We start from the raw sequence: 1,153,433 nt of genomic DNA, 5'->3' as shown, positions 1-1,153,433 counted from the left end.
AGGATTTGAATATTTACTGCAGTTTTATTTCACCTGATGTTATGACGCAGGAAGAAAACAGATATGTTCTTCCTCCACCCTTCCTTTTACACAAAATGATGATTTCATTCAGGGTGTCCAAACTTACTAGATTTTATGTATAAAAGCAACAAACCATCATGCTGGCAGTCAAACACGGTGGTGGCAGTATGATGGCTTTTGTTTCATCAGGCGCTGGTCAACTTGTCAAATTGACAGAATCATGAATTTTACTCTCCATCAGAAAACCAAATCTAAGTCAATGATAGAATGTGTTAACTTTTCTAGAAGTTAGCTGTGCTACAGTGCTAGTGCTAGTTTGTGAATAAGATTTAGATACTATTTTCTGTTTATCTTTGTCCTTTCTGGGTCACTGCTTCCGGTCTAGATGGAGATTCTGTACATCTTGTAAATAAAGTTATTCATACTTAATGTTGACATATTCTTGCTTTTCTAACTTCAATTTGCAGCTAGTTATGCTGTGTGGTAAAACTCTGCCTCTATAAAAAAAAAAAACATTTTCCCCTTGCAGATTTCTTTAGTTTTTGCTATTTTGTTACTGTTAATTGTTTCAGATCAGTTTCGTTTTGGTTCAAATTCAGTTGCTACACCCAGGCCTGATTATGGGTTCACCTATAGAAACGCATCACTTAAACAGAACCTGTCTGACAGCATGAAGCAGGCTAGAAGAAATTAAACCCATTCCCTGATCTGAAGAAACTTATGAACAAAGTCATTACTAACTACAGACATGGTACTTATCTGTAGTGGGTAAATCCTTTATCACACAGTAGTCGGTGTGGACCTTTTTCTCCTTTACTAAATTAAATTATTTGACAACAGATTTTTGTGTTCAGTAAGGTTATGTTCTTCTCAGATTTAAAAACATATAATTTTTTCTTAAGTTTCTGTTTTTATTTGTAGATGTTTTGCATTTAGTTTTGTCCTCTCTGCTGCTAACAGGATGCGTCCTCCTCCTGTAACGGTTAACCAGCTAGCTAGAATAGCTACTACATCAACGAAAAGAACAAGTTACGATTTGATATTTTGCTCTTTTTATTTAAAAATAAATCAGTTTTGTCGATAAAATATACTTAGAGGGATATGATTAAACCACCTTCTATCATTAGGAATGTTACAGCTGTGCTAGCATTTTGTTAGCATGTTGGTAACGGTTTTTAACGGTGACCACGAGAGGGAGCGCTAAACCCGTCGTCTCGAAAACTCTTCACTAGCAAAAAAATTAAAAGCTAAAACGTCAACTTCAACCATCCCATTACAGTTGGGTGGTTCATTTATTTAGTCACAATTATTATTATTTTTTTCATAAATTTGTTTACGGAAGCTGTCTGACCAGCTCCTTGTCCAGCTCTGTTTCTGGGTCTGGTGGTTCCACCACCTCCTTCTTCGGTTTAACGGCCGCGGATAGGCGCTCCTTCTGGATCCTCTGCTGCCTCTGTCTCCCCAGCAGCGCCATGACCTCCTTCTTCTGGTCGGCCATCATCTGGTACCGCCGCCGCTCGTCCTCTCTCTGCCGTTCACTGCACACGGTGAGTGGGACCGGATCGGGAACCTTGGAGGTCCCGCGGCGCTTCGGACGCGACACCGGTAGCCGTTGGCGGATGTCTGCCGATGCTAAGCGGGATTCCACCGGCGGCTGAAGGGCCATGGATTTCCAGAGCTGCCTGGCGTGGGACCCATCCTCCACGGAAGAGCCTTCAAATACCATGAAAAGGTCGTCAGCTTGACCCTCTTGCGCACCTTGTTGTGGCATTTTACTTCACCGAGATTTGTTTCCAAAACACGTCCAAAACTCCTCAATTGTTTACATTAGTCACCATGGAAACGAGCCGTAACAAGCAGAGAGTAGTGGTTGTCAAAATAAAAGTCGATGAAGAATAATGCAGAAATTTTGATATGTAATATGGAAGCCTATTAGAACCATCTGAAAAAAATCAAAGTTTAAAATAATGAAACTTCAAACATCCTCATAATTATGAGAGATTGAAAGTTATTTCACGTTAATATTGTGAATTATGATTTTGTATCAAAATATCTTGGTTGGTACCTTATAACTAAGGTTTTAAAATGTACAGTTTGTTCAGTGAGTCGGATATTTATGATTTCCTGTCTACAAAGCCGATGAAGAATAGTGCAATAAATTTGATATGATTGAATCATTTGTATTAATATTACAAATATCTTTACATTATTGTAGATTAGGGACACTAAACAATTTATTTTAATCTTAGAATTCTTTTTTTTTTCCCCCTCAGAATTCCAACTTTAATCTTGAAACTTTCATCAGCATAAAATTCACAATTATATATTTTTTAAAAAATAAATTCTTAGTTTGTATCTTATAGTTAAGAGTTGAAAGTTAAAATATGGATGGTAAATTCCATATTTATCACTTTCTACCCTTAAGAAATTAGGTTGTGGTTGAAAAAAATTAAAAAAATAAAAATTGCAGCAGCAGGTGTACTATCTTGTAAAAACCACCTCACCTGTGAAACAAAATCCAAATAATTTCAATTTCAAACATGAGATTATCATCTTAGAGCCTTTATGTCAGATTACTTTGAAGCATAAGTAATAAAAATGTAAGTGTTGTTCCAGAAATGTTCATTTTACAGATTTGAAACTTATTTTACCTGAATTCATTTTACCTATTTTTATTAGTTATAGTAGTAGTTTTATTTTTAATTTCTCAGTGGAGAATTCAAAATGGTCAAAATGTCATGATTATGTTTACATCGTGTGGTTGATGAAAACTCAACAGAAGATACAATTTTCCAAAAATGTATTCAGTTATTGTTGAATAAGACGCTGGCGTCTTCTCCCAACGTTTCCTGTCACCATTTTCCAGACTAGTGGAAGTGGATCATTAGCAGACAGATGAAAAAAGTCAATTTCACATCAATTTGAAAGACTTTAAAAAGAATTCATAACAAAGAATATTATACCCATGGTTTCATTATGTTTAAGCTAGCTTTATATGTGCACAATATAGTCCCAGTTTGTTACAGTTTTTTATTTATCACCGTTTACAGTAACACTTTATATGACGGGTTGTCATTAATATTTTTATTACAGATTTATGTCAGATTATGATTTCTTGGTTAATGTCAAGTTGTCATAACAAAGACATTTTGAATAATGTCATTTTGAATAATGTCAACATTTTGAAAAGTGTCATGATTTACTGAATGACACTTTATGACAACTGTCATAAAGTGTCATTCAGTAAATCCTTCAGTAAACAGTCATAAATATTCCTGAAGACTTCCTCATGTTTATGACGGTGTCATGACCGTCTTATTCACAACCCGTCAAGTAAAATGTTACCCAGTTATCTAAAATGTTCTCTGTCTTTGCTATTTTGTTAGTTTTAGTTAACAATAATTTCCTGCCCTCTGTCAGTATTTGGTGCAGAAAGTGATATTCAATATTTTAGAGAGAATTATGAAAGTTACAGAGGCAACAAGAATCAAGACTGGAAACTATTTTACTCTCAGAAGTTTGGGAATGAAACTCTAAAAATGTGATAAAAGTGTTTATTTGGCTTAAGATAGTTTTTAAGTTGCTCCATGTTGCTGCTGTTGATGTGTTGGTGATAATTCCTCGTTGGTCCAGAGTGAGGAGCAGGAAAAGCTGAATGTGGGCAGATAGAAACAGATTTTGCTCGATGGCGATCCACCAGCTGTGGGAAGAAGGCGGTGGCGGCGCGCCGCTCCACCCAGGTGTCGCTGAGAGGAGGAGGAAGAGCGACATCATCATCATCACTTCTTTCACCTGACAGGATCTTCTCATTTCCCTGGAGTTCAGGCAGCAGCATCCTGCACTGAGGACTGAAGCACCGAGCGGTAAGTAAAAACAGCATGAAACTAACTCTGCTTCACTTATTTCTATAGTAAAGTTATGATTGTGCAAGCTAAAGAAATGCAGTAAAGGCAGCGGAAAGTTTATCTTCTATTAGATTTTTTAACTTTTGTTTAAAATGAATTAAAAAGCATTCAGTTTTTCTTGGTTAGAATCTTTATGGGAGTTAAAATCCACGTTAAAGATGCTGCATTAATTCTTGCTCGCTGTGCGGCTGCTGCCACACATGAGTACAACCTGACAGGTCACCATTTTGGTGTAAACGCCAAGCTTGGCTGGACTCAGGAGCCGCTGCACCTTATAAGGTGAAATGCCAGATAAATTTCTTCTCTGCATCCCAGTTGGGGCTACTAGGCTACCAGGAGCAGCAGGTTAGCCAAACATGGGCATCCCAGCATGGCAGCTCTGCTGTTTGACTATCTGTGTGCTGCTTTTCATGTTTTATTACCTGCTGTTCAATGGGAGGTCAGAGAAGCACTGTGACCTGCAGCTCAGGATAAGTGAGTAAGTAGCTGGATGCAAAGCAGGGGAAAAGTTCCCAGGTTGTTATCAGCAGCAGCAATAAGTGGGGCAGCTCGCTGAAACCAGGTGGATCTGTTGGCGTGCAGCAGGTCGGAGTCAGAAATGATGAGCTGAGGTTTTATTTAAGAGTTTTTCTGTGTTTAATCAGGTTTTATAAAGGCCTGTAGCTACAAGAAAAGCTTCAGAACTTTTGATGTTTACATCTTATTTTTATAAAATGTTTGTATCCCTGTATGAAAAATATCTAACTTCCCGTTGAATTATCTAATTTGAGTTTTTGGTGTCACTTTAATAACCTCTGTTATTTTCTTTGTTAAGCACTGGGCCTGTCGCAATAAGTCAATTAATCGCATGATAAATTAAAGTGAGCTCAATAATTTAAATTTCCATGATTTATTGTTTTTCCATTTCTACCATAAACTGGATGATAAAAGTCTCCAGTCTGCTTGTTTTTGAAGGACAATTTTGTTTACAGAGACTTTATAATTCATTTTATTTGTTGTTTCTGTTGTTTTGTTTTTTATTTTGGATATTTAAAATGTCTTCCAGTTCCAGTTAAATGTTTATTAGAATTTTAAGTTTATTGATTTTGAGAAAGAGCTCCTGCATTATTATGTCACTACCATTATATTATGTGGAAATTGTCTCAAAACAGCAATATTATTGTTTATCGCAATAAACAATAATATTCGTGACTGGCCTAAAAAGATTTATTATGGTACAAAAGTCTATAAAGCTGGTGGATAAAAAGATTCATTTTACTCAAAAGAACAGTCTTGAATTTTCTGTTTCCAGATTAATCCTTACAGTATTTTCTTATTCAGTAAATTAGAATATTATTGGAAGGTGAATTAACTTTAGCAGCTCATTAAACAGATTATATGGATTAATTCTGATTTTTCAAGCTTTACACTACAAAAACACAAAACAAGTATTTTTTTGTCTATTTTAATACATTTGAAATAAGACAAATTAACTTACAAATAATTTTTAGTAAGATATAGAAGCTTGTTTTAAGTTAATAATTCCTTAATATTGATGAGAAAGTGTTAGTTACATTAGCAGATTATTTCACTTATAACAAAACATTTTTCTCATGTTATAAATGAAGTAATCTACCAGAGGAACTGGTAGATTTTAATAAAAATTAAAGAATTATTTAGTTAAAACAATCTCTGATATCTTGCCTCTTTTAAGTTGATTTAGTCTTTTTTCAAAGAAAATATTTGCACTAGAAACTAGAAAAAATACTTGGTACAACATTGTGTTTTTGCAGTGTATAATGACTTTCTGCTCACAGAAATGAAAACACAACATTTTAGAGTGTAGAATTGTATCAGATCAATAAAAAAGTATATTTTAATACAGAAATGTGGACTTAAATCTGCATTATGTAACTTTAAAAAAAAAAAAGTGTTTTGTTTTTTTACATATTTGTTGAAACTGTCACCGTACCATGACTATTTGGTATGAAACTGAAAAATGTAGTTCTTCTGCCTTCTCCCAGTGCTAACTAGAAACAACCAATCAGAGCCAGGAGGCGGGTCTTAGAGCTGTCAATCACCTGCCCCCTCCTTTCTCTGTGTTACGCTGCAGTTGTGAATGCTAAAGCTAGTTAGCATAGCCACCGATGCTATCATCGAGGTGGGTCCTCGTTACACATTTAGTAGCGAGGTCATGAGATTGATTGACAGCACTAAGACGCTCCTCCAGGCTCTGATTGGTTGGAGCGATGCATTTCCTCTGACGGCAGCAGCAGCTCAGGGAGGAGGTGAAGGTGATCGATCTTTTTACAGATTATCTGTCTCATAACATAACTGTCATGACATAGTGACAGTTTTAACAAATATTGGAAAAAAAACACCATATTTTTTTTATAAAAGACACAAACTGGAGCTTTAATCAAAAGTAGAGCTGGGTTCCCAAAGTTGGATAAAAACCCAGCTGCACCATAAACCAACAAGAGAAGGGTCTTAATCAAACTATCATTTCCTTTCTTTAAGTTCTCAAATTTACTAAATGTGTTGATGTTTTACTCCTGTGACATCAGCAAGTCAAAGGTCAAGCAGTTAGAGGAAACATCAACCCCAACCACTGCTCTAGAAACCGACGCCAACCCCAACATCAGCTCCTCCACCTCTGAATCTCCAGAAAAGGCCGCCGCCCCTACCGACCCTGCCAACATGGCCGACCTCTCTACGGACGACAGCAAGTTCCTCTTCCTGGAAAACGACTTTCGTAACAGCGGCGTGGCCCAGGCCGACTGGGCGGCCAAGAAGATGGTGTGGGTCCCATCAGAGAGGGAGGGATTCGAACCTGCAAGCATCAAGGAGGAGAAGGGAGAACAGGTGCAGATTATTTACAGGATTATTTACCTCCTTGGCATTCCTCAGGGATCACTCCCTGTCTTTTTAGTTTGTCTATATGCTTACTCTTGACCAGGTTTTGAAGAACCTGATGATTATGCAGAAGATTTCAACTAGTAAAGCTGCCTTGCTGTTCTAATAGTCTGACCAGAATTGATCATTTCTAAATTTAAAGGTTTTGGGAGATATTCTGCGTGGAAAAACCTCTTTTGGTTTATAATTAATGTGGTTTCATTAAATAAAACCAACCATGTTTTTAGATGAACATTTGCACAACATTCAGTTCTTTAAATCTAGAGTAAAATTATAAAATCAGTCCTCCTTTTCTAAGCCCATCTGAATTATTGATAGATTATCTTCTGTTTTTGGTTCTTGTTTAGATTAATGTATAAAATTTACCAGATAAATTGTGAGGCACATGCAGCACTGTAAAAACACGTTTCAGTTAAAGTGTCTTAGATTACTTTAAATAAGACAAAACTAGCTTGCAAGTAGCTTTTCATCACAATATAGGAGATTATTTAATAAAATCAATTCCTTAATATTGATTAGAAAGAACTAGTTCCATTGGCAGATTATTTTACTTATAACAAAAACATTTTTTCCATGTTATAAGTGCAACAACATGCCAGCACTTTTCCCTCAATATAAAGAAATTATTTACTTAAACTGAGCACAAATATGTTGCTGAAAAGTTACTAGTAAGTTAGCTTTGTCTTATTTTAAGAGTACTAGGATATCGGCACTGAAACCAGACCAACAGTATTTTGTAATATTTTGTTTTTACTGTTTGATTAAACTTGCCACCTACTGATGAAACCAGGACAAAGTTTCACTGTGTGTGTTTTGTCCTGTCTCTCTCAGAACAGAGACGTCAGCAGAGTCTCTGTCTCTGAGTTTGAACTTTCTTCTCCGTGTCCTTCAGGTTCTGGTGGAGCTCTCCAACGGACAGAAGGTGACAGTGAACAAAGATGACATCCAGAAGATGAACCCACCCAAGTTCAGCAAGGTGGAGGACATGGCTGCGCTCACGTTCCTCAACGAAGCGTCCGTCCTGCACAACCTGAGAGAGAGATACTTCTCCAGCCTGATCTACGTGAGAAACGCCGCCATCTTATGTTTCAGTGTTTCATATTCAACCTATAGTTCCTACACACTGTATCAGGTGATACTGTAAAAGATTGATCTACACATTTTCCTTTTCAAATCTGTACTAATAGCATGCTAACGCTAATTTGGCTTAACAGTTTTCCTACGGCTAGTTTTCATGTTAGCATGCTAATGTTAGCCTACGTACCATTTTCCTCAGAAAACTGGATCTCAGATGTTGAAATTAACTTAAACGCAATTTAACCATCATTTTGTTTATACTTTAGAAATCAGTTAAATTGCTGAATGTTGTAACCAGGCTAGCTACTACTAGCATTACCAGCCGATTGCAAAGTACTTCTCTACATTGTTCGGATTCAAACACCACAGCTATTTTTTGAAGAATTTATTTATTTATTCTTGATCAACGTTTTGGATGACAACTTTCCACTTCTATTTTAGTGACAATATATTGAATTTGTAATACTCTTAAGTACAAATTTTGACGAGTCTACCCGTTTTTGTGTTTCTGCTCAAACCTCAGTCGGTCATGGAACATGGCCGCTTGTACTGCGCCGGGTTCAGATTCTGGTTCTGCTGGAGGTCTCTTCCTGTTAAAGGGGAGTTTTTCCTCTCTACTGTCCCCACATGCATGCTTGGTATAAGGGATTGCTGTAAAGTCAAGTGGTTGTTTCCTGTTGCTATGTCCAGCAGCGAAAGCTTCCAGTCAACGACTCGATCCAGTCTGCTGGGTTTCATTAGACTGAAAAGTTTTAACCTAATTTTAATAATAATAAACTGAGCTGATTGTGCTGTTAGTGCCTCAAGTCGACATTTGTTGTGAATAGACGCTGCATAAATAACAGAGTTAAATTAATGGCAGCCATATTGGATTTTTAGGTTTGGGTTGGTGCAGAATCTCAATTTTCTCTTAAATGCAACATCAACTGAGTTTTTTTGTTAATATTTCCATCTTGAAAATGATGTCATTACAGCTTTGTTAGCATGCTAAAGGTGATGTTAGCAATTGTTTACTTAAAAGCCCTTCTAGGCATCGCAAATTAGTCACCGCTATAAAAATATGTTTAGTGTTTATTGTTTATACTTATCAAATGAATAAATGAAAAGGTTAGCAATGGTAAAGTAACATCAGTGCTCACTTTAACATTCACAGTTTTTGGGTTAATCTTTTACTTCCAGAGCTGAACAGACCAAAACTTTATTAAAACTATAAATGTTAAAGTCACTAGAAACATTATAGCCATAAAAAGCAGTGAAGTTCAGTTTTAATCCAGGTTTAGGTCTCAAGGATTAGCTGCTATGTTTTCTTTCTGGACTGAGGATTTTCTGGCAGATTCAACAGCTAATGCTTTGATTTTCCTTTTCAGTTTTATAAAAATCCTGTAAAAATACAGTCAGACATCTGTAGGTCCTTGTTGGAGAACAAACAAGGTGAACAGAAACAGGAGTGATAATCCTGTTTTTATCCATCCTGTGTCAGTGATTAAAATGCTTTCCAGGTCATATTTAGACAAACAGGAGAATATTTTAACATAATGCAGGTAAAAAAGTGACTTTATTCTTGTTGTAAAGTAACTGTGGCCTCTTTCCTCCGCAGACGTACTCGGGTCTGTTCTGTGTGGTGGTGAATCCCTACAAAATGCTGCCAATATACTCAGAAAAGATTATCGAGATGTACAAGGGCAAGAAACGCCACGAGGTGCCGCCGCACATCTACTCCATCACAGACAACGCCTACAGGAACATGCTGCAGGGTGAGCCTTGACTCCAGAAACGTTTCTGTTTGAAATAATCTCCCTTTGTCCCAGTTATTGGAAAGTTTCTGTTCTATAATATTTTTCTGAATGTATTTATATTTATATACAATATTCTTACCAACGTTTGCTGGAATTTTGACCCATTCTTTTGACCAAGCACTTCAATTTTAGTTTCACCAGAACTCAAAACATGATGTTTATGTCTCTGTTGGAGTGATGGCTTCTTCATTGCTGCGTGGCATTTCAGGACATGTTGCTGCAGGACTCATTCTCACAGTTTGTTTTGCTCAAGCTAACATTGTAATAAAAAATAAAAAAAATTGTAAAAGCCACCGGAAAAGACCAAGTTTTGACGTGAAGTTGGTAAACTGGCATTGATATAAAAAGGTTACATTTCAGAGTTTAACAAGAAAAGTCAAATTGCAATATAGTTGAAGCTAAAACACAAACTGTTACAAAGTATTTCTTGACCAGTTTCTAGTGCAAATGTCTTAGTGCAGTTGATAATAGACAAAAGTAACTAAAAGTCACTTTTCAGCAAGATATAGGACCTTGTTTTAAGGCAATAATTCCTTATTATTGATTAAAAACTACTGGCTCCATTGTCAGATTATTTTACTTATAACAAGACATTTAGTTTTTTTTATGTTATAAATGGATTTAGTACTTTTTCATCAATATTAAGGAATTATTGATTCTAACCAACCTCCTATGTTTTTCTGAAAAGTTACCTATAAGTCAGATTTCTTATTTCAAATGTTTCAAGATATTTGCACTAGAAACTGCACAGAAACACTTGGTAAGATTTTTGATAATTTTGTCTGTAGGGGCTTCCGTACACCTGTGAATATGTAAAATCCAGATCTTCAGTGTTTTTATGTTTGTCTATGAACACTGGAGTTATTCCTGACAGAACATCTTCTAGCAGACGAGCTGAGCGTCCAGATGAGCGAGGGGACTGAAGCCTCGGAGCGTGCCGACCTCAAACTACCTCCCAACTTTCCATTCAGCCCCAGAACGGCCATACATGGACCAGTCGGCCCAGATCACAGCGACAGAACCACCTGCTAAATTTAGATCAGAACTAAAAGAGGTCCGCCTCAGATTTTAGCTAAACTTCACTGATTCCCTCTCTGTCTCTCCACAGATCGTGAGGATCAGTCGATTCTCTGCACGTGAGTCAAAACACGCCACAAACCGTCACTTTCAGGAGGAAAGGAAGAGCTTACCCTTTAATTTAAATGTTTTTTAATCCTGTGAGTCATGAAACTATATTTAGGGCTGTCCTAATAAGCAATAAATCAATTAGTCACATGATTTATCGTTTCTCTCGTTCTACCAAACACTGGATGGTAAAAGTCTTCAGTCTGGTGTTTTGTTTCAACTGGACCTTTTTTGAAGGACAATTTTGTTCCCAGAGACATAAATCATTTTATTTGTTGTTTCTGTTGTTTTGTTTATTTATTTTGGATATTTAAAATGTCGTCCAGTTCCAGTGTTGAATGTTTATTAGAATTTAAAGTTTATTGATCTTAGAGAATGTTTTATGTTGTTATCATTAAATTACTTTATAATGGTTTCAAAACAACATCATCATTTATCGCACAAACTTCCTCCAGAATTTATCATCCAACAAAATGTGTTCAGACAAAGCAAACATGTGCAAACTTGGAAAAGAAAGTTTTTGTTGTTTTTTTGTAAAAGAAATAAGGATGAACAAATAATCAGAGTTGTGCTGCTTCTTAAAAAGTTAAACGTTTTTCCAATTAGTGGCGAATCCGGAGCTGGCAAGACTGAAAACACCAAGAAAGTGATTCAGTACCTGGCTGTCGTCGCCTCGTCACACAAAGGCAAGAAAGACGTCAACCCTGTGAGTAGAAATAACCGAGGAAATGCTCAAAGAGAAAATTCATTTTAAAAATTTATTTTTTAAAAATTCATTCTGAAAGAATCTGCAATTCCTGTAGATTCTTTGAGTTTTATTTTGTTTTGTTTGTTTATAAAATTGTTTTTTGGTTTTAGATTTCATGTTCATTTATTTTCAGTTTTTTTTTCAGTTTTATAATATTTTTTCAGTTAAAATGTTTTTTTTCAATTTTTAATTTTTCAGTTCTTATTTTTTCAATTTTAAAATTATTTCTCAATTTCATATTTTTTGTTTTAAAATGGTTTGAATAAAATGGGAGGCTTTTTCCCAGTTCTCAAACTGTTTTTTAGTTTTAAGTTTTTATTTGATCAAACTTTATGGCCTTAATTTAGCTCCATAGATCCTGGCGTGGAGCTGGCCTGTTTTTCCCAGTATGTGTAGCAAAAACCAGGCGTGTTAGTTTAACTGTCATCTATAAATCACGATGCGTTTCATGTCCCAACATTTTCTGACTGAAATCCACCTTCAGGTTTTCTCCTTTGTTCTGTGAAAGCATGAATCCGTAATAAAGCATATATTTTACTGTATGACAGGAATCAGTTGCTGCCGCTGTTGCCAAGGTGAGAACAGACTGATGCTGTTTCCTTCCTCCTGCTGGGGCTTTTGGTTTCCTTCTGCATCCTTCTGAATGAGAAATAATGACAAAAACAAACGAGTTACAGCTCATAAATCCTCCATAATGATTACTGGAAGTTACACTCGGGTTTCCTGATTGAAAACTGATTGCTGCTGATCCCCGGCCTTTTCTGCTCGGCTGCTTCATAAGCTTAAAAAATAGTCCTTCAGTTTTAATGACTTGTTTTTATGATTCTTCCAGCAGCAGCAGTCAGGATCTCTGGCCTATGTGAGTAAAAATCCAGTTTCATTCATTTCTGTGGTTCGTTTAAGGAACAACAGTATTCATTAAATAATGTCCTACCTGTTTCTGGCCTGCAGGGGGAGCTAGAAAAGCAGCTGCTGCAGGCTAATCCCATCCTGGAGGCTTTTGGAAACGCCAAGACCATCAAGAACGACAACTCCTCCAGATTTGTGCGTTTTGCTCAACATTCAATCTTAGTTCTTATTATTTTGTTCATTTTTACCCATTTAACAAACACTCACAGTCAGACCACCCAGCTTTAAAAAAAATACAGGAAAATCAGAAAAGTAATTGTTCTTTACTGTTGTGTGCATTAATAACATTTTAGATCTATTTGTAACTTAGGAACGTAATAAAAGAAAAACAGACTTGAGTTGCTTTGACAGAAACAAAAATCCTCTCCTGCACCATTTGATGTAAAACTATCTGAACATTTCTATAGGCTGTAGTTATTTATATTTATTCACTGATTGATTAATTTTGAATTAAATAAAAATAACAGCTGATCTGTGCAGAGCATTATAAGCAAGCTAAGTCTTAAAAACAAAAAACAGCTCTCACTACTGTGTGTGGTAAACAGCGCCACTAGGCGCCCCCTGGTGGTCCACCAGTTTTAGAAAGAGCTTTAAAATGAAAGCTACACAAAGCACCACAAACCTGACACTCAGGCGAAAAACGAAAACTAAATTCCACTTGTTGTCCTGATAAATAAACCCTAGCAGTCCCAGAGATGGACTCTGAGTTTGCTTCACCTTAAGAGAAATTAAAGAACCAGAGTGAAGAGTCACATGGCTGCTGTCCTTCCACAGGGGAAATTCATCAAACTAAACTTTGACGTGACCGGCTTCCTTGTTGGGGCGAACATTGACACCTGTATCCTTATCCAGCAAAGGTTTTCCGCCTTCCTTTTCCTAAATCAGCTGCTGTAAAGATTTCCTGCTTAACTCAAACAATCTGAACAGACCTGCTGGAGAAGTCGCGCTGCATTCGTCAGGCCAACACGGAGAGAGCCTTCCACATCTTCTACTACATGGTGGCTGGAGCGAAAGACAAGATGAGGGGTGAGAGTTTAGAGAAAATAGCAACTTTTAGGACTTGAAGGAAACTTTCTACTGCTCTTCAGATCAGTACTACAGTGTTTGTCTGGATGATAACTGTGTGAGTTTGTGTTGTTGCAGAGGAGCTGCTGCTGGAGGGCTTCAACGGCTACCGTTTCCTGGTAGCGGGACACGTGGAGGTTCCCGGTCAGCAGGATGACGAGCTCTTTGACGAGACTCTGGAAGCGATGGAGATCATGGGCTTCACAGAGGAGGAGAGATTAGGTACTAAAAAGGATGGTTGGATGGATGGATGGATGGATGGATGGATGGATGGATGGATGGATGGATGGATGGATGGATGGATGGATGGATGGTTGGATGATGGATGATGGATGGATGGATGGATGGATGGATGATGGATGGATGGATGGATGGATGATGGATGGATGGATGATTGGTTGGTTGTATGGATGGATGGATGATGGATGGATGGATGGATGGTTGGATGGATGGATGGATGATGGATGGATGGATGGATGGTTGGATGGTTGGATGGATGATGGATGATGGATGGATGGATGGATGGATGGATGGATGGATGGATGGATGGTTGGATGGATGGTTGGATGGATGATGGATGATGGATGGATGGATGGATGGTTGGATGGATGGTTGGATGGATGGATGATGGATGGATGGATGGATGGTTGGATGGATGGTTGGATGGATGATGGATGATGGATGGATGGATGGATGGTTGGATGGATGGATGGATGATGGATGGATGGATGGATGGTTGGATGGATGGATGGTTGGATGGATGGATGGATGGATGGATGATGGATGGATGAGGGATGGATGAGGGATGGATGGATGGATGGATGGCTTTGATGTTTGCCTGTTTCAGTTTTATGGGAAACGCTGAGAAGGAGAGGAACAGTCAGGCCACATGCCCTGTGGGGTCCTTGTTGGAGGAACAAACAAGGTGAGGACAGAAACAGGAGCTGATAATCCTGTTTTTTTCCATCCTGTGTCAGTGATTAAAATGACTTTCCAGGTCATCCTGACGCCCAGAACAGGAGAATATTTTAACCATAAGGCAGGTACCAAAAGTGACTTTTATTCTTGTTGTAAAGTAACTGTGGCCTCTTTCCTCAGAGACGACTCCGGGTCTGTTCTGTGTGGTGGTGAATCTGCTACAAAATGCTGCCAAATACTCAGAAAGATTATCGAGATGTACAAGGGCAAGAACGCCACGAGGTGCCGCAGCAAGACATCTACTCCATCACAGACCAACGGTGAGTGAAAGTGTTGAATTGAGGTAAGAGGTGTGGCCAGCAGGATCTTATTCAAATTTAAAGTGACAAGACGCTGTAAAACAACTCGAAATAGGCAGAACTGACTAGATTAAAATCTCATTTTCTAAGATTTATTTTCTGAAGAAAATGTGATCAACATGTTTTATTTAGAAAATGGACCTACCCTAACCCTATTCAAGGTAGAACAATAGGCCTGTTCTTCTAAACTTTCTTAAAATTATGCACCATCTGTAGGCTGATTTTGCAGTGGAGGCTCTGGCCAAGGCCATGTATGATCGCTTGTTCCGCTGGATCCTCGCCAGAGTCAACAAGACGCTGGACAAGAGCAAGAGACAGTCGTCCTCCTTCCTGGGAATCCTGGACATCGCTGGCTTTGAGATCTTCGAGGTGAATCCCCCCTGAAGAACTTCCTTTGGTCAGTTGGTTTCACTGAGTTTCCGTCTGTTTTCTGACCTGCAAAGTCTTTCCTCCTGTAGGACAACTCTTTCGAGCAACTCTGCATCAACTACACCAACGAGCGTCTGCAGCAGCTCTTCAACCACACCATGTTCATCCTGGAGCAGGAGGAGTACAAGAGGGAGGGCATCGAGTGGAACTTCATCGACTTCGGCCTGGACCTGCAGCCCTGCATCGAGCTCATCGAGAGGCCGGTGAGCCCTCCTGCAAGCATGGGGGTCAAAATGACCCCTGCGGTTAAAATTACCCCTGCGGCTAAAATGACCCCTGCAGTCAAAACGACCCCTGCGGTTAAAATGACCTCTGGGGCCAAAAGACCCTGCAGTATTCTGCAGGTTTTCACCTTCCTTGTGGTTTTCCAGAACAATCCCCCTGGTATCCTGGCGCTGCTGGATGAGGAGTGCTGGTTCCCGAAAGCCACGGATCAGTCGTTCGTGGACAAACTACTGAACACCCACACAGGTCACGTGAAGTTCTCCAAACCCAAACAACACAAGGATAAGCTGATGTTCTCGGTGCTTCACTACGCTGGAAAGGTAACTGAAACAGCCTCAGATGGAAATTTTCTTTAGATTTAGTTAATTTGTAATCTAAGGTGTCAAAATGACGGATGACCTTCAGATTCTTCTGTCACCGTTTAAAAAATCCGGTCAAAGATGGAAAGTATTTTGTTTATGCAACCTCTGAGTGGGATTAGGAAATACTGCCACCTGCAGGTGGAAGTTAGCATCACATAAACTCAATGTTTCTGACCATTCTAGCAACAAAAAAAAATTGTGGGAATCTGCTGATTTTTCATGATTTCATCAATTTTTTTATTCTTGTAGTTACGACTTAATTCTAGTAATATTATTTATTTTCAAAATGAAAACATTTCTTTTCCTAGCCTGGCACTAACACTCTGTCATACTGACATTGGTGAGAAAGCAGCAGAAGTTTAAGGAAAACTCTCAGAACGTTTGGCCAACTATTCATAAAGACAACTTTAAAAGATCACAAGGAATTATACCAAATTATTTAGAAACAAGAGCTCAGAACCACTTTTGAGAAGGACTCTCAGGGAGGTTTTCTGTTTTCTTTCTCCCTCCAGGTGGATTACAACGCAGCCAACTGGCTGACTAAGAACATGGATCCTCTGAATGACAACGTGACGGCTCTGCTCAACAACTCCTCCAGCGCCTTCATCCAGGACCTCTGGAAAGACGGTCAGTCCTCCGATCGCACACATTCAGACACCTCTAGACGCTCTCCGTTACCACGGTAACACCGCTCTGCATCGTCGCCCTGCAGTGGACCGAGTGGTGGGCCTGGACACCATCACCAAGATGTCAGAGAGTTCTGTTCCCAGTTCTACCAAGTCCAAGAAGGGGATGTTTCGTACGGTGGGTCAGCTGTACAAGGAGTCTCTGGGGAAGCTGATGACCACGCTGCACAACACGCAGCCCAACTTCGTCCGCTGCATCATCCCCAACCACGAGAAGAGGGTGAGCGCCGCTTTTCTCTGCCGCTGGCTGCAAACGGCCGGTGCAGCCTTTCTGTGGTCTCACTGGCTGCTGCTCTGCAGGCCGGCAAGATGGACGCCCACCTGGTTCTGGAGCAGCTCAGGTGTAACGGCGTGCTGGAGGGCATTCGGATCTGCAGGCAGGGATTTCCAAACCGCATCGTTTTCCAGGAGTTCAGACAGAGGTGACGGAGTATTTCCAGAAATTTGAGCCGATATATTGTTCCAGTAATTATTGCGATAAATGATAATATTGTTATTTTAAGAACATTTTCAACTAATATAATAATGGCTTATTAATGCAAGTATATCCACTCAAAGATTTTAAAAAACTAATACTTGAACTGGAAAACATTTTAAAAATGCAAAATAAACAAAACGATTAAAATGTTTTCTCTGCTTGATGCTGATGAGTTGATCTTTATTAAACAACCAAAATCTTCTCCACGACTACAGGATTTGTCTTTCCTCATTTAAGAAATGAGAAGCTCCTTGCGGCGCCAGCTGAGGTTTAAAACCCTCAGTTAAGTTCAGGTGGTGACTGTTGTTTTTGGCCAGGCAGTTTGTGGTCGTAAATGTCCTCACCTGTGTGCAGGTATGAGATTCTGGCTGCCAACGCCATCCCCAAGGGCTTCATGGATGGAAAGCAGGCCTGCTGTCTGATGGTGAGCTTTTATTTTGAAATCTGTCATTGAAACGAGTGTAAAGAACAAGATCTTAGCTATCCTCTAGATATGAGCATAAATCAATTTAATCAATTAGTCAGGTTTTTGATTTTTGAAGATTGAAGTTAAATTAAAATCTGATCTTTTATTTTGAATCCACATCGCCCTCCGTTCCTCAGGTGAAGCACCTGGATCTGGACCCGAACCTGTACCGCATCGGTCAGAGTAAAATGTTCTTCAGGACGGGAGTTCTGGCTCAGCTGGAGGAAGAGCGAGACCTCAAGCTGACCGTCGTCATCATCGCCTTCCAGGCGCAAGCACGAGGCTTTCTGGGGCGAAAGTGAGAGGAGCCATTTCAGGGAATCTGGGCTGAAGTGGTTTATGAACTGATGGGTGATGATTTGTTGTTTTCAGAGCGTTTAGTAAACGTCAGCAGCAGCTAACGGCCATGAAGGTCATCCAGAGGAACTGCGCTTGCTACCTCAAACTGAAGAACTGGCAGTGGTGGAGGCTGTTCACCAAGGTCCGAACTGGATGTTAGGCTTGATCGAAAACCTACATGCATCCTGACCTTTAACCTTAACCAGATCAATGTGTGAACCAGGTGAAGCCGTTGCTGCAGGTGACCAGACAGGAAGAGGAAATGGGCCAAAAGGAGGAGGAGCTGAAGGCGGTGCGCGAGGTGGCGGCTAAGACTGAAGCTGAGCTGAAGGAAATCTCCCAGAAACACACCCAGGTGAGTCATTTACCCATTTTATCAGGAGAAGCAATTAGGAATGAAACAGTTAATTGTGATTAACTGATTATTAGCATAATCATCGCATAAAGTAGTAATTAAGTAATCATTAATTAGAGTATACAGACTCTAGAAATGATCATTTCCTGAATAAGCAACACACTCAGAGCAGTAATTAAACCAAAACTGAACAAAAATATAAACATTTTGCATTTAAGATGAAACAGTTTTGTTGTCTGTAAATTTGTCTAACCTGAACTCTGGTGCTAATTTTAGCTTCACCTGGTTCAAATTCTACAAAAAACTCTCCTATTAAAAACACTTTTTGCATCCAGTTATTAATATAAAAAACTATTAATAGATCAGCAGATGATACGTTTTTAGCTTCAGATGTATATTTGCTACAAATGATCAAATGTTCATTAAAGGAATGCTGTTGTTGCATTTTAGGCAATAAAATGTTTATTTTCGTTTTTTTAAAAGAAATTTAATTATTTGCACCGTTTAATGGATTTCTAATATTGTATAAAAAGGCTCAAGTGGTGAATAAAAAGTTTTCAGAAAGTGCCAATTTTTTTGTTTGATTAGATGTCAGAATAACCGATTAATCGTCAGAATAACCGATTAATCGTCAGAATAATCTATTTCTAAAATACAGCTGCCTTAGTCTTTTTTTAATCCATATCCAAGAATCATTGACTTTAAAAAGTTCTGCATCTAAGTTACTTGTAAGTTAGTTTTGATTAAATGAAAACTCTGGAGAACATGGTCATTTTTCTCTGATTAATCAATTAATTGTCAAAATAACCGATTACTAAAACAATCGTTAGTTGCAGCCCTGGAAGCAGTGACGTAGTTAAAGATGGAGGCTTGTGGTTGCAGCTGGCTGAGGAGCGAGCGCAGCTGGAGCTGAAGCTGCAGGCCGAGGCGGAGCTGTACGCCGAGGCGGAGGAGATGCGCGGACGTCTGGAGGCCAAGAAGCAGGAGCTGGAGGAGGTGCTGCACGAGATGGAGGCGCGGCTGGAGGAGGAGGAGGAACGCAGCGTCACCCTGCAGCAGGAGAAGAAGGACATGGAGCAGCAGCTGCAGGTTCTCCTGACTGTATTCAGCTCAGTAAAACAATGAAAAAAGGTTTCAAACTGGTTGCTACGGCAACTCCTGACAGTTATTGAACAATATTAACAATGGAAACAAATGTTTTAATGCAAGAATCATGCGAAATAGATTCAACTCAATTCAGTTGTAGTCAGTTCAGTTTGGCTTTTTTTTTATTTCCTTTCAATGTAGTTCAGTTCAATTCAGTTCAGTTCAGTTCAGTTCAGTTCAGTTCAGTTCACCACCAGTCCTTGATCCAGTTCATTCTGTTCGACTTGATTCTGTTCAAGTTTTTTCAGCTCAGATAAATTCAGTTCACTCAAATCAGTTCAGTTCAGTTCAGTTCTTTCTATTCAGTTGATCTCAGTTTAACTTAGTTTGGTTTAAATCGGTTCAGTTTCATTAAACTGAATCCTTCTATAACCTTTGTCTCAGTTCAGATTAAGTCAAATCAATTTATCTCAGTTCAGTTTCATTTAATTCTGTTTAATACAGTGCAGTTAAATGTCCAGTTAATTTATTCACATATTGATATTTATGTGTATTTTACGCTTAAGCTGTTTGAAAATTACAAAAATAAAGTACATATATGTCCTTTTTGACTACTTTAAAAAGAGACACTGATGAGGTTAAAACTGGGATTTAGGATCGATCTGGTGTTATTAGACTAACTGGTGTAATTTTGTGACTTTCAGCTGATGGAGGCGCACATCGCAGAGCAGGAAGACGCTCAGCAGAAGCTCCAGCTGGAGAAAACGGCGGTGGAGGGGAAAGTGAAGAAGATGGAGGAGGACATCATGCTAATGGAGGATCAGAACAACAAGCTGCAGAAGGTAACAGAACAGAAGATTTTTTAAAAACCTGCAGTTTCAGGATGTTTTCTTTCTGACTTCCTGTCGTTGTTTTCAGGAGCGAAAGCTTCTGGAGGAGCGCTTGGCTGATATGAGCTCCAACCTGGCAGAGGAGGAGGAGAAGTCAAAGAATCTGACCAAACTCAAGGCCAAACACGAGTCCATGATGTCCGACCTGGAAGGTGAGGCAGCACTGATTATTGATCATTGATTATTATTCCTTGTCATTATTTTTGTCATGCTTTTCAGCTTGCAGCTCCTCCCAGAGGGTTGGAAGAATCCTGAAAAGCTCACATCAAAATGTGCAGCTTGATTTTCAGTAGTTTTCTAAAACGTTTGGTGGTGAAATGTAAAAAAATCAGTAAAACAAATTTGATAGAGTTAATGGAGTCCCATATTCTCAAGGAAGAACAAAATAATCCTGAATAATTTCCACCTGCTGATGGCTTTAAGTCCCAATCCAAAAAGTAAGTTCCCTAAAAAAGGTAGAAGAACGGTGGGATCACAAAAACCAGTCAAAGCGATGAACTGTTTGTTTTTACCTGTTATGTTGCCCCATACCAACCACTTTATGTTTCTGAAACCATCACACCTCAGAAACGCAACAGATCCACCTAAAATCAGTCTCACACAGTGGAAACTGTGGTAACCAGTAAATCAGCAAACCTGAAACTTTCCCATGTAGCAGTTTGATCTTTATTTACATAATTTAGCCTGAAGAAACACAAATGCCCAGTGGTGATTCTTTCTGCTTTTTGTCTCCAGTTCGTATGAAAAAGGAGGAGAAGGCTCGTCAGGATGTGGAGAAGGCAAAGAAGAAGGTGGATGCAGAGCTGGCCGACCTGCAGGAGCAATACGCCGACCTGCAGGCGCAGCTGGCCGAGCTACGAGCTCAGTTAGCGGCTAAAGAGGAGGAGCTCCAGGCTACACAGACCCGGTGAGCCCAAAACCAGTATCAGTATCAATACTGATAATCAGTACTGCACCGTACGTCCACACTGATGAATCATTTCTCTGTTCACAGTTTGGAGGAGGAGAGCACCCAGCGCGCAACGCTGGTTAAGAAAGTTCGTGAGTTGGAAGCGTTGCTGTCGGAGCTGCAGGAGGATCTGGAGGCGGAGAGGGCGGCGCGGGGGAAGGCGGAGGCCGCAAGACGGGACCTCGGAGAGGAGCTGAATGCACTGCGCTCCGAGCTGGAGGACAGCTTGGATACCACCGCTGCTCAACAGGAGCTACGGTCTGTGAAAACCCACACATCCCATAATAACCCAGGCTACACTCACCAACAGAGTCCTGATTTACTGAGTTTGTTTGTATCCAATAAAAATGTAACAACTCTTTTTCTGAGATAACTTAAGTAAACCGTAGTATCATCTGCATAGAGGGTAATTTGCGTGCCAGTTTTTCCCATTCTTGTTCCCGTTTCTTCCTCATGGTGTCATTTTATGTTTCATGTTGTTAGAGCAAAACGAGAGCAGGAAGTTGCAACGCTGAAGAAAGCTATGGAAGACGAGGGGCGGAGCCACGAGGCCCAGGTCCAGGAACTCCGTCAGAAACACAGTCAGGCTGTGGAGGAGCTGACCGAGCAGCTGGAACAAGCCAAAAGGGTCGGATCACGTCACAAAATTAACTTCAACTTTTTATCCCATGAAGTTTCACTCATTGGCTCTGTCTCCTTCCTTCCAGGTGAGGGCCAGTCTGGAGAAAGCCAAACAAGCCCTGGAGAAAGAGTCGGCAGACTTGAGCTCCGAGTTGAGATCCCTCGCCAGCTCAAAGCAAGACGTGGAGCACAAGAAGAAGAAGGTGGAGGCTCAGCTGAACGATTTAAACTCCCGGTTCAACGAAAGTGAGCGGCAGAGGAATGAGATCGGGGAGCGAGTATCAAAGCTGAATGTGAGTCAAAAATCTACGTTTTACAAAATGCTCCTGTCTGTATGACGGAACTATGGAAATATCTCCAGGTTACGCTTGGTATCGAAGCACATTTCAGCAACAGGTCGTTAATGAACTGTGGTGCTAAACTACTCAGCGATTTATACATTAACAGTATTTTAAAGTCTACTCTCTCAGTGGAAAGACTGTAGAACTGGGTACTGTTCTCCATCTTCCTGGTTTTAGTCAGAACACCAGCAGCAGCGTTCTGGATCTGATTGATTTTTTTAGGGAGACTTGTTGCAGTAATCAATGCGACCAAAGACAAATGCAAGGATGGATTTCTCTTGCTCTTTTGGGACATTAGTCATTAAGCCCTGGAAATGTTCTTCAGGTGATAGAAGCTTGACTTTGTAACTGTCTTTATGTGACTCTGAATGTTCAGGTCAGAGTTCAGCTGTGTGTTGACTCTAGATTGGTTCTGTTTAGGTCCAAAGATAAAAACTTCAGTTTCTGTTCAGCTGGAGGACATAATGGCACATCCACATGTAGAGCTGTGTATCATCTGCGTAGCTGTGGAAGCTAATCTTACTACGTCTTATAACCTGTGCCAGTGGGAACATGTACATATTAATTATGAGGGGTCCTAGGAACGAACCGTGCTCATTTACAAATAAATAAAATACATTTACACGCTCATGATGCTCTTGTTTATACAGCTGGGCGTACTTTAAGGTTTATTATTATTTTTACTTTGAGGTTTTTGTACTATAAAAAAGAGTTCTGCTCTGTTAGATGGAGCTGGAAAGCGTGACCAGCCTGCTGAACGAAGCTGAGGGGAAGAACATCAAGCTGAGTAAAGACGTCTCCAGTCTGTCCTCTCAGCTCCAGGACGCCCAGGTGAAACACTCACCTGACCATGTAAACACAGCTGGTCCTAAACCACTGACTCCTCACTTTGAGATGTATCTCCCCACCTCCCCTCCCTCCAGGAGCTCCTGTCTGAAGAAACCCGTCAGAAGCTGAATCTGTCTGGACGGCTGCGTCAGATGGAGGAGGACAGGAACGGCCTGATGGAGCAGCTGGAGGAGGAGACGGAGGCCAAACGAGCCGTAGAAAGACAGGCGTCCAGCCTCAACATGCAGGTCAGCAACACAAACTAACATTCCTGTCCAGAAAAAGGAGAGCAGCAGAAATATCCGACACTAACAATCAGGTTTGGTTTGTTATGAATCTGGATATGTGGGAAAACAGAAACATTTTTAGTATTTTGGGCTTTTATCCCCACAAAACTCTGTTTAATATCAATAAAAGAGACTTTTAATAAAAACTCAGACCAAAGTGGAGATTTCAGAAAACTGTAATCATGTTTGTGTTCATATTCGGTAAAACAGACTTACTGTCTGCGACAGATAATTCACCAATATATCATAAAAACATGCTTCACATGATTCCCAATTTATGTCTGTTGCTTTAATAACTTTTTATTCTAATATGCTCAAATTATATATCAACCTGGCGCCAAGTTGAAAAGGTACCAATTATTTAACTTATAAGATGGAAAAACGTTTTGTTATGTGTGACGTAATCCGCTGGTGGAAATCAATATTAAATAATTATTTTCTTAAAATAAGCTCTATTTACTTACAGAGTTAACAGAGTTACTTTAAGTGAATTGTGTCTTATTTCAAGTTTACTAAGATATTTTCTCAGGAATCCAGACAAAAATACTTGGTGAGATTTTGTGTTTTTGCAGTGAAAGACGATTAACAAACTATTGGTCTAATGGGAGATAAACATTTATGCATCCAGGTTTTTTTCATCTTTTTATGTATATTTTTAGTTTTTCAGTTGAGTTTCGTATCTATGTGTCACATTAAAGGTAGAAAAATGTTTTAGAAAATGTCATTACTGAATTTTTATGTTTTTTCCAACAGTGGACGTCTGAGATCCACTGGATTCCAGAAACTACATTAAACAAAGTTCACATTGTTATGCTTTCAATCTGATGTTTTCTGGCTAAATATTTATGCCACAGTCAGAAATTCAGGGCTCCTTTATGACAAAAGCAGATTTTTGTTCCCAACCTGCTTTTCTTAACTCTCCTGACTGTTTTCCAGCTGTCTGACCACAGGAAGAAGCTGGAGGAGATGTCGGCGACGGTGGAGCTGCTGGAGGAGGGGAAGAAGCGGCTGCAGCGCGACCTGGAGGCCGCGCACGGCGAGTACGAGGAGAAGGCGGCGGCCTTCGACAAGCTGGAGAAGAGCCGCGGCCGGCTGCAGCAGGAGCTGGAGGACGTCCTGATGGACCTGGACGCCCAGCGGCAGCTCGTCTCCAACCTGGAGAAGAAGCAGAAGAAGTTTGATCAGGTCAGAGGTCAAATTCTACAATCCTACCAGACCTTCAGTCCAGCTACATGAGACTGGGCCAGAAATATTACATGATGTTTTAAAGAAACAAGACGAAAAGAAAACTTAGCACATACAAGAAAAAAGTTACATTACTATGGGAATAAAGTAATAAATGTATATTTTTATATTGCCATAATAAAGTATTAAAAGTAATAAAATAATAAAGTAAAAATAAAACTTTATTCTATGTGTTTGTTCTCATAAAACTACAACTGTATCCTCATATTATTTTGACTCATATGAGAATAATGTACAAGAATAAAGTCAAAATAATATAGAATAAAGAAATAGAATTACAAGACTAATGTTGTATTATTAATTTATTCTTGTTTTATTTCAACTCGTACAAAAATAAAATTATAATATATATAGTATTTTATTCTAATATTATTTAAACTTGTAAAGTTATAATATTACGTCATATTATGACTTTCTCCTCTTCGTTTTATTTTAAAGTATTTCTCTTAGTCTGGTCCTAACTCTCCATCAGGTTACCAGTTTATTATTTCCATCAGTGCATTCTGCCGCCGCCGGCCCTTTAAGGATCTTCCTGACCTTGAATTGACCTGAAATGAAGTGATTTTGATTTTCTCTGAGAACGTCCCGACGTCCTGCAGTGAAACCAGAAAGCTGTTGTTGTCGTGGGTCTGTGCTGTCCTGCAGATGCTGGCCGAGGAGCGGTCGGTGTCGGCCCGCTTTGCGGAGGAGCGCGACCGGGCGGAGGCGGAGGCGAGGGAGAAGGAGACCCGGGTTCTGGCCCTGACCCGGGCGCTGGAGGAGAAGCAGGCCGTCCTGGAGGAGGCTGAGAAGGCCGCCAAGGCCCTGCGGGCCGACATGGAGGACCTCATCAGCTCCAAGGACGACGCGGGGAAGAGCGTAAGACGGAAACCAGCAAGAAACCTCGACCCGGGTGAAGCGGGTGGAGCTGACCTCTGACCCTCCGCCAGGTTCACGAGCTGGAGAAGGCCAAGCGCGGGCTGGAGGCCTTCCTGGAGGAGATGAGGACGCAGATGGAGGAGCTGGAAGACGAGCTGCAGGTGGCGGAGGACGCCAAGCTGCGTCTGGAGGTCAACAGCCAGGCGCTGCGGGCGCAGCATGAGCGCGAGCTGCAGGCCCGAGACGAGATGGGCGAGGAGAAGAGGAAGCAGCTCCTCCGTCAGGTCGGAGCATCCAGCATGACATTTTATTCATCTGCATTTTAACTTACAGCTAACATGATTAATCAAATTAGTCATCATTAATCTAAACTAGTTATCAATTAAACTGGAATATACAGATTTTAAAAATGACCAGTTGCTGAAAAAAGGGCAGTAGTTAAGACAAAACTTCACAAAAATATGCACTTTTTGAATTTAATATAAAAAAAACTTATTTGTCTTTAATTTTGTTCCACCAAGGATTTTAACTTTCACCTTTTAAAAAAATCTCAGTTTAAGCACCTTTTGCTATACATTTATTAATCAAAAGCATAACTACAGATTAGTAGACAATATTTTTCTTTTGCTAGAAAATATTAGTTACAATAAATAAATTACATTTTAAGTTATAACTAATATTTTCTTGATGATTAATCATATTAATTATGATTAATCGATTGTTGAAATAATCACCATACGTCATTTTTTAAAATTATTTTATTTGAATGTGATTAATTATTATTTTATTATATTACTTTTAATTTATATATAGGTACATGTAACATTTTAAATGCTATATTTAACACTATGTTTCCCCAATAAAAATTATTTTTTATTTAATTTAATTTTTTTACTGAACATTTGTAGTTTTCTCTTCTGATCTTTTTCTCTGTGGAAAATATTTCTTCCTCATCTTCAGTTCAAACTGGCTGATGAATATAATGTTGGGTTAAAGAAGAACATGAATTTTGTTGTGATTTCACCTGTTCAGGTGCGGGAGCTGGAGGCGGAGCTTGAGGAGGAGAGGAAGCAGCGAGGTCAGGCGTCCGGCGCCAGGAAGAAGCTTGAAGGTGAGCTGAAGGACATGGAGGAACATCTGGACGCCACCAGCAGGGGGCGTGACGAGGCGCAGAAGCAGCTCCGCAAAGTCCAGGTCTGCAGCCGCCGCTCGCTTCTGCACAAGAACACGGATTCACTCGTTCATTCAGTGATGATGATGATGATGGCCGCTCTGCTCTCAGGGGCAGATGAAGGACCTCCAGAGGGAGCTGGACGACTCCAGAGCCGCCCACAAGGAGGCGCTGTCCTCGGCCAGGGAGTCGGAGCGCAGAGCCAAGATGGCGGAGGCAGAAATCCTGCAGCTGCATGAGGTCCAGAAATTCACCAGAAGCAGCTTTCTGTTTAAACCAGTTTCCGTTAAACCGGTTTCAGTTTAAACCTGTTTCCGTTAAACTGGTTTCCGTTAAACCGGTTTCAGTTTAAACCGGTTTCCGTTAAACTGGTTTCTGTTAAACCGGTTTCTGTTAAACTGGTTTCTGTTTCAACCGGTTTCTATTAAACTGGTTTCTGTGGACGAGTTTCTGACGTTTTCTCCTGGTCCGTCCAGCTGCTGGCCGCGGCAGAGAGAGGCAGGAAGCAGGCGGAGGCGGAGAGGGACGAGCTGTCTGAGGGGCTGGCCAGCAGCTCATCTGGGAGGTCAGTTTGTGCCTCTATGGAGCTCAATTGGTGCCAAAATATTTGCTAGAAAAGTAACATTCTAATCTATTGCGTTTCTAAATTCTAATAAATTTAGATTACCATGATGGTTCATGATAAACTAAATGATGTCATGGTGGAGCCTGTTGGCCCAGGGCCCCTACTAGGCCAGGACCGCCCTTGGTCATTCTCACCTGTACGTGTCACTTCCTGTCCCTCTCAGGTCGATGCAGTCAGACGAAAAGCGCCGCCTGGAGACGAAGCTGTGTCAGCTGGAGGAGGAGCTGGAGGAGGAGCAGGCCAACATGGAGAACCTGGCGGAGCGTCTGAGGAAGAGCCAGCAGCTGGTAGCACCGCCGCCGCTCCCTCCACTGTCAGGTGACGCAGGCGCCGCTTGACCTGCCGGTTTGGGTTTTCCAGGTGGAGCAGCTGGGGACGGAGCTGGCGGCGGAGAGGACGTCGTCTCAGAGCAGAGAGGGAAGCCGGCAGCAGCTGGAGAGGCAGAACCGGGAGCTGAAGGCCAAACTGCAGGAGGCGGAGAGCCAGAGCCGCTCCAGGCTGAAGGCCGCTAGCGCCGCCCTGGAGGCTAAGCTGAGAGAGGCCGAGGAGCAGCTGGAGGCCGAGAGCAGGTAGCGCCGGGGTCAAAAGGTCACATACACGAAGGAACAAGATGGAGGCAAAGTTAGCTGCAGGCTGGATGTTTGTGGTTGATCTGCTCTCACTCAATAAACATCTAAACCAAACAGTGTCGAAAAACAAATACAAACTTAGATTTTTGTTTTCATTTTTAAAACTGTTGTTCTCATTAATTTTTATTTTTTGGTTTCTAATTATTTAAAATAAAAAACGTGTTTTTCAGTTAATTTTATTTTTCAGTTTTAACATTTTTACATTTGATATTTTTCTCCTTCAATCGTTTTTCAATTTTAAAATTATTTGTCAATTTTAAATTTTTTGTAAAAAAAAAATATTTATCAGTTAAAATTATTTTTTAGATTAAAAATATTTTTTAGTTTTAAAATATAGTTTTCAAATATTTTTTTCTGCATTTTATTTTAGTTTTAAAATTATTTTACATTTTTTTTATTTCATATGAAAGACAAACTGTCAACTGTATACCCCCCAATTCTAAATAAGATACAAAAAAGATATGGCCCCAATTGAGCTCCATACAGGAGCAGCAGAGTCGAAGTTAAACTGTAAAATATGAACAAGGTGATGCGAACATCCAACCTGAAACTAACTTCGCAGCGCTGTGAAAACTTCCAGGGAGCGTCAGACCGCCGCCAAGAACCTGCGGCAGAAGGAGAAGAAGCTGAAGGACCTGAGCGTCCAGATCGAGGACGAGAGGAAACAGGCGCAGCAATACAAAGACCAGGTAACCATGGCGATCCTCAGAGCCCCGCCTGTCCCCGGTCCGATCCCGGTTTCACCTCGGTTTGACCCCGGTCCGTCCCGCTTCAGATGGAGAAGAGCGGCGTCCGGGTGAAGCAGCTGAAGCTCCAGCTGGAGGAGGCGGAGGAGGAGGCGCAGCGCGTGGCGGCCGCCCGCAGGAAGCTGCAGCGTGAGCTGGACGAGGCAGGCGAGGCCAACGACGCCCTCAGCAGGGAGGTGGCGGCGCTCAGGAGCAAACTGAGGTACAAGGTCACCCACAAGGTCACAGCCAACTAACAGTCTGACGTGTTGCCTGATAACCAGAGGCGACCCCAAGTGGGGGCCAGAGAGGGCCATGACCCCCAGAAAATCACTTCCAATTATTTCATGACAGGAGCCATGAAAATTAATAAATACAGTGAAATAACTACAAGTATCTATAAAAATACATTTTATTGTTTTGATTCTTTAAAAAGGAAGATTTAATTATTTACATGTCATAATTTCATGATGTATTTATTGATGTATTTAATTATTGAATGTATTTATCTTGTGAATAATGTATTTTAATGTTTTTAATTAATTAATACATAAATATATTTTATGGTATATTTATTTAATTTTGTCATCACTAACCGTCCATGATAATATTAATTCTATATTTTTGGCTGGTCTGCCCACTGACAATTTTCTAGGGCCGCCCCTGCTAATAACTCTTCATGTTATTAGCAGGGGCTAATAACATGAGCCCTGTTTAAATAACTGGTATTTAAACAGTTATTTCTGTTTAAATACCAGAATATTGAGAATTTAGTTTTTAAATTCAAAGTTTTAACACATTTCCTAAAAATTAAACAAACAAACAAGAGAAAAGAAACTAAACACAAATTTAGTCGAGTCAAATGAAATATCTTCAGCACATTTTCAGATGAATATTTGTACAGATTAATGTTTTTGTTTTGTCTCTTAAAGGGTTTGAATTTTGATCATTTCAGATAATTTGTGAATAAAATTTTCATTTTCCGCCTCTCACGTCTTGCTGCTCCTGTTTCTCTGCTTCCTTCAGACATTACTGATCTCTCCTTAAACCTGGAAACAAAAAGAGCATTAACTTCCTCCCCTTCTCTCTGCTTCAGTTTCTACGGGGCGCTTTAACCTTTCTCTTCCTGTGCTTCATCTTCTTCTCTCTTCCTGCTGATGTGCGGGGCGCCCCTCAGGCGTGGTGGAGGGGATCCGACGTTCAGCGCTTCTCGGATCAGCGGCGGCGGTGGGATCAGGAGCGCCGTGGGTCTGAGCGGTGGCGCGACCCGGCGGGTCAAAGAAAACTCTCTGGATCTGCAGGAAGAGGAACCTCCCTCTCCGTCTCCTCCCACATGCTCCCCGGATGAACGCAATGAGGCGTACCCCTGCTGCCCTGACGAGTGAAACGACCCCACGCCTCATTTATTATTAAAACATATTTATACACTTTTCATTTCAAGATAATGTGGATAATGTGTCAGCGCTGGAGTTTAGAAAATAGAAATTATTCTAACCGGAGTTAAAAATTTGTGACGCAAAAAGATTATTTGAAATATGCCATAATCTATTTATAGCTTGATAAAGAAAGCAAATTAAGATATTTTCTGATTATGAATTATCTAAATTTATTGGAAATAAACACATTTTAAAGTGTTATAGTGGAGCTGAGTGTGTTTTTGTTTTGCAGTAATGGGGATGTAATTGTTCTGCCAGCAGAGGGCGCAATTGGTAGAACTTAACCAGAATTTAATAAACCTCAACTTATAATTTTGATAAGTGGTTTCTATTAAGTTTTTGGGCCATACAATAATAAAAGAGTACATGAGATGCTGATTTTTATAAAAAGTTATGGGGGAGGAAAAAAATTTATCTCATATTTTATTCTAAATTACCTCAATTTAATTTAAATGGCAACTTTCTCTACTAAATCTACTTTGAAAGATCTTAAAGAGAATGGAGACTAAAATAAAAAAGATGAGATGTTTCTGTCAGGCATGAGTTTTATTGCTTTTCTCAGAAACGTCATAAGCAGCAGTGAGGGTAAAAAACAAAACATCACATTCATCCTGTGTTAGTAAACATACAGCAGAATAAAACAATTTCTTCAGTGAAGTTTAAATCCTGGAGCTGCAGATTTCTTCTTCTTCTCTCCCGTTAAACTCATTTAAAGTTTTAAAAGTAGTATCCGACTCCTGGACGGATCAAAGGTTCTGGTTCAGACTCAACGGGAAAACCTGCAATATTAAACTTTAGTTCATCCTCTGAATTAATCAACAACCTATTTATTCCAACTACATGCTGCACTTCAAAACATTTTGCCACATTAATTACAAACTTCAGTGGGTTTTGTTTGGACTTTATGCAACAGAACACAAAGTCTGAAAAGTGTGGTGTGCATTTATACATTTAGATAAAATCCGGTATAACCAGAAGTGGCCATCATATGTAAATAATTAATATTTGTTCTATGAGGATTTCCCCACTTCATGAAAACAATCTGGAGAAATGTAAAGCAAAACTAAATATTGACTCAGAGTCTGAATATAAAGGCGCAAAAATGTGCAAATCACAAATTACACTGCAAAAATGCAAAATCTTGGCAAGTATTTTGGCCTCGTTTCTAGGGAAAATATCTTATTGCACTGGAAAAAAACCAAAACTAACTTATCATAATAGGAGCTTGTTTTAGGTCAATTCATTATTATTGATGGAGTTTTGGTTTCATTGGCAGATTATTTCACTTATGTGGGGAAAAATGTTTTTTATAAGTGAAATAACATGTAGTAGTACATATTTATGGAAAAACTAGCACTTTTTTCATCAATGTTAATGAATTATTGACGTATAACAAGCCTACACATCTCACAGAAACTCAGTTCACTAAGATATTTGCATGAGAAACTAGACAAAAACTACTTGGTGAGATTTTGTGTTTTTTAGTGTATTTTCCTAATTTATAAAGATGTCCTACTTTGTGCTGATCTGATCTTTTTAAAATTCATGTAGATATGAATCAAACTGCAGTAATACCTGATGGTAGATTATTTTTCCTGTTGACTCGTCTTATTCAGCTCAACAAAAACTCACAGATCCAAAACTCACTGGCAGTATCTTCCTCTGGAAAACGACGCCTGCTTATTTTAAACATCTATGATTATTTTTGTAATTTCTCATAAAATGGGCGCTTTGTTGCTCCATCAGCAGAATCGGGTTTTGTTTAATTTCTAATAAAACTGCCTCTTTTTCAGTTACTTCTAAAACTCCCAATGACTCTGCATATGACTGAATCAAATCCGTTTTAAGTAAATAATACCTTAATACTGATAAAAAAAAAAAAACTTCTTGTAAGTTAGTTTGTCTTATTTTAAGTGCACTAAGATATCTGCACTAGAAACTAAATAAAAAACTACTGTGTGTGTTTTTACAGTTTTTGCTCTGTAACTGAAATGCGACCCTGAAAAGGGAAAATGTTTGCGTTGTTCTGTGGACAGTGGCCGGCGTGGAGCTGAAGGTTTACGGCGCTTTACGGACGGGAGCGCTGAGACGATGTGAAACTTTTCGGACGGTGTGAAACTGGAAGCTCTGCTGTCATATTTCAGAGTTTAAAGGGTGAATTCATTTGTTTAGAACGCAAAAAGCTCAAACATGAAGGCTTTAATCGTTTAGTCCAGGTTTTAACAATAATCTAAACTATTCTTATGCTCCCATTTCCCCTTCAAAAGTACAATGTGCATCAGAAAATAAGAATTTTATTTTCTTTTGTCCAGTGTCTGTCTTACCAGTTTCCACAAACGCGGCACTTCTAGATGGTTGTACATCCTGTTGTGGCCAAATTAGCTAAATTTCCTCCGAGTCTTTGTGCTTGTTAATACACTAAACATCAACATCCGTTACAAATCTTTACAGTAAATAATTCACACATTCACAGTTGAGGAAAAAAAGTCTATACTACCTGTAGTTTTTACACAGAAAATATTTATGGCCTTTTTTTAAAGTGTGTTTCTTGCTACTGAAAAGTGCTTGACCAGAGAAAAGGCGGGAATCACCATGGCAACCAGAGAAAAGGCGGGAATCACCATGGTAACCAGAGAAAAGGCGGGAATCACCATGGCAACCAGAGAAAAGGCGGGAATCACCATGGCGACCAGAGAAAAGGTGGGAATCACCATGGCGACCAGAGAAAAGGCGGGAATCACCATGGCGACCAGAGAAAAGGCGGGAATCACCATGGTAATCAGAGAAAAGGCGGGAATCACCATGGCGACCAGAGAAAAGGCGGGAATCATGGTAATGAGTAGAAAGAGGCAGGAGGAATTTAACATGGCAGATACAAAATAATAAAATAAAGATGGTTGAAATCAGCCAATCACAGTCTGGGATACTATTTGAAATGTGCCTTAAAAAAGTGCCTGGTAAATGTTGCTATGGCAACCAGACAAAGAAAAGGAAAAGGTGGTCATTAAAATCACCACAGCAGCCATTAAAATGAGGGAAACACCATTCTATTTAAAACACCTTTAAAAGTGTATAATTTCCCCCAAAAAGGAAAAATCTGAACATTACCATGGCAACTAGGACAAAAAAATAAAAGGAAAATGTCACAAGAGCGACCATAAAAAACAACAAACGGTCGAAAGTCTGATGACTGAAACAAAATCTCCAAGAACTTCAATACAAAGGCAGTCAGCATTTTGCACAAAAAAAAAAAAAAATATATATATATATATATATATATATATATATATATATATATATATATATATATATATATATATATATATATATATAAATAAATAACGGTTGAAAACAGCCAATCACAAGCAGAGATACGTTTTTTTATGTTTGTGTAAAAAAATAATAATAATGTTGCGATGGCAACTAGGCAAGAAATAATGACAGAGAACCAACAAAAAAAATCCATAAATTACTGTGGCAACGATGTTAAAGATAATAAAAAAATTGATCAGGAAGTAAACATATCAAACCAAAGAAGGCGGGAATCGCTATAGCAACCACTATGTATCTCGGCTAAAATGATGTGACTGATGAACGATTCTTTTCAAACCCGTTTTTTTCCAGTAAGTTTCCTGAAGGCACTAGTTGATGCAACACGACGCTGTGCTCCAAGTGTGCATTCCCATCTATAATTATACATCTAGATCAAAAAGCATAAACGCCCCCTCAGGATGAATAATGAGAAAACTACAGACCATCAGGTGTTAGCTAGCAAACCGGAAAGCATGTGACTTGCTTCCACTTACTTTGAATGGACCAAAGTAAGGTGAACAGAAAAACGTCTCCTCCTAAAATTCAAACATCAGAAGCAAACTTTCACTGTTTTAATCAACTAATGAGCTTAGCTTCTCATCAGTCTGAACACATAAAAATATGTCTTCAAATCCAGACTCAGGGAGTCGGAACAAAAGTTCCAGAACGGACATTCAAGACAAGTGCAAGTGCTGAAGAGGAAGTCCTGATAAAAGACCAACTCAACCTCCAGCGTCTCCATCCGTTTAGCCTCAGCTGCTCGGTGTCGGTGCGGTCCGTCAGGTACCGACCGAGGCCAGGTGAGGTTTGGACCATCCAGACCCGCTCAGAGGAGACGGAGAGGTCCGGTCGGGTTCACAGCAGCAGCTTAGATCCTGCACCAAACTCCAGCCTCTTCACCAGACTGGAGGGACAGGAGTGTTAGCGGTTAGCTGTGGATGTAAATAATCCCACCCAGAGCTGCTCACCCCTTGTTGTAGAGGCCGTTGGTGGGATGGGTCTCTGATGGGTTGCTCTGGGCCGGCGCTGATCCAGATCCTCCGCTGTGGCGTCTGCGATTCGCCGTCTGCTCGTTGACGTAATTCCGACAGGACGCTAGCTTCGACTCCAGACTCTGGGAAGGAAACGGTGAGGTTTCTCAGTAACCAGGAAGTGTTAGCTCAGGTGAGTTCTGCTGCAGGACAACGACCCAAAGAACAGCAGGAAGTCCAGCTGGAGATCAAGCGGCGCTGTCAAAATCTGCCCCATGTTGGACCTTACCCCGACTTTCTTCAGCAGCTCACTGACGATGTTCAGAGCAGAGATTCTTGCAGACGTGGTGAGAGGAATCGCAGAGATGCTTTCAGCTGAGAAACAAACCAACTGGTGAAAATATGGACAGAAAATAAATCCAGCTCTAATAAAAGATAAACTCTCAGTCTGACCTCTGCTGACGGAGGGCGGCGGCGTGCTGATGTCCTCAGAGGAGGCTACAGGTCTGGGCGGAGCCGAGGTTTTATCCTCCATCCTACTGTCTGGGGGGGTCAAGGGCGGGGTCGGCAACCCCGTCGACGACGAAGAGGACGAAGGCTCTTTGACGGAGCTGCTGATGGAAGGCTTCCTGTCCTGTACCTGCTGTTTCTGCTGCACGGCAAGCTCCTGCCGAAGGTCTGTCACACACACACACACACACACACACACACACACACACAACATTTAAAACTATTTCTGTTCTTTGCAAAACAGCAGTGAGAATCCTAATCTGCTGAATGATGCAAAGAGAACTAAATAAAGTTAAAGAGAGTCGAGGACAGAGACAGACAGACAGAGACGGGGTTGAAGAGAGCTGAGGAGAAAGACTGAGATGAAGAAAGAGGAAAAACCTGAAGGGAGCTGAAGACAAAGACGGGGCTGAACATTTTGATATCCTCATTACTGAAGTCAAATGAAGAATGCCTTCTCACTAAAATAAAAACAGACTTCCTCAGAACTTTACCTCTCGCTTCATCCTTCAGCCTCTGAACCGACTCCAAGAGATTCTCCTTCTCGTCCAGCTCGCTCTCCAGGAAGGCGTTCCTCTCTATGACGTGGTTCATCCGCTGCTCAAAGTCCTCCAGAGACATGATGGTCGCTCTAGAAAACAGAAGAACGACTCCTTTATTTAACAAGCATTTAATACAGACAGAAAGACAGACAGGGCAGCAGACAGCTGACTGGAGACAAAGGGATGCAGAGAAATGAGAGACGGAGCTGAAGACAGATGAAGAGCGAGTTTGAAACGTCTCAGTGCTTCAGCTAGGTGTCGACCTGCTGACCTCTTGGCCCTCTCCAGGTCGTCGTTGGCCTGTTCCAGCTCCCTGATGTACTTGTGGAGCTGATCTCTGACGGCCGCGGTTTCGGCCAGGTCTCCCTCCAGGTTGGAGATCTGTCGGCACGCCTCAGAGTGATGCGTCTCGTACTTGTCCTGAATTTGGAAAAAAGCAGAAATGGAGGAAAGGTGAAGCAGAAAGAAGGACCAGTCAGATGACGACTTAACAGATTTACACGCCGGTTCCACAGAAAGTCACGCATCAGATGAATGAGCCGCTTCACGATTGAGTAAAGCGGCGTGAAGCTTCAACATGTCAGATTCCTGGAGATAAGAACAGCTACTGCTCCGATAACATCATGTTTGGATCCAAAAGCCTCAACCAACAGCAAAAAGTTAGACATTTTAAAAACCCACTGTGGTCTAGTGAACAGTAAAAATATTTTAACTGTGAAAAAAACAAACATGATTATAAAACCAGCAGCTCCTTTTACATAATGTCACTTTATAAGAATAGGATCTTCTAAAAGGGCAAAAAAACAGCCAGGAGGCGTTTCTGATCCTGAGTGTGGGCACTGATTCTACGGAGCTAAATTGGGGCCGTAAAGTTTGTGCGAAAGAACAAAAAATGAAAACTAAGAAAAGAAGATTTGAAAGAAAAAAATCTGTAACTGAAAAACACCTTCAATCTGAATCAGTTTCACATCTTTGCTTTCAGTGTCAAATCTTTTTTAAGTTTCAAACATATCTGTCCAGTTTCAATTTTTGTTTTTCAGTTTCAAATCTGTTTTTTTGTTTTTGTTTCAAAATAATTAAAATTTTCAAATGCCTCAGATTCATTTCTCATTTTAAGTGCAGTGTCCCATACTGCCCAGCTTTTTCTACTTTGTGGCATTTTCTGACCATTTTGGGCAGGAAACCTGAAATTCTGCAGGCAACTGTTTGGGCAGCTCAGTGGCAGCACAGGGGGGCCTTGGACTCAACTTCCTGATCCAGATTTATAAAAATGTCATTCTGATGAGCCATGAGTCTCTGTATCCTGGATTGTAACTGCAGTGTGTGACACTTCAAATGACAAATCCGCTGACGTCATCCGAACATCTAGAAAGACGTTTTGACTCATCAAATTGAAGATGCATCCAATGATCAGCCAGGATAGTCAAAACTCATTTTCATTTTCATTATATAGTCAGAGGAAAATAATGACATGTTAAGTCAGCCTGCCATACACACAGGTTTTGAATTTTGGTGTTTAATAGTGATGACATCATGAAATCTGCTTTTATAGAGACAAACCCCTGAACTTCCTGTTTGCTGTAACTGTGTGGTCAGTTTGTGTTTGGCTTTCTGCAACAATATGAACAATAAAGTCACCCATTAACCCGTTCACTTTTTAAACCTTTGATCAAAACCCAGAGCTCCGTTTACAGCAAACACGAGTTCAACCTGAACGCATTTCCTAATAAAGCCGCAGCATCCGCTCCGGGCCGATTCTAAACCAATAAAATCAGAAGAGTCGTCGCTGCTCTGCACTGCCATCGCCTCCAGACACAGAGAGGAGGAGGAGGAGGAGGAGGAGGAGCCGTCAGCTGCCTTTTCATCCCTGAATCGATGCTCTGTGAAGGCTGCTCTGTGCTCGGATAACGCAACCAGAGAAACAAATTTACTGCAGGGAAACCTATTATCAGCTGACAGATATGAAAATCCCCAGTTTGAACCGATTCACTTGGCGGTCAGTTAGCTTTATGCAAATTAAGTCAACTCCTGCAGCCGTATGAATGTCTGCACGGCCGCCTGCTGCTTAACCCTCCATGTCTGACTACCTTGTAGTTCTCCAGCTCCATGCGCAGACGGTTGTTGGCTGAGAGAAGCTCCCGGTTCCTGGCGTCCAGCTGCTTCAGCTCCAGCTCCAGCTCCACCTCGTAGTCCCGACTCATCTGCTGGAACTCCTGCAGCTCCTCCTGTGCTTCCACCGCACTGAGAACACAAAGACAAAAACATCCAAGGTGTTCAGGTTGGGTTTTATTAAACAACAGGACAGACGTGGCTTTAAACTCCTCAAACATATTAGTGCAGAAAGCATAAAGGTGTTTTCAGTCAAAGTGTTATAAACTCATTACAAACACATAAAAAACCTGACAGATGGGATATTTTTGCACGCATAAGTTAATATTTTGTGCCAATATATAGAAACATCACAAAGTTCTCAAGGTGAGGATACAACCTCGTCACAATCAGAGAGAAAGAAGAGCAAACAGTCGGCGTTCTCATGTTGTGAATGGCAATCGCCATGGAAACCGATAAAAGCAATAAAGGAAACTACTTTTACAAAATAAAGTGTTCAAGATTATGTTCAATAACTTTTTCTTAATTGCTTCTTTGAGAAAAGAAGAAGATAATTATTGTTAAAAATAACAAAACTAATTTTAATAACAGTAAAGAAAATGTGTTAATGTTAATAGAAATCTATTTTTATTACTTTTTTAGAAGTAGTAGTAATGTTATTTCTATTATATATCAATAGTATTTTATTATTTTATGATAATAATCAGGGCTGAAACAATCAGATTAATCATTATGAATCAATTATTGAAATAACTGTCAACTAATTTAGTAATCAATAAGTTATTAACTGGAGTATGCCGACTCAAAACAGGCCATTTGGTGGAAGAACATATTCAGAGCAGCAATCAAGTCAAAACTGTACAAAAATATAAACATTTTGGATTTAAGATATACATGGTATATATATAAAATCTTTTAAAAAGTAAATCTGTTCAACCCAAAACTTCTCAAATGGTTTTACTTTCATCTGGTTCTAATTCTGCAAACAAAATCCTTTAATTCAAATGATGAAGCGTTCACTAAAGAAAGTTGTTTTACATTTTAGGTAATAAAATGTTTATTTTTATGATTCAAAAGGAACGTATGTATTTGGTTATTTGCTTTCAATTTAAATTAATTTAATTTAATGTAATTAATTAATAATCGTATCAAAAACATCTTTTGGCTGTAACTAAATTCAGACTTGGGCATGACAATTTAATAAACTTAGAAAAATAAAACTAAATTGAACAAAATCCTGTTCTGGTTGCTGAAAAGACACAAAATCAGATCTAGAAAAAGAAGATCGATGTGAAAATGTGAGACAGTTTGTTGTTTTCTTTTAAATATGGAAACCAAGATCCTTTTTTCTTTCAACTCTACAATAATTATCTACAGAAATCCGATTATTCTGCTTATTTTATCAACATATAATAATAGTTTGTTATTTAATTAGCAGGTAAAAAAATAAAAAAGCAAAATAGTTTTTGTGATTACAATTATGAAGAAAAATAGAAAAACTTTAGTGTCCCCTGTTGTAGGTCCAACTTGACATTTATGGCCCATGTTAGAAAAAGTTTGGACATTCTGGATTCAAAGAAAAGATAAAGTCATATGTTCACTGTTTTGTAGATCACGATGCTTCCAGATTAGATAAGGAAGCGTTTGGAGTAAAAGATAAAGAGGGAACCAACATCTGCTGGTGCCGCGCCGCCTCCTCCTTCCAGTGCTCCAGTTCTTCCTCCACGGATCCAAACTGAGGCGCGTCCTGGTCCCCCATCTCCAGCGTGGTCACGGTTCACAGCGGCTTCTTTGGTTCTGCACCGACACAGAAACAGAAACAGAAACAGAAACACACCCCGTACTGTTGGTCAACCATTTATGGTTTCTGTATACTGGAACAGACAAACAAATAACATTTAATGCAACCAACTGCCTTCAGAAGTTACCTAATTAGTGCATAATTGAATTTCTTTAAATGTTTTATTGTTGCAAATGTTGAAATCTTTGATTAGCGCGATTCATATGTAGAAAATGTTAAGGGAAGCAAATGTTCTTACAGGGCCAAAATTATTAAATTGTGATTAATCAATTATTTAAATAATAATTGTTAATCATATACTAATTTAGTAATTGATTAATCGTTAACTCAGGAAAAAAAAGGTAATTTGCAGAGAGAACACATAGAGCACTAATTAGGCCAAACCTGTGAAGAAAAATAGACATATGCATTTAAAATATATTTTGTTGTAAATATATTTTACCCAGAGCTGCTCAAGTGGCAGTTTTAGTTTTACATAGTTTAAACTCTGAAAAAATAGATAAAAAAAGAAACAGAGAGCTGAGTTTTCAGCATGTTGATGCTAGACGTGCTGCATTTTAGACAATAAAATCTTTACATTCTTAAAAAGGAATTTAATTCATTTCTAATTAGCATCTTTTAAACAAAAAATCTGCAGAATGAACTCTTTTTTTAAATCCGACTCATCATCTTCCAAACATTTATTTAATTAAATGTGGTCCTGTTTGAGAAACATAACTGAAAATACATACATTTTAAGTAAGTATCAAAGTGTAGAGTGATGGTTTTATACAGAACCAGAACGTAAAAATATGTTTTATTTTTACAAAGATAATTAAGAAATTATCTTTGTTAATTTGCCAAAAAGAAATTAATAAAAATAAAATAAACATTGTTTTGAAATCAATATTAATTCGTGTAATGGAGTAGAAACACTACAATGTCTACTTACAAATACTAAATTATGAATTAATTAGATGTGATGTAAATGTTAAAATGTGACCATTTACATGTTGGGAAAAATAAATCAAATTGTTATTTTCCATAAAATTTCATCTTATTTGAAAATTTTAAGTATTAAAAGGCATTTAACTTTATTTTTTTAATAATATTTATTTTTATTTTACCGCAGTATTTTCCCATTTTATATGCTAAATGTAAATGAAATTTATAACTGATAATGTAATATTCTTGTATTACCGGGAGTAGCAAAGGCTTGTGTCTCTAACCGAAAACAGATCATTTTTAATCAATATGTCTCATTCATCAGCAAAATGAATAGTTCATCAACGATTGATCTTTCATCAATCGTTGATGAAAAATCATTTCATCAACTATTGATACGTGGCTATTCACTTACGGGTTAAGAAAACACCCAAAACAAACCTGGAATGTTTTGACAACAAAACTTTCTGTCATTGTGGAACATCTATCATTTATTTACATTTGAGTCAAACAAATAGAGTTCAATACAAAGACTGACCCGAGGGTATAAAAAACGGAACTAACAGAAGACCGAGCTAAACATACCTTCACACCCAGCCTGCTGTTTATGGTAACTAACCCCAACACTTAGAGATGTGCTTAAAGCCCGAGTATTATCTATAAAACTATGGAAAGTATAACAGAAAGGTTGAAGGAGTAAAACTTAAGTTACCGCTAGCTGATTCGGCTAACGGAGTTTAACCGTTTAAATCCCAGCTCAAACCAACATTTGACCCGTATGCCTCTTAAACTCTTCCTTATCAAACTAAAACTTCACCCCAAACATTCTAGAAACGTCATTTTCACTATAAACGAAGAGTTAGAAAAAACCTTCGCACAAATTGACGGAATTAGACCAATTTAAAAGGACTTGCCTTGAGTTGGAAGTCAGAAAGTTACTCGCCGCTTCGGGAAGGCGTCGAACAATAAAATTTGCCATTCATTTTGTCAACGTCAACTGGCCAATAACAAATTAGATGACGTTCTTGTTCTTTGTCGCTATTGGACGCTTTTCTGCCAATCACAGAAATTGGGCGGGCTGCAAGAGTGACAGTCCAATCAGAGTGGTGGAAATCGTCAAAGGGGTGTTCGCATTAATTTACAGAAATTTCGATGGATTGCCACACGGTGGTGCTGCTTTCACGTGTAGTAGGAAAACGTATAAACAGTACTTGGAAAAATGTTTGCTGTTTCTAGAAATCCAAAAATATATATATTCAAAATTAAATAAAAATAAAAGCAAAGAAGCTTAATTCCAAATAGCTAAAATTAAATTACGTCAGACTTAAATAGTGCTTCAATAGTAAACTCAGACATGCTTTTACATGAAATCAATAATTTATTTTAAAACATTTTAAAACAGTGTCTTCTTGGTGATCACCTAAGATAATTAATTGAGTTAGTTATGGTACTAGGTTTTGATATTCCAAGGAGTTGAGTGAAAACTATTGATACTAGTGGAAAATTGCCCTTGCTCTTTATGGGTTGAAAGTGCTTTTTGCACTGGAATAATACTTTGTTTATTATTCTTCCAGCATTTCTTATTATATTGTCTCAGTTTGAGCTTCAAACAAAATTTAGTTATTTGAATATTTCACCACTTTCTTATTAAATTTGTAATGTTAATTTCAAATAATTGATCTGGGCACAAACTTAAAGTTTGTCGACAAAGTGCTCATGTTTTCAGTCGGTTTGCATTCATTGCTGGTGGATTTTACAAATTGGATGGTATAATAAAGAACAACTTCCTCAAAATTGTTCAATTTTCCGTTAAATCAACTCCTGGATGATTGAAACAGCAGTGCAGTTGAGTATTGAGTGGATGATGATCCTAAAACATATTCAGACTTGTTTTGGAATACATAAGTGACACGTATCTTAAGCAGTATCAAAACTATTAATCAGCAGAGAGTTTATAATAGCAGAGGTTGTACCAAGAAATCAAGAAATTGAAAAAATATGTTCTACATGTAGTTCTGGAAGCTTTGACAAATAATAGTAAGTGTACATTGTATAATAGTCGCAATAAATTTAGACCAATGTATCCAGGTCTGGCTTTAAAAAACAGTATCCTTGATTCTGATTGGAGATGTTCACTTCCTGTTCGTGGGGTCAGAGGTGAATTTGGGTCAGCTGTGTCTTTTCCTGTGGGATTAGATGGGGGTATCTGATCCCAGATAATCCACATGAGCCATCACTACTCACAAACGCCAGTCCACCAGTAACGTCTGTCCCTGCCTCATTTCTGGGCTGCATGTTTTTAGCATTTAGTCAGCTCTTACAGTGGATTACAGGCATGACTGCCTGACCTTCACTGATACCAAAGGGAAATCTTTTAAAGGTTAATAAAACACTACATTTATATGTTGCAAGTGACCTCAATGCTAACATTTGGTTAGCTTGGCTTAGCTAGCAGTGTAACAAATTAATTAGTGACTGCAACTTTTAACATGATTTATTATATAAAAATACTTTATTGATCCCAAGGGTAAATTAAATGTTATTGTAACTCATATTAATTAAAATTCTTTAAAGAGTTATTGTAGATATTAATGGCCATTGGCAGGAAAGACTTCTTGTAGCAGTCTGTGTTGCAGTGAATTTGAAGAAGATTCCGACTGAAGACACTTTGTTTTCCCAGGACTGCCTCATGAAGAGGATGGTAATGGTTTTCCATGTCTGTTAAATTTCCTCCTTCTATCTCTCCTCTATGCTTTCTTGCAAAATGACAATACAGGAATTCTGATTCTGATTTTGGATTTCCTCTCCCCCTTTCTAAGAAAACATCTAGTAACTATCTATTAATATAGTACACTTACTGTGTACTATATTAATATATTTAAGTTGTACTTTTTTAAAACAGCCCAGATATTTCTGTGTGTTTCTACTATATATATATTTGTATATATTTATTTTATTTAATTTTTTTTTTTATTTATTTGCACTGGAATGAGAAAGATTACAATGTTTTGTTTTGCTTTTTTCAGTTTTGAGAGTTGCTATTTTTTAAACTTTGTGGTGCTCTCCAGCGCAATAACAGTAAAATATTCAGAAAAAATAAACAGTAACCATGGTAAGTGTAACCATGACAACTGTAGAAATTCCATGTTGACACACAAGAAAGCTCCTCCCCCTTTCTGAAGAAACTAGTAACCATGGTGATTGCATAACTGGGAGGCTCACTCTGTACCTTAAATCCCCAGATTGAAATGCAACAAGAACAGCTGACGAAGAAGACGGCCTGTCCTGGAAAACTAGCTGCTTGTTGACATTGACAGTTTTAACTTGTTACAGGATCAATTCTGCCATCTTGACAGCATGAGAATCTACTTTCAGGTGGCTTAGCTCTGACACAATTTCATCAAATCTCATTGTGGCTCGAGTCGTGACATAACGCCTGGAGCAGGAAGCTGTTTGACTGGTTTATTGGTTACAGGTTACAGTTTCCCTTCATCATGAAAAGGAGACAATGAGACAAAAAGCAAAAACAAAAAAATACCCGTCCGATTTTTGTATGTTTTCCTTTCTGCTAGAATTCAGCAACCAAAAAGTTTCTGAGTCTGACTCAGGTAAGAAGACAATAAGGTATCTGGGTTGATGGCAACCAATCAGACGGTTCAAGTAATAAGGTAGAGTAGCTTCAGATTTCTACAGAAATAACAAGGGAATCCAGTGTTTGTAACGGATAAATTTGTAACTTACATTATAAATAACTGTAAATTACTTTTTTGCTATATTTTTTAATTCAAATTGGAGAGTTAGTTCACAAAGTGTTCAGTTTTGACCAGAAATATGGATAAAAAGCCACAGTTTTGTGGTTAATTAAGTAATTACTTAGAGTTAAAGGGAGTTTAATGGGTTAAAAGTCAAAATAAAGAGGAAAAGGATGTAAATAAATAAAGACATTGGGTCTCATTTGGTATTAAGATTACCTTTTTACTTTCTGGCATTATAAACTGATTGCTTTGTTTTATAACACTGAACAGGTTATAACAGATTGATTTAATCTAAATGACTTCATACAATGACCAAAGTCATTATACTGGATTTAATTGACTATATATTTCTGTTTTGGAAGCAAAGCACTTTTAAATAATATTTGTTGTGAACCAGAAATGTATGAGTAACAAACAGAACAAACATTCGCACCTCAGGGCAATTAAGAAAGACCAATTAACCTGTAAGTGATGCAAGCAGGTTTTGATGATGGATGAACTGAAATGATCTGAAAATGATCAGAAAAAAATAATAATTAAAAAAATAACATCTTAGGTTAAATAATTAGGAAAGAATGATAGAAACATGAGATAAATATGGAGCTAAATTGGGGCCATAAAGATTCTTTAAACAAAGATTAAAAAAAATATTTTTAAATAAAAATGTTATAAAACTGAAAATGCAAATTTTTGGAAAAAAGAAAGATTTGAAACTGGAAAAGGAATTTATTTGAAAAGTAGTTTTGAATTTTTTTTCACTTTCAAATCTTTTTTTTCTTTATTTGAAACTTTTTTCAGTTTCAAATCTTTTTTGTTTGCTTGTTTCAAATATTTTGTCTTTTGACTAAACTTTACGGCACCAATTTAGCTCCATACTCAGGGAGTGCTGCATGAATATATGATCAGGGTGCTGATTTACTCATAAACCTAAATTAATCAGTATATATTTATCTTTATTTGAACTGAATTTTGGTCTGGCTGTTTTATGTTTTAGATTTATCAGCAAATCACAGAAAATAAAATATTTTTACGCACCTAAAAATTGGTTTAGATCTTTAACATTTTTCAAATCCACATTCATCCTTCATGACCTGCAAACTGCTTTATTTATTGATTATTAACAGATAATCTCTCAATCTCACCTTGAATTCACAAGTATTTTCTGATTTCTGTTTGCATTTTCTAATCTTCTTCATATTTCCCAGATAACAAATGGATTTTCAAGCATTAAGTTTGTGACACAAGCTAGAATTTAATCACATGTTTGATGGATTACTGCAGATTATGGCAGTCAGATCACCGGGTGAAGGCACAGCTGGAAAAAAACCCAGAAGTTATTAAGCCTCAGAGTTTTTAATTGCACCCAATTTGTCCTTTTGGTTCTAGCAGTAAACTCCAATTATTAGACTAAAACATAATTTCTGGATCAAAGTGTTTGGACATTTTCTCTCATTTGGTCTAAATTGAATCTACTTATGGATTTTTCATAAAACTGCCATTTGCCTTTGTTTTTTTAGCTGCCTGACACCAATTTTACTCAATAAACAGTTTTATTTCTCGACATTCCAGTGGCTGTCAGTCCACAAATGGGTACTTCAATCACTTCTTGGCGTTTAATAAAGTTGAAGTCTTTTCTCAGACATTTCTTGCCTGATTAGTTGCTGCATGTGTGCGTTTGAGACAAAAACATTTAGTTTTCCCTCTGAATTTTATGCCTCTTCCGGGCCAGCCGAGCCTCACGCATCTCCTCCAGAGTTTTCCGGGGGTCCATGATGAAGGCCAGGGCCACGGTGGCGGTGCCGTCGCCGTCCTGCCGGGAGAAACACAGGAAGGAGGCCCAGAGGAAGGCGCAGCAGCCCATGAAGGCGGTCCGCATGTGCAGCGGCATCAGGACAAAGTTCAGAAACTGGAGACGCCATTTAAAGAAGAAAAGAGTTAATAAAGGTCTAAAATTATTTACTTTTTAGGTTTAATACTTTGAGCTAATAAAAGATTTTACTGATTCAACTGCTTTATGAATTAATAAAACAAAATAAAATGAAGCATCTTAATAGTTACCTGCATAAAGGGCCAGTACATGAGTCCAGTCTGGAAAAAAATTTAAAAATTCTTATAAATGAAAATCTTGCAACATTCTCAGTTGATACAATCTCTGATCAAATATTTTTTACTTAATAAAAACACACGAGGAACTGAGTAAAGGCTCAGCCATTTTATAAAATTGTTGATTTATTTTTTATTTCTCTGTAAATTTATTTTAAGAAAAGAAAAAGAGAAAATTAGATAATTAATTCCAGCTTTTGGGAATTTGCTGCAACCGAAATAGATGAGTATGTCCTCTCATCTATTTGTCTTATTATCATTTGGTATTTATCTTATTTTTAATCATTTTATTTCTTGTTTAATCGTTTATCTCCCTGCAATGTTGTGAAGTTTGTGGTCAGTTGAGGTTTGGTAAATGTGCTAAAAAAAAAAAAGCTTTAATTTACCTCACTAAAGGTCAGAAGTTTACATACACCCCAGATAAAAAACAAAAAGCCAATCAGAGAGGAAGAAGCCAAAACCCAAAATATTTGACCCGATTCATGCAGTTTAAAAGCAATGCTAGCAAATCCTGAGGACATTTGTAAACTACTGGGTTTCTGATCAGATTACTTTTTGTTTTTATACATTTTTACATGATCAGCAGCTAAATGAAATGCTGCTGTCCTGGATTATGTAGCCACATGCTAACAGGTCGCTAATTTGCGCCAGGATTTCTCCTCCTACTGACAATATTATCCACTGCCTGGTTTGCCCCACACACTGCGCATCATTAGCGGCACACAGGCCGATGTAGGTTAATCTGGCTGCCGGCAACTAACGATGTGACCATGTGAGGAAGAGGAAGGTGACTTTCTCATATTTTACCCTCCAGGTGTTAAAGAATTTCTCCCGCCAGTCTTCCAGGATGTCTTCCTTTCCTTCCAGGAAACTCACACCTGAAGGACAGAAGAAAGATTCAGATTACAGCCGATATTTAAAATAAAATTTACAATTTTTTTCATGCCAGACTCCAGTTCTGTGGAGCTTAAAGGGATAAAAAAAATTAAAGAATACATTTTCTCCTGCACACCAGATAGCATGGTAGTGTGTTAGGGTCATTATAGGTCAGTGGTTCCCAAAGTGGGTCCCTGAGGGCCGCCATGTTTCAGTTCCCTCCCTAGTGGTAGCAACAACCTCCTCAGCAGGTCAACGTTCTTCTAACAAGCCATGATTTGATGGAGAGAACTAAAACATGCAGGATGTGGCCCTCAGGGACCCACTTTGGGCTCCACTGTTGTAGGTAGAAAAACAGAGGAGCACATTTCTGCCAAAAACTCAGAAATTGTTAGACTGATCTCAGGAATTAAAAAATCTGAGCTACAAAAGGGGAAATTTGCAAAAAGAAAAAAAAAAATCAGAAATGAGAAAAAAACACTTTGAGATTTGAGCTTCAAATGTTGACAATTTTCTAAAATAAAATTTTAATTTTCAATTTTTGAAAATTTGACAACAACTTTTAACAAAAGAGTTCCTAGTAGTTTTGTGTTTGTTTTTGTTTCTTTGCAGAAAATTTATGAAATTAATCAAAACATTTCTCATGTTGGTTTTAAATTTATGACTTTTGGAACTCAGAAATGTTCTTGTTTTTTCAAGAAAATCCATATTTCAAAAATGAAATCTTCAAAAACCAAAAATTAAGTAAATCAATAGGAAGTTTAGTGGAAGGAAAAAAACTGTGGTAGATAAAGATGAATAAGCAACATAGCTCCAGCTTTGAGAGAGGATTGTGAGACAAAATCTAATCAAGATGTTAAGGGAGCATTAGAAGGTGTTGACTGCACACGCAGACGGGTCCAGGATCGTCTGGGCCGAGGAGAACCAGAACGGGACCGATGCTGTTATGTGTCTCTTTATGTATTATTAATATATTTTACACAGAAGTTACATTTTTTAAAATTAAATTACAGAAATAAACTGTACTTAAAAGCATAATTCTACCTACAGTCCAATCTGTCCCCGATTTCTTTCTTCCACTTAACTTTCCATTATGTAATTTGATTCAGCACTTCTGTGGATTAACCTCCTTGTGTTACCTTGTGTAACATATGTGTTATAAATGTTAGTTAAAACGTAAATGTTAGGGTTATGTAATAAATTATGTCATAAAACTTTTCTGAAAAAGTGGATTTGGGATTTTTTTTTCCATAATCATCAAAAGTTTACACACAAAAAACCAAAAAACAAAACACTGTTGAAATGTGTCTCCATAGTGTTATTAATATATCTAACATGAGTTTCAGTTTGTAAGTTTGAATTACAGAAATAAACTGTATTCTTGAAACATATATCCAATGTGTTCCTGATTTCTTCCTTCCACTTAACTTTCCAACTAATAGAACTCCTTGCATTACCTAACATTTATGTTTTAAAAACCTTTTTATTATTAGTAATGGTCTTATGTAATACAGCTTTTCTGGAAAAGAGGATTTGTGATTTCCTGTCAGTTACTTTCCATAATCAATAAGAAAAGTTAAATTTTTTAATCTCTCCCTGATGTTTTCCTTCCACTTGACTTTCCAACTAACCCAAATTCTTCTATGGGTTATTTTTATATTATTGGTCTTAAATAATTTCATATTTTTTTGAATAAATAAGTCCAAAATATCCCCGTTTGGGCGCAATTTGCTGTATGTAAAACATACTTTTCTATTTCTTTTAATTAAATTGCCATAATACATAATATTTTCCATCATGCTCTGATTGATTCAGATGCTGTTCCTCACCTGTGTAGAAGACGCTGGTGGCCAAAGGTGACGCAAAGCTTTGGTCCAGCAGCAGTTTGCGGAAAACCATCCCTGCGGATTTTCCGGGGAAGCGTTTCTCCAGAGCGCGCAGCCAGAAGTAGTTGAAATTTCCCTGGAAAGTGATGGCCACGATGGCCACGTTGCGGGTGTGTTTCCAGTCGATGCGCTCTCTGTGCGCAATCAGCTGATGCGCCAAATCCCCGCCGGCGAACAGGCAGCCGTACAAGGTGACGTTGGCCAGCCAGGGGAAGCACTTTACTGCTTCTTTCAGAACAGCTTTCCTCATTTTTGCGCTCTCTTGCCAGATTCAGTTCAGTAAAAAAGGCGCAAACATAGCGGCAGAATTCATCCAGTTTACATTCCGTGGCGTCCCCGACTGACGGTCAGGACGCAATCCGTCTGTGCGCGGAAATCTGCGAGGATTACAGCCGAGGTTTCCACCGGAAGCGGGAATATCATTCATTATAAACAGGGGGTAAACTCAGATTTTCTTAACAGCGCATCCTCTGCATAATTCAATCGGAATATCTGCGTAAAACCCGCTATAAAAGCCTCACATGGGGATATTACAGCCTTACCTGCATGAATTAAACCCCTAAAAGTGACTAAAATGTTCTTTTCTAACTATATCCAGGAAGATAACATAAATCTACATCAGCGTTGGTTCATCTCTGACTGTTTCCGGTCGAGTCAGGTGCACAAATCCTGTGGGTCAAGCTGTAATCTGAGGGATTGTCCCGGTCCATTCAGGGAAGCGCCTAACTGCGTCACCGGGATCAGTTTCCGCAGCTTTGAGCGCCTATAGGTGGTCAAATCAGAGGCACAGCGGCCTTCAAATTATGTGTTTTAAAAGATATATTAAGAAATGAAGGCAGCCGCAAACAATTATTTTAATAATCAAGTATTCTGACGATTAATCGGATAAAAAATTGGCACATTCATCATATTTTTCATTTAAAAACTTAAGCTTATTTTGTAGAATACTAGGAATACATTAACATGTAACAAATAATTTAACAACATTTTTAAAAAGTTCTTCGTACATATTTACAGACAAAAAGTTTTTTTTTGCCATTTTAAATGCAAAATACCTTTCTACAGTCTTTCCTTGTTGTTCTTTTATCAAATGGCATGTTTGTACACAGTCTGTATGAAAGATTAAATAATTACTAAATTAGTTGATCATTATTTCAGTCATAAATTAATCACAATTAATCGATTCTTGTTGGAATGGGTGGGGCTGAAGGAATAAAAATGCACAACTGACACCCAGATTTTTATTTGAAGAAATGTTTGAAAGATACTTTTTTGATTTGTTTTGAATGATAGGAATTTAAAGATGATAAACATTCACAATGAACCGCTAGAGGGCGCTGACTACCACTGCATCCCAGCTGTGCTTTCAGGAAGTTTATAGTTTACTGCCCAAGTTTAATCTATTTCCTCCTCGTTGCTGCAAAGCAAACATAAATTTTACAAACATAATTAATTGGTTCATTGGTAAATCATGCAAATTTTAAAAACAATACATTACTATATCGTTTACTTTTACATTTTTTTGTATTTTCATTGCAATTTTACAAGATATTTTATAAAGTTTAACTAAACTAATGAAGTTTTTACGTGTGGTACAGATTCACTCGTGTTATGACATAATAATGGCCGTTAAAAAGTCAAAACCTAAGATAATTGCAACCAGTTTATTCCGCCTACATATGAGATTAAAACACTTTTCAAACTACCTTTTGCGTATATGTAACTAAACAACCTAAAACAATATTAATATTAATTTAAAAACCTTATCGAAAATAAATTTGGCCTTTTATCAACTTATTTCATCAGCTCCAGTTAACTCACAGGGACCGTTTCTTTAAGGCGGGCAGAACTCATCATCTCGTAATCTAATTGGCTGGAATTTCGGTCACTTGGAAGGATCTAGTTTTTGATTGGTTGACTCTCTGAAAGCCTCGGAAGTGTCATTTTTGGACTTGGGCTAAACTTCGGCATATGTGGAGCGGCTCATCGGCGGCTCCGAGTTGATCATTGACAGTTAGGATTAAATGGCGGCCAGAAAACACTGAAACAGGTTGGTTTTGATTTTCTTTTTGTTTCAGAATGGGGTGTATGAGAGCAGCTGTTGTTTTCCTCCGGACTTAATGGAGATGTTGTGCCTGCTCTCAGCCATGAGCCGAGTTTCATTGTCTTTTTGACCAAAACAAACTAACCTAATCTGACCTAGTTACTGACAATATATTATATCAGAGAGGCTTTATTTTTATTCTGCAGCACAGATTTATATTAAAAGGCTTTCTTTTAACCTCATTTGGAGGTGAAACATCTCAACTTTTTAGAGAGTACGGAAGTTCGTTTGTGATTCGGTGCTTCCGTTTCACTAAAGGACCATTTCACCGTTTAAAGAAAGTGAATCAGCTGTAGTTCAAACGTCAAATATGAACTTTATTATCGCAAGATGAATTTATATTCTATAAACCGAAATAAAACTATTATTATGTTGTGGACGTCCAAAATTAGCAATTTCTCTGCTTTTATAGCTGTTTAGACCAGAATTAGCAGGGTGATGCTTGGAAATTAGTATTGAGACTGGTCATACATTGACTGAGTTATTCTAGACTGCATAAATAACCTTTAAGTGAATTTGTTGACTTGTAAATTGTCTCAAAATAACAGTTCTCAGTGTGTATATTTTAAGGTTTCTTATGTATCTAGTTTGACTCATAAGCAAGTTAGTTTTCTAGATGGATAGCAATAATACTGTACATATTGCAGTATAATAATGGCTTGATAATAATAAACAAGTGTTGAATAATTCAGTTATTCAAATTGACTATTTGAAGTATTTCAGATTTTGAAGGGTTTATTAGGATTGTCCTTTAAATCAGGATCCGATACAGAATTTCACTCAAGTGCCGAATCAGATGCCAACTTCAGATCCTCGCATCGTGTTTTTCTCATAGCTTAAAAAGTAGTGCATTTATTTAAGACTAATTTTGTTTCTAAGTGAACAGATTGTATGCCGAATTTTTATAAACATATTATTTATTTAAAATAAATATTAGTTATGTTAGTATAGAGTGCCACTATTTGCAGAGAGTGGTGCAAAATTAAAAATGCTCAATTTTCTAATGGAATTCTGTTCTCTCTGTTTAAGAAAATGCTCCTTTTGAGGTTTACATGAGATAAATGAGGTGCTGTTGAGTTTCAATGTCCTGATCTGAGCGTGGTGGATGGAGGGTTAACTTCACAAATAACTACAGAAATAAGGAAGTCATTCTGATCTAGTTTAGACATGTTCTCGTGTTATAGTTTCGTCATTGCTGTGCTCTAATAATAATTGTGAGAGTTTGCAGCAGAGTGCTTCTCATAACTCTCCTGTTAGTCAGAGCTTATGCATTTTGTTAAAGTCATGCAGGAGCTGCAGAGAAGACACAAAAACAACAGATAAATGATGGAAGACATGAAACAGGGTGCACTCTGACCTAAATACTTTGCTGAAAATCTACTCCATTTACTCCAACAGCATGAAACAGAAACCTTTATCCACTTGTTTCATGTCATTTTTGCATCACGAACACACATAAAAGATGTTCTGTTAAATGAAAACAAGTCTGAGTTTCCCCTGGAAGGAGGATTTGTTAGCAGACAAAGAGAAGAGCAGCACATTGTGCAGAGGGTGTATAATTTCAGCTCTCGTTCCTCTGAACGTACTCTGTCAGGAGAAAGAAGGGACAGAACAGTAGTGGGTGTTGTTTATGTCAAAGCCACTGAGCGGGTGCATGCCTGCATATTTCTTTAACCCCATATTTGCATTCATATGAATGTAAACGCAGATAGTGTGCGAGCTTATTCAAATGCATCTGAGACGGTCCATTTATCTTTATTTAGGGACACATTTTTAAAATATTGCAAATGCAAACACCTTTCCAAAAGAAACAACCGCAGAATACAACTTAAACTGAGTAGTTAGCGCTCAGTATTTATTGTAAAACAACCAAAAGGTTTCTATAAAGTCTGCGTGAGTCCACTCCTAATCTGTTAGGCCGCGTGTTACCCGACTCAAAGTAATGTCAAGCAGAAAGGGAGGTTTGCAAATTTCTCTTTTGTCTTTGGTAAAAGATCACAAGCCATTTCTCCTGCTAGCGCTAGGCTAGTATGTTAGTTTTGGTTGTAATTACCCAGAATGCCCTGTGCTTATAGTCCACTTCCTTCTTTTGGAGCAGTCTCCGATCTGCTTGGCGTTCATATAGGCATTCGAACCGAACCAGAGTTCACTTCAACCAAACTCAGACCGAGGATGCTTACACATTCACACCTCACCAAACGAACCTAGCTAGACGAGCGAACCACAGTTTGATTACATCTTTTGGTCACAACCCAAAGCCCAGGCACTGAGATGAAGGAGTGCAGATTAGTCGGTAAATCAGGGGCTACGCTTTTGGGTTCAGATCTCTCTTCACCACCATAAACGGTTACAAACGCCACACTGATCCATCTATCAACTGCCTGCTCCAGTTTCCTGAGATCCTGAGATACTTAAACTCCTCCAGTTTGGGCGGCAGGCCTTCGTTTTCAACCCGAAAGCAAAGGCACTTTATTGTTTTCTAGCTTAGGACTACAGTCTTGGATTTTGAGGTACTGATTCTCTGCTACTAACCGCTCCAGTGAAATCTGGAGATCACAACCTGATGAAGCCAACAGAACCGTGTTATTTCCAAAAAGACCCGATGGTGAATCCAGACACCCTTCTTCTTGGACCAGAATCTCCTCCAAGCCAGATTCTAACAGAGAAAGAATTTTTTGCATCCAAGAGTTGATTCAGTCATGATTGATTGGATGTGTTGGTCAACTGCGACGTTTTGACCAGAGAAACTCCATCCATAATCTCCTGACGGACATTCAGACTTATTCTGTGTTTGTTGCTGATTGTTGGACCATTTCTCAGCTGGTTTTGAAAATGCATGAATGACATGTTCTACAGGAGACTTTGCAGACTTTAAAAGGTGAAGTTTGATGCCGCCTTGTGACTTCCTCTTCAGACGCTGTAAAGGAAGCGCGGCCGACCGCAGCGCAGCGCCGGGCAGAGTCGCTGCTTTCACTTCTGATGATGTAAAAACAGCAGGAGAGACGAGGAAACGTTTAGAAACTGTAACCGGCGGCTTTCCATCAATGTTCAATACTGTCGATTCATTAAGAAAGTTTTGCCTGTTGATGCCTGTTAAAATCAAGTTTAATTTAGTTTCTGAGGTTTTTGCCGGAGTATCTTTTGTCAGGCTGCCTTCCTGTTCACAATGCTGAGTTTTTCTCCCTGATTTTTAAAGCGCTAACAGTTATTGACGTTACTTTGTTCCACGTTTTATCATTTTCTACACAGCCTGTAACTTTGGCATTAACACGCAGCCAAAATAACCAAACAGATTATTTCTGTGACCTTTGATAATGATGTAAAGTTCACAGGAAGTGCTTCATTAACCGACTTTCAGTCTGCATACTGTAGTTCAGACAGGAAAAGTTTGTTGTGTAAATTTTTCATGGTGATTTTAGCAGTTGTTGTATAAATACCTGCTGAAGTGGTTTTTGAGCGACTGGTGGGTTTATAGTAGCCAGGTGAAGCAGGAAGTGGTTTTGTTGTTGGTACAAACCAGTCAAAATGTTCTGCAGGTTGTTTTTCTCTGGTGGATGATGCAGGTCGTTAGGATTCAGATTAAAGACTCAGGATAAGATTTAAAAGATAGTTTTTATCTCCATAGCAGCAAAAGCAGCATCTCCACAAGAAGTGAAGAGTTTTACAGCAGAAGAAAATCCCTGAGTTCATCGAATGAATTGTTACCTCCATGGATGGTTGGATGAATGGATGGATGATGGATGGATGGATGGATGATGGATGGGTGGATGGATGTTTTGTTGGATGTTTTGTTGGATGTTTTGTTGGATGTTTGGTTGGATGTTTGGTTGGATGTTTGGTTGGATGTTTTGTTGGATGTTTGGTTGGATGTTTTGTTGGATGTTTTGTTGTAATCTTCCAGCTGTTTTAATATTGTGATGGAAATAGTTTCAGTTTTCTGCTCCTCCATTGTCTCTCTGTTGCTGCAGCCAGAGATGCAGCGAAACTGGTTATTCTGGACATCATGTTTGCTGTCTGACAGTTTGCTGCTCTCCTTTCACCGCGTCGTTCTGCTGCATTCGGTCTCCTGGCTCCACTGATTTTCTGTTTTTAATAAAATCTGTTGTTCTGCGTCAGGAGGCGGGAGGATGTCTGTGGAGGTGGACCTGCTGCTGCAGGAGGCGAAGGAGAGCATCGAGGCGGCGCAGAACTACCGCAGCGAGCTGCAGCAGCGGCTGCAGGGCCTCAACCAGGCGCGCAAACAGGTACCGCCCTCCCCGTGTTTACACCCTGGGCGAGAGCCGCCGCCAGAGGACCAACCTTGTCACAGCGAACTGAAACTAACGAAAACTAAAATTCAGAAAACATTTTCCTTAACTGAAATGAATAAAAAACAGTAATTAATGAAGAAATATTAACTAACTGTAACTACATGGTGCAATTAAACTAAAACATTTTGAAATTATAGACATAAAATAGTTTGGTTTTGTGTTTATGAATCTATTTATTAGCTTTTCAAACCAATACGAAAGAGAAAAACTAAGCAACACTTTAATAATAGAAACTAAACTACAACTATTTAATTAATAATAATTAAACTAAAATTAAAAAGTAGTTTACTAAGAAAAATAAACAAAAGCTAAACAATATTTAAATCATAACTAATCTAAAACTAAACAATATTTAACAAATAAAAACTAAACTAAATCTAAGCAATATTTAACTAACAATCACTAAACTAAAACTAATGATAACCTATAAAAGCTAGCAAACAACCTCTAAAAACTAATTAAAACTAACTGAATTAGTTAAAGTACAGTGAACCTAAACTAAAGGAAAGTCTGGACCCGTTCCGACCCTGCAGGCGGACCCAGAGGATTCTCAGGAGTCGGGTTTCTGCCGGATCTCTTCCTTCCCCTGCTGTGGAGTTTTAGCCGTCCAGCTGCTCACCAGTAAACAATGCAGCCATTTCCTGTTTCTGCAGAGCAGCTGAGAGGAGAGATGACAGGAAGAAAACCCAGAAACAAGAAGCATGTCTGCTCCAAACTCAGAGGTTGAAGAAAAAACCTTCCTGAAGATGCAGAAAACAAACATTACAGATATTTTGCTAATTTTCTTGGTATCATTTAGAAAAAATGGAACAATATTTAGTGATTTCTGACACCAATTAAATCAGGATTTTGGTCTTTATTTCTAATAAATTAATTATAAGCAGATCTTGGTGCAGCAAAGTCAGTTTTTGAGTTAAAAATCACCTGATAGCATGAAAATGCTAAAAGCCTGAATATTTAAAGACAAATGATTGTTGTTGATTTTGCCAATATTTTATATTTTAATGTCTGTGATAATTTTACCCCAATTAAAAATATAAAATATCCGCCTTTAATATTATTTAAAAAATTCAAGTTAAATACACATTTAAAAAAATAAATAAATAAAAAAATCTCCATATGTTTTTATACAGAAATGTACTAAATTAAATAAATATTTAAAATTTATATGAAATAATTTGAACAGTTTCAGTTTTTTTGTTTTTTTATTTAAAAAAGCCTCCATATCAAACAGCTGCTGGGGAGCAGATTAGCATGTAGCATGTAGCACAGCACCACCGGTGGTGGCAGCAGTCGGATCTGCTCTGCTCTGATTGGTTAATCAATTTGCTGGTTGAATTGTTGCTGATTTGGAGAATTATTCCTCCATTTTAACTTTTAGACAGTTGTTATGATGCGTAACCGTGGCAACACGTTATCTACAACGGGGAGCATCTCAATAGCTTGAATGGTACCTGAACTTTGACCCCAAATCCCAGAGGAGGTGAAATGGAGGGTTCACAGAAAGCAGAGCAGAGAGACAGAAAGAGAGAGAGAGAGAGAGAAAGAGAGAGAGAGACAGAGAGAAAAGTCCAAACTGTCTCTCATCCTTTACTCCATACTAATCATACGGACAAACAGAGATTTAAAGACAAGCAGGAAAAGAAAAGGAGGTGGATTAGCAGAGCTGCTAGCAACTGATTCAGCTTTTTGCAAAAATCTTCAGTCAGAGGCCTTTTCAGATTTGTTGCAGCACTGACTGCTACTGGAGATCAATACTTTCAAGATTTAATTTTCCTGTTGGATCAATAAAGTTTTTTTTTATTGGCTTGTTTTTCTGCTGCTGTTGTTGTTGGAGGAAAAAACTGGAAAATAAGGGTTTCAGCGGCATGTGAGGACATGTAGGGAGAAGATTACCTCAAAGCCTGCAGACGAAGGATTCATGTGATCCCAGTTTGTGTCCCAGCGTTCCCAGCGTTCCCATGACACAGACAACAGGAAACACAAACCCGCAGTGAGAGTGGGGTTAGCAGGAGATAGCAGGATGTTTGGGATCCAGGACAATCTTATCAGCGCTGCATCGCAGGAGGAGGAGTCCAAACATTTTTGGAAAACAATTCCTGCATTGTCTGAAGTCGGTTATTATTTCAGACGAAGAGTTTTCTGGAAAACGTTGGTGTGTGTTTCCACTCTCTGCCTCGGCCTCCATGTTTTATCTGCCGCTGTCAGTCAGACTTCCGCTTCCCATCTCTCTGCACACACGTTGTGAAATCCCTCCGACCTCGCTGTGTGTGTGTGTGTGTGTGTGTGTGTGTGTGTGTGTGTGTGTGCGTGTGTGTGTGTGTGTGTGAACAAGAGGAACTGAAACAGGGCTTACTCTTTAACTTCCTGACCAGCTACTGGTGTAACACAGGTTAGCTACATGTTCAATTCTGCAATGATTATAGATAAATAAAATTAGAATAACACAATTAATTAAAAAAAAAAACAATTGAAGAATTAATAATATAGAATTTAAAAAAAATTTTAAATAAAAAATGATTTGACCTTCCAGCAGAGGGTGAATATTTTTTATTAACTACTGAAAAACACAATTTTTCTACTGAAAAATCAATGGAGTTAATTAAATTTGTAAATATTATTCAATTCATCATATTAAAAAACTGCCACCTTCTGCAGATTTTTCCTTTATTTTACACATATTGAAATTCAAAACTGAGTCACATTAAATGAAATTCTTGAAAGTGTTATTGTAGATAGTGATGACTGTGTTTTGCAATAAAAGTATTCATTAAGTGAATGTTAATGAATTACGTCACATAAATGATTTTGTGACTTTTTTCTCATTTGACTTTTATTCTGATAAAACTGCAATTTATTCTAGTATTATGTAGTATTAAAAATGGGCCTTTTTGAGACTGAATTAACAATTAATGGATTGATAAATGAGTTGACAATTAATCACAATTAATTGATTCATTGCTGGTTTAGATGCATCTTAGCACAGAGCCAAAGTAAGGAAAAATATCAGCATTTACTAGAGAAGCAACTTTAGCTTCCAATCAATGGATTAAATGTTCCAATGTCCTAGTCAAAGTCCCTCCAGGCCTGATTGAAATCCCACGGTGGAGTCAGGGTTAGGGTTAGGGTGCTGATGTGACTAATGTGGCTCCTCTTCCTCAGATCCGGGGCAGCTCCGGCCAGGCCCGCGAGGCCCTCAAGAGGCACTTCACGGAACTGCAGGCGGCGGCCGGCCGCTTGCTGTCGGAGCGGCTGGCCGGCCTGCTGGCCGAGGTCGACGCCATCGAGGCCGACAGCATCAAGCCTCTGGACGACTGCCAGAGCCTCATCGAGCACGGCGTGGGGCAGGCCGACGAGCTGCTGAGAGAGGGTGGGCCAGAGCTGGGTTTATTCAAACACAATCAGTCAATTTATCACATGATAATATTAAACGAGCCCCTTCATTTCCATTTACATGATTTATCGTTTTTCTCCTTCTACCAAAAGCTAGATGATAAAACGCTCCAGTCTGGTGCTTTGGTCTTAACTAGCTCTTTTTTTGAAGGGCAGTTTTGTTTGTTTGGTTTTATTTGTTATTTCTGTTTATTTGTTCTGGACATTTAAAATGTTTTTCAGAGTTAAATGTTCATGAGTATAACGACTGTCTGCAGGAGAAGCTGCTCTGCGCTGCGGTCTGGGAGAGAAGGAGGACAAACTGGGCAGCTTCACAAAGAAAGCCATGCACATCCAGCTGGACAGGTAGGAGAAAACGCCACTGCGGCGTCAATCCGGCGTCGCTAGCGGCTGATTTCTGTGTGTTCTCCAGCCTTCCTGAGGTCCCGGCTCTAGTGGACGTCCCGTGTGTTTCGGCCCAACTGGACGACTCCGTCCTCAGCCTGCTGAGGGACAAAGTGTCCCGCCACGGCGCCGTCTCCTCTCATCCGCCCGTCCAGATAGAGGAGCTACAGGAGCGGCCGGGCGGCATCCTGGTCCGCTGGTGCAAGGTCGGCATGGCAACACCCTGGAAAAATTTAAAACTTTTCAGGATGACACTGATTTTCATTTTACTTCATTTTTTAACATTTGTGCGTCCTGATTTGCAGGTGGATGAGGACTTTGCTGCTGCAGATTACCGGCTGCAGTACCGGCGGTCGGGCAGCGGGGGGAGCCAGTACGAGGACGCCTACATCGGCCGGGACTGCGAGTTCCTGGTTCTACATCTGGACCCGCACACGGACCACCTGTTCCGGGTCAGCGCCCGGGGCGAGGGCCGCACCGAGTGGAGCCCCTGGAGCGTCCCGCAGACGGGCTACACCACCCTGGCTCCACACGGTACGGGGCTCCGGTTCTGATCCGGTGTTCTGACCCGGTTCTCCTCTGGCAGGAAGGGAAGGACGGACGCTCTTAGTGAAACTGCTGTGATGATTCAGTTGATTTCTCAACTGAATCAACCATCCATCTGATCCCAAATTTAAATTTGTTTAAAATTTCGTTTCTTCTGCTTCTCCGTGAAATCAGTTCCGTTTTAAACCAGCAGGGGGCAGCAGTGACTCCTCTGTATCCTGTACTGTAACGACGCTTTACAAACAAAACGTTCCTGATCGACTCTCACAGTTGGATACGTGACGTTTTCTTCTGCAAACTGAAAATCAAGAGAATCTCAGAAAAATGCTTTAAAGTCTTTTCAGTTTTACTTACTGGAGGAAGTCTAGTCAACGTGTTGGGTAAAGAACCCCAACTGTTCTGCTGCGTACCCGGGTTGGATCTGTTTTTGTTTTTTCTGCAGAGTGGCGTTCAGGGACGGAGGGCTACATCCTCAGCAGCAGGAAGAACATCGCCCTGCGTAACGACTCCGCCCAGAGCCGCTGCGCCGTCCTCTACTCCAACGGCCCCACCTACTTCTGCGGCCAGACGCTCACCTTCAAGTACGTTACACACAAACACATCGTAGCTCCAGAATGTTGCTCGATATAGCCACATTGCAATGTGACGTCACACGTGCAAAAAACAGCTTGCTAACGATGACTACCATTGGTTTCAGCTGCCAACTTGTCAACATAACATGCTAAATCGTTATGCTAATTGTCAACACTACCACAACGCGATAACAAGGCCAGGAAAAGAAATGTCATCAAATAAAGTAGTGACTAAGAGGGCATTAGGTCAGTTATATGCTAGCTTGACTTTGACAATCTTAACATGTAGATGTGCTGCAGAATCTTGTGTTTCGGTTCTGTTAGAAAAAAAGGCGACCAGAACACCAACTCTGACAGATCCTCTGTAGAGCAGATGTTTCAATTAGATAATCTTCCACCTCTGTGTTAGATCTTAGTGTGTTTATTGGTGTTGAGTCCTGATACGCTAAGGGGGCTGTTGTCAGTCAGTTACTATGGCAACAACTTTGCGTGTAGCTTAGCCGACACAGAGAGAGAGAACAAAACCAATATGAATCACTTTGAGTTGTTTAATATTTTTTCTACATTGAAGATCAAGGATTCATTTAGTTAATGAAAATGTTTTCACCCCAGCAGCGCAGCTGTCAATGGCATGTAAAAAGAATATTGTTTAGCTTTTAGAACCAGCCTGTTTGTGCTTACAGGATCTCTGCAGCTGGCCAGATTGATCAGCTGGACAGCCTGGGGGTTTGCATGGACACTCAGAGCGGAGACGAGTCGCTGCAGAGAGACCAAGCTGTCTGCATCTCCACCAACGGTTCGCTCACTTCACTTCCACCCTACAAGAAAACACTGCCAGGGCTACAGCTCTGGGTTTTTCACTATGGTTTTACAGTGGGTTTGCTAGCTGTTATTAGTTAAACATTGTTTAGTGGAGGTTATGATGAGAGACATTTCAAAACTCAGCATTTTGTTATGTTGTGGTTAATTTTGTCATTTATGTTCCTCCCCTCCAGGCGCTGTTTTCGTCAATGGTAAAGAGATGACCAATCAGCTTCCGGCCATCACCGTGGGCTCAGCTGTGACCTTTGACATGGAGGTGGTCAATCTGCTACCCGTCAGCAACAACAACCTGAGCGAGGGCGGCCATTTTAAGCTGCGAGTGACGATCGGCTCCGGGAACCGGGAGGTGGTGTTCGACTGGCTGGTGGACCAGGCGGTGGACTGCCTCTTCTTCGGCTGCTCCTTCGTCCACTCCGGCTGGAAAGTTCTCGTGTTTTAGGAAAATTAATTCTCCGACTGCCACCGCTACCTGCAACGCAACTTTTCGTCATCCAACAAAGTTTTCAGGGGAAAAAAACAAAGGAATATTTGTCTTTTGATTATAATCAACATGACAACGCGGCTGACTATCAAACATGTTTGCTTAGGCCTGGACCTGCAGGTTTCCTTCAAATGAAATTAAATAAAACTTTTCACTGTAGCAGCAGTTTAAGCACATTTCTAAACAAATACTTAAAAACGAAAGCAATGAAACCGTGTGATGGCTTTTAGTAATCTTAAATTTTATTTGCTTTTTCTCTTAGCTGGTTAAAATTAGATTTAAAGAAAGAATGCATCTGGGAGCCTGTAAAGAGTTTGTATTATGTTTGCTGAGAGATAATCTGACTCGTGAAAGGGGGAATTGTAGTGGGCCTAATAATCAGCCCTGAGGGATCCCATGATGAATTAGAGGAAAAAGGGTTTTTATTTTCCCTCAGTTCCATTTTACAGTTTATCCAGACGAGTCTGAACTCCTCCTGAGGTTTAAGTCCAAATTTATGGGCTGCGTCCTTCAAAGGCCACATTTGAAGGTCAAAGCAACGTAATCAGTTTTATTCTTTTGTTATAAATTTTTAATTTATGATTTTTTGGGGCGTAAAAAGTGGGGGAATTACATTTTCTTTAAAGTATCCATTTTGTAATTAATTTTTACATTTTTTATGTTGACGTACTCAGCAGAAGAGTTCGGTTTACTTTCACAATGTTTTTTGGTTCACAAAGTAGGAGAAAAGTTACGTTATTTTACTACCTTTTATTTTTTGTATTTATTAGTATATTAAAAGTGTACAAAAATTTAAATCACAAACCGGTTGTGCAGTTAGGCTTTTGTAATTTGCATAGACATTTTTTATTATAACTGAATTCATTCATAAGGATTAAATAAAAAAAAAAACTTCACCAGGTTGTAATTAACCACTCACGGTTGCTAGGCGACAGGACATGCGCAGTGAAGGGCGGTTCTGGGTGAACGAAGGACCCAATCCCAGGATTTGAACAAGTGGGATGCGCTGCGCTTTCTCCTTTCGTTTTAATCACAGAACCGCCTTAAAAAGTTGATCAATAGAGAAAAACATCTGATTTATGTGGAGCAGAAATCTAGAATTTTATTGTTTGTACATGAAAAAATGCTGATTTATCTGAGGAATCAGGTCTGTCCTGATGACTTTGCATTTGCAGCGATAATTTTTCTTTTATTTTACTCCAGATCCTTCTCACTGAGTGGGTTGTTGTTTTTACAGGTTTTGTTGTGACTTTTTAAAAGTATATTAATCTATGCAGTTAGTTTTGCCACAGAAGCAGCTTCACAGCTGGAGGGATGATTTTTTAAAATTATTTTGCTCACTGTGAATGTCGCACTCTTTGCCACCTAAAAGCAGCAGTTACATGTTTTACTAAATTCATTTTTGCTTCTAAAGCATCTTGAGAGCCAGAATAATGTGCTTTGAGAAAATATGTTTTCTATTTAAGAGTGAAACTTTCATGTGTTCATTTCAGACTGTGGATCTCGTTCACCTGAAGCTGATTTTTGAGCCAAAATCTTTAACATTAAACTGTCATTTGACTTTTTATCCCTCTATTGAGTTGGAGAAAAATGCCAAAGCATAAAATAAACCATGAATTATGACTTTTGTGACAATCCCGACAGTATTCACACCACCGGGTTCATATCGCTACATTAGTTTATTCACTTCCATCTGAACTTTTTCTGTGAATTTCTTTAACCTCTTTCTCAATCTGTAGGTCAAAGAAAAGAAGTGTGTTGTATTATTGTGTACTTATACTCACATGTAGCAGTTTAAATGAGGATCCTGAACCACCGGAAGGCTTCAATGCTGGACAACAAACAAACTTTTTCCAGTTGCCTAAAATCCTAATTTATCTGTGGATGTTTTCTTTATCCTCGCTGAGGATAACTGGAGCCGGAAACGGGTTCAGTTGATGGTACAGATGTCCTGAAATCAACCAACAGAACCTCAGAAATGAAAAATGAAACTTCCCTGTGTACTGGAGGAAGGTGAAATGGCGACACCTTGTGGTCAAAACTGTGCGTTGCATCCGTGTTCACACTTTGGATCAATAAAGTATCCTCTCGAAGAAAAAAAAAAACTTTCTGCTGTTCATTTTGTGCAACTTGAAAATAAATTTCTGCTTTTATGCTAATATGAAATTTACAGCTTAATCGAATAAAATCAAAAACTACATTTTAACTTCAATTAAGTTTGCTAGTTTACTGCAAACTTAATTGAAGTTTGCAGTAAACTGAAGTTTCCATTCATTAATTTATGAATGGAAAACTTTAGGTTCGATAGTGTAAACAGAGAAAGATAACATACACAGAATATTCATAGAAAGTTCAGTGGAAGGAGAAAGTTTGTTTGGCAGAACACATCTTGTGGATTGAACAGTTGAGTGAATTAAAAACTTTTAAATGCTTTATTTAATTTGTGCCAATATTTTCTTGACCGCTTCACTAATAAATTGATAAGTTTTCTTACAAAAACGATATATAATCAAAAGAAGAAAATATTGAAGTCCTGCTGTCAATTCTTACCTCCTCCTAATAAAGTAGAAGAACTTCAACTCAAAGAGAAAAGCAGGGATTTAAACAGAAAAGGATTAAAACAGGCGGTGCTCTTCACATTATTACTTTATTAGAAAACCATTTTGACTCAGTTTATATCGTCAAGCTGGTTCTTTACAGCATCATTTAAGACCAGTCTTATTTTTCTTTTCTTAATTAATATTAATATTATTATTATTAGACATGGCTCCTCCCATCTTGTGCAAAATGCTGCTGGTGTGAAGAAATAAAAAGATCCAGTCAAAAACCAAACAAACGGACTCATCAGCTGTGGGTCGTCTGCACCGGGGAGCCGGTTCTGATCGGATGGAGCAGGTAAAGTAAGGCAGCGTTAGAGTCCGGACTGCGCTCAACCAGGAGGCTCTGGATGCAAGGAAAGAATTCAAAACAAAACGAAACAAAAAAAAAGCAGCAAAACTGGAAATGAGAAGTGACTGAATCCCCTTTGGACCGGAAACTAAATTCTGCTCCATGTTTCCAAACTAACTTAAAGAAAAGCAAAAGCTAATTGGTTCAACCTGCAGCGGTATGTACAAACATCCAGAGAAAGAAAGAGCACCTTGTTTTAGCCACAGACTGTAGGAAACTGCAGGTTAACGGCTTCAAACTACAAACCAGAGGCTGCTTCAGTCGCTAAAATGGTCCTAAGAAAACTGGAAATCTGAGTGCTGGCAGTAGGTGGCGCTGTGAGACAGTCGAGAGGTCGATTCTGAGGAATAAAATCCATTTAGCACCAGTGATGAAACCAGGAATCTGCCGTTTCAGCGAATCCAGGATCAGTTTCTTTATCTGCAGTCAGAACCTCTGGTAGATTTTTAAACTGGATGAAAACCGAGACCCAGAGAAAACAGGAAGAGTTTAAAACAAGTCTGGAAAAAAAATAAAAGATGACTGTATGATCTCTTAACTGACACTGAAAACAAAAATATCAAAGCATGTGAAGTCTGTCAATAAGCCGCTGGAAGAAGCACAGATTCAGGCTGAAGTTGTTGTATTTTCCTCCATGGAAAATCGTAGCACCTTTGAATCTCAGAGGTAAAAAACCCTAAAAACATCAAAACCAAAATCCTGAACATCTGGAGCTTCTGGTCTCATTGACACTTTGGGTCTTCCTTCCTGTTTTTACGGATTCGGACCTTTGATTGTCCATTTCAGGGTTCTGCTGCTTCACATTTGGTTTTCCTCCTCGTCCTCTCTGCTGCCCGTTTCAGCTCTCCTCGCTGCAGGGCTTAAACTCGGGATCAGGATCCGGCTGGGAATCCATGGCCGTCTCCCAGTCCTCCTCCTCCTCCTCCTCCTGGCCTTTGTCCCTCTGTGTCTTCTGGCTCTGGAGGAGGCGGAGCCTGGCCATGGCCCGGTCGATGGTCAGCGTGCTGATCAGGTTGAAGTCGTGCATGCTGATCAGGTGCAGCAGGAAGTTGCGGCACAGGCTGTGCTGTACGATGGCGGCGGCGTTGTGCTCGGCGAACACCAGGCAGGCCTCGTTCATCTGGTTGTCGGCGATAAAACTGGAAGGAAAACAAACGGAAAGGAATGATAGAAGTCCAATTAATCACCATCAAACTGAATGACCCGTTAATCTGACAGTCATGTTTCAGTGGAATTATAGAAAATAGTAAAAATAGAAAAGATTTTCAGATAACAGTCAGTATCTTATTAAACATTATTAAACAGAATTTCTCAAGACAACAATGAATCAAATTCTTATTATAAATGTTTTTTAATAAACGCCCACCTCTAATTTACAACAGAGGATCGTTTGTTCAGGTCGTCTTACAAGAAAACCGTCATTTTATAACCGAGTGGATTTAGGTATAAACGACCGGCGCTGACGTTTCACCTTTAATAGAGTGAACAGAACCAGAACCGAACCAGAACCGAACCAGAACCGAACGGCCTACACACCCGTGCTTCATGACGTGAAGGTTCCACAGCTTCATGATCTCCTTCTCGCCCTCGTTGACGTCGGTGAACTCCTCGATTTGCTGCAGGGAAGAGCAAACCAGTCAGACGACCTGTGGGTTCTGATCCGATACGGGGAACTTTTTCCTTTAATTCCTAGAAAAACGGTCGAAATTTGTTCTGACCAATTAAATTTGATTAGAGTTGAAATGAAAAACAGAATGAACTTTGGATTGGTCAGACACGTCTCTGGGACGAACCAATTCAAGAAAATAAACGTTTATCTCCAGTTTCTGGGGATAAAATACGTAAACCACCCACTTTGGGTCACATAGGAACCGGCTGTAACCCCAGGACTCCACCGGAAGCAGGACTTAAAAACGAACACCCTGATTTCACATTCCTACATTCTTTCAACCACTTCCCCTCCGATTCTTCACAGCGTTGTTTAAAGAGAGAAGCGGTCTGTCTACAGTCGCCCTGAGCTTCCCGGCAGGCGGCGCCAGTAACCGGTGGAATCCGGGGGTTTAACGGGACGTTAACAGACCAGCAGCAGAAACGTCCACGCTTTCTTCACTCGTTCTGGCGTGATTCCTGTCACGCCAATCTGGAAACGTTAGAACACAGAAACCAAACTGATCACAGCAGAAAGTCACTGTTTTGTTTTCTGATTTTCTTGCTAACAGAAGAATTAGAAACGTTTAAAAGAATCCGATGAAACAGAAACACCTGGTGGGTTTATTTTGAACCATAAGTCATGAAACGATCAACTTATTTGATCTGCATCAATAAATTTGCTGATGTTCCTCAAAGTGTAATGTTTGTTTCTAGTTTTCTTAATTTTAACTTTCTGGTGTTTATAACTTTGTGTTTTTAGGATGTAAAGCACTTTGAACTGCCTTGTTGTTGAACTATGCGATACAAATTAACTTTATTGATCCATTGACAATAATTTGAAACAAGGTTATAATCTCATGATGGTTTTTCTTTGGTTTTATAAAATCAGTTTTTATTTATTAAGATGATTTGGGTGAAGCAAAGTTGACTTTTCAGTAAAAGTCTCTAGATAAACTTTTATCTACCCGTTATGTTTTGTGTTGTGCTTAATTTTAACAAGATTATTTCTGTAATAATTTCTCTCTGATTTGTTATTTTTAAAGTCTCCCTCTACGTCTGCTGGACGGGCCGACTCGGCGTCACTCTGGAACAGCCTTTGCTGTGGCGTCCGCTGGTTTCACCCGTTCAGCAGTCGCAGAGCGGTACCAGCTGCAGGCCGCGACCCACCTTGGCGGTTTTCTCGCGCAGCCAGTCGGGGTCCCGCTCGTCCTCGCTGTCCACCTCCATCTCCTGCGCCCTCATCGGCAGGCAGCTGTCGCTGTGGAAGTACAGACGGTTGTGTCCGCTGACGTACGTCTGCTGGTGCTGCTCCCGGTCGCCGTCCTCCGGTTCCAGGAACTCGGACAGACTAGGCTTCGTCCGTTTGGGTCTGTGGGACGGAGACGGCGGTGAACGCTGAACCCGGCAGGAAGTAGGTGAACAGGAAGTGAGGGGCGGGGTTTACCTGCAGACCAGGACGTGTGTGACCACGGTCCTCTTGACGGGGCCGTTCCTGCTGAAGGCGAAGCCGGGCTGGTGGTGGACGTCCTGAGGGTTTCCTGCGTACGAGCCGTCGTAGCAGTCGTTGATGGAAACCTCGATCTTCGCTCCTTTGGGATGAGGCTGGAAGAACCGCAGGAACAGCGGATTCAGAAAACGCCGGCCGAGGCGGTTTGCTGCGATCCAGATCAGGTTTTATCTCTGGGACGTTCGGTCTCACCATGTAGTTGAAGATGAAGCGCGAGTGCGACAGCTTGAGGTGCTTCAGCAGACTGTACAGCTTTCTGCAGTTCAGCGTACACCAGGGGCAGTGCAGGTCGTCTCTGGCCTCCGTCTGCTGCCGCGTGTTGTTGTTGTACTGGAACTACAGAAGAAGAAGAACATCGGGTTCTTGTTCTTCAACAAGGCGAACGAAAGAACGTAAGATGGGAAGGAAATAGACCAGGGGACAGATGATCGTAAGACGGGCGTGGAAATACAAACATCACACTCAGAAACTCATCTACAGCCATGAACCGCCACCAGGCTCTGCCAGCCGTTTGTTCAGATCAGGATGAAATTAAATTTACTGTGCTGTTCGTCCTTAAAGCTACATTTACACTGTAAACATCAGCTGCTCGGCCGCCCGCCGTGTTCAGTCTATCAGCTCACCTGTACAAATACCTGCAGCTCTGAACCAGCAGCCCTGGAGGAGAGAGGCTGCCGTTCTCCAGGCATGGAGCCAGTCAGTTTCTAAAGATGTTTATTGGTCCCCAAAAACCATAAAAACCCGGAAATTATCACCAATCAATAAAATCCTCCTGGGCCGAACTTGAAGATTGGACATTATGCTGCTAACACTTAGCCTTGGTCAATAACTCAGAGGCGGAAGTCAGAGCGCTGCGCAACACAAATAATGTCCCGGCCAGAACAAGGTGCTAAATAATAAAACATAAATTAACGAAGCTTCAATGCAGGTAAATTTTCCTTGAGGAATTTTAATAATCGAGGTACTGGAACCATTCGAGGAACCGTTTCAGTTCTAGTATTTAGCAATATTTTAAAGAGAAAATCATTGTCGGCCAAAATCGAAATCAGCAAGTCAGGCTCAAGATTGGTAACCGGAAAACTGCTATCCGTCCTTAAAAATATCAGATGTCCAGATTAAATAATCTGTGAGTGTTTGATGTTAAATGGTCTTATTAGCCTGGAAAACTTTGGGAAACCGCTCTCACCTGATACAAGATGCGCAGCTTCTGTCGAGGCTCTGCTGAGATCTGCTCCCTCCTGGTCTGCATGTCGGCCTGCGTGGATTCTTTAACAGCTGGAGGTCAGAGGTCAGAGGACAGACAGCGTCACCCTGCAGCCGGGTCACCGTCAGACGGACGGATCAGAGCTGAAACTCAGCGTCTGGTTCCTCACCCTGGGCGTGCGTGGCTCTCTGCGTGCTCGGCCGGGTGTCCTGGTTGGTATCGGAGTTGCGGGTGGCCAGAGGTTTGGCAACGGGCGCCGTGGAGCAATCGGACGGGTCGGTGGTCCAACGTAGGGTGAACTGCAGCATCGGACCCTGAGAGAAACTCTCAAACGGAGGCAAACGCTGGGGAGAAATAGAGTGTTGACAATACTTACTACTTGCTGTTTCTGTGCAATTAAAAAGGCCAAATATCACATTTTAGAGCCAGAAACCAGAAAAAATATGAAACATGAATGGTTTATTTTTCTGGTGGAAATCAAACCCTCAGTTGAAAAAGTATTGGACGTGTTGGAGTTTTAGGATTTTCACTATAGCTTAGTTTTTGTTTGTCTAATTCAGTTAGTTTTAGTTCATTTTTAGAGTGTATTTGCCAGTTTTTATTAGTTAAATTTTGTTTTGTTTTGGTTTTTATTACTTTTAGGAGTAGTTTTAATTTTAGATGTTGTTTGTTAGCATAAAGCTGCTGTCTGGTTCCAAGTCAGTGTTATATCTTCCCTTCCATGCAGCATTAGCTTTAAGAGACTTTTCAGATCCAGGTGGCCTGTTGAAAACTAACTGAAGAGTGTCCTAATAAAAGTTTTGACAGCTACATTAATGCAGCGAAAACCTTACAAGTAAAAACCTGCACTGATTATGTGTAAAAACAAAAAATAGAGAGACTCGCACAACAGTTGGTGAAAATTGGAGTCCTTTGGCAGAAGGAATAAACATTGTCCAGTTGCTGCCAGAAATGTGATCGTCTTGATTTCCAGGTTCAATAAATTGACACAAAGGACTCAATCAAAACAGCTTCTAATCCCTCTGTAGAGTGCCGGTTCTCTAAGTCTCCACGCCACAACTGAGTCTCTTTTAAATGCTATGAAAAATACAATTTTAATATGACATTGCATCGTATTGGAGCTAATCTCTGGGACTTGTGCACATGTCCTACCTTCCCATCCAAGATGGTCTCCCAGGTCGCTCTCTTCTTCCCGATGGGACTCTCCTCCATCTCCTGCATGGAGACCTCGTACTCCCCGTCCAGCAGCTGCAGACGCCTGCACACAAGCATCAACTCTCACCTCTGGTTTCTGCGTCACCAAACCGCAACGAGGCTTTTTCTGCTTCAGAAGGTGAGACTTTGTGCGAGTTTTCACCTGTTTTTATCAAACACCGTCATCTGAGCCACAAACGTGGTTTCTCCCTCCTCCCTGAGAGACGAGCTCCTCCGCTTCCTGTTGACGGATTCGTCTGAAAAATCTCAACCACAAACAAGGCGAACGTCTTCATCACTTCAAAAGGTGGTGAGATTAAAACATTTTTAAAATAATAAAACATCTCAGAGGTTTTACACGCTCTCTCAATCATTTCTGAATTCAAAATAAAAAGCCAAATCAACCTAGAACAGAAGTCTGCAACTTCCACAGCTTCGGGACATTTTTACTCTCAGGTCAGCCAAATAAAACTCATTTAAATATCACACTTATACTTTTTGATAAATATCTACCAAAGGACAATTGTCATTTTTAAAGATTCACCACTTTATTTCTATTTTAGGATTTCAAATAAAGATAGAATTGAGCAAGAAGAGGATGGATGTTTTTTTTCTGTGGGATGGATTGGTATAAGTTTTAGAGAAAATAGTTAATATTAGAATTTCATCTTTTAATACAGTAAAATCAAATTACTACCAGTAGCAGGAGTTTGAAATAATTGTGCAAATAACTGGGTCAAAGATTCACACAAATTAGTAACATCTTTGTCATTTTTAGCCAAACTGAAAACCACTAAGAGCCACAGAAGGATCTCGCTGTAACTGCCGAAAACATGCAATAAACTGGATTATTAAACAAAAAACAACAATACTGTATAAAAACACCCAATTGACTCGTTTTCCTCTGCCTACCTCCTCTGTGGTGGTTCTCTCCGTTGCTCAACCCGTGGATCTGGCCTCTGGAGCAGCTGGGCCTCGACACTCTGAAGAGCAGAGAGTAGGACTTGACCATGTGCGAGTTACTGGGTTCAAACTCGCTGCTGGGAACCAGTAAGGTGGGGAAGGAGCCCAGTTTGGCCTGGACTCCAGCACTGGTCTCTGGGTTCAGAGGGACCTGCTTCTTCCCTGCTGGGACCTGCTTCACCGGACAGCTGACATCCTGGAAAGCAGAGAGGAAACCTCAGCTCAGGTCCACTGCTGGAGGTCATGTGACTTCACTACGCACCGAGTCGGGAAAATTACAAACTCTCACAGAACCTGAAAGAGACGCAATGTTTTACTGTTGTCAACACCATTACAGCTGGATAACATCCAAAGGCATCAAATTTAAATAAAGCTGGACGTAGCAGAGCTAAGCTAGCTTGACTTTGACAAGCTTAACATGTAGACAGAATTTGGTGTTTCTCAGTTCAGTCAACATTAAAATATCACCGGTTCTGACGGGTCATCAGTAGACGAGGTGCTGAAATGAGCAAATCAACCACCGCCAATCTTCACGCCACTTATTGATAATCGCAAAATAAACGTCAAGCCTAAAAACTTTAAACGGTGTTGATGTTCCTGATACACTTGGACGTAATCGCTGCTCCGTCGGCTAGAGGAGAAGTTGTCAGTCGGTTGTCACGGCAACAGGTCTGCGCAGAATAACGCAGACACAGAAGGCGACAAGAAATCAGGATACGATTGGTTTTAAATTGTTCGTCTGTTTAATTACCAATATAAAACAGAAATTTGCTTAGTCCTTTCTTGCACCTTGAGAGAACCAAAAACAGTTTATGGATTAATTTCCACACATATTTTAATCTTTTCTCATCTATAACATAAGCCATGTTTTACAGAAATCGGATAAGAAATAAAGGCGATGCGGCCGTTTTATTCCTGCTGGAACAGTCTGGTTTTGTCAAAATGACTCGATGCACAGTAATGGCGCCTGCAGGAGAACGTTGCTACCTATACGGGCCAATAGCAGCTGACTATGATCATTGATCATGATATATAATCAATGATCATCCTGCTCCTCAACACACACCTTCCTCTTCTTGTGGCAGACTTTGACCAGCAGGACCTCCACAGACACCGAGCTCTGTTCATTCTCGCTGTCCTGAGACGATTTACCTGGACAAAAACAAGACAAGCAAACAAAACACTGAAGTAAACAGGAAGTCAGAGCAGGAAATCAGCCAATGAAAGACAGCAGAAAAAAAAAAACTCACCAGCTGCATGGAAGAAACCAGTAAAGGTGAGCTGCAGGTTGGAGGCCAAGCTGCAGGAAGAGAAAAGTGGAATAAGACAAGTTCTTATGGAGCTAGATTAGTCTCAAAAATATTCACAAAGTGTACAAGATTTGTAAGTGAACATAATTCACAAATATGTTACACAATACAGCATAAATTTACAGTTTCAAACAGCACAAGTAGAAATAAATAACGCATTAAAAATGGCAGCTGTGGAGTTGGGAGATTTTTCTCCTTTTTTTCTTTGGTGAATGCTGTTAATGTTTTCCTTTTCTAAATGCACATTAACTTGCTGTGTTTGCACACCGTCCTCTGATGGAGGATAAACTGCTGCCACAAGGTGGCGCTGCTGCTCTCGTTAGTTTATAGGGATTTTTTTTTCCAGAAAAAGAAGAACCTTCCCATGAAACCTTGTATATTTCAGCAGTGCAGCTTAGAATCCAGTGACTTTAATGGTGCATGTCTTTAGAAGAATGTCTTGTCTGTATTTCCAATAAATCTGGTTAATACTCCAATATCAGAACTTTTTTTAGGACTTGAACGCAGCATTATAATTCTAAATCTCAGGAATCCCAGCTTTTAACTAGCCTTGAATGCATCATCTTGTTGGTGAATCCCTTGCTGTAAGAAAGTCTTAAAAAGTCAGGAGAACATTCAAGCTGATTCTGTTTACACACGTGAATGTAGATGTACGTTTTTATTCATTCTGTTTCACACATTTCTAAATTATGTTGCAGAATTACAAATCTTGTTCTATGCTTTGTGAATCCTTTTGAGACTAATTTAGCTCCGTAGTTCTCTCTGTTGTCTGGAGGTTTCTGTGAAATTAGCAGCTTTTACCTGAGGGTCTCCTGCTCTCCTCTCATCTTTTCCACTTTGAACAACAGATTGTCTACCTTGGAGGTTTTCCTGTAAAAACAGAAGAATGTCTTCTCTTAAATTTAGTTCACCGATAAACTTCACATCCTGAATAGATTTTCTTTTCTGAAAGAGCAAAACGACATCATAACAAACATTTACTTGATCCACTGGGATCAAGACCTTTTTCATGCGTCACAGTGGGGAAGACGGATAAACAACAACAAAAAAACATTAAAAATATACAAAGTTTGAGCAATTTGACAAGTGATTGTTATATTAATTTAAGTCTTTTCCCTCTGACTTTTTTTTTCCAGATGTTTACTAATTAACTGGTGCAGCTGGTTCCCATTATGATGCATTTACAGTTAGTTACATATTTTCTGCAAATCATTTTGTCTCAGTTCTGGGTTCAAAGCTGAAGCTTAATAAAAGAGGAAGCATGATTTTTACATTTTTAATAATTTACCACAATTGAAGATTATTGAGAAACAATGCCTCTGTTAATAAATATATTTGATTTATTCAAAGCTAATCTGTTGCATTTCTGTATTTTTAATAAAATAAAACCAGCTTTCTGTTTTCAAAGGAAGATTTTCACCTTTAAAACTTCAAAAATTTCTGACGTAACATTTTAAAAAAGGTCAAGGTCAATAAAACACTGAGCTGTGCTTCCTGTTTGTTTAGTTCATTCAATATTGACTCAACTTTTTCAAAGCCTTTTCTGTGTAAATACTGATGTTCTGATGCTGAACATGTAAAGTTAAGACTCATTTTTTTAGTTCTGATGTCTGATCCTAAAATGTTTCCTTCATTTGGTCGGTTTCAATCTGCTAATGTAAAATCAGCGGAGCGTCTGGATCAAATAATCTCCATGTTTGATTTATTATCGGTTTACAGCCGTTGGTAGAGACTCCAGTGGTCTCACATAAAACTTTAATCTGAGCAGAAACTCCAGTGAGAAGCCAGAATAACTGGAAACAGCTGCAACAGAAACGGCTTTCTGAAAACTGGACAGAAAGCCAGTGCGTCTCTAATTGAAAATGTTTTCAATTAGAGACGCACAATATATCAGCATCAGCCGAACTAAGTAATGTTTTAAAAGGGGAGGTATCGAGTAATACTGACTTATGAGCTTTACGCTGCATTTCATTTTACCAGAAAAATCCGATTGAGATTAAAAATCTCTAACAAGCGAATTCTGGGAGAGACTGGCAGAGGCACACAGAGATAACTGAACGTTCACTGAAAACGTAAAACCTTTTAAACCTGTTGTAAATCTTACAGTTTCAAACAAACAAACACATTTAAGAGAAACATGCATGTATAAAAGGCCACCACTACAGACATCAACGCTTGCTAGTCTCAAGAGATAAACAAGATCTGATCCTGAAATAAAATCCCAAATTTAATCGAAGCTTCTTCACCAGCTGTTGAAAACAGGAAGTGAAAAACAAAGAATCAATTAAAAATCCTAAATGTTTAAACTGTTACACTTTTCAGATCTTCAGCTGTAGTAATGACAGGAAGATCCCGACTTTCAAATCTCCAACTGGAAAACATAATAACCTCCAATTTATATGCATTTGAAAAAGCTTAAGATGATAAAGATCTGTCTGTAAAACGTTAAAAGCTGACTGTAATAGATGATTAAAAGCACTGTTAGGTGAGAGACCAGGACAATAAAAAAGTAGGATCAGAATAAAATGTAATCTGTCTCAGTGTTGGAAAATTTTAGGCAAAGTTTTTCTTTTTAAATGAATGAACTCTAGAAGATTCCAGTGAGTAAAAGAAGAATATTTGTGCTGTGAAGCAATATGTAGCTGAATATGTTAACATCTTCTGCTCACCGCAGCAAACCGAGGAGTTTCAGATCACCAACTCTTCACCCTCCAACGTCACCAAAAGAAAAAATCTTCACTAAGCCACATGTTTTACACCAACCAAGCTCACTTTTCACCCAGAAGCTCTGCACCCCGACAGCCCAGCGCCGCACCACCTGTAACCTCACAGCCTTTCACTGCAGCAAACCACAAACTACAAACTACCAACTACACGTGTATCGACACGATCTTCATGCAAAGCAGCACCAACTGAAAAACACTCCTTCTCCTAACTGATCTCACCGGCCCTCATCCACCTCCAGCAGCCGCCACGTCGGCCGACTTTCACCCGAGATAACAGTTGACCTGCTTTAAAAAAAAACATCTGCAAGCAGCTTACCTTCTGGTGTTACTCCTGGAGTTTCTGTGGGACATATAAGTGAGCGTCCTGTGCAGGAATATCGGCTGAAAGGCAACAAGCAGAGAAAAACATGTGTTGTTAATAATCCTCTTCCCCAGCTCTCCAGGTAAAGAGGCTTGTAGGAAAGGCAGAACTCACAGCTATCAAGTTTCTTGTGCGGAGGAACCTGTAGATTTGAGTCGGCTCTGCAAACAAACATGTTAGCGACACATCAGAAGTCATTTAGGTTGAAAAAGTCTGCAGAAAACTTAATGTGATCATTAAAAGTTTCAAAACAACTTTTAATGAGCAGACTTTATGCAGCTTTCACCAATTGAAGTACAAGACATTTTAAGACCTTTATGAATAACATTCAAGACCCGTATCAAAACAGAAATGCACAAAAGCAAATCGTATATTTTATACAATAGTGACAAACTTTTTTATCCATAACGCAGAGCGAAGATGAACTCCATCCAACCAACTGGAAATAATTTAAACTTATTAACGACACATGCAAAAAGACTAGCTAGCAAAAGTTTATTAGCAGCTAGTTAGCCTCAATCGCCTCGAATCACAGAACGTCGTGTGCGACTCAAACTTTAGCCTGACAGCAAGTCTCAAGAGAATATTAAACTATATAAAATATACAAGCTTGAATAGACAAAATTTAAGACCAGTGTTTATATTTAAGGCCGACTGCCATGTTTTTGATAAATTTAAGACATTTTAATGTCTTCATTCTAGATGCATGAATTTAGGAGACACTCTGGATCAGCACTGCGAAGATGAAGACATTTGAATTTTGATCCACATTTTGAACACCAGGAAAAGATTCACAGAGATCAAACATCTTCTCCATGAATGTCGTGTTCATCACAAGCAGAAGAAATGAAGACATAAAACCTGAAAGATGATGAATCAATTCTGAATCGATCCAATTAAAACGCTCCTGAATTATTAAACAGAGAGGTAAACATGTCTAAGGTTCATTACAAGTAGACCCGAAGAATGCACCTCAAAAACAAAGATGAGTTTCCTGGGTGTTTCTGGGTAATGTAGATGTAAAGCAACCAGATCAGGAACTGCCTTGTATTTGAAGACGGCCGTCCAAATGGAGATTAGAATAAAAGGATGAAGAGTGAGACTTCAAAGAGGTAGAGGAATGCAAATAAAGCAGATCAGTATCGTCGAACGGATGACGCAAATAAACTGGAAGCTGCACCATTTACGAAACATTCAGACACATTTCAGCAGAAACCAAACAACCTGTCGAGCAGATCAATGCTTTCTAGGAATCTGGATTACACTGGATGAGCTCAAGCTCCAAATCTGAAGCACTCAACCTGTTAGTACCAAGAAAGGATTATTCTGCTTTTTTTTTAAATAATTACAACTCCAGTTTCCTGCCATTTTAAATCACCTTAGATCAAGTAAAACTTGACAACAGAAACTGGTCAAACTGGATTATTCCATGTCGCAGAAAAGTTTTGAATGTTGTGCAGATTTGAACAACACTGACTTTAGACTGAAATCCACAGTTTTAAAAAGTGAAAACTTTGTTAAACAATCTTTTAAAATCATCTATAATTTCTGTTTCACTAAGTCTCAGGGGGAAGTGAAGTTGATTTAACTAATCCAGCTTTTAAAGGGTAACCAGAGAAGTAAAAGCTATTAAATCAAAGACTGGAATGTGGAACAAGTTCAATGTAATAAAAATGCAACAAAAGCTTCTGCAATAAAGTTAAATGAGACATTCAGTTTTACTCAGCAAGTTAGTTCTTGTGGTGCTGCATCAAATTACATAACATTCAGAAAACCATTACATTTTAGGATTATTAACAGTAACTTTAGATCATAGATTTGTTGCAACAACAGACAAAAAGTAGTTTTCAACTAAACATTTAGTTGTGGTGTCTAAAACCCACTGAATTATTTTATGCAGCACATTCCAAGTCTAAGGTGGTTCAAGTGTAAAACAAGACAGTAAAAGTGACCTTTATAAAATTTTCACAAACAGTATAAAGTATAATTATCTGGGCATAAGACTTAAAAATAGTCTCAACTTGTTAAAATATCATTTTTCTGTGTTTTTATACACAAAGTTAAGATTCACATATCAAAAAGTGCCTAAAACAGTAATTTCATCCAGGTTTGACCGGTCTGGGTGCGACTGTTTTTCAGTTTGGATCCCATCTAGATTGGCATCGGTACCCACAAACTCATTCAGATACCAAAGGTTTTATTTTAACAAATATAACAACATTTTCACAGATCTTGATGATTAAATGGTTATCCAGTTGCCCAAGCAGAAAAAAACTCTCTCTCTCAGTTTTAATGCAAATAAAACTTTTCACAAAGCAAAACATTTTATGATTTTAAAATATTCTTTGTTTATTTTTGACAGTGTAGGGGATTTGATTTAGCCTGAAACATTTTTGTGTCTTCTCAGTTTAGTTTTAATGAACTAAACTGTGAAATACCCTTTGATTTGGAACAGATGCTTACTTACGTCATTTATTAACGATTAATAAGATTTTGCGGTAGAGGGTTGACATTAGCTGCTCCCCTCATCGTTACAACTGCATGGCCAGAGTGAAACTTCCTGTATTGCTAAAATAGGCCCTCAGATGTGCATCTTTACACATGCAGCTCGGTGACAGTTGGGACTCACTCTCGAAGGCCTGCAGGAACAACTCGTGGTCGGCCTGAATCAGTTGCATGTTGGGCTTCTTGGCTGCGGCGGAGGGCGGCTGGTACAACCCGTTGGTTTTTCCTCCAGAACCGAAACCCACATGGTGGTGGCCTCCACCTGAGGAGCTCTGCTTGTGGGGAGCCATGGAAGTCAGAGGCTGGGGGAGAAATGGAGCTGGCTCCCCCACCTGAAGTGAGGTGTAGTGGCAAAGAAATAAATAAAAAAGAAGAAATTCAGCTGCTCTTCCTTCCTTTGTCAAAACAAAAGAGGCATCGATGGTGGTTAAAAAAACAACCGCTGACGATAAACTCAACTCAAATCCTCATTTTAAAGACGTGTAGCTAAATTTCTAGAATGTTAAATTTGAGACTGCCCGAGTTCCGTTTAACTGTTATTAACCTGTTTTAGCGGTTAGGTGGTCGAAGAATGCGCGGAACAACAGAACAGCCTCCGGCGAGCTGAGGCGGAAACCCCGGGCTAACCGGTTAGCATCGCCCCAGTTTCCACGGAGAATGTCGGTAAAATAACCCCGCGGCGACACGAAGAAACGGGAAAAACGTTACAACGGTAGCACCATAATCCATTTAAGGCAAATGTTTAACTGCAAATGAACATTGTTGTCGCCGAGTGTCTGTTAGCAAGTTGGATGTAAAATAGTAGGAAGCTCACCGATGTATCCCCAATCATGTCCGGTCAGTATTTTCACAATAAAAGCACGATTAAAATTAAATTCGCTTTACGACGGTTGATTTTAAACAAGACAAATTCATCTTAACAAATTGTTCTAAGCTTTATTTCACCAGATAAATTCCCTGAAATTAAGAATCTGGTATAAGTACACAGAGTTTACATAACATTCATAACAAAATTTAAAAACCTAACACCATCATGACTAAAACAAATAACTCTAAACATTTACAAACAACTTCTTCTTCTTTTTTTTTTGTAATTCAAATTTTTATTGATTTTCTGAATATTATCTCACATAAAACAAATACAAAACAAAAAAGGCTGGTGCACCACCACCCGCCCCCCAACAACGTCTTCTTTAAATCATTAAGAGCAGCCTTAAAATTATGAAACAAAACTGAAAATTAGTTTCTAATATAATTTGAATTTCACACCACAGCAATTAAGCATATAGAAAAGTGTGGTAGAAATAGGTGCACCAACAATAGAAACTGAGATTTAAAAAATAGATAGTAATACCATTAACATTGACCTACTGCAAAGTATCTCCACATACTGAACACTATGCGCTCAATATTCGATTAGGGCTCTTTTTACATTTACATAAAATTGCTAAATCAACAGCTATGGACGATCTGCTTTTATTCTGAAGTGTTAAATAGTCCCATTTCTCCCTCTTTCCTCTAACTTCAGTGACTTGAAAGAGGTACGCTGCAGCAGAAGGATGACTGGTGTTTAGAGATCCCGCCTTCTAATTTCCTTACCCAATCACCCCGCTTGCTGGTGACATGCTGATCTCTCATTGGTTGCTGCAGATATTAGAAGCAGCCGACGCAGAGCTGAGGCACGTTTGCCGCCTCCTGTGTACAGAGGAGCCAAAAAGCGTTTTAAAATCACCGTTCACTGTAACCTAAAACTATTTCAGTCAGATTCATATGTTTTCTGAACACAAGAATAATTGGAAATCATTTGAAATGCAGCGCAGACTTCTAGGTAATAAAATTAACAGACTTTATTGCAAAAATGGAGAATGAAAGACTGTAAAAGTGTTGCAAAAACATGTTTTTTTGTTTGATTTAGTTTTATAACCAGACATCTTTATGGTACTCTGAAAAACAATTAGAATCCTGTATAAGTTAATAAGCCTTTATTATTAAATAGCTGCAGACTATTTCCATAATCCTTCTTGATAACCTCTATATTTCTCTAAAAATATTTATATTTTTATAATATGTTTATAATATATATTTACATCAAGTTAATCTGTGTGCATCTGCATCTTTGCTCACGTTCCATAACAGTCTAAAATAAAATGTGAACTAAAGCTGCACTGTTTCAAAACTAACACTGGAAAAGGTTCTAATAAAACAAAAAATGTAAATAAATCAGCTTCAGACTGCAGTTTGGGGAAAAACCCAACCCTGATAGAGCCTTCATTGGTCATAGCTGGAGATTTATTCAATGTGCAAACAGACCATCAGTGGCTACATTCAGCTAGTGAAGTCAAAAGCTATTTCTGTCCTCGGTGTGTTTTTGGGTCAGTGGTTTAGCCTCATGTTGGCAGCAGTCCTTTCTATCTATTTCAGGAAGAATTTACTTCCCTTTTGTTCATATAGATGTTGATGATGAGGTGCTCTTTTTCCTTTTCACTTTAATTTTATATTTTTCAGTGCTGAGTTCAGAGTAGAAAGGTTTAAAAATGTGAGAGAAGCAAACAAGTTTCAGGTCAGTTTGCCTTGTCGATGGAAAACATCAAGAAGCGTCCAAACTTCATGATGCAATCACTGAAAACATAAACAAATGTAATACATTTATTAAATCTGTATATAGACAGTGCTTTACCAAAGAAAAACAAAGTTGAATCAGTCCAAAAATATCTGATTTCTATAGTGCCAACAGGAAGGTAAAACAAAACAGTTTGTGTCCAGCATGTGTGGAGTCTGCAGAGATGCTAGGTGCCTCTTAATATATCTTCCTTAAATAACTAATAATAATAGGGTGTTTTAAATATTGATATAATAACAAATGCTTGTTTTAGATGGATCTTTTCATATAATAACTTGATTTTACAGGAATAACACTAAAAATGCTAGTGATATTTAGATCCATAGAAAATGCATCTATTATCTTTTCTGTAAAAGTTTAGTTTTTTAATTATTATTTTAAACCCTAAAAAGGCAAAAACAATAAAATTTTGGGTTTGTGGTATAAAAAGTTGACTAATTTTGAGAAAATTATATAAAAATAGGCTCATACATAGATCCCTATGTAATACAAAAAGTGCAATGAGCACAGAAACAACAAATATTTTATCAAATAATTACACTAAAAATAAATAGTAACCAAAAAAGTCAGAGGCTGAATTAAAATGACATTTATTAGTCACATTTCCTTTGATATCATCACTACAGTTGTTGTCACGCAAACATGTTGGAGTGAACAGTGATAGTAAACATGGGGACTGACCTGTTACAGCAGATAAAACCTAATTTAATTAAATAAGACATGTTTTAAACACATGGCACAAACAGGGCAAGCAATGGGAAACTGCAGAACATGTGTATAAAACCTTAGAAACCTCTAAACACACAAAAAATAAGCATTTTAGTTCGGAGTTTATAGGTAATGATTAAGAATAATAAACATGATATCAGTTCTGGGTTAACTGCATCCAGTGCCCGAGATGGAGGAACCGAAATAAAAGCCATTTCTGAGAGTGACGTGCGGTGAGGATCAGAACTGGTGAGACACCGATTCATTTTGTACAAATCCAAAATAGAAGCTTATTTTTCAGATTTGACCTTTAATGAAGTTTTTAATTGTCTTTCCATCAATTCCATACTATTCAACAATATAATAGCAAGAAAACAAACTATTTAATATAAGGTCACATTTATTTATTTTTTAATTTTGAATGTTTTCTTTTGCTAATTTCTTCCTTTTCTGATTAAAATTGGAATTTTTGTATGATCTTACCTTTTTTATTTTTCTGACAGCCTTAAAGGTTCTGTTCTGATTGTATTTTTAGTTTTCTGACCGTTTTCAATCTTTTCAACGAGCAGAAGAGAACCTGTTGCCTGTAGTGCTAATGGGGCTAAACACTGCCTCCTATCGGTGAGAAACATTACTTCCTGTTTCACCCTGCGCACTTTTACTGCGCAATTACAGCTGATTAGAAAGACTGAATATGCCACTCACATTTATTAAACATATTATACCTACAGACTGAGGAACGTAAACATATATAGAACATGTGTTATTTAATAAATATATTAGCGAAGCTAAGATAACAGTAATGGGCATGCGCGAACTGCTGTGTGCAACACAGCGCCCCTAGAGGTAAGGCACGGCACTACACTGCCTCACTTCTTCCATGTATTTCAACAGGCAATGTGTAAATTCAACGATTTTTATCATTTAAAAAAATCGCTGATCTTGATATTACAAATAAAAAACAAATTTATAGAAAAACATTTCTATGTTCTCTCATCATTATTAGCATCTATTTTACTTTTCATGATTACAGGAGAGTTCCCCCTGACCGCACGCCACTGATCCAGTGGTGGCTATGGTTCTTTTGTTTGAAATAAATAAGTTAGCTGAGTTTTAAAACATGAATGAATGAATAAATTAACATTTCAAAGATCTTCAAGCTTGTCAAACGGATAAAGTGCCACGCTTCCTTCAAGAACCCATCATGGTTTTGTGTTAGAGCAGCAGACAGACCGAGATTAAAAATTAAAACACCAAGACTCAGTGGACTGGACCATCAGTCAAACTTCCAGCAGGAGCAGACTGACTGTTATGCAGGAGGTGTTTAGTGTTTTCTCAGTAGTATATAGGCCATGAGCAGGACAAGGCCCGCCGACAGGCCTGCAATCACAAACTGGTGGATGGAGAGGACGTGCTCCAGCGTGTGAATTCGCTCCTCCATGGCGCTGGTGTGGAAGTAGTCGTAGATGCCGGCGGTGATGCTCCACAGCGCCCACACGGCGTCCACCACCAGCGGCATGGTGGGCGAGGCTCAGCCGCAGGCCGCAGTGGCTCCGTCAGAGCCTGGAAGGAACGCAACGATTCAGCTGGATCCCTGATCCCTGATTTTCTGGGCCTACTTTAGAAATATTTACAGAAAATCTTGCAATATTTGAATCAAGTAAGACGTCATATTAGGCAATTGCAGACAGAAACAAAAAGAGGAGTACATTTCCACCATGCAACTCAGAAATTTTTAGATCAAAGTAAAAAATATTCAAGATAAACAACATTAAAATTTCTGAGTTTATAAAGTTGACAATTTTTTAGAAAACCAATACATTTTTAGATTAATCTCAAAATATTCTAGAAAACAACTTTGTAATTTCTGAGCCCCCAAAGTCAACCATTTTCTTAAAAAAAACTGGAAATTTTGTAGAAACTTAGAAGATATCCAAAAATAAAAGTTTAGACATCTTTTTTTCTGGAACTGTTTTAGATTAATCTCAAAATTTCAGATTTTTCTTAAACTTTTGGAGCTTATACGATTTTCTTGTTTTTTATTTCAGGAAACGTCTGAGATTAATCTCACAAATGTCCTTGTTTTTTTCAAGAAAAAAAAAGAAGAAAAAATCCTATAGATTAAGCTCAAAAATTTCAGATGTTTTTTTTTTTCAAGCTAATTTCTGATTTTTCAAACACAGAAAATGCATGACAATAAATGTGGCCCTTTATTACTCGCCACGTCGACCGCAGACTATATTAAATCAGGCTGAGGAACGAGTAGAAGTAAGAAATATTGCCATCTGTACATAGGAGTTAGAGCTGTATTGTACCCGTGCTAGTTAGCCACATGCTTGCTAGCAAACGCCTCTGTTACCTAAAACAAACGTTTAAGCTTTATTACTTACAGCACGGGTAGGTCATAAATATCATGAAGACCATAAATATCCATCCACCGTCCCAAAAGTGCTTCCCCGAGATTTACATTCTCAGATTACAGCAGCAGAAATGTTGAAATCCAATCTGTTGTGAACTATCATCTTCCGGGTGTGCTCCACTGTCAAGGTTCCCCTTCCCTACAAGATACCTATTGCCAAAGTTAACATTTTAAGGATTTCACCTTATAGTCCAAAATAAAATCCATAAATTGATATCTGAAATATCTCAAAGTTAGTACTGGCATTTGTGGAAAAATTCGGCACTGCCTATGGAATTTAGAAGAGGATGGTTTTGATTTTATTACTTTAAAGAGAGTTAAACCGGCCAAAGCGCATCATGAGTCGGTCTGCAGTTTTAATTGTGGAGTAACTACATGTGCAGCTGTCTAGATGTAAATTTTCAATTAATAATTCCAAAGAAGCAATTGCTATGGCAATTTATGCCATGAAATAAGATCGTGACGTCCGAGAATTCTGGGTAGGCGCGGTGGCCAAGTGGTAAGGCGTCGGTCTCGTAAACCGAAGATCGCGGGTTCGAACCCCGTCCGTGCCTAGCTAATCCGGCTGTTGACCAGGATGGGTTTTTTTACCTGCAGATTTACCGTCTTTTGAACCTATTTTTCCTTAGACGTGAACAAAGTGGCAATAAAGAGAGAAAAAAATTCCTTTTAACGGGAACTTATTGAGGATTTGAGAATACAGAGGAGATACTTAAAAACAAAAGAACTGAGATATGTGTTCCTTATGCAAATGAAAAACAAAAAGTTAATAATAACAAAAGAGAAAATAATGTAGTAGAAAGATATAACTGAAATGATCATTATATCATGAGTTGAAAATAAATACTTCAAGACTTGGTGGCACTCAAATGTTAGTTTTTTCTATATTTTTTTCTCCAAGACATGCAGCACTGCTAACACAAGAGAAAATTCCACTTGAATTTACTCATATCTGTATAAATGCTTTGGGTATTCTGATTTATGGAGCAATAAATAATAACTACAACTTTTCAAGCCAATGGACCACTAACAAGGCTGGACTAAAACAATTTTAACTAAATCGATTAACAGTTTCATCATCTATAATCTCACACATATTCAATGATTTTTTTTTAAATAAATGCTATATTTAAACACATAATTATTTAAAGATATTATACAGACAAAATCCAGAAGAAAATACAGTTTAAAAACCAGGAAAAGTTTTTTGTGTGATTTGACGCCCTCCTGTGGAGTATTAGAGAATCTAACTATTTTATTATGGAACAGGGCGGGCTTTAGGACCCGGAAGAGGAGCAGGAAGCAGTAGCGGCGGAGAGACTGTCATGGCGGATTAAAAAATCAAGTGCCAGAAAGCGCAGAGAACTTCTTTAATGAAATCATTAAGGTTTGATTCAGTTTAATTACAATAATCACAAGGTAATAAGCAGGTTTAAAATATTACTGTCTTTTGGTGGGTGTTTGTCTCTGATTTTTTTTCTAACTTTTCTCGTCAACATGGTCTAAAGTGAATCACATTTCTTTGCAGTGAATCATAATCAAATAACTCAGTGCAGAGTTATTGTTTTAAATAATAGGTGATGAACAAATGCCAAAGAACTCATACATCCAGTTAGGTGTGCAAAGGTTTTATCCGTGTTGCTAAATAATAATGCACCTTTTTTATATTTTATATTTTACTTTATTTTTGTATAAATTTGGTTGTGTTGATTAATATTGTTAAGCTTTGCAGTACCCTTTGTTTATATCAGTTAAACATAAAATATTTTATAATATTTTCTCTAGGTGTACATACTTAGTTCTCGACAATAAAACGATTATTTCAACGTCTTAAAGGGAGAAAATGTTAATAATGAGGCTATGAAATTCAATAAGATGACAAATTAGTTTTGCAAAACTAGGTTAAAAAGTGTAATTTTAATCCCATAAAGTGTTGAATTTTACAGCGTTTAATTAGAGAATTTCTGAGAATGTCAGATGTTTGTTTAATTATTTTAATTTTGTTTTCAGTTTGTTTGAAACACATGTGATCTTAGGGACTAGATAGTTAGTTTGAATAATAATAAATGTCAAATTGCTCAATATTGTGATGATTTCTATCATCCAATTCTGCTGTATATTTACCACCTTTCCACATTTTTATTGAAGTACTCGATGAAAGTGAGACTTTAATGGATAAAAACACAATGTAATGGGTTAAAAAACATTTCTTTGTATCCTGAAAACTAAAGTTGTTGGCTGCTTTTATTTTAAATCATTAAAAAACGTTTTAGAGAAGATCTGTTGTTTCCTGCATCTTAAATGTTCAAATAAGTTATGTGCAGTAATACTGATTAATTATTGTTTTGGAAGGATTAAATCAAATTAAAGTCTGGGAGTGATACATCTTCACTTTATTTTTTTATAATTTTTACAATTAATTTTAAAAAAGATTTTCTCTTGCATACGTTCAATCTTGTGGTTAGAATTTAATCTCTTAATGCAAACATCCACCAATGTGTTTAATGTCAATGTGTTTTTATTAAAATTTAAATAATTATCAGGTAGTTATTGTGTTATAGAAATCTCTTGATTTTCTGGCGCTCTGTAGGTTGCACTTTGTAGCTTTTGGTGAATTTTGTCTGAAACAGGAAGTTGCTGTCGCTGAGTTTAGTTGTTCTGTTTGTAAATAACTTGCAGTCCATGTGAGCTGTTTGCCGCTCGCTCCAGGAGCCATAAGATCCCGGCCCGAGGGCAGAAGGATTTCTATCCGGACGACTCGGAGGAGCAGAAGCAGCGGCTGCAGCAGAGCCTGGATGAACACTGGAGTCTCATTTCAGAGGAGCGGGTCGAGAGGCTGTCAGTGAAATACCAGACTCCTCACTTTAAATCAGTGGCTTTTTATCAGATTTGAAACTGAACAATTATTTGGAACCTGAAATAAAAGTTTGAAATGGAAAAAAATAACTTAAATCTCAAAAGTAGTTTTTCCACATCTTTTTTTGGTTTTGAAATAGCTTTTTTCAGTTTCAAAGTATTTTTCAGGTGTGTGTGCATGGTTGTTTGTCTTGTACGTCTGTGTGTTGCCCTGCGACAGACTGGTGACCTGTCCAGGGTGAACCCCGCCTCTCGCCCGGGACGCAGCTGGAGATAGGCACCAGCAACCCTCCCGACCCCATTTAGGGAAGAAGGGTGTAAAGAAAATGGATGGATGGATGGATAAATATATATACAAATTAATTAAATTTTTTTTACATACTTTATTGCACCAATTTAGCTCCATAACTTTATAACTTTTTCGGCAAAAGCCGTCAAAAAATTAGTTAGAGGTGATTGTTAACTCCCAGAATTTCTTACTTGTACTCCCTCAGTCTTATGCAACAGGGCCAAGATCAAATTGTGGCCATAAGGTGCCAGGTGGTGCTGTGACCTATGCAAGTCGGTGCACAGGTCACAGCAGCCCGTCATCGGAAGTGCCACAATATCTGCCACTGCCACAATCTGAGCCTGATACTGAATACAGAGACAGCTATTTATTAATATTATAACAGTTTGTTAAAGGGTTTTACCAATAGCCGTTCATGGTTTTGTCATACAGCATGAAGGTACAGTCAAAGGGGTCAAAAGTTTCGAAATACAAATATTTTCTCTGGACCTGGACTTTGAACATTCTGTGATAAAGTAGGGGTGAAATGAAAATATAAAGCATTTCGTTTTCAAGAGAATTTTAGCAGTCTGTCTCTTCTTCATTCAACTCCAGGTAAGGTTTTAGTCTGCATGTAGGACATATTTACTCCATCAGGTCGTTGAGAATTATTTCTTTCACAGGTTTACTCTCTGAAAATGAGGCTGTCATTCGTTCTCATTTTGTTTTCCATCTCTGCTACATTCTGTGGTGAGTTTAACATTTCCATCAATATTTTTTCCCCTCGAAAATAAAAAAAAACCTGGTTGGATGGATTTTTGTTTGAACGTTTCTCTCTTTCTCAGGGAGGGATGGCATTCGAAGCCTGGTCTTCCCCAGTGAAACCAATACCGCCTACATGGAGATGATCGCTATGAAGCCGCTCAAGCTGACAGCGTTCACGCTGTGCATGCGTGTGGCTACCGAGCTCAGCGGAGAGAGAGAAATCATCCTGTTTGCGTATCGGACCAGTGACATTGATGAGCTGAATGTGTGGCGGGAGCTGGATGGAAGGTGAAACCCTCAATAATAAATAAATAAATGCGAGATTTCATTTTTCAAAGTGATATTTTCACATTATTTTTACACACATTTATAAACATCAAAGTTCCAAACTAAGTATTTAATACATGAGTTTGCAAGCTAAATATTTAGCTTTCAAATTAAATATATAGTCAGAAAGATAAATATTTAGTTTGGGAAATAAATCATTACTTTGGAACTAACTATTTAGTTAGCAAAATAAATATTTGAATTGGAAACAACTAGTTAGCTTGAAAATTAAATATTTTGCCCAGACTTAAACATTTAGTTTGGTACTTTAGTTTTAGTTTGTATACAAAATACTAGTTTGTAAGCTAACTAAATATTTAGCTTCTTAACTAAATATTTTTATTTGAAAGCTAAAAATTAAATTTTCAAATTAAATCTTTGGTTACAATTTAAATGTACCGTAGTTAGGAAGCTGAATATTTATTTTGCTAACCAAATATTTAGTTTCACACCTATCTAATTTCCAAACTAAAAATTTCGCGTCCTAACTAAATACTTAACTTGAAAGCTAAATATGTAATTTATGAACCTCGGCTGTGTCACTCAACCTGTATTTGCTGTAAAGGTGCTAATGGTGGATAAACAGGAAAACCGTCATCGGAGGCTAAGCTAACTAGTTTCAACTACACTGGCTAGCAGCTCCACATGAGATTGTGATCGACATTTTTAAATCCCGCCTCCGGGATCTGATTGGTTGTTTGATCTATGTAAGTTTCAGCAAATGTATACAACAAACAAACAAACAAAAAAACATGTTTCATAAAAGTTACATGCTTTAGCTTTATCTGAGCTAAAATTAAAAACCACACAACTTTCTGTTTAGATTGTCCTTCTACCTGAGTGGGGATGGAGTTATTTTCCAAGTCCCTGACCTCGGCTACCTGCAGACTCACCTGTGCTTCACTTGGGACTCCAGCTCAGGCGCTGCTGCTGTCTTCATGAACGGCAGAAAGAGTCAGACCAAAATCTACCGGAAGGGTCACACCATCCGCCCCGGAGGCAGAGTCATCCTCGGCCAGGATCCTGACAGTTTTCTGGGCGAATTTGATGCAAAGCAGAGTTTTGTGGGAGAGATTTCTGATGTGACGATGTGGGACTCCGTCCTGTCAGACTTTGCCATCCACAGTCTGTTTAATGGGAGGAGGGTGGAAAGAGGAAATGTGTTTGACTGGGAAACTGTGGAGCTTAGACCGTTTGGAGAGGTGGAGGTCATCAATGTTGATCTGATCTGATTTTATTATTTCAGGATGCAGAAAATGTTCAGAGTTTTCTTTCTTTGGACAAATAAAATGTATCCTGCAATCTTTTTGCTGTGGTCATCATTTGTGCACAAATTGATAGAATACAATATGACTTGAATGCTCATAAAGATATAACTGAAATGATCATTACATCATGAGTTGATATAACTATTAATTTCACTGAGTTGAAAATACATGCTGCAAGACTTAGTGATACTCAAATGTTTGTTTTTCTAGTAAGATATGAATTAAAACATACATAAACTCCAAGACATGCAGCACTGCTACCCAAGAGAAAAATCCACTTGTATTTGCTCGTATCAGTATAAATAAAACCTAAATGCGTTGGGTATTCTGATTTGTGAAGTAATAAGTAAAAACTACAACTTTTCAATGGACCACTAACAAGGCTGGACTAAAACAATTTTAACTAAATCGATTAACAGTTTTATCATCTATAATCTCACACATATTCAATGATTTTTTTCAGTAAATGGTATATTTAAACACATAATTATTTAAAGATATAATACAAACAAAATCCAGAAGAAAATATAGTTTAAAAACCAGGAAAAGTTTTTTGTGTGATTTGACGCCCTCCTGTGGCCGTATTTCTAACTATTTTTATTATGGAACTGGGCGGGCTTTAGGACCCGGAAGAGGAGCAGGAAGTGGTAGCGGCCGGCGGAGAGACTGTCATGGCGGACCAAAATAAGCCAGAAAGCGCAGAGAACTTCTTTAATGAAATATTAAGGTTTGATTCAGTTTAATTACAACAATCACAAGGTAATAAGCAGGTTTAAAATATTAGTTTTGTCTTTTGGTGGGTGTTTGTCTCTGATTTTTGGATTTCTAACTGCCTTCTCGTCAACATGGTCTAAAGTGAATCACGTTTCTTTGCAGTGAATCATAATCAAATGACTCAGTGCAGAGTTATTGTTTTAAATAATAGGTGATGAACAAATGCCAAAGAACTCATACATCCAGTTAGGTGTGCAAAGGTTTTATCCGTGTTTCTAAATTGTCTTAATGAACCTTGAAGTTGTATTTCTTTTACTTTATTTTTGTATAAATTTGGTTGTGTTGATTAATATTGTTAAGCTTTGCAGTACCCTTTGTTTATATCAGTTGAACATAAAATATTTTATAATATTTTCTCTAGGTGTACATACTTAGTTCTCGACAATAAAACGATTATTTCAACGTCTTAAAGGGAGAAAATGTTAATAATGAGGCTATGAAATTCAATAAGATGGCAAATTAGTTTTGCAAAGCTAGGTTAAAAAGTGTAATTTTAATCCCATAAAGTGTTGAATTTTACAGCGTTTAATTAGAAAATTTCTGAGAATAAGTCAGATGTTTGTTTAATTATTTTAATTTTGTTTTCAGTTTGTTTGAAACACATGTGATCTTAGGGACTAGATGGTTAGTTTGAATAATAATAAATGTCAAATTGCTCAATATTGTGATGATTTCTTTCATCCAATTCTGCTGTATATTTACCACCTTTCCACATTTTTATTGAAGTACTCGATGAAAGTGAGACTTTAATGGATAAAAACACAATGTAATGGGTTAAAAACATTTCTTTGTATCCTGAAAACTAAAGTTGTTGGCTGCTTTTATTTTAAATAATTAAAAAACGTTTTAGAGAAGATCTGTTGTTTCCTGCATCTTAAATGTTCAAATAAGTTATGTGCAGTAATACTGATTAATTATTGTTTTGGAAGGATTAAATCAAATTAAAGTTTGAGAGTGATACATCTTCACTTTATTTTTTTATAATTTTTACAATTAATTTAAAAAAAGATTCTCTCTTGCATACATTCAATCTTGTGGTTAGAATTTAATCTCTTAATGCAAACATCCACCAACGCGTTTAATGTCAATGTGTTTTTATTAAAATGTAAATAGTTATCAGGTAGTTATTGTGTTATAGAAATCTCTGAGCCGGTCAACTTTCTGGTGCTCTGTAGGTTGCACTTTGTAGCTTTTGGTGAATTTTGTCTGAAACAGGAAGTTGCTGTCGCTGAGTTTAGTTGTTCTGTTTGTAAATAACTTGCAGTCCATGTGAGCTGTTTGCCGCTCGCTCCAGGAGCCATAAGATCCCGGCCCGAGGGCAGAAGGATTTCTATCCGGACGACTCGGAGGAGCAGAAGCAGCGGCTGCAGCAGAGCCTGGATGAACACTGGAGTCTCATTTCAGAGGAGCGGGTCGAGAGGCTGTCAGTGAAATACCAGACTCCTCACTTTAAATCAGTGGCTTTTTATCATTTTTAGGTGGTGAAGAAGGTTTCAGCTCAGTTTTGTCTGTTTTTCTGTCTCTGCAGAGGAAACCTGGTGAAAGCCGTCTGGAGTCCCGGTGAGCGGATTGTGGAGCTTCAGGCTCCTGCTGTGAGTTTTTTTTAATTGATTCATTCAATAAAACAGCCTATTGCTGTTTTATTTGCTGTTTATTTGCTGTTTATTTGTCTGAAAAGTGGTGCATGCTGGGAAAGAGATAGACTTCTGGAGCTCTGTACTAATTAGCTAAAAATATAACTTAAGAATGTTTGATTTGCAGTTTGTTGTTCACTAAAACTATTAACTAGCCAGAAATGTTTGCATTTGTCACATTTCTTTCTTAGAATATTATGCAATCAGTCTAGACTTGTTTTAAAATAACAATAATAATAATAATTATTATTATTACTACAATTATTATTCCTTATTTCTGTATTTTCTTTTGTTCTTAGATTTACTTTATTTTAAACATTCTTCATTTTGTATTATTTTATCTTTAATTATTACTCAAATTTTATTTTTGTTTTATTTACGTTTCTATTAATTTCTGGCATCTTTTGTAGCTTTTTAAAATATTGTCAAATATATTTTTATTGTGTTTTTTGGTTGTCTGTATTGATGGAAACATTTTTTTTAATAAAAATGTAAATTTTGGGATTATTGTTTTTTTTCTGATGTTTTTTTCTGATGTTATTTAAAGTTGAACAGTGGATGGGGGGCATAAAATGTAAAAATCATTTCAGATTTTTACATTCTAAATTGTTACTTTGTTATTTCTAGAAGCTGATAATACTTATTTTGTATTTTTATCTCCTTTTTCAGGGTAAATTTTGGCAGACGATGGGTTTTTCTGCAGAAGGGAAGCAGTTCCTCCTCCCTGAAGAGGCGCTCTACCTGATGGAGTGTGTGAGTGTGTGAGATGTTGCTCAGGTTTGGCTCCACTGGCGCCTCTGGCTGACCGTGTGTGTGTTTCAGGGCAACCTGCAGGTGTTCCATCAGGACCTGCCGCTGTCCATCCAGGACGGCTACGAGGCGTTCCTGTCCTCAGACTCTGTGAGTCTGCAGCAGTATCAGGTGCAGTCTTGAGTCTGAACGCTGGAACGTTCTTGTCTGCGCTGATCTGATCGTTCTTCCTCTACAACGAAGGTGTTCGGTCATCTGAAGCGCCTCGGATATGTGGTGCACAGGTTTGATCCCAGGTAACAGAATCTGAAGGTGGAAAATTTTCTGTTTGTTTTAAAGTGTAAAAAAAGTTAAATCAGCACTTAAAAAATCTAATTAGGATAAAACTGTATTGTTGACTTTAATGCATTTCTAATGGTTTTAGATCTTTAAAATACAAATCAATTATTTTCATAATTCATTAATCTGACAATCAGTGAGTCATATTCTATATATTTGTAATGTAACCACTTAATAGAAATATGTTAAAAGATGCAAATAAACAAATAATTCAGACAATAAACTGAATTATTTTATTGAATTAGAACCAGGTGAAGCTAAATTTTCCACTTTAAGAGTTTTGGGTAAAACATGTTTTAAAAAAATGTTTTTCTTTTTTCTTAAATGCAAAATGTAAATATATTTTTGAGCAATTTTGGCGTAATTAATATTCTGAACATGTTTATTCAGCAAATGACAGCAATTAAATTAGTTGATAATTATTTCAAAACTTGATTAATCAGATTAATCAGATTACTCTGATTAATGGTTTCAGCTCTAAAGAAAATTTATTTAAAGCAGAAAGGTTTTTATCTTTCAGTCTTAAGAAAGTTAGTGATTAAAAAAAAAACATTTTCAGCCATTTTAATAAATTTAATGAGGCCCAATAAGGACTTTAATTGTTGTAACCTTAAAAGTTAAATATTTTTAGGCAGAATTCAGTTTTAGTCTCAATGTAGTGGCTGTAATTTGCTGTAGATGATTAAAAATAATCAGATTTATGGTAATTCAGAGGGATATTAATGTGTGCTGATAGTGGAATTGTAGTTTCTAAGTTTCTGTTTTCAGTCTGATTGTTGTGTGAGTTTGTCTTCACGGGTTCTGCAGGCTGATTGTTTGGTTTTCTTCCTTTCAGCTGCGAGCCGTCGCCCTACGCCCGGCAGCTGAACCTGCCTCGGCCGCGGGAGCGCGGGGGGAGGCAGCTGAAGAGGAAACGCAGCCCCAGCCCGGCGTCCACCTCCAGGTCAGACAGTTAGTCTCCTAATCGATTATTTACTTTATTCAGTCAAACCAAAACTAATCTCAACAAAATAAATTCATTGTGGTCAAAACTTTTGGAATTATAACGACAATTTTTTTGTAATGAAATATTTTATTTTGGAAAAAAAACAACAATTTTTATTCAAATAAATTTTTTCTCATGAAGAGAAAATGTTATTTGCAAAACATAAATTTTTATTTGCTCATGTCAGAAAAGTCTGTATCTTCTAGATAACGATTAATCAATAAGTAAAATAATCATAAAAAGAAACAAATCAAAGATAATAATTTATACATTAATAAATAACTAATATAATCGTGAAAAAAAATCAAAATAATATTTGATAGATTAATCAACAACAAATCAATAACTGTTAAAAATAATAAAAAAATAACAGAAAGGTAAATAGATTAGGCCAGTGGTTCCCAATTCCGGTCCTCTGGGCCCCTGCCTGCATGTTTTAGATGTGCCTCTACACCAGAACAGCTGATTCAAATGATTGCATGACATCTTCTGCAGCCACCAAGTGCTGCAGGAGCCTGTTAATCACCCAAAGATTCAATCCAGGTGTGTGGCAGAAGGGAAACACCTAAAACATGCAGTCAGGGGGTCTGAGGACTGGAATTGGGAACCACTGGATTAGGCAATAACTAAAATAATTTTAAAAATAAAAGAACAAATTGATTAATTGATACCTAAAATAATCATTAGTTGTAACTTGAAGAAGTTTAAATTGCGACATTTGAAATGTTTTTAAATGTTTATTCTTTCTGTCGTTTCAGTAAAACAGCAGCAGAGTCTCAGGCTGAGGAAATGGAGGAGGATGATAAACTACCTGAGTCCCACCTGGTGGCCTCAGCGCCGCCTCAGACTTCCTCCCCCGCCGCGCCAGGTGAAGTTCAGGCCCGGGCCTGGTGGCCGGCGGATGCTCCCGAGCGGCAGGCGGGTCAAAGGTCAGCCCCCGGTCCTCGGCGCTGGGACTTCAGCTCCATCTGTTTCCCTGACCTGGGCTCCGCCGGCCGCCTCGCCCCTCCAGACGCCTCGCTGCTTCCCAGCGGCGTGACGCCTGGTGTGTGCAACGTCGCCCCCTGGATGCGGAGGATAAACCTGCGGAAAGTGAAAATGTCTCCAAAGGAGGTGGCGAGGGAGAGACGGCAGCGGCGGCGGAATGTGAACAAAGACAAAGAGGTGAAATCCTCCAGACGAAGGAATAAAATGTGAATGTTTCCAGTTTCTGAGGGAGTAATTCTCAGGTCTTCAGGTCCAGAGGTGCAGAAACTGGGCGGAGTACCACAAGCTGCTGGAGCGGCGGCAGGCGAAGCGGCAAGGCCGACCCGCTCACTTATGGAGCGGGGAAGTTCAGCCTCTACACGACCCGACTCGGCCCATCTCCACCGGTGAGTTCAGGCCGGAGCCGAGGATTTTCTCCTCCCGGTCAGAAGCTGAGATTATCTCTGTTTCATTTCAGCGGAGCTGCTGGAGAAAATCAGCGTAATCAAATCGACTGACCTGCTGGAGGGAGCAGCCAGGTACCAAGAAAATGACTTTAAACGACGTGATTAGATGTTTTTATATCGTTTCAAACAGTTTGACAGGTTTATGAAGAGAGGAGCCAAGTTGGAAGAGCAGGAGTTTCTAAAGAGACAGAGGCCCAATTTCAAAGCGATAAATTAGGAAGTAAAATTTATTTTAAGTCATATTTGATTCATATAGAATTTTTATAACAACTGAAAGAAACTGTTACTTGATTATGCTATAAATTTCCTCTTTAGGACGTGCACTGCAAAAACACAAAATCTTTGGTTTCGTTCCAAGTGCAAATATCTTAATGTACTTGAAATAAGGAGATAAAATAGGAGCTTGTTTAAAGTCAGTAACTCCCCAATTCTGATTAAAAATTTCTTTCATCACTATTGAAACTAATATTATTAATTCTATAAGTTTTACTTGTTTATCCATTATTGGTTAATTTCTTAAAAACAAATTACATTAAAAATTTAAAATCTTTTAGTCTGTTTTCTGTAAAGGTCTTTAGCTCATTCTCCTTTTCTTTAATTTACATTCATGTGCTTTTTTAATTAGTGGACTTTAAAAAAAATCATTTTTACTAGAAATAATCAAATGAATGTAGGAAAATTTATGCCCAATTTTTTTTATTTTTATTGATTGCTGTATTTGTGCCAAAATAACATCAGATATTTTTATAAATAGAAATTTTATCCCATTTATCCCAGATATAAAGACTTAGTTTTATTTAAATTTAACATCTGATCATGAAACTGTATTTAAATTTATTTTATTTAATTGCTAAAGCTAAGCTCCAAACAATATATGTGTAACTATAATTTAGCGATATAGAAATATCAATTGAAAATAATTCCTGTTAGGGGTTAGCTGTTGAGGGTTAGCTGTCTTGAGGGTTAGCTGTTAAATCAGCAGCAGCGCTGTGTGTTTCGCCCACATTATTATGCTTTATAATAACAAACATGACCTTCCTGTTAAACACAATTAGCCGCCATCAGCTCTGAGTCACCTCTGAAAGGAGACAATAAATCAGATGCGAGCCCGTCCCGCCGCTCTCACAGTTTACGATCTTTAATTTCCAGAGCCATAAAGCTCCGGCTGCAGCGTTTTGTCACCGTGTGCTCCGGTGAACGCCTGTGGTGATGAATTGTTGCATCGCTCAGGAGAAATGGATGTCCCTTTGTCTGCTCAGGTTAAAAGGTTCGGAGGAATGGAGGATTTGTTTCAATGTTTACCAGCCGGATTCGGTGGCTGACTTCAAAAAGAGCAACCCGGGCAAGCCGTACGCCCGCATGTGTGTCTGCAGGTAAGCAGCGACAGCTTGAGTCATCGTTTACTCAGGATCTACTTCCAATGAAACAATCAACAACATTTTTATCACATCTGTTGTTGTGGTTCTGGTGAAAACAGTCAATTAAATCAGGTGTCCAAAGTGTGACATTATTAAATGGAGCTGATGCAGACAGAGACGTTTTGTATTTTTCTTTGTGTGAGATTTTCAAATTTATATCATAAATAGAAAATTTTAGGTACAAAAGTTTTCTTTTAATAGACAGGTTTATTAAGTTTTTTGCTTTCATTTTAATGGCCGAGTAATCTCTAGTAACGTTTTACTTAAAACAGATTTTGTTACATTTTCAGCTGCTGCTGTTCAAACGATCCAAACTAATTGAATAATCTGTTCCTCTCCTCGTCTGTGGGGGCGCTGCGCCAAAAACTACTATAGGAAACGACATGAAACCTCTGAAGAAGAACTCGACTTCCTTTTTCACAAAATGTAAACACAATGGAGTGGTGTTAGATTTTAGCGGTTGGAGGTTTTCTCTTTTGTCTTTCGCTAAAGAGACCACGAACCGTTTCTCCTGCTAGCGCTAGGCTAGCATGTTTTCAATGTATTTACCCAGAATGCCCTGCGCTGTAGTCCACTTTCTGCTTTTTGGATCTTTCATTAAAGCAGCACGATAATTTGTTGCTGAGCATGTGAAAAGAAACTAATTCCCAATAAAATAATTTTGCATTAGAAAAATCAATAGTTGTGCTTTTAGCTTGGTAATTTTGACCCACGGTGTAAAATGTTTCGACTCCACTGAATTAAATATTTTTGTTCAAAAAATGTTTAAGAAAATGTTCAGTATTGTTTGTTTTTGTCTGTCCGGTTGCTGATTAACTTCCTAAATGTTGCAGATTGTGTTTCTTGCTCTGTTTCAGTTTTGACGGTCCTGTTCCTGATCTGCGAGTCATCAAGCAGCTTTCGTTTCAGAGTGGCGACGTTCCCGTCGTTTTCGCCGCCGTGGATCACGGAGACATCTCCTTCTACACCTTCAAGGACTTCCAGCTGCCCAGGGACGTCTACCCCTGAGGTTCATCCATCCGGGAGTTTTTAAACCTTTATGAGCTACATATGGAAAAATACACTTTTTCAAGTTTTCAAATGAAACAATTAAATGTTTTCTCACTTGTACCAAAGAAACCTGTAAGGAATGCAAATGTTTACCTTGTTCTTCTTTTGTTTTTTGCCAACAATATCTTGAGAATTACCTGTTTTATGTTATTAATCTTTGTTTACATGTAGTACTCAAGTAAATTGCAGTCTGTAATTAATTAATTTCAAAATAAGCAACGCTCTCAATTTAACATTTTTGCTGCAAGATTGTTGAATAAACAGACATGTGAGCTCGACAACAGAGACGTGTAATGTTTTTAATGTGTTATTTTGGTTAATCGACCATCAGTAAGCCCTGATCATTCATGGAGCTTCTTTAAAAATGTGGACTGGTCGACATCAGCGTTAGCTAATGCTACATGTTTAACATTGAGATGCTAGTTTAGTCTCTTGAATAGCTTCGCTGATCAGATAAATCTTTCTAGTGCAACATGAATGCAGAAATAGTCTTTTCAGCGTCAAATCAGATTGGTAGCAGCAAAAATGAACCCCCAGTGGCCGAGAGAAGCGGTTTGAAGCGCTGCTGAACCGATTAGCGGACGTAGGCTACCAGATGCGCAACAAAAGGTTCCGGTCTTCCATCGATACAGGTGACCAATAAAACAACAGTTAGGGTGAATTTTTGTCGCGGTAGTTTGCCAAAACACTGTTTTTCCGAAGCCACGGTGTGAGAGGAAGAAGAATTGTCTTAATTTATGAAACTGTTCAAGCATTTTTAATAACTAAGAGTTTTGGGGAAGAGACAGCGTTAGATCTGAATGTGTTTAACAGAAGTCAACAATCCTCTGACATTAAATTATCTGATACCAGAGGTATTATCTGTGCTGGTCAAATTCAAATTACACATTTATGATGTCCATCCTGTATGAACGCTTTTTTAAAAAGCACTTTGTTTTGTCTTGTTGCTGAAAATGTGCTATATAAATAAAATCCTCTATCTTTACCTTTTAACCCAAGTAAACAGATTTTCCCAAATTCTATTTTCATTTCAACTTGTTGAGTTTCTAACCAAGCAACCAAATTTTCTGGTAATCCTAGGATTACCAGAAAGCAAGGTACTTCTTATAAAGTAACTTACAAGTACTGTAACAGAACCCTTGGGTTTTGATAGAGAAATATCAGTAATATACTCTATCAGACTATCAGAATCCAAAAGTTGTATTCTGAGAGTAACATTTGATTAGAAAATAAAGTAACTTTGTTAATTTCAAAAGCCTGACCTGTGAGTTCTGAGAAAGTAATCCATACTGTATAATAAAATCTGAAAGGTAACCTGTAAATTTATCAAAATTGGTCTGTTGAAGTTTCTGGATGGTACAAACTGCAACCAAAAATTTAAGTTAAGATACCAAATATGCTCACAGAATATTTTGCAAATAATAGTTTTTATTTGCTTTACATCGATTTAAAGCGTTATGTGAACAGTAATGTAATATATATCCATTTAATTAAAGTGCTCGACAGTTACAGGCAACTTAAGCTTCGTTATCTGAATGAAAACCTTCCACATGGTGTCAAACTCAAATGTTGACTTTTCCTGCAGCTGGTGGAGAACAATTGAAATGCTTGAAGGGTTTATTATTTTGTTTTCCTGTAGATGAGATGAACAAACAGAAGATGCATTTAAATGGCTCCTTCAAAGCCTCATTTGCACGTTTTTGTTGTTGCGTTTATGTAAGCAGCTTCCCGGTTTATAAAGGTTCACTCAGATTGAAATGAACTAAAGGGAGGCATGGCAGCTCTACGGATTTTTGCTTTTGTGATATTTGCTGGTACGTCTGTTACTTAAAAAATGTTTATATTGCAAGTAGGAATCAAGACACAGAATATGTCTTGAGTTTGTGTTCAGATCTGGATTTTGTTGTGTTGTTTGCAGCAGGTCTTTGCAGCAGTTTGTCTTCAGATTGCACATATTATGGTTTACTGGAACACCTAAACCTGACTGCATCAGATACGGGTCTGGAAATGATCCGACCAGTGAAAAACTGGACCACCATCACCAAAGTGGACCTGGAGATGGTGCTGTACGGCATTTTAGGGGTTGTAAGTTTCCTCTTTATTTGTTTCATTCAAATGTTTCATTTAGCCAAATTTTCCAAAGAGTTTTTTATTTTTTATTTTAATGTATTTATTTGATTTGGATATTACACATTAATCAACATCACCACACTTAACGGCAGTGTAAATATGCAGGAATTAGCACAATAGCTAAATTATATCACAGGTTTCTTTGCTGTCTTGATGTCTGCAGAATGAGAAGTCCCAAACTGTCACAAGTCACATTTTTGTCACGAAGGTAAGATTTCTCACTAAACATTTCATTCAATCTGATAAAATGACGTATATTCATCATTACTAAATTGTAAATGCTAGAAACACTCTGTATAGCTCATCTTCAGTTTTTTTCTTACAAGTATTGGACGAATGAATTTCTAAGTTGGAATCAATCCGACTTCTGTGGGATACATGAGGTTTCTGTTCCCAAAGCAAAACTCTGGATCCCGGAAATAATCATTCAACAAGAGTGAGTATGTGTGTGTGTGTGTGTGTGTGTGTGTGTGTGTGTGCACTTGTATATAATACCCATTGAGGACCATTTTCATTGACAGAGAGAGGTCATTTGTGGAAAGTTTTAATTTTCTTGGTTGACAACTTTTGATCAAACTAAAGGAGAAACCTGTTCCCCTCCCCACCTGTGGGGGCGCTGTACCAAGAACCACTGAAGGAAACAACACAAAAACCTCTGAAGACACTGAGAGCAACTTCAGATTTCAGCAATTGCAGGATTTGTCTGTTTTTCTCCCGCTATCGCTAGACTAGCACTATTGTTTTGGTTGTATTTACCCAGAATACCCTGCGTTGTAGCCTACTTCCTGCTTCTGGAGCGGTCTCTGGACCACTTGACATTCCACTTGATATTCACATATGGATTCCAGAGTTCACTTAAACAGAACCCAGATCCAGGTTTGTAGGCACAGCAGACTTTGTTACAGATTCACACCTCACCAAAACAAACCAGACCTTCTACGCAAATGGACTGGAGTTTGATTAAAGTGTCTGGTGTGAATTTAGTTCTGGTTAGGAATGCACTAGTAATAGTTTGTGTTTGGAAAAATATCTGGGTTAGTCACTGGGTTGTTAATAAATTGGATGGAAGTTAATATAAAGTCCTCTGTTGGATGGAAGTATAAAGATGCACTTTGGGAATGGAATACTATTTGGAAGCTATTTGGCTCGCTTCAATCAAACTCCAGACCATTTGAATAGAAAGTCCAGTTCGTTTGGGGAGGAGTAAATAAACTCTATGGGAACTCTGACCAAAGAAGCAAACTTTGGTCCTACAAACCTCGGTGTCGGTTCGGTTGAAGTGAATTCTGGTATGGTTTGAATTTATATGTGAACGCCAAGCAGACTGGAGATCGTTCCAAAAGCAGGAAGTGGACTACAGTCCAGGGAGTTCTGGGTAAATACAACCAAAAGAAATGTGCTAGCTTAGAGCTAGCAAGAGAAATGGCTCGTTGTCATTTACCAAGGACAAAAGAAAAATTCTCCAACCTCAAATCCTCCAATTTTTCTTTACATTTGTGAAGATGAAGTTGCGCTCAGTGTCTTCAGAGATTTTTGTGTCATTTCCTTCAGTAAGAGTGGCCCTCCTGGCCTGTGGTTCTTGGTGCAGCGCCCCCACAGGCCAGGAGGGGAACAGGTTGCTCAAAGGGTTTGGTTGGTTTGACTCAGAGCAGAGAGAAAGAGAAGCTGAAAATGGAACAAATGTTGAAACTTTGGTCACTAATCAAACTGAGTCTGTCAGGTGTGAAAAACACCCTTAGTTACCTAACTGACTGATTTTAAAAGTAACTAAGTTAGATTACAAGTTACTTTTTTAGGTACATTCAACAGCTGCCGCCTCAACATAAAACTGACACCCAGGGCAGCATTTCCTCTACATCCTGTATCACTAACATCAACTCTCGTCCTCTTACTGGTTTTGGACCAAAGTCCAGCTGTTGTTGTTTATGTGTGCATTTTAGTTGCAGCTGTAAAATTTTATGCAACATTAAAACTATGTGCAATGCATCTGGTTGGTTTGGATGGCTTTTTTAAAACTATTTCTTGTGTTTCCTTTTGTGATAATATTATTTAACTGACAATCTAAAACGTGTAAGTGTGACAAAGGCAAAAATAGAAGAACTGTGAAAGGGGAAATGCCTTTTCTCAGCATTGTAAGCTACATTAGATGTTATCTGAGTGTAAAGTTGCTTCCTCTTCTGTTGCCTTTAGTGCCTCTGATGGCGACAGCGTCTATGAAGGTCCTTGGGTCATCGTGCATCCCAACGGTTCTATGTTCACCGTCTTCCGCCAGACGCTGACCTTCACCTGCCGCTTCAACCTCTACAAGTTTCCCTTTGATTCGCAACGTTGCAACATCACATTTATATCCATGGACAGTGACGGTAAAACACAGACTGTCAGATTAGCATCCAGGATAGAGTCAGGAGGATGAATTACAGGTTTTTCTGTCCTCTGCACAGTGAACAGCTTGGTCCTCGGATCAGCCAAAAACGACTCGGTTCTGATGGTCACATCCACGCAGTTCATGATCACTCAGGGAGAATGGGGTCTGAAAGACATCGAATTAGTCAATGGAAACATAACCAACGGGTGGAGATATCACAGCACTCTTTCTTACATCGTAAGGAATATCTACGGAAAGTTTGTTCTTTTTCTGTAAGTCCATCTGACCCCAATGTGGCGTTTCTTTCAGGTGACATTGGAGAGAAAACCGTTTCTTTATGTCATAAACTTCATCATCCCTCTGGTGTATTTACTGTTCCTGGATTTGGCTTCTTTTTCCATCTCTGTGGATTCGGGTGAAAAGTTTGGCTTTAAAGTGACTGTGCTCCTGTCCATCTCCGTCTTGCTGCTGATTCTGAAGGACATTTTACCCTCGACAGAAGTAGACATGCCGGTGATTGGTGAGTAGAAGCCGCACTGCAAAAACACAAAATTTTACAAAGTATTTTTGCTCGAGTTTCTAGTGAAAATATATTAGTATATTTGAAATTACACGTAAGCTATAAGAGCTTGTAATTTCTTAAATTTGACAATAAATCATGCAGATGGAAACTGTTGAGCTTGTTTTAATTTAATGTGTGATTAACTGGTTTATTGCCTACACTGCTGTATTAAATGCCTGTTTTTCCAGCCAACCTCTGCGTCGCAGTGTTCACCTTGGTGTGGCTCAGTGTGCTTGAGTCCATGCTGGTGAGCTTCCTGCTTAACCTGGATCCTTGTTGTGATAAAGAAAGTAAGAAAATCTACAGGAAAAAGGACATCAAAGGTCAGAAAGGTATGTTCTTAGTGAACATGTCTTAAAAATAGATTAAATTAAATTGTTTACAGATAATTTACTCACAGAAATAAGACCATTGTGGATGTTTTGAGACAGGTGGGGCGTCTTCACAGCTGATAGTCCGCTAAACTCGGTTTGATTTGGACCAGAACTCCAGTCTGGTTCCCGTTCTTAAATGCATTTAAACCGACCCAGAGTTCACTTAACCAAACTGACATTGAGGTTTGTACTGGGACCAGAGTTTGACTACAACACACGGCATTCTGGGTAAATTCAACCAAAACAAACGCACTAGTTTACCGCTAGCCTGTCGCTAGAATCTGACCCCACTTTATTTTTGTTTCCATTTGGTGAAGAAGGAAGTTGCTCTCAGTGTCTTCAGAGGGTTTTCAGTCGTTTTCTTCAGTGGTTCTTGGTGCAGCGCCCCCACAGGCCAGGGGGGGAACAGGTTGGCTCATTCGACACAATACAGTGTGAAAATGAAACACAGCGACTGTAAATTTAGTTCCCCAATCGAACAGAGTCTACCGGACTATCAGGTGTGAAGAGTTTATATCAGAAATCTGCATGTCTATTTCAAATCTCTAATGACTGAAATAAACATTAAAAACAGTCGTGGTTGTAGGTTAAGAATACAAATCTGAAATCTGTGCTATTTGTATTTGGAGTTAAATTATTACATGATTAATTAATTGATTAATTATATTTTAATGGTTTAAAGAGGCCGATGAAGAGAATGGACAAGTGAAACCAGAGCAGAGTTTTTTCGCTCTGGGTAAACTGGGTGATGTGGAGCTGCTGAAGCTGATCCTGGAGGAAGTGAAAGCCGCTCGACAGGAAGCTGGCAGTCAGAAGAAGCCCAGATGCTACCGAAGGATGGCCACAATCATCGATAATCTGTTTTTTGTTGGATATCTTTTGACTTTTGCTGCCTTTGTGATGTATATATGTGTTGGATGGATTAATCTTTGAATTTTTATCTGGATTTTCTACATACAGTGATATTTGTCAGTGGATACTGCTAAGTCTGTTTTTTTTCTTAATATATGCATGAATTTAAACAGACAACATTTTTCCTCATACTTTTACAGGTTTTCTCTTTGTTCACAATAAAATGTTACACATATGAAATGTAAACTTTGTAATTTACTTCAAAGCCAATGCAGACATAATGTATGTTCATATGATGGAAAAATAATTAACATGCTAACTTTAAAACCAAAGTAATAAAACATATTGAATTAATTTAGTCATAAAGATGCAAAATATGCAGAGAAAAGATATTCTGAACATCAAAAATGTTTGTTTTACTCTACAGACAAATTGTTCTGAATTGGATTCAACTCTCAGTTGGTAAAATGGGAGCAGAGAAATTTGTATATTTCCTAAAATAAGTCGGAGTCTGGCGTTCCTCAAGGCTCCGTTCTTGGGCCCCATCTGTTCAAAAGCTGCATGTTTCACCTTGCAGAGGTTTCAGAGTATCTCCATATGCTGATGACGATTTTATTTACTTTCCAATTTGATGTATTTGTGACTTTTATAAATGAGTGAATGTCTCAGAAATTTCTCAAATTTGATCCCAAAAAGACAGAAATTGTTGCATCAGGATTTAACTTTACTCATCTTTTTAAAATTTATTTTATTGATTGTTATGTTATCAAGAGAGGTCACTGAAAAATAAATATTTTGTGAAAGGAAGGATCTTAAAACATTTCTGATGGTCTATAAAGCAATGAAAGGTCTGGGGATTTTATTTATGAATTTAATTGTTGTTTTCTGTATTCCTAAACTTCATTATCATCGGTAATAAATATTATGTGTGAATGGTGCAATAAAGTAAGACTTGCATTGCATTGAAGTGTATTTATTGACCATAAAGTGGAATCCCGCAAGGTGATTCAGGTTTATTAGAAAAACAACATACATGCGAAAGGCAGAAATGTTTTATTGTCTCAACTGATAGAAATTTACTGTCAAACACAAATTTTATGTTGGCGAAACGAAACGCAGAAGAACCACAGAAGCATCTACGGTGCAGCGTTCACTGACCTTCCTGGGACGTTTGACCGAAACTGCACTTTCTGAAAGCACTGGGAAGTTTCAGAAATTGGTTCTAAATGTCAGATTTCCAAAGACTAAATAAAAAAACCTGTGAAAACACAACAACGGTAAAGTAGAGGATGAAGAATACAGAGTCAAAGATTTTAACCCATCTAAGCCTGTTGGATGGGTTTTTCTGTGTTTCTGGGGCTTTTTGACCGGGTTTCGTTCTGTCCATGATGAATTTCAGCTTCTGTCGATCACCAGGTAAATCCAGCGGAGAGTTGGTCTCCTCTGGTTTATCTGTTCCTGAAACTCCTGCAGACTCTGTGAGAAAACATGTACAGAAACGGACCAGTTAGAAGTGAAATAATGGCAACATTTGACTGTTTTAAGAGCAGAAGCAGCTGAATGAAGATGCACCTCATTCACATCTAACAACATTGGTGTAATGTGGGGCTGTGGGGGGGCTGGTTGACATGAAGCCTGGGCGCAAATTCAAACTGGTAGACTCTTTAGCCCCACCTGGCTCGTCCTATCGGAGCATCCCGCCCATCACCGCTGTCCTATCAACGCTGGACCAAGCCACGTCACGTCCAATCGCCTTCCAAGGCCCAGCTGAAAAGGACCTCCATCCATGGCGTCTTCCGCATCCCAACCGCGCTCAACCCTCCTCCACCCCTTCTCCACCTTCCCTCGCCCAGATCCTCAAGCTCGCATCCTTCTCCGACCTCCACCACCAGGGTCGGGTCCCGGGGGGATGACATTCCTATCCTACATCGGGAATGCTCATCCGAGCTTATTGCAATTCACAGCTTGATGACCACAGCCGGGGCCCGAGCGCCAAAGAACTTTAAATTCATGTCTGTCAATAAACCTTTTTAATCGCTGTTCATTTTCTCTGTCCGAGTCTCTCCAGATTGAACTTTCATGACCTCTGGAAACATTTATTAATATCTTTAAGATGATAGCAGCACAAACAAAAAGTTTTTCTGCACAATTGTTTGACTCCAGCTGTGTTAGATTTGAAGAGGGTTTCAGAATCGTACCGTTTCGATTATCAGCTTTCTGTTCTTTCACTTTGACCACCTCAGCATTTTGGCGTTCCTCACCAACACAGCAGGCGACATCCTTTAACGAGCCGATCAGCATCGTCTCCAACAGGTTGATCCACACCAGGGTGAAAATTGAAACACAGTAGACGGCTGGAAGAAAAATAGGGAGAAATGTTGGTTTGTGTTTGGTGATGGATGCAGAAATTACAGCAAATCTGTGGCTTCCTACCCATCAGCGGCAGAGAGTCTTCAGTGGACGGTAAAATGTCTTTAAGAATCTTCAGAAGGACAAAGACGGACAGCAATATTGTCATCTGGAAGCCAAGCTTCTCACTGATGAAGAACGAGGCCAAATCCAGAACCAGCAGAAACAACAAGGGCAAAATCAAGTTGACGACGTAAAGAAACGGTTTCCTCTTCAGGGAGATCTGAAGAAAACAAAGAGCTTTATTTAAAAAAAAACAGCACAATTCCTGTTGGGATTTGATCAGAAATAATCACTTTACCTGGTAAACGAGTGTACTTCTCTGAGTGAGAGACGTGTAACTGATGCTCTTTATGCTCACCAGCTTCCACTCCCCCTCAGTCAGCATGTTGAGACCCGACAGCTTCGTCAGCGTGGAGTCGTTGGTGGATTTTACCAGCTTCAACAGATTCGCTGTCAAATCACAAAAGAAACAGGAAAAGATTCATTAATTAATTGGTCCATAAAACATCTCTGTCTTTCTAAATTTCCTTCTTTCTACATTTCTCTCTTTATGGGAGATTCAAATATTTTTCAAACATATTTGAAAGATTCAAAGCAAAACTCCAGGTATGTTTTTGATGAGGGATAAACATATTTTTATCTTTAGAAATAAAACTCTAAAAGCCTTAATAAATTTTTTCAACAGAAGAATATTCTCTTCATCAATGTCTTTATGGATGGTTTTTGTAAATCTGCACCATGTTTATAAACCAATGTTGTATGTATTAAAATAAATACATAAATCTGTATTTAATCTGTATTAACCGTCGTAATTCAGGGATGAAAATGTGATGTTGCAGGTTTGGGTGTCAAACGGGAATTTGAAGAGGTCGAACTTGCAGATGTAGGTCAGCTGAAGCCGGTTGACTACACCGACTTTCCCGTTCGAAAACACGCTGACTAGAGGATCGTCTTGGGAATTTGTGCTATCAGAGGCACTAAAAGAGAAGAAAATAAAATCAACCAGATCATTGAGCAGCGGATGTTTTATTGATTTATTTTTTGGTAACTTACTCCTCCTGTATGGCTATATCTGGAACCCAGATCAGAGAAACTGGAATGGTTAGCAAGTTTAGCCCACAAAACTCAGAGGGATCCCAGATCAGATGTTCATTAGTCCAATACTGGAAAATAACAGGATAAAAATAAAGGAAAAACTGGAACTGTTTAATCAAAATATGACAACACAACTCAATAAAATAATGTATTTTCTTACCGTTTTGACATAAATGTGAATTGTCACAGTTTGAAGCTTCTCATTCTGAAGACAATATGAAGAATATTCAACACAAAAATGGATTTTAAGAGCGTTTTTCACTTTTGAGGTTAGATAAAAATCCGGGTTGTCCAAACATTTTGTCACATGGGTCATAATTGTTGAGTCAAAAGTAATCCAAAAGAAAAAATAAAATAAAATAAAATAAAACAACAAAGGAATCTGGTTTTTAATTTGTTTTATAGAAAAAGGATGTTACACTGCAAAAACACAAAATCTTAAGATTTTTGGTCTAATTTCTGATACAAATATCTTAGGAAACTTGAAATAAGACAAACCTGAAAGAAATAGAGGCTTGTTGAAGTAAATAATCACTTAATGTTGATGAAAAATATATTGGTTCCATTGGCAGATAGTTTAACTTATAACAACACATTTTCTCTTGTTTTAAGTTAATTTATTGTTGTGGCTCGAGTCCTTCAGCTTAACAACGTTGACTATCATGGCAGAAACACCTGCAACAGCTGCAATACAGCTACTGTACTGCTTGGCAGAATTATATTTAACATCAGTTTTCAAATTAAATTAACCTCAGTAAACAGAACTTTACAAAAGTAAATGTGTTTTATTCCCATCCTAATAAACCACCAAGCTAAAAGTAAGCAAAACGTTTCAAAATAAGAGCATAAGACAGACAGATGATGAAGTCTCACCAGGTCTAAAATGCTACTCAGAATAATTTCCAGCTGAACCTCTGTGGTTGTGTTCCAGTTCTTCACAGGACGTTCAATCTGGAGGCCGCTGTTTGTCGCATCCAGCTTGAGGTGATTCAACAGAGCAGAATAGGAGCAATCTGAAGCCTGGCTGCAGGAAACACCTGAAACCAGAAACATTTCCCCAGTTAACAAGCTTTAAAACATGATTAAAAATAAAAGTTCACGCTGCAGAAGCTCACCGACTAAAGCAAGAAGAGTCAGAGTCAGAGCTGCCATGACTGTGTGCTTTCGCCTCAGTCTGAGGGATTCTTTACAAACTGTCCAGCTATTTATGAACACACCTTAATTAAAAGTGCAAATATAAAATCAAAAGTGCAAATATAAAATCAATGCATGGATTTAATGGTGGAACATAATTTCCTTTGGTTGTGTGTTCTGGATGTTTGATCAGCCAAATGTTTTCTTTGTTCAGCTGCAGCTGGTTAGCAGGAACAAAACACCTGCTGCTTTTTCATTTAAACAATCCTTAGATTCAATAATGTATTGTTAGTTCAAGCTTTAAAAATCAGGTGCTGCTAATCAAATTAGAAAGAAAGATTATTCACAAATAAAAAATATTAGGACAGCTTTCAATCTTCCCAGCAGCAATTCCCTCCAAAAAAAGAAGACATGGCAAAAAATGCAGCTGCCATGTAGCATGTTGAGGTTTAGGACACAACTATCAGATGAAGACTGAAGAAGGATGGTGACGGCTTCCTTTGTCTGAAAATAGAAGCTGAACTTTACAATGCAGAGTTGCATATCAATGAATTTCTATATTTGCAGAAAACAAAACGCATCATTTCAGCTCAGAGCCCAGCTGCAAGCCAAATAAGTATCATTATTAAAAGTCAGTTGGGGAAAATCACTACAACGACCACAAATGGCCCACGCTCTTCACTTTGGGCACCCCTGACTTAAATGAGTCCAGAAACTGGAGAAAGTCAGATTATTCTTATTGAGTGTTAATTTGTGAAATCCCAGTATGATAAAGGTTTGCAGCCATGAAAAGTTGTTAAAAAATAAAAACAACAAATGTTTTTAAATTAACATCTAATAATATATGCAGTTTTAGCTGTTTGTTCAGTTTTTACATGGAATAGTTGAATATGAATCTGTAGCAGAATGATAATAAAAACACCTCTAATGTTTTTTGGATCTATTTTTGGATCTATATTTTCTTTATTTTAAAAATATAAACCATAAATTAATGGCGGTTCTTTAACATTTCTGTAAAGTAGAAACTTGTCAGAATGTATAAATTGTCCTTTAAAAAAAAAAAAAGTAGTGAATTAAAACAGGGTGTCAAACTCCAGTCCTCAGAGCCGGTGTCCTGAAACTTTTAGATGTGCCTCTGCTGCACCACAGCTGAATAGAATAATTAGGTCATTGGTAGGACTCTGGAGCAGTGGTCCCCAACCCTGGTCCTCAGGGCCACCGCCCTGCTGCTGCACACCTGGGTTAAATGAACAGGTGATTAAGAGACTTCTACTGCAATTGCAGGATACAAAGGAGGTAATGTAATCATATGAATCAGCTGTGCTGGAGTCCGGACTCATCAAAAACATGCAGGACAGCGGTCCCTGAGGACCAGGATTGGGGACTACTGCTATCCATACAGGAAAGAGGTAATGAAGCCGTTTCATTCCAGTGTTTTATTTTTTTTATTTTTTATCTGTGGCACATCTAAAAACAGCAGGACACCGGGCCTTGAGGACTGGAGTTTCAAACCTGTGATTTAAAACATTTATGTAAAAACCGTATTTTACAAGCTGGTGACTAGTGAGTACATTGAGTAGCTTTTACTTTGGAAATTCTCGCCGGAAGTTGTGGTGATGCGGAAGTTGGTCAGCTGATTGCTGCGACAGGTGCCCAGCTGGTCTCAATCTCACAGCCTTATCAGTCCGTCAGGATGTGTCTTTATCTGTGTTTCTTTTCGGCGTTTCCCCCGTCAGTTTGAGAGCGGAGCGGCTCATGTTGGGCCCGTTTATTGGGTTAGCAGGCAAGAAGTCACCGCTCGGAGCATCCTGCTAGCCTAGCAGCTAAATCAGCTAGAAGATTGGAGGTGAGTGTGTTTACTTTCTGTCTGTGTTGATGCCAGTGAAGGCACCTGCAGAATGACCTGAAACAAATCATGTTTTATTTGAAAGCAAAGAAAAAAATGTAATTATAAGAGCTGTGAGTGTTATACCATTTCGCTTTTCTGCTAACTGCACCAAAATCTGACAGTTAAACATGTTTTTTCCAGAGGAAAGTTAATAGAAATTACTGCAAACACGTGAAAAATAAAAATAATTTATATTTCTATCAACTGTATATAGCAGTGTGATTCATCAAACGAAAGTAAAACATTCAAATTAAGATTATGAGTTTCACGCTGGGCTACAGGGACAGCTGTTCTTTTTATTTTATTTTACTTTATTATTATTTTTTTATTAATGCGTGTTTTGCAAATATTGTACCATCTATGAAACTCATAGGGCCATATCAGGTGAGTTGAATCGCTACTTTGGGATCGTTTGTGAATGTAAACAATCGGATATTGTTGTTTTTTTTGGGAACAAAATGGAGATATTTCCCCGGACATGTATAAAACCTACTATGAATACTAAATGAAATATAGAACTACCTATTAATGAAATAATTTGGATTAATAAAATACATTTTCATTTGTGGATAGGACACCAAAACTGACCACATCCTTGGGAATCCGGCCATGTTGACTACATAAACAAAGTAAAGGGGGAAAAAACCGTCAAAATTTAATTTTATTTGCCATTGCAATGAAATAAACTTATAGCAGCTGAACAGTTTTAGCTGATCCATTTCTGGATATCGTATATAATTTTGTTCACAAATCACATCTTTTTCTACTAATTACAACTATCTTGAAACTCTGGTCCTGCAGCAGGTCAACGATGGCATCCAAACTGGTTTGAAAACAGAATATTTTAATCTTAAACTTGTTGGAAAATTTCATCACCATGTTTAAAGAGTCGGTGCAGAAAACCACCGAATTTAAATTAACACTGCATACTTTACCAAAAAGGCCAGAGAGTTTTACCATAATCTGACTAAAGGAAGGGTTTGTGTAATTGAAGGAAATCAACTTTTTTTTTTTACAGATTATTAGAAATGAAATGAGCAAACGGCTCAGTTCCTTTTTTAAATAAAACAGTTTATTGCCTAAAATGCAAAATCGTTGCAATTCTTTTGTCTATGCTTGATTATTTGTAGCCATTGATGAATATTCAGCTTGGAAAAAAGACTTTGTTTTTCATAATTGGATAGCAAAATGTGCTTTTTAGTTTTTTTTTTTTTTTGTTTTTTTTTTTTTTTACTTGATTTGAACCAGGTGAAGGTAAAACTTTCACTTGATTTGAGTAAAACACATTTACAGACAAAAAGGATTTTCATCTTAAATTGAAAATATGTTTTTTTTTTGGCACAATTTTGACTTAATATCTGCTCTGACTGTTTTGTTCTTTTACAAAATGATATTATTCTGAGTCTGTATGCTCCAGTTAACAATTAATTGTCATTTCAATAATTGATTTTTTCCATGGATGTTTTAATGCAACATTTCCATCTCTTCAGGTGAGGATTGCAGTAAGCAAACATGGCAGGTGGAATCACAGAAACCGGCGAGCCGTACTCTCCATTTGTGAGTATCACTCAGGACATTTATGCAAAGAAATATCTGATTGTCTAAACGTAAAGATTAGTCATGTCAGCAGATTTCCTGATTTGAAAGTCCACCTCAGAGGATTTTATCAGAATTTATCATGTAAATGCTCTGTTGAATCGCATGCTAATTTTTTTTCTGGAGATGCCTCCTCATTAAAAAGCTGTTAATAAGTTACCAAAATGCACATGATGAACACATCCTCTTTATTTTATCAGCGTGCTCCAGGGTTCTCGGTGTGGTTTGCACTCATGTTTGACAACTCACTCCGCTGGTCTCTGGTTTTGCTTGCATCAGCATGACTTCAGAGGCTCACTCAGATGGTTTCTCTAGGAAGCGAAACTGTTGAATTATTAAGCAAACTGTTATCGGCTCATCCAGTTTTCTTAAGAAGCTCTAAGAGGAGATGTCTTCAGTCATAATGAAGCAAAATACTCAGTAATTTCATTCATCTCTCGCTGAAAGATTCACCCTTTAATTTCAGAGTTTCGATTATTCTTTGTAACAGAACCACTATCACAAATGGAAGTAGAAATATATTCATTAAATTTTTTTTAATACCAGATGTGGTTTCTGATTTTATTTTTTTCCTTTAACAAAATGCAAATTTCAGAAAATATCTTTAGAAATTGGCCTTTATTTCAATAATTCCTTCTGTGAGTTGACATAATGTCAAATCTGAAATAAATGTGAGAACCTTGTTAGGCTGCTGGCATCGTTGACTCTGAACAGGTTCAGCAGAGACTGAAAACCTGCAAAAACACTAAACTTTACCAAATATTTGGTCTAGTTTCTAGTCTTTGTACACATGAAATGACACAAAACTAACTTATTAACTTTTCAGAAAGAACTGAGATTTTTTTTTAAAGTCAGTAATTGATTGATATTGATTGGATAATTGCTCCACTGGCAGATTATTTCACATTTAAAAAGATTTTTTTTCCCACATTTTGAATAAAATAATCTGAGGAACTTTTTAATAAACATTAAGGATTTATTGGCTTAAACAAGCTCTTATTTCTTTCTGAAAAGTTACCTGTAAGTGACTTTTCTCTTATTTCAAATGTACTAAAATATCTGCATTAGGATTTGGACAAAAATACCTGGTAAGATTTTGTTTTTGTAATATAATGTTTAAATATCTGACCTTGTAACATGAGGGATTTAACTATGAGGTGCTAATAATAATTTAAACAAATATTTTCACCCCAGAATAAATGTCTTCAAATTAAATATTGGATTTAATTTTAAAGAGTTTTGTTGTTGAATTAAAGCTGCAGTTCAGTCTCTGTGGATTAATGGCTGTCTTGCCTTGTTTGGCCTGTAGGTGGGGCTGGTGTACATGTTCAACCTGATAGTGGGAACAGGAGCCCTGACCATGCCGAAAGCCTTCGCTGCAGCCGGTTGGGTGGTCAGCTTGTCGCTCATCGTCTTTTTAGCATTCATGAGGTGAGTCTGCTGGGAGTTAAACTCTCATTTCCATCTCTACTGTGTTTCTGTCTTTTCTCCAAACATTATTGCTTTTCTGTTTCTAAAGCCAGATTATTCTGGCTTTAATGATGCAGCAGATGCAGAGTCATTCATGCTTCTTTTCTCTAGTGAACCAAGAAGGCCTCTTCTGAATAAACAGGCTTGAAAATAAAAGTGATTCAGTCATAAAACCATTGATTTAGCTTAAAGAAACAGCAGTTCTGATTATGTGATCTGTGAAACAATTGGTCATTTTAATATTGTTCTTAATTTAAAGTTATTTAGATCATTTTGGGGAAGTCTTTGTAGCATATCATTTAAATCTCTGAAATTCTGTGCAAAAGTCTTGAGTCAGTCCCTGGAGTCTGTTTGAAATGCTGTTTTTAATCTGTGGCATCTTTCCTTTGATTCTTCAGCTATATGACAACCACTTTTGTGATCGAGGCGATGGCGGCGGCCAATGCTCAGCTGCGTTGGAAGAGAAGAGAGCAGGAAGAGGTATGATGTTAAACTCAGCGATGTGATGAATCAGAAGAAGCATCTTCAAAACAGTTAGTGATGCTAAAAGTCTGGATTTTGATCTGAATCTGGACCAAATTGCAACTCTGGAGCTTTTCTCAGGGCAATGTTTGGAGATTTGATTGGGGATCAAAAATGGATCATTAGTTAAATTTCCAGCTGTTGTGGTTCAATGAGTCAAATAAACCAAACTGTTTGAAAAGCTGTTCCCCTCCTGGCCTGTGGGGGCGCTGCACCAACAACCAGTGAAGGAAACGACATGGAAACCTCTGAAGAACTGAGCGCAACTTTCTTCTTACAAAATGCAAACACAAGTTTTGTGGTTGGAGGATTTCTTCTGCTAGCATTAGCCTAGCATGTCTTGCTCATATTTACCCAGAATGCCCTGGGTTGTAGTTTACTTCCTGCTTTTGGAGAAGTCTCCAGTAAGATGAACTTAATCATTTTTGTATTTTTTGAAGGGAGATTTTGTTTATGAAGACTTTAAAATCAATTTTATTTATGTTTTGAATATTTTTTCTTTTTTTGGATGTTTTTGATTTATTTTAGGCTTTAAAAATGTGTCTGATCTTTGAGGTACATAACTAATGCCATTATCAATTAATTAGATGAAAATAGTCTCAAAATAATTTTAGTTTATTGCAGTTATATCTGGACCAGTAATTGGTGTTCACATGTACATTTGAGCTCTCTTCAATCGAACCTATGCTGAGGTTTTTAGCGGACCAGAGGTCGATTATCCATCTCTCCTCTGAACTGGGCTTTCTGGACAAACCAAATGGTTTAATTAAACCAAATTCACCAGTAGACATGATTTAAGCTGTTCAGGAAAACAAACATCTTGTCTTTGCAACTTTTACAACAGTTTTGTCTCCTTTAAGACATTTCTAACTGTCCATTTATACCACAACTCCTTATGCTCTCTAATGTTCCAGCCTAATAAAAGGCAAAAGCAATTCCTCGACTGTAAAAGAATAAAGTGCCGATGGGCTTCAGAGAAATAAAGGGCGTTGAGCAGCAAACATTCCCAATTTTACTCCCCTGTTTTCCATTATGTGGGAGGAAAATGCTGAGGAGCGGCTGTGAATCAAAGGCCGAGCTTTCGAGGCTTTACGTCTGCAGGGTCGTAACTCCTGAGCTGAAACCTGAAGGGAGTCGGGCAAGATGACCTCAGGGAAACGAAGAGCAGCACTTTGGGGTGGACAGAGGGAAAATGACAACTTGGTCTTTTCCCTTAAAGAGTGCAGCATTATAGTGAAAAATAAATATCTTTATTGTTGAGCTCATATGTTCATTTATTCAATAATTTAGCAGCAAAATGATTTTTGAATTGAAAATTTTGCTCTTTCCAATTAAACTCTGCGATTTACTTGATCAAAATATGTAATCGAGTCCCATCATATCGTAATAAAAGTTTAATATTTTACCTCAGACCATGTGATTGTCTGTGGATGCTTAGTTTGTAAAAACGATTAGTTTAAAAAAACAGTGATTCGTGTGACATAATCATCCGTTGGTACCAAAAGTAAAACGATACAAACATTTAATTTTTCAGATTTCTTGGAACAAATGGGGAAAATAAATGTTTTTGTTCAAAAACCTGAAAGAGATAAAATTTTAACTGAAAATCTAGTTTGTTCTGTTTGGTTTTCCATTAATTACAGACGTGATTAACTTAAAAGATTTTAATCAGGTTCCACCATTAATTTTGTTATCAGATCTTTTGATTCTCTTTTGCAAATCTGGAACAAACTTCCAGAAAACTGAAAAACAGCTGAAGAGTTCCTTTAAATCTAGACTTAAAACCCCTCCTGCTTGGATTTGCTTTAGAACCATAATAAATGAAACATTGACCAATAAATTAGTGTATTGATGATTTTAATGATCTGTGGTTTCTCAGTCTGTGACTGATTTTGGACTTTTCCCTCCTGAAAACTGGAGTTTGATTTGGATTGGAGGCGCGTTCCTCTTCCTGCCGTTTCCTGTTTTCCGCCGTCCGTCTTCATCTGCTCTGCTTTAATTCGGCTCATGATGCTCACAAATTTTCATCGTTATTGACGGTTAATTGGCATTAATCTGCAGAGACTCTAGTTTTGAGAGCACTTCCCAGCTGCTGCCTGTAATTTCCAGATGTTTGCTCCTGTGTGTGTAATAAACGGCGAGTTAATGACTTGTAATCTGACTGTTGTTGGTGTTGTGAAAACAGGAAAGCGGACTACAACTGGTTTTATTCTCCACAGACTGACGACGCCGACTCCATGACCGACGATTCGGATGACGATTCGGGTCAAGGTCGGTCGGAACCGGAAACGAAGCCCATCCTGTCTGTCCGTGAGTAACTCTTTAATGCAGGGATGTCCAAAGTGTGGCCCGGGGGCCACGTACGGCCCTCTGGGTGATTCAGGAAAGGAGCGAATTCACGATTAATTTGAACTTTTTGGTGTAATTGCAAAACGTTTGTACACCACTGTTTTAATGGGAGATCAATTATTTAACAGATTGATTTAAAAAAAACCTCAATTATTGATAAACTTCCAGTTGTGTTGAAGTTTAATTGTATATAATAATTAAGATACAATCTATAATTTTTCACACCAGGAGTTTAGATCTACATTTTTCTTTTTTTTTCTTCTTCTTCTCACTGTATGAATTTAAATCAGACGAAACGTTTCAGGTCCGTTAGAATCACCAAAATTATTCCTGTTTGCTAGAAGCCACAATGACCGGAAGAGGATGTGAGAAATGATTACTGACGTCTTTAACTGTCGCATTGTGGATGCATTTCAGAGCGGATCACATTTTTGGTTTTCTAAAAACAGCAGTGCTTAAAAAAACAACTCAGGCAATTTTGGCAAGAAGTTAAAAGTTTTTCTGTTTGGTAAATGAGCCGTTTCAACTGTCCAACTGTTAAGTCCCCTTCCAGGTGTGCTAGGTCGTTGCCTAGCAACCTGTTACCTAGCAACCAGGCTGAGCTCCAACATGTTGGAAATTATGAAAATAAAGTTGAAATTAAGCAGCAATAAAGTCATAATACCATGAGATTAAGGCACTGAAATGCCAGGATTATATTTTATTCTGAATTTATACTTTAATTAAAGAATAAAGTCTTTATTACTTTATTTTACAAAATAAAGTTGTACTTTGTTCTTGTAATAACTTTATTTTCTAAATATTATGATTTTATTATTGTGCAATTTCCTTGTATTTTTATGAGTTTATTCTAGAAATTTTATGACTATGTAATTTTATTTTTTTGTTTTCTTGGTGACCATTTTTGTGAGATCATGTTATGGCAAAAATAAAGGTTAAAATCCTAACTTTTTGGAAAAGGTGCTGAAAAATGTGTAATTATTTACAGAAAAATCTTGCAACATCCTGAAGAGTGAAATTCCACAGAAAGTTTCTGATCTGTGTTTCTAACGTTTGTTTCCACAGAGAGGTCGGGTCATGATCACTTCGACATCGTGGAGCGGGTCGAGATGGGTCAGATGGCCTCCATGTTCTTCAACAAAGGTAATCTTCTTCTTCTTCTTCTCTCCTTGATATTCAATCAGCCGCAGACGCCATCATCATTAGCCACGTCTATTATTTATGGACGAGTCGGAAGACTGCGTGGGATCGTTCATCAAAGATTTTTTTTTTTTTCTTGCACCTTTTATAAGCGGCGCTCATTTATAAAGGAAGGCTGCTGGCGGTTTAATTGGCTGTAATTACATTTGGATAAATTGCCTTTAGTTCTAATTACCTTTATGAGCCCATCAGCGCTGAGCGTGTCTGTGGGCGGCATGGCTGTTTGTTTTTTACCTCAGAGTGGCCAACTTTCTATCATTCCTATCTCGATTTGATGCAGTAGGGCAGGGGTATCCAAAGTGTGGCCCTCATAAGCATTTGTGTTTTTATAACAAACATTTAACAAAAGGTAAAACAAAGTTTATCCAAAGACTTTTACTGAAAAGACAACTTTCCTGCACCCAAATCAGCTTTTATTCTTTCTAAAACTTGCCAAAATATTCTTGATACAAAGTGACCTAAATTCCTGTTCTTATTCCTGAAAATAAATTTATTCAATCAAGTCCAACATAAACTGAAAACTAGATGTCTTTCTTTTAGTACAGAAAATATGCAAAATCTGCTGTGGCGCATTGGAGCTGTTTGTAAGAAAAAATACATTCTGAAAATGTTTGGTAGCAATCTCTGACATTTTCTAGAAAAAACATTTTCTATAAAAAAAAAATCACATTTAGATTCATATCAAAGTTTCTACCTGAAACTTAGAATATTATAAATTTCAAATGTTGAAAATCTTTTGAATTTCAATCTACAAAAGTTCTTCCTCCATTGAGAGATTATTTTTACTTGTAACAAAAATATTTCTCCCAATGTTATATGTGAAATAATCTTCTGAAGGAATTGGAACTTTTTCATTAAAATTAAGAAATTATCTTAAAACAAGCATGTCTTATAAGTTGGTTGTCTTATTTTGAAAATACTAATATTTGCACTAGAAACTAGACTGAAAATACTTGGTAAGATTTTGTGGTTTCGCAGTCTGGAGGTACTGACTGGGTTTTATCTGGACTCTCTGGTAAATAGCTGCATTATTGTGAAGCTTCTTCTATCTGGTGATGTAAGCTGGAGTCAGAATCACCTTGAAGCATCCAGATGGAGATCCCTGCAGCTCTGCGTTGGTATCGGTGCGTTGCTCCGGCTCTGTTGGCATGCACAGCGCCCTCCTGCTCACCTTAAGCGGCTTTACACGTGCGACTCGGAGTCTGTAGGTCCCTGTTGCAGGAATAAAAGAACAGCAAAAGGTCAAAGCTCTGACAACATCATCTGTGCTGGGATGTTGTCCTGCAGCTGTTCACCAGCAGGGGGAGCACTTGCCACACACGCAGTCACACACATGATTGCACTCTTGCATGCCATCAAGCAGGTTGTGCTGTTGAAGCTGCAGCTGCTCGCTTGTCGCTCGGCTTTGAGGAGCTGCAGAAAATGATAGATAGAAGCTCCTTTCTGGTTTTTCACTCAGACGTGAGAGTAACACGTGGAGATATCGATTGGTGATGAAGAAATGACTTTTCTCCCAGCGTCTCTCCTTCGACATGATGGGAAAGCTGGCTGTAATCAGAAATGAATTATACAGGCGCATGCCGACCGGAGAAAATGAAGAAACTACTTCATGTTTGACGGTCTGCCTTGAATTCACGATCCAAACACAAGCTGCGGACTTTTTTGTGGTTTTACTGACAGATTTGGTTGATATTGTGGCGGCACTGGTTGCCATTTTCTGTGGAAAGAAAGGGCTGAAACTAAAATTTATTTTAATGTTTAATTGGATTAATGGTAAGTCTTTTTCATAGCATTGTTTTTCTGCAGATGAGTTCATTTTGTGGTGTTGTTTACTCCTTTGTTAGAATGTTGACAGGATTGGTGGTCGGTTCCTGTTGACTCTATTTACATTACAAGTGTCCTCAGTCACTCGCTGTTTTAGCTAAGTTTAAAGTTAACTGCAAGTTAGTTGTTTTACTTGGATATTTGCACTAGAGACCAAAAATGTGCGATAAGGTTTTGGGTTTTCTGCATGGGGGAAACCCACCACCCTGTGGTGCTTAAATGTTTAATTCAAAGGGATTTAAATCCTTTCGTTTTTCTGATGCTCTCTTTGAGCTTCAACATGCATCACGTTTCTGCAAGGTGATTGGCTGATTCCCTTAATTGTTAATGAGTAATCAAGCAGATGTACCTGTTCACAAAGTGTTGTAGACTGAAACTGTTCTCACAGGAAGATTTAGATTCTTCACTGAGGTAATTAAGCAGAATGAATGCAAGCAAGTTCATTACGTCAGGTTGCATTTCCACAACATTAAACAAGTGCAACACCACCTCTCCTCTCCGTTCTGCCCATCAGTCCTGCACCTTTACAGCCAATTAAAAAGCTTTTCCCCTGCTGCTGCTGCAGAGCGACGCTTGGAGGACATTTGACGTAGAAATTGACGTAGCAGCAGCGGCGGTTCTGTTGGAATAAGTCCATGGATTTCGTATCAGCTCAACCTGCAGCCACTGACAGGAATGTTGATGGGGGGCCGGCTTATCTGCAGCACTGTAGCAGCAGCCGCTTTAACCTTCACATCGATGAGTTGAAAGTTGATTAGAAGACGACTTTGGGAAAGTCACAGAGAGGGGCTGTCCTTGCGTCAGCATCTTGTCTCTGCTGTTCTTTACCTGTGTGATATGACGCGTTGGCTGTGCAAACATCACCATTGTTGCTCCAACGTAAGCCGCCCATCCCCTCCCAGACATATGCAGGGCCATGGCTACGAATACTAATTCAATCTGCAGTGAAACGGGTTTCTGTCTGTAATTAGAGTCAAACACGAACGCATCTATTCTTGTACTTAAGTGGTTTTGGATTAAATGTCATTGTTGTGAGGAGATGAATATCCAAGCCTCTTGGAAGATAAATAGTCATGTTTACATCAGTTTTTTTCTACAATTGTTCCCAGTGTCATAATTTAATTTCAGTGCCATGTACAGACTTGTTGCGGTCAAACTGATCAATATTCAGCGTGCATTTCCAGGAAAGACGTCCGCTTGATGACGGTTTAAATTGTGACTTAAAGAGACGCAAAACAAATATGGCTTCAGCTTGTTAATGATGGGAATATTTTTAAAAAACATCCCCTACTGTCCCTCAACTTGTAAATAAAAATAAGATTAGAAGACTGAACAGTAAAAACTGATTTACAGCATCGGAAAAAAATATTCTAGTTCAGAAAATTGTGCAAATGAATGTCCCACAATAAGAACATTTCTGTTAAACAGGCAAAATAAGAGTAAAAATACTGTATAGTTGGGTCTAAATTACAACATAATTACATGTAATTATAAAGAAAACTGTCCAAAACAAACTGAGTGCAACTGAGTTTAATTTAGAAACAAACAAAATGAGTGCATCTATTTGAGCATTAAAAACTCTACAAGAGTGTAAACGTGCAGCAGAAAGAACTGACTAAAATGTAAATTTGTGTATAAAAACAGACTACAAACACTCGGATAACAGCAGGGCTGTAAACGTTTGAGTTTTGTTTAAAGTCTTACCAGCTGCTGGGAGGAAGGATCTGCAGTAAACGCTCCTTTGTGCACTTTGGATGCAGCAGCTTTTCCTCAAGGGTTTGACTTGACACACATTTTTCCTTACGTTTTTAATTTCTTTTTTTTAATTTTTATTTTTTTTTTAAATTAGATTATTGCATTAAGCTGGTTTGACTCGGTGTAGTGTGAAGCAAACCACAGTAGCTGAAAATACAACAAATATCATAACTCTGATGCCCAATCAAACCAGATCAATCAGCTGATCAGGAGTGAAATCAATAAGTCTGTTATCTGTAAATGACCTTCATTAGTTTTGCAGTTGGATGTTTTCTCTGCTGTGTTTGACCAAAGGTTGTAGCCTCGGCGTTTTTCTCCCTGAACCGACAGGCCGTCATGTCCGCCGTCAGTCCGGTCTGAGGTAATGTGCTGATGGATGCTAATGCTTCCCACAGCTGCATGAAGCGCCGCGCCGCGACACCGAGACTCATTTCGCTGCGTTTTTGCCTGTGGCTCTTGGTAATTGGGTGATATTAGTTACAGTCTTGTGAAAGTCTGCGTCCCCCGCGGTCACGCCGTCGCTTACTGACGGGCGGCGCAGAGAACAGCACTTCCTGCTCTGTCTGCAGGTAATGTGTTCATGTTGATGCGGCGCTAAGGAAAAGAAGGCTGGCGATGGCTTAAATCTTCCAGGAGTAAAGTTCATATTTCTGCCTAATTTTTTAAATAAAATTATAAATGGCATCTCCAACTACATTTTTACGATTAACTTTGTGTGGAAAACACGTGTGCAAAGTGTCGGCATGACTGAAATAATATGGATAAATAAAATACAAATAGGTTTTTATTTACAGATAAATAAAACTTTATAGTCTGACTATAAACACAAACAGGCCTGAGTTCAGTCATGAGTGAAACAGTTTTTGTTAAACTGTAACCTTTGGAAATGACCTGTATTTATTATGTTTGAGTTTGGCTGATTTAACTGTTATGCATCCAATTAAATGTCATTTAAAAGAATTAAATCTGGTTTGTGTGGCTGCAGATTAACGTGTTGAAGGTTGTTAACCAAACAAGCATCTGAGAACTTCAACTTGATAAATATTTATCGTGAACATTTCAAAATGAATGTGAAACAAAATGATTTCAAACAATCCTGGATATAAAACCTGGAAATGTTTGAGATGATAAAACTGATTTCTTGAAAGTGCATTTTTACATTTCAAGCTAACAAAACTAAGTATAGACTGTGACCAATGTAATTTAAATAATTTATTTTAATCAATTGACAGCACTAAAATATACTTCAATTACTTTCTGTAACCATAAAGACAAAAACAAATACTGGTCTAGGAAAAAGTTCCCCAACATTTTCAATATTAAACTCACTCAGATCAACTCGAAATTATCCCACATTAACACAACATCTTAATATATAACACCTGAAATTAAAATATTATTTTCTTGACTCACTTATTGTTTTTCTTTGTTCATCTACGTTATTTGGTAAATATGACTGACCACGACAAACGAATCTGTTCAGGGTGTTTTGAGTTATTTACAGATTCTGGCAGTGTGGAATCTAAGCTTTCTGTGTCAAACACATGGAAATAATATATATATATATAAAAGAAGTTGCTCTTTATTGTTCGGTGCATTAATGACACTTTTGAGCCATTTGTAATTTAAAAGCATAATAAAAGAAAAACAGACTTGAGTTTCTTTCGCAGAAACAAAAATGTTCCTCTGCATTATTAAATATAAAAATCATTCACCCATTTCTATCACTTATATTTATTTGCTGACTAAATAATTTTTAAATTAGAAATAGCAATAGCTCATTACGTGCACTTATTGGAAAGCAAAGTTGTAAAAAAAAATTACAGTTCTCACCAACTGAGACTCGTTCACGGCCAAGACTTGTTCAAAGAATCGAGTCGCTAGCAAGACGTCGGTATTCTCTGCAGGTCTGATCACATAATTCTGGCCTTTTCTTTCATGCGATATCTTTTTTCTTTCGAGTGATCCAGTTTCAAGCCTCTTATCCATTATTTTTTAAACGCAATAATTTGGAAAGCTAGCTGTAGCGTCACATTTGGCCTCACGTCACAGCAAATAAACCGTCATTTACATGCAGTACCTCTTGTACCACTAGGGGGCGCCTGCAGACACAGTTTCAGAAAAGTCTCTCCAGCCTCCTCTCCTCTGAAATAAGCTTTAAGAACTAAATTGTTCATTTAGTTGCGTTTTAAATCTCTGTTTGAACTTGATTTAATCATTAGCTGTACTCTTTATTTTTTAAGAATCTGTGTGGTCGGAGAAGCTGTAAATCTGTCCGGCTAAATTTTGTTTTGTTTTTTTATTAGACCGTACTCTCTAATGTCTTGGGCAGAAATGACTTATCTGACCCCTCGTTTATGGTGCAGAGGATGATTGATGTGCAGCACGTTTTGGACGTTTCTGCTGGTGAAATTTGTTGCTCATTGTGGGAGAGAACAGAGAAATTAAAGCTGATGGACGTTTCGCCCTTATTGAGTGATTAGGGTAATAATTAATCCATTAATGTTCCTCATTATACACAAAAGATGTGCCTGGTGCCTAGAGGCTGCCTCAGATGGAGGGACGCCGCTCTAGAATTGATGCAGACGTTTGACAGTCAGCCATCAATCATGGCGGCGTGTTTGGACTGCCGCCGCGAATGAAGAATGTGTTTGTTTGTCGCCTCTTGATCTCGTGTTTGTTAATGAATCTCGTCTTCATCCTCTCTCTGTTTCAGTCGGAGTCAACATGTTTTACATCTGCATCATCGTCTACCTGTACGGCGACCTGGCCATCTACGCCGCCGCCGTGCCCATTTCGCTCATGGAGGTCGCCTGGTGAGACTCCTGCTCGTTTGTTTCCTCTTGGCGTGACCTCCTGACCTCTGAGGATAAAACAATAGCTTCATTTCAGACACTGCAGACTTGCTCTCCTCTGAAGCCTCCAGAAAGGCTTTTATTGCAAAACTGAAAATAAGATATTTTAAGGGACAAATATCCAAAATCCAATACAGAAGCTCATATCTCAGTTTTAACCTTAGCAGATTAGAGCTTTTAATTGTGCCTTAACCAATAACGTTCAATTCAACAGTATGAAAGCAAGAAAAATTTAAAATATTTAATAAAGTCATATTTGATTTCTTAAGATGTCAATGATGACCTCATTTCTTGCAACTAATCTTTTTTTGACATTTATACTTTAACATAGTCGGAGTTAAAGCAGCACAAACGTTGGTTGACTCAAATTTTATCCGTTTTGAAGAAGGTGGGGCCTGTTGACCTTTCATGACCTCTGGAAACATTCGTATCTTTAAATGTTAGCGGCACAAACGCAGCACAACTTTTGACATCAAATTTGTTAAATTTGAAGAAGGTGGGGTGGCAACTTCACTCCGGTCCAACACATTACTTCATTCAATGTAACACAGCGCCCCCCTGAGGTGAGGCGTGGTACTGCACTTCCTCACCCTGCATAAATTTGCAAAACATAAATTCAACAATCTTTGACCACATAAATGTTATTACCAATAAAGAGACTGTTTAAAGAAAAGTCAAACTGATGTTGCTTTTCTTTAACTGCCTCGGTTAATCTAGTCACCGGTTGGGACGAGATTAAAATGTTTAACTGCAAAGTCTGAAATTGTTTGCATTTTAATGCCATTTTCAATTCGAACCCCATTTTGTTTCCAGATAGAAATGATGAAAAGGTTTTTGTTGTTTCGCAGTGGGAATCACTCCTGCAGCGCCGGCAGTGTGAAGTACAACGACACCGACGCCTGCTGGGGCTCCGTCACCAGGAAGGACGCCTACATGGTGTTCCTGGTGAGTGCTGACGTCTTTTCTGCAAACCGGTTAAAACTGAAGCTCAACACAGAGCAGCCGGGGCTAAACAAATGGCACTCGGGCCTCTTTGCGGTCCTTGTAATATTTTTTGTGGCCCTGATCACTACTAAAGAAATTTAGGCCTCCACTAAATGGATCTGATTAAAAAAAAAAATTCTGAAATGAAAATGTTTTTTACAACTGAAGTACTTTAAGTACTTATGTTTTGTTTTCATTTTAATTTCATACTAGGTATAATTAAAAACATCAAGCTGATCTGGCCACAACCAGGATTCCTTTAGACTTTGAATAGGCCCACAGCACCACAGAGCCTCCACTGTACCTTACAGAAAACATGAGCAGCTCAATTCAGAGTGCAGCACATTCTTAGTTTCTCCTTCCTCCTTTCATCTCAGTGAGAAGCTGTTTCACTCGTAAAGCTGTTTTTCCTCTGATTCTTCAGCATCTTTACCTCCTCTTCCTCCTCCTCTTCCTCTGTAAAGTCCTTGAAGTCGTGGCTCCAGTTTTTACTTTGACAGTGACGGATGTTCTGATCTTTCTGCGTAATTTCGCTCTCCTTCTTGTCCTTACATTTTAATGGAATTACCAAAAAAAGCCATTAAGTGAAATTTTGTCCCTTTCTCTCCTGTGGGATTTTATTTAAATAATGCTGATTTATAATCTCCGCTCGCTGTGTTTACACTTGCAGTTTCTAAAACTAATTTTATCCTTTATGCTCAGTCAGGTATTTCATGCAAACATTTTGTACCAGGAATAAACAGGCTGATCGTAGTGAAACTCCCTTTTCACTTTCATATCGAACTCAAATTGTGATTTATTTTTGTAGCGATTTGACGTTTTAATCCTCTGATCATTTCAATTTTATATTAGAAAACCTTTTCCTTATTAATTTTCTTTTTTGTATGGTTTTAATCTTAAGGTGTTTTTTCACTGCAGAAATATCAGAAATTAACATTAAAATGCAGAAAACTGGAAAAATACAATTTCTGTTCAATAAAAACATATTTAGTGAGGAATCAAGTGATAAAATATATTTTTTTACTTTAAGTAAAAATTGGATGTTTACATGCATCAATGTTTGTGGTTTGTACAACTAAAATCAAGTTCTTGTTGTTTTAAATGTTTCAATCATAAAAAGAAGACGACAATATTCCAAATTCTTTTATTCCGTCCTTAACCCAGATTATAATCAGATTTAATCTTTCAGGTCAAACTGAGCTTCAGATGATGAAACTTTAACAGAAACATTATTTTCTGTTCATCCCAATCTAATGTTCAGTTAGAAACATGTAAATATTAATGCTCCAGCCGTCCAGAACCGCCGGTCCGGTTGGACGGTCCCAACCAGCAGAATATTGGCTCTGAATTATTGATCAGCTCCTCTCGGTTCGCCGTCGGGCCGAGCGTCCGCCGCGTCTCCGCTGTTCGCCGGGTGAAACGGCCAAGCCGAGCCGCCCAGGGAGCCGGGCTCAAAATTGGTTGCTGAAAGCTAAAACGTTTCTGATATATTAATCTGACCTTTATCTCTCTGAAGGAAGACGTGCAGAAACTCGTTTATATTTCCTCCTCACGTCACTGAAAATGATTTTTTACTGACCAACTGAGTTTTTACGTTTTATTGCATTCCTGCCATAGAAAACTCAACAGATGTAATTAACAATAATGTATTAATTTGTCTTTATTACATACCATCAGTTACTCTAAAGTCTTAAAGGCACAGCGTCGTATAAGATCAACTTTATTTTACGTTATTGTTTGAGAAATAATTTCCAGCTGGTCGAAATGCCTGGTTGGACCTAGCCCCGCCTTCAAGGACAAAGCTCCTCCCCACTGAGCTCCTTCAGACTAGCCAGCAGCATCAGCTGAGCTTCTTCTCAGAGCAACGCTGGTAAAAACGTTGTGAAAGGGTTAATGGAGGAGCCATGTTGTGACGACTTTCAGAAAGAGACAGAGACCCAATTTCAAGAGTAAAATTTATTTTAAGTCCTATTTGATATTTTTTATTTTTATATTTGTGCGTTTTTGAGTTTTCTGCACGTTTCCACCTGTTGTCCACTGAACAGAGTAGCTGTATTACATGAGGGATTCCTCAGGGCTGTGGTCTTGGTCCTGTCTCGTTCAAGGCCTTTATTATCGGCTCGGAAGCTTTTTGTAAGATGTTTTAACCCTGTTGATATAAATACTTTTAAATCTTTAATTAGTTTCTAAATGGCATTTAACCACTAAATCCTCCTTTATCTTAATTGTTTTGGGTCTCTGCTGTTAAAAACATTGAATATTTTTTAAAAAACAATTTAAGTAGAACGTAAAACCTAATTATTAATTTCAGGAAGTTTTTAACTGGATGCTATTCCTTATTTTTGGGGGTATAAATTAGTTTTTTCTTTACTGTTGAAACTCCTGCCTTAATTTTTACCAGAAAAAATTAAACACAAACTCTAATGGTTACTGAACTGATTTTATGTTATTTGTGAAGCTTGGAAATTTTTATGATAAAAGAAAAACACCACCTGTAGTTTGCATGCAACTCAAATACAGTAAATTTAATATTAATTCAATATTTTTATTTTTTTAAGATGAGTAGCACTTATGATGCACATCTTCTTATTTAGTAAAGTGGTTTTATAATGAAGTCGACATTGACGTCTGTTTTATCTCATGAATATAAAGTAATCATAATGATGTTTATATTTACTGAAAATATTTCCACAGCCTGGATACATTTTAATGTACCAGTAGATAACTTGGCGACCTTAAGGACAAATCCCAAAGTGTTTTTATTTAAATGTAAATATTGAAATGATTAAAACGGCGTCTGATTTGTTCTGAACGAGCCTCTCTGGTTTAAATTGATTTCTTTGAGCACTTTTGGCAGGTTTCCCCCACAGGGAGCTTCCTGTAGGACTTGTTTTTCCACCGTTGACGACAGATTGTGGGATATTTTTAGGTGGAACAACAGCTGTCCCTGTACATATCTACAACTTCAGAGGGAGCAATAAAAATGAGACCAGCATTATATTTAGTGTTTTATTACGCTGCTCTATATTTAACCTGTTGTTTCTTCAAATATTTTCCAACCTTGTTCTTTTTCCTTCTCTTTGTTTCTTTTTCTTAATCTTTTTTCCATTTCATTCTTTTTTCATTCTTATTTTCTTGTTCGTTTTTTCATTTTTCTTTTATTTTTTGTATATATTTTTTTTTTCTTTACCAGAAGCGCATAAAAAAAAAAAAATCTTGATTCTTGCGTTTAAAATCACAAAAGTCCCAGCTGTAAAGATGAATTTTCTAAACTCATCTCTATAAACTTTCCCGTTTGGGGCGTTTATTTAATCTGTCTCCTCCCAGGCTCTGATTCCCTGTTTTCTATATTTAATTTTTATTTTTTGGATCTCTGGGCTGCTTCCTCATCACATGTCAGACACATGAAGTGATTGTCAGTCCTGACGGCGACGCTCGGCCTGTGGGGGAATCTGATTTTAAATGCTGTGGCAGGGAGGTTAAATTAGCTGCTATCTATTTATGATCTCCTCCTGGATTTGCAGGTTCTGTTTAATTTTCCTCCGTTGGGACGTTACTGGAAATGAAACTATCACTCTTACAGGAGTCCAGTTAATATTTAATCAGTTCTACCATCAACATGAAAATGTTTGTCCTGGTTTAAACTTCTGGGATTTTCTCAGCTGCGTATTGATTTCAATGTTCTGTGCAGCTGACTGCATCTTTATCCCGTGTTTTTTCCTGAATCATATTAGGAAGCGTTGCATAACAGGCTGCTGGGTGTTGAGCAGCTTTCATTGAAAAGATTAAACTTCCAAACTTCTTTGGGCCAAAACTGTCGACTCAAAATTTGAGAAGGATTTTTAGGACGGTATATTAGGATCATTATGGAGAGAAAGGAGTAAATATCTGGCAAAAACTCAAATGTTCAACATTTGAAATTCAAAAATTTCCACATTTTGGTAGAAAGTTTCTATTAATCTGAAAATGTGATTTATTTTTTGGTAGCGCATTTCCTTGTTCTCTCTTGAACATTTCTTAGATTACTGTCAAAATTTCTGCATCTTTTGGCAGAAATGTACTTTTATTTCTACAATGGCCCAGATTTTGCATGTTTGCTGCACTAAAAGAAAAAAAATATCCAGTTTTCAGATTCTTCTGGGCTTGATTGAATAAATTTATTTCCAGTAAAAAGAACAAGATTTAGGTCACTTTCTTTCCAAATGCTTGCTATATTTTACCAAGTTTTAGAAAGAATAAAGTTAACTTTTCAGTAAAAGTTTCTGGATTATCTTATTAAATCTTTTATTAAAAACACAAAATACTTTATATTTACTTTGTAAGAAAATTATGTTAACAATTTTTACCCTGATTACAAATTAAGTCTCCACCTGCATCTTCAGGCCAAATTTAAATAATTCTGAACTGCAGGGTCACAAAATCAATCTGAGGGCCACAAATGGCCCCTGGGCCGCATTTTGGAAACAGTTTGTTCTCCTGATTGACCAGGTTTAAACTTCTCTGCCCTCACTCGCCTCCTGCTCAGGTTTTTCACCACTGGATCCAGTTCAATCTGCTTTAAATGCATTTTTCTCCCAGTTTGTGGGACTTGATGGGAAATCAATGCAGCTTTTGGGATCCGGAGCAGTTTATGCTTGCGCTGCATTGTTCGCAGCTGATTTTCATGCATTTACTCCGTCTCCATTAAGCCTGTTGAACTGAAGTTAATTTAAAGTGCAGCAAAGTGGCCTTAAAACTTCAGAAGTGACCCACCCTGCCACTCGGCTCAAAAACGCCTCTGATTGATTAATTAACTGACTAACAAAGATTTATTCATTCCAGGAGTTTTACTGACCTTCAGGCCCGTTTTCTATGATCGCCTTTCACTGCAGTCTTTGTTCTGTTCTAGCAGCCGCTGCGTTTATATAAGCTATTTAGGTAAGAAAATAGAATTGAAACTGATTTATGGAATGAAAAAAGAGCCAAAAGTACTTTTCTGTGAAATAAGAAAAGGAGAGGACTGAAAGTTAATGGCAGAAATTGTTCTGTTTGGAAAGGAACAGCTAAACATTGAGAAAATGATCAAGAAATACTTTCTATGCAAAATAAATACAACATATATATATATGGACTGCACAACTTTAATGCATTAATAGATGAGTTAGTGACTCTTGGGAAAGAAACGCAGAGAGGAAATGGACCAGGAATAGTTTGTATGGTAATAAAAAGAAGTTTAATGGCCTCTGCAGTTTTGTCAGCATCTCTTTCCTGAAAAACAGAGTTGAACACGTAAGCAATCGATCAAGAAAACTCTAAAGAGTTCGGATGAACGCTTTTTCATCTTTTAGGGCAACATTTCTATATAACATTTAAAAGAAATATTGGGTATAAAAAATAGATTCCCATTTATTAAAGTTTTTTTTTCTTCCTTCTGAAATAAAAAAACAACCCAAAGAAATTCAGAACAATAATTTACTGACCCATTTCCTACAAAAATCCAGCTTAGTTTATGATAAAATGTAATTTTTATGTGCAGACAAAATTTAGAAAAGTTGCAAAAACGTTGTTTTAAAAAATGTAACAACTTTGGCCCTCAAGGCAAAATGTTTGAACACCTCTGCTGTAAATTAATAAAACTAACACTTTGTTAAAATCAAAACTTTGGAGAAAATGCGCTTTGAACGCGTAACCACTGGGCTAACTGACTGAGAAAAATACCACTAGTTGGTGTTGAGCATCTTCATGATCCGCTGCACCTTTTCAGTTTCTTAGGAGGGAATAAACACAGCAGGAATAAATCACTGCAGTCTCAGGAAGCTGTCAGTTTGTGGTCAGAAGGAGATGCAGAGGTTATAAAGGACACATTTCCATTATTCTGGCCTTTTTGTCCTGTGATAAACGGGATGATTCAGTGTTTTCAAGATAGCATGTTGTTCCGTACAGCCATGCATCATGTTTTCATTAAACCCTGTGCTACTCAAGGTCATCAGCAGAAACATAGTTTATTTATTAGGTTGGGGTTTTTTTAACCTTTGAGTAAAGAAAATTTCTCCCTAAAGCTACAAACATTTATTATTTTAACGTTTTCCTTTTTAAACCTCATGTTTGCACTGTTCATTCATTTCAATGACTGAAAGGAGAAAAGCTTCTAAAAACATCTTGATGAGCTGTGTATCACTTTCTTGTGACGTTATTCAGAAAAAGTTAAATATTTTGTTACAGGCTCACATTGCAGCCAGTTTGCTAAACCAGGAACTGAAAGGTGATTTTTATTTCCACCTGTTGCAGCAAAACATTAAAGTTAAGAGCTGGAAACGCAGAATAAATCACCCGCTGGATTAAGTATTTAGGCCTTAGCAACAAAATTTAATGCAAAGAGAAACTTTTTATCCTCGATTTTAGTAAATAAACAATCAGTATAATATAAAATGTTTTAGATCAATAAGATTAAACTTTTTTTTAACAAGCAAATCCTCCAAATTTCCATAATCAGTTTCAAGCTAATCTTTTATTTTATTGTAGATGTCCATGTAGTGACATGAGCTGCTTGCACAGAAACCTTTTTTAGCTTGTAATGAAACTCTGGGAACTTTTTCTCTTTCCTTTCAACAACTAAAAGCAAAACTAAATGATTTTCCTCAGGAAGGACCTGAAGATGCATAAAAATATTGATGGCAACGAGCGAACGCTGTTTACTGCAGGAGTTTTACTGTCATTTGTCTGATAGCTGGTTGGTTTGTGTGTGCATGAGTTTGGTAAATTAAATGTTTTTCTTTTCTCTTTTAGACGAGGAAAAGCAGGATATGAAACAAAACTTTGCGCTGAGCGTCAATCATCTAAAACTGGTTATTTATTGTAGCATTATTCTCATTTGCCAAAGTTCATGACTTCAGTTAAAATGCAGAGAAGCAGTGTTTTAATTTTTTATTTTATTGAAATTCAAGCTGCTGGTTTGTCTTCTGAACAGATTGGTTCGGTTCTGGTGCCCTGCAGGAACTGCTGGAAACTGGCTTTTTTTCTTTAGTTATCAGTATAGGTCTATTAGCTTCTTTTGGGAGGAAAATGTCTTTTCTCACCTCCTTTGATTCATTTTTACAAAAGCTTAGAGGGAATTGATGCTATTAGACGGCAGCAGATCGTTTCTCCCTCAGACATCTCATTAATATTCCTGTTATTTTACAATCATTGATATGCAATGGTTTCTTTTTTAGGAACATGACTTTTTATTTCACTGGTTTCATTAGGAAAATGACACAAAAACAGAAAAGTTGTTTGTCTTCAGTTAACTTGCCATCAGTCAGTATGTTTAAATTAGACCCAGAAGCTGTAAAATATATAGTTTTGCTTTGTGGGAATCTGGTTGGTCGTCATTTGTGGCTTTATATCATGATGAATTTAGAAATCCTTGAAAGTCTGACACAATCCTGATTTTCTTCCAGATCTTGTAAGTTGGCGATTATTTGAATAATCTATTCACCTTAAAACATTTGAACTTACAGTAGGGTACCGTGATTCCTGGATGATGATTCAGTTCTTGAACTGTCTTATGTCAGGTTTATATATTTAGCAGAGATGCAGCTGGGAATCTAGAATTTATTTAAAAAATCAAATTTAGTCTGCTTAGTTTTTTGAATAATTGATTTATTTATTATTTTTATTTACATATATAATAAAAAACCAGTAAGCTCAGCTAACATTGGAAATTTAAGTTACAGAATTTTATGCACAAACTTAATTTTGCTTAAATATAAACTGATGGAACTCTATAAAATTATTTTAAATAATAAAAAATTGTTTACACCGTGTTTTCCTCTAGTCGGTCACATTATTCAGTTAGAGTATAAAAATTGTTAGACCTAAAAAGTCAAAGATAAACATGCGGATCATTTTCTTTACATCTTACTAGAACATTGATCCTTTAATCCTGAAAATGTGCTTCAGGTGATGGAAGACTGACTTTGTAACCTTCTTTATGCGTCTCTGAATGCTAAGAACAATAATGTCGCATGCAGTGTTCAGAAAAAGCTTTTATGTTGCCAATATGTATTTTATTAAGTGAAGTTTAGCCTCTGTAAGTTAGTAGATGTGACTATTCAATAGTCTGGGAATTACAGCAAGTTATTTTTTTATCATTAGTACATTTTCACTCGTTTGTTAGTTTCCAAATCCCAATAAAATTTATTTAGGCTTTTAGTCTGAAGAGTATAAGCAAAGAGCATCAGTGGAGTCCCTCATGATTAATTGATTTTCTTAAACTTAAATTTTTTGCTCCATAGTTTGAACAAAAGATTCAAGGTGATTGTGACCTCATTACAAAGTTCAGAACTCTGCAGAAATACCTTTTTGTTGTTATTAAAACCACAGAAGTAGAACATCCTAATCACCCTCTAAATCACGCTGCAGATGAACCAACGTGTGATTAACTTTTACATGAGTTTTCTGCATGCCGTTCCATTAACAGGCTCTGCTTATTGCAACAGCGTTTGCTTTGGCAGGGAGGAAATGGATGCAGTTTATTGCTGCAGCAGTCAAATAAAGGCGTCTCGGCTGAATGTTGCTCCGGTTTGGATTAATTTAATGTCATATTGTTAATCTCAGAGGGATTTTATCCAATGGAGATTTTTTTATTTTACATCTTATATTTAAAGGTCAAACCCAGGTTGACTGGTAAATACTGTCAGCTCAATCATTTACATTTGCATGATTTATTGTTCTGTTACTGGATATTCGTAAATATAATATCAATATCTTTGCTTGCTGTTTTAGACATCTTTTCCATTTTAGCTCATTTTGCTCAAGAAATTATAAAACCCTGAAACTTAAAGACGCTGCATGTCATTTCTTTTCTTTCATCCATCTTCTCCTGTTCAGATCGTCTTCCTCCTCCTGCTTTCACTCTGTATCTGTGATCATAAAGAGCTGACAGTCTAAAACAGTCGCGATGTTGGCCGTGTTTGAGTTAAGTCGGCCTTCAGGGCTCGCCTCCAGTTGTTGTAAATCTGCTTTTGCTGATATTCTGGGAGCTAATTTTGGAGCGGCTGCTTAAAACCACTCGGGTCAGAAAAGAGTTGGATTTAAAAAACACTGTTGGTGCTCTCGCTCAGTAACATGAATGTACATCTACGCTGTTGGCAAAAACAAAGTATTTCCAAGAAGATAAACGGTTATCTTCTATTTAGTTCCAGGATTTGCAGAAACTTCACCCTAGCTTTGCAGCGACTGCATCTTTCAGTTGTTTTCTGTTTACAGGCTGCAGGGTTTGTCCTTTTGTTGAGCAACTTTCAGTTTATAAAGTTGATTAATCTCTTGGGGGGGGTGGAACCCTCCTCAGCATTCAGACCCCATCATGCTGAATCATGTCCCAACATTTCACCTGCACTCGAGTTTGAACTGATTACAAGAAAAGCTTTACTTTAGCAAAACCAGTCTGCTGGCCGGGGATCGGAAACGGCCAAATTGGTAAAGTATTTAAAAATCAGAAACAACCTTGCTACTGTAGCTGAAGGTAAACAACCTGGAGGAAGAAATTGTTTCTGTAGCGCCAACATGAGTGTAAAAGTCAAAATGGTTGGTGTCCAGCATGTGGGTGGTCTGCAGAGATGTTGGCTGCCCTTTTCCTGACCCGTCCTTGTTTAGGGTCAAAAAGAGGAGTGGGGAGAGAACGCATCCCTGGGGGACGCCACTGCTGAGTAAAGCTAAAGACTATTTGTCAATGCATAAATGTTGTTTATTTTCTGTTAAATTCAAAACCTAAGCATCACAAGATTAGTGAAGTATTTTTTTTTTCTTCAGTGTCGGTGCTAGCCAACTGGAAAGAAATGCTAACTAATGAATGACATATTAGCCAGTTAATATGCCGCAGGAGAGCTGCTTGTTTTGCATCTACAACGGGAAATTGCAAATTTATTGTCAGTTGGATGGATGAAGTTTGTACACTTCTGTGGCTACAAAGACCTTAAATTCTAGTCTCAGTGGTCTTTAAAAGTCTTAAATTTGCGTTTATGAAACCTGCAGAAACCCTGTTAAGTCCCACAAGTCCACAGTTTGGATGTCAAAGAAATCCTGCGGTGGGTTTTGTCCAGAAAAAGCCGAATCGGTGCGTCTATACTGGGATGTTTTCAGTGTCTGTTTCCGTTATGCTGGTCAGGTTTTGTGTTAATTTGTTTCTGGTGATTAATATTGCCAACAGCAGTCACTCCTCCATTGTGAGAAACGTTTAACTCCAGAAGGTATCAAGTGTGTCGTGTTGCCCATTAGGCGTCATTTCTACTCCCCTCTGCAGTATCAGCCCACCTCCAACCTCTCCAATCACGTTCGGAGCATCTTTGTATTTCTTCCCTGTCCTCCCTGCCGCCGTGTGCTCAGTGAATCACTTCACTTGTTATGGCCATCATCAGGTTTGTAAATATCTCCTGGGCTTTTTATGGCCTATTTTATGTAATTTCTTTTCCGTACCACCTCAGTCGGGTTGCTCTCCACTCCTTCATCATACATGTCAGAGTGCAGGCAGTGAATTGTCCCATAATGTCTATTATTTGTCCATGCAGTCGCAGGTTGCTGTATTTCCTTTGAAATCGAGTTTCTACATTTGTTTTTAGTTTTCTGTTTTTAAAACAGAAGTTTAGAGTGAGTGGAGTTGTTTCTGATATTTCTTCTGTCTGTTCTTCGCAGCTTCAAGGTCTCCACTCAGGCTCTTAATTAAAGTTAAACGATGCATGTAGCTGTAGAGGAGTTGAATTATTGCCGTTTTGCAGCTGTTCTGTTTGTAAAGAGCTGGAGTGATTTATTTCAATTTATAAGGAGAGTTTGCAACATGAAAACACCCAGCAGGTGAGAACAGCAACCTTAAGGAGGAAAAGACTCGTCTGGATTTTTGAGGTTTTACTGGTAGTTTGCAGAAGATCTGGATTTTTTTTTAACATTTATTTTCTCACCAATGATGGCCGTCTTGTTTTCCTTTAATTTTCTTCCATAGGTCCTTCATTTAGTTCTTTTTTTCCTTGCTTGTGTCCTTTCTTCTTCATTCCTTTCCTTCTTTCTTTCCTTTTCTCTCTGGTGTCCTCATTGCTTTCTCCTCTCCACTCGATTTAATCTGGTTGTTTTGTCTCTTTCTGTTTCTTTCTTTCTTCTTTGTCCATCATTTTCTTACAGAAAAGAGAAAATATATTAAAACAGTTGCTTTTCAACTGTTTAGCAGACGTTTTAAAACTTTCAATCAAATAATAAAATCAGCTAAATGGAAGGAAAAATATTAAATTTGTAAATTTTCTGCAGTAAATTCTGGTTTTATTATTCTCAGGGGTAATTTAAAGAATTTTTAATCTCATGGCTGTTTTATTTTGTTTTGAACTTTAAGGTTCCCATGTTTAATGATGAATCATTAATCACTCGGTCAGCATTTTTAGTTTGAAATCTGTTTGCGATTAGATTTGGGATTAAAGTCTGGATTGGGAGTCATAATCCCTGCTGTTCCCTTCTTTCATTGTTTTAATTCTTTTTATTTTTTTAGAGCCCAATCCGGGTAATTACAGAATTTAATCGCTTTTCTCTCTTGTTAACATGATCGCTGCTCGTCTGTTGGGTATTTCACCAATAAATCTCCTCAAATCTGATGCAACTTCAGCCAAAATCGTTTATCTCACAAACTCTGCAAAGTTTGGCAGCCGTGGCAACGGTCGCGGCGTTCCCCAGGGCGGCGTCTCGGAGCCCTGGGGCATCTGGAAATATTAGTTTAATTACTTAAATGGAGCGACTGGTTGGAGGGTTTACTGCAGCCAAATGCGTTGGACGTATCTTGAGAGCATTGAATTCATACGTGATGCAATCAGACAGTGAAGAGATTCTTCTCCATCCAATCTGCATAAATCCTAAACATGAAAGGACCGGCAGCTGTAGTTTGGTTGGCCAGTTGGCGGCGGGTTGAGCTCATTCATGATGAGCTAACCCTGTTACCCTCTTTCTTCTGCTGCTCCCTTAACAGCAGTTTATTTGGCAGGAGGCCCTAAAACAGATCAAAATGAGATCTCAGTTTCTAAGAATGATTTTGTGCAAACAGAAAAGTTGATAGAAACTTTTTAATTATTTAACTCTGTAACAAAAAGTTCTATGTAAGCAAATTTCTAAGAAAAGCCAATAGCTATTAAAATAGTCAGATTGTTTTATTAATGAACAAACCAAATCTTGGACGCTTTAAATTCATTCATGTATAAAAAAAACTTAGCCCTCCTCTTGTTTTCAAAATTGCCGTTAATTCTTTGAATTATTACTTTTATAAATGGATGAAAAAAATAAATTGCAGTTTATCATTAATTTAAAACAAACCTCCAAAAAAGTCCTGAAAATGTATGTTCATTAAAAAAAACTAACTTTAGTATGTAGTGTCCTTAATATACAGCCAGTAATAAATGATAGAGATGCAGTTTATTGCACCTGTGAGTCTCATCTGTTTCTGCAGAGCCATTACTGGCTGCTTTATCACATGCTGTACACATGAGCACTTTGTGTTTGCTAAAACCTGATTAGTCGTAAAGAATCGATCTGGGCTTCGTTAAAGTTTCTCTGTTGCTGCTTTTCATGTAACTGTGTGATTACACCCAGACGCTCTGGGTTTTCCTCAGCCGAGGAGGAGAAATGTCTGCTGTCGTTATTTTTAAAGATTGTTTCTGATGTCAAAGTCGAAATGCTGGTAGCTGATGAGTGACCTGCTGCAGAGGAGAAAAGCCCGCCGTGTTTACCAGAGAGCAGAATTGATTCGGGCCACTTTTCTCCTGACAGAATGTGTCTTTGTTTATTGCAAAATTTATTAAGCTGAGCGTGAAGCGTAAGCAGCTTCTGTGCTTAGGAGGCAGAAAGCACAGAGAAAATCTGTACGTCTGCAAACAAACAGACTGAGATTAGATCAGTAAAGCGGCCTAAACAAAGTATTAAATGAATAAATGCATTATATTCAGGCATGCTTTGATTGGTCTGTTATGAAATTCTTGATATGCATCTTGATTCTGGGAGATGTTTTTTTTTTTTGTTTTGTTTTGTCGACAGCTGTTTCCAGCTAAGGCAGATATTTGATTTTTTTTTTTTTTTTTTTTTTTTTTTTTTTTTTTGTGGCAGATAGTTGGAGAAATGATTTAAGAGACTTTAGTTGATGCACAGCAGCTTTTATGAGCTTTTCTCTCCGTTTGTGTCCCATTCTTCTGTTCACCCAGAGATGAACGTAGGTCGACTGGTAAATCTGGAGCTTCGCCTTTTGGTTCAGGACTGATTGGTGCGTCATCACGTAACGCCGCTCCATCACTCATGACCAACAAGACCCCACCATACTTTGGGACCATTACCACCAGTCCTGTTTGGTCCGCTTTAATCCAACTCCAGTCCGTCTGTTTAGAAAGTCCGGTCCGGTTGGTGTCAAACTCTGGTCTGCAGACAAACCTCTGTCTCCGATAGGTTGAAGTGAACTCTGATGCAGTTTGAATGCATATGTGAACACCAAGCATAGACCGATGTTGCTCCTTTTTTGTCTTCAGAGGGTTTTGTGCAATTCCCTTCAGTAGTTCTAGGTGCAGCGCCCCTACAGGTGAGGAGGGGAACCGGTTGCTCAGAGGGTTTGGTTGTTTGGACTGAGTGCTGTGGGAAAGAACCAAAACAGCTGAAAATTGGAACAAATGTTGCAAATCTTGGTTCCCAATTGAACCAAAACTACTGAACCATCAGTTTTGGTAGATTTGTTTGACTTGAATCAGTAGATTAAAACAAATCTACTGAACCCGATAGTTCTAGGATTAGTGTCGGCCTGAATTAGTCCTACAGATTAGTGCCGGATTAATCTGTTTATTGTAATGCTGATTAATAATTGGAGTTCAAAAAGTGCTTAATAGGAGATTTTATTTACAGAATTTGAAGTTTAGGTGAAGGTAAAACTTGAAGAGTTTTAGGTTGAACATATTTATGTTTTTTAAATGCAAACATTTTTTGGTTTAATTACAGAGTGGATTGATTAATTGTTCTTCCAGCGATTAATTAACTACTAAATTGGCTGTCAATTATTTGAATAATTGATTTATCACGATTAATAGTTTCAGTTCTACTTCAGAGTATTTTGTCCACTGAATCCTGGGTTGAGTTCAGCACCACATTGCTGTTTTTTTCTTAAATGTGTGTAAAACTGACACCATATTACAGACAGTAAAGCTGCTCCGCTGCAGTCGACCAGAGAGACGTATTTGACTAAAATACTGCTGTCAGTTTCTCTTCCATCTTCAGACGCATCTCTCTTTATAATGGTTCATTCATTACCTTCAATGGCTCCTGCAGATTTATGTTTTGTCTCAGATTGAGCTTTGACTGCACTCTGCCAGGCAGACAGCTGGTTATATTTCAATATTTAGACTTGCTCTCCTCATCTTCACGTTTTTATGTGATGTAGCCACATAGTTTGGTGCTTTTTGCCTTATAACTGCAGAGGTGCATGTTTTTAACGGTCAATTTTGGTTTAAAGTGTGCGGTTTTCATTCTGCCTTTCAAATATATTCTCAGAGGAAGTGACCCTGGACGCCTGATGGATTCAGTGTTGAATCGCCGTCTTTATGTCTGCGCTCTGCTGTCTCTTACATGTCAGCCACTGAGCTGAAGTCTCACTCCGTCCTCAGAGAGACCTGTGTGCACGTCCCCGAACCCCTGCAGGCTGCTCTTCACATGAAATGGCACACAGAGTGCCTGTGAGATCACATGCCGCTCACGCTGTGCAGGCGGACCCGGTGTCAGGAGACGGGAGGGATGGATGGAGGGAAAGAATCGGCCTCTTTGCACTCAATCAGGACTGCATTACAACACACAACCAGCTGGAATATCAATGGTCTCTGCTGGATTTTGGTGCAAAGAAAGTTCAGCAGATGCTAATCCTGCTTGGCGCTAGACTCCATGTCTGACGCATCAGCCGTCAGTCTGAATAAGTTAAAGCAAAAAGCATTAAAAATATCTCTACTTTTAAATTGTATTCTCTACCTGATCTAGAAAACTAAATTCTGTTTTAGTAGTTCAAAGACCAAACATACCTGCGTTAATGTATGCAGTGAAAAACGTTATCAGTACAGCAGAAGCGTCTTCCTTATTTCTGCTCTGAGGTTCAGCCAATCAGATGCAAGGAAAACAAATGGCACTCCTGGATTGGCTGCTTTGCCAGCCAATAGCCTATCGGTAGCATTGTGTCCAAATATTTCAGCTTCCTAAGCTGCTTTTTCTTTCAGATATTTTAGACAAGTGAAAAAAGCTGAGAATAATTTATTTACTTTCCACAAAAAGTCCTAAATCTTCAGTCTTCGATTCTTTGTTTTCTTTTCCCTTCTTGTTTTTCCAGCTTGTCGTCTTTCCTTTTTACGGTGCAGTAAAAGATTAACCTCTAACATTTTGCTAGTTTTTGTACTTTTATAAAAACATGTTTATGATTTGGTCAGAATATTGAAAAGTTTTGGTGGTTTCTCTGCGTATTGGATCTTCATGTTTCTTTGTGAATTTGTTTTTGTCTGATTTTGGTGATTTTTATCCACCTGCTCTTTGGAGAAACGCTACATTTGTATATACGTGCACATATGTTTTAGTGTGCACGTTGAAATTGTCCAATTTTTCTTCCAGGTTCTGAAAACTTATTTAACATTTTGGATAAATATTCTAAACTGTTTGCCTCACTTGGCTTTCACTTCTATGTTTAACTGAGTTGGTGTTTTCACTCAAGTGAAACGGTTTTACTCTGAAGGGTCGAATCTCTTGGTTGGGTTTTGGAAACCAGCTGAACCTCACAAATCACTCTTAACTTTTAATGAACACACATTCTGCTGTCTCAGAAACAATTAAACTAAGATTAGAAGTGTCTCTGCTGCAGCTTTTTGCATAACACTTTGTATTCATGCCTTGTAAATCAAGCTCTAATACTGACTAACTCTGACATTTATGGCATTATTCACGGTGGCTGACATTTTATGGTGCTTCTCCCAGGTCTCATCAGTTCTCACTGACGCAGGTTTCAAACTTCAGCGCTGCTTTAATGTGGCTCTGAGTTGAATTTCTGCAAACTAGAAACTTTTTTTGGTTTTATTTTGTTCTGAGTTTGTAGCAGACGAGTAAAATGGTTTTTATTTTTCTGTTCCTGCAGAGCCTGTTTACCCTTCTGTTGGGGCCTTTCACCTTCTTCAACGCCCAGAAGACCAAATATCTTCAGATTCTCACCTCACTCATGCGTTGGATCGGTAAGAGGAAACCAAATGTTTGAGGTTAAAGATTTTTCAATTAAAATAACATCAACTAGTACATGTGAAAAAATTTAAATATTACATAAAAGCTGCCGTCGGGAAACCTTTCACTACAAAAAAACGACTCTGATCAAATATTTCTGATTTAGTTTCTAGTGTAAATATCTTGTTTTAAGTAAAGAAAATTCCCAATAACTTTTAAAAAGTACTGCTTTCATTTGCAGACTTTATCTCTTCTGATCAACTTTTGCAGAAATAAGTTGGAAAACTTAAATAAAAGATTTCTTAGGAGGACTTCATGCGTCCTAAAGCTGGTGTTTGGTCTAATATTGGCCGTCAACAGGTGAATAAAATCAAACGCAGCAGCAAATGTGGAGTGAAATGATAAAGGAGTGTAGGCTGTAATGGCCTGGTCAGCTTCAGGCTGATTGAAACGCTGCAGTCGGTCCTTCAGAGCCGAGTGGCAGCAAACCTCATCGAACTGAAGCGGCGATGGAAACGAGTCGGGCAGCTTCTCCTCAGGCAGAGGGAGTCGGACAGAAAACGATTAGAGTCATTGTTCCTTCGGCTAACTCTCGTTTGAAGCCTTTTCTGGGATCACAGGATTTTAACTTTTCAAGTAAAGCTGATTTTCAGATTTTTTTTATTTTTTGGCTCGTCGCAGCTGTTTTCCATTTTATCATCCGTTTCTGTTTTTGCCTTTGTGGCGCTGCGGTCAGGTCCGTCCATCACGGTTCGGTTCTGCCCCGTGTCTTTGATTCCCATCTCCTCCCATTCCTCAGCCTGACAGGCTTGACAGGCCGTCCCAAGCCTGATTGGACCGTCACTCACCGGAGCGACGGGCAAAAATAAACCGTCCATCCAGGAGCTGAAGCTAAAATCACAAGCTGCTCATAAACGCGGCAGCATCCATGCGCCGTCCTCTGTTCCCCTCACTCTGAACGCTCGGCGTAATTGATTGTGGTGCCACTTTACGTCATGCTCTTTGCTGCTCAGGCTAATGATTTAAAATGTCTCGGCTGCAGGATTTGCTTTCTTTGTTTCACAGGAAGGAAACCTGAGACATAAGATATTAGCTGGAGTGGCTAAGATCTGGGGGGGCAACACAGACGTAGAATTTTATCAAAATATTGTGATAATTATATAAATTATCCTAGAAAATTTTATTCAAGTTGTCTGTATGATTCATTAGATCTTAAAAGTACCGGTGATAAATTTAAAAAATATGGACAGAGTACTTTGTGAACTTTACAACAACCAGATAATAAGTTTTTAATTTAAATAGATGCTAATATTTTATGCTAGTTTGACTATGACAATCTGAACATGTAGATGTGCTGCAGAATTCTGTGGCTCAGTTTTCTTTCTTCATTCTTCCTCTCTCCTTTCCTGTTTTTCCTTCTTTTTCTTCAAATTCCTTTTGCCTCCCTCTTCACTACCCTCCCTCCTCTTTATATGCCTCCTTGTTTCCTCCTCTGTTCTTCCTTTCTTTCTCTCCTATGGAAGTGGAGACATTGTCTTTGTAAAATCGGACTCCTCTGTTCTGGTGTTGGGATGTTTTTGGCGGCGCTCTGAGAAGCCAAGCGAACTGTCGACCTACTTTGTAAATTAAATCATTAATCCTGACCGATGACCTCGCTCCTCTTCTGTCTTTGGCGGTGTGAGTTTGTTTTTAGTCCAGAGGAGGAGAGCAGACACGGCGCGTTATAAACTGCTGGCACGTGTCTGCAGCTCCTCGGGGTGAGAAAACGTAATTTAGTCTCATTTCCTGTTAGCTCCACTTGCTGCGCTGCTCACAGGAACAGACGGAAACATGTTTGTGTTTGTAGTTATTTAAGATATGGAGATATTTCAAAGTGACACCCCAGTAAGGAATTAGTTATTTTTCTTTTAATTCATCAGCCTTTTCTTCTGTAATCATTCGTTTTGGGGAAACTCCAGCAGACTATCGTCCAGCTGCATTTACATAAATCCTTTATCAGTGTTTAGATTTTGGATACAAAATATTTGCAGACAAACGTTTCAAACTTAAATGCAAATTTTTGTTTTAATTCAGGTTTTGGTTAACATCTGCCCTGAAAATGTAATTTCAATAATTATTTGTGTCCAAGTAACGATTAATCATTTACGAAATTAGTTGACTATCTGTATTAATCATGATTAATCGTTGCAGCGATTAATCCTTAACGTATTTTGGACCTTCTCATCTGGACTCTTCAGATTATTTACGGGTTTTTTTGCTGTAACTCAAAGCTTTGGCTTCGTTTGCAGATTTTCTGTCAGGTTGAGGTCTGACTGACTCAGCAACTCCGTGGTTTTTCTTCAACCAATTCTTTGTTGCTGCGTCTTGATGCACTGCGTCGTACTGAATCAGTTTGATAAAATCTGACCTGATTATATTTTGGTTTAACCAATTAATAAATAGATGTTTGGATATATTTACAACCAAATAGTTTTTTTAATCTTATTTGCAAAATTTTATATTTTTGTAAATGTTTTGCTTAATTACCTCTCTGTATATGTTGGCCTTTTTCTGAGTCTACATTTAATGATCAATTAGTAAGTTAGTGGAAAATTATTTCAATAATCAGTTAATCAATTTATTCATGATTAATCCAATCAGTTGTTTAACTCTAGTTAAAATTGGACCTATTCTTTTCTGTAAATTATAAACTATCTCTACAAGTGAGAAACCATTCACACCTCATCTGATTAGTTTACCAAAACGCCATGAAGAGACTGGAAACCGCCGCAGGCGTGTTGACGTCTGCATGGTGGCATTTGAGGCGCGTGGGGGAGGGGCGCGCTGGTTCTGAAGGTCATCTGGGACTCTGCTGGCTTGTTGAATTGGGAGTTCAGCAAGCTGCTCACAGGGCGACAGTGAAATATGAGCCAGTCTTAATGAACTGTGCAGCAGAATCACCGTTCAGAGCTGCTGAGAAACTGTTTAAAATCAGAAGCAGGACTGTAGTGGTTGAGATGCTGGCTCTGCCTCTAAAGCTGGATTTTCATGCAAAACATGAAAGAAAAAAATTTAAACAGTTTTTTTTCTCATTTTAGTTGATGACTTCATAGTTCATGTTGGAGTGAAATGATACGATAAACCGATAGTGGAGGAATGGATTGTTTATGTAAGCCATCCATCATGTGTGCAACACAATCAGCGCCGACCTCACTGATGGATGAACACAGGTGAAGGTTTAACATTGGCTTTCTAAAGCACTCCACACCAAACCAATGCATGAACGACTTGGTGGTAGTGTGTATATATTTAACTGCTCTGACTGGAGTTATTAAGCATTCAACTTTTTTTTTTTTGGAGTTTGTATACTCCAGTTGACGATTAATCGAATATTTTAGTCCGATTAATCATTTCAGCCCTATTAATATACAAATATCAACAGAAGAGGGAAAAACATCCACACCATCCATCTAATGTTCAGTTTAATACACCATGAAGAGACTGGATGAATGCTGCTGAGTATTGGGACCATTTTGACTCGTTTGGATCTTTTCATGTAGTTTTACTTCAGTTTTTTCAGATTGCTGAGCAGCGCTCAGATTCCCCGGCTCGTCCTTGTGAGCCTGGCAGGATGAATGGTCATACATCCGCTGCGTTGCTCTGTTTGCTGACGGCTCTATCGCTGAACATGTTGCGAGGCAGCGAAGCCACTTATCACCCAGACATCGACCACCAGAAGCAGCATCAGGGCTGATCGGTTTCGTACGATAAAGTTCTGCTTCGGAGAGAAACGGCGAAGTCCTGGCTGGAACGGGGCGAAGAGCTGCAGCCTCTAAACATAAACGAGATTAACCCAGGAAGTGCTGAAGGAGAGTCTGTGATGAGATGATGTCGTACTCTAAAACCACTGGAGGGAAGAGAGTACAGACGTGAAAACGGATCACATCAGAACCCAAACACCTTAAAATGTTGGGGTTTTTTGTGAAAATGCAAATTTTCCTCCCTGATTTCTGGCTTGACTTGCAGCTTCTCCAGTTTGTTGCTCCTGAGATGGATTTCCTCTCCAGCTTGAATTTACTGCAGGATTCCCATCTTTTCTTTTTCTTTTGAGGCAGTTGGTGACTCTGTGGGTTTTGTGTTGAGACAATCGAGCTGTAGGAGTTTCCTCTGGGCGTCGTTAAGTCGAAGCATTCGTCACAGCGCCGCTGACGGTCCGGTCCAGGTGATATCAATCAGGTTCTGTTAAATGGACAGGGTGAAGTTACCTACATGTGATATGTGGCTGTTGAAAGAAAGTACTGGAACTACATCATCACCAAACACTGAAGAACAGTGGTGTGAAAAAGTTTTTTTCTTTTTTGCATGTTTGTCACATTTTAGTGTTCCAGAACATCAAACCAATTAAAATTTTAATCAGAAACAGCAGTAAAGACCAAATGCAAATTTTAAATGGTATTTTATTATTGAGAGAAAATAATGAAACTTTCATTCCCCTGTGTGAAAAACTTTCATCTGTGATTTATCCAGAGTTTCAGCAACTCAAATTTAAGGCTTTTTAAGACCACTATGAATGGAATTTAAGACCTTTATAAATGTACAAATGACTCAGAATTCACATGACATTGGACAGGTTTTTTGGCAATGAGTTTGTGTGTTTTGGTGTCTGAAAAGTGAGTCATTTCAAAAACCTTCCGACTTTTAAATACGCAGCAACCTTGTTACCGTCTGATTTTATCGCTGAATGCACTGTACAATGGCTGCTGGAAAAGAGAAGTGTTTTGTTGTTGACTTGCCATCCAGACATCATTTGCTGCATTCTTGTTGGTTGGGCAGGAGGCTCCACTTCTGCTTTTCAAAGATGTAGTTATATAATTGTGTTGTCAGCAGCCATTTCATGTTGAGTTGAGGGGGCGTGGCCAGCAGGAGCTAATTTGCATAAAAGTGACAGAAGCCATAAAACATAAGTATTGGCAAAACTGAGCAGAATTATTTTTACAAAAAATGTAATGAACATGTTTTGTAAGAGCCTAACACAGGAGATCTATTATGTTTCAGGAAGCATAATAATTTTAACCAACAAAACATTCACTGAAATATATTCATCATCCTCCATCTTGGATCAAAAGGCCTGAACTGTCTGTGATTCAGGTTCTTTCACACCTTTCTCACAGCCTCCACTTCCGACTCTTAATCTTGTCCAAACTGGAGAAACTGCTTTAAGTAATGCGATAACCGCCAGCTGCCCTGAGGCACTCCTAATTAAAAGCTCCATGTGATTACGCTTCCTGTGAAAGCCTCCGAGGGTTAAAGATGAAGGAGAGCAGCTTCCTTCCTCCTGTCCCACACCTTTATCTAACGCACAGCCTCTTGTAGATTAAAAACTGGAGTAGAGGAGCAGATGAGTGACTGCAGAGTGGCAAAAAAAGATTAAAAGTAGCTGAAATAAAAGACTGAATATGTATTTTTCCCTTCATGGCCGCAGATGAAACTGAGACTTTTCGTCCTTGAAAGCTGGTCTGTTGCCCACGTCCCGACCTCTCTGTAATAAGAGGGTTAACGTTTAAATTGGGAGTAGCAGAGCTTTCCCCACACCCTGAGATTACATTGGACGGAGGCCAGAGATGCATTACATATTGAACAATCGTGCAACAGGTTCCCCACACCGAATCTGCTGAGTTCAAGGAAAAGTAGGAAGCAAAGGGTGAAGATTGAAGCTGATCCTCTTTCAGGATTATCTTCTCTTCAGCTGAAAAATGAGACGCGTCTTCTACAGCTTTCAAATCATTTTTCATTCATTTCTAAAGAAATCTTTAAAAGTGAAACCTCTTCAGCCTCAGATTGGGTAAAAAACCTCAAGTTTTTGTTTGGTTTTGTACTTTTAAAGACTGAAAACCTGATTTTTCAACATCAATGCATTGTTTCTCACATTGTCAAACTCGAGGTCCGGGGGCCAAATCTGGCCCCCCACAGCCTTTTATGTGGCCCTCTAGACTCCAGAGAGTCGCAGAAATAAAACCTTGTGATCAAATATTATTTTATCAATTAATTCAATCAGTTTTTTCTGTTTGCTGCCCAATTACATCAGTTAATCCCTCCAGTTTTTTGTGAATTTATGCAAAGTCAAAGCTTAATTACTAACAGTTTATTGCTAATTTTATACACAGGATGGGCAGAAATGCTGTTACCAACACTCACCTGCAGGTGGCAGTATTTCTTCCTTCTACTCCACTGCTGCCTTGGCCATAGTTGATGTCAAATAATCATATTTACAGTCATACATGAGCGCAAATGTTGCAAAAGTTTTTGCAAATGTTTCAGTGTGAATATTTATTATTCCTAACAGCGCAATTATTTTTAAATGTTTAACTTTGAAATTTTATTTTAGTTAAATAAAACCAGAAGGTGTTTACGGTGTGAGACACTTAAAAACATAAACTTTGTCCCTGCTGCAGAATAATACAACAATATTAATAACAAACTGCTATGTGTTGCAGGAAACACTGAAAAATGAAAATGTAGCTCCAACTTTAAAATATTCAGTTAATTTGTTCCATGTAATCAAATTAAGTTTGTCAAACGATTTAGTGCAGCCTAGTTTAGTTGCTTAAAGACAATCTACAATTGGTTTTGTATTTTTTAGAGTACGAGACTAAAAGTACTTGGTAAGATTTTGTGTTTTTACAGTGTGGAGATGGAAAAGTTTAAAAAGCTTGAATTTAACAGTAGAAAAGTGATCAAACCCTGAAACCATCTTCAGGCTCCAGCGTTCAGTCACAGCCAAGGTGTGTGGTTTAGATAAACACTCTGCAGATGCGTAGCAACGCGCCGCTCTCCTAAATGTCACCGTGCGTTTAGAGGACGCCCGGTGATGAGCGGCGAGGATCCGGCAGGCCGCTGGCCGACCCAGGCTCTGACTAACTCCTGCAGTCCCGCCCTGATTGGGAGGAAAGACGACTGTCGGCCCCCAACAGGACGCCATGCTGCCGCCGCCGCGCTTTCTGCAGAGAAACCTCCACAAATCGATTGGAGGCAAAGAGCAGCAGCTGCCGACACTCTGAGGCTCGTCTGGCGAAAACGGCAAAAACCCAGAGAAAAATCAGGCCAGACCTCGACCTCCAACACGGGTCTCCAAACCAGCAGGGGGCCAAACAGCCCTAAAACGAGCACATTAAGTTATCCGAATATTTATGGCCGACCCAAAACCTGAAGGGGTTTTTGCAGCAGTTGCATTATTATTGTAGATGGAAAAGAATTGGCACATTTCCACCAAACAATTTTGTGATGAATCTCAGAAATTTTCTAGAAAACCTGGAAATCTTTTAGAAAATGTTTGACATTTTAAATTTAGACTTTTTTTTGTTTTTTTATATATTTAAAATGTATTACAGCTTCAGTGTTAAATGTTCATTAGAACATTTAACATGTCACATTCAACAAATTATAGAAATTTGAGGTAAATTAAATGTTTTTCGAAGAGTTGTTGTAGATGAGAGAAATCCTGCAGCCGTTACTCCATTTGGTTTATATTTAGTGACTAATGAAGTTGCGCTGAGTGGTTTTTGTGTCGTTTCCTCCTGTGGTTCTCAATGCAGCGCCCCCACAGGCGAGGAGGGGAACAGGTTTCTCAAATGGTTTGGCAGTTTGGAGGAGAATCACAGCAGCTGAAAATGTAACAAATGTTGGAGTTTTGGTTCCTAATCAAAGCGAGTCAACCGGACTTTTAGCTGTGTGATTCTTTAGTTTCTCTGTTTTTTTCTCTCAGCTTTCACCATGATGATCATCTTGGCTCTGATCCGGATCGGTAAAGGAACGGGCGAGGGCCGTCCTCCGGTCGCCAGCCTCTCCGGAGTGCCCAACCTGTTCGGCGTGTGCGTCTACTCCTTCATGTGCCAGCACTCCCTGCCCTCCCTGGTGACGCCCATCTCGGATAAGAAGCGGGTCGGCAGCCTGGTTCTGGCCGACTACGTCCTCATCCTGGGCTTCTACGTCCTGCTGTCGTTCACAGCCATCTTCTGCTTCGACAGCTCGCTGCTGCACGACATGTACACCCTGAACTTCACCGACAACTGCGACGTGTTGGACATCCCGGTGCTGCGCTACTTCCTGGGCTTGTTTCCCGTCTTCACCATCAGCACCAACTTCCCCATCATCGCTGTGACGCTGCGCAACAACTGGAAGACGCTGTTCCACCGGGACGGCGGCACCTACCCGTGGGTGGTGGACCGGGTCGTGTTTCCCCTCATCACCCTGGTGCCGCCCATCGTGGTGGCGTTCTGCACGCACAATCTGGAGACCCTGGTGGGAATCACGGGGTCGTACGCGGGGACGGGGATCCAGTACGTCATCCCGGCGTTCCTGGTGTTCTACGCCAGGCGCCACCTGGAGCCCGTGATGGGCCGAGACGCCGTCAACAAGCACCGCTCTCCGTTCCGCCACGCCTTCTGGGTGTGGTTCGTGTTGGCGTGGGCGGCGTCCTGCCTCATGTTCGTCACCGCCAACATCATCCTGACTGAGACGAAGAAATGAGAACCGCTTTTAACGGAAAAATCTGAGACCGTTTGGCCAGTTTTCTTGGTTCCTGAGGCCTTAGCTGCTGCTGGGTGAACTGTGCCTTTTTTAACCAAACTGCACTGCAAAAATACAAAACCTTACCAAGTATTTCTGTCTGGTTTCACTGCAAATATCCTAGTACAGTCGAAATAAAGATAAACATGCACAAAATATGCTCAGTAAAAACAATTATTCTTAATACTTTTAAGAATAATTTAGTTTTGTCATTTTAAATGTAATAAGATGTTTGCACTAGACAAAAAATACTTGGTAAGATTTTTTTGCAGTGTTTAGTTAGTAATTTTAATGCAATCAATGTTTTATCATTTTAACAAAAAGGACCAAATTTTTTTTGTATGATTGACGGTGATCAAAGGGATTTTATTAAACAGATTTTTCCTCATCAAGCAGCCGACAGATTGAGATTTTTACGTTGCGTTTTAAGGGAGTTGGCGTCCAGAAACTTTTAGAGGATTCGTCTCTCAATCTGATTATTTTTTACCAGATTAATGCAGATTAGAAAAACTGAGGAATCTGTTTACACTGCAAAACTCAACATTTTAACAAGTATTCTTTAGTTTCTCATCTAAATATCTTATCACACTTTAAATAAATCAAAACTAATTCACACGTAACTTTTCAGCTTGTTTTAAGTCAATAATACTTCAATACTGATTAAAAACTACAAGCTCCAAAAATATTTTGCTACAAATGAAATAATCTGCCAGTGCAGACATTTATCATATCGTTTATCATGAAAATATCTCATCGCGATAAGAATTTTTATTTGTCATAATTTGAGCTGATGTAAAAAAAACTCCAGATTTTCCCCACAGAAACGTGAAAAAAGCAAATTTAAAACTGATTAAATAAAGTATTTATACTCAGCTTAGTGAGAAAAATCCCATTTCTTTAAATATGAAGATTATTTCACATAGGAATGTTTTTCAAAGAGCAGCATTTAAAACATTTAATTTTACCAAGTATTTTAGTTTCTAGTGTAAATATCTCAGTTCACTTGAAATGAGAAAAAAATCTAACTTACAGGTAACTTTTTAGCAAAAACACAGGAGCTTGTTTAAAGTAATCAATCCTTATTATTGATGGAAAATTACTGGTTCTACATATAAAAAGGGAAAATGTTTTGTTTCAAGTGAAATAAATATCAATATTAAATAATTTACTTAAAACAAGCTCCTATATCTCTTTCTGAAAAGTTACTTAAGTTTGTTTTAATTTTAACTTTACTAGAAATTAGACAAATACCTGGTAACATTTTGTTTTCAGTGTGAAGTTTCCCTAAATAGAAGTAATAGTTTTGTATAGTCGCAATAGTAATGCAAAATATTGTGATAAAGTTCTATATCCACGCCTCCAAAGATTACTTTTTTAATCCGCATTAAGGAATTATTGACTTAAATTAAGCTCCTATTTATTGCTGAAAAGTTATTCAAGTTTCAGATGTACAGATATTTAAACTAGATGAAAATACTTGGTAAGATTTTGAGTTTTTTTCAACGTAATCAAGTTTCAACCTGCTACCTCTCACTTGAGTTTTGTTGGAAACAAATTTCCTGTTTCTGTCAAACAAACCCGTCGCTGTTTTCACTGTGGAACGAAAAGCTGCAGGAAGATTTTTCTTTCTTTTAACGACGGTCATTAAAACCTCCGACTGGAAAAAAGAATCGGTGAAGGATCCGCCGGAGGTTTCCTGCCGAGCTTCTCAATAAAACTTCATCAGAGGAGCAGAGAGGAACCGCTTGGCGGCAACGAGGCTGGAAGAAAAACAATCGCTCCCCCACCGCCGCCGCCGCCCAGCAGGGGGTCTGAGGCGACGTCTCCGTTCTCCATGGGAGAAACTGACGGATACGCTCCAGTTTCTCTGGGTTTATGTTCCTGTTTCTTTAAGTTTACACTCCGGACCGGTTCATGGTCCGGTCCACACCTCCTCAGTCTGAAACGTCCAACTTTAACAGATCAAAAGCTTCAGTCTGAGTTTTATAATCAATTAAAACAATAAAGATAGCAGACGATCAGTCTTAATAAAACTCTGCAGATATTTCATTTGATGCTCAAAGTCTGTATTTCTGCTGACATTCCTGAACTGAATCCCAAAATATGGAGCAAGAAAAACAAAACTGTTTATGTAATTTCAAAGAAAAATGTCAAATTTCTATTCAGATTTTCAGTTTTAGCACCTTAAAGTTTATATGAAACAATATTTTAGAACATATTTACTTAATTATTCCTGCAAAATACTAAAGCATCAAACTCTAGTCTGCTGCTTGCTCAGACTCGACTTTAATTTGCTGAAATTTTAAATCTGGATTCCTGCAAAGTCTGGAATTATTTGGATTAATGTGGAAAAAGTAAATGGGAGCATTCATAAATATTAGTTTTATGGGCTGTAAAAGCTGCACAGTTGAGTCTGAAACAGACATCAAAATGAGCTGGTGTCCTGTTTACTTCTAACTTTTGTATAAAAATGGATGAATAACTAAATAAACTTCAGTTTTCTTTAAAAACACAGAATTTGGTAGATTTGGGAGAAAACGAGTCCAGAATACAAAGTGGCTTGAAGACCAACTATGATCAGAAACGGAGCAACAGAGGAAAGATTTCTGGTTTTATTCTCCTTTTTCTTAAAAAATGTTAATAAATTATACAGCAACAATATAACATAAATTATTGTTTCAGGAGGCATGATGTTTATTAATGAAAGGAAATAAAGATGCCAGCTCCAGTCAGAACAACCAGCACAGTTTACACACCTTTAACTACTTTTAGTTGATGAATTTGGACACAATGTTCACAGCAACACGACTGCTGCTGATCTTTACGGATCTCTCTGTTCCTGATAAACACTAATGTAAGAATTTGATGTTTTTTATCCTGGTTTTTCCTGAAACTGCCTCTGCCTGCCGGTGTTTCCTCTGCAGGTAATTAAAACTCTCCCTCCGTTTTGCAGAAGCTCAGTGAGTTTTTTCATGAACGGCTGTTGAGTGCAGCTTTAATTGAAAGGTTAATGTGCTGTGACTGGAGCTGGTTTCTGCTCACCTGTTGATGCGTCGCTGACCCCTAGGGGGCGCTGCTGGGGGCCTGCAGGTGAACTTCACCTGCAGCTCCACCTGCAGCAAAGTGTCTGAGTGAGGAAAACAAACACTTGAGTTGCTGGATATGATTTTTATTTCTCTGGATGAATCTGTGAGTGACTCTATTTTGAATTATTTTAATTTTCCATCGTTTTCGGTGCGTCTTTTTCTCGCCTGTTTGTAATGTTGACAATCCACATGGTGCCAAAAATATTTGTGATCCTTTTTTTTCAATTTAAATCTTTTTTTTTGTGTTCATTGTTTTTTTTCTTTTTGTTTTTTTTATTTGTGTTTCTGTATGGATGTTTACTTCTTTTTTTATGTCCAGTTTGTCTTTTTTAGGATGATTATTATTCACAAATGAAAATAAAATACATCTTAAAACTGGAGCTTGTATGTTTGAGGGAACAGCCGTCATTTGTTGAGGCACCATGAGCATCAAAATTATTCCCTTTGGGAGGCTGGAAGGATATTTGTTCCTATTTTAGTTTTGGACAGTTATGGTGCGTAACCATGGCAACAAGATAATGTTTTTACCACTGAGGGGAGCTGATCAGCATCTCAGTAGCTCCAATAATATCAGATCTGTGCCCATGACTCCAGAGGAGTTAAAACAGAGTTGGCTGTAAGGATCTGATCCCCTACTCCAGCATCTTTCCAACCACGTGGTGATTTAAAGAGGAGCAGCAAAAGCAAATGAGTTGGATTAGCAAAGCTGCTAATCAACCAGGAAACTGAGCTGCTGGCATGTCTTAACAGTCATGAAACTACCTGCGTTTCGATTACAAACGTTTGCAAAACTCTGCTAATGTAAAAAATAAAAAAATTCAATTGTGATGTTTTCATTAAAGAAGAAACAATTAAAATCATAGGTGAATAAATTCTTAAAAAAAACAAAGATGGCGGCCCATCACCCTCCTACCACTTCCTGTTGTCTTCTTCTATTTTCCACCAGTAGCAACATCCGGTTGTGGATCAAACAGAAGCTGAGGCTGAAATGAAAATAGTAATAATAATAATAATAATAATAATAATAATAATAATAATAAAACTCCTTTTCGGAAACACAAGAGATGATAACTGGTTCCGAACAGGCATGTTACCGGATGGTGCATGAATCCAAATTCATGAATCCGAGTCCATGAATCAAACCCTGAACTTTCGGGTTTTCAGCAACGTTTCGACCCCATTTCCTCTGATGCCTGACAGGTAATTGGCTAAATCTCTTGTTCGCCTCAATCTTCCTAGAAGCACAGTGTTGGTGGGTTTTTCTTTTTTTTATTTATTAATACCTGAGATTGCTGTTTTTATTATCCTCTCTGAATTTCCATCCCAGCAGAGACGCTCCGGTGTAATTTAATTTACCTTCTGGCCGTTTTATGCATGTAGGGAGTGTCTGAATGTTTGGGGGCAGAACTTTAATTGGAAAAGCAAACTTAGCAGCGCTTAATTAATTCATGTTTACGTGCCGGATTGTATAAAGGATTTAGAAGAGCTGCTTCCCGACTGCAAATATTTAATCACCTGGAGGGAAATTTTGCTTCGTTTTTAAATCAGGTGGTTTCATCAGAAGTAATCAGAGCTTAAAACAGCGATTCTGGTTTCAGAGAAAAAAACCCAGAGTTACTGCAGCTATTAGTACAGATTGTTCTGAAAACTTGGTTTGGTTCAGATTCAGATTGTTTTAGCTACATTTTTATTGCACAATTTGACAAATTTCATAAATTCCTGGATTGGAAATTTTGAAAAACTCCTCCGTATCAAAATTGATTTATCAAAACTGAAGGAAAACATAAAATAATCTAAACAAATTACATAAAGTGATAAACAGTTTTTTGTAATGCTGTAAACGGGTTCATGTGGTTGATTGACAGCACTAAGACCCGCCTCCTGGCTCTGATTGGTTGTTTTTTTACATTTTTCAGGCAGTGGCTCAGGGAGGAAGTGAAGGAGACAGATTATCTGTCATACACTGTAAAAACACAAAATCTAACCAAATGTTTTTGGTCTAGTTTCTACTGTTAGGACACTTGAAAATAAGACAAAATTAACTAATAAGTAACTTTTCATTGTCACAGCAAAACACTTTTTAAAAAAATACTTCACATCTTTTACATTACATACTTCAGGTTTAATATATTCTCATATCCAGTTTAACTGATTTATAAATGAAACAAAATGAAATCTCTGTAAGTGCAGCGTCTTCTGCTCCACATAAAAGCTTCGTCCTTGTGAGGACGCCGGTAACGGTACCATCTGCAGTCGGATCCATTCTGGATTTATTTACTGTGGCTGCTAGCTGGAGACCTGCGCTGCCCACAGGTGATCCCCGGCGCTGGAGGTGATGATGACTCCATAAAGCGGCTTTATTAAGTGTCAGCAGCAGAGAAGCAGAGTCCTGTTTCAGGGCTCTTGGCGCTCATTAACGGGTCACATGTTCCTCCGCCGTGCTGTGGCTGAAAGGTTTGCTTCACCTTGCTTGCTAATGGCAGCCGGTGAGCAGACGACAAGATAAGACAGGAATGCATTAAAGCAGAGCCAGCGGTTGTTTACCGCCTGTTTGGAGAGAAAAGAGCCGTTGAAAGTAGAAATGTGCCAGCGCTGCCTGTCTGCTCATCATTCACACCTGCTGGAGGTTTTCTGGGCATTTGGAAGACATCAGCATCCAGGTGTCGCCTCATCTTCTCCTGACAGATGGTTTTCTCTTAATTCCAGACAGATGCGGCTCGTTTTTAATAACCAAAGCGTCTTTAGCACCAACAGGGCTTAGCAGACGTCTTGGGGAGAGATCAGGGTCACCGGAGTGTGGAGGCCAAAACCGAAACCAAACCCAGTTATTAGTGCAGCTCAAAGAGCATAAAAACATTAAACAGGCAGGATCCGGTTCTGATGATCCGTTTTACTGGATGATAAACCGACCCACAGGTTATGGTGATAAACGATAATATTGTTGTTTGGAGACCATTTTATAGTAACACAATGGAAGAACATTTTCTCCAACTTTAAATTCAAATAAACATTTAACTCTGGAACCCGAAGACATTTTAATATTCTAAAGAAGTTTGGAAATCTGGAAGTTTGTTCCAGATTTGTGGTGCTTAGAAGCTGAATGCTGCTTCTCTATGTTTGGTTCTGGGGAATATTTAATTTGCCCTAAAACGAATATTTAATTTAGCCTAATACGAATATTTAATTATTCCTTTAATGGACAACGCAGAAAAAAAAGGATTCCATCAAGAAACCGAGGCTGAGATCCGGACCTGCTGTGTGAACGTAGACAGGTTTTCTGTTGCTTTCATATCCATGTCAGATTTTAATTTCTATAAAAACAAATATTTGATTTTATGAAGGCTGTAAAACCACTCTGGTACTCTAAAAGATCTACTTTAATGAATTTATCCTGCAGTTCCTGCTTCTCTTCTTCTCTTCACCGTTTATTCAGCATGTAGTTTAAATTCTTTGTTGGTTTTGCATGAAACAGATTTTTTTTTTTTTGCTCCAATCTCCTGAAACATGGTTTGAATATTCTCGCTGCGTCTGTCTGGGTGTCAGTTCATGATTTATAACCGTCACCACCAGCATGCAGATGAACGCAGGCGTCATGTTTACAATCAGTAGCAACGCGGCTCCGTGTTTGACCCGACCGGCTCTGCGCTCATTCTGCAATCCAACACGCCAACACATGAACTTATTTCGGATTTCATTTCCTTTTCCTTAAAGGGAAAATGAGACATTTGTTTGGGTGTCACGTGATTGTCTGAAAAGCTGCTTTACAGGCTTTTTCCTCCCAGTGGGAAACACTAATCCCTGCTTCGTTCACTTGTTTGAAATGACAGCCTCCGGGCGGAGCATTTGGTAAGAACTCTAGTTTCAGTATCGGCCTCCGAAATCCCATGCTGGTCTAATCCTAATCCACTCAGCGCTGCATCCACCGACCCTCAGGAGTCATGTCAGTTCACGTTCTTAATGGAGGAAGGAAATGACCAATATTGGATTGTAAACATGGATGAATGATTCATTTTCTCAGGCACAGATCCAGAAAGCATTTTTGACGCCATTTTCTGCAGCTGGAGGTTTTCTGTGGTTGGGTCAACAGTCCGACAGCTCCGGTTCATCGTCTCAGTTTGACCAATAAAACCAATAAAACCAGTAAAACCAGTAAAACCAGTAAATCAAATGATCACATGGTTCATCTTTTCCATTTAGATGATTGTCTCGTGTCTCTTTTGCTTCCAAAGACTGAAGGTTTTAATCTGCTCTGTTGGTCTCAACCAGCAACTTATAGAAGGGCAACTGTGTTTACAGAGACGTCAATGTTCAATAAATTTGATGTTTTCTTGATTATTTAGGATATTTCCAGTTCCAAAGTTGAATATTTGTTAGAAACTAAAGTTTATTGACCTTTGAGACGCCGTACCTCAAATGGTCTCTGAACATCGGTGCTGTTGTTTCTCGCAGTAACTTCTGGGACAGTTTATCCACGTTGACAGGTTTCTGGATGGCTGGTTTCTAATCTGGTCGACATGAAAGATGAGTGATTGTTGGAACTGATTTGATTTCAGCAAGTTAAATTTAAGACTTTTAAAAACCCTTTAATGGCGTCTTGAATGAAATTTAAGACCAAAAACCTTATAAACATGAAGAATGGCTCGGGATCTTCCTGCACTACAATGAAGCTTAGCAAAAACAATTTTCCCCTCATGCTAACTGGGGCTAACTGCTTTAGCACAACTTTAACACAACAGTCCAGCATCCAATCAGATCGGTGTGTGAAGCAGAAATTAACCCCTTGTGCTCCGAGAGAAGCTGCTTCATCGCTGTTGTTACAGCATGTAGCATGAGCGTCAGATTTACTGGCTACCAGAAACGCAATTCAAAGGTTCCAGCTCAGGACTTTTGTATGGAAGCCCATTTCTGCCATAAAATAATTTTTTTTTAATAATTTAGTCATAATTCTGAGATGCAAATTCATGATATTTAAAGTCATGTTTATGAGCCTCCTTGGAGAAATAAAGTGACTTTTTATCTCACAGTTATGATTTTGACTGTTGAAATTATGACTTTTAAACTCGAAAATATTGCTTCCTCTTGGTTTTTCTACTTTTGCTTGGCAGTAATGGACTTCCATACTTTTGTATGTGTAAAAAAAAATAAATAATCAAAGTGGAAATCAATAACTAAATTCATCATGGATTTCTGACACTATTATTATTATTATTATTATTATTATTATTATTATTATTATTATTATTATTATTATTATTATTATTATTATTATTATTATTATTGTGGATTATTTGTTAATTAACGTAAATACCAAATATTATCTTTGTTTTTTCCTTCATCTGTAGTTTCCAGATGACTTGTGTCAGAGTTAAACATAAATAAGATGTTAATAAGATGTTAAACATGAACTGGAACAAACTGGATTTGTGTGTTTGTTTGTATAAAACAGTTATTGGAAAATAAATAAAAAGTTTAACAAAAGCAAAAACCAAGCAGATCCGTTTTTAACAGCATGTGGAGGGAAGCCGGCTGCAGGAATCCGTAGGTTTTCCTCAGGATTCGTCCCGTTTCCTTGCTGGTCGTGGTCGGAGGCTGAGGCCGGCGGAGTTGAGGGATGACGGGTTTACCTGGTTCACCTGAGCCCAGGTGGTTCCACCGACCGCCGTGACGGGTCGGTTTATCATCCGCGCCTCCTGGGGGGCTGAAGGTCGGCCAGCAGCTCTTCCCATCCTTGGAGTTTGAGTTTCCTCCAAACTTTTTGAAGCTTTCTACACTTTTACCACCAGACAGACCAGAGGAGTCCAGACGTTTAGTCACACGGCCAAAATGGCCGAACGTGACGGACTTGAGGGCCAAAGACTTTATTTTTATCTACTCAGCAGTAAACTGAGCAAATAAACAAATGAAGTGGTCAGATTTGCTGCTAGAAATGTTTATGCAAATTAGTTTAAAAGTAACCAAATGGGGGAAAAAACAATTCAATCAATTCTGATCAATAAAGTCAGGATTTAAGCTGCTCTTACTGTGAAAATACTTGTTTGTTTTAGGCCGAGTTTATTAAATTAATTAAAAACAGATTTCAGTGCTGCAAAGTTTTGCTTTTGAGTAAAAGTCACTTTTTGCAAGAAAATGCCCAAAATTGAGATATTTAAAGTAAATAATAAAATACTTTGTGTTGTAACAAAGCTGGATGAAATTTGCAGTAAAACTTCAGGTTTCTTCTCAGCTGAAGACTGAATCTGTTAAATGATACAGTCTGAATGTTTAACATTTCTTTCATTTCACCCTAACCCAGGAAGCAGAATACTCGTTAAGTTTGAGTCGGTTTCTTTGGGGTGAATTCAGCTGTTAACAAGCTGCAGGCCTGTTAGGTTCAATATTTAATATTTAACTGCCCTCCACGGGGCAACAGAGGAATCATCATTCCTAATAAGAGAATCTAAAGTTAACTGTTCAGTTTGGTGGCAGAAAAAAACAATAAATTTATATTTAACCATTAAATTATTCTCACCTGACTTGAAATTGGTCATTTTTAAGTTATTTACATTTAATTTTATAATTGTTCCAATTTTAAGATGCTATTTTTAACTTTTATTTATTTTCTATGATGCTTGAAAATCGAATATTTACTTCTCTTCGTGTGTTGTAACTTACAGGAGCATTTACAGCTAACGAAAGCTGAAATGTCAGACAATAAAAATGTTTTAATTAGCAGTTCTTACAGCCGTTAGGGAGATTTTCAGTTGACATTAAGGTCCTGCACAGGGAGGGTCAGAAACAGAAGGTCACAGAGTGTTACATTCATGAGGAAGTTGAGTGGAAGGAAAAACTGTGACAGAAACAACAAAAGAGGAGCCAGAGCTTGAAGAACCATCACACACAGATGTATGAAAAATGGTTTGCAACTATTACAGACAGTTTCTATTTCATTGTTTGGACTTTTTTTCTTTGAAAACTTAAATTTTGAGTTAAACATTTTGAGACTGAAGAGTTACGGAGATAAAAACTAAAAGCAATAAAAAAACAACAACTTAGAGTTCAGGAAGACAGAAAAGAAGAAAGGAAAGGAAAGGAAACAAAAGGAAAGGAAAGGAAAGGAAAGGAAAGGAAATGAGCCTCTTTTTGCTCTGCTTTTCTAACCGTCTTATTGATGTTTTGTTAAACTGTCATTATAAAACCAGGGATTAAAGATGGCGTTCCTCAAGGCTCCATTCTCAGGTCCCATCAATTCATCCAAATCTTTCACCAAATTCTGCCAACATTTTCTCAAAGAGCGACCAGAACAAAGCGTTGCTGGATGTTTTCGTCTCATTTTCTGCAGGTTATCGTAGCGAACCGCGGTCCAGGTGTAATTCACAGTCGGGTTTCTGCTCCTGAACTGCAGCTCACCTCTGAGTCTAAGGAAGATATGATGTGCATACTGTCATAAATCCTCTTAATATTGCAGGACGGCTCTGTTAAAACGACCCTGCAGTCAATGTCAGCGAGGGACGTTGAGGTTTCTCATCGACCGCGGCGGCCTCGTGTCAAACCCGCCCGCCGTCCCTCTGCGGCTGTTTCTGCCTCATCGCTCTGTGGCGGCTAAGCTGCTGTCACTTCCACCATTTTGCATTCAGGTGGTGAATCCTAATGAGGGACGTGGAGGTGACTCTGCAGCCGCCTCTGCTCTGCTGTCTGACCGCATCAATCCTCGCTTTGTCACCGGATCCTCGGCGGGCCGGCCCCTTCTGGAAGACCCACAGAAACATCCAATTTAATGTGGCGAAAAGATTTAAACCACTTTCCACAATAATATCAATAAAAAAGTTTTAGAATGTTTCCAGCATTTCCAGCTGATCTAAAGCTCAACAGAAGCACATTTTTTCTGCCTTGTGGCTTTTGACTGCAATAATTCTCAATATTAGTCTTAAATGAATTTGTGTTGAAATTATTAAAGTATTTAATACAGATATAAAGGCCTGACACAATATCAGATTTTACTGGACGATAAATTGTCCCAGAAGTTATTGTGATAAATAATAACATTGTTGTTTTTAAATTATTTTCAAGTAATAAATTGATAATAGTATAAAAACACATTCTCAAAGATATATAAGTATATAAATATAATGTGCAGCAGAGAAAGTTCCAGTTTTGTTTGTTTTCCAGTTCGTTAAAAATCTCTGGATTGTGAAAATCTCCTGAGTTCAGAAGGAACTGAGAGCGAAATGTCGCATTTACTGGACCTGATTTAGTCGGGCTGCGTTCCTGTGGCAGAAACATGAATGTGTTAATGATGGAAACATGAATGTGTTAATGATGGAAACATGAATGTGTTAATGATGGAAACATGAATGTGTTAATGATGGAAACATGAATGTGTTAATGATGGAAACATGAATGTTAATGATGGAAACATGAATGTGTTAATGATGGAAACATGAATGTGTTAATGATGGAAACATGAATGTGTTAATGATAGAAACATGAATGTGTTAATGATGGAAACATGAATGTGTTAATGATGGAAACATGAATGTGTTAATGATGGAAACATGAATGTGTTAATGATGGAAACATGAATGTGTTAATGATGGAAACATGAATGTGTTAATGATAGAAACATGAATGTGTTAATGATGGAAACATGAATGTGTTAATGATGGAAACATGAATGTGTTAATGATGGAAACATGAATGTGTTAATGATGGAAACATGAATGTGTTAATGATGGAAACATGAATGTGTTAATGATGGAAACATGAATGTGTTAATGATGGAAACATGAATGTGTTAATGATGGAAACATGAATGTGTTAATGATGGAAACATGAATGTGTTAATGATGGAAACATGAATGTGTTAATGATGGAAACATGAATGTGTTAATGATGGAAACATGAATGTGTTAATGATAGAAACATGAATGTGTTAATGATGGAAACATGAATGTGTTAATGATGGAAACATGAATGTGTTAATGATGGAAACATGAATGTGTTAATGATGGAAACATGAATGTGTTAATGATGGAAACATGAATGTGTTAATGATAGAAACATGAATGTGTTAATGATGGAAACATGAATGTGTGATGGAAACATGAATGTGTTAATGATGGAAACATGAATGTTAATGATGGAAACATGAATGTGTTAATGATGGAAACATGAATGTGTTAATGATGGAAACATGAATGTGTTAATGATGGAAACATGAATGTGTTAATGATGGAAACTTGAATCAGTTAATGATGGAAACATGAATGTGTTAATGATAGAAACATGAATGTGTTAATGATGGAAACATGAATGTGTTAATGATGGAAACATGAATGTGTTAATGATGGAAACATGAATGTGTTAATGATGGAAACATGAATGTGTTAATGATAGAAACATGAATGTGTTAATGATGGAAACATTAATGTGTTAATGATGGAAACATGAATGTGTTAATGATGGAAACATGAATGTGTTAATGATGGAAACATGAATGTGTTAATGATGGAAACATGAATGTGTTAATGATGGAAACATGAATGTGTTAATGATGGAAACATGAATGTGGATGGAAACATGAATGTGTTAATGATGGAAACATGAATGTGTTAATGATGGAAACATGAATGTGTTAATGATGGAAACATGAATGTGTTAATGATGGAAACATGAATGTGTTAATGATGGAAACATGAATGTGTTAATGATGGAAACATGAATGTGTTAATGATGGAAACATGAATGTGTTAATGATGGAAACATGAATGTGTTAATGATGGAAACATGAATGTGTTAATGATGGAAACATGAATGTGTTAATGATGGAAACATGAATGTGTTAATGATGGAAACATGAATGTGTTAATGATGGAAACATGAATGTGTGATGGAAACATGAATGTGTTAATGATGGAAACATGAATGTGTTAATGATGGAAACATGAATGTGTTAATGATGGAAACATGAATGTGTTAATGATGGAAACATGAATGTGTTAATGATGGAAACATGAATGTGTTAATGATGGAAACATGAATGTGTTAATGATGGAAACATGAATGTGTTAATGATGGAAACATGAATGTGTTAATGGTGGAATCAGGAATGTGTTAATGATGGAAAAAAGAATGTGTTAATGATGGAAACATGAATGTGTTAATGATGGAAACATGAATGTGTTAATGATGGAAACATGAATGTGTTAATGATGGAAACATGAATGTGTTAATGATGGAAACATGAATGTGTTAATGGCAGAAACATGAATGTGTTAATGATGGAAACATGAATGTGTTAATGATGGAAACATGAATGTGTTAATGATGAAAACATGAATGTGTTAATGATGGAAACATGAATGTGTTAATGATGGAAACATGAATGTGTTAATGATGGAAACATGAATGTGTTAATGATAGAAACATGAATGTGTTAATGATGGAAACATGAATGTGTTAATGATGGAAACATGAATGTGTTAATGATGGAAACATGAATGTGTTAATGATAGAAACATGAATGTGTTAATGATGGAAACATGAATGTGTTAATGATGGAAACATGAATGTGTTAATGATGGAAACATGAATGTGTTAATGATGGAAACATGAATGTGTTAATGATAGAAACATGAATGTGTTAATGATGGAAACATGAATGTGTGTGGAAACATGAATGTGTTAATGATGGAAACATGAATGTGTTAATGATGGAAACATGAATGTGTTAATGATGGAAACATGAATGTGTTAATGATGGAAACATGAATGTGTTAATGATAGAAACATGAATGTGTTAATGATGGAAACATGAATGTGTTAATGATGGAAACATGAATGTGTTAATGATGGAAACATGAATGTGTTAATGATAGAAACATGAATGTGTTAATGATGGAAACATGATTGTGTTAATGATGGAAACATGAATGTGTTAATGATGGAAACATGAATGTGTTAATGATGGAAACATGAATGTGTTAATGATAGAAACATGAATGTGTTAATGGCAGAAACATGAATGTGTTAATGATGGAAACATGAATGTGTTAATGATGGAAACATGAATGTGTTAATGATGGAAACATGAATGTGTTAATGATGGAAACATGAATGTGTTAATGATGGAAACATGAATGTGTTAATGATAGAAACATGAATGTGTTAATGATGGAAACATGAATGTGTTAATGATGGAAACATGAATGTGTTAATGATGGAAACATGAATGTGTTAATGATGGAAACATGAATGTGTTAATGATAGAAACATGAATGTGTTAATGATGGAAACATGAATGTGTTAATGATGGAAACATGAAAGTGTTAATGATAGAAACATGAATGTGTTAATGATGGAAACATGAATGTGTTAATGATGGAAACATGAATGTGTTAATGATGGAAACATGAATGTGTTAATGATGGAAACATGAATGTGTTAATGATAGAAACATGAATGTGTTAATGATGGAAACATGAATGTGTTAATGATGGAAACATGAATGTGTTAATGATGGAAACATGAATGTGTTAATGATGGAAACATGAATGTGTTAATGGCAGAAACATGAATGTGTTAATGATGGAAACATGAATGTGTTAATGATGGAAACATGAATGTGTTAATGATGGAAACATGAATGTGTTAATGATGGAAACATGAATGTGTTAATGATGGAAACATGAATGTGTTAATGATGGAAACATGAATGTGTTAATGATAGAAACATGAATGTGTTAATGATGGAAACATGAATGTGTTAATGATGGAAACATGAATGTGTTAATGATGGAAACATGAATGTGTTAATGATAGAAACATGAATGTGTTAATGATGGAAACATGAATGTGTTAATGATGGAAACATGAATGTGTTAATGATGGAAACATGAATGTGTTAATGATGGAAACATGAATGTGTTAATGATGGAAACATGAATGTGTGATGGAAACATGAATGTGTTAATGATGGAAACATGAATGTGTTAATGATGGAAACATGAATGTGTTAATGATGGAAACATGAATGTGTTAATGATGGAAACATGAATGTGTTAATGATAGAAACATGAATGTGTTAATGATGGAAACATGAATGTGTTAATGATGGAAACATGAATGTGTTAATGATGGAAACATGAATGTGTTAATGATAGAAACATGAATGTGTTAATGATGGAAACATGAATGTGTTAATGATGGAAACATGAATGTGTTAATGATGGAAACATGAATGTGTTAATGATGGAAACATGAATGTGTTAATGATGGAAACATGAATGTGTTAATGATGGAAACATGAATGTGTTAATGATGGAAACATGAATGTGTTAATGATGGAAACATGAATGTGTTAATGATGGAAACATGAATGTGTTAATGATAGAAACATGAATGTGTTAATGATGGAAACATGAATGTGTTAATGATGGAAACATGAATGTGTTAATGATGGAAACATGAATGTGTTAATGATAGAAACATGAATGTGTTAATGATGGAAACATGAATGTGTTAATGATGGAAACATGAATGTGTTAATGATGGAAACATGAATGTGTTAATGATGGAAACATGAATGTGTTAATGATGGAAACATGAATGTGTTAATGATGGAAACATGAATGTGTTAATGATGGAAACATGAATGTGTTAATGATGGAAACATGAATGTGTTAATGATGGAAACATGAATGTGTTAATGATGGAAACATGAATGTGTTAATGATGGAAACATGAATGTGTTAATGATGGAAACATGAATGTGTTAATGATGGAAACATGAATGTGTTAATGATGGAAACATGAATGTGTTAATGATGGAAACATGAATGTGTTAATGATGGAAACATGAATGTGTTAATGGCAGAAACATGAATGTGTTAATGATGGAAACATGAATGTGTTAATGATGGAAACATGAATGTGTTAATGATGGAAACATGAATGTGTTAATGATGGAAACATGAATGTGTTAATGATGGAAACATGAATGTGTTAATGATGGAAACATGAATGTGTTAATGATGGAAACATGAATGTGTTAATGATGGAAACATGAATGTGTTAATGATGGAAACATGAATGTGTTAATGATGGAAACATGAATGTGTTAATGATGGAAACATGAATGTGTTAATGATGGAAACATGAATGTGTTAATGATGGAAACATGAATGTGTTAATGATGGAAACATGAATGTGTTAATGATGGAAACATGAATGTGTTAATGATGGAAACATGAATGTGTTAATGATGAAAACATGAATGTGTTAATGGCAGAAACATGAATGTGTTAATGATGGAAACATGAATGTGTTAATGATGGAAACATGAATGTGTTAATGATGAAAACATGAATGTGTTAATGGCAGAAACATGAATGTGTTAATGATGGAAACATGAATGTGTTAATGATGGAAACATGAATGAGTTAATGATGAAAACATGAATGTGTTAATGGCAGAAACATGAATGTGTTAATGATAGAAACATGAATGTGTTAATGATGGAAACATGAATGTGTTAATGGCAGAAACATGAATGTGTTAATGATGGAAACATGAATGTGTTAATGATGGAAACATGAATGTGTTAATGATGAAAACATGAATGTGTTAATGGCAGAAACATGAATGTGTTAATGATGGAAACATGAATGTGTTAATGATGGGAACATGAATGTGTTAATGATGAAAACATGAATGTGTTAATGGCAGAAACATGAATGTGTTAATGATAGAAACATGAATGTGTTAATGATGAAAACATGAATGTGTTAATGGCAGAAACATGAATGTGTTAATGATGGAAACATGAATGTGTTAATGATGGAAACATGAATGTGTTAATGATGAAAACATGAATGTGTTAATGGCAGAAACATGAATGTGTTAATGATAGAAACATGAATGTGTTAATGATGGAAACATGAATGTGTTAATGGCAGAAACATGAATGTGTTAATGATGGAAACATGAATGTGTTAATGATGGAAACATGAATGTGTTAATGATGAAAACATGAATGTGTTAATGGCAGAAACATGAATGTGTTAATGATGGAAACATGAATGTGTTAATGATGGAAACATGAATGTGTTAATGATGAAAACATGAATGTGTTAATGGCAGAAACATGAATGTGTTAATGATAGAAACATGAATGTGTTAATGATGAAAACATGAATGTGTTAATGATGGAAACATGAATGTGTTAATGATGGAAACATGAATGTGTTAATGATGGAAACATGAATGTGTTAATGATGGAAACATGAATGTGTTAATGATGGAAACATGAATGTGTTAATGATGGAAACATGAATGTGTTAATGATAGAAACATGAATGTGTTAATGATGGAAACATGAATGTGTTAATGATAGAAACATGAATGTGTTAATGATGGAAACATGAATGTGTTAATGATGGAAACATGAATGTGTTAATGATGGAAACATGAATGTGATGGAAACATGAATGTGTTAATGATGGAAACATGAATGTGTTAATGATGGAAACATGAATGTGTTAATGATGGAAACATGAATGTGTTAATGATGGAAACATGAATGTGTTAATGATGGAAACATGAATGTGTTAATGATGGAAACATGAATGTGTTAATGGTGGAAACATGAATGTGTTAATGATGGAAACATGAATGTGTTAATGATGGAAACATGAATGTGTTAATGATGGAAACATGAATGTGTTAATGATGGAAACATGAATGTGTTAATGATGGAAACATGAATGTGTTAATGGCAGCAGCTCCTCACTGTTCTGCCTGCAGAACCTCTCAACAGCGTTTCCTCTCCGTTTTCCTGTCCGCTGGATTTGTTACAGTTTGATCTCTGTTCAACCTGTAAGTTCGTGTTGAAGAGAAAAAACTTCCTCAGTAGCGGTGAAGTGATGTTCTTGTTTCTGCGACGGTCGGCAGAATCACGTCCACTGATTCCAAATCCAACTGTTCCTGGACGAAATGGGAATCAGCTGCTCCGTCGTTCCTCCATCGTCTGCTGGGATTCTGAGGCAGTCAGTCATTTTACATTTTTATTTTTACAGTAATTTTGAAGTGTGGATCAGTAATTTTTTACAAGTTTGTTGTCAAGAGCTGCTGATAGTAACTAAAAGAGTAACCTGTAATCTAACTTAGTTACTCTCCAGGTCATATAACCAATAATCTAACCAGGTTACTTTTTTAAGGAGTAATCACTAATCCGATTAAAGTTACTTTTTCAAGATAACATTTCCTCATCCTGTTGTTCATGTTGTTCATGAGGAAATGTTTGATGATGTAGCTGTTGATCATAAACAGAAATGTTGGCTTCATTGATATTCTGCTGGTTGTTCATGCAGCAGCAGCTTCCATCTGTTTCTCTCTGCATCCATTCAGATCTGGATTCATCCACATGCTTGACTGACCTGAGATCCTGCAGCTTATCCCAGTCTGCTTCATCTTCCGTCCAACATATCTGGACTTTCCAGACGTTCCCTAAGCAGTTAAATACAGAAGAATGTGGTTTTGGAAACGTATAGAAAGATTTTACAGAAAACGGGTTTGGAGTGGCGCTGGATGCTGCTGTGGATTTGGATGTTTTCCCCCAATTAAAACCAGATTCCACAAACTTTTTCTTTCTATTATTTATTTTCTCACAAGTTCAAATTCAGTCTGTTGCTGCAGCTTTGAAATTTTTCAGGAGCGTCATTTTGGGATTCAGGTCCTTCCTGCTACATCTTCTGCAACCATCTGATTCAGTCCTCCGCTGTGGACGGACGGACGGACGGACGGATTGTTCCTCAGCAGAAATATATTTATAGTGACTGTTTTTGAGTTTCCACTCTGTGATTTCCAGCAGCTTCACTTCTTTCTCTGATTGCAAATAAATAAAACTTCAAGTTAACTGAACTGAGAATAATTAAATACCCAACATGGAGAAATTAGACGTTAACATCGTTTTAACATCTAATTAAATCATGGTTTTAATTAAAATGGTTTTAATTAAAACATGGTTTTAATTAGACGTGTTGGGAATCTGGAGCTAAACTGAAAATGGACAAATCTGCAAAGCAACTTGCATCATGCATTTACTCACAATTATGCATGAGTAAAATGCACAAAGGCACCTGTTGCCATGGTGATTCCCAAAATCGAGACGTTTTTCCATCATTGACTTTATTCCTAACGTTGCAGTGTTTTTTCCAACATTGTGACATTTTATAATATCGACTTTATTTCTAATGTCATTTTCCTTATTACTCAACATTTTGACAAAAACAGAAGTCATGTGGAGATGAAGCTGAGCTCATGAAAGGTTTAAATCTAAATATTTCAGAATAATTTAAAGGGTCAGAATATAAATATCTCAGCTCCACAGACTGGTTTTAAAACGTTGACACTGTTTTCCATGAATGTCAATTCTCAAATAAATTTTCCTTTCTTCTCCTTCTTCTTTAATTTTGGATGAAACTGAAGCTGGAATCTTGCAAAGCCTTTCAGTTTTTCCATCTGATGAATTGATTTCTCCCTCCAGCAGCTGAAGTCGGCCCTGTTGAACATCTGTTCCTCTGGTTTCCTCAGTTAAGTCCTCGTTTCACAGATCCGTCATTAATTTCTTCCATCTTCGCCGCCTTGTCCTTGGTCCAGGTCAGTCCTGCCGGAGTCCAAATTGATAACAGGCTTTAGATGTCGTTTTTAATTAGTCTCCAGGTGCCTTGTTTTTTATCCCGGCCCGGTGTCGTCTCTCCATGGCTGCGCTCCATTACTGCCAGCCTTGGCCTTCGGTTCTGCTGCTGCCCGGCCGGCCAGCCGGACCGGCCGTGATGGACAAACCCGGTGAGGTTTCGACTAACTTTTTTATTTTTAAATGTTGATGCTTTCACTCCCTTCACCTGTTTGGAGGAAACATGTCACCATAAATCCCAATATTTTGGTTTCAGGAAGTCAAACCAAGCTTTGTTTTAATCAATAATGGGCCTGTTGCAACAAACAATAAATCAATTAATTATATGAGAAATTAAAACGAGCTCAATAATTTCCATTTGTATTATTTTTCTTCTATTCTCTCTTTTTCTACCAAAAACTGGATGATAAAGTTTTCAGTCTCAACTGGGCAGTTTTGTTTCCAGAGACTTCATAATTCATTTAATTTTGGATATTTAAAATGTCTTTCAGTTCCAGTATTAAAGATTGATTAGAATTTAAAGTGTATTGATCTTTGAAGAATGTGTTCATGCAACTTAAAAATGACCTCAAAGCAACATTATGGTTTAACGTCTGGGACCGTTTGTTGTCCAGTAAAATGTGTTATTGTGATGAGAAGATGACACAAAGTTCATCACCAGCAGGGAAAGACAAAATAAAACCCCAGGAAAAGTGAAATATCACTTTAATATCTGGTCCATTCAGCTGTCCGGGTCGACCCGGGCCTCTCCTTTGTCCCTTTGATTAACAGTGATCCCAGTAATCGTCTGCAAGCTTCCCAAGGACCAGTAGATGTGTTTACTGCTGCTATTTACAGAGACATGACGCGACATGTTTGTCCTGCCTCTGGACCCGTCCTGAGATTTACTCTCCTGTCGTTTCTATCGTGGGCGAGCAGCGCTGCTGTCATCCCCGTGAGAGTTTGGTGCTTAAATCTCTGCTGATGTTTTTTTTCTCTGTTTGTGGGCAGTTAGCACTGGATGCTGGACGTCCTCTGGATCCGCTGCGTTCGGTTACGATGGATCCTGGATGGAGCCATGACAGTGAGAAGCGACGCTGAAAGGTTGAATTGTTGGGAGAAACACTGAATCCACACGCAGCCGTCAGACATCGGGGAAAACAAATGCATTTTTATGCATTTTGGCCTTTCATCCAACAAAAATGATTTATAAAAACTGCAACCCCAGTGGAAATTTGACAGAACTCTGTATTTGTGCTTGAGAAAACAGATTTTTTTGGATTCTGTGCATCACAACAAATATTGTGACAATATATTCTTGCTTTGACAGGATTCCCATCAATATCGTCTTACATTTTGATAACTTTGTTACCCATTCATACAAAGGAACCTCCTGGACTCCTAACAGGAACTTAGTTTTCTTTGAATCCATATAACTGATTAATAAAAAAAATAAAATAATTCATGTGAAGGCAGCGTATTGTCCGGTCTCTGCTCGGTGTAATTCCACTTCCTCTGATATTAAAGCCTGTTTGTCTCCCTCCCACTGTGAGCAGAATATTAATCCAGATCATCAGGCTCCCAATCCGAAGGCCACACTGTAAATCCACCGCCTGGTTCTGCCGGAGGACAGAGGTCGTTACTGCGGCTCATCGCGCCGCTAAGTGACCAGAGTCGTTTGGAAATAACCCAAACGACTTTCCCCTTTACCTTTTAGCTTCAGGGCAGCGAGGGAAACCCAGAGATGAGAAGAAACTTTAAGGAACCAGAACTGGTGAAACCAACAAACCACCCAACAAAGAGCTCAGCCTGAAATGAGCCTGTGATGCTAAGTGGGATTCATTACATCCAAGTTATTATCAGCAGCATCAACCCCAATGACAAGAAGGTCCGTTTGGACCGAGTCAGGGCAGTAATTATGGGATATCTGCGCCGGTTGAAGAGATTACAGCTGGAGACTGAAATATTTATAAACCTGAGAAAACTTTACCTGGACGATAAAATGTCCCAGAAATTATTACGATAAGCAATAATATTGGTATTTTGAGACAATTTTCAGCTAATTTAATAATGATAATGGCTTATTGTATCCCCAATTAAAGTTAAAATAAAACCCTTATATTTCTAAAAACATTTAGCACTGGATGAACTGGAAAACATTGTAATAATAATTAAAATGGATTAAGAAGACTTGATAACCAAAATAGCATTTATCATTCAGCATTGACAGGGAAAACAGGCAGGAAGTGAAAACTGGCAAAAGTTTACGTTTCAGAAAATGAATTATTTTCAGTCGAAGTGGAGCATCTCTGTAACGATTGTTGTCCAAATTATTTTAATTTACTTAACTGATTGCTTGTGTTAAAATGCAATACTGAACACAGAGATATCTGAAATCTGTAGCTGTTGAATCTGATGTGATGAAGTTTTTATAGAAACTAAACAATAAAAAGACAGGGTCTGAGGAATGAAGCCACACTGGAAGAGAGAACTGCTGTTTGCACAGAAAATGTGTTTTTGATTTGATGAAACTTCCTGCAGATCAAACAGCAACTGATGCAAGAGTCGGTCTAAATAACAATCCAACTTGTTTCCCCTCTTCTTCATGTGTTTTGGGATTTGTTTCTGGCCAGAGCGGCTCTGCAGCTCCTTTGGTTTCCTGTCAGTCGGAGTGAAACGGCGCCTGGTGCTTTGGGAGGAAAGACGGAGCGAGCCGGACGGAGCGGAGAGCAGACAGACGGCAGCTCCGTCCTGCCTGCTCTCTACTGGGAGGCCTGCTGCTAATTGTGTAGGAGGAAAAAGATTGTTTGAGCCATAAGGAGGAGCGGTTTGTTAACCTGGAGGCCAGACTGCACAATGGGAATTTGTCTTGCATAAAAAGTCCTTCAATTAAATTTGATTGCAGTCGTTCTTAGTTTTCACGTCTGTTTAATCAAACTTCTGAACATTCGACCTGCAGGACGATGTTTCAACCTGGGAGAGAAGCCATGAAAGGTCACTGCTGAAGAAGCTGGCTGCATTCCGGCATATTAATGCTGGAAAACCTAGTGGAAGGAAAAAGTGTGGTAGAAAAAGGAGCGGAAGTAACATGGAAATTCTCAAGGAGTGGATTTAAAGCATCAGATTCCAGCACATTGGACCAGACCTGTCGCAGAGAGCAACAAATCAATTAATCCCATAAAAATGAAAACAGAGTGAATATTTCTATTTGCATGATTTATAGATTTTATCGAAAACTGGATGATAAGAAGTTTCTTCTGGTGTTTTGGTCTCAAATGTCTTTTTTTTGGACAATTTTGTTTACATTTTGTTTATAATTTTATTTATTGTTTCTGTTGTTTTGTTTATTTATTTTGGATATTTAAAATGTTCATTAGATGTTCTTGCTTTATTATATTACTACCCTCATAGATAAAAACATTATCATCGTTTATCGCAATAATTTTTTTGTACAATTTATCGTCCAGCAAAATTTGTCATAAGAAATAACAACCTTTGTTGTTGAAGTAATATGTTTTATGTTCATATTACTTCAAAATGGTCTCAAAAACAATATTATCACTTATCTGTATATTATTATACAATTTATGGTCCAATTTATTTGGCATATTAACCCTGAATCCCTCTGATCTGATTTTACCGTCTAATTATGTCAGATTACTTACCAGGAAACTCAGATTTGAAATTTTGCAGACATTAGGGCTTGTGCATGAATCCTTCTCTGACGTCTCGTCTTGGAGGAGCCATCGATCCTCCATCGATGCTTCTGGGAAAGTTTACAGTGTGAAGACATAAAAGTGAAATGAGTCTCTGGCGCAGAGGGAGAGCGACTCGTTTTCAGCTGATAAAAAGGCCATTTCTCCTCTCCCCTTTTGCTTCTTTTATTTACCGCAAAGCATAAAGCGATAGAAAAATGTGTTTTTCATGAGAGCTCTGAGTCACTTTTATTGCCTGATAGTTTAGCCATTAGTTTTTTCACTCTTACGCTCACTTTCTCCCCTCGTGACTGCACCGGTTTATCGCCAGATATTTTTCACTCCTGACGTTAAACTGGATCGATTTTGTTGTTTATCCAACCCTGTTTGTCAGGAGTAAAACTTTCTGCCGGTCCGTTCTCTCTGTCTCATCTTACAGAGTATAACAATTTATATCAACACGGCTTCGTCGTCGCCACAAAATAAAAAGTCATTTTCATCCAGCTGAGAAATTGCTAAAGTTAAATAACTTTGTTTTTTCTTTTATACTTAATTTGCTCCAAGTTTGATCAAGAGAAGCTGAAGACTGAAGCTCTCGAGTCGATGATGCTGAAATGTCACTAAGACAAAAGTCGATCCTCGTTTCCGCCGGATCCAGCTGAGGTAATTGGATGTAGAAGAATTTAGTTAAGACTCCTTTTCTAATGAGATTTTCCTTCCTGCTTGTTGAGAAAAACTTTGATTTAAGGGGAAACTGTTTATCAAGCCGTTTGAAATAAAACATTTTTCTAAATTTGCACAACATCTGGAACAAATTTACGATGATTTTTCTGAATATAGATCAACATTTTCCTCTCAGTTTTTGTCGTTCTCATCTCAGCCAGTGAATGTGGGGCGAGCATTGAGCCCAAACACATCATCCACATGCAGGATGTGAATCCAGCTCATGAAATATAACTTGCACCAAATACTGTATCCAAACTCCCTGCAAAAACACACCGACTATTTTGTTTAGTTTCTAGTGCAAATATTTTACTAAACTTGAAGTAAGACAAAACTAACTTAATAGCAAGCTTGTTTTAAATCAATAATTCCTTAATAATGGTGAAAAAGTTTTATTTCCACTGGCAGATTATTCAAATATTATAGTAAAGTTTTTGGGGACTCTGCCCACTTCTGGTTCAGAGTCACCTGGTGACATGTTAATGTTAATCTGTGTATCATCTGCGTAGTTTTGGTAGCTAATCTCTTTCCTGATATAATCTGGGACCATATGGATGTTGAATTAGAGGGGTCCCAGGATTGAGCCTTGGGGTACACCTTGAGATTTTAAATGTAAACATTATCTTTAAAATCAGGAGCTGTAATTTAAATTTGGCTCAGAAATGGAAACATTGTGGTCATTTCCTCCACTGCTGTTCAGGTCGACTTTTGTGAGGGATGAAAAAAACCCAGTAAACTTCATACAGTAAACATTCAGCTTTTAATCAAAGCAGCAGCTGTGGTTTGCATGTGGACGGGGGATCAGGGTCTGGCCTCCCCTTTGGGTAATAAATTTGCAGAGGCAGATGCTCAGCAGGACACAAACGTCTGTGGCTCACAGCAGCTGCTCAGAAATATGCATCCAGGTAAATCCTCACACATCAGACACACATTTGACGACACTTGTGGCTCAGATCAAGATAACATTTATGAAACCAGCGGATGGCTGCTTGGTTTATTCGAGTCCTTGTTGTAATCTGAAGCTCTGACTCTGCATTGTTCTTATTTCCAACATGCAGACACTTCCCTGGTTCTTGGACAGGTGCAGACAGATGGTGCAATGCTGGGAGCCATTCAAAAAAAAAAAGTTTCCTCAATGCTGGACGATGATGAATAGCAAATAAAGCATCTGCAGCAGCACAGAAAGAAAACACCGTCTCTTCAAAGAGTCGCAGAGGAACAAGAAGTCAAGTCGTTTGAGTAAATGAGTGGATTTAATGAGCTGGAGCGTTTATCAGCTCACAGAGGAGAACCTGTGTGCACAAGAGCGCCGGTCCGGCATTTCAGGAATATCCCCAGGTTCACATTCATGAAGCTAAAGAAACATTTTGGTGCTTTATTACTCCCGGGTTAGAAACCGATTCTGGATGAATCTACACAGAAGTTTTTAGCATCCCACAGATTACTAACGCAGGAACCAACCTTTATCTTGACCTCCCTGTAGCGTATGGCTTTAGTTTAATATCTGAACATAATTTGCTGTTTTTCAAGTGCAAAAGATGGATTTTTTCCACAACAGAAAGACTAATTAACCTAATTAATTACAAATCCCTAAATTTTTTTAAGTCCCTCCAATATTTTAAACATTATCACCATAAACCAACCCAGTTCTTTCTCTGTTATCATTAACAAAACGTGTCTGAAAGCTGATATTTCTTTACATGATTGCTGATTCCTGAGCTTATTTGTAAAAAGCAAGCGTGAAATCGTTCAGATATTAAAACACCAAAAGAACCGCTGCAACATCACAAACCCGTTTCTTCAGGAGGATTTGTGTTTGTTGGCTGACTGTTGTTCAGTCTGACCTCTCCTTGAAGACTGTTTTCTTTTTCCAAAGTATTCCCAGGGGCAGTGTTGTAATTTAAAGAAACTTTTGACCTTGCTTCCCAGCGACTTTGTGATGTTTCCACTTTTTCTGCAAGAAATAAAATATAAATGAAGGAAAAGAGTCAGGAGGCCAAGCAGTGAGGGAATAGATTTGTGTGTGGAGCAGGACCTGTGGGACCGAAGGTGCAGCCAAGGGCCAAAGAGTTGGAGCACTCAGCTGTTGTTGCTGGAAAGCAGAAACACAAACGTTGGATCTATTAAATGTCAGCATCACAAGTCTGAAGTCTGCTGCTTTTAAAAACAGGAGCTCATCTTTCTACCGGATCATTTCAGTCGGATCATTTAAGTTGCATTTTGGTGGCCTACTTGCATAAAGTTTGGATTTTTCCATCTAAAACCCTAAAATGCTTTGCAACTTTAGGCGACAGGAGTCCCAGTGGACTTCCTGTTTCTTCTTAAGGAATTCATCTTAAAATGATTGTTACCTAAAGATGCTTTAGGAGGAAACAGAGGAGCTCCATTTCTTCACGGATTATTTGTGTCATAACAATCTGTCAGGACATGAAGGCAGTTTCCACCAATATGTAAAAATATATTTTTAATAAAAGTTACATAGTGTAGCTTTAATGTTCATGAAAGCAGCTGAGTTTTGTCACATAGTGCATCAGTAGCCATTAGAAGAATGGTGCAGTGTGGACATAAGCGGTGCAAACACAGCAAACAGCGCTGCAAATGCATGAATGACGCAAACTCCAAAATACAAATGCAACAGAAAAAAGCTGCAAACCAAAATGATCACCATCAAACAAAATAGAAACAAAAACCTACAATAAAAAAAATGCTAAAACCACAGGAAATAGAAGCAAAAGGGGAAAAGCTACAAAGAGCAAAATCAGAAAATCTGAAAAGCTGCAACTTGCTCAACAGAAGTCCTCCAGACCACTAGGTGGAGTCTGGAGCACATCAGAATATTTATCCTGACGTTCAGTAATAATGTAAAAGACGTGACAAACCTTTTCTTTTCCCCTCCAACCTTCTTCTAGACATCCTACCTATACTGAGTTGGTCTTCTCCCCCTAGTGGTTTGGAGGATTTCAGTTTTGTTGAGTGAGTGCAGCGTTTCATACTTCCTGTTTTTTTCACTAATTAGCGAGTTTTCTTCCTTTCTCCTATTTCCTGTGTGTGCAACTTTTTGTTTGTAATTGCAGCATGATTGTTCATTTTATGTTTTCATTGCAACATTGTTTGCAGCATTTTTCTGTTGTTTTGTTTGTTTGTTTTGCATTTGTGTGTTTTGGAGTTTGCATCATTTATGTTTACTTCCAAACCTGACAACAGACTCACCACAAATTCATATTTCCCCTCTCTCGATAACATTGCTCTTCCTAAATGACATTGATTTGTTGCATTTCGTCCGCTTTCTGCTTTTAAATTTGCCCTTTGAACTTTGGATTAATTTCGTTTGGATATTGTTTCTGTCTGCGATGTTTCTGAAGGACGTCATATTGTGGCAAGGCGTGTGCACCTAATTTCCAGGCGCTCCAGTTTTTATATCCCTCACAAAAAGTGTGGAAATTGAAAGTCTCTCCAGGTGGAGGAGTGATGAAGGTCACAGTGGCTCGGATGGCTGAGATGTGGGGGTTTGTACTGGATAATTTCTTTCCAATAGGGAGGACTGAGCACATAAATGGTTTCTACTCTCTCACTGATTTCCTCTGGGGAAATTTCCACTTCAGAAAAGAGCGTCCGTAAAGGAGAACACCTCCCCCAGCTCTCGTTCTGTATATCTTCATGTCTGCTTTGGTCTGTGGGTGTCTTTCATTATATTTCTCTTTGTGTTTCATGACTGTTGCTTTTTGTCAAACGTACAACATACAACCTTTGATATTTAAGGGCTTTATTTCTTAAATATGTCCTTTTATCTGTGCAGACTCATCAGTTTGCAGGGGAGGAGTTGAATGTTTGTCCTTGTGAGTTCAGCCTTTTTCTTGCATAGTGAAATAAAAACATCAGAAATGTTTATTGCTTTAAAATGGTGCAGTAAATAAAATGAACAACCTTAAGACTCAACATGCCTTTATGCTGCCTGACATGATTTACACTATAAATCTGATCTTGGAGGGCAAAAACTACGGTGGCCCTGAAGTGCAAACCACATCAAGAACCTCTTCCGTTTTGTTATGTGTTCAAATATATTGTAGTTGTTTTTACTTAAAAGCTACAATGAGAAATCAGTTGCATGATAAATCCATTTTTTTCTACCAAAAACTGGATGATAAAAATCTTGAGTGTTTTGGTCTCAACTAGCCTTTTATTTTTTGTACAATATTGTTTAGAGAGACTTCATAATTAATTTTATTTGTTGTTGCTATTGTTTTGTTTTTTTGATATTTAAAATGTGTGCAAGTGTTAAATGTTCATTAGAACTTATAGTTTATTGATCTTTGAGTGTTTTTGCATTAATTTGCCACCATTACCTGGAAATGGTTTCAAAACAACATTATTGTTTACTGCAATAACTTCTGGGACAATTGATCCTCCAGCATAATTTATTATTGTAACAGGCCTTTTAGTTAATTTGTTGTGTTTTTTTATTTATTTGTAGTTGTGTTCAGTGATTTGTTGATGTGATTTGCACTTCAAGGTCACTGTAAAAAAACTGACTTAATTATAAAGATGTTCATATCAGATTGTTTTGTTGTTGGGTCTCAATCTTTACTGTTTGTAGTAATGATTGAGGATACTATAAAGCTGCATGGACAAAGAATTTGAGCTGCTTTCTAAGTAGATAATTTGGAAAAGAATGAAACTTTTCCTTACAGATATGAAACTGTAAAAGATAAAACACCCAAACTGTCCCAGGAGGTTGTAGTTAATGAATGTGGTCCTTAATTACACATCAAAATGCAAAAGAACATTGTCTGCATGGCCCATTAAGCTCACTTGATTTATAGACTTGATTCACAATTTTCTTGTAAAATAATTAACATTTTCAGCAACCTGAGGAGGTAAAATGCAAACATTCAGGAGGAAGCTTCCCAAACATGATGGTAAATTCACAGAAATCTGCTAAAAGCAGAAACTGAGGGATTAAAAAAGGGATTCCAGGTTTGCTTGTTCAGATGACGTTCACATAACTTCCCGGTTGCACCGCAGCAGATTTATGTGACAATTCTCCCATGTCTTGCGCCGCGCTGCATTTGGCCTTGTGGAGAAAAATCAATGGCAAAAAATGATCAGCAGTCAACCATCTGTAATGTTTGTGGTGGTGAAATCTATAGCGGGGCTTCAGGATGAGTCGATTACTTGTTTCCAGACTGGAGGCTCATTAACTACGAAGAAGAAAACGCGTCACGGATCAACCAACCCTGATGAGTGTCTCCGTCTTCAGGGAGCAGGGAATATGCTTTATGACACTAATACTGTGACTGCATCTCCTGGCCTTGATGTGGTTTATTTTGTTGATGCAGGACGTCTGACTGATTTGCACTCAAATGGCTGCTGTTGGTTTTCTCCAAGCTTTTATTCATTCCGGAGACGTTTGTATATTTATCCCAGTTAAACTACAATCACCGACTGAAGGATGGAGGTTTGCATGTGTTTCTGCACTCACCTCTTATGTCCAACATTTTGGGGGTTTTTTCTCCCCTCCAGCATTACCAGAATGACATAACATTGTTATTATTATAACATATAACAATATAATAGTATAAATATCTGTCAGTGGTGCTGTAACCTGCCATGTTGTCTTAATGGCTTATGAAAACATACCTTGCTGGTCTTCCTGTGGACCAGGAGCTTTTACACCTGATAGTTTGGTAGATCTGGTTTGATTTGGGACCAAAACTTCAACATTTCTTCCACTTCCAGCTGCTGGGTGTTTCTTTCTCTCTGCTCTGAGTCAAACCAACCAAACTCTTTGAAAAAGAGTGTAGCGCCTGTGGGGGCGCTGCACCAAAAACCACTGAATGAAACAACATAGAAAAATCTGAAGAAAACACAGAGCGCAACTTCTTAGTGCATAGAATGTAGACAAACATGGAGTGGCATCGGATTTTAGTGGTTGTAGGATTTCTCTTTAGTCGAGCCATTTCTGCCACTAGCGCCAGAGTAACGGGTTATTTTTTTGTTGTGTTTACCCAGAATGCTCTGCGTCATAGTCCACTTCCTGCTTTTTGAGTCGTTTCTGGTCCACTTGGCATTCACATATGCATTCAAACTTCACCAGAGTTCACGTCAAGTGAACCGAGACAGAGATTTGTAGAAAACAAAACCACAAAATGAAGAAAAAGCCAAATTATCAACAAATATTTTGACTGAACTCTTTCTGAAGAAGAGCCTTTTTTTCCCAGCAGCCATTTAAAATCGGTACTCCATCCATCCATCATCCTCTCAACCTGCTGAACCTTTGCAGACCTGCCAGAGAGCTGCTGCTCATCTTCAGCAGGCTAAGGCCGAGAGGCGGGGAAACCTTCGACACGTCGCCACTCCATCACAGCGCGGCACATTTATTCAACATCTTACCAACAGTCCTGCCATAAATTTAAACATCCAGCATCCCAACTAGATTTCTCTCAGCATTTATGCAAAGCAATAGTTGATCTTCTGAAATCGATAAATACAGATGTATTTTTTGTCCTGTTTGCAGCCAAGCAACAAACTGCCAAAACTTCAGCTCATAATGCGACTTTGTTCTGAGAAAGAATGGCTGCTCAGCATCATTCTTTTACACAGAGACTCACTGATTGATGGGTTGCATAAAGCTTTTCTTTTATTTGAATGATGTGTGCTGAAAGGAGAATGGCTACAATGGACAAACATGTTGACTTTGGAGTTTCTTCGAGCTTGCATTGATTTTCCTGTGATTGCTTACAGACTCCTCACCTTGCATACAAATCCAGCTTCCACTGTTCTGCAGAAACTGGCTGAAGAAAAGGAAAATGAATGACTGGTTAAATGAATCTTGTCCCTTTTTTCCCAGCCTGACCTTGACTGTGTGTTTTTACAATGGAGGAAAATGATTTCCGTAATGATCCGGCTTGTTCCTCTTTCAGCCGGTTCTCCCGTAGGCATGGGGGAATAAAACTTATTAAAGCACCCTCATTGTCCTTGCATCAGCCGCCGACAAAGACTAGAATAAGGATTGAAGATGAGAGGAGCCATTTGGACTATATGAAGGTGAAATCAGAGGAAACCGATATGATAAATGAAAATGTTGTCATTTACAGACAATTTTTAACTAATATAATACTTTCCACAATATATATCCTCTCTAAAACAAAAATAATAATTTCTTTAAAAAAAACAAAAAACATTTAACACTGGAATCAAAAAAAATATTTATATCCAAAATAAATAAACAAACAACAATAAATAAAATGGATAGTGAAGTCTCAATAACAAGAAAACTTCTGAGTTTGAAAAATCAAAATTCTTTGACTTGAAAAGAAATTTCTAAAAATGTAATCTCAAAATTTCTGAGTTTTTTTATAAAGTTTTTCACTTTTAAAACTCAGAAATTTTCTTACGTTTTCTTGAAAGTTGTTGAGACTAATCTCAAAATTTCTGAAATCTTTCTGACCTTTTGTACATTTTTTATATAAAATTTCTGACCTTTCAGTTTTCTAGCAAATTTTTGACTTTTCAAACTTAAAAATGTAAATTATTTTTGAAAATTTCCAAGATTAATTAAAAAATTTCAGAATTTTTCTAGAAATTTTTTGAGTCTTCAAATTGAAATTTTTTTGTTTTTCTAGAAAATCTGATTAGTCTAAAAACAAAAAAAAATTCTAGCTAATTTTTGACTTTTCAATCTCAGAACCTTTCATGTTTTTTCTGATTGTCTAAAACTTCAGTTTGTTTAGTGGAAATTTCCTTTGTGGTATATTTAGGCAGCTTATTCAGCGTAAGGGATTCGGTTCTCGAGCAGCTCTGGGGACGAGTGAGCGGCTCAGAAAGACATCGACCCAGTGCGTGTGTCTAGTCAAAGGCCTGCTCTCTTCTTTTATAGATAGAGGTTGGATCTCTGTACCAGTCCAATAAAAACGGAAAGCATGGGGATTATGTGCTGCTGAAACATGTTGGTATGAATGCAAGTGGGTGATCTGCACTGCAGGCGAGCAGCTAGCATGAGTAACTCCAGCAGGAGGAGAACAAGTAGAGGTCATAAAATCTATCAACTGTCTTCATTCTCTTGCTTTTTGTGCTAAAGGATCAAACTTTAGCTTAATTAAAGACACACCACTGTACCTCTTTTTGTCACTTTCCATGAAAAATCCACACTGATCCAGCAGAGTGGATTCAATCTATCAAATCTTTTTAAGGAAGGAGCTTCATCAGTCCCTAGATTTTTGCTCTTTTTAACATGAAAAAGTAAGACGTACAGATGGTTTCTTAATTTGATTCATTGAGCGGATAGCAAACATCATCACCATCATCACAGTGAGCAGAGGTGTTTGTGAACAGCAGGTCTCCTGTCTGAGTGGCTGATCCAGATGGCTAAATGTGATTGGAGATGGTCGGTGATTAAAGGCTGGTGCCAGAAGTAAAGCCATATGGGCCTGGACTTTTCTAACACAGAACCATGAAGCAGATTGAAAATACATTTTTATCCCAACATCTCCCAACACGCTGCAGAGCTGCTGAATTTTCTTCACTCTATCAAATCCTGAAGCTCACGATGGAAAAAGTTTCGAGCGTTCATCCTGTCCCTCTCATGCTGGAGGAAATCCAGACTGATGGCGACACGTTCCCGTCTTTATGGAGCAGAAGTTGAAAGATTGAACCCAAAGTAGAGTTTCCTGCACAAAAGATCCAGACATTTTGGAACTGAAAAATATTTTAAAACTGAATTAAAAGTTTGAAATTGAAAATAATAAATAAATAAAAATTTTAAACTGAAAAAAAGTCTGAACAGTTGCATTTTTTCCATTTCAAACTTTTTTGACAATTTAAAATCTTTTTCAGTTTCAAAAGTTTCCAATTTCAGATTTTTTTTTGTCAGTTTCAAATCTTTCTATTCAGTTTCTTTTTTTTTCAATTTCAAACTTTTTTTCAGTTCCAGATGTTTTAAGTTTCAATTTCTTTTCAGTTTACATTTTCTGACTTTAGAACAAACTCATTTAGCTCCACAGATTTAGAAAATAATTTTCTTACATTATCAAAACTTCTCCTGCTCAGAATTGAGATACAAACCAAATTTAGTTCAGAAATGAATTTATGTTAACTCTTCCTGTTGTCTTATTTGTGGTTTTTGGCAGTAGTAACATCCTGCTATTGATCACCTGACCTGTATGACTAAAAAAGTGTTTCGATATGGCTGTAAAACCACTTCATCTTTGTGCAAAAATGTTTTATCAAAAAACCTGCTTCTAATCAAATGTATTTTTGTAATTTAAACTTGGGCAGTTCTATGTTTGATGGAAATGCAGCCACTACAGGTCCGACCATCGCTGCTGATCTGGTTGCATCATGGTTCTGGCCCCTCACATGTTCTCCCACCGGCGTGCCGTGACAGTGAAGCTCCTGTCTGCTCCGCCCTGTGGGACCCTGATGATAATAAATGTCTAAAGTCCAGATGGATCATATTCCCCAATCTGCTCGGCTCAGACCTCGTGGCCCTGCAGCCTGTTGTTTGCCCTGCAGCGACTTTCACCTTTCAACTCCGCTTTTGGAGCATCTGCTATTTCGTCTTTGGACTTTGGTTTCTTTTTCAGCCATTTTCTGTCCTGAGATGCTTCAAAAGAATATATACATAGATTTTTTTTGTTTAAGAAAACATACATACGTTGGATGGGTCCTTTTTTTTACATTAACTGCCTTTTTGCAAGATTTCAGGACTCTTTGTTCTGTTATTATCTTCTGTTACTTGGACTTTTCATCTCCTCCTCTTGTGGCAGTTTAGCTTCACCTGGTTCAAATTCTGTAAAAATAAATCTTCTTTTAAGCACATTTAATATCTAACCAAAAAATAATCATTGTTTTGCATGTTAAGACATTTAAAAGGCCTGAGCTTTTCACAGATTCACTCTTTGCTCCAAACAATAAAGTGGAATGTAAGATTATTGCCTTTTTAGCAATAAATTGTTTATGTTGTTATTTAAAAGAGGAATTAAATTCATTGTTTATTTGCATTTTGTTATACATTTTTTAATTTTGTGTAAAATAAGCTTAAGTGGTTAAATAAAAAAATCTCCAGAATGTACCCATTTTTATATGATTCATCAGAAGAATCGTTTGTTTTAGTCCTTAGAGCTGCAATATGAAATGCAATGCAAGAAAATCTGACTGCATGGAAGGAAAATATAAAGAATCCGGTTAAATTTATCCTTTCTTACTGTGAATCATTCAGGTTTTATTCAACAGCAAGTTAATCCCTTGCAGTGACATTCATGAATTCATTAGTTTACCTCTGAGTAAAGTGGCATTAAATGGAAGATGACCCATTTTATTGATTCAGTGCAGCTTTGTAATTAAGGCTGTTTAAACGGAACCAGTTAATGTTGAATGTTTGGATCGAACACATGAAAGAACCTTCAATGCTGCTGTTTTTTTATCTGGATAATCTAAAAATGCATTGCGTTTTTATGAATGTGATATTTTTGTTTGAGTAGTTTGAATTAATTTGAGTTGCAGCCAGAAATGAAAGCAGTAAGATGAATGTGAGCCATCTCCTGAGAGGCAGCTGGTTTATTTACACAGAGACACTCGCTCTGTCCTGGACAGTTTTAATCAGAATATTGATCTGTGTTCACTTTTAAAGTCGGCAGCATCAAAGTGTTGCAGCATTATTTTCTACATCCATTAACCTAATCTGCTGCCATGTCTGACCTCCACAAACAGCTTACGCTCCGTTTTCCCAGAGCTTCATACTATTAAGATCTGCACTGTTCTTCTAATGAAATGGGTCCAATTCTTCTCTCCAGCACTCAAAAAGCACAAAACCCTACAAAATAATTTTGTCTAGTTTCTAGTGCAAATCTCTTAGTAGACTTGAAATGACAAAACTAACTTACAATTACATTTTCATCAGGACATTGGAGTTTTAAAAATAAAATGTTTAGTTATGAGTGATATAATCTGCCAATTGAACTAGAACTTTTTCATCAATATTAAAAAATTGTTTATTTGAAACATGTTTTTTTTTTATCTTGCTGAAAAGTTACCTGTCAGTTAATTTAGTCTTATTTCAAGTTTACTAAGATATTTGCACTAGAAATTAGTTTCTAAGTTTCAAAAATTGTTGACATTTGGAACTAAGAAATTTAAATTTTTTTTGGAGAGACTTTATGAGATTAATTTTTTGGAGTAATTTTACAACTTTTTTCAGAAGGGCTAAATGTTATTTTGAAAAAAGAAAAGAGAGATGCTTTTCAAAGAAAATCATCTAATTTTCAGTTTATTTTGGGATCAATTGAAGAAATTTATTTTCAGTAACAAGAACAGGATTCGGGCCACTTTCTTTCAAACTGTTCTCAACATTTAGTCAAGTTTTACAAATTATATGAAAACTGATTTGGATGATTTAATTTTAGTATGCTTGAGTAAATGTGTTTTTTCCTTTTGTTAAACCTTGGTTGTAAAAAGACAAATGCATTGTGTTGCACTTTACATTTTCAGTTGTGAGAAAATTCCAAATTTGTATCATTTTTTTAATTGCAGTTGGGGACCGCAAAATATCCATGGAAGGGCAACTAATGGCCCCCAGGCCACACTTTGGACACCGCTATCCTAGAGAATATAAAAACAATCATTAGAAATACTTTAAAGGTGACTTATGGTTGTTCTTTACTCTGATCTGATGTGGTGAGATTTTAAAAAAGTGCAGTTTTGCTCCTGTGTGTCCGTGGTTTTTCTCACTTGCAGCTGTCATTCCTGCAGTGAAAGGAGAGTTCAAGGATTCGTCAAACCTCCAGGCGGGCTCAGCTTCGCTTTGGGTTTTCCCATCGCCACCGAGCCAACATGAGGGGCTTTAACGGGTCAGCTTGTGGCTCGCTGCCAACGCCTCCAGGTTGTTTCATTAAGCTCATCACTATCATGCTAAACGACAAGGTCTTGGACAAAAACGGAAGAGTACAACCAAAACTGAACTGCTGAAGTTATTTATCGTGATTAATCAATTATTGAAATAATTGTCAACTAATGTAGCAATTGATTAATCATTAACTGGATAATAGACACTCAACAAAAGCTGAAAAACAATATATTCAAAGCAGTAATTAAGACAAAACTGTACAAAATATATATACTTCTCCATTTAAGATAAAAGCAACCATAGTTTTAGTTTCACTTGGTTCAAACTTATTAAAATAATGCATTGTTTTGGCATTTTAGGCAATAAAATGTTTAGTTTTTATTTTAAAAAGAAATGAAATTATTTGCATATGTGCATCTTTTAGTGTATTTCTAATATTTTCCTATAAAAAAACAGCTGAAATGGTTAAATGACAAATCTGTAGAATGTGCCAAATAATTTAATCGCCAGAATAATCAATAGAATAATCGATTTTTCCTCTCCACTGTCGCTACATGCATGCTCACTAAAATACTCAATGCAGTGAGACTGGTTTACTTAGGTGGAAACTTTTTAAACTAATTTGAATCATTAACTGAGCTTAATGTACTATTTGATAACTTTTTTTTACAAGGTGTCTCGAAACATTGAATCAGAAAAAATAATTATTCTATGAATATATTTTAATTATTTGATGTTTTTTTGGGATCGAAGCCAATATTGTTTTCCCCTCTGTACCTAATCTTGAGTAATGGAAAGACAGGAGTCTCATATAGCTCTAATTAGAGTTTTTCGACGCCCATCAGCAGCTTATACACCTGCTACCATCTGATTTTAATGTTTTCAATGTTCAGAGCAAATGAAGAGTGAAATTATATTCATAAACTAGCACATTTCCTGACAGTAAATATAATCCTGTCCATTATTTATGTGGTGAAATTGGAAAATGAATCATCTTGTCTCTGGATGCACATCTTCTGTGAATTCATCCATTTCAGAAAGGACTAAGGAAAAATGAATGTGACACGTTACAGAGTGCACACATCAGAGAATAAGTCGTTAATTACCCAGTGAATTTAATGGAGATTGGTCTGGTCAGTGAGCACAGCAAAGAGAAAAACGTTCACTTTACCCACAGAGATTTACTGCATGATTCCAGAAATGAGTTAATTCAGCTGAGAGTCAGTTCTCACACTTATTAGATGCTTGTGGCGGTAATCTTGCTCTGTCCAATTAGAAGCCATGTTTCTGGACGACACCGCGCTACAGCGAATGCCGCTCATCAGTCACTGATTTAAGTGGGAATACAGAGTCTATCACGCTGAGATGGAGCTGCGCAGAGGATTTAACCTAGAAAAGGCCCTGTAAGATTTACAAAGAACAGCAATTTTTCACATAAAATACTGAAGTTATGCTGGAAATGAATGGAGGAGAGATATGGTGAAAGAAAGTTCCCGTATATTAAAGTACAGCAGGAACAAGATGACAAAATAACATTTGCGTTGTTTCCATACAAACTAAACTATCTAGCATGTCAGGCTACAACTACAAATTTAAAAGGTGATTTATTATTATTCCTTGAACAGGTTAGAATAGATCTATGTGATACAAAACGTATTCATTATGGTTTTTTTGCACAAAATCATTCTGAAATAATGAGATTTTAGAGTCAACAGTGGAAATGGCTGCCTACAAATACAACAGTACATCTTTGAAAAGCCGAAGTGGAACTTCCTGCACAACCAACCAGATTGTAGCAAGTGGTTTCTGGATGCTAAGCCAACAATAACACCCCTGTCTTTCCCAGCAGTCATTGTACAGTTCACACTTCGGGAAAACCAGCTGACAGGCACAGGCGCATTTCTTCAGGTATGAGACAGATTATCTGTCTCATATTGTAAAGTCACAAGATGGTTTTTTTATTTAAAAAAAATACATACTACACCTTTAAGGCAGTATGTTTCAGTTATAATCATGTAGCACACTCTGTAAAAAAAAAAAAAAAGTCTCTAATTTGTGGCAAAATACTGGCAGCTGGGTTTGCTAGAATTTAAATTCTGGGAACCCTGCTGCCAGAATTTTTTCTTTTTTACAGGGAAGCAACAAACATGGCAGAGACATTTTGAGATACAAAAAATTCTAATAAAGTTTTCTACATTTTGAGAAACATAAGCTCACATTCCTGACTAATCAAATGTCTCATTCTTAATGTGAAAATTAGATAGAGCCTTTAAAGAAAACATACCAATCATTACTGATGTTTTCCAGTGTGTTTCTGTATTTGCAGAGAACCAAATAGAGCTTTTCTTTATAACTGTGTTAAATTTCCCAGCAGTGTTTGGGACAGCAACAGGACAGCAGCTAAGTGTCTGTTGATATGTTGGATGTTGGACAGCAAATTGTCGCTCATATTTTATCTGCATGTGCAGACTCATTTATCATCCCTGCTGCAATCAGCCAGACCTCCCATCAGTTCAGCAGTGAAGAACACACGTGTCTCATTTCTGCACTGCTGTGTCGCCTGTTGGTGTCTGAGACAAACTGAATATTCACACCACCAACAGAGATATCATAGCAAAGTAATGCACGACCTACATTACAGCTGCTAAAGCTTTAACATCTTCTGAATAATTATATCTTTGGAAATGTGCTTACATGGCAGCTGAATCAAGAGATGTATGAAATAATAAACAGTTGTTTTTTTCTTGTCATAATTTTTAATTTTCTTTATTCTGTGAGATTTCAATAAAAGATTTCTGTTGATCAAGTGGTGGAAACACATTTCTTTATTATTCATAGTACATTTATTCTGTAAAATTGGTCGTTTTGCATTTTCTTCCTTTTCTATTTTCCTCTTATTTTGTGTACTGTTCTATTTTTATGTATAAACTTTTAGATTAATAGTTAAAGGTACAGTGGTGATGAAACATTTGGGCAACATATGAGTAACAAGGTTTAACACGGAGCAAAAAACACATTTTTCTTAACAATATTGGAAACACTGTAACCTTGATGATTAAGGTAAGACTTCACCATTAAACTTACTTTCTAAAGTAAGGTAAGGCAATGTTATTTATATAGCACATTTTCAGCAACAAGACAATACAAAGTGCTTCTAATATCCTGTAAGATAAAAACTGCTACTACTACTAATTTAAATAAGTAAATGAAATAGAGGGTGACATAGACAGCTATATTTATTAAGAAGTTAATGGTGACTAAAATTTACATTTAATTCAAACTTTAAGCTTTAAAAATAATTTTTTTTCTGGACCATTTTATGCTGGTTATGGTCCTCCACAATTACGGTATATGTCTTGGAAAATAAACAATTCATAGCTGTATTTTTCCGGCCCCTGCAAACCTGAGTAGTGAACCCCGTATTCCTTCATCTGTATCAGTTGACGTACGGTTTGAAGTTCGTCACTGATGACAGAATAAAAATATGGAAGCTATCGTTTTTTGTGGTCAAAGGTAAGTTTTAAAGGAGTTAATTAATATATTTAATTTAGAGATTTATTTTTAAAGTAAGAAATAGACACACATCAAAATCCATATAGGGTGTATACTGCGATGTTTCGGCAGATGTTCGTCAGTTAGCTAGCTAACCTTTGCAGCGAACTTTTCCTTCTCGAACATTCTGACTTCGCGACCGCTGGTTTGACCGAGACATGTTTCGTAGCTCTTTAATAATAGACTTGTTTGTCTGCTTATATTTTCATCAAACGAGTTTATTTTCTTCTTTTGATAATATTATAGTAATTTTGTCAACTGCCGTGAAACACTGACGGTTTCCAGCTGGTTATGTTGGTGAATGTCTAGTTATTTTGTGGTTTAAATGGCAACAACTGATCAAAAATTCAAATAAGCATTCCCTGGCTCTTATGAATATCTGTTAGTTAATAGTTAACTATTAACTAAAAATTAACTAACCCTAACCCATGTTGTTAATCCAGTTTGGTTCGATTAAATTACACACTTTAGGTGTGTACACACTGTTCCTGTTGCTCTCATTCCTTTTATAGGTTTACTGAACATATAGATTTTTCTGATGGTAAAAATAACTTGATTCGACAAGAATAATCTGCTTAAGTAGAAATGTCTTGGTTTAAAAAAAATATCAGGAATTAAAACTTTTTACATGTCATTAAGGCTGTTGCTCATCTGTTACATAAGGTAATCTGGATGTAAGCAATCACACTTCACCAAAGTCCCAGTGTTGTCTCCACTGGAGGTAAGTTGATAATTTTTAAACCATTCAATCCCATTACGTTTTTGTTGTGAGACAACAGTGATACCAACTGAGTACCCAGTGGGCTTTCTCTGGGTACTCTCTCCAAAAACTTGACTGTGTACTGGTCTCTCTAAGTTGTCCCTATTTGAAAATACCTAGCATTTTTAAGACTTCTTCAGGAGACAAATCCACTCATAATAGCTAGATGTTCTCAACCAGAATTATTGATTCTGGTTGAGAACATCAATTATTGACGTGCCCAGCCTCCCAGGAAACTTTGCATGGAAACATAGTTGTTTTACCCTTGTGACGGAAACATCAGTGTCTTGACAGTGTCCTTTACATGGTCATATGTAACACTCAAGCTTGACAATGAGTATATTCTGTTTTTTTTGTTTGTTTTTTAGTATTGTGATGACCTTTTCCAAATCTGACCACCTGATTATCAATAAACTCCACAAGGTAAGTGTATTGCTTTTTTTATTCTGTGATTATAAATTAACATGTTTGCTATGAGCTTGCAGTTGTAGATCTAAACTGGTGTAATAAGGTTTCAGAAACTCCTGTAAATGTTGAATTGCAGATTAGAAATAAATCTACAGTAAGTACATGGGGTGAGAACTAACTGTTATTAGTCATTTGATAAATTAGAGATGCATTCATATAAAACGAGTATTGTTATTGTCTGTATTAATTATTTCTATTCTTTCCTAAATGGTTGCTGAGGTTGTTTTTTGTCTGTGTTGATTTGTGCTTTTTATCTTTAAAAATGTATGTGTAATATGTGGCTTTTTTAGATGACATTGGTGTGATTTCATACATCAGGTTTTTGTACTGTTCTGAAACGCTGATGTATATTCTTGCTGTTATATGCAATACCGAGTGTTTGGGAAAACATAAAATCTTTAAATATTGGTAAAACATAGTTTGTGTTTTTCTTCAGTAAATAGGTGTGAAATTTGTTTTTGTAGGTAAAGACCTTTGTCTGCATTTCTTGTTCTCCTGGTTTAATTATTCTGAAACAGGCGTAATCCTTGTAAATTAGAGCAAACAGTTTAAAAAGGTAAAGAAGATTCCAGATGACTCTTTACTTGCCTTGTTTATTAAAGGGTATAATAACAATGGAAATACACATGATACTTACTATGCTTTTCCCTTGCTTTAAAAGTGCAGCAACATTACATTGATGATCTGAAAGTCTTGGTGCACCCAGTGTTGTAGACTTACAAAATTTACGGAAGACATATCAGTTCTTGAATAACAAAATTATCTTTATACTTTGCCTTTAAACATGGGTTCTGAAATGATGTCAGAAAGAAAAATACAGAAATATCTCAAGTTGTAATCCGACTGAGAATTTGAGAGACTATAGTATATTGTCTCCCAAAAGATTTCAGCTAGTAACATAAATTAAATCCTTTTAAACAACCATCCACAGGTTAAATTCTTATGCATTAAATACTTTTCAATATTTCCATTTCTTCTAATAATTCAATATGTCTGGCTTACAAAGTCCCAGCTTTTTAGGCTATATTTTTACTTTTTGCTGCCCAGGATATTATTGCACTGATAAATGAGAGGAACCTCTCTCAAGTACACTGTTGGTGTAGGGTTTCATTTTTGCTTTGACTGAAAGCTCAAGGAAGAACCTCCAGACATATTACTCCTCAGAGGGACGCAAGTCAGTGGGCCTAACAAGGAGAGTGGTTCAGACCTCAGACTCCAGACTGGAGACCCTGCCCCAGGGCTTTGGCACATAGGGACTGTTGACTCTTCTCGCCACAAGGACTTGCCTCCGATCTCGGCTCCCTGAACCCAAGTCCTCTCGCTTTGGGGCATCATAAGGCCCAAACATGTTGTTGTGGTAAACCACTGGTCTGTTCGCCATTCTAGAGAGCATTGCTGTGTTTTCTGGGCAGTGACTGGTACACGGAAACAAGTGGCACATGTCCTTTGAGCTGTTGTAGAACTGGGACGGTCCTTGTGGGAGAGGCCCCACATATACTGGTAAATCTGTGTACGAGTTCAGGTATGTGGAATAATGTCTGTGCACCACCGTAGAGGAGGAGCGGCGCAGTGCAGCTGCGTTTTGCAGGATAGCTTCCCTGTACGAGGGCAGCCGGGTAGAGTCAGCGTACTTTATCTTTTGCTTGTAGGGGTAAGAACCCATATGGGCTGGATCTAAGTAGGCTGGCTCAGCAGCCAGGGGGTAACAGGAGAGGTTGTGCCCTAAACTACCGTACAGCCTGTGAGGCTTTGGATTTGGCCCCACCACCTGTGGAAACAAATCAGGCATGTCTGTTCGGGTGGAGGGAGCTGTGGATGTGGAAGGCTTTGTTTCATCTACCTGACGGATTCTATCATTTCCCCACGTGGCCTTGAGAAATGAGGCTCGTCGATTTAACTTGTCCTTTCCTAAGAGGGGGATGTCGTCCATTTGTGGCTCCAGGTAAGACTTCATGCAGGAGTTGCAGCTGGTGCTGCTGCCGGGGTAGTGTCCTGGAGTGCAGGCCATGGCCATACCATCAGGGGGCTGGTTGTTGAGGAGGTGATTGGCTCTCAACTCAGCAAAGCAAGACCGTGGTTCATCGTAGTCGACTCTCACTCTTTGCTCTGGATTGTTAAGCAGATAGCTAAAAGACCTCCGTCTCCGGCTTACACAGTCTGGGGGGTAGCTGAACTTCCTGCGCAGGGGTCCCTTGTGCTCCACATAAATGTCAGGTACCTGAAACTCCCTGTAGGAAACAAAAGGGGATGCTGGGTGCCGGCCCTGGTTTTCCACATACAGCCTGCTGCTGTGGTGGGGATTGGACGTTCCAGAGGGAGTTGGATCTCTCATGGCGATGTGTGGGCTGCTGAGACTGGAAATGGGCAAAGTTCTCTCCAACAGATGCTGACTGCTGCGTGTAGGCAGCGTGTACCGAAGAGGAGTGGGTCGGGTTACCACCCTGGGCTTCTCTAGAAGCGGCTGGGTGGATGTGTCCCCGTAATGAACTGGGAACGTTGGTGTAATGGCCCTCTGAGGGTAGGGGGAATGATTGTCTGTTATACTGGAGATATAGGGTAGCCGGCTGTGGGTCACATCTGTGGTTGTAACTCTGGGAGGCAGGCCAGCTCGCACATTGTCGGCTCCACGTCTGCTCCAGTTTTCTATTGTTTTGGTGGCGCTATCGAGAGAGTTCTCAACTCTGGCAGAGGACACCATGTCCTTGGCTGTCCTCAGCATCTTAAGCATGTTGGCTTGAGTGTAGTTGGTGGTGACGTCTGGACTCTGCAGACTCCCATTGCGGTCACTTTGCTCTACTCCGTTAAAGCAGCTGTAGATGCCCTGTAAATGGATGGAAAGGTAGAATTAAATAAACCTGCAGACTATTGAAGTCTTGATTACGTTTTATTACAGTCACAGATTATTTCCCCATTAATAAAATCTCCTATGAACATCAGACGTTAATTAGGTGAAGGGCTTGCTGCAGAAGAATATTTATTTTTGTTTATGTGACTGTCTCTGAGATTGAAAGGACATTTTTATGGTGCAGGATATTGGACATCAGTCCTATAAATGTTATTTGCTGATCATGCACTTAGCATATTAGTTTCTCCATTTCACCCCCACTAGCTTTATTTTACTTTCAAATTGTGTATTGCTCTGGAATGCAGAATCTCACCTTTGACCACAGTTGATACAGAGATGAAGGTTCTTAATGGGGTAATTTAAATTCAGTTTCTCAGGCATCATGACCATTTCTTTCAGCAAACAACCATAAAATCCTTTTCCAGTATGAGGGTGTTTTATTCTCCTTTTGTTGTCATCTTTTGAATATTGTAATTAAGGAATAACTTGCTTTATTAATGCCTGTTTGATTTGTTTGAAGTTGTACTTTTCGGTAAAGTTTCCTACCTGTTAGCGTTACTTCTCTTACTATTTAAACACTGCATGAAGGCAAGAAATTATAATAGAAATTCACCAAATCAGTGGGTGATTAGCATGTCAAGTACTGAGTGATTTAATACATCAACACTAAAAAGTCAGTTTCTTTTTTAAGAAACCTGAAAATCATATTTTCTTTTTAATGTGCCATTAGAAGAAAAAATTGGAATAATAAAAAAAATCTAAATACAGCCAGAAATGATGTTAAAACAACTTGGTCCATTTTATTATGTGACAATTACTTACTCTACTGATAGCCAGGAGAAAGTCCAGACGGTCTGATTTGTGAACTGAATGGCGAAGTTTCCAGTAGAGCAGATGTTCCCAGGCAAATACCAGTAGGCTTAGGCCCATGGCGACAAGCAGCATGTAAAAAACTCCGGCCATGTTGTCGATGTCCAGCTTACTGCTCATGACTTCTTTCTTTTCGTTTCGACAGATACCTGTGAGCCAGACGGTTTGCAACTTTTGGGTGTCACCTGTGTGAAAAAACAAGAGAGAAAACATTTAGGTTAGATGAAATGTATTTTTATATAGAGTAAGAACATTTCCTCAGTTAGTTAATTTGTGAAGCTGAGTATTTTTACTGTGAAACAAGAGATTTTACTGTAAAGCTGCATGCCAAGGAGGGTTTCTTCAGAAGACAGATTGATGTGTGAAGTAAAATATTAGCCATACCAGTAACCTCTCTGGTTGGCATTTATGTATTATGCATTACGTGTTATCATTTCTCTTTCAGTTTTATAAATTCAACTAAAGGTGAATAGCAGAATAAATCAACTTCTGATTTAGTTTCACTTACATGTTCTTTATATAGTTGCTTTTAGCTGTTATCTTTATATGAACATGTTGTATGTAATTGCATCATAATATTGATGTTTTTGAGTAGTAGTTCTAATTTATGAAAGCACAACAAATACCATCAGCCAGGAACTGCAGCAGGGCCAGGTCGATGGGGCGTTTCCAGCGTGAATCCTTCTGCAGAGCAATTCCATAACCAGTAGTAGCAAACACTTTCCCGCTGCCAATGGTTACCAGTTTGCATCCTTCGTCTTTGCCAGCCATGTAATTCAGCACAGCAGCATCATAGATAAAGGCATCCAGTTTCCTAACGTTGTAAAACGGATTACACAAGTAATTTAGTTGTTTTGCTCATTTTCCATTTCGACATTGTGTGTTCATGTCTCTCTTGGCAGAAACCTACCCTGTTTTAAGGCTGTTGAGAGCATCCTCTACTCCTTTTTGGTTGTATTTGACCATGTGGGAGTGCATCTCGGGGTAGTTACTCCTTATGTTGCGCTCCGTGCTGCCATTTGGGACGGTACCAAAGCGGAACGGAGGATACTGCTCCTGTGGCTTTTGAAACTGTTGATGGATGTGGAATAACATTTTATATTAACAAACATAATTCTTGTGCTTATGTAGCTAAGCAAAAGATATCTTATGTCGTTTGCTTATTGTTCCATACACATAGTTTGACATACTGTATACAGGTAATAAAATAGTTTGACCCATCATCTTTGATTTTTTTACATTTAGTACTCTGTTTGATCATTAAGACGTACTACAAAAAGGGCTTAAACAGAAAGCACACACAGAGTTATGGAAGACTGATCCTGCCAAAGCTGGAAATTAATTAACAAAACAGAAAATAAAGGAGTAAATAAAACTGTAAATAAATAACTAAATGAGGAATTAATAATGTATTAAGTGTATTCGATAGGGACAGGCACACAATAACAGATGAACAGAAAAAACAGCAGCCACATTCCTGCATATTGGTGCTTTTAGCTTCAGCTAATCTGTCTCACTTTATCTTAGCTGGGCTTTTCTTAACAATATAAACAATTATAATTAAATAAATAACTATGGCATAAATCAAATATATATTTTAATCATGTATTTCCACATTTAGTGGTAGAAACACCCACCTCATTACCATAGACTTGAGGGACAAAAGGAAAATTTAAAATAAATCCAATAACAAATGTGGAAATGAATCATCATATATATTTTCCAAAAATATTTATTCCAAAATATATTTTTATAGTTATATAGAGAAATATATTTTTTTACATATTTTATTTCCTCATGTATTAATTTATTTTAACTTTTATTTGTTCATTTTATCTGCTTAGTTTCTTCCCTCTTTTATTTATACATTTACTTCCTCATTAATTTGTCAGTTTTGGTAGGATCAGTCCTTCATAGACTGGATATAGTGGGATCTGTTATCTTTCCCCCACTGCTCTACTGTTTATATTGTTGTCCTGGAGGCTTTGTGTTGTATTAATTGACACAGCTAACATCGGTATTATAGAAAGGAACGTAAAGTCCAGGATGCTGTCCAGGGGGATCTAGACTTCTTTCATCCTCCTGTTGTCTTCTCTAAAGAAGAACTTATTTCATCCTTTTCCCTTTGGCAGTACTTTATGGTTTTAATTATCAAAGATTGAAAGTAGGACAAGGGGGAATACAAGATTTGACTTTTTCATTAACCTTATGCAAATGCTTTCAGAGTCCATATGTTAAATAATTAGCACTTATATAATGGGAAAAAAACTAAATAAAAGCTACAAATCAGCCATTTCAGGACTCTTGAAAGTCCAATTTCTGCCGATCTCTCTGTGAAGCTTTCAGTGCAATAAAAATGTAAAGATTTATCCTTTCAGGTACATCTAAATACAAGAGTTAAGACAAATTGCAGGTAGCTTTTGGAGATTAATTTCCTTGGATGGAGGTATTTTTGTCGTGTCGCTTGACAACTGTGGTTGTCAGTCACTCACTTACCATGGAGAAGTTATTCCCACACTTTGTTATTGACTAGGCATTCCTTTAAAACAAGGTCACTTTATCTGTCTTTGTGTTGTACCTTATTTCCATACTCCTGCCCTAAGGAGCTTAGCGCAGCTGGTCAAGCAGCAGCAGTTCAGTTCTACATTCCTATGGCGTTGCCACATACAGAGAGAAGTAGAATAATCTATGAAGTCCCTGTCAAAAGAGCTTTGTTTCTTGCACTGCATTGCAGAATTGGTGAATAATGAAAAGAGAATTGCTAGTGACTTTCCTAGAATCGTAATGAGCGGTGGACAGCTTGGTCTTTTTCCTCAAATGCCTCTTTAATCTCCTCAGTTGTCTGAAAGCACAGAGACTAAAAATCACTTTTTGTGCTGATGGTTTAACACAGATTTCCTCATCAATACCTCTATGTAATGCATCCCCCGGGCAACACAAGTATGGATAATAATGCCAGGAAATTATAATCACAGTCTATCCGGAAAATTCACTCGGATATATCTTCTCGTTTTCAGTAACATCCTTCTCTAAAAGATAATGTAATTTATTTTTTTCCTGTTTGCATTACCACTTTTAGATTGTCCATAATTTATAGCTGCAGCAGATGTAGTTTACAGTACGGTGGCCAACAGCTGCAAACACACAACAAACAGCAAAACACGCTGCATTTTGCCCATGATTGTAGCAACTTTATGTGGTTGTTTGTTTTGGAGTTTGCAGCATTTATGTGTTTACAGCCACTGTATTACTCAGCCAAAATAGACATCCTTGTCTTTTAGGTTGCACATCAACCACAAAACAGCGTCTAAGACAAAGGTTTGTACCTTTTTGTCACTCAGTCCGGAAACGGTGTCGATGTATTGCTCCTGGATCATAAAGGCAGCTAGATTGGCTGTGTACGAAGCCAGGAAGATGACAGCAAAGAAAGCCCAGACCAGAACCATGATCTTACTGGTGGTGCCCTTTGGATTCTCAATAGGAACCGAATTGTTGAAGACGATTCCCCACAGCAGCCAAACTGATTTTCCAATAGTGAATGTGGGACCTCCGGGATCTAAAAACCAAAGAAAACAAAGTTAAGAGTCAGTTTTAGTGGGTTGTTTTCCAAACCGAATTCTGAAATTAGAAAAGGTTTTATTTTGTTTTGGTTAATTTGTTCATTTTTGGCATAGATCATTCCTGGTTCATATTTCCAAATGGTAGCTGTGGGAACCTTTGTCTCTCTCAAGCTGTTAAGGATAAAAATCTGAAACTAACAGTACATTTAATACTGGGGTTAACAAACTCTATGTTCAACATTATTATAACTAAGATAAAGTAGATGTGACTGAAGCAGTGATTAACTCAAAATTTTCTCTTATTGGGGCCTGCCCATAGCAATGCATAAGGAGAGCAGTGACTGACTTGCGAAGCAAGTCAGTCACTGCCTCCATGCATTGCATGGCAGGCACCTATTGTTCTACACCCAATAGAATGTTTCTTTATTATTATTGGGGCCTGCCCATAGCAATGCATAAGGAGAGCAGTGACTGACTTGCGAAGCAAGTCAGTCACTGCCTCCATGCATTGCATGGCAGGCACCTATTGTTCTACACCCAATAGAATGTCTCTTTAAGTATTATTATTTATTATTCTTCCGTCACCCGGAATGCGGCTCGCACGCTCGAGCCCACCCACAAATGTGGTATCAAAACGTGCGGCTCGATCCCGGGGGTGTGCTATTACTTCTGGTGGGATTTGGAGTTACCATGGCGACGTAAAAAGCAAAAAACGACCCCAAAATCACTAACGAGCTCACCAGGTGAAATCTCGTCGTCAAGGGGACGAAGCAACCTCTAAATCTTAAAAATACCCTATTTTTGAGGATTTTCTGTGTCGTCATAACTTCATGTAGAAACGCCATTCAAACTTCATTTTGTAGATACGTCCGTGATCTCTTTTAAAGTGAAGACAGCACGTCAATATGTATTATGGTTTGTCCACAACTTCTTTCTAAGCGACCCAAAGTTTTTGATTTTTGGAAAAATCAGAGTGTGAAGGCTCCGCTAGAGTGAGAGTCAGAGCGACATTTTGACCCCAAATCATTTTTAACTCGCCCTCACGCTCACAAATATTGCATGATTGGTATGAAACTTGGTCATGACATTGATACGCGTGCCTGCTCCGGTCAAATGTTTTCAAAAATTATCTAGCGCTTACAGTTTTCTCTCCAGGTGCTTCAGAGCAAAGTCATGCGCCAGGGTAGCAGACAGATCTCACTGATTCACTTCCATGTATTTCTGAAAAATTACAGACCTTGGCACACACTTTTTTTATCTCATCGCTGTTAATACTGTGAGTGAGGTAGAGATATGAATGGCGGGACTATGTGAGACGACAAATAGCCCTCTCATATGCTTCAAACGGTTTTCGAATATGTATTACGGTTCCCGAACGGGAAACAGTTTTTTGCAATGCTTTTTTTAGTCAAACTGGCTGGCTCAAACAGAGAATTGTCTCCCCCTGGATGTCTCACTCACAGCTGGCAGAGAGGATTATTTACCATGGCAACGGAACACATGAGGCCAGAGCAGCTGATTTATGGGAGGACACTCTGGAATGAGCTGGCCTTTAGAACTACTTGTGTTTTGGGCATTTTATAACTGATTTTTACAAACCATTGTTACACACAGGATTAATGTGTCAATTTTAAATAAAGCTTAATGGAAATTTCCCAATAAAAGCCCCAATATCTCTGTCAGGTCAGTGCCTAGGTCTCTGCCTATATAATCTTTTCCTCTCAGGTTATGGCACTGGCTTGCGCAGCAAGCCAGTGCAATGGCATTAACCTTTGACCTAATGATAATAAATAGGACTATCAGAACACCATATCTGTAGTTCTAACTAACACTCAGTTAAAACAGAGCTTCCATTTAGAACTACTGGCTGTTTAGGCCAGTAAATAAGGAATTTAACCCAAACACTGTTAGGCATTGGATTAGTGTGAGCATTTAATATGAAGCTTATGTTTATATTTCAAAAGAAAAGCCTTCATATTGCCCTCAGGTTAATGCATCGCCGTAAGGCGATGCAATAAAATTAGAATGCTTTATATTCTTCTCTCAGGTTAGGGAACTGCCTTGCGCAGCAAGGCAGATCATTAAGACAAGACTTTTACCTTAAATAAACTATTAGCTATTTTACTTACTTATTAGTCATTTTAAATATACTGAATTGAGTAAATCAATTACAGAAAACATTCTAATGATACCCCACATGCTATTGGCAACACTTAGGTAAAGATATGTTTGGCCTGCTTTGATCAGAAAAACTAACTGCTTCAAACTATTAGTATTCCATCTCTCCCTGTGTTTCATTGTCATGACAGTTGAGCTGCTCTTTAGAACTACAAAGACTGAAGGTTAGAACTACAACATGGTGGAACTGTCAGTTACTACAGAGGAGGACTGAGCTGGCCTTTAGAACTACTTGTGTTTTGAGCATTATAGAAACGATTTAACACATTCACTGTTACACATGGGATGAGTTTGACCATTTCTTATGATGCTTACTGAAAATTTCAAAATAAAAGCCTTGGCAATTTTACATCAAATATTTAGTAATTTTTGCTTGACGTGATTGGTTTATCCAAAGCACTCTTAGACACTGGATTAGTGTGGGCATTTAATATGAAGCTTACTGCGAATTTCAAAATAAAAGCCTCAATATGCCCCTCTGAATAGTGCACCGTCGTAGGCGGTGCAATGATATCATTCTGCATTATCTGGTTCTCTCAGGTTAGGGAGCTGCCTTGCGCAGCAAGGCAGTTCATTAGCATTAGCCTTTTAGCTTAAATAAGCTATTACCTATTTTTCTTACTTATCTGCCATGTTTAGTATTCTGAAGGAATTAAGTAAATTACAGAGAACATTCTAATAATATCCCACATGCTACTGAGAGCATTCACGCTAACATTAGCATTTTTGCTCAATTTAGCTAATACACTTACTTTATCATACTGAATGGTGCATGTCCAGTTTACTGAACATTCTACTGATTCTATTGATTACATTGCAGCTTTCTTTAGCATTGATGCAAATTCTTAGCATCAGAACGCTGGGTCCAAACCGACGGGCACACTTTGGCAGGCCCCAGTTAAATTTCTTCAGGAATTTTCTAGTTGGGGCCTGCCCATAGCAATGCATAAGGAGAGCAGTGACTGACTTGCGAAGCAAGTCAGTCACTGCCTCCATGCATTGCATGGCAGGCACCTATTGTTCTACACCCAATAGAATGTCTCTTTAAGTATTATAATTATTTATTTTTCTTCCGTGACCGTTAATGCGGCTCGTACCGCTGCGAGCCCATCCACAAAAGTGGTATCAAAACGTGCGGCTCGAACCCGGCATTGGAGCTATTACTTTTGGTGGGATTTGGAGTTACCATGGCGACGTAAAAAGCAAAAAACGACCCCAAAATCACTAACGAGCTCACCAGGTGCAAGTCTCTAAATGCGTCAAGGGGCGAGGCAACCAGTAAATCCTGAAAATACCCTATTTTTGAGGATTTTCTGTGTAAATCATAACTTTATGTAGAAACGCCATTCAAACTTCATTTTGTAGATCGTCCGTGATCTCTTTTAAAGTGAAGACAACCGTCAATATGTATTATGGTTTGTCCACAACTTCTTTCTAAGCGACCCAAAGTTTTTGATTTTGGAAAAATCAGAGTGTGAAGGCCTCCGCTAGAGTGAGAGTCAGAGCGACATTTTGACCCCAAATCATTTTTAACTCGCCCTCACGCTCACAAATATTGCATGATTGGTATCAAACTTGGTCATGACATTGATCTGGCGTGCCTGCTCCGGTCAAATGTTTTCAAAAATTATCTAAGCTTACAGTTTTCTCTCCAGGTGCTTCAGAGCAAAGTCATGCGCCAGGGTAGCAGACAGATCTCACTGATTCACTTCCATGTATTTCTGAAAAATTTCAGACCTTGGCACACACTTTTTTTTATCTCATCGCTGTTAATACTGTGAGTGAGGTAGAGATATGAATAAGCGGGACTATGTGAGACGACAAATAGCCGTCTCATATGCTTCAAACGGTTTTCCAATATGTATTACGGTTCCCGAACGGGAAACAGTTTTTTGCAATGCTTTTTTTAGTCAAACTGGCTGGCTCAAACAGAGAATTGTCTCCCCCTGGATGTCTCACTCACAGCTGGCAGAGAGGATTATTTACCATGGCAACGGAACCCAGAGCAGGGAGAGCTGCTAAGGACTACAAATACGCATCACTGTAGTTCGAACTACTAGTTCAGTTAAAACAGAGGAGGACTGAGCTGGCCTTTAGAACAACTTGCTGCTATGGGCTGTATATAACTCATTTAACCCTGTCACTGTTACACATGGGATGAGTTTGGCCCTTTGAAATGAAGCTTACTGAAAATTTCAAAATAAAAGCCCTTGAAAATTTTTACATCAGGTCATTGCTTTTTTGAGCGTTATATGACTGATTTAATCCAATGACTGTTACACATGGGATGACTTTGACCCTTTCAAATGAAGCTTAAAAATTTCAAAATAAAAGCCTTGGGAATTTTTACATCATGTAATTGCTCATTTTTGCTTGACGTGATTGGTTTATCCAAAGCACTCTTACACATTGGATTAGTGTGGGCATTTAATATGAAGCTTACTGCAAATTTCAAAATAAAAGCCTCAATATGCCCCTCTGGACAGTGCACCGCCGGAGGCGGTGCAATGATATCATTCTGCATTATCTGTTTATCCGAGGTTAGGGAACTGCCTTGCGCAGCAAGGCAGTTCATTAGCATTAGCCTTTTAGCTTAAATAAGCTATTTTCTATTTTTCAGACTTATTAGCCATGTTTAGTATACTTAATGGAGTAAGTAAATGACAGTAAACATTCTAATGATACCCCACATGCTACTGAAAGTATTCATGCTTACATTAGCATATTTGCTCATTTTAGCTAATACACTTGCTTTATCATACTGAATGTTGCATGTCCAGCTTACTTAACATTCTTGTGATTCTCCACATGCTATTGATTACATTGCAGCTTTCTTTAGCATTGATGCAAATTCTTAGCATCAGAACGCTGGGTCCAAACCGACGGGCACACTTTGGCAGGCCCCAGTTAAATTTCTTCAGGAATTTTCTAGTTCTTAACTTATTCTTCCGTCACCGTGAATGCGGCTCGTACCGCTGCGAGCCCACCCACAAAAGTGGTATCAAAACGTGCGGCTCGATCCCGGGAGGTGTGCTATTACTTTTGGTGGGATTTGGAGTTACCATGGCGACGTAAAAAGCAAAAAACGACCCCAAAATCACTAACGAGCTCACCAGGTGCATCTCGTCGTCAAGGATGAGGCAACCAGTAAATCCTGAAAATACCCTATTTTTGAGGATTTTCTGTGTCGTCATAACTTTATGTAGAAACGCCATTCAAACTTCATTTTGTAGATACGTCCGTGATCTCTTTTAAAGTGAAGACAACACGTCAATATGTATTATGGTTTGTCCACAACTTCTTTCTAAGCAACCCAAAGTTTTTGATTTTTGGAAAAATCAGAGTGTGAAGGTCAGCTCCGCTAGAGTGAGAGTCAGAGCGACATTTTGACCCCAAATCATTTTTAACTCGCCCTCACGCTCACAAATATTGCATGATTGGTATCAAACTTGGTCATGACATTGATACGCGTGCCTGCTCCGGTCAAATGTTTTCAAAAATTATCTAGCGCTTACAGTTTTCTCTCCAGGTGCTTCAGAGCAAAGTCATGCGCCAGGGTAGCAGACAGATCTCACTGATTCACTTCCATGTATTTCTGAAAAATTTCAGACCTTGGCACACACTTTTTTTATCTCATCGCTGTTAATACTGTGAGTGAGGTAGAGATATGAATGGCGGGACTATGTGAGACGACAAATAGCCGTCTCATATGCTTCAAACGGTTTTCGAATATGTATTACGGTTCCCGACGGAAACTGTTTTTGCAATGCTTTTTTAGTCAAACTGGCTGGCTCAAACAGAGAATTGTCTCCCCTGGATGTCTCACTCACAGCTGGCAGAGGATTATTTACCATGGCGGAACCCAGAGCAGGGAGAGCTGCTGAGGACTACAAATACGCATCACTGTAGTTCTAACTAGTAGTTCAGTTAAAACAGAGGAGGACTGAGCTGGCCTTTAGAACACTTGCTGCTATGGGCTGTATATAACTCATTTAACCCTGTCACTGTTACACATGGGATGAGTCTAGCCCTTTGAAATGAAGCTTACTGAAAATTTCAAAATAAAAGCCCTTGAAATTTTTTACATCAGGTCATTGCTTTTTTGAGCGTTATATGACTGATTTAATCCAATGACTGTTACACATGGGATGACTTTGACCCTTTCAAATGAAGCTTAACAAAAATTTCAAAATAAAAGCCTTGGGAATTTTTACATCATGTAATTGCTCTTTTTGGCTTTATGTGACTGGTTTATCCAAAGCACTCTTACACATTGGATTAGTGTGGGCATTTAATATGAAGCTTACTGCAAATTTCAAAATAAAAGCCTCAAAATGCCCCTCTGGACAGTGCACCGCCAGAGGCGGTGCAGTGATATCATTCTGCATTATCTGTTTATCGAAGGTAAACAGATAATGCAGCATTAGCCTTTTAGCTTAAATAAGCTATTTTCTATTTTTCAGACTTATTAGCCATGTTTAGTATACTTTATGGAGTAAGTAAATGACAGTAAACATTCTAATGATACCCCACATGCTACTGAAAGTATTTATGCTTACATTAGCATATTTGCTCATTTTAGCTAATGCACTTGCTTTATCATACTGAATGTTGCATGTCCAGCTTACTTAACATTCTTGTGATTCTCCACATGCTATTGATTACATTGCAGCTTTCTTTAGCATTGATGCAAATTCTTAGCATCAGAACGCTGGGTCCAAACCGACGGGCACACTTTGGCAGGCCCCAGTTAAATTTCTTCAGGAATTTTCTAGTTTGCTCTTATTACTCTTATTCCCTTACTGGAGACAATCGTTCATTTTCTCCAACATAAAATGCAATTCTTTTAAGTTGTACAACAGAAGTTAGTTTTATTATTAACCTATTTTCTGTTATAAGTTTTTTTTTGAAAGTAGGTCCTTCCTCATTAATTTACTCAATAATAGTGCATGATAGAGATAGTGCACTTGAAATATAAAATCTACACAGCAGATATCATCTGCACTAACATCTCTTAAGGCCAAAGCTGATCTGTAACATAAAATATTGGATGAAAGTAAAGACTTGTCCTATAGAGATTAGTTGACAACCCATGACTTCTTGCTCTTTCATCCATTACTGGGTATTAGTGGACCACATGGCGATAAAATGAAACTGCAGTATCTTGATTCAACAAGAATTGATCTATTGTGTGAACACTGTAAATAGGCTTTCATGCTACATTTTCTCTTCAACCTTTGATACCTTTTCAGAATCCAGTGTAAGGAGTACAGAATTACAACTTTCTGTAGTTTCAGCTCTGACAGTATGATGCTTTTAGTAGCTTTGCATTACAGGAAAAGTTGTAGAACCGTTGTTAGGCAACCTATGTCTACATGCATGGTTTTGACTACTTCTGTTTCTTTGGTCAACATTACAAAAGGAAAACATTGATAGAGGTTTATTGTGGTGAGATGAGGCTTTTTGATTAGGTCAGAAAAATACCACACTACTTGTAGATTTGTCTGTAGTTATTTGCAGTCTTTTTCGTTTCACTCTGCCTGTCTTTAGCTTCTATTCTCCTAACAAACCACATTTGTGACTGTCTTTTTGTGCATAGAACTACCTGAAGGAATGTAGATGTGTTGGGTAACATGAGATTTACCTTTGGCACTGACCAAGCTACGGTTATACCCAACTGGACTGCAGTATTCAAAGACGAATACTGTGATGGCCACAACGGTCAGACACATGACGAACATCATGACCCAGACTGCTGGACTGTATGGTTCTGCAGAGACACACAGCTTAATTAGGCAGGGAAAGAACTCATAATGGCCTTTTTAATAAACAATAGTAAAAGAGGTAGGCTATTAAGATGGCTCTAAAAAGTTATACTGAATCATTTCTGATGCAGTCTTAGTTGGTAGCATGTTCTCACAGTTGTTTTTTTTTTTTACCTAAAAAAGCTGATGGAGAGACTGTCCCGTTACTTCTAGCCACCATCACACTTATTCCCGTCTCAACAAATGGCACCGAAAAATCAATGATTTCTGAACGCTCTTCGTTTATGGTCAGTGAGCCGATAGCCATGTCCGCTCGTTTGTAGAACACCTGTTGACAAAAATAAAGCATTGTCATTAGATTTTTTTTTTTTGTGTGAAGTAAGCAGTCATTCACCGCTGACTTTTGTTATAAACTGCCACATTGTTTTAAACTGCTGTCAGTTATTTTTCAGCAATTACCTCTAGGGTTGTCAAAAATAACAAATACCTTGTAATAATCAGTACTACAACAATTAATTATTAAAAAATACTAATTTACTTCAAATTTGCAGAAAAAAAGCCTCTTTAGCTCAGCTCTTTAGCCCAGCAGCGCTAAAATTATAAGCTATTTAATTTATTTTAAATGTCCAATTGAGTGTAGTTGCCAAATCATACAACAATAACACAGTTAAAATTTAACAAACAAAAAAAAAGTCATCTGAGTAACTTAACTTTTTCAGACATCAGTATCTTCATCAACACCTAAGGTCAGTTTACGTCTCTAGATATCTTCAAAAAGTGGCTGATTTCTTTAGAATTGATGTAAACTTTGTAAAGAGAGTTTCACAACACAGTTGCAGTGTTTCTTTCTTTCTAGTTACAGTTGATTTCAATAGATCCACATTTTCCTCACCACTTTCCTTTTCTTTCATCACCACAGTGTCTGCACCACTTTACAAAAATTTTAGTATTGGGTCACTAACGTCTTTATTGTTACAAAAAATTTATATTTTCTTGACGATTGTTAACCAATATATTGTGCAGTTTGGTAGGATTTGCAACAAAAATACTTTTCATCAACAAATCTACATGTATTAAGATAAACATTTTATAGTTAAAGCGGACATTAGGGTTTTAGTTGCCCCACCCAAATGTAATTTGTAACTCTTTTTGATAAATGTGGTGTTTTGTAACTTAGCAGTTATAAAAACACATTTAATAAGGAACCCAACTCATTTAAATAGAATATATTATATGGTCTTTGCCATCCCTACCTCTCCAATCATCCCGTTCCAGATGCCTCTGACCAGCTTGCCGTGCTTGCCGTTGGTGACCAGGTAAAGGTCGTAGGAGAACTTGATGGTGCGTGAGAGTTTCTTCAGAATGTCTATGCAGAAACCTTTACAGCACAACTTGGTGTATGGCTCAGTGTGACCCACAATACTGAAAAGCAAAAGACAGTGTTGTTTTAAGGCAAGATTCTTTGTTCTCTCGTACAATATGTAATAATTTATGGTTTCAAATCTGCGACTTCTGGCCTGAGTTTTATACATTTTGTATAAAAGACTTTTAAGCCCCTACTGCTGATGCAGCATTTTCTTTGTAATATAAATATACTGGTTGGGTGATGTCACAGCAAAAACACTAAATCTTACCATTTTGGTCCAGTTTCTGGTGCAAAAATGTTCGTACACTTAAAATAAGACAAAACTAACTTATAAGTAACTTTGCAGCAAGATATGGGAGATATTATTAACTAAATATTCTTTAATATTGATGAAAGGGTACTAGTTTCTCTAGCACATTATTTCACTTAGAACATAGAAAAATGTATTGATATAAGTAAAATAATCTGCCAGCTTAACTTTACTGCTGTAAAGTTACTTAAAAGTTAGTTTTGTCTTATTTCAAGTATACCAAGATATTTGCACTAGAAATTGTACTTGGTAAGATTTTGTGTTTTTGCAGTGATGCCCATAAAGGCGTTGTTCACCTCATGTTTTCTCGTAGTTTCTATCACATTTAAAGCAAACTGTTTCATATTTTCTTATCCAAGAAAAGAAATCCTGTTTCTTCCAAGAAAAGAAACAGGATTTGAACATCTTTGGCTTTCAGAGAGGTTCAGAAGTAAGAGACTGGTTTCTCAGAACTGAAAACATTTTAGTTTGAGCTAAAGTGGAGTTCATGGGAGACAACTCAGTAGGAGAGCCTCCTGCTTATGATGCACGGTGTGGTGTGTTAGGTACCTAGTAAGCCATGTATTGAAGGCAGAGAGCTCTAATGATACATCACCCCTAACCTCCTGCAGACCCCCAGTCTAATGGCCCCTGGACTCACACATGATAGGCCAGGAGGCGAGACAGCAAAGAATAACCAGAAACAAATGAATCCTTGCCAGGAAATCAGCCTGGCAATGCAGACCATATGTAAACACAGAGCTTCCAACACACTGTCTCACCAGCTGCCAGGGTTCACGACTCGCCTCTAACTTGGTCATTAGCAGTAAATTAACTGTTCGAGCCCAACTTCACAAGCCTGAGCCTAAATATGTGTGTCAGTGGTGTCTTAGGAAACCAAAGTTCTTGTTTGTAACTGTGATACACTTTTTATAATTTGATCTCAGCCTTTAAGTGTGAAGTGTTACTCGTGTAACTATTGTTATTTTTGTGTAAATTATTTTATGCTTCTCGTTTTGAACTTTTGTGTGCTGTCATTTTCCGAGCTTTCCGTAGGAAGCGTCATCTTTAGGCCGTTTCTGTCGAGCAAAGAGGGAATTCAGTGGACCTGACAAACAGCAGCACGTGTACACTTAAAGGCAAATTCAAAGTAATCAGTTAATCTAACGTGTGTTTTTATAGTTATGGGAAATGAAGAAGAAAAAGCCTGATTAAATCTCCTGACAGATAGAGTTACAGCAATTATCAAACATTACTTTAAAAAGCTTTCAATATTCAAAGCTGCTTAGAGAAGATTTCTGGTGCTGATCTTATTGCTCATCAACCGTTGCACTCAGTTACGTCTTTTATTAAATCAATTATGATTTCATTCCTATTGAACACTGTTAATTTTTAATTATCTCTTCAGCTCAATGTCATCCTTCAGCAGGACATTACCTCTGAATGAATCATCCCCAGAGTGCTGTGAGGGAAAAGCGTTATTTATTATGGTCCTTCTGAAGAACTTTTTTCTTTTACTTTGCGAACTGAATTTGCTGAAGTCTGCTGTAGCCTAGTCAAAGCCCACAGTGTTTCTTGCAAAACTATGGGATAATTTAAACATCTAATTTGTCTGTGCTTTCTTTAAATTTAAATATTATAATTTATTGCTATAACTTTTGGGACAATTTATTGTCCAGTTAAATTTTTTTTTGTGACCGGCCTATTCATGCTCAAAGCTACCAACAGTGATGTATGAACAGATTAATAGTTCTGTGAAACATTCGATTTTCTTTTAGAAACCAATATAACCGCTGAAGAATAATTTTTGACATCATATCTTTTTCAAATGTAACTAAATACTACAATACCATTTGTAAAAGAAATTCTCTTAACATTTCCAATAAAAACCAGCTTCTCTGTTGTTTGAACATGATCTTAATCTGCCACAGATATGATACATTTGGGTCTCTGTAAATCTTTAGGACCTTTGTAAATGACATGCTATTTTCTCTTCAAGAGCTTTCAATCATTATTTCCAAAAGCACTTTTGCTCAGAGTCGATTGTTGGCAGTCTTCGGCAAAATCTTTTATCATGAAAGAAAATCTCTGGTCTTAATCTTAAATAAGCCCATGGGTTGAGGTCGTTCAGCGCCACACGTGCGATTTAGTGTTTTCCCAACCAGAAATGACCGACAACAAATTTCAAGCTGTGTCTGATTTCCAGGAACTGCTCTTTCTGTATATGCTGTTGTGACAGAAATATGATTGTTATTCTTTGTAATTTCTGTTACCTCTGGCTCTTTCTTTCTCCAATTTCTCTTTCTCTTTTCAGCATCTAACCCATAATAAGCACAGCAACACTCATAGTCATATCTCAGATTCTGCTGGTATTTTCATCATACAGTTTGACAGGATTTCATATCAAGATTTTATATTATCTATATTTCACAGTTTCGCATTTTCAAGTGTTCGAGTGTACCTGATTTTAATCTATAAATTAGGTCCTCAGGTGAATAAAACCTCTATGTTGATAAAGTCCAGATTCTTCACCAGCAACCTGTTTGTTTTGGCTGCTGCTTGTCTGTCTCATTATAAATGCATTAGATGTTTCTGCCTTACACTGAATAATGTCATGTTTAAACATAGGAAATTTTCCTTCCAGTTTTACAAGTCATAGGTATTTTTACTTGTGCAAGAATATTTTAAAAATATAGAAGAGCAGCTGTGTTGTATTAATAGCTTTTGCGTTTGTTTTATTCAGAACATTGATGCTTGAGGAATGAGTAGGATCACTGCCATGAAGCATTGATCAGCATCCAGATTTACAGATTTGAAGTGAAGAAAAGCTGTTTAAATCACTTGCTTTGATTTATGATTCAACTCTGGATGAAAAACTGTTGTGAACTTCAACTGCTTTAACAAAAGAAGTAATCTTCAAACCAAGAATCAGATAAAGTGATAAGCATCAAATTATATAAACAGTGATGTGTTTTCTAGTGATTCAGGACATGGACCTTACCAGAGGGGCCGCTTTTCATTGGCTGATGCACATTCTACGTGGTCACGTGGGTGGCCGTCTCACAAACACACGCTTCTCGTTAGCTAAGTACAGCATAATAGCAGTTCTGATACAACTTCTACACCTTGAAGCCTGTCTGCTACACAGTCTTACGTTAGCTAAACAGATCAATATGCAATGTGTACTGTATCTGACACACACTAAAGATTTTATTTTAGCAGAAAAGGCTTTGGACTAAACTGTTACTCGTGTTAGCCACTCTAGCACCAAGTACAGCTGGTCAATCAACCATCGCTGTGTTCAGGGAAGCGCTGATTAATAATCCAAAAATAAATATCAAGCCTGGAAACTTGATATCGTAACGGACTGAATGTTATGTTTTTAACGTAATCTTTGCTCGTCTTGCGGGGCGCAGGCGGTTGCCACGGTAACAGGTGTGCTTAAACCACAAAGAGAGAGAGAGAGAGTAAAAAGGTACGAGTGGTTTTGAGTTTATCACCTGTTCGGGTTATTTTACTTTTGTTTACCTTTGCTATGGCGCATTACAGCCGCTGTAGTTTCTAAACGTTGGACTAATTACGTCGTTCGTTTGTGACTATACGTCATTCACAACAAACATCAAATAGAACAAATAGATTTCATAAACTTTTAACAAACAAATGGCTTCTTTACCTTAACAGAGCTCTTTGGTTCCTCCTATCAGTCTGTAGCTTCTCATATTGAGGTCATCAAACCAAATTTCAGATCTACCATAACTGACTGACTGACGCCTGCTGGCCTCAGGTTTGCAACCAGCTTGTGACTGAGAAACCAGTAACCTCCTCCCAGATGATGACATGAACTTGATATTTCCTCTGTCCATTATAGTAGCTGATATGTTGTGAAAATCCGGTAGAAATGATGCACTAATGGAGTCATGTTTACATAGAAACAATGCGCTACGAGGCTTTGCTTGTGAGACTTGCGGTCACGTGAGTCGGTTGTGGGCGGAGCTTGGTAAGGTCCATCCTCTGTTGGTTCATGGTTTATGACCTGGATCCCATCAGCTGATTAACTCTTAACATGCAGTCCAGTAAAGCTGTTTTGACAGGTATGGTGGTTGTTAAGCTGCTTTTTTCGTTTCTTTTTTTTTTTTACTAATTACTGTGAAATCATATTGTTGCTGCTGTGCACGCATAAATGTGTAGAAGCCATTCTTGATTGGTTGAAAGCTGACTGGATCATTGACCTTTTATTGACTGCTTCTTTAAAAAGAAAAAAATGCAACTCAGTGAAAAGGTTCCTTTGTCTGACAGGGATTTTTCCTGTAGAGGCTGGAAGATTCAGTCAGCATGAGTGATAAAGCACCACAGTTCTTCATAACACAGAAGGGGTGCGATATTCATCTTCTGTTCCCTTCACCTCGTTAACACCATTGTCAGTAATGGATAATGGCCAGTGCTTCTCTCCCCTGTTAATGAACACCAATATCAGTCTTTAGGTGCTCAGGATTGATGACATGGCCTAATCATCCCATCTAGTTGATACCCCACCATTCACCACATATATTTCCCTGATTGGGTCACAGGGTGATCCCTGGGATATTGCACTCTGGCCAAGCAGCCTAATGAGTATCTCACCTCATTGAGCGATAAGAAGCCATGCATGTGCTAATGGCAGGGGAAGAGCCTCTTAATCTCATGGCTAATGGCACTCTCAAGTTAGATGCAAAATCAATTAAGATGACTCTGCTAGCACATAAGGGTGTTTGAGGGACTCTACAGTGATCAGATGTTGGTTTGTTTTACTCAGGATGATTGAATGATTGACTCAGTCTGCCAACAGAGAAATACCAGTGCAACAGAGTTCTTACAGAAGCTCTTTAAGTTTTATCAGTAGGTGCAATGACAAATTCTGCAAGACAACAAATTGTCCCTGAAATTATTGCAATAATGAGTAATACCACTTTCAGGTAATGCATTGATAATACAATAATAATGCAATTTTGTACATAACATTTCATACTGGAACTGCAAGATATTTTAAATATCTAAAGTAAAACACAACCAAAACCATAAATAAAATTAATTATGAAGTCTCTACAAACAAAATTGCCATCAGAATGGAAATTATCAAGCTCACTTTAGTTTTAATGTGATTGATTAATTGCGGCAATCTCTGAAAATAAGCCACTGTCCCCGTTTGCTCTTCTGTCACAGATAGCTAAAAACAGTCGTCCCAAACGTAGTTACAAAAATTGATCTGCCAAAATCGGAATCAGCTGGTCAGGCTTTTTAACGACTGGTGATTGGCCAGAAAAGTGCAACCTGTCAGCTTCCTCTTTGTAATTTGTTTGGTTTCTAATTGTTCCATTCAATTGTATGCTGAAATTCATTCATTCATTTGTAGTCATGTGGCCTGAAAATAATATCATTTAAGAGTCAAACATTTAAGATTCATTTAAGATTCACAAAGTATTTCATTATATTGACAATCAGATTTTACCTCAATTTTAAACACTATAAAGCAATAGTGAGTAATATTTGGGGAAAACCCATGCTTGTCTTAAATAATAAAAACGTAACATAAAATTTGTAAAGTTATTTTTATCAGTTAACTCACGCCTCTGTCTTGTTGGACTGTCGTCGACAGGGTACAGTGTTGCTAACACAAGTACCAGTCACAGGGTCCACTGCCTCCACAATAACAAAGGGCCGCTCCTCCAGTGTAGCCACAGTCAGGTGTCTGTAATCTGACACCGGCTCTAGGTAGGAGCCAAACCGCGGCCACACCGGGTATCTCATCTGCAAGATTCCCATCTCGTACGTCCCCACCTGAAGGAGTGAAGACAAGAAGGGTGAATCAGCAGGAGGCAGTGAAACACTGCACCAAACAGATGGCACTCATAACACTCAGCTGTTCCAGAAAAAGGCCAAAGACACCAATAGCTTGTGGAAGAATGCCTCAGATTAACAGCTTATGTATTGAAGAGAAACATGAGAAATAAGCCAGGTATTAAACTAATGAAACTACTTAAATCATCTACAGTGTTCATCCTTAGCTGTGAGCTGAGGTTTTAAAGGGTTTTGATTTTAGGTCACAGAGTTTGTAAACTGTATAATTAAAGATCCAAATGAAACTACAGCAGTTCCAGCCTCTTCTAAATTAACAGTGAGAGGACTTTAATTGGACGGTGATGTTTAATCAACCAGATTAACTCAGAAGCTTTTACTTTTTAGTAGCTGTAGTAGCTTAGGAAATGTATGTCATTCTGATTTCCACACATTATTTTAAACTAAGCAATCGGATATAAAGTTAGTTATAAAACAGTCAAGTGTAAAAATAGTCACACTTAGTTGAGGAAATTGACCTATTTCATATGTAGATTGTCACATGTGGCGTTAATTTCATTATAATCTGCATGTTCCCAGTTATTCTTGTTGTAGAAAGAACTGTGGGGATAATCAGCCATAAAACAAAGAGCAGCTGTTTAGGATGCTTTTAGAGAGCAGTAACTGTTTTTCACTGTTTGTTTATATCAGAGCAATATGACATCATTGTATCTTCTTCTTTTCTACAAAGCATTTTAAACACTAGACTTAAATTTCACCTTTACATTTGTGATAATCAATGTAAATGTGAACTGGTTCTACTATTTCACATTAAAAGACTGCTTCTCTAAATGTCAGTAACTTCCTGCAGATAAACAAAATTGTTTGTCTTCCAGCATAATCTCTATTGTTTGTGCAGGAAAAAAGCAATCCTGTTTCTACACTGCAGCGAGTTTGCTTGTCACAATGAAATGGAAAAGGGTGGAAAAATGAAACATGGGGGAGAAGTGCAAATATTTCATTTCTCCTTGGACTTTAGTTATTTTTCTCTGCTGCCAGTCATATTGACCATTCTTACGGTTTGACTGTTGCTCCTCTTCTGGGTATTTTGTTGAAGAAATCAAAATTTTAAATTACCAAAATACTATGGGGTGAAAAAACGGCTCCCATTTGATTCTCAGACTTCATTGTTTAGTAAAATATCCTCAACTTCATACAGTGAACAGCTAAAGTTAGTGTTGGTTATTTCTAAAAAAACAAAGCCTGTATTGTATATGATGCGACCCGAGTGGTGAACAAAATTGTAAACAAAGCCTATAGTAGCTATATAAATTTAAATAGATAAGGTACATGAAAAGTTTATCGTTTTTTCCCACTTTTCAAAAATCCATTTTCAGCAAAGAGACAATAATTTCCATTTCTGTGTTCATTACAGATAAACATGGAATGGCAGCAGCTTCTTATTGCCTTGTTGGATATCCAGTTGCTAGATAACGGGTCGGTTAGGACTAATTCTCCTTTCTCTTTGCTGCCTTTTTACTCCATTTTGTTTTCTTTCTTTTCAATTCCCCCATCAGTCTTCACAAGTCACTTTGACCTTTTGATCACCTGAATGGTTTATTGTGGAAACCTGCCGGGCAACAGAAACCGCTAGTGATAAGAACATTGCATTAACACAGATTTATTAGATGAAAGGTGAGCCGTATGGTATCTCGTTTTTGTATTTGTTGTGCAGCAAAACCTGGACTGAAGCAAGATATGAATGAACTAGAGATGTAAACAAATAATTGAGGAGTATTTATCGCATGATGATTTATTAAATTAAAATTTGTTTAATTTGATTGATTTAATGTCCATTTAAATAGACCTTCTTTTAGTATTATAGTATGGCCACCATCCTATAGAGTGAGTCGCTGCTCATCCTTCATGAGTTGATAGTTATTAAACAAAGGTCCCTAAAGTCGGTCCTCAAGGGCCGGCATCCTGCATGTTTTAGTTCTCTCCCTGGTGGTAGTAATAACCTTCTCAGCATGTCAATATTATTCTTAGGCCTTCTCATGAGACATCATTTGATCCAGGGGCGTTAAACCAGGGAAAGAACTACAACATGCAGAATGCTGACCCTCAAGGACCGACTTTAGACACCATTGTTGTAAAAGAAATAATAATGGTGGAAGCATCCCAGAACAGGAAAGTGAAATGGTCCAAACACGTGTGGGATGCAAAATGCACATGTTGTGTGGTTCTGTTTGGAAATGTAAACAGAACAAATTGTTGATGCGCTAAAAAAAGTGGAGTGCATAATGCAAAATAACCCCCCCCCCCCAAAAAAAAAAAAAAACAACAAAAAACTGTAACATGATGAAAAAAGACATCATGGTTGATTTTGAAGGTTTTCATGAGTTAATTTACTTCATGGAGCAGAGTTTTAACATTCCTCTGAGAGCAACCACAACCAGGTGCTACAACAAGAAGGAAGCTGAATTTGAGGCAAGACGAACATTAGTTATCATCCCATGAAATTAATCACCACTGATTAGAGTTCACTGATGGCAAAGAGCTAGATCACAGTTTCTGTTCACTTCTTTAGCACAGATTGGACAGTAAAGTCTTTGGTCCTGAACATGTCTCTTCATGTGGGATTAAATGTTTCACATATTCTTTTTATTTTAAATTTTTCTGTTTAGTAACCTAACATTTTGTTATATTTTGTAAATAAGTCTAAGATTGGTAATGTGAAAAAACTACTTAATCACGCAGTATTTAATACACCTGACACAAAATTAAAATAATATGTTATGGAAACATGGTCGGCCCATTTTATACAAGAGAATACTCATTTTTTAAGAAAATGGCAGTTGTCAATGAATTGCTTTCGATTAATACACTAATTAATAACTTGCATCCCTAGTATGAAAATTATATTACGATTTGGTTGCATGGCAGTGTGTTGAGGAAACTGGATAAAAAAGGCAATCCAAAGGTGGAATTGATTTTCAGCTTGCAGTGAAAATAAGCCCAAGGCAACAGAAAGTTAAACACAGAAAATAGATTGCCTTCCACAGCTTGGCTGGAATTTAGTGAAATGAGCAAAATATTGTTCTGTGCAAGAAAAAGATTTTCTTTTTCTGGCTTGAAAGGTTTACGTAAAGGTCAGCATGGTGGAAATAACGAGAGGAGAATCAATGAAGCTGCAACTTGGGTTTAAATCTTACATTCATATGAAAGAGATTCACGTCCTTCCCACAACTTTACAGTTCAGTCACTTTATATCTTTTGAATGCTACACAAATACAAACTGTTTTATTTGTAGCTCTCTCTGCGGTGGGGAAGTGTGATCAACTAAAATATTTAATTTGAAAGCTTCTTCACTCCATTCTGCTTCTTATATGTTTTTAAGGGAATAATTACAATTTGGTGTAATTTTTCATGATCAATTAGTAGTGATTTTTTTGTCAGGTGTACAAATATTGGAAAGAAGTCGTCTTCCTTTTGGAAAGAATATTGGAAAGTGTTAGAAAAAATAATCTAGGTTCATTTACTTATGAGTTTAAGGTAATGTTTTCATATTATTATTTTGTGTGTTTGTTTGACGTCTTTCTTTTGTAGTACATCATAAACTGTTTTAGGATGTTTGCCTGGAGGCTAGAAACATTTACACATTCTTGCGTCTTCAGCTGCTGTGGTCATTAGCTGATTGTTTTATTAGCTTCCTGTGAAACTGATTGGTAATGGTCAGCCTCGTGTCCTTGTAAGGGCACGTCAACAGAAGGTTCCAGATCATCCTGTAGTAAAGGTCTTTGATCCATTGTGTGAAAAAGCCAACCTCTTTCTTTGTAATCATAATAAAAGGCAGTTGGGGACTGAGAGCCAACGGAGTTGACCACAGACAGTGTTTGACGACGGTTCTCCGTGTCTGGCTCAGCTTCCCTTTTCTGCAGAAAAGCAATTTGTGTCTCTGGTTGATTCCTTGCAGGTTAGGAACTAAAATAGACCCAACAGAAAGAAACTCAAACAATCATGTTTTTTCCCCAACAAACTGTAGAACAATTGAAACACACACATTGCTCCAGTATTTTACTATTTTACAACATTTTACTCAGGATTAATGACTTGGTTTTAACAATAAGCCAACCTGTCACAGAAATGGTTGAATTGAATTGTAGTCATTATCCTAAAATGGTAGATTATTAATCTGTTTTTTGTGGCATTTCATGGTCCATTTATCAGTTTTGTAGCTTGTAGCATATTTTAGTTTATAAAACTATATGATATGTTTATAATGCTACTGTACCTATAATCCCATAACAAGAAAATTAATTGCTTCTCTTTGGAGCATCGATTCTCACAGTATTTCTTTTGTTGTGAAAAATTTTCTAATTATGTGCAAGTGGTTTTGGTTGCCATTAGCGCCTAATAACTTGTTGATGTTTAAGAAGTATTGCACCTTAAATTATACATATAACATAATATGTTTTAAATTACCAGTGAATGTTATGAGTATGTTTCAAGCACCTTGTTCACCACTTTGGCTGCATTTTGCACTCGTCTTTAAACAAACTGATGAAGTGCAGTCACTTGATTCTGTTTTCCTTTTAGAAAGGTTGGAGTCTGAGTGTCTAAGTGTATGTGAATGAAGCATGTGTGAGAGGGAGACGATGCTCCATTAGTTTTTTTCATTGGTATGAGGAAAGCCTATCTTCTGCTTCAGAACCAATGGGCTACTGCTGCAGAGTAACTCCTCTGCTTTCCTGTTTTATGAGTTGAAACTCATTACAGAAGTTATTTTGAAGAGAAGATTCTGGGAAATGAGCACAAAGCTTACCTTGTCCCACTGTCTCTCTCTATCCAGAGTGATGACTATCATGGCTGGGTTCACCAGGTAGCCATTACTGTTGAAGGAGAAATCATTGTGCTCCCATGTTACATTCAACATGTGTCTGAAGGAACAAAGCAAACAAAAGAAGATGATCAGTGACTTTAAAAAGCTGATAGATAAACAGAGCTAAGAGTGCATTCTTACATTTCATTCTTGTAAATATAGGCAAGATATTAACCTTCAGCTGTAGTAGAGTTGTGAAGCATTTAATCAAAATGCTGCACATCGAATAAGGACACAATCCCACTAGCCCTGTTCGGCCTGCTTTAATCAAACTCTGGTCAGTTGTCTAGTAGGTCCAGTTTATTTGGGGAGGAGTGTATCAAACTCTGAAGCGCACTAACTCTATCCTACCTACAAACCTTGGTCTTGGTTCTGTTTAAGTGAACTCTGGTGTGGTTCGAATGCATATGTGAACTCCAAGTGGACTGGAGACCGCTCTAGAAGCAGGAAGCGGACTACAGCTCAGGGCATTCTGGGTAAATACAATTGAAACAAATGTGAGACTTGCTTTAGCGGAAAAAATGGCTTGTGGTCTTTAAAGGTGAAAGAGAATTCCTCCAACTGCTAAAATTTGACACCACTCAATATTTGTTTATGTTTTGTGAAGATGGAAATTGTGCCAAGTGTCTTTTTAAGAGATTTTTGTTATTTCCTTCAGTGGTTCTTGGTGTATTGCCCCCACAGATGAGGAGGGGATCAGGTTGCTCAAAGAGTTTGGTTGGTTTTACACAGTGCAATGTGAAAGAAAACCACAGCAGCTGGAGATGGAACAAATGTTGCAGTTTTGGTCGCCAACAAACCGAGTCAACCGAACTCAGGTGGGAAAACTCCCTAAAATTAATCCCTATATTCTCACTCTAAAACATAATTCTTCCCCCCACATCTCATTCACTACAAAGTCTATCAAACCAGACAAACCCATTGTGGACATGCAGAATTTGTCTGCATGTGTCTTGCGACGCAATATCCTACCAGTTGTTACGTCCAAGCTGTCATTTGCATATGGTAATAAGGCACACATTGATATTGAAGTGACAATTAGGAATTGATGTATTTTGCAACTTTGGTGTCTGTAGTTTCACTCAGACTGCAGGTAAAAAAGGAAAATAGTGAAAAAAACTGGAAAAAACAATCGCTTCAGCATTAAGCTATAACTGTTTTATCAGGCAAATAGGGAAATTTTTAAATCCTTAAGTACCAACCACTCAACGCACTTTACACTTTCACTCAGCACAGATCACTAGAAAACTTTGGATTAAGTGTCTTTGCCCAGGGGATCACCAACAAGCAACAGGAATCAAACCCACAACTTTCAGGTTGTAGAAGTCGCCATCGGATGCTGTCTGCGGCTGTTTAGATTTAATTAAAATTTTTATTATAATTTTTGCTCTGTAGATGAGTGCAGACTCAGATGTTTGTTATTGTTCAGGGTAAGACATTGTCTGAATTTGAATGGTTCTGATTTCAATTCTTTGTTTTGATTCTGGTTCCTAATGAGAATTTATTCAGGTGCACTATTGAGAAATTGGTCTCAATAGTGCACTCCAGTTTTGGGTCTACTAAGGTTTATGTAAATTAAACACTTTTGACTTAAAACACCTGAATCTACTGTTCAATAACTTAAAGAAAATCATGTTTAATTGCAAAAATCAACAAATAGAAAGTTGTTCATCAGTATATAAGATCCAAATAACATTTACACTTAATGATGAAATATTAGTTTTCATTTATTTTTAGTTTTAGAATTTTGTCTAGTAGACTTTACATCCTGTGGCAAGATTATGGTTTATTAGTTCTGGCTTTACTGTGAACCAGGCTGGTGTCAGACTAGTAAAATTGATCAACTGCTTCTCTACCTACAAGTTTGCTGTTCAGTTTTGGAGTTCATTTGGGACTCTTTACCCATTTCTGAAAAAAACTCATCTCAGTTCCCTGATTGATTTAGCAGCTGCTTCTGATCCTCTTGTTACATCACTCACATCTTCTGTTGCGATAGACGTGTGGCACAGGGCTCTCACCTCACACACCACTCCAGCAGAGGTGATGAAAGCCCAGTGGGAGGAGAACAGCCCACAGCCCGGTGTGTGTGTGAACAACGTGTTTAATCTGGCAGTGTGCGATAATCTTACTAACAGGTGAGCTGACTCATTATCAAAAGATTCTCTTATCTAGAGAGCAGAAATCCAACAACAGAGGATGCTGCTCACGTTTGATCTGACTGCAATGAGATGAGATCTGACGATAAAGCTAATTGAAAGCGCTTTGTTCTGTTTCGCTGACCCATCGTACTCATGTTTCTGAACACGTGCCTGCTGGGTCTAAATGTGTGAACGATATGGTTTGTACTGTATCAAAGGTAGTGATTATGTTCAGTTTTTCATGAAAGGTTCAAGTTTTATCTCCACAGACTCTGTTGACCGAAGTGAAAATTGCTTTTGATTTCACAGGGAGAGAGTGATCCTCCGTAATGAAACACGAGCCTCTGATTATGGTCGATAAATGGCCCTTGATGATCATCTATAATAGATCATATAAACATGAGCAGACAGCACTGTCCATTCTCCCTGACTATCCTGAGCTTATATGAGTCAAAAGCTGCTGCTGGGACTGTTTTTTCCAACTATTCTCTTTGCTGATTAAAACATTTTTTCCAGCAAAATAGGATTTTCTCTGTGCTCCACGGCACAGATGGCGTCATATTGCTCTTTTGGGCATGGCTTTACTGATGGAAAGCCACACCCCTATCCACTTTCACTACCCCTCCCTCTGACTAAATTACCTCACAGTCTTCAACAGACATGCAGTGATTAGTGCTGAAGAGATGGATGACAGCAGTGCAGAGGACACCATGAAATATGCTTCACCACAACAAATGGATGGGAAATCCTAAATCAATATAGGACTGTTGACCACTTTTTACCTGTTTGTTTCTTGTAATGGCAGTGAAATCACTTCAGCTCCATGGAGACGACTCCTGATGCTTTATGATTCAGCTATGCTTTGCCCTGTGCTTGCCTACCAAGATGGCGCAGACCACTATGTATATTACAATGACAATATTATCTTTGTTTTCACACTTGCTGTGATATTTGGCGTCTTTAGCACTTTAACTCATCAGAAGTGTGATCATCTGCTGCAGGGAGGCTCCATCCAGCAGCCCTGCAAAGTCTGAACCCCTGACACCTGGAGCATCTATGCTGATAATTGTTTCATTCCACTCACTCACTTTTCAACCTCTATTTTGGATGCACAGATATAATCTAGTGTAGCGTGAGTGTGATCATGTTAGGACTTTGTAAAATAAAATAAAATAAAATAAAAATTTGCTGAATACTCAGTTATTAGTTGTTAGTCAAAGGCAGAGTGTTTTTGAAACATGTAGGACAAGGTACCAGCTTGCTACAAATTTGTTTAATAAGTAGTTGGTTTTGTAGTGACCTCAAATATTTAAATATTTCTACTCTGCACTTTATACATCGGCAGTAATAATTTTACTGTTAGAACAACAAAATAAAAAAGGGATTTCATGCTGCTTTTATTACCAATACCTTATGCTACATTATAGTTGAAATTGTAGGAAGTTGCCCTAAAGCACTACTCAAAAAAGACAGTGAAGTCAGAAGTACAGAAACCTTCAGGTTCATTACTGTCAGATGCATCACTATCCTCTTCAGAAGCGTTACATCTGCAGCTCCAGGCCAATGTAGATCAGAGAAAACAACGTGGCCATGGAGGACTAAATTCCTTACCAAAAACAAAACCATTTGGCCTGAGAGCAAAATGCTTCTATGGGTTATATAAGTTGCAGACTCCTACTTTATGCTGTGAGAAGACACTGAAGTCTGGAAAGCTTTAGTCAGTGTCAGAATGATGTTAGATGTCATTTAGTGATTAATTAATGAAACTTGTGGAAACCTCTGCTAGACAACAACCCAAAGTAAAAAAAAACTCAAAGTCCTGGTTTTGAGTCCAGCCAGAGTGAAACTCTGTACTTCAAATGTAATCAGAAGTCTACTATACGGTTTTACATGGAGTCTGAGTGGACCGTGTTCCGTGCCTCCATTGTCGAGGCGGCTCATCTGAGCTATGGCCGCAAGGTTGTCGGTGCCTGTCGCGGCGGCAACCCTCGAACCCGTTGGTGGACACCTTCGGTGAGGGAAGCCGTCAGGCTGAAGAAGGAGTCCTATCGGGCCTTTTTGGCCTGTGGGACTCCGGAAGCAGCTGATGGGTACCGGCGGGCGAAGCGGCATGCGGCTCGGGTGGTTGCTGAGGCAAAAACTCGGGTGTGGGAGGAGTTTGGAGAGGCCATGGAGAAAGACTTCCGTACGGCTTCGAGGCGATTCTGGTCCACCATCCGGCGTCTCAGGAGGGGGAAGCAGTGCAGCACCAACACTGTCTACAGTGGGGATGGTGTGCTGATGACCTCAACTCGGGATGTTGTGGGCCGGTGGGCAGAATACTTCGAAGACCTCCTCAATTCCACCGACATGCCTTCTATTTTGGAAGCTGAGCCTGGGGACTCTGGGTTGGGCTGTCCAATCTCTGGGGTCAAGGTCGCCGAGGTGGTCAAAAAGCTCCTCGGTGGCAGGGCCCCGGGGGTGGATGAGATCCACCCGGAGATCCTCAAGGCTCTGGATGTTGTAGGGTTGTGTTGGCTAACGCGACTCTTCAATATCACATGGACATCGGGGGCAGTTCCCCTGGATTGGCAGACCGGGGTGGTGGTCCCCCTGTTCAAAAAGGGGGACCGGAGGGTGTGTTCCAATTATAGGGGGGTCACACTCTTAAGCCTCCCTGGCAAGGTCCATTCGGGGGGTTCTGGAGAGGAGGGTCCGTCGGATTGTCGAACCTCGGATTCAGGAAGAGCAGTGTGGTTTTTGTCCTTGTCGTGGAACACTGGACCAGCTCTACACCCTCAGCAGGGTCCTGGAGGGTTCTGGGAGTTCGCCCAACCAGTCTACATGTGTTTTGTGGACTTGGAGAGGGCGTTTGACTGTGTCCCTCGGGGAGCCCTGTGGGGGGTTCTTCGGGAGTATGGGGTACCGGGCTCTTTGATACGGGCTGTCAGGTCCCTGTATGACCGGTGTCAGAGTCTGGTCCGCATTGCCGGCAGTAAGTCTGGCTCGTTTCCGGTGAGAGTTGGACTCCGCCAGGGCTGCCCTTTGTCACCGATTCTGTTCATTACTTTTATGGACAGAATTTCTAGGCGCAGCCAGGGTGTTGAGGGGATCCGGCTTCATCAGGTCATGATCTGCAGCTCTCGCTGGAGCGGTTCACAGCCGAGTGTGAAGCAGCTGGGATGGCGATCAGTGCCAAAAAGCCAAAAAGCGAAGCTCTCGATTTACCGGTCGATCTACGTTCCCACCCTCATCTACGGTTATGAGCTTTGGGTCATGACTGAAAGAACGAGATCAGGGATACAAGCGGCCGAAATGGGTTTTCTCCGTAGGGTGGCTGGGCTCTCCCTTAGAGATAGGGTGAGAAGCTCAGTCATCCGGGAGGGACTCAGAGTAGAGTCCCTCCCGGACTCTCCTTCATGTCGAGAGGGGCCAGTTGAGGTGGCTCGGGCATCTGGTCAGGATGCCTCCTGGACGCCTCCCTGGTGAGGTGTTCCGGGCACGTCCCACCGGGAGGAGGCCCCGGGGAAGACCCAGGACACGCTGGAGGGACTATGTCTCTCGGCTGGCCTGGGAACGCCTTGGGATTCCTCCGGAGGAGCTGGTGGAAGTGGCTGGGGAGAGGGAAGTCTGGGCCTCCCTTCTGAAGATGCTACCTGCTACCCCCGCGACCCGACCCCGGATAAGCGGAAGAAGATGGATGGCTGGATGGATGGATGGTTTTACATGTATTTAAAATAAGTTAATCACATTCATCAAACATAGCTGTGAGAGAAATGCAAAGATACTTTATTTGATCATATATTTTTAATTATATGTTTTTATGCTTTCATCAAACAAAATTAGGGAACAAAATAACAAAAATAATATTTTTTATTAACGGAAATTTAATGTGGCAATAATAAACCCAAACCTTTTATCCTGAAAAGACATTTTCACAATAAATGATAGATGTGATAAATTACCCCCCCTCCATTTTTGTATTGTATGTAAATCTTATTAACATAAAAAATCTGGGGTTCAGATTAGTCTTTAAGACAGTGTCTTACCTGAACAGCGTGTCGTTGATGGCAGATTGTTTGACAGGGTTGTGACAGTCGCTGTGACCCTCAGGAATGAAGCCTCTCTGCTTCCTGAAGCTCTGGACCCCTTTAACCACAATAGCTACCCCGTCCCGCACCCTCTTCCTCAGACTCATCCTCCAGCGGTCTGTGATGATGCTGATCAACCCCACTGGGAAGCTGTCAGGTGGCGGGATGTCTGGGTTTCCCACGGCCATGCTGGGGATAATCCAGATGTAGCCCGGTCCTATTAGTCCAACTTCGGTTGCTAATGAAAAAAGGTACTGTGCCTCTTCGTGGGAGCAGTAGACCAACAGGACCTGGGCATCAATCTGCTGCAGCAGCCTCCGAGCTCGTATGTCGTTTGTGCTGTCAGCCGACATGTCGAAGGACAACACGTCCTGCAGGTCCCACATGAAGTAGCTGGTGTCTGTGAAGGACTTGATATAATCCACGTAGGCTTCATAACCCGGGTACAGGCTGGTTATGACCACAAAGCTGTCCCAGTTGTACTCCTCCATCACCTTGAACATGCCGTTAATCTGCTGCTCGATGGAGGAACCCAGTTGGAGGAAGTTGGAACCTTCACCCTGTAGTAAAGGAGAGAAACAGGACACCATTTTCTTCACTTAACCTGTTGGTCCTGTACAAATAAATACAGTGGTTTTTTTATACACAGACTCTAGAATAAAATCTGGAGGACCTTTTTGAAGACAACATTCTTTAAACCTCTTGCGGTTACATGCAGTATATTGGTAGGGAAGCCGACATATGCAACCGTGTAAATGAGCAACAGGGAAAGGGGTTGTCCCATCGGACCGTCAATTCCCGAAACACACAAAAAAAAATTTAAAAGGGCATCGGGGATTTGTGCACAATGTAAAAAATCTTGTGGGGTCCAAATGATCAAATCTCTTAAGAAGGTTAAACCCAGACAGATCACACATTTTGAAGTGTGCAACCAATCCATTTGTTTTGGTAGCAGGTAAGCTTTCTCTCACTATTTAATCACTGAATGGCTTATCAATAGGCCTGTTTAAGTACAAATAAACTTGACATAAACCTTCATGACATTTTTCAAGCTGCAAAGACGGATGATCAGCGCATGTTTTATCTGTCTGTTCTGAAAATGTTTTCATCTTGGAAGATGAATTGCCTTTACTCTGTTCAGAAGTAGAGATCAGACCAAAAATGTGATTTCCCTTCTCTTCGCTATATTTTCAGTAAATCTCCTCCTACAGTGTGAACAGTCACAAATCTACTAGATCTGTTACTGTGTAATCAGTGAACTAAAAATTCAGACCAAACATTTTTTTGCCTTAGAAAGTGGAGTTTTTGTCCTGGTGTTAAATCTCTAGAGTAGCCCGTCCTGACCCGTTTTCCTCCCCAGGGAGAACCCGAGCTACGCCGCGCGCTGAGCCCTCGCTGCTCCGGTGGTGGAGGGGTCAGGTGTTCCGAGACTCCTGGCAGCCTGTGATCGTATTCTTTCCGACTCCCTGTTGTCCTTGACGGGTTTAGCTGTCTTGTGATGAATTAGTGTCTCACAGTTTCAGACGACACTGCTAAATCCAGCCTCTGACTGCACCATTGTTTTTCTGTCACTGTTTCCTCAAACAGCAAGGGAAATTATGGAATAAATACACCTTTCATGCACAGTGCATTTTCTTTCATCCAGAAGAATTCAACTTTCTCCCCTATAAAAGCAAACTGGGAATTAAAATAATCAAATTTCTTTGGCATCCATTCTTCATTTTTTATTTCATTAAATCAGCCCAGAGCTCATATATTTTCCTTAAAATGGTTGCTCTTTCTGTATTCGCCTATAGGACACTCAGTTATCAGCGCATTTAGAGGGAGCTGGTTCTGCCTGGTGAATCCGCTGTGGACAGAGATGGATGAGGCGAACATTTACGTTTGGTGCAGAGATTTCATGCAGGTTTGTACAACCTGAGAAATCCACTCCTCCTGCTGCAGATCTGTCAGTGCTCCAGCCTCAATCAGGCTGTTCCCTCACTGACAGGCGCTGGGCTGTCTGGTAGTGTCTACGAGGATGTCTGGTTTTGTTTTTCTTACTGATTCCTTCATGCTCCCTTGCACATGGAGCCACAAAGTACCTTTAACTCCTCAGACCCGGACAGCTCAATTAGCAGAGGGCAGACAGATGGCTTGGTCCAAATGAGCCTGGGGCATTACTGCAGGCACCGCTGCAGCTCAAAGCCACAAGTCACGACTGTCTTGTCAGAGTGCAGAGCGCAGTCCGAGGAATCAAAGGATGCGGGGAATCATTTACAGAAATTGGACATTTAATTGTCCGCCAGGGATGCTAGCTCGATGGGAATGCAAATGTTAAGAGTTGGATAGACTTGAAATGAACAAATTGTGTGACATTTCTGTTTGGTAAAAAAAAAGTCTAAATATCCCCCGTTGAAAATGATATTCAACGGGGGATATTTATAATCCCCATTTAGTAGATCCCACGAATGCTAATATTAGGCATTTGAAGGGATATATTTATCAGGAAAATATGCATGTGGAAACTAGCTTTCCCCTTTTAGAATAAAATAACTTTGCAGGGGTGCTGCTCATATAAACATGGCACTTTTTGATTATTTTGTAACATAACAACCACATGCTGGGAACATACAGCAGACTGCTTCGTGGATATTCATATCCAGGACATAATACATGTTTTATTTTGGAAACAATTTAATCATCTCTATTTCAAATTTTACTGTACCTTAAGCTCTATTTCTCCAACCAATGCTACTGCGCTGCATGAGGTTGAAACCAATTTAATAGTAAGTAGTTACACTGTTTTTACCTTTCCCAGTATGTCTCTATACTGTAGATGTGATCTTTATCTGACTTGCATACATTTTTTTTCCTTGCATCTAAATTATTACTCTGATTAACAACGTAAGTTCTATTGAGCAGAAATTTCCTGCTATTTCTCCTTAGTTGGGTAAAATAATAAATTTGCCAGCTTTCAACTGGACGTTTTTCCACTTAGAAGACATTCGGCCCTGCTTTCTGAAAGTGCCTACTATCACACATAATGCAATAAATAATGAAAAACCTTCAAGCAGGAATTAAGAAAGTGAAATATTAAACATTCATAGTTCCAAAGATGAATTTAGCAATATAGAGTTATGTTTGTTCACAAACATTTAAACCTGATGTTTGCTTTCATGTTTGAACATAAAACAATGTTTCAAAGCCAATCCCACAGTCACACCCACACACACATGGCCCTTCGTGGAGAGAGTGACTTCTGGCGACGTCTCTTGGTTGTGACATATGTGTGCCTCCGCCACGCAGCAGGAAGTGCCCTGGCAACAGCTTCCTGTGCTGCTGACGTCACACAGACCCTGCATAATGACAGATTATCCTAGGCATTTCTCACTAAATGTTAGATTTTCTCTCAGTTTGTCAATAATTAAATTAAAATTGATGAACTATAAAGTTACAGACAGAAACTTGCTAAGCTCCAGAAACTCTGCACCGACCTTCACAATAACACTTTGATTTTTAGTATTTGTGACATTAAAGGTGGCTAACTCTTTTTCAATGCCCTCTAAAATGAAGCACTCAAACTTATCTCAACTAAAGGCAACAGTGTTAAAACACTTCCATCCTCTGTTCACATCCCAGTCTTTCACATTTCAGTGCCTGCAGAATGAAGCTGGACTTCATGCATGTCCACTGACCGCCAACACTGCTCCACGCTCCCTGTTGGCTGCTGCTTATCAGTGTTTGAACACTGTTGCCTTTAGTTGAGATAAGTCGGGCTGCAACAGTGCAGTCAGTTTTAAAATGCAGGATGTGGCAGCGGAGAGAAGTGAGTTCAAAAAGTAGAAAAGAGAGATAAAAAAAGAACTGCTCTAGTTTAGAGAACCGCCTCAGGCTCTTGTTCTTGCAAGACTTACATTTTGTTCTCTTAAAACTCTCTGGTTCGCAGGATGGGATGTGTCAGTCTGCAGAAAGGATCCATTAAAGAATGCTTTGAAGTTCAACTTACAATATCAAGCTAATTTTTAATGATTGGAGGAAAATAGTTCATATATATATACCTGCAATTTTGACTGCTAAATTACATTTGAAGGACACCAAACGTCTGTGTTTCCCAATCACATTAGCCCTGCCATTTTATGACAACCCTACTGGCAAAATCAAAGCTTCCTCTTTCACCTTAAATTGACGTGTAGCTGTCTGGTTGTTTTAACCTCTAAGACCAACAGCCTGTAATCTAATGTTACAGAACAAAGTAAAATGGCTTAAGAAAAGGAATCTGATCAGCCTGTAATATCCACCCGTCACTTTCCAAGATCAGAATTTACTTCTAGTGATGCATTTAAAAGTGAGTGAGCTCCATTGGTTTAACTGCTTCTGACAGCGTCACATAAATCAACTGTGATATGAAGATAAAAGCTGTCAGATAAATATGGTAAGATGAAGAGGGCAATTTTAGTTTTCTCTGAAATGTGCAGTGGAGTTAATATCAAGCTAAGCAGACCTTAAAACATTATTACTTTCATACTGATGTTTATTTTTTTACATTCACATATTGATGCTTTGTACTTAAAACAGCCCCTGCACCTGCAGGATATTTACATTACTATTGAACATCTGTGCTTTATGTTGGAGCTAAAATCTGTTTAGCACTCTGAACAGCTGTTGAACCTACAGTTCACCCAGAAAATTTTCAAGCACCTCACTTTTTCCGCATTTTATGTTACAACGTTATTTCAAAATATAGCAAATGACACTCCCTTGTCAAATGTCGTTACAGAAAGCCCTTGTTATGACAATTTCTCATTTACGTCAGTATTCACAACCTTTTCTTGACACTTCGTTGATCCACCTTTGGCAGCAGCTCCAGCCTCGGGTCTCGTTGAATCTGATGCCATTAGCTCAGCTCACTAATCTTTAGGCAGTTTGGCCAACAGTTCTTCTCAAACTCCATCAGATTGGATGAAGACATCCGTCAGTTATTTTCAGATCTCTCCAGAGTTGTTCAAACAGATTCAAGTCTCTTGTTTGGCCCATCTGGATTTTTCTCCAGATTTGTACCTTGAGACAATCTTGTCTTTGAAATCTACAGACAATTCCTTTGATTTCATTCTTGGTGTTTGACCTCTGACCTACCTTGTCAACTGTGGGAGTCCAATCAATTCAGTTGATTGGACTTAATTCAGTCCAATCAACTGAATTCACCAGAACTGGACTAAATCTACACTTGGCTATCATGCACACCAGGATTTCTTTCAGTGTCAATCTGTAGGATGTTCTTGATTTGTGGAATTTAAACTGTTAACTTGCCTTCTTGCAATACATGTTTTATTTACACATTTTATTTAGTATTTCATTCATTTTATTGTTGAACTCACAGTTCTTGATTTGGTAACTTGTTACTAATTGTAACACAGTAAAACTGTCATCTCTCTGTGTTGTTAAAGGTCAGTGATAATAACCTGATCCTTGCTGCCTGTTGTGTAGATGTAGTGAATATAGAGTGAATGATTACCCAGGACCTCACAAAATTAGGAACTGATCTGGTGAGGCATGTCAGTCTGGAAGCTGGTGCCACAGCGGGGTGAGGAGATTACGTTCACTTTCCAACAGGGACACTCCATATTAATAACACGTTCAATACTTTTCTGACAGGCAGCTTTAATGCCTTCACTAGACGGCATACATATTAACAGCTTGAAATTCTTTTACTGTCTAATTACCAGTAAAGAGCAGTGATTTATTTCAACATCTACCATCTTATTTCTTATTACACGTGTTTATTCTGCAAGTGATTATGATTGATTTGCTCTGTCTGCATTTGAGTTAGAATTGCTTCAGTGTAAATGAGTGTAAACTCCATCAGATTGGATGGAGTCAGTTAATGTCTCCACATTAACTGATGAGTAAAACCTCTTTCATTACCTTGGAGGAGCATGTTGATGGCTACATCACACAGCAGCTCTGCTAAAATGGCTGCAGCTGATGAGGGAGATGTTTGAAAACACGTGAATTATGGAAATCATAAAGATCTTACTGGTGTTTACTTGTTTCTAATTAAACAAATGAAGGGCAAACACTAACACTACAGGAAGCGAGGGTTTGAAATTATTTGATGATGATAAACTGAAGCATAAATTTTTTGACTAAAAATGAAATAAACTTACGTTTTTCACTGAGAAATGTTCACTGAGAGGAGAGTGCTTCCACCTTAACCTTTCATCCAGACTGCTGAAGGTTCATTTGTGACTTGAGGAAACTCACCTTCTGTTGGAAAACCCCATTAATGCAGATTAACTGCAAAATCATCTCAGTGCTGTATGCAGGACAATATATCTCTCCCACTTAGAAGCAACTTCTCTCTCTCTCTTTGTGGCATATGCTGTGAAGGGCAGATTATGGGGAGAAAAACAGAAACTAAAAAAAGGATTTGGTTCAAATGGGTGTGGATTACAACTCTCACTGAGTTTCTGGAGGGAAAAATCCCCCTCAGGGCTGAGCTGTCTGGATACAGGCTGTTTAAATGCATTCAGTTTGGAAATAAACATAAACTATTTAGTCCATTTTATCTAAAATCAGGTGATTAAAATAATGAGATACTAAAAAAAAGCCCAAAATACTTTCTCTGAATTTTATATCTACTAATTTCACATTTAGTTAATTGGACTAAATTTCAGTTTTTATTGTTTTTAACATTAAAAACATTACTTTTCAATGTTAAGACTTATCAGGCGAGTTTATTCATACAGCTGATTTCAGCAACAGCGTTCATATTGCTTTAAATTGCTAAAACATAAAAACGTAAAAATCCATGTCAAGCAGCAAAACAATTAATTGAAAGAAGTAAAGAAATTAAACATTCACTATTTTTAGTACATTTTAGGGTTAGGTCGACATCTTTTTAAATTTATTACCACAAAACCATGGGTGCTAAAAATGTAAATTTTTGGAGAATTTAATTCTTTAATAAAGTTAAACAAAGTTTTCCCACTTTGTTAAATAAACATTAAATAAAACATTAGCCTGTCAAAAACCAGCCACTTGTTTTACGCTTTGCTTCATACGGAGGGTCTGGACCCTCAGATATAGAGAGACTATTGATTACTCAAGGGTTGGATCTGTGTTTAGCTAGTTGCTTGTGTTTGTCTTTGACAAATATAAAACGCGAAACTTAAACATTTCCCGTTTCACCTCTAAGTGCTCAGTATTTGGAATTGTGAGTGGCGTCCTTTATTTTCTCTGTTGCCAAACTACAACCATCGATAGGTTGCAATTCAAAAGCCACCCTGAAATTCAAAGTCATTGTTCGCAACGTGTGATCACTGATTGGCCAGTATGAGATGCATCCTGAGAAATTGAGCTCACTGGGTCAAATCCCAGATGGAGCACTGGAAAAAAAACAGCAGGATGAAAACAAACCTCCACGTAATCTAAAAGTAGAAATTATTTTTACCACCCAGTTTGGCTCCTTTGTTATAAACATTAGATTGGTCTGACAGATATTCAGAAAAACAACCAATACCTGAAACTTTGAGATCAATAATCTGCCCATACAAAGTGGGTTTGATGACTGATTACCAGAGCACAAATGATCAACCACTAAATGACAAAAAGCAGCTAAACAGAAGTGAAGCCCTTTAACCTGACTTGGCATTTTATTAGGACCACTTACAGACAGATGTTGTCGGTTAAGAGTAGATGCAGCTCGGAAATTAGATAAACAATCAACATTTAAAGCAAAATAAGCCGTAAGGTCAGACACAGCCTAGCAGACGGCTGCACAAAGACCAGAATAAAAGCTGCTTTACAGAGAAGCTGGATTCCTTTTTATGGAGGATAAACAAGTTCATCGTTTGACTCGGTTGCCTTTTAAAAGTTCTTTGTAAAACTGAAGACCAACTCTGCTCCTTGTTTATCAGCTTAGCTTCTCTGCTTAAAGCCAAGTTTCAATCGTGCTGCCTCCAGCCGTCTCCTGAGTCTCCTGACTTCTTTGGTCAAGATTATCAGACAAACTGCAGATGAAAACGGATCAAAACAAGCTAAAATCTCTCTCCTCCAGTGTAACTCTTGTAAACTCCCTTATTCAGAAGGTTTTAAGCATCCTGGAAAGTTTAGGGGTCACCAAACTTGCAGCCAGTTATACAAAGTAGTCTAAAGATTTTTTTGGAAGTTTAGATTGAGCATAGTAATGTATGCATATCTTATGGTGCATCAATGTTGATTATTTTCACTCTCAAAATTGATATTTCCTCCAACCTATTCTATAATATGACATCCACTGTTTCCTAAATCTTTTAAGATCATCAGTTTGACCAAGCATTTCCCGTGGTATTACATTCCTCTGCCAGCCTGTCCTTCTGTACACATCTGTAGTAGACAACCAGGAGAAAGCTATTTTGAAAGGATTAGTGTCTGTCCCTGTGGCTGATCCCTTTGTGGAGAGTGTTTGTGCCTCCTTGATGGATCACGGCTGCTACACCTCCCAGCTTCAAACCAAACAAAGTTTAAACACTCAGATGTCTCACAAGCATCTCTTGAGTCCTCTACCATGACTCCCTTCTCACAACATTCGGAGCTGAGCTGATTTCAAACTCCACATTGATCACAGGGTCAAAGGTTAGATTGAATATGAGAGGTATCTGTTTCCGGTTCCATTTCCTGATTTCTATTAATGCATTTATCTGCAGACGGAGATTGTTTATGATTCATTATGAAAATGATAGAATCTAATGTCAGCTATTTCAGCACATTTGCTGTCCATATGGAAATAATAATGTTTGATGACATACATCATTAGTTTTCAGGGAAACTGTTTCCTTTCTGCTTTTGGGAGTGTAATTATAGTGTAGTAGGCGTTAGACTGTTTGGAGTGATTGACTAAAATACTACAAAAGACAGAACCTGAACATCAGGTTCTAACTGAAATGTTCCCATAAGTAAAAAGGTTCTATTGAACTGAAACACAAAGTAATTTACAGGTTATAGATTCATTAATTATATAGAACATAGTCATTATATAAGAATATAGTGATATTAGCAGAAAGATGTAATTTTAGCATTAAAATATACCTTAAAATTATGAGAAAAGTCATTTTGATGAGAAACATAGACAGTCATGAAGTCTGTTTCTGATAATAATTTGATGCTGATGTCTTAAAGAATAGGTATTTTTTAAGTATTAGGGATTATATAAAAGATACTATTAAAATGTTTTGCTGTTTTTCACATAGGCCTTCTTCTAATATTACAGCTTTATGTTGGTAATAATAGAACATTATTCTCATAATTAAAGAAAAAGACTTAGTTTGCCCCTAATACTCTATTGTTGAGTTGAGCTGAATTCAAAGTCCAAATAAATAGAAGCTGTAAAACAAAATGGTAGGCCTTGGGCATGCTCATGTCAGTCAACCCATTGGTAAAAAAAAGTTCAGATTTTTTAAGAATTCCTCTTCAAAAATCAAAAAGTTAATTAACAGATTGAATCAACTTATCGGCCAACCCTAAGAACTAACACTAACATCCACGCTGCTGAAGTATTTATGCTAATTGCTGTTTTTAACTATTGAGGGAGATATGCCAAGAAAAAGTGCCTAGAAAACAACAGAAACCTCAAAAGTGAGGAGACATTTTAAAACAGCAACTCAGCACATTGCATGCAACCCCAAATGGGTCTTTATTGGTCCCGTTCCTTCCTTAAATTTGACCCTGACTGACCTTGTAAGGCAGGACCACTGCAGAGCCGCCGCTGATACCCACAATGGGCACTGCTGTCTGTGTGGAGATGAAGTCCAGAATCTGTGCCACAGCCTCAGAGCCAACATTGTCCTCAAACACCACGCCGTGGACCCGGTTAGTTGACAGGGTGTCGCAGATCCGGGTGAGCAGAGCGCGTGGGTTAGTGTTGTTGACCAGCACAGTGATGGGGTTCACCTCCAGCGGCAGGTCCATGAAGTTTTCCCGGCTCAAACGGCCCTTTATCTCCGTCTGGTAGGCCGGGCCGCTGAACACCACCGCTACGTTCACAGAGGGCACGGGGAACCCGAAGGGCCGACCCAAAGAGGAGGGGGTTGTGCAGAACAGCAGCAGCAGCAGCAACAGCGGCAGCGGTGGCGGCCACCACAGGGAGTCACTCCAACTGCCCAGACGAAGGCCCATCTCCGTCACCTACTGCCTGTAGAACAGGTTGGAGTACAGAGAGGGGATCAAAAGAGGGTTGATAGATTAGATCATTTAAAAAAATATATAAATTACAATATTTCTTCACTTTGATCAAAGAGGCTGGCTTTTATTTCTTCAAACAACATTTTGGCTTTGTTTTGGTCCATGTTCTAGTCTGAAATGTCCATTAACGAGGCCCTGAGTGATACTTTCAGACTACATCCACATACAAGAGGGAGCTCTGGCTGGGTTGTGGCGTCTCAGGCCGGCAGCTGCCACCCTGCTGTTGCTGCATTCAGCCTGCCAACCCAACAGATGGCGTCCAGTGTTTAATGCAACAAATGGAGAACAAGGGGATTTAGAATATTTCTCTCGTGACAGTACTTTTGATGCTGTTACTTAGTTTCATCAGCAGTTCCAGGCTTAATCACATAAAGGTTCTAATGCATGCTGTTCACTATCCTGATTTTTGAGATGTCTTGTGTTGTGACAGATTTTTGGAGTCACTTTTCTGCTTTTCTGATGAGTTTTAAAATTAGGATTCCTACTTTTTGAGCAACTTGTATTTACATTAAAAGCTTGCAGCGAGTGGTTTATATTGTAGCCAGACAGCAGTTTGTGTTGAGCTCTCAGACAGCACTGAGCTCTTTGTCAAATCTGTCACAGAAACGTTTGTGGCTCTTAGGGAGAGCTCTTCAATGGTCCCCTGTCACAGGACTCTGATCCACCATGTGATGGAATCCCATTGGGGTGAATATATTGTAATCCCTTGGTAATCCCTGCCAGGCGTCATGGCTTGCAGCTTGATTGTAGAGTAGAAACTTATCGAGATCCGCCTGCTGCACAAGGTAAACTGTTGTTTAGCTCTGCTGCTATACCTTTTCCTATGTTGCCTTTTAGCTATCTCACATCCGGAATACAAATAAAACAGCCTTAAAGGCATGTGATGCTTCTATGCAGACGCTTCTTTATAAATGTCTTAACTTTTATTATGCACACACAGAGAGGACACTGCAGATTTATAAAACCTGGCACAAGAACAAATGGGTTGAATATTTTCCAGCAGATATAACAAGCACAAAAGCTCACAGAAACCAATCAAATCCCAGGAGCAACAGTTTGAATGTATTCTGAGCCATGCAGATCTTTGAGGCGTATGTGAATGATTTTATATGCAAGGAACTGGCAGATCTAGAGGACATAAGTGGTGGCAGTAAGAATGAGCTAACATGATTTAGGGCTGAGGGATAAAATCTAATTCTGAATGCATCGAGGTGAAGAAATGGACGGTTCTGAATCGATTTACAAATGACAAACTTGATTATCTTGACGCTAATTGATAACCTAATTGTGAAGAATATACAGAGAGGAACTCTGAATCACACAAGTGTAGCACCTGGACAGTTTATTAGGACATGAGCGACTGCATCCTCTGCACTAAAGGACACGTTCCTTGGACAAGAGTTGTACATGAAATAAGCAAGAAATATGTTCAAACATGACAAACTTGAGAAAGCATAATAATTCTCCCCCATGAACTTGTTTTGTCTTGCTGTGGTTCATGTGGTTCAGTATTTCTGTGGAGGATCTCAGAAGTGGGATGGCGGCTCCATATCCCAAAAACTCCGACTCTTAATGACCACATGGCTGCAGAACCTCTGTGGTATCAGCTGGAATGAGCTCAGTAATCAGTAACCACCAGATTGAACTGTAAAATATTAGTAATAACCTTTACCTAACCAGATAAAAACCTGGAGATATAAACTCTCTTTTTCAAGACTCTTTCTATTCCAAGAATAGCAGCACCATTTACAAACATCAACAATAGGACTGTAGCTAATGATTATTTTAGTAATTGAGTATTCTGTTGATTATCAAATAATCTTGTAATTGGACAATAAAGGTTCTGCAGAAACTACTTGAGCTTATTTATGAGTAATGCAAATACACAAAAAATAACATCAAATCATCCTAATGCAATACTAAAGCATTTCCAGCGGCCATTACCAATATGCGTGATGAACTTTACTCTATTCATAGAAACTAAAAACAAACATTAGCTATAAATAACTTAAATTTCCTCCTAACTGCCCTCAGCTACATAGAGTTGTTTCTATTTCACAGAAAATCTAAAAATAAAGTGTGACAGATTACTGCTCAGGGGTATTTGTACAAATAAATTCCAAATAAAAAGGGATTACAGTTTATAAGTCGTTTTTTCTTTCTGCTTCAGTGCCAGTTAAAGTACAGCAGTGTCAAGCAAAACAAGCTTATTTGGCTGACAAGTGTTTTTTCCTCCATTTGACTCCATGCCAAGTGAAGGATGGACAAGTTGAGCACTGAATGGGAGTGCATATCCTGTTAGTTAGCAGCAGAAACAGGAGACAGGTTGTTGCTGTCGTCACAACGCTGGTCCAACCTGGATTCACTGTGAGTCATTGTGTTCCTGCTGACGCAAGCTGTGGAGCACTCTACCTCCCAAACACTCATTTACACACACTTTCTTTATTATAAGCTTTGACTCAGCTTGTGTTATTATTAGTTACTATTATAAGTATTGGCTTATGATGTGAATACAGTAACATTTACTAATAATTAAAAAATTGATCTAATGCCATGGTAGTTTAGTTCTGGCAAATAATTACATTAGTTTTCTTTGTAAATTCTGATTTAATGAGCTAAAGCCACAGAAACATTTTGTAGTTGGTTGCATTTATTTCTTTCTCTGAAATGTTTTCATTTCTTTTCTCAGTGACAAAGAAGACATAAATTTTCACTTGCCTCATATCACAAATTTTAATTCTAATTTGAATGAATTCATGTTAATTTTTCATTTCCTAGTTTTGCTATGTATATTTTCCATCAAAAGTGATGAAAAAGGAACAGCGATGAGCCAGAAATGTACAAATTTCATGTCGGGTTCTAACTAAAATGTGTCTAAATTCCATACCAATACAAAGAGAAATCCCTAATTTTCTATACTGCTGATTTTTCAGGGCAAAAGATAAAATAAATCTAACCATTTTATATGTTACTGCAGGTAATTCAGTCCCCATTGAGTAAAAACATTAACTGAAGTGTTGCTTTCCTCTGTAGCATTATAGCAGTTGTGATTGACATGATCAATATCAATTGAAAATACGATAGGAAGTTAAATAATTTCACTGAGCTCTTATCTAGAACCGCATGGCATTCTGGGTAATGTAAGCAGAGAGACATGAGTCAGGGATGGTTGCTGGATGGATCACTAAGATTGCCCTCTAAATATTGTCCGTTCCTCCAGGTCATAATGTTATGCCTAATTGAGAGCTACATTTTGTTGGGTTTCATGTTTTATACAACGAGGACAGTTATTTTTGTTTTTAGTAAAGTAACGGTCAAAGGTGGTAGTTGTTTTGTTACCTGTCAGCCAGTGAAAATAACCAGGAAGATCAGCAGCTGCTTCTTACTAACAGTCTGCTCTCTGTCTCAGACTCTGACTAATGAACATTGAAGATGTGCTTAACCCCCTCTAGTGGGAGACACACAGAGGAAGCAGCCTCTTCACAGAAGGAGCTCCCAGAGTTTTATCATGAATTATTTACCAATATTTTCCCCACTGACATCTGGACACCTTGATAACTCCAGCAGGTGAATAATAACTTTCAGCTCAGATAAATTGAAATCTTTTGATCTACAGAATTTGGTACACATTTTGGCATTGAACATTGCATGTTTTATAACCCGTCATCAAAAGAAACCATCTTTTTCTTCCTCATGTGTATTTTTATTTCAAACATGAACCCATACTCCCATATCTTGGTCTTCCAGTATTCTTTATGTTTTCTGTAAATCGCTAAATGAAGCTGCATTTCTTCTAACAGTGTGACTTTTACTAGATGAGGTATGACCTGTCATTTATTAGTCACTGCTGTCATTCTCTTCTTGTGATGCCGGCGGCTAATTATCGAGTCCCTGCAGCGGTAAAAACATCTGGCTCAGAGGTGTGGTCTCATCTGCGCAGTGTTTAATGCCTGGCTTTGTATTCTGGGCATGAAGCCTGTGGCCGCACCTGTCCCATCCCGCTGTCACGTGAGCAGATTCAGCCACGCGTCTGCAGCCTGTTAGGGCTGCGGTTCACATGCTGACAGAGTCATCCTCAGTGTCGTTATCAGTAAAGCTGCAGATCGGTCAGAGAGTCCACAGAGGCTGAGGTCATTCCACAATCAGTCTACTGCTGCCACGTCGTGACCTTTAGAAATCTGATTGAGAAATATGAGTTTTCTATAACTTAATCAGCCTCTTACTCGATTTTTATTGCTTGAGTTAAGTTAGCCAAGTTATGAGAACAGTGAGTTCATCATTTCTCTTTAAATGCTAAAATCACTTGGATTTCCTTACAATATGTCTCTAATAATTAGTCATTTTTAAACCAAGTACAAGTACTTCTATTTAAGTACTTGCCAACAGATCTGTCATAATAACAAAGTTTACCGGACAATAAATTGTCCCAGAAGTTACTGTAATAAACAATAATATTGTTATTTTGAGATTTCTTTAAACAATATTGTCCTTCAAAAAAGAAGAAAAGCACCAGTCTGAAGAGTTATCATCCAGTTTTTGGTAGGAAGAGAAAAATTATAAATTATACCAATGGAAATGATTGAGCTTATTTAAATTTATTATGTACATAATTAATTTGATTATTGTGACAAGCCTTCCTGCCAATGCCAATTGCCAATAAGAGTTTTTATCTGTAATTTATAGATCCTGTTTCATTTCAAAGTAGTCATAAGATGGTGGACATATAAAAGACATAACTTCAATATAAAAGTTATATCTTTTATATTAAAGCTTTCACACATTTCACACCTGATTTTTAAATATTCCATTAATAATCCAGTTCAGGTTTGAAGTGTTAAACATTTAACTTTTTAAACTAGAGCAGATTAAAGATGCTTAAGGGAGTGAAAAATTCGGTGGAATCAGCCGTTAGCCATTTCCCAACTTCAGCTCCATGAAAATTTGTCTCTAATGTGGTTACAGACAAACTGACCATGGTGGCGGCTAGAAATCTCATACTTCGACTCTAACACACCAAAAAAACATCGAAATCCCACATTATCGACATCGGATGATAGCTGGTCATCAAGAGCAAAGTATTGGGTAAGAAAGTCTGTGATTTTGGGTATCTTTTCCCATTTCATGGTCTCCTAACAGCCCTCCTCTGACCTGCTTCGTGCTTGAATCATACATAGATTCAGTTCTTTCCTGCACATGTTAACTTTCAAAAATTCTGTTGGTATCACAACTTGATTTTTGACAACAACAAAAACTGATGTTTAGGTTGCCGTCACAACCATCACGTTAGCTGGTTCTGAAGCCTTTTTGATTTTTTAAAATATTTTTAAGCGTCAATCTCTATCCAGCCATCCATTTTGTGTTAAAGCCATGAAATGATGTGTCAGAAACACACTGCAAAGAGCGGTGTGTGTGTGTGTGTGTGTGTGTGTGTGTGTGTTTCTAGCCTTAAATCCCCACTTCAGCTTGCTGCACAGACTCTCTGTAATTGCTACATCACATACTTGAGCCACAGCAGTGGTTTACCCCTGCAGAAGTCAGCTGATGGGCTGCAACTTCATTATTTGATGGTCAGAGGCATAAAATTGAATTCATTCCTTTCACCCCCTTTCACAGAATACATGGAAACATCAAAAAGGCCTGCCCTTAGTTGTTGTATGTTGGTAGCGATTGACCTAAAGAGGGAAAACCAAAAACCAGGTTATTGTTAAAGAAGCTTGTTGTTCATATTGTTTTATCTAATCATGTTAATGGAAAGTAAACCTTTGGTAGTAAATGGTTAACTAAATCCTTGTGAATCAAAGTTCTTTTAAAGGACTCTGGGAGATTTGCAGGATATGAATCCAGTCAGTTCTTGACTTTTGGTCAGTAGCCTAAAGTCTTCTTCAGAGAAAAGTGAATTATAGCTTTATTTTGGAAATCCAAAGTCCTGGAGTCTGGAGGAATATGGGAGAGGCACAGAATCCAACGAGCAACTTTTACAGAACGTCATGCTTCCCTCTGCTGATGAATTTTATGGAAATATTGATTTCATTTTTCAGTAGGACCTGGCACCAGCCCTTCCAGCGAATAGGACCAGTACCTGCTTTAATGACCACTTTATTTACCAATGTGCTTGATTGGCCAGCTGACTGGCCCGACTTGAACCTCATGGAAAATCTATGCATGATTGACGAGACAAAGATGAGAAACCCGAGCTGGTCATTGATACAAATTAAAGGCTTTTAAAGACCAATGGGAATCTTTGGGGACTTTACAATTTGATTTGAATACAGTTCAGAAAATTATAACTAGGTCTGTTACAATTCATTAAATGATTTGAGTACCTCAATTTTTTTAATTCCTTGAGGCAAATTATCTGACTTGAGGCTTCGTTAAATTATGTTTTCCTATTTAACACACTGCGTTCCAGCTGGTGAACTTGCCATTTTCAGTTTCTTACCAGTGAAAGTGTGCCACATCAGTAATAGTTGAATTGTAATTGTAAGATGAAAGGGTGGTTGCACGTTGCTTGGAAACATCAACATCCAAAAGTACCATCTGTTGCAGGTTTCAGTCAATGTGACATAATTTCCCGTGACGCCATGAAGTAACTAGCAACCCTTTCCTGGTAAACTCCTGACTCTATGTAGATGTGTAATATCTCTAGCCCAGCACTGCCTGTCAGGAATCCCCCCTGCAGGAACGGACCGATCAGTTTGCGAATGCTGAATCAGATTATAACCTCTGGACTTAAGCCAGATCATCATAAAAATGCATCTCTGTTATTTCAGTTATCCTTGTCTGGTCTTGGGACTTTTGTCCAGAACTGTCAGATTTAGCTTAAGTTAAAATTTCTGACATCTTGTAGCCGCTGTCAGCAGAGCCTCATTGAAACGGGCTACAGCGTGGCGGTTCATATAAACATATATATATTTTTAGCTGTGTTGGGATTAAGAAAACAACTGTTGTGTTTCTTAGTGAGGCTGTGTCTGGCGCCGCTCTGCAGTGCCTGGCGCTGCCGATAATTAACAGGACCGAACCAGTTCTGAAGTGCAGTCGACCAGAAGCCAAAAATTTTAATGTTTACTTGAGCTGAACGCAGCTTAGTAAAGTACTCTTATATTTCCATCAGATTCACATTGATGCTTCATGATGTAAACTGATTTAAAAAATCACCTGGAAGTGCAGGTGAGTGGATGTTGAAGCTCTGTGTGAAAATAAGGTTGACGAAGAACAAACAAAACCAAGAAAACTGGGTTTTAAAATCTTGACGGATCAGTTTGTTCACAATGGTTTATGTCTTGGACGTTGTATCTTTTCTTTATGGGGCAAACTCCTCTCTGGTGTTGCTGGTCTTCACTCTCTATCTCCAAATAAAAAAGACATCTGCACAAAGCCAAGACTCCTAGGAAACAACTCCTGAGTCCAAAGCTTAATTTAGCATGCCTCTGAGGGGCAGCAGTGGACAAACAAGACTGAATCTGTGCCACTCCGCTGGCAACGTTCCATACAGCATTCTCCACAGATCACCTGCCAAACAGACTAATGTCGCCTCTCTTTTCTAATTATATGTTCATTAAACTGTCTGTTGCAAGGAGAGCTTCTCATATTCTGGTACCCAAATCTTCTTGCAGTGTTAATTAGTCATTTCTATTTTCCTTGCCGTTAATCTCCTGTAAACATCTGATTAAGTGTGGCATGGTTGAATTGCTTAAACCTTGAAGAATCAATGCATAGAAACAGTTAAGAAAAAAAAAATCAATAACAGTTTCACCTATCTAGCTCCTGTAAGTCATTCACTAAAGCAGACATTTGGCTTCTTGTCTTTCAGAAAAAGACCTTGATGACATTGACACAAACACACTTCATTAAAACTAACAGTTGAAGCTTCTACTTGGAAACAAGCTAGCATGTTTTCTGACAGGAATGATAGAAAGGCAGAGAAAACTAGCAACAAAATAACCTGAAATCAAACAACAAACAGCCAATTTAGGTTTCATTCTAAATAGAGCTGCACAAGATATTGAATTGGAATGGCCGTTGCATTATTGATGTGTGTTATATGTAGGGATGCACTGATCTGAAAATTTGATTGATATAGATATCCGAAAATAACATTACTGTTATGCCCGATAACTGAGACCCATATTTATTTTCCAAGCTCTTCTACACTGTGGAGAAACAATCACACTTCTGTTCAGTCAAACTCCTCACCATCCAGCGGTGCATCACTGTCACATGACCAAACAATTACCACATGACCAACCATCTACGCTCCTGAATCAGAAGCAGCAAGAAATTGGAGAAAAAAGTTTTTTAATATCAGCCTAGTTTTAGTAATTGAACTGATAATAAAGTTAATTTTGATTTCTTATGTATTTCTAGTTATATCAGTGTTTATGAAAACGTTTGCCATGCAGTCAAACACATAAAACAATTTACTTGCATTCTACAGATTTGTCTGTTTAATACACTTCAATCAAATCAGTTACATTTCAGCAGCAAGGAGTTTAGATAATTAAAACACAAAATTACAAAGTTATAAAGAAAACACCATTTGGTCAGCGATTGCCATCACCAAAATTAAACACATACTTCCATATATTACTCTGTACTTTTAAACATGGTAGATAGGAATTTTAGAGAAACAACAAATTCCATCTGCTGCTGTTACCTGTGCTATCAAAGACAAATTGATGGAAACATTTACAGAAGTACAAGTTTCAGTTCAGGTCTACTGGTTCTGGCGATGCCAAGCAGACCAGAACCAGAACCAAACATGGAGAAACAGCATTCAGTTTTTATTGTCCTTCAATCATGAACAAACTTCCAGAAACCTGCAAAACCTTTGAAACACAGAGTTCCTTTAAATCAAGGCTAAAAACAACTTGTTTAGAGTTGCTTTTGATAAATAATATCTGGAACATTGATTAATATAGTTGGTGTATATTTCCTTGCTGATTTGATGATGGCATTTGACAAAATGCAATGTTTATTGCTTACTGTTATGTTTTCAAGGTGTAAAACACTGTTAACTACTTGTTACATAAATCTGCTGCACCATTAAACTTAACTTGACATCAGTGCTTGTATCCAGGCCACAGGAGAGCCACAGTGTATTGACACGGTACCAGCAGTGTGTCCGCTCTCCCAGCTCTCTTACTTCCCCCGTGAATCAAGGCGTAAAAGCAGTTGAGGGATTGTTTGGACTCATGAACACAGACAGTTTATCTAAGCCATATGAAAGCTCCTCCAGCGACTGGTTCTGCTGCTGCCAGTCAGAATCCTCCTCATGGTCATCCTGTGAGCTGTGTGTTGATTTACTGCTCCACTCTTCATGAAACAGTGTGCTTTGAGATGGCCATCTGACAAACCCAGTCCGCCATAAGAAACGGTTTAGGACCAAGTCTGAGTCTGGCATCGTCTGTTCGTGGCTCCCAAAGGGGAACTATGATGGAGGCTCTTCAGCCTAAAGCTCTGATGATTTATCTGTCCCTGCAGACTCCTGGAGACACATCGGCATGGATCAGACTCCATCAGATATTAGTTTCTGTCCCATGCTTTACCTTCGCTGCTGCCCAGAGCACTACAGAAATATTTAAGACGTGGGCTCCACATGGACTATACGCGATTCATGATTGAGCTGCCTTTTGATGGAAATCCTGTCCAGGTGAAATCTCAATAAATCCCAGATAAGCTGCCTAGATGTCTCCAAGGTCTGGGTGGAGGGGAGATGGGGACCTAAAACTTCTCATAAATTTTTGCATACTGCTAGAAGGAATCAATCAAAGGGCGTTGAAGCTTTGGTCGGTCTCTCCGTGCATTAAGGGATTTAAATACGGAGGAAGGAAATGGAGCAGCTGGATTTTCTGAGCTGTTATCAGCAGCTTTTAAATGCCACAACAGATGGAAAAGTGTCCACTTGTGCTTTGACAATTTTAACTTTGATCTACACCCCAACCTGTTTGGTCGAGTTAATATAACAAGACGTTATGAAGTGGGATCAGTGTGTGTATGCGCATATTTTTACACACAATTATTCCATCAGCTGTTCCTTGGATTTATGTTTAGTAGCTAAAAATCTTTAGTGTTGTAGCTGTAGAACGTGTTATGTCTGAGGGCTTGACATGATCCTCTGGTAATAATATTCCTGCTTGGACCCGGTGTTCTGACCTGACAGTGAGCCCATCATGCCAGGTAACTTGGAGGTCCTCCGCTGATGTTTGGCGGCTGCTCTGCCGTATGTAAAGCAGGGATCAGTGTAAACCCGGTTAAGCTGAAACTGTGCCCACCGGTGCAGAACCAGAACAACCCCCGCCACCTCTGCCGCTGAGCCAGCTGTCACCAGCCTGCTCTCATGGAAGACTCGCGCTCTGTCCACGCATGCAGCCGACCTCTGACCTGCACACACAGGCTGTAATCCACGTGTGAGCAGACCACTTTGTTCATAATCTGTCCTGTCTGTGAGTGTGGGGTCTTGTGCTTTCAATTACTCTATTTTTCCCTGGTAACTTCCACTTCACTGTCATTAACACATTTTCTGAGATACAACTGATGGTAGAAAGGAGGAAAGAGGTCATGAATGGATGTTTTCAGCCACATTAAAGAAATGCACTATGACTTGAAGGGAACAGTTTTGTTTTATCAAGCTATATTTTAATTTGAAATGTAAAAAAACGTCACCACTTCAACTCTGTGGAGTTCTGGTACAGAGTACAGTTTGACAATAAAATTATACCAATTTAGATCACAATTTAAATTTTTTTTCTTTTCAGATTTTAGGTTGATACAGACCTTAAATATATAGAAAAAATTTATAACCAATGATACTAAGAGTTGTCCAGCACTGGACCAATCATGACTACAGAAGGGCTCCTGTAAAGTTACAGGAGACGGTTAATGTCTGTGTGGCTGCAGCTTCTTATTACCAATGTGCTTCATTACTTCTGTCGTAAGTAAAAAGACAGAAGACATAGTTTACAAAAACGGTCCGTACAGTTCAATCATGTGGAGGTATCTCCACTATTTTATATACGGACAAAAAATTAATTAGCAAACACTGCAATTCATGTAGCGCTCATGTTCCGAAGATGTCTGCTAATACCACAACACTGAAAAGCAAACACAAAGCAATCTTCTCCATAATCATTTTTGGGTTTTAATTTTCTGTGGAAATGATGTCATTGATTTTGCAGAAATTAATTTGCATCTAGAGATGGTGAAGTAGTCCTTTATCTTACTGGAGGATTGTTTAAAACGTGTCTTAGACCCACACTGCCTTCCAGAACCATCTTTCAGGCTTTGTTGATCATTTTTGGCTGCAATTCTGAAGTGACAATGGCGCATGTGGTAATACTGAAGAAGTGTGCAACAAAGAAAGCCAAAAAAAGCCCAAAGTACGTCACGATCACAAGTCACCTCTGCCAGCTGAGACACCAGAACATTTTGTGTCACTTTTTGTTGGCCTGATTCCTTCAGATGATTCTTGCAAAGTCGAACGCCTCATTCTCTTCGGACATTTAAAGATGTCTCGTGGGCCAACCTAACACACACACACACATGCACTTTGCCTCTAAGGTTATCATTGTCATCATTCTTCACTGAGATGCTCCACACCGTGTCGTAGCTCAGGGCTAAATATGACAAATGAAGCGGCACACATGCAAAGGCGAACAGAAAACGATTAGACTAATCGATTTCCTGCATGTGCACACGCTTGGACCACACATGCACCCTCAGGTTGGATCCGTGAAAGGTAGAGGAATGACAATAAAACAGAGGCGATGCCAGCACCACCCCCGTCCTTCGTTTCTCAGCCCACAACGTGTCAGTTTTCCCTCTCAACAGGGACAGGACGGTAGACGGCAAGCGGCGCTGCGCCGTGAATATAAATGGGTCTGGAGTCTCTGTTGTGCCTGCGAGAGCAGCCGTAAACTTAGAGCAACACAGCCTGCTACAAATTGTCTGCCACATATTTAAGATCTCATCTCAAAGCTTGCAAAAGCGCTCTCAGCACCGCTGTGACAGATCAGCGCCGGAGCGTCTCCCCGGATCCTCAGGTTTCTACAATGTGGAGACGAATAGATCATGTGATGATGCACCGTCACCTGATTGGGAGTGAGATTTACAACTCTCTGTCATGACCTTGGGTGGATGGCTCTGATATCCTGCAGCCATCCTTTGCTTGCAGTAACAGGTTTACTGTCCTGGATGCTTGCAGCTGCTTGTCAGTCAGTGTGGATAAAACAGATATCTGTGCAGCCAGGTGTGCCTCTTGTTTTAGTTTTTCCATTTTTCCACACATGTCCTGCCAGTCTAAGAGGAACTAAGTTCCTCTTAGTTTTTCAGACAGAGAAGAGAGTGTCAGGTATGAAGACAGCAAACATGTTACTATTGCATTATAAATTAGAGTACCATAAAAAAACTCATTCATTTCAGTAATTCAGTGCAAAAAGTGCCTTGGCTGATACTTGTGCAAACAACTTAAGTTCAGTAGACTCAGCCCGATTGGGAAATAAATTGTAACATTTGACACATTTTTAGTTGGTGTCAAACGTACCAAACCCTTGAAAAGCTCTTTAGCGACAAAAGCAAAGGAGGTGGATTAGCAGAGCTGCTATCAACTGATAGTGTCATCCAGGAAGTGTTACTGTAGAATATTGTCTCTGCTGCCTGGATATTGAGCTGTTAGGAGCAACTGTGTTCAGTCAGAGGTATCTTCAGAATCGCTGGAAAACTGACTACTGCTAGTGGAGAGTCAGTCCTGCCTACAGCATCACCATCCCCAACGCATGTTGGAAGATACTTGGACAATATGAGTTACAACAACATTTAATCTACCTAAATAAAGAATTTTTTAACCAAATTTAAGTTTTGGTTGTTGAACCTGGTAACCGGTTACTAACACCAGCATTAAATAACAGACTTCTTTGCTTTGTGAATAAAACATGCAGCTGTTACAAAAAGGACAATTTGTTCTGTCCTTACTTTGTTTTGCGTGAATTAAGTCAATCCTTGTTCTTATTGCCGTCAAAGTACAAATGTGTTGTTGTGTCATAAGGGCATGAAATTGTAAAAAGGACAGAAAAAAAAGGAATTTAATCACAGCATGTATCAGTTGTTATTGATCAGCCTCTACTTCAGTCTGACATCCAGCTGCAGATTCCTCCATCATGCTTGTTGGTGTGTTGCTCCTGGCAGCGATCTTTGTGTGTGTGAGATTATATGGTGGTGTTTCGCATTGGTTTCTTTGCTCTCTGATACCCACACACACAGACGAATGTACGTATGGATGTTTGAATTGCACACGCCCGTGTACATCCAATTACTGAAGCCAAGATATGGTTGGCATAACATAATGAAGAGCCATTTTTCAGCAGCCTAACTGGTGCTGCGGCATCTCACCCCACATTCTGCTTTATTCTGTGAAATAAATGGAGGGAAACATGTTTTCACCTGTGGAACGGACAATTTTGTCCCCATTTCTATATAGGACATTAGTTGAGTTACTTTTGTTGGGTTTTGAAATATTGGTAACCATGAAATAACCCTGTAAATATTGAATTAATCTAGATAAATTACTTAGAAGTAGAAAAGAGCATTGCCACTATTATAAAATCTAAAAATGATGGCCGGGACTTTATTGCATTCATTTAATTTAATTAATGAAAGTAAAAAGAATTAAAGCAACTAATCACATTTTTCTATTTTATGTGCAAAAGTTTAGAACCAGAACCTTTGTATTGTGTTTCTAGTAGGCCAGTAAATTTGACGCACAAACATCTGCAAAGAACAGCGACAAAGCTGACGGTGGGCTAGTTTCTACTTCAAGAAAACAAAAAAGAAGACGTTGGAAAAGACTATTGTTGTGTTCATGTTAAGCTAAAAGTAGTTATCCCATCAGCGAAACTCCTGAGGCCTGAAATAGCAGCTCAATGCTAACCATGCTGCTAATGCTAACACGTTTCTAAAGAATGATCAGGGATTCCTCAAGCACTGGAAAGCTGAACTTTACACCAATCTGATGGTTGAAGAACCAGGATAACTGATTAAAAACTCTAAATATCTTTATTATTAAGCTCAATAATCTATAATTTAGAAAAAAAAAGGTTTTTGTATTGAGTGTTGCTTATTTTAATTAATTGGATTAATTATAAACAATTAACTTGATTAAAAAGTTCTGCCGCTGTTGAGAACAAGCCAAGCTTTTTTCTGTGATATATTTAGTAGGTATCTGTAAAAATATGGATCTTTGTCATACATATTTAGTTATTTACAGACTCGGACCAGAAGAAGTTTCCTTTCTTTCAACCAACCTTTGCTGACCTGTGACCTTGATGTCATTGATGGACCTGATGGATTAATGTGTAGAAAAAAATTAACCCAGGATTTAAATTATTATCATTAATTACAGGTGAATCTTGTGACTGGTATAGTTAAAGTATTCTGATGATGCTGTGGCATTATTATAGTAGCACCACTGCTGTTCATTTTGTCTTTTCATTTCTCTATTTTTACAAAAGTATTTTTCTTTCTCTCTGTTTCCAGTTCTCTCTCTTTAAAATCCTTTTGTTTATCTGTTGTTTTGGTTGTTCTGGCATCCTGGGTTTTTATTGGCAGTTCAATTTGCCCTGCAGCAGCATCTCATGTCCAGCAGGCAGGTATCAAAAAAGATTCTGGTTACAGTGATGCATCGATCCACTCTGCTTAATCTCCTCCGGAGCGGAGTGTCTGAAAGCAACAGTTACAGTCACCAAACATCTACAACTTGTGTAAAAGCCAAACACAACATCCAGATGTTTGATCGGATCCTCTGCGCTCTGATAATTCTCAGAGAGAGGAAGACACTAAACACTGAGGCACAGTTGGGAGAGCAGCAGAAAGCATCCCTATCTGGCTCCCAGTTTGGGAAAGTGGGAACATTTGATCATGCGTTGTACGATTTCCAGCAGCTCACATTTGAATGAAGTGATAGTGACACATGAAAGCAGCACAAAGTGTTGGATGAAGGTGATCTTTACCTGCAGCGGCAGCTCACATCCAGCTCTGGCTCATCACCACTCATCCCGTGTCCTCGGCTTCAGCTGTCCTTCCCCACGTTTTTTTTTTTTTCCTCTCCTATCCTTCCTCTTCGTTCTTTTTCTTCCTCTCCCTTCCTCCTTCCTCTTCCTCCTCCTGCACTTGTTTGAGTCTATTTCAGTAGCAGCAACAGTCGAGCCCGCTGCGACTGTGGCATGGTTTCCAGCACTTTGGCAGAAGGTCACATTATCACTCGCTGGTTAAAAGGGAGGAGGGAAGAAGAAGAGGAGCAGGAGGAGGAAAGGAAGAAGTGATGGAGGTGAGCAGGTGTCAGAGTTTGAAATTAAATCATGGTTTCCCCTGTAATTGTTCCAGGATAAAGTTGAGACAGGAGTGTTTTCAGGTCAGATGATAGATTTCAGATTACAGAGCAGTTATTTACATTTCACCCCTGGGACTTCAAATAGCCTTAAAACTTCAGCCATGTTAAATTTGAGAAGAATCCTCCCGATTCTGACCCTTCGTTTCGCTCAGCGTTGTCCGGTTCAAAAAGATGCAGAAGTACCCCATGTTTGGTTGAGACAATCCTCCACGCTGTGAGCCCCGTCTTTCACGCACTCTGCAGGGTGACCCAGCCTCCCTGTCTTCCCCTCCTCTGGTGCAACCAGCCACTCCATCAAATTAAGAGTCAGAGAAATGCTCCAGCTGCCCGGGATGAGGCTGTCAGCGGCCAGCGACAGATGGCCGGAGTCGGGGTCCAGATGCCAGTCAGCTGCCGGACTTGGGAAGCAATTGGACGCTCTTCTTGGCCTCCTTGGAAGCACAACTTCCTCTCTTCTTCTTTAAGCAGCACTTGTTGTTCAGTTGTGCTTGTTTGTGTTTCGTCTCATTTCCCCACCTGGATCCCTCCTCCCAACATCAGCAGAGCTCCTGCTCTGGCTCCAGCAGCCGGCTGTAATCCTGACTCCTACATTCATGTCACAGGAAGGGCTTGTGAGCTCTAATCATTATGTAGTAAGGATTTATCCTCAAACTCTCCCTCCCTCCTCCAGCGCTCCCTCCCTCACCCATCCCGTTGGTTTCCCTCACTCTGCTGTTGGCACACCGGCTGTCCTACAACTCTCAGCATTTCAACAGCCTCCATCACGCATCGCTTCTCCTTTTTATGCAATATCTCTGCCTATTCTGGCTTGTTGCGTTTCGGCTCTCCACAAGTTTGCCCTTGAAGAAATCTCTGGGACAGACTGAGTCAGTGATCTGTTTTCCTTTCTGTGTTTGCACCGGTTTCCAGTGAACAGTAAGCAAGCATCTACTCACTTCTTAGTTTATATTAACTTTGTAAATTAAGAACAAAATTACATGTCAGTGCATAGTGAAAAAAAACAGTGTTGCTGTTGCATATTTCATCCACCAGAGTGCAGCATTATGATTGTCCTTCTCTGTGTGTCTGAAGACTTCCCAGTCCTCTGGTAAAATTTCTCAGTTTCAGGATAGATTCAGGAACATGTTTGGTTTGGTTTGAGGTCCTGGATTGAGTTCTGGTACCAAGGCTGGCTTGAAAGGAACTTTTACAAACATCCAGATTGAATCTAATAAGGTCTTTTTTGTAAAACTGTGTGAAGGTTGTTCGTCTTCCTCAGGAATAAGAAGAGACACCCAGGTTCTGGCTTTATTCTCAATGATGATGTCAGACATGGAATTACATCATTTCCTGTTGCCCTACCACCACCAACATAAATGAACAAAAGTAATTTTTAACCCTTCTGTGGTTGTAAAAGATGGGTTTTGTATTTTGTGTCCGATCCAATGGGGTCGCAGGAAAGTTCTTGTCCCATGATGGAAATGGTGTTTGACCTAATCTTGTTTCTCTGCAACTCTATAATCGTCTCAACTATTTGACTATTTTTTTGATAATCAATTGTTGAGCAATGGAATAAATGGGTTTTATCAATTAATCAAATTTTTATTTTTTGAAGATGGAAAATCTTCAATTTTTTTTGCCCAAAAATATTCCTTGGGTTTTTGTAGTTCAGAGACTCAAGTGTCACTAAAAGCCACATGCAACTCTCACTTTCTCAACTCTTTGCCCAACATCATCACTTGTGAGAGAAAAAGTGAACACAGTTTCATCATTTCTCAGGTTTTTCATCCCTTCCTAATATCAGGGTTTTAATATTTTTGACTTGTGCTGCTTAAATACCCTAAAACCACTTGTCCAAAATATCGTCCACCTTTTACTTTCTGGTAATTATCAACTTCTATCCTACCTGGAGTACTTAGTCATTGTCTTCTTTGGTCTTTCTTTTTCTTCTCTTCTGTTGCACATCTTTTAGCCGGAGATGGCACCCTGCTGTGTCACAGTAGTAACATAATCAACGTTCAGCACTGTGGTGGTTACTGAATCTGGTCAAGCTCTTTATTTCCACCTCAGTCCTGAAGTTTATAACTCAGAACTTTTTTTAAAAGTTGGGCACATTGAGACAAACCGGCTTTTCTCTCTTCTCGCCACCAGTTTGATGCATGAAGCCATTTATCTACATTTTCTTGTTTATCTCAGGACACCATTCCGAGTTTGAGATCAGAAATCTAGGGCTGTTGTAAACAAATATTTTAGTAATCTATTGATTATTCTTACGATCAATCAAGTAATTGGATAAAAAAAATGAAGTAAAACATTGGTAAATCTAACATAACAGCAGTATTGCATAACAATATTATTATCCCATGTCAACATCAGTCCAATTTTTCACAGTCGAGTTTCCCTAACAAGTTTTCTGTAGTTTAGAAAATTAACTCGTAACAAAAAGAGCTCACTTTCCAAATTAACCTGAAGAAAAGTTATACAAAAATCTGAAATTATTTTAAGTTTAATAATAGAGGCAGACTTACAAATACGCTTATAAAAACTGTCTATACTCCAGCTTTTAGTTTATGCATTCATCTTCAGTCAATTTAATAGATGAACTCTCACCTTGCCCAGACATTTATAGCTTTTGTTTTGTCAGCGACAGGATTTGACATCTTCGTTCGTCACACACAGAAACTCGTCTACCAGCTACGTGGCGCCACAATGAGCTCTTCCACCCATGTGTTGAGACCGGGATGATATGAAATAAATTCTCCGGTTCGTCCGTAAAACTACACTTACATTAATTATCTAATGCGTGGGGGTGTCGTGGTGGCGTAGGGGATAGCGCGACCCATGTCTGGAGACATTGAGTCCTCGATGCGGCCGTCGCGGGTTCGACTCCCGGACCCGGCGATATTTGCCGCATGTCTTCCCCCCTCTTCTTCCCCTTTTCCTGTCAGCCTACTTTCATATAAGGGACACTAGAGCCCACAAAAGAGCCCCTGGAGGGAAAAAAAAATAAAAAATTATCTAATGCGCAGCTGCCCGCAGTGTTCAGTCTAACAGCTCACCTGTATAGATACACCTGCAGCGCTCTTCCCCGCTGTTCGCTCTGAACCGCCACCAGGCAGCAGCTACAGGAGGAGAAAAGCTGCCGTACTCCAGGCATCAGGCCAGTCATTTAAAGACGCCTATTGGTCCCCCGAAAAACGATAAAGACCCAGACATTATCATCAATCAATAAAATCCTTCCAGGCCGAACTTGAAAACTGGATGTTATGCTTCCAACACTTAGCTTTCGTCAACAACCCAGCTGGAAGTGAGAGCGCTGGGCAACGCAAGTAATAACGCGGCTGGAACACGGTGCGCTAAATAATAATACATATTTTAATGAAGCTTCGAGGCAGATCAATTTTGCTCTAGGAATTTTAATAATCGAGTCATTCGAGGAATCGTTTCAGCCCTGCAGAAAACCAAATCCAGATCTCTTCTTCTTGTGATCTCTTCTTTTTGTTCAGAAGAGAATAAATTAGAAGCAATGTTGATGTAAATAAACCCAACAAGTTTGTCTCTTGGCATGTAGTGTTTAGCTCTCCCTCCCAAAGTGTTTCCTTATTTTGGGGTTGTATGATGATGAACCTACAAATGTGATGCTGAAGTCGTAAGATATCAAGCTCAGATGTTTATTTTATGGAAAACTTCATATTTGTGTTATGTGCCATTAATGTATGGTTGTATTATTGCTCTGTAAAAATAATAAAAGTGTAAGTTCTAAAAAAAAAAAATGAAGAGAATAAATTGTTGCAGTTTCAGGCCACATTTGCAGGTTTGAACCTGGCATCTTGCAAACACTTCACCTCTCTGTCTCCTAGCTGTAGTACGGTGCTCGTTTTCCCCATATGGATGAATCTCTTGAAAAATGAATCCTTTGAGGCTGGAGGACTCGTGGGGATTTTATGGGCTTGTCAGAGCTGCACTGAGAGATGTGACAGGGAGGCCATATTTGTTTCTCTGCAGCCGGCGCTGGAGGCGGTGCTTCATGACCTCATCAATCGCCAGACAATAACGATCCCGCCTCTTGTTATCAACAGCTTATAAAGTTAGCTTCACAGTGATCAATAAGGCAAATGGATAAGAAAATAATCCAATGTTAAATTGCCTCAGTGTGTTATTTCAGTTTAGAGATAGTCTGGAGAAAACAGTGACAATAAATGATACAGTCATAATGAATAAATGTGAATATTGTAGAAAAGTTCATTTACTTCAGAACCTCCATCACTAAGCACAGATGTTTTCACATTTTTATTTTTGTTAATTATGATTTTTTTGCTTCCGGCAAATGAAAACAGCATTTAAGATTTGAATATCACAGCAGAGTAGGGCAGCGACTAATGTTTTAATAACTGATTGTTCTGATGATTAATCAATTAATTATATACAAAAATTAGCATACTCTTCAGATTTTTCATTTAAACTCTCAAATCTTTTTATATAATATTACAAATGTATTAAAATATACAAATAAATAAGTCGACTCATTTTTTTAGGTAGAAAAATAAACATTTTATTGCCTATAATTCAGTAACATGGCATTCCTTAAATTAATTAGAACCGAGTGATGCTAAAACTTTGTAGCTTGAGGAGTTTTGGCTTAAAGATACTTACAGTCAACTGTATTTTTATTTTAAATAGAAAATGTGTTTTTTATTTTGTACAGTTTTGGTTTAATTACTGCCCTGTTGTTTTTTCAGCAAGTTGCCTTTTTTGAGTTTACGATTGATTACTAAATTAGTTTACAATTACTTAAATTATTGATTCACCGTGATTAATTTGATTAATCATTTCAGCCCTAAAACAAAGCAATAAAAACATTTAAATATAAAAATGTGGGCTGAATGAAAGTATGTTTGATACTTGTTTAGAAGTTATTTTTAAAAATACGTTTTTAATCTGACTAGCCTCATTAGAACTGATAATCTAATTTATTTGTAACAGTCTGAAGTGCATCTTATTTATTATTGCAGAATTGTTAAAAAGTAAATGCACCTCTGATACCAGCTGTACATGCAGGTCAGTGTAAAAAAAATACGACTTTGCTTTGTTTAAAATATACAGAATGTGGGTGAAAAGAAAAGTAGAAACTGTATATTTATGACGTTTTGATTACATTTGGGTGGAATCTGTGAGCCAGTAAAAGAAAAAAGTATGAACTGTAATGAAAAAGTTTTAAAATTTAATCTTATAAATCTACTAAAATGTAAAATCTTAGTACACAGCCACCAGGAGTCCTTGATCTAAACTCAAATCTAACTGTAAGGCTTTGACTAGGCAGGTGGGCCGATGGAGGAGGAAGTAACACATGAGGGCGACAGCAGAGGGAAAGGCTGACATATGCTCCCTCGCTCTGTGGCCTGGCCTTCCTGCTTCATCACGCAATATGGCTGAACTCTGAATATTATCCTCTCGTACGGCAAACCCGGCGTCATCTCGGCCGTTGCCGCTGCCTTTACCGTCACGCTCTCCTCCTGTGTATATCAGGTTGCTCTGAGCTATTTTCAGCAGAATTTCAGCGGCTGAGCTGTGACAAAACAGCGAGTTAAAAGGCTAAACTGGGCTGTGGTCCTTCCCAGGAGAGGGACTGGATTTATCCCAGTTGTCTCAAAGTATCGACCAGCAGTGGTTCAGCAGGGTTTCTCTGTTACAAGCTGTGGTTCTTGGTGACGCCTTCATGGAAAAACGTACATAAATCCTTTGCTACAAAGTCAGGTAAGGTTGTTGATCCATTGTGAATCACACAGTTGTAGTTCTACATAATGAGTGGTCTAACCCTGACATTTTCCTTTTTCCTCCAGCTGTGATTAAAAAAATACTGGTTTTAATGGCTACAATTTAGTCATAAAACATAAACATATTTAGTGGCCACACTAGAATGGAAATAAAAATAACCTTTAATGTCACACAATGGGGAAACTTTACACAATAACAGCAAAAAGACAAAGATGTATATGTTGATTAGTTGTTAAGCATCAAACTGAACGTTTACATTCCAGTTCTGACTGAAACAGGAAATGTTTTGGTTGATTCATGGAGCAATTCTCTGTTGGGAATTTTATCCTCTGGTCCGAATCAGATTATTATTGATTATTTATCAGTTGATTATTTTTTTGATGGTTCGGCTCCTTTTCACAGAGGAAATCACAAGCGAACCAGAAGAGCGTTCGGTCTGGTTGTTGGTCAGACTGAACGCTCTGTTGTGAGGGCGGCTGCACCAGATGTAGGTACAGGAAGCAGGTCCTGTGATTCAGCGGTAGAAACGGTTTCTTACACTGAATTATTTTGAGATGTCTTCAAAGTTGAAAGAATACAGTTTGCAAAAAGTACGTGTAGAATTTATTAGTTGGTTCCAACTACATGCTTCTAATGAACTACTGGAATAAAACTGAAATACTTGGTGACAGTTTCTGTCCTGAGGCTGAGCCGTGTGCCGTATTTACGTCTGTTTCAACCAGACATTGTCATCTGAGTCTGTGTGTTCATTGGACGTCCTGAGGCAGGTGTGTGTCGCCATCCAGCAGCCTGCAGCCTGGGCCCAACCTGTTGGGTCATTAAGCATCTGTGCTTTCTGAGAACCGCTGCCAAACGTAGGCCTGTTGCCTGATGAATGATGCGCTCTCTGGACGCCGATCAGGCCATTCATACGATTTCCCACGCACATCACAGAAGCAGCAAGTCGGACATGAGTAAATGAAGACAAAATGAGGCTTTGGCAGTTAGAAATGGCTTGCATGCCGTCAGAAACTGTAAAACATGCAGCTTAGCTTGACCTGTATGTTTAATTGCTACTGAATTAGTTCATCAGTGCTTGATGCTGACAAAACTGTCAAGCAAGCTTTCATTAGCAATTCATCGTACAATGTTCAACTTCTACTGCAGATTTCCAACAGTGAAATATTTACTGTCTAGCTTATCAGAATAAGTCAATAAGGTTTATTTGTACAGCACATTTCAGCAGCCTGGCAGTTCATAGTTCTTTACATCCTGGAAACATAAACATTAAAAAATACTTAAAATAAATAGACAGACATATCTGAGAGAAAGTATAACACCCTGTTATACTGTTTATTCACAGCAAATACCGACTCTGCAGTAAGTGAAGACCTCACCAATTTCTCTAAGAAAATATATTTTCTAAAGGTGCGATTGACTTGAAATTCCCACGAACAGCCAACAAACCCAGTCCACACATGCCAAGAAATTCAACCTCTGCTGTCCATTAGTGTTGTCAAAGTAATTAATACCTGGATATAATCAATACTAATCATTCACAGAGACATTTCTACCACTTCTCCTCCTCTGAGCTCAGCTGTCCACTATCAGCTCAGTTGCAGCAGAGAGATGCAAACACAACAACTAACCGTTAAACATTGCAGCTACCTTTAATGTTTGCGGCTTTAAAAGCAAAGCTCTTCGTTTCTGATGCAGGACAGCAACTTTTTCTGTTTGGTTCACTTATGATTTACTGGAACTGCACTGAAATGTTTTCAGTGCTGAATTATTTATGCTCATAAAAGCAGGGAGGAAACATGCTAACATTAGCTTAGCTGTTCAGCAATATGTCTTGGATATAAACACTGAGATGGAGCTTAATGTTTTTAAAATGTTTACTGAATTAACTCAGGTTCAACCGGATCTGGAACATTAATAATTTATCCTTAGTTTGTCCTCAAACCAGGAGATGCAGTTTAGCCCAAACAAAAATTATAAATCCTGGACAGATTTTGTACAGGCAAATGTCTTTTAACACCTCACAATAAAGTAGAACATTTACAAAATATTTTTATTAATTTGCAGAGAAGTTACTAAACTCAGACAGGATGAAGTTGGTAACTGGATGAAAACCAGCAGCCAAGTGGTTTGAAATGAAAGAAAACATGTTTAATAGTTTTATTTTAATCCTCCACACATTTAAAAAGTGTGCAAAAATTAAACCAATATACAGTTAAAACTAAAAGTTTACATACACCAAATAAAACATCACAATCCTTTTTGTTTTAGATCAGTTAGAATCACCAAAAATGTTTGAATATATCAGATTATTTATAAATGCCTTCAAAGTCTGAAATTTACATACATTTTTCTCAATATTTGGTTGATGGTCCAACTTTTGCTGGAGTTTTGACCCATTCTGACACAAGAACAAAATCCAAAGACCTTGTGAGGATGATGCTGATCCTCATAAAGCAGAGTGATTATACACAGTGACACGTGAACTGAAAAGCCGCTCGGTGAGGAGGAAGCCATTACAGCAAAGAAAACATCTAGAAACCAGATGGTAGTTCCCAATGCTGAAGGAAATGCAGGTAAAGTTATAGTTCCAGCTGTAAATGCAACACCTTGAGTTAGAGTCTTGAAAATTATTCATAACAGAAAACAAACATTTCCAAACGTTCAGTCAGAAGTTAGGAATCTTTGTACATAAACAGTTCATATTTTGAATTCTTGAATATCACTTTAGGAATTTAAATAATTGGGTCATCAAATGCCAAACATGTATAATCTGTAATGTGTGAGGAATTAAAGGCTTTCAGGTTGAGTAACTCCAGTTAATATTCATAAACGCTCATAAGAGCAAAGATTAGTTGAATTTTAATCTTTTTCCCCTCCTCTTCTCTTTGAATCACTGTCGGATTCTCTGCAGGCCGGCTACACTAGTTAGCACCAACCCTGAGGTTTCACACACACGCAGCGCAGCAGACAGGCGGCTGCTCTCTTAACCAGTGTAACAGCGCCCTCCGGAGGCCAGCTAGAGGACCGTTTCAACATCCTTCAAACATCCGTTAGTTTTGTTTTGCCTTCAAATCCTTTCCTGTTAAAATGATAATAAAAATAAAACAGTTTTCATGTGAAACATGTGAAGAGTCCTCCGCTCCATTTCCGGCTCTGCCTCCACCTGCATGTGTTTGTTTGGCTGCTTTTCCACGAGAGCGTCCCTGCCAACTCCTCGTATAATCCACGGGGTAAATAAAAATGGATTTGGCTGGAGCAGACTCTCAGTAAGCTGCCTTAAACCAAACAGAGCTCTACTGAACAGTCTCTCATGTACATCACCACCTTTATTACTGTTTATTAAACCAATGTTAGACCTGCATGTACACATCTCCCCCATATTAACTGAAACAGCTCAGATGCTGCCTAAAACACTTACATCTCAACCAAACCCAGAAGTAAAACAATTTTCTCTTTGGTGACAATTTCCCTGTGAGGAAAAGCAACATAATTTTTGCTGATTTTAGAGAGCAGAGGGTGTAAGGGAGAGTGTTTCCTGGCACGGCGCTCTGGCCTCCCTCCGTCTCCAGAGGCCTCACACGACAGACGGGTCGCAGCGAAGCCGCAGTTTAAATCCGGTGTGCAGATGGACACCAGTAGTTGTTCTAAATCCCGAGCGCCTTGGCACCGGGCGAACGCAGAGAGGCTGTGGCGTTATCGGGGCGATGTGATAGCTGCTCCGTGGATCACATGTGGGCCAGACGGGACTCAGGTACCATCAGCTGTCAGAGATGTTCTTGGACTGGATTTATTTTTGCTTTTGGATCATTAATTCTGTACAGGCTCACCCTCTCAAATCATTATGCTGTTAACCACTTTCTGTCGCAGCTCTTTCTGACTTTGTCTCTACAACATCAGAATAGTAATGTTTAGGATTCGTGCAGAATAATCTTTTCAGTAAAAATGGAAGTCTCACTATTCAGATAGGAATCGCTCCATGTTGGCCAGACAGCGAATAAACTTCCTAATTCCTGCTCAGTTGATCAAAGTGGAAAACTGGCTCTTATTGGGGAGAGCTTTAATCACACATCTTATTTGTTCTGGTTGGTACTCATCTCGTTTTGTTTTTTATTATTTGACGTGATGCTGAGGAATCCAACTGTTAAAGTCCAAATGCTCTGAAATGAAGGCATTTCCTTTGCCTTCATGAATGTTTGTAATTTAAAAATATAAAATATGAACAGGAACATCTCAATGTAGCAGGGATTTTTTTAGGATTCTGCAGGCCCATGAATATCTCTATTGCTATCCATATATCTATAACCATCCATCTATTTATTTTATCCAATAGATGGATGGGTTACTAGTTGTCATAATGTTTCTTTTACCTGCAATAATCTTCTACAGTAGAAGGAGGAACTGGATATTCCTGATTTTCTACATTTAGATTTTATATCCTGGAGTGAACAGAGGGTGCACTTATTTTCACCGTCACTCTGCTTGTTTTAGATCTACTTTAATCTACCTGAATAGTCAGATGTGTCATTTTTAGTGGTTTGTCTCCACCCTCTGGACATGTAGTGTAACTGCAGATTGTTTTGTATTGCCTGTAGTTTAGTTCAGTGGGTAGAAATCTTTCCCTTCAGCCAGTCAGTGTGTCGATGATGGATGTTAAATCTGAAGCTTGTTTTTCTCAATCTTTCCTGCAGATACTTTCTTAATTGACAATAATGTTCCAGTTTTATGTAGCTGCTGCTGTTCCTCTCATCTGATGAGTCGGTGAGATCTTCTCTCTGAGATGTTGGTGAAAGCGGCTGCAGATGGCTGGTAGTCGGGCCGAGTGCCGCAGTGTTTGCAGCAGATGGTGGAGTGCTGAGCTGATGGATGCTCTGTCTAAAACTCCAGACAAGAAACCTGCTGCTCCCTCATCATCTGAGGAAACTCCGAGTGGCTGAGCAGGACGAGGCTTCATAGCTCTCAAACATCCAGACAACACACACAGAGAGTGCTGATAAATGTTTTGGCGCCTGATTTATTAGAGCCATAATGTGGTTTGTATTCCGCCCCGCTGAGACTTGTTATTGTTTGATGGGAAAGAGGCTGTTGAGGACTGCAAAATGGAGCTCTGCTTATAAGCTCGGTCCGATGATGGACAGAAAAATGGAGCAATTTTGGATTTGATTATCAACATACAGTACCAATCATTCTTTCATTTAGGGTTGCGTTTCAATTGGATGTTACTTGTATTGCAGTTATACTGCTTATATTACTTATATTGTTTTCCTTCATTGTAAATCTCTGGTTTAAGATCTGCCCACAAGTTTTCAATTGGGTTCCGATCAGGTAAGGAAGGAAGACATGTCAAAAGGTTTTCATGACTTTAATGACTTTACTGACTTGGCATGCAGACCTGGATGCTTGTGATGAAGTATTGTCCCACTTGAAAATCATTGTCTTTTTGAAAGATGCAGACTTCTTCCTGAACCACTGCTTGAAGGAAATGTCTCTAAAAACTCATAATAGGTAGTGGAGTTCATTTTGAGCCCTTCTTCAATCTAAAACGGTTCAGCCAGCTAGAAATCTATTTCTTGGCCCAGTTTTAATACTTCATCTTTTTGTTCAGTGGTAATTGATTTTCAGCCATGTCTCTGAGCTCTGGACATCTGGTACTTCTTGGTAGTTAGCAGACATAGAATGTGCTTGATTTTTAAAAAATTCTGAGCATTTCTTTCTTTCTCAACAGGTTTGTTGCGACCTTGTTTTCTATTTACAACAAAAGCTAGATGGTTCTTTGATCACGCTCCAATATTTGAGGAATTTCAAGAGTGTTGGATCCTTCTGAGAGACTTTTGGTTATTTTGGACTCTTTTTGGTCTTGTGCTTTCACCCATTTTGTCTCAAGAAAAGAAACTGCCTAATTGTCATGTACACTTTGATATTGGGTGTTGCCCTCCATCACCCAGTGGAAGCGGTGGAGGACGCCTCCATAGGGTGGAGCCGTCCTCCTAGTCTTTGCCTTAGTGTCCCAGGAGTCGTAGGGTAGACCAGTGTTTCCCAACCCTGGTCCTCAAGGCACACTGCCCTGCATGTTTTAGGTATTTCCTTGCTTCAGTGCAGCTGATTTCAATTGATGACTGATTAACAGGTTGAATCAGGCACATTAAAGCAGGGAAACCTCTAAAACATGTAGGACAGTGTGCCTTGAGGACCATGGTTGGGAAACACTGGGGTAGACGACGACTACTAATCCAAGTCCATCATGCTTTGGTGAAAAACAATTATTCCTGAGGGGAAAACATTTAAAACAGATGCCAATCTTCCCAGAACTGGACGTCCCAGCAAATTCAACAATGTTTCACAATGTTTTTCATCCTCTTACTCGCTACGTCTGAAACAATCCAAGTCTCGTTTAAGCTTGCAAACTCTTGCAAATCTCTGAAACCCAAAGTCATTACATCACTGAACTGACCCATGAAGAGTCTGTCCAGATGTCCTCCAACCACATGACTGCACCTCAAGGTTTTGACTCTACATGTGTATAAAACAACTGAATTCAAATTCAATTAAATTCAAAACACTGTATTGGTTCCAAATGTAGATTTAACAAAATAATGTAACATTTACTACTTTAGTTCACTGAAAATATCTTTTCTGCTTGACAATGTGTTGATTCACACAAACCACCATTAATAGCAGTTTGTCTCAATCTCCTGTAATAAAACACGCCACAAATAAAAGAAGTAAGATTGTATATGTGAGATTAAAACTTAGCTATAATTTCTAAAATATGTTTTCTGCAAATGTAAAAATGTAAATTGATAAGAGTAAACTGTCTTTAATTACACTCACCTGCCTGTTAATTTCCCATTTAGCTCTTAGTTTTTTACAACTTTATAATTTTAGCTCCTTGTGTGAAAACATGTTGCTGATCTTGAATCTGTTTAAATCATTTTTAGCTAATGGATATCACATTTCTATTATATCCTCACTATTAGCTGCTAAGCTAATACTCATGACGGTGAATTTATGGAGAGGTATCGTTGAACCCAATGTAGCCACAGGTCTATGTGTGTTTATATGCACAGGCAGTAATAATAAGACAGTAATAAGGGATTTAGAGGACTAAACTGTGGGCCAAACCGCCACCAGGAGTCAGCCATCACTTGGCTCATGAATCATCTTTGTTAATTGCGTTCACCATCAAATATGCACAAAGGAGTGCTGTACCTTCAGAAATGACGGCACTTACAGATATCCCCACCGTGTTTTTCTTTGACACCAACAGACTCCTGGTTCTGTGTTCCCCTCTGTTAGATGTGCTGTGATTTGATATATTGGGTCTTTTAGCCCCCACTTTGGCTCAAATCCAAGGCCCATTTGTACAGATGGGATTTTACGTGGGCCATTTTAGCAAAGCACCCTTCCCATAAAGCCAAAGTGTCTCATCACTTCATAATTGTGTGATTATGGTCAATTGCTGTGGTTGGGGTGACAGATTCTATTTGAGCCCAACAGATGCTTTTATCATATTTTAGATCTCCATTTGACCTTAATCAAGCGTTGCATGTATGAATAAAACAGGGAGATAATATTTTAGTGATGAGGCGGATCAGGTGGGAGACGCCAAGGCTCTGAGGAAAGATCAAACACAAACGAGAGGAATACAAACTGCAGGGGCCTCCAGACTGTAGAAGACTGATGAATTACGCCACCATGTGGGAGGTAGAGTACATTGCAGCTAGAGTATAATTTATGATTGGAAAGTACATTTAAACTACAATAAACTCGAATTAGATGTTCTTGCGTTAACATGAATTAGGCTTTAGTACTCCACATTATAAAATACTTCCATATGTGTTATATTTGAAAAAAACCTTTAACAGAGTCTGAATCTTTTCACACACTCCTGTTCTGAAAGAGCTGTGTTATGGCCCAAAAAAGTAGCAGATTCAGAATAATCATTATTTCTTACTTTCTGTAAAGAAGTGGTAAAATAAATAAAGCTGCTAATCCATGAAATCTAAAAGCTTAGAAACCAGGTAGACAGGAAACCTGACCATTGTGAGTCTGTGCAAACACTCACCTTCCCATTGGTGGTTGAGCAGCTGCAGGCAACTTTTTACTAAACTTAACGTCTCAGACACAACATTTAAAGTTTTAGTATTTAAGATCCTGACTCTCAGTTTTAATAATAGGTTAATCTTAAGATGCAATACTTATCATACACAGTTTTATGATAGTAATCATTAGCTGCATTTCTACTACAAATGTTTGTCCATTTTCTGCTAATGTCAAAAAAACCTTTGCAATTGTGGTGTTTCATTAAATAAGAAATAAATTTAAATCGCATGTAAATAAGCTTGTTTAGCAACAAATGTAAACAGTGACATCATCTCCCAGCCACCAGAGGAGACGTCAGCGTTTTAATCAGGTGTTGGCGTGGAAAGCCCCGCCTACTGGAGAGCAGCTACGTACACGGCGTTTTGAGAAACTGTAGTCGGCCATTTTACTGACGAGCTCAGGTTGGAATGACAACGTTTTATGAGCTGTGTGATGATTGCTGTAGATTGTATGAAAACTAAAACAAACCATCATCCTCCTGCCACTTCCTGTCTTCTTCGTCCTTTTCGTCAGTAGTAACATCCGGCTGCTGATTATGTGACCTGTGTGATGCAAAAAAAGTGCTTTGATACGCCTAGCGCAAAAAAAACTGTTATTGAAAAATTTCAGTTCCTTTTTTTTCAAAATTGTTCTTTGCAATAAGGAAATTTATTTTCATCATTTCAATTTGTGCAATTTTACGGTTAATTGAAATTCAGCAATTGAAAACAATCATTGTTTTGTTGGTATTTGCAGTCTGTTGCAACATAGTTTTAAAGTTAAACATAAATAAATCTGTTTATTCAAGAAAGTCTCAGAAATAAGTTTATAATTTTGGCTGCTGCAATTTTATTTTATTTACCTGTAAATGTTTTTTTTTTATCTTTTTGCTCTGATCAGAATTGAGTTATTTCCTTTTATGTGAAATCTGTGCAACAAACGACTGAATTAGTTGGCTTAGTAACTATTACTCAGGTGGTGGAGTCATTTAAGGTGAATCTGCCATTTGTCTGGTTTTGGGAATGCTTTCCGGTCATTCAGGTGTGGTGAAAACAAAGTAATTATTAAGACAAACCTGGAAATGATCCTAATATGGCCGGACCACAACCTGTTCGCTGTGTTGGCCATCTGGCAGCAGACACAGAAGTAGCTGCTGCTGGGAGATCAGATCACAGATCATTTCTGCGTTCTCCCCATTAAAGCTTCATATTTAGCTAATTTATTCAGAAAGGTAGAACCGTTTTGGGGCGTGCTCTGGTGGCGTAGAGGGTAGCGCGCCCCACGTTTGGAGGCCTTCAGTCCTCGACGCGGCCATCACGGGTTCGATTCCCGGACCCGACAACATTTGCCGCATGTCTTCCCCCTTTTCCTTCCCCCTTTCCTGTCAGCCCACTGTTGTATAAGGGACACTAGAGCCCACAAAAAGGACCCCCTGGTGGGGAACAAAAAAAAAACAAAGAAAGGTAGAACCGTTTTTAATTTGATTTGAATGACGATGGCTTTAATCTGGCCTCCAGCATCTCCTTCCTGTCGGCCTTCAGACCCAACTTTACCAATTTATTCCAACCAACTTGTTCTGACACTGAAACTGTCCCACAATTAGCTTCTTCTACAGTACAGAATATCATCTATATGTAGTAATATTTACAGAACTGGTCTGGTAAGATTTATTAGAAATCGACATCCAATTACTTGTTCTGTGTTTCTAGATGCAGGTCAAGATTTTATGAAGAATAAAATTGACATAAACAAGAAATAAATGCAGCAAATGAATTCAAATGGATTTTTTTTCTTAGATGCAAACAAATTGTGGAAGTCATTGCATTCAACGCCACATTTTTATAGCTTTACATTTTTTCTTAATCACTCTCCATAACGGTAGTATTGACTTGTAAATTATTATTTAACCGAGGAAACATTAAGTTATTTATTTGAAGTAGAATTGTACAATAAAGGTTGAGTTATTGAAAGGTCTTAAAGTGCTTTAATTTAAAAACAACATGCAACCACTGAGAGTTATGCAGTACAACACAGTTCAAGAGATTTTATCCAAGTAAATTAAAAGTTTGAAACAAAAAACAAAGATGGTGATCTGGTTATGGCAGACCATCACTAACTAAAACTTCAGCTGCACGAACCCTAAAGCCTCAATCATGAACATGTTTATCTAAAACTAAATCACTATTCCAACATAACCTCAATTCAAATTATACAGCAGGTAAAATAAGTATCAACGTTTCATAGTAAATATATTTCTAAATGTGCAATTGACACAACATTTTCACCCAACTAATCAATTCATAGAAAGAAACCAAAACAAAGAAGTTCAGAAATGAAGTAAGTATTGATGTGGAAATAATCAGAGAAAAAGTATTAAAAACACATACTGCTATTTATTTAATACTTACAGAAGTTTTTGTTGGTAATGAGTTTCAAGACGCCTCCTGTTTGGAGAAACTAGTCATGAATTGTTCAGGTTTGAGCAACACAATATCATCTGCTGATATTCTGATGATGATATATTGCACTGCTTTGCTTAGCATAGAAATATAAGAATATATGAGAAAACAGAGATTTGCATCAGGAGTTTTTAAAATGTGAAACCCTATCAGTCATCTGTTTTTTCTCCCCATTGAGTTTCTATAAGATTTTAATTAAAATGTAAAATCTTTCTAGAGTGTGACGGCAAAAAATGAGAAAAAATCTCTGATTGTTCTTCAAGGAGTTTGGGAAAAAGAACAATGATGGAAAATTTTAGGAAACAAGAAAACACGATCGCACTCGAGGGATTTTCAGATGCATGTCCAACCAAACTGGTTTCCCTCTGAATCCCTGATTTTCACTTGGAAATGAAGATGCCTTAAGAAAACAGACGACTGAATTTTGGATTGGTAAAATCTAATGGCCTTTAAAAGAAGATGTGACATTTAAAAAAGGAAGACATGACACGCCTGCTGGAATGAGGCCTGCACAGGTCTCATTGTGTAAATGTTGACCTGGTGCAGCAGAAATACAAATAACACCGGATCTCCAGCAGAAACGCCTCATTTTACTGTTTGCAGAAGCTCAGAGGATTAAAGCCAACAGTGACGGACGCAGACTCATCGTCTGTAATATTTACATTTTCTGGTATTTTCTCCTCCGTCCGCCTCTGAAAGACCGGCGTCTGTTTTTCCACATTCAGAGGCATTTTGGGCCATAACGCCGGCCTCTGCGACAGACGGTGCTCTCCATCTTGCAGCCCCACAAGGGGTTGTTGCAAGACAAATGGCTGCAGGAAGAAGCCCCGCCCATTTCCAGCTGCCTCATCTCGTGCGGCGTCTCGGCTCGGTTGTGCGGTGGGATTCGTGCGGTACGCCGAGTCCCAGTCCACTGCACGCGAACGGTGCGCCATCACTCACCACAAACCACCCGGAGACTCCGCAGCTGAAGTAGACAAGTTTATTAATGATAATAATGAGGATGATGAGGATGATAATATTAATAATTAGTCATAATTATAATAACGTTAATGTCATAATAAATAGAACTCTTCATCTGAAGCACGTAAAGAGAAGCATACAGAAAGAGAAAAAACAAAAACACAAAGTTCAGAGTACAGAGCCAGAGGAGGGGGCAGGGACTTCTAGAGACATTTTTTAACCTTTCAATATATCCATTTAATTTTTTAACATTTTTAAACATTATTTAACTGGAACATTTACAAAAAGGAGAAAGAGATAGAATTTAAAAAATCCCTTATAAATAAATTTTGTCATCATTAGAACAAAATACAAGATTTGGGGAGTCAGAGGATGGTCTTTTTTTTTCTTTTCGATGTATTTTTTTGTTCTTTTCCCCCTGAAAGGACAGCTGAAGGAAGTAAGAGACCAGTTGGGGTGAAGGTTATTATGTACAGAACACCAGAAATACAAAAGGGGCCAGTCGACTCACATACTGGAAGGCTGGGGATGGGGGGTAGCTATACGGGGGCCGATGAAAGCGAGGGGCATCCTGCGAGTGTCACAGCTCAAGCAGTTGTGCTCAGGAAGATCAGGACCAGTTTTTTAAAACATAAAGGCATCTGAAGGAAGGAAGGGACGGTCGCCGTACGCCCACCCCCCCTCGCTCCATCCCACCGCTACGCTACGGCGCAGGCTGGAGTTTTAGCTCGGCCTTTTTTTGTTTTTCACTGCGTTGGCCAGCGAGCAGAGACAAACAACCACAGCGGGAACAAAACGGCCCTAAAGGTTAAAAACAGGATGGATACCTCACCACTGCTGCTCCAACACTAACATCTAACTACTTCCATTAAAACATTTAAAATCTATTTAGTATTTCTCATATCAACTGGATAAAAATTCTAAGGCAATAAAATTAATCTTTTATACATTTTTTTCTTGGTTTTCAACTGCAGCTCGCATGAAGCTGTGGCAGCTACACACTGTCATCCAGCTCATGGGAGCCGTAGCAGGTAAATGGAAAAGATATAACAAAATACCTTCATGCATTAAGAGCTGTAGTAATCTGTAAGCAGGATGGGACTCTCCATCACTACTCTAAAAGGAGTTTTATTTGCTTTTTTATTTTTTACAAAACCTGCACTTTAAAGTTAGCTGCAAAGCTGCATATACGTCTGAAACGAGTGCTGTGGTAGGAGTGTCATTGGTTCGGTGTTTTCTCTTTGTCTTCGCTGTGAACTGTGGATCAGAATGAGCAGTAGGTAAACATCAGGAGGATACGCAGAATGGCAACATTGCACACAGCCCCTACTTTCTATTCCTACGTCTACAACAGTTAATACGAGAAACAAATCAAGATCGCTTCATTTGTTTTGCACAAGTCTCTGCAAGTGTTGCTATTCTCAGACCTCAAACTTTTTTTTTTGGTTTGCATAAACTAAAGAAGAGGCAGCTTGATGTCTGACATGCTTTTTTTTTTTTTGCATCACTGTTTCAAAGTAATGCTACGTCCTTTGATTTGAAGCAAAATAAATAAAAACACGGTTTAAAAAGGTCAAACCCAAACAGATACACAGAGCTTCATGGTTCCCCCTAAAGAAAAACACCAACGCCGCTGCAGGAAGTGAAATGTCCACATCTGCTGCCACAAATACTCACAACAGCACCTTTTGTGAATTCATCCGCTGCTGAAAATAGTCCCCAAGGAAATGCACTTGAGTTCACTTACTATTTGAGTAACATTTGCTAAAAACTACACTTTTTTGTTTCGTTTTTTTTTTTTCGTTTGTAAAAACAGTATAACTAAGTCAGAGATACTGAGACACACACATTTTTTTCACTTTTTCTCAAGATTTGTTGACAAAACTAAAACACGTAATAATACCAGCGTCCTCCCGTCAGATTTGATCTGCTAGTAGCTAACTAGAATAAGTACACAACAGTGTTCTCTCAGAAAATGTGCCCATCACACATGACATCAAGTGTTTTTGTTGCAGTATGCATAGATAATTCAGTGGACGAACTCCAACTATGTGACGAAAAGGAGGAGGAAACGAACTGTGGCTCTTTATCTCTGGCTCCCTGGAAGTTCCCGGCAAACTAAAACTCCAACCTGCTCCTGAGTTTCCTGACCCACCTCCAGTCTGCGGAGCTGAAAGTAGGCCAGAACAATCAGTTGACTCTCAGAAACAAACCAACAGGTATGAAGATGCTAAATCTGCAGATGAAAGCTGTATGGGAAAACAAATGACCGACTTTACCCCAATTAGACTTCACAACAGTTAGTTGCCATGATATAGATACTCTGTAATATATGGGAGGCTGTCTACAGATGAGCAGAGGTCGCGTGGGTAGGAGCCCTGATTCAGAACAAGTCTTTTTTGTTGTTGTTATTTTTAACCTGAAAGAAGATGAAGTTAATCAAGAAGTGTGAAGTGAGATTTACTGTACAGAATATTAACAGTACACTGTGTAGTTTTGTACAGGAAGTCAGAAGCTTAATCTTTTCTTTCCTCTTCACAAACCACCACTAATCAAGTAGCATACCCTGAACTCTCAAACTAAGTTGTGCTTCACCCAAACCTGCTCACCTCTGATTAAAAAAAAAAAAAAAAGTAAAAAGTTTCTCTTCAGGGCCAGCAGGTTATATCCAATATGCAGTAAAACAAGCGGCCGCTCGCCCACCGGGGTCAGCGTGAGACCGGTGCTTCGTAAACCGAGGCCGCCACAGGAAGCTGCGAGCTGGCCTCCTTCAGCGCAGCTCGTTAAAGCGGCTGAAGAGCGAGCACTTCCTCTGCAGCCGTGACTGAATGCAATCTGGGTCACGTCGATACGCATCCAGGCTCCGCCGTCATCCCAGAGTCCCGCTGTCTCCTGATCAAAGAGCACTGAGCCTGCGCCTTCAAACCACACTTTGGTTCAAGTAAGAAAGAGAAATCAATATTCATAAACTTTTTACTACACCTTGCGCTAATTAGGAAGTCTTTGCAGCTCCAGTGAGGGGTCAGAGTAACTGCAGATGTAAACCGTTGTCTCTGAAGGGCCGGCGGGTCGGTGAGGAGGCGGGATGTGACGCTTTGCTCTGACGATGGCGGGAATCCAGCGTGTGCTGTTGGTCTGCGAGAATCTGCACAGTGCGTGTGTTGGTGGTACGGGTGGGACTCAGGGGAGATCAGTTCACACTATCACCGTCACACTTTCAGTCATATAGCACATGATCACATGTTACAGTAAATATCAGGGACATATTTAGTTGGAGGGGGTTCTGATAACTATGCTCGGGGGGCCGGAGGCTTTCCTGCCACCCCCTCTATTCCCTGACATCACCACAGCCCATATAATAGATATGTATATATATTTATATACAGAAAAAAAGAATACATACTCATCGGACACCCTAGACATTAAAATACATTCAAAAACTGAACCGACATTCTTGATTAAACACGTTTACAGTGACTCTCCTGATATAAAGAATTAAGGTTCTGCTTTCACAAAATTAAAACTTTTTTTCTGTTCAAAAGTTTTGAGTGCTGAAAAAAAAAAACAAATATTCTCAGAATACATTGACGAAAGAAATCACATATTTCAGCCCTCGTTCCTTGATACTGTTGGATGGGCACTACTGTATTTCTATAATGTTTTATCTAGCGACACAGTCTATATGCCTCAGGCTTGTGTTTTGGTTATGCACCTGCTGATGTAGTACAATGGGATTACTCGATTATAATTCAATTTGTTACATGGATGGTGATGAGTTATTCTCGTCGGATGGGAACGTGCATCCTTGGTAGTTGTACGCACCTTGTTTTCGTGTTGGTCTGACAGTTCATCCGTCGGTGCAGAGTGACACAAAGGCTTGGGCTCGGAGTCTGGCAGGTGGATAAAGTCAGCGGCTTTCACGCCATTTTTCTCTCAGTAGTCCTTAAGTCAGTGACCTCTGCTGGGGCGTGGAGAGGGGCAGACTGGGAGGCTCGGCTGTGTACCGTGTCACCGTCCCGCCGTGGCTCACCCCCCCCACTCCCCAAAGCTGTAAACCAGTGACTCTGCCCATTGGGGAGGGCGGGGATGCCCAATGGTGCTGCCAAAAAGGAAGTGACATCACGACAGTATCCACGGGGGACGCTGCTAACAGTAGGCGCTGCGGGCCGACGACGCCACGACAAGGAGGAAGCGGCGGCGTCATAAAGGAAGGAAGGAAGGAAGGAAGGAAGAGGGCGGAGCCACGAGACTCCGCCCACAGGAAGTACAGCGTAGAAAGTGCATCTGCCTGGATGCCGAGCTCTCCCTGCCACCTTTTGTTTTTTTCTTTCGTTCTTGTTTTTAGTTGTATTTTTTTACACGACCTCGGTGACAGAGCAGTGTGCCATAGAGAGAGGAGGCGGGGGGCGGGGGAGGTCGTCCTCCCTCCTCCTTCCTGCATACCACAGAATCAGCATCAAGGGCCAACTGTTCATCTCCCTTACCAAAAAACATAAAAACAGATTTGTACATATATACTGCTTTATACACACGTTTTTTGTTTTTTTTACCATTGTAAATCACAAAAGTATAGAAAAATAAAATGTTTTATAATAACGGGACACTTCCTTCTCTCTCTGTCTTTTTTTTCTTCTTCTACCCGGCAAAAAGGTGGTCCCTGGTGGAAACTGGCTCACTCCATCTGTCAAGTTTGTGGCTGGTTTGACACCACTGCCGTGGCGCCACTTTGTACGCCTCCCGTCTTCCCTCGCCAGCCTCAGTAGAGGGACTCCTTCTCGTCTTCTTCTTCTTGTGTTATTTTCTTAAAGCTAGTTCTCCTCTCTTCGTTGTTTTCATCTGTGATGTCCATCAATACTGAGTACAGCTCTTCGTTTTGTATTTACTAGAAACAGGGGAGAGAAGCAGGGAAAACTGGTAAATACGCAGAAAGTGATGACTCACTGTGAGAGATGTGCCAGTTTTCAACATGGCAAGACATGCAACAAACGTACAAACAGATATAAATATACAGTTTTGCAAGGAGGAAAGTTGAGGATGGGGTTTGAGCACAGAGTCGTAACACCCGACATGAACTTTAAAGTTTGGAGAGAAAACATCTTTTGTAACGCAGCATAAAGGAAGCTGCTGCTGGTGCTGCTCTCGCCAGAATAAAGATCAGAGTCAGCTGTTATCATACATGTGGAGATCGGCACTTTGGCGGAGCGCAGTGAGAAGTGTTGGCGTAATGGGGCTGGATGGAGGCGGAGGAGGGCGGGCGTGGTGCCGGGGGCCGGGGGCCGTCCCAGGACCCTCGTCACGACAGATGCTCACTAATTCGCACTGATCTTCAGCCGCTCAGTGGAGCTTCTGATAAAGAAATGTGGGAATGAAAGAAGATGAGGCGTTGATTTGGAAATGGCTTTGTAGTCCAACTTCCAATCCGGAGAGACAAACAGTGAAGTGGCGTGCTCAGTCAGCATCCATCCATCTCTCTGTTCTTATAGAGGCCTGGCCCAGCATTTCCCCGCCGCTCTCCGTTCCATACCTCAGATTTACTGCACGCTCACTTGGGAGCTGCCATACAAAAATATCCACACGCAGCCTTACAACTCAGCAGGGAGGGAGCACAATGGCGCTGGAGCTACATATAGTCCTCGCTGACAGGCTGCCTGGTCCTGGAAGGACTGCAGACACAAATATATTAATCACACGCAGACTTGAAGGATTCAGGAGAGGTTAGTTCAGGTGTTAGAGTCTGTGCTTCTTTATGAAATCTGTTCAAACCCGGAGGGTCTGAGCCATCCAGATACCGTCGTTCTAGAAGGAGGCTGCGGTATTTTCCCTTTGTTTTATTAATTTATAGTCACTAATAACTTTTTATATCTAATCATTAAGTTGTTCAGCAGCCATTAAACTTCTCTGTTCATCATTACTAAAGCATAGAGCTGCCTTACCCTGTATAGCTTAGAGACATCCATCACATTTTTTGTACTTTTTAATCGTAATTTTATGCTAATTAATAAACATTATAGCAATTTGGAGATACATATTTCAACTGCATCATTAACAATGGTGAATGATTGCATTTTATCCACAATTCAGTTCAAATCAGTTAGAACTAAATGCTCTGAAACCAGATGAATTAGTGGCCTAGTTCAAGCAGACCCACTAGCTTTCTTATATGGGTGCTTCCTGGTTTGGTTGTCATACCAACCATGAGTTAATTCATATTAATTTCTGTAATTATTTGGCACCAACACCTGAGACCTCTAAAGACACTTAGAGCTGTTTATATCATGAGTTAAAACACCAAATATACTTTCAAATGTTACAACATGTTCATTTTTGTGACCAATAAAGTATTTTTTAATTGAATTGAACCCGTCTGGAGAATACTGCAGCAGCTAACATCTTCCTTATGTGTATTCAGCCAATCAGCACAAAGGAAAATGAATGGACTCTGAAATAACCAACGGTGAGTCGAGTATCGCTGTACTTTTGTATTTCAGCTTCCCAAACTGCTTCTTTTTCTGAATGTTTTTGTTTTACAAAAAATCCCACAAATAATTTTTTGAATCCATGAAAACTGAAATATGAATAGAGGGTGAATAGATCGTCCATTTCCTGTAAATCTTCATTAAATCTGGAGTTTCCAACTGTGAACAGCTTTGTGTTAACAAAGGTGAAAATGTGATTATAAAATGGCGTAATCTTAATTTTTGATAATTCACTAATATTTGCTGTTCAGGATTCACAGAATTTTTCAGATGTAAAATATTTGAAAGAAAGCTGCGTGAGAAGCTGAAATACCTCGACGACGCTGCTGGACACGCGATTGGCTGGCATTTCAAAAGCAGCCAATCCAAGAGCACCATTCAGTTTCCTTGGTGCTGATTTGCTGGAGCAGAAATAAGGAAGACTGTAGAGAAGCCGATTTCCACTGTGTGTATTGATCTATATTTAGATATCATTTGCATTTGAACTATTAAAATAGGCAGTTATGATACTGCAGGATAGAAATTGAAATCACTGGTAGTGAAAAGACGTACGAACCGGTTGGTTGGAAATATTCTGTGGCTCACTTGAAACCATAGAAACCATTAATCTGTTGCATGTTTTCTCTTTTTCACTCTGCCATCCTGAAAACTGTGACAGTAAAACAAAATGGTGGTAAGAGTCAAAGAAAACATGAGCTTCTATCAGTGTTTCTTTATGCTGATGATATTGGAGAGTTGCTAAGTGCGTCTGCTAATCATGAAGACATAAACATATTATTTTTCAATTAGAGGAAGATTTCTCCAGATGAGGAGAAGTTAGTCCAGGCTGGGACGTTTACAGCTTCCTGTTTGTCTGGATTGTTGTTGATTGGCTGGTGGAGGACGTGTTTCTCCCACTCAGTTCAGTTTGCTGCATGATTCATTTCTTCTGGTTTCTGAATAAAGTTATGTATTAAAATACAGAACAACATGCTGCTGAACTTACTATGTTTCTGAAACGTTAAAAAATAATTGTAAGGAACTATTTAAAGCTCTGAATGAAACCACATTCATCAGTATCTGCATGGCCAGACGCATCCAGGCAGGAATATTTTTTCTTTCTGAGAAAAACTGAAACAGAAAGACAAAGAAAAAGAAAATTCACCCCAAATCGAGTTTTTCTTGAAAACAAACATCAATGTGTGAAGGCAGACATAATGTTCTTATAACTGCTTTATTCTGACACTCAGAAAACAATCAGTGGTTACTTATATGTCACATACTGACAACAGAAAGATCTCAAGAATAACTAAAAGTTTCATTATAGTAAACCTTTTACCTATGAAATTAATCTCAAAGAAATTTACTTTACACCTTTCAGACAATATATTCTCATTATAGAAATTACATAGAGTTCAAGAACAGGTTGAGCTAAGTTGAAAATACACATATAACCCCACTTCATATAGGAATACATATAAAACAGTTACTCAGAGAATCATGATATAGTTTGTGTGTATATACATTTAAATGTATTTACAGGCGCTGCAACTTTTTTGCTTGGTTTTCTTTTGTACAAATATTTTTAGGTGGATTAATAAACTCACCTGCCAGCTTATCAGGGCTTAGTGAATACTTGTAAATATAAACGATGCATAAAGAGTATTTTCTTCTCATATGTAAACATAGCTCAGTACTACTATTAATAAGTGTAAACAGGTGGATCAAATAGAGGACTGGTTGCATATTAAGCTGGTTATGAAGTACAACAAAAGCAAACAAACCTAAAAGTTAGAGTCTTTGTACTATAAATTCACATTTGACTTACTGTAAGCATGATAAAATGCATTAGATCTTTACACTATAGAATGCTAATTAATATTATATCTATAACATTTAAGCCTTGATAAGCTGACATCGAAACAGCTAATTTGAACTTTTTCTGTAAACTGTTGACAAACCCGTGCAGACTGTTAGGAGCGGCTCCTGACATCGACCCACTCGTCCCGGAAATAACATCACATCAGGGAAAAAGGAGAAGGTTTCCCTCGCAGCGAGATGTTTGTGGGGATAACTCACATTCACAAACACATCTCCATTTCCTCTTAATTGCATCGCATATGCTAATGCCTTAACATTCAGTGTAATTACCAAAAGGGAATTAGTGTATCACCACACTCTGATGACCGTAATGGATTAAAAAGTCCATTTCAGCAGTATGAACCACAAATCATTGGGAGAAACTATTATTAAAGCCGTAATCTATTTACAGAAGAAAACATCTCCAAACTAATTAAGCTCCTTTGGAAATTACCAGAGCAACAAATCCAACAGTTTCCATGAAAATTTACTGTGTATGCAGAGCCAGAATGAAAAGCTGAGTCATTTCAACTCAGCCTGAGTCATCATTCTGATTTTAATACTGACTGCAAATAATACTGATGTTGTACTTCTCATATTAAAAGTCAAAATTCGCTCCTGGATGCTTGATGGAAAACGATGCACAGAGTTTGCTTTGATGGTAAATTATGCTCTTTGACTTTACATCAACCTGGCAGCTGCTCCGGTAATCAGACTGATGAATGAGCTCAGACATTTTTCCTCTTTCACTGTGAAGGTTTGCTTTAAACCTTCATGTCCATCTATCAGTACAGAAGACTTCCTGGTTACCAAACTATGAGGAAATATCAACCAGAGACATGTTCCTGCAATCAGAACGTTTTGTTTGGTCCGGATTCAGACAGAGATGGAGCTTTATAAAGTTAAATCTCTTTAATTCTAATTAATGCTTTTATCTTAAAGGAGGGTTGACTTTCTATTTTTAATTGGGGCAAAATGATCACAAGTAAAATCTCCTTGCAAATTAAAATATTGGCAACATCACCAGTTGTTAGTCTTTAAATAACCAGGCTTTTTATTTTGTCTTGCAAGTTCCACATCACTTTTAAAGCTGCACCCAAATCTGCTTTTAATGAATTTACTAAACTTGAAAACTGATTTTATTGACCAGAAGTGAGTAAATTTGGACCTTTTTTATTTTGCAATTGATGCCTAGAAATTGTTAAATTTGCAAAACCCATTATAAGTTTTGGATCTTTAATATTTTACACAATAATTTCTAACAACAAATCTGACTACTTTATGTATTTTATAAACATATTGGTTGCTTAGTTTATTTTTTTTTTGGCCCTGTAATCCCAACTTTGGTCCATGTGACAAAAGGTTTGGACAGGCAGAGAGAAACAAGCCAAATTTAATTTGATTTAACTGATTAAATGATCATTTAATGTTTGTGAAACCAGAAAACTTTTTTATTTGAGGCTGCTGAGAAGGTCCAAATACTCTACAAATATTTATTTACAGAAAACATTTCTTTACGTCTAGAAATACAACACTTACTTTATAAATCGTTTTTATTTTATGTGAGAAAATGCTACTTAAAAAAGCTAATGTCAGATAAGAAAATCACTACAAAGATTTTGCAACTTTTCATATTTTCTAAACAGTCAAAGTTTAGAAAATGATCAACAGAAGGTTTTTATCTAAGAGCTAATTATGAAAAACAGTTACATTTTTCTTATTTATGAAGGAGATGGTAAGGAAAATGTAGGAGTTGTAATAACATTATATACTGAAAACTGTTGCTAAATGAAGAGAGAAATGTTGACCTTTGAACTCCAGTTGATGAAAATGTAAAAATGATTTTGTTGGAGACGTGGTGATGTTATTCCAGGGACTCAGTGAAGTCACGCTCTCTTCCTGTTTGTTTCCTTCCTCCTTCACAGTCAAACATTCTGATGCATATTCATATATATTTTATATCTATATAGCACATCGTAGGCACACACATTCAGATCAGAAAAACAGAAAAAAGGTCGGCTTCATTCCAGGCTAGCTCGCTAATGGTGGCCACTAACTGAACACCCACTCATGAAACTCTCCTGTTTGCTAAAAATAATTCTCAAAGTTTGTTTTGCTCCTTATAAAACCCCTGAATGGCGGGGGGCATTCACACTAGCATAGAAAAGGAAGAACAATGTTTTTTTTCTCTCTTTTATATCCACATAAAGATCTTCTTTGACTCAGGAGATAATGAGCTAATTTTCTTTTTTTTCTGATATACAACATTACTTTGTCATTTTAACAGTTTGACTAAACATGACTAGCTGTATATGAGAGATTTCATAAATATGTTACATCTCAGAAAGAAATAAGAAAAACAAAACAAAGTGCAACAGACATTTTTTTGAGATCACAAACACTTGTGTGAGTACATGTAAAGTAAATATTATTGGCAATAGCTTTGATTTTTCCCATAGCTGCACTGAAACCAGCTAACAGTAGCTACACAGAGATTTCCTTTAAATCACGTAGCACAAGTAGAAGCCAATGACTGGATGTGGACTAGCGCTACGTCTCCTAACGCCTGGGTGCTTTTGGGTTATATCTTCCTGTGTAAAATGTCTTATACAGTAAATGTCTATCTATATATTACAGAAGCTGTAGCTCAGAACAGTACAGTCTTATTTTATCGTTCTCTCCTGGGGTCTCTAACAGAAAATAATAAGAACATCTGGGCTCCGTAGAGGTGGAGCGTGCTGGTTGCGGAAGAAAACAATTGTCCTGAATGCTGAGGAGTGAGCAGCTCTGGATCTTAGTTTGTGAACTTTAGTTAGCTTATCCTGAGGTAAAACATTTTGTGCAATGCTTAAAGAAAACATCCCAGTGACTGGCGGAGGGTTCGCCCCTCCTCTGCGCCGTGTCTTTACTGTGCGTGTGCGACTTGATGTTAATAGTGAGGATATGTGGCCAAGTCTGCTGCAAACTCAGCCCCATGCAGCTAATTTGCTCTCAGACGGCGGTTTAAGGGGAGGAACTGCCTGCAAACTGCAACGCTAACGCCACCAACCAGTTGGCTCATTCAGCCGCCGAGGGGAGGAGAAACAGCGGAGGATTCTTATCTTGATTCTCCAGAGTCAAAGGCGACGTCTTCAAAGTGCCGGTTTCGCTCTAATGAAAATCAAAAAACCAGAGAAGCTCAATGTGCAATAACAGCAGCAAGCAAAGTTCTTGAAGCAACTTGTGTCGATCCGCTAATCTAATTTCTCTACAGTAATCCATTACAACAGTCGTGTAATAAATCTTATTTACAGGCTACAGTCTCTACTGATTTTTCATGGGTTTTATTTAATAAAACAGAAATTCTGCTCCTGCATGCTTCGCTGCGTTAAGTTCAGGAGAACTCCATCTCTTCTGGTACGAGTGTTTAGGAGACGTTTACCAAACGAAAGGAAAAAACAACACAAAGTACACGCTTCATTTGGTTTGGTTTCAACACCGATCGCTTCCACGAAGTATTAGAAAAACCAACGAGCATTAGCCGAGACGGGAATCCACGCTGCCGCCGGGCAACGCTGATGCTCCTTCTTTGTTTTCCATGCTGTCCCTGAACGCAACACGCCAGCGTTACTCCCCTAAAACACTCGCTGCTGCAGAATAGCTGCATGTACGGCGATTTGCAGCAGACAGGGCCACCATGTGAGCGCTGTGAGTCCCAAAGCAGAAATCTGACCTTCATGACCCTTAACTCTGCATGCTGTCATACCACATTGTACAGCTTGTAAGGCTCCACTGCAAGTGCACAACAGTAGGACACTCTAAGGTTAAAAAAGGAACAAAAAAACCAAAGCAGTCAGAGCAGCGCTGTCTTTGAGCTAAGAATCACCAGGTTCGGTTCAGTTAGCTTCATTTCTGTTAAGAAGTGGATTGAATCGGGAGCGTTGACCTGATTTCTGCTTGTTGTGTGTGAGACAGAAACAACCCGGTGTATTCTCAGTCAGATGACAGCGGCTGCATACACACACCTCTGAGCATGCACCATGCGTGCTGCAGTAGGCTCACATTGGTTATGGTGACACAGCACCCATATACAGCAATCAAGATAATGCACATGTGCATAAAAGTTTCCAAAAGAAAACCAGAAGCACAAAATGAATACAAAACAAGAGCAGACCAATGATGACATCAAAGAGGTTGTTGTAGAGGGTGTCAGGGGAGGGGCTCAGCATGTGGACCTGGAAGCTTTTTGTTTGATTTAGCTCTCCACCAAGGACCGGCTGTTCGCTTGTTACGTGTTTGACTTTTTTTTTTCCTTCTAAAGATAGTTTGTTTTTTTGTTTGGGGTAATGTCTCTCTGTCTTTTCTCGCTTTTTTTCTTTCTTTTAGTAGGGGGTGAAGCGACTGTACCCTCCTCTGTATAGGCTAGCCTGCAACATCAAAGATGAAAAAGTACCAATCAGTATTCAGGTGACAGCTTTAGTTGGATTCTCTTTCTCTGCAAATTTCCTTCCTTTAAACTTATTGACTTTCCATGTTGGAGCAACTTTCCGAATGGGAACGGTCAGCAGGCAGATTGATAGTTTGATATATTTAAGCCGATAATTGTTTTGCTGAATTGATTGCCTGACTTGATGCTCTCTGAGTGTGTGTTAGGAACAGGGTCAGCAGGAGCCGAAGTAGATTGGTGGACTCAGAGCTTAGCCGACGTAATTTATAATCTGTGGGAGCAAAGAAAAAAAAAAGAGCACTTTCTTAAATGAAAGTCATAGAAACACTAATCCGAGATTTAATAGTTACTTTAATTAAAATAAAAGAAATAAGTATATTTTTCTGCTGGAGAAGTCAGTCCTTGCAGGGCTGTAAATTAGAGGGAAGCAGAAGGAGTTGAGTTTTAATCACGGCTCCTTTTCATGTCTGCAGAGGTGCCTGCACCTTTCTGGAGGGGCAAACCGCCACAGGATATTAGCCCTTAGATTTAGCACCATGCTCAGGATATCTAGGGCAGACACACATAAAGCATGCAAGTGGGCCTATGCATGCACACCTGCACATGCACGCACGCACACAGTCCCTCCTCTCATCTCTATTCTGTTGCAATTAGGAAACTCCAAAGGCGGCCGTGAGCCTTCGACGGCTAATTTTGCCTAATTTCAGGGAGTCCTCTTGCTTGTGCAAAAACTTTTACCCATATTAGATCCGTCTGCAAGCTGGAAATGAGAAAAAAGGGTTTCCAACCTCAGAGGAACTAATTATTGTATAGCTTTTAAATGCAAAATGACTTCACTCTGCTGGAGGAGCATTAATCAAATATGATTAAAGAATTAGGAACCAAACGGGTCTCCTCTCTTTAGCTCAGGAGTTTATTAGATATTGGCCTCTGTGCAGAGCATCTCCCAGCAGCTTCACTGTTTGTTTAACACACATACACACACATACGGACACACACTCTCTCTCTCGGGTCTCTGTTAAGCTTCCCAAGCTCCCAACACACACCAAACATTAGCTCTGATAATTTCAGGGGCCAGATCCCGTCGTCTACTTTCAATCAAGAGGACGATTTTTAGAGTGAGGAAAATGGAAGGAAATTTGGAGGGAAAAGAAGAAAGAATAAAAAAACATTCAAGCACATTTTTTTTAATTAAGTAAATGAAGAGGGAGAAAGAAATGTCTTAATTAATGAAAGCTTTTAGCTAGCAGCTGCACCGGGGAACTTAAAGCTTTAGATTTTTCTTTTTATTGCTGTTGAAAAATCGCATGCATGCCGGAAATTTGAGTAATTTCTCAAGCAGAGAGCGCGCCTCCGATCAGGCTACTGGGCAGAAGAGGAGGGCGAGGCGACTCCCCGCCCCCCTCTGTCTCGCTCTCTTGTTTATGTCCCACGGCACGCTGCTGCATGCGTCTCATGGCCCTTAATCTCTGGGTTTGGTCTGCGAGCCGCTCCCATCCCCTCCTCGCCATAAAACAAAACCAAAGAGAAACTGTCAGTTTCAAAAAAAGGTGATCTTCTATTTTTTTAATCTTTTCATCTTTGATGTTACAGTAGCTGCAAAAGCTAGCTAAAAACAGACATTAACAATTGAACTTCATCCCTTCAGAGGTTTGGCTGAATGAAAACAAAAAGATGAGGCAACTCGCTCGACGGCGAGTCGAATGAGGTCGGATAAAAACAGAAAAGCTTGAAAAATGAAAACAAATCATTCTCATTACAGGAGGAACTCGAGTCAAACCAATGATGCATGAGGTGAGAACGTACGGTTATCGCACTAAATGTCTGAGCCAACTTCCACATGCCAGGGGCCTTCACAGTACCGCTCAGTTCCACTAGGGTGTGCCAGAGAGCATGGCAAAAACTAAATCAATTAATGACAAAAATTAAAATTAAAAAATAGGTGAATAAAAACCAGAATGGCTGCAGCCGCTGGTCTTTGTCGTACAGCGTGTGCTAGCTACCGTCATGATGTCAGAGTCGGGGTGCAGACGGGAAGAGGCGGCGCTCTCAGAGACTTACCATGGTCCCCACACTGTATGTGGCAGCAGGGCCAATCGTGTGGTGGTAGGGGTCTGCTGTTGCATAGACTCTGCCATAGCTGCATGACAAGAAGCACAGAGAAGACAGTCATTGATCTATCATTGACCAACAGCTACGCATTCTTGTTTCATGCTCAACTCTTCAAAGTCTGGCGTACAATCGGTTATTTCCCTCCTCGGCCTCCTGGGCTGCCGCGTTATACCAGGTAGATCACAAAGGACGGTTCAAAGGACGGTTCATGGCGCTTGTCTTTGCTCTGTCGTCTTGATTAAGTGAATAGGTAAAGAGCAGAGGGAGGAAAGCGGCAGCTGGAGGGCTGGGTCTCTCCCCCGGAGCTTGTTTACCCGGGCTGCACACTGGGCTCACGCCCTTGTCTTTTCATTGCTGCTGGTTTGGAACTAATCCTTCCAATTTCCTTCTAAGACAGGACAAGATGTGGCTGCCTCATTTATTTGTTTATTTATTTATTTGACTTCACATATTCCTCTATTTACTTTGCTTCTGTGTGTTTTTTTCTCTTTCAGTGCTTGCTTGCAAATGAGGGTCTGCTTGGAGCAGATAAGGCACACCCAGCCAAGGACTGAGGGCACCGAATCAACCGGGAGTAAAAAAAAAGGAAGAGGAAAAGCCCCTAAAGGAAACAACAAGACATCCAGCTCCCACGCCGTACATGAGGTACGGCGAGCTCCATACGATGTGAGAACGTTTGTTGAGGCCCAGCAGGACGTGGAGGGAAAGGTTCTGCTGAGGCCGGGAGACGGGACTTAAAATGAAATGTCTGATTGTTTTAAATACCAAATTTGATTCCTGATTCTGGAGGTGACCTGAATTCAAAGTTATAAAATACAAAACAAGATAAATTAGATAATCTAGTGTTCTGCTAATGTTCACGCCACTTATTAATAATCGCAAAATAACCATCAAGCCTGAAAACATAAAACTGTAACTGAATGTTTGTCGTGGAGCTGTTGTCAGTTGGTTGCCATGGCGACAGGTCTGCGTGTGGAGTAAATCCGACACACAGAGCAATAACAAACAGAATGACCAGTTTTGACCTGTTTTTCACCGTTAATTACTAAAAGTTTATTAAACAATAAAAACTGGACTAATCTTCTCATTTGTTCTATAAACGTCAAAGTATTTACAACAAGCATCAAAGAGAATAAAAATATTTAACAAACTATATCTCCTATAGCAGCATTTCTGTCAAATTAAATTGTCCAATATAAAAGATACATTTGTTCTCTTGCACCAACGGAAACCAAACTTAAATTTATATCCAGGGAAAATTCATATTTTACCCATCAAAATATCTTCAGCTTCAACTTAATGTGTATTTTATATAAATCAGATGAGAGTTAAGGGATATTTTTATGACAGATTGCTGCATCGGAACATTCCAGCTCTAACTCGGCGTTGTGACGTCGCCTCGCTGTTTGGATGTTTCTGCTGCTGTTGCTCCAGAAACACTTTAAGACCAGCCAGTCTCCAACGTGACAGACCCCTCAGAGCCGGGCTGCAGCGCTGCGGGTCCAGACCTCCCTCACCGTCCTGAGCTCTGTCCAGTTACTTATGGGGCTTTGGTAATACAGCCTGGGAGCACTGTTGGCTTTTCAGATAATAAATGTTTCAAATTTTACCAGGCTGTCACACGCCTTCCAACATCCTGGTGACCTAGCTCCACAGATAAGTCCGATAAGGTATTGCTGAGACAATACAGACAAACGCCTATTGATCCAATGGGCATGATCGCTTATTCAAACGGAAACAAACAAACAAAGCACAACAAACAACCTGGGCGCGAATTATATTAGATCTCAGGGAGAGGGATGGGCAACAGAAACAGGAATTAAATCACTGAAAGAGGGAAAAAGGCTGCTGTCCAATTCTGCTCCCGCCGAGCTCGGCTGCTCATAATTCGAGTCGCGCTCGGCGAGGCCTGATAAATCTTACATTATCGATATGATCTTCAGGCTCTCGGCAGGGTGTACGTTATCACAAGTGACACGCTCAATCCTTTCCAGATTAGATTCCCAAACCGGGCCAGATCCCGGCTGACAACGGCTTTCAGGGGCCGAAATGAATCAGAGCAGCCTCTCCGAACGGAGCGCACCTGAACCGGAGTGACATCACTCAGGAGCCGCTGGTCCGTCTCCCTCCACAGACCTGAGGCCATTCATAAATACCACAGTGATATACCCACTCTCACAGTCACGACATATATCACCGCTCTTCTCATCCAGTCCAACAAGGTTAGCCTTTTTCCTGTGCATGTTCTTTAGCTCCGAGCTAAAAAAGGAATACAGCGGCACGCCTAATGGACAAGATGAAATGAGAGGAAGAAAACCTCAGGAAACCCTAAATAACCTTCAGAGTATAGTAAAACGCTGATGAAGCAGCCACCATTCATCACCGCTACGTTTGGCCTGTAGATATGTTCCTTATTGTTAGGAAAACACTAATTATGTGAAGCTAAAGTCCAACCTCTGCTAGTCCTTCACTTCAACCAATTCTGCTTCAGTCAGTAAAGTTCTCGTTACCAAAGATAGCTTGTCGAACGTAGTATAGACGTTCCCATCATTCCCACCCGCTGCTGATGGAGAGAAATGCGTCTTCAACCAGCCACTACAACGGCTCTCTATGCAGAACAGACACAGGTTCTCTGTATCCTTTAAAAGTCTCTGAGGATGGAAAATCTCTTCCAGAACCAAACATGGAGAAGCAGCTTTCAGCTTCTATGCACCACAAATCTGGAACGAACTTCCAGAAAACTGCAAAACAGCCAAAACCCTGAGTTCCTTTAAATCTAATCAAGGATCTGTTAGAATTATTGTCTGTTTTGTTTCTGTTTAGAGTTGCTCCTAAGCCATCATAAAGGGAACGTTAACCAACGGATGTGATGAGTGTTGATGTTTTTGATGGTCGTCAAAATGTAAAGCTGCTTTCTCAACTGTTGATGTTTTTATAGAGTGAAGCATTTTGCATTGCCTTGTTACTGAAATGTGCTTACAAATAAACTTGTACAAATCTTATCGTAGGTTATGCCTCAATAGATACAGAATCCAACAAAAAGTCTAGAATATCAGATTATATGATTTTGAAATAGAACTTAATATTTGGTTCAGAAACCTGTCAGATGTCCGGTTTCCTGTAGGTTTGGACCAGGTTGGCACTGACCAGGTGTTTTGGTCCAATCTTCTCCAGACCGCTCTGGGTTTGGGCTTGTTGCCAGGCAACAAAGAAGGATTTTCTACTGAGTCCAGTCATGTCTATAAGTTTTTGTCTTCTTACAATCTTAAGAGATGTTCCTGCCGTTAGGAGTGACCTGCTCAGAGGAACATCACTGTTATCTAACATGGTGGACCGTGATCCAAAATGGTGGACCGTTATCCAACATGGTGGACCGTTATCCAACATGGTGGACCGTGATCCAACATGGTGGACCGTTATCCAACATGGTGGACCGTGATCCAACATGGTGGACCGTTATCCAACATGGTGGACCGTTATCCAACATGGTGGACCGTGATCCAACATGGTGGACCGTGATCCAACATGGTGGACCGTGATCCAACATGGTGGACCGTGATCCAACATGGTGGACCGTGATCCAACATGGTGGACCGTTATCCAACATGGTGGACCGTTATCCAACATGGTGGACCGTTATCCAACATGGTGGACCGTGATCCAACATGGTGGACCGTGATCCAACATGGTGGACCGTGATCCAACATGGTGGACCGTGATCCAACATGGTGGACCGTGATCCAACATGGTGGACCGTTATCCAACATGGTGGACCGTTATCCAACATGGTGGACCGTTATCCAATATGGTGGACCGTGATCTCGTTTGGCCAATCAGAAAGCAGGCGCCAAAGAGAACCAACACATTTACTTTCACAAGAGAATCATTACAGCTTTACTTTTGCTAAAATGCTCCGATTGGTCGAGGTGTAACTAATACCGGTGATGAGTGAAGGAGAGGACGAGTTCTTGGTGGTTGATTGGTGATTTAATGCTTATTTCATGCAATAAAAATATGAATTATTTGAAAATAGGATAATGTGATTTCCCCTGGGAGATTAACTGTACTAAAAACAGACATCTATTAGTGAAAGATAATGAAATAACATTCAAGTCTTGTTATTTTGAGATAATAAAACCGTTATTTAAAATCAGCCTGAGATTTTTCTATAATGAGATTATTAAAATATCACAACAATGTTAGAGAACATAGTCAGAGTAACTTCAGATTTTACCAAGACTAGAAAATGTGTAGCTTTTATTTGTCAGAGCATGCAGACAGTAAAACAAAAGGAAACATTTTTGTGATTCTTCTGATCCAGAGCTGAATCAGAACCATGTCCACAATTTAACGACTCTCTGAATGGTTGGTGCAGCGTTTACTGGCTGGGAGGGAGTCTCACCTGTCACTGTAAGCAGCGGTGGTGGTGGGTTGGGCAAATCTGTATGCTGCATAGCCGCCCTGTTAAAATACCAAAGTATTAATTAGTGATTAAGCAAACCTGCTCAGAGAAAGGTTAGAATTCAGATACACAAGCAAACAACAATCCATGCTGGGAGCTTTAAATGTCACTGCACAGTGTTCTGGTCCTGAGCCCACACCTCGGGCTGCAGCTCCCCTCTGAGACACCAGAGGGTGCTGTTTGATGTATGGCGCATGCAGCAGGAGGCGGCATTAGGGGAGTGAATGATGATCTGAGGAAGCGGCACATTTAGGGAGCAACTTATTGTGACACCAGAAGCCCAGTGGAGGAGCAGCAACAGGAGCCGATTCTCCAAATCCGTCCCGTTTTCAGAGGAGGATGTTTAACCGCAGCAGCTTCTTCTTCTGCTCACAAATGAAGCAAGGCGACGGCGTTTGGAGCGTCGGGGAGTCAGGACTGCTGTATTCATTTGCCAGAGTGGGGAAGGAATTAAAGAGCTCATTGTGGAGTGATGCTATTACTCTCTTTGAAAAATGAAGCCGTTCTCCCACTGGTTTCCTATTAGCACCACCGGAGTGTGTGCCCGTCTGTGTCCATACGCCGGATAGGTGGCTCTTAATAATGCATGTTTTCATTCATTTTTAAACTGGGGGGGAGGGGCGGCCTCGTCCCGATCCGACTGGATCCCGTCGTTGTTTTCCAAGGGGACAGGAAGTCACAGCAGATGACTTCCTGTGGGACAGGCCTGCCTTGGGACCGCGCTGGTTACGGCAACAGGCCCAACAAACAGGGGCCAATAAATCACCACATTGTCAAATCCTGCACACAGCAGAGCTGCACATTTGTTATTTTGTCAAGGAGGGTGTGTGTTAGCGCAATCATGTACGTGTGCAGCGGCGTGTTTCGGCATGGAGGAGCATGCATATGTATTAACGCATGCAGTCCTGCTGCATGCATGGGCTGGTTCTGACAGCACTGACTGATTGTTTAGGACACAGCCGGTCCTGATGCTCAAATCGGACGGTTTTCTGATGAAATAAAATTTGTTTTGCGTGGTCGTTCATGCTACTAATTAAATGCGACCGCAGCGGTTTGTCCCCAAAGTGACCAGCGTGTGCAGAAGAATGTAGACGTCACACGGAAGTGGAGGGTGGAGATACGGACTTAGTTTCATCACAATAAACTTGATGATTAGTAGCTTCTTTAGGACTCCGTTCACATAAAGGGCTGCATCTAATCATATTTTCACACTTATTGATACTCTTATTGAACAAACTGGAGAAAACTGTAAAAATACACATTAGGGTTTTTTAAGTCACTATTTCTCTGACAACAATAAATCAAAATTCTTATCATGACTAATGACATAAAAAAACCAACCCAAACAAAACACTGGATCGTTTTCTGATAAAATCTGCATCTTAGCGTTTTAGGATGTTTTAAACATGCCAAACCAATAGGGGGCAGTGTAGCGCTAAGCTAGAACCTGTCAGCCAATCAGATTGCTTCAACACAACCATGACTTCCTGTTAGGAATCAAACATGGCACAGGAGGTTCACTTGAACAGAAATGCTTTAAAAAATTGATTTGTAGAGAATCAGTTCTTCATCCTGAAATGATCAATCAGTTCAAAATGCTAAAAAATTTTTATCAAACTGTTTTAATATTTTTCTTAATTTTCATTTAAGCCCCGCAGCGAAGCTAATCTAATACCTGTCATTTAATAATAATATTATAATATATAGAATAATATTCTTTGTTTACATTGTCGTTTCCTCATGATATAAAAATTGGTTTCTGAATCGAATCGTGACAAAAAAATTGAATCAAATTGAAAGGCAGTGAAAGATTTACATCTCTAGTGTTGAACTACTTTTACACAGTTTTCCCAGTTTTCCCAGATATCCGGCTGCGTTTGAGCAGCCATGACTTAGCCGGCGCTCGCTGAGCCTCTCTCAGTCCGCCGCACCGCGCCGCGCCACTCTCTCCTGTGGCGGTGGGTGTCTGCGCAATAAAAGCTGTTGAAATACGGTCCTATCAAGCGGGCCGGTGTGTAAGCCATATATCACTTGGGTTTAGCGTTTCATTCCAGACGCCGCCGCCGCCATGCGTCGGCTGGGGTGAAAGTGAGAAGCAGCTGTCACCGCCGCCGTGCCCACTGTCATCTCGCTGTCTCAGCAGCAAGAAAATCAAAGGGACGAACTGCACACACACACACACACACACACACATCCAGGTCTGGACTGGTGTCGGGGGGGCAGTGCGGTAATTTCAGCATCATCTCCACAGCTTCTGTGAAGGGCGATGAGCAGAGGGACGGCAAATCGCTTTATCTGCTGCTGCTTCTCTAATCTCCCTGGCGGTGACGGTTGTATGGGGGCCGCCGGCTCCACTCCGGTCCAGGCAGACCCCCCTGGGGCGGGCAGGGATATCCCGGCCAAGCCCTCAGAGCCAGCACCGGAGGAAGAGTCTAAATGACCCAACTTGACACGGGACACTGAGTCAGGGTTCGCCTCTTTGCCAAAGACTGAGATCACAGGAAGGGAGCGAGGAGGGAGGAGCTGAGGGGGTTTTAAATTTTGTTGTCGGGTTTCTTGGCACGGCGGAGCGAGGCCTAATCGACGTTGGCTTGGCAGCGCCGCTGCCGAGCAGATCACGTTTTTGTCTCCAGGGCTGAGCCTCGTGTCTGCCTCAGCCAGGAGGAAAAGCCGACTGTACTTACATAGATCTCTGCGCCGTAGAAGCCATCTTGGTACACCACCCTGCGAAGTTGGAGGACAGGAAAGAAGAGTTAGTCTGCATGCCAGGGAGGTCAGGTTTCTGGCAGCCGCAGCGCGCCGTTCCACAAATAATGAATGACACGTTAAACTGAAAGGTGCAACCATCTCAAATCCCTGTCCAATTTTCTGCTCTGCTAAAGTTGTTTGTCTTTCCAGTTGCTGCAGTTTTTGGAGAGAGGAGGGGAGGACAATAGGAAGCAACAGGAGAAGGCAGCATGACTTTGCTGTATAAATCAAGCAGCTGCCCGCGGTAGCAAAGGGCCTGAGAGCGGGAGGGAGGGGCCGTGGGATTTCTGGTCTGATCCTGATGTAATCACAGATAGGCGGCTGCGCCGGGCCCCTCGCTTCGGGCCGGCCGGCCGCCGTCAGACCTCTCCCACGGCCACACACACCTCAGCTGATAAGAGGCAGCAGATGAGCGCCGGTCCTCTGGGATCGGCTCACTAATCTCAGCTCTCACCAGCAGGTTCTCACATCTCCTCTATGCTTTTAATCTCAAAAACTTATAAACTAATTCAAATTTAATTCTAATTTCAAAACTAATTTATTTATTTCACTATGTGATTTGAGAAGCTGAAACTAGTGTAAATGTATTACTATGTGCTTTATGAATCAGAGTTGAGAGGCTTTAATAGAAGTCTGCAGGTTTTATCTGAGTCCATTGGAAGAATTTAGATATTAATAAAAGTTCAATTGGAAAAGAACCGGCATATTTCTCACTTCTAAGTATCATCTCTTTTTTTAGCTTCACATCCTGTTATTCTGTTATTCCCTCATCAGAAACATTCCTGGATTGTTGCCTTGATGTTTTCATGCGTGTTTGAGGAATCCTGATTTCCACACAGACTAGTGGCAGCCGCAGTTAGCAAACACCTGGTCAAACTGTCAATCTGCAGAGTTTATCATACAAACTTGTTCTCAGTGAGGAGCATTGCTCTGTCAGCCCAATTTAAAAAATTTAAATAAAGATAAATTGTTAAAGTGCTGGTATTATGTGTTTTCCACAGACATAGTGCCATTTTGTAGTATAATCGAGTAGCTATGTTACCTCCAGTTGTTATGAAAATGCTATTGGGCCTCTGTCTCTTCAAAAAATCCTGCTCTTTCTGAAGCTCCGCCTTCAGGAAGTCATGCCAACATGGCTCCTCGTTTTTACCAGCGTTGTTCTGAGCAGCAGCTCCTACAATCAGCTCAGCAGCTCCACCAGGCGTTTGCTAATTGCTGCTGGCTAGTCTGGAGGAGCTGAGTGGGGAGGAGCTGCGTCTTCAAGGCGGGGCTAGGTCCATCCAGGTGTTTTAACAGCTGAATGGTTGCCATGGTGATTAAAGAATATCTCAAACATGCATGAAAAAAATCAAAGCGACCCTCCATGTCTGTGTTTGTTTTGATGAATAATAAATAATATTACTCCTTTAAAATGTATTGTTCTGTGTTTAATGGACCTATATTGTCACATTTTAACATTCTGAATTTAATTACTTGAGGTAAATCTTCCTATTTGTGAACTGAGGTGACTGTTGAGTGGAGGATGTGTTCAGAGGTTTAGAGTAAAGACTCACGCTCCGTAAGCAGGGATGGGAGGCGGAGGCGGGGCTGTGCGGAACGTGTTGTACACGGCTCGTCCCCGTCCCCGCAAGTGGGCACCCCTGTAGGCCACCGTAGCGCCTGTGGCAGGGTAGGGAAACCCTGTTACTGTGGAGAGAAAACGACTTTCAGAGAAAAGCCTCCACTTGGCGTTGCTTACCTTATGACAGAATACATTAGAGAGAGACGTGTGGCTCTGCTCTCTCTATGACAGAATGCATTATGTGGAAGACAAGGAAACAATAGATTTAATCTTTTCTAGGTGCGCCTCATCGAGCATCTCCCCTTCCCCAGTTCGCTGCTTTGTGTCCCACTCAGCAAGGATCCACATTTGCCGTGCGCGTTCTTCGCCAGCCTTGGCGTCCGGGCGGCTAATGGATGCTGCACCACTAGTTTCGCTCCATGGCTTTCACACAGTTTGGACCCGATGGGTTTAAATTGAAGAGGAGCGATTCCAGGACAACCTGACTGGATGATCTGACAATCAGCTGATCTCTCGGGGTGAAAAGTGAAGGCAGATGTGAGAAAATGGCCAAGGCAAGATTAGAGGACGGCTAATGGGAACTTCAGGTCTCCGTTTAACCTTCAATCAGTCCGGAGGCTGTCTGATTACAGCCTGCAGAGGTGCATACAAACACACTGATCTACAGACATGATTAACTTGGGCTCCACTCTTCCTGCAATTGTAATTCCCTCACACACTCCTCCTGCACCGAGTCCATCAAAAAGCAGTCAGCACCATTATCCTTCATCCTCTGAAACGCCCCATCGTCACCCTCACCTCAACTTATTCAAGCTGTATCTAAAATCAAGGCCTTAGAATGTCTTAAAAAGTAACTTATCCTTAACTACACTCATTTAAGACTATTTACTCCCATTTGTTAAATGTAGTTTATTTTTCTTGAAGGACTTTTTGATCAGCCAAACGTTTGAGTGGCACGCAGACACGTTCACTCAGTTCTGGGGATTCAGGCAGTTGAGGAAACCGCTACCTTAAAAATGACTGATTCTTCCTCAGTGCAAATATCAATATAAGAGAGTTATAACATAAAAACTGAGGTGTAAAAAATAAGCTCCTTGGAACGTGTAATTACGCTTTACTGTTCCTTTGCTTAATTTTTGTTTTGAATTTATTTAATCTGTATATAACTTTTTTTTATTACACTACTTTCAATAAAGTGGAACCCAGTTAACCAGCTTTTCGCTGTTGCTAATCCATACGATGTTTGATTCATTCTGTGCAAAAATAAGACACTACTACTACATACAATCTGTCCATGCAGTTTTCTTTAGTCCTTTTCTGTCATGATACAATTCTTACATTTAATTCATGTTGGTTGTGGCTGATCAATCTGTACAGGAAGCACAGCTAATCTGTACTTGAGCTAAAATAGATTCTTCCAGAGACGGTGGTTTGGTTTCTTTTTTCTTTTTGTAAAGACTAAAACTATTTAACTGTATTTCCCTGGACTGATCCATGTGTCAGTGTACAACAATCAAACGTGAGAACAGACTGAGTAATAAATTAGAGATACAGTCTGATAACGCCTTCAGTTAACCTCATTAAAGATGTGATTATTATATTATAATAAGGATCCACTAGGGGGCGCACTGACGGCCTAACTAGCTAACAGTCAAGTGAGTCCAATATACAATTTTCTCCTGAATTATCTTTGAACTAAATTATGACAGTTATTCATTAAGAGAATAAAAAGTAGCATTTTAGTTAACATGAATTAATATGTTACACTTTGAAGAATAATCTGGACGTATTTGTTCAGCTCAAATTAGCCAAAAGGTTTTAAAAACAACTTAAAACTAGAGTTGTTGAAGCCTGCAGAAACCCTGTTTTTCTTCTCTCCTCATTCCCATGACGAGTTTTGAGTGAATTCATCGCAGAGTTCCTCCGATCGGACGGTACGAACTTGTTGGCCGGTTATTAGCATGAATCGGCGCTCAGTGTTTGTGGCGTTAACCCCGCAGCTGGTTACAACCACTGAGCACCGTAATGAACAACGCTGCAGTCCGGCCCCGCTGCTTCAATAAAGCTGACAAGGAGACAGATTAGTGGTGCTTTTAAAAACACGCAGAGCCAGGTTTAATGTCTTCCACCATTAACATCATGCTCCATTAGTGGGTCCAGACACACATTCAGTGTTTGCATCTCATTTGGCCAGGTGACGCCCAGCGTTGCACCCTCCCACTAACATGCAGGCCACTTTCTTTACTGCTGCTGCACCAACCGGTGCCCCTTTTCCCCCAAAAGTGATTTATAGTGCTGACCTTGACATTTAAATTAGTCTTTTTTTTTGGGAGCAGTGGACGTCAGAAAATGCAGTCGCTAAAGGGCACATACACCCTCGTTCTAAGGTGTTTCCTCCAAAGAAAAATAAATTATGCGTCTTCCTTTCTTTTTTGAAAATTTGTATGCAATCTGCATGCAGTGATGTATGTGAATGTAAACTCATAATGAGTTGGCGATAGGCTACACTGCTTCAATAATAACCCATAAATCAAAGACACTGTCACACCTTGGTAGGCGCGTGAAAAGCAACAACAGGCGCGGCGAGCGGCAGCACACGCCGGCTCCAGCCACCAAAGTCAAACACCTTTTCCAGGAGGGGCGCCGGGGAAAATATGAGTTATGTGCCGGAGGGCGGCGGGGTCACGCTGCACCTCATATGTCATCCGTGTCAACCTGAGAGGAGCTCAATACCTGCAGAGCCAGTCGGACCCGGGGTAATCCCGCTCCGTGCCAATGATGGGGTCATAACCGGCTCCCATAAAGAAAGATCTGATTTTCCACAAGGTTGAGCTCTCTAATACGTCCTGCTCAGATACACCAGCGTTTAATCCACGCACTGGGGACCAAAAACAGCTTAATCTAATCAAGAGTCTGCAGCTTAATTATCCCCCTAAAGTACACTCCAACAATGAGAGGATCTGTCTACATATATTAAGACGGCAATTAGCCTTTCTTTTCTGTCATTTACACAGCTGCTGGATTTCCACCAGTCCTCAAGAAAACTCCACCTTAGTAAGTGAAGATATGAATTGGTGAGTGAAAAGCCACTCATCTGCTGTCTCTGTTGGAATTAGCAGCAGAGAAGAGCGTGTGAGTGGTAGCCTGAGGGGGCGGCCATACCACGGCGCCTCTAAGTGACAGCTGTCTGTGGCGCCCAAAGCCTCCAGCGCCAGTAATGAAGAAAAGTTTGCCAATTACATGGCAACGAGCTAAACAGTGCAACACGCACATCTGCCTCCGAGGATTTCTCTTAGCCGTTTTAATCATTCCTTTTCCATTTTAACGCAACTCCAACACCTGCATCTGGTCTGAACAATAAAATCAAAACTAATATGAAGCCCTGTAACGCTGGTCTAATTAATCATTTCCATTAACAAAGAAGCCGCTCACAGTGCTGCCACTTCCAGCACCACACCCATGTGTTCCTGCATGGCCGTTTGAGTCCATTCTGCATAAATTATGTAGTTTAAAATCACATTAGTGCACATTAAAGCAGGAGAAAGGTAAGCACAGTTATTGTTTGCCTACCAGCTACTGCACACCATCATTTGTGCCAGCGCTAACTTTTATTGCCAGCTCTCTTCGTTTAATTGGGAGCCCTCAGTTGGAGGAGGAAGAGGAGCCAGGGGCCGATGCCGCAGACCCCGCCAGCCCCCTCCCCCACCGGTAGGAGGAGCCAATCTACCCTGGAAGAGGTTAAGAGCGGGGAGCCGGCGTGAGGCTCTCATCCGTCATTCTCCTGAATGGGTTTTGAGGACAATAAACCTGTAGCGCCAGGACGAATGGAGACGAAGTGTGCTGTCACCGAGCCAGGATTTATGGCTCCCAATTTCACTGATCTCCTGCACAGAAATGAGGACTGATAAACAGTGATTAATCGCCTTTATATCCCATTTTACTCCCACCGAAACTATATTAACTATAACCGAGACGTTTTTGGAAAAATTCTGCAACATGATTCGGTTTTTTTGTTGTTTTTGTTTTTTTTTCCCTGAAAGAGGAAACGCCATAAGATCTCAAGTCTTGTTTCTGTTTTTGTTTTTTAACAGAAAGGAAACAGTTTTCCACAGATTTTGTTTCAAAATGTATCTCTTATTTATGTTTCCCATCTTCCCAGCTGGCAAGCATATGTTGTCGTTTAGGCTTGGCAAACTCCAGCGCCATGTCAAGACGACTTGAAAAATTAGCAGCCAATAAATCACGCAGCCCCTCCTGCTTCCCCTGCCTGGAGTGGTGGACCACACTCCCTCTGATTTATGAGATGATTTGGGAAGTGTGTGTGTGTGTGTGTGTGTGTGTGAGGAAAATAGAGGAAGCGTGCATGGAAGAGGAGACATGTATTAGTGTCTGTGTTCTACATAGGTTATCTATTTCTGTATGCTGCGATGCTTTGGTCTGGGAGTCTGGAAGCGGGGCAGGTGGTGGAGCTGCATGCAGGCCTGGAACGTGAACGTTCGCTTACAAGACGCTCACATTTCAGTTTGGGGAGAATTCTTCCCGATCGCATCCAAATGAATGAGCGTGAGGCCGTAAAAGGAGCGTGTGTGTGTGTGTGTGTGTGTGCACACAAATAATTATCAGAGGAAGATGTCGAAACGAAAGGAGTGCTGTGTGGGGGGGAGGTGAGTGGGAGGCAGGGTGAGGGGTTGGGGCTGAAATAAAAATGATAGATGACTGCTTTCTGTCATGGACAGTTATTTAGAGGTTCGCCGTAAAGCTGTCCGGGGAATGAACAGATTTTAGTCTAATGAGCAGAAAGGAAAGCCGTTAAAGTGGCGCGATGTGCTCAGCACTTCTTCCAAATGAAATAGTACCATTTCCCCCTCATTAAAATGCAAAGGGTTCATATAACATACAGCAATAAAGCTGGCATGTCGAGGCAGGGAGAGATAGGGAAAACCCCACTGAGCTCATCTCGCTCCTCCATTACTGGGACCAGAAGGAATAGCGGCCTTCGACAGGGTGGGTGCCAACAATATCTCTCACTCAATCTCCCTTATTCGGTTAGCTCTGTAAAAGTCAATCTGGCGCACTTGGCAAATCCATCCACAGCAGCAGCCTCCACAATCTGATAACAGTTGCAGGGCGCTTGCTCTTGAAATCATTTTTTTCTCCTCTTTTCCCGCAGCTTTACAGTTGCACACTGCGCAAACAATGGCTCAGGCTCCCTCAGCCACTCGGAGCGGCTCGGATCATCCACTGCTTATCGGCGCCGCGCTCAGATTCACTTTGATTCACGGGGAATTTCATGTTCAGTCGCTTCAGGATGAACCCGATTGTAGGAATTCAGGGGGTCAGATCGGGATTGGCTGCGGCTGATAGCGGCGGAAAGGTACTGGGGGAAAAGCAAACAGTCTTACCAGCATACAGTTCAGGACCGTACACGGCTCCTACTACCGGGTTCAGCTTCCAGCCTGCACACACACAACAGCACACCTTAGAAATGATCCTAAAAACTGTTTATTTCTTCTTCTTTAGCTGACGTTGTGGCTGTGACTGCAGCTTCCTCAGCCCCCAGCGCTACGTTCACTCTATTACATTTAACTATTTATTTCTTTTTATTTAGAAAATTTACCTTTTACTTTTACTTGAGTCATTTTATTTTGAAATATCTCTACTCTTATTTGAGTAAAATCTCTGGATTTTCTGCCCGCTGAATGAAAAACAAACATATTTTAACCAAAACTTCACCTGCAGCTTTTCTTAAAGTTTTATGACTTTTTATGGAAGGAAACTGATTTAATCATTTTCTGTTGCCAGATTTTCATATTTTATCAGAATTTTCTACCTGAAAATACCAATTTTATATTTGGATCCGTCTGATGATGTAATTTTAAAATATCAAATAACTGATCATTTGATCAGTTATTTGAATAAACCAAATACTTTTCTACTTTTATTTAAGTTATTTCTTGAATGAATGCTTTTTACTTTTACTTGAGTAACAATATATTGAAGTACTGCTAAAGTTACTTCAGTTCAGTTTTTGCCACTTAAAGATTTGAGATTTAAGTCACTTATCGGCACACGCACTGCAAAAATGCAAAATCTTACCACGTATTTTTGATTTAAATATTTAAAATATTATTTAAAATAACACAAAACTAATTTACACGTAACTTTTCAGCAAGTCAGTAATTCCTTAATATTGATAAAAAAATAGTTTGTTCCAGATTATTTTACATTTTTCTGAAGTTCTGAGTGAAATATTCTCCCAGTGGAACCAAAACTTTTTTTAAATTAACATGAATTATTGATGCTCTCCTGGATAATGCTGTCAGTTCAGGTTTTTATTTTTTATTTAACATAATTAGTTTAAATTTGTTTAGATAAATGTGAAGTGACGTTACTCACCGTTTGTGTAAGGGTTGGCCACCTTTTTGTTTGTCATCACTCGTGCGGTTGCATTGTTCACCTGGCAGAGCAGGAAAAACGTTCTGGATTAGACGCCAACAACACAACCTGAACATCCAGGAGGAACACAAGCAGGCAGCAAACCGAAAGGAACGAAAGACATTCTCAACATTCTCAACATTCTCAACATCAAATCTAATCTAATCAGATCTTCTTCTCTTTGTGCTTTCTGAATCAATTCTGTTTCAGATGATCAGACAAATTTAACAGAAACCTTTGGAGAATTGTTTTAATTCAGTCACAATGGAGGATTTTTAAGTCTGGACTTTGATTAGGCCACTCCAAAGGAGAGCAGGATTCATGGTTCTATCGATTACGATCAAATAAAATCTTGCAGCCGCTGAGTTTGACTGCAGGTTTTCTAACTGATCAGCTGATTGTTTGATGGAGATTTAATTGATCTATTTACAGAAACTGAATCAGGTGAAGCTAAAACTGCCACCTGAGGAATTCTGGGTAGAAGAAAAAAGTGTTTTTGAATGCAAGATGTATTTTTTATAGTTTTGTTCTAATTACTTCTTTGATTGGGTTGATCTTTTAGAAAATGCAGTTTTTTAATTCAGTTTATTCCAGTTAACAATTAATTGATTAACAAATTTGCTGACAATTATGTCCATAATCGAAAAATCATTTCAGTTTTATTTGGACTTCAGGAAGCTTCATTTCCTTTAGATCTGAGGAATCAGGTCTGGCTGTCCTAAAACTCTGGTTACTTTTCCACACAGAGCCACGTTGGTTTTAACAGCTTCATTTAAATAAATAATCATTTAAAGTTGTTTCAGTTTGATTTTAAAATTTGTTGAATGATCTGAAACATTTCAGTGGCACAAAAAAGCAACAGAAGAAGAAAAAACAGCAAATTGTTCTTTCCATCAGAAATATTTCTGCTGCTCTAAAGAAAAAAAGATGAGAGCATGCATCATTAGCCTACATGTCTGAGCAAAAACGAGCATCTTCCAGTTTCACTAATTGGTTGCAAACCCAAATATATGCCAAAGAAACGGAGAAACTCCAGCCTGCGCTCTGAGTTTCCCCCGTCAAGCTGACAGGAGCGACTTTGGAAACAAAAGCAGAATTACAGCAGGCAACATGAAACGCAGGAACTGCAGGTTCAGATCTGATGATGGCATGCATTCATTCTGCTGTCAGCTGGACATGTATGGATCCCACGTTCTACTCAGAACAAATTACACGCACCATTATGCATGCATGCAACCACATCCACACACACACACTCTCACACACGGTAGCCACATGCTAATGCTTGGATTAGTTGGTAAACTGAGGACACAGCAGGCAGGAAAAGAGAAAATGTGGGAAAAAGTGGAAGCACCTCGATTTTGCGTCCCTCTACGATTGTACCGTTTAGTTTCTCTCGTGCACGATCGGCGTCTGTGCTTGTTTCAAAAGTTACAAACCCAAAGCCCTGAGAGCGGCGCAGTCGCCACAGGTGGAGGAAGAAAGGACACACAAAGGGAGAAGAGAAGGGAGAGAGAGGTAAGAAGACAGGAGAAGGTGAGCAGCAGCAGCGGCGGCGGCGGCGGTGGAGTCGAGTTGTAAGCAGCCAGATTAATTTGAGGCAGTTAGTGAGGCGTCAGGAAACAGCAAACAGAGAGATCCGAGAACGATGACACGACCTCACACGGCAACACCAGCAGACCTGCCCGCTTTACCCAATTAAACGCCACAGCTGCCGTGGCACGGGCGACAGTCAGAAAACACGGCTGGCTGCCATGATGGCGCTTTAATTATCGGCACAACTCGCTCCTATTGCATCACTGCAAAAACACAATTTCACCAAGAACTTCTGGTTTAGTTTCCAGTGCAAATATCCTATTCTCATTTTAAAATGAGACTAAATTAACTTACAAGTAACTTTCCAGCAGGATTTAGTCAACAATTCCTTCATTTCGATTAAACAGTTCAAGTTCCAGATTATAAGGAAAATGTTTGTTATAAGAGGAATATCTGCCAAACTAAACTTCTTTTATTGATTTTAAGAAATTATTGGCCCAAAACAAGTTCCTAAATCTTACTGAAAAGTTTCTTGTGAGTTATTTTTGTCTTATTTCAAGTCTACAAAGTTTCACAAGAGTTTAGATAAAAATCAGTTTAAGACTGGTGAGGTTTAGAAGTTTTGTCCTTTAAGGCCCAGAAGAGACGAGGATTTTCCTTCATGCACTGCAAAAACACAAAAGCTCACCAAATATTTTGGTTTAATTTTTTTTTGTGCAAATATCTGAGTGCACTTGAAATAAAACAAAACTAACTTAAAGTAACGTTTCACCAATAGTCAATAATTCTTCAGTATTGATTAAAAAGCCAGTGGAACTAGAACTTTCTTAAAATCAAAGTTAGTTTAAAGTTAGTTTTGTTTTATTCCAAGTGTACTTAAATGTTTTAACAAGAAACTAAACAAAAATACTCCGTAAGATTTTATGTGTTTGCAGAGTTCCCCTTCGTTTGAGGCCCAGGAGGATTTCTCACTGCAAAAACACAAAATCTTACCAATTATTTTAATTTAATTTCCAGTGCAAATTTCTCATTACACTTCAAATAAGATAAATCTATCTTAAAAGTATTTTTTCAGGAAGAAATAGTAGCTTGTTTTAAGTCAATAATGACTGACATTGATTTAAAAAGGCAAATTATTTCACTTACAGTAAAAATAATCTGTATTTCTAAAGGTAAAATGTTTTCTTAGAGAAAATCTGACTAAGTAGTACGTTTTAAATCAATATTAAGGATTTATTGGGTTAAAACAATCTCCTATATCTTACTGAAAAGTTCTTTTTTTCATATTTAAAAAGCTAACTAGCTGCATATTTAAGATATTTACACCAGGAACTAAACCAAAGATTCTTGGTAAGATTTTGTGTTTTTGCAGTGTGAACCCTGATCTTAAAGGTTCAACATCTTAACAGAAAGCAGGAATAAAGAAACGATATTGACTAAAATATACCCAACCTCCCATCCCCCCCTGTCCTCCAGCCTCTCTCCCCTGGGGGGGTTTGTCACTTCGCTGAGTTATGTGGACTGGGATCCTGGACCTGAGCCATTAAGATATTCTGGTCAAACAAGTCCCATTCCTTTAGTTTCTATATATACGCCTGGCGGTGTGCAGGGAGCATGGCCGCTGCTGCCTGATAATTGCTGGAGGATGTAATACATGTGAGACACGGCGAGCACCGCGATCCGGCGTGCACCGCGATCCGGCGTGCACATCCCCGGCTGCAAGTCCTGGCATAAATAACACGGGACCTGTCCGCGGGGGGACGCAGATAAAGAAATAAATTCAGGAAAAAAAGAATTGAGGGCAAAATTAATCCTTTGGACACTCACCCGACTCCGTTTTTTTATCACGCCAAATAATTAGCTTACAAGAGGAGAGAGTGGAGGCGCCATTTTTCAAAGGAGACAAACATATTGAATGCAAATTGCCAAAGCTTCATAGGAAATAGATTATTTATTAATGGCCTGATAGGTTCATTATATAGCACAGAGAGCGCGCGAGGGAGAGAGGCATCATGGGTAATGGCTTTGTGGGGCACAAACAATAAATGCTTGTTACGGTGGAGGAGGCAGGTTTATCCGGGGCTCCATCTTGTCTGGCAGAAGAGGCTGAGCGCGGCAGCGGCGTTGGGGCGGCGGCTGCTTCCAGGACTCTCCACGCGCCCCAACGCCAGTCCAGTAGCTCCCAGTAGCCCCCAGTAGCTCCCAGCTATCAATGGGAATCGATAGGATTCATGCCTCAGCTGTCGGCGTTATGAATTTAGGAGCTTCTAGACTCTTTTAAAGGAACAGCTGGATGAGCCGCGCGGGGCCGCAGGCAGGCTTCACCTGTCCTGACTGATACCGCAGCAACGCCTCGCTGCGGCGGCCATTTTTCCTGCCTCTCTACGCTCAGATAGTGTTTGGGATTGATGCGATCCGTGTCGGGGTTAAGTTCGGTCACCGGGTGCTTATTATGGATGAGTTTTAAAGTGCGTGATGGACGTAATGCCCGACACTTCGCCTCCCGGTTGGAGCTTTGTTTACTTAAAACTACAGCAGCTCCATGTTTGGGGAAAAATGCTGAGCTGCTACTTATTTAAATAAATCTGCATATTTGTGACCTTTTTATGAAGACTAACAACCGAGGTGGGAACCAGCGAGCGCGAGGCCGAGCGCCGCATCAAGAGAGGAAGTCAGAAAGTGCTGAGAAAGGTAGTCGCACATTGTTAGTTTTGGTCTTATTATTGGATTTCTTTATTTATAACCAGAAGAAATGCAAAATAAGGCCAACTTCATCCTTCATGTGGCTCCTTTAAATTAATTTATTCAGCATATGGACACATGATGTCCTATTTGTGAGGAAACAGCCTAGATATGTTCAATATTGATCAATTATATTTATTTGGTTGTGTAACGATTACTTTAAGTTGGACACCCCATTTATTCAGGCGCAGCTAAATAAATTAGAATACCTTTAAAACGTTAATTTAAGTCACTAAATCTAAATATGCAGATTTAAGGATTTATTTGTGGATAATTGTAGCTAACAGAAAATTGGAATATTAAATCAAACTGATTTAAATGTGTTCCTATGGAACAGTATCAGTTCTTGGTTTGGGCTCCTTCTGCATAAATTACTGCATCAGTGCGGCGTAGAACGGAGGAGGTCAGCACCAGGTGTTCAGGAAGTCCAGGTTGCTTCGACAGTTTATAGATTCTCTGCAAGGTTCAGGTCTCTCCAGTTTCAATTCAGTTCAATTAAAGAAAACTTTATTAATCCCAGAGGGAATTACATTTTTCAACCACAGGACAACTGAAGCAACTTACTACCTTTAGCAACATGCTAACGCTCATCAGGGGAAAGAAACATCAAGAGCTCCAAATGAAATGAAATGAATACTCTTGCCATCTGAAGAAATCCTGACCAAAAACAACCAATCAGAGCCAGGAGGAGGGACTTAGCGCTGTCAATCAACCTCATGTTCTCACTGATAAATGCGCTAATGATTGAGAAACAACTTACTGATACAAGAGAACCGTTTGTCATCAAGTCAATAGTGGTCATGCTAATTATCCTGAGCTAACTACAGGTTGTGCTAGCTCCAGAATAGCAGAGAGCAAGGTGAAGTGATTGACAGCACTAAGACCCGCCTCTTGGCTCTGACTGGTAGTTTCTAGTTAGCACTGGGAGAAAGTTTTTTTCACAGCTTGTCTGTCTCATATCAAACTGTCACGCTATAGTGACAGATTTAACAAATATATAAAAGAATATATTTTATTAAAGTTACATTCTGCAGCTTTAAGAAGGAGTTTGACATCCTGAAGACATCTTAAAGTTCCGACTCCAACTGCAGACATTTTGAATCTCCTCAAAACTTTTCAGACTTCTGCTTTTATATTTCCATTTATTCAGCCGCACAGTTGCAGACTCTTATTTTGAAGTTGAAGTTGTCTGGTTGTTATTAATGAAGGCGCCGTCGGTCACATCAGCACTGATGGAACAGTTTATTTACTAGAGAAAACAGCGAATGGCTAACGGTGGTGAAGTTTTAGAATTAGTCTGATTCACTTTGAAATCCAAACCAGAAATGATCAATTAGTGATCATTGATCACTAATTGATCATATTGATCACTTCAATAAGTGATCAATATGTGATCAATATGTGATCATTTCTACTTCAGGACCAGCCTGAATTACGGATCCAGTTTTTCTGAATTTTATCTGGTAAACAGGCAGAAGTTACATTTACTGCATCATTCTGCTTTTACCGGATTAATACTTTTCAGTAAACATATTTCTACTTCAGTACAACTTCTGATTCCTTCACCACCTTCAGTTACTTTACTGAAATAAACTTTGAAGCAAAAATGACACGGATGAATATTAGACATTATGGTGATCATACAGTAAACAGTAGATATTATTACCACTTTTCTGTGTAAATTATTTACACATTTGTAATGTGATTTTAAAAAAATGTATTTTATTGTTCAAAGAACCAGAATCTGCAGATCATTTTATATTTTGTCTGTATGATTACATCATTTATGGTGAATTAATCGGTGCTACTTTGGATGAATACATTTTCCTTCCTCTTCAGTAAAAATACAGTGCAGCAGTTAAACTGGTTCTGTAGGAGAGGTTGTACCTTTTCATTCACCAGAACTTTTTGGGTTGAGTTTTGCTGGACATTTTATTTCTAGTTTTGCTCCTCTGACGTTCATGTGATTTTAATCCAGCTTCAGAGAGTAAACGATGTGAAATAAAGACGAATCGATGCCTAAAGTTCTCCTCTCTCCTCCTGTTGCTCCTGAGGTGATAAAAACACGGAAGCAGAACTCCTGCTGGAAATGTGTTGCTGTTGCAACTTCCCTTGGATTTCAGGAGAACACAAGCGGGTAAAAACAGCCTGAAATGTTGACCGTTTTAATAAAATGAAACAAGTTTCTGCAAATGACAAAAGCCTAACAACAAAACCTTCTGCGTTTTAAGATACGTTCACACAGCAGCTGAATGTGAACCAAATCCGTTAGTTTTTTATTACATCACACATTTTCATGGCAGTCTGAACGGTCCAATTAAATGTTTTCACCAGAGAAAAATCTTCCATATGGGATGTTCAATCGTTTCTTATTGATCCAAATCCAAATTTTATGTCATTGATGTGAAATGTGCATCATGATTCTGCTGCAGAAGAAGCCAGACGCCATAAATCTGGACGTAAACAACTGCTGGAGATGGATTCGTCTGACTCCACATCCAAACAGTCAACGCTCCACCAAAGGCTGCTGCTGTTAGCTGGACTGACTTTCTCTTTTTAGTCTCTTTCTGATTTGGTGTCAATTCTGTCGGTTCTGACTTCATATCCATCCATTAACTGCCGTAAACAGAGCGCTGAGGCGGGACGACTACGTTCTTCTTCTGCGCAGGCGTTCACAGACGTCTGACTGCAGTCGCATTTAATTAGTAGCATGAATGAAAATTATCGGATTTCAGCAAAAAATCCAAAGTGAACGTCAAGAGACGCTGTGTGAATGTGGCCTCAACACCCGCCATTGTTACAAGAACAAAAATCTCTTTTAAAATCTAAAATCACCAAAAATGTTGAGATTTTTTTTTCCCAACTCAACAATAAACTAAGCATGACCTATTTTAATTTAATCGTTAATTAAAAGCCAAACTGATTGCTGATTATTTTGGGTAAATGGAAAAAATATTTTCTCTATTTATAGCAATAAAAATGTGATTTAGGTCAATAGTCATCTGAAAACACTTGTTATATTTAGACAAATGTTAACACAGCAACTAAAAGCAGATTTGAGTTCACTACGACGTACTTTAAAAAATACACTGTAAAACACAAAATATTAGGAAGTATTTTTGATCCAGTTTGTAGTGTGAAATGTCTGGATACACTGAAAAATAAGAAAACTAAATTACATGTAAGTTTTCAGCAAGATAAATGAGCTTGTTTTAGTAAATAATTCCATAATCTGGATTAAAAAGTACTCTTTCCATTTGCAGATTATTTCACTTGTGACATTTTTCAAACTCATTCTTTAATTGTAGACAGGGACAAACTCCACTCTGAACACCCTGAATCTTTGGTTCTAGTTTCATTTCTGAAACATTTTATGCTCCTAAACTAAGCAAAACATTACGACTCAAACCTTGAAATCCATTTTCAGTTCTTCTAAAATCTCATCTTTTTCTCGTGTATCTTCTCGTCAGCTGGATGTTTTTTAAAGTCCTATATTTCCTCACAAAGTGGATATCTGACTCTGAATGAATGGTCAGGTTTGGAGCAGGTTCCTTCCCATCTGCTGGAGGACCTGCAGCTTGCTGGTGGATTAGGCGAAATGTGAAACAGCTCAATAATAAATTGATTGACAGAACTAATGATTCACAACTTGTGTGAGAGCTGCAACAGAAAACAAAACAAGAGGGAGGGAGGGAGCCGGAGAGCGAGGGGCCGGCTGAATTGGGCTCTCCAGGACCGGGCTTAGAGACGGCTACTCTCCGCCAATGTACACACCACACTAATGCCATCATTAGGAAACAGAAGAAGTACATGGTAATGAAGCAGCTGGCGTTCTAGTTCACTTACCTTGGATCCTCGCTCATTAAAGATAATCTCCACATCTAAAATCTTTCCAAATTGCTGTGGAGAGAAAAGAAAGACAGAAGAGCAGAGATGGAGTTAGAAAGCTTGGCTGGCTGTGAATTCATGAGGAGGAAGGCTGGAGAGAGAAAAACCATTAAGGCGGTATGGAAATGTTACTTTTGTGGGGGAAATGGTGGTCAATTTAGCTGTTAGCTGAGCAAACAGTTGTTGAAGGTTGTTGGCGAGAAGTCCTCGCTGCTGCTGCTGCTTTAATGCGTCTGGATTCGTATCAATGAAACGAGACGTTTGCAGAAATACTGGATCTTTGATCATTTCTCAGCGTTTCTGATCAGAGTTTGTTTATTTCCGACGCCGTTTTGATGTCATCACCCTGGAAACGCTTCCTGCTGCCTCCCCGCCTCCTCCCCGGTCCGTTCTGTTTTGTGTTTGTGCGGCCAGCAGAACCTCAAGGCCCGTCCCCGGGGGTTTCCGCGCTCCAGTCTTTCGATTTAACAGGCCTGCCTTCGGATCATTAGAAAACAGAGGAATGAAAGTAAACTGTAAGTTCCTCTAATGAGTGGAGCGAGTGCGACTTTTAATTGCTGTCTACAATGGCCGTATTATTTCATTAAAAGTAATTACCCTGTCAAGCGGTCCGCGTAGCCTTCATTTCAGCACAACAGGGAAGAAATGGGCCTTCCATGTGGTCGGCGCTCAATGGGAATGGATGGATCGTTTGACTGAGCCGCTAATAGGGGTTAGGAGGAGCTGGCTATTATCCGGCTGCAGACAGTGGAGTGGGCTTGAGGAGCAGAAAAACTTCTGCTTCCTGCTCCTTTTAAGGGCGACGCACCGCAACTCCGCTCCTGTCCACACATCTGTCTGCTGCGGCGCTCAGCTCCACTGATTCGAACAGGGAGTGCAGGCATTTATATCCCAGCGTGACGCCCCCTTTCTCGCCCGAGAAGACAACGCTTCCCCCACGCTACGTGCAGATGCTAATTGTTTTAACCGAGTGTAATGGGCTTGTGGCGTCGATTAATTAGTTTCAGAGGAAGTCGTCTTTGTGGATTTCCACATGGCGCTGGGGACTGTTCGCTGCTCACCACTGATCTCACTCCTATCCCCACACACACACACACACACACACACACACACACAGGGATAAACAGCTGCATCAGCAGCAGCGATAAACAATAGCTTCAGTGGGAGGAGTCTCCAGAGGGAGAGACTGATGTCATCTACAGTGTGGGACTGCAGCTCCATCCATCCACAGAGCAGCTTTAAGTTCAGCGACCACACCGGCGCTTCCTCACGTTTCACACCATTTATCACCAACATCTAAACGCTCACGCATTTCACACCAGCTTCCTCGCAGCTTTTAATCTGCACTTCCACGCGTCGCAGACACGGTTCACACAGCTGCTTCAAGTCCTTCAAATGCTTGAATTTCAGTTTATGAACTGCTTGATATTCAAAGTGCAGTTTTGTAGTAAAGTGCAGTTTAATGTTGACCTGTGCAAATCGATTCTTCTCCATTGTTGCAGTTGAAACCAGATATTTTCTATCAATAAAAAGACAATCAGAATAATCACTTCTTGTTTCAGGTTAGTAGAATCATCTAAATTATTTCTATTTACTAAATCCCAGAAAACCTGAGAACTTTTTCTTTGAAACTTCCTGGTCTTAATCTGATGATTTAATTTCAGTGTAATGATTATTATTCCTCAATAACCTATTGATCTGTAATTGAAAGAAAGGTTGAAATTGGAGGATTTTTTTGTTAAATTAGTGTTTTTGTGAGTTTTGTGTTGTTGTCTGGTGTTTAAGGTGCATTTTGAGAGATTTTAAAACATTAAATTTAGTTATATTTTAGTCTACATTGTCTTTACTGTAAACTGTTGAATACTATCATGAGATATTTAGACTGAATTTAGTTTATTTGTTTTGTTTTTATCTCTGAAAAAGTTTAAAACTTCACTGTTGAAATGCTGAAAAGTTCTTGAATTTCACTGTGAAAAATGTACAAACTTTATGCAGAAAACAGGAAGTGGTCACCTGACCGCAGCTGAAGGAAAGATTAAATATACTGACGCTTCTCCTACAGTAAAATTCAAAAACGTTTCAAGTATTTTCATGGTTAATTGTCTTCATTCATTACAGTTGATAATGTTTTCTGACAGCAGTGTAACAAAATGTTACGATTTGGAAAGTCTCTCTTACACACTTGACTGATCTGAGAGCAAAACACAAATTTAACAAAACAAAACAATTTTAATACATTTACCTTTTATTTACAGAGATCAGTAACTGACTGAGCTTTTAGGAATAATAAATATTTATTACATTGAGGTAATTAACTTCCCTGGTCAAATGAAAAGCTTTAATACAACATAAATATCCACTTCTTCTTCTTTTCTGCCCAAATGTGGTGGTAACTTAATGTGGATTAGAAAACCTTTTCATCTGCGCCTGTTGAAACTTCCCTGGTTTGTGAGCGACTAGCTAAACACGGCTACGTGCTCTGAGTGGGTTTTCCCCAGAGAAACCCGACGGCTGCTCTGCTCATCACATTTCACCTCTTACTCACATGAGAAGGAGTTAAAAACTTAAATTTGTGTCTAAAATTAAGAAAACATTTATTTTCTTAAATAAATGTTTTACATTTATTTAAGAAAATGTAAGTTTGCCTTAAAGTTTGTTGTGGCAGAGTATTTAATGTATTTAATCCTGAACATAAATGTTTTTTTTCTCACTGGACCTTTCTGACTGGCACAGTTGGAAACAAACGTCTTCATTTTGATTTGTGAGTCGACTCATTTGAGGCTCCTGCTACCTGTTAATATATCCTGTTTATGTATCCATTTACCTATAAACTTTAAACAGAAAATGTTTAAAGCTCAGCTCTATGTGGGTTAAGGCTGATCTCCAACTATCCAAAGACAATCAGTCGCCTAATGTTGCATTTATTTAGTTGATTTCACTGTAAGAACAGTCAGAGGATGCAAACCAAACTCATCATTTTGGATAGTAGCCATCAACTGACAGATCTGCACTGAATGCAAGTTAAGATGATTAATATTAATTTACTTCATATGTACACTTAGTAAAAATACAATCTAATGTTGCATTATGGAGAAGGTATGTGTCTAATTATTAATAAACATGGAATAAATGAACCATCAGGTAACCTGGAATACATGAAAAAACTGTTTAGCATCTAAACTTTTGTACATTTTACATTTTCTCTGGTGTCGTTTAGGACAGAAGAAAAAATCATGTGGCATGAATTTAGCTAAAGTTGGTGATTTGATCAAGTCAACAGAAGTTATGGGTCAGTTTCAAATCCAGTAATTTCTAACTTTTGCCAACGCTGCTGGCTAAGAGCGCCAACCAGGTGAGCTCCTTCCACAAACAAATAAACTCCAGTTGAACAAATAGAAACTGGAGCCGAACTGACATGAACAACTTGGGAAAACAATCCAGTTCAAAACTCCGATACGTCCAACATGCTGCCTGATTAGACGACATCGGCTGCAAAGCATCAACATTTAGAGCAGAACACTGCAGATCCCATGTCTCTGAAATGACTTCAGTAAAAAATGATCACTTTCCAATTTTAGGTTTTTAGACAGAATATTAGTTTCCACTTTACTACAAAACTCAGACACTTTATGTTGGGTGTGAGTGATAGAAACTTCAACTTTCTTCACGTTAATCTGTGGAAATATTCTGATAACTGTAAAAGTACAAGAACTATTTATTACTTCTTTTCAGATAACTTCATGGTCACAGCAGTTATGGCCCCACAAACAAAACATTTCCATTTGTAATCCGTTTCTTTAGGACACGGGTCACAAAAAGAAGAACTGAACTGAACACAGAAACTGGATTTTATCAGATTCTCAGATTTATTGGTATTTATTGATGCTCTGGGAGTTTTGTTTTTTATAAATGCAGGTTTTTAATTATTTTACTATATAAAATGCTGTAATATTACAGCCATGAATCAAGATGCTGTGTTATATTTAGGTCTGTCATCATAACAAATCGTGCTGGTCAATAAACTGTCCCACAAGTTAAATAATAGTTAAATAATAACATTGAGACCATTTTTAACTAATATAAAGGTAATGGCATAAAAATGCAACAGCACATTCCCAAAGATCAATAAACTTTCAACTCTATTGAACATTCAACACTGGAACTGGAAGACATTTTAAAAATAAATAAAACAGAAACAATAAATAAAATGAATGATAAAGTTTGACCAAAACTGCAGACTGAAGACTTTTATCATCCAGTTTTTGGTAGAAAGATAAAAACAATAAAACATGCAAATGGAAATTATTGAGTTTGTTTTAATTTATCAAGCCATTGATTTATTGATTATTGAGACTGGCCTAGTTATATTAAGTGTAACTGTTTTTGTAATAAATGTTTTTTTATTAAATGTTTGCTGATCTAAATAAATAAAACTCACGGTAAATGATGATCGATACAATAAATTTCAAACCTTGAAAAAGCGTTGGCATGATTCTGTTTTTTCCAGTTAATGAGCCAAGGTTGTAAACAGAGAGATTTGGACCTGCAGCCTCTTCAAGCCAAACAGGATCCACCTTGATCAGCCCGAATGTCTGGTGGCTCCTCAGAGCGCCGTAATGAGGCGGCAGCGGCCTGCGTGTTGGGAGCATGTTGAAGCTCAGCAGTCAGCGTGACGGTGGGGCGGGGGCGGGGGTGGGGGCGGGGGGTCTGATGGCTCTGGGGAACGCTGCCCTCACATCCACCCAGAGAAGCGCTGCTGAAGAAGCGGCGCTCACAAATGAGGGCACCCTCGAGCGGCGCAGCGTGGGCTCCGCGCGGCGCTCGCTGGAGTGTTTTCATTTCCTGTGCACTTACCAGCTCTCAGAGATCACAGTTTCTAATTACTGATTAGCGTCCGCTGTGGATGCCCTAATGAGACCAGCGCCTCGTTAAAGGCTCACAGGTCCCTCAACCCGGCAGCACGCAGGGGGCATCCCGGGCCCTCCCGTCTCGTTCCGGGTTCCTTGGAGCCGCCGCGGCGCCTCCTCCGTCTTCCCGTCTGTGGGCTTCACTCATGCGTAGCAGTAATGGCGTATTGAGCCGGTGGCGCTCCAGAAGCCATTAGAGCTGGAGGAATGAGGCTTTGCACACACTGATCACACAAAGGCCCTTTGTGGAGGCCGTGTCAGAGGGTGGAGCGGACCGCTATCTCTACGCCAAGCTCCAACCAAGACAATCAATCCCACAATCCTCCACCTCGCCAACCAGCGCGAGCAACGGGAAGGAGAGGGCAACATGTGATTGAGGGAGGTTGGGTGGGCTGCAATCAATTTTCCATCATATATCTGCATGCAGCGGCCAGGCACACAAAGCCTCCGAGCTAATTACGCCGGTGATTTGGATTCCACACGACCTGCACCAGAGCTGGGAACAATAAAGCCAACAATCAGAGAGAGAAAGCAGCCATGTTGTGTGCAATTTATAAAGCCACAGCTAGGGCTCTCTGGTAATTAATATCATCAGCTCAATGTTGTCTTCATAACGGCTAAAATTAACGCCTCTGGCTGCTAATGGTCCAATTAGCGCCTAACATTTGAAGGACATTTTTGGCCATCGTCTCCTTTCAGATCCATTATTGTTATTGAATCCGGTTGGCTTTGTATCGGCGCTTGTGCGAGACACAAAGGTGAGCCGTTGAGCCGGCGCGTTAATTGGCCGGGAGACGATGAAGATCCGTCAGATCCGGGTGTTCAAACTCGATCGGACGCCAGCCGCTAACGGCGCGCGGGTTGGGGATCGGCGGCAGGTTTCATCGCTCAGCCGCCGCCTCCCTCGTGTCTGACCCACAGAGTTCAGGAGCTGATTGTGACTGATTGAGCTGTTTATCACCTGCGAAATCTTCCAAGCCACTCTTTTCTCCCCAGACAACACAGTGATCAATGCATTAACTAGATGACAGCTGCAGCAAAGCCTCCAGTTACTGTTTGTGCTTTTCTGTATTTTATGGACGATGCGATCATTTGTTAGTGGAGACGTAGCGAACCGGAACATCCTGCGAACAGCTGAATCCGTGGAGTCACTCGCTGCGTTTCCAGTACAAACATGTGCAAAACTTTGTTGGAAAAAAAACCCCACAATTAAAATCACACGTGGAAACGATTGTTGACGTGATAAGTCTTTAAAAAATAAACCGCGTCATCCTTCAACTACTTCCTGGTTTGCAGCCGGTTGCTGATCATGTGACTTTAATGTCTCATGATCAACACTTCATGCTCAATGTTTAGAATTATCTTTGCATGATAAAGATAATTTATTTAAAGGAACTTTAAAGTATTGAAGTTGAGCTCTTTTGTATCAACAGGAACTTTTAAAGGCATTTTAAAAATGTCTGAAACGTTCTCCTGCTTCTTTCTCTCTTGTTTTTACTGCTTTAGGATTTTAACAGGGCTGCTGTTTGTTATTTTTGGTAAAGTTTGCTGCTGGATCTTTCTTCCACTGATTTGCTAATAAAAGATAAAATAAAATGAAAAATAACTTGTGTGATGTGAAAGAAAGTGTTTCCATTGCAATTTCAATGTGGCCAAAAAAACCGAGCGCCAAAAGTTGTTGCCATGTTTCAATTAAGCAAATTTACTTTCAAAATGTCAAAAAGCCTGATGAGATAATCAGTGGAAACAGGTTTAGTGTGTGAGTGCTGCTGCTGTGCCAGTAGAAATAAGTTTCCTGGAGTTACTCACCCCGAACATTTGCCTCAAATCTGGGTCCCGGAAGCGGAAGGGAATGTTGGAGACATGTAACCTTTTTGGCTGCTGCTTCTCTGAAGAGTCTGAGTGCTGGAGCTGGAGCTGCTGAGAACCCTCTGTTTGCGTCACGTCATCTGTCTGCCGGAGGGAAACAAACAGAAAAGACACAAGCTGCTCATTAGCTGCTGCTGCGGCGGCGTACTGTACCTCCTGGTCCTGCAGAACGAGAGAGACAGAAAGGGGCGGAGGCCCACTGACTAACTTAACTCCACATCTGCCATTTTTCAATCTACTCAGAAAGCCTGAGCGATAAACAGCCGATGACTTATAGTGTCAAACCTGAGGTTGTGCATTACAAATCCACTTATTAATCTCTTGCACTTAGCTCCTGAGCAACAGGGAAGATTGAAGGCGCTGACAAAAAGGCGTGGATATAGATCCCACAGAGCCCTGACATGTCTAGACTAAAGACACATTATTGGTGACGTTTGCACACAGCCATCAGAGTGCGAGGCCCAGAGCCCTCAGCGTTGTTGTTTCCATCATTATGCGAATGCGACGCTGACATTTCTGTATAAATGATGTGTCTGATGTCAATGACAAATTCCACTTGTTTCTCAGTGTGACACCAGTGATGGATTTCAGCAAGCCTGCTGCTGGCTTGTCTCTTTAGATGGACCTTGTTTTATTTTCCGTGGACAAAAAGCTCATTGGTCAAACGCAGAGTTTATCCTCTGTCTCCTGCTCTGCTGGGGATGAAAGTTTCCATTAGATGGGATCATTTTCTTTCTTTCAGAGGAGAAAATGACAAATATCGATACAAGTGTGGAGCCAAATGGTAATTAGCTGAGATCTGGGCAGTAAAACTGCTCACTAATGATTTTATTTGAGGGGGGAGGAATATTTTAATAAAATTATTATCTAACTTTAGGTTTTTACATCCATTGTTGCCTGTAAATCTGATCTGGACCTTTTTAATTCTAAAACATTTTTAAACTTTTTAAATTTCTTTTTTGTGCTCAGTTTATAAGTCAGTTTCACAGGACATAAAAAACATCAGTGACACCATCATCTAAATATGTAAAAATCATCCAACAGGATAAAGTTTTTCTCCAGTTTCCTAAACCCTGATGACCCAAAATAAACCAATCTCTTATCCATTATCCTCATGTTTTCATTTTAAACTAATAAAAAACAGTCAGATCTGTCGCTCTGTATCACGGTGATACATATATATGTTTATATATCAGGTTTTTTTTAGTATGTAACTGGATCAGTACGCCGTATCTGATTCTCTGTTATGTTTATTTTGCGTTTGGTTCTGTTTCTTTTCTCTCCTCTGCGCTGTTTGGGATGAATTTTTCAGCATTTGTGTTGTTGGATGGGAAAAAGTCAATATGCAAAAGGAATAAATGTGGAAAAATATGAAAATTTAACCAAAAAACAGTGTTTTATTTAACAGAAAATGGCTGTAATGTTTTGCTCACTGCTGTGTTTTATTCATCTGGTCACTCTAATGTTTACTTCTTATTGTTTTATGTGGCTTTTAGATTGTTGTGTTTTTTTACAAGCTGCTTTTCTTTTCATGCTGGAAGTGAAGGCGGAGAAAACTGAGAAAAAGGCAGATTTTAAACTTTAGTGGTTGAATGAAGAGCTGCACGTTGGAGAGAGTAACGTAATTAAGTCCCTGACCACTAGAGGTCACTCATCAGGAGAAGATAACGTTTGTTTGGGTGTTTGAACTTTGGTTTATTGCTCCTAGTTTCAGTTTCATAATAGCAAACAAATGAATAAAACCAACAGGACTGAAGCCTGATTTAGTGCCGGTGGCGTTGGGGGGTGGAGGGGTAGGGGTGGGGGGGGGGTGGGGGGGTTAAATAAAGAAACGGACCGAGGAGGGAGGGGGGATGAGGAATGAGGGAGTGGAAGTGGCAGATATTGAGCACAAAAGCTGTTTGAATGTGATATGTAAACTGCAAGGTCTCCTGGGAAGCGCTCTCTGAGCCCGACACACACACACACCTACACACACACACCTACACACCTACACACACACACCTACACACACACACATACACGCACACACACACGCACACACACACCCACCTACACACACACAGACCTACACACACACCTACATGCCTACACCCCCCCCCCCGCCCTCCACCCCCCCCCCCCCCACACACACACACACACACAATCTGGTGGATGCGGCGGTGAACAGAGGAGGTTGTTGCCCGAGTCCAAACGGTTGAAATGACTCGGAGAGCCGTGGCTCCAGGCCTCTTAGTGATACATTCCCACCATTTAGGAAATGGGCTGAGATTTATTCATTATAATTCATCATCACAGTATTATCATTATCATCATGATCGTAATGATGATCGCCTTTATTATTCTCATTATCATAATCACAATCTCCACTGTAATGGCCGTCATTTATTTGGTTTTTATGGCCCATTCCAAGACGGTGACATACATTGTTAGCGGTGACAGTTGTTTGATTCAAGGTCCCGGTCCGCCCGGCCCGCGGCCGTCCAGGTAGCTCCACCTGAGCCGCCGCGCCGCCGCCGACCAGACGCCACGGATTGGTGACAGAGAGGGACGAGCGGAGAGCCGTGTCCTCGCGCGCTGGAGGTTAATAGCCTGAGCGGCCATGTTGGGCCCAGGGGTGACACGTTGCAGACAGATGCTGGACCGCGGAGGGTGACAAGGTACCGGAGCCCCTCGGGTCAATCTGTTTCATCGGTCACACATGACACACTCGACCTTTAGCGTATGTTGCCGGGCTGCGGCGCTCCGCTGTCCTCCAGCTCTGTCTGTCGGGCTTTTTTCACGCGTGTTTGCAGACATCCAGATTAACTTTCAGCCGGCGCGCAGACAGGCCAGCAGCCCGCTGACATCAGGGCCAAGCACACATTCTGAGAACACAAACGCTGAATTGCTGACTCCGAGCACCTCAGACTGCAAACTACTAACTCAATAACTTCGAGTGTCACCGAGATCCGGGAATGCTGCCTGTGCGCCGCTGCTCCCGAGGCTCCAACCTGCCTGCCTGCTTGTGAAACGGCGCTGTAGCAGTGGAAAATAATTACCGCTGTATTACCATAGGAGGCCACCTTCAGTGGCACTTTACTGTCCCGACAGCTGCTGTCACAGGGAGGAGGAGGTGGGATGCAAAACACACCGTCACCGCCAAAACCAGCAAAGCTAAGAGTGAGAGAGCTGTCAACTCCTGCAGCTCTCTGGCTTCCTGTTCAGTCATTTCTCTAAAAGACTCCCTTGCTGTTATTTGCAAATCGCCTGCAAAGTGCTCTGCTCAGCACTTTCCCCCTCCTCGCAGAGTGGCATTACAAGAGCATAATTGAAACTATCTGATTGGAATGCTGCCAAGCAGGTAGATTACATCCGATTAAATAGGAGCCGGGTGGAGGGGCTTTGGAGTCTTCGCTCACAAGAATTATAATGCCCAGGCCTTAATTCATTACCCTCCTCTTCCGGTTTGTTTTCTCTCCCTCAAGAAGCTGCAGATATAAGCTCTCCATCACCTGGAGGAGAGGCTGGTGACCCGGCTCAGCCTCCGTCGTCCAGGAGTCTACTGCACTGAAAAACCACAACCGGTTAGATTCCTGGGATTTTTGCAGGATTTGTATTAAAATTCTTGTTATTTCAATCCAAAGTGTTAACTTTGATCCTGCTTGAATTATATCAAAGTTTTTTTTATCCAAACTGACTAATTTAAACTACAGGAGGGCCACAAAATTCACTCAATTAAAAACGCACAAATGATTTTATTTAAATTTTTTGAAATGATTTTTTAGATTTGCCTTTTCAATAATGAACAAAATCTTTATGAAATCTGTATATCATTACTTCAGTAACATCAAAATAATTTTCTTGTGGTCAGGGGCCAAACAAAATATTCTGGAGGGCCACAAATGGCCCCTGAGCCACGCTTTGGACACCCCAGGCTTGTGGAGTCACTTAGGTCAGCTCTAACGCAAAGGAACAGGATGATAATCTGTTAGGCAGATTATTTAAAGCTCACAGTATTTAACTTTTAAGAAAAAGGCCTGCAGTGAATGCTAATGCTAGTTAGCATGACCATAGATGACAGGTTTTCTGTAATGATAAGTCACTTTTCCTCCAGTAGCACATCGAGTAGCGCATACATCAAGTGATTGACAGCACTGAGACCTTCCTCCTGTCTCTGATTGGTTGTTTCTGACCACATGGTTTATTTCTGCAGATGGCACTAAGGCTACAGGAACCGTTTTAGGAAATATGTAAAGAACATATTTTTATCAAAGCATTCCCTGTATGATTGATGTTTTAGTGATTTATTGGACATGGAGACCCGGTGTAAGTATAGCAGCTCCAGTTCAACCTGAATTTGATTAGTGGGAAAAGAAAACGTCCAACTTTCCAGGTCTGTAGGAAACTTCCATGGATATATATCTATACTGACACAATAGAGCAAGAAAAAACCTGCAAACAACAGGAGGGGATGAATTTGCTTTTCCTGAGGCTGAGAAATACCACGGCTTTCATTTTTATTTATTATTTCACATTCAGAGGCAGCACTCACTGTGCAGACCGGCAAAATGAATGGTGCTCCTGTGAGTCTCAGAGCCTCCATGCGTGGGACTTTGGTCTGTAAATTTTGGGGTTTTAAATTTAGTTTTAGAGCCCAGAGTCACTGTTGCGGCCTCGAGCTCAGAAATCATTCAGTAAAAATGGCCGCGTCACGCCCGGCGCCGTGTTTACACCGGCCCAAACCCGAACAGGAGCCGTAAAACTCCAAACATCAGAGAGCCGATCGATCTGCTGCTGCAGTCCTGTCTGAATATTCACACAACGAGGCCTGGAGCTTCTTATTCTAAATGTTTACTTCAAAACGCTAAAACCAGAGAATCTTTACATTGTTCATTTCTGGTCATATTGGCTTACAGATAACAAATTACGTTCTGAGAACATTAGAAAATGATATTAGATCAATAAGAGACAGAATCTTAACCCAGACATGTGATGATATGCTCATGTAAAGACGTAATGGAAATGACGCCCTCACCAACACACTGATGCTTATTTTAGATGGACCTGCTGTTCAGAGGGCCAACATTTCTGTAACACATTACATTAACACATTTCATTAGCAGTAGGCCACAATCACCAAATTAGGATTAATAACTAGATTTGAGTATTTTGTATTTTTGTGAGTTGAATTCACAAAAATGTAACTTCTTCCTTCACAACATGTAAACAGAAATGGAGTAGCGACAGAGTTTAGTGGTTGGAGGATTTCTCTCAGACCTCAAGTCATTTCTCCAGCTAGCGCTAGCGTAGCACATGTGCTTTGGTTTTATTTACCCAGAATGCTGTGCACTGTGGACCACTTCCTGCTTCAGGTGTAAATGCATCCTGAACACATTTATACCTGGAGATCATCTTCCTGTTCATTTAAATTTCTCCTCTGGTTTTGGAAATGTGCAGCAGGACAAATCCACTCTTCCTCCTGGTTTAGCGTTCGTTAGCTCCCAACAGTTTGAGACGTGGGAGCAGGTATTGTGATAATTTAAACTATGAAACCATCTGAGAGTTTGAATCTCCTCCCACTCCTGGAGGTGGCCGTCAGCGTCCCTTTAATGGCGGCCATCAGCACAGCCTCTGAAAGCGACACCCTGCTGGCGTCTCCATGCTTTAACCACGGCGTGTGTGTGAGTGTTTGCATGTGCTCATCCATGTTTTCTGCATGCTCCTGCGAGTGTGTGTGTGTCTATGTTATCACAGTCCCCCAGAATACCCTTTGGAAAGTCTTCATGCCGCTGACACGAGCTGTGAAAAATCTGGAAATGAGTGCTGCCCTAATGCCACTGCCTTAATTTGTTATCTGAAAAGAGAATGATTACTCATGAAATTCAACCAAACCTCAGCCTATTTGAGCCGAGCCAGATAACGAGCTCGCTCCCCGGCAGCCCTCTGCTACCCTCGTCTCCAAGGATTTGGAGAAAAGTTCGGCGCTGCCTCTCTTCCTCAAGTCGCCTGCTTTCAAGTCAGCTTGTTTGAACACGATGCCGGCCTGCAGACCAGGCGGCGGACAGCGCCACCTTCCTGCTAGAGACGCAGAGGGAAGGAGCGAACGCTCCCTGAGCCTCATTAAAACACACACACTCCGCTCTCTGTGGGGAATTGACACAGAATCCATACGTTTCGCTGAATTCTCACTCACTTGACTCTTTTTAAGTCTTTAAGTCAAGAAGATGTGCAGAGCAAAGCGTCGTGGCGGGGTGGAGGAGCTGAGCGCAGCAGAGTCGAGCCAGCAGAGGGGGGATCTGCTCCTTCAATCTGTGTTTCTGCAGGGTGCCCTAATCAAAGGCACCCGGGCCCGTCTGCGGCACCCAGAGCAAACCGGCTGGGCCCGTCATTAAAGGCAGCCAACGCAGCAGTGGGCGACACTACACCAGCGGCCCCCGAGGATTAGGCTCTGTGTTTACACCCCACTAATCTCATCCCTCTGTCCTCCCCGAGAAGAGACGGCTGGATGCGGGGAGAGGAGATGGAGGGGAGCGGGGAGAGCCAGGCGAGCTCTCATCTCTCCACGGCGACCATCTCTGGGCTTTTTCTCACAGCGGGCGAACAGATGAAATGAAATCAAATGCGAAACGGAGAGAGAAGGGAGACAGGGAGGCATCGAGCGGAGGAGTGGTGTTCAGTGTCAGAGAGGGGGAGGAAGACGAAGGAGGAAGACGAAGGAGGAGGAGGAGGAGGAGGGTGAACCTCCTGCCAAGTCCCCCCTCCCCCACCCCACTTTAAACTCTCCTGCATGTCAGCCATTACTGTAAGTGCAGGATATAACTGTGGAGCAGTTGGAGAGCGTCACACAAATCTTCAAATCAAACATTGCTACATTACAAGGCGATGATAATGCGCCGCTGCTCGGCTTGTGCTGCCTAAGCACTTTTTCTGCTGCCAAATATTCATGCAGTAATTGTGAGGCCGGGAAAATGGAAGTGTTAGCAGCGTTCTTTATGAGTGACCTGGATTCCTGCCAGGGGGGCTGCGACCTCGCCGTGACCCCCAGCGCCCCACGCCACCAGAGAAGAAGAAGAGCCCGTCTCCTTTCATCTCTAAACACCTTTTACAAACATTAGAGCCACACGAGTCGTCTGCGCTTTTATCTGAAACTTTGGATGTAAATCCCGAGTCGAGGGATTCGACTCTGAGGATGAGGCATCAGACAGCAGGAAGGCGACTTTCACGCTCAGACTGATCCGACTGGACAGCAGCTGGAGTAAAAGGCATCTCCGCCGTGCCGCTTTCACCGAGGGCAGAGAGGGTGAAGGGCGTGTCGCTCCGACAGAGAGACCGACTCTTTCCTGTCAGATAAAATCTGATCAGCTCTGCCTTCATCTTCAGACATCTCAGGACTGGCCTTACTTGATGTTATAGTCCCTGATTGAGATGGCAGGTAACGAACATGACCACTAACAGTTACACTTACTGTCACACAGGAGCAAAAATATCACAAAATTCCTTGCAAAAATTTCTAAAGTATCGTCACAAAAATGACAAAAACATTTTTGAAATCTTGGAGCAACTGAAGATCTGAATATAAATAAAAACCAGAAATGTATTTCTATCAATTCATCAACTCCCCGGCCATCTATCTTACATAAACCTGTTCAATTGACCCGTTTCACCAAACCACGTGGCAGCAAGTCAAAGTTTTAGGGATCTTGATGCTCCAAAGACCTCAAGTTGTTCTGAGCATTTCAGAAATGATTTTTCACCCGCAAACATCTTTCAGGTTTCCAGAGATTTATTGTTCTGATGGAAATGTTTCAGTATCAGCAGCCTGATCAGAGATGGTAAAAAGACCAAAAACTCCTGGTAACAACCACAGCATGTGGACACGCTGCACACACAACTGGTGAAACCTTGAACAGATGGGCTACAGCAGCAGACGACCAGCAGAACCGGAAACCAAGGTGACAATTTAACCCTGTCCATCAAAATCCAACAACGACCGACTGGAGAAACGCTGACTGACTGCTGTGACTTCAGACGGTTGGAGGCAGAAACAACAACGACTGAAACTGACGATTAGACCTGTTTAGGATTTGATTTGAAAGGTAATCAATTACAAATTTATTGATGGAACTTGACTTAATGTCGTGTTTTGATTATTGTGTTTCTGTTTGATTTGATGTAAAACACTTTGAAATGCCTTGATGCTGAAATGTGCTATACAAATAAAATGTGATTGATTGATTGACTGATTGATTATTTTAGTAATCAATAATTCTGACGATTAATTGGGTAAAGAAATTGATTCCATCTCCAGATATTTCATTTAACTACTGAGGCCTTTTTATAAAATGCAAATAAAGAAGTATTCAGTTATTTTTAAAAATAATAAAATAAACATTTTGCATTTTTTTAGCCAACACTTTAGAAATCCTTCTAAAATCAACATGTGAACCTTTCTGCTTAACTTATCAATACAATTGATTTTTTATTAAAAGCTTATTAATTGGAAAGCAGAAGTTACTTAATAAGTGATTCTTTTTATTTGAATTTGAACCAGATGAAAGTAAACTTGAGTTCTGTGTAGGAAACATTTACAGATAAAAGTTTATTTTTTTATGTTAAATGCAAAACGTATATTTTAATTAATGCTCTGAATATTTCCGCCTTTCAGCAAAATGCCTTTTTTTAAGTCTGCGTATTCCAGTTAGCAATTAATCAATAACTAAATTAGTTGATGATTAATCGTGTCACCCCTCTAAAGCAGAGATCCAGGATGTTTAACAGTGTTGAATTATTTTCTTTGGGCCAATAATACCAACTGAGCATCATTTAAATGCCACAGCCTATAAACCAATAAAGACTCTCTGGGATGTGGTTATTTATGCTTCATAATGTGAATATTTTGGTGTTTTGTTCTGCAGTCATGGGAGATTTTTACAGGCTGTGTTGGGCGTATTCTGGGCCGGCTCTGTCTGCTTCAAGCACAAAACCTGCAATTCTCTGAGGCAATATGCAGAACCTCCATATGCAACTTATGTTGACATAATAAAGCTACAATATGGTGGGCAGTGGAGACAATTAAAAAAGTACATTACTGAAGTGCAGATGGGGCCACATGTGCAAGTTAAATTATGCAGAAAATAATTTTCTAAAGCCTCCTGAAACAATCTGTTTGTTTAAAATCATGTACAAACACGTAAAATTATAATTTATGTGGAGTTTAATTAAAGCTAATGTAAAGGCTGAATGCAGCGGAACTGGGTGGCGCTAGAGAAACCGTGACAACATGTTCTGGTGTTAAGGTAATCTGGATGTTTCCTGTTCTGTTTGCTAAGCAGCTTCACTTCCAAACCGCAGCTTGTTTTGATTTCAAAATGGCTGCAACAACTAAAGAGCGCTCAGTCATTTCTGCTCAGGCTGGAGGCGCATCTCAGATCAATCACACCATCACCGGAAAGTTCATTCACTTTGGGAATTCAGCCCAGAAGTGAAAAATATTCATACTACAGACATTAGATGGACACACTGTTCATCAACAGTTCTGTATTAAAGCTGCAGTATGCAACTTTTAAAATAATCACTTTTCTATTTATTCTATTTGTTAAAACTGCCTCCATGTTGTGACAGTTTGAGACATATAATCTGTGAAAAAATCTCTCATACTGCCGTCTGCAGAAATGCACCGCTCCTGATTAGGCTATCAGTCAGGAAGAGGGTCTTAGCGCTGTCAATCATCCTCATGTACTCACTGCTAATTGTGCTAATGGCAGAGAAACAGGCAACCCGTTTATCCGCCGTAATCTGTGGTTATGCTAACTAGCATTAGCATTCACAACAAGCTATGCTAGCTGAAGAAAAACAGAGAACAAGGGGGGGAGGGATGAGCAGCACCAGGCAAGACTGTGACTGACAGCGCTAAGTCCCGCCTCCTGGCTCTCACTAGTTGTTTCTTATCATCACTGAGAGAAAACAGAGATGATTTTTTTTCAGATTATCTATCCCATAATATTCTGTCACGGCATAATGGCAGTTTCAACAAATATGTACAAAAATATGTTTTATAAAAGTTACATACTGTAGCTTTACATATTAGTATTCAAATTTTCTGAGAAACTAAATTTGTAGCTTTTTATTTGTCGTAAGCCAGAATCACCCAAATGATCAGGTGTGTGTGTGTGTGTGTGTGTGTCTTTCTGAACTGAATGTATATTTTTCCTGATGATTTGTATTTACTGCAATGCGCCTCCAAAGTTTCTGGAACCAACATTTCCCTGCAGACAGAGATGCAGCTAATTCATGAAATTTTACAACAATATTTCTAACAATATTTCTCATCGTTTCTTAGTTGCACAAACAAGAATCACAGTTAATCAGTTAATGAAGTATAAAATGATAAGAAGAATATATTTTACTTGCTGACAGCGTGTTGAGAACAGTGTTTGCAGGTGATGAAGGGCACTGACCGGTGCGGTCGTGGTGGCGGTGATGGCGGGCGTGCTGTTGTCAGTGCCGGCCGGCTCGCTGTGCGTCTGTGTGGGCGTGTACAGGGTCATGGCGTGCTCGGGCACCCGGCTCTGCCCGGTGTAGTCCTGCGTCGGGAGCGGGTGCGGCGCCGCAAACTCTGCAGGGATGCCATTCTGTGGGGGAGGCGGGTACTGGGCGGGGGTGTAGGGCTGGGCCATCGCTTCAGGAGGGTTGGTGGCCTCTTGGTTACCCTGCGAGAGACACAGCGAGAAGGGAAAAGAAATTAAAGCTACAGCGCGTTGTTGGGCTTGTATGAGCAGCATGAAAGGCGCCCGGATTCCCTCCTGAGACTCAAAGGGCAACCGGGGAGAGTTGACCTGCCAAGCTTCAGAGCCGAGAGGAAACAGCCATCATATCACATCTCAGCTCACATTAGAGGAACCCTTGATCATCGCTAATGAACATAGTTTACATTGTAGAGCATGGCTTACAGTTAGAGGGCCAAGAGTCAGGGGGAATCTCAAAGCACAAGAGGAAAGATCAATTAATTGATCAAATTTTGATTAAGCTCTTTGATTTCAGTGACAGGTCTGTTAAACGAGCAGCTGCTTCCTCAACGAGATTCCCTTTCATACTTCCAGCAGAAAGCTGCTTCCTGCTCTGAGCGCTCGCTGGCCCGGCCCTCTTCCTGTCTCAGGTTAGTGGCTCACAAAGTCAGTTTTTATGCTTCTTTCAGGAAGAGATTTGTTGTCTTTTCCAGGAAAAGTTTCTACTTTTCTGTTTTGTTCACATTTCTGGCAGATTTGTGTTCAGGTTGGATTTTGGCTCCAAACAATAAAGAAAACCAATAAAACTGACTAACAAAACAAACTAAAGGTTGTACAACCACCCCCTACACTAAAACAGAATCCTCTCAAAGAAAGAGACGAGGAGGAGAACAATTAAACATCCAAGGCAAGATTATTTAATCACTTTCATGTTTATATTTGAGACATTGAGGCATTTTTCCCGACCGTTACCAAACACTGTTAAGCTGGACATGATGACTTACAAACATGAGCAAAAGTATGTCAGGGAGGAAAGACAACAGAAAGAGCCGCAGTGTGAAACCATCACAGCTCCCAACAAACCCAATAAAACTTTTCACTTCTTTTTTCAGGAAAATATACATTTTATATAGTTTTTAAATGATTACTTTTAATTTTAAATAACTGCAGATTATTTTTCTTGTTGTAAGTTTAGCCTTCCTGTTATTCCTACATGGTTTTGTACCTTCTTTCTCACATTTACCTCAACTTTCTCCACTGAGACAGAACAGATATTTCTCCTCTAGTCTGTATGATCATACTAACAGTGTAGATGTTTTGCTCTCATGACATGTAAATATTTTTACTTTGACATCCAAAATGTCTCAAAATCAGCAATATGTTTTATATTTAGGTTTTTTAAGCAGATTGTGGTTTTATTTTAGTTTAATCAGAACCAGACCCTGTTAATAAAGTGCTGATTAGATTATGATTGAATGTTTTTTCCCTTTCTTGAGTGAGAAACTTTCATTAAAAACCAATGTTTAGCCCCTAAAGCTGCCTAACAGCAGCTCCCATTCGCTGCCAGAACTCCCAGTATGGGGTATCTGCACCACATGTTTTTCTTACCCCCCCCTGTCTCCGCTCCTGACTTTAGTGATAGATGGGCCTTCGCACCGAAGCGGTTTCACAGCCCCTTTGTCTCGTGTGGATGCTTGGGATGATGAGCTGCAGAAATAATGGACTTTTCTGGCTGGTGCACATTGTTAAACTCGGTAATGGCTGGACTACAGAAGTGCGTGTCTTATTGTTGCGAAGCACCAGTCTCTGAGAATCCGGCCTAATGAGCAGAACAGTGAGATCAGTGCTGCTGGAGCGGATATCCATCCCGGCATTAAAAACACTGAGGGAAAAGGTGAGACAATAACACCACAATCCAATAACACCCCCTGCAAATACCCTCAATCACATTTAAAGATACAGATCATGCGAGCGCAACGCATAACTCTTTTGATAAGGGAGGAGAAGGAAAAGAAGCAGCCAGAAGTGAGGCTTTATGAGTGGCAAAAAAACAATAACGGTAAACAGATAGAGAAGTTTCTGTCTGTTTCTTTACAAGCCGGCTGCGGATGGTGAGATAGTAGATAAATGAGTTTTATTCCTCTCCGTTTTATTTTGCTGCAGTGGTTTTTGGCCTCTGCCTGCAGATTTCCAGAGAAAGCTCGATCTGGGCAGGAGGCTTTAATGAGAGGAAGCTGAGCAACACTCTGCTGTAAATGTAGTGGAAATAATTCTGCTCTGACGTGTTGGCAAACAAAGCTCGGCCTAAACTGTGCGCTGCCAATTAACGAAATGCTCCATTATCTAAATGAAAAAGAGCGGAGCCTTGAGAGGAGCTGACCAGCCTCCTGCTGGAGGAGCCGACCCAAACACCCCCCCTCACCCTCCCTCCCGCTTTTTATTACTCTGTATTTCCATCTCCTCTGTCTCTCCCTCAATCCTCCTCCCCCTCCTTCCCTTTTATGCTCATCTCTTCCTCCCTCCTCTCTTTTTATGCAGAAACTTTTTTAATCTCTACCCCTGTGCTCTACTTTTTCTCTGCCTCCAGTCATGGCATTATATAACACACTTGCAGTGCAGGGCATCCTAATTCAAGGAAGCTCTTGATGTTGGCAAATTTCAACTTCTAAGCGCCCATTTTAAAAGGAGAATGGGGTTTGTTACCTTAAAAAAAAAGAAAAAAAAGAGAGGATGCACCTCCCGGTAGGAGAGCTCAAAGTACCACCGGATCCTGTGTCCTCCTTTAAAGCGGCCTGCGCCAGCCGTCAACACATCAACAGTCCGGCGGAGGCAGAGCGCGCTCAGCAGCCCCGGAAACAAGACATCGCTGCTGCGTTTGTACATCAAACACTGCTCACGTCATTAAACAGATCAAAGCTGCAGGTATTTCTTTTATTTAGTCGCTGTCAACACACATGCTCAAAAACGCCGTCAGTGTTTTTAGAAGTTTACAGAGAAAAACCAGCGTCCACTTAAGCTACAGCTGCAAACAACCTCTCACGTCTTAGGAGGTTTGGTATCCAGGTTGGGAGAATCGGATCTATAAACACGGTTTCCATGCAACGTCATCCTGCGTAGCATGCAGGCTGGCGTTGAGCATTCCTTTGAGGTTCTGATGGAGCTGTGGAAGCATCATATTCATCTTCTCATTGATGCCGCTCTGTGTCTGCCAGGCGAACAGGTGAGCTGCACCACCAGCTGATCAATAAAGCAAGAAAAATAATGATCTGTGCGCTGGAAAGAAAATGAAATCCCAGAAATATTGTTCTTCTTGTCGGCCATTAATAACAATTAGAAGCCCGTCAAGCGGAGTGGTGCATGAAGGAGTCACAGCTGAACAAAACCAAATCATCTTCATCCTAAACTGTTTGGATAAGCAGCTGGTAATGAGAATCAAGGCCAGCCTGACCTGAATTGTCTGAATAAACACTTTGTTGCCAACTGAAAGACTCTTCCTGTCCAGAACTGAAACTCTTTATTTCCCTAAAAACCCGGCAGTTTTTCCCAGCTTTATTCTTTCTTCTTTCATCACGACGAAGCTTCCAGCTCTGCTTTCTTGTTTGGTTTATCCTTGTTTATTTGTGTGACTACAGGTAAGTTTAGAGTCTGTGATGTAGTGTTTGTTTCTCATCGTGTCTCAAGTCCAACTAAACTTGCTGAAGTGTGTGTGCGTGTGTGTGTGTGCGTGTGTGCGTGTGTGTGTGTGTGTGTGTGCGTGTGTGTGTGTGTCAGGAACGGACTCATTTTGCTCTCGTCGGGCGGGTCCTTGGAAAAGTGCAACTAGGACTGAGAGCAAGTGGCACGCAAGCAGCATCGCCGCCTGCAGCTGCGCATCAGAGGAGGAACTGTGCTACAGTGCTGCAGCGCCATGTCGCTGCTGTTTCAAAGGGCAGCAAGGCAAAAGCAAGGAGGCGGAGAGTACAGGCCTCATTAGTGAAACACAAAGTAACACTGCCTCTCGTATGATCTTCGCCTTCCTCTGATGTATGTGACAAACGAGTTATTCAACTGGAAATGGACTGGGAGAAGAAAAAAGGCCCATGCAAATCAGGCGAGCTGCACTCGTCCCAGAGCGCCACACGCCCTTTTCTCTGAGCCGATCCAGGCCCGGCAAACATCCTTAGTGCCTAATGAAAAAACCTCTGACAAAGCAGTCAGGTACGCTTCACACCTCATTCTGCAGAAGAGATTGCTCTTTGTTACGGCCGCAGTACGAGTCGTTGTTCGATTGGCAGTGTTTATGGGAGGAGAGCAGCTCCTTTGCGACATTTTAATGCCCTCCTTGCATGGCCTGAACCTCCTCTGCACAGGCACGATGACGAAGAGGAAAGGCAAGCAGAGGGAGCAGCCCTTATCGATCTGCCATCCTTTCCTTCCCTCAATCTCTCCCTTCACTCCTTCTATTACTGAAGAGCACAATAAAAACACTATCTCTAATCTTAAGCACTCTCCTTCTGTAAAATTGGATTGGAAACCCTTACTTAAGGAAATCACTTCTGGAGTGGAGTTTCTGATTTTACACTCTGCATCAGGAGCCAGGGAGGTCAGAGGGCGCTCATGGTGATGCCCGGCGCTGAGGCGCCCGTCTCAGAGACACTCAGACACTTTGACTGGTGTTAACCCCACTGCACATGGTCAGAGCTGAACTCTCTCTCAGCAGGTTGAACCGCCTGGCTGCTCGCCAGCCATCCCTGATCCTCTTTAGTGGAGCTGCTCAAATACAGGAGCTGTTAGCAGGAACTCATAACAGCAGAGTGCCGCACCGACTCATACGTGCGACGGAGGGTCAAAGAGTAACGCAAAGGCAAAATACAGCAGGCGACTAATTGCGTTGCATTGAATCCGGAGGGAAATCACTCAAATGGGAGCGGGCTGATCAATCTCAGCGATAGGAGCCGTGATGGAGTGGGCAGCTTTATAGCTTCAGCACGCTCACAAGCAGCCTGGATCATTTTTCACCAAAGGCCTTTTTACCCAACATGCTTCCTGCTGTACAGCAGTAAACATACATTAAGCAGCTGTGCAGCGTTTGGGGAGGATCCACACTGAATCTGAGAGAACACACGCAGACAACGCGCTTCGTCAATATCACACCAGACAACATTTTCTTAAGTGGACCGTAAGCAGTTTAGCGTCTGAAAATTGTTCTCTTCCAAAGGCTCTGTAGAAGAACGCTCATTTGGTTTTAATGACCGGCTGACAGTGATGGTGGAAAACCGGCGATAAATCCCTCAAGGCCGTCACAGGGTGTAGAGAGGAAGGCAGCTCAGCGGAGGCCAACGCTCGGCTCCCAGTTGATGCAACACAAACGAAACACCGAGTTGTGTTCAGCCAACTACATGAAAGCCTCTGGTTGTTCTGGTGCTGATGCTCGGTTAATTGTAGCCCCGCACGCCGACACTCGGCGAAGAGACGGCCCGAGATGATTTCTGCAGGCGACTGGCATTCATTTAGTCTTGAAGGCGCATAAATAAAAGCCGTCTAGCCGGGTCCATTTTAATTAGGAGAGCCACATGATCTTCTTCTAAGTCTCTGTGTTCACACTCACCAGAGGCTGCAGCATGTGTTAATTACAAGCACACGCCACACAGCGAGTCCAAGGTGAGCCAGGAGAGGGAGACGGAGAGGAGGTAAACAACAACAAGGAAGCAAAACCGCTTCAGCAGAGATTCACACGATGAGCCACAGATTTGGTGCAGCGGCTATTCTCCTCCTCCTAGTCAACCAATTACAGCAACGCAAGTGAGAACGGAGAGGCGCGGAGAAGAAGGCCAATTTAATGCAGATTCACTCCCCCCAACCCCCAAACCCCCAACCCCCCAACCCCCCCCCCAGCAGCAGCACCACATCCACCGCTGTAGGTTTATGATTTCAAATAGGCTGGGGAGCAGGTTATTGTTTTGTCTCACATTTCCTCCTCTGCAAACTCCCTTCTTTCAATTTTTCCATCTCATTTGAGGAAAAATCAATTCATGAAAATAAACACTGAGTGTCTTCGCTCTCCGTCCGAGTCAATTTGGATTTTGTTCATGTCTCTCCGCCGCTTTTCTGAGAGGCTTAATCGTTTTCACATGTCACATGTGTTTCATCCCCTCTAACCTGATTTTTCCTCGTTATTGGGAGCATTTATTTGCTCCACGGCCTCGGATGGAGGTATTAGAAAGAGAGTTCATTTTCCTCAATCCCTTGCTGATTTCTTCATTACGCTGCAGCCGAGGCGCCGTGTGCGAACCCTCGCATCGAGATGGGACTGCTCTTAGCGCCGCGACTGCAAGTGTTACTATACCTTAGAGACGCTGCAGCGCCTCTTAATAAACAGAGCAGACAGAGGATCACTTTGAACTCTGGTGACATGTAATGAACCTGTCTGTCTCAGTCGCACAGGGCTGTCTGGGGCTCTGGCGCCGCCTGGTAAAAATGCAGATAAATAAATAAAGGAAAACAGAACCAAATAAAGCCTGCAGGCCCCGTGAAAAAGCCATCAGTTCCACTTGGTTAGACTCACAGCATTTTGCCAACACCATAAGAGGAGATAATTGTCGGTTTCAGTGCTGATGCCTCTTTTGTTGCATAACAGATATTTACATCTGGGACTAATTACTTCACACTGGGTGTCAAAATTTGGATTAACTTGTGGGAAGCATCCAGTTTGGTGTTCAGACTCAGAGACAAAAGACAAGCGCACTCGCCTGACCCCAGCGGAAACAAACCGCAGAACCTTTTCAGCTACTTTTCTTCTGAAGTCGTCAAAACAAAGTGAAACTGGTGTTAAGCTATTAAAAACTCACTAAAACTGAACGACTTCTTTCAGATTGCTATCGATCAGAGCCGGGGAGAAGGAGAACGAAGCCTGAACGGCGCCACGATAAAGCTGCTGCACAGTGTTGTCTTCTCAGACTCCTCAGGGACCAAATGACAACATTTGTTTTAGGACCAGCTGATTGTCATGTTAATTCAGTCCCCCCTCCCCCACTGTGAGCGAAGGTTATGATACGGGGGCCAGAGTTCCTCGTGGGGACAAAATGTCATTACTTAAGCATGCAGGAATCTCAACATGACATTCCTTGACCGCTGTGACAAAGGCAAACATATGCAAATGTGGGAGAGTGCCACTCTCATTATGACCCCTGTCAGGGAGAGTTTGACACCTCCCTCTGGACCCCGAACATGTTCGTAGAGCAAGGAGCCCCGATAATGACTGAACGCTGGCAGGAAAACAGGTGTAGCTCTGTCTTATCTCTTCTATTCACTCCCTTTGTGTTTGCATCTCTCTCTCCAGCCTCGCTTGGCCTATTTGCTTCCTCCTGTTTCTTTTTTTGCCGTTTTCTCACTTCATTTTGCACTGAAAGGGGAGACAGGTTTACAAGGCAGGAATTCTTTGAAGTAAAGAAGCCAACTACTCGCCGCTGTAGCCAAAGCTCATCTAATCAGGGGCTAATTCCAGTTATTAAGATTTGAGAGATAACTTTGATTCATCACAGTCCATCTACCCCGATCGGTTAATCACTGTCACGCTAAGCTCTTTTTTAGTCATCCTTTTGTTTCCATTCCCTCTGGCATGCAGGGAAGGGGAATAAGAGGGATAGAAGAAGGAAAGGGAGAAGATATTAACAATATTAATGACCCGTGATTCTCGTCTCCTTAATGAGAAGGGTTATTAACTGTGATTATCCATGATGAAATGGTGGTAATTCTTGAAAGCTTGGGAAAACTTGTACAATCACTCGTCTGCTGATTCGCTCCTGTGATGTTTAAGAAAGAAGGTGAGCGTTTGGAGAACTGGGAGGATAAACAGGAACGCTCGCCGCGGGAAGCCTGGAAGGCGAAGGCAGCCATTTTCAGTTCCAGCGCTGTTTCACTTCTGAGAGTTCTTCACACAGATGCAGCCAAACTCTCAAGTGTTTCTCGCTCTTTAAAAACCACTCGGCACGCCATCGCCTCACCTTCTCCTCCCGGTGGCTAACGAGCGGGCCAACGTCGACACCCAGTCGCCCATCTGCTGCCTGACACTGCTGAGTGGCTGTTTGAACACCTATGCCGCTTTCGCCAGATCCCTGATGCAGCATTTCCCCGGCTCGGCCTTTTTTCATCCCAATTATAGGAAGTTGCATGCCTGTGGAGTCCCTGTCGGCTTCATATGATTCCCTCAACGGAGAGGAGGAAGAGAGGGAGATGCTGGTTCTGTCTGGTGAATCATTGATGTGCAGTCATACTGTTTCATTGCAGATCCGTGTGTTTGGAGGGAAAGACGGGGTTAGGCAACAGACAGATAACAATCCTGAATTATGCATGTCCGTCCGCTGCGAGGGGTTCAGGGCGGGCTGGGACGGGAACGAGCCACACGCTCTTATCCCTGGAGACAAATTTGGATAGAAAAGAAGAGTCGGGTCCATCCGACGGCTTCAGACGTCCCTTTGACTCCTCAAACTCCTCACCATATGAAACCCTGCAGGTGATCCGCTCACCGGTTCAGCAGACGTCCATGTTGGCGTTCAGGACGAAGCATTTGTTTTAAAAGCATCTCTAGGAATTTAAAGCATGTGAAAGTGTCTCCTAAAATCACTGCTGGGCCCATTTGGGATAATAATCCCATTTCTACATGCCACTGCGGCTCTCGCTCTGGAGAAATTGGATTGTTTGCATTACTGACCTGTGGAGCAAGGCACTCTGGGAAAAAAGCAACAGCCTTGAGGCTTTATTAGATTCAATCAGTCTTTCATAAACAAAAGCTCACGTTTGAAAAAGGTAAGGGAAATCTTCTAAATGTGAGTAAGCCAGCACTTTGTGGACACACTCCATTTATTTCCCCCAATTAAATCTCTTTAATTGGATTGAGGCCTGGCACCTGGTTTACACTCTGTCAACCACGCAATCCACAATAATTGATGCCAGAGCCGGCGTGCGTATGTGTGCGCACGCCCGTGGGATGTGTGGCGATGGGGGAGGAGGGATTTAGAGCATGTCTCACTACTCCACAATTTCACTCTGATCAATTTATCAATGACCCGCCTCGCTGTCCCGCAGCGTCCACTGCACCGAGATGGGAGATGCCTCTGCAGGACGCAGGGAGGAGGAAGCAGCTGCAGCTACATGTGCTATCTGGACGCATCTGCAACCTGTATTTTATACTGAGCCACTGTTTGATTTAAGTCTTTAATTATTCCGGATTCCTTCCTGGAAGAGCTCGCTGCAAGTAGCGCTGCAGATTTAATTATTTTAAACATAATGGAGTAATTAAATCTTGCATTGTGTGTCAGGAGTTGATGACATTTTCTGAATTATCATCCCAGCTTTACCAGTTTATTGGTAAAATGTAAACATTTATTAGCATGATAAACAAAAACCAACATTTCTGTCTTCAAAGCTGTAAACAGGAGGAAATGTATCCCAAGTTGGCTACCAACATGGTCATACTCACTTACTTTCCTTCAAAGTTGTAAAAGCACACGTAGCTTTGGCTAAGCACATGCTAATGCAGCAGATTTGCATACACACACCTCCAGAACCGTGATCCAGTCCCGAATACAAATTGCCGCGTGCCCACACGTGGAAACACACAGAGATACAAATCCGAGAGATGCATCACGGCGCGCTGACAGCACCTTTAAGACACTTTGAGAAACGCTCGGCTCCTGCATACCGAGCGGCGGCGGCGCCAACGTACAAATGGAGAGAGGCAGAGACAGAGCGAGGGGGAGGCCAAGGGAGACCCAACACAGTAAATAAAAATACAATTTCCTCCACTGACATGCCCATTCTGTTGGAAGCCTGACTCTAATTATTCTAAGCACTTTGAGGGATGGCTTTCCACGGCATTAATCTACACATCCCACTCACCCATCCACAGCCGATGCACTTTTAACTACATGAGGACGCCCGGAAAGTCCACCTCAAACCTCAGGAGGAGGAGATTGACTTTGTACAGATATCAGCAGAAGTGCTCTGCCCGACTGAATCTTTCTCTAAATCTCACAACACCATGCAACAATTTTCATTTTCAATTTCAAACAGCACATCTCTCCTCTGGAAGCGGGTAACACGTACGTGTTGCTCTGCAGCTCAAAATAAGTTGCTGAATTCTCATTACAGGGTTTGTGTGCAAGTTTCCCCTCTGGGCGGCGAAGCACTCGAAGCTCATTTGAAACCGCGGCAGATCGATAAATCACCCGGGACCATCAATCAATCAATGAGCTTATCGATATTCGCCGGAAGAGGCTCCTCCCACCGAACGCGGAGGCCATCTTTGGTACAGAACATGTCGGGCAAATGGGCTTTTAACATAATAGCTCCGTCTGTTTGTGCTGAGTGCAAGATTGATGGCGTGCAATGTTTACATGTTTACACAAGCTGAAATAGTGATACACAGCAGGTTCTGTTCAGCACACACACACACACACACACACACGCACGCACACACACACAGATGACTTCAAAGATTCATGTTCATCTAAACCCAACAACATCAAACCACCTTTAAGCTTTCTGATAAAAGATGGATATTCAGTTTTGCTGCAACATCTCAAACATTCCCCCGTTGGTGGAAGCAGGGATCAAACCTTCCTAATTAACCACCACTCCTCTTCAGGTGGAAAGTTGAGGTAACAGGGGTTTCATCTGAAATAATCCTCATTCTTTCATTGAAAACATAAAAATTAAAGTTTAAACAAACAATGCCTTCGTTTTAATCTTCCTTTTCATAAGATAACGGCTTACTTTCATTACGAGCAGCAGCAGATATTCCCCCTGATTTCTCACTCTCCTTCAAAAAACCCTCATCCAACCCCCCTGTGCCCTTTAGCAAAGCACTTTTACCCCACAACCAACCAGCTAACCGTACTAGCTGCTTTTCAGCCACAGGAGGAAAAGTGAGACTGCGGCTCGAGCGAACATGAACATGCGAGGCTGAGAGCGAGCACCGCAGGGCGACGCCTGGAAAAGAGGTTGCACACTCAGCAAACACACACGGCGAGAAGAGGGGAAAAACCGAAAGGAATGAATGAATAAACAAGCAGGCCGGGAAATAAATAAATAAAGTTGTCATGTTTTTATTCAAAGGGAAATTACTACAGTTGAGGACAGAGTGCAGAGAATTTGTTTCTAAAACTAGTGGCTGGAAAAACATTGATTTGCATTATGGGAGAAGAGTGCGGCAGCATTCGTTTTCCATTCAGCCACATAATCGAGGACGAGACTTTCAAAGAAAAGGAGCTGCTTGTAAAGACAGGACAGCGTTGTAGGATAAGAACGGGACTGACGTGATGTGTGAGTCAAGTGTCCAAACAGTTTGTTGTCCCCCCCAACGCTGTATTTACGGTTTTATTCTGCGATCGTGTTCCTCTGATGACAGTCTGACCGTCCTGCTGCAGACGCCATGACTGACAAGATAATAGACGCTTGTTCATGAGACACATTGCTGTTGTTTTCTTATTTCTGCATGTTTCGGTCAGAGGAAGTGATGCTCTGAAGGTGATTTTATTGTGATTTTCTGATCAAACACAAAAGAAATTTATTGAAAGAAGAAAATCTCTGGGATGTTTGGCTCTTTATTTGAATTTAACTGGAAGAGTTGTTTATCTGGGGATTTTGATGTAAATGTATAAAAAGCTTATAAATAAATATGTGGTAACTGATCTGTAAGAACTTAAAAACTTTAACATTAGACATGATGAAAAAGTCTCCAGGTGGTTTAGTGTTTATCAATCACACACTGTGATGTTTGACAACCTGAACCCTCTAAAAGAGTCACATCACATCTTAGCTTCAGCTCAAACCTTAACTCAATGTCTAATTACGTCCAGGCCAGGACTTTGACTAGGCCATTCTAACATGAGTCTGCTGTGATCTAAGCCTTCAATCATATTGAACCTCCACCCCAGTCTTACACTTCAAAAAAACTAAATCTTAAGCATTTAAAAGTATTTTGTCTGCATTTCCTGTGTGAAAATCTTAACACACTTAAAGTAAGACAAAACTAACAAAAGTAAGTTTTTAGCAAGATGTAGGAGATTGCTTCAAGTTGACAACTAGAGCATGAATTATTCTCTTACAACAGACACCAATATATTTCTGAAAACTTCTTATTTTAAGTGTAATAAGATATTTGCACTGGAAAATACTGGAAAATAAGATTTAGTGTTTTTGCAGTGCAGGTCTTCTGCAGCCTCTCACAAGTTTCCCTCCAGGATTTGGCTCCATCCTTTTCTTCTTTAAATGTTTGTTTTGTCCCATTAGGGATGACCTAAAATTTTACCTCAGTATTTTGTGGTAATTGTTTCTGATAACAAGAAAAGAGACAAGAATTTGTTTTCAGCTAAACATTTCTCACTGCATCCAGCCAGAGCCATAAACACTTATCTAATGATAAAATCTGCAACCTTAGAGCATCAGTTACATACAGTAACAAACACACCACCTACCATCATGCAGTAAAAACCTTGTTTACGTTTTGAATCAGATTTTTCTTTCCATTCATTGCTTTGTGACACAATTGATGGAAATAAATGGCTGTAATATTCAGCTGGTAGGTTCTGACTGATGTCACTGATTTACTTTCCTAAAAATAATAACAACCAAAAAAAGTGAAACTTGTCAGAGTTTATGAAAACATGGTGTTTCAGAGTGGGTATCCCCACAGGCCAATACACAGGAAATCATATTTGGGCCACATTACCAGATGGCAGAGACAGAAACTCTAGCACCGTAATGTTGTTTGTATACTGTAAGTTACAACCTGCAGGCCTACTGGGGCCTGTCAGATATCCAGTAATGATGGGACATGAAATACAAGCCTCTCTAATTGGAGACAATCTGCACCCTGCATCTGGATTCAAACACACGCGTCACCAGCTCATTTGAATTCATAACCACCAAAGTTTCTAAGCGACATCACAGCCTCTTGGTCTAAATTTAGCCGTTTATTTTGAGGCATTTATCCTTCTGGTTAATGACCAGAACAGCCAGCAAATTGATCCGGTTCCCTGTGCAGAAACTTCCCGATCCAGACCCTCATTTGTGTTCCTGCAGACCCGCATCATATCAGAGCCGGCTGCCTGGTGACATCCAGCAGTTATTTAAGGAATCTGCAGGATATATTGGTGCAACCTGAGCACACAGACATGCATGTATGTGTGTGGAAGCTGACACAATGGAAACAGATTGCCATGGTTGCTCCACAGCTCTCCATCACGTCTTAGCAGAACGAGGGAAGGCGAGGCCTAAGGGTCAGCTCCACCGCCGCCTGCAGACACACGGCAGCGGGCCCAGCCATTACTGTTAGCTAATTGGAGTTTTCCTCGGGGTCAGGCAAGCCATCTGCAGCGCCGTTACCAGCAGAGACCCCCACTCGACCAGCCGCGCATTGTTTTTAACACCGCTGCCTCTCTCTCCACCTTTGAAGAAGGAGAGATGTGGTGTTGGGGTGGGGGGGGAGGGGGGGGGGGCTGGTTAATAGGAAAAGTCTCTGTCTCCTCTGTGCACCATTCATCATGTCAAATGTTAATATCTTTAAAGGTCACTGCGAGTCATAAAGAAAAAAGAGCCTTAGCTAAACTTTCCCTGGGATTTCCAGAGGTCTAATCACCAATCACCAAATCCAAAGTGTCTCTTTTGATTGGCTTTTGATGGCCTCATTTCACAGCGATTCATAACACAGAAAGGGACATTTAGACGAAAACAGCCAGGTAATTTCAACATAATAACATGAAGGGATAGAGTTAACCAACTTGAGAGAGAGAGAGAGAAACTAAAGGCCGGAGGAAAAAAGCAGCAGCGGCAGCAGCAGCGGCAGCAGCAGCGGTGTGATTTATCCAGCCGACTCGGAGCTGAAAAGCAGCAGGCTGCCGCACAAAAAAGGAGCGTAAAAGCCAGATAAAATAGAGGAAGAAAGGATTGTGGGAAATAAGAGAGGCAGAGGAGCTAAAGACTGCTACTGTCTGACAAGTGTCACACTCGCGCTTCGATCCAGCCTTCCTCCTGCGCTAATGACTGTCAACACGACAAGCAGGGCCGTCTGAAGGGGGAGAAAATTACTCGCTGAAAAGCAATTGACTGACCCCCATCATTTCTCAGGGAACCAGTGACCTGTGAATATTTCATTATGGGGAAAGTCGTGAGGCCCATAGAAATGGGGGGCGGGGGCCGTCTGGAGCCAGGGAGGGAGACCGGGGGCCAACCCGTCTGCCTTTCTGCTCCTACAGCGAATATTTACCCAGAACTGACGCTGAGGACATCAGGATGGGACAGAAACCGGCGCTTAAGAAGTAAACTGTTCACAGAGCGGGTCAACGCATCCTTTACCCTCTGCGCTATATTCGTCTTACAACGAGAAACATCGGAGGCCTCGCAATCAAGAGGGGCAGCAAGAGAAAGAAAAGACGAGAAAGATGAAAGAAAATCAATCCCCCCGGCAAGCCTGATTGATCGGTGGAGTTTTGGACAATTTCATCAGGAGACTCCACTAACCAGAGATGACATGACCCATATTGGAGGCAGAACGCATTGTGGAGATTGATACCCGCATTAGAGGCATCAGGTCGGATAAACATGGGCTCCGGCAGTAAATACACGGGGCCCGCGTGGCCCCTCAGTGACGACTTAATGCCAGAGAAATCCTCACAGCCCACACTTTACTTCTCAAACTTTGTCTGGACGGAATAATTGAGTCAATTAGGAGCGCCGTAATCCGTGGAAAAGATCTTCAAAAGGAAAATATACAGTCAAGGTTTGGGTTTGGACTTAAGGATATAAATAAAGAGAGCTTGGAGATTGTCTCTGTTTATCCAACGATGGAGGGAAAGAGCAGAAGGATTACATCTGATCTCATTCAGGAATCTCAAGATACATATTGACTTCCACTCTTGGCTGTTTTAGTGAAACTTTAATTCTCTTTTTTTGTGGAATAGTAGCTTTGGAAACAGGATGTCACAGTTAGGTGTTAAAAGATATTCCACTTGCCCTGCGACCAGCGCTGCGATTTCATCAGGAATAAATTTACTTAGATAAGAGCAGCAGAATGAAAGTATAATATCATTTCCTGGTCGTTCTGACATTTCTCCTTATTCCCCATTACTGCAAGACAAGCTTCAGAGATGGGAGGAGAAGGAAAGTCAATAAGCGCATCATGATCCAAACTTCCAGTGAATCCTCCGGATGAAAAGCCGGTTCTCTGCTCTTCGCCGGGCGTGTCAAACCAATGGAGGGAGGAAATGGACGGGGTGGGCGAGGGGGAGGCGCACTGGGACAGAGGGAATAGTGCTGATCGAGCACATCGACCAAGAAAGCATGAAATACTACATTACGGAGGGAAAAGGACAAAAGCAGCCACCAGGGTCTGATCATGTCGCCTGACAGGGAGGCAGGGGTTGGAAGTAATCACGGGTCACGCGGGCCACATGACTGATCGGGCTACAATGGGCAAAGCGACAATTTCTGCGGCTGGTAAATATTTCAGCAGTCCTCTGTGTTCCCGCGGAGGTCAGGAGAGCTGCGTTTTAAAACACAGCAGACAGCTGCCTTTAATAAAACATCGCACATAAACAGAGCAGAGCTGCTCACACTCAGAGGAAACGCTCACTTATTTCCACTGGAGCCTCAACGGCTCGTCTTCCAGCAACCTGCCTCACTGATTAACAATTACATCTTCACAAATACACACAAATATTTGTTTGCAATGCCGTTCCTGGAGTCATTTTATTGTTGTAAGACTTTTTCCAGCTGCAGATTAACTCCAGATTCTCAGTAATTGGCTCATTGGATGAGCTAACCAATGAATCAGATGGTCTCTAATTACATTTCTTTGATCAAAATTAATGCATCTGTGGAAAACAGGGGAGACAAAACCTGCGAATGTAAATCTGCTCGGCTGCATCACTAATAGAATAATAATTTACTGTAAGAGTGGAGCCAAATATTGATAAGGCAAAAATAGTGTCATCCTTCACTACACGACACACGCATCAATAAGCTGGTGTCGAATATCTAAATTATTAAATTAAAGCACTTTCAGGGGATTTTTCTGCTTCCTGTGTTGCCATGGCTACTAAAAGAGGCAAATCCTGGAAATTTTACAAAATCAGATTTTCTGATGCTTTAGTTGTTTTAAAGCTTTGATCCTGTAGGATTGTTAATTTTTTTTAATTCAGCTAAAACACAGGTTACGTGAATGAATTATAAATAGAGAAAATCAAATCAAATTTTATTTGTGTAGCACATTTCAGCATCAAGGCATTTCAAAGTGTTTTACATCAAATCAAACAGAAACACAATGCAACATGGAATCAATAATCAATAATTAAGTCAGGTTCCATCAATAAATTTGGAATTGATTACAGTTCAAATACAATCCTAAACAGGTTGGTTTTTAGTGGCGGTTGCATCCATAAAAGGTTTACCTGTTATGTTTGCTATTTTTATACCCACTCAGGCTCACAACCCAACATTCACTGCTTTAAACAGTAGTGGACCAGAAACCCAGTGGACCAGAACCAGCAGATGACACGGCGCCCCATAGATCAGACTGAGGAAACTCACGAGCCGTTCCTACCACATGTTTTCCTTCCACTAAACTTTCCAATTAATATGCATTTCCTTTTGCAAGGCATGATTGTATATAAGGACAAAATGGTCTTTATAAGGTTGAAATGCAGTTTGCTGGTTGATGTTTTCAGACGTGGAAAACGATGCTTTAAATGAAACCCATATCAGACTAGTTTGTTGATTTTCACTGTTTATTTTGATGAAAATCATAAATATTTGTTTCCTGCTCTGTTTCAAAAATGATCCGTTCCTGGAAAGTTTCTGGTAAATTTCACTTCCCGACGTGAAACACCAAAAACCACCAGAAGGGGCGCTACAGCGTCTCCACAGAAACCCAGCAGAGACAGTGATGAACACAGGGAGCATGCACCCAGAGACACCTGGGGTCAAAGGTCAGTTTAGATGTATTTTTTGTCAGGACTCCTGAGAAACCAGTGTTTTCACCCCAGAAATCCCATTAAAAGAGTTTTTACTGGTTATGATTAACCAGTCAAAGTAAAATCAAGCTGCAGTTTTGTACAAGTTTTAATTTGTTTGAATTTTTCCACCTGCTGATATAATGAGAGTATTTCAATGTTTTCTTTTTATTAAAATATCTATTTAAAACCATCCAGTTAGTTCCTGTGATTGATGTCGTCAATGTTTCTGTATTTATTGCTCCTTATTTTATGGTGTAGGAAAAAACATTTACTATTCTGACAGTAAACTAAAAAGTATCTAATTTAGCAAGTCAAATCAAAAATAAACCAGAGAAAGATCCAGAAACTATTTCTAAATCTTATTTTTAAATTACACTAAAAAAGCAAACAGTATTTGTTCATCTGGGATAAACTTTAAAATGTTCCCATTAAGGAAATTCTTTACCCTTGATGTAAAAGTTAAATATGCAACAATTATGTTTAATGGCATTCAAGTAAAAAATAAAAAGTTGCCTTTCAGTTTGTTTTTTTTAACATAAAGCACCAACAGTCACACTTTCCCTCCCTGCTTGGTGTCTAAAAACAGAACCTGAAGGACATGCTGGGATTTTCTGCCCTGGTTTGTTGCAGGTAGGGTTAAAAAAAACAAAAAACAGTAAAATTCATCCAAAACAGAGAAATCTGCCTTGCTTCCAGCTCATCAGGCTGGCATCTCTCCAGAAGAGAGCTGGAGTGTCTTACTGATACGCAGCATCAGTGCCGGTGTGACAGTGCACATGGATCCAGTCCATGTATCGCTGGCTGAACATCACTTGCAGCCGCTTCTGGCGACAGATCCAACTCAAACCCTTTGTTGACTACCCAGAGTTCCTCTGCTCGCTTTGTCCGTCAGCACAGGTAGCTCATTCTGAGTCTGGTCCAGAGGCGTTCTGCTGCGGACGCCAGGAGCTGCTGAGTGGGGCTGCAGGAGCGTCTGCTCTCCGGTAATAAGGCAGTGGAGGAGGAGGAGGTGGCGGAGGGGAAAACAGGGCTTGTTAGAGCATCGGAGTCACGATCGGCCTCTCTTCCTCTGTTTTACATTACTGCATGTCTGCAGGAAAGTTGATTAAAGCCAGAGTGGAGAGGTGAACTCCTCACCTGCGCCGCCTTTCATCACTGTTGAGGTGGGGAGAGGTTAGGGTGGCGCCGCGCCGCCGCCGCATACGCTCTGAGATTAGGCCGGCCTCAGAGGGTAATCAGAGGCCGGCTGGGTGGGAATCGGCCAGCGTGGATGTGGGTGGGTGCTCATTTATCAAACACCTCCAGGTTAACCTCCCTCCTCACATCAGGAATGTGCCGTGCATGAAGAAAGCGTCTCCAGCTGCTTGGAGCCGTTCTCCCTCCTGCTAATTCAGCAGCTGTAATGATCTGGGATCCAGTCCTCAACGCCGCCGTTAAACGGCCCTGGATGGACTCTGTGACGAGCGCCGGACCCAGAGCGCCACAGGATGAACTCTTGACCCCCGGCCGCTCCCTGCCTTCACACCGGCTCCTCAGAGCTGTCTGTCCTCGCCCCACTCACCCATTTACCCATTTTAAAACAATGAATTGGTCACAATGACTTCTTGGACCGGATTCAATAGGTACTTGAAGGAAAGCGAAACCTGCTGGGATTGGCTTAAATGATGAAAACTATTGTGCTCCAAAAGAATCAATCGGTGCTTTTCAGCGTAATTCGATTCTTCTCACAAAGGGACTTGGAAGGCAATCTTAAAATGGAAATGCCACTTTGCTGCGAGTGGTTGGGGAGGAGACGGAGAGAGAGGGACGGGTTGCATGGTAAGACACCATCTCTGGCGGACAGTACACCTTTCAATCACGCCGCTACGCGTCTCACAATCCACATTAGAGTTTGTGCTGAGCACAACAAAACCCCACTGAAGTGTGTTTTAGTTTCCACTCAAATAATTACAGTGTGGAGTGTGGAATGAATCCATCACAAAGCAGGCCCTAAGCGGATAAGATTTTAAATTGCTCTCGTTTTACATTTTCTGTTAAATGTGCAATATTAGAGTAATTTAAAGCACTTGGAAGTTGAGAGCAGACGAGTTCCTGAAGCCAAAACAAAACAGGTAGTCAGTCCCAGCCAGGCAGCCTTCAGGTTTTCACTGCAGGCGACTGGGTTTCATATGGTTGCATAAGATTACCAGTATGATACTCTGAGAATAACAGCGTCTTGTTATCTAAGAAAGGCAGAGCTACAAATTGGTACATGTCTGTGCTTTGATAAAGGAAGGCCAGAGGGCAGCGATGGCACAACTTTCAAAAAGCTTTGGTGGTTGATTTTAATCAAAATTGGCACCACTTTTTCTTCTTTCCAGGATAAAAAACATTTCTGCGTTGGCTTGAAACAAATTGAAGGAAAAAAACACATCAGGTAAAAATAACGAGGCGAGTTCAAAAGAAGAGCTGCGACGGGTGCAGAAGCAGAGATGCAGAAGCAGAGATGCAGAAGCAGAGATGCAGAAGCAGAGATGCAGAAGCAGAGATGCAGAAGTAGAGATGCAGAAGGGCTCCCAGTCGGGCAGGATGTCGTTTATCTCTCCAGCTCGTAAAGTGCGGTCGAGGCATCCTTAACCGCTGTCTGTCACTCGACCTCACCTGCCCGCGCCGCCTCGAGCGGCTCTGGGACCGGCTCACTTTCAGCCTGGCTGCGGTCGGAGACTAACTAGACGAGGAGTTGGACTGCAGGCCAGCTGGGAGTGTTGGGCACGCAGGGCGCTGAGGACCGGGGCCAGCCGGTTGTTAGAGGCTAACCCACGGGGCTGATCAGTTCAGGGGCCGTCTCTTCTCTCTCTGTCTGTCTTGGCAGCAGTAGAGGCAGCGTCTGCTGCATCATTAATGAAGCCGGTTGACGCCCCGCGCAGCAGCGCCCAGCAGCCAAAGTCTCTGCTGCCTCCACCAGCCTGAGAGCTTGAAAGGGAACAGTTGTAGAGAACATCCACACTATGGTAATGACAGAGGTAAAGCCAGGCCTCACTCTGCTTTGGCAGGCCCTGCTGTATAATCAGCCATGACGGATGGAAGACCTCAGGAGATGGAGGTCTGCTGACTTTGGGCTGGACTCCATGGTGAAGTTTGTGAGCAACACAGAGAGATATTCAACAAGCATCCATCAAATGAAAGTTGTGAACATGAAAGCCGCTGTCTCTATCTGTGATATTTCATCTCAACTGAGCAGCCAGGAACAGTCAACTAATTAAGAGACTTTTTCCCGCCTTCAAAATTCAGGTTTGATTGAATCCTCCATAACCTGCATCTCAAAGAGACGAACTTTCTGTCAGACAATGTTTACTGTAAATGCACAATAGACACAGACAATAGGAAAGAAGAAACACATCTCTGCTTTCATCTGCAGTGAAGACAACCATGTCACAGCTGTTTCCTCCTCACATTTCCTGATCAAAGTGCCTCCGTTCAGTTCCAAGCCTTCAAATCACCTCCGCACTTCGTTTCGGGAGCTGAACTCTGCGTCGGTGCAATCGATACAGCTTTTTGATTTCACCTGAAAAATTGCCACTTCTCGGAAATCTCAGTGAGCAGGTGACAACCACATATAAAGTGTATTTAGAGGCCCAACCTGTAATTCAGAGATAAACACGGGGGTAGCCCCGCCGAAGCGTCGGCAGCGGAGGACAGGGGCCCATAAATCTGCAGCTGAATATGAAACATCCTGGTGACAGAAAGCAGGACTTCAAGGTCTGAGTTAAGCTGCAGTTTGTCAACAGGCTAAATTAGTTTGGTTCTGGGCGGCCTCTCGGAGCCATAACTAACCGGGTTTTCATTGTTTTAGAGGGAACATGCAAATAAGGAGACGGATGTTGGGCGTGAAGGAGCAGGAGTTAAACACAAACCCTGCTTTAAAGCTCCTCAGAGATACATTTTAAATAAAACTTCTAATTCATTTATGCAACCTGAGCTATGAAAAAACAAATTATTCCAGGAAGCATGTTAATTTAATGGAGAACCATATATTAAATAACATTTTTGACTCAACGGGAGTTATAAATTTTGAATTTATACTGGTTTTTTATTAATGAGTAACTATTTATATGAAACTTTTGTGACTTTTATAATGTCTTAAACCAGTGAGTGCAGATTCTGTCCATAAAATTAGTTTTGAGCTACATTTGATGTAAGAAATGTAGAGATTTTTAAACTAAACTTAAAGCTTCCCATCCTTTAGGTGATTCAAGCTGCTAAAACCACATCATTAATTAACGGTTGACTGTAAAACTCAGTAAATGAAGATTCACGGCTGTTATTTCTGATTGGTTGTAACTTTACCTGCAGCTGCTCAGCCCGTCCCGTCCTTCATCACACTGGATTCTGAAGACGTGAACATGATTAATAACTCATGGATCACATAGACTGAAAATCTTTAGTTGTTGCATTAATTAAAGCATTGTTTTTGCATTAAAGTGAGCAGGAGATGTGCAGTCCTGATGAGGGTTATACACAAATTAATTAATGCGTCCTCATGCATGAAGTCGTGTACGAGTTCATTGGGACGGACGTCGCCTTAACGTACAGAGTTACCCGTTGATATCACTGCTAAAGTGTAATTCTGTCACTTGGAGCATCTGCGACGCGACATTAATCTGAGCTCAGCAGTGATGGAGGCTGGTGTTGTGCTCTTCTTCTTTGGTTTTTTTAAATTAACGTTCTTAAAATCAGACTGAGATGGAAGGTAATTAATGATAAAACATGCAACGCCATCTTTATAGCCTTCATTTTTGATGGTGAAGCATCTCTGGACAGCAGACAGTTTCAGTGGACTTCATGAATAAACACACCTTGGAAGTACGCGGCGCTGGTGGGCGGCGTGCATCCTCACCAAATTAGCAAGCATTTACTGCTGCGACATATGGACCGGGCTGCACAGGACACTAAACGCTGTGTAGATTCAGAGAATGCTGTTAAATATTTTATTCCACACCACCTGTTTTAAGTGGCGAGCGGCTGGCCAGTCAACACGAAGCTGCTGCCCAGAGTCTCAGACGTCCGCCTGCTTTGTCGGCCGAGCCAACCACAGATAAAAACCTAAAATGTTCCCTTTGGAAGCTGCAACTTCCAGACAATTTTACAGAAAACAACACAAAGAGTCCAATATTCGTTTAGGGGAAACGTTTAAGGATTCAACACCTCATGGAGTGCTTGAAGAATAACTGACAAAATTTGAAAAAAGGGACATTTGTGGAGTTGTCAACAATGTGCTTGTCAGCTCCAGTCGAACGTGAGCTTTTATAAGACGGACTCAATGCTAATCGACATATGAATGAAGGCAGGAAGGCAGGATTATTCAGGAAGTGTACCGCGGCAGCCCCTCCACTCCCAGAATAGCCCCCAGCTTTACTGGATCTTTGTTAGCGCTTCGCCTCCAGCCTCCGCCTGCTGCATCTCCGCAAAGAGCCACAACAAAACACTTGTTTTTTAGAGCGCAGAGCCCGAATCTGATTCAACTTCAGAGGATTAGAGCAACAATGGGAAGCTCGTTCACTCAAATGTGCATTCACACACTCTGGTCTCTCTCCATCTCTCTCACACACACAATCATGCAGGATCGGCTTCTGCCCAAGTGGGAATGAACTGCTCCAGAAAGGCCAAGGCCTTGGCAAGGTAATTAACCGAGGGCGCTTGTTTCACATGGCAGAGTCCATTAAGTGCCATGTCACACTGATGTCAGGGTAAAGGTAGCACGCACACACACACACACACACACACACACACACACTCTGAACACCCTCTTTTTCTTTCCCCCAAATGGAGGCAGGAGTGTCCGAGGTGAGGAGATAGTGAATGACTGAGGAAGATGAACAGGGAGAAGTGGCTGTGGCCTCTCTGGGGCTCTCCAAGTCATCCCTCCCTAATCAAGAAGCTCTCTCCCCTCCAGGTCCTGCCATCGATCCACAGCTCTACCACCCCAGCGCCATGATGAGGAGGCAGGGGGAGAAGTAGATGTGATACCCCTCCATATACCCTCTAATTGCCCTGCCTGAGCCACCGCCACCACCCAGCTATCCCCACGAAATGGCCCCCACAGTAACTGATGGAGCAACAATTCTGCTGGCAAAGCTTGAAAACAGGCTTCGCTGTAAGCCCATTAGGCATGGATGACCACACCAGATGCTCGGGGAGCGGAGGGCAGCGGAATGGGTGGGAGGGGCCGAATTAGCTGAGGGAGGAAGTGGGTACACTAAAACGCAACGGTGAACAAAGCGCGAGTTTATACCCCTGCTTGAACAAACACACAGTGCAGCAGATCGCTGCTCAGGCGGCTGTTGGTCTCATGTAACATCGGCCCACTGAAGAGACTTCCACACACTAACTGCGGTTGATCTGCCGTTTAACAGATGAGCCAAAGGAAACAAGAGAGTCACTGAGGGGTTGAACGAAGAGAGTGAAGGAGTGGGGACAGAGAAAGCACCAAAACAAGTGAGAACAATAAAGAGGCAGGAGTTCATTTTAAATGGAGCACATGGGTGTTGAGGTGAAACCACTCAAACAGAGACTGTAAAGGAAAATATGCTCATCGCAGACGACTTTCTGTGATTGCTTTTAAAATAAAGATCACACCGAGCATTGCCTTGAACCCAGCTGAATGCAGTGTGTGTGTGTGTGTGTGTGTGAGAGCAGTGGGCCGTGGCGCGGCGCGTTGACGGATGGATGTGCACCCGCAGCCCCACGAGCCGTTACGCTGCCCAGAGCAGCACCGCAATTAAAGGAGCCCCGGCCTGGACGCTGGGACCGGAGGAGAAGGAGCCGGAGAGCTTTGGACGGCGAGTGCTGAACTGAACACTGTGCTGATTTGTGCACCGACTGTCCTCGAGAATAGGGCCATGTATTTTTAATCAATGTCAAAGTGATGAAGTGCGTGTTTGCCACAAAAAATCCCCTGACAAACACAAATAGAGGAAGACAAACTCCCTAAGGGGCCCCTTTGTGCACATACTCAGAGATACAGAGCAGCGCGGTGCATAGACTGCGCCCCCTCCTTTACTGCCTTATATAAAACCTGCTACCTTCCTGGGTGCTACATGAAGAGCTGCCTCATTTGCAATGCAAGTAAGATTTTTAATAACAATAAATATTGTTCAGATAAGTGCTCGGCCGGCCGATAATTAGAAATTGGCGGATCATGGCCATCCCTCAAGACAGACACATGCTGACGTTACTGCAGGTTATCTGGTATTGGGAATCATTCCTGAAGCATAAACAAGCCAGGGAGATAGGCTGGCTGCCCTCCAACAGCCTGTCTCCTCAATTTTACAGGCCTCTTTTCCCCTTTCAGCCAATTCAGCCCCAAATATCGATCAGCACAGAGAGAGGGAGGGACGGAGAGAGGGAGAAATTGAAAGAAAGAGATGGAGGAAAAAAAACAGAAAGGAGGGAATTGGGGAGAGAGAGAGTGAGCGAGTGAGGAAAGCGGAAATGGAGGCCAGAGAGGTGAGGTTTGTGGGTAAGTTGCAGAACAAAGAAAGTTTTTTAACAAACGCAGCCACATGAGAGGAGGATGTTAACAAAAACAAAAATAAAACAGAGGTGAACAGGATCATGGTACGTCTCCATCTGATGCTGAAAGCCGTGGTGCTTCAGTCAGATTGTTAACCCAAAGACCAGTGACCTCAGAAGAAGGCTCTTTGAGCCCTGAGTGAGTCGCAGAGCATTAAGACGGCTTCTGGATGATCGGCCAGACTTGTTGGCACAAATGAAGTCACAGCTTCGATTCTGTGATGCATTATTCTCATAAGGTCCCTCAGACTTTATTGGACTCTTTACATTCCTGCCTCGCCTTATTTGGTCTCCACTATACTGCATGTAATCTGACGGGGGACTTCAGGGCCCTGATTGGATTCCATGAAATGAAATTACAAAACATTTAATTCAGCACAGCACCACTGCGTTTATCAAAGGCACCAACTGGAGAGCTACCTAAACAAGCGTTGGTTTGTGGGGTGATCTTTGACCCTTCAGGGGAGACAAACAGCCTCTTTGGGGCCCCCAGCAGCAGAATGGGGTGGTGCAGCAGAAAAGGGGCCAGGCTGAAGAGAAGCTGTACATAGTTTTACACACTATAAAATATTCATTAGCTAAGTGGTACAGCATTTTTCCCCTTTGAGAGGTTCATGCATTGTTTAGGCAGCAGAGGAGAGGAAAAGGAGGCCGGATGGTGGCGGAAGAAGTGCTCTGTAATGGGGCCAAACTGGACTGCTGATTTATGTGCACAGTCACGCAGGAAGAAGTGGAAAGAAGAAGTGTTTTCACCGATGCTCTATCTTGAAAAAGCAGTTCACCTCATCTGCACCGCGCCGCGCTCTGCTCCACTATCACAGGACGAAGAGTGCTGGTGACACACTGAGGAGCTGCAGGGCAATGGTTCAACTTCTCCTAAATTCTGTCTGCTGCATTTTTAATTGAGAGCGCCGATTGTGTTAGAGGTTAAAAGTGGCTCTGGGGAAGATTTCTTAATTTTTTTTTCAGCCATCATCATCGCCCTGCAGGTCTCTGCTACACCACGCAACCTTCAGGAAGGTCCCACACCTCTGCCTTATTTACTGATGCTACATCAAATAAAACAAAAACAACACTGGTCACTGTCAACAGGGTCACTTCCTGCTGTACACCACCCTCTCCCTCCGCCTCCAGCCCCTCCACCCCAGGCCCTCCCGTCCTCCACTGCAGTGGCCCCTCCCTGCATTTCACATCCACAACAGCAGCATACACTTAGGCTCGGGCCAGAAGTGGTCGCCACATTCCCGGCAAACATAACCCAATCTTTAACCTCTTTACAGTGCGCATGATATACTTTGCAAGCAGGGGCCAAGGGTTTATCCATTATGAATGAGACCCATATTACTCCAGGCATTAGCAATGTATGAGCTGGGCTTTAGAAACACAAGGTCTGGGGTTTTTCTGCCTGCCTTCCTGCCACTCCTCGTCGTTTTCCTCCACTCCCGTCCACGTGCTGCAGCTCTCACACAGCCTCTCCTGGATGCGCCCAGTCCTGCCTGACAGCTCATCTGGCTGAGCCCCGCCTGTCCGATCGGCAGCTCCATGAACGCAGGGAGTCTGCGCCCGGGGCTAAGGCCCTCCACTGATCTCAGCTTTGCTCGCTCTCCAGCTCACCACTCGTAACCCGGGCGACCCTTGACTCAGCTCTGTCACTCCCGCGCCTCCCTGCCTTCCTCGGTCTTATCTCGGTGCATCTCCTGCCTTTGTGATCTGATTTCCCAGAGCCAGCCATCTGAAACTTTAATGAAATGCAAGCAAGAAGACAAAAGTAAAAACATCAGGACAGAATATACTATAGAGCTATTCTTACCAGACACATAGCTTCAAGCTTTCGATCTATTTTTCATACATCTCTCACTTCACACTGGCTTAATATGGATTGTGTTGTTTGTTTACATGCAAATGTAACGCAGAGCAGAGCTGGAGACGATAACCGTATGTCACAGAATCATCAACGCACAGCAGAAAGGACGGACGACTCAATTTCATCAGCCGCATTTTTTTCCCTTCTCTCTCTCTTTGGATCCAACAAACAAATCGATGAGGGCAGAGCCTGCGAGGGGGGATTGTGATGACTTATGCACCTTTACTGCTTACTTGGAGAATTTTGGGAGTGCACAGTTTGTTGGGAAGATGGTGCAGAGCGTTCCAAGCGGGGCCCGGAGCTTCTCGGGGGGCTGCAGCCCTCCTTTTGCACCCCCCCATTTGCATTCCCCACTGTGGGACAACAAGATTACAGAAACCCCTGGGGAGAAGCCAGCTCCCGGCAGGCGCCAGAGTCTCCTGCTGCTCCGCCTGGGAAAGAGAGCGCACTCCAGCATGGCTCCCTGGGTTTAGCATGGGTTACACTGATAAAGATTCTCATTTTTAAATAAAAGTGCTCCAGCCATTAACCTCTAGTGTAGTCTTGCATCACTTTACGAGACAACTGCAATGTAATTACTGGCTAGCATAGCTGCGGCACCGTGGATGCATGTGGTTTCAAATCCCATTAAAGACCCGAAATGTAAAGAACGTTATTAACTGCAAGGTAATATATGAGCGCTTGTCCCATGTTGTCCCCATGTAAAAAGGAAATTAACATAGTTTCAGGCGGGTTTCAGCCACAACAAATAGCCGAGGACAGGAAGGAGTGTGGTGAGCAGCAGAGCGGCAAGAGGCCTGGACAAGGCCTATTATGACAGGAAGCTCCACTCATCAGCCATTCAGGGCGCTGTAAGAGGAGACATAAATCAATGGTGTGCCAATTATGACACCACACTGAGCTGTGTGAGTGCAGGGAATTAGCTGCACAAATCTCAGTATCAGGTTCAGTTAGATGGGCTGCACTGCGCTGGGGAGGGAACGCCAATGAAACACCGCAGGGAGGATGGAAGGGAGGCGGGCGAGGGAAAAGAGAGACGAACAGAAGTAAACACTGAAATTTGATGAAACTCATTACAGTTGATAGAATATCAGCGAAACGCATTTATCTTTTGTTCTTTTTTCAGCCCATAAACCCAGAGCATCAAAAAGAACGTCAAACATCCAGCGAGGTGAACGCCGCAAGACTTCAGCCGCCACACATCAAGAGAAGTTCTCCTATTTCTTTCTCTCACGCTGAGATTTCTCTCCCACCAACATTAAACTTCACCTGACACCTCTCCTTCTACACACACTTGCTGAGTGCAATCAAGCAGGCGTCTGAGTCTCGTCTCTGGGATGCTGGGAGTGCGGCTTTCAGCTGGGCCTGAACACGATTCCCTGACACCACTGAGCACACAGCTGTATCCCAGAACTTAGATTCTGATTAAATGGAAACAGAACAGCCCATTAAAGTCATTAACATACATCTCCAGTATGCATGGGGGATGTGCACCAAAGGATGTGCATGCACAGTAATGTAGCGCATATATTAAGAAAAGATCCGCAGATAAGACTTGAAAGAGCATATCTTGCAAAAGCTTATATATATTATTTATCACTCAGACATCAAAAAGGAGACTTTGTAATGACCTTTTTTTTTAATTCATATGCAAAGGTAATGCAGATTCTGAAAATGGAAATCCGCCCAACAGCAGAGCACTGGAGGCTGTATCCTGCCTGCGCTGGCCTGGCAGAGCATGGCTTCCCATCGCACCGCTGCCAGGGTCTCTGAATTCATGCTGCAGCAGATATCATCCTGGTTTTCATCTCACAGCCAATCATGGAGGACATGCGCTTCTTTTAATTTCCCAGATTAAGACGTGGCAGTAATCCAACCTCTACCCAGAATAAAAAGAGACTAAAGTGGAACTACTTTCTGTTAAAGGATTTTTAACAAAACTCATTGGATGAAAATGTTTTGTCATATATTTTACATCTATTTCATAAATTATATTTTCACATCCTTTTTTTGCAACTATACTAAATTCTTTTCATTAAAAGTAGTTATGGAATATTTTTGAGATTTCTCTTAAAATTGCACTTTATATCTAAATGTAAGTATTTATATGGACTTGAACTTAATTTTCAAGCTTGGATCATCCTGACATTATTCAGGACCAGATCCAAACCGAACCTGTCAGCGTTTCTTGGACAACGCTGATTATTCTGTCCGAAGCGTTTGTCGGGTGATATAATCGTCGTTGTGCTCAGCGGTGGTCCAGAAGAGAATAATAAAACAATTATTTATTTATAAGGCTGCCTGGGGCCAGTTACCCTCATATTTGCTTGGTTTCATGTCTCCAGTCAGGTGTGGGTTCAACACCCGCTCATCACATCCGCTCCTCTTCAGGGTCCCAAACTGCACTGAGAGCCTGGTAAAAACGGCTTTTCATCACGCTGCACCTCAGAATAATTCACTAAATTTATCACTAATCCGACAATTTATTCCCATTTGAAACTCAAAAACTGAAGTCTTAATTTTACGATCTATTCTAATAGGTTTTAATTTAAACAAATTTTTTTGATGTTTCAATTATTTGCTAAATAAATGAAACCATTTAAAAACTATTCAAAATAGTGGATAAATAAATGGCTAATTAAAAATAATCTCTGAAGTGGTCGTTAGCCAGCATTTTATTTGGCTGCAGTTTGCCATTCATGCCACTAGATGTCACTGCATCACGCACCAGTGGACAAACTTAAATTGATTCGGATGGAAGAATTCGCTTTTTTCTTTTTATCAAGTTGATTTTTATATTAAAATGGGCTTCTGTGTGGAGAGAAATCACAGGGAAGTACCTCATATGGCTTCTGAACATGTCTGGTAAAGTTTCTGCAGGAACGTCAAACTGAAGCCTCCTCTCATTTTGCTGATGCATGAAAACAAAAAGCCAGAGTGGCAGAAACACAAACATTAGCATATATTGAAATATGGAGCGGTTGCCAAAGATGTGCGGCGACGGATTTATCCTGCATGTCTGAGGAGTTGTGAAGCGCAGCGCGTCCTGGGCCAGCCGCGCAGGTCAAAGCCTACATGGCGGCTACATGTTGGCGTCATCACACATCAATCCCTGCTGATTCTGGTTTCTGCTCTTCGCCTGATAAATCGCAAAAGTTTTAATTGTACGCTGACCTTGATGAAACCAACGGGACATCATTTATCAATTAGGAGAGCAATGGGGTGATGTGAGGAGAAAGTGTCTGCTGACAGAATTATTTTTCATCTCATCTTTGGCTCAGTCAGCTCTTCACTGTGCGACTCTGAACGGCTTCTCAGGTTGAAACTATTTCCACCTAGCAGGAAGGTTTTTTTTTAATTTTTTGTTGCTCATAAAACCCGTCCCCTCAGTGCAATCCTCAGCTGTTTACCAAGTATATTTCAAAAGAAATGAGAAAAAAATCAAAGAAAGGAATGTAAAAACTGAGAGAGAGCTGGTATGACCAGCCTAATCTGTGCGTGGGCGCTTCAGTGTGCTTCCACAGTATGGCTTTTCATGACATGAACATCAAATCCCCGGAGAATACAGCTGCCATCATGAGATGTGTTTTTATGGGGATTTAGGCTCTGCAAGAGCGATTTGAGTATTACCTATTGTCAAAAATGTGCAATGCTAGGAGAGCCGCAGCAACCGAGGATGAGGATATTAAACAGGCCTGTTAATGTTTTACACAGTGTTGTTGATGCTCCTGTAGACCCGTAAATTCTTGACAATAACTCTTACAGTTGAGTGGTACGGGATACTTACTGAAAGGTTGCATGTGGGAGATGCATGAAGGAGGATAGTTCTGCTCTTCACGTCTCCCTGGGAGCAATCTAACATGAGGTCGTCGTTTCTCAGCCCCCCACAAAAGGCTGAGCGATCCCCGTTTTAAGTGACTAACGACTCCAGCTCAGACATCTGAATGCTGGCGGCAGCCCCCAGATACACGGGTGACCAGGAGCCAGAGAAGGCCGGCCCCGACCTTTCAGATGCTGGACCCCGGCTCCCGTGCACCGGGCCCCGGATTGACTTCGCCCTCGGCCGGATGAGGGAGTCCGCTCGTGTGTGAACAGCTCCACTTCCAGAAGCCCCGCAGGTCTGAGGGAGCATTTTACAGCCTGTTTAACAGTAGCTTCAAAAATCCCCTTGTCCTATTTTTTTTCCACAAAGAGATTTCTCAGACATCAGGCCTTGGTTGCTGATTGCCTCTGAACGTGCTGTTGATTAAAAAGTCAGCAATGTTCAGGCTTTCTTGTTTTCTCTTTCTTGTGGATCCTGGGAGTACAAACAGCTCGATAGGCTGCGTGTGAAAGTCTTCGGGCCCTGTGTCTGACGAGGGACCGTCGGTGAGAGAGGAAGGGGGCCTGCCTGCCCAGCTTTTGGAATCCAATAAAGTGCTTTATTCCAGGGCTGAGGCCGACGTGAGGCTAATCTTTGATCTGAACTGGAAGCTGAGGGCTCCGGAGCGGGCCACGCCGCCCGATTATTTATGGGAACTTCAAAGGATCCGCTGATCACACTTGTGTCTCTTATCTAGCAAGTGAGAAACAGCCACAACAACAAAAAGTGACTTTGTGAGGGGAGTTAAAATTCAGAGCATGGAGGGAAAGGTGGGGATAAAGGCGGGAGCGCTTGAAATAAAAGGGGGAAGGGGTTTGGTGGGGAGATCTGCAGATTAGACCGATCAGACCAATGTGTATGGCCCATCTGCCTGGGAATGCACCTCCGACTCAGACTTACAGACAATTGGACCTGAGGAGGATAAACGCAGCTCCTCTTTCCGTTTCTTTTCACAGAGGAGAGCAAAAGCCGACAGTGTCAGGGAACCCTGCCCCCCCTTCCACTATCACCACCGCCTCCTCCACATCACATCAGAAATGTGACTGGCCTCAAACTGCTGACTTGCTCACAGTCCATTGAGTTTCCTCTCCTTATCAAATTACAGCCACCTCAATAACCCACTCGCTGCAGCACGCCGGAAGAAATGAGGTTTTCTCCACCGCCCGCCCCTGGCACTGCACTCTTTCCTTTGCTTTTTTTCTTTCTTCTCCGTCTCACATTTTTCCTTCAAAAAGAGCAGACAGGGTGGGGAAAGGGGGCTGAGGGCAACTCATGTGAATGTTGGGGTGTATTTTTAGTTGAGGTGGTTCTCTTCCTGCACAACGTCCAGATGGAAACAGACTTTTCCTTCCCTTACAAAGCGTTTGGTCCCAGCAGCCCACCAGGACCCGGATTACCTCCCAGCATCAGCCTTCTCTGGTCACTTCGTCTCTTTCAGCGTGGAAAACAGGGCGCTGAGTCTTCGCCGTTCTCCTCCCTCCCACTCTCCCCTTTAACTACCACCATGTCTCTGCAGGGAAAATGACACGGTCCCATCACCTGTTATACACCTGCGATCAGCGAGCTTTGGGGAGCCACGAAATGGACCCGGCAAGGTCATCTGTCTCATTTTGTGAGCGAAGCTGCTGCTATTACAAAGTCAGAATGAAGAGCCTCATCCTCGGGTCAGCCGTCAGACACATGATGGATGTCATTTAACCTTCCTAACAGCTGCTTACTGGTTCACACACCAAAGCAAATAAAGCTGAGGGGGGAAAGTTGGGAAGACTTTTCCTTCTGATCTGACACAGGCGCCTTCGAAAAGTAATTGATTTATTTTCAACAACATCAGCGCCGTTGATGCTTTTATTTTTATTTTTTTCTGAGGTCGTAATTGCTCCGGCGTTAATGCATGCAAATGAGAGTTCGGGATAAATTTACGGGAACTTGTGCACCCTCCTTCCCCCACCGACACGCACACATAAACACCGTTTCACCGACGTGAATTAACATCAATATTTATCTTAGTTCTATTATCCAATTCTTACCTCATTCACATGCTAATTGCTACAATTACCATTAAATAAGGGCCCTGGTTCATAGGAAATAACCTGCTGCTGAGCACTTGAAGCACCAACTTGTCACCTGTGTGCACACACACCTTTCCAGGCAGCCTGAGAGGGAAGAGGAAGAAGGAGGAGGTGTGTTAACATCTGCCTCCTGGTGGAGGTTTAGGTCTCAGAACGCCTGACGAAACGACGCTGCAGCCACAAGCAGCTCCATATTTTTGGAAGCCTCTGCTGTCAGCCGCATCACGGCCGTTCTCTGAAACAAGACGACAGCAAAAGTAACTGATTTGAAGAGGAGCCCCAAATTGAGAATGAACGCTCATGTTTAATGATTGGATGGAACCCGGGGAGGGTTAACATGAAAGCCCAGCAGAGTGCCAGCCCCAGTTACCTGCAGAGCCGCAGCCGAAGCGCTCTGCCTTCACCTGGTTTATTGGAGACGACGCAGGCATGTCAGTGACAGCCAATGTCCAAGTTGAGTGCGAGTAGATTAGATTAACTCCCCTGTGAAAGAGCCTTGTCTGCTTCCATTGTGCATCCTGTCTAGTTAAAACGACACAGGTATGCCGCGGCAATAAGCAGGTGCGCTGACATCAGAGTCGTGTTGGGAATACCGGCGCTGATTGGAAACCCTACAGAGGATTCCACCAACACAAACACACCACGCTCCTGCACCCCTGAGCGGCTGGTTTACATGAAGATCAGGAGAGAGATTCCTGAGTCCCGTTGGGGCTCCAGCCGTACCGCTCCGCCTCCACTCCCACCGGACTCGGCTCGGTCCCTCAAGGTGCGTCTCTTCCTGCTAAGACGTCCATTTTACAAATCAAAGCTTGGTGGAAGACAGCAGGACAACCGCCACTGAAAAATATGTCTAAAGAGTCCGCTCCAGTCAAATAAAGCGTAAATCTAAACTGGGTGCTAACTGAGTTGCTGCTGCCAGAGGCCTGAAACCGTCTCCTGCTCATCAGATCAGCCAGGGACTGAGGCGAGGAAATTCAGACCTGGACAAGAAAACTGAATAAGGCAGGAGGGAGAGTGACCACAAGACGGAAAGTCCTCTCAGTGAATTAGTGTCCAGGCTCATTACCTCACTGTGCATTTCACGAGTCTGTACATGTAAAAACAACAACGGAGAAAAGACAGGAGTCTGATTTATACTTTCCACAAGAGGAAAACACCCGATTCTAGTCTTTGGTTCTCAATTTTTAAGAGATCTCTGGATTTTTAAACTTAAATCTTTAAGAACATAAAACCTAAAACAACAAGTTGCTTTTATAATAATCAGAAAGCCACCAAACAAAACCTGTTGGTACGTCAAAGTTTGAAGCTGTGGGTTTTAGGCAGCTTCAACCGTTTAATAAAAATGTCCAGATCATTTAAGGTGGTGAACATTTTAACATTTCACTCTGAAGAAAAACAGAGCATGTTGTATTTAAAAGAATTAAACTGCTGACTCCATGCTTTTCAAGTTCTTTGGAAATAAACAGAATAAAAATTAAATATTTATGGAAAATTTACCACAAAAGTTTTATTTAAACAAAATTTTTTAAAAAGAAATAAAGGTTGGAACATTTGACTCTTTAAACTGCATTGAAACAGATTAAAAGACAATTTTAACTATTTAACTAAATCAACACACAGCATATAAATAATAAGTGATCCTGAATTTAAACTGGAGTTTATGTCACAGGGAAACTCTGGTTCACAATTCAGCCTAAAGCAGAATTACATGAAAATACTCATTTTTAATCCCACAAAGAAAAAGAAAGAAAATGAATCTAAAAACTGTGCTTGTTAAGAGTTTGGTAGAAACATCCTTTATAAAACTATTTTTCATTTCCAGATTAAACCAGCAGCATTTCAACATAATATTTAATGTCCGACTCAGAGAGTAAAATGAAAATCAGGTCAAGATGTATTCAGGTAAAAACTGTTTTGTTTAACTGTATAATTCTATTAATATTCTAAGTTATTTTGGTGAAGCTAAAGAGCTTAAACTCACAAAGTGCTGACCAGAACTTTCTGCAGAGCGTTTTCCTCCAGAACTGTTGCTTGTCAGTCGTTGCTGTTATTAAAGGCTCTTTGAGTCAAAACAAAAACTCCTGGAGCCCTAAAGGAATCCGTCTGTCTTCTTAAAACTTTAAATGTGTTAAAGAAGTGAACGACTTGGAGCTATTAAAACCCAGACTCTGATACGGATCAGACAGCAAATCAATTTGGACCCAGCCAGCAGACAGTAGAACCCAAACAGAATCAGAAACTGGACTAAGATCAACATCCTACAAACTGTCTAATGGTGGATTGAATTACATTTCTTTGGTTTTAGGTAGATAATTTAAAATCTGATTTTTTACACCAGATTTCTCTGTATTCCTCCAGTCTCTGGGTTTATAAAACTTTTACCTCTGTTGTTTTGATGTTTAGCTCTTATTCTGTTAATCCATTAAAAGTAATTAAAGTAATCAGCATCAGGACATTGTTCTGGACCTTTCAGCCTCTCTAGAAAACCTTTAAACGTGAACTTTGAGAATCCTGACAGAAAAGTACAACCAGCTGCAGATGTTTGAGAGTCTTCAGTCTCAACCAGAATATTATTTCCTGAGTTTTGATGCATTTTTAAAATGGATTAATTTTTTTTTACCCAGATCTATAGTAGTGTTGTTGGGGCTGAAAATAAGGTAGCAAACTGTTCCACTGCAGAGAAGATGATGCACAAAAATAATCCAGAAACCATTTTCCAAAGGATAAATGTGTGTCCTCCAGGAGTTAATATGTTAATGTGTGATGGGAGGCTGGTCGGCTGCCTGTTCACACATTAACAATAAGACATGGTAATAAATGACGGCAGGAACCCCCAGGTAAGAAAATGTGCCGTAGGTTCAGACGATGCTAATGAACAAACCAAATCTATTGACCGGATTTTTACACAAACGATGGGAACAGAACGGCAGCTTCAAGCTGGTTTTATTTTTAGCGTTTTGTTGTTTTTCTCTCAGATGAACACAAGCTCAGAAACTCCACCAAGTGAGACCGAAAACAGGCTAAAGGGGAAAGGAGCGGTAGAGTACCGGTGGCTCAAAAAGACAAAAATCAGACCCTGAAGTCTAGTTCACACACCGTAAATCACAGAGAGGCACCACAGTATTTAAACCGCTGGTAGATTATTTCAATTAAAGAGCAAAGGACTCTCGATTTTAAAAATATTAATAATAAAAAAGGCATTTTGAACATTAGTTTACATCATAACCTTTTGCAAAAACTTTATTGAAAGTTTTTGCTTTCAATAAAGTTCAATAAAAGCTTCAAACCGCAATGAAGCCTTCTTCTAATTGTTGACCAGCTTTTTGGATTTTATCTTGATGACTGCCAAAAGGCCTTCATACCATCACCCTAATCTTTAGCTTCCTGCCCAGATTGGCCACTCAGTTGGCAAAATTACTTTAAATAAAAGCTGAACTTCTGAAATCCCACCAACAGAATCTGGGATTTTTAAATGTGAATCATTCACCCAAGTTTCCTTCCTGGATAAACTGAGCTGCCAACGCCTGATTCCTTAAAAATAAATGAACATAAAACTGAGAACCAATCCAAAATTTTCTGTTGTAGCTTCTATTTCCAAGATGATGAAGATGAAGTAAAGAAACATTTAATTGGTGGAAAAATTGGCTGAAAGTGGGCTGGTTTCAAGCATGCAAAGCGCCAAAGGAGACATATTCATGGAGACTGATCACTAATCTCGGAGCCCTCTTGCCTTCTGGCCTGCCCTCACACACATAGCTCACAATCTGGGGAGCTGATGACCTTTGCTGATGGCAGAATCCCTCACGGTGAAGGCCTCTCAATCGTAAAGCCGTAGACACGCGGCACAAGATCTATTAGTCTGCTCTTTTATCTGTAATAATCCTGACAGAACAAATAATACCCAGGCATATTCAGAGCAAAAAATAAAAGGTGAGGGGAAAAAATGATCCTAATCATTCAAAGTGATGCTTTGGAAACCAGAGGAACGTATGAGAAAATAAATCCGATAAATCGAGTGCACTTGCAGGGCTGAAGTGAATGGAGGCTTTGGAGTGGATGGATACCGCAGAGCACTGTCTGTCTTACGCACACAAACCCCCCGTCGTAAATTATCTTGAGCAATGTAGAATTTATGAGGCAGAGATATCTCACTGCCGGCCTATCATTTCCATGGCTCTGTCACCGTAATTCTCCCCCCGAACTGCCCGCACCCATAGATAAAAACGGCCACTGCAGACACAGATGAAAAAGTGCAAAGAGGCGAAAACGGACAATGAGCGAGTCTGGAGGAGGAGGAGGAGGAGGAAGAGGCAGCGGGGTGTTTTTCTGACTCAAGTGGCCACTACATGCAGCTAAAAGCACGGCGCAAATATGCAGAAAGGGGAGGAAAAGGAGGGACGGAGTGGGGCGATTAGAATTAGCTCTGTTTACGTTGTGTGAACTGGAGCGTCGGGGGAGTTTGGTAAATTGGAAGATGAGTCAAATTTCCAGGCTTTCATCTTCACCTCCTCCTCCTCCTCCTGGGCCTGACAATCGCTTTTACCTTTTGAAATATGTGTTTGTGTTTCTCTGTGTCACCAGCGGAGTGTGTGTGGAGGCATTTGGGGAGCTTTTAGAGCACTATCATAGAGTAGGTGGAGGACGGTGGAGTGTATCAGAGAGGGCAGTCCGCACATGCTGTCCTGTGAGATTGGATTCTCACCCATGAAATGTAAGCACACAGAAAAACGCTCTGCAGCAACAACCTCCAATTTACACAGCAATTTTCCACTCGCTCACGACACAACCAAATCGCATTTGTCTCCCCCCGCCGTCGGAGCCCCACCATTTCATTCATATCCAGTTAATTAGCACTTTGTCGCCCGGCCCCAGAAAGAGCAATCATTGGGCAAAATGTGCAGAGTAATTTATTACCGTTTATTACAGTTCATTGAGGAAGCCGGAATATGTTGGATATTAGAATGATTATTTGTGTTTGCAGAGAAAGGAAAAAAAGTTATTTACCAAAAACAGCTGGATGGTTAAATTAGAGGCTTTCTCCAGCAGCAGCAGCGTTTCAACATCTCTGGGTGAAAAGCAGCGTCTCTCAAGCTTTACTCCCTCCTTTTAAAACGTTAATTGCTATTCATTACTCGCTATTGCTGAATGATAACAACGTTGGAGTTACAATTCTGAGTCATTAAATTAGAAGGAAGGGGATGAATAGGAAGGCTGGGCAATGGAAAATCCTCCACCGCGGCTCATCCACAGTGGAATTAATAATATGGCTTTTTCTTTTTTTAACAGTTTTTGTAGTCTCTAACCATGCAGATACTCTCGATAGCGACGGTAAATTGACTCATTTGTGCCGTGAAGGAACTGCTCAGAATCTTAAATAGAAACTGGATTCTTTATTCTTTTTTTTTACTCATTTGAGAAACATTTTTATTTCTTGAGGCTGGAAGCAGAAATGTTCTCAAGAACCTGGACAATTAAATTTTCTAAGCAAGTTAATTTTTGAATTCTCTCTTAGCTAAAATAAATACCTTTCTAATCTTATTTCACAAACTTTATGTATTAGAAACAGTTAAAAAGTTCAACTTTCTGCTCTGGCAGCCACATTAGTTGGGCTTTTTAAGCCATTTTTATCTTTAACTTCTGATTTTCTAAACTGAAAAATCTTCACCAAATGCAGATCATTTTGCTGCTCATGCAGTAAAAAGTAAAAACGTTCAGCGAATAAAAAGTAGAAATAAAAACTAAGGTGACAAACAATTTCACACAATCTGCATTTCTGATTTCTATTTTTTAGTGTTAAATTTATTTATCTGATCAGACGTCTGTCATTTTTAAAATGTTTTCTTCTGAACTCTGAAATTATCCATGAATCAGATTTTTCTTGTTCTTCTAGAACAAAAACACCAAAAACAATCCAACATATTAATAATTAATATGTTGGATTATCACCAGAGTGTCCAGAGTTTATTTAATAAACTGGAAAAGTGAAAAAACATCCAGGAATCAAATCAGCAGACATTTTCACAGCATCAGCTAAGAAATCTGTTTTTAGTTGGAACTTTAACATTTGTATTTAAAATGTTAAACTCAAAACAAAATGAAGGAATGATGCTTTTGTTAAAATGTGGATATTGATCATTTAGACTGATGTTCTAGATGTTTCCTGTTGATAATAATCGTCAGGTGGAACCAGGAATGACAGGAAACCAAACTTTTTAAAAACAGTTTCCATCATAAAGTTTTCCTCTGGAAACAAATCACAGCTTTTTGTCCTGGACGTTTTTTCTGATTTTAGCTGCAGAAAAATTTATTTATCTGTTGGAAGCTCCAAAAAAGTGACTTAGATTCAACTGAGAAATTTTGAAAATTTGAGTATGGATTTGAAGAAAACAGAAACATTTATTATTTAAAAATAATTAATCCACATGGTGTTTTACTTAAAGTGAGACTGTACAAACAAGCAGCTATTTGTTTTTCCAACATCGCCATTTTAATACACAAAACACTTAAAAAACTATGAAATATTACATTTTATTAGTTTATTCTTAATAAAGCTTTTGTTTGTATTGTTTAATATTTTTTCAGTAGATCTGCATCAAAATACAACAAAAAAAAGAAAAATGTGGATTTTTTCTGGTCATTTTAGCTGAATTGTGGTCGAAGTGACCGGCTGAGACGGACCGACCCGACCCAAACCGACCCGACCCGACCCGACAGGAACGCAAAGCGGCTGCAGAGCTACAACAGTGAAACATTCCTTCATTAGCTGGCCACACATGTCCACACACACAGAGACAGGAAGGTGGATGCATGAGCCTGTGGAGGCTGTAATGTGTAATTTGTAAGTTCCATTTGTTTTTAATACACACCAAAGCAGTGGTCCTGTGGGACCTAATAAAACCTCATAAGCACACGGAGAGGAAGCCCGAGGCGCTGCTCTTTCCCACAGATCTCACCTTGATAGATGATTTTAGAAAAACACAGAGGCGTGCTCCACTAACAAACTGCTGCGAGAGAAAGCAGTGATATTTAGACTCTCCATCTGAGCGGAGGGAAAGTGAGGAGGAGGAGGAGGGTGGGGGGAGGAAGAGGCTGATTTGAGCTAAATTACATGAGCTTCTCTCCTTTCTTATCCATTTCACAAAGAGAAGCCGAGTAATCAGAGGGATACCTGTTTGGCTGCCTGCGAGGACAAAGGGAAAACAAAGTGTGAGCTTCCACGGCTTTTTGTTTTTTTCCGTCTCCTATTGTTCATGCAACACGGAGCTGAGATTAACTACAACCGAGTTCCCATTTTTTATTTTGAAGTCCATCCCAGAGTCGTTTGTTTCCCGGTTTTAAAGGGAGCAGCCAGTGGAGATGTGCAGGGAACCACAGCTATTACTTTATATTACTGCAGAGGTCTGCAATCTGGAATAATAATAAAAATAATAACAATATAAAAAGGCTCATTTAATTTGGAAAAACAAAAATAATTATGTGTAGCAGCCTGGGTGGAGGTCATCTGCTCTGCATGGCTCGACTTCACCTCTCAGCTTCATCTCAGGATACCTGTAGACTCTTTCAAGGAGAATTTGAAATCAATTTCAGGCCCCATTTAATTTTATATACCCCTACATGCTGACCCACAACAGCAGAGTTCAAATATTGATCTTCTCCTGCAGGCGACCCAGGGTGCTTCTTAGCAGTCAAACACATCTCAGATGCACCGCTTCAAAAAAATAAAAAATAAAAAAATCTAACCGAGATTAGGAAAAGAAACTTCCTCCACTTCTTCTTCACATGAGGATTTATTTCCTGCAACCTGGTTCCCATGCAACGCGCCCCCTGCTCTGATGAAGACAGATAATGACCTTTTGAAAAACAAAACTTCAGCGTTGGCCTGGAGATCTATTTGTCAGCAGCAGCAGAAGCAGCATGCCTTCTGGCAGTGGAGGAAACCGGCTTGCAGGAGCACAACTGGAATAATGCTTCGCTGTTCGCCACTGCCATTAAGCTGCTGGTGATAAAAAGGTGCCGTGCTTTTAATGGCCTGCTCTTTTTTTTTTTTGCTTTCAGTCGAACGGCCACTCTGTTAACTCAGCACACAGGGTAATACGTCTCATTTGAGAGGGTCCCGCCGCGGGGAGAATGCTTGAAGGACAGTATGAGAGTGACACTACATTATAAACATAATAATCACAGCTGGCTCAGATACTGCAGTAAAGGAATAATTGGACTCAAGCTGCTCTGACTGCTTAAGCATTTTAGCGTGCCGTTTGTTGAAGAAAAAAGGAAAAAAACAAAACTACTAACCCGGGGTCAGATTAAATCCTGCAGGGAAACAAGAAGATGCTGCAGACAGTTTCCACTGCGAGGTTAACTCCGTCCAGACGGGGAGGGGACCATCCTCCGCTCTGTCTGGCCGGCTCAGCTCACAGTGACTCTGAGCAGAGCCGGCCCAAGGCAGAAGCAAGCTAAGCCACAGCAGGCCCTGAGGAGCTTCACTCTGCAGATCTAGACTTTGACTCCAGGGTTTGGCCACTTTTCACACAGGAAAACTTTAGGATTTTTCAAGCATTTTCTCCACACTTTGAGATAAAAACAATATAAATTATATTTGATACTGTTAATAATTTTGTGGTAGTGTTCTACAGCAAACAAACAAAATGTTATGTTTTAAAATGTCTCTAAACGCCTGACTGGTCTGAGAAACAAAAACTATTTTAAAGAACCTTTACTTCAATTAAAGATCAATGAGTCACTAAGCCACAGAAAAGCTGCAATAAATTTCTTTCCTGCTCAAATTTAAAAATTCTCATTGATTCCAAAGGGAAATTAAATAAAATCTAATTAAGAATTTAAAAACAATATACAAAAAAAACAACAACAAAAAACAGATGAAGTCCTTCCATTTCAGGAGAAGGAAGCTTTGAAGCAGAGCCGGCCCAAAGGATAAACAAGCTAAGCTGCTGTTTAGGTTCTCCAGGTATGACCAGGTGTTAGGGCCAAGCTAAGAAAAAAAAAGAGAATTAAGTCAGAAGATTTTGATAAACTAGTCGCATGAGAATAAAGTTGTGATATTAGTTGAATTCTGGTAATTAAAAACCATAAATAAATCTATTAGCCTAATTGTCGGTTGCACCCAGACCAGCAGGGGGAACCCAAGAGCTTCTCCTAAAGAATGTACATCTAAAAACCTCAGATTTACAGTTTACATTTTAAAATTTCTTCTCTAAGTTTCTGAATATCAAGTTAAAAAATAATTCAGAAATATGAATAAAAACAGACAATATAATAATATCATTAGAAGAAAATAATAATAGTTTAGTAGCTACAATAACAATCATTTTAATGACACTAGTTTCATAATTTCTGCCACTGTTTGTTTACTCATAAGTTCAGCTGAATAAACATAAAAATAATTTTCTGCTTATTAATTTGGCCAAATAAAAATAGAGCAACTTTTTGTTCTCTGCCAGTTTCATTTATTCACTCAGGATTTCTGCAGCGTCTTATTGTTTGTTACGTTTGTTTCGTTTTACTGTCCAGACAAACAGCATGACGGGTCCGGTTTCCCTACAGGGTCAGGACACAAAACAGGTGGAGTGGAATATAATAATTGACCTTTTTAACTGAAGCCATGATAGTTCATGTTTGACTCCGAGAGCAACAAGAGCAACAAGAACACAGAAACCACAGAAAGATGAGCACACAGCATTCACTGAAAACTAAAATGCTGTTTACATAATAATAAATAAGTACAAACAATCTTGTTAGTTATTTGCTTATAGATGTTTTGAAATGAAAAAGTTCATATTTAACAACGTTTGGAAAACAAAGATTTCAGGAGTTATTTAAAACCTGCTGACCAAAAACCTGATATGAATCTGTGATTTTGCAAAAATGTAAATTATTGTTTTTAAAAGTCTAACTAAAGTGAATTTAATTGGCCACCAAATCCTCCCCTGCTCAGGGCCCCAGATCATCTTTTTCCGGCTCTGGTTGTGAGCGAAGGTGGAAGATAAGACCTGAATTTAAAGCTTGGATCATTTCTTTCCAACAAATTAGCACACAAACATCTCCTGTGGCTTCATATTTCCTCCGCCCTGTGAGGTGTGCAACAGTTAATGTTCAGCACTGATGTTAATTAAAAGCTTCATTAGATATTTGCCACCTAAAAAAAAAAAAAAAAGAAAAGCAGGTTTGTAATTATTGCAAGGTGAGGCCATCTGCAACTGCAGCTTTGTTTTCCAGAAGTGGAGTATATTAGCATCAGCAGCTCGGCGAATGCTAATTCCCTGACACCACAGGTCCAGAAAATAGACAGGAGCTCTCCAAGCTAACGCTCACCATTAATGACCGGGGGATATTTAGCATTATTGGCAAAATGTAAACACACATCTATTGATGCGCCGCACAGCGGGCTGCATGCACAAACACCACCTCCGGATGATGAGGATTCCTCACAGGTAGCAACATAAATATAGACACGTCAGCTCGAATATGTAGCTGCACATTAAAAGCACAGCCAGACCCCCCCCCACCACCACCACCTTACCCCCCCGGTGGAAAAACCTTTGTTAGCGACTAAACCTACTGCACCGTTTGTGCCATACTTCTATACAGGGAACAAATTTAATTTTGTTCCATTTACAAAGGTCTAGTGGAGTAAGACGGTGGGTAGCCTTAAGAAAAAACACACACACACACACACACGCACACACACACACACACACACACACACACACCTACACACACACACACACACACGCCCACACACACACACACACGCGCTAGCAGCCTGTCTGTGAAGTCTCTGTGAAGAACAAGGCGCCACTCGCTCACACACCAAATGAAATTTCAAAATAAACGACTGAGCTGTGATTTACAATTCTCCTCCGGGGCAGAGAAAAGTGAGAAAACATTTCAATCAGGCCCCTCCGCCTTTGTTATGCTGCTATGAATCAGCTGTTTAAGGGACAAAACAGCTGAACAGCGGGCGGGAGAAAGACTCCGAATGATTTCACACCAAAACACACAACATGTTGAGAGGAACGTTCTGGAGCCCATGAAATTGGGTTTAAAGTTTTGTTTTGATTTGTGTCTGATTGAATCTGAGTGAATTGCTCTCAACTAAACAGACTGCAAATAAACAACAAAGCCGGCGTGATATAATGGAAATATTTCAAACACAGTGTTTATCTATAACAACACAACAGAAAGGAAATAATCAGGAGATCTGGGCTTCACTCTTTGGTATGTTTTTCTTTACTTTTATTGTTAGTAATTGTAAAACTTTCAGTGAAATAAATGTTTCTGAACACACCGGAGAAACGGGTGAGCTCTGGATCTGGAAAAAATAAATAAATTATGGAGAAAATAGTTTGTAATCTCAGACTTTCTGTTCATCCATTTGCTAATTGTTTTTATTTTACATCCATCCTTCCATTAATTTGATTAATCCGTCCATCCCTCCATTTTTTGTATTTATCATCCATCCATCTATTAATTTTCTGTTCATCATGCACCTTTCATTGTCATCCATCCATCTTTTAATCATCCATCTTTCATCCATTTCATCTGTTGAAGCCTCTTCAGTCATTTCTGTGTTTATTTTTAAAAATCTGTCAAAAAGACAAAAGAAACTCTGGAAATGTTTTATTTTAAATATTAATTATATTTTCTTTGTTTATACTTTTAAAATGTTAACGGTAAACTGTTGTGTATCTGTTTCGGATTAATCACAGATACTTTAAGTCTGTTTGTTTGAAATGATTAAATATTTCCAGACTGAGAGGAAGGAAACGTTGGTGGAAATGAAACAACACGACATCATTTCATTTGAATAAATTTGGGTAATGATACATTTTTTCAGCTGACAAAATCTGAAAGATTATAGAATTTAAGTCAACAGTTTCAGATCAACCAAAGCAGCAGAAGTACTGATGGAGCTCCAGGGACCCACAGGGCTCCGTGTTCGGCCCAGAACCTTTTGGGTCGAACACAGTTAGAGAAACTCCACATACTGCTCTAGTAAATATAGTTCTATATGTGATAAGGACAAAATCCTCATAAAAAACTATTTACTACTCCTTTCAGGTAAATATATGGGACAACATTCATAGCCAATTACAATTCTCATAAAACTATTTAAATCAGCTTCTTTAGGAAACATGGAAAAGTCTGATTTATATGATTAAACTGAAATTGTTTTACGTCAATAATTTCTTATTTCCACTGGCAGATTATTGGACTTAGAGGAAAATGTCTTATGAGTGAAATAATCTGCCAGTGGAAACAATATTTATTTAGGAGTAACTGACTTAAAACAAGCTTCTATTTCTTGCTGCAACGTTACTTATCAGTTAGTTTTGTCTGATTTCAAGTGTACTTTGGTTTTTGTACTAGAAACCAGACAAAAGTCCGTGGTGAGACTGTGTGGTTTTCCAGTGTGTATTTATCCAAACCACATTTAAAGAACCAAAAAATGATCTTATCCAACAAAGAAAAGTCTTTTTTAAAAAGTGAGAAGATTTTCCTCGACCAGTTAGGTTTCCAGGCCTGGTGTGAATTAAGTTTCAGTTGGAGTATATTGGTGATGGTGATGATGAGGGATTAATGTAGTTATAAAATGGATGGAAGATAAAATAAAGTTATCTATTTCAGTTACATTAAGACATCTGAACCAGAAACTGCATCAAAAATACTTGGTCAGATTTTGTGTTTTTCAGTGTAAATGAAGGAGTAATTACCAGGTTTCTGCAGCAATAGGAGGCAAAGGAGTTCAAGAAATCACTGGAATCAGGCAGAGAGGGAACGGATCTAAGACATGGAGGCCACGGGGGCCCAGAGCACCCGGGCCCCCGTGGGGCCCCAGGAGGCCCCCAGCCTGCCCTGTAAACGCTGGAGCTCCAGGAATTAGGATGAGGACTGGTACCGAGTATTCCCAGAATGCCCCTGGATCTGTGTGTGTGTGTGTGTGTGTGTGTGTGTGTGTGTGTGTGTGTGTGTACCGGTGCAGAAGCAGGAAGGAGAGGAGTGTGTGCAGAAAAGAGAGGTGGATGCTAGTGAAACCAGAGAGTCGGGGCAATTCCTCCCAGGATCCACCGACATGAAGGGATCGCCCCGTCTCAGTGACCTAACCACTCAGAGCGACACCGAAGACGCACGCGACCGGAGGGGGGGGCAATCCGAAACAGCCAGACGGAAAAAAGCCACAAAAAAGAAATCAATGGATGCAAGAATAACAATAGACATCAGCAGAGTGGAATGCCACGATAGAAAATCCAATTACGGATCAAAGGAAGGCAATTTTAGAAAACGTAAGATGTGGAGATAAGTCTGAGGGAAAGACGAAGAGAGAGAGATGTGGCATGGAGACAATAACAAGACTTAAGTAACGCCATGCTTCCCACCCATCAGCATCGTCTTAGATAATAGAGTTACGTTTACGAGCCGTGCCATATGCCCACCCAGCGCCTGGTAAATAGAAAATCCATGAGATGCCATGTTTTTATGACTCAGAAGACAGCTACTAACTAGCAGGAGCAAACCTGAGTTAGCCCGTCAGCTCCGCCGCGCGGCATAAATAAATTTATACTCTAATACAGGCCTACAGCGGCCAGCGAGCAGCGCGTCCCATAAAAGCCTCAGCACGCTGTAATTCATAACTCCCTCAATATCCAGCTCCATAACTCATGGAAGGAGCTTCCACCATCCAAACCGGGGTGAGGAGGGGTGACATCATCCTGCGGAGGGACGAGGCCGAAGCCGACGGCTCAAAGCAAACATCACAGCAGGGAGTCCAACTCAGCTGCAGTCTTCTCATGGTCGAGTCACCATGTACAGATAAAACCTGGCAAACTGTTAAAATATTCAGAAATATTCATCTCTGCATCCTTAAAATTAAATGTTATTGAACACATTTACCAATAATCAATCGCTCCAGGATTTCATGATTGTTTTTGTGATTCTTTGGGATCAAAATCACAAATTTTGTGATGCTAATTTAGAAATGTTTGCTCTTATGTATGATGGTAAATGTGACGTTTTGTTACTCAGAACTGTGACTATAATAATAATAATAATAATAATAATAATAATAATAATAATAATAATAATAATAATAATAATAATAATACTTGCTGTTTCGATCATGAACTACGTAGTAAAAGGAAGATACTGCCACCTGCAGATGGGAGTTAGAATTACTTCAACACTAAGTTTTAGAAATTTTGCAATAAAATCACAATTATGCAGAGTTTGGTAGAAACTAGTTACAATGAGTTACAGTTACTTGAGTAACATTTTGAAGAAAAATACTTTTAGGTGTGAGGTTCTCCTGAAACCCACTTCACTAAATGCAGAACCAGTTTGTTTTAGTCAGAAATCACCAGACACACAGCTGCAATTTTATTTTGAAAGAAATTTGGAAAAATGTTTGATTTTATCCTGTAATTCTGAATTATTTTTATTTCACTCTTTAAAATACCAAAATTTCCACATAACTTTATAGGTTGGTCCATCTGATGATGTAATTTTTAAAAACTAAATGAGTGATGTTCTCAGTAGTTGAGTAATACTTTTTCACTCTTACTAGAGTACTTTCCAGAGCTGTTTTTGCATATTTTCTTGAGATCATGCAGTCATGTAAAGCTGGAGGGACTGATTGGTGTAATTTGGGCACATAAAAAGCCGTGGCGTGCCGGATTTGGCCCCCGGGGGCCTTCAGCTTGACACGTGATTTAAAGCAAAGTGGCCAGGAAAACACACCCAAACACAACTGAGGTATGCTTTGCTAATCTTTTATGCAATAAACTCCTGCGTTGGTGTGATTTCACGCGGCGCCATGTTCGCACATAATAAGCAAAGCTGTTCGGAGCCCAACTTAATACAGTGTCTTATTTGAAATGCAAACAAACTGCGAGGCAGAGGCTATCACCTCAATCTATTCCCCTTCTGTTCACTGGCTGTCATCTTACATGAGCCGATGCTGCAGTTCTGCACCGTGGCGAGGGGCGGGGGTGGGGGGCACAGGCAGCATGATGGGTGATGCGGGAGGAAGAGGAATGGAGGAGGAGGAGGAGGCGGGACGCCGGCCACAGTGTGATTCAGAGGGTTGTTTCCCCTCTCAGCGCTGCAGGGCGAGGATTTACCGGAAAGGAGAAAAAAGATCCAGGAGAGGCGAAAGAACAAAAGCTGCTGAGACATGAAAGGGTCTGAAACAGAAAGGGATGTTTCATGAAAATAGCACGCAGGAAGTTTCAATTTCAGCTGTCTTGGTCTTTTAAAGGACTGGACATAAACACACACACACACACACACACGCACACCCACACACACGCACGCACACACACACACACACACACACACACACACACACACACACACACACACGCACACCCACACACACGCACGCACACACACACACACACACACACACACACACACACACTGGAGGCTTCCTAAGGATTTGGGATGTAGTGGAAGGTAAACCCTCCTAAACTCACTCACTGTATTGCTGTTTTTACAGGTAGGAAGAGGCTCAGTGAGCTTCTGACACAAATATCTAACATAGAAAAGAAACTACAGCTGCAGTCTGGGGACAATCCTGAAATATTTCCAGACAGATTCAGTCAGAGAGAAACGACAACTAACGACTTCAGAGGCGTCGTTTCATTAAGGGACTACAAAACTGTTGAGATGGTTTTGGCTGCCGTACAGTCGGTGGCACCTGGTGCCCCCCACTTCTCCGCCTGGGCGGTGGGGCACGCGGCTCTGGACAGATGGGAGGGAGGGCGGCGAGGCCATTACCATGATGCTGAGGGGGGGGGGGATGGTCGGAAATGAGGGAAGCAGGAGTTCAATCGGGAGCAGCTCCATCGTTATTTCCCTCCCTCAATCACCGCGGCAACACTCTGTTTACTGCGGCACATGCGGCCGGCAGTAAAACCGGAATTGGACACCCGACCCCCATCCAGCCGCCCACCCATCATCCCCCAACTTGCCGAATTAAAACATGTGAATAATTCAGCAGACAGACAGGCTCTCGGGCCCCGAGGAGTCACCTTGTTGATTTTTTTTTTAAAATTGCAGCCTTCGGGTTTCACAAAACGAGGGGGATCAGTGGCAGAATCAATTTCCAAAAAAAGGAGAACAAAAAAGGAAAAATCAATGTTCATTTGCAGAGAGAGACGTAATTATTCATGTGATCGCCATCCTGCAGGCCGCAAGTTTCAGATGAAAACGCAAAATTAATAGAAGCATACTTTATAAAAAGTTGGCAGCCATTTGTGGATAAAAGTCAGGATGAGGAAGAAATGTTTCGCAGCAGCGTTTCCCAGCACAATGAGTCATGAAACGAGGGATGTACACAAACACTGCATGACTCCACGTCACAGTAATTGACCGCTTTAATTTCACTCCAAAAACCAGAGCAGCCAGGAGAGGAAGACGAGAGCTAAACGCTCTCCATCCGTTCCCTCTTCTTCCATCCACAAAGCCGGGGTGAGGGTCAAGGGTTAGATGGGAGGGAGGAGGGGCGGCGGGGGAGGGGGGAGTAACACAACACAAAGCGAGAGCGATGCTATCACGTGCTGCCGAGGAGCGCACGGAGGAATGAAAGCGAACGGATGGAGGGGAAGAGGAGGAGGAGGAGGGAGGAAGACGGCGGCGAGGCGAGCGTCATTCAGTCTTACCTCGGGCAGGTAGAGGAACGCGGGGGGACACTGGAGCGAGTGAGGCAGCATCCCGGAGCCGGAGAGCAGCAGGCAGCCCGAGTTGGCCATGGAGCTCAGCGTGGGGTGACGGGACGCTTTGCGCATTTAGCAGGGAGATCCTTTCGCTCTTCGCTCTTTCTTTCTCTGGCTCTCCCACTCTCTCTCTTGCTCTCTCTCCTCGGATCACTTCCTTCCCTCTGCCTTCCTCTCGCCTTTTAAATTTCTCCTTTCTCTCTGGCTTTTGTGTCTCTACTGAAGATGCGGCATGGAGGCGAGCGGCGCGCAGACAATGTGCATGTTCCACCTTTATCGCTGCTGCTCTCTCTCACTATCCCTGCTGCCGCGACTCTGTTTACTTTGTGTGCGATAAAAGCCAACATAAGCATTCAGACACAGAAGGGGAGGTTCTGTGCACGCCGAGGAGGAGGAGGAGGGGTTGGAGAGACGACTAGGGGTTGGGTAGGTTAGGGTGGGAGTATGAAGGAGGTGGTGGTAACATGAAGACGGGGGGAGTCGGGGTGCTGATGAAGTCCCCCGTGGATTCATACATCAAACATTAGAACAGCTGATCCGGGGCATTAGCAGCTTGTGGGACACTTTTAATTGCCACGTCCACACTCAGTGGCCACTCCTCACCCCATGCACTCAAGGACATGCATGCATGGCAGGAAAAGATGCATTAAAACAACAACGGCGGGTTATTAGGCCTAGTCGTGACATCACTCTGCAGCCACTGAGCTGCAAGCGCCGAGGGAGCCCACAAGCGACTTGGAGCTTCCTTTCTCTGATTAATTCTGTTTGATACGCCGTTAAAAGCGGCAGACAAAGGGAACGCAGAAGACGGCTTCGCTACGTCATCTGTTTGTAGACGAGGCTCTCTTGAAAGCGATCCAAGCCGGTTTCATAACCGCGACGTCTCAGCAGAGTCTGGAGGAACACGGGTCACCAGCGGGGTACAGCAAGGTGTCGCCACCACTGAGCCTGTAATTCTTGTTAATACAGTCGAGACATGTTTAATTCATCAAGGCCAAAATCACAAATCTGTCCCTGTGGACGACATGCAAGGCTCCATCTTGAGATCCCAGAACAGCAGGAGGGCTTTACTGCAGACGAGCCAAGAAACAAGGATTCCAGGCCTTTTCAGGGTTTCAGCAGCACAACAATCTGAGTTGTGTAGGCAGGATTAAAACAGGGAAGCTATCTTCATACGACAGAACAGCCTGACTTAAACATGCATGTGTGTTCTGGCTGCTGAAGCGAACATCTGTCAGGATAATTTTTGGTGAGATGCCGTTGTTGTAACATCTTGTTTCATCTCCAGTCTGTCGTCTTTTAGTCGTTACCTGGACTTTCAGCGGCGCGGCGGAAATAACGGGGAGTTTCTCATCGGAGGATTGACTTTCCCTGGGACACTCCCTCTGCAGATTGAATAAGCAGGCAGCAGAGGGATGACTGGCCCGCAGTTGCTCAAAAACGAAGCCGATAATAAGAAAATATTCATTCAAATAAAAGCCCAGCTCACCGGCAGCTATCTTGCAAGTATACATTCTGGTTGGGAATAATTGGCCTGAGCGTTTGATGCAGAAGATCAGTCGTCACAGATATCTGATCTGGTTTAGGCTGAGCGCCCTGCCTGCTGAGGATGGGAATCCATCTCCCTGTCTGTGTGTTTTTCTGTCTCTCGCTCATTTGCTCCCTTTTTTCCACCACGTCTGTCTGTCTCACCCAGTTAATAATTCAAATGAGCACTGCCAGATCACTCCCTTCAAAGGGAGTTGCTGGAATGTTCTCAACGGTGCCTTTTTCTTTTTGTCATGTGAAATCAAAGCCCTCAAACGCAGCAGAGATATCCTCAGTTAACTCCCCACGCTGCAGCTCTGCCAATTAAAGAAAGATCAACAACAACCGCAAACAGCTCACGGTTGATCACCAAGAGAAGAAGAAGAGTGATCTTTGTCGGAATCACTTTCGCCAGCGTCCTTCGTGCAGTCACCACATTTCTGGTAATAATCAGCATAATCATCATCACTGTCACCGCGGCTGCAGCATGCATGGATTCACCCTCACACGCACACACACACACACACACACACCCTGGAGGCAGGATTGCATCTGAGCAGGTGTGCATGTTACAAGCTTTTAAATCTGGGTTTAATCTCCTCTGAAAAACATCCGCCAACGTCTCTGTATACAAGCCGCAGCTTTAGAGAGACAAGATCCGGTGCTGTGCATCTTCAAAAAAAAGAAAAAAAAAATGAAGGAAGAAATCAAACACAGCAGTTCCAGCAGTAAAAAGCCATCACACGGCCTGGAAGCACCGTCAGCAATAATCAGAGGCAATACAAGCGGCGACTAATGGGGTCCAAACGATCGGCGGCACATTCCGGTTCCCTGTTCATCGTATGACCGCTGATCAATACCAGAACACTCATCATCATCAGAAGGACGACTGTTTATTTCCTTTGACCAAGTATGCAACATCCTTCAGCTGCTTCTGCACCGTTTTACCTGTTTGGTTGCTGGTTCAATTCTGCTTCAGCTGCTAACAGATATTTCTTCTACAACTTTATTAGAACAAAAATGAAACCTTCCAGATCCAACCGTAACGCTCTGCGGCCCCTTCCGCTCATAAAACTTTATATTTAATGGTTCTGCTTCCAAAGGAAGAAGGTGCAGCTCAATAAATTAGAATATCATCAAAAGGGGAATTTATTTCAGTAATTCAACTCAAGAAAATCAAACTTATACTTTGTGTAAACTTGTTTCACTCAGACTTTTGGTTAATTTTGCTGATCCTAGTTTACGGCTGGAATTTGAGCAAAACAGGAACATGGTCCTCCTGAACTGTGTGTCAGTATCAACACTCAGTATTTGGTTGGGGCTCCTTTAGCATGAATTACTGCATCAATGTGGCGTGGAACGGCTGAGGTGTTCAGGACGTTCAGGGAGCTTTAATAGAAAGGTTTCTACACTTTTTCCACAGTAAAATTCAAACATTTTCAAGGAAAGTTTTTACATTTTCCCACTATCACACTGAAAACAATACAAATCAACTAAAAAAAGAGTGTTAATTCACTATTATATGATATATTTATTACTGTTATTAACAATATCTTGTGGTATTTTTCTTCATTCTACAGCAGAGATAAAGTAAAATATATATATAAAAATTATATTCACCCCAAATCATCACAGACTCTAAATGTCACACAAGCTGCTGGGAGATTTTGTTTTTTCTTCCACTTAATTTTCCACTGAACAGCAACTTTTTCTGCAAAACCCACTAATTAATAACACAAATCAACTTTTTAATAATAGTCTAATGAGAAAACCCAAAAACCTCTGCAGTTTTTAACTTTCTCTACTTTTGCTGGAAGAGAAATCGTTCGTCCAGCTCAACCGGTTCGATCCCAGAGATCCTCGGCTGCAAATTGCTCTGGAAGAATCCAGCTCTCCTCTTAAGATCTTTCTTCTTCCACTATGTATGAACAAGCACCAGCTTGGCAAACTCTTTGAAAACACAAGAGTGCATAAGACCTTTATGTTTAAACCAGAGAATCAAAGAGTTTTCAAAGCCGGGCCACACCCAGTACAGCTTCTGTTGTTATAGATTTGGACTTGTTCAGAGAAATCCAACAGACCCGATTCAGTTCTGGAATAAAACTTCTCTCAACTCAACAGATCTGCCTGAACTTTAGAGTTGATGAAACACTTGATAACTGGAACATTTCTCAACACGTCTGCAGCTTTATCATTTAAAGGAAAGAAAATCGGTTTGAGAGTCAAACTACACTGCAAAAACACAAAATATTACCAAGTATTTTTGTTCTGGCTTCTAGTGGAAATGAGAAAAGTAATTAACAAGTAACTTCAGAAAGATATAGAACTTGATTTAGGTTAATGATTCATTCATATTGACAGAAAACATTTAATTTTGATGTTAATTTTGATTGCTTTGTATAAATTTGTCTTGACATTTTCATCTTGATTTAACAGATCTTGATCAGACTTTGGGGTCATCTTTATTTCTCCTGCATAGCTGGTTTTTTTAATCTGTCATGGTTTTTGTACTGTTTGCAAATAAAATATTCTATCCTATAAAAAATATTATTTCCACTAACAGATTATTTCTCCTCTTAGAATAATTCTTTTCCATGTTATAAGTGAAAAAATCTGCCATTAGTTCTAGTACTTTTTAATCAATATTAAGGATTTACAGACTTAAAGCAAACTCCTAATTCTTGTGTAAAAGTCACTAGTATGTTAGTTTTGTCTTATTTCAAGTGAACTGAGACATTTCCTCTAGGAAGCAGAATTACTTAGTAAATATGAAGTTTTTTCCATTGCATCTTGTCTGAGTTTCTAACTGTACAAGTTGTTCCCTTTTAGTCTCTGATAGTTTGGGAAATTCTCCCGCACCAACTTTTACATAAGCAGGAACATCCTCTACGATCCCCTGCTGTGTTTTATTTATTTATTTACATTTTTTAAGCCGCCGGTTTGATCCTATATGTAGCAGTAAATAATCCACATATTCCTGCCTGAATGTGCTGGAGCTGCAGCTCCGGCTGCTGAGTGTCTTCAGACTGCAGCAGCTCCTTCCCACCTCTACACTCTGTGCTTCAACATGGACACAGCTCCCCCATCAGGACGAGCACCAGAGTTCGAGCAGCACAAGCAGGTCAGAGTCGGACCGGACGTTGTGCACTCATCTCCGTCTTGCACTTATATCTAAATATATGGGTTCCTAATGAAATCCACCAGATGGTTGGGGAACAAACTGCAGGGGATGAAGGGGAGCCTCCACCTTGCAGGACACGGAGCAGGAAACAAAGCCGCGGTGTCTGCTGATGGTGGATTTTGTTCCGAAGCGGCGAGGCCTTTGGAGGGGCACCCTTGAAGTGCCCCTCTGACAGACTTCCTCATTATCTGGCATCTCCGGAGTGCCAGGCGGCCCCACTGCAGGAGGGGGCGCCTGCCCAAGGGGTACCCAGACAGCCAAGGGTTACGCACTCGCTAAAGGTCCGCTGATTATATCTCAGGCCCAGAGCTTCAGGGATCCCCGCTAATTAAAGGTTGTGTCATATCTGTTAGAGATAACAAACCTATGTTGCTCATCTTTTCCTTTTTTAAAGCCCTGCCCTCCGACGTCTGTGTTCAAGGCTGTCCGGCTCTGCGCGCCCAGAGGAGGGGGCTCCTGTTTAACCTGCCCTCACCCATCTCAGCATGCCAGCGGTGTGGTGGAGGCATCGGGGATCCTTTGTCTGGAGGCATAATTAAAGCCCTCGTTCATTATTTCTTCACTTTGAGCGCAGATCTGAGTAATTAGGAAGCAGTCCACAGGGGGGGCTGCAGCTTTCATCCACACAAACACAACGGAGAACCAGCACACAGTCACACATGTGATGCATGAGAACGTGAGCGCTCTTCCTTAGTCTTTGCCCCAAACGAGCCGCATTCATCTCCCACCTATCTTCAGATGCCAATAACCGACAGAGTGAAGTATCTTTTTTCTCCCCCTGAAGCCGTCAACTTCTAATGCATGGATTGAAATTTGGAACAGGAAGAGCTTCAGCTGGAAGTGAGGCTGTTTGGAGCTCAGCCTCTCTAATGAATCCTGCAACAGAGTTTGCCTTTTATATGGCGTCATTCATCCTCATATGTCTTCGCCCGCTGCGTCTCGCAATCACGGCTTCTTTATGGCGAACTAATGCAGCCGCTGCTAAGATCAGCAGGTTGGCTGCGGCCATCGCTCACCGACTTCTGGCCTGATATTAGGACGTTTCCAAAGCCTCTACTGGAGACGGCAGAGAAGGAGCCGAAGGGTACTGACTGTACCTCCCACGCAGTCATATATCAACCCTCTATGCTATCCCTAAAACACTCACACACACACGCCCTCATACACACACACAACCGCTGCTGCTGTGGCTGCTCAGACAAGACAAAAAGGAGGAGGGATGATGGAGCTTTATAGCGCCGGACAGTCAGTGTCAATACATCGAGCGTTTTACCAGCCTCTCATCCAAAGGTCCAGCATGCTTGTGGCTACAAAGCGTCCGAGCCAAGGTGCGTGTGATCGCCCGAGGTGGTGGGCGGAAGACAGGGAAGAGTGCTGTTGGAGCATGGTGGGGGAACAACAAACAGGGGGCGACGGCTCACGCCCCGTTAGCCCCGCAGGCCAACCGAGGCTGTGATGGAGAGAGAGCTGACAGGGCAGAGAGACGGCCAGGCATGGAAATCACATCAGATCAATGATGAAAAATTCAGAGTCGCTCGTGGGGGCGGTGTCACGTGGTGTGTGTAAGCGTGTGACTCCTGGATGTACATGGAGAGGCTAATGGGTTAGTCCGGCTACTCGTGTTTACTTGCAGGGAAATGGAGAGACAAAAAGCAGCACTTAAAAGGATCCTCACACATTCGTAACTCTGTTGGTTTTTAAAATGATCGTCTCTGGGGAGTTTCCAGGCTCAGAAATGCATCTTTAAACACTCAAACTCCACTGACTGACAGAAAAAATGAGATGGATGTGGTCGTTTTCATGAGTTTCAACCAAGTCAAACAATAATAATACGTTCATCTGAGGCTTGATTTCTAATCCAGTCTCTTAAATGATTTTTTAAAATCAAAATGACTGATTTAGTGTTGATACTTTAAAACTATTTGCAGAATTTTCCTCATTCAACACCTTAAAAATCTATCGAAGAAAAAAGTCAACTGATCTGACCAGCGCTGCCGGTTCTGATCAAATGTCTCTGGACTCTGACTGGATTTACATCTAAAGTTTTCAAATCAGGGAACATTTCTTCAACTGAAGCAATCATAAGTTGGAAAACTCTAAACAAAATGCAACTGGAAAAAAATACCAAGGAATACGCAGTTGGATGGAAATGTTATCCTGACTGATGTAGTTTTCTGCCCTCTGTGCATAAAGTTAAACATGACTTCACGTCTGCACCAAGCGGTCAGGTGGGTGACTTGATGGACACACGCCGGATTTTTCCGTCGGCTTAATAAATATTTTATTAATGCTACTTGGAGAAGTAAGCAATACTGCCACCTGAAGGTGAGAGTTAGTAGTCATATAAACCCAATGTTTCAGTCATTCACCCATTCATAAACACATCCACACACTAATGATTTGTGATTATGATATTAAATAATTTATTTCTGCTCTCAAACAAAATACACTGTTTGGTATTTTTGTTACTAAATGGCCTTGTACCACGTCATTCCAAACATATAAAAAATTACAAGGTGGTTATTTCTATAAACTTCAAAATATGTTGTTTTCTCTGATCTATTCTTTGTTTGCCGAGGTCCCAAGGAATTTCCAGTTTTCCTGTAACGTTGGGTTGTTTTTTCACTACTAGCACAGCTGCTGCACACCAGCAATCCTGAGCTGAAACGACAGTATATATTAGCATGATAGACAGCGCTAAGTCCCTCCTCCTCACTCTGATTGGTTGGTGAGGAGCCAGAGGAGTAGATCACCTGTCTCACATTTTACTGTCGGGTCATAGTAACAATTTTAACAAACATACAAAAAAAAAGTTTAAATATAAAAGTTACCGGATGTAGTGTTAAAGTGAGCCTAAGTATGTGCATCCAGAACCGAAACCAACCAAATAAACTACATTTTTTCACTTTCAGACACACAGTATCCAGGCAGCAGTGTAATCATGCCATTGCTAAGTTTAGTACCAATCAATAAGTCAGACCACTGTTCTCCAATCCAATCCTCAGGGTCCTGAGAGCTGCTGCTTCCTTCTTCTGCCACATAGTTAATTGCATTCACCTGTTGTCTCGGCCCTAAATCAGCCCTCGATTCGGTGGATAGATTGAATACTCCCGGGATGCTGAGCAAACCAGCCGTCCTTTGGATCCCGGGGACCGAGACGGCAGACAGGATGTGCTGCCTGACAAGCACGTTTAACATATCAAGTGTTCTTTATGGACAAAATGTCCCACGATTCAGATCTGTCCAAAGCAATCATTCTCAGAATATACCATCCTCATGCATTTCACTTTTCATTGACGTTCTGTAAAAAAAAAAGTACCCTCAACCATAATGGCTTCAGCCCAACGCCAAGTCAATTACATAGATTGGTGCAGTGACATAAAGTGTATTCCATTTGGGAGCAGATTGGTCATGCCCAGTAATGTTCCCTTCCAGCAGGCATACCTTTGACCATTACTCTAAACAGGCATTTAGGGAACCAGAGACCTATTTCCCACAACTGTGAATGCCGGTGTGTCTCCCAGAGGGGTCAGGGGTTCACGCTGCAGCTACCATGCTCTCATATTTAGCAGCGGCAGGTGAGAAATGGTACATCAATACTGTCAGACACACTGGGCCACAGAGGCCTCCTGCACACACATATCATATTAGAAGGGAGCGTAACAAACCACAGCCGGGTGTCAGGGAATGTGTGAACACGCGAGTGTGTCTGTGGATCTACAAGCAGCAGTGTGTAACATGCCTCCACTGAGCGTGGTGAATGTGTTTCTGCTGGAGTTTTAAGACATATCGGAGTTTTACGTATCAATATTTCACCCTGAAACCTTTAAAGGGGCAGTAATATGTGTTTTCCAAGCACATAGTGCCATTTTATAGCATAATCTAGTAACTATGATAACTTCAGTTGTTATAAAAATGCTGCACATATTACAATAAATTTCACTTTGTAATTTAACACTTTGAAAAAAAATCTTTCAAAACATTTTTTTTTAGCATTTTTCTTTCTGAAACTCACTCCTCTATTAACCCTTTAACAACATGTTGACCAGCGTTGCTCCTACAATGAGCTCAGCTGATGAGCAGCTCCACCAGGTGTTTGCTAATTGCTCCTGGCTAGTCTGAAGGAGCTAAGCGGGGGAAGAAATGCGACTCAAAGGCGGGGCTAAATCCACCCAGGTGTTTTGCACAGCTGAATGGTTGCCATGGAGATTAAAGTATATCTCAATCATGCATGAAAGAGTCAAATCAACACCACAGGGAATGATGTGAAGCCCAAAAATGTTAATTTTACATAATACTGTCCCTTTAAAAACCTTTAGAAACATTTAGCAAAGAGCATATTTGTAGTTAAATCATGATAAATAATTACAATTCATAACTACTTTTAGATGTGAAATATTCTGACAGTAATTTTTACATTTTACACAATAATTACTAATTAGTTTGTTGAAAAAGGATCAAACTAAAGAAGAATATATATATATATATATATTAAAATCCACATTTCAACTCTTAACTGAGCAAAAAATAAATGTATTTTATTTTATAACATGGATCTGTGACCTTTTACATTCACATACATCCCCGACTGCAGTTCTGCCAACTTGTGCATTAATATTCATTTCTGTAAGCTCCCAGATTTCAGTTTGTGCCTGGAACTGAAAATTCCTTGCATTTGCGCTGAAGTTTGTAAGCTCACCTTTACAAGCTTTAAGGGAAGAAAAACACACCATCGCTGACAAACTTGAGTCAGAGTTTACACAAGTTTGCGGTTCATGCACAGGACCGAACCGTTCAAACAAGGTTGCAGCAGGAGAAGGAACTTCTGAGGCAAATAGATCGATAAAAACAATAATGTTGCAGTGAAATGACATCCACAGCTCTATTTGTCTGGGAATATTTATATACTGTCTGAATTTATCCATATAAATTCTATGTTTTTGTTAAATTTGACACAAATAAGATTACAGATCACAGGTTAAAGACAACAATCTGGAAATGAAAAATATCATTAAATTATTGGAAATGCAGCCTGGGAAGCTTAAATACTTCAGTGCAACGCCTCTTGATATGCTGTTGGTTGTTGTTCACTGTTATGTAAAGATGGAAAGTTTGCAGTTTGAACAATTAAACTTGGCATTTTTAGAGGCGCTGTGGTGAAAACTCCTATGATTACTGTCTGTTTGCTGTAGTTCTGGTGAAAACTCACATCTTGCTTGCTCACATCAGAATGAATTTTATTAGACCAGAAAAATATGTAAATTTATTACAATAAAACTCAACCGACCCAATTTTAAAATCTGTCTCGGTCCCGACATTTAAAAAAAGTCCAGATCTGGTAATGTTGACTTTGTTGAATTCAATACTTTTTACTTTGACTGACATCATGCTTTATTATATTGTTATTATATTTTTTATGTGTTTGACCAAGGTAGATGACCAATTATTTGGTTCAGTTTCTTTATTATTTCTTTTATATTTGCTGCTGCAGTCCTAATTGTTTGGTGAACATGAGAAATCATGTTATTGGTATATATTAAGTTTGTAATTCATTACGTTTCTGTCTGTGTATAAAAAAATAAATGTTTAAAATTCAGGACTGTGTTTCTGAGTCAGATCGATATCTGTCGATACTGAAGATATCGATACTCAGATATCTGAATCAGTAGAGGAAGTGAAAAAAGAGAATCGGTGAACTCCTCATTACATGCTGACTGTTTTCTACGCATGGATACAGATTTAGATTGTTGTCTTTGTAACTGATTGCATGACTGAAATTACAGTAAAAATGTTTTGTCAGAATGTCGACTATCTGTTTCTAAATCTGTTACATAAAGATTCAACGCTGATATTAGTGTTGAGGTCGTTGTTTCCTCCAGTCGATATCTCTGTGGTGAAATAAACGCTGTCCTCTGAATCACCTCTCAAACGGCGTTTCTACCAAAACGCCTCCTCATACAGGGACTGCTGAGTGTGTTATGTAGCACTTTTTAACCATGTGTGTTTTTGTCGAGTTTGGTAAGCTCCTCTTGTGTTTTGGGAACTTAAATAGAAGCTCTAAATATAACGTCTGAGTGGGTGTTTGCCTCTGCCTCACTCCAAGTGTGTTTCTCAGTGTTTGTATCTCTCTTGGTGCGTCTCCGGCTCTAAATGGGTTTTTTGTGGCGATATAAAACTCTCAGTTGTAGATTGAAGCGCCTGCAGCATCTGTTGGCGTTACCTAACATCCAGCCCTGCCCTCTGACCACAGCATACATAACGTCGACCGTGCCGTCCACGTGCATCCCGGCCGGTTTCCCCGCCATCATGCCTACGGGGAGACTTTCCTCGGACATCATTTCTCTGGAACGATGGCGGTGGAAGAGAAAAGGCTTCAGAAAATCTGCCCAAAGGACGTGGAAGAAATGTGAGCGTAATATCTCTGAGTGGGAGTCATGAATGTAATATTATCGGGAACCATAATGTTGCGATTCCTGCTCAATATTTTAAAAGATGTCTGGGTTTTATGCTGCCCCGTCGAAGCTCTCATATCAATAGTTCAGCGGAAGATGTTAAAGTGTCAAACTCTGCAAGGTGCAGATCCAGGAGAGAGAAAATTACAAACATACATATACAGACGTGAAGGTGTCATATGGGTAAATGTTACGGCGCCGCTCCCTGGGTGAGAAGGATTGTTTTTCCTGGTCAAGCATGTCCGCCGTGATCAGTCATGCTCATGCTTCCGTATTACTTCCTGTGACGCTCTCTCGCTCTTTCCCTAATGCTTCTTTTTCTCCACTCTCCAAATGCTATCTGTCAGTAGGTGTTGCAGGACTGATAGAGGCTTGTCTTTTGCCTTTCTCATTACAGTGGGGGAGACTAAACCCTGGCGAGCGCGGTAACCTTTCACAGAGACAGAAGGAGGGAGGCATCCACACAGAGCCGGCACCTCCGTCTACTTGACATAACCCTATTACCGCTTCCTTAATTTGTCCCGTCGTGACAACTCGCAGCCAAAGAAACGGTTAAAAGAATGAGTGAACTAAAGCTGCGCTGCATTATGGGGAGAGGAAGAGCGAGGGAGAGAGGGGGAGACAATGGGAGGCTGAGCTGATGCATCAGCCATATTGGATCATTTCTAAACCGCCACGCTTTATCCGGAGGTGGGCCTCTGTATACTTCACTTAACTGATAGCCCTCTGTTTCATCCAGGCTCATTCAGGCCTTTGCGTGACCCGGAAAATGCAAAAACATGCAGATTTTCCCCACTTTCCTGCTTCAGAAACGTCTTTTTTAATATAATAACGCCTCCTTTCTAATTTAATATTTACAAACAGCACAGATCTAAAGAAACCTTCATCACTGCTGCTTTTGTTTCCTGAAGCCGCTTGTACCAAACGTGATCAAAGCAACACGCGGCACAGAAATGACAAAGCCTCAGAAACAAGTAAACGACTGGCAAAAATGAGTAACGGCTTCAAAATGGCTGATAATCAGAGCCGCTCAGAGAAGGCGCCAGACACTCAGACAAATGTGACACTAAATCCTGCATTTGGCGCATCCCGAGTAAACAAAAGTGTTGATAAAAAGGGAGCCACTGCAATCTTCTTTTGTATGTAAAATCCCACATAACTAATCTGGATCTGAAACTCATCAAACAAAACGTCGATTTAACCCAAATCCAAGTGAACTCCAGCCGCCTACCAGCCGGGTTTGAAACATTGGAACGTTCTTCTGCAGCATGGTGGAAATATTCAACTCTCTACACCTCCGCACGTCTTTAGAATAAACGCTCCAGTTAACTTCACTAACCAGAACAGATTGTCCCTTTTTTTATTAAGATACAAAACATAACAATGCAATCCTTTCTCCTCATCCATGTTTAAATGCCACTGCAATAAAACTTGTAAAATGTTAAGAGGGAAGGTGGGAGGGATCGAATGGAAAAGCCAGTTTATTCATTAGCAAGCTGTAGTTAAGTGCAGCTGCAAATTAGCTCCTCCTGGAGGAGCTCCAACTAGATATGAATGCATCAGCAGAAAAGTTAATCCAAATGTAATCACAGGATTCTAGTTTACACTCAGAGCTTTGGAGGAAGAGACTCTGATTGTTGTTTCATTTCCTCACATTAACAAGCTGCTCATTTTACACCATATAACGCTGCTGTTCTAACTTTCATCTGTTTTTGGCTCCAGCTACACGAACCTGAATATTTTTGCCCAGACTTTATTCCTCATTATGTGAAAAAAAACACCATCAGTGTTTTTGGGATTCCTGCCGTACCCACGCTGTGCCAGCAGGTGGCGATGGCGCTAAATTACCATTAAAATTCAAAAGATGATTCCGACCACGGCTAAAGAAGAGCTAGGCTGAAGTGTCATCGGCTCTTTCAGCCCACAGTTGAAGTTTGATGTGACAGACTGAGATAACTCAAAGTCTATTCAACCAAAAATGAGCTCTGAAAGTGAAAATGCAAAATAAAATCAGTGTTTTGTCAAATATTCACGTTTCTATTGAAGGTGAAACATCTAATGTCACCACCAGGGGGCGTCTATCTGGTTTGATGCCGGACCCTGGGCTGTGTCACATAAAGCCGTCCGACTGAAACCAACAAGAAAATTTAACCATTTAGTTCAACCGAACTTTGGCCACTGAGACGGTTTTAGAAAAATATGAAACGAGAAACAAATTTTCATAAAAATGTCAAAATTTGCACAGAAACACAAAGATAGAAGAATTTCCAAGTTTACCAGCAGTTAGTTACACGTTGCAGTATATTTGGTGCTTGAACTATTATAATATTATAACAGATTTTTTCATCTAGTTTCTAAAGGAATTTACTTGTTACACTTGAAATAAGACAAAACTAACTTAGAAGTGACATTTAAGCAAAACATAGCAGCTTGTTTTTAGTCAATGTTTTCAGAAAAAAACGTTCTTGGTAATATTTAGTTTTTGCAGTGTAAAAATGTAAATCTAACATGTTGTGGCCTCTACCAGTGACTGTATGAGGATAAACCTGAACCCTGAGATGACATCAGTGGAGAATCATCAAGGTTTTCCTCACTTTTCTCTTTTTTTCCCTGCATCACAATGTTCTCATAACTCCCTCTGAGCTTCAGCCTGAAGGATCCATCCAGCTGGTGTCAGACTGTACATCTGTGATCATGAATGCACCGCATTCAAAAGCTGCATCCACCGTCTCTGTGATGTTGCAGATATGATTCTGCAGCTCTTTATTGGATCGGTTCAACTGTTCCTGAATGTTGAAGTGCTAAAATAACCCCAGCTAACCTACAAAACGACTCTTCACAAGTACAATAAACATGATTCACAGAATCCACACGCCTCGTTAGAAGGACCAAACGTGTTTTTTCCTAAAACGGCGGCTCACTGTTTGGGCTTTAACAAGCAGCACTGTTCAAACACAGAGGAGAGGCGCGTTTATAGGGGACTATTTTTAATCCACATTTGGTGCTGTTTCAGTATTTGGGTCAGCGGGCCGGATGTAAAAAGCGACTGACTCATCAGTGGAGATATAAAGCACAAAGGAGGACTCAGTGTTTTTGTCAGATGAGTCCACTGAGGTGTTTTAATGTGTCAGGGTCTTAAACGCTCCAACAGTTGGCTGGATGGCAGCAGCTGCAGATCCTTTACATCACGTGTGTCAAACTCAAGGCTGGGGGGCCAAATCCGGCCCGCTGTAGCTTTTAAAGTGGCCCTCTTGATTCCAGACACCAAATTACATCAATTAGACCCTTCAGTTATTTTCAGAAATTCACACAAAAAGATATTCCTGAATATTACAAATTTTCTGCAAAAAAACTTGAAAAACGTTGGGCTTAATGCTAACTCCCACCTGCAGATGGCGGTAACTTGTTGTCAAGCTACAGTCCATGAACAATATAATGACGAGTACACTGCAAAAACATGAAATCTAAATTAATAAATTTGGTCTTATTTCTGGTGCAAATATCTTAAAACACTTGAAAAAAGACAAAACTAATTGGAAAGTTACTTTTCAACAATAAAAAGTTCCACTGGCAGATTATTTCTGTTATAATCTGGAAAAATATTCTGCCGGTGGAAAAGCACTTTTAAAAAATTAGTATTAATTAATTATTGACTCAAAATAATCTCTTATATTGATGAGAAGATACTCGTGAGTTAGTTTGGTCTAATTTAAGGTGCATTAAGAAACTCGACAAAAATACTTAGTAAGATTTAGTTTTTTTGCAGTGTAACAAAACGTCACAAATGATGCAAATTCCTTGCAAATATTTCTAAATTATTAATTATTAATGTTTATTAATTAATTAGCACCATAAAACCAGTGACTTTAATTGAAAAAAACCACAAAAATAATCTCAAAATCCTGAAGTGACTGATTTCACTTAATGTTATGAAGTATTTATCGCTATATAGCTATCTATTAGTATTTTGACGGTTTGGTGATACGTTCTGGAGCAACCGGCACTTGAGAACATCTCGGTTTTGGTTCGACCCGAAATGAAAAAGAGATTACCTCGTCTGCTGTAGGTTTCCGACCTCAGAGCGATAAGAATCGCCTTCTGGACTGATCTGCCGTCTACCTGTTTGGCGATCAGCTTGACGCGGGATCGAGCCTGGCGGTTCAGAGGACGCCGTTGTTTGGGACCAGAGACCCCCCGGGGGCCGCGGCTGATGGCTTTGCCCCCCCACCCCTCTGATCTGCGCTGCGGCGGCGGCTGCCAGGGCTGAGGGTTCAACGCCTGAGCGCGTGAGCTGTCTATGTGGAGAGATTAAAGGGCCCGTATCGATCGGCGAGCGCTCATGCATTTTGCATGAGGGAGACATTGTCAAAGAGGCATCTCAGATTAAAAAAAAGAAAACTAGTTGAGGGAGAGTTCTGGCGAATCTGCTGAACTCTGTGAAAAATCTTAATGTTGAAGCGTTATGCATGTAAACCTGCTTTTATATATTGGATTGTCCATGAACTCTCATCGACCCGAGATATTGCTCGTTTTTCATTTCTTCCCCTGCTCAACACGCCAGCACACCGCTGCTTCCTCCTCCTCCTCTTTCTTCTTCTTCTTCTTCTTCTTCTCCTCCACACAGTGGACGGGAGTCAGAGAAAACCCAGAGCCCCCCCTTGAAATAAGAACAGAAAAACTGGCAGCCTGAGAGTGTCTACTGGCGGCAGAGAGTCCGTTGGAGAATTCTCAAGTAGAGTGTGAATTATTTAGGATGTGTGGCGAGTGTGCAGAGCATGAAGCCACCCCGCCTAGCAACCGCCAAGCAGAGTGGCCAAGAAGATTCAGTGTGCAACAAACATTTGTCCGCCTGAGATCTTTATTTCTTCTTCTCCGCCTCAGTTTGGTGAAGAGAAAAAGCATTATGTTGGGCCTCCAGCGGTGGATTTACAGAGCGGAGCAACATTTCAAGGATTTTCTCTGTTTTTTAGTGGAAAATGAAAAGTGATTTTCTGCATTTCTTCCAAAAACAAAGTGAAGCACAGAGAAGTCGTTCTGACCTATTTACAGCCTCCAACGTGATGCAGCTGATTATTCATCATCAACAATTCATTCAGGTCATCATGCATGTTTAAAACCACACCACCGTACTGTACCTCACACACACACAACCAGAGTGTGTGAGGCCTTCAGAGCCTCCTTATCCTGTGAGCATGTGTCAATCTCACCTAAACGACCCCGATAACAAGACAAAGGCAATCAATCTCCGATATTGGCCGGGTGGGAGAGTCGGGGGATAACACCGACGCTATCAGCGAGCGCCAACAAAGACGGAGATTTTCTGCGTGAGGATGATTAGGAAACACGGCGGCGGTGACACGCTGATCTGTGGCGGTTAAACTGAGGCTGCTGTCATCGCTGGCAAATGATGACGCCGAGCCCTGATAGAGGAGATGGGATCTGAGAGAGTGTGTGTGTGTGTGAGAATCTCCTATTGATGCAAAACACATCAACGCTTTGAACACTTGCAGCTCTTTGATTTAAATGCACGTTTCAGAAGAAAACACTAAAACCAGAACATCTCAGTTAAATCGTCAAACATATTACAAGTTTCAGAAACTCAAATAACGATCTATTTCATTAGAAATGTTACAATAAACCAATAAAAAAGGATATTTTACTCCGAACCGTCATGGAGAAGAATGCTGACTGGACAGAAGTCACAGAAACTCTCTACAAAGGTCACAGCTAAAGAAGCTTGTATCCAAGCAATCCCCAAGGAAAGTTGAGTGGAAGGAAAAAGTAGAAATAAAAGCCAGAAAAGAAGAAAAAGGACTGGACTGTCTGGGCTAAAGTTGTGTTTTCAGCAAACAAGGATTCATATGAACAAGAAGTAGCTGTTCAATCTGAAAAGTATTTATTAAAATAGAAAAAAGATGACAAATAACATAAGTAATTAATAATATGCACTGGAAAAACACAAACATTTTAAGTATTTTTGCTCTATTTTTTTAATCCTCATAACTTAATTCTCTTGAAATAAAACAACTTACAAGAAACTTTCAGCAACATGTAGAGTATATTTTAAATCAATAATTCCTTAATATTCATTAATAAAGTACTAATTCCACTGGGAGATTATTTTACTTAAAGGAAAAATGTCTTGTCTGTTTTGAAGTGTAAAAATGTATTTGTAAAAAACTAAATACTAACATTTAGTTTTTTGGAGTGCAAAGAGCTCAGCAGGTGCTGAAGTGTTAGCCAATGTTTCACATGATTATAAAAACTATTTTAATTTCACATTTTTTCACAGATGCTGCATCAAACACAGAAACTGCACAGAATATATGGTCCATATTTCTGGATTAAAAATCATTTTTAATGTTCTGATGTTGTTTTTAAAGGTAGAATCATGTAAAATATGTTGAATGAATAAATACGAAGAGCTGCCCTTTTTATATGCATGAACATTTTCAGATATATTCCATCTTATTGAGACACTGTAACAGATGATGTTTCACTAAAACCTTTAAAAACAGCAGTTTTCAACAAAGAAAGAAATAGAGATAAACTATCAAATCTAAAGCTACAATAATCAGATTTCCAGATCAACAAGTCCCCGCTCTTCATGCCGACATGGAAAAATGCTCGCAGATGTTTGCGGATCAAGGTTAACCCTGAATTATTCCTTAAATGTGAGAAAGCAGCAGAACAAAGTGCAGCACCTGCAGCTGCTTTGGATTCGGTGCTTTTTATGTCGGCTCACGCTTTCAGCTGAAAGGAGAAACTTCAAGCCAGATTTCACTTCTGTAAAAGTGTTCAAAGCCTAAATATGCTTCAATGCTGCAGAAGAAAAGTTGAGCAGGTGAATCTGAAGACCTCACAGAGATCCAGTTTTACACGTTCGTTCAGCGGACCCGGCTGGGTGAAGATCACATTGTGTTTTATTTTGTAGAAATCCGATTTATGTCACAATTTCCTACATTTTACTCAATTCAACACCTGAAATACACCTGCACTGCAAAAACACACAATCTTACGCTGAATTTATATTAAATTTAATGTCCTAAATACAGTTTTTATAGCCAATCTTAGATATAAATCACATCAGGAAGGGAAAGCATATTTAGCATTTTTATTCCTAAAATTTCAGAATATAATGAAAAAAAAATAAATTTTATTAAGTATTTTGGTTTTGTTTATATCTTATTAAATTTCAAATAAGTAAAAGTAACTTTTTAGGAACATGTAGAAGCTTGTTTTAAATAAATAATTTCTTAATATTGATGAAGAAAAGAATTTCTTCCTGTTATAAGTGAAATAATCTCCCTGTGAAACTGGCACTTTAAAAAAAATCATTATTAAGGAATTATTCAAAAACAAAAAAATCAAATATCTTACTGAAAAGTTAATTGTGAGTTAATTTCGTCTTTTTTCAAAAGTATTTCCACAACAAACTATCAAAAATACTTGGTAATATTTAGTGTTTTCCAGTTGTCATGGAGGCAGAAGGAGTTCATCCTGCAGCTGATTGGTTGAAGATTATTCCCTTTAGAGTCCACAACAGTTTTATCCTCCATTAGAGAACGGAAACATTTGCTCCATGAAAGCCTCAGATTTAGTTTTAACTTCTTTTTAAGACATCACCTGAGAAAAACGGCGAGTTAATGTTTCTTTATGGGACCATCAGACAAAAGGCTTCAGCGCAGCAACAAAGAGAAGACATTAAAAAGATGTTGAGTCTGCATTTAGGAGACAATAGGAGCAGAAGCAAAACAAGCAGATTGTTAAAACATTAAAGCAGGTTATCTATTTAATGTGGTAATTTATAACAGCAATGTGCTGCATTTCCACTCATTGAGAACAAATTGGGGTTCAGTGTCTTGATCAATAAAGCTTCCACACAATTTGTCAAGTCAGAGCGAGATTCAAACCTGGAACCTTCGGACTAATGAACTACCTGCTCTGTGCACCTGCAGTGTGACCACATTAAAGCTAATTCCAAGAAGAAAAAGTGCCTGAAAAGAGTGGAAAGTGTAGAATTAAACAATTAAAAGTGGTAATGCAGAAGCGGGAATTAAATGGGCCTGTTGCCCTGGTGCATGCTGGGTGATTTCCCCACACGCCTGCTGTGGCTTTGCAGCAACACCAGCTTATAAAAGGAGGACAAAGGGGACAATTTGAGAGTGCTGCTGCAATAAAGTCAGCGAGGAAATCAGCAGATCTGCGGCGATCAGAAGGAGCTCTGCAGGCTGCAGCTCTGCTTGAATTATGATACTGTCAATCAAAAAGTGCTATTGATTAATTCCCCATGCTTCATTTAATCAACTAATCATTTCAGCAGTAATCCAAAATATAATGAAATAATATCAGGAGAGCCCTGACGGCTATGAGCGCACGGCGGCGTGCACGCTCACGGCCCCGCTGTCTGCGCAGCGCCGGGGAAGTTTTCCAACATCAAAAATCAAAGCATTTAAGTAGATTGTACACAAGCATGTCTTGGAAGCTTGATCTTACTAATCTACAAATGGCTTCTTGTTATTAAACTGCTAATTCAGTGGATTAAAGGATCCATGAGAACACAATCCCCTTTACTTCGTTTCCAGGGTGCGCTGAAGGTGGCTTAAATATTAATTAAGCACACACACATGTCGGCCCACATGCACACACATACAGCGATGCTGGAGCTCAGGAAGCAGGTCGTATATCTGCTGCTTAAAGTCACAAACACTCTGAGTTATTCTCACTCGACAGGCGGACGCATCCGGCTGATTAGTTTGTTTCAGACGCCGCTTCTCCTCCCACCACATCCAGAAAAAAAAGTAAAGTTTAAGTTTTGAGATTTGAGATTAACATGAAATTTTGTAGAAGAGAGTAAATAAAAAAACTGATAAAATACTGTACAAAAACTCAGCTAATATCATTTATTTTATTTACCCAACAGGTTAGAGTTCCTTGGTTCTTGTATGACTCTGTTTCTGTTTCAGTGGCCAAATCATGACTTCACTGTGAAAACACAAAATCTTTCAAGTATTCTTGTCTAATTTCTAATATCCACTTAAAATAAGATAAAACTAACTTTACAGGAACCTTTCAGTTATATATATGAGCTTGTTTTAAGACAATAATTATTTAATATTGATGAAAAATCATTAGTTCCACAGGCAGATTAATTCACTGACAGCATAGGAAAAATGTCTCGTTATACGTGAATTAATCTGCCGATGGAACTAGTGATATAAAGGAATTATTTACTTAAAACAAACTCATATATCTTGCTGAACATTTACTTGTTTTTCTTATTTTAAGTGTACTAAGATATTTGCACTAGATACTAAATAAAAATACTTAGTAATATTTTGTGTTTTTGCAGTGCAGTCAAACATTAGATCACCCTTTCTCTCCCAGTGCTCCCAGTTGTAACTAGAAACAACCAATCAGAGACAGGAGGAGGGTCATAGCGCTGCCAATCATGCCCATTTGTAAACATTTACAACTCTCCTGTTTTAAATGCTCAGGCTAGTTAGCATAGCCATCAATGAGCGCGGATAAACGCCCTCATTGATAACTAGCACATTTAGCAGTGTGTTCACAAGGTTGATTGACAGCGCTAAGACCGGCTCTGATTGGTTGTTTTTGGCGGAGCGGTTCTTTTCTTCAGACAGCAATAGTAGCACAAGAAGAAAGTGAAGATTGATCTTTTTACAGCTCATGTTTCCATTTCTAGTGAAAATGTCTTCGTACTTCGTAAATATGACAAAACTAACTTACAAGTAACTTTTCAGAAAGAAGTAAAAGCTTGTTTTAAGTAAATAATTCTTAAAAGTAATGAAAAAGTACAAGATCCATTGGCAGATAATTTAATTTATAACAGGACACTTTTCCCAGGATGTAACTGAAATAATCTGCCAGTGGAACTAGTAATTTTTCATCAGTTTTAAGGATTTATTGGAGTAAAACAAACTCCTATATCTTGCTGAAAAGTTATTTGTATGTTAATTTTTTCTTATTTCCAGTGTGCTGAGAAAACTGCATTAAAAACTAGACAAAAATACCTGATAAGATTTTGTGTTTTTGCAGTGTAAAATGGGTCATAATTGATCATTTATAATGAATTACTGTCTAGATGCTGCAACCAATTAACTCTGTGCCTCTATTTTGTTTTATTCTATGTGAGTCAATGAGTTTCGCCAACCGTCCAAACAAACCATCCTGGTTTAGTCTTCCTAATATTCCCACCATGACCTTTAACCTGCTAACTGACTGTTGAACACCCGACTCTTTGCAGATTGATGGACGGTAACAGTTGCTGCTGTCCATGAAGCCCCAGGAGTAGAACAGGGGTGTACTTTCTTTTCAGCCCGCATGTTCAGGGTACAGATGACTTCAAACAGTCAGGTCTCCAATTTTAGAAGAAATTAGCTCAATTTCACGGCTTCATCAAAATCTAGGCTGAATTTTCAGTCAACATCCGTCATCTTCTTCCTAAATGTGCTTTCATTTCTTATTTTTTTCCCTGATTAATATCTCATTTCCACATTTTTCAAGCAGCAGAGATCTCATTTTTGATTGAATCTGTTATATGTGGCACATTATGCATTATATATAGTACATTAAGACTGACACTGATAATACATTTTGACATGCCTGCCTTGCTGAAGCGGCACAAACTGCTGATAACGTGGATTTACAAGGTGTATCAGGGCGCCCGCGTTAAATGAAAAGTTAAATTATGAACCAATCTATTTCTGATTTTAACAACATCCTCCAACGACACATTATTTTAAGTGTTCCTGTAAAAAAAGCCATTATGCATATAAAACACCTGAAATTATTGTAATATCCTGATGAAAGGGAAAAGTTCATCTCGCTGAGCCGCGGCCGGTCTTAAAACCCAGACAGTAAATTGACATCAAGTGTCGAGCGTGTAAAAGTCAAAGAGTCAAATCTGCGCCATAAGCCCTGCGAATATACTGGCTAGCATGGAGGGGGGCATGAAAAACTACTCACAGCAGATCACATTACCTGGCTTTTTCACTGAAATAAGCACTGTAATTTATCCTGACCTTTTTAGATTACTATGAATGTGCTGTCTGTGTAATTTTAACTGAAGCTCTCAGCAGCTTTTGCCGGTCTGGAAACAGAGGCGGTGAAACCCGAGGCGGCGGCCCGCCGATGGGACCGCCGCCGCGCGGACACAGCGCCGCTACGATCCCAAACAAATACTGAGAGACATCGGCTCGCATCAAGGAGAAGAACTTTATTCACCTTCAGACGGATGCCTAATAACAGGAGCAGGAGCCTATTTTAGCTGTGACAAGTGTTGCAGGATTAGAATTTCATTCCTAATGAGTTCTCTGGTAACGCTTTAATTCACTACCTATGTGATATCAATTCCATTATAATCTCATTAAGCTATTGCACACCGAGGTGATTTCGAATGAATGTGAGACAGCCAACCGTACGCTCCCCTCTAATTGAGCAATACTTTTTATTCATTATTATTGCCCATTATTAAATTAATGAACTTAATGGACTTATTTTCCAAATTGCAAAGACCCCTGGCAACATGTTTTCTAATTCCATTAGCAGACGCGGCGCGAGGAAGAGGAGGAAAAGTGGAGAATGAGAGATGCATAGGTGTGTGGGCAATTAACCCACTGCTGAGACAGATCATCAGAGGCGCGGGAGTCCGTCCATCCTGTCCTGAACGTCTGGACCGGAGCGTTCACCTTCACACGCTTTCACACGCCTCATTGTTAGGGAATACACTCTGTGAAATAAGATCTTTTCACCAACCGGAGCCCGCCACGCAAAATTGCCCAGAAGATGAAAGCAGCAGATCTGCATAACTGAACGGCTGATCAATACTTCTCAAACTAAAATGGCAAGTCTTGATAAGGTTATTGAATTTTCTTTTTAATTAAAAAGCAAACTACTTGGCTCTCTGTCAAATCCTGCAGGGCGTCTCATGCTGATGAGGAGAGGAGAGGAGAAGGCCGTCCATGTTTATATGTTCATCACTGAGCAGAAAACACAGCCGACGACCGTCTGCACATCATCAATCAGATGAAATTTATCTGCAGCGTCTTGTGTCTCGGGATTAAGCCGTCACAGAAACCCCTCACATCCCAAACGATGACATTCATGTAGATATTAATCCTTATTACGCGTCATTCATCAACTCATCAGATGTAATTTTTCACTCATAGCAGGAATTTATTCTGATGTTTCCCTGAACATCACTGATGCAGCAGGCGTTATGAACATAAACACTGCATCTGTTGAGCGTGTTTCAAACGTCAGTGGAGAGAAAACCGAACTCCCCAGAGAGGCTGCCGTCACATTCAACCCTCACCCTGCTGGATAAAACTCATTCTGGTCTGCCCGGCCACCGAGAGCCAGAGCGCCGCGTGTCAGGCCGCACCAAAGGGCTTTTAGAGCAGGTTAGAGCGCCGCACAATGAGCGGCGGGGCAGAACGGTGTCGCCACAGCTGACCGTCCTCACAGCGCCTGAAGGACCCCGGGTAAACAAACAGCAGAGAGCCGGCGCTCTGTGGGAGCCCACCGCTACCAGATAACGTCAGCTTCCATTTCCACACCGAGGAAAACATCCTCTGACGAAGAGAGACTAGAATTATTCCAACAACACTGCAAAAATATTACCAAGTGGTCGAGTTTCCAGTGTAAATATCTTTTTAATTTACTTCTAGCCAAAGGTTTTTAAATTGAGTTGGTTTGGATGCAGAAAAAACTGAAATTTCTTCATTTTTTAAAGAGAACTTAAACTGCAAAAGCACCAAATCTTACCAAGTATTTTTCCAGTGCAAATGTGTCAGTACACCTCGGCTTCTTTAGGACGCCGGACACTTTCAAATCTAATTAATACCATCGAGCTGCACATAAAAACCATATTTAATCAGATTTATTTTCACTGACAGGTACTGACACTCGTGAAAAAAAACAAAACAGTAAAATATTATTTCAGTCTTTTTTTAAACTGAAATTTATAATAAATGCAATAAATCAAAATTCTTCTAAGAACTTTTTCATGATCAATAATAAACAATACAATAAATGCCACCACTAGTTAACAATACTAATCAATTTGGGTAAGTTTCTATCTCAGAACATTTGAAACAAGATAAATCTAACATAAAAGTAACTTTTCAACACAATGCCGGAGTTTGGTGTAAATCTGTAACAAACTTTCTTCCTTCATGTTTTCTCTTTAAGTCGATCCGAATCATTCCTGTCAAAAATCCTCAGGACAAAAACGACCCGAAAGCTTTCAGAACGTTTTGTTGTGTTTGGATTTTTAACCTACAAGCAACAATCAGATTAACTTATGCACCCAAACTGTGTCCAGAAATGTAAATAAAAATACACAAATTCACTGGTGTCATGTGCTTATAGCATTTATGCTAGCAAGTGGAGTTTCTAACAAAATCATACAACTATTAAGCATTAATTTAAAAAGTTAACTAAATTGTAAAATTAAATCTCAAAGTAACTACTGTGTTCAACAGAACCTACATTTTTACTTTAGATAGGCCACTCTCGGCTGCTGAGATGCTAATCCAGAGAGAGGAGAGGAGAAATTCAGCAGAGAAAGATGGAGAGGCGACGAGGAGCAGAGAAGAGTCAGGCTGGTGACAGAGCAACAAACAGTCAGAGGGGAAGAGAGAGCAGAGACACTGCAGGAAAGTACACCCACCGCAAGTTTCACAAAGTCAAGCCAGGATTCAAAAATATGAAGTCAGGTTAGCAGAGACGGTGGAGCAAGTTGCATCATAAAGCTGAGGGCGCGATGGCCCAGGGAGAGCAGGTTTTGTTTGCTGAGAGGTTTTCTACTGCATCAGTAATTTAAAACTTTTCAAGGATACTTTTCAATGACGCTAACTTCTTATGGTTAGTTGGGTTAGCAAATTTTTCTTTCTAAACAATGCTGGTGTTCTATAAGCTTTAATAATAAATGTTTGCTTCTGTACATATGGTTCTGTGAAAACTTTTTTAAATTCATTTTTAGATGAATAGATCTCAGTTTGAAGTGTTGCTGTAGTAGGACAGTTTCTGTAAAGAAATAATTAAGTTGTTATTTTTCCACATTGTCTATGTCGTCCATAACAGAGTTGAGGAATCAAACTAGAACAAATTTATTTTTCTGAAAATTAAAAAAAAAATATGAAGCTAAAGTTTGATAATTATTTATCAAAGTTTAACATATATTCAGTAAAATACCTTAAAGATCATATAGATAATTAAAAGTTTCTCTTCATATTTTGAAATGCATAGAATCACCCGCAGGAGATTAACCTCCGGTTAGAACAAGATTTAAGTTTTATTTGAAGCTGGTCACAAACTTCAGGCAGTGAGAATCCCAGTGGAACCTCAGCAGAACTCAAAGTAACGACAATTTATTCCAGGAAAAACACAAGAATCCAACTTTCTACTAACAAACCGAGTCCTTTAGCACTGATGATGCATGTATGGGCAGAAAATCAGAACAAACGTTTCCATTTGAGTGTTGAAAACTATTTATCTTCAAATTAGTTGTGAGTCGTTGAATATCCACAAATATTCAAATTGTACACTGTGTACAAAATATAAAAATATTTCCAGAGAAATATATTTATATTTCTATGGAAATATAAATAGATATTTTCACTTTAAACATCTTTCTCCCATCTGCTAATGGAACAAGTACTTTTTCATTAATATTGAGGAATTATTGACTTACTTGTTTTTTGAATTAAATAGAAATTAGCCAAAAAAAATTCTTGGTTCACAAGATTTTTTTTTCCAGTTTACCTTGAAAATGTAGGAATAAAAATGCTAAAATATTCTGTAAGTATTTTTTTCTCTGCCTGATGGGGTTTATACAGAAGGTTGAGTTTGAAAAACATATTTAGGATACTAGATTGTATAAAAAGTCAGCATTGGATGTTGAGATTTCCATTTGAGGAGAAAACTGAGCCAATCAAAAAGCTGGTAGTGTTTGGCCTCTCAGGCCACCGTCCTGTTATCCTCTCACCTGCACTCATCGCTGCATACAGAAATATTTTTGGAATAAAATGACAACCCTGTCACATTTCGCCGCATTTTCACTCAGAATTATTCATCAGCCGGAGTTCAGTCGTCTTTACGGGCCGGCCGTTTGAATATTTCTGTTTCTAGTCGCGGCTTAAACAGGAGCTTTGACCAGATCTCCCAGGCGTGGAAACAGACACCGGTAGCTACAAATATACTGTACAGCAGGTTATATAATGATCATGAAAAGTGCATGAGAACCAGCCCACCTCTCCGCACCGCCGGCGCCTCCCCCACAAACAAACAGGGGAGCATCTCGCTGACAGCAGGATGCACACAGACTCTCGCCGCGGCTGCAGCTGACACGGCGAGAGGCCAAGCCTGACATGAGGTGAGATGAAGTGGCGTTTCTCATCATCTGCCCGGCCTGCCGCTGTCTGACCCGGAGGATGGAGGTAGGCCCGGGGCATGGCCTCCGGACCCGGGCAGGGACAGCGACAGGAGCCTCCGCAGAGACTTATAAAGTCGCGGCTACAATTTAGTGGGAAGGCTCAAATTGTGGTGTCCAGTGGCCACAGCGCGGCCCTGCTGTCAGCGCCACTCCTATTTGCTTCACTCCTTTTGACACTGCCTCTCGATTAGGGTCATAAATTCCATGAAATCGGTCAATAACCTATAACACTAATGTCACTCTCCTGCCATTAATTTTACAGCCAGAGTGCCACACTGTTTCTTAACCCCCTTTTACGTGACAGCGAGGTTTATACCGGCCGCCATTGATTGAGAAGAGTATATAACAAGCTCTGAATGGAGCCTTCGCACCCGTAAAAAATAAACACATATATGAAAACAGGCCAGAGGAAGCCGAATGTTTGGGGGGAAACTTTGGTTTGAGCTGCAGCTGTAGATCATTTTAATGATAAATATACAAGTTTATCTGCGATAAAGCAGCCAGGCATGCTGAACATTTTTACCTGACTGCCATTATGCAGTACAGGATTTTTGTTTAATATTTCCATAAATGTCAGGTTTATGTTCATTTTGTTCCCTGGTGGTTGAATTTATTCCTTTAGTTTGGTTTTTGAAGGAAACAGAGTTTTCTCAATTCTGCTTAGGAAGGAAAACATTTTTCAAACCTTTGTTACAGAATCTCAATGCAAAAACACAAAATGTTAGTATTTGTTTTTAGTATTTTGGTTTAGTTTTAGTGTAAGTATCTTAGTAAAGATACATTATCATGTTTTGAGTAATTATTTCCACAAATTAGATAAAGAAGTACTTGTACCATTAGAAAACTATTTCTAATGGAAATTATTTTCTTCTTAACTTTTAAGAAAACATTTTTCTGTTATAAGTGAAATAATCTGCCAGTGGTGAAACTTTTACTTTTTATTCATCGATATAAAGGAATTATTTACTTAAAACAAACTCCTATTTCTTGTTGAAAATATACTTCTAAGTTAGTTTTGTCCTTTTTTAGTTGCATTTGCACAAGAAACTAGAAAAAGTACTTGATAAGATTTGGATTTTGCAGTTTGTTTTAGGAGAAAAACATAAAAAATTATAACTGTAAGATTATTATTAAAGGAGTAAAAATTATCAATTTTTTCTGCATACTCTTTTATTAAATTGAGAATTTAATTCTGTTTCCTCAACATTTTATTTGCCCATAAAATCTCTAAAAGCAGTTAAAGCTAAAGCTGCACTGATAAAATGCCACGGTGTGTAAAAACAGCAGAATCAGCGAATCAAACGCACCCTGTGTGTCGGCATTACACCCACCAGACTCCGCCCGCCTTCAGAAAGCCTCCGAATGGAACAACACTTATTTTATTTAGGTTTCATGAAGGATTGGGGCGCTGGTTTTCAATCTAATTTGTCCTCACGCAGCTCCTGCTAATGTATGCTAATGTGTGCTAATGTAAATGCTTGTATGTGGATCGGGGTTCTGTAGGAGCACAGCTGTATAGAGAGGCACAGCCAGGGCTCCAATGAGGTTTTCATTAAGCCAATAGAGGACATGCTTCAAAGCAAAGATGAGTAAAGCAACTAAAACCTTCCACCAACAGTTTCTCCTTCCACATTCAGTTAGAAAACTGGGTTTTAAAATGGTGGAAGCCACATAAATGACATTTGTTGCAGTGAAAGGGAGGCCAGTGGAGCTTTTTCTTATCATGCATGGCAGGTTGCCAATGGATATGTTGCTGCCTTCTCAAAGGGACCTCTCCTCCAATCTTTTCCGTATGTGAGAGTTGACACTTCGGGGCATATCCATGGCACTGGCGTGTTAGCGATGCACACGCCTTCTGCTGCAACGCGGCCGACTAGGATGAAGGACTGCCATGAGAGACTTCTGCAGCTACAGGCGCAACAGGCCGAGCTCAAGAAAGTAAAGCACTGAAGGCTGGAAAACATAATTGCCAGGCGTGTGACGCTCCACTATGAAGGAGAGGCAACTTCTGAAACTGAATCAGCGCTGAGAGAAGCCCTTTCTTCCCTTGGATCAGCTGAATGGGGACATTTTTAGGCCATGACGTCTAAATTGCTCAGAAAACTGTTTATTGTTTTCCTTGCAGACTGAATGACATGTGCTGCGATCCCATCGTCTCACTGCGAATGTGCAAATGATGCTGTTGCGTATTTTTAGGTTGGAAATTTGGGGCAGAAACGTTTGAACTTTTGCTCCAGTTTCCTCGGCTCTTCCTTTTGTTGGAGAAGCCGTGCTCTTAATATTTAATTTTCTGAGTCATTAGGATGTAAAACGTCTGCTTTGCTTTAGTTTAAACCATTATTCTGCATAATCAAACATCTCGCTGCATGCCACTCGTTCATGCAGGATTGTTCACTCAGTCGGAGGAAAACAGAGCGCTTCCACCTCGCGTTCTGGCAACCCTCCATGCTTCCCCTCCTCTGGCTGCATCGCTTTGCTGCTTAAACGACGAGGCAACAGTTAATCAGGAAATTTTATTTTCGCCTCCTCTGGACTGCTCCGAGTTGAATTGACATGGAGCCTCCACAGCGGCGAGGCAAAATGGCCGCTCGTAGTAACAGCTCACAAGCCCCTGGACAACCTGAGGCATGGCCATCCAATCCCACATCATTAAGGCTAGAGTCCTTTATTGTGTTGGAGGCATTAAATGGTGCGCTGGCTATAGCCCTGAAGTCACACTCCACTAGGAGAAAACAGCAGAAAAATAACGGCACAGCTGGATAATGACTTTTCCCTGGGAGGCTGACCATGTGTACAAAAGTGCTAATGATAGCAGGTGCAATAAGCGAGCGCAAGGCTTTTACTGCGGCCGGATTTATTTTCCTCTGCTAAACTCACCAGTGATTTCCCCCGTGTAGGTGTCTTTCTGTAGTTTAAGAACACCGACCACCTCCCGTCGCCCCCCGTCCCTCCCTCCTCTCCTCTATCTAATCTCTTTATCAGCTGTGCAACTAATATCAAAGAGGACTGTGGTGTGAAAATCCTGCAAGTAAGACCTGCTGTCAGAGTCCTAATCACAATTAGCTGGGCTGTAGACCCATTAGCCCCAAGGGGAAGAGACCAAAAGCTGACAGAATTATTGCTGAAGCTACTGATTGCAAATGATCCCGCAGAGAACAAAGGGCGAGGCTCAGCTTCCCAAATCATGAATGGAAATAAACCTCTGCTACCCTCGTGTTTCTCTATGAAAGCATTTTCAATGAACTCAGCATTGCACTTGAAAAATATACAATTTCACAACCCAATGAAGTTGCAAGAATCTCCTTGGTATTAGCGGTTAAGGAGATAACAGGTTTCCTGGATGTAGCGACTCCGCTGCTGCTTCCTCGGCTCGCCTGACGCAACAAAGGCATGTGCACCCTTCCACGTTATAAAACATTCAGCTGGAAGTTAATGACTGATTGCAACAGCCATTATTCAAGCTCAGAAGAAAAGGAGAGCAAGCACTGGCAGACAAAACAACGCCACACGACACCCCCAGAGTGAATCACCTGCAGTGTCAGCCGTTCAAAGGAGCGCCTCGCATTTGATGTTAAGCCCCCGAACGGTTCGGGCCGTCGGAGGTCTGGCCGGCAGATAGAAACGTCTGAAGTTATTACAGCAGTCAGGTAAAGTGTGTAGCGACGTGGTCCTGTAATGGGGGTGGAGAGCCGGCCAGCAGCAGCTAATGAAGGCGTCTCGGGGAGTACTAAAGAGTCTACGTGACACTACTCCTGATTCACCCGTCTGAGGACACAGATCAATTAATACATTAACAAACCATCGCAAGCACTTCATCTTGCAATATGAAACCGGCGGCCCTGCCGTCCAGAATGGCTGATCAGCTCTGTTCCTTATGAATTCCTGCAAACCTCAACTCGGCTCGATGCTGCACATATATGGAGCGTGAAATAAAAGCACACATGAAATCTTCCAGCTCGTCTTGTGAAATACTGTAATGCACCACGGATGACCCAATCACAGCAGCCGGCGCCCTCACCGGTGGCCACAGATAAACCATTTCCACACGTCTGTTATAGTCTCCGCCGATAAATAAAAGCGTTGCATTAATGCAGGCAAAACACATCATGAGAGCAGCCCGCGGCACACTCGACTGCGTTGGTTGGGGAAGTCTAACGTAAAGCATTGCCATGCCATATATATCCAGTCTCCCCATTACCACCATCTCTACTCGACAGCAAGGGCCCTGCACTGCTAAATTATTCATCACACTGAGGGGAGGACAGAAGCATGCATGGTTTCTCCACTCCATGCCTCTTCCCCTTTTCTCTCTGTCTCTAATTCAAAGGAACAGCCGGCTGGAGAGAATGATATACAGGCCATCTCTCCATCACTGTGTGGCCATCGCAGGAAACGTCGCCTCCACTTCCTCCAATTACGGCGGTGCAGTGGAGGCAGGAGTTTTCAGGCTGAGCTGAGCCACAGGCCAGACGGTCGCCGCTTCGCCCGCCGTGCTTATGTGGAGGGTGGCACCCAGGGGTCCCATGCATAACCCGGGACGTCTTTGTATACACATTCATCTATATCAGTGGGCAACAGGGAAATGTAAGCCAAAGGTAATTGCCCTGGATAAGAACATCTGCTTGGTGAATAAATATTCTAATGAGGGGAGCTTGCAGGATCCCCAGACTGATGCACGGCTGACAGGCCTCCGGAGGGACCGCAGGTAATGCTCACCACCTGCAGTTCAAACGAGAGGCAGTCGCAACTTCCTCATGGAGCTAAACGCTGGCCGACTAACACACACACACACACACGCATACACACACACCAACACACAAACACAGCGGACACCAGATGTGGAACAGCAGATCGCTCGCTGATCCCTTCTCTCAGAAGTGATCTTTAAACACGGAAACATCTCAAATTACACATGAAGCCGCGGGAGAAGACGACCACCTGACTTTCCATTGCGGTGTACCGGCTCTGCTGGTGACATTTGGCAGTAACTCTGCGATACGGTACATTTTGTTCCTTTTGGACCTTCTGCCAGACGGCTGGGAGGAGCTTGTTGGGGTCAATGAGAAGCTGAAGGATATCAGCACCAACCTGACCCACCACTGGGTCAGATCTGCAGAGCAAACACTCAGACTTTTGCCTGAAAACTCACTTTAACTCACATATAACTTGTTTTATTTTGGAAATAAATTAATCTTCTCATATCCTGACAATGAATCTGCAAAAACTAAACAGATTTGGAAACTGAACTGGAACAAAGCAGCATTTATGGAACTTTTTAGCAGTGAATTATCATTTGTCTTAGAATAGCTTTTATGTCCCAGAACGGTTTTGTGGTTGAAAATTAAATAAAATAATCTGATATGTTAGGAAACACTGATCAAAAAGCACTCATCCATTTGTCTTTTCTTCCAGTTTGTGAATAAATATCCAGACTGAGTGTGACCTCTATAATTTCATTTTTAGGGTTTTTTGTCAGTTCTTTAATAGTTTTGAATAACCAGTGTTGATAATGGACTCATATTTTTACTCTTTGGAGCGTCTATTGGAGGTTATTTAATCCATCGTTTTCCAACACAGAAAGAAACACCTTTCCTCATCTGTTTTTCCCAACTATAACACCAATAACTACAAGTTTCTGGTTTCAAATTGCATAGGAAGACTTCTCTCCAAAGAAACATTTATCGTGTTTCACCCAAAGCCTGTGACGGAAAAAGTTGCAAGAAAGCAGGAAGCAAGCGAACAAAGTAAGAGTTTTATTTAGCGTGACGCTAATGGAGCCACAGTTAAACATATGCAGAGAGTCGCAGATGCTTCTCCTCTAATGCGATGAGAATAAAGCCACTACAGCGAACGAGGCCCGATGCTCCACTGATGAAGCTGCAGGGCTGTAAACTGTCAGCATGGCTGCTTCGCTCCACTCAGCCCACATCTGTGTGTGGTCATCACTCTGAGTAGCTGGAGGGGGAATTTGTCATGAAACCGGAGGTGGAGAAAGGTGAGTTACATCCCTGCAGCACACCTTCAAAGAGGCCAGGAGACAGTGAAGAGCTCCTCTCAATAAGCAACGACACCCAGGAGAGGCTGAGGGACCAGAATCAAAGAGGCCTCAGTCGGAGCGAGGCCTCGCAGCGAGCCACACCACGCGTGGGATTATTTTCCTTTAGTTAGGACACAAGCTGGAAGTCATACTCCTTCCCATCACTCCCACAACTTTACAAATGCTTCAAATCTGAGCCCCAGACTGTAAGGTTGGCCTCAAAGCAGCCTGTCTACCCAGAAATGTGAGCTTCAGATCGATGCCCACTGCATGCATGGCACACTTTACTTATTCATCCTTTGTTTTTCGCTTCAACTACAAGAAAATGTTTTAGGTATAAAGTCATTTATAATGGATTCTTCCAGGTGAAATAAGCCCCCCATCCCAAAAAAAGATGTTCTCTCACCAGAAATCTGAACTCACGATCAATACCTACACACACACGCACACACACACGTACACACACACACGTACACACGCACACACACACGCACACGCACACCCACACACACTCAGCTTCGGCAGAAGACACATGTATAACTGCATTACAGCTCAGACTGTTTACAGTGGAAATACTGCAAATATTCATTCACTTTTTGCTTCTGTGGAGGTAGGAAGTTAGCAAACCAGCGGAGGATTAAAATGATCTGCAGCGAGTGAAGCAGCGAAGGTCTGGGTGTGTATTGTTGTGGTGAGGAAACAAACCACCGAGGAGACAGAACCAATCTGACTAATCACACATGATCTCAAAGGGAATTAATCAGCAGCTATGGTTAACAATCCCTAATCAACCTGCGTTTTGATGCCGATTCATTTACGACTCAGACAAACAGCATGTGAAAACAACAGCATGTGAGACCCAGATTATGAAATGTCCCCAGAAGACCCCGAGCAGCCAGACAAACTCAGAAACCAAGCCGGGTCGCTCTGCCATCACTGGAAGTTGAGGAACAACCCTGGTAAAGGTGTTGGAGCCGCTAACATCCCCGTTCCAACATCCTCCCCCTGAATAAAAGTGACACGTAAACACAGGCCTCCATGGCGTCTCGCTGCAGCGCCCGGCATCAATAAAACACAGGGAAGTGAAAAGCCATCAGCGCGTTGGGAGGCGCAGCATCACAGACACCAAGCAGCTGGCTTGGAGAACAGCATCAACCCAAAGGGAGCTCCGGTACTCACCCAAAAGTACATCATCATGTTTGAAGCGGGACAGGTGTGGGCAGGCGAGGGCAGGAGAGTGGGACCGAGCACCGGGACCAGTCCAGCCAGCGTGGGAGTCACGAGGGGTCCGAGTGTTTGGACAGAGCTCTACTGGTCCTTGTTCCACAGAGGCAGCTCTCCTCAACTCTTCAGCGAAGCTTGACTTGAGGCTTACCCCCTTCTTCTTTTTCTTCTTCTTGCTCTTCAGTTAATTTTTTAAAGCTCCCTTTCTTCCTCCTCTTCCTCCTCTTCTAAGCCAACACGAGAAAGAAGGAGAAAGCAGACGGGAGAAAGGAAAGAGAGCTGTGGAGGTGTTGTAACCTCTTTTTTCTTTTGACACTCTTCCACTCCACTTGCCTCTCCACACCACTCACTTCGAGACTCTCCCTCCCTCCCTCTCTCTCTCTCTCTATGTGTGTGTCTCTCTCTCTCCCCCCTGTGCCGTCTCTTATTGGTGAATGTGAAATCAGTCGGTACGGCGCCGAGGCTCAACTAGAGCAGCAGGAGCAGCAGCCTGCGCTTGACAGCTGCCTCCAGCGTTCCTCCACCGGAGCCGTGTTGCTCTGCATAGAGGAGTGCGCCGCACAATCCGGGATCCTGCAGACGGTACTGTAAAATTCAGCGTCCCGGGGAGGGGAGGGGGGGCGAGGGACGGAGAGAAAGAGGTGGGGGTGGGGGAGGGCAGGAAGCTGATGGTGGAAATCTCTGCAGGGGCGGGGGGAGGGCAGGGGTGATGGTGGAGGACTAACAGATCGCGCCTCTTTCTTCTTCTTGCCGTCTGTGACTGAGACGAGTTGTACTGAAGTTGTGGCAGTTTTAGTTCAATGAAGAGAAGAATAAAAGCAAAAATGAAAGATGGAGTTGGAAGAGAAGTGGCTCAGCCGTCAGGGAGGCGCAGCCTATTTTCCACTTGTTTTCCACTCTTCCTCCTCCGTCTGGGTTAGTGACCAGCAGCGTTTCTGGTTGAAAAAGAAAAGAACAACCTTTCTCCAGGTGATGTGTTGTGGCAGATCAGAGGCCAGATGAAGTTGGTGTGAAACACCTCCGTGTGCCAAGCTATATTACATTACATGCTTTAGTGTGTTTTCCATCTGGCGGCTATAAAGGAGGGACGGGTGGTGGTGTCGGAGGGAGGCTTGGCTATCTGCTAGACAGCACTGTAACAATGAGCCTGCCTCAGCAATTTTCAAAACATATCATCAATACACGACTGGGAGCTCACGCCTTTAAATATTAACCCTGTGGCGACCGAGGCCAGGCTGCGGAGAGCCCAGAGTGGTTTTGCGGCATCTTCTGGCAAAGGATCATCCAATAAGAGGCGCCCTGGGGGGATGAGCTAATTTGCCGTAGGATCTTAAAGAACATTTGCCAGCTATAGAGAACGTCGCCGTAATGAACTGAGCAGATACACGCAGGTTATGTTCCCCATCAGTAATTGCCACATAAGGAGGCAGAGCTGGATTTGCAGCTGGCTTTTACACCAGGGGCCTCCTCCATACAGCGTTACTGTCATCTTGGATTTATCACCCGTTTTATTTTTCCTGCTTTCCCCAGAAAAGCCCGACCCGTCGGTGAGACATGCAGTGGAAGGTGCGAGACATGCAACGGGCAATTTTACAGGAATTGAAACAATAGTTGACGTCAACGGCAGATTTTCAGAAGATCTGGTCTTGCTTTGCACAAACACAAGTCCTGCATATCCAACATGTCCGCCGTGGATTTACATTAGCAATCTCAGAGAGGATAACCTCCACACTGCTCCATCAATCTATGATGGCAAATAAAAATGAAATGCACTTCTCAGGCAACGCAGATTAAAGATCACGCTTTTATCAAATACTGAAGTCTATTTCAAGTCCTGCTCATAAATAACTGAGGGGGCGAGAGGCCGAGGGAACGAAGGAAGGTGGAGGGCAGACAGGCAGGGGTGGTGAGGGTGTAGACAGAGAGCATTGTGGTCTGCTGCTGAGGGCAGCTGAGGTTAGAGGCAGAAAGGTAGAAAATAAGAGCCAGGCAACATTTATGCCTGAATAATCCCGACGTCCTTTACTTACAGATGAAAATGGATCCTCACCTCATCTGAGGTGAGGATGGAGATAATCGGGGTGAAGATGTGATCTTCCTTACTTCCTGTCGCCCCTCTGAGTTGCACTTTTCCCGCGCTCGGCACACTTACCAGGGATGCGAGCGGCTTTCCCAGGCATTTAGATTTCCCACCAGCGTCTAGACACTCCCAGGAGGTTCTGCCATCCATTATAAAGATGGAGCTTTCAAAGAGAAGAGGAAGCGAGGGCCTCACACAGAGTGCGTTCTGCCTAAAATGTCCGTCTACGTCCGATCTTCACTGACTCCATATCTGCTCTCTGAATATTTCATGACCATCTCACCTCTACTCTGCAGCACACCGCTACGTACAGAACAACTTGTGCCGAACTCAACCCAGATGCCATCATTAGAGGAACTCTGGAGGAGACAACCGGCGGATCTTCTTCCCCGCGGAGCGCCGGTGCCGTGCTTATGGCAGCTTCGGCCTTTTTGTCCTCATCCATCAAACCGTGGGCCGGGTCTCAGCTGGTGGGAAGCCGAAACTCGGAGAGGGATGTGGCTCCATCCTGAGTCTCCCAGGTTGGTTTTTCCTCTAATCACACACTTCACTTTATGGAGTGACCTGCTTTACAACCCGGTGAAAAGGATCTGAAGCTCTGCTCGTTTTATCTCTTTATGTGTCTTCATCAGCTCCACAGGTGGGTATCGACGTTTCTATCCCACATACATCACATCAGGACGGTTTCACCGAGGGAAACAAAAACCCTCTTTCACCTCTTTGTTTCTTCCCTCCTTTCAAACATTTGAACCCCTCGGTCAGACCCACGCAACAAATTATCAAATTACATCTTCACAAAATAAAACATTTTGCATCTTCTCTAACATAAAAGTATTTCACATGATTCTTTTGGTGCTCTGTGGAAAATGTTGAAATTCTTGGATGGTTTTGTGTGTCGTCATGGTTACGGGTTTCATTTTCAGGCGTTCCACATCTGCCATGTTTCTGTTTTTAAGCTTCAAACCTTCAGGTTAGGGTTGTAATTAATCATTCATTTCATTACAATCTGGACTGATCTCGTTTACATCCTCTGCATCGGAGCTTTAGGAATCCAGAATGGTGGTTTCCATCACTTATACCACTTATCATCTTAATGTCCTAACGTCCAAAATTACACATTTTTCTACTAATACAAGTTATTTGTGCAAAGAACACATTGCTTTCTACAGGGGAACATGGAGTTTGCAGGAAGTGGACACTATGTGGTGACTATAGTGGCATTAATTTTCCATAATGTTCTGTAGCAGCGAGCTGCATGAATCAGCTCTAGCTGGCTCTCGGGCTAAACTCTGAAATATTTAATTTGCTTAAAAATTTCACTTCTGTTCTTCTATATTTCTGCTTTTAATGTATTTTCTTCTGGCTGCAGGATCTGAGGATCTACTCATGCAGAATGAGAATAAATATGAAGCCATTTTTCCCTGGAGGTTTTAAAACCCTCATCAGCAGAAGGAATGCCATGTTTTCTTACATTCAATTATAAATCACAAACCTCTTCTTTGTTCACTTTAAACTGGTTATTTTTCCAGATCTACTAATATAGGGTAAATATAGATCAATAGTAGCCAGAATTCTCCATTTGAAACCAGTTTGTGTCTTCTGCAAAATCTTTCTCAATATTTAAAGGGATACATCTACAATAAGAGTCAGAAATGTACTTGGAAAAACCTCAGAAGTTTACTGGTACCATAAAGTTGGACGTTTATGGTGAAACCGTCATCAAGGATGGAGGTGATAAACGGATGCGAGGGCATCTGGAGATTTTCCAAAGCTTAAGTGGTGGAACCGGGCTCTTCCCTGAACCAGAACATCTCCGGGTCCAGACTCTCCATAAACTGGATCCAGGACACAGGATGTGAGGTTGAAGCTGCAACACGGCTGCATGAGTTTGGACCTGAAATGTTCTGATGCAGAAAAAACCCAGATTGTCCCCAAATTAACCACTAAAACGTAGAAAACTTCTGATTTTATGATCTTATTATATTTCTGAGTTTTTTATGACACATTTAAGGATTTTATTAAATAGTTTTCTAACTGTACAATGTCAGGAAATAACTTTGGTTTAATTTTATAAATTTATGAATGACTGAATTGAAGCTGCACAATGAAATTCATGAAGCAACTTCAGATGTGATAAGAAGATTCAATAAAAAAGATTCAATGAAAAAGCAAGCGAATAAAATTCACTTAAGTATCAAATAGTATAAAAATGCCTCTAATTGTAAGAAAACATCTTTTTCTGGCAAATTTACAACTTTTCAACTAAGTTTTTTCTTTCTAAAGAAAGAAGCACAGACTCCAAATTTCCAACAAACTAAAATGTGTAAACTTATCTGATGAGCTAATTAAAAAATAAACTCTATTTTATCCATTTATCAGAAATGCTTTGTGGAGGTGATATACAGTATCTTCTGATATTTACGGAGCTGAAGGAGCAGAAACAGCCGCTGTTCTTCTAGCAGCAACAGACAATCCAACCAGCTGAGTTTCATTTGGGCTTTTACCGTTTTTTAAAAACGGTTTAAATTAGTGACGTGTTCAACTTTCTGCAAACTCCAAACCAGCAGCGTCCAAATGTTTTGCCATGAGGGCCAAAGTCGTTAAGTTGAAAGCACACGGGGCCACAAAAATAAAAACTAATTGATAACATTTTTAAAGCAAACTTTAGTGCCGTTTTTATTTTATCTGCTCAATAATAAATTTATCCATTTCCATTTTATTAACATTAACAAGGCAGTCAGATATTTGTGTCTGCAAATCACTGTAGATTAAAATCAAAAAGTTTTTTAGGACAGGCACAAAGCTCCTACATTCTCTGGGTTGATTTTTCCTTATTTGAGAATAAATATTTGTTTTTAAAAATAAGTAGGTCAATGTTTGTGGTTCTAAATACTTCAGAATTAAGATGAATGCAAAAATCCATTGTTTTTTCTTTACAGAAGATATTTTTGTGTCCATCTACATCAGCCAATAACTAAAACCTGACGTTACCTAATCCTGCGTCTGCAGCGTTCTGACACACTCGGTACATTTAGCCTTGAAAACGGTGATGTTTCGCTTCCGTCCCTGGAAGATTTCATTAAGCATCATTTGTAGGCATACATTACACTTCACGCAGCAAATCGTCCATCTGCTAATCCTGGAACGCTCTGTCTGGGAGACAATAAATTCATTGTATGCCGCTGCACATCAACAATCCCTCTGATGTAATGCCTCCGTGTAGACATCCAAAAAGTACATTAAACATAGCTGTGTGCTCAGACTGTATGTAGTGCTAATAGTGCAGTGTTTACATCTTGGCATTGAGTAGTCAGTTCTGGCCTAAGGGTGCAAACTGGCGGGGTTGTGCAGTAATTAGAGGCTGTGTGTTGGGGACGTGAAGGCTCTCAGCACGTCGCGCTGATCCCACCGCTGCACTACCGGCCCGCACCTTTCCGTCGCAGGAAGAAGTCGCAGCTTTTCTCTGGAAGCAGCCATGACAGATATACACTGCAAAACATGAAATCTTACCAAGTACCTTTGACTAGTTTCTAGTCCAAATGTCTTAATGCTTTTGAAGTAAGAAAAAACTAACTTTTCAGCAAGAAATAGGAGCTTGTTTTTAGTCAATAATTCCTTAATATTGATGAAAAATGTCTTATTCTGTTAGCAGATTATTTAACTTATAACATGGAAAAAATATCTTGTTATAAATGAATTCATCTGCCAATGGATCAAGAAGTTTTTCATCAATTTTAAGGGATTACTGACTCAAAACAAACTCCTACTTCTTCCTTAAAAGTTACTTTTGTCTTACTTCAGAAATTTGCATTAAAAACTAAACTAAAATACTGGGTAAGATTTAGTGTTTTTGCAGTGTAGCTCTCCTGAGTTCATTAAGATGTCTAGACTAAGACAAGTTTCCCCTGAAAGGTGCAGCAAAAAATGATTAGCTTGTAATATTTCTCTCCTGAGTTGAACTTAATTCTTGCACCTTGTTTGTGTTAGATGCTAATTATGCTTATTTCTGTCTTGCACACTCATGTTTGCTCTGAATCCCTGCTGCTCTGCGGCCATTACTGCCGAAGCTCTAATAACACAGAATTTGGCTTCTGGAGACTAAAAATCAGGCTTTCAGCATCACTATCCTTTTTTATTTGATTTCTCTCGATTATTTCAAAGGGACCATCAGAGACACTGATTTAGGTGTAAAAATCTCTTCCCTGTGTTGCAGCTCGACTAGTTTATGACTCCGAGGGCAGGGAGTGATTTTATGCTAAATGCATAATTCATGGAAAAAGTTTAGAGACACACCAGCAATTTAGCACTGAATTCCAATAAAGTTGGGTGGCTTGCAAGGGACAGATTAATGAGGGATAGTTAAACTCAAAAGAATGAGAAATCCTGACTTCCAGTCTTTACTACAGGCAGACCTCCAAAAACACTGAATCCTACATTTCCCATAATGCACCAGAGCAGTGCTGGTCTTTTACATGTGTAAGGCAAAGCATCTAAAAGTTAAAATGTTGTTGCTTCCTACATTAATATCTGATTGTTTTCACTGTTCTTGATCTACTTAAAGCAGTGAAAGATTTTTTTAAAAATTATTTTAAATTTATTTCTTTATATTTTTAAATTCGTTCGTTTCTCTGCAGCAGAAAGTAAATTTATTTCTACCTTCATACATTCATTTGAAAATAAAATCTGTCAAGTACATATTATTTTCTCAAAAGAGAATCTAAAACTGATTTGTAAAATATGTTGTTCATTATAAAAGTTATAATAGTAGCTTGTGATTTGCTTTTCATCACAGTGCCAGTTATTTCATTTTTTAATGACAGCAGGTGTTCCTCCGGAGGTGGACAATGACCTTTGACTGGCTGAAGGGTTAAAGGTCATGGTGAAGCCAATCAGAGAGTTGGTCTTTAAAGTGAAACAAACTATACTAGATGTGTCAAGAAGCAGATAATTGATTAAATTTAATGGAATACGAATGTTATTTTTGTACTTTTGACCCGTTATAAATACATTTTAATCAGTATTTCAGTTCTTGAGTATTTTAACAACCAGTTTGAACATTAACTAGTTAATCTTTACCTTCATTTTTAGCTGATTTAGATCAACTGAAGTCACCACTGAGCCGGACGGATCGATTTAAATTATTGATAATATCGATTCATTGGTATTAGATTGATACTACTGGTAAAGATTTTTAGAGTAGTTTCTTAAATCTATCTCAAAAACTATTTTATCTAGATTTCCTCTCAAGTTATAATTTTTTCTCTTCTTTATTCAGAATAAAACGCATAAAGATTTGTTTTGTTTTTCTATTTTTTTCTGCTTATCATTTTAACACGTTAACGTTTCTGTAAATACCTACAAACTTTGTCCAAATTTGTACAAACTGGGTTTGTATTTACTTTACTTGGTATCTAACTGATACCGAAACATTCAGCTAAAATTATGGCCATCATTTTTAATTTACATGTTTAACACAAATATCTGTAAAAGTTACTTCTACCTGGCCGGTTCTGTTGGCTGTTTGAGGATTTATTGTTGAAATAAAATATTATTTTTAAAAACTGATCAGGACTCAAACCTCCAGGGACTAAATCCAGATTTAGGGAATATTTTTATTATTTTTTTATGATGTGAGAATAAAATAAAGGAGGTTTATTTAGGCCACATGTCTGTTATGGATTTGATGGATGTTGTCTTTACAGACACTATTTCTTTTTTTTAACAGTAGGTTAAGAAGAGACTTGAAGTGATAAACCTTTATTTAATTTAGTCACAGTTTGCTTATGTTTTATCTGAAGTTTAGCGTTAATAAAGAGAACAATTTATGACAAAACAACAAAAAATAAACCCAAAAGATGGTTTCAAGGCAGGTTGGAGCGTCTGTTCCTCTGGTTTACACTAAATCTCATATTTCCATCCAATTTGACGTCAACAGCATGATGAGAGGGTTTATTTTTATTTGGAAATGTTGCCCTGCAAGCTAAACCCAACTGGAATCCAGACAGCCTCTCGCATCTCAGTTTGACATTAATTGATAATCAAACAAGCCTTCACATCAGACATTTATGAGATCAGCTGAATTATCTATTTAATGTAACCCAATTATATGCAACCCTCGTGCACCAATCAACACTAATTCCTGACTCATAAATGACAGCTACAGCGACAGATTGAATCAATAACAAAGATTGATAAAAAAAAATAACGTGCAACCCGCTTGGAAAAGGGTAATTAACGGGAAGAAAAGGGCCGAGCTGAATTTATTTTTCTTTGGGAAAATTGCTGAGAGATTCCTGCTTCTGCATTGCAGCAGCAGCAACAAACATTTCGGTTTCCCTCTAACAATCAGAGTTAAGACATCTGTCATTAATTGTTAACGCCAGCTTCAACTGCTCTAGTTCTTCATTAAAACCATGTAATTATTTAACCAAACATCCTGAATTATTTAGTCAATCCTTTTCTCTGCTACTGGAGAAAAAAACGAATTGTTTTGGAGGTAATCTTCTTTAAATGGACCGCTTTTAGGAGCTAAATGCTAAAATAAGGAGAGTAAATCCACAGCAGAGGTCCTGCTGCGACGTCCTGCACGCCGGAGCTAACATTCAACAACACATGTCAGCAGAACAACCTTCAGAAACAACCCATTACAGGCTTCTGGGAATCCCACACCTGATGTCTGCTGGATTCAGCTCCACTGCGTGAAACTCTTCTGACAAAACGAAGGTAAGTGTGCACAGAGGGGCCCAGCTGCTCTTACCAGTCTCGTAAAGAGGGGCACTCCCAAATGCCAGAGGTGATCGTTCAGCAGTCCGCTGTACACCACGTTCCCGAAGACGGCAATGCTTCCTGACTTACACAACGTGTTTCCTGCAGGGACACACAGAAACACAGGCACATGTCATTGAAACGGACAAGCAGCAGCAAGGGGCAACCGCATGCACTCCAGCAAGCAAACAGTGGGCCAGGAGAGGAGGGAAGAAAACCAGAGGCAAATTAAATCAAAGGAAATCACTGTGCAGGAAGCGAAATAATGGAGAATGCAACATCGATTGTTATAAACATTGATTCTAGCTGTTTATTGACCTTATATATAACGACAAATACACATAGATAGCTCCTCTGAAATCAATAAAGGTAGCACTGAGACAGACTGAATTACAGTATCAACACAGACGCAAATCCTCACGCATCATGACAAATACCATCACATTAAAGCGCTTCCACCTTCTGTCTATAACTTTTCTTTATCAGTTTGACTCTGAGAGGAAACACTTCAACGCAGAGACCAGGGTGAACTTTACAGAGGCAGGCCGAGTCTGTCAGTGAGAACAGGAACCAGCTGATAAATCTTTCAGTCTGAAAAACAGAAACCTCCTGGTTTAATAGCACAGGTAGATTCTGGATTCGAATCAAAAGGGGGAAGTATTTTCAGAGTTGTGCACAGTTGAGTTAATATTTCTTGGAAAGTTGAACCTGGGGAACCAGAACTTGGCACGGCAACATTAAATGATGTTCTGTTTAAATGCTGGAAAAGTTTTCAAAAGAAATGAGTTGCAATATTTACAATGAGGAAGAACAAAGTGAGCATTGAGACCTGGAGTCACTGTGACACGTCAGCTCCAGCTTCTGTTTGCACCACATGAAACCACAGAGAGACTTTTCATTTAGCCAAAGATTGAAAAGAGAAACGTAATCACGCTAATATGCAACCAATCAATTTATTTTACTCCAACGTTTTGCACGGATTTATCACCAGTACTCCAAGATAAATAAGCGTGATACAAAAATCTGCTCTGGACTAAAACAACAATTAATTATTTTGCTCCCCTGACAACAGTTCCCATTAAGATTTACCATGTGTAACAGATTCAGGGTCAGCTTGTGATCCCAGATTTAAATGTGATGATTACAGAGAAAATAACAGCCTCAATATTTGCACCTTGCAGCAGGTGTGCATTAATACACACCAGGAAACACAAAGGAGTTTGATTTATTCTGTGATGTGAAAACAGAGTAGATGCATCTGAACCAAGGATGTCCAAACTGTGGGTCTGGGGACAATTTGTGGCCCTTTGCCTGGTTTTTTCGGCCAGAGCAGCAAATTTTCTCCTCAAGCTCTTTTGAAGACAAATAAAATCTTAATGTTTTTCTTTTAGTTATGAGAGAAAGTATTTTTACTGTTTTCATTGATAATATTTTCCTAAAAACAAAAAGCAGTGCCCTACTTTTGTTGCCAAATGAAATAAAAAATCAAAAAAGAAAAAAAGAGGACAATCCAAAAACCTTTGGAAAATATTTATCTGTCATTTAATTTGCCAATTATAGAAAAACCTGTTTATACTTTTCACAAATGTCTTAACAAACACATTGTTTTCAGTTTTAATAATAAAAATGGAAAAAATGTGGACAACATGATCTAACTGGGATCTGTAGTGAATAATATGTATATATCAGAAATATTTGATCATTTCATTGATAAAATTCAAAGATTAAATATAAAAAAACACAACTTTTCATTTATTTTCATTAGTTACTTTCTATTGTTTGCATGTGGATATGTCTTCTTTCTCTTTCCTTCTTATACTTTATTTTTAATTGTTTTCTTTAGTTAAAGTTTCCTCCAGAGACAGAAATTACATCCAGCTTTAGTTCAATTTGTAGAAGTATCAATTTCAGAGTGAAACTTTTCTCTTTAACGAAAAGCTTTAAATTCTGCTGTAATTGGTTTAATTGTGAATAAATCTCCAGCCTTCAGAGACACAAATGTCTGCATGGAGAAACAATTCCTCTTTATCAACACTGACGTAGCTTACAGTAATTAAATGTGGACTCATGACAATTATTAATGTGCTTATTTGCGCAATGTTGGATTTTTTTAAGTGAAACTTTTGAAAGACTTTAGATTTTTCTATAATTTACTCAACATTTCTAATAGTTTTCACTGAAAACAGCAGAAATGTTTGATTTAGTTCTGGAGCCATGATGTGGCGTCGTATCAGACGGTTTCACCGGCAGCCTGTAACCTGAACGTCTGCTCAGGTTAAAACAAACTGCAGGAGGCAATAAGCTCAGGTTCGACCCGCTGCTTTAACTTCACATCAACTTTGCATTAAAGATCGTCGGTTTTATTATTTTGTCTGGGAGGAGGCAGATAAGATGCCTTGGTAAGTGAAAACGTTATTTCAGGATGTTCTTGCCCTCATAACCAGGAGGTTGAGGGTTTGGCTCCCCCGGCTCTGTGTGTGGGTTCCCACAGTCCCTCCAGCATGGTGGGGGTCGTCGGTGGGGTCAGCGCCCACTGGGACGCGCCTGCAGGGCTGTGGGAGAGGCTGGCTTTAAGATGACCGTGCATTTAGATTTTACCCTGCTGCTGCTGCTGCTGCTGCGGTGAGAACTGACACAGAAAGCTGCAGTTTTTAGTTTTTATTTTTCCCAATAATCAGAAAAAGGGGAGGAGAAAGGAAAAGAGAGAACTTATTCATTGTATTAGTTATCCTTTGCTCTGGTATGTATTTTTCTCTTTTACCCAAAATATCTGTGACCCTTGATCAACTGAGGAAAATGAGAAAATAGGAAAATAATAATGCAAATAAAAAAGATTAAATGAAAAATACATCTATTTTCTACCCCACATAAGTTTAATATTTTCATTCTTCTTTTTGTGAAAACCTTTGATTATGTTCTGTCTTTGGTCTTTGTTCTGATTGTATCATCCTAATGTGATTTTATTTCTTTGCTGTTTATTTTGCACTAATTTGTTGGTCTGTAATATTCTCTGATTGCATCTCTGGATGAAACCAAATGTTTTCTGTTTTCTGTTGCTTGTTTTTTCTCTTTAAAGGAACATTTTCAGCTGCCCTGTATTTATTATTTCAGTTTAAAAATAATTCATTTGTGCAAATTACTTGGTTAATTAGTAATGTTATTCCTGCTTCTATTTCCTAATGGTCCAGACTATGTTTCTAATTCTGTATGAAACCAGTAAGATTTTGAAAACCAATATGGTAAAGGATAAAATCCAGCAGCCAGAGTGTTGAACAGTCTGCTGATGCTGATTTTTTATCACCTTTCTTGACATTCTGACTCCACTACTTCACAATTTGGACCATTAATGGAAAGTTGGAGATGTGCATGACTGTCCATTAAATCCAGATTCTCCTTCTCCTGAGTGTGAGCAGCATTTTCTGTAGCTAGACGCCGTTCAGAAGGACAGAGTCTCCACCGTACGGAGGAAGCAGTTTTACATTCTACCAACCTGGATAAATGCAGTCGACTCTCGTCTGTTTGTGGATTTTTCTGTGGAACTTTATTCTACAATATTCATAAAAAATGTGCTCATTTGCAGACTATAGCTGATCTATAAGCTGACATTTCTAATGGTTTGGCTGCAGTTTGCAAAGCAGCCAAACCAGGAGTGCTGTTTAGTTTCCTTAGTGCTGATTGGCTGGAGAGGAGGAAGCCTGGCATGTTCTGCTGTGGCTTTAAGACAGTTTCCACTATTATCCATATTAAAGGGGTGATATTGTGTAGAATCACATTATTTGAGCTTTATATCATAATATAAAGCCTTCAATTACTCACTGAAGCCTTTTATAATCAATTTTAGAAATATATCAGAAGATGCAAATTAACATTTCCATTTCTAAATAATAAAAACAAATTTTATTGCATTAAACGCAGAAACAATATTTCTTTAGTAAATTTGAAGCAGGTGAAGTAAAAACCACTGGATGAGTTTTGGGTGGGACGTATTTACAGACAGAAGTGTTTTAATGTTCAGGGCAGAATGTGTTTATATTTTAATTACTGCTCTGAATATGTTGTTTGTTTGACTCTGTAAGCGCCAGGTAACGATTAATCGGTTACTAAATTAGCTGATCAATAATCGATTAATCTGATCAATCATTTCTATGCTGAAAGTTTCATGTGGAACTGGATGAACTCCAGACAGATCCGGGTGAATCTGCTGCTTCTTAAATCATTTCTTGTTTTATCTGAAACTGTCTCACATCATTTCCAGCCGTGACGTCTGAAGCTCTCCAGCATCGTCTTCTTCATAAGTTCACCATCACTAAGACACTCTGAATTAGCTCAGTGCCAATGAAGGCCCTTCACAAACAAACACACAAACATACACACACACACACACACACACACACACACACACAGGCGATGTGAGCCCACCCCTTCAACACACACACACACACGTCCCCCAAGAGTGTGATGTAGTGCACACTGATGTCTCCATGTATGTGATGAATGCAGCACAGAAAACACAGGTCTCCATTGTAATTTCTGCACAAAGGAATGCAGCAGAAAGGCACACCAGGGGTGGAGTGGAGCAGTGCTGACAAGAAGCGCATGCATTATTTAAAAACAAAAGTAAAAAATGCCCATTAAAGTGTCAGCGGTGCTTTCGGCAGTGCTGGCTCGGGCGCAGTGTGCGTATTACTGTTATTAATGGGCCAGGCGTGGGGGGCATTGCTTCGGTGTGATTGCTCCGCTGCTGTTGCTATCTGCAGTTCAAGCCCCCCTCCCCACTTTTCCCCTTTTTCTTTCCTTCTGGGTGTGTGTGTGTGTGTGTGTGTGTGTAAGAGAAACAGATAAGGAGCATGATACAGGCGGAGAAAGAGACGCGACAAGACCCTGAGAGCACAGTCAATGAGCTCCTACAGCTAATATCATTTCACATTATTGAATGCGTATTAAGGCAGAGAGGCTCTGTCAGATGAATAGGAGCACCAGCACTTATATCAAATTCTGATCTGCCTTCATGGCCACGTCTGAAAAAAAAAAAAAAAAATGCAGAGAATGTAGTCAGCATATTGAAAATAATTGCATACCATTTTTCTTTGCAGTTTAACATCAGGGCTATACATTACAGCGACTGACACAGCAGAATGAGGTCATTGTGCATGTTGTAATTACAGCTGGGTAAACACTCCACTCTGCTGCAACAGCCAGGGAGACAAGACGATGTGAAGCGTCACCTTTGAGCCGCGCCGCCATCGCACTATTGGAAAATATTTAACACATCACTCGGAATAAGTAAGCTGAGCAAAATGATCACAGTTTGTTGATCAATTTCAGAGAGCTGTGATGCTCCGAGATCAATCACCACAGTGGGTGTAACGCGGCGCGCAGACGGCACAGTCTCATCCCTGACCCATTCTTCCTGAACCAGTTTGTTATGCTGTTATTAATGGTGTTTACATGCAGCGAATAGAGCACATAATCAAATTTTCTAGATTTGCATGTAGAAAATGTCACATAAAAGGGACAGCTTAATTTTCCCCCTCACAAACTCTGCAGAACTGTGGAGCCGGTGGGGTTTTCACTTATTTATTTATTTACTCTCAGTTATTAAAAATGCATTCAGCTCCTCCTGTTTGGACCACTGGAGGAGCATCTGTATTTTTCTCCCATTTAATAAAATCGAGTGCAAACTGGTGACATGTTGCTTAGTGGTTCACGATAACGCTTCTTTCGGCTGTTAATCCTGCTTTTTTTACGGCTCCTCTCAGCAGTTGGGTGTTCTCTCATCTGCAGACTTGACAGCATTGAGCCCAGCCTCTGATTAATTATTAATTGTGTGATTAAAGTGTGTGTTGCTGTGGTGTGTGTTTTAAAGGGAAGGGTAGAGGAATGCAACTTGCAGTGAATACTTTGCATTATCTACAACTCGGAGTTTTTATATCAGGACGTTTAACTGGAGGCATCAAGTTATTCACTCCCCAAATGACCAACCGTGTAAAACACCTGCGAGAGCAGAACCAGGGAAGGTGAACGTATTGTTTTATTAAGTGAGTGATGTCTACTTGAGTCTGGTTCAATTTTCCTTTGGCTGCAAGTCAAGGCTTTTCTTTTTCTGAAATTTTATTTCGGTGCAGACATGTACGGGGAGTTTGGCCCACACACACACTTCAAGGCTGCTGCTGCTATCTGTGTTTCACGATTCAATTCGCTTATGAATTATTCTCAACGTCAACACTCGAGCTTAAACTTCAATGTTTTACAAACTTTTTTGTATGGAGAAAAGAACATAAAGGCAGATAAAATGAGATTCTGTGCAGCTATTTATTACGTCTGCATGACTTATGCAATCAAGAAAATGCGTCGCATTCGATCCATCAGAGATGCCGCATTGATTGCTGAGAAAGTCTTGATCTTATCAAGTCGGCAACTGAAAACAACCATGAAAAATATAAACTATTTTTCAAATAAACACAGCTACATCTCCAGAGTTGTTTGCAAAAAATAAAAAAATAAAGAGGTACACTCCTAGCCTAAAGACAATCTCCTGTAATAGAAAACCTGTTCAAAGCATGTTCAAACTAAAAGACACTGGAAATAGAAAGTGTCTGTTTGCTGAGTTGATAACTTATTTTAGGAAGTTGCTCAGATTATTACCATGTAGATTTCAAGCCAGTAAAAAGGGGAAAACTAAACCCAGATTTCCCAGATTCAAAGGTTTACATCCTCTGCAACAAGTTGGACAGTAGATTTATGTTCAAACAGTAAAAAATATTAGCATCTCTTTAAATCAGCCACAATCTGAGAACCATAAAACCTGTTAAGGTTCCTTTTAATGACCTAACAAACCTTAATATGCATTTGTACTGTTAATTTTAGCTCTACTGCAGAAGCTGACATCAACAGTCTCCCTCATGAAGTTTAAATATTTTCAATATATTCTACAGAGAACAAGAAGAATTTCTACAAATAATTTGGAGATACGTCTTACATCAAACTCTGACCTGTGGTGGGAAATCTACTGAATAAAAACCTTATTTTCTTTTGTTACCATAGGTTGGTTTTTCAACTGGAACGTATTTCAGCTGCATTTTAATTTGCTGGCTATGTGAGAAAGACTCCATTCAGTTTCAGTAGCGGCTGATTATATTTAGAGTGACTTTTTTTAGCTCTTTATCTTGTGTACAACTGCACTGACAATTTCCACATGAACAGCTTGAAACCAGTTTAAGATCCCGAGAGCAGGTAATGGAACGCTACGTTAGGAGAGGCTCTTTTTGCTATTTGTTTCCTAGCCTGAATGAAGGAAATGAACAGAAATAGATTTAATCAGAACAAAAGGAAAGACTAGAGCAATGACCCACTAATTAACATTCATAGTCTCATTCTATCTGCACTAGTTAAGATTCACTCACACCGGCATGCCAAACGCTTGACATACCTTACAGGAAATGAACTAGAGATTTTGTTTAAATATACATGGTTCAGCAAATAATTATTTTACTACTGGAGACACCAATAAATTGTGTGAAGGTAACTGGAAAAGAAAAAAATAAGACATTAAGATCATAAATAACTCTATCCTTTAGTAATTAATTTTTAATAAACTAGTTTATCCCAAAGCACACTTACACAACAGAGACAAATCATTAATAATTTACTTGCACATGTCAAATGTGTCTTTGATCTGCCAACATGTATGGCCAAAATGATCCGTGTCAGCAGCTTTAGGAAACCACGTTACCAACGTTAGTTATTCATTTACATGTCAAAAATATGACAAAAAAGTTTGATTTTAGGATGTGAACAGACTGATAGTAAAGATGTGATTGTTTTATACTGCAGTTTTTCTGAGGAGATAGTTGAGTAAAGTTATGGTTGGCTTTTAAGTATATTTATCTGCATATTTAGAAAAAACATAACTTCAAATACGAAAACATATGAAAGGATATTAAATGAAAGCAGGAATGAAATGAACTGAAACTGATGAAAATGCATCAATCTGAGTCACAATAAGTATTAATCTGATGTTACTGTGCTACTGTAAAAAACATTTTCAAATCACTTGAATTTACTCTGATAAAAATAAATAAAGGTTTGCATTGATTTTTATGTGGTAAAATTTTGATAAAACAAAGTAAAGTAGCATAATTCATTGACTGGATGTTTATATGAATGTTCCTTTAAAAAATTATTCAACCAGCAAGATATCTTTAGAGTTTATCAGTGAAATAAAAAAGCTAAAAATACAAAGTACTAGAGCTGGACTAGTGAGTGGATGTTTGGGAAGATTTGTTACTCAGCGGTAAAAAAACTCCTTGGCTCTTTGAAAACTGGATCTTTATTTTAGTGTTTAATGGGAGAACAAATTTACTGCAATAAAATCATTTTAGTAATTAGTTTTAAACTGAGATTCTGAAAAGATAAAATTTAACATGAATGGATCAAACCTCCTGAATCACTTTTTATTTCTGTGTCAGAAGCAAAGAGGAAAACAAACAAACAATGGAAGTGAGCAATCTCAGTGAGGCGCTGGAATTCAATGCAACTGGTCATTTAGAAGTGTGTGTGTGTGTGTGTGTGTGCGTGCGCGTGTGTGTGCGTGTGTGTGTGTGTGTGTGTGTGTCAGGTGCCCCCAGCTGATGCTCTCGTGGCTTTGCTGTTGGAGGTTGGTGGCTTTAAGCTTTTCAGCTCCAGAATGCGCAGCTCATTTCTAGCAAAGAGGCACATTGCTGCAATGCAATAAGGGAAAACAACACTTTTAATAATTCAGGCCCTGAGACCGTGATGGGGGGAGGGGTGCTGGATGGGGGCTGTGATGGTGTGGGGGGGGCGTCTTAAAGTACCGCAGAATGGCTCATTTAGCTCCTGCTACGCATTATTAAAGTTGTATCAAACTCCCCCCACCACCACCACCCCCCCGGGTCTTTCCCAAAGTTTTTTTTCTTTCATTTTCCTTTCCTCTTTCCCCTAAAGCCTTCGAGGTAACCAATAACAGCTAGCAACATTTATAAACGACACAGTATCCTGCACCTTAGAGGGGAGGTAAACAATGGTGTAGCTCTTAATCTCTCTTTCTCCCTGTCCTCCCCGCTCACTAGTCCTCCGGTCCGAAATTTGTCAGTGCTTTATCCTGTTTGAGCTGTAATACAGAGCCTCTTGCTGTCCAGATTATTTTCTGCCTGAGTTAAGCCCACAATGCATAAAATATGTGGGGAATGAACCTTGTATGGAATCAAATTGAGTAATAAAACGGTGCTCACTGTGGCACTGATGGACGCGTGATGGTACCGTTAAGGACGTGTTCGGCGGTACCGTAAATTGCCTCTGAGCGTGACGGCCGTTTCCACGGCAAAGGAAGTGAATATGAATAAAACACAGGAAGGAAAACAACTGGAACGCGTTCAAATGCAGATGTGCTTTTATTTCCTCCCCGAGGTGGAGAAGGATGACATTAACTCCTCGACTTCCACAAATAAAACCAGTCAGATTCATCCAGAAGTTGGTCTTCATGTGCAGCTTTACTGTTAAAATAATCATTTTAACCCCCTGACTGTCTGATGCCATCTTTCTGTTTCTGCCCTTAATAGCTTTATGATGTTTAAACCCAGTAAAATATTCAAAAGCGCCACTTTCAGTTTTTCATGCCTGAGTCATTCCATCAAAATAAAGCGGAAACACTCCTGATGTTTTCTACATTTTTCTTTTTTTATAAATATTTTTTCTAAAATTTCTGCTTGACATATCCTGGAACTGTAAGAGCTGCACTTGGCTGCACAGCAGACTTAAAGAGGAATTAAATTCAGCATCATTTACCTAATTTGATGTTCTCACCTCCAGAGGTACGCTGGGTTTTTTGTGCACTCAGAGAAACTGAAGTACCGTTTATTAAATTTTTATATCTTTCTTCACTCGTGTGGAGGTCGTCAGCTGTTTTTCTTTGTGAAAACTTGACATTTCAGAATTACAGTGTGAGGTTTTCAGCCGGCAACAACAAATTATAATTACAGTAATTTATGATTACTGCTTACATTGCACAATACAATGAAAAATGGAAAAAAAGACTATTAAAACGTCCATTTAGGATATATAAGCCATAAAACGCTGCAGAGATCTTAAATCAAAGGCCAGAGTGCTGGAAGAGACGGATGGATGGCAGGAGGTCAAGGCACAGAGGGAGACTGGGGAGGACTTCAAATCCAGTTTATTTGACTTTTTATAAGAACTTTTTGTTTGTTGTTTATAGTTTTTATGGACTCGCATTAACCACAGCTTGTTTTTCACCAAGGCTCATGTCGTCCACTGAATGTATGAAAATTTCACACATTCTGTAAAAATCAGAAATGAGAACAATAAACATTTTTAACAAGTCTTAAATATCCTCAGTTCCCCGTCTGATGACATGAAGCCTCGTTAACACGACATGACGCCCAACAGCTGAAACAGACGCAGCAAAGTACATGGAAAACATTATTTAAATCAGGAATTTGATTCAAATTTTTAAAGGACATATATTGTGTAAAATTAGGATTTTGAGTTTCTAAAAACAACCAAGGTGTTTAAATAAACCACCCTGCTGTATTTTTGGGGCAAAGTTTTTTAAATCTCTGAAAAATTTTCCGTTACAAAAACTTCCCGACTATTGGGTTACAATCGTACATCGCCGTTACCTAGCAACCCCAACCGAACACCAGCACGTCTGGTCAGCTGGTTTTACTGATGTATGTGCTGTACAATGGCTGCTGGAAAAGACAAGAGTTTTATTGCTGACCTAGCATCCAGAAAGCACTTGCTGCATTCTGGTTTGTTGTGCTGGAGGCTCCACATCTGCTTTTCAAACATAAACTGTTGTATTGCTTCACATCTGTTTGCAGTCATGAGTGTAAATGTTGAGTTGCAGCAGCAACTGATGTAGCAGCAGTTTGTTTGGATTTAAAGTGACAGGAGGCCCTACTATGACTCATCCAGAAAGACTGAAATATTTTTATATAAAAATAATTTTATGCAAAAAATGTAATGAACATGTTTTGTTAGTGAGGCTTTGTGTTTTTGACTGTATCCATGGTAACGTGTCTGACTGCAGCTGTTCATTTAATCCTGTAAACCAATATTAGTATTACTAGTAGGTTTGAGTGGAAACTTTAAGATGATTTATGCAAATATCTGAGTTGAAGCAGGATTTCTGAACACCAGCTGCTTATGAAGCCCCAACTATGTTTATAAATGCAAATCTTCTAATTACATTTATTAATAAATGGGTGCTATCAAAGCAAAGAGCAAGAAGATTTCGTAATAAGGGTACATTTGCAGAGTAACTAAGCGAAACCTGTTGAGAGATTTCAGTCATAACAACTTGCAGCCTGTTTATTGGTTGTTGGTGCCTCTATGGGATGGAAAATGTTTTTCCCCCACAGACTCAGGGAAGAGTTTTAGCCAAGAAAGCATCAGTTTGACAGAGTTTCTTTCACTAGAAACTCAAAGAACTGATGCTAAACAAGCAGGATAATTGCTAAAATGTGGAATGAATATAACACAGTAATCTTTGATATATTAGACATTATAGTTGCAACAAATAATCTTTAAAAGGGATTCAAATGGATAGCTGTTGCTTTTGGATTTGGAGACTAAATATGTGCTTCAAAATATGAAACAAATGAGTTAAAATGGTTTATGGAACAGCTATGTTACTAAAATGATAACACTGTAAAATTTTTGGCTCAAACTGGTTTTAAAAAATTGGATTTTATTCATTTTTACATTTATAACAGCAGCTCTGACTTAGTTTGCTTTTCACAGATGAATTCCTCCCTTTTTCTGATGCTTATTGCAGGAAGAACACTAACTACTCATAGATACTCCACAAAAACCCACCAAACAAGTCGAAATAAAAATGTGTTTGACTTAGCCTGGCATCAGTGCTGCACAAATACCAGCTGTTTATGGCTTCAAGTTTCATAAATTGTCATATTTTTCCTATTGGATATTTCTAGGGGAATGTAGGACTTAGATTCGTGCACAGATTTTTTGGTTTCCTTTTGCTTTTCACCAATCAGAGAAGTTCAAAGTCTGAGTAGAACCTTTATGAATGAGTCTACCTGAGGCATGAGCTTCAAAGGTTATAGAGTTTGGTGGAAGCATGACTATATAACTAGTATGAAAGTCTCTGATTTTTATTCTGTGATGAAGTCACAGGTGGGGGAGGTTTCTGATAACTTTATGAGCTCAGAAAAAGCATAAACCCAGGAGAAAAAATAGATATAAAAGGTGAAAAGGTGGCAAAAGTAGGAGCAAAACCAAACTTGTGGGCCTTTCAGCAGCTCATGTGGCTCCCCATCGCAGAAAAAAGACATTAAACCTCTCTATGTTCACAAGCCTTTTTAGCCAAAATGGATTTGATTCTGGAAGATCCAATAACAGAAAAACAATGCGGCATTGGATTACAGAACACAGAGGGAGACAGGCGGCGTTTCCTCGTAAGGATGCCATCAATCCAGGAGCTCTTATCTGTGTTGGTGTCACCATGTTTCTCCGCTGCATGTTCACATGCTTCCAGGTTTTAGTGGGGAGACAACTATCATAACATAAATCGCTTTACTTTACAGACGGCAGAAATTCACATTTAGAGGAACAGACGTGGTCCAAATCCCAAATATGGAGGAATCCCAAGAGCCAATGATATAAAATATAAACTTTTGGTTTGGAATAATTTCCTTACAATGGAAAATGTTTCGCACAACAACACAAAACATTTGTCTTTTCATTACAAAGTTTATTTAACAGGTAGAACCACGTTTTACAGAGACTCCAGCTTTCACTTAATTTACTAAACTTTACTAAATATAGCAAGCATTTTGAAACAGTGACCCGGATCCAGAGAATAAATGTCTTCAACTGAACAAAAATAATTTAAAAACTACATATCTTTCTTTAATTGCAGCTGAATTCTGCAGCACATCTACATGTTTAGGTTGTCAAAGTCAAGCTAGCATCACTGACCTACTTCCCTCTCTCTTGCTATTTTTTTTTTATTAATTTTTTTCTGGTCTGGTTAGTTGTTACTGTGTTGACAATTAGTAGCAAAGCACTGCGTCTCTTTTTCTTTTATATATCAGGCCTATATTTAAGATTTAGCACGTTATATTGACAAGTTAACAGCTAAAACCAATGCTAGTCATCGTTTTTGAGAAGCCCTGGTCTTAGAGAGAGGATATGTTAAAGAGGAAACTCATAAAGTAAAATCCAGATTTGACTTCCATCAAAAGAAATCATCAGAAGTGGTTCATCCATTAGCTTAGCATGCCTCTTTAGGGCATCTTTTCTGAGGTTTTCTGGGTTTGTCCATGAACACCTTTGGTTACCCAGAAGTCTCTGCAGACTGATGCTGGATGAGTGGTTGGATGCTTCATTTGGTTAGGGTTAAAAAAACTAGATTAAGTACATCAAAATATCGCGATAAGATAAAACATGAAAATGCACTGAAGGATGTGGTTATGATGCTGACCTACATTTTACAACCTCGTCATCCATTAATGGCTTAAAAAGCCATTTTGGGTATTTTCCTCCCCAGACACCTTAGATATTCTGAAAAGCACTTTTTAAACTCAACACAATCTGACAGCTCCTTCTTCAGGAGGTTCAACCACCAAAGAATATCAGCGCACCTCTATAAACACAATTTGATGAGGCTTCTTGAACATCAAAGTGAAACCAGTGCAGCCAGCCAGCCTGAACGTCAGGAAAACCAGTCAGTCAGCTGCTTTGTCTCCCGCTGAGAGCCAGACTGACGTTCTGCAGCCATCTAAGCTGACTAAACACAGAGCCCCCTTTCTTCAAAGCTATGCAAATTAGCCACGTTGCTAAGTGGATTCCTCTCCTCTTTTTTTTGGGTTGGAGAGCCAGAGGCCCGATTAGGCCTAATTTCTATCTACAGAATGTATACACACTTTCATACAGGCAGCATTTCTGCCTGTGGGGGTTTCTTGGTGGTCTTCTCATAACACAGGCCTGCTTAAATAGATTGGTTGTTGAATTTAACGTGAAAATAATGTATTTTTTTCCAACTGTAATGGAATTAAAAGAGGCTAAAAATAGAGGTGGGAGGAAGCTAATAAAGATCAAACCGCAGCTCAGACACAGAGAGGCTGTAATCTTTGGCTGCAGAGAACATGACTGCTCTTTGATTGTATTACATGCACTGCGCTGCTCAAAGTGAGGCGGGATTTCGTTTTTCATTGTTTGGAGCCTAATGAAGGGCAAGTGTGAGGCTGCAGCAGATAATATTCACACCACCAGCAGACTAAGAGATGGATGAGCAGCTCTGGTGTTGGAATATTTTCTTTATTTAAATCCACTGCACCATCTGCAGAAGCACCTGCAAGTTATGGAGCTTTTTATTTTAAATTAATTCAAACAAGTTATTTATATCCAAATAAGTTGGATATAAACACACCTGTCTGCAGATTTCCTTCCTGCCCCTGTTTGACCCACATTGAATCACTGCAACATCTCGTCTTTTGGTTTTGATGCTTATTGTTCCTGATGTTTCTGCTGTTTACTCCTGACTACATAATCATTTATGTATATCATCGGCTGTAGCTCTATGGAATAAATCCTGCTTGTCTCAGAGACGAAGATGTTACCAAAGGTTTTCAGTTTCAAGATTTTTTTTGTTTTCAGTTAAATAAGAGAAAATAAATATTGACTATTCCTGCTATCACGATCGTTTGAGATGTAAATGTTCATATCTTTAGGATCAGAACGCAGAGATAAAAACCAAAAGAAAAGAAGATATGATAAAATAATGTTTGATCTGCATCATATTGTGTCTTTACTCAGAAATAGGGTTGAAACAATCAGATCAACCGTAATCAATCGTATGAAATAATTATCAGGTAATCCAATAACCGATTAATTATTAACTGGAGGAAAGAAAAAAAAGAAAAAAGTTATTTGCAGAAAGAATAATACATTCATAAAAGAAATTAAGCCAAAACTACAGAAATATGTACCCATTTTTCATTTTGAATAAAAAAACAACTGATCTCCTCCAGTGGCAGTTTTAGCTTCACTTTTAGACAATAAAATGTTTTTATTTTCTTTTTAAAAAGAAGAATACAGCAATCATAAATCTGCTTTTATGTTTTGATACAATTTCCTGCCTAAAAATGAAGAGAAAACATTCCCAGACGTATTCTTTTAGAAATGTTGTGTTAAATCCTCAGAATAAGAGGAAAATGAGCTGTCCAAGGTGCTGAATCCAAGAAACCAGATTTGGAGCTAAATGAGCTCAAAATGTGAGTTTTCTGACCTGCACTCAGAGGTGGAAGCTTATTTAAAGAGGTTCAGGCCTCAGAAAGAATAAAGCAAAGCCAGTTTAACCTAAATGGTAAACAGGGTCACATTCATTCCTATTTAATACGAAATCTGAACTGGTGAATCACCAGTACGCCAGGCTGGAGACAAACATGTCAACAGACGTGAACAGGGTGAAGAGGTAAGGATGGAGGGAGCTGGGAGCGACGCTCTGACCCCCTTTTTTCTAATGAGGAGCAAACGAGATGAAAGGGAAATGAAGGAGGAGGAGGAGGAGGTAGATTTATTTTGGACTCATCATTATAATAATTATTGTTATTGGTGGAAGAAAAACTGTGTTGTTTTTGGAGTCCTGCTAAAAACAGAAAGCCGTTTCCAACCTTTCTTATCATTATCTCTTCATTATCATTATCACCGTCCTGATTGGTCACAGCCATTTTATCCCAACACACTGAAGCTAATGACAACAGCGAGGCGCCAAGGAAAAGGAGGCCTTGTTAATGCAGGAATAAATAATGCAGCTCTGAAGAAAAACAGTCTGAACTGCCCATCTGGCTTGAAATGTTCTGGAGACACAAGTGAGAGGATAGAAACCAAAAGCTGTTTTGATGTCTCAGTCTGGATGTGCATTGCCAACAAGCCGGGGCCTCGGGATTCCATCAGATTATTGATTGTACCAACACTCCAGTCCTGCTTTACCACACTTATAAACAAGCTCTCTGTCAAGCACACTATAGGGCAACAAATGATTTTATTTCATAGATTTCTGGATTTGACTGATGAATTATTCACTGATGTTCTACCCCTGGTGCAGAGGAGAAGGCGAGGGAGGAGGGGAGATGCTGAAGAGGAAAAGACAAAGAAATTTCAAAATGTATAACACACAAGCCTGTGTGCATGAACATTTCATCTTCTAGAAGGTCTTTTTTCTGCTCTATTCTTCTCCGCTATCGTACAGCGGCTCTGCTTTGTCAACATCAGCTGACTGAGAACTCCCAGGGGCCGACAAATCTCCTGTAATCCTCCAGACCTCCCCTCCGCGTCTGCCGCTTACCTGGATCTTTCTAAGTGTTATTGAGTCGGAATAAACTGTTATCAGCCTGGATCCCGTCCAGGACCTGGGAAAACTGCTTGTTTTGTTTCTTTAATTTGGAGACTTTTAGCGCCACACACTTCTGCTCCAGATGTTCCGGATAATGTGACAGTAAAACGGCAAAGACGGACGGTTACAGGCGGTAAAAAAACCTCACCGTTCATATTCTCAGATGTTTCCTCTGTTGTTAGATGTTTTACTGTGGAGTTCAAGTGATGGTGTCTGTTTTCTCTGGCGTAATGGAGAAAAGCTCGCCCCTTTTACAGGGTTTCTGCAGGTTTCACCAGCTCAAATTTATGCCTTTTAAGATGATAAAGAATGAAATTTAAGACCTGTATCTCGACCGAAATGCACGAAGGAAACTTGCATTTTATACAGTGATGGAATATTTTCTTTTAACAGAAAGCACGAAGCGTCGTATTGCTTAGCAACAGAAATGAGTCTGTCGCAAAGTAAAACACCGTCCAGCCTACCGGCGATATTTTACATTTATTAATGACAGACGCAAAAAGCTAACAAGCTAGCTAGCAAGCAGTAAGGATGTTAGCTGGGACTCAAACTTTCGCCTGATACATTAAAAGTCCCACATGAAAAAAAAATTCTACATAGAATATATTAGATGAAATAATCCCACCACAGCAAAATTCAGGAGCTGCAATTAACTTGTTTAAGGACAACTTTAACATTTTCCAATCAATTTAAGACATTCTAAGGCCTAAAGTTTAGAAACAGCCCCACCATGTCTGAGGTTTGGCAGCAGGAAGTTGTGCTGGTATCTTGAGGTTGGTTTTCTCTAATCATGATGCTGAGGGTCATAAATAAATATCTCCATGGATCCGTCCAGAGGAAATTGTTCCACAGGTTTCATTGTTAATATAGACTCAGCATGGCAACATTTAAAGGAGCCCTGCTTGTTATAAACCTACTAGAATGTACTTGTTCCACTGGCAGATTGAATTTTAACTGTTTCATGAATGTGCCAGTGGATCTAGAACTTTATCAATTTTAATGAATTATTGGCTAATAACAAGCTGCTATATCTTGCTGAAAAGTTATTTGTGAATTAATTTTGTCTGTTTTTCAATGTTAGAAACAAACATACTTGGTAAAATTTTGTGTTTTTGCAGTGCACCGTCCTCTGGACAAAAAAAATAAAAAAATAAAAAAGGATGTTATTAATGGAATAGCAATAAATGCCTTATTTTCATTTATTCTTGCAAACTGAAGTCTGAAAATATTACTAGTGTATTTTATATAAACATGTTTTCTGTATCTTACACAATAAATACTTTTAGTTTTATCAGTTTTCAGGTGCACTAAGATATTTGCACCAGACACTAGTGGAGGAAATTGTGTGCTTTTGCAGTGCAGGCATTAAATCCTATGAGAATAACTGGGGTGTACTTAGTTTTCCTATTTTTGGGTTCACCATAGCATAAGAAAAAAACTGAAACCAAATCTGCTGTAGTTTTTTTTTTCTCTACTAAAGCTGGACACAATTTCTAAACCAGCTCATTTTATCATTATTCCTCCTTTGAACTGAAGGAGGGTGTACTTCCTGTCTGCTACGACCACATGACCTCTGGAGGCCCCCGGTCACATCATGAATCCTGCACTGGGGGAGCACTGGTCTGTGGCCCCCCTCATACTGGTGGAAATTGAGCGCGGTGTATAAAATATCAAAGCAAATCGATCAGTGACCTCACAGCGTTGGCCTGTTTAATAGTCGGGCCGGGTTAAATCCAGCCAGGGAAAGAAAACAAACACATCACAACAGCGGTTTGCTGATTTCCCAGCCTCTGATGATCAGAGGATGTAACTGTGTGGCTTCTTTCTGTGAGCAGCAGCAGCAGCAGCTGGAGCGGCGCTGAAATTAGCTTTAATGCCATTCTCTCTAGTGTGAAAGAGTGAGGCTGAATAATGTAGCCGTGGTCGCTCAGAAAATAATAAAAAACCTCTCCAGAATCACAGGGGATGATTATTGTTGCATTGCACTTGGCATTTGTGTTGTATCCAGTATCGGACCAAGGCGCTCTCAATTGCACCCCAGAGGCTGGAGCTTGCTAACTGAAGAGAAACCAGGTCAACTGATAGGGGAATTGTGTTGTTATCTTTATATGTGTGCGCCGCAGATACGGTGGCACAGGGCTTGCTCGCAGCTTGCAACATTTTACAAAGCAATCAGGGCCTGTTATCGATGCGCGGCTAGCAGGGCTAAACTACTGTAATCCACTCCATGTTTGCTAATGAATCGCCATTTAGGGACGCAGCTCCGTTCTGAATCAGGCCGGGGGTGAGGCTAATACTTGAGTGGCAGCTTCCCAGACTTGATATCCCATCATGATGAGGCGGGGTGAGGGGGGGTTGGGGGGGGGGCTGGTCAGCTTGCTGGCAATGCAGAGTCTGTTTGTTGTGCATCCATCAACCCCGGTGTCCTGCCCAGGAGCCGATCGATAGCCAACACAAAAGCTCATTGATGACAGACAGCTCTTGACAAACATATAGCATTTTTTTCTGTCTAGTATAGCAATAATCTCCAAGGTCACCGCGAGGCGTTCAGCGGCGGCCGGGATTCTTCTGTGTCTTTTCACACACAGGAACAAAAAAAACAAAAAAAACAGCCTCTGATGCATTTTAAGTCGGCGCTGAAAGCTCTTGGCACATCGTTAGGCAGCTGTACACAAGACGAATGAAAGCACACACACTTGACAAGCGGTGAAGCTGTCGTGACATGTCACTGAAACAACAACCCCCCCCCACTCCAAGGACACATAACTAACAAGACACTAAGTAAGACAGCAGAAGGACAAATTACCGGACAGCGCAGGTCGGATTCAGAACAAATAAGAACACGGACTTTATGAAAAATTAAATGTTTGTTTATCACTTGGAAAAAGTTAGTTTGTGTGACAGCTGAGTGGACACACACACACACACACACATTTACTACAGGTGTGTCAGGGCTTGGTGCTATAATAGGAGGGCCAGGCTCCCCCCCAGGCCATCCTGCCAGCTGGCCGGAGTGAGCGTGAGTGATGCCCGAGTGAGGCAGCCCCATTAGGGAAGTGCTGGTGGTGAGTGCAGGATAGCTCAGGTAATTAAAGCCAAACCAATGCAGGCAGGCGAGGCGGGGGCTCCCAGATTTATATGGCTGAGTAATGCACATGCAGGAGTGAGCTCGCCATCCAAAGACCTGCCTCCCTCCCTCACAAACAGTCTCAGGAGGCATTAGCTTCCTCACCACTCTGATGCAGCTTATTACTCTCGCTCTCTCCATCTTGTTGCTCATTGCTTCACTGTTCGAGTCAGTGGGAAAAAAACTCCAGATTCTTGACAGTTAAGACTAGATTTAGATTCTCTGAGGCCTTTGATATTATCGGAGCATCGAGTTTCTGCAGAATACACCGAATACAAGGCAACAGTTTAATAAGTATGTAAATAGCAAAGCAACCATTCACTTCTCATTTGGTTTGAGAAGAAAAATAAAAGAGGGTAAAAAAAAAAATAAATCATTTTAATCAATAGGAATGCACCGATCCCCTTTTTTACTTCCGATACCGATACAGATATCTGGTCTTCAGTATCGGCTGATACCAATCTGTTATTTTTGATTTTAAAATGTTATTTTTTTAAATAATGTTTTAAGATGTTTGATAACATGTTAAAACTTGTCATCAAACATCACACAGCTGCATGGGATAAACACAAAAGGTACATTTAAAACTAAAATCTTTTCCAAAAGTGGACATTCTTTTGCTGATGTCACATAAAAGTATTCATTGTAATATAAATTCTCCTTTTTATAGCAAATTTTGAATATTATATTAAAGTGTAAGCAATGATAAAATAAATGTAAAAGTCAAAAACCAAAGGAAAACAACTGTTTATATGATTGCACATTTAATCAGCTTTTAAGGAAAAACATAAAAACAATAAAATAGAAACCATCTGGTCAGAAAGAAAAGATATTTGGATTCTTCCTCAGTGCAAACCTCAGCAGATTTCAAGGAGAAAAATCAGAAAACAATTACGGGACTCTAAGTGCTCCCACCTGTTGGCTGAAATAAATAAATGTTAGCCGTTAACTTTGCACGGCTCTATTCCAGCCTCATGATTGGTCCATCGCAGAGCAACTCTTATTTTCATTGGCTGTTATTTTTATCTATATAGTAAGAGACTCTTTTGACTCTTTCTCATGCATCTATTAAGGAAACCTAATTTTGAATATATATTGGTACAGTTTTATTGACAAGTCCCAGTTTTTAGAGGTTTAATGTGAAATACCAACGCAAAGCAGAAGCTAATGATGAATTAAAAGATGAAGGTTTTTAGCATCTGAAAGTCTTACATCTGGTTTGCTTTTTATTTCCATCTCACTACTTTCCCCTACTTTGTGTTGAAACATTAAATCTGAATATATATACCTAAGCTTGTTGTTGTAACAGGACGAATAAATGGACTTATACGTTCATAGAGAGATTTTTTTCTGTTGTTTTCCAGGTGATTCCTCTGGAAAGTCAAGTAATAAACCCTTCAATCTGGTTTCCACCAGTTATTAGAAAGTATAAAAAGGCCAAAAGTAAGAAATCAAAGTGATTTTCTAACATTTCCCACAACATTCGAGTTTGTTTTTGATTTTCTTGACCTTCTAAAGCTCATTCTAATCCAAACATCCATAACCATCACGAAGATAGATGTCTGTTGTTATGTTTTGCTTGATGCCTGAAAATATATCATTATACGGTTTGTTGTTACTGTGTGTTCAGCCTCCATTTTGCGTCGTGGCCCAACGAGCTGGGTCGTCACAACGTGCAGCAAATTATTACACATTCTGGCGGCGACTGAACTCCTGCTGACAGCTCTCATTTGTCCTCATCTCTTCAGTGAACTTCTTGAGTTTCAAGCTCGATCTTTGCTCTCTATTATTGCAACAAAATTCAAAGTGCAGCTGGTTTAGGAGCAGCTATGATGTCAGCTGCACCTTGTCACATTTCCCTGACACCCGTTAACATGATGGGGAACATTTTGGAGAAATGTAACAGCGTGTTAGAGAGGCTAGATACAGTTCTGAAGTTGACGCTGTCGAGAAACTGTCAGAGTAAAATCTCAAAGATGAAGCTCTCAGAGGAAAGAAACCACACTCTGCGTTGAGCTTTGGGTCGATCACACCTGTCAGCCCGTAAATCAGAAACTTATGTGCGTCCTTGTTGGCTGACTGATGATACGAGCGGCTACAGACTACCTGCGTGAGCGCAGCGGCTCATCTCTGACCAGAACTTAACCCGGCCCCGCTGATCAGATATTCTGCGGGACGGAGAGCAGAAATCAGGGGTGCATGTAAGATAGCATACTGTAAATCCAACCTCCTGTCAGATCACATTTCATTCCCATCTTCACAGATGGAAGGATAACCGTAGACACACAGACGTATCAGATGGACAATGCTTAGATTGTCAAACAGGAAAACAGATCAGCGAGAAAGAATGAGAGACAGGCAGGCGAGTCCTCCAGAGGAAAAGCCAATGGGAACGGGGAGGAGGGAAAAAAAGCCAGATGGGCAGACAAGCATAAAGCAAATCATGGAGAAGCTCCTCAATACCAGAGCAAGATGGAGAATGGCAGCTCAGGTTGGGAAGAGTTATCCGCAATGTGCATCAGCTAGCATTATCAATGCTGACAGGGAGACAACCCGTTTATAGGGAAAAGGAAAGAAAAAACATCAAGGAAACCCTGCTCTTGTCTATCCCCAATTGAATTACTGCTGTGATCTAAAGAGGGGAGGGGCGAGGCGGGGTGAGGGGGCCGGGATAATATTCTTTGACGAGAAGGGCCGCTCCAAATGCGCACAGAAAATGTATATCCGTACAGTGCGTCCCCCTGGGCTCACATCTCACAACTTTGCCCATCTATTTTTATTTGTTCCCCGTGCTTCTTGTAAAGCAGTGCTGCAGCCCACAAAATGGAGAAAGAGGAGGGAAGGGGAGACGAAGAAAAGGAGGAGAGGAGGGGTGGGGGTGAGGAGCACTGCTGGGAGGGAGCGGGCGTAGATCGCATGACCCCTGCAATGCTACTGGAATACTAATGTCACACAAAGTTTTCAGGCAAAAAGATCCAGAGGAACAAAGTGCATAAGGGAGTGTGGTACAAACACACACACACACACACACACACAAAACACCACCACATCCCACCAACACACACACACACACACACGAGGCTGTAAGGAGTCGGAGTCTCTCAGGGATTCGTATTTCCACCAAATGACTCTCTGGATTGTTGTCAAGATGACAGGAGTTTGAACAGAACTTTTGGGTCGGTTCCATCTAGTTTAGCCAAGCATACGGTCCAATCACCAATTTGAAAAAACGTTTGCACTGAGCCAAAGTAGCATGATGGAAACTCCTCCAACTTTTGAACCTTGTTTAATGACTGATATAAATTTAAATTGGTTCTTTATTTGGACAGTTTTAGCCATAATTTCTTACTATTATTCATTACAAACAGAACCCCTCCCTCTCCTGCCCCCCCAAAACAAAGTCATACGGGACGAAAAGGGGAAGTTAAACCCTATTAATCATCCAGTTTATTTAGGGTTCAGACAGCGTTGAGGGAATTTAACCTCAGAGAGCCTTTGAGGATGCAGGAAGCTGGGTGTGGCCGCCACAGAGCTGACCTCTTGTTTTGGCGTTTTGACTAAACGCCTCGGCATTACAGCCACATTTCAGCAGCGCTGCAGGCTCTGGTGTTTCATCATGATGTTCTGCATATGAATTAAGCACCAGGGTACACTGGACTGCATGCATACGCATTAATACAGCAACACACACGGAAAGGTAGGAAACGCTTCAAAGGAATCTGAATCCAGACGTTGGCTTGGATCTTTAGACTTCTTAAAGAAAAAGAAAAATATAGAAACAGGAAAACACCTAATTATATAACCTCATGGTCTTTATGTTTTTGCAATAATACATTTTAACTGATAAATACAGTAGATTTCTGGTTTTTGACCAGCTAAAATCCTCAAATACTTCACTCATTCACACATTTTTTTACTCCTAAGATTAAAAATTTCTAAATATATTTTTCAGAGTTAATTCAAACTAAAACACAAGTCAATTTAGACACTATTGAAGGAACAATAAATGAAAGTTTTTAGATTTGCTGTAAAGCAACTTTTCTAGCCTCTCCTGAAAAAGATGGATGAAGACATGAAGTTAAAACAAAACAAACAAACAAACAACATGATTAGTCCAAAGATTGTTTTTATCATCTATAGTCACATAATGGCTCTGGCATTTTTGTGCTTTTGTTGGATTTTAAGGAAACTTTTAAAATAAATATATAATACATACAACCAAACACAGAAATCTAAGAGCAAATAAAAACTATTGGAGGGGTTTTAAAATGCTTTTCATTGCTTGTTGCAACATTTCCTGCCACTAATTTATAAAGTCACAACCATCAGCACAGTTTTACAGCTGCATCAGGTATTCAGATGTTTTTATTGAATTGATTGAGTTCTGGTCAAATTGAAACATTCTTTAATTGTCTTCGTTTTGTGACAGTCGGATTAGAAGCATGCTTTGGATAAAGGGATACTTTTTTATTTTGACATGGAAAAAAACCCAAAAACATATTCATGATTTTCCCGTATGGAAAGTGCCAAAGGCAAACCTCTGCTCTGTGCATGTAAAACCAAAAACAAACACTCTCCCAAATTAAGGAGTAATCTCTAACGTACAACAACCGGGCATGAAGATGTTTATAATTAAAAACAAATAAACAGAAGACACTCTGGCCGATTTTTAGGAACACAAACAGAAAAATCAGCCAATCAACCTTTTATCCACATAGCAGACTCCCAGTTTATTTAAATGTCAGAGTTTTCCCCAGGATATCCAAATACTTCCAGCAGGAACACGAACCAGGAGACACATTTTAGATGATTCAATCTGGTTTCTGGAAGATGCAGATTAATTCTTTATGCACAAATCAGCTTCACAGCGAAAGTTATAATCATAAACGCATTAGAGCTAGAAATGATTTCTTTGAAAAGTGATTCAATACAACTTGACCAATAGTTTTATAAAACAGTCAGCCTGAAACCAGTAACAAGAATAAGTTGTACTTTGTTTCGATGCTCTTGCTGTATTAATCAATAGTTATGAGCATCAAATTCTCCTTCGGAGGAAATGTCTGCGGGTGTTTGTGGTTTTATTTACTACAAATTTAGAATGAATCAATAAATCTGGTTAATAAATGGTTAAATTGAATAATAAAAAGATCTGGACCACAGAAAATGAAAGTCCTTCAGTTGGTCTACATCCGGGCCGCGGCCTGGTTTTAGGACAGTTAAAACTATCCGGACTCTCGCTCTAAATAAATGAACTTTAGAGACCTTCAGACGGAGAGAAAACATCACTTCTAACCAAGTCGCATCAATTAACTGCTGCAAATTGACACAAGTTGACCACAGACATAACCTTGAACCTTCATCACCATCTTCATCACAGCCCTGACCTTCCACTTCACTGATAAGTGCCCCTTTCTGCATCTCACTTTGCCTGAAGTCCATGTTTGTCTGTGGATGTGAAACACCAGGATGTACGACTGAACCGGCAGAGTCAGCTTGACTGTAGCAGCAGCTTTTCTTCTGCAGCTTTGTTCCAGCGTTTTAGCTTGAGAGAGAGTGATGCCCCGGCAGAAACTGTTGTATTATCGGCCATTCTTCCCCTCAGTCATCAACGAGCAGGAAATAGGAAATGATGCATAAGTATCAAGGATTTACTGTCACATCCAGCACCGCTGTCATCCCACTGAGGTGCATCATGATGATGTACGCCTCCAATCCTCCATTTGGACTCAACGTCTTTATAACTCTGCATTAACCCAAATCCCCGGCTAGCACTGGGAGGTGTCAGCGGGGGCTTAAAGGTGGGGGCATTTCCTCACTCACACCTGCCTATTATGCTTGCTACTCATCGTAATGGCACTCTCAAGCACCACGAGTGTCTCCATGAAGATCATTTTCTTGACGAAAAGCTCAACTCGGGAAGCTCTTCTGCAATATTTTCAGATCACCTGTGCTGTACATAAGCGCTCTTGGTTGGAAAAATGATGCAAGTGAGAAAAATCTACAGAATGGGTTTCATTATTATCCGTTTTGTCTCACTCAGCACCACAGAAACCATCGGTAGGTGGCACAGTTTGAAGAGCATAACAATAACTAGGCTGTTTTAAATTGCGATGGAGATGTGCCTGAACAGGAAGAAAAATGGTCAAGTACGGCTCGCCATCCCATTAATGCATAATCCACATTTTCCCAAATGAGATAAAAGCATGGGACGACCCTGAAGATGTAACAACGGCCGTTAACACAAAGCAAGTAAGTCATTAATCGGGGCAGACCATTTGGAATGAGCCAATTGAGCACATGCTGCTTAGCCAATCCTACACATTCCTGCATGCAATTGATTTCATTTGACCATTATCATCCGAGGTTGTGACCAAAATTAGATGCAGCCTGGCTAATTATCTGACAGTCGGCAGCTAATTATCTGGCTGTAGTGCGACGCAGAGACAGGGGAGGCAGGGAGGAACCTCCCATCACCGCCCTGCCAACCAGTCAGGACCCGCGCTGGAGACCGCAGCGAGCGTGGAGATCAGCCTGAGCGATTCCACTTAAGATCTGAGGCAGGTTCCCTGAAAGAAACGGAGCGAAATGAAGATGAATGGAACACCCAGCGAGACTCCAGAAAGCCCTGCGCACAGAACCCGCCGGCGGGGAGGCAGAGAAGGAGAAAAGCACAAGCCCTGATGCTCGGCCTGATTTTTATTTGATGGAAATTATTTCCATCATTCACCTAACGGCAGGGGGACTCTGCAGACAGAGCCGGCAGACCATAACAAACACTGTGCAGTTATTCATCCAAACAAATGAGTGGAATATCCCGCATAATAGCAAATTAGCACTGGTGCTGCTACCCTGGGATTAATCGCTGTTTGGTCTTTTGTTTGGCAGAGATTCATGAGAGGATGCCAGCAGTGATGTCAGAGAGCGAGGAGGAGGGGGGGGAGGCGGAGAGCCGGAGGACAACTCTCCAGGTCAGAGGTCAGATAGATGGACTCGCCTCCGGTGCACTAATTACCCAAGAGGCTAAAGTTGGGCTGCTGCTCGCACTCGGGGATGAGCTCCATTGAACAAATGACATAAGAAAACATCAGGACACGGAAACAAACTTCCAACATGTAGAAACTCAAGAAGCAAAAAGAAAAGGAGTTTAAATCTTCGTTATCCGTCGTTTTATGCATCAACCAGTTTCTGGAACAATTTTTCTAGATGGGGGGAGAATGTTTAATTCATAATTCAGTCTGTATGTTACCACATGCATCAATTCATCCAATTTATTCCTGTTCAGGGGTCACTTGGAGGCGACGCCCATCTCCTCTCTGGACAGGTCCGTGTTTTCTACTGATTTAAAAATATTTATCACTACATGTAAACTTTAAAATCTGGACTTATTTCCATTCCAACAAGAACATGTTTTATCAAAAATCCTCAACATTTTATCAATAATCAGAAGGAAAAAAAGTTAAGTTTATTATTGTAACACATTTTAACAAGTCAGTTCAAAATAAAAACATAATCATCAATTATCAATAAACTTTATCAAAATGATCAATATGTTGATCAATGCTCCACTTATTACTAATCAAAGGAAACTGAACATGTGGGTTGAGGGACCTCAGGGTTTCTGCCGTTTTGCAGTTTTATGGAAGTTTGAAAACTACAGAGTTTCTTTAGATAAAAAGTAAAAACCAGTTTATTTAGAACGGCTTTGATCAATAATAACTGGAACGTTGATTAGTTCTGGATGACAAGTTACTTTTTCACTGCTTCTCCTTATTCTGTCACTATAATATAATATTTCCTTCTTTTGTTTGTTTTTGTGTTTTTGTCATCTGGAGAAGTTTGAACTGCCGTTGAACTGTTACAAACAAACTTTCAGTGGAAAATTATTATCTCTGATGCACTAAATGCAAACCAATCAAAGGATTGGAACTGATTCTACAATAAACCAAATATTACAATACATTAAAGTCAAAATAAACATCAATGATGTGTTTTATGATTTTTGAGGATTAAAGTCTTCAGTTTTGGACCAAACTAATTATTACATTTGTATAACAGAATAAGTTTTTACTGACAAATAACATAAAACTGATCCTTGGAATCAAATCATTTTAAAACACAAACATTTATTTTTAATTTTTCACAAAAAGAGAACCAATTTCCAGTTCAAAATGAATAAATTAAAAGTAAATTTAAAAAAGTGCAACATAGTTTTGATGTTAGTAATAATTTAATCATCACACATCTTCATCTTCTGTCCTTCACTTGGGAAAACATGTTTTTCCTTTCCTGATGATGCGCAAATCAGTTTTCAACTTGTTTTTATGCATAATGTTTCCTCGGATCTTCTGATAATTGCGTCAGAACTTCAACAGGCATGGAGAGGGATATAAAATGGATGAAACAAAATCTGGATTTTGAGGAAATCCTGAATCTGTAGGCCAGAATCTGAAGGCTGACGATCTTATCCGGGTCCTAACAGAACATTTAGGACGAAAAGGTAAAAATTAAATTAAATTCATTCCTTACTAAAAGCCGGCCGTTGTACAACAAACTGCCAACGCTGCTTTCTAATAAGGATGACCATAAACAGTTGTTGTGCCTGGATAAAACCTCACCAAACCAGACTAACCATAAAGAATGGCTCTGGGATTTTATGTTATCTTTAAATAATAATTTGCAACATTTTTGATGGCGCTGATAAACAAAGTCCTGCTGATGGGGAGCAGTGAGCTTAAAAATGCTTAGCTCCATAGAGCTGTAATGCATCAATGAATATTTAATGTCCTGCTGCACACTTTACATTTTATTTCTGCTATCTTACATAAATTTCACTGCAGCTCTCACTGAGGATTGGTCCTCGTGTCCTTTTTGCACGCTGCTGCTTTATATAACTAGAGTTATATAGTTGTGTTTTCCTTCTCTTGCTTGTAGTCAACAGTAAAAACACAACAGGCATTCTGGAGCTCCTGCATGTGTCCAACACCATCCTCAACCTTCGTCCGTGACCCCGGAAGTGCATTGACACGAACCCCCAGCGGGCGCCGGGCGCCAACAGCCTGGTCCGCCTGGCTCTTGGTAAACAATCTGCGTGTTTGTGTGAGCGATGGGCGAGTCGTTTGTTTTGCTAATGGGTGTTTTTCTCCTTCACACTCCGCGGGGAGCGCTATCTAATGAGCCGCCCACCCGCGCGCTCCCTCCTGCAGCCCCTTCGCCCTGATCGTGTGGCTTTAACCCCGGTTCAGAGGAGGATGGATCACAGGGTCCGGGGCTCAGAACACACCGAGCGAATGGGACACGTATGTTTATCTGAACTCCACCACAATCGCACGCAGCTCTACGTGGAAACCAGTTGAAAAATGTGCTTTTTAGCTTATGTTACATGTTTTAAATATTAATAGACATATACCCTTGTGGATATTCCATGCAGCTCTTTCCCAGCTAATGCAGGAGATCTTGGACATTGTGAACTGACAGGAATGCAGCAGTTCAGCTGTGCTGCTCTCTAATGCACCTCAGAGGACGTTAAATATACATGTGAACCTATGAAGCCAGGCCATCGGCTGCTTGGTAACATCACACGGGGGATGTCGAGCAAAGCTACTGTTGATCAGGAAACTCAGTGTTCAAAGCATGAGTGCATGTTTACCACATGCATGCATGTTTATCTGGTGTTGCATGCTAGCTCCTAGAGCCTGGATTCAGTTTAAAGTCGTGTTTACAGGAATCTGTCAGTCAACACTGCAGTGTTCATGAAGCAGCTGTTGGCAGAAAGGACAACTCCAACACTATCGGTTCATTCACACCAGCCCCGTTTAGTTTGCTTGGATCAAACTGTAGTTTTTCTAGAAGGTTCGGTTTGTTTGGGGGAATGTGAACGCTAATCAGACTCTAATGGGGACCAAAAAATCAAACTGGTCTGCCTAAAAACCTCGGTCTCGTGAACTCTAACGCAGTTCAACTGCACATCACCGCTTCCAAAACAGGAAGTGGACTACAGAACAGGGCATTCTGGGTAAATACAACCAAAACAAATGCGCTAGGTTAGCGCTAGCAGGTGAAATTACTGAATAAATCCTCCAACCAATAAAATCTGATGCCACTCCATTGTGGATTAAGAAGGAAGTTGTGGTCAGTGTTTCACGTTGTTTCCTGGTGCAGCGCCCCCACAGGCGAGGAGGGGAACAGTCTTTCCAACTAGTTTGTTTTTTTGACACACTGCAGTGTGAAAGAGAACAGCAGCAGCTGAAATTGTAGCAAAAGTTGCCATTTTGGTTTCCAATTGAACCGAGTCTACTGGAATAACTATGTTATGATAAGAACTTTATTATTGTTAAACTTACTGCTCAGACTTTCCGTGAAATGCAATAAAAATCATGTTACACCGGTTCACTCGGGTTTCTGGCTAAGCTGGCAACAAAAACCTCATGGAAGCAGTCTGGAGTCGACTGAGATGGCCAGATCTGATTTTCAAGCCGCAACTATATATCCTGCTGGGAGCAGCGAAACTGCGGCATCATCAACCACAACCACCAAGAACGCCGGACTGCAGACAGGCTGACAGTGGGTCCAGTCAAACATGGAAACAATGGCTGCAGAGGCAATGTGGCAAACAAGAAACGGAGCTTCAAATCATAAAAAAAGTTATCCGATTCTGTTTATGGATTTTATAGCATCTTTAATTGCACTAAATTGAATTTATATGGCTGCTGCCTAGGGTAAGGTGATACCAGCAGATCATGAAAGGTGAACAATTGCAGGAGGCAGTCAAATAAAAAGTAGTAAAAGTAGAGAAAAATTCACAGCCGGGAAGAATTTAAGAAAAATTATGGGAGACGATCAGATAAACAGTCTGTAAAACCAGAAACTGTTATAAACGGAAATAAAAAGCGATGTTTTGAAAACATTAGGAAGATTTAACATTAGTACCATCATATGTTCTTGTTTTCACCAGTTTGCTTCAGTCATAATCTGACTCAAACAGAACGGCTGAATCTGCTGGTTGCCAGAACGATCGAACCGGAGTTTTCTAAATCGAACAAATCTCTACCTACATGCTCAACTTTTTAAAGTTTCCTGTGGCACTAGTGGCCTTCGTTTCTAGGATTCAAGCAAGAAATGGGCAGAGAGAAACAAGAAACTGAACGGGGTCAGGAATTGGACTGCAGACAGCTTCACCAAGCACTTTCTGAAATGTTTGTTCACAGAGATTTAAAAAAAAAAGCTTTTTAAAAAAATCTTGCAGTTCTCTCAATTTTGAAGTGTAAACCTTTGATCTATTGCTGTAAATAAAAAGCAAAATTCAAATCCAAACCATTTTCAAGAAGTTTTTAAAGCTTTTACACTCAGAATAAATTTATTTTGATTCGGTTCAACATTTGGGGGATGTTTCTGAGAAGGCTCTGTCTCTCTGCCTGTATAAAATATTTCTCTGTTATTTTTTCTGTTTTTTACAGGTAGCGGTTCTGAACTGCAGGCAGGTTATATCAGGAGCTGAACTCTTTTACTACGGAGCCATAACGGTGTAATTCTAGCAGAGTTTGGTTTATCTTCCTGAAACAAGCTCAGCTTTACCAAACTCTCCCTGAATTTTCCCTGAGGTTGTTTTGCTACTTTAACAACAGAACTGAGTTTTATTAAAGCCTCGCTGACAAACACTCACCACTTTTCATGGCCTCATCCCACCATCCAGACATTGAGCTATTACTGTTTTTCTTGTTCTAATCGCATTAAGTCTTTATATTAATATCAAAATGTGTTTTGCCGTTTTGAATTTCTGAATGAGAGCAGCACAGATTTATACAAATACTGCTCCAGATAAATAAATGTGTGTAAAGAATAAACTGCAAACACATCAGAAATCATAAACATCAAACTGAAAAATATGCAAAATGACTTCATCGGTCAGAACAGGGAAACGGCCTGTCGCAATATTTACAGTCAAATGTACCAGCCTTCAATTTATTTCATTTATTAAAACATTTCCTTTATAAATCATGTGTTTATGACCTGTTGCCAATTTGTCAAATTATTGGTAAATGTTTATAAATGCTTGTATATTTGTGTTTTTTTCTGTTTTACAAAAAGAGCTGCTGCAAATATTTACACAAATAAAATGTTTAAACAAGTTGTAAACTATTCCACTTCATTACATTTTCAGAATAGACCAAACTTTTAGAAATATTGTTCTATAGCATTAAAAACTCCTGGTAGAAACCACTGATAACTTTTTTCTGCTTGTTTTCCACCTGATATGTTAAAGTTGTTAAACTTTCAGAGCAGCGATGGACTTAAAGATTATTAAATTACTGGTCCACAACGTTAAACTTTTAGCTTCTGAGACATTTTAAAAACAGACACAATAAACATCTGAAAAATGTGAACAGCACTAAATTATGAATGAACATGGTGGAGGAGCTGGTCCAGAAAAGAGCATCCAGGAAGGTTCAGTTCTGGCACATTTAAGTCCAAATACCACGGTCTTTAACTCAAAAGGCAACTTCCTAAATAGCACTTGATTTGTCACTTTGATATTTAAGGCGGATGAAAAACTCAGCCAGTTTATGAGCAGACCAGCATCTTTACTTTATGTCTGCACTGCATAAAGTTAGTTTTATAAATCCCAGGCAGGATCAGAGGATATGGTTTTGTTTTTTATGAACAGTCCTGAAATTCTTGCTTTAGATAACTTTTACTTCACTAGATTAATTACATTAATATTATATTAGCATAGTTCAAATCTAGTTTTAATAGTTCTAGATGCAGCAGAACTCTTTAAATTATTTTTAGCAGGCTGATTTTTTTGATAATGACTAGTCTCATCTTTAGAGTAAGAATTAGAAATTTCAGAAGAAAACTTTCTGGTCAATGTCAAACCAGCATCAACACACACTAGTGTTGTTTCATTCTTAGATGTCTGCAGTTATAATAATGCAAACTTGCATTCAGGACCCTAAAGCAGTACAGGCATCCAGAAAGTAAAACCTGCCTCTGTGTTGAACCTGGCCAACCTCAATCAGCTGCGTTTGGATTTGAACGCAGCCTCTCTTTGTTGGGAGAGAGATTTATGTGGGCAGAGTGAGAAATCTCTGAAAACTTTTGTGTGAATTTTTCATGATTCAGTTTGCCAGCTCTATTCCCAAAACATGGTTAGTGACAACGTGGCAAACTACACCTTAGCTGCTAACTCTGCTTAGATTGACAGCAAGTACATGTTTTAAATGACAGAGTGGATGTTGTCTTTATTTGGAGTCCAGATCAGCATGTCAACAACTGGTACTTTACTTTATATGGCTTCTTGCTTGACTACGAATGGCAGCTGGCTTTATTCTTCTTTTTAGATAAACTCAGAATGCCTTTTTAAAAATCTAAACTATCAGCTTAATTTTTATTCCTAGGTCAGTTCAGAATAGTTTTTTTAGCTAAACTATTTATTAGCTATATCCAATTCAAATTAGTTTGTCTCCTAATTGCTTTTTTTAACATGTAGCTTTTAGCATAAATCTGAACAGCTGTTATCTTGACTTTGAATATCAACCAAATTCTTTAAATGTCCTTTCAAAATATCGTTTTTAAGTCTAAATTATCTGTTAGCTACAAAAAAAATATCAACATTTAGTTTGCCTCATAGTGGCTTTTTTGGGGAAAAGAGTTTAGCATAAATCTGAACAGATGCTAGCATGACTTTAAATAGCAGTTAGCTTCAAATTTATTTTCAGGCCGATTCAGAAAAGTTTTTTTTTGTTTTGTTAGCTACAACCATATCAAATTACTTTGCCTCCTCTTTGCTTTTTAGAAGAGTAGCTTTTAGCATGAACGTTAGCAACTGTTAGCTTGAATTCCCCATGAGAACTCCTTTCCAATTCTCCAAACTGAGAAAACTCTAATCGCTTTCTATGTGAAGAAAGACACCTCAAGACGACCCCTTCAATCCTAACATAAACTCCACAGGCCAAATATTGCCATGAAATAAGATTATTGTAACCATGTTTCATGTATGAAGGCATATGGATGTCGCCATCCCTACCTAAGGCATCGGTTTTGATGTGCATGCTGTGCTATACTCAGATTAGTGTGACATCATATAAAATGCCTTTAGATTTGCTAACCATCTGGAGGCGAGTTGAAACAGGTGTTCCTCCAGAGTGGAGGTGCTCCCTCACCCCAAATCTCTGCATCAACAAGAAAACACATTAATACTGAACAGCACGGTGGAGTGAAACAATCCAAAAATATCCTGGGCAAAAATAATCCACTCATTACCTCAACTCAGTCCAATTTCAGGAGGGAGATCTTTTCAGATTTGCGTCCAATTCACAAAAAAATTGGACTTTTTATTATTAAAATTAGTCTTCAAGAAAAAAATCCCCAGAAATGGCATTGTTTGGTTTATTTAAATCAGAGTAATTTTAGTGGAGTGTTTATTTATGATGCCTTTAATCATGAATCAGGTAATAACCAGGACTGAAGCCATCTGGGATGAGGTGGCGCTGACAGACAGGCCAAAGAGCTGCAGGAAGGGAGAATAACCAACAACTTTCCTGGGAGTTCTCAGGCTATACGAGCCCTCTGTAAAACACCGGTACAAAGGAAGGCAGGAGGCTTTTTTCCCTTTATACCATATGCTCCTGTTCCACACAGGAGCTCACATGAATGGGATATGAGGTCCAGAGACACTGCCTGTCCAGGCTGAGCAGGTGTGCTGCTGAGACCTTCAATCACACAGATATATGCTGCTGTTTACACTCTGCAGAGCCATAATGCAACAACTCTTAATGTAGCAGCTGCCCAGATTGGCCATCTGAAGCTGCAATGCTGCATACTTACACTGTTAAGCATTTTTCAGTCAGTAAAATTAAAGTTTTATGACCATGAGAGAACATCGCAGGAGAAATAGAAGGTGGCTGTCAGTTCAGCTGATTTCATCTGCATTGGTAAGCAAAAAGGTTCATCCTATAACTGCAAGTCCTGACTCCAGTAATGTATGTCGGCCATTCCGTCCAGCACTTTGGTTCTGCTCAATCTCTCGTCTTCTAACGTTCTTTAGACAGATTTAAAGGGGACATAATAGAAACCCTTTCACTTTTCTGTGCTGGGCACAGCATGAATCAGAATCTGAGCTTCATATCAATTTGGAAAGCTCTGAAAAAATAAGGAACTACAATTGCACTTTGTTTGGGGACTTTGAAAATAACCCACTTCCAGCTGAGACAGGAGGAAATCCAGCCACATCTACTCTCAGGTCCAACTTCAAACCGTGCTGCATTCACTGTCAGGACGTCAGAACTTTTGAACTCTTTTTTACACCGAGCAATTCCAGCATCGTATTGATTTTTCACCTCTGACTAGCATGTAAGAGAAACTTCCCCAGCAGAAAGTGGCAAACTGGTACATTATTTAAATCTGTTTATATCTGTGGTCTAGAATGAGCAATGGCACAAAATCTGCAAACATTTCTCCACCTATCTCCAGATTATAAACTCCTCTGGTTTTGAGTTGTTAAATAACCATGAGATCATTTATGATTAAAAACACTGTGTGAATATTGGTCAATAATAAAACATAAACCAAAAGATAAATCTGGTTCAGAACCAACAACTGCACAGAACCAACACGCAGATCTGCACAACGTGTTAATGTCAACAAAACATTTACAAAATATATGTAAATACAATAAAAAGTTTATTTTCCTGCTTAAAAATAGAGTTTAATTGTTTACTTGCATCTTTTTAATGTATTTCTAATATAGTATTAAAAGGATTAAGTGGCTAAATTAAACAATTAATAGTAAGAAAAGGTTAGAAATATTGACTGCTAAACATTAGTTGCAGCCCTAGTAACTAAAGTTTAAGTTCAAATTATTCATATTGTTCAGTATTTTGTTCTTCATTCTGTTTTTATGTTTCATATTCCTACTCCTGCTCTGATTGGCTGTCACTTTGCTGCTGTGACACTGAAATTTCCCCATTGTGGGACAATAGAGGATATTTCTATTCTATTCTATTTTAAAGATGATTTTTCCACTTAAATCTCCCCGGGGACTTTGAATAGGTCAAAATCTTTTTGCATTAGTGAAAAATGAACCTTTTCTGTTGGATTGAAACATTCTAGTCTCACGTCTAAACTGATGCATCCTGAGAACGATTCTGCCAGACAGCATTTAACACATGAAGCCTATTCTGTGTTTGTTTGAATAACTGTGTTTCAGGAAACATAAAATGCCAGTTCTGAGTTCCATACTCCTGTTTTCCTCCTGTCTTTGTTTCAGACCAGGGCGGATAATTGTGCAGCGACTCAAGTCCAACACTCTGCAGAACAAGAACGTTGGACTGATGGGAGTCTGTGTTATATACAGAAAAGAGAACTGTGCATTTATTCTCATGACCTTCTGGATTTTTAATTTGCCTCCTATTTTGGTCCAACCTGCAAACTGAGTTTGATTCCAGGAACTTTCCTCCTGTAATGGAAGGCAACCTTAACAGCCACCATTCCTCCATGCAGCAGCAGTAATGTGTTGCATTTGTAATAAAGTTTTTAAAGTGCCTTTTTAACGAATAAATACAAGAAACACTCAGTTCACCTGATAAGAATTGAACCACACGCACTAAAGCACATCCCATTTGCTTAATATCAATCTCACAACAAGATATTACGGCTCTAACTCACTTAGCACCAAGTTAAAATTCAGAGCTAAATTCAATGAAGCAATTTTATCAACCCCATTGACTTTTATGATAAAATTAACACATTATTAAGCAGTGAAGATTCATCCAACTGCAGCTCCACAAAGCCTGAGTGCACAGCACAGCTTTTCTGAAATACCTTTGGCCAAAGGCGCACATTTAACTTGAACCTGCAGGCGCACGCACACACACCCACACACACACATCCATTAATGCATTCTTCCCTTATTTCTACAGAGGCTCCAGTATTAGTGAAACCCCAGTCTGCTGGCAGCCCTATCCATCATCGCACCACCGTTAGACAGACAACAGCGCACACCCTCACGCATCCCACAGTCTCACATTTGCATTTGCCCACCTTCTTAAATTCAGCAAAGGTAAGACTAATTCACATGCTCACAGGCAACCCGATCTATCCATCAAAACTTTTTACACACGCTGCCCTCTAATAGAAGTTAACTTAAAGGTCATGAGTAGTGTGTTACTTTGGTAATAGAGTTACTTTATTCATTTCTGTTGCTCTACAACAGATTGGCATCATTTTCAGATAATGGTGTATCTGAAGAACCATTTCAAGCTGCCTCCAGCTGCTGATTTAGTCGGAAAAAAGGAATCTAAAGGGAAATTAAGCTTCATTATAACAGAAAAACATGTACATAAATTAAGGCTGAAATTATTAATTGCGATAAATCGATTAGTAAAATAATTATCAACCAATCTAGCAATCGATTAATCGTTAATTGTTGCATACAGACTCACAGCAGTAATGAAGACAGAACTGTTCAAAAATACAGACATTCTGAATTTAAGACAAACTGTAAATATATTCTACCCAGACCTTCATCTGGTTAAAATGTTTAATGTTTATTCCACAAAATAATCAATAGATCATATTAATGATTTTAGGTCAAACAAAAAGATCTGAGCTTTTTTCACATTATTTGTTTATTTAGTTTTAGCTGCAGATGCATCCTTTGCTACAAATGGTCAAGTGTCCACTAGACGAATGCAATCATTGAATTATAGGCAGCAAGAATTAAAAAAAGAAGTTTAATTATTTACTTATTTGTATAATTTAATATATTTGTAATATTGCACAAAAGTCTTAAGTGGTTAAATGAAAAATGTAAATTTTTTAAGATTAATCATCAGAATAATCAACAGAATGATTGAGATTATTGATGCAGCCACAAACTTTCTGTACAGAACGAAGTTTATTATTTCAAATGAAATTCAACAAAACGTGGCATCTACAGATTCTAAAAACATCTTCTGGGTTTGAGGTTTTAAACCGTCACAATGGCTGGACAGACTGCTCTGCTGTTCACATTTTTATTAGTTTATATCAAAAATATTGGAAATATTTATACATAAGCTACAGAAGAGAGGCCAGGTGTTGTTACTGCAGCACATGCGGCATGAAATCAAAACCTACAAACTTCAATTCTGATTTCATGGAAGTATTAAAGGATTTATTTATAACGGTAGACTTATTTAAGTGTGACACGTGCTTCTAATTATCTGTCATGATTCTCAACAGTTCGTTCCGTTAAAACAAGCATCACTGTGGGCGGAATAATTGAGTTTTCATAGATAATTACCATTTCACTTCTATTACAAAAAGACTGTCGCCCGAGGTTAACTCTAAAACCTTTTACATCAGAAAAGTAAATTGACTAAATGTATCCATCATGACTTATTTTTAAAGCTTCCTCCACAGAAGCCCGAGACGCCGTCTGGATGTTTCAGATCAGAGATGGAGACGGAATAAACCCACGACTGGAGCCGATCTGAAGCTGGAGAAAAGGTCCAGAGCCGAGACGGAGAGCAGGTGTGAAGCTGGTTGAGGTGTATTCTGCTACTTAATGATACTTTCAGTACAGATGTAAAGATCCAGTATTAATATCTGTATCGGTTCTGATACTGAAAAGTATTCTAGATCGGGTACTGTTGCAATGTGACCAATCTAGAAAGGCAGATCTATTCAGTCTAATTCTACACTTTGTGCTCTATTATTATTTATTTTACATTATATTTAATTTTACTTTCTGAACCATTTAAAAGTAGGTTTGTTGCAGTTTATTTTTACGTTTGACTAAATGTTTTTATCATTTCTTTCTTCATGTTTCATTAAGCTTTTGGAGCTGTTGGAGTATTTAAATCTGGTGCAGATGTAAATTTGTGACTCAGTATATCTATGCTTGTCTTTTAAAAAGGAAACGTTTTAAGTCAATCCAGATGTTTTTCTGTATCGGATCAGCCGATACTAAACCTCAGATATCATTATCGGTATCGGAAGTGAAAAATGTTGATTGGTGCATCCCTAACTATCAGTAAGATTAAAATTATTTAGTTTAAACAAATGTTCTCTCTCTGCTGTTTAATTTTTGTTTTTTTGCCCAGAGACTGGAAAATATTTTAAAAAACAAAAATGTACCTTTAGTTATTTTTTCTTGATTAAGCAAAAGTTCTATAAAAATAAATGTATTGAAACTGAATAAAAAGTCAGGATATTCTGTTCCCTAAGAGCTGGTAAAGAAAAAAAAAGAATCAATTGCAATAAGAAGTTTGAAACTTGAACAAATTTGTTGTGCATCAAACATTTCTTCTCCGGCGTATGAGTGCAATCAGGAAATGAAAACAATAAAGCTGTGGTTGTTCTGGAGGAGCATCCTCACAAGACGAAAGCTGATTCAGTCAAAGCCAAGAGAAATGAAGATTAAAATGATGAACAAACATCATCACTTTCGCAGCTAAACAAAAATCACACGATCATCTGCATCAACCGAAACGGTTTTCTCTGTTGGCCTTTCACCTGATGGACTCGACGCCGGCTTACCTCCACAAACCGTGGAGACCTGAGAACAAACAAGATGTCTGTTCAGTAAACCACACAGGTCCACTGTGTTTGCAGAGACTGAAGGGAAACAGCATATATCTTCCCCTGAGTATTACTTCCTGCAGGTAAGAGCAGGCTCCATCTCGCCACAGTTATTTGTTTTCCTCCTTTATTTGCTCTGCAGAACACAGGTGGTAATTTGACATGTCATCACCGAGAAGAAAAGAAAAGCTATAATAAATGCAATAAAATGCACTTTAATATTCAACAAACAAAAAAGTTTAAAACTAAGCTGAGATAAATGTATAAAAGTCATAAAAGTAAATGACTATAAAAGAAAAACGTATCTCTTGTGGGCATTATAAAGCATCAAAGAAAAGGCAAACATGTGCATACTATAGGCTGTGTCAATCACACAGCTTACTGAGCGCAGAAATAATTTCATTTCCATTCCTCAGGGAAACAGAAATCAAGTTGCTTGCTGACAGTGAGAACTGACTCAAGCTGTTCAATAACTGCACGAGCTCGCCGAGCTGCAAGGTTTTCACCGTGACTTCTGTGGACTGCAAACGCCACCAGAGGCAGTCAAAATGACAATCAGATAAAGAAAGAGGAAAGCAAAGTTCCTCTGAGCGCAGAAAGCCACGGCTACATTTAGATGTCCTCATCAGGGGCACGGAGCGTGGCGGGACCGAGCAGGCTGATTCTTTTATTGATTCTGTCCCCATCTTTGGTAATAAGAGGTCATTGCAGCAGTGATTTTGCACTGGGAGATGTGCAATCAGAGCCTGTTTGCTGTGATGTGGTTTTACTGAGATCTGTTGTTGATTTAGTTTCACTTTCTGTTGATGCACTCGGATGTTATCGCCGCCGAGGTTAACTGCTAAATTTCCCTCAAGTTTGCTCAGGTGGAGACATCAAACAGCCGACGTTCAGTCAGAAATTTGGTACGTTTTTTTTCTTTCTAGAGCTTTAAATGTCAGAGCTTCAATCCTGTGAAAGTTGTTATATTTACGGTCTAAAAATCTATTTGAAACGCAGAAATGTTTTGATTTTTAAAAACAAAGTTTCACTCTAAATAATCAAAGAAACAATTTAATTGTTGTGACGATGTCTCCATGCAGAAAAGACCTTTTCCAAAAGTGTAAGATGAAATGCAGAGGCAGCGTGATCCGACGTGAGTCACCAGCCCTGGTGCGGCCCGGCTGGACCAGAATCCCTGCAACAGATTCTGAAACATCTGGACTGAAGTCTGAAACAAGAGCTGCAGCCGCTCAGCTGGAAGCAAAAATTCAGCTGCCGCACAGCGACACACGCATCAAGAAACGCATCACATCTAAATATACCAAAACAAACACAAATTAATTCAAATAAAACAAAACAACGTTATTTTAATCCACACAGTGCAAATGAACATGAACCAAATTAAAACAAATTGGAGAAAATTACAAAAACACGGCAAAGAAATATAAACAAAACTATGAAAATAAGATTAATCTAAGAAAGCAAATCTGATTGAATATATATTGTTCAGTTTCATGTGTAAATGCCTGTGAATGCTAATTATTTTATTTTTTACTTTGTTGCCCCCATAAACAAAACACTTTTAGTCAAACTGCGCAGAAAAGTTTCCTAGGCAACAAGTTTTTAAAGTAAATATTATTCTATTTTAATTTTAGCTATTAGCTGAATCCATGAGTATCTGAAACCTCCTCTAAAAACTCTCAAAACTGCCTATTTTAAAAGGTTAAAACCCTAAATACACCTTAACATGCATTAATACACACAGATAAAACCAACTTAGCACTACAGCTAACACCGTTAGTCTTCCTTATTTCCACTTTTTGGTGGTTCAGCCAATCAATGCAAAGAAAAATAAATGCCTGTCCTGGAAAATTATATGTCAAGTAGCATTGCATCTAGGAATTTCAGCTTCCCAAGCTATTTTTTCTTTCAAATATTTTAGATATCTTCTTTAAAAAATGGTTAAAATGTCCATTCAGTAGTGGGATTCCTCAGCTTCTCTAGACTTTAAGATCTAACATCAGAAAAGAAGCGAGAGCAACTGTTCAATGGTTAGGTGAAAAATGAAACCTAACAAAGGGAGTAAGTCAACGTCTCCGGCTGATTCTCCCTTGTCTCATTAAAACAGCGACCATCAGCAGCGGAGCGCCTCCCTCCTGGTCCACCAGGTTTCCCTGAGAGGAGATCAGTGGAACAGGAACTACAGTAGTTTGCAGTTAAAGAATTTATGCATTTCAAAAATACTGACTTATACATCAACAAAGATTTTAATAATCTCACGGCTGAAATGATTCCTCAGTTTATTAGTGATGAATTGATTATTGAAATAATCAACTAATTTAGCAATTGGTTATTCGTTAACTAGAGTATAGACTCAAAAAAGGCCAGTTGCAAAAAGAGCAAAATGTACAAAAACTGCACAAATATTATGGATGCAACTAGACATTATTTTAGTCATAAATTATTTTACTGTTTTTTCTGATAATTAATCTCCATATTTTTTATTTATCAATTGATATTAGAAACATATGCAAGTAAACAAATGATTAAAATCCATTTCAGTTAACAGAACTTGAGTTCGTTTGCAGAGGTGTGGATGTGTAATCAAGCTCTGATGAGGACCAGTGAACTCTAGTGGGGTTTGAATGCATCTGAGAACACCAGACAGACTGTTACAAAAAGCAGGAAGTAGACTACAGCACAGGGCATTCTGGGTAAAAACAACCCAAACAAACAGGCAAGTCTCTCACAAGCAAGAGAAACAACTGGTCGTGTTTTAACGAAGACAAAAGAGAAATCTTCCAACCGCTAAACTCTGACGCCACTTTTGTTCACATTTTGTGAAGAAGGAAGTTGCGCTCAGTGTCTTCTTCAGTGTCATTTCCTTTAGTGTTTTTTGGTGCAGCGCCCCCACAGGCAAAGAGGGGAACAGGTTGCTCAAAGGGTAGCAAATGTTGCAATTTTGAAAACGGAGTAAGTTTCCTTGGTACTCCCAGATCACTGCTTCTGTTTTTTTGGTGTGAATTTTCAGTTTTTTCAAACCTTCAGTCAATCATGGCCGAATTTATCGAGACGGATCGTTAATCTGTCCAATCAACGACCTGCATGACATCATAATTGTAAAAGTTGTTGACACAATATTTTATGAAACATCCATTTGCGTAATTTAAACACCGAAGACTCAATCATTTGTTTCACTGAATGCTTTTCGCAAAAGTTTTAAACACAGAGAAAGGTGTTTTTAAATCTTAAATTGCCACTGTTCATTAAATTCTGTTTTTCTAATGTGTATTTTTGTTATTTGTCTATCATGTTATGTGCTGCTGCCTTTCTAGGCCAGGTCATCTTAGTGAAAGAGGTTTTCATCTCAGTGGGTTTTTATCTGGTTAAATAAAGGCTTAATAAAAAATAATAATAAAAAAAAAGTAGATGGGTTGAATAAAATGTTGCATGGATGTTTTCCGGAAAAGGAAGTGATCTAAAGTCGAACAAATCTGTTAACGCAGTGGGAAGATGAGGCTTCAAAAAGTTCTGTCAAGGTTAAAAAAAAACCCTCAGGTGTCTGAGAGAAAGAAACAAAAAACAAAAGTGATTCAAGAGCGACACACAGAATGGCAAAGAGGGAGAAAATGTGTGAGAAATGAAGTAAAATAAAAATCTGAGGGGGAGAGAGTGATGAGGGAGGCAGGACGACAGACAGAGTGGGAGAGTGAGAAGGAGAAAACACAAAAGTGTGGCCCTCCTGGGTTGGATGCTGACACCGGTGAGGGATTACTGAGGGGAGGAGCGGGGGCCATATGGCTGCATGGCAAAGTGGAACCCACGGGGAGGCAGCGGGCACATTAGCTTGCACGGGGCCCTCCATCGCTTCCTCTGCACTGCGGTTTGCGGGACGCTCAGGAACATTGACAATGACATCAGGCTCTCCCACCTCTGTGATAGCTCCTGGATCCCAGACGACACAGCTGGCGAAAGGCCAGGAGGAGGAACGAGAAGAAAAAATCACCTGCTCCACCCTGCAAGCGAAGAGTGACTTATGCCACTCGACAATGACCCGGGGACGGCTGCAAAAACAACAGCGGTCGCAGGGACAGCCTGAGACGGAAGGCGTGGAGCCGCTGGCCGCCGTCGCCGGCCTCTTTCAAGACAACAGGAGAGAGTCATAATAGCACCGCGTTTCACACCAAAAGCGCCACTGTCGTTAAATCAATAAGTCATTACCTTTAATGGGATAAGCACTTTGAAAACTAATTGAAAACAGCTCCATTTACTCCAGCCAGCCCCTTAATGCAAACAATACTGTTGTTGCAGCGAAAAAAACAAAGAAAAAAAAGAAGACGAAGAAGAGAGGGGAAAAAAGATGGAGAGAAAGACACACGCCACAGCCAGAGATCCGGCGTCTGATGATTTGGTCAACTGTTTTACTTGGTAATACGCACCTTCCTAAAGCCGGAGCAGCCATTTAATCCGCATCACATTTCACACAAGACTATAAACGCAGGGAATCAAATGCACACAAGGAGCTTTGCAAACGATCAGCTCCAGGTGTTTCACCGGTTTGGAGTAGAGGAAACACATCCAAGCTGATTTCCAAAATTTAGTGAAACAGTAAACGTTGTTAGAGGGGGAAATAAAAGTGCTTTCCGTTCACTTGTGCGCCAAACTTCACAAAAGCAATAGTGAGCATCAAAACTGTGTTGTGGCAGATTTGGAGAATATTGATTTATATTAGAGAAAATGACTGTGCATTCAATTCCAATCAAAAGCCTCTGTGGCAGGCAGCCAGTTCTGTTACTGGGTGAAAGGCACTGTATTAAATGTAAGGCAAATTGAATGCGCAAAGCCAAATATAAACCTTGGCACGCGCCGCTTAATCAGAAATGGATTCATACCAACACGGATACTAAGTGGGATACGTCAGAGGGTCATTTTTTTCACACATTAAAAAAAAAGAGCAGGAAGTGGTAATAAACATGTTTTTTTATGTTTTCACCAAGAACAATATTGTTTAGCAACAATAGTTATTTAAAACAATCAATTAAAAAGAAAGAAAAACTTCCAACTTAATTGAGGTTTGCACCACAAGCCTAAAGATATTTTTAATACCGATCTTGAATGCAATGAAGTTCAGCTAATTTTGGGGACAAAATCTTGCTAATCCAATTTGTTATACATTTTCACATGGATGGATTCAGATGTTCCTGTAGCACCACAGGCAGCTTTGCGCCTCCTTGAACAGGTTTCTGCTAGCTTGATGCAGCTATCTGGGGTATTTTCTCCCATTCTTCTCTGCAGATCCTCGAAAGCTCAGTCAGGGTGTTTTGGCAGCAGTGATAAAAAACAACAACATATTTTTATGTAATCTCAGAGATCTTTAGTTGTATAAATCCAGAATGTGTCAACATCGCCTGGTTCTGTCCAGCGCCGTGTTGGAGTCTGAGGTCCAGAGCAACATGGAGGAGTTGATTTTCTTAAAGGATCTCTCTCTGTGCCACCGCCAGGCTTCACCGTGGGAATAATGTTAGTCAGGGGTGAATAATATTTGTTTTTCTACATTGTACTTGTTACAAGTGAAAAAAGTTGCCTATCAATCAATACTATAGAATTATTGAATTAAAACAAGCTGTTATATGTTGCTGAAAAGTTACTTGTGAGTTAGTTTTTGTCTTACTTCAAGATTTGGTTTGGTAAGATTTTGTGTTTTTGCAGTGTAAATATGTGTACATTTAAAAAATACTCAGGTTAGTTTCAAAAACAGAAAAAGGAAAAAGTGAAGGAGTCTCCTAACTGGGTTAGCCATTAGGCAGCAGGAGCAGGAGATGATCGTGACGACATGCTGAAGCAAAAGATTATTTAACAGGTGGGAGTCTGAAGGCACCCACAGGTTTCTGTGGAAACATGCACAATCCCATGCACACAAACATTCATCAATCTGCAACAATTTTTTTTTACACTTGGAAGAATGACATGCTCACATAAAAGAACGTGGGGCACCATCTGGTTGAGCACGATGCTAATGGGGCAGCTCAATTACGCTTTGACTTTCACCGGACCGACCGGGACGGCTCGCTAATGCCGCCGAGTGCTGTTTATGTTCAGCCTCGGACACTAAGTGGACACTCTGGGTCGCTGAAGGCAGAAGGACAACAACCGTCGGCCTTCGGTCCAGCTCCCATATCCTGTTCTCCTAATGCTCTTCAGGAAGTCCCTCAAAGCACAAGTCTGTTAGCGGTGGTCAACACTTGTTCTATCCTTGAACGAGGTGCTCAAGTTAAATTGGCTCCACAAATGGCTAATGTGTATAATGGAATTGAGAGCTGCCCCGCATAAGGGCGTCTGCTAAGCAAATAAATAATTTAATGCAAATCCCAGCATCGTGCCTCCTGCCAATTAAGCTAACCTGTTTTAGCTGTAAGTGATTTTATTACATTAGCATGCCGTAGCTCTGACTGCATTAGGGAGGGTTTAATCAGTCTGTAATCAAATTAGAGCACAAGACAGAAGGAGGAAGTGCCACAGCTCCACAAAGCACCTTGCTGGCGCACCTGCAGGTCTCATTTGAGAAATCTGTATTTAGAATGCTTTTTGTATAACTGTACTATGCAGCATGAAGTTAAATACTTCAGCAGATTGACCAGAGATCTGAGTGCAACTTGAGGCTCTACATGCTTCATGAGTGGAAAATGTCCTGCACAATTTTTGTGACAAAATTCCCACTTTTCATTCTGTTTCTGTAGCTTTTTAAGGTAAAAATTTACTCCAAGTTATGAGATGTTTCTGTAGATCAGACTTTAAATATGAAAGATGCAAAAACCAAAGACAGAGAGGAAGACAAAATGGGTAGATGAATGCACAGAGAGTTGAATGGATGTTATTTGAGGGGAGAGAGTAATGAATGGACAAACAAATGGGTCGATTGATGGATGGATGAATGAATGGACAAAAAAGTCTCCAAACTTAATAAAATACTAATTCCTCCACAATCACCAACAGCTTTAAAATCAATTGGTGAATATCTGCCAAAGTGATACCTCTTTTATTTTTCCGCTCTTTGCGGCACCTTGTCCTTGTTGACGTTAGCCGCCACATTCAATAAAGCATCTTCAACACACAAACTGCATTACTGGAACGATTAACAGGCTAATGCAATCATCTGTGCTGCTTAATCAAGCTGACCGGAGGTTAAAAACAAGGGTGGTGTTGGGTGGGGGTGGTAGAGTTGGAGGCATGGGGGTGTTAGGCACGATCCATGGCTTCTCTGAGTTCAGCAGCAGGTAAGTGCTGTACTTAAGCTGTCAGACAACAGATACGGCAAACCTGAAGAATCTACATCCGCCAGAGTGAATGCTCAGACGGCGCTGCCAGAACTGATACTCTCATTGTCTTGTTTGTTTTTCCTGCTTTCATTGGGAGATTGGGTTTGGTGAGCTCGTGTGTGTGCGTGTGTGTGTGTGGGTGTGCATGTCTGTGTATGTGTTGGGGTGGGAGAAGATGTGGGGTGGGAACATGAGGAATGTGTTTGCCTTGAAGGCAAAGAGCAGAGGAGAGACTTTAAAGATTCTTTGTGCTGACAGATGGTGGTGATGGCTGACAGACAATGTCTCACATGAGGCAGATCAGCTGGAGACGACTTCAGACGTGATCACATTCTTTCCCAGCGTTCTCTGATCAGGACCAATAAATAAGTGAACACGCAGCACACGCCAAGGCAATTAAACGTGCAAAAACATACACTGAAATAAAATCTCAAAGCAGTTAAAGCGGAGGCAAAGAGAGAGCACGGAGAATAGAAATGGGCTTTAAGTGGCCCGCCTTATCATCCTCCTTCTCCTCATTGCTTGGGCTGATCTTCTCCAGAAAAAAGGGGATGGGAAAGAGGGACTCACACATCTTGATGTGCTTATCATCTGGTGCCAGGGATGTGTGAGTAAAGTTCATCCTTTTGGCCTAATTAACTGACGCCTCCTCTGTCAGCTTGCAACGGAATGGCCACTAATGAGGATCGTTACAGGTGGAACAATAGAGAGATTTCCTCGCCCTGATGCATCTTATGACATTTTCTGATCCAGTATATATTTAAGAAAATTGAGGCGAGCAAAAAGGAAATATGTGAAGGGAGGAGGAATACAAAAATGAGCTTGATGTTGAATGGGAAAAATGTTAAAACGGAGACCAGAGAACCAGGGTGTAGCTGGATGGATGAACACCAACTGATAAACAAAGATAGATGAAAGGACAATCGGATGGATGGATGGATGGATGGACGGACGGACGGACGGATGGATGGATGGATGGATGGATGGATGAACGGATGGATGGATGGATGGATGGACGGACGGATGGATAGTGTCATCTACATCAGTCAGTCATGTGGGCAGTGATGTAATATATTTCTATCTGTGCATTAAGCAGAGCCTCTCTGGCCCTGCAGCCCTCTTCTTGAGTTATGGTCTTGCAGTTTGAAAAGTCATTGATAGGAAGGCTGGGCAGGAGTAGAGGAGGAGGGAAGAGAGAGGAGGAAGGAAAAAAAAGAAAATCAATCGGAAGCATCTCAATTAATCTGGCGAGTGGCGGATTGATTGCAGCCCTAAACTGGGTAAACAGGATTGTCTATTTAAGGGCCATGATCCCTTAATCATCACTTTAGCTCAAATAGACCAGGATCGCCACATCTGCTGGCCTGGCCTGATGCAGATGCCAGGACTTTGCCTTTCAACTTCAGCCTCCTCCCCTTCACCTGTGATACACGGCCCGGGCGCATGTGGCCCGCAGCGTTCACGTTCCAAATGGCCGACTTGGGACTTGCAGGAATGGTCCGAGCTGAACTCCGACCAGCATGCAAGCTGGGGCCCTTCGGTTTGTGGCCACAGTGAAATACCCGCTGTCGGGAATGAATACAAAACACTGCATTAGAGCGCGCCATGAGGACTGTATTACAACGCTGCGAGCGCAGTAGGCAGACGAGGTATTCTGTGAGGCTGCACTAAAGCCCAGGCTTCTGTGGCACAACATGAATTACAAAAAGGGAGGTTTTACAGGGAGATGCAGAGGGGCCTAAGGGCAGAGAGTTGCAGTTCTGAGTGGATGACTGAGGCCAGATGAATGGTATACCTCACTCTGAGGATAGTCATCACCATACAGGAATATCACTGTATCCCTCCACCCCCTCCCTGTCTCTCTTATTGTCTGGAGTGGCAGAGTTGCCCAGGCTTCATTCTCTAGAGCCTGATTGAAGAGCCTCTCCTCTCCTCCTCACCGGTTTGATTTACTTAGGCTATCTGTGGGAATTGGGCTGGAAGCTTCCTTATTAAGAGGAGACTGTCTGAAGGGTTCCACTGACTGATTGGGCAATTGAAGGCAAGGCACGTGAGTGGAGATACAACAACTATTGCCATCTACAACGACACATACACACAACCACATACAAACACCCCAGTGGTTTATGTATGAGGTCTAGCAGGCACATGTCTGTCACAATTCTTGGTAGCCAGCTTCAGCCCAGTAAACCGGACGGATCTATCTCTATAAAAGGCCCTTAAATCGCTCCCTTGTGGTGACTGGCTTGCATTCAGTGGCTGCTCCCACACGCTCCAAGCATGCACCGACACACTCGACAGAGAAAGCAGAGCTCAGATTAGATCTTGTAACAGCTAAACGACTAAAACCCGCCTCGGCTGGATGATGCAAACTGAACTGGTAGCTCACTGTTTTAAACACTTCCACAAACATGCAGTGCACAGCCACTCTGATTTCTTTGTTTTCTACCTTCACCTGGGTCCAACCCAGAGGAGGAAACATTTCTGGAGATATTCTGGTTTCCCCAAAGTGTGCCACCCTCCAGGTGACACACAAATTTGTCTGTGCTCATTTCATCCGAGAAACAAAAATGAAGGAAGACAACGAGGAATCTGGTTATGGAGGAGTGATGGGGTGCAGAGTGGGAGCAAATGCATTCATCAGATTATCCCTTCCTGTTGACGCCTGTGTGTGCCCAGAGGCCCCGTCATTTCCCCGCATGCAGCCGCAGCAAAGATGCCACTTTAAACAAAACTTCCTGCTTCACACTGACGCCTGACGTCTTCAACACGAGATACACAAGACCTGCTTGATGACCTCAATTTGCTTCAGTCTGTGTGTCTATAATAGCCCATCTGTTTGGTCCCAATCATAGGCAAATCCGCCGTTGTGGCAATCTAATATCACAGAACTTATTTTAGGCGCTGCAGAGAGATATGGACTGCTGCAGTAACTCTGATTGTATCCTCCGTGATTCTGGAAAAGCAACAGAGCCATAAATAAAACTTCAAAGGGGTTCAGAAATGATATTCTCAGTAGATAATAAAATGAAAGTGACATATCGTTGGATGCATGAGAGGGAACGCCGTTCATGGACAGTGCTGCAAAATTCCAGACTTCATCTGATGTTTCCATGACGGAAGCACCAACTTATCGTGAAGGAGTGCCTGGCTGCTTCATATGCAGCTGTATGTGCTTGGTAAAGATTAGACTTCATCCTAATCAATTCGGTAAATTATTTCATCATTCCAAGGGAATCATGTCAATACAATCTGGATTTATGATTTTTCTACAAGTTGCCCACGACTCTACATAAAGGATGTGTGCGTGCCATGAATATTTATATCTGCTGATGAATAATGTCTGTTTATCCCAATGAAAGGACAGTAATGATCAAACAAAATTACCATTTATGACAGTTATGGTTCCCTCCCATGACTATGTGAATTATTAATGAGCCCCATTGATTGCGCGGTCTAAAGAAGGTGAGCTGGGTAATTCCATAAGTGCCACAGTGTGGATTGCTCTGTTCGCTGCGGCTCTGCCTCTCCTCCTCACTCCATCTCATCCTCCATTTGTGCTTTTCGTCGGTGCGACCAGGGCAGGATCCTTCCTGTAATTCCATTACTGCTGCTACTATGGCATCCCATCATCCCGCAGGACAACTTAGGGACCACTTAGAGAGTTGTGCACGTTTAGCTGCGTTACAGTAATGCTGCCAACTGGGCAACAAGCACTATCTATCACTATCTAACAAACAGCAGCTCCTGCTCTGGAGTGTAGATGGATCAGTTTAAAAGGCACTAGTGGGACGAAATGGAAGGGAAAATACATCAAGGCACAAGAGAGGGAAAGAGAAGAGAATAAAAACAGCAGCACATGAGATTAACAGCCAGTATAACCGTAACATACAAAAAAACATGGAGCCAAATGACGAAACAGAGAATGAAATCACGGCAGATGTGAAAGCATATGGAAAGAGGTTCCTCTCCTCACAGACGAACGTTTGAACAGAAAGGAGGAGATTATCTTTATCTTCTTTTTTCTGGTAACAAATTAAAACTTTTCTGAAGTGATTACACAATAATCTCTTTTCAAACAGAGAACCAGAACATTTAAACAAATTAAGGATTTTGTCTGTCTGAAAACAACATTGATATCTTCACTGCAGCTCATCTCTCACACTGCAGAGAGATGATCTCCTTTAAGACTTGTGCACAACATGACAATCCAGAACCTTCACCCCATGTTCAAGAATCTGGTGTTTGTGACGGGTCATGACCCAGATGCTCAACAAGTGCACAGTGCAAACCAGCTGGCCTCAGATAAACTCAAAATGCAACAGATTTCAGTATTTGTCCTAAACCCATTATGGTGCAGAATTCATCAGTGAGGCGTTTTCTGTGTCTGTGTTTGGCACCACTGACACCGAAGCTGTCATTGTCTGGAAACTGCTGGAAAACTAGTGTCACTCTCTGCAGTGAAGTCAGTTTTGTATCAAAATGAGAAGCAGCAGACGAAGAAAGAAAGAATCTGCAGCTGTACACCAAATAACTTCCAGAGAATCGTTCTCTGACAAAAATCTACGAAAGATTTGACTAGAATGGCTAAGAGTAATGGTGAGACTCTTAAGACCAAATGTTAGGTACAGTGATAACAACATGATGCAGCGGGGCTCTTTTCATCCCACTGGTACATTAGGATCCACCCATTATGTGAATCCTAATGGGTGAGGTTTACATCACACTCACCTCAGTTCAACAGGTAAAAGGTTGAAACTTGGACACAGTTGGGCATTCCAGCATGACAAGGATCACAAACATTCATTCAAGCTGCTTATGGAAAGCACAAACAGATATCAAACATCTGGAAGGGGCTTCTCAAAGCTCCCACCTCCATCCCTGATCAGGGATGACTCAAGTAGCAGGTTGTGTCTGGGCAGAGATAACATTCATGGAAAACACCAGGAATCCAACCAGCTCAAACACCAATTTAGAAGAGTGAATATCAATATCCATGAAAGATGCTTCTGTGGTTAATAATGCCAATTTGTCATTGAGTGGTTGAGCATTCCAACTGTTCAATGGAAAACAGAGTGGCTGGAATGCCAACAGACATGTTCTGCCCCATGGCTGGGCCCCATGGCTGGGCCCCCATGGCTGGGCCCCCATGGCTGGGCCCCACGGCTGGGCCCCCACGGCTGGGGCCCCATGGAGGGCAGAGATTGGGTGGCAGAGAAATGTCACTGTTTGTGACAAATCGAGACACAGTAGTGTTGTTGTGATCGTAAGATATCTTACGATCACAACAACACTACTAGTTAGTCAGACCATAACATATCAAACCAACCGACCTTTGCCGTACAGCTTCATGGAAATAAGGCATAAGAGACTGTTAAGTAAATGTTAGGGGTGGGGTAATATTAGATTTTTCTAAATTTGAAATAATTCATAGTAAATTCGCAATAAATGTGAAACGTATGTCTATGATTAATGGATGTAAACATCTGATAATGTACAACTTCTTATACTCGGAATATATCCGTAAAACCTACAAAATATGCTTTTAGGATCTCTTGTTTTTTATTTTCACCATTAAATAATAGCTTCGAACAAGCAGTTTTGTGACCAATTGGTTTTGTGCTGCTCCACGACAGCGCCGAGCCGCAGAGCAGAGCAGCAGCCCTATCTGAGCATAATGGTTTATTTTAGTGCTGTGATGGCTCAGTGGATTAGAGTGTGACCACAGCAGACTCTGTGATGGGCTGGGGAAGTGCTTTTCCCCCCACACTGGGCTCACTGCTGTACTCAACAGATTAGCAGCCTTTGTTACACAAGTGGTGTTTTCTGAGAAAGGACAGGGTGTCTGAGAGGCTGGCTGAGGGCTGAGAAGAGAGAGTGTGTGTGAAGAGCAGAAAAACACACACACGCCGACTCACAACAAAGCTCAAAGGAGCAGCCGCAGATCTCATCACCAGCCTACTTTAACGCTCTCCCTCCATCTTGAACACTCACAGCAAGTCCTCCTGAGCTGCTCCACTTTCAGACCGATTCGTCTCCACCTACAGCAGCGAGGGTAAACTGGGGCTGCGGGAGGGGGTCAAGCGTGGACTACCCCAATAAAGCAGCCTCTCCCCTAATCACCTTTCTCTCACTCCTCCTCTTCATCCTTCCATCTCTGAGCCAGAGTGCATAAATCTGCCCCTCTTGACAGTTGCAATCAACAAGGGCCGTAGTGAACCATGCGTAATGGGCGGTTAAGACAGGGGCGTCGGTGAGCGGCAGAATTTACAGCAACAATTATAGCCCCCATACAACGAGACGCCTGGGGGCGGGGAGCTGCTCGGGATTTTTCAGCAACACCCAGGTGCCCCCCCCACCCCCTGCATCCTCTACCCAACATACAGCCAGCAGCCTCATGGTAATACATTTGGATCTGTAGCAGAGCAGAGCAATAAATTCCCCTGCTATGCATGAGAGCAATTGCCTTGCAGCAAAGCCAGAATCTGCTGTAGCCAGAGCGGCGCAAAAATAATATGTAAGAGATAAATGATGACAAGTGAGAGGAGAATACATGGATAATCCTTTTCAGCATGTGTTAAGGCTGCACGTCTCTCTTCATCTGCATTGTGTTCCATCTCCAGTTTTGAAGAAAGTATTTAATGCTCCTTCATGTGACACAAAAAAACAAAAAAACTCTCAACTGAATGCCACCTACTCTATTAGTCCAAGTATCCGGGCCCTTTCTGCATCCAGCTGCGGCAAATGGCACCATACTCCGCTGGACATGGCCCGCGGGTATCTGTGTGTGCCACAGCTGGATTCAATTCACTTCAATTCAATTTAGTGGATGCATTTAATGATCAGTCATTTTAATCAACACATGTGACCTTTTGAAGCCATTATGACAAACAGATCAGCCATGAAAGCCATCGACCTGGTGAGTGGCCCCGGGACATTGGGTTCCTGCACCCAAACATCAACCAGCAAACCCCACAGCAGAGCGGCAACATAGTGAGAACATCTGCAAGGCCTGGAGACATCTGGAATATGCTTCTAGAAAGTTCCAGCTTTGGAAAAAATGTTTCCAGACTGTCCAAAAGCTACACATTTACTAACAGACTGATGCAGGAATACCCATGAGGAAATGAAGGAGACTTTAGGGATCATCAAGTCTGAATAGTGCAAGTGAATCCGGATCAACGGTGTGGAACTCACAATGTTCTGCTGCATCAGGATGGGGTAATTAATTTTGCCCCAATATCTTGTTTTATTCATTTACTTCCTCATGGTTAAGGATTGATTTACCATCTGGATATAGAATTTCAATGTTCTAAGTGCCAACAAGTGGTCAAATTATCAGTCGTAATAATTAGAAGGCAAGGCAAAAACTGAGTTTCACTCTCAGTTTCAAGCATCCGGTATGCTGAGGTTTAGACTAGTGAAGCTATTAATGGACAGCCTGGCTTACAAGTTATAAAATTATCAAGGCTTTGGTGTAAAACATTTAGTGGGGCTATGCAAGAATTTTAAAGTCTCTTTTCTGCCATTATTTTCAGTTCTGGGCCTCATAGAAGGTCCTGTTCATGAATTACAGACTAAATTTAATGCAAAAGGTTTCTTACATGACATTTCTCACTAATTTACACGCAAAAATATATGTTTATATTTTTGTACAAAGCCTTTTTGCACAACTCAAATTTAAAAAGCACAGTGTGGTTCACTGATGTAAGTTAGTAGCCGTCGTCTATTCACTGCACATTTCGTTTCCGTACTATTACTGGATGTTTTAGGTGCAGTGTGTTCTGTTTGCCCAACACTTGGCTGTTGGTAGAATTATTTCTCCCTCAGTGTTTCTATTACATTCTAAAACAGAAATTATTTTCTCTTCCTGAATTAGCCTGAACTAATTAAAAGGTGTGGCAAAACCTCGGTTTAAAGACGGTGATTTGTGTGTTCACTAGAACACTTCCTGTCAGAAGATGGCTTTATGTGAACTCAGTAAAATAAAACTTGAAGACATGCATATTCTAAATGTACGCTCTAGTTTGATTTGTGATGCTGCAACTGTTGAGTTATTCTTCATTGTGAAGAATAAAAAGCTTTAGTATTTAAAAAGTCAAATATAGTAAATGTACAACATGTTCACATTTATTAATGTATTTTACTTTATAGACACGTTTCTTTTGACCAAATATGGTCAAAATTTTATTCTTTTCTTCTGAGCAAGTCAATTTTTTAAAGTGTGCAAAACATGTAGACGTCTGTGTTTATGTTCCTCAAGTTTCTCTCATTTTTATTAAAGCAGCTTTAAAACCTGATCTGTTTATAGAAAAGATGAACATGTTTGTGAACAAAAGTGTTTGTCTCTTCTGCCTCTGCTGACCTTCCTGTTGTGGAATGGGATGATTGTTCTCATTAGCGTCTCCTCCTGTTTGAGGAAAGAACTGCAGCAACTGCGTGTCTGAATGATCCTGTTATTGTATCTGAACAATGCAGACAGTCACAGCTCTCTTTGTGAGATTATTTCTCAGCTCCACCTAATAATCATAAGCTAAATCTTGCATTTGTATCTTAACTTTTTTATAATTTAATTATTTGCTACATTAATCTAAGTGAAACTAACAGCTCAGTTTGTAAATTTTCTGTTTTATTTCTGTTGAATTCTGTAGATTGTAAGCATGGTGGTGGCAGCATCATGGTGCATTGCACAGAGTTAGAACAGATATATCAGGTTACCTCCTACACGTTTCTGTACCAACCATGTTTGACATTTACAGCATTTTTATAACAACTGGAGGTAAAATTGTTACTTGATTGTGATCTAAAATGTGCCTGGAAATTCAAAATACCTCCTTGTTTAGTAAACTTCTAGTAACAGATGTTTATCTCTAACATGTGGCTGTTTTCCAAAAGTGTTGGGATAGTTCAGCACATTTCTAACACACGTCAGGTATTTTTCTTTTATTGAATTGCTCTACAAAATGTTTTTCTTTTGCTTATTTTTCCGTATCACTGATAAGGAGAGAGGGCCGCATGGCCACTGGTCACTCCAGGAAAATGAAGGATTTCTATGAAACATGTGCAGAAAGTCTGAAGCAAACAAAGGAAGTGAGAGCTGAAAATGTTGTATCACATCTGGAACCTGTTCAAACGCTGCAAGCAATGTAATTGGACTTACCGCTATAATACCTTTTATTGCACAGGCGTCAACTTGAGGTAAAGTGAAATAAAATACCTTCTAATTAGAGATTCAATGTGCAAATTCATTTAGCTTCAATGAGTGGAGAAACTAACAATATCAAAGCTCAATTTCAAATCTAATTTTTCTACGCTTCATATTGAATTACCGCACCGCATTGTGGTGGTGGGATTAAGGTGGTGTTGGGGATAAACACTTGGTCATTAGTTATAAACAAGGACTGAGCTTCATTAGGATTCATGGGGAAAATGGAGTTTAGGTAAACTTTAGGGAGAGAAAAGAGAAATTGTAATTAGACATGAAAAATATTCCCAATAATCAAATCACATTTTGTTCTCGGGGCTTTGAAATTAAATTAACCGAGTTCATATACTGGTATATCTCTCAGCCACTTTCTTCACTCTGAAATGTGTTGCCGGAACAGCAGTCCCCTGAGACCAGATAGGAATCTAATTAACTAAGATCAATATTACTCAGAATTTTCTCTGTCTTTCCAGCTCTTCAGCTACTAGTGTCTCTTTTGTCTGCCAGCTTCAAGCTTGGATGTTTCTTTCTCTGTTTCTGCAAAAGTGCTCCATTTGAAAAGGTTAACATGCGAGTCTTTATCTCAATCCGGAGCAAGCGGCCAACAAATACCGTCCTGAATGTTTCTCGCTGTGAAACGCGGGCGGACATGCATGATGATTTCTGCTTTTTCTCTCCGTCTGTGGGCAGAAACAACAGATGGAGTCGCTGCAGAATGTTTTGGAGATCACGCCTATCAAACCAGATGTCTAAAGAGGCATATATGATAAAGAGTGATGACGGGATGACTGGAATCTGGCAGCGCAGCCTTGCATAGAGAAGCCAAACATGCTGATTCAGGTGAAAGGAGTGCGATTTGGTGCAGGGAGAATAAGATCCCTCAGCCATATGCCGTGTATAGATCAGTGGTTGGCCTTTTCCTCTCACAACGGTTCAGATTAATTACGATCATCACGTCTTGAGTCTGGCCCTCATAAATCATGCTGACTTTAAAATAATGTTGTAAAAAAATCTTCCATATATGGCGTCACAAGTAATTCAACACCATTATCGCCCATCTTCAGAGACGAACAAAAATTAGATAAAACGTGTTACTCCTTATAAAATCTGTCTCTGTGCTGCAGCATAAATAATTGCATTCCCACTAAAAAAGGCTGGAGGTTGAGAGCCACTGGGAGCAGGAAGACAAAGCTGTGTGTGAAACGTAAAGTTCAGAGTAAGTGTAAAACGGGGAAGACATGGGATGCGGCGCGCGGAGCGATGCCCCCCGACAACGCCACATAAATCCACCGAGGAAATCTACAAGGCTGTCGATCAGCAAGATAAGTTTGAGCTGCCCGTACCCCAACTGGACACAAATCCTCTCAGTCATAAATCTGAGCAGGGAGAGAGGGACAGCGGCTCAATCACGAGTCAGATGGCATCAACATGTGCCCCCCTCAGGTGAACGCTGCAGACGTACAGCCACCGTGCAGACTCCTAAAACAACACCAACAAAACACACATCTTCTCCTCTTTCCTTCTCTACAGCTCAAACTGAACTTCAAGGCAAACTGGGTTCCTGCCACTTCCTGCCAGCTCATCATCGCAGTGATGATAATAAAGATTTATTCTGCTGTAAGAGCAAAGCATGTGTCATGAATTTTTTAACTGGTGAAATCCCCCTCTCCTATGGAAATGAACAAATTGGCAATTTAGCACATTTACATTAAATAGCCAACGTAATGAAAAGCTACAGAGGATCCCAGCCTCTGAGCTACAAAGAGGAATTAGCAACCAGAATGTCTTTCGAATAAAAAGACACATCCACATTTTTTTTTCTCATTTTCTGAAGTTAAATCAGACAAAACTTCTTCTCTGAAAGTCACCAGAATGAGAGCAAGAATATGTCAGAGATTTATTTCATAATGTCTTTACAGTCAGAAGTTTACATGCAGAATAATTACATGATAATGATGTCATGGTTTTGGAAACTTCTGATGGGTTAACAGACATCTGAGTTAATCAGAGGCTCAACTGTGGATGTAGTTTAACTAGGAGTGAGAGTTGATTAAAATTTTTAATGGCTTTAATTGCAATGTCTGTAATTAAAAAACTAGCATCAACAAAATAAGCAACATTTTGCTGCTAAATTATTGAATAAACTTATGAGCACAACAAAAAAAGATGCTTGTTTTTAATTCAGGTTCTTCAGATTGGAGCAAAGTTCAGCTCTCCAGTATTTCAGGAGCTGACATCAACATGAGCTGCTTCACTTTTAGCCTTGAATAGCTTTGCTGGTAAGCTAACTGCTTCTAGCACAACTTCAGAACAACAACAGTCTTTTCCAGGGTCACTTCAGATCGTTTTCTTGAAGAAGGAATTAACTTCCAGCAGTCTGACAGAAGCACCTTTGTCGTCCATCTCTGTTGTTTGCAGATGTAGCTTGTGCACCAGATTTATGGGCTTACCAGAAACGAAGCACAGGAGTTCCAGGTCGCGACTTTAGTGTGTAAAAAAGGAAACTACCGTAAAATTTCTACAGCAGTTTGTAGTTGTGTTTGTAATCGATTAACTGAAGACCTGGAGGTCTCTGCTTCCTGGTTTCACACAACAGGAAAGTCAATAGTAATCAGTCATGACATCAGAAACAAGTTCATGGTGTCATTGGAGGAGCTGTAGGGATCCACAGCTCAGGTGGCATAATCAGTTAATCAGGACAACTATCATCATTTGTTTGAAAAATAGATTGATTCAACTTTTAGAGAAAGCAGAAAATGTGAATAAAAATTGAAAGTCAAATTAACTTTTAATTTAATCAATTTCAATAAAAGTTGATTCACATTTTCTGCTGTCAACACATACAAGTTTCCAAAAATCAGTTGAGCCTTTTTAGCCACTTTCTAAGACAGTTTCACATATTTCTGCACAGAAAAGTGAATCTAAATGTTACCAGAGTACAACTATACTTATTCTATGTCTTTTCACAACATCTGGCAGTACTGTTCATTCACAGGAGTTCATTTATTTTACTTTTTATATTCATTTGTTTTATGCACAATGGAAAGTAGAAAAGCATGTAGCTCTGTTTTTGGAGCACAACACACCTAATAAGTCACTGTAACGCCACTGTGCGGTATAGCAATGAGTAAACACATTTCCAATCCAATATCATCAATAATTTCACTGAACTTTATGCAGCAACATTAGTCTTCACCACAGTGTGGCTCAAAGCCACCGCACCAGTTGATTAGTCTCCAAAAAGCAAAGTTTCCTCAGCACCTTGTTTCTGTTCTCTTATCCAGACTTTATCCTGAGTGGGGCCGCCATTAAAACACGTAAAAAAACAGAAAATCTCATCAATCTGCTCACAAAACTCCGAATCATAAAGTTGTCATATGGTAAATATAATCTGAGGTGGTAAAGAGGGATCAGCATTCCCATCGACATCCAGTCCAGAATGAGGGAGGAATCGTTTCCATTCAAAGAGAAACAACATAAAAATATTTTCAGCATCAGGTTAATTTGCTTCATTATTTCTTTATTTCCATTTTTCTTTCACTTTAGGTCCATTTGTCACAACAACACATTTTCTGGGCAATAAATTGTCCCTGTAACTTCTACAATAAATGAAAATATTGTTTTAAGAAAATGTTGAAATGACGGAAGTTCACCTGATTAATTGAATTTCGCAAAGAACACTTAACAGTGGAAGACAGTTTAAATATCCAAGATTAAACACAAGAGCAACAAATGAGGCAGAAATAAAAACTAAGCATGAACAAAAACATAAATAAACTGGATTATGACGTGTCTGTAAATGTAATTGTCCTTAAAAATCAACAAAATTAAATTATATAATTAATTTAGTGAATACAGTAGACTTACTGGTGAAATTTTATTATTTTTAGAAATAAATATAAAAAAAGAAGAAAAGTTTAAATTTTACATAAACATTTTCTTAATGTCTTGTATAATATCACATTTCTATTAACTGAATTTCTTCTTTTTGCAGATATATTAAAACATATCTCCATATCAAAACTAAATGGAAAAATTAAAACTGAATTCCAACTTTCATTTTTAATATACTTAAAATTCACCAATTTCTAAACTGGTGGTGCCACTTTGATTGACATCAACTTTAATTTTGTATAAATAATTATTAGTCTCTAGAAATAATTTAAATTATTTCATGTCATTTCTAATGGATATAAATATGAAGTGAGACACAAAGGCCTTTTTCTCTTAGATCTTCTTTAAAATGAAAGAAGAGGGAAACAAGTAAAAAAATGGTCTTCAATGGAATGATAAAGAGTTAGAACAGTTTTATCCACAGTTTTACTAGTGGTGGCAATTAACATAAAAGGTGTATAAAAATGGAGGAAAAGCACCTCATAACCACTGCTAAGTACGGTGGAGAATCTATGATGCTGCGGGCTCGTTTCTCCCCAGAAGCTTTTCGTACATCATTGAGATGAACGGCCTTCAATGTCATAAATTATTAGATTTTGTTATAAAGGTAAAAGACGGGAAAATATGTTTCTTTTTGTTTTAATTTGATATTTTTAATAGAAAAATAAACCGACTTGTGTCTCACAGATCCAACATCATATCTGCCATATCATATTTGGCAATAGAGGTATCATGGGGAATAGTGTGACATTTTTATGCATTTTTCAGCCTTATTTACAAAACCTAAACCTGAATTATGTGGGAAAATATATTCCTACTTGAAGCAGTAATTTAGATTACAGCATTGCTCCTTATTTTTTGCTGCAGACTCCAGTAGAGACAGAATAATACATACAGTGAAACAAACAGGAAATGTTGACTGTCTGCTCATTTCAGAGACAACAATGTCACCAGGGGAAAACAAAAAGTAAGCCATGTCTGTGCATGTTTGCGTATGCAGTGTACACAGGTCTAACACAATATTGTATAATGTCTTCCTTGCAAATAACTCCATTTGAAATGTGATCCACTGCAGTGCACACATGTCACAGCATGCATAAAAATCCCCGAGATGGGGAAGGAGATGGTTTATTTCTGTGTCCACTGCAAAATGGCGCGCAGACTGGGGGATGAAATGTTTGTTTTAATTTATTTTTTTGGAAAAGGATAAAAATAAAGCGGATGTGAAGCGGGCCACTGATTCGTCCTGCGGATCGTTACCAGAAGCTGTGATTTGTTCGTGTCAACCTAAGTGAGAACAAGTAAAAATGGAGACTCTTCCATGTCCTGGACTGCTGCACCAGAGGGGCTGTAAAAAATTGATTAGTCATCGTTTCCACTCTGATGAGATTCTACCACTTCATTTGGAGGAAGACGGGAGGAAAAAACAAGCTATGTAGATTCCTGCCCTCCTTTCTGCAGCTCTTTATCTTTTTTGTGTTATTATTTTTACATCTCTCTCTCATCCCTCTGCCTTCCACCAGGGATGATGGTTTGGATTTCCAATCCTACACAGAAAAACACAAGAATGTAATTCTGGCTTAACACCCGCATTTTCCCGCCGTCTGTAATTCTCCTAAGCATCACAAATGACAGATAAAAGCAGCGAGGCTTCAAACGTCCCGACGAGGAGCCCATGGCCATGCCGGGTTTGTTTGAGGCCATTGTTCTGAGAGAGAGAAACTATTTCTGGAGAACAATCCCCACCCCCTCACCCACCCGGCGCCGCCACCTCCGAACCAACTCTCCCTCTTCACAGGGAGTCTGAGCAGTTCTGTTCGTTCAGCACATTTCGGCGCAGTGGATATTTGAAATGTCAGGACATTTACTCTGCTTATGTGTGGTAGATCTGAACTTCCATACCACTAGGCACATTCTTGAAACGGCCGCATGTATTATTCATCCCGGGATGTATACAGTGCCGGTGCACTTGACTTTGTCAACGTTCTGTAAACACATGCACTAAATTATTGAGGTGTCCAGAGGAAGTGCCCGTTTCTCAGGCTGGTGGGTTTAATGCCATGACAGTTTGGATGGGCAGTAACGAGGAGCTGCGTAAGCAGCTGCGGACAACCATTAAAAATGCACAAATCACAGAGTCACTCCGCGCCCCCCGTCCTCCCGCCAACCGCAGCGACATCCACCTGCCAATTCACTCATGTCACCCATCCGCACTGCATCCCCGACCTCGGACCGCCGGCTGGAGGGAGGCGGTACTGCCGGGTCAAACGGTGAGCCTGTAAAGATCTACGGATGATATCCACAGGTATAAATCCTGGAGACACCGAAAGCCTATTTTCCTGTCAAGTGTTAGCGGAAATGCTCTTCAATATGATTTTTCTAATGGTACACAATCCAATAGATAGTAATTTCCTGATGGTCTAATTGGTCCCAGGGGGAGTTTTGTCTTCATCTGTTATGAGGAGACCCACAAGACCTTAGCTTTATTAGATTTATGACAGCAGAGAGAGAAAAGATACTAAAGGTATAATTTATTAACAGCTTTTTTAATTGAGCTGTGTACTGTAGCTGCTTCCTTGAGGTTTCTTATTTCTGTGGAGAGTCGAGCGTGGCTCTTTGAAGAGGGTCTCAACAGAAACAACCACTAGAAACATTGAACAGGACAGTCAACCAATTATGTTGATGGATTACAGCCCCCTCTTAAATCATATCTATGTGGGTTTCCGTGTATTTTTCTAATGCTGTGGTTGTTTAGAAACCCTGGCAGGAATTTAAAGTACATTATTTGAATAAAGAACGATTAGGGATGCCAAACCGTTAGAAATTTTAATCTAAAATAACTGTATGACTGATTAAATTTTAATTCAATTCAATTTGTAATTTCGAAGAATTTCAGCCAATCTTTTTATAATAAATCAAAGACGCTCCATAAAAGTGTAGAATACTGATTCATACATAATTATAGAGAACTTCTTATCAAGATATTTTTTCCAAATGAACTTGCAAGTTTTAAACATAATTCAAGATCCTGAGTCTCTCCTCTGCTCTTTACTTCAGAACATAGTCAGTTTTTTCCCACTTTCCTCATGTAAACATCAGGTTTCACTATTGTTTTAGGGAGTTTTGAAGTCAAAACAACTGAATTCGTGGTGCCACTTCAGAAATATTTGCAAGGAATTTCACATAATTTAACGCCTTTCAAAATCTACATACGGAAGAAAGAATGTGATAAAAATAATCTGACAGATTGGACACAAAGATCTTTATTGCTAAAAGCTTTATTATTCCTTAAATAGCTCGATTTTTGTTACTCGCCGCCTTGATCACAAACGATAATTTGACATCAAGTCAGAAGAGGTAGAAATGCAGTGGAATTAAAAACTACTGCCACCTGCAGGAGGGAGTTTGCATCACTTAAACTCCATGTTTCTTCACAATTCTTCTAGAAAATTTGCAATATGATCAATTATGCAATCTGATGATTTACTGGGAATTTCAACAGAAGACTGGAGGGACTGACCAGCTGGTCAGTTATTCCAAAGTCCAAGACAGGTCACAAATTATTCTCCTTACAATCAGTGATAAATAACGAGGTCATAATAGAGCTAAAATACCACCTGAACATTTAATAAGAACCTTTAAATGTATTAATTTATATAAACAAGTTTGTCCTCAAACAGAGGAAATAAGGAAGACTGTCAATGCTAGCTAGCGTCTGCGGTCAAGCCATTTGGTGTTTAACTTTTAAAACAGACAGTTTTAGGTGTTTTTATAAGAAATCATGAATTTTCACCACGGTTAGCAAGGTGAAGAGGAGAAAAAAAACACTTTTAAAATCAGATTTTTTTAATCCTAAAATATCTGTCAATCAATATTCTACAACATAAGTGAAAATATTTTATCAACATGTTATTTGCTGTGCTCATCTTTCTGCTAGTCAAATTTATTAAGCTGCTTTGCTCCTCATGCTAGCATAGCGGCGTGAAATGTGTGAAACATGAACCTCAAAGCAGCTCTGCTGTGGATAAAAATGCTGCAAAAACATCCAGAAAGCGAAAATCACAGGGCATGAAGCAGCATTTATGATAAACTAATGTAACAACTATGGAACAGTGGACAACATTAAGAGAAAATATCCTAAAAGTTGATGTTTCTTTATGTATTTTGTAGGATTGTTGGTGTGTTTAATGAAGGCCATGGAAAAAACAACTTCACTAAATATTTTGACTAAAACAAGAAAATTGTGGGTAATTTTTCCTTTGGAACTATTCTCATGTTTTTAATCAACAATTTTATTTGTCCTTACTGCGTATAAAACATTTCTAACTTCAGCTTTGGAAAATAAATAAATATGTGAACATCGCTGTGGCAATAATCTGAATGTGTGGAAGGTACAAGATGTTCTTTCCAGAGATCAAAACACAATGAGTGAGAAAGTTGCTACAAACCTCCAGCTCTTCCAAACTTTAAACTGGTTCCCATCCAGAGACGGATCCATCAATAGCCACTGTAACCTGTGAGACATAAAGCCTATTATGCATACGGTACATGATATTCCCACTATGAATCTCAGAGCCTGTGTTGGAGCTTATAAATAAAACAACAGCACAACCGCAGACTGCGACTCCACCTCTCTTCCATTGACAATATTTGAAACTGAAGCCCAACTCGTCTCCCAGAAGACCTTCCTACCTCTGCCTCTCATTGGCCCTCGCTGCACATGCCGGAGGACCAACAGTCAGAAGCCAAAAGCCAAAGCAATTAGAAAAGCATCTCCTCCCTCTGAAGAGAGAGGTTGATGTGCAACACCGCGGCGGGTCCCTGAGGTACGCCATTTAAAGCCGAAACCCCAGGTAGGCTCCCGCCATTAAGGCAATCTGTTGTGTAAAAGGACGGCCATCATAATTTATCTGTTTCTAAGCTGCAGTTGAGTACTTTTCCACATCCATCTTGCACACATTAGAATTTCAAAAAGCACATGTGAATGGGAGCTGCGGAGCGGCTGAGATGATTGCAGTGGTTTTCTATATTCTCCCGCGGTGCTCCCTCTGACCCCCAGTCTGTAATCTATATTTTCAGAATAATACAGAGAAGCAGGGATGTTCAAGGGCATAACCCTCTAATCTACTCCACTCACAGCGTTCTTTAAATGTCTACAACCACTCTTGAGCTTTGAGAAATAAAAAACAGCCCATTATAACAGGCTTCAGTTTACTCCGGCGCTTCAGGTGTGAAATGAGAATAAGTGTGGTCGACTGGGGCGGAGGGATGGAAACATGACAGGTGCAAATTTGCTCACCATAATGGCGAGCGGCAAAACACACGCACACACACACTCATGAGCGCGCACCTCGCACGTGACAGGAGCAAACACAAGCCGAGAGGCAGACAAACACAGAGCATATGCTCCTTCCACAATGATCAGTGACCTCCCAGGCTCGCAACACACTGCTAAATGAGCAACTTTCCTCTGCGGAGTAGTCAATAACCACACAGCCACAACGATCGTGTCAGCGTCCAGCCCGGCCAACATCCCCCCGTAATTAATTAGTTCATGTCTCCTCCGCTCAGAGAGAGGGAGACAGCACAAGGCATATGTACTCATCCATTACATGTGCTATCCAGGGGTCAGTGGCCCTGGCAGGAGCAGTCGGCAAGAAGAGCCTGCACACTTCCACCCCGCTCCGTTTTAGAAAATTGCCTTTCGGGGTAAGAATCTGAGCTTCTGGGCAATTTGATTAATATCAATCAGCATTAGAAGACAGAGGATCTATAGAGAGGAGGGCAGCGCCGGCCGGCCGGGTCCGAGCGCCGAGCGCAGGGCTGGACAATAAATCAATAATAAAATATATCGTGATAATAAGGAAGAGAATCAGGACCACTGGAAAAATAAAAATAAAAATTCTGACTTTTCTGTTTCACTTTGGTTTCAATTTGTTTCAATCAAACAAATTTCATAACATTAAACTAAATAATTTTACTTTACTCTCAATATCTTGACTTTTTCTCTGAATTCTGACTTTTGATCTTGGAAGATTAAAGTCAAAATTCTCTCTTTTTTCAGTGGCTTTAATTCTCTTCCATACAATGGACACATGATCAATATCAACACATATTTTCAATCATTTCACTGAACTCTGATCCAGAACCGCACAGAATTCTGGGAGATGTAGGCAGAGGAAAGACTTTAGCCGCTCAGTCTGTCAGGGCTAGCTAAGCTAGTTCGATGGCATCAACTAACTCACTCATTTTGGTTACCTAGCAACAACCTGTTGAGTAACTTGCATGTTTAAATATAAACAACAATGGCGTGGAGTGAAAACTGTGGACAAGTTAGGCAGTATTTCAGATATTTAAAACAGAAAACTAATCAATAATTATTGATAATGACTGATATGGAAGGTTAACATCATGCTAGGTTTTTCAGTCGCATCTCCCAGTCCAGGCCAGGCGGAAACACAGGATGTATGAAATGAGGCAGGCCTCTGCTTTTCCATCTCTGTCTCAGTTTTTCACTTCTTTCTCAACTCCAATCAGCCCTGCCTATCCCCACATCACCGCGCTGTCATCTCCACCAATACCAATCCCACCGACCCATCCCATCCCGTCCGCCAGACTCTCTCCGAGTCTCATATCACCCCATGTGAAAAACAAGCCCTATATCTCTGGGTGGGGAGAGAATCAATCTCTGCTCGCTCCGTGGAATCCCTGACGGTCAGATAGGGAGGAGGAAGAGGAGAGAGGAGGGTCGGCTGTTCAGCACATCAGTCTTCCCTTCGGTCACATGCTGCCTTTTTGACTTTGTGCTGAGTCAGCATAAACACGAAAGACAAAAGCCAACTCTTCTGCCCCCCTCCGATCACAGAGCATTCCCTGTATCGATTTCCCAACCGCAGCCACCCTCCGCGTCCGAACGGAGTGGAGCAGCGCCATCACATCTGTATCAATCTGTATATTTCTGTAAGTCTGCACTTTGAGCATCTGCGCTGTCTGTGTGGGGTAGCATTTTAATCAAGCCCAGCACATCAGATTAATGGAGAAATTTGATAAACGTCTCCTATTCACCAGGGGGATTTCTGCCAACTAAGGACTTCGGCTCAGAGCAATGGGAAATGAAGAATTAGAGCAGAGATTGGAAAAGTGAGATGTTTGAGGTCATCTCTTTAAAAAATGACTTTTAATCAGAATTAAAACCGTCTGCAATATCCCAGTGATGATTTCATTACCGGGGAATCAAGATGTCATCCATTCTGAGGACAGGATGTCGGAGGTTTTGAGGCCAAAAAGGCAAAAAAAATTGGAGCAGCAGCTGGCAGAAGTAGTCACAGTCATCAAGACAGACAAGAGAAGTCTCATAAAATATTCATACTTAATTTTTTTCTCCTCTCCAAAGTGAGCCATCATTCATTTAATTTTTAATGAGGATTAAATATCCCCAACTAAAACTAACTGACGTCCCTTTAACTGTCGGCAGCAGAGTTCACCTGCGATAACCGTCCTGATCGGGGATGAACCGCTCCGCAGCGGCAGAGGAAGAAAAACACCAAATCTGCACAATAAAACACATGAAATCAGCAGCAAACATTTCCTCTGTGTACAAAAGCATATCTCCAGTTTTCATTAGGGTTTAAGTGGCGGCACAGAGCGGCGCTGAGGGGGTGGCGAACTTTTACAACAGAAGGAGATTGGATGTTTTCTTGCTCTCTTTTGACATTGTCAAAAAGCCGGTATTTTATTGATGGTGAAATTATTCCATTTATTAAGTAATCTTGGTGAGGCAGGGTTTCAATCACACGCCGGTTCCAGAAGCTACCACAGTGGCACATTGCGGCCACGTTGAACCGTGTCACCGCTAAGCAAGGCTGACACATGGGGAGATGAAAGTCTTGTCATTCATTTACCACTGACAACCTGTGTATGCTAATGTCCAAGCATCTTTAGCTCAAGAGGGAGGACAGTTCTGCTCGTGTCGGCACACAGCCGGGTCTGCAGGGAGATCTGCAGGGACGCGCCGAGCACAATGGAAGACGCTGATGCAGCTTATGGGTCATATTAGTAATGTATGTTGCATTGCTAAACTGCACTGCATCAGGATTTTTACAGACGCAGGAGCAGAGCGTATAGTCGCTGATGCTGCGTATCATTTAATTTTTCTTTTTTACTTTTATTGTCCTTTTTTTTCTTCCTATTCCTCCTTTGTTTGCTCATTGTGGACCAGAAGGAGGAGATGGTACAGAAAGTGCTAAATCAAGGAACGACTCTGTGGAGTTTTTGACCTCTAGGAGTGCTATAGATCTGCTTTCTGCTGGTGCTGAGACAGCTCAACCAAACTTTGAAGTTCTGAAAGTTTTATTTACTAAAAACACTTTTCATCCCCAAAACGGGCCCTGAAGCTCCTAAGCTTATTTGTAGTTAATGCTATGCTTCTGACTGAAAATACACTTAGCTTGTCTTAGTTCAAAGACGTGAAGTATTTCAACTGAGAAAATGTTCTGGTCTTTTCCATGATCTAAACCCTGCAAGCCGCTCATTTACCATGGCTGGAAAACAATCCCAAAGCATCAGCCCTCCTCTGCCATGCTTAAAGTTCAGTGTGAGGAATTTGTGATTGAGTTTTAGACCCTCTAAGAATAAAAACCTCAGATTTTCACCTACATCTGCTTCACTCCAGATCCATTCAAAATGTTCTCATTGTTTTATGACCTCAACAGTGTTGCTAATGTTTGTTGTTCAGTGTGAAACTAAACTGGTCTGGTTCAGATGTTAGAATCATGGTAAAATCTTTGATTTGTTTTTATTGTTTTATGTTAAAGAGTTGTTGTTCAGTTGTTGTCAATTCTGCGTCTGACATTCTGTCAAAACACATCATACTCCTTTTAAATGTACAGACAAACTTTACCATACTCTCTAAAACCTGTAGAGATGGATATATAGATTTTTTTTGCAATTTTCTCTGAGTATTGCAAGATCCAACCTCAAACTGAGATCTTGTACACATGGAGACAAACATGGTATATTTTCATAGATGATTAAAAAAATGTGCATCCACACGGTGAGTTGCAGCGCCACGAAACACGATGTAGAAGTTATGCTGGGCCAAAAAAGCGGCACGTTCCTTATCGCTTGAAAAAAGAAATATGAATCTGATGTTTTGAAATGTATCCACTCTGGAATCCCGTTTCAAAAATGTTGGCTTCTGGTTTCACAACATGCTGAATCCACAACGACAAAAAATTGTCTCCAGTGACAATCACTCCCTTGGAAGATTGGTGACTAACTTAAATTTTTTCCACTTGTGAACAATCTTTCTCTCTGTGGGATGATGGACACCAGGCGGTTTGGAAATGGCATCACAGCTCTTCCCAGATTGATGGGCAGCAGCAGTTGCTTCTCTACGGTTGCTGTGGATTTCTTTCCGCATTCGGAGCTGAGAAATCTCTCCTTTAAACTGGCTGCTACTTTCCCTCGTAAATCCTATTCAACTACAAAGGATGTAGTTTTTTTTACACTAAAAACTTGTCTATTTTGACTTAAACACATAAAAGTAGTGCAGTCGGGAAATCCAACTCTGTATCAGGCTCAGGAACAAAGTGACAGAGTTTTCCTGTACTAGTAGCAACATTAGTTTTTGGAAACTTGAACTTGGGAGAGGAGGATCATGCAGGTCAGCCGTGCTGATGGTAACTTATGGTTCACTTTGGTTTATTTTTCCACCCAGATCCTGATCATGCTGCCATGATGCTGAAATCACAGAGGCTACAAAGCAACTCGTTTCTAACTAAATAATTCACATTTCATTTTGAATCCCTTTCTGTCCATTGTGTTGTAGAAAAGCCTTGCACTGAGCAGCCAGTGACTCACTCCTCCATCATCTCCAGGTATTAAATCTGCTCTTCTTCCATTCACTGTTTCAGGACTTAAACAACACAATACAACTTCTCAAACTTTACAGTACGTCAGGGAAAAATTGGAACTCAAAGCTTGTTAAAATACTACTAGCACCTTATAATTTAGTGCTGAGAACCATTCCAGGCTTTGAATGCAAGATTTTTTGCATTTTTAATAATTACTTTAGTTTGTTGTGCACTTTTGCCTCTTAATGCTGCAAAGGTTGCATATTTTTTAGAAGTGTCCTGAAAAAAGCACATCTGATATTCACAGGAGCAAGGCAAAGGTTAACCTTAAGCTACTATAATTTAAACCTTTTTGCAACACCTTTGCCGTAGAAGTCCTGGTGTTGCAGCGAGCTGCAAACCTCTGCAGATGCTGCAAAGATGGAGTAGTCAGCCTGTTACAGAAAGCAGAAGCTGCTATTGCACCATTCTAAAATAAATCTTTGTGCACCGCTTAAATTGTTGATGAGAAACACTCAGCGGAGGCTCCTCCAGCCGAGGTCCAGCACCCGTCGCCCTGCAACCCAGCCAAATACTAAATTCTTCAAATGCCGCTTGTCAATAGAATCCGCCTTTGAGCAGTATTGACACACAGTTAGCTTTTCAAGTATTCACAGGGGCTATTTAGAGGGCAATAATTACATAGTATGGATCTCCTTCTGTTCAATGAATTCATTGAGCTGATTGATACATTCAATGGGTGGATTGTGTATTTAGTGATTAATGTGAAATCTATTACACCTGCTTCCCAAAGAGTCTGGGGACTTTTTGTGCTCAACAAAAATAGACTTTGGTGTTTTTCTGTCCGTCTGATTTTCTCCTGACTGAACGACACATTTCCAACCATAAAGCATTTTTCTATTACACAAGGACTAATACACTTAAAATGATCTGGTCGTTACCAAAACTGACCAAATATGTATATTAGTGTCAAAACTAAATAAAAAGGCTGTTTTAGAAATTAAGCAAGAGAGAAGTCATAAACTGCGTTTCCATCCAAAAGTTGAGTTTCATTCACGTGATTTTGATGATGCACGAATGTGCCATGATTTCAGACGGAGGGCAGGAAGTAAACTGTTAATGAACGGAACCATATTTTAGCACATTAGATCCACTTTCAATGCATTTTATTTTACTATGTTGTTTTATTGGCTTTTAAATTGTTTTATGTTGCTAATGGCCCCTCTGGGGATGTACATTGCAAATTAGCTAATGCCATAAATGTTATAGTGTTCTGTTTGGTTTATACTTAACAGTTGTCCCCGTACAAATAAACAATAAAGAAATAATACAACAAAATTAACGAATTTGATGGATGTGCTGCATATTCATAAAGAGTTTGAAGGAACTTAAAGATTTGCTGACAACTGAGGAAGTTAACATAAACTTCCTACAAACATCTATAAAATCTGGAGGTGTGGAACTTTTTGTTGGGGAATGCTGGCGAGTGTCTGCTGGCAGAGATTTGACCCATGGCGCCTGGATCGGCACATCTTCAAGAGAAAATGTGGGTACCTCTTCCCAGGCCTTCACCAAATTGACTCTTGTTATTTATTCTGCTGACAGCCCTTCAAAGACACCCTGGTTTGGTCTTCTGAGGATGTTTTGACACTTAATAGTCCAGTAGACTCTGTTCAGTTGGGATCAACATTTGTTCCATTTTCAGCTGCTGCTGTTCTCTGTAAATGTGCATAAAAATGGAGTTTTGGATGTGCTGTGGTGGCGTAGGGGATAGCACGACCCACATTTGGAGTCCTTCAGTCCTCGACGCGGCGGTCGCGGGTTCGATTCCTGGACCCAGCCGACGTTTGCCACATGTCTTCCTTCTTCCCCCTTCCTGTCAGCCTACTTTCAAATAAGGGACACTAGAGCCCACAAAAGACCCCCTGGTGGGGAAAAAAAAAAGTCACTATCTGTTAAAGATGAGATCCATTTGACTACACTATGACTTGATACAGGGTGTGTTTTCTTTTTAGCCGTCATCATATTTGTAGCTTTAAATTCTGTGCAACATGATCCGTATTTCTCTGTTCTACGTTGTGCTTTTTTTCAGTTGCTGGAGCAAACACTGGTTGTTCCTCACACATTAATCCTTTTCATCTTCCCATTTGTACACCCAAACTACCCCACAGAGGTGAAATTGCGGGTGTGCACGTGTTCTTTGAGACCACATCAACGGAGCGTCGCTCCAACAGCCACCGCCGCTGCAATTACCAGCTTAGATCGACCCAGTTAATAAAACAGTCCATTTGATCTGGCGAAGCCGTTCATGTTTTGGCTCTGAGCTACGGTGTGTGTTGATGTCGTGATCAGATGTATCGAGGCAGACACCTGACATGCCGGTGTTACTTTCACAGCAGCTGTCACTGCGGTCTGTCAGTGACTTGACTCGCACCAGATTTGCTTTCAGATTAATATTTCATCTCTCGCTTAATAGAAAAACAGATGTTCTGCAGCCGTGTACATTGGGAAATAAGCCGGTGGTAATGTATGCATTACTTACAGCCGGCTAACTAAATTTAGAATGAAATATGCATCTGACAGATGCTTCACAATCAAGTTCCAAAAGCCTATAATGGGATATCGACAGATTTCATTTATGCAGGGCAGACTGACCTCATTGGGGGAACTAATAAAACTTTTGGTACATTCAACCGGAAAGATGGCCTGGCTGTATTTCAGTCTTAGGCAGCTCTCTGGGTGCCCTTTAAAGCATTGACCTCTTCACAGAGTGAGGGCTCCTATGTGATTAATACTGCTAGGCATTTATTGGCACGCAAGGCACTTTTACCAATAGGTCACCTGTTTGACCTCAGCATGAGCGCGGAGATCGAAACCAAGTGGACAGGAGGCTATATGGCTTAAGGTGGTAACAAGAGGCAAAATAACCAAAAAAAGCACTTTTAAACTCATAACCAACCCACTCGTATGAAGCTATTTGGGCACACACACACGCACACACCCACACACACACACACACACACACACACACGCACACACGCACACACACACACACACACACGCACACATCCTCAGTCTCCATCACATTCTCCAAGACCCACCCACACAACACACACAGCCCGGGGCATAAAAGGTTTCTGCGGCCAGAACACAAACAAACTCATTTGTAACCTGCCACGACACACTCCAACACACACACACCCCAACACACACACCCCAACACACACACTCCAACACACACACCCCAACACACACACACAACAGAAACGCCAAGTAACATTATCCCCCTGTGCAGCTAGATGGATCAGAGTGTTTATCAGAGGCTCTCCACAAGCAAACTGTGAGAAGGATCATAATGTCAACGATTGATTCCATCACAGTCGATACAGATACCTGTTCAGATACCCGCTGATGCCATTTAACGGGGATATTAGGCTGCTGCTCAGGTAAATGTCAGGTGTTTCTTCTGAACAGCGTTTCTGGGTCAGAAGTGAACCGGGAGGTGGCCGAATGACATGGAGCACTTAGATTTCAGTAAGTGAGCTAAAATGGCGCTCGGTGATGGTTTTTTTATGCTGTATCAGGTCAACAAGTTCCTTAAAATAGCATCCAATTTGTCTTACATAAAACAGGATCTGAATAAAAGGAATAACAAGCAAACAGAAAAATGGCGATGCAACACAACAACAAATGCACCCTCTGGTTTATCAGCAGTAAATAGCCAGTGCCACGTTTCCATGCTCCTTAATCATACTGATGCATGTACACAAGCACAATGTGATGCACAGAAACACAACCACACACACACACACACACTCTTCCGCCCTCTATCTATTGCAAGCAGTTGAAAGTACGCACGTGCGACGCACACGCTCTCATTCACACATATTTTTTTTCCCGAAGACCAAAGGAAGAGCTGACTGCAACATTTTTCTCCACTTCAAAAAAGTAGCCAGTGTCAAAATGATAAATGAGGGATCATGAGGGAGAGCGTGCATACTTACATTAGACTGCACAAGAGCTTCAAGAGCTGCAGCGGTTTTCAGAGCTGCTTTCAGGCTGCTGTTGTTACACACAACGAGTCAACGTGCAAATTACGAAGCACGACAATGATTAGCAGTGTGAAATTAGTACCAACATAACAAAAACATCCCCAGCGCAACGGGCGAGGAAGGTATGTGACCTGACATTACAAAGGGCTGGAAGGTGAGGGTGAGTGGAGGGGGTGCAGCGCTCCTTATCCAGGTGTTGGCTGGTAAAAGGTTGATTGCTAATTTCCCAGAGGTGAATACAGCTCACAGACGTGTGTGCAGAACATCTGATAGGCCTTCAGACTGCTGATGCAGGACAGCGTGCGGATATTTTCAAACATCATTTATAACATCATTTCAGCATCAGTTACAAAGGGGCGGCGGGAAGATTGATGGGGCGGCGAGGGCTGGTTAATATGCGTGATTGGAATGGCACACGGATCGCACCGTCTGTTGTTTGGAAGGTGACGGCACAGAAAATAGAAAAATATCAGACTTCGGATGAACGAGATCAACGTTAACCCCAGTAAAGATGATCTGGACATGGAGGCTCGTCCATCCACTCATCAACAGAATGAGTCTCACAGTAAATCTGGACTTTTAATAGATCTTTGTACATTTTTATTTACATCCTTTAAAACAAATCTCCAATTCACACAAGATTTATTATTACTGATACAGGAAACAACTTTAAATCAATCTGCACCTCAAGAATACACAAACCTAACCCAGAACTGGTTCATTTTAACTGGTTGAACACAGAACTGGAGGAATCCAGACATGTGGGTCTTCATGAAGAGCATCCAATACTGTTTTTATGTGTTTGAGACCATAGTTATCTTCCAATCAATGTGTTGACTTGAGGTGATGCAGAGTAAAAGCCCCAAAGAATGACACTACCCCCTCCATGCTGATACCATCCATCAGCTGCCTTTTGTATGCTTCAATGTTTAGATGAAAGCAAATGACTTCCTGTTAACATTCATGACTGTATGGGAAGCTGAAAGCAGCACAAAAGCTTTCTACAATGTGCCAACCTCTACAGTTGGCACATAAAGCAGACGGCAGTAAAACATGTTGAATCAGAGTTTCTGCAGGTTTCACCAACTCAGGTTGAGACTTTCTGAATGAAATTAAAGCTCTTTATCACAACATAAATGTATAAAATCCCAAACTACTGATGGTAGCACTTGTGAAATTAGATATAGATCTTGTCACTCTGTCACATTAAAATGAACAGGCATTAATGTCTTTAGCTAATCTATTTCCATGTTTGTCTTCTGTCTTTTGTTTCTATTCTCCTTCTCCTTCATTCCTCCTTCTCAGCTGTATTTTCCTCCATAGTAACAACCTTGTTGATATAAAATTATTCAATAGGTAAGATTACTGCCTGATCAACCATGTTTAAAGTTCACTAAACCTCCGACTTCAGAGTTGGTGTCGCATTGATGGTTGATCTTAGTTCAGTGCTAGTAGCAGCAGCGGCGCCGGTTTTCTGGGGAGCTTTAGCCACGGCAGCGGATCAGACTGTGACATTTCTGCTGTCTGTTTGTGGCTCTTGGCAGCAGCTTTGTCCGTCTCAAACTGCATCTGGCTCTCTACAGTCTTAACCCCCAAAGTCCTGAGCTTTTTTCACAAAAAGCATGTCGCATTGTTTGGGCTGGCAACAGAAATGAGCAAATAGATAAGACGAATGCCATCTATTCAAACGGAGATTAATTTAGACTTACCCATGACAGACTCAAAAAAGCTAGCTTTCTAACTAGCAAGGGTTTATTAGCAGATAGTTATCGTTGGCCTCAAGTCACAGAACGCAATGGCTCAAACTTTTGGTTGACAGAAAGGTCAAGCAGGAAAAATAATTATGAATATAAAAAGTTAAAAAGTCCTGCCACGACAAAATGTAAGGCTTGTGATTAACATATTTAAGATCAACAGATTTTTCAAACTGAATTTAAGACCTTTTAATGATGCACGGACATCCTGTGTCATTCAAGCTTTGGATTCATGAAGATCCCTTCATGTGTCTCCAGATAGTTGATGAAGGTTTTCCTAAATTCCCAGTTAGACAAGCTCTGCACCAGTCGTCAGTAGTTGACGGTCCATGTGGCTAGTTGTTGGTGTGGGATACTTTTTTGAAAGTCTATGAGGTGAGCAGGCTTCATCTCTGGATGCAAGACGACACTCTGAACCGATTTGTGACCCGAACTCAAACTGGTGTGTTTATTTATTTTAGGCAGATGAAGATGTTGGTCCAGATTCAAAGTGTTGGTTCCACAACAGAACAACGTTGTTGTTCAAGTAGCTTCCAGCTTCATCTTTAGTGGGTGTTTTTCTAAATCTTAACCAGTTTGGTTTCACCTGAGTCAGACATTTTGGGTTTGCTTCCATATTTTTGCAAAGTAGTAACAATTTGTGTAACTTATTCTTGCGCACGATTGTTTAAAACTGATGTTCCAAGAATCTGTTGTGAAAGACTTTCCCAAATTTTCCCAAATCTGGTCCTCATTGAGTTACAAGTTTTCAGATTGCCACAACTGACCGCAATCACCAAGCAGAAGATTCAGTGTTTGAATAAATATTTATGTTTTTTCTGTTCTGATCATATTTTAGCCCAGAAACTGAAGGATTTCCTTTAGTGGAGGAAAGAGAGGGAAGCAAAGTTACTGCCAGCCACACACTCAGATCAATTACAATGTAATTACAATAGCAGACAGAAATACAACCTGGGTCTGTGCTCTGTCTGCACTGATAACTGATAGATAAGCACCTGAGGGATGGCTGAGAGAAGCACCTGACCAGAGACACATCTCAATGCTGTCAATAAATAACTCTGCTGGGACCGCTTCTTTCCTGAGAGAGGCTACCCAATCGGGTAGACATCGTCCACATCCCGACCTCCTGTGCAGTTCATCAGGCCGTCCGACAGGAGACACATATAAAGCAGGGAAAAAGCGCATCGACGCCGGATACTGCGGCAGAAAACACTCTCCATTCTCCACCGCCGGCCCACCCCGCCGTTCCTTTGACTTTCTGCGAATCATTTCCAAACTATGATCAACCCCTGGCTTATCTGGAGGCGCCCAGAGCTGAACGTGCGCCACACTGATGCAGATGTGGCGGCGATCGGCAGTCAGAAGGATGAGCAGGAGAGCAAATTTCACTGCAGAGAGTCTACAAAGACAAAGAGATCAGCGATAAGACAGAGAAGTGCACCCGTATCGACTGCTGTCAGTTAGGAGCATGTTAAGGAGTGTATTAGGGATTAGAGGGGATTAGTCATATCAGATCACTAGGGGGTTATCAGTGGTCGCAGCTCCACAATGAGGGGCTCCCGGCCACTTTGAAACAAGCACCTCACCGTCCCTGTGTAAGTCTCAATATTAACCCATTAAGTCGGACGATTTATGAGTTTGGAAAAACAATTAAGCTTGTGATTTTTATTAGGAGCTTGATTGAGTGCCTCCTCCCTGGTGTCTTGACACTACCAAAGTTTGCCCCCTGTGGAGCGCAGGGGGGCAGCTCCAAATATTACCGTGATTTAAGATGCAAAACCAACACACATTAAAACAGCTCAGAGCTTATTCCACGCGCGCTTCCACACAAAACCAATTTAGTTTCCATTGATCGCTTTTCAAGCAATTAGATTTCCATTGATGGAAAAAGTAGAAGCTGCTTGTATGAGACGGGGAGGGTCAGTGGTTGGGCACTGTGATTTGCACGTTTATTTGGGCCGTTTGACCACCTTCTCTAACCTCTGACAGATCCCTCGCTCCCAGCCTCCTTCCCTCTCTACCCCTTCCTCGTCCCCACCTTCCGGACAACAAATAACCCGCCGAGCATGAAAAAAATGCCTGGCGTCAGATTATATATCCGTCTTTATTTCCAATATTGCCTCTTTGTTTCTGCAAACTTGGCTGATTTTCTAAATTGTGGAGTATTGACTGTTTCAGAGCCTGACCAAGCGAGTCTGATGTAACACATTGGAAGTAATGATATCCCAGCGACGGGAGAGGCAGAGGCTGGAGCAGCACTGGACGATGGCCAGGCCCTGTAACCATTAGTCTCCCCAGGAGCCGGAGTCTGTTCTGTTCCAGCACGGCAAAGCTTCGCCTTCAGCACAAACGGTAACCCAACTCAACCGGTGAAACCACCAGAACCCCCCCTCCCATGTGCCCACCGCCGACAGAGATGCCATCAGGAATCACTTCCTTTGTCTCAGCCAAGGTCATTCCTGGCCTAACTGTGGAGGAAAAGAAATAAAAGAATCTACAAGATGTTTAATCCCAAACTGGCAGGTTTTAAAAAAGGAACGATTCCATATTCAAAATCCATCGGAAAGGTGAAAGGGTGAAAAGTGGATTCAAGGTGTAAAATAGGAACACTGAATGCCATTAATGTGAAAGTAGGGAGTAATTCCCCGCGTGCTCCCAGAGGAAATCCACCTTTCGCCAAAGCCTGAGGATTTTGACAAATGCCTTTCTCAACACCAGCAAAGGAGACAAATGTTACATTTAAACAGAAATACTTAATTTCCGCTTTTGGTGACTTGCAGCAGATATCATTAATCAACAGAGGCCTACCACGCTCAGTGAGCCTGCTAAGAACCAGATGATCGCCTTCTTCCACTCAATCCATCAAGTATGATTGGAGAAAGAAAAGGTTCAAAAATTTTGAGTTGCACCCACGCAGGAAGAGTAATTACCCTTGTGCCAGGCGCCGAGGTGTTCCTGTGACACCTCGACCCTCTGTTTATCATGCACCAGATTACTCATGGGGGCGTCAGTCTGACGTGACAGAACCAGAACCTCCACCTGGGTTCCCCTCGCTCACCGCGCCGGAGGGGGACAAATATGACATACGAGCTTCCAGACTTTCTAAGTAGCAAACTTACTTTGGGACCCAGGAAACATAATGTCCTCCATGTTGCGAGGAAAGCCGGGGTCAGTGGGGTTCAGCGTTTGAAGGATGGCGTCGCCGTTTCATTTTTAAAGAGCAATCTGTTGATTTTCGCACCATGTGTTGAATTACTCACTGCCTCCTTTACGATGGCATGCATTGAAAGAGATATTTAAAGGTGCAATGTGCAACGTTTTGAAGATTAATACGGCATTGTCAAAATAATTGTGATTCATTTGTTTACCAGCTCGGTGAATAAATGAGACCATCAACAGCTTGTGGCTCATGTTTGTGGCAGAGGGATTCAACATTAGAGCCACAGTACTCTCTGCTGCCGCTCAGAGGAAACGGCTCCACAACAATGTTCAAATTAACAAAGAATCCCAACACTGAGACCAAGAATGGGTTTAAAAACTGTCAATCAACATCCTAAAATATTTCCGGTGCGCTGCCTCTTATGTTTTCCACTCTCTCCTACAATAACTGCTAAAGGTCACTTTAAAATTTCACACCAAACGTTTCCAGCTCTTATCACAGCAGATGATATCGCAGTCTCTCCAAAATAGGGTTGCTAATGCCAATTTAGAAATTAAGTCTAAAAATAATCCACCTTTAATATTAATTGATTGACCTTGAATTAGAACCAGATTTTAATCCAGCTGAATGGTTACACATTTAAAGGAGACCTGTTATGCTTCCTAGAGCAGGTTAGGATTATCCATGTTTGTAACATTTTCTGTACAAAATCATTGTTAGATAATTAGTTTTTTGTTTGGTCAGTTTAGAATGAGGCCGTCTTCTCACTTCACATCCAAATAAGCTGCTGCTGGCCACGCCCCCCCAACTCAACACTCTCATGTGAAAATGGATGTAAACTGATGTGCAAATATACAGACATACACCTTTGAAAAGCAGAAGTGGAGCCTCATGCACAAGCAACCAGAATGCAGTAAGTGGTTTCTGGAAGTCAACAACAAATCACTTGTGCTTTCCAGCAGCCACCGTACAGCGGAAAAACCAGCTGACCAAACCTGCTGGAACTCCGCTGGGGTTGCTAGGTAACGGGCAGTGCCCGCTGACATTACATTCTGGAGGATTTTGAAACGGCACATTTTCCAGACACCAAAAAACATTAATTTATTGTCAAAAACCAGCTGGGTGATTTTTTTATTTCTCTTTTTGAGTGTTTGGGTTGTTTCAGAAACAGCAGAGACCCAAACAGAAGAACAAAAACATGCAAAATGTGAATTTGCTCTGGGATTAAGTTGCAGCAAAATTTCAATAATACATGAAGAGAATTCTTATTTTAAACTTCAGATTATCTGTGAAGCAGCTGAGAAGGAAAATGAACGCTGAACATGTTGAACTCAGCAACAGATGGATTCAGAAGATTCTCCCATCACTGACTTAGTCACTAATACAATTTTATCATCATATTTACATCAAAAAGTCAGTTTTTCCTCACAGCTATTTGATCCACCATGAATTGATGTGGGAATGAACATTTTGCTCAATTTACCAAGAGAAACAGGTAAACATTGGAGTCTTGAGTTCAAGCTGAAGTAAATATCAGCCCAGCTCTCCAGAGCTTTTTATCTTCTGGAGCAAATACACAAAACACATCGCTGCATTATTAGCAGTGCAACCAGCATCTTCACATTTCACCACAACATGCAGCTTAAGTGAAAATTCATTTGGCTAATGTAATATAAATTAAAGCATAATTCAAATCCCATGAAGGTATTGTTTACAGTGAATTTAAACAGGATAATAACCAAAGAGATGCTTCGGTTAAAAATAGGGACAAAAACTAACAGCTAATTAAAAACCTGAATCACATTGGGCAGATATTCCATAATTAATCTACATATTTCTACCAAACTGTGTTTTCCAATCATAAAAAAGAAAGTACACCCTCTTTTCATTTTCATGTTTTACAATCAAGACAAAATTAAACAGATGGTCTTTGTCCGTTCTCTGGATTATTAAATTAAATGTTTGTTTTCTGTGAAATGCTTTGACAGCATTTGCTGTGAATAGGAGATATATAACTAAAGCAAATCTTTTTTTTATTTTCATCAAACCTACATTGTAAAGGTTAGATTAAACCTTATTAATGAGGGATGAAAAGCTGTGTGGGAAAAACTAAGTACACCCCATGAAAGAACAGCTTCTAGCAGCAACGTTTCCTCATGATGTGAAATAAAATAATCTGCCAGTGGAACTAGAACCTTTTCATAAATACTATTAACTCAGGTAAGGTAAGAGTAACTTAGTTAGTGTGCAAAGATATTCTTACAAGGAATTAAACTAAAACAAGATTTTGTGTTATTGTGCTTTAAAAGAAATATGTTATGATTTTAGTAAATCCAAATATTTCATTCCATCCTGTTATGAAAACCTAACATTTTGTGCGTGCATTTAAAAACAAAATCTGTCTGTAATGATATGAGTTTCTTCAGTCATGTGTGCTTATGGTAATTATGTTGAAGATATTATATTTGCTTCATGCTGAGTCCTTAATGACTTCCCTTTTCGATAAAGAGAAAAGACGCGAAGATTGTTTTTCTACGGCTGACGAGATTATTTCTAAACATAAAAGGTGAACAAATGCAGTGTTGGATTTAAAATGTCGGAACATGAGGCGAGTCAGATGAGGATGGACACGCTGAGGCAATAACAGTAAAGCAAACAGGCTAGCGGCTCTGCTCCGCTGCTCCTCGCCTCCCTGGTGATACATGCGAGAGATAACAGCTTAATTTCAACCTCAGCACTTTTACTGCACTGTCCAAGGAGCTCACTGCATCAATGTATCAATGTACCACCATGCTAGTCACTCTCCACTGCGACAACTCACAATTTTTCTATGATGGAGGCTTTCAGAGAGGCGCCACGGTTTGGCTGGCGCACAAGCCGCCCTCCTCTGATGGCTTTGGTCTTGGGAGACTCTGCTGGCTGTTTGTTTCTCGGAGAACAGGTCACAGGTCAGGCTTTTGATTGAATCCCCCACACTGTGACGGGTGAAGGGGGGGAAGGTGGAGGGAGATTGGAATGGTTCTGGATTTTGCTGCAGAAGCTCTTCCCTCTGCGAAACATTTCCTCCTTCTCTTTGAAAAGCTCTTCAGCATCCATGGAAATCAGAAATAACGTCCAATAAAAATAGTGAGAACGGTGCCAAGAGGACGTTTCTGTTTAATGAGCGTGCATCACTCATTTTAAACAGGGTTCAGTAAAATTCAAGCACTTTCAAGCATTTTCAAGGTAACTTTTCAAATTTTCCCAGCAGGAGGTAAAAACAATGCAAATGAACTAAGAAAATGCAGATTCAGTTCATCATTATGTGATATTTATTACTGTTATTAAGAATGTCTTGTGGTATTCTTCTAAAATCTCACAACATTTTTATGTTTTTAAATATCACACTCTGCACTCCAAACAATAATCTTACAAAAAATCCCCAATTTCAATAACTTTTATTTCAATAAACTGATCAATATGTTTTCAAGATATCAGGAATAATAAATAATCATCACACTGAAAAAAATCCAAATAGATTTTGTTGAAGTAAATGACTTTCCTGCTCAGAAAGTTTAAACATAATCCATAAAGAAAGTTATATGTTGGACAGAAATCAAGCACTTTCCAAACCTTGGAAACACCTAATTGATATTCAAGCATTTTCAAGGATTCCAAGGACCTGAATAACCCCGTTTAAAGTTAAAGTCTGATTATTATTCTCTGGAAAGTTAAAATGAGTTTAATTCCGTTTCAAAACGTTGTGAAAAAAGCTCGTCTTTAATTTCTCCTGCAAACTAATAACGTTGCTTATGAGGCACGCTGGTGTTTTTACTTTTCGCCGCTTAAACAGAAGATTTATAAAAAGAATAAACAAGCATGACTCTGCAGAGAGCCAGCATGTCAGCTCCCAAATCACATGAATCATAAATATGAGCTTTTGCTGAAATTAATTGTTGAAATGTTTATGTTGTAAGCTGCAGCTTCGAATACCAGTGCTGGTCTATTCCCTGAGCAAATAATGCTGGAGAAAAAAAGTGCTAAAATAAATTACAGCTGCTGCATTTCCTCTGTAAAAACGTCTGCATTGGAATGCAGCTGGCGTGTTGCGAGGCGGTGCGGCCTTCTGGCTGGGATTTCCTCTCAAAGCCGAATAGGAGGAGCGTCGACCCCTGGGTGACCCCTGGGTGACTCCGGTGACGTGGCGAGCATCCAGACCGCTAACAGCAGCCGGACGGTTGCGCTGTGGCCCCGGCGCAACCAGCGGGGCCACGGCGCAACCAGGCCCACCTTGTTGAGGGGCGACATGGTGAGAAAGCGGCCGCGTCGCGCATCACCCCCCATCTGTAGTGGGTCAGCAAGGCCGGCGTTTAAAAGGGCAAACATGAGCTGAATAAAGAGCGAGCCGCTGTGTTTCTGTGTCTTCTCTCCATTTACAGGAAAAAACAGGATGTGAAACCACAAAACTTTATATCACCACAGATCAGACTTTGTTTAATATCATTGTGGGGTTGGAGGGAACCATTAATTAACCGCTAATTAAATAAATGTTAACAGTTTGATTAAAGGTATTTTACAGTGAGAAGAGATCTTAAACAAATTAGAAGACAGAGAAGAAGAACGGAGAGGAAACGTAACCCTAAAACAAGCTGATAAATATTCCTGAAAAGTTATTTCAAAGTTACTTTTCTCTCATTCTAAGTCGATTAGGACATTTGAACTAGAAACCAGATCAAAATACTTGGTAACATTTTGTGTTTTTTGCAGTGAACACTTCCCAGAAACAGTACTGGTTCCACCAGCAATAATTTTATGAATCACAAAACATTTTTCAAATTTTTCTAGGTGAAATAATCAACCAGTGGAACTAGCACATTTAATGAATATGAAGGAATTATTGACTTAAAACAAACTCCTGGATAACTTAGTTTTGTCTTATTTTAAGTGGACTAAGATATTTGCATTATAAACTAGGCTAAAGGTACTTATTAAGATTTGGTGTATTTATGTAAAGGATAGTAATGTTTTAAATATCCACAGACTGTGTGTGCTGCTTCTCTTTAGAAAAAGTGCAGTTTGGACGTACACTTGTATTAAATTATAATAAAAAAGCTGCAAATTTAAACCAAGCAAACACAAAGCTTGTCCTGAGTGATGAGAAGTGACGTGTGGTTTTCTCGGCGGATCGTCTCACTCATGCATCTTCACATGAGCGATGATCTCAGGATGTAAAAATAACTCCACACCTTCACATGCAGGAGCATCTCTGCTGGTTATCCATAGGGAAGGAAAAAATGAAATGTGCTTTTTATCATGTGTCATCAACGCCCCTCCCCCTCCCCCGTCTTTTTTCCATTCATATCCACAATGAAACCCCCCCTTCACCCCCACCAACCCCGTCAAAAAATATTGGCAAATGTAGTAATTACGTGCCGAGTATCAGCGCCTTACATTGCTGCGGGCTTGCAGCAGTCCCGGGCCTGATATTTCAGCTTTATCATATTTTAGTTTTATTTGAGGACGGTGGCAGCACCGCGCCTCCAGTCAGCCATAATTGAAATGAGGGAAGGAAGATGTAGAGGCTGTGTGCCCCACTCCTTGTAATCAAACCCTTAGTCCTGTGTGCTTCACCATTTTTCAAAGTGAAATATCCTCCCAATCTTTATAGTAATACACAGCGGGTCCTCCTCATGGCTTAGCCTGTGGGTAATTAGGCATGAGCAAGTGGAGATTTTACATATAGAAGCTATACGTTAGGAATGTTGAGGCCCCACACTGGGCTTCTGATGCTCCAAGTCCAGCAGAAGCATTCAATTAACTTCATGATCACATATATAACAACACTGGGCTGCTTCGTGATTAATTTATCATTGCTGCTGTAGCCGGCGTGACATCAGTATTCAGCCAGCGCAGCTATCCGTTTCCACATGCGCTCTGTGTGGGTTGCATGTGAGGCCCGCGTGCGTCTGCAGCCGGAATAGAGAAAAAGTGAAGCCGGGGGACTGATGGAGAAGTTGATGTATGATCCCTGGTGGCTGAGCCGGTTTGAAGCATGGAGCTGGGCAGGTGATTCCGAGGCGCCGGCTCTTTAAACAGCGTAATGAGCCAGAGAGGACGCCACCCCACTCCCAGCAACACAACCCACCACTAGGGAATATGGCCGACAGGTGATCGCAGCGGCTAAAACCTGCTTTGCTTTGTGAAAGTCCATTGGCAGATTATTTCACTTTTTACATTTTATTATCATCAAGAAATTGTTGACGTAAAACAAGAACATGGTTTTGCCGAAAAGCTACTTGCAAGCTAGTTTTGTCCTATTCCAAGTTTACCAAGATTTATTCACTAAAAACAAAACCCAAAATATTTGTGGAGATTTTGTGTTTTTGCATTGAAGCGGCTGCAAAAAGTCAATCTTTTATACACTATAATTGAATACACTGTAAAAACACAAAATCTTACCAAGTATTTTGGTCTAGTTTCAAATGTAAATATCTTAGAATTTAAATAAAACAAAAGCAACTTGTTCATAAGTTTTTAGCAATATATTTTAAGTCAATAATACCACAATACTGATAAAAGAAAGTATTAGTCCCACTGGCAGATTATTTCACTTAGAACAAGACATTTTTCAAAGTGCAACAATCTGCCAGTGGAACCAGTAGTTTTTCATTTTGTACTAAGATATTTACACTAAAAACTACTTGGTAAGATTTTGTGTTTTTGCAATGAAACTAACTGAACAAACAAAAGCGGCGAATTTGCCGGGTCAGGAGATTTCTGACCCGCTTTGACCCAAACCGCGCTCAGATCAGATTTAATGTTTGCTGATTACGGAGAAGTTTAAGGATCCGACTTTAAAGAGACCAAAATAAGTCCAATAAATTCTGCTTCTCACCTGATTTGTCAATAAATGTTTAATTTGGGTTTATATCGGCTAAGATACGGCAGATACTAAGAAAAGCCAAATGAGGACACGCCTGGGCCCAGATCTAAACAAAAACAAGCCGTTGTCAAGACAACGAGGTGTGTTTTGTTGCTCTGTTTCATTTTAATTAAATCTCTGTATTAAAGTAAGTTGTTTTTTAAAATTTTATAATTTACTGGTTTATCCTGACTGCTCTGTTCATTAAACAATCATTGTAAAAAGAAAGTACACCCCGTGTCAATCAAGGTTTCAGTTAAAAAAACTGATCTGGACTTTACTAGTTCTAGAATATTTAATTTATTAAAAACTAATAAATTTTTTTAAAAACTGAGTACACCTCTAAAATTGAACTGAAGAGAACTTTATTCATCCCAAATGTAAAATAAATGTTCTGATTCATATAATTCTTCAACCCATCAACATGATTGTTGATCATATTGATGGCTGTGAGCAGGAAGGACCTCCTGTAGAGGTCAGTGCCACAGCAACTCTGAAGAAGCCTCTGACTGAACTGAACTGTGTTGTTGTGTATCAGTCATAACAAACTCATATATAAGCTCAGAATATGCAAAACACTGGAATTGGAAATGGTTGAACTTTTTTTAAAGTTTTAATTGGATGTAGTTGAATGAATGAAACAGGAAGTGGTTTTATTTTTATGTCTCTGTAATGATTTAGTTAACACATTAATCATCTACTTCTGTATTATGCAGCGTATTAAATATGGTTTAGATGCTTTTCTTCTCCTTACTTTGCCCATAAATAAAGTCTACATTTTATTACTTTGTTGTTTTTCCTGGACTGTGCACGTTTTGAGGAATTTGCAATAAATTACAAAATAAAAAGTTGTGCACAATGTAGAAGCTGTATTACTGAACTTCATACCACAAATAACAGAGTTTTGGTAACTATTGTAAGTTTATGTTTTGTGGAAGTTCTGAAAACAAAAATTCAACAAACTCATTTCCCTGCCACGTCCTGTCAAGAAACTCGTACTCCTATCTGTGCTGTAACCATGACAACCACATTAACTCGGAGGGCACGACCTTCACCATTAAATGAGTCCCACACCTCCAGCCTAAACTCAGTCTCCTTAAATCTGAAGAGCGGCAGAGATTCATCTTCAGCATTGAAATGACAACGTCAATAAATCACTTTTCATCATTTTCAAATTTACCAGACTTTACCAAAACATCAACCAGAACTCAAGTCAAAAAGGCATGTACTATACATACAAAGATCCTAAAAAGTAAGTTAATTTATTGGCACAATCAGCTGAGAAAGTTAATCTGCATTACAGTTTAGAAAGTTGCAAGTTAAACCAGGTTAAAACCTCTGGAGCGTCTGAGCACAGATCAAATACTGGGTCAGTGTTTAAATGTGTAGAAAATGTTTTAGCCTGGATCAGTGAATGTTTTGTTCTTCTTACTGGAGTGTTCAGTCAACGAGCATCCAGAAAGAAAGAAACACAATAATTTATTTTGGGCTTGATTGAAAACATTTACTCTGTCAATCAGCAGTAAAAATCACATTTTATTTGTGTATTACATCAGAAGATGATCACTTTGTGTTGTACCTAACATTTAAATGAAATGTAATGTTCAGAGGCCGAACATAATTAGTGCAGCGGTCACAACTGGCCCCCAGGCCACACTTTTGACACTCCTGATTTAAATAGTTTGGGAATTTTTTTCATAAGTTCAACAATAACAGTTTCCATTTCTGACATCTTTTTTCCCTCCTAAACTTTGAGAATTACAGGTCCCACTGATACGGATGTGAATAAAATAAGAGGTAAATTAAAGTTTAGAACATCAATCGACCACCTAAAGTGAGAGGATAAATTTTATTTAATTAGATGTAAAAGGATTAGCTGCTGCCTTTATCCTGCTGGTTTGTTGAATTTTTCTCCTAAAAAACAAAACAAAACAAAAAAACCGTTTGCATGTGAAAGTTGGTTGAATTAGTTGTGCTGCTTCCTCTGGAGCACTCAGGCAGAGTAATGTAATAAATCCTTGACAACTTACAATCCTAATTCATTACTTGTGCTTAATGATCAAAAATACCCCTTAATTTAGGTGGAACAGGGTCAACTTCGAAGTGATTATTATCTCAGAGGAGTTTTGCATATTTATTAATATAATGATATTGATTGGAGCTGCAGCAGCTTCTCCTTTCCTACTTGCGCTGGACGCTTACAGGGTGACACCTGCCTGCATGTCGCCGCCGCCGCCATCACGTCTGCTGAAAACTCCAACAGGTCTGCCCAGACGGACGGCGAGGTGTGCGTTTGAAAGTTTGCACACACGGTAAATGTGTTTACATATAAAACGGGACGTCAGGGCGACGTCGGCCCTCGTGTGCGATTTACAGCGAGCGTCTTCACTGACATATTTCTCACAACGCAGAAGAAAAACAGCAACTGCAGCTTGGAGGAGACAAAAGACGAGGGGGCACATGGAGGAGAAAGATGGGCAACAAGACCCTCTCTGCAGCGTTTCATTGCTGCTGATAATATATAAATGCATGCACACATGGATGCTGCTCGTAAATGAATAAACACATACATCAATTTCAAAATCCAACACATTTGAATTTCAAATGCAGCTGCGGCTTTCCCCCCCCTCTTCTTTACGATATGTCTCATTTCTCTTGTGGAGATATAAAAAAGAGGGCTGAGAGGAAAAATTAGAGCGGTGGAAGAACAAATGCTGTATGGAATTTGAGATTATGTATTTGGTTTGTGTGCTTCCGTCCTGTTTAAATCAAACGCGTGGGGGCCGTGTAGCCGTGGGCTTGTTGTTGGTGACAGTTTCAGTGTTTCTAGACTTCTCTCCTCCCCCTTTTCAGCGACAGTCCTGAATTGAGAAGCGGGGTGGAACGGGTTGTGGGCTTCTGGCGGAGGGTGAATTAAATAGTCACTCTCCCTCCCATTTCTCCCTCTCTCCTTCTCTCTCTCTCTTGCACTTTCTCTTTTTTTCCAGTGGCGTTTAAAATCAATTCATTCAGTGGACTGCTGACACAGCCCGGCCCAGAGAGCCCAGGATTTATGGCTCCCTCTAATGGGCATGCTCTGAACCAAAGCCCTGCCGTCAGCACAATCCTGCCAGCCACCCGTCCGCCCCGCTCCCTCACTCCATCTACCTTTTAAAGACGCAGGCATCCTTCCTCCTTTCTCCTCCTCCTCCTCTCTTTTTCCCCTCATCGCCCCGGTGCCAGCAGCAGCAGAGGGGCCCAGGATGCATTATCAGGGCTGAACAATGTGAAGCTGTATTCTCCACCAGAGCACCATTAAAAACTAAATGTTGCAATTTGCATTATTGTCTCTGACTCTTTTGTGTAGGACGGCTTCTTTTTGTGCTGCACAGATTGATTTCTCTAATTTTATTCATACATATCAACAGGAGCAGAGAAGAAGAGTCTAATTTATGTTATTTTCTTCCTTACATGTTGAGGAACAACTGATCTTTACATTTAAGAATCAAATTAAGCATATACTTTAGCAATGTGAACTGACGGTTGGTGTTCCTGCATGTAGCCTGGAATATAAAACTGTTCATGCTCTGAATGCAGGACGGCTTCAAAATAATCATTTTGCTGAGTTAATAATGTGTGATGCATCTTTACAACAGTTACAAAACAAAACAAACATTGTTCTGAAGAAACGCTTTTTTCTCAAGTTTCCAACTCAACTCGCAAAAAATTAAGTTGTAATCTGCAGTTTTGCCACTAGGTGTCACTCCGGACAACATTTATCTTCCAACTCCCATAAAATCAAATCTCAAGTGTCATTCATTCCTGGCTTTTATCGACTTATTTGATTTTTTTCCAGGCGAAATGACCTGGATTTGATTCAAAATGAAAAAATTACCAGCAGAAGTTTGAATATATGGTGGATTTTCTCTAAGATTATTCAGGCTCAAATAATACATATATTTTTTCACACCCGTATTAGTATATTCAGATTACCAAATTAGGTTTTGAGGATGGAAAAGCCTTCATACTTTCAGACTCTTGCAATATCATAAAAGATAAAAGTCAGGACTTGTAGAATAAATTGCCAGAGAGGCAGAGAGCTTTTCATATAACTTATACATGAAACACAGACTCAGTGGTCTTAACTCGCATCATAAACACTTAAAGAAACAGGCCAGGCTTAACAGTTACATAAACACAGACAATCTGCCAGCTGTTGGTCAAACTTAAAGGCTGTGAGGCTGGCCAGCATTTTCTACTTTAACTGAAACACATTTACTAAATCAGCATTTTGTTTGTATTGATCTGTTTTAAGTATTTGAGACAAAGATCAACACTGAGGGAAAAGAGAAGTTGGCTCTTTTTACTGGTTTTATGTCTCAATTCTGACTAAAAATAAACTGATTTTAGTTAGGAAAGGTCTATGAATCAAGATAAGTAAGTTGCAAATTAAAACAAATATTTGAGATATTTGATCACAGTTGATTTCATTTTCCAGTTCAGGTCGTGATTTAATAACAAAAAAAGACTAAATTAGAATCTTAAAATGGAAAATGTGACATGCAGCACAAAGTGTTCATCTAGGTTCTGGATTTTTATTATATTATATTAAATTTGTAAAAAAAAAAAAAACAAGTAAGAAAATAGTTTTCAATTCTAATTAAAAGTATTTAAACTCAAAGCCAAAAAGTTTAAGACCAGCTGCTAGAAAAACAACAGAAAACAATAAATAAAAAGACTTCTTAGGTTGGCGTAATGGACAGTTTGACTTCTAAGTGAGCAGGTCTAAACAAGACCCAATCACCACACTGCCACTGCCGTGCTTTAGGGTGGGTATGACAGTTTTTTTCCCAAATTTTTATTCAGTTCTTTATAATAAAATGTCTCAAACATTAAACTATTGTGGTTTGTTCAGGTTCAACTTTAAAAATCCACTTTCCACTTTCAAACAGAAACCAGTTGTCCACCAGTGGGAACAGTGGGAACCCCCCAGTACAGAATAAAGCAATAATTAGAGCTGCATCTGATCGTTTTTCTCCATAAACATTAAAAGTGTTTTTACTCCCTTACTGTCTGTGACCAGAGGCACAACCTGGGGTCTGAGAGGAGTCTATATTTCTATTCATGTATTCATAACCAAGCCCAGTGTCACCGGATCTGAAACAATTTATGGCACAAGAAGAGAAAAAAAAAGAGATTGAAAACACTCGCCTATGAACCCGGCCAGCATAAAGATATATATAAAAAGGATCATGGCCTGAATGGCAATGACAACATGAAGTCACTCCCGCACAACACTTGATTTGAGGGAGTTAGCTGGCCTCTGTGTCTGACTGAGACTGTTTCTAGATTGTATTTATATCTGCAACAGTCTCTGTGAACACAAAATATGCTACGCTACACTTGACCCTGTTATATCCTCAGGCAAACTGGCAATTTGCAGACAAATACAGACCTTTACTGCAGCCCCAGAGCCTCCAGCTTCCATCCTTCTCCATATTCCAGCTGTGCTCTGCAGCCTGTCAAGGCGGCAAGGGTCCTGAATTAGCCTCCCATTACAGCTAGGCTCCGGCTCCCCCCTAAACTTAACCATTACTGACCATTTGGCATGGCTTCATTATAGAGCCATGCATGTAAAATCAAGTCATGGTCCCTGGCCGTCACATCCAATCTCAAAATACAAGCCGGCCCCGCCCCCACCTCTGAATCTCCATCTTTCTCTCTTACTTAAGTTCAAGCTTCTCCTTGTTTCATAAAATATGATCTGATTAGAAATAGATTACACACCTTGTTAGCAGAGTGTTTCATATTTGATACAGCGGTGCTTTAAGACAGGCAGCCTCCTTCATGATTCAAAGCGATTGTGGCCTTGTTCTCCGGCCTATTTGTTTAATAAGCTCTGCTACATCAGCGTGCCTTTTAAGTGAACACACTTCCCTGCAGCAAAGGCAAACGATCAATACCCACACCTGTAAAAAAAAAAATGTTAAAAAGCAACCAAGGAATCACGGTCAAGGATTTTCCCCCTTCTATGGAATAAGAGGCGAGGTAATCAGGAACAGTTTGGCTGTTTGAAAGCAAATCCACAAACAGGAAGCAGCTTTTATGAGCTGACCTGTAGGGAGAGCTACAGGTCCGCCGTGAAATATTCAGAGCCGATTAGTCCAGCGCTGAGCTTTTTGAATTTTCCGATCCGTATGCAAATGGGATATAATAAACAGAAGGAAGAAAGGCAGAGCGTTGGAGGGTAAATGAATTCATTATATTCCTCACCTCATCTGCTCGCTGATGGAAGACGTCTCGTGTAATCGCGAACCTCCTACTGTACCAGGAATAATATCCAATCGCATCGCCTTAAAATGAGCAGAACTCTCCCTCATTTTCCTCTGAACAAAGTCAGAGTAAGAGGAGGGATGTTGGAAAGTAATTACCAGTTAGTGAATCCATGAGCTCCGTCGGACCAGGCCTGAGCTGCAGGAAAAACTCTGTCCAGTCATTTTTATTACATCATGATTATACAAACATTTATCACCGCTAATTATTACAAATCAGCGCCGTTTTGTTTTAGCTGAGCAAACAAACTTCACTGCAAAACATCAAATATTAGCAGGTATTTTTGGTCTAGTTTACAGTGCAATAAACTTATTAAACAACAAAACTAACAAACAAGTAACTTTTGAGAAAGAAGTTTTAAATCAGTAATTCTTTGATATTTATAGAAAAACTATTCCTTCCACTGGCAGGTTATTTCACTCGTGGAGAAAATGCCTTTTCATAAATTAATCTCCTGCTTCACACTGCAAAAACCCAAAATCGTACAAAATATTTTTGTATATTTTCTGCCTTTTCAAGAAGATCATCCTGGAGTTTATTTTAGCTCAATAATTGTTTATTATTTGTGAAAAAGTTCCACAAATGATTTTACTTATAACAAGATATTTTTCTCAAATTATAACTGAAATAATCAGAATTGGTATATTTTCATCAATATTAAGAATTATTGACTTAAACCAATAATTTAAGTCAACATATATTTTGTTCAAAAGTTACTTGTAAGTTATTTGAATTAGAAATTGGACAAAAATACTTTATAAGGTTTTGCACTTTTGCTATGTTGGGGATTATTTCTCTTATTAGAAGGACAAAAATGTGCTGTTATAAGTGAAGTAATCTGCCAGTGGAAATAGTATTTTTTCATTAATATTAAGGACTTATTAACGTTAAAAAAAGCTCCTATTTCTTGCTGAAAAGTTACATACATGTTAGTTTTGTTGAAACTAGATCAAAAATACTTTTTGCAGTGTTCAGAACAGACTTTCTTTCTGAGCTCAGGAATAAAGATATTTGATGATCGTCGTCTATTTTTTCCTTCCGTTGGTTGTCGATCCGTCTGTTTTCTCCTCGGTGTAAGGTCCGATCCGGCCGCCTACGCCCGCCGCAGTCTCGATGGGCGTCGACGGGGGAGACATAACACCCACCAGCTTTACACGGAGGTCACAGGAGGTCCATCATTACCAAGCCACAGCGGTGATCACGGCAATAATATAGAACTATACCCCAGCAATTACACTAATGGAAACGTCCCTATTTCTTCTGGCGTGCTGCGGTGAGACACGGCGCACGCCCCCGCGGGCCCCCCCTGGAAACGCCACTGGAGACGTGAAGTGGAGAGGAGGTAATGGCGGAGGCCCATTGATCCTCATTGCCACCTGCTCTATGGCTCCGCCGAGGATGGGCGGGGAGGCAGAGGGCTCCATCTGGGGAGAGATCAACGCCGACTCCCCGGCTCTCAGGCATATGGATAAGAGTCTTTTTCTAGTCTTGCACTACTTAACCAGCACACATTAGCACAATATGGCCGGATTGGGGGGAGTAAGGCGTGCATACATGCAGACTTTATCGCACTGAGAGTGCTTCCACACCGAAAGGGCGTGAAGTCGTTAACTCAGAGTCTGCAGTGATTGGCTTCTTTGGGGGAGACCAGGTGAGAAAAAGGACAAAAAGCATCAATCTGAGGAAAAAGATTCCTATAAACTGACAGGATTGTGGGAATTACACCCAAAACCAACTGTTGTGATAAAACTGAGACAATCTGGGCCTGACGGAGAGCAAAGCTGGAGAAGGACTTTTAGATTCAAAAGTTTTGGGTTTCAGGACTGAATTAACCTCATCTGGTCTTTAACAGCCTCTAAAATAAAATAAAAAACTAATTTAAATCATTTTTATTGAACAAAGATAAACACAAATTCTTTATTTTTAAAACTCTTGGATACGAAGAGGTTCCTGGTCCACAGCATCACTCCTCCACCACTGTGCTTACTGATGTGTTTTTTACTGATTTTGATTATGAATGTGAACAAAACAAAACCTGATGGTAGATTTCACACTGCAAAAACACAACATTTTACCAAGTATTTTTGTCAAATTTTTAATGCAAATATTTTAGTTTAATTGAAATAAGACAAAATTTCAAAAGAAACTTTTCAGGAGGAACAATTCCCCAATATTGATTTTAAAAAGTACTAGCAGGTTATTTCTCTTATAAAATTAGATTTTTCCATCTTGTGTGGAAAAATCTGCCGTTGGATCTAGTAATGTTTTAGTCAATCAGTTAATTTGATCAGAAACTCCTGGATGATGTTTCCTCTAATCTGATCTGTGGAAGCAGAAGGAAAGCTCTGATTCTTTCACAAAGCTTTTCCATCTTCCTTTAATAAATAATGACAGTGAAGAATCTGCTGTTTGTGTAAACTTCAAGTCCAATTTAAATAAGCGGCAAAATCTAGATTTGATTTTATTCTATATGTGAACGCCGGAATTGAAATAGAACGCACTTGTTTGTTTGTTTTTTTTAACGGTCACACAGATGTGTGCAAATAAAGCCCAAAGTGCAACATCTGCAATTATAGACAAGCATGTAATATTAAACAGAGCATTAAAGAAGAACAGTGTGATTTAACTGGACCGTTTTGTGTTTCCAGCCTCTGTAAATCAGAGGAAAAAGCGACTCTGCGCTTTGCATGACATGCGGACACCACATGCGAAGCAGCAGATGTAGCGCAGGTCCCAGAGCAGCTGAACACAACAGCAGCTTAGACACGTTCTGTCTTTACCTTCTGCTGAAGTCTCAAACTATATCATTCAAACAGAATTCATGCTACTTCTCCACATATGGCTTGGATTTGTTTTCGTTCTTATAAGTCAGTGGGAAAAAAGCTTGTCAGATTTGATCAATATTTACATTTTTATACATAATTTATAAATATTTCTACCTTCTTTCATGGTTCCATTACAAATAAAACACAGTGCATATCGCCTGAGTGACCCATCCGAGATCCGCTTGCAGCATTTTTACTGCCGTTCACACCCAGTTCAATCCTTTCACCTTCTTTCCAATGTTTTTAAGCCCCACGGAGTGCACTGCTTCCCCTGCAATTGTTTCCAACTGAACAATAAGTGCAAGAAAAGAGTAAAATAAAAAACCCACAGCAGATCTGAGGGGATAAAAGCTGTACAGATGCATGTAATCGGTTTGTTTTGGAGGATTTAGTGTCCAGTGCAAAGTGGAGGCTGTTAAAAGGAAACACAAAAAAAGCAGAAACACTTGCAGCATGTCCACAGTGATTTCAATGTTCCGTCTCATTATTGTCGAGAGGAGAAGCTGCAGATAAATTACCTCTATATAAGCTGCACAACACTGACATCTGTCTTTTATGCCTGACAGAGTCTAGCTGCTCTAAAACTTTTAAAGCCTTAAAATGCTGAAGGAGGACGAAGAAAAGCGAAGGAAGAAAGAAAACATTAAAAACGACTTGGTTTTTTTCTGCACAACCAGAAGAAACTTGTTTGGTTCATCAAATCAAGGTTCCTCCGACAGAACAGATGTGGTTTTTACCACCATCTTGTCCTAATAGTTATTACCTCATTGTGTTTCTTTGCTTAAATAGACGCAATTTTCTTGTTCCTTAAAAGCCATTCTAAACTCTAAAATCTGTTCCCACAACTCCCCGTATGATCCGCAGTAAAACATTTAATCTTTAAATGCCACATTTTTAAGTTTTAAAGCTGCAGATCAGGTCAGATTTATTTGATCTAAACCTGTCAGTCGTATCTGTAATAACAGAAACTCTCCAGCCTGGTGTCTGAACGCGGGACGTTTTTTCAGCGCGGCGCTCAAACAGGACCATGTTTACGGAGTCTGACCTGCCCAGCTGGGGGTCTCCATGTACAGGTGAAGCCGGTTGGCCTGGAGCGGGGTCACGCGACTCGCTGCTGCTGCCAAAGGTGCTGAAGAACCTGCAAAACATAAAAAAGGGGAAACGAAATTAATAACAAATCCAAATAAATAAAACACCTAGAAAGTTGTTCTCACATATCCTTAAAGTTTTTATTTCTGTTAGTTTGGTTAATTCTGCTGTAAAACCTGAAATGAATCTAGAATCTGTTCTGTCTGGATTCAGTACTGATCATCCTGTGGTTCTGCTCAGGTGTTCAGGAAGACCTGGTTGATTTGCAAATAAACAAATAATTCATTTTCTTTATTTTCTTTTCTAAAAAAACAAGAAAATAAAGAAAATGCAATAACAACATTCCTTTAGTGATGCAGCTAAAAAAACCATCAGTACAATACACGGCTAACATGCTGATTATTTTGTGGTTAATAATTTGATAGCAAAAGTGTTTCATAAGTTTTTGTTTATTGTAAAATTTGAACCAGGTGAAGCTAAAATTACAACTTGAGGAATTCTGGATAAAACAAATTTATAAATAAGAAAGTTTTTAATCCTTAATGCAAAATTTATACATTTTCTTGTACGGATTCGGCTTAACTCTGAGTAGGATGTTCTATCAGCAAATAGTCTTTTTTTAGTGTAAATTCTCCAGTTAATGATTGATCAATTAAAATAATTTGTTGACAATTATTTCAATAATTGATTAAACCAATCAATTGTGTCAGATTGTGAAGATTAAATTCCTAAATGTAATGCTACTTTACAAGCTACTGGCTGGTGTCTGCAAAGCAGCCAATCCAGAAGCAGCATTCATTTTCCTTGCCACTGATTGGCTGAATCCCAAAGACCAAAGAATGTGGATGTTAGCTTAGATGTTAGCTTCTGCGGTTGTGCCAAGATGGTTTCCACGATGCGTATCAACACCTCTACAGGTATATCTGGAGTTTGAACTATTAAAATATACAATTATGCACATTTTTGAGGTGGGCAATAATTAATGGGTGGTTGTGGGAAATTATTAAACGGCAAAATGAGAAATAAAAAAAGTGGTTTGGAGTCTAACTGAAAACAAAAAAACATTTCTTGACTTTCTGGGTTTTAGAATTGTTTGCAGCTCCTGATTATTTACAGTAAATATTTAGACATTTTTCTGCAGTAACACCGTCTTTCACATTTTATCCTGCAACTTGCTGATGTCATGAATACAGTCTCTGTGGTTTTTTTTTGTTTTTCATAAAAGAAGCATCAATTGCTGCAGAAACGCCTAAAGAAGAAAACCCGAGTTAAAGACAGGAGAGAAGTATTGTTACAGAGCCTGTTATCTGTGATTTGAACCACAGGAAACCTGATATTATTTGACGAACCTAACAGCCTCCGTGTTGCTGCGCTGCAGCAGATCCAAGGTGGGAGAAAAGCCGATGAGGGTTTGTTGTCTTTAGGGAGTTCTCACATCCACTTTTCCCCAGAGGGACTCGTTGTTTATCCCGGTACTTACTGCTGCGTTCCTTAAGCTCAGCTGACGTGTTTCTCCGAATTTAGAGATCTCAACAGCTATTATTTAATTTCCAACACATTTAAAGTGCTTTTCCTGCCTTTAAGTAAGAGCATTTGTAACTGGAGCAACTCAGTCTGAAAGTGCTTTGAATCAGCCGCGTTTGTGCATTACTTTCCGGCCGCAGCGCCATTATAGGAGGCGCATGTATCCGAGTGTTGCTGCGTGTTTTCGCCTCCGTTTGTGACTGTTCCCATAAAGCTGGAGCTTTTCTGCTGACTGGTGGATCTTCGCAGGCCTCAGGTTGGCTGTTGCCCAGCAGCCCAGCCGGTGAACCGCAGAGAGAGCGCATTGATTTCATCCCAGCAGAAATCCCTGCTCCGGTTCCCGCCTCGCTACCCCGCCCAGCACCTGATTAAGCATTCGCAGGGAGCCATGCCAACACAATTTGTCATTTATCAAAAGTAATTAAAAGCAATTTCTTTTCTCTTGTTGATTGGGAATTGACTAATTGTTGAGTCGGTGAAAACGGGGGAATAAAAAACAGAGAAGGATGAATTTTACATAAACTCAGAGGAAAACATAAATGCTGTAAAACGAGGGCCAGACATCTGGCTCTGTGATTTTCCTCTACATGATTATGACTGCAAAGCGAAACAGTAGTTGAGCGCATTCTGATATACAACCCATAGGCAGTAAATAATATATTAGAAACAGCATATTGACTAGCTGACTTAAAAGGGTCTTTTCACTTCAAGTTGTGTGAACACCAGAGTGGGAGGAAAATACAAACACTGGTTGGTTACTTGTTAGGAGAAAAAGAAGAAAAATAAAAAGCGTCTCGCCAAAAGAGATATTTGAGCCAGTGAACATCAGAGAGTTGGAGCGATAGAAGAGACGGTTCAGAGGAGGGAAGCCGAAGCCATCCTGCAGCCGGGGTTACACCCGGTCTGTCCAATGAAACCAAGCAATACCATCTCAACATTATCGGTAACAACCTCTGAATGCACCATTACCTTCTATGAGGGCAGAATGAAATGTCAGAATTGATTCTAGAGGGGAGGGTTGAGATAAAAGCGGGCCAACTGCGGTGGACATTTTGTTTCAGCGGCCCTTTATTTGGCGTCCCTGGATCATTAGCAGACGGAGAAGAGGGAACTGGAGGAACATGAAGGAGGCGTGGGCGGCCGTCCTCTCTCACCAACACAGAGAACACGAACGCCACATGAAGAGGAGAAGGAATCAGCTGAATCTCACATGATGCAGTCGGTATCTTCACCTGAGCGGACCGAGGATTTATTCGATTCTTTGTCAACAAATTGAGTCGCTGCTTCAAAGAGGCATCATGAATAACCCCTCTAAAGGCTGCAGACGGACACGCTGCGCCATCACTGCCAGGGAGGGCAGAAATAATTGGGCTGTAGTGAAAGAAGTCTCAGCCGAGACAGTTCAGAATACCTAATTGAACCTCTTATTCTTCTGCCTTTTGTTTACATTCTCATTCATCATAAAAAAACTCACTTATGCTCTCTAACGTGTATGGTTATTAATGTTCTAATTATGATTTTCCCCTCCAATCTTTTGCCTTGCAATTTGGGTGATGTATGTTTGAACAACACAGCGAGTCCCGCTGGAAATAAATGCAGTAGCACACCTTCTCCAGGGAGCCCTCTGATGGAGAGCGAAAGCTCGTCACCGTTTGTCTATACGCGGGGATTTATGCCAGCTCACTGAGCGCCCACCATTATCTCTGTTCAACGTGGATTTTCAAGCACAGCAAAACCGTCTCCCTCCTAAAAACACCACAAGTCAGCGACGTTCGTCAAGTCAAAAGTCCTCACTTGCTAAACTGTGTTAAAAATAAAAACACAGCTCAGCTAACTACACATGCAATGATTTATCTACATGGATCAGTAAATTACTGGAGATTCAAGAAAAGAAAAAAGTTTGGTTCATTTGCTTCATTAGAAGAAATTAACAGTTTACAAACTTTATAGTCAAGAACTGGATTTGAATCATTTACAAAGTTATACTCGGTTTGATTGGAACATCTGTTACATTTTCAGCTGGTTTGGTAAATTTTCTCTCTGCTCTGAGTCAAGTAACAAAACCCTTTGAGCAACCTGTTCCCCTCCTCGCCTGTGGGGGCGCTGCACCACAAACCTCTGAAGTTAACGACACAAAAACCTCTGAAGAAGACACTGAGCCAAATTTTCTTCTGCATAAAATGTAAATAAAAGTGATTTTAGCGGTTGTAGGGTTTCTCTTTTGTCTTTGGTAAAAGATCAGTCGAGTCATTTCTGCTGCTAGAGTTAGCCTAGCATGTTTGTTGTGGTTGTATTTACCCAGAATGCCCTGTGTTGTAGTCCACTTCCTGCTTTTGGAGCGGTCTCAGGTCTGCTTGGGGTTCACATATGCATTCAAACCGAACCAGAATTCCCTTCAACCGAACCGAGACGGAGGTTTGTAGAGGGATCAGAGTTTGGATTGGTCCACATCAGAGTTTAATTCACATTCACACCTCTTCAAACAAACCAGACTTTCTAGGTCTGGATTTGGATTAAAGGGACTGAGCCACACGTTTTCAACCAATCTGCATGTCGCTGTATAAAGCGGTGAACGGGTGAATGTGGCTCTAATGTAAAACACTTTGGGTGGTCAACATGTCTGCATCATTTCATACTGATTTAAAAGAAATATTACTTCCACCGTCAGAGTTTTACTCTTATAAAATGACTTTATCCCTTTGTTGTAAGTGAAATAATCTAGCACTTTTTAAACATTATTTATTTAAGAAACCTAGCAGCTTTTTAACATCATTATTTAGAAACTATTGACCTAAAACAAGCTCCAGTATCTTGCTGAAAAGTTATTGTTGTCTTATTTCAAGTAAACTAAAATATTTACACAAGAAACCAGACAAAAAATACTTGGTAAGATTATTTATCTGTGCAGTGATTTCAATAGTGAGACTATGTAGCACCACCTAGCTGCTACTTTCCACCCTGGCAGCAGGAGTGTACTTAATTTGGCAAGAAGAGATTTTGAATTTTAGCTCAATAATTAAAAACAGGTGAATTTTATTGTAATTTGACGGAGCAGATATAATATATTTTTGTTTCTGGACATGTTTTTGAGTAGATTTGCAGCAAGGTGTGCTTCCTTCCCCCCACCACTGTAGGTGTGATTAGCTAAGGAGAAGGAGATGATATCAGCGAGAGGCTTGAGCAGCTCCTGCAGAGCGGGTGAGAGGGTCCTGTACCGCCTGGAGCAGAAAGACTTCTTCAAGGCTCTTCCTCTGAGCACTTTTAAAAGAGCACAAATTAGGTGTGAGGAACGCCTGCGTCGACGCACAAAGAGAAGAAGTGGAAGGAAACGAATGAAAAAGATCCTCTGAAAGGGGGGCAGGACCCCGCATGACAGCGGAGAAACGGACGGCTGGAAATAAGCTCTCACTTTCAAACGTTTACGGCAGCTCAAATATCTGATGATACCTCTCATAGCTTTTAATCTTTAATGTGAAAAATTAATCATCCCATTCATTATTTTAATAGCTGTCATTTTTCTCTCCCCAAAGTGATGATTTATAACCATTAAGCCCTGTGTAGGCCTGTGTGAGAGGGATTTATCGTAATGTTTGCACCAGGTAGCCTCCAACCATATTTCATTACTCTGACAAGCCATTAAAATGCCCTGGTGATTAAACAACAGCTCTGAGGTCAGTGTGTAAAGCTGTTTCTTTACCCATGCTGGAGCGCGGCGGCGCAGGCAGGGACCGCTAGCCTAACAAAGCCCTCTTCCTGCCCCGGCTCCCTCCAGACTGGCAATCCCAGTTATAGATCTGTATCTGGGCCTGTGTGGGAGCGCGGCGGGGCCAGAGGAGAGGAACGCACACGCACCGAGGCGACGATGAAATAAAGTTAAGAATGGGGCTATTACTGCTGTTTTCCTTTGTGGTTTGAGACTGTGATAACTGCACTTAGAGGAAAAACTCCACACTAAGGTCCTCTCATGTCCATCCATCTGCAGAGCGCTCCGTTTTCCTGCCAGGACTGGTTTCCCATGATGCTTTGCTCACTCCTCACACCCCTCCTCTGATTATTGGTTTCCAACAGATCCCAATAAAAAGACGGTTATCTGCAGCAGCGTTCCTCTCCAGGGTTCGTCAGGTTTCTTGGAAATAGTAATTAGTAAATAATTACTGATTACTTCCCCAAGAAGATATTCTATCAATCAATCAATCAAGTTTATTTGTAAAGCACAATTCAGCAACAACAAGGCAGATGAAAGTGCTTTAAATCATAAAATACAAAATAAAAACTCACAGGCAACAGTTGAAGAATTACACACAGAAGTATTGCTGGTTGTTGTGACTTCCTGCTCTGGTTAATGGATTACTGATGCATTATGGGTCTAAAAGGAGCATTACTGTGTCTTGTGATCAAGTCCAAACTCATTTGTTTCTGATCTTCACCCCTGGGTTGTTCTGCTTCTCAGACGTAGAAGCTCAGAGTCTTCAAGCACCTTCTGGTGCAGCTTGTCTGTTTTTTCTGGTCGATGTTTGTAAGGCCACACTGTGGACGAGGTTCCACGTTCATAATTAATACGCCGTTATTTGCACAAGCAGCACCAGGCTCCTCCACAGACTGAGGATTTACTGTTGTGTGGGAAGTATTAGCACGGTGTGGCTCATGCACAAAGCAAAGAAACAAAGTCCAACCATGTTCCACTGCAAGAACCAAAAACTTACCAAGTATTTTTGCAGACTTGAAATCAGGCAAAACTAACTTATAAATAACTTTTGCACTTGCTTTGAGTCCGTAATATTTTAATATTGATGGAAAAGCTCCACTTCCAGGTTATTTCAGATATTACAGAGGAAAACATCTGCCCTTGGAAATAGATCTTTATTAATATTAGGGAATTATTGACTTAAATCAAAATGAAAAGTTAATTGTAAGTTAGTTTGTTGTCTTTCAAGTATACTAAGAATCTAGACAAACATTCTTGGTTATGTTTTGTGTATTTGCAGTGGGAAGTGCAGATCTGCAGGACTTTTATGCCATTTTCAACCTAAACTTACATCTTCCTGGGCTGTTTCTGTAAAAACAACATTAAAGGGTTGAGCAGTTAAGATGCAGGCAGCTGGAGGAAGCTTCAGTCCTTCATATATGTTCATGTCTAATGTCCAGGGCCCAATGAGCTGGATTGATCACTGATGCCACATCTGACAGTGACTGACAGCGGCTGTAATTGCTATGTTTGCTTTGGGAGAAGAGCAAACAACCGTGCTGGGACTGTGTTTGTAACAGGCTGCCGTTTCTCAATTACCTCGAAATCCAACTCTGGATATTGCATTATTGCACACAATGGCCGCCGCGCTCTGCCTGAATGCCTGAGTGCTGTTAGCTACTTGACTAATGGATGGGATCAGTTCTCTTCATGACATGATGGTGTCATGACAAAGCAAACACCTGCTCTCGTTTCAGAGTGCCATTCAAGCGCCAACACTCGTAACTGATATCCAAGCCTCAATTCAGCACTTTTTCCCCCATAATTTAAGTTAATTATCTAATTATGCGATAGCTCAACTTTATTCAGTGGCACGATGGCTTCTTTGTTCAACACAAAGTCGTTTGGCACAAATACAACGGTGGCAGCACAATACGACCCGCTGAAAAAAGCAACACAAGCAGAATTTTTGCTGAAATTATTCATAGTTAAGAATTTGAATCAGCAAGAAAACTGGATTGCAAACTGAATTATTTTACCAGTCATCTAAGGATGAGTAATGTTTTGTTTAAACTTTTGTTCTGGTTAGTTTGACAATTCAGTTAAAAACCTGAACGGCATGAAAACAGTGGAGAAGTTGTTGGACATTTAGCTTCAGCAGTGTTTAAATATTAACCTTAAACTGTAAGGCAGGAACGATTAAAGGTGAGATAAATAAGCTAATATTCTCGCTCTTACAGGAAACCTTTAACTATTTAAAGGCATTTCAAGGATTTAGAGACATCACAGCTGCAAACACTGTTGAGAAAAAGAAACTTTGTTGAAAATAACCAGAAGTGCAAACATCTTTTCATTCCTGTTAATCTACTGTGATTCTAGAAGCTGCTCCCTGCAGATGCTAAAGCTTTTAACATTTTTCAAAAGGTTTCAGCTCCTTATATCACATCATTCATGTTTTTATCAGTTGTTTCTTTACAATCTAGCATCTTTTCCTTCCTGTTTATTCTAATTACTCCTATCTAACACTTCAGTGTCAGTTCAAGTCTTATTCCTGGTCTCATATCCTCCATATCTTCCTTAAGCCACTTCCACTGGAGAGTTTCCTCCGTTTAAAAGGAGGGGTTCCTTCCCACTGTCACCCTGCGCTTTAAGCAATCTGCTTTTTTCTAATTGGGACTTTAGCAGCTCCTATAGGGCCGCAGCTAACGATTATTCCAGTCAATAATTCTGACAATGAGATTAGAAAAGGGGCAAATCCTAAATCTTATTTTATATAATAAATGAAACGAATGAAAAAATGCAAACAAATAATTGAATTTCTTTTTGAATTTCATTGCCTAAAATCCAGTGTTTTAGTCAACACTTGATCATTTGCAGCAAAGCATCTGATGCTAAATAATTACTTCTACAGCTCCACCCTTTCAGGACTGACCAGTTGATCATTTTTAATTAAGAACTGGAAAGCAAAATATGGAAAAAAGTTAGGGCCAATAAAAAAATTAATTTTGACATTTTCCTCAGAAATCTGACTCAGTTTAAGTTCTAAGAAAAAAAAAGTCAGGATTTCTTTCAGCAAATGGTTTATATCAGGGGTCTCAAACTCCAGTCCTCGAGGGCCGCAGACCTGCAGTTTTTAGATGTGCCACAGGTACAAAACACTGGAATGAAATGGCTTAATCACCTCCTCCTTGTGTAGATCAGTTCTCCAGAGCCTTAATGACCTAATTATTCTATTCAGGTGTGGTGCAGCAGAGGCACATCTAAAAGTTGCAGGACACCGGCCCTCGAGGACTGGAGTTTGAGACCCCTGGTTTATATTAACTATTACAAACTTAGAAGACGTTTTTTTTTTTTCAACAATCGATTAACCCGATTATTTGTTTCAACCCTAATCTACAGTTTGTGTCTGTATTTCTTCAGATTTTCAGCTGGTTGAAGTTTGAATCAACATATTTCAGTGACATTCTTTCAGATTTAATGCATTTTTGACCATTTCATGAAGGCCACAGGCTTCTGTAGAGAACACAACATTATACCATCATAAAATAAATAAAACAGTTACATTATTAAACTGCTTGTCAGCTTACAGAAGGAGTGTGCTGCTTTAAAATGCAGTTATGGCTGTAAGCACTTCCAAAAGTTACTTGAGGACACGGGGAAAGTAAAGAACTTCCCTTTCTGCTGGTCATGAAGGGTTAAAGCATATTAAACAGCAGAAATGTATATAGACAGATAGATGGGATTGCAGCCTGTGTTGTTAACATTTACAGCTCCTGCTCCTGAGGGAGAGGAGTGATCATCAGTGAAATCACCCGCACAGATTTCAAAGCCAGAACTAAAAATTGGAACATATACTACAGGCAATGATTTCTGCCGTTTTATTCCTCCTGAAGCCTGGATGTGATGTGCACCAACGTTGGAACATCCCGTTTCTGCTCCTGCCACAGTTTAACACTTGTGACAGAGTCGGAGCAGAAGCTGCAGACGGGGGGAAATTAGCATTCTAATGCGTCTACCATCTCGTGTTTGTTGTGTCCCTGATGAGAAGCAGGAAAAAAACAGCGCTAATTTGTAATAGATATCAAAATTCCCAGCATTAAAAACTTAATTACAGAAAATACAACAGTGATAAACGGCTTATAAGCCGTTTCTGCAGACGACTGTCATTTTCTGCCAACCAGAAAAAGAGGATATTTAGTATCCAGATGTACTTATGAATGCATGAGGAGGAGGAGGAGGAGGGAGGAAGATGCTTGTAATTCAGAATTTTTTATTTTTTTTTCCCCGCAACTTAGCAAATTTTCATCTATCAGCAAAGCACATTAAATCCCAGCTGGTCAGATGCTAGACTCCTGATGCTCTGCTTTAGACATGAAACAAACGACTGGTGAAATGAAAGCGTTTCTCAGAGCAGACTCCAATTAAAAATACATGTTTGAATGAATCTTGGTGGGGATGACAACTTTTAGCAGATTCTTCTTGAACTTTTAATGTCCCCAGCCCCGACTTCAAAAGGGAAATTAAATATTAAGGCTATTATCTAAGCTGTTCCTAATATTATTCAAGCGTAGGTTATTTATAAAGTACAGTAATAACAAAGTTATATAAGCCGTTTTCTCCTTTTTTAGCCGGCATGGGGATCAGATGGTAGCTGGTTTCTGGTTTTGCAACCTAAAACGAGTAACCTAATTTATATATTTGCTGCAGTAAACCAAACGAGATCTGCTAGATTTATTACAGCAGTCCGAGCCGGAAATGTAAATATATTTATGATTTATGACTGCAGGGAAATAGATCATGTTTAATACAGAGGATGTAAGGAGTAGCTCAATTTTTGGCAGCGACCCGTGCATACTCAACATAATTTGTGCATTTGTAGAGAAAAAAAAAAAACACAAACAAACAGTAAATTATTATTTCCTCTGATTGCGAAGAATCCCAGTAAATCTGGCCCACCTAATGTGGATCACCAGTGTTTACCCAGCAGCACGACGGTAAATACTCTGGCTGACATTTGAGCGAGGTTAGTGTGCTCAGAGAGCAAAACGGAAGTGGAGGCTCAGATGAATTTGTCTGACAAATGCTCCTGGAGTATGTGTTGTCGAATGTGCTGCGGCACGGCCCTGGACTGGGATTTGAGTGCGACTGAAGCCAAGCAAAGCATGCCAGATCACTAATTGCACAATTTAAAACCAAAGTCTCTGGCAGCTTGTCGTTTGAAATGGAGAGAAGAGCCACTGCTTAATCACTGAGCTCAACACAGATCTGCAAGGCTCTCCACCAAGGAGCCCCAGAGGCACATGGCTGAAGTTCAGTGTCAACAGCCAAAGCAAAGAAAGACGTGATTGGCTCGTTTCTGCCGCAGCTGTAATAGAGAAGGTTTATGAGGAGTTTTGGGCCTGTGATTGGGCTGCTGAATGACTTCAAATGTTGCTGCATTGGCAGAGAGTTGGTTTCCATTTAATTGTTCATACGAGCAAGCAACTGTTGCTCACAGTTGGTGGTGAGCTGCAGTTTGTCGGGTGAAATGGATCTCTCTCAGAAGTGCTGTGGCGCTATTAAGCCATTAAAAATTACATCCGTTTGGTTCCTGCTAAATTAATCTAAACCTACAGAGTTTTCACCCCCCTGCCTCACCCCCCCACCGATGCAATCCAAGAAAATCCTTCTGCATTCTGCAGGATTTGAAATTACGCCCACTTCAGGTCATTCAGTTTAGGAAAATATAACAAGAGGGAGGATTGTTTCTGCGGCACACCGATTAGTAAAGGGCAGCAGTGAGGGAGAGGAGCAGGCTGATTTGTGGAACAGCAGGAGAAATTTCAAATTCAACATTCATGTATACAACTATTCCCATCATGGCTCCCAGGAAGCTTCTGGTTTGCATCAAACAGCTCATAAAGATGCAAAAGATAAATGACTTGATCATCATTTATTCATACATTCACCATCATTTAGTCTCAGTTACTTCATCTCATGTAAACCTAACTAGATTGGTGTGACTACAGAATTAACAGGATGTCTCAGAGAAACAGCTGAAGCTTTATGGAAAATATTCAGCATCTTTGTCATGCACTTTTGTCTCCGATGTCCCGAAATAAATTTGGAGCCGCTTTAAATTGGAAAAAATGATCAGCCCCTGAGAAAGTTTCCAGGCAGATTTCCATTTCCAGTTGCTGTTCTGCATCCGTTTATTAAAATCCAGAACATTAAACCAAATGAAAGCACAAGCTGGGATAGACAACCGGATCAACCAATCAGGCTTTGATTTGTAGCCAGCAGCGTTTTCTGATTTGCATAGAGCAGTCCAGCGAAACTTCAGTTCCTCTGGAAACGCCAACAGGTCCAGAACCAACCATTATAGTCAACTCCTGAATAAAATGACATTAAAAGAAAACAGAAAACATGCAGCCACCTGCTGCCCGTTCAATTGTTGATTCATCGTTTTCAGGAAAACAACTGGAAACATGTTGATCTCTTAGATTTTCTACTGCAGAAAACTGACCAACAGACAACAGGTCATCTGAAAGCAACTAGTGCAACATTTCACCTTCCCACTTTGTTTCCAGGTGCACAACCAACAGCCTCCATGTTGATATTGGCGTTTATTTTGCAATGAATTGATACGTATTTTTTTGAACATGGAGAACGTCTCCATGGAGACAACACAAGGTTCTGATATCACTTTATAAAGTATTTGGTTATGTTTACACAGCAAGTATTGATGTACAAGTCTCATTTTTTCCATTAGTTGTATGAACAACTATGGATTCATACTACTAATTCAATTTGACCGCAGTCGCATTGCCATGGGAACGCTTTACAAAAATTGCAGAAGAAGAACATAGATGTCACACAGCAGTGATTTATTTACCAAGTAATAATGGACACCACCATTTGTAGATCAATTTTAAAGTTGTTGAGCAACGGCCGCCAACAGTATCGTTACAAGACCAAAACAAGACAAAAGAAGCTAAAAAAAGGAAGCCCAGCTACAGAAATGGCATTTAGTGGAGAAATGGCTGCAGCTTCTGTAAAGAAGTCTGTTTGGATGTGGAGTCAGAACCAGGAGTTATTTAAAAATGTCAACTTTCAGTTGTGGATTTACTGAGTCTGGTTTCTTCTGGTTCAGATTTATGATGCACGCCTCAAGCCAATGACATGAAGTTGGTAAAATATGAAACTTTCATACTGTAGACGCGTCGAGAACAACTGGACACATATCTGATTTAGTCCTACAGATAGAAATGGCACAAATCAGCTTTTTTTAAGATGAAAAGAAATTTGAATTACAACGTTCAGACTGACATAAAAAGAACAACCGTTGGATTTGGCTCCCATTCATCTGCTGTGCTAATGTAGCCTTAGTTGCAAACCCGTCTGGCTCAGTCTGGTCCCTGAGTGCAGATGTGTCCCTGCTTCAGCACACATGGGGTTAATGAGCCGGCGTTGCAATGATTTAGATGTGATGGAGGTTTCCAAAATTTGTGAGACAACAGCAGTCAAGAACACCAGAAGAAAATGTCAATTTAAGACATAATTAATCCTGTCCATTTTTTGGATTAACCAATAAATAATTGGATGTAAAAGGGGTATAATAGGAGATTTTATTATTTTTCTTACATAATTTAAAGCAGGTGAAGCTAAAACTAAACTATAAATTAACGATTAATCAATTATTAAATTAGTTGACGATTATTTCAGTAATCGATTCATCACGATTAGTCATCTCCACTCTAAATCAAAGCACTCCAGATGACAGGGAATAACATGACTTAAAGCTAAAAATAAAAGTTGATTTTGCATAACGCCAGCCCTCTAAAGTTATTGAGGAAGCAAAAGAAAGTCCAACTCTATAATAGCAAGACTTAATCAATATGTAGTAAAACTTATAAACCTTGAAAAACAACACAAACTGACCATATCTGCATGTTTAACTTCTTCACGACTGATGTATCATCTCTAAGTTTTGTATACAGATAGTAACCCTGGAAAAAACGTGGTGTAAAACTAAAGGAGCTACAAGAAGAGAGACATCATTCCGCCTTCATAATATATAATAAAATACATGTTTTACTGCTGGAAGAACGTAACTCTACGGGGCATTAAACTCTCATTTCCTGTTATAGCAGTGTTACAGGTTCAGGCAATTCTCCGCTGGCTATTGGGGGGAGCCGTAAACATTATTACTATTGAGGCCAGATTGTATTTTGGTGAGAACATTAGCAAAGAGGCAACTTACTCATTGCCCCAGTGAAATGAAACTGGAGAGGTTTTTTGTTTTTTTTTCCTCTTTTGACTTGGACCTAACAAGAGAATACACCATCAGCAACACAGCAGCAGAACAGAAAGGAAGAAAGAAGGTGGAGCCGGTGAGACACACTGTGGAAGACGAGAGAAAAAAACACACTGCCCCGGAGTCAATTCCACACTCAAGCAACATCCGTCTCTGATCTGGGAGCGTACCTGCAGCGCCGGCATAACAAGAGTGATGCAGCACTGAGGGCCATGAATTAAAAAGTCAATATGTAAAACCATAGAGGGATGCCATTTTGAAAAAGCGTTCCATCAATGGAAATCATATTAACATGATAAAGGGCAGATTGGGAGACAAGGGCATTGATTCAGATGCTGCTCCAGCGGCCGCCATGTCCACCTCAAACACGTTAATGAATCGCAGCACAACAGCAGAGGTGAGGCGGGCCGCCAGGTGTTAGGAGGAAGGTTATCATGGTTGGCTAATGCTAACGAAACAACATAAAAAAATGAAATTGAGAAAACATTTTCGTTAACTGAAATAAATAAAAACCAGAATTAAACTGGAAAAAACTTAAACAAACAGAAAGTACAGTGTGTGTTTATAAAACTAACTAAAATATTCTTAATTTATGAATATAGTATCCTTTGTTTTTGTGTTTATGAATCTACGCATTAGCTTTTTGAAATTATGTGAAATTGATTTTTCTCCACCACACAAGGCGTTTATGTCAGCCGTCAGCAAATTACGTCAAATTACGCCAAACCGCAAAATAACGGTTTAGAATTGATACCGACCCGATACAGAAAACCAGCTGAACCGACTTAAAATGTTTCCTTTTCAAACAGACATAATGGTTGATAATTCTCCACCAGTACTGCACTCTTAAATACACAAGTTTGGTCAAACATGTAAAAACAACTTTAATCTTAGACTTAGACTGACTTTATTCTCATTTTGCATGCACAGGGTGAATACAGAACGAAACTTCGTTGCATACGGCTCAGGACAATGTTTTGAGGTTCCAATGTCATGAGGTTACTCCAGAATAAAATAAAATACAATATAAAATATAAATATAAATATAAATATAAATATAAAGTGCAGGAATGACAGTAAAATAGAAGTTATTTAGCTATGTACATGTGCAAGGTATGAAGTGGATACCAGTTTTTGAGTGCAGTCCAGTTAAGAGTTCAGCAGTCAGTGGAATGAGGAGCAGAACAGTAACTTCAATAATAGGTTGGCTACATATTGGTCAAACCTTTGAAATGGTAAACAAACCTTTGAAATGGTAAAGTACAACATCACACATTGTCACCGATATCTAACCTAGAAATGTATTTAATATCAAGACTGATACCGATACTAATATCGGATTGGAGCATCAGATCTAGCAAACACACTCTAGAAACAAATTGAAATTTACTGTTTTACTGAATTAGAAAAACAAAGTCACAACAAAATAAAAGTAAACTATAATGAAAAACCCAACAGTATTATAACTCTGGTTAGTAGGGGGGTCAGATGAGAGCGGTCGGCTTTAGGAGGAGGGCAGAGTCACAGCGGGCCGCCGCATCAGGTGACGTCTCCGTCTGCACTGCAAGTTTCTGTTGGTTTGGATTTATTTTGGATCCAATTAGATGGGAGAGAGCCCTGCGACGCCACCGAGGCTCCAAAGAGAGAGCAGAGAGCGGAGGACTCACTCTCTGTTGACCATGACTACAGACACACAGCCTGGGGGAGGGAGCATCCAAGGCCCCTCATGTGTGTTCACACACACACATGCATGCACAGAGAGTGACATGAAAGCAGCAAGGCATGGCTGCCAGGCCAAACAGATGAATTACTTATCAAAGACGCGCACAGCAGAGTGGCAACACATACACAGCAGGGGCATTATCAATTCACCTTCAATTAGCTGTCCTTGGCACTGCCTGCCAATGGGACCCGAACGAGAACATTCATAACTCATAAGCTCATTCCACGACAAAAAGAGGATCAGGTGGATTCTTTTGAGGAATTCAATTAAAACAGTGTTGCAGCGTTAAAAAAAAAAAAAAAAAAAACGACAGCGGCACAGACAATTTCTAAAGAAGGATAAAAGCAAAAGGATTATTTTCAATGCCAAAGAAGCAGAAAAGAAAAAAGGGAAGGTTGTGAAAAAAAGGGAAAAGGCTTCCTTGGAGTCTGATGGCACAGCACCTTTGTTAAATATGAACTAATTAAGTGGAAAAATGAAAGTGTTTCATCTTCATTAGTATCAGACAATAGGAGTATGAAACATAATTGAGAGTAGTTCCACTTTAATAGAATGAACAGAAGTCATTTGGTATTGAAATGTGCAGGGCGATTTAGCCAAAAGAAAGTGTATTATTAGATTTAATAGAACACCTACAAATGATCAATGCTCGGAGCACAGGTGGCAGTTTGTCTCTGGTTCTTCAAATGATTAGGCCCACGAAATAATGGCCAGCCAGATTCATGTTGCTTCTGCATTGATTATGAGCAGCGGCCCATTTTTCATGAATTGGAGCTCTGGAGCCATTTATTAAGCCTTCACTCGTGTGACATAACAACCGGTCGGCGAGCAACGCCGCCGCCGGAGTCTGGATTTGGTGAAAACGGGACGCTGTGGGGCAACGCCTGTCGATGATGATGATGACTAATGGCTCAAACCGACCTGTAAACACTGAATCCTATAACACTGTTTTGGTTTATGATTTCTACAAGATTGTTGAAACCTAAAAAAACCTTAAAAAGTTATTTTATTTTTGATTCTGACTACTGCAGCTAAAATGGAGCCATTCGGATGATAGTTACCAACAGTAAAGTTATCCTGACAATAAATTGTTTTAGGGATTAATCTGATAAAATATGGCACATTCTGCAGATTTTCTGTTTTTATAAACTGTTTTTATATAAAATATTAGAAAAGTGAAAATGCTTTTCTTAGGTGATTCAGTCAATCTGCAAACATGATGCTACTGACTTACGTTTCATTAAAAAAGTCCATCTTTTAAAACCTTTAACATTAAAACATAATTCACAGGAACTTTGAAATTCTTTCTTTTTCTTTCTACAGAAGGAAGGAACTAAACGTATATAAATTACAATAGTGATGACCAATTTCAATATTCAATATCTGAATTCTGGTCCAGAACAGCATTGCATTCTGGGGAGTGTAGGCAGACGAAGAACGTTAGTTGCACAACCTCTCACAGCCAGCTAAGCTAGCTCATTGGTTACCTAGCAACAACCTGTCAAGTAAGTTATGGTTACCTAGCAACAACCTGTAGAGTAACTTGCGCAGCAGCAGCGTAAGGTTTATCCACTGTGACTTATAACTGATCGAAGTAAAAACACAACAAAGTGGAGAGAAAACTGTGGAAAGGTGACATCACCAGTTTGGCTCTATTCCATATATTTAAAACAAGAAACTAATCAATAATCACTGATATATGAAACATATATTCTTGTAAACCTGCAGAAGAGGTTTGCACCCAACTCTTATTTTCAGTTCCTTTAGTGCAAATTGCATTCAGATTACCTAAGAATGAAGTTATGTATGAAAAAATTTACTCCCCTGCTGAGAACCTCCACCCCACATTTAATTAGAAGTCTGAGGCTACAGGGTATACTTAAAGGTACAGGTGCTGCATAATGTAAAGTAGGGGGCCCCAGCAGGGGCCCAAACTGTACAGTTTTGCTCCAAGGCTAACAGTGAAGTTAATCCGTCAGTTAGCTGGTGGAGAGAGCTTTGCATTTTGCTCTAAAAACATTTGTTTGTCAAGCTACTTCTTATGCACAGGGGCACTGCCGTGTCAAAAGATGTTAGTAAGGGTCTCCTGCTGTAGTTTTTCTGTGCATATGAAGCAGGAGTTCCTCTTTTTTTGGAAAAAGAAGAGAAATTGTTTAGAGTTTAACTCATGCAGCATGAAAAGGAAAGCCATAGTGCACAAAAGCAACAATGGTCATTTGTAAAAAACATGAGCGCATCACAGAGCTCGGCCACATTGAGACGGCCGTCTTGAGAAACAGAGGGTCTTTATCACTTCAAAGGCTGACATCCCCCCGGCGTCTCAGGGAAGCCGTGACTGGCACTCGTACAGCCCTCTTTCTGCTGCATTTGTCCAATCTTAGAAAGCCCAGAGTCAGGAAACACAAGGTCTTTTCAAAGTTAGTCAACAGGCCTTTGAAGCGCAGCCAACGGAGTCAGCAACCCAGCGACAAGGTGCCGAGCCATTATCATTCAATAGACAGCCGGGATTTTGCATATTTAACAGGAAATTTCACTTTGCTTTTTTGACACGGGGCATTATGCATCCTCTGTACATAAAATCCATCAGCACCTTGCCAATTTTGTTTGTGCTTTTTCCCATTTCACTGGGGAAATGTGTTTCTCTTGCCATGCACACTACATTCAAAACCTGCCCCAGAATTAAATTATATGACTGTTTGGACAAGCAAATTGGAGCAAAGGATCAAGGTAAACCATTTTACTCACTCATTTATTTCATGAGATTGTTTGTGCTCGTGCTGATTTAAGCTCGAGGGAAGAAAAGCTCTAAATTGTAACATTTCTCTTTTACTTGTTTGTGACACGGATGCTGGTAAAAATTAAATGTCTGGGTTTTGTTTGCTATCAAAGTAGAATCCAATATAAGGTTATATTTTACATATAAACAGCAAAAAGTAAAAAATGCGCTTAAAATGTCGTACTTTCGTAATGCATTTTCTTTTGTATGAAGAGTTGAATGGTGACTTTCTGACACTAAGAAAAACAGACACCCAGAAGTAAAAAATTAGATCCAAATATGTAGAAATGAAAATACAAATCAAAGTTTTTCTGCTACAACATTTATTGTTGAACTCATATGTATATTTATTCAGTAATTTAGCAGCAAAAAGAGCTTTGGAATTAAAAATGGTGCTTACTTTGTTGATATTTTGGTTTTTATTAAAAGGTGATGAATTCAGATTAAATAAATACAGACCAAATAAAACTATTGTAGACATGTTCTATGAAAATATTCCACAGATCAATTTTTCATGAATAAGTTTTTCATGAATAATCTGTGAATACGTGACTCCACAAACACGCAGTGTCCACTCTTCAACCAAAGTCTGACAATGATACTATATAGACTACAGTCATTTATTGCAAAAATTCTGAACAAAATTAACCAAATATCACCTGAAAATGCGTTAAATAATCTCATAGCAAAAACATCTCATAACACAACACGTCTCCTTCCAGGCATTTGTGTTTATCAGACTGAAAATGGCCACTTATTGCTCTAAAGCGGCTGCACTGTGGTTTTAAAATGCCTCAAAGGTAGAAAACAAAAGAGTAAATTAATGTTAAAATACAGTTTTAAACATCTAGAAGGTGTCCATTCAGCTGAAGGCTCACTAGATCATCCTGGGTTGTGACCATAAGAGAAACAATAATGACAAAACAAGCTGACTGAAGGTAGAAATAATTCATCTACAGTGAGTCAAACAGATTATTTCAATTTAAAGTATAGTAATGTGACAATTAATATTTGCAAATCTGATCTTCAGTTCTTTATAATCACACAGCAAAAGCTAAATTCCAGACTCCACCATTTCCTGCTCCATTTTACAACACACATGACCCAGTTAGCTGCAAAGTTTTAATTAGCTGTGCTTTTATATAAGCAGACAAAAACCTCTATGATATTGTAATCTGTTCCTCGAGAGGGCAGTGGCTACATTATGAGAGGGGTTAAAACAAGACAGGACTGAAAAATTACACTAATGAACAACATGGACAGTGAACAGAAGATTATTCTACCAAGACACAACAGACGATCAGGTTTGGTCAGAAAAAAGCAGATTATAATCTGTAGACAAACCTGGTTCTAGGGGTGTTTTCACACAGTCGACTCGGTTTGATTGGAGATAAAAATTACAACATTTGCTACATTTTCAGGTGGTGTGGTTCTTAAGCCAACGAAACCTTTTGAGCAACCTGTTCCCCTCCTCACCTTTGGGGGCGCTGTACCAAAAACAACACAGAAATCTCTGAGTGCAACTTCCTTCATCACATAATATAAACTAAAAGATTTTGGCAGTTGTAGGATTTCTCTTTTGTTGTTGGCAAAAGACCGTGAGCGCTAGACAAGCAAGCTTGTTTTGGTTGTTTTTTCCCAGAATGCTCCAATTCCTGCTTTTGGAGTGGATCCTGTATGGTTGGTGTTCACATATGCATTCAAACGACACCAGAGTTCACTTCAAGCAAACCGAGACCGAGGTTTGTAGGTGGACCAGAGTTTGGATTCTTGTTCCCCATCAGAGTTCATTCACACCTCCCCAAACTAACCGCTTTCCAGTGGTTCGTTTGATTGAAGTGGACCAAACAGGGCAGGTGTCAATGCTCCTTTAATTAAAGCATAACAGTAATCAGGAAAGTCATTGTCTAAATGATTGGAACAGTAAGGGGAGGTTTAAAAAGACCCCTGGACTTGCCTCACTTCTCACAGGTTAGTTATCAGGCCACATGCCAGAGCCACATGAAGGCTGATGTCTCTCCTGTGGGATGGTTTAAAGCCCTGAAATGCTCTCAACGCCACTGATTGAGCAGCATCTGTTAGGGAGTGAAGAATCTTTTTTATGAGCCATTCATTATTTTATCTCTTGAGCACAAACCAAACTGTGAGGTCCGACCACAAACAGCCACTCTTGGCGTTTATTATTTGGACTCCAGGGCACTGTCTCATCCCTCTGGTGACTTTGCAAGCTGTGGAGTCTCCGCAGTCTAACGGTTACAACGATAGCCGCCTTGTCGCAAATCCCGTCGGGATTCGCGCGGACAACCCAGCTCCAGTTCCAGAATGGCTAATGAGCGGCAGTCGGTGAGCGGATTTTCCTGTGGGCTGTCAGCTGTCTGTCCCCGGGTAGACAGACGGAGGGAGAGCACCCAGAAAACCCCTTCAGCCCTCCCCTACAAGTTCAACTTCACAGACTGGGGTCCCAACTGTGAGCTGCTAATGATCCATATGATGGTGCAGGGCCAGCCTTTGTTTGGGCTACATTACCCAGAGAGGGACAAACAATCGTTCGCAGTGTCACTTGATAATGGCCCAAAAAGCAAATCTCACAGACCTTCATTCTTCAAAAGGGTAATTAATTCGCTGCTGTGCTGGGATGCTTCGTCTCCTCCAGCTCCTCTCATGCTGCACCCACTATACTCTCCCAAAGATTTCCAATTGTTTTGCAGACAATGGTTTCAGAAGGCAGTAAAAGACCATTGATCTGAGGACTATTTGCAAATACTCGTCTCCATACAGAGAAATGCATCTTACTGTGTTACGTTAAGCAATTCCACATTTTAATGGGTGGACTATTGATGGTTGATGCCAAAAGAGTATGGTATTGATGCACTCGAAGACAACCACAATGAGGTCTAGGGGGATAACACCAGCTCAGCACAATAAATAAAGGAAGGGGCATCAAACTGAGGGGGAGGGATTGCATACGGCTGCAGAGTCCTCATAAAAAAGTTACTGTAATGTGTGTCATGATTGAATTTTATGATCAATGCTGCGGTACATCTAAAAGTCCGTGGCTGCAGAACTCCCAATAAGCTCGTCAGATCTATACTTCTCAGGCCGGACTACGTAGTAATTACAATGGCCGATTAGCTACACGGGCATTATTGGATGTAATTAGGTGTTGATTAAAATTGGAACATTACTTCCAACAGCTCAAATGAGAGTGATAATAGCAAGGCTAAAGATCAGACCTATGTCTTCGTTTATCTCTTTTTTTTTCTTTTTTCAAAGAAAAATTACAAGATGAGGAACAAAAATCTGCCGAACCCGCTCATTTCTGAATTACCAATCAATCCCACGCTCTGAGAGAAATGAATGATCTTTCGACAAAGCTGAGACAAGCGCAGGAGAAGACAAATGTCTGTGCTTACATCAAATGTTCCCAGATACGAAACAATCCAACCACACCAATAAAGCAATCAATGCTAACTTAATCTCTGCAGCCTCAGCGGCACTTGCTTGCCATTTCTTAGCCCTAAAATGAAGAGGAAAAGAGAGCCTGAAAGGCATAAATAAATAAACTTCAAACCACTCGTGCTCTGGTGCTGCCACTAAGGATGGAGACGCACAAACTACCTCTGCACATCGACAGCGTATGAAGCTCATTTTGGATTAAATCGGGGCTGCATTTGAGCGCGGAGGTGAATCGCAGACTAGTTTCAAATTTGGTTTAAAGAGAAGGAAGGCAGGGTGGGGATGAGTCATATCTGCCAGTCTGGCTGCCCAGACTCCTCCTGCTGGGGCCAACAGGGTGGGAAGAGTCCTTTTTCCTCCCTGCAGGGGGGAGGCAGAGACTGGCCTAGTCGAAAGGTGCTTTGGGGGGATAAGCTGGGCACTGTGTCTCAAATGGGGACACTCGAATGGGTAAAGCCTGCCTTAAAGAGAGCTGTGCCTTTTTCCTCCCACTGTGACTCTTCATACCTCCATCCAAGCAGAACTAAGGGTGCCGCTCGGCGAGATACAAAAGGGACAGAATAACTCTTTCATACTTTCACATCTCTGCATACCCTCGCTATGTACTGTACAGCACAAAAAACACCCTCACACACACACACACTCCCAGGCACAAGACTGCACCCTTCTGGTCACACCGTGGGGCTACATCGGCTCACCAAGTGGCTGGATTTTGTCCAGATGTAGTTATAATTTCACTAATGCTCGCTCAAATGTCAATGGAGTCCGGTGACAAAGGATTCTTAATCCCTCATATGAATCTAGCGCCCGGAGGCAGAGAAGAGGCGGAGTGTGTGGCAAATATAAGGGAGCTGCATGAGGGGGAATACATTACACCCGACTAGTCTCCGGCCTTAATGGGAGCGGTCGCTGAATTCAGCGGATATTTAAATCGGCGAGCAGAGCGAGGGGCGACGCGCCGGTGAGAAGGATGAGCGCGTCGAACTCTTGAACTTTCCTTTATTCAGCCGGCCCTGCGTGCAGACATCTTCTGCAAGTAAACACAGACGAGCGCAGCCCATCAGCCGAAGCCACTTAAAAGAGACGGGAACACAAGAGCCGCCCCCCCATCTCTAAGTGAGATGATGTAGTTTCACTCTATTTGCCCAAATTATACTCTGCTGTCGCACAGCCTGTCTCATCCTGAGGAAGTGATGAATCAAAAGTGAAAGGCAGAAAAAAAAGAAAAAGAAACTGCTACAATTGGATTTTTTCCTCCCTTCTTGTTGCCATTAAAACCTGAGGAAAGTCGAAACCTGTGCTGTGCGACAGTCTGTTCCACTGCAGGTCTGCTTCAGTGCCCATTGTTCTCTAAAATCCATTAAAAAAAGGAAAAAAGCTTGCAGAGCCATGCTGCTGCCTCCACAAACGTAATATACATCGGCCTGAGCAGCAGCAGAGCCTTATTGTTTTCTCTCATTTCTTTCCCCACTAAAACATCTATCTCGTAGCCAGTTGTTGGTTTAATTGCTGCGTTTGTGTCAATACCTTTTTTTCATTTTTATTATTGCAATCCTTCCACTCGGATCCACTCATGTTTTGCTAATTTGATGTCCTCATCAGACACTAGAAAAACAAAAACAAGTGATAATTTAATTTCTGTTTTAAAAAACAAAATCGTAAATAGAAACTTGAAGTGATATAGATCTGTTTCGACATTCTGAAAAGCTTCATTTCTCAACATGCACTCTTACAGTAAAGCGGTTCATTTCTGAACAGATACTGAAGAACTTTATCATCATCATCCTCATGTTTGTTCGAAGCGCTTCAGGTCGAGTTTTGTGATCTGGAGGCTGAAACAGCTGGTGATTAAATAAAAACAAAAGTCTTCATTGAAATTATTTGAGGTGGTTTCACTTTCTATTGCAAAAATCTTACAAATATGCAGAAATTATTTTGCAACACCATGAATAATTGAAATATTCTCAGAGTTCTTAATTACCCCTTATTTCAAACAAGGGTTGGCTCACTGGTTTCATCTATAAATAACACTGATAGTTCTCTTTTTTTTCTGAAGACTTTTTAGAAATACAAAAATTCAAACTGGTTCCATTGGTTCCTAATGAGAATTTGCCTCTCCCAATATGGCTACTGCAATTTTTTCACAGTGCAACAAAGCTAATGTGGAGTCTGTAGAGTTTTATGGTTGTGACATTAGTGGCCAAAATGGTAGGAATAAATGTTTTTGACATGGGAGCAAATTAGAAAAAAAGAAAAAAGTAATAATTATCCTCTTATCCAAACTCAAACTTATTTTTTGTAAAAACAAATAGAGAAAAAAACAACTAATGATGTAGTAGGTTTAATAAACGGCGCCTTCTCCAGGACTGTGTTTATGTTTAGCAGTGATTTTATGTTTAATTATTTTAAATACCTAACCAAATTATCTTAATATATAATATCTTTAAATTTTTTTTTTAAATGCTTGTTTGATTACAGATCAGACTGAGTTAAATCCAGAGTGTCACTTCAGTAAAACGGTTTCATTAAAGCACTTCTGCAAGTGACATTCGGTCATTTTCTTTTTGCTTAATTTCTTTTGAACATAAAATGCCTTCCTGTTCACCCTGGTCTGAAACTCTGGTAGACAGACACACACTCACGCACGCACGCACACACACACACACACACCCACACACTCAGGGACTATTGTTTCCCTCCAGCAGTGGCCCTCATCAGAAGGGACAGCTCCTGCAGTTTCGGCACCAATAATTACTTGACTTCATGTCATCATCAAATCCCTTTAATAATGGGAACAATTCAGAGATTGCCTGGTGTAATCAAATTAGCCCGAGTCTTTTTTGGATTTTCAATTATCTCCAGTCGGCGGAGCACTTTATCCGGGGCGCTGGCTCCGGCTCTGACTCGGAGCTCTGCTTGCTGCACCGGGGCTGACAGCAGCAGCCTCGCAATTACAATGAGGCCAGGCTAATGTGATGACAAGATCGCCTGCCCGCCTTACTTAGCCTTTCATTTGCGCTGGGTCTCCTCGGCGTCCCAGGCCTTATCATCCAGTCCATGTACCTGCTCTGCAGCAGCAACCCCTGAACACTCGGAGGCTTCTGTTTACCTGCTCTTTATGTGGAGGCGCGAGCGGCATTAAAGCCTTTACTCTCCTACAGTCCCTACAGAAAAAACAGGTCTGCAGCATCATCTCATTCAGAGAGCTCCTCCAATGTACAGCGTACAAATACAGCCTTTTACTGTTCACCACCTGCTTTGAAGCAAAGTCAAGTCTTTGACACTGGGAGCCACCACAGGGGCAAACACAACCAATGAGGAAGGTGGAGACTCTGCTTCAATAGCAAGCAGAAATATGGCAGCTGTGTCAGCTCTTCTTTCATGTTGGGGGGAAAAAGGCGACCAAGAGAAATCTGAGCATCCATACGCTGCCGATGCTGCTGCGTTTATCGTTGCTCCTCCCAACATGATCAGTCCCATGATCATCAGAGCAAAAGCTCGTTCAGGCGGTGTTTACACTTTTCTTTTTCTCAGGACACCGGAGTATAAAACAGCTCCCACGCTATAATTACAGCTATTTCGCTTAATGAGGTTTTTGGAAGGCAGGAAAACAAAGAAATTAGGTCTGGGAAAATGGCATTAGAATATTTTATTTTTCTGTGTAATACATTATCATACGAGAAAACAAAGAAAACGGCTTGAATGGCTCCATTTAGGAAGATTTATTTACCTCTCAATAATTGGGCTGACATTTTAGTTTAGTAGTAGAATCACGCTGAAAACCTGTTTTTAAGTAAATGTCTCTTTTTCACATCCAGCCTTGGCTTATTTGGTTTAATTCAGGGTTGCAACACAGTGTTATGGAGTATAGAAAAAATTATTTTAGAAGTTGATGTAAGTATGTCATTGAAAAAAATTATTCTTGATGCAAATTCCAAAATATTAGCATATCATTTTAAAGCTTCAGCAAAAATATTTATTACATGGAACATATATAAATAAACAAGTGTTCATTAAACTGCACCTAGCATGAGTGAATAATTTGAATCAACTATTTTAAAAGATGACTCTCATCTTCCCATTTAGCTAGTGGAAATAGTAAGTCTGCAGCACAGCTAGCTCATACAGGAAGTTGGAAAAGCAGCTTATTTAAAAATTCTGGGATTGTTAGTGATTTATTTAGTTTTTGTTATGTGTGATGTTTAAATAACTTAAAATGGCAACACTGCTAATAGGACTACACAAAGCATTTTCTTTGCACATTTTATTTCTAGATTTGACATTAAGATCATAAACAAATTCAGAAAATTCTAACCAACTCTTCCTACTCCTTTCTGTTGTTCTTGTTTCCCTTTAAATAAAAATCCATCAAACCAAGCAGAGTGAATTATTTTATATTATCACGAGGATTTAATCTCATGAGACAAAAAAATAAAAAAATCAGGTTTTCTTTTGATCAAGTGGCAGAGAAGTTCAGGGATATGACTTAATTTGTCTTCCTTGACATGAACATCCAGCAGTGTGCCAGAATCTGTTGAAATAAAAGGAAAAAATGTCACTGATGTAACAGTTGACAATATCTCTAGACCTAGTTTAACTTTAAAATCATGCTAAGGGGAAATTATCTCCTACCTGTTCAACTCAAAATAATAATAATTAGATTAGAAAATTCCATCTGTTAATTTGTCCAGACGAGCAACAGTCAGTTTGATCTAAAACTGTCTCCAGTCTCCATTCCTGGTGCTAAATACTCCCACCTGAACAGATTTTGATCGTCTTAATTAAGAGAAGAAACCGACTGCAGCAGCACTTTCTGAGCACTCTGAAATCAAGCCAATTAGCCCCCGTTCACACAAAGTCATGTTTGATGTGACCTTCGACCCTCTCACTGATTTGTCATTAGCTGTTAAACTAAGGTGCTAAAAGAAAAAGATAAAACCCTCCACATCTCAGAGGCTTAGTGAGATCCATACTGCTATCATGGAGAGACCAGTTTTGATTTTATTGTTCAAATTTTCTTTTATATCTACAAACCTTGTTTATCATCATCTTGTCTGATCAGTTAAAGACTGAAGGAGAGGCTAACGTTAACGCACAACACTGTACAGCTAAAGTGTGCTGACTAAGTCATTAAGTAAGAAGGTAGATAAATAAAAGGGTAGGTAAGACCCTGAAAGCTGCAATCAGCAACTTGCAAGCTAATGAACAACAGAAAAAAAATGAAAAGAATCAAAAGGGGCACAAATCTTAAGTTTCCATGTACAGAACAGCTAATGCTAGCACTGCAACACAGCTAGCTAGCTGCATCAGGAAATTAAAATCAAATTGTCAAATTTAAACAGCCTTTGTCAACACAAACTTAAAAATCTCTAATAATGTAAGACTGTTTTAGAAGATATTTGAGTGCCCTCAATTCTCAGCGTTTCTGATTATCTACATGCTAACATCACAGCTAAGTGCTACAGAGACGCTAGCTGAGGCAAAAGTCACTAAATTGAAATATGTGGCATCATTATTCTTTAATTTTGCCATGTGGGAACTGAAAGGCAGTTATAACTCTAAAATTAGTTCATCTAAGTTTCAATAAATATTTGTGATAATGAAATACAAGTAACAGACGGATTAGGAAATACAGGTCATGTTTTTATAGTTCATGGTAGTTTAATATAAGCTAATATTACTCGAGGTTCATTCAGCTAACAATATCTGCTCAAGGGGACTTCCTGTGTGAGTTTTTTCCTTTTACCGTTCAAGCAAATTCTACCCACTGCCCCTTTAAGAAAAGTTGTTTTCCATTCAGACGTGTGATTGAAGCCAGAATGACAGTTTGCTGAGCAGTCTGCAGGCAGAGATCGACTGGTGATAACTGTCAAATCTGATGCATTTACTGACATCAGTGGTATGATGCCGCATAGTCCTGGCTGAAAAAGGAAAAAAAACAAAAACGCTGGATCCGGCCAAAAAATGGCTATCAGGAAAGAAATGGTGGATTTCTTGGGACCAATTTGGTGCTCTAATGAGACTTTCTGGTAGCAGAGCAGTCTAAGTGGGACTGAGTCAAAGTAAACTACAGCGTGTGATCATTCCTGGTAATAAAGGAACATGTCACCCAGTGCAACAGTCTGCCTCACTGATGTGGTTTTAATAGTTTTTGGACAATAATGGAGCTCGGTGGAAAAGAAGAATAAGATACATTAAACACAGAGTGTATGGACTTCCAAACAGCCCAGCCTCTGGGACCCCATTGTGTTTGTTACGATTATTATTATTATTATGAATGCTATAATATTTAATATTATCACGGGTCCAAGCAGAGGAGAAGCAGAAGGCCTATTGTTTGTTCAGATAGTTTTTCGTCTTTATTTTACTTCCCTCAAAGTGTTTGTGCAGCAAAATAGGAGCGCTGAGAGAGCCGAATCTTCTCCAAGGACAACAGTTTACTTTGCAATTTTAACAGAAGTGATTCTGGTCTAAAGTAAAACTTAATGGGTTCTTTTTGCACATGCTTCAACACTTATGCCGAATCTTTCTCATTACCACAATCGTCAGTCAAAGACCTTCCATTGATGGAGATCCTACAGCTGGAAAACATGAATCTTCGTTAGCTGCAAAGTCTACCTCACCTACACAAAACTTAAAATGTGCATTATTTTTAATAAATGAGTACAGTTTGGGTGTTCATACGTAATATGGATTCAAAATGAATCCATTAATCTATGAACTCTTTCTCTTCCAGACCTCATGAGAACCTTTTTCCAAAAGAAAGTTCTGCAACAATCATAGTGAAAATGATTGTATTCATACTTGCATGATTGTGTTCAAGAATATTTTAGAAAATATAATAAAATTAAAAGCATTATTTTAAAAAGTGTTCATAAACAGCCACTTCCTTTCTATTTGCTTGAGGAAAATGCAGTGTTTGTTACTTTACAGTGGGTCTGGTGTAAAACAAACAACAAAAAACTGTTGAGTACGGTAGTGGATGAGTGATGCTGTGGGCCTGTTCCTCTAAGGCCCTAGGAACCTTCCTGAACTGCACGACATGATGAGCTGTTTGAATTACGACGACTAACAACATTTAAATAAAATGATTCAGCCTTTTGAAATGTTAGAGGAAAAGAAGAAGGGATGCATTTCTTGTAAAAGTAGGAGGTAACAGCAGGGAGGAAATATTTTTGCTTTTGATATTTCTAAAATTTCTACTTCAATAAGCACGATGAGTAAGAAAATCAACCTCTAGGTTAATGCACCCTCCAGTAAAAACCTGAATATTTTACAGTTTCACCTCTGAAACTTTAATTTTTCAGCCACTAAACCAGATTAACACAACCTTCACATTCACATGATACGCAGTGTGAGTTCAACGCAAACTGATTAATTTAAAAAATTAAAGGTTGACTCACTAAAAGTAAAACATTAAGGATGCCCAGTTTTATCAGATTTTACCTGAAAAGTTTGTTTACGGTAAATTCTTTATAATTCTAACTGACTTCTTTCAGTCACATCATAACTAAAACATTTTCTGAATGTTTTAAATTTGGTGTGTAGCTGTAATCCAGTTCATTTCATTAGGGGTTCTGCAGGGCTGAACACTCGGGCCTCTGGTAAACCTAACCTAATCCATTCCTTCAACTGAATTTGTACAAATAATAATAAAAATACTGGATTATTTCTCATGGATATCAGATGAAAGACACTTGAAAACCAAAGAATATATTCTGAAGCTTGTGGTGTAAAATGACCGGATGTGGAGAACTTGTACTCTATAAAAGTATTTCCTCTCTCCATCATCCTTCAAGCACGTCTTCTTGTCACCTTCAGGAAGCTAACAGGTAGCCGTCCGGCTTTTAATCCTTCCTGTCTGGAGGTTTAAAGCAGCAGTTTAAAGGCTCTGTCCCACACAGAAATAACAGGATAAAACATTTCCATAATTTAAACATTACATTTTAATCACGCTGCTTTGTGAGAGGACAAGTGGTTAAGTACAGTCATTTCCCTGTTTGCTGAAAATGTGCCTCCTCTCTTTTTACTCATTGACGGTTTCACTGAAGTGATTATTCAACCATGATTTTTTTTTCCTCTTGAATATTCTCTATTTGAATATTATTCCATAATCACCAAAACATGTTGCTGCTTGTCTGTGTTTACATCACTGATTTGCATTCAAATCATATTTCCTGCTCCTCTCCCAGCATACTCAAGTGCAGACGTTCCAGAGGTAGCTGGGAAAAAAGGTTGTGTTTGCCAAATATACTGTAGGAATAAATAAACACTTTATCAAGCCATGGAAGGGAGGAAAACCTGTGTCGTGGGGAGGAGCAGGACCGAAAAAAGGAGGGAAAAAACTCCATTGTCCTCTTTGGAACAAGCAGTGTGAGAAGTGATAATTAACCGGTAATTAATTTGGTGGTCTTTATCTCAGAGCAACGTGTGCTCTGCACAAGATTAGGAGAGCTTTTTAATAAGCGGCATACAGTTTGATTCTGCTTATTTCCGCCTGCAACAAACAAGCCGGTGTTTGTTTATTCCAGACAGGCAGCTGGCAGAGAGCAGCGGAGACGTTCACAGCGAGGATTTCCCAGTTTATTCTCATCCTGCTGGTTCTGGAAAACCTCTTTGTCCCAAACGCTGCACATCCAGAAAAACACCGACTGCGGGTTTCTCCTTCGTCTCCTGGAGCTTCCCGCTTACAGCACGGAAACTTCTTCAGTTTCCCTCTTAAAGATGATTTTTGTGTTTAAGCCCTGAACTTTGCAGTGAGGATGCTGGACAGAAACAATAATAACAGCCTTATTTTTACAGAAAAACATTTAAAAAATGTAGCGAGAAAAAACCCACCCAAACTAAACCAAAATATAAAACATTAAATTCACACATAAAAGATTAAATAATAATAATAACTAACAAGCTGTAGAAATCAATGCAGCAAAACAAACATTTTGGTTTATTTCTGGAAAAACCAGACTAAACTCCCACCAGCTGAACACTGCAGTTTATTCTGCTTAAATATGTTTACCTCTGAATTTGTATTGCAAAACTTTTTTAACACTAATTACTGTTTCAACAATTTTTAATTCACTCTTCCACATTTGTTATTTTAGCAAGAATCATAATTTTTCAGTGGTAGTGATCAGTCCTACAGATTTCCTCCTGATATCAATCTTTTCTAAACGCTTCCAGATGTTTTAACATCACACATTCCCAAAAACATGGAAATCGTTTTTCACAGACAGCCTACGCAACACAACGGTTTTATTTTTGTACTGTTAATAAAAAATACATAAACCAAAGCAACTCAGGAAGCTATTTTAGCAGATATCAATAATTGATTTATTCTTTATTTAAATACAGCCGTGTTAATAGAATGAATGTTTGTGGGCTGAACCAAATAAATTTATCTTTTAATTCACTTGTAATTTACAAATTCAGCTTTATTTATAGTTTATTAGCTGTTAAGTGTTTTATTGTGATAATCTTGTGAAAATCATTTCCTGTTTTATGGCTGTGGACACAGTGGGATGAAATGAAGCAGGAAAGGTCACGTTTCTTTTTTTTTTTTTTTTTTTTTTTTACATGTTTGTGTATCAGTTTGTCCGAACAACGTGGCTTTTTAATTGGGTGAATAATGTCGGTGTGACCCAAATATCTACATGTCAACAGCTGAGTAATTTCCTGCAGAAAATTTCCTGTTCATGTTCATTATTAATATGGAGGAAAGATAAACACCAGAGGATGTGAGATAATCTTCTGAAGAGCATTGTTTCCTTTTTCTAAATGCAATCAGCACAATGTGTATCATGATGAATTATTAAAAATAAATCTCACTCAAGCATGGGAATAAAGACATTCGCAAATGTTTCATCGCATCACAATAAAAAAAACAATCTCTACATGGTTTGTTTGAGAGGAAGATCAAACCAAGAGCACTGCTGCCATCTACTGGGCAAAATAAGACAGCAGGGCTGCAGACAGAAAGGATCAGAGCAGCGGAGTTACACAACATCACCAACTGTAGAAATCTGTCCAGAAAGGAACAACTGCAAGAGTTAGCAGCTGGTTTGTTTTAGGATGTTATGTGAAGTGAAGCAGAAAGTATAAAATGTTTATGTTTCACTACATTGCACTAAAAAAATATCTCACTGATTCTAAACATCTAAAATGATTCGGATGGCATACGTGTATTCAAACCAGCAGTACCGCATGCATCCAGCAGATGTCCCTGTGCAGACAGAAATGCAGCTCGGTGCATCCCCTCTGTCCTCATCCGACCCCGCTCCAAAGCTGCAGCCCCCCTCCCCTCATAGCGCCTGCACCCATCAGCCGCTCCCCCCGCTCCACCCGGAGTTAAACCCACTAAAACGCTCAGCTGCTTTAAATTTACCCCGCACACGCTCAGAGGAGGCGGGCCCAGCGAGGAGCCGTGTCCAAAATGTCACACAAACCCACAGCACTTCCTGCTGGACGTCCTTCGCAGGATGACCTAAATCAATTGTCAGCCCACGCGACAGGGTGAGTGAGCCCCCTACTGGAGCTTGACCTTAACGCTCCTGTCTGCTGCTGAAAAGGCCCGGTGACAGAAACAGCAAAAAAAAAAAAAAAAAAAAGATTGAATTAGACTGCTCACAAACACAGCCAGGCTGTGAATAATGAATAGGAGATGAACGTGGCTCTAAACAATGGCGGCCCCAGCGGCCGGCGTGCAGCTGTTGCGATGGCTCCCAGCAAGCGGCTCCGCTCCTGGGAAGTCTGCGCCTTTACAGCCCGGACTACAGAGGCCACACCTGCTGTCCCTGCGGGCGCCGCGGGCGCCACGGCACCAACGCCACAAAGCCAATAAAAGAAATATGAGCAGCATGTAGCAGGAGGGCAAACACACACACGCAGGGCGCCTCCACTCTCTATGAAGAATGAGGATATACGAGCACACAAAACCCAACTCTATTTGTCTCCGCTGCCCCCCCCCCCCCCATCTCCATCCTCTCCCTCCACTCTCTCTTCATCTCCCCACGGCAGAAGCGACTAAAAGTAATTATACATGTTTAATAACTTCAAGGACTATAAAAACCGCTGTCGGGGGGCGAGGAGGTCCGTTTTAACGACGGTGATAAAAATGAGGGTAAGGAAGAGGGGACATGAGGAGGGAGAGCGGCGGGCGGCGACGGGAGGAGAGCGAGTCTGGGAGAGGAATCACACACCGAGGGTCCCAGCGTAAACTACTGTCACAATAACACATTTCATTTTTATGGAATTTACATCTTTCTAACATACAAACAGACATAGCTACTGTTTAGAAAAAGCAACATAAAGTGACACTGTTCAAAAGGAAAACAGAAAAAGCATACAGTTCTCTGATGCAGTAAGTATAAAAAAAAACCATGTTTTTGTTTTTCCATTTTTGTTAAAACCATCACCATGTTATAACAGTTTAATATGAGGAAAGGTCATCTGAGGAAAGGTCACTCTCCTCCACCTGAGCTGCACACACCAGTCACGACCAAAAACAACCAATCAGAGCCAGGAGGCGGAGCTTTACGCTGTCAATTATCCTCATGTACTTGATGCTGAACGTGCTTATGAGGGAGAAACAACTCCTTCCAGGAACACCATGTATCCGCTGTCATCGGTTGCTATGGTAACTAGCCTGAGCTTTTCACAACAGGCTATGCTAGCAGCAGCATAGCAGACAGAAGGGTAAAAATCATGCAAGTGGAAATGACCAAGCTTGTTTTAATCTATTGTGCGAATAATTGATCTATTGTGAAAGGCTTATTGAGGTTCCTCAAATTATTTTCCAAACTTTTCCCGCCTTTAAAGCTATTTTTATCCTGCACAGTTGAACTGCAGAACAAGAAAATCTGTTAGAGGAGAGGTGTCAAACTCATAGTGTTATTAATATATGTATGTATAACAGCTAAAATAAGAATAAATAAGTGTCTCTGCATTCTGATTCCTTCTTAATGTTGAACTTCTTTTACATCCGTATTATTTGGAAGTGTAAAAATAAAAACTGCATATGAGAACACCAAGCAGACTAGAGATCGCTCCAAATGCAGCAAGTGGAATATAGCACAGGGCATTGTGGGTAAATACAACAAAAACAAACACGCTAGAGAACAGAGTCTACCGGACTATCATCCTAAATTAAACCCTGTTCCATCTGAAGTAACCCCACAACATGATGCAGCCACCACCATGCTTTGGCTATGGCTGAAACCTGAGTCCTTCGTGCTGTAACATAAACCAAAATACATTTCTGAGAGACTTTAGCCATACTCAGATGTTGTGTGAAGAACCAGGCCGTATCAAGCTGGAGTCCTACTTCATAGTCCAGGAAGTCCAGTCAATCAGAAGGTGCTAGAAGTTGCTGGGGTTTCTTTAGAGTTGCCGATTGCCTGTTGGCAGTCTCCCTGATGGGTTTATGTTTTTTATGTTCATACATTTTGCACCAAATGTTCTTTTGAGCAGTTTTTGTTGCCTTCTTCAGAGGACTGCCTTTGGATAATGAGATCATTTTGATTCATAACCTCTCTGCAAACAGCTTTGGGTAAAGGATACACAGGAGAAAACGTAGCAGAGATGCTACTAAGTCTCCTGGACTTTATCTCAGGTTACCCAGAGTCACTTTAAGTCTTAAAAAACCTGAAACATCTCTGAGAACCTCTGGATATCCACAGCAACACACTGAATGAGAAGTAGCTGGGCCCCATTTCGCCGCTGAACGTCAACTGTATTAGAATTAGATGAGCTGAGGAGTCAGAGAGGTCTGCTGCACGTCTACTGTCCTTACCCACAATCCCCCTTGCTCCCATCTGCCGCTAAAGCCCAGAATACGCCATGCCCGAATTCCTTGGGAGCTTCGTCTTTAAAAGTCAAACAGAGAGCGGCGATGAGGGAAAACCTGTTTCAAAGGCGCTGAAGTGAAGCAAATCTCTTGTAGCTTGCATCCTGACGGAGTGAGACACTCCGTGGGCCCGGCTTGTATTAGTTTGAATTCTGGGAGTGTGGGATTGACGAGACAAAGCTACGCTGTCTGCTGTGTGAGAACAGAGAGCGGTGAAGGAGAAATCAAGCTTTTTTTTTTCTCCTATAGACACAGAGTGATCCCAGGGTTAGTGCTGAATTTCTCTGCCTGCTCTGACTGACTGGGGTTCTGCCTATTTGGTGTGCAGCACAGCATGAAAATCCCCCGAATAACCCCCCGGTTCACTCATTCCCACTGCAGCCTGAGCACGGAGGAGGCTGGCCGTGTTTTGGGCGAAGGAAACACGTTTAAGAACACGCCGCTCGTCTAATTCCACTGACCTTGACAGAGTGAAATTTTTTGGTTTCGTTTGTTTCTGCTGTAACCCTTTGATCATTGCGTTACCGGGGAAAGAGTCAGGACTGCTCTCAGCCTGTACAGTGGAACTCCTTTTTAGTTTATTGTGAAAAGGAACAGAAGGTCTGCTGGGTTCACGCTGCCTCTGCTCTTCCTTGCCCCAGGCCTGAGCATGTTGCAGTTATGTATTCTTTCCCAACTTCCTGACCTTGTCCAGGTCCAGGTGAGAGTAGATGGGTTCAGCAGACCCACATGCCCGGCAGGCCTGCTTGGCCCAGGCTGAGCGGAGGTGCCCGCTGCCCCGCTGAGGGCGTGGGCGAGGAGCGAGAGCAGCGCTGCGAGAAGGAGGCTGAGGAGGAGGAAGAGAGGACATTCCTTGGCCTCAGGTGCAGCCGGGCGCTGTGCCGCAGTGCCGGGCACACACTGTGAGCAGGAATATATAAACACACTGAGCTGCAAGCTGCACCCGCTGGCATCCGCACAAAGTCAGGAAGCAAACGCTCAGGCGTGCATATGCGCAAGGATGTACACATTTAAATCATTACCAGAGTGGACGTACACAAACAAAACCAGGCGCGGCGCTTGTCGAGCATAAACACAAACAGCTCAAAGTGTATTTATATGACAAATATAACACCAACACAATCTATTACGGCACTCCAGCATCCTCCTGCTGTTACGTCCGGTACCGACAGCCAAGACCGCGGCTCTAAAGAAAGAACCGAGCCAAGGATCAGACCTGCACGCCTGCCAACACAAACCACCAGCACCAGTACCATACTGCCCCTCTAATAAACCCACTCAGCTCCAGCAGCACAGCACAACAAGATGTGGGAAGACTGTGGCCGCAGTCCCACAGCAAAACAGAGGCACATGCATGACAAAATATTCTGCTGATACAAACACAAGACGAGGAGCTGCAGATGGAGAGGCTGTGGGTGAGAGCTGCATGTCGATATCCAATACATGACCCTGCAAAAAGACCAGCGTTCGATAGTTCCTGCACATTTTCATCTCTGTCGGTGCAGAAAACTTTTCCCATGACATCAAAAGCTCTTACTCAATAATAAAGCAAGCGCTGAAGCTCTACTTGTCGGTTACTTTATATGATCCAAATGAATACTTGTGGGTCCTACAATAGCAAGGGCAGGCCCTTGGACAGGTTTAAACCAACTCTGGATCTCTTCACTGCTGTTTCTGGCTCATAGAATCATTTAACGCTTTGAAAAGCCCACACCACCTTCAGAGCACCGAACGCTAAAGTGCACGGCCGGGGAAGAAAGTTTTACACCCGTGTTGCTGGGAGAAAAGGAAACTTTAGTATTTTGAGCTCATGGAGACAATCTGATGCTCCAGTGTGCAGAAAATATAGACATCTAGTGGTTTAAACAACGTTTTGCAACCAAATGAAGTCTTCTGAAATAAACAGGAACGCTACTGGACTGACTTGTAGAGGAGAAGGTGACCTGCTGCAGGCTGTTGGTGGCAAAACTATTAAATAAAGTTTAAATCACAGGAGGGTTTCATTAACAGCATGAAGAAAAAGTAGGACTAGTCTTTAGGGCTGAAACAAATAATCACAGTAATTGATTATTCAAACTCAAAAAAGGACATTTGCTGACAGAACAACACATTCAGAGCAGTGATCTAGCCAAAACTACAAAAAAATCTAAATGTTTTGCATTTAAAATGACTTCATAAATATATTCTACCAAAACTCCTCAAGTGGGAATTTTAACTTCAAAATCTCATATTAAGAACATTTTGTTGTCTAGACACTAAGTGGTAAATCAGAAAAAAAGATTTTAAAAATGTCCTGCTAGTGTAAAGTTGTGGTGCATCAGGTTATTTAAACTCTGATGCAGAATAAATTTATACAATCCTGGATAAAAACACTTCTGGCTCAGAATCTCAATCTGAAATCCAATAAAAAACAAAACAAATGTCTATTCAGGCCCAAACAACCCGATCTAAGGCAGAAAACATCAAAACTAGAAACTTAAAGTAAGACCCAAAGCTACTTCTACTCATTCATTTCTGAAAACTGAAAAGTTGCAATAATCAAGTCTGGAGTCAGCAGCCACACCGGAGAAGCTCAGTGTTAGTCACAGAGAGAAAAAGTTTTACAGATTTTCTAAAAGTAAAACTTCAGCTGAACTTTTTAACGTTTTGTCACAAACTGCAAGTCATTCCAGATCAACACCTACAGCAGATAATTGTGACAGAGGAGGAAAAGGATATACGGAGGCCAATAAGTAGTGAGATTCACTTAAGTAATGTTTTAGGGAATAGTAGCTGTTAGGAAAATTTGTGTCAAATCAAATCAGAGAGATTTTTGTTTCAAAGATATAAATGAGTTTACAAATGTAACAACGTCAACTCTCCAACAACAGAAATTAGATCTAGTGCTGCTGGAAATTATAATTTTAGAAATAAAGTAATCTATCGATTATTCTTGCAATAACATCAATATGCATCCCTAAAAATTACGATTTGTAGTTTACAAAATTAGACTGCAACTATAATAGCTCACTTTTTATTTAATAATATACAAACATTTGGAGCCATGTTCATTTTAATAAAGCAGCAAGTTCACAAAGACATTCTAAAAATGTCTATACACCAGTTTTTAAGTTTATGTACTTGTCTTCAGTCAACTTAATAAATAAACTCTGACTTCGCCCAGCTGTTTATAGCTTTTCTGTCCATGTGAGCGACGGGATTTTGCACAGTCACATCTACCAGCCATGTACCGCCACGTTGCACTCCGCGGCCCGTCTGCTGAGACCGGGATGATATTAAAATTTACTTTTCCGGTTTGTCTGAAAAGCTACACTAACAACGAGCATCAACTACAGAAGAGCCACCTGCTGTTTACAGTTTATCTGCTCTCCTGTGTCCATACACCCGCTGGACCAAACTTTGATATTACTCTGCTAGCAGTTAGCATTTATCAACAACTCATAGGTGGAAGTCAGAACATTGTGCAACACAAATAATCACCCGGCTGGAACATGATGTGCTTGACAGTAAACATAAATTTAACAGATAATTTGTCTTGAGGAATTTGAATAATGGAGATACAGGCCCGACCACCTCACTTTTAAAATCTGGTTGCAGAACTGAATGTGGGCGATTTGCAAAACCTGACACAATGGCTCCTTGCTGTGAAACACAGGAAACTATCATTTTCTGCAGCGGTGAAGTGTCAGAATAAAGATATCAAAAGGTTACAGTGAACTTTCCACATGGGAAGTTACTAGAATGTCTGGAAAGTTTAAGGTTAATGAGCAAAAAGTGAAACATGAATAGATTAAAGAATAAATCCAAAAACAATGTAATTAATGAATCAATGATTCTTACTGTAATGAGCAAAATGTATGAATGTATGTGTAGATAACCACAAGAATAAGTAGAACAAAGCTATTAAATAAACATATGATGATGAAAATAACAATCATTACTTAATAAAACTTATTGCTCCAACATGCTATAAAAATAAACTTAACTTAAATATTTGTGCATAATTTGCATAAATATCCGGCCAGATGAAGGGTTGCACACAACTGGGCAAAGTAACAGAACAGCCCCAGTCCAAACTGGGAGCCCAGTCCAAACTGGGTCAGGATTATAGTTTATTTGCATGAATGGGGCCCAGAAATCAAATACTAGTTTGGGTAAAGGGATAAAAATAGAATTTCCCCCCTCAGTCATCAAGTCCTGCTTTAAATGAGAACATCAACTGCTAAATCATTCCAACAATAATCTAAACAATCAGCCTTATTTAGAAATCACAGCGAGTTTGGAGCGAACTGACTGACTGAGATGTGACTTCTGATAAAAGGCCAGCACTGAGGAACAGACAGACAAAACCCCACTGTGGCACAAACGCTGCGGCCCCTGCAGAGTGACAGAGGAGCGGGATCAGTGGAGGAGACGCTGCCTTGGCCTGGGAAGATGGCTTCCCCTCCAGAGCCGCGGGACGCAGGAGACTCAGCGCCGGCTGGCTTCGGGTTAGCTCCATTTGGCAACCAGCGGGCCGAGTTGGCCTCGCCGTGTTCACAAATGAGCGTGGAAGGGAAAGGTGATGATGTGTGTGTGGCAGCAAAAGCCAGCGGAGTCATTAAGAGAATCCATCATGACTTATTATCACCACAACTGATCATATCCTACAGAAGCTTGGTGGTTCTGTTCTTGGATGGCAGCCTCTTATTTCACTGATAGAAATGAGAGGCTTGTTGTCGCCGCCGCCCCGCGGTACCCAACCCTGGCCCGATCATCAGATACACGCAGTAAAACCGCACGCCTGCTCGTTTGATGACAATGACCTCCCCGGCTCCGGCGCTTATTTCCACCGCGCTTTCAGGAAGTGTCTTTCTGACAGGCTGACACGCCGCGGCGCCTCGTCGGGAGAGACAATTCCAATCAGCGCTTCATTCAGATAGCGCCATTCAGAAAACAGAAACAATAGAATAACTGAAGTCTATCATGTTCTGCCATGTAAAACAACCTTTGGGCTAATTGTTCCCAATTAGGTGGCTGACACAAAGGGATGCTGACAAGCACACAGGTGCCTGTCTGCCGACTGCGTCTCCCAGGAGTTCCTCCTAGCTGCGTTAGCCTCAGTAGCTTCATGCAGCTTTCAGAGCCTGAGAGAAAAAAGGGAAATAAAACAAAACATAAAGAAGAGGAGCAGAGGCAGCAAGGCATTTTCCTTTCCTCTTCTTTTTCTTTTTCTCCCAAAACATGTTGATGGAGCCAAGTGAATAATTCAGGGTGTCTGGCTCTCGATGGGATGCAGCTGAAGAGTGCGGTAGATTTGCTTCGGGGCTCTGCAAAAAGTTTGAGGTGTTTTGGACCCGAAGTGGAGGAAGTAACACAGCTTAAAAAGCTAAAGCTATCCCCAGATGGACCGCTCATCGTGTAGACTTTAACTTAACAACGTGTACCAACTGCAGCTCATGCTGTGGTTGTGTGAACACAAATTCCTGTTTCCTTTTATTAACTCCAACATTCAGCAGACACATCTGCAGTTATAACTTTGGTCATTAATGCACAATTACTGTGGAACTGGCTGACTGTCTACAGCCTAAATTAACAAAACAATCCAATTCTTCTTTAGAAAAGGCTGGTAAAAGTTAATATAAACAAGCTATAAGAGTGAATATTTAGGTCGATCTTAAAAATAGGTCACTTGTAATTGTTCGGATATAAAAATAAACCCAACTAGTGGAAATAAAATAGAAAGTTGTAGGCCTTAGATCAGTGCTACACATCTTCTGACCTTTAAAAGTAAATGTGCAAAAAACAGAGCAAACACTGTAAAACAGAAGAGAAAAGGAAAGTTGTAAAAGTTTAAATAACATTATTCTGTTACAATCAGACGTTTCTCGTGTTTGTGGGAGTTTACAACCACAATCAATAAATATACACTTTATCATGATGATTGAGCTGGTGTTTATATTTATCATTTATTGTGAAAAATGTATTATGAGAAGAATTTTGATTTATAGTTGTCTCCATAAGTTTTGGTTATCAATGTTAAATTTTAAAACAAATAAACTGACAATATGATCAGAAATGTTATTTTTGCTCTTTTCTCCACTGATTTTTCCATGATAGCATCAATAAATGAATAAATGTCAGTAAAACTACAACTCATGTAACAAATGAAGGCCAGACATTTTACTTTTTTGCCTTTGCCAAAAAAATTAGAGAAAAAAAACCCCCATGAATGATTAAAACCTGGAATAAAAGCCGGGCATATTTATGACTTTTTAAAGGCTTAAAATTAAGATGATAAAATTCAAGAGTTATTACTTTAATTTGCAAACTTTCTGTAGAAAATTTCTTCTTTTTCCTCCAGATGAAAACTAGCAGTCGCCTTGATCTATCACACCTCCATTCAGGGATTAGCAGGCAGTTTGTCTGCAGGCATTCCCGAGGACGCCTCAAAGCTCCGGCTGATTGTTTGTCATTTATTCAAAGTATTCACCAAATCTTAAGGAAAAAAAAAGAACATTTGGAAGATTATGATTTAACAGCAGCTTTATAGGTTTTGTTTCCAGCAGCTACTGCTCACATCTGTCAACAAAGTGACAAAAACCAGTGAGACCAGTGGAAACGGGGATATTTAAATGAACCATTTAAAGCTAAAAACGTAGCAGAAGAGCTTCCATCACAGCAAAATCTTACCAAGTATTTTTGGTCTCGTTTTTTAATGCTGATATCTTAATTCACTTCAAATAAGACAAAACTAATTCATAAGCAATGTTTCAGAAAGACATAGCAGCTTGTTTTCGGTAAATAATTCCTAATATTGATGACAAAATACAAATATTTCACTTAAACGTGTTAAAAGTGAAATAATTTGCCAGTGGAACTAGTACTTTTTCATCAATATTAGGTAAATATTTACTTAAAACAATCTCATTTATTTTAGTTAAAAAGTTACTTCTAAGTTAGTTTTGGTCTTAAATCAAATGTATTAAGATATTTGCACCAGAAACTTGACAAAAATACTTAGTAAAATTATGTTTTGCAGTGTTCACATGACTTTATCTCTCACTGCAAAAACACAAAATCTTGCCAAGCATTTTTGTCTAGTTTTTAGTGTAAATATCTTATAATATCAGAAATAAAACAAAACTAACTTAAAGGGACTTTTCTGCGAGATATAGGAGTTTGTTTTAATTTACTAATTCCTCTACGCTAGTAAAATAAAACAGCACTAGCTCCACTTATAGCAAGACATTTTTCCCAAGTTACAAGTGAAATTAGAACTAAAACATTTCATCAATATTAAGTAATTATTTACATAAAAGAAGCTTATGTTGCTGAAAACGTTAGTTTTCTCTAATTCCAGGTGTACTAAGATATTTGCACTAGAAAAACTTTAATTTTTTGGAGTGATCTCTGGGATGTCCCTCCCTGACTGTTGACCTCCCTGTTCTTCGTCTGCTCAGGAGACACAAACTGGTTCCATTCGTCACTAAAGCGAAGATATAAAATGAAGGCTGACATCTAAATGATTCCACAGAATCCCCATATCTCACAGGAGGCCAGCTAATATGAGGGCTGACATTTAAATGAACATTCTCGTCTAATTTCATCAGAGGGAAAATCTCCTCCCAAAATAAAACAGAGGGCTTCCCTGACACACACAAACATATGCAGACAGAGACACGCACGCGCTGATATGCATCTCCCTGTTAATCTGTCACCTCCATGAAAGGAGACCTCCCGGTGACCTGGACCCATAAACACAAGTCGCAGCGCACAGATTCACTGCAGGCTGCTTGCATTCGACTCTCATCCACCACCAACGCCGCTTTCATCCAACATGGCTGCAGGCGGCGGGGAACAAACAGTACAGCGTCTTCACAGAGACATGTGACGGCAGACAGAGACAAGTACACAGAGATATGAGCAAAACGCTTTCCGTGGCAGCATAAACTCAGATAAAGATCCTGCTACTCGGCAATAAATCTCACAGAAATCTGCAGCGCAATCTGCACCTCCCCCACGCGCATCCAAAAAGTGTTTAGTTTTTTTTTGTTGCACTGTTTCCTTATGGCTTCAACATAACGCTTACCCAGTTTCCCAACTGGAAACTCGACACTGTAAAGCACATTTTGTTTTTCACTTCCTGTTTTGTGCTTTATTAAAGCAGGGATGCTCAAAATGTGGCTCATGGGCCGTTTACGGCCCGTAGAATGATTCTGTGTGGCCTTCAAACAAACTAGAAGAAAATTAGATTGAGATTTTCACTGAATATGTTCTTCAAATTTTCTTGCACATAAAAAGAAAAAAATAGCAGTTTGGAATATTTATATTTCATAAGCAAGTAAACTGTAAACATATTGAATACATGTGATCATGCATTGAGCATTAAACATGCATTAAATATAACCTTTAAGCAGTTATTAAACATACATTTGTTTTTAAAAATAATTTTTTTTTATTAGTATGATAAAATATTCTAATTTTAAGTCATATTTTCATTACCTGTAAGTGGAAAATCATCATAATTAACAGAAATAATTAATATCTGTGAGTTGTGAGTTAAATGGGCTTTTGTGTAATATTCAAATTTCTTGAATGGATATGTAAACATTTGGACTCTGTAGTGGTTTTACTGGGATTTTAAAATCAAAAGAATTTCATACTGTTAATAATGATGTAAAAATACAAAAAATAAACCAAAGACAGACTTTAAAAAAGGTGAAACCAGAGAGAAAAGTCATCTGTACTGCGATATCATAACTAAGCTGCTGATTTATTCATAGCAGGAAGGTTTAAATGATTTATTTTAATAGTCTGGGTGTTTTTTTTTTCTCTGCTTGCTTTACAGCTTAGCTACGATACTAATGAAGAAAAACAGATTTTTACAAAATGTTCTCATTGTACGACCCCTTTGAAGTACACATGAATATTTTCTTAGTGTGAAAGATTTCTGCATCTTTTAAGAGCCAAACAAATTATATATGTGTATAATTTTTAATGTAAATCTGTAAATTAACAAAAAATGTGCTTCATATGAACTCCACCATTTTTATAACCAAAGCTGTGACATATTTCTGGTTCGTGCCGACAAGATTTTAAATTTAATCCAATTATTTATCAACTGACTTCCATTTACCACAGCAGAAATGTTAGTTTTTATAGTGCAGGAGTGACTGTTGCCTTCAGTCTGAACTAAACACACCAGAGCTGCATGAAGTTTTTCAACCCAACATAATTTAAACTTTAAGCTTCCTGACTCACCTGTCCCAGAGACGGTGATGACTCAAACATAAACAAAAACATAAAAACATAAACAAAAACATAAACACATAAACAAAAACATAAAAACATAAACAAAAACATAAAAACATAAACAAAGCCGCTCTGCTCTGGGCTGATATATCGATCAGCCCATGTCCCCCCCCCTCCTCCCCCAGGTCTTCATCCAGAATGCTGCTGCAGCACTCCTGATGAATAAACTCAATTATGATTGAATGTGAGGCTGTGTGCCAGCTTCCTCCTTTCTTCTTTACAACTTAATCAAATTAAACATGCATGGCTCCTTAAAGCTGCAGTATGTAACTGTATTAAAAATATTTCTAAATGTTTGTTTGTTGAAAGTCACTGTGTTGTGACAGTATGTGACGCTTTCTCCCAGTACCAAATAGAATCAACCAATGAGAACCAGGGGGCGGGACTTAGTGCTGCCAATCACTCCACGCTGCAGCTGGCAAAGCTTGCAGCCAATGCTAAGGCTAGTTAGCTAAACGGTTTTCCTGTGACGATAAATTCCTTCTCCACAATTAGCACATTTAGCATTGAATACATGAGGGTGATTGACAGCGCTAAGACCCTCCTCCTGGCTCTGATTGCTTGTTTTTGATGCATTTCTTCCAATGACAACAGAAGAAATCGACTTTTTCACAGATAACCTGCCTCATTGCACCGTGTTTTTCAGAGTGGGGCTCCAGGGGGCGCTGCAGGGGCCTCAGAAGGTTGGAGGGAAAATGAGAAAAAGAAAAGAAATTTAACCCAATTAATCCCATATTTTTCAACATAATTTTTGTTTTCTGTAATTCAATTATCTGTCATTCTGATTGGCTGCAAATCAAATTTAAACACACCAGCAAAAAATTAAATATTTTCTGACAAGAGAAGTAAAATCAACCAATTAATGTTCCCTGATTAGTTTTGTTTTTTTTGTTTGTAGAAAGTGGATGCTATTTTTTGGAGATCCGAAACCTTGAAATAATTTTGCACATTTTCTGTATTAGAAGAAATTTTATTTAGTTTTTTAATACTTTTGGGTTTGATTGAACTTTTCCTATAATTTATGCTTTTATAGGAAAAAGATTTGAGTAATTTCTTTTCAAAAAGAAATTATTTATCAAAATAGATAAAAGCTGATTTAGGCACAGCAACGTTGGCTTTTTGGAAAAACTCTCTAAATGAACATGATTCTCCTTATTAAAAAAAAATTAGTTTGATTTAACTTATGCTAAATGAATGCAATAATTAATGAACAGTGAATAAAAAACATTGTAAAGTTTCTTTTCCTAACATATTTTGTAGCATTGTCTGTGGGTTTATGCCTTTCGGGGCCTAAACTACATAGAAAAGACATTTTTTGATAAAAGTTACATATTGCAGCTTTAACCAAACAAAATAATAATCAGAAAACATGCATCCACAGTCCTCTGCAGCCTCTTGCATTACAGCTTTAAAGGCAGAAGCTACAGGAATTACACCGACACATGAGGTGACGGCATCAACACTGCGGACTCTTCCTTATGAGAACCTGTCACCTCTGGTAGCATCCGGCGCAGATAGCAGGAGGCAGAACCAGAGCGTTTAACTCGGGTTCTGGTGAGAGGCTGCAGGGTCACCACTTTATCATCTCACTGAAACGCACACAGCCTGCCAGGTGGCTTTTATTCCACTTTAATGTAGAAAAATATTAGATTTTTTTCTGCCTGGGAAGACTAAATCCCTCCCCTGGGCTCGCCGATAGCCTCGGCAAAAACCGTACACAGAAGACGGGTCAATAAGAGCCCTGATGCCAAATCTCCTTAAAGCCGTCCTTTATTCATGAATGTGTGCTGAAACAATCTATGAGGAGAACAGACCTCTCTCTTAATCCACAAATTTAAACATCGCAGCGCTTCCAGCCCAGGAGGACGAAGCGTCGCCGTCCCACCGAGGAGGCAACACTTTTACTTTGGTTAACTCATCAGTGGGTTATTGTTGAAGTAATTAGCTCACCTTCTGCAGGTACAATTACTGCAAACACCTGCGTCTGCAAGCCCTTCTGGTTTTTCCTGCTCCTTTTTTAATTCACGTCACTTTTTGCATGAGCCGTTGTGCTTTTTGTAATAAAAAAAAAGAGATAGCGTTTAAAGGTTTTAATTAAAAATATTATTTATGAGATTATTTTACTTCAGTACACATCAGAGGCTGATTGCTTTACGTGTCGGGCTTTAAATAATGGCACTAATTGTTGTTCTGAGGCAAGTTTCCATTTATGGATGAATCTGTAATTATACAGGCTCTTACATGGGCATACATACACACGTTTGATATTCATTTTCCTTTGGCTGGAAAAACAACCAAATTATACAAAAATACCTCTTTTATGTGGTTAAATATTGAGCAGAAATTAATATTTTAATTCAATAAAGTGCATATTTCTAAAATGCATACTGTCCTCCTGGATACTTTTTATCTATTATAGCTAATTTGCATAACAAATGCTGGTGAATATTGCAAAATTTTAAATTATTTTTGTTTAATTTCAAGTACAAATAAGTAATTAAGCTTCAAAGAAGAATAAACGTCTTTTAAGTAGCTTTTCAAAAAGATATACCAGCTTGTTTTAAGTCAGTAATTATTGAATATTGATAAAAATAGTAAAAACTGTTTTCCAATCTGCCAGTGGAACTAGTACTTATTATTAGTATAAACTAATTGTTTACTAAAAACAAGACTATACATCTTGCTGGAAAGTTACTTTTTTATTTGCTGTAGAAACTAAACTAAAATACTTGGTAAAATTGTGTGTTTTTGCAGTGTAAAGGTAACATGCAGAACAGACTTTGGGCTCCTGAATAGCAGCCCAATAACCCGGTCATCATAAATACTGCTCAGAAATTGCACATCCTGACTTGCAGAAGTAATTCATGTCTTATGGCTGGTTGTCAATTCTGCAGACAATAAAAACAAGAGGAAAAAGTCTACTCTGCATTAACCCTGGTCTTTATTTCCACCACTGAGGTGAACGGCACGTTTGTCTGGAAATTGGACTCATTGCAGTTTCATCCACTTCCCTAAACCCCTCACATTTCTCACAATGCTTCCTTATTAAAAAGGAAACAGTGCTGGTGGAGCACTGGGGCATTTATTACAAAGTAAATCTCCCGAAAGAAAATTTTTTCTAGGAAAAATCTTTGTATGAAAGCAGGGAAGGAATCCACAGCAGCTTTAATGCATCAGTTTGAACAGAAGGTGTGGTTTTTTCCAGCGTTTATGGCTCCTGACTCACCAGAGCCAGAATATTTCTGTCAGTTTTAAAATATATCCTCACTTAATCCACTGGTCAAGTTTCTTGTCGTCGGGCTAAAATCGATTCTTTGCCGCTGTTTCCCTCCCAAACTAATATCTTGTGTAGAAAACTTGCACACATTGGCGAAACCTTCCAGAATAAGATGCAGAGGAGGCTGCCAATCTTCTCAGCAGTTTTCCTGTTGCTCCTTTGTTTGATTACAGCACTGTGTCAAAATCCACGCCATAATGAGCATTTATGTCAAAATAACGCACGCATCAGCTTTTCGTACGTTTTAAACAGGCTATTAAAACCAAACAAGAAGCTTTTTAACTTGCTTTTGCCTCATTACAGTAACATTAGTGGGATTAAATCATAGCAACTGGGTTTACACTTCCATTAATCAGCACTTAATGAGAAAATGTTCGCTTCTATCAACAAACTTAAAGACAGAAATGTCCAGTTTCACTTGTCTTTTTACTGGTTCCTGAGCAGAAGTGCAACAGCAGCAAAAACAAAAACAATCAGGGGATTCAGACACTAATTATTGGGTAAAACTGTAAAAGAAGGTATAGTTGATCAATAAGAATTGATAAAAAAATATATATATATTTCACAGTCCGGCTTCAAATTTATTCCTCTTAATTTAACTTCACTGAATCAAACTTTCTTCTCTGTGTTCATAACAGAAAGATTACCTGTGTTTCCTTTTCAAATGTGTGCAAAACTCTGTCAATATTCTCTTAATGTGTCAGAAATTTCCACTGCAGTGTTTCCATTTAATAAGTAACGCAATTAAAACCACGTGAATAAGTTTGTTGGTGTGATAGATGATTTTAAAACGCTCTTCGCCGTCATCCTCCTGCCACTGCCTGTCCTTTCAAACCCAGGACCTTCTTGGAAATACGACTCGCCAGCTGCAGAATGCATCCTCCTTATTTAGATGAACAAAAGCAAGTGAACATTATTCATGAAGCTCAACTGAAGTATGAAAATCATGTAAAAATGCACAAACCAAATCACAGTGAGATCTGATTCACTCAGAGTTTAAAACTAGTTTTTAATTTGCCAGACTTTATCAGAAGTCACCACCTGGTGAAAACCACCATGTGTCTGAGTTCAACAAGCTGCCAAAAAATCCAAAATGAAGGAAAATCATTTCAGCTGTTTGAGTTGCAGGGATCATCTTAATTTATCTAAGTTTTCTTTAATAAAAACGGAAATAACTGAAAAAATTGTCCTCACTAAACCATGATAAAAAATACATAAGTACAAATAATCTGATAATATGATTTTATCACTTTTTTCAGTTGGTAAGAAACAATTATTCTGAAAAGGTTTAATTTAACTTCATGTATCTGAAGACTTTCTCAGAAGTTTATTAAACGTTGTCAATAAAACATGTTGAATTTTTCTGCTTACTTCTCAACAGAAAAGAACCCAAACAGAAAAATAACCCCTGGTCGTTTTTCTGTACAGCTATTCGTACCAACAAAAATATTTCAAACATCTCCATCCAGATTCAATCAACCATCTTAACCTCACAGATTAAATGTCAAACAGAAGGTTAGATGTTTTGTTGACAAATTAAAACATAAAACATGTTTGATGTTTCAGGATGTGTAGCAGAAACATATTGTAAAAAGGTTATAAATATTTAACAGTCACCGTGTTTGAAACGCTTTTCTTTTTGACTTGAGAAACTTACTGTAATTTTTTTATGTTTATTTATCTGCCAGTAAATCCACATCACAAGCAGTGAACTAGTGGATAAAAAAGAATTAATACACAAATGTCTTGCCATACTATATCTATAACCTCTGGTCTTGCTATAACATACCTTTACAAATTTGCTGTGTCACAAGAAATCAGGAAGCAAAGCTTTAACAGTTAGCCTTTAGCATGTTGCTATTACCTGATTTAATTGCAATGGTTTGGTCTAAATTCACTCATTTTCTATTATAGCCTCTAACTGATTAATAAAAACAAGCATAGGTTTTCCTCTGCAGGTGGCTGACGGGTTCTTTGTGGGAGTTTGGTGTGAAAATACATAGCAGTACATCCCATAATAAGCACCCAGCTTAATTCCCAGCAGGTAAACTGAGGAATGAGGAGTTTTTTTTTTGTTTTTTTTATCTGTTGGGGAAACACCACAGTGTCAGTCTATAAAAAAAAGCTTGTTTACATAATTCAGAGCATCTGAATTTAGTCTGCAGCGCTGCTAAAAGTGGAAAATCTGACACCTCTCTCAGAATATGAACATAAAGTGAGATGAACTCTTCAGAACCCAGATGATCTCAGAAAACAGCAGAAGAATTCATACCCACTGAAGTCCTTCAACTTCTGTTGGTTTCTGAAAACCAACAGTTTTCAGAAACCAAATAATTAATGAATAAATCCATTTATGTGTAACTTAATCTGAGAAAACATCTCACCAGCAGCATTCCAGGATCTGAACATTTCAAAGACTTCTGATCATTTCAATCTGACCCAATTCATTTAGAGACATGGCAAAAATCATACCATGCCAGCAGTGAAACACGGTGGTGGCAGCATCATGCATTTAATCACAAAGAACAAGGAAGCTGATCAGAGTTGATGGGAGACGGATGGAGCCAAACAAAACCTGTTGGAGTCTGCAGAACACTTGAGACTTTGAAACCAGAGGCTGCAACTAACAAAGTATTTTAGTAAATGATTAATCTGATGGTTAGTTTATGAATAAGATTAAAAAACACAGTGCAGTGCTGATCTGGTGACTGATGTTTAGTAATAATTGGATACAAAAGGTGACTAAAAATGTCAAATGTATATATTTCTTGTTCAGCCTGATTACTGCTCCGAATATGTTGTTCTTCCAGCAATTGGCCTGTTTTTGAGTTTGTTTACTATAGTTAACAATTACTATTGTTTACTATAGTTAACAATTACTATTGTTTACTATAGTTAACAATTACTATTGTTTACTATAGTTAACACGATAAATGTGATGGATCGTTTTAGCCCTGAATTAACAGTAGTATTAACAGCCTCTTGATGAATAAAGAGATAAACCGTTTTCCTGCAACCATAAGTTGTTTCTCCACCATTAGCACATTTAGCAGTGAGTACATAAGGTTGATTGACAGCGCTAAGACCCTCCTCCTGGCTCTGATTGGGTGTTTTTGGTCGGGAGCGGTGCATTTCTTCAGACAGAAACAGTAATATCTCAGATAATTTTCAGAATTATCATTCATATTGTGCTGTCACAACATGATTTTAACAAATATGTAAAAATGATATATTAAAAGTTACATAATGCAGTTTTAATCCAAATGATCTGTAATAACTTGTAGGAAAGCTTGAGAATGTCAACAAATGCTCTTCTATCAAATCTGACAGAGTTTAGCTTCTTTTGGAAAGGAAAATATGGCAGTTTCAGTCGTTAGTTGTAGAAACGTTGGTAGAGATTTGGACTTTGACAAAGACTTAGAGGGGTAACTGCAGAAATAATCATTTTAATTTTAATTTTAAAATTAATCTTTTTTCCAATATACGGTTACACAACATTTTGGCTTATTTTGCTCTAATAAAATACATGTAAGTTGATGAAACCAGATAAAACCTCTCATATGAGCTGAACCTTCTGATTTAAGTGAGCTTTGTTTGGTCCGCTGATCGTGTAACTGGGCCACGCGAACCGACGTGTAAATCCTCACCTCCCTCTCCCAGGCCCTCAGCTGCGTTTCAAAATTTAAAATTAGCGGCTTTGAGAGAGGCTCTCAAGCTGAAACAGTAAATTAGGAGCTTTTTTGCGGCCATTGAGGTTTTCTCCTCGTGCTAAGAGACGCTCCTTTGGAGGCAGGAGTGCCATGACACCCAGCCAGACACTTTATTGATCTTTTTTTGTGTCGAGGGAAACTCATGGTTAGATTCGCTTCACTCATTCTTTCGTAATGCTGCCTTAAATATAGTTGCCATGGTTACCCACGATTTACACCACACACCGGTTGGTTTATCTCACACGGTCTCCCGCCAGCCAATCGGAGATGAATATTCCACTTGGCCGCGGCATGAAACACATAAATTACAGGCGAAACAAAACCCTGTGCCACACTGCAAAGCGGCAGCATATGTCATCCTGCTAATGGTCTGTTAGGAGGACTTTGTCAAACCTGTCACACGACACACGCGCAGCATATAGGCCGCCACCAGGATGAGCATCAGCAATAATTAGGCCTCAGCGTGAGCCGCTCCCGGGGTAAATATGCAGCATGTCAGAGGTGTGTGGGAATGTGGTGGGCTTGTTTTAAATCTCTCCACAAAGTGACCCATTTAAATGCATAAATACCCTCCATACCCACACATAAGCACCCAGCGATTGGGCGGCGAGCCTCGGGAGCCCCGCCCCCTCCGCAGCCTCAGCCTCAGCCTCAGCGCATCTTTCCCTGTGTTTTACACTCATAATAAAAAGCTCCATCCTGCTCCTACACACTCCGTCCTCCCCCTCCACACGTTCCCCTAATGAGATAAATTAGCGCCTTGCAACAGATGCATGGAATATACACTAATGGCCACCATCTGTCACTCATCTCTGCGAAACAGAGTGAGAACGTGGCGCTAAATCCGATCATGAGCCCCTGGCAGGGCCCCACCGCGGTGAGGAGGAGGGAGGAAGACAAAGACGGAGAGATGAAGAGCGCGCTACAGAGCCAGGAGGGGGTGGAAGTGTGGAGGTTTGGGTGCAGACTGGACCGAGGTGCGGTGCAGTGAGTGGAGGAGAGGCGTTGGAGCTGCGCTACAGCAGGTTAGCCCTGCTGGTGATTCAGCAAGCTCAACAAGATCTTTAAAAGTGTTTCACTGCCCTAAAATTAGAAAGTGGTCATTTTGGTTTTCTTCTTTGTAGGGATGTTTGGAATCTACCTGCAGGACGAATGTGCTGCTATGAAGCTTTTCTCTTCACTCATTGGTGGGTTTTTTAACTCACTTTGGGTTACACTTAACAGCCCCAGTCTGGAAATTCTCATGATTTTCTTCCTTGTAAATGTGGGATGACAACAGGAAATGCGGCCATTCCTCAGAAGCTTTAAAATTAGATTTTTTCTTCATTATTAAGGCAAAATGAGCTTGGGACATAAAGCCTCTAAACGAATAAATGCATGCATATTCATGAGCCAGCTAGGCGAGAGGTTTGTAAAGTTATTATTCCTTATGTACACATGGTGATGTGAGAATATTTGAGGAGTTTTTATGATAAATTTAGGATTTTTTTAATTAATTGTTGGATTATGGATTATGGATATCAGGTTTAACAGTTTTTGGTTGAAATAAAAAAAGATCTATGGAAATAAAAGGATTTTATTTCACATTCAAACACAACCATACTTTGGTAATTTCTTGATTAATTTTAAATTCGTATAGTTTGGGTGAATGAAGTAAAAAATGATGGCTAACATTTATATGTAACGTAAATGAGACAAAGATAAATTATTTTTTATTTTTAAGGCAAGTTAATTAACAATATATTCAAACTCTGATGGAATATTGCTGAAATGACAAATATTATTGTTGAAAACCCCTGTGAATATTAGAACATATCAATATTATTCAGGATATAGACAGTCTTTAATATATGGTAAACCCATATGGCTCACAGTTACACTAATGCCCAAAAGCACCAGGGCAAAGCTGAAATCAAACCAGTCACCTTCCAATTACCAGATGACACTTTCCTGTCAGTAACTTCCATTACAAATATGCACAAACCTTTGACAATATTCCACTAAAGTGAAAAAAGAGAAAAACAAAAAACAAGCACAACTCATTAAAAACATGCCTCAACACCGTCCTCCAACCACTTCCTGTTGTCGTCTTCTTCATGGTTTTTGCCAGTGGCAACATCCAGTTATTGATCATGTGACTCAGGTGATATGAAAAACAATTTTTTATTTTACTCCTAAAAATTACAAAATGTAGGAACAAATCTACTGAGACGCTCCGAGAGATGGGAAGAGGAACCAAAGATTTACTCAAGTAAGAGCAGCACTACTTCAACATATTCCAAGAAATTACTCAAGTAAGACTAAATAAGCTACTCAAGTACTGAGTGAACCATCTAATCAAATTATCAATCACTTAATATTTAAAAATTAGATCAAATGACAGACCAAAATACTAAATTAAGTGTAAATTTTGGTATTTTAGGATAAAAATAATAATTTATAGAAGTAACACACAAAAAAAAAAGAAGTAGGCAAAATAATTTTTTTTCCAAATCAGTTTCTTTCAAAATAAAACTTATAAAACTTTAACAAAAACTGCAGGTGAATTTCTGGTTTGTTTTCATTCAGCTGGTAGTGAAACCCAGAAATTTTACTGAAGTAAGAGTAGAGATACTTCAAAATAAAATTATTCAGGTAATAGTAAAAAGCACAGAGTAGTAAAAATACTTCTAAAAGTATTTTATTTTTCAAAAATGGTTATCAAGTGAATGTAATAGCTAGTTACTGCCCAAGGTTTATCAAGGTTTTATCACCTCAAGGAAATTGGATCCAGTTCATATCTTGACGTTTATAATTAAATTAACTCAACCCAATCATCAGCTAAAACACAGAAGGACTAACTTCTGCTAAATATGCCTTGGTATGTTTGCTAAAACATCGGCTGCAAGCTTTATGGAAATGCTGCGACTGAAAAACCCAGCTGTCTATTTTAATAAAATGTACAAAAATCTCCAAGTTTGTGCAAGAATTTTAATGCGTTACTGTGATTAGTGGGTCAGAACTGAGGTCAGATTCTGCAGGGGAGCGAATTTGTCCACAACACCGAGCCAAAACCAGTCAGAAGGAGAATGACTGAGAGCAGAGATGGAGCATCAGGGTCAGTAACCCGGTCCGTTCTATCGATCCGTATGCATCTTTGTTGTTCAACTGGTTTCGTTTGAACAAACAGAGCATTCTTTGACATTGTGATTTAATTTCTGTTCATCCTGAAACTCTGTCTAAAGCGTCCCGATATTCCAACACCGTCTAAAAATGACGTTTTGAAATCCAAAGCCTAATCCTCCCCTGAGGTGAACTTTGTAGCCTTTCTGTGAGATTTACAACAAATGTTCATCTGATTCCTGCCAGCGTAATTTAACATGCTTCACTTTTTTTTGTTACTGTAATTGCTGGGTGTTACGCAAGTTGAAAGATTGGCAGATTTTCTACGTCGTGGCTAATAAGGTAACCCACGTTGCCTTTAGTTATGGTAGAAAGACAGTACTGGAAGCTTTAAATAATGCAAATGACCATTTTGAGCATCTTGCTGGGAGCTGCATGGCTTTGCACTTCAGTTCAATGTCAGAATGAGCGGGGAGGAAACTGTGTGTGCGAGAAGGCTTAAGCACCTCTGCCAAGGGCTTAAGTAGCAGTCTGAATTGCACCATTTATGCATAAGGTAGCTAAAAAAAAAGCCTCAACGTCAACGCTCACTCTAGGATCCATCACAGATATTCTAATGGAGCTTCCCCTTGACGCCTGGTAATTCCCTCAGCAGTCTCTTACCATCAGAAGGGCGGGCTGCTGCAGAAGCACACAGACAGTATGACAACCAGCCCGGCTCTACCTGCGCCGGAAAGTTAGCTTTTCATATGTAATGTCACTGTGACACTTCCTCTGTGCAAATAGCCACAAATCCACTTATCCAGTGTAATCAGACGATGATATATTCCTGCCTCTGCCGTGGCTGCACAGTACATTAGCATGCGGCTTATGATGAAAGTGAAGGGAAACAATGAGGAAACAAAAAGGGAGATGAAATGGTGGAATATGTGGAAGCAGGAGAAATGAAGCAGCCCTGTGCCGGAAGAACAAACGTCCTAAAGCCGGCCACGATTAATCATTATTTGCACAGATTTGACCATAATTCCCTTTTTTTTTTTACTGCCTCAGCTCACAACAAGTGGAAATTAATGAATTGACTCAAGAAATTAAAAAGTCAAGCCTAATGGAGGTGTAAATATTTTGCAGGAGAGGCGAAGAAGTCTCGTTAGGATAGCGAGTGTGACACGGAAACAGTAAAATGTGGAAGGTTTTTGTTTTCGGTGGGTTTCGGACGGAGACGCACATGTCTCATAAAATTCACAAACCGACGATCATGGCGCATCAACGCTTCAACTGAAGGTTTCACATAAAAAGTAACTGGCCTCATAACGGCAGTGTCAAACACAGCCAACCTCTCATAAAGAGTGCTGATGAAATTCTCAGACAAAACTATAACTGGGATCCATGATGATAAAAAAAAACCCAGAATGAAATGCGGGGCTCTACAGAGAGGAGCCGGCTGCAGTAGCATTTCTACAGTCGGATATGCAGACCCGGTGGCACATATTTCCCTGCTATTAGCAGCGACACAAATCCACTGCAGCCTTGAACATCAGAGAAATCCACAATCCGCAGCAGCGGATCTTCTCTTTAATTTCATTCTACTTCAGATGGGTGTTTTTTGCACATTCTGAGGACTGGATTTTTAGGAAGTGAATAGTGCTTGAAATAAGCAGGTTTGATGTGGAGACTGATGTTTCAGGGTTTATTATCAGGTGATGTCTGATATTGTTTAATGACCTGAGAGAGAAACAAATACCTTCACGTCTCAGTGAAAACAGCAGCAAATAATCTTGAGCTAGTCTCTTGTGTAAGTCACAACATTTTTTGAAAATGTTAATATTTTAGTTTAATCCTACTCCAGTCAGTTGTCTAGAAGGTCTGGTCCGGTTGGGGAGGTGTGAAAATGTAACCAAACTCTGATGCGGACCAAAACAACAAACTCTGGTCCACCTACAAACCTCGGTCTCAGTTCGACTGGAGTGAACTCTGGAGCGGTTTGAATGTACATGTGAACGCCAAGCAGAATGGAGACCGTCCCAAAACTAGGAAGTAGACTACAGCGCAAGGCATTCTGGGTAAATACAACCAAAACAAATGCACTAGGCGTATATCACATGAATACTGTCGCACCTGAATTTGTTCAACAGTATGACTGTTGAACTGTAGTACAGGATTAGCTTTTCTACTTTCAGACAGGTATGATGCATAACCATGGCAACAAGGTGTTTCTTTTGTACAACTTTAAAAGTTCAAATATTAACTGAACTACGACCCAAAACACTAGAGGAGTTGAGACGGAGAGAGAGAAGCAGAAAGTACAAGTTCCATCCATCATAACAGGAAAGTGTCTAATCCCCTACTCCAACATCGTTCATATTTCTAACCACACATTCATTATTTCATCTGTTTATTGAATATAGAAGGAAGCAAATAAATATGAAGAACTGAAAACAGAAACGTCTGTCCTGATGAGCGTTGTTAACTCAAGATTAAAAATCCAGGATACAGGATCTTCAGTCAGAGGCCTCTTTGATCCTTCAGTTGTAAATGGATTAAGTCTCACAATAACCCTTCATCTAAATATGAACAAAAGCTGCCATGAAACTTCCTTTGTTTTCCTCACAAACATTAGATTACTGTAAATACTTCAACCCACATTTAGAGTCAAACGATATTACAGTATGCAGCAATATATACATAAGCAGATATTTGCAGGGAAAATTCTCTGAAAAATTTTCTGAAAAATGGAGACAGAGTGATGGAGAATAAAAGCCTCTGGTGGATTAATGAGGAACTACAAAAACTCAGATATATTTCCCTGAACGTCAAGAAATGAACAAAAACTGACAGTAATGACTGAGAACCAAAGATTAATCTTACAGATTTACAGTAATAATATTTTAGTTATTTAAGATTCCTATGTGAACACATTGCATATATTTTCTGTACAGTTTGTATTTCCTCCTTTAAATGGCTGTGTAACCTCAGAATCAGCATCTACAGCAGGGGTGTCCAACCTGTGGCTCAGGAGACATTTCTGGCCCGTGAAAATATTTTGTGTGGTCGCCCATGACAGCAAATCAAGAACGATGAAGGTTTTTTATTTTTAATTATGGTGGGTGAACAGAGTTTCTGCAGCAGTCAAACATCTGAATCAGGTGAGCAGAGATACATGAAAACCATGGAGGTCAAAGCAAAACCCTGTTTACGTTTCCAATCTTTAATAATTTACACACATCCTTCTACTCCAGACGTTTTACTATTTATTTATTCGATGATATTAAATGTTTAGTTTATTATTGAGCTGATTAAAAAAAACACTGAACACAGTTTATTTTAGCTAGTTTGACCCAAAGTTTGGACCGCCGAGCTCTGCACCCATCCAACCCCTGAGCAACTGATTGAAGCTGATGAAGGTTTCTGAGACGTAATAATCTAAGATATGGACGTCAAACTCATTTTTACTTTGGAGTAAAATATCGGCAACGTTATAGCCGAACGTTTATTATTAAAACATTAATCAACATCTGTCTACATTCAATGACAAAAACTGATTCTGAATCTTCTTGAATTTAAATTATGTTGAACATTTTTACAAACTAATTTAATCTGGGGGAATACAAATAAAAAAATTAATTTGAATAATGAAATATTATTTAAGTAAACAGCTGTTATCGTTAAAGTTCTATTTATTTGTCCTAGTAAACTCTAGAGGGCCACATAAAATGCTAGATTTGGGTTAGTTTAATTATTTTAATTTGTTTGCTTTTTACTCTAATTTAGACATATTTTATATAGTTTGATGCATTTATGTAACTTTAACTCCATTAAATAAACCTATAGAGGAACCATAATAATGCAAAAACCTATAAATTATTTGGTCTTAATGTTTATTTTTAGCAATATAATGGCAAACAAGAGTAATAAAATAATGTTTATGGATGTTAGGATTAGCAGTAACATTAGCAGTTTAGCATGACTAAAAACCTTTTTTACTATGCAGATTTGTTGCCCTATTTGTTTTTATATTTCCGTTTTTCTAGCGTCTCGGTGAGCTCAGACAGAGGAGTCGTATATCTTGAGCTGTGAGAAGAACAGGGAGTCCTGGAGCAGATGGTGCGGCTGATCTCAACACCACCCAGTCCGTCTGGGATTACACCAAGAGACACAAGCAACTGCAGCAGTTCAAACACTCTTCTGAGAGGTTATTGATATGCTCACTTTCCGCTTAACGCCAATAAACTGGGTAGAAATCCTTCAGCCAGCGTCTGAAATCACCTCCACTCTCTCAGAGATTCACCTCCAGGTTCTTCTTCACACTCTCACCAGCTGAGAACCAAAACATACCACCAAATGAACCCATGTGTGTGTGGGAGTGCTTGTATGTACAGTACATGGCCACTGTGGTCAAACACACACACACAAACAAACACACACACACACGCACACCCAAACAAACACACGCAGACTCCATAAGCACCGGGAAGCTCAAACAGACAGATGGGCTAATTCGTGACTGACTGTGTGTTATGAAACATTATCTCTGTGTCAGTGAAATCAAAATAACATTTTGGGTGTAAACGGCGAGCTTGTAGCTGCCAGCAGAGCAGCACATGGCGGTGATGGATGCATATGGACCATGATGCATGGCCTCAGAGAGAAAATACTAATAAAAACACTGTTTATGGTGTCGCATGAGGTGAAACGCATGCAGCCGGATACGTCCGCCAACTATATCCCACCTGCCAAATTAAGCTATCGAATCAATTTCAAGGGTCTGGAGGAAAATGAAGGCTATTATAGGCATTGGATTTTACTTGCTGTCTATTCAAAATTAAAGGCTATTGACAGATGGCTTTGTTTTGTTCTCTCTAAAGCACTCCACCAGTGAGAGTGCGGCTAGGTGGCTGCGGCTGCATTTTAATGGCCTGCCCCTTTAATGGCTGGCTACAGAGCCACTTTATAATCCCCTTCGCTGGGGATTTGTGTATGCAGGGAGTGTATTGTAGCTAACTGAACCTGGCTCACTGCTCTCCGTGGATGTTTTGTTGTCAAATAATGGGAGAGTGATGGGGTCCTACCCCGCTGTGAGCCACCGCGAAGATTAGACAGATCTCCACGCTGGACGATTGGTGAAATTTATCACTGTCACTGGCTGCCAATCCAGCCCCCCAACCCACGCCGGCTGTGATGGTTTCTCATTTGGAACCTGCAAACCAGTTGTCATGTGTACTTTCCACTTGGATAGTGATAGCTTTAAGCAGTGCCTCAAGAAAAGGAAGAAGAAAAAAGCAGGAAATTCTTTGACGTTTTAGGTCAAGAGTGTCAAACTCATTTTTATTTTGAGTCGTATCGAGATTATAAATGTTTTCAAGGGACGGTTGTTCCTACATGTATTGATAAAACCAATGAAAAAACTGAAAATAATTAAATAGCTGGCTACATTTGATAAGTACTTTTTGGAATTAGAGGATCTCTTCCAGGATTTAGTGATTATTTTTGTTATTTTTCACAATCAAAATAAAATCACTAATTTCAGAAATATTTGCATGTAATTTTTAAATGTTTGTATTGTTTTGTATAATAATAAATATATCTTTTTGTTACTTGCTGTATTGGTCATAACTTGACATTAACTAAGACAGAGGAAACGGTGTAAAATTAAAGAAACACTGCCACCTGCAGGTGGGAGGTGGTAGCAGTCACTTAAACCCAATGTGTTTGACCATTTTTGGAGAAAATTTGCAATAAACTCATAATTTTGCATTCTTACAAAAAAGCGGTGTCTGTTGATTTTACGTTAATTTCTTATAAAAAAAACTGGAGGGACTGATGGATGTAATTTGGTGTCTGGACTCTAGATGGCCACATAAAAAGCTGCGGTGCGGCAAATGTTGTCCAGGTTGTGACATCACACGACGACAGAAAAAAGATGCGGTGTGATGGATAAACGTGAAGTGAGCACATTATTATTATTACTATTCCCAGAACGTGCTTACAATGAAAGCTTTACATGCTTAAGAAACCAAGTGGCGTCCTGCAGCAGCAAAAAAGAAGGTTGATTTGTGCAGCTGTGTGTTATTATGCATAAGTGTGTGTGTGTGTGTGTGTGTGTGTGTGCAGGGGAAGCATCAAGGAAGGAGGAGGATTTTTCTATCCCTCAGTTAAGAAGCTACATTTGGCAGCCGGCAGATTTTGATCCCTTTCGCAGCGCCGGTGGAATTAGCATGCAGGGAGGGAGCGCTGAAAGGTTCTCCGGCCCTTAACTCAATCTCTCCCTTCCCACCTCCTTCTCCTCCTCCGCAGGTAAGAGTAATGGATTGTGGATGGCTCCGGCTTCACTCCTGTCATGTCACGCCTGCTAGCAGAGCCAGCTAGCCAGGCAGGAGGTGGAGGGGGGAGTAAGAACTGCAGGTCGGGTTATTTAGCCTCCATTCCTCCACAGTCACACTCGCTAACTCTGAGGCCGGCTGTCCGAGCACACAGGGCCTCAAGAGGGGCAGCGGCCCCCTCCTACCCCCCCATCCACGTCCGCTAAGAGACAGCCAGCACAGGCCGGCATGCCTGAAGGCCGCTGGATTACGATAAGAATAAAAAACTCATTACTGCCGCTCTGAACGGGGGGAGAGAGGGAGCAAATAAAGACATGAGAATTATCCTAAACAATGAGAGCAGAAAGAAGCAAAGCCTACGCCGCCATATTAGCTGCAAGGAACTGATTTCCATTTTTTTATATCTGTGATTTCTGCTGTAGAACTGACAGCATATCAAAGGCTTTATCAAACAGTCAACGGAAAAACGACAAAGAAATGTGTCTGGGTTTTTTCCCCGGATTGCCAGATTTCTAAATCTAACATCAAAATGCACAAAAAATTAATAATCACAACTACCTTAATCAAATTTCATTTGAACAATGGGAAAGCTTCATGCCGAATCTGAGAAAGTAATCATCAAAATGAAACAGTTTTTGCCCTTGAACAAACACACGACATCCAAATTAAGGCAAAGAATATACCGACAAACTAAACCAGTTATGAATAATAAATTAGACTCTTTATTTTGACCAGCAAATTTACAGACACTACTAAAAGATTCAGTGCATTTATTGGATTTCTGGCAAGATATATTAAAAATACGCTACTTTCTGTATTGATATTAATTTAGCATCAATCAGTTTAAATTTCAGGTGATTGAAAAGATTCATCAAACTTTATGAGCAGTGCATCTCCTACATCGTAGCTTGGATTAGAATTTTGGTCTTTGTGTATGCTGATCATTTTTTCCATAAATTGCTGCTTTTGGTTATTTTCTGACTTATTCTGCGTAGATAAACATCTGATTTATCTACCCAGATGTTTAGTGCCAGGCGTCGCTCAGTTGGATTAATATTTGAAAGTAGCAGCAGATGAAGATCATCATCAGGATTCAGGATCGATCTTACAGAAGCAACTGTTGCTCTCCAACAATCTGGGAAGGATTGGGAGACTGTTTCCAAAAGAAGTTCACCATTCAACAGATTACAGATGCAGAAAACTGTTGCAGTGAGGCAATAATCAATAATTACTCCAAAATCCTCAGTGAGAAGGTTAAAAGTTAAATAACAGAAACCTGGAGAGGAAGCCTCGTCTTTCTGAGACAAAGATGGCTGCATGAATTCAGCTTGTATGGATGTTTCTGGATGGATCACAGATCGAATGTTTCCAAACCTAAATCAACTAAAGCAACTCTTGGAAGAGGAATTCAACCAAATTGCTCCACAATGAAAATGTATTTTTAACAATAATCCTTGTGAATCTTAATTTTTGCCTCATTTTTTGTTTAAAACATCAAGACAGAATAAAATTGGTTGTGATTTTATTCAAGTTTTGGAAATATTTTATTCATTTTTTCTTCATTTTATTCACATCTTACTGTGTAAAATGAAAGTTTCCTGCCACTTCAAAATGAGGCTCTCCTGCTAATAAATAGTTCATATAGATGTTATTAATTCATCTATAAACACGTCACTCAATAATAACTGTTTATTAAGCATTAATTAAGTGAAACGGAGACTAAATCAAATTGTTGCTTGTCAAATAGTGAGTCAAATCTGTTCATCTACATATTTTATACTTAACATTTCAGATTACCTTGTAAACATATTTAGTTTATATGCTGATTTTGTTTTAGCATATAGTCTCCTTCTCACCCTTACTAAGACATAATAAACAGTTAATGATTCATTAATGATTTATAAAGTGTTTATAGATGAATTTATGGTGACTGATCCGTAACACATTTATTAGCCATCCCTTTTGTTGATGCTGAAAACCCATGTTTTACTGCAACTACTTCATTTTTTTGGTTAAAAATAACTAAAATCTAAACTTAAGTGTCAAACAATCTGAACTAAACGGCTGTATGTGAGGAATTCATAGGCAGTGTGCATCTTTCTATGGGGTGCCGGACATTTGAGCAGCAGCTGGAGAACTGATAGAGTGTTTTTCAGCCAACGTTGGTCCAAAATGTAGGAGAAATCCCCCTTTACTCCCAACACAGTGAGTGGAAAACATTGTGCCACTCTGCTTTTCTCCACTTTCTGCATCAAAACAAGATGCAAGTAGAAATCTGCACCACTTAGAAACCATCCTTATGGATTTGCATTTCATACTAACACCACATCTGTGCACACAGATGGAAAATCTGCATGTTTTGCTAAACAATCCAGTCAATATTGTTTATTTATATAGTGACAGTGATTTACTACAACATGAAATTAAGCTGAGGGAAAAGCAACGAATAAAAGCAGGGTGCCATGACGAATATTGCTGCAAGCCAGTTGGTGCTGGATCTTTCTAATGGCGTCCTGAAGGTTTCGGACGTCTGTGCTGTTCTTATATAAACGACTTTTCCCACGAGGAAACATGAAGAGTGCCAGTGTTTGCAGGATTTCACGGCTGCTGCGTAGACGCTGCAGTTTTTCAAACGGCCACTTGGGGCTGACTCAGAAAGTCATTCAATCCCAACGGACCGCCATGTTTAAAACGGCAATAAAAAAACTATTTATAAAACAAACATCTTGTCCTGCTTTGTTGCTTTCATTCTTAAAAGTTGTACAGAGTCACAGCTTTTATATAAAGGAGGCATTTAAAGTGTGTATAAGTTAGAGTTTGGCCAGTGAGGCGACCAGATTACAGCTGGACGGTGACATGGTAATGTCTGACTCTGTCTTAATACTTACATTTTACATTTTATTCAGTTTGCTTTCTTTTTCACCAGTGACATTAAACTAAAAGGAGTTCAGCTGTTTGAATATTTAACCCAAGTCATTCTGACCCCAGAACATCAAATTTACTTTCCTGGAACTTTCAAGATTTCACAGGAGACATTCCAGGAATAATATTTGTTATAAGTTGATTTTTAGGATGTTAAGCTGTAGAATAAACCAAGCTAGAAGTTAAAAGCAACCTTCAGATGTAGCAGGGTAATGTTAAAGTATCCAGAAATACCTGGATATAAGATATGATCCATTTATGCAGCAGAAAGTACACCAAGTTCTCCAGAAGTATTTTCTAAAATCCCCAAATCACAAAGTAACTTTAAAGTTTCAAACAAATATACAATCAAAAATAACTAAAACATGAATAAGGTTTTGCAGCAGATGTTAGAGTTTCACCAAAATATCAATTAATGCAGCAGCTTTGCACCAACATCCTGCAGCATCTTTCCTCACATTTGAAAGACTTGAGCTGCGTAATGGGGCCGACTCTCAGGTGAACCGCAACAGCCTCGTGTTGATGGGTTTGTAAATGTCGAGGGGTGCGCACGTGTGAAGGGATGTGTGAGAAAATGCTGATGAACAATCGTTGCTGGCCGGCTGAGTGGAAGTGACAGCTGTCTGTGGAAGACTAAGCCACTTAATGAATGTGCTCCACCATCAAGTCAGATCCCAACGCAGATGAGCTGCAGCAACGTGAAGAAACACGTTTAATCTGCAGGAACACCTCAGAAAAAAACCTTAAAAATCAGCACCGTTTTTAAACACTCTGATATCTGAGGAGAACAGACAGCATCTGCCCAAAGTTTGCAGAACAAATGCTTCAACAGAGAGGGAATGTTGTTTACTGCGGATCGGTTGTCAAATGCTGCTAATTGGACTGACGGTTGGAATTAAAACACAAATCTTGAGTTGTTTGGGACAGTTTCTGCCAGGGTCCTTCTCAACGACGTAATTAATGTCTTACATTGTTGCTACCGGATCTGTGCGGAGAATGGCGCATGAATAATAAAACCTCTCAGTTAACACTTGGCAAAGAAAATGAGGACGTGTGCTTACATGAATAAAACTATTTAAATATGTTGCGCAGGTAGCAGGAATTGAGAAATGGAAATAGCCTGCATATGTTTTTCTACCATGCTGCGTTTCTTATAGCCTTTTCTGAGCATCAAGAGAGGAATGTCAGAGTGGATCCGTCATGGTGGGGGGCTTCGGATAGTTTCTGACAACCTCTGCATGCACACAATGCTCCAGTTCAAATGCGTTCTTGACGTCTGACGGTGGCATTTAAGAGGCGTGGTTCAGCTATGAAATGTGACTGAAATTGACATATAATGTTGCCTTTGTTCACCAACTGTAACTGCTGGGAGCTGTTCCACTTTCGCTTGAATCAAACAAACATTCAGTCGCTCAAATTTTGTTTATATGCCACTTTTTATATGAAAGGCACAACAAAAGCCTCCAAAAGCCCAAAACACAATCAGATTGGTTCACCGACGTGTGTACAAACACAGCAACACACACACACGCACACACACACACACACAGAGCCAAATCCCAACAGACGAACCCACAGGAGCAGAGCTGGAGTCAAAGAGGAAACACTGAAAGGCTACAAACACTTTCAGCAATTAAAGATCCTTCATAACGTCTCACAATGTTAAACAAAAACACACAAAAAATAACAAAAAACTCAGGGCAAAGGTCAGATTATTCTTTTAATGTTTTTCAAGGACTGGATTTTTTTGATGATTATATTACACAAAAAATAACTAAAATGTGTGTTTTGGGTTTAATCACAGAACATTACACAGAACAGGAGGTTGATCCATTTAATCCATCTGTCATGCAGGAACTGGCTGATTTAATCACTGATTAATTGGTTTCTTTATGTTTACAAACAAATGTGTTGGTAAAGATGTAAAAATCAAACAAAAACATTCATCAAAAGAAAATAAATCTTAGTTTGTAATATTTGCAAAAAGAAGCCTTTACGAAAATCAATGTGGAAACTTTAATGTAACAATTCCTTTAAAATATCCCAGATTTTCATATTTAAGTTACTCAAGTTTAAGTTCAGTTTTTAAGCATTCCAGGAATTTTAATTAGTAAACCATGACTTCCTGTTGTCTGGAGACAAACACTGAGGTGAGGCTACGTTCACACAACAGGCGAATGTGACCTAAATCTGACCTTTTCATGGCATCTGAATGCCCCAATTCTGACCTTTTAACGCTTAAAACATCAACATGTTACCACTTTCTAAAGCAGATATGTATCAGATTGTTTTCAAAGCATAATCAAATATTTCTGAGCTGAATTGCAAAAGTTAGAAACATAAAAAAAGCTTTAAAATGTTTGGATAACCACTGAGAAGGCTCTAAAATAAGTGAGACACATTTCTTTATGTTTGTCAAAAGCCTTGCAGCTCCTTTCTGTATCATTCAAGCTTTTTCTGATTTAAACATGGAAAGCTGCTGTTACAGTAGTAAAAGGTAAAAACAGGAATGATCACCTCGAGCTCGGTTTCTGAAACAAGATTTAAAGCTTAGAGACGTTCCAGGTGGAGGAAGTTGAGTTAATGTTTACTCCAAGGTTTCTGAGGCTTTGTTTGGAGGACTTTAATGCACCAGAATGCAGATTGATTGCAGGCTGAAGGTGCTCTGGAGAAATCATAAAGGATTTCAGGGCTTCTGAGGTTCAACTGTAAATAACTGTTATGAAACGTCTGGGAATTTTCATCAAAAACATTAACTTATGGTGTTCAGGGGACTTCAATGAGCAATCACCAACTCATCGACGACAGAAAACATTAAAATGTGTTTCAAAGTCCAAAATGAAAACAATAAATCAGATATTATTGTTTTGGTATTTCCGGACCTTTTGGAAAGCCAAATACCAGGTTAGTAGCAGAAACAGAAATCAATTTTAGAAAAAAATAAATAAAATTATAAATTACATGGGAAGGTTAAGAGAAGAAGTTTTGCATTTCTCAACAATAAACGGAAAAATAAATTTTGAAACCATCAATTAATCAATAAATAAATAAATAAATGTCCCAAAATGGACGAAAACCAAAGGCCTGAATTCAATCTCACTATTTAACCTAAAACACCCATTTTGGTCTGCTGGTTTAGAAACATCACATTAATATCATAAATCATTTAAAAACAAAAACTTCAGACTGAATATAACAATAGATATATTTTTTAGATTCAGCAGTTTGCTTAGTAAGAATGAGAAAAGTAAAAAGAAAATATATTTTCTCAAAGTTTTCACCATGTTTTCTCTGGTGAAAACATTTAGATTGACTGAAATTGTCTCAAATGACCAAAGTGATGATGACGATAGAGAAAGTTACACCAGAAGCTCTGAAAAACATCTAAAAGCTGAAACGTTTAAAGGAAGTTGGTTTATTTTATTTTATGGGACTTTAATTTCTCTCAGCTACAGAAATTAAATGATTAGAAAACAGGAAGAATCACATAAGTAGGAATATTAATCTAAAGATTAGACAGTGCTACGGTTTGGATGCTAGCTGTGCTAACCACTGACAAAAGTTGCTAAAAACAGTAAAAAATATCTTTATCACATGTTCTATACAAGGAACCTTATCCGGTGTCATGTTTCTCTCTCTCTTCTACTTGTGGAAAAAGCAGCTTTTCAGACCAAATTACCAACATTTACACCCAATTAAGCTGAAGAATCCACCAAAACAGACTTTGACTCCCACTCCTGGGAGTGGGTTTGCATTTTCATTTGGATATTTTAAGCACTATCTACAAAAGAATGTGAGAATTATTTGGATTTATGTTCCACAGAGAAACTGAATACTGAACTGTGAATAGGCAGGGATTCACTGCAACATCACTTCCTGTAAGTTCTTCACCCTGTTCTCACATATATCTGCATTAACTCCTATTGATTATTTTGTATTGACAAGCTTCATTTTGTAAAAAGGTGATTTGTTTTCATCTTAGCCTTTAAAAAAGCTGAAATTGCTTATACCTTTGTATTTTTTATGTCCGATTACATAATTTTTAAACGTTACATAAAATGTCATGATCAGTTTTAGGGCCATGTTACAAAACTACTTTTTTTTTACTTAAGTTATTTAATCAGTGACTACTTTTTCCTTCTATTTGAGTACAAATATGTTGAAGTAGTCCAGTTCTTACTTCAGTAGAGTTTGATAACTACCAAAATCTATAAAGTCTGAAATTTCAATTTAAAACGCAACTAAAGTTTTTTATAATTTAGGTTGAAACTATATTTTCTAAGTCCTACAATCTTTGAATGAGGCCTAAAAATCAATTCGGGCCACATTGGAGACCATGCTGAGTAAACAGGAAACAGAGTGGAAATGTTCAACAGGGTTGGGCGTGACCACTTTTCTTCAATTAAAATTATTTCCATGTGGTTTCAAACAGAAACGGGCATGCAAAGCTGAAGGAAATAAGAACCATAAGATGTTTTAGTGAGGGCTGCTGAAGCTGCCCAGTGAAAATCTACCAGACAAACCGTACAGCTTTGGATTCCAGCCACATTGATACAAGATCACATCGTAAATGAGAACGCACAGGAAACCCTTTCCGTCCATAAGTACAACCCCACAGACTCATCCCATTTTCCTAAATTCATCTCTGAAGTAGCGAAGTGAGACAAGAAATGTCGCTGCTCACTTAAGGTGACAAACAAAAGCACAGTCCATTAGTAACAGCATGCAGACACATACTGCAACATTAACAAACACAATCGTGTTGAGCAGCACATGTATTTTTCATTTTTGCCTCATAAGGCCGCAGTCACGCCGCTGCAATCATATCACAAGACGAAATGAATCCAAAGAGCTGGCTGTGTCTCTGCCTTCCTCCTCGCTGGCAGGAGAATTAAACTGCAGAGTGCAGCTCTGGCAAAAGTGAAAATCATCCCCATTAAACGTGATAATAAGCAGTGTGATAAAAGCATGTTTGCAGAAATCTGCAGTACATTTGTCACTTAACATGATGTATTAGTTCAGGTAGCAGTTTGCCTTAGCGAGTCGGTTCTAATGGATTTTTTGAGGTTTTGACATTTGGAGGCAAATGTGCATTAGAACGGGCTGCATGAGCTCCGAACTGGGACGTAAGTGGGTTTCAATGTTTTCCTGGGCATTAATGGCAGGAGAAACGCAAAATGCATTATCAGATAAACAGGAAGTGGGCTGCGTCTTCAGCTCCGCTGGTAATTTCCTCAAAAGCCTGGGTTGCTGTTTGAAGAAACGTTGGAAATTTTTCAGACCTTTAGGCAAAAACAAAACAAAAAATCTGCTGCAATCTGGGAGCCGAAGGTTTCCCACGAACGAACGAACGGCCAGACAACGACCTCCGTGTGCGCTCTTCTTTTTGTTTCGTTTTAAATTGCCCGATACGCACGCGGCAATGACAGTCATCTGAGAATGTCATCTGAGCGAACAATTAACAGAGCAGCAAAAAAGTGAGGTCAGATATAATTAACATATGTGCTGCTCAGCTATAATTGCTGAAGTCTAAAGCAAGTAATTAAATCATTCAAAGTGAAGCAGGAAAAGTGACTGGTGGAGGGTTTTCACGTCTGACGCCACTACACTGCAAAAACACTAAATCTTACTATTTCTGGTCTGGTTCCAAGTGAATATATCTTCGTACAAATGAAAAACGACAAACTACATCTCAACAAGATGTAGAAGTTTGTTTTAAGTCAATGATTTCTTAAAGCTGACCAATTACGCTTCCTTAAAAAGGCTAGGATAGGTCAATGGACTAATCAAAACATTTTCATTAGATTTTTTTGCAGAAAATCATTCTTGGATAATAAGATTTTTAATCTGCTCAGTTCTGCCTATTTTGAGCTCCTTTCAGAATGAGCAGTTTTAGAGCCTCCTGTCACTTCAAATCCAAATAAGCTGTTATGGCCACGCCCCCCGACTCAACTCGCATGTGAAACCAGGTTATACAACTGTACATCTTTGAAAAGCAGAAGTGGAGCCTCCTGCATAACCAGCAAGAATGCAGTCAGTGGTTTCTGGGTCGTAAGTCAACAACACCCAGCAGCCATTGTACAGCGTATAAAGCAGCACAACCAGCACAACCAGCTGACCAAACATGCTGGAGCTGAGCTTGGGTTGCTAGGTAACGGGTGGAGCGCCACTCCAGTTGCTGGGTAACAGTTTACTGGGATTGCTAAGTGAGCGTCTGTTGATCTGTAACAAAAACCAAAAAACATGAACTTATTGGCAAAAAGGGCCTGCTGTTTTGTAGGAACGAACCGATGAATTTTTTACACTTCTGATAATGATACAGATGTCTGGGGTTCAGAAGATATCGATCAATGACTATAAGTGAAATAATCTTGCAGTGGAAGAAGACATTTGGGTTTATAATATTTGTAAAATACTTAGTAAAACCTTGCATTTTTGCAGTGCACTAAACAAAATCTTACCAAGTATTTTTGGTCTTGTTTCTCGTCCAAATATCTTAGTCCGTTTGAAATGAGATAAAACTAACTTGCAAGGAATTTTACACAGGATATAGCAGCTTGTTTTAAGAAAATAATTCCTAAATTTTGATGAAAATTAAGACATTTTTAAGACATTTTTGGAACTAACACTTTTAAAAATCAATATTAAAGGAATTACTGACTTAAAATAATTTTGTTTTGTCGTATTTCAAGTGTACAAAGATATTTGCACTAGAAACTCTTCCAAAGTGAAGCAGTAATGTCTCTCTGCTTGTGATCATCAGGCAACATGGCGATCCAAGGAGAAACAAGTCCTCACTGCTCACCTCGTCTTTTATTCTCAAGAGTCAAAGAAGTTCAGTGGCATCCTTTAGGTGCTGTTAACTGACAGCGACGGGATCCTCTCATTATGATACATGCGTCGGGCCCGGCCTGTCAGACCCAAAGAGGTGGAGGGCCGCTGCATTAAGCAAGTGGCAGGAGCATTATCAGTCTATATTTCACAGGTGTCAGCGGGGACTTGTCCCCGTTTTGTCCTCTGGGTGTCATTTATTAAATGAAGGAATGAAAGGGATGTTTAAGGTAGAAATACAGGCCTGCTTGGACAAGGGATTATACGTTGTCACAGGAAGAAAAATTGCATTTGAACCACGGATGCTAAGTCCAGGCTCTGGGGAATTTCATTAATGTATTGTCCTAACAGCTATTCAAAGTCATATATAGCGAACGTGCTTTAGGTGAAGACGGACCGGCGCTCCGGGTTGAGGGCTTATTCACAGCACACTGCACAACACTTCCGTTTTTGAATACATTAAACTAATTTTCATTAGGAAATGCTGCTGTCAGTGCATTTCCTGGGCTCGCTCTGCGTTCCCGCCGAGGTCGACTCCTGACATGAATCCGTGCGCTTCACCAGTTGCAAACCATTTGACACTTCCGACCTTTCAGGGAAGGAACAGAACAAGAGATTCCAAAATAGATGAATCTATTATTTCAGCTGCTTGGATATCAAAGAGCTAAATTAAATCACAAAACGTGCCTTTTTTTTCTGCCCTCTACGTTGAGAAAAGTATATATTCCCTGCTCAGATGTAGACGTGTATAAGAGGGTCACATTAGGTTTGAGGTTGGATTTCTCCCCTTTAATTCTGTGTTTCATAGATTTTATTTGAACATATAAAGTCCTCCTCTGTTCCTGAACTTTCTAAAACACTCTGTTTTCTGTGGGGATTTTTCTATCTTTACCTAAAAGGCTTTACAGCAGAAAATATTTGCATAATGTTCTGCTTTTAGCTAATTTGGCAGACAAACAAAGCCTCATTTTTAGCCATTATTGACAAACTCAAGCAGACGCGTCTTCTGGGAGGTGGAGCTTAATAAAGCAGGAGCCAAAAACATCTGATGCAAAAAAGAAATACAGATGAGGACATCAGCACTTAAACCTTTAGCAAGAGTTCACACTGAGAACCCACAAAGTAAATATAGAAATATACAAAACCAGAGGCTGACAGCAGAGCGACAATCGGTCTTCTGGTGTTAATTTCCAGCAGCATTTGGGAGGAGAAGCCGGCCTTTAAATTGCCACCGTTGTGCTTAAAACATGCGTTTGAACTTGAGTATTCTGTTGATGGCGAGGCGGTGAAAACCTGCTCTAAGCTCCCCGGCGGAACATCGACACTGATACCACTCTCTTGCTGCTCGGAAAAATACTACACACAGCATGATAGAAACCTCGGAGAAAAACTTCCATGCAGGCCGTTTCTGCAGCGACTCAGTCTGAGGGAAAACAAAGTGAGCTTCCCCACAATGCAACATGTTTATTGTGTCTTTGTCTGAAAACTGGAATCCTGTAAATGTACAGAATGACTGATCTGAGCTTCACTGTCTCTTTGAAACTAGAATGACTTGAATTTTCAGATGAACCTGCTTCTTTTTGGGCAGTTTGCTTAAATAAACCACAGTACTAACAGAGTGCTAATGTGGGTCACAGGGATAAAAATGTATAGAGGTTATACATCATATTGGGGATGGGCAATAAATCAATTTTGTCAATTGAATTTTAGGTTTTAAATATTTAAAATCCTGGATTTTTTTTCATCAATCCATTCTTCAGTTTTCATAGTTCAGAGAGTTTGTAGAAAAATTGCTTGTTTTCTAAAAACAAGCAATATTCCCTAATATTTGGTTTTGTGGGTGGAGTTCATACAAAAAGCAGAATCAATGTTAAGTAAGAAAAACAAAGCACAGTATGCTCTTGCAGAAAAAAATGCATAAAATTTAAAATTTTAATTTTAGTGCTATTTTTAAAAGAAACTGTAAAAAACAGAAGGAGTAATTCGACTTGATTTGAAACAAGAATCTTCTCCAGCACCTTTAAGTACAACAAGACTCTAACAGTAAACAAAAGTAAACTATAAACATTTATGAAGAAGAGAAAGCGAAATCTGGTACCACTCCATTTTGGTTTACATTTGGTGAAGAAGGAAGTTGTTTATTTCAGAGGTTTTTGTGTCGGTACTTTCAGGAGTTCTCAATGCAGCGCCCCCACAGGTGAGGAGGGGAACAAGTTGCTCGGCAGGTTTGGATTGTTGGGAAAGAGTTGCAGTTTTTGTCCCAGATTGAACCGAGTCTATCGGACTATCAAGTGTGAAAACACCCTAAAAGTGTCTAGCGATTAATCACTTAATACCCGATAGGCAGCCAGATGGTACCTTATAAGTACTTTTTAATTACACTGTAAACTTCCAGATGTATTCCCCCATTGGTGCCCTGCAAATCCAGTAATTACCCTGTAAGCAGCGCTGAGACATAAGAGATACCCCAAAGGTAAGTACTTCCATAGAAACCCCTTCAGTGCTCTTCAAGCACCCTACAGAAACCGCATAATCATTATTAGGTACGAGTCTTTACACCCTGCAGGCATCAGAGGGACTCTGGTGGCCACCTTGTAAACAAACCCTTAGTAACCACTAATTAGCCTGTAAGTAAGCCTGTATGCAGCCCGTAGGTACCCAATAGGTACTGCTTAGTAAGAAGTGGTAGATTACACTCAACTCCAGCATCAGCAGGGCTTCATTTAACACCATTTTGACCAAATATGATAGCTGCTGTGCTTATTTCTGATTTCAGAAAGCTCAGACGCCGTTCATTGAGCATTAAAACAATCCCATTCATGAATTTGTGGAAGTAGGAGTCCTTGTGTTTGGGCAGAGAGAGGAAGCGATGGCATCAGGACGGTGTAAATCCTCAACAGAGGGAAGGAGTCCTGTCTGAGGATTTGTTTCTGTCAAATGAAGAAAGGCGCTGGCATCTTCTGACATGATGTTCCCAGCGGGGCAGGGATGAGGTCAGAGGCAGTACATCATGTTTCCTTTTTAACTTTTTCCACTGGCAAAACTTAGCTGCAGAGTAATAGTAATAAAAGAATAGGTTTTCAACCTGTGTGACCCAAGGAAGGATGGCTTCCAGTGGAAATTCAAAACACTTTGCACATTCTCTGTTCTTGACATTTGAAACCATATGAAAATGAAAACGGGCCCCAATTAGAGCTGTGGGAAGCAGGGGCCCTCTTGGTTCTCTTAGCAACTAGCAGGTTTTAACATTCCCCCCCCAACAAAACGCCTTGAAAATTGACCTTCTCATTCAGGGAGCGCAGATAAAAGCAGCCTTGAGTGGCCTCAGATCAGGCTATTTTGATCATCGTCTGAAGGAGGATGAAAATGGGGAAGTAAAAATAAAGGAGGACAAAAGAGAGAATAATGGCACGGCGTGTAACTGCAGAGGTAGCGTGTTGAATTTAATGTCCTACATTCTCCCAATAAAGAAACATGACATTAACTACCAGGTATTAATGTAAATCACAGCAGTGGAGGACAGTAATAGCCACTTTACGACAGGTGATTATTATTGAAGCGGCTGTCAGAGGGACTGACACTGCGCTGGATAAAATCTAAAAATATTCAATAATTTGAGTGCATCCTGCAGAGCTGCTGGCAAACAAGCTGCACGTTTAAACAGAGGGAGGCAGGGGTGTCCAAAGTGAGGCTCAGGGGCCGTTTGTGGCCCTTTGAATTCATTTTGTGTGGCCCCTGACTGCAATTCAAGAATGACACAAATGTGGCCCTCTGGCATCTTTTTTTTAAACAATTTTTAAAGGATGAGAGTGGCAACTTCTTAACCTGAAAATTATAAGTGCAACATAAAAGTTTTGCTATTTTTAAAAATTATTTTTATCTTATAATAATTCATGTAAAAAAGGTTTTTACTCAACTGCAGACTGGATACTGATAGGCACATCTATCCATTACATTTGGCTAATTAGTCAACAATTGTAGAAGAAAATTCTTATCTTGGTTCCCGGGAATAAAATAAAAACATTTTTAAGACTTAAGAAATGGAAAACAATAAGCCCTAAACGTTAAATGATTGCATATCACATGTCGTACTTATTGTTATGAAGGTAAAACAGAAAGAATAATACACAATAACATTTTTAATTTGTTGGAAATAATTTAAATTTCGGCCCCTGAATACTTTCATCTTGGTGTCTAAAGCGTGGCCCCGGGGGCCACTTGCGGCCCTTGGACTTATTTTGTGTGGCCCCTGACTGAAATTCAAGAATGGCATGAATGTTGCCCTCCAGGACTTTTTGTTACTTTTTTAGGATGAAATTTTTGGTGGCAACTGTATAAAATGAAAATGAAAAGTACAACATAGAATTTTTCTTTAAACTTTTTAAAAATCTTAAAGTTAGCTCACAAATATCTAGCAAGTTTTTACGTAGTTTATTCAGGGTTGTGCAGGTAGGAGAAAGAATTTATGATAACATTTTGGTGGTTTTAATTGGTTGAAAAAAATAAACGTTTTGGTCCCTGAATACTTTCAACATGGCGTCCAACATGCTGTTCATCGCCCTCCGACACTTTTTTAGGATGAGATTTTTTTCTGTGGCAAGTTTATTATATTCTTAAACTAAAAATAAGTAGAACAAATAATTTTTCTCTAGTCTAGCCTGTTTTTATTTGTTTATTTTTATTTATTTCATAATAAGTCAGACACAAACATCAAGTGAGTTTTTACTCAAACAGAGATTTGGGCACAAGTTTTCGTTCCTGGGAATAAATTAAAAACATTTTAGAGATTTAAAAATGGAAAATAATAAGTCCAAACAGTGAAATGTCCCTAAATGCAAAGGCAAGCATAAAATATGACATGTTTTATTTATTGTTGTGCAGGTATAAAAGGAAGAATTCACAACAATATTTTGGGGTTTTGGCTCCTGGATGCTTCCAAAGCAGCGATTTTGGCACTTGGTGAAAAAGACAAGAGAAGGTGGAGCGAAAAAGGGATGAAGGAAGAGAGGAAGAGAGGCGAGGGTGTCACCTGTTGAAGAGCATTCATCTGAGCAGCGGGGTTAAAGGTCAGCATCCGTGCTGGAGCTGTGAGTGGCAGGCGGGGGATCTGGGCGACGAGGCGGCGGCCCAGCGGAGCGGCCGGCGGTGGCGTGTGGTTTGGCCGGGCCACGTTTCTGACTCGATGCTGACTAACTGAGTGTGTCTGCTGACAGAGTGTCTGACTGATAGGACGGCCCCGGGAGGCTCTTCCAGGGGCCCGTTACAAAGTGTCTCTGATAGGCCGGGCCCGTAGCACCGCCGCCGGGGCCCGCCGACAAATTTAATTTAAGCCCCACTAATGCACAGCGTAATCACAGAGTGAGGTGGTGATAAATGTTTCAGAGAGGTTACCATGGGCGCAGCAGAGGAGGAACTCTGCACAGAATCTGAGATTGTGACAGCAGCAGAGGGAAAATAGCAGAGTGTGACCTCAGCTCTGTGCTGGAGAGAAAAAAATAATAAATAAATAAACCTCTGTTCAGAAGCCAAGGACTCGTATGAAAGAACAACAATAACACACCATTATGAGATGTAACATTTTTGCGACGACCTGCGTTTCCAGGGGGAAATTTGAAAGAAAAGCAATTTCACATTAAACTATCTGACACAAAGCAGGTCTGGAGGATGGAGGACGAGGTGTGGAGACAGATACCAACCTCTGTGTGTGTGGGCGTGTGTGTGTGTGTGTGTGTGTGTGTGTGTGTGTGTGTGTGTGTGTGTGAATGGTTAGAGGGGTGGCGGTCGTGGCGCTTCCTAACAGCCATTGGCCAACTGGAGCGAGACACACACATCCCCTCCGCCAAGTTAAAAGGGATGGAGAGGATGAAATTTCAAAGCCTCCCCTGCAGACACACACTCCGCTTTGCACACATCAGCACCGAGATGTTCAAATATTCCACCGCGCCGTTCCAGCTTGGTTTCCTCCGCTGCACGCCCGTATCAGACATGCTCCTGTGATTAATGAGGAACCCTAAGAAAACCGCTGCACATGCGTGTGCGAGCGCGCGCAGAGCGAGCGGGAGCTGCCTCCTCCTTCTCCCACCATGCTAAAAACTGTCCTTAATTAAAAAACGCCGTCTCTGAGTCATATTTCTCATGATTACTTGCTGCAGGCAGTGCAAGTGAAAGTCACTGTGAGATAAGACACCAAGTGGCACACATTCACCTATTAAACTCCATTCACTTATTATGGCCAACAATGCCGCTCTGATTAGCTGGAACACTGACAGTATTAGAAGACACATTCCAGAAGCAGAGCACAAAGAGTAACTCTGCTGCCCTTGTACAGACAATACACCCCCCCCCTCCGTCCTCTGCTTTTACATCCCTGACATGACACGCTGGATTTGACCCCCTCATCTCTCCGTCTGCGTGCCGGAAGGACAACCGGGCGGCGAGCAGAACCGGCAGCACCAATCTGGAAGCTGAACAATCACTGGTTCCTTCTTGATTTCTTTGTTTCTTCCTCTGGTTTTTTTTTCATGATGTCAACATTTTTGTTGCTAAGCAGTCGTTGCTGTGGTGATTCTGCACAGCACTTCCCACTGATCGCAAGTCAGTCAAAGAGAGTGTCCGGCACCACCGGCGTGTTTCCTTAAAAACTCACTGAGGTCCAGAAAAGATCCAAACAAAATCTTTTATGTTCGAACCAACGGAAAGCTTCACATTTTCACTGCTAACAATCTGCACTTTATAGTAAACACTGAGATATTTCTAGTATTTTTATCCAGTTTAAGTTCAAATATCACTTAAGATAAAACAAAACTAACTTACAAGTAACTTTTCAGCAATTCATAAAGCTTCTTTAAAGTCAGTAATTCCTTAATATTGAATTTAAAAGTACTAGTTCCACTAGCAGATTATTCCATTTACAACATGGGAAACATGTTTTGTTATCGGTGAAATAATCTTTTTCCTTAATAATAAGTAAGTCTTTACTTAAAGCTAGTGTCTATTTCTTGCTAAAAGTTACTTTTTGTTTGTTTTCTCCTATTTTAATTGTACAAAGACGTTTTCAGAGGAAACTAGATAAAAATACTTTTTTGTATTTTTGTGAGATCTGGGTACTGAAAAAGGTCCAAACTAAAAGTCCAACCTCTGACCTTTGTGCTCTTGGCTGTCAGTATGTTCACGTATTCACTGTAAATTTGTACTTTATAGTAAACAACAAGATATTTTACCATATTTAAAAGTAGTCCCAGGGAAATTTTACACTGCAAGTATTTTTAATTTAATTTTTAGTGAAAATATCTTAGTGCAGTTGAAATAAGACAAAACTAACTTACAGTTGTTGTCTGAGCGATGCAATTCAGATTATTAAACTTCTAACAGAGAAATCTCCTCTAACAGCTGAAATAACCTACCAGTGTAACCAATCCTTTCCTTTTAATAAATATTAAGGAATCATTGACCTAACACAAGCTCCTATGTGTCGCTGAAAAGTTATCTGTAAGTTAGTTTTGTCTTATTTCAAGAGCACTAAGATATTTGAGCAAACTATACCAAAAATACCTAAAACCTTGATTTCAGATTAAACAAAAGCTTCACCATAACTAGTAACCTTTTTTCTCTTAATGTGAAGAAGACCAAGCCTAAACTATAGGAGGTTTACACTTCAAGTAAGAAAAATTTACATCAAAACTGATGATTTTGATGACGGCTTTTGACAAATTATAACGTGTATTGCTTGTTTTGTGTTTGTTGACAGTTTCTACGGGGTGAACTGCCTCGTTGCTGAAACGTGCTACACAGATAAGCTTGATGTAAGTTAACATCCTTAGAAATAAGAAAAAGTTCACACAGAGGTTTAAATTAAAAACGTAGCAACCTATAAAAAAAAGTAGTTTTCAAGTTAAACAGCTCATCGTCTGCAGAGAGCAGTAAATAAAACTTTTATTTTTAGTGAATAACATTGGGGACGCGTCCAAACAGAGCCATCACGTGGTCCGGATTGGGACCCAGCGCCGCCCTTTATGGATGAATGGGTGAAACTTTGACGGTTTGCTTTGCCCACAGATGTCTAACAGAGTCGGGTTCACCTATTGACTGGTCCACCAGCACCAGCACCCGCCCCCAGTCCTTTACTGGTGTATGTAGTCAGACACACCTCCAGAATCAGTGTCAGCCTCCTTGAGTAATTACAGCGATTAATGCGCAGGCTGCGCTCGCCTCTGGCTCTGGACACTTTATCAAGGCGTGCGTGGTAATGGATGAACGTACTTTCTTAATAGAGAATCCATAGTGTCTCAACTTAAGACAGAAAAAAAAGACACATGGCCTTACTTTACCCACAATCCTCCAGGAGGAGATCGTTTACCAGCACAGAAAGGAGAGAGAAAGCGGTCGGGTTCGGCTGCCCTTGTCGTCGTGCTCGCTCTGACCTCTAAAAATGGACAACAAAGATCATATCACGAAACCAATACTAGCAGCGACGGCCTCTGCACAAATTGATTTACCCACCCAGAACTCACTCTCTTCTCAATGAGGTGCCAGGATGCTCGCAGCATATATCACTGTCACACAAGCACCCTCTAGTGAAATGTGATTTTTATCTTTATGAGCTTTTTTCTCCCCCCTTCTCGCTGCAGCATGTAGCGGCTTGTGATAAGTGACGAGAAATAAAAGTGTTGGCACGTTTTCTTAATGCAGGTGCTCTCTCTGCACATATGGGTGCCATCACACATGGAGCGCGTCGCCGCTGTGGTCCTGCACGGCTTCGGGAAGCGGCTGGCGAGGCAGCAGGGGGTCTGCGGCTATACGGCTCATAGATCACTAATGTGTGGGTGAGAGTTGTCACCAGCCAGCGCCTGGCTGCGAAGCGCAACGTAGTTTATGGCACCAAATCTCCAGACATAAGCATGAATCGTGGCCCAGGCAACAACGAGGAAAAGCAAACTAAAAATAGATGATAAGCCTTTTCCGCTCGCCCCAGAAACAATGGCTCCTGGTTTTGATTTTTTTTTTTTTTTATTCAAACTGTGGTGCAAAAGGATAAAGGGAGGCAGCGGATAATGCCCGACTGGCCCTGGAGTGAAAAGATCTGGAGGAATACAACCGAGAGGCCCACGCTAACCTGAACGCAGCCTCGCTGAAAGCTGGAGAGACACGATAAACGTTGCACTTTCAAGTGTGTTAAATGCACTAAGATAGTCGGGCCTTTCTCCCTTTCCAACTGACAACCTCTGTTACACAGTTAATTACAGCCAACTGCAACACAGTGCAGTGTCAATTATCATGTGCTTTCTCTCCCTCTCCCTCTCCCTCTCCCAGTGGATATTTTTACTGCCTGGGCTTCACTGCTAAACTTTCTACCTTCTTTTATTGCTATTCTGCCCAGGTCTCAAGGCTGAATTACATTTGCCAGACAGAGCTGTAAAAACAGAAGGGATTTAAGGATTCAGATTGGTGGAGGGTAACCTAATCTTCCTTAATTGGGGGAATGGTTCTCATTTTTATCAGCCTGCTTTCCAAAGCAAGCTCATCGACAAGCAGGCATCTTTACTCTGACGACTCGCCATCATGAAGAAGGGAGGACGCACATATCAAACCTAATCGACATTAATCAAAGCGCTACTCGGACTTATTAGGCCATGGAAACGAACACGCGACAGAGAAAGATTCCCCAACGTGGTGGTTTTGTTGCGGCGCCGCAGTGCTGCTGGAGTGCTGTGAAATAACACATTCTGGGCTGAAAATGGAACTAAAATGGTAATCCTCTGCCAGGCGAAGCGTTCTCGCCTCGCCAGATGCTTAGTTCTGAAATTTGCCTAATTGCCATGCTCAGATCAATCCTTTTCACTCTGCCAAATGAATCTGCCAAAGTGTGTTTGTGAGCGTTTTGTTGGCCCAATATGCTGCTGCTTCTTCTTCTTGCAAAGATTTTCAAAATGTATTTATTTATTTTTTTGTGAAGGACACGGAGAAGGGACTCAACCGGATGTGCTTGCACCCCTGCCGACCCGAGTGCCCATTAGCCACGGTGTAGCAGTCCGGGAGCGGGGCCTATCCATCTCACCCCCACACCTCCACCACACATAAAGCACACCCACTCCTCATATGGCTCACCCACTGCCGTGGGCGGACTAAATGAGGCTCTTTGATCAAAGGAGAGCAAGCAGGAATGGGCGCTGACTTTCTGACCTCACACACAGACACACTGTGAATCTATCTATATCTATATCTATATCTATAAATACAAATTCATGTTTACACACAGACAAACAGTGAAGTCATTACTGTTTACATCTGGGAGCTCAAAGAACCACACGTGACCGAAGCAATGTTTCATCATCAACGCAGAAAAGTCGGCGAAACGAGGAGAGACGGGATCCAAGGCGTGGATTAATGAATCAGAAGTTTAGTCAACGTGGAGGAGCCGCTGAATCCCGCTGATGAGCCACTCCATGCTTGTCAACAACATCCCCTATCATTCTCACACAGCTATCTACTCACAAAACCAAGACCCGCCCCCTACATCCCTTCAGCAATTCCACCATCCTCCAGGAGAAACACCTCCGAAAGCAGAGCGGGTTGCTCGCAGCGACAGCAGCAACCATCTCCGTCCCTCCCCTCCCCTCGTCTCTCCATTTCTGTGCATGCTCTCTCTCGTTTCTTTTTGTCTACACTTCTTCTACCTTCCCGCGCTGCTGCTGCCGCTGCTGCTGCTCCTGCTGCCGTCGCTGCGTTTGGCGCGTCGGATGAGAACAGAAAAGAGGCAAAAAATGAAAAAGGAGGAAAAAAAGAAAGCGAGGGGGAGAAACAGACAAACGGATGTAAGGGGAGGCTGGAGAAGAAGAATTAGCATGAGAATACTCACAGTGTTGTTGTTGTTGGAGGAGCGCGAGGATGGGAGCGCGGCACCGGTTCCTCCGTCAGATACAACCTGCACAAGATTGAAGAGGGAGAAAAAAAAGAAAACTAGGCTGTGAGAGCGGCAAAGCGAGAGCAGAGAGGAGGAGGAGAGAAGAGCAGGACAAGGAGGAGGAGGAGAAGAAGAAGAGGGAGGAGGAGGGAGCTGAGCATCTAATGCGTGCACCAACAGGAGCCCAAATAAAGAAATAAAGGAATCCTCGAGCAATGTGTGTGTTAGGAGCTGGTGTGGAAAAGAAGGGAGGTGGGACGATTTTTGGGGAATTCAAAACAGAAACAAAGATGCGGGGACGCACTTGGACTCACAGTCACTTGTGACAAGTCGGCTCTGTGGTCCATCTACCTCCTTATCGCCGCCTCACTCTGTTCTCACACACACACACACAGTTTTTCTCACTCTCGGCTGCTCACACTGATGCCAGAGATTCAGCAGCTGCCGGGGCTCGATCGCCCTCGGAGCCGTACGTTACCCAGAGAGGGGGAGAGGGAGGGAGGGCACTACCGGATCTCCCGCACGCCCACGCCGCGCCGTTCTGCCCAACCTCCCAGCTCCCAAAACCCCATCTCCACCTTCAGCGTACAGCGAGAGAGAATGCTCTGATTGAATGAAAGCAATCCCACTGGCATTCAGGCAATTATTGAGGCTGCTGGCGCTGTTTTGGGATAGTTTTTTCCTTGTCCTTGCCTCCTTTTAGCCGTTCGTCCCCTCCTGGGTTGACGGAGCGACTGTTTCCTCTCGTTTTCAGCTTTTCTGGACTCCAGACATATGCCACTAATAATGTAACTTCTGTCACTTCAGCTGTTTTCTTCACCCTTATGTCCAAAGTCAGTTTTGCTTCCCTCTCTCTGCGTCCCTTTCTTGCCCCTAAATCTGGGCTTCTGCAGATTTTACTGACTCAAAGACCATTTTAACATTATGATGGAATTTAAGAGCTATTTCACTACAGAAATGTACGAATTTTGTCCATCCAACGGGCCATAAATTTGTGTATGTTAGCAGTGAATTACAGGTAACCTCAAACATTTATCCTCTCCTGGGTCGACTCTTTCTTCTCTCTTTCAGTTTTCTTTTCTCCAAACTTAATGCCATCAATATTGTAACTTCTGTCCCTTCAGCTGTTTCAGTATGAAAGAAATTCTCACCAAAGGTACCAACGTTGCCCAGCCACTTTCCCATGATAGATGCAAAAAAGCTAGCTAAGTAGCGAGAGAATGCTAGCAGTGAGTTACTGGTAGCATCAATCGTCTCGATTCAAACCTTTGGCTGGCCTGAGAAAAGTTCTGCAAGAACACTACACATTGAACATATGAGATTAAATCCTGTGAAGATATAAATTAAGATGTGTGCGTAACATTTTAAAGGTTAGCTTACTTTTTAAAAAATGACCTTAAGACATTTTAACCCTGTCAGAGTGGAAGCTGCATGAACCTCTTACCATGAGTGCGGTCCCCGTGGGGTTGCACTGACCCCGCGTCTGCTCAGATGAGGTTGTTTTTTTCTTCAGTGTTTCCATGAAAAGGCAGACTGACAGCACACCCACATCTCTTCTGCCGTGCTCTTCCTGAGTGTGAAACTAAAACTATGGGGGGTTGAGGCCTTAATTTTAGCTACATGAATTTAAGCCTCTTGAAGGATCCTTGGATGCCCTTTAAAAGGCTCCATGAAATCCAACTTTTTAAATTCCACTGTGAGCTGCTAAGAGGAGAAAGTATATCAAATCGCCTCACCTTATTGGGTCTAGAAATGAGCAGAACACAAACGCCTCGGGGGAAACTTTAATAATGGTCTTAGATTTCTGCTTTTTTTGATGCGTACTCCTGTTCGCTCCATCCTCCATACTTTAAAAAATCTATCGTCATCAAACAGAGAGCTGCAAGTCAAACACCTAAGCCTCTAATCAGGTAACCCTCCTTCCCATCTCCCTCCACCCCCACACGCTGCATCCCTGCAGCCACTACTGCACTTTATCTCCCCTCAATTAACATCTTCTGAGCGAGCCTCTATTATCTTAACCACACAGAGCAGAGAGGTCCTCCGAGGAGACGCCGTGGAGGACGGCTGAGCCGTGGACAGAGGGCTCCCAGGCCTGCTGCTGCCGCTTCAATTCGCAGGCCTAATTAAAGCCCCAGTCAGACATGACAAACTGCAGGGAGAGGTGCTGCAGAAACAAACAGGCAGGAGTGTTGCCTGCGCGGGTGCATGTAGCCCGGAGGATTCTCTTTGTGAGGATTATCTGCCAGAAAACAGCCACGTTCATGTCAGCGTCATAACAACATCATCTAAATCTCTTTTGACAGTTTGCTCAGTTTGATTGTGTTTATTTTCTTTGCAGTATAGGCATCGCAGTGTCACAGCATCCAAGATAAATCATTCTCTGTGTGAAGGAGAGACTCGGTGAGACAATGCCAGCTTCAAACAGCTCAAGGATTCCAATAAAGCGCAAATATCCAGGCCAGCCATGCGCCGAGCATACAGCTAATTTCTCTCTCTGTATAATGCGTCCTACCGTCTGGCCTGTTTCATCTGTTTGGTTGCCCTCAACAAGTTCAATTTCACCCTATGAAGCCATCAAACCACCCATTAAGCCATCAAGTTGCCCTCTTTGTCCTTGCTCCCGCCTGACATCAACAGTGTGAGCCGCCGCCGCGCCCCCTCCCAGCACTCCCACCACCGCCATCGAACTCGGGCCGTCCCCGCAAACCGTGGACTTTGGCTCAGGCCGCACCATTAGGAGTATTCTATTACCGTTAGGTTAACCTGTCACGCTTGGATGTGGTTCTGTTTATTGTCTGGCTGCAGTGAAAGGGCAAGGGATAAAACTCAATCAGCAGGACAAACGACCAAGCAGCCATCCATTCGTCAGGACCCCTCCCCTGGAGGACGCCGGCCCTGGGGCCCCGGGGCCCCGCGGCCTACTGCCTACCTACTTACCTCAGTTGGTTGAAACGGATCCCAAGATGTTGGTTTTTGTCTGGCTTCTCATCCTGGGAGCAGAACAACTTCTCTTACCTTCGTTTTGAAGATTCCTTACAAATATGTGGTGAGTTTGTTGTTAGGAAAATGTTTATCGTTTAAGTAAAGTTACAATAAATGGAAGAATTTTTTGTTTTTGACATCATCGTCATTAAATTGAGTTTCTTTTTAACAATAATAAAAAAGCATTGACCAACATATTTGATTTTGGTATTGTTTGTTCAATTGTTGACTGTATAGTGTTTTTTTTATAACTTTGAAATGTTTTGTTTTTATTATATAAAGCACTGCTGAAATATGCTATACAAATAAACTTGATTGATTGATTGATTGATTGATTGATTGATCATTGGAGCCGTGATGAGAAGTAAAGAAATAGGACAAACGACAGAGCAGCAATAACTGAGGGAAGTCTCAGTTAAAATCAGTGTCAAACGTTTTTACCATTTTAAAGATATTAATAATTGTTTCCAGAGGTCATCAAAGGTCAACCTCCCCTGGAATATGTGCAAAACAAAGCAAAAAATGGTAACATTTCCAAAAAGAAAAAAATATATAATTTTAGCAGTTATAATTTTTAGGATTAAAAAAACCATTTTGCCCTTTCTTTAACAAAAAACTAAATTATAATGAATTTATTTTAGTAATTCTTTTTGTGTAATTTTGTAAAAGTGGGAGGCTGGTTTTTGCTTGTGCCAAATTATTTTGAAGGCAATAATAAATGTTTCAAGAGGTCAAAGGTCAATCAGCTCCCAAACATTTACAAAATCAAACCAAATGTGGTGCGAAGCGGCTGTGCTACATTTGTGCGAGAAAGTTTTCATTTCTGCAGCTCCAATTTTTAAGATTTTTTCAGAAAAGTTTCCAGTGGTCGTCAGAGGTCAACATACTCTCACTACTACATTAACAAAGTCAAACTACATTTTTTTTTTTTGTGTTTATTTTAGTGTTTTTCCTGGTTTGTGCAGCTGATATTTTTGTTTGACTTTGTTCTGGTGGGGAGCTGCAGAACAAGCTGATCTCTGGTGACCTGTGGAAACTTTTTTGGTTTTAAAATCTTACAATTTACAACTGCAGAAAGGAAAAAAATTGTTGCACAAAAGTAGCAGAGTTGATTAACACCACATTTTGTTTGATTCTGTAAATTCTGGGATGGCTGGTCGACCTTTGATGACCTCTGGAAACATTTATTAATATCTCTAAAATGGTACAAACTAAAATGTTTGCTGCACAAACGTTGATTTGAGGAATGCGCTGTCTTCACTCAGGTCTGGTCCAGAATTCAGAGGATGGGTTTTCAGACACAAGTTTCTCTCTCCATCATGACTTGAAGGGAGACGGATCGTCTGGACTAAGATCAGGCCTTACAGACGATGTGGAAGTGATTAAGGAAGCCAGTGATCAGCGGATGACAAGGGTCAATCCCCTGTTGGGCGGTTTGGTCGAGCCTTGGGTTAGGCACTTAGCCTAACACGGCAGCTCCACGCTCAGCTGTGAGAGCGCATAAAATGTCACATCCAACTTCACCCTGCGCCAAAGTTCAAAGCCAGACGATGACAGAGAACGCTTTGGTTATTAAAAAATTTCATATCGTAATGAAGCAGCCGTGTTCCGTCTTCACGCACATCACCCCCCTCCAGCAAACACGCCGTTCCTTTTTTCATGCGATCCATCAAGGGAGGGCCACAATTAAGTGACTAATTTGATTAGGAGATAATGTGAGTCCCACTTAATGGAAAGGACAGCCTTCACAACACAGGCAGATTAGTTTGGTGGATGCCTGCTTATTAATTAAGACAGCCCTCCATGCCCATATTAAGGCAAATGCACAGATGCAGTTCTAATGGGTCAGAGCGTGTAAGACGAATCAATATGTGCAGGACGAAGATGCAGAAAAACTATGACAAAGCACATCCAACTTCAAAACCTGACAACTGTCTGAGACAGTTTGGTGATATTACTGCGATAATTATCCAATAAGGTGCAGCAGTTGCTACGACACGTCGGAGCAATCTCAAATTTCACTGTGTTGGTGTTTCCACCGTCTGTCATGGCAAAGCAGAGCAAGAGAAAGTTATAGTTGTTTAAAATACATCCCTAGACGTCGGTTTTTATGTCTGATTTCTCACTGTGGGAGCCTTCAAATCTCTGGCTTTCCTCTTCTGTTATCATCTGGAAGCCGAACGGCGGCTCCTACCTTCGTTTGAAGATTTCTTACAAATTATGTGGTGAATTATTTATTAGGAAAGTCTTTATTGTTTGAGTAAATGGAAGTATTTCTTCTTTTTAACACAGCTGTAGCCGCGATAAGAAGAAAGTTCCTCCACTGTCAATTATAGAGTTTTAGGCATCAGGATATAACAACTATTTGGTTTAAAAGGTTCTGAAATGATACAAACTCAGTTTGTGAAAAACACAGCTGATTTCACATCGTCATCATTTATCAAACAAAACGTAAACCAAGATGGAAAGGGTGTTTGTGTAGAACAAAGTACATTCTCCCTGTTTCAATTAAATTAAGTTTATTTCAATAAAGGAGAATTAAATGTTGTCATGACTCATATTATTCAGGTACCTTTATTAGATGGTGATACTGTGGCAAGGAAAGAGCTCCAGTAGCAGTCAGTATTGCAATGATTCAGGAGAGGCCCCTGGCTGAAGACTGTTGCTGTATGACTCATGTCCATCATGACACAATAAGACGATACTATCATCTTGTCTTAGATGACATCTTTTGAAAAGAACTGCTGATTCACCGCGTTTGCTTTTTATTCCTGGTTAGAAAACCAAAGACAGACATGATGGAGTCTGGGACACGATCCTGCATCCACTGAGCCTCCTTCTGAACTCTTCTGGGATTTGGGGTCGACGTTCAGGTGTAATTTGAGCTTTTGAGATCCTAACCAGCTGCGGCCAGTTAAAAATACAATCCTTTGTTGCCACGGTTACTGTTTGAAAGTAAAATGTAAGTTGCACAAAATCCAAAACCAATAAAGATTTCCAAAGGACCAAAGTGACTAAGAGTGTGGGAACCTCTACAGACGCAGGACTTTTGGTAGTTTTCTGCTTTGGAGCAGAAAGTTGTCTGCAGCCACGATGCCAAGATGGCCAGTCATCAGGAATGACCTCTGCGAAGGAACTGGCCATTACTCTGGTATGGAATATAAAACCATTCCCAAAAGTATGAAGTGGGCTGCAGCACAGAGCACTCGGGGTAAAAACAACCAAAACAAATGTGCTAATCTAGTGCTAGCGTCAGAAATGGATGTTGTTTTTTTGTCAATTAGAAAAAAGAAATACTACAACCACTAAGATCTGATGCATTTTGTTTAAATTTTGTAAAGGAGGAAGTTGCACTCTTTTCCTCTTTAACGGTTTTCATATAATTTCCTGCAGCGCCACCACAGGTGAGGAGGGGAACAGATTGTTCAAAAAGTTTGGTTTGTTAGACAGTGCAGCAGAAATGTAACAAATGCTGCAAATTTGGATCAAAACTGAGTCTACTCTTTACTTCAGCTCTGGAGAAATGGATGTCTGCAATCTTTAATGACCTAAAGCAATGTTGGAAAGGAAAATGGGTCAAAACTCATCAAGCAGACAGACACTAAAATCATCAGACAAACATTACAGAGAGTTATTGGTAAATAATGTTCTATCAACTGGAGGATTAGAGCATAAACTTATCTTTCACGCAGACATCTTTAATAAATACTGACAGTATGGAGTCTGTTGTATTTGTCCTGCAGTAAATATATTTAAATAATTGTAGAACACTTTAAAGTTCAGATTCTTTTCATGTTCTGATGCGTACAACCCTCAAATTGAAAAAGAGGTGCATTTTATTTTTCTCTATGACTGACTGTAGTGAATTATTTATTAACAATTTATTGTTAAAGTCTAAACAAACGGCAGTACTCCTGCTTCTCAAAACTATTAAGTCTGACTTCTTGTCTTGTTTGGGCAGCTTTATAAATGGCCCGGCACAGAAAATGGAGTCCCTGAGAGAAGAGCTTTTACTCTGTGCCATTTTGGGTGACATTTTTTCTTCCAAACTTTAACTGGTTTGTTTGCAACTCATGTCCCACATGCCTTAACCATTGCCCATCGCGCAATGACAATAAGCCAGATAGATCTGAGCTGCGACAATTTCTGAGTCCCAGTAGGAAAAAGATAAAAACCACAAACGAAAGCAAGAGAGATTACTGTATTTGCAGCAGTCCTTGAGTTTGCACTCCTGCGTCTGGCTGGCATGTTCAGCCACTGCAGTGCTCTGTCATTCCGGGCACACCGCATACTCCCAAGCGCTCTATTTACGGTGGCCGAATCCCTGCTGCGTGGAGCAGGAAGAGTATAATCTCCCAGCGGTATTCGTGGTGGTGAATCTGCCAGTGGTGTCTGTGCATACCAATGGTAACCTCACCTCTGTCTAAGGAGTTATGATGTAGAAAGAAAAAGGAAAAACACTGCAAGCTGGAGATTGGATGAAAGAAAAGGAAATGGCGGCATCTGGAAACCCCCCACCCCTGGAGAAACGCATTCATCCCAATCTCCTCCAGCACTGTTACCACTTTGGTGACTGCTACTCGTACCACCTGCATCTGCAGTCACACTGCGCTGGATTCAGTCAAGCAGCTGCATTTATGTACGTTGCCACCTGCTGAAATGTTTCTCATTCTGAATGTAATGATCATCTCCGTAAACAACCATTCCAAGGAATTTCATCTGAAGAGACAAAGCTTCAGCAAAAGATGTAGGTTAAACTGCTGGGAGACGTATTGTCTTTGGATTACACGAGGAAGGAACAACACCCCAGGAGAGAACAAACAAATGCAAAAAATGGGAGTGTGATGAAGTGTGTGAGTGAGGGCTTTTACAAAGCCACGCAACGGGAAGTGTCTGCGAAGTTAGGCTTTCCTTTCGAGTGTGTGCAGGTCTCATTGGTATGTGGTGCATGACAAGGTGCTGGGTCCTTCCTGATTATGATGTCTGCTGAGAACAGGGTTGGCCCAGGGTGAGAGGCAAGCAGACAAGGCAGCGATGGAGGGAAGATTCACAGAGCCTCTGTTCTCTCACCAGGGGATCCCCCACATCATTTAGCGCCTCATGCAGATCGCTGCTAGTGGCAACACAGCCCTCTGGGCCCGGGGAATTAATGTAGCAAGCAATGGCAGAAGTGATTTATTAAAATAACACAGCCTGATGAGAGAGGGGCCAGGGTTGCTCCTCCTCAGCTCATCCCCATCTGCCGCTGAGGGAGGAAATAGAAGCATATAGATGCTACACCGACGAGCCACAGAGAGGAAAGTGGACAGCCACTACACAAATTGTGCAACAGTCCTTGCTGTCATTGCTTATTTATTTACCCTCTTTCCATTTGAGTCGGGCCTTGTATTAAATTGATCCCTCCTGCCGCGTTTTGCCTTGTTGAACAAGCGCAAAGCCCCGTTAAGTGTCTGTGAAAGGCTGGTGATTGTGTTTGCGGTGCCCCGGGTGTGCTGCGGCCGTCCGCTCCCCTCTATCTCCTCCGGACAGACGGGATTAGAGGCTGAAAGAGGGGCTGAATGACCCTCTTGGGTGGGTGGGAGGAGGGCAGGAGACAGGCAGGCAGTGAGCAGCTCGGTTTAGAGCTAAAACGCAGTGACAAACACAAGCCTCATGCACACACATTCCCCCAGACACTCATGCACAAAGAGTTTAAACTTAGCTTGCCCCCCGACAGATGCCCAGCCTTCCACAGGCTTGGCCATAGGCAAAGCATCCACTGGACCATGAGCTCCAAACTGTACACGAAGGAAGCGACTGTATGAATCCTCACACTGCTCCTGATAGAAATGCATCTGCTGTGCTGTTTAACATCTGCTGTTTATGATTTTACATTTCAGCGCGGATATTCCCGTTTCATTTAGCTAAATGATAATTTGTGCTGATTGCAGTCCTAATGGCTGGAGAGAGACGCTGAGGAGAAAGGCACTATGCAGACTCAATGGCAGGTGGGGAAGGTGCTCCCTAATAGAACAGCGACAGACAAACTACGCCACAAACAAACATTAACCAGACTGATTGCGTAGAAAAGTCTGCATGGGTCCATCAGCACAGAAGGCAACCCAGAAGGCACAAGCATACTGCTACCGATCGTTTCTGACCACGACTTGTTCTTTATCACCCATGGAAACCCTGATTCTTAAATCGTCTTTCTTCTTATAGACATTCGTAACACTTTGTCCAACAGTGAGGCAGGAAAACTTTGAGTAATTTCTGGGCAGGGCGAAACAAATCGGAGTTTGTGCAGCATCAAAAATACAACTCAGTGCTTGTGTGCAATATTTAATAGCAAACCATCATGAAATAATCACCTGGATATCAATAAATGCTTGGCCAATTAGATGGACTCTAAAGAGACCAGATGCATATTTTTCATGTCCTAGATACTAAAACTAAAAATAGAGAGAAGGAATAGCGATGAAAAATGGTGTGACAGCAACAGTGGACCCCTGTCAGGATCCACAGCTGCCCCCAAGTATTTTTTGGTCTAGTTTCTAAAACAAATATCTTCATACATTTAAAATATGATCAAATTAATTTACAAGTAAGTTTTCAGTAAGCTTTAGGAGATTGTTTTAGGTCAATAACTCCTTAATATTGATAACAGAAAGTTCTATTTCAAGAGGCAGATTATTTCACTCTTGAGACATTTTTCCCATGTTATAAATGAAATAGTCTGCCAGTGATTAATTAACTTTTTCATCAACTATTAAGACGTTATTGACTTGAAACAACCTCTTATGTCTTTATAAGACAACACAGAGTTTACTTATGTGACAATTGTTTTAAAATGTCTAAGAAGTAAAGAAGTAGAAGATTACACCTCCATGTTTTCACGGTGCTGCTGGGCTGACGGGGTTGTCGGCTTGACGTTAGCCTGATGTGCTAATCTCTGCTTCAAATCCTCAAAAACACAACCAAACCAGCACACTGAAAAACTGCAGCCACAATAAAAAAGCTGAATTTTTTTCCAGTGGAGCTTCATGCATGTTTGAAATAGACTTCACACATTATGGAGAGCGCATTGCTTTCTTATTCACCCATCACACTAGTGCCTATCTGCCTTGCATACCAATGCCATAGTAAGCCATCTTGGGTCAATATTGCTCCAGTATTGGCTTCCTGTGCATTTTCCACTGTAACATAATTAGATTAGCAGGTAAGGATTTTTTGGACAGGACTGCAGCAGCTTTTATGCTTTATATGGAAGTCTACTGCACATATATGCAAAAGTAACATTATTTACATGACTGGGACTAAGATGTAACAACACTGCCCTGATAAAAACTGAACTAAATTGCATTTAACACTAAGCAAACACTTTGTGTGCGCCGATGAAGATACACATACCTCATGAGGCTTGAAAATTAAAGTAAAACTGACGGTATGACCTAATTTGATTAACTTCATCGTTAAATAGAAAATAAAAAGCAGTTCAACACTGATTTCTACATGTACTACTCAAGAGAAGAAGTCATCAGAAGTGACAGATATATTTTAAAACTTCATTTTGTTTTATATTTCCACCTTAATAACATTCGTTTTTTTAACACACAGCAGCTCTTGTATGCTCTGGCAAAGACCATCAGCTTTCAGCCAGATTTTATGCATCATTTTACTGCCTTTACACGTTGCAAGAGAGTGGAGGAGCAAACGCCACATCGCCTGATGAGAGTACTGGAGCTACTAAAGATTTATGTTTTACATTAGGAGTCGTTCCCCGATTTATGTCTACTTATGCTAAATTTAAAATAGTGGACAGAGAGGGTCAGAACGTTATTAGAAGCCGGGTTAGATAAACTTAACCTGGTTTTATACAAGGCAACCAATAGTGTCCCAATGTAGATAAAAAGACTTTTGTTCTCCAAAGCATCTGCTGTTTCTTCTGTTTGCATCGCGCTCCACATACTGACATTTACAGGTTTAGGTCCCTTTGTACTCATGATCCAGGGTTACATTCTGACTTTTTAACATTATCATACATTTACATGGTTAATATCAGGTTGCTGCTCGCTCAGAGTGGACTTCTTTCCAACAACTGAATATCAAACACTTCAAGAATCTAAGTGCAAAGGCTAAATTAAGAGAGACTGGAAGGCAGAATAAAATAGAAAAAGATTGTTGCATATCTTTTTAAAATAGATTCAGCAAGAAAAGTGGATTTTTGGGGGGCTGCCTGTAAACTCAGGAACATATTTAGCCCGACTGAAGCCAGAATCTGGGATTGAAGTGTTCCTCCTTGCAGGGGGAAAAAAATGGATGCCCAGAAAAATAACCTTACATCTCAGCTGAGGATCTGCGGTGCACATCTCCCAGCATGCTCTGTCTATCTGATCCACAGATCTCCCCCCGGGGGACGTGGCAGTACAGCTCCCCCCGTCAAAGCAATGGAGCAGCACTCACTCGCATAAAGAAGCACGCTTTGAATCAATTCAGATCGGATAATTGCGTAGCCGGGCACCTTCCTTGGCGGGGCAGATAAGTGGAGAGGCTCCATTCGACATTTACATCTCACACACCTCATCAAATACTGGTTCTTTGTCGTCATGCGCTACATTTGAATAGAGCAAAGTTTGAATTTTTAAGCAGCGTGAAAATTCATCAAACCTTTCCGTCCAGCAAAGGCCTTGTCTCTCGGAGCAAATAACTCTTGGTTACCTTATTCAAACTGAAAGTGGCAGGGCTCAAATCAAATCAAGTCAAATCAAATTGTGCTCGGATGAGAAAGTGAGGAATCGAGAGGGACGGGGGGAAAAAGGGCTTGAAAACAGTCACATTTTGTCACAGTTCAACTGCTTTCAGCCCTTTGAGAACTCAGAGAAGCAATTTACAAAATAATGCAGATGAATTCACTCCGAGCTTTTAAAATACAACTGTTTCACTGAAGTGAAAATCAAGTGCAGATGGAGCAAGTAGAGACTTGAATAATTTTAATCGCATCGGTTATAGTTAACATTGTGACTTTTAGTTAGAAATTAGTTTCCTTTTAAATCGATTCGATTCAAAAATACTTTATTAATCCCACAGAGAAATTAAACGTCTTAACTGAGACTCTCCAAGTATCTACAGCAAGTCGTTACGGATGGAGATCATTTCCACGCAGCAGAGACGATATTTACTACAAGTCCTGGATGACGCCATCAGTTGTTGGCAAACGCTGCTAATCCACCTCATTTGCTTCTGCTGCTCCACTTTAAATTCATGTCAGATGGGCATTGATGTCGTTGATGTCTAAAGTCCTCGTCTTTTGTGATTGATGGAAGAGATAGTTTGAACTTCCTTCTCTCTCTGTTCTTTGAAATGAACCTTCAAGTCCAAAACAATAAATATTTTATTCAATTTTGCACATTACACATTATGGAGAGCGCATTGTGAAGCATTGCAATTCTGGATTAAAACCAGAGTTGGCTTTAATCCAACTCTGGTTTGTTTGTCTAGAAAGTCCTGTTCGTTTTGGGAGGTGTGAATGTGCAAGCAAACTCTGGTCCACCTACAAACGTCAGTCTCCAACCATGTGAGTCTTTTGTTTTTTGTCAGGGACACATTCAAACCAAAGAACATTGTACCTATTGTCAAGCATGGTAGCGGCAGCATCATGCTGGGAGGCTGTTACTGGTGCATCCCTTCAGACCAACAGTTAGATTGGTGACACTAAGAGACAGTTGCTGTGGGTGAGATTCTGGCTACATCCGGTTTTAAAACTTGTAACCAATGCTAATTCTGTTCCAATATTGAAACACACACAAAACGCTCAGTTGACCTTATAGGAGATAATAAACAAAATATTACAGAGTATGTAGAAATTCACATATGTGCCCCCAACTCTTGTTTTTACAAATTACTGCAGTTGCATTTTGCATAATCATCCCACCCTGGAGAAAGAACAGTTCAAACCTTTAAACTCCCTGGATCAATGAAACATTTACGGCCATGTAAACTTCAGACAGCAGCAGCACATGTTCCTTTATGTGATGAATGGAAAAAGAGCTGAAAGGAGATAAAGACGGAGCGGCGAGGCAAGACGGCGAGACGAACTCGATTCGTGGCGGATTCCTCTACCTTCAGCTGCACTTGTGTAGCAAAGATGAGGCATAATAACAATGGGTTACCATAGCAATAACAGTGGAGTGTGTGTGTGTGTGTGTGTGTGTTCAGCAGGGTTGGGTTGGGGGAGTGGATAAAACTTTTATCCATCAGCTGCATTGCTCCATCATCAAAGCTCTTCTCCACTTTCAGGGCCAAGTCTGAGGCACCTGTGGATCATTAGTCTCCAGTCATTTATCCACATTTCTTCTTCTCCTTTTTAAAAGTTGAGGAGTGAAAGAAGGTTTTGTAGAAAAGGAGAGAAGAGAGAAAGAAGGGGCCAATCATTTTTTTCCCCTCAGCAAGTCAATTTCTCTGGGCGTCAGCGCGGCTCCCTTTGGGCTACCTGTGCAGGTATGACGCCTGTGGTCTGAGGCTTCCCTCTTTGAGAAGCACTGGCCCTTTGCAGCACATCAATACGCTGAACTTTTCCTGCCGAGTACCTGAGCTCTCCTGCATGACCCGCTCCTCCTTTATCTATTCTGTTTAAAGATACCGGTAGCAGGAGGAGCCTGATTACCTCCTGGGACGCCCCCGCTCCTCTTCAAGTTTGCCAAGTGAGAAAGTCCTCAGAAGTTTGTTGACAGATCTCTGCTGCGGCAGCAGGGAGCGATGGACACGGTAACCTTGGCTCTCCAAAGGACAAATGGAGAGTTTTGAAAAGATCAAGTGAGATGGATTTTGTTTATAGAGGAGACAGACAGGAACAGGATGGAACAGCGAGCGGAGGTCTGCGTCGCGAGAGGAAAACAATGCGCCACAGAAGCGGCACCACACGCAGGACTTCTCTTTTCCCCGCCGCGCTGTGATAAACATAAAACATCATCACAGGAATCCTTTTTATGTGACGACGAATACAAATGAGAACCTAAAGGAAAGAAAGTGTGGGAAGCACAACTAAAGAAATTTAAATGCATTAAACACAAGCTTTTGTTGCTTTGCTGTTTTCATTTACGAATAAACAATGTCAGGACGCGCCGCCCAACAAAGTAGCAGAAAGGTTGAGAAAACAAAGAGAAGTCGTATTATGCAGCCGATCGTCACACATTACTGCAGCAATCTTTTGGGTGGTGTGAAGCTTCCTTTGCGTTTTCTATAATTGTGTTAACTGGTGATTGCTAAGGGGATAAAAGACTTACCTGCTCAGCAATAAAAACATTGTTTTGCTGCCGTTTCTAATTTCTGCTTCATGTTGGCTGGATTTACACTTTTTTTCTACACGAAACGCTTTTATTTTATTTCCAATTAAAACGATCTGGTGAACACAAACTGGATGTTAAAATAGCTGAAGAAATATTAAAGATAAAACTTTAATAGTAGCAAGCTAAAAGCAACCCTGTCCTATGAAGGTGAATTTCTAAAATCCAGATGACAAAGCGTCTTCGAACTGCTCTTTCTGAAACTAAAGCATTTTATAGACAAAGAGCAAAACTTCTTATTCAAGGACTTCTATCTACATTCAGTGCACATTATAGAGACCAGAAAATGAACCTTTCCTGATCCACAGTGGGAGAAATCAGGTGTAACAGGAGGGAATATAGTTTCACACAAAGACAAGTCTAAAAATATTAGGGATGCAACTAACAGTTATTCTAGTAACCGATGATTCTGATCATTGATTGATTAATAGGATAAAAAAAATCCACATTCCACAGATTTTTTATTTAACCGATATAGCTTGTTATGCAATATGAGAAATACAATAAGAGGGGAAAAAAGAATTTTATAGATAATAATTAAAAATCATTTTATTTCCTAAAATATAATAACTGTATTCTTTTAGCAAACAACTGAACATTTATAGCAAACAATTAAAAAACTAAAACAATCTTTCTAACAAATTGTGAAAAGCTCAACTTTTCAAATTTTATTAATCTGGTTAACAGATTAATAATTGGGCCACCAAAGATGATTAGTAGAAGATTTTAATCTAAAATATTTACTGCTAAAGCTTTTTTCCTCTATCAAAAACGCTAAATGTGCGAGATATATTTTGTTGTAAAGTTTTGGCTCAACTGATTCTCCAAATATCTTCTTTCAGCAAATGGCCTTTTTTTACAGTCTATTTACAAAATAAACTGACAGTTCTTTAAAAAAATTGTTTCATTGCCATCAGCTCAAAAAATACATAAAAAGTATAGAATTACAACATAAAATACTGTGCAGTTATCAGAATGAGTATAACCTGATCCAGGGAATATGCAACTGATCGTGTTATATATATTTTAAACTATGTAAAAATGGACATGTATTTCTGCTATAGAAGAAAAAAGACTATTTACAAAAAGTGAAAAAAACTGTGCCGTCAACAGGGAAGTGTAAATACCAGCAGAAATGTTATTTAAAATGAGTAAAACTGCAAACACCAGCTGGGACGTGAACACCGACTGAGTTTGTAGGGATTCGTTATAGTCTGGGAGGAAGGATCTATTTTAATGCTTCTTTGTGCACTAAGGATGCACAGAAAGAGTTCTCCAGGCCAGCAACAGATTCATGCATGAAGTTGGAGACATTTAGGAAAATAAACGACGTTTCCATGAAGGAACATTTTAGATTCTGACGTGCTAAACGAAGGGAACCGATGTAAAAATCAATCCTAACCAGAAGACCTTGAGTTCTGATATGAACGTTAGAATGGATTCTGAATGAGGAAATGGGTCTGAATGTTTTCTACTTGTTGATTATGTTCCACTTTAAGATCCTCCATGAATCATGTCCTTAAATTATACAAGAGGAGAGACTCAACGCGGTTCTCTTGACTCCCACGGTATTAGAAGTAGCATTTCCAGGCTAACAGATGGCAAAGATTTTGTTTTTCTAATATTTTTTGGATTTGTTTGAATGATGTGTCACTTTTTGAGGACATTCAGGTGTCAAAGACGCTACATTTAAATTATTTATTACATTTTCAAGTCAGAAAATTATCAATTGAGTTCAGTTGGGGAAAATTTGTACTTTAAGTCAGTTACTTTAACATTTAACAAGAGGTGCAATTCTTCCATTGCACCACTTTGATCTGGACAGCTTCTTCCCCTGCTTTTGTCTCATGTTATCTTTATCATTTGCCTTTATTCAAATTTGTTTACTCGTGGCAAAAAAACAAAAACAGAATAAATCTGTAAGCGGGTAAACGTTCATTTTCATGTGGACAAATGTGTGTTTTTCTGGTTTGGACTGGAGTTTAGATTTTCTTTTGCTGGCTGGAACCTTTTGAAGCACTGAAGCTTTTCAGTCATTTCTGTTAAATAATTCACAAATGGCTCATTCTTCAAAGCTCTGAATGCTGAAGCTGGGGATTTCTGGTTAAATCCATTATTAACATTCTGTGTTATATTTTTAATTGCAGAGTAAATCTAAGCGTGCCTCTGATATTTGTGTTGTCATGCCAACACAAAGTAAAGCTGCTTTAAAACTCTTTTACTAAAAGATCTTAGAAGTGTGGCAGGCATCTGCATTCAGTCCCATGATGTCAATAATCGGAATAATTTAAGTTTTTTTTTTTATTTTATAAAACGTAGCTGAAGTTCAGTCGGATTGGATGGAGAGCTCCTCGGAGCATATCAAGTCTTACCACCGACTCTCAGTTGGAATCAAGTTTGGACTTTGACTTGGCCATTCTGACAAACAACATTTTCCTGGATATTTGTATATTTAGGTAAATCCATCTTTCACCAACTTTGACCAGGATGTGCTGAGTTAGTTTTTTTCACACATTTAAATTTACACAGAATCCAAAAATATTTTGAAATTAGATTCCTCTTTAGAGCAAGCGATCTGATCACAGGAAGTCTTAGAGCTAGATTTCTCCCTGACCCGTCTGCCGTTTCTTGGTCTTCATGACGCAACACTTCCGATGTGGTAAAACTCTGAAAACCATTTTCCTTCCACTTCAAAGATATGTTCTGTTGTCTTTATTTATTTTGCACCCAAGTCTGCAAAAAGGCAGAGTGCAATTAAAAAGTATACATTTTTAGAGCTACATCTTGGTTTAGATATTTTTCTTGGGCACCTAAAATACTCATTAATAACAGAAACCCAGTCCTGGACCTGCAGATTTGGTGGCTGAGTATCTGTCTGGGAATTATTTTATTTTTTTAATCAGTGATGTGATTCATCTTAACATTTTCTCAGATTTTAAACAAAGCTTTGATGTTTTAGTAAAGCAGTTTTCTAGCAGACTAATCCTCAACATGTGATGGAAAGGAGTTCTCTCAGTCGCCATGTGCCGATAAATGAACCCAGCCAGTGTTGTAAATGAGATAATCTGATTTGTTTTTATTTTTTTTCTATTGCTGACTGCAGAGTATGTGGACAAGATGATAAATATACCGAACATGTAGTCCTGCCGGTGTAATGGATTCATGCGTCAGGGCGAGACTTGGAGGTGTTTCCTGAGGAGCGCCGTGTGTTTCCAGGCCTTTATGATGGCTGGCTGCTTGTAGAAGTGTGTGTGTGCGTGCGGGTGTGTGTGTCTTTGTAGCTGCTGGTCTCCACAGGTACACAGGCCATCGATCACATAGTGGGACCATTACACACAGGCAGGGGTGGAGGTGGATAATGCTCCCACCGCTGCCACCAGCAGGGCCTCGGCTGCTTGAGGGTCAAGCGTTTGGCTGGCCAACGGTAATCAAGCCGACAGCGGGCTGCCTGTCTGCATGACGGATAACGTCACCGACGCTCATCTGTACAGCAAACACTCACCCGCTCTGCACCACTTTCTTTGTGCGGCAACAAAAGGGTTGCAGGAGGCAGCGAATTATGAGAGAAAATGTGACATTAACCGGCCTGTTTAACCACAGAGAATACCTGACGGCTGCTGCTGAGAAGTGAAAGGAAACATTTCAGATTTGGGTGGAAAAATCAACAAATGAAGTGCTACTGAAGAAAAACTTACATTTGTTTGTGACTCTGTGACACTCTGCATTGATAAACTAAAGGATGTCCAAATATGGAGCTAAAAGATGAATGACTCTGACCTGCAGAGCTGCACGCTTCCACACCTTCACTACAACTCAGATGCAAACTTTATTTTCAGCACAGTGTTACTGAAATCACCAAAAATCTTCAACATTTTCAGACGATAGCAAGGATCCATCCTCATTTATTATAAAGATTTAAATCCAGCAGCTGATCGATGTCATTCTGAACACCAAGAACAGTCCTTTTTCCAAAACAAAAATCACAAAGACACTACAGTATTACCATTCGCTCACCAAATGTTTCAGCATTAGCATCTACGTTAGCATCCATCAGGCTAGCACTCACAGCTGTTCAAACACTGAAGGAAAGGAGCTAAACACTTTTAACACCACTTTTTAACCCAAAGAAATATGATTGAAATAATTTTTTTTTTATTTTACTTCATTCAACTAAATGACAAGAAATAAATACTAGAAATAATCACTAACTTTTACAGTCATGTTCATTAATTAGAACATATGGTTTGATGAACCCCATTTGTCAGATTAAAAATACCTTTTAAAAATATCCCTTAAGCAGGTATTAAACATAATTTTCATTAAGTTTATTATTAGAAAGTTTTTTATGTTCTGGTGAAATATTAACATTTTAAATGTCATGTTTTTATAAACCGTAAGTGAAAAATGATCACAAATAACAAAAATAAAGGCTGGAAAACATCCATGTTTGTCATTAAGCTTTATATTATATATAATACAATTATTCAAATAAAATGGACTTTTCAATAATTGGCCCCAAATCAGTTCAATTTGCAACATCTGTTCCACCGAGTCAAATAACCAAAGAAAAACCTGTTCCCCTCCTCACCTGTGGGGGCGCTGCACCAAGAGTCACTGAAGGCAACAGCACAGAAACCTCAGAAGAAGACACTGAGCGCAACCTCCTTCTTTACAGTGTGAACAAAAATGGCGTCAGATTTCTCTTTTGTCTTTGGCACAAAAAAAAAAAAAAAACCACAATCAATTTCTCCTGTTGTTGCTAAATTTACAGTTTGTTTTGGTTGATTTACCCAGAATGCCCTGTGATGTCCACTGCCTGCTTTTGGCATAATCAGCAACAATGTTGTGCAGAACTAAATTAAAGCTAAAGAATCATTCACCAAACAATGCTTTATGTGTTTTTACTCTTTGGTTATCAGTTGGATGAACTCTTGATCTATTCACACAAAATCCAACCAGTAGAAGCTGATAAATGGTTCAAATGTTGCAGATGCAAGAATTATTCCCCCTGGAATCGTCTCTTTTATCTTCCCAAAAGGATAAAATCCAGTCAAACCTTCACTAAAAAGACAAAGAAAGCTCTTCCTAGCATTAAGAGAATCCAAGCAACTTTTATCCTGGCTGCCATGTAGATACTTCTGTTTCATTTCAACCTTTTAGGAACCTTTTAGAGACGCAGAACTTTAAAACATAACAAGTGCTGAGTTAAATACCACTGCTCTGGGAGACGATGCAGTTTCCTGACAGGCTGGTAATCTGCTGGAAGGTTCTGGAGAATCCCAGCCCCGCCATCCTGTTCTGTCACACCGACCCGTCCATGATCCTTCTCTGAGGTCTTCCTCTTCTCCTCTTCCTCCTGACTGGCAGCTCCATATTCAGCATCGTTTCCCCAACGTCTCCTCCATCCGCCGCTGCACATGTCCAAACCGTCCAACTGTCCCTCTGATTTCTAATCACGCCCTAAATTCCTCATGCCACATGTAGCAATGTTAGGTTTTAAACAATTGGTTAGGTTTTGATGTCTTGGTGAAATTGTAGTTTGAAGGATTTTTGTTGGTAATTGGATCAGTTTCCCACCCTAAAGTATAAATTATACACTTTACAGCTGGGTTTTTTCCTCGTTTTCTGCCCTTTAGAATAGAATTTAAAACAGATTAAATGATCTTACTGAAATGTAAAACTTTGAATGTACTGCAAGTAGAAAAGACAAAATCATTTTGAATGTTTCCCTTGAATTCGGTTGAAAACTCATTTAGTTGCTGAGATCCTTTCCGTCTCATTTCACTTTCACACCTGAACGTTTCTTTTGGACAGCAGTGAAAATCCCTTTTCTATTCAGCTCTAAGCTGCGAATGGTGGATTTTCAGACAGTTCTAATTTTGGAATAAATATTCTTTTTCATTAAGATGAAATTCATGAAATGTGACGCAAAACTCAGCAGCTCTGGACATTCACCCACTCATTTCTACAGAGAAGGTTTTCCAATAAACTGTAAACTTTTTAAGGAAATTCCACAAATACACATCTTAGCAGAGTCACCAGTCATTCTGGAATCATATATTGAACATTATAAGGATTTGGTGTTAGCAGAGTTTTATACATAAAAATGAAGATAAATGCATATTTGGCTTTCTTGAAAAATGTTTTTGAAGATAAAATTGCCACATTATTCTGTTAAACTCTACATAACATATTTGTGCAATTATATTGGAAATGTTTTGGGGTTTGAACCACCGATAGAATTAAAAACAAATTAAATTATCTTACTAAAATGTGAATCTGAACTTTACATGGATTGGAATAAAAAACAAAAAATTCAAATAAATTCAGCTGAAAACTCATCTGGTTTCCAAAACCCTTTCATCTCAGTTTACTTTTGCACCTGAATGTTTCTTTTGCATTTCAGGGAAAATCCTTCACTCAATTAGTTTTTTTCTGCTCACCCAGAAGCTACAAATTGTTGATTTTCAGACATTTCTGATGTTGGAATAAATGTTGTTTTTTTTTTCATTTGGATGAAATTTCATGAAACGTGACACAAAACAAACCTCTGGATTCTCACCCATTTTTAGATAAACTGTCAACCTTATTTGGAAAACATATCTTAGAAAAGTCACTGTTAAATCATGTCCATGGTTTGGGTTGCAACTACAAGTTCATACACACAATCAAAAACGAAGGTGAAACTAATCCATATTTTACTTTCTGCAAAGTAAAATATGGATTTTACTTTGAGATTGCACAAATCTCTACATGAGAATATTCCACCTCTGGTTGCAGCAACCAGCTGATGAGGGAAGACTCCAAATGGGTGAGTTAAATATAAAACCGCTTCGGTTAGCCGTGAACCTCCGGAGATTCGCCGCTGCTCCCGTCAGTGACAGCTCCACCTGTTTAACACCTCCACGGCTCAGGAAGACACCAGAGACCGCGAGATGTGCAAAAATGCTGAGCACAGACCGCTCTGCCTCATTCTGCTGGATAAATCTCAATCAGCGCTTACATCCAGCTGCTCTCTGTTTAAGTCAACACATAAAAGTGACACCGGGAAGACATCCGTTGTCCAATTAGGCTGGAGAAAAAGGGAAAAAGCGGGAAAGACAAGCAACATGCTTTGCTTAATTTCATCCAGACTGTTTGTGCTTAATTTCTAATTTGGTAAAGTGCTGAACATTCAGGCAGTGTACTTAAAGTCAAAACATCTGCTTTTTTGAGCCTCCAAATGGCAGGTGGAGGGAAGCGGGTGAGCCACAGATGGGGAAGGAGACGGAAAAGAAACGAAGACAGAAATAGAGGAGAGCAGATAAAGAGGGGAGAGGATGCGGCGAGGAAGCGGAGCGTAGTGGAGCCGGCCGCTGGGACTGTGAGGAATGAGCTGGCTGTGCTATAGGAGGCCTTAATGAGCATTCTCTCTAAACCCTGGAGAGTCTCTCTCCTCAGCTCTCAGCCAATCTCTGTCTTTCCTCCCAGCTAGCAAACGTACAGCCTCACAAAAGCTGCTCGCATGGCGCCGCATGCACAGATGCATACGGAACGCTACCGAAGGCAAACATGCACACGCGCCCGGCTCTCGCTGGAGAGTGTAAATTTGTCCAGTTATAATTCACTGTCACCTCTGCGGGGCACACAGTCGTTTAAATCCGCTCTCATAATGAAACAACATTAACAGGCTACGTGACACGATTCTCTGTGCTCCTGCAGACAACGCTAATATCTTGCTCTATTTCAATTCCGTTGCATTAAATTGGTACAGTGAAGTCAGCGTGGATCCTAATAAACCAATAAACACCTCAGAACCAAAGGGAGAAGTGTGGCAGCCGCGCTCGAATAATAGCCACTTTATGCATTAGCAGGAACCTGTGGTAGTAATGGCTTCCTACTGTAGGTATGTTTGCTTCAGAGACTAATATGTCCTTGATTCTCTCTTGACTTATCACTTCTTGCAGCTGTATTTATGGATGTTGGGGCGCGACAGATGTGTTTCATCCCCCCACCTTCCCAAAAAGACACTCTGTATATTTTCCTCCAGGAAAAGGCTGAATGACAAGGTATCTGGAAGTCCTGAGTTATGGCGCGGTGCGCGTAGGCCTGAAAAATGGGAAGATGATGAACAACGGGAGAGAAAAATTCAGAAGGAACAAGTTGCAGAGGTGACAGCGGCGGCTGTAAATCTGGTTCTGGGACATGGGCGAGAGATTAGGCAGGGATGTAATCACAGGAGCATGTAGGTGTGTCTTTTGTGTTTGTTTTGTGTCCTATTGTGTGCATAGCTATCTGCAGAGGAGGAAGAGGAGGAGAGCTTTATTTAACAAAATGATTAGACCTCTGTGTTCCAGCCTACAGTGGCTCTGAGGCGGCTGTCCCTGAGCAGGCCTGGAGTTGGAAAGCTTCCAGAACGACTCACTCTCATTAACTATTAACCAGTGACTCAGGCCTTAAATCATCTCGGTGGTCCCCAGCCTGCTGACCCTGCTGCGGCTGGTGGAGGCAGCAGCGGAGCGGCGTTTCATCAGCGCTGGCTCACTGGACACCCTGCTGATTTAATGGGCTACAATTACGCTGCTTCTGACACAATGTATGGGAAACATTTATGGATTTCCTTCCCCTTCAGCTCCACAGCCGGCAGCAGCGTTGCCTTTTCTTCCCACTTTACCAGGCTGATCCTGGAGCAGCGATCGGATGACTAAATTACATGTTGTGAGTTCGGCTCAGCGCTGACCTACAGGCTGGTGAATATGTTAGATGCCCCGTCGCCAGAGGCACTGTGCAGCAGCGCATGTTACTGACGCATCTGCATGTGCAAAATGTGTGCAAGCCTGAGTCATGAAACGAGATGCGGAGTCTCTAAGAAATGTTTAGAGAGCAAACAGCTTTTTTCTTGGCGCTACGGACGAGGAATAGGGCCACAGAAGACAACAAAAAAAAAAATTCTGACCCATTTTTATGGATTCTGAGATTTAAAAAAACAACAGAATTCTGACCATAATCCCAGAATTCTGACCATAATCTCAGAATTCTGACTAATTTTCTGAGATCAAAAGCTTTTTGTTTTATCTTTCAGTGGCCCTCATCTTCTTCCAATGCCGGGGAAGTGACATTACCCCTCTGCACTGATGCTTACTAGTTTTAATTTTGTAATTAAAACCACAGCAATTATGGTAACATTTGTTTGGTATAAATAAACCAAGTGGAAAAAATACCATCTGCTGAAGGTTAGTAATGACGAACTGTATGCTCCAGTTAACAATTTATTACTAAATATGTTGACAATTGTTTCAATAATCATTACTGACCTGATGAATTGTTTCAATTAATAAACTTATACATATTTACCTTGAATCAATGCATTTTACCTCCAAAAATCAGCAGTTGTAGGTATTTATTCAGACATAGTCAGATTTTGCTTTTATAGTTTTTCAGTGACGCATCGTCAGGTCTGGACGTGGAGCTCTCTGTTTTAAAAAGAAAGTGATTCTTCTTCATCTCTGCTTCCACCTGCAGGACTTGATGGGAATGTTTGAATCTGGAATAATAGTTGCAAAACATATGAGATTTCCTCAACTTTGTGAATATCTCTCTTACTGTATGATACAGCTTCTTCTTATTTTTATTTTGTTTTTAAATCCTACAGGAGGAGGCCTGCATGCAGCTCCAGCAGTGAGGAACTGGTGGAACCATATGGCTGACCTGCTATTTATGTACAACTGGTCTGATTAAGTCAGGTCTGGGGGCCCTGGAGTACAGCACTTAGTTGATGGTGACTGGAATGGGCCACTAGGACGCCGCCACGCCCAACCGTGTACAATGGAGAAGAATTAGACGACGCTCCCCGGAGACCCGCGCCTCGTTTCTGTACCTTCGTTAAAGAAGTCACGTTAATATATGTTCCTACTATAAGCGGATCGCAACCGAGATACTTCCATGGAGCTCTGGGTCTTCATCAATCATACCTCGGATGTTTATTGATTCTCCCCGGAGTCGTTATGACATCCAATAGGTGCCATTCGACTTCGCTTGCTTACACTCTGAAAGCGACTATTTAGATCTCAATTTAAAGGATTAAAAAAAGGCATAAAGCAAAAAGATTCCTCAACCTGCTAAAGCCAAATTCCTGCCCCTGAACTCTGACACCGATGACAACCCGCTGTCCTTTAATTATGCTAATCCTGGCATGTCACCAGCTTTTCTTTGAAGGTCAGTTCAGTAAAATGAAAGTCTCCGGGGGCGAGACGGCAGACACGGCTTTGGCTCATCATCAATATTTCTTTCAGAGGGAAGAGAAGCAGAAGGAGGAAGTAATCAGCCCGATAATGGCCATTTTGTTATGACTCCGTGTTCATTTTTGTTGTTATCCGCTCGGGATGGGCTGTTGTCGAAATGTTTGTGCTTCCGAGGAACATTTATCTTAATGACGGCAATACGTGCGCCTTTTCTAGCATGACAATTGAGCATGCATGTTGGAAGGAAGGCCTGTGGGCATAACACCAGACCTATTTCAATTAATGAAAAAAGCAGAGATGTGGATGATGGTTCAGAGGTCACAGCCAGGCTAAGAAATAATCCCATTAGCTGAGGGGAGAAAAAAAACATAGAAGCAGAAGCTAGAAACCTCATTTAAGAAAATACCCTTAAGCCCAGGCGGGAATGGAGGAAGAGAAATGAAGCTGTCTTACAAATTTACCACCTTTCTTTGGTGAAAATGGCAAAATTACGCTCTGCCCATTAAAGTTCAACGAAACTACCGACATTACAGTCGCTGACTGTGTGAAAAGTATTTATTTCTTTCTGAGTGGATTATTTCCCAGGTAAAAAACTGGAATCTGTCAGATTACTTTCTGACAACTCGAGGAAGGGAGCTTAGCAGGCGGAAAAAAAAGTGAGCCAGAGGAAGTCCAATCTCAGCAACATGAGCAGAGCAAATTTCTGACAAAAAGTGACAGTGACCTCTGTGTTCTGCGTTCGCCAGATTTATCTCTGACACCGCGGAAAAGCCTCGGTAACAGTTAATGACTCAGACCAGGATCCTTGTGGGAGGAAACCTGCTGAGTAAAAAAAAAAGAAGCAAAAAACAAAACAAAAAAAGAGAGAAATCCGGCCTGTAGGAGATGGCCTCCAGGCACGTAGGAGGCCTTTGTGCCAAACACAAGGCCTGAATCCACAACGCCACCGCACTGTGACAGGAAGGGGGAAGCAGATGAGATGCCAGGCCTGTCCTCCTACTCTGTACTTCCTGAGATGAGTGTGCGCTCGCAAATCCGTAGAGAAAACACATACAGTATCCGTCTACTGTAAACAGAATGGCCCTGTGTGGTGTAACGTTACTCTCTCGCTCATGGCTCTCCGGGTTTCATTTGGTGGGCAGCGAGGACGCTTCGGGAGCGGAGTGGTGTGGAGGCAACCATGGAGCCGGAGTGGCCTTTGGACCAGACCAGCAGTGTGGGCCTGATGCACTTCACAGCTCCCCCAACCACACACACACACACACTCACACACGGAGCAGAAAAGAGTCCAAGTTGGCCCTTGATTTAGCGCTGTGGGTGGCAGAAGCCAGAAGACAGGAATCTTAAAGGAATAGAAAATGGTCTGACCTGTCTGTCATTTTCTGCCTTACAGATTTTTTTTCTTCTCTCTCTACGAACCCTTCAGCTACACCGAGTATGAAACCACTGCATTACATCTCGCAACACATTCTCATTCCCAGCTCATCACACACTGACACTTGGTCAGGAGCCCTTGGCATCAAATTTTAACACACTGGTTTCCATTTATCAGTGTTCAGCATGCAGAGCAGTGATGTACATTAACATTTTTCTGGGTGAGGATCGACACCAAATCCAACAAAACGTCTCGATTTAAAGGACATTCAACAACAGAAACATTTGGTATCAGTACCGGGCCTTTGTGTATTTACAGAGGCGGATAGAGTCCTCAAAAATTTTACCCAATTTTCTCTATTAAATATAAAACTGATCCACCCATTTCATCACGTCAACAATAGCTGTCGATGTGTGAGTCGAGCATTACAAGCAAGCAAAGTCTTAAAATAAAACAAAGAGCAATTCTCACCAACTGATACTAGCAGAGAGCCGTTCAAAAGAATCAAATGAACATTAATTCTCTCAGCAGGGATGATTTGACTTCTTCAGATCATAAAAGTAGTCCTAGCATTATTTTTTTTCCACCAGTATCTTCAGTGTTTTCTTTTCAGTGACCCAGTTTTAAGTACATATCTATTATTATTTCAAAACAATCCTTTGGTAAGCTAGCTTTCAGCTGATGTCACAGTATATAACCGTTGTTTACGTGCAGTACCTTGCGGACCACTAGGGGCGCCCACAACCCAGTTTTAAAAAGACTGGTGTAGAAGGTGGATGGATGTAAAGAGTCATGTCTTGGATCAGAGTCAGATTGGAAACTAATATTTTTGTTGGCTCTTCTCCCTGCATCTCCTGCACACATTTGTAAAGCAATTAAAATCACAAAACCCAGGAAAACATACACAAATCATTAGAAAGCTGCATTTCCAGAACACAAAGCCAACAAAGATACTTTGTGCACCAAGAGACTCACCTGATGGAACGTAAAAATTTTGTCTTGCAGCTCAACAAATTCATTTTTCTCTGTGCCTAGCATGTTAAACAGAGTTCCCAGGTCGTCTTTGGTTGTGACTCTGGACGCCTGGCAAAGATGAAGCACCATTTTTTTTTCCCAAAGAGATGGAAATGAACAGAATAGTGGAGAAGTGAGGTGTAACCACACACACTTTCACCTGCAAAATTGTCAAGCTGTTCCTTCTCAGTGGTGGCCAACTCTGCTTGTTATGTAGACTCCCTGCTCCACCTTTTCGCTTTGGAACGGAGGACTGTTAATGCAATCACTGTAGGTAACCTTAGTTGCCATTTGGCCAAGCAGTCAAACTGCTTTTGACTAGTTTGCATTTCCTCAGGATTATCACTTTGCCTCAAGAAACACAAATATGTCCATTCCTGTTGCTAACATCCAGCATGATAATCCACCTTGTGACAAAAAACTCCAATGGCGTCTCCATCACCAGATCTCAACCTGACAGAGCGTTTATGAGAAGTGATGCAGCTAATGTGTGATGTCATTATCTCAATATGGATCCTTGTGTCTCTAAGGGAGCTTTCTAACCTCTTACTGAATCAATGGGATAAGCAATTTGGGGAAAGTGGGTTGCAAACCAGTACTAGTGAGGCAAACTGACTGGTGACCAACGAACCCTCTTCACTGGGCTGTACGGTACCAAAAACACCCAAATCAAACTTTCCCTTCAGATTCCTCAACGAGTGCAGGTACTGACCATTAGCAACAAGAATGTATTTAAAAAATTTATTTCTTCAAATACATTCTTGCTTTGACATTTTTCATTCTATTGACCCTTTGCAACTGTGCCACTTAATCATTTGAGGCGCCATGGTGGACGTCAGAGATGAGGATTGGGAGTATTGAACAGAGCAACTGAAATTGTTTTCACAAGTTATTCCTGCCAGTTTATTCATGGCTTCCATTTGTTTGAGTCGAGGTAATTTGTCTGTGAACGTAGCACATCCGGTTGGGGCTAATCGACAGCAGTATTTCCAAAAGTTGGAAACAGCTAGCTCAGAAACCGACCCGTACTTCCTCCCTCCTGACGTGTGGATCAATTGCCGACTAAATTCACACCGTATGATTTATATCACAATGTCATAAACAGCGTTTGCCCTTTGCATTGGAGCGGAAATAAAAACGTACAAAAGACGAATTGCTAATCAGTTTTTTCCATACATGCTAAGCTACATGATACTGTGGGATTGTCTCCATGGTTACTAACGGTTAGACACATTATAAAGCAGTATTTAATATCTTTTTAATCATACTACTCATCTTCTTACATTGTAAAAAGTGTTTGCTGCAAATCCGCAGTTACACCGAGGGCTGCCAGTCATCATGATTAACGGCTGCTATCCATCAACACCATATCTTTCCTCATTAAAAGTTATAAAATAAAATGACAAGTTTGGTTCCCATCCTTACCTATTAATGCCACCTATGGCCATTTTTAGAGTGAAATCCACTAAATAAAAGCAATTTTAGGCTACCGGCTGCCTAAAATAACCTATGTTGTCATGGCAGAGCGTGCAGGTTTCTGAAGAGCGTTACGTCACGTGCAAAGGGTCAATAGATGTCCATGTAAAACAGAACAAACCCTAACTGTTTAAAAATGATTGGCAGCAGCCCTAGTCCTAGTTTGCATCCCTGAGTTCTTTCTTGGTACTCTGGCTTCCCCCAGCGTCCCAAAACAAAAGTTTTTGGTTAATTTATATTCTATATTCTCCTGTGGTGTGAGTGTGTGAATGTGTCTGAAGTGACCTGTATTAAGAATCATATTTTCCAGGCAGCACAGCTATAGGTATTTTAGGGAATTATGTAACTTTGGGAGAAAAACAAGTTGGATTCAGTTTCCAATCTCAAAATGTTCAGTGACCTTTTGAGCAGATACGCAAACAGAAACAGCACGTCTCCTATTAAGAATGCACCAACTTTCTCCATCACCTGACATATTGCAGAGGTACAGGCCATGACAACACACACACACACACACACACAAACCATCTGGCGGGACTGCGTGAACCGCCTCCGTTCTTTTCTCCTCCCTCTGACAGCTGGCCTGAAAAGACAATTTCAAAGCCTGAATATTAAAGGTTCGGAAAGTCACTTTAATCTGATTACCTATCGGCCACAAATCACCACGAGGGAAACTGTATCGACCCGGGAGACGGGGGGGAAAAAGAGGGTAAAATACATTGAGAGCACATCTTTTTGACAAATGCAATGATGAATGGAAGTTAACCAGTGGACAGAAAATAAGTGTAGCTGTCTTCTTTAGATGGAGGAAAAAATGTTTCTATGGGCGATATTAACACTATCCATCACTTATGTGTCACCGTTGCTCATGCACGATCCATCAGTCAGATTAGTTATCATACAGCTTCTATAATAATGTTTACTGATGGTGCTCCCAACAGAAGAAACATATTACTATGCTTTATCAAAGGCATTAAAAAAAGTACAGATGCTGCAGAAAAAGAAAAGATGGAGACTGGATTGGTTTACTCTTTCACTCGTCATCCTGCATGGCTGTGATCAATCATCAGCAATATGACATCCGCTTGTGTCATTTATACATTTTCTCAGGATGTGAAAGCAGAACAAGCTGCTGTACTTGGACTCAAAGAATGGAGTAACGTGTTGCGTTTGTATGTTGTCCCTTTGAATGCATGAGTTTTCTCCAGTTCCTCTGGCTTCATGCATGTTAGATTAATTAGTGGTTTCTGCACCACCACTACAAAGACGTTCATTTTCTTCCTTCGGTGCAACACGCAGAGATAAAATACACTCTGAGTCCTCAGCCTCCACTTGTCGCCTCCACTATTTCTGCCTGCTGCTAATGCCAAATCGGTTCACTTTTACCTGGATGTTTGGCATCTCAAGAACATTCTGCTCTGTTTGTTTTACTGGAAATGAGCAGATTTATGGAACAGCTGCAGTCAAGTCTTGGAAAACGAAGGTGTGGTAACACTTGAACAGCCACGGTGTCAATCATAGGCCTTGATTGTTTTTAATGCGTTTCTTTACAGATTTTTTTCACCTTCAATTATGATGTACTGGCAACAAAAAAGATTACTAAAACAAAACTAAAAATATTTTTTGATAGTTTGACAGGATTAGTCATAATGACACAATTTGATTTTGATTTTTGTCACCAAATGTTTAAATTATCACCGATCACATAATTCAGAGTTCTTTTCTTAACCACATTTATTCTCACAGATGATGGTTCTCCACTTTCCTTCCAGTTTTTAAATATGCGTTGACCAGTTTTTAACTCAGTTTAGTAGTTTTTGCTTCTCCTTAGACGTCTCCTCTGTTTGATGCCAATGACTTCAACATATCAACATGTTTCCACAACCACAGAATGTCTTTCCAATGAGAAGCAACTTGCTGCATCAGTTCAGGTTCAATTTGAGCCATTGGTTCAGTTGAATTCAGGTGTTGACTTTTCTCTTTTGTTTTAATGGTATCCTTTGTAATCTGTTTAATGCTGAAACACATAAAAATACAGGATTATGATACCATCTTCTCTCTGGGTAGTCCAGCTTCCTCCCACAGACCAAAAGAAGAACTGTTAGGTTAATTGGTGCATCATTTGGTCTAAATTCTTTTATTTTCAATTCAGGAACTTCTAATTTGATGGGAAATCTAGTGAGAAGTTGGAGAAGGACGGCGTTCAGATGAAAAGGTAAATCTGCATACACTCCACATGTTGGGAAGGCAGCTGTTTGTAGCAACAGCTGAGCGGGGCAGGTGGTTATTTTAGTCAGAAAACACTTTGAAACAGTCGGCTGGTCCGAGCGCGGATCTGGGCGCCTGGCGAGACATCAGCCTGCTCCGTAACTCATTAGTGGAGGTGCGGAGACGAGCCAAACAGCTGTGGAACATTTTAATCCCGGCCTCAAATCAGAGACTTGGACCTGAGCTGTTGATTTCAACGGCCTCCTGCCGAAAGATAACACGACTGCAGCGAATGATTCGGCCCTCCCTTCCCCTCCGCAGTCGCTCCGTTATTCCAGCAGCAGCAGCAGCTACTTCCAAAGCCCGAGGCCACAGTGTTGATATTGCTTACCCAAGTCTCAATGAGCTAATTAAGGGGGCTGTTTCTGAAGTGCTCTTGCATTTTGTTTATTTGTGTATCACCAAAGCCTTGCAAATTACACAGACCAAAGGCTTGTCTGAACTTTTAATCTAATCACGCCTACCGCGAGCCCCTGTTTCCTGGTGTCAGTTTGCCTTAATGAGGCCTGGTCTGAGCCACGGCCATTAGTGGAGCTCAGCGGTGAAACAGCACCGCGACCAGACAGGCTCGCCGCGTTTCCTGCCACAGAGTCTAATCCGCCGCCGTTCCCAGCAGACCCGCGGCCGAGGAGCGAGCTGCGAAAACCCCCCAGCTGTGCAGAACATGGATGACATTTTAAAAACACACAGCATCCGGGTGGCAAATTAAGAGATGAATGCATTAAGAGCAGCACTTAAAACGGCGGGAAAAGGAGCGGCAGGTGTGCTGCGAATAGATTATTGAACAATTCCCCGCGACACCAACACTCTGGGTTCAGACAATGTCAGCTGTTAAGTGCACAAACTTTCATGCATAATGGGCATATTAATGTAGCCGTGTTTATTATCACTAACAGCATGATGGTTTAATGCCGCTTACCTTTTATATCAGCTTGCATTTTTATGAACTGGCAGTGTTTTGCCTTGGACAGCGGCACTAACATCCCCGTTAGTACAATAATCACACAGACAGGGTCCCCACTCTATTCATTTTCCATGTAACTTTCATTAATTCAAATTCCGAGAGAATTTAGTGCACTTTCCCCATTTCCAATCTGAAGTGCTTTGAATTCTGCTCACTGCACCCGTTTCTGTGTCATCAGCCCACTCAGAGCCTGAATAATTCATAACAATATTTATTAGCACTCTGAGGTACAATTAGATGAATTGGGATTAAGAATTGGCTCGTCTGTGGAAAGAGAAAGTGGAGCAGCTCTGCCGATGGATTTGGGCAGGCGTAGCTCTAAAACATTATCAAAATAAAGCCAAGCGGATTAATTCCCTTTCTCTACAGTTTTTCCCCCCTCTTGTGTTTAAAAGAAATGCTTAATATTCCATCTGCAAGAGTAAATCAGAGATGACAAGTTAAAACAAGGACTGTGCAGCGGACTGACATTTATTTCAACAAAACGTATGCTGGGAGGAAGGATGTTTTTTATTTAACGGTTGATTTTCACGAGTTTAGTTAAGGTTAATTTTGATGGATATCCCGGAACGTCGAAGCAGCAGGTATTCAGGATGGCTGCTTTCCAAAACCGAAGTCCTGCTGTTCTGTATTCTGATTAAATTTAATACCCTCTTTACTATATATGCTTAGCAGCAGATCAAAAGCCTGAGAAAATGGAAAAGTGAAAAAGTGTGAATGAGATGCGAGTATGAAGACACTTATATGACCACAGTGGTGAAATATAGTTGGAAAATTAGAAAATATGATGAAATGTAAAGATAAAATGCATCACAGTGTCAGCAAATCATTCTCCTTCATTCATTTAGTCTTAATTTTTTATCTGTTAATTGTGGTGCACATTTTGCATGAATTAGGTGATAAAACTAAAGTGAAACTCTCTTTGCATGTTGTACTTCTGTTAAACATCATCATTCAAACAAAAAGTTACACAATGAAGAATAATTTTATACTTAAAAATCTACTAAGTCTGTATAAAGCACTACAAAAGTCTGCAAATCTTGCAAAAAATTATTTCTTTTTTTTTATTAATTTAAATCTGAAAAGTGTGGTGTGCATTTATATTTAGTCTCTGGAAGCATTTTTACTGCAGTTAAAGCTTCAAGATTTCTACAGACCAAGACATCTTTCAAAAAATATATATAAGGCTCTGGCATTGCAACCAGAAATTGTACTTATTTAGAAGAGTCAAAGTAAAGGAGAATGTATATAAATGCACACCACACTTTTCAGTTGTCCAATTGATAAAAATAAAATATCACCAGGAACAAACTTTTACTCCTAAAACAGACACATCACTGCTCTGTTTATGAGATGCCTCAAACATATTGTAGGTTGTAGCACTAAAGATTTATTGGTGAAAGAAATTTTAAAACATTCTGCAAAGTTAAAGTTCAAAGCCACCTTTCAAATTCAACTGATGTGTTTCTATTTTTCCACACTTTCATCATCAAATTTGAATTTTGTTTTCATAGCAGTCTATTTTTTATAAAGTGTCACCAGTGAACTACTGACCCATCACACATTGCCACAGCAGCTCTTCTGTTACACTGTCTGTTTACAAAAGCATCAAATGAAAGATTAATCATTAACAAAGGCTTAGAGTGGAAACTCTGGTTTAATTTAATGGCTTTTCAGAGGCTAAAATGGTAACAGCCAAATTAGTAAAGCCTTTTTATGAATCAACATTTGTAGACTCCCAATTCATTATTTTACTGAGTCATAACATTGAAAGATTTGAAGCTGGTTTGAAGTGTGCCAGTTTTATTTGAAAAAGGTTCGTCTGATCTCAGAATAAGAGGTGAAACTCTTTCTGCAAGCAAAAACAAAACTAATTTCTCCAAAAATCCGCATGAACAGCAGAAGTGAGCAAATCCCACCTCCGATGCAAAGAAGAAACTGAGAATTTGATCCACCATAAATGAACTTTTGAAGAATGACTGTATGATCCAAAGTTTTTACAAGCCTTAAAAATTGAAATTTACTGAGTGAAAGAAAGTCGAGCAGCAAGCTGAGCAACCAGAGGGAGTGATTCGATTTGAACACATTCAGACCAAAAGGTGGAGTAATGGCAAAGAGATGTCAGGTTTCAAACAGGAAGCAGAGGGTGGAATCAGTCGTCATGCAGCGTGTGATCAGAATGCAAACATCAGTCCAAACTGCAGACTGAGGATGTGTGGGAATCACGGATCATATTCCAGAATCTTCAAAGCTCTTCACATCAAGATTAACTTTTTATTTTCACTTCATGTTTACATGTTTTAAAACTATGCCAAAGAAATGTAGGAGAGTCACTAGTAGCCATGGACTAAATGTTTTCCTTACAGATTCTGATGAGCTGAAACACTTCAGTTACTTCGGCATTTGCTTGAATCTCAGATTTTGCTGTTTTTTTAGGCTGATTGAAAGTTCTTTTTAATTAGAGAAAATTTATTATATGGTGGTTTAAAAATGTCTCAGAAATCCTGTCTCTATGAGATTAATCCTTACGAAAGAATGTTACATAAGATATATATATAAATCAACTTACTTTTTCTGAAGTGCTATGTTATTTATATTATAACAGTGTGTTGTAACAGAGCGTTTTTTCTCTGCATGCTGTGAGTCTTGGAAAGGTCACTCTTGTAAAAGAGATATTTTAATCTCAAACCAGGTTAAATAAAGTTTATTATCATTCACAATAATTTTATTAGCTTTTCTAAGAAACAGAAACCAGGATCTTTAGTTGAAAGTAGAGTTTGAAAAATTAAACAACAGATTCCAGGAAATATTGGGGTTTAAAATGAAATTGTAACGTTTAAATTCCTCATCCATCCATCCATCCATCCATCCATTTTCTGTTACAGATTACTAAAAATAAAAAATCAAATTCATACAAAATCAATCAGAAGAAAGGGACAATAAAAGGAGCATAAATCCAACATTATGTTGTTCTAACGCTGAAGATATCAAATGTATTTGATTTGTATTGGAATAATGTTAAAGTAACCTGTAAGTTTCATTAAAGTACCATTCAAGCTTCGTTCCGTCATACAGTCTTAAGTGACCCTGTGCCGAAAAACACATTCGAGTTCCAGAATTATAAGTTTTGTTTTTTACAGACCTAACTTTATGATTCCAACAGTTTACAATTCAGTAGAATAAAAATATACAAAGAAAAGCATCGTTAAGAAAAGCACAGGTTTCTTTTTCTACGTGTAGACAGCTCTCTACCTAGTCTTATATCCATCCATACATGATGAGATTTGTGAACAAAACATTCAGTTTTATACCAAATGATGACTTTTTTCCCTAAAAACAGACCCCTGCATCTAAAATGCATAAGCAAGAAGAAGTGGCAGTACAATTTTATGCAGCTATTTTTCAAACCTACTATGCAGCCACTTTGACAAATGCACTTTTAGATAAATGGGAAAAATCTAGAGATGCAATCAAACCAATCTTTGCTGGTATTGATCCATATTCGTGTTGATTGGATCTGGCTCTCTGGCTGTGTGATGGCAAGAAATGCTCCAATAGGACAATAAATTCCCAAAAGACTCGCAGACGTCCTCAGTCCGCTCTTCCTGGTCCACGTTCTTAGCCGGAGTAATTTCCACGGTTAACACATTGTAAAAATATCTTTTTTTAAACTGAGGAGGAAATTAAGAATATATGAGTAATAGCTCCAACTCTAAAACTCATTATCTCATTGCGCGTAAATGGAAAATGAAGCTGTGACAAAGTTAATCACGCTGTGCGAGAGAGAGGGGATCAGAGGTTTCCATGAAAAATGTTGACCTTAATGCGTGACCCATCTATTGAGCTCAATTGTATTTTTCTTCTTCTTTTTTTCCCCTCATCCCCAATTAAAAGAGCTTCCGTCTGCCCGTCTCCATGACGGATGGAGCCAGCAGTTCTTGAACTCAGCGTTAATTAAACATAAGTGCATGTCTCACAATGACTTATGGTGGTTCAGAGTCCCTCCCCAATCCAGATAATATCCTTAACCCCTCTGGGTCATCACGTATCCACAAGTCATGCAAACAAGGACTAATCCCAGACTGTTTATCAGGGAAAAAATGCTTTAAGGATATACCTGGAAGCTCTTACACACCACTCAAAGCTCTACGGAGGCAAGGGCCAATTTATTTGATGCATGATGGGTGTGTGTGTGTGTGTGTGTGTGTGTGTGTGTGTGCGAGCAACAAGCCGCCTGCGCTGTCAATTAAACATTCCCAAGTTCATCTTGGGAGTTCAGCTCATTAGGATTCATGCAGAGCCAACTTTTATCCCTTATTTTTAGAGGCTGGGGATATTAACCTGTGTGCATCAGTGGAGGCTGTCAGGATTGACTGTAATGCATGCATGTAGCCTTCTAAAACACCTTAATGCAGCCGCATTCATCCAGCAGTCTGAAAACCTGGACGCTTTGCAGCAAGTTATGACCAGTCCTTCATCTTTAAGCACCCACAGGAAGTAAAAATACATTTTTATCAATCAAAATGCTTCTATTTCAAACTTCTCAAAGTGACAGATTGTTTTTTCAAACATCTGAGAGTTTAGCGTGAAGATAAAACACAAGAGGAACATCAGTAACTTGCATTTTTATTTTATGTATTTTTAACCTTTGATTTTCTCTTAAACTAACATTGGAATCAACTGCTAGAAAAGAAAAGGTTAACTTTCACCTTCATGTTGAAATTAAATGCATTTTATAATGTTACTTTGATCTGTGCAATTTGATATAACAAGGAAAAAAAATGTCTTAAATAAATATTTAGAATGCATAAGTAAGAAAACCGTTGCATTAATAGCTAAGCCAGGATAAATATCATCTGAAGTTAAAAGCTCCTTAACTTTATCCAGGAAAAATACTTATTAAATTATGAGAGTGTTTCAGCATTTTGAGAAATATGAAGTGTCTGCCTTTCTTCTTGATAACATTTTTACTTTCTACCATCTGGGAGCTCTCAAGGCTCAGTGGTGTGAATTTAACTTACTATAGAAGTCTGTGAGGGGCTACAGGTTAGAAATATTTTGTCACCTTTCTCAGAAAATGAGACTTACATAGATTCATCACACAAAGTGATGAATCTATCTTGTCACCTTATCTACATTTTCAGACATTTTTTTCCCTGTATTTATGATGATTATGACTCAGAAGATATAAAAACCTAAAATTCAGTGTCTGAGAAAATCAGAATATTGCAATGGATCTGAATTCATTTGACATAAATTACTGCATCAGTGCAGCATGGCATGGAGGAGATCAACCTATTGCTCTCCTGAGGTGTGCAGCAGAGTGAATAATAAATTCACATATGTAAATAAATCATCCAATATGTTGAATGATATGCTGACTTCTACTCAGAGTGGTGGTTTTATTGGAGTTGTTTTGCTTTTTAACCCATAATATTTACTTTTTCTTCCCTTCACATCTGTCAGGCAACACAATTATGCCTACAAATAGTTTGCAGACAAAAAACCCACCACAAGTCAAAAGGGAATTATTCTTATTTATGTTAATGTTTGAATAATTACTAAATTACTGAATGTATCTGAAACACAACCAGACCTGTTGATGTGATGTTTGTTGCTGATAGCTCTTTCTGTGATTGTATGTTCAGTGGGTAACTGTGATCTGATCCAGATGGATTTCAGCAGCAGGAGTGAGTTTCTGGATGGCAGGTCAAGAATAAAACATTCGTCTTTTCCAGCAGTCATTGCACAGTGCATACAACTCTGGTTGTGTTGCTAGGAAACGGGACAATGTCGTCAATTGTGACGTAATAACTGGGAGGTTTTTGCAACAGCTCATTTTCCAGACACCAAATAATGGTAACTTACTGCCAGAAAATGGATTGATATTTTTGTAGCTCTTGGATGGTTTATAGAAGTCATACAAACCCGAATGGAAGTACAAAAAGATGCAGAAAGTGAAATTTGTACAATAGTTCCCCTTTGAACGGTTTTACCTTCTTTGATCACATTACATTTTTTTAGCTGGACGCTTTCCCAGAAACAGTAAACAGTAATAGTGAAAAATGCCCAAGAAAGCTATTAACTTGTGTGTTCTCACAAGCTAACCACATGTCAGGTCTGTTTTATGAAAACCCAGAAGACCTGGCAGGCTTATTTGGAGCTTTTGTAAGCCCTCGAGGTAAGGGGTTCTTTGTTATCCGTGGAACAGTGGTGGGTAAACACAAGATAAAGAGGCTGACTGAGACTCTGCCATGTCTGTTTTCCCATCTTGTCAGTTAGAATGACTCAAGCCATTAAGGCAGTTACCACAACATGCTGACAACATGTACGGATGCCACCTGGACCCAGATGTGCCGCAGCGGTGGGTAAATGGAGAGAATGATAGAGAGGAAGTTTAGCGGCCATGTCTGCGCCAACATATGCCCCAACCTGTACGTCCTATTATTCTTCCTCTCAGGATCCCCGATGTGTGACAGAGACAATAAGCTATTGTTATGCTTTATAAAGAGGACACGAAAGCCAAAAAAGTGGGATTGCTGTAAAGTTCTTGGCAACTCAACTACATTTCTACTACATTGTACTTTATCTGTGATGCGAATTGAAAAAGGCCAAGGCATTGTTGATGATTGCCCTTTCCCATGCCTGAATACAAGAATACATATTTCACACAGTGTCCGTGGTTCAATGGGAGCGACCACCTGGGAGCCAGGTTTTGTTTCTGCAGACAATCACTGCTTCTGTTTAGAACAGTCTTGGGACATTGGGATCATAAAGAACCGACCAGCAATGAGTGAGGAGACAACAAAAGCCCCCTTGCACTCTCATCCCTTTTATTTCAAATAAAACAATGAAGGAACAGGCTGATTGGTGCATCCGGCTGCATCATCTGGAATATCTGACTCCATGTCACTCCATCTCATCAGTGAATATCACAGATGAGACTCTTTCTCTTGTACTAAAGCTGGAGGGTATCAAGCAATTACAGAGCAAGGTCTCCTATCAGTTGGGGATTCTTTCCTGCAGTAAAGTTTTGCTACAAAGACTAATGGTGACCTTCTTGAGGTCACAGAATTGGAAAAAAGGGTTCCGGTCTCTTGTTTGAATAATAGATACCCTTATTGCCTGACACAGTTTCTGCAATGTCAGCCAAAAATATCAGGCTCTAGCAAAAAAGAAAGTACAAAAACTGTGTTTGAAATAGCCCCCTAAAGAATTACTTGAGCCCCTTGTAATGATGAGCAAAAGTCCTTCGAACAGCTTCGTCTAACACTGAATCACCAGAATCTAGGGTAGATGGGTCTTGGCCACCAAAACAAGAGAAATTGCAATTCAAGTGAGGCAATGTTGATATCCACACCTGAAGACATGGCTACATGACTATAGCTATTAGCCTTAGACAGAATGCATGCATCTCATCACCTTGGTCATTGAGGAGAAACAAAATGGAGGGTCAAATATCTACAAAGTTTCCCATTGGACAGCTATAGAACAAAATCTACATTTCAGTATCACAAAGTTTCCAGACGTTTCATTTGATCTCATCTACAAGCAAACAATTGTTTGGGATTGCACTAGAAAAAATTATTTTGGGGTTGTCACCTTATCTACATTTTTGTTCTTCAAGTTATTACCCAGAGATTGCGACCATAGATGAGGAAGAAAGTACTTTGACCGATGAATCAGTGCGCCAATCGGCCTATCAATTTCCTGTTCCATTTTTCTCTCATTCTTTTACAAGACCCAATGCTTGAACCATTAAATTAAAAGTAGGATTTCTCTAAATTGTTCATTTGCAGATGATGCGATTGCAGTTAAGCCTTTTACACACCTAGATTAAGGAGGCACTGTAAGATATTTATGAAGACTTTTCTTGTAAAATATTTCTCCTCACATTTAAAAGTGATTTCCTAAATAATTTCTAAAAGCAACATGAAGCTGTGGTTTATATATGAACTTGTGTTTGTGTCCTCAGAGTCCTTATTGCCATTGCTAGAGACAGATCTACTTCTGACTGTCATGATGCCACTGCACTTAAAAAAGGTTTAGAGAACAAATCAATCACCAAACTCTGACAAATGAAAAGTATCACAAACTTCGACTTTTAATCTGCCAAACAATCTGGGGTAGGTCACCCCTCTGATTTGGAGAAGATTTTCTCACTTTTTTCTTCCAGTCCACCCAATAGGCTATCTCAACCACTCAAACATAAGGCCAGTGGAGGCTTGTATCCCCAGCGTGGGGCCACCCTGGGGAAATGTAATTCCCTTCCTGTGGTCCGTCAGAGGAGCGGGGCCTCCATGAAGCAGAGATGGCGCCCGGCTCTCTGATTGGGAACTGACGATGTGACTGGCTTCTTGCCAGCGTGGTTTCACACCCCAGTGTGCATGTTTAAGGTGATCAGAAAGGCCGCCGCAGCTCTCACGACGCGCAACATAAAGCAAAACAAATGAGCAGCTGTGAATCATGACCAAGGTGGGGCGAGGAACAAACATGCCGGCGGCGCGGCGCTCCCGCCCTCCGCTGTGCCTTCCTGCTGCGGAGTGTGTGTATGATGAAGAAGGTAGGTTAGGGAACAGGGACACATCTTTGTCCATTACTCAAAAAGGTCCTGGTGTTTCCAATTCACATTCACAATAGGCTTTTTGAGTGATCACACACCAACCTTCATGATCACACACTGAAGTGATTATGGCACTCTGGGAGGGGGGCCTTGCTGGGGGGCGAACTCCTCTGCCATAACCTTTAGCTGTACAGCTCCTGCTCCTTCACACTGCAGGAGGACAACACCATTAGTGGCCGACTTGTGAATCTTCACTCGTACCTTCGGGTGACAATCAGAGCTTTTCTCCATTTCTCTTCTTTGGGTCTCCATTTCCGCTAAGCCCACTGCAGAATTAGGCTTCACCATCGCTCTGCCTTTACCTTTATAGTTCTGGTCATCATTCCTACTGTTAATAACACACTACACCACTCCATCCCCTGGCCTGACATTAGCTTTGGGGTAAAAGTAGAGAATGATACCAGCAAAATTACTTTCCTGCAATTGAATTCACTTATTATAGGTTTGGGAGTTCTGACTTTGTCATGATCCAATACTCTTTGCACCTAAAGCTAAAAACTGATGCAGCTTGGGCCTCTGGTAAGAGATCATTTGTTAGGATTCTTGGTACTTTTAAATGCACTAACCATGATCTCTCACCCAGCAAATGTAGATGAAACCTAAGATGATTTATTTTATTTGAAACACTTTGCAAAACCTCGAGATTGGTTTGATGACTTTACAACTCCGTCTATTGAAAGGTGGTGAAATTACTTAGATTCTCAGTCACATTTTCTATTCCAGATCTGATACTCATTTTAATGAATACTGTTTAAAACCAGTGGGGTTTTTTTACTTGATGGTGTTATTTCACTATAAACATGTTGTCAAATACAGGTTTGACTGTTTTACCTTACATAGAGCAAGACTTGTCTTGTTATGACTTCAAATAAATACATGTATCTAGTTTATCCTGTTTTAAGTATCTTTAGGTTGTGAAGTGTTTTTACAAAGCCACTTGAACTCTGACACACTTTACAAAAAAACAAATCGCAAAAAGACATTAGATATTAAGCTTCTAGTGCAAGACCTTATTGAATATGACTGAATTTATGACTGAGTTAGTTGATTTAGTAGTTTTTTAAAGCAATGCTTTAAACTTCATGCATATTAGAGACCAAAACCTCATGTGCAGTTAAAACAAGTTTCATGGATATTGTTCAATATAATTAAAAAAAATTAAGATTGGGATATTTATAGTATATTGTAACCTTAAAACACCTGACATGTGTTTAAAAGGCTCGTCTTGTTTACACCTCATTATTAATACATTAACGATTCACTACAAGTGAAGTATGCTAATAATGAAACTTGTAAATTTTAGGTCTGATATTTTAGAGATTGTTTTTGCTGTTTTGGCCCAGTAAAGTGTACTGACTTTATTAAACGTATTTTACCCATTCGTCTTATTTGCAGCTACACCGTGACGACAGCAACAGCTTCTCCAGGTAGACTTAAGCTGCACTCTTATAAAACTATCCCCAACAAAGAAAGGCCACGAGTTGTTAAGTACACCTACAATTACCTGCACTTAGCCTACAAGTGGTCGTGTAATTTAGGAGCTTCTAAATGAACGGCTCTAAATTGGCTTTTTGACTCTTCAGGCAGCAATTCTCTTGTGATTTCCTTGCAACACTGAACATCGGATTTCCTTTGTTCTCCTTTCAATTTTTTCACCACGTGCAAAAGCATTCAAATTACAACCAGAGCAAGGGCTATTCAGAAAGCCATTCTTGAAAGCAAGCGATGAATGAGTGTTTTTTACTCTGGGGTTTCAACCATAATCAATACTCCTGCCAGAAGTTATGGCATATGAATGACAATAAATTATAGACTAAAATTACACCCAAACTGTAAAAAAACTATTCCTCCACAAAGCATCTCTGCCTTCTTACTGATGTGTTTTTAAAGCATCCTCCCTGTAAGTGAGCGTGTCTCTCTGGATGACAGTTCCTCTGTGAGTCTCTCACCGATTAATCCAGCACATTCTGCTTTAATATCCAGTGGCACCGGCACATTTTAATACAACCTGAGATCCAGAGATGAGACCTGTCCTTAAAAACTCCCTCTCCCTCCAGGCTTAAAGGGATGCCTGTCCTCTTTGGGCGTAATTGAAAAAGATGGATCTCACCAAGTGTTTCACCAACGCAGCGGGCAGGAATTGGATTGGGAAATGTGTTTCGTATCATATTGCTATGTATGTGTTCGCCAGAGGCTCGCACACAGTTGGTGAGTGCAACATGCTCATGCTGCCCATACTGAAAGGCAGGAAAACAGAAGGGAGACATTTGCAATTTTATTACTACTTTAATGGGTTTCTCTATCATTCAGGAATTGCACTTTCTAATGCATTGGGCCTATAAATACAAGGTTCAATAGACAGCCGCTCTGCTCTTCTCATTATTCATACATTCATACAAATTAGAACAGAAGGTTGAATAAAATATGCTGTCCATTTCCATTGTGACACCATCAGAACTTGATCATGCATACAATCTAATCGGTGGTCCAATATTAAATGTATTGTCTAAAAGTTGCACGTGGAATCACTACAGATGTATCTACAAATACTAACCATGTGAAAAGTCACCCAAATATACCTGAGCGGCTGGCTGTATGCGTCTCAGGTGAAAATTAATCTGGCTCCGTCAAAGAGAAAATGTGCCACAACCAGAATAAGAACTAAAATATCAAGAGGATAGCTGAGAAAACGCATCAACACATTATGCAGCCTGAGTTTACTTTCCTGTTTAAGACGCTATGTTTTATTACTAATAATGCCTGACAAAGGATCGCGCTGAAATTAACATGTATAAAAGTTAAAGATAACAGCATTTCAATACCATGAAATTACAATAAAACCAAGTTGTATATTTATTTTTCTCAAGTGTTTGCTTGCATGTCTTGTTTGTATTGCCATGAGCTCAAATTAAATTAGTATAAACATCATCTATAGTCAACAGTGTAGCCTAGCTATTACTTTAAACATTATATTCTCTGTACTTTGTGCAAGTACATCAAACATCTCCGTGTGTTGAGTAAAACGGCGACAGACATTTAGCATGCGTCTCACGTATTACACTGGCAGGAAAAGAACTTGAAACTCTTTTTTGATTAAAATTTTAATCCAATTAATTACAGGATTTGTGAATAATTAATTGCAATTACATTTTAATCAAAAACTTTGGAAATTAAGGGACAAAGGGATATAGAGCTGTGTGTCATCAACGTATATATGTCTAACTGTATGATGTAGATTAAAAACCAGAGGGCCTAAAATCCAGTCTTGTGGAACACCAACAGATGAGTCAGAACTAGTGGTGGGACTGAAAACTTTCAATCCTATTGATTGCAGGCTCTGTAATTAATTAATTCACAATCAGTCGCATTAAACAACATCAACAAAATAAGCAACATCTTAAATTCAAAAAGGTTTTTTTTCTGCTAAATTACTGAATAAAGAGACACGTGAGCTCAATAACAAATATTTATTGTTTTAATCTGTTATTTAGGTTCTTCAATCATCAGACTGGACCAAAGTTCAGCTTTCCAGTGTTTCAGGAACCCATCATCATTTCTGGAACTTCTTTAGAAATATGGTCTGATCGCTGACATTTCCATAAGCAGCTACATGTTCAGCACTGAGATGCTATTTTAGGCTTAAATAACTTCAGTGATGGGATAAATTCTCTTTGCACAACTTGAACACAACAATAGTTTTTCCAACATCCCATCAGATCTGTTTTGGAAGCAGAAATTAACCCTTAGTGGGCCAAAAGAAGCAGCTTTGTCACTGCCGTTGCCAGGTTTACGTGTGCATCAGATTTATGAACGTACAAGAAATGCATGAGTATAAAGGTTCCAGCCAGAACAAATTTGTTTTAAAGAATTTTAATGTATTAAAGTCTATCAAAAATAATGTGATAACAGCCTGGCACTGATTAAAACAAATATCACAGACAGTATTGGATTTAAAATAAATTAACTACTAAAGCTAAAAGTCAGAAGATGCTAGGGCTTTCTAAGCAATGGGCTCTTTGCACCTGCTGCGATGACGTCACATCCGTAAGCACAAATGCAGCTTTCTTGTTTCCACTTTGAGTTACTATGACAGCTGGAAAAGACAAAGTTGTATTTCAGACGCAAATAAAACAATACTATGAAAGTTGATGTCATCCTAATATATTGGGCTTTTAAGTTTTCCAAGCGGTGCTGAATTAAGAAGACGGTGGCTTGTAAATATTTGACGCTACTAATCAAAGCTAACGCTGCACAGCAAAGTTTGCAGCCTTCACTTCCCTCCAGATCATCTTCTTCAACCTAAAGAAGACGGTAAAGGAGCCGATTACTAATTGTTACCTTGGCCTGCAAGCACCGAGTGTTTCAATGGACCAGAAATGACCGAGCCGCTTTTCCCCGAACGTGCAAAGAGCCCTTTATAAAACTGCAAAATGAAAATTTATATTAATTTATTTTATATAAAAAATAAATGTATTTATTTTTCTTTTAACAGCATACTTCCTTGCTGATTAAAGGAAGGATGTTTAACCAATCAAAGCCTGAACCTGATTGGTCGACCTGCTCCCACCTGACCTGGGGTTTAACCCCCAGGAGGTGAAGCTTTCTGTGGAGCAGAGATTCAAGGATTCATCACACCATCGTCCAGCATGATTGATTTATTTATGTTATTCTCAGCATTGTACGTTCAACCCGTCTGCGTTTCATCTCTCTGAATAGATCCAGACATGGTTCTCAGATTTTAAAGCTTCGTGAAGGTTAACATGAATGGTAGGTATGACCCAAGATCAACCTATAGGCTGCAGCAGCCCAATGTACGCACACGCTCTAAACGGATTAGAGGATGTAACTAATAGTATGGGAAGCATGACCTACTTTGAGGCACATGAGTATTTCAGTGTGAAGAAAGATAGACTAAAATATTATTAACTTAAACAAACTTCAAAGAGAAAGAATGAATGTTTAATATTGAGAACTAATTAATCAAAATTGTGAAAAAGAATTGAGTAAGCTTTATTTAAACAAAAAAAGGTCAATTCTAAAATTTAAACTCAAGATGCAGACGCGTTTTGATCCATTTGTCTTTCGTTGTCTGGATTTTCTAACAAAGAAAAAAGTTTTTTGTTTTTTTTCCAAGCAGGTCCAAATTCTAGTCCAAGTCTTTATTCTGCATCTATGTGAGGGAGACAATCAGCAGCCAAGAGCCTGATGCTCAAATTCACAAGCAGTATATAAAAGGAAGTCTGACCCAGCGGTCAGCGGAGCCCCCCGCGCCTCCCCACCCCTGAAACTCCAACCTCAGACTTGCCTTTCAAGTCTAAACTGTTTTCATATCAAGCGAAGCTTTATGGGCAGCCAACTGGAAGGAAGATGGATGTCATGACTACAAAAATAAAGATGTGGTGATAAAAGGGAGAAAGATCAAGTGTGGATAAAAGAGATCAGCTCATCCTTCTGACTAAAATCGAGTGACAGTCAAAGACAGAGGATATGAGGAGAGGAAGAGTGGAAGACAACAAAAAAAGGGACCATGTGTTGATGTTAACTTGAACAACTTTGCTGGAAAAAAATATGGGAAATGGGTTTTCTTCCAAGTTGTGATGTTATCAGGTTTTTAATTTGCCGGGGAGAACGTGGTGTATGGTATGTATATGATTGTTCACATTCCTCCTGCACTTTGAAGATTGAAAAAGCATTATTAGTATGATTGATGAGTCTGGAGACCGGAGCACCACGCCATTCCCACATGAATCCACCAGCTCAACGCCGCACAACATAAAGCTCAGGTAGAAACTACAGCAGCCACTATCATTAGACAGTGAGTGTCATGGGGAGCCTGGAAATGGAGTGCATCTAATCAGGGCAGAGGAAAGAGTCCCTTCCTCCAGCCTCCCAGAGGATGCAGCTGTTCCCAGGCTCTCCACCACTTGTTCATTAATTACTGTGAATTAATGCTTTCCTGCCGCTGAGAATAAATAAAAAGATTGCGGCAAGGCCCCACTAATCAAAAGTGGCTTTTATTAAACACTGTGAAAATGTCAGCTGGTCGTGGCTCGATTGGAAGGGGACAATCTGATCCGGCTCCTCTCTAATCAAACATCATGTCTCGTTGGTCAGAGCCAGATTGCCGGCACCTGTTTCAAGAGGCCTGGACGTGTATCACCTTTGCCCAAAGAGAGTGGAGAGCGCGGGTTTACTTCCACAGCCAGCCTTCACCGAGGCAGCAGGTTAGTTCAGCCTCAGAGGAATCCACATCAAATAAGAATATTGACTTCTAGCACTTCCAATGTTCCACAAGAGGAGCCCTTTGTTTGGCCAGTTTCGTCTGTCTCCGTCTAATCCAAGATGCCCGAGACTCAGTCAACCTGAGGCCCAGCCTATCAATACATCGCTATGAAATGTGATTCTGCAAATAGTGATGTGCTGCGCTATTGATCCGTCTTTTGATTATGTTTGCAATTATGTTTAAACTGCACAACATGAAAAGAATAGTTTCCTGGAATACAAACGCTGTCATAGAAAAGAGGGCTGGTAGATTCCAATAATCTTCCTGTCTAAAATAAAGTTTAAGTAAAAAGAGCCACGTTCTGCTGGAACAGCGGTTCACAATCCTGAGATATTAAATGTTTCTATTCAGAAAACACAGATTTTTGCACTGGAGAATCTTTAATTGGGCAACATTTTCACTTTTGTTTCATAGTTTGTGTGTGACACATTTAATTAGTATAATGATGTAATAAAATATTTCTAAAAATACACCCAAGTTGAGGTTTAAGATGTCTACTCGCTGTATTATTTCTTCACAAATACATGCAAGTCGCTACTAAGAAACAATAGTTCAAGCACAGTCTTACAGGGAACCTGCAGTACATTTTACCTTTTCTTAGTTGTTCTCAATTTAGATTAAGAAAAAAAAAACTGTTGAGTTTTATTTAACAAACTATAAAATGTTTGATCTAAATATTATGGTATTTTGACAAATTACAAAGATTTCAACCACTTAAAAATTAAAAGCATTTTTTGTTCCAGAACCTTTTTAAACCCGACGCCAAACAATTTGTGCCAATCTGATGGCTGAAGAACTTGAATAAGAGACTAAAACCATAAATATCTTTGTTGTTGAGCTCACATGTCTCTTTATTCAACAATTTAGCAGCAAAAAAGCTTTTTGAATTGTTTCTTAATTTGTCAATGTAATTTTTGATCAAAACGTGTTTTATTATGTATTGATCAATTACAGAATAATTAATTGGACTGAAAGTTTTAATTGAGTCTCACCACTAGTTATGATTCATCCTACAGTTTTCCACAAGGCTGGATTTTAGGTCCTCTGGTTTTTCCTCTCTACATCATACAGTTAGTTGGTATAAAATGATAAAGACATACGCTGATGACACACAGTTTTCTTAATGACCAAACACCAGATGATGCACATGTTACTGTATCACAGATAAATTAAATTAAATAAAGTCAGATTTGTTTTTCAAAGCATAAAATTTTGTTACATAGAAATATTTTAATCCTCTGGAGAAGTTTACCAGAATTTGTTCCCGTCTCAGTCCAATACAAGTTCTCATAAAATCCATTTTAGAGTTTTTGCATTGGCTATCTGTGTGTTTCTAAATTTTATTGATTTTTAAAATGAAAAATGGCTTTAGGCTAACCTTTTGATCTGATCTGTTTTTACCACAAGCCCTTTTAGGCCCCACAGGTCTGAGAAATGTCCTGTGTTCAAACCTTGGGCTAAAACTAAATGTATTAAACATTTCTCATGGCGTTCAGCTTTGAAACAAAACTCCTGAACACAGCAGAGCAGCTGGGAATGTTATCTAAAGAAAATTAAACATATTTCTTAGTCTTTACAGTTTATATGTATTTTCTGTAAACTTTATTAGTGTTAATTTTATGTTCTATTTTAAAGCAGAGTGTGTTATCTACTGTTTAAATATTGAACATATTTTAAATCTATTTCTGCAGTTTCCTATTTACAAATTTAGCTAATCATGATTTTATTCATTTAAGGATTTTATGGTGTAGTAATTGTTTACCTGCTTGTTCTTTACAGTACCTCTATTAATGTCATTAAACTTTCAAAAAGCAGTGTTATAGTAAAACTTAATAATTATACATTTATAGTCAGTTTCATCATGTCTAAAATTCAGCAGATGCACAGGATGAAATTCCTCCACACATATTTAAAACATAAAATATTTTATTTCAGTAACTGTAAATGTTTTAATGTGTTATTCTTACATTGCAGACGCTCAAAGCTCTCTTTCCATTTAATTTGCACCAAGAGGAGAAGAACTACTAGCAAATAGCATTGAGCTATAAAATCTTAATGTGTTTAAATGCTTGTGTTCTCCAACACAGAACATGGAGGTGAACAAGTTTCCTGACAGTTTAACGATTTGTAAAGAGACGGTTTTATTTTTTATTTCCTTTCAGATTTTATACGGCAGTTTGCATTAAAAAGGATCAGTCTGAAACCTTTTTATTTCGTCTAATTATCCAATTTAAGATTCCAAACAGCTAGAAAAAAAAAAAAGAGCATGAAGACAAGAGATGGATGGGAATAAATCAGACAGCAGCTCAGCTGATGAGAACAAATAAGGAGCCTGGTGATTCAATGTGAGAATGACACATCCAAACAGTCTATAACACAGAGCCGCTTCAAACAGATGGGAGAGAAAACAGCTGCGACTTTTAATTGGTCACACATGCGATATCAAGCACGCAGCACATCGAAAAACTCCAAGAATGCTTCCTTTAGCTCAGCTTTCCTCCAAAATGATTTGGAAGGATTCTTCACCACAAGGACACAAACAGAACCTCGCTTGGCTTTGTTCCGGTGGTTTTGTTTTTGATGCGCTCTCAGAGAACATTCCCCTCCCCTTCATGTTTTGGCCTGTTGAAGAATCTTCCTTTGTTGCAGGAAAAACAGATTTAAAGCAACTCTGTTATGCTGAGTTGGAGTTTATGACGGAAGAGGTTACTGGAAATGTAAAAGAATCAAAACACATCATCTAGTGTAAGCAGCGTAGGATATAAGTAAAAACAGATCAGACAGGCTGAAGGAAAAATTCTATAAGAACATCAGTTGAATTTTATTCTTTGAAACTTAGACTTCGGGCTTTTCTCCATTTCTAGAACGGCCATTTCTGATGTTCTGCTTCACCGACTCACAACATAAAGTCTTGATCCCGTTGCACCAAAGAGCTGGACCGCAGAAAAGTGCGACCCCTCCTACAGAAAAACGGTGTGGTCCATGGCTACAAAAGGACCACAAAATGAACCCTTTCTCACATGTCTGCACAACGTCACGGCTGGCGAAACCACAGAGGACCAGAGCCGCGGGCCGGCATGAGACCGGCCGGCCGGCGGAGAGGAAACGTAGCCAAGCAAACCGGTGTCAATCATTTTATGATTGTGTGTTTGCAACAGCAGTAAGAAGACATGCCTGGTTCCCCCCAGCCGGGTCAGACACACATGAATACTGCACAGACCTATGACTGGAAAAACACTACAGGACAGCAGCTGGTTTTACTGGTTGTTCCACTCAAACAGGTCCTGCATGACAGCAGGAATAATACAGAGTAAAAAGATGTTTAGACAGATATAAACCAAAGTCATTTTTGATTAAGACTTTTATGACTGAAGGAAAAAGTTACTTGACTGTGCTGCGATGCCCAAAAACACTGTTTTCAATTTATTATAAGCTTCACTTTCCATAATCAAACACCACTTTTAATTTGCTTAGTGAACCTGAAATGTAAAAAAAACTAAAATGTGCTTCAGACAAAACCAACAGTCCTCAAGTTCAAATAAAAGTTGACTAAAAAAAGAGCAGGTAAATAAAAAGTATAGTCGACCCAATCTATATCGTTATTGGGTGCGTGCAGGTACAAACCACTCAGAAACCCAGTTCAGCCAAATATATTAATACCAAACTACCAAGACTGGTTATCTTTCTATTATATTTGAGCTGATATTTATCTGGTAAATCTTCTTTTGAGTCAATTATGGTGTGCAGAGTTTTCAAACGTCCCCATGGTTGTGATTTCCTACAAAATAAACAATGAAACAGAGGGACTTAGTCTTATGAATCCATTATGCATCATACAGAGGAAATGGGCCTCAATATTGTAAAACAATTTTCTCACACGACAGTCGGGGTTAAGATGATCCATCTGTTCTATGCAAAATGAAATGCTGAATAAATTAATACGAATGATGCAGTTAACAAACTGTCTGCAGCCGAGCCAGCAGGAAGAGCAGGAGCTGCCAAGTCAACAGGTTTACTTGGCCAACATTTGGCAGGTAATTTTTACCCTCAAAATAAGTCAATACTGACTTCATGGAAGCAACCGTAAAAGCAATAACAACTAAAAACCCGGGTGGAATATTGCTATGTTAAGTATTATCAGTGTTAAAGTATACAAATCAGTTTGTATCAAATTAATTCTAATAGGCTGAGATAGAAATAAGAGGAAAAAAAAACAGATTTTTCAACTTCATATTCTTAGTTTTTGATGGTAACACCCAAAAGTCCCAGAGAACCTCAGAAAAGGTAGAACTTCCTCTGGTAATAATTACTGTATTTTCCAGACTATCAGTAGTTTTTTTTATTCAGTGTTTGGCTGGTCCTGAAACTGTTAGTAAATTATACACCTTATAAACTGATGGTGACTTAATCAATGGTGAAACATGATGGGGCATGTCAGTCCTCACAGGCTGCATGTCCTGCATGCTCCAGATGTTTCTCAACTTAAATCATTAAGAGTGCATTCACACCAGCACTGTTTAGCCTGCTTTAATTGATCTGTAGCTCGTTTCTCTAGAAGGTCCAGTTCACTTGGGGAGATGTGAATGTGCAATCAAACTCTAATGTGGACCAAAAAATGCGAACTCTGGTTGACGTAAAAACCCAGCTCAGGTTCGGTTGAAGTGACATCTGGTGCGGTTCGAATATATGTGTGGATCCAAAGGCAGGAAGTGAACTATAGCGCAGGGCATTGTGGGTGAATGCAGTCAAAATAAACATGTAAAAAAAGAAGAAATCCTCCAACTGCTAAAGTCTGACAATACTCATTTTTGTTAAAATTTTGTGAAAAAGGAAGTTGCGCTTTCGTTTCCTTCAGTGGTTCTTGGTGTAGCACCCCCTCAGGCATGAAGCTGAAATTGCTATTTTGGTCCTCAGTTAAGCTGATTCCACCGGACTATCAGGTGTGACAACACCCCAAATGACTTCTGCACACCTTGATGAACTGGAATGCAACAGCCCTGGTTTTCACTTCAGCATGTCTCTCTACCAAAATGGTCCAGTCAAAGTCCAGACCAAAATCTAAATGAGAATCACCTGTTGTGGGTGTGACGTCCACGCTGCCCTTCTCACTTCACTTCTGTGCACTAATTGTGTTGATGTCTCACATAACATCTTTACAAAATACATAAAAATTTATGGTTGGACAAAAAATAAATGTGCAAGAAAGCAAAACACAAAGTGAAGCAGAACGCGATGAACTGGTTTAATGTTTGTGCTGTTTTGTGATACATTTTGTTCACTGAACCTTTCAGCCTTTATGGAGATACTTCAGCAGTAACTGGGGATACCTGGACAAAAATCACTTTGAAGTAGCCTTGGTTACTTTGACAGTTTGGTTGGCTGATGGTAAATAGCTTAAAGCTCTCCGCAAACAAAGCATTATGCAAAACGCATGCAATTAATCATGGAGAGGGCGGTTCATATTTTTTATGATTATTAATGGCCTTTGCCATGCTGTAGGGTCATCTCACCTCACTGAAATATTTACATCATAAACAGCATGAATAATGCGGGCTGCGGGAAGGGCGCCGCTTTAAAATACAGTTTCCTTTATTTTCATCAGCTGGGGCGGTCGGAAGCTAGCCAAGCGCAGAGCTCTGGATGGAAATGAGACGCCACCTCGGGTCACGTGACCGCTGAAGGACATCGTTAGGATCCGACTCTGCTGTTGGTCAGCTGGGAGAAGTGAAGGAAGTAGCTTCCAGCTCATTAGCCACAGTGTGAGATTGATATGGTAATGCTGGAGAAAGTGAGCGAGATAAAGCTCAAACCAAAGAGATTTCACGGAGTTGTGAATTTCTGGTCACTTCTGACCTCATGCCACAAGAAAACATTCAGAAAAATGAAGGAAAAAATTTCAAATCGGTGTCAAGAGTTGAACTTCCTTCAGGCTGCAAGATGGAACAGGAAAAAGCTGAATTACTATTATTCTCATCTTGGGTTTGTTGGGCATCAGGAACTTTAGAGAAAAGTTTATAAATGAAGTTGCCAAAACTTATATTAGTGTATGCAGCAGGTCAGGGTGACTATGATGACTAACTTCAGCTCCCACAGGGAGGAGATCCCCATGCTGGAGGGACGATATGTCCTTTCCTGTCTGGAAACTCCTGGGTGATCCCCAGCCAGCTGGACAGGGTCACTGAGGACAACCCAAAAACTTTCCTCCACTCTCCAGTTTTAGACAAGAAAGAAAAACACAAAACGTAAACTGACTAGAACTTCCTACACTTATTATCAAAGGTTTAGTTCACTCTAAGAGAAACATGACTTGGAAAAATACATCAGATAAAAACTAGTTTTCTAAAATCTCTGATCTTCTGTAACCAACTGGAGTAAATTTTGCATTAAAGGAAATACTTTTCTGCTTTATTCAGACTACTCATTTAAAGTTTACAGATACATTTTTTAAAATTCATAAAAAGTGAACTTTTAACATACACTCAGAAAAATATGACAGTTTCGGAGCTGGTGTAGATGAAAGGAAAATATAATATGGCATTTCAGGAGTAAATGTGCAAAAAAGAAAATATCAATTTTGCAAATTTACTAGAAGAAAACTGAGATAGGCTGCGATAGGTGATGCAGTTGGTAGCGCTGCTGTCCTGTGTTTTCTGCAGGTTCTCCGCCTTCATCCTACGGTCCACAGCCAAGAAAAAAGGTCATATTTTCATGCTTGAAGGGACGGATTTACAATAATAACTAAATATTCTCACGTTATAAAGTCAAGTTTTTGCTTAAAAAAAAACGTAAGATTATTTGAATCAAACATTTACAATAAAAAATACCAGACGCCATCAAAGATTGAAGTAGTAAGTTTAGAAAATGCACATCTGGCTGTTTTTTAATGTATAGATTATAGATCCGGGGTCTAAACATCTGCCAAATATAGTTTTTTTCTGATAATTCTAGTAAAAACGCATTCCTTTAATCATGCAAATATACTTTTTTTCCCTTACTACACATGTAAAATTCTGAGAAATGTTCTCCTCCATGGCCACATTACTATTATTGTATTATCGAAAATCACCTTCATACTAATCCACTGCAGAAAATCCTAATATTCTACAGGAAGTTACTCTTTTTTAAATATTTGTCTTAATAGTGTTTCAGTTGTTGAATAACACACAAAGGCCACCATATTAGGTACACCAGTTTAAATGCGTATTAACACAGCATTCTGGCAGCCAATCAATGCATTTAAGTATCTAGATGTAGTGAAGAGAACTGGCCGACGTTCAAATCGAGCATCAGAATGAGGAAGAAATGGGCTCTAAATGACTTTGAATGTGACGTGGTTGCTGGTGCCAGATGGGACGGTCCGAGTATTTTACCAACAGCAGATCTGCTGGGATTTTCACACACAAACTCCACTCTGGTTTACAGAGAAAGAGTCCAAATAAGGTAAAACATCCTGTTGGACAAAAATACCTTGTTGATGTCAGAGGGGAACAGGTAGACTACTTTGAGGTGACAGAAAGAGGACAGCAGCTAAAGTAACTGCTGGTCGTATGCAGAATACGTCAAACATTGAAGCAGATGAGCTACAGCAGCAGAGGGCCATGCCTGAGCAGAAAGTGACAAATCATTCCTTCAGGGAATGCTTTATTTTTAAGGACATAAAGCACCTATATAACTACTGGTATTGGAAATCATTTACCTGTTGTGTGTCACAAATGAACGCAAAGAATCTGAAAAAAAGTATGTCGTGTTTTGCTATTAATTGTCAACATTACAACAGCTAGATGTGAAAGTTCAATTGTTCAGTGAAATTGTACTGAACAATTCAGTACATTTTACAGTACAAACTTTGAAAAACATGACAAGGAAGTAATTAGTAAGTCAGTTATGCCAGCTTAGTTTTGAAAACTGTAACATAAACCTGAGCGGCGCAGTTTGGTGTGAAAACATAAAACTGTAACCAACTGAATGTTCTGTTCTTCGTGGGAAATGTTTGCATGTTACTGGTGTTGATGCTCCTGACACACTTGAACGTCATTTTTGCACTGTTGGCCAGAGGAGCTGTTGTCAGCCGGTTGCTATGGCAACGGGTGTGCACGCAGATTAAAGCCGACACAGAGACCAAGAAAGACAGAAGACTCTGAGTGATTTTCAGTTGGTTTTCTGCATTATTTCCTCTTTGCGGTGGTGCACGGCTGCTGCAGGAAGTTCAAACAAGATAAAAAACGAACTAATTGCCTCATTGATACATGGAACGTTGGAATATTCAAAACAGTCATCGAATAGGATAAAAGTATTTAAACTCCTAAAGCAACAGTTATGCAAAATAAATCAATCATGCAATATGAAGGATACATTTGTTCAGTCCTCTCTTGCATCTTGACGGAACTGAAAGGAACCAAACTGTTTATTGATTTAGGATAACTATTTTACGCACCAAAGACTGTCAAAAACTCCCGGCTTTAATTTAAAACATTTTGTAGAAATCAGTTTTATAATTAAGTCCCAACTTTTCTTCTATTTTTACTTTGTATTGTCATTAGTGTATAAGGTCGCTACAACCATTTCTGTGACAGATTCCTGTTCATCCTGCATCAGAACCGTCTTGTTTTGTTGACATGACTGAAAGCATAGCAATGGAGCCTGCAGGTGTGCATCACCAGCTGTAGAGGTTAAAAAGTGATATCCAAACTGGTAATGTGTAAATACCTCCTCTAAGATCATATGGCAATATAAAGTGTGAGGTCCAATAATGAAATTAAACAGAATATGTAGTTTCTGTACATTGTTGGCCTGTCAGTGCTTTGACCACATGAAGCCTCCATTTTCTGCTTTGTAACTCATCTGCATCCAAACACAAATACATTTTAATTAGTCTGGATGTAATTCTTCACAATATGAATAAAGCAAATCAAACCTGTTCCCTCGGTCCCTTTTTGTTCTATTCTATTCCTTTGGATGCTCTAAACGCTGCTGCTGCTGCTGCTGCTGCTGTGTAAAAACAGCAGCCAGTTTTAGAGAAGGAAAATCGTCCTTGGAGCTGATCATCAGGAGAGAGAAAAAGTGAGGTTGCCTCCCTCTGCCCGCTGTTGTTTGTCCGGGATGCCAAGCTCATGCTCGGCATGCCAGGCCCATGCGGGCGCCCAGGCCGGCCGGAAAAGACAGAGCTCTTGGAAGACTCGGGTCCGGTCGGAGCCAACACGATCTCCGTGCCAGGCGGAGCAACTGTGGCCAGCGTCTGCTAGTGCATCTCTCTCTTGTAGTCGTCGGTGTACGGCGGACCTCAGGAGAAAGGATGCAACCACCAGGGGACCGCTAGTCCATCCGGGCCGAGCTAGAGGACAGACCCCATGTGGTGGCGAGTGGGCGTTTGGAGCCGTTGCTCCGGGAACAGCTATCAGCCTGGTATCTTGGTTCAGTTTCTCACTGTTGATGTCTGATTTAAGCCAAAGCTTCCCTAAGGCCTGTAAAGTGCTACAGTGGGCATTTTTCACTAAAACAGACCGCAATAAAGAGCAATTAATTGCACTCTTTGCAGAGGTAGAAAATTAAGGTCACATTTCCTGCAACTCCCAGCGCCTCCTGTCAAGTGAAAGATATTGCTTATTAAGTTCCCCCATAGCGGATGCAGTGTTTATGTTTTCATTGACTGAAGGAGATGCATTAGATTTGGCACCATCTGCTGATTTCAAGTCAATACTGTAACCTTTACACATGTCCTGATGATGGCCGTCCAAGAAACGCTGCGGCACATCAGAGGAGCTGAGTTAAGGACGTTTTCTGAAACAATCAGCTGCAGTATGAATGAAGAACAATATTTCCTGATAGTACCTTGAACTAAAAAAACCCTGTCAGCAAAAACATTAAATCTTAGGTATTTTTAGTCTAGAATCTTGTTAGAATATATTTAAAATCTTGGAATAAGACTCAACTTACAAGCAACTTTTCAGCAGCAAACATGTCAAGAAAATTGCAAACCAGCTGAAACACTGAGTTTCTTCAAATGAAGGATGAAAACCCAGCTGTTAAGAGTTCAGTGTAGCTGTTACTGCAACACTGATCAACATATTTGATGTTTGTTTGATGATGGCATTTGAAAACGTAATGTCTGTAATGTGATTCATAATTGATGACTGTATGATGTTTTATGATGTAATGTCAAGCACTTTGAACTGATAATAAATTATTAGTTATAAGTGAAATAATCTGCCAGTGGAAAAGACATTTTTTGAGAAAAACAATGGCAGATTATTTCACATAACTAGCACTTTTTCATCAATAGTAAGTAATTATTAACAAACAACAAGCTAAAATATTTGCACTAGACCCTGGTACAAAAATACTTCATAAGATTTTGCGTTTTTACAGAGTAAGAGGATGAGGGAATGCATTAGCTCTGCATTTTGTGAGTATTTTTTGGTTTAAATAAAAATAAAAAGGCGGGTATATTTTAAATAATTGGAAATAAAGGTACAAATGACTCATACGATCTTCTGAGATTCTGTCAAATGTTTTCTTATACCAACCACATGTCAGTTTGTGGGCAGCCTTCAGTCCTTGAGGAAGGTCATTCTTGCTTTAATGTTCATCACAGATTCATTCAGACATCCCACATCAGTGACAGTTGTCACGTCTCAGTGAAACATGATAGCTTGTTCTCCTCAGATCTCCAAAACCTTCTATTTAAACTTCCTGGTGGTTTAAACTTTCGCCCGTCTGTTCTTCATTGTTCAACATTTGCGATTGCTTTTCCTCAACTTGTCTGGGATTTGGGTTGTTTTCCTGGGGATTAGCTGTGTCTGAGCTGGGCTAACAGTCTCACCAACATGGTAACCCACCATAAAGATGTTTAGAGAGAACTAACAGAAATCATCTGAACAAATGCAGCATCTGAATCAATTTTGAAAAAACACATTGCTGACAGCCGAACCACACAGGTGGTCAGGAGTCTATAAAGTAACATGTCATCTTAAACAACTTCAACTATTGGTTCTTTTGTTTTACTGCTCAACTTTTATTGCATTTAATTCAAAAGTACTTGTTTTTTTATGCATCCCAAAGAAAATTAAATGTTGTAACTTATATCGTCCCAGTATCTCATACTGGCTGGTAACGGTGTGAGCAGCAAAGATTTCTAGTAGCTGTCAGACTCACAATGAATCTAAAGAGGAAGAATAAACTGAAGAATGTTGCAATGAATATCGTTCCTATCGTAAATTGCTCACACAGAAGTGTGATTGTGGTCACATTTAGTTAGTTTAATGACCAATCAAAAAAAAGAAAGAAGAAAATATCAGCAAAAATAAAAAACTAAAATGTTTGATTCCTCCCCACCACCACCAAATCTTTGCATGTCCTTGGGGATATTAACCTCAAATTGCCCACTGGTTCGCTTACACACATTTATACACCAGTGTGAGTAATTCTGAGTGCGGCTGAGCGAACGAGGCTTGTTTTATCAACGAGATATAATTGTTTGAGAGGACTAGAAAGCGCTGTTGCTGTTCAGTCAATTTAACACTTAATAAAAGGAATAAAGTACACAAGTGCATTTCCTCTTCTGCATCAGAGTGCTAATCGCTTGCGTTAAGGCATTGTCTGACTCAGGGACTGTACACTTTTTACAGTAAATTCAAGCACTTCTCAAGCATTTTCAAGGTAGGTTTTCAAACTTTTCCAGCTCTACACTTTGGAGATTAAAAAGCAAAACAAATGAACTAAAATGACGGTTTCAATTCACAATTTTAGATAAAATTTATTACTACTGTTAATGTCTTGTGATAGTTTCCAAAAGCAGGGTCAAAGTAACCTAAAGTAAAGCATTTTATGTTTTGAAATCTCTGTCTTGCATCCATCTTATTGCTACTTGGTCTGAAAGGTTATTAAAAATCTCTCCAGAAATATTCTCACTAAGTTTTCTGAACTTTAGCAAATAGAAAAAATGTGGGTAATTCTAACTGACCTAAACCAAGAGAAATTTGGTCTGATTTAACTCCAGACAGTGAAAAAAGTGTTTATGTGTCCTTTTATTATCTTTAAATATCTGGTTTCAAACACTAGGTTACACTTTATTACAAAACTGTGCAGCTTGGACTTTACACAGAGATCAAGCACTTTCCAAACCTTGAAAACACTTAACAGAAATGAAAGCCTTTTCTGAGCACCTGTAGGAACCCTGCTGGTTTTATGCACCAGATTCACATGTGAAATCTGCTCTGTGACATGTGAATATTTCTGTAAGTATCCCGAAAAAGTATAAGAGTAAATTATATGCAATTTTAGACTGATGTTAGTCTTTATTTCTGGAGAATCAGGCAGCAAAACTCGAGCACATACAGAAACAATTTCATGTCTGATTGACAAAAACCAATAAATTAGATGTTAATTATTTCTGTGTATTGTTTTACTTTACTGTCTTCATCCTGCCGGTCAGATGAGCCGTTCACCTCTGACGCGGTGACAGTACATCCAACACGGATCAGGTTGCCACATTGGTTTTAAACGATAATACTGCAGAATCATGTTCCCGACTGATTCATTCTCAAGGAAAGGGGGAATATTATTTTTTATTGATCGCATTCTCTTTATAAACAAAGATGATATATAGGCCCAGTAATAGGAGTGTTAAATTACATGGCCTGAAAATAAGCCCGATCAATAAAAACAAAGTCATTTGGCTCAATTCAGTTCAATTTGTTTAAGGAATCCTGTGTTTGTGAGGCAGCAGGTGAGGCCAAGTGCAGCACACGGGTCTGAACCTTCGCTCCAGGCTTTCCTTATTTCCACATTTTTTACATCACTTTCCCCCTTCCACACTATCAATGCAATCCGACGCACAAAGTTTGTAGAGTTAAAGCGGTTCACTGAAAAGCACCGATGCTGCAGTAATGTTAGATCACTCCGACAGTTGCAGCTGTTGATGAAACCCTCACATCATCAAGTTCCAAGAGAGTGGGAGGACTGGAATTAACGCAACGGATGAAACAGATTCTCCACACACTAACCAGGTGTGTATGAACACCGCAGCGACGTTGTGTCTCCCACCCCACCCCGCCTTCATCAGCAACGCTCAACCAAATGCCGCGACTCTCATTTGGGGTGTTTGTTTGCCTCTGCGAAAAATAATGGCTGCAGGAGCAGGTGGAAAATTGCTTCGGTGGCTAACCCATATGGATCCGAAAAGCCGAGTGCCAAGTCCAAACTCCACTTTTACAGGCACATCTGGAGCAGAATCTCCATATTAATTGCCAGTTGATGTGTTTACACACAACAAGGATTAATCCCTGAGAGAAGTTGGTTGACCCGGGTCACGCAGTCAGTGGGAGGGTTTGTTTTTGGGTTGAAGAGCAGTGTGAGGAGGAATCAAGCCAAATACATGAACAGACAAAGGCAAATAGAAAATATAATTATGTTCCTGCTGAAAGCCATCTGTCATGTAGCATTTCTGCTACGCTGAGAGCATTCAAGTCAATATTCTTTGATGGCTGCAAACAGCTCAACAGCAGGAGAAAGTTCACAGGTTTACTGTGGCTCCACCACATGAGAGCCTCTGTGTTACACACCTGCATTTTTATTGTTTAATTTGGATGTTTGGTCATTGCAGATGGAGGGTGGTGCAGGTTTGAGGGTGGGAGTAACAAGATTTATGGGCTTCAGAGCTGAACAGAGCCAGAATCATTGCAGAACAAACGGAGTATTCACATCTTCAATTAAAGAAAAAACTTCTTGATTTTTTATTTCTGGTAATTTTTGGCTCTTCAGATAAACAAAAGATAAAACTTTTAATTAGTTTATATTGCTTCACTGGTTTGCATGATCAATTAAAAATTATTGCTCATGCAATGATTAGAAGTTTGAAAATAATTTTTGCAAATTTTTAAATAAATATTTTTTTTTTATTAAAAAAATAAATAAAATTAGCCAAATGTAAAAATTTGAAGTCAGCATTTTATGGTGCAAAAGACGTCATTTATAATGAGTCTCAAGTAGAAATCTGTGCGTATTGTTTACTGTGCATCTAAATATTAGTGAAAACTGTTTCTTGTCTGGACTGAATCAATACACAACACAAAGGGAGAGCATTAGATTTTGTTCACTGTTTTATTATAAACCTTAATTTAACTGGATAAAATGTGTGTTTTGCAGTGTCATAAAGAAATATGGAACTTTGGGCAAATAAAATACACAACAGGATCAGCAGATAAGCCAGGGGCCAACAGAGTATTTGGACTTGACAAATACTCAAAAATCATGTTATGAAAGTTTGAATTCACTCACCTCAGGATGACAGGTGTTTGGAAAAAACATAAATACAAAGTATACCATATAAAATAATCCTGCCACAACATTTTAATTTCTTTCACATTTTTGTAATAAATTTAAGATATTAACTTCAGATACGTGGATTTAAGAATTTTTAAGGACACCCTGTAGAAAATGTTGCTCATTTTTGCAATGTCAAAGGTCAATTTAGAGAGGCCAGTTAATCGAATATACATGTTTTTTTTTATACATTATTATTTTTACATTTGACTAAGTCACAAATCTATTCCGACTGAGTTTTAGTAATAAACTGAGCAATAGACGTAGAGCTGCTTGAGAAATACCTTAACAGACAAAAGGTGATTAAAAAGAGTGCGAAGAAATACTTTAGAAAATAATTGCCATTAGTTGTGTCTCCATATTATGACCATATAATTTTGCACCTTGACATTTTGAACATAAATTTGCTTAATGGAAACATGCAAACTTAAAAAAAATACTATTGTCTGTTGGTAAAATGTCTTGGTCCTAGGATGAAATGGTTTGTAGTGAAATGGGTTTATTTCAGAAAACTGCAATGGAAACATTTTTTTGGCGTTTTTCACAAAATCAACCACCGGATGTTACTAATGGTTCAAACCACGAAGAAAACGACAGGAAGATTGAGCTGCATGATTTTTAGTGACGTATTGCGTAAAAAGAAATTTTTCCCGTGTGATTTTATTTGCATTTTTTATTTATTGGAAACACATCAATTGCGACATTAGTGGAATGTTGACAAAGTTCTGCGCAGATTTGTAATAAAAGGCAGCTAAATTTTGCAACAGTTTTTGTTGGTTTATCACATGAAATCCTAATGAAACAGGTGGTAGTTTGTGGGATTTTTTGGCAAAATGTGAGGCATGAATAGTTTTGCATGACAATGTGCCATTACATCCTCATGTGAGAAGTTTCTCTGACAGCATTTCTTACCTATGGAGGCCTAATTCTGACAGCAGCAACACCTGAGCCATCATCCCTTCCTCCCTCCTCTGACAGATAGCCGCGAGTCTCTTCGGGTTTGCTTTGGAGCGACCTCCTAATGAGAGATTTACTGTATGGAGATAATTATGGGGGAAGGCGACATCTCGCCGCGGCCTAATGAGTAAGATAAGAACACTTCAGTGGATTTTCAAGCAGCAGCACCCTCCTCCTTCCTGTCTCCACACCAGGGTTCCAGTGGTTGCAGACAATCAGCTAGAAAAACACGGGGGCCATGCCTATATGCATGGCAAACGCAGGCACTTGTCAACAGAGCAACCCGGGCGCATACATTAGCTTCCAACTCGGTGATGAAAAATGGAAGCAGGAAGGACGGAAAACAAAGCATCGCGCTCCTCGATATCGCTGCCATTTTATAAATCAGCCACCTGGGCGATTAAGGGGAAAATGAGTGAACAGAATCAGAATGGTGTGCTCTTGTTTATTGCTTTAGAGAGTTAGCTGGCAAGGAGGCAGCCATCGTGCGATGATGAGAGTGGCCCCTCTGGAGACGGCCGCTCACACTGGCAGAGGAGCTAATACAGACTTTCATTAGGATGCACACTTCAACACACTGTCATAGTATTTACAGTCTCACACTGGGGAAACAAATAAACTGCGTGATTAACAAGTTTTCCTGATGCCTGGTGCTTCACTGTGCGCGCATTCGAGTGCCACCTCGCCGACTTAATGATTCTTAATGGTTTCTTAATGACTTCTTAATGACTTCATCAGGAAGATCCTGCAACAGCATATTCTGACATGCGGGAGCCTCCCCCTGAGACCTGGGATCACACCATGGCAGTCACCCCTCTTCAGTTTTCTGCTCAAATAACACACACTTTAAATCTGCTTATCTGAGACAGCCTTTCTGACTGCGACGCCACAAGCTTTTGATCCGTGGGCAACCGCGGGGAGATGTGATGTAATGCGATGTGAAAGCGTGCGAGTCCATGTGTGGGAAAACGCACTAAAAGGCGGACGGGGATGTCCACCTCGTTTGTGGGCAAATGCAGTCACATCAAACTAATCTCGGAACATTGGAGTGACATCTAGTGTTGTGTAACAAGAATTAAACTGCTTTGTGTGAGGCTATCTAGGAAAGCCGCTCGGTGCAGTGCTGGAGGAGCGAGATGCAAAGGAGAAACAAAAGAAACGGGGAAATTCTCCCAATTACAGGAAGAACCAGTCGGTTGTTGAGGTTTATTACGGCAGAAGGCAGAAAGAGATGACACGCGAGCGTCCGGTGGCAGATGAAACGCAGCATGTCGTCGAGGTGGGAACAAAGCTTTTAATGACATGGATTTTTCCGGGTCACCTCAATGTCACTTTCAGCCAAAGAAAAGCGGTTATTCCGCCAAATTACCGCCATGTCACTCAGCTCAGTGCTGCTCGCTCTTTCATCCATCCTCCAAATGATTAAAAACTTCTGCTTTCTTTAAACAAACACTGAATAAAGCAAAGTTAATGGCCAACAAACTGGCATAAAAGCTGCAGATTTTGACTGTCCTGATAGAAATGTAATATTAAAAAAGCAGTAATGAAACCAATCACCAGGCATTCAGGAGCACAAACACGCTCACATGTAACAACTGGTTAACAAATTGTATTAGCAAAGAAGCGTGACTGCATGGCAAATTACACTTTGTCTGATGGATGTCCTCTTTACTGGCTGCAGTGGAAGCAGGCTGGAGAGAGGACGTGGCTTCGGCCAAGCGTTCGGAAAATGATGCATCCCCGGCCATGTGTCACTTCCTGGCAGAGGCGGGCGAGCGGGGTGTGTCGCCCAGATATTGATGGCCAAAAACGCAGAGAGACATGTGCTCCACTATATCCCTGGCATGGAGGAGGAAGTGGGATTCAAAATGTCCCGTTTCCACGTCGACGGAGCACACGTCACCACTGTTTAACTACACTTCACTCACACTGCGGACTTACAGGAATTAGCTTTGGAGATACTTGTTAAACTTTTGCAATTAAAGCCTGAATCAATAACACAAACAAGCAAATAAAACAGCAAATTACAACCTGATTGAATATAAAGAAGTACATTTAAAACATCTCTGAAAACAAGAAGTTATGCAACAACTTAAACACACCTTCGTTTCACTATTTATTTATTCCATTCCTGAATCAGAACACATCCGTCTCTGTCTTTTTTCCAGTCTCATGCCATATTTGTTGGTGGGTTTTGATGACTACGACAAAATAAAAACAATACTTGGTGTGTTGGGAAATTGGAAAATTCTGAAAACGTTGAGTGGAAGGAAAACGTGCGTTGGGACGAGATATAAAGAGGGAATAATGGCTGGAGTTATTAAACGATAAAGTCACTACGCTCAGACAGATTCTGCACATCGGCTAAAACGACTTTATATCTGCTTAATGAGCTAAAAGTTGTTTTGATCAACACCAAGTGGCCTGACCTGACCTGACCTCCAGGCCATGCTGCATTAATGCAGTAATTCATACTAAAGGAGTCCACCTTAAGTAATGAATGTATAAAGACAAAATACAATTTCCAGAATAATTTTGAATTGATCTTAGTTAAAATTCAAATATTCTGAGATACTGAATTTTGGTTTTTCATTCTCTGTGAGCCGTAATCATCAAAACCACATCAAATAAATCCTTGAACTGTTTCTCTCTGTGTTTGATGATTTTTATATAAGAGCTCAACTTTTTCAACACCACAAAATGTTTAACTTTAGTAAGCCTTTCTGGGGTCAGAAGTTTGTATAATGGAAAAATGTTATAGAAAAGAAAGGCAAACGAAGTCTTTCAATTTAACAAGTTCTTTTCTACAAACTTTATTACATCTCAGATAAAGTTTAAAGAATTTATTTTTTTTTACTTCCTGCAATATTTATCCTGATTTAGCAGTGATATGGGTTTTTTCTGACTTATACATACTAAATATTTATTCTGTTTTTTTTTTTTCTCTCTCTGCTGTATTAAACTGGACAAATTAAAGCAAGGTAATAAAACTTTGAATTACAGCTTGGGAAGTTCAGTTCATCTGGATAATTTTTAATTTTCAAATCATTCTGAAAAAATCAATATTCTACCGATCCACAGTCAGACTTTATTCGGTGTTAAAAACAGATTGATGTTTTTGGTTTTAATGAAACAACGGACAGGCGGTGTGAACACTTTCTGTCACTGGTGATATCTAACTTTAATATCAACATTTAAAGGGCCGGTGTTCAGATTGTCCAGGCACTTATTGCCATTTAAAAGCACAATCAAGTAACTATGTCAACTTCACTTGTTTAAAAAATTTTACACCTTGAAATTGGGTGTCTGTCTCTTTAAGAAGTTCTTAATCTTTCCTACGCTCCGCTCTGAGCATATCAACACAACAACGCTCCTCCATTATGCCGTTTACAGACATTGTTATACGTTTCCATGAGGGAATGACAACTATAAGGCTCAAAAAAGTTTATTTCACATAATAAGCCCTCTTTTAACAACAGCAAAAATTTTTTTACTAAGCTGGAATTTCAGATCAACAACTAGAAACATCACACAACAAGAGGCTAAAACGGTCAAAATAATTCTGTTTTGGTAAATAATTGTCAGATTTACGTGAGGTGACTTTCATCTGGACACATGGACAAAATATTCGATATCACTTAGGCCACTGTGATGTTAGTCGGCCCACAGCATGACTCCCCACTTCCTCCACTTCCTCCAAAGCATGAATTTCATAAAAAAATAAAAAGAGAAGGGGGTTGGGGACATACTGCCGGTGGGAAATACTTCTTGTTCCATTTGCAGGGGGATTACTAATTTTTTCATCATTCCCGTCTTTATTTATTCCATTTCCAAATTCATTTCTACTTCACCTGAAGGAAAACAAAATATGACGCCAAAAATGCATAAATAGTGTCAGAGTGAATAGATGATGACAGCGGGTCAAGTTGTGAGTGAGTCACGTCTTCGCTCATGGAAGGAAATGATTACTGTAACACAGAGCTGACAATCACAACCAAGATAATCCCATTTCTCACATGGAGCTCAAATTGTATTATGTCACATTGTATTTCACATATGCCATCAAAAACTGGATTTAGATATGCAAACTATGTGGGGAGAAAGTGAAATCCAGGAGAAGAGAGGAAGGAGGAAGAAAACACGCAGCCGCAGGGTTGGCGTGCAGGCGTGTCACTTTGTCAAGCTTCTGAGAGAGCTTGATGGTCTCTAAGGGAGGTGGGAAAAAGTGTCGCAAAGGCATACTCTTCTCCAAGATGAACAGATGGCACAGCCTAAGTGTAGAGATTTGTTTTATGTCTCCATCCCATGTTGTGGTGCAGAAAATGCAGGCATCGGTTTTTATTTCATTCATTTTCCTTTCCTTCAAACGTTATCTTGCCGGATAACGGACACACGCGACGTCTGCGCTAATGAGGAGTGGGCGTTGCTTTGTTTTGCTCCTTATCCCCCCCTCTCTTCCACCGACACATCCTCCTGCTCTCTATTCTCCCTCAAACCCACGCTTGGAGCAGAAACCTATATGCCACACAATTATGCAACACAATTGGGGGTGCTGCTCGCAGCCTGGGTGGCTGTCTAAAAGATACAGCCGGCTGTGAAATCCACGCCGAGCTATGATGTGCAGAAGATCATGAAGCAGCAGATCATCTGAGGGCAGATTTCTGCACAAAGGGAAGTTACAAACAAGAGTTCAGGGTTTTGCTCCAACAGTCGGCTGAGTGCTGGGATTCGCCGACCGCATGGAGAATCGTCTAAAAGCTGTCGGCTGGAGTCAAAAGGCTCAATATCCACTGGATCAAAATGTTTGTGCCTCTCTGCATGTCCGGCACCGGCCAGGAGACTGCAGTTAACTTCCTCTGCTCTGACTGGTTACCGAATCACCTCAACAGATCCAGCATTCAATTAGGGCAGAAGCAATAAACCGGATGATCGTTAAGAATCCATTACCCAAATAATCAGCAACAAATTTAGTAATTCGGAGTATTAAAAATGGCCATTTGCTGAAAAGAAAACAACAATCAGAGCAGTAATGAAACCAAACTGTACGAAACATCTACATACATCTTGACTTTAAGATAAAAACACCTTTATGTGTAAATCTGTTTATCCCCACTGGTTTTAGTTTCTAAAGTCAGTGGCATCCCAAAAATTTAGCTTAAGAAAGAAATCATAGAAAGAAAACAAAACGTAGGCCTGTTGCATGCTTCTCTCTCAGGATGGCTGCAATTTATCAGTGAAAATCTTTTGAAATAATTTGCTGGCAGACCAAACTTGTAGGATCCTTGAACAGCAGTCAGGGACTGCACCAGTTTAATGATAATTTTCTGCCTGGTGCCTCAAAGAAAAACACTTCATATCCTCAGATTGAAAAACAAAAACACACTGCAAGAGGATCAGAAGTTTAAATGAAATTTAATTGCCTTTAAAATACAGTAAAATAAGTCTGATGGTTCTATTTGAGTATGTTTTTAAATGTGTTTTACTCTTGATAACTTATTAAAATCTGGAGGTTGCAGTTGGAGCACATTTCCACACAAAAGCAATATGCTGACAGGGTCAAAGATGCACGTAAAAAAACGCCCACCAGTGACTATAGATAGCTGAAGCAACATGCTGCAGATACAAAAACGACCTGCCTGTAGAGAAGACCGTTTCTAAAGTTAGAGCTATGTGATGGGGAATGCCAAAACTGGTACCGTATGGGTGTTTCTCACAGAGGCGTTTTCAAAAGGCAACAGAATTCCCACTTTTATCCACAAGAGACTTCTCTTTGTTTGCAGCTTCAACTATCTGCTCTATAAGACATTCTTTACCTTCAACGCTTCGCCCCCTCAGCATTTTGTTTTAGAAATGTGGAAACCAAGGCATCCAGATCCTAATGTGTTATCAGAGACTACAATTTTTCAACCTGCTTTACAGGGTTGCAAAAAGCTTTCATGCATATTAAGTATTTATTTTACATACTTATTGAAACTATGTGATGACCAAATAGTTTGAGAGAGAATCTCTGAATAAAATTGTGTTCATCTGCCTTCTCCCAGTGGCAACTAGAAACAACCAATCAGAGCCAGGGGGCGGGTCTTAGAGACGTCAATCAGGCTCTCTGCTACGCTGCACCTAGCAGAGTCTGTCATCAATGTTAAAGCTAGTTAGTATGGCCATCAATATACAGTTGTTGTTTCTTCACTATTTGTACATTGAGTACATGAGGATGATTGGCAGCGCTAAGACCCGCCTCCTGGCTCTGATTGGTTGTTTTTGGTTGGAAACTTTGCATGTCTTCAGATAACAGTAGTAGCTCAGGGAGGAGGCAGCCAGTCTTTATAAAGAAAACTAACACAAACTAAAAAACTAAATTAGCGATGTGTGTTCTCACCAGTTTTTTTTACGTCCTTATTAGAATACCTGCATGTGTTTGATTTTTTTTTATTTTGTGTTTTTTTCTGGACTAATCCAATGTTCTGTAGCTTCAAGTTAAATGATGGAGGTCTTACAATAACAGGCAATCATGAGTCAGACTGAGATCCACAGAAACTGTACATTCTCCTTAGCGAACGCCTCGTCAATAACAACCAATATCCACTTAAAGGCACACGCTGCTTTATTGTCTATTTAACTTTAAATGGGAGCATATTTCACAATTTGGACATTAGGCCAGCTCAGATAAGACATCAAGCAGTCATTATAGCCAGAAAATCAGAGCAAGAACATTTACAACGGGCTCAGAACCGGCCCAGTTTCTGTGTTTTCTTTGTTCAACCACAGAAAATCCTCACTGGTTCCATGGGAGGCCAGGTTTTTAATTCTTATACAGTTTCTACTTTTAATCAATCATATCTGAGCCGACTTTAGCTGCAGGCACATCATCATCATCTCGTGAACAGAACTAGATGCTAAATTAAAATCAAATCCCAGTCGCCTGATAACATTTTAGGCATTTATTTGCTTTATAAAAACACAGCAGAATTCAAATGTTTCTAGTTATCTGGTGCTCAGAAAGACAATATGTTTCACAACACATCTCTGAAAAATATGATATTCTAATCACTCCACGGCTGACGTCTTGTCAAACGAAGCCAACATGTTCAATCTGTCATGACATGTTGACCATAGTTAAACATTTAACAAGAAACTGATTAGCAAATGTGATATAAATCATAATTAAATCATGTCCATATCATCAAACATGAAAATAAGAATGATTTATCTCCTGACAAGTGAACTTTTTCCACCGTCCAAGTTTGACAAACCAATTAAACGACAACGACTTTTTAATTTGGACCCATCTTTTCCCGTAACGACGTGTCACATATTTCTGCATGAAAACGCAACGTAACATGAACTTTACCATCGTCTGAGTTCTGTTAAATATCAGGCTTAAGCAAATATGCATTGCACCATAATGCTACAGGTGGGTAAATCACTGTCTTCCCATGTTAAATTTGACCCAGAGGCCAATAAAGAACATCCAGAACATTTCTCCATGGTTTATATGGAGTGGAAAATTCAGTACTTTTTCCCCTCTAGCAAAGCAGTTGCCGCCCTAAAGGGTGTAGAAAGCAGGATCAGCCTGAACAGCATTAAAATCCATATTTATAATCCCAAAGTTAGTTTCACTGTTAGTCTGTTTAACTTAAAACACAAGCTTCAAAATAATGAAATGCCGCATTAGCTTTATAATAGCAGGATCTTTTTATTTTTGGTTTTATTGAATGCATGTCAACAAACTGCAGCTTCCCAAACGGCCGTTTTCAGCTGAATTTATAAAATCAAGTTTATTTGTAAAGCATGTTTCAGAAACAAGGCAGTTCAAACTGTTTAATATCATAAAAACAGACACATCCTGTAGTCAGCTGTTGTGAAAACCAGTAACAGACATTGGTTTTCTCAAGAGCTTCAAATCACCGTTACACGTCAAATATGTTGATCAATGTTCTAGTTATTATGATTCAAAAGCAACTCTAAGCAGCTAAGCTGTTCAGTGATTTATAAACTAACAGCAGCATTTTGGAGTCTGGTTTTTAGGCCGACCTGTAAAGACACTGTTACATTAGTCAACATGCCTGGAGATAAACACCTGGATGAGTTTCTCTAGATCTTGCTCTAGATCTGGGACCTTTACTCCCAGAAATGTCCTTCAGGTGGTAGAAGGCCCACCAGGTTAGAGTTGACTTTGATTTATAACAACTGGGACATCGATCGATAGAATGATGACAAAATATAATGTTTATTGCTTGTTTCATAGTTGGTTACTGTGTTATGTCTTTGTTGTTAAAATTTGCTAAACAAACAAATTTAACAGCCTTCCTACACAGTAATCCAAAACTAAAACAGGAAGTAGTTTACAGAGAGGGTACAGTTATGGAGATACTTTTACTGAATACAAATTGGGGACCAAGGCCGCCCACAAATAGTAAAAACCTGGAAATATTTGAAATCTCCTCTAAAAATGCTTCTAAGTGTCTAAATTAGGACTTCAAACTCAAATTATAAGTTAAATGCTTTAATAAACAAAGTAAAAACCATCTTAGCACTGCCAACGAAGCTAAACTCTATAGTCTATTCATATAAATCCCTGATAGAAATGTTTGATTTTCTGATTAAAATGGGAGAAAATCAACAAAAAGTGAATCATTCATGGTCAATAAAATCAGCAAAGAAACATATTAATATTCCTGCATATGTTTACGTTTCTGCAGGAGGTCTGAGATTTAAATTTTGCTCACCTATCTTGTGTCCACAGCTGCTGAAAGCACAGACAGATCCGAGCTAAACGGGGATAAGGTGTGCCGGGATGCAAAAAATGGTTCTTGTTCAGAAAAGATTAAATAATAAATGTACATATTAAATGTTGGCATGTTAACACCCCTTACGGTTGCATTCATTTCACAGCAAAGCTTAGCTTGATGAAAGTTCAGGCAATTCTGACAATCTTTGCTAAGCTCAGCAAGCCGAGTTTGACAAGCACTAAATGCCCCTCAGACAGAGGATAAACCCTTTTGATTTAGGTAACGGCATGTTTTTCCTCCTTACCCCACTGTTAATGGGGATCAGAGGATTTAATCCATTTAATCACTCTGTTTAATGAGCACTCTCTGTGCAGGTAAAAAGAAACCAAACCTATTTTCACTTAACATGTTTATTTGCCAAGTGGGAAAAAAATAAAAATTGAAAAGTGACCCATTTCTGTAGAAACATCATCCGCACCTTCCTCCTCTGCACAGTGCATGACTTACACGGAGAAAAACAACCTCCTGCTTTCATTCTTAGCCTTTCAGAAGGAATCTCCAGCCTCCTTCAAGGTTGAACCTGAAAAGCTTCATGAATGAAAAGAGGAAAACTAAATCTATCCGAAAGCGTCCGTCAGCTCAGGGCATTCAAACTGGGAATGTTGGGAGCAATTTAATCAAACTGAGAGCCGGATCCTTTAGTGTGCTTTGTTTGGCCGAGGGAGAATGTCAGAAACCGACGACTAACGCCGTTTACGATACACTTGGAAAATAAAAACTTCAGTTTGCCTCCAGAGATGACTTAAAATCGGTGGATGACACGCGGACTCAGCTTCTGCTTTGTGCATTAAAGACAGGAGACAGACCAGAGCTCAGCACAAATAACACGAGACGTGCCGTGTTTTGACTCCTCGTCTGCCACCAAAGTCTCTGTCCTGCCAGAACGACAAAACACAGCTCATCACATTTCTAACGGGGAAAAATAAATGTGCTCAGACTGCAGTGCTCCACAAAACTTCCAGGGTTAGAACAGTTTTGAGTTTTACTGGGATTTTTTTGTTTTTCAGTTAGTTTAGAATCTGTCTGCTACTTGTTTTTAGTTAGATGTTTTTTAGTTATAGTAATGGTTTTAATTTTTTTCATTCTTTTGTTCACTTTTAGGCGCAGAATTCAAAAAGTATTGTGATGATGTATACATTAACTAGGTGATGAATATTCTATAGAAGAAAACATTTATTCAATTATTGTTGAAAAACAAACTAACTCTTGAGTTTTCTCCTAACATTTGCTGTCGCCAGCAGGATTATGGAGTACCGTAATTTGCTGACAGCCGACGTAAACTACTCGTGTTGGAGAAAAAAATAAATTTCACATCAATCTGAAAGGCTAATAAAACAATTCAAACACAAAAATAAAGGATTTTTTTGCTTTAGTTAGTTTCATAAACACATTATATGTTTCCAGTTAGAGTTTTCATTAATTACTGTTTACCGAAAATGTTTTCTCAATTTCAGTTTTTGTTATTTGGTTAGATACAGTTATAATAATCTTGGTAACTCCCACTTTGACTCGGACCAAAGCAGAAAGCCTTGCAGTTGGGCCTTTAGCAGAGGAGGAATATCCTGCAGCCCCAGAGTGACCAGGCAAACTTCCCACAGCCTCGCTAATGGACGCTGCGGCTGTTGTTTACTGAAGACTCCCTGCAGAGGAGACTACCTGACCCATGTCTGCAACCAGTGAGTGGTACAAATGGCAAACATATTTTGGAGTCATTATTTATGCAGGAATGCCCTTGGGAGTCTTTGCACTTGTTTACACAGTCACAGCACAGTCCATTCATGACGGCTCCGAGTAAATGAGCCGCTTGCGACCAATTTGTCCTGGACAACGAAGCTTTGGGGCAGTTGCTTTGTGTGCATGTTGGGGATTTGGGGGGTAAAGAAAGGAGGTTAACGCAGCACTGCAGCAGCATCGGGAAGCGACCTGGAACTACGGACACATGAGTCCCAAGGGTGTTAGGAAGCACAGTGTCACATTCGGAAATAAATGAGCACATTTTTTTTCCATGAGGAAAGCCGTGGACTTTCACCTTTGAAATGGGCTGTTTGTTTGCCCGAGGACGAGGACGGTGGTCAAAGTTACCGAGCGCTGCCTTTCACATAAAACCAAAACCAAAACGGGAGTTTTATGGAGGTTAAAGTGAAAGGCAAAAGGGAAGAAGAAGGAGAAGAAGTTTATCTGGCATCTGCACCAAGGAATCAGAGTATCAAGGTAACCATGAACTTCAACAAGAACTGAAGTTCGATCAAAAAGTTGTTTGACTGAAGTAAAGTTATTTTCACATAAAACAATGCAAAACAATCAATAACTAGGTAGATGCACTACTATGAGAGCAGCTCAAGTGTCTAAGGTGATAAAATCCATAATACTTCAACATATTTTGGTCAAACGTTAAGAAAAGGATGTTTATAGGTTTTATAAACATCTTAATTCCTGTGGAATAAGTTTTTTCCCCCACCAAATTATGGAACATTTTAGCTCCAAACTACTTCACACAGGTTCACAACAGCTTTCAGAGCTTGAATTTAAGGGGATTTCAGTAATTTTTTGCTTTGTCAGAACTTTCTTTGCCTGTTAAACCTCAAAGCAGAAAAGCATCACAGCTGAAGACAGATTATATGATGCTAAAGGAAACAAACTTCACATGTTTTGAGGGATATTTTTGCGCTAAACTACTTATTCTTAATGTTCTTTTCAATTTCATGCCACTAATGTTGATGTTGTTGCCATCTACTGGACCAGGAACAGTATTACAGTGTCTGTGTTTGTTTTTTAATTAGATTCACAGGAAGCATGCAGACAGATTTTTTTACTTAACAAAATAAGATTATGTACCTTGTTTGTTTGAGTTTGTTTATATTTTATTTTCCTAATTTGAGTAAACATCAACACCAAGATTCACAGATAATATTTAAATACAAGCTTATTGAACAACTTTCCTGCTGATTTACTCACTTTGTCCAGTGTTTTGTATTGTGTGTAAACATGTTCACAGTAACGTTTTTCAGCCAGATTTATAAAATTTATAAACATTGTCCAATAAGATACCTTCTTTAATGTCTTCTGCAGAACAAGTAATGTTAGAAAACAAAAATAATACTGAACATTTCAAAATTAAAACAACTTATATTGGCTTTTATAGGAACTATAAAGCATTTGTTTCCCTGGATTTAATGAGCCAAAAAGCAGCAGAACCAGAAATCCAAATAAAAGCTGAATCAAACTGGATTCTGCTGCTGTTTTAATATAAAACAACTTTACCAGACAAATGTATAAAATGTTTCACACAAAGATTTAGAAAAACATCCAAGAAACGTCTGAATTCATTTAAAGGCTAATTTGACAACAAATACAAGAAAATATTGAATCAAACAGCATTAAGGAACCTTCATATTTCATTAAAGTTCTTCTTTAAATAGTCTAGATTCCAACACAAGGACATCAAGAGGAGTTTTCACTTTCTTATTTTACTTTAAATCTTCCAGGAATTAATTCAAACCTGCCCTCATCTGGTGGTTTTTGGCATTTTTAGCATTCCTTTACATCTAAAGTAAGTTTATAAATGTGTTCTCTGTTTAAGTTTTAATTTGCTTTCGTCTGACTTCTGATTTAAAGGAGATGTAAAAGGCAGTGAACTTCAGGTTTTTTCAGGTTTTGATAGAGTGGAGCAGTAAAAAATGTTCAGAAATGTGGTTAAAAGAAAGGCAGAGAAGAAAAAATAGGAAGGAGAGATGAGATAATTTAACAAGCTCCCTCTTAAAGTACTCCAAAACCACCAGAGTTTAATTGCTGGGAGGCAGCATTATCCCTAGCAACACCGCTCTGGTCTCTTGGCCGGGATTCGGTGGGTACCTGCAGTATCCACTCCCCACACAATACAGCGCCCACTGAGCCATATAATCCTCTCAGGCCCTCCTCTTCTGGAGAAACACATTCAATCCCTTTGTGACACAGGGAAAAATCTCCCCTACGTCTTTTTTTTTCTTCTTTTTGTTAGGGTGCGTACTTCAAATAAGGCCAATCAGTAGGTGCTGTTATGTGTGCACAATGCTACAGGGAGCCACAAAGAAAGGGGAAACGCAGAGGAAGAGTTAAATAAAAGGCCCGTTTGATTTGCGGCTGTGAAATTTGGGGCTGATTTCCATTCCTCCACAGTGCTCCCTGGAGCGGCCATATTTCTGTTTATGTTTAAATGCGAATCCGTCAGATGGGCGGTTAGCTTCCTGCTGAATCATCCCACTCTCCCTTCAGAAAGCACGAGGTTACTTTTGAAGCAGCTGCCTCGTAGGAGAAAACAAGGAACTAATGCTACTTTCTTGCCGACTTCTCTTTCAAGTTGCCCTTGAAAAGAAAATTACAACAGCGGCTTTGATGCAACTCTGACATGCTTCAAGATATTCTCCATAAGTGCAGACACATACTAGATTATCATTCCAATGAGCCTGTGCCGACGTCTTTTAGCCGTCTGAACACAGAAACCGTTCCGGCGCTCTGCAGACGGACGTGGAAACAGTGGCTCATTGCACCAAATGGCAAAAGAAGAAAAATGACGGCTTCTTGTCCATTGGTTTGTAACTTAAGTCAATATAGCATTCAGAACCCTGCTGAGACATCTTTTAATTAAAAGATGAGCTTAATAATGAGAAATGACAGAGGCGGTGTACTGAGGAAGATTACTTGGATTTTATGCTTTGTATGGTTCCCTGTGTGCAAAGGAACTTCTTCTGCCTCATGTTTAGTGCAAGAATGAAAATACCAACTGTGCACATTTTTCCCCTCCTTTTGTTTTACACTTTCTTCACAGCTTGCCAATTATGTCTGCAGCAATGTGCTTGGTGACATTTTGTTGCGGGTAAAATGTTTTGTTCTACTGTGCATAAACCACCCACAACAGGAGAGTTTGGGTCCTACCTGTTGGGAGGCTCTAGGAGTTGGGAATCAGTTGCCACTGCAGAGGTCCGAGTCCCGGGTGAGCAGGGTCGCTGTGAGGAAAACAGGATAAAATATTAAACCAATAACATAAAATAAGAGACTTTTCTAATCACTCAGGAGGGATTGTTTCCCGCCCAAAGATTAGAAAGGGACAAAAATTTCAATCCGAGTAAAACTGCACCAATTAAAATAATAATGTAACCAGCTATATGTATAAAACTATAAAAGATTCTCTTGACAATGGAGATTTATTTTTTATTTTAGGTGAAACATATATTTATATTCAAGTTTTCATCTCTACAAGCTTCACACTTTTACTGACAGACAGATTTTCTCCTCCAGGATGGATCTGCATCAAACCTCCGACCATCATCTTCAATAACCGTGGCGTCCCTGCTCAAGAACATGTCTACTAGCATCTCCTACATCCTGCGAGAGTCTTCTACTTGTTTGCCGTGTTGTCTAAATATTTGTTAGTGTCGCCACTCATTTGTTGTCTGCTGTGTTTGCAGTGTCTTCTACACAATTGGCGATAAACTTCAAACAGGACTTCTTATTGCTTTCGACAACATTCTGCTTCCTTCCTTTCAGGCTAACAATGAACTTGTCGATCATCTCTCCTCCTGACATTTTAGGTTGCAATGTGACAGAACTTTCAAAAGTTCATGGAGTGTAAATACGATTACAAGGCGCTCTACGTAATCAATAAAAGGATAATTCTTTATTTTTAATTTGATGATAATGATAAACTGAACTCAAAACTTCTTGACTTCAACCTCAAACCATCAGTTTCACCTTCCTGAACTTCTATGAAAAACAACAGATTAGGACATTGAAGTTTTTTATTTATTGTGGCAGTTCATATTTGAAAAGTTTTAGTTTCCTGAAAAACAAACAAAATAAAAAGATGTTTTTATGTAATTCCCAATGAAGAGACTATTGACTGAGTTTCAATCAGGTAGTTCTTCCACGTACGAGCATCTCCTGTTTCTAAACACGGCACGCTGTCATCAAGACAAGATATTTGCAAAGAGTGACTGTTGGGAGATTTCTGCCTTCAGGGCTTTTCTGGCTGAAAGGTTTCTGGAATCAAACAAGTTTGTGTACGATAAGACAAAAGTCACAGCAAAGACCAAGCTGTAGTAGCTGGAGAGATGAAATCATTCACCAGTGATCTGAACGACTCAATGCACCATTTTTTATTGTTTCCCTGTTTTTGTTTCAGTGCTACACATTGAATGCCTCTCTGTAAATGTCAATAATTCCTCAAAAAGTATGAGATTTTCTAGATTTAAATGCATTTGTGTCGCTTTATAATGTACAGGCAGTGCAAAAACTTTTCATTTGGTAAATAATGAGTAAAAAAGCTCCAACTTCCCTTCTGCTTTTCCTCCTCAGGCCCAAACCCCAAGCTGTAAATCTTTAAAAACTGCTGACAAATTCATAGTTTCATCTTTTTAATTATTTCTTAATATATCCAAGGACTGTTTTTGGATCCATGCTGTAGGAGAGGGAATATCCACAGCTGTGAAATAATCCCCTCTTGGTTCTGCAGTGAGTTTTCCAGAAGGACAGAGTTAAAATAAACCACAATATGTGTTTTACAGTTTTTGGACAACAACAAATCCCCAGGATCCAACAGCGTGCGATGGATCCGGCTGCTCAGTTCGAGGTTGGTGAAGAAACTGACTAAATAATGCATCGAGGAGAAAAATATTCGATCTGGAAAACTTTGCAGACTGAATACCTGCTCCGAGTTCAGCAAAGCTTTAATGCGGCTGCTCACATATTTAAAGAGATCTTTCCGAGCCAACTCTGCTCCAGGAGAGAAGATGGTGAGGTGGAAGGTCAGCTGGTAATCCATAACAGATAGCTGAGATTTGCCACGCTGGCATCGAATCCTTATGAAAGTTGTAACGGGCCTTGGCTCCGGTACAGAAGCCAACAAATCCAAACTGTGAGACTTCTCCAGTCAGGCAGCCAAGGTCGTTTCTAATTTCTGTGGTTGGCTGTTACATGCTGCTTTATGCTGCCTGAGAAACGTTAGCAGGAAGACGGCCGCGGTGCGTAGCCGAAGTGATCCATATAACAGGAGATTAAATAAATAGACGTTAATGACGAAGCAGAGATCAAAAAAGGTCAAGCATTAAAGCTGCAGTATGGAAATGTTTCCAAAGTTATTTATGTATTTTTTGTAACTGTCTTTATGTCAAGACAGTATAGCAAGAGATAATAAAATAGAGCTCTGCCTTCTCACTGTGCTAGAAACAACCAATCAGAGCCAGGGGGAGGGACCTGGTGCTGTCACAATATCCAATTAAGTTATTGCAATAAACAATAATGTTGCTTTGAGACAATTTTAATGGGAAAATAAAGCAAGAACATATTCTCAAATATCAATAAACTTTAAAACCTGATGAACATTTAACACTGAAACTGGAAGATGCTTAAATATCAAAATAAAGCAAAAGGAAAAACTAATAAAATTAATTACCAAGTCCCTGAACAAAATTGTCCTTAAAAAAATGGCAAGTTGAGACCAAGAAGCAGACTGAGGACTTTAATCATTCAGTTTTTGGTAGAAAGACAAAAGTGATAAATCATTCAAATGGAAATTATTGAGCTTGTTTTGATTTATTACGCGATTAATTGATTTCTTGTTTATTGCAACAGGCTCCCTCTCCTACTTGCCCTCTGATATGATACAGCTTCTCCCCATCAGCAAAGCCTGTTGTGAATGCTAATGCTAGTTAGCACAGCCACCGAAGGCAGCAGATAAACAACGGTAAAGGTGAGTTGTTTCTCCACCAACAGAACATTCAGCAGCATGTTCATGAGCTTGATTGGCAGCACTGAGACCCTCCGCCTGGCTCTGGCTGGTTGTTTTTGGTTCCATTTCTTCAGGCAGCAATAATACCTCAGGAAGGAGATGGAGGAGATTGATCTATTCACAGATTATCGGCCTCATATTGTCACGACTTGCTGACAGCTTTATCAAATATATGTAAAAAAACATTTTTATAAAAGTCACACACTGCAGCTTTAAATCTCACAGCTGAAAAAAGCATCATGAGTTATATTTTACAGCCTGAACATGATCAGGTACATGGAAAGTGACAAGTTAAGGTCTGGGAGGGCGGCGGACTCGATGTAGAGGTCGCACACAAACACAACAACGGCACACAAACGGAGCCGACAGGAGGAGAGGATGACAACTCCACAAGCACCGCAGAATGTATGAAGAAATAGATGTAAGGGTCATTTTACTGAGCAGCACCATTAACATTGCTGCCCTTGTCTGGAATGAAGCTGGGATCAGGCTCACACACACACACACACACACACACACACACACACACGCGCAGGAGAAAATCCTCCTCTTTTTACATTTCTCCTCTTTTCGCCCTCGGAGACGGAGAGGTCGACATTTTAACTGCAGCGGTGAGGAGATGGCTTCCTTTCACCTTGACGGGCATATAATGAACATTTTTCATTTTGAGCTTAGCTTCACTTACCGAGTCAGTCAGCTATTTTCTCTTTGAACCTTTTTTTTCCCTCCCTCTCCCCCGTTCTGACATTTCCCTCTGTGGTTTTGCCAGGATGATCTTCACAGTAAATTTGTGCCCCTTTTAAAGAAATAGGTTACATTTGTGTTGATTTTTTTTTGTTTTTCAAAGCGCTCATTTCCATAAAGGTCCCCTTCTAACACAAACAGGCCTACGGTGCAGCACGAAACACAAACAATATGCTAATCACACCTGTTTCAATTAAAGCCGGAGTGTCCATGAAATCCATATCATTACTCATTGTTCTGCATTTTGCATGAACAAAGAAAAGCTGCACTTTGAAGTAGCAGGACCAAATATTTGACGGATGGCTGAAAGAATTTAAAGTAAAACAGAATTACATAAAATATAACAAGAATTAGAGAAAATAAGGATCTATTACACCTAATTAAGTTTGTTTTTGCTGACAAATGATTATAGTTAGAATGGATCAGTGTTGGAGGTCAGGAAGAACACTGCAAAAACACAAAATCTGACCAAGTATTTATGTCCAGTTTATAGTGTAAATAAGACAAAACTAAGTAACGAGCTGGTTTTAGGTCAAAAATTCTTTAATATTAGTGAAAATGACTCGTTCCATTATAACATGAGAAAATGTGTTATAATGGAACGTTATAATATATTTGATAAAAGAAAAAAATCTGACAATATGTTGTTAGAAAGAATTAAAGAAAACAAGCTTATAAAATAAATGGACACTTCTATGATATTTTAATCTGATGAGATAAATCCAAATGCAGCATGATGCATCTGGGTCCCCAGGGACATGTGACCTTCATATTTTAGATTATTTCCAGAATCAAAAATTTAGGTCAGAACTTGATGACATCCTAAAGCAGCGACATTTTTGTGTGAGCGGTTAAAGTGCAGCAGCATCAAAGTTTTATTTTTCTTTAAATGTGATTCCATCCAGAGGCAGCGGTGGCAGAAAACCGGACCAAATGGGAGGTTTTGTTAGGATTTCTCCACACCAGTCTGGCAGGAAATGGACTACAACACAAGGCATTGTGGGTAAACAAACAAAACAGTCTGTGGCTCTTGGTCACGTGAGAGGAATAAGTTAAGGTCTCTTACTTAAAGACTCACAAGAACAAATTTTCAAGCTAATTTGCAGGAAAATAGAGACAGTGGGGGAAAAGAACTCCACTAATAATATAAGAAATACAGCAAATAGTTGGCAGAAATGTCAGTTTGGGAGATAAAGAGGTTCAGGTAATCTGGAACAAAAAGAACCAGATGTCATATTTGGTTTGGTTCATTTGATAAACTGTCTTCAGAAAGCAAAGTTGTTCCAACGCAATGTGGCAAACCTAATCACACCAAGTCCCCAACCACACTGAACCAACCAGACTTTGAAGTGTAAAAATGTTGAGCTTCAATAATCACAGATTCACCTATTTGCAGATTTTTTTGAGTAATGCAACTCTAAATTATCCACAAAAAACTCAGCTATTGATGGATTTTTTTCATCTAAATTATACAAAATAACATTCAGCTCTGAAAGGTGAAATATCTGGACATATGGCTACCTGACAGACTGTTGGCTAGTGTTTACAAACCAGCCAATCCGGGAGCACCATTCATTTTCCTAGGTGCTGATTGGCTATGTCTCCCAAAGCCAAAATAAGGAAGACAGTATATTAGCGTCTGCTGAAGTGCATTTAGTGAGATGTGAATACATTATCAAACTCTGGTGAACTCTGGTCTGCCCACAAACAAAGATCTGGGTTCAGCTGAAGTTTATTCTGGTGCAGTTTGAATGTCAAGTGGACCGAATACCATTCAGCAGGAAGTAGACTACAGTAGACTACAGCGCAGGGCATTCTGGGTAACACAACCAAAACAAAGAACTTCTCCGAAGACTAAAAAGAAATCCTACAATCACTAATAAACATGTATGTATATTTTGTGAAGAAGGAAGTTGTGATCAGTGTCTTCTTCAGAGGTTTTCATGTTGTTTCCTTCTGTGATCCTTGTTGCAGCGCCCCCACAGGTGAGGAGGGGAACAGATAGCTCAAAGGATTTGATTCATTTGGCACAATGCAGTATGAAATGGAATCATATAAGCTGAAGCAGAGTTTATTGGAGTACGACGTGTGACAACACCTTCAGAAAAACAACTTTAATATAACAGAAACATGGAGCTGGGCTATAATTCTACCCTGTAACAACTCGCAAATACTTAGATGTTCATTTCTGTCAAAAATGACTGAGACTACAATCCAAATCCCTGTTAATGACAAAAAACATGTCTGAATAAGGCTGTTGTAAACAAATATTTTAGTAATCGAGTAATCTTTCGATTATTATTACAATTAATTGAGTAATCGGATAAAAAAATAAAACAATCTAACATAACAGCAGTGTTACTATTGCATATCATCAGTCCAATTTTTCACATTTCAGCTTCCCTAACAATAACTTTTCTTTATTAACATGAAACAATAATGGCCCACTTTCTAAGTTAACCTCAAGAAAAATTGTTCAAAACTCTGAAATTATATTACATTTAATAATAAGGAGGCAGGCTCACAAATACGCTTGTAAGAATGTCTCTACTTCAACTTTCCGTTTATGTATTCATCTTCAGTCGATTTAATAGATGAACTCTCATCTTGCCCAGACATTTATAGCTTTTGTGTTCAGCAATAACAGCGACGGGATTTGGCACCTTCGTCGGTCACACACAAACATCCACCAGGTATGTAACGTCACGATGCGCTTCGCCACCCATTAGTGATGACCGGGATGATATGAAGTTTATTCATGTCCAAAGCACAACCGCTAGCAGTGTCCACTCTCTCCGCTCACATGTATAAATAATCCAGCCGTTCGCTCTGAACCACCAGCTACGGGAGGAGAAAAGCTGCCGTACTCCAAGCATCGCTCCCGTCATTTTAAGGATGTTTATTGATCCCTGAAAAATTACAAAAATCCAGACATTACCATCAATCAATAAAATCCTCCCAGGTCAAACTTGAAAATTGGACGTTATGCTGCTAACACTTGGCTTTCGTCAACAACTCAGGGGGAAGTGAGAGCGCTGGGCAACGCAAGTAATAACCCGGCCGGAACAATATAATATAATAAAATATAACTTAACGAAGCTTCGAGGCAGATAAATTTTCCTCGAGGAATGTTAATAATCGAGGTACTCGAATCACTCGAGGAATCGTTTCAGCCCTAGTCTGAATCCACTGAGCCTGGAGACTCAGTGGTTTGCAGCAGACAGTTTGAATGATCAAGTTTTGATTTTTTTATACCTGATGCAGTCCACACTCAGTGGTGCACTGCTTTCATACGCTGCAGGTGGGGGTCTGCCACCCTTTTACCCTCAAAGCCTGAAGGTAACAAGCAGCTGGCTGTTAAATCTGCAGAATAAATGTATGAAAACCTCTGCAATCTGTGCAGCAAAACACCAGCGGATGAAAAAAAATAAATAAATAAATATAAAAACCAGGCATAAACAAAATGCCTACAAACAACACAGCTTATATATTATTACCGAGTGCTGAAGAGGATTACGGTTTGTTGAGGTGGAGATAAGCACTGTAGGTAGTCTGCCCACTACTGGCAGAGAAAATACTTCTATGTGGGTTTTCTTTCCCTCCTGGGATCTTCTGATTTTTTGGTTCAGTGAAATTGTTCAGTTGGATTTGGAAGGGAATGTGCACAAAGAGTACAGCAATGATTAATTATCCTTAAACCCTAACCCAAAATATTCAACCGCGGTGGAAAGCATCAAGCTTTAAGAAATCTTTAATTCCAAGAGTCCATGACATGTATTCAAAATGCAAAGCAGGACCACATCCGCTGAGAGAAATGACCGTGCCCACATTTGGCCACACAGGGGGGGCTGGCAGGGTGCGATCCAAGACAGCTGGTGGAAACCGGGTGCGCTCTGGCTGCTTGGAGCAGCAGATTCAGGTGGCATCTGTGCCTCCTGTTGCAGTGCAATAGGAAAAACACTAAAAGTGAATTACAACATTAATGATAGGCCTCTGCAAGCTGTCGTTCCGTATTACACATCCATTATTCCTTGCATGGGTACTCAGAGGCATCGTGAAGGAATAGCCTTCGCCCCCGCCCTAAAACAGTCGCCACAAAAAACGAAGGAGAGCAACACTTTCCACCAGTATACCATGTCACCACATGGCAGAGTGCTGCTGACTGGATGACTGATTCCCTTTCTCTCCATTTCCATCCCTCACTTCATCTTTCAAGCGAGCAACCTCCCACCTCTGACCCCCATCCCTCTCCTCCTCCTTGCACTAAGGCTGCTATTCCAAACAACATTTGTTTGATCTTGCCGCCCTCTACAGCTGAATGAAATCAATCTGGCAGAGATGTCATGTGTGAGGAGAGATGATTGGCCGAAAGAATAACATGTATTTGAGAGCGTGGGGCCCGTGCCCTCCGTCTGCCGGCCTCACAAACACAGCAGCCGAGTGGCCGGCGCATGCCTGATAGGCATCACACAGACATCTCCGAGCTGTCACCCTTCCCTACACTTTCAATAACTTCAAATCCCCCCGAAAACTTGGAGAATAAAGGCAGAGTCGATCACTCATAGCTCCCTTCACTTGGCTCTTCTCTTCGGGGAAATAACAGCCGAAGGAGAAAAACAAAGTCAGGATCCCATCCTGTTCCGCAGAGAAGCCCTGCATCCCCGGAGAACGAGCGGAGAACGCTCCTTTCATCACTCCGGTTAAGACACAATAACAAAAAAATTTCATTTATGATGCCGGGACATAAATAGAAGGCAGGTATAAACCGAGTCTGAAGGAGGATCAATGCTAATCAACGGGGGGATTTTTAGGAATAAGGATTGAGTGTGTGACGGCCCCGAGGTGCAAAAGACAAGATTGGACAAAAAAAGCTACAATAAATGCAAAAAGGCACCGACTTTCAAAACAGAAACATTTCCTCAGACATGAGAGATAAGATGTTTAACCGAGCAACCAAGAAAAACAAGAATCACACACAAAAAGTACAAAAAAGCATAAAAAACAAATCTAAACTGCAACAGGAACCATAAAAAACTAAACTGTAACAAAAATGGGAAAACTAATCTGAAAAATTCAATATTCAAATAAAAATATTCAAATTACAGTCAAAAAACAAATCAGAGAAGGCAAACGTATGGAAAAACAAAGTAAATCATTTATTATTTTGCGTTTCATAACCAAATTATGAAACACAAAACACATGATTTTATAGAAAAACTGAATGAAAAGCAAAATGAACAAAAGCAGGAACTTAAAAATAAACTCGTCATATCAGTGAAGGACATTTCAAATAAAACTTGCATTTCAAAACAGAACAAAAAAAATCATCTTTAAACTAAAACTAGAAACAGATAATTAACTACACACCATAAATAAAAAAGAAACGATTTCCTTATGAATTTAAATTTTCCTTTGTTTCTGTGAGCCGCCTTTTCATCCCAACTTTCTTCCATTTTTAACTTGATTGTTTCACCTGGATGTTTAATCTTATAATAATCCCAAAACTGCTCAAACCAAACATCAACTAAATGCTTTACAGTTACTAAAACACAAACTGGGATCAAATTTAGGCATGAAACATCCCTTGGTAGAGAAAAATAACAGAATATATTTTTTTTAAAAAAGGTGCTGGTCATTTTTAACCCTGTGGGGTTTTAAATCTTTGCAGTTTGGGTGGAAAATGATGCATGGACGTTTCCTCCTAATATCCAGACGGTTTGTTCTGAGGATGCACCGAGCCTCACCAGCAGTGGGTCACTTTGGCTGATTTTGGTTTGCCAGAGGTCATTAATCGGTCGTACTTAACCAAAGTCAATTAGCAAAAAGCCAGTTAATGAAAACCGGACGGAATACAAAATTTCCAGAAAATAATGAGCAATTAAAATAAAACGAGGTTTTAGCATTTTGGAGACATGACACTACATACTTTGGGATGAAACTAAAGATAAACAGACATGTAATCGGTTTAGGGAGGCGTTGATCCTTTTTGGGCCGTCTGCAGTTTTGGTTTAAATATTGGTTTGCTCCTGTCCAGTAGAAAAACAAATGACTTAAAGTCATGTTCTACATTTTCTTCATAGTCTACTGTAAAAAGCTGCACTTAACATTAATTAGCAATATTTTACCAGCAGGTAATTTACCGTCACCTTGGTGTGATCTGTCAGTATTTGTTTTATTTTTTGCTTTATTTATTTTAGATATTTAAAACATCTTCTAGTTCCAGTTTTAAATGTTCCTTCTAAATTAAAATTTATTTATTTTAAAGACGGAGTACGAGGGTTATTATGCTGTTAACATTCATTATATACTACTTGAAAATTGTATGAAACCAAAAATATTATCATTTATTGTAATAACTTCTGAGAAAAGGGTAAGAGATGGAAACTAAGGAGGAATAAAGTGCAATACAAAGTTTTCAGAAATGCATAAATTATGGTTTAAACAAACTGGCTTCTTTACTCGTATGAAATGGAGGAAGACTGGGACAAGGAAATACATTTCCTGATTTCCTCAATGTTTTCTTCCCTCTTTTGTTTTGTTTGTTTGTTTATCGTTTGTTTATGTGCTTATGTTGTTGCATTCTTTGATTCCATTGTGTTATTTTGCATCACACGTTCTGAAACATTGTGATTTTTGGTTGTTTTTAGCGACATGTCAAGAGGAGAACATGCAGGGTATTGTGCTTGAGTTTGATGCCAGCCCACACATTCCTATAGAAGCCGGCGTGTAATTCAGATTTGTGCGACGTTGGGATGCTTGACGAGCGTTCGCTCCGCGGTTTCCCCCTCCATGCACGCGTCGAGCTGCAGATCTCTGCTGCAGACTCACTGATTTCCTCATTCAGGACAGAGTGCCACAAAATGCGTCGTACTCGAGTGTTTCACAATTACCAGCTGATTATATCTGCCGCATTATCATATTAAAAGGAAGAATACTTGAGCACACTGATAATGTCTTAAGTGTTGCAAATAATTTCCCCAGTCATTATCGACGGCAGACGGCGAGATCAGGAGAAGGGGAGCGTCGATAAATATCCGTAAACCTTTACAGTGTAAACAACAACAATTAGAGAAATTAGATCAGGCAGCGCGGCTGAGAAAAAGGAGATGATTCTAATTAAAAACTTTCACATGTATGAGCAAGAAAGAAGAAAGAAAACCACTGTTTTCTATAGGAGGCAACTTGCTGTGAAAGACTCCAATAAAATGACATTAGAACATGTGGCAGTGATGTGGGTCTATAATCAACCTTTTGACCTTTTGACCTTTAATACTGAGGGAGGTTATGTGCTAATCCACATACCCTGCACATAGAGCCAAGCAGGCTGTGGCTCTATCCAAAATCAGGAGGCGCATCACAACGCAGGGCATGACAGGTAAATACAACCAAAACAGAAGCACTAGAGAAATGACTCATTGTCTTTTACCAAAAACTAAAGAGAAATTTTATAACCACTAAAATGTGACGTCACTCCATTTTTGTTGACATTTCAGAGGTTTATTTGTCGTTTCCTTTATTTGTGGTTTTTGGCGCAGGAGAAGAGAGGAACACGTTTTTCAAGGAGTTTGGATCGTTTGATGCAGTGCAGCGTGAAAGAGAACTGCAGCAGCTTAAAAATGTAAACATATTTTGGTCCCTGATCAAATCAGGTGTGAAAACATCGTCTGACTTGATGTACATCCGCCACTCACTTTTCACCATCACTGTTGATCCCTCTGTTCAAACCAATCTTAAAGGTGTGAAAACACCCAAAATTGGGAAATTAAGTAAAGAACAGCCCAAACTTTCCTTTCCCATTTGAAATACATCATGTGGAAGCTAGTTTAGTTTATCAAACACACTATATTAGTGTAAAAAAAAGAAACTCTTTAAAAGCAGAAAATCAATTTGTTATCCTTCCACCTTTGAAAAGGATTATCAGCACTGATCTTAAAAAAGCAATATTTGCTGTCCATCAATCTAGGAAGGATTGAAAAGCCATTTTCATGTTACTTAAGGTGAGTCACTGCACAAAAAAGATGACTTATTGCAAAACTTCAAACAGACACTAATTGTCTCCCCCACCAAATTCACGGAAAGTTCGGAGGACGCAAAATAAATCAGACTCCTCTTTTTAACACAAGACCAAGTCTGGTGTTTGATCTTAATGTAAAAGCCTCACAGGCGTGCTGTGGTGGCGTAGGGGACAGCGCGACCCACATTTGGAGGCCTTCAGTCCTCAATGCGGTGGTTGCGGGTTCGATTCCCGGACCCGGCCGACGTTTGCCGCATGTCTTCCCCTCTCTCCCTCCCCCTTTCCTGTCAGCCTACTGTCATATAAGGGACACTAGAGCCCACAAAAGAGCCCCTGCTGGGGGGAAAAAAACACCTCACATCAACTATAAAGCACGGTGGAGGAGGGATGATGACTTTAGTTTGCTGTTTTGAAGTCAGAACTACCAACATCTTCTAGAGAATTATTTGTCTAATGATCCATTTGTGTCTTTAATAAAGATTGATTGATGATGAGTCAAATGTGAAGTGATGTGTCCAACAGGTGAATCTTGGCCCAAACAGAACCAACCCAACGCAGAGCGAAGGAGGAAGGAATCAAGGTGAAACCAACCAGAACTCAACCTGATTGAAATACTGTGCTGCTAAATTGTTTCACAGATATTTTTTCTGACCCTTTATAACTTTTCTGGTATGAATAAAGCCCTTGAAGGGCAGCAATCTCTGCTCTGGGCTTAAAATAATCAGGACTTAAACATCTCTAAGTGTCTATTCTGACTCCACTGTAGATATTGGACGGTCGTTTTCACGCCATTGAAGTGTTGTGATGCCTTCAGGTGCTGTGAAATCATTTGTTTGACAACGTTGGGCAGATTTCACCCTTGTTTTCTTCCCTCTCTCTTGAATTCCACCACCGGCTCCGTTAATCAATACACACTTTCCTCGCCCTTTTTTCTCCTCCGTACACGTATCTCCCCGTCTGACCAAACTGGCAAATTTGTGCTCTTAATCAGCTTGCCTGCCTCGTCTCCTCACTCCAGGCTGGCGACACGCTTCCCTTCCCCTTTAATTCCCCCGCTCTCAACAGACAGGCGCGCTGATTAACATGCACGCCCAGGTAGGAGCTCCCTCCAACACAACCCCGCTGCCCACCAGGTCTGCACACCATTATCCCCGCTACTCAATAGCACCCATCTCGCAGCACATCTGTCCAACTGCTGCATCCACACTCCTTAATTAGCTTTACAACTTTCCCCCCACTTCTGGGTGGAAAATAAGGGAGGAATTTGTGGTCGGTACACGGACAGGGTAGGGGAAAAAAAGGGAGACAAAGAGAGAGAGGACATAGTCTGAATGCGTAATCTGAAGGATGTGTGTCACATTGTGACCCAGCATCACCAGGAAGGACCGTCCATCCCAGTTCTGTGGCGTAAAGCCCCAGCAGCATGCGTTTTATCTCACCAATCCCCTTTATTTCTGCACTTCTCAGTAGCTCCGCTACTTCAAAGGTGTGTGGACTTCTTTCCTTCCTTCTGCCCCCCCCTTCCCTCAGAGATGAAGGTGGCATTTCTTACGTTCGAGGCGCCGCTGTGGCTAATGCTAATCCGCTCCACTCCCCGTTATTCCGCCGCAGCACATTTGTCAGCAGCTCCCAAACAAACCGAGAGAAGACTGTGAGAAAGAAGGGGCATCCAATTAATACAAAATTGTCTCCAGAAGTCAATAAGGTTTTAGTTCCACTTGAGCGTGTCTAAATGCGCGGAGTAAGGCTAATTATAATCCCATGGAGTATTTATACTATTTATGCTTTGCTCCTGTCATTACTACAAGCTGTAATCCTGCAGACCTGTGTTGTCTGTGTGCACTGATGAAAGCGAGATATTTTATGAGCTAACAATGCTAAATTCATCACTGTTTCTATGGCGATGAGCATTGAACAATATCACAATCAGCGCTGCCATCGAGACTGTAGATTCGATCCGGAGAGGGGGGCAAAGGTTGCGATGGAGGGAAGAACAATGAGCTATTTTAGTCTAACTGCTGTTTTACATACATGGCAGCTTCATTAGAACTTCCCACTGTGCACATAACCTTCTGCAGGCCTCCAACCAATCGTCTCCCATATTAGAAATACTAATCTCTGATATGGATTTCACCCTCCATCTTTCCTTCCATCCAGCAATTATGCCCCCTGCCATCAAAAGCCATCAAAACAGTAATTTCACTTTCTCACAGCCAGGCTTTTCATATTTCCTCCCGTGAAAGGCCCAAATCTTTCCCTTATCTCCATGGCTATTACACAGTGTGCATGAGAGTGAAAACAATGGGGTCTGGCGTGATGAGATCACGGCACTTCATTTCTCCGAGGCCACTCCGGTAGACACAGAGACAATCTTGCAGCGGTGAGGATGGCGAGGGACGGCGGCGGCGGCGGCTACAGGATTTCTCGGTCACTGCGCCTGCAGGGCTGCGAGGCGGGTCATCCCCGGTAATAAGAGAGGAAAGGAGACGGAGACGAGGATGTAATGGCAGCAGTGGTGAAGGGTCTCAGCCTCGATGGAGGCCTTGGAGGAAACCGAGGTCAGCGACTGGAACTCAAACTTGGATCTTTCATTCCTGCTTGTGTACAGAAGCCCTTGGAGAATTGAACAGAGCCGCCGCCGTGTGAGCTGTGTGCTGCTCGTGAGGCGGTTTGGTCAGCGCGGTGCAGAGACACAGAGAGTGGAAGGGAGTGCTTGACTGAAGAGGATATGGCAGAGTGAAGTGACAGGCCTTGGGAGGAAGAGGCAGGGCTGCTCACAAGTGACTAAAACAACAGGTCTGGGATTCAAAGTGTCTTCCTTCACTCGTTTCTTCTGCCTGCAGCCATCTCAATTTTTCACTTTCCTCTCAGTCAGTCAGCTTTCCAGACTGGGATGTTTTTTTTCTTCTTTTCAGGGTTTTTCCATCAAAAAAACTCTGAAAGGTTTTTTTTTGTACCATCTTACTCTACTGTGAGAAAAACAGATCAAGAATATTAAAAAAATGTCAGATAATTTTAGGACTGAAAAGATGAATGGGATTAATCTTTTTGATGAAATCATTGAGATAATCGTCAACTAATTTAGTAGTTGATTGTTAACCAACGTATTCATTCTCAGAAAAAAGGTAGTTTGGTTTAAGAAAATACCAAACCACAGAAACAATTTGCATGCAAGATGAAAAGCCGGTCTGCTAATATGTTTTACTCAAAATCCAAGTGTCAGTTTTAGCTAAATTCTGTAAAAGAAAAAGAGAAAACACAAAATCTTACCCTGTATTTTTGTCTATGAGCTTGATTCCTTGACTGGTTCTACTGGCATATTTTCCTACTTGTGAGCAAAATGCAAAAAAGGGAAAAAAATTTGCCAGAAGAACATAATTTTTTTCTATCAATATTAACTATTTATTTATTATTATTATTTTCTCCCCTAAAGGGGATCTTTTGTGGGCTCTAGTGTCTCTTATTTGAAAGTAGGCTGACAGGAAAGGGGGGAGACACGCGGGAATCGAACCCGCGGCGGCTGCAGCGAGGACTCAAGGCCTCCAAACATGGGTCATGCTAATCTCTACGCCACCACAGCAGTCGAGCTTTTACAGCTTTTAAAGAAGCTCATTTTACTTGCTGAAAAGTTATCTGTAAGTTTTGTTTCATTTCAAGTGCACCAAGGAATCGGCAGGAGAAACTAGACCAAAAATACTTTGTAAGATTTATTATTCTTGCAGTGAGTTTTTTTTTTTTTTTTTACAAATCAAGCCAGCTGAAGGTGAACATATTTACAGGCAAAGGCTTTTCATCTTCAATACAAAATGCTAATTAATTTTTGGCATGCACACTACATTAATACAAAATGCCAAATTTGCAATATTTGCACAAGAAACTAGACAAACATACTCAGTAAGATTTTGTGTTTCTGCAGAGCTCCTATTAAGCACCTTTTATCTATTTATTAGTTGTTTAAACAAATTAACAGATTAAATCAAGCTTTTCACATGCTGATCCTAAAAGTATTCCTTTACTTGCAGATGCATCCTTTGTTACCAGTTTGAGTGGTCATTTTCCAACTCTAATATACACAAAACTAAAACATTAGATTTAAATTAATTTACAATATTCAGAGTGACAGTTTCCATGTTTTTAATAGTTCCTCTTCCCCCAGCGGATCTGATGCACCATCGGCATGTTAAACTGTATTGATGCTGACTGGATCATCATGGTGAGTGCTCTCCATTGGCTTTCCCATTAATACACATACAATATTACAATCCATAAGACACTCGCTTGACTTGTTAAATATTCACAGCACAGATCGAGTCTTTACTCACTGTCATGTGAGCTGCAGGACGACTGAAGTCGTGGTGGAAATAAAAAGCACACATTTCTGTGAAAATATTTACATACTGTGTACTAAATGCATTTATGAAAAGGAAAATTTGGCTCCTTGATATACATGAAATGTGTAAAGCAGTTGAGTTGTAAGGTTGGGCGGATTTATATCTTTTTTTTCCCCACCACGGGGTCTTTTGTGGGCTTTAGTGTCCCTTATATGAAAGTAGACTGACAGGAAAGGGGGGAGGAAAGGAGGGAAGACATGCGGCAAATGTTGCCGGGTCCAGGAATCGAACCCACGACGGCCGCATTGAGGACTCAAGGCCTCCACATGTGGGTCGTGCCATCCCCTACGCCACCACAGAACGCCCCGACGACACGTCTTTTAAGGGCAATTTTTTTTGGCCTATGAGTTATAATCTTAGTTCGGTTATAATATTCGATTGATAGGCTCTCGTAGATATTTGAAACGCCCAAAATAAGAAAATTATCAATAAATTAAACTGAAATAAATATTTCATACAACCAAAACCATAAATGAAATGGAATAGAAAGTTTTTGTAAACAAAATTGCACTTCAAAAAATGTTTGTCAGAAGAGAAATTATGGAGCTCATTTTAATTTATCATGCCATCAATTGATTTGCTGTGTACTGCGACAGGCTCAGACATGTTTGAGTCCTGGTTGCTGAAACTGCAAAGGTAATCTCAAACAGATTCTTTTATTTTTTAGGCAACTAATTCCTCTATTTTAGGACTTTTGTGGTATAAACTGGAATGTTTATATGTTTCACCCACAAAAAAGTTCAAATGTCACCTGCTCAATTTTTTTGACCAGTCATTTGTTAGAATCACCAATATCATTTGGGAAAATGTTAAACATCGCATACGTCTAAAAGCTCCAGGAACAAACAGACAATTTGTAGACATTTGCTGCACATCTACTGCTGCTGTCCTGCAGGGTTTAAACCAAGTGGGCCCCCTCCTCAACATCACGTACTTATGAGGTACAATCTGATTTACTGATGCATCTCCCAGCTCCCACTTCCATTACCGAGTCCCGTTTCTGTGTCTTTAACTCTGCATTTGTCTGTTTAGTGCAGCACACACACGCAAAAAAAGACACACGTGCACACTTCCTCCATCTCCCACTCCATCTCTCTTCCTCTTTTTCTCATTGGGAAGGGGGAAGCGGGTGGGGTGGAATGATCGTGTTAGGGGGTTCACAGAAGACTGACTGTTTATTATTGTCTTCGGCCCACTTAACTCTGACAGTAACAGAATGAGATGGGGAGAGAAGCGAGTGCCATTAATCACGGTGTCGGGAGGGCCTGAGCCGAGCGGAGACGCATCCATATCGCATGTGCCTGGGAGAGGAACACAAAGTGATTTTCAGGCCAGCCGGCCTCGTAGCGCCGCTGTGCAGCTCCAAGTTGAGGCTGCTGGCGGATGGAGAGTGGTGGTGGTGGGGGACAAGGAGGGGGAGGAGCAGCTATTCACACTCAATCTTCCTCAAATCTTCTGACATGGTGCACCTACAGCCACCCCTGTTTCTAGCTAACCTAAACACGAGTCTGAGATTTAAAAAAAAACCCTGAAATACAGACAGAGGAGATATGAAAGTGCACAAGTTTCAACAAGGTCTAATATTACTTAAACTAGCAAAATGGTTGTTTATTAAACAGTCGTGAAGTAAAACGGAGAGCGGTGTGCAAAACTAAAGTACACCTCAAGCTGAAAAATGTATCATAATCTTAGCATTTCATATCAGTCGATATCAATAACTATTGATTAGCTTTTTATGTTAAATATCTTAAATACAGACAAACTTTATTTTTAAGCAGTTATAAGGCAGAATGGAAAAACCTCAAACTGCTGCTCCGCCAGTTACTCAACAGATTGTTGCTAGGTAACTCTACAGATTGTTGCTAGGTAACTCTACAGATTGTTGCTAGGTAACCAAAGATTGAATCAGTTGATGCCACTGATCTTAGCTAGCTGTGAGGGGTTGAGCAGCTAAAGCGTTTCCTCTGCCTACATCTCCCAGAATGCTGTTCTGTGGATCGCAATTCAGTGAATATTCTATATACTGATTATTGAATCAGATGTATTATCTATTAATATTGATCAGATTTCTATCGTATTGTTATTATCTATCCAGCCCTAACCAAACGTCAGTATTTAGCAGCTTTAGACTTTGAGAAGTTTGGGTTTTGGACCGGGATTACTACGGAGCGCCATCAGTGTCAATTCATTATTGCTAATGTTATTACTTTATTATCAGTTTTTTCTTCATTAGTAAAATTGCTGTTTTCATTATTATCTGTAATGTAATTAAGTACTGAGGTACTTTCCCTCTTTATTATGTAATGTTTTATGATTTTTATTTTATTTACTTTATCTATCATGTCAAAACATACTCAGGAAACCTGAGAGTAACCTGAGAGTAGTGACGGACTCAGACATGAACCTTCACAATCACATAAAGACAGTTAAAAAGTCAGTCTCTTATCACCTGAAGATCATATCCAGGATTAAAGGATTAATGTCCCAACAAGATCTAGAGAAACTCAAACAATGTGTTTATCTTTAGTCGCATTAATTACTGAAACAGTGTATTTGCCTCAAAAGCAAAAATCAAACGTTGTTCTGGCTAAAACCAGGAAGATAAAGCACAACACCCCAGTCCTTCCACTGAGAGAATAGCCTTTAAAATACTGTTGTTAGTTTCTAAATCTCTGAACGTCTTAAATGTCAGAACTTGTTGTATGAACCTTCCAGACCTATCAGGTCTTCTGGTTCTGGTTCTGCTCTGCATCCCCAGAACCAAACATGGAGAAGCAGCATTCAGCTTCTATGCACCACAAATCTGGAACAAACTTCCAGAAAACTGAAAAACAGTTGAAACTCTGAGTACCACCTGTTTAGACTTGGTTTTGACTTATAACAACTGCAACATTGATCAACTTATTTGATGTGTATTGATGATTTTACAAATAGCACTTCATAAATTCAATGTCTGTTGCTGATTTTCACAATTATTGAGTATATAACTGGTTTATGTTTTTATGCTTTCATTATGTAAAGAACTTTGAACTGAGCTTTAGGAATAAACCTGATTGGTTATTTTAGAGAAGCCGAGCTGCTGTATTTTTGACTGCTGCTGCTGGAAGTATTCTGGTGCCAAAAAGAGTGCATGCGGCTCAGACATCAATGGCAGTCTCAGTCTGTCAGCCGTCAGTCGTCCCGCCACAGAGGGACACTATGACGCCTTGGCGCCGATGACACCCAGCTGATTGACAGCTGTGTCTCTTAAGTCTCCTTCCTCCATAGCAACGCCCGCCGCACACCTTCCCCGGATATCAGTGACACCCAGATGTGCTGCAGCAGCTGTCTCCCAGATTATTCCTGCGCCTCTCCGAGCCACCATCCACACAGACAGCCATCTAAATATTTAATCGTGCCAGAAGGCGCTGCTGCGTCTCGCACTCGAGCCGAGGAAGTACAGTATCTCCCGGCGAAAAGACAGACTGTGAGAGATGAAAGGAGAGTGTAGAGAAAGAGAGGTGAAGGGCTGGTGGGGCGTGGGGGGGGGGGGGTCAAGACTGGGCCTGGCTGAGCCGAGCTGCAGGTAAGAACCAAAGATGACAGAATATGCCACCAATTTTCGGACCGATGACAGCAGAGAGGGGAAGGATGACAGGTTGTGTTTTGGATATACCCTGAGGACAACCTCGCCAGACATCAAATGTCTAACAAGCCAGACAAGACCATTCTGATTTCATGCCATACCTTCAGGGAGAAACACAACCCCCCCCCCAATCCCTTAAATGTGACATTGCTAACCATGATGCAAAAATTACATTGTGTATATGTGGATCCGTCTGCCTGACGTTTTATTTTTTTGCCGCTTTATTTCCGTGTGCATGTTCATCAGAGTGTGTCATCACTGACAGCTGATCAGAAAATACACAGCGCCTGAGGTACTTTCTGTAATTTTGACTTTTTTTCTTTCCTCCCTCCCCCCCAGCCTCTCCACCCTCCGCCCAATCCTTGGCTCATTCCCAAGCAACAGATTGCTGCTGTCGCTGGAGTTGCGCCTCACAGATGGAGCAGCATCACTTCCTGAGGAGCCTGACAGGATCAATCCAGGAGCTCATTCGCTCACAGTCAATTAAGCCATGTTAGTTTTGACAGGAGCCACGGGCAAAATAACAGCCGTCACTGTCTGGAAGGAAAATAGTGTGACCGCGCACACAAACACAGGAATACATTTGTTTACTGCAGGGTGGACTGCTGGTGCAGGAGCTGCAGCTTACATGACGGAGAGCAACACCAGTTTTGTTTGCGTCCAAACATAAAAGCACCTCAGGTGACTTAATGCACTCCAAAACCAGGCCCAATCATGACCTTCATCGATCCTGATGGCGTGTGCGGTCCATCTGTGCATCGCACACCTTCGCCTTCGTCATTTCCGCAGCTGCATCTTTGATTCCACGTCTCCTCTGATTCCGTAATAATCCTGATTATGCTGCAGCGAATAATAGAGTAACGCAGGAAAAGTGAAACAAGGCAGAAATCTTTGCGCGCCACCCACTGAGAGAAGAGGTGGAGCCGGTCTCTTTGAACCCATTGGAAGGAGAGTGAAACTCTTTGATTAGGACATGTAGGTAGGTAGCTGTGGGCGATGGACTGAAAACACTTGGCATCTGCTTGCAAGTCTCCACACACCCGAGGTGAGGGACACACACAGCACCACACACACTTTCTGAGGCTGAGCCTGGCTTTACCCTGGGCATCATTACAGACACTACACATCCCTCCTTTGAAGGGTTATCAAGGCTCCTCATTAAAGATGTCCCTGGCTTTCTTAGTGATGTGGGTCTCCACAGGGCGTAATATACCCCCTTTAATTAGTTTGCAAACTCATTAGTGTGTGCTGGGCAATTAAATGTCCTTCCTTCAGAATAGTTTACAACAGGACAAAGGAATCCCAGGGGCCGTCAAGGAAGTAGGGCTCATAGCGGAGACAACTGTCCCCTCTGCAGGGGACCATCATTAGGGATCTGCAGCCCCTCGATCATTCTCGGTCCACTCCGCAGTGCTCAGGGACAACCTGTTTCTTCTGTCTGTTTAATGGTGTCGGTTACAGAAATGAGCAATTTTACAGCCCTCTAATCAAACGTTCGGATTGCGGCATCATTAAAGAGCGCCTTAACATTTTAATCAGGAACGTATGCTTTTCTACGCACACCTGATGAGAGAAACTTCAGCACGCAGGATTCAGAAGAGCTGCAGGGTCCTTGCATCAGACCAACACAGACTTATGTCATGAGTGAGGTATGTTGCTTTAAGATGGGGGCCAAAATGAAGATCTGAAAGAATGAAAACTCCTTGTACTGACAAGGCACCTAGTAAAGGTGGCAAAACAGAAAACTCTGAGGCATGTCTGAGGCACAGTTCACTGCAAAAACTAAATATTTTTGGTCTACTTTCTAGTGGAAATATCACAGTACACTCAAAATAACCCACTTATATCTTAATATAAGAGCTTGTTTTAACTTTTTGACCTAAAACAAACTTTTCTGAAAAGCTGCTTTTCAGTTAGTTTTCTCTTATTTCAAGTGAACTAAGATATTTGCACTAATTAATCTATATAGCGACATAAGACTGAAATAACTGAATTCTTCAATAAAACTCAAATTTTTTAAACTTGATTGTAAATATTACTGTTCAAGTTTTTGTTCCAACCGATATTTGCACAAATTACAAAACAGAAGAATTGAAAATTGTCCCTGAACAGAATAAGAAAACTTAGAAATCTCAAATTGTGTTTTAAAAAATCTTTTGTCTGAATTTCTCCAGTCCAGTTTTGATTTTTGAACAGGAAATAATTCAACGCGGTCCAGACTCACTAATAAAAAAAAAATTAAAAGTGAAACATTCCTGTAATTTAGCACTGTCTGAAAACTACAAAAATAGTAATTGGCTTTCTCTTTACTAAACCCTGTTTATGTGATGTTTCAAAAATAAATTGTGTTTAACCAACAGCAAAACTAAAATCCCAATTGGCACTAGAGACCATGTGCATGCTGACCATGTGCATGCTGACCTGTGCATGCTGACCATGTGCATGCTGACCTGTGCATGCTGACCTGTGCATGCTGACCATGTGCATGCTGACCTGTGCATGCTGACCTGTGCATGCTGACCATGTGCATGCTGACCTGTGCATGCTGACCGGTGCATGCTGACCGGTGCATGCTGACCATGTGCATGCTGACCATGTGCATGCTGACCATGTGCATGCTGAACTGTGCATGCTGACCATGTGCATGCTGACCGGTGCATGCTGACCATGTGCATGCTGACCGGTGCCTGCCAAGTCTCCAGGAGGCAGTGAAGTTGTGTGAACTTTCTGATCTACAAGTGTGTTTTTGTGGCGTTTTGTTGTACAGAGTTGCTCATATCATCTGGCATCATCGCTGACAGCAGAAAAATTCAGATTTTGTCTTTGAGCAAATCTAAAATATTCAGCTGAAGATTCTTCTGACACTGAAATATCTCAATACAATGCTACCTAGAACCCTAGTGGCTAAAATCAGTTTTCAGGTCCTCATATTGCTGAATATTTGTAGTTATCTATAATTTGTCACTGAGCAGAAAATTTAAATTTGTGATAATTAAGACCAGTAAATGTCCAGCAGACACCATGACCTGCTGGAAAAAGCTAAACATCTGCTGTTTGGAAACTCACATTCGTTAAAGTTGAAGGTAGTAATTACATTTTTACACAATACAGCCAAGTTTCTCATAAAAACAGAAACAAAATTATCTACTACTGTTTTTAGCAACAGGAGCAGGAGAAAGCTCTAATTAATGTGTAAATAAAAACAACAAGGCATCTCTTTCAGTCACCTATTTTGTAGAAATTCAAATAAAGTTAAAACAAAATAAATTCCCAGATGATTCATTTGATGTAGCATATATTGTTGTTTAGCATTTTTTAATTATTTTTTTTAATATTTGTAGCATTTATATATTCCAGTTTATCTCCATCCAGGCTGTCGGAGAGCGCTGCCCTGCGTGTTTTTCACATGCTTCTGCTCCAACATACTCCATTCAAAGGAATGAATTACCTCCTCAGCAGGTCGTCCAGTTCTGCAGCAGCTCGTTAATGACTCATCAATTCAAACCAGGGAAACATCTAAAACATGCAGGGCGCCGTGCCCCAGAGTGCAGGACGAGGGAAACGCCGGCCTTTTCATCAGCAGGCGAGTCACTGCTGGCTAAAGGCGTCCACCTCCGCTTGTGCTGATCCGTCATTCATCTGCTCATGAATCGCAGCAGGTTTCACAACTTCTGACTCCATTTCACTCGAACACTTTATTAATCCACAATTGGAGAAGTTCATTTATTCCCCCCATAAAATACCATTCTGGTCAAAAATGGAAAACTTTCAAATGCACAAAGTTAGAAAACCAGATAAGTTCACAGTTTTGTATAATTATAAAGGGTGACGGTGGTCTAACTATCATTAAGGTTACATTAACACAAGAAAACCAAATCCAGCTTTTCATGGCTGCCTGAGCGGCCCAATTCCAATGTTTTCATCTGGTTTGTGACACTTTCATATTTGAAAAGTATCAGATATGTATCCGATTTAGAACCAAACCATCGGTCTGTAAAAAAAAAAAGTATGTATTTCACAAAGATTTCAAGATCAAGCAATGCATTTGTTGCAGTAGCATATTCTCGAAAAAGAGAAACGAGAGTTCAGAAAAAAAAGAATGAGGGAAAATTAATTCTGAGAAAAAAAGTGAGAATTTTGAGATTAAAAGAATTCTGTGAAAAAAGTCAAAATTCTGATATTAAATTGTTTCTTAGTGTCCCTAATCCACTTCAGTAGAATTAGGCTGCTTAGCACTGAAGTTTATTAAATGAATTAGATTAATAAATGTGCCTGTCACTTAATAATTGGACGCATTCGCCTTGTTTTGACCCCGCAGTAGGAATTGTTTCATAATTAAATGTGAAAATATTTTAATTATGAAACTAAGCCATAATTCTAAGGATTGGTTTTATACTGTTTTTGAAGCAAGCTGCAGCAGATGTAGGATACCTGTAATAAACACTCAGATATGATGAACATGGAGGCAGGGAGGGCAGGCTGCTCCCATGTGAGAGTCACATTAAAATGATGAGCCTCTATTTTGAGGAATGTAAAATATATTTTCCCCTCTCTTTTTATGGATTTATACTTGGTTTATCATCTGAGGTTCACAGCTCTGCAGCCGCTCTGAGACTGGCCCCGGAGGAGCCCGAGGCACATTTCACTGCACTGTGACTCTCTATAAATCCAGCTAGCATGAAATCTCAAGGAGCCAACGCTGTGAAGAGAGCCAATCTGCCTGTTTACACCATCTCATCTTACACTGAAGCCTTGGCGCCTGCCCTGCCAGAGCCCCCCCTCCGCTCCAACCCCTACATGTTTGCAGAAGTGTTCATGCTGAACAAAGTGATTGTATCATCTGGGCCCGCTCTTCCATTTGTGTTGCTGCTTCTCCCGAAACCTGTTTCAAGCTGTGTCACCCCCAACTCAGGCGAAGTTTGAAAAATGGAAGAAGGGAACCATGCAAAGTGGACACATTCTCCAGCCTGCCGTAAAATAACCGGAGGATGGACCATTAGCCATTTGCTGCTACCGACCGGGCTGCAGATCCTGTATCTGCACAAACAGAAGGTCACATAAAATTTAAGACCGACTCACAGAGGAAGCGTTGCAGCATTTAAAAACAGATACTGGGAGCAAACTTTCCCCCAACACAATCTGACGTCAGCCATCTGCGGTCCAGGCATGTTCCTCCACTTTTCCCAGACAAAAACCAGTCAATTTGTCATCCAGTGACGAGGTTGAACCTTTAATTAAAAGGGAGGGCTGCCGTCATCAGCGCCCAGCTAAATGCCACATGATAAATAACGGCAGAAGATCTCCAAAGCTCCCTTGGAGTTTGCTTCACTCAAGGGGATAAAAGGCCACACGCGTTCCAGGGCAACTGCATATCAATATGTTAAAGAGGTGCAATTGTATAAATTGATTAAATGACCCAGATGCAAACTAAGTGAGCTTCAGAGGCCTTATTGTTGGCGTGCCGGCCGCGTCACGTCGGCCTGCCTGGTATTAATGGAAAGCAAGAAGAGAGAACTGACATTATTAAGGTAGATGATGGGTTTCTGAGCAGATCATTCACTGAATGCAATCGATAGCTCTGCATCTAAACGCCCAGGCAGAAATTACACTTCAGGGCAAACTGGCCGGGGGAAAATGACACGGCCATGAAATGCGTTGCTACGGTCACCATTAGAAACGATTGGATAATTACAGCCATGAGAAATCCTGATTCTTTATTAGTCCTATAAATTTATCATGAAGACACGGCGGCATGCCAAAGCCCCTGCTATGAGGTGTGCATAAACACACTCACCGGCCACTTTATTAGGTACACCTTGCATGGAGACGGTTTGACATGATGATGTCACACATTTGCTGAATGTGTCAGCTGCGCGTTCATGGCAGTTATTCCACCTGACCTGCCCTTTATGACATGTAGCATCACTCCACACTGCAAAAACACAAAATATTACCAAGTATTTTTGGTTTAGTTTCTTAGTCAACTTAAAGTAAGAGAACTAACTATAATAAGTAACAGTTAAGTAATGTCTTCATATTTTATCTTATTTGGTGTTTTGTTTCTTTATTTTTGGATTTTTAAAATGTCTTCCAGTTCCAGTGTTAAATGATCATTAGAATTTAAAATGCATTGATTTTTGAGAACATGTTCTTGTATTATTATGACACTAACATTGTATTAGTTGAAAATGGTCTCAAAACAACACATTATAGTTTATCGCAACAAGTTCTGGGTCAGTTTTCCATCCAGCAAAATTTGCTACTTGTAAGATAAAAACACTTGAAATAAGACAAAACTAAGATCTAGAAACTAGAACAAAAATACTTGGTAAGATTTTGTGTTTTTGCAATTTGAACATTCATACGTCAATATGAATTTAGGCTCTACTCCTCCTACTGAGCCACACTTACCCTGTGTTAGAGACAGACCAATGACCTTCATAGTCCTCGAAGAAGTCAGAAGCATTTGGATCTAATCAGGATTCCTGATTCCCACTAAGATCCCCAGATTGAGCTGGATATTTGGATTTCTGGGTAAGAGCAACAGGTGTACCTATTAAAGTGGCCTGTAAGAGTGCAGCGCTGCAGACAGAGAACGCTCCTGCCTTTTGTCTCATATCAGGTCATCCATCGGACACTCTGACACCCCCGTCATCCCCGCAGCCTTCACACCACGCCGCATCAGCACATCTCTTCAGAATTGGTTCATTTCACTCTCCTCATAATCAGACAGCTTAATCTTGACCCTCCAAATCTGGAAAATTATCGCCCTGTCTCCCGTCTCCTCTTCCTCTCAGAAACCCTCGAACATGCTGTCAATTCCACTAAATTCCTCTCTCATCTTTCTGCACTTGATCCCCTAATCTTGCTTTTGTGTCACTCACTCGACAGAAACTCTTTTCTCCGCAACTCGGTTCTTAAGACACAACCTCCACTACCTGCTTTAATCATGCTGCGCCGCTTTGTACAGGAGTCGACATGAACTGCAGATTATTGTGCATCTTTGATCACTTGACAGGTGATTTATAGCCAAAATAATGCATGAAATTTGAAATGTCATTCCTTCTGCAGGTCTGTGCAAGTCATTAATCAATCTAGCAGGTTTAACAATCACTGTCTTTGCACATCTATGCATATTGAAGTAATAAAATGTATCTTAGCGCCAGTATGAATCTACTGTCAGATGTATTTTTCCACCAGGTTCTGCACTTTGAAATGTTCATTATGTAAATATGTCTGCTAACTTTCAAAGTATGCATGCTCAGTTTCTGAAAAATGTTAAGCAGAAGCAGCACATTTATTTCACTCATTCAACATCTGCTCATGAAAACTGAGGAATCATTCTTCACTTATTTTAATGTCTCATGGCTGTCAGCTTAGGCAATTCAAAGCTCTTTGTTATGATTAAGGAAGGATCTTTATCTTGATTAAGATTTTTTTTCGAGTTATTGTTGATAAAAGTTTGGGTCCAACTTTTGAAGAGTGAAAAAAAACAGTGTCTGTTGAGACATTGCATCCTAGTAATACTGACTTATGATGCTTCTGATTGGTTGTAAGTTTGTTCTGATTTGTGGTTTGCTTCTAGTATTTATCATCTAATTTGCACCAACCACTAAGAATACATAAGAATATGCATTTAAAGCATATTTTATGAATGCATAGTATCATTGTAGAAGCTCAGTGTGCATTCTGCAGGACCATGATGTTCTACCAGATTACTGTAGAACATCATGGTGCTGAGGTGGCGTAGGGGACGGCGCGGCCCACATTTGGAGGCCTTGGGTCCTTGACGCGGCCATCGTGGGTTCGATTCCCGGACCCGACTGACATTTGCCGCATGTCTTCCCCCCTCTTCCTCCCCCTTTCCTGTCGGCCTGCTGTCATGTAAGGGACACTAGAGCCCACAAAAAGACCCCCTGGAGGGGGAAAAAAAAAAGAAATGCCAGTCCTGAAGTCTCAACAACCTCTGTGACTTTAAGTTCCTGCATGCAAAATACAGCAGAACAGATCAATTCGCCAATGACTAGAAAAAACAGTCCTGTTTACAGAAACAATAAAGAGCAGAGCTGCTACAAAGTCGACCTTTAGAGTTGGAGGTTGTCGCAGGTTTGGATCAAGCCAGAACTTCCCCAGGAATGTGTCGCATGTTGTCTCTTATATCCGTAAATGTGGGCATGCGCAGAACGCAAAAAGGACTATTCTTTAACACGCCAACCAGAGGCGTGCTGCTGTAGTAGAACATTTCTGTGAACAAAATGAGACTTGGAGGTGAAGCTATTTTCAAATTTAGTGTTGTTCCCCACAGCAAAGGGAAAAATAATGCAGACAAACCGTTGAACAGCTCAAAACTACTAATATTGTTATTTTTTTTCTCAATCTCTGTGTTGGCTTTGCCGGATACAGACTAGTTGCCATAGCAACTGACAACAACTCCACTTTATGTTTCAAGATTAAACACCACAAAAACACTCAAACATTTCCCACACAAAGAACAGAACATTCAGTCTGTTCCAGTTTATTCAGGCTTGATGTTTATTTTGAGATTATTAATAAGTGATTGTTGTGGTAGATTAGCTACCACTGCTATTAGCTAATCTGACATAGCAGCGGTTAATTAACTAATTTAAACACCTGCTCTACTGATCATCTGTCAGCGATTGATAGATTCACACAGAGACATAAAAAACAAAAACATGATACACAGCAAATAAAATCTGAGTTAGAGTGCGAGTCTTTTTAACTAAATCGAAACACCGAATTCCACAGCACACCTACATGTTAAGGTATCATAGTCAAGCTAGCATATCTGACCTCTTTCCCTCTCCCTCTATTTTTTTAATTAAGACTTTTTCCTGGCCTTGTTATTTATTTATGTTAGTGTTGACAATTAGTAGCAAAGCACTGCGTCCCTTTTTCTCGATACATTTACGATTTACCGCATTATTTGACAGCTAAAACCAATGGTAGTCATTGTAAAGCAGTTTTTGCCCTCCTTGGAGCTGGAGGGCAACAATCATCATGTTGTACCTAAACTGCACCTAATTATGGTGGACAAAGTAATTGCAGCGTGTCACTTTTTCCATTTTGTTACGTTGTACCCATATTTCTAAATGTACTCAATATCTTTTCTTCAAATGTAGCAAAAAAACTTAAATAAATGCAATTTGTAATAATGTTGTAGCATAATAAAATGTAGAAATAGTGAAGCGTTGTGAAAACGTTCTGGATGAACTGTAGATAAGGTCACAGATTTTTCATCTGGATTAGAGGACCACAAAAAGAAAAAAATATTGCTGTAAAATCACGGAGATAAGACACAACCACTCAAATGGGGAGCATGGATGAAAAGAAAGCTAAAGTGGTTTTCTGTGTTGTCAGATTTGATCATTTAATCTTTTCCAGCCCTTTACAGAACATTTTCCTGTAATGCTCCAGGTGAGATTCACAGAGCAAACCGTCTAACTGAAGCCTGAAAATAAAAACACGAGTAGTCCAGATCAGTGGCTCCCAAACTCTCCAACATCGAAGTCAAACAGGAAAACACATTCAACCACCAACATATCATCCAAGATGTTGGTATTGTCCAATGAATTAGTCCAAACTTGATTTATTTACAGGAAAGAAATGGAAATTGTAGCGAATTGACCTGAAACCAAGCTCAAAGCATCCCCAACGAACTAATGGACTAATCCAAGGAGGAGGATTTATTTTTCTATGTCCTCTTTCATCAGATCACAATTGATCTTTAATACCTTTATGTTTTTCCTTCAGACAATGTAAGAATGCCTGTTGCATGTTTTGTAAATTCTCCATTATGTTTGCTAATGTTCTGAGAGTTTGTAATAGTTTTTCTGTGGTGTGTGTTATTTCTGAACTCCTGGTTATTCAAACATTTCTTGTTGTCAAATATGGTGAAATAATTCATCCATAAAATTCAAAATGCTAAGAATTCTCTTCAGTTTGATGAAAGAAAGTCTTTTTCACAAACATCTGCTGCAGTCTCTCTGTAGATGCAGCGGTTCTGCTACCGTTGCTCTAGGTGATGTGAGAAAGTCAAACATCTGGAGTTGCTGCTAGTAACGGGGAATAAAAGTGAAACTCGACTGAAATGTTTTGAAGGCTCAAGCGATAAATAGAAGAGAAAACATCATCGCTGGCAGATGTTGCATTTTTGGGAACATTTTTATTCATTTGCTGCATGAACGTACCCAGGCATCAAGTATGTAAAACTCTACCTTTAATTACATCGTCATCTGTTCTCTTTTCATACAACATCCCAATCAACCGATACAAATACTGTTAATAATTCAAGCCTCATTGGTGTACTTAATCTACCTCATTTTCTAATCTTCCTAATAATTCATTTGTTCAGTGATTAATTAGACTCATTTATGTCATGTGGAAACAACATTTGTTTTTAATTGTGCATGTCAAAAGAATTTTCCAGTCATCCCATTTAGGCTCGGCGGAGAGCAGTCGGAGCTTTGGCCACCACAGGGTTCCCAGCGTTCGCTTCTTCTCTCCGACTTCTCCGCATCCGCCAGCGATCACTTTCCACCAAGGCACCATATGTGGCATCACAGTTAATTACTCAAGAGAAATTGGCTGAAGACGAGGCATAACAGCAGGTGAGGCGCTCCAGCCCAGAGCTAAACCAACACTAACTGGTCAAGCTCAGCTGCCCTCGCTCCTCCACTGGCTGAGACACGCAGGATGAGCCAATCACGCTGTTTGGCCTTCATTACAGATCAGGGAAGGTGCAATTAGTAGGATCCCCCCCCCCCACCACCAGTTTATAATTACCTTAAGACAGCCACTTAAACAGAGAATGTTATAAATCAGTTCCTGTTGCCCGTCGGAGACCCAAACGCTACATTATGGCAACAGATGTCGGCTGCAGCCGTGGACAGGCCCCTCGGTGCAGCGACAGCCAGCAGCACCGCCGGCTCATCTAATGACTAGGAACAGCCTGCAGGTTGGAGTCTGCAGGGCTCCTTTGCTTCAAGATTATGACTTTATATGTAGCAAGTTGAGAAAAGAAACACACGAGGCTCCAGAGAAAGAATTAAAGGTCAAATAGGAGTCTGTGCAATGCAACAGAAAACCGCTCATCTGGTGCCGAAATACAGTTATGCAACAAAACGCACACAGACGCTGGGAGAAAAAAACACAAACGTTTTGCTGGGTTTTGGACTCCCGTTTCCATGGTAACAGTGTTTAGGCTGGACCAGAACCACAAAAGTAGAAATCCAATGTGGATCGTGTCTATGTAAACATTTGGAAACGATAGCATCAGTCTGATCAACAAACATGGGCGACCTCCAGGTTCTGCCTGCACTGCTGCACGTCTTCAGATTAAATCTGCCCATTGAGGAACATTTATGCCGCCGGCAGAGACTCAGATTACCTGCTCACGTAGAAAGCATGCCTCTGTATCAGAAAGTTTACAAAGTTTCACCGCCTCCTACAGGATCGGCATGCACAGTACATCATTTCCAGCACTATTTATAGTATTTTTACTAAGTGTATTGCAACTGTCATTTTGTAGATTTTTACCATCTGTCTAAACTAGAAGCCTACAGCCTTTCCAATCCTAAGGGCCATTTTTGCCTCCAGATCGGCAAAATAAGACATAATTAGAGCTGTGAAAGTTACGTCATCTTATAATTTTAGATAAATGTCTATTTCAGAACATATATTCTCATTTTTAAACTCCATTATATTTTGGTTTTAAAGTAAAAAAAAAAAAAAGAAAACAAAAAAAAATTGCAGTAAAGAATACAGTAACATTTCCTTCTGTTGAAATTTATGGACATTTTTTTTAAAAGTTCATATTTTCCAACTTGAGGAAAAGTTAGAAATTAATTTACTTAATTAAAAAACTACTTAAAAAACATCCCACCGTCGCCACATCAGGGGAGGAGGGATTTGCTGAGTTTAATGCATAAAACCACCATGCCAAGGCGGAAAGATGTCAGCAATGACCTCATCTGGGTTGTATGGTCATTTTCAAACTATTTCAACTCATTCTGCAGAAACCAAGAGATTATTGGCAAGTAGGAAAACTTTATATGAAATCAGAAAAAGACTGAGCTCGGTTGGCTCGTTTGGAAGCGTTGGAGGAAAAAGAAATGGCATCACGACTCAGCATAAACACAAGTAACACGGAGTTACCTCTGCTGGTTTATTATTTTTACTCATTTCACATTTAAAAACAGTTCAGGGCCTGCTCCAGATTCAAAGGTTTTGTTCCTGCTCTTAGTGGAAGCACCGCTACATGCAGAGAGACTAAAATATTATTTACAGACGGGGTATCTTCATTGGACACCTGCTGTTTCTCAGTTATGTTGAAGTATTTTGGGTTTAGGGTGTTAGGGAAAAGAAACACAAAAACAAACAAAGTATCATGCTGACAAATCCTCCAGAAGAGCCCCATAAACAAAGCGCAGATTTGGCGTGTTTTCTAAGGGTAGAGCTTTTGTTTATCAGCAGCTTTTCCTAACGAGGAAAGAAGATCCTCTGCAACCCAAACGTTGGCTCAGACTATCAGCTTCCCTTTGTTCCTGCTCCTCTGTGTTGCTTCAGCCTGGTATAGCCATCACTTGTTCAGTAATTTGAGAACAGTTTATAAAAATAACAAAACACTAATTAATTTTGCTTAAACACGGTTGGCTGAAGAAGAGAAAGCCAACAAAAGTTTATATTTACAGGGCTGTGAATAGCCTGGAAACGCAGCAGGAGGTATGAATACCAATGATCCATTTAAAATGGCTCCGACACAGAAATACGAGTTGTGCAGAGATGACATTCCTGTCCCTGAATTTTTAAAAACGCCAGTGCAGAGGAGCCCACCTCTAACCTAGTCTCCCTTGTGTTTGCTAGCAGGAAACATATTGCTTCGGTACGATCAGCGACAGCAGAATAAAAACCCTTCAGACTGCGTGGAAAAGAATCAACAGTTATAACCATGAATCTCTCCCTCTAAAAATAAACCTGAATGAGTCTCTGAGCTTTAATGAACAGCGATCATGTGGAGGGGATTTATCTTACTGGAAGAGACGAATACACTTTCGAAGGGAGCCACACTGACGAGAAATAAATGTCTTTTCAAACCGAGAGCAGGCTTGGCATCTTTAATTCTGTGAAATTTATTAGAAAAATTTTGCTTTGCTGTCTCAGTTTCATGTTTTAGCACAAGAAGTGGATAAAAAAAGAAAAAAAACATAGCAACAATGGCTGCATGAGGATGCACTGCAGGGAGCTCTGCTGCAGAGTTACAGCTCAGTGCAAAACTGCTTGTCGCTTCTGGACTTGTGATTGATTGTGTTTACATTTTTTAATACATATTCAGACTCGTTTCACTGGATTGCAAAATAAAATAAAAAAAAAAGGAAAAATATAGAAGAAGGATTGAAGCAAGCCAAGAGTTAATATGCAGAGCTTTAAAATATATTCTTGCACAATCTGGGTTTATTTTATTATTTACTCTAAATCTTAATAATGTCATAGTTGTATATTTCAATACATCTACTTCCACACGTTTCTGCTGGCTGCAGCAGTAAAGTAAAAGAAGAAAATAAAAATATAATGCACTTTATGCTTAAAAGTCACCCTTTTTTCGGAAATGCCTTGACAAAATTTAAGAAAGAAAAAGTAGATTTCAGACAAAAAAAACCTACAATATCTTTAAAGACCTAATATGTCAAAAGTAGGGATGCACAGTTTTTAACTGATATCAAAAGTTTTCTCATTCAAAAGCCCAATAACCAATAATAATCAATAACATTACTGGAAAAAAACCCAACAAGACGTAAAACAGCTGATTCTTTAAAAGAAGATATGAAATTTTGACAAGAAAAACTATTAAGCCAAAATACACCAACAGAAATAATCTATTTTAATAAAGTGCATTACTTATTGGTGTAAAAGAAAAACAAAAATAAGGCATATAATTGAACAGGGATTTAAAGTGAAAATGAAATGGACAATGCTCTGACAAGTTATATTTAAAATACATGCTCTTATATTACTAATGTACAGTTATAGATATTTATAACCTTTATGTGAATCCATATCTTACCCATATGTGAATACGACCAGTGGAGGGCAGCATTACGTATAATGAAAGTAGAAGAAGCTTATGTCATTAACATAAGTTCAGAAAGTTAAGATCAGCGATTCATCAGCCAGACCAGAATCTGACGTAGCAACAATTTTCTTGGCATCTATTTCAGGAAATATGGAGGAAGGATCAGGGCTTGGTTTGAGGTAACGAGGCTTTGGTGAACCAAGAGTTGTACCCTGAATTTCCTGGTTCATCGACCTTCCAACACGTCTACAGTGAAGGGAGACGGCTCGTAAACGAAAGCAGCAGATCTTCCTCCCCAGGGTGCCGGAGCTCAGCCGCTGATCGGGGAACAAGCTCCACCATCTTTGAGGAGCGCCATCATCTTCAGAGGATTTGGCAGCCAGATCCCCTGATCCAGCGAGGCAGATCCAGAACTTTCCTAGGGGAATATGCATCGCTTTTGGTCTGAGCCACTTTTCTCAAGTTCCCCAAATCGTATTTTGTATTGAAATGAAGCTAAACAGAGCTCCAGGGTAGAGAGGAATCCACAGCATAATAATCGTCTTGCTCCTTAAGAAAAACCCAGTGGCATTTAGGTTCTGGGTGCCACTGATAAAAAAAGAGAAAAAAGAGCCCTTAAATATTTATGCTAAAATCTGTAAAGCTCAGCAGACATTACCTTGTCCTTAAACCAGCTCTAAGTCTCAGCTTGTAGCTCTAGGTGATACCAAAGTTTTAAGAACCCAAAACCACTGAAATCTTTCATCAGAAGTTCAAATTTTCCTCTGAATAAGGTGGCAGAAAAAGTGCCAAGTTGTCCGGAGCAAAGGGTGGCCTTCCTGTTCCCCACATGTTGCTACAACCCCTCAGTCAGGCAACGTCTGAAAACTGAAGGAGAGAAATTACTCAAATTCTTTTGGGGTAAACAAGAGAAATTCTGGCTGCAAGGAGACAGTTATGGCCTGGAAAACCATCAGACACCAATCACCCGGAATCGATGTTAAGATTTTCTCCAGTACTCTAGTATTTCCTCTCCAGCATGCATTGGAGAACCATCCACCCCCTCAAGGTAAGATCAGCTTCCTGCAGATAGCAGCTAACCTAGTGAGCGTCCAGGTGTCTCAACACTGCAGTACTGAGGAAAACATGGCTGCTTTGAGTCTGATTCTTTTACTACATCCTTTCCTCAAAGTGTTCCTCGAAAAGAAAAGCAGCCATTTTCAGTGCTGGAAACTGCAGCATGGTTGGTTGGAGAGCATAAAATTACTGAAACACTAAAAAATCTAAATAGACCCCGACAGCATGATGAATTGGTATTTCAGTGTTTCTACTAATTACAACAGCCAAGCAAGCAAAACCTGGGACTAATTGTTTTAAAATTACAGGTTTTACTGCAAAGATGAACTAATGGAAAAATAAGATTTGGAAGGATTTTTTTCTCATTTATCAAGTGTTGTATAATGTTACGCTTACAGTAACAACCTAGGGTGTCTAAACAGAACAAAGGAATATTAAATAACCCAGCCATGACTAAATGACAAGCTTCATCCTGTCGTCTTCATCCTAGCATTGTATATTCAAAGTATGTGACACCGTGTGCTGTCACCATGCTTGTGAGCTCCTGTGAAAAAAAAAAAAAAACCATTAACCACTGCGCCGTTTGACCCCCCCTGTCATCAGACACGTAAAATCCATCAGGCCGTCGGTGCAGAAAGAGAGCGCGATCCTGTCATTTGTGTAACGTCTGCACCGCAGTGTGAAGTTTGCCATCCTGCCCGCTTCCCTTCCCTTTGAGAGAGCCGTGAGTGATTTCTATCAAATATGCTGCTTTGCAGCCCTCAAAGTAATGACAGAGACATAAACAGCGTTTTCTATTCATGGTTTAGCCTCTATGTATGGCTTTTATTTGGCCTTGGTGGCAAATGTCTCGCTGATAAATGCTTCAGCGAGAGGACATGCAGTGAGCTCGATTCAGCTGCTTGTTGAACGCAAGATGAAATATAAAAATCCTGCTTTCCGTTGACCAAATTCAGAGGTTTTTTTGTGATTTCTGGAATCTTTTCGGCAGCAATTAATCCCAGGAGGCGGAGTTTGCTTCAGATTTCTAACCACTGGGAATAAAAGTCATTGTTTTTCTTTCCTTTTTGTGTCCATGCAGGAGTTCGTGCTGTTATTTTTTTCTTGCTTGGAGGCACAGACAGCCTTATCTGGAACGCTGTTTGTGGGGTATGATTGTGGCCGGTTCATCTGTCACAGTTACCACAGCTGGACATGTTTGGAGGTCAGCAAGAGGTAAAGTCTTTACCCTTGTGTTGATTCCCAGTGACACCCGGTGGAGCCCTGCGTGTCCCTCTGACAGAGGCTGCAGCAATCTATTACACACACACACCCGCTACCCTTTAACCGAAAATGTATTTGCAAAATACCAATTTACTGCCCCCCCATCCGCCATCATTGTATAATTATTTAGGGTTGACATGAAGCACTCAACTTCCATTAGCAGGTTTCATTTTTGACAGGTTAAGATCTGTCAGATAAAATAATGGAGTTTAGCAACGTGACTGTCTCAGCTCAACAAGCCCTCAGCCTCTCATTAAGCTCCACTGTTTGCACCTGATCTGAAACCCCTAATAACGCCACCAGCTTCAAAGAAATGAGTTCAGCTATAGTCAAGCCTCACTTCCACCTCATATTAACATCATTTGTCATCTCTCTCTTTTTTATATAATTTGCTCAATATTAACAAATTAAATGAGTTTTTTTTTTCCTTTCCTTCGTATCCCCTCACAAACTTTTCTGAGAAATTATAGGTTTCTATGGTTGACGGGACAAAGCGGGACAAATAAATCAATACAAGGCAAATGAAAGCAAATTGAATCTATTAAAGGAAAATTACTGGGAGAACAGAAACGAAACGCGGTGGAAACCAGAGTCACGGCTGCGGACAATTAATGACAGTGAGAGCAAAAGGTGCTGGCTCATTAAGCCGGGCCAAAAGCAGACCAGAACAAACCAGTCTGAGGAAGACTTTCCCTCTTACCTGCGCCCTCCCTTCCCTTACCTGAGGAGTGCTGAACAGCAGGGGACCTTCAGATCAATGTGAGCCAGTGAGGGGGGTTCTCCCGGGCAGAAATGAGTAATTAGCACTAATTAGTGGCAGTGATTAACCACACAGGGGAACGTGGGGGCCGGAAGGGAGCAGATTGATAGAGCTGGCCCTCCTAACCCATAGAGGCTCCACTGCATCTTAAGCAGGGCGTTGTGGGGGGTGCGCCTGGCTGTGGCTGCCAGCCAGATGCTAAAACAGCCATAAATAAAAAGATGGAGCGTGCGTCAAGGATCCCTTAAAGACATTTTGACAAAAAGAGTCTGAGGACTGCTGCTACAAATCAGAAATTGTCAATTCGTCCCCCCAAAGGCAAAGGGATTGAACTTGGACCTGGAGCCAAAAGTCATTTCAAGGAGATAATTTGACCGATTCTAAGCTGCTAAGTGGAAGGAGAAGTGTCCACCTGGCATACTTTGCACCAAATCTGAAGGTGGACAAGCTCCACCATGTGTCCACCAACAGTCAGGGTGGCAGAGTGTGAGAAAACGAAACTCAAATCTTGAATCAAACTTTTCCAGAATTAAACTCAGTCCGTTTTAAACAAATAAAAATTCCAATGAATTCATGTTGAATGTGTCAAACCACTAAAAGAGATGAAGAAGATGGGTGGACTGATGCATAAAGGACAGAGAAGAAACTGGATGGATCAAAGGATGGACACACAATGGTTGACTGACGGATGGCTGAACGACAGACAAGCTGACAAATGGATGGATGAATGGATGGATGCATGGATGGCCAGGTGGATGGACAGATGGATGAACAATCAGATGATGGACAGATTGATGGATAAACAAACAAGTACATAAAGATAGATTAATGTAATGTACAAACAAGCATATGGATGAATGAACACATGGATGAACAAACTCAGACAGATGGATGAATGGTTGGATGACAGTCAAGCAGATGGATGGACAGATGAATGGACAAATAAGCAGATGGACGGACAAATGAACAAGCGAATGGGTGGAAAGAAGGATGAATGGATGGATGGATGGATAGACAAGCAGAAGACAAATGGATGGATGACAATCAAGCAGCTGGTTGGATGAATGAATGAACAAGAGGAGGGATGGACAAACACACAAACAAGAACACAGGATAGATGGATATACAAACAAACAGGTGGATGGAAATCTTAACAGGTGAAAACTGGAAACACAATAAAATATTCAGACTTTTAAGAAAACATCTTATTTTTTAGAGAAAATTCAATTTATTTGTTCTGGTCCCAAACTCCTGGTGTTTTAGTATATACACACACACACAAACGCACGCCCCCGCACACTCACGCACGCACACACACACACACACACACACACCCGTGCGTACCCACACGTACACACACACACATAAACACACTTCATATTGCCTTCTTCAGCTCCACTTTCTTTTACTTGTTTACTGTAGGAAACTGAATGGTAATGGACTCTGTTCTGCTCTGCCTCGCAACAGAAACAAGCTCCATTGTTGCTGAAAAATCTATTAAATCTAATCAGTGAACCACAACGTCCCAAGCTGAGCAACACTCACTCCTCAAGTGAGATGACCGACCCTCTGACCACCTCGAAAAATTGGGTGGTCCAGGACAAAAACAGGAGAAGAAAGTGAAATCCTGGGTACATGTCTGTACACAGCCACAGCTGACTGACCTCAGAGGGACGGAGAAGCAACAGCTACAGACCAGACAGAGCTGAGTGAATAAAGGACACTCATTATTGCATTTACAGCAGTGGTTCTACCGAAGAGGGATTGACCGGAAACGGGTCATTAACGGGATTCCAAAGACTCAGGAAAACTCCAATTTTATTTCTTAAAGCAAAACATCCAGAGGTGAATCTACTTTTCAACAATAATTTTTAATTAGAAAAAGTTTAGTTTTCTAAAACATTATTTCTTCACTGTTGATATCTGAAGGACATGAGAACTGACTGGGTGGAGAAAATGGGAATAAGCAATAACCAATAAACAAATCCCTTCACGGGGTAAGAGGCGCTCATACAGTGCTTTTGAAAATGAGTCACTTGGGTGTTTTAGCCTTTTAGTGCTTCTACAAATTAATCATGATCAATAAAATTTGGCTTTTGTGACAGAAATTAATAAAAACTCTTTAATGTCAAAGTGAAAAGAGATTTCGACTTAATCCTAGAAATGTTCTTCAGGTGATAGAAGGTCAACTTTGTGTCTCTGAATGTTCAAGTGTAGCTGTAATAACTGGATGTAAAGAGGAACAATCAAGAATCAGCACAAAGCTCCAGTTTTGTTTCTGTTCATCTGATAAAGGTTATGGCACCTTCACACATTGATTTGTTCTGTAGATCATCAGCACCGTTACTGTAATCTAACTGTTATAAACAGTGCTAGCAGGAGCTTATACATATTAAACAAGAGGGGGTCCAAAGATAGAACCTTGGGGTTCTCCGTATGAGACTTTTGCCCACTCCAATGAAGAGTCGCCTATTGACATGAAGAAGTCGCTGTTCTTTAGGTTGGATTCAAACCAGTCAAGTACTGGACCAGAGACTGACCCAGTTCTTCAGCCATCTAATTAGAAACAAGTAAAATGTATGAATATAACCCACATTCAAGCTTTGGTCAAAAAAAGCTTTTTAGCCACCATTCATTTTACAGCCATCATTATTCTTATCTGTTAATTATCCTGATCTGGGTTTGTTTTCCATCTGTATTCTGATGAAGACAGAAAAAAGGGAAATAAGATTTTCACCTTGAATCAGAATAAAAACTCTTCATAAATGTAGCTTTAAAGAGAAAGAATTTCAGGCTCCGCTGGCTCAGTCATTTGACATTTAGGGTTTAAAAAGCACTTACTTCCAAATCTAAACCCTTTCACCTTTAGCAGCATGGTGCAGAGCTTAAAAGTCACATTTATTTAAAGTACTTAAGGTCAACAGTATGCAGGAATATATCCCCTTTAAATAATAGTTGAGGTGTCATGTGGTAATTTTAGGTTATTAGAAAATAACAATGGTATGTGTAGGGGAAAAATCCCTCAAACAGGATGATAGTGATGTGTTTAAAGCACCTATTGTAGGATCTGCAGAGGGGCTGATGCATGCTGAAACTAAAACTCACTTGCTTTGTTCTTTTATCCTAATGTCCTTCAAAAATCTGACAGTACAGACTCTTAAGGATGTTAACATTAAGGGAATGATTGAATAAAAACAGACAATCTGTGAATCATGCAAGTCAAGCAACTAAAACTTGAGCGCGTTAGCTTTTGTTATAGAAAAAAGAAAGCCAAGCAAACAGAAACCTCAAGAATTATACTGTGTAAAAAAATTAAAAGACAGTAACTGTTGCATAAAGACAGACATGCTGCTGCTCTTTCTATTCAAAACAGACAGAAATCTTTAGTGGAAAGTATTGAAGTTCAGTTGAAGATGAGAACATTATCACAAGCAATGCTCTGGGTAAAAGTTAGACACACAAATGATGTGATAATAATAATTTAAACTCTTTTGAACCATGGTAACGTGGGAAACTGACAGAAATCTACATTGTGCAAGAGGAATTTCTATCCCAGATCCTCTAGAGCAGATGGACTATCATATTCTTTACTTTGAGCCCAGTTATGTTTTCATAGCTAGCTATATCTCCAATAAAGGCTAGAAATACAGTGTGGACTACAGTCAACCACAAATAGGTAAATACTGCTACTTGAAACACATTTTATCACTAACTGTACCTTCCTGTTCATTAATACGCACAGCGGAAAGAGCCTTAGCGCTACAGTAGTAACTAATGTTGAAAGTCTTTTTAAGTCAAGTTTATTTCAAACCTGTTTTCTTTAGAAACATTTTTAATAAATAAAATATTAGGGCAACTTTAAGGGCTTTAAAATCCTCTGACGCTTGTTTCCAGCTAATTTCTAAACCAAAAGGTATTTTATATTCTTAAAACTACTAACTCAAAGCTTTCAGGAAATATTTCCGAAATTGGTTTGCTGATTTTTAGTCTACTACAGTTGCAAAAACATTAACTTTTCTTTGCTGGAAATACATTTCAAAGATAGTCTTGTTTGGAAACTGCATTTTCCTTGATACCACGGCTCAATTTCTGAGCCAAGAAGAAAAGTTTGTTACATCTTATTATTTATAAACTTTTGAGTTCATATCTTGGAAAAAATGTTGCAACAACATTTAAGTCTTTGTTAACATATAACAAAGACTTGTTGACATGAGCTCTGAGCTGTTTTTGTTTATTAAAAGCATAAACAGAAAAGGGCAATGAAGATAAATATGTGGGAACATCAAACCTCTAGTTTGCAGAAACTTGTGCAGTTTCCTGATGACCAACTGCCAAACTCATCCCAACCGAACAGAGGCCATTATGTGCCCTCCTGCACCCGATTAAATGTGGAAACTTGTTCCAGCTTGTCCTCCCTCTGCAAACCAAAAATACCTGACACAGCAGCTTCTCTGGCAACACTGTCAAATTACTCTCAACTTATGAGACCCAACAGAGTTCTGATTATAAATCTGCAGGCTGGACAGGTCAGAGGGGAGGCCAGTGGCCTGTGGCCTATCATACTGACCATGCATGTGGCGACAGTGAAGAGGAAAACAGCAGAATCAGAACCTGGCTGAATGTGAACAGCCGTCTGTCATGACCAACTGAGAAGACGGAGCAGACAAACCAAAAAGCAACGGAAATATAAGTGGGTTTTATATTCAAAAGCAGAAAAGACACAAAGTAATTGCTTTTGTATTTTTTGATTTTGCCAAACTGCTTGGCTAAACTAAAAGTTTTTTTGCTTTTTCTGCTTCAATGCACAGTGTAGACATTTTGTAACCAATTGCAATTAAAGCTTTTTTTTTTTTTAAAGTAAACATGAATTTAATAACCAGAGCCAGTTAAACATGGAAGACGCTTATTAAGAGTCGTTCTTCTATTAGAAACTAAAATTAAACGTAGACTCTGGGTTTGAGTATCACACTAAACCCAGAGTCAAATGAAAGCTGAAATAGAAATGTAAAAATCTCAAGCGGAGCTGAAGGTGTTGTTTTTAATGAAGTGACTCACATGCGCTCGTTCCTCCACCAGGCTTGAAAACAAATGACATGATAACCGCACGACGGGACCGGCTCACCAGCTTTTGTGACAAAACAAGCGGGACGCTTGATTTTAAACATCAATGACTTTAATTAGTGTCATTCCACAATCACCAATAATAGTTGTGAATGTGCGGGGCTGAGAGTCCCTGACAGCCGCTGGGATCTGTGGCAAAGCGAGAATGCGTGTGTGTGTGTGTGCGGGAGGTATGGGGGTATGGGGGGGGGGGGCTCTTAACAAGATAAGCCCTGAAATCAGCGAGCCCAAAGGAACAGCACCTGAACAAGAGTGCTGATGAAAATGACGGCAGTGTCGACCTGCTTGGAAACAACTGGAGTGCTGTTCACACGTCTTATCGTGAGAAGAGCCAACAACACCAGGAGCACCACGGCAGATAATTCCTGTCACTAGTACAGCAGGAAAACAGGAATCTTCCTTTTGTTTGGAAATGCTTCGACAGAATCCGTGGATCTCCAGGAAAGATCCAGAGAAAAACATTCAAACATGGAAACGGATGAAACAGACAAGCTGATGCTTATTATAGAATAAAGGTGGACTGATTGCTTTCATTTATTTTATTTTCCCATGCTCTGGAAAATCTTAAGTTTTTTTTCTTCACTTTATAGTTTCTGCTATAATTTGAAAGGCTGTGTATAAAAACAAATGTTTAATACCTACATGTGAAAAGCGTCTTCTATTCCACATTTCTAAGCCAGTAGAAATGTGGTGAAACCCTGAATTACTAAGGGAATAATAAATGCATCCAAAACCAAAACGAATACAAGATGTTTCTGAAACGAGGAACAAATGGTAAAGAGTCTGTACTTGTGTAACTCCAAAGCACTTCTTATAAGTTTTATGTCCAATTAATCATCAGAGAATCAATAAAATAATTAATAGTTCACATAATGTAGATAGTACTATCACTGATTTAAAAAAAATTTATTATCACTTTGATTATTGTGGGATGTTCAATAGTTTAAATTCACTGACATTTACATTAATGAGTCTGTACAACAATGCATTTAAATGTTAATGGTGAAATACATTGCATTAAACCACATGGCCTGTACATGTTTGATTTTGAGTTTTTCTTACATAGGACACATCAACTTATTTGCAGTAAAACCATTTCAGTCCTAAAATGATCTGGTTTAAAGCTTATTTGTAATCATTTTTCTCAAAAACATGAACATTTCCAGCAATTTAAATCCTTTGTACACACTCTGGAAATGACAGAGATGACTAGAAAGACATGAAGAACTGAAACATCATTCAGATGGTAGAAACGTTGGACCCATTTATTCTAGTTTGTTGACACCAACGCCACCTACTGGTGCAGAGTAAATCTTTACAGCTTTTCTGAGCCCATCTGGACTAAGATTTGACATATTTCTTCAAAATATGCAGGGCAGAATGGCAGCATATTTTTTATGTCAGAGAAAAGTGGCGAAAACGTTTGAACGGCAAAAAATTCTGAAGATTTAACTTACAAAAAGGCAACTACAACGGTCTGAGTTAAAACAGTATTTCTGAGGTTTCATAAGTAAAAAAACTTCAAACTGGGACAAAATAGCTGCACAGTTAGCAGAAAATTAGTTGGAATATCTTTAATATTCCTTGATAATAATAATAATAATAATTTCCGGACATTAATGAAAAACAATTGCATTCAAATGCTAAATTGGTTTGATTTTCACTTTAATATTTTAAATTTTTGGACAAAACTGAAGCTCTGAGTGAGGAAAGAAATATCCAAGCTCCCAGAAAATGTTTGATAGTTATTGGACTTTTTATGGGATTTGTTGACAATAAGAAAAATACAGACTCTCACAAGAGTCATCCATAAAAGAGATACTTCAAGCCAAACAATGGAATGACCTTGGCTGAAAACCCACTTTGCGGAGGACAAACAGAACAAATGGAGAGGCTTTTATGTTTGGAAGCAGACGACAGTGTTCCTACAACGCCTGAAAGACCGACTGGTTTCAATTTCCTCCATCCTGACAGCCTCACAACTTTGGATCAAGGTGGCTTTTACAATAGCTGCACATTCAGCTTCAGATCATATGTTCCCCACAAACAGAGATCCTATAAAAACACGAAGATAACACGATGTACTGCCTTAGAACAATCACCAGAGAAAAAGGCCTAAAGTGATTTAAACACAACAGAAGTTAAGTCAGTCTGGTTAGTATGAGCACAGTTGGTGGAAGAGATGAAGGAAACGTTCAAGAGCAGTTTTGACACTCATTGAATTACATGTTGACAGCTCTGTGTTAGCGAAGAGATGAAAGCAAAATGAGATTTTCAAAAGTGAATATGGGAAATGATGGTATTGCTTTCTCCACATTGTCAAAGCTGACAGTGCTATTACCATCACTGTAACGTCAGGTAGTGGCATATAGTATCCAGTTATAAGGAAATCAGCAGACGAATTTTGAATATTGATTGTGTTTTGGAGAAGAAAAAGGCAAAACGGGGGGAAAAAACCTGTAATTAGATTGGGAGAGGAGAGAAAATGTTCCAAAAATGGAGGATTGGTTCAGTAAACCTGATGGTAAAGTATCAGTATCAGTGGTGGCATGGTGAGTGGTACGATCAGTAAGAAGAGTGAATGAAAGACAGAATATACAGGATGCCTCATAAGTTATGTTTCCATTGACTGTAAAATTGTACAAACTGGAATTATGAAAATAAATGTGCTTAATGGATCATTTTGAAAGTCAAATTGAAATTTGTGTATTTTGCAAATCTGCAATTTAAACACATGATCAACAACTGGATATTGCTACTGGCAGAAACTACAAAGAGGATGATAGGAAGTGGTAAGAGGATGATGTTTTTTAATGTCTTTTCACATGAACAAACTTATTCACGTGTGATTTTAATTGTGTTTTTATTTGCAAAATTGTGATTTTTTGACATAAGAGGAATAGACAAAATTTTGCTGAAATTTTTAAAGTTCCTCTGCAACTTTTAAATGCGTCACTTGTCTAACACACCTCAATCAAATTAATAAATTACTTACTTTGTATGCAGTCAAGGTGTGCATCCAAATCCAAATAAGTAAAATGTTCTACAAATAAAGTACAAAATATGGTTTTTAATTGGTGATCTAAATCATTACGAGACAAACTTACCAAACCAACCTGGTGAAACTAAACTCCCTCCTGGTGAATTAATTGTGATTGATCCATATGTTTTGTTCGCACCCCAAGTTTGGCTACCCAAACAGGTACCCAAAACCTACCTGTTTGGTTACTTAACTACCCAAACTGGTAGGTTAACTACCCTACCTGTTTGGGTAGTTGTCAACCCCCTAACTACTACCCAACAAGCAGAATAAGAAATCATCTAAATATACCTTGTTTTAGAACATAAAGTCAACTCAGAAAATCTCAAAAGCAAGAAATTATTAAATATGTTAAAGGAATTCAATAAAAGATGAGAAAAAGGAGAAAAACCATTGATGCCTAACAGTCTGGAAAGCCAAACTTGGTGAGTATGTTCACTCTTATTCAGAAAACCATAAAACTTTTGGTTAATTTAACTACTAGTAGCATAAGAGAATTCCCATTCCCTTTAAACAAGCTTTCTATATATAAAAATATATTTCATTAATTTATTTTTTTTTTGGTAAATATTCTTGTAGATTACTTTTCCACTCTTTACATGTGGATACCAATCACAGTCAAAGAACCAACCTAACTATTGTAATAAATGGCTCCAGACTCATGGACATTATATATTCCATTACTGGAACAATTACCATTTTTAATTCTCATTTTTAAAAAGGACAAAATGTCACATCATACCCTTTAAAAATGCATTTAACAATTGCTTTTAATGATGTCCATACTTTCTATAAATTTTGAATAAATGCCTAAATTGGGTTTAGTTTTAGATTTCATTTATTACTGAGGTTTAGGAAAGATGTAAGGTTTTAAATGTGTAAAACAAAAATGTGATCATTGTGGGGTTTTTTTTATTTATTACATTATAAAAAATAGAAAACAAATATTGCCTTGGTAGCTTAATAGAATAATCTTCAGTGGATGCAGGGAAGCCAAGGGCAGTAAATGAGCTTAATGTGCCTTAAAATGGATTAATCTTCTATAACTAAATGAAAACCAAGAGTACTTCATCATTAATGCATGCAAGGAATAGCAAGTAAAAAGAAAACTTATTAAAACTTGGGCTGAAACTTCTATAAGTGAGTCGATACTTTTAAAGTGCAAGAGGGAAGAAAAAAAGTCACTCAAGACAAAAAGACAAATGACAAAGTAGTCTTATTATTCCAGGACTGTGTGGTAATATATTATCTCTTCATTAAACATTTGTGTTGGATCTCTGCTCTAATTAGTTGGCTTACTTGTCTCTTTACGCTGGAAGTTGTGTCACTTTCAAGTAGAGCCGTCAACGAGCCTGAGATGTGATTTCAGAATGAATTTGTTGCTGTATTCGGTTTGACATTTCTCTCTTCGCTTGCTCAAGACGAGGCATACGTCGACATTTAGGACGCCCAAACTGTTCACATGGTGTAATGTCTGCCAGCCTGACAAACAGCAGCTCACTCAGCCAATAAAATGAACAGAACAACCAGGCTCTCCTGTCAGCTGCCTGAATATCAGCATATTGAGCGTTTCCTGCTCTGCCTTCAATACTCCAGTAAACAAGGACACTAGGAAGGATTGTCCCAGTCCTGTCTTAAGTCACCGTTGGATTGTTTGATGGTTTTCTACAAAACTACCCATCAAAGTTTTGATTTTGTAGAACATTTCTGACCCTTCATTTCCCCAATCAGTGGGAGGTGTCCCTGCAGACTGGGGGCATTTCGGCACATCTTGGTGTGTTTCCACACCAGATTGAGAGGTAGGCTTGCTTTGATAGGGGACCGTCGTTGCAACATTTGTTACATTTTCAGCTGCTGTGGTTCATGTTGGTTGTATTTACCCAGAATGCCCAGCGCTGTAGTCCACTTCCTGCTTTTGAAGCGGTCTCCGGTCTACTTAGCATTCACATATGAATTCAGAGTTCACTCAGATCTTTTTTTTGTCCACATCAGAGTTTGATTACACATTCACCTCCCAAAACGAACCAGACTTCCTAGGCAAATGGACTGGAGTTTGATCACAGCAGACTACACAAGAACCTGTGTGTATGTAGTCTTAGATTACGGGATAGTTTGGGAATTTGGAGATTACATTGGTGTGATTCATTTGTCACTCTTCTTTTGTGGACTCATGAATGCTAGGCACAAAAGCTTCAAGAGAAAATACTCAAGGAAAACATTTTCAGAATATCTTTTGGAATATCTTTTGTTTTTTCAACCGGATATTACTCTGCTGCTTCCTAAATGGCTTAGTTTTTATTTAAACCACCAAAGGTTGGGCTACTTGGGATGACCATATTCTTAAAAAAAAAAAGAACCATTTCTTCCAGTAAATGTTTGATTCTGCAACTGTAGTATTCAGAATTTCTATGGAGGGCAATTCTTTATTCCTACAAAATGACATCCTAATTTTTACGCTCTAATGATCCAATATGCTTTTTTAAACTACTTGAGGTTTGTGAACATTAAATGGCATTACTGACCACTAACTAGTGATTAAAAGAGGGTTTATAAACAACGTGATTCATTGCCGTACAGTTAATACATATTCAGACAAGCTGCTTGTTCTTTTATATCTGACTGTTTATTATTACCAACCATCAGTGTTTTCATCCATTTAAATTATATCATATTTTTAACTTTATTTTTATGTTTAACTTAACAGACTGGAGATTGTCAGCAGACTCCTTGAACTTATTTTGGCAGGCTGGCTGCATCCAGATGACAAAAGTCTCCCTTTCCTTGTCTTCAGCGAAAAGTTGCAAAGTAGAAACTTTTTATTTTTTGATGCTGGAGTTTTTGCCTTGCCAGCAGAAACAAAAAGTCGTTATGTTTTTCTACCAGCATGGTGGAAGGAAACCCTTAAAAGGTAAATTGTAATCTGAATTAATTTAAAAAAGAATAGATATTTTTAACTATGGCCATTAAGAAGGAGAAATTAAATTAATTAATTTTGGAATGTATTATAAATGTGGTTGATTCAGTTATTTCTTCTGTAGTGTTGATAATATAAAATATTAAATATTTGTTTGGTGCTGCCACGTCGAGGCTAATTTCAATATAACTTTTCATTAAGCAATTATTTATTGAAACAAATTTAGGTATAAATTCTAGTCCCAGTCTGTCTTGCAACACCTTGAACAAGTTTACTGCATTAAATCTGGAACATATTACATCATAAATCCATAGCATAGAACGTACTGCTGCTTATTTTGAAGGTGATGTTTCTCAGATAAGATCCCAATCCCGTCTTGGCACCTTGAAAACGCAGCATGCTAGGCTGCCAACTTCTTATTTATCCAAAGTCGTATTAATATATGCAACCATTAGAGTGCTGGAAATGATCCATCGAGTAGTAATAATTAAACTCTCCGACTCCCTGATAAAGATTTGCCATAGCAAGCAAAACCAGCGATCTGCTAAATGTCAAAACAGACATTTGTGTCCACGGACTCTGGGTTAATAGCAGCTTATCTTGCGAGCATTTGGTCAACGCCGCTGTGAGCTGCAGAGGTATGCGGTTCTGTAACCCGCCGTGAGGAGGTAAACAGTCAAATTGCCAACATTAGCACGAGAATATCTGCAACAAATTGCTCCTGGCAAGGAGCTCAGCCCATTATCTGATCAGATTTGACCACACATTTTTCAATCCATCCAGCTGACAAAAACAGCACAAGTGGGTAATGTGCCAGGCTGGCTGACCTCGGGCTGTCAGAGAGGTTTCCAGCACTCGGCGGCTCCTCTTTCTTCCCACTTTGGAGTTCTTAAGTCAGGTTCACGGTGAAGACTTCATGAATAAGCCTTAATGTGACAGAGAAATTGGGGATTGCTTTCTGCATCTGGCTCTGCCAACAGTGTGATGATATCGACGACTAGATGGCGTGAACGCAGAGACTCCAAAGAGCGGATTAGAGAGGGGAGATAAGGCTATCCACTGTAATTAAGCCCTATCTCTGTACAGCCAGTGAAGAAAATAAATCACCCTTCAGAGCTTGCCAGTGTTGAAATGCATGAACAATTATTCAGTAATTAATCGTTATACATACAGGCTCCAAACACTAATAGGACATATTTTAACTACAGCATTATAGTACTGCTAAATTAAATTAAATCTGAATGCATTTAAGATCAGTGTAATAGATCACCTATTCAACCTTTTTTAATCACTCCAATGTAATTGCATTAGCTTTGTTATCAAGCATTTTATGACGTTCCCCGTGTTAATTTCCAATTGCAGACATGTATAATTGAAAATGTAAATGCATAGGGTGTGGCAGCCGACAAACATGTCCCCTTCTGCTGCGTCCACAAGACTCGCATAACAAGTGGCTTTGACTAAACTACAACACTGAGAATTAAAGTTTCCAGTTTAACAGAATATATCCACTATTAAGTCATGTATTTGTTTTATTTCATGTAATAAATAGGTTATTTGTAAGAGCATTGGCGCATCAAGTGATTTGATAAAAGCTCTGGTCAAATTTACATACTGCAGTAATGTGTATAAATCCCATTAACTTGGGGTTTTTAAATGATTTTTATAGTGTGGGATGCCTACACACCATAAAACTTCAATTACTCCAAAAATAGAGATGCGAATCTTTCAGTGTGTAGCGATCCGATTCATTTCAGAAACCAATTTTTCTATTCAAACGGTCTACAGATTCTGCCCAAATTATGAGACTGACAAGAGGAACAGACAGTGTAAACAAATGTAACATTTATTTAAAACAATCCTCGAAGGTTCTGTACCTTTTTAAATTACCGTATATTCTGTACTATAAGGCGCTACAGTAGAAGCTGGGGTTACGTTATGCATCCATTAAATGGAGCAGCGCTAAAGGGAATGTCAACAAAACAATCAGACAGGTCAGTCAAACTTTATTACTGTAATAAATTACAAACCAGCGTTCTGAAAACTCGCTGCTGTTTTATTCCCGTGTTCTGCTGCGTGACTGATCGCCTTGAGTTTAAACTCTGCGTCGTAAGCGTCTCTTAAAAGGAGCCATTTTGGGGTCTTTACACAAACACACAAATGGAAATGAAACGGTACGCTTCGAGCAGTCATATATCCCAGCATGCACCGCGCGCTTCTTATTCTACGGGGGAAAATGAAGTCGGAAGCTGCTTACCGTAGTTGCGAGACCTGTTGTGGTTCAACATTGGTCCATATATGAGGCGCACCGGATTATAAGGTGCACTGTTGGCTTTTGAGAAAATTGAAGGTTTTGAGATGCGTCTTATAGTGCAGAAAATACGGTACAACAGTTTATATTTAAACAAAAATAGGTTTGTCCATTTTTAGGCTAGCTTTGTCCAGCATTAGGGTAGCTTAGCCACCGGGCTTTTTCCTAAATAATAAAAAAAAATATTAAAGAATTATTCAAAATATATACGGTGGACGATGGATTTTTTAGCATTTTCAATTTATTCAGAAATCCCAGGCCTAGGAATTGTTTTTCTCTATAGAATACATTTATTTTTGCACCTCTATTTTGTTCCATAAATGTGATTTAATAAAAACTATTACCTTTACTTACTGTAATCAAGTGCATAAATGCCATTAATTTGATGTATGAACTGTTCTTTTCTCATTTCTTAAATATTAAGAGTAGCTCTAAAAACACAAGAATTGGGTGTATACAGTTGAATATACAGTGATTCTACACCTATTTTGAGTTCAGGTTCATAGATTTTGCCATCAGATTAGACTTTGGGGCGAAACACTCGAGACTCAAAGCTTTGAGATGCGGCTTGGAAACGACTCCAACGTGTCTAAAAGGAGCTGAAAAATAAACAACTTAGTCTGAATATGAAGTCCTTCTTTAAGAAAAATAAAAGACCCAAATTCTTTCTGCTAACTTTTAACGTTCAAAGAAACTTTTAACATCTTCCTTTTTCTTACTGTTGGACCCTTACTGGTCACATTCTAATTACAAGTCCATTTTTTAAAAGGCGCCAAACTTATTAAATGTATATTTACTTTCTGGGCACCTGGAAGAACAAGCAGAACGGAATCATCTTTCACTTCTTTTCACCCTTTAATTTCACACTTTTTTTCTTCCAGCTGTTTTAGCAGGTAGTCTTCCAACAGTTATCTGATCATTTTAGAGCAGATCTTTCTGTCATAATGAGGATTTCACACGCAGATACATCCTGACTTTAAATACAGGCTGAATTAATTAACATGTATTTGTGTGCAGCTATAGAAACAGAATCGTTTCTAACTTGATTACTGCAACAAGTGCTGCCTGTTTTGGCATATTAACATGAAAACCAGTTTTTAAAACAAGTTTCAAAAGGACAAAGGTTATACTTTTCTATTTTATAGAAGAAGAACACTTACTTCATCCAAACTGATTTTTCCAACCATCTAATCAATGTTTAGAAATGAAAAGAATCCTTCGTCAGTAAAGAGCAACAAAAAGACTTTTTAATAAAAGTCAAGAGCTTATATCTGGCAAGGCACCGATCAGAAATCGTATCTGCAGATCTATATTTTTTTCTTGTGTAGGAATAATAAAATATGCCAGTCCTGAGAGAAAATAAAAGGAATCAAAAGCTTATTCCCTTTTATGAATCAAAACATTGCATCAGCTGTTTTATGATGCAGTTATGGACTCCAAATGGGAATTCTTTGTTTTAAAACATTTAATTAGAGCCAAGTCCTATTTTGAATCGCAATATCAATGTATGCAGCGGACTGTTTGGATGCAGTAATTGGCAGCAAACCATATTTCATGTGTCCTGTATTCACGCTCTGCATATCAATGATGCATTCTGCCAACTGTCCTTAATGGCTGAGATCAAAGAGTCTGGAGGGGACATGGTAAGGAAAGAAAAGTCAAGAAAATGTGGGTTAATCAAAGTTAATTTTGCATTATTTCCTTGAAGTCATAAAGCCCTACCTCTAATGCAGAGGGAGAAAAAAAACTTAGGAAGTCACTGTTTTGATCACCAATCAAAGAACATATACCCAGTGCAAACATTTTGTTATACCAGTATGAACCAATATACTTTTACTTCTTCAGATCTTTAATAATAATTAATAATGACCAAAATAAATGCAAATCTGCTTACAAATTACCTTTATAAATTAAATAAATGATTTAAATGAAAGTATTCATTGAAACAAACAATTCTACAGCTACCAGAAGTTCTCCATTATGATCACAGGGGTATAAAGTAAATGTGCAACTGTAGAAATTAATTTAGCATTGAAAGCAAAGCTGCGATAAGCATAGTAGAGATAAAATGCCTTACATACATCAACCTATTATAAAATTAGGAATATTGTTAAATTAGAACAGCTGCTTCCTTGTATAATTAGCAAGAGAGAGCTTGTATGACTGTACATAAAAATTAATGTAATCAACAAAATGGACAACGGTTTGTAGAGGGAGTAAAATTAGCTAATGAGACTATAATGACTTGTGGGAAAAGTGGGAAAATGTACATTATTGGACTAATTATTGTAATTTATGTTTGCATATATTACACATGTAGCACTCCTAATAAAGGATCCAACTCAGTTAAAAATGTTAATATCACAGATATTTCTTTTATGTCTCCTATATTTCACACATAATTTTACCATTAGCATCTGTTTTTCACTTGAAACCAGACAGTTCTAGATTGTTTCTCCACCATTCTGGTAAAAGTTTGAAAGAGGAGCCACCTGAATATTTTACACTGTTTAAATTAGATGTCGCTTGAAGCAAAACCAACAGCAGTTATCTATAAAATTAGATAATGCCCAAAAGGCACTACCGGTTCAAACACCTCCATTTCTCAATTGCATAACTGGCAACATTCAAATGGATTAGATTTTCTTTAGTTTAACTTCATTAAAACAAGAAAATGCCTGTGATTTGCTTGCCATTTGTAGTGTTTGAATCTCCCCGTATTATAATGTAGCTAAATATAATGATTTCACCCAATCTTGACAGAGTTGAGAAAAATAACGCAGAAAAACCATCAAAGAACAACTCAGAACCCCTTTTTCCTCCCTTCCAGTGTAGGCTACGCTACACACAGATTTGTTGCCGTAGCAACAACAATGCCACTACATGTTTTAGGATTCAACACCAAAAAGCACTCAAACATTTTCAACAGAAAGAACAGAAAATTTAGTCTATTACAGTTTTAAGTTTTAATGTTTATTTTGCGATTATTAATAAGGGATCGCTGTGGTAGATTAGCAACCGCTGCTTTAGCTAAGCTACCAAAGCAGTGTTAGATTAACTAATTTAAACACCTGCTCCACTGATAATCTGGCAGTGGTGTGTTGAGCGCCTTTTTTATTTTGTAACTGAACCAAAGAACACCAAATTCCACACCATATCTACATGTTAAGGTTATCAAAGTCAAACTAGCTTAGCTGACCTACTTCCATCTTCCTGACAATTTTTTTTGTTAATAAAACTTTTCCTGACCTTATTATCTGGTTGTAAAGTTGACAATCGGTAGGAAAGCACTTCATCCCTTTTTCTTTTATATAGCAGTCGTCCATTTAAGATTTAGTGCGTATAATGAGAACTTAGCTAACACCAACGGTAGTCATCATCAGAGAGCAGCTTTTTGCTCTCCAGCAGGAAGACGTGTGACGTCAGACTGAAACAGGTCCATATAAAAGACCAGATTTCTTTTAACACCCTGGGCTAGAAGACTGTCAGATTCAGAAAAAGCATGTGAGACACCATGACCAACCCAAAAAGATAAAAATCTGCTCCACTTTCATCCACAGCCTGAACGAAAGCCACCCCACTTCCTGGAGCCCAAAAGTAAACTTTTCCAGGGAGCTTAAAGACGTGTGATTGCCGTGTACCTGATCATGTCCCCCGGTCTCCTTTCTTTAAAACCTGAAGCGCCTCTCTGCAGAGTTGACTTTGCCATCTAGTTTTGTTCCATTTTTAAAGAGAAGCCATGTTCCTTGGAAGCTCCAGTATCATTCCAGTTCATGGCTTCTCAGAGAAACTCACATATTTACTCTCCATTTGACTCTAAACTGCAAACATTCATTGTTACAAATTGGACAGGAAAATCTTTTGAAGGTCAGCATGTTACATCAAACAGATCCAGAAAAAAAAACAAAACTGAACTATTCAACAATCTGCTAGCCTTGATTACATTCTCTAACGGCTCAAACATCCATTCCCCAACTTTTTCCTTTTTTTTTGTTTTCACCTTCTTTCCACCTTACCCTGAGGCAGTTGCTGAGTTTGGTAGAAAGAAGGACAGACAAGCATTTTGCCAGGAGCACAGAATCCCTAGATTTAAGTCTGTAACTGCTTGACTCCTCTAGAGAATGACAATCACAAGGAAACAAAGACGGCGTGATGGTTTGACTGACAGCCTTTTATGTCTGTTCACTACAAGGTCAGATGTACCCCAAATAGAAAATGCATGTGAGTGATCCCGAGTTTCTTCAAAGGATGTCCTTCGTTCGGCTTGAACGTTGTATGTTTTGTTAAAATGGAGAGTGTGACTTATGAGTGGCAGCGAGGAGAACCAATCTAAAGTGTGAACATCAAACAAGAAGCCAAGCAGCATCAGAGTCCAATAATCTAAATATAATTTCGTGACTGCCACGATGTCAACTTCAACCTTGTCTCATAAATGTCATAAGGAGGGAATGTTCCGAGGTTAATTTCATCATATTATCAAGAGAATAAGGCAATTACCAACAAATGACAAAAAAGGGCAATTGAGAAGCAATTCTGCGGATAACTGACCGCGATATGTCCTCTCGGCAGGTGGCTATTCATAATACAGCAGGTGATTCATATGAATTATTTCCTACCTGTCATTCACTTTGCTCTGCAGCCAGAGTAATTGTAGTCCTGGAGATCTCACTTTGGCACCTACAGCGGGAGTCTTGGCTGACCTTCCTGGGTGATTCTTTCCAAGCAATTATCTGCAGACATTTTGGGAAAGAAAAGAGCATAAATATTCCATAAGGAACCGCAAAACAAATATTCTTCAATACAACAGGCTTGTAAAAGCAACAGGAAGCCAAACACGGTTATAGTTGGGATTATTGGGGGGAAAGGAGGCTAGAATCCCCCCCTGTAAAGACAACAGGTGATGAAGGGAAAAATTTTGAAATATTCCATTTTACCAACAATAAATTATGCAGAGAGGACTATAAAACCGACAAAACTGGTTCTAAACTTTACCGCTACTGAACATTTAATTTCTTTTGACCATAAATTGAAGCTTCATGTTGAAAACCAACATTAATATTCATGCTAAAAGGTCAAGTAGAAACAAACGAGACCACCGGACTTTCTTCAAGTCTGCTGCAGTTTGGTGCCGACGGTTTGTTGTTTTACAAGTCATGTTGAAAAATTAAAACAAGCTCAATAATTTCCATTTCTATGATTTATTGTTTCTCGTTCTACTAAACACTGGATTACTAAAGTCTTAAATTTTTTTGTCTCAACCCCTTTGTTTACATCCATCCGTCCGTCTATTTTCTGTTCTTAGTGGGGTCAGGAGGGGTGCTGGTGCCCGTCTCCAGCTAGCTTTCCAGGTGAGAGGCAGGGTCACCCTGGACTGGTTGCAAGTCAAAATAAAATAAAGTAATTTATTTTATTTGTTGTTTTGTTTATTTAGTTTGGTTATTTAAAATGTCTTCCCGTTCCCATGTTAAATCTTCTTGTAATATTATGTCATTACCATTATATTACTTTAAAATTGTCTCAAAACAACATTATCATTTATCACATTAACTTCAGGGACAATTTATCGTCCAGCAAAAGTCTACATGTTGCTCCAGAATACTTTATTGGTGACACCTCAATACAAACGCTAAATGGGGAATAAATGAGATTTATTTTACAAAATTCAAGCAAAATGCAGAAGAAGAAAAAGTATGAGGCACAACTGAAACCGTATGTGTACAATTTGTACCTTCAATGTCTGATAACTAATTTGAAGAAACATTTTGCTTTATGACATGTTGTACTACAGACCCAGGATTATTCTTTTTGTAAAGTATCACCTAACAGCCAATTACTTGTGGCACTAACTTCCACATGCTGCTTCCACCTGATAAAATTGTGCAGTTCCTCTGGCATTATAGTTCTCGTTATCCCCTGGCCCCCAAGAAGCACATGAACACATCAATCTGCTTTTATTCTGAGTGTTGCTGTTCCTCGTTCTGGTATTTTCCCGCATATGCTTATTCAATATCCAGGCGATAAAAACCAGCAAGACCTCAATTTGCCTTGGAACGTTTAATCTCCAAAAGAAAACACGTCCACACAAAGCAGCGAGAAGCTAAGTAACGGCACAGGGTCATTTGGCACCAATGAAGTATTGGTAAAAATGGGTTTCCATGGAGACTAGTATGCTCTCTGTTGAAGACAGTGGCGTTCAGGTAGGACTGGAGGGAGCTGTGGGGCACAAAGATAAGTTCGCACAAAGAGACACGATGTCAACACACCTGTAATTAACATGTAGAGTTAAACTCACAGCGAACTGCGTTGGGAATATTTCAATAAAAGCGTTCTTTGAACTAAAACAAGGAACAAATTCAACATGGAAACATCAGAAGGTGGACTGATGTTTGAGAAACAACCAACAAACATTTGTTAATAAAATTAAAGCTTCCTGCATTGTTTGCCTTTTTCACACAAAAACATGTTAAGTGTTATGATGGCATGGTGCACCACCCTTATTAAAAACCCACTTTCCTTCTGTTTTGGATTCTGAGGGAGCCGGTTTATAGCTAATTTTACAGAAAAAAAGCCCCTGGATCGTTCATTGGCTCTGCCCAGTAAAGCCAAGCACCTGCTGTTATGCATAATTTAAAAATTTAAAGAGCTCATAAAGAGATTTTTTGTTTCCTTTTTTCCTTTAGTGCAGCATTTAAGTTTTGGGCATGCAAAAGTTTTCAATGTTACAGAGCCCCTAGTTCCTACTAAAGGACTTTATTCCCCTCCACAGAACACAGACCTCCTGAACAGCCTCATACATCTTGTTTCTAGCTTTTTAATAGTCGCCATGTCACTAACAATTAAACAACTCTGGATTATAACTGGGACAAGAAAAATACTCAAGTAAAGATTGACGAATGATTAGAGGCTTCCAAAAGTGTTCATATCTCTTAATTTTGGATTTCAGGGAAGCAGATGGATGATTTTTGAAAAATATTTAAAACAATAAACCTGAACAGTGTGGCATGCCTTTGTATTTAGCCTCTTTTAGCACACAACCATTAACATCTTCACTGTTACATGGTGTCACTTGTGAACAAGGAGCAAACATATATGTATATGTGTACACACACACCCACACACACACTATAGCATGGCAGAGGTTACACCGAGCAGAATGGTAAATCAATCTGTCATAATTTTAACAGCAGAGTCAGGATTTACACCACAAAACATGATTCTACATATAAAATGTGGATGTTGTTACCCTTTAATCCAACATTTCTGAATCCTGACCTCCCACACTGCATATTCTGCATGTTTCTCCTCTCCAGCAGACCTGATTCAAATGAATGGATCATTATCAGACTTCTGCAGAGCCTGATTAACAGCCCAAGAGATGACCCATTTATTTGAATTAGGTGTGTTGAAGCAGGAAAACATGTAAAACATGCAGAGCAGGAAGGGGCTCAAGGACCACGAAGCACAAAACATTGCACTAATTAAAAGCTGAGAGAGGGAACTTAAACTCAAGTTTTTGTGATAAACAGTGAAACACAAAATTATGTTGGTGCCCAAATATTTTTACAGTTCACAAAAATTGAATAGGACACTCACTTCCTGTGCATATTGTATTATGCAAAGAGCCTGGCATTAACTCAGGCAAAAAAAAAAAAAAAAGACTCATACCGCCGTCTTCCTGGAGGCTAGTGACTAGCATGCCTATCCTGATTTCCTTTAGATAGGACATTTGTAAAACTTGCACGACACAAATTATATGCACTGACATTTGCTTCTTTGACAAAATTTACTGTAATCCAAAATGACAAGCATGAATATTAATATATACAAAATATTATTGTCATGCTGACGACCTATTTGTGACTGAGAGTACCTCATAGCCAAGTTTTTTTTTCCGAGTGGCAGAAATGGGCTTTTATAGCTTTTCACGTTAACACAATGTACAAAAACATATTCTACACCGTTAAACAAGATAAGTATGCCTGTCATAGACAAAAATTCACTATTTTTGTCTATGACAGCCGAACAACGCCCAGTCTGACTCGAGAACAAAAAAAGTGACGTTACAAAATGGCCGCCACAAACTAGCATAAATTTAGCTAGCCGAATTCAAATCAGGGCGTCCTAAATTAATTTTGGCAAAAACAACACCGTGACAATTTAGCATACATTCCGACATATGTGGGATACGAATTTTAAACGAACGAAAATATACGCAATACAATGCCGCAATAAACCTACTCTCATGTAGCTAGCACTGAGGGAGGAAGGTGAAGCAACAGAAATACAGAAGCGAGTGGAGCATTTCCGGTTTTTCAAAATAAAATACAAAACGATGACATTGAAAGGGAAAGGAAATACTTCAATGCATTTTTGAATTACATAACACACTGTCATAAACTGCTTTGTGCTAACCGAGTTAGCCACTGTGTTAGCCACTGTGTCGATGCCACTTACAGATATTTATCTTGACAAAGTGTTCTTAAAACAAAAATAAAATACACAACATGTAATTGACCAATAATTCAGTATTTTTCCGTACATTTTGTGGAAAATTAAGACTCATGAAGTTAACAGACCACTATGATTTAAAACAAAGGAAAAAAATACAATAAATTATCAATGTGAAGTATAATATGAAGCAGGTCTCATTATACAAACTGCAGATAGATTAGGAGTTGCTACTTTAAAATGCTGTCTTTGTTTGATGCATATGCCTAAAAAAACAAAATAAATAAAATTTTACAATGGAGACTGACCCATTTATTCATGGCAGATGTTTTCTTGAGTAAGATGAATTAGGAGGAGCTTGTTGAAATTAAAAACTCTCAAAGTCTGCAGAACCTTTTCATATTAAAGTTTAAAAAAAAAAACTTTTTTTGGGTTAAGAGACTGCAACACTGGTGTTTAAAGTAAGTCAGTTTTGAACCAGGACAGATGAAAAAGGCTGAATATGGATCAACAACTATTCTATACTAATATTTGACAATGTTATCATTTGTCAGTAGTTGTGATATTCTTTCTTAAAATCCTATTTAAACCTACATATATTCTGAGTTTAAGAGTGTTGAACATTATCCATTTAGATTCTAAAAACCCTGCACAGCTGCCAGAGAAACAGACACAAAACCATTAAGTGCTGCTTAGAGGTGACCTTTAATTTGAAAAGCTGATGGAGGGATTTGGAAAGCTGTGAAATGGTCAGTAGCAATGCTTCAGAAATGCATTTATGCGGCTGGACCTGTAGGTCAACAGGGTTTCAAGAGCAACAGGAATGATTGTAAGGAAAACAGATGCTGCACACAGCAATAAATGGCGAAGCATGCTCTGTGGAAAAACTCCCAGTGAGCCAACAAAACCACTGTCATTGGTTACAAGGTTAGACACCTACGTGCTCCTGAGGAAAGTATTGATGTGATCGGGTTGGGATTTTTGCTTATCACTACGATATCAAGTCACCTTGTTCTTTTATTTTTTTCCTCTAATCAAATGTCAACAGCATTGCTATCTAACCCTGATATGAAGCCAATTAAAGCCTCGTCTCAATCCAGGTGGCTGTGGTCTGCATCCTAATGTGTCATCACTTCAGCTGTTAGTGTCTCCAAGGATCATGTCATCAGCTGAATAATCACCAAAAACAACAACAACAACAACATAACACCCAGAGATGAAAATATGAGAACGCAGGGAGGTTTAGCGGTGAACCTGGCTGAGGTTTAGTACCGAGAGCCTCTGTTTTATCGCAGGGTTGAAGGGAGAGGGTGAAGCTATTGACACACAGAGGTACGGCTAAGCCACTTCACATCCCAATCGATCACAGGTCCACTCCACTACAAGTGGCATTCCCCTTCTAAACAAAGACTTTCCCGCCTGCCTGCGCTGGCTTTCAGAAGCCGGACACCTGGCTGGGTTCTGGTCCAACAGGAGCTTCAGTGACAGTGCTGCGCAGCCCTTTCGGTCCTCCTTTGTTCCCCGATCAAAACTCAGTTTGAGAATGTTTTGTTGCTCGGTGTTTGGCTGCTGCAGAAGCAGGAAACAGATGGCTGGCTATTTATGGACGGTGCTGCAGAATCCAGCTCAAATGAAATGTTTTTTCAAAGAAATTCTGGCTTTTTTAATGCCTGCTCAGGGAACTTCATAAAGCTTTGGACCGAGAACCTGTAAATGGCCCATGACAATGAGATTATAAAAGATAGGCTTTAAAGTATTTGACATTATCAGACTGGATTCTAATGCCTCCCTCTTTACATTCTTTAACTCCTGCTAATCTCTCCCAGGAGGACACCTATTAACCTGGACCGACGCTCTGCCCCTCTGGAAGACCCACCTCGTCTTCATCACTCAATCAACCCATAATTACACTGCAAAAATAAAATCTTAACAATAATTTTATCTGGTTTCATGTTCAAACATCTCAGTAGCCTTGAAATAACTCAAAACTGACTTACAAGTAACTTTTCACCAGAATGTAGGAGCTTGTTGGAAATGGGACGTTTTATGCTAAATTCACATTTTTGCACATCCATTTGGGTTTCTGCTGCATTTAAAAACAGCCAAAGTGCTTAAAATAAAACAAAAAATAAAAGCTCAGAGGGTTTTTGGCAATAAGTTCAATGTTTTTGGTGTCTGGAAAATAACAGCTTCAAAAACCTCTAGAATGTAACGTCATAAATCAGCAGGCACTGCCCTTCACCTAGTAACCCCAGCAAAGCCCAGTCAGTTACCTAGCAACCAGAATGGAACTCTGCCCGTTAGGTAGCAACCCAAACCGAGCTCCAGCATGTTTGGTAAGCTGCTTTTACCGCTGTATGCGCTGTACAATGGCTGCTTGAAAAGACAAGTGCTTTGTTGTCAACCAGAATCCTCTTGCTGTATTCCTGTTAGTTGCACAGGAGGCTCTACCAATGCTTTTCAAAGGTGTAAGGTTGTATAATTGCGTCAGCCATTTTCATGTGTGAGTATAAAGGCTAAGTTGGTGACAGAAGCCCTAAAACATCTGACTAAAGATTTTGTGCAAAAAATATGTGATGAACATGTTTTGAATAAACCCTAGACCTATAAAAACCTGTTCAAAGAAGCATAATAGTTGATAATACTTTAATATTGATTTTTTTTAAAGTGCTAGTCCAACTGGCAGGTTATTTTCCTTAAAGCCTGACATTTTTTCCATGTTATACGTGAAATGATCTGCCAGTGAAAATAACATTTTATTAATATCAAGAAATTATTGACTCAAAACAAGCTTCCATATCTTGATGAAAAGTTACTTGTACGTTAGTTTTGTCGAATATCAAGTGTATTTAGATATTTGCACTAGAAACTAGACCAAAAACACTTGGTAAGATTTTGTGTTTTTGCAGTGCACCAAATGACCTCACAGTAAACATGGTGGATATTTGCTGCATTGTAAGCAAACATTAAATACATGTGGATCTGCCCAGAGTTAACAAGGCTCCTTTAAACACTGAGGATGGTTACCATGGAGCCATGTTTATGGAGAGGATCTGAATAAACTGGGCTGTTTATGCTGCTGGATGTAAATAAAAATCAGGCCACGACGATAAGCCGTTCATGACATCCTGTCTGGCAGGAGGTGACAGTTTGAAATTACATTAATCCTTATCTATTCATTATGAAATTTGAGCGTCCGCATGTAGGTGTGGCAACGCCTTATCGCTGCAAGGAGCCTCAGCTGAATTCAAATTGATTTCTATCTTTGTGGAATCTATTGCAAATTCCTCTCATGGCCGGCGACGCAGAAGGCAGTGACTGCTGCTCACAGGTCAAGTCAGATTAATCTCAGGCTATCTGATCAGCCCATCCCAGAGCTGGCGCTATGTGGGAGAAATATAGCACATTTTAGATTACAGCACTCCCTCTAAAAGCCTTTAGCTTTAGCGCATGTCTTTCAGTAGTTTGGAACGGAGCATTCATTTCATCTCTGGGCTCTTCTTTTAAAGGCTATCCCACTAGGTGCTATCACTAGGAGGTTCAAGGGCAAAATAAATCAGCGATGACACATCACATCGTTGTTATGTAGGGCGCAGAGGTCTCCTGTCTGCAGGTGGGAAAAAAAGCTCAGGTTGAGAGAACACCTTTGTGTCTGGATCACATTAACAGCCTGACTCATTACATTAGTAGCTGTGGCACCACAACATGAATAATGCCGTTGCTTCTGTGAAGGGGTTGCAAAGCGGCCTAACAGCGGAAAAAGCAGCAGACCGTGATTAACCAGAAATCCATAAATGACACAAACGTGTATGTATGGCTGAGAGGGGCGACGGCGGGAAAAAACCATCAACTGTAAACAGAGGGCAAGAAAATAAACTCTTTGGATTTTAGGTTATCATCCACCACTTCGGTTCATCAACAGTTCCTGCTGCACAGGTTGAGGTCTGGACTTTGACTGGACCATTCTGACGTAGATTTGCTGCCGTCTTTAGAACAGTGATCTCAAACCGCAGTACTCGAGGGATAAAATCATGCAATTTTTGGATCATACACACCTCAACCAAATGGTGAAACCGGACTTCAAAAACACAAAATCTTATTTCTGGTCTAGTTTCCAGTGCAAATTTCTTCAATAAGACAAAAGTAACATACAAGTAACTTTTTTAGCAAGTTATTGGAGCTTGTTTTCAGTTCTTGCTCCATTGCCAGATTATTTCTCTTATGGTAAAAATGTCTTGTTGTAAATGAAATAATCTGCCAATGGAGCAAGAAGTTTTTCATCAATATTAAGGAGTTATTTATTTAAAATCATCTCCTTTATCTTGCATATCGTCTCTGAATATCTGCTGCCCTATCTATTCAGCTGTTAGCATGACAGTTAGACTCTCTTCTAGCAAACGTCTTCAGTCAGATGCTGCAAGACAAACTGTTACCACGACGTCTTGGGGAAAATTGAATTTAACGTCCCTTTCAAAAAATATGTTTCACTTTTTGATATAAGATACTTGTGCTGAGCGTCACGGCCCAACTTCTCTACTTTGGTTTCATCCGACTAAAGAAAATTGCTCCAGAGTTCTTGCGGTTCATTCAGATCCGGCTTTTCCCAAGTTGCACCAGTTTTGGGGGAAAAGTGTTTTAGAAAGTGATAAGGAGCTAATTTGCATTATATCTTATATTAGTGATGGGCATACTTTTCTTCCCATGATTAAACAAAAAGAAAAAGTTCCAATAAAAAGTTGTGCAAGGAACTTTCTGCCAAATTTGCTTTCAAAGCAGAATTGACAGCAATAATCTTCAGAAAGCGTCAGTGCTTCAGTCGCCGTCCTTCCTCCTTCCTTTATTGTTATGAATCACAGGAGAGCATGTGGCCGCTTTTCCCGGATCAGCACAACGTGGAAATTCTACAAAAAGCCCGGTCTCTCTCTAACCTCGCCCACCTCCCAGGCACTTTCCACCTACCCCGGCACCGGGGGATCCGTCACAAATCAAGAATGGGAAGGTCAATAAAAGCAAACCATGCCAGACTCCCTGACTGACACATCAAAAGTTGCCACAGTGCTGCTAAACGCGCTGCCTTCTCTCCCATCCGACCAATTTAGCAGCGTCCGAGGGGAGCCCGCTAATCCATGGCTCTGAAAGAGCGCCTAATCAACCTCTGATTAAGAGCGAGCACGTCAAGGTGTCCAGCAGCATCCCCGCCGCCCTCACCTGCACCCTGAAGCCAGTCACAACAAGGAAATTAGATTTATTTGTCCTCGCAGCCTCCTCTTCCTCTCGGATGCCTCAAGTCTCCTTGGTCTTGTTTTGGGCCCTTCATTCATTACACACTTGCCAATAGCAAATGCAGAGCAAACATTTAATTCTAACATCTTTCTTCCCTTTCACTCCCCCTCTTTTCCCTTTTGTCTTCTCTTTTTTTTGGTGGTTGTTGTTACGAGTGTCCCCCGGGCGTCTGGGGATGAATTAAACATCAGTAGGCTGGTAGGAAGGGCACAGCTTCCCCTGAAACGATTGAATGCAGAGTGCTGTTTGAGGAGAGCGAAACAGTGGAGGTGACAAGGGAGGCTTTGCTCAGCACGAGGACGTGGAACCATCAGGGAACCACTCTGACCTCTAACATCAAACCACCTTCATGCATTGTCAGTTTTTACCCGCAAGTCTCTCCAAGTAATTGGGATATCCCAAACTAATGACCAATGTGCAGGATGTTTATCTTTTGAGTTAGGGAACAATCTACTGCACTTAAACTTGAGGGAGATTTGTCAACTTCATTTTTGAACACACAGATATGACTTTGAGCACATAATGCCTTATAAAGCGTTATATAACACCTTCGACATTAGGTTGCAGAGGCTATGATGCAGCACTGCAGGTAAAAAAAATGGCATCTGCACTTCTCAAAGTCCTTTAAAAGACTCCTGCACACACACACACACACAGAGTTAGCAATTCTGTGGAAACCCCAAAAGCAGCTAATATCCGACCTGGGATAGAGAGGAAAAAGTTATCAAAATAACTTTATTAGCTAATACCAAAGCAGCTTACCATGTCAAAACAATATCTGCCTTTAGCTGCAATTTCTCCTCCTAAAATATGTTAAAACATTTAAGTGACTGTTGCCTCAGACTAACTTGATGTCCCAAGTTATATATATATATATATATATATATATATATATATATATATATATATATATATATATATATATATATATATATATATATATATATATATATATATATATATATATATATATATATATATATGTATTTATAGACACAGTGAGTAACAAAAAGTCATATTTAACATCATATTTTAGCACAAATATTGTAAAAAAATTTCTACAAATATTTCTAAATTAGCACGACAAAATCTATGATTTTGACAACAAAAAAAAACACAAAATCCTGGAGGGATTTAAACAGTTTGGTTGGTTTTATCAATACATTCTGGTGCAGCCCAAAATGGCCCAAAATGAAACTGAGTTCTACACTTCTGTTCTAGAAAGCACAAGGTAACGATGAGAAGTGATGGCAAGCAGCTCGTTGTCGGTACGCGGCGCTTTTAGGGAGACGTACAGAATCGTCTCTGATGCGTTTTATGAAGTTGTCCCTCATCGCTGGTGATTGATTATCATTCTTGAAAGAGGATGCTCAGTTAGGCAGGCAAAAACTGGCCAAAACAAAACCAATATAATCCATCTGCTGTCAGCTCAAAACTACGTTTTAATTAATGTAAGCTTTGATGTATATTTATTCATTTTCCTGCTGGCACACGCAGAGAGAAGCAGCGCTGCAGACGTTCAGCTGTTATTCATTTGTTTTCTTTTGGTCTTGTATAATCTGAGGGTTGAGCGTGGCACGTTTAAAGACCCTGCAGGCGAGTTATGAAGCATTTCAAGGTGAAATATCTGACTTTTTTCACCCTGTAAGTTGATTATCCCGGAGAAATGAGTCTCATATTTCAAGGTAGAGTTCAGCGAACTGTGGTCATGTGATTAATACCCTTCTCCAAGTCTTTGTCAGAGACCTAATGCTTGGATTTTGGTTTACAACATCGGAAACATGGTGTGTGTGTGTGTGTGTGTGTGCGTTTGTGTGTGTACGGTCAAAACAAGAACAAAAAGTCAAAGGCTTTTTCAGAGCGAGAACAGACTTGGTAGGAGTGTGGGTTAAAAAGGGAGCATCCATCTCCTCAGTCCAACTCCTCTGTCAGATATCGCTGCTATTTCTGAGCGACTTTCATCAACAAAGTACTGTTCTCGTCCAAGGCAACACCCACACAAACACACAGCTAAGGTTGTGTAATCTCTTTTGCATTACACATAAGAGACGACTCTTCCACTTCTTTGGCACTTAGCAACAAGAAAACAAAGGCTGCTGCTGGTGGTGCTGCCCAGAAGAAACCAATCTCTGCAACATGATGCAGTTCTGCTGTTTCAAAACGCTGCAACATGAGCCGCAGGTTGAAATTTTACCGAGAAGGCAAACGGTTCACCGAAAAGGCAGCTGCAGCCTTGGCACACCCACACAGAAAGGGGGAAATAGTTTAATTAGACGCAAATGTTAGCTCCACCTGAGCTGGATTACAGGGCTGGTTGGTTCATCTCAACCTCCAGAACAGTCAGGCTAATTATTTCCTAACATTCCAACTGTTTTATGCAGGAGCCTCAATTCCTCCAAATCTGTTTTCTTTCCCATATCCCACCAATGTTCCTCCTGCAGATCCCGCCTCCGTCTCTCTGCTGGAGGCAAAAAGCTGCTCACCAAACATGACTAGCATTGGTTTGGTCCATTATCAATATAACACGCTAAATCTGACATCCAAGGATGTAATAGGGACGCAGTACTTTGCTAATGGTCAAAACTACGACAACTAGATAAGAAAGTCAAGAAAAAGTTTTAGAAAACAATAATATGCAAGCAGTCAATATCCGACTTTTTCACAACCCAATCTGGGGATTTCCCGATCAGGTTTTTTTCCCATATCAAAGTTTCTCAATCCTAAATTATCAGCCAACACTAAGTCTTCATCGAAAACATAAAATAAAAAATGTCTTCCTTCCGGTTCTCTCCAAGATCGCACTAATAAAGATTAAAACAAAAGTGAGGAGAACATGTCAAAGTTTGGTTTTTTGACCCTTATTCAGCCAACAAACTGCGATCAGCTCCAGTCATGATGAAGATGTCACTAAACGAGATCTAAAACTACCAAAGAATTTCACTTAAGTCCAAGTTAAAAAGCAGGAACTTCAAACTAAATCACCCAGTAACAGACTGAGGCTCCACAGGTTGTGCAGCTGAAGCCTGGACTGTGTGAATGTGTAAGTTAATAAGCTGATCGATACCGCTGCCACATCATTACAGCACCAGTGGATCTCAGTATAATTACATCTGGGCCTTTTGTTCAATTAAGTGTGCAGCTGGAGGATGAGAGTGAGTTTTGGCCTCATTTCTGAAGCAATCTTGGCCATTTTAAATGACCTTTGTACCAAGCAAATATACAGAGTGATCAGTCATAACACTGTGACCATGTAATGACAGAACAAACATTTACAGCTCATTATTTTAGGCTTTTTCTATTTCTGCTGCCACCTCAAGGCAAAAAATATACATTTAAGAAGAAAGAAAAGCGATCAAACATTTGTTTTGCACTCAAACTATCTCTAACTAACATTATACTTAGCTATAATCTTCAGCTTTACTGAAGATTTAACGTTGATTTAAAGATCTTCCATCCAGCAAAAGGACAGAAGTTTAATTATTATTACTTTTTGATTTACTGTCACACAAATTAAACAAATATTTCATGTTTTATTTGTACAAAGTGAAGTAATTTAACACTTCCCAGCAATTATGAGAACCTAAGATAATGGAAATTGTCTCTGAAGTATTTTTTGACAGTTCTTAATCTAAATACTTAAAATAGAAGATTGTTTGTAAAAGTTCGTCTGAAGAATGTGATGCTACTTCCAGTTGTTTATTTTACCCGTTTACATTTTGATCAAATGAGAGAAAACCACCTTTACTGACAGGAAGTCCTTAAACTACAAAAACAAAAAGCATCAAAACAAAAGAAAAAGTGTGTTTTTACCTGACAGAGGTTAAATAAAAAGATTCAGAAACAAACCGGAAGAAGTGAAAATGATCCATTTTAAACCATTTTGGAGTCAAATTTAATTATAGTTAAGAGGAAAATTTTTATTAAATTCTGAATCATACAAATATATATAAAAAAAAAATTAAGTACAAGTTTAAATAACTTTTTTTATAGTGTTTACATCCAGAAAAGGAAGCAAGAGAAAGTTGAGGAAATTTGTATTTCATTTCTTTGTTAAAGTAGCAAATTTTACAGATGAAGAAAATTAAATATAAGATCTGTGTGTTCCTGAAAAATGAGACAATTTTTTATGTTTGGAAATGTGATTAATTTCTAATGTACGTCAGAAGTTTTTTGTTTCCTTTTGTCTCTTTATGGTTTAACTCTTCAGTCGTTTGATTCTGAGCTAAATATTTATTCATAAACAAAAATGTATGTCTAACTGGAATCTGAATAAAAGTGTTTCTTGCTTCTCTACTGTTATAAAGAGAATGATGGATGTATGAATGACTCCTCATAAAAATGTAGATACAATAAACTGGTGACCCGTCTGCTCCTCCAGAAGCCCTTGTGCGGTCGGGTCCGGTCAGAACCAGGTGGGTGTTTCACACCTGAGGGTTAAATTGCACCAGATTTATCAACTTTTAAGCCTCCTTGCAGCGTTTGCTAAATAATTGGGCAAAGTTCTGAATCACGCTCGGTCTCAGAGACTCTGCAGAATTATACCGCACTCTGAATCAGGAGGAACAATCCATGGAGTTTAATTAGGGAAGGCCTGAGGTCCCTCTGTCCTGCAGGCTTTATGAATGTGCACATTATTTAAATTCAGGAAAAGCACTTTGCACCTTGGTCTGCAGCGGTTCAGCAAGGCATCACCTCCCACTCGTCTCTCCTTTGTATCAATTTGTTTTTTTGCATGTCAAGTCGAAAGGAGGATGTCAGTGGAGACAGCCTGCTTGTTTCACACACATGGCTGAGATAGCTGCGATTTATAACAGCAGTCAGAGCGACAGACTTCACTTATCTCAGGCCAGCTCCTCTGCTCCTGCCCTTTCACTCCGCCAATGAGAATGAAGGTTGCAGGTTGGGTTATTTTGTCAAAAGCAGAGGAACCATTACAAATCTACACAATCCATCCTTCTGTAGGGCATGGAGCCGCTCCCCTGGCGCCGCGCTGCTGCAGACCTGACTCTCCTCAAAGCTGCCAGTCCATCTTTTTCACGCCCGGGAACCTCAGGGGGGGGTTGTTATCACAAAGGGCCAATTTGTTATCCTGGTTTCACTCCATCACAGGAGGCATTATTTGGGACTTTTATCTATCAAGAAAAAGCCCTTAATGTGAGCTAGAAAGTGTGTACTCAGTCATTATGCCACAGAAGCTATTGACTTTGTCTTTTAGCGACAGAAGCTGAATAAAACCGAGCAATTTCTGCAGCAACGGAAGCTACCTTGAATTTTCCAACATGTGAAAATGGAAACATCAAACCTGACACCTGAAAATGTCAACAAGATGAAAAAAGATTTTAAAAACAGTGAGTCCTTTCACACATTAGTGTAGAATCTAGAATCTGTACAGCATGATAAATGTTGCTGGGTGATGAATTGTTCCAGAAGTTATTGTGATAAATTATAATATTGTTGTTTTTAAGTTGCACTGATGACATAAAAATGCAAGCACAAAGTCTCAAAGATCAATGAACTTTAATTTCTAGTGAACATTTAACACTGGAAAACATTTTAAATATCCAAAATAAATAAACAAAACACATAAAATGAATTATGAAATCTCTGGAAACTAATTTATCCTTCAACAAAATAAGGGTTGGTTGGGACTAAAGCACCAAACTGAAGACTTTCTCATCCAGTTTTTGGTAGAAAGAGAGAGAAAAATGATAAATCATGCAAAAAAAGAAATTCAGTGCTATACAGCTTAGCTAAAAACAAAATGACAAAAACATAAACAAACAGTGAACACGCCGTCCTATACCCATCAGATTCAAATTAATATGCAACAAATCATCAAGGGTTCATTAAATTAATGCTATTTGATGGAACTTTGAGCAATAAAATGTTTATCTTCTCATTTAAAAAGGAACTGCATATTTTAATGGATTTTTAATATTGTATAAAATGCATTAAATGCAGAATTTGTAAATTTTCAAAAGTCAGATTCAGAGATTAATCTTCAGAGTATTCAATAGAGTAATTGATCACTAAAATAATCGATCGTTGTAGTCCTACAATAGAACATCAATAGAACCTCAACCCTTTTGGAAAATCTCAACCAGAACCTTCGTGTGACTTTCACAGGAAGTCTGTGAGCCACAATCTTTTTCCAAAGGGGAATTTCTAAAAGTTGCCAAGTGAAGATATGCAGCTCTGATACTTCTACTCAAAAAGACAAAGTTAAATAATTTTAAAAAACCAAGAAAACCTTTTGAAATGATAAATTGGTGTAAAATCCAGGCTTTTTAACATCTTCTTCTGGACCACCAACTACTCTGCAACAGCACACCTGCAGGATGGCCAATATTTCATAAACCTGAGAGCAAAGTCATGATTTATCGCGTTCACTTATGACTGGAGATGCTGGGGATGATCGATCGGTTTATCCTCCAACATGAAGTTGTGTGTAAATAAATCAGGTAGAGAAAAAAGATAATTACTACCTTGGCAGTTTGGAGGGAAGATATTTTCTGGAAGCCAACCTTCCTGCAACGACCTTGTGCCCCTCCAGTCTCCATGGCTATGCACTTTGACCATCATCATCATCATCATCTTCATCATCATCACACTCGACTGACCTGCCTTTGTAAAACTTCCTCATCTGTCTAAAAGCCCATTAACAGCTGCACTGAGATGTTTCCATTCATTCATCATGGCCCAAACTGGAATTCATTTAAATCTTCTTCGGTGAGAGAAGAACCAAGACAACGTCAGCGTTGACCTTTGGTCCCAAGGTTCAACAACCAATCACTGAATGTGACTGGGTCAGGAACCATAAAAGGTTCGGTCTACCGTCACCGTCCACCTTAAATCCAGTTTTCTGTCACCATGGATGAAATCAAAGCTGAACAGGATTCTGAGCAAGATGGACAAAACAAAACACCTCCAGAGTTTCTAACAGCTGTCTGAGAGGAAATTCTGCATCATCCCTTACCTTGTGGGGTTCAGGGCTCTGTTAACCTTTAAATGATTCTACTTTCTGATATTTTTTCTTCCTTTTCTGTTATTTTCTACCACATCTATGCCAATGACATCCAACCGCATCTCTCTTTTAAATCAGACCAGCGGGACAGTTGTCTAGAATCAATGATTGGGTCTCCAATAACTTTCTGGTTTTTAATTACCAATAAGACCTTTGCTTCCAAGATTCAACAACTTGACTTTACATGAAGGTGATTGATTAGAATGACCTGAAACAATCAATGAGCAATCAAGGCTTTGGTCTACCAAGAACTATAGGATCTACTGGGAGACCAAAATCACCAAAACAGACCAAGAACTGAAGTTCATGGCTGAAGATATGAGCAAGAAACACATTCAGAGCAACATCTCATGGTCCGATGATCGAGAATTAACCACAATGGCAAGAAGTATGATAGAAGGGACCACGGTGAGTCTCTGAGGCCTAAAGACAACGTTTAAAAATTTGGTTCCTTTCAATACAAAACTTAAGCAACAAGAGCTACAGGTTTGTGTCGGGTAAATGTTTGGTTCATTCAGTGAAGTTACTCACAGTGGGTAGAGTATCCAGAAATTTTACTCAAGTAAGACAACCGGTACTTCATAATAAAATTACTCAAGTAAAAGTGAAAACAGAGACCTAGACTTCAGGAAGAGGGAGAGCAGCCAGGTTAAAACTGGCTGAACGCCGGGAGAAGAATCAGTGCAAAATGCTACATGGATTTCTGAACCACAACTACAGACCTAAAATATGTCATTAGAAATATTAGTAAAGCATTTCTTCTATAAACTCTTCCAGGAAGATTTCATCTACAGCGACATCTACTGTTTCTAATAGGAACTGCAGTTACTTGTTTCTCTGCAGCAGCTTTCAGCTTCTATTAACCACAAATCTGGAACAAACTTCCTGAAATCTGCAGAACAGCCAAAACATTGAGTTCCTTTAAATCTAGACTAGAAACCGCGCCTCTTTAGAGCCACTTTTCAAACACACATCAAACATTAATCAACATTTTGATGTGTAATTATGGCACTTGGCAAAATGTAATGGTTCAATTGTTGATGACTTTGTACTTTTGTGTTTTTGTAAAACCCTTTAGCTGCTTTGTTGCTGAAATGTACAAATAAACTTGACTAATCAAATAAATCAGATGTCAAACTCGAGGCCCGCGGGCCAAGACCAGCCCGCCATATCCATTTTTTGTGGCCCTCTAAACGGCCACAGAAATACAAGTTCATGACAACTTGTGCTGAAATAATTTATCAATCAAATCTCATCAGTTTTTATTTCTCCAAGGCCAAATTACATAAATATGAAAAGATGTTAAATATAATTTATTAAGAATTACAAACTGAATCCAGAGAAAGCTATATTTTAATTTATCAACGGTAGTTTTACCTAAATTTGGCTCAACTGGCCCTTTGAAGACATTTATGATCTAAATGTGGCACAAAATAAAAATTAGTTTGACACACTGGATATAAATCATAAAAATGTATTTACGTCCATGTTTAGCGGATAAAAACTTCTGATGGAAACTTTAAATGTTGTGGAGCGATTAACTTCATGTACAGCAGGAAAAACATTCGATTTGGAAAAAAAAGATTCTCTAAACAAAAATTAAACATATTTCCCTTCCACAGTGGCATTCACAGCTGGGATACTGCAGCGTTTTCTGTGAAACGTCTATTTGCCTTCCTGACATCCCAGAGCCGGTCCCAGTCCGGCCCAATCACCTGTCACAGTCCTAAAACGGGCCGCTGCCCCCTCTTCCCCCCCTTCACTACTCATCATTACACCACAAGCTGTCAAATTAAAAACTTTCAGGCTGCGTGAATGCCTCCTCGGAACTTTCCCTTTTTCCCAGCAACATATTGCAGAGATAATTGAGGATATTAGCAGCCAGACTGTTACCAAGAGATGAAAGGCGAGGAGGGAGCGGTGACAGCTCCTCTCGCTTGTGGCGGTAACGAGGGACTGTCAAAAGTCTCTCTGTGTTTATCTCGGATCATCTAGGGGGATTTAAAACCCTTACCTTCACAATTCCATTCTTTATGGCGCGTCCTTTATCCACAGTGATTTACGGGGGCTAAAGCCCTGCGCCGTGTGATGAATGAGGACTCTTCACAAGGTGTCAGGGCCAGGCAGCGGTGGGCGCCGCCGACACCCTCCCACCCTCCACCACTTCGTCTTTCCTTTGGCTTTCTCCTCTCATCCTTCCCTCCATCCCCCTTTTCAAATTGGACTGATTAGATGCTGACATATTAAGTGGATTTGTCAGAAATTGTGAGTCGGCAGAAATACATTTTTTCAGCCATGACAGTTGGACGAGATTTGATTTAAAGAGACAGCAAAAAAAAGAAAAAAGAAAAAACGGGGACAGATCCTTCTGCAGGATCCGAGAAATAACTTTAAGGTTTTAGGAATCTGATGGTCAACCTTTGATTTTACACTGAAAAAAACCAAAATCTTAAGGTTTTTAGTCTAGTTTCTTGTGCAGATGTCTTAGTACACTTGAAATGATATCAAAGCTAACTTACAAGTAACTTTTCAGAACGATATAGGAGCTTAATTTAAGTCAATAATTTCTTAATATTGATGAAAAGTTCCAATTCCACTGGAGATTATTGTTCCCTTCAAGTTAAAGTGAAATAATCTGCAGATAGAACAAGTTTTGTCTTATTTTAAATGAACTGAGATGATTCAAATCAGGCCTCGTTTTCACACAAAACCTACAATTTTCAATATTATTAAAAACAAAAGTTACAATGTTTGAAATAGAAAACACTAAACTAAACTGTCATCAATAAGAAAAAATTTTTTTTAGATATATTTAACCGATTCATTGTTGGCAGTAAAAGACAAAACTGGCTAAATGGAGTAAAAACAGCTACTTTTCCAGATCTAGAATAAAACAAAATCACTGTTCAGGGTAAAAATAAAAAGTTTTGGCACATTACCAACAACCTCCAAGTCTCTAAAAAGTAAACCCGCCCTTTCCAGAAACATAAATAAGTTGTACAACATAAAATGTGGCGGTCCTCAAGGGTGGCTGTCCTACCAGGCGTAATTACTATAATTATTGATTCAGGTGTGTTAAAGCAGAGCAACTTCTTCAAGGGGCCCCTGAGGGCCTGATTTACTGTAAAAACATCACAGCTCACATGTGACTCATTTTAAAAACTTTTCTTCTTATTAGAAATATAAAGGGAGTCTCATAGAAGTTGGTGCAGCGATAAAGGACCAAAACAAGCTGCAGTAAAGTTCTGATTTAATTAACCCCGTCTCCTTCACACTCATCATACCTGCTGTGTGTGTGTGTGTCCAGAACCAAGTTTACAATCCCAGACCCTCGTCAGCGCTGCCAACATGTTGCTGCAACTCCTGGACCTGATTGGAGGTGGAGGCAGAGTTTCAGACTCTCTGCTGCTCGTTAGCAGCTAGCCGCTGCAGCTGCTCTCTGCTCTGTGGAGCCGACATAAGCTAAACTGCTAACCTGCCACAGATTTTTTCACCACTTTCTGCACCACAGTTCATTAACACAACTGACACAGTTAGCAGAGGGAGGCTGGAACAATGCCCCCACTGCCTGTCGCTGACTTGCAGGGGAAGGAGTTGTGCTCATTTTTACAGATTAAGCCCAATGCTTATGACAAACTCCCTTGTCTTTCCATCTCATTAAAAAGTAAGGGGCTTCACCTGGTGGCACAAGCAGGTAATACAGGAAAGTCTGTGGCTGCAGAGGAATCCTGCAGGAGGCATCTGCTGCTAAATGTCACCAAACTGACTGGAGGAAACCCAGGGGGACAACGGATTGTTAGGGCCGCTGTTTTTTTGCCAAAAAAAACTCAGACATTTTTAGATTAACCTGAAATTTTCTAGAGAAAACCCTTGGGAATTTCTGAGCTCAAAGTCAAATGTTTATGAAAGAAAAATCTAAAGTTTTGAGAACAATCTCAAATTGTCTGGAAAAAACTTCTGAGCTCAAATTTTTCAGAAAAAAACCCTGAAATTTTGAGCTCAGAAAAAAAAACAAAAAACATAAAAACAATAAATTCTATGAGCTAAAAAGGATCCTACATTTGCATTAAAAAACTCAGAAGTTTTGAGAATATAACTTGGAAATGTTTGACCTCAAAATTCTTTTGATTGGATCTTTGCCATCGTCAAAACATCGGATTTATTGCTGTAATATTTCTTGTTCAGTTGAGAGAAATTACCTGTAAAATTTAATGAAAGTAATTTAACCATAAAATATTATATGATTTATATTATATTATTCATCCATTTCTGAATAACATCCAGTTTGTTCAACCATTGGATTCATAACTAGAAACAATAAGAACATTATCAGCTGTTTCAAATAAATATCAACCAATCAGGAACATTCCTAATGTTGGGAGCCGACCAATCAGAGGACGATTGAAACTGATAATTATGTTAACGAGATGCATTGTGATACATTTATATTCAACCATTACATGACTGCAGTCCATAAATGGAAGTGACTTCCTGCTTTGTTTTGTTATAATAAATGACCTTTTCTTGTGATTTTTTGGCCATTCCAGAACTTCTCCTCTTATCTGCAGAGTGTAAGTTTTTGTTGGATGATCTGCAGTGTCCTGTAGTTTTACTTGACTGCAGCTGTGGCTCATTTCAGCACCTCGCCTGTATTAATTTCATGGTCCACAGCCTCTGACAACCACCAGGCTGCTGGGAAAATCACGTGATTCAGCAAAAAAACCCATGATTCAATTATGTTTATTTGCCATTGAGGGGCGCAGTAATTAACTCGATCCCGCCACCCCAGCAATTGATTTTCAACCGGGTCATCAGGATCCAAGTAACCAGCACATAATCACCCTCGTCAGCAGGCGACGAGCAGAAACGGCGACTAGTCAAAGGCTCACAAACACAATTAAAATGATTCATAAAATAACCCTACACAATGATTTCAGCAAACATCTCAGCAGAAACCTTTCAGTCGGGCTGGATTTGCATTTTCAGTTCATACATTTTCATTTGTTTTAGGGCAGCTGTCATGCTGATTGTAGAAACTGTGTCACAGATTTTGATAGGGCTGAGGGAGGGTGGGGGGATCGGAAAGCCTTTTCTGTTGGGAGGAAGAAAAAGTGGCATCCTGACACAAAGTGAAGTGTCATTTTATTGACATTGTTATGCTGACAACACGTTAAGATTTGTTTTAAGAGTTCAGAAATCCAGTCTAAGATCCTCCGGGAGTCGGCTCGTGACTTTGCATAAATATCACGTAATTAGCATTCAAGGGCGAGAGCAGATTCTTGCTGACAAGTCATGGCTCAATCATTTTAAAAACAGCAGGCCCTTTGTGTTTGTGCTGCTGTGAGTTTGGCAGGTTAGTCCATTAAGCAGAGCTGGGCTATGAATGAAGGTAGCGTACAATACGGCGCAAACACAATGAAACACATTACGGCGTGGCGGGGAGAAGCCGCGCGTCAAGGTTACTTTAGCGTCACGTTTCCATCGGTTCTGCTTTCCGTCAGAATTTGATTTTACCTCCAGTTCTCTTTTAGATTCCCTTATTTAAATTAGCGTCTACCTTCAGCTTGGTTTCAATTTGGAGACAAAATGGTAATCATCAGCCGCACGGGGGAATCTCGTTTAGCATTCACTCGCGCGTTTCTTAAGGTAGATTATTTCACATAATCGAATGAGCGGCCCTGATGCACAAAGTTACCTCTCTGCTCTTTTTGCACCGCTTGCAGCTTTACTGAAGCACGATGTTCCAGTCGGCTGGCTAGCAACACGCCGCTAGCTCCACTATTGTTAGCCGGCTAGCCGACACGTCGCCGTACCTTCAGACTTTCTGTTGCTTTTTTTGTCCTTTAACTTCTCTTCTGTTTGGAGACACAAACAAAGAATCAACACAAGTCCTCACTCTCCCATATTGATCTCTGCAGAGGAGAACAAAGAATAATAGAAACAGACATTAGAAGCATTCAGAAGTGGCTTGACATTGCAGGCTGCTAATGAATCAGAATGTAATTGTTCAGCCGTCTCAAGGGCACCTGTTAGGTGATTTTCTGGTTTTGTTGAGAGCGCTCTGTGCCTTGCCGAGGAGAAACATTCAGTCTGCTCGTTTCTTTCCTTTGTTTGAATTCCAGAGTAATTTTCTGCCACTTAATAGATGTCTGGGCTTAAAAAGTAATTATGTTTGTGTCTTTAGGTTGCAAAAACAACAAAGGAACAAATTGCTGCTCGAAAATATTTGCCCGTAAATGAAGCAAATCACCGAAATGAGTCTGGAACGATTAATCAGATTAATCGATTATTGAAATAATCGTCAAATAATTTAGTAATCGATTATTGAAATAATCGTCAAATAATTAAGCAATCGATTAATACAAGAGGATTCAGACCCTTAGAAATTCAGAGGAATCAATGTTGGCACAAAACATTCATCAATTTGCTGGAAAGCTAAAAATAAAGGGAATCTTCACCTTCTAGCAACAGGTTAAGGTCAAAACGATTAATCAGATTAATCGATTATTGAAATAATCATCAACTAATTTGGTAATCGATTAATCATTAACTAGAGTTTACAGGCAGGATATTTAACATTTTGCCGGAAAGCTAAGAATAATGGGAACCTTCATCTTTCAGGTCCAAGACGATTAATCAGATTAATCAATGAAATAATAATCAACTGGAGCTTCTTAAAAAGGCCATTTTCTGACAGAACAACACAATCAGAGCAATAATTAAGCAAAAACTGTAAAAAAAAAAAAAAAAAAAAAAAAAAATTATGCAATTTGCATTTAAGATAAAAACTTTTGTCTGAAAATATGTTCAACAATGAACTCATAAAGTTGCAGTTTTAGCACCGCCTGTTTCAGATATTGTAAAAAAATCTATTACGTACCTCTGGGAAAAAAAAAAAATCACCAGACTCACTCTGTTGATATAAAGTCAAGCAGAAAGACGTCTGATGATGTAACAAATGGTCAATAGTTTAGTAACGGAATGCTCTTGTACCTTTTAAATCAGCAATATAGTCATTTTTTTGTCTAAAAATGAATTGAATTGTTAGTTTATTTGGATTTTTAATGTATTTCTATATTGTATGAAGTTGTTTAAATGTAAAATCGGAAAAATATTGCAATTGTTTATCTAATTATTTGTCAGAATAATCAATTACTGAAGTCGTCATTAGTTGCAGCCCTTTGTCCATCATGGGGAAGAATCTTACATTAACTGTAGCTTTTCAGCTTCAGAAGTCAAACTTTTCTGTTTTTTTTCTCCAACTTTTCTAAGATTAATCTCCAAATTTCTGTTTTCCAGCAAATCTTTGACTGAAATGTAGAAATATTTCCGGAATACGTCATCAGATGTATTTTCAGTCCTTAAATCATTCCTCTATAAATCAGTCAGAGTAAAGCCTCGGTATGAGTGAATGTAAATCCAGCTCTACATCGACTTCCTGTCCTCTGAGCTCTGCAGAAACACTTCCTGGTTTACTGACCGCAGATGTTTCCAAGCTGTCACTCCGACCGAAACCGTCCGATACAAATCTCCCATCATGCTGAAACCAGATCCGTCCCCACAGCATCCAAAGTATTTAAACGACCAAAAATAAAAAGTAAAAACAAAAATCTGGTGACAAAATTACATCAAATTACAAATAAAAGTCATATTCAGTCAGCATGGGCCATGAGGGCTTCTAGAATAAGAGTTTACAAACTTTATAATCCAAAGAAACATTTTGGGTCAGAACAGCCAAATTAAGTTTGTTTATAATTGCAAAACGTTACAGGAGACAAAAACTGATAATTTTTTAGAAATACCTACAGAAGGAAATGTTTTGTCATCTTCAAAGTCTCTGCAAAAACACAATTTTCCAATCATTTTTAGATAATTTAGATTTTAGTGCAAATATCTTAGCATACTTGAAATAAAACAAAACTAACTCATAAGTAACTTTTCAGCAAGCTTGTTTTTAAGTCAATAATTCCTTACTGTTTATGAAAAGCTATTAGTTTAACTAGCAGATTATTTAACCTGTAATGTGGGAAATCAGTGAAATAATGAGCCAGTGGAACTAGAGGAATTATTGACTGAAAACAAATGTTGAGGAAAAGTTACTTGTATGTTAGGTTTGTCTTATTTCAAGTGAACTAACATATTTGCACTAGAAACTGGAACAAAAATACTTCTGTCTTGTAATTTTGTGTTTTATTACTATTTACAGGTTTTAAAATAAAGAAATGGGTTCAACTTTTCCAGCCATCAGGAAGAATAGCAAGGAAGAAAAAACAGTTGATGGAGAGTGATGAGAACCTCCTGCAGGTCTACAACACGGACCATCCATATGATGAAACATGGTGGTAGCAGCATAATGCTGAGGGGCTACATTTCTTCAGAACACAGATGCACACCACACTTTTTAGATTTTGCCAAAAACTTTACAAAATTGTATTTTTTCCTCGCCTTCATGAACACATCCTCAAACCGTGAGACATGTGAAAGTTTTTGCAGCAGTTTCTCATCTGCATGAGGGTGAAGATGCAGCGCTGCATATTTTTCTGATGAGCCAGGTGTATCGACGTATTGACAGCAGCCGGAGCGTCTTTTTTCTCTGCGCAGCATTTCAGGACGCGCAGCGGAACAGAAACACAGCTGACAGTTTGGCTGACGGCCACAGACTGGCCTGTAACTACATTAACGTCTGTGTGTGTTTTTAACACGCCGAGCGAAAATCAATTCTCTCTTAATGTGATTGAGGCGCCAACGAACTGAATACGTTTCACTGCAAATCAGGATTTATTTACCCTGAAGTGTCTCTTATTTTCCTCGAGAAAATAAAATCACACAAATATATCTGAATAGATATACAGTTTATTACATATATATTGCGTTCACCATTATTTGTGTCCTGATTTTTAACTAGTTTTTTATTCCACTTCAGCTCTGAAATAAAAGGGAAATAAATGACATTTTTCATAAACAGTTCAAGAAAGTGTGAGAGTTTATCCAAAAGAAAAAACATAAAAATAAAGGATGAATTCAAATATATGAATTATGAAATCAAAAACAAGCTAGAAAATGTTTCCAAATATTTTCTTTTTCTCTAGCAGTACTAAATAATTAAGCGCTGAACTCCAGGTGTCCATCGGGATGAACTTTCAACTTTGAAAAAAATTCAACAATTTAATGATAGAAAAAAGTATAAACTCTATTTTACATTTTCTCACAAACAGGAGAAAGTCTGGAGTGTTTTTACTGAAAACACCCACAGAAACTTAAAAGATGAAATAAAATAAATGAATTTTGAAACAATAAATAAGTTATGAAATGCTTCAAGGTATTTTTTTAACACTGAATAATTAAGCGTTTGCTAAAATATCCCAACTCTTAACAGACATTCATCTTTGAGAAAAACTCCCACAATTTAAAGCTGCAGTATGTAACATTTATGAAAAGAAAACTTTTTTTTTTGTTTAACATATTTGTTAAAACTGTCACCATGTTGTCACCAGTATAATATTAGACTGTGAATAGATCCCAAAGTTACTGCTGCAGTCTGAAGAACCGCATCACTGCCGGCACGAATGATAGAAAATATTATTTCAAATAACTGCAAATACTTAAAATTATTTTGAGCAATTTTATTAGGCTACATTTATATTTATGTATGTTTTGGATGGAAAATAGACACATACTCCTCCAATACTTTACCAATAAGAAACAGTAACAAGAATCATTCAAATGACAAAATCCCATTTTTAACTTTCTGTTTTTTTACTGGTTTAAACCCAGAAACACACCATGTTCAATCCAGAGGAAACAGTGTTAAACAGACCAAAACAAACAAGTTGTCCGGCTCCAAAGTCACAGCAACACAAACAAACGGATCGATCCGGAGCGCTCTCCTTCAGAGGTAAAACCGTTAAAACCGCGCCGCCGCCCTGGAAGCAGAGTATTTTTAGGTGGCTCCGCTTCACAGCAGTACCGACATTAACAAGGCTTCCAGTTGGTGTTCCTGTCTGCGCCTCCAAACCGAGAGAGAGTCCACAACCGCTTGAAGATAAATTTAGAATCCATTTATCTCTTGTAAGGCTGTGCTGTCTTTGCTAACAAAGTGCTTTAATTAATGGAAGTCCATGCAAAAAACCCCAAAACCCAGAAATGCAAACATATGGTGTGGATCTGCTCTGAAGCTGGCTGCACAGCAGGTTCTCATGGACAAACAACATCAGAGAGGAAAACTCCAAAGAAACCGAGAGGTATGATGGGGAGAAGACGGCTCTTTCTACTGCAACAGGACGACTGAACACCGTTTGCTCACAACTTCAACAAAAGCGCAGCAGAAATCAGAGCCATCCCCACGGAAAAGTCTTCAACGAATAATCAGGAAAGAATAATTTAAAAAACTCTATTTAACACGTTGAATCAAGACGGTTTCAAAGCCTGGAAAGCAACACTCTGCATCCTGGGTGTTGACCTCATGTACATTTCTAGCAGCAGGGATTTTAAAGTTAGCATAAAACTGAAATTTGCTGAATTCATAATCAACATTATCATAAGACTGTTCAGAAAAATGACTTTCAGTTTTCCTGAACTCATGCAGATCTGACTTTATGTTGTTCTTTTAAAGGTGTGCTCCAAAATCACATAAATACTGTTTTCATAAATGTAATTACCACATTCATTTACCCCAAGTCCAATGCAAAAACTTTCCCATAAGCATGATGCTGCCACCGCCGTGTTTCACTGTGAGGACAGTGTTAGAAGAAGTTCAACTTCTGTCTAATCTGAGCAGAAAATCTTCTTGGTTTCTTTCCACTGGCAGATTATTTTACTTATAACAAGACATATTTCCCATATTACAAGTGAAGGAGCACATTTGATCATATATTAAGAAATATTTACTGAAAACAAGCTCCCGTATCTTGCTGAAAAGTTTACTGTAAATTAGTTTTATTTAATTTCTGTTGAAACTAGACACAAAATGGAGCTAAAATGGTCAAGTTTTGTGTTTTTGCAGTGCAGGCGCCATGATAACGGGATCTGTCCGATGTACCTGCAGCATCCATCATGTAATTAAAGCTGCCTGTTGCCACTGACAACAACGTGATTAAATATAGAACCACCTCTGAAGAGAAAATGCTGGAAAAGTGAACAACTTCATTCCACCTTTCACTGCAAAAACACAAAATCTTACTAAGTGTTTGACTTAGTCAAGGAAAAGTCACAATACTTTATAATAATAGTACAAAAACATTTTTGTAATGTTTTTGCATTACAAAAACAGTGTAATGCAAAAACATTACACTGTTTTTGCAGTGTAATGTGTTGTAAAGTGCAGTGAAGTAAAAGATCAAAAAGGGTATTTTTCCCCAAAGCTTCTGTCTTTTCAGTAAGATATAGAAGCTTGTTTTAAGTCAATAATTGATAAAAACAAAATGCTACTTCCACTGGCAGATTATTTCATTTAAAAAATGGGAAAATGTTTTGTTATTAAGAGAAATAATCTGCCAGTGAAACTAGGATTTCTTCATCAATATTAAGGAATTATTGACACAATTTCACATAGCTTTCTGAAAAGTTACTTGTATGTTAATTTTGTCTTCAATTGGCCTTAAATATTTGCACTAGAAACTAGAACAAAAATACTTAATAAGATTGAATGTTTTTGCAGGATTTCTACCTTTGAATTTTATAAAACGTGGTGACACTTCCTGAATTTACAATGTTGTAATTCCACAGTTTTGGCTCAGAACCTGCTCAGGGATTAGTTCTTCCTCCAGAAAGGCAGCAACGCTACATAAAACCCCAAGCGTCAAATAATACTCATACACAGTCTGCAGTTTTTATTCACAAGTATGAAGCTTTAACAACACCATGTAACAAGATTCCTGTGAAGATTTATGGGATCACATTACAAGATAACTAATGCTTATTGAAAGGACCTTTAGATGAAGTGCTGCTGTTTGACTCTCACTTCTGGAGGCTGATGGCTTCTGAGTACGGCCAAGTGACAGCTAATTTCCTATGAGACTGGAGGTAATGACCAGGCTGTGGCGAGGCTGTGTTTAATCTAAATTTATGACAAACGGAGAAAAAAAAATAAAAAAAATCCTGCAAGAAGACAGAAGAATTTTTTAAACTAACAAGCACCGGCTGCTGGAACCAAAATGGGATTTCTGATACAGAATAAAACAGAAATTTGCAGGATTTCAGCTCTGAGTCCAGAACGATGTAGATCACAGCAATAAAGACTCGTTCTGCCGCACTTTTTGTGAAACGTGTGCGACCCCGAGTGCTTTCCAGTAATTAAGCAGGTTTATTATAGCAGAAATATGCAGCAACACATTCAAACCCGCTCAGAAACCCCAGAGATGAGAGCAGAGGAGGAAACGCTGGCTTTGCTTTCAGGAAACAGAGAGTTTGCAACAGGAAATAAAAAGTAAAGAGGGGATAAAATAACAGAAATCATCAATCCACACATTACTGCGTTAAATAAAACAAAATCAATGTAAGATTTTTTTACTTTGTGACAGTTGTTTTCTTAAATCTGAAATTGTTTGGAGTAAAATCTGATTATTCTAGTTAAAGAAAGTTATCAGTTTTACTAAATGACTTCAAATTTATTTTTGTTTGGCATTTTTAGTGTTTTATACTCTTTTGACTTGCATTTATCAGCTGACATGTTGGTTTTATTTGAATATGGTGCTTGTTACTAACTGTTGTTGATCAATTTATATCAGTCCTATAATGTGTAATTTAGTTTAATTATTAATTATTTATATGAATTTAAATGATTCGACTTCCAACCTAATTTGTTGGTTTAAATTATACTTAATTCATATTTTCTTTTTGAATGTAGTTAAATTAAATTACTGAAGATAGTAAAACATAATTAATATTTGTTGTACATTGTAAAAACACAAAATCTTACCAAGTATTTTTAACTAGTTTTTAGGGCAAATATTTTAGTTCACTTGAAAAAAGACAAAACTAACATATAAGTAACTTTTCAGTTTTAGGTCAATAACCAAATGATATTAATGTAAAAGTACTTGTTTCATTGGCAGATCTTTTAACTTATAACATGGGGAAAAAATTACAAGTGAAAAATTAGTCAATGAAATTAATCCTTTCAATTATTATTCAATAATCAAATTAAAACAAGCCCCTGAAAAAAGTTACTTATAAGTTAGTTTTGTTTTATTTCAAGTGTGTTGAGATATTTGCACTAGAAACTAGTTAAAATACTTGGCAAGACTTTCTGTTTTTGCAGTGTAATGTGTTGCTTAATTTTACTGAGTAGATTTGGAGTATTTGTTTTTACAGTTTAGAAAAAGTTGTTTTAGATTTTCTTTAAGCTTTTTAAGCCTCTTAGTGGGCAACAAGTTTATGACAAATGTGCAAAAGCAAACTAAAAACCTCACTGTGTGTTTTTGTTAACAATTTGGATGAAAACATTTTCCCACAATAAAAACAATTATACATGTTTATATGGGTGCAACATCAGTTCTGAAGACTCAATTAGTTAATATGAGTTTGTTAATTTTTCAGCAAAGTTTTTTTTCTGGTGGAAAGCGTGTTTAAAATATTTAGTCAAGTAATAAAATTTAAAAGTACATTTTTCCCAAAAAGTTACTCAAGTAAATGTAACTAATTGCTGCCAAGCTCTGAAAACTAAACTGTGCTAAAGATGGTGGACGGTGCAGAAGAGTCTGATCATAAATAAAGGTAAAAGAAAGGAAGCACAATTAAATTGAAATTAATGTAAAACATACCTATAAAAGTTGATTAATCACAACAAGAAACTCAAAATATGGATTCAAAGTCATTGGAGTCAAAAAACAAAACCATAATATTCAGTTAAATTGGGAATAATAACGACGTAGAGATCTGTGGATCTCCAAAGAGAGATAAAACTTCTTGGTTTTTGTGTTTTAAATATCGTCTATAAAACACTTTTTCAGTTCTTTCAGGACAAATTTCACAGATTCACATCTGAACCAATCAAGTTGTGAGTTTTGATATTTTTATCTTTTTATGAGTATTTCTAAGACTAAAGAAGTAGAAAGCTGAAACTTTTATTAAACATGAAAGAAAAAACTGGAAGAAACAGAATGAATAATAAAAGATGCTCTTCAACCATTTTCTGTGATTTTCTAATCAGCTGGAATTTAAATCTAATATTCCATTATAGACACTTAAAAATTGAGGTGTTGTTTTTTTTTCTTTTTGGTGATTTAATTTTTCATCACTGCGACTCTGCACTGGGGTGCGGTGAAAAGACTCGCCCACATTACTGTAACTTGATTTGATGTTATGTGACACGACATTATGTCATGTAACATTATAAGACCTGTCTCCAAATAAACAACATCATGCTTGATTTTGTCATTTCCCCCGCCGACACCGCCGCCCTCCTGAATATTCCCCGTCGCTCCCCGCCATCCAGGGAAAGACATACGAGTTCGTCCGTCAATCCATCTTCCGCCTTTACGGTTTGTCTCGCCGTCCGTCGCATGTCGGGACGTCGGCTGTGAAGACATCACGGGACGCGGACGGGGAGGTCAGTGCGCCATTAAATCAGCGGCCTCTTAAAGCGAGCCAACGCCCTCACAGGGTGACAGACGGGGTTTCCTCTCCGTCGCAAGACGCCGTAAGACGCCGCGAGACGCTCCGCGCCAATCAGGACAGAAAAATGGAAATCAGCAATAATAAGAGGAGGGAAATAACTGGTTACAGTTACTGAAATGAAATGTTTTTGGATCGACTACCCAAAGAGTAACTTGACTGAATGAAGAAAAAAGACATAAACGAAACACAGACAAATCTACTGAGAAAGAGAAAAATAGAAAAACCATTCTGACTTTAATTTCAGAACCAGAACCGATCAGGACCAGTTTCTACAACGTCTTATTCCGGCCAGTGAAGATATACAAAAAGAGAAAAGCTGTAGAGTAAATTTATGCCAAAAAACTAACATTTTGAAATGAATCTCAGAAATTTTCCAGAAAAACAAACAAAAACATTTTACTGAGCTCAAATTTTCACTTTACTCAAATTTGGAGATTAATTTCAGAATTTGATCATAACACTCAGCTGTAAATCTAGATTTAAAACTCAAATCTACCAAATACATTTTGAACTAAAGTTCACTTCTACAAATCGTACAAGGAAGAAATAGTTATCTGTTTATTTTTATATGCTGATAACATAACTGACATGCACCAAAGAATGTTTGTTAATTTATTCCTGTTTTGACAGACTGACATTAAAATTTAGAATTTTTGTTTGTTTGTTTGTAGTGGCCCTAATGTTCTTCCATACATCTTAAAGAAGGACTTGTTGTTTTTCTCATGTGTTTTCTACCTGCTGAGACATTTGGCACTAGAACTATTTCCTCCTGCATACAATATATTTTCATAATCAACTGCCTTCATAGTGCAGCTTGCATATCAGCCTGCATAAGACTATCAGCTTTACACCCTAATTCATCTTCCATAATAACAGACACTAGTCTGTTATTTTGTAATTATGTTATTTATTTGAAGCATTTTTTTATTTTAGTCTTACCAGATCTTGGACATAACCTTACATTTTTCTCTGATGATCATTTTGAGTGTTAAATAAGATTCTCTGATCACTTTTTTTACTCTTACTGGGGTAATTTCTTGGACAGTAACGTTTTACTTTTACTTGAGTAAAAAATGTTGCTGCTCCGGCTCTAATCAGGCGTCTCTGTGATCCTTTGATATGCAGTTTTCTTACAGCCGAAGCGTGCAGCAGGTGGTTGAAGTGACAACAGTCTGCTATGTGGCAGATTAACGCTCCTCCAACAGTAAACACACTCAGTAGGGTATGATGCTTTAAACTGGGATAATCATGCAAAGAATTAGTGCTATATTAAAATATATGCAAAGAGTCCATTTAGCAAAATGAAGTGAATCTGCAATGAGAATCACAAAGCCATCTGCCCTCCAGTGTTTAGCTTGGTTGCTAAGTTGCTATTGAAATAAGTCTTGTTTAAACGCCCCTGCCCCTCCTGTACCATAATCGAGCCTTTAGAGCGCCAGACTGTGGCAGTGCATTAAGATAAAAGCGCTAAAACAGCGTTTGTGCTGCATCCCAAATGGATGCTGCTAAGTGAAGCGGCGTGCTGCTCCAGGAGTGGAGGGATGATGCTAGTACGAGTGGGAACACTTCGCCCGGTGGGGGTTTGCACTGCTCCCACGGCAACGGCGCCTCATATATCTTACCCCCCCCCCCGCTCGTCATTCTTAATGCACGCAAAGTTAATTTATCACTTTTGCTCATTTAGCTCGTATTTAGCAGCAGAGCTCCATTACTATTCATGACATGATTTGTACATTTTGGGCTGACTTTATTTTTGCAGACAAATGACTTTGAACACTTTGAATCAAAGACTTTTTATGGAGAACTGATGGCACACAGGAAGGAGACTTGTGACAGAAAAAAGTCTCAGTCACAATGTGTGGAACAAATAATAGGCTGCAACTAAAGATCATTATGTTTTTATTTTGAGTCTTTATACTCTACTTAACGATGAATTCAGTTAGAGGAATATTATTAAAATCATTGATTAATCACGATTAATCTGATTAATCGTTCCATTAATGATTAACTAGTGGGTGGTAACTAGAAACTTTTATTCAGTTACAGTTACTTGAGTAACGTTTTAGTTTTACTAAATTGTACTTTTTTTACTCTTATTTGAGTAAAATATTTACATAATGTAAGAAAATTCACTGAATGAAGGACAAACACTTTTTACCCGTATTATATCTGACACACCTACAGTTTGATAAAGTGGGTTTGTGTTCTGCACAGGCTTTGTTATTATAATATTATTATTATTCTCCATTTACTGAGCCTGCTATTGCTTTTCAAGGTCAGATAAATCACCATGTTGTCAACCGAAATACCTTCCCCCTACTGTAAGTATTATTACCATATAGTAGAAACAGATGAAAATGTGTTAATAACATAATATAAAAATAAAATTAACTTACAAGTAACTTTTCAGGAGGATATAGGATCTTGTTTTCAATAAATAATTGTTAGTAGTTCAACCTGCAGATTATTTCATTTATAACAAGATATTTTCCAAAGTCATTGATGAAATTATCAAAATCAATATTCAAGAATTACAGGCTTAAACAAACGAATATAACTTACTGAAGATACATTTGTCTTCTTGTAAGTGCAATAAGATATTTGCATTAGAAACTAAACAAAAATACTTTTAGATTTTGTGTGTACATATAATAAAAGCAAAAGCATCAAAATAGGCAGGAATATAAAAAGGCACATCCGAGACTTTAGAGGAGTTGGAGCAGAAACTACTGTTCCCATAATCCAGTAAGTCACACCTTCAGCTGGAGAGAATGCTGAGAAAGACTATCAGCTTTACACCCTAATTCATCTTCCATAGACTCTTTTTCATCCCGAGAAGCTTAAAATGGATTAAGCTCACAGGCTCCAAGATGAAAAATAACACAAAGGTGCATTTCGCCACAAAGCCATCAATCTGCTTCATGTTAAATGACAGAGCTAATTACCTTGAGAGCTTGTTTGCTGGCGACACTGAAAGATAAACACCACTCTGTGAAGCTGAAGGCAGATGCCAAGAGATGGGGCGCCGTTTGCTCCCTGAATCTGTGATTTAACACCCGACCTGCCGGAGAACGCCGGGCGGCGCAGACCCCCGATCGCCTCGGAAACACATTCCTATAAAACCCCAGAGGGAAAATAAATGTGTTTGGCTGTTTACAAGTCTGCAGCGCTGAGGGCGTTGGAGCATTGCATAATGTGGTCCTGAAACGGGGGATGGGAGAGGGACCTTGGCCCCTCTTCTTTCACTCAAACGCAGCGTTCACTGAGCTCCGTAATGAGAATCACCTCACCAAATCTTTCAATTCAAGGACTTGCTTAGATTGACTGTAATGCCTAAGTAATCAGCCTGTTCTGACCCACCTTGTCCTCGGCCGGGATTTATAGCAACCAATTACTGATCTCTATTACCCAGCGCGCCACTGGGATGGAAATGAGACGAGTGGACGGACAGACGGAGGGACGGACGGCGCTGTCCGCGCGGTCCGGGTGATGAGACACTGGCCTCCACCACTTCCTGCTTTCCGCTCATGTTTCATACGGAGATACAAGGCCAGAGGCCAGGAGGCAGATCTTTATCGTCTCTCAGGTGGTAAAAACTTTTTCATTGCTCCAGTTGAACTGCCATGACGCTGTGGGACTTTTTACAGCACCACTCACACTTTCTGGCAGCTCCAGTAAAAAGTCGTAAAACTTTAAAACTGCAGCATGTAACTTGTGAAAACATTGTGTTTTTTTAAAACCGTTGCTACAGTTTGTTATGAGACAGATATTATGTGAAAAGATCATCCTCCACTTCCTACTTGAGCTGCTATTACCATCTGAAGAAATGCACCTAAAACAACCAATCAGAGCCGGGAGGAGGGCCTTAGTGCTGTCAATCATCCTCATGTACTCACAGGTAAGTATTTCAGGTTTGTTCTGTTTATTTTTTTAGTTTAAATTGCCATTAACTCCAACAAGACCACAGCATCACAGATCCTCCACCGTACAGTGTGCTTTCTAACCTATGAAACCAAATGTAACCAGATTGTTTGTTACAGAAAAGCTCAATTTTAGCCTCATAATTTCTACTTTATCTTTGTGATGGTAAATCAAACTCTTGATTTACCCATAAATGGTCAAATATTGCCTTTAATGAGTTTTACCATTAAATTTAAATTTAATTTGATATTAAATTTTCTCAGATTTTACTATTATTTAAAGTAATTCTCATTATTCCAGTTGCTTTATCGACTGTGTAGAAATGGGGCTTTGCATTCATCCGTCGTCTGAAGTTATGGAGACTTTGGGACCCCGGTGTGTTCCTCTATGGTGCAGCTTTCAAACATTTTAACCTGCAGAAATGGTTTCCTGACTCGTGTTGCTGCATTAAAGTGATTTAATCTGGAGATTTTATTCCCACTGGATAAATGTTCTTAAACCAAAAGCTGCTGCTTTAATCAAAGATGACTTTATTTAAGGCTCTTCTTACACTTTACCAGACTTAAGACAAAGAAAAACAACTTTTTCCTGTTAACTTTTACCACCAACTGAGAATACTGCATCTGTTTTCTTTAATTTTGTATTTCCCTGCATAAATTTTCCCATTAGCCTGCCTTGTGTATGAAATTAAATCAAATCCGTTGCTTAATTTAACGATTCAGGAAGCTTTTTTTCACAATCAGCCTGGGGCTGTTTATATTCCAACACACTTTTGTCTTTCGTGATTTAGAAAATTACCACAACGGACTAATCTTCTCCTCTAAACCAACAAGCTGGGTCTTCCAGCACTGCTGTACATTACAGGAGGCATTAGGAAAAAAACAAGGTCAAAGGTTAACGTCATTCTATTTTTATGCAGTATTATCTTCTCTGTCATTTTAAGGATTTTTCCCCCACGATTTCTGCAGCAGTTACAGTTTCTTCCATCATATCAAAACAAAGAAAAGCCCTTCAACTAGTAAAGCAATATATATTGTCCAACGCTGTGAAGTGTGTAGGTTGTGAAAGAAAACACCGATGTGAGGCTGCGTGCTCGTCATCGATTAGTTCTTTGCTGAAATATGCGAAACAAGAGCAAGCAGAGTTGTTTTTGTGTGTAAAACAGCAAACATGCCGTTTCTGCGTCTCCCTTTAACTTGGAGAAAGAAGCATTGTTGATTCTCTTTAGAGATGCCTCCGCAGAGTGAAAACAAGCTCTTCTCTGACAACATGTGAGAAACCAACTGTGACATCCACAATGAGAGTCACAGAGATGAACAGTGCAGCTGTGGGAAAAGCTTTAGTCTGTCGCAACATTTCATAAGTTTTAGATTGGATTACAGGTTTCATTAAACAGCGCGGCGGCGGCGGTTAGACATTCATCATGGCCGGTGGTGGGAATAAAAGCAGGTTGTCTTCATATTCTGGTAAACATCTCGGTGCAGCTGACAGTCAACAGGAGCAACAAGTTTCTCAGGATTATTACCTTTGAGGGAAACACGTTAAATTGACTCCAGCTCCCATAAGATTATTAATTTATTTCTTATAAATGAGGAGCTGCAAGAGCCTGCCCTTATTTTCATCTGCAGCAGTAAGATGACAGTGACCACCGCTGACGATCCTGGAGGTTACCAACAGGTTCCCTCTCTGGTCAAGCTGCACAAATATGATACCCAGATGGAAAAAAAATCTAAATTAATCGCATTTTAATTGAAAAATATAGACAAAATAAAGATTTTATTAGCTCGACAACAAATATATTTATTGTTATTCAACCATAAGAACGTTCGGCTGTCCAGTGTTTCAAAAACTCTGATCATTCATGGAACTTCTTTAGAAATGTGAATGCTAACATTAGCATTAGCATAGCATCTGTGCGTCCAATCAGATCATTTTTGAAGCAGAAATTAACCCTTACTTGGCTGAGATCGCTGTTGTTTGTAAATGTGCGCCTTAGATTTACATATTTTTTTAGAAATAAAAGTTCTGGATGCAAATAGAAAGATTTTTTAAAAGCATTTAGTCAAAGTTATTAAATGTGTTAAAATGTTTATGTTAAAATCAAAGTCATTAATTAATAAAAAATAATGTGTTGAAGTCCCAGCACTGCTTTAAATAGAACTGACAAAAATGACAGTAGCTGCATTTCTGCTGTCCACAAAACCTTGTCAACACTTAAAAAAATAAGTAAATAAAAATCACGGTGCTTTCTTTAAATAAGCACCATGTGTACCATGTGTAATTAAAATCACACATGGATACGTTTGTTCACTCGGTAAGTCATTAAAAAACACACAATGCCATCATCCTCCAACACTTCCTGTTGTCTTCTTCGTCATTTCAGTCAGTAGTAACAGCTGGTTGTTGATCACATGACTGATGTGACACAAAAAAAGTGTTTCCAATGTAATTTTATGAAATAAATTTTGATGCAGCAAAAAACACTTCTTTCTAGAGCAAAACAAAACTTATTTAAACATTTATGTGTTTTAAGAAACCTACAATAAGCAGGTTTCTTTTTGTAATTTTAATTTGTGCAATTTTAGGGTCAATGAAAGCGCAGCGAAAGGAAAAGGTGGAGTTCAAGTACCTGAGGTCAACCATCCAAAGTAAAAAGCAGTGAGCAACAGGAGGAAATGGAGCCAAACGAGTTAATGGAGATGAAGGTCAGGGATGATGAGCAGGAATCAGTTTTTCTTTCACATCCTGTTGTAACTTAGAGGGCCAGGAATGTGTCATGGTGTTTAGTTCGGCGATGGCTTTTCCTCATTATTCTCCACTCTCAGCGGCGCTGTAAGTGCTTTATGTAACGCGTCCTTGGAAACAGTCAGTGTAAGTAACAGTAGGTGATGTGAAGACGCTCCAAAGTTTCACCTTTCAATTTGCTGCTTTGTCTTCATACAAGAAATCTGAAATGGCTGTTGATTCAAAGGCATTTTAAAAGCTGCTACATATTACCTGACCTCCGCATGAACTCTCTGACATTTCACGTTCTCAGTCGTGAATCTGGCGCAGACTTTCTTCCCACAGGCAGCTTTCAAACTGGATTTGTTACCGTCTCCAGCATCCATTGAACTTTCCTTCATTATTTTCAGTGCAGAAGGCTGCAATTAACAGAGGAACTGTATACATATCAGCCCGCCGCATTTTCACTCCACTGAGACATCAAAACTGCAGAAATATAAATCATTAAACCACATCTGAGTGTGGCTGTCATGTTTTGTTCTGCAGCGTCGATATGTACCTTTTTCCAACAGTCAAAGCAAACAGGCAGAACGAAGGAGAAAACAGTGATATCTGATAATCGGATCCTATGTTGTCGTGTTTTTCATCAATTCTCCAAAGGAAGTCACAATAGCAGTGCAACATGTTATATGTAACATCATTCCTCTTCCTGTGTTCCTGCAGAAAGGAAACTGGAGGAACATAAATGGTCGCTGGCGACAGGAAGCGACTGAAACGTTATCTTCATTGACTGGTTGATGCTTAAAAAAAAACTGCACAGCCATTAAGAAACATTTCCGCTCCCACAAATGGAGGTGTTCCCGTCACATTCCAGCCATGAAATCAAACAAGCATCTTCCATTTGTTTTGCTTGTTTGAGAAACAAATCTGCAGACATCAGATGTGCATTAGCGTGCCAACATTTATCACCGTTCCTCAGGACTTCCTTCTGCCATGCAGACGATGGCGTTTTCAACTTTACTATTAGTGTTGCATTACAAAGAAGAAGGAACTCCTAGAGCTACATTTGCCTCATATTCCCACTTTTCTTGCTCTAAGGAAAGTATAAACACACGGCCCGCCACAGCTTTTTATGTGGCCCTCTAAACTCTAGATACAACCTTTAGGATAACAGTTTTGTGCTTCAATATCATTTTATCAGTCAAATCAATCAGTTTTAATCTGTAAACAGTCAAATTACATCAATTAGTCCATCCAGTTTTTCATGATTTCACTATTGTGGAAATTGATTGTAGTGAAATTTTTTTTGCCAAAATGGTGAAAAAACATTGGGTTTAAGTGATGCCACCTCCCACCTTTAGGTGGTAGTATTTCTTACGTCTACCAAAAAATACTGAAGTTCAATCAAAAGGTCTTTCAACAAAGTTTTACCAGAACATAATCAGGTTTTTATCTTCCAATTGATGGAGCTCATCTCTGTCCACTGCAAAAACACAAAATCTTACAAAGTATTTTTGTCTGAGTACATTTAAAATAAGACAAAACTAACTTATAAGTAGCTTTTCAGAAATATATCAGCTTGTTTTAGGTACATTTTTCAATATAGAAAAAAAAACATTAGTTCCACTGGCCAGTTTTTACACCTCCATCACTTCACTTATCCGTAACTAGTATGTTTTAAATCAATATTAAAAAATTACTGACTTAAAACAAGCTCCTATATATTGCTGAAAAGTTAATTTTAGATTAGTTTTGTCATATTTTAAATGTACTCAGATGTTTGCACTAGAAACTAAGCAGAAATACTTGGAAAGATTTGTCATTTTTGCAGCGTTTTGATGATGCCTCCAGCATAAAGTAGTTCGGTGCTGAACACTTTTCTCTGAAAATCAAATGCTAAACGTACGAAATTATAATCCTTCAGTTGGAAAAATCCAGAAAAAGAGAAACAAACAGAAAGAAAACCATGGGAAACATTAAGTAACTCTTCCTCCTTTTTCTATTTCCTGTGATTGAAAAGTACTTCCACACTTATTCCAACCTCTATAAACTGTTTTGTCAGATGCATTCATCACCACAGCTATTAATACACACCTCAAGCATGCATATCTGTCAGAAACCAATTTCAGCCTTTATAATTACTCCCAACTTCTCCCCGTTTTAGCAGAAGGTCATGCAGGAACAGTTTGAATCGAAATGCAGGGAAGTTGATTGGATTAAACACTGATGGCACCGAACAGATAGAGGAAACATATTGACACAACAGGAGAGCTATAGCTTTCCTGCCAGATAGTGCGGAGGTGTTAAAGCCGAACACATAAAAAAATCATTAATTATAGTACCCTTCATAAGCTCAACGTAGACTATAGGCAGCTTTCTGTGTGCACAGGATTCTGTGGTGAGACAGAAAATACATGTTTTAGGTTTAAAGTATTATCTAAAACATATTTTAGTTATTCAGCCCTAAGTCCAGAAGCCATACACTACATAATTTCAAGGCCACGAATAAAAGATCTTCATCCAAGCATATTCCCAGAAAGTTGAGTGGAAGGAAAAAGTGTGACATAAAAATGTGAAGGTATAAAATTGTGAATGCACAAAATCCAAGCAGCATGAGGTTCACTGAACTTTCCAGAGTTCACTGGACTCTGGAAAACAAAAAGGAAAAACAAAAACAAAATCTTAAACCATTTTTTGTCTAGTTTGTAATGAAAATAACTTGATACACTTAACATAAAAAACTAACCTACGACTCACTTTTCAGCAAGACATAGCTGCTTGTTTTAAGTCAATACTTTCTTTAATGTTGTCTAGTTCCACTGGCAGATTATTTCACTAATAATGTCTTGTTTTCGGAGCTAGTAATTGTTTGATCAATATTAAGGAATGATTGACTCAAAACAAGCTCCTATCATTTTGTCTTATTTCAAATGTAATAAGATATTTGCATTAGAAACTACTTGGTAGGATTTTGTGTTTTTGCAGTGCGTCAGTAGCAGCAGCACCTGATTGTCACTAACAAAAGCAGAAGTCGGCCCGGTCCGTTTGCTTTGTTCAGGCTCCAACACACTCTGGACTTTCATTAGACCTTCCTTATAAACACAAATCAAAGCTTCAGTAACCCGTCTGGAAAACTCCTGCTCCATTTGTGACGATTGAATTCAGCTCTGGACTGATTGAGCAGCTGTTGGGGTAACAACACTGAAATTACTTCCTCCTGATCGTATTCAAAATCAGAAATAAACAACTCAAATGCCACAGTGTGGACTGTTTTATAGAAGTAAAGTGGTGCAGAAAATGGAAGCATAGCTTTGGCTTCAATGAAATCCTCCACATGCTTTTGATTCTTCTAAAACAAACCTGCTATATTCAGGCTCCACTCACTGCAAAACACAAATATTACCAGGTATTTTTGTCTAGTTTCTACTGCAAATATCTTAATAAATAATAAATTAACATAGAAGTAACTTTTCTCAACACATTGGAGGTTGTTTTAATTGATAAGAAATAAAAAGAACTAGTTCCATTGGCAGGTTATTTTACTTATAACTAGACATTTTCCCCATATTGTGTTTGTATTTACCCAGAATGCCCTGCGCTAAGGTTCACTTCCTGCTTTTGGAGCGGCCCCCTGTTTGTTCAACATTCACATTCAAACTGAACAAAAGTCCATTCCAACCGAACCGAGAGCAGAGTTTGATTCAGACCTCCCCTAACAAACAAACTAGAGTTCAATTAAAGTAAAACCATTTATTTCAATGATTCACATTGTTCAACAAAAACCTTTCAGTTTTTCCAAGCTTGCTGGAAGTGAAGATGAAACTTCAACTAACGCTACCTTTGATTTTTTTGTTATGAAATTCATTAAACCAATAGATTCAGGGCTGCTTCTTCACAGTACGGTTAAGTTTTGCATGTTTTGCATGAATGCAACATGGATCAGAGTGGAAGGCATGCGGTATCGGATTCATATTTTCAGAGCAAAAGTTCCTGGAAAATAGTTCTCTGAAGCTCTTCTGATAAAGCCAATAATATCAGGACATGTGAAGGTGTTCAGTCAGGCCTTGCAGGAGTCACACAAGCATTTATAGGCTTCATCTGCACAGACATGATGTTCCTGCTAAAGCTGGAGCTGCACAACGGACTGAAAACCAGAGATAAGTTTAAAAAAACCCACATAAAGCGCCTCACAAAAGTATCAACTCTGAACATTTTCACATTTTGTCTCACTGAAAGCCCAGATTTCAATGTACTTTACTGGGAGTCATAAATCAATGATGAATTTGGCTGAACTAATTATTTAAGCTGAAAGCTGGAAGTTATGGTTGCATGACACAATTAATTCCACTTAGATGAGATTTATTATGATAGAAAAGCTTTGTTATCTGCCGTCATAGAAGCACCAGCAGGAATGAAAGTGTAGCGGCGTGAGAGTCTAAATCTGATCACTTAGATCATTAAAACCTGGGTCACTCTTCCAGTATGAGCTGGACCATGAAGGGAGAACAGTTAATACCTTCTCCTGCAGCCCATTAGATGTTCTTAGAGTCTGCATTGACACAGAGAACAAACATCTGCCTCCTTAACAAGCCTTCCTGACAAGCATCTGTGTTTATGCAGTGTGAGAAATGTTCTAAATAATTGGGGAGTTGACGCTGTGAATTCCTCAAGCATTAATCAAGCCTCTGAATTCCACAATATTAGCTTCGCATGAGTCATTGTTAATTCCCACGAATCCATTACTGTTCCATGTGCAACTAAAAATAGCGTCCTGATAAATCAATGGGGACACTCGAGAGTGAAGACGGAAGGGTTGGGGTTGGGGAGCGGGGGGTGCTTTGCTTCTGAAGCGTCTCTTCTCAGTCCAGCATAATGCCCTTGGCTCTCATCAATAATTATTCTCCATAATTCACTCATGGATTTCTGTGTTACAACCGACGGGGAGAACACAACAGACCTTGAAGAGAACGTTTCAGCCCAATCCTCCCTTAATCAACCTGCAGATCTGGACCTGGTCTAGGCTGTTTGGAAGAACGCAACAGTTTTATTTTTCACACTCAACCAGCTCTAGTCGTGACTTCAGGTCCATTCACACCAGCCCTGTTTAATCTGCTTCAATCAGACTCCTGTTAGTTTGCCTAGAAAGCCCGGTTTGTTTGAGGAGGTGAGACTGAGTAATTAAGTTCTGATCCGCCTAAAATCCTCGGTTTGGTTTGGTTCAAGAGACCTCTGGTGTGGTTTGAATTCATATATGAGCTCTAAATGGACCAGAGAATGCTCCAAAAGCACAAAGCGCACAATGGTGCAGGGCATTCTGGGTAAACCAAAATAAACCTGCTAGTCCCTTGCTAGCAAGAGAAATTCTACAACCACTAAAATCTGACGCCACTCCATTTTTGTTTACATTTTGTGAAGAAGTTGCCCCCAGTGTCTTCTTCAGAGGTTTTCGCGTCATTTTCTTCAGTAGTTCTTGGTGCAGCACCACCACAGGCGAGGAGGGAAACAGGTTCCTTAAACTGTTTGGTTTGTTTGCTATAGTGGAGTTTGAAAGTGAACAGAACCAACTGGAAGTGAAGCAAATGTTGCAACTTCTCTTCCTAGTTTAACCAAGTTGAACAACCAGGTGTGAACCAACTTTAGGATGAACTCATGCCGTCCTGTTTGGTCTACTTTATTCAAACTCTAGTTTGTCTAGGAAGTCCAGTTTATTTAGTAAGTGAACTCTTGTCCACCTACAAACCTCTGTCTTGGTTCAGTTGAAGTGAACTTGGACTGAAAGCAGATCGTGGACCGCTCCAAGAGAAGGACGGAGACTACTTTGCATGACATTCTGTGTAAATACAACCAAAACAAACCCGAATGTCTTGCGTTAGTAGGAGAAATGGCTTGTGGATTTCCACCAAAGAGAAATGCTACAACTGCCAAATCTGATGCTACTCCACCTTTTGGTTTCCTTTTGGCAAAAAAGGAAGTTTCACTCATTTCTTCTCTGGAAGTTTTTGTGTCGTTCTGAAGTAAACAGTGCTGCAACAAACACATGAGGAGTCTGAACAGAATTTCCAAACGGTTTGGATTGTTTGACACAATGCAATATGAATGTGAACTGCACCAGCCAAAAATGTAACAAATATTGCAATTTTGGTTCCCAATCAAACTGAATCTACCGGACTATCATGTGTGAAAACGGCTTTAAATATTTCTGTAATGACTGCGACCTATTTCTTGCGTATGCCATCAATGGCGGCAGTTTTCTTGCCAATTTTCCCACTATCTGTGTTGGGAGGAGGTCTAATCCATCTGAAATGGCGTGGCGATCTCCGGTACTGATTGCGTTGGTCACAGCCGGGCAGCCGTGCTACGGCGCGTGCAGACAGCGGACCCCGTCTGCTCTGCCGATGGGCATCGCATGGCCTCACTCATGCACCGGGTGCAAGGCCAGACTGGTTCATCTGCACGCAATCACGACGGACAGTCGCATCCCATTCCAATTGCATTTCTGCTCACAGGGGGGAGAAAAAGTCCCGTGGTGCATATTACTGTGGCTGAGACAAATTTAGCTGGAATGGAAGGCGAGATGGAAAAGGCTCACCTCTTACACTAATCTGGGCAAACGGCAGAGCGCCGGCTTCCTGCAACAACACCCAGGAAAAACGGTTTTTAGATGAAAGAGCTGCCCTGCCTGTCTCTGACAGAAGACAGTGAATTAATTAAGATAATAAATTGCACATGTCATATTTGTCATCTTTTCAATCTTTACTTAATGAGGTGAAACACTGCAGCAGTGTGTTTGGGAGGAAAACTCGCCTCGGCTAAAGATGATGCACCTTGAGAAGGAAACCCTCAAGCCTAAAAAACTGTGTGATAGTCAATGCCGACTGATATTTAATATATGTCATGTATACATTCATGCTTCCCCGTCCTGAGTGGATACACACAGACTCTCATGAATGCAAATGAGGCTGAGAAAAGGGAATGAGAGCGAGAGAAGAAGGAAAGACTCAGAAGACTGCATATCTGATAGGAAAGCGCCCTGATTAGAATTTTGTCATGCCGCAATTTACAAATTAAAATGAATTAGATCTTCCATGGCCTGACCTCCATTAAAACAGTTCTTTGTTGATGAGCCATGATAGCATCTGCTATTGATTGGAGGAGAATCAGTATGGCCAATCCTGCCTCTTTACGAGCAGGTCATCCAAAGCAATTTAGGCATATTGAAAGATTGATCAGGCCTACGGAGCTGCCACTTGGGCCCACTCAAAGCACAGAAGACTGAGGTGTGACGCAGCCACTCCCTGCTGCTCTGTAGGGGAAGAGTCTCAAATCTAAATGCTAATGGTTTCTTTAAGAGCCTGGCTGCCCTTTAACCACTACAGTCAGACATGAGGGATGGCTCTCAGTGTTTCGACAGCTCTGTCTTGTTTTGAACCCACCACCAACAGCACGAACCTATTCTTTGGATTCAATAGTGAGGGGGAAGGAAATAACTGAGCACCAGCAAGGTAATACAATGGCCTCTACTTGATGCATCACCAGACGCCACATGCCAAATCCTGGCTCAGCGATAGCCGACCCTGACAGGAATATAACTCCTAGCTCCAACTTTAACAAAAAAGTTTTTTCTTCTTTACACTAAAATACCGGCAGGTGTCTCTGAGTTAATTACTACATTATTACAAAATTAATTTAGTGGAAAAAAAAATTAATTATATAAAAAAAGTAAAAGTATTTAGAGATGACCAGAAGGCATTTGTTTTGCACATCTCCTGCAACAACTATCTGGATATGAAGAATGGAGCAGTAAATGATCTGCTCAAAGGAGAGAAGAACGCAAAAGGCTGAGGTCCAGAAGACACAACAGAGTCAAGACTGTAATGGAAGTTATGCTAGAAAAATCATCACAGCTTTTAGCATCGTAGCGTCTTTGGTGTAGCATTTTGTTGTTGCATCTTTTAGTGTTCCCATTGCTGCTCTTGCTGTTGTGCTTATTGCATTTTGTTGACCCTTCTGGGCCACCATAGGTTCAGATCAAAGAGCAAACGTAACACAGATGCATGTTGTCATCTTATTGATCTAAATGTGAGGGTTTTGCATTAGATCCCGGATCCAAACTAAAGTAACTGGTTTAAAGTTAACAGCAGCTATTTTTGCTCCCTGTCTTGTTTTCATTTAAATGAATTTTGCTTCATCACATTCAAAGTTCATTTCCGTTTCTGAAACAAGCAAAGATTACACTCAGTTTTTCATTCACACCATTGTGTTTTTCAAAAAAAAGTCTGTTGTGCTTATTAAAAGACATGAAGGTCTCCCTCTAGTTAAGGGCAGCTTCTAATTAGCAGCAAAACAGAATAAAAGCCTTTGAGAAGTTATTTATCTACTATTATACAGGAAAAAATCATTTTGAAAACAATTTTTAACTGACTTTCTGACTGTGGAGAGTGGAACAGTAAATTATCCACTGAAAGGAAATAAGCTTCCAAATTTCCCCTTCCACTGCAGTTTGTGCTTAGAGATAGAACAGGCCTTTTCTGTTCAGGTCTAATTAAAACCCTCTTCACCGTTGGTAATGTGAGGTAGCTTATAGGAAATTGTGTGTTATTAGGAGGAAATATGGAAGGAATCCCTTTGCATCAGCAGTAAGCCGTGTATCATGTTGGCAGCTTTTCTTATTTTCTGTTCACTGTTCAGGTTTTATACATCCCATGATGCTGCAGCGGCTGAATTAACGGCTGCATCCGGCAGCGATGCATTCAGTATGCACTCAGCATTCACGCTGCCAGAGGTGGTCAGATGAGGACGATACTTAAAGTTGTTCAAGCATGAGCTGCCAGCGCGGGCTCGTGTTTATCACGAGGGACCGGATAAAAAAGTTGGACAGATATGGAAAAACTGCAGAGGGAGATTAAGATTTTCATTCTTACTTTCCCTTTTAACCTCCATCTTAAGCATCTCTGTAGTTCCTGCCATACCTGCATGGAGTATATTACATTACAGCCGCACCGCTCCAGTTAGGATGAGCATGTCTGTTGGGCCTGAATTCACAACACTGCGCGCTTCACCATGGAAACTGAGATCAGAAGGCAAAGGTCGAGCAAAGCGTTGGTAGCGGCGCTGCTTGGCAGGGGCAGGATGGGGGCGGAAAAACCTCCACACGGGCCTTTTTCCATACACTGAGCACGCTCATAATCTCTTGTCCTCCAGCAGCACCCTGCAAGGTTAGTGAGAGTCAATAAGCTTCCACAAAGGTTAAGGAGACCTATAAGAAAGATAACATGCAAACAGTGAGCTCTCCGGATCCACGGGAACCATAAATAGAGAGGCATAACTGTCTTTGTCTACTTCTTTCATCTGGAAGTGAATCACAGAAAGGTGCTCCGTTATCCTGTTTGACTGTCTCATGAATTCAATATGAGCCATCTATACACAAAGTACTTTGTGAGTACAAAAGCTGAAGGAGCGTATCAAATGGCTCGAACTGCCAGTTCTACAAAGAACAGTCATTACGTGTCGGAACACGTTGAAGGAAATCTGGATTTTCCTCAGATTTTTACATTTCCTTTTCATTAACTTGCGAATCACCAGTTACTCTATCTGGCACCGTCTCTTCTGTCGTCAAAAATCCTTTGATTCATTATTTACTCGCTAAGTAACAAGAGATGTGTTCCCCAACTTTGTGAGTTTCTTTGTGATTTGTGACAGTAACTGTGGACAGAAATAGAGAAACGCATAAAAGGATGTTTTAGAGCAACACATGATTGAAAACATGTCAGTAAACAAATTATATTTATGTACAATAATATTTAACAATTTTCATCTTAGCTTTTACAAATCTGAAAAGTGTGGTGTGCAATCTTATCAAATGCATTTTAATCTGATAAATCTTAAATAAAATACAAAATAGAAAACCAATTAGTACCTAAAGTCCAGCTCTTCTGCTGCAGTTACAATGATTTTATCAAACTATTTAAACTCCAGGGACATTTACATGACGGCATTTCATCAACGGTTGGATTAACTGGATCTAATTTGCACTTTTGTTGTTAAAAATCAAAAAAACTTGCAACTAAAACGGAAGGTTATTATTTTTAGATGATTACATATTTATGATGTGTAACCCTTGATTGCATAAAACACACACACACACACACACACAAATCATTTAAATCTTTCTGTTTTTAGGCCTGAGATGTTTTGGAATTAAATGAATTCTTTTAAATGAGGGTCTGAGTCCAGAGTCGCACCTTACTGGAGCAGAACTGAGAGATCTTCAAGTGACTCGAGTGTCAAATATCGACATTGTGAAGTTCCGACTCAATTACTTCGGAAAGATGAAGATAAAATAATATCGCAGCTCTAGCTTTACAAAAATACAGATTTATCTTATCTTATTCTGACATAGAGGCTCTGCAGACGATAAGAGCTTATTTGAACGTTTAGTCACAGACATATGCCAGTGAAACCGTAAAGTAAAAAGGTGAACTCTGAGTGCAGAGGAGACGCCTGCCAGGTTGTCCACACGTTTCATCTGCTTCACACTACAACTCAACACTGATTAGAAAGGTCTGATTCTCTGTTTTCATTAAAACTTCACTAATTAGTACCACAATGTTTATTTAGACAAACAACCAGAAAGCAAACTCTGACCTGAGCTGACAGTTTTAATGTTACAACATTTCAGAATGAATAATTTGGTCACAGACAGGAGTTCTTCTGAAGCTCCGCTTTCTTTTTAGGTGTTGATTTGTTTTGTTTAAAGTGGGAACATTTCTTTGTTTTGAGAGGAAAACTGTTTCTATGAGCCTGTGTGTTATTAGCTAAAATAAATAATATTGATTAACAGATTATTATCAGTTTGAGAACCTCTATAATAGCTGTAAATCTTGCAGTTTGTTGTATATGCTAACCCAACACCAAGATGGAAAGTCATCTGGGAAGTGTTATGAGACAGTTTCCAAATAACAAGGATAATAATGTGATCGGCTGCTATGATGAAAATTCATCATCACCTTTATTATAAACACAAGTAATTAAAACATGAATAAATACATACAATAGAAATCACAAATATAACCCACAGATTTACAAAAAGGCTAAAACTTGGATTATTCCACATTCTGGACGTAAGCCAGAGTTTTGTGAAATATTCATTAGCAACAAGATGATGTTATTTGTAGATTATTTGTAGAAACTGGTAATCAATAAAATGTCTGTATGTGTCTTTGAATTTCAGGAGCTAAAAGTTCCAGAAAGACTCTTTCTATTGCACATATTTCAAGTGTAGCACCTTCTCCATACCATTTATATGATGCAAATAAACAATTTTTTGTTTGTTCAAGTGCAGATGTTGCCACAAGAAGAAAAGCATGTTAGCACATATATTATAGTTACAATTTATACTTTGTGCAAATGGATCTGTCATATGAGTCTGTAAGTTTCCCCACAAAGTATTATTTTACAGCAATCTATTCTAAGTTTGGTTATTTTGTGAAACATTTGAAAATATTCTAAACTCTGGTGAATCTGTGCCACATCCTCTGGATATTAGCCAGCAGAGCAAAGTTAGCCCAGCTTTACGGGATGTAATGAAAACTTCTCTTTGTTTTTGTCATATTTGTTTTTATGCCCTTCAGTCCAATAGTTTCCAACCATCAAAGTTTCTGTATGTACGATCAACGAAGCGGAAAGCTAATTCCATACTATCAATATGGCGACAGAGCACCTGGATGTAAAACACACACAGAAAAAAAAAAAAATCATAAATCAAGGTGAAAGTGACGCCCTTAATCTGACTGAGCAAACACAAACGACCGGAAAGACGAGACAAAATATGTTAGAGAGTAAAATTACTGAATCATGGAGAGGATTAGGCTTCGACTATGTTTAACAATGTCACAGAATTAGAAAAAGAAATTTCCAAGTATAATCAGTAGTTCATCACAGAAGATACAAGTGATTTATTCATATTTTTACAGATTACATGTAGATTTCAGGTGCTGAGGCACTGGAGATAATCCAGAGGAACTTTGAGTGGAAAAACCTTTTTCCTTTTCTTTAATGCTCTCCAATATCTCTGTGATAAAATTATGTGTCCTGAAATTAAAGTGCAAATTTGAATCAAACCTCCAAGCAAGATCTGTGGGTTCTTGGCAGCAAAGGGAGAACACAACAGGATTCTCGCACATATGCCATGCACATCGGCGAAAAAGCACAGCGGGCTGCCAACACCAAAGTGTTCATCACTCTCCTCCCACTCCTTTTCAGAGCACAGAAGAGAGAAAGAGCCCACAGTACCAGAACGGGGCGACCAATCAGCGACGAAGATCAAAAAGCAGATGTTCAAGGAGAATGAATTGCCCCCATTGATTGGCCGCAGTGCTTTGGTCCCCCCAGCGCAGTCCCCTAATCGATACGCGGGAGATAAGCAGCAGTCAGCCACTGACATTGGTGATGTATAACTGCCATGGTGGAACAGAAGCTGATGACTTTTTGCCGTCTTGGTCGAGACTCAGCGGAGCAAACCGGACACGTTGGAACCAGCCAGCCCACATTCTGATCCTTCCGATCAAAGTCTGATAATCCAGAGAGTCCCTCGTTCATGTCCTGTTCGCCACTTTTAGGTTAGAATAAAGCAACAGGGATAAATTACCTGAAAAGGTGCCGCTGTTATCGCCCCCGTTTGTGTTTCAAAAGACAATAATGAAATAAATAAATGAGAAAAAAAATGGCTGAGAGAAAATGAAATGATGGCGTGGCTGTGTTTTGTGAAATTGTGCTGTCAAACGTTTCTCCTTTCTAATTTCCTGGAGCGCAGATGATGGAGCATGTGTGCTGACAGCCGAATCAGATAAAAACTAAAAAAATACATACTTCCCTGTTTCCACATCACAAGCACTTTTATGCGACATTCATAAATATAATAACGAAATAATTAGTGTTTGGGAAATGACGTTTGACAGATACTATGACCTTGTCTGCTCTGTCAATTTATTTTTACGTGGTCATTCGTTAAAGTGTCGAGGCTGACGGACAAGAACGTAAATAGAAAATAATGGGACCAAGGCGCTGAAGAACGAAGCTTAAACTAATATTTATACACCCAGAATCAATCATGTAAAGGCTGTTTACCTAAATTTGAGCAGGTGGAGGCTTCTGAAGATATTCTAATTAAATAAAAACTAATAAAGTGATTCTGTGTTGTTGTTTTTTTTTACTTCAGTAACTACTAAAGTGGAGTTACTTATGAACACATTAAACTTCTCAAATTGGGTAACAGAACAAACACAAAAGAGCTTTTCTCAGCTGAGGTCTCATTTCAAAGGCAAAACTTTTAACTACTGAGATATAATAACTGATATTTTAATATAATCAATGATACTAATGTCTAATGTCAGACTGTAGCATTTCCTCCAGCAGCAGCGCTGCAATCACAGGGATGGTGATCTGGGCTAATGCTACAAGCTAACACTGTGACAATATAAGCTAACACTACAGCCTAACCCTGTAACACAGATGTTGGAAAGCAATTTCACATTTAAAAATTAAATTTTCTGAATGGAAACATTTATCGACAGGTTTGGCTCTTTTTCAAGTCACATGACCGACAACCGGATGTTGCTACTGGCGCAAACCACAAAGAAGAAGACAGGAAGTAGTTAGAGGACGATGGCGCGCCATGTTTTTAATGGCTTATCGTGTGAACAAGCTTATTAAACGTAATTAAAACGTGATTTTAATTACGTTTCTTATTTAATGGAAACACTGTTGCATTTCTTCCAACATTAGCAGAATACTGACAAAGTAAATGCAGCTAAAAAATGACATGATATGTCTGGAAAATACATGGTACCGGCCCTTTAACTCCTCTAGAGCAGTCCGAGTTAACTACCAACTGTTAATTGGTGCCTGCAAAATGTCCAGGTCTGTACCAGAGGACGCCTGAGTACCACCAGTGGCACATGCACCTCAGGTTGAGAACCCTGACCTTAGAGCAGCCAGCCTGCTCAGAGTGCGTCACTTTGACAGGACAGTCCCAGCACAACTGTCACTTCGCTCCCCCGTTACAGGTGGTCCACACAGGGGAGCTGGCAGCTCTGACGGACGCCTCCTCCAAGGGATTTATGGGAAATGACAGCTCAGGCTACATAAAGCCAAAGTCATCTGGGGAAGGAAGACAACAGAAGTTCCATAGTATGAATGCATGGGGGCTGACACGAGCTGAAATGTACTTCCTCTGGCCTGGCAGGCGGTTTTGGTTGGAAATGTGCTGTTCATATATTGTGGCAAAGACAGAGTGGGAGGCAGTCAGAGCCCCACCTATAATCTACTCCCTCTGTTTGTGGTAATGGTCTGCAAGCCTTTCTACCAGCGGGGGAAAAAAGAGAGAGAGAAAAAAAAAATCACATTTCTTACATGGCTGCCTCTTGATGAATTATTTCACATTTCACTTACTTACCGTACCTTAGCAAAAAAAGTTAATCTACATCAGCGACGTTAAAGAAAAATTTCACAGTGAGGAAATGAACAGCTCCCCTTGTTCAAACTCGAAAGGTGTGGAGCGTGCAGCTCCTTTAAAAAAAAAAGTCCATTTCAAACTTCATCATTTCAACGTCTGACAGCACATGTGAATGCACACGGGCCGGGCCAGCCCTCTGATTCTCTCTGTATTTAAATATGGACCATCTTTAATTGAGCAGAAAGTGCGGTGGAGAACAGTCCTGAACTAATACAGAGGCCGAAATATCATTACGCTGATGGCAGCCGGGCTCTCTGACTTTTATTGGCAGCTTGCGAGCTAAATGTGTGGTTCAATTCTGAGGCGGCCATAGCTGCAGAGGCAAAGTAATTGACTTTGGGACAAAATGGTGTGGAAAATGACATGTAGGCCTTTGCCTAAAGCCAACCTGGCGCTGGCAGAAATCTATCAGTCAGGTGCACACCAACATTGGCATTTACACAAATGTGATTTAGTTGACGATACTGGAGAGCTGATGTGCTGGACCAGTGCTTTTACTGAAGGAAAACTACTATTTCAAGCCATGCAATCTGCTGCTCCTGCTGCTGGAAATGCCTGAGCGGCTGGTTTCAGTTTAGACGCCGTCATGTTCAGAGAAAACTCTGTTTCACATTTAGAACCTCGCCGCATCCTCAGCAGATTTAAGGGACAATACCCAGAACTCTTGGAGATTTAGAGTTTTAAATCTCTGCGGTTGCATCGTTTTGTTTTGCTGCGGAGGTGAGTGGTTTTGGTTTAGTGCTGCCAAAGTTTGAACACAGACATTTGAATTTGTTTTGCATGAAAATGAAACGGACCTCATGGCCAGCAGAACTTGGCACCCTTTAAAAGAAATCACAATTTGTACTTACTATAAAAGAAACTAAAACAAAGAAATTCAACCAAAATATGAATTTCACCTTTCCAGGAAGTTAATAAATGCGTCTAATAATGAGATTTGTTCTGTTTTTAAGGTTTTAAGAATTAATTATTATAGAATAAATGTAATAATTCCAACAGTTCACTAAAATTGTTCATAAAAATACCAACAATTAAATAAAATTTGATGAATGAGAACCACGAATAATCCCATAAAGTCTACTAATATTGATCAGCAAAATTAACAAAGATATTTATTGTTTTTAATCGATTATTTAGGTCATTCAACAATTCAGACTGGGGCAATTATACAACCATACATCTTTGAAAAACAGAAGTGGAGCCTCCTGCACAACCGACAAGAACGCAGCAAAATGCTCATTGCTAGGTAACAGTCAATGCCTGCTGATTTGTGATGTTATATTTAAAATGGTTTTTAAAATGGCTACCCAGACACCAAAAAACATGAACTTATTGCCAACATTTGGGTATTCTTTTGTGTTCTAAACAGTTTGGGCTGTTTTAGATGCAGTTGAAACCCAAACGGAAGAACAGAAATATGCAAAATTAGCTTTTTAAATGTTTTGTCCAATTTAAAGTATGTCAAGATTAGGTTGCACTTAAAGGAACTTTGTGTAAATATCTGGCAGTTGTCACAGGAGAATCAAGGATTCCTTAAACATGCATGAAAGAACAAAAGCAACAACCCAGGTAATATTTATGATGAAAGAATAACATTATAACATGATGTAAAGCTCTAAAAAGACAATTTTGAATCATATCCCTCCCTTAACTTTGCAGCAAGCTCTCATTGTATGCATGCATGTAGTGACAGTGGAGATGAAAACTCCCCTTTAACAGGAAGAAACCTCCAGCAGAACCAGAACCAGCAGGCATGTGACTCCCACTGTCCCCCAGACGCCCAAAACGCCTCGACCATGAAAGGAAACGCTAGGAAGCAAAAGAAGACAATTAAACACGAGTAATCTGACAGAGATTTTTGCTTCCTGCTTCGGGAACGTCTCAACTCCAAGTATTACATCAGCTTCTAAACCTCAGATTCAGAGTGTCTCTCTCCCAGCAGCAAGCCTACAGTCACACCCACACACTCACGCACACACACACACACACCCCTACACACTTGCTGAACCACAAAGCAGATCAAGTGTGCCTGGAGAGCTCTATAGCGAGGCCAGTTTTCCTCATTAGACCGCCTGTGCACCACTCTCCAAAAAACCCCTCGCTCTAATCACTGTCACCAGACCTCAGCTGAAAAACAGATAATTAATGTTGGGCCCTGCCTCAATCAGCCTCCATGCTAAACAGCTCGCTGTACACGTGTGTGCGTGTGTGTGTGTGTGTGTGTGCGTGTGTGTGTGTGGGTGTCTGCATTAGTCTATTTGGAGTCTGTCGATGTAGGCGCCCCCCTCCTCCTCTACACCCCTGGGGAACGTGGATGCTCAAGCCGTCCACAACAACAATTTCTCTCCGACTCGCATTAGCTCACAAACAGCACATGTAACATACAACTGGAGACTTTACAGGAGGAACATTCCTCTCCACGGCTAAAAAAAAAAATAAAAAATCTCCTTTTATTCCACGGCTTCTTCTTCTCTGACTCAATTGTCTCGCCCTTTTTGCTCCACGGCTGCCCTTATAGCTCCCCTTCACCCATTTATTACATGGAATGGACTTCTTAATCGAATGCTTTGCGGAGCAGATTTATTTATGCTCTCTTTTCCCTTCCTAAAGGCAGTTATTAATATTTTATAAATATTTGATGATACTTTGTGTGACCCTGCAGAGAATGACAGAGAAGAAGTGAAGGTTAGTGCTGGGGGTACCGGCTGATTAAATGGAGACCAAGTGGCTAAAGCCGATGCAAGGCTGCCGTAAAGTTTCTAATAAAACGAACTGAATAAACACGGTTCGCGGGAGAATTTGGCTGCAGGACTTTAACAAGGTAATTTACAAAAACATATTTCCCTTCTTGCCCTTTGATGATAACAAAACGTGAGAACAGTTTGGGTTTATTTGCCCTGGTTTCATTTTTCTGTCTGAGGGATTACGGCTCACAAACTCACTCTGTGGAGGAGAAACAAACAGTTCTGTGCATCAGAAAAACAAAAGCATTCTGTTTCAAAAAGTCATAAATACATTCCTTCCTTTTTGTTCTTTTCTTTGATTCAATATGCTTTGCATAAAGAAATATAAAAATATACAGTTATGCAAAAGAAATAAAGACAGAACATCCTCTTTCTATTCAAGGGTTTTATGTACCAGAACAAAAATGCTCCAGGTTAAACAATTATTTAAATCACAAATAAAGTTAAGAAAAAAACACAGCATACTACACAATGTTATAATTTAGTAAATTATTCATTAAACCAAAGTACAATCTTGTTGTATCAATAGGATTTAAGGTTTGTTAAATATATAACTCGATCTGCAGTGATTGGAGAGAAACTGTTTTCTGTCCAGTAAACTAGGATAGTTTCCTTCCTTTCAAAATAAAGGATTTCATTTATGATTTATTTATATATAAAAAAAACTGATTCTAGACTAATTTTATTTTATGGCAGCTGACCCCTAAGTTACCACTATTGTGTTTGTGGTCTTTTAAAAAGAGAGTTTTTCCTCTCCACTGTCACCCTGTGCTTCTCAGAGAGAGAAATAACCTCCAGTTTAAATACTGGCTTTTCAATAACATTACAACAGCTCCACTTTAAACTAAAAAAATTTAAAAATCTTGACTTTCCTCCTGGTTTTTCACCCAAACTCACAGTTTGAACACAGTTGGTCAGCCTTTGAATGCTATTGGGTAGGAATTTATATGTCAGCGCCCCCTACAGGGTCACAAAGTAACAACTTGATGTCTGTAAAGATGTGTCTCATTAACTCTCTCAGAGGACTAAAAAAGTAAGTAAAATATCCTCTTCAATGTCTACATGTAGTTTTGCTGAAAATGCAAACTAGAACATATTGTTATATCTCATATTAAAACATTTTCATAAAACGTCACAGAACAATTTAAAAACATAATATTTTCATCCTGCATACAAAACAGGAGCGTCAAACTCGCTTTCATTTCGAGACACATCAAGGTAATGAATGTCGTCAAATGACAAACTGTTAATATATTATAGTTTCTCAGTTAGTACTTCTTAAAATGTAACAGTTTTTAACATCTTCTCACATTTCTGTCATTTGGTCCTTTACAAATGAAAATGGAATTGACTCATAAAATAATATTAGAGCCCAAAATCTTAAAGTTAGACTTATGTGGCCCTAGAGACCCCAGAGGACCACATAAATAGTCGTGGTGGGCCGGATTTGGCCTGGGAGCCTCGAGTTTGATCCCTGTGATCCAACTGGTTGAACTTTTCTCTCATGTTTTTTTATGTCCAAGTCTTCCAGGGTAGAAAACAAATCAACAAGCTGGACATTTTTTGTATTGAATCCTTAGAAAACATTTTATAGTGGAACATTTTAAAAACAGAAGTTAATTGAAATAAAATACTTGCTAGAAGTTCTAATTAAAATCACAATTCATCACATTATTAAACAAAACTAATAACATATTTCCATAAACCTAAAAGCAGAAAGTAGAGTTTCTCTAATGCATCACTCTGAGATTTTCTTCAAAGTTTTTCACTAAACTATTTAGAATTAAGGAGAACTTAAAGAAAGAGAAGCCAGATCTGGTTTAGCTTGAATCTTAATGTTTTTGTTCATGGTAGAAAACACCAGGAGTGACAAGCGGTCAACAGGAAGGCTCCACATTTCCACCTTAACACTGCAGAGTGCCAATTAAAGGCTCGACAACATGGATGGCGTTCCATATATAACAAGGCCTAAGAAGCAATCCTGTCAACTTGCAGGGTGGGACATGTCAAAGCTGGAAATCAAGAGGAAGCCGCGCCGTCCGCGGGGCTGACAAGAGCAAAGCTTCACGTTACCAAAATCATCTGGCGAAGAGAAGCAGCCTGTGTTTCTGCTGCTCATTGTGAGCTTAGGCAGCCCTCACTACCTCAAACCTCAGTGATTACCGCACTGCTGACAAACACAAATATATTTATAGTGCAACACAATGCGCTAAAAATATGCACCTGGTCTATTTTTAACTAAAGCTGTGCCAATCTGCAAAGAGTCCGACACGGTTTCATGCACAGAATCGCTCTAAAGAATGAAGTCAGTCTGCATAATGAAACCCACAGAGCAAAAACACAAAATATTACTGAGTATTTTGGTCTAGTGCAAATATCATAGTACACTTAAAGTACGACTGACTCACAAGTAACTTTCCATCAATACATTGATGCTTGTTTTAAGTCGATTATTCTCAATTATTGATAAAAAAAAAAGAACTAGTTCCACTGTCAGATTATTTCACTTTTAGCAAGATATTTTTCTATGTTAAGAGTTAAATAATCGTCCAGAGTAACAGTTTATGGTGATAGTTGATAACAGTTTGTGTTCATATCACCCACCTGTATGTTGCAGTTTGGTGCAGTTAGAGAGAAAAACAAAAAGAGAACCCCATCCAGATGCTCCCTTACAACAGCAGTCCACACCAAATTCATGCAATGATGGCTGCTAGTGAAGGAATGTATGAACATCACAACCCACCTGGATCCACACTGCAGAAAAAAAATACTCAAAGTATTTATATGGACACCTTGCAGTGTGACGTCACGTTTGAAAGATCCCGCCCACGTCTCCACGCTACAGGGCAAAAAAGCTGCTAGCTGATGATGACTAGCATTGGTTTTAACTGCCAAGTTATCAACATAAATCTTAAACATATGCGTGATGTACAACAGAAAAATGGACGCAGAGCTTAGCTGCTAACTGTCAACACTACGACAACTAGATAACAAGGTCAAGAAAAAGTTTTATTAAGAAAAAAATCCTGAAGGAGAGGGAAGTAGTTCAGTTATTTTTACTTGACTTAAATAAACATCAAGCATGAAATCATAAAACTGTAATGGACTGAATGTCTGTTCTTTGTGGGACTGTGAGCGTTTTTGGTGTTAAATCCTGAAACGATGCAGTGGCATTGTTTCAGTTGCTATGGCAACGAGTCTGCGTGTAGCACAGCCGACACAGAGACCTAGAAAATAGTCGTTTTGAGTTGTTCTTCAATGGTTTTCCCTTTGCTTTGAGCCACTGCACTAAATGAATAATGCCTGCATCTCCAGGTTTCATTTGGTCAACAGGATTGTTCTACCGCAGCAACGCGGCGATGACGGCACGTAAAACAATCACCTTTTTGCCGAAGAGCGTTGTGGGCTAGCACAAAATTTCCAGATGTAAACAATAACATGAAAAGGGTCCACAGGGCATGTGGAACATATTTCATCTCCAGCTTTTATTTTCCACAAATGATGTCTGTAGCTGCTCTGTTTGTGTTTGTAGATGGATAACAAATACCAAATCTACCAAAAAAATACATGAATCTTGAGTCAGACTACAACTCTTCACTATTTTATCAATGAGTCTTCTACCCTGCAATTACTTTTTCTTGCATACTCTTGTAAAGTAAGGCTATCCCTCTCCACTGTCATCAAATCAACTTTTTTTTTCCTGGCTTCTCTTTGACAGGAAAAGAAAACGAGTTTTAAATATTTGCACCACATGTCCTTCATCAGTGAATTGTTGCTATTCATGACTTTTTAAATAGGCTGCTGAATGCCGTGTCTGACAATAAGAAAGGAAACAACCTCAGAAAGCATGAAAAGCAGCATCGACCTCCATACTTCGCAACAGCAGCGGCACCATAAGTGTCAGAAGTGGAAGCCATGCGGGCGGTTTGCATCTGTGGCCAGATTTCAGCAAATTAGTGAAATTCAATTTCTCATTATTCAAGATGTGCAGTTAGTGGATTCCAATATCAATAAGTTAGTTGCAGATTTTCAGGGCAGAAAGAGAAGAAAATGAGGAAAACACCCAGGAGCTGCTGACGCCCAGCTTCCAGAGGATATAATTTAATCACAAACAAAATCTGATTAAAATGTTTAAAAAGCAGCGGCATGCAACATTTATTGACTCCCTGAAAGTGTCTTTCTTTATACATTCAGACGTGGCTGAATAAATGATTTAAGGCTGACATATATAATTCGACCTTGTCAGGAGCCCCCACCCGCTTCCTTGTGCATGCTGTGTAATTGAGCCTTCAGGGAGAGCGGGAAGACTATCTGGTCCCCACTTTGTAGGGACGCGTATTGATGGTCAAGACTGGTAACCAACTATCTAATCAATAAGTGCATAAACACACACGCTGATGGAAGTAAATATGGTGTGACAGTAGCTTATCTCGCTTTTACAAGACGTCTAATAACTGCACAGCTCAGAGTAAAGTTAACAGCACCTCTGGGGTACCACTGAACGATATGTGTAATTAAATATGTTTCCCTGCATAAAAGGCTATTAACTTTTTCCTCAATACGTTTCAGCACAATGACACAACGAGGAAAAGCCCCATTTAAATTGGTCAGCGACTCCGTCAGACGCAGACGGCTCTCCGCATTTAAATTACATACAATTCACATGAAGGCCACAGGCAACTCGGAAAAGAGAGTTGCATTAATTGAGGGAGTTTAAATTACTTTTTGTGATGTGGCTTTTGTAATCTTACTCCGCTCCAACTTTCTCCAAAGTTTCTGCTGTAAAGTTAAAGTCTGAGCTGACCACCTGTTCACTGCAAAAACACAAACTAGTGAAAATATCTAAAAATAAGACAAAACCAACTTATAAGTAACTTTTCAATGAGATATAGAAGCTTATTTTTGGTCAGAAATTGTTTAATATTCATAAAAAAGAACAAGTTTCAAGTGTATATTTGCGTTGCAAACTTGACGTGGTAAGATGTTGTGTTTTTGCAGTGTAGGTTTAGAAGTTGTACTAATAAGGGTAGCAGGAGAGTACTCTAATCAAGTTACATTTACTCAGAGTAACTTGCAATGTTCAAACCTGTAGCAATGTAAAACACAAAACGAGAAGTACAATAATGCAAAGAGAATCAAACAATCACTTCTTTAAATAAAAGGTAGCACAGCTTGATTAGACAGGAATTTAGAAAAGTTTAAAATTTCTATCAACAATTACATACAACATACACTTTTAGGCAAACATATATGGGAATAATCTGCCAGTAGGACTGGTACTAAAGTAATTACAGACTTAAAACAAGCTACAGCTTGCAGAAAAATTACTTTTAAATTAGTTTTGTCTCATTTCAAGACATTTGACTAGAAAGCAGACCAAAGATACTTGGAAAGATTTTGGGTTTTTGGAGTGTTGAGGAGAATCGGGAGCAACCAGAGGAGGAAAGGACACGTAATTGTCTTGTTTACCTTGATTTAATGGAGTGTGCGCTTGTTTTAAACCACCAGGGTTCAGAAAACCTGCCAAGGCCGGGCAGACCAGGATGTCAATCTCGGCCTTTTTATTCAGTTTTGCTGACACATCTGCAACCAGAAGCTCGCCGGGTCCCGAGAGCCGCCGCGTGTTTCTAACGCTCCAAATCAATCCCTCATTTAGATTCAGCAACTCGCAAAACATGAAAAATATCACCTATGGTGGCGGAACATGCCAGAAAATCATTAGAATTAGAAACGACAAGACATGTAATTGCAAACAGCAAACCTTGGCGTACTTGTGATTGAGTTTTAAACATAGATGTGAGGAGGGGGAAAGCAATCCATGTTGAGCCACATCATAAAAATGCAAATGCTTCATCTCTCACTCCAGGAGTTTGGAGCTCAGCAGCAAATCTAATATACTGCCGGGTGTTTAACATATATGTGTTTTCATTTTCTACATTTGCTCATCAGATCGTCTCGGCGAGTGAAGTGCTGCACAATATCCAGGGCTTTACAGATGTAATAACCGGGAATGCATGGGGCCAGAGCCGTGCAGTGGAGGCTTTAGGGCCAATGGGAGCTCTTTAAATCAGAGAGCGGCCGTAAACACGCCGTCTGCGTCGCTCCCTGCGCCGGCATTACCGGCCAAGCTGATGACAAGTGCCGAGCAGCCCCTCCAGTGCCTTTAATACAGCAAAGCGTTCTCCGGAGGGAATGCAATCTGTGTCCTCTGCACAGATCCACTGTCTGCACTTCCCCGCGTGTGTTTGAGCGCCTATTATGCTCTCTCAAAATGGGAGAAGGAAATAGGAAAATTGCCTCAGCCTGAGATGAACTAGGAGAATAATCAGAAAATAGTGTGACGCAAACGGAGCATTTCAGCCCCCCTTCCCCATGCCACCAATCCCCCATCACCCCCGGCTGAGAGCTAAATAATAAGCAGCAGGGACGGTGCCATTGAGAAGAAAGTACGCCCCTTTCTATTGGTTACAGCAGCTTATACGTTTAGGATGGGAGATAAAAACAGCCTCGCTTTCCCTCATGTGGCGATCCCACATTCCTTTATTGCCAATAAAAACACAAGAGGTGCGCAGACAAAAGCAGCTCCACACATCCAGACCTTCTGTTTTAATGTGAGAACCAAAGACAGATTAAAACACAAGTGTCCAAAAAGTAGAAAGCAGAGTTCTTCTGGACAGTTTATGCTTGTGTTTGGTTCTGACTACGGTGTCAGCTGCAGGTACACAGAAATAAACACGCTTGAACACCTTAAGAGAGAGAGAGAGAGAAATGCAGTTCTTTTGATTTCTATTTTTGCCCGCCTGGAAAAGACAAAGACACTTGAGCAGAGGATGGATGGCGAGCGCGTGGAGTGAAGTCAGTGGAATGTTTGAAGTGAAAGCGCCAGACACGTGTGTGTGTGACACAAAGTGTGTGTGACAGCGTTAAGCCTGAGTGAGAGGTGAAAGGACCGCTGTACTCACAGTTGTGCTCTTGTTTCCCTGTGGTCTGCCGGCGTGTCAGAGTTTCATCCTCTCAGCGTCTCTCCCTGGGCTGGGCTTCCTCTTCCTCTTCTGACCAAAAGGTGTGAGGAGGAGGAGGAGGAGGAGGAGGAAGAAGAGGAGGAGGGGATACACGAGCAGAGCGCTAAGGAATGAAACTGAAGAGAGAGAGAGAGAGAGGATGAGGGAGAGAGAGAGAGAGAAAGAGAGAGGATGAGGGAGAGAGAGAGAGAGAGAGAGAAGGATTCACAGGCAGGGCGAACGGTGGCTTGCGATTGGCCTGTCAGTCCGGGAGAGGGAGCGTCGGTCTCGGCGGTGCCTACATCCCAGTCCGTCTACTCCGATTCAAACACCTCCAACGCCGAGTTCTGCAGAAACACAACACACTCGCCGTGAACACACACACACACACACACACACACACACACACGAAGACAGACAGAGGAAGGGAGGGTTGATAGAGAGAGGCAGATGTGTTCAGAGGGCCGATGACAGCTCCAAGCTGAAGCTTCTCCTTGGCTCCTCATCAATGACAGGTACTGAGGATCAGGAGACAGAGGGAAGCTCACACACACACACACACACGCACACACACACACGCACACACACACACACACACGCACACACCCTCCTCACCTCCCCGTCTCAATTACCATAGCGGCCGTAGATGTATTGGGCTTGTCAGCTCTCACGTACGGCTGATGAGGAGATGTGGGCTAACGTATCTCATCTAATTTAACCCAGCTATAATCAGACAACACTCTCAGCTCATTTATGGTCAGACTGGACAGACGTCGTATCAGACTCTCACTGAAAAATTTCACTTTATTCATGCTAAAGTAATACAACATGTACATTTTTTCTTTTGATTTTCAAAGCTTCAGTGCCACTCAACACTGCAAAAACACAAAATCTTACCGTGTATTTTTGGTCTATTAGTACACTTGAAATTAGACAAAACATATACAATTAATCTTCCTGCAAGAAATAGGAGCTTGATATAAGTCAATGATTATTTAATATTGATTTTTAAAAACTACTAGTTGAACCAGCAGATTCTGTCATTTATAACATGGGAAATGTCTCGTTAAAGGTGAAATAATCAGTCACTAGTACTGATACGTAAAGAGTTATCGACCAAATCCAGATGCTGTTTCTTGCTGAAAAGTTACTTGCATGCTAGTTTTGTCTTATTTCAAGTGTGAACTAGAAATACTTGGTAAGATTATGTGTTTTTGCAGAGTAATATTTACCTCCTTTGATGTTTTTCCACATCACATTAAACCCCAGACAGCAATGCATTGTGTCGGGTTTTATAAGGAAAATGGGAAAAGTATTGCTTCTTTTTTTGCTCAGCTCAACATAGCTAATAAAAAAGTAGCTTTGGAACATATTTTTGGCTATTTTGACACTGTGACTTTTTTAAATCCTTTGGTAAAGATAGCTGGCACAAGCACAGCATGGAAACGTGATTTCAAGAAGGAAGACTGGGCGAGGGCATGGAGACCGAGGCAAACTCCAATTAGCTCTGCCCGGGTCAGAGAGCAGCAGGTTAAAGTTTCACAGTGCACAACAAAATGGTTGGAGAAAGGAAAAAACACACAGGACATCTGCAGAGATCAGAACATTCAGAATGAATCCACAATATAAGTGGGATTCATGATAATGTGGATAGAATCTGACTGGTTCCACACCCAAAATACCTGAAAAACACGATGCAGTCCAAACAAGAGCCACTGTCAAGGATATTAAGCCTGACATTTCTGCAGTTGACGCCCAGTTTGCAGCCGAATGTCAAGCGGCGGGATTTTTTCCCCTCATTAAGTGTTGCGCCTGGTCAACAGCAGACCGGCTCCAATCGGCTCCACACTGTGTCCCATGAATCCCATCTCCGTCCTCTTCACTCCACCAAATTCAATTAAAAAGAGAAATTGGCAATTAGATCACTGTTATGATCCTGTAACAATGATCTAATCTGTAATTCATTGGCTGCTGTTCCCGTGGGGTGGGAGGGGGCCGCTGCTTGATGGAGTGGCTCGGAGACTTCTTGGCATTCACCTCGGCTTGGGCGGCACGCGATGCGGCGGGCGGGGGGCGGGGGGCACGCAGCGCTACGGTGCAAACCGAGGCCTCAGTAGTGTCACCTCCGGGGCCGCGGTTTGCCCGCGGCAAGAACGCAACCTGTGACACACACTCGTTTGTTTTGCTCTCGTAGGCATGAGAGCTCATTTAGCAGGTTGCACGTGTAATCCAAGTGCGTGCATGAGGACGCAGAGAGTCACAGCTGGTGTGCAAAAGGCAGAAATGTACACAAACACTTTCTCCTCTCTTGGGGAGAGAATTTTTTTGCTCGTTAATTGAATTATGTCAATTCCATGTGGTTAATGAAGGGTACGGGGGTAGGTTGCCCTTTCTGGGGCTTCAGGCTAACAATCACATTGAGGCAAGGTGGGTGGAGGTAGTTGAAGAAGCTTGAGTTTGCAATGTTTAGACTGGAACCAGTGTCTTGTTACCACCTTTCTAACTGGAGTCAAGCTACCACATGTGGACTGTCTGCAACATTTAGACTCACTGCAATGACCTGCGGCCATGCTGGGGATTTGTTATGTAAAGGACTCGTTACCTGGCAACATTTAAAAACATTTTCAGCTTTTTCATCTTATCTTATCATAGTGATTATATTTAGACCCCAGATAAATGCAGCGTCCTTTACTGGAGACACACACACCCACTCGGAGTCGACAGGAAAGCCAACTCACTATCATATTTAGGAGGGTGTGGGCTCGCGACATGCACACACCAACACCCACACATCCAGGAACAGTGTGATTGCTCTGCTTTGCTCGTTTAGCACTTCTAAGGCAGAGATCCCCAGAGGCCAGCCATCACATCCAGTTACTGTGGCGCACAGACACGACCGAGCCCCACCTGGCTGCTCTCACCTCAATCTGTAGGAGGTGGGAGGCAGCAGCACTGTGTCGCCCGCTTTCTCACTTACTCACACACATCATTCACCACAGATCAAAGAAGTGGTCTCACACACACACACACACACACACACACACACACACGCTGATATCTTACGCCAAAGATCAAGAGAACTTTTGACTATGCAGACTTTCACCAACACACCTTTACCTGCAATTCAACCCATTTTCTCTTGGTCCAAAATCACATTGTTGAAACTGCCTGTGGTATAGGTGTGTAAAAAGCCTTCAAATAAAGGTCTGTTTTTGTAGTAGCATCCAATCATTTTGCATTCTGCGTAATCCAGGTAGGAAGGAGGTCTCTACCTCTGGCAGTCAGAGGTGAGTGGTTGGTACAACCTGAGTCTATCACACGTTAACACAGAGACACAAAGGACACACAACCATGCACAAACAAGGTCAGTCCAACGGGCTGGAACAACCAATTACCTCAACATGCTTGTCTTTTAACGTTGGGAGAAAGCCGGAGTACCCAGAGAGAACCGGACGCTGGACCAGACAGTTCTACACAGTCTGACATTAATGCAAGTTTCTTCCATCAGACCAAACCATAAAATAACAAACAACCCATCTTTAAAATGTATATTCCTGTTATACAGTGCTTGAGGAGCTAGTCCAAGTTCTTATTCAAATCATTCATATTGAAAAAAACTTGAGTGGTTACATTAAGACAAATGGGTCAAATTTCCTCCAGTTCCCACAAACAGATATAGAGGGTGATTACTGCCACAGTACAGCCAGGTCAGTATGGACAACTTTCTTACAACAATCTATCAAAAATAATCTGTGAACTGATTGGATCAGTGGTGGGCACACTTCCTCTAATCCGCTAAAAGCCGAGCTAATTTTTTCCTTTTAGTGCTTTTCGCTAACTCTGGAAACATTTAGTACACTAATCTTTTGGCCTGAAAATTATTTTTTCCAGATAAATGATGAAGCACTAACGTACTTAGCTGTTTGTAAACTTTCAGTTTAATAAAGGTTGACACCTGTGTTGAAGTTTAGCCTATCAGCTGTTACATAGTTAGCCGTTATTATGTGCATGCTCTTATTTTGAAGTGTTTATGAAGCAGTTCCGTTTCCTCTCCCCATTATCTCTCTCTCTTTTATCCACACACAAGAAACATACAAAAAAACAAAATAAAACATGGACAGTAGAGAACATGATAAATATAAACATAATATCTATACCATAAATTATAATGTCAAAATTAAGGGTTATATTGAAGTCTTCCAAAATCAGACATAACTGAATTTAAAGCTAATGCCTTAGCATTAGCTTCAGCTAAAATCTGGATTGTTGTAGTAGTTTAGCGTTAGCAGAACTAACTTCACGGGTAGCGATGTCCACCTCTAGTTTTAACATCCACTCTGATTATCTTTATATTAACATCAGTTTGATGATCTGAAACATGCAAGTGTGACAAAAAAAAAAGCCAAACATTAAATCAGTAGGTTAGGAGATACTGTCATACAGCACTGTGTGCGATAAACAAAGCAACACCCTATTAATGACAACATGCTGGTTTTACTTCATATTTTCAGAACACATTGTCTGATTTTACAGTACTGTTAAATTGGTTCTTATGAAAATATTGCCATCTGTCTCAGGGAGATTTACGTGTATAATTAAAGTTGAGATATAAGATTTATACATTTATCGTTACCAGTGACTTGGAACCAAAGTATCCTGTGAGTACCATTAAAAGCAGCCTAAATACCACAGATGGAGAACCGTGGATCTGTCTGTCTCACTGGTTCTTCCTGGGAGGTGTGAAGGAGCTCATGAATCCCCTGTAAGAGTGGAGGGGAAATTATTTCATCCCCCCACTAACTTTAAGAAATTTGCTGTAATTAACATTAAATGAGTAAAATGTGTCAGCGACAGAGCGCCGATGAGACTAACAGATGGTATACTTGGGAAATTGCTTCATTAACAGACACTCCTTAAGAACAGGACTAATGAGACAGAGCTGCTTTGACTGCAGAGTCATGCTGATGGCATCAGGTGCTGAGAGGAGGATGTAATGGCTTGCTCAGGGGTGCTACCCCAACAGATGCAAACAACAGATCGCTTGATTGGGAGTGTGCTCCTTTTGTGTGAACGTGTGGACAGGTAAGAATTGAGGGCTGCGTTTTGGGAGAGGGGTAGAAGATATGGAGGAGGTCTGGCCGGTGATTAGTGAGCTCCCTTGCTGGTTGAGCCTGACTTGTCACAGGTTGACATGGGATGCAATTATAGAAGGGAAGTTTCCCAGCCCCTCAGGCATGTGCCAGGCATGCTGTCAACGCCGGCTGATGTGTGGGCTCTTGGCACTGCCAAAGGTGTCACAGGCGCTTATGTGTGCACAAAACTGCTGCACACCCATAAAAACTGACCTCAGCTTTTCCACGTTCACGCAGTGATGTGTGCTCCGGAGCTAGCGCACACCCCTTACCTTTTGTTTGAGTATTACGTGTAGTTAAACCCTACTCCACTCCCAGCCTTCCCTACATCTCACTCTTTATTTCCTCTGAAGCTATAAGTAAAAGCCAAAACACTCTGCTGGCTCCTCACGCTGTTCCCACATCTTCTCCTTTTCCCATATCAGCCTGCGTGTGACTCTGCCAGCAGCGCAAGTAAGCTCTATAAGACCCAAGGCAAATTATCACAGCGGGACACTGCGTTTCTGTTCCACATGCTTCTCTTCCTCTTCTCTTTCTCTCCCTGCATGTCACAAATCAAAGAGTGTACCTCAACACTGCCTGGACGTCATGAATTCAGCGTCCTCCACTGGCAGAGTCCGTTCTTATTGAGCATACGGCAAAGGAAATGATCCATGACGTAAAAAAAGAGGGATCGTAGCAAAGAGAAGTGATGGCCATCTGAACTTTCGACCAACCTGTCCTTTTATTTTATCAAAAGTACCTTTTTTTTTACTTCAGAAAATTGATTGTACAAAGACTCCCATACTACCATCTAGCGGCTTAAAAGCCATGCTAGTGGCCCATCAGGTGTGATTTTCCACTTCAGACAATTTTTTTAGGGAGCGAAATGGCCTGAAATTGGATCCTTTGGCAGCTTGCAGTTCCTCTTAACTAGCCTTAGGCATCAAAATACTGAGGCAGCGCTCCCTTGCTATCATTTCCAGAAAGTTCTAAAGATGGTGCCCCTAATCCTCATACAGCGGCGGGGGGAGGCAGTTCTTGGTCTGAGGAAACATCCAGCCGAATTCACATACAAATATATTGTAAAACATGTTTACAGGGCAGTAAACAGGGGCAAGCCATGGAAAGTGTGATAGCAGCGAGTTAGCGGGCCTTTTAGAAGTCATGGAGGTCTGCAGCAGTGGCCTGCTGGTGTTGTTAGCAATAAGCCAACAGGACGCGTCCCTATGTCCTCTACTTGCACCCTGCTGTGATCGCGCAGCAGGCGAGCATACGATGCCTTCCTGCCCCGAACAGTTCAGACCTGCACCGACACAAAGAGCAAGAGCTAATTAAAGAGGATCTTAACGGGGAGTAAATTATTTAACGCTGCCCACATGTCTTCATGACTTCTTCCTTTTGTTGCTTCTGCCCCGCTCTTTCACCTCGCTTTTTCTTTTGGGCTGTTTTACAACATTTGAACGACTGCTCTTTCATCTCTTAAATGGTGCCATTCACTAGCCACGCCGCGGTCGTCAAACAGTCACAGGGACAAATGCAGGGGCGGTGAAAGGTAACACTGTTTTAACTGGAGACAAGGAGAGAAGCACCGACAGCCTTTCAAATCAATGTGGACGGGTGAAAGAGCTCTAGATACCGCTAGCATCCGGTTGGACCACCTACTTGCCTTTAGAACAGCCTTAATTCTTTGTGACAACGAAGTCATTCAAAAGGCTGCCAGAAACACTCATGGGAGGCTTTGGTCTGTATTGACATGATATCCTCACACAGTTGCCTTCTATTTTTAAGCTTATTATCAATAATCTCCGGTTCTACCCAATCCCGAAGGTGCTCTGGTGAATGTGGAGGTCAATGGAGATCAACCAACTCATTGCCGTCTTCAAGAAATCAGGGGTGACCTGGTCAACAACAGCACTCAGGTAGGCTGTGTTTAAATAATTAGCAAGGAGCCTAAAGTACGACAAGAAAATATCCCACACCATAACATAACCAGTAGCAGTTTGAACGGTTGATATAAGACAGGATGAGTCCCGGCTCTCATGCTGTCTACTCCAAGGGAATTGGAGATGTTTTGGTTGGTGCTGAATGTGTGCCAAACAGATAAGATGTTGTTTTAAGGCAGGTTATTAAGAATATTTTACTTTTTGAGCTTTATATAACTGTGAAGTCAAATTTCTTTTAATTAAGTCATGTTTGATATGTACCCTGAAGGTAAAATAGTTCCTCAACTGTGGAAAATACATACAGTAATACTGTCCTTCTAAACAAATCTGTGTCTTATTCAAAACATAAATATATTTTTTTACTGTTTTTATTTATTGAAAAATATCCAAAATGTGCCAATCTGATTTTAATGACTTTGAAATTGAAGTTGATTTTCCTGTTCTGACCAGAACCTCTGGAAGTTGCAGCTGGACCTGAGAGTCTTCAGATGAGTCAACATTTTTCTAATCTGTTATTGTCCAGTATGCTGATGTGTTTTTCTGAGTCAGCCTTCTGTGTGACTTGGTTGTGATTAAAGAACCAATAAACAGATGTACCTAATAAAATGGCTGATGAGTATATTCTCCCAAAATAAAAGATTCTACATTTTCTGCTGTAAAACTGAATCTTCTGGTTTGTTTGTGGTTTTTTGAAAGCTTCACCCACATTCGGTGTATTTTGAAATGAAGAAAGCCGTTCCTTTAAGAAAGCTTTTTGCTGATGCTGTGCTTCAAGGCGCATGGCCAAAGGTTCACAGGGAAACTTGTGCATTCATTCACCCAGCAGGGGATGCATTTTCCATTTCTTCTCTTCTGCTTGTGCTGGTTTTTTCTGACGGCAGTGCTCTCACTGGGCCAATTTCAGACTTTCTGATCATCCAGTGCACCAAGCACATCTCTCAGTGGCTGAAGGCGACTCGCTGCTAAACCAGCCTGGAGTAAATCAGTGACCCTTGTCAGGTGAGACAGAGATGCACTGCCTTGTAAACAGAAAATTATGAACTAAAATATTTTTCTTACACAACAATTAACCTGGAGATGAGCTCTGAACTATCTCAGCACAACAGGAGCAACAAAACAAACTGGATGAATGAAATATTTAACTAATTGTTGTTCCACTGAAAGCTTTAGTTTGCAGTGTAAACACACGTCCCATCAACATTATCAGCACTTTGAACCGATAAGAATTTTTCAGCTGACTGAGTCTCCCTGTGGCAACATTAAACAGCCTTCAGTTCAGCACTAGAGGGTTTTTCTGCATGAAATCTTGGCTCTTCACACAGGAAATAGGAAACCAATATCTTAATTTTGATGTGTATGTGCCATAAATGTCAAATTGGTAGCTGTGTTTCTATTACAAAAGCACGTAAAACTTTGTCAATATTTTGCTAATGTCGAAAAAACACGACTTCACAATTGCGGTGTTTCCATTAAATAAGAAACACAATTAAAATCACAGGTGAGTACGTTTGTTTAAGCTGATAAATCATTAAAAGACATGCTACCCTATCATGGTTCATCTACTTCCTGTCGTCATCTTCGTCTTTTCTTGCAGTAGTAACATTCGATTGTTGAGCTCATGACTCATGATGTCAAGAAATGGTTTCAACTACAGTTTTGCAAAATTCCACCTCATCCTACTGCAAAAACTTAAAAAAACATGAGTTCTCTCAAAATAGACGTGTTTCCATTCACCAAATCTATTGTCGTAAGTCCAATTTGCACAACTATATAATCAATGGAAACACAGCTACAGTTATTCGTGCAGTTGTCTCCATTTCTCACTTGAACTTTTTTACTTTATATGTTTTCCTCTGGTCAAAGTTTTGTCTGTTTAAATAAAATAGGGCTACAACTAACGATTATTTTAGTAATCGATCATTAACCCATTTAAAAAAACTGGTATTCTGGAGATTTCATATTCAACAACTAAAGCAGTTTTTGTAAAAGATTATAAATACGTAAAAAAAATGCAAATAGTTGAGAAGATCAATATGAAGTTTACTAAGACAAAGATTTACGCTGAGACTGACCAGGAAGGCAAAGTATGGAGGTCTAACAGTGCCAAAAGGCAGTGGAAGCTGCAGACACTGTGCTATACTTCGCTGGAGGTTTATGTTTGGCATCAACAAAACCAATGAGTAGATTGTTTCTCAAATTTTGAAATGAGATCCAATGTATACGCTTCATTATTCCTAAAGCTTGGTTGATGCAGAGAAACCAGCCAACAAGACAATGAAGTCTGAAACAAATTCAGACTTGTTCATTCAGTTCCAGCTTCTATAATTATTCCACCCTGGAAAGAGAATGGTTAATATAAATCAGTAAAAAAAAAAACAAACAAAAATAAAATTAGTTCCCATGATGAGTATAGACACTTTCAGGACCAACTTGATTGGAAATTTCCAGATTTCGAATACTGTGTGGTGAAGCAATTAGCATGATGATTAACAAGTGACAACATCTTGCAACACACTTTGTCTCATTAAAACCGATAAACAAACATAAACCGCTCCATGTTTAGGCTGTGAATTCAGATCCAAACTTTAGTCAAAGATCAACTAAATTAGCTGAGAGGCTTGAATAGCTCAATGCTGCGTAAACAAAATATTTATCTGCATGTCCGTTTGAAAAATGGTCTTCCTCTGTACATTTACAACAAGAAAAGAGTTCAGCTATGGAAGCACATGAAGGCTTCTCGAATGTCTGCAGAGGATGCTTGTGTAAAACACCAGTGGGGGAGGGGTCAGCGTTCAGCATCATCTACTTCAGGCATTTTCTAATTATTGGAGTTAATGGTTTCAGTGCAGCTGAGCTCTGTGGGTGGGTGGGGGTATTCTGCACGGAAACAATGACCACTGTTCCACACCAAGGTGTATTTCTGTCACTTGTAAGATTCGCAGGACCAGAGGAGCGCTCCAGGTTACTGACTGGTATCAGTATCGCGGGGGGGCCACGGGGACTTGGGGCCTATTTTGCATGCTTTCTCTTGACAGCATACATGCTCCGGTATAAAGGCTACATGGCTTCTTGGCGCTGCAAGTTCTTCATACTTGTCTGAGCACTGAAACCTGCATATCTTATGGCTTTTCAGGGCTTGAAATATATTTTTATGTATTTTTTTGCAGGCTTGTTTTATTGAAAAAATGACAAATTTGGATATTTGAAAAGTTAAGAGGTCCAAGACTTTTGGATTAGCAATATCAGCTGGGACTTTCCATTTTCCAATTTATTATAAAAAGGTTATCATGGTCAAAAGGAAGTTTTCTGACTGCAGTATTCAAAATCAGAATAAAAGTAATGTTGGCATGGAAACACAGGCCAGAAACAGTCCAGGGACATGCAAACATTTTTGTTCTCTTGCTTTATCTCAGATTAACAGAGGATTCAGAAAACAAAAATGGTTTAGTTGTTTATTAAATAATTAATAATTTTCACATTAACAGCTGAAATGGACAATAGACACATTTTAAAATCTAATCAGAATTTGCAAGTCTGGGACACTTTAGCTATTTCTTTAATAATTAATTTAAAACACATCTTCGCTCCTGTTCACTGCTGTAACTGGAAATTAAATTTAATCCAACTTGTTCCGATGATGTTTCAGTCAGAACCACGTGGGGTTCAGCCTGGGTTCAAACCTGTCCATTCGCTCTGACTTGAATCTGCGCCGTTCACAGTAACAATAGGTCAATTAATGATATGATAAATTAATTTACATGTGAACAACAAGGAGATTCTCCCTATTAATGTCGCTGAAAAGCCGTCATTTTAAAAAAACGCTGCAAATATTTGATACCCAGTACGAAGTTAGTTTACACTGTTGCCTGTTTTCTGTTCCAAAGCTGAATGATGAATATTTTTTAAAATGCAATTTTGGTTCCAGAAGCTTCGTAATCCATTTCAGTTATTGTTATGTTTGTTATTTCAGAGACTTAAGTGTTTTTCAGTTCCAGTGTTAAACATTCTTTAGTAAACTACCATAAATTGAATAGTTAGACAACACAATTATTTCACAGAGATTCTTTACCGCAAATATTATTCAAATTTAGCTTAATCCCTACAGAAAGACCTGTCAAGATAAATTTTGCTGGATGAAAAATTGTCCCAAAAATTGTTGCGACAAACAATAATATTGTCATTTTGAGACCATTCTCAAGTCAAATATCCAAAATAAGAAATAAAAATAAAATAAAAAAACCCAACAGTTATTAAAATGGATTATGAAGTCTGTGAAGTAAAACTGCATTTAAAAATATTAATCATTCAGCTTAGACAGGAAAAACAGGCAAGAGTGTCAAATAGGATTGTAGGACTAAAACAAACCAACTCCTGCTGGGTGTCAAATGTTTGCAGCATCTTTCAAAATGGCTGCTTTTCAGCGATATTAACAGGGAGCATCTCTTTAATGATTGTTGTCCAATGGAAAATTATTGACCTCATTTTAATTTATCATGATTGATTTATTGTTTTTAGTGACAGGCCTAAGTACAGATAAACTGTCTCTATCCCTGAGAGACGATGCTGCACTGAAAAAAAAAACAGAAAGTTGCTTTTTTTAGACTCCATTAGGAAATAAATGCCAGTGCATTCTAGCGTGCTTTGCTCACTGCACAGGTTATGTTGTGTCTGAATAATCTGGGGCATATTCATTACGAAAACAACACTTTACTCCGGTGACAAAAAGATGTTGACCTTTAGTGAAATCGAATACTTGCGAAGCGTCCCTCATTGTTCAAAGATAATAGCTGGGCAGCGTCTCCTGCGAGGCAGATGATGATGCTGCTGGCAAACGGAGCGCCAGCCCCGCAGTCGGTGGGTGTTGGACCCGTGATGACTCATTCCTCATCGGCGAACGGAGGAACCGGGCGACAGGCTTCTGTTGCAGCTGCTGACGTGAAAGAGCTTCCTGTTGCTGGTCATTTTTACCTCACTTAGAAAGATGCCAGCAGCTGAATCTTTTTGTCTTCGCAACACCTGGCTGAGTTAACCTCGGCTAGGTGTTGCAGAATAAGGAGCAGGAGAAAGCGTTTGTGAGAGAAAGACAGCAGGCAGCCACCCTAAAGGAGCTTTGTTCATTCTCCAGGGAAATTGCATCACGTATTGATCGGTGCTCCCTCAATCTAATGGACACAGGGGGGGAATTGCTCCAGGCAATTGGGAAATAGGGTTGAGAATAACAAGGAGTCATTAAGGCATAAAACCCAGGTTAGTCACCTGAGGACCTTTCACCTGCCTTCACATGCCTCTGGAAGCAGCCGGCAACAGCAGGCAGATCGGTGAGGAGCGCCGGGTTCACAGACTCAGACAAGCATTTGTCTCCATTACAGCCCTCACACCGGCAAATAAACAGGGGAGACAGACAATCATTCTACATTACATCCATGACTATAGCACTTTACATTTTCTCTCAGCGTAACAGACTCCCTGGGCCATCTCACAATCCTCACATCCATTTTTTACACATCCTGCCACTGCGTGTGCACAGCCGGAGCGTTCAGCAGCCAGGGATTTCCACCGCCGCAGCGTTTGTGTCCCTTTCTCCAAGGCAGAAACAGCGAGATCAAAACAAGGTCTGCATCCTAACCCAAATCTGTCACGCCATCATTGGTGTCATACGACTTCAAAACGAAGCAGAGCAACAAGCGCAGCCGGCGCCGGCGCCTTCACAGGGCTCAGTCCACTAAAAGGGCAGCAGAGACGATTTTTCAGCCTCTGCTGGAAAGAGGCAATATTTAAAAAACAGGTAAAGATCGGTGATAATCATTAGAGTGGAAGAAAGTGGGAGGATCTCAGTGGATTAATCCTGTGGATCTCACAGCTGGGTGAAATGATGAACACAAGACAGAATAAGATGTTCAGCATCTTCCTACTCATAAATTTGGAAAACAGCTGAATTTCATCAATATATTACAGAGCTGCAGCATGTTGTTTATGCTCAGATCTAAGAATGTTACATCCTGAATATTAGTCTACTTTCATTTAAACCAGAGTTTTATACTATAAAAATCAAATCTCTGATACATTTATGTGTGGAAAAAAAAAATTTACTGCAGATATTAAAAGATTCAGACATGGAGATGGAAAAAACAAAATAAATACACAAGATGGATGGAATAGCAGTTGGATGGATAAACAGCTGGATGAACAGCTGGATGGATGAACAGCTGGATGGATGAACAGCTGGATGGATGAACAACTGGATGGATGAACAGCTGGATGGATGAACAGCTGGATGGATGAACAACTGGAAGGATAAACAGCTGGAAGGATAAACAGCTGGATGAACAGCTGGATGGATGAACATCTGGATGGATGAACAGCTTGATGGATGAACATCTGGATGGATGAACAGGTGTCTCTTTAAGGGAACAGGACATCCTCCTGTTCCCAGCTTTCCGTCTCTTCTTCTCTGCCTCAGATGTTTAATGTGATTCCAGACTGTGGAGGAACTCTGATGTTCCTCAACATCATCACAGAAAATCCCACAGCAGCATTTCAATTTGGTTTTAATCGATTTGCATGGATCTTTTCATCTAATAACCAACAATCTGCAATTCAATTCTAATTCCTCTCCATTATTCTTAAAGCCAAGCAGACCATTTCACACATATCAGCCACTTATGTGCATGTAAATTATTGATCACCTCTCAAGCCCTTCTCAAATGAATTGACTTTGTGCATGTAAATAAGGTGCTACACTTTGCTGAGGTGTTTCCAGCGGCTGGCTGGCAGGCTGGGGTTTTGATTTGGTACCATTTGGATATTAAGTGCAGTGGAGGCTGAGTGCTATTACAGCCGAGGAAAGGCAGCACATCAATCTCTGTCAGAGGAGGGAAAATCGCTCTCCAGACAGAAGCAGCAGGCGAAGGAAGGGCTGCAGAAAAGAAGGAAAACCTCATGAGTGCTGCACAAACTAGTTTACTATAATGAACTGCATACAAAGTAAACCACAGCATCTCATATGGGCTCTGTGTAATAACCTGCAGGCTGATCTATAGCATCACCTCTACCCATCTGCAACACTCCAAAAACACAAAACTTACCAGTTTGGTTTGGTTTCTACTCCAAATATATTAGCACACTCAAAATAAGACAAAAGCAAATTATAAGTAACTTTTCAGTTTATTCTAAGTCAATAATTTCTTTAATGTCGATGAAAATGTACTAGTTCCACTGACAGATTATTTCACTTATAACAAAACATTGTTTCCATGTTGTAAGTGGAACTTGGACTTTTCAACAATATTAAAGAAATGATTCACTTAAAAATAGCTAAAAAGTCTTAGGTTCTTTGGAAATGATGATGCAAAGAAGGATTCTTCATAAAAATAAAAAAACATCTGAACAAAACTGACCATTCTTTTCATGAGACAAAACAGTGTCTTCGGTCAGAGAGTTCTTCAAATGCACTGTAACACAGACTGCTACAAGAGATCTTTTCTTTCAACAGCCATCATGATCTATAATAACTCTGAAGAACCTGAGTAAACATGAGTTACAATAAACATTTAATTTCCCTTTGGGATAAATAAAGTATTTCTAAATTTGTTTTATTTCAAAGGGATAAAGTTATTAGTATTAGAAACCAGACAAAAATACCTGCTAAGATTTTGTGTTTTTGCAGAACTCAGTGTGGCTCAAAACTTTCCCATTTACAAACTGATAAACTATTAATAAATATCTGTCTCTGCATTCGATACTTATTCAAATGATTAATACAGGAGATCTCTTCACATTTATCAGTCCCTGCAGGATTTTGTGTTTGTTTTTGTGATTTCTTGCAATTATAATCACTGATTTCCTGGAGCTAATTTAGAAAGATTTCCACATTAGAATGAAGTTAAATGAGACTTTTGTAACTCAATCTTTTTGTTGTCATTCCTGGACTATAACTTGACATGAAGGAAGGCCGAGGCAGCAGTGGAGTAGAAGGAAGAAACACTGCCACCTGCAGGTGGGAGTTAGCATCACATAAAGCCAATGTTTCAGCAGAAAATTTCCAATACATTCACTATAATGCACTGACGCAAAAAAACTGTGAGCTGCTGATTTTGCTTGAAAACCTGGAGGTACTGACTGTTGTAATTTGGCTTTGATTTATTAGATGGAATAACATCTGAGCCGTTTTCTTTAAGGCTAACAGGTTCTGAGGGCCACATCAGAAGCTTTGGCGGGCCGGATTTGGCATACATGAAGCAAACAAGCATTTCTTGAAGCTCTACAATGCTCTGCTGCTCCTCTTGCAGCGCTGGCTTGGGCTTTGAGGCGCCTCTCACGGGACGCTCCCCTAAAAAGTTACCTGATGAGGCACCGTTCTCACAGGAGGGATGAGACGAGGGGTGAAGAGGGGGAGAAACAGAGACAGAGAGAAAGAGAAAGCTCTCATTATTTCTCTCTAATTGCCCACGAGCGACCCTCCTGATCCCCCCTCTCTCTTCCCTTCTTGCAACCAGGTAGTGTGGCTCATTACAGGCAGCCTCCTCGGTTTTCCCAGGAGAAAGCCATGAAAAGGCCATGAAAGGCCTCGTCTGACAGGGGCCAGCAGACTGGACCAATTAACAGGGTTTTTCTGTGCTCTGACTTGCCACACTGCAGTTTGCAACTCATCTACAGTGTTAGACTTGCAGATGTCCGAGGTCAGGCTGGGACGGTTTATTCAAAAAGCAGAAGGTTTAAAGTCAAATCTGCGCTCCAGAGCCACAACGACGCTCAGCGGTTTACCCACCGATGGAATATGAAATTAGCAGAGTTGGGTAGTAACTAGTTACAGTTACTTGAGTAACTTTTCAGAAACACTGGAAATGCAAAATCTTTGTATTTTGGTCCAATTTCTAGAGTAAATAAGTAACATTTCAGCCAGATATAAGAGTTTCTTTTCAGTAAATAATTTTTAATATTGATTAAAAACAAAAGTACTAATTCCACTGGCAGATTGATTTAAAGACACTGATTTTGTAAAATGTCTTGTATAAGTGAAATAATCTGTCAGTGGAACTAGTATTTATTTTTACATCTATATTAAAATATCGTTTACTAAAACCAAACTTCTATCTTAAAGAAAAGTTACTTTTATCTAAGTTTTGCCTTATTTTAAGGTTACTATTTCTGCTAGAAATTAAATCAAAATACTTGCTAAGATTTTGTGTTTTTGCAGCGTACTATTAAGAGTATTTTTACTGCACTTTAGTTTTCACTTTTTATTGCTACTCTTACTGGAGTTGAATGTCTGGATGCTCTACCAACTGAGTAACTTCACTGCTGGTTTTAACCTGAAATTCACCAGACAGACAAACACCTGCAGTTTTATAGCTAAACTATTTTCTAATTAAGTTATTTGTATGAATTATTTTCATTTTGGTGTTTAAAATACCTTCATTTTGGCCCATCTAATTATGTAGTTTTTAAATATCAAATGGCTGATGTTTTGAGCAGTGAGTACTGAAGTCACCTTCTTTTCAAACAATTTCTTACTCTTGAGCAGTTTCTTGGGCGGCTACTTTTTACTTTTACTTGAGTAAAAATATGTTGTAGTAGTGCTACTCTACTTACAACCGAACGTCATCATGGCGTCTCAGAGGGCAGTGCTGACCGGTCTGCGAGGCTGAATTATGTAACAAGCTGTAATTGCAACAGGTTTTCTCGACACGACAACCTGCAACCTGCCTGCAGCTGTTTTCCCATTTTTAAAGCCACACCAGTAATGCGAAAACATGCAGCGCCTTAACGTCCTGTCACTTTAACATCTGACTGGGACGTTCCGGGTCTGAGCTGCAGACATAATCTGCAGAAGCATAAATGCTCCGACATGCAGTCTGCGCCATCCGGCCCAGTTAAAGCACTCCTCACTCGACTTTCACAGAGACCAACTTAAAAGGATTTTCTACAATTTGGATTAGCTTTGAGAGAAAAGAAAGTGACCTAATTAAAGTTTGAAAAGTTAAACAGGGCGCTTCCAAGTGTCTATAAATCAAGTTTAAGACTTTTTCAAACCTTTTAAAGGCAATTATGATTTAATTCTTTATTAAATGATTAAAAAAAATAAAAGTAAAAAAGTTAGGACTTCATGTAAGTTTGATATATAATTTCAACATGGAGTTGAAATCATATATCAACTCCATGGATAAAATGTCCTAAGGCTTTTGTAATCAACATCCAACTACTGAAATCACCATTTTCTAATGTGACCTTTCTTATTTTAAGTTGCTGACAATTTTTCAAACTTCCAGGGGAAACTTTGCTGAAGCATTTCTAAGAAAAAGTTGGAAAAAGTAATAAACCAGGAAAAGTACAAATCTGTACGTCAACCAACCCTTTCAGCTTTTCCTCTCCACAATCACTCAGCTAAACATCTAGTTTCTATTCTGCAGTCTAAATAAATCAAAATTGTTCATAGCCCTGGTAAAGTTTGGTTTAAAATTAGAATTATTCAACCAGAACTTTCTTTTTGATTGGAGGTAACAGTCACATCTCAAAAGTTGATAAAACAATCAGTAAACAGTAATAGCCTGGCGGCTAATGATACACAGAGAGACCGTGAATAACAAAACAAAGAAAACAATTAGAGTAAATAGAGGTGTCAGGATTATTGGTTTCCATTTAGCTTCAAAAGTCTCCATCTTAAGTTGTATTCCTTTTCAGAAACGTTTCCAAAAGCCTGAGGACTGATTGAAATGCTGAAGAACAGCTGTTTCCCGGCGCCATCGCTCCATGAAGGCTGAACGTGTCCGGCCCTCGGCCTCCCAGCGCCGGGTGACTTCAGTGTGTGTCTGAATAAATGACCCAGTCAAGGTGAGCTCCATGTGTCAAACCAAGAGCATCAAAGACAAACCACGCAACCTTGCCAGAGGGCCTGATTTCCTTTCACCTGGAGAACTGCGACTTGCACTCTCTGAGGCTTGATGCATTTGAGCCCATCCTGATCTTTGTAATAACTGGTCAAAAAAAAAAAAGTTCAGACAGCCTCCTGTCTAGTGGCATGAAAGACAAGACTTTCAAAGAGCCTTCTCCTTCCTCTTCGGGTTTAAAAGACGCGTGCATTCCCGTCAAGGTCACATTTCCGCAAGAGCAATTCAAGGCGAAAATCACCAGAATGTAAACAGCACTGACTGATAGAGTGGAGGACAATGATGGGGCCCATGACAACGATACCACTCAGCAACAGAGTCGATGACAGTTGCGGCGGCGGTGTATCTGGGCCCAGGGAAAAGGGAACGAGACAAAGAGGAAGGGTTAGGAGAGGTTGGGCTGGATGGAAGGGGGTACTGATTGGTTTGCCGTCTCATGGGGTGCGTGTTTGCCTGCAGGGAAAGGTCACGGGAGGGAATAGGAGTAACGAGGTGTGAAGGGAAGGCACTGTCCTCGGTTCCCAGGCCCTTGGAGACGGCCACTGCAAGGTGTTAATGCAGATGCTCCGCAGCTTCCCAGGTTCTGTTTATTACACCTTTCGAGGGGAGCCAGCCGAGAGTCTCACCATCAGTCAATACAGCTGAGAACATGCTAATCAGAAGCACAAGCTGGCAGCAGAGCCAACTCCCAGGGCCGCAGACGGATAAAAAGGAAACCTAGAGAAGCTCAGCTGCTGATTTTATCCTAACCGCTGAGAAAAAACGCCACACTAACATGAGGTGCCGAACGGCAGCATTTCTGAAGACAAGCGAGTTTGTTTCTGTACATTTAACAGCAACATTCTGTTTATTTACTGACTAGTTAACCTCCTAACTGGTATGAATTTAAAGGGGCGGTATTATGTATTTTTCAAGCACTTAGTGACATTTTCTAGCACAATCCAGTATCTATGTTGCCTTTAGTTCTTATAAAAATATGTCAATATCAAATATGACTTAAAAGAAATTTGACTTTGTAACCTCATGCCTTGAAGCTGGGTGTCTGTCACTTTAAGAAGCTCCTGCTCTTTCCGACACTCCATCTTCAGCACGTCATTACAACAATGACTCTCAATTTTGCTTTTTATGCAGAGTTAGGAAAGTTTGTGCAACAAACATCCAGTCAACAAGGCCTGTGTTTCAAATGATAAATCGCCTCTTTTTTAAATTATTATTGTCAATTTTAGCATATTTTATTTATTTCTATTGTCCATTTTTCTCATTTCTGTCTACTTGTCTTGTCTATTATGTTGTGTGCTGCTGCCGTTCTTGATCAGGTTAAATGAAAAGTTTAGTAAAATAATAACACAAATGTTCTTAGGCGCATTGGAGGGAGTAGTAGTTCATATGATGAACTCAACAGATCCTTAGTTCTAGGAGGGGTTTGCTTCTTGCTGCTGCTAGTCTGGAGGAGCTAACAATATGACATTAAGCTAAAAAAAAAAAATGAAAAGAAAATAGGAAAGAATGACAGTGGGAAAATGCACAACTCTACGTCTTCCCCTCTTGTCCATACCGCCCACTTAATCAATCTACGATTAATAAAAAAAATAAATAAAAAATCTCCCTCTGATTCTAGTGGATGCTTCCTTAAAAATACCTAAATGAAACATCTAGTCACGGATGATTTTTATGTTTTTCCGGTCAACAATCCAGACAGAATTTGGCAACTTTTGTTGGCCCAAAAATTCAGCTTCACAGCTTCAAAACAGCAGCGAACAAAGAAATGGGTGGATTCCAGGTGGCTACATCCAATTTTTATATGCAGTGAAGTTTCCCCAGCTGTCTGAGCACACTAACAACTGCAGCTGGATCAATGCACACCGGTCCACTAATGACCACAGGAGCGTCGGCCAAGGTTGACTTGTTGCTAGTTAACTCCTTTCAGACACACAAACGGCGGGAACCACATCACACGTCCGAACAAAACAGAGACGCTGACGCTGGTGGCAACGTAGCCAACAATCACAGCGCTAATGACTGTAACAATTCATTTAAGAACTTCAACCAAACATCAAAAGGATCATGAAATGCGCCGCACGTCACTGCAACCGCAACCTGCTGTCTACAGCAGCGATTTAAAGGCAGGAGAAAGTCATGGCAGAAACATCCAGTCCCCAGAGTAGAGGCAGCAACTGAAAACCAACTCCTGGAGGGGCTGACGTGTGAACAGGTTTGCGTACTAGGGCCTTCGTAGATAGAAAAACAAGGACATACATTTCTTCCAAAAATTTTGAGATTAGTCTCAGAAATTTGCTAGTAAAAAACTTGGAAATATATGAGTTTCAAAAGTTAAAAATGTTCAACTTTTGAAAATTTCTGAGATTATTCTACACATTTCTGAGTTCTTTTCTTGCAATTTTTTGACTCAGAAATGTTAATGTTTTTTCTAGAAAATTTCTGAATTTATTCTTAAATTTTCAGATAAATGAACAGTAGAAAATCTTTCATACTGTAACATGAGGGGTTAGATTAGCAAAAAGTAAATGAACTGCTTAGTAACTTGAAATATATGCAGAATTTAATCATTAAATCAGTCAACAAAGATTGTAAAAATACCAAACTGATGTATGGTTGACTATAAGTTTAACTCTGAAAAAAACAATAGGCTAAATTCTATTAAAATTGAAGAAAGTCAGTCGCAGCCTTTTTACATAAAAGAAGTCAAATCCACTGGAATAGGATGAAATTATCATAATGAGTACATTTAATCCAGGAATCCAAGTCTAATCCAAGTTTCGCTAGAACCACAACACCAAGCAACGCCCGAGATTTATCTGACAATCAGGAGTTCAGAATAATCTAACAGAAATGAAGGTTCATAAATCTGACTTACCAAACAAGACTTCAGCTCCTCCTTGTCCAACACCACATCAGAACGGCCATCTTGGAATATCAACCAAACATTAACATTATAATAGCAGCAGAAACTCAAAGGAGGCAACAAGAGAATCATCATTATTAATAGAAAAAATAAATCAAACCAACATATTTATCCAGAGCAGCATTAGCATTATGCTAACCAAATCAACATACGCATCAAATAAACCACAGCAACGTTCATAACTGATTATGAGCAAAAAATAAGTTACATCAGCTGATGATGAAAAAATACAAAAAATAAAGGAAGAAAAGGAGCAAAGCAACATGGCGGCTAAAGCTAATAAAAATGCTGAGAAATAAAATTTGTATCTTACTTGTCATTCAAGGTGGGGATTCGATCTAAGCTAGCTTTCCATCGGCTGCCGTCATCGCCATTATCAACTTTATCGTCCCGAAACTTTACGAGGTGAGATTCTGAGCGCCCCAAAGATATTAAATTCATCGATGCTGATTGGCCAAATGTTTATTATTTCTCCCTAGCAACCGCCCACTATTGGCTATCTAGCTTCAGTTCCAGCGCCACAGGAGACTGTCACGGCTCTGTTGCCAGATTGGTTTTTTAATACTTTGGGCTGGGACCCCCTCACTCCCGAGCTTTGTTAAATTTGGGCTGCTTTTCACATCATTTGGCAGGTTTGAAGAAAGTCTTCATAGGAAAGTTATTTTAAAATAGTCGCCATTGTGAGGTAGAAAAATGCAGTGTTGTTTGGGCTGGAAACCCTGGAATTCCCCGTTGAATGAAAATGTTGGTGGAAATGTTACGTAAATAATTCAGATTTCATTAGCAACACATTATTAAGGAAAACTGGTTAATAAGATTTTAAGAAATGGTTAACAAGTATTTATAGGTTATTTTAAGATATTTTATCCCCTTTGTGAGAAAACATGGGTGCCTCAGATTAATTTAACGACATACAGGACATGATTCAGTGATAAAAACTTTTGATTGTCCATAAAATTTGGTATGGTAAAACGAGCTAAAAAAAAATACACCGGAAGATTTTTCAAAAATGATTCAGTTGGCAGAAAGTTGCCAATTTCTCCCTAGACTGCTTTCATACATAAAAAGAAATTAAGGGAACAGAAAAAGGAGAGAAAACAATTTAAAGTCACAATCCGACTTTAAAAAATGGATTACCAGGGATTTTATTGTCTCGCTTGCCTCTCAGGGCTTCTGCGTAATAAACTGCATGCAGGCTGTTATGTATCATTATGTTTTAATGTCATTTATGCCTGCAACGAGACCGTTCCCACCAATCTTCAACTTTATTTCGCTGAAATCATAAAAATAACCTGAACTCAACGTGAAATGTTAAAACCCCGTTTTTTTTGTTTCCAGAAACTGCCGTCTCTCCAACCTGAGAGTGGACCACGTGGGAAATCCACTCTCATTATGTATAAAATACTATTAATTAACTTTATTGAATGTGTCACAGTATGGTTCCTACCACATGGTTCCCTCAGGGTCTCTTGTCCAAGACCCAACCTTGTCCCGTTCGGATCCAGTGAGCCAGCATCCTTCACGTCCGAGGTGACTCCCCCTCCTTCTTGTCATTGCTTAGAAAGCTGCCAGTAATTTATAATGTTGTGACAGTCAAATAAACAGGGCGGCTGCTCGCTGGAGTGAAAAGTCCTGTATTAAAGGGAATCAAAACAGCTCCAAATGGTGCCTTGAATGGAAATAATCTCGCCGTAAGATCTGCTCTGGGCTGGCTAATTTAAATTTGTTCAGGGTGACAGCTTACTGGAAGAGGGACATAATGAAGTCCATTATCATCAGTGGTGCAAATTCTAAAGAACGATAACTCTCATTATCAGCGCTTTTCTGTATACGAAGAAAATATGTTCATCCATTATGAAATGTGCTGAGAATGACAACATGGAGCAAACATGAGACGCCGGCTAGACACTGGACACGTCTTTATTATTTCTACAATACCCCAACTTGCTTTATTTATGGATGAGGTTATGGGGATTTTTTATGGCCCACAGGAAGAAAATGCTCTGGATTTAAACTGTAATAGTTTGATCAGTCTGATATTTCTGCGTTTCTGCATGCAGAAAGCTTGTGCTTTTATTTACAGCGCCTTTCTCTGTGGGTAATCTAACATCTGCTCCAACAGGCCAGACCTTGAACAGTGGATTATCTCATAAAAACAGGCTTCTATTAAACAGGCGCTGGAATTAACAATGAGTCATTTTGAACAGAATTAGGTGATAAATAGGGAAATAAAGAAGGTCTCCAGATCTGTAACCCACGATAACCAAGGCACGAATAAACTTAGGAGGTTTGGAAAATATATTCACTTCAGAGAGTGCAAAAATATGTTTGTTGCCAGAATAATCATCAACAGTAGGTTTGGTGCCAACAGAAATGTTGCTGCTGAATGAGGTGAAGTGGAAGAGACGGGGAGCCAGGTGTGTGGGGATTCACACACACATACTAATAAGCCAGTTAAAGTCAAGTGCACACATTCAGGGAGAAAAAGCCACAAAATCAATCCTCTATCTATTAAAAAACATTGATTTTAAACATTGTTTGCACTGTCTGAAGCAAAAGAAGATAACAGGTAAATATTTTGTTACGTAATTACTCCAAATTGTGACCTTTTTCAAGAGAAATGGGAAGAAATGTGGGAGGCTGTTATTCATGTAGGTTTATTGTTTGTTTCTATGTTTGGAGCAGAAATTTGTAAAAAAAAATCTAATTTCAAAATGGAGAAGAAGCACGTTGAGGACGTCACATCGAAGCTCAACCCGCAGCGGCAGCATGAGCTCTTTTATCTGCAGAAACTGTGAAAGTGGAAGTCAGAAGGAATGCTTTCTAAGAGGAAACAGCTTTGAAGAATCAGAAACCGGCAACCTGAGTAGAGATTTAAAAGATTTCTGTGATGAACTTGGTCTCCTTGTAATCAAAAGTATTGAGAGTATTCAAGTACAATCCATCCATCTTAGAAAGTACTCCTGAAACGCTGCTGCCAAGGTTTTCCTCTCTACTGTCGCTACGTGCTTGATGCGATCTGTTGGGTTTTAGTGGACAAAACGTTTTGCCCTCAAGTGAGGTTTTTTTGTTTTTGCATCACACAAGTTACATGATCAACAACTGGATGCTCCTACAGGTGGACAGAGAAACGTTTTTTAATGACTAATCCACGGTGGCTGACAGGTGCTGTGTGGTTGGAGTTGTCTTCCACCAGACTTATCATGTGAACATACGTATTCATGTGTGATTTTAATTGTGTTTTTAATTAAACAGAAACACCACAATACTTCCAGTATCTTCCATTGAGCTTTTATTTTGATCTTAGCAGAATATCGACGTTTTGCACACATTTGTAATGGAAACTCATCCATCTGTACCTCCATGCTAACCGTTTTAGGCAGGAATGTATAAACGTCTCTCACTTGTATTATGAACCAAACAAAAATCAGTCAAGGCATCTCCTCCTTGTTCTGTATGTTTATTCTTTTTGCAGATAAAAAGTTTTTTTAAATCCCTCTCCAGTAATATCAGAAAAGCTTTCAACAGGCTGGTTTGATGACCTCAAAGCGGTGCTGAGGAAACTGTAAGGAGCTTCCATTGTCTTCGTTGTGGAAATCAGATGCATGAAGTGACTTTAAGGCCAAGAAAAACACACATCAAAGGAGCCTGTCCTCTAAAAGCGCTCAGCGCATTCAGTGCCTGTTCCATCCAGGAGGGATCTTCATATCCTCTTTGCACCCAGTCCTTCAGGTCAATATTAGCACAAGGAGCCCCAGCTACTTGATGTACCCGAATCAAATTTACAAAACACTGTTTGACTCATGCTATTAAATCTGAAGATGAAAGAATCACCAAGGGCAAACAGCTCCCAAGGCTATACACCAAATACCCAGGCTCACATAACACAGAGGCGCAATTAAGAATTTAAATGGACTCTGCATAAAATGGGCCTCTGCTGTGAAAATGACCGACTTTGAAAATGTCATAATTAGCCGAGCCGACATTGTGCAACGTGTAAAGTCCAGCTACAGTTTATCCACTGATCTACTGAACTGATAAGTTCATCTTTGTGATGACATTGTGAAACCTGGAAATATGACACCAAATGTACCCAAGAAAGGAGATAATTAGGCGAGCAGCTGTAAAACGATTGTTCCTGTAGGGGCTCATCCGCTTCACCTCAACTCTATTTACCTTCAGCATATAATTCCAGCTCTATTACAGGAGACGGAGAAGGACAAACACAACACAGAAATGTGAGGGATAAAAAGAAAGGCGGGAGGAGGAGGGGGCAGCTGGGAGAGAGAGGCCAAGAAAAGGAAGATAAGAAATCAGAGATAAATTCTCCAGGGTGCAGACGTATTCCAGAGAGGAGTGACCAATCGAGATAGAGGCAAAGACGGGATAAAACAGTGATAAGAGTGATGACAGAGTGTAAAATGACTCAGTCAGCCCTGGCAGTGGCATTGGCTCTGACCTCCCATTCCTCATCCCGGTTCCATGTGGGTCGGGACCAGAGGTCGACCTGCAGTGTTTCCTTCATCATTTTGACCAACGGTGTCAAAATTTTTACCTGTCAGTTTTTAAAATGACAATAATTATGTTCAACTGCATTTCAGTTTCATTCTGTGCAATTAATATTCAACAGGTGGAACAGATAATTCATATTTTATCATCAAGCCGAAGAAGTTCAACTCTTTCTCCGAAGTGCTGAAGTTTTGAAATCGGGTAACATTTCACCAGTTGAAAGGATCAGAAGTCGTCAAGACTCTCTGAATGTTGCAGGATCCGGCAAGCACTGCCATGACTTTTATTCTGAAATTAACGTCAGATTGTGACTTTAATCCCAGAATTCTCATATTAATTTCTGAATTCTGACTTTTGATCTCAACAAATTATAATGAGAATTCTGATAAAAACTCAGAATTCACAGTTTAAAGTCAGAAATCTTACCAAGGATTTTTGTTTAGTTTCTGGTGCACATATCTTAGTTCTTTCTTATTTTACTTGCATTAACTAAAAAGTTACTTTTCAGCAACATATGGGAACTTGTTTCGTTTCAATAATTATTGAATAAAGATCAGAATTATTAATTCCAAGGGCAAATTTTTCACGTCTTGGAAAAGCAGCATTTGACTTATAAGAAAAAATTTTTTTTCCCATTTTATGATTGAAATAATCTACCAATGGAAGAAGTAGTTTTTCATCAATATTCCAGAATTAATTACTGTAAACAAGCTCCCATATCTTGCTAAAATGTCACTTTGAAGTTATTTTTGTCTTATTTCAAGTGTACAAAGATATTTGCACTAGAAATGAGACAAAACCACAGAAATCTCAAGTGTGTTTGCGGTGCTGGATGATAAATTTCTCCGTAACGTTACTAAGTCACTGAGCTTTATGGTGTTACTCTAGATGCTTTTTCCAAAGGCAGAAAGCGTTTCTAGGTAGGTTGTAAAAAGATTCAAAGTTTAACATCCAACATGCAAACAGTTTTGGAGACAATAGGACCGTCTTCACAGAGGCCTTGTCTGAAGAAAAACTCTTTAGTTGTAATCAGATCTGAAGGATCCGGATTGTCTTAAAGTGACGACCACGCTGCTGAAGGAGACATTTCAGCATCAACTGTTACCGACATCTTATTTTTTGCAATATTTTCATATTTATATCTGAAACACAGACTACTTAGTTAATGATGATGAAAATTGTGCTAATATTTACAGAACACAGAAAGAAACTGGATGAAAACCTCTGCAAATCACTATTAAATGATTTGCATTTTAATTACTTTGGAAGGCTAAAAATCGAGCTAATTTTAGCATATTGTTCATGAAAGTTGTGTTTCATTCGCTTGTATCTTAAGGTGGGGCTCGATATGAAAACGTGGCATAATATTGCATTTTTATTTTTTCTATGCGCCTTTCTGTGGGTTAGATTGCAGAGAAGGGAGTTTTTATTGCAAGTTTGAGACACATCCGTCGCTGCGTCTGGAAAATCAGATCTTCAGCCGTATCATCTGAAATGAAACTGTAGCAGGAGCCTCGCTCCGCAGCTCCAAGTCAAATCAGATAACAACGGCGGAAAAAGAAAAAGTTGATCACAACATGTCATCTCATCACGGCGTAAACCGTCTGGACACTAATCTTTTCTTATAAACACACGGCGAAACAAGCAATATACAGGGATGCATAGGCTGGAGAACAACAGACAGAGGGCGGGATGTCAGCAGCCGTATTTCGCAGCATCCACAGGGTGACATGTTGAAGCCACTTAAATGGATCTCTGAGACAAACTGCAAATGAGGAGATGCCTTCCTGCTATCTCCAGCTCCAGTTGAAACAATGAAGATAAGTGAAACTGTAAAACAAGATATTACTCCTCCAAGAGGTTAGCAAACACTTTCTATGCAGTTGTTTTTAAATGTAAAGGAATAAATTGTCCCGATTGTCTTTCAGCGTTAAATTGAGGATGTGAATAATAAGACTTTTGAATTTTGTTGAAAAGTTCATGATTTCAAATGATTCAATTCAAAAGGTTAGACTCATATTATATTAATTAATAAATAAACCTAATCTTACATATGACTAATAAAAGAAATTTTGATACAGAAAAAACTATAATTGACTCATCAGAGTGCTGCTTCCAATCATATTTAAGGAAAGTGGCAGGAAAACTGTCAGAATAGCTGCACAAACAACGACAGACGGCCACAGACTTGAAAGGAAAATCAGGTGGAGGGAAGAACTGTGTGATATAGAAAAGGTGCACAAACAGCAGATATAGCAGATTATGAAGCAAAGTTTTTTCAAGAGTTTGGGGGAGATTTGGGGCGTGCTGTGGTGGCGCAGGGGGTTAGCATGTGTCACGTTTGGAGGCCTAATCATTAGTTGCAACCCTACTTGGAATAAATCTATAAATTAAGATGTTATTAAATTTGTTGAATACATTTTAATTTACAGAGTTACACCTGTTTAGAAACCAATAAGGTGACATAATGTAACCAAGACCCATAACACACTGCAACAACACAAAATCTTACCAAATAGTTTCAGTCAAATATCTTGAAATAAACAAAACTAACTTATAAGTAACTTTTCATAAACATATAGGAGCTTATTTAAAGACAATTGCTAAATATTGATGAAAAAGGCAGATTATTTCTCTTATGACATGAGGAAAATGTGTTTTTATAAGTTCAGTAGTTTGCCAATATTTGCAGTAGGTAAGGTTTCGTCTTTTTGCAGTGCATCATGGAGCTTCAGCCTTTCTAACAGGCTTAAGGAGAAGAAACAGTCCATGTCCCAGGACTCCGCATCATTTTCAAACACTTCAACCTTGTGCAGCATTTCTCATTTTAATAAAGAGGAAACCATACGCTCCTTCCAGCATCATCCATTTTCACAAGCGGTAGCTGCAGTGGAGACAGATTTTGTTTTCTGAACAGTTGACACTTTCAAAATGCACACATATTGACAGTGATTAGAATCCATGAGAGCTGATGAATATTCAGGAGCACCTGTCTGCAGCTCAATGCACACTTACTGCACTCAGATGCAGAACCGCTACATTCTGTAAAATTAGGAACAACATGCATGTTTCAGGTTATTGGTTAGCATCCAAAGATCAGAATGCTAATTCTGTGCTGATTTATATTTTTTGTATGTATGTTTGTTTTACGTCTTGCCTTACCTACGATTCACAAAGTGCTTTTGGAGTAATGGCTTCTTCCTACCTGAGCGGCCTTTCAGGAGATTGTCAGTTCAGAATTTCTTTCACCGTTGATGATGACTCTTTCTCACCAGCTTAACCCATTGTCTTCACAAAAGTGTTAGACTTTTTTGTTCTGGGTTTAATTTAAAATTTTCACACCAAACCTTGTTTTGCATCTACTAATTTGAATAGATGAATGTGGAATCTTCAAGTGTCAAGAGAATGGACTGAAGGATGAACCAGAGTTCCTCTATTCTCCTCCAGATATGCTTTGCTTATTTCTTTTGATTTTTGTATGATTTTAGACACTGTACTTGCAGTGATGCTTTAAAATATATCCCAAATTACTAGATGGTAAACCTTAGGGTGTTTCCAGACCGGTATACTCTGCTTTTGGGGACCAAAGTTGCTACATTTTCAGCTCCTGCGATTCTCTTTCACACTCCATTGTCAAACCAACTGAAACCTTTGAAAAAACTGTTCCCCTCCTCGCCTGTGGGGGCGCTGCCCCAACAACCACTGAAGGACTGAACAACTCAACTCACACTGAGAGAAACTTCCTTCTTCTCAAAATGAAAACAATGGAGTGGGGTCAGATTTCAGCAGTTTTAGGATAAAACCAAAACAAACTAGCATCAGACGCTCTTTGTTTTGGTGGGATTTACCCAGAATGCTTTGTGCTGTAGTCCGCTGTGGCTCCTAATCACTTTAAAGGCCAAAACTGCTTAAGAATTCAGCAATATTTTAAAATGTAAATGTAATTATGCTAAGAATGTTAGCTTTAGTCGTTTTCATAAGGTTTTCTTGGAATATATTCATTATATTTTTTCAACAAATAACACTGATGATACAAGGAATATTATTTTTTAAACAAGTAAGCTTTCTTGTCAGTTGGTTGCAATGTGCTTTTTCCCCACAAAAGAATTTACACCATTAAAATGTATATTAATCTCAAAAACAAAAATAAAATTGTTTAAAATGTAAACAATTTTTCTATATTAGGTACTTTAGTATACGGTGTGTTTGCAATTTTTTTTTATTAAATAAATGTTGAATCATTTTAGTTTAGCTCTTATTAGTTTTACTTTACTCATACTTTGGTTAATTTTTAGGTGCAGAATTAAAAACGAGAGCTTTGTATTGTGATTATGTGTACATCGACCGGGTAATAAATAGAATATACCATGAAGAAAAATATATTTTGTCTCACCAGTTCTAAACTGATGTTGAGCTCGACCAAATGGAGTTTGACTCGAGGAGACTAAACAGTGAATGCACTCTTAGTATTAAAAACTCTTCTGAATAATGCAAAATTTAATTTAATCCCAGACTCTTTTCCTTCTCACATGTGTAGAAACGTGTTTACATGAGAAATCTGGTGTGATAATGTGAAAACACTAAACTAAAGGTTGTAAGGGAGGAATCCTCACACAGAGAGCTGCTCCACCGTCTGCAGTTGGCCAGTTTAATAATCCCATCCAGTTAGAGACGGCACAGTTTGTCCAAATGTGCTGCACCTCCAGGGGACCTCGCAGTCCTCCAGTAGCAGCTCTGGTGCCAACAGCAATATCAACCTTCTGTGTGATGAATTCATTCACAGCACAAATATTACACAAGCAGAAATTTAGTTATTTCAGACAAAGGTGAATGTTGAAATGAGAGTTTTTTCCTTCATAGAGTCTGTATTAAAGCTCAGCAACACATGCGGCGGGTTGCTTAAATGAGGCAGCTTTGTTCATTTTTCACTGCGTACTTGATGCCCACACAACTGACAAATCAATGAGGTAAATATTTCATTTTCTTTGGCTGCAGTTTTGCTGACTTTTCCTGCTGAGAGCTGCTGGTAATGAAACAAGAGCCGCACTGTGTGTGGTTATAAAACCAGGCCGGGACTCCTGGAGGTTCAACCTACAACAGCTGTTTCCACATTTCAACAGCAGACTGAGGATTCCTCTGCAACGAACCTGTTCACATGCAATATTAAGCAGGATGGGGGTCAACAAGGGATGAGGTGTCAAACATTTGACTAGTACTCTACATTCTGCTGACATGGAGGTCATGACACGGTGAGGATGGAGGATGATGCTCCGCACTTCGCTTCTGCATGGTTGGTATTGATGCCACATTAATATGTAACACAGACACTCGCAGGAAACAACCAGTAGTAGAAAAACTAGAGGATGAGAGTGGAGATGCACCTTGGAGATGACATGCATCTAACAATTATTTTTAGCAATTGAGTATTCTATTGGTTATTCTGATTATTAATTGAATAAAAAATGGCATGCTATGCAGAATTTTCTGTTTTTTGCACGTTTTTATGCTTCAATTTGGGTCTAGGATGCTTCTAAAAATGACACTCAGACATTTTTTAAAAATATTTATGCGTCTTAAAAACCTCCCAACTGTTAAGTTCAAACCGTTACTTAGCAACACCAGCAGGATTCCGCTACGTTACCTAGCAACCCAAGGTGCAGAACAATTGGTCAGTTGGTTTTACAACTGTATGCGCTGTACAATGGCTGCTGAAAAAAGACAAGTGTTTTGTTGTTGACTTTCCTTCCAGAAACCACTTGCTGTGTTCTTATTGGTTGTGCAGGAGGCTCCACTTCTGCTTCTCAAAGATCTGCAGTTGTATAATTGTGAATCTGTTTGTAAAATCTAATTATCTAAGACTGATCTTGTGCAAAAAATCATTTTTAGAAAAAAACTTATTAATATATAAAAATCTAGCAATACCAAAACTTTGTAAAAAAAAAAAAAAGCAGTGAAAAAAATTATTATTATTTTTTTTTTATTAAAACTGCATTAAGTTTCAAATATTTATTTATTCAAATGTAAAATAATATTATGGCTTTCATTTAGCTTGCTGCAGTTATTGTGGATTAGCCTCTAAAAATAAAGAACTGACAGAATGTTGTAGAGATGCAGCTGTGTTTATTCTGGGAGAAAATAACTTCCGAATAGATCAGAAGCGTGAGAGTAAATATACCATCGTCTTTCATTTCATTATAGCAAAAAGACTCAATTTACATGCATTTATATGATTTTTTATTCTAAACTCATGTTTTACTATAATTTAGTGTAATGTGCAAGATTAAATGTCAGCAGCTTGTTGAAACCTTCTGATGGTTTCCGACACAAAAAACCCCGAGCTGGAAGTAAACATGACCTCCGGTCTCAAAGGTCACCTGGTCAGGTCACAGTCTGCTGACACAGCCAGTCACCTGCACTCTGAACGCCACATCATATTCACCTTTTCCTTTCAGACACTCCTGCCATGTTTTACATTTGTATAAGAAGTCATTTTCAGGTAAATATGAGACATTTTGGGTTCTTAGAAAGGTGACAGGATGTTCTCAGAGAGGAAATGGTCTTTCGTTTCTGATGCTTCTGTCTTTCAGAGTAAATTGAACAAGAACATTGCAGTCACTCTGGAAATGCGCCTTTATTTAGTCGCAGGTATTCTTTGTCTTTTCCCTGCTGAAGTTTGAGCTCCTGTTATGCCGGCACACCAATTAACCTTTCATCCTTTTGTTTAACGCAAAGGCAGACCGTCTGCTTTCTCCGTCTGTATTAAAATGTGGGACATTTTCGATGCAGATAAATTTTTTTAGGTTCGCTCGGTCACTTTAAGTCAGAACATGTTTTAACTGCTGGATGGAACGTTTTACTTTTTAAAATATTATCTGGATTTAAAGTGTGACGTCAATCAAAATGTGTCCCAGTCAAAGTATCTTGGCTCACTTTTATTTGTGCAGACGCATGACCTGCAGGACCCCCTGCAGTTTGTGACAAACAGGCCAGCAGATGATGCAGCCAACCTGAGCAGCTGAAACAATTAATCAGATTAATTAATCATTGAATTAATCAACTAATTTAGTAATCAACTAACACATGTCGTTCTTTTTTTGATGAAACAACATACGCACAGCAGCAATTAAGCCAAAACTCTACAAAAATACAATGCGTTTAAAAAAAAACTTTTGCTAACCAATAACAAATTAATTACTTTAAAAAATAATCAACTGATCAGCCTTAAGCTGTATTGATGTAAAGTCAAGCAGAAAGTACTGAACTTTTTACATGTTCTAGCTGTAGATGAATCCTTTGCTTTAAATGAAAGAAAAAAAGTTATTGCATTGTTGAAATTATTACATTATTTCTTTAAAATATAAACTGAATTATTAATTTGCACTTTTGTGTTTCTAATATTGCATGTAGCCTAATAGGTTTATGTGGTTTGAATGAAAAAATCTGCAGAATGTGTCAAATTTTTAAACAATTAATCGATGAATCATCAGAATAATCAACAGATTCATTGATTACAAATAATCAAATGACAGTTGGTAGCACTACTGCCTCTCAGCAAGATGGTTGCAGGTTCGAGTCCCAGCCTGAGGTGCTTGGAGTCGTCACGTTTATGGGTTTCTCTAAATTGCAGATAGATAAGACAGAAATGTCATTGTTTGACTTTCCAGAACTAAACCTGCAGGATTTTTGGTCTGCTCTGCATTTTTCCGCAACATATTACATCAAACTTTCCAACAAATGCTTGTTTTTCAGTGTAATTTTGAGACAAGACAATCCCAAATTTAGTAATATTAAACACATTTAAGAATGCTGGTGTAGAGAAGTTCATTTAATTAGAGAAGCTGTTTTCACTGCAAAGTATTTTCGGCTAATTTAACCCCAACCTGACCACTGAGAGATCGCCTCTCCTCCGACAAATGTTTCACTGAAGCAGAAAAATTCCTCCGTGGTTTAAAAGCTAAATGAATCCTAATTATTGTGAATAAAAAAAAGTTAATATTTTGTCCTTTTTTCATGGCTGATAGTCGCGCTGAACTGTTTGCAGTAGCTAATGAGCTCCGTGTGACATCACTCAGGGTTATAGCCGGCAGCTTCGCGGCTTAATGTGTCTCGGCGTGTCACAGTTTCCCTCGCTTTCCAGCGAGAGTCTGTCTTACTGAACTTTCACAAACTTCTGCTGAAACTGTGGTAATGTCAGTAATGATCTCCAAGTAAACTCAGCTAAAATAGCACAGTGACCTCATTATTGTTTCCATAGTTACAGAATGGCAGCTTTACTCTTCCTATCTATAGCTGCATTGCACTTCACACGAAAAAAAAAACGTGCGCTTTGACAGATGATGGAGCCTAACAGGTAAAGTGTAGAGGCATCATGTGTGTTTGGATCCAGGTGCGTTCAGCTGTGCGAAAGCGCAAATTCCCAAACGGTGATCAAATTCTGCAACCGCTGCTTTGACAAATTGAATATCGGATGCAAATGACTGCGTAGTGCTTTCTGATTAGAGCGCACGTCGGTGTTTGGTGTCTTGTTTGTCGAGTGTTATCAGTGTAATATGAGTCAAATTGCACAAATAATATCAACTCCATATCCTGTAACAGCTTCAGTACCACCCACCCACCTATTGGAGTGTGTGCGCCAGGGAGAGCATCACAGTTTAAACCGAACCAGCTGGCTCCGTCAGGCAGCCGTCCAAAATACGGATCTATATTTACAAGCTTATATCACAGTACACGAGTCAACTAAAACAAAATTAAGCCCAAGCAATAATAGCAGACGTCAACGTCTCCCAGGCCTGCAGGGCTGGAGAAGTCGGCATGTTTTCTGCAGGTCTGAAAGGTAACCCGATGCTTCGGTGTGAGGAGACGGCTGGCTTACATCCCGCCGCTCGTCGTTGAGCGTCTCGCTTGTTCCTGATTTGGTCTCAGGTGACTCAGCTGCACCAAAGGCAGAGGAGATTCACAGCTAGAGATGTGTCATCAAAACTTTGACAGATTAGTGCCAAGAATAAAAAAAAAAAAAAACCCTCCCAAAAAAACCGGTTGCTTCTTTCCTGTTTTTTCACAGTCTGTTTCACAGCCTTACTCTGCATTTAGAGTCTCTTTTGCTCGTCACAGAGCCAGATGCTTGATGTTGCTACCAGCAGGCATAGATGTGCTCTCATTTAACCTCAACATTTTTATATTTGTAAGGCAGTCGTATTGGTTTCTGGTTCATAGCAAAGGTGTGGGATCAGACTGAGTTCAGGTCTGTGAGCAGGTGAGGAAAATGTTCCAGCAGCAAACCAGAGAAAGAGTTATTTTATATCTCTGTCACAAACTGAGGCTGAGTTTCCAATGCAAATGTGTGCAAAACTAAAGTCAAAAATCACAATTTCAAAATTCCAGTGCGTCACAATTTTAAAATCACAAGTGAACATGTTTAACACAATAAGTCAAAAAAAATAGCATCCTGTCATCGTCCTCAAACTACTTCCTGTCGTCTTCTTCGTCTTTTCCGGCAGTAGTAAGATCACAATGAAACACAAATTAAAAATTATGCTTTGTTTTGGAGAGCTACCAGAAACGGTCAGACTGAGTCCATGTTGAAAAGTTATTTTCTAGAAACAAATGGCAAAACCCACAACATTCTTTGTCTTAGATGTTGTTTCAAAGGCAAGTTGGTTCATAATTCAAATGGTTACATAGAGGATGAGACTAACCCACCAAAAAAATGAAGCATTTTCTCATATTTCACACTAAATATTAGAGTTGATGTTGATCCCAAACACTCTTACACACATATATATATGTTTATTTCTTTGGAAGTATTTTGGGTTGTAATTGGAGTGATAGTTTGTGAAATCCACAGCAAGCTGTTCAGGAAGCATCGCTATAACAACCAGCAGCTACATCACTTTCACAGCACACGCTATCTATAGCAACTGAAATGTTGAACTGCAAACCATTCAGAGTTGAAACTCTATCAATACAACCAATAATGTGCAGAATGAACTGCATAAATCTGATCATATTTCTCAATCCAAGCATTTATTGAACCGGTAAATCACTGGTTGTCAATGTTTTAACTGTTGCTAGGTTACGCCTTTTAACATTAGCAATAAGGTCGCTGCCCACTTAAGGATTAAAACATGGAGAAGTAATGAGACGTCGTCATTTGCTACTGTTTCTAAGCTTATCAATGAACTAAAATGAATAAAAAAAGAATAGTTCTAACATCTAACTGCAGTAAATCTGTTTCACTGATTGGTTGCTCAGCATTCCCAGGGGTTTCACTTTAAACTTATGTTAACTTTTTTGCATTTTAAGAACCTGTATGAAGTTCATGTTGTCAAAACAAAGACTGATGAATCAAAATATAAAAGTAAGCTATAAAGAATTGTTTGACATAAAAAATTTAATTAGTTTTCAAGTTCAAATCTTGTGTGATTTAGTCAAACAGTTTTATAAAATGTCAGATTTCATCCAGTTTTTCTTTTAGCTCTGAGTTAAAAACTGCCTGAAACTTTAACAGAAGTCCCTTTGAGAAGATATTTTGAAGGTAATTGGATCTACCATCTGTTTGCTGCACCGATTCCACGAAGGTCTGAAGGAGGGAGCAACTATTCAACACCACATTATGCAGAAGTGTCAGGTAATGTGTTAAATTTAACGGGTAGCGCCATGGAAACGACGCTACGGTCACCAGAGGAAACATTTTTAAGCTCAAATTGACATGCAGAAATTTCCACCCACCAAATGTTTCAAAAGTGTGTAAATAATTCAATTATTAAGCAGTTTTTTACACTTCATTTGTCTTACACATTCGTTTGTTGCTACTTTTGCATTGTTTTATATTTCACATTTTGTTGCAGCTGTAAAGTCATTTTGCTTTTACAGGTTCAAATAAAGTCCTAATCTTATCAGTCAGTGATTGGATGGCTGACCTTTGGCGGTGTCGTCACCTCCTCCTGGTGTCAGACCAATTATCCTGACGCCGATCGTCATGTTGTCTGAAATCATCCTAACGCCTTTCTGAAGAAGAGCTTCATCTGCTGCTTAAAGAGGCAGGAAGCAAATCAAGAATCCAGAAGGTGAAAATCTCTGATCTTCTTTGAAGTCACTTAAAACAATCTTACATTTCTTGCTGAAACAAGAAAGTTATTATTCTAAAAACAGGAGAAAACTAATATATTTACTCTTAACTAGATAAAACATACTTGGTAAGATTTTGGGGTTTTGCAGTGTAAATTCATACCAAACACTACGACATTTAAACGTTTAGATCATTTGCGATGCATGTCCCCAGATGGGCCTTTAACTTCATAAAGTAACCAACAGAACCAGCCTTTCAGGTTGTTCATCTATTTTGAAATCAGCCTATAAGTAAAACAGAAAGTGTGCAGTAAGTGAAAATGTTCAGACGTCTCTGGATATTTTCATCTGTCTCTATTTAATAAATCGGCCTGATTCTGTTAGAGTCGTTGGGTTTTGAGTTCATCTCTGCAGGCTTTGGGTTTTAAACGAGGACAAATTCATCAAAAATCCTGTTTTTCTAGATCGTTTAAAGGGATTTCTTGACTTCCCAGTAGGAAATCCACTTTGTTTATATTTGCTTCCAGTTTGTCTCCCTCCTTAAAAATCAGGCACTTTATAAAACAGGATGAATATATGAAAAAATATGTTTTAACCATACTTTTTGCATTTTGACTGGCAGTCAGCAGTGTCCACAAAAGGGAAACAAACATTATACCACAGCTATTGTAAATTGGACATTTGCAATTTGACAGTTCTGTTCTTTCAGCATTTTTCAACAACAAAGAAAATATTTTTTCTTTATTTTTTTTATGTTTGTAGTTTCATCAAGCCGGAGGAACGCAGTTCAGTTTTTTCTTCCCACAGTAAACAAATCTTATCACAACAGCTTCTGAGGAGTTTCCTTCTGGCACCAGCGCTTGAGGCAGATACTCAGAGCTTTATTCTATTTGTTGTGTCGTGATACGCTGCCCAAAATACCTCATTAGCAAAGTAGCGGATGATAAATGAGAAAAAAGTTTACTACTAGGCAGAGCAAAGCAGAAAGTATCTTTGAGCGCCAACTCAGTGAGAAGAGCAGCAAAGAAAGTGGATTCCTTTCGCCTTTACAGACGAAAAACACCTGAAAAGTCTCAGCTCCCGTCAAAACAAACAAATCAAAGCTTATTAAAAACTGGACCAGACGGAAATTATTTAACTAAGTCAACTTTTTTCTGTCCATCCATCATCTCCTACCTCATCTCTTCTCACCTTAACTCTACGGCTACAGTTCAGCCAAATGCGACACAAACTTGTCATAAATCCACTGCAGTTTGAACGGCCCAGTTCTGATCTTTTCATCCTCCAAATAAATCAGATTTGTGTCACTTTTATACACCAATCTAATGAATAATATCTGATTGTTTTCAAAGCGGTCTGAACGCTCATGCTTCATTTTATCTAATTTTCACATCATTAACGTGAGACATGCGTCATAATTCAGCACCAAAAGAACCAGACTCTGTAAATCAGGACATAAACAATGGCTGAGAATTATAATTATAAAATTATGAAGGAAGTTTTTGTCGGCACTGCAAAATATTTTTGTGTAAAATGCTTAAATAAAGTCCAGTAAAGACCTTGAAGATGGCGGCTGATGCTGGTGAGCGTCGTTACGACAACGCAAGGTGTAACATGATGGGCTGAACGGCCAATCAGAGAGGAAGAAGCAACAACAAAAGCTGAACGACTTGAATTATGTTCAGTTCTCTAGTCTGATGAAATGAAAAATCAAATTTTATAAGCAAAAAAATATTGTAAAGTATGTAAATATCTGTTTTTTGTGTTAGAGCTGCACAGATTAGTTTTCAGACTTGGTAAAAGTGGCAGATTTTAATCCAGGTTTTTGAAGCTGGATTCAGGCTGGAATGTAAATCTGAGACTTAAATCTCCACGTTTGATCAGAACAGAGCAGAACTGCCCAGTTTCAGACTCTTCATTGTCTCCAGGTTTTCTGTTTCTCCCTCCATGAAAGCTTTAACATTTTCTTGCTATAAAAACAATAATTTAGGGTCTAATTTAGCTGAATTCTTTTATCCATAGAAATCTATTCTTTACGGTTACACATGCTCTCCTGTTCCATGTTTTTGACTTATTTTAATAATTTTTGAGACTCATTAAAAGACCAGCTGTATGATGAATCATTTATGAGAGATTTCACAGACAGATCAGGAAAGCCTTGTTAATCTCTGAAAGAAAACTCTCCATCTTGTTTCGGTTCTCCTAAATCGATTGATTTTATCAGAATAACATGTAAATAATTCAAAATAAAAAGCATGTTAACTCTCTTCAATAGGAGCATTGTTCCTCGTGTTTGGAAAGCATCCATCTTTTGTTCGGGAGAGATTACGACTTCACAGTTTGCACACATCCTCCTGCGTCCGTGCAAACGCCGTTGTAACGGCTTCGTCTTTAACCGTTTGTACCCTGGTAATGACTCCAACATGCTGTGTTCACCAGATCGAAGAGGAAGAGAAGACGGGGGAGAGGTAAGAGAGGAGGCTTATTGCACAGTTAAGCTGCAGCTGCAGTTTCCATAACAACTACCTGCTAAAACCCGGCTCCCTCGACCATCATTAGAATAACATTTTTACTCGTCAAATAGGCATTAGTGGAATCTACATGAGCAATGAGATGGGAGTGACACGCACACACACACACACAAAGGCAGAAAAAAGCCTGACAGTATCAGCTGAGGTAATATCTGAAGCACAGAACGTTCTCCTCCTGAAGGTATAATTACAGGATGTAGTAGTGGAGCTCTTTCTCCAGGAGTAATGTGGGAGACATGCAGAGGTTTGCTGTGCACCAGTTTACCGCCGCAAATTATTTACACACAGGCTCGTTTCTACGGTGGCCCAGAAGAGAAAACCACCCCAACAGATCACTGAGCACAACTACAAATTTAAAGACACAACATATTCAAAACGCAAACACATTTTAAAAAACGTGACGATGTTATCAATAAATAAAAACACAAAATATTCAAAATATTGACAACTTAAAAAATGACATTTACTAAACACAAAAACACACAACCAGGTTTTCTTCACAGAAATATAAATAAAAAAACAAAACATTGTTCACTAAGCTCAAAACAACTTATTTAAAACAGTAGCAAAACAAACACAACAACGTTAACTAAGTGCAATTATGAATTAAGAAAAAACCACAACAAATTAAAAAACATAAATTAAACAAGGCTGTTTAATTACTGTTTGTATTTCCATTTAAGTAACATAAAGCACTTTGAATTGCCTTTTTGCTGAAAATGTGCTATATAAATAAATAAATATACCCGTTTACCTAACATAAAAGCACAATCACAAATTTAAAAACAACATTTACTAAGGAAAACTACAAATTAAGAAAACACGATGATGTTGAAGCTGCAGTATGTAAAGTTTATAAGAAATCCTTCTTTAGATATTTGTTGGTATGAAAACAATAAATATGTTTTCTCTGTTTTCTCCCAGTGTTATCTGGAAACAACCAATAAGAGGCAGGAGGCGGGTCTTAGTGCTGTCCATCAGTTAGCATGGCCACTGATAACACAGGATAACATCGTGTTTCCTGTAAGGGAAAGTTGATTCTCTGACATTAGCACATTTAGCAGCACGTCCACGAGGTTGACTGACAGCGCTGAGACCGTCTTCCGGTTCATTTCAACAAAAAAACATATTTCAGTAAAAGATGCACACTGCAGCTTTAACCAAACCCAATAACAAATTTTAAAAAACACACATGGACAAAGTACTAATACAAATGTAAAAACAACATATTCCAAAAAACAAAAACCACGGTATTAAGTCAGCATGTTTTCAAATAAAAATAAACAACATTAATGTTGCGTTTTCATCAATTTGTTAAAAAAAACCCCACATCAACATTGTAGTTTGTAGTTCTGTTTAGTTAACGTAGTTTTCTTAATTTGTAATCAGATTTAGTTAAAGTTGTGTTTTTTAATATGTTGTTGCGTTAAATCTCTAGTTGTGTTTAGTAATTTGTTGATATGGTTTGTGCTTCAGGGCCACCGAACGTTTCCCAGCTGAAAAACTAAAAAACATCCCGTGCACAGAGAGCCGGCGCCTTGATCATAACCTCTCCTTTCTTCTCCCCAGCAGGAGCTCCGGCGCCCGACTCAAGGAGAAACGCGTCTCTCCCGCTCAGCCTCCCTTCTGATCAGGCGTCACGCCATCAACTTCAAGAGGCCGATAATCAAGAGTTTAAAGAAAGAGCGAAAGGAGAGGGGAACACATTAAGTGGCGGCTAGCGCGGGGTATCATTTAAAATCAGCGCTGATGGCTTCATCGCTGCCAGGCTGTAACCTTGAGCGAGGGCTGGTGGGGCCCTGGTGGCCGGCGCGGGGCGCAGGGGGGCGGGGAGAGGGATCGGCTCTTTCTGCATTCACATTCTGCTCAGCAGGCACCCGGGGGCTATAACCCTGAGAATCCGTATTAGGTGAGCCAAAGTCACCATTAATATAGAGCACTGGGCCATACTATAACCTTACACTTCACATCTCTGGGGTGTCCTGAACTGAGGAAAAAATGGCGCTTTCCAACAATCACTTGGGGGGAACTTTCAAAAGTGACCTCTTACCAAAGTCAATCCGTTTGCTTTTCTCTGTTTTACTCATTTTATCTGTGTTTGCTGCTCTGGCTCAGGCGCCGCTATCTCTGGCCGGCCCGGCGCCACGTCAGCGAGCCCGATCCGCCGCCACTGGATGCAATTTCAGATTAAAGCTAAAACACAGGTTGAGGCGTCGCCGCTGCCTCGCCTCAGACTCCCAGGAACAAAACTGCACTGCAAAACACAAAGTCTTACCAAGTGTTTTTGATTTAGTTTCTACTGCAAATATCTTAGCACACCTGAAATAAGACAAAACTATATGGATATGATAATGGGAGCTTATTTTAACCCAATTATTGTATACTCAGTTTATCTCATCATACACAAACATGTGAAAACCATATTTTTATAAAAGTTACGTACTGCACCTTTAAAGCGACAGGAGTCACGTTTAGGAAGCAGCTTGTTCCCACAATGTTTACGAAAGACTTCTGACTCTAAACGAGCAGAAACAAACTGACCAAAACCGCCACCACTGACCTTTTGAAAGGTCATCTGATGCTATATACACAGAGGCAGCTAAATTCTCTACAGCCAAACAGAAATATACTTTTTATAGAAGATACTGCAGAAAATAAGACAAGTAAAATCCCACAAATACCAGAAATTTGTGTTTTTTCAGTCAGGCATCTGGTTATCCACAACATTTTCTTCCTTTTCTTGGTTTTGAGATGCAGCTTAAATGTTGAAATACTGAGCAACGTTTCTCTCTTTACTGCTTTCCACAGATTTTTATCTCAGAGTCGCTGCTGCACTCTCCTTCTGCAAAAGGCAGAGTTTAAAAGAGCAAAATGAAGCAACAAACATTGCAATAATTACAAAAGTATGCCTTCACAGAAGAGACCAAACATGTTTAATACTCAATTTTTAGACTATATCAGTTATGCACCAACCCGGTTCTGATCACTCACAGGTCAAATACTGAATAATACTAATTTTCTTGTTCATTAAATGCATCAAAACTAAAAACTCCCACTAACTTTGGTCTGTAAACGCATCTACTAGCACTATAGTACCCAGCTAAAGGATAGCAAAGGGGCTTTCATGCATAAATGGAGATTATCTTGTGATTCATTCATTTTCTGTCCCAATCAAAACTGCTACAACCAAAAGGTGAAGGATATTTTCTCTTTTATGCGTTATGTCTTTTTAGAAAATAAAACCCAGAATGAGTCGGAATCAGACCTTAAAGAAAATCAGACCTGGACTTTTAAATACACAATCTGTCTCAAACCGTTAATAAAGATCAAACTTTTAGGGAGGATTTTGTTCCAATATCAATCTTTACCACATGATCAGATATTTACAGTTTTTACCATAACTGTTTGAAGTTATGGCAAAAAGACTAAACATCATTTAATCAAACTCCAATCCGTTTGTGAACAGGTCTTAGTTCACTTTGAAGTGAGCTATGATGCGGTTTGAACGGCAAGCGCACTGGTGGGCGCTCCAAAAGCAAGAAGTGAATTAGAGCGCAGGGAATCCTGGGTAATTACAACCACAACTAATGCGCTAGGCTAGCGCTAGCAAGAGACAAGAGAAATCCTACAACCGCTAAAATCTGATGCATTATTTTTTGTAGAAGGAAGTTGCGCTTATGTCTTTGGTTTTTTGTGTTGTTTCATTCAGTAATTATTGCTGCAGCGCCCCCACAGGTAAGGAGGGGAAATGCAAAAGTAACAAATGTTGCAGTTTTGTTCGCCAATTGAACCGAATTTACAGGACTATCAGGTGTGAAAATAACCTAAAATTCAAAAATGAAGGTGAACTGTTGTACAAGCATGAAGGATTTTACAAAGTACAAAAGTGAGCAAAATATTGAATTAATGCTAGAAATCCTGAAATGGTTGAAATACTCTATTAGCTCTGCCTGTGAAAACATCATTCTACATGACTCTCAGTCTCTGTGCAGCAACATTCATCTGAGTTACCAACAATCATCCTTTTAAAACATTGGCTGAAACTGACACAATTACTGGAGCATAAAAAATATAACATTTTCCTCAGAACTACATGTCATATAAACATAAGAAGTCATATAATCATGTAAGTTCTGCAGTGGTGGATAAAAGCAGCTGAAAATCTCACTTTTCTACATGTTTAATCTTGTTGCAAAGCCAGCTAATACTCCACAGAACCAAGTTAAAGTATCACAGCTGTCAATCAGAGAGACGGGTTTTATCCTTTACCTCCTCTGCATCATCAGTGTTGCATCACATTTTAAAGTCTGCAAGGCCTCGTCGAGATTTTTCTACAGAAAAACATTTCCAAAAAAACCTGGAGTTAAATAAATCAGCAGCGGATGGGATCAGTCAGAAACCGTGGAGTAAATTCAGACAGAAAGCAGATATTCAGCTGCAGCTGAAGAGTCGTTAATTAAAGTTTTCTCTCATTTCTTTGGCTCAGATGCCGAGAAAAACAAGTCATAGCTGCGGCTAATTATAGTAAGTAAAAGCAAGGAGGAGGATGGTTGGTTTGGACGGCGCCGCTGTTTATTTATTTAAAACCAGACTCTGTTGGATTCCTTTGAAAAGTGGATCATGTGAGGAATTAACGTGCCGCCGCTGCCGGGGTTAAAGAGAGGGCAGCAGTTCACATCTCAAAGTATCACGGATGCGTTTTGAGGTCGGACCTGCGCAGATTTCTGCTGTGAAACGTGGCAGAGACGCAGCCGGAGGGGAACGGCGACATGACAACAGCATGTTCAGCTGCATGCGTGAACAGATGTTCACGAAGGACACGCAACGATTTTAATCCTGCCTCTCCTCTTTCCACGTTTTGTGGTGCTACAAGCACAAATTTCTGTTTCAGATAGACACAAATAACCTGGATAAATACAAAATTCTGTTTTTTTACATCATTATATTTCCTCTGTAGAATTGTTGTCATTAAATCAAACTGGAGCATCTTAGTCAGACTTTGACTAAGCCACGGGTCTGCAACCTGCAGCTTATAGAAACCTTCAGGAAAGCTGATGGAAAACAAACTCTGGGCTATAAAATTTTTTACAGACTAATTGCACTTAATTCTCACAACATTATGACATTAAAATTACTAGCTGTTTTTATCTAGATTTGTTTTTCTTGGTTTGTTGTTGGAAATCAGATATCATCTTTGTACCCAAAGTGCCCATCATCTTTTTGAAACAGTTTTGTTTTAAATCATAAAAAGAGAAATAAATTCTTTAAAAATTACAACAGATTTGAAACCAACGAGACAAAATGGCTCGGTGGTTTGCAAAGTTGCAGATCCATGGACTAATTTAGAAAGTTCAAAGGCTGTAAATACGTTTGCAAATCAGCGTATCTCTTATGGCACATATATGTTTAATTTTGGTTTATTTCAGGCAATATTCTGAATTTAAAAAGTAAAAAAAAATTCTAACTTTGAAACTCAAAAATTTCAATGTTTTTTTTCTGGAAAATTTCTGAGATTAATTTTTAAATTTCAGAGTTTTTTTCTAGCAAATTGTTGGCTTTTGGAGCTCAGAAATGTCAAAATTTGTAAAAAAAAAAAAACCCATGCAATTTTTGCATTAAAAAAATCTGTAATTATAAATTTTTGAAACTCAGATATTTCAATGTTTTTTTTTTTTTTGGAAATCTTTCTGAAATTAATCTATAAAGATTTTGAGTTTTTTCTTGCAAATTGTTGACATTTGGAGCTCAGAAATGTCGATTAAAAAAAATCTTTTGGGATAAATTTACTCTTTTTTTCTACCTACAACGGCCCTAATGGAGAGAGAGACCTGAATGGAAGAACAAAAAAATGCAGACAGAAAGTTTTGCATAATAGATGCTGTTTAAATATCACCCACCATCTTGTCGTTTTTATCCTTGGACATTATTAATGGAAACTTTGCCATCATTCCCTGAAGTCCCTGAAAAAGCTTTGATTTCATGCACAGGCAGAAAGGCCCAGAAAGATATTTGTTCCCTGAAAACAAAATTCTTTCTTCAGGTTATTATATTCAGGGGGTCTGGTGGCTGGAGCAAACAGCAGCCGGTGAAACTTTGTAGTTTCCTGCATGTAAATCAGAGCAGAAAGAGTCAGATCACAGCGATAAGCTCAGTCCACGGTTTTCTTCTTCTGCTGCTGCTTTTTGGTTTCAAAGTTTTTGCATCTTATTTTGAGGAATATTGGCTCTGCATGCTGCTTAAAACGGTGCTGGGCGCTGCTTCTCTTGCAGAAAAACAACCAAACCTTTTAGTGTTTCTGGTCATAGCAGATGGAGGAAGGATTGGGGGAAAACACCTCCAACATGTTTATTTTCCTGGGTAAAATCGAAGAGAACGTTTGTCCCAGGGGACGTGGAGGAGAGCGGGCCTGTTCGTGGGAAGGAAATTGTGTGTATGGATAAATCAGCGTTCGGGGAAGGACTTGTAGCGCTGTGTGTGAAAGATGTGATTTCCAGTAATTAAAGTAATGTATCAATCTGGATTTTACAATGACATGATGATGGGGAAACAAATAAAGAGCGAGAGCAAATTGAAAAGCCAAGTGCTGAGGAGCTCCAGGCTGTATTATCTGCTCGCCTGCAACTCCACAAAAATGTTTTCATTTCAGGATTATGACCAGCTAACCTCAACACAACTCATATTTCATTCAGCTGGCCCGATAAATTATTTTCATTCAGAGAAGATTACATTAAAGGAAAACAATCACTTTACAGCAGAACGTAGATTCCTTTCATATGTGACGTGTGAAGTATAAACATAAAACATATGAAGGTCGGCTCCTGGCAGCAGGGAAAGCATGAATACATAAATATGTGAACAGTCCAGCGTGGTGCAGATGTAATATATTTTTAAATTCACTTTTAATAAAAGAGAGAAAATGGGTTCTGGTGTGTTGCTCTGGATTTGCAAAGATTTTTCCTTCAATGTTGTGGATGTTAAATATTTGACGAGTCCACCATCTTCTTTAACACACGCACACACACACACACACACGCACACGCACACCCACACACATGCACACCCACACACATGCACACACACACACACGTTGGGATTGTGAAGAGACACAGTCGACCACAACACAGCTGGAAATTATTACTCTTTTTGATAAAACACTTTCTATTTTTGGAGATTTCTGATTAATTTCCAACTGCAAATTTCTTAAAGTTGCTCTTTTAACATGTTTAAAATTATGTCTGGTTTGAAATGATAATGGGAAAAAAGTATTTTTTATCTTATTTGTTCCATACTTTACAAATACCTGCCATGTACGTGAGATAACTTCATTTTTTGCGCAACAAAGTTAGAAAAAGAAAGAATCAGCTGTCTAATTTACAGCAACATGAAGATGCTACACATATTAGTCATTAATAAATGGTCTGAAGTCACCTGGAGGAATATTTCATTAATTTCTCCCGAAGATAAAAATGCATATGTGTGTTTTACTGTAAACATCTTTGTATTATTGAAGCTCCAAACAGCAGGACAGATGTTCACTTCAGTTTGATCATCAGACCATTAACTTCCTAAGCACTGATTTCTGCTCCAGGGTTATTTTATGATCATCAATGTTTTATTATTTTATAATCTTTTTAATAAAACAACTTTGCATGAACCAAAGATTGTTGCCTTTTTGATTAAGCCAGTATTCCTTACAGCTATAATTACGTTAAGCAGAAGCAGCATATGTGCACAGAGGGAGACAGACTGAGAGCAACGCTCCATGGGGAGAAGCAAACGCTGTTGTTCCGATTTTTTAAAGAACTCTTTCTGAAAAATGCTTTAATATTTACGAGTGGTGAGGCAGCAGGGTCTGTAATTAATTAATCGCACTTTAATAGAAAACTGTATATAAACCAAACAAGCAACATTTTGAATTCAAAAACTCTCTCGGCTTTAGCTCAACAACAGATTATTTATTGTTTTCAGTCTGTTGCTCAGCTTTCTGGTTTCAGAAACTCCTGATTGTTCATGGAGCTTCTTTAGTAACTCCATGTAGCAGCTAACAATGTTAGCATTGAAATGCTTTTTAAGGTTTGAATAGCTTCACTGTTTGTATTATTTTAGCACAACTTAAACAGTATTTAAGTTTAAGTTAGAAATAAAAGTTACACATAACAGAAACCAGAAATAAAATGGATTATGAAGTCCCTTAACAACACTGCCCTTCGAAAAATGTTATGCTTAATTGGTTTTTGCAACAGAATTAATGAAGATCAACAAAAAATCTCCTGACTAAAAGAAAACATTTGATTTGGAAACTTTCTGTTTCTCAATTTCTCAGATTTAATGGACTGTTCAGGTTGAGTTTTTTAAAACAAGTTTTTTCCTCCAAAGTCGTCCTGATGAAGATCACAACTTTCTGAAAAACTCTAACAATAAAACCAAAGTTTGAGTTTGAGCTCTGATCCGTCCAGATTTATGATTCAGCTTTTGACGCGCTTGGATTTGGCTCCTCTGAGTTGATTTTAATGAGCACGACTACACCAGGTTTTAAATCATTAAAACATCTTGATGAAACTCAGCAAAACTGTTCGGTTCAAATGCTAAAAGGTAAATCTTCGCCCTGAGTAACGCTGACTTTATCAGTTCAGAGTCCTAGATGTGTCTCTGAGCGTAAACGGGTCACGTTGCGCTCTTCGAGGTCTCCTCTCTGTCAGCGATCCAAAGCCTTGTTCTGCAGGTAAAAGGTCTGCAAAGTTACAAAGTTAGAAGTCAGAGCCGAAGGGATTTCTTCTTTCCCTGCAGAACATTCTCTGAAATGCCTCGTTTGAAGTCCGGGGCTTTTATTTTCCACGTCGCCATGGAAAACCGTCGCATAATGCCTGCCTGTTGGCAACTTTGCCAAAACTCAAAGAAAAGTCCAACGATTTGAAGAAGCTGACTCTGCTTCCTCTGGGCTTTTATTACACTTGAATATATATTAACATAAACAGCAAACACATTTTCCTAAACATTACAGGTTTTCTCTCTTGATTGTAATTCGTTTGTGTCAAGCCGAAAGAAACAAACAGCGGAGGAAAATTACATGAAACAATTAAATATAATTACGTAAAATAATTCAGCACCGTCTAACCTGTTTAATTGCTCTGGTTTGTTTTGTCTGGGGGCTTTATAGAAGGACCAACAGCCTATAAATTTTTTAAGGCTATACAGAGAAAGGATTGGTTGTTGTTTGCAGCCGCTGGCAAAATATATGTGTTTAATTATTTGCACTGATTGCTGCAAGACGTTACACAGTAGACGCTGGCTTCTCCTTCAGCAGCCTCGGCGTTCATTTGATTTTCTCTCCAACTGAGGCAGCCTCCTGAAAAAAATCATGAGAAGCTTAATATTTGATTGTCCTCACCTCCATTCTGGACAAAACGCAGGAGAAAATACACCAAAATAAACCAAACTGCTCCTAAAAGGTAGAATTTCATTTCAAGAGAGTCAAGAAGTCAAGAAGAAAAAAACAGATCCAAAAAACTGAAGACTTTCTGTGTCCAAAAGGATGGAAACTTCTAGATATACTGATTCTAGTATCGATTATCTAATCGATTCTCATTGAGATAGGACATAAGATATGCTGTATTCGATTCAAACTAAATTAAACCTGGTGTAAAAAAATAACATTTTAATATGAAATGCAACTTTTTTGCACAACAACAATAATCTTTGAAGACTTACGGCGTCACCATGTGAGGAAAACAACCTCAGAGATTATTTATTGTTATTTTCACCAGCTAAACGCTTGAGAGCCTCAATCTGACAGTTATTCTCAACTACAGTCACAATCAGTAAATTAGAATATTAATGGAAAGTTTGTGTACTTCAGTAACTCAAGTTCACTCAGTTGAAACTACAACATTTTTAGATTAATCTCACAAACTTTCAAGATAAGAACCTTTGTGGTTGGAGAAAAAAAGGTGGAGTAAATTTTCACCAAAAAAATAATCTTCTTTCTAGAAAAAACATGGAATTATCTAAGCTCCAAAAGTTTAACATTTTCAAAAGGAAAAAAAAAACTTTGAAATTTTGAGATTAATCTCAGAAATTTTCTAGGAAAAAAAGAGAAAATTTTCAGAACATCACAAGTTTACGGAGCTTTCCGACAAGCAGAATCTCTACAAGTAATTAAATTAGAGAACTGGTTCTTCTAGATGAAAAACCAGTTCTCTATATCCTCCACTAAGTTATGACTTTATGAAAAAATCTGTCACTAGTGGCATAAAATTGAGCTCTTTATTTAAACCAAATGCTAAAACTTAAGTTCTTTCAGAAACTTTTGTCAGTCTACATCACGCAGCTCCACTGCAGGGATGAAAGAACAAGAATCTAACAGGAGATTATTCACAAATCCTCACAATTTACCATCGGTGGGCATCAAACATTTAAAAAGCAGAGCAAAAAGCGATGAATTGGCTCAAACAAGATCCAGATGTTTGACTAACCAGGATCTAAAATAGTTTGATCAGAAGCAATTGTAACTTCCCTTCCAGTCACACTGACATCATATTAACCAACCCGGACAAGCAAAATATAATTAAAGTGCAAATTTACTCACATTTTGCTTCATTTGCCAGATTCACTCATTGTTCAGGAACGTCGCAGGAGCAAACAAACGTCTGGAAAAAGCAACATGGCCGCCTGCGGGCTTTCATTAAAGGTGAGGCTGCCTTTGGCGCCGGCTGCCCTGATTTGATCTCGGGTTCAATTTGATTTCTGTCTCGCTGTCATTGGTTTAACACTGAGCAGTCCGGTGGGGAGAGCAATGAAGTTAGTAATTCATCTCAGAAAAGGGCAAAGTCAGAGCCAGTCACTCGCTAAATATAATGTGCAGCGGCCAATTCATGGCATCTGGGAACCAGGCTGACCTCTGACCTTTTTAAAACCATCAACCTTTGCCAGATGACGCGTTTGAATCCCTACATCTCCAGAAACGTGTCCGCTGTGAATATGTGGGGGGAAAAAACAGTAACCTGGCGTATCTGGTTGGGAGTAGCAGTGGAAGGCATCTGTTCAACGTTTTCTACAGATAAAAATCTTAAAAGTGTGGCATGCAAATCAATTCAAAACTCCCGGAGTCGGTCCTTTGCATTTATTATTTCGAGCTGGAAGAAGATTTTCCACCAAGTTTCAAATGTTTTGATTGCAATTGTCAAAATGTTGAAGTTCATCCACATAAACAGGCTGTAGAAGAACCATGGTGCTGGTTCTGTTGGACCTCAGAGCAACATTTGACCCTGTTGTCCTTTAGATATTATTAAAGCAACAGGAGAGATGGGTAGGACTCTGGTCCAGTACTCAATTGGTTTTAAACTTACATAAAGATCAGGAACTTCTTCATGTCAATAGATATCTTCTCAATGGAGCAACATAAATCACATGTGGAGTACCACAAGGTTCAACCCTCGGACCCCTCTTATTCAAGCTCAGATTATCACAAGAAATAACCTTAGTTACCATATCTATGCAGATGATACACGTCACCAGGAGACTCAGAACCCATCCAGTCACTGAACAGATGATCAGATCAGATAAATGTGTGGATGTGCCACAACTTTTTCCAGCTCAACAGAAACAAAACTAAAGTTACTATCTTCAGACCAAAAGAGGAACAATCAAGAGTCAAACAGTTTCAGTTATTTCAGCTGGAAACTAAAAAACTAATAGTCAGGCTAACTCTGACCTGAAACTTCAGAGCCACATAGAGATGGTTACAAAGTCAGCCTTCTATCACCTGAAGAACATCTTTAGACTTTAGACTTTAAATTATTTCTGTTAGTTTATAAATCACAATAAAAACAAAATGCATTAAAGATCTGCGGTTGTTGAATCAACCTTCCAGACCTCTCAGGTTCTGGTTCTGGTTCTGGTTCTGCTCTGTCAGTGTGTTCAGAGTCGACTTTGATTAATAATAACTGGAACATTTATCGATAGATTCCGATTTTTATGATGGCATTTGATGACATGTAATGTTTAGTGCTTGTTTCATAATTGGTGACGGTGTTATGTTTTCATGGCGTAAAGCACTTTGAACCGCCTTCTTACTGAAATGTGCTAAACAAATTTACTTCAGTAATCAGCTTCACAGGCTTCTCCTGTTACGTTCTGGTTGCTTTCCGCTACATAAAGTCTGCAACTTTCCTGCATACCTGTTGTGTTTGTTGGTTTCATGGTCAGAAACAAATCTGCTTTTAGAGTAAACATTCTAGTAACTTCTGGAGGGAATCGCTAAGTCTAAAATAAAGGTTATAACAGGAAAAAATGTGCTGCAGTTCGAGACGGCGCTACAGATTAGAGATGCAAGAAAAATTGCTCACTAGAGAATTGCAATTTCCAGTCCTGTGAATTCTGAATTGAGTCAAAATGCTCAAAATTTAAAATGTGTTTGTTGTACATTTTTGTGAATATTACACGTCCACTCAGCTTCCGTATGTATTTTGAATTAATCAAGTTATTTGTAGAGTATATTTCAACAACAACAAGGCAGTTCAAAGTGTTTTACGTCATAAAAGAGAAAAATACAAAGTAAAAATGCAAGAAAACCAGGAAATATTTGACGTCAGATCAAAATGTTGGTCAATATTTTATTTATTATGGTTCAAAAGCAACTCTAAACATGTGAGGTTTTGTCTGAATGATTCTTTGATATATTTTATTTAGGAAAAACGTCACTTAATACTAGGCAATGTAAGCTACAGAATTTTACGCAAAACCTATATTTTGTATATAAATTGACTTAAAATAAATGTTCTATTTGTTTACGCTGCCTTTTCCTGTTGTCAGCTGAATAATTTAAAAAGAATCTGTAGCCTAAAAATCGTTTGAGTCAAATCGTGAACCTAAAAATTGGAAATGAATCGAATCGCTTCAGTAACTCTTCCTGTTTCCTTTTGGTAAAAGTAATTTGAGTTATTTTGCACCAAAGATGTTTTCCAGAAAACGAAGTGGAGCAGAACCGTCGTAGTGTTTGTTAGGGTCAAATAATTTGTCTCATCTATCAAAACTCTTGTCCTGCTGGGAAGGCGGCGTGCAGCCTCGGGGCTCTGCGTGGAGACGGCGATGAGGACTGAGGCGGGGATGGAGGCTTGATTGGAGTGATTGGCACCTGTGAAAGAGGGCTTGGGCAAGTGCAGGGACCATATCAAAGAGGATCAGCTGGGGCACACAGTGACCTGACTGTTATTAGGTGCCAAAATGAAATGGCCGCTCCCCTAGCCCTTCAAGAAATCATTTAACCAGTCACAGCCGGCTGAAATAGCTGCACACACACAGAAAGCCACACGGACACACACTTTTTACAGTAAATGCCAAAGGTTGATGGTATACATGCTGAGAAACCAGCAGCTGAGTTTCCATTGGCCGTATGATTGCACATGTCAAAAATGAATTCCGCCAATTTCAATAAAAAGTTTCGCTGCTAAGATGAGGTTTTCTTGGCCGCATCAAAAACTCCAATGGAAACATTTGTTTTGCATCACGAGTCACATGATCAACTGGATGTTGCCACTGGTGCAAACCATGAAGAAGACGATGACAGGAAGTAGTTGGAGGATTTACCAATACATGTGATTTTGGTAAATGTCACAAACCAGTAAAGTTTGTTACAATATGATGTTTATTTCTTATGATATAAAGCACTTTGAACTGCCTTGTGTTGAAATTTGCAATACAAATAAGATTGATTGATTGATTTGCCGTGTGAACAAACTTAGTCATGTGTGATTTTAACTGAGTTTAATTGAGTATTTGAGAAACATTGCAATTGTAAAATTGTGTTTTTGCTGACGGTGCAAATCTGCGTCAATAATGTTGCAGGTTTTATCCACCGATGTTTTAACTCCCATCTGGATTTCCGTGTTCAGGCGGTCCGAAGCAAACCGAACCTCTCACCTTTACTGGCCTGACGACACGGATCAGCCTGTTGTTCCTCAGCGCGTTATATCATCAAACTTTAATGAGGTCTTCGCCTCGTTAGCTGGCGTCCAGTGAGAGCGGGGAGGCTGCGACTGGCTGGAAGGACAGGCACACAAAGCACTAATCAGACTTTAATGCAGTCAGAGCTGAAGCCCTGTCGAGGTTTTAAATTAAACGGATAATAAACAGCTATGTGAAATGCTGCAGCCCGCTGACGGGTCGGAGAAAATCCAGGAAACATAACAGCGACCTTCAGGGATGGACTCTAAATTAGATAATAAAAAAACTAATTTCTGTCTCAGAAAATGTAAAAATCGCATCAGACTGATGGAAAAATGACTTTTTAAATACAGAAATGTAGACCAAGAAGAATCCCTCCATGTTCTGTACAGAATCTGCCATCTACTTAGTCTGGACTCCTTTTGCATGAATTACTGCATTAATGCGGCGTAGCATGGAGGAGGTTCTGCTGAGGATTTCTTTAGGTCATCTCCGTTGCTGGTTCTCTCTTGACAACAGATCACAGATTGTCTGTGGAGTTTGTTTGCTGGTGTTCATGTTTCACAGAAAGACAGACGAACTACAACTAAGGACTGCTTGGGAATTTTTGGCTCCTGGATTCATTTTCAAGTAGATGATTAGACATTAAAATTATGTCAAGTGGTGCTTTCACATTAAATCTTAAAAATAAAAAACCATTTTGATCCAGACTTGAGGTTTTTATCCAGCAGATGGAACGACTTCATCCTCACTGAGGCGTGAGCTGAAAATAAGGCAAAACTTTGACATCCAAGATGGATTTTTACGGGCAGAATTATTGACCAAATGGTGCAGAAAGCTGAAAAACTTTTCCAAAACTTCTCTGCTTTGTGCAGCCAGTCAGGAAATCTAAAAATGGAGCGGTTTAATTTGTTCCACCAACAAAAAGTTTCACTGAAGAACTTCCAAAACTGTTGTAGCAGGATGAAGACGTGATTTTAAAACTGTAGAGACTGCAATAATAGGGGGAGAAGAAGAAGAATGTGCGGCTGTGTTGTGTGCTCCATCTGCAGCTCATCAGCCGCGTCTCTCTGAGCGTTTCCTCATTTGTTGTGTCACCACGTCGGTCCCCTGGAGGAAACGCTTCACTCATGACTTCCATTGTTGTGTCTCGGCGGTCCTTTGCCCTTTGCACAAACATATCGATCACTCCCACCCACCCGCCCGTTTCCTCACCTTTTCTGTCCTGGGCTAAAAATACATTTTCACAACCAATTCATGTCACAGATGACCATCCCCAATCTTCCCTCCTTCATCCTCTGACCCTCCTTCTCCAGCTTTAATCCGTTTGATATTTCTGTCTGAAATGTTTGTTTCTCCAGAAATCCATGTCATGACCTCGAGGCTCGCGAAGCAGCCCGAAGATACCATTGTTTTATTTCGAGGTCAGATGAGCTCTTATGCTCAGTGAAAACCCACAAATGTGCCATCTTAAAATAAATGCTGATTGCGGCGTTATTGGTTTCCTTTAGCTCATAAAAACACGACAGCCTCTAGATGTTTACAGAGCCGGCCACTTTACAGGGGTCAATAAAAGGAAATTGCTGCTCAAAGAAGCTCTGGGAACGTGACTTAAAGACACACACCTCAAACAATGAGCTAATCTAAACAGCAAATAAACAGCCTCACAGCCGTCCGCTGCAAAACAAGGCAACCAAATCAGGCTTGTTCTGCATGCACAGCCACGGTAGAACCAAAGGAACCAGAGTCTGTCACAGGCTCTGAAATGATTCAAATCTAGAGTTTTTACTGTTTATTAAATAAAAATAAACAGTTAAATAAATAAATACGCCATGAAATAACAGCTTTTGCTGCCTGATTTGATCAGTTCGATCATCATTGTGGGAGAATTTTAGCACTGCAGAAAGCAGTTATTTTCTGCAAAAATACTAAATGTAGAGACACGTCAGTAGTTCATAGAATAAAAGAACAATGTTGATTTTACTCAAACATATAACTATGAAAAGTAAAATCAGACAATCCAATTACTTTAAGTGGTCTCTTAATGTTTTCCAGAGCTTTATGTTTAGGTTCTCATCTATTCATTAAACTTTAAGTCAAGTTTATTTGTAAAATACATTTCAGTAACAAGGCAGTTTATAGTGCTTTACACCATAAAAACATAAAACCAATTATGAAACAACCAAAAAACATTACACTTTATCAAAGATCATTATCAAGCAAATATAGTGGTCAATGTTCCAGTTATTATGAAGGTAACTGCAAACAGGTGGGTTTTTAGCCGTGATTTAAAGGAATCAGTGTTTCAGCAGTTTTTGAAAGTAGCATTTTAAAGTCTATTCTCTTAGTTTTTAGGCAGAACCGTTGCAGTAATCAATTCAATTCATTGATGAGTTTCTCTAGACCTTCCCCAGACGTTAGTCCTTTAATCCTGGAAACGTTCTCCAGGTGATAGAAGGCCGACTTTGTAACTGTCTTTATGTGACTCTGAAGCTCTGCTGCTCCCAGATTTCAGCCTGATCTCTGGTCTCTAGTAATAACTGAAGCTGTGTGTTGACTCTCGATTGGTAGAAGGATAAAAACTTCAGTTTTGTTTCTGTTCAGCTGAAGAACATTACGACACATCCATACATTTATCTGTTCAGTTTTTGGATTGTGGCATCCTAGTCCAGAGTATTGAGACATCAACATAGTTATGGAAAAATACCAAATCTGACCAAGTATTTCTGTTTAGTTTCTAGTGCAAATATCTTATTACGCCTGAAATAAGACAAAACAAAGTTATAAGTTTTAAATGAATAGTTCCTTGATTTTGATGAAAAGGTTCTAGTTGTACTCTGCTTCTCGCCCGTTGACAGCGGGAGAGACGCCAGCACGCCTCCCAACCCCTATGGGGTAAGGCTGTAAGAAAATGGGTGGATGGATAGTTTCATAAATCTGCCTATAACTTGACAATTCCCCCATAGTATAACTGAAATAATCTGCCAATGGAACTTTTCATCAAAATCAAGGAATTTACTTAAAACAAGCTTCCACAGCTTGCTGATAAGCTACTTTTATGTTAGTTTTGTCTTATTTTAAATGTGCTAGGATATTTGCACTAGAAACTAAATTAAAAAAATACTTGGTAAGATTGTGTGTTTTTGCAGTGTGAGTTATTGGGAGAATATAGATAATAACTAAAAAGGGTCCCAGGACTGAACCTTGTGGTACTCCAAATGTTGGCTGGGAACGGAGCAAACAGTGTTTTTCCAGAGCAAATAAAATGCCTTTCACTCAGATGCAGCTTTGCCTTAGCCTCTCCAGACCTAGGTTAATCTTTTTCTAACTGCCCTGTCATGAACTTTAACCTTTAATCCGCTAACTGAGACATGCAGAGACTGAGAGAGTCTGGTTGTTCTTGTGAGCTTCACGCTTTGACCTCGAGATAAATCTGTCAGTCTTCCACTCCTGGGAAGATTGACAGCTGTGTGGACACGTTTTCCTCTTGGGAATAATCCATCTGCAGAATATTGGACTTCGGATAAACTTGATCTGTAGTTTTTTGTGTTTTCAATCCTAAAACCCAGCAGAAAGGCAGTATTTCCTTGTTCTGCTTTTCAATCTTGTTTCCAAACAATTAATCTAGAAAACCGAACAGATTTTTTACACTTTCACACGTTAAATGGTAAAACCCAGATCTTTAGTATTTATCCTGGTATTTAGGGTTTGTGGTGGATGTTTAGCCTCAACTCAGGAAAATTAAAACATCCCTTATTTATCTGCAGTTTATTACATCCTTGATATGTGAAAAAATAATGATATAAATAAAATAAACTGTAAAATTAACTTTGACTTGTGTATTTTGCTAAAATTAGACATATTGCTGGATACACGACGTCAATCATTCCAATCATTCTTCTAGTGGTCCAGAAAAACTGAAGAAAAGAAGTGATCAAAGGTTAAAGGTGACACATTTGTTGCCGATGTGGGACGGGTGAAAAGGAAATGCAACGTCTTTTTATTTTATCATGTTATTGTGTCCTGCTAACTCGTTTTTTATGGTTGTGATTTATACGTCTAGAATCTATTCATCATAAACTCTGCTTTAGTGTTTGATCATGAACATGTCACATGTGAATGAACAGCCTGCTGCCATGGCAACGGATGACTGAGTCCAGATCAGTTTATTCAGATTCAACACTCAAAATCTTTATTTTTTTTTTCTCCTCTAGCATACAGAGGACTGCTGCTCTCCTTGAATCAGAGTTTTTTTAGATTATGGGACTTTTAAATCCCAGACTTTTTGTAATTTTTCTACTCAACAATAAACTAAACACGCTGTAATAAGCAAATAAAAGCCAGATTTTTTGTTGTTGAAAAGGCATGTTTAAATTATTAAACATCTAAAACTTAAAAAAGGGTTTTGTTGGTTTGCATTACTAAAACAAATATTGCAAATTTTCCAGTTAAATGGAATAAAAATTACTAAATTTAGTCAACATGAGTAATAAAACGAGGACTTAAATCTTTCTTTCTTTTAAACCGCTTGCTGCATTTAGACAAATTTATTAAGTTTGAGTAAAAGTTACTGGATGCATTCAGAGAATGTAAAGTATCATTATTTAAAGACAAACAATTGATGGTTTTGCCAACATTTTATAATGTAAGAAGATTTTACTTTCTTAGAAATAGAAAGTCTCATTTACTCATTTCCACCTGTGCTGTGCAGCATCGTTCTTGAATTAAAGACAAAGGCCACACAGAATCAGTCCAGGTGCAGCACATGGCCCTCGCGCCGCATTTTGGACACCCCTGATCTAAAGGGTTAAGGAATCTCTGGCAACACTTTATTTTGAAGGGTGTGCAAAAGACTGACATGACACATAACACCTGTCCTAAACATGAAGGAGTCTTCATGAATGTTTATTATAAATAATGGCATTTTAATGCAAAGTTGCTTTAAAAGTGTTAAAAATGTCAACTTTGTATTTTGTTTTACATTTTAAAGCAAAGTTGCATTAAATTGTTCAATGAAAGCTTCATTATTTACTAAATGACCCGTTTATAAAAGGTTTATGTCATGTTTATGGACTCTTCTTTAAATAAACTTTTATTTTGATAAACTTGAGGCCCTCAAACATCATCCCACTGTTTGAGATGCTGTTTCTCAAACAGCTTTGTGAGGGCCACAAAGCCCTCACAAAGCTTTGTGAGGGCTTTGTGGCCCTCACAAAGCTAGAAACGGCCCTGTTAATATGCGTAAGCATGAAAAAAGGCGTTCTTTCCATTTTCTGTGACCTGAAAAAAGAAGAAGCGTTTTTTTAAGTCTGCTCAGGTTCCCTCTCTGCAACAAAATCATTCCTGTGATCCTCTTATCTCTTTGACGAAACTCACAATAACAAGTGAGAAGGTCACCCCAAAGATGCCGCTTTGCTCCTGATAGAGCAACTTTCATTTGTCTCAAGTGCCACAAATAATGTTTAGATCAGCGGCCGCGGCGTGGCGCCGCCGCGCCAGAGGCGTTTAGAAGGTTACGACGACAAGGCCGGAGCTGAAGTGCCTCCGTCCAAAGTGTGCGGCGCCAGGGTCGCCTGATGGCCGCCTGATGGCCGCCGCCGTCTGTTCCTGCAGGTACTTAACCATGGATGAGTGGCTAATGAAGGAAGCCATCCACAGCGGATTCCTCAAACCGATTTAAACAGGCAGCCACACAGAAAGGAAACTAACAAAACCTAAAGATGATCCTGCAGAACGCTGATGAGTCAGAGGAGGAAAATACGGATCGTCACTGTTTTAGTGTAACTAAAGATGTTAATGTGTCATTAAATGACGGGCAGAGGACCCAAAATCTGAACTAAAGGAGGATTAGCAATACTTTAACATATTGTTACTCAAGTAAAAGTAAAAAAGTATTTAGTATTTCAAGTACAGAGTAGCATGTCAAATTATCAATCATTTAAAATTACATAATTGGACTTACCAACATATAAAATAAGAGAATATTTTGGTATTTTAAGTACCTAAATGACAATAATTTGTACAAGTAACAGAAAATAACAAATTCAGGCAAAATAATTTTTTTTCCAGGTCAGTTTCTTTCAATATAAAACTTACAAAACTTTAACAAAAACTGCAGGTGTGTGTCTGTCTGGTGAATATTTGGTTGAAACATGTTCGTTTTCCGAGAATCCAGAAATTTCACTCAAGAAAAACAGAAAGTATATCGCAGTATAAAAGTCACTTCTTTCAAAAACGTTATTGAAGTAAGTATAACTAGTGACTACCCATCTTTGACGATGTGCTGAAGGCCGAGCTCAACAATGACAGCTGCCAATGTAAAAACTGGGGAAAAACATTCAGTTAAAAAGTCGACAACATATTAAATCTGATCGCGCTGTAACGAAAAGCGAGTCGTGATAATAATAAGCTCTGATGGGGCCACTCTTATGGCCCATCGATTTCCAATAGCTGAGATCATAGAAAGCTGGGGGGGTAATTACACTGTGCAAGCAGAGGTCGTCCTGAGCAAATATCATTATCATCAGATTAGAATGAAAGGCTGGCGCGGGTCGAGCGCACGCGGGTGAAGGAGACCCAGAGGAGACGCTTCTCAGCACACATTTCTGACCCTTCATCTGTCTCAATGTCCCCGGCTCGCTCACAGCTCCCCGGGTCAGCCCTACATCACACTGACATAAACAAGAGGAGGGTGGCAGGTCAGCAAGCCGCGCCCATTAATCAGCCCGAGACAAGGCATATGATGAGAGTGATACCTCAGAGTAGCAAACAGATAAACAAGGTGACAACGCCGAGAGGAGAGCAGCGGCGTCTCTGAAGCAGAACCCGACCGGCGCCGGCTCAGGAAAGAAAAAGAAGTTATTCAGAAACACGTCTGAAATGTCATTAATATGAAAAAGTTGTTCTATTAAATTCAATTTGACATTTTTCTGTGTGTTTGGAAAGCAGTATCAGGTAAATAAAGTTAGATCAGTTGGAACTGGGGTTTGGTTTTTAAATACACGTGAAGCATTTCATCTGCTACTTTAGACACTCATGTTAAGAAATAAAACTAGGATTAGATTCAATCACCAGGAAATGAGGGTTAAGTTGCTTCACTCCCCATCTCTCCCCTGAACAAATCACAAATTTAAAGAGGATCTATTTTTCAAAATTCACAAGCACTTAAAAATCCCAACCAGCCCGTGTTTTAACATCAATTTTGTGTTTTTTTTGGTGACTGGAAAGTTATCCGATTGTTAAGTCACATTCAATTCACTGTGCCGTTAACTAGCTGAGCTCCAGCATGTTTGGTCAGCTGGTTTTACATATCTATGCACTGTACAATGGCTGCTGGAAAAGATAAGTGTTTTGTTGTTGACTTATCATCCAGAAGCCACTTCAACCAATTAATCAAGTTTATTTGTGCAGCACTCTTCAACAACATGGCAGCTCAAAGTGATTCGGTTGTATTGGCGACCAAAACTGTAACATTTGTTAAATCTTTTAGTGGTTGTAGTTTGTTTTGGTTGTGTCTACCCAGAATGCCCTGTGTTATAGTCCGCTTCCTGTTCTTGGAGCACATTCGTTCACTTTGACCGAATCAAGACTTAAGTTTCCAGTTTCCTTTTTAGGTTTGCATCAGAATTCGATTACGCCCTCACATCTCCCCATACGAACCAGAAAAACGAAGTAGAGTTGGATTGAAATGGACTGAACAGTGAGCGCACCATCAGTCACCGCTTAGAGGGGACTCTGGGGTTCGCCATAAACTTTCACTTTGTACTCCCTTCCTCCAGAGCAGAGATCCTAGGCAGCCTGGCAAGAGGTCAGAAGTGCCCAGTGATGAGTCCCTGATGTCTCTATCTGTGCAGCTCAGCGTGGGAGCTGGCCCGAGCCACCTGCATTAACATAAACAAGGCGAACTGCTGGGGTCCGCCTGTCAGGCGCTGTCACCGTGGAGGACAGAGGAGAGACGCCTCTGCATTAACCTCCAGGCTTATCTCACTCTCTGTGCGCTCCACAAAAAAGTGGGGATTAGTGCTCAGTCAGGAATTGCTTTTGGGTCCTTGTCACTCCGGCACGATTACTGAACTCCCTCTTCTATACTCACACTATTATTTTCATCTCCCTCTTCCACTCTTCCCAAACGGAGGGAATCCCCGAGGCTTAAGCATAGCAACCCAGCGGGTCTGAGCTGCTTTGATTTTTGGTGTCACCTTCGCTGAAAAGAAGTTCCTCCTGGTGTGATTTTTACCTTTCCTTCATCCATTTTAATACATCTGTGCAGTTCGATGGCAGAAAGGCAAAATTGATGCTTTTTGGTACGAGAGCAAAAAGCTCTCTGAAATAAGGACAAACACGCTGAGAGGACTCTTTGCTGCCCCGAAATAGATTTAACCTGAACCATAAAGATTAATTTTTTTATGTAATAAAAGGTAAAGAACAAGAAATAAACAAATTCATCTTTCAGTCACTACAAAAATGTCACTAAGTATTTGTGACTTGAAATAAGACAAAACTAACTTACAAGAAACTTTTCAGATGGATACAGGATTCTGTTTCAATAATTCCTGTATATTGATGAAAAACTTTCACTGCCAGATTATTTAACTTATAACCAGACATTTTTCCTCTGCTATAAGTAAATTCTGCGAATAGAACTAGAACTTTTTCATCAATATTAAGAAATCATTGACTTCAAACAAGCTCATATTTCTTGCTGAAAAGTTACTTGTAAAATAGTTTTGTCTTATTTCAAATGAACAAAGTTATTTGCAGTAGATACTACACAAAAATACTTGATAAGATTTTGTGTTTTTGCAGTGCACAGATCGTACGTGACGATACGAACGTAGACATTTAAAATGTTCTTCACCAACCAGCTCCGTTTTTACACATATAACATGATAATATGTAATTTTGACAAATAACATCACATAATGTGAAAATGGAACCGTTTAGAAACGGTTCTTTCCTTGTTGAAGGTTGGTTGGTCCGAATAGAAAAGAATAAAAACAGATTTTATTGTCATAAAGGGGAAATTCAGGTGTAGCAACAGCAACAGGTAAATATGTTAACTCAAAAAAAGTTCTTAAGTGTTAAAAACAATATATAAAAACAAGATTAATAAAAACAATCTTATTTCTAATAATAATGTTAATAATGTGTCGTTATTACAAATAAAAATATCAGACTCGCTATCCAAGGGAAGTGCATTGAACATTAAAAAAACTACTTTTACAATTGTTGAATAAAAAATTATAGTTATGAATCTGCTGTGTGTTGTGATAAAAAACACACAGATTAAAAAATTGTCTTCATTAAATCTTAATTCAAAAAAACTCTAGAGGAATAATTTAACCTGAAACACAGCAGACATCAGATCTATTTAACGAGAAAACATTTCAACTTTAGCAATGAGCTGGATGTGGAAACACGGCTGCTGGATAGAAACTATAGAACCTGAAAGCTGAGAAAAATATGAAGAAAAACTTTTTCATTTTATTCCAAGGTTAAAAGCTTGGAATAAAATGCAACATTGTTATTAAACTTTGCATTTTAGAAGACTTATTGATTCTCAGTTGGTCTAAAATTAAATGGGAACGACAGAACGTGACCTTTCTTTCCCGAACCTTTTCTCCGGCTGCAGCGGCAGAAGGACTTTCTTTCTCCTGCCGTTACTGTATTTCTTGAGCGTTTTCTTGACATCTCGGCCTCTGTGATGTCCAACACAAACTCCGCCGCTCCCAACCAGGATGGAGCGTGAAATGGAGAGGCGCTGAGGGCTGTCTAGCTAACTGACATAAAACTTAAGATTGGTCGACTTCTGCTGCTTTCTGGACTCAGTTTGCATCCAAACTGAGTGAATTTTAAAGCTGGTATCGATGATAATGATCCAATACTCTGTGCAAAAACACTTTATGTGTCTGGAAAATCAAAAAGTGGACCTTATTCTAAGTTAGGTATTTTAAAGTACAGTGAGGTATCATCCTCATTTACTGTAAACAGCAGACAATCATACAAACTAAAAAAAAGAAAACGAATGAAGTAGTAACCCTACTGAAATAAATCCTTCTTTAACTATTAAAAACTTCTGTATAATTAAAGCTTGCATTCTAATTGACCTTACAAAAATAGATTAATTTGAAAATATTGACCATCTTGCATTCTAATTGACCTTACAAAAACAGATTAATTTGAAAATATTGACCATCTTAGAAACTTTCCATCACTTACATGTTTCTGGTTTTGCCTTCTAACTAAAAACAGCCAATCAGAGCCAGGAGGCGGGTCTTGGCGCTGTCAATCAACACTGGTGAGGCACTGCTCATTCCCCTCCTCTAGAGAGTTAGCAAATGCTAACTAGTGCTCAAGATTGGTTGCTTTTGGTGCATTTAGCTCAATGAGGACGTGGAGGAGCTTGATCTTTTATCTCTTATAAACTAAACTGTCACAAAATTTTGACATTTTTAACAAATATGTAAAATACAAGCTGCAGCTTTAAGGAACAGTGGCATATTTGCTGTTTTCCCATATGATACATTATCCCAAATGATTGAAGTATTCAAAGCTATTGCTACTTTTACTTCAGAATCGATTCTAAAGCATAAAGATCTGGTATCAGAGGTTTTGATGTTTCAGTATCATTCTGCACATCACTAGCTTCCAGAGCTGCAGACAAAATCCATACAGCAGGACCTGAAGGCCTAATCAAACTCAGAGCAAGAGGGGAGCCAATAACTGCTTAATTACTAATGAGAATAATGACAATAATAATCAGGCGGCTCTGCAGCCAGCGTGGCGGAGAGGCAGCGGCACACCGAGGGAGATCTGCCTCCAAGCAAGGCAGCAATTAGGGCAGAAGCTGAGGAGGCAGCTACTGGCAAAGACTGCAAACACCGACTCAGAGTTGTCCAACACCTCTTCCTCTTCCTCTGCATCATCATCATCATCATCAGCTGCTGCTGCTGACAGCGCCGCCTTTCACTATGGGAGTCCTGCATGTGTGGAGATCTGGGGAATCTCGAACGGAAACCCATAGACTCGATTCAGAAAGCTGTTTTTAGCTTTCTGAACTGCAACCGCCTTGGACTGTTTTCAGCCAACTGATGAAATATTTCCTTTACAATTTTATGGTCCAGTGGAAATCACAACAGTACAAAGCCTATTCCTTCCTAGATGTATGCAAATGTGGTTTGAAATTAAAGAAGCAAACTATGAATCAAAGTTATCTTAGTAAACTAAAACTAATGAAATAAAAACTGAAATTGAGAAAACATTGTCAACAACTGAAATAAATAAAAGTGGTGATTAATGGAGAAAAAAACAATAACTAACTGGAACTATATTGTGCTTTTATAAGCGTACTGAAATTATAGATATAATATTCTTTGTTTTTGTGTTAATGAATCTATTTATTAGCCTTTCAAATTGATGTGAAATTTATATTTTTCCCACAAACACACAACAACGTACCGGAAACGAGATGCTAACCAATTGTTTCCATACATGCTAGTCTACATGACGGTGCGGCACTGTCTCCATGGTTACCTGCATACCTTCTCCATAATACAATTTTTTGATTTCTTTTTGTAATCATGCTTACATATAAAGTATATGAACGTTAATCTTCTTACCTTGCAAAATGTTTTTGCTGCAAATCCACGATTACACCGACGGCTACCAGTCATTATGACTGACAGCTGCGGTCCGTCACCACCGTATCTTTCCTCATTTAAAGTTGTAAAATAAAATGACAAGTTTGGTTTTCATTGTTCTTTGAAACCTCGCAATTTTAAAAGTGAAATCAACTGAACAGAAGCGATATAAATTCTGTCTTTACACTTCCTTTAAAGGAGGCATTGGTTGTTTTGACGTCCGTAATTGCAGAATGGGCGGAGTTCTGAGGAGCGTGACGTCACGTGCAAATGGTCAATATAAGAATGATTTATGTGTAAGAAAGTGAAGATATAATAAGCTGTGTTTTTTACCATTGACAGGAATTTAAATATTGTTAATCTATTTCTGTACTAGTTTCAGCGTTGAGTTTTTAAAAATTCTTCTTCTTCTTTTCCTTGTGTGTAAAAAGGATAAAATGACAGAAATATAAAAATTGAAATTCCGGCTTCACGTCACTGGCGGCTGCCATGTTTAATGACCCCCCTCCTCTTCCTCCTCGATCCAACCCTCAGTCAGCGCAGCGTCAAACGTGGGGAAACACTCAATTTCTGTAATAGCTTGAAATGGAGTAAATATCACTCACCCCCCTGCATTTGTTACTCATTCAGCCCCGTTATCACTTGCTGCCTAATTTCCTGGTGCTCTGACAAAGGCAGAAGGCGTTTCCATGGAGAGGAAACCCTTGCGGTTTTCGTGCTCCTCTCAGCTTGGCGCTCTGTTCATTTCACAGCAATTATCCTGAGTCATTCCACACATTCTGCCACAGAAACTCAAGGGAAGGACCTTTCAGCTAATTGCTTTCAAATGGAAATAAAAAAAATAATAATCACACGGCTAGTTTGTCAAAATGACTCTTGGTATGCAGCGTTTGGTTGGGGAAATTGATGTGGGATTCCTTTTAATGCCCCATTTACAACGGATGACTCTCTACTTTCAGATAAAAACATTTTGGGGTGAAGTCCTGACACTGTAAACCCTCATGCTTTAGCTAAGTACTTCCTTTAACCTCCACAGGTCTATTTTTGTTTGAGCAGGAGTGGGGCTGTGCTGTGAAATTATGTTTTGAATGGATATAAATGCTGCTATTCATTACAGAATTAATATTTAATGTGTGTTTCAGTTGGTTCTGTCTTCACACACTCGCAGCCTCATTTATCATCCGGGTTATGTGACTTTTTACTCCAGTCATGAAGTAAAAATAGAGCTTACAGTAATTAAAAAGGAGCCGAGTGTAGGAACAAACAATCCGTCATGAATTATCTGACATCTTGAGCTCATATGTTGGAGCAACACGTATTATTGGAAGTGGGAAAAGCTTTAAAAATGTAGAAATATGGCTGCAGGTGGGGAGATTGGGTAATGATGCCCTGGAGCTGCAGAGACAGAAGTTTTGCGCAGCAGATAGATGAGCTGCAGACTGTGGAGCTCTTCTCTAAATGCCTTTATAGAGCTGGTGTGAGAGTTGGGGACAGCTTCTGAAGAAATATATTTATATATTACTACCAGTAATTTCTAAGCAGAGCCGGAACCAAGTCATCATTTTCACAGATGAGTTGCAAGTATTTTCACTTCAGTCTCGAGTTAAGATATGAAATTACAAAACATCCTGAACATGTTTGGAGTAATTTGATCAAATAGAAGAGTAGAAAGTGGAGAAAATTAGGTTTCATTAATATAAGAAGCATACATATAGACACTAACTTAAATGATAGAAAAACAGAAGGTAAACTTCAAAATTACCAAATTTTACCAATTATTTTTGTCTAGTTACAAAGGCATATATATTAGTGTAATGGTGGAAAAACAACTTTCCGTAACAGATCTATCTGCCATCACTGGTAGCAATGCTAACAAGCTTTAGCATTCATAGCAAGCTATGTTATGGTGAACCAGCTGCAGCTTAGCAAACAGCAGGGGGAGTGGGTGAGCATGAGAGTGATTGACAGCACTAAGACCCTCCTCTTGGCTCTGATTGGCTGCTTCTGACTGAGGGGTTTATTACTACAGTTAATTCTAGGAAAAGGCAGAGGAGCTACATTTTTCCACATTATCTGACATATTAATTTAAACAAATATGAAAAAAATGCATATTTATTTTTACAAAAGTTGCAAACTGCAGCTTTAAAGATCTGCTGCTGTTGATTCAACCTTCCAGACCTCTCAGGTCTTCAGGTTTTGCATCCCCAGAACCAAAACCAAACATGGAGAAACAGCTTTCAGCTTCTATGCACCATGAATCTGGAACAAACTTCCAGAAAACAGGCGAAACACTGAGTTTCTTTAAATTAAAGCTAAAAACGCAGCTGTTTAGAGCTGCTTTAGGTTAATAATAACTGGAACGTCATCAAGTTTTGTTGGAATTTTAATGTGTTTCACTGATATTTTATGTTTTCTACATGCTGAATTGTCTTTTTGCTAAAATGTGCATTTTTTTTTTTTACTAAATTGAATAATTTTAACAGAACATCATTGCTACCTTTTACTCTCAGTGAAGAGGTCGGTCTGAACTGTTTTTGTACAGTTTCAACTTTTCCAACAGAAAGTGCTGCGGACTCGGAGTTAGTGAAAGTAGTGTTTTCGCCCACTTTAAGCTGCAGGAGTCTCTGCAGGTTCACGTCCTCGTGCCAGGGGAGGAAGCACCATCTTTTACTGCAGAACCAAACTGGCGGGAAAGTCTGCCAAACAGCCAGGAATTACGGCTGTCACAGTTACAGATGATGAGCAGTCACAGATGATGAGCTCAAAAAAGGCAGTCTGAAAAATGCTAACTGTCAGAGAAAATGAGTCTCGCTGCTTCAAGAAGCTGTCAGGAGAGAGTGTGGGTCTGTGACTGATAAACACAATACACAAACGATGCCTTTTAAGCATTCTCACGTTTCATGTTTCACTTAGAGGAGAGAAAACGGTTTAAATGATGAGGACAGTGTCATGCTTGGATTAATGGCATCTCAGGAAAAGTCTGGAGTTCACGACGGATACGGAAAGTTTTCAAATGCTTTTAAAGTTTTTCCTACTTTGTTAAATTTCAGACTTGGTTCATTTTCTGTTTGCTTTTGTGTTTATATTGTCCAATCATGTCAAAGATAACAGTAATAGTAGTAGGTTTTGGTTGAAGTTCAGGAAATGTTTTATGCTTCTAGAAATAAACTGTGGCCCAAAAGTATTTCAAAGTTGTGATCCAGTACTCATTTATTTGCAAGATTTTGTCATCTTTAGTCTAACAAGAACATCTACAGGATTTCTGAGGCTTTTTCTGTGTCTTTAAGGTGTCAGCTGCTTTTCTACTTATTTCCAGTTTGTGTTTTAACCCAGTGGTGACAAATATACCTTAAAGGGAATATTTTCTACAAAATGTACACTTCAATGTTTCCATTTGAGTTTCTGTTGTTTCTAAAAACTTCTAAAAAAGTTATAGTTCATGTATTTTGGTGAAAACTAGCAGTTTCAAAAACCTCCCGAATGTTGAGTCACATTCCACAGGCACTGCTGTGGTTACCAAGCAACCACGGAGTCCAGCCCGTTACCTAGCAACCCCAGCAGAGTTCCACCGGTTACCTAGCAACCCAACACAAAAATCCATGCATTTTTAAAGAAATAACAGTATTGATAGAGTAAAAATAAATACTCCCCTTTCGCATGTAGCTCAGTTGGGTACATTTTTGATTAAAACAGTGTTTCCCCTTCCAGATACCAACATTTTACGGTGAAACTCAGAAGCAGATGCAGCAGTCTGAAGGAAACATGTGAAAACTATGTTCACAGAAACAAACAGCGAAACACAAGGCACATTAAACTGCCTGAAGGTACATTGCGTTCATCTTTTCTCCCAGATTTGTGACATGATTCAAGAGGAAAGTCCTGTTTAATGGATGTTCACACAAAAGACCGCTTGCCAACAGATCAGTGAGTGCCGGACTTTTATCTTTCATTATGGAGTCCCAGCTGTGATAAACCATCCTGTCTTTTCAAGCTGATTCACAGTGAGAGAACATTTTCCAGAAGGATGATAACAAGGAAGTTTTGGATCCTCAAAACGTGAAAACATGGAGCATTTATCACGATAAAGGAAACTATATTGGATCTTAAACATTTTGTTTGTTTATTCACTTCAACATCTGTGAGTAAAAGTTAGATAAATAGCAAAAAATTTAGTTTTTTAACCTACCAGTGATGTTCATGACATTTTCTTTCTATCCAAGTCAAGTCTCACAATAAGTTAAGAATCCATTTGACCTTTGACCTAAATTATTACATGAACATCTAATATTTGTCATTAAAGCAAATATCTCTTAATCTATTAAAATTTAAGTTGGCATACAAAAAACTGAAAAGCTGATGTATGTAGTTTCTAAAAATGATCAAAAGTATTTACATCGTCAGAAATCATCACTATGATAAAAAGAAATCAATTTGTTTCAACTTCTAATTCTGAGAAAAACAATATTCTCTTTTTCTCAGTGGCACTAATCTTCCTCCGTAGTATTAACATTCAAACAGCCGCTGAACGTGAACAGTTTATAATACCTCTTCTATTTTTTATGCCTTTTCAGTCCCTGCACAATTATCTGTGACTTCAAAGTAATTAGGTCAAAATGCAACAAACCATTCAAGTCTACTCTGCATTTCTCTAATATTTATTTATCTGGTCATGTATGCAGGAACAGCGCCAGTGTTTTGTAAGAGGCTAAATATGATGCTAAATCAGGTTAAGAGCAGCAGGTCTGGATTTTTATCTACAACACCGCGCTGCAGCAGAGAGGCTGATGGTGGTGGGAGGTGAGAAGAGGCAGCTGATGTTCCTCTCCAGGAGAGGAAGGCCTCTTCTGGAGAGGATGAGTGGAAAGATCTCTGAGTCAGAGCGAGTGGGGAGGCGTCAGGATATTATTAGGGAGGTGTTCCTGCTGCCTCCTGTTGGAGCTGAAATAAACCAGAAGACCCACCTGTAATTCCCAACAGATTATAGACCCAGTGACACTTTCGATTGTTGACAAAGGCATGGAGATAAATTGGGGACATAAAGTTTGTTCAAAAGAAAAAGAAAAAAATGTAACTGAAAAAAAAACCAAAAACATTCTGAAACTGAAAAAAATTTATCTAGAAAAATGTGATGCTGAAAATTTCTTTTTTCAGCGTCACTTTTCAAAAAAAGTGAAACTGAAAAATAATTTTGAAACTGAAAAAAGTCAAAACAAACAATAACAACAAAAAAAATCAAACAGAAATAACTGTGAAACTTTCTTGTTTCAGATTTATGCAAATAAATCTACATTTAAAATGACCATTTTGAAGCAGAAAAGTTTTGGTCTTTTTTTCAGTTTCAATATTGTTTTTCAGATTTCATTTTTAGTTTCAAAATTATTGTTCAATTTAAATGTTTTCTTTTGTGAACAAACATTTTGCCATTATTTAGCTCCATAGAAGACAACCAAGTTAACGTCTTTTGCAAGCAAGAGAGCAGATATACTCATGTGAGAGCACACTTCCTGGAACTCTGCAGCTGACAGCTGTCACAGTCGCTATGGTGTTGCTATGACAACAATAGACAAGCTTAGAACTAGCTAAATTCTGCACTCCTCATTCCTATCTAACTTATAAACAATTACAATTACATTACAACCATAACTGGATTATAATTTTTGATAATTATGTCAAAATAATCACACCTCTGTGTGATAATTTTATAACACTCTACACACCTCTGTGAAATACTGAGGTAAATATCAGTGATATTTACTGTAATACTTACTGCTGAACTAGCAAAATCAGCTTAGCTAATATAGCTTTTATCTGCTAACTTAGACGGAAATGTAGCCTACTTGTCACTACATGTACTTACTCTGCCAGCCACCAGAGCCTTAATGTTCATGTGAACAGTTTGTACGTCCTTTACAAATCATTTTAAAAACTGATTGTATGCGTGCACTGATTTCAGAATCGGAGAAGAATCGTTTCTGATGTTTGTAAAGATGTTCCGATGCTTTAAAATTAACATCCATATTCCCTGCTTCTTGCTCAGCCCAGTAAGCTCAGACAAACTCATCAGTTTTTACCCAAAGCGTAGGATCAGTACGGTACGGATTATCCGTGGTCATCGCTGCACCTGGCCGAGACGTTCGCCCTTCCGCCGCGGGTAGACGTCAAATGTTCGTTCATTCTCACAGTAGTTATGGTTTGTCTGTTTCTTTTGGTCTTTTTCTTGTTAAAAACGTTTCCATTTCTTGCTTAAGGAGCAAGTCAAATAAGAATCAAAAATAGAATTAAAATAATTATTTTAATTTGTATTTTATTTTTTTTAAATTCTCCAATAACAGAAAACAAAAATTATGATGAATATTTTAAGATTTAAACATATATGGGATTTAATTTTTTTTATTTTTAAGTCCCTCACAGCGCCCCCTTGTGGCCCCTACTGTAAAAAAAAAAAAAAAACTGAATTAGCCCATCACCGTCTCCTCAGGTACGTTAGTTACCTGAAAGACTGACAATCTGCTGCAGAACAATAAAAGAAACCCAACCGAGGAGCTGCTTTGTTATTCCGCGGCTCTACAGACTCCGTTTTATCTCAAGTGAAACAGCCACAGTGTGTTTAATCTCCGGTTTAAATGCACTTTAAGAAATGATGGGAAGTAAAGCACAGGGAGAGAAATGTCACTGATGAACACCTTTTTTTAAGCTTTGTGCAAAACATAAAGGCTGAGCGAAACTGTTAATGAATTGTCCTCGGAGTGGAAGATCAGAGCAGCCAAACGAATTTCATATCACACCTAAAGACCTGGCATTTAATTAAAGTGGCCTGAAAAATGGCTGCTTGGTTGGCTGACAACAGTTTCTCTTGAAGCAAATTAAAGAAATCAATTACTGCCGTGTGAAAGTGTAATGCCAGCGCACCGGAGCCCCACAGCGCCACAGTGAGACACCAGGCCAACGAGAACGAGGAGGAGGAGGAAAAGGAGGAGGAAGAGGTGCCACATGTGACGGGCTCGCCTGCAGAGTTTATCACGTCAACCTGTTACCGAGCCCGAATGGGCCCACGCGCTGGAACCGAGCCCCAAATCAGCCGGGCTGCCTCCACAAGCCAGAGCCTCCTCCACTCCTTCACTCCTTCTTACTCATCCTCTCACCTGCTCTGTGGCTCACACAGATTCACAGCAAACACATATGCTGCGCAGGTCCAGCGTGTTCAAGATTAATAATAGCCGTCAGACTCCCTCATACATAAACACTGCCCACCACTAATATGTAAGGACACTTCAAGCTGGGTTGTTGTTGTAAAGTTTGGAGACGTGTGATCAGCCATGAGAGAAAGTTTTCCTGCAGATTTTTACCAAAACCGACCAGGAGGTGAGCAGGAATCAGAGTTAATCTGGGAGAAGCACCAGAGCACAAACTGACCAGCAACCTTTCCAGAATTAAAGGAGAACTTTCCTCAAACTTGTTGGAAATTAGCTGGAACTTTTATGGAAGTAACCAATAGTGGTGGAAAAAGTACTCAAATACAGAACTTAAAGGGGACATATGCAAAATATACTTTTTTACCCCCTTAATTAATTTTTTTGTGTTTTTTTTGTGTGTACTTTGTTCAAATATTAATCGGAAAATAAAGCCTTACATCGTCTAACTGAACAGCTGAAAACATTTTTCTCTAAACTTCACGAATCAAACCCAACTTGAACCCTGAACTGAATACAACCCTGCTGAACGTTACATAACACAGTCTTTAATTTACTTGTAGAAAACTTCAGCTCCTTTTTTGTTTTTGTTTAATGAACAAGCTTTCAGTGTACAAGATAAAGGAAGAATGTTTGGGTTAATTTGCATTTTATTGTGCGGCAGCTTGTTGAAGCAGCTGGCTTTGACAGCCTCTTTGTTTCTTGATGCCTCAGCTACTTTTGTCTGCAGCCCATTTAATTTTCAGACCCCTAATTAAGAACAATTAAAGACATTTTACAAGTTTCAAAGGCTTTTATCAGAAAATACATCAAATTTCTATGAAGGTTCAATATTTCCAGCATTCTTCATAACTTCAGTGGTTCTTTCTGGTCATGTTAGAGACAAAAACTTATCTAGGAATTGATTAATCTTCAGTTGGAGTGTGCAAACTGAAACAACACACTCAGAGCAATAATTAAGCCAAAACTATTTAAATATATACAATTCCTTGCATTCAAGATTAAAAAAAAACAAAGAAACCAAACAAAAACATTTGTCTATACATATGTTTGACCCAAAACTCAACTTTTTAAATTGGTAAATACAAGATATATTCAAATTTCAGCCTTGGTCTGTTTTGATGTTAAATTTAGTAGAAAGAACTTTTTTAATCTATCATTCATCTATCAGTCTGAAGACGTTTGTCCTCTCAGATGCTATAAAGCTCTTCTTTCAGCCGCAGTTTTGATGCTGCAGCTTTTCTGTGCTGAATCACAAGAAAACAATGATTTCATCACATCGTCTCATTGTTTGTACCAACCAGTCGGCTGAAGAGCTTGATGGAGTGATTTCAGCTGCAATCTCCCGCAGGTTCACCTGGGATGATGACATGTTCTCTCTCACATGAAGCTGGCAGATTATTTTTGGGCCAAAATGAAGACAGAATACAAACTGAAGCTTGAAAACAAGATTTGTGCCACTTGCTCTATTTACGTGTCGACAGCAGCAGATTGATTAAATCAGCGAATGTTAAGCATTTTGAACTTTATGAATCCAGTAACTGTGGTTCACTGGTTCCACTGTATCAGGGGTGTCCAAAGTGTGGCCCGGGGGCCATTTTCTGCCCGTGGGCTGTTTCTCTGAGGTTCTCCAAGCCTTTTGTTGTTTCTCTTTAATTCTTAAGTAAACAGACTACATCTATCCAGTGACTTTTACTGAAAAGCAAACCTTCCTGCACCTAAATCTGTTTTTAATTCATTATTAAACTTTACTAAATTGAGCAAGGATTTTAAAATAAAGAGTCATCCAAACCCTATTGATGAGAAGGGATCAATCATTTTGATTTCAAGCCCTACAGATTTGCAAACAGGATGCTTTTCTTTTATTTAAGAAAATGTCTAAAACCCCCTTTTAACTTCTGGATCTTAAATAATTTAAGCTTCCCTTTCCTACAATAAATATGACTCTTTTTTATGTCACATTAAAATATTACTTAGTTTATTGTCTAGGGGTCAAAAAACCATATCTTTAAACACATTATTTTATTTTGATGCTCTTGGAATTATCTACACTGCAAAAACACAAAATCTTACCAAGTATTTTTACTGAGTTTCTAGTGCAAATATCTTAGTACACTAGAAATAAGACAAAATTGACTTACAAGTAACTTTTTAGCAAGATATATGAGTTTATTTTAAGTCAACAATTACTTAGTATTGATATTAAAAAGTACAAAGTCTATTTTGTTCAATTATGAGATATATTTCTCTCTTTACAGGTGAACAAATCTGCCAATGGATCTAGTGCATTTTCAAAAATATAAAAAAGTTACTTGTGAGTTAGTTTTGTCTTATTTCAAGCGTAGTAAGATGTTTGCACTAGAAATTATTCAGAAATAGGTGGTAGGATTTTGTTTTGTGCAGTGAAGTGACCCATTATGGCCACAGAAAGCTTTATTTAATAACAGGTATCAGACCTGAAGAGTCTGATTCATCTGGATTCCTCACATAATGCTGTCAGAGATCAGTTTTCTATGTAAATCAAACTAATCTTCTTCATACAAAGAGAAAAACATTTCAATAATGTTGGCATTTATGTCCGTCTGATTGGTCTAGAGAGTCAGGATAACGAGAAGCAGGAAGGTAAAAGTACATAACAGCCATTTCCGAACATTAGTTGTAGCTGATCATTGACCAGAAGTCTGATTATTTTCCAGTAACTCCAGGTCAAACTGAAGACGCAGCTCCACTGAACAGATAAGAATCACATGCTACAGCTGCAGCCTGTTGACAAAAAAGCTGCTATAATATGGAAATATTTGTTGTCACTTTCCTGCCGCTCACTTTTAATAATGTATGTTGTGTGTGCTGCGCTGTGCACTTCAGGTGGAAACGACTGCAGCCTCTCTATATGTTAATCTCACTGTTATCAAATCAATGTCAGCGCACATTACAGCAGCCGTATTCACTGTGAGGCTTTGTTCAGCCACAGACAGACGCTCAAGGTCAGCGTTGGTTTGACGTAGCGCTGACACGGCTGTTCATGTTCGCCGTGCAAACCAGCAGCGACTGGAATGACAGGGATGGTTTTTATTTAAAGGACGTGGAATCGTCGGATCTCTGCTGTCATCACATGTTTACAGTGTGTAAGAACAGGGCTGACACCGGGACCATGCTGGGATGGCTGCAGGTATGAATGTGTGACAGACGAGAAGAGTCCGGTCCCTATGGTAACATGGGGTCAGCCGAATCCATCGCCTTTTACATTCAGGAATGTCAAACTCCTTTTCATCTTGGTCCAAATTAAGATAATGAATGTTCTTACAGCTGGAAACTAGAGATCAGGCTGAAATCTGGGTGTAGTGATGGACTCTGATCTAAACCTTCAGGGTCACATAAAGACGGTCACAAAGTCGGCCTTCTATCATCTGAAGAACATTTCCAGGATTAGAGGACTAGTGTCTCAGCGAGCTCTAGAGAAACTCATTCATGCGTTTGTCTTTAGTCACATTGATTACTGCAACAGGTCTGCCTAAAAAAATCAATCCTCCAGCTGCATCTGATCCAGAATGCTGCTGCTGGAGTTCTGACTAAAACCAGGAAGACAGAGCAGATCTAAACTCCCTAGAGTTTAGACTTTAGTTTATAAATCACTGAGATTTTCGGATGATCTTGATTTATTATTAGAACGGCCCGCACAAGCGGCACCGGCATCTGAGATGCACCCCCTCCCGTTCGATCCTCTTATTCGCCCCGTTCGATCCTCTGCAACAGAAATTTGAAAATTGGCTTGGGTCCGCTGCACTAGACCAAATGCGTCATTTAAAAAAATCTCAATGAAATCGATCAGTCCGGCCCTCGGCTTGTAGCTAAATTTTTTATTTGGCCCTCCGTCCATTTGACTTTGACACCCCTGCCGTACAGAAATTAGATAACATACAAATCTGAAACTCAATATCTTACAATGCTAATATTGATACCAACTTGGTATTATTACTGAGATTTTGGATCATCTACTTAGGATGCTGCTACTAACTAATCTGCATATCTTTATTTATCCATTTACCTGCTTAATCATCTATCTATATGAACACATTTATTTATCTACAGTATTTAGGTAATTATTTATGTTCATATATCTATTTCTTTACTTATCTACTGACTTATAAATTTGTTTGGCAAACAGCTGAAATAAAACCAAACATTTGGTCTTCATTTATTCATTCTGCTTTTTTGGCTGCAACATTTTCCTATAAACTAGCAAAGAATTTCAAAAATACATTCCAGATTCTCATATGAGCTACAAACTCAACCCAGTTTCTCCTGCTTTTCTTATTTCTGGATGCTGCCTGTTTTGACCTCGGTTTCATAAATAAATATATTTTCTTCATACTTTCGCAGCCCGGAGCAGTCAAAGTTTACTGGAGTAAAACAGCTTCATGATGGAGCTTGATAAAGCAGAGGGAAGCTGCACATTTTATTCATTATTTGAAAGCTCATTTACTTTCACAGCATTGCATTGTTTTCATGCCGCCATTTGAAAAATTACTTCTAATTAACCAATATGACAATAATTGTTTCTCCTCTGTTCTCCCCATATGTCCTTGTACTTGCTAAAGGTGGAGCAGTTGTTACCAATTAGTGTGAGTTAACACCCCAGCCAGATAAAAGAAACAAGAGACCATTGATCCGTGGAAATAATGCAAAAACCCATGAAGGAGTTTCTAAATTAAGAACCTAAACACTATTCGAAAATAAGTCTGATTTAAACATGTTGTCAACACCTGCCATGCAGTTCTTGATTTTTGGGTTATGAGTCTTAACACATTTATGGAAATCCAGAAAAAAAAAATGGAATTCAGTTCTTTGGTTAATCAGATTTTATTTCAGCTTTTATGTGAAAACAGCACAAAAGAAACAAGACATGAATGTCAGACCAAGGGAAAATGTGTTTTTAACATTTTATCAAATAAAATGGTAGAAACTGTAAAATTTCAACAATAAACATACAGAAAAAAAAATATATTTTAGAAATGCTAACCATGGTAATCGCTAACCTGAGATGCTCGTCTCTGAGTGAAATCTGGCACGGTTCAAATGCTCCAGACCGCTCCAAAAGCAGGAAATGGACTACAGCACAGAGCATTCTGGGTAAATACGACCAAAACTTTAGTTTTTAGCCAAAGACAAAAGAAAAATCCTCAACTGCTAAAATCTGATGCCGCAACATTTTTGTTTACATTTTGCGAAAAATGAAGCCATGCTCAGTGTCTTCTTCATGTTGTTTCCTTCAGTGGTTCTTGGTGCAGCGCCACCACAGGTGAGGAGGGGAATTGCTTTTTAGAGGGTTTGGTTGGTTTGACTCAGTGAAGTCTGAAAGAGAACTGCAGCAGTTGAAAATGCAACAAATGTTGCAATTTTGAAAAAACACTATTAGAGAACAACTGACCCAACAGACATCTGTTTGTGCGTATTATTATTATTATTATTATTATTATTATTATTATTATTATTATTATTATTATTATTATTATTATTATTATTATTACTTTATTATCTGTGTTCTTCCTGCTTTAACCATGTCATGTTTTCTCCACCATGCCAGCTGCTAAACGAACTGTTACACGCTTACAGCTCCATGGAAAAGGCGCCGTCTTCCCTGATTTCTGCGACACATTTCGGTTTGTGTTTACGATCCCACAGATGGTTCTGACTTTATTTCCCACCTTTTCATTGCACGCAGCCAAACAAGGCAGAACTGCACAGTGGGTTTCTACAGCATGACGGCGATTAAGAGTGTCGAACAGGCCCGTTAAAATGCTGCATTTGTAGCGGTTATTTACTACACATGCACTTCCAGTCGAGTTTCCCTGCGGTTTGCAGGTTTACACTTGGACCTACATGCAGATAATCTGATAAAAAGCCATTCATGCATTAAAAGTTTGTTTGCACACAATTCAAAACGCATCGATCACAGCACGCTGGCATGAACTTGATGGTCTACTTCCAGCCACAGCGGGGAGCAGAGCAGCCTCCATTCAAACTCCAAAGTGAGCTGAATACAGATGCAGCCAAGGATTTGTTTTCATCCTGCAGAGGTGTGGTTGTGTTTATGTATTTTAAATTTGGATCTCTCTCGTCTTTCATCAGCAATTCTGATTCAAGGCGTGTGGGAAAGTCTGCTGGTATCTCAGGCGAATAGGAGAGTTAGGTGCAACCTGACAACACCCACCAGACTCCTCAGACTTTAAAATGTGGTTTTTTAAACTGCCTTTACTTCTGCAAAAAAAACATGTTTTTTTTTGTTTGTTTTAAAAGCTTGATTTTAAACATTTTGGTGACATTTAGCTCCTTTGTATAAAGATTAGAGTAAATCCTTGCATCCAGAAGGCATTAAAGATGAAACCCAGCAAACATTTTATTTCTAAAAATGCAGCTTCAGAGCTGCGTCTGGAGCAACTAAAAAGGCTTTAACAGGATTAGACAAAAACATATTTCCTTCATATTCATCTTTTCATCTCGACTTGAAAGGTCTAATCTTCTAAGATTTCTGTCATCAAATAGAAAATACAGTTTGGAGGCCGAGACAGTAAACTGTGTTTGCCCTCTTGCAGATTTCTTCTTCTGCTTTCTCCTTCAACCTTTCCTAACAAGAAATCATTCTTCTAACTGCTCTGTTGTGAACTTTAACCTTTGACCTGCTAACTGACATCTGCTTTTAGGATTTTGGAGCGATTCCTACCAATAGTTGCATTTCAATTGTGCATGTTGACGTTTTGAAAATAAATTTGCTTAACAGAAAAATTAGCAATTTAAAAAACAAATAATTGTTTTTAGATAAAATAACAAAAAAAACGAACGATCAGCCAAGACAAATATGAGTTATTTTAAATTTGACCATATATAAAATATTATTTTATTTGAACAGTGTGGAAGTTATTGAATTAGAACTAGAATCTTTTAAAATAACTAAATGCTTTAATTAAGGTCAGACAATATTTTATCTTCTCCCTGCTTCTTTCTGAACAAAATATATAAAACTGCATGTTGCATAACTATTTGTCTTATTATTTTTTTCAGTTTTTACTTGTTATCTGTTTGAATTATATACAATTTTAATTTAAGTATTTATACATTTAAAAGTTTAAATTTTTTTGACTCCAGATGAGTCAAAACTTCCTCACATGTTTGTAGATATCTTAACGTGGGGGTAAAATCTATATTTCTTTTATCTTTAAATTATATTATTGTGTTATTTCCTCTTCAAAAACATGACTGATGTTTTGATTTGACTCTCATGCATGTTTGAGAAATCTGAGCTCAAACAGATTTCTGATTTCTCTCAGAAATCAGACAGATATCTCCTAAGAACAGCTGTAAACGGCATAATGAGGAGCATTGTTGTGAAGACGTGCTGAGGCGGAGCTTCTTAAAGAGACAGAGGCAGAATTTCAAGGCATCAAATTGCAAAGTAAAGTTTAATACATATATATGATTTTTAATAAGAACTGATAATTACATGACTATGCTGTAAAATTAAATTTTGTGCCTGGAAAACACATATTACCACCTCTTTAAATGTTTTCCAAATGTTTTGAATTTGTTGGCAGCAACAGTTACCTCTCTAAAGTCATCGCTGGTTTCCTTCCAGCTTGGCATTGTGATACTTTCCTTGATAGATCCAACTAAAGCCAGAAAGTTTTTTACGTCCGCTTCAGTCCTTCTCTCTCCTTGACTGTAAGGCAATTAGGAGTAGATTTAGACACTTTGCTGAAATATGCAACAGTCTGAGCAACGCAGAGTCCTAATTTATGCACTGCCTCTACACTCCACACTCTCTCAGACTGCAGCAGCTGAGGCTGTTTTTACCGGATGTTTGTGTGGGAAAGGTGTTCCTCCGCAGGAAGAGCTGAAGGCAGAAAAAAAGAGAAATAAAATCAAATTTTCTTGAAGGAGAAAATGTGAGAATCCCACTGGAAATCCCGCGCAGGACTGAGCGGGTCAGATAAAGTTTGCTTGCCCCACAAGTTCTGAGTGTGTGTGTTTGATAAAGTTCTCATCGTAAAGATCTGAGCCTTCACGGGTCTCAGCAGTCCAAAACACTTCGCCAAATCTTGCTGACAGTGGACGACGGGCGGATAGAGTTAATATGAGAAACCTGATGAATATGAATGAGGTAAATGAAAGCTGATGAATGTTATCCCTTATCTCCATAAAGATTAGACTATTCCCTTGAACTTCTGTCAAGGACAAACACAATAAAGAACAAATTTGAAGAGTTAGCTTGTCCGGCAACTTGATGGACATTGATAAGGTTACCTAAGAATGCGATGATATTGAGAATACTGATCTGATATGAAACATTTTCCAAAATAGCTTCAGTCCCACTGCCTCTCAAGAATCCGAACAACATCCAGAGGTATTAAAACAAATAGGCCTATTAGGGATCTTTGCTTCCCGAGGGACCACTGCTACCTGACAACGAGATATAGACTCTCATTCTCTTCATTTTTCTGATGTCAGATCAATCATGCACCATCCCAACTCAAGGTGAAAGCCATCAAAGTGTCGTTCCCCCATTGTCGGAAACGCAGAGACACAGACGGGCAGAAAGGCGGCATCAACAACCGAGTTAGAGGAGAAACAGGCAACTTGCCTGGAGAGATTAATCTGCTTTACTGCCAGTACTCAACACTCAAACGACTGGGAATGAAGGAGAGGGGGTGACGAGGGATTCACAGTGAAAACAAGTCCCAGCCATAAAACCGCCTCATAAACCTCATCAGGCCCAATGCTGAAGGAGCCGAGATAAAGTCCATCTAATCAATACGATAAGATAAGTCGGGGAAACTTTGTTCAGAACTTGGGGCTTTCAGAGGACTGAAAAGAGGCGGGACTTCCTGTTAGTTAAAGCCTCAGCTGAAGGCCGGGGTCAGTCTAGATCTGTGAGGAGTTCGTCATGCTGCGGGCTGCGAGTCTCTGCGTCCTCCTGGCCTGTTTGGTCCTCGGAGTCCCGGTGGCCAAACAGAAGCAGAAGGTCCTGCTCATCTCCTTCGACGGTTTCCGATGGGACTACGACCGCGATGTGGACACGCCAAACCTGGACCAGATGGCCAAAGATGGAGTCAAAGCCCAGTATGTCACTCCTCCGTATCTCACCATCACCAGTCCGACGCACTTCACCCTTCTGACAGGTAAAACACTTCGCTTTCTGCAACAGCGGTGACCAGTGCGGCTCCTGACTTTAACTCAAGAATGATGCAAAGTCTTCTACAGGCTTTCTGTTTCTAATTAGGGCAAAAGGTTTACAAAGTGAAATCACCTTACAGTAGAAAATGTTGGCGACGCCATCAATTATTGGCCTTTCAACAGCCATACTTTTGCATACAAAGACAGAAATCAAAAACATTCTCTTTGGGATTAATAAGTATTTTTGAATTTAATTGAATTTTAATATATTTTAGTGAAAGCTGACTTTGTTGCACCCTAATCTGTTTTAATCAAGTTGATTTGATTCGATAATTTTGACCTTCAGATAGATGCTTATATTTGGTTGATTGATAGAAAGGATGTTCTCTCTTTGTTCATTTGATTCCAATTAGCAGATCCTACTCAAGAAATGTAACTTCTCAGAAATTAATCTCCAAACGTGGCTGTAGGACTTCGTCCAGCAGACGTTTGCTGCTGTGGATAGTGAACAGAAGTCGTCTGATGAAGGTTCTGTTCTGCAGGCCGCTACATTGAGAACCACGGTGTGATCCACAACATGTGGTTCAACACCACCACGAGTGAGAAGAAGGGCTACTATAAGACTCAGTTTGTGAACGAGTGGTGGGACAACGGCACGCTGCCGATCTGGATCACAGCGCAGCGACAGGTTTGAGACGACATTAAGCAAAACTCAGAGAGTCCTCCTAGTTTCAGCTGCATGTGGAGGAAAATGCATTTAAAAACAGATACAGATTGGATTTCCTGACCCTCTGGAGGCAGTGTTTACGCAAAATTAATCTTTTGCACATTTTCATACTTCCATTTGGGTTTATACTGCTTCTAAAAATGCACCTAAAAAAAAAAGAAAGAAACACACACGACTATGTTTTGGCAATAAGTTTATGTTTTTTGGTGTCTGGAAAAAGAGCCATTTCGAGGCTGGGCTTGGTTGGTGTTGCTAGGCAACGGTGCAGTTACCGTACAATGTGACTTAATAAGCAGAAAGTTTTTCCAGGCACCGAAAAATCTGAATCAACTGCCAGAAAATGGTTGGGTAGGTTTTTTTAAGCACTTGGTTGTTTTTAGAAACAGTAAGACCCAAATGGAAGTACAAAAAGTGAATTTAGCATGATTCACTTTTTGCATAATACATTGAGACTGGGATGACTGGGATGAGGACTTTAGAACCAACTTTATGAGCTGATGAAGTCTACACCTACCTCTCAACTTTTCCAGCAGACATGTCAGATACTTTGTGTTTTACCCTTCCAGGGCCTGAAAGCGGGCTCTCTTCACTTTCCGGGCACAGCATCCAGTTACCAAGGAGAGGTTGCTATGGTGCGCGAAGTGGAGCCCAATTTCTATGACTACAGTAACGAGGCCTCCTGGTACGAGAACACGGACAAGGTGATGAGCTGGTTCAGAGATCAGGATCTGGACTTTGTGTCTTTGTACTTCGGCGAACCAGACATGACGGGTCACAAACACGGGCCCGACTCACCAGAACGCAGAGAGATGGTGAAGCAAGTGGACAGAGCCGTGGGCTACATCCGAAACTCGGCAGAAAAACACGGGCTGACCAAACAGCTGAACATCATCATGACCGCCGACCACGGCATGACCACCATCTTTCGTGGTCCAGATGTGAAAGAAATCGTCCTGTCCAAGATCCCGGGCTTTTTCTTCAGGGACGTGTCATTCCAGCTGCTGGACTACGGCCCTTCTGGGATGCTGCTGCCCAAGCCCGGAAAGCTGGAGACCATTTACAACGCCCTGAAGGGGGCGCACCCAAACCTGCACGTGTACAAGAAGGAGGAGATGCCGGAGCACCTTCACTTCTCAAACAACGACCGGATCCTGCCCATCGTTTTATGGACCGACCCTGGATTCGTCCTCAATGGGGTGCGTATAGTTCTGCTATTATAATCAAGGATATGCTTTACAACAGCCAGTTAAAAATTATTTTTGTATATATTCCTTACACACAGATGGATAATAACATATGTTGATGTGTTGATCAGAACAATAAATCAATATTTATTACCACAGTAATGTAATATGGTGGTGGTTCATGCTGCCATATGAACTAATAACTGCTTTAATCACCATGGCAACTCTTGCAAACTTAATCACAACAGAACCAAAAATGCAGACAAACTTATGGGTGCATTCACACCAGACTTGTTTGATCTGCTGTAATCAAACTCTGGTTCGTTTGCGGAGGTGAGAAAGTGAATCGAACTCTGATGCGAACTAAAAAAGTGAACTCTGATCCGTCTACAAACCTCGACATTAGTTCAGTTGAAACTGAACTCCGGTGCGGTTTGAATGCGTATGTGAACACCAAGTGGACCGGAGACTTATTTAAAAGCAAGAAGAGAACTGAACCACAGGGCATTCTGGGTAAATACAACCAAACCAAATGCGAGAGTCTAGCGCTAATGGGAGAAATGGCTCATGGTCTTTCACCAGAGAGAAAAGAAAAATCTTACAACTGCCAAAATCTGATTTCACTCCATTTTAATTTACATTTCATGAATAAGGAAGTTGCTCTCCCTCTTCTTAGGTTTTCTTGTTGTTTCCTTCAGTAGTTCTTGATGCAGATGAGGAGGGGAACAAGTTTTTCAAAGGGTTTTGGTTCATTTGACAAAGTCCAATGTGAAAGTGAGCTGCACCAACTGAAAATGTTAAAAATATTCCAACTGTGGTTCCCAATCGAACCGAGTCTCCTGGACTATGAGGCCTGAAAACACCCTAAGTATTCTGGGCTTCCTGAACCCCTGAGCAGGAGGCAGTCTTCTCCATGCCATGCCGCATTGATGCAATAATTCATTCAAAAAGAGCCCAGACAGAGTTCAGATGCTCTACAGAACAGGGACAAACTTTTCAGTCGGTCCACGTTTCTGCATAAAAATATTTGTTTTCTGGTCTGATGTAATTTTGGGCAACTGTTATCAACAGAAAGAGTGAAATGCTGTAAGAGTACCTCTCTGTGTGAGATGATTTCCCAATTTACTGAACCTCACCTGAACCTGCAGCAGTAAAAACCCGGCTCTCATGTTTCAGCTTCTATCCGGCCTGACGTGCAACATGAAGGACAGTTTAAAGCTGAAGTGACAGCTTCTGTGACAGTTCTCTGCCCACAGCAAGTCCTATTGATTTACCCTTTAAAGGGTAAAATAAATTGCCATTTGTGCCAAATCCAGGATGCCCCATTTTAACCTGCTAGCATCTCAATAACAACCCTGTTAACACATTAACAGCTGACAGTAAAGTTGTGATTATGATCAGATTGATTTAGATTCACATTTTGGCCTATAACTGATAGGAGCGCCATCAGGTTCACTCCAGAAACATCCTCCCGTCTTGACCTCCGATGTAATTAAATTAGCCCCAGAATTTGCTTTCTGGAAGTTGTGAAACTGAGCTCTTTTCAATCAGAAACAGGAGTGAAATTTTAATCTTGGCACATTACAGTTTTAATCAAGTGCATTTGCACGGATAATCCAGGCCTGGCTGATGACACGCAGAGCTCTCGAATGCTCTGCGAAGCTTTTCATGCCTCGAAATTCAAAATTAGCATTTTCATTTGGCTCTGCACTCAACTCAGCTGAACGTTGTCGGTCCAGACTGTGAAGCGCCACATCAGGGCTGAAGGAGCAGAAAGGGCTGAGGATGTTTGAAGAAACAGAAGAGTCGGTGAAAGTGGGTTATCTGACGTCTCGGGATGCGAGTGGCAGCGATCAGGACATTAGCCGACTCTTTGTTCTCTCCCTTTATGGCTTCCAGCCGATTTTAGTTGATCCCACAGAAAGATAAGCACATCAAAACTGTTATGCAATTACTTAGATAACTGACTGTTCTACCTATTTTTTATAACTTTTGGCCATAATATGACACAATTAATTATTATGTTGTTGTTTCTCATATGTGTTTGATGTTACAAATAGAAGACAGATGAAGATAATCTGTTGTTAAACAGGGTCATGAGTTCAGAGTTATTATAAAGGCTGAAAAGGCGTCACAGCATAAAACCAAGTCTTTTTCTTAGCCAATATCTCCCTCTGCTGGAAGCGGGCCAGGCTGGGAAGTCCTTAATAAAATGACTGTTTAATGAAAGTTAAACTCTTATTGAACCTCCTAAAATGGGCCATAACTGTTACATCATCCGCTTCCTGTCCTTGCAGCATTTCCCCGTTCAGTTCAACAAAGGAGAGCACGGCTTTAACAACCAGGAGATGGACATGAAGCCCTTCTTCAGGGCCGTGGGTCCAGCCTTCCACCAGAACCTGGAGGTGGGGCCCTTTGAGACGGTCAACATCTACCCGCTGATGTGCCACATTCTGGGCATCCAGCCCGAGGTCAACGACGGCCACCTGAGCGTCACTCAGCACATGCTGGTGACCAGCGAACAGACGGCTCAACCTGAAGGTATGCTCCACTTATCAGGTCTGGAAATATTTAATTTTTCTCCATTAGTTAGGTTTGGGACTCAACTTTCAGGGCAATCAAAGGACAGGCCGCCAGGGGGCGATAGAGGAAACTCAGAAAGATGCAGGGAAGAGAAAAAAAATACTATGAAGAAATATTGTAAAATACTATCTGTTTTTCACTACAAACTATTAATAATAATTAATAATATTACTCCAGTAAATTTAAAATATGGTGTAGTAAATTTAATCCTGAAATAAAATTGTTCCCAAACATTATTCGAATAAATGAGTGAGTAAACGTAATCATCATTAGTAATATTTATGTTAAACAATATGAGTAAAGTCGGTAAAGAATAAATCATTCTGTGTAAAGGATTCTATTTCAAAAGGCCCTAATATCAAAGTGCCTGAAGAAACTTTAGGAATAATGTAGAAAAAGTCCTTAATTCAGTATGAAAATGTTTTTCTCTTCTTTTAGGTGAAACTCGGAACCTCTGGAGAAACGCCTTCATTGGATTAACTGCAGTCGCTGGATTTCTTCTCCTAGTTTTCACTGTATTAACGACACAAAAAATCATCAAGAGAAAACGACAGAATAAAAGGTAAGAGAAAGAATCCGATGATATTTTTAGAGAGAATTTTCTTGTAGAAGTAGATTGTTTTAATCACTCTGCATCTCTGTCACAGGTTGGACAGTTGGCCGGAAGAAGAGACGTCAAAACAAACTTCACTCTGATCATAACACAAAGAAAACTTCGTTCCTCCATCTTGCATAGAGAAATATCTACCAAAGGGAAATTTGTCCATCATCCCATGCCCTGCATAAAACAGCTTAAATTTACTGTGTTATGCATTTTTATTTTGGATAATAATGCAGCCTTTTACCACGACAGATAACAAATTCTGAGTTTCATGCTATGAAATAAAATTGTAATTAAATATCAGTTTTTTTCAAAAAAAAAAAAAAACCCTCATATGTTTGTGCTGCATAAACTAACAAGAATTAAAAATATATATATTTGCTTTAAAATATTTATTTGTAGAGAATAAACAATACTATTTGTGTCAATAAGACTACGGTAGCTGCCGAGTGTCATATTTCCTCAATCACGTTCTGATTTAGCCGCCTGTGTCCGTGTTCCCCAGTCAAGATGCATCAAGAAGGAGAACACTTCCTGTTAAGACTTTCAAAATTAAAGAAGTTTCACATAAAAATCCATTAACGTCTTCAAACTCGTTACCATAATTTATGTCACTTCACCTGTAGGTAATATATTTGCCAACTCTAAATGTTTGTGCACATATTTGTTGAGTTTGACATTTTTTATATTAGACACTGATATTAATGCAGGGATATTTAATTTCAACTTTAACGTCAAATGAAAAGCTAAATTATTGTTTTTTATTCATAAAGTTTGTTGATTTTTGGGTTCAACGACTAAAATTTATTTCAGTATAATATAATTTCTATATATACATATATATCTCATAGGGAAATTCTATTTTGTTGTAACACATCCTCCAAACTCACAGAGGATAATTATGCTGTGGGAAAGAAGGACCTCCAGTAGCAGTCCATTTTGCAACTAAGCTGAAGAGGCCTCTGACTTAAGACTTTCTGTATGCAACAACATACTAACGGCTCGATTTCCAGACAGTAGAGACGATATTTCATAACAGCAAGCCCTGGATGAAACCATCAGTTGTTGAAAAGCTGTGCTAATCCACCTCATTTGCTTTTGCTGCTCCTTATTTAATCTCTGGATCATTCTTATGATGAATGGAAAAGCAGTTTTTCTTTCTGTTATTTTGACCTGGTCTTTATCCTTCTCAACTCCTCTGGAATTTAAGGCTCTAGTTCAGATATTATTTGAGTTTTTGAGATGCCAGTCAGCTGCAGCCAGTTGTAAAAACAAAGCCTAGTTACCATGGTTACACATCACAACTCAAAAAAGATGTCTAAACATATACAAACTCAACCAAAAAGGGTTAAAAGTTCAAAAAAGAACCAATCAGAAGTAAAGTAACAGAATTTCTCTGCTATGCTCTAGCTATGAGTGGCACAATAAACCCACATACGGATTAAATTAGGATGCGTCACAGTTGGTGGTGGCACACATGCCCCCCCCCCCATGTCCTATGGATAAATGATTTTCCAGATGTCTCAAACAATCAGCTAAAAGTTGAATCTGATCCATTCTGCAACAGATTCCTTTTCTTCCTGCAGAGTTTCTGTTTATTTGCCATTGAAATGTTTTCTTCACTATGAACTGTTAGAAGCTTTTGAGCTTTTTGGAGCGTCTTGAACATCCTGAAACAATCTTCTGTGTAACTCAAATTCTCACTTTGAAGTTATTCTAGTTACCAACCTCTCAGCAGCAAGTTCCTAACAGTTTGAAATTTCTGAAATTCCTGAAATTCCTTAGGAGTAAACCATCGTCAAGACAAGACAACAAATGCAGCTGAACTGAAGATCTACTCATTAACTTTTTACAGTTCTTTGTAATTAACAGACAAATACCTGATCACACACAGCTGAGGCTGCAAGGTTTGCAAAAAATCATCTGTGTCAGAATATTTATGAGTGCATTCTGCCTCTTGTGGACATTTTTTTTCTAAAATGTATTTATGTATTTATTTCCTTCAGTTCCCAATATTCACTATACTATCTACAATTGTTCTTTCAGATTTATATACTTCATAGTTCAACAATGTTTCTAAACAAACCTAATATTTATCCATGTTTTGCCAGTAAAGTACAATAGTTTATATGGATAAACTAGCTAAACTGTTGAATCAGCTTTTTTTCTCCTGTTTGACTTTTTTTTATTAATGTTGTTTGTTGGTATAAATTATTTTCATCCTCATCTTCATTCCACTTTCTTCATGCCAGATTTTGTTACTCATAATAAAAGATCTACCCGCATCTTTTCATTTCTTCTGCTTTATTTACTGTTAAAAAAGTATCGATGCTCTATATGCGACCAGCACTTTTATTTTGAAGGCCGTCCTGCAAACATCCGGTGCTGTCCCATCGCTGCTCTGATTGGCTGCTGAGGAAGCCTCCGTTTTCGGGGTGAAGGCAATCATGGAGGAGCTGAGCGCCGTGGGAGAGCAGGTTTTTGATGCCGAGTGCATTTTGAACAAACGACTCAGAAAGGTGGGGCTTCAGAAACTTCTTTTTCATCCTCATTCCGCGGTTTTTCGTCCTTCCTCCGGCGGCTTCTCGCTAACCAAACCGCCGCTGTTGCCGTTTTTCTGCGCTCTTGTTTCAGGGAAAGTTGGAGTTTCTGGTGAAGTGGAGGGGATGGTCATCCAAGTAAGTGCTACTCAGCACGAACAATGAAAACAACAACAACGTGTCTGATGGGAGCCTGCTGCTTCCTCCAGAACCGAACCCCTGCTCTTTTCATTCGGTCCAGAACTAGAAGAACACCCCAGACTTGTGTTTTGCTCCTGGGAACTGTTTCTACCTTTGTTTGGAACCTCTATAGTTGCTCCTTTTGTTCAGAAATCCAGAATTTTCTTTGAAACCTGGTGCAGATTTGTCCCTGCATCATTAAACTGATTTAGTAGTCCGATTTCAGCTCATTCAGACGGTTAAAAATATTAACTTCGCTACATTTTTAATAAGTTTTCTGCACATAAATAATGCAAATTTGCAAAAAAAAAAAATGCAAAAAAAACAACAACAACAAATAATCCTACTTTATTCGGCTTTATATCAGTTTATGACAGAAAATGTGAGGTTTTATCCATGTTGTTGCTCCATCCCTGTAATCCTCCATCAGTTCACACTGTTGCCTGCCAGCTCCAAGGTTTTCTGTTGGAACCACATCCTTTGTGTGTGTTGGCAGAGGGTGGGGGTGGATTATTTTCCTCACTGCTGATCAGAATAGGCTGTTCACTTCCACTGATGAAGAGAAAGCTTATTACAGATCAGATCAATCTGGTTTTGCTTTTTTTTCCCCCTCCACTATAAATCAGGTTGTTTGATGTATAATAAGGTTCTGAAATGCAGTGGGGATCAGGAAGGGAGCCTGCAGGTGCTTTAAAAATTTATGTACCAAAGAAAAGTGCAGTTAGATTTTTAAATTGGCCTATTTCCACTTAATCTAAAATGTAAATTTAAAAATCCCCATCTAATTTAGGTTCTCGAAATTAACTAAAGCCAAGAACTGGCAACATTTTTAGTCTTCAAATATATCAAAACTATATAATATTTAAAACTCTTTCTCATTTATCCAGACATAAACAAGACAGCCAAGACAAAAGCAGGGATAGCAAAGTCTTTAGCTTGAAATTTAGTTCAAAAATGGAAATTTATATGGTAATATGGTAAGCAAGAAGTTAAAAGAAATGTTGCTTTAGAAGGGTATCTTGGGAGACCTAACACACCAGCACCCTGCCCAGACATTTAAGAGCCCTGTTTGTGCAATTCAAAGTGAAGAGTAACTGCTGATAAAAACAAAAGCTTACAGGTTGACTGTTTCTGCTACAGTTCTGACCTGCGTTGTTGCTCTGATATACACAGACGTGCATGAGGAACATGTAACCAGAATAATTTAGATAACTAAACCATACAGGTTTTGCTCAAGTTTGAATTTTCTGCAAAGAAACCAAATCAGTCTGTATTTCACCATTGATTTACCCTCCAGTGATTATTGATCAGCCAAAAATCTGCTTGTTCCTGCTATCAAACTTAAAAACTGGTCATTTCCAGTCTGTTAGCACATCAACCAAGAGGATTTACGTTGGAAGAAATTACTTTATCAAACTCTGATAAAAGTTAGGGACATATGTGGACAAACAAACTATTGACCCCATTTCTGTTTTCAGGAAATCAAACCCTGATATCTGTAGTGAAATTAAACTAAATTATTCCATGAATTATTTAACTTGCTGTCAAATTCTCCTGTCTGATGGTGGATGTTGAATATTATGGAGTTAAGATATTAGTGTGCAATTTTAAAAATGCTAAACTTGCATCTAGTATGAAGTAAATAATGGTAAAGGGTCAGACAAACGTGGGTTGATGGAAATCAATGTCAACTATATTTCAGCAACAGTTTTGCTTTTAGTTATTTAGTTTGGCCTTAAAAATCAACTTTTCTTATAATTCCCTCTGAGAATCACATAGAAAATGACTTTTTATATTGTTGGGTGTCATTTTCTATTTATTTCAGACACAACAGCTGGGAGCCACAGGAAAACATTCTGGACCCGAGACTGTTGGCGGCGTTCAATAAGAAGTGGGTAACTCTTGGTTTCCTGTGCAGTTTGTGGTGTTTTGACTCATTGATTGATTTAATACATTTAGTGACATCACAGATGAATAAAAGTCAATTATTATTACAAGAAAAAATGAAAGAAAACCTTAAATGTAGTTTTAAAAAGCAGAGTAGTCCAGTTGAGTCCTGATCTCGTTAAAAACTTTTGGGAGCAAAAAACAAAATCTTAATTTCTGCCTTTTCTCTCTTATTTCTGTACGATGGAGTACTGGAGTCAGAATACAAGTTATTTTTTAAAAAGTCATATTTCAATGTTATAGTCATTTCAATAGAATAAAATGCATCTCAGCTTGGTTCTTTCTTCAAAGTGGACGATAAAATGCTGTTATGCAGTTGTAACTAAAGGTAAGCATTCCCTTATTCATTAACTAGATTCCAGAGTACACCTTCACAAGATGCTCAACATTCGTCATTTCAATTTTTGATTATTTTGTGTAGGAGTTCTGATAAAATTCTGGCTTTATTTTTATGTTATTACAACTGTGGTACAACGTTATTCTTGTATTATTATGACTATTTTCATTTTAAAAATAGCCTGGCCCTAGTGTTCTGCTGTAGCGTATATAGATATTGAATTAAAGTTGCCCAAGGACACAGCCTTGAGGATCCACGCATGTGATTGTTGGATTTTATGACACCAAAAGGTTCCTGAACCAGTTTGCCGCAGTAGTAGATGATTAAAACTGCAAAGTTTAATCACGAAGTTAATTTGTTCATTAATTTCTTTTTCAATGAATTTTGCCAGAATGCAGCGGAGTCATAAGTTACCAAAGGTAGCGTCACTAGCTGCTCGTTTTATCCTCTCAATGCAAAATATTTTTCCCATCAGAGAACAAGAAAAAGAGCTTCTGATGCTTAAAAGACGTAAACGACCCAGAGGACGACCCAGAAAGATCATAGTAAGTACCGACCACAGCAGAACCGTCTGCTTCCTGGACCAACAGTGGACCGCTAAACAATTATTCTTAAAATTGTAGGAGAATATACCGGAACCGCAAAAATCAAGCACCTCCTCATCTGCTTCATCCTCCTCGTCCTCCGACTCCTCATCCTCCTGCTCCTCTTCGTCTTCATCCTCAGAAGATGAAGATGAGGGCGATGACAGCCAGGCCAAACAGGTGAGCCCGACCATCAGGCCACGGGAGCTGCATCCCGTCCCTCAGAAGAAGGCGCAGATCGTCATGGCGAAGCAGGAGCCCCCGAGGAAGCGAAACAGGAAGCCCCTGTCTCCGGAGGCGAAGGACTTCCAGCAGAACAAGGGTCCGCGCAAAGTCCTGAAGACCGCCAAAGAGACGGATCTTCCAGGGGCGATCAAGAAGCCGGTTCACCCGGCGAGCTTCACCTTCATGGGTTTCCACCGCAGCTCAGCCAAAGATGCGGCGCCTGGTCCGTACAGGAGCCCGCTGACCCAGGGTGGGGCGGTGAAACCCGCCACCAGCTCACCTGGATCTGGGAGATCTTCAGTCCAGACTGCGTCTCTGGCCTTGAACAAATCCAACCAGAGCAGAAATGCAACCGAGGGGAAGCTGTCCATCTCCGGCGGGAACAGTGGAGGAAGTCTGGATTTGAAAACAGCTGCTTGTAAATCCAAAGGAGTAGCTGCTCTGAATGTGAATACCACCAAACATCCAGTTCAGGGAACCACTCAGCACACTCTGAGCCCACCCAGTGGACCAAAGAAGCCCCACTCCACCGGGTCCGCAATGCAGCGGGTAGCCGGTACTAAAGCAGGGGCTTCTCAGTCTAAGAACGCCTCCTCCAGTCAAGGCCACCAGCCCCTCAACCTTCAGAACAAGCAGTCTCAAAGCGGTGACGCTCCTGGAAGCGACACCACCGCGGCGTCGGGTCTGAGAAGTCCAGTCATCCCTGCGAGAAAACCCACAGTTGGCCAAAATCTGGAGGCAAACGCCAATAAAAGTTCAGTTTCCTCTGGAAGACCGCCTGCCAGGAAACCGCAGGCCGGTGGAGACAAGCTCAGAGAGATGAAGGAATTCCAGAAGGTCCAAGGCCGGTTGGACAAGTCCTGCTCCGAGATCCAGAACCCGCCGGCAAGAACGGCCACTAAAGGCAGCAAGAAAGCCAAAATGACCGACATGAGCACGGGCGAAGACGAGAGCAGTTCGGACTCGGACCACGACTCTTCGTACGCCGGACAGGGTCACCCAGTGGTGGGCCAGAACCAGGACTGGAAGCCCACACGCAGCCTGATCGAACACGTGTTTGTGACCGATGTCACGGCGAACCTGGTCACCGTCACGGTGAAAGAGTCGCCAACCAGCGTGGGCTTCTTCAGCATTCGCAACTACTGACAGTCGGCCTGGCGGGTCTGCAGGGTTCACTAGTTCCTCTTATAGCAGTCAAGACTTATTTTAGATCAAAACAATAATAATAGAGTCAGTTATTGATTGTAATTATTTATTTTGTCATATGTATTAAAAAAGTGCATTTTGGACACAGAGAAATAAACGTTTGTCCTCGTTTGTTCGGTTCACTTTAGTTTCATGTTAATGTTAAATTCAGAGGTTATTAGCAGCAGTATTTGAATTGGTATCTTAAGTTTCAGATAAATTTAGCCAATCAGAACAAGGTTGAGACAAAATGTTGGAGTCCAATTTTTAAACTTACCAGGACAAAAAAACTCTCAGAAAAGTGGAATATAAATTGTTATTTTCGGTACGTCAAGCTAAATATTTAGCTTTGAGATATTAGTAAAATATTAGCTGAACCAAATATTTAGTTAGCAAATTAACTACGTAGCTCATTTAGTTAGAATGTGCCAGTTTATCAGTTTTACTATAAATGTGATCAGAGATTATTTTAATTATTACAAATCCATCCATCCTGAGGCAGTTTTAGTCAACATCAATCTTTAAATTTATGTGTTTAGTAACTTATCTGTTTTTAACTCATCAGATCAGTAGTAATCCATCACATGTTGCCTCAGCAGAACTCTAACTGGGTTTTCCACGCCTTGTTGGACCGTTTGCAGCATTATCACAGGTTCTGTTCACATGCAGGAAGTCAGATACAGTATCTGCGTTCACAGAGTCTCTGACATGAAGGTAAAACTTCTGACTGGAGGATGTTTACCTCTGTCCTTTTCTGGAGAGTTTTAACACGTGCAGAGGGGATGAAGAGCAGAAAAAATGTTGGAATTTTGAGATTAATGTGAAAAAAAATTTGCATTTTTTTAAACTGTCACAAGCTGCATTTCCATTACAAAAATATTCTGCTCGTGTTGAAAAAACACTTTATGTGAATAAGTTTGTTCATATGATACTTCATTGCCATCATCCTACTACTTCCTGTCATCTTCTGCGTTGTTTCCATTAGTAGTAGGTTGATCACAATGTGTGATGTGAAAAAAAGGGTTTTGATACAACTGATTAGGTTGTATTAGGGCAAGCTTCAAAAGTTAAAAAATTCAGACTTTTGGAAATATCCAAGTTTTTAGATTAATATAATAGATTTTTTTAGAAAATGTTTGACTTCTCAAACTCAGAAATTTTCTTGGTTTTATTTCTACAAATTTTCTGATATTTTTGGTGGAAATTTACTTGTTTTTTCCTATTAAATATTGGATTGGTGCATCTCTAGTTATAAATCGGTTCTAGTTTAATCCGCAGGTGTTTCAGGCCAGAGGGAGAATAAAAGAATCTGGGTCTTTATCTGATGTAAAGGGAAAGAAACAGCAACCATGTGCGCCGCTTTCTGCTCCCGTGGGAGGAGTTCAGCAACAAAACAGCGACTCAACTCGCCTGCAGACTGAGCCAGACTACCCTAAAGATAGCTGCGGTCTCAGGTAGCTGAATGCAGGGAGGACCCCAGAGCATTGCATGGAGCCTAAACCTGTTTGATTTTCTTATTTGTACTCCTGTAACGTGAGGGAGGAGGTCCTGCTGGGAGAAACAAATGTTGCACGGCTGATTGAAAGCATTTGAATGGTTTAGTTCTGCTCTATTCTTTCATTTAGAGCCAAGCTATGATGTTATTCCTCCAGCTGGGAGGCTGACGCAACTCGCTTTTTTACTTTTCTGGCGTCTACTTTTTTACAGATATAAACTTCAAGGCATAAACAGCCACATATCCATCTATACGGGGTTCGTTTTCTGTTTGTGACCTATTTATTTTAACCATCAAGTCTTGTGAAACTTTACTAATAAACAGAACAAATGACCTCGGTTTGTGTTTATGTTTTCATTCACAACCAGGAGATTTCTTTCTTTAAATGTTTTTTTTAGCAATTTGAGAGAAAATCCTCTTATTATTATTATTATTATTGCACTTCTTCCTAGAAAGGAAGAAAGATTTTCCTAAAAGCCATAATCCAGAATAGAAACCTTTGTGTGTGTGTATATATATATATATATATATAAGAATCCAACTACATATTTATATATCCCCATCAATGTGAAATGAATTGGCTCCATAAGGAAATGCCCTGAAAGTATCGTCTGCCTCTACACAATCAAAAACTACAGTAATATTGAATAAATTTGAATATCTGATGAAGCTAATTTATCAGATTAAAAGTAACATTTAAAAACTTTTAACCATTTTTCAAGAGATCCACGTTTAGATTCATATTTTTTATTGTTTTGATATGAAATGTCATGTTTTCTTTATCTGTAATCAAGAAATAAAAGTAATCAGTGGAGACTTTTTAGTGATGAATAAAGTATTCATCTTTTAATGACCACGGTTTTTACTTTCTTGTGTATTTGAGTAAATAGAACCACAAATGTTAACTTTAACTCAAAGTCTGAACTTTTCTTCAATTTATAAAGAAATAGTGAAAAAAATCTTATTGTTGCTAAGAGTAAACAAGAATGAATTTTTAATAGTTCAACTCCAAAAAGTGTAAAATCTGACTGATAAAGGTAACAGTCGGTTTCATATAAATACACAATTTAATTGCTCACTAAATCGCCACTAGATGGCGCCCTTACACATGATCCAACAGACAGAAAAAAACTGATTTAATACAGAATTTAGATGTAATGTTACACTGTAGTCTATACGTCGTTCTTTCCTACAAAATAAGATCAAATAATTTTACTGAGAACAATGTAATGGAACATATATGTATATATTTTCCTTCCCATAATTTGAATTTTAACTCCTACAATGCCAAATATTTCAGAATAAATGTAGATTTGAAAACTTATGATTTTCTAGACAACTCAGAAAATCCAGACGAGCCTCATTTCCTTCCCTTAAAAAACAGGTCTTCATGTGATTTGACTATGCAGTTTCCAACCGTAAAAGATCACCATAGAAGTAACCACAGAGTAAATATTGGTCATCTAATTTAACAATAAATAATTTAAAATCAACCTGTTGAACATGTTACAGATCTTTAAACTAGAAGTTTTAAGACCAGTTTCCATCCTTCCTGAGCTGCAGCCACTACAAAAAGTCTGTCCATCGCCAGAAAATACACAAAATAAATGACCATTCACCCAGTAGACTGATTTTATATTTTACTGTTCTTACCTTCATCAGTGGAGATTATAGCAGCTGGTTTTCTCTGGTTTGAAACTGTCCAGTTGGTAAAATAACCTCCCTAAGTGATGACAAAATGTCCATAGAGGTTCAGGTTAAAAGTCAAGCTACTTCACTGTGTGGACAAAATGCTTGAATTATTCCAAAGACCATAACAGAGCCAAAGTGTTTTAGCTGCCCTGAAGTATTTAGTCTATTTCATTCATGATCTATGACCTTTTTTTATCACCGTTGGGACCAAAATGGTGACTTGGTAAACAGTAAACCATAATAATCTGTGGTAATGGGATGCGAGCCTTGAGGAGCCTCACATCTGATTTTTACCCAGTTTGTTGTTCATCTTGGTTTGATACAAACCCACCTTTTCCCAATCGATCAATGTGTTGTGATTAGTTGCATCAAAAGCTGGATCAGGTCCCAGTAAAACCAAATGAGTCAGCATTAAAACGTTTCTAAAAGATTTCGGGGCGTTATTTGGCGAAAAGCAATGAGGCTGATTTAAGCATAATGACAGAGTAACTCCAGGGTTTTGTCAACAGACTGTGTTAAAATGTTGGTTATGACTACGTTGAACTTTCACTCCACACACACAAAACAACAGGAATGTCAGATAATCTGGAATAACACAAGGGAAGATTATTCCTGCATTGTTTCCTGCTTGGCTCTGTAGGAAACCGTGCAGCACCTTTCAGGCCAGACGCCCCTCTCCCTCTTTCACCACCGCAGTATTTACACACTCCTAACAACACTGTCACACCGCCTGAAGACCTGACAGAAGTTATCATTACACAAAGCGCTCTGTTCCATAATTTATAGAGATCCCTGTCCCAGTCATGTGGAGCTCTCCCGAAATAAATTCAAGTAAACACTTACGCGACAAAGAGGCACTCACAGTGGGCTGGTATGCATAAACAGTATGAACAGTGTGACAGTGTAAAACACCCCCGATGCCCCGAGCCCAACACACACACACACACACACACACACGCACACACACACACACACACACACACACACACACACACATGCATATATGAAGGCCAACAGGCCAGCCCTCACTAGAGGCCAGAAATGACCCTAAAGCTCAACCTCATCAATGCACCATCAACCGAAACAAATTCATCTTCAATCAGATCAAAGCACGACTAAAACATGTTATTTTAAAGATTTCTTCATCAGGAGAAACTTTTTTTTTTAAGTTTCATTTTCTTTCTGGAAAGTCTTTCTGCTTGACGATCGGCTCTCCGCTTCACATCAGACTCCTGGAGACGGTGATGCATTTATAAGAACGATGAGAAAACAGCCAAATGCATCAACAGGGAGGCAGTTTGATCTGATGACAGGCGGTCAGGTTGAAAAGAAAGTACACCCCTGTCAGAGCCAGGATGATACCAAGCTCTAAGATCATTACAAACTGACCTGGAGAATAAATAAGGTTCCACTCTGTCAGGATTCTAATACATAGATAAATAAATATAGAGAGAGTTAAAAAGAAAGAAAGACTGAGAGAGATGGAGGAAGAGCCAGAGATGCAAAGAAACGGGCACAGAAAGATATATAGAGAGATCAACAGAAAGCATTTAGTGGTGTTAAGATGTGGACTTTGACTAGGCCATTGATTCTCCTCTTTGTTGCAGAGTAGCTGCTTCGTTTGGAATAAGTGTTCTGCTGAAGATACAGTTTGGACTGAACTCCTGCTGCTGGACAGATGGACTCAGATTGAAGTTTGTAGTCGACTCCATGACTAGGTTGTCCATGTGGCTGCAAAACGAGCCCACAGCATGACTCCTCCGCCACTCTGCTGTCCCTTGTTCCAGAAGTCGTGCTTCATTCAGATGGAGCTTCGTGAACCTGATCAGTTTTAACTCTTTCAGATGAGATCATTTCTAATTGTTCCGTCATTAGTCACATGTTAACAGTCTATGAGGAGCTTCTAAGGAGTTTTATTATTTCTCAGCGGTTTGAAAATGACCTCATAACCCTTTCCAGATTGATGGGCAGCGACCGTTGCTTCTCCAGGGCCATTGGTGATGTCTGTCTGTCTTTGCATCAAACTGTCCAAACTTACTGGACTTGCAGAGGATGTTTAGCAGCAGACTCCACATTTCCCCTCTAAATACTGCAGAAGTGGGGAGGAGGAACTTTGTTTTCCAGATTGTGCTTGAAGATTATGGTGTTATGTTAAAATAATGTGATTATTATCACTGCACCTTTATATCGTTTGTCTGACTCCTTCCTCTTCCAATCATTGTAACCAAACTGTTTGGTTTCAAACAGCAGAAATGGTTGCTATTCGATTTCAAAGGGAATGTTTGGAAACCCGACCCGGCCCGACAGCGAACATACCTTACACCCGCGTCTCCCTCACCCTCCTTCTAAATCACTCCACTGGAGCAGAGTAAACAAACTCCAGTTTGCTCTCTGATATTGAGAGGTTCAGACAAGCGGCAATCCTCCGCTATGACAACACGGCCTCAGACAGACGATGTCATCCATCTTACCTCACTCTCCATCCATCACTGCGCCGGAGTCGACATGTCTGACAGTCCCACTCTCACTTTTCTCATTGGCACGGGTGTGCACATCTGTCACATTTTCCCCGCAGATTTCTTTTATTACGCCAGACGGACTCCGCCTCCTTCGCACCGAAATCCGCCGACACCTGAAGGACAACCAGGCAGAGAGAAGACTTATCGATTGGTCACGGTGTCTGATGTGATCCAGGCGCAGAAACCGCTTCCTGCCATCGTTGAACTACCTGGAAACCTGAACGAAAGAGTCAAACGTTCATGCTTGTATCACCTCCTGAGGAGATCGAGTCATACCTGAAGCAAAGGGAAGCTGACAGATTTATGATCATATCTGAGTAAAACAAAAACAATAGTTTATATGATTTTTTTTAAAAAGACAGTTAAATTTGTTGGCAGTTTTTTATAATAATAAAATCACCAAATTGCTTAGGGAGGGTTCAGCCCCCATGAAAAACGCCCATTGACTCCACTGGTCTGAGGCTGTTTCCTGTAATGATTTAATCTTTTATGCAACGATAAGCAGGATGGAGGCTCAGTCCCAAACATCTAAAACAAAATCATCTCTAAAACAATTGAACATCAAATTGGTGATGTAGCAGCCAAGTCATCTATTAAAACAAAAAGGTTCAGAAAACTGGAAGTAAACGCTTCCTTTAAAGGATTATTTAAAGTTCGTTTTTAAGAGTTTGAAGAAGTTAACGAGTGATTTTTGGGATCTCAGCATCAGTCAGTCCAGAAAAAGACAGATTTCATAGATTCAGGTGTTTTGTAGCAAACACAAAATGATGATTTATGGTGTGAGGAAATCAAATCAAATCAAACTTTATTTGTATAGCACATTTCAGCAGCAAGGCATTTCAAAGTGCTTTACATCAAATCAAACACAAAAATACAATGCAACATAGAATCAACAATAAAAACAACATCAAGTCAGATTCCGTCAATAAATTTGCAATTGATTACGTTTCAAATAAAACTCTAAACAAGTGGGTTTTTAGTTGAGATTTAAAGGAAGTCAGTGTTTCAGCTGTTTTACAGTTTTCTGGAAGTTTGGTCCAGATTTGTGGTGCATAGATGCTGAATGCTGCTTCTCCTCATTTGGTTCTGGTTCTGGGGATGCAGAGCAGAACCAGAACCAGAACCTGAGAGGTTCTGGAAGGTTAATACAACAACAGCAGATCTTTAATGTATTGTGGTGCTAAACCATTCAGTGATTTATAAACTAACAACAGTATTTTAAAGTCTATTCTTTGAGCTACAGGGAGCCAGTGGAGAGACTTTAAAACTGGTGTTATGTGCTCTATCTTCCTGGTTTTAGTTAGAACTCCAGCAGCAGCATTCTGGATCAGCTGCAGCCGTTTGATTGATTTGTTGGACAGACCTGTGAAGACGCTGTTACAATAATCAATACGACTGAAGATAAACGCATGGATGAGTTTCTCTAGATCTGGCTGAGACATTAGTCCTTTAATCCTGGAAATGTTCTTCAGGTGATAGAAGGCCATCTTTGTGACTGTCTTTATGTGGCCCTGGATGTTCAGGTCAGAGTCCATCACTACTCCCAGGTTTTGGGCTGATCGCTGGTTTTTAGTTGTAATAACTGAAGCTGCGCACTGACTCTAGATCGTTCCTCTTTAGGTCCAAAGATAATAACTTCAGTTCTGTTTCTGTTCAGCTGGAGGAAGTTTTGGGACATCCACACATTTATCTGTTCTAAGCATCTGTTCAGTGATTGGATGGGTTCTGAATCACCTGGAAGACGTTAGTCCTTTAATCCTGGAAATATTAAAGGACTAATGTCTATCACCTTCTATCTTCAGGTGATAGAAGGCCGTCTTTGTTATTTATAAAAAAGTAAAGTCTACAAAGATTTTCTGACGTAAAAAAATTAAACCATGATTAATTGGTTGTAGAAGTTTGCACACTTTTTCTTGAAACATCTTCTTCAGATCCAGCATTCAGTCTTTTCATTGGCTGGAGAGCATCAGGCATCTTTATTCAGGTGATCAGATTTAGTTCTGGGCTTTAAATAGGCCAATATAACTTCAGATTTCCTCTATTGAAACCTTTTGGTTCAATACATTTTCTGTAAATTTACATTAAGTTTTCCCTGGAAAAGAAGCTGCTAACAAATTACACCCAATCCTTCAAGCTTTTTAGGAATAATAAAAACATGTCTCAAGAATATAAAACATTTTCTGTCTTGGACTAAATCAAATTAGCATTTATATGACAGAAAACCCAGCAGGTTATCAGCATTTGCTTGTTCTAAATCAGATTTTTACCAGTAAATTCTCACATAAACAGGAAGAGAAAGAGTCAACAGTGGCGAACAGTCTGAGGAGTTATTGAACAAAGCAGCTTCTGACATGAAAGCCATTTTCTCTCTCACTCAGGAGTTTCTTTTCACACCCACGGGGCAGGAATCAGGACGTTTCTGCCTCTGCTGTGAAGCTGTGGTAACAAAGTCAAACTGTATCTTGCAGACTTAGGGGGCCAGCGGGAAGTTTGGCCTTCTGATCCTCGTATAATCTGCCCTGGGGAAGACACCGCTCCTCTCCTTACCTCCATCAAAGGCGCCAAGCCTCGACTTTCAGCCTCACATCCTGATCTGATTGAGGTGGAGAGAAAATATTGACTAATTCACCAGACAAAGCAGAGTCAATATTTGGAGCCGTTTCCATGATGCTGGATGGGATAAAACCGGGAATGTGACCCAAACTGCTCTATTTGCATCTTAATAGCAGGAAGAAAGACAAAAGTCAACTTTATTTACATTATTCTAACGCTGAGCTTCCACAAAAGCTTGATTATTTTCTCCAGAGTCTGGAGAGCTTTACTCAACCCACGGAAAAGTCCCGTAAAGCCCGTGGCACCAGGAGGGGCGCTCGGATAAATCAGCAGCAGGCTGTGAACAAGGCCCGGAGCCGGAGGACCTGTGTGCAACAGGACAGCTCTATCGCTGAATTTCACAGGTCATTACTCTGGCTCCAGCCATCGCTGCCTCCAGTGGCTCTGGAGACGGGCAGCTTTTTCTCAGAGACAACAGCTTACTGGGCTTTGTGCCGGCTAAACAAGCGTGTCTGTCTCACAGCAGTAGATTAATGTCCAGATAGAGCTTTTTACTCCGCAGGGAGACCTGCAGAGGAGCCATCCATCAACCTTTTGGAAACCATTACACAATAACAGAATAACAAAATCAGGGAGACGGGTTCACTGACAGAACCGCGTCCGCTGGGTTTACAGTGGGAGAGGCGGACAAAGGTTCTCAATTAGATCCTCACAAGCAAACAGGAAGGTTCGGATTTCCTGAAAAACCAAAGGAACTCTGGGAATCCGTCCATAGAACATAACTTTTGTTTTCCCAGTGAATGAACGTGAGTTCAGGGCAAAAAGTACTGTTTTATGTAGTAATTTAAATAAAATTATACACAGATATTTAACTCTATAAAACAACTTATAAAATCCATAAATAAATGTGAAAAGCATGTGTGAATTAAATGTATTTATCAAAGTAATGTGATACAGAATGTTTTTTTCTGTTAGCCATAAGCAGGTCAACCAATCAGATGTTAGGCTCTAATAAATGATTTACTTTAATGGACTAGTTTAGTATTTTTAAAAAGTAATAAATATTCATTTGCCACAATTATTACAGTTTAAAGAATAAGAAATACGTTTTTAGTTGGATGGTGGCACTTTCTGCCCTCCATACAAATGTTAAGAAAAACTTAGCTTGATAAAGAAAAGCAAAAATTGACAAACTGCATAATCTTAATGACAGATTTAAAGCTAAATTTAACCTAAGGTTATTTTACTTAGTGCATTTATTTCATAATATTGCAGTTAAAATGCACAGAAAAGATAAAAACATAAAAATATTCCAAAATATTTTTCAGTTTAACGACTCAAAATGCACATTTCTCAAAATATAAAAAGTAAACCTCTCTAAATGAATAAAAATTAAGAGGAGGAGCTTTTGCTCACACTGTAGCTTTTTAAACTAATCTATACAAAACTTTTACTTTTAAATTCTTTTTAGACATTTTTCTCTGAAACATAAAGCAGAAACATTTCTATTCACGATGCTCCTGGGTTTTTGTTTCTTTGCAGACTGATTGATGACTCCATGCTGCTCTGCACCGGCGGCGTCTCCGTTCTACAGGAGCTTCTTCTTCTTCTTCTCTGATTGTCGTGTGTGTGCTAAACACACAAACCCTCCACATGAATGACAGTAAACAACACAAGAGCTCTGGTTGCCTCCCCCCACCATGCTACTCCCACCCTGAGGAGAGAGGGGTCACACAAACAGCATCTGACTGGCTCTTAATTTGTTTAAAGCGGCCCGTTCAAACAGGCTCCCCAGCAGGGAGAAAAGCTCGTTTCCAGGGCCGGAGCTGCGTTGTTCAGGAAGGAGATCAGGCTGCTGCTCCAGAGGCGCCGGCTTGTAATTAACACACTGCAGATTACGTTTACAGGACCAACACGGCCTGAATGAGTTTTATGATGCTGTGAAGACACAGCCTCTCTGTTTGTGTCCTGGGTGAGAACAGCTGACAGGGGAAAGTTTCAACCTGAGCAGGAATCCTCAGGATTCCCTCTGGTTCCTGATGCGTCTCCTGCGTTGAGCCTCGCTGCATAATTCATTCCTGTTCTCACATCCTGCAGCTTTCCTTCACTTGCTCCCAGTCAAGCTGCTGCTTTAACTTCACACACCAGATGATGTCATTTCTAAGCAGCTTCCTGTTCGTCCTTTCCATCAATGACCTTACAGAAATAACCGCTGCTGCTCATCGATCTTCAAATATTCCCAAACTCTAAGGCTGTTTTCACACCTGATATTCTGGTAAACTCCGTTCATTTCAGGACATTTTCCCTCCTCGCCTCTGGGGGCGCTGCAACAAAAACCTCTGAAGACACTGAGCGCAACTTCCTTTTTTATAAACGGAAACAAAAGTGGAGTTTTAGTGTTTGTGGGATTTCTCTTCTGTCAAGCTGTTACTTCTAGCAAGTTTGTTTCGGTTGTATTTACCCAGAATACCTTGTGCTGCAGTCCACTTCCTGCTTTTGGAGCGGTCTCTGGTCTGCTTGGTGTTCATTTATGCCTTCAAACCGAACTGAAATTCATGAAATAAAACTACATAATGCTCAAAGAAGTTGAGCATTAAACCAGATGAGCTACAGCAGCAGCAGATACACTGCAAAAACAAACTCAAACCACATATTTTTGATCTAGTTTCTAGCACAAATATCTCTGCACACTTGAAATACGACAAAACTGAACTGCAAGTAAATTCTCAGTAAGATATATGAGCTTGTTTTGAGTTATTATAGGTGGAATAATCTGCCAATAGGAGATATACTTTTACTTAAAACAATCTCCTATATCTTGATTTCATTTATTTATTTCAAACAGGTTTTTAAGAACAAGAAAACAAGCAATCAAATTAGTTTTGTCTGGTTTCATACCAACATATTTGCGCTAGAAACTAGATCAAAATTACTTGTTAAGATTTTATGTTTTGATTTCAGCTGCAGAGTTTAAACAGCAGAAGGATATGAATCCATCCCAGACTTATATTTTATCACAGGGTTAAAATTTTGAAACAAGCTGAACATGAACTGTGTGAACGTCTTCCAGAGGATCTGATCCCAGATCAGGAGGCAGGGAAGAGCCGGTCATGTGGAAAACAAAAGCCCGGCTCCTCCATCCATCTTCCCAAACCTGTGTGTCTAAAGCACTTCACAGTGAATTAGGCTGAAGTGGAAACCCACTCTCCAGACTTGCAGCCCTTCTTTCCACTCCACGGCCAGGTGATAAATCTCCCGTTCTCCAGCGCCGCGCTGCTTCAGCTCTCCCCGAGAGTCTGACCCGAGACGGAGAAGCTTCAAACAGCGACACCAGACACACGGCGGCGCAAATTCAAGCCACATATTTAGTGAAAAGCAGCAACGTGTTTCCCTCTAGTTTGGGATAAACTCCTGCTAATCAAAGGCTGCATGTTCCATAGGCTGGATATACAGAAGAGAAGAAAAAAGAGGAGTAATTCTCTCTAATTAACACGTTGCAGCTTGTTTGTAATTCATATACAAACAGAAATATAAAACCAACAATTTGTGGTTTCAGGAGGAGCAGTGTGCTCAAACTATTATGAAAAACAATAACTGATCAATGTATTTGACATTAATCTTGATTCCTGATTGGGAGCTTAAATCCAAGACGTCAGAACTTCAGGTTCTTGTTTTGAACAGCTGAGAAAAGCTGGAAATTCATCTCAGATATTAGCTTTAATTCTGCATCACAGTGTTTATGTGGCGTGTTTGTGCAGCAACTTGACAGAATGCAATTATGTGACAGAACCCACAGGCGCTCAGTCAGCAGCAGGCAGACGCCAGCCTGGTTCTGCCGCAGGGCTTTTCCTCCAGATAACCTTCCACCCTGCAGAGTGCTGGATCTGGAGGAGCTGCCTGCTTCTGGAAACTCATCTTTGATTCTTCTCTACTTGACGTTTCTAATTTAAACTTAGGATTAGACTTCACCCATTTCCTAACTGGCTGGGCTCTGAGCGGCATCTGGAAAGTTACATTTCATGGGCAACATCCAGGTGAATCATTAACGCTGCAGAGTGTAACTTTTATAAAATAGGATTTTAAAATTGTCGTGTGGAGACAGGAGGAGGGTTCTAGCGCTGGCAATCAAGCTTGTGTACTCTACTTTGTTCACCACAATGGAGTCAGCCATGAATGCTCATGCTAGTTAGCTTAGCCACCGATAACAGTGGATAAACTGTTTTCCTGGAGGAGTTATTTCTCCGCTACTAGCACTTTGAGAATTATAGAATAGTCGGTTAGAAAAATAATCAATAGTTGCAGACTTACATCAAATGTTTTTCTGGATAACTTCATATCTATTTGTCTTGTTTGTTTTACATCTAAATAAAAATGAATAGCTGAGAATGAGAATGACTCACTATGAAAGGATTTCTGATTTTATGGGACTTTCATGTGTTAGACATGTTTTATGGTTCTTGAGCGAACACAGAAGAATGTTAAGTTTACTTTTGTTATTCTTACTAGAAAAAGGAAGCAAATCTGGAATCAGTTTGCCGATATCTTGCAATCGGTCTGAGAATCCCTCAGGCCTCATGGAACCAGGTCTTCAGCTTCTCATCGTTCAATCAGAGCCGAAGGAACAGAGTGGATTAATAATCGGAGCGAGCTGGCAGGATGAAGGGCAGATAAACCTGAACACACTGGAGGTGCCATGGGGGGATTTATCACCGAGGGACACCCAGGAAATGAGTGATTGATGGATCACACGCCGCTCGTTGGGCACAGACTGGAGCTGGAAGCTGGCAGCGGAGCCGAGCCCAGACAGAACAAAGGCCCGGCTCGGAGCGAGCGCCGGCCTGCCGCTGGAGCCCCGCAGCTTCATATTTACATACGACGCTCAGGAGGTAATTGCAGTGAATTCCTGTAGAAGGTGCAAACAGGGGGCTGTTTCTTTATCCCACACAACAAACACACCAACGAGGAACACTGCAAAACTGCAAAGTCTCACCAGGTAGTTTTGGTTGAGTTTTTAGTACAAATACTTTAGTATGCTTGAAATAAGACAAAACTAACTATTAAGTAAGTTTTCACCAAGATGTAGCAGTTTAAGTCAATAATTTATCAATATTATGTTATTATTTCACTTACAGCGTGGAAAAAATATCATGTTTTAAATGAAATAATCTACCAATGGAATGCAAACTTTACAATATTAATTAATTACTTAAAACAAGCTCCTAACCCTTGCTGCAAAGCTCCTTCTAAGTTATCAACCTTCCAGAACCTCTCAGGTTCTGGTTCTGGTTCTGCTCTGCATCCCCAGAACCAGAACCAAATGAGGAGAAGCAACATTCAGCATCTATGCACCAAAAATCTGGAACAAACTTCCAGAAAACTGTAAAACAGCTGAAACACTGACTTCCTTTAAATCTCAACTAAAAACCCACTTGTTTAAAGTTTTATTTGAAACGTAATCAATTGCAAATTTATTGACGGAATCTGACTTGATGTTGTGTTTTTGTTGTTGATTCGATGTAAAGCACTTTGAAATGCCTTGATGCTGAAATGTGCTATACAAATAAAGTTTGATTTGATTTGATTTTGATTTTAATACACTCCAAATAAGCCAAAACAAAGATATTTGCATTAAGAACTAAGCAAAAATACTTTTTTGTGTTTTTGCAGTGTAAAGTTGCAGAAGGGCAACTTTACCAAAACAAAATCTTATCATGTATTCTTGTTTAGTTACTAACGCAAATATCTCATTACAGTTGAAATAAGACAAAACTAACTGAGGAGCAAGAAATATGTTCTTATACTTAGTAAATAATTTCCTAATACTGACTTAAAACAAGTAAAAAGTAAATAAAATCAATTAATTGCATAAACAAACTTTCTATTTATCTATTTTATCTTGTAGTTATTATGTAAGATCTGTGTGGCTCCTTTAATTGTCTCTTAGGGATAAATAAATGTTTTTATAAATTGAATTCACTATTGATTTTTTTTTTTAAAGTGCAGATAATTTCACTTATAACATGGGAAAATGTCGTGTTTTAGGTGAAGTAATTTGCGAGTGTAACTTTTTTATCAATATTAAGAAATTATTGATTTAAAACATGATCACAGATCTTGCTGAAACATTGCTTGAAAGTTAGTTTTGACTTACTTTTGGTGTAGGAATTAGATGAAAATAAAAGTTAAGCTTCTGTGTTTTTTGCCGTGTAAAACTTCTCAATCCAAAAAATAAACAGATTAGCTACTGCTTGTGTACTCAGATTAGGGAAGAGCGGTTTCCATGACACCAAGAAACCGCAGAAATAATTAGCATTAAAATCAGTTTCTCTGAAAGTCTGGTTTAACGTGGAGCCGCCCGTATCTCACCAGGCGTTCACAGTAGTTGATGGGCAAAAGCCAAAACGTGTCAGGGTTGCTATGGTTCGTGAATTTAAGTAAACGAGCTACGCCCTCGCTTGGCAGGGCCGCCCCATGCACATCAAAGTAAGGTCTGACCTTGCATACCAGATGAGGTTTCGATTAATGAGGTCTGAACATCAAACACTGAGATTCCTCCCCCTACAAATCAAAGAAATTTACAGCCTGGAAAGAAAGAAATACCTGAAATAAGAAAGGAAAAGGACTCCATGTCAGCGTCTCCGTTTGAACACCGGTAGCAGGGAGAGGATTCAAAAAGCCTCTGATTATCTGATGAGTGGGAAGCCACAACTTTCACCAAGAAAATAAAACTTCTTACAGGATGTTTATGTTTCAACCAAACAGCTAAACCAGGAAAACGACAGAGACGACGCCTTCGGTTACTGTTCCGGTCAACAGCAACCGGAACGACTTAGGATTCCTCTCAACGAATGACAAAAGCCTGAAACTGGAATAAAATCAAATCATGGTGCAGAGAGATGTTAAAGCTGGTTGACTACATTATAAAACAAACATTTTCATAAAGAAGGGAAGAAGTAAAACTGGAAACAGACATGGCGTTCAGTGGATGACTACAAATATTTGGACCTTAAAGTTATGAGATGCTGAAATTAAAACGTCCCCGAAATCAAAATTAGACCATCTAACATGATTAGTTGGAGAAACAAAGTAACAGAAGCATTGAGAAAAGCCTGAGTTAATTCTAAAATTGTGTAGGAAACTAATTGGCACAAACCTTAAAGGGGAAACATCGCACAAAATTCGTATTTTGTGCGTCATTGTGCTTCCATTTAGTTCTCAAATGTTTCTAAAAAAACAACCCATGGTTTAAAAACACTTGGTGATAAGTTAATGTTTTGGCATCTGGAAAATTGTTCAGTCCCATTTGACAAGTGCTGCACCGTTACCTAGCAACCTCAGCCGAGCTCCAGCACATTTTGTCAGTAGGTTTTCCCTTTGTATCCGCTGTACAACGACTGCTGGAAAAGACAAGAGTTGACTTACTATGTAGAAACCACTTGCTGCATTCTTGCTGGTTGTGCAGGAGGCTCCACGTCTGCTTTTCAAAGTTGTACAGTTGTGTAATTGTGCATCCATCTGCAGCCATTTTCAGGTGGAAGTGTAAATCTTGAGTTGGGGGTGTGGCCAGCAGCAGCTAATTTGGATTTAAAGAGACAGAGGCCCTAGAAATATTTAATCCTCTACATTCAGTGGCATTAATTTCTCAGTTTTACTCATGTTCACTTTGATCCAAAATTTTTTAATCTATGAATACTGAGCCACTCACATTTTCCAGAACAGAAATCTGCTAAAGGTTTAATGGTGCAGCTTTTAGTGCAAATTTAATTTTGTATTAAAAGTGTCATTATTTAACGAATGACACCACATTACAGTCATAAACATTGACGAAGACTTTCATGCTCATAACAGGTGTTATGATGTCATGTTTATGACAGTCTCATGTCAATCTTACTCTTTCACATAAAGTGTTACCAATTCGAAACTCCTCAAACCAACGATCAAACACGGTGGTGTACGAGTCATGATATGGGCTTGATTTGCACCTGCTGAGAAAGAAACAGCAAATCTGAGCAGAAATGATCATGTTAGAAGGAAATTAGAGAAAAAACTGTAAAATCCTAAGTTTTCTGGAAGAAGCAGCTTGTAAAGATTCATCGCTCAGAAAAACGGGTCAAACTTTCCTTCAGAGGGTAAAGCAGACAGAAAGTTTAAAATGAGGGACAGATTCATATGGGAGGTGTGTTAACAGCAGAGACAGCTGCTCGCCGTCCCCCTGAGACACAACACCTGTCTCCATTCAGATGGACATCTGGACGTCCTCAGATTTGATCCTGCTGACAGACAGACGCTGACACGTCATTAGAGGAGTCCGGTTTTAGTGAAGGGGAGCTTTTAGCAACCAGACTGCTGGGATCAGTTTGTAGAATCTGCTGGTTGCTGTAAAATAAAACTGTAATCCTAATTTCCATGAAAAAAAGATATGTGGGGTTTAATGCATCAGATTAAATGCAAAAAAAACAACCTTACTTTTTAAAATCAGATTTCAGAAATCAGAAAATAAGTTTTTTAACGGTTTTATGTCTGCATTCATGCATAATTGTGAGTGGAAGAAAAAAAGATTTCGGTGTTTGTCTCCACCTTCAGACTGAAATGTTTACGCCTCTTTCTCTGGAAAACAGCTGAAGCTCCGTCAGACTGAATGGAGTGTAATAATCTACCAGTGGAACTAAAACTTTTCTATAAAAAGAAAAAACTATTGACTTAAAACAAGCTCCTGCATCATGGTGAAAAGTTACTTTAAAGTTAGTTTTGTCTTTTTTTGAAGTCTAGTCAAAGTTTATTCATATAGCAGCTGACCAAAGTGCTTCACAACAGTCATGACATTTGTTTTAAACTTAATTTAAATCAGAAAATAAAATAAAGTTTGGTGAAAATAATGAAACTGGCAGAAAATACTAAAAACTAATACAAAAAAAAGGACTTGGAAAGATTCTGGGTCTTTCCAGTTTCAGGAGCTTCTTTTTTTTTAAGTCTTATTATAAATTTAATAATCTGCCGATGGAACTACCACTTTTTAATCTGTAGTTTTGTCTTTTTTTTTTTGTTTTTTCATATGAACTTCGTTGGTAAGTTTTTTATTTTATCTTTAGTTCTAGTTCTATTGGCAGGTTATTTCTGTTATCACATGGGGGAATATTTATCTTGTTATAAATTAAATAATCTGGCAATGGAATTAGTTTTTTAAAATCTGTAAGGAATTAAGTTACTTATAAATTTTTTTTTCAAGAGTACTGAGATATTTTCACCAGAAACTAGACAAAAATACTTGGTAATTTTTTTTTTTTTTTTTTTTTGCAGTGTAGATCAGCCACTGCTTCTCAAAATGCAAATTATTAGATTGTTGGGTTCTACAACAATAATATAAACTAAAAACATAAGAAGAATGACTGTTGAAGCTGCTGTTTTAATGTGAAACCTGGTTTGCTTCTGGACAGTCCAGTCGCTCAGGTGGATAAACGATGGTTGCAGGTCGAACTCTGCAGAGCAGAAACTCGTCTTTGAACTTCTCACTCAGCTCAGCCGGGTTATATTTAGAGTTTAAGGGATATATCTGATATGAGAAACCTCTCATAATGGCACCGTTTCTGTTTGCCAGCCAATACCGTCTCTGAGCTTCCAGCTTTAATAAGATCAAAGAGAACTTCTTTTCTTTCATCACCGCAGAAAAGCACAAAACGCTGCATCATTTTATTACAGAGGCGCAGTCAGAAAGGAGGAGTGAGTTTGTGTTTGAAGCTTTCAAACTTGATCGTTACGGGACATCCTTTCATGTCCCGTTTAGGAGGATTATTTGCAATTTGTCATTTCTCCTGGATAAACATCACTTTTCTGCCTGGCTTTTGCAAGCTGAGAAAAAAACAATGAAGGAAAGCAAACGTCTGACTCATTAATGAGCAGGTCAGAATTATTTAAACCACTTTTATCATTCGTATAACTCCTGTTTTAATCATTGGCTAAGCTAACAAGGAGAGGTTTGCTTTGATCAGGAAAGTATCTGAATTTAATCAGGATTCAGGTTCTGGCTTCAGAATATCTGCAAAGAACAAACGGCTGATTAAGGAGGAGGGAGGAAAATATCAGCGGAAAAAGCTCAAACACTGAGGCCTCATTAAGGTAATGGATGGCTGCTGATTAAGAGCAGAAGATAGTTGGGCTTGTGAGACTTCAGGACATTTAGAGATGAAATATGACGGACGGAGTGAAGAGGCATCCAGAACTTCATGGAGTAATCTTAACAGCGCCTGCAGCTGGGTTCCCTTTAACATTTTATAATCCTACAGATGCTAAACGGTCCATGTCGACTCTTCAAGATGCATCTCCATCTGAATATCAAAACTTATTTCATTTATTTTCCATGCACATATAAGGAGCTTCGGTTATAAAAATGTTGCATATGAACATGATTTAAAAGAAATTTGATGCATTTAAATTGGGCCTCTGTCTCTTTAAGAAGCTCCTACTCTTTCAGAGACTCATCACAGCAATGCTCCTCGTTATGCCGTTTATAACCGTTCTTAGGAGCGTTGGACTGAGAAGTAGATTGCATAATGAGCTCAGCAGACTTCCAGTACCAGCGGGTGTTTTCTAATTGCTGCTGCCGCTAGTCTGGAGGAGCTGAGTGGGGCAAGGATGTTCACCGAGGGGGAGTTTCTGAAAATAGGCAGCGTTTTTTTTTTGTTTTTTTTAAGCGGTTATTTCAGTTAAATCTGGTTTTAAAAACTTTAAAAAATAGTTTCTGGGAAATTAAGATAATAAAAACATGGGGAAGAGTGCAATCCTGGCAGCAATTCAGCTGGCCCCCCAAGTAAAGTAAAGTTTAGTGGAAGGAAAAGAGGTTGTGGAAAGAAACTGGGTTTTCATCAAGTCCAAACTCAGAGCAGCCAGGATATTTTAGAGCACTCCATGCTGCTGATTTCCCTTTCCAACAGGACTTGGTTCAGGAAACACTACCAAAACTACCAATACCTGCTGTAATCACCATGGCAACAGCATCAACTGTGGTCAAGAGAAGCAACAGTGGAGATCTCACAAAGCAACCTGGACTTCCTGAACACCTGAGCAGAACCGCAGGCTGCTGAATTACAGCACCGACTCAGTAACCAAATACTGAGAGCGGAACAAACGGAACAAATACAGTTTTTATAAACTGTTAGTTAAATTACTGAAACAAATACAGTTTTTATAAACTGTTAGTTAAATTACTGAAACAAATACAGTTTTTATAAACTGTTAGTTAAATTACTGAAACAAATACAGTTTTTATAAACTGTTAGTTAAATTACTGAAACAAATACAGTTTTGTATTGAAACAAAAGTGATGGATGAACATCCAGAATGTAGCAGAATCACCTTTGACCTCCATTTTCTTATTTATTACGTTTATTTTATCTGCCTGTTAGCGTTGTAATTCAAAGAGCCGTTTGGCCCTCAGTCCAGCTCCACGAAATTTCTTTAGAGCTGCAGACGTAACATATTTTGAAAAAAGAAGAAGGTACTCCTTCTAATTTTTTCTACTACAGAAAATTTGTTCTTCCACTGGATGTTGATATTTTAAAAAAAATGCTATGAAAAATCTGCTAAAGTTTCTATATTTATAGTTAATTTATAAGTTGGTAGCGTTTGAAATTGAAGTAGAAATTCTTGTGCACTGCAAAAACAAAATATTACCAAGTATTTTTGTTTTAGTTTTTATTTCAAATATACTAAGATATTTGAAATAAAAAGACAAAACTAACTTACAACTAGCATTTCCACAAGATGTAAAGCTTGTTTTCAGTTACTTTCTTCAAATTTACAAAGAAGTGCTACGCCCACCTACAGACTTTTCCACTTACAACAAAACAGGACAAATGCCTCGTTATGGATGAAAGAATCTGTCAGAGGAACTTGCACTTTTTAAATCAATATTAAGAAATTATAGGTCTGAAGCAAGTTTTTATATCTTGTTGAAAAGTTACTTGTAAGTTAATTTTGTCTAATTTCAAGTGTACTGAGATATTTGCACAAGAAAGTTACTTTGTAAGATTTTGGGTTTTTTTGCAGTGTGCAATTACTTGATAAAAAAATTAAAATAAACAGAAAAGCTGCTAAAACTTGCACGTTTAATATTATATCCTTCATCAACATTAGTAAGTTCTTCATTATTCAGCCAAAGTTCGTAAGAGCCGCAGGTTGAAGTCCCATGTTTTAAGCCAGAAGGTAATTTTGCTCTCAATGTAAATTTATGAAAATAAGCAGAAACATCAGAGTTTATCTGCTGTTAGTTTCTACATTTCGTTTGTTTAGGCTTCACTGTACCGACCTGCAGCTTCCCCTGACAAGTTCAGGGATCCGTCAGCTGTGCGCATTCATGCAGAGCCTCCTCTGAGGTTAAGGAGCATCATTACGGACTAAACACAACTAAAACAAAACACAGGCTCCCTGGTGCCCCACAGTCTGCCCGACTAAAACCCTGGAAGGACGGGAGGGAGGGGCCCGACTCAGAGACGGAGACCCGGCTGCACACAGATCAGGAGACAATACGGAGGTTTATTTACACTCACACTGCAGGACCTTTTGTTTGACTGCAGAGATCTAAAGGAGTGGTTTTAGATGTGAGACAGTAAGATGTTTATTGTTTTTCTTTAAACGATGAGAAAACCCAGTCAGCTCTGACCCAAACCCAGCAGGACTGAAGCTGGGGAAGAATTTCAGTTTTCACACAGAAACGGTTTCAGCAGAAGAAAAGGATTCAAGAACCAAATCTGACGGAAAGACGCTTGACGACAAGCGACGGACAACAGGTCTCCAGACTACACCTGGAGAATGTTTCCATGGCAACGGGAGGCAGGATGCTGACACAGTGCACTGTAAAAAATACAACCTTTTCAAGTATTTTTGTCTGGTTTAAAGTGTAAATATCTTATGCTTAAAATATGATAAAACTGGCATATAGGTAATGCTTCAGCAAGAGAGAAGAGCTTCTTTTAAGTTCTTTTAATTCCTTAACATTGATGAAAACGTTCTAGTTCCACTACAAGATTATTTAATTTTTTATAAGTAAATTGATCTTGCAGTGGAACTAGAACCTTTTCATCAATATTAAGGAATTATTGACTTGAAACAAGCTTCTGTCTTGCTGAAAAGTTATTTAAAGTTTGTTTTTTCTTATTTCAGGTGTACTAAAATATTTGCACTAGAAACTAGACAAAAACATTTGGTGAGATTTAGTGTTTTTACAGTGTGAATACTGCATTAAATCAAAATGTTGCACGTATCCAGCTGGATTTATGCAGAGATTTCACTTTATTTCAGTTGAGTTTAATAGTTAAATGCCACATTGATGGGTTGGTTGTGTCTTCTGGATGTATTGATGCTAAATATAATTCAAAACCTAAATGAAATGTAAGAAATGAAAGTTTATGATCCATTTTATTCATAGTTTTGCTTGTATGAGTGGGGTTTTATTTTATTTTTGGTCAATTTGTTTATTTTCTTTAGTTATTTAAAATATCTTACAGCTCCAGTGTTAAGTGATGTTGAACTAATTTAAATTTATTGATCTTTGAGAGGACGATGTCCCATTTTTATGCCATCATCATCATCATCATCATCATCATCATATTACTTGAAAATGATCTCAAAATAATAATATCGTTTATCACGATCATTCCTGGGACAACTGATCATCCAGGTGATGCTGCGGGATCATTTTTTTGTCTCTTCCGGTTTGAGGAGGAAGCAGCTTTGCTCTGCTGGGCTGTTCATGGCAGGAGGGTTTGTGATGAAACACATGGAGACTTCAGAGCAGCGGTTGCTAGGTAATCAATCAGCCTGTAAGGTGCCTGAGGCAGGCAGGAACTGGCCGCATTGTTGATGATTTGATAAAACGGTTTGATGGGAAGCAAAACAGAAAAACCTGAATTATACCAGAAATACGCAAAGTTGCGCAAAGTGAGTGCGTAAAGTTGGCGCTATCCTTGTGCGCAGAGGGCTCGATGATTCCAATCAGTCTGCATGGAGAAAATGAAGGAAAAGTCATTTTATTATCAAGTCTGTGTCGTTTTATTGTACGAATATAAAGAATAAATAGTACATTTCCCAAATTTACAGGATAAAACATGATTGTATCAATAATCAATAGTTCAACTCTGAGGTTGATCCGCTTCGTCCAACACAAAGTCCGTGCGTGCCTCTGTGCGCCACTTCTCCATAAATACAAAATATATAAAAGCAATATTCTGCACAAATAAAGTAGACTCTGGTTACAAATAATACTGACTTTGTACAGGAAGTTGGCCACGCATATACAGAAATACATTCTTACACTCTGTAGTGCAGGTGGGGGGATAAAGAGGATAAAATGACCGAGCTTATAAGTTAGAGTTCCCAGCAGTCCTAGCTGGAGCAGGAGCACTTGCAGTCCGTGATGACCGGGTACTGCACCGGGATCCAGGCGCATTTCAGTCCGCTCTTCCGCTGCACGCAGCGCCACCGCAGCACCGTCAGGTGGGTAGAGTTCGCGGGTCTACAGACCATCCCCTCCGGAACGGAACACGACCTTTTGCTGACGCAGCCGCCGACCCGGACGTACCGAGGCCAGAACCTGCAGCCGAGGTCGGTCCAGGTGTGGACCACCGGGCAGAAGGTGTAGGCCCACAGCCACTGCTGCAGCCGCCGCTTCAGCTTCTTGCTCGGCTTGTGCTTCTTGCCGATCTGCACGTCGAAGTCCACCGCCCGGATCTCCTTCGGCAGAACTCCGCCCGCCTTCAGGATGTCGAAGTGATCCGACTCGTCGGAGCCGGAGTGTTTGTCCTCCACGGGGAGCGACACGGACAGCAGGCGGCCGTCAAAGTCTCCCAGGATGCTCCGGAGCTCGGTCTCGTTAAGGTCCCGCTCCTTGGGGTCAAAGGCCGGATCCGGGTCCTCCTTTAAATCCACCACCGGCAGACTGTCACTGGGGATGGGGCGGAGAAGGAAGAAGTGCTGACAGATCGCTCTGTCCGTCAGGAGTCCAAGAGACAGCATCAGCAGACACACGGCAGCGCACTGCTGAGGCTGATCCATGGCGAGCCGCGGGATCAGCGCGCACACGGAGCGGAGAGGAGGCAACTTTACGCGCCGGCGGTCTCCAAAACTGCGTGTCCAGAATTCCTCAAAAATCACTTTTCCATCATGAAACTCCCCGTGAGCAGGAAAACATCAGTGGAAGCGGATTTGATCGATCAGCTGAGTTCCTGCGCTCCGCGCGGCGCGGCTCGGCATGATGCTCCGCTGGCGTCCGCTGCAGAAAAGCGCCGAGCCGAAGCCGCCGCCTCCGTTTTATCCTCCGCACGCAGCGTGAGGTAATCCCTGCGCCCCGCTTTCAATGTGGGTTTGTTGTCTAGGAGGAGATCCCCAATACCTCCTCCTCCTCCTCCCATCGCGCCGGAACGCGAGAGGATACGCCCCCTGTTGGTTTTCTGATACATGAAATCAGACTTTCATTCTTTACGGCTGTAGGTCTGATGAGCGGATCCTCCCGGGAGTTTCTGTAGAAACCAAATACTCAAAACATCAAAAAAACAAAATGACGAAACTTCTTGACAGTTCATCAAATTGCATCCGCAAAATTGATGTAAATTGTTGAGATTTTGAGATTGATCAAATTGATTTTGAGACTCGTAAACGGCTACAAGTCGTTCAAATGACTCCCTCTATAATGATACATTTATTTGATGAGCCTGTACAATAACCACCAGGATGAGGCCAAACTCTGTAACGACCAGAGTTTCAGAAACACGGTGGTGGCAGCATCATGTTGTGTTCAGGAAAATGGGGAAATTCTGTTTGCAGATGTGCAAAACTCCCAAATACCTGCAGCTGGAATGGCAACCAAATGTGTTTCTACAGAGTACCGACTCAAAGGAACTGAAAACAAATCTAAGCCACACTTTTCAGATCTTTATCAGTTAAAAAGGGAAAGTCTTTAATCGTGTTCCTTTAACTTCATAGTATCCACTAAGTTGTTTTGTTCTTTCACATAAAATCCCAACCAGTTCCTATTGAGCTAAACAGAGCAGATGTGAGAGAAAAATATTTTCACCTAATCTGGATTATTAAACCAGATTAGGTGGAATGAGAAAAACCGGCAAAAACAAACAGGAGAAAACATTAAAAAAGCAGCAATTATGCATAAATTTTTCAAATATTCATGACAGCAGTAAAAGCTGTTCTGCTGCATCTCCATTACAGAGGAGAGGAAATCTTTGTCCCCTTTCCGCTAATGTCAAAAAACAGTTTCACAATTTGAGTGTTTCCATTAAACAAGTAACACAGTGAAAGTCACAAATGAATATGTTGTTTTGCGATTAATCATTTAAGGAAAATGAAAACATCATCATGTTGCCAGCACTTCCTGTCTTCTTCATCTTTCCAGTGGTATCTTCCCATTCTTGGTCACATGACCGCTTGATGCAAAAAGTGTTTCCACTGCAGTTTTGCAAAATACACCAATTGTAATACAGCTTAATGCAAGGCATGCTGGGATTTTTTTTAAAAAAAAGTAAATTTCCGCAAAAAATGTCAAAGTTTTGTCAAGAAAATGAGTTTCAAAACTCAAAAATTTGCTAGAAAATAATTTTCTGATTTACCTCAGAAATCTTTTGGAGAAAAATGGAAATTTGAGTTTCAAAAGTCAAACATTACCATCTTCTGGACGTTGCATGTTTTTTCTAGCACATTCCATGTTTGAAACTCAGACATTTTAATTTTTTTCTAGAAAAATTCAGACTAATTTCAACATTTCTTAGTTCTTTGTAGCAAATGTTTGATTTTTGAAACAGAAAATTTCCTTGCTTTTTTCTAGAAAATGTCAGATTAAATTTAGTACTTTATAGCAACATTTCTGAGCCATTTCTTTTCTCACCAAAATTTTCTAAAAAAGAAAAAAAAATCTAAAATTTTCTAGAAAAAGAAAGGAAATTTATTATTTTTTTGGTGGAGATTTACTTCTTCTTTAAATCAAAAATTTTCATAATTTCTCATCGTATAGCTGAAGAACCACCTCATCCTAGCGCAAAAACGTTATTTAAAAAACTCTTTTTTCAAATTTGCCATATTTCCATTAAGCAAATTTATCATCATAATTCCAATTTGTGCAATTTTACGCAGCTGGCATTACTTCTAGAGAGGAAAGCCATTTCCAGATGAAGTGGGCTGCCAGCTCCAGTTTTCGCTGTTTGTGTCCAGCTCAAGTGGGACAACATTTCTGGAGCCGCCTTTCAGTAAAGCTGCTCAAACAAGCAGCAGCAGCGGAAAGTATCACAATTTGTGAACCTGTCCAAACCCGAGTCGCAGTCTGAGAATCATTCCTTGAAAAATAATTTAATGGAAGAACTTAGCCAGCTGCTACATCAGCCATAAACCATGCACTCTTGATAAATGTATCTCTGTTTCATTTTCAATGAGCTAATTCACACGAGCATCTGAGCCCACGACTCATTTAGTTTACGGTCAGATGATGGTGAAAAGTCTGGAAAATGTCAGCCTTATATTTTTCATCTGAGCAGCTCGTATCATAAACCATGGGTCCTGAGAGCGGCTGACAGATAGGCTCAATCCGGAGCATTCACACCGGGACGCGGCGGGTAAACAGCAGACACAAACAGCCTCAGAGTGCAGCGCAAAGTCTCATTCTCAATTACACGTTTCACAGATTTTAATAGTGCTGTGCAAAGGTATTTTATGTTTTAATTAAACCCAATAAACGTTCCTTCAATTAAAAGTTTTGCAAAAAGTCCTTTAAGACAGCCATATGGAGAGTTTCTAGCACAAACGGCTGGTTTCAACCATGCACACACACTTAGGGAGAATTTAGAGAAATCAATTAACATGACAGTCTTGTTTTTGGAAGACATTCCAAGCAGAAAGACCCCAGGCTGGGAATCGAACCCAGGACCTTCTTGCTGCACCACTGTGCAGCCCTACACAGACACATTTCTACTAATGTTTGAGCAGTTTGTTAATGGGTGTTATTAAACTCTTCTTTTGATATGACCTGTCAGTTCTGACATCGTTCTCTGAAGGAGATCATTTAAAATATATCTATATTTCTGCATTTATTCAAGTTTTTGTTTGTGACTAAAATTTGCTTGAGGATCTAAAGATTTTAACAGGAACAAATAAAAGCAGAAACAAAGTACATATTCCAACACTTGATTGAAATCCAAAATAAAGCTGAAGTGATATTTCACGCGGCGGAGCGCTTCGTTTGTGACGCGTCTGCCTGGGAGAACTCCCAACATGGTTCTCATTAGGAGTCATCGGGAGCGCCAGGCTCATTTAACGCTGAGTTGTTTTGGTTTCTTTTAATCCCTTCCTACTGTTTAACCACAGGAACACTCAGATAGAGGATCATTCCTCCTTAAAGCGCCAGCCCACTTGAGACAGACGCCTGCTTAATTGAGGGCTTTTTTCCACTCTTAAGTTAAGCAAACATGGTTCTTTGGGCTAATAAATTGCCCGATGTAATGAGCTCTTTGTTAAATGCAGGCCTGGTTCCTGAAGAGTTTAGGATTCAGAATTAATCTCCATGTTTGAGGCTGGCGCAGGTCACGGTGGCCCTCCCTGCTGGTTTCTCATTTACTGAGAAAGAACAGACTTGGGTCTTGGCAGCCATCTTGACAACAGAGAGCAGCCAGCCGCTCAGGTAGCTTTCAGACCTGCATGCTTAACATCTGAGGAGGGATTTTCTGCAGGGAGCAGTTGAATCTGTCCCTTCAGCAGCTTTATCTAGCAGTGGTAGCGCGCCGTTTCACACGGCTCAGCCAAGCTGAATACACAGACACGAAGTGGGTGCCTCTCTGTTTACTCTGGCACTTGGGAGGTGAGCAAATTGCTAGTTTGTTTCACACTCTTTTCCATTCCTCTGCAATCCAAAAGCACACAATCCCAATAATCACTCCTGCTGGGAGCTTAATTAAAATTAATGGCTGCTGCTGACTGCTGACCATGAGTCAGATGATGGATCGTTTTCTTGCGTGTCACACTCCTGTCCTATTTATCAACGCAAAGTACCAACATGTACAGCCAGAATATGTTTACCTAAACTAAGGAAATATGCAATTCATCTTTTTATTTATGCTGAGCGTTAAACAGAACCTAGATTCACATGAAAAACTGTTAGATTAGGTAAAAATTTTCAATTTCTTTCAAAAGCTTCTAGAATTAAAGAAATAGTACTGACAGCTCCAGTTGCACATATTTATATTTCTGCACAGATTGGATCAGATTTTTTAATCCCAGATATCCCAGAATAAATTCCTGGAGGGAATGACCTCGTCTTGGATCTTCTCTGAGGGATTTAATGTCTTCAGATTTTCAATCCTGTTTGGTTTGGAGGATCACCAGGACTTTATAAAAAAAACCCAGCTGCTGTTTCTCAGTGCGAGGAAATAAATCCTTTTCTAAACTGTCTGACATTGGCCTGAATCTGCTGGGATTTCAGCAGATTCAACAAAAAACACATTAGATTTCCGTCTCTAATCAGCAACAATCGAGTCGTAAAGAAACCAAATCGTTCACTTTTCTCAAAAACCAACAAGGCTGCAGCTAACGATTAACTTAGTCATCAATTAATGTCCCATTCTGCAGATTTTTATCAACCATTGAAACATATTTTATATATGAAAGCAAACAAATCTTTTTTTTTTCTTTTCTACTAAGAAAAAACATTTTATTGATCAAAATGCAAAAACTTTCCCTTAATGCAGCAACATTTGAACCAGGTGAAGCTAAAACCAAATTCTGAGTAAAACATATTTTTTAAAAAGTTTTTTTTATCGTAACTGAAAAAAATATAATTTGTACAGTTTTGACTTAATTGGATTTACTTTACTGTCATTGAAAAAAGACACGGCAGTGAATTTAGAGCAGACACAAAAAGTAAAAATAATACTGAGAAACAACAAGTGCGACTATAAATATATAAAGATTTATAAAAGTGTAAAAAGAGAAAAGTAATTAATGAATTGAATGTGTAGTTTTTTTCTCTGTACTTCAGCAAATCAATTAATAAATTATTTGATAGTTTCAACAAACAATTCATCATGATGAACCTGATTAATCACTTCATCCCTAAAAACTGATATATGATCACAAAGAACGAGTTCCCAGAATTGTTTAGGGTTAAATAAAATATCAGCTCCAGTTTGCAAACTTATAACTCCCTAAACGAGAAAACGTCCGGAGAAACGACCTTTGAACCAATGATTTGTTTTCATAACTAACCAAAGCATGGTGGTGGAGGAGTCATGATCTGGGCTTGCTTTGTAACTTCTCTACATAAACTATTTGTTAAATGTGGGTCCATCAAACTGAAGTTTGGTCCAAACTGGTTTATCAACAGAGCAGATGGAGCTTTTAGTGAACTATGGAAAGCTGTCTTGTTACATAATCAGATTCTTAAAATGCACTTTTATTCCTCTGTTCTTTTAAACGTTTTGCTTTTACTTCTGTCTTAGTGTTTTAATCACACTGTAGTTGTTTAAGGTCTGTTTTTTTTGTCCTTTCCACATTTTGATTGTTGATTGATTTAATTTATTGGTAATTAAAGGTGTTTGTATCGGCTGTTGAATTATGGGATGGGCCCCCCATCCACCAACTTTTCAGTTTTTGGCTCATTCTGAGTTTAAGTAGGTCATAAAATATAACCGTGTGAAATATGTTGTAAAAGAAATCAAATAATAAACGACCCGAGTCCAGCAGACTGTACGCAGGTCACAGCAGTTAAATGAAATAGTTTTAGAAAGAGGCATGAAGACCCAAAAATCTGAGGCTCCCATTTATGAACATGAAAGTCTGAGGCTAAAACTGCTCCTGTACGAAGGGAGAAAGCATTAAAGTTTCTGGTTTTCTGCTCAAAGGGCCAGACAGTCGCTCCAAATACAAATCAATCTCACAAATTAAGCAAATTCTCCTCATTTCCTTTGCAAAACAAACTAACGTGAAATAATTAATTACCATTTATTTCTTTGATTTGAGTTCTCTAGACTTTGATTTGATCTTTTTCCAATTTATTCTTTTGTTTCTTTTAGCACATATAGGTAACAATTATTAGAATAAGCTTTGAGAAATGAGAAAAGTGTCTTGCCTTCATAAATCTGTTATGAAAACTCATACCTGCAGCTTTAAACGAGCAGTTTTAATGACCAAATTCAGTGCAATTCTTTGCAGAGTTGATAAACAACCCAAAACCTGATGCAAGTCAGTTTTCCTTCCATTCCTCCATAAAACTTTCACAGACAGAAAAGCCGGCATCCAAACATGGTCGTTAAAGCAAAATGCAGAACAAAGTGCTCAGTGATTAACCAGACGCCTGGGTTTATAAAGCCGGCTGACAGAAAAAAAAGTACAAACTTAATCAGAATCATAAACTAAAAAGAAAAACAACAGAGCTCCTCAGCACTGCCAGTCTCCAGTTGGAGGAAAGGCTTCAATAGTCAAACATCAAAATGAAATGCTTACATATTTATAAAACTTTTGTAAACTTTCCCCATTTGAAAAGCTGAGTCGATGTAAATAAAATCATGTTAGACAAAATGTTTCTGTGCAACATGCAATGAAAACCAAACAAGTGAAAATAAGGAGGACATAGCTGTAAAAAACAAAAGTGGGGGTATGAGAACGTAGCCTTGGGGAACGCCAAGGTTAAAGGGCAACAAAGGCAGGCATTCAGCGCCTGATGGATCTGGTTCTGACATGCAGTTTATATGAACTACAAACTAAAAAACGGTCTAAACTTTTGAGACGACACTTGACAAAATGTAACGTTTGTTGTTGGTCTTCACAACTGTTGACTACAAGAAGTGTTTATGTTTTCATGAGCAGACGTTATTAGTTAATTGATAGGATAATCTGAAGTCTTCTAAATGTTTGCAACCCTATTTTCAGCGATCAGCAAAAAGCAGCAAACTGTCATGCACCTGCTTATCTGCTGAATCGTCTAGATAAATATTTTCTCACTTTCTTCAATCTAAAACCCTAAAATTTAGTTTAACGCATACAGCTTTGTATCTTCAGGTATATTCCCCAAAATGATGAGTGTCACAGCAGGGATGCAGCTAAAAGTTGCAGGATTGAACTGGCACTGACGGTTTAGACCAACAGGATAGGAAGGCCTAGTCAAAGTTCAAATCAGAAATGAAAACTGATGTTTACAGATGTTCTTCATCCAATCTGAGTTTGAGTTGTTTTGTAAAATAGAACGAGTCTGATGAAATCTTTTCCTTTTTTATGCACCTTTGTGTTCGTTTGTCACATAAAGTACCAATAAAATGTGCTGTTAAGCATCAGAATGAGTAAACGCTTAAAGGGTATTAATACTGCACACTGTATGCACCAGAGTAGTGGTGAGTTGCGGCTTTCGGGCAACCGACCGTCTGGTCAGCAGGTTTACATTGGCACACACTCCATGTTGGCTTAGAGGAGAATGAGGGCCAGCAGCTTTAGATGAGCCTTTACATTACTGGGATCTGAGCAAACACTGCAGCCCCTGATGGATGGAGCAGCACTCCATCAACCTGCCCCGGGATTCAAATGAAGCCTGACGACCAGCAGGACTTTAGCGCGTTGATCTCTACGCAGAGATCTGGCCGCTTCTCTGCTGTGAACCGGAGGGAGCAGAGCAGGAGGCGGCGGTGCCCTATGGCAGGCCGATCGTACACACAATCAGTTTCATCTGACTATCAATGAGGGCATCCTAGATATCTAAAAATGCATTTCAACTGAACAACTACACTTTGTGATGGAGTATTAGGTAATTAAAAAGAGAGGAAATAAAAATAAAGTAAAGTAATAAAGTAATAAAGTAATAATGTGAGAATAAAGTCATAACTTTGAGAATAAAGTTGAAATAGAGTAAAGTCATAATATGATACAGTTGTAAGAAAATGAGAACAAGGTGAAAACATACAAGAATAAAGTAGTAATAATTTAAGAATGAAGTCATAATTTGAGAAAGAAGTCAAAATAATGTTAGAATAAATTCAGAGAATTACGAGAATAAAGTTATACAAGAATAAAGCTGAAATAATGAAAGAATATTAGAAGTGTGAGAAGTCAAAATGAGAATAAAAACATTTTATTTTGGGAATAAATTCTCTGAGAATAAAATAGTAATATATGACAAAGTTAAAATATTTCAGGAAGTCATAATAATAAATGAAATTAATATGAGACTAAAGTCATAGTATTACCACAATAAAGTAATATGACTTTACTTTTGTAATTTTATTGTTTCTTTTTTATAACTTTCTGAGTGTGGCCCTGACGTTCATCATAAACCAATTTCAGGAATCTGTAAAGTAAGAGTGAAGTGGATTTTATGTGAAACTGGGCTGCCGTAGCTGTGCAGCAGTTGGTGGCGGCGGCGGTTCGTGGGGGAATGACGGGAGGCTGCCGCCGTGTCTCCATCCTCTAAAAACACAGACGGCTGTTTGTGCGGCGCAACCTCCGCCTCCCCACCGAACCCCACCTTGGTCTCCAACTCTCAGCTCCTAATTCACACTTCATAAATCAAGATGACCTGTCCCCATGTGAATTCATCCCTCTCTGCGTTGGATAATAGTGGCCCTATTGTTCCCCGACACAAGGATTCATTTCAGGGGGGACAGACCCTCGTCGAGCCTGACGGGGCTCTTTGATAGCTGCAGCAGCTCCTGCGTGTCCGGGGCCCCGGCCCCGCTGCGCCCCGCGTCAGCCCGCGTCTGCTTGGTAGATTTTCAGCGGCTCTGGCAGCTCCTGCAGCTCCAAAAATAAGAACGCTAATTGGCCCGTGTTTATTTCTGCATGGGAGACATAAGTGTTTTTAGCAGGTTGTTTGTGCCACGACGCTTTAACAGTCGCGGCTCTCTGGGAGGTAACTGCACGGAAAAAAGAGCCGACTTTCCCCATTTTTAATAAATAAGCTCTTTTATAAGACATTCAGGTACTACAGTATAGTTGTGTGTGAGGCTGGCATGGCAGAGCGTGACATCATGAGCGTTGACTCATGAGCAGATGAGTGATGCACACTGAGCTTTTTGCCTCGTATTTAGTGGCACATAAACAGCAGTAAAGCCTCACTCTGCTCCTGTCTGTCTCCCTGCCGCTAACGGGAGGGGGGCAGCAATGAAGCAAGTGTTTCTATGGGTTGAGGGGGCTCAGAGCTCTGCACACAGCAGACCTCTGTCACCTGTTGCCACCAGCGGGAGGCTCAGGCGACGGGCGGGGGGCCAAGCCTGGCGGCCAGCGGCAGGACCCTGGCTCCACCTATAGACAGCTTGGTGGGGTGATTTACTCCCCCCGTCCCGCACGCCTTCATGGTGGGATGATTCGGACACAAGGTGTGTTACAGGAGCGGTGGTGTGCAGCCAAGTTTGCATTTCTAATAATGCACCGAACTGCTTTCCCCAGATCCTGCAGGAAGCTTAGATGCTAATAATCGAAGGGAAACCCTACAGTTTTAATCCCAATCTACGGCAAGGACTTTCTCTCCTGGCCAAGTTGGTTAGAGAAATTCATGAGAACTACTACTGTGTTTGTTACACACAAACACACATTATGTTACTGGACAAACTGGGGTAATGAGGAGCAGTGCACTCACTCTGCTTTAACTCCAGTCCGTTTGTCTAGAAAGTTCGGTTCATTTGGGGGGATCTGAATGCGTAATTGAACTCTGATCCACCTAAAAACCTCCTTCTCATTTCAGTTGAAGTCAACTCTGGTCCGGTTCAAATGCATATGTGAACACCAATCAGACCAGGAACCGCTCAAAAAGCAGCAAGTGGATACGGCGCAGGGAATTCTGGGTAAATACAACCAAAACAAATGCGAGAGTCTCGTACTGGCAGCAGAAATGGTTCAAATCTGCTAAAATCTGAAACTAACAAAGGAGGAAGTTGCACTCATGTAAAGAAGTTTTGGGATCCCAGGTTGTTGAGTCGTTTTGGTAGTTTGATTTGATTCTAGTTTCATTATTTAAATCTGTTTCTGTTGTCCTTTAGGTCATTTCTTCTTGGTGTTTCTGTTGCCACTTTCTCTCCTCAGTCTGCCTCCTGCTCCCTTCACTCACGCCTGCAGTCAGTTAGCTCATCAGCTCAGCTCTTTTATTCAGCTTTCAACCTCACCAGTATTTAAGCCTCTCATTCTCAGTCACTCCTCGCCAGATTCTCTCATCTTCTCCCTCTGTTTCCCGTTTTTGTTCTTCCTTTTATTTTTAAAACTCCACTTCAGTGTCTGAAGCCTGCTGCTATTGGGTCCAACACAGAAAGGTTTCTGTCGTTTCCTTCAATAAGCTCCAACCATGAGGCACAAAAACCTCTGAAGAACAGATGAAAACAACTTCATTCTTCAGAAAATGTAAACAAAAATGTGGTGTCAAATTTTAGTGGTTGTTGGATTTCTCTATTCAGGACTTTCATAAGCATTTGTCTGATAATATTTTCTGTTTTAATGACGAGAACAAACATTTCCATCCCAGCAAATTGAGCAGGAGGCTAGTGGAGATAACCACAGGAGAAATATAGTAAAATACTTAAAAGGAGCATCATGGTGACTCTGGAGGAGCTACAGAGATCCACAGCTCAGGTGGAGGAATCTGTCCGCAGAACAATTATTGGTGCTGAAAAAAAGACATCCACTGTTGAAAAAAAGCCATAATGAGTTTTGTAAGAAGTTTGTTAAAGACAAAGCTAACATGATCCCCTTTGCTGGCAAGATAGATGGAGCCAAATATACTTTTACTGCCTTTAATTTAGTCTAGATATGCAAACTATCCAAAACAAATAGCTGTAAATACTACAAGAAAAGGTTTTAAAAGTATTAATGGCTGTTTATTGGCTGGCTGAGCAAGCAGCCTGAGGGCACATGGGACAGACTAACCAATTACTACAAATACCAGTCACTCAGTTAGTCCAATTATTTGCTAGAAAAACAAGGTTTTTTTGGCTGGGCTCCTTTCTTCTAATTTGTTTTTGCATTTATTATCATTAAACTCAGTTTTAATTATAGAAATATTCTGACTTTTATGTCCTTTGAGCCACTGGAAACTCAAAAACTGCAACAGGTATGAAGAGAAAGGCTGATCCAGCTGAGTTTAGGCATTCTGGTGCAAAATATGAGGAGTAACTGATCCTCTAAGTGTTGGTTTAAAGGGGATCTATGATGCAAATTCCCTTTTTGTATGTTTTCATACTTCCATTTGGGTTTCCTCTGTTTAAAAAAAAAAAACATCCAGATGATTTTTGGTTTCTGGAAAATGAGACATTTCAAAAACCAACTGATTGTTGACTCACGCAGTGCTGTTACCTAGCAACCCCAGCATGTTACCTAGCAACCCAAGCTGAGCTCCAGCCTGTTTCTTATGCTAGTTTTCCCACTGTATGCGCCGTACAATGGCTGCTGGAAAGAACGAGTGTTTTGTTGTTGACTCACCGTCTTACCAACCAGAAACTACTTGCTGCATTCCTGTTGTTTGTGCAGGAGGCTCAACTTCTGCTTTTCAAAGACGTATGGTTGTATAGTTGTGCATCTGTTTGAAGCAATTTTCACATGTGAGTGTAAACGTTGAGTGGGAGGTTGTGGCCCGCAGCAGTCATTTTGGATTAAAAGAGACAAAATGAATGCCAAACCTGCAAAACTGAGCAGACTAAAATCTCATTATCTAAGAAGGATTTTGTGCAAAAAATGAAGAGAACATGTTTTGCTCAGCCAACAGACCTAATGTTTTCAAGGAAGCTTAACAGGCCATCTTTAAGGGAATAAACTAATCTTTGGTGAAATTCCAGACACATTTATATTCACCAGGTAAAAAAACGGCAAACATTACATGTTCCAACTTTGGTTTATACACAACTGTCAGACCACAGAGTGTCAGCTTTTCTGACTGGTCAACAAACAGAAAAGCTGAATGGTTGGAAGCCGTGACGCTTGTCAGGCGAGTCGAGGAAGGAAAGGAGCCGCAGCGGCTCGGGCAGAAATGAAGACTGACAGCGAGAGGAATGAGACCTGCACCAGAAGAAGAGGGAGGGCAGCGCTCAGTCCTCGCCGGCAGCTGCAGCAGCCCTCAGTCCTGCTGTGGAAAGGGTTAACACCAGACAGTAAAGTGAATCCAGATGTGCTGTTATTATTAATATCTGTGGCTGATGAATGGGAAGGTAAAATTACAGGCGCCAGCCAGGGAGGCCCCGTGCGTTGCCCTGCCACCCAGGAGCTTCCCAGCTCCCTCCTCAGGCTCTCACAGCAGCAGCGCGGGATGAGACGGCCAGCTGAGCGAGAGTCAGTGTGGCTTCAATGAGTCCAACAAGCAGGGGGGGAGAGCAGGCTGGCAGACAAGTCTTCACTTTCACCGACCGCCGGACTGCAGACTCAACCTCAGACCTTAAATTCAGCTCTGCTGCTGCTCTTCATCTCTTCAGTCATTTCATTCCAGCTTCTGACTAAAAGTAAACCACAGATCGGATCCTTCACCCATGAGCTCCATGACTGTGAGGCTACAACACTCTTAATACTCATCACAAACGTTTTCTGCACCAAAACGAACGAATTTCCCCTTATGAATGGGAGGTTTCTGCACCCCCACCAGCAGTTTCAACCTTGCTGTGATAAAAACTGAATTATCATTTTCTCAGGAGATTGTTGGTAGAACGATTTTTTATAAAATCCTGTTCAAGAACGTCAACTTGTCACAGTTCTTCTGGTGGGTGCAGTCAGGAGAAATATGTTCTGGACTGTAAAAACTCCCACATTCTTGCATGTACTGCACATAATCTGTGAGTGGAACGGATTCTGCGAACAGACAAATCTCCTGTGACAAATTTCTACATTTCCCACAATCCGATGCTAGCAAGTTTGATGAGCCGGCAGGGCGCTGTGCACAACATGGAGGGTCAGGCTGGCTGCTGTGCATCCTTGTGACTCTCAGTCTTATCAGTTTGCATGAAAAATTAATTAGCTGGTGATACTAAATAGTTTTTGCCTTTTTTTCCCACCCTTTTTTCTAGACCTACAGACTTTTAATTAATCCAAATGTTTTGGCACTGGGCTCAAAAATGTCCAGTAACTACGACAGGGACCACAGCATGCTTTTTGTATTTTTTCTAAATGTAGTCACAAAAACTTGTACTTTTACAAATTAAATAAAACAGACACAATATTTTAATGAAATACGCAAAGCAGTCAGATATCTGTAAGTTTTTGTAGATTTAAAATAAGAAAAGCTCTTTCATGTTTTGCAAGATAAAAAATTAATTCCTGCTACATTTTTCATCTTTTTTTCCAGAGGTTTTGTGGGTTTTTTTAGCCAGAGTGGCTCAATCTTTGTTTGTCCAAGTTTATTAAATGGCTGTGCTCATTTTATTAGAAACTGCTGGATGTTTGTCTTTGTTACTAATAAATTAAAATTTGAATAGCCTGACATCAGTGTAAATTTCACCAACATTTTAAATGCAGATCTGCATTTAAGTGCCGCCAAAAGGACCACAAACAGCCTCCGAGCCGCACTGTGAACACTCCCGGTCTAAAGCTTAGACCAGAGTTGAACAACGCAACGTGAACAATTTTACTTTAGGGGTTAAAATGCAGTTCATCAGCATGGGGCGCAGCGCTGCTCAACCCTTCGTCACTTATCTCACTCGGCCTAGATCTGCATGCTGGTACCATCCCACGCATCGTAAAGGTGTTGAAAGCAAAAGTTCTGCAACTTACCCTGACAAACTTTCCACCTGTATCTTCAGATTTTATTTTGAGTGACCCAGTTTTAAGCCATTTTTCTTTTATTATGTTTAGTAAAATAATAAAAGACGTGACGGGATAAGCTAACTCTATCACGTCATGGTATGCAGTACCTTGCGGCTCACTAGGTGGCGCCCAAGCACCACAGTTTGGTGTAAACCTGGATGGATGAAGCCTCTTAAAGCTCCCTGACTGAAGCGACAAAGCGGAGCAGATAGAAACCAACAAGCCGAGTGAAGCTCACTCCGGCACATCTGTGGGCTTGATGGGAAGGAGCTCATAATCACTTTAGTGCCTCTATAAGCTCCTCACACCCTGCAGGTCTCACCTCAACCAGCCTCCTGTGGAGGTTCAATAAAGTCACACCGGTGTTTATGCCTCTTGCAGACATGGAGACAGACCGTTTTTAATTCAACTACTGTTCTCTCTTTTCACCTCTCGTCATAAAACACGACACCAAGCTGGCCCGGTTTGTGTGCTCCAATATTAAGGAGTTGTTCTGTTGTTTTTGCACCAAACCTTGGTGCTCAAGGAGGTGGCAGGAGGTTTTTCTGCATTTTCCCTACAAGCTGTTCTTGCACAGTCCAAAACATACACTAACACAGAATTACTGTCAGTAAAGTTGAGGTTGTCTTAGAAACACAAGCATAAGCACTCACTGCACATTTTTAACAGTTCTGCCGTCATAAAATCAAAACAAATCCAAGTGGCTTAAATGCAGTTCTGGTTAAAACTAAAACTCAGCTTGATTTTTACAATGTTTCCCTGCAAAGGGACATTGGCTTGGCTGAAATTGGGCCAAGAATCAGAAAAACGTGCATGTTTTTGTAATTATAAGAAAATCTAGAAAAGTCCTGAACTTAATGATGGCCCCTTTTTAAAGGCGAGCTATTCTGATTCTTTGAATAGATTAGGATAGGTCTATGGTCTGTACAAAACATGCTCATTACATCGTTTTTGCACAAAATCATTTTTAGATTTTAGTCTAATCAGTTCAGCCTAGTTTGAGGGCCTCTGTTACTTTAAATCCAAATGAGCTGCTGCTGGCCACGCCCCCAACTCATCGTTTACATTCGCACGTGAAAATGGCTGCAAACAGATGTGCATTTATACAAATGTACATCTTTGAAAAGGAGACATGGAGCCTCCTGCACAACCAGCAAGAATGCAGCAGGTGGTTTCTGAATGGTAAGTCGACAACAAAACTTTTGTCTTCTCCAGCAGCCATTGTACAGCGAATGCAAGCTGACCAAACGTGCTGGAGCTCCGCTTGGGTTGCTAGGCAACAGGCAGAACTCGGCTGGGGTTGCTAGGTAACAGCTGGGGTTGCTATGTGACGGGTAGTGCCTGAGGATTTGTTAAATGACGTTACGGAGGTTTTTGAAACGGCTCATTTTTCACCAAAAAACACGAACGTAATGCCAAAACAACGGCCGGCTGGTTTTATTAAGCACTGCGTCTGTGTTTAGAAGCAGTGGGAAACCAAAAGGGAAGTACAAAATGTGCAAAAATGTGACCCTTACATATTATGCCCCCTTTAAAACTTTACTACTAGGGATTTAGGAAACGCAGTAGGAGCATATTAGAATTTTCCAATGAACAGGAATATTTGTTAAAAAGTAGAGTTGTTGTTTATTTGTGAAATGTTTCTAAAATTCATGACATCTCTACAGCGCTTGGATTTTGTGGTTTAGCGATGCAGCAGATAGGAAAAGGAATACAGTTCCTAGAAGTCGCAGGAAGCAGCAGAGAGAGACCAGAAATGAAGAAAGGAGCATAAATCCAGTAGGGGAGAGTTTGGAGGCCGGCCGGCCACAGGGGCTGTTGTTTTAACCGTCCGGCTGCAGGGACGGTCGTCGGGAGGAGAAGGAAGGGGTGTGGAGGCGTCCCGCTCGGGTTGCTGCTGTTCCCATGCAGTCCTGTGGGAGCCGAGCCAGCCGCTGTGTCGCTGTCTGCCCCCCCAGCCTCACCCTCAACAAGACAGCTCAGAAGACGAACTCATGCTGGCTTTACTCGCCCTCCTTTGTGCATTTTCAGCACTGGGATACCAGACAAATTATGCTTAATGACTAGCGGAGGTTGCCAGAGCAATAGCTGCTTTGTTGCTACTGCCAAGTGTGTAAATGTTAAGGGTTGAATCTCACACAGCTGCCCTTAGTGCTGCTGAGCAGATGCACTTCCTGCTGCTGGAATAAACACGACCAGGTCTCTGGGGTTCGCTCTAAAGATGGATCCAAACACATGAACTGACTCCAGTACCAAAAACAAAGAAAATGAGCGGCTGCTGTCAAGTCCCCACATCATCAGCCCTCCACTGCCGTGCTTCACTGCACAACACAAAATCTTACCAAATATTTCTTGTGCAAATATCTTAGTTGGAAAAAGACAAAATTAACTTTTTCCTTAATATTAATGAAAATATATAAGTGAAATAATATTCCAATGGAACTGGTGCTTATCCCATCAACATTAAGGAATTATTAACTTAAACAAACTGCTGAAAAGTTACTTATGTTTGTTCTGTCTGATTTAAAGTGTACTAAGATGTTTGAAATAGAAACTAGAAATGTTTGGTAAGACTTTGTGTGTTTGCAGTGTTGACAGTTTGAGGCAAATTTGCTGAAATTCTGGATTTTGTTCTTATATGACTAAAACATTGTTCATCAATCTTTCTGTCATGTCCACCAAAATAAAATAATTGCATTACATCCTCAGCATACTTGGTGCAAGTGCTGCAGAAGTCCAATGCATCTTTCCCAGTGTTAGTTGTGGCTCTTCGAATAAAATGAAATAAAATAAAATAAAGTTGCTAATTGGGAGTAAAAATGGAGGATGTGGAACAGGAAGTCAGGTCTGTAGGACTTGCTTGTAATAGTTCAGGTTGAAGGAATGACTCCTTGGAATGATAGTTCAGAGCTTTATTGGTGCCCTCTAGTGGTCAGTTAATCATTAGTTGAAATAATCAGAGTACATACTGTCTTAAGGCTGCAGTATGCAATGTCTATAAAAAAATAATGTTTTACTTATTTGTTTAAACTGTCACTATGTCATGACAGTAGAGTATGAGAAAGAATCTGGGAAAACAGAAACAAACTGACAATTAGCGCTGTCCATCATGCTTGGGAATGCGCTGCTAGGCCCCATGCTCTCTGCTACATTGTAGCTTCTTCCCAATAATCTGCCAAGAATGCTAATGATAGTTAGCATCTCCAAAGATTATGGGAGATAAAAAGTTTTAATGTAACACTAAGTCATTTCTTCAGTGTGTACATGAGGGTGATTGACAGCGCTATGACCCGCCTCCTGGCTCTGATTGGTTGTTTTTTTATCAGTGGCGCTGCATTTCTGCAGACAGAAGTGGTAACTTAGGAAGAAGGTGGAGAGGATCAATCTTTTCACAGAATACCACATGACAGTTTTAACAAATATGTAAAAAAGAAATAAAACATTTTATAAAAGTTACACACTGCAGCTTTAAACTGAAGTTTCACTTTCAGTTTGAAGAATCGCCAATCCCTTGGGCTGATCTTTCTGTGCAGTCCTGGGAAGACTCAAACGTTTTCCCTGTGAATAATCTCGGTCTTATTATAGTAAGAATGTTTTCAGAATGTTTTTAATTTTTAAGTATCTTTGTTCAATTCTGTTGAATATTACTGGATTCATCAACTGAACATTTCCCACATTGCTAATTTAGTAAATACGTAAATTTCACTTTTTTGTTTTGTTTTGTTTAATCCCATTCTAAAAAAGCCAGAAAACCAGTTGAGACGTCGCCGTGGAGAGATTTATCCTCACTGGGGTTGAATTACAAAGAAAAGCAGGGAAACGTTAATTGATTCCTAATCGTTGTAACCGAGCTGTGTGGGTAGAGCAAATGTTACAAGCTTGGATTTCCACCGATTGGAAGACTGAAAAATGAGGAGCGGTGGAGAGAGGAGACTTTTTAAAAAACCTGGAGTCGCTCTGATTGCTCCCCAGGGAGACATTTCCACCCCAGTGTCCCACAAATGACATGTTTGCATGTAACATGATCTGCTTTCTTTAAGAGGGGACGCTCCAGTCGGAGACGCATTCTTCCCCAGCAGCCCTGCAGTCAGACCCGCTTTCTTTTTCTGCTCCATTTTTCTTCTGAAACATTTGGGAGCTCATGAACATAATTCCTGGATTGTAAGGAAGTCTCTTAAACCCGATATCTTTCAGCTCTTCGTAGGGAAAGAGAAGCAAACTGTCGGCAAATTTACAGCCCTGAAAAATCATTTGCTTTGCACACAGAAAATTAACAGGCAATTTGTAGCAATGAGATGTGTTGTAGTTTGGATTAGACATCCACATAAACGAAGAGTTTTCCACTGCTGCATGCTGAGCAACGTTTGTTTTCCAAAGCATTTTTCTCAGGCCGAGACACAATATAAAGGCCTCCACACAGTGGAGCTTTCAGCACAGAGATGAAGGAAACCTGTCTGAACATTCAGCAAAAATTTACTTAAAGGCAAGAAAAGCAATTAAATCTAAAAAGGTGAAAAAAAATCTGAAGATTTTCCTCCAGACCAGGAGAAGAAGAAACACAGAAACATCTGAAGGGATTAGAGCAAAGGGTTCCCAAATGTTTCCACAGTTTACGCTACAAATGTGTGAAGAAACATGAACTTTTATGATTTTTTCCTCACTTTGACCAATTATTGATCAGTTATTACATTCGTTTAGAATAAATGCTGTTTCACACTTTCTGGACGGCTCCTTCGATCTTTTTCTTGACACAAATTTTTCCATTTTATGCTTGTTTGGATATCAGTTTTAGAACCATGCTAATGAAAAATTGTAAAAGTAAAAAAGTAAAAGTAAAAAGAGTCATATGATGAGAATAAAGTCAGCATTTCTAGAGTAATGTTACAAGAATAAAGTGGCATGGGAAAAAAGTTAGAATATGAGAATAAACTCTATTTTATTCCATTTTTTATTTTGCATCTTTAAAAATTATTGAACATATCTTTACAGTTGGAAACAGCATAATGGAGGAGCGTTGTGAGCAGCGTCCCCTCTTAAAGAGACAGAGACCCAATTTCAAGGTGTCAAATTTCCCTTAAAGTATACGTCTTTTTTTCCCTTTTATTTCTGTTATTTGTTCTCTTATCTGGTTATTTTGCACTAATTTGTTGGTCTGTAATGTTTGTTCTGTGTGCATTAATTGGTCATGTTTGATGTTTACTTCACTTTTATAACAACAGAATGTTTTGATTTTCTTATTAAATGGCACTAAATGCTTGGAAAATAATAATACTGCCCTTCAAATTAACATCTGTTTCTGACATTTAAAGGTGAAGTTGCTTTGTTTGTTTTTAAACAAAATCAGAATAAAACATACAGAAACTGAAACCATTTCATTTTAATTAGTCCTTTCCTAGAAGACATTCAGGTAAAGGAAAGTTTTATTGGTCAGTTTTGTCGTTTCTTTGCTAGTTTTTCGAGGATCAAAAAGTCAAACTTCCTGTCACTCCTGGATCTTCACCACTACAGAACGATACTGGGTTGTGTTGCTAACGGTGCAAGAGTGTTTACATTTAAGACTTCAAATTCTTGACTTTAACTCAGATGGGTCCAACTTTTGGTCTTTCTATAAACAGGAGAGCGTTCAGAAACCGGCAGGGAACGTTTCTTTAGTTCGTCACGGCAATTTGCAGCATTTCAGATCCGCAGCGGAGAAATCCGGATTGATAGATGAGCCGCCATGTTGTGACACGACAATTTGGCACGGAGTGCAGCGCCGTCACCACGGTCCAGCGATCAAAGCAGCCTGAGGGGTCAGAGGGAGAGTCTTCTCACCACCCAGGCTCTGCGTGCTCCTCCATCCGATCCCCCGCTGCGTCTGGAATATGGCCGCCGTGTGATTCAAAACTTTGGTTTCAGAAATTAGACGAAAACTGTTTTGTCTTTTTGTGAACCCCATGTTGCAAAGGTGCTGCTCTGATAGCAGAAAATTAAAACAGACCAGCCACCTGGAAATTACGCTCAAGTAAAAGTAGAAATACTTCCTACATTTATTCAAGTAAAAGTAAAAATTAACCATGCAAGAAATTAATAAAAACATATTTGGTAAAAAGTACCCAAGTACGAATTGAAAGATCAAATTAATCATTTAATATTTAAAAACTGCATCATCAGAAGAACCAAAATATAAAGTTAACTTGAAATGTTGGTGTTTTAAGGACAACAGTGACAATAATTCATTTAAGTATTAAAGAAATAACAAAATTGGGCAAAATAATTTTTTTCCATGTCAGTTTTTTTCTTAAAATAAAAACCTTATAAAACTTTAATAAAAACTGCAGGTTGAAACATGTTTGTTTTTCTTTCAGTGGGAAGAGAATCCAGAAATTAGTTACTACCAAACTCTGCCACTCACATTTCTTTCTTGAGTAAAATAGAATGAATGCAAATATAAAGTCCAGGAGAACTGATTTTATTTTTATATATATTTTGTGCAGATTGAGAAAACATATCTAAGGTTTATCATTTGAACCCTGATCTCTGTGCTTATCGCCCAGTGATCTCCCTGTGGAGTTTCTCTCAACGACGAGCCGGAGCAGAAAGCAGAGAGTCGAGTCACGACTGTCGCAGCTTGACTGACAACAGCTCCACATCCTGAAGCGCCGCACAGCTCTTTAATTTTAAAATTTTAACTCTTTTTAGAGGATTCCCATCATGAGAAAAACAAGACGGCGCTGGTGAGGACAGACAGGAGAGTGTTGACGGTGGAAGCTGAGGAGTCTGCGGTCAGCTCGGTTTTATTGTCTCTCCCTTCCGGCCCGGCAGGGAGCCGCTCCTGCTCCACTCCGGGTTGGTCTTCGGTTTCCTCTGAACTGTGACACACATTATACAGCTTAAGGGGGATTCACACCCGCTTTAATCCAACTCCAGTTCGTCTAGGTCGGGGTCGTTTTGGGAAGTCTGAATGCGTAATCAAACTCTGATGTGGACCAATAAAGCGAACGCTGGCCTGCCTACAAACCTCGACTTGGATCAGAGGACGGCAGAGAATCCAAAAGAGTAGCAATACATTTTTACTCAAGTAAAAGTAAAACAGTAGCCATCCAAGAAATGACTCAAGCAAAAGGTATTTCGTCAGATAAATCATCTAATATTTAAAGATTACACAGACAGACCAAAATATAAAGTTAAGTGGAAATTTTGGTATTTCAGGGACCAAAATGACAATTTATATAAATAATGAAAAGAATCGAAATCAGGAAAAATACATTTTTCCAAATCAGTTTCTTTCAATAAAGGAATTTTAACAAAAGCTGCAGAAAACACAATTTTTGGTTAAAACATGTTTGTTTTTCATTCAGTGGGAAGAGAAACCAGAAATTTTACTCTAAAGTAAGAGTAGGAATACTTCATAATAAAATTACTGAAGTAAAAATAAAAAGCACAGCATGGTAGAAATACTGTTTTTCCAAGTAAATGTAACTAATTACAACCCAATTTTGGTCTTGGTTCAGTTAAAATGACATCTGGTGCAGTTTGAACGCATATGTGAACACCAAACGGACCAGAGACCTCTCCAAAAGCAGGAAGTGGACTACAGCGCAGGGCATTCTGGGTAAATACAACCAAAACAAAACACTAGTCTAGAAGCAGAAACATCTAGCAGTCGTCTGCCAAAGACAAAACCGAAATCTGACCTCCAAACTCCACTTTTGTTTACATTTTGTGAAGAAATAAGTTTTGCTGCGTTTCCATTGGCAACCATTAGCAATTTCTTTAAAAAACAAAAAGCAAACAAAGCCCTCTTGTTTTTGTAAGGTTTTTGCACTAGCAAAAGGAGGTTTTTCAGCTCTATTAAACTTTATGCATTTCAAAAAACAGCAATGGAAACTTTTCACATCACATAAGTCAAATGATCAACATCCAGACGATGCTACTGGCGGAAAACATGAAGACGAGAACAGGATCGTATTTTTTAATGACTTATCACAGGAACAAACCTATTCATGTGGGATTTTGATGACATTTATCATTTATCTGCAAACACCACAATTGCAAAATTTTGTTTATTTGATGAATATCGACAGAGTTTTGTGGATATTTGGGATGGAAACGCAGCTACTATCTTCCTCAGAGGCTTTTGTGTTGTTTGTTTTAGTAGTTATTGGTGCAGCGCCCCCACAGGCCAGAAGGGGAACAGGTAGCAGATAATAGAATATTATTGAAACCATTTAGTCCCATAATGAGTAAAATTATAATTCCAAAACAACTTTTTCTATTTGCTCAGGTTTTCTCATCTGATTTTAAAATCAGATGATCTGAAACAATAGTTACAAAAAAGGAAATCTGTAAAACATCAGAGCAATAATCTGATATTAATTTGGAATTAGGACTAAGTAAGCAGACAGACCTCAGAAGTCCGAGGCGGCAGTTACAGATGGGCTGCGTCTCTAAAGACGCTGAGGTCAGACTAAACAAAGACCCGGTCCGCTCAGAGGGCAACGCTGCGCCTCTCCAGCCCTTTGAGTCCCGGCCACAGATTCAAAAGATGCTCCACAAAAACAAACACTGGCAACGCACGCAGATCAGATCCCCGAGATAAACGCTAAGAAAAACAAAACAGTGAATTCTGCACTGATCACTTGATTCAACAAATTTCTTCAATCAACAAACACATTCTATTACAACATTTACTATACACGAGAGAAAAGGAAGCAGGAGGAAGAAAAATACTACAAAATTCCTTAATACTGCTGATAAAGAACGAGCTGTACCCAAAATAATTATTATAATCAGATTATTTCACTTAGGAACTCGTTTTAGGTAAATAATTCATTGGTATTCATGAGAAAAAACTAGTCATATTTGTAAATAAACTTAGTTTTGTCTTATTTCAAGTGTATTAAAATATTTGCATTATAGACTAAACCCAAAATACTTGATAAGATTGTGGTTTTACAAGGTTTTTCTTCTTCCTGCTCCCTCTTCACTACTGTAGAAAATGTTGTAAACGAATGTGTTTGTGAATTGATCAAATTTGCAATAGAAATTAGAACAGAAAAACTTTGTAAAATACTTGGTTTTTACAGCATAAACCTGCCCTTCTCTCAATAATTATAAAATAGTTTTTTATGACCATATACATTAATTGAAGTTGCAAACATCATATCATTCTCATTAATCGTGTAAGATTTCATGTTTTACTTCTAAAGTGTTTTGAGCTGATTTACAGGTCTCTTCTGATTCTTCCGTTCAAAAATAAAAACTTCTTAGCAGGAACATCTGCTCTGGTTTCTAGTGCAAACATCTTAGTACACTTGAAATAAAACAAAATTAACTCATAAGTTGTTGTTCAGCAACACATAGGAGCTTGTTTTAATTATTTAATATTGATTTTAAAAATGTACTTTTAAATTACATTGGGAAATTATTGCTCATGTTTGTGATACAGTTAAAATGTCCTAAAAGTGAAATAATCTGTTAATGGAACAAGTACTTTTCCATCAATATTGAGGAATTATTGACTTAAAACAAGCTGCTCTGTCTTGCAGAAAAGTTACTTGTAAGTTTATACATTTGAACTAAGATAAAACTAAGATATTTACAGGAGAAACTAGAGCAGCATTACACCATGGACAAGTAGTTTTACTTCTGAATCACTACAATAACTTTAGGATTTATTGGCAATAATCTCTACCTTCCTCTGTGTCTGCCAGACTTTAGCTCTGTTGATCTGTGGTGGGATTAAAAAAAAAAATAGTTGCAAAGCAAACAAGAACAAACTCAGGAATATTATTAAACTGGAGTTCTTTGCTCATGAGGAGAGGAGGAATGGTGCCAGCAGCCGTTTTCTGGCTCTGAACCAGGTTTTAGTGAGACTGACAGCTCAACAAACTACAACATGGGAGAATCATCCCACTTAAGTACCACGGCACCAGCCTCATCCAGTAAAGAGCAAACAGCAGACTGTGTGAGAATTCAGGCCGCAGCTTGAATTCCTTCCAGCACTTGAGAGACGACTTAATAACTGCAGAATTAAACTAATTACAAACACAGCGTCGGCGGCAGAACCGATCCGCGCCAAGCTCACGAAACCCCTAAGAGTCTGGATGGCAGCCTATCTTCTGCTTCCAAAAACACACCAATAAAGTAACCAAATTAAAGCGAGGTAGATTGAATAATTTATGTACACAAGTCTCCGTTTGCTCTCTCTGTTCTGTTTGTGGATGGAGGAGGTTCCGCTAGTCTGCTAAGCCACAATGAAAATCAATGAGGAGAATACAAAAGATTTCACTCTGTTTTGATAAAAAGACTCAAACTCTGGATAAACCAGGAGAGTTTCTGTTGCTACGGCTGCAGCCAGGATTAACTTTCGATTTGTGTTCAAGTCCAAAGCTGTAATGAACAGAGGCAGGCGCGATGCCCGGGTTCTGCTGCTAACTGGGCTTGTAGCTGCCAGACATTCTGCAGAAACACAAAATCTTAACAAGTATTTTCAGCTACTTTCTAGTGCAGTTAATCTTATGTGAGATGCAATTAAATAAGATCAACTTTTAAGTAACTTTTCAGAAAGATGTAAGTCAATATTTCTTGAATATTGATTAAAATAAAAAGTACTAGTCCACTGGCAGATTATTTCACTTCCAAGAGATTATCTCCCAGTGTAACCAGTATTTTCTAATCAATGTTGCTTAAAACAAGCCGTTATCTTACGGACAAATTATTGTAAGTTATTTTTGTCTCATTTCATTAAACATTAAACATAATTGCTCTGTGAACTACACTGTTAATCTTTTTCAAAATGTTTTATAAAGTCCTATAAATTTGATGGTAAAACATTAAATTCTGTTTTTGCCAAAATTCCACCATAAAATTACGGAAAAAACATTTTATTCTTTCCCGGATTTTATGGTTAAAATTGGTGCTGGAGTCGATGTTTTACTGCAATAATGAAGGTAGAAATGTGAACTATATAAACTCACCAATTCATGGATTTTTCCTGTCACAATTTTACCATTTATCACCGTTAAATATACAGAATTGTATCTTTTTTTTACAGTGTAGACAACACTTGGTAAGATTGTATGTTTTTGCAGTGCATGTGTCTGAAACGAGTCCACAGGTCAGAATTCGATCACATCTGAGAGCATCAGAGGGAATCAGGGAGAGGATTTACCGTCGTTACTGCAGAGGTGGAAGAAAACTTTTCTTCTTGTGAGCAACTTGGCAGCAGGAGTCACATCCGTTACTGCTGTGTGAACAGCAGCAGAACCAGAATCACAGTAATTCTCTCAGAGACATCATGAATCCTCCTGCACCACTGATGCTCTGCAAGCTGCAGGCAGGTCTTACAGGGCAGTTAAAGATGGTCTGGTCATTAAACCAACTGAATGATGTCAAACTCAGCTCACCACCATCCAGCCACCTTTTTGGCTGATAAACTTCTTACAGGGGCAGTTTTGTGTTTCCCGTGCACAAAGTGAAATTTTATGGCACAATCAAATAACGATGTTACATGATTTAAGAGAAATTTAGCTTTGCAATTTGATACTTTGAAATTTCGTCTCCAGATTGTCACAACAATGCTCCTCATTATGCCGTTTGCAGCCATTTACAGGAGAGTTGGACTGAGAAGTAGGTCATGTGATGAGCTCAGAAGATGTGCAGTTCCACCAAGTGTTTGCCAACTGCTGCTACCACTAGTCTGGAGGAACTCGGTGGAAATAAGCAGTGGTTCGTGAGAATATGTGTTTAGGTTGACATAGGAGATTCAGCGATTCCTCAAACATGCATGAAAGAATCAAACAAAACTACAATTAACGAGGAAACATAACATGAAATAAAACTAAGTCGATTTTACGTAATACTGCCTCTTTGAAACTTGATTTTAATGGTTTGTGTTGAATTTTAGACTTTTTAAACTGGTAGACTTCAGTGTGAGATTAAACAGTTCCTTCTCCAACAACAGGTTTGCTCTCAATTCTCAGCTCCTCCAGGGTTTTGTAATGTTTTATCATAATTGTTGTGCCCTTAAAATATACATTTTGTGGAACATTTTCTAAAGGTCGAAGTGAAAGTTCAGATTTTTTAAGCTTGAATTTTGCCATGACGTAGTCTTACAAAGAAAATTTAATTGCTACCCAGGACCTTCCTAGGACTATTTCAGAAGCAAATAACATTTTCAAGTACCTTTTTGAAATGCCAACATTAATACAAATAAAAAAAGAACAGTTCTATATTAGTTGTTCAAGTTGAAATGAACTGTATATGCAAATCATACAGAACATCTCAAAATGGTTTTTACAACAGGATATATTCTTTAGCATTATATGCTTTCAGCTTTCCAGATACTTTGTGAAACAGGAAATGAAATTAGATTAAAGTTGCTGTAATTGGTCAGAAAAGAAAGAGATACAGAAATGTGAAGGTGATTGGTCAGATTTGTGGAGAAAAGTCCCAACGTCTGGTGAAAAGTTTCAAGGATGTGTAAAATTTCCAAATGGTGAGTTAATTCCAATTAATATTTACAATCACGACTTCCTGTAAGGAACAGCCTTCTGTACATTTTATAAGTCAGTGACAGCCGTAGTGGAGAGGCCAAAAGGCGTTTCATCATGTGATTCTTTCCCCCAAACGGCTCCATTACAACCTTTTCAATCCCCATCAAAAAAAATAAACTAGCTTCTGAAAATGTCTGCAGTCTGAATGCATTTTGTCTAACTTTCATGTAACTGAAGGGAGACATGCGTCACAATTCTGCAGCAGATGAAGCCAGATGTGGTAAATCTGGACATAAACAATGGCAAGTTAAAACCAAAAGGAAAAGAACATGATGTTTACCTTCTGCTCTTTAAATGACACCGTTCTCCCATCAACCTGTAGATGGTTAGAGCTAATAACTTCATTAAAGCAGAGAGATTACAAAAGTCTGAGTAATGAGTGTGTCTGTATTGCAAACAGAAAAAGTTATTGTTTAGTATTTGCTTTATTCAGAGTCTTTTATTTTTTTTGCTGCTTTTTTCCAAGCCGACTCTGAGTCTGGTCGGCTGATTGAACAGATAGACATGCAGGAATCTGGAGCTGGCTGCCAGAAACCACAGAAAGAAAAAACCCCAGAGAGGAGCCCCAGTCTGCTGCAGGCAGAGCAACTCACTGGTATGTAGAGCTGCAGGAGGAGGAGGAACCCGTCTGTGGTGTCCAGAGACAGTTACTACTAATGACCCATCAGCTGTTATTAGAGGCAATAAGTGTTTAAAACTGAAAACCGTTTGGGCTAAATAAACAAAATAAAACCTTTTTATATTCCTCCTTTAAAGAAGAGATGAAAACTTTCACTTTGAAAAGTTTAAAACTTTCATACGGTAGCAGGGAAACACTCTCATGTGCTCAGAGTTGGAACTTGTATGTCTGTACTTTTGGCCTGGGTCAGAATTTTAAAGGGTTAATTTTTAATAATTACATAAATTTTAACACGTAACTAAATTTTAAAGCAACTAATATATTCTTTTTAAACATACAAATTCCTGAACTGGAACCTTTGTCTTGCGTTTCTGGTACAGCCATAAATCTGACGCACAAGTTAAATCCACAAACAGCAGCGATGGACGACAAAGCCGCTTCTCTCGGCCCACAGGAGGTTAATTTCTGCTTCAGAAAACGATCTGATGGGATGCTGGATGAGATCACTGTTGTGTTCAAGTTGTGCTAAAAGGAGTTAGCCCATCAGCAGAGCTACTAAAGGCCAAATTAGCATCTCAATGCTAAACATGTATCAGCTAACGCTAATGTCAGCGTCCACAGTTCTAAAGAAATTCAATGAATGATTAGAAGTTCCTGAAACAGTGAAAAGCTGAACTTCATTCCAATCTGATGGTTGAAAAACCTAAATAACAGAAGATTAAAACCAATATATTTGTTGTTGAGTTGTTGAGTGTCTATTTTTTTCAATATTTAGCAGCAAAAAGGTGTTTTTAAATGAAACGTTGTTTATTTGGTTGATATGGTTTTCAATTCATTAACTCAGTCAAATCCCACCAATAGATTGTGTTGTACAGCAATGAAAAGTAACATTGATGTGAAAATAGAAGGAAAATTAAAACATTTGAATAAATTTGTTCTCAGCCCCCTTAACTTTGTGGATCCTTAAAAAAATCTAGGAAAAGTGACCGCTGCAGTTTGTAAGAAGCCAAACATGGAGTTGGAGTGATCATTTCCATCAAAGTTAGAAGAATATTTAGAAAAATTAGAACGTAAAAAGGCCATTTATCAACTGCAAAAGAACCGTTTCTTCTTATAAGTCTTTTTTGTTTATGTTTTAATTTTTTTTTTTAAATACAGAAAATAAACTTTTCCAAAATGGCTACCTGCTAAGCTGTGGTGCATTCACTAACCTAAATTTGAAAAATTATTGCAGAGCAAGCCACTCATTTGCTATGTTATTTTTTACCTGCATCCCTAAAGGTTTTTTTCTGCATAAACATTTTTGCAACATAATGTAAAGAAAAAAAATCTTCACTTTAATCAAGTGAGGCTGCGAGAAAAAAAAAACAAGACAACAAACTAACTTAAATCAGAGAACAAAACTGTTCAAGGAATATTAGCATTAAAAAACAACAAGGTTTATTAAAAGTGCCTTCAAACGTAAACCTTATTAATTTGGGTTATTTTTTTTAAACAAACAGATTAGGTCCAGTCCGATGCTGGATTTGAATCCCAGTTATTTCATGAAACACAGATTGTATCTAAACTACGTCGCCTGAAGGCGTCTTCATGTCTCACAGGAAGCCGGTCATGTGAGTGCGCACTCAAGCAAAGTACAGTTAGATAAAATATTATTCGCCGAGGTACAGTTGACCCCAAAATGCAGCTTACGCAACCGAAAGTTGGCAGAAGAAACGCCGGCGCAGACGGCAAGAAGAACGCATTATGAGCCTCTCTGCCTGGAGGCGAACATTATCAGCCTATATATCTGATTTGTGGCTTTTCTGCTTGTAAAAATAACTCTTTATTCAAATCAGCACTTATCCACGGGCAGTCCGTAAATATTATTTTAAACTTTTATAGCCAACGATGGAGGTGGATGGGGCCGACACTTTCTGAAGCCCAGAACTGAGCCAGAACCGTCATTAATAAAGCCGGGCCTCCAGCGCCTCGGTTTAATACTCTGTAACTGTAGTCTAAAGGTGAAGCTTTTACAAGCTTTAGGCAGAAATGCAAACATATTTCAACATGCAGAAGCACTTCTGCCACTCCCCAGCTGCATGTAAACGCAATATTGTCTGCTCCCGAAACTGTCATCAAATTAAAAAATAAATTTCACCTTTAAGGGGGATTTCTTTAAATCAAAGATTCACATTTTGCATGTTTTTTTGTACTTCCATTTGAGTTTCTACTGCTTCTAAAAACAACTTATGTGCTTAAAAAAAACATCCAGACAGTTTTTGACAAGAAGTGGTGACATCACAAATCAGCAGGCACAGTCCCTCACCTAGTAACCCCAGTCCGTTCCCTAGCAACCCAGGCAGAGTTCCACCAGTTACCTAGCAACCGAAACTGAGCTCCAGCACATTTGGTCAGCTTGTTTTACTGCAATACAATGGCTACTGGAAAAGACGAGTGTTTTGTTGTTGACTTATAATCTAGAAACCACTTGCTGCATTCTTGTTGATTGTGCAGGAGCCTCCATTTCTGCTTTTCAAAGGTGTAAGGTTGTATAATTGCTCATGTTTGCAGCTATTTTTATGTACGAGCGTAAACGTGGAGTTGAGGGGTGTGGCCAGCAGCAGCTTTTTCGGATGTTAAGAGACAGGACCTTTCATCCTGAAAGGAGCTCATAAGCAGAGAAATCTAATTATCTAAGAAAGACTTTTAAAAAAAATGTTTTAAACACATTTTGTAAAGCCCACAAACCTACCCTAACATGTTAAAGGAAGCATAATAGATCACCTTTAATCTGTTTCAGCCAAAGACATAACAATAAATATACCTCTACATACTTGAAACAGTTCATAAGGTGTTTATAGGCCTTCCCAAGTTCGAGAATCCCCTCCGGTGACCAATAACTCCAACAATAATCTGCTAAAACACAACAAGACAACTCTGAAAAATTTGCTTCCAAGTGGAGCCATTATTTTGTTAGCTCTGGCAGACTGTGAGGCACCTGGGAAATCTGAGCTGAGGTTAAGGGGACTGCTGCAATCCAAGATGACTTTCTAGAGCTAATTAGCGCTGTATATTAGCAATCAAAAGAACCCCACTCTGACACATAGCGGGCAGCCAAGAAACATATTTTCCTCCATGTGTGAGACTAGCAGCAGAATGTTGATCTGGGAGATACGGGGTTATAATAAAGTCACGTCTAAGCATCTGATGACGCTCTGTTCCTAAGAGACAAACCGTTGCCAAGAAGGGAAGAGATCAGAAAATGTTTACGCTGAATATCAGGAGCAGCAGCTTCACTCTGACCTTCTTACCATATCAAGAAATGCCGTGAGAAAACTATGGAGCCACATCTAAACACACACGCATCTTTCTCAAAAACAAACTGTTGGAATATTTCCTGGAACCACTAGGTGGCACCAGAGTTTCAGCACCAGCCCATAATTATTCTCCAATTAGATTAAAAAAACAAAAACAAAAAAACAAACCTGGTGAAACATGATCAAAACTGAGGAAATGGAAGTTAGCAAACATGTTCGTAGGGTTGCCATAACAAGAAGAGAAATGTGGATAAAATGCAGATATTAAAACATAAAAATAAAACCAGAGTAAAATGAGCTCCTCAGTTAATCCCTCTGATAAGTGAGAAAATTTTCTTTTCCTTCCACATTCAACACATATTTGTTCAGCTTCTCACCTCAATACAAATGAAATGGGTTTTTTTACATATCCATCCATCCATTTTCTAACACCCTTGTCCATCATGGGGTTGGGAGGCTGCTGGTGCCTCTCCAGCTAACGGTCCAGGCGAGAGGCGGAGTCACTCTGGACAGGTCGCCAGTCTGTCGCAGGGTGGCTTTTTACACATACATACATAAATATATATGTATAAATTATTTATATATTTTGAGCACTTTTTATCTTCAGAGTTTTAAATTTTTTCGGTGGAGAAAACAAAACATGCAAAAATTTCCAAAAAATATGATACTAAAGGGAATATTTGATACCAACATTGATTTTGATTAATTAATAGATTGTACATGAAGGGGGGAAAATTAGAGGTTCGATTGGACAGCAACAAACTGGATTCATTTATCTAGTTTTGAAACATTTACTACATTAAAAATGAGTAACAGTTTCTGCATCTGCGAGCAGCTCCGGTCAGTGTGTCCGTTTAACCAGCAGGGGGCGCAACAACATCAGAGATAACAGCGCTGCCAGACATTTGTTGCTCAATAATTTAGGGCTTTTTTTCTTCAATATTCTTCATGGGAAAAGATGTTTATTTACAAAACAAAGTTGTTTTTAAATGTACTGCTTGTTAAACATCATTCCATTTTTAATTGTTTTAAATTTAATAAAAACCTGTTTATGTTCATTTTTCATGTTTTCAGGCTATTTTATAAGACACTAATAAGGTGAATTGAGTCTTAGGGAACTACAAGTACGACTTTTAGATAAAACTAAAATGATAATTTAAAAAACATCCATGAAATACTTTAAGGACTTTAAAAGATCTTTGGCCTGTTATTAAAGTTTTTAATTTCCTCTGTCTGGTTTTAAAAAACAAAGAACTGGAACTGTAACATCTGCACTCATGTAAAGTCTTCTAGCTGCTTTGCTTTTCTACGTGAAACTATCACAGTACAGACCAAAAGTTTGGACACACCTTCTAATTGAATCCAATTCAATTAGAAGGTGTGTCCAAACTTTTGGTCTGTACTATATAAATATATATATAGCAATGCACAGGTAATCAATATCAACAGATAATACATCTGAGAATATTCAACGTCAAGAATATTCACTCCATCTATAGATGACAGTAAAGCCAATGTTATTCCTGCTTTAGCTCCCACCAACCTTATGAAAGTCTGGCTTTTCTGGAGAAGACGTCCAACATGGAGCGAAGCCGCTTCGCTGGCCACTGGAATTTGAAATTTTCTGAATTTTCTGGAGGAGAACAGAAACACAACAGAATCAAATCAGCAAGTTTTTCTTCACAGCATGTGACACTAAGAGTTTCTGGAGCTGCTTCCATCTTATAAATAATACAAAGTGAGATAATGAAAATAAAATTTCCAAAAACATAAGTTATATACAGGCAGTTTTTCTGTTAAATCCAGCTGAAAACATAAGTGGAATAAACCAGTGCAATAATTTATGATTGTAGCACAAATTCCTGATTTCTTGGATTTAAAATTTAAAGAATGTCATGCAGAAGTTTTGTCCCTTTTCTTTAAATAGAGATTGGAAAAATATGTCCAAGATTTGCACAAATAAAGTACAATATTAACATTGTGTGACATATTTTAACTATTTGGTATTAAGAGATTATATATGAATGTATGTATGCGTGTATGCGGGTGTGTGTGTGTGCGTGTGTGTATCTGGATCTAAAGAACCAATTGTGTTTCAATGTGTCAAGTGTCAGACAGGACCAATCTGAACCGCCCACCTGGTTTACGGAGCCGTTCGGAATCGTCCACCAGCCGCGCCGGTTGATAAATGGTGCGCACCCCGCTTCCTCATCTCTCTGATTCAGAAACAGGCAGGTAATCTGCTGCACACCTCTTCAACATCAGTTAGCTTCCAGAGTGCAATTTTAATTTCTGCAGCTTTTCCATTTTCAGGGAGGGAGCAGCAAACTGGGTAGTCAGTGGTTCCGTTTTTTCCTCCAGAATCCAAAAACCCCGCCTGCATTTAGCCTAAATTAGCACTGCTCGTGAACAGAACGTAGTACTTTGTCAAGACTTGAAGATGAATCCAATACGCATGCGTGATTGAAACACCTGAAACCACTTTGAGAGACGAATAAAGCAGCATTGAATAAAGGCAAATTTATATCTAGTTATAAATTACATTTATATTGTAAAATATGATACATTTGCATCATCTTTGTTGATGATACAAATGCACAAGCTTAGTAATTTATTTAGCAATTAGAAATAAAATTTGATTTGAAAATAATAAATCTTTCTCATTTTGCCTCGATTAGGTAGCAAACTGCTGGCGTTCATCAATAACAAATTGTTGTAATTGTTAATTAACGGTTATTAAAGGGACACATAAAACTAAAATGGATTTATAAACAGAACCGGAAACCTTTGTGTTCGTTTTCAGCCGCCATCTTGTGAGTGTAAAAGCAAAGCAAAATTAAGGGGAGACAATTTGACTAATCATTTGTCCAAAAAACTATTGATTTCTAACTCAAGTTATTTTTCAGAATAACGTTAATCTTCACTTATGCACGGCTTTAACTAGTTGTTTTGAACACAGACCAATTATTGATTTTAATTAGCTTAGAGATATTCCATATTCTCCTTTTATTCTTGCATCTTTTGGTGGAAACTTATCTGATTTAAATAGAAAAACTAATTTGGCGTCATTTTTAAATTGCTCTTAAATAAACTTGTTTCTGTAACATTCAGAGTTCATAGTGAACTGATTAATTAGTTTTCATTATTCTTTCAATTTTACTAAATAGTGAGTTTGTTGATTAACATGTGAAAACGTAAAACTAAACTTATTTTTGTATTTTAGATGTTGTTTATCATTTTTCATACTTTATTTGGGGAAGAAAACACACATTGAGATGTTTTTAAAGTCTTTTGTTGACACCAATAAACTTTTTCCAAATGATCTTCATGATTTTAACAAAACGATTCAAATGAAAAATTATAAAAATAACAAAATATCAAAAGTTTGATGATACAACAAACGTAAACTGTAAAAAATATCTGTATCATCAATACTGGCTCTGTATTTACTTGTTATTGGATTGATACCAAAACTTTATAACATAAATTATGTAATTTTAATTAAATTTTAGCAGAGAAAACAAACAAGCAGCATCGGTGAATTAAAATGAATTTATCTGCATTGACAAAGCTACAATCCATCCACCAGAACAAAAGGAGCGTGAAATGATCCAGCATCCATATGCAGCGCTGCAGAACTTCTGCACCTGTTAACATTCTTACTTGAAATCGTAAAATATCCCAATTCAGTAAAATATATTGGCTCTCCTTCAATCAACACAAACAGTAAACAAGACAAGGTCATAAAATCCTGTGCAAAAAGATTGTTTTAGAAAATACAGCCAAAAGGAATGATTAACATCTTCAAATCATCTAAACGGGCGATTAAATTAAAATATCCCCAGAAAAGAGAGGAGTAGAGCAGCAACTGGGAACATAATCGATTTGCAGCAGCCTTTCACTTCATGGCCAAGTAAACAGGAAGAGCTGCAAAAAACAACACGCCACATGCACCCTGAACACAACCCCACAGCCGCCAAACACACCGCCGACCAAAAACGGAAAAACAGCAAGAAAACTCTTCAGCGAGAGCAATCGTCACATCAGCACAGCAAAAACAGAAAACTCACCAAGTAACTTCAGTTTCTACTGCAAATATCTTACTACACTTGGGATGAGACTAAAATGAAATACAGGTAACTTCTTAGCAACATATAAAAGCTTGTTTGAACTCTTTAATATTGCTGAAAAAGAACTAGTTCCACTGGTATTTCACTTATAACATGAAAAAAATGTCTTGTTACAAGTGAAATAATCTGGTAATTGTTCCTGTATCTTGCTGAAACATTTCTTGTAAATAACATTTGTCCTATTTTAAGTATAATAAGATATTTGCACTTGAAACAAGACAAAAATACTTGTTGACATTTCATGTTTTTCCGGTGAACTGCACTCATTTCTTCTCGCAGTATGTCTTGTACTTGTTGCAGGCGTTCTGCAGATCTTTAATGAAGCCTGGGACTCCGCTCTAGAAGAAGGAAAAAAACAAAAACACACATTAGTCCAGAAGATGAGCCAAAAAGACCCACCTAGATGGTGAACCAATGACGTCAGTCTACAACACGCCAGTAAACAAAAACCCAGGAGAACCGTAAAATGAAGAGTCAGCAGGGAACACCAAATGTCTGAACATGGAGATAGCTGCAGAGATGTGGAAAGTGCTTTACTTTCATTTCTAAAATTCTGGAAAAATGCTTTAATTAAAGTAACTGAAGGGTAAAAAAACAAAACACACCTGGTGAGTCATCTCCCAAAACAACATATTGCAGGTTTTCAATGTAACATAATTTCTGCACTTTGTTTAGACCGTTTTGAACATGACTGCCCTCACCTTCGCTGCCCAGTTCACCAGCCAGGCCGGGATCATACCGCCAGGATTATCAAAGTAGTTCATGAACACTGAAACACAGAACAAGATTAGTGCTCACATGAGGGTTTCAACTGCTAACTGCTTCACTGAAAACATCAAGAAAAGAAATTTAACCCTCCAACAGTCAGAAGGTGGTTTGCAGTGAACTGAAACTAGTGGAGGTGCTGATCTCGCTCCTGGAGACAAGATGTTGTGCTTTCCAGCTAATATCGAGTTATTACGGTAATTTCTCCCCCGCCGTAGCAGGAAGTGAAATTAATCTGAGGGGCATTCTTTTAATAGACGGTAAATTGTGAAAATAACTTCCTAGACATTGAAAGTTTCAGCTGTTATGGATAAATGGGCAAATATATAATTATTTGCCCATTTAGAATTGCGTACAATTAAAATAAGCAAAAAGATCCAGGCAGAGATTTTAAATTTAGGACATAAAGGATTAAACATAAGTGGCCCAAGAAACAAGCCTTGTGGAACACCAGAAGTATTTTTTGTTTTAGATTTTCTTCCTTGTAGAATGGATTTTATTAAATATAAGTGGTCCAAGATATCAGCCTGGGGGAACTCCAGAAGTAATTATTGTTTACTTATATTTTCTCTTGTAAAGTGTCACGTTTTATGATCTATAATTATTCAATTCATTAATCCAGAGTCAGATTTTCAGTGGCTTTGTTGTATATTAATCAGCAGTTAGTCACCTTTAGTGCCGCCGGCTCCGTCGGTCTCCATGGCGACACTCTGCTTGTAGTCGCTCACCCTCAGAGCGGTGCTCTTCTCTGGACACGCCGTCTCCGCTGAGCTTCTGGCCAGAATCACAAAGATCTTTCTGCCATTTACGTCCAGGTCTCTCCGCTCCCTTACGTAAACATACTGAGGTCAGAGCAGTCAGGGAACATGGATGTTAAGATTGCATGAAATTATCAAAACTATAAAGAAATGCACAAAAATGGAAAGGAAGTCATCTGTTTGCTTTTGAGGACTAAAGGATACATCTCTGTTTTTCAGAGGAAACGGGTATTTCACTTCCCAGTAAATCGCCGTTTGTCCATCGAAATCCTTCTCATAGAGCTCTGAGGAAACAAAAATAAAAAAAGCTTCATAAAGCAGTTCTTACACCTGCAGCAGCAGTTTAATTTCTATCTTTTCCCAGAAACATTTTGCTTCCATTTATTTTAATATTTTTATTGGATTTTCAGCAAAATAAATCCCCAACCAATACATTCAGGTCCACACATCTATTACATAGATATAGAAACAAAGCAAAAGAAAAGAAAACAAAACAAATCCTAGTTGGCTTCATGCCGAATCGACTGGAGTCTCATGGGAGTGATTTTGTAAAATGAGTCTGCAGAACCATGAGATTTGAGAGCAAGTCCTCAATCCACATTTTGCTTCCATGACGTTTCATTTTACCTTCTTCTACCACCTGTAAGTCAACTATTTCATGTTTATTTATTATATATCAGTTTATTTATTATAAACATAAACAATTTAATACTAAGAAGCGGTTTTCGTTGAGTAATTTGCAGTTTTTCCATTATTTTTTGCAATTCGTGGTTTAAAAAAAGCAACATCCTCAAATATTTGTCAAAGTTCTAAACATTCAGCTTTGGTCTTGAGTTTCGCTTCCCAAACTGACCCAAATATTCAGAAGATTTCCAGCTGAATCTTCCTGTTAGTCATGGAGGCTCAAATAAACACAGCTGCTTATTTTACAGACATATCTTTGACCTTCTGATGGCATTAACTGCAACACATAAAACAAGACAGACACATCTGAAACGCAACTTAAACAAAACTGGGAAAAAAAAGGAATGCATCAACTTTAAAAGTGTTTTCTAAAAGCTGTTAAACAGGAAAGTAGAAAACAAAACTGATCTAATTATTTCTAATATTTCAAACAATCAGCAGCAGTTAGTTGTGCAGAGCCTGGAAGGAATGGAAGAGTTAATTTGCAATCTGAGACATTCTCTGTGATTAATGGGATTAATCATGATGAATTATAATAAATCAATTATTCAAACAATTGTCAAGTAATTTAGGAACCAATTAATTGTTAACTGGAGTATTCAGAATACAAAACAGAACAACAAACTCACAGCAGTGAGTACAGAAAATAAATACATTTTGCATTTAAGATAAAAGAAAAACCTTGATCTGTAAATATTTGTAGCAGTTGTAGTTTTGGCTTCACCTGGTTCAAATTACTGTTTAAAAAAATAATAAAAAAATCTCATTTTAAGCACATTTTGCTCTCAATTTATTAATCATTAATGCAAAATTAATCAACAAATTATATTATTTCATTGTTTATTTGTAACTTTTGCTGCATTTCTAATTAGAGATGCACAGAACTTATTTTAATAACTTCATCCGTCCTTTTTTTGACCAAGCTTTTAAAGATTGGTGTATTTAAATCAGCTGTACTGGTGCAGAGTTATCAAATAAATTTGTAATTCAGTTAGTTAATAAACATGTTTTATTCAATTCAGAACTCTTTTTCTGTATTGGATCGGTATCAGCCGATACTAAACCTCAGATGTCAATATAGGTATCGGAAGTGAAGAAGTGGATCGGTGTATTCCTAAAAGGCTTACATGAAAAATCTACGGAAAGCAGCTATTTTTTTAGCTGATTAATCGTCAGAATAATTGATAACTAAAATAACTGACCCAGTTTTGGTATCTGATGCGTTTCTGCCCATTTTAACCACTCTCCCTCATTGCCGGTCTGCAGCTCAACCAAACTACGTCCACACTGAACCATTCCTTCCTTCCTGGATGGAACCGGCCACTACCAGCTGCAGCCAACACATTACCTGCTTGGTGCTGCAGATGTGCATGAAACCCAAAACAAAAATTTGAGTTTTTCAATAACAAAGGCGTTTCTGAGAGAACTTGTCTTTTTACCTTTCACATAACTATCCCATTGTTTCCGATACATCAGGTCCATGTAGACGTCTGCACAGAGTTCTGGGCTGCAGCTGTCCAGCGCTCCATAGACTTTGTACTCATAAAGTCCAGTTTCCTGCAAACAGCAAAAGGAAGGTCTGTCTTCACTCCTTTTTCTCTCTCCCTCAGAGGTAGAGTTGTTCGATTTACTTCAACAGGTTTTAATAAACATTACTATAGAATAAATAATACTGCCCAACAGGGGCGCAACTACATATGTTTGAGGTGGATGCAAACATCTCACCGCCCCCCACCCTCCTTACATAAAGCCAAACAGCCTGTGTCTGCAGGTCTGAGGCTTTTTGTTAACATGTTTTCTATCATTCTTATAGCTTGATAGGAAGCCTGATCCAAACTGGCAACCCACATTAATAAAATGGTGAAATAATATTGACCACAAAACACTATTTATAAAAGATATCAACGTTTTTCCTAAACAATCCTAACAAACGTTTTTAATGTTCTCTTCACAATATTTATTTACTATTAATCTATTTGTATGATTTGTTCTTTAAATTGCCATCTATATTATTTTTTGGTCTCAGGAAATGACTGAAGGATGAAGAGACTGATGTTTGGTTCTTTAGGTTCTGACGGGTCTGCGGTTCCTGTCCTGATCCATTCTGTCTGATATCAAACCCACTGGGTGCCACTGAATGTCACCGACACATTTATTTTAATGCCCCTATTAAACTTCACTGTGATTGTTTAGTCTGTGTCTTCCCACTACCGTCTGTATTTCTGCCAGAGGTTTTATTTCTAAGAACGGTGTTTTATCGGGTGGACATTTTAAAAAGACACTGGTTGATAGCAGCTCACTGCGGCTGCGTAGTGTCCGTCTCTAGGTAACCATGACAACCGCGTCAGCTCGTTGGGTCCTATTTAGGTCCCGCAACGACAATTTAGCTGACCCTAATATTTCCCGTGTTTTGTTTTGGTCATTATTATTACACTTATTGTTGAGATGTGTGTGATCGGTGTGTCTGTCAGACATTTATAGCAATACGGAATAAATCGCGTCCCGTATTGGACAACAACAACCACCTGCCATAGTAGCCTAGCTTAAGCTAACCTGAATATTTACAACTCTCTTCTTGATACACTGACATTACTTACCTTCTGTCTTTCAACCACTTTGAAAAGCTTTTCTTCGTCTCTCAAACATATTTATCCTTCCTCCTCTTCAATTTTCTGTTTTGTGCCCCGGAGTTTTTTCTGCGCCCCATCTTTAGCTCCCTGTTGTCGAGGCATTACGACAAATTTAAAAGAAAAAACGCGCCTCAGCGAGTCCTCGAAGGGCCGCTGCCCAAGCTACCTGTATGGGAGGGGAGAGCGGCTGGCAGGAGGGGCGGGGCGCCTAATCAGTGCTGTTCCTCTGTTATTGATCATTTCATACACAAACAGCTGTTAAAAAATGGTGACTAGAAAAAAAAAATTCCCCACATCGTTTTTGCGTCCCCTCTCGTGCAGCGCCCCTATGCGTTGCATACACTGCATATCCGCTTTTTGCCCCACTGCTGCCCAGTTAACGCCTTGAAATTGGGCCTCTGTCTCTTTAAAAACTCCTGCTCTTTCTGAAACTCAGCCTTCAGGAAGCTATCATATCTATTTAAACATTTTTATCAGTGTTGCACTGAGAAGTAGCTCATATAATGAACTCAGCAGATCCGCTGATGTTTGCTAGTTGCTGAGGGCTAGTCTGAAGGAGCTGAGTGGCCAGCAGGAAGTTCACGCAGGCGTTTTGGACAGCTGAATGGTTGCCTTGAGAAAGTAAAGCAAGACTCCAAGCATGTTTTGATGAGGGAATGACATTATACCATGGTATAAAGTTAAAAAGGTTTGGTTTTACACCCTTTTAAAACTATTTAATTTTTACATGCTTAGTTTCCGTTCCCTATGACCTGCTTTTCCAGTTATGGAAAATTTTACAAGCTAATTTTCCAGTTTCCTGAAGACTGCAGAGAACCTGCTGAGGTAGTTTCTGAGTAAATCAGCAAACTGTCGCTCAGTTCCGGATTTTTCCGCCTCTGGCCGCTAGGACATCCCAGATGAAGTATTATTAATAAGACAAAATTAAAAAAGATGCGTTTAGATTTCTAGAGCCCAGGGCTGAGCGGCATTCATACGCGTTAATTACACACCTGCTGCAGGTTCTGCAGAGGTTCTGTTCAGTCGGACCGACTCGGTTCTGCCTACCCGGTCGTAACGCCGGTGGATTTGGACCCCCATCGTCTCGGTGAAGAGTTCCCATCCGTCCAGCTGCGGCTCGTCCAGCTCCTGCCAGGCTTTCTGGAACTCCTCATCCCCGAACTGCAGCGACATGACGGCGGCTCGACTCCTCTTACAGCGGCCGCCAGCTGACCGAGCTGCCTGGCCGGACACAAACTCCCAACTTCCGCTTAGAAATACTAAAATAAAAGATTGGAAACGGTCACAAAGTTTGTATGGTAAAAAGTCGAGTAACTGATCAAATAATCAATCGTTTCATATTTAAAAATGACATCACCAGACGAATCAAAATATACAGTTAAGTGGAAGTTTTGGTATTTTAAGTTAAAAAAAAGAAATAAAGAAATATAATCAGGCAAAATACATCTTTCCAAATCAGTTTCTTTCAATATAAAACTTATAAAACCTTGACAGAAACTGCAGGTCTGGTGAATTAATGGTTAAAAAGTGTCTGTTTTTCACTCAGTGGGCAGAAAATCCAGAAATTTTACTCAAGTAAGAGTAGAGATACTTTATAATAATAAAATTATTCAAGGAAAAATGAAAAGTACCGCATAGTAGAAATAATCCTAAATGTAAATTTTTTCAACAACAAAAAAATTACTTAAGTAAATGTTACTCAGTAAATGTAACTGCCCTACACTGGACACTATGATTTCTTTTTTAAATTATTCAATATTTTACACAAGGTGAATATAAACAAGTTAAACGCAACAATGTAATGATATCGCAGAGTAATGTTTTCCTAAAGTAAAATAAATATAAAATTAGAAAATTTGTAAATAAGAATTTATATCCATGTTTTGGAAAGTCTGCTTACTTGTTAGTGACTGACATGCTCTATAAAAGACAAATAAATAATAATAATAATAATAATAATAATAATAATAATAATAATAATAATAATAATAATAATAATAATAATAATCTTTGCTAAAGAATCTGTGTCCTGCATCCAAGTATTAAGGAAAGTTGAGTGGAAGAAAGAAATGTTGTAAAAACAAACAAATAAAATGTTCATAAGAAACAGGGAATATTCAAATAATATTTGAATTAAATTTAATCAGTTTTAATTGTAAGCATTTTCTTTCTTTTTTGAAACTGAGATTAGCAAGAATTTTTGAGTTCCAATTCAGAACAATGTGTCCAAAAATCAAACTCAACTTAATATATTTACTAGGATAAATTTAATTACTTGTAAAAATTCATGTAATTTTTTTAAAGTTGTTTTTTCCAAATAACTTAAAGGCGCAGTAATTTTAAACTTCTGTACTTTATTAATGTGATTTAAAAAATAGCTTACCTAAAACATCCGATTTTTTATGTTTGACTTTCAAATCGAACAGATATAACGAAATCAGATCTATTTTTTATTTACATTTTGGCTCTTAGATGTGTGATTTGTCTTATTTTGAAAAACTCAACCGGAAGTATCCACTTTTTCCTGATCACCGTGAACTTGACGCAGTCGTAGATACTTGACACGGTCCGCCTCGTTGAGGATGGCAGTCCGGCCCCCAGGACTATAGTAGAGTCGGACTGCAGCCGAACCGAGCCAGACAGAATACTTTAGGAACCGCTTTACTTCAGAAACAAGCGACTTTTACTGCAGCGGTTCGGAAACTTGGTGTTGGAATAACTCATGAGGTAACAAATGCTTTGAATTTTTCCAATTTCAACTAATTTAATTAATCTTGAAATGATTTTACTGCGCCTTCAGTAGATTTAATTCCACTTTTCTGGATTTATATAGATATTTCTGAATATTATCTATTTATTTGGTAAACTTTTAGTTGCTTTTACTGCGAAATGTCGCTGTGAAAATAAAGGAAGCTGAATTTGTAAGTGAATCTATGGGATAATAAAGGTTTAAGTGATTTCAGGTTCCTTGTTGCAACATTATTTTAACCCGATTTAATCTTCAGAAACTTTCAATTTTGATTTATTTAATTTTGGCTTGAATTGCAACAAATTACACTAAATAATTAACTTTATTCGAGCAAATGTTAATGTTTGGTTTTTACTTCTGCAGCAAAATTAACCAGCAGCAGAAGTTTTATTATATAAAAGCAAATTTTGCTTGTTTGTTCATCAAATAAGTAAAATAACATACCAGCATGCAAAGTTTCGAAGGATTTTATGAGAAAATTTTTTTATTTTTTCACTGAAGTTTTTAATGTTTTGTATGCATAGATTGGTACCATCGCTTTAAGATCTGAAAATTAAACAGCCTCCACTATGCACAAAATTCCCAACAGTCTTTAAAAATAGTTTTTAACATCTTACCTATCCAATTAATGCAACTTGTTGCAGTTTTAATATTTCTAGAATTTAGTTGAGAACACCAAGAACATTCATTTATTGTTTACAACATTGCATAAACAAGAAATCAACCTATGCAACATTTTAGTGGAAAAAATGAAAGAAATTAAGTTTTCAGTTATTTGATCAAAGAACTTCATCCCTTCACGACATTTCACAGGAAGAAAGTTGATTTTGTTTTTGCTAAACTTTTGTTGATTTTGGCTGAAAGACTGAACAGTGAAACACTTTTAAGTTTCTTCCACCTCTGGATTTTTATTTTCAAAAATGTTCTTGTGTTTGTGGTCGGTAAGAAATGGGTTGTGCTGATATCCATCAAAGCTGGTAAAATGTCTAATTTTAACTATGATGTTTAAAGTATTTTTAATCAGGTCATACATCGGTTGTTTGAGGAAGTGATATTGGTGTGTGATTTCAGACCTGAACATTAAAAGACACATAAAGACAGTTACAAATTCAGCCTTTAATCACCTGAAGAACATTTCTAGGAGTAAAGGAATAATGTCCTGACAAGATAAACTAGATCATGTGTTTATCTTTAGTTGCATTGGTTTCTGCAGCAGTGTTTTTACAGGTCTGTCTAAAAAATCATACAGCTGCAGCTGATCCAGAGTGCTGCTGCTGGAGTTCTGACTAAAACCAGCCAGACAGAGCAGATAGACTTTAAAATACTGATAGTTTATAAATCATCGAACAGCTTAGCACCACAATACATTAAAGACCTGCTGTTGTTGTATCAACCTTTCAGACCTCTCAGGTCTTCTGGTTCTGCTATGGATCCCCAGAACCAGAACCAAACATGAAGAACAAACTTCTGGAAAACTGCAAAACAGCCAAAACACTGAGTTCCTTTGAATATATGCTAAAAACCCACTGGCTTAGAGCCAACTTTCATTAACAACTGGAATTATCAGTTATTGATCAATTATCAATTTATTGTATATCTATCTAATAGAGAGAGCGATAGACATGTGATCAATATCGACTGATAATACATCTGATAAAATTTTCAATAATTTTACTGAACTCTGATCCAGAACCGCATTGCATTCTGGGGGACGTAGGCAATTTTAGTAGCTCAACCTGTCAGCCAGCTAAGCTAGGTTTTTGGAATATACTCTCTCACCTAGCAACTCGCTCTTTATTTGGTTACCTAGCAACTCACTCATTATTTGGTTACCTTGAATTGAAAAAATTAAGTCATTGTTACTGATTTTCTGTTTCCTCTGTGTCCCTCCCTCTTCAGCGGGATGCTTAATAGTAACAAACAGAAATCTGTCGCTTAGTTTGGAGAAAATTCAAACATTTCAGCCACATGCTGGAATGTTAAACGTGGAGGAACTTCAGCTTCAACCCAAAGTCTGACGCAGAACCTGAGGTCCAGTATCAGCAGTGAGAAAACAAACCTTCAGGAAAACTTCGTATATTCAGTGACTGTTCTGGGATAAGAAAGATGAACTCCAGCAGCATCTGGCTGTGATGAAGCAACTCAGCGTCTGAATCCCGGCTTCGCGTTGGGAAAACATGCTGGCGGGAGAAAGGAGGGGACGGTTGAGAAACTGCTTGTGATTTCAGAGCTTCTTGCATTTCAGCGAGTGCTCCGTATCCCGCGCTCTCCAGGGAATGTCTCAGCTCGTGTCGGGCCGAGCGGACCTGCGTCATTCTCCCCTGACTGGGCTGAGAGGCGGCCTGGATTGTGCAAAGGGGTTACATTGGTTTATTGAAGCAGTGTGTGGTGGTCAAAGTGGGCTGGCGAATTGTGAAATGTGATGTGGAAATCAAACCAGAAACATCTGCTTCAGACTCGTTTCTTCTGCGTTGAGCAATTAAAGTTGACCTCTTGACCAGGGCTGAAACAATTTATCCAATTAGTCTTGATTATAGAAATAATCGTCATCTAATTTAATAATTAATACTTGAGGATACAGACTAAATAATTTCATTTTCTGAAATAACAATAAATAAACCTCCAATTAAGCACCTTTTACTATCTTTTTATTAATCAAAAATAGAAACAAATTAGTGCACAGTATTTGTTTTTAGCTGCAGATGGTAATGATTAAGCATACACAAAAGAATTGCTTTATTATGGCAGGCATAATTTACATCTTTTAATATATTTCTACAGAACATGCCACTTTTTAGCCAATTAATCATAAGAATCTCCGGGTTAGGGGGGAGTGTCCTGCCCCAAGTGGAGGAGTTCAAGTATCTCGGGATCTTGTTCACGAATGGGGGAAGAAGGGAGCGGGAGATCGACAGGCGGATTGGTGCAGCATCTGCCGCCAAGAGGGCGCTGTACCGGTCCGTTGTGGTGAAGAGAGAGCTGAGCCAAAAATCAAAGCTCTCGATTTACCGGTCGATCTACGTTCCCACCCTCATCTATGGTCATGAGCTTTGGGTCATGACCGAAAGAACGAGATCGCGGATACGCGGATACCCTAAAGATAGGGGTGAGTTTCTCTGTTTAAAGATAGCTCAGTCATCCAGGAGGGATTCAGAGTAGAGCCGCTGCTCCTTCACGTCGAGAGGAGCCAGTTGAGGTGGCTCAGGCATCTGGTCAGGATGCCTCCTGGACGCCTCCCTGGTGAGGAGTTCTGGGCACGTCCCACCGGGAGGAGGCCCCGGGGAAGACCCAGGACACGCTGGAGGGACTATGTCTCTTGGCTGGCCTGGGAACGCCTTGGGATTCCTCTGGAGGAGCTGGTGGAAGTGGCTGGGGAGAGGGAAGTCTGGGCCTCCCTTCTGAAGCTGTTACCCCCGCGACCCGACCCTGGATAAGCGGAAGAAGATGGATGGATGGATGGGTCATAAGAAAAGCTGATAGAATCATCAATCACTGCAATTATCATTAGTATGCATGATATCCCCTGCATATGGGTGCTGTGCTAGAGGGGGCGCCAAAACAAAGGCATAAAAACTACTTTTATCTGTTTGTATGTTTGAAAATGATTCGATCTGCTGTTGCATTCACCAGACCTGTTTAGTTCACTTTAATTAAGCTGTAGTTCATTTGTCCTGAAAGTCCAGCTCTTTTGGTTAGGTGTGAGTGCACAATCAAACTCTGATGCAGATTATTTTGGATCGATCATTACTCTGTTTGCTTACTGGTTGGTTTGTCTCTCTTCAGACTGGGAACCCCACAGCGCCGCAGTGAGGAGCCAACTGTAGTCGGTTCATCCTAATCCTGCGATGCCAGACGAACTCAACAAGGACGCAATGAAGACCCCAGCGACCTCTGAGAAGCCCAAAGCCCCCGAGCAACCACCAGTCGCCATGACGACACTGAACATCCCCCTGGTTAACGAGGTCCAGCTAACGGCAGCCACCGGCGGCGCGGAGCTTTCCTGCTACCGCTGCACCGTCCCGTTCGGCGTGGTGGTCCTCATCGCCGGCATCGTGGTCACCGCCGTGGCGTACAGCTTCAACTCGCACGGATCCACCATCTCCTACTTCGGGTTGGTGCTGCTGTCGGCCGGCCTGGTGCTGCTGGCGTCCAGCGCCATCTGCTGGAAGGTGCGGCTGGAGCGGAAGAAGGAGAGGCGGCGGGAGAGTCAGACCGCCCTGGTCATCAACCGGAGGAGCATTTTCACATGATCCCGCCAAACTCTCTGGGACGTAATCAGGCATCATCGTAGCGTTTCCGACCCGCAAAAGCTCCGACGCTGCGGGCTTTGAAAACACTGGCAGGGGTTTATTTGTCAAACAGACGACGAGCATCTGGAGTGCTGGGAACGCAGCCAGGAGGAATGAATCCCAATTAAACTGAATTACCACTGTGCACAGCGGTGGAGAGGAAGTCCTGCATTAATCCGCTGCAGAATGTGGCGGCTGACTGCAACAGGAAGGATTGTGGGAAAAGAAAAAATCAGCCCAGGATGGAGGACAGAAACAGAGAAATCCAGAACCATAATAATGTACATAATATTCTGGAGAAAACTATTTAACCTTTCATGTGTTTTCTCCTGAAGAACTTTAATCCTCCACATTGTTTTTGATATTAAACTTTATGTAGCAAAGTTTGAACTTACCTTCATGGTCTACTATGTAAACTCTTGAAGTTATTGCATGTATAACAAGATGAGTTTCAATAAAACCACTGATTCTCCAACATGGTGCAGATTTCAGAAACAACTGGTAGAAATAATAATGTCTATGAAAGATTTCTTTGCTTTCTGGTTGTTTTCCGATGGAAAAATAGTAATAAAATTTACCTAAAAAGGTAAAATGGTGCAGTTCAAACATAAATGTCACCATTTGATGAGCTGTTCCTTGATAGGTTATAAAAAGTTATATACAAAACAATAATAAAATAAGAAATAAACTATAACATTACAGGTTGCTTTCTAGTCACACACACAGACAAACACACACAACCACACACACACACGCACACACACACACACACACACACACAACAGCCAGAAGAATCCAACAGATTCTTTCTAGATTATTTCTCATGTAGTTGAAGAAATGGGGTTAAAAACATCTGGCAAGCTTTCCGGTCACAATAACAAATTTTGGTTGACTATAATATATCTAAGAAATTATTGCGATAATCTAAAATAAAGTTGTTTCGAGACCATTTTCAAGTGATATATTGATAACAGAATCATAATGAAAGTTTTCTCTCTCATAATCAATTCACTTTAATTTTGTAAACAAAACCCAGTAAGTATTTTTTGTCAAGTTTCAAGCGCAAATATCTTCTCTTTAGGAAGATATAGGAGCTTGTTTTGAGTCAATAATTATTGAATATTGATAGAAAGTACCAGTTAAATTGGTTTACTTTTTCAAGACATTTTCCCAGAAGTGAAATAATCTACAAGAGGAGCTCATACTTAAAAAAAATAATAAATATTAAGGATAGTTAAGTTAATAATACTACCTTAACTACTTGTAAGTTAGTTTTGTCTTATTTCAAGTTTACTGAGATATTTGTACTAAAAACCAGATCAGGAATACTTGCTTAGTGTTGTTTACTGATTTTGAGAGGGAAGACTTGCATTATTATGCCATTATCAATAAATTAGTTCAAAATGGTCTCAAAACAACATTATTATTGTTTTTCGCAATAGCTACTTGGACATTTTATGGAAATATTTTTTGTTGCCATCATCTGTTGCACTGACAGACGAGTCCTCCTGCCATCTCCTCAAACTCCTCCACTTCTTCTTCTGTGATGGAAACAATGTTTAATTCAAGCCTGTTTCATAAAATCCACAACCAAATCCCCCGGATCAACAAAGCTTTACATTTTTCCCGTGTTATAAATGAAATAATCTGCCAAATTGTACAAAAACTTTTTCGTCAATATCAGGTAATTATTGAACTTAAAAAAGCTCTAAAATCTTTCTGAAAAGTCACTTGTAAGTCAGTTTTGTCTGATATTTGCACTGGAAACTGGAATAACAATTCTTGGTATGATTTTGTGTTTTTGCAGTGTACCCTTTGTTTTGTACATAACACTCTTTGCTGACCCATTCCTTTCCCTTTGCAGAAGTTTATTCTTTTATAGTTTTTTACTTTATTTTGCCTCCAACACCGAAAGGAAGCTGAACTCTTCGGTTTGACCCTATTGGTTTTAAAATAGCCCGGACAGGGAAGTATATTTATAGGCAGCATTTGCGTTGCTATGCATCCGAGTGACACCAGACACTACAACTAAAAGGTTTCCTTGCGTCAGAGGAGACCCTACAACACACGGTGTCACTTCTGGGAGCTCACCACCCCTCCGGTGCGCGGATCGCTAACACATTCATGGGACAGGCGATGCTTGGAGGGCGTCTGCTGCCCGGCTTCTCGGGTTCAGAGGAAGCCAGCCCGAAGCTGGAAAAATGGAGAGACTTGATATGAGGTTTGACAGCTGCTCGCCGTCAGCGTCTTTAGCCTCATTACGCGGGCTCCTGCAGGGTCTGCGTGCGTCACGTTTTGTGCCTCACATGGTTGTCATTCCAGCCAGGGCCGCGCCGCCGGCTGGAGGAGTTCATCAATAAACAGAAGGGAATCTGGAGGAGGAAAGTCCCCACAGTGGAAGATGTCCACTTACTAATGAAGCAGATCAGGGGCGTCAAACTCGTTTTCACTTTGGGCCACATGAAGATCACAAATATTCAATAATACATTCAGTTGTGCCAGCATGCATTGATAAACTTGATAAAGCACATGTGTCAAACTCAAGGCCCGTGGGCCAAATCCTGCCCGCCATAGCTGTTTATATGGCCCTCTAGATTCTAGACCAGTTTTTTCCAATTCCAGTCCTCGGGCCCCCCTGCCTGCATGTTTTAGATGTGCCTCTATACCAGAGCAGCTGATTCAAATGATTGCATGACATCTTCTGCAGCCACCAAATACTGCAGGAGCCTGTTAATCACCCAAAGATTCAATCCAGGTGTGTGGCAGAAGGGAAACACCTAAAACATGCAGGCAGGCGGGCCCCGAGGACTGGAACTGGGAAACACTGTTCTAGACTAAACACTAAGTGTGCTTAAATATTATGCCATCAATCAAATCAATGCAGTTTTTATCTGTTTACTGCCAAACTGTAGTCCCTCCAGTTTCTTCAGAAAAATGTATGCAAAATCAACAAATCCCCACATTTTTTGAGTTAATAATTGGGAGTTTATTGTAGATTTTTCTCCAAAATTGTCAAAAACTTTCTTATTTGTACTAAACAGCTACCTCAGCCTGAACTGATGTCGGATTAGAGTCCATGATCTATAAAGCTGCATTTACCGTCATAAATAAGCACAAATATCACAAGTATTTCCAAATTAGTACCACAAACACTTTGATGTTTTTTATTGTTTGTAGCATTATGTAAAACAAATATGTCAGATGCATCAGATGAAGTCAAGCCTGAAAAGAGGTGGAAAAAAAATAAACACAATTTGACAAGTTAAGGTAATCTAATAACCAAAATAGTTTTTTTTTTCATGTTTTAAAAAAGTGTGATACAGAAAATAATAAGGAGTTTTCTAGTAGTTTGAGATTGTTTATCATATAATACCTAATCACACAAAAAAAAAACCTGCTGACTGCACAAAGATGGATGCACACCCAGCGGAAAACCTGAGTCTACGGGGACTGAAACTGTCAAGTTTCTCCAAGACATTTAAATAAAACATAAATATCACACTTCAGTGTTGCACAGAACTTTTATCTTCTGTGCAGAAACGGTAAACAGCCGGTTGAAACTCCAGCCTGCAGCACAGCCGACTGCACATTGCTGAAATTCTCCACTATTAAACATAATGAGCTGAGCTCTTGCAGTTTCTCTCCAGTGAAACAGCTGTGCAGTTTGGAGATAAAGTGGGTCAAACGGACCTGATCCGACGGCTCCCCGACCAGCTGGCAGGACCGGCGTAACCCAGACGACGGCCAGGTTCAGACTGAACTGATCCACAAACACTCTCCAAAGTCCAGACGATAAACAGAGAGACATTCAGCATCATTTTAGGTTTTACTTCCTGCAAAATTACTTTACTTTTAACTTTTAACTTTTTGGCATTCGTCCAATTTCTGGTGGAAATATTTTCATATTTTTGAATTACGACCAAAACTAACTTGAAACAAACTTTTCAGCAAGACACAGAAGCTTGTTCTGTCTGTTATTCCTCAGTACTGATTAAAAAGTTGCTTCACTTATAACAAGACATTTTCAAAAGTTACAAGTGAAATAATCTACCGATGGAAATAGTACTTCTTCCTCAATTGTAAGTATTTATTAACTAAAACAAACTCCTATATCTAGCTGAAAAGTTGCATCTAGGTTAGTTGTCTCTCATTTGTAGTGCACTAAGATATTTAAAGTAGAAACTAAACCAAAAATTCTTGGTAAGGTTTTGTGTTTTTGCAGTGCAGCTGCTGTTGATGTTTGCTATGTGTGGGGTAATAACATTCAACCCCAAGACACATGAGGACAAGAATTGGGCCAAAAAAGTGAATTCATATAAGATTCCCTTTTAAAATGTCCCAAAACTTATTTAAAAACACAAAAAAATAAAACAAATGTCTTGTCAGCCTCCTTTTTGCAGCTATGGTCCTTTTAATAAAATATTCTCAGTGTTTGAAATGATCTAATGGTTTATTAAATCGGATCTTAGATTTCATTCATGGCTGTTTTATCAAAGTCCGGTTTGGTTGATGTGGACCAAAAAGCGAACTGGGTTTGGCTGAAATTAACTCTGATAGAGTTTGAATCCAGAGACGGCTCCAAAAGCAAGAATTGGACTACAGCGCTGGGCATTCTGGGTAAATGCAACCAAAACAAACACGTTATTCCAGCGCTAGCTAGCTGTGATCTTTAACCAAGCACAAAAGAGAAATCCTACAATCGTCAAAATCTGATGCCTCGCCATCTTCCTTTATTTTTGCTCTCAGTGTCTCCTCCAGAAGTTTTTGTGCCGCTTCCTTCAGAGGTTTTGGTGCAGCGCCCCCACAGGTGAGGAGGGGAACAGGCTTTTTAATTAGTTTGAAATGTTTGATTCAGTGCAGCGTGAAAGTGAATCTCAACAGCAACAAACTTTGCAATTTTAGTCCCCAACCCAACCAAATCTACAGGTGTAAACCCTAAAAAGACATTTTGTTATCATTTTAAAACTTTTTCCATAAAAATATGTTCTAGGTGAATGCATTACTTCAGTTTTAGTGTTGAAGTGCTTTCATTAAATGTGACGTCAAGCTTTTAATTCTGAGCCATCTCAAAGCATCTGCTGCACTTCCCTCATCTGAACTCTGATTTGACACGACGCCGCCCAGCGAGAGGAAGCCCAGAATCAGAGGAGGCCATAAAATTGAGCCAAACCGAGTCTTTAAACTCTCCTCAGTGTCACGCAGCAGCTCAACTCCTTCCTGCAGGGAGAGGTGTGTCCGCCCCGCCAGCCTCTGGTTTGTTTGGATTGAAGCAGAGATTTTATGAAATGAAGAGTCTGAGGCAGAGAAAACTTCTCTTGCAAATCGAGTAATGAGATGCACATTTCGAGGGGAATGGCGGCAGTTTTGCTTCAAGACGGGCCAAGAAGGAGAAAAGTCAAAAACTTGAGTGGACCTTTGTTCTAATTTTGCTGAAACATTATGTGCACTTCGATGCTAAAACATCTGTGGGTCACAAAATGTGTGAGAAGCAGAGCAGGACTCACACTTTTTCTGATCCTTTCATGTGGTGCCAGCAGTTCCTGGAGTGGCTGCTGTGTTGGTTGTTCAAAGTCCCAGAGGTTCTGGTAAAACCCTCATTTCACCAGATCATAAAGTCAAAGCTCTTCCTGGTTGTTTCCTCCCTTTTTAATGATGAGTCCCACTTCAACAAGACAACTGTCACAAACTCAAATCCTCTTTGTTTGACTCAGCAAAGGCTTCAACCAAACTGGACAAAACTTCTCAGAGATTTGCATCAGACTACTTGGAAAATCATTAAATAGATTATAAAAACATGAGCGAAAGAAAATGATATAGAGTGAATAAATGAGTAGACTGCAAAAACACAAAGTATTACCATGTTTTGGTCTAGATTCTAGTGCAAATAGTTAGTTCCTCTGAAAGATTATTTCACTTATAGCATGGGAAGATGTCCCATTATAAGTGGAAATAAAAACTAGTTAATCTAATACTGTATTATATTTACTCAAACAAGATCCTTCACCTCTGTTCAAGAAATTACTCTAGTAAGAGTAAAAAGGTATTTGGTGAAAAGTAACTCAAGTACTGAGTAACTGATCAAATTATCAATCATTTAATATTTAAAGTTTGTAAAATGTAAAGTTAAGTGGAAATTTTGGTGTATTAAGGACTAAAATGACAAAAATTCATATAAGTAACAAAAAATAAATAAATAATAAAAAATAAATAAATTAGGCAAAATGATTTTTTTTCCAAATCAGTTTTTGAAATAAAAAACTTTAAGAAAAACTGCAGGTGTGTGTTTGATGAATTTTTGGTTAAAACTTGTTTGTTTTTCATTCAGTAGGTAGAGAATCCAGAACTTTTACTCAATTCAGAGTAGAGATACTTCATAATAAACGTTAAAGTATGAAGTAAAAAGTAAAATTAGCCCTAAACGTACATTTTCCCCAAAAAAGTAAAAACAGTCAAGTAAATGTAATTGCGTAAATGTAACTCTGCTTTAGATTGCAGTGCGACGGTTTTATAGTGACTTCCACCACAACCTAACAGGAGCGGTGAAATAAAAACAGATTATTTGTTCATCAAACCAACAACAGAAAACATGTGAAATCCAGAGAAATGACCTACATGTGCAACCTGTAAAAACTGTTTTGATGCATGTTCATGAAGCTCTGGGTGCTTTTGGGACTTTCCTTCCCCTTCTGGACTGTTCTCCCTGGAAGCAGGACGGTGCTGAATCACGTTCAGCGTTTCTGGCTGGCAGATGGACGCTCCGCTTCCCGGCTGAATGCTGCACAACATCTGAATCATCTTTGTGGAGTCTGAGCGTGCGGTGAGCTACAGATGCTGATCCTCTCCACCAGGGGAACAAAAAGGAACAAAAGCAAAGCTGACGCCCAGATTTCAGCCTCACGATGCATCAAAGTTTATTAAATCCATATGTTTCTGGAGTAAATATTGGATGAAGAAGACAAACATCCAAGTGTTTGGTTTGTCATCTTCGTCCGCGCTCAGGCTCTCCCGGGTTCTGGAACAACGATCCAGCTCTTTCTGTCACAATAAACATAAATCAGTTAATCACATTATAAATTAAAACAAGCTCAATAATTTCCACAAGTATAATTTATTGTTTTTCTCTCTTTCTACCAAAAACTGGATGACAAAAGTCTTCAGTTTGGAGCTTCGGCCTCAACGAGCCCTTTGTGTGCAGAGACTTTATCATTCATTTTATTTGTTGTTTCTGTTGTTTAGTTTATTTTATTTTGGATATTTAAAATGTCTTCCAGTTCCAGTGTTAAATGTTCATGAAAATTTAAAAGTTTAAGGATAATTGAGAATGCATTCTTTCATTATTACGTCATTATGTTACTTGAAAATGATCTCAAAACAACAATATTATCGTTTATCACAATAAACAAAACCTGTCATTGTGATAGGGCTAATTGTGACATTTTTAAAGTTTTGCTTGGTTTGATGGTAAATAAGATAAAACCACAGAGATGAAACATTGAAATTTAACTTCAGATATTAAAAGAACCAGATGTATTGTCCAAGTTAGTGAAGCTTCAGAAGCTAATTAAACATGAAATACACATTACATTACGGTACTTCTTCTTTGGTGTTGGCAGAGTTTATTTTTTATGCACGAAGGAATTTCTAGAAAGTTTTCAATGCCTCTGCATTTACTAAAGCTCCAAAATGTCACAGTTATAAAATTTCTATATAAAACAGAGCTATATAATGAGAAGTCATAACAATGGAGAGAATCCGGCTGTTAAAAATTTACTTTCTGTTGCTTCTGTGATTTCTTACAAACATTCCTGGATTAGTAAATAACCAGCATTATGTGAAGGGGCCCTGGAGGAAATAAAAAGGTGTGTCTGATTCACCCAGAGGTCATTTAACAGAGTGATGTCATGGGAGGGAACTTGTCCTTTTCCTTTTTATCGGAGCAACTTGTGAAGTTTCCACAGTCCCCTCCGCCCCTCAACCATTACTCACTGTCACACATAAAACCGTAAAGGAAACCTTTCCAAGAGCTTTTAGACAAATGATTTCAGAGATTCAGTTCAGATCTGAATGATAAACCACTTTGTTTTTCATCTCATGATCCAGTTTGACGCATTAACACCAGCAATGTTTAGTCCGCTTTGATCAAACTCTTTCTCGTTTGTCTAGAAAGAGAAAGGCGTTAATGCGGAACTCTGATGTGGACCAAAAAATCTAACTCTGGTCCAACTAAATACCAAGCAGAGCACAAACCGCTCCAAAAGCAGGAAGTGGACTACAACACAGGGCATTCTGGTAAATACAACCGAAAATAAACATGCTAGTTTAGCGCCAGCAGGAGACCACAGACAAAAGAGAAATCCTCACACAGCTAAAATCAACGCTACTCTATTTTTCGTGAAAGAGGAAGTTGCGCTCATTTCTTCTTTGAAGGCTGGCGTGTCGTTTCCTCCAGTGGTTCTCGCTGCAGCGCCCTCACAGGAGAGGAGGGGAACAGGTTTCTCAATCAGTCCGGATGGTTTCATACATTGTAGTGTGAACGAAGCTGAAAACGGAAGAAATGTTGCAGTTTTGGTTCCCAACTGAACCCAATGAAACAGCCTTAGCTTCCCATAAGAACTGAAAGTAAGACGATGAAGGCTGGAGGAAAATACTGATGAAAATAAAACAGAGAAACAACACAAGCAGAAGTCTACTGCTGGAAAAGATATGACAATATTGTTTATAGCATATTCAGGTTGTGGGTCTTCTTGTTGTTGAAAAAGTTGCTAAGTAAAGTAATTATAGTAAATAATCCAGAAAATAAATAAAAGTGTTCTTGCGTTATTTATGCTATTACAATTTGTGAAAATGGTCACAAAACAAGAATATTTTAGTTTAACACCATAACTTTATATTGTCCCATATGACATTATGGGACTATTTGTCTCATATTGTCGCATATTGGGGTGGATTCGACAGAATCTTCTCCCACAGACGAATCTTAAAGGGGACGCGTTATGCAAACAAATTCACCGCAGAATTTGTTATGGTGACAGGCCGGTTTCCAGTAACATCACCAACATTCTGCACCAGTAACTCTGTGCAGGGATTGCAATTACTCAGCTTTGGTACAAAGATCACAGTAACATCACTTTTCTCCAAAACTGCTTTGTAGGAAACTGTCCCAAACTTTCTCCACATCCACAGAACAAAACATGAACCTCATTACATCATCAACGATCTCCACCAAAGACACTCCTAGACATGAATTCCCTCGTTTCTTCAGTCAGTAAGTGAATGAAACCACGCCACCCTACGTCACTGTGGGCTGGAAAAGTAAAATAAAAGTGAGAAACATCCATCTGGAATTCACAACCGAGCCAGATGATCATAAATGTTTGATTGATGGCGTATCTTTGGTGACAAACTCATTTGTTTTCTTCTGTTGTGTGCAGCAGACCACCCTGACGCACACCACTCATCCTCCTCCTCTTCTTCCTCAGTGAAGACAAACAATCAGTGGGAATACCAGCAGGGGAGACGTGTTTGGATGAAGTCTGGGGTTTTATCAGCTGTGGACATTCCTGCCAGGCGGAGAGCAAACAGGCTGTGGGAATGAGATCCTCGCTGATTCAGGCTGCGGCTGCAGTCATGACATGAAAAGGAGGCAGTTCAGGGATCAATCAATGAGATTTACAAAAACAGACTCATGGAAGGAGGAAGAGAAGTCTCCCTCTCTCCTTACTCTGTAGCTTTGATATACTGCAGTAATAATATAACATAGAATATTTTAGTTTACATTCATGTCAACCGTTTTTGTAGCTCTGATCTCGTAAACATTCTGCTCAGAAACAGAATCCACCCACAGACAAATCTGAAAGGGGACGTTTTATGCAAAATTAAAAATTCACATTTTGAGCGTTTTGTTTTTCCATTCAGGTCTCAACTGGTTCTGAAAACAGCCAAAGTGCTTAAAAAAAGTTATCCAGCCATTTTCTAGAAAACGAGCCGTTTGTCGAGTCACTCTGCACCGTTACCTAGCAACCCCAGCTAAGCCCAGCCCGTTACCTAGCAACTTCAGCAGAGCTCCAGTCCATTTGGTCAGCTGGTTTACCACTGTACAATGGCTACTGGAAAAGAAATGTGTTTTGTTGTTGACTTTCCACCCAGAAACCACTTGCTACAGTCTAATTAAAAATGAGTTTCTACAAAAAAATGCAATGAAGGTATTTTGCATGGCCATTGATGATTTTCCCATGTTATAGGTGAAATATTCTGGTGCTTTTTCATCAATATTAAGGAATTGTTGACTTAAAATAAACTCCTTCATCTTAATAAAAACCTACTTGTAAGTTGGTTTTGTCTTGTTTCAAGTGTGTAAAGATATTTTCACCAGAAACTAGACAAAAACAATACTTGGCAAAATTTTAAGTTTTTGCAGTGCAGATTCACCTGTAAGTAAATATAAATGATAGAAATAGTTTTTAGGACTAATTGAATGAATGGATGTGCATCAGAACATCTTAAATATTAAATTTAATTTAACATTTAACTTGATGTTAAATTGAGGTAAAAATCCGATTTGTTTTCTTGTTTTTCACAAACGTTTTGAGACAGTCTGAGTGACACCACCCAGTCTGGTTGGTACTTAGTGAGAGGAAACCAGGAACTCTGGGAGGAGCAGCTTCCCAAACCCAGAAGACATCGCTCTAACACAAACAGTCCTCCACTCAGGAAGGAAAGGCTCTTTTTTTGGGGACTTTATCAGATCTGCAAGATCCTCGGTCTGTCTCTCATCCACTGCTGACTTGTAGAGTGACAGCAGCTCATTTAGTCCTTACAAAATTGAAAAAAAAAATTTTTTTAAATCCCATTCCAGTTGGAGATTCTCATCTTTCCTCAAGATCGCTGATTCAGAACCAATTTATTCAAACCAGCTTGTTTTATTATGGATTCTTCAGAACAACGGGGACACATCATCATGAATAAACCTCCTGTAATCTGTTTCAAATTAAAGGGAACATGTGTGAAAACAACTGCACCAACAAAACATGATTAATGTCCTCATAAAATGATGTAATTAAATATCTTCACATTTTGCACACCATATTTTGTGACACCACAATGTGTTTTGTTGCATTTTATAATTTCACAGCATTTGCACTCAAGGATAAGAAAGACAGAGTTGGAGAACAGAACTAGAACCACACTGGTCTCCGCTGGAATGTGGCTGGTTTGCTACAAATTCAGGAATCCCCATTTCCATGAGAAAGCAAGCATAAAGCTCCATTTCTGCTAGATCTCGTCTCTTCGACTTTAACAGCTGTCCTTTCAGACTGCAGCAGAATATTTCCACAAAATCGACAGAATTTCTTTAAAAACACGGGAGGTTTCTGCACTAACAAGGAAACACATCAGCATGTTTATCTTCTTATGAGGACTATCACAGGATGTAGCCAGAACCTGTTACCTAGCAACCCCAGCAGAGTTCCTCCAGTTACCTAGCAACCGAGCTCCAGGACGCTTGGTCAGCTGTATTTGTTTTTTATTGCTGTGTTGTACACTGTAAAACGTTTGAGCAGCATTTAGTTGTGTCTACTACCTTCTACTCTTCAAGTCAAATAAATTTAGCGAGTTTCAGATTTTGAACTTAAATGTGAGTTTGTGAAAGATAAACTTACAGCAATAAGTTGTGCTAATTCTTTATTAATTTGATCAAATATCTAAGTGTTGAATAAACTAAAGTTTGTAGGTTTGCACTTAAAACCACTGAAAGAAGAAAAAGACAGGAGTGGGAACTATTTCCCAGAGTCCTCAGTGGCATGTTGTTGTGTCCTGAGATGGAAGTGTGTCACATTGATCTGACGCTTGTGTGTTATTACGGTAAATGTTTATTTTTATGCAACTTGCTCAAAAACATTAAGTGTGAACAGGACATTATCCTGAAGCTCTGCAGAATTTATTGTGATGTTTAGTAAAAGTCATCAGATCAGAAATTTTGTTCAAGTGATTTGAAAGAAGAATTTTAATTAGTCCAAACTAAAATAAGTAGTTATTTTAACTTGATATTGAGGAAAATAATAGAGAAATGTGTCTCTTTAACTCTGAGAGGGTAGATTTTTTTTTTAGTGCATATTGTGAAATATCTATTTGGTTTAAATTTCAGCATTTACTTAAATCTCCCAGTTTAACGTTAATGAACTTAAAAAAAAACATTGCTTTAGAGAACTTATCTCTTGTTTTATCTCTTGATGTAAATTGCATTTTCAAGGCAGCAGTTGACTTTCATCTTCAAGTTAAAGCACCTTCAAATGTTTTACAGTGTGCAATGGCTGCTGGAAAAGACAAGTGTTTTTGTTGTTGATATACCATCCAGAAACCACTGGATGCTGCATTCCTGTTGGTTGTGCAGGAGACTCCACTTATGCTTTTCAAAGATTGCCATTTTCAGGTGCAAATGTGAACGTGGAGCTGGGGGGCGTGGCCAGCAGCAGCTTATTTGGATTTGAAATGATAAGATGTCCTAAAACAACTAAAGATAGGAAGAACTAAGAATGTGCAGAAAATGCGTTCAGTGATTTCACACAGATTTTCTGTTTCCCTCTCTGTCCTGGATTTCTTAAACGTTGATTTGATTGATGGAAACTGTCAAACAGGAAATGCTGAAAGAGCTGAATGAATGACAGGACTTCTTGCACAATGCCAGTTATTATGCCAGAGCAGCGTTTTGAGAGGTCAGCGCAGCAGGAGCTTCCCTCAGCTGTCTCCTGGTTGTGTAACAGCAGCTCCTTGCTGACCTCATGGAACGTCTCAGCAGGAAGTCTGGATCACGTTCACCTCCCTCATCTGCGACCTCTGACCCAATAACCAACGCAGGCTTAGGGAAAAATGTCCCTCTCACCCACAGAATGAGCCTGACTCTAAAAAATTATACTGTCATGTGTTTTCTGATAATCCTGATAATCTGATAATCCTAAATTGTGTAGAACAAATGTGTTCACTTAAGTCTGTTAAGACCAAGAAAGAATTTATTTAATCTAAGGTGAACATCTTGAAATCTGGAGTTTGTTTTAAGTCAATAATTCTTTAATATAAATGAAATAATCTACTATTAAGATATTTTTATGTTATGCGGAAAATGTTTTGTTCCACTCAGATTATTTCACTTGTACTTTGTCATCAAGGAGTTATGAATGTAAACTCCTACATGTCGCTGAAAAGTTAATTGTAAGTTAATTTTGTCTTATTTTAAATGTTCACCAAAAATACTTCTGGTCTATTTTAATTGTGTGTTTTTACAGTGTAACTGATTGAATCATCAATCATTTAACAATTCAAAATGACGCCATCAGGCAGATAAAAACATAAAGTTATGTGGAAATTTAGGTATTTTAACGACCAAAATGAAAATAATTTATACAAATAACATAATTACAAAATAACAACAGCAGGAAAAACATTATGGAAACAAAAAGAAAGAAAGAAAAACAATGTCCAAGAGTTTAACCCTGGAATAGCTTGAATAATTATACTGATTTTTTGGGGTTTTTTTTTATCAGGGTGAATCTCCTGACCAAATTCTCTTTGTCAGGCATGGTGGTGGCAGCATCGTGCTATGGAGTCATGATGTCAGTAATGATGTATTGCACCAAATGAGCATAAGTAAAACTATCTCCAAATTATTCAAATTCAACTTTCACACATGAAAATGGTTTGGAAAGAATAAAGTTTTACAATATTTCCAAACATTTGATTTCAACATGTTTGAACTTTTCTGGACTTTTCTTAACCGTTAATCTTAATATTTATGGTGGATCAAAGGAAGACTACTTTAAATTACTAGCAGTTATTGTGTTTAAATTCACTGAAGATGTTATCTGTTTAAACATTTCAGCTCAAAAAAGAACAGCTCAAATAAATCATTAATATGCATAAATACTGAAGAAGGTTTGGTTGTTGATTTTGGCATTTACAGTCTTTGCACTGCAAAAACACAAAATCTTACTAAGTGCTTTATCCTAGTTTCTAGTGAACATATCTTAGTACAGTTGAAATTAGCAAAAATGAACTTTTCAGCTTTTCAGCAAGACATAGGAGCTTCTTTAAGTTAATAATTTCTTTAATATTGACTTTAAAAAGTTGAAGTTCCTTTTGCACATTATTTCACTTTTAACATTGGAAAAATGTCCTGTGATAAAGTGGAACTGCTACTTTTTATCAATATTAAAGGAATTATTGACTTAAACAAACTTCCATATCTTGCTGAAAAATGACTTATTTGAAATGCACTGAGACATTTTACTAAACCAGAATTACTTCATTAGGTTTTACGTTTTTTCAGTTCTCCTCTAATCTTAACAAGAGGAGCATGAAACAGTTTCTGCAGACAATTTGAGTAATTTATTTTGCCAAATGAAAACCTTTTGTTTGACTTGAAGTCATTTATGGGCCTTTTACTTCACTTTTATGAGGCACAAACTCTCCCACACTCTCCTGTTTCAGTGTTAACTCACACTGTGAGGTCAGGAGAACCTGCTGGGATTCTCCCTCCTCATTTGTTCTGGCGACGATCAATGGTGGGAGAGCGAGACTGAGGTCACAAACATGTCGGATCAAAGGGAGGATCACTGCTGGGAGAAACAGCCAAACAACCGCATGGAGCGAAAACAAGACCAGTCCTGAAGTCGTCGGTTCACAGAGACAAACAGCTAAAGTTCCTTCTCATCTGTCCCTGCTGGGTGTCTCTGTGGACGTCCCAGAGGGACGGCTGGACTCCCTGGCACCAGAGCCTGGCGCTGGGGGAGATGTCGCTCTCAGATAGGGTCAGGAGAAGCTCCACCCAGCAGGAACGGAGCACACTCAGCCAAACCTGAGAAGCACAACATCCCAGGAAAGAAAAGGCAGCATTCCTCGGATTCACAGAATGCTTTTAGGTTCTGAACCCACAGCACACAGCAGAACCTCTCGGTGGAAAGTTCTGCCAGAACATAATGGGGCGCCGTTTGTAACGCTACAGTCAATTAATGGGTTAATTACGCTTTCTGAAGAAACAAAAAGGCAGCTTCATTGGTCAAAGTCATATTTTCTCCATGTTATTCATTAATTTACATGCCATAATTTCAAACTAAATACTGAATTAACAAACTAAATATCTAGATCCAAACTAAATATTCAGATACCAAGCTAAATATTTAACATCAAATCAAATATTTACTTAGCAAGCTAAATATTTAGCAAATTGCCCATATGTCAGTTTACTTGCAGGTAAGCGGAAGTGGATTACCAAAATAAAAGCTGGGTCTTGTGACGCTCTTTAGTTTGGAACTAAAAATTTAGTTTGGAGGTTAATATTTAGTATTTGCTGGGAAAGTAAACATTTAGTTCACAAACTAACTTTCATTGCAGCTCTAAACATTTTCGTAATATGCTAGTTTTCTGGTCAATAAGAGGAAGTGGACTACCAAAATAAAAGTTGGGTCTTGTAAACATCTTTAGTTTGGACTAAATATTTAGTTTGGAGTTACTGTTTTCTGTTAGCACACAGTCACAGATATTAACATTTACACTCCTGCTGCCTCTTTGAAGAAATAAAAACATGAATAAACGAATCTTAAATTATACACTAATGTGAGTTCTCTATGAAGCTGGACAAATCAAAACTGGATTTTTTAAATCTATTCCTGTTACGGCCATTGGCTTTAACTTTAAACGAGGAACCAGAGAACATTTTGTTTGTTATGTAAACTGATCTGATTCGGTTTGATCTTCACTTCAGATGACAGCCGTCCTGTGAGACTGCGGTGTAATCTCTGTTTTTAGTGAGAACATGAAAACGTTGCTCGCTGTAACCAAAACCCTCGCAGCTCTGACTCCTTCCAGATGCCAACTTCTGCAGCAGGATCTGTGACGCACAGAGGTCATTGTTGTTCGCCGACAGATGATTCCTCAGCTCCCATCCTGAGGAGCCGGGTGGAAGTCACGCAGGATCGGGGTCAAGCCTTTTGACCCTGACATCAGTTTCCTGAACACACAGGCCGGGACCCTGAGAGGAGAGTGAGGCCAGATCACAGCTGAGTCGGTTTGGAGCTGCAGCAGGTTAGCAGCTGATTTTATGCTCCTCACGTTTATGTGCTGTTTGTTCTGCAAGGAAAAACTCTGGTTGGTTTCCTGCCATGTTTCTGCAGCTGGTTGAGCTTTAAGTGTTTGTGTCTCATTAGCAAGGAAAGAACTGCTGGAGTTGTAAAAATTAAATGCATATCGTGGTTTTGAATTTTCTGTTTGATGGTTGTCAAACAGAAACAGATGGTTGTCTACAGTTACTGCTTTGTTTCTGACACAGACAGGGATTGCTGGGAAATTACCATTAAGGTAACTAACTCTCAGAGTTGTGGCTAACCAAAACCTTCTGGTCTAATTTCTAGTGCAAATATCTTAGTGCATTAGAAATAAAACAGAACTAACTTACAAGCAGAGCTGGGTAGTAACTAGTTACTCAGTTACATTTACTTGAGTAACTTTTGAAAAAATGTATTTTTAGGAGTATTTTTACTATCCTTCACTTTTAATTTTTACTTGAGTAATTTTATTATGATGATTTTTCTACCCACTGAATGAAAAGCAAACATGTTTTAACTAAAAACTTCACCAGACACAAACACACACCTGCAGAATTTGTTGAAATTTTATTAGTCTTGTACTGAAAAAAAAAGGTTTGGAAAAAGTTTGATTTTGTTATTTTTTAATAATGGTATTTATATGAATTATTTTCATTACTGTCTTTAAATCACCGATATTTCCACATAGCTTTATGTTTTGGTCCATCTGATGATGTAATTTTTAAATATTAAATGATTAATTTCATTACTTACTCAGTACTTGAGTAGACGTTTTACCAAGTACGTTTTTACTCTTAACTGAGTAATTTCTTGGACAGCTACTTTTTACTTTTACTTGAATAAAAATATATTGAGGAAGTACTGTTACTCTTATTTGAGTAAAGTTTTTGGCTATTCTACCCGCCTCTGCTTAGGAGAAATTAGTTTATTTCAAGTCAGTAATTCCTTAATGTTGATGATTATTTCATTTAAAAATAACTTTTCTTCCTTATATTCATAACTAACTTGTTTTCAACCAGTACTGACGGGTCTCTCTTGGTATTTGTAATCTCAATGAGGCATAAATGGTTAAATAAATACATGCAAAGATGCAGACAGAGGGGAAAATATTGGAAAACTAGAAGAAAAGAGAAGATAGAAATAATTGTGAATGTGGAGTGACAAAGAGTAGGAGCTTCTTAAAGAGACAGAGGCCCAATTTAAAGGCACTAAATTAAACTTTTGTTTAAATCATCTTTGATACATATAACATTTTTATAACAACTGAAGGTAACATAGTTATTTAATTGCGCTATAAAAAGGCACCATATGCCTGGAAAATACATAATACCGCCCCTTTAACTCAGGGTTTTCACATGGTGCCATTTTCTGATGCTCTATTAAGATGTTTATGATACATTTGAACTATACTGACCATCAGAAACAGGGGAGCAACAGTTTTAACACCAAAAGGAATGGAACAGTGATGGTTAGGATTTAGTTTTCAGAACTGGCACTAGAGGGCAGCAAAATGAGAGGAGAAATGTGTTGTCATGCCGTTTTACTACATCAAACTTTTACTTATACTTAATTAATAGTACTATTAATGTTATTTTGGAGTAATACTGCTCCTTCTTGAATAAAATCTTAGCCTATTTTACACATGTCAGACTCTGACTGCAGGAAACAGACGTTTCTAACCAAACAAACACAAACAACCACAAAGTTTCTAGCAAAGTGAAACTTTATGTACTTTATTATTCTACTATTGCTCAAACATACATAAATCACCTTCTGTATTTGATCCCTTCAGAACCGTTATTTTGTATTTTGTCTATTTGTCCTGCCTTACATTTTCATTTTGAAATAATTGTTATTACGATTTTATCATTTTTAAAATACAATGAGTTTTAATTAATTATGTTACACTTAATTGTTTCAGAAATCTACCGCTTTTCACTTTTAAAGTTACTCTTAGTTGTTCTAACATTCTCTTACATGTGATTCTTACGCCCTCTGGTGGATGTTCTAGACATTTCAACACAAATTATTTACAGTTTTAATAGATCCGGAACTTCAAAGCTTTAATTTTGTTTATGTAATTTTAACCAGTTAAAATTTAACGCCATTAATCACTTTTTTTTATGTAGAAAACTGCCGAGACGGAACCTTTGTACTCACATTTCTGGTACACCCATAAAGCTGACGCACAAGCAATGTCCGCAAAAACAATGCGATGAATGACAAAGTTGCTTCTCTTGACCCACTAGAGATTAATTTCCGCCACAAACAAATTATCTGATGATCGATTATGGAGCCATGGCCATCCTGCAGTTCCGCTCCAAAAATTAGAGGAAGTTGTCTTGACTTCCTGTCTGAAGCAGCCAATCAGACATATCGATCTCAGCCACCTAATCCCGCCCATATATATCAAGACATTTATTCGAGGCACATATAAATAATTCAATATTTGATCAATTTAATTCCAGTGCTGATAAATTAATGACACATTCATTTTATGAGTTATTTATTGTAATTTGGCACTCTTCACTCTCCAGAAAACAGGAAGTTGCAGCGACAGCTCTGGAGATGGTCCTCCAGAAACGTCGAAGCGACAGGTCGACTGTAAACTGTTTTATGGTTTCATCTCTTTGGACTTTGTCTAAAAACGTCAGAAGTTGTTAATCTGGGTCTTGTGCAAACATTGATAAGGATATCAGTCACAGTCCTTATCTTTTGAAAACTGCTGCCCTCTGCTGCCGTTTAGCAACATAACATGGGAAAATGTCTTGTCATAATTTAATTAATCTACCAATGGAACTATTACATTTCATCAATATTAAGAAATTATTGACTTAAAACAAGCTCCTATTTGGATAAAAAGTTAGTGGCAAGTTTGTTTTGTCTGATTTCAAGTGAACAATTGGAAAGGTTTTGTGTTTTTGCAGTGTGCTGCATTCATGTTGTGCCATCATCCTCCAGCTACTTCCTGTTGCTGTCTTCTCTGTGGTTTGCGCCAGTGGCAACATCCGGTTCTTGATCATGTGACTCCTGTGATGCGAAATAAACCAACTTTGATACGGACAAAACAACCATCCTGGCACAAAAACTTTTTTAAAATCAAAAAATAAGTTTGTTTTCTGAAATTGGTGTTTACTTTAAGATAATTTATTCTCAAAATGTCAAATTATGCAATTACATGGTCAATGGAAACATAACTACAACTTTTACACAACACATTCATTCTGTACATGATGCATAATCTCTTCTCTGATTCCCCAGACAATGGTCACTGTAATCTGCTGGGATTACAACTTCAACACAATAATCTGCAGGACACATTTCATGAGGAAATTGATTTCTGCTGAGCTGATTCTGTGAAGATTTTCTGAATAGCTATTTAGTGTTTAGCCAGATGGCTTCCTCTGTCAATCCTTTCTCACAGCCAAGATTAGGATTACACACACAAACATACACATGCACACACACACACACACACACACACTGGTTTGTCCTCAAATACGGCTGTTTCTAAATGTTTGCTTGTTGGCAGATGATGGCGACACAATGCAGTCTGATGAGTTGCAAGTGCAGCTTAAGTTATTAAACGGAGAGCTGAAATTACAGGTTAGAGGAGCGAGGCGGATTAAAGTATTTTTACCGCAAAGCCACGGAGCAAAGGCGCTGATCTGAAACGGAGAGCTTGGAGACGGAGGGAAGGTGAGAGGACAGATTGAGGAGGATCTGGTGGCAGAGAGCTGCTGCCTTCTCCTCCAGATCTCCGCGGCCTGTGGGCCAGCATGAAGCAGCCACCATGGGCTTTCTGGAAAACTACCAGGAGATCGACCCCGTCACTCTGAACCTTTGCATCCTCATCGCCAGCTACGTTATCTTGCTCCTGGTGTTCCTCATATCCTGTATCATGTATGACTGCCGGGGCAAAGATCCCACCAAGGAGTACGCTCCGGACCCGCAGCCCAGCCAGTCCCCCATCAGGCTGGTGGTGATGCAGAGCTCCTCGGCGCCGATGGGCCGGTGGGACACGGCCAACATGATCACCACCTACCACGAACCGTCGCACTCGGACTTCAGGGAGAAGAAGAGCACGATGGTGTGAAGGACACAGAGCTGATAAACTCTGTACATGCCTCACCTTTTTTTTTTTTTTTTTTTTTTTTTGCTTTTTATTGCTGTACATACTCGTTTGCTTTTACATGTTGCTGTTTTGTGCCGGGACAATGCTTGGATTTGACCTGCACAGGACCAGAGTCGGAAGGTAAGAGGTAGTGACGTAGGTGTTTAAGTGACAACTGCTGCGTACTGGGGCCGCTGTAGATTTAAAGAAAAGAAAAGAAAAGAAAAGAAAAGTAAGGAAGAGTACAGAAATGTTTTAAGAAAAAAGTTGGAAATTTTAGAGAATTTCTAGAAGAACGTGAACATTTCTGAGTTTCAAAAGTTAAAAAATTTAGACTTTCGGAAATTTTTTGAGTTTTAAAATAAAAATAAAGATTCTACTTTTGAACTCCAGAAAATTCCATGATTTTTCTGGAAATTTTCTGACACTAATGTCAAAATTTCTGAGTTTGTTCTAGAAAATTTCTGAGTTTTTCAGTGGATATTTTAATCCTTTTTTTCTCTCAACAGTAGCTCTAATACGGCGTAGTAAAAGGTGCACTGCAAAAACACAAAATCTTACAGAATATCTTTGGTCTACTTCTGGGGCAAGTATCTTAGGACACTTGAAATGTGACAAAACTAACTTCCAGAAAGAAATATGAGCTTGTTTTAAGTCAATAATGATTGAATATTGATAAAGTAGTCCCTCTTGCAGATTATTTCATTTAGAAAACATTTTCACATGTCATAAAATCTGGCAGAGGAAATATTACTTCTCCATCAATATTAAGTTATTTATTGAAAACAAACTCCTATAATTGCTTAAAATTTACTTGTAATAAAATCTTATTTATATGATACTTTACAACAGTGAATGCTGAACAAAAGTGCTTTCTATTAGTGCAGTAATAAAACGTTAGTAAGTTAGTTTGTCTCATTTCAAGTGTGCCAAGATGTTTGCACAAGAAACTAGACAAAACACTTGGTAAGATTTTGTGTTTTTGCAGTGTGTGTGTGTGTGTGTGTGTGTGTGTGTGTGTGTGTGTGTGTGTGTGTGTGTGTGCTGGTAAAATCCCTCTTTATCTCATGCGTCCCAGCACAAAGCCGGCTGTCTGCCCTGGAGGGAAAATGTCACAACTAATAAAGTAGGAGGAATAAAGGCAGGATGGTGGGTGTTTGGGTCAATGGAACCAAGGAAGGGCTGGAGATTAAGGTCAATGATGGAAAAGATGCAGGTGAGAAACTATTTCCCCTCCAAGCTACTGGACTTTGCACTTCTCACTCCAGACGGTGATAAAAGTTATAAAATCCAGAGCAAAGTTCGGGTGAACCGTCAGAGTAGCAAAACTTCAGCATTTTTTTTACTCAAGTAGAAGTAAAAAGTAACTATCCAAGAAATTACTGAATAAAAGTAAAAAAACAGTATCTGGTTAAAAGGCGACTCAAGTTCTGAGGAACTGATCAGAACATCTGATTTAAAATCTATAAATGCAAAAATGTACATTTATGTCCCAATTCTGGCATTTTAAAGACTAAAATAAAATAAATAACATGATTATAAAATACAATATTCAAGCTTCACTTTTACAAATCATAAAAAACAAATGAAGCTAACACTTACAGAAGACAATGCCAATATAGGGTTTGTTAGAACAGGGTGAAGTAGAGAAAAGGTTTCAGTTAAGAAATTAAAAATCTGTAGAATGTATCATTTTTTATCTGATTAATTAACTAATTGTCAGAATAACTTATAGCTTAACTGATTACTGAAATAAAATATTTCTTCTAAGTCATGTTTGATGCTGCATTTTTACAACTACTGATGGCAACAGCTACTTGATTGTGCAATAAAATGTGCCAGGAAATTGCATAACACCGTCCCTTTAAATGATATCTTTATTTGGATTATTGGATACAACTGATCAGACTTATCAGAGATGTAGTGTTATACTGAGAAATACATTTAAACTCAAGTTTACCACCAGCCAAGTTGTTTATCAGTTTCATAAAAAAATAAGTGATTACTGTCTGAAGAATAAAATAACAGCAAAAAAATTCCTTTATTTTTCTTGTAAATGCAAACAGGACAACAGCAATTTTAGTAGCAACTTAAGTAGATATTTACAAACGTCCTGCTGATAACTGATAACCCTCTGTCTTTTTATTCCTGTTCCATTTTTATCCTTCTCTCTCATCCTTTTCACCTTTTGTGTCCTTTTATGAATTGATAGTTTTACATCAGATTTAAACCTTCTGAAAAGATTCATTAAGATGTTTTTGGTAAATATGAGACACATTTTTCTGCAGTTTCTTGCTTTGAAACTCTGCTAAATTGATTTAGGAGGCCTTTTTTTCCTGCTCAGCCTATTTTTCTTATTGTTGAAGCGTGACCTCTGACCTCAACTGAGAGTTTCAGATGTTGTGATGAGTCATTGATGAATAACGGTGGAGATCGGCCAGTTTTGGTAAGGTTCTCACCGCGGTTCTCTGGAGTCCCAGAACCTTAGAAATGGTTCCGGACTGATAGATATCCACGACTTTGATTGTCATATACTGAAGTGTTTCTTTTTGTCTACTTCCTGTTGTCAGACAGGTTCTAAAAAGGCCACTTTTTTAACTCCACAGGTCTGACAGTAATCCAATGTCAGTGTTACAAAAATAAACCAAAAACATGAGAGACAATTCCTCTTTTATATCATTGTACTGGGTCTGGTGTCCTGTTTGAAGGATTGTAAGTTGCGTCACTCATATCATCCACTTGCATGTTACAATGTAACCCCATTTATTATCAGTTCCACATAACAAGGATGTTGCATGTCAGTAGATAACATCTGTGTTTAATGTGTAACCAGAAGCCAGCTGGCATTCACAATGCAAAAACACAACATGGTACCAAATGTTTCTGTCCAGTTTCTACTGCAAATGTCTTTTTAATAAGACAAAAACAAACTTACAAGTAACCTTTTAGCCAGATGCATTACATAATTCCAATTTTAGGGAATTATGTAAATAGTTCCCTAAAATTGATCATAAAAACATATTAGTTCCACTTGAGGATTTTTTTCCACTTATTACAAGACATTTTCCATGTGAAAGAAATATGGAATTTATGTTAAAAGTAAAAAAATCAGCCATTATTCAGACATTACTGACTTAAAACAAGCTCCTCTATCTTGTTGAAAAGTTACTTGTAAGTTAGTCTCATTAAAAAGTCTACAAAGATATTTGCATTAGAAAGTGGACAGCAATAGCTGGTAAGATTTGGTGGGTTTTATCAGTGGTTCTTGGTGCAGCGCCCCCACAGGTGAGGAGGGGAACAGGTTTTTTTTAAAAGGTTTGGCTTTTAACCACACCGGCTGAAAATGTAATTCTAACCAGTCTGACATAAGAACAATGTGTTCAGCATTTCATATGAACAAGCTGAAACAAGAGAAAGACTGAGCTGTTGGTCAACAAGAATATTATCCTGCAAAATACACAGACATATGTCTGCTGCAAAGAGACAATCTTTTATTTTTACGTCCCAGCGTTCAGCTTGTGTTGCTAAAGCTGGACAGAAATAGATGTAAGAAAGCCGCCTAGACTCAGGGATGGTGCTCAGAGTAATCCTCACACTTCTAGGAAATAAATGGATTCCATTCATAAAACAGAATTTCTGTAATCTGACTATAGCCTGGAAACACACTGTTAGACTTTTTATTGTAATTTTACAGTACCTTACTGGCAACACTGTTGCCAGTAAGTTACTGTAGAATGGTAATTACAGTAACTTACTGGCAACAGTGTTGCCAGTAAGTTGCCAGCAAGGTACTGTAATTACCATTCTACAGTACCTTACTGGCAACAGTGTTGCCAGTAAGGTACTGTAATCACCATTCTACAGTAACTTACTGGCGACTTACTGGCAACAGTGTTGCCAGTAAGTTACTGTAATCACCATTATACAGTAACTTACTGGCAACTTACTGGCAACAGTGTTGCCAGTAAGTTACTGTAATCACCATTCTACAGTAACTTACTGGCAACTTACTGGCAACAGTGTTGCCAGTAAGTTACTGTAATTACCATTCTACAGTACCTTTACTGTTATGATATTTCACAGTTAATTTTTACTGTGAGTGTGATTTGCAGTTATAACTGCTTTACTGTAAATGTAGTTTATAGCATAAAACTGTAAATGTATTTTATAGTAAAGCTGGTCTACTGTAAACTTGTTTCACAACATAATGTCAGTTTTACTGTAAATTAAAGTTTACATTTTTTAATACAAGAATATTTTACCATAAACCGAAAAGTTTCACAAAAGAAATTTTAGTCCAAGTACTGTGAATAAAAACAGGTATTTATTTTCAGCAGATTTGTTGAAATAAAATCCATTTATATATTCGCAATGTCATAAAGAACAATGTCACAATACAATATAATGTGCTATAAAACAACAAAACCATAGAACACACTACAGGTCATGTCAATATTTTTATGGCACATGTATGTAGCAACATGAACATGTGTGCATCAAGTACCAGCCATAAACTATTAAAGACTGACTTTTAAAAAATATATAGAATATACTTCATTTAAAAAACCAGCAGAGGCTGCATTGTCAGAAAGCAGTTAACAGTAGCTTAAATGTGCTCTGTTACACAATACATCACAAAAACAGTGCAAGTGCGATAATGTACTATATGGTAGGCATTCATATCAATAAATATTGTTATATCAGATGCATTTCCTACATTAGAAGAACTTTTATTCCATTTGTCAAACAAAACCAGTGGGATCCATCTTGTGGAAGCTGAACTGTAAAGAATAAGACAGACGATGTGGGAGGTCATGAGATGGTCAGGAAGTTATCTACATTTTCAAATCAACAGGAAGGCTGACAAATTAAACTGAAGTGACAATGTCCAAATGCATAAAATCATTGGCATAAAGCAGCATTAAGTTGATAATTTCTTTAAAAAAAAAAATCAATTACACTGAAGTGATAATAGAAGCTGCATAAAGAATGAGCAGGACTGGCTTCACTTCAGGTTTTTGGATTGTTTATGGCAAAAGCAGTCAGTCAGTCTTCACTAATTCAAACGATTGCGTACTGTATTGAGACCCTGCAAATGTCCCCAAGGAGACGATGAAATACAACATGTCATAACAATCTTTTTAGTCATTTTGTTGGTGCTGATGGATTACTGCAAAGGTGTGCCTAATAAACTGAAAACTGCATAGTATAAAAAAAACACCTCAATTAAACGAATACACACTTAAACATTTCTGTGATTTAGTAAGAGATGCAGCGACATCCACTTTTTACCACGGACACAGAAAAGATGCAGGCTACTCTAAAGGGCTATTGTGTAGGAATCACATGCCATTTATAAATAATCATTAAAATCATATTAAAAAGCCTAAAGTAAAGTCAGAACATGCAAGATAGGAGGAAAAGACAATAAAATAATTTGGTACATTTGGTAAAATGCTTACCTAGTTGGAAGTCCTCTATTCAAATTCAGCGAGTCGTTTGAGGAAGGTGTTGATCCGGGAGTTGACACTGACTACTTTCCTCTTGACTTCCCATCTTGCAGCTTGTACTGACTTTGGCTGTGCATTTGGTACCAACATCTGGATTGATCCTCACAAAGAATCTTTTAACAGAAATAAAATATATTAATTGTATTTTTTAAAATGAAGACATACAATACAGCAATCAGCTATGGTTCTTCATCATCAGTCAAACTGTCATTAAATTTAATTCATAAATGGCTTGGTGTAGAGTACTTACAGTTGTATCATCTCCAGCGTGGTGGATGCTGACTCCTGATACTCCAGATTGAAGTCATAATATGACCCAAAAAAGACAGCAAGGACGCTGGCAAAGTCATGTAGTTGCTCAGGTTCGAAAAATACCTTCTCCTCCATACTGACCATCCACCAGGTTGCAGACATCAAGCTATTTCCTAAAATAGACAAACCCTTGTCAGGCTAACGCTAGTGAGTAAAAGTACAGACTACCATAACTATTACATACATTGCTACAAAACAATTATAGTGATAGAAAATATTCCTCTTACCAAGCATGATTACCCTTGGTGTTGTAGGTAAGGTCATTTCCATCTCAACAGACATCTTGGTGGAAGATACCTTTAAAACATAAAAGGAAAACTCTTAAATATGAATTACTGGTAGTAATTTATATTTAAAGGGCCAGTTCACCCAGATTACAACAGGTTTTTGAGAACCTCACCCCAGAGACTAGACTAGACTTTACCCCTACATCCTGCTACCACTCTGAAACAGCAGATGTGAATGACAGTTTGTGAGGCTAAATGAATTTTTTAAAGCATTACATTCCACAAATACAGTATCTGAATGGCTAAGTACAATATGGGTTAACAAAATGTTTGTGATTTGGGTGAAGTGATACCTTTAACAAACTAATTGAACAATTCTGATTTAAGATGTGTGTTTTAAGTTAAGAGTCAATATAAAATTACATCAACCCAGATGAAGATTGAGTCTTTTTCTTCTAAATGTTTTCTTTTTCTCTGACGGAAGTAGGACATTGCTCTATTCCACAACGAAACCGATAATTAGCTGTGTGTTGATGTTTCTTCACATGAGTACAAAATTCTCTAAATTATGAAGTACAAATGCTGCAGAATTTACACCTGTACATAGTTGCACCTGTTAGTACTGACTTAACTTTAAATTTGCAAGAGCATGGTTTAAACAGGTGAACAGTCCTTATATGTAACCAGGGTTGGAAATTAACTTTTTTGTCCACCTGCCACTGGGGCTGAACCAACTCAAAAATAACAGAAACCAGTTGAATGTTTTCCACCTTTGTCCTCATTTACAGACTCTTATACACTATGTTGGAGATGTAATGGTACTTTAGCAGGCTAACTAGCTGTAGCAAGCTCAAAGTTATAGATTAGGTTAGCTGCTCCTCTACATTTCCAGACTATTTTGTGGCTTCAAATATGTTTGAAGAGCTGTCTTTTTACCTGTTGTCTTGTCTTTTCAAGAGTTGAAACTATGTTAGCACTCAGCAGGACAGAACTGCACAGCCACTTGGAGGAAAAAGCTTGGGAGTTAAAAAAGTCATCTGACAAAAAAAAAAAAGAACAACGTTAGAATTCATCCTTGTTGACCTAGCTAATCTGCACTCTTAACATTTGCAAGGTCATGGTTTAAACAAATGAACAGTTATTAGATGTATTTTCAAAAAGGGGGGATCAATTATCAGTTAACGTTATATTGTTCGACAAAGGATGTAACAACAATGCTAACAGACACTCAGCACTGAGCTTATCTCAACCCAAAGCTAGTCGCTCGAGGAAGATTTAGCGGCAAAAGCCAAGCTAAAACCTTCGGTAAAATTAGCACCTTAGCTAACGTTAATTCCGAACCAGCTCAAAAAATAACACCATCATATTTTTCTATCTTTCACCTCATGCTAAGTTATAGCATGATGCTATAAGTTACGTTAGCTCCATCTAAAATATACATTGGCTTCAAACAGTTTTCTAAGTGGTTTTTTTACCTGTCTTGCGAAGAGCTGAAGCAGTGTGAGCCCACAGCGACAGAGCTGCACTTGCACTTGGACGGAAAAAGCTTCGGAGTTTAAAACAAACGTCATCAGAAAAACGTTGGAAGCGAAGCCACCCTTGATGACGTAGCTAGATAAACTGCATATTAATGTTAGCTAGGATGTGGAAAAAAACAAAAGTACATGCTCTCTTTCTGCCTTAAAAATATGTTAACCACTAAAGGAGTAAAAATACAGAAACAGGGAACAACGATGAAACATCTATGATGACCGTTGGAAATCAAATTGAATTCTTACATGGCCAGCGCAAAGACATTATTAGTACAGTACCACTACTGTAATGTGTAAACAGTAAATTACAACTTCAAAACATACAGTAAGTTACTGTAATGCTATGTACTATACCCATAATGCAATGCAAATTACAGTAACTAATTGTAAAGATGTTTTATGTTAGTTTACTGGGCATTTTATGTATTTAGCTGTAAAAATACAGTAAAGGCTAACAGTGCAAGATATTATAAATACAGTACCACTACTGCAATGTGTAAACAGTAAATTACTGCAACTTCAAAACATACAGTAAGTTACTGTAATACTATGTCCTTTACCCATAATGCAATGCAAATTACAGTAACTAATTGTAAAGATGTTTTATGTTAGTTTTACTGGGCATTTTGCGGTATTTAGCTGTAGAAAATACAGCAAAGGCTAACAGTGCACATGACTAATTAATTAGTTTTTAAATTACACCGTTTTCTGGAAATTATCATTTACACCCTATTAATCTAGCTGGTTTTTTGCAGATTGTGATAGCAGGGTTCTGTTAAACCAGAGTTTTATTGCAGATTATGGCAAAGAATGGAAACACAGATTAAGTCAGACAGATGTTACTGAGGCAGATAAACCGGGAGCAGGAAAGCAGCCATGATCTTCAGCCTGAAGCATTAACTTTTACGCATAATTATTTAGACACCTTGGACATACATCTGTCCAAGGTGGTCCTGATCTGATGACAGATTAATTCCAGCTCTAACAGCCAGGCGCACACCTGCAGTTTTTGTTCAAATTAAATAAGTTTTAATAAGGTTTTAATAATTTAAAAGGCCCCGGTTTGTGAAATAAATTGATTTAGAAAAAAAAAAAATCTCTTTTGCTTGATTTTGCTACTTTGTAATTATGTTATTGATATTAATTATTTTCACTTTGGTCTTTGAACTCCAAAATTTCCATGCAAATGTATATTGGTTTGTCTGTTGATGTAATTTTTAAATATTAAATGATGTTATGATTTATACTTGAGTAGATTTTTTACCAAATAGTTTTTTACTCTTAATTGAGTAATTTCTTGAACAGCTACTTTTTTAGATTTTTTGGCTCTGGGGTCTTTATTATAAAGTTAATTGACAGGAAAGTGGGTAATGAGAGAAGAAGGAAGACATGCAGCAAAGGTCGCCAGGCCGGGAATCAAATCTGCAACAGCGAGTCGAGGACTAAGGCCTCCATATGTGGGTTGTGCTTAACCCCTGCGCCACCACAGCACACAGAACAGCTACACTTTACTTTTACTTGAGTAAAAATATGTTAAAATAGTGCTACTCTGCTGTCAAATGTGTTTCTATGTCGGAAAATATACAGTATGACTAATTTACACAGCAGTGCTCAATTCCAATTTTTTAGCTACAATCCAATTTATTTATTTATTTATTTATTCATTTATTCATTCATTCATTCATTCATTCATTCATTCATTCATTCATTCATTCATTCATTCATTTGTGAGGTCGTTCATACAACTAAACTGACAATCTGTCTTCTTGAGAACGGTTAGGCCCTCAAAGCGAGCCGCATGCGCAGAAGAAGAACGTTGACGTCATAGAGCAGCGCATTGTTTACGGAAATAATAATGGACGCTATCAGATATAGATCGATTTTGAGCAAGTGGAGCCGACAGAATTATCGTCAAATCATAACAAGACGAAGGAAACTAATAAAAAGAAAATATAACTAATAATTACCAGCTTCTGTAGAGAAGTTTGATTGGATGACCGTTCGGACCGCAGACGCTTTGAAAGTTATAAAATATGTATCTGATTTAGTTCCTCATAGAGGCACAGATCACATTTTTAAGTGAAAAGTACTTGTATTATTAGCACTAGTACTACTTAAATGTTTGTTCTTGGACTTGAATATTGATTCATTGCATCATTGGAGATGATAGGAGCCGTTAGAGGAGTAATTATTCAAGATAACATCTGGGATCCCATCAACATGTGATCCACCTGAGTCAGCTGGAACACACAAAAATTTCCTTAAAAAAAAATTACCATTAAATATATGTTTAAACTTATTTGTGAATCCAATTTTTTTTATCTTCAGTCCTCACTGCCGCATAAAATAATATTTATTTATTTTCAGAATTTACTGAGCATGTTTTAGTGATTATTATTCAAACTATTTTTTAAATGTAGTGGTGAGGCATGTTATGAAACCCAGAGTAGCAAAATGCAAGAAAGAAATATGTTCACCTTCGCAATTAACAGAAAAATAGAAGTATAACTGCAGAGTTAATGTATTTATTCATTTTAAATGGGATTCAATGACAGGAAACTGTAGAGAAGGAGCACTAAAGGCTCTGTTTGGTATGAAAAGGCATATAAAAGACAAATATTTGGCTACATTTTATGTTATTTACTTCAACACAGACAAACTTAAACAAAAATAAAACTCAAAAAGGACAGAAGAACCATAGATTAAAAACTAAAAACTCACTTTCCCACTTAATTTTAGGCTCTGACCTTCACACTGTGGTTGAGATTTTAGAATACCATGACTGAATGTGACCAACACACCCTGTCCAAGAAAGTGTAAACCAATTAGAAAGCTAATTAACTTGCTGCCACGTGTAGACAAAGCCTCTTTAATTCAAGTTGCTCTCCTGCATGGACATTTTTGACAGCAGAGTCCTGAAAGTAGTTCTGCTAAAACCCAAATATGCTCTCTGGGTGTCAGTATTCACTTTTATTTGGTTCTAAACCTGTACAAGTGACATATTTACATGCAAGCTCAGTTTTTTATTCAAGTTATACGTTCATGTGCCTTTAAGAATCTGCAAGATAACATTTAAAAGAAGCTTCACAGCTAATTATTAGATATTTAGCTATTTCTAAAATTTAATTTTGTTTAGAAAGCCTTTAAAAAACAAGAAGAAGTCACTTTTTTAATTCCTGATTGCTCAATAGACGCAGGATCAAATCCGACTCCATCGTCTCTCTGATCGGGTTTCTAAACATACGGCCAGGCAGAGGAGTGGCAAAAGCAAACGTGGTGGATTAGCAGTGCTTTGCAACAACTGATGGTGTAACTGAGGAATATTGTCTCTTCTGCCTGGATATGGAGCTGTTAGCCTGTCATGATAGTTATGAGACCATCATATAACAACAGTCTGCAGTCAGAGGCCTCTTCAGGTTTGTTGCAGGACTGACTGCTACTGGAGATATTTCCTGCAAATCCACAACAATTATTTCATATTTTTTCTCTCTATCTTGCGTTAGATCTGGTTCATGAGTGAAATAAAAATTGATCCAAGTGTTTTGCTTTATATTCTTGAGCTTCATGCAGAACTTCAGTCTGTTTTTCATAATGCTCGTCTGCATGTCAACTATTTTGCAGTAGGATAGGAGTCCTTTAGAAAATAATAAAAACAAACTAATAAATAATGAAATTTAAGGTTCATTATTGTACAATTTGTAGATTTGAAGCATAAACTCAATCACTGTTTTAATATTCTTTTACTTAATATCTTGCGATAAATATTTTAGTTTTTATTGTTTTTACTTTGGTTAATGTTTTTGTTTTAATTCAGTAGCACTTAGAGATTTACATGTAGAGTATGTTGTAAACTACATTTTATTATTATTGTTATTATTATTATTATCCTGAATACAGTTTTTGATTTACATCTTTTTAGGAGAAACTTTTCACCAGCAGTGTGCGATATTTCATACTTTAGTATTTATCGCACTCAAGTTTCATATAAAATCAAACTTCTGACCTTTAGGTGTTTTTTTTTAATTATCTTTTCAAACCTTGGACAGAATTCGGAAAAAGTTTACAGTTGTCTACAAAATTATTTAATAATATATTAGCATGATTTGTGTGCGAAATACAAAATATTATAATTTAAGAGCAAATCAAACCAAAGTTTGTTTTGAGCTAGAGTTGGGAAACTACAACCCAAAAATAAAAATAAAACACGGCATTAGTAAATAAAATCCAACCCATTAGTTTGTGCATGTACTCCCAGTTGTTTCTTTAGAAGTAAGATCGTTTGACCAGGTGGAAATTCCCCGTGTAACCTGACACAACGTCTCCGGTGGGAGCAGGTTAAACGGCAGAGAAACCTCATCCTCGACCCACCTGAGAAAGTGATTAGAAAGTCAAACACTCAGATCAGTTACATCCAGTCCTGGCAGCCATGATGAGCGACTGCCTAGCTGCAGCACTGCGACGTCTGTAGAGGTCTGAGCAAAACCAGGGAGTGCACAAACATTTGAAATGTAGCTGATGATTAGAAATATTCCCCAAAAAGAGGCAGAAACACCAGAGAGGTTTATTTTTGAGGTCTAAGCCCTCTGTGTTCTTACATAAACACTCCTTTACATCTAAACAGCACTAAATGAGTCACAGTGCTGTTATGTAACGGGGCTTTACCAGCTTGACATGGCAGTGTGTGCAGTTCACTGTCTGGATTCATGGCACAAAATCTGTCTGAAGGTTTTTACTCAGATTAAGTCAGAAGAGGTTTACCACAAAACAAAACAAACAAAAAAACAAAAACAAAGTGGTCTGTCTTATAATAATAATGATAAGACTTTGAATGATAGTCTGTGTGTCATGTTTCTTTATTTGATAGATAGATAGATAGATAGATAGATAGATAGATAGATAGATAGATAGATAGATAGATAGATAGATAGATAGATAGATAGATAGATAGATAGATAGATAGATAGATAGATAGATAGATAGATAGATAGATAGATAGATAGATAGATAGATAGATAGATAGATAGATAGATAGATAGATAGATAGATAGATAGATAGATAGATAGATAGATAGATAGATAGAACATGTTAATTTATCTATTTAGTTATTTAATAAAGCATGTTTCATTTTATTGTGTATTTAATACATGATTAACACAGTTATAAAAACTATCTATCGTTTTTATTAATTTATGGATTTATAGTAGTTTTCTTTTACGTTTAAATTTTAGTTTGATTGATAAATTATTTGTTGAACTATAATACCTTTGGGTCAGGTGTATAAACAATTTATGAAAATTAATATTTATAATGTTACCCTCTACCTCAAAGCTGATTGGCCCCTGTTGCAGTAGCGTCGCTCCTGATTGGTTCAGCCCACTGCCAATCAACTAAGTGAACACCGGTAGAGCACAGCGGGATCCAGTTTGTATTTACTGACTGGGCAGCTTGGTTTTCAGGGCGCTATGGGCTTCCACCTGTGAGACGCTGGTGCTTATGGACATTTCCATCTTCCAGATGAGGCGTTGATTCGGGGTTCCCATCATAATGGTGTTGAGAAAAAGACTAAAATGGAGCTTTAGCAGTGGGCGGGGTGATGCCGACGGTGCCTTGTAGCTACAGTTAGCTTGTAGCTCCCTAGCTGGATGTTAGGCCTTTCGATTTCTGTGGCTCCTCGGGCAGGATTATTCTTTTATTCCTCCTCAAATACAACAGGTCTTTATTGTTTTTATCCTTGCAACGTAAAAGGAGCAGATATGAAGGGTGTTTATGGTTTTCACAGGTAAGTGAAGGCAGTTTTGGCTCCTTTTAGATAATAAAAAATTTATTTTTTGTGTGAATAAAGATTATATAAGTTATATGGGAATTTCCAGAAATGCAAAGTTTTAACAACTGACTAATCTAAGGCTACAGTTATGATAAAAGCAATTCATAATTTGATAGACTTCCTGGATGCCTGTTGATCTATGAAAATCAGTTTTTTTCAATAAAATGGGGAAGGTTCACTTTCGGTCTCTTTGTCTTTCGATTGGAAATCGGTGTTAATCATTATTTATATTAATCATCTTTGGGGTTTTAGATACTTCCAAATAATACACTTTTTAATATTTAAATTGTTTTGCAATCAAGTAATTCTCATTTCTTGGAATTTATTTTATTACATAGAAGAATTTAAAACAGTTTTCACCACGTGAATATGCTTAAGCGCTTAAATTATAAAGCATAGAAATATCTGTAGTATGCAGATGTTAGTATGCATACTACAAATGCATACTAACATTTTCCAGTGTTAAAATTATTTTAAATAATAAATTATTATTTTAACACTGGAATACACCAGAAGACATTTGTATTGTACAAAATAAATAAGAAAAACAACAGAACTGTTTCATTATTATTTTATCATACACCTGTTCAGATAATGGTGAATTGCAGTAAGCAACAAATATTACTACATAAGATAGCTAATACTGCTATCAGTTTGATCAGTTATATTGTGACAGTGAGACAGTGGTGAGGTGTACGGTTGGACAAACAGGTTGGTTGGATCTATGATTGCATCAAGGATCAGCTCAGAGCCAACATATTCATAGGTCTGTTGCAATAAGCAATAAATCAATTGCATGTTAAATTAAAACAAGCTCAGTAGTTTCCCTTTGTATTATTTATCATTTTTCTTGTTTTTCTCTTTCTATCAAGAACTGGATACAAAAGTTTTCACTCTGGTGCTTTGGTTTCAACTAACCCTGTTTTTGAAGGACAGTTTTGTTTGTTTGTTTTTTTACAGAGATTTCATAATTGATTTTATTTGTCTTATTTTTTTTATTTTGGATATTTAAAATATTTTCCAGCGTTAAATGTTCTTTAGAATTTAATGTTTATTTTGAAAATGATTTCAAAATATTATCGTTTATTGCAATAACTTCTGGGACAATTAATGGTCTGTCAAAATTTGTTATTGTGACAGGCCTATATATTTAGCTTCATTTGAATGTTTGGAGGTGATGTTGTGATTTCCAAACACGCTCACCAGAGTAGCCCATAAGTTATTGTCACAAAAGATAATATTGTTGTTTTGAGACCATTTTCAAGTAATATAATTATAATTACATATTAATGCAATTCTCAAAGTTCAATAAACTTTAAATTTTAATGAAAATTTTCACACTGGAATACACCAGAAGACATTTTAAATGTATAAAATAAATAAGAAAAACAACAAATAAAATGATTTATAAAGTCTGAAACAAAATTGTTCTTCAAAAATGAGCTAGTTGAAACCAAAAGACTGAAGACTTTAGTATTAATTTTTCTGGTAGAAAGAGAAAAGAAATCATGCAAATGGAAATTACTGCATTGTTTACTGAGACAAAAACAAAAACTCGGTTTTATATTTCAGCCTGTTTTTCTTTTGAGCCTTCCTGACTCAAAAGTTTCACTTTTCTGGTTTCAGATTCATGAACCGACGGGCTTCTGCTAACTGCCGCTACCAGCCCACCGTCTACGAACATGCTGCCAACTGCTACACTCATGCAGTGAGTCCCGTCTGTCTGAACGCCGCTGACCCGCTCCGGTCTGAGAATGTCTGCTGACTGCCGTTTGTTTACTCTCGTCTCCGCAGCTCCTCATCGTGCCGGCCTTCGTGGGAATGACGCTGTTGCACTGCTTGTCCGACAACAACTGGGAGCGGATCACGGCCTGGGTGTACGGACTGGGCCTGTGCGCCCTCTTCGTGGTCTCCACCGTGTTTCACATCATCACCTGGAAGAAGAGCCACATGAGGTGAGACGGTTTGCATTCAGTTCCTCCATTTTAGATTTTAGATGTTACTTGATGTTGGTGCTGCGGTGTGACTCAGCATCTCTTCCTGGAACCAATTTCACCAGTTTCTCTGTGTTACAGGTCAGTGGAGCAGTGCTTCCACATGTGTGACCGCGTCGTCATCTACTTCTTCATCGCTGCCTCTTACACACCTTGGTGAGCGTCCGGCTTAGAGCAGAACACACACACAGCTGCCGTTGAAAGCAAAGCCTCACTCTGGGTCGGTTCTGTTCTTGTCTCGGTTCAGGTTGAACCTGCGGGAGCTCGGACCGTTGGCGGCTCACATGCGCTGGTTTGTGTGGCTCATGGCTGCTGCCGGGACCATTTATGTCTTCAACTATCATGAAAAGTGAGTTTCTGTTCAGACGGGAGCCGTTAGCGGCGGGTGTCCAGACTGAGGCCCGGGGGAATCATCCTGCGCATGTTTGTCTTCTCAGGTACAAACTGGTGGAGTTGGCCTTCTATTTGACTATGGGATTTTTTCCTGCATCAGTCATGACATCAATGGTAAGAAGATCCTACCATTTTACCCGATTAGGGGCGGGACTTTAACTTGTTAATTTAGGTTTTACCCAGAGGTGGGCAGAGTATCCAAAAATTATACTAGAGTTAGCCTGTCAGCGAAGATATTGTAGCTTAAAATAGCATCTCAATGCTAAGCAGACGTCACCAATGCTGAGGCTACATCATGAGTTCCTGAAACACTTGAAAACTAAATGAGTCAAGTAACATTTAGCACCAACATCATGGTTGAATCACAGATTAAAAACAATAAATATATTTATTGTTGAGTTCATATGTTTATTTAGTCAACAATTAAACTGAGAAAATGTGGTTATAAAGAACGTCGTGCTGTTGAGTTTCAGTGCAGCTTCTAGGAAGAAATGTTTCTCTGTTTTTGTTTTTCCAGAGCAACACGGACGGCCTGCAGGAGCTGGCGTGTGGAGGACTCATCTACTGCCTCGGCGTGTTCTTCTTCAAGAGCGACGGCGTCATCCCCTTTGCTCACGCCATCTGGCACTTGTTTGTGGCTCTGGCTGCCGCCGTGCACTACTACGCCATCTGGAAGTACCTGTACAAAGCGCCGAGCTCCGAATCCCTCCTCCAGTCCTGACCATCTCTTCGCCCAGCCGCCCCCCCACTGCCCAACCAAGCTGCAACAGTAAAAGTTTACGACAACAACCTTAACTTGTTTACTGTTTTGTAACCAGGAGGAAAGCAGGTTTGTCACCGTCCTCTGATGAAATCAAGTGTTTTTGTAAGAGAAGAAATCTCCAAAGCTTTGGTATTTGTGACGTTTGATAGCGTCTTTTTAAAACCACTCAAAGCGAGTCACATTCCTCTTTAAGGGTCGATCCGTTTCATCCGGAGAAAATCGAGAAAGGTGCTAAAAATCAGCAGCTCTTATTTCTACTAAAAGAAACCAAAGCTACAAATAAAGGCAGCATAACAAAAACTTCAAAGTTTTAATACAATTAAATTGGTTAATAAAGTGTTAAGGTAGAGTTATTCTCATATCTGAACCAAAAATCTTGTGTAAATCATGTTTTCTTCTATTTATATCTGTTTAGCTCATGCTCTCTGTCTGTTTCTACTGGAAGTGATTGGCGCCCTCTGGTGGCAGCTGGGTAGCATTCCTCAGTATTTCATAATGTAGAGGAGAAACAGGAGAGCTGAGTGTTAATGAGCCAAATGAGGAGACTCCCAATTAAAAGCAGTTTCATTTCTTTCCATTTTTTTTAAAAATAAAAATGTGAATATTGTGTGTGTGTGTGTGTGTGTGTGTGAGCTGTTGTGTGGTGTAACATGTCCTGTTGTGTGTTTTGTGATTCTTGCACACCAATGTTAAAAAGTGTTTCATATCATGAGGACTTAAGTTTTAATAATCATGACTCTTCTCTTGTGATCCAGTCTGTTTTCTATGTTGATTCTGATGATCCTGGCTGTTTTGCAGACAATAATTGCTTTTGTTTTGTCTCTTTCACTGGCTGATGATGGTTCTTTGTAAAATCTGAACGCTCCACTGTACTGAACATCACCTTGGTAATGTGACAATAAAGACAATAACTGCAGCTTGGTGTCTGGACTCGGTTCAAGAATGATACATTTTAATAAAGCTCAAATTATTACCAACATAATCTTCTTACAGTGCAAAATATTAATTATGACACAAAATATCATATTTTTACAACCAAACTTGTATATGCAGAACTACTTTTATTTGGACTTTTATTGAAAAGCTGACAATGCAAACCCAATCAGTTTTTATCTAATTTACTAAATAGTACATTTGGATTTTATTAATTTGTTCAACAGAGCCTACAGGAGTTGGAAATGTAAACACCTTTCTTTTAATAGACAACTAGCTAACATCTGAAAAATAATCCAGTCCTTGCTGGTATTTTGTTTTTTTGGAGCAATTTTTCTATTAAGTTTTTTGTAAAACTGTAAAAAAAACAAACAAAAAATTGAAGTACAATTACAGATCATATACAAAAGGAACTACACCTCTGCTAACAAATGGTCAGCTAACAATGTAGCCAATTGAAAATTAGCTAGACAACATAGAAAGAAGCCTTGTTGACAAAATCCTACACGTTATTAAAACAGTAGTTCAAAAACTTGAACTTACAGACGAATAATATCCAAAGGACAAACATGTCTGAAGGACAGCCACCCACTGATGTGTACAGCCAGAGCGGTATTCTCAACTGACTAAATTAATGTCCACTAGGTGTCATTAAAGCTCTGCTATTCAATTTATGACTCAGTTTATGTAAAATAAAACACAATATCATGATGGAGTCAGCACATACAGCAAATTTTAAGACTGAATCTACAATGATAACTTTGCTAACATTGTTTTCTTCCCCTTTTCTTTCCACTTTTTACTCGACAATTTTGGCCCATATGACAGACTTTTGTCTCGGGTTCTGGTCGAAAGCATAGCATGAACGAACTACAGCGCAAGGCATTCTGGGAAAGAAAAACCAACCAAAGACAATATAAAAATCCTACAACCGCTAAAATCTGACACCACTATATTTATCTTCTGAGTTTGAGTTTTTTCTTGGCGTACCTTTCAGTAGTTCTTGGTGCAGCGCCTCCAAAGGCGAGGAGGGGAACAGTTTTTTCAAAAGGTTTGATTTGTTTGGTACAGTACCAGCTGAAAATGTAACAAATGTTGCAAGTTTGTTCCACAATCGAACTATCAGCTGTCAAAACACCTTAAATATTTTCACAAGTGATGCTAGGTTGTAGCATGAGGCGGACAGAAAGATTGGGGTCACATCCGTCACGATGAGCGAAGCTCTGGATTAACCTGTTCTTGGTCATGAGACTCGGATCATGACTGAAGAAACCCGGATGTCACTGCTTTTCTTCATCAAATGGGAGTCAACTGGGAACTCACTTCACCACTTGCGCCCTCTGGTGGCCATTTTAGAGCAGTTCTGGCAAATTAACCATTACGTCAGCATGAGACCGTTCTGTTTTCGTTTCATTCAGAAAATAACTTTTCTTGTACAACCGTTCCCGCTTGTTTTGGATGCTCTGAAGATGGACTGGTACTTTTTATACTTTGCTCTTTTAAGATGCGTAACCATAGCAACAGGATGCTTTACAACAGGGAGCAGCTGATGAACATTGAAAAAGCTGAAATAATATAACCCAAGCCACAAGCTAAAACTTAAAGATTAGAAACACCAGAACCAACAATGGACATAATCTGAAGGCTGTCATCAAATCAATCTGGACTTCCAGGACCTCAGCAGAACCACAGGGTGATCTCCTCCACGCTACGCCACATTGATGCAGCACTTCATCCAAAAGGAGCCCAGACTAGAAATGAACATCTCTGCTTAAAATGTCCTTTTATTATTAATCAGATGTAATATTTACATTTGTTATATGTTTTATTTAAATAAAACATATGGCCTAATTACAATTATATGTTGTAATTTTAAAGATTACAACATATAATAGCATGAAATATTTTACTGTGTAATAAATCTATATAACATACAAGTTGCTAGAAATACTAAATATTTCTAGCAATATTTAGAATATTTAGAAATATTAAACTTTTTCACTATATTCTAGTATTTTGACATGTAGATCTTTGTGCAGAGAATGAAAACACATGGGAAAATAAGTGGTATTTTTATTACACTACAAATTACAGACAGAGAGGCAGAGGGCTGAACAACATGTAATACTCCTTTATGCTGCACTTTAAACACTCTGAAACAGTCTGTTGGTGTTGCCATGAATACAACGGTTATAAATCTGCTGCAATGTTTGAAATAAAACGAAGGTTCAGGAAATCTTCTGGTTCCAATCTGGAGCCATCAGGGCGGCGCCGTATGGGACCAAAACACTGGGAAACAGTCGGTGAATTAAAGGCACTGGAACAAACTCACGATTATTATGGTTAATATTTCCAGGTGAGGTAGAGAGATGACTCAACACGTGAGGTACGTTTGGGATTTCACAGATTCATTACTGGCTTTTTCCTGCTTGATTCTAATGAAAAACAAAGACGCCCCTGGAAGCTTTGGAGCCTCAAAAGAGATAAAAACTCTGGGTAACAAAATGGCCGCCTAATATCGCTCACACCTGTGGACCAGATCGATAACGCTTCGAAAAGTCTCAGTGGAATGTGAGAGTTTTGTTTTACAGGGGTGTAGGTTCCAGGATTTATTTTATTTCACTTTACTTCTTTAAAAGTACGGACATCCAAATGAGCATGACCTCAGGAGACAAATACAGAAGTCCTGAGATGCCAAAAACGTATTGGAATTAATGAGCAACAAAAAAAAACAAAAAACTTCAGAGTATGTTAAATGTGTTATTTTGTTGAATTATTACACAGCTTCTGCCCATTTGTGTTCAAGAAGGATGTAGTGTTGCTTTAACTTAATGAAACATTTATGGCAGGAATGGAAACTGCTAATTTAAACATTTGCAGAATATCTAATTTTCAAGCAGAAAGTGCCAGTTAAAAACAGCAACTGTCATTAAAAACCATGACGCTTCTCAGATGGTTAAAATTTGATGTAATATTTCATGAGCCTTTTAACAAAATATAATGCAATCTTTTCAAAACTGAATGAAAAAAGCATGTATGGCAAAAAATATTTTAAAAATAGTTTTCGCCATTAACCAGGGGTCAAATTAAGCAGAGCTGGTTTATTTGAATAAAATAATTAGTGTGAAAATTTGTGGTGTAGATTGAGGATAATCGCTCCCAAAACAATCTTTGGTATTGTTGGAGGTTATGCGACATCTGGCATTAGTGGCCTCCTCTACTGCAGTGAGATGACGTTTGAGGTAAATCTTTCTGGAACGGGTAACGTTTTGCACAATTAGAGCAAACTGCAAATATTTGCATGAAATAATCTTTAGGATTTTGATGTAAAAACATGCCATCATTTTGGGACCTCTGGACTTCCATACATGCCATGATCTGCCTTGTGAAACAACATATGCACATCGCAGACTGAAGGCTGTCTAAAACATGACTCATAAATCCAGCTTCAATCTACAGAGTCTGCAGTAAGCCCAGAAAACAGCAAAAACGACAAAAAAAGTCTCCCAAGGTTCATCACTCTGGTTCAGGGACTCGCTACAACTGAAGAAAACAATCGCAGAGCAGCAGGAAGAACCAGCTATAGTTTCCCTGCCGTCATAGTAACGCCATCCCATGTTTTTGAGAACATTAAACACATTAAGGAGTGTTGAAATCATATTATATAATTACAATAATGCCCCCAATATTTTGGTTTCCTTCCCATTCCCTCAAATAGAATATCAAAATACCTCTTTACTTATTCATTTATTTTATTAAACACATTTTTAATATTTTTCTGGACTTGTTGTGCCTTTAAAATACACAATTCACCAATTCTATATATTTATATATATATATATTGGAAAAATACTGTACAAAAAAGGAACAACGTATAGATTTATAGAAACATCTCTGGTTTGGTCTGCAGGAAACAAACTGACTGGGTGAAACACAGTATTGGACAACACCATCCAACCTTTTCTCTCTTTTACATTCATACAGCCATCTTTAAAAAGACAGCAAACAGATGCCACCGACAAAACATCTGCACCGAGTCCTAAAGGAAAAAAACAAAACAAAAACACTCGGACTTGTCATGCCAAGTCAAACTGAATCCAAAGAATCAACAACTAGTCCAAAAAAAACAGAGAGAAATCATGCTTCAACCTGAAGAGAAGGAGACTAAACAACCACAGCTTTCAGAGCAGTAATAATACTAACATTTATATCAACAGAATATATATATATTTATTTATAGATATAAAAACAACAATCTTCCATCTGAGAAATAAAAGGGAGATAAATAGGAGGAATTTTCTTGAACCGGATCCGATTGTGAGACGCTAGTTAGTGCAGAAGTTAACAAACAGGAGCAGGAGGTGGAGACATATTTAAAATTATTGCTCAAGAAATTAAAACATAATACAAACAGAGAGCAAAATGTTCCTGGACTGGACTGTAAATACTAACATAAGTGGCTAAGAACGACGAAATAAAGAGGATTTTAGTCCTGATCTGATGTAGAGAAGGAGGCGGGCTCAAACTCCTCACAGTGGGAAGTACGCACATGTAAATATATTTAAATCTATTTATTCAAACCATGTAGAGAAATCAAAGGAGGAGCAGACGAGATGAAGCTTAATAAAATACCAGAATCATACAGGTGGGGGTGCCGCCATTAGAGACATTGTCCTTCAAACAGGAGGGCAAACTGGAGGTTCTGGGAGCAGAGGTGGGCCACAGGAGGGTCTCACAGGGGCCCATGTCGCGCCTCGTATTTAGCCAGAATGTTCTTGCAGCGGCCCAGCTCTTTCCTCAAGTCGGCCACCTCGAGACGCAGCGCGGCGTTCTCCTTCTCCAGGAAGCCGGCTCGGATGGCGATCTGATTCTCCTTGAGGCGACGCGCGTCCCGCGAGCGCTTCGCCGCCACGTTGTTCTTTCTGCGTCGCGCCCAGTACTTATCATCCTGCAGGGAGCAGCAGAGGGCTCAGTGAACAAAACAACACGGCAATGAAATAATAAAAATAAATAATGCTTTTATTTTGAAGGTGAATCCTGTCACTGACGATTCCAGTGAAGGTTGGAACATTCTGCTGATCTTTCATTTAACTACTTAAGTTTAATTTATACAATATTAGAAATATATAAAAAACACAAAAAACAGATAGTTCAATTAAATTTTAAATAACAAAATTAGCATTTTATTGCCTAAAAGGCAATAACAGCATCGTTTTAGTGAATGCCTGATCATTTGTAGCAAAACATGCATCTGCATAAACATCTGAAACTTAAGAAAGGAGTGAAGGAGTGAAGTAGTGAAAGAAGGAAGGAAGAAAGAAAGAAAGAAAGCTTAAATAATATAACTGATGACACAAGCTAAAACTCAAAGATTAGAAACATCAGAACCAACAATGGACATAATCTGAAGGCTGTCATCAAATCAACCTGGACTTCCAGAACCTCAGCAGAACCACAGGGTGATCTCCTCCACGCTACGCCACATTGATGCAACACTTCATCCAAAAGGAGCCCAGACCAAATATTAAGCTCATAGAAATGAACATACATTTCAAAAAACTATTAACTAGGTTAATATTTTATAGTTAAAATCTAAATAATCTGCCTAAATGAAAAAAGAAAGATTTTATTTCCCATGTCATTGTGATGGGTTCTGGTTCTGGTTCTGGTTGCGGTCTGGCCCATAGACTCTTCCTCACCTTCAGGTCCTCGGGGATGAAGATCTTCCGGGCTTTCTTGATCATGGGCTGCGGCTTCAGCTCCTCGGCGGAGAACTTGCGCTTCCTGGGGTCGAACATCTCCTGACCCGGAACGCTGGACAGTGCCAGGTCGGCCGGGTCCGGCTCGTACGCCATCGGGACCTGGATGGACTCCGGGTCGATGGGGCTGGGTGTGTCTCTGGCTGCGGACCGGACAGAGGAGACAAACAGAACATCAGAACTGGGAGGCCATGTTTGTTCCCTGTGAAGCTTCCAGTTCTGCTTGAGGCTGTAATACCGCCACCAACCAGCAGGTGGTGCCGCCACACAACGGTTACACAAACATTGAGAAGCAGCAGGTTCTGCTTTTTTTTTTTCTGAAATCTGTCAGTTTTTTGCAACTAATTAAACCCGTCTATTAATAAATAGCTGCGTCTTAAAATTCAATTATGCTGGGCATGTTTTGAAACTGATCTAGTTGGGTTAAATTAACTTTTTATCAACACAGAAGTGACTAATTGTTTTTATCTGAAGTATTGTACCTAAATTTCATTGTTGGGTATAATTAATAATTACAATTACAATTATTAATTATAATATTAGTACTATTATAATATTATTGTTATAATATTCTATTCAGTGGAGATCATTAGACAGAAAGCTAATAAAAAGAAAGCAAAACTAATAGTAAATGCTGACAGTCTCGATAGTGACGTCTGTTTGGGTGTGTAGTCAGAAATGTCAGAAGAGAAGGTGATACTGACAGACTTCTTTTATAATTTAATAATCAGAATTTTCAGCCATTGTTTACGTTTTGATTTTCAGCATCTGGTTTCTTCTGGTGCCAAATTACGACTCATTTCTCATATTAATGGGGTAAAAGTCGGATAAAACGCAAAAGCGGACAGACAGGTTTGGAAACAATTGAATACAATGTAGTTTCAGATATGGAAGAGGAATTGGTCCGTTCAGACTGCAGGGAAAAATCTGGTTTTGCCTGCTGTGTGACTGTTTCAGGAGCTAAGAAACTCCTGACTCTCTGTCCCGACCAGCGCTAAGTGTATTTTCATCGGCCGCTGATCCGCTGGCGGCTCGAACATCATGACCCACATTAACGATGTGGGAGCCGCTGACCTGCTCTGCAGCCCTGCAGGAGATCTGCTGGAACAAACGGATCTAAACGATCAGAAAACCCAAAGCTATCTGACATCTACCATCAGGTATTCTGTTGAGTGGTTCTGATTCAGACATATGGGAGACTTTCTTGCCAAAAATACAAAATCCTACTAAGTATCTTTGGTGTAGTTTCTAGTGGAAATATCTCTGTACTCTTAATAAAAGGCAAAACGAACTTACAAGGAGCTTATTTTGAGTAAATAATTCCTTAATGTTGATTTTTTTCACATTAACAATAAAATTTATTTATTGTTTTTCACCAATATTAAGAAATTATTGATTTTAAACAAACTCCTATATTTTGAAAAGTTACTTGTAAGTTAGTTTGAACTTATTTCATATTTCCACTAGGAACTGGACAAAAATACTTGGTAAGATTTCTTGTTTTTGCAGTGTTTGAGGTCCTACCAAAGCAAGTTACCTGAATCAGAGACCAGACTTTGACTAGGCCATTTTGTTTTTCTGACCCACTCTTGAGTTTGATCTGCTGGTGTGTTTTGGGTCACCCTGCTGCTGGAAAACCAGAGAGAGTTTGAACTAAACCGTCTGCGAAGACCCGTCACAATAACAAAGTTTACTGGATGATCAATTCTCCCAGTAATTACCACAGTAATATTGTTATTTTGAGATCATTTTCCAGTAACAGTGAAAATGGCACAAAAATTAAGGTTTTCTCTCTCAAAGACCAATAATCTTTATGAAAAGAAAACCAAACACTGGAACTCAAAGATATTTCCAATTTTTAAAATAAACAACCAAAAATAATAAAACCGAAATTCAAAAAACACTAAAAAAAAATTAGATGGATTATAAAATCTGTTAAAACAAATTGCTCTTCAAAAGATCATCTGTATGGAAATTATTGAGCTCATTTGTATTTATCATACGATTAATTGGCTGATTACTGCGACAGGCTTATGTCTCCTAAGGTCATTTCTGCTATTCCTACTTGCATAATACTGAATCAATACTGAACCAAATTGTGACTCAAAGAATTAAAACTGAATACCTAAAACGTAGCAAAGGACACACCTGCACTAAAAAACACTTTAAACATCAACATGTGAACATCTCCACTCTTTCTGCTTGAATTATTAATTTTTTATTAATAATTGGATGCAACACCTGCTTAATAGGAGATTAAAATTATCTTATTTTATTTATTTTTTTAGAATTTGAACCAGGTGAAGAAAAAATGCCACTAGAAGAGTTCAGGGTAGAACGTATTTACAGAAAAATAAGTTTTCTTTATCCTAATTGTGAAATCTTAATGTTTTTTTTACAGTTCTGGCTTAATTCTGCTCTGACTGTGTTGTTGTTGTTTTGAGTCGGTATACTCCGGTTAAAGACTGCTACGATCATTTGAAAAACCGATTAATCGTGATTAATCGTTTCAGATCGTGTTCTCAGTGTTCCTCTGCCGTTTCAGACTGAAAATGTCTCAGACTTCGTTTCTCATCTGTTCTTTCATTTCTAAACCAGAGACCAGATTAAAGATAATCCGTCTTTAAGCGGCGACACAAATAGTCCGACCTGACCTCTGTGAGGCGAGTGCAGGTAACCCAGGCAGAAGCGGTCAGAACAGGAACGTCTAAACTCAACGACCCGGTTCTGACCAGACCCAAGAGGAGCGACGAACTGAGATTAATCAGCGACCCTGCTGGGTTTCCATGGAAACCTCTAAACCAAATTCAATAATGTTTTGTTAAAATATTGCACTGAGTATGGATTTATTGATTTTACAGATTATCATCTGCACCCAGCTTGACGTCACGCTCAGCGATCACATTGGGCTTTTTATGATTTTATGAGGGCTGTTGTCATGACGACCAGACGTATCTGTGAACTGCTGAACTCTGAGTCGGGTGGAAGGACAGGAGGGTAAACTCTCTACTGTAAATACTCTCAGAGGAAGATAATTTCAGGTCATGAAAGTTTTTTATTTCACCTCAAAAAACCTCCCAGCTGGAACTTTGAGCCTCAGATGATAAAATATACCAGACAGAACAGCAGAGCGTCAATAAGCCGGCTGGTTTCCCATATTCCACATTTCCCATTCTGCTGGTTAATTAGTGAAAAATTTTAAAAATTCAGTTTTAAATTTATTAAAACTGAAAATTGCATCTTCTGCAGTTTCCACTAGTTAACAGTTTAGCAGACATCAGATGAAGGGTAGTGAGGCATCATGTGAGGCATGAATGGGGCGGATTGTGCAACCTGTGCACATTCTCCAGAAATATTTAAAAGATTTACAAAGGAGGTTTTATTTTTTCATGTTTGTGGTACCTGTTAATGTTATTTTACCATATTTTATTGATAATATCAACAAATAATGTAATAGTTGAACATTTAAATGTAAAACAAAATATAGTCATTTTAATTATGAATTAAATAATGATTAACTGTGTGAGAATTAACTTATTTTCTAATATTTATGTTGTAAATGTGTGTGAAATATATGTGTGAAAAACGAATTATCTGAATTTGACTCAAATTAAATAAAGTACAACAAAGAATCTGCTGTTGAAGCTAAAAAACCAAATACATTTTCTTTAGTTTTTCACTGATCGAAGCCAACCGAAGAAATATCGGTTGGTTCTGATCTGGTTGGTGTCAGAAACTAGATGAAAAAGTTCTGATTTAAATCCCAGTTTGTCTCAAGACGGAGCTGATTTCTTCCTTCAGGCACCTGGAGTTGGGTAACTGGAATCAGGCGCAGCTCGACCTGCAGCCTGACTCCCCCTCCGGCCGCTGCGGGGTCAATGTCCTCGATGCGACCTTTGACCTGTGAAGGCCGTAGCAGTGGCAGACACAGGATGTTATCTGCCTCAGCAGGACGCTGCGGCGGAGGCTGCGGAGCTGGTTAGACGAGACCAGACTCGCTGAGCTGGAACAATGCGGCGCGCACGTGACCGGAGCACGCCCGAGTCCATGTGACCTCTGCAGGGTACAGCGTGTGCTCTGAGTCTGGGCCGGGTCCCGGGAAGAGGGGGTGGGGAGGGGGGGTGGGGGGGGAGGAAGTAGAGTGGGTGGAGTGGGTGTGGGGAGGTGGGAGAAAGTGAGAAAAGAAAAGGAGGGGGCTCCGGTTTGCAGCTCAGCGTTGCACACGGCTGCCCGCATGCGCCAGTCACATGGCGCCGCACGCCAGAGGAAACCCCATCCTGGCTTCACACGAGAGCTAAATGTGAACCACTAGACGGACCCGAAAAGAACCCAAACAGAACCCGGACACATGAATGTCAAACAGAGCAGGAGTTCCTCTAACATCTGAGCTGAAGCTGAGATGCTGCAGCCTGAAAATATGGAGCCCGTCTGACTGCAGGATTGTCTGAAGAAAATACGGAGGACCAAACCGGCCATAATTATTTAAATAAATCACTGAATGATTTTTTTATTTTAGTAATTCAGTCACATTATAAATAAATGTTTCAGTCATGTCACATTTTAAATTCAAAATCATTGAAATGTGAATAATAAAAATATTTACCTAATTTCCAAAAAACAGTGAAATTATTTTGTGCAGCAAGTGGGCGGGGCAAATTTAGCAGAGGCATATTTAACGAAGCACATTAACTTTTATTATAATACTTTCATTTATATTAAATTCAGGATTTATTCATTTATTTATTTTCTATTAAACAAAATTTATTCTTTTGTCATTATTGTTAGAATTACTACCATTATCAATTTTTTTTCTGATAATGTTAAATGAAACTAAAAATGTTTAAATATTCCATCAATTTAAACTGTAACACAAACACACATTACGAAATGTGAGTAAAAATTTTATTGAGTGTTTTTCACAATCTGCTAAATTTCCTGAGAAATTAAACTAATTTAATTTCCCCTGCGTTTGTTTTCATTCCTGCTTTATTTTAGATGATTTTTCTCCTTAAAACTTGAGAAGATTCTGAGATTTTATTGAACACAATGTGGAATAATCCCCTCCCTGCCGATGCATTCAGCACATTAAAGATGAGGTAAGACCTGTTTACAGAACCTCCAGCCGGGTTCTTCCTTCCTGACCGGGGAAACGTTTGGGAGGAGACGGACCTCCAGCAGCAAACATCTCCAACTAAACCAGACTCAGCAGCTGGAATCAGACCGATCCGTTATCGTTTGATTAGCCTGAAAACATCTGACTCACTGGGTCAGTGAGGCCCTCCAACAGGCACGTGAGGCCCCTCACTGGGACCCCGCCCCTTCAGGTAAACACCCTCAGGGTCGCCATCTGTTTATCTACCATGATCTGATCCGCTGTCAGCAGCCGGTCAGACTCTGGAAGGGAACCGGTCGCAGGATCAGGCAGGAAAAGCAGCCGCCTCCTCCTGGATGCCAGCTCGTTAGGTAACCGCTTCCTTAACGAGACGTTTTCTGCGGTGACCGAAACGCCAGACAGATTCAGAAACGTGCGAATCTGAAAGTTCCCACCTTGTGGAGTCGGGTGAAGTGAGTTTATGTGGTTCAGCGAGTTCAAGCCTGAGGCACAGCTTTACGAAACCAAACTATGTGGAGTAAACAAAAACAATGAGGGGGCGGGGCTTCTTTCAGCCAATCGGAGCTCCATTAGAGCCGCCCTGCTGCAAACTTAGACCTGAGCTTCATGAGCCTGCAGCTTTACAAACAGATTGAATCATTTTCATCCCAACCTGAAACAGGGTTTAGCAAGTCAAAATTAAGACTTTTTAATACCTTTTTAATGCCACCTTAAATGGTATTGAGGGCCAAAGCAACTAAAAATATAGGGGATTCTTGAGGGACTTAACTGTGTCAAACTTAAGATTTTTTCCCTTTTTGAACAAAATGCACAAAGTCTTTTATCTGCCTGATAATAGAAGTGTCAACTAAGCATTAATTTGCCTTTACCCTTGATGAAAGAAGCTTAGCTAGCCAGCTATCAAAGGTATATGATCAGTTATTTACTGGCAGCATCAACCACCTGAATTTAAAGAACATGATGAAAATGTCCCACCAGAGAAATAGAGTGCATAGAATATAGGAGACTATATCACCCTGCCATGACAACCTGTAAGACCTGTGATTAACGTACCTAAAGCCAACATAATTTTTTCTAATTAATTTAAATCTTAAGGCCTTAATTTTAGATATGCAACATCAAGATGTTTTTAGAGCCACATAGAACAAAATAAAGGCCACAGAAATAGTTGTTTGGGGACGGTTCTGTTTCTCCACAGCAGTACCTGTGTTTGTGAGACTGTCATGAAATCACAGCCATACCGTTATCTAAATAAAGAAGTAAATATAGTTCTTAGCATCACTTTTATGATTATCACAATAGTACCACAAAAAAATCAAAACTTTAAGTTCATATCATCCAGCCTAATAGACTGAATAATCCTGCCACGACAAAATTTAAGGCCTTTAATCAACGTAGTTAAAACCAGCTTAAATTTTTTTTTATGACTTTAACACATTTTAAGGCCCTATCTTTAATTACATTAATTTCATTCATAAAGTCTTGTCTTTAGATACACAAACTTAAGACTTTTTAAGATCTTAACTGTAGATACATTCATTTAAATCTTTTAAAGGCTTACCTTTAGACCCAGGAATTTAAAACCTTTTCAAAAACTTAACTTTAGATATATTAAGTTAAGAATTCATAAGAGCTTATCTTTAGAGGAATTTAAGACTTTTTAAAGAACTTATCTATGGATACATGAACTTGAGTGTTTAGACAGATTTAAGTCTTTTTAAGGATGCACAGACACCATCTAAGAACATGTGGAGGACATTTGAGGACCCACGTGTGAGAGTGAGCAGGTGTGCCTCAGCATGCTTCCTACCTGCAGCGGTGGGGCTGTGCAGGCAGGTCTGAGGCGGCATGGTTGCGTGAACGGAGGTGGTGGCGCGGCTGCTGAGGTCCACCACTGAGGGGGTGGGCGGCTTGGGCGGCGAGACCTGCTGCAGTGCTGCCTGGGACGGCTGCGCCGCCTGCTCGCTCTGGGCCGTGTTGGCTGGGATGCCGTTTTCCGACAGGAACTCCTCCAGGTCCATGTACTCCAGCTGGAAGTTGTCGCCGTCGTACGGCAGGGTCTTGTCCCACAGAGTGGGCCCCAGGAAGGCCGACTGGGGGTGGCTGGCTGTGCTGCTCTCATCTTCCAGCTTTTTCTCTTTCTCCTTATCCTTCCCGAATCCTGAAAGAAGAAAACAGATCCCGTCAGATTTCACCCTGGGCTCATCTAGTAGAACCAGAAGCTGTGGTTAAATGAAAACCACAACTGATTTAACAACAAACACCAATTAGTAGGCATGTCAGAATAAATCAATTAATTGCATGATAAATTAAAACTATTTCAATCATTTCCATTCGCATCAATTCAAGTTTTTCTCTTTTCTCTCTTTCCAAAAGCTGGATGGCAAAAGTCTGGTGAATTGATCTCAACTAGCCCAAAGATTGAAGCACAGTTTTATTTATAGAGACTTTATAATTTGTTTTATTTGTTGTTTCTGTTTTGTTTATTAAATTGGGACATGTAAAATGTTTCCCAGTTCCAGTGGTAAGAGTTGATTAGAATTTAAAGTTTATTGATCTTTGATATTGTGTTCTCAAAACAGCAGTAACATCTGGGACAATTTATCGCCCAGCAACACTTGCTTTAGTGGCAGGCCTACCAATTAGGCATGAAAGTTATCAATTCATGAGTTAATGGAAAGTTGATTGATTTTCTTTGATCTACTGATAAGCAGTCAATTTCGTCTTGTATCAAGAGGGCTTACGGTCTTTCCATAACATGAAGGACTAAATTTAAACATCATAAAATTTTAATATTACTTTCTGTCAGCTGTATTAAATATTGACTGAACAGAAAAATGCTTGTCACATTATTAAACTTATATTTCTAAATATAACACAGGAACCTCTTAAGCTGCAAAATAGAAAAATAAGAGGAAAATAATTCATACAGAAACTGCCTGTAGTTGCTCTTGACAGAATATTAAAACTTCACTCCATGAAACGCTTTAACTCACAACAATCTCCAAAAATCTAACTTTTTTTTAGCGCCATGTTTTTTCCATCGTGTTACAATTTTGTGTTTTAATTTTTCCCTGTTTTTCTGTCGTAGCATCATCTTCACCTTCGTAGCACATCAGTAGTTTTCAGTTTATAAAGTTGGTGCGTTTTTATTCTTTCAACTCTAACACCTTTAATCTGTTTTTATTATCTTTAAAAAATATATTTTTGTACCTTTGTTGTTAAAATCCCAAAAGTAAAGTTGTGTTGGCATTATGATAGTTGTGAAAGGATTATTTTTTTAATGAATTTATTAACTGTTTACATTGATTTTATATTATAAAGAAATGTATAAATTATAACAAGTTCAGCATTCATTTGTAGTTCAAGCTAAATAACCTAAAATCCCTGATGCTGATTGCAATTGATAGCTGAAAAATATTGCTTAAATATTAATTAAAATACTCTTTTCAGACAGGGAATTGGATTTAAAAGGGAACTAACCCATTATTTTTTCAGAATGATTAGGAACCCAGAAACCTTCTCACCCAACTTCCTGTTAGGTCGGAAGTGGGACTTTAATTTTTGAGGTTTCCCATTAATGACAACCTCCAAATCCATCATGGCAGCTTGTATTATATACTGTAAAATCAAATACTTTTTGTATTTGGATTCAAAAAGTGAAACTAATGTCCAATCAGAGTTACACAGTTAAAGTTTTTGTTTTTATCCATGTCCAATATTTTATGTTCCAGTTGATAAAATCCCAAATTTAGTTTCTTAGACCAATTAAAGAGAAAAAGGTAGGCGTACAAAACAATATGCCAATGTATAAATAAATAAATTGGTTGTGGCAAAAATCGTGAATATCTACAATTCACTGAATGTTTAGGGTCCTTTTTAAACAAGTCTACCCATCTCGCTCTCTCAGCTGACCGGAAGAAATATTAGAAGATGTGGAAATTTTCACTAAACCGTGAGAAATTTAATACTTGAGCAGCCTGGCCCTTTAAATGTAAACATTATCCGTCATTCATATCAACTAACATCCATTTAACACGTCCTAAGAGGCTTCAACATGGAAAACGCCCTCTATCGGCAGGTATCGGTACTGCTAATGAGTCCCATTGAAAACAGCGGGGTTTAAATGTTATAAACAGCACTTCACGCTATTAACAGCGCAGACACAACAGCAGCGCGGTTAAATCTGGACCCTTATGTGTTCACTGAGAAAATAACTTCATGTTTAAATCACCTGATGGCTGAATTTGACGCCAAATCTGCCAGTTAAAAACATTAAACCCGAATTACACAGCATTCCGATTTCTCTATCTTTGCCGCTCCTGGCCAATCAGATTACCGTTTAATTTTTAACAAAGATAGCAAATTACAATTACATAGACGCGCCACTTTTAGGTGATTTGGTTGACCTGTGTCCTTGCAGTCCCCTATATCTGTCAGATCAAAGAAGTGCGCAAACAAGCAGCTCTACGTGCACCTGTGTGCGCAGTAAGTTTTGCACATTTTTTTAAGACAGCGTACCTTCATCGTGGTGAAACGGGAGTTTCAGCGGGTTTTCCAGCAGGGATTTCAGGACTCCATGAGTCGGCGGCAGGAAAGTTGGGTTTATTGGAAGAGGTCTGGCCATTTTCTCCATTTCACTTGAAGGGCAGCAGGAGTAAAAAAAAATTAAATGTCCCCAAACCCGGTTAGCAATTAATAAAAATAAAAAAAAATAGTTCAAAAAAATAATAAAAACTCGCTGTCCAGCTCGTGGAGAAACCCACGCAGGTGGAAAAAAGGAGACCACACTCCGCTCAGCGGCAGCAGCGGCGGCGGCGGCAGGAGCAGGACGGTGAGCGGCTGGATGGCTGTCTGTCGTCGGGGCTCTCTGGCAGAGAGGGTGGAGAGGAGGAGGAGGAGGAGGAGGAAGGCTGGGAGGTGGGGGGAGCCGCTGCTGCACTCCCGGGTGCATGCGAGGAGACGGGCGCCAGTGACGTCAAAGCACCGGGGAGGGAGGGGACTGTACGTTCAGGGACGTCAGGTAAATCCCCATGTCCGTGCTGCATTTACTGACAGTTGGGTGCGACCGCTGATCAGGAAAAAGGAAGAAAAAGAATATGTTTATGCCAAAATAAAAATTTCTGGAAAAAATCTCTGGGTTTCAGAAGTTGACAACTTGCTTTAAAAATTCTGAAATTTTGAGAGTCATCGCAAAAAATTTTGGGGGAAAAATGTGGAAAATTTTCAGTTTAAAATATTTTTGAGTTTCAAACATTTTTTTTTCTTTTGAGACTGAGAAATATCCATGATTTTTCTAGAAAAAATAAACTATTAGAATATTCTGTGATTTTTCTGGAAATTTCCTGAAATTAAGCTCGAAATTTAAAATTCGAAAGATTTCAGCTCAAATTGTAAAATCATAAAAGTGTCAGTCTCAAAATTTAAAAATGTTTGACTTTTGAAAATAAACTAAAACATTTCTGAGATTAATTACAAAAGTTTTTCTCAAAAATTTTCAACATGTCAAACTTAGAATTTGTTTTTTAGAAAAGGTTTTTTTCTATCTTATTACACTTAAAATAAGACAACACTAACTTAGAAGTAACTTTTCAGCAAGATATGTGGGCTTGTTTTCAATAAATAATTCTTGAATATTGATTTAAAAAGTACTTGTTCCACCGGTAGATTATTTTACTTATAACAAGGCATTTTGTCCATGTTACAAGTAAAATAATCAGCCAGTGGAAATAGTACTTTTTAAATCAATACTCAGAAATTAGAGGCTTAAAACAAGCTCTTCTCTTCTTATATCTAAGTTAGTTTTGTTTCAAGTGTAATAAGATATTTGCACTAGAAAGTAAAGTGTGCTTTATGCACACAGAAAATCTTTTTTGATGTGAGTGCTGCACACAACTAGTCCGTAAACCCCAAAGCAAACAGTAACCACCCTGGTCCAGCTCCTGTTGTGGTCTCATGATGTATCATATTATAAACTGACTGGGTCACTCCTGTTTACTCACACAGACGCTGTCATCGCATTTTCTGCTGGGCGTGAGTCGATGCTGTAACCTATTTCTAAACACTTTCATGGTTCCCTGGCTTTCATGCAACTGTCTTGCATTTGCAAAATTATGCAAAGTATTCAGAGCCATGTCGGCGTTTACAGACTGAGCCTCCTCAGCTATGCTGCGCTCACACGCCAACTCTGACAGCTTGTTCTGTGCAGCCAAAAGCATTTCAGAAATGTTCACAGTAAGAAAACAACTTTGTGGGGCTTTTACGATTTGCCTGGACATCACTTTAATCTGGAGCAAATGCACTTCAAAAACAAGTATTTTTGTCTAGTTTTGAGTGTAAATATCTTTGTACGCTTAAAATAAGACAAAAATTACTCATAATTAAGTTTTTAGCAAGATATAAGAGCTTGTTTTCAGAAAATTATTCTTTAAATATTTGTTCCACTGGCATATTATTTCACTTATAACAAGACATTTTCCTTATGAAATATTTTTTTACTTGAGTCTTGCTTCGATATCTTACTGAAAACTTACCAAACTAACCAAATTAGAAAAACATGTTCCCCTCCTCGCCTGTGGTGGCGCTGCACCAAAAACCACTGATAAAAAACGCCAAAAGTATTTTTGTTCAGTTTTTAGTGCAAATATCTTTGTAAACGTTTCAATAAATCTAAATTACAAGTAACTTTTCACCAAGATATAAGAGTTTGGTTTGAGTCAAAGAAGTTTTGGTTCCTGGTAAAAGGACTAATTTTAGATTTCTTTTCAATTTAAACGTGGGAAAACGTCTTATTAAAAAAATCTTCCACTGGAACTAGTATGTTTTTTAAAATCAATTTTAAGGAATTATTGGTTTAAACCAAACATATCTTGCTGAAAAGTTACTTCTAAGTTTTGTCTTATTTCAAGTGTACAAAGACATTTGCATTACAAACTAGATAAAACACAAAACACTCGGTAAGATTGAGCTTTTTCAATGTATTTTCTCAACTTCTAATTTTGAAATTAGGGCCAATTTTCTAACATTGAGGCCAATAAATCACTAAAAACTTTGAGACACATCAAATTTTAAACCTTTTAATGAAGCTCAGGTGTCTGAAGATTTTCTAAATTAATCTACATATTAGAACTTTATCATGTATTTGTCACCTGATGCAAAAGCAGTTTTTGTGAGGAACTAACACCTTGTTGTGTTCATGATAACTGAAGATGAGTTTGTTTAGGAGCTTTGACTCCATCTGCTTAAATTCAACCACATTGGGAGGATTTTCCAATTGAACCACACCAATTTAACTGGTTTGAAGTTTGAGCCATTCCAGGACTCTAAACCAGTTTTTGCACTGGTTGAACTGGTGGACCAGCACAAAAAGGTGCAGGCACATTTCCCGTTTGAAATGACAGGTTTCCCAGATTGACATATTTTTTTAAATCACTCTCCATACTGATAGAAGTTTCTTTATATAAAGCAAAACTGTACAAAAAAAACCAAACAAACAGTGGAAAGTGTAACAAATGTTCCCATTTTGGACCAGAATAGGAAACGGCTTTAAATTTAGTTTTTTCAGCTCTTCTACCATATTTTGTTTTGTAATTTCAGTGATTTCTGGTGCGGGAACATTAGCATATAAACTAAACCCAACAATCACATTTAAATCTTTTCTGTCTATGAATTAAATAAACATTTTATATATATTGGAACTGATCCAGTTTTTAATTTCGAATCGGTGCATCTTTAATTATCAGCCCAAAAGGTTCAGGAGGTGTAAACTCATTGTGGAGCAGCATCTCTGCTCCTTTCTAGCGACACTGACTGATCTGGAGCCCGACTGTTGCACCGTCTCCTCTGTGTTGGCACGTCTCCTTCTTTCAGCCTCCACCGTTTTGTGCCTGTAAAGCCTGTTTAAACTGTGGAAGCCATCGCTCCGCGTCGCCGCAGAGATCTGCTGTAAATCAGAGGAAAGAGTAAGTAATCCGCCGCGTTCCCACATCCAGAGATGACGTGAATCTTTGACCTATTTTCAGCCAATGGGTGTTGTCTGGCTGCTGCTCTGTGAGACACATGGAGGCTCATGCTGTCCGGCGTAGTAGTGGCTGAGTCATAGTTTAAGACTCCTCTCTTGGCTTAGCCCGTTTGTTTGTTGTTAATAATTACCCTACGTCATTAACAGAACATATATGCTCCCTAAATTTAGAGACAAGCCAAAAGAAGACTCACTCTATGAACAGTTCGAGGACAATTAGACTCTAGAAAATTATGCTATCTAGTTCTCATCTAAACCCAAAAGGGAAAAAATGTGAATATCTTCTTGCCTCTAGAGTTTGAGTGGTTTGTTTTCACAGCTTTTAGTCTGATAGACAACAAAACGGCAACATTTGTTACTATTTTAGCTGCTGCCAGTTCACTTTCACATTGCACAGTCAAACAAATCAAAACATTTAAGCAGCGCAGACATGTTCCCCTCCTCGCCTGTGGGGGCGCTGCACTAATAAACACTGGGCACAACTTCCTTCTTCACAAAATAGAAACAAAAATAGCATCAAATCTGAGCAGTTGCAGGATTTCTCTTGTGTCTTTATCTAAAGACCAAGAGCCATTTCTTCTGCTAGCATTAGATTAGCGCTTTTGTTTTGGTTGTTTTTACCCACAATGCCGTGCGCTGTAGTCCGCTTCCTACATTTGGAGTGGTCTCTGGTCCGCTTGGCGTTCACATTTGCATTCAAACCATGCCAGAGTTCACTTCTGTAAGTGGACCAGAGTTCACTTTTTTGGTCCGAATTTGATTCGTTATATTGAATAATTTTGCTGATATGCTAACTCCTTTTAGCACAACTTTCACAAAATTGCCATCAGATCGCATTTTAAAGCCAGAATTAAACCCACGTGGACCGGAAACGTCTGAAAGGATCAAATCTTTGTGTATTTTTAAAAAATGCGATTAATTATGTAAAAATTTTTAGTAAAACTTCATTATCCAAATTAAAGCGTTAACGTAATTCCCAGTTCATATTGTTGCTTAAAGGGGACCACAGTGGTGGGCGGGTGGTTTTAATGTTTTGCATGTTTCTGTACATCCATATTTTATCTACAGGTTGGGTTTCACCCAATCATAACATCATGTGTTCATCATGAATAATGTCTGTGGTTTCCTTTTATGTTCTGCCTCAATCTGATTAGACTTCATTCTCGTTTTCTGTGGAAGTCTAGACATGCACTCAAAAATATTGCAGTTTAAGGTTGAGTCTGTTGCTCTCCTACTTTTCAGCATCCAACATCATCATGTATGTGGGATTTATACTAAAGTAAGCCTCAGGATTGTTTCCTATGCTTCCAAACGCCCCTTTAAGAGCTGCAAAATTCTCCAGAGTAGACCCCAGACTTGTGAATTTTCATGCAAACAACCAAGAAAAATAAAACATTTCTATTACTTTCTGTAGGAATAAACAATGTTGGCACATTCTCTTGTTGTGGCCTTGATTACCCTTTTATCAAACCGAGAAATCTCTGATTCCACACAAAACTCCTGCAATCACATTTTCACATAACTGATGTTCCTTGAATTTGTCTATTTTTCCCTCTGTCCTTGACTAACTCAGTGATTCAGGAGTATGCTGCTCTGTTCAGCTGACTGCTTTCATACAATGCAGGTTTTGTTCAGCTTACACGTCACTAATTTTCCTTCTGCAGAGTTTAACCACACATACTGGACTGAGAGGGGGATCTGAGCTTAGATTCTGAGAAGGACATATTTAACAACGTATAAGACAGCACACATCACTCATTAGTACAGCAAGAGTGGCCTGACTTTGGATATTTGTTTCACAAAATAAAACAATCTTGATAACAACAAGGCAAACACAAGTTAATTCAGCTTAATCAGATGTTTCTTCAGTGGTGAAACTTAAGTTTTAGTCAAGGTTGGCAGATCACAAAGAGTTTGAGATAAAGAGACAGACATGTAGACTTTCACTGCAAAAACACAAAATCTTACCAGCTATTTTACTTTGGTTTCTAGTGCAAATATCTTAATATATTTGAAAGTAAAGAAACAACTTTTCAGCAAGATACATGATCTTGTTGTAAGTCAATAATTCCTTAAAATTGATGAAAAAGTTCTACTTCAATTAATTCACTTATAACACATTTTTCTCATCTAATAAGTGAAATAATCTGCCAGAGTAACTGGTGCTTTTTAATCAATATTAGCTAATTATTGACTTAAAACAAGCTCCTATATTTTGCTTAAGTTATTTGCAAGTTCATTTTCTTATTTCAAGCGCATTAAGATATTTGCACTCATCAAGTAAAAATACCTGATTAGATTTTGTATTTTAGCAGTTTTTTATTCACGAAAACAACCAATCAGAGCCAGGAGGAGGGTCTTTGTGCTGTCAATCAACTCATGCTCTTGCTGCTAAATGTGCTAATTGCAGAGAAACAACTTTTTTTTTTTTTACCATTCCAGGAAAACTGTTTGTCCTGTTTATCCTGTTACATACTGCAGCTTTAACATTTTTACCTGAGAAGTTGCTCCCATAATGAGCTCAGCAGTTTGTCCAGGTGTTTGCTAATTGCTGCTGGCTAGTCTGGAGGAGCTAACTGGGGGAGGAGGAAGCTCTGAAGCTTGGAAACTGCAGCTCTGAGGAGGAGCTGCACCTTGAAATTAAAGGATTTCTCAAACATGAATGGAAGAATCAAGGCAGCGCTCCAGGTGAGTTTTTAATCAGGGAATCATTTCTTCATAAATATTAAATCTTAATTTTTTTTTTTTTTTTTCCCCAGCAGGGGGTCTTTTTGTGGGCTCTAGTGTCCCTTATACAACAGTAGGCTGACAGGAAAGGAGGAAGCACATGCGGCAAATGTCGTCGGGTCTGGGAATCGAGCCCGCGACGGCCGCGTCGAGGACTGAAGGCCTCCCAACGTGGGGCGCGCTACCCTCTACGCCACCGGAGCACGCCCTATAAAATCTTAATTTAAGTCAACCTTTTACATAACTGCACTTTTACTATTAGGAGCACCAGCATTTAGCTTGTGAGCTGCTTCTGTCTACATGGATTATCTGGTAAATCTACACATTAGGAAAGTGTGTAACTTTGCTAATTTTCCCTAAAACATTCCCTGTAATGTGTTAACAGTGTTTCCTTCAGTATGAGTTAAGAAACATGAACATGTGCTGATTAAAATAGAAACAGAAACATTAGTTTCCAACCTGATCTGATGTAATAATCTGGTGAAGATGAGTCTTTCTCCACAAGGAGAATCTGAATTGAAAGAGTTATAGGATTTAATTCAGCAGCAGAGACTCTAAGCCATCTGGAGCTTTTGCTAAAATGATCCTGATTTGTCAACAAAATGTTACGTAACACTTTGTAAGTCAGTTGCATGGACAGTGGCGGTTATCCTGCTCTAATCACAGCAGTGAGCTTCGGCTGTACTGACAGACCAATAAGGCTCAATATTCCAGCTGGGACAGGACGTCCGCTCACATGAAGGGAGGTTTATGCAAACAAGCTGCAAACATCTGAGATTTAACATGTTTCAGATCTGCTCATGTAGTTTTATTATTTTCTAGTATGAAGTGATGTCACACTTTTCTGACTCCATTGTCGTGTATTGAAGAGGAGATTGAGATCCTCTTGAGTTAAATGGTAAATAACCTGATCTTGTTTTGACCCGACCATTTTTACAGTGAAATCAACTAAATAAAAGCGACATTAGGCGACCAAGTTATTGTAACGTCCGTTTTTTGACGTTCCTCACGTTTTTCTGACGTTCCTTGACGTCACATGGAAAGGGCCAATAGCGGTTCAAAATGGCGGAAACACACCGTTTACAGGACGAACGGCTACTTCAGTCAAATTTACTGACTCCTTCCACAGAAGAATTTATAAGAACTTAACAACCTCATGAACAGCCTAGATCCAGTGAAAAGACCAAATTCTTCAAATACCAAGACAGTTTGGACAATTTACTGCCTGTAACTTGGAGGGTGAACGACTGCAGACCAGTGCAAAGGTGGAAGGTTCACCACAGTGGACTGGCTGGTCTGGACCTGATGAAACTCCTTTTGGATGATTTGCTATAGCTGCACTTCCATTACAAATTCAAAACTTTTATCAATATTCTCGATTCTGTAATTCCTGAGTTTCCATTAAATAAGAAATGCAATTAAAATCACAAATGAACAAGTTAGTCGAAGCAGTAAGTCAGTGAAAAACATGCAGTGTTATGATTCTCCAACTACTTCCTGTTTTCTTCTTTGTGGTTTATGTCAGTGGCAATATTCAGTTGTTTATCAACTTACTTACATGCAGGAAAAAAAGCGTTCCCCTTGCACTTTTGCAAACGTTTCATAGGTTTTTGGTCAATTTTGATACGACCAAAAAATAAAATCCACCTCATCTGAGAGCACGTCAAACTCGAGGTCAGTGGCCCAAATCCGTTGTGCTTAAATATTATGTTATTAATCAAATCAATGCAGTTTTTATCTGTTTACTTCCAAATTATATCAATCAGTCCCTCCAGTTTTTTGAGAATTATCAAGGAAATTCATACAAAATCATCAAATCCCAACAAATTTTGTGCTAATATATAATTGGGAGTTTATTGCAGATATTTCTCCTACTTATCTAACTTTCTCAGCCTTAACTGATGTCAGATTATAGCCCATGATCTATACAGCGAGTCATAAAAAGTTACATTTACCACCATAAATAAGTGCAAATATCCCAAATATTTCCTAATTAGTACCACAAATACTTTGAGTTTTATTGCAAAAAATCACAAAAAAATCATGAGATCCTGGAGGGACTGAAAAGATGTTAATTTATATTATTTTATCTTAAGAATCAATTGATATTTTAACATTTTGTGAAATGGTTTAGTGAACACATTCAAGCACACCGGCCCTTTAAGAGCATTTATGATCTTGAGTTGAAAAAAAATAGGAGTTTGACATTCCTGTAGAGCCAAAAGAAGATTTTTTTTAAATTGGTGTGTTTCCATATTTTGAGAGTAAATTTCCTCTTGAAATGGGCAGTGATATGGACAATGGAAATGCAGCTTATGAGTGTTTTAGTTTGCAGTTTTGTTGCTATTAAATGATGCTACATTTACAAACTGACTTGTTGACGTTGTAATCTGTCTGGACATCTGCTCTCGAGAATCATTTATAGTCATTTTCACAAGTTCTGATTTGTTGTTTACATTTCTGTTTGTCTGTTGCTGTTATCCATACAGCTATAGGCTAATCTCAGACCCCTGAAGCCCAAAATGCCCTTTGGTTTGGTAAGCTTGTGTTACGGCTGTGCTGCCGGTAATAAGCTTACGCTTGGAGCCAAGATTGGAGCAAACAAACTTTCAGCACAGGTTAATCCATCCCCTGAACTTTTGCCTGTGTATTTTTGGCTTAGGAAAGGCTAATGCCTCCATGAAGACATTCCAGCTCCATGTGGGTGGAGGAAAGGAGGCAGGCAGTGACATTTCTCTCAAGATGTAGCGCCAGGTTCAGCTCCGACAGATCAGAAATGAATAATTCATGTTCAATATCAGAGAAGACTCAGACAATAACTGCAGCCTACCTGGGTACACTTAATCTAAGACTTTTGTCCTCAGATATTTTAGGCGAAGAAACAAAATTGTCATCTGCATTGAAAGAAAGCAAAGTGTGATTAAGATGCTAAATCACCTACAAACTTTATGGGTTTTTCAGGCAATGGGGAGAAAACAGAACTTTCTTATGGAGCGACAGATATCTTTATCTTGTGCATTTATCACCAGCAGAGTTGGGCAGTAATTATTACATTTACTTGAGTAATTTTTTGTACTTCTAGGTTTATTTTTACAATGCAGAACTTTTTACTTTTACTCACAACTCTAACATGAGTAAAATTTCTCTGATTAACTTCACTAGATGAAGAACAAATGTGTTTTAACCACAGAAAAAAAACACACCTGCAGTTATTAGTAAAGTTTAAATTGAAACTGTTTATTTTTGCATGATTTATTATGTTATTCATATGATTTTTTTTTGTCATTTTGATCCTTAAAGTACCAGAATTTCCACACCGCTTTATATTTTGTTCCATCTGATGATGTAATTTTTAAATATAAAATTATTCATGTTTTGATCAGTACCTGAGATACTTTTTTTTTTTACTTTTACTTCACTCTGAGTAAGTTCACTGAAAAATGAACATGCTTGTTTTCACCAAAAATTAACTTTTTGTCAACATTTCATAAGTTTTATATTGAAATAAATTGATTTGAACTTATTTGTCTTTGACCTAATTTTGTATTTTTTTCATACCAAAATTTACCCATAATTTTATAGTTTATGTAATTTCTAAATATTAAAAGATTAATGTTGCGATCAGTTACTCCAGTTGCCTTTTTGCCAACCACTTTTTTACTCTTACTTTGTTTATTGAGCATCAAACACTGTTTATTGTTCGCAGGAAGCTTGGAATCAGAACCGAGAGATTATTTTACCAAACTCTAATTTCAGGGGAAATTTCTCAACAACTTGATTCAGAAAACAAGACAATCCCGACGCAGACAGATATCAGGTTCAGGATTTTTCTTGGATCATGAGTTGTCTGGTTGTTGAAGCGTCTGGATAACGGCTAACATTTGAGTGAAGATACTGAGTTTTGCAGTCTGGAGAAAAGTGACGGCGTTGTGCGCATTTCCCGCTGACTCCCCACCCACCCACTCATTATCTCCACCAGCAGGTGAGAGATGCCGAGGTTTCAGGTTGTTCATCTCCCCTTCCCACACACTACATTAAAATCACTCCCGCATTCCCCCTCACTCGCCGCCACACACTCCAGTGCCCACACACACGTCGAGAGGGCCCGGGGTGAAACAAGTGGCTGACGGCTGCGGAGTATTTCTGGATCCTTTAATGTGCTGCGGTCCGTTTAGAAAGGAAAAAAGAGACGCATGACTGAATGGCTGTTCAGATGCAGCGGCGCAGATTCAATCAGAGAAATGAAAATTATTTCTGCTGGAGGGAACTGGACAAACTGTTGGAAAAACTATTAATTTGCAGAAAGCAAAGAGTGTGAAATTTGATTTTAGCACCAAGAAAATAAGCATTTCACACGTTTTACTAATTAATCCCAACGGTTTGGGGAAAGCATCATGCAGCTAAGCTGTTAAAATGAGTTTGGATCGTTGCCTTTTTACTTTTGGAAAACAACAATAAAAGGAGGCTGAAAATATCTATCCGCCAGTTGTCTTCCCATCAGGTTGCCACGGTAACAAATCTGGGAGGAAAACCCAGATATTCCTGTTCCCAAAGAGAATCCAGCTCATTTCTGGAGATCCCAAAGCCAACCAAACCAGGAGAGAAAAGCTAACAAAGCAGCGAAACCGCATTAGGTCACCAAGCTGAGATTTGAACATTTGTTGAATGTGAATCTGTACTGAGGACAGTTTGGTTCTGTTTCTGTTCGGTAGAATCGTGAGTTCAGGGGATCTGTGACGCAAAATTCACTTTTCTCACATCCACTTAAGTCTCAACTGCTTCTAGAAAGAGCCCAAAGACCCACTTTAAATGTGCGGCAAACCAACGGTATTGTAGAGGACCGCACTGGGTTAACGGGGTGAATTTCTCGCTGTCCGACGCATGCTTCAACAAACTCCAGGTCGCTTCAAGTTGTTGCAATCATCCATTTATTCCAACTTTAACAGCCATATTTGAGACTTTACAAGTGGCTACTGACACATACTGACCAGGCTAAACCAAACAATGGCGCCAACAATAAGCGACATTATAGCATGTTCAACAGAAATTATGACAACCACCGTCACACCCGCTTCCTCATACATACTAAACCAGCGCGCCAATTCGGCTCCATTCATACCTAAGTGACAGTCACGCCCACCTTGACACACCCACCACCGAAGTGTCAACACCTTGTGCTCCTGCCACATCAGTAATTGCTTATTTTAACTATATGGCTCTTACACACTTAACTGTTTTTGGAAATAAGTTCATGTTTTTGGAAAATGAGCCATTTCGAGAAATTTCTGTTTTGTTGCGTCACTGGATTGTTACCTAGCAACCTAAGCCACACCCAACAGGTTACCTGGCAACCCAAGCTGAGGTCCAGCACATTTGGCAGGCTGTATGCTCTGTACAATGGAAAAGACAAGTACTTTGTTGATTTTGTATCCTTGCTGGTTGTGCAGGAGGCTCCACTTTTGCTTTTCAAAGATGTACAGGTTATACAATTTTGCATCTGTTTGCAGTCATTTTCATGTGTGAGTGTAAACGTTGAGTTGTGTTTGTTTGGATTTAAAGTGACAGACGTTCATTGTGAACTGAGCAAACTGAAATCTCATTATCTGAGAATGATTTGGGGCACAAAAATTAAATGAACATGTTTTGTATAGACCATAAATCCATCCTAACCTGTTCACAGATTCATAATAGGTCACGTTCAGTTAACCTACTTCTTTCTTTTCTGTTGTCATATAGTACTCCCTGCTGTCTGAGTGAGTGTGCAGGTTTAAGGGAAGCGAAAACATCAATCTGCAGACATAAAGTAAACGACCAGGATTGTCTCCTCTGATTGGGTGGATATAAGTTACCTGGTTTGATTACATTCTGGGTGAATTTCATCCGCACTGTTCATGGTTTGTCTGCAGAGGATTGGCCATAAAAGGGCAGACAGACAAAAAGATACACTCTCTGTTCTGCTGCTGTCTGCTCAGTCACATGCTGTCAGCGTGGACCGACACGATTCCCCACACGAGCTCTGCCTCCCCCCCATCTTGTTTTTCTCCTTCTTCTCGATTTTTAGATTCTCTGTTTTGACGTTCCGCCTGCTGTTTATTCTTTTCCTTTTTGTGTTGCTGTTGTGGTTCCCCGTGTTTCCACTTCTATGCCTCTTGCAGGGAAACATGGGCATCTGAGCAGACCCGTTTAATTTGGGCCTCATTTTTTCCATGACACAGAGCGTAAACAATCTGGACGCAGCAGAGCGCCTCGTTAAGCGCCGCTGTCTGCTGCCATTCCACCACCGGTCCAGTGGAGCGGCTGCCACTGCAGAGAGACGTGAGAGTAACATCCATCCAACCATCCAACCATCCAACCATCCATCCATCCAACCAACCATCCAACCATCCAATCAGCCATCCTTCCAACCAACCAACCATCCATCCAACCAACCAACCATCCAACCATCCATCCATCCATCCAACCAACCATCCAACCATCCAACCATCCATCCAACCATCCAACCATCCAACCATCCATTCATCCAACCAACCATCCAACCATCCAATCATCCAACCATCCAACCATCCAACCAACCAACCAACCAACCAACCATCCAATCATCCAACCATCCAACCAACCATCCAACCAACCAACCAACCATCCAACCAACCAACCAACCATCCAGTCATCCAACCATCCAACCATCCATCCTTCCAACCATCCAACCAACCAACCATCCAATCATCCAACCAATCAACCAACCAACCAACCAACCAACCAACCAACCAACCAACCAACCAACCAACCAACCAACCAACCAACCAACCAACCAACCAACCAACCAACCAACCAACCAATCAACCAACCAACCAACCAACCAACCAACCAACCATCCAACCATCCATCCATCCAACCAACCATCCAACCATCCAATCAGCCATCCTTCCAACCAACCAACCATCCATCCAACCAACCAACCATCCAACCATCCATCCATCCATCCAACCAACCATCCAACCATCCAACCATCCATCCAACCATCCAACCATCCAACCATCCATTCATCCAACCAACCATCCAACCATCCAATCATCCAACCATCCAACCATCCAACCAACCAACCAACCAACCATCCAATCATCCAACCATCCAACCAACCATCCAACCAACCAACCAACCAACCATCCAACCAACCAACCAACCATCCAGTCATCCAACCATCCAACCATCCATCCTTCCAACCATCCAACCAACCAACCATCCAATCATCCAACCAATCAACCAACCAACCAACCAACCAACCAACCAACCAACCAACCAACCAACCAACCAACCAACCAACCAACCAACCAACCATCCAACCATCCTTCCAACCGACCATCCAACCAACCAACCATCCATCCATCCAAATGACCATCCAACCATCCAATCATCCAACCAACCATCCAACCATCCAACCAACCATCCTTCCGACCAACCAACCATCCAACCAACCATCCAGCCCTGCTGGTTCCTGTTCAAGTTCCATCGTTGCACTTTAACAGCACGAGGATCTGGAATAAATCTGAGCAGAATGGAGATAAAGATGAAGCCACATCATTTTAAACTGCAGCAGAGCTGAAAATATCTGGACAGTGTAAATATGCAGAAACTAACTAACTAACTAACTAACTAACTAACTAACTAACTAACTAACTAACTAACTAACTAACTAACTAACTAAATATTCACCTTTGACCTAAAAATAAGCAGAAATTCTGAGCTAAATAATAATTTTAGAGCTAAATATTAAGGTTCAAACTAAATTTTTAGTTATTTATGAGCTAATCTGCAGGTATAAAATATGGAGAATTGTGTCACTTTACACATTATTTGCTCGTAGCATTTAGCTCCACGTTGCAGTTCTAAACTCAGATTTACCGTTTCGTTTCCAGTTTGGGGTCCAACTCGTCTCGTATGTTTCTGACCTGCAGAACACAGGAAAAACTTTATCAAAAGTGAGAATTTCCATTTTAGGTTTAGGCGTTGGGATGACCTGCTCGTGATTCAAGCCTGATCCGCCTACTGGATGCAGCTCAGACGTGAAACTGAAACCTTGTTGTTCTGATGATTATGACGCTCATTTATTCATCAAAATGACAGGTCACATTTTCAGACTTGCCAACTCAAGGATCTTCTTTCAATCCCACACATCGACTTCTGGTTGAGCTGGAATTTAATTAACAGTTTTGGATCAAACTCGTGTTTGGAGTTACTCAGAAGTAATCAAGTGAAGCTGATTGATCATGAAAGAAAAGCCCAGTTTTAGAAACATGTCTGCTTGTATAAAGGAAGCTTTCTGTGTCTCTCCTTCTCTCACCAGGGATCTACACCTTTTACGGAGGGAAGTGAGTGAGACACGGCAGCGCTAACTGGAGCGTCACACTCTGTCCTCCTGTCTGACCGAAATTATACACACCAGGGGACCATTATGTAGTCCATGTTCTCCATTAATGGGGTCTTCTGTTGCCAACATTATGTCAGAGAGCAGTTGAACAAAGAAGCCAGAACCGCCATGATGCAGGTGAGAAAAACAGACAGTAAAAGACCAGAATCAGGGCCGGTCCAAGACCTTTTGGGGCCCTAAGCAAGTTTTCATTTGGGACCCCCCCACAACCTCCCCACCACCATATTGTCAACACCAGATTCTGTGTGTGTAGCATACCTGCTATCACTAGCATCACTAGCATCACTTGCAATTAGCTGTAATTATAGCTGTTGATTTAAACAATACAGGAACTAAAAAATGTTTGGGTTTTTTGTTTTATTATTTTAACTATTTTAAAGTAGCATCAGCTAATAAATGCCAAATTTGCAGCAAACAAGAGAACAAGTTTTACATGTTATATTTTTCCAACAACAGCAGCAGGAAGAAATCAACTTATTATTTGTGTAACAACTATAAAAATAACATGGAAAGTGTTTTTCCATGTGTAACATTTTGTTTGTGTTCTTCACTGGTATTTTAAGTATGTTTATCATGCTAGCTTTGTGCTCAAGTTAAGCAGCCACTAAACTTACATATGCTGTGGGCCGACTCAGAACTGAATTATTGCTAAATAATGCAACTAATTCCTGAAGTTGCATCTTTGCAAACTGCGATAATTCTTCAGAGTTTTACCTGATTTGCCTCTCAGGTCTCTGATTGGACAGATCATCAGCGGTTACACAATCAATCAGGAGCGAACCTTGTGTGATGCTGTGAAACGTAATGAATGAACACTAAAGATTAACTGTGTTTGCATGCTCTCACTAATCCGACCACTGGCAGAACTCCAGTTCGAGTCCATGAAGTTTCCATGCTGCAGGCTCTGACAAAATGTGAACACAGGCCAAGCATCCTAACTGGGTTTCTGCTAATTGGATCTATTCATTCACAGAAAACAGAGAATCCAGTTTATTCAGCTAAGTTTAGTGAAGCACAGGCCGCTCTCTGTGTCTGCCACTGAAAACAGCATCTGTTGCTACGACTGTAGCTTCAAACTGCCGTTATCAGAGCCTGAACGGGTTTTGAGATCAAACCGAAAAATAAGGAAATTAAAAAAAAAACCAATTGCTAGAGAAATGGAGATATTTTGAGATTAATCTCAGAAATTCTCAAGAAAAAACAAGAAAATTTCAGAGTTTGAAAAGTTGAAAATGGTCTGGAAAAAACTCAGAAATCTTTTAAATTAATCTCAGAAATTTTCTAGAAACAAATCAAACATTTCAGAGCAGTAAAAAAAAATGCTTGAAAAACTAAAATGTTTAGATTAATCACAAAATCAGGTAATTATTAGTTTGAAAAGTCAAAAAGATGTGCTTGAAAAAAAAACTAAATATTGTCGTTAATCTCAAACATTTTCTTAAAAAAAGAAGAAATTTCTCAGTTAGAGAAATTAAAGATTTGCAATAAAATATCTCAGAAATATATTAGATTAGTCTAAAAAAATTTGAAAACTTTTGGAAATTTTCTGCGTATCAAAGGTTGAAACCACAGAGAACGGTCCAAGACGCTGCTTTTACTCCCCCAGACCTGACCTTCAGTTTTAATCTAAAAATTTCCAGTTTTTTCGAGCAATTTTTCAATGTTTGAAACTTACAAATTTCCATGTTTTCTCAAAAATATTTTTGAGATTAAAATCAAAATTTCAGAGTTTTTTCTTGCAAATTTTTGACTTTTGAAGCTCATAAATATCATTGTTTTTTTCTAAAAAAGTTTATTTTAATCTCAGTATTTTGGAATTTTTTCCTTCCAGATTTTTGAATTTTGAAACTCAGAAATTTTCAAGTTTTCAAGCAAATTTTTGAGATTATTTTCAGTTTTTTGGTAGACTACAGTGTCCTTAATACTGTCATGTCATTATGTGTGAAACTAAAATAATGTGATGACTAGACATTTTTAGGAGATCGGGTCAAGACGAGAGGAAACACAAAGACGAGGAGATCTGAGGTTTTATTTGTCACATTTAGAGCCGCAGGGAGACGTGATGCTTTTCTGTTTCTAAGCAACATCGCCTGCAACATCCTGATTTCCCAGGATCAGAGAGAAGTTAGTTCTGCAGATTGAACGTCTTCTGGTTGACGCGACCTAGTTTCAATCAGACGCCGGTCGCCTCTGAGTCAGTCACCTCTTAATGAGGCGGCTGCTCTGGCTGCTTCCTGCAGGAGAAATTAAAAACAACAAAGGAGTTTTTCACCCAGCAGCTTTTCTCCAGCGGCTTGGTCAACTCCACTTTAATAAAACGACTATTTTTGTCTTTTCCAGAGATGCTGCATTCATTCACTGCAATGTGGGAGGATTTTGTTCAGCAGGAAACGGAGGAGTGAGTCTGAAATAAAACATATTCCACCAGGAAATCTTCGTGTCTTCTCTCATCTTACATAAATGTAAAATTTGCTGAAAGCCATTTCACATGATTCACTCAAAAATAAAGACAGAAAAATGGCCTTCATGGGATTTATTAGTGGCAAAAGGAAATGAACATATAAAACACACGACAGACAGTATAAGTAAAACATCAGATTTAAATGGAAACTTTTTTTTAACAAGGACAAATTTTTTCATTTAGATTAAAAATATTTTTAGAATAGAAAATATTGGCAACAACACAAAGTATTTTTCTTTAATCAACACGGCTTTTTTCTTTCTCCTGCAAGATCCACGTCTATACTGTGACTTTGCTGCACCCAAATCGTGATTTGGCCAAACTTGGATAAATACTGGAAGCATTTTTCAAATAAAGACCAGAGCTGTCTTTCTTTTTTCAGTGGAGACCTAAATAAATTTGAAAACCAAATGCATTTCCTTTATTGAAGCAAACCCACAAATTCCTTTTTACATTTGGATGAACCATAATTAAAGCATTTCTGTCCAACAAGAAATAAGACTACTTATTCTGGTTTATTGCTAAGAAGAAAGAAAATTTATGATTTTGGTCCATGTGACAAATCGTCTGGACGCCCCTGATTTAGCGCTAGCGAGAGAAATGTCATGTGGTTTTTGCCAGAAACAAAACAGATTTTAGCGGTTGTTGGATTTCTAACACCGCTCATTTTGTTTAGGTTTTGTGAAGAAAGAACAGAGAGGAAACAGCAGCCGACTAAACGTGCTGGAACTCTGCTTCGGTTGCTAGGTGACGGGCTGGCTCAGCTGGGGTTGCTAGGTAACTGCCATGATATTGGTTGTAATATTGGAGGTTTTTTAGACAGTTTTTTTTCCAAATACCAAAAAAGAAAAAAAACAACTGGATGTTTTTAAAGGGTTGGATTGTTTCTAGAAGCAGCAGAGACCCAAATAGAAGAATAAAAATCTTTAAGAAGTGAATATTAAAGCTAACGTTAGAGTTTATTTGAATACTTCATTTCAGAAACAAAGTGACAATTGGGGACATCATTCAATCACCAGTTGTGAAACCAGAAATAAACACTGCATTTTGCATGATAGGTCACCTTTAAAGGATCAATCAGTAATCAGTAGTCTGATTACTTTTTCAGGACAAACATGGCAACCCGGCCCAGAGGAGATTTATGTTTGTGAGCCAGTCTTACCCAGTTTAACCAGTTATGTAGAGAGGAATGTGCCCAAAGCCCAGTGAACTCTGGTGAGAAGAAAATATAAGTTTAAATTCATGCAGTTTACATTGTAACTGTAACAAACTCTAAAGAAAGCTACTAGTTTAACTTTAAAACATTATTCTGGTATTTTACTAATTCTAGTGAGTCTGATTTAATGTATGTACAACATTTATATGCAAAATAAAAATAGCTTAAATGTCAAATTAGACAAAGTAACAAGAAACTACAAAGACAGAACTATGAATGTAATGTTTGTGTTTCAGAGAAGAGCTTGAATCCTCCTCTGTGGATGCAAACCTCAACGAATCAGAAAACAGTCGTCTCTCCTGAGCAGAGCTGCCGCCCTGCGGGACGCCGTGGATGATTTCCTGTTGTTCCCCGCAGAGAGCTGTTACAACCTCAGCTGTTACAACCTCAGCTGTTACAACCTCAGCTGTGAGCCGAGCGTCTCGGAACGAAGGCCACGTGGGCCGAATGTGGGACGGTATTATCTCAGCTTTACATCATGTTATAATCAAAAACATACCTCAAAATGTTCCTCTGATCTTTTCATGCTTGTTTGAGGGTCATTTAATTTCCATGACAACCATTCGGCTATGAAAAACCCATGCTGTCACAAAGCTCCGCCTACTTCCATTCAGCTCCTCTAGACTAGTGGCAGCAGCAATGAGCAAACACCTGCACAAGGAGACGCGTTGTTGTGACGGCGCTGGAGAGTAGGAGCTTCTTAGAGAGACAGAAACCCAATTTCAATTGTGAAATCAAATGTATTGTAAGTCATTTTAATCATTTTAAAGCAACTGAAGGTAATATAGTTACTTAATAGTGTCATAAAATGTTATTTTCTGCCTGAAAAATACACAATACTGCCCCTTTAAATGTCTTAAGGAGCTAAATGTTGCTTTGCTTGTTAAAATTTGACAAAGTGCTATAAAAATGAGAAATTTGTTGGTTTTGAAGCTCTTTCCTTCAGACTTTGAAGATAAACGTCTTCTTGCTTTGGAAGAAGAATAAACAGGTCAGAGGTTCTTTCTGCACCAATAAGAGACAAAAAACATAAGAAAAATGGTTGTATGTCTCATCAGAAGTCTTGCTGCAGGATGTTGGATAATCTGGAGGCTAGAATTAAAAAATTAAACCATTTCTGCCTTAAAGTAACAAATGCATGAAACCAAAACATTAATGTTTTGTTTTTTTCAGTCTCAGCAAAAAACCTGAAGTTATGTTTATTTGCATCTCTCTGTGACACACCTGAACCTGTTGGGTGAGCCGTTTCACTTCAGGTTAAAAACAAAACCACTGAATGTTTTAAAGCAGCTCAGCGTGTTTTTTCTCTAGATCCACAGGCTGTTACTCTGTCTTTATTTTAATCATTTTTAAAAGAAGAAAGTTTGAAGCTAAAAGAGAGCCAGATGAAGTCCTGCCTGGGATCGTCTGTAATCTCATAACGAGGAAATGAAAAGGTCACCAGGATCGCAGCAGGAAGCAGCTTCACATCAGCAGATATTTTCTATTTTCTGCAGCTGCTAGAAAAAATAATTAATTCCCATCTTGAAGAAAGAAGGAGACAGAATGTACCTTTCATTCTGCATGTTTTGATTGGGCTCCTTCTTGCAGTCAAACACTTTTCTGTTTAATTTGACTATTTTCAACTGAAGCTGCTTGTTGTTTTACAGTGCAGTTGTTTATAGGAGGTTTCTATGGGGTTCAAAAAGGAGCTTATGGCATTTTTCTAAATGATGAAGCTGAAATCAGGAAACATTCAGTCAATCGTTCAGTTTATCCACAGATTTTATCTTCATGACGACACTATTATTATTTACTTTACAAGAGTGAAAAGGAAGCAGGAAGGAGAAAAAGTTTTCTATAAACCTGCCATTTTCTACTACAAATTGGCCAAATACATTAAATTAATTTACAACATAAGAATTTGTAATTTTTTAGCTGATGGGAGGATCCAGCTGCAACGACCAAGATGCATGTTGTGGAGGAGGACAACAAACTTTCTGGAGGAATATGATGAATTCAAGCAAGTTTTTGACCAGAGGCAGTTTTGTGATGCCATGACATCACAGTGCCCATCTGCCATTAAGTCAGGATTTTGAGAAAATAGTCAGAAATCAGAGGTTAAAGTCTAAATGCTGAAATTACAGTTAGAGTTCTGAGAAAAAAAGTCAAACATTTGTAATTAAGGCCAGTTTGCTGAGATAAAAATCCAAATTCTTTTCTTTTTTCCAGTATTCCTCTTCCATACTTCCAACACGCAATACACAGGAAAAAAAATTACATTTCAGAAGGGTTTTTTTTTTTTTTGTCCAGAGCAGAACCGAATCAGAATGACTTCCCAGATGCGATGTGATACGTGTTTCTAAGCATCTAATTTTAAACTATTTTTGTGATGTTCCTGCAAAGTTTATTTTTGTTTTTCCTCCATACCGCCGATGAGCTCAGCGCCACTCTGACTTTCTTTTAAGGGCAAGTGATTGGATCCAAATATCAACTGGGCCAGAGGAACCAGCCGCTCCCATCAGGGTGGTTCTTCGTCTGGTTTTTGTTTTTCAAATGTCTTTATTCTCCCTTTAGTAACAATCTTTGTCTGAAAATCTATTTTTTACTTCCCTGTTGCTCCTGCGTCTCGTTTATGTCGGGCTGTCTGCTTTATTTTGCATTTCTGTTTCCGTGTTTCTCACATTTCTTCAGTTACTTTCCGTCCATCACATCCCAGTTCCTAATCAACTTCCTCCCAGTTCAGGAACAAACTCTCTATTTCAGAATGTTTTAATCTTGTGGATAACAGAAAGCCTCTCTGCAGCTGATGACCTTTGAAACCTAAAATGCAAAATATATCATATTGTAAATTAATCTAAAACATGTAAAAGATCAAAAATCTCATTTCAGCAAAAAACCAAAACCAAGACTTGCTATGTGAATGTCGCATAAATTAGCATAAATTAGCATAAATTAGCTCTCTGTTAGCGCCAGGCTGTGTTCTTGTGTTTCTGGACTTCTACTAGTGGAAGATTATTTTATCTATTATTTCATGAAGGAAATATCTATTTTTCTCTTTTTATTAGAGTCCAGCCCTTCACTGCTTACTGCAGGTTCTCCGGACCGCAGTCAGGCTTTCTGCTCCTTAAAGAGACGTTTCAGTGCCGGGAGATTAAACTAGTTTGGAAACTTTAAAATCATCTTTTTCTTTCTTTTATCTCTATCACACCACTATACACCAATTTAATAATCTTAGACATGTTTTTTTTCTTTTTTCTTCCACTCATTCTTTATTGACATCTCAGTTCAGAATGTCTTGAGAAAAGAGAGTTGATGGAGATCCACACTGCAAAAACATTAAATCCTAACAAGTATATTTGTCCAGTTTCTTATTCAAATGTCTTATTACACTAGAAACTAATCATTTCTTGATGTGGATTTATAATTGTTAGTTCCACTGGCAGATTATTTCACTGAAACATGATACTTTTTCCACAATCTGCCTGCAGAACTAGCATTTTTGTATTCTAGTAATATTAAGGTTTTATCTGCAATAACATCAAATCTTACCAAGTATTATTGTTCCAGTTTCTAGTGCAAGTGTCTTATTACATTGGAAATAAGACAAAACTAACGTTAAAATAACTTTTCTGCAAGATAAAGAAGCTTGTTTTAAGTCAATAATTTTCTAATATTGATTAGTAACTTACTACTTCTACTGGATGACATTCTACTGGATGACTGGATGTCCATAAGTGTAATAATTTACCAGTGGAAATAGTTGTTTGTTAAAATCAATATTAAGGAATTACTGACTTAAAGTCTTTTTTCTTGCTAAAACGTTACTTGTAAGTTAGTATTGTTTGGTGAAGTGTAAAAGATGTTTGAACTAGAAACTAAACACATACTTGATAAAATTCAGTGTTTTTGCAGAATACTTAAAAAATCTAATAGTGTTATATTTTCTCAACTTGAAATTGGAATTCAGTGCCAACTTTATGATGTTGAGGCCAATAAATCACAAAAATTTTTTGTAATTTAGTTTTGTTTTGCTTAAAGTGCACTAATTTATTTGCACTAAAAACTAGACCAAAAATACTTTGTAATATTTGCTGTTTTTGCAGTCAAAGCTGCACCTTTTTGGAATAAAAAAGTGAAATCAAAGCAACAGGATGGAAAGTGCATCACCACGGGGTCATCCAAAGTCCTCACGGTTATGCAACAGCCCTGCATTCCAGGTTCGGATCCCAGCCTGGACTTAATATGAATTCAGTCGGATCAAAAGGAAATATCTATTTTTTTCTCTTTTTATTATAGTCCAGCCCTTCACTGCTTACTGCAGGTTCTCCGGACCGCAGTCAGGCTTTCTGCTCCTTAAAGAGACGTTTCAGTGCCGGGAAATTAAATTGGTTTGAAAACTTTAAATTATTTTTTCCTTTCTTTTATCTCCATCACACCAATTTAATAATCTTAGACATTATTGGTTTCTTTTCCTCCTTGTTGGAGTAGTAGTTTGTTTTTAAGTTTCTTTTCACTTAATTACATAATTTAAAGAACAGCAAGTTTTCCCAATTTAAAAAAAAACCTTTTTTTCCAAGGATAATTAAATCTTATATGGAGAAATATATCAAGTTCCTTCAAACATTTAAGGAGTTAATTTAAGAGGATATTCTGGATCTACTCAGCGTTCGTCCACCTGTGCTCTGGTTAAGCCTTTCATGTCCCCAGGCGGGCACTCTGACACCTTCTGCTTTTGTTTCTGCACCGACCTCCTCTGTTTGTCAGAGGATTCAGTATGAGGAAGCCGAGCTGAAGGGGAAAATCCCTTCTGCTTTCCATGGGCAGATATGAAATGAGTCTGGGCAGAGCGTCGAGCTGCTGCCTGGCTGCTTGCATGTCACCAGGATCACAGTCAAGAACCCTCACTGCACAATCATTCCAGTTGCTAAATAATACAAAGCAAACACTGACCTACTTTCAAAGTAGGGAACAAGCTGGAGAGAAAATCCGGAGCGGTATTCAGCTGGGAAGCGGAGCGGAGCCGGATAAACAGGCGAATGTAAAGTACTCACATTTTCTACTTCACACAGATACTTGTATAAAAAAATACTCCTGTAAAAGTACATATTGAACTCTTTTACTCAAGTAGAAGTAAAAAAAAAAAAAAAAAGTACAAGTTTTTATATGTCTTTAAGTACAAAACTTAAAAAGTTCACAGCAAAAACGCTAAATCTGAAGTATTTTTGGTCTGGTTTCTAGTGCAAATATCTTACTATACTTTAAATAAAACAAAACTAATTTTCAAGTAACTTTCCAGCAAAATATAGGAGCTTGTTTTTAGTAAATAATTACTGAATATTAATAAAAAGTAAAAAGTCTTGTCATAAGTAAAATAATCTGCCAATTGAACAAGTTTAATTAAACTTTTTAAGCAAATTTAAGGAATTACTGACTTAAAATAAACTAAAAAGAATAATGAAGAACAGTTGCTTGAAAGTTGTTGTTTTATTCGCAGGGGTCTCAAACTCCAGGCCTCGAGGGCCGCAGTCCTGCAACTTTTAGTTGTGCCTCTGCTGCACCGCACCTGAATAGAATAATTAAGGCTCTGGAGAACTGATCCACACAAGGTGGAGGTAATTAAGCCATTTCATTCCAGTGTTTTCTACTTGTGGCACATCTAAAAACTGCAGGACTGTGGCCCTCGAGGACTGGAGTTTGAGACCCCTGATTAAAGTATAATAAAAGATTTGTGCTAGAAACCAGACCAAAAATACTTGGTACGATTTTGTGGTTTTTCTGTGTACTGTTCACCTGCAAAAATATAAAATGACTTTAGATAAGTCTAAAATACTTAGAAAGTTCTAGTCATTAGAAAAATTACATTTTTCTACAGAAATGTTTTAAAATCCTGATACAGTAAGTTTTTCTTCAAACCAAGCAAAATATATGTGAATATATAAAGAATATGTGAAAATGTTTGGTCCAGAAAGTACAGCTATTTAAAATACAATGTCCGCAGAAAGATTAATACTCAAGTACTTTTACTTTTTTTACTCTGCAACTTTGGTGAGAGCTCCAAAGATTTTATCTCCACCAGATTGACTGAGATGTGAGCAACTAGAATCCGATCCGGGAATTCCTATAATCCAGCTCCGCGTCTTGCAGCCTCCTTTAAATGTGATTAAATCAGGCAGGCAGGGATACAGCAGAGCCCCCATGCTGGAGGCCTCCTGCACCAGGAATGCAGTTCAGGGTATCAGGGCATGTGTCACAATCAACCCGAGCAACGCTCCGGATTCCTCCTCATTCAGCCCCCAAAATGTTTGTCTGGGGCTCACCTCTCGGCTGAGGGAACATTGTAATATTTGTTACATTTCCAGCTGCTGTGGTTCACTTTTAAGTAGCTGGTCCAAGTCGTGTGTGAGTTTTGCCACACACATGAAAAAATTATTTCTATATTGTTTTTTTAGTTGTTACACAAATATTAGGTCAATATCTTGGCGTTGTTCGCTGCTGCCGCTGCTGTGGAAATAAGGCGCAAAAAGGCTTGGACCGGCCCTGAAACTGAGTCAAAACAAAAAAAGAAAACCTTTGAAAACCAGTTCCCCTTCTCACCGCTGGGGGCGCTGCAGTGAAGGAAACGACTTGAAGAAGACATCGAACGCAACTTCCTTCTTCACAAAATTTAAACAAAAACAGAGAAGTGTGAGATTTTAGCGGTTGTAGGATTTCTCCCGCTAGACAAACGTTTGTTCTGGTTGTTTTTACCCAGAAACGTAGTCGAGTCGTAGCTAGTTACATTTACTTCAGTAACTTTCTGAAAATATGTACTTTTAAGAGTATTTTTACCCATAAAAGTAATATATATGCGGCTCTCTACCAAGGGTGTCATGTATATGCAAGAAGGGGACAACAAAGAAACTTTAGGTTTTAAATGATTTTTAAATACAGGTGTTGTTGAAATTCCTTGTATCCATTCATTCATTCATTCATTCATGAATGGGTAATTAAATTGATGGATATATTCATCCACAATCCTTGCATCTATCCATCCATCCATCTATTTTAAACCTTCTGTTGCTCTTTTTATTATTTTTGTAAACAATAAACCAGTTTTTAAAGTTTCATCTTCCTCTGTTTCCTCCAGTAAATCTCTTCAGTTTCAGGCGATCCTTCAGTGAAGTTCAGATTTCATTTGTTTTTGGAGGCAGGGTGTGTGTGTGTGTGTGTGTGTGTGTGTGTGTGTGTGTGTGTGTGTGTGTGTGTGTGTGTGTGTGTGTGTGTGTGTGTGTGTGTGTGCGTGTGTTTGAAGGGGGGTTGTGATGTTTTTCCTGGATGTGAAATCAAATTCACCGGGAGGAAGCAGCTTGTTGTCGGGGTCTGGGTTATGAAAGTTCAGCAGCAGGATTCCAGGTGCTCCTTCCTATCAGCAACACCAGCAGGTTGTGTTACAAAAGCCTCGTCATCAGAGAGCCGGTAGCCGTGGAAACGTAATGCAACAGGTCAGCGTTATAAAATGGAAACATGCTGGTTAGATGTGATCTTCAGCAGGAAGTCTTTTCTGAAGCTGATTGCAAAGCCAAAACCAGCATCTCTGCTGCAGTCTGCGTGAAAACCGCTTTGCTGTTTCCTTGGGAACAAAGACGAGTGCCGGGCGAAAGTGACACTGACCAATTAAGAGGTGAGAAAGGCAGCGGCGCTTTGCCTCTCACGTCGCCCCGGTGAATTATCATCAAGAGCTTTTCTGAGTCACTTAAAGAGGAATGTCATTAAAACAGAACTGACAGCAAACCTCTGAATGATTCAAGAACTTCAAAAACCTTTTACATAATTCTTTTAAAACATCCAGTGTCATTTAAAACGCTGGTCCTGCTATAATAACTGAAGAGCAACCAGTGTTGGTTTCTATGACTGTTTTAAGGCTCAGAGATAATGAATATGATTTGATCAACCATCCAAACAACTCAACTATATTCCTACTGAACGTATTTGTCCCATCTGTTATATTATTAAATTTGGATAATTTATTGGAAGCACTAAAGAATGATTTTACACCAATCAACCACTAGACCTTTTCTCTACTTAACATATGGTTGAATTTATCTTCACAGCTTTTTATTCTTAGACTGGATTCAGATCAGCCATGTGTGGTTCACTTTAATCAAAGTCCAGTCCGTTTGCCTAGAAAGTCCGGTTCGTTTGGGAAGACCAGAGTTCGACCAACAAGCAAACTTGGTCTTGGTTCAGTTGACATGAACTCTGGTGTGGTTTAAATTCATATTTCAATGTCAAGCGGACCAGAGGCCACTCCAAAAGCAGGAAGTGGACTATAGTGCAGGGTATTCTGGGTAATTACAACCAAAGCATTCATGCTAGCAGCAGAAATTGCTATCAAGAAGCACACAAACTTCAGTTATTACAAGTAGAAGCTGCGCGGTTCAGGTCTTTGCTCAGACCTGAACATTCAGAGCCAAATAAAGACAGTTACAAAGTTGGTCTTCTGTTTCTGTCATCATCAAGTAAATACACACCTTCATCCCCAGAACCAGAACCAAACATGGAGAAGCAACATTCAGCTTCTCCATGTTGAGAAGTTTTCCGTAACAAATTCCCAGAAAACTTCAAAACTGCCAAAAACACTGAGCTCTTTAAAATAAAAAACAAAACCCCCTCCCCCGCTTATAGTTGCCTTTGATTAGTAGTAAGTGAAACATTGATCAGTATTTGATGTATATTTGATTGATGATTATTTCTGACTAAATGTGATGTTTTTAACTTCTTCCAGGAATGGTTACTGAATGATAAGCACTTTGAACAGCTTTCTATGCTAACAAACTTGACTTATCAGTACTTAATAAAGACCAGATCATTTGTACCAGGACTGAATGGGTGAAATGACTGTTGAACCATTTGTTTTGACATGGCGGTGGCCAGATGATCTGGGTCATTGGTTTGTTTCGTGTCTGAAAGCCTTGTGAAGCTCTCTGTCTCTCTCTCTGCCTGACTGGGCAGATAAACTCACCGCTCTCCCTCTGAGGCGCCTCTCATCTCGTGATGTTTCTGAAACCTGTTCATGAACCGGAGACGTAGCCTGACCCCCTGACACCTGGTTCAAGAGGACAGATATCCCAACTCATCCACTGGAGCAGGGGTGCCCAAAGTCAGTCCTGGAGGGTCGGCATCCTGCGTGTTTTAGTTCTCTCCCCGGTGGTAGTAACAACCTTTCCAGCATGTCAGTGTTCTTCTTAGGCCTTCTAATGAGCCATCACTTGATCCAGGTGCGTTAAACTAGGGAGAGAACTAAAACATGCAGGATGCCGACCCTCAAGCACCAACTTGACTTTGGGCACCAGAGCAAAGAAGCACATCTTACAAGCTTTAGAAACAGCATTATTCATAAAGTCAGGAGTTATATAACTTCTAATGAAGTTGCAAAGCATCAGCTCACTGATAAGCCCCTCGCCATCTTTATTGAGGCCAAATAGAGTGTGATGCTAACCAACCGAGATAAAGAAAAAAAAAAAAATAAATATATTTCAGCTTTCATTTTTAAGTATATCAGTTTTGATTCTCCACAGCAGAGACCTGTAGGTCTAAAATGTTGTGTAAATGTTCCTTTTTCATCTCAGTTATCCTTTGTGTTGTTCTATAAAGTCTTCTAGAGGCAGACAGATGAAAAACTGCTAATATTTTATAGCTCGGTTGTTTCTGAATCCCATTAGCATGTAGAGATCAGCGGGTGTCTGAGTGCTCTCAGCATCCTTTTGCAGCTAGAGAGGCTTTTAAACAGACAGATGGAGGACTGGATGTTTGGGATCTGCTTCAGGCCAGGTGTGGAAACGCTCCACCAGCAGCTCGGATCATCCCTGCAATCCGTTGAGAGCAACAAACACCCACACAACCTCCTGGAGTAGAACATCTTTTCCTCTCCACCGCCTACATCTCCCGCTCCCTGCCTCTCTTCCACCGGTTCCCGCCTCCGCTCTCGGATGTTTGGGTGCAGATCAGAGGCCAGGACAGCATTTGCAGAGGTGACACCTCTGCTGGAGTTGCAACAGTCTAATCTAGTCCAAGAGTAAGATTTTATTCTGTCTGGAAGCTAAATGTGCTGCTCTGTGCTGCCACCATGTGGTCAGGAGTAAACACAGCGCCAACAGAAACCGTCAGGTTGTTGGGATGCTCTGAAAAAAAGTGTGTGATGCAGATTAAAACCAAAAGCAAAAGTTTATCTTAATAATTAATGATCAGTAAAATCAATAGACGGATGAATGTATTGATCTGATGTTTTGCTGTGCAGTGAATCAGGAAGAAGAAGAATGGGGTGTCATTTGAAAGGTTACACAGTAATAATTTGCTTTATTTAGCCTCTAAAAAATGTGGGTGTTAAGTTTTTAAAGTCATATTTTCACCATGTTAGTCTTACATTTATTTTAAAGGTTCAAACTAAAAATTGAATTTGAAAGCTAAATATTTAGTTCCAAACTAAATATTTATGTCAAAATCTAGCATTATTTTACTAATTAAAATAAATATGTTTGCAGCTCAAATTTTGTTTTATATTTATTTTGCTTCAAACTAAATATTTATTTTCCAAACTAAATATTTAGCAACCAAGTTAAACTTACACTTATTTTAACTAAAGTTAATAATTTATTGTAACTATTTAAAAACTTAGCATTTTATTTTTTTAAAAATTGACTAAATTATTTTTAGTCTTGCATTTTTCTCTTTTTCCGTCAAACTTTCTGATCTCTCTAGTGCCTCCTAGCGGCCTCTACTTTTAATAAAACAGCTAAACAAAAGTATTGATTCAACAATGAGAGGAAAAAAAACTGGAATTATAATCAGCAATAGCTCCTAATTAATTATCATGTTTATACAGATGATGAAAGAAGAAGAATGCAAAAAAAATGCATAATCTCAAATTTCATTTTCTCAGATTTAGGGCTGCAACTAGTTATTAATTAATTCTGCTGGAGATATTTTGAATCTCAACTAAAAACTCACTTGTTTATTGTTGTATTTGAAACGTGATCAATTACAAATTTAATGACGGAATCTGACTTGATGTTGTGTTTTTGTTGTTGATTCTATGTTGCATTGTGTTTTTGTGTTTGATTTGATGTAAAGCACTTTGAAATGCCTTGCTGCTGAAATGTGCTATACAAATAAAATTTGATTGATTGATTGACTGATTGATTGAATTAATCTATCGATAATTCCACTGATTAATCGGATTAAAAAAAGACATATTTTTATGCAAATAGATTCAAAGAGGAGTTTTGTGTAGAACATTTACAGAAAAAGGTTTTATTTATCTTAAATGCTAAATGTATATATTTTTGTGCAGTTTTGGCTTAAATACTGTTTTGGGTGTACTGTTCCTTCAGTCACTAACTCTTTTAGAGTCTGTATATTCCAGTTAATGATTAAATGATTACTAAATTAGTTGACTATTATTTTAATAATCAATTAATCATGATTAATTTGATTAATCATTCCAGTTTGATTTGTTATATTGCATATTTCTGCGTGTTTTGTCCTTTTGATCACAGACTGAATTGTAGGAGTAAACCTGAAGGAGAATCTGTCTTTAAAAAACATCAGGCTGACAGAACTGAGTGAAATTAAGTGCAGCTCCCAGGCAGCTTTTCTGCTCCACTTCCTCCCAGAGCTGACAGCAGATTTAGATTCTGCCACGCTGAAAAACACCAAAAAGTCCAAACAGCAGAAAACAGGTTTTAAGGACAAATGAATGAAAAAGAAAATTTTTGCAAACGCTTTTTCTCTTAAGTCCCCCTGTTGTACAGAGATACATCTCAGGAGGAAGATGCAGATAATATGAGGGGGGAAAGAAAGAATCTAGCTAATAAAAGATTAAAGTTGAAGCTTGATTTGAAAAAAAAAAAGAAAAAAGAAAAAAAAGAGGAACCAGCTTTGAGGGCAAGCGTCTCTCAACACTCCTTACTAATCCTTGTTGCAGCCAGCTCTGGTTTCTATGGAGAGTCCGCCTACACAGCCAGCAGTGAAGGCAACACAAACGCGCTCATAATGCCAATCTTCACCCACTCGGCATCCGCTGTTTTAAATGCCGCTGCCTCCCGTCTCCTGTTCCCCTGTGTCTGCAGCACGCTGAATACCTCTTCCTTCCAGTCTGGAGCTCCAGGTTTTATGTAACCACGTTTGTAAAAGAGTAGGCAGTTTCTACTGGAGGAGGAAAACAACTTCCATCTTCCTGTGATTCTGTCAGAATCAGCTCAGAATCAACTAACCATTACAGGAAAGCTAACTGAGCTTCTGGAGCCGTTAGCTCTGCGTCCTGTTAGCCTTTAGCATAGGTCAGGGCTTGTATGGGTTATTTTTTCAGTGTTCTTCTCTCAAAACCCAGAGTCTTATCATAGATGTGTTCTCTGATTCTGCTGGAGATATTTTCAATTAAAAATGGTTGTTCCTTCCCACTATTGCCATGTGCTTGTTCAGGAGGAAAGACAGCTGCAATGTCAGTAACTCAAAGCAGTAGATTTTTAATTACCAAAAATATATTTTATAAATTTGCCAATATTATTGAAATGAATAGGTTCTATTAATATAGACTAAATTTATTCAGGATAATATGGATTCTACTTGACCTGTCAGTAAACTGCCTTGAGATTAAATTTGATGTTACTTCCATAAACACAATTTCCAAGAGCTGTATTTACACACCTTTATCACTAAAATGCAACAACTGCTAAGATTTTAAAAAGTAAATAAAACTGTTCATTTTTCTTGAATCTTTAAATGTTAAATTGTCATTTTGATTATAGTAAATGTTATTTTGCAAGCAAATGAAACACTGTAATGATGTGAGAGATTCAGCATTTTGAGAAAAAGATTGCTCTTATTTCTTGGCCACACATAATCTCACTCACACACCCACACACACACACAAACACACACACACACACACACACACACACACACACACACACACACACGCACACGCACACGCACACACACACACACACTAAGTAAGACACATCAGATCATTTAATTCCACAGAGACTGATGTTTTTAAGCCTCTATTTCTGTAAATTATTTTGATTTACAGAAATATTACATTAAGGATTAAAATGTTAATCAGACAAATACAAAATAATACATTTTCTTATACAAAAATGTCAACCCCATGAGTACTTTTAATGTGTGTATATGTCTGATGTAAAATCTTAATCCTAAATGTCACAAATATAGAGATTTTTTTTATTATTATTTTAATAGAACCAGTGCACGGTTCATTTCTGTTCTTGGTTCTCAAAGCGAATTTGACACTCGCAATATGGCGGACGCGCTGCCGCATTAGTTCCACACAACAAGGAGGGGTGTTGTGTTGTAGAGGGAGTCCAGCAAAGCGCCACTAGATACGCCTACTGCGGTCAGGTTCTCTTAAGCTAATTCAGCGTAGCATCTACGACAGTACATCTCTTATCATTACGTAATGTTAGCTCTTGTTTTGAAGCCATAATTTTGAAAGTCTGAGGCTACTTCCGGTTATCTCCATCTAGCATCAGGAACATCACGATGGCAGCTGAGGCCGAGTGAGTTTGCCGTCAATATTTCTGATATTTCTTCGCAGATTACAAATGACAGAAGTAGACCCTGTTTTACCTTTTCCAGCTCCAAACTGGCCGCTTTTTCCATGGGAATACTGGGAAAAATGCTGCATCCTCCAGCTAACGCGAAGCTAACCGGTTAGCTTTACTGTTAATAAAACGGTAAACAAGCTGAAAGTTTGTTTGTTTGTGTTCACAGGGTTCAGTCTGAGATCGAGGTGCTGCAGTCCATCTACCTGGAGGAGCTGCAGGTGGACAGGAGAGAGGACGGGTGAGGAAGCAACATTTCTGCTGGGATCTGGGCAGAAAATAATGCATTTTATGGAATGAACTGTTATTAAAAAAGGGGCTAAAAATAATCTAGAATGTTATTAATTACCCATAAAATCACCTGAAACAGTAAGTATATCAGAAACATGTTGGAGGTCAGGTCAAAGTTCATCCGCAGCATAACTTGAAATCTTTATTGGTTCTATCTGTCAGGTATTGTTTGCAAAGAGCTGAACAGGGATATAGGTTTATGTTTATGAGGTTGTTTTCCAGGTCATAAATATCAGAAAACATAATATTGTTTTTTTCCAGTTGTTATAATGCATTAAATGGTCTGAAAGTTGTAGCATTTAGCCTGTGTGTCTTGTTTGTGCTGCTGCAGGGGCTGGCAGGTGAGTCTGGTTCTGTATCCATCCACTGCAGAGGACTCCGTCTCCCAGTTTGTCCGACTCACTCTGACTCTGACCATCGATCTGCAGGTACGACGACTTCTCACCTGGCTGAGCCACTCCTGAATTTACACCTTTTCTCCTTTCTTTCTGCCTCCAATCTGAGTTTATGTGATTTTGCTGTCAATCACATGTGAACATGTGAAAATTGCAGCCACTTTAGTGTAAATTTGGGTATGATGCGAATTGGATTCACCAGGCACTTAAAGATTGACACAAACTCTTCAAACTCAGTATGATGATTATTTTATTGCTTGAGTCAAAATGATTTTAAGAACCTATGCAGTGCTTTAAATGGAGCTAAATGAAGAAAAATGCTGCACTTTTCCATGAGCTCATAGCATGTTTTTTGTCATATGAAAATCTATTTTAAAAATTCAATGCTTTTTTTTTAACAATTTGTTTTCATCCTGCAGTGTTTCTTATGATAAATATTTGCAAGATACAGTTACTGTACTATAATAGGAGCTTTTTCTCAGTTGTCAAAAATAAATTTTAGAATTTTGGTTACATATCATCCAAAGAAGTAATTTTGGGTTATTCCAGAATCTGTTTTAGGATTAATATTTACTGAGTTTAACCAGCAAAATTCAGCGGTCGCCCCACTGCACACTTCCATGAACATGTAATTCACACTTCGACCACTAGATGGCATCAAAGCCCTTCTAATAGTCTGAACAATAATTTGTAGTGTCTATTTTCCCCCATTTGACTACATTCACAATATAAAAGGTATGAAGCTAATTAGTGTCATTAGTCCAGAATGGGTTAAAGGTGATTGAGGACTTTTCTTTCTTCCATTTCTTCAGTATCCCTCATCGTCTCCGGTCATCTCCATCCATAACCCGCGCGGGCTTTCTGACGATAAACTCAGCAGGTAAAAACTTCCCTGCGCCGCCGTCGCTGCAGCCCAGAGACTCGGTTTTTAATAATGATGGGATTGTTTCTGCGCAGCGTCCAGAAGTGTCTCCAGGCAGAGGCTGAATCTTGGCTCGGCTCTCCGGTGTTGTATCAACTCATCGAGGTCAGAACATAACGGCTTTAAATAAAAATCAGATTATTGAAGACATTTAGTCATTTCTGTAACCTCTGGTTTGCTTTATATCTACACAGAAAGCTAAAGAAATCCTGACTGAAAGCAATATTCCTCATGGGAACTGTGTCATATGCCTTTATGGTTTCAAGGTAAGGTGTTTCCGTCTCTGAAGGTTAGATCTGGTCATCAACCCGATGCCTTAAATTTGTTTGCTGAGGCCTGTCACAATAAATCAGTTAATCACATGATCAGTTAAAATAAAATCAATAATTTCCATTTTCAGGATTTATTGTTTTTCTCTTTCTACCAAAAACTGGATGACAAAAGGCCACAGACTGGAGCTTCGGTCTCAACTATCTGATTTTTCAAGGGATAATTTTGTTTAGAGATTTCAGTGCTCATTGTGTTGTTTCTGTTTATTTTATTTTGAATATTTAAAATATCTTCCAGTTTTAGTCTTAAATATTAATTAGAATTTAAAATGTATTGATCTCTGAGAATATGCTCTTGCATTATTTTCCCATTACGGTGGTCTCAAGATGACAATATTGTTGTTTGTCATGACAACTTTTGGGAAATTCTCACTGCGAAAACACAAAATCTAACCAGGTATTTTTGGTCTAATTTACAATGCACATGAAATCAGACAAAACTACATTATAAGTAACTTTTCAAGTGTACTAAGATATTTCTACTAGAAGCTAGACCAAAAAAAGATTTTGTGTTTTTTGCGGTTCTGATGTGAGATTATTCCTGCTTTCGGTTCTCAGGAGGGAGAGACCTTCACCAAGACAAGCTGCTACCACTACTTCCACTCCCACTGCCTCGGCCGCTACGTGGTCCACTCAGAGCGGGAGCTGCGGCAGCGGGAGAAGGAGCTGGAGGAGGATAAAACCAGAGATGGGAGCAGCGTTCAGGTCAGATACCAGCAGCTGGAAGGAAAAACTCAAACAGTTTCAGCAAAATCCTCCTAAATCTGGACTCTCCTCCGACAGGAGCTGACGGTGGTGTGTCCGGTCTGCAGAGAGCCTCTCACATATGACAGAAACCAGCTTCTAAAGTCTCCTGCACCGGAGCTGCCTGAGGTAAACACAGCTAGCATGAAGCTAATCAGGAGCAGCTCTGAGCTGCAGTGTGGTATTGGGGTTACTGTTGGTAAAAGAAACTACATTTTAGCCAGAAAACATAGAAATTTTCTGATGTTGAAATGTCAGAAATTTGTATAAAAAACTTTATAGTTGATCTCTTGTGCAAAATTCACATTTTTCACTTCCATTTGGGTTACAACAGCTTCCAAAAACAGACTAAGTGCTTAAAAAACATCCAACTGGTTTTGGTTATAAATTAATTTTATCTCCTAGATTTACCACTTGAGTCTTAAAGAACTTCCTGCAAATTTCTCACTTCACAATCTTAGAAATTATCCTAGTTTTCAGTTCGGAGATGTATGCCTTCCTTTGTGGAAATGTTTTGGAGTATATGTTCTACATGTTGTGCCGATGTGCTGACCGTAGCGGTCAGGAGTCTAACGGCAGTTTCCTGTCAGCTCGATCAGGCGGCGATCGGCTCCGACTTTCAGAGGAAGTGGGGTCAGCTCCAGAAGATTCTGGAGAAGCAGAGGTGCAACGGCGGGATCATCGACCCGGAGGAGGAATCCAACCGATTCCTGATCCACATCCAGGAGGTTGGGAAGCCGTTCAGCCACCTGATTAATTCATCAAGTCTAATTAAATCATTAAAACCGAGTCAGCGACCACATATTTACACACATAATCGATTTATTCTTCACTGTTTGAATAATAATTGCTAAAAAAGAACATCTTGGTTCAGGTCAGTTAGACTTATCAATATAATTTTTATTGGCTACATATCAGAATAATTGCTATTTCTTAAAATCAAAATGATTCAAATTCAGAAATTTACGTACACTAAGCTAACTATGCCCTTTGAAAAAAACAGCCAAAGCAAAAACGATGCCTTATAAGATTCAGTTGAGGTTATTTCTTCAACATTTGGGTTCATTTTCAGTTCAAACATATTTCTCTCTTTACCTCTCAACGCCTCCTTCCCAGGTGTTGAGGATTAGAAAAGCTGCTATTACACTTAGAAACAGTGCATCTGGTATCGTAATACCATTCATTTGTTTGTCCATAATTATATAAATAAAATAAAGCAAGCCATGCATCAACCTGGGCTGAAATGCCGCTCACAGAAGAAGAAGCCACCACAACAAAGGCAACATGAAAAGTCATAAACTGCCAATTTCTGGAGGTTTGTCCTCTGAAGATGAAATGATTAAACTCTGAACAAGTTCTGATGAAACGTAAACATTTATATTTGAAGATTTAAAAAGTAATTTACTCTCTCCAGTTTTTCTGCTGGTTAGCTAATCTGAACTGTCCTGACCAAAAATAAGTTGTCAGATTTAGTCGTTTCAGCTGTAGATTAGATTGATAACAGAGAATTGATGATTATATTAATTGTTAATTTGTGAGGCTGAAGCCTGCAGCTGGTTTTCAGCGACGCCTCCTGTTCTGTGAAGCTCTTCTGTTTGGCTGGAACAGACAGAACGTGTGAAATGGATTTCTGAAGGTGTGAAGCTGCTGACAAAAAATAAGCTCAGAAATCAATTAACTGCACAGTAAACTAAAAGCAACTCAATGATTTATCATTTTTCTCTTTCTACCAAAAACTGGAGGACAGAAATCTTTTTGAGGTTGAGAGACTAAATAATTTTATTTGTTGTTTATTTTGCATATATAAAATGTATCCATTAGAATTTAAAGCTTATTGATGTTTGAGAGTTTTTTGCATTAAATATTGCATTACTTGAAAACAGTCTCGAAACAACAATATCGTTTATTGCAATAACTTCTGGGACAGTTTGTAATCCTAACGGACCTGGTCTGAGTTTCCTCTGGTTCTGGTTGTGTTGTTCCCTGCAGGCGCCTCCAGTGTCTGAAAACGTAAACCCGGAGGTCGATGCGTCCCCCGCGCCCCCGGTTTCCTCCTCCTCTGATGATGCCGGCGTCCGATCGGAGCGGTTTGTTCCCGGACTGTCCCGGCTCCCAGGCTTCCAGGCCCAGAGGCACCAGAACCAGGCTAGAGGGCCGAGGAGAGGAGGAAGACCCAAACCCCGTCCTGGACAGGGTCCCCCCATCGCACAGCACCTGGAGCGGCTCGCTCTGTCAGACTGCACCGACCAATCACAGATGATCCTGGGAGACGGCGGCCAACAGACGCCATGCCGGACCGGGTCGGGGGAAGAACCAGAGAAGCAGGTTCCTCTGACTGATTTAGACTCTGAGGGCCCAAAAGATGGAGCCAGGGGTCACCGAGGGAGAAGAAGGGGCCCCTACCGGCCTGCCCCGCACCACATCGGGCCCCCCGGCCCCTCACAGCAGCACCGCGACAGCCGGGCCAGAAGTCGAGGAGGCGGCGGGCCGCGGCGCGGCCATTACGGCCGGGGCCTCCAACAGAAGGTGGTGGAGCGGGGAAGAGAGGAGGTGGTATGACAAAGGGCGACCGGAGGGTGGAGGAACGGCAGAACGCGAGCCTCCATCATCAGATTAAAACGCTGCGACAGAAAGGACTCAGGACGCCGCCTCCTGTCCCGCTGTCTCCAACGCACTTTCGTCTTTGCTCCAGTTGTGTCCGGCTGGTCGCTGCTTTGTGATGTGATGCCAAACGGCTTAAAGAACTATAAATTAAATCTAGTCTGGGTGTCAGTTTGGTGCAGTAGTCTCTTTCTATTGGTTCAGTTTACTCCATTTAGAAGTAGTTTTTTTGAAAAATATATAAAGTTTTTATTATGGATGTCCACTAATGGTTTTTTTGATTAACATTAGTTTCCATCGATTACAGCTAGTTTGGTCGCCATCCAACAGGGGGCGCCACTGATTTCTGATGGAGCAGCGTCACCTAATTTAAAAACTGATGTGCTATGTAGGTGAGGATGTAACAGAAAAATGGATGTTAAAGCAAAAAATAAAAATAAAAATTGTAACATGATGGGGGAAAACACATGCCATGACCTTAAATGACTGAAATAAAACTTTTCTGTAAAGGAGAGGGTCAAATATCTGATGAGGCTCGTTTGTCAAATATACATACAAGCAAACACTTTTCTTTCAGCCCACATCTCTGTATTAAAATGTACTGATTTAATATCCTAAATGTGTTTTCAGCAACTGGAAGCAGAAAAGTAACAGAAATAAACATCAGTTTATGCTGAAGTAATAATGTATGTAATGCCAGTGGTCGTTTCCTCCAGATATGGAGATCGGTTTGTGAGGGACAAAACTAAAGTCCAGGGATGAAGTGATGATCCGGGTGGAAACAAACCTGCTCCACCCATCCTGGAAGAACTGAGATGGCTCTCCCAGTTAGTGAAAAACTGAGAAACGGACCAATATGGACAGAGATGTATGGACTACCGCTACACTTTAGCATTATAATTTAGCACACAGTTATTGTGCAAGTTGTAGTTTTGAGGATTCATTTTATTGTGTAAAAATGTTAATCCAAAACATTAACCTCTCAAACCTGAATCTTTGAGAAAGTAAAAGTGAGAGTTTGACTTTCTTAGCCAAAACCCACAGAGCCATTGTCCTAACTATTAGTTTTCCCCAGAAAACCTGTTGAGCTTGATGGGAAAGTCAGTAAGGTCATCCATGATCAACCTGCCGTGTTTTTGGCATTAAAAGAAAATTACCTTACAAAACTTCAAGTACATGTGAAGCCAAGTGAAAACTGCAGGAACGGCCCAACTGGTGCGCCGTTCTTCATGGCCAATCAACTACAAACCCAGCTTAACCAGTCACTGTTACTGGTGTATAAAAATGTAAAACAAACTTGCATTAAGTGATTTTGTATGGTGGAAAAACTACAAAACACCAAATCTGGATTCAGAGGATTTTTCCATTTATTCAACCCAACAATAGGGAGATATTAGCATTAGCACATAGCCTGTGCTTCAGATCTCCAGTCAGATCTGTACAAAATAGCATCATGGTCACGACACCAAGCATTTAGCATGATCAAATGTTATACAGGTGTAAAAACTTAAATTAATATATTAAAACATCTATCATCATCAGTACAGAAAAAAATATATATGAACAATATAAATAAAAGGATTGCAGCAAATGATAAAACTTGCCTCTTTGCAATGAAACAAATAAAAGCAAAGGGGAAAATAATAACTTTATAATAACTTTCTGCAGAATTATAACTTTATAATCATTCTGGAGAAAGTAAGGCAGGGCTGGAGGACCAAACCCCTAATGATAGATTTGGGGGAACATAGTCAGGTATTGTTCGTACCCGACTGTTGTATACTTATATTAATGACTGTCAATTATACAATAATGTATAATCTATATTAATAATACATTAATATAGACCCAGGTACATTAGCTTGGAGGGGGCAAATGTTACCGGCAGCAGATCTAGGGGAATGTGAGCCGGTATCAGGTGGTGCACAGGCAGATGAATCCTGTGCAACCAATTTCTGTGGATCACAGCTCAGATTCCCCGAGATTGATCTTTAGTTCTCCTCCTGCGCAAAAAAATGGCACCAACTAAACCCAGGTCACATCAGACTGGAGGGAAAAAAATTATTAGCAGGGAACTGATGAGCATGTGGCTTCCTGTGTGTGTGTGTGTGTGTGTGTGCGTGTGTGTGTGTGTGTGTGTGTGTGTGTGTGTGTGTGTGTGTGTGTGCGTGTGTGTGTGTGTGCGTGTGTGTGTGTGTGTGTGTGCGCGTCTGAGAAGACACACTACCTGACCTCTCATGTTTCAGTCAGAGAAGCAAAGCTGAAGACGGCAGACGGACCCAGAGAGAGGAAGACGAGCTGGAAAACAGACTGATAGGTAACCGTCCTGCCGGGAATCGGATGTTTACCGGATTTAGTTTGGGAAACGCAGAAGAAGGTAAGTTTGAGTCAAATGTTTCAGATAGAAGTGAGGTGTGATATGAACCATGTGTGTGTGTTCGTGCAGAGCTGAGATTACACAGTGGGGTCAAACCTTGATCTGTTGGATGGGTTTTCGATGATTGTGGTTTCTAAAAACAGCTTCTCCACAGCTCCAAGAGACACTTTCATCTGGAAACCTTCTCTCTGATTTACATCTTGTCTGAATTCAAGTTTCTTGTTTTCCACATGAAGTGTGATTGTTATGTTTGCATTTTTTAAAGTGAAAATAGAAGTGCATCCCTGGAGGTTTTGTTTTCAAACTGGTTCTGGATGAGTCGCGCTCCTAATAAATTCAATTACAAACTTCTCAAAATAAGAAGAAAAATGTAAGGAGTAGGATTTTATTTTGCTCTTAAGTTGGTTCTGGGGCAAATCTAACTGCTACACAACAGAAAATTACTTTAATGGATTCAAAACTGAAGGTGAAGGCAGTAAAGGAGCCCAAGAACCACAGCTTTGTGCTTTCGTTGGTTTGCATGAGTTAAAGAGACACATTTTGTACTGTAGCAGTGAGAGGGACACCTGATGAAATCCAGTCAAACGAGAGGTACAGTAATCCAGGCGCGAGGTGATAAAAACCTGGATCGGTGTCTCTCTGTGGCGTCTAGACATGACTGAAAGCAAGCGGACTGGACCGCAGCGTTGACAAGTGAGTCAACTTTTAGGCTGGGATCCATTTTTACACCAAAGTTAGAGGTGTTGGGTTTATTGTGCAGGACTACATCAAAAGAAGAAAGTTTCCCCCAGAAAACTTGCTCAGCCTGAAGGCAGTGGGTTTTTATCGTGTTTTTGAGTTAAAAAATGTTAAAAATTCACAGGAACTTTGAAAATGCAGAATAAAAAACCCAAAAACCTAAAATAAAAAAACAAACAATGCTTAGCCTGATGATGACGTTTACTCAGGTAGAAGTAGAAATACTTCATCTTATTTTTATTCAAGTCAAAGTAAAAAGTAGACATCCAAGAAATTACTGAAGAGTGAAAAAATCTTTGGTACGAAATCCGCTCACTTACCAAGAAACTGATCAAATTATTAATCATTTAATAGTTGAAAATTACATCATCAGATGGACCAAAATATAAAAATAAGTGGAAATGTTGGCATTTTTAGGACCAAGATGACCAGAATTTATAGAAGTAACAAAAAATAATACAATTAGGTAAAATAATTTTTTTCCAAATCAGTTTCTTTCATTAAAAAACTTATGAAACTTTAACAAAAACTGCAGGTGCGTCTGTGTCTGGTGAATTTTTATTTAAAACATGTTTGTTTTTTAATCAGTGGGTAGAAAATCTAAAGATTTTACTCAAGTAAGAGTTGAAATACTGCATAATAAAATTACTCAGGTAAAAGTAAAATGTATTTGGTAAAACATCGAATGCTGAGTAACTGACCAAATCATTTAATATTTAAAAATTACATATTACACAGCCCAAAATATAAAGTTAAGTGGAAATTTGGTCATTTTTAGTACAAAAATGACAAAAATTCATAACAAAAAATAATTAAATTGGGAAAAAGTTGATTATTTATTTTTCCCCAAAAAAATGTACAAATCAAATTTTGAAACTTTAATAAAAACTGCAGGTGTGTGTCTGTGTCTGGTGAATTAATGGTTAAAACGTGTTTGTTTTTCGTTCAGTGGGTAGAAAATCCAGATATTTTACTCAGATAATAGTAGAGACACTTTATAATAAAATTACTCAGGTAAAATTAAAAAGTAAAAATACTCCTAAAAGTACATAAAAAGTTATGTTAGCAAATATAAGTAGTTAGTGCCCTAGAACTGAGCCCTGAGGTTCTCCTATGGGGGAAGAAACCGGACCTGGAAGCTGATGGGAGAAGAGAAACGGTGTTTTTCTGCTGCTCCGCCTCGGTTTGCTGGTCAGAGCAGCAGTTTGGATCCCATCAGCACCGCCGGAGCTCCAGCCGGCCGAATCAGATGGTTCTGGGTCCGACGTGTGAAGCAACATCAGCAGGACGATCCCGTGACAGTAAACCTAAGACCGCAGCAGAGATCGACGCTCTGCCACATTATCCATCACTAAATATGACTCAGACTTTTAATAGTTTAAGGAGCCACTTGTTGATGATGATGCAGATGATGAGCTTCAGGTTCGGTTTTTGCAACGCGGTCCGGTCTGGGGTTAGCATAAACTAGCAGATGGTATTTATAGGTCGGTCTGTGTTCAACCTACCGATCAGAGATCAGATATTAACAACTGCTGCCACCAACAACTGTTGGGGTTTAAATTAGCTCAGTGAGGCTGTGGCCCGGCTAACCGCTAACTGAACAGGGTGCTGAAAGGTCAACCATCTGCCACAGGAAGCAGCAGTTAGCCGGTCAGATTAGCACGGCAGGCTTTGCATTAGCATGGTATGTAAACTGGAGATGAGCTCGCGTTTTCTTTCTCGGGAAACTTTCAATCTGGGCAAATTATCGCGCAGGTCGGGTTGCTGAAGATGCATCACACAGGTGAGCCCCGCGGGACAGAGCGGTCAGCAGGTTGAGGCTCCGCTAAACTGCAAAACATTAAATATTACAAAGTCATTTTAGTCCATCTGCAAGTGCAAACATCTCAGTACAAATGAAATCAGGCAAAGCCACTTAAAACTAACATTTCAGTAAGAAATAGAGGCTTGTTTTAAGTAAATAACTCCTTAATATTGATTAAAAAGCTCAAGTTCCATTGGCAGATGAATTAATCTATAACATGGGGAAAATGTCTGTTACAAATTAAATAAACTAAATAAATGGAACAAGAACATTTTCATCAATATTAAGAAATTATTTATTTAAAACACGCTTCTACATCTTTCTAGGAAGTTAGTTTTGTGTACTAAAAATACTTGGATTAGAAACTGAAGAAAAATACTGGGTAAGATTTTGTGTTTTTGCAGTGTAATTAAATTTACACCAGATCTCATGTCAAGGTGTTTTGGAAGAGAAAAACAGCAGATTTATTAAATTAAACCACATAATTTAAACTCAGTTGCATACACGCTTATCCTGATATCAAAATTAGTCTCTGAAGTTATTATGATAAACAATAAATTGTTGTTTTGAGACCATTTTCAAGAACTATAAAACAGTAACTGAATAAAAACACTTCCTCTGAAAGATCAATAAACTTTAATTTCTAACGAACATTTAACACTGGAACCAGAACACTTTTAAAATATCCAAAATAAATAAACAAAACAAATAAAATGGACACTGAAATGTCTGTAAGAAAAATTGTCCATCAAAAGGAGAGATGCACTAAAAAAAAAATCAGAAAATATTACCAAATATTTTTGGTCTAGTTTCTAGGGTAAATATTTCAGTAAATTTAAAATCAGACAAAACAAGTAACTTTTCAGTAAGATATAGCAGCTTGTTTTAAGTAAATTATATTTCTTTTGGCAGATTATTGCACTTATGAGAAAAATGTTTTGTTAAAAGTGAATTAATCTGCCAGTGGACTTAATACTTAAAAAAAATCAATATTAAGAAATTATTGGCTTTAAACAAGGGCATTTTTGTTGAAAAGTTTCTTTTAAATTAGTTTTGTCTCATTTTAAGTGCTCTAAAATATAAACCAAAATACTTGGTAAGATTTTGTGATTTTGCAGTGTAGCTGTGACCATGGCAACAGACTGAAGCCTTTACTCATCCAGTTTTTGGCAGAAAGAAAAATGCACAAAAAATCAATCATGCAAAAGAAAACGATCAAGCTTGTTTAAATTGATTATGCGATTAATTTATTGAAGGCTTAGTTGAATACATTCTGATTTTAAACAAAGGTAATATTAATATTTATAATGAGTAGAGTTGGGTGTACAAAATGTACAAAATGAATCTAATGCAATACAATCCATCATGTTGATGCTCTGAGACTAAATTACATAAATTGTTCAATTTCAAGTACAGAGTAACTGATCAAATTATCAATCTTTTCATATTTAAAACTTACATCATCAAACGGGACAAAATATAAAGTTCAGTGGAAGTTTTGGTATTTTAAAGATGATAATGACAATAATTCATATCAGCAACAAAAACACTTTTCCCAAATCAGTTTCTTTCAATAAAAAACTTGTGAAACTGTAACAGAAACTGCAGGTGTGTTTCTGAGTCTGGGGAGTTTTTGGTTAAAACATGTTTGTTTTTCATTCAGTGGGTTGAAAATCCAGAAATTTTACTCCAGTAAAAGTGGAGATAGAGAAGATTAGAGATGCAATGAGTAAAAAACACATCATTCCCCAAAAGATACACAAGTAAATGTAATTGAGGAAATTTAACTAGTTACTACCCAACTTTGGACACAGAAATGTTCCAAAATGACAAAATAAGGATTCATAGGACTGAAAATACAAAACAAGAAATTAGTAAAAAATTAAGGGAAATATGGAAATAAATTTGGTGATTTTGCAGAAGCTTATTGAAACGTCACAGCAAATGGGAGCCATTAGAGATTTTTTTCATTTGGTTACATTTCTGCAGAAAAAAATATTTTTTTGGATTTTACTAGATAAAATTTTAAACTGGGGCTTCTTATGAACGGGAAAGTGATGTTCAGACACAGAGAACCAAAACGAGTAACTTTTAAAAAGAGACTCATTCTGAAGAACCTAAATCTGCATGGCTTTAAACCCACAGGCCACAGCGAAGTGTTTATTTAGGATCAATATTTCCTCCACATGAAAATGTCTTCATGTTTATTTTGATATTCTAGCGGCAGTTCTCTCCTCGACCACTAGGCGTCACTACTGAGAGGAGTAACACTCCTCCTCCACAGCAGGAAAAGCAGCAGAATAAGAAACCTACAGTCAGAACCGTCATCTCTCACCTGAAATAAAAAATACTTTTTACAGTAGTGTAGTAACTAGTTACATTTACTTGAGTAATTTTTGGGAAAATTTTACTTTTAGGAGTATTTTTGCTATGCTGCACTTTTAACTCTTACTTAAGTGATTTTATTGTGAAGTATTGCTTCTTCACAATTTATTGAAGTAAAATTTCCAACAAAAAGCTCTTAGTTTTATGAATTTTCTAGAAAAAAAATGGAAATTTAAAGTTTTCATAAGTGGAAAATTGTCCACATTTTGAAAGTTTTCTAAGTTTCAAAAGTAAAAAAAAAAAAATTATAGAAAATTTCTAAGATTAATCGGGATATTTCTGATCTGTTTTCTCACAAACTTCTGAGTTTTCCGGCAGGTATTAGTTTTTTCTGTCTATGACCCGATACAGTCGTACAGCTGCTCCATTCTTTCAATATATAGTTTATAAATATCATATTGAAAGAAACTGATTTGAAAAAAACATATTTTTGACAGATTTTTTGTTTTGTAACTAGATTATTTATATGAATTATTTTCACTTTAGCTCTTAAATACCAGCATTTCCACTGCACTGAAACATTTTTATACTTAAGTTCTCGGACGGCTACTTTTTACCTTTACCTGAGTAAATTTATGTTTAAGTCGTGCTGCTTTTACTTGAGTATAATTTTTGGCTCCTCTTCCAATCTCTGATTTTAAGATACAAACAGCTTGAGAAAGTAAATAATCTAAAATAAATCCAGAAACAAATCAATGAGTGACTGAATTAACACAAGAAATAAACTAAGATGACATGAAATGACTGAATAAACACTAAATAAATGATTAAAACAGACATTGATTAAACTAAGATTGCATCAGTTTCTATAATTGCTTCTCCACATTTCAAGTTTTTAAGTTGCATTTTCTGTCAAACATAATATTTGAGATCTTAATAAAATAAAATCTGTGAATAGATTAGATTTATTGCTGCTGACTCAGTTATTGTTACTTAATTTCTGTCTTATTAATATTGACTTTTAGACTCACTTTAGAATCAAATAACCCACTACTTTCCTTCCTGATGATCCCCATAATGTTTGTAAACTTTTATTTTAACTAAACGTCACATTTCTAATTTCCTCAGAGTGATTTGTGTGTTCAGATAAAATGACAAATATTTTCTGATTTTATCTTCTTCCTGACCCGATCAGAGTTTGAGTGGCATGAAGGTTTATTTCTGGCTCAAACCATAAAACTGAGAGATTTATGAATTTTTCAAGCATTTTGCTTCAGAAGCAAAACCGAACTGGAGACTCCGACACACGTGTGACGGCAGCACATATGCTTTAGGAGTTAGAAGTTTCTTGGCATCTGAATTGCAATGCGATCCTTTTGCGAGTCTGCGTTGGGGTGTGTGTGTGTGTGTGTGTGTGTGTGTGTGTGTGTGTGTGTGTGTGTGTGTGTGTGTGTGTGTGTGTCGCTGTTTGGCAGCGGCTCCACACTGTGGCTCATTTCTGTCCGCAGAGATTTCCGAGGGAAACTGGAGAAACGGGCGTGGACTGTCACAGGGTTTGTCTCTCGCAACGACTCAATCAGAGGCGAACGCAGCAAAATCCAACACCAGCATTCAGGGCCGCCGCGCTCCAGAGAACACAACCCGGCTGCAGCCTGCGTCTGTTCGCAGTCCATGCAGCTGTTTGATGCATGTGGTGCTGGATCAGTTCGGCACGAATACTTTGCTTGTCATTTAGTGGATGTCAGCAGACGCCAGCAGCCATTAGGCGTGAGGAAGGAGTTGTCTGTGGTTTTATCCTGATCTGATCAACCTGAAGGTGAAACTGCTGCCGGGATCATTGACTCTGATCAACAGACTCAGGTTTTCAGTGGAATTAAAGTTGCTTTTTCATTGAAAATGCGTTTAATCGTCAAAAAGTATTTAAAAAAAAATTGAAAAAAGTCCCAAAATTTATTTCCAAAACGATAATATTGTTCTGAAACGTTTCCAAGACAGATAATGCAGGAACACATTCTCAAAGATCAATAAACTTTACATTCTAAAATGTAAAATATGCTAAATACATGAACAAAAATATTAATTATAAATTCTTTGCAATCAAAATCAACCTTCACAAACGGGGCTCGTTGAAACCAAAACTCCAGGCTGAAAACTGCAGTCATCCAGTTATGAGTAGAAAGGCAAATAGAAATGAAAAAAAACAATCATGCAAATGCAAATTATTGAGTTCATCTTTATTTATTATGCAATTAATTGATTTATTGCAACATGCCTAATAGTTTCTACTGCAAAAATCTTCTTAGATTTGAAATAAGACAAAAATAACATACAAGTAACTTCCTAGCAACATATAGGAGATTTTTTAAGACAATAATTCTTTAATATTGACTAAAAGGTGAGTTCTCTGGCAAATTATTTCACTTTTAATGAGACAATTTTCCATGATATAAGTAAAATAATCTGCCAGTGGAACCAGAACTTTTTCATCAATATTTGAGAATTATTTATTTAATATGAGCTCATATCTCTTGCTGAAACGTTACTTGTAATTTAGTTTTATTTTTAAAGACGTAAGAGGCAGAAAGAAACTGAATCAGTTTCTACCCCAGAGTTTCTGTTGAATTTCACCTGGACAAATTCATCCAAACCCTAATCGTTTTTTATTTTTATTTTATTTACATTCTTCTGTATTTGCTATATTTATTTACTTATATTTTGTATATATTTATTTGAGTTGTTATTTTTTGTGTGCTTTCTTGCACAATAACAATAAAGGAATCCTGATTGCAGTAAGATATTTGCACTAGAAATGAGACAAAAATACTTGTTGATATTTACCTGAAATGTTCGCCGGTCCTCTGCTGTTCTACTTTTACTCTGATTTAGAGGATTTGTTAAATTGTTGGGAAAATCTGCTCTTCGCTAGCATTTAAAAAAATAGTGTAAAAACCTTGACAAACTAAATCCTATGGAGCAAAAACAAGTCAATGTTTTGTTCCAGATGTGCTGATCCAGTAGCGTTTACCTTTCACTCTGCAGCACTTCCTGTCCCAGACATCCAGACATCGGCTAATTTCAGAGTCATCTCATCATGTAGATGTTTGAATGACTTGCTCTCCACTTCCTCACACCTCGGCTCCGTCGTCCCGGTTTTACAAAGTGAGGTGATGAGAGTTTGGTTCCAGGTTCTCCAGTTGCCGGCATCTGAAGGAAGGCCTGAGCATCAGCAGCATTGGAGCTGTGCGGGAAGCTGCTGCTGGTGTTACGCCGCCTGCGAGGTCTAATGTCGTCTTCAAAAACCAGATGGAGACTTTGGGATCCATTTTTATATTAATGACTATTACACGGATGAATACGCTCGACATCTTGTGAAATATTCTGATGGTGCAATGAATGAGTTCTTCATGCTGCTGTGGAGGCATAAACAAAGTCGTTAAACTGAGCAGAGTTGATAAATCGTCTCTAAGCAGACATGTCATTAAGATATCAGCTTCAGGGGAACGTTAAAGTTTTCCCGGTCGTCTCTGGTGAGGCGTTCACTGTCACAGAGAGTGAAAAGGGTGAAAGAACAGAACCTTGTGGTACTCCAGAACTGATACGTCTGAAGTCCAATGCACGTTTAAAGTATTTTAGAGAGGAAGTCTGGGATCCAGCAAGATCAGCTGGACAATTATTAACATTCTGTTGAAATAGAAAACAGATGGAAAGCAGACAAAATAAGTCTAAATATGTTTTTAACTCATTTCCTTCATGAAACTTTACTGCTATATTATATCCGCTAAGATTGAAGCTGATGACTTTTCCAAAAAACTGTCATTTAAACCTGAGTCTCTCTCTTTAATACCTGAGTGATCAGGAGTACAGTTACCTGCAGAGTGTTTGTCTAATGAGCTGTGATCTCATTCCAAACTTCTTTGCTATAAAAAGCAAATAAACAGAAAAACTAAAGTTAAAATGTTCCAGCTCCAGCGATGTGTGCAGATATGAGATGATCCCAAAAAAAAAAATCAAAAACACAACAGCTGTCAAAATGTTTAAACTAATTACACTGAGATTACGCTAACTGTATTAACCCAAAAATATTGCTAGGACTGTTTGCTCATGTGCACAGCTGCATTCACTGCAAAAACAGAAAATCTCACCAAGTATTTTTGGTCTAGTTTCTAGTGCTAATGTCTTAGTACAATTGAAATAAGACAAAACAAACTTACAAGTAACTTTTCAGGAAGATATAGTCAATAGTTCCTTAATTTTGACTAAAAATGACAAGTTCCACCAGGAGATTATAAGGAAAAATGTCTCATTATAAGTGAAATAATCTGCCATTCCTCAATATTGAAGAATTATTAACTTAGAACAAGCTCCTATATGTTGCTGAAAAGTTACCTGTTAGTTAGTTTTGCCTTATTTCAAGTGTACTGAGAAATTTACACTAGAAATTAGACCAAAAATACTTGGTAAGATTTTGTGTTTTTGCAGTGCTCAGAAAATATCAATAATTTGATTGTTTCTGTTTTCTCTACAGAGAAACTTCAATGAAAAAGATCTAAAAGCCTCCAGTGTTTGTTTGTCCAGTACAGGGAGCAGAGATCATTTGGTTTTTAGCTGTTTTGGTTTTTCTAGAGTGATAAGTCTGATTCTTCATCAGCTTTCATGGCTGCTGCTGCTGTAGGAACCGGACTGAACGTTTTCAGTCCTGCAGTGGACTGAACAGTTCCTTCAGCGTGTTGTTTGGAAGTAAAGATCCAGTGAATTGTTAAAGATATTTGGCTGTTTTGCAGTTTGAAGAACTCATCTTGAATTAGTTTGTTTTGTCTCCACTTTTCTTCTGAAGCTGGGTCAGATAAGAACACTTGAATTTTCACAAATCTTTTTTCCTTTTGTTATCCAGATGTTTCAACTGAATCAGCTGGGTTTTTGGAAATAGACAGACTGTTGCTTTGAAGCAGCTTTATTGTGCAGTAAACAAAGATTTGTTGCATTTAAGTTGTTGCTTATTTGCAGAAGCTTTTTGGGAATTCTTTGGTTTCTTTATTAACTCAAACAGAACCCACTGTTCATGATGCTAATTTCTATTTTCCCACTCTGATTCGGTGACGGCTGCATGGTGGGGAGGTGCTGCAGCCTTGCAGCATGAAGGTCACGGGTTCGAATCCCAACCTTTCTGCATGGATATTGCATTCATGGGTTCTCTCTGGTTTCTCAGTTTTTGTTGAAAAGTCCATAATAGTTGGGTTAGTTACTTTTCTTTTTTAGATAAAAGATCACATACTAGAAAACAAGCCTGACAACAATAATGAAATTTTAGGGCTGTTGTCAATAGAAACAAATGAGTACATTTCTGCTAAAAAGATTTAGCAGAAAAAACAAGAAAATTTCTGAGGTGCAAAATCTAAAAAATTGCAAGAAATGTTTTTTTTAAATTTTTTTTTTTTTTTATTAATCATAGAAATTTTCTTGATAAATTAAGGAAATGTTTCAGCTAAAATTGTCAAATATTTGCAAGAAAAATCAAAAATATTTAGATTAACCTGAGAAATTTTCTGGAAAAAATTACAAATTTATTTGCTTGAAAAGTCAAAAATTTCTCCTTTTGAAACTCAGAAAATGTAAAAACACAAATTGACTTTATGAGCTCAGAAAATTTCCATTTTATTCTAGGAAATATTTGAAATCAATGTCAAAATTTTGGGGGGTGGAAATTAATCCCTTTGTTTCCATCTACAACAGCCATCATAAGCCATCATAGACAACCAAACAATGTTTTGAGAATTTAAAAAGAAAACAAAATGTATGTGTGCGGTGTTATTATTATTATTATTATTATTATTATTATTATTATTATTATTATTATTATTATTAACTGTAAAGCAATGAAAGAGACTAAAACTGAAAAAAAATAATTTTTTGGGGATTAATGAGAATTTGAAAAAGTGTTCTGTTAAACAGCGCCCCCTGCCTTCAGGAGGACTTTGATGGTCCATCATTGGCTTCCTGCTCAAACTCAGCAGCTGACTTTAGCGTGAAAATCCAACTGCAAGGGCGGAAATACCGAACGTTTCTGACCTCATCCAGCAGCGTTCAGCCGTCTACGGTTACACACACTCGCATGCATGAGTGTGTTGCTCCATTAGAAACAGGAAGACTTTTCTCCATCGGTGTGAAACAACATCCCAGCGAGCTGGAACAGCAGCCTGATAGTGGCTCAGGGAGCATGATGGCGTTATCAGTATGTTCCCTCGGAGCGACGAGGGTCTCATGTCAGCAGGAATGAGCAGAAACCCGTTCAGATTGTTTCTGCTAAGTGCATGAAAGCTGCAGAGGTGATTTCTTGTTTCTGATTATTTTTTCAGAGATAATTGATCACAGTTGCAGGATTTAAAAACGGTTTCACTTAAGAAAAGAAGTTGTTAGAGCATCGCTGCTTCAGACCGCAGGAAAACATCTAAACTGAGTCCAAGTCCTCACTCAGGCAGAGAGCAGCTGTGTGTCTCTGTCTGGTGAATTTTTGGTTAAAACATGTTTGTTCTTCATTCAGTGGGTAGAAAATTCAGAATTTTTTACTCAAGTGTAAAAATACTTCATAATAAAATTACTCACGAAAAAGTAAAAAATAGCCATTCAGGAAATTACACAAGCAAGAGTAAAAAGGTATCTGGAGTAACTCCAGTACTGATCACAACATCGATTACTTAATATTTAAAAATTATATCATTTGATGGACCAAAATAAAGTTATGTGAAAATTCTAAAGATCAAAATGAAAGTCATTCATATAAATAACACAATTACAAAATAACAAAATCAGGCAAAAGATAAAATTTCCCAAGTATAAAATACAGCGCAGTAAAAATACTCCGTTACTACGCAGCTATGACAGATTAACTGATTCTGCTTTAGCTGAACAGATGCTGCTAACAGATATTTCTGAAAGTCTATAATGACTAAATGTTTTGGGGGTTGGGGTCAGATGATATTCAGGAAGTTGAAACAGATGAAACCATAAATAGAAATTGTTTGCAGATGTGACGTCCCCATCTAGTGGCGAAAAAGAGAAGAGCATGATGAGGATTAAAGCAGACTGGGAGTTTGTGTGTGGCGCCGGTTATCAGCGCGACAAGAGACTCGGTGACTTGTTGGTGATGGTTGCACTCCAAGCACACACACACACACACACACACACGCATACACACACGCACACACCCACCCACGCACACACACACACACACACACACACACACACACGCACGCACACACACACACACACACACACACACTGCAAGGCATTTTAAATCAGTGGAGAAGATCACAGCAGCTGGAGAAATTGGACTCTCGGGTTTCGTCATAAACGCGTTCACAGATGCATCTTAAATACGTCCATACCGTCTCATATTCCTTGCAAGTGCTCCGGCTGTTTTGTGAATGTGTGAATTTATCGACACCTTGCAGGGAACACCGGTGATGAAGATGATGAAATGATCTTCACAAAAACAACTGCTTTGAACTGAGAGTTGCAATGAGCTTCATGTCGGATGCAGTTGCAGAAATGCAGCAAAAGGATGACGAGGGCATCTAATTAGTTGCCGTGGTAACCACGTCTTTAGTAAGACACCACCAAAGCATCTCAAACCTCTCCGGGTTCAGCTGAGTTGTTTTGTCTTCTGGTGTTTACACACATTCTCCTGTTAATGTTGTTTGGTTTGCTGCAGAGGTCAGAGGTAAAGGTCTGACCTCCTCAAAGAAGCGACCAAAGGTCATGACCCCGTGGTTTATTAGTGGTACAGTGTGGCTCCTGCAGACGGCTTCCTGAGTCGAGTCAAATCCAGGATTCCTTCCAGGCTTTTCTGCTCATCTGGATGAATTAATTCAACTCTGGAGATGAAGATGTGTGGCAACATTTTGAGTCATAATTTTGTGCCCATCAGAATTTTGGCCTTTAAACGGTTTTTAGATACGGTTTTAAAAACCTGTGTCTAAAAACCATTTGCAAATACAGAAACCTGAGGCTGAGTTCATAAACTAGACCTGAGACTTGAAAGAATGACGAAGGTTGAATGATCTTCATCAGAAAATATTTGAAGGAATATTTCACACGTCTCTGTAACTCAGACATTAAGCTCAGTTTAGTTTGAGGCTTCAGAGAAAGCATCAACAGATCAATCTGAGGACAGAGAGGAAGCAGGGAGGAACGGTGAAGAGGTCAGAGGAGGAGGAGGTTAGCGGCTGATCAGAGGGAGGTGAGGAGGAGCTGAAAGACAGCCATGTAGGAACACATGAAGGAATGAAGTGTGTATGTGTGTGTGTAGGTGTGTGTGTGCGTGTGTGTGTGTGTGTGTATTGGAATGAGCTGGGTCATCTTCCTCCTTGTAATTTTACACCAGAAAATAAAAGTGATGACTCCCAACAGCTGCTGGTGCCATGGAGACGAGAGGGCGGAGTAAAACTTGGAAATGAGGAGGAAACCAGAGACAGGGGGCCGAGTGTGTGAGATTTATACCGACTGAATCTGCCACCATGATTACAGTTCTGCTCATCACAACACAACAGTTTCTGATCAGACACCCATCATCACACACTCCACAGACCCAGATCCGCTCATCTTAACTCCCTTCAGGTACCAACAACCTTCAGTTCACAACTTCTGGAAGTCACATCTGTCATGGAGGTCTTGAACACGGCTCAATCGGATTCAATGTTTTCTAATGAACAGAACCCACCAACCGGTGATCATTGAACTGCTTTCATACAAGTATCTGAGAGAAAACACAGCGAATCTGATGAAACAATTACAATATCCATCAAAACCTTTGGTTTAGTTTTCAACTGTTCAAGGATCCATCCTCAGTGGAGAGGCCAGATAAAGAAAGGTTGCAAGATTTTGTGACTTCATCCAGATTAGGCCAACTGGGAAACCCTCCTGAAGGCAGGCATGGGGAAGGAGCTTGCTTGTTGATGAGATCTTGGCTCCAGGGATTCAGAAGGGCCAATTTATAAACAGCTTCAGGAAGCCATGTCTATGTGGGTCCAGTACCTAAAGGAGCAATGAGATTTCAGTGGCAGATGAGTTTGAGGACCTGGATGTGCCAATTCCATCATCATTTGGGTCTAGACATGAAATATCACCTCACCAGTGGTTTGGGTCAAACTCCTTCATCACATTAAGATAGAGGTTTTTTTTCCCACTGTGTTACAGATTGGTAGCCGGCTTAGGTTGAATCCAGTCTTCACCATATTGACATACACTGCAAATAATACATTTGCAAATGCGTCAGAGACAGTCTCATCCTCTCACCAGCTATATTTAATCTCTTTTATCAAACTTTAGCAGACTAAAGTTTGTCTATGTAGAAAGTCTGGTTCATTTGGGGAGGTGTGAATGCAAGCTCTAAAAGAACTATCCTTTTCAGGACAGAAAATCAAATTCCGGTTTGTCCACAACGTAGGTTTTGTTTCGCTTGAAGTGAACTCTTGCACGGTGTGAATGCATATGAATGACAAGTGGACCAGAAGCTGCTCCAAAAACAGGAAGTGGATTACAGCACAGGGCATTCCTGGTAAATATACCAAAACTAATGCGCAAGTTTGTTTTGGCTGCTAGTTACTGCTAGCATGAGAAATTGGTCCTGGTCTCTTTCCAAAGATAGAAGAAAAAGAAATCCTTCATCCTTTTGTTTACATTTCATGAAGAAGGAAGTTGCTCTTGTTGTCTTCTTCAGATGTTTGCATGTTGACAAACAGGTTGCTCAAAGGGTTTGGTTCAATTGAGGAATTTAAAGATGCCTAAACACATGGAATATATAAATAAAGAAATGATACAAATTCTGTCTGCTCATAGTCAAAATAAGAAGAGATTTAATGCACATCTGCGGAACCAAAACATCCCATTTACATCGTTAAAGGAATCCAAAATCTCTTGACTTCTGCTTCAGACATCAGTTTTTTATAGTCCCAGTTCTACTGGTGTGTATTGGGAAGTTTCGACCAATGGCGTTACTCCGCTTCGTTTGCGTAGCAATTCTGGCTCCGTTTTACACTGGATTTGGATTTGTGTATTTGGAGATTCCAAGAATTAGGAGTTGACCTCCTGGAATCAAATCTGCTCCATCTGAAGGACTATTAGTCAAGTTGTTGTTCCTTATCTGTCCAAACAGAGGTTCTTTCCCCAGTCTTGGGCTCCGGCCCGGTTCTGTCGCAGGCGAGCTGGGGAAGAACTGCTGTTGTGCCAGAACTTTCTTGCACAATAAACTTAAAACTAACATCTTTCCTCTCTTGAGTGATTGTTATTCCACATCTATCCAAGTCTGAATTCCTTCCTGACTTCTGGCTCAGATTGATCCAGTCCATTTGTCACAGTACATTTCTTTTAGGTTAAAACATTTCTTAGTGCGATCCGACCAAGCAACATAATTTTTAACTATTAATATATTCATATTCCTCTGCAGTTCATTTGACACAAGCAACAAAGTGTTTGTTTGAAAATGCAACTCATGTACCAATTTTGGTCCCCAATTGAACCAAGTCTTAATCCCTGAACAAAGGAGGTTGATTGTACGAAACTCAACGTTGGAAAAATCTAACCATTCCTGGAGTAAAATAGGTTTTCATTATCAGCTACCTTCAGAAACGACTCAGGTAATTTTTACTAGAACAAAACCAAGTTTTCTTTGATAATAATTCTGCTTAGCAGTAAAGGTCCTTGCAGTTTATGGTGATTTGTTTCTGATCACAGGCTGTTAACGGGAGAATACACAGCAGGAAGGCTCATTGCTGGTGAACATCATCTGTTGTAGATCAGAACAACTGAAACTCTGTCCCCTTCAACGTTTGACCCCGCTGTCATTTCCTGTTATTTCCAAGCAGATAGGGATTAGCAGGGACCTCAAACTCCCCATCCGGCTTCAAAATCAAAGTTCCTGTAACTAATCCTCACTGTGACTGAGACAAAGAGAGCTCTTATATTAAAAATAAAATTAAATTGGTTATCAAGTGTTTTTGTTCAAGTATTTGCTACTGTGGTTAGAGGCGCAAGTGTTAGTGAGAAAGGAAAAGTCTGTGAGAGGTCAAATGAATCTGATTAAATCAAAACCTTTAGATTGAAGGAGCAGAGAGAGAGACGGTCAGTCAGGTGGACACATCCAGAAACAGGCAGATCCAGACAGAACCATGGTTACCAGAAAGAGAGGAACATCGTTTCATAAACTCTGGAGGAGTAACAAGGAGAGAGGAGCAGTTCTAATGAGAACAAATCAGCTGAGAACTGCCCACCTATAAGTCTGATATTAACAAATATGTAAAGAAACACGATACATGAGCTGAAGGACAGTAGAAAACTTTATGTGGAATAGCAGTACTCCATTCTCCTGTTCTGCTCTGTTCCCCTGTCAGGAAGATCTTCTGAGCACAGCAAGTTAAACATGTTCACAACTTTACCTGTCATTTTTCTTTTGCAGATTATTTTTTTGACATATTTTTTAAGAAAGAATTTATCTGTCTACACTATCTGCTTCCTTCCTGTTTATGTTTTTGTGGTTTTTCTTTTCTTCGTTTAATTGTGTGGAAAGATATTTTAGACTCTTTTTTCCCCTTTTGTCAGGAGGCGGTTGCTAGGCAGCACAGACGTTCGAGTGGTTCTCCAAAATGACAATATGGCACCTCTGCTGCCCCCTATTGGTGCGGAGGTGTTTAGACGCTTCACACCAGCCTCACTGGAGGAAATTCAGCGGAGGCATGAAGCTGAAGAGAAGGAGCAGCAAATCAGAAAGGAGCAGAACATTGAGGTATTGATAGCCTATTAGCTGTCAGTAACAAAATCAATCAAGCAATACAGGACAAACTCTTATCTGATTAGTTATTCCCTTGCAGATAGCAGAGGAGGATCTTCCTAAACCAGCAAGTGACCTGGAAGCTGGGAAGCCCCTCCCCTTTATTTACGGAGACCCGCCCGCTGAGTTTCTCAACATCCCATTGGAGGAGCTGGATCCCTTCTACCAATCACAAAAGGTTTCACTCTCCACTGAAATTTGACTGTGCAACCTTCTCATCAGTAAATGTCATTCTAAATTGATCAGTTTCCCATCAACAAAGTTAACGTCCAATTATCTGTTGGTTATTTGATCTTTATTTGACGTCAGACATTTTTTTTTACATTGATCTTCAGTCTTGGTTAAAGACTGAGATAGAAAAATATCAAGAAGTTCAGTTCAAACTCAATTTGTGTTATTTTAAAGCTTTAGACATTATCAAACAGAAACACCAACTGGAAAAATTATTTTTGGGTTTCTACAAATGAATGTTCTCATTTGAATTAGGATGTAAAAATATCAAATTGAAGGTAATAAACCTGTCTGAGAAAACCAGTTTGACTCCATTCTTCCTGTTTTTCCTGTTTCTTTGCAGACCTTCATCGTTCTCAGTAAGGGAAATGTCATCTACAGGTTCAACGCTGAACCAGCCTGTTACTTGTTGAGTCCCTTCAGCCCACTGAGGATCTTTTCCATCAGGATCCTCATCCATTCATATCCTCTTTCACGTCACTCCATTTCTGCTGCTAAAACTTTTCTGTACAAATCAAAGGTCTTGAAAACATCTGGACCAAGAGAGCATTTTTTTCTGGTTTCTGAGGTTTCTCCTGATTGTAGCTGCAGCCTTTTAAAATCCACAGTGTGCTGGCAGGTTACCCCAGAGTGGTAATTTTCATTTGAAACAGAGGAACCACCTACATGAAGAGCTAAAATTGTGCCAAACAAGAGTTAGTGTTGCATCTAGTCTGAGTTTTAAACCGTCTACAGCTGCATTCCTATGATAAATATGTGCAAAAGTTTGTTCATATTCCACAAATGTTGGAACCCAAATTTGCAATTGTGGTGTTTCCATTGAAATCAGACATGAATGAGTTTATGCTCTTCATAAATGATTAAAAACGTGCTGCATCCTGATTGTTTTCCTTAAAATTAAAACTTTATTCAGCTTGTTCATCATGGTGACAATCCTGACCAACTGTGTGTTCATGACCATGAGTGACCCTCCACCATGGAGCAAGACAGTGGAGTAAGCACACACACACACACACACACACACACACACACACACTGACTCGGTTCATGGGAAACTGTTTTGTGCCACTGGAGAAACAAACAAACTAAAAATCATGAGGTGTCAAAATTTGACTTTCACCACCATAAATCACCACCTAGATTCAACATACAAACTCAAAATCAAGTGTTTCATCTTGCAAAGCCACAACTATTGAAAACAAAGTAAGAGTTCTGACTTATAATCACCAATCTGAGAATCAATCATAAAGGCATTGATACTTTAGAGTCAATTCTAACCTTGAAATGCAAAGTAAAAGTTATGAGATTTAATGTTGTGGTTAAGAAAAACAAAATAAATCAAAATTGAGAAAATAAATAAAAGATAAATTAAATTTGTGACATACTGTCTCTTTTTTGTGTCCTGCCTTCCAAAAGGCTGACCTTTGGTCATTTGCTAGTGATATTGTGCAGAATTTTTTCCACAGTGTGAAAAGGGTTGGGAAAAATATATAATATCGGCCCAGATTTTCATCAAGATTTTAGAAAACGAAACACCTGACTTGTGCAGAATATGTCAATAGGTAAGGTCATTTTATTTAAATAGCACATTTTCAGCAACAAGGCAGTTCTAAGTGCTTTGCATGAATTAGAAGGAAATACAAACAAAACAACAAAACAAAAACAAAGACAAGAAGATAAAAGTATAAAACTACATAATGGTTCTTCATGCTTAATAACATGCTCAGTATGTTGGGTTCTTGTCTCAAATATGTCTTCCTGTTGTTGCACAGGTACGTATTCACGGGCATCTACACGTTTGAGGCAACCATCAAAGTTTTATCCAGAGGGTTCTGCAAGGGAGACTTCACCTTCCTGAGAGATCCGTGGAACTGGCTGGACTTCATGGTCATCAGCATGGCGTAATAATAAAAAAACTTCCTGGGGAGATTGTATTTCACTAAACTTAGATTAGTTGAAATGAACTTTGCTCTGAGATGTGTCTTCAAATGAAGATAAATGTGAGGATAATGAGGAATGTCTTTGTTTCACAGATACCTGACAGAGTTTGTTGACTTGGGAAATGTATCGGCACTGAGGACGTTCAGAGTTCTTCGAGCCCTGAAAACCATCACAGTAATCCCTGGTCAGTATGTCGGTTTCAATTACGGAAACAAGCCTGGTGGTTGGAGTTGTGATATTTTTTGGACTTTTAGAACTCGAGGAACTTGACAAACCAGATAAAACATAACTTCATGGGTTCTGATATGGATAAAACAGTAACCTACATTATATTTGTATAGAAAGAGAAACTGATGTTTTCTATAGATTGAAAATGATAAAAGTGGACAGTTTTCTTCTAGTAATCCTTGGACCCTCACTGTTCTCAGGGTACTCAGAGACCCAGACTAAGAAACAATTTTGAGGTTCACGAAGACAAAGAAACCCATCAAACACTTCAGAAAAGAAGTTGTGGAGATCTTTAGAGCAGGGTTAAACTTTGAACATGCCACGGAGCTCTGTTCGATCCATCATCTGAACATGCAGAGTGGATGGACCAACCATAGACCCACCAACACATGGAGGTCCATTTAAACTGTCAGAAAGTAGAGCACTGCTTAGAGATACATGGCAACATTGAAGGAACTGCAGAGATCCCAAGCTCAGGTGGGGCAATCTGCCCAAGGCGCAATGAACAGTCACAGACTCAAAACAATCTAGGGAAAAAAACAAAGTGAAAGACAGTAATAGATTATAATGCAAATGTGGACAGTATTGGGCAAAAGTAGCAGACTGAGGAAAATGGGTCAGTATGTCCTCCAGCAGCCTAAGCTGCTGTTTTATACCCTAAAACAGTCTAACTATGAAAAAGCCTTACAAAAAGGGAAAGTTTCTTAGCAGCAGACAGGATGCCTACCTCATGGACAGAAATTGGGAGCTGCTTCCACAGGAGAGGAATCTTGATAATTCAATAATTAAACTGTAGATGAATAATTGTGACACCGGCAGTTAAAGCTGACAGTAACTCTGATATTTCCTTTGCAACATTCTCTGCAGGTTTAAAGACGATTGTCGGAGCTCTCATCCAGTCAGTGAAGAAGCTGCGTGATGCCATGATTCTGACTGTCTTTTGCCTCAGTGTCTTTGCTCTGATTGGTCTTCAGCTATTCATGGGAAACCTCAGACAAAAATGTGTTCTGATCCCACCGCTGTTACGCAACGACACTTCAGAGGGAGCCTTCAACATCAGTTTCCACGAAAACAACAGCAGTGACTTCGATTTCTACACGCACATTAACAACCCAGGTAGCATGTCAAAGTATTTTACCTCAGAAATCCTAATCAACCACCTGCTCAGATGCAAACATCAACCTGTCCTTGTGTCTCACAGACAATTATTACTACCTACCTGGTCAACTTGATGCCCTGCTGTGTGGAAACAGCTCTGATGCAGGGTAGGTTTACGTAAATATTACTATTATTATTAACATTATTGATTATGGTGATAATGATGATGATGGTGATGGTGATGATGATGATGATGATGATGATGACGATGATGATGGTGATAATGATGATGATGATGATGGTGTATCCAGGACCTGTCCAGATGGATACATGTGTCTGAAGGCAGGGAGAAACCCAAACTACGGGTATACCAGCTACGACGGTTTCAGCTGGGCGTTTCTGTCTCTGTTCAGACTCATGACTCAGGACTTCTGGGAAAATCTCTTCCACCTGGTCAGTACCCTACAACTCCCTAATGCTGAGGCTGGTCCCAGCATCTTCTCACCTCTGTCTGTCTACATAGACGCTGCGAGCGGCAGGTAAAACCTACATGATCTTCTTCGTGGTCATCATCTTCCTTGGTTCCTTCTACCTCATTAATCTCATCCTGGCGGTGGTTGCCATGGCGTACGCTGAGCAGAATGAGGCTAACATTGCCGAGGCCAAACAAAAAGAAGAGGAGTATGCCCAGATTCTGGAGGCACTGAAGCAGAGAGAAGAGGAGGTAAGATATGATGAAGAGAAATCCCCCATGACGTTTCAAAGCTGAATGTTTGTTTTTTGTCTTTACAGCAAGCGGCCAAGAGGGCGGCGCTCTTGGAGAATCAAGACCCCACATCACAAAGCCAAGAGGAGAATGTGAACATGGAAGGTACTCGATCACAGTGAACATACTGGGGTTATTGACTCTCTTTCTGCCATTCATAATAAAAAATTAACACCATTCAGTTGAGTTTGCCTTACATGTTTCTGTAAGGATTCCTTACATGAAATTAACTGAATTTACAGATTAAGAAAAAAACTAATTGGTGTTAAATTACTCCAAACACTTATTGTGCAGTGATACATTTCACCTTACTTAGCACCTTTCTGTTTCAGAGTTTGACGACGACCAAAGACCATGTCCTCCATGCTGGTACATGTTTGCTAACATCTTCCTGAAGTGGGACTGTTGCGGCTGTTGGCGATGGCTGAAAAAGATTCTGTATACTATCGTCATGGATCCCTTTGTGGACCTCACCATCACCATCTGCATTGTCCTCAACACTGTCTTCATGGCCATGGAGCACTATCCAATGACTGAGGAGTTTGAACATCTTCTCAGCACTGGAAATTTGGTCAGTAACAGAGGAGAAACTGAGTCAAAGTCTACACAGTGAGCTTGAGTCCAATGAGTTAAGATTGAGTTACTATTGTATTTTAGCTTAGATGAATAGCAGGGTCTGGTAACAGCTTAGGCTGGTGTTTTTCCATTCTGGTCCTCAGTTCCCGCTGCCCTCCATCAGCTGGTGATGTTACTCATAAAGAACCAAAGTAATCATTTTTTGTCTGATCCCCAGGTTTTTACAGGGATCTTTACAGCTGAGATGGTTCTCAAACTTTTAGCAATGGATCCATATTATTACTTCCAGGTCAGGATTATATATCAATAAAAGTAGAAAGGTTTTGATGGTGACCAACTGCTCCCATGGTTACAGTCTCTTGTATTCTTGGTTACAGGTGGGCTGGAACATCTTTGATAGCATCATTGTCACCATGAGTCTGGTGGAGCTAGGACTGGCTAATGTTCAGGGTCTGTCAGTGTTGCGGTCCTTCAGATTGGTCCGTTCATAACTTTCTCACCATGATTAAACTGTGACCCAAGTTCTGTATATTTCTATCTTCATATGTCTCTGTCCATCTTACCATGTTATCTCCAGATGAGAGTGTTTAAGCTAGCCAAGTCATGGCCGACTCTCAACATGTTGATCAAGATCATTGGCAACTCTGTGGGAGCCCTGGGGAACTTGACGCTGGTTCTCGCCATCATTGTCTTCATCTTCGCTGTCGTTGGGATGCAGTTGTTTGGAAAGAGCTACAAAGACTGTGTCTGCCGCATTGCAGAAGACTGTGAGCTTCCTCGCTGGCACATGAACGACTTCTTTCATGCCTTCCTCATCATCTTCAGGGTTCTGTGTGGCGAGTGGATTGAGACAATGTGGGACTGTATGCAAGTTGCTGGGGAACCTATGTGTCTGATTGTCTTTATGATGGTACTGGTGATTGGAAACCTGGTGGTAAGTCTGTGCAGAAAAACTCTTTCTAATCTGACTTTGGTTGGTTTTTAAAAACCAAAGTTTCATGTTTCAAAACATAAATATGTTTTTGACATCGTTTCAGGTCCTGAATTTGTTCCTGGCCTTGCTGCTAAGCTCATTCAGTGGGGATAATCTCGCAGTTACAGAAGATGAAGGAGAAAATAATCTCCAGATTGCAATAAATCGGATCAGCAGGGCTGTAGCCTGGACCAAGGCCTGGTTCCTGAAACACATCTGGACTTTAGTGGGAAAGAAAACAAACGAGAACTCAGACGCGACTGGTGGGAGCAGACATTATATGTTGACATATAAATGTTCATATAAAGTTTATTTTTTGCACTTAATAGTTATTTTTGTCTTTCTATTTGAAATCAATGTTTTTAGCTGTACCCTGCGAAGAAGGCGAAAAATCAAAGGAAGTTTTAGCTCTGACAATCGTGAATTCAGAGCAGCCCATTGTTCAAGTTCCCAAAGTTGATCTGTCATTCCTGAGCAGCTACTACCTTAACATCACATCTTTGAAGGTCCCCATTGCTGAAGCTGAGTCTGATTTTGACATGCCTGAAAATGAAGACGATGAAGATGAGGATGAAGATAATGAGAATGAAGATAATGAGGAGGATGACATAGAAGAACAGCTTTCACAAGTAAAATCTTGGGTTTTGGGTTCTGTTGGGGATATGTATTTTCTTGCAGTAGTCCACCTTTGTTTTCACAGTGGATAAATTATTGTGAAGTCATTGGAATGTTTTTAAAAATAACATTTTAATGCTAAGATCTGTCTATACTCAGGGTGATGAGTCTTCGGTCTGTAGCACTGTGCAGAGAGCTCCTGAAGTCCCAAAAATAGAAGAGGTAGAAGAAACTCCAGAGGACTGCTTTACAGAAAGTAGGTACTCTGAGAAAAACTAATGTGTTGAATGTATCCATTTAATCCGGTTGTATAGGGTCTATGTAGTGTGTAGTGTGTCAGCTACAGAAGAAGAATATTAAGTTTTTAGCAACCAATGGCCCCTTCAAAGAAGGTTTCACAGCTACACAGAACACCAGAAAGAAATAGAGAACAAAAAGATAAAAACTGAAATGATAGCAAATAATGGGAAGTTCCTCTTTGCCCATCTACACTGCAGTCTTTTACATCAACTTTCCATGCTGCTAGCTTCAGAAGTTCTCTGATGACTCGAGTACAGACATTGGACTCAGGACTTTGTGGACTGGTGCTAGTGGAACCACCTCCTGATCAATGCGGGGGAAAACCAAGCTGGTGGTGGACTTCCACAGGCGCAGACCCACCTGACTAACAGATGAAAATCCAGGGAGTGGACATAGAGATAGGGGACTCTTATAAGTACCTGGGTGTTCACCTAAACATGTTTCACTTTGGTACTACGGTTCTTTTGGTGATGCTCTGTGTCATTTTTGGGCCATTCATTTTGGATGACCCAAGAAGCTTCAAGGTTGAAACTAAAAGGGTGTGGACAGTTATGATCAAACAAACTGGGTTGTTTTTCAGTTGACTTGTGCAAAATAAAAACCAGCTGATAACAGGAGTGTGTAAACATCATACATCTGCTGTCCATTCAGGCCCATGAACACTACTATGTTTGAACTGTACGGGTTTCTATTGCAGAGTGTTACAATCGCTGTCCTTGTCTGGATATAGACACATCCCAGAGCAAAGGAAAGATCTGGTTTAATTTCAGGAAAACTTGCTTCACCATCGTAGAGCACAACTACTTTGAGACATTCATCATCTTCATGATCCTGCTGAGCAGTGGAGCTCTGGTAAACTCTATAACACAATATTTAAGATAATTTTAGCTCTGACTCTAACCATAATCCCTTGTTGTTGATGTCTTTAACAGATGTGTTAATGTCTTTAACATCTTAGGGTTTTACTCTGAGATGTTTTATTGGTTGGTTCAATGAGGCTGAATAGGTCTCAGTAAACTAATCTGATGGTTGGGGTGGCTTAGCTGTGGACTACAAGCATGGCTGACAGTGTGACTACTAACATGGCTGCTAAACAGACACAGGTGAGATGATTTGACTCTATTATCTCCTTCAAAACAAAAAGAGTAATATGAATGACTAACAAAATAACCTTGTTTGGTACCTGGAAGGTTACAGCTTTTACTCAGATTATTTGATAAAAGACTGAGTCCCATTTTATCCCGTTACTCAAAATATACAACTTTCTTTAAGAATTTTTCAAGCCTGGAGAACTTTTTATAAAATTAAATTAAGTAGCATATAAAAAATATTGGTGTCTGAAAAACTTTTCACATTTTCACCGATATTTTGATGGTTTATCATTGGTGATGAGCTCAGTGTTTAGAGGTTGAAAGGTCTCCTCGCCATCACCCTAATCTCACTGATTAGGGTGAAAACATGTTGGTAAAATTAAGATTACAGCAGACCCTGCCTATTTGCAGTTTCTTTCTGTATTTTAGACCTAAGCTGCAAGGGGTATAAATAATTTTGAGCCTATACATTTCAGAAGAGTCTTTATTTCGTAACCTCGCCAAACCAAATAGGTCCAGGATTATCTCTCAGATTAGCTTCGCTTAATCAATATCATCTGAGCTTCTCAACAGGGCTTGGTCCCATTTTTCAGAAAGTGGGTCTGATAGTACATTGCCCACTCTGATGTATCCAGCTGGAATAGCATTTTTAATATCCAATCCATTTTGCAAACACCTCTGTCAGTACTAGATGAAGATTGTGACTATTAAACCATGACATATTAAATGATGAAGGTTTATCCATTAAAAACTCTAAATATTGTTGACAGGCCTTTGAGGACATCTACATTGAGCAGCGCCGTATAATCAAGATAATTCTGGAATATGCAGATCAGGTTTTCACCTACGTGTTTGTGGTGGAGATGATTCTCAAATGGGTCGCTTACGGATTCAAGACCTACTTCACCAATGCCTGGTGCTGGCTAGACTTCCTCATTGTTGACGTAAGAAACTGATTAATCCTGCAAAATTGCTGCTTCGTATTTCCACCGAAGGTCCTCCTGTAAAGGTTTAGCTCATCTACACATGTTGTTTTTCAGGTGTCTCTGGTGTCACTGACAGCAAACATCCTGGGATACTCTGAGCTGGGAGCTATTAAGTCTCTGAGGACTCTGAGAGCATTAAGGCCCCTAAGAGCCCTGTCTCGCTTTGAGGGCATGAGGGTAAGATCGGCAGGTTAAACAGCGACAGAGGGATAGGGAACTATCTTGTTTTTGGTTGATTTAGCATTACACTCACTACTGTTGTATCTACTGGCCTGTAGGTGGTGGTTAATGCATTGGTTGGTGCCATCCCCTCCATCTTCAACGTGCTGCTGGTCTGTCTGATCTTCTGGCTCATCTTTAGCATCATGGGTGTGAACCTGTTTGCGGGGAAGTTTTATTACTGCTTCAACGAAACATCAGAGGAGTATTTCTCTCCTGAGGAAGTCAATAATAAAACCCAGTGTCTCGATCTGATTGAGAAAGGCTTCTCCGAGGTCCGCTGGAAGAACACAAAGATCAACTTTGACAACGTTGGGATGGGCTACCTGTCTCTGCTGCAAGTGGTCAGTCAGAAGGCCAACATTAAAAGATTTATGCTATTATTTTACCAGTTAACATTCAGATAGCATTAAATTTGTAAAATAAATTGTATATTGTTTTCTTCAGGCCACATTTAAAGGCTGGATGGACATCATGTATGCAGCGGTGGACTCCAGAGAGGTCAGAACTTCTCATACTGGTGCTGGTACAGTTCCTGGTCTTATTAATCCTAGTGTACCTAGGAATTGAGGTTTTAATGATGTTAATTTTGTAACCAGAAGCTTTTCTAGTCCCAGAACTGGGACAAACTGTTGCTGTTATCCCATGAGACATAACTATATTTTCCCTCCATCCTGGGATTTCAACCTTCTTGATTTAGGTGGAGTCCCAGCCAATGTATGAGGACAACCTGTACATGTACATGTACTTTGTCTGCTTCATTATCTTCGGGTCCTTCTTCACCCTCAACCTCTTCATAGGAGTCATCATCGACAATTTTAACCAGCAGAAAGCAAAGATAAGTTTCTTGTCATTGACCCTATATTGAGTAATTTTCTGTTTCCCGCTGTCAGCCATTTAATATTTATGTTTGGGTGTTCACCTCGGAGGAACAGATATATTTATGACAGAAGAACAGAAGAAATACTACAACGCCATGAAGAAACTGGGATCCAAGAAGCCTCAAAAGCCTGTTCCCCGGCCTACAGTAGGTTCAAGGACTTTCTGTAGAACTTAAATAAACCAAGCCTGTAAATCTTAGTATGACGAACGTTGAACAACTCTATTTCTGTTTCTGTCTAGAACAAGTTCCAGGGTCTAGTCTTTGACCTTGTGACCAAGCAGTTTTTTGATATCCTCATCATGGTGTTGATCTGTCTCAATATGGTGACAATGATGGTGGAAACAGATGAGCAGAGTCCTGAAAAGGAAAACATCCTGTACTGGGTCAACCTTGTCTTCATTGTCATCTTCAGCACAGAGTGCTGTCTCAAAATGATCGCTCTACGAAAGCACTACTTTAATGTCGGATGGAACATATTTGACTTTGTAGTGGTTATACTGTCCATTGTTGGTGAGGAGGAAGCAGATTAGATGGTTTTATTATGTCTAACAGACATTTTTAAAAACCTTCCAATGACTTTTCTTCCTTTTCAGGCCTTCTTCTTGCTGATATCATTGAGAAGTACTTCGTTTCTCCCACTCTCTTCCGTGTGATCCGACTGGCTCGCATTGGGCGGATTCTTCGTCTCATTCGTGGAGCTAAGGGAATTCGAACACTATTGTTTGCCTTAATGATGTCTCTTCCTGCCCTCTTCAACATTGGCCTCCTTCTCTTCCTCATCATGTTTATCTTCTCCATCTTTGGGATGTCTAATTTCGCTTACGTGAAGAAGGAGAGCATGATTGATGACATCTTTAACTTTGAGACCTTTGGAAACAGTATGATCTGCCTGTTTATGATCACTACATCAGCTGGATGGGACGGACTGCTGAATCCCATCATGAACACACCTCCAGACTGTGATCCAGAATTTGAAAACCCTGGCACATCTGTCAGAGGAAACTGCGGCAGCCCGGCAGTGGGAATTGTCTTTTTTACTTCATATATCATCATGTCTTTTCTGGTGGTGGTCAACATGTACATCGCCATCATCCTGGAGAACTTTAACGTCGCCACAGAGGAGAGCGCCGACCCGCTTTCTGAGGATGATTTTGATATGTTCTATGAAACCTGGGAGAAGTTTGACCCTCGAGCTTCGCAATTCATACACTACAGGTGAGTCCTAGCAGGTGAATCACCTCCTGCAAGACTCTGTTTCCTGTCTGGGTGAACCTGATTGTAATTTTATATGTTTCGCAGTGAGCTGTCAGACCTGTGTGATGTTCTACAAGATCCTATGAGGATTCCCAAACCCAACACCATCAAACTGATACAAATGGACTTGCCTTTGGTTCCCGGAGACAAGATCCACTGTATGGACATCCTGCTTGCTCTCACTGCAGAGGTAATATTACTCATGTTATCTTTTGTCTTGGAGACATATGTTTTTCCACCAAAAGAACACTCTGTGTAGTTACTTTCCTGTGCCTTTGAATGTTGGTGTTTTGTTAAGAGCCCACATCTACTTCCATCCTTTTTAGGAACCAAGCATGCATCATTAACAGGGGGCGTTACACAACACATAAAATTAGCATTAGGTGGACAGTTTGGTTTACTACGTGATGTTCTTTAGGTCATTCTCACCATACTGGAAGAGAATCCATAATTTTATGGTGGAAAACCCGTTCGATTAGCTGCTCAATTCATTGAAGTCATCCTGTCCCATTAACAGAAGCATATCCCCAAAGTACAATGTTTCCACCTACATGCTTAACTGAAGAATGCTGCTTCGGGGGTATACTCCTCTTTTATTTTGGTTGATTAAAAGCAAGAGATGCAAAGACATGTTGATCTCTTTCTTTCGCAAACACAAGTGGCTGAAGTGAGTTTTCTCTGCAGAGTGTCTTGTCTCTCAGAAATGGGGTGATAAGCTTAGTCATCCAGAAGCAACTCAGAGTAGAGCCACTTTTTCTCCACACTGAAAGGAGCCAATTGAGGTGGCTCTGGCATCTGGACTCCTCCCTGGTAAAGTGTTCTGGGCATGTCCCACCTGGAGGAGACCCTGAGAAAGACACGGGACACGTTGAGGGGACTATGTTTCTTGGCTGGCACAGGAATGCCTTGGGATTCCTCCCAAGATGCTGGCCCGAGTGGCTGGAGAGAGGGAAGTCTCGTCCTCATTGGTTTGGTTGCTTCCTCCACAACCCAACACCAGATAAGCGGTAGATAACAGATGGATAGACATTTTGATTTTAGTGTTATCTGAACCCAAACCAGCAGGGGTTGTGAGGCTGCAGATCAGTCCACTGCAGCAGTTAGCAATGGCTCTCTGCAACCGACTCACAAAGTTGATCAAAGCTACTAGCTGATCTGCCTTGTCTGTCCCTTTGGGTTTTGAAGAAGTATTTGGTAGAACCGATTCTTGGACAGCTGTGGTTAGGATTAAAGACCTTTTCCGCTTACGGTCATTCGTATCACGTTTTAACTTCTAGTTGGTCTGGATTTCTGGTTAAAACTCTCTCGACAACAGAATTGACTACAGTAACAATTGGTGACCATAAAGTGTGAGAGATCTTTGAACACATATTTTTGAATGCATATTTTGAATACAAATTTTCTTTCAATATTTTTCAGGTTTTGGGTGAATCTGAGGCAATGGATGCTCTAAAGGCCACAATAGAGGATAAGTTCATGGCCAACAACCCTACAAAGGTTTTATCCTTATTTTTGTCATTAAGTCAGGGGTCTTCAATGTTTTCTCAGCCCTTGTTCTGGCCTAACAAACTGTTATTTGTCAAAATGTTCAGAGCTAGAATGCGTATGTCTACCTGAAATACATTATTTTATGCCTTTGTTTATCAGTTTGTTCTATGTTGGATTTATGTGATATATAGCTTTGAATGAAAAAACAAAAAGAATCTCAGTGACCTCACTAAGGGACCTGACCAATGTATTGGAGACCCCTGGAAAAAATATCAATACAATCTCCAAAAGATAGCCCTTGTATAATGAAAATAACTGCATTTAACGTGGTTATTCATTTTTGCAGAAGTTGTATGAACCAATCAGCAACACTTTGCGTAAGAAACACGAGGATCTGGCAGCAGCAGTGATCCAGAGAGCCTACAGGAGACATCTTCTGCAGCGAGTGATCAAACTGGCATCCTACAAATATAGAGAGAGGACAGGGGGACAGCGAAACGATCTGTCTCCACCAGAGACAGAAGGATTTCTCTGTAAACGAATGGACCAGCTTTATGGAGACAGTGAGACGGCTCCGGCTGCTCCAGCTGAGGACCAGACTGTCCAGGTGGAACCACAGAGGGACATTCTCCTCCATCCTGCTCCTCCGCAAAGCGACTGCAACTTCCTACACGATGAGAGCCTGACAGAGACGATGATGCAGCTGCAGACAAACTCAAATCAGGAGTGTTTCCTGTCAAAGAAGTAGCAGACTGACTACCCCAGATGACTCGTCTCTGTTTAACAGAGCTTTCTTCAGTTCAGTTTGACATGGAAACCCACAAGGAAAGTGACTCTGGGTTCTTATTAATGCTACAAAAGAAACAAATAATAATGTTTCCAAATAGCTCTTAACTTCACTGCTCATCACTTCAAAGCCAAGACATCTGTACTTATCCTTCCTTTCTTTCTTCTGATTGGTGGATATGGACGTGATGAAAAGCTGAAGAAACCAATGGCTGCTAAAATTGAAGTAGCAAACAGCCATTCAGAAAGGTTTGGATTAGGTGAAGAAAGTGGTTACGTACCATTAACCAGCCAGTGGAGCATCAGATAGTTGGAGCTTTGGAGCATGGGCTGCATGAACGCCCACTTTTACCATGTCACTCATATTCATATAGCCAGGCTGCTTTAATGCAGAACTTAAATGTCTTAAATTAACAAGTAAAGTCAGTTAATCTGCTGGACAGCAGGGGATCCAGGCAGTGGGTTAACCAGCAGGTGTTTGTGATTTTAATTCCTGCACAGTAACGATGAAATGAACACAGAGAAATGTGACAGCTCACACCTGGTTTAAGGTGGCACCTCCTTCCACCAGCAGACACCCAGACCTGCATGAAGGAGGAAAACTCCTCCATCAGTCCCCAAGTCATCACCCAGCAGACTGCAAAATGGAGGTGACAATAACTGACTGTGATGTCATCACAGGTGTAAATGTGGGTCATTCATAGCTGAATAAAGGTTGAACCAAAGAATGTTACTGTGAATGTTATAACAAAGTTACTGCGCTTTATTCTTCCATCCTTTCTTTCTTTCTTTCTTGCTTCAGTGCACGAATCTGTACTCAGATTAAACGTTTTTGTTCTGTAAAGGAATTCAACCTGTTTTTTCTTATGAAATAATGATGCATCATGCAATCATTGACTTAACGGATGAATTGGCATATTTGAAAGATTTTACCTGCAATAACATCCATGCGATTAAAGCTTCAGATTGTATTGAGCATGATTTCTGGAGTTTTTGTTTAAATATCTTTGTGTGCATCATGTACCATGTACCATGGCATGGATTTACTCACCTGCTTTAAACAGATGTTGAACCAGCATTTACTTTCATCTCTGACCTGAACTCAAGTTTAAAGTCATAGTTTTATTGCTGATGAAATGTACTGTTAAATAAGATTCTGTCCAACACAAATGTGCCGGAGCTGGTCTGGCAAATCAGTGGAGGAGGTTATGTTCTTCTGGAGTTTCAACAGATGCAGGCCACCTTAACAGAAACACAATCTGCACTTCAAGGGGCAAAATTATGTATTTTCCAGGAACCTAGCACCATTTTATGGCACAATCAAGCAACAATGAAATCGGCTGAAATGTTACATATATCAAATCTGAGTTGAAAGTAATTTGACTTTGCAAACTGATGCCTTAAAATTAGCCTATGTCTCCTTAAGAAGCTCCTCCTTCCAACACTTTAACACACAGAGCTATACCTGAAGAAACACACACTAGCCAGTGGCAGACTCATTTTGGAGCACAACATTCATATTTTCCTAATAATTCACAAACAAACTATTTTCTTGAAGTGAATCATTATGTGTCGGTATTTATAAACTCATGATAAGAACAAAAACTAATCCCAGGTCACATCAGACCGGAGGGAAAAGATGATTAGCAGGGAACTGATAAGCACGTGGCTTCCTGTGTGGGTGTGTGTGTGTGTGTGTGTGTGTGTGTGCGCGCGTCTGAGAAGACACACTACTTGACCTCTCATGTTTCAGTCAGAGAAGCAAAGCTGAAGACGGCAGACGGACCCAGAGAGAGGAAGACGAGCTGGAAAACAGACAGACCGTCTTGAATCGGATGTTTACCGGATTTAGTTTGGCAAAAGTAGAAGGTAAGTTTGAGTCAAATGTTTCAGATGGAAGTGATGTGAACTGTGTGTGTGTGTGTGTGTGTGTGTGCGTGTGTGTGTGTGTGTGTGTGTGTGTGTGTGTGTGTGTTCATGCAGAGCTGAGATTACAAAGTGAGGTCAAACTTTCATCTGTTGGATGGGTTTTTGATGGTTGTGGTTTCTAAAAACAGCTTCTCCACTTTCATCCGGACCCTTCTCTCTGATTTGCATCTTGTTTTAGGTAAAATCACTTGTTTTCCACAGGCATGGATTGTTACATTTACATTTTCTTGAAGTGAAAGTAGAAAAGCATCCCTGGATTTAAGACTAACCAGAAAGAACTAGTTCTGGTTCATTTGTGCTCCTGATGAAAACCCAGTCATGACACAACAAAAGCATAAAATAATGTCTGTTGGACGGGCCACATCCATTAAAAAGAGGACTGAACCGCAGTACTGACAAACCACTCAAGATTTAGACTTGGTGTTATTTATACACCTAATTTAGTGATTTTGGAATTAAAAAAAATAAAAAATAAACAGAAGTCTCACAGCTGGAGTTATAGATGTTAAAAACAAAGAGCAAACAGAAGAGGACCAATAATTGACCCCTGATGTTTCCCAAGGGAAAGTTTGTATCTGGAAACTGATGTCTCAAGAAAAAGGATGTTTTCATCAACTCTGCTTCTCATTACTGACCAGAGGAAAATTTCGGGATACAAAAATTTTCTGCCACAAAAAATACAACAAATAAAATGCTGCAGTCAGAAAATTTAAGTAAAAACGTACAACCAACATGAAAAAAATCCCAAATAAAAATGTTTCAACCACTGCAAAAATACAAACACATCAGATAGAAGCAAAAAGAAAAATGCAGAAACAAGAAAAAACAAGAGCCCTATTTAGCGAAGCAAACTCGCTTCAAGGAACAGAAGACCATTTGTTTGTTTGTACCATTTGCCCTCCATTTAATGTTGAGCAGGAAACACAGATTTACTGCAGTTCTTCCATTAACCAGAATTCAGTTATATTGGTAAATTCAGTCTAATTTGATGTAATATAATTAATCAGGATGGAATTGTTCCGTTATCTCCAGGATAAAACAGTTAAAACAGTTAACCTAATTGCAAAATATACAAATATGTTAAGAAGTGGACGCGCTTCTAAGATAATTAAACAAGATTCCACCCATCCATCCATTTTCTTATTAGGGACAAAGGGACCCTTTGTCCCTAATGGGGTCAGGAGGGTTGCTGGTTCCTCTCCAGCTACGTTCCGGGCGAGAGGCGGGTTTCACCCTGGAAAGGTCGCCAGTCTGTCGCAGGGCAACACAGAGACACACAGGACACACAACCACACACACACTCACACCTAGGGAGAATTTAGAGAACCCAATTAACCTGACAGTCATGTTTTTGGACTGTGGGAGGAAGCCGGAGAACCCGGAGAGAACCCACCATGCACAGGGAGAACATGCAAACTCCATGCAGAAAGACCCCGGGCCGGGAATCGAACCCAGGACCTTCTTGCTGCAAGGCAGCAGCTCTACCAACTGTGCAGTCCTAAACAAGATTTAAACAAGATTTAATTTTTAAAATTAAAAACGGCATGGGAATGTGATGCTCATCTGAAACATGTGGAGATAGAAATATTCTACATAGCATTAAGAGCTCAGATATTTTTAACAGTTGAGTTGTTTTCAATTGCTTTCTGTTAACTGAACAACACATTTATAACTTTCTCAGAACATTTTGCGTGTTCCAATAAGAAGACAAATGTTTCCCGTCTGAGTAACTTCTTCCTGACATGAAGTCCCAAGTAGAGTTTGAATAAACTCTCAGAAGGTTTTTTGCTGTTTTTGCTCCAGCAGACCTAAAGTTTTATGCTTCAGAGGCAAAACTGATCTGGAGTCTCTCCAACACACATGTGATTGCAGCACATAGTCTGTGTGTGAATGTGTGTGTGTGTGTGTGTGTTCCTGTTTGGCAGCAGTTCTACACTGCGGATCGTTTCTCTCCACAGAGATTTCCAAGGGAAGCTGGGGAAACAGGCATGGACTGTCAGAGTGTTTGTCTCTCACGCCACCTCAGAGGCAAGCGCAGCAAAATCCAACTCCAGCATTTAGAGATGACAACCCTCCTGAGAACGCCATCTGCAGCTGGTTGATACACATGGTGTTGGATCAGTTCAGCACAAATACTTTGCTTGGCTGTTTATACTGCAGATATTTGGCTTCAGCAGAAGGAAAGAGAAGGAGTTGTCTGTGAATCAGTGATTTTATCCAGACCTCATCAAGCTGAAGGTTTGTTGGGAATCATTGCCTCTGATTTCCAGATTGTCTGACTAGCATGAGCATAAAGTTGTTGAAGGTAAAATGGATTTAATTGTCAAAAAGACAAAGCAGGGGTGTCAAAGTGGAGTCCAGTTGAACCACTAAACTGGTCCAGACTTCATCTGAATTCATAGGTTTTTATGTGACGTGGTCATGTGATGTATCATGATATGAGTCTTTCTGCATGGATACTGGATGTTCTCCCCATGCATGCACGTGTTCTCTCTGGGAACTGCGGCTTCATCCCAGAAGACTTTCAGGTGATTTAGTCCTTAGGTGTGAGTGTGTGCATCATGTATTATAATTTGTCCTGGGGGTCTCAGTCATGGACTTGTAAGCTGTCTCAGGTCTGTTTCTCACCCAGTGACTGCTGGAGATGGGAAGTCAGTGGGTTGCATCACCAAGGAAACAAGTTGTACTGTAAAGACCAAGGCAGGAAATGCCAAACATTTCTGACCTCGTCTGCCAGCATTCTGCCATCTACAAATACTCTCACATGCATGAGTATGTGAAGCAACATCCCAGAGAAAAGGAACAGCGGTTCTCTGGGAGCATGTTGGTGTTATTAGCATGTTCCCTCTGAGTGATGAGGAATAAAAACTCCTGGGCTTTCTATTTAGTGCGCAGAAACCCTTTAAGATTGTTTCTTCAAACTGGATGAAAGCTGCAAAGGTTAAAAAAAATGTAAATATAATCTTTAATGTAGCCGTAGGTTTTTTTCTATGAAACTGTTGCACGCAAATGAATCCCTGCTTTGGCACAGCCTCGGTCTCCTACACTGAGTGTGCGTCTGATAGTTGTCTTCTGGATAATTTGATATTATGCAGGCAAAGTATTACTAATATGACATTATTTCTTAAAGGAGCAGGTCCACCAAATTAACAGGTGTGAAAACAGCCCTAAAGACCTTTGATTTGGTTCAGTTGAAATGAAATCTGGTGCGTAAGTGAATAGCAGCTGAAGTGGAGACCGCTCCAAGACAGGAAGTGGACTATGGTGCAGGGCATTCTGGGTAGATACAAACAAAACAAACAGGCATGTGCCGCCATAGTTTATTATCTTCTTGACGGTACCCCAACACACAATGCCACACAAACTTGTCCATGGGGAGGCGCAAGGTTTAAGCTTGCGGCATTTCCCAGGTAGTTATGTGGCTTCGATGTTGAATCGTGTTTTCTCCACAAGTGAATATCCCTAGAACTTATTTTGAACCCTAACGAGACGATTGGAGGATGTTTTTCAGAGAAACCATCAACAGATTAAATTAAGGAAGGAAGGAGGGATGTTGAAGAGGTCAGAGGAAGTTAGAGGGATGTGAGGGGAAGTTGTATGACAGCCATGTAGGAACACACTGTACCAAGGAATGAGGTGTGTGAATGTGTATGGCCTTGTACTTGATACATTGTAAGGACGATTTTTTTCAACAAATGCTGCGTTATGAGGAGCGACAGCTTCTTATGGGGCCCAAAGCAGAGGTCCTGTTTTTGGGCTATGGATTAGGTTTAGGACTAATGTCTAATTTCAGATTAGGTTTAAAGTTTTGACCTTTAAACTTTAATATCTTCAAAACTTTGGTTTTGAAGATATTAAAACTTCAAAACTTCAACCCAAACATAGTCGAGTTGAATGTCACCAATTTTGTCTTATTTGAAGAAGGTGGGGGGGCAACTTCACTCAGATGCCGTAGCCCCACAATCATTTATTTTTTTTTTCCCCTTCAGGGGGTCTTTTGTGGGCTCTAGTGTCCCTTATATGACAGTAGACTGAAAAGAAAGGGGGAGAGAAAGAGGGAAAGACATGCAGCAAATGTTGCCTGGTCCAGGGATCGAACCCGCGGCGGCCGCGTCGAGGACTCAAGGCCTCCAAATGTGGGTCACGCTACCCCCTACGCCACCACAGCACGCCCCAGTAGCCCCACAATCATGACAGTACCCGATACCCTTCACATGTCAGTGTTATAAACCAGAGTGTGGAGATTTAAAAACAAACCAAGTGACTATCAGCTTTTGGAATCTATAGGTGCTCTTCTGACATCTGGATAAAGCTGCTTTTGTTGAAGGAGAGGCCACAGAGAGGGAGCTGAATAAGAAGTGGGAGTTATGGAGTCACAGACTGAGTATCTTCCCACAACTCGTATCCAAGTAGATGGGTGGAAGTGAGATACGGCCAGAACAGATGGACAGAAACTCCATATAAGGCAGCAGGATTAGGTATTGAGAAACCAGCACCCTGTACATCAGCTCAGAGACTCTGCCTTCAATTCTCATATTTCGTTGTAATCCCTCCTTTATGTTAATCATGCATATTTACTCATATAAAAGCTTAGAAAACAAATGTTAGACAGACTCCTAGACTTGTTGACACTTTTTAAGGAGGTGGTTTTTAAGGATATCCCTGGAATTGCAACCATTTTTTGCTTTTGATAAATTTTCCTTTACTTTTCTTTGTATATCTACAAATCCTTGAGTCTGGGAGTTTTGTTTGGTGAGTTTCCTCTGCACTATAGTTACAGTTTCTGCTTCCTGACTGAGGCGATATTAAAGAGCATGTGCAGGGATTTTGAAGTGATTTATCTTAACCTCCAACTGGAATCAGTGCAGGCCTCAGCGCGGACAAAAAGAAACTGTCTAAAATGTTAACTGAGAAGAAAAGGGGGGCAGACTAGGAGCTCCGTGATGAAAATGGCATTAAATGATGCAGGTGTCTGATGTAACATATCAGGGAAAATCTCTGTCTTCATCTCTGAGCAAGATTATTTACCTTGATTTTGGAAAAGTCTAACTTGCAATGGAGTATGAGAGGGTTTTGTTACCATGGGGACAAACTTGGGTAAATTTTACCAGAACTCAACCTAAGCTTTCTTTCATAAACTACTAATTCTGCTTTGAATGAATGGATGAATTAATGAATTTATTTGAATGAATTTTATTTATTTCAAACATGATAGAAGTGTAAAATCACACACATGCACAGGGAATGCAAAAGACATATTTTTCTACTACAATAATCTTAACAAGCTCGAAAAGGAGCAGGAAGAAGTAAAACTTATGAACTCCTACCCCATAAACTCATGCCATAGTTTCAGATGGACCCTCGTTATCAAATAAAAAAAATAAATAAACATAGGTTAATTAAGTTTCCATTTTATCTGGGTTTAGATATGTCTAAATGTATTCATCCATACATCCATACCCACACTCATTCATATGCGTTAGCCTCAATTTACACATTAGGGCTAACTCACACACATATTTCCATATGTCTAATATTTCCTTTTAAATTGTATTAAATTGTAACTTTGTTTTAACTCCTCATTTAACTTTTTCCATAATTTCACACCATGAGTTGAAATACAATTGCATCCAAGGTGGTGTAGCTGTTTCTGATCAGAAGCTGCTCGTGGGAGAAAACACAGCAGGAAGGTTCATCACTGGTGAACATCTGTTGTATATCAGAACAACTGAAACTTTGTCTTCTTGAACGTCTCACTCCCTTGTCATTTCCTGTTATTTTGAATCAGAAGGGATCTGCAGTGATTTCACAATCCACATCTGGCCAGAGAAACAAAATTCCTATTTTCCTCACTGACAATCCTCACTGCGACTTCTGGCAGAGACAAAGCGATCTCTTATATTCCCAAACAATATGAGATCTAAAAATGCTCTCTGTGTCACCAAGTGTTTTTATTCGAGTGGGTGCTGTACTGTCATGAGACGCAAATGAACCAATCACACCAAAACCGAACTGACCATACGAGAACTGAGCTGCATATTCGACCAAACCCATCAGAACCGTAGCTACTACACCAAAACTGGACTGACCAGTCGACAGATCTCCACGAACTCCATATCTTAAATTACACGAGTAAACGAGAGTCATGTGATCAGATGAATCAGGTGATCAGTGTTATCTGCGATCCAGGAAGGACTAAAGCATCCTCTTCTATTGGCTGCAATAGCATCAATAAAATTAGCCACTCCTTTCCTTTCTTCATGTTTAAGTTTTTGTTGACGTTCTTCGACTTATTTCTTTTGTTCGGTCTTTTATTGGAAAACCGCACCAACATGAATATTATGGGATATTTTAAACCCTTTCTGTTCCTTTTCTCAGGAGGCGGTTGCTACGCAACACAGAAGTTCGGGTGGTACTCGAAAATGCCAATATGGTCCCTCTGCTGCCCCCTGTTGGTACGGAGGTGTTTAGATGCTTCACACCAGCCTCACTGGAGAAAATTCAGCGAAAGCATGAAGCTGAAGCGAAGCAGCAGCAAATCAGAAAGGATAAGAACATCAAGGTATGGATAATCAATCAGAGAACTATGTGACAATAACAAACCCTAATCCTGATCTGACTGGTTTCTCTCTTACAGATAGCAAAGAAGTATCTTCCCAAACCAGCAGGTGATCTGGAGGATGGGAAGCCCCTCCCGTTGTTTTACGGAGACCAGGCCCAGAAGTTTCTCAACATCCCATTGGAGGACATGGACCCTTTCTACCAATCACACAAGGTGTCACTTTCCATTAATATTTTCGGAGAATTCGGAAACAGTTCTCTTAAAAAAAATCAGAGCCGAATGTGGAGCAGTTCCAAAATCTCAAAGTCCTAAATCAGGGGCCGGCATCCTGCATGTCCTGCACCTGGATCCAATGATGGCTCGTTAGAAGGCCTAAGAAGAACACTGACATGCTGAAAAGGTTGTTGGTACCACCAGGGAGGGAACTAAAACATGCAGGATGCCGGCCCTTGAGCACCGACTTTGGGCACCCCTGTCCTAAATTTCCACACTGAAGACCGATCATAATTGTGTAGCTTTCTACTGTGTGCACATCAGAAAATAAAAGCACAAAACTCAATCTTTAACTTTTCACCAAGTTTAAGTTATTTTATAGCAACTGGAAAAAAAACTTTTCTTTTTACCCAAAACATATTTATTTTCCTCCACAATAATCAATAAATATCAAACAGTATCAAAAGTAACTTTTCAGGTTTAGTTGGTCCAACAAATTGACTCACTTCATATGCAATTAAATTACCTGTGATGGTTTTCAGTCAACCTGAATAAAGTTACTTTCAAAGTTGAAAATAACTCTGGTTTTGGTTTATACAAATAAATGATTTGAGTTGAATTAGGATGTAATTCTGTTTTTCCTCTGCGTCTTTGCAGACTTTTATCGTTCTCAGTAAAGGAAAAATCATCTACAGGTTCAACGCCGAACCAGCTTGCTACCTGCTGAGTCCCTTCAACTCTCTGAGGATCTTCTCCATCAGGATCCTCATCCATTCATATCCTTTATGCCTTAATCATGTAACTATGGTTCTCTTGACAACACTTTTCTTAATAAGCCAATAGTTAAATTTTAAAGAGAGCACTAGCACACTGAAAAACACAAAACCTTGCTGAATAAAATTTGTCTAGTTTCTAGAGCAAGTATCTTAATACACTTGAAGTAAGACAAAACTAACTTACAGGTAACTGTTCAGCGAGATTTAGCAGATTTGTTACATGAGAAATAATCTGCCCAATGGAACAGGAATATTTTCATCAATATTTAGAAATTATTGACTTTAAATAAGCTCCTAAATACTGTTGAAACGTCACTTGTAAACTATTTTTACCTTTTTTCAAGTGAACTAAAATACTTGCACTAGAAATTAGACCCAAAATGCGTGATAAGATCTGTGTTTTTGCAGTGTAGGTTGTTCCTGTCAAAAGAAACATGGTTTTGATTTCTGATGTTATTTCAGATAAATGGACATGCTGAAGACCAAAGGAAATAGACAGAAGATGATAGTAATGAGCTCTAATCATCAGTTGACCAACTGACATAAATACATTGCAAAAACTTTCCATGGTAAATTCTGCAGAGTTGTGATAGGAACGTCACATAAAACTGCAGTTTTGGACCGACGCATTTCAGGAACGTTTAACCGACTTTACCTCTAGAACGTTGGTCACAACTGAAAGCATTATGGAGACCATCTACTGTAAGTTTGTAGAGGTGTGATATATTATTGTGCTCTATTATGAAAAACATGAGCAGAGCCACAACAAATAATAACAATCCCTAAACAATGGAGCCAAAACAGAACCAGGTAAGAGTGAGAATTAAACCGCAACAGACCTGTAATAAACCACAAAACAGCCAGAATGGAGTCAGAATCAAAGTCACAGGAGAACTAGGGGCAGAACTGGAATAGAGCCAGAACCAAGAAACCTGAAAGACTTAGAGTAACCAATCAGCTTTCAGAACCCACTGAAAGATTATTTAGCAGCTGAAGGGTTCCTGTTGAGCTGAAAAATGATCCTTTTCCTTAAAACTAAAACTTTATTCAGTTTTTTCATCATGGCGACTATCCTGACTGACTGTGTGTTCATGACCATGAGTGACCCTCCAGCATGGAGCAAGACGGTGGAGTAAGCACACACACACACACACGCACACACACACACACACACACACACACACACACACACCGAAACACATAGGCTCAGTTTATGGAAGCTCATTTCTACCATAATATATATATAATATCAGTTAATATTGGTCATTTGCCATAATATCAGCCCATATTTTCAGTTCAGTGCATCCGTATTGATCTATGACCTTTGCAGAAAATGTAAACAGATGCTGAATATGTTGGGGTCTTGTCTCAGATCATGTCTTCCTGTTGTTGGACAGATATGTGGTCATGGTGATCTACACGTTTGAGGTAATCATCAAAGTTTTATCCAGAGGGTTCTGTGTGGGAGACTTCACCTACCTCAGAGACCCGTGGAACTGGCTGGAGTTTATTGTCATCAACATAATGTAAGAATTAAAACATTCCTGGACAGATTGCATCCCACTCAGATTTGTTGATATTAGTAACTTCGTCACGATGCTGAAGATAAATGAGAAGATAATGAGGAGTGTCTCTGTTTTGCAGATACCTTGCAGAGTTTGTCCACTTTGGAAATGTATCAGCACTGAGGCCATTCAGAGTTCTTCGAATCCTGAAAATCATCACAGTATTCTCTGGTCAGTATGTCTGTATCATTACAGAAGCATGCCTAGTTGTGGGAGTCGTGATCTTGTTGCGACTGACAGAATAAATGCTGCGTTCAGTCCGAATACAATTTGGGTGTCGGGGGTGTTTGATTTACATGCAAAGTCTATGTGGACGCAGATCTACGGCTCGTCTCGCTGAGCATTTTTAGCATTTTATGCATCTGGCGTTGCACGCTTGAAGCACTTTGAGCGCAGCTACAAGATGGCCGATGCTGGAGCTGGAAAATCTGAACTATTGCAGCTGGATTTGGAGCATCAACCAATCAGAGAGACTCCACTATGTGGCGTAGCAGCCTGTAGTTGGTGTCCTGCCAGGAGATGTACACAGTGACACAGTTCACCAGATCATCATTAGCATTAAAAGCTACCCTCGTTAGCGCACAGCGTGAAACTCACCAAACTCACAACACCCCTGAATTATCCGGTGAATTCAAATACTCTGCAGAAAAGCTCAACAACAATATTCTCTTACTTTCTGTAAATAAATCCAAGACATTTAAACCGACCCTGCATCAGCAAGCACTTTGAAATGCCTTGCTGCTGAAATGTGCTATACAAATAAAGTTTGATTTGATTTGATTTTGATTTTGATCAGAACAGCCGTTTCACAAAATGTTCACCAATTATCAGTTTAGGGCAGCATGTTTTCCAGAAGCCATATAAACAACCTGTGGATAAATTATATAATGTGGCTAAGCATATCATCACTGCTTTGTACAGATCATTTTAGATTTTTTTTTTTTTACATACAACTGCACCTAGAAAAAAACCAGATCATTCATAAATTAAACCCTACATGATTAACTGACTATTTCTAACTAATTGTTCTGTAACTTTCTCTGCAGGTTTAAGGACAATCTTTGGCGCTCTCATCCAGTCAGTGAAGAAGCTGCGTGATGCCATGATTCTGACCCTCTTTTTTCTCAGTGTCTTTGCTCTGATTGGCCTTCAGCTATTCATGGGAAACCTCAGACAAAAATGTGTTCTGATCTCACCGCTGTTACGCAACGACACTTCAGAGGGAGCCTTCAACATCAGTTTCCACGAAAACAACGACTTCGATTTCTACACGCACATTAACAACTCAGGTAGCATGTCGAAGTATTTTACCTCAGAAATCCTAATCAACCACCTGCTCAGATGCAAACATCAACCTGTCCTTGTGTCTCACAGACAATTATTACTACCTACCTGGTCAACTTGATGCCCTGCTGTGTGGAAACAGCTCTGATGCAGGGTAGGTTTACGTAAATATTACTATTATTATTAACATTATTGATTATGGTGATAATGATGATGATGGTGATAATGATGATGATGGTGTATCCAGGACCTGTCCAGATGGATACATGTGTCTGAAGGCAGGGAGAAACCCAAACTACGGGTATACCAGCTACGACGGTTTCAGCTGGGCGTTTCTGTCTCTGTTCAGACTCATGACTCAGGACTTCTGGGAAAATCTCTTCCACCTGGTCAGTACCCTACAACTCCCTAATGCTGAGGCTGGTCCCAGCATCTTCTCACCTCTGTCTGTCTACATAGACGCTGCGAGCGGCAGGTAAAATCTACACCATCTTCTTCGTGGTCGTCATCTTCCTTGGTTCCTTCTACCTCATTAATCTCATCCTGGCCGTGGTTCTCATGGCGTACGCTGAGCAAAACAGGGCAAACATCGTCAAGGCCAAACAAAGAGAAAAGGAGTATGCCCGCATCCTTAAGGAGTTAAAGAAGAGAGAAGAGAAGGTACAATGTGATGGAGAGAAAGCTTCCATCACGTTTCAGTACAAAGCTGAATGTTTGTTTGTTTTCTTTACATCAGACGGTCCAGAGGGCGGCGCCCTCGGAGAAAAACGGCTCCGCATCACATGAGGAAGATGCTACCAGGGATGGTACACAAACACACTGATTATTTTGGTGTTGCGCAGCAATAGGTGTCTAGTTTAGGATATAAATAACTGTAATAATTGCTTAGGGCAATTATTTATAAATTAAGTCATTTATATTTAAACTACTGAGATAGGGCAAGACCTCAACAAAAATATTAGCCAACTAGTTCAGTCTCGTTGATTGTTGACTGAGTCATAGATTTTAAAGTCACAGGTGAAGCCACAATTATGGAATAAACACAAAAAACATTTCCCAAATATACAATTACAATTACAGTGATAATTAAATAAATAAAAAATCTACACAACCTGCATTTATAAGGTTCCTTCTGCAGATTTCTGAATAAAATTAGGCTCAAGGTTCATGGCCATTGAACAAAATACCTAATAAAGGACCCAAAGCTCCTGGGACATGTAGAGGGCGTTCTCTCTGTCGGAAGGGTTTAAAGCAGTATGCCTTCTCTGCAAGGCTGCCCTCCCAAGCAATAAGTGAAAGAGGAAGATGGTTTTTCCCTGATATAAGTTTTCATGACATCACTGAGATTCTTCTTCCTGCTGAACCTCTTGCCATTATTCCATTGCTGGAAGTCCAACACTGGACTTCTATTTCTTGCACTCGTATTATTCGTATTATTCTGGTTCAGCAGGAGGTTTCTTCTTGTTAAAAGGAAAGAAGTCCACCCTACTTTAGCTTGGTCAAGGTGGGGGATATCTATGAAATCAGTCATTTGTCAACTGGCTTCATTTCAATTACAAGTACTCAAAAACTTGAGTACTTGTGATCTAACTGAATCTAACTGAACTTTGCCATTCAGTTAGATTTACCTTACATTTTCTGGAACAACCAAAGATTAAATAAACCGAAGAGCAACAATAAGCAAGTTAAGAATAAAAAAAGCTGTACCTGGTGCTTAATTATCCTGAGAATGGGATGTAAATGTTAACTTACTCAGCAGCTTTATGTTTCAGACCTAGAGGACAACCAGACGCCACGTTCTTCACGCTGGCACGTCTTTGCTGACACCTTCCTGAAGTGGGATTGTTGTGGCTGTTGGAGATGGTTGAAAAAGCTTCTGCATTCTACTGTCATGGATCCATTTGTGGACGTCGCCATCACCATGTGCATTGTCCTCCTCACTATCTTGATGGCCACTCAACACTATCCGATGACTGAGGGGCTGGCGGAGCTTATCAGCATTGGAAACCTGGTCAGTAACAGAGAAGAGAAACTGAGTCAGAGTGCAAGTACTGAGGCCAAGTCCAAACAAAGACAGATGTTTTGTTTCGGTGTAATATTTAAATGAAGTTATTTAATTTTGTGTGAGTTAGAACCAAACACTAACATAGCAGGTTCAGACACTTTCACCAGCACATATAAACTCAGGTAACAGGTTATTCTGTTGGGTTACGGTGGGATGTTAAGGTAAAAGGAGAGTGAGTGACGGGGTGCTAGGTCGTGATAACAGACTTGAATTGTGGGTTTAGGTAACAGGTTGTGATGGCAAGTTTGAGTTGCAGGTTTGGGTAAGATGTTTACGTGGGAGATAGAGCTGACATGTCAATAGGTCAGGGTAACAGGGTAGCAGGTTCTGGCATTAGGATTAGAGAAAGACATTAGGCTAACAAGTTTGTAATGTTAGTGTTTAAGAGGTAGAGAAATTATCTAACGTGTGATATTTGACCCCCAGGTGCTTACAGGGATCTTAACAGCTGAGATGGTTCTCAAAATTATGGCGATGGATCCATATCATTACTTTCAGGTCAGGATTACATTTCAAAACTAATGGCATAGTTGTGATGGTGTGCAGAAACTCCTGTGGTTACAGTCTCTTGTTGTCTTGGTTACAGAAAGGCTGGAATATCTTTGACAGCATCATCGTCACCATGAGTCTGTTGGATCTAGTGCTGGCTAATGTAACTGTGTGGCTGCCCCTCAGATTGGTCCGTTCATCATTTTCTCAGCATGATTAAAAAGTGACCTTGCTTCTGTATTACTCTGTCCTAATGTCTTTGTTTGCCATGTCCAGATAAGAGTGTTTAAGCTAGCCAAGTCGTGGCCGGCTTTCAAGGTGTTGACAAAGATTATCCGCAACTCTTTGAGAGCCCTGGGGAACTTGACGCTGGTTCTTGCCATCATTGTCTTCATCTTCACTGTATTTGGAATGCAGTTGTTTGAAAAGAGCTACAAAGATCATGTCTGTCACATTGACGCGGACTGTAAGCTTCCTCGCTGGCGCATGACCAGCTTTTTTCATGCCTTCCTCGTCATGTTCAGGATTCTGTGTGGCGAGTGGATTGAGACAATGTGGGACTGTATGCAAGTTGCAGGGAAGCCCATGTGTCTGATTGTCTACATGATGCTACTGGTGATTGGAAAACTATTGGTAGGTCTAATTCTCTTTCTATTCCGAGTTTGGTCAATTGTTAAACACTTTCAGGATATGAATATGTTTCTGACATTGCTTCAGGTTTTGAATCTGTTCCTGGCCTTGCTGCTAAGCTCATTCAGTGGGGATAATCTTGCAGTTACAGAAGATGAAGAAGAAAACAATCTCCAGATTGTGATAAACCGGATCAGCAGGTGTACAGCAAGGACCAAGGCCTGGTTCTGGACTTTGGTGGGAAAGAAAACAAATGTAAACTCAGATGTAAATGGTGGGAACAGATACTTGTTAAAGCATAAACATTAGTTTAAGGTTTTTCTTTTGGTCCTCATAGTTATTTTTTTCTTTGTATTTTATGATTTTAGATGCAACCTGTGAAGAAGGTGACAAATCAAAGGAAGTTTTACCTCTGACAATCGTGAATTCAGAGCAGTCGGTGGTAAAAGTCCAAGACCCCAAAGTAACCAAAATCTGCTCTGAAGCCAAGTCTGATTCTGAGATATCTGAAAATAAAAATGATGAAGATAATGAGGAGGAAGACCAAGATGAACAGCTTGCACAAGTAAAATTTGAGGTTTTTGTTTCTGTTACAGACTTGATTGTGCTGTAGTGGTTTCCATTTATATTCATAGAGAATAAATGCCTCTCAAGCCTTTTAAATGCATTCAGGAAGAACCTCTTAATAAATACTGTATGTTGTTCATGCTAAGGTCTGTCTTTGCTTTAGGGTGATAAGTCTTTGGACTGCAGCGACGTCGAGAAATTTCCTGTAATCTCAATAATAAAAGAGGTAGAAGACACTCCTGATGATTGTTTCACAGAAAGTAAGTGCACCGACAGAAAAATGTCTCCTACCTTAGAATGTGATCATTGAATTTAAAATTAACTGGGGCCAGTGGATTATCTATAGAATAAGAACATTGAGTTATTTGCAGAAATAGTTCAAACAATGCCCCACTGTATTATAAGTCTGATGGGCCATCAGGCTTTACCTGCTTCCCCAACAGATGAAGCATTGTTTGTTTAAGGTTTTTATGCACCAGTAACACTGACAGTAAAGGTTGTAGTAAAGATTATAGTTGAGGTATTGAACTGGCCTGAGGCAGGTTCAGGGACACTTCTGAACATAAAAGCAGTGGGCTGGTGGGCTGCCATCGTGCCCCTACCACTGGGCTTAGCAGGTTTTCTGGGGGAAATCCTCCTCCACAGTTTCACATTTCTTTTCATCAAGTCATTATTGTGTTGATTTAGACATATGCGTATGCCATGTTTCCTTGTTCCCACTGAGGAGTACAATGTACATCAGTGCAGTTCAGTATGCTTCTTTATCTGCTTCCATTGTGCAATAATGGAAGCAGACATTATTGCAAGTTACAGACGTTGCAACTGTAACGACTGTAACTGACAAAATCCTTTTGTGGACACAGCTAAAACTGTCTTTGTGTGAACAGGTCCTCAGCTGGTATTTTAACAGCAGTGTGAAGACCCATTCTATCCAGTCGTTCAGCCCATAAACAATAATATTTTTAAACTAAACTGTATGTTTTTATTTCAGAGTGTTACAGTCGCTGTCCATGCCTGGATATAGACACATCCAAGAGCATAGGAAGGATCTGGTTGTATATCAGGAAAACTTGCATCACCATCGTAGAGTCCAAGTACTTTAAGTCATTCATCATCATCGTGATCCTGCTGAGCAGTGCAGCCTTGGTAAACTCCATCAAACAATGTTTAAGATAATTTTAGCTGATCTAATCCCTTGTTGTTGATGTGTTGATGTCTTTAACATCTCAGGGTTTTACTCTGAGGCTTGTTTTATTGGTTGGTTCAATGGGGCTGAGCAGGTTTGAGCAAACTAATCTGATGGTTGGCATGGCTAGCTGTGGACTACAAGCATGGCTGACAGTGTGACTACTAACATGGCTGCTAAACAGACACAGGTGAGATGATTTGACTCTATTAACCCCTTCTAAAAAATAGAATGTTATAAAAACAAATAACAGCAAACTAAGACCCATCTGATCCCTCTATTTTTCTGTGTGATGGAAAATCTACGATTAAATGCTACTTGATTTTTTTATTGGCTGGAGTTTCCAAAGCACCCAACCCAGGAGCAGCATTCCTTTTCTTTGGAACTGATTGTCTGTATATGGAAGACTGCAGATCTTACCTTCTGCAGGAATGCTAAGAGGTTTCCCACCTGGGGTGCACAGATTTATCGGACCTAAACCTACCTACCTCAGCAAAGATCTAAAAAATCTCCCACTGTCCTCTTTTGTCACCCCACTATTGCAGTGACTTTCTTGCTATATTTATCAATATTTTAGACCGAAAAAATGGGTATTGACCAAAATAGAAATTGGCATTCCAGGCTTTTTAAAAATCGGTAATTTGTGATTGTCCAGAAAACTGCAATCTGTGCACCCCTAGTTCCCACTGCACGCATTCATACATATTGAGGTATATTTGGTGTTTGAACAATTATAACAGGCAGTTATACGAGATTTTAGAGAGGGGCCATAATTGAAGTCACAGATTTTAACTAGTCATGGAGATTTGTGATTCGTAACCAATGACAACACCAGCGGTGTACCGTATTGTAGACCTAAATATGCCTGGGGTATGAATAACTTTGGGCTTATCTGTATCAACAAATGTTCAGGATATTTTTTATTTCTTAGTCTTGTTGTAGGTTCACTATTGGCTCTCAGGTCAGCCTTCTTTAAATTAAATTTCTTCTGTGATTTTCAATAGGGCTTGGTACCAATTCTCAGAACATGGGTCTGATAGAACATCCTCACTCCAATGTGTCTTCCATTTGGCACTTATCTCTGACACTACTAGATGACAGTTGTGAATATCAAACCGTAACAGATTAAATGAATGAGATTTCCATTAAAAACCTGCTAATGCACTAATTGTCCAGCTGGTAACACCAAATATTGTTAACAGGCCTTTGAGGACATCTACATTGAGCAGCGCCGGGACCTCAAGATAATTCTGGAATATGCAGATCATGTCTTCAACTTTGTGTTTGTGGTGGAGATAATTCTCAAGTTGGGTGCCTACGGCTGTAAAACCTTCTTCTCCAATGCCTGGTGCTGGCTGGATTTCCTCATTGCAGATGTAAGAACTGTGATTAATCTTTCTATTAAGGCATATACACTCCTTCATATCTTCACCAATAGCCTTCCTGTAAAGATTTAGCTCATCTACAGAAGTTGTTTTTCAGGTGTCTCTGGTGTTACTGTCTGCAAGCATCCTGGGATACTCTGAGCTGGGAGCTATACAATCTCTGAGGACTCTGAGAGCATTGAGACCGTTTAGAGTCTTGTCTTGCTTTGAGGTCTTGAGGGTAAGACTGGCAGTTTAAATAGTTTACTGTCTGAATGATTTTAGCATTTCACTCACTGCTGCTATATCTACTGGCCTGCAGGTGGTGGTTAATGAATTGGTTGGTGCCATCCCCTCCACCTTCAACGTGCTGCTAATCTGTCTGGTCCTCTGGCTCATCTTTAGCATCATGGGTGTGAACCTGTTTGCAGGGAAGTTTTATTACTGCTTCAACGAAACATCAGAGGAGTTTTTCTCTCCTGAGGAAGTCAATAATAAAACCCAGTGTCTCGATCTGATTGAGAAAGGCTTCTCCGAGGTCCGCTGGAAGAACACAAAGATGAACTTTGACAACGTTGGGATGGGCTACCTGTCTCTGCTGCAAGTGGTCAGTTAGAAATCCAACATTAAGGGAAATATACCGATTTACTGAACTCACATGGTTTGAAATTTGAAAAATTGCTGTTTTTGTTTTCTTCAGGCCACATTTAAAGGCTGGATGGACATCATGTATTCAGCGGTGGACTCCAGAGAGGTCAGAACTTCTCGTACTGGTGCTGGTACAGTTCCTGGTCTTGCTTAGCGTTTCCCCCAGTATATCATAAACCTGTTGGACAGTTTCCATATTGTGGTGCCTGGTCATGCACCTGTAAATTTTATAATGGATTATCCACGCCACTTTTCACTCATAATCGTCTGTTTGGAAGGTGCTCTTGTTGAGCAAGTTTGCATGAATATCGGAAGTATCTGAATTACTGAAGGCACCATTATTTTATGTCTCATAAGGTCTCGGGACTGTCATTATTTAAATGAGCCACACCATCAGCCAATCACAAATAAGTGTTTTTCATCCAATTAGTTTATCATTTGCAACTATAGCACTGTAAGCAAATTCAAATACTGCAACAAGGCAGACATATCTAAACCAAAAAGTAGGATTTTTGAAAATACACTTAAATTTTGGACCATAAGCGTGTTTAGTTAAGCATAAAAATACTCATCATTGTCCATTTTAGGTAAAAGTTTATCTAATTTATTTTACTTTGAAATATCCCCAGCATTACGTTGTTTGTTTTACGGTCCACTGGCTGATTACTTAATTGGGATTTGACGTCAGTGCAAATAAAACCCTATTTATATTAAGTGTATTTTTCTTTATGTTTGAAACTCTGTAGGTCAAGGGTGCCCGAAGTCGGTCCCTGAGGGTCGGCATCCTGCATGTTTTAGTTCTCTCCCTGGTTTAACGCACCTGGATCAAGTGATGGCTCATTAGAAGAAGAACATTGTCATGCTGAAAAGGTTGTTGGTACCACCAGGGAGAGAAAACGTGCAGGACGGTGGCCCTCGAGGACCAACTTTGGGCACCCATGCTGTAGGTAATAATAATTTTTTATATTTTCCAATAACATAATTACTTAGTCATATTCTCAGATTTCCGGTCAACTTTTAACAGTTTTCAACACAAACACACAGTGGGCCACTGTTGGACTGCTGTAGCGCCCAGCCAAGTTTCACCAGGACTTGATGATTTATTGATGTTCATGCTATAGCTTTATTAGCACTGGAATTGGTGCTGAACATGGTAAAACTGTTGACCGTGTATTAACTTCTATGTTGTCCCTGGTTACCGGGATTTAGGTGGAGTCCCAGCCAACGTATGAGGACAACCTGTACATGTACATGTACTTTGTCTGCTTCATCATCTTTGGCTCCTTCTTTCCTTTCTGCCTCTTCATCACCTCACTCATCAACTACAACCAGCGTAAACCAAAGATAAGTTTCTTCTCTATGGGTGCTTCTCCATTAGAGCAGATCTAAACGGTTCTGCCCCAGATTCATCTCCATTAGCAGATCCCATGCAGCTGTTCTCCATTTTTCACACACACTTAAAGTCACGCAGAAGCGATTTAATTGACACAGATGGCATTCATTGATTGGTCCAAATTGAGGAACAAAGGTTCAGTGGACATGTCATTGACTGAAAAAGAGCACCACAGTGTGGTGGAGTGTAATTATGACTGTATAAGTAGCACAACTCTCTAATGAACAACAGCAATGAAGAAGCTAGAAACAAAACAGCTCTGGTCTGTCAGAGTTACAGTTTTGTGCCGATCGTGCATTTTATTCTTTGCAAATCTAAATTTGCTTTGAATTCAAAATTCAAATTAGGATTTTATATTGGTGAATATTGGTGTACATCTTTTGACTGCATCACTAAAATCCAAAAGGTTGAGCATTTAAAAAAAATTAAATGCCACACTATAGATAGATTTGTACGCATAGGAAAAATAATCAGTTGAACTGAATTATTTTAATTGATTAAATTTCTAGGATTATCTGAATTCATATTACCACAAGCTCGAAGTGCTGCATTGCTGAGTGTTGTAACAAACATCACTGGCGAGCCGACGACAACTGGTGCTTACTCGATACCCGCCCAAAACAGTGAGGCACCTGTCCCTCATGTACTGGGGTACAACCAACCCAGATAGTAAGCAGTTAGATCGAGACTTGGCAGTGAAAAAATGGCTAATAAACCATAATGAGTAATTTTCTCTGTTTCCCTCTGTCAGTCATTTAATATTTATGTTTGTGTGTTTACTCTATAGAAATAGAACCCCCGATAAAATGGATCCCCAGAGAGCCTCCTTCCCGACCGACAGTATGTTTCCAGATCTTCTGTAGATCTTGAATAAAACCAAACCGTTAACATTGGTCGAATTTTGAACAACTTGACTTCTGTTTCTCTCTAGAACAAGTTTCAGGGTCTGATCTTCGACCTTGTGACCAATCCGTTTTTTGATATCCTCATCATGGTGTTGATCTGCTTTTATACGCTGATGATGATGGTGGAAACAGACGAGCAGAGTCCAAAGAAGGAAGAAATCCTGTACTGGGTCAACCTCGTTTTCATCATGATCTTCAGCACAGAGTGCTGTCTCAAAATTATCGCTCTACGAAAGCACTACTGTTATGATGGATGGAACATATTTGACCTTGTGGTTGTTATACTGTCTATTGTTGGTAAGCAGGAAGCACATTTCAAGGTTTTGTTGAACAAACGTTTGCTTCAATTAGAGAAAGACGAATATATTTCTACCTTCCTTTCCTCTGTCCTTTCTCTTTCTCAGGTTTTGTTGTTGCTGATATCATCGAGAAGTACTTTGTTACTCCCACTCTCTTCCGTGTGATCCGACTGGCTCGCATTGGCCTGATCCTTCGTCTCATTCGCAGAGCTAAGGGAATTAGAAAGTTGTTGTTTGCATTAAAAAAGTCTCTTCCTGCTGTATTCAACCTTTGCATCCTCCTCTTCATCATCATGTTTGTCTTCTCCATCTTTGGGATGTCTAATTTTGCTTATGTGAAGAAAGGGAGCATGATGGATGACATGATTAACTTTGAAACCTTTGGGAACAGTATGATCTCCATATTTACAATCACCACATTAGCTGGATGGGATGGTCTTCTCTATCCCCTCATGAACACACCTCCAGACTGTGATCCAGACTTTGAAAACCCAGGCACATCTGTCAGGGGCAACTGTGGCAGCCCTGCAGCAGGCATTGTCTTTTTGATTTTGTATGTCATTGTGTCCTTCCTGGTGGTGGTCAATATACACATCGCCATCATCCTGGAGATATTTAACGTCGCCACAGAGGAGAGCACCAACACACTATCTGAGAATGGCATTGATATGTTCTACAAAACCTGGGAGACGTTTGACCCACAAGCTTCACAATTTATTCACTACAGGTGAGTCTCAGCAGGTGAATGACCTCCTGTAAGACTTGGCTTCTTGTCCTGGTGACCCTGATTGTAATCTGATGTGTTTCACAGTGAGTTGTCAGATTTCTATGATGCTCTACCGTATCCTCTGAGGATTCCCAAACCCAACACCATCAACCTGTTACAAATGGACCTGCCTTTGGTTCAAGGAGACAGGGTCCACTGTCTGGACGTTCTGCTAGCTCTCTCTGAAGAGGTAACATCATCATATAATCTTTTCTATAGCAGGCAGATTGCTGCAGACCGTAAACAGGTTGCTCAAAGGGTTTAGTTTGCTTGACATTGCAGTGTGAAAAAGAAACCCAGCGGTTGAAAATGTGACTAATGTTGCAAATGAACCAGGTCTATCAGACAATCAGGTGTGAAAACACTTGAGGTGGGAATCGAGTTATTTGATTATTCTACAAAATGCCACTATGTGCCTGGGAAACACATACTACTGCTCCTTTAAGACTGATCGGAGCTTAAAATACCCATGCTAACCTGTACTTTTGCAGGAAATGTAAGGATATAACACTTGCATATGCTTCTGTAGCTGGGACTTGCAGGACATCTGACCTTTGCAGCAGTTAGAGATGGGTGTCTTAGTGACTGCGGTGTTGTGGGGTGTAGTATAACGTAGCATAGCGTAAAATAGCGTAGCGTAATATAGCATAGTGTAATGCAATGTAAAGTAGCAATCCTTCAAAGCCTCCACTTTTATACTGTCAGGGTGAAATGACAGTATAAAGTTGGTTATCTTCTAGATCATTCATGCTTTGTGAAGACCACATACCTTGTCCTTCAACAACTTTCTTTATCTTTTAGAGGTGATTGGTAAACCGATTCTTTGGACACATGAAGTCAGGAATATCTTTCATTGATTGACTAATTGATTGATTGAGATTGATCTGTAATTTTATAGATTCCCAGACGAAATCAATACAATTCTGTGTGCTCTCTTTGATCAATATCAAGTTTTAACTTACAACTGGTCTGAATTTGTGGTTAAAAATCTTGTGACAATAAAATTATACTTCTGTAAAAATTGGAAGCTAAAAAGTGCGACAGATTGTTCTGTTAACATTCTTTTTGTAATAATTTCAGGTTTTTGGTGAATCCCAGACAACGGAGGAACTAAAGTCTACCGTGGAGTGGAAGTTCATGGCCAACATTGCTTCAGAGGTTTTATCAAAATCTTATTTCTGTTTCAGTCTTGACATATCTAAGTTATTTTTTATAGAGAGTACATAATATTTAAAAGATAATTTATCCAACTGCATTAATGTAGGTATTTCTTGTTTCAGGAGAGTTTAAGACCAATCGTCAGCACCTTTCGAAAGAAACACGAGGAGATGGCAGCGACAGCGATCCAGAGAGCCTACAGGAGACACGTTCAGCAGCAAATGAACAAGAAGGAGTCCTACCAGTAAAGGAAAAAGACAGAGGGACAGGCGGCCAGGGGACAATCTGTCTCCACCAGAGACAGAGGGATTTTTCTGTAAACCAATGGATCAGCTGTACTGAGACAGTGTTAAAACTCTTTAACAGAAGGCCTGCCTTTTACCAAATGTGAAAAGTAATTCCAAACTTTAGATATCCTATAACTGAGAAAAAACTGACTTCTAGTTAGGAAGATGAAACGCTTAACTTTGGCGAGTTAAGTAAGAACGAAACTGCATATTTGATTTAAAGTAGTGGGTGAAATGCTTTGTTATAGTTATATAGTTTAGTTTAGTAGTCAGCAGCGTGGTCGCATTTTTTGAGTAAAAGTAATTTTATTTCTATAGCACATTTTCATCAACAAGGCAAACAAAGTGCTTGGCCGAGTGAAATAGATACGATAGTGGCGATTTTATATCGGATATTGATATCAGCTCAAATGTTCATATATATCAAGAAAGTATAAAAGTGAAAGTACAGATTGTACTCCTTAACTTGAGTTAAAGTAAAAAAGTATAGCTTTTACAAATATTTCTAAAAATATTTTCACCTCCAATGGCACAAAAGGACTTCAGAGGTCTAGTAAACTAAAAAAAAAAAGTTCTAATCATATGAAGTACATTAGCTTTAATTTTTTTGCTGACAACCTGTTAGATTTTTAAAATTTTTGATAGAGTCTAGTTTGTCTTCAAACCAAATTGAAATGTACAGAGCTCATGCTTAAGCAGCAGAATACTTTTTGAAAGATTTGATACTCCACCAAAGTTGTATTTTACAGGAGTTGTATTGATTTAAAACACTTTTCCATTTTAGCAAGAAGTTGAAACATTTTAATTAACATATAAACTTCATATCTGTTTTTAATTTTTTTTATAGACAATTGTGTTGTTTTGTAACTGTGCATTGTTTTTCAGATGTTTCTGTTAAATGCAAGACATATGACCAAAAAAAACAAAGAAGAATTGTACGACTTCTCACCAGATGAACTACCTTTGTAATGCCTTAATTAGTGGTCGTCTTGGGCGTAAAGGACAGTATTTACCTATTCTTTTAGTTTTAAACTTACTTGAAGAAACTGGTTTTACACCTTTAATTCATGCTCAGCTAACTAATCATGTAAACTAATCATGGAACTAATCATGCCATTAACTGGTTCGTTAATGGAATTTTGTTGCATTTAACAATATACCCTCCAATTACAATTGGACAATTACATTGTCATAAATCCTGTATCAGTTGTTGTTTGCAGAAATGCATGTAGCTTTCACTTGTTATGGTAGTTATCCAATATTTCATCCATAATTTTGTCTACCATTATTTTTCAGTAGGCATTAAACGCATTGTTTAAACTGTACCCAGATTTTGGATATTATTAGCACTTGTTCAACACGCAAGCACAGACTGGAATATGTATTTATTAATATTATTACGACAATTAAGTCCCGAAGTTATGAAAATTAAAAGTTATTGTACTTCTGCTGTAATTTTTAGTGCACTACAGAAAGCTGTAATGGCTGGTCGTCGTGTTTTCTTATGAAAAATCCTCTTCATGGCACCGACATACATACAAAGTAATAACAGTGAACAGAAGTACTGTAAAATGTTAAATGTTATAAAATTTTAGAACAAGATTTTCCCTGGTAATTTTTTCTTAATAACTATCATAACAACGGCAAAGAATTGAGTGTTATCCGAAGCTAATTAGAATTAGCTTAGCTTGCCGGCTGCTAATGCTAACATGTTTCAAAACCGTTACCAACGTAATAAACTGAGCAACAGCGCATGCTAAATTAGTTCTTACTATTAGCTAAAAATACAAGCTTATCTGTGTGAGTGTTTTGTTTAGATTTGAGAAAAATTCTTGAAGTCCAGAACCTCATAATTTAGTTACTAGTATCCAACAGAATAACGAGTTAACGGTATTTTATGAGGTCGTGCTAGGACAGCAGATCGAAAAACGGAGGATTTTATGTTTATGTCTATGACAAAAAAGTAATAGATTTTGAGATTAATCTAAAAAAATTTCTGGAAAAACATATACATTTCGAAAGTTGGAACATTTCAACTGTATTTGCTGAGTTTCAAAAGTCAGAAATTTTCAACTTTGAAACTCAGAAATCGCATACTGTTTTTCTACAAAATTTATTAAGTTCAAAATTTCAGATTTTTTTTCTAGCAAAATTTCGACTTTTGAAACTCAGATTTTTTTATTTCTAAAAGAAAAGGGAAAAAAATTTAGATTAATCTCAAGTATTTTTTTTCCAAGGGAACTTTCAGCTTTTAAAATTCAGATATTTCCCAGCTTTTTCTTGAAAATTTCCAAGATTAATCTAAAAATTTATGACTTTTTGGCTGAAATTTAAGAACTTTTTGTACAATGGTCCTAATACACCACTGTAGTTTTGCAAGTTGTATTGCATTATTATTGTTATTATTCTTCATAGTGGAATTTAGTGACATTTGCAAAAAAAAGAACTAAATATAACATAAGTTTACACTGAATAAAACATTTGTTTTCCCTCTCTAAAGTTAAATCAGACAGATTTCACTAGTTTAACAAGTTCCAAAAATAAAAACAATAAGTTGTAAGTTTTGTCTGAAGATGCATCAGATTCATGAATATCTGCAGACAGCAGAGATCCAGTTTCAGCCTCAGCTTTCACATCTAAAATAATAAAAAGTTAAACGTTTATCTCCTTCACAGGTTTTAATTCGAACATCAGTGAAGTTAAGCAGGGAATCTGCTGCAGGACACAGATTTGAGCTGGTCAGTGTGACACTATCGCCATGGAGACAAGAACAATGTAAATATTTAAACTGAGATCAAGGCCACAAAGTCTCTGTGATACACATATCATTAATAAACCAAGTGGCATTTAAGACAATATGTTCATAAACAAGAGCAATGCAATGATTTTACTCTGACAAACAGGCGGTTATAAAACCGTGACGTCGCGCTCATCTGGACCCGACAACAAAGAATGCACAACTCAACTACACACTGGAGTACACACCGTAACACAGTTAAATACACAAAAACACACTGTAACACACACCAGTATACACACTGCAATGCAAAGAGAAATACGTATTTCTACTTTAAACAGATGGGATTTAACCTAGACTTAAAAGATGTCAGTGTTTCTTCTGTTTTGCAGTTTTCTGGAAGTTTGTTCCAGATTTGTGATGCATAGAAGCTGAATGCTGCTTCTCCATGTTTGGTTCTGGTTCTGGGGATGCAGATCAGACCAGAACCAGAAACCAGAACAATGTGGTAACACACTAATGAATATAGTAACACACCAGTACTCCCACTAACATCTGAATCAATCTATTCCAAAATAAACCTGAAGACAATAATAAACCAGTTTTCAGGGTTCGGTAGCTGATAGAATAAGACCTAATGAGCATTTCAGGCCTAAATCTGTAGAATCTGGTTCTTTGTGCAACTGCAAAATGAAATCATGAATTTAGTGCCTGACGTGACACAACATCCCGGTGTTCCCACCAGGGCCTAATTGGGAAGTGTTCGGGTCGGTCCAGTGAGCCGATTTCAGTGTGTGATTCTCTCCATTTCCTGTAGCGCTGAATAAATTCAGAACCATGTGTGATGCAAGTCTGATCAACTGAACATCTGTGAATAAATTCATACACCTGAGGACGAAAACATCAAACATCCGAGATTAACTCCGACATTTGGACCTCATGTTTTCCTGATTTCATTTCACAAGCCACAGCAGGCGAGTCATTTATTGTTTTCTGAGTTTTACTTTGATGACATTTGGTTTTTATCAGAGGTGAGTAAAGTACCCATGTAAAAGTATCACTACTACTTCAACATGTTTTTACTCAAGTGAAAGCAAAAAGTATCCATCCAAGAAATGACTCAAGTAAAAAAGTATTTGGTAAAAAGTCTACTAAGTACTGAACTGACCAAATTATTAATCATTTAATATGTAAAAATTACATCATCAGACAAACCAAAATATTAAGCTAAATGGAAATTTTGATATTTTAAGGACCACGATAATAAAAAGTAACAAAAAATAACATCAGGCAAAAGAAAATGTTTCCAAGAAGACACTGAGCGCAACTTCCTTCTTCACAAAATGTGAACAAAAGTTGAGTGGCGTCAGATTTTAGCGGTTGTAGGATTTCTCTTTCGTCTTTGGTAACAGAACATGAGTCATTTTTTTCTCTCGCTAGCGCTAGATCCTACATTTATTTTGGCTCTGTTTACCCAGAATCCTCTGTGCTGTAGTTTGCTTCCTGCTTTTGGAGCGGCCTCTGACAGAGGCATGATTCCTCACTCCAGAAACGTCACTTTGCAGTTCACTGGAAGTCACCATGTTGACCTTGAGATCTGAAGTCTAAAGTTTGGAGATGTGAATCCACTTCTATGCACCACATATCTGGAACAAACTTCCAGAAAACTGCAAAGATGCTGAAACCCTGAGTTCTGGAACATTGATATAATATATTTGCTTGATAATTTTGATGATGGCCTTTGATAAAATGTAATGCTTATTACTCGTTTCATAATTGGTTACTGTATTGTTTTCATGATGTAAAGCACTTTAAACTGTCTTGTTGCTGAAATGTGCTATACTAATAAACATGACTGATTAATTGATCGATTGATTTTTTGTCATCTTTCTGGAAGCTAAAAGAGATAGATAATTGCTTGAATAATAAATTAGCATGAAAACTTACATAAAAATATGACTTTTCGACTGTTTACGACTTTAAACGGTTTAGATGAGAAAAATATTCAGAAATGTAGAAGTAGCAATGTAGAAGTGTTTGTGAATATACTAAGAGATGTACTGTAAAAATATGGAAAATTTCAGTTCATAATAACATGAAAAACTGTTAAATTATGGAAAGATTTTGACAGAAATTCTGTGAAAAAAACAGAAAATGTACTGGCAGAAAATTACCAGAACATTTTCTGTTTTTTAGTTTTGGTTTTTTACTGTGTAGCTATAAATTTGGGATGTAAGTTAACACAGAAAGTTACAAGAGACAAACATTTCTATCCTGGAAATGCAGGAAAAAATTTACATGCGTCCTAAAAATGTGTTACATTTTATCTTCACTGCATAAAAACGATTTCTTACGACTCTATAAAAGTCACTTCAACATCACCTGTTAGCATTTTAGCTGTCTGGATAATTTCCATTGATGGAAACTCGACATGAAAATTTGTGCTGCTAAGTAAACAGATTTCACATTTCTCTCTATTTAGCGTTAAACTCAAGGCTAAAGCCTGGACTTGAAACTCCACAACCCCGTTTTTAGCAGTACAGCACAGGTCGGTACAATACTTTATGGCCTGATGTGTTCAGGAGAGTATTTCCACTGCAGGTTGGACATGTGATATGGTCAAGAAATATAAATGAATACATGAAAAAGAACAAAATGTTTTTATTATTTCGTCAGTGTGGTTTGTTCTTTAGTTTTATACAATGTAGCAATCGAAATGCTGGAGGGTTTGGATGGAGCCGGTGCAGCTTGGAGAACATCGTGTCTGGAGCGGGGTTTCCAGATCCAACCTGCCTTTAATGCTGCATGAGGATCACTGGAAGGTGTCCATATTAATGAGACCAACACAGGCCTGTTTGCTCGTTTCATGTTTCTGCTCCTGAATTTAAGCATCAAACTTTCAGCTATAAAACCTGAAAACTCTGAGCTGGAACGTCAGAACGCCCAGCAGCCCAACTGAGATCAGATCAAGCAGAACCACAACTGATCCCACATCAGCCATGGACCGAGGTAAGACCCGGGCATTTTAAACGTCAAACATGTCAGGTTGCTGTGGAAACTCTGGTGATGCTGCCGCCGCTCACCTGTCTCACCTGTGTCTCCCAGCCATTTTCCTGCTGTCAGTCATGTGTCTGGGCGCCTCCTCTCAGCCAATCACAGACAGCCAGCGGCTGTTCTCCATCGCCGTCAGCAGAGTCCAGCACCTCCACCTGCTCGCTCAGAGGTTCTTCTCTGAATTCGTAAGTCTACGGAAGCTCTGAAGGGCAAAAACTGCATGTAACCCATGCAGTTGCACCGCAAAAACACAACATCTTATCGACAAATTTGGGCTTCTATTGTGGCTATCTTAGTAAAGCTGACTTAAAACAAGATATGGGAGCTTGTTTTCAGTCAATAATTCTTTGATATTGATGAAAATGTTCTAGATCCATTGGTAGATTATTTCACTTATAGCGAGACAGTTCCCCATGTTATATGTGAATTAATCTAGAACCTTTTCATCCATTTTAAAGAATTATTTACTTAAAACAAGCTCCTATATCTTGCTAAAAAGTCACTTGTCAGTTAGTTTTGTCCTACTTCAAGTCTACTGATATATTTACAGTAGAAACCACAGCAACGCTTTATTTGAAGGGGAGTGCATAAGACTGACATGATGCTGTCATAATCATGACATAACACCTGTTATGAACATGACGGAGTCTTGATGAATGTTTATGACTGTTGTCATAAAATCTCAATCAGTAAATATTGGTGTTTTTAGTGCAAAGTTGGACTAAAAGTTCATTAAAAACATTAACTTTGCATTATTCTGTAAAAAAATGACACTTTTAATGCAAAGTTCCATTAAAACTTGCACTAAAAGTCATTATTTATTGAATACAAAGTTTACACTTTTAATAAACTTTAATGAAACTTTATTTTTGCACTGATAATGCAAAGATTTTTAATGCTTTTTTTTTTTTTTTTTGCATTATCAGTCATTATTTAATAAATGGCAACAGTCTCAGTCTTATGCACACTGATGAAAATAAAGTGTTACTGCAGCAGAACCAAAAATACTTGGTAAGATTTTGTGTTTTTGCAGTGTACAGTGTCTATGGCTGTGACTGATGTGTACTTCTGTGTACCTCTGTGTACTTCTGTGTTCTTCTGTGTACCTCTGTGTACTTCTGTGTATCAGGAGAGTTCCCTGCAGACGGAGGAGCAGCGGCAACTCAACAAGATCTTCCTGCAGGATTTCTGCAACTCGGATTACATCATCAGCCCCATCGACAAGCATGAGACACAGCGCAGCTCCGTCAGTACACATCACAGTACTACACAGTACTACAGACACTTCACTACAGGCAATCACAGTTCTACACAGCTCCAAACAGAACAGCAGAGTACTACACGGAAATATACAGTACCACGTTTGCACAGGATGACACAAAACTGTAGAATACTACACAGTACAACAGAGTGCTACATAGTTCCAAATATTAGAATAGAGTACTAATATGGAGTGGTACACTTAAATAGTACTGCACAGTACAACAGAGTAAGGCTAACTTATGTACAATTCAACAGAGTATTACACTGTACTACAACAACAAAAATAAAATACTACACTGTATCACAAAGTATACTAAGCAAAACTATAGAGCATTATACAGAACTGCACAGTATCAAACAGTACCTGATAGAACTACAAAATACTATGCTGTACTACACTAAACCTCCCCATACAACAGAGTACTACATAGTACTACAGATAATTATAGAGTACTACATAATATAGTACTGTGCTATACAGAACTACACAATAAATACTATGCAGAACTACAGAGTAGTTCTGTACTATTACACAAAAACAGAGTATTACACATAACTACACCATTCTACTCAGTACCACACAGTACTATAGAGGGCTACACAGTATCAAAGAGTACTGCATGGTTCCAAACAACAGAACAAAGTACTACACTTGCTAAGTACTACACAGTATTACACAGAGTATGGCTACTACAATAATCAAAACTGCTGAATACTATACAGTACTGCACAATGCCAAACAGTACCAGGAAGAACTAAAAAAATACTCTGATGTAATACACAAAACCTCACTATACTACACAGTACAGTAGTATACATCAGGGAGTACTGCACAATATAGAATTGCGCTACACATGCCTTCAAGACAACACACAGGGCAAACCTGACCCACCTCTACCGCCTGTCAGACACTGATTAGGGCAAATTAATCCACGAGTGTACACTACTTTATCAGAAACCATCACAGATTGTTGTCAAATAAAATGGTGGGGAAATAACATTTGGACCCCTGGATACAAGCCCGGATTTTAGTATGGGCTTCCCAGGGTTCCTTCCCGGGGTTCCTTCCCGGGGTTCCTTCCCGGGGTTCCTTCCCGGGGTTCCTTCCCGGGCCCCCTTCCCGGGCCCCGGCATTTCAGGGGTCCCGAAAGATGCTTTGTATTTTTGTGAATGAATATTAATTAATTGTATCATGTATTGTATCTGGCTAAGAGGATTTTGGCGGTGTTGTTGAAAAAATGTCTGATTTGTTCTGGCAAACGTTCATCATGAATGCTTGATTATGATTGGTCCAAGTTGGACGCAACTGTATAATGATGATTAAGTAGGGCCCGCACCGTGGCTCAAGCCCAGAGGCCCACACCCTCCTAAGTCCGGCCCTGCCGGGATACATTCAGTTTGGGAATTTTTAGCCATCGGTCCAAAAAATTTGGACATCCTGATTTAAGATCCTTTCAGAACCGCAGCTTGGGTCCATTACTAACAGTTCTGAATCTGGTGGTAGTTGGTTCTAGCTTCCGAATCCGTTGTGGATCTGCTTTGCATTGATTGGTTGCAGGTGCTGAAGTTGTTGTCCATCTCCTACCGCCTGGTGGAGTCCTGGGAGTTTCCGAGCCGATCTCTGTCCGGAGGTTCTGGTCCGAGGACCCAGATCTCACCCAAACTGACGGAACTGAAGTTGGGAATCATGCTGCTGATCAAGGTGAGAACGATCACTGCAAAAACGCAAAAATATGAACAAGTATTTTGGTCTAGTTTCTAGTAAAAATATCTTTTTACACGCAAAATCAGACAATTATTGACTTAAAACAAGCTGCTATATCATGCTGAAAAGTTACTTGTAAGTTTATTTTTCTCTAATTTCAAGTATGATACATATTTACAATAGAAAAATACCTGTATTTTTGCAGATATTAAAATTGTCAGACGATTTAAAAAAACCCCAACATGAGAATAAAAAGTATCAGACGTTTGGCCGTCGAGCCACATTACAACACTAAAAAAATGTTTTTGTGAACCATGTTGAAAAGGAAAGAAAAAAAGAGTAATTTCTTCCAGATAGTTTTATTCTTCATGACTGTCTTGGGTAAACAGTGTCTTTAGTCAGAGGCTTCCTCAAATTCACTGTAATACAGACTGCTATAAGAAATTTATTGTGCCAACAGTCATCACTATCTGTTTTTCAGTTTAGATTTTAGATGGGAAATCTATGTTCTGGCCGCCTGGGAAGAAGCAATCCTGAAAGTTTTCAGACTATATTTAACAGAAAAAAAATCTGATGTTCTGACATTATTCCAAGTGGACTGATGAGATTATATTAAAATGCTCTTCCAATAATCGGGAGTACTTAAAACTACAGTAACTTGTATAAAAAAAATATATTTTTACATATTTGTTAAAACTGACATCATATTCTGACAGATAATCTGTGAAAAAATGAATTTCCTCTTCTCTCAGTGCTAACTGAGAAATACGCCACTTGTTCTGAAACAACCAATCAGAACCAGGACGATGGTTTTAACGCTGTCAATCATGTTTATGTACACGCTCCTCAAACCCTCCTCCTGTCTCTCTACTACACTACAGCTAGCACAGCCTGTCATAAATGATAAAGCTAGTTAGCATGATTACAGATAAATAGTTTTCCCGTAACTATAAGTTGTTTCTCTGCCATTAGCACAGTTAGCAGTGCATACATGAGCATAAATACTAGCGCTAAGACCCTCCTCCTGGCTCTGATCGGTTGTTTTTGACCGGGAGTATTGTATTTGGCTAAAATACCTCAATGAAGAGGTAGAGGAGCGTGATTTTTTTTTTCAGATTATCTGCTTCATAGCATTCTGTCACAACAGACATTTTCAAAATAAAAGTTAATACTGCATCTTTGTCGGATGAAAACCGGCACAAAAATCTTGCATGAATCATTACTGTCTCTCTGTGAACCTGTCACCTGAGAAACTGACCACCTGAGCTTGCAGGCCAATCAGGACGTACCAGAGATCTTTACTGACACCTCAACCCTCCAGTTGGCGCCTTACGGAAATTATTATCAGAGTCTGGAAGCTGACGAGTCGCTGCGGAGAACCTACGAACTGCTGGCGTGCTTCAAAAAGGACATGCACAAGGTAAACAAAGAGTTAAAGGAAGTCGCCGTGATTTAACAATGACACAATGATGAGATCAACAAGGGATTGATTGTTCTTTCAGGTGGAGACTTACCTGACCGTGGCGAAGTGTCGGCTCTCTCCAGAGGCAAACTGCACTCTGTAGCCACGCCCAACCGGATTAAGCCCCGCCCCTTGTCGTAGCGTAGGTTCTGCTTGGTGGTGTGTCGTTCCAGCTGAAATTCTGATGTTGCTGTGATGGAAGCTGTCAACAGGAAGTGATGTCACAGCAGTCGTATTGTGTAAAATAAAGTGTCTGTGTTGCATTTATCTCCTGTTGTTTTCTCTGACTGTTAAAAGACGATCCAGATGAAAAACTGCAAAAAACTTTACACAGATCACCTGAAGTAGAGCACTCCTTCTCTGCTTTTAACAGAACTTACTATTCAAGTCCTGATTAATTATTATCTGATTTATTACCTGCAAAATTAACAGTTGAAAGAGCCATTTCTGCCCTTAATTCAGCTACATACCTCTGGTAACAATTAATGCATAAATATATATATGGAAAAAGTCAGCAGAATTTCTCTGTTTTTTAGTAAGAGTTGTTAGGTTGGACAGTGCAATAGCACTTAATGGCATACTATATTAGTATAGTATACTACTATTATAATATAATAGTAGTACTACTATATTATAGTAGTACTACTACATATATTTACTCAAGTAAAAGTAGAAAGTATCCGTCCAAGAAATTACTTAAGTAATAGTAAAAAAGTGTCAAAGTATAAAATTAATTATTTAATATTTAAAAATGACATCATCAGATGTAATTTGATGATGTAAATTAAAGGGAGTAACTTATATTATAAGCATAACTTATAATATAAGTTATATCTTAACTTATATTTAAGTTAAGTTCCATTTAACTTAAATATAAAGTTAAGTGGAAATTTTGGTATTTTAAGGACAAAAATAAAAATTATTTATATAAGAAAGAAAAAGAACATTTTCCAAATCAGTTTCTGTCAATAAAAACTTATGAAACTTTAACAAAACTGCAGGTGTGTGTCTGTCTAGTGATTTTTTGTTGTTGTCTGAAACATGTTTTCTTTTTCATTCAGAAGGTAGAAAATCCAGAAATTTTACTGAAGTAAGAGTAGAAATACTTCATCATAATGTTACTCAACTAAAAGTAAGACCTACAGTGTAGTAAACATACTTCTAAAAAAGATACTCAAGTAAATGCAATTGAGTTAATATGACTATACTTACCACCCAACTCTGAATAAAAGTACAACAGGAAATACAAATCATGACACGAACTCCCTCTGTACAAGCCGTCATTCGATCCAGGACCATTCTGTTCTGAAGAGTCATAAACCTCAAAGCAGCTGACTCCGGTTTAACGTCCTTAGAGCAGCAGCAGCGTCAGGATTCAACGCTGTAATTCAAGATTTCAACACGCAGCTTAACTTCCCCTGTTCCTGTACGGATGAAAGGAGGGATAAAATAACATCTCTGCTGTTGTTCCAGAACTTTCTATCTTCTGGAATATTAGAGCTTCGTGTTGGTCTGCTGCTGATGTTTGGCCCTGATTTAAGGAAATATTCTGCCACCATACGTCTACCTGGGACAGGGTGTCCAAGTGGGTCTGGCCTCTGGAGCAGCGCACATAAGACAAGTTTAGTCCAAATAGCGATGCTAAAAATGTTAGATAACTTTTTTTTAAAAAATACTGCTTGCAGGTTTTTCATAAATATCTACTAAAAAAAACTTTTTTTATTTTTATTTCGGGGGTGGGGTGGTGTTATGCTTTAAAAATAAAGACAGCAATTTTGCAATAAAATTGATGAATACATTTTCTAATATGTGATGCTTATATTTGTAAAAATAAAAAATATTTATTGTATTTTCTTTAAAATTTATTTATCTGTACTTTATGTTGGTATGCTGTGAGCTTTGGAGGTCAAAGTAAAATTTTTGTGTGGCCACGCAATTTTGCCTTATAATGCCGATTTTAAACATGTACTAAATTTCCAGCCTTTTTACTCTAATACATAAAATACATAAATAAATAAATGAAACATGATATTACTTTAGAGCACTTTTTTAGTGGAAATTTGCTGCAATTATTCCATCAAAGAACAAAAAATTTTCAAAACTGCATTTTCTATAATATTTAAATTTAAAGACAAAGTTGCTTCTTTTGTTACCTTAATTGAAATGCTATATAACTTCAGTTTTGAATCAATTTTGTTTGTATTTGACCTTTTCAGGTCTAATTTTGAAGTAAGAATATGCATGCATAAAGCATTTGTTGGCCATTTTAATTAAGCTGCTAGTACGACACTAAAGCTAGAAATTTTTTAAATATAGTTTTAATTCGCAGTGTAGTTAATTATTTATTAATTTATACTAAAGTAAAATGTTGTTTTAGCTTGTTTGCCGACTCAATTTAGCTTGTTTTAGTTTGATTTTGTTCGCGTTTTAATTTTGTTTTTACCGCCTGTATTCTGTACATCATGAAGTATTCTGTATATTTTTCTAAATCTAAAAATTATTAATATAAATAATTATTAATAAAAACGTTGCATCCAGGAAAAAAACTGTACGAAAGCAGAGAACTTGAAAAATCGTAATTTGAGTAAACAAAAACAAAATACACCAGTGGGGGAGAATACAGATTTACTACCACATTACCTAATTTGTCCAGCAGACGGCGCAATTAACAGCTTCGGGTCTCTTCGGCATTCTTCGGCAGGTAACGGTCGGTACATTCAAATGTTCGGCCGGAGCTCCTCCAGAGAGTGAAGTGAAGAAAGAAACGGACGAACGGAGCCGATAGACGGCGTGCGGAAGCGGAATGACGGTGCTGCAGGAACCTGTCCAGGTAGGAACACCGTGTTCTAGTGCTGTCATGACCCGGGAGGGCAGAGTTCTGTAGCCGGCCTGAGCGGCTGCTTTAGTCCGCGCTCGGTGAGCTTCTCCCCGCACCAGGCCGCAGCTCGGCCCGTAGCTTTCCTGGTTGTTTCACCTGCTCATCATGTCCACATACTTCGGCTTCCTCAACGGTCAGTCTGGGGTTAACCCCGAACTGATCCTGTTACTATCTGCTCTGTGTTAACTGACCCAGAGGGCAGAGCCAGACTTCTTTTAAAAATGTCTAATTTAGGATGTACTTTGCGGCCAGGAAAAGAATCCGTCTACTGGAAAGGATCTTCTGACCTTTCCTGACATGGATGGTTCAATATCTTTATTGGGGCCAGTTTTCAGTTTTTGAGTGCTCGTTTTTAATATCAAGAAATTTTCTGAACACATTGGTGTTGTGAAGAATCAGGCTGGTTGAGGTTCTGTACTGGAAGCCTCAGACTCAAAAACCTGTTTTAAAGTCCAGATTTAGACCAATCTCAGATTGTTTGGTTAACTGTGTGTTAGCCGAACCCTTCAACAGACCCGGTGTCTTTTATATACTGAGATGTATTATTATTATTTTTCGATTTATGGGCATAATTTAGATAGTCTACTATATTTTAAACAGAGTTCTGTAAATCAGCCTACCTAGCCCTGCAGAGCTAACAGTTAGCTTACTACTACCGGGTGTTAGCCTTCTCTAGCCGGCTTCAGGTTGCAGGATTGAGTCGGCAACGCTGTCAAAGGCCCGGTTCTGTTATTCTGGGGCAGTCCCTCCTGTTCTTTGGGTCTATTCTGAGCCCAGATCCTCCGCACGGAACCGAATTAGCCTGCAGCTGGTTAGCGACAGCGGCTAACATCAGCTAGCTGAAACTGTTAACGCTTACCTGGACAGGTGTGCTGGTGACAGAGTAGTCATTCATGTGCGTGAGGTTTGCTGTTGGACAGATTACATTTAATAACTTGATTATTAAACAATTTCATTCGGAAGAAACGGCAAGAAATTGGTGAAACAGTCAATTTCCTGTGTTTACCTACAGCATGGTCAAGGTCTGGAGAACCCCCTGTGGGAGGGCGGGTTGTGGTAAACACAAACAGAACCATGTTCTGGTTGTTGTTCTCTGCAGCGTGTAGGTGTCCCAGCTTCCTGTGGGACTGGTGTAAAGCAGTGGGGTAACTGGGCTTACTGGGATTGATTAGCACAGAATCACCTCTGTTTGGACTGAACCCACCAAGAGGGGAGACTTTCTTGGTCAACCAGAACCTGTTAAAATTGTTAAATCTGGTTCTAGATCTAGAACCCAGGAACATGACGACCCAGACCCAGTTTGCTTCCACTGTGATCAAACTACAGGCGATTTTCCTGTTGGTGAAACCGACTGGAACAGGGGTGTCCTAATGTCATGTCACACTGGTCAAAATCGACAATTCAAAATTGCTTGCAGGGCAAAAAAATGTAAAAGAATAAATGAATAAATTATAATAGAATGATTAAAATATGATTAATCAAATAAATGTGTCTGTTTTTGTCGTCCATTTGTAGAAGAGTAATGTTATTCATTGTAGATCCAAAACTTTAAAACCATTTTTTCACATTTTCTGCATTAGAAGAAATGTCATTTAGTTTTCAGATTCTTTTGTGGTTGATTGAACAAAAAGATTTGTCACTTTCTTTCAAAACACTTGCTATATTTAAACAAGTTAAGCAAATGAAATAATAGGTGATTTAGGGACAGCCAAGTCAGCTCAGTTGACACAATATGCTTGGTTATAAAAAGAAATATATTTGACATTTTGTGCTGTAAAGAATTATCTTGGTAATAATTTTACTCTGATAAAAAATTACATTTAAAAATTGAAGTTGGAGGCCACACAAAATAACTCCAAGGGCCACAAATGGCCCACAGGCCGCACGTTGGACACCCCTGGAATAGAATGTTCTGCTGTTCTCAGGATGAACTGTCAGGTCCAGTCATTACCTGGTTCCGGTTCTGGTGGCTCGTATTGCTGCATTTACGACCTCTTACTGAGTGAAATATTTCAAGCTTTTATTTCTTATAACTTTCATCATAGCTTCGTCTCAGTAAATTAGAATATTACATCAAATTGATAAAAAATATATTTTAATTACTTTTTTCATGTCCATGCTCTCAGTGATTCTCAAAGCAATAATTACTGGGACAATTATTGTTCAGTAAAATATGTAACTGTGACAGGCTTAGTGCAAAATGTTCTGGTGAATATTGATTTGACTGTGGACTCCAGAAAACTCAGTGGACCAGAACAGGCTGCTGCCATGGCGACCCAGATGATTGCTGACTGAGGAAACTTCTAGAAACGGAGATTCTGGTTCTCTCCACTTTTTCTCCTGACTCTAGGAAGAGTGGAGCAGTTCTAGATCCTACAGATACAAGAACGTTGGTCTAAAAATGAAAAGCAAACACTGAGCGACAGCCCAGTTTCAGGAGTTCTGGTTCTGGAATGGTTTCATACGAGGAATGTAACTTTCATAGCCCAGGTGTGGGATTTGTCTGAATTCAGTGGATCTTGATTTCCTGAGGTTGTCCCTGTTTCTGGTGGACTTTGTCCTTCCACTCAACTTTGTATAAATAGCTGGGTCACAGCATTCAGTGTCTGTCCAGTCAGCAGCTTTCCCCTTGACAGCATTGGTCTATAACATGAACAAAACATCTGATAAACATTTATTACATTAAAAAAGCTTTTTATATTGATAATCCAGGAGGCGCTACCAAGTTTAGTTTGAGTTCTCCTCTGTTTTCTCTTATATCATGGCATTTATGTTCATGACATTCTGCTTTAACAAATAAAAATGTTGTCCAGCAGCTGTTGCTGTGTCCAGTTTGGTGATTTGTTCAAATCTTAAATTTAATGATTTTTTTTTTGAGGCTGGGAATAAGACGTAGAAAATTTGGGTTAAAACCTCCAAAAACGTGGAGTTTTTCCTCAGTTCAATGTACTGTTGGTCCTTTTTAGAAAATTCTTGCCTCTTTGTCTTGCATGTTGCTGAGCCAAAGTCAGCTTTCCACTCGGGTGGACAATAAAGTCTTATTCTGTTCTATCTGATGGTTCTGGTTCTGTCTGTGTTCAGGCTGCGGTGTGGCAGGCTCTCAACCACTATGCCTACCTGGATGCTGTTTTCCTTGCAGAGAGACTCTACGCAGAAGGTAAAACCTGTCTGTCTGTCTGTCTAATTAGTTTTCTAGAGGTCTTCCAATCTGATATTGATATTAGAAATTGGTTTGATTTCAACCAAAAAAACGAGTATCGGATTATATCAACCTGCATCCAAAAACTCCAATAGAAGCACTCCTCCTGACTGTTCACATGTTTGTCCGGTTAGTTTGTCCTCCTGTTTACCTGTCTCCATGGTTACCTGTCTGTCCTCCACAGTGCGTTCAGAGGAGGCTCTCTACCTGTTGGCTACCTGTTATTACCGCTCTGGGAAACCATACAAAGCTTACCGACTACTGAAGGCTCACAGCTGCTCCACGCCGCAGGTTCGATTCCTGCTGGCCAAGTGCTGCGTGGAACTCAGCAAGTAAGAACATACACACACCCACACACACCTTCACACACTTCACACTGTTCTCCCTGCTGCCCTCTGGAAAGAGGTTCTGCAGCATCCGGTGCAGGTCCACCAGGTTCCGGAACAGCTTTTTCCCACTTGCCATCAGACTGCTGAACTCTTAACTGGACTGCACTCAAAAACTGGTCTCCACTTCATACCTTGCATGTGTACATAGCTAAATAACTTCTATTTTACTGTCATTCCTGCACTTTATATTTTATATTTATATTTTATATTTATATTTTATATTGTATTTTATTTTATTCTGGCGTAACCACATAACATTGGAACCTCAAAACATTGTCCTGAGCCGTATGCAACGAAGTTTCGTTCTGTATTCACCCTGTGCATGCAAAATGAGAATAAAGTCAGTCTAAGTCTAAGTGATGTTCCTGCCTCTCAACCCGTCTGCCTCCCAGACTCGCTGAGGGAGAGCAGGTTCTGATTGGTGGAGTCCTGAACAAACAGAAGAGTCAGGATGACATCATCACTGAGTTTGGAGACTCCGCCTCCTTCACGCTGTCGTTACTGGGCCACATTTACTGGTAAGCAGCCGGTGCTCCCAGTGTCTTACTGGTGTGTGAGGCGTTCCAGCTGCTGACTCTGGTCCTGTTTCTGAGTAGCAAGACGGACCGAGCTGCTAAGGGTGCCGAGTGCTTCCAGAGGAGTTTAACCCTCAATCCGTTCCTCTGGTCACCGTTCCAGAACCTCTGTCATCTAGGTAACACACACCCACACACACACACACCCTCTTGCTACACGTCATGCGACTGTGTGACTTCAGAAAACATTGTGGATTTTATTCCAGGAGAAAAGCCGGATCCAGATCAGGTTTTCAGGTTGTCGGCTTTGCAGAACTCCTCTTTAGCCCCGCCTCCTCCCCACATAAGCCCCGCCCATAACCCGTCTCATCGCCTCGACACTGCACTGATGGAGACACCGCAGGACACACTGGTACAAGAAAAGGCACATTAATTACCCGATTAAATACTCAGATTACATTACGGTCAGGAATTATTTTTCATGCCGAATCTGATTTTAATCCTTTTTTCTTGATTTCTTTTCTTAAAAACAAACAGTGACAGAGAATATTTATTTCAGCCATCCATCTTGTGTGTTTTCTGGGCCACGTTACAAGAATTTTTATTTAATCACAAGAATATAATATATTAGCAGAAGAAAGACATAATTTTACCAGAAGAATTATCCTAAAAATCTGTAAAACCTTTATGAAAGTATAACTTCATAAGATGCAACATTCCTGATTTACACTTTTTATATTTCATGTTAGAGTTCTCATAAATTTACCATCTTATTCTGCTGATATTATGTCCAAATAAATAGAAGTTGTAAAACATGCTTGTCAAACAAGATGGCCGCCCTTCGTGTGGTGACATCACTCTGAGCTATGAAACCTGGGGAGTGCATTAGTTATAACGTAAAAAATAAAATCTTAAAAAGAAAATTTGATTAATCAATAAATTCAATTTATTTTCCAGACTATGTAATCTGATCATGTGTCAGTAATCAGATTACATTTGTCCCTAAATCTGTCCCTGTCCTCCAGGAGTTGAATCGTCTGAATCTGGAGTCGTCAAACGGGAAGCTGACGTCTGATTTGTCGATTTCATACATTGACTCCTCCCTCATCTCCCCGGAAACCGGCTCGCTATTGGGCAACACGGTTTCCATGGCATCAGCTGGCACTCTGCTGGCTAAACAGAACAAACCCAAGAGTGGGCGGAGCTTACTGGGGGGCCCTGCCGCCCTCAGCCCCCTGACGCCCAGGTGAGTGTGCCAGAACAGATTACACACCTGCTCAGGTTTTAGCTCCTCCCCTTTGCTTTGATTTCTGCTTTCTGAACAGTTTCGGCATCCTGCCCCTGGAACCCAGCCCCGGAGACCCCACATACCTGCAGAACTACTCGGCTACAATGGAAACGCAAACGACAGCTTCCAGCAAGAAGGTGAGAACTCACCTGAGACCAGGCTGTGATTCAGCAGGAAGTGTTTGACCTCACCTGTCTGCCTCCCCGCCAGGCCGTCTCCAGGATCAGTCAGTCCAAGTCCGTCTTCAGTCAGAGTGGGAACAGCAGAGACGTTCTTCCCATCCCATTCAACCAATCGCAGACCTCAGCACCTCACACCAGGTAAGTGCAGCAGCCAATCACATCGCCAAGACGCCCAGCGTCTTCAGTTTTGTCCCAGAAGTTATTACGATAAATGATAATACTGCATGTTTGAGAAATCCTTCAATCTCCATGGCAACCGTTCAGCTGTGCAAAACACCTGGGTGGACCTGGCCCCGCCTTTGTGGCGTAGCTCCTCCTCAGAGCTGCAGCTTCCAAGCTTCAGAGCTTCACACTCAGTTCCTTCAGACTAGCTACCAACTATTAGCAAACACCTGGTGGATCTACTGAGCTCATTATTGGAGCTACTGCTCAGAGCAACGCTGGTAAAAACAATAAAAGGTCAATAAAGGAGCCAAGTTGTGATGACTTCCTGGAGGCGAAGTTTCAGAAAGATCAGGAGTTTTAAAGAGACAGAGGCCCAATTTCAAGGTGTTAAATTATAACGTCTTATTTCTTTTTAAGTCATATTTGATCTATGCAACATTTTTAGAATGACTTGAGGTAATATAGTTTCTTGATTGTACTATGAAATCGCTCTTTGTACCTGGAAAACGCATAAAACTGCCCCATTAAACACCCCATTGATCGTGGACATCAGTAAGATGGAGACACTATAAAAACAATCATATAACTGAAAATTATTAACTAATTTTAATTTATCATGTGATTAACTGGTTTATAGCTTATAGTCGCCTGTCTGTCCCACAGTGGTTCTCCTCAGGTTCTCAGTCCCAGTATGTCTGGTCCTCCTAACGTTCAACCCAGAAGAAGCTCCAGACTGTTTACCAGCGCCAGCTCTACTGCCAAGGTACCCGCCTCCCACCCACCGTCCCATTCCCAGTGTTCCCAGTCCAGGGGCTGCAGAGACCCGGTCAAGTAACGCCGGTTCTGTTTCCGCAGGAGAACAGCAAGAAGCTAAAGATGAAGTTTCCTACAAAGATTCCCAACCGGAAAACCAAATGTAAATCTGCGAAGACGGCAAACAGCAGCAACCTGAACGAGAGTCTGGACATCCTGAGGCTGGATCCCAGTTTGAACCTGCCAGACGCCAGGATCCCCCAGTATCAGAGGGCCGCTGCAGGTACCGCCAGAACAAACGGCTTCCTCTGGGCTGCAGGGTTCACATGGTGCTGGAAATCCTAGAAAATGTTTGGTCTGGAAAGTGATTCAGATTTTATCTGCACGGTTTTGTGTTAAAGTTTTAAACTTTTAGGAGAAACGTGACCTTGTAGAAAGTCAAATGATTATTTGTTATGCGTTTAAGCATTTAATTTGAACACAAAGATAATTTATCTCAACACAAACTGATTTGTAAGTTACTGAAATTGGGGATTTTATTTATTAAATTAGTGGGGGACCAATCAGATGTAAACACTGGAAAAACAAACAAAATCTTACCAAGTATTTTTTTTTTATTTTTTATTTTTTATCTAGTTTCTAGTGACAGTTATCTTAATTATCTTAGTACACCTAAAATAAGACAAAACTAACTCATAAATAACTTTAAAATTAAATTGATAATTCCTTAATATTGATAAAAAGGTTGTAGTTTCACTGGCAGATTATTTTATTTCTAAAATGGGAAAAATGTTTTGCTGTAAGTAAAGTAATCTGCCAGTGGAAAAAGTATTTTTATCTATATTAAAATAACTTACAAGTTTTTTTTTTTGTTTTTAAAGCCAATATTTCCTTGCGATTGATAAAAATGTTTTAATTCTTTTGGCAGATTATTTCACTCATAACAAGACATTTTCCCATTATATAAATAAAATAATCTGCCAGAAAAACCAGAACTTTTTATCAATATTAAGGAATTATTGTCTTAAAACAAGCTCCTATCTTGCTGAAAAGTTATTTTATATTTTTATTTCAAGTGTACTAAGATATTTATACAAAAAAATAGACAAAGATACTTGGTAATTCTTTTTTGTGTTGCAGTGTAGTTTGAGAGATATTACTCTCAAACTACACTGTGTGCATTTTTTGTGCATTTTTACACAAAACTGTAAAAATGCATTATTAATATCAGTAATAAATGTTGGCACATAATAGTAAATTGGAACTGTCGTCTTTAGTTCATGTTTGTTTTTATCTGCAAAGTTATTTTGAAAACTTGCCTTTAAAAGTTTTTGAATTTTTCAGTGGGAAAAATTAACAAACCCTGAGGTCAGCTGATCTATCTGCACCCGAATATCTTAATATTTACATGTTAATATTTAATTTCCCTTTGGGTTCAATAAAGTACTTTTCAATTTGAATTAACTAAATTGGTTTTGGGCCAAAGCTTCATCAAACCTGAAGCCCAGGTCTGATGGTACCACACGCGGTTTGTGTTTGTGTTCAGACAGCGTGATGGCGTTGCTACGGGAACTGGGTCGGGGCTACCAGGCGCTGTGCTCCTACAGCTGCAGAGACGCCATCAGCATCCTGACGTCTCTGCCTCCTCAGCACTACAACACAGGCTGGGTCCTGACGCACGTCGGGCGCGCCTACTTCGAGCTGGCCGAGTACATGCAGGTGAGTCCGTCCGACCCAAACCCAGCAGAATCTCAGGGTTCATACCAGGTGGATTTTGCTCCACCTGTGCTGGTTTGTCACCTGATCACCATGGCGCTTCCTGCAGGCGGAGCGGCTGTTCAGCGAGGTGCGCAGGATCGAGTCGTACCGCGTGGAAGGCATGGAGATCTACTCCACCACGCTGTGGCACCTGCAGAAGGACGTGGCGCTGTCGGCGCTGGCCAAGGACCTGACGGACATGGACAAGAACTGTCCTGAGGTGAAGAGCGCATCTGAACGCTCAACTGGACCGTTAGGTGAGCTCAGGTGAGCCGGCCGCTCAGGTAAACGCTGTGTGTGTCTCTGCAGGCCTGGTGCGTCGCAGGAAACTGTTTCAGCCTGCAGAGGGAGCACGACATCGCCATCAAGTTCTTCCAGAGGGCCATCCAGGTGAGCAGCTTTAAAACGGTTAATTCAAGTTTTAGTTTTTGAAAATTTCATTTTTAGAAAATCTGTTTGTGGGTTTCCCATGGCGGCCATCTTGTTTGACAAGCCTCTTTTTTCAGTTTCTATTTATTTGGACTTTGAATTAATGTTAGAAAATAACAACAGAAGGCTAGTGTTTTATTTTTAAATCACAAAAATAAAGTCATAATATAACCAGAATAAAGTCCTAACATCAGGAGAATAAAGTAGTAATTTTATGAGAACACCATCAGGCCTGTCACAACTACAAATTTTGCTGGACCATAAATTGTTGTAATAGTTATTATGATAAATGATATTATTGTTTTGAGACCATTTTCAAGTAATATCGTAATAATGGCATAATTCTAATTAACATTTAAAACACTTTAAATATCTAAAATAAATTAACGAAACAACAAATAAAATGAATTATGAAGATTCTGTAAACAAAATTGTGACTGAAGACCGATTTTGGCAGCGAGAAAAAGAAAAATGACAAATCAAGTCGATGTAAATTATTGAGATCATTGTAGCTAATCATGTGATTAATTTATTGTTTATTTTGACAGGCCTAACACCGACAAAATAAAAAATTAAGAATGTTGAGCGTCTATATTTCGGTAACTTTCTTGCTTACTTGCTAGCTTTTTCGCATAAGTTAGTTTTTCTTGCCAGTTGGTTGGATGAACTTCGTACATTTCTGTGGAGAGATTCATCAATAAATTCTGAAATTTGAGTTGGTGAAGCCTGCAGAAACCCCGTGCAGATGTTCCCGAGCTGCCAGGTGTTTCCCTCACCTGCCTTCCTTTCTCACCTGCCTCAGGTGGACCCAGGTTTCGCGTACGCCTACACCCTGCTGGGTCACGAGTTTGTTCTGACTGAGGAGTTGGACCGAGCTCTGGCCTGCTTCAGGAACGCCATCAGAGTGAACAACCGACACTACAACGCCTGGTATGGTAACCATGGAAACGCATGACACGGGGTGTAATCATGCTGTAAGATGTAAAGTGTGTGTTTGTGTGTTCAGGTATGGACTCGGCATGATTTACTATAAACAGGAGAAGTTCAACCTGGCAGAAATCCACTTCAAGAAAGCTCTGAGCATCAACCCTCAGAGCTCCGTGCTGCTCTGCCACATCGGAGTGGTACGTATGTTCCCTTCACCTGCTCACCTGCGTGCAGCTTGGCTGTAACTCTGGGTGTGTGTGTGTGTGTGTTCAGGTGCAGCATGCTTTGAAGAAGTCTGACGCTGCGTTAGAGACTCTAAACAGAGCCATTGGCATCGACCCCAAAAACCCTCTCTGCAAGTTCCACAGAGCATCCATCTTGTTTGCCAACGATAAGTACAAGGTAAGCCAGACCTGATCAGTCGACAGAGAGCTAAGCAATTAGACATGAGCAGTCGACACATAGCTGAGCGATCAGACCTGATCAGTCGACACGGAGACAAGCGATCAGACCTGATCAGTCGACACGGAGACAAGCGATCAGACCTGATCAGTCGACACGGAGACAAGCGATCAGACCTGATCAGTCGACGCAGAGACAAGCGATCAGACCTGATCAGTCGACACGGAGACAAGCGATCAGACCTGATCAGTCGACGCGGAGACAAGCGATCAGACCTGATCAGTCGACACGGAGACAAGCGATCAGACCTGATCAGTCGACGCAGAGACAAGCGATCAGACATGAGCAGTTGATGCAGATACGACAGATCAGACCTCATGAGTCGACACTGATTTCTGACCAGACCCAATCAGTTGACATGGAGCCATTGGACCAGACTGGTTTAGCAGGGCAGAACCTACCTGGATCAGTGCAATCAGAACTGTCTTCCTGCAGGCGGCCCTTCAGGAGCTGGAGGAGTTGAAGCAGATTGTTCCCAAAGAGTCTCTGGTTTACTTCCTCATAGGAAAGGTAGGAGTCGGTTCTGCCAATCAGCTGCCTCTTCTGACCTCAGCTTGTGTTTCGTTTTGTTTTTTTACCTCTATGACCTTTCTTCTCCTCAACAGGTGTATAAAAAACTGGGTCAGACCCACCTGGCTCTGATGAACTTCAGCTGGGCCATGGACCTGGACCCTAAAGGAGCCAATAATCAGATAAAAGAAGCCATTGATAAGCGATACTTGCCTGAGGACGAAGGTATGGTTTGCTCTACCTGTCTCTCACTCGTCTGTCCATTTGACTCACCTGCCCCTCCCCTCCCTGTTTCTGCAGTGGCTGAGGTGGATGACAGTCAGGACAGCAGCTTCATGACGGACGCCGACGACACGCAGCTCCACACGCCAGACAGCGATGATGTTCTTTAGCCCCGCCTCCCATGATTGCCCCGCCTCCTGCTTGTGCCCGCCTCCTAAATGTCAGGAGGAGAGGCGTTGCTAGGCAACGTGCTGACAGACAGGATTTACGTTTAGCTCCACCCAGTCCTCCCCTCCCCGTCCTCTGACTGGCTGAAACAGACTGCTGCTGACCTGAAGCCCCTCCCATTAACCCTGTGACATCACAGCTGTTTTTTTTTTATTTTCTTTTTATTGTCCTGACGGAAATAAATCAATAAAACAAGTAAACACTGCACACTGCTTTTCTGTCTTTGTTCCATTTGCGGGGCAGGCTAGCCTCCCTGTGGCAGTTGTAACGACGTCGACTCGAGTTTATTTGTTTAGCACATTTCAGCAACAAGACACTTCAAAGTGCTTTAACATAATACAGAACCAATGCCATCTTCAAGAAAATATATTGATCCATGTCCAAGTTATTATTAATTACAGGCAACTCTAATAAATTAGGTTTTTAGTCTTGATTTAACTGTTTCTGCTGTTTTTCACTTTTTGGATATCGGAGAAAAGCCTGAATTCTGCTTCTCCATGTTTGGTTCTGGTTCTGGAGATGCAGAGTAGACTAGAAATAGGAGAGCTGAGTGGTCTTTAATGTTGATACAACAACAGGTCCTTCATGTATTTTGGTGATATATAAACTAACAGAAGGATTTTAAACTCCTGCCATTTGAAGGACTGGTGATGTGCTCTGTTTGTATAGTTTTAGTGAAAATGTTAGCAGCAGCTGACTTTTTAAAATTATTTTTAGGCAGACCTGACTGTTGCAGTAATCAGTGCAGCAAAAGATAGATATGGATTAGTTTCTGTAGAGCTTGCTGGATATTATTAATTATTATTAATCCTGGAAATGTTTTCCATGTGACAGAAGGCCGACTTTGTAACTGTCTTTATGTATCTGAATGTTCAGGTCAGATTCTCATCACTCACCCAGATTTCAGGCCTGTTATCTGGTTTCTAATAACTGAAGCTGACTCTTGATGGCTCCTTTTTTGGTCCAAAGAAAAACTTTTCTTTCTGTTCAGCTGGAGAACGTTATGGTGTTGATTTGGATCTACCTGTTGACATCATAATGTAGAGCTGTGTATCATCTACGTAGCTATGATAACTAATCTTACTAGCAGGAACATGTAGATATTAAATAGAAAGGGTCCCAAGATTGAACCTTGGGACCCCTTCCAAGCGATGAGTCCCTGTCCCACCACCAGGTCGCGCATCCCCTCAACAAATCAATCAGACATTTCGAGCTAAGAGAAACTTTATTGTTCCAAAGCACTTGGACAGCTGACAGGCACAGACAGAGCAGCAGTTTGGCACCTGGTATCAAACGGCATTCTGGGTAATTATGTGGGGAGGGGCCAACTGCACAGTCACGTTCAAAACTGAGAGGATGGTAAGTGGCTAAGAGAGATGACATCAGCGAGAGGTCGTCTGTGATTGGAGAGATTTTATCAGAGTCACCTGATTGGGAGGAGCAGCTTATTTGCTCTGGACACCAGCAGTGGTTCTTTTCAGGTCCTAATCTCTGGTTTTCCTTCTATTCATGGATGTTACCTTCAAGATCTTTCTTTATAAAAGGGTCGACTCTGAACGTGTCTGAGGTCAATCTGATTTAAAAGGCAAATATGTCCCGGTTTCATTGAATTAATCCTAAAATCTGGGATAATTCCTCTCTGATCTTCTCTGCCTGACTCTGGTGAAGGTCTTCTTGATCATCTGAATCTAACATTTGGTCTCCATATTGCCTCTATTGGTCACCTGGGGTCTGCGTCATGAAGCGTGCTTCAAACAAACACCCCAGGTGACACCTGAGGCAGTGGCAGGAACAAGTAAAACCAGGTGAAGATGGAGGGAACAGACTACCTGAGTCACCTGGCTGGCTGAACTCTGACTGGCTGCTGTTCACTCTGATTCATAAAGTCTCTCCAATCACAGCGTGTCTTTATAACATGGAGTTAGAAATATTTTGTTTCTGCAGTCTGTTGGTTTCCTTGGTAACAAAGAAGGTGGGGGAGTTGCAGGCACAGAGCTGGTCCAATCACAGGCCTTGTTTGGCGAGGGATGCAGACACCTGACAGGAGGAGGCTGGTTATTAACACATTACCAGACTTTTAAGAGATTTCCGAAAAGGTGAGCCTCACCTGGTCGGCCAGAGTATCGAGGGGCGGAGCTTCATCAGCATTGACACTTCCACGGGAGGAAGTGTTGCTAAGGCGACGGGGGGAAGAGTCCTCCTGAACGACGATTTCAGCACCATGGTCAGTCCGAGCTTTAGCATTCTCTCTGAACATCAGCTTATGACTCTCAATCTGTGAGATAACCCACCAGAACAAATTATGATCAGTCAAGTAAAATAAGAACCATTCATTGGAACAGAGTAAAGTTTTCGCAGTTCGGAGCACATCTTTGGATCTCAATGAGAAACTTGCTTCACTTGATCTAATGATGATATAGTTGGGAACAGATCAACCTGGATTCTGTGGCCTTGGAAAGTCGCCTGATTGGTCGAGAAACTCATCAAACTGTTAGACTATACCTACTGATTATAAGGACAAGTGGACTTGCTGAAGATAAAGCCAGGTAGAGTACTGTGCCAATGAAGATGTTACTAATTAAGTGCAACCGCAATGACACTGATAAAGTCAGCAATGCACTGTTTACAGAAGTAGTAATGGATGCTGCCATCTATAGATCAATGTTTGTAACTCCTTGAGCAATTGGAGTCGACTTTATTGTTATAAAGTAATGGCAAAATTTAGGATGTTAGGAAAAACGAAAACACAAATAATTGACATTTGTTTTGCATTTGGTGTAGTGTGAATTTGATGAACAGACTGATTGGAGGGATAACCCTTGACCTTTATGACCTGCTCTGTATGTCCGGAGGCTTACTGGTTTTACTACATCTTGCCTGCTGGTCTTAAGAGACATCTTGTTGCCTAATGGATCCTTTGAACTTCCACTAACCAAGTCTCCAGTTTTGCCTCTTACTTTAAAAACATTTAAGAAAACAATAAGCGGTATTCTAAAACAAGGAGATCAATGGATTTCATGTGTGTCTTATTAGCATGATGCTAGAAAACACCTTCTTCTTCCCTCCTCCTGGAGTGTGGGTGACATTTTCCAGAGAACCAACTTTGGACTGAACAGTTTTGAAATCCACCTTCTCAGACTTGATCTCCACCTTCCCTCCACCTGAGGAGCAGAAAAGTTGTGGAGCTTCACACAGTCTGTCACATACAGCACATGCAGAGATGTAACATTATACAAGTAAAGTTGCTAAACAGGATGAACAGGTGAGTTTAGTGTTAATCTCTTTTAGAAACTAATCTGCAGTCAGAGCGTTTACATGTTCTTACCTGGTTTGTGGTGGAGGTTTTCCTTAGAGCCACACTTTGATGTCACGTTACTTAAATCCAGCTTCTTGTGGACAATTTGAACCTGCAGGTGGACAGTTGTGGGGGTCAGCCCTGACCAGACTTTCAGAGATACACACAGAAACAGGTGTTACCTTTCCCCCTCCCGGTGAGTGCTTCAGGTTCTCTGTGGATCCCACTTTGGACTTCACACTGCTAAGGTCAGGCATAGGATGGGAGGTGGGAGGTGTTCGACCACGGGCAGAACCAGGAGACCTGGGAGGGGTCCGGACAACAGCCACCTGCAGGACAGTGCCAATACAACTAGTTTAACCAACTAGTAGAAACACCATAAACCAGTTCAGCATGGTAAAAAATGGCAAATGGCCTGTACTTGTGTAGCACTTTATCAAGTCCAGAGGAGCAACACATTCACTTCCCTGACAGAGGCAAGTCTGCCTCTTGTTTCTGGCTTGTTTCTGACAAACTAAGGCATATGAAGTGTCTTGCCCAGGGACAGAACAATTGAGGCAGACGAGGCGGGAGTTCAAACCGTCAACCCACCAATGACTGGACCAATTCCTACCTCCTGAGCCACTGTTAGCCACATGGTTTAAACCAATGAGACGAGACCACTACCAGATGGTGTTCAGTTCATAGCTCTGTCTTTCCCTTTATACAGTTGTCTGAGGATGCAATTACAAATTAATTACTGACCATTGATGCTTGGTAACAAGTACTTACCTGCTACCCAGTTGGTATTGTAGACCACCTTGTGCTCAAACATGCTGTTTGTTGCAGACATGCCTTTTTTGTAGAAGTCTAATAGCAAACCCTTGCTCAGATTGAGGTCAAAGAAGTTGTTTCAATCATACCCCTCCTGGTATCTACATCATTCGCCCAATGGGCAATGATGTTCCTCAAGGAACACTGCAGGATATTTAGATGCCACTCTCTCCAGGACACCATTCAGAAACTCAAGGAATTTTGGGTAAGCCACACAGTTAATAGTCTGAACCTTCCTTCTTGCAACTTGATGTCACAAAGAGGCATAAAGTTGTCACAGTCACCGATCCAAAACCCAGGCACCAAGCTTGTAAGGATTCCCACACCCACCCAACACCTGCATTAATGGGCAACTTCAGAGTATGAAAGAACCCAGACCTTTTCCAGGAGATGGTTTCCAGACTCCAAGCAGTGTGTGGAGTTAAGTCTTCCTGTATCTGGTTGGTAATGCTTAAGGTACTCAAATACTCAGGCATACTGTGTGTATTCTGCACTGTCCACAGAAGTTGAGTGTACCTCTTCAAATAAGTGCAGACCTCCTTGGACCAAAGTACATCTAAGTATATGGGTACCTTAAGCCATACACAATGCCTCCAGCTCATTTCCCTCCAGTGAGATTATGTCTTACATGCCTTCAACCAGATTATGCTGCCATAAAACTTCCTCCCAATAGGTGGTATGCCTGTGTGGAGGGGGATTACTTAAATGCCTTCAGACTGGGCCCATTCCCACTAACCAAATCATGACACAGATAATTAGGTCAGGCACTATTCAAGACCCTCCTAACCACATCAGGCTTGCCTCTAGGAGGGTATCCTGTCCCCTTGTCTCAGTGAGGTCTTCCCTTTTCTAAGTCAACTTCTTCAGTTGAGATCAATAAACTCTAACCCTTTGATCCATCCCAGTCTCTGAGGTCAATTTGCCATGGGAGAATCTACCATGGGCTAAAGATGCAAAGAATGTGTCCCCAGGATCGCAGAGCCAATTAAACGCCTCTACGATGTTACAGCCGCCTCTAAATAGGAGGTCTGTGTCAACCTGCTCTGGACTCATTAATCGTCTTCTCCCAAAGCTTTGGCTCATTAAAGCAAAATTGGTCTAAACCAGTTTGGATGAGTCGTATGTTCAGGTGCCCTGACCTTTTTCACATCTCGGTTGGGGGTGGATGATCTGCTGGCAGGTGAGCGACTTCCTGGACTGTTGACGCCGTCCATGGACTCTGACACACAGGTGGTACACAGGTGGATTTGTGGCCACTGGTTTTGCTGGTTTTACTAATTAAACTAATTTCAGTTAATGCGGTTTACCTGTACTCTTGGCTGAGATCATCTTTGCAGCTATGCTGCCCCCTGCTGTCCTAGAGACCTGAAAACACCAGGAAGATATTAACAGTGCCAAATTTTACTCCTAGACTCTAGAGTTAGTGTTTTGATCATTTACCTTCACAGCTTCATCAACTGTCGCCTTCACAGCTGCTTTACCTGAAGACAACAAAACATCATCATCATCAATGACCCATCGGTTAAATATCTGATTCTGATTGATGAGGCTGTTTCCATGACAACCGGGAGGAAGTGATCAGTCTGTGTCACCTTCAGGGGGAAGAGCCTGTCCAGAAATCTGACACAGAGGAGGGAGGTGATGAGGGGAATGGGTGATAAGGAGACGCAAGCAAGGCAGGTAAAAAGAGAGCAGGAATTTTGAAAAAAGAAGAAGAAGCAGGGGGTGCTGTAGCAAAAAGAAAGGTTGCAACAGCAAGTGGTGCAGCAGGGGGCGCTGCAGGACAGACCTTTGTTGAGGGGAGGAGGAACGCCTGATCTTCTGAGAGGAGAAGAGGAGGCCTTTGCGTTACGATTTGGAAGAGCACCTGCAGGAGACGCTGAGGTTTTAGAGGGAAAATCCACAGGAGAGGCATTTGTTTTGTTGCCAGGGAACTCCTCGTCAGTTGTGGAAGGAGGTGCAGGAAGTTCTGGTTGGTTCTTTCCTTCAGGAAGTTCTGTATTTCTCTCCTCTGCAGGAGGTTCTGGTTTGTTCTCCAGAGCTTCTCGATGATTCTCCTCTGGAGGAGCTTCTGGATAACTCTCCTCTGCAGGAGGTTCTGATTGGTTCTCCTCTGCAGGAGCTTCTGGATGACTCTTCTCTGCAGGAGGTTCTGATTGGTTCTCCTCTGCAGGAGCTTCTGGATGACTCTTCTCTGCAGGAGGTTCTGATTGGTTCTCCTTTGCAGGAGCTTCTGGTTGGTTCTCCTCTGCAGGAGCTTTTGGATGACTCTCCTCTGCAGGAGGTTCTGGTTCAAAAGAGGCACTTGTTTTAAGATTTGAGAGCTCTTTGGACTCCTCCTGCAGCTTCACTGCTGACAGCACCACCTCATATTCCAGTTGCTCCTCCTCTTTATCATCAACACCATCAAGTCCTGCTTCTCCTGGAGGAGATGCAGGGGAGGAACAGGGACCCTCATCTCCTGTCATCTTATCCTGTTCTTCTACATTGTTCTCCTCCTTTCCTCTAACTTCCTCCTCCTGTGGTGAAGGAGAAATACTGGAGGAGGAAGGAAGCTGCTTCTTGATCTCCTCATCCTCAGTGTGGATAATGTCTCCCTCTTCTTTCTTTTCTACCTGGTTGCATGTTTTTGCATTTTCCTCCTGACCAGTTCCTCCTGGGTCTCCAGAAGGAAGCACTTCCTGTTTTCTCTCCATCCTTTCTCCTCCTCCCTCTTCCTGCAGAGCTGCGCTTCCATTTGGGAGTTTCTCCAGAAACCCAACAGATTCCAGGTCTGACAGAGGAGTAGGAGACGAGAGGGGGAGACAACAGGAGGTGAAAGACAACCAACAACATGATAGATGAGACGAGTCACTTTATCTATGTCTGTAGGAAGTGCTTCTCTCCCTTTGGAAACGTTTCTGGAATAAAAATTAGATACCCTACTGTCTGTCAGTTACATTGCAAAGCATTCTCCATCCCAATAGCATCTTCCATTTTTGTTTTCTGTCTGAGAATTTTATTTTCTCTCTTTATCTTTATCTCCCTATCCTCAGATGATAACACAATTCAAAAGGGAAACAAAAAAAACAAAACAGCTTTGGTTACCCTTCTAGTACAGCACCAATATAGTGAATATTCACTTTCTTCACCACTGGTGTAGGACATTCTGAGATGTGGAACTCTAGGAACTTTAAGAATTAGGGAAACCTTCATGTGGAAGCTTTTGCAGCCTAACTTTTTATTCAGTCTGTCTCACAGGAGTCAGACGTCAAAGGAGGAGTTGCTGCTGTTATGGTCCTCTTACAGATGGTTCTGTTCCCAGTTCTGTCTAACTTCTAACTTCAGATGTTTGGACAGAACTATAGGAATCTGTTCATGTTCATGAAACAGTTCTTGAAACATTGAGGTCAGTTTGAACTAAAACCTTCTGGTTCGCCTGATTGATTATTGTTCACAAACCTCCCATCGTGCTTCGCTGCTCCTGGGCGGGGCCATCATTGACGGGGGCGGAGTCTCCATCCATCTTAGCTCCTGCAGAAAATAGGTGAAAAACAATGAGGAACCCGCAGACATCAACAAACCATATGAGGTGTAGTTTGTAAAGTTACAGAGTAAAAAAATTAACAGCAATATTTTTGACTTATTTAGCTTGTCATATAAAAGAATGTAGGTTTATTTTTCAGTCATAACGTTGTTCATGCATTTATGAATATATGAATAACACATTTACTATGAATAATAATAAATAGCGTTATATATTATATCATAATAAATGTGAGTTCTATACTAAATATTTAATACATAGTTCCCTCAAGTCTGAACTGGATGTAATCAGCACCATCGCAGTAGGCAAGCGCATGCGCATGGCATAGCGGACTCATGGCTTAGAGATCAGTAAAAATATGTGGGCACTCTTAGCGATGTTCGAGACAGAGATACATTCACTTCTGTCAAAATCGACCCGTAAGAGACGGGGAAAGAAAATATGTCAGACGATGTCGACAAACTGCCTCCGATCTTAGTTAATGAACATGAAGAATGCGCACACCATGGAGGGGCTTGGCAGCCTGAAATCCACGGACGCAATCAATCAATGTTGAAACGGATTTGTAAAGGACGTACGGACCTTTAGTGTGAGTGTCAAAACTCTGGTGACTGGCAGCGTAAGTACATGTGGTAACATACATGTAGGCTACATGTCCGTCTTAGCTTGTAGACAAAAGCTACATTAACTGAGCTTATTTAGCTAGTTTGGCAGTAAGTACTACAGAAAATATCACTTATGTTTATCCTAGCACTACACAGAGGTGGGTTGAACATTTTTATTAATTGAGTAATATTTTTAATGTACCTATATTGTTTTTAAGTTAGGAACTAGGGGAGAACTAGTTCCAGGCTTGTGGCTTGCTTATTGTTGCCATAGTAACTGCCTGCCAAGATAGTTGTCAGTTTCGAATGTGTGACGTCACATAAGACCTATGTATTAACAAGGTAAATTAAATATAGTTTGCAAAATAACTAATATTTAGTTCAAAACTAAATATTAAGTTCCATTTTACATATTCATTTTGCTAACTAAATATTGAGGCCCAATTTAAATATTTAGTTTTTTAACTAAATATTTTCTTCCAAACTAAACATTTAATTTCTTATCTAAACATCTAATTTTTAAACTAAATATTTAACTTCCTAACTAAATATTTAGGTAGCTAGCAAAATATTTAGCTTTTATGCAAATTAGCCTGCCGATAAGCGGAGGTGGAATATCAAAATAAAAGCTGGGTTTTACGAACCTCTATATAAATCCCGCCGCTGGCCGAACTGAATCGCTTCATTCTTTGCTCCATTTACGGGTTTTCTTATATATATAATAGATTCTTTTGCTCTTGACATATCCAACTTTAAAGGTAGGACGTGCAGTCATAGGTGCTATCTAAATGTTTATTCATGTCTCTATGGCAACAGTTTCTGCATCAACATAGGCACTGCTCAAGCCAGAACACTTCCGGTTCATTATTCTTAGCAGTTCTTAGAGCTGCTAAGAACGTTTATACACAATCAATATATTTATTCATTTTCTTATAAGTAAGTTTGTTTCACGAATGAATAATTAAGAAGTGCTAAAATTCGATAGCCGCTGTAAACCGCAAGTATTTAGTCGCAGTGAATCTTGATACAGAAACTGTTGTTAAGGCATGGCTAAACTAAAATCTGTTTTAACCGCTACGTTTTCAAGTAACACGTTGGACATATCGGGAGGAAAAGAGTCGATGATTTAAAAAAAAAACAAAAAAAAACAAAACTTGAGCAACGATTCCTCAAGACCCATCATGATTTTCGTCTTCCCTTCTCCAAGCTGCATATTTAGGTAATATTCATAAGATATTTAGTTTTGTAAACTAAATATTTACTTTAATTGACCATTTAATTGATAGATTGATAGATAGTTGGGTTTTTTTTTCTTTATGACAGGCTAAATAAAAAATATTGCTCTAAATTTCTTACTGTATAAATATAAAACCAAACATCAGAACCACTTTTACTGCTGCATCTCTGACCCAGTTCAGTTCGTTCAGGGTCTAGATTTGAATTTAGTTTCCAGAACTTCACAGAAATATTTTCCAACTGGACCGACCCTGTTTGATACCCTCCTCGCTCCAACAAACAACAGAACCCGAATTTAATTCGGACTAGAGGAACAGGGTCACGGTTCTGTTTCGTCCGGACTTTCCAGTTTTCTGAACTCGGTACCTGCATGGCCCGTGTAACTGTAGGTAGTCACGTGATCCGATCTGATTTTCCTATTGCCTGAATCAGCATAGTTACAATGAAGTACCGGGTCCAGAACCAGACGGACTCAAACTCATAAGAATGAATCCGAACCGAACCGAACCAGGCCGGGCCGAAGACCAGGAGAACATGTGGAGGAGTTGATGGGCGGACGAGGCCTCACTGAGCATGCTCACAACCATTTCCATTATGATGCAGCAGTTGAACATAAAGTCCGGCCCGGTTCGGTTCGTTTCACCTCCTCGGTATCTCTTCAGCGGCTCCTCCTGTCTGCGCCTGACCGACCTCTCCCTGCGGCGCGCAGAGCCGCAAGGCTGCAGCAGCGGCGGAGCCGAGCACCCCTCCTCTGCTGCGGCCTGCGGAGCTCAGAACCTCCCGGAGGAAGAGGAGGAGGAGGAAGAAGACGAGGAGGAGGAAGAAGACGAGGAGGAGCAGCTGAGCAGGAGGAAGATGGAAGAGAGATGGAGGAGAAAGGTGCGGGCCTTACCTCCTGCTCCTGCTCCTGCTGCTGCTGCTGCGGTTCCGTCAGCTGCTCCACCCTGCTGCCGCTCCAAGGAAGAAGGGAGGGGTCGCTGTTACCATGGCAACCACGCAGCATCACTAAGGCACATGTTTCCGAGGAAGTGATGTCACCTGAGGACCAATTCCATTTCCTCTGACACGTTTCTGTCCTGAACAACTGTAGACGAGTTCGGACCAGGAACCCAAGAGACTGGAGAACGTTCAGCCGACAGGAGAACGTTCAGCCGACTGGAGAACGTTCAGCCGACTGGAGAACGTTCAGCCGACTGGAGAACGTTCAGCCGAATGGAGAACGTTCAGCCGACAGGAGAACGTTCAGCCGAATGGAGAACGTTCAGCCGACTGGAGAACGTTCAGCCGACTGGAGAACGTTCAGCCGACAGGAGAACGTTCAGCCGACTGGAGAACGTTCAGCCGATTGGAGAACGTTCAGCCGACTGGAGAAGTTCAGCCGATTGGAGAACGTTCAGCCGACTGGAGAACGTTCAGCCGATTGGAGAACGTTCAGCCGACTGGAGAACGTTCAGCCGACTTAAGAATCATCAACCAACTTGAGAACATTCAGTCAACATTCATCTGAGTGGAGAACCTTAAACTAACTTTTTTCTATACATATTGGAATATATTTCCTGATTATTTATTGTTTTTCCCTGCTGAATTGTTTTAGACTTTGAGGTCCAACCGGTCGCATCGTCATGGTAACCCTGACATCTGTCTATTGTTCTCCACTGTGACTTCTGAGACCCAGTAAAAACAAGAAACCGAGCTGCATTTTGATTGTGTCCACCAGGTGTCACTGTTACCCTGAGGAACTGAGCTGCTGTATAAGATTTGGGCAAACCTGATCTATTTCATTCAATAATTGTTTCTTACACTGACAAGAACATAGTTTTTGACTAATTTGCATTATAAATTAGCCTCCAGTTTTTAATTTGAGATTATATTGATTGTATCTATAGTAATGTGGTGTAATAATAATAATAATAATAATAATAATAATAACTTTCAAGAATTTGAATTAATATGAGTTACAACATTTCATTTCCCTTTGGGAATATTATTTTAGAAATTTAAACTGCATTAAGGTCTTGTAATTGGTTAGCTGACAGAGATTGAAGCTACACTGCAAAAACATAAAATCGTAGGACATTGTTTTTATATAGTTTCTTGCAGAAATGTCTGCAAGAAAGTGAAAAATCTGCCAGTAAAACTAATACTTTTTAATCTATATTGACTTAAAATAAGATGAAGAGTAAGTTTAGTTTTGTCTTATTTCAACTGTAGATATTTGCACTAGCAACCACCAATACTTTGTAAGATTTAGTGTTTTTACAGTGTTATTCACTGGTTTAATGAGATAATCTCAGATTAACAACCCTGTTGTTTTAAAGGTTACATGATAAATTCCATCTGCTGCTGCGGTTTCAGGTGAACGAATCAAACACTGCTCAAACATCATTAGAAGGAGTTTAATCTGACATGAACAACACAAAGTTTATACAGTAAATGCAGCAGCTTTTACTCATTCAATCAATAAATCATCAATCAGTCATTAGCTTGATAATCACTCACATTAGGCACAGGAACACAGTTCAGAAAAAGGAGGAAGAGAAGCAGTTTTCATCCTGAGTTTCTTTCTAGACACCTACTGACTAAGGTTACTATGGTTACTACCAGTTTTCTCAGGACCAACCAGAACTGGGTCGGGTTAGTTTATCGACTAATGGACTCAACTGAGCCCAGACGTGCAAAAATATCATACAGTTTATCAGAACAAAACGGGATGTAAACAGAGTCGAAAAAGTGCAAAAACTACGATGGCCACGTAATCGGGTAAAGAGCTGGGTGGTTACATCAAAATACAGAATATCACAGCAATATTACTGTAATATGAAAGTAATATTACTGTAATACTAAAATAATGTTACTGTAATACTAAAGTAATATTACTGTAATACTAAAATAATATTACTGTAATACTAAAATATTACTGTAATACTAAAGTAATATTACTGTAATACTAAAATAATATTACTGTAATTACAGATTATTAACGCAATAACACTCATATCTCTGTAATACCTCGGGAGTATCACTGTAATATCAATATTACTGTAAGGAAAACAAATCTGACAAACTGAATAAAGTGCAAAAACAATCAAAAAATTCAACTCATGGTTACACTGTAAAGCTGAAAATTACTATAGTAACTGCGGACACTGAAGTAATGCTGCAACGTTACAGTAGTAATACTGTACTATTACTGTTATGGGTGTAGTGACACTGCAATAATAATAATAGTGCATTCCACAGTGTGATGAAGGATTATTGGTACCAGAATATTCATCTCTGGATGAAGATTTGGGGACACAGGAAGTGCAGTGACATCACATCCTGCAGGACAAATAAGACAAGTAGATACAAAACCTGAGAGGGAATCTGAATCCGTAAAACCCTATTCTGACTGTCGGGTCAGTTCTGGTTCTGGACCAAACTTTTGACCTTGAGCTTCCAGCTTGGAGGTGCGGTGCTGAGCCTCCCTGTTTCCTGGTTCCAGCGGATCATTCAAGTTCACGGAGATAAATCAAGCGGAACGCCCGTGTTAGCCGCGGCCCACCGGGTTCACGGGTCCGACTGCCGCTGACCTTCTCCTCAGAGCTCCTCAGCGCCTGGACGGCGACGGGAAACTGTGAAGAGCTGGGTTTTGTCAGCAGGAAACAGAGCGGTGAGGAGGAGGAGAAGACCTGACTCTAGGCCAAGGGTGTTCAAAGTAGGGCCCGGGGGCCATTTGAACTGAACTGAATTTGTGTGGCCCGCCTGAACACAAATTTAAATTTTTTCTTCAAACTACTCCTTTCCATTCAAAACGTGTGTGAAAATGTGTTCATTTTAAACTGAATAGTGAATGAAATATAAATCCATAATAATAAAAAGAATAAATTAAAAAAAACTAAACTTTTGAATTAAAATCTACTTGCAAAATAAATGCTAGATACAAGACATTTTTTTCCATGCTTTGTTGTCATGGTAACTAAGACAACATCTACTCCTTGACTTGTACTCTAAAGTACAGCAAGCCTGGTTTTAATTGCTGTATTAAACTTGACTAAAAACACAAGTGGTTTAAAAATTATCCTGTTTTTATTTAGATGAATTATTTTTCAAGCTTTTTTCATTCAAGTCCAGAATAATAACTTTTGGAAAAACAAAAAAAATTATTGTTAATTTAAAACAGTCGATGGTAAGTTATGGTTGAGTAGCTAAAAAAGTTTTAAAAATGATATTTGAGTACTTTTGAGTTGACGATTTTGGCCCATGTGACGAAAAGTTTGGACACCCCCGTTCTAGATGTTCAGAGTTAGCTTTAGCTGCAGTGGTTTGGAGTAAGATTCAAATGTGGAACATCTCCTTGTTTATGATTCCCGACTATCAGAACCTTTATAAGTTTGTGCTTCGATGTGGCAGAACAGAACCAAGCTCACCATGATCCTCTACAGCAACACAAACCAAAGAACCAGGCTTCACATGTTCAGCAGCACCCCCTGCTGGCCCGCAAGAGAAAAAGCTGGTGATTACTATTATACACACACCTGATCAATAAATACATGAACATAGCTGCCTGGTGCATCATGTGACCCCTTAAAAGCAGCTGAGTCATCGAGTCCAATGATTGGCCAACTTGTGAGCCAATCAGAGTCTACACTGACAGTTTTCCTTCTGATTGGCCTCGCAGACGCTTGTCCTGCGCTGTGATTGGTCCAATCCAGGCGACTGATTAGTGACGGTTCACATCAGAGGCTGTGATTGGACGCGGCGGCGTGTCAGAGGTTAGAGGACTGTTTGATGCTGTGGAAGGATACCCTGCTGGGTGACGTGGGCAGCGACGTGGCGCGGACCGTCCGGCTGCGTATGGAGTGACGATCGTGCCAACGTATCCAACGCTTCTTCACTGTGGAGCGCACCTGGAAGCAGACGGACAGGTGGACAGGTAAATCACACGATAACGTCTGGGTTAGTTGTTCTGCCTTCCTCTCTGGAAGGAGTTTGTTTTATTTTTATTTTTTTATTATTTTTTTCCCACCAGGGGGTCTTTTTGTGGGCTCTAGTGTCCCTTATACAACAGTGGGCTGACAGGAAGGGGGGAAGGAGAAGGGGGAAGACATGCGGCAAATGTCGTCGGGTCCGGGAATCGAACCCGCGACGGCCGCGTTGAGGACTGAAGGCCTCCAAACGTGGGGCGCGCTACCCTCTACGCCACCGGAGCACGCCCCGGGAGTTTGTTTTTATTTGAGTTGGGAAAACTTCTGCAGGTGGAAAGTTATCTTGAATTACCTCACTGTTGAGGAAACAGTAGAAGACGGAGACGAAGAAGCCCTGCAGAGACAGACAGAGGGACGTTAAATCAGATAAACAGACTGCTAATCATACAGTTTGATCAACAGAACCCAGTCATGGTCTGACAGGAAACTAGTGAACTTTATTTCTCTCAACGAAAGAACTACCCAGCTCCACTTGCACCACATTCCATCTTAAACTCTGACCCAATCTGTTTCAATGGCTCTGGAGAATTTCCAGATGTTGCTGCAGAACCAGGAATACGGACCGACACAGAAGAGGCTGCTTCCTCTAGGATGTTTGGCTGCAGCCTCAGATTTTAAATGGTTAGAGGAAACTCAACGAACCTGGAAGGACTCCAGGATGGAGTTAAAGTAGATGAAGACGACCTGAGCCACTTCGTCTTCTCCTCCTGGATTCACAAAGAAAAGCATGTAGGTGATTCCCAGCAGAGGCAGCAGCACCAGTGTGGCCTTCACCGCCTTTCTGCAGGGCACAGGAGAAAACAACGGCATTCACTGGAAATATTCAACTGCATTCACTGGAAATATTCAACTGCATTCACTGGAAATATTCAACTGCATTCACTGGAGCTATTAAACTACATGCACTAAAAATATGTTCACTACATTCTAGTTTCACTGAAAAATACATCTTGTTTCATTAGAAATATTGTGATCTAATTAATTGGAAATATTTATTTGCATTTACTGGAAATTCTCTGCTGGTTTCACTGTAAATATTTAAGTGGATTGAGTGGAAACTTTCTACTGGACTTCTGGTTTGATTGGAAAGATTCTGTCCTTCAATATATTCCACTGGAGCCACTGATGAGCCTCACCTGTGGGAGGGTTTGGTCATACCTGTATTGGATGGTCTCTGAGGTGGTCGACGCCCTCAGTTTGGTCATCAGAATCCGAACGATGTTAAACAGGAAGACGAAGTTAATCTGAGAAGAAACCAAGATGTTTGGACTTTATAGAAAATCTGTTGTAAATATGAATCTGATTGGATATTTCTTTTTTTTCTTGAGATAGGCATGAAGGTGAGGGAAAGGTAAAGATTCAGAAACTTTTTGGGTTTAAGGTAGACTGGAAGGATTAAAAACGCACTGGTGCCATTTAGGGGTTGAACCAATTAGTCGACTAGTCGACTAGTCGACTCTAGGACGTCTCGCGAGTTTTTACATTTCATGTCGACTAGTCGCAGTCATGTGATAGCCTGTGCTGATCTGACAGCACAGTATACGTCACAAGACACAAGAAAAATAAGTTAATACATTAGTTTAAATGATATGTAGATGGATGCATATTTGTGGTTTTACAGTGTTTTTAAAAGGAGATGGAGTTGCAGCTGCAGTCGACTACAAAACACGAGCCGTCTAAAACTCGCTTCTTCCCGCTAAGGATGTCACTTAGGCTCATGAAAGTGTCGCGAGTGCTCTGTACTGTGCTAATGACAGTGAACTTTATTTACCCCCGCCCGTGCCACCTCTTTTATTATTGTTTTACATGCCATCTAAAAGATGTGCGTTTCCTTTTGAATGTTGGTTTCCCAGCAACTTATTATTTATCATAAACTATCCCGATGTTTTGTTGTTTCACTTGTTGCTGTTCTGTGTAAATGCTGTATTTTTCCGTGAAAACGGGTAATAGGCTAAAGCCTGCACGTTACTCCAAAGCTTTGCGTCTTGCGTTGCTATGACGTCACAACGGCTAGTCAACTCGACATCGACTCGACTTTTATCATGTTGACGTTGACTAGAAAATATCTTAAATCGTTCAATCTGCTGAGTCAGCAGAGCTTCCTGCCGCGCATCGGGCGGAGGAGAAGCAGGTGGTTTCGTTGAATTCAGCTGTAACCAAACGGGATCCGTTCATAACAAGTTTGACTTGTGATGTTCCAAAAGCACCATGTAGTCAGTGTGATAATTTGACTCCTATAGTAACTATCCAGAGATCATCAGCATCAGCCGGTGTTTAGAAAAAAAAAAAAAGTCAGACCCGACTTTGTGCAACAAACTTTTCCCCGCTGCTCACGAAGAATGATCTGTTTATTGCTCTTTTAATTCTCCATAATAGACTTAGTAAAAGCTGGTGATGGGTTGTGTGTGTGTGTGTGTGTGTGTGGGGGGGGGGGGGTCAATATTTGCCGTGAAAATAGCTAATAAAGCCTCCAAGTTGTGAAGGTTTTTGCGCTTACGTCACTATGACGTCACCGCGACTAGTCGACATCGACTCGACTATTATCATGATGTAGTCGACCTTAAAAAATATGTAGTCGTTCAACCCCTAGTGCCATTAAAAGACGACTTTCTGCTTGTGTTGGCTGAGTTTAAGGTGGACATTACAGATTAAAAGTGAATGTTGGTTGGGTTTAAGGTGGACTGAGCTTGTTCTTACCAGCAGGACCAGGATCATAGGACCTTGGTAGATGTAATCCGTATAAACACCTGTCTTTTTGCCAAACCAGCACCTGAAATTCAATCAGGAGCCAATCAGATGAAGAAGGTGTGGTCTTTAAGAAAATGACATCATAACCCATTGATTTTTCTTTATGTTGGCTGCATCACATCAAAAACTGCTCTTAGCTTGACTGAAAAGTGTTTATTGAGATCAAAAACAATCAAGCTGCTGTCATGTGACTTCAGACAGGTACAGGTGTGTTAAATCCACCTGAGGAGAGGACAGAAGATCAAAACAGAAGAGCAACTCACTTCTCGTTGTCGTAGTACAGCTTCCCAAAAGCCCACGCCACAATGATGGGAAACGGAATGCCTGGAAGCAGAAAGACAGGTGGACAGGTGAGCTGAGAGGGCAGACAGGTAGATAAATTGGTGTAAAGTCTGACAGGTGTAGAGAGAGACAGGTAAACAATCAGCTGGTCAAAAATGTGAAGAGGTACATCTCGTTCACACAGACAGGTAAACCCACCCCATCCGATGCAGATGAACATCCACTTTCTGAGTTTGTCGGTGGAGTAGGTGAGCACCACGGCGGTGTGCAGGTAGCATCCTTCCCCAAACATCCAGAAGAAGTTGGTCACATGGAAGTAGTTGTAGGCTGCAGTCACCAACCTGCACCACACCTGAGGAGGAAGAGGAGGATGAGGAAGAGAAGGAAGGTTGGTTTCCATTTTCAAAATGGCCGCCATGCTTGTAATGGAGGGTATATGTTTACACTGGAATTGGCAGCAGCTATTAACCACAGCCAGCCAAAAACGTTTGGTTTGTCAGCCATTAATTTGCTAAGCAAGAATCTTAGCGGACGCTAATGCTAACCATTAAGACGACTATCTCTCTATTTGTGTCAAACATCTTCATCTTCTTCCAGTTGACTACTGGTGTGAAACTTTCAAACACCAAAGTCCTTAGTTTCAGTTTTGGCATCTGATTCTATGGCAATATTTTGGTTTGAAAGGCTCATAAACTGGCGGCCATCTTGAAAAATGGCCATCATCCCGACATTTAAGTGGTAAATGGGAAATATGAAGAACATCTGACCTGAGGGGAGATCATATACATTTTTATGCTTTCATCGACACTTTTAAGGTTTTTACAGAGTGGCTGTCACCTGGTTGCTCTCGGTAACTGATGGGTTCATGGTTAACTGGACGATGAACCAGGTGGCGTTCCTCAGGATGAAGGCTGAGATCAGATTCCAGTGAATGATGTTCCTCAGACAGCGGATGCTCCTGGAACAGACAATATGCACCTGTGTCTTTAAAGTGTTTTCCAGGCATATGGTGTCACTTTATAGCATAATCACATACGTTTGTGAACGTCAATTGTCATGAAAAGCAACATACTTTTATGTCCTAATTTAAGAGCTTTAAATTGGTTCTGTCTCTTTAAAACTCCTGCTCTTCCTGAAACTCCGCCTTCAGGAAGTCATCACAACATGGCTCCTCTATTAACTCTTTAACAACATTTTTACCACCGTTGCTCTGAGAAGAAGCTCCTATAATGAGCTCAGCAGATATGCAGTTCCACCAAGTGTTTGCTAATTGTTGCTGGCTAGTCTGAAGGAGCTGAATGGTTGTCATGGAGATTAAAGAATTTCTCCAGCATGAGAGAATCAAATCAGTGCTCCAGGATTACTTTAAAAGAGGGATTAACACTATAGCATGATATAAAGGTACAATTTTACATAACACTGCCCCTTTAAAACACCTTCATCCCCCTGAATATGTGGTTACTAAAGGTTTCAAGTTACCTGAGTCTCATGAAGAGCATGAAGGCGAGCAGCAGAGCCCCCAGAGAGATGCAGTGACCCAGGTAGTTGATGATCACGGCCACATGATAGTGAACTTTACTCTTCCTCTGAAAACAGAGACCATCTTTACCATCAGAGCTGCTCTGAGATCAGATCCTCAGCATGACGTCATCTGGGTTTTCTGGTTCAGCTCAGATAAAACTGGGTCAAATGTACAGCTTCAGTCCAGCGCTATAACAGTTTTTTAAAATTATTATCATAGTTTAGTTTTATTTTGGTGTGAATTTTTGTTCACCAGTAGGAGGCATCAGAACCGTCAGATCACATGACTCAGGTCACATGACATGGAAAATGACTCACTCAGGTACGGCAACAGGGACTCGGTAACCAGCTGTTCGAGTCTCTGACTTATTTCTAGTTTAATTAGTAATTTGACTGGCAGGTTATGAATAAAACTGTCTTTTAATTAAACAATTACTTTGGTCGCTTTAATTAACCGGAGCTGATTAAGACACAAAGTTCTGTCAGCGAGTGTCTGTCAGAGCTCGTTAACAGAGATTGAATAAGAAACCGACTGACAGGATGTGACTGAAACGAATTTCTTCATTAAGTTATTTGCTAATTATAACCGAGCGCCGAACGTAGTTATTATTTTTCTTCCGCTTCGAATTTTTTTCAAAGAAACTGGCTAATTGGGCGCTTTAAGTTGCACTTTGTCAAATCTCACTGAGAACTACAAAATTGTTTCTTGCACCAACTTCCTGCAACAAACAGGAAGTCGGCCATTTTGACACTGTCTTTTCCTATTTCAAATGTTTGCATTTCAGTGAGCTCTCAAGGATCAAATGTTAGATCCTTCAGGCTTAATGGACAGTAATGTATTTGCACAATCGTTGCGCCCCCTGCTGGTCCCATATTTGACAAGAAAAGACCTTTCATTTATAATAGTCACACATTTGATGAAATTAACTAAAGATGTAATCGGATTGTACAAAACTACATCCCATATGTTCATGGGAAACATTAATTTATTACTCCATCTTTCCTTTTGTTTGATTAATGTACATATTTATTTTCTCAGAAAATAGAAGTCAACTCAAATACGCCTAGTAAAATGTAAAATGTACGACCCAGCATGCATTGCGCATGTGGAAAAATGGCGACCTCCATAGGTAGAAAATCTAATAAAGACATATGGTTGGAATATGTCTAAAAATTGTGAATTTTTAAACATATTCCAACCAATAACTTTCAAGTTAGTAATTATTTAGGCCAACATGTTCAACTAGTCGTGTGTCCCTGAACGATTCACAAACAGCAACATCAAACTGTTTTTGCTAAAGAAACAGCTCAGATTAAAAGCTGTGTGGACCGTCCAATGCTCCCTGCAGCTTCAGTTACCTTCATCAGAACTGATTAAAGTTCTGGATGAGTCACACCAGCATGGACCAGTGTGAAGCATCGTCCCTTTTGTCTGCTTATTTGATTTTACGTCAACAGAGAAACTGACTGAAGAAATTTATACCAGAGAACCGGAGAGCAACTGCCCTGCAGAAATGAAATCAACTGATCAATACTCAGAAGACACAGATCAGGAGACATTAACCACAGATCAGTGTGAGGTCTCAAAGCCCTCAGACACAAGGATGTCTCTGTGAAGTCTTTCCACTTTATTGACCACAGAGCTGTGATTGGCTGACAGCCAGCTCTGCCGTCCAATCAGAGGAGAGCAGGAAAAAGGAAACAGATTGCCTCAGTGGGGCAGAGAGACGACACATGGACCAATGGACACACCCCGGCTGCTCTTTGTGTCTCTGTGAGGACACGCTGCAGGTTGGGGTCCAGAGGTCGATCCACACCTGGAGTCCATGAAGGAGACATTTAGGTCCCAGAGTAAGGAACGGATATGTCTTCACACACACGCGCGCACACACACACACACACACACTCTATAACCCATTGAGGGACACACAGAGTGAAGGTCCAGATGGTTTCCTCGTTCCCGCTGACATTTGGATCTCAGCTGCGTTGTCACACTCGTCTCTGATTGGCTCAGACCGTTTCCCCCTCTGTGGGTTTCTGGGTCTGTGTGTGTTCAGATCTGTCTGACAGGATTTCTCCCAACAGAACCAAAAGGTTCTGACGTATTTAGTGACTTAAATTAGCAGAATCAGTTCCAGTGTGTAGCTGCATTTCCATTGACCTCAAATTCCAATTCATCTTATGTTAATAGAATTTGTGCAATTCCGACTGCAAAACTTGGAATCCCGAAAACAGATTCCTTTAATGAAAACAGTCTAATTTGACAAAACTCACGTTTTTCACAAATAACTGTTTGTAAGCTGTTTCAAAGTAAATGTATTTCACAAAAGTGCAGTGGAAACACTTTTTTTGCATCACACAAGTCATGTGATCAACAATCGACTGTTACTACTGGCGGAAATGACAAAGAAGACGGAAGTGGTAGGAGGATGATGGCACGGCTTGTTTTTTATTAACTTATCAGGTGGACAAACTCTTTCACAGGAAATTTTAACTGCATTTTCATTTAATGGAAACACTTCAATTGTGAAATTGTGTTTTTTTGACATTAGTGAAACATCGACAAAGTTCTAGAAACGTTGCATTTAACCCGGGATCTGATCCGGTTGAATTCTGACCTCCTGCTCTCTGCAAACCGAACCTGATAAACTCATCTGAACTCTTCCACCTGACCTGACTGTGATTTTGAAACAAACCGGATCATTGGACCCGTCTGTGCTGTCCCACATCCAAACAGTGACCAAACACTCTCCATGTTTACCCAGAAATTCAATTCAGCTGCTTGTCCTTGTTTCCTTTCATTGACTTTTAATAGAAATCTGTGAGTTGCCATGGTAACTGGAGACAAAAACATGCCTCAGGATCATTTGTATCAACGTTATCAATGGACTAATGTGATTTTATTAATACATATTTCCCACAAAGAAGAAGAATATCAGAACTGAACAGAGTTTGATCAGTAATGAAATAAAGTTAGCCGACCTTAAGGTCACAGATGTCAAACAGAACAGCGTTCGGTACCGAAGAGGCTCGGCTTGGTTTGGTTTTTCACTGCAGACTCTTCATCCAGAACAGCTGAAGGATGAGGTTGGAAATCAGAGGAAGTCTTCCTCACTTCCTGCCTGAAATTAAACTCCCTGAAGCATCTCAACAAAATAAAACGTTTTTGGGTTTAATCCGGTCCCACTTCAAAGTTCTGGGTCGTGTTTCTGGTTCCACCTCAGCGCCAACTTCTTTATTCAGACCCAAAGCTTAAGGTTAAGCTGGAAGCTAGACCAGTTTAAAATCTCTGACAAGTTAATTGAGTTTGAGTTTAAAGTGTAAATAACTCTTAATAAATTTTAACTGGATAAACAGTTTAATTTGGTTCTTTAGCGTTTCATCTTTATGTTTCTGTACACATTTTGACATTTCCCTGTAAATTTCTTTAGTACTGCAATATTTTACCTAAAACCGTCTCATTGCTGCCCTCCTTCGAGTCCTACAACAGATGAATGAAAGTCTAAAAGAACAGAGAAAAATGTGCTAGATTTTTCAGTTCTTGGTTCGTTGATAAAATAGCTCTGCTCTTGGCCACGCCCACCATTGTACCTTGGCTCCGCCCATTGAGGTGGAACATTTCTACACTGATCTTTTTCTAGGGGCGGGGTTACAGTTTAACATGGGAATTAGCTACACTTCAATTTCAGGTTTACACCGATTAAAGTGTAGAGCTTTCATCATGATTGGTGGGTTTGGCGATTGATTAGTGTGGTTATTGGTCACTTTGTGATCGGTGTTTGTATTGATGAGTCTCACCAGGACGATGATCTCGGTGCACTGACTGTAGTTTCCTCGAGGTGCCCAGGTTCCGTTGGATTGGCACTCTCTGTAGACACGGTCTGAACACAAACAGAACAGAACCAGTTCCAGTTCTCTTTCAGAACCAGTTGTAGTACAAGCTGTAGTACCTCTGGATGAGGATCAACGATGCTACGATGGCGTATTAGGGACATTGTAGTTAGAAAAAAATATTTCCGCCGAATAAAAAAAAAAAAATCTGACATTTTGAAATTACTATCGGAAATTTTATATATATATATATATATATATATATATATATATATATATATATATATATATATATATATATATATATATATATATATATATATATATATATATATATATATATATATAAAACATTTCTGAACATTAAACTTCCAAATTTTGCTTGAAAAAAACTCTGAAATTTTGAGGTTAAGCTCAGATATTTTCCAGGAAAAAAATCTGATATTAATCTGAGAAACTTTCCAGAAAAAAAAAATAATTCTGAGTTTGAAAAGTCAAATATTTTCTTGGAAAATAACTCGGAAAGTTTTAGGTTAATCTCAGAATCTTTCAAGAAAATCTTCTGAAAAAATGTCTGAGTTTGCACATAGGAAAAATATCTTGTTATAAGTGAAATAATCATTTTCCATCAATATTAAAGAACTGACTTAAAACAAACTCCTGTATCTTGCTGAAAAGTTACTTTTGAATTAGTTTCGTCTTATTTGAAGTGAACTCAGATAAGTGTGTTTTTGCAGTTGCATCCTGGTTTCTGCTCTGCACTGTGGCTTTTTTTCTGTCTGGTATCCGTGAGATTTTTTGGTTCTGGGTTCTATTCCTGGTTCCGGTCCGGGTTTGTTGTTCTCCTCTGTTCCGCGTCCGGTGTTTTTGAAGTTTTTTGTTCTCGCACATCGGCTCCTCACACTCACAGAAACAGTTTGGTGCTAAACTCCCACACTCTGCTCTGACGAATCAACACACAGCCGTCTGTGTGCAGCTTCTGTAACCACGGCAACGCCAGAACCGTGCCTGACTGGTACCACCCCAATCCAGCCCAGTCAGCCGAGTCGGGGATGGGGTATTGTTCCGATAAATGATCGGTTGCCTGAATCAATAACGTGAGTGACACTTGAGGCAGCAACCAGTCAGAGACCAGCGGCTCGATGACATCAGAGCGGAGAGTTTGAAAGAGAGAGGATGAGGATGGTGGTGGTGATGAAGATGGAGTGAGAGAACTCCAGCTGGGTTCGTACACACACACACACACACACACACACACACACACACACACACACACACACACGCTCACACACTCACACACGTGTGGATGCAGAAACACACAGATGAGTCATTCTTTAAAGTCAGATCGAGAAATAAACCACTAATTAGATGGGATATTCATGGCCACCCACTCATTAACACACACATTAACACACACGTTAACACACACGCTGCTAACACGGTGCACCTCCCCGCTGGGCTGATCTGTGAGGCGCCGGCTGGCAGGAAATAAGGAATTGGATCCTCCTCTGCCTGAGACGTTGGTCAGTGAAACTGTAGCGCTTCTGACTGAGGAAACATGGCGGCTCGTCCTCGCTGCTCCTCAGTCAGATCGAAGAGTTCTAGAAGAACTTCCTGCAAATCGACTCAGATTCTGATCAGAACCAGTACAAGGTGCATCCACACCAGTTTGTTTGTCTAGAAAGTCCGGTTCGTTTGGGGAACTGTGAACCCGACCAAAAAGTGAACTCTGGTCCGCCTACAAACCTCGGTCTTTGTTTGGATGACGTTAACGGGTCGGATTCAATCCATAATGTTAATGCCAAGCGGACCGGAGTCCGCTCCAAAAACAGCAGGGCATTCTGGGTAAATACAACCAAAACAGGTTTGTAAAGGGTTTGGTTTGTTTGACTGTGTGCAGTGAGAAATGGAATAAAGGGGAAATACAGCTGTGGAAAAAAGTAGAGCCCACTGCCCTGAACATTGAAAACCTGGTGGTTATTTCACCAAATGTTGATTTCTGAACTCTTCCTGAGTTCAAACATTAGTATTGTTGTTTCTAAATGAATATGAACTTATTTACTTTGAATTTCTTGAGGCCTAAAAGCATCTTTTTTGTTATTTGGTCAATTTCTAATTTTCTGCAAATAAACACAAATGTACATTTTTGCTTGGAATTTTGAAGACAAGTTGTCAGTTCATAGAATAAAACAACAATGTTAGTTTTTCTCAAACATCTACTGATAAAAAGTGAAATCAGATCATTTTAAGTGGTCTCTTAATTTTTTCCAGAGCTGTGTTTTTATACAGTTTTGTCTTAATATCTGCTTTGTGTCTGTCGTTCTTTCAGTAAATGACCTTTTTAGAGTCTGTACCCTCCAGTTAACTACCAATCTATTACTAAATTAGTTGACTATTATTTGACTAATTGATTAATCACAATTAATTGCATTAATCGCTTCAGCTCTAGCTGTATCGTTTCAGAATGAAGCGACGTCGGACTGGAGGCGTTTCTCCAGGGAGCTGCTGCAGCGGTTCTGTTTCCAGCCTTCCAGTCACTTCGGTTCTGATCTTCCTGCTGTTACGTTTTCTGGGTGAGCAGAAGTCAGCCTGCAGCGCTCGCAGGCGGTTCTCCCTGCAGCGATGTAGCCGTGGATCAAACCGCAGAACTCCGTGGGCGGATTCTGACAATCCGAGTGCTGGAGTTAGTCATTCATACCAGACTTCTTCATTCACTTCGTTTGAATTGTGTTTTGAATCTTCTCCTAAAGTTTTAACATTTGTAGGACTTGTTGCTGAGGAATGTGTGGCTGTCATCCTTTGAGGTAAACGCTGAGAGAAGAGTTTCCTGAGATATTTTCATATTCTGATTTAATCCTCTGCACTCAATCAGAGTCAGATGTAAAGATATTTTCAGGTGTAGTTCTGTAGTTTCTCACTGGAAGGTCAGTACCAACACAGCACCGTTATCCGTCCCACAGGGATGTGTCCTGAGCCCACTGTTCCCCTCACACCCCCCACCTTCAAAAAGGTAGCAAAAACAAGAAAACTGGAGAAAGAAATCCAAAAATGTGTTCATTTCCAATCTTATAGAACAGCAGCATGTTTACGTAGATAATATTGTGTACTCTAGACTCCCCCTTGTGGTCTGGAGGATTTCCATTTTGTGGAGCAATTTTGCAACGTTTAGTCGTTGCTGTTGTTTTTATTTGTTTCCCTTTTGGTTCGCAGAGTTTCTCATTTCTTTTTTCTGCTCATGTATTTTTTACTACAAGATAAGTATTTTTGTTTAATCCATCATGCAAGTATTTGCGTAAACTTGTATTAAGACAAAGCTAACTCACAAGTATTTTTTCAGCAGGATATGGGAATTTGATTTAAATCAGAAATTCTTGCTACAAGTGAAAAAAAGTATGCCACTGAAATTAGCACTTTTTATCAATGTTTAAGAATTGTTTACTTAAAATAATCTACATCTGACTGAAAAGCTACCATTCAGTTAGTTTTGTGTGCTTAAATATTTGCACTAGAAACTAGACAAAAATAATTAGTAAGATTTTGTGTCTTTGCAGTGTTGGAGTTTGCATCATTTATGTCTACAGTGCATTTACCTGCTGCTCACTGTAAGTTTATCGCTTGAATCTCAAGAGTCTCAGCTTTCAAATGAATCATAACGTATTTATGTGCGTATAAAATGTGCTGCAGTAATATTATGAACCACAGATGGTTTTTATTTGATCAGCCAGAATATACCGAACCCCAGATGGAGTTTGGAAACCGGGATACAACTGGTGTGGGTCAGAACTGACGGCGAGTCCGCAGAGAAAACCGAGGATGAAGGAGAATCTGAAACGCTGCAGTAATTCCTGCTGCTTCATCAGGAGTCAGACGGCAGAGGATGGAGGAAAAGAGAAACGGGTGCAGATGGGGGTGGTGGTGAAATTAATGTGTTTTAATGAGGAGGAGGAGAAACAATCAGACAGAGGTGTACAAAAGCTGGGAAGATGGACTGATATCTTAATACTGCTATTACTATTAGAGTCTGGAACTCAGACTCTCCTGTTTCCTGGTGATATTGGCATTTTGGGTCCAGTTTCTAGTGCAGATATCTTAGCACTCTTGAAATACAACAATATTTACTTACAATCCAGGTTTTGGCAGGATATACAAGATTGTTGTAAATCAATAATTCCTGAATGTTGATGAAAAGGTTCTTGTTCCATTAGCAAATTATTTCACTTTTAACATGTTTCTATTGTAGTTTTGTGAAATAAATGCTGAAAAAACACAAAATCCTACCAAGAATTGTACTTTCTAGTGTAAGTATCTTATTTCACTTTAATTCGGACAAAACTAACTTATAAGTAAGTTGATGAAAAGGTTCTAGTTCCATTAGCAAATTATTTCACTTATAACAAAAATGTGTTGTTATAAGTGAAATAATCTTCCAATATAACTAGAACTTTCCCATCAGTATTAAGGAATTATTTACTTAATCCAAGCTCTTATGTCTTGCTGTAAAGTTACTTATAAATCAAGTTGCACTAGAAAATAGATTTTTGGTAAGATTTTGTATTTTTGCAGTCTACAGAGTACTGTGTATTACTGTGTAGTACTCTACTGGTCCTCTACTGGTCATCTACTGGTCCTCTACTGGTCCTCTACTGGTCATCTACTGGTCCTCTACTGGTCATCTACTGGTACGTACTGGTGGTGTTGTAGTGGATGCCGTTGAACTGCTCTGGACAGGGTCTGGAGATCAGCTCTCCAGCTGCGCTGCGCGGCCAGCAGGTCCCGATGCCGTCCACCGAGAGGTCACAGTACACACCTGCAGACAGGTGACAGAGTCAGACACTAACAGCTGAAATCCCGCAATGGTTGTCAAAAAAAAAAAAAGTGTCAACACTTTGGTGTGAAACTAGTTGGATTGATAGAAATCAGATTTACTGAAACATTTTGGATTTTTCAAGATGACAACAATGATTGTTGTTAAAAATTAATCTTTCTACTAAAATTGGCAACTACATGACTGTACAACTGTGTCATAGGGCTGTTGTAGATTAAAAAATAAAACAAAAAGGAGCACATTTCCACCAAAAAAAAACGTTGAAATTTTAAGATTCATTTCAGAAACTTTCTATGAAAAAAATAAAGGAATTGCAGAGTTTGAAAAGTTGAAAATTTGCTAAAAAAAAAAAATCTAAAAAATTTCAGAATAATTTAGAATTTTATAGAACAAACATGAAAATTTCTGAGTTTGAAAAGTTTAAAGTTTTTTGCTTTTGAAATTGATTAATTTCCCACTTTTGCCAGGAATTTTCTGTCATTACTTTCAATTTTCTTTATTTATTTTCTAGCTAAGTTTTGACCTTTCAAACTCAAATGTCCATATTCTTTCTAGAAACTTTATAAGATGAATCTCAAAACTTCTGAGTATTTTGGGCAAATTACAAATTACTCCTTTTCTACCTACAACGGCCCTAATATGCTGCCTTATGATTGTTTTTGGAGTCATATCATAGCCTATCAATTTTGAACCATAGAAACCATATATAATGTCTTGATTTTATGTTTAATTTATCTGGTGAAGATTAATCAAATGGCTGCCAAGGTTGTAATGGAGAATTAGCACTGAAATCAGCAGTAGCTGTTAGCCACTGGTAGCCAAAAAGTTAGGTTCACTAACCATTAATTCGCAAAATAAGAATCTGCCAACGCTAAACTGCTAAACACAGAAAAATGTAGCGCAGTGGAGAGAAATTTGTTTTTATTGCACAACACTGCAGTAATGTTCCACTGGTGAGCCACTAGGGGGCAGTAGACAGGCGATGCGTTCCGTTTCCCTTCTGTGGTTTTGTGTTACCAACCTGAGGAGTTGCTGATGGTGAACGTCTGGTTGAGCAACACCAACATCCTCGCTGAGAGACACACAGGAAGCAACAATTAGCCGTCAGCCTGAAACAGGACGGTTCTGATCCAGTTCAGTTCTCATCGCTAACCCTGGAACCACAGAGGAAGCTACCTGTCAGGTTGGTGGACAGCAGGATCAACGTCTCACAGGTCAGCTCTAACGAGGAAACTCGTCCACTCAGCAGGAAACACACGCAGACCACCTGAAAATATCAACACAGCAACAAAATGAGAGCTAACCGGGCCAGGAAACAGACCGAACCCGTCCTGACGCTTCAGTTTTCCTCTAAACGCAAAACAAAACAAGGAGCTCCAGGTCCAGACAGCTGGAAGGAACCGAACCACCAGCGGTCAGTAAGACAGTTACAATCCATGTGAGAGTTTGGATGGTAAACATCCTGATCAATCTGAAGCTTTTTCCAGTTTTTCTGTGACGTGTAAATAAAAATACTTCAACAAAAATTACAACAAACTGGTGTGTTTCAACAGAACACGTTTGATCATGTTTTTTATTAAGAACTCAAACATTATGTGCACAATTATCTTGTTTTAATGTAAAATGAATGCCTTTTTTTAAGACTTGTGTGATTTTTGTATTTTTTTACATGTAGATATATTTTTATCCTGGTGACTATAAAGAAAAGTACAAAATAACGACTATTGGATTAAATCCAATAAAAAAAGCAAAATGTGAAATATTGTGTGTGATTTGTTGATATAATTTTTTCTTTTTTAAATATTGCTCATGCCTATATGAAAACAGGGACATATATTTAATTTCTCTTTGGGATCACTTTGGGACAAACAAATTCTATTTTTGAATTGAATTTGTTTGTCTGTCTGCGCTGCAAAAACACAAAATCTTACCCAGTATAGTGCAAATATTCTTAAAATAAGACAAATGTAACTTAAAGGTAACTTTTCAATGAGATATAGGAGCTTGCTTTATGTAAATAAGTACTTAATATTGATTTTTAAAAATAGTTTTACCACTAGCACATTATTTCATATATAGGAAAAATGTTAAAATATTTTTTCTGTTGCACTTTTCCGATCAATAAAAACATTTAGCAAAAATGTTATAGTATAAGTTAGTGGAACTTATAGTAACATTTACTTCACTGATTATTTGCATGGTGTCCGTGACGTCACATAACCAGTCGACAGGTTCAGCGGTCACGTGACAGGAGCAGAACCGCTGAATCAGCAGCTCGAGGACGGAGATGAGCGAGAAGCTCAACAACGGCCTCCCTGATTGGATCAATCTGTCACCAATTAGCAGATGATTGATGATCAATCAGCCGCTGCTGGTTATTAACTGACGACTAAATCGTTCACGCAGCAGGACACACGCGCACGCACGCGCGCGCACGCACACACTTACACTCACACACACACTCACACTCAGACACACTCACACTCAGACACACTCAGAGCCGGACCGAACCGAACCGAACCCAACCCAACCCAGTGATCTCGGAGATTTACTGCCGTGACTCTGCAGCTAAAATTAGCTCGCTGAGCTCGGAGAAGCGATCCGTCTTCTGGACGTAAATTTTGTGTTGGCAGCAGCTCAGAGGGACGAGCTGCAGCTGCAGCTTTAGGAGAACCAGGTAGCTCCGTTTCAGTCATCAACACCAAGAAGAAGAAGGAAAAACGGACCATTTTAGACCAGCCGGACTGAAACTGGACCCTTATCACGTTTTTGCATCAAGTGAAACAGTTTTGGAAATAATCTGTTTGGGCTGATACAGCTTTTTGTTTCAGCACGACCATTATTCATTAATAAATTAAGACAAAACTACGGCTTTTAAATCAAAATCTATGTTGCAACGCAAAGTGATTATCTTTTTGGAAAAGTGATCACTTTTCCAAAAGAAAAGACTTAAATAAGAGTTATTTAAGTCTTAAATAAGAGTTATTTAAGTATTTAAGTCTTAAATAAGAGTTATTTAAGTCTTAAATAAGAGTTATTTAAGTCTTAAATAAGAGTTATTTAAGTCTTAAATAAGAGTTATTTAAGTCTTAAATAAGAGTTATTTAAGTCTTTAAATAAAACTTATTTAAAGTCTTTAACAAGACTTTAAATAAGTTAAAGTCTTATTTAACTTCATGGTAAATAAGACCAAATCTAACTTATTCTCTAAAATACAACAAATCTGCTTTAAATTGTTGTATAAATGCAGCAAGTTTTCAAATGAAGACTGACCTAGATCTTGTTTTCATTGCTCAGGGTAGACAAAGATTTTTTTTTTTTTTCAATTTTCCCAAAATAAAATATTTGAAATTTTGGATAAATGATCCTGATCCTACAAAAAAATCTGATTACTTTGTTTAATTAAAAATAGTTCATATTGACTTTATTACTGAGTTGTTTTTGTTGATTTTAGTTTTTAAAAATACTTTTGTCGTCCCGCTGAAGATATGGATCATGTGACAAAATATTTGAACACCTTTAACGCTGCATGTTGGGCCCAACCAGCCAAATCTCTGACTAAAAATCTCTAACTAAAAATCTCTAACTAAATATTTAGTTAGAAAAATGCAGAAACTGTGAAGGTGATTGGTCAGATTTATGAAAACTGCTGATTGTCTGATTGATTCCCTGTTAGAACTTGAAAGCATCTGAATCCGACATTAAATCTGAACTAGATTTCTGATTGTTACTGAGGAATAGTGATAAAACGATTCAGAGAATTCTGGGTAATCAATGACTAGTGGGCGGAGCCTCAGAGCAGCTGCTGTTCTGAACCTGCAGCTGCTAACTGGACCAGAACCACAGAGCTGCTTCCAGCATCTTCTGACCCATTAACATCTAGACTGTAGAACCGTCCACCGTCACTCTGCAGCCGGTTTTGATGCTCCGGTTCTCTCCAAGAGGAACTCAGAAAAGAGGATGATTATAAGATGAGCTGCTGCCCCCAGATAATTACTGATGAACTCAGTGAAGTGTGGAAACAGAGAGCATCTGCAACGCGGACTGCTTTGAAGACCAGATGATCTGATGGGGTTTTGTTGGGCATCGCTGTGATAGCAGCTGTTACGGATGGAGGCGGACTCAGAGGACAGAAACTAAGTCACACGTTGGTAAAACCTGCAGAGAACCGTCCAGCTGGCGCTAGCAGATGTTTCCCTCATGTTCTCTCCACGGAGATCAGCTGATCTGACGAGAAGAAACAGATCAGAGTTACTGCTGAGCGACTCTAAGAGGAGGGCAGGAAGGAGTTGAACTCTTCCAGAGGAAACAGAAACGTGTATGAGCAGCGGATGCAGGGAGGAGCTGCAAAAGTCGCAGCCAGCTGCAGCTCAAAGTGACGCTGGGCGGTGAGTCCAACACACGGTTCAACTGGGGACAGAAAATCTTCCATTTCAGCTGCACTGAGTCAAACAATCCAAAACATTTGAGCAACATGTTCCCCTCCTCGCCTGTGGAGGCGCTGCATCAAGAACCACTGAAGGAAACGACACAAAAACTTCTGAAGAAGACATGAGTGCAACTTCCTTCTTCATGAAACATAAACAAAAATGGAGCAACATCAGATTTTAGCCATTTTTCCTGCTAGCGTGTTTGTTTTGATTGTATTTACCCAGAATGCACTGCGGTATGGTCCACTTTCTGCTTTGTGAAATTTATACCAAACTATAACTTTATTAGATGCTCAGTAGTCCTCATTTCAATTTTTAATTTTTCTCTTAAAAATCTCATATAATTATGACTATTATCCTAATATTACCTCTGAGCCTGGACCAAACATTCAATCGTAAAGAAAAAAAGGAATACAAATTTTGAGATTAATGTCAAACATTTTCAGGAAAAAAGATAGAAAATTTCTGAGATCAAAAAAAATCAACAATTTTCATCTTTACTATCTCAGAAAATGTCCAAGTTTTTTCTACATTTCTGAGATTAATCTCAATTTCTCACAAGGTTTTGAGTTTAACTATGAGATGAATATTTAGTTTTAAAATAAATATTTACTGCCAAATTTAGTTATTTGATCCTAAATATCTATCTTACAAACTGAATATTTTTTTTGCCAGCTAACTATTTACTTTGGGAAATATTTCTTAGACCTTTAGTTGGGAACTAAATATTTAGCTTCCTAACTAAATTTGAAAGCTAAATATTTTGTTTGTCAATAAAATATTTAGTTTAGAACTAAACATGGTGAAAATATGACTCATTTAAAAATAAGTCCTCTATGACAGGCTAAACAAAGCAAACTTTGCTGTTATATTTCGATGTCATTTTACAAGAGTTATTTCTCTCTGCTCATAATCTGCGGAAACAATGAGTTTTATTTTGAAAATCCAGGCTTCCATCTCCTTTTATTCCTAAAAGAAGGATCTGCAGGGTGCAGACGTGCTGAGCTCACAGCTGGATGCTTCCCAGCAGCTTCATCCCAACGCCAGGAAGCTGCTTCCATCACCTTCCAGTCAGCGCCACTTCCTGCCGTCAACAGGAAACCAAAGAGAGGCAGCTTCCTCCCGGCAAACAGAAACCAAGCTGAGCAGAAAGACGACAAACCTGGACCCGGGGGTTCTGCTGCAGAGAGCTGGATCCTGAACACATTAATGCAGTGCTTCTCAATTCCGGTCCTCACGCCCCCCTGCCCTGCCTGTTTTAGGTGTTTCCCTTCTGCCACACACCTGGATTGAATCTTTGGGTGATTAACAGGTTTCTGCAGCACTTGATGCTAATGCAATCATTTGAATCAGCTGCTCTGGAGCAGAGGTACATCTAAAACAGGGGTCTCAAACTCCAGGCCTCGAGGGCCGCAGTCCTGCAACTTTTATATGTGCCTCTGCTGCAGCACACATGAATAGAATAATTAAGGCTCTGGAGAACTGATCTACACAAGGTGGAGGTAATTAAGCCATTTCATTCCAGTGTTTTGTACCTGTGGCACATCTAAAAACTGCAGGACTGCGGCCCTCGAGCCCTGATCTAAAACATGCAGAGCAGGGGGGCCTGAGGACTGGAATTGAGAAGTGCTGCGATTAATGCAACATTGAGTAGGGCCACCAAAAAATATTTTGTGTCTTTTTCTCTTTAAATTAGTAAAAATTCGAGCACATTTTAGGCTCTAATGTCATCAAAGCACAGAGGGATATAAATCTGTCAGTCATCTCATTCAGTTGGACGCAATGAGATGTTTTAATGGGAGTGAGGAAAAGAGGAAGAGACCAAGAACTGAGCCCTGTGGGCCACCACCCAACAGGAAGACCCAAAAGTTCATTTCGCCGAACAGAACCTGAACCACTGCAGTGGCGGCCGCTTCCGGGTTTCAGTCTTTATTAATTAATCCAAACATCTGCGTGAAATTTTTAGCTTAACTTTGAGAAACGAACCGAACCGCCTCAGAACCGAACAGAACTCACACAGAATCTCCTGAAAGCTGCATCTAATCTGAGCCTGATTGGCTGCGGCGGGTCAGGTGGTCAGTACTTAGTCTGTGATTGGAGGAGGCCGAACAGTTTTAGTTTCCACAGGCAAAATCTGAGCGGCTGAACACGAAGCAAACCTTCATCGCTCCTCCTCATCGTCATCTCCGTGAGGGGAGGAAGAGGATGGAGGGATGAAGGATGCAGGAAGTGATGGATGAGAGCGCCTGTCGTCTCCTCAGCTGCTGCCAATCATCCGACCTCGTTAGTGCCGACACACACCTCGTGTTTCAGAGGCTGCGTTAGTGTGTGTAGCAGGAGGTGTGACTGTGTGTGTTTTCTAAAAATAGGCCCAGTTCCCTGAGGAAATGGATCCGCCTCCGTCTCAGAGTTTCTGAAAGTTTTACAGATCCAGTAGCAGCGTTCTGGATTATGAATCATATTTCATTTCATGAGTCCAAAGTTTTCCAGAATTCTTTGTTCTTTACATAAAAATGAAAAGGGAAAATTTTAAATATGGAACCTGCAGAAAAATGAATCATCGAGGGAGGGAGGAATTAGAGAGAGTAAAAAAAAAAGAAGAAGAAGGAAGAGATACAAAAATAAGAACGCAACAACAGCAGGAAGGAAGGAAGAACAGAAGAAAGTGAGGATGGAAATAAAGAAACAGAAAAGGAAGGAAAGAAACAAGAAAAGAAGAAACAAAACAAGGAAGAAAGGAAATAAAACAGGAAAGGATAGAGACCAGAAGGAAGAAAGGAGGACAGAAAAGAAGGAAAGGACAATATTTGTTTAAAATCTGTAAAAATAATTTTATTTTTTGTAGATTTTTATTTTGTTTTTGAAAAGTGAATCAAACTGAATCTGTTTGGAGCCGCTGCTCAATGTGACTCCCTGTAGACGGACCCAGAACCCGACCAGCTGCTCACACACACACACACACACACACACACACACACACACACACACACACACACAGAGGAACCGATCCAGATTTCTTTTCACAGATAGAAATCTGAAAAGTGCGGGAGGCTCAACGCGATGATCCGTTCAGATCAAATCAGAACTTTTTCCCTTAGTGAAAGTCACAGCATGTGGACGAAGCGCCTGAACACACCATCCCTGTTGTGAAACCCGGTGGTGGCAGTATCATGCTGATGGCAGCAGAGATATTATGGGATGGTTTAGATCAAAGCTGGGTCATGTGTTATAACGGCCTAGTCAAAGCCCAGATCAGAGCCAGCTGATCGTTTGGATCTGGTTTCTAGTTATTCTGGTTTTTCGGATCAGATGTTCTGCAGAACCAGAACCGCTCTGGGTCGGGTCGGTCCGTGTTCCTGAAACAGAACTCTGTCCTGATGATGCTCCATTAACCTGGACCGGGTTCACCAGAACCAGAGCCAAACTGCACCCAGAAAGAACTCCAAACAACACCAGAACCAGTAAGAAACGGATCCAGCTGAACTACCTGCTGATGATGGGTGCTGGTTCTGTTCGGATTGGGTCCAGTTTATCCAGTAAACCATGAAAGCAGCTGATTTCTATCTGCAGCACGAGCGCGTGCGTCTCTGCATTGACTAGAACCGGATTCAGATTCTTCAGAACCGGGTTTTGGACCTCACAAGGTCAGACTATACAGCAACAGCAGCACGCACGCACGCGCGCTCACCGGCTGCGCGCTCCCGTCATACCTGACTCAGGACTTTTCGCTCCATCTCTTCATTCACGCGCACGGCCGGGGGCGCGCGTAACGGCACGCCGTGGTTCTGCGTTCACAGCCCTGTGCGGTGCGCTCTGGTCCGGTTCGCTTCCCCGCACATGTCGGTCGGAACCGGGACAGAACGAGATCCTTGATGCGCAAAAGAGCGAGGAAAAAAGAAGAGGAAGAAGATCCGAACCGAACCAGGAAGGGTTCGACCGAACCGAGCAGGAAGAAAGACAGAGGAGAGTCCAGTTCGGGTCTATTCTGGTCGGGATCCTTATAGGTTCTGGTCCGGGTCCGATATGACTCCTGGATGCGCGCGGGTTCAACCTGAATCTGAAGAGGAGCAGCGCCTGCTGCGCGAGAGGAGAGAGGCAACCAATCAGAGGACAGAACGGGGGGGAGGGGGAGGGCAGTGACCGGTCCGACTCCCCCCTCACACACACACACACACACACACACACACACACACACACACACACACACACACACACTCTACAGACCGCTAAACAGTGATCAATACACGCTGATCGCATTGATCACGTGACTTTAAATGAACGTCATCAGCAGCTGTGACCGCGCTCACCTGTCCACCTGTTTTCTACGGAAAGCCTGAAGTGTCAGAATTATTACTTCGACTAACGATTCTTTTAGTTACTAGTCAATTGATTGATTACTTTGACGATTAATCGGATAAAAGATTTTTTGATGGAAATAAAGAAATAATTCAATTCATTTTTTTCAATAAGTAAATAAAGATTTTATTGCCTAAAATTAAATAAGAGTATTACTTTAGTGAGCACTTAATTTGTAGCGGAGGAAATGAAAAAAATGTTTCTAACATGTGAAAATTTGTTGATTATTTTATGGATTAATCAATTAATTATTAGATGCAAAAGGAAATTAATAGGTTTTTATTTATGTATTTACAGAAAATTATTTTTTTCTAACTTAAATGCAAAATGTGTATATTTTTGTATACTTCTGTCTTAATTCCTGCTCTGAGTTTGTTGTTCTTTCTGGAATGATTCTTTTTCTGAGTCTTTTTTACTCCAGCTAAGAGTTAATCGATTAGTAAATTAGTTGATGATTATTTAAATAATGGTTTAATTACGATTAATCATTTGAGACCAAGTGAGAATTCCAGTTTCAAACACCGTGTGAACCAGTTCAGAACTAGCTCAGAATCGGTTCAGAACTAGTTCAGAATCGGTTCAGAGCTCAGAGCCGGTTCAGAACTAGCTCAGAATCGGTTCAGAACTAGCTCAGAATTGGTTCAGAACTAGCTCAGAGCCGGTTCAGAACTAGCTCAGAGCCGGTTCAGAACTAGCTCAGAGCCGGTTCCGAACTAGCTCAGAATCGGTTCAGAACTAGCTCAGAATCGGTTCAGAGCTCAGAGCCGGTTCAGAGCTCAGAGCCGGTTCAGAACTAGCTCAGAATCGGTTCAGAACTAGCTCAGAGCCGGTTCAGAACTAGCTCAGAGCCGGTTCAGAACTAGCTCAGAGCCGGTTCAGAACTAGCTCAGAGCCGGTTCAGAACTAGCTCAGAATCGGTTCAGAACTAGCTCAGAATCGGTTCAGAACTAGCTCAGAATCGGTTCAGAACTAGTTCAGTTCACAGCAGCAGGTCTGTGGCTCCCCCTGCTGGCAGTTATCTGCTCAGAGAGCCATACATCCCAGTTGGACAGCACCTCTCTGGGGATTCCTCCAGAACCAGAATCTCATCTCAGATCATTTGTTTCAGCTTCAGGAAAATGGGTCGGGCCGAGGAGAACCGGGCATGAATCACGTTCGACCCAGTTCCCGCTCCAGGTGTGTGTTCGTTGTCACTTTCATTAGGAACCATCTGTAAAGTGAACTCTGGGCCATCTGGGCCGGGCTGACACCTGCCTGACCCCGGCCTGAACTCACACACACATTCAGAACCGGGTCAGCTTGTCCCAGTTGTGGAATGATCACTCTGGTTGTTGCAGCTGCTGCAGGGAACACACACACTTAAAAAAACAGAGTGTATTGAGTTTTCTAAATAGCCTTCAGTTTGGTTTGGATTAGAACCTTTTAATTTCTGTTTTAGGTTTAGGAACTAAAAAAACTATTTTTTGAGTTAAACTTTAGATATTAAATCAAAAGTACT

The 1,153,433-nt window shown here is 39.5% G+C and overlaps 28 protein-coding genes, 3 long non-coding RNA genes and 1 other non-coding gene across 52 annotated transcripts; 19 read left to right on the top strand and 13 right to left on the bottom strand.

Annotated features, from left to right (window-relative positions):
- Positions 1 to 1,276: 1,276 nt before the first annotated feature.
- hoatz (HOATZ cilia and flagella associated protein) lies at positions 1,277 to 1,884 on the bottom strand. The gene has a single exon (XM_044100019.1). The coding sequence runs from the start codon at positions 1,790 to 1,792 to the stop codon at positions 1,355 to 1,357; it is 438 nt and encodes a 145-aa protein (XP_043955954.1). The 5' UTR covers positions 1,793 to 1,884; the 3' UTR covers positions 1,277 to 1,354.
- A 1,624-nt stretch (positions 1,885 to 3,508) lies between these two features.
- On the top strand, positions 3,509 to 29,946 carry LOC122822008 (myosin-11-like). The gene is made up of 43 exons (XM_044100327.1): positions 3,509 to 3,884; positions 6,473 to 6,770; positions 7,714 to 7,884; positions 9,496 to 9,652; positions 10,803 to 10,830; positions 11,426 to 11,525; positions 12,116 to 12,142; positions 12,400 to 12,426; positions 12,519 to 12,611; positions 13,251 to 13,314; positions 13,404 to 13,502; positions 13,620 to 13,763; positions 14,640 to 14,779; positions 15,035 to 15,187; positions 15,277 to 15,450; positions 15,619 to 15,792; positions 16,347 to 16,461; positions 16,547 to 16,740; positions 16,821 to 16,942; positions 17,353 to 17,422; positions 17,602 to 17,762; positions 17,837 to 17,945; positions 18,027 to 18,158; positions 19,041 to 19,247; positions 19,949 to 20,086; positions 20,163 to 20,286; positions 20,870 to 21,041; positions 21,129 to 21,341; positions 21,567 to 21,711; positions 21,791 to 21,997; positions 22,772 to 22,876; positions 22,969 to 23,121; positions 24,097 to 24,345; positions 25,051 to 25,263; positions 25,335 to 25,547; positions 26,296 to 26,457; positions 26,546 to 26,674; positions 26,911 to 26,999; positions 27,223 to 27,346; positions 27,420 to 27,628; positions 28,269 to 28,377; positions 28,464 to 28,636; positions 29,591 to 29,946. Exons 2-43 carry the CDS (start codon positions 6,606 to 6,608, stop codon positions 29,796 to 29,798), a joined length of 5,961 nt encoding a protein of 1,986 aa, XP_043956262.1. The 5' UTR covers positions 3,509 to 3,884; positions 6,473 to 6,605; the 3' UTR covers positions 29,799 to 29,946.
- A 3,772-nt stretch (positions 29,947 to 33,718) lies between these two features.
- On the bottom strand, positions 33,719 to 41,034 carry LOC122821766 (nuclear distribution protein nudE homolog 1-like). Its single transcript, XM_044099964.1, has 9 exons — positions 40,933 to 41,034; positions 38,967 to 39,090; positions 37,272 to 37,425; positions 35,456 to 35,604; positions 35,137 to 35,273; positions 34,586 to 34,810; positions 34,422 to 34,507; positions 34,130 to 34,275; positions 33,719 to 34,065 (listed from the first exon to the last, which is right to left on the bottom strand). The coding sequence occupies exons 2-9, from the start codon at positions 39,050 to 39,052 to the stop codon at positions 34,017 to 34,019; spliced, it is 1,032 nt and encodes a 343-aa protein (XP_043955899.1). The 5' UTR covers positions 39,053 to 39,090; positions 40,933 to 41,034; the 3' UTR covers positions 33,719 to 34,016.
- Positions 41,035 to 44,586: 3,552 nt separating this feature from the next.
- mpv17l (MPV17 mitochondrial membrane protein like) lies at positions 44,587 to 49,370 on the bottom strand. The gene is made up of 4 exons (XM_044099965.1): positions 48,582 to 49,370; positions 46,684 to 46,754; positions 45,832 to 45,861; positions 44,587 to 45,679 (listed from the first exon to the last, which is right to left on the bottom strand). The coding sequence occupies exons 1-4, from the start codon at positions 48,886 to 48,888 to the stop codon at positions 45,464 to 45,466; spliced, it is 624 nt and encodes a 207-aa protein (XP_043955900.1). The 5' UTR covers positions 48,889 to 49,370; the 3' UTR covers positions 44,587 to 45,463.
- Positions 49,371 to 50,560: 1,190 nt separating this feature from the next.
- crlf3 (cytokine receptor-like factor 3) lies at positions 50,561 to 61,409 on the top strand. Its single transcript, XM_044101390.1, has 9 exons — positions 50,561 to 50,688; positions 54,859 to 54,986; positions 58,215 to 58,422; positions 58,703 to 58,790; positions 58,858 to 59,035; positions 59,135 to 59,363; positions 59,818 to 59,956; positions 60,631 to 60,743; positions 60,943 to 61,409. The coding sequence occupies exons 2-9, from the start codon at positions 54,870 to 54,872 to the stop codon at positions 61,206 to 61,208; spliced, it is 1,338 nt and encodes a 445-aa protein (XP_043957325.1). The 5' UTR covers positions 50,561 to 50,688; positions 54,859 to 54,869; the 3' UTR covers positions 61,209 to 61,409.
- A 2,471-nt stretch (positions 61,410 to 63,880) lies between these two features.
- On the bottom strand, positions 63,881 to 79,257 carry LOC122822582 (polycomb protein suz12-A-like). 3 transcript variants are annotated; one of them, XM_044101387.1, is made up of 17 exons: positions 79,219 to 79,257; positions 77,744 to 77,951; positions 75,229 to 75,275; positions 75,070 to 75,134; positions 72,829 to 72,897; positions 71,968 to 72,017; positions 71,784 to 71,869; positions 70,667 to 70,913; positions 69,918 to 70,020; positions 69,713 to 69,818; positions 68,730 to 68,904; positions 68,543 to 68,631; positions 67,549 to 67,692; positions 67,294 to 67,451; positions 67,017 to 67,218; positions 65,736 to 65,815; positions 63,881 to 65,338 (listed from the first exon to the last, which is right to left on the bottom strand). In XM_044101387.1, the coding sequence occupies exons 1-17, from the start codon at positions 79,255 to 79,257 to the stop codon at positions 65,038 to 65,040; spliced, it is 2,169 nt and encodes a 722-aa protein (XP_043957322.1). In that variant the 3' UTR covers positions 63,881 to 65,037. The 3 variants fall into 3 exon arrangements, with proteins under 3 accessions (XP_043957322.1, XP_043957323.1, XP_043957324.1); XM_044101388.1 differs by lacking the exon at positions 79,219 to 79,257 and adding an exon at positions 78,434 to 78,470; XM_044101389.1 differs by lacking the exon at positions 79,219 to 79,257 and adding an exon at positions 78,164 to 78,427.
- Positions 79,258 to 80,813: 1,556 nt separating this feature from the next.
- LOC122822585 lies at positions 80,814 to 83,788 on the bottom strand. Its single transcript, XR_006369167.1, has 2 exons — positions 83,338 to 83,788; positions 80,814 to 82,510 (listed from the first exon to the last, which is right to left on the bottom strand). It is a non-coding gene; the product is annotated as an uncharacterized LOC122822585 (long non-coding RNA).
- A 60-nt stretch (positions 83,789 to 83,848) lies between these two features.
- trnat-cgu lies at positions 83,849 to 83,920 on the top strand. The gene has a single exon. It is a non-coding gene; the product is annotated as a tRNA-Thr (tRNA).
- Positions 83,921 to 87,012: 3,092 nt separating this feature from the next.
- Positions 87,013 to 88,884, top strand: LOC122821669 (pentraxin fusion protein-like). The gene is made up of 4 exons (XM_044099783.1): positions 87,013 to 87,105; positions 87,174 to 87,240; positions 87,336 to 87,543; positions 88,406 to 88,884. Exons 2-4 carry the CDS (start codon positions 87,189 to 87,191, stop codon positions 88,812 to 88,814), a joined length of 669 nt encoding a protein of 222 aa, XP_043955718.1. The 5' UTR covers positions 87,013 to 87,105; positions 87,174 to 87,188; the 3' UTR covers positions 88,815 to 88,884.
- A 578-nt stretch (positions 88,885 to 89,462) lies between these two features.
- tsen54 (TSEN54 tRNA splicing endonuclease subunit) lies at positions 89,463 to 97,518 on the top strand. 5 transcript variants are annotated; one of them, XR_006369048.1, is made up of 13 exons: positions 89,485 to 89,577; positions 90,889 to 91,047; positions 91,153 to 91,216; positions 91,928 to 92,011; positions 92,081 to 92,179; positions 92,252 to 92,304; positions 93,183 to 93,290; positions 94,091 to 94,496; positions 94,570 to 94,705; positions 94,777 to 94,837; positions 96,025 to 96,138; positions 97,041 to 97,286; positions 97,394 to 97,518. XR_006369048.1 is itself a non-coding variant. In XM_044099778.1 (12 exons), the coding sequence occupies exons 1-12, from the start codon at positions 89,522 to 89,524 to the stop codon at positions 97,189 to 97,191; spliced, it is 1,491 nt and encodes a 496-aa protein (XP_043955713.1). In that variant the 5' UTR covers positions 89,463 to 89,521; the 3' UTR covers positions 97,192 to 97,518. The 5 variants fall into 5 exon arrangements, 4 of the variants coding, with proteins under 4 accessions (XP_043955713.1, XP_043955714.1, XP_043955715.1 ...); XM_044099778.1 differs by having other exon boundaries at positions 89,463 to 89,577; positions 97,041 to 97,518; XM_044099779.1 differs by having other exon boundaries at positions 89,483 to 89,577; positions 90,919 to 91,047; positions 97,041 to 97,518.
- Positions 97,519 to 97,637: 119 nt separating this feature from the next.
- On the top strand, positions 97,638 to 104,510 carry LOC122821668 (5-hydroxytryptamine receptor 3A-like). Its single transcript, XM_044099782.1, has 9 exons — positions 97,638 to 97,865; positions 99,152 to 99,318; positions 99,527 to 99,571; positions 99,690 to 99,799; positions 101,554 to 101,726; positions 101,805 to 101,965; positions 102,038 to 102,248; positions 102,479 to 102,622; positions 103,347 to 104,510. Exons 1-9 carry the CDS (start codon positions 97,829 to 97,831, stop codon positions 103,595 to 103,597), a joined length of 1,299 nt encoding a protein of 432 aa, XP_043955717.1. The 5' UTR covers positions 97,638 to 97,828; the 3' UTR covers positions 103,598 to 104,510.
- A 7-nt stretch (positions 104,511 to 104,517) lies between these two features.
- LOC122821670 (5-hydroxytryptamine receptor 3A-like) lies at positions 104,518 to 108,800 on the bottom strand. The gene is made up of 9 exons (XM_044099784.1): positions 108,139 to 108,800; positions 107,897 to 108,060; positions 107,184 to 107,228; positions 106,982 to 107,091; positions 106,733 to 106,905; positions 106,227 to 106,378; positions 105,950 to 106,148; positions 105,715 to 105,870; positions 104,518 to 104,992 (listed from the first exon to the last, which is right to left on the bottom strand). The coding sequence occupies exons 1-9, from the start codon at positions 108,173 to 108,175 to the stop codon at positions 104,739 to 104,741; spliced, it is 1,290 nt and encodes a 429-aa protein (XP_043955719.1). The 5' UTR covers positions 108,176 to 108,800; the 3' UTR covers positions 104,518 to 104,738.
- A 677-nt stretch (positions 108,801 to 109,477) lies between these two features.
- Positions 109,478 to 151,413, top strand: tmem104 (transmembrane protein 104). Its single transcript, XM_044099365.1, has 11 exons — positions 109,478 to 109,566; positions 109,894 to 110,003; positions 111,536 to 111,602; positions 112,951 to 113,072; positions 113,510 to 113,591; positions 115,853 to 115,943; positions 117,048 to 117,125; positions 123,478 to 123,577; positions 124,465 to 124,561; positions 140,721 to 140,814; positions 148,542 to 151,413. Exons 3-11 carry the CDS (start codon positions 111,558 to 111,560, stop codon positions 149,303 to 149,305), a joined length of 1,473 nt encoding a protein of 490 aa, XP_043955300.1. The 5' UTR covers positions 109,478 to 109,566; positions 109,894 to 110,003; positions 111,536 to 111,557; the 3' UTR covers positions 149,306 to 151,413.
- A 37,314-nt stretch (positions 151,414 to 188,727) lies between these two features.
- On the top strand, positions 188,728 to 282,213 carry LOC122822521. The gene is made up of 4 exons (XR_006369156.1): positions 188,728 to 188,848; positions 189,551 to 189,608; positions 190,016 to 190,070; positions 282,071 to 282,213. It is a non-coding gene; the product is annotated as an uncharacterized LOC122822521 (long non-coding RNA).
- grin2ca (glutamate receptor, ionotropic, N-methyl D-aspartate 2Ca) lies at positions 190,689 to 250,058 on the bottom strand. The gene is made up of 13 exons (XM_044101248.1): positions 249,089 to 250,058; positions 233,583 to 234,039; positions 223,848 to 224,449; positions 217,625 to 217,739; positions 212,591 to 212,802; positions 206,587 to 206,755; positions 205,508 to 205,661; positions 205,213 to 205,338; positions 197,157 to 197,386; positions 194,741 to 194,901; positions 194,457 to 194,644; positions 193,783 to 194,015; positions 190,689 to 192,936 (listed from the first exon to the last, which is right to left on the bottom strand). The coding sequence occupies exons 2-13, from the start codon at positions 234,021 to 234,023 to the stop codon at positions 191,317 to 191,319; spliced, it is 4,251 nt and encodes a 1,416-aa protein (XP_043957183.1). The 5' UTR covers positions 234,024 to 234,039; positions 249,089 to 250,058; the 3' UTR covers positions 190,689 to 191,316.
- LOC122822522 lies at positions 254,787 to 258,345 on the top strand. Its single transcript, XR_006369157.1, has 2 exons — positions 254,787 to 255,201; positions 258,134 to 258,345. It is a non-coding gene; the product is annotated as an uncharacterized LOC122822522 (long non-coding RNA).
- rbfox3a (RNA binding fox-1 homolog 3a) lies at positions 266,729 to 803,320 on the bottom strand. 11 transcript variants are annotated; one of them, XM_044101254.1, is made up of 20 exons: positions 803,228 to 803,320; positions 802,867 to 802,916; positions 782,278 to 782,395; positions 782,010 to 782,185; positions 720,392 to 720,505; positions 665,597 to 665,667; positions 590,047 to 590,112; positions 509,394 to 509,486; positions 413,997 to 414,106; positions 322,164 to 322,415; positions 311,665 to 311,808; positions 304,907 to 304,960; positions 298,137 to 298,229; positions 296,744 to 296,804; positions 295,750 to 295,803; positions 290,340 to 290,472; positions 288,723 to 288,762; positions 285,979 to 286,037; positions 281,526 to 281,604; positions 274,394 to 279,444 (listed from the first exon to the last, which is right to left on the bottom strand). In XM_044101254.1, exons 8-20 carry the CDS (start codon positions 509,413 to 509,415, stop codon positions 279,400 to 279,402), a joined length of 1,146 nt encoding a protein of 381 aa, XP_043957189.1. In that variant the 5' UTR covers positions 509,416 to 509,486; positions 590,047 to 590,112; positions 665,597 to 665,667; positions 720,392 to 720,505; positions 782,010 to 782,185; positions 782,278 to 782,395; positions 802,867 to 802,916; positions 803,228 to 803,320; the 3' UTR covers positions 274,394 to 279,399. The 11 variants fall into 11 exon arrangements, with proteins under 11 accessions (XP_043957193.1, XP_043957194.1, XP_043957195.1 ...); XM_044101258.1 differs by lacking the exons at positions 274,394 to 279,444; positions 298,137 to 298,229 and adding an exon at positions 266,729 to 271,605; XM_044101255.1 differs by lacking the exon at positions 298,137 to 298,229 and having other exon boundaries at positions 322,113 to 322,415.
- A 58,989-nt stretch (positions 803,321 to 862,309) lies between these two features.
- LOC122822571 (ectonucleotide pyrophosphatase/phosphodiesterase family member 7-like) lies at positions 862,310 to 868,299 on the top strand. Its single transcript, XM_044101369.1, has 6 exons — positions 862,310 to 862,965; positions 863,503 to 863,648; positions 864,254 to 864,883; positions 867,169 to 867,412; positions 867,893 to 868,016; positions 868,102 to 868,299. Exons 1-6 carry the CDS (start codon positions 862,731 to 862,733, stop codon positions 868,148 to 868,150), a joined length of 1,428 nt encoding a protein of 475 aa, XP_043957304.1. The 5' UTR covers positions 862,310 to 862,730; the 3' UTR covers positions 868,151 to 868,299.
- Positions 868,300 to 870,433: 2,134 nt separating this feature from the next.
- Positions 870,434 to 875,185, top strand: cbx2 (chromobox homolog 2 (Drosophila Pc class)). Its single transcript, XM_044101367.1, has 5 exons — positions 870,434 to 870,574; positions 870,690 to 870,733; positions 872,601 to 872,666; positions 873,535 to 873,604; positions 873,683 to 875,185. Exons 1-5 carry the CDS (start codon positions 870,503 to 870,505, stop codon positions 875,012 to 875,014), a joined length of 1,584 nt encoding a protein of 527 aa, XP_043957302.1. The 5' UTR covers positions 870,434 to 870,502; the 3' UTR covers positions 875,015 to 875,185.
- Positions 875,186 to 897,331: 22,146 nt separating this feature from the next.
- Positions 897,332 to 930,969, bottom strand: nog1 (noggin 1). 2 transcript variants are annotated; one of them, XM_044101365.1, is made up of 3 exons: positions 930,642 to 930,969; positions 930,047 to 930,136; positions 897,332 to 898,821 (listed from the first exon to the last, which is right to left on the bottom strand). In XM_044101365.1, exon 3 carries the CDS (start codon positions 898,355 to 898,357, stop codon positions 897,689 to 897,691), a length of 669 nt encoding a protein of 222 aa, XP_043957300.1. In that variant the 5' UTR covers positions 898,358 to 898,821; positions 930,047 to 930,136; positions 930,642 to 930,969; the 3' UTR covers positions 897,332 to 897,688. The 2 variants fall into 2 exon arrangements, with proteins under 2 accessions (XP_043957300.1, XP_043957301.1); XM_044101366.1 differs by lacking the exons at positions 930,047 to 930,136; positions 930,642 to 930,969 and adding exons at positions 901,230 to 901,232; positions 904,122 to 904,132 and having other exon boundaries at positions 897,338 to 898,821.
- A 1,072-nt stretch (positions 930,970 to 932,041) lies between these two features.
- LOC122822568 (phosphatidylcholine transfer protein) lies at positions 932,042 to 938,723 on the bottom strand. The gene is made up of 6 exons (XM_044101364.1): positions 938,518 to 938,723; positions 936,280 to 936,397; positions 934,361 to 934,440; positions 934,069 to 934,240; positions 933,335 to 933,402; positions 932,042 to 932,971 (listed from the first exon to the last, which is right to left on the bottom strand). The coding sequence occupies exons 1-6, from the start codon at positions 938,641 to 938,643 to the stop codon at positions 932,897 to 932,899; spliced, it is 639 nt and encodes a 212-aa protein (XP_043957299.1). The 5' UTR covers positions 938,644 to 938,723; the 3' UTR covers positions 932,042 to 932,896.
- A 1,327-nt stretch (positions 938,724 to 940,050) lies between these two features.
- tmem100a (transmembrane protein 100a) lies at positions 940,051 to 944,983 on the top strand. Its single transcript, XM_044101362.1, has 2 exons — positions 940,051 to 940,197; positions 944,003 to 944,983. Exon 2 carries the CDS (start codon positions 944,065 to 944,067, stop codon positions 944,467 to 944,469), a length of 405 nt encoding a protein of 134 aa, XP_043957297.1. The 5' UTR covers positions 940,051 to 940,197; positions 944,003 to 944,064; the 3' UTR covers positions 944,470 to 944,983.
- Positions 944,984 to 964,137: 19,154 nt separating this feature from the next.
- LOC122822565 (small integral membrane protein 36-like) lies at positions 964,138 to 964,846 on the top strand. Its single transcript, XM_044101361.1, has one exon. It carries the CDS (start codon positions 964,393 to 964,395, stop codon positions 964,693 to 964,695), a length of 303 nt encoding a protein of 100 aa, XP_043957296.1. The 5' UTR covers positions 964,138 to 964,392; the 3' UTR covers positions 964,696 to 964,846.
- A 12,842-nt stretch (positions 964,847 to 977,688) lies between these two features.
- Positions 977,689 to 982,185, top strand: mmd (monocyte to macrophage differentiation-associated). Its single transcript, XM_044101360.1, has 7 exons — positions 977,689 to 978,074; positions 979,746 to 979,827; positions 979,914 to 980,074; positions 980,195 to 980,269; positions 980,361 to 980,462; positions 980,551 to 980,620; positions 981,024 to 982,185. The coding sequence occupies exons 1-7, from the start codon at positions 977,938 to 977,940 to the stop codon at positions 981,225 to 981,227; spliced, it is 831 nt and encodes a 276-aa protein (XP_043957295.1). The 5' UTR covers positions 977,689 to 977,937; the 3' UTR covers positions 981,228 to 982,185.
- A 2,074-nt stretch (positions 982,186 to 984,259) lies between these two features.
- LOC122821664 (hepatic leukemia factor-like) lies at positions 984,260 to 998,073 on the bottom strand. The gene is made up of 4 exons (XM_044099775.1): positions 997,596 to 998,073; positions 994,885 to 995,235; positions 987,902 to 988,104; positions 984,260 to 987,150 (listed from the first exon to the last, which is right to left on the bottom strand). Exons 1-4 carry the CDS (start codon positions 998,026 to 998,028, stop codon positions 986,935 to 986,937), a joined length of 1,203 nt encoding a protein of 400 aa, XP_043955710.1. The 5' UTR covers positions 998,029 to 998,073; the 3' UTR covers positions 984,260 to 986,934.
- A 31,117-nt stretch (positions 998,074 to 1,029,190) lies between these two features.
- On the top strand, positions 1,029,191 to 1,035,310 carry rnf25 (ring finger protein 25). The gene is made up of 10 exons (XM_044100338.1): positions 1,029,191 to 1,029,461; positions 1,029,676 to 1,029,747; positions 1,030,129 to 1,030,225; positions 1,031,005 to 1,031,072; positions 1,031,150 to 1,031,219; positions 1,031,309 to 1,031,380; positions 1,032,002 to 1,032,148; positions 1,032,227 to 1,032,316; positions 1,032,778 to 1,032,915; positions 1,034,177 to 1,035,310. Exons 1-10 carry the CDS (start codon positions 1,029,445 to 1,029,447, stop codon positions 1,034,744 to 1,034,746), a joined length of 1,341 nt encoding a protein of 446 aa, XP_043956273.1. The 5' UTR covers positions 1,029,191 to 1,029,444; the 3' UTR covers positions 1,034,747 to 1,035,310.
- Positions 1,035,311 to 1,037,042: 1,732 nt separating this feature from the next.
- Positions 1,037,043 to 1,068,258, top strand: LOC122821689 (sodium channel protein type 4 subunit alpha B-like). Of its 2 annotated transcripts, none has more exons than XM_044099812.1 (31): positions 1,037,043 to 1,037,165; positions 1,053,625 to 1,053,808; positions 1,053,894 to 1,054,031; positions 1,054,428 to 1,054,546; positions 1,054,989 to 1,055,078; positions 1,055,857 to 1,055,985; positions 1,056,118 to 1,056,209; positions 1,057,121 to 1,057,369; positions 1,057,455 to 1,057,518; positions 1,057,663 to 1,057,804; positions 1,057,875 to 1,058,075; positions 1,058,144 to 1,058,222; positions 1,058,450 to 1,058,688; positions 1,058,911 to 1,058,982; positions 1,059,071 to 1,059,172; positions 1,059,271 to 1,059,627; positions 1,059,731 to 1,059,929; positions 1,060,033 to 1,060,295; positions 1,060,441 to 1,060,537; positions 1,061,279 to 1,061,433; positions 1,062,443 to 1,062,616; positions 1,062,713 to 1,062,835; positions 1,062,937 to 1,063,221; positions 1,063,325 to 1,063,378; positions 1,063,578 to 1,063,715; positions 1,063,800 to 1,063,904; positions 1,064,000 to 1,064,270; positions 1,064,354 to 1,064,975; positions 1,065,060 to 1,065,204; positions 1,066,434 to 1,066,511; positions 1,066,849 to 1,068,258. In XM_044099812.1, exons 2-31 carry the CDS (start codon positions 1,053,677 to 1,053,679, stop codon positions 1,067,248 to 1,067,250), a joined length of 5,316 nt encoding a protein of 1,771 aa, XP_043955747.1. In that variant the 5' UTR covers positions 1,037,043 to 1,037,165; positions 1,053,625 to 1,053,676; the 3' UTR covers positions 1,067,251 to 1,068,258. The 2 variants fall into 2 exon arrangements, with proteins under 2 accessions (XP_043955747.1, XP_043955746.1); XM_044099811.1 differs by lacking the exon at positions 1,037,043 to 1,037,165 and adding an exon at positions 1,050,460 to 1,050,645.
- A 5,568-nt stretch (positions 1,068,259 to 1,073,826) lies between these two features.
- Positions 1,073,827 to 1,091,450, top strand: LOC122822007 (sodium channel protein type 4 subunit alpha B-like). Its single transcript, XM_044100326.1, is given in 32 exon segments — positions 1,073,827 to 1,073,969; positions 1,075,596 to 1,075,779; positions 1,075,855 to 1,075,992; positions 1,076,650 to 1,076,768; positions 1,077,811 to 1,077,900; positions 1,078,166 to 1,078,294; positions 1,078,413 to 1,078,504; positions 1,079,380 to 1,079,622; positions 1,079,708 to 1,079,771; positions 1,079,865 to 1,080,006; positions 1,080,077 to 1,080,277; positions 1,080,354 to 1,080,423; positions 1,081,390 to 1,081,628; positions 1,082,109 to 1,082,180; positions 1,082,269 to 1,082,361; positions 1,082,448 to 1,082,804; positions 1,082,889 to 1,083,075; positions 1,083,170 to 1,083,366; positions 1,083,532 to 1,083,628; positions 1,084,360 to 1,084,514; positions 1,085,757 to 1,085,930; positions 1,086,037 to 1,086,159; positions 1,086,241 to 1,086,525; positions 1,086,619 to 1,086,672; positions 1,087,776 to 1,087,910; positions 1,088,740 to 1,088,799; positions 1,088,891 to 1,089,161; positions 1,089,269 to 1,089,890; positions 1,089,975 to 1,090,119; positions 1,091,010 to 1,091,087; positions 1,091,210 to 1,091,365; positions 1,091,367 to 1,091,450. Coding segments are annotated over 31 exon segments (5,004 nt in total). The 5' UTR covers positions 1,073,827 to 1,073,969; positions 1,075,596 to 1,075,647.
- Positions 1,091,451 to 1,096,897: 5,447 nt separating this feature from the next.
- On the top strand, positions 1,096,898 to 1,101,862 carry gh1 (growth hormone 1). The gene is made up of 6 exons (XM_044100026.1): positions 1,096,898 to 1,097,120; positions 1,097,217 to 1,097,350; positions 1,098,295 to 1,098,411; positions 1,099,987 to 1,100,130; positions 1,101,407 to 1,101,553; positions 1,101,636 to 1,101,862. The coding sequence occupies exons 1-6, from the start codon at positions 1,097,111 to 1,097,113 to the stop codon at positions 1,101,696 to 1,101,698; spliced, it is 615 nt and encodes a 204-aa protein (XP_043955961.1). The 5' UTR covers positions 1,096,898 to 1,097,110; the 3' UTR covers positions 1,101,699 to 1,101,862.
- A 2,387-nt stretch (positions 1,101,863 to 1,104,249) lies between these two features.
- Positions 1,104,250 to 1,115,705, top strand: cdc27 (cell division cycle 27). 2 transcript variants are annotated; one of them, XM_044100025.1, is made up of 20 exons: positions 1,104,250 to 1,104,425; positions 1,107,555 to 1,107,630; positions 1,107,857 to 1,108,004; positions 1,108,454 to 1,108,579; positions 1,108,658 to 1,108,755; positions 1,108,843 to 1,108,988; positions 1,109,602 to 1,109,822; positions 1,109,902 to 1,110,001; positions 1,110,075 to 1,110,184; positions 1,110,875 to 1,110,974; positions 1,111,067 to 1,111,247; positions 1,112,511 to 1,112,683; positions 1,112,790 to 1,112,942; positions 1,113,032 to 1,113,112; positions 1,113,954 to 1,114,081; positions 1,114,158 to 1,114,275; positions 1,114,352 to 1,114,480; positions 1,114,976 to 1,115,050; positions 1,115,146 to 1,115,275; positions 1,115,351 to 1,115,705. In XM_044100025.1, the coding sequence occupies exons 1-20, from the start codon at positions 1,104,399 to 1,104,401 to the stop codon at positions 1,115,440 to 1,115,442; spliced, it is 2,412 nt and encodes an 803-aa protein (XP_043955960.1). In that variant the 5' UTR covers positions 1,104,250 to 1,104,398; the 3' UTR covers positions 1,115,443 to 1,115,705. The 2 variants fall into 2 exon arrangements, with proteins under 2 accessions (XP_043955960.1, XP_043955959.1); XM_044100024.1 differs by having other exon boundaries at positions 1,104,268 to 1,104,425; positions 1,115,146 to 1,115,705.
- A 1,001-nt stretch (positions 1,115,706 to 1,116,706) lies between these two features.
- maptb (microtubule-associated protein tau b) lies at positions 1,116,707 to 1,122,894 on the bottom strand. Of its 2 annotated transcripts, none has more exons than XM_044099814.1 (10): positions 1,122,731 to 1,122,894; positions 1,121,398 to 1,122,381; positions 1,121,048 to 1,121,089; positions 1,120,916 to 1,120,966; positions 1,120,748 to 1,120,827; positions 1,118,978 to 1,119,124; positions 1,118,826 to 1,118,907; positions 1,118,552 to 1,118,661; positions 1,117,608 to 1,117,775; positions 1,116,707 to 1,117,537 (listed from the first exon to the last, which is right to left on the bottom strand). In XM_044099814.1, the coding sequence occupies exons 1-10, from the start codon at positions 1,122,801 to 1,122,803 to the stop codon at positions 1,117,505 to 1,117,507; spliced, it is 1,770 nt and encodes a 589-aa protein (XP_043955749.1). In that variant the 5' UTR covers positions 1,122,804 to 1,122,894; the 3' UTR covers positions 1,116,707 to 1,117,504. The 2 variants fall into 2 exon arrangements, with proteins under 2 accessions (XP_043955749.1, XP_043955748.1); XM_044099813.1 differs by having other exon boundaries at positions 1,120,916 to 1,120,973; positions 1,121,049 to 1,121,089; positions 1,122,731 to 1,122,890.
- A 4,461-nt stretch (positions 1,122,895 to 1,127,355) lies between these two features.
- On the bottom strand, positions 1,127,356 to 1,151,660 carry crhr1 (corticotropin releasing hormone receptor 1). The gene is made up of 14 exons (XM_044100073.1): positions 1,151,290 to 1,151,660; positions 1,144,326 to 1,144,416; positions 1,144,171 to 1,144,221; positions 1,143,012 to 1,143,131; positions 1,138,292 to 1,138,374; positions 1,134,452 to 1,134,558; positions 1,133,810 to 1,133,930; positions 1,133,171 to 1,133,324; positions 1,132,954 to 1,133,014; positions 1,132,640 to 1,132,712; positions 1,131,101 to 1,131,186; positions 1,130,585 to 1,130,723; positions 1,130,235 to 1,130,276; positions 1,127,356 to 1,129,864 (listed from the first exon to the last, which is right to left on the bottom strand). Exons 1-14 carry the CDS (start codon positions 1,151,311 to 1,151,313, stop codon positions 1,129,724 to 1,129,726), a joined length of 1,293 nt encoding a protein of 430 aa, XP_043956008.1. The 5' UTR covers positions 1,151,314 to 1,151,660; the 3' UTR covers positions 1,127,356 to 1,129,723.
- Between the last annotated feature and the right edge of the window lie 1,773 nt (positions 1,151,661 to 1,153,433).

Source organism: Gambusia affinis, linkage group LG19, assembly GCF_019740435.1.
Source record: "Gambusia affinis linkage group LG19, SWU_Gaff_1.0, whole genome shotgun sequence".
Taxonomy (NCBI): domain Eukaryota; kingdom Metazoa; phylum Chordata; class Actinopteri; order Cyprinodontiformes; family Poeciliidae; genus Gambusia; species Gambusia affinis.
The sequence above is the reverse complement of the archived record's forward strand: the minus strand, read 5'-3'. Positions and strand labels throughout refer to the sequence as shown.

Bases quoted from the DNA above. Each gene is read 5' to 3' on its own strand.
- hoatz (XM_044100019.1), bottom strand. From the start codon at position 1,792: ATGCCACAACAAGGTGCGCAAGAGGGTCAAGCTGACGACCTTTTCATG.
- LOC122822008 (XM_044100327.1), top strand. From the start codon at position 6,606: ATGGCCGACCTCTCTACGGACGACAGCAAGTTCCTCTTCCTGGAAAAC. The intron at 10,831-11,425 runs GTGAGTCAAAAC...TTTTCCAATTAG, and splicing joins GATCAGTCGATTCTCTGCAC to TGGCGAATCCGGAGCTGGCA. The intron at 20,287-20,869 runs GTGAGGCAGCAC...TTTTGTCTCCAG, and splicing joins CATGATGTCCGACCTGGAAG to TTCGTATGAAAAAGGAGGAG.
- LOC122821766 (XM_044099964.1), bottom strand. From the start codon at position 39,052: ATGGGGGACCAGGACGCGCCTCAGTTTGGATCCGTGGAGGAAGAACTG. The intron at 37,426-38,966 runs GTTGGTTCCCTC...TTGTGTTCTCAG, and splicing joins GCGGCGCGGCACCAGCAGAT to TGCGGTGGAAGCACAGGAGG. The intron at 35,605-37,271 runs GTAGTCAGACAT...TTCCAAATTCAG, and splicing joins TGGAGCTGGAGAACTACAAG to GACAAGTACGAGACGCATCA.
- mpv17l (XM_044099965.1), bottom strand. From the start codon at position 48,888: ATGAGGAAAGCTGTTCTGAAAGAAGCAGTAAAGTGCTTCCCCTGGCTG. The intron at 46,755-48,581 runs GTGAGGAACAGC...TCTGTCCTTCAG, and splicing joins CACCAGCGTCTTCTACACAG to GTGTGAGTTTCCTGGAAGGA. The intron at 45,862-46,683 runs GTAAAATATGAG...ATTTTTTTCCAG, and splicing joins AATTCTTTAACACCTGGAGG to ACTGGACTCATGTACTGGCC.
- crlf3 (XM_044101390.1), top strand. From the start codon at position 54,870: ATGTCTGTGGAGGTGGACCTGCTGCTGCAGGAGGCGAAGGAGAGCATC. The intron at 58,423-58,702 runs GTGGGCCAGAGC...GACTGTCTGCAG, and splicing joins CGACGAGCTGCTGAGAGAGG to GAGAAGCTGCTCTGCGCTGC. The intron at 59,957-60,630 runs GTACGTTACACA...TTGTGCTTACAG, and splicing joins GGCCAGACGCTCACCTTCAA to GATCTCTGCAGCTGGCCAGA.
- LOC122822582 (XM_044101387.1), bottom strand. From the start codon at position 79,257: ATGAGAGATCAGCATGTCACCAGCAAGCGGGGTGATTGG. The intron at 72,018-72,828 runs GTAAAAGCTGCT...CTCTTCCTGCAG, and splicing joins GGAGAGCAGGAGACCCTCAG to CTTGGCCTCCAACCTGCAGC. The intron at 68,905-69,712 runs GTAGGACATGTG...ATTTCTCCCCAG, and splicing joins AGACCATCTTGGATGGGAAG to CGTTTGCCTCCGTTTGAGAG.
- LOC122821669 (XM_044099783.1), top strand. From the start codon at position 87,189: ATGAGGCTGTCATTCGTTCTCATTTTGTTTTCCATCTCTGCTACATTC. The intron at 87,241-87,335 runs GTGAGTTTAACA...TCTCTTTCTCAG, and splicing joins CATCTCTGCTACATTCTGTG to GGAGGGATGGCATTCGAAGC. The intron at 87,544-88,405 runs GTGAAACCCTCA...CTTTCTGTTTAG, and splicing joins TGGCGGGAGCTGGATGGAAG to ATTGTCCTTCTACCTGAGTG.
- tsen54 (XM_044099778.1), top strand. From the start codon at position 89,522: ATGGCGGACCAAAATAAGCCAGAAAGCGCAGAGAACTTCTTTAATGAA. The intron at 91,048-91,152 runs GTCAGTGAAATA...CTGTCTCTGCAG, and splicing joins GAGGAGCGGGTCGAGAGGCT to AGGAAACCTGGTGAAAGCCG. The intron at 93,291-94,090 runs GTCAGACAGTTA...CTGTCGTTTCAG, and splicing joins AGCCCGGCGTCCACCTCCAG to TAAAACAGCAGCAGAGTCTC.
- LOC122821668 (XM_044099782.1), top strand. From the start codon at position 97,829: ATGCGCAACAAAAGGTTCCGGTCTTCCATCGATACAG. The intron at 101,966-102,037 runs GTAAGGAATATC...CGTTTCTTTCAG, and splicing joins ACAGCACTCTTTCTTACATC to GTGACATTGGAGAGAAAACC. The intron at 102,249-102,478 runs GTGAGTAGAAGC...CTGTTTTTCCAG, and splicing joins AGTAGACATGCCGGTGATTG to CCAACCTCTGCGTCGCAGTG.
- LOC122821670 (XM_044099784.1), bottom strand. From the start codon at position 108,175: ATGGCAGCTCTGACTCTGACTCTTCTTGCTTTAGTCG. The intron at 108,061-108,138 runs GTGAGCTTCTGC...TTCTGGTTTCAG, and splicing joins GACTCTTCTTGCTTTAGTCG to GTGTTTCCTGCAGCCAGGCT. The intron at 106,906-106,981 runs GTAAGTTACCAA...CTTCTCTTTTAG, and splicing joins GATATAGCCATACAGGAGGA to TGCCTCTGATAGCACAAATT.
- tmem104 (XM_044099365.1), top strand. From the start codon at position 111,558: ATGGCAGGTGGAATCACAGAAACCGGCGAGCCGTACTCTCCATTT. The intron at 115,944-117,047 runs GTGAGTAACTCT...TTGTTTCCACAG, and splicing joins GAAGCCCATCCTGTCTGTCC to AGAGGTCGGGTCATGATCAC. The intron at 123,578-124,464 runs GTGAGACTCCTG...GTTGTTTCGCAG, and splicing joins TCGCTCATGGAGGTCGCCTG to TGGGAATCACTCCTGCAGCG.
- grin2ca (XM_044101248.1), bottom strand. From the start codon at position 234,023: ATGGGCCTTCGTCTGGGCAGTTGGAGTGACTCCCTGTGGTGGCCGCCA. The intron at 205,662-206,586 runs GTAGGGATGGCA...TTTTGTCAACAG, and splicing joins GGAACGGGATGATTGGAGAG to GTGTTCTACAAACGAGCGGA. The intron at 192,937-193,782 runs GTAAGTAATTGT...ATCCATTTACAG, and splicing joins TTCTCCTGGCTATCAGTAGA to GGCATCTACAGCTGCTTTAA.
- rbfox3a (XM_044101249.1), bottom strand. From the start codon at position 509,415: ATGGAGACCCCCAGCTGGGCAG. The intron at 414,107-509,393 runs GTCAGACTCCGT...GTGTCCCTGCAG, and splicing joins GGAGACCCCCAGCTGGGCAG to GAAACACGTTGTGTAAGTCA. The intron at 290,473-295,749 runs GTAAGACTGTTT...TTCTCTCCACAG, and splicing joins CGGTCCTGAACTGTATGCTG to TAACAGGGTTTCCCTACCCT.
- LOC122822571 (XM_044101369.1), top strand. From the start codon at position 862,731: ATGCTGCGGGCTGCGAGTCTCTGCGTCCTCCTGGCCTGTTTGGTCCTC. The intron at 864,884-867,168 runs GTGCGTATAGTT...CTGTCCTTGCAG, and splicing joins CTGGATTCGTCCTCAATGGG to CATTTCCCCGTTCAGTTCAA. The intron at 868,017-868,101 runs GTAAGAGAAAGA...TCTCTGTCACAG, and splicing joins AGAAAACGACAGAATAAAAG to GTTGGACAGTTGGCCGGAAG.
- cbx2 (XM_044101367.1), top strand. From the start codon at position 870,503: ATGGAGGAGCTGAGCGCCGTGGGAGAGCAGGTTTTTGATGCCGAGTGC. The intron at 870,575-870,689 runs GTGGGGCTTCAG...CTCTTGTTTCAG, and splicing joins TGAACAAACGACTCAGAAAG to GGAAAGTTGGAGTTTCTGGT. The intron at 870,734-872,600 runs GTAAGTGCTACT...TATTTATTTCAG, and splicing joins TGGAGGGGATGGTCATCCAA to ACACAACAGCTGGGAGCCAC.
- nog1 (XM_044101365.1), bottom strand. From the start codon at position 898,357: ATGGATCAGCCTCAGCAGTGCGCTGCCGTGTGTCTGCTGATGCTGTCT.
- LOC122822568 (XM_044101364.1), bottom strand. From the start codon at position 938,643: ATGTCGCTGCAGTTCGGGGATGAGGAGTTCCAGAAAGCCTGGCAGGAG. The intron at 936,398-938,517 runs GTAGGCAGAACC...TGCTGTTTGCAG, and splicing joins TCCACCGGCGTTACGACCGG to GAAACTGGACTTTATGAGTA. The intron at 932,972-933,334 runs GTGAGGGCAGTC...TCCTTCTTCTAG, and splicing joins TGGTGAACTGGGCAGCGAAG to AGCGGAGTCCCAGGCTTCAT.
- tmem100a (XM_044101362.1), top strand. From the start codon at position 944,065: ATGCCAGACGAACTCAACAAGGACGCAATGAAGACCCCAGCGACCTCT.
- LOC122822565 (XM_044101361.1), top strand. From the start codon at position 964,393: ATGGGCTTTCTGGAAAACTACCAGGAGATCGACCCCGTCACTCTGAAC.
- mmd (XM_044101360.1), top strand. From the start codon at position 977,938: ATGTTAGGCCTTTCGATTTCTGTGGCTCCTCGGGCAGGATTATTCTTT. The intron at 979,828-979,913 runs GTGAGTCCCGTC...TCGTCTCCGCAG, and splicing joins CCAACTGCTACACTCATGCA to CTCCTCATCGTGCCGGCCTT. The intron at 980,270-980,360 runs GTGAGCGTCCGG...GTCTCGGTTCAG, and splicing joins GCTGCCTCTTACACACCTTG to GTTGAACCTGCGGGAGCTCG.
- LOC122821664 (XM_044099775.1), bottom strand. From the start codon at position 998,028: ATGCACCCGGGAGTGCAGCAGCGGCTCCCCCCACCTCCCAGCCTTCCT. The intron at 995,236-997,595 runs GTACGCTGTCTT...TTCTTCTTTCAG, and splicing joins CCCGTTTCACCACGATGAAG to GATTCGGGAAGGATAAGGAG. The intron at 987,151-987,901 runs GTGAGGAAGAGT...TGCTCCCTGCAG, and splicing joins TCATCCCCGAGGACCTGAAG to GATGATAAGTACTGGGCGCG.
- rnf25 (XM_044100338.1), top strand. The intron at 1,029,748-1,030,128 runs GTGAGGAAGCAA...GTGCTGCTGCAG, and splicing joins GTGGACAGGAGAGAGGACGG to GGGCTGGCAGGTGAGTCTGG. The intron at 1,031,073-1,031,149 runs GTAAAAACTTCC...GTTTCTGCGCAG, and splicing joins TCTGACGATAAACTCAGCAG to CGTCCAGAAGTGTCTCCAGG.
- LOC122821689 (XM_044099812.1), top strand. From the start codon at position 1,053,677: ATGGCACCTCTGCTGCCCCCTATTGGTGCGGAGGTGTTTAGACGCTTC. The intron at 1,058,223-1,058,449 runs GTACTCGATCAC...TTTCTGTTTCAG, and splicing joins GGAGAATGTGAACATGGAAG to AGTTTGACGACGACCAAAGA. The intron at 1,063,379-1,063,577 runs GTCAGAACTTCT...TTCTTGATTTAG, and splicing joins CAGCGGTGGACTCCAGAGAG to GTGGAGTCCCAGCCAATGTA.
- gh1 (XM_044100026.1), top strand. The intron at 1,097,351-1,098,294 runs GTAAGTCTACGG...TCTGTGTATCAG, and splicing joins AGAGGTTCTTCTCTGAATTC to GAGAGTTCCCTGCAGACGGA. The intron at 1,100,131-1,101,406 runs GTGAGAACGATC...CTGAGCTTGCAG, and splicing joins GAATCATGCTGCTGATCAAG to GCCAATCAGGACGTACCAGA.
- cdc27 (XM_044100024.1), top strand. From the start codon at position 1,104,399: ATGACGGTGCTGCAGGAACCTGTCCAG. The intron at 1,108,756-1,108,842 runs GTAACACACACC...ATTTTATTCCAG, and splicing joins CCAGAACCTCTGTCATCTAG to GAGAAAAGCCGGATCCAGAT. The intron at 1,110,975-1,111,066 runs GTACCCGCCTCC...CTGTTTCCGCAG, and splicing joins GCGCCAGCTCTACTGCCAAG to GAGAACAGCAAGAAGCTAAA.
- maptb (XM_044099813.1), bottom strand. From the start codon at position 1,122,803: ATGAAGGTTTCCCTAATTCTTAAAGTTCCTAGAGTTCCACATCTCAGA. The intron at 1,120,828-1,120,915 runs GTAAACCGCATT...CCTGTGTGTCAG, and splicing joins GATCTCAGCCAAGAGTACAG to AGTCCATGGACGGCGTCAAC. The intron at 1,118,662-1,118,825 runs GTAAGAACATGT...TCTGCTCCTCAG, and splicing joins AAACCTCCACCACAAACCAG to GTGGAGGGAAGGTGGAGATC.
- crhr1 (XM_044100073.1), bottom strand. From the start codon at position 1,151,313: ATGGAGCGAAAAGTCCTGAGTCAG. The intron at 1,138,375-1,143,011 runs GTACGTACCAGT...GTTTGTGTTCAG, and splicing joins CATCCACTACAACACCACCA to ACCGTGTCTACAGAGAGTGC. The intron at 1,133,325-1,133,809 runs GTGACAGCCACT...CTTCCTCCTCAG, and splicing joins CAGTTACCGAGAGCAACCAG to GTGTGGTGCAGGTTGGTGAC.